This window comes from Muntiacus reevesi, chromosome 10 (assembly GCF_963930625.1).
Source record: "Muntiacus reevesi chromosome 10, mMunRee1.1, whole genome shotgun sequence".
Classification (NCBI taxonomy): domain Eukaryota; kingdom Metazoa; phylum Chordata; class Mammalia; order Artiodactyla; family Cervidae; genus Muntiacus; species Muntiacus reevesi.
Window position 1 is genome coordinate 63417726 of NC_089258.1, and position 1153433 is coordinate 64571158.

Consider the following 1153433-nt stretch of genomic DNA (forward strand, 5'->3'; position numbering starts at 1 on the left):
TTTGTATGATGTTAGTTTTGTGAGAAATCATAAGTTCATAAGATGCTGACTTTTGTGGGCAGAATCTGATGTGTGTCAAGTGGTTTGTATTTACACCCAGTTCTAATCAGTGAATCATTGATGCTTACACTGCTTTAGAAAAAAAAAAATGATAGGCAAGAATGAATTTCTTTTAGTGAATTAGATTTTGCAGCAGGAAAATATTGTCTCAAAATACCAATGTGTGCAAAACAACTGGATGCATTTATCTATTTTGCATGTAATACTAAAGGCATTTTGTGTGATTGCAACTTGATTTATAAGTAGCTTAAATTAGTGCCTGGAGTAAAGAACAAGTAAAAGATAACCAATGTGACAATGTCCAGGACAGAATTATAGTCTGGATTCTACCACTAATCAGGTTTGTACCTTTTGTTACACTAAATCCTTGAGCCTCAATTTCCTCGTTTGCTAAAAACTGAGAGGATGATGTTAGATTTGCAATGCTTCTTTTAGCTCTCCATCACCATGTTCCTTTCTAAAGAATGCTTTGAAAGTTATCATCATGCTCATTTCCTTCCTAAAGTTCAGTATGCTTTTAAAAGAAAATGACCCCATGAAATGTCAGGGCATTTTAAAAATGAATGCCATCTTGGAATTTAAACATGTTCCATGGCTAAATTATTTAGATACACTCTAAATACGGGATGTGCATTTCTTAGCCTAGAAGCACTATCCCTAAATTGGGAATGATATCCCACGTTTTGGTCTGAATATTATATATTCTAATTGCATTTTCTAGAACAAATGCAAAAATAAAAAGATATCTCACATAGTTTGAACTCTGAAGATGAGATACCTAAAAAAGATGTTAATTTTACATAATACATGTGAGATTTAGTTTCAGAGTAGCTGAACGAAAAGAGAGTAAAGCTATAGGCATTCGAAATAGTCTCGTTTAGGACACATTCTGCAACAGCTGGTGGGTAGGTGCTGAGGGTCCTGAAAAGAACGAGACAGTTCCACGCTCTAGCCAAGGACTCTGGGAGGCACATTCAGATCCACAGATTCAGGGGCACAGAGTGGGCGGTGGATGACCTGGGTCGAGCTTACGTGATGTCAGATTCATCATATAAGGCGATGTCTCCATTCAGTTCAGTTAGAAAAGAAGAGAAAGTGTATTCCTAGAGCCAAGAAGTGTAGGGCCAGAGGAGAGGTCATGGCAGGCAGATGACAGAGCGTGGGCAAAGGCCCAGATGTGAAAGAAGTGTCTTGAGTTTGGAGAAACAGAGAGGTTTTATATGCCTGGAGAATAATAAAGGCAGAGAGAGAGGAGAAGAAGGCCATTTCAGTGGCAACAGAGGAAGGAAGGGAGCCAGCAAGTCGGCATAAGACAGATGCTTTATATGCTATATTCAGGAACTTAGAATTTACCCTGCATGCATCAAGAAAGGACAAAAAAATATGAATGGGTCCCTTTTAGCAATATTATTTTAAAATAGTATGGAGAGTAATGTGGTGGGGTGAGGGAAAGAAGCCGAACGCCAGTCAGGAAGCCGTTGTAAAAGTCTCCTGAAAAGATGATGAGCTACGTGTGTATTAGGGTTCTTCAGAGAAACAGCATTATAGGAAAGGATTTAAGAAATGGACTCATGAGACTGTGGGGTCTGGGAAGTCTGAAATTTATAGAGCAGTCTGGAAGACTGGAAATTCAGGTAGACATTGGCGTTGCAGCCTGTTGTCAAAAATCTGCTAGGGCAGGTCAGGACTTGCATGCCGGATTTCTGTGTTGCAGTCTTGAGGCTGAACTCTGTCTTCTTCAGGAAACCTCTGTCTTTGTTTCTTAAGGCTTCTAGCTGATTGGATGAGGCTCACTCACATCATGGAGGTTAATCTGCATCACTTAAATATTGACTGAAATATTACTCATTGCTAAAAATACTTTGACAGTAATATCTAAGCTGGTGTTTGATCAAAATGGACACCATAGTCTAGCCAAATTGGCACCTACAATTAGCCATCATAACTTCTCACTATTATTAATCTTGTATATTATTTTATTCTGAATCATGATTCAGGTTTGCAGATGCTGTGATTCATTCTCTCTCTCTGTCTCACTTCCTCCTCATATTAATTTGGAAAACAAAATTAGGTTAGCACCAAAAAATGCAAAATGAAATTATAGTTGAGCAATATTTTTTTATAGGTTGTTATCAGCAGAATATGAAACTAGTCTGACTAGTAAAGCAGTGAAACAGAGCACTTCATTGAATGAAAAACGCAGTAATGGCAACAAAGATCCCACAATGATCTAGGAAACCTACAGTCACCCTCTGCTGCCTTGTCAGCTCAGGAGCACTGGCCTTTAGTGTCTATGGTCTCCATGGGAAGCCTGTGCTAGAATGGGCTATGATCAGTTTATAGGAAACTTAACATGTCTATGTCCTTAAAATGTGTCTTCTCTAGAGCATCTCTGAACTGATTGCACATAATTTTTTAAAGGCTCAGAAAGTACTCTCAACATCGGAAAAGCCACAGGTCTATGGAGATTCTTTGCAAGCTTAAGTCTTAGATTCTTTCTAAACTCTTTATTTATGGCTGTGCTGGGTTTTTGCTGCGCAGGCTTGTCTTTAGTTTCAGCAAGTGGGGTCTTGTCTCTAATTGTGATATGCAGGCTTCTCCTTGCAGTGGATTCTCTCCTTGCAGAGCATGGACTCTAGGGCATGTGGGCTCAGTGGCTGTGTCTCCTGGGCTCTTAGCCACAGGCTCCGTAGTTAGGACGCACTGGACTCAGTTGCTCTGCAGCATGTGGGACCTTCCCCAACCAGGGGTTGAACCCGTGTCTCCTGACCTGACATGCGGATTCTTTATCACTGAGCCAGCAAGGAAACCCGCTATCTAAACTCTTGAAAGAACGTCATTCTTAAGAGACAAATGTTGTTTTCTAGAAATCGGTTTCTTACTTGGGAGCAGAACCTGTGTATATTTGAACTAAAAGATTATCATTTAACAGATCAAATGATTTTAGTAAAATTATTGAGTGTATAGAGTATACTGTAAAGCATCATTCATCTCCCCTTTGGAGGTCTTTTTTTCTTCTTTCAAGAATCCGTGTGGTGATTCTTGCTTCAATCTTGACCTTCCTGGTTTCATCCTTGTCCCAAACTGCTGGCCTCCATCCCATATTTAATGTTCTATATCCAATTTCTGCACAGCTAAGCTAAAAAAGCAAGGAAATTAATATGTGAGAATAGGTTATTGAGTAGGTCAGCACAGGTCGGTGTGCCTTATATTTAAAAATGCTGTGACCACTGATGTGAAATTAATGGGGGAAATTTGGTTTCAAAAGAAATCTGATGGGGAGGGGTGATGGGATTTTTTTTTGTTGTGGTTCTTTTTGATAGTCTTCAAACCACACTCTGGTATATAAATACTTTCAACTATAAATTTCAATTTTTTAGGTTCAATTCCATCTTGATGGGCTTCCCTGGTGGCTCAGATGGTAAAGAATTTGCCTGCAATGCGGGAGACCCGGGTTCAATCCCTGAGTTGGGAAGATCCCCTGGAGAAGGGAATGGCAACCCACTCCAATATTCTGGCCTGGAGAACTGCATGGACTTTACAGTCCATGGGGTCACAAAGAGTCAGACACGACTGAGCGACTTTCACTTTCCCATCTTGATAAAATGTGTGTTTGATATAAGCGAATTTCACATATGAAAGTATACTTCCTGCTGGGATTGACATGTGCACACACGTATATTTAAAATATATAACCAGCAAGGATGTACCGTATAGCACAGGGAACTCGGCTCAATATTCTATAATAACTTAAGTTGGAAAAGAACTTGAAAAAGAAGGGATGCTTGTATGGGTGTAACTGGATCACTTTGCTGTAGCCCTGCAATTAACACATCATCGTTAATCAACTGTACTCTAATACAAAATGAAATTAAAACAAATGCAATCAAACAACAACAAAACACACTTCCTAGATGACCAGACTCTAAACTCAATCTGAATTCCCCTCCTATGACTGAGACAAGTGCAACATTATGAACCGCCTAGAGAATAAAGCCAAGGTAGATGTGGAGAGTGGCTCAACTGAAGAAGCTTAATCAGTTGCTGGGAAATGGAGAAAAGAATTTCAGTTACCAAAATTTAGGAGAAAGAAGCAGGCTTCGCGTGCTGGAGCTTGTGGCCAGGGAATGGTCATGGTGTTGGATATAAGTTGGTCCCTGGTGAGTGAGGGCAGTTCTCAGCAACTTCCTGGAAGGAAGGTGTCTTCCTCTGATTATTGTAGGTTACCGCTGTGTGCTCCGTGGGAGGCTCGGATGAGGCAGACAATCTTCAGTGGATTCACCTTTATTTCATTCACTCCTTTTCTTCATAGTCACTTCTTTTATTTATTGATTTATTTTGGGGGACTATAATTTGCTTTATAATATTGTGTTAGTTTCTGCTGTACAATAAAGCAAATCAGCTCTGTGTATACAAATATCCCCTCCTCTTGAGGGTCCCTCCCACTCCCACCTCCATCCTACCCCTCTAGGTCATCACCAAGCCAAGCTCCCCATGCTGTACATCAGGTGTGTGTACATATACACACACAGGAGTGTGTGTGTATATATATGTATGTGACATATATATATGTCATATATGTGACATATATATACACATATATGTCAGTGCTACTCTCTGAATTTGTCCCACTCTCTCCTTCCCGCCCTGGGTCCACATGTCAATTCTCTACATCTATATCTCTATCCTGCCCTGGAGCTAGGTTCATCTGTACCATTTTGTACAGATTTCACGGAAATGCATTAACCAGTGATATTTGTTTTCCTCTTTCTGACTCACCTCGCTCTGTAGGACTGTCGCTTTCTAAACCCTCTTCCTCAGCTCCTCTCCTCCGAAGTGTCAGCGCGATCAGAGCAGCCAACTATCCAAATGTTCCACCCGCCCGCGGGAACCACCAGAGCAGGTGTTTGTTCCGACTTTGAGGTGGGAGCGCGAACACAGATAACTCTCTTACATTTTGGAAGTCATGTATGTTCTGAGCTTTTGAGTGCTGATTCTCCTGAATTAAACTAAATTTTATGAATAAGATGAAAGAGAATTGTTGCATAGCTCTTTCAGTTCGCTATATCTTTTATTCAATCGTTATACCCCATGAAGTAGGCATGGCAAAAGTTTTGATCCAATAATGCAGAGAATCTTAAGGATCTTGCCTTAGATTGCATGGATAACAAAGTAAATTTAGATTTAATATTTTACAAGCTTCATAGTTTGTGAGTAGAACTTCGATTTTTCTGGTTCAGTCTTTGTCCTTTCATCATATCTCATTCAGCTTTAAGGATTTCTTAAGAAAACCAGGCTACCCTATTAAAGAATTCTTGGAATTCTATTGTAATTGTTCAGATTAAACAAGAAACAGGAAAACACTTTATATTAAACCTCAGAGGAAGAATATGATCATCTCTCATTATATCAGGTTGCCTTTCTAAGTACTTAAAATTATAAGATAGAAACTTTATTCTAAACACTGTAAATTAAAGAAGAAATGCTACTCAAGTAAATGATCATTACTTTAAATATCAGGTTTTTCGGACTTTCCTGGTGGTTCAGAGGCTAAGACGCTGTGCTCCCAATGCAGGGGCCCTGGATTCAATTACTGGTCAGGGAACTAGGTCCCACATGCAGCAACTAAGACCTAGCACAACCGAAATAACTTTTTAAAATCAGGTTTTTCTAAAGAATTTAGAAAATTTAGAGTTTCAAGGTAAGTTTTTACTTACCTTGAAAAATGAAGAGCTTTCTTAGGAAGTCAGAAAGTATTTCTTAGGAAGGAAGTTACTTACCACTTAGGGAGCACCTGCAATGTACATATTATGTCAACTCTTCTAAGAAAGATAGGTTATTATCCCCCCATTTTAGCTAGCACTTTAGTAACTTGTCTGAGAACTCTGGACGCAGTGGCAGATCTAAAGATGGCAACCTCAGTGGTTTGACAGGAAATCCTATCCTGCTTCTGCTATACGCTACTGGACAGGTCTTTAAAACCATAAGGAATGAAAGGCTAATAGACTCATTCAGCCAGAAGACTACATCATCATGTTTGCATTTCCAAGGAGTTAAAAGAATTTAACTGTAAAGCTTGTAAAATATTAAATCTAAATATCACGCTGAGCCTTGAATTACTCTTTAAGTAACATCCCTGTGCTGTAAAAATCCATTTGCAATACATTTTCATATGCAAGTTAGAGGATTTCAAAGTCTTTCTGGAAAACCCATGGGCCCTATGCAATTTGTACTCCTTACATTTTCCTCTCCGAGTGCTTAGAAATTCATTGTTAGAGGGGTTTAGTCTATTACCTTACACTCAAGTCCCAGTCAATTACTGCGTGTTCATTTTCATTTTATGTGTATAAATGCCTTATTGTTCCAGGAAAACCTGCATATAGTGAAAGTGTCAGCTGCTTATTATCAGTTGCAGAACAAGGAAACCAATCGTGTAGATATAGGGGGATTTTCCAGGTGTCCTTGTATACAGGAAAGCCTTCAGAGAAGATGACCTTTAAAAACTAAGCTCTCATGATAGCATGCAAATAGATCTAGTGTTTGTAATTTTCTGAATTCAATTACATGTGCGTTGTAGCCTTCCCATATTGTAATTATAGTGATCAGAGGAATATGTTGAAGCTTGCTGAGAGTAGGTAATATAACCATCAAAATTTTATGTGTGTCTGTGTGGGTTTTTTTTTTTTTTTTGGCTAGTTAGTAGAAATGACATGTAGCAGAGGAAGGAAAATGCACAGTTCATATGGGAAGAATTTTTATTGGACATTGATAATTTTGCTCAGTGTTGAGAGGTAGAAAGTCTTAATAAATTCACATATTTCTTTGCCCCAATTACTTCATCTTTCGGTCTCTTCTGCAAATATGGGTGTGTTTGGGTGTGCATGTGTGCACTTGCACACACCTGTCTAGGTTTAATGATGAAACACGTGAAATGAAACATATATGCAGCCACTACAATAGCTTACAAAGAATAGAGTTCTGGTTTTAAAGGAGATTAAAAAAAGAAAAGTGGGAAATGTCAAGATATATGTGCATTGTTTAATATTGGGATAAGTGACCTGGAAAAAGATGTGGGAAATGTATTCTCTGACTTAGCAGATAAAATTAAATTCTTCAGGTTAATGTTACACCAAAATGACCAAAATAAATGACAGATCTTAGAGGAGACCGTGAGAGTGAAATGAAGTGATATTGAATTCCACTATGAGCAAAATGTGAAGCAATACATCCAGGGGCAGTAATCAGAACTGAACTAGTAGGATGTCAGAAGTGAAACTAACAATGAAATCCAGGAAAAGAGCTTACAGATCACTGTTTCCAAACATTTTGGGCCAGCAAACTGCTGGGTAGCCTTAACCAGAAAAAATTTTAGAAAAACCATGAAGGTAAATTTGACTCCTATATGAAATCTTGAAGAGGACACACATGAAAAATAACATGTGAATTTCTGAAATATTTATAACAACTTTGAAAGTAATAAGCATTTCTAGACCTTGAACAATAATGCTTTCAAAACTTTGCAGTGTCAAAAATTTTGGGATGAAATCTATATGACTGTTTTTGGTACTCAAGAGTATAGAGCTTTTTGGAATTATTGTATAATGGCACTGCCTACCAGTCAATACATCAACTTTGATAGTCTCATTTTGTCTAGTGAGGTTTAATTTTTTGAATATTAGATTTTGTTTTCTTTTGCTCATCTTGTTTTATAAAAACAATTGTAAAATGGAAAAATAAAAGTGCTGACACTAGTGTTAGAAGCACAGAGCCAGGAAACCAAATATAATTGAGAAAAATTGGACTCAAAGAAATCAGTGAATGTTTAAATTCAGTCTGTGTCTTGCTGGGTTCAGTTGGATTGGCCATGTGTGGAATGAGGAAGAAATGTTTGTGTTTTTTTTAAAAGATGGTTTATTAGAGAAATATCTGAAGTGGTAATAATGTAGCTGTGAAGGTTTTAGCAAGGAGGGACTTTCTTCTTATAAAAGATAGTCACAATTTTCAAGTTTTATGTATTAACCTTTCAGTATTCTTTGCGAAAACACATTTTACGTAAAGTAGGTATGGGTATAAAAAAGATCATGGACATAAAACTGATACAACAAATTTACTAGCTATATAATTTTTAACAAATTACTTGACTTTCCTAAATATCAGTATTATCATCTGTAATTTGGGATAAAAAGGAGCATATCATATTTTTATGGTAATATATCAAGATAGGAAATGTAAACCATTTAGCACAGTTTCTAATTCTGTTGAGTACTCAAATTGTGGTAATTAGTACACGTTCTAATACTAAAACCTAAATTATTACAAAGTAGACAGACCTGCAGATGGATATAAAATTCAAAAACTGTGGAGTAGGGCTATTATCTAAAGATGATGGTGGTGGGTTAGTCACTAAGTGGTGTCTGACTCTTGGGACCCCATGGGCTATAGCCTGCCTAGCCCCTCTGTCCATGGAATTTCCAAGGCAAGAATACTGGAATGGGTTGCCATTTCCTTTTCCATAAGTCTCTTTAAAATGGAAATTGAACCCAAGAATAAACATCACAATGATGTTGAATAGTTTATGCGCCAAAAGGGAATTAATAATAACAATAATTGGAATGAGAGATTAAGTCTCTACTCATGCCTTAAGGACAAAATCTAATTTCTTTAATAAGGATTTCAAAGTTCATGTTGATTCGATCCCTATTCATATCTTTAGTTGTACCTTTTATGACAGTGCTTTTATATTTTATGACAGACATTCTATACTACTTTCAGTTATCAAAATGACAATAACTTCTGTGTATGGTATTATCTATGCCTAGAAAATGATTTTTCAGGTCAATTGGCTATTCCAACTCATTCTTTGTCTTTTTTTTTTTTTTTTTTGGTCACTGGTCTTCTCCCCATCCCCATTTTCATTAGATGTCTCTCCTCTAATGTACTCCTATGTAATAACATGGCATAAGACTCCTAGGGATGCTATTTAAACTGCAGTGCCTAATTGTATCATTCACTACATTGTATGCTCTGTGATGATGACTTATGTTTGCCTTCCTTACACTGCATGGTGTATGACCTAGATAGAATGACAATAAATATTTATGAATGAATGAAGGATTGAATGGATTCTGAAGTTGATGATGGTAACTATATGTGTAATCCAAAACTCATATGAAATAACTTTGTCAAGTTCAGAAAATTAAGAAGTGGTATAAATTAAGTATGTTGTTGTTTAGTCACTAAGTCATGTCTGACTCTTCTATGACCCCATGGACTATTGCCTGCCATGCCCTTCTGTCCATGGGATTTCCCAGGCAAGAATACTGGATTGCCATTTCCTTCTCCAGGGTCAGGATCTTCCCAGTCCAGGGATCAAAGCTGAGTCACCTGCATTAGCAGGCAGATTCTTTACCACTGAGTTATCAGGGAAGCCATATATTTAAGTATAAAATGTTTCAAAAAAAGGCTTTACAAAGTCAATGGATAACAACTAGAGATACTTAAATTAAGTATTGTCCAAGGAGCTAGGGAATAGGATAGAGCCTTTATTCTCATATATCTACTCTTACTGTGCACTGTGATCTTTGTGAATTTATTTAACTTTTTTTTGGTTTTAGCAAGTGTATTGATAGAGTAAGGATAAGATAATCTATGTAACTAAATGCAAAAGTTTGAATAATTCCTTGAAATATTTTCCAGTTCTATGACACATAATTCTTTATCTCAATTGTGAAACTAAAGATAAGATTTTGTAGTATAAAATTTTCAGCATGAATATTTTAAAAGTAATCATTATAAGAACAGCATGTGTGTGTTGTTTCCATATGCAAAAGCATATTGTTTTTGCAATGAAAAAGGATCTGATACAGAAATGAATGAAGATTATACAAAGTTAGAAATTTTAAACAGGCATAATTATTTCAGTGTAAACATTATAACTATTTACATACAATTTGCGTATATATTTCAAAGGATGTAAACTATAATATATGCAACTACATATTGAGATATAGTTCACAATTATTTTAGTATCATAAGGAAATATTTGCTTCCTATTTATGGATTATTTATATCTTATTTAAACCTCAATAAGCATAGATGATTTGTATAATATTTTTTGTATAATAATGCTATTTATATAATATTACTTTTGAGAAAGATTTTTTTTGCTTGTCAGCTCAGGCAATTTTTCATACATAGAGAAATCTTCCTGCTTTCCAACTATAATATTCTTCCATGATAATCTATTGGGCTTGGTGTCAAAAATTTTTTGTGAATAAAAAATCTCATAGTGAGAGACTAGGTGGCAGAAGTTGAGAGTTATGAAATGGAAATAAGCTGGTCTAAAATCCAAGTGATGTACACTTCAGAAGAAAGAAAAAGTAATGTATTCAATATACAGGGATTATTAAAAAAATGAAAAAATCTCCCACTTAAATCAATGGATATAGCATCCAAACAGAAAATCAGTAAAGAAACATTGACTTTAAATGATATTACATCAGATCAGATAAACTTAAGAGATAGATATAGAACATTCTATCCAAAAGAGACAGAATACACATTTTTCTTCTTAAGTACATATGGAGCATTCTCCAGGATGGATCATGTTAGGCCACAAAATAAGTCTTAATAAGTTAAAGAGCATCTTTTCCACCCACAATGATATGAAACTAGAAATTAATTACAATGAAGAAAACTGGAAAATTCACAGATGAAAAGTGAAAGTGAAAGTTGCTCAGTCGTGTCCGACTCTTTGCAACCCCGTGGACTATAAGTCCATGGAATTCTCCAGGCTGGAATACTGGAGTGGGTAGCCTATCCCTTCTCCAGTGGTCTTCCTGACCCAGGAATCAAACTGAGGTCTCCTGCATTGCGGGCGAATTCTTTACCAACTGAGCTGATATGTGGAGGTTAAGCAACATGTTGTTGAAAAACAGACGGGTCAAAGAAGAAATTAAAAATTACTTTGAGACCAAAGAAAAGGTAAATGTAACATACCAGAAATTGTGGATGCAGTAAAACAGTTCTAGGAGAGAGGTTTATGGCAATAAATGCCTACCTCAAGAGGCAAGAAAAGTCTTAAATAAACAACCTAACTTTACACCTCAAGGGATTAGAAAAAGAAGAATAACTAAAACCCAAAGTTGGTAGAAGGAAGGAAGGAACAAAGATGAAAGGAGAAATAAAAGACTGTAGGGAAGACCAGTGATAGTAATTGCTGGTTCTTTGAAAAGATAAGCAAAATTTGATAAGCCTTTAGCTAGATTAAATAAGAAAAAAGGAGAGAGGACTCCAATAAATAAAATCATAAATGGAAAAGAAGATATTAGAACTGTTAGCACAGAAACAAACAAAAACCGTGAGAGGGTACTGTGAACAATTATAGGCTAACAGTTAAAAACCTACAAAAAATGACTACATTTCTAGAAACATACAACCTACCAAGACTGAATCATGATAAAATAGGAAATCTGAAAAGACCTCTTATGGACAATGGTATTGAAATCATTATTTTAAAAAAGTTTCTCAACACACACAAGTCCAGCACCAGACACTTCACTGGTGAATTCTATCATACATTCAAAGAAGAGGTAATACCAATCCTTGTCAAACTCTTTCAAAAAATAGAAGACAATGGAATGTTTCTAAACTCATGTTTTCAGACCAGCAATACTCTGGTGTCAAAACCAGACAAGGACATCACAAGGTAAGAAAATTATAGACCAGTCTCCCTGATGAACAGAGATGTAAAAATCCTCAAAAATATATTAGCAAACCAAATTCAATAATACTTTTAATTGATCATAAGCCATAATTAAATGAGATTTACTCTGGGAATGTGAGGATAGTTCAACATCTGCAAAGCAGTCAACATGATGCATCATGTTAACAAAATGAAGCATACAGAAGGAATGACTGGGACATCCGTCATGGCTAGGACTCCATGCTTCCAATGCAGGAGACCAGGTTTGATCACTAGTCAGGGAACTAGGTCCCACATGCTGTAACTAAAGATCCTACATGCAACAATGAAGGCTGAAGATGCTGAGTGCTGCAAATAAGACCTGGCATAGCTAAATAAACAAGCAAATATTTTTACAAGCAAATATTTTTACAAGCATATAATCATTTCAGTATACGCAGAATTTGACAAAAGTCAATATTCACTCATGATTAAAAACTCTCAATAGCGTGGGTTTAGAGGGAACATACCTCAACATAATAAAGTTTACATTTGATAACCCTAACGTTTAACATCGTACTCAACATTGACAAGCTGAAAGCATTTCCTCTAACATCAGAAGGAAGACAGACATTCTCATTCTTGTCACTTTTATTCAACCTAGTATTTGAAGTCCTAACCAGAGCCATAGGCAATAAAAGCAAAAGGTGTCCACATTGCAAAGGAAGAAGTCAAACTGTCACTATTTGTAAATGACATGATGTTATATATAGAAAATCCTAAATGCTTCATAAAAAAAATTATTAGAACTAATACATTCAATAAAGTTGCAGGATATAAAATCAACACACAAAATCTGTTACTTTCTATACATCAATAAAGAACTATCAGAAAAATAAATGTTTAAAAAATACCCCATTGCATCAAACAGAAATAAATACCTAGGAATAAATTTTAAAAAGGAGATGAAAACCTGTCTATTAAACACTAGTAAGACATTAATGAAAGATACTGTTTTCCTATCTGATTTCACTAGTGGTTGTGTATCATCCATACTACATTTCACTCAACTCATGTTTTCAAATGCTTGGTGGACCTACCTATTTATATGTTTCAAAACCACAAATGTCTGAAGGAGAATTCATCACTTAGTCCTCTAGTATTCCATACCTCTATAAATGATACCATCTTCCTTCATCACTCAACCCATTGAGTTGAGTGAAACAGCCATTGTCATTATTTTCCTTCTCCTATCCAGAATATCCAGAGTGGGAAATTGTGGAGAATACTAACCTTAGAAAAGCAGGTGGAGAGAAGATTTATGTCAGAAACTCAAAGGAGTGTCCTAAAATGTAGAATATTTGAGTCTTAGTTGAAGGCCTAGGTTATTATATGTGAACCAGAATAAAACATTAGAATAATGGGCAATAAAATAATGTCAGGAATCAACTCTCTTTTTTCTAATATAGAGAGAAATACATATCTTAAATGAAGGAAACTTTTACCCATAAGCCTTAGGCATGAAATGATATAAGAAAGATGTTGTTGTTATTTAGTCACTGAGTCATGTCCAACTCTTTGCAGCCCCACGGGACTGTTGCACACCAGCCTCCCCTGTCCTTTACTACCTCCCAGAGTTTGCTCAAGTTCATGTCCAAAGTCAGTAATGTCATCCAGTCATCTCATCCTCTGTCGCCTGCTTCTCCTCCTGCCCTCAGTCTTTCACAGCATCAGGGTCTTTTCCAATGAGTCAGCTCTTCGCATCAGGTGGTCAAAGTATTAGAGCTTCAACTTCAGCACAGTCCTTACAATGAATATTCAGGACTGATTTCCTTTAGGATTGACTGGTTTGATCTCTTTGCCATCCAAGGGACTCTCACGAGTTCTCCAGCAACACAATTCGAAAGCATCAATTCTGGTGCTAAGCCTTCTTTATGGTCCAACTCTCACATCTGTACATGACTACTAGAAAAACCATAGCTTTGACTATATGGACCTTTGTCGGCAAAGTGATATCTGTGCTCGAAGCAGTGAAAATTATTAGAAAGAAACTACAGTACATTAAATTTAAATAATACCAGTGACTCAATTTCAAGGAGAAATGTCCCATGACCTCACTTAAGTCTAATTCCAGATCTCTTTCAAATTATGAGAGTCACGCATACTGGCTCTAGGCCTCTGTGAATCTCTATGTGTGTAAAATTATGTAATTTAAATTTTTGGACAAGCAATATCCAAAGTCACTTCAGAATAATGAAGAGAGTGAAGCTATGCCAAGTTGAAGTGCATTAAAGGGAAAGTGAAAGAAAGTGAAAATTGCTCAGTCAAGACCGACTCTCTGCTACTCCATGGACTATAGTCTGCCAGGCTCCTCTGTTCATGGAATTCTCCAGGCCAGGCTACTGGAGTGGGTAGCCATTCCCTTCTCCAGGGGAGCTTCCCAACCCAGGGATCAAACCCAGATCTTCTATGTTGCAGGCAGATTCTTTACCGTCTGAGCCACCAGGGAAGACCCATTAAAGGAAGGTGTACTTTAAAAACATTCTAAAAAATCTTTGGCAGTCATGAAACAATACACTGTTCTACTTCTTCATTTTGATAAAGCTTAAATTAATATGAAATGATTTATCAGAATTTCTGAATTATTTTGTCAAATTCAGTATTGTTGCTTTCTTCCTAATGCAGATTTTTTCTACATGTAAGATACTATTATGCAGATTACCTTTTAAAAAGCTATGCAAATATTATCCCAATAGTAGAAGGACAATATAAGCCATTAACAGTAACCAGTTACATTCCTGAATGGGGGCTAGTATTGCTTATTAAATGTGATGTCAGCCGGCACATCACAATTTTGATTGTTCATATATTATTGTAACTTTTACTAGACTGTGTTTTTTTCCCTAGGAAGTCCCAAAGAAAAGGAAGTTTGTTAAAATAGTGGGAAATGTTACATAGTACAATGGAACTACATTAATATCGAACCAGAGAAAAGTTTATTTTTGACTTGTTCTCTAAAGAAAGGATTTTCTAGGCAAACCCAAGAGGTATATGAGATATGAGAAAGAGATTGAATGCCTTCAAATCACTCTGAAGTACATTGAAAGTGCCATTCTAAACAATTGATATTCTTTCTAGCCCGTTCCTTGAGGACTGCTAGTAGGCAGTACTTTGTTAGATGAGATCTATATATTGAATACTCTTGGGAAAAAAAAAGCAACAACAACTGCATGTCTTTGAATACATTTCCTAGTTCTATATTTTTACCAGTCTAAAGTGACCAAATCAATTAATCATATATAGTGATATTTTACCTATATGTGTGATATTCTTTGAAGAAGTATGAACTTTTATAAGCAGATTAATCTGGCAAGCTTAAGGCGAGTAGAAGGCAGGCACTGAAATAATCCAATCAGAAAACTGTTAATAAAGCTCTTAGCTCAGGTGATAATTGTTCCGTCATCACTTTTTGTATGTCTTCCCTGGTGGCTCAGTTGTTTAAAAATCTGCCTGCAGTGCAGGAGACCTTGGTTGGATCCCTGGGTTGGGAAGATCCACTGGAGATGAGCATGACAACCCACTCCAGTATTCTTGCCTGGCGAACTCTGTGGACAGAGGTGCCTGGTGGGCTACAGTCCACGGGGTCGCAAAGAATCGGACACAACTGAGCGACTAACACGTTCACTTTTCACTATGTGTGTTAAAGCCCCGGGCTAGAAAGGACTGGAAAACAAGGACAACCTTTGTGTCTTTATGTTACTGTCTCCTAAGACATTGTACCAGGACCTTAGATACCCTTCACAGTGGGTGGCTTATGTTAAGTGATAAACATGACGCTGGACAGTGACACACTAGGCCCTCTTGTGAATTTTGCTTGGATGCCCGTGTAAATGTTTATATGCTTTCATTTTGGTATCAAGCATTGTTAGACTTTCCTAGTGAATCATTTAGAAAGTTTTCAATTCATTCAGTATCCAAATCTTTCCATTTCTTGACAGCCCCATATCTGTGATCTACTGCTAGACCTTGTCATAGCCAGGGACTGTACCATCTCTGATTGTGTCAGACCCCATTAGTGTCAGCAAAAATGAATTTATCGAAGAATATGTTATCTCACAAAATCTTTACATAGGCCCAAGAGCCAAGACTGGCAGCTTTGCAGTCTGGAAAAACATCCAGATTTCTCCCTAGGATGGTAGAAACTCCTAGAGTGGAGCAGAAACTCCACCGCTCTTCCGGCTCCCACAATAGGCTATACGTCTGTGGGCGCTGGTGCTGACTCTGCAATCATGGCCTCTGGGAGCTAGACAAGGTGCCATCACATTTTCTAAATGGATATTTTTAGGGTGCATGCCCCTCCTGGCCACCAGCTTCTAAGTTAAACTCTGTCAGAAAGTCTCATTGATGGATCCCAGGTCAGAATGCTCCAAGGAGCCTGGGGAAGTGAATCTTAATATACCTAACATGGGGAGTTGTGAACATGAGAAACTTCTCAGAGAGGGAGGGGTGGGCATAGCTTCTCAGCAGCTCCCTCAGTCTGAGAAACAGAAAGAGGGATGGAAAGAAAGAGTGAGATAAAAGAGAGTTGAGAGAGAAGTAAAGCAAGAGGGGAGAAAGACAGAGAAAAGAGCTAATAGTCTTAAAATCTCTGAAAGATTCACTCCACTATTCCAGCCATTTCACTGTTTCACAACCAGCTTTTAACTCTTTCTGCTCTTTGATTCTAGTACCTCATCCCCTAAGTCCTGCAAGCACATGGAGGCCTCAAATTTATTGACACTGTTACTTACTTACTATCCTTTAAACATCCTTGCTCCTTTCTTTTCCAGTTTAAGTTGTTTTATGAATCCACCGCTTTACCGCCCTCTTAGACAGTACCCACGCAGGCTGTGCTCCGTGGGGCTGGACTCACCTAGGAGAAAGCTTCTGCTGCGTGACAGTGTTTGAATATGGGCCCGACCCGTGGCCATCTGAGGACAACCGCCAGTGCTTCATCATCGCAACCACTTCCTGGCAAATGTGCTTTGCCCCCGTATTGTTTCCCTTTGTCTTACTCATCAGGTGAAATCGCAGTCCTGGGTGAATTCTTCAGATGTGCTACTGCAGAATGGCTTTTGAGTGCCTGCAAGTCACTCAAAAAAAAAAAAAGGAAAATTTCCACAGTTCTACTGATTCATTTCCCTTTTAATTAAGTATTGAAATTAAATCTTAAAACCAAAAATCATAAATATGCTTTCAATGCTGCCTGGCATTTTACACTGCCCGTGGCACATGCAGATGGCCCATACCCTTCTGCTTTTCCTCCTGCCCCTCGCTAGTCAGTCTATTTCCTGCTCCTTTTCCTCATTTCAGTCTCTTGAGATCCTACTACACAAATTTCAATCTCCCCAAGTCTTCTCCAATTTGACAAATACTATCTCATTTCTCTTTGGTGTGCAAGTGAACTTTAGGGGTTAATCTAAGTTCTGTTTTTCCTCTGTCCTCATGTTCCATCCATTGAGACTTACCCACTTTGCTTCATTTCCATCATTTTTACTCCATCGGAAGCCACTGCTGTCTTTTCCCTGGATTTCTGAGTACCACCCATGATGCTCCTGCTTCTTGCCTTTTACCCATTTGACAATCCATTCTCAAAGTGGCTTCCCCTCTGGCTCAGCTGCTAAAGAATCCACCTGCAATGTGAGAGACCTGGGTTCCATCCCTGGGTTTGGAAAATCCCCTGGAGAAAGAAAAGGCTACCCACTCCAGTATTCTGGCCTGGAGAAGTCCATGGACTGTATAGTCCACAGGGTTGCAAAGAGTCAGACACAACTGAGAAGCTTTCACTTTCACTTTTTTTCGAAGTGTAACAGCCAGCACATGCTTCCTGTGATGTAAAATTGTCATGTCAATCCCCAATGTAAAAGCATTCCCATTGAACCTGAAATTATAACCTTATTTCCCCTAAGATGATCTCAAAGTTGCATATGACCTGTAGCCTCACTCCTTTCACTTGAAATAATATGCCTTTTTTAAAATAGAAATTATCAGTCTAAAGGTATCTCGTTGATTGACTAGCACCCTTGTTTATTTTTGGTATCCTCCCAGTAAAATGTGATAAAAGCATCTACTTTGACCATTCTAACTAAATGCATCACTTGTTGTTCAGTTGCTAAGTCATGTCCAACTCTTTGGGATCCCATGAACTGCAGCAAACCGGGCTTCCATGTCCTTCACTATCTCCCAGAGTTTGCTCAAAGTCATGTCCATCGAGTCAGTGATGCCATCTAACCATTTCATCCTCTGTCACCCCCTTTCTCTCCAGTCCTAAATCTTTCCCAGCATCAAGAGTTTTTTCCAGTGAATAGGCTCTTTGCATCAGGTGGAGAAATATTGAAGCTTCAGCTTCAGCATCAGTCCTTTCAGTGAATAAGGGTTGATTTCCTTTAGGATTGACTGGTTTGATCTCCTTGCTGTCCACAGGACTCAAGAGTATTCTCCAGCACTACAGTTAAAAAAATGTATCAATTCTTCAGTTCTCAGCTTTCTTTATGGTCCAACTCTCACATCTCTACATGAGTACTAGAAAAACCATTGCTTTGACTCTATGGACGTTTGTTGACAAAGTGATGTGTCTGCTTTTTAGTATTCTTTTTAGGTTTGTCATAGCTTATCTTACAAGGAGCAAGTGCCTTTTAATGTATCACTTGCTGCTCTCTATTTTATGTCCTTGTTTTACTTTTCTCCATAATTGTGATGACTCCTGGATAGGGTGTTATTTTATGCACTTATTTGCATGTTAAACTGTGTCTTGCCACAGTCAGAATGCAGGCTCGGGTGTCTTATGGTCTGATTATATCCACCACCTAGAACTATGCCTGGAACAGATTAGACTCTGAGATTTATGAATAGATGAAAGCATTAATGAATAAACTAAGCACAAGATAAGGGAGATAAAGGATATATTCATATAATAAAATTCATCACATTTTAGGTATAGAAGAGGTATTTGTAACCATTTAGTTGAACACGATTAGCCTTAGTGTGAAAACTGAGTCCCAGAAAGCACAGCTAATTATTAGAATTGGGGTTAATTCCTTAGCTGTCATCTAATCTATATTTCATCATGAGTCCTTTGTAGGTAAATGAATTCCTTTTTTCTGACCTTCATTTTTCTGCATGCCTAAGTCCATTATCCTTTCAGCATTTCTGGTGTCTCAGCATAAACTTGCTTAATTAATAAATGAATAAATAATGAAGACTCTAGTCACATGTATCAATAAATTAGGTGATCTGGTAACATTTGAAAAAGCTTTCGTTTTACCTGCCCTGGAAGAGTCTTTGATTTTCGTGGTATAGGATACTCTTGATCTCTTTCCTTTCAGTCATAGGAAGGAGTAAGTATTTGTGTGTCTCAAGGATACAGTGTTAAGTCGCGGTACCTGATGGAAAACCAAGTGGGGAGGCTCCCAACAGGAAATGATCAGCCTTTTTCCCAGACAGCACTCTGATGCAGATCCTTCCTGCCTGCACCAGCTCAAGACGGGATGCGATCACCCTTCAAGGAGGGCTGCTGGCTGCAAGAGGGGGAGGCTGCCCTTGAACATCTGCACTTCCCATATGCTCTTCCCGCAAAGTGCTACACTCCAGCCTCTTGCCGATCGGCCCACGCGGTGCTAATCAGGGCACTGGGATGCCAAAGCATGTGCACCCAATTAAGGGCACTGCAGCCCGCCCTGCCATCGCGCCTGTCGGCAGCATGACCTCGCCCCCTCGGAGCCCCGCATAGGCAGTCTGGCAGAGGTCGGTGCTCCACTGTCCTCCGCTGCTCACACATCCTTCCCCTTCACCTTCAGCTCGCCTGTCATAAACCTCGCCTGTCAGAATGCTGAGCAATAGCTTCCAGAGGTGAACTGGGTCTGTTTATGACTAACAGGTGCTGCCTTGCTGACGTGGGCACAATTTGGGAACTTTTAAAGAAATAAATTTTCCCCAGTCCAAGTCACTAGGAAAGTGGATTTAATGAAGTGGAGCAATATGGATATTGACAACTTAGCTCCGCATGAAACCTGCATATACACTGAGTTTTGCAAAATCTCCCACAGCCAGCTGTGAATATGACAGAGAACTTTATTTAGGAGAGGAAAAAAATGTTTAGGTCAAGGTAAAATATAACTGAAGAAAATGTAAGCATGTGATATCTAGATTTAGACACTATCATTTTATACGTAATGTTTGTTTTTTCATATACATTAAGACAAAGAAGCCTTCAAGAAATAGCATCCATTCATTCATTTATTCATCCATTTACTTATTAAATAATGAGTCTTTTGTCCTTCTTATAATGGACCTGGCATTGCTTTTGGATGCCAAAATAAGAGTTCCTGTTTTCAAGTAACAGAAAATATAATAGGGGGCGTAAGGAAAAGAGATATCTTTTCTTCTTTTCTAATTAATGTTCACAATAGAACAGGAAAACATATTCCTCTCAGATCTGTTTACATTATCCAATGAAAGCAAGCAAAAGGATGAGAACAGTTTCTTGTTTGCCTCTGAAAGCTCCAAAGGATGCTTCCAGGGGTCTGGAAGGAAGGAGTCCTTGAGATTATAAGCAGCAGTACTGGATCTGGAGCCAGGCACGCAGGGATATTTTAGAGGTAGGCCTTTCTGGACCAAGGCCTTCAGAGAAGAATTGAATGGTCCAGAGACAAAGCAATACTTAAGTACATTTCCTAAACAGGTTTAAAACTGAATAGTAGCAACTAAACAACAAACATTTCTTGAGAATTTATATGTCAGACATTGTTTTGAGTATAATATCCATATGAAATATATATTATTAAAATAGCTATTCTATGGAGGTAGAAACTGGAACACAGAGAGGCCAGGAACTTACCCAAAGCTGCACAGCAAATCACTGGTAATGGTTGGGGCTAACTGAAGACTGAATGTGGGTTGGAAGGGTGAGACCCATATTATGAAGAGCCCTGCATGATCTACAACAGGGGCTAGACTTTCTCCTGCAAGTGATAAGGAACTGCTCAAGGAATATAAGCAAAGTGACTTGGTCATATACAAACTAAGTTTGCAGGCTTTGTAAATTAAGTCTTAGAGAATTTATATAGTTTTACAAAGGTTGCATACCTAGGAAACAGAAGACCTAACATATCCAAGTATAAACACAGGGCCTGCGGGTTAGAACATTTTCTTTTTCTGCACAAGACAAAGTGGAAGATGTGGATCCCACAGGCAGGTGAGACTTCCTGTGGAGGAGAAAGCTAGAGCCCTGTACTGTAGCATTCCAGGGGCTAGTCATTTCTGGTTATTTTACCTTTGCAGGGTGGAGGTGGGAATTGGATTGACACTAGCATATAACATGCATATAAGCTGATGGCCTCTAAGCTGCATTCTGCCTAAGAATGGGGGGGGGGGGGGAGCAGCATCTGTTTAAATGGAAATTGAGGACCACATGAGTAATGCTGGAAGTGGCTCCATGGACTGTAGCCTGCCAAGCTTTGTCCATGAGATTTCCCAGGCAAGAATACTGGAGTGGGTAGCCATTCCCTTTTCTAGGGGATCTTCTTGACACATTGAGCTAAACTGACCCATGTGAATTCATATCAGAAAGGAACTAGGGGAGACAAAAAGTTGGATGACTATTTTTTGTAATATTTTCATTAAGGCTGAGATGATTTTACAAATAAATTGGTACCACTGTTTAGTATCTATACATAATTTCAATATGAACAATAGTTAAATATTCACTTGTAGAGAGATACTTATCAACATCCAGGTGATATCATTTTGCTTAGCTACAGTCAAGGTATTAGATGATTCTGAAGCGTTTCTAAATGTTAGTCTCTTCATATCATATCTGCTTTGCAAAGGTCAAATATGTCATGTTAATTTCATACCTTAGGTGCAAAATTTGTTTCTTGCTTTCAATTTTGTCAAGGAAGATAAGGCAGTCATGATTTAAGAATGGGAACTTTTGGCTCTGGGTGTTAGAATTCTGACATTCACGGAGCAGTGTGACATGCCATTTTATGTCAGACTCATAATAAGCATATATATAAATGGTGAGAATGCTTTCTTCAGAATCTCTGCTCAGAAATATTGAAACCGAAAGAAGGTAATCCAGTTAAATATCAATGAGAAGAAAAACCTATGTGACAGTAACTTTTCTTAAGAAATGAGTTCTCTGACATTTTCACTGATCAAAAGAGAAAAAGAGGGAGAGAAAGACAAAAGAATAGAAATGCAAAACCAAACTTACTACAGTAACTTTCTTTTCTATGGTTAATGAATTTCATTAAATTTGAGATGGCATTAAACCAGTTCCCCTTAATTACTCTTACTGCATGACAAGTCACTTCAGTCATGTCCAACTCTTTGCGACCCCATAGACTGTAGCCTGCCAGGCTCCTTTCTCCATGGAATTCTCCAGGCAAGAATACTGGAGTGGGTTGCCATGCCCTCCTCCAGGGGATCTTTCTGACCCAGGGATCTAACCCACATCTCTTATTTCTCCTGCATTGGCAGGCAGATTCTTTGCCACTAGTGTCTCTTGGGAAGCCCATTACTCTTATTGGCCTCCTCTTAATTATTTGTGGCTCTAATGATGGAGATAAATAATGGGCTATCTTTCCAGCTAGATGCTAAGGACCAGGGGTGCACGTCAGCACAGGAGATATTATAGGTCAGACGTCTATACCGTGGAAGCAAGTACTTATGTGAAACCAACTTTAGAGGATGAGACAAAACTCAAACAGGTGGAAAGCTCTGTTGAAAAGAATGCAGACTCTTTATCCTGCAAAAGATGAATAAGTGACTATTTATGTCAGAAAAAAAAACACACTGAAGGAATTCACAGTTATGAGAGAAGCAGCAGGAAGGACAATGTTTCCACTATGCTTGTGGATTTTGTGACTTCAGTTTCCAGAATGACTGGCAAGACTCTGCAGGGTCTTGTCTTAGCCTTGGGCTGAATACTCAAAATTGTATTAAAGTAGTTTCCTTTAATTACTTTTATTGGCCTGCTGAAATAAGAGGGCTGAAATGCAAGGCCTGCTATCAAAGCAAAGGCTCAAGGAGGGAAGAGAGGACACTTATAATTTTGTAAATTAGGCACAGTCACAGATGCAAGAGAAGCTCAGCTATTGAACCTGGGTTAGACTGTTGACTAAGAGTTACCGCTGAGGTAGGTTGGATTTTGAAGGGGTGTTCCTTAGATTTGTCTCTGCTGGATTGCAAAAAGTGAGCATTTGGAGGTGTCAATGGATGGAGCTCAGAGTGGTGTGGAGAACTGTACTGAGTAGGCTATTTCTTGACACCAAGAGTAAATATGTTAGGATGATGGTTTTCATAAGTTAAACACCATTATTCCTTAACAAGCTCTCTATTCAAATATCTTGGGAAACACTGGTTAAGCAAGATTAAAATTGGGCATCTTTTTTTAAAGTACACTCCTTCTCATTGACTATTTAAGAGTTAAATTTGGTAGGGAGAAAATAGCATTTCCAAAATATATTTATTTGGCAAAAAAAAAAAAAAAAAAAATCATGTTTTTTTTTATTTTTAAACTTCCAAAGAAATCCTGCCCAACATCTATATTATATCTCCCATAAGCTTTAGGGAGCAATTGGACATGGTGAGGAAAGGTTCTGGAAATAAAATACTGGAGCCCCTTTTTGATCTCAAGAAAGGACCATCAGAAGCAATCCCAAAGGTGGGGGCGCCACCAGATGTACAAGCCCTACTCTAGTCTCCCATTTCCAGAACATCCAGACCCACACTGTGTACCCTTAATACGACTCAACCCACCCACCACCCTTCCCTGACTTGCTTCCTACATGGGAAGCAAGTCTAACCTGCTTTCAGCAAATGCCCCATCACCTCTTTTTAGTCTTATTTCACTGAAACCAGGTTTTCTATTCTCCATGAAGTCCCCATGAATGGAGGGTTTTTCTTTACCTTCTCTCCTACCGAAGTCAGGGAGGGTTAGAATCAGTGTCGGTGCTCCAAATGGTCATTTCTCCTCATTTTGTTCAAACATGTTACTCTTGGTCTTTCCTCCTCATGAGGAAACTTGATGACCTCCTAGGGACAAAAAACCCCGCTCTAATGATCCCTTTCTTAACACTGAACGCTCTAAATGATGGGTAGATTGTTCCTATCACCCTCCACATTTTGACACTAACATTAGTGACTTCCATGGATGTATCCATCCTGGCTTCTCTTGACAGCCTCATCTCTAGTGAGCCCATTTTCTTTCTCCTGCAGCATCCCAGTTTCAAAGTAAATCTAAACTAGGCTACCTCCTCCCAGATTCTTAATATTTGTATCCTTCCAGCCCATGTGCTTGGCCATATATCCAAGGGCAATTTTTCAACATCCAGGTGTTTGACAGTGGTTTCAAGCCTGGATGCACATTAAATCACCCGAGGAGCTTTTTAAAAATACTAATTCCATTAAGGTACAAAAATTGAACCCTCAGTGAGTTATGATAGCTAAAATTTAAAAGAAATGACAGTACTGAGTATGATTACAAATCAAAAAACTTTCACGTATCACTAGAGTTAGTATCATTACTGTGCTTTTTTTTTGTTTTTTTTTGTTGTTGTTTGTTTTTTAGAAGTAGTACTATTACTTTGGAAAGCTGTTTGTCATTATCTCCTAAAGCTGAACATACAACTACCCTACCACCCAATAGTTCCAATCCTAGTTAGGTACTAAAGAGAAAGTGTTTACGCCCACCAAACAGGTACGCAGGACTGACTGTAGTATCATTATTCATAACAGGCCCCAAATTGAAATAACCTACAAGTCTATTAGCAGAAGATGGCTAATTAAAATTTTTGGTGTTCATACTGTATAACATGACTGAAACAACTTTGCATTCACGCACACATTGTCCAACAAAAGGAACAAACTGTAGGTAAATGAAAACAGGGATAAATCTCATATTGAGTGAAAGAAGCCAAATATAATGATGATATATATTCTTTTCCTCTTTAGCTTACCTCCCAAAGTCCCTTCCCCACTTTTGCTCCTCTCCACCTCTTTTTCTAGACTTTCTACCTAGATGGTAAATCATTCATTTTTTGCTTGGATGCATTGGAAGAGGTCTTGGAGTCCCTGCAGGTGAAGGAGGGTTTGAAGGAGAAGAAAACAGCTGTCAGCAGTCTGGTCTCAGAATAAATCATTGATAACACTATCAAACCTATTAGACTGCCAAGTTTGAAAACCTCTTAGCTGACTTTCAATGAGTTGATGTACTAAAAACGTGCCACATTTTAAAACTTTTGCAACATGTTACAGATGGTACTCAATCCCAGTAAGAGGTTCATATTGAAAGAGGTGGAGAAAACTTGATGAGGCTTCACTCACCAAACCTGGGACAACTTTAGCATCAAAGTAAATAATACTGGTAATAGATTATAGCTCACTGAGGGAGAGTTCATGAGTTCATATTGATATAAGTAACAAAGGTCCATATATTCAAAGCTCTGGTTCTTCCAGTAATCATACATGGATGTGAAAGTTAGATGATAAAGGCTGAGCACCATAGAATTGATGCTCTTGAGCTGTGGTGCTGGATAAGACTCTTGAGAGTCCCTTGGACTGCAAGGAAAGCAAACTAGTCAATCCTAAAGGAAATCAACCCTGAATATTCATTGGAAGGACTGATGCTGAATCAAGCTCCAATACTCCGTGTGGTCAAAACCACATGATGCAAAGAGCTGACTCATTGGAAAAGACCCTGATTCTGGGACAGATTGAAGGCAGGAGAAGGGTATGACAGAGGATAAGATGGTTGGATGATATCATTGATTCAATGGACATGGATTTGAGCAAACTCTGGGGGATAATGAAGGACAGGGAAGCCTGGTATGCTGCATTTCATTGGGTCTCAGAGTCAAACACAACTGAGCAACTGAACAACAGCAAAAATAAAAAAAGATGTTTGAAAATTAATTTTAGTGCCCACTAGCTTTATGCTTGACTTACTTTTCACCTAATATATTTATTTTATTAATAACTTGAATACTTATTTATCTTGCACTTACCCATTCTTCAGTGATGCATGGTATGTCTGAAAAGTATTAAGCTTAATTTTAATTTACTTTTCTATTGAAGTATAGTTGATTTGTTGATTTAGAATGTTGTGTTAATTTTCAGCATGTAGCAAAGTGGTTCAGTTTTATATATATATATATATATATTTTTTTTTTTTTTAATAGTCTCTTCCATTATAGGTTACTACAAGATATTGAATCCTAGTTTCCTGTAATATACAGTAGGACCTTACTGTTTATCAATTTTATATATATTTTTAAGTATTAAACATGAAAGATGGTAGACTTCTTTAATAGGAGAGTAAATTTCCGCTGCTTCAGTTTTTTAAAATAGGTGCATTAAATTATAATAAAATGCCCCTTACTAAAGTATGAAAATAAGTACAAACACAAGTAGCCAAAATAGGTAGTATTCAACATAAAGTGTGCTAACAACATAATTTAACAGAATGTGTTCTGTGTAGTATCCGTATGTGAATAGATCTTAAAGACTATGGCAGTCTTCTGCAGTCATATTGAAATATATATTGGAGGGAAACAAATCTATTGACCAGTATTGGGATGTTAGTTGGTCTCATTAAACAGTGTGGTAGAGCACGTTCCTGGTTCTTTCTTCTAATGTGATCTCCCCTTAGCCAGCGCAGGTCTGTCTGCTTGGACAGTGTCTGCCCTGAAGAGAACTGACTACCGCTCTGATTAGCCACTCTGTCAAATGTCACTTGCAATCAATTTGGCTGATGGAAAGAGCCTTCAACTCTGATCAGATATCTGTTTTGTCAGAGTCACAGAGCACTGAGGTTTGGATCAATGCAGTCACATTTGTTCTATATCTGTAAGAAAGGGATGCAAACATAAACAAAAGTGCTTTGCAAGAATAAATTATTAATAATAAGTGATAAGTGCAAACATGACATCTCAGCATTACTTTTCAACACTGGCCTGCTAACTCATCTCATTCTTAAATCCCAAATACTGTGGCACAGCCCCTTCAAAAAAAGAATTTGACGTTACTGATTTAAACTATGCATATATATGTTTTAACTCAGGTCTCAGAGGAGAAAGCCATATATAATTTGTCCTTGTCGCTGTCTATAGAACATTATTTTTTTTTCCTTCCCATAGGAGATATCCAAAAGTCAAAGTCACTTTTGCTCATTCTGAATTTACCCATCATTTAAGGCCCAGCTCAATGGACCTTAACTTTATGAAGCAGTCTCTGACTGCTCTATATTCTCTATATTATTCCTTGTTTCTTCTAGTGTTTGTTGATCTCTCTAAAATAATATTTAATGGTCTGCCTCGAATGATAACCATTCCTTTCTGTGTGAATTTCTTTCCACTAGTTAGGCATTTTACACTGCTTATTAACCCAAGTACAGTGTTTATTCATCTTTTCAGTAGAGAAATATAAAAACTCATGACATTTCCTGTAGACAAGAACTCTGTATCTAATATCCAAAATGCATACCCAATGTCCTGTATAAATCTAACAGCTATAGGTCAAGGCGATTTTGTTGAGCTGTACTTTCTGTAGTCTAAACGTGTACAAATCAACAAAATCATTATGCTTTTCTATTATATCATTCTGCATTCACACTATTAGAGCCATTATTATTTGCTGTGATGAAATAATTTGAAATCACCTTTACAAAACTACCTATAGCATTTCTTGTATTTGTTCTACTTGTGCTTGTGGTGAGTGGTAAGTTTTCCTGACATTATTCAATCCTCACCAGATCCTATGAAGACTAATTAACTCCTAATCAATCCTAATCTTATGATTTTTGCCATTCTCACAGCACCAAATGAGTAATTTTCATCTAGCAGATCTCAATTAACACTTTTCAAATTGAACACAGTCATGAGTATTGAAATGTCCTAAACTCTATAATAATTTTAAAACTTTTATTCACTGTAGATTTTTGGAAATATCTGAAATTTTGCTATGTTTTTTAATAGTTCTTTCTGCTTTTATATGTATTTTGGGGGAAGGATAATTTCTTTTACTCCAAAGTAAAAATATTTTCACAAAAAAGCAATGTCAGACTCTATCAAGAGTCCTGCAGAAAACTGCTTACAGGATACCTGTTAGATGCCTGCCAAAGAGTTTCAACTTTCCCAGTGGGGCAATTAATAAGTTAATGAACCCAAATGTAAAATGAATTTTTCTAATTGACTTAATAAGAGTGGGCAGAACTAGAGGGTTTAATTGATGGAGAACCAAGTTTAACAGTGCACTCCTGCCAAATGGACATGTGGCAAGCAAAAAATAATTTGGAGTTGAGTGTTTGGTTTTGCAGCCCATGGTATTTAGGCTTATTCAATATAGCGTGGACACTCTACATATTATATATGGAATATATATATATATACACACACACACACACAAGATATGTTATGTATGCTTATATGTAATATATAATGTATGTTTTATACATAAAATATAAATTGGGGATAAGTTCACCAAGAATCAAAGCTGTATCCATAAAGAAGTCAACATACAGGTAAATATGCAAGTACAATTGGGTGGCAATTGAACTTCAATTTGCAGGAAAGAGTGGGTGGAGGGGGTGCAGAAGTTGTCTGAAATGGTCTGCATTGAAGGGGAGGATGGTTGCCATTGGTTTTCACTCTGCTCTCCACATGGAGCAGAGAACTCTGTGCTGTTTCATTTATCTAGAGTTAAGTATATTTTAAAAAAGCATGATTTATTTCAGTATATATACTAAACAACCTTCTCTGGTGTTTGATGTGATTTATCTACACGATGGGCCGTCCAGAATGGACCAGTATATCATTTATACCATTATTAGCATACATTTAACTAAAAAATAAAGCAATTAAAAATGGTATTAGGGTCAAAATTACCAAGAAAGTTAGCCACTGTCAAGCCAACTGTGTGACTGAGTTTTCTAATTTTCTTGAGAATGAAGCTTTTACACTGTTCTGCTAAAATAGGGGAGGGAAGGTTATTTTATTTACTGACTTAAAAACTGAAATCAAAACAATATCCTTATCTTCTTTAATATAATGAATTCTTAAGACTCCCAATTAGAGGTTGGAGAAGCTATGGTAAAACAGTCAGTGTACTCATTCTAGACAGAGTATGTTACCATGACAGCGTTGTTCTGTGGCTAAGGGTTAAGTGAGCAAGGAAATGAGCAAAAATAACAAAGCATCTAGTTAGGAAGTTCTAATATGCCTTTTTCGGAACAGCTAATGACCCCAGTTATTGAAGTACGGGGCACCGCAGTTGAAGAGCTCATGCTACAGGCACCATATGCGTGTATGTGTGCTAAGTTAATTCAGGTCAGTTCAGTTCAGTCGCTCAGTCGTGTCCAACTCTTTGTGACCCCATGAACCGCAGCACGCTAGGCCTCCCTGTCCATCACCAACTCCCGGAGTCCACCCAAATCCATGTCTATTGAGTCGGTGATGCCATCCAACCATCTCATTCACTGTTATCCCATTCTCCTCCTGCCCTCAATCTTTCCAACCATCAGGGTCTTATCAAATGAGTCAGCTCTTTGCATCAGGTGGCCAAAGTATTGGAGTTTCAGCTTCAGCATCAGTCCTTCCAATGAACACCCAGGACTGATCTCCTTTAGGATGGACTGGTTGGATTTCCTTGCGGTCCAAGAGACTCTCAAGAGTCTTTCTCCAATACCACAGTTCAAAAGCATCAATTCTTTGGCACTCAGCTTTCTTTATAGTCCAGCTCTCACATCCATACTTGACCACTGGAAAAACCATAGCCTTGAATGGATGAACCTTTGTTGACAAAGTAATGTCTCTGCTTTTTAATATGCTGTCTAGGTTGGTCATAACTTTCCTTCCAAGGAGTAAGCGTCTTTTAATTTCATGGCTACAATCACCATCTGCAGTGATTTTGGAGCCCAGGAAAACAAAGGCAGCTACTCTTTCCACTGTTTCTCCATCTATTTCCCACGAAGTAATGGGACCGGATGCTATGATCTTAGTTTTCTGATTTTAAGCTTTAAGCCAACTTTTTCACTCTCCTCTTTCACTTTCATCAAGAGCCTCTTTAGTTCTTGACTTTCTGCCATAAGAGTGGTGTCATCTGCATATCTGAGGTTATTGATATTTCTCCCAGCAATCTTGATTCCAGCTTGTGCTTCCTCCAGCCCAGCGTTTCTCATGATGTACTCTGCATATAAGTTAAATAAGCAGGGTGACAATATACAGCCTTGACGTACTCCTTCTCTTATTTGGAACCAGTCTGTTGTTCCATGTCCAGTTCTAACTGTTGCTTCCTGACCTGCATACAGGTTTCTCAAGAGGCAGGTCAGGTGGTCTGGTATTCCCATATCTTTCAGAATTTTCCACAGTTTATTGTGATCCACACAGTCAAAGGCTTTGGCATAGTCATTAAAGCAGAAATAGATGTTCTTCTGGTATTCTCTTGCTTTTTCGATGATCCAACGAATGTTGGCAATTTGATCTCTGGTTCCTCTGCTTTTTCTAAAACCGGCTTGAACATCTGGAAGTTCACGGTTCACATATTGATGAAGCCTAGCTTGAAGAATTTTAAGCATTTCTTTACTAGCGTGTGAGATGAGTGCAATTGTGCGGTAGTTTGATCATTCTTGGCATTGCCTTTCTTTGGGATTGGAATGAAAAGTGACCTTTTCCAGTCCTGTGGCCACTGCTGAGTTTTTCAAATTTGCTGGCATAATGAGTGCAGCACTTTCATAGCATCATCTTTCAGGATTTGAAATAGCTCAATTGGAATTCCATCACCTCCACTAGCTATGTTTGTAGTGATACTTCCAAAGACCCACTTGACTTCACATTCCAGGATGTCTGGCTCTAGGTGAGTGATCACACCTAGATAATTGTGATTATCTGGGTCCTGAAGATCTTTTTTGTACAGCCAATTTTTTTGTAAGTCAATTCAGTCATGTTGTGACCCTATGGATCATAGCTCAACAGGCTCCTCTGTCCATGCGATTCTCCAGACAAGAATACTAGAGTGTGCTGCCATGCCCTCCTCCAGGGGATCTTCCCGACCCAGGGATGGAACCCGTGTCTCTTATGTCTCCTGGATAGGTAGATGGATTATTTACCACTAGCACCACCTGGGAAACTCCACAGGTGCTGTTTGCCCCTGTGTAAAACAAAGTTACATTCCCTCCCTTTTTCTTACTTGGGAGACCTAAGTTTGAAAGAGCAAAAACTATGTATGTTTTTGTTTGATGTTGGGAGGGAGAAAATGCAGTAAATACCAATAGCTTTTATTATATATAGTATTTGTCAAGAGTTTATACATATGTGTATATTTAGACATGTGCACCAAGAGCTTCATACCAAATAATTGTTTGTGTCTATGGTAGGAATATGCAGACTTTCAATAAGGAAAAAAAAATGTTGAAAAGAGGCAGTACGTTAACCCTCATCGGATAATACTCCCGTTGTGGATTTGGTATATTATTTCCAAAGGACATACTTGTTAGTTTGTGTTAGGTCACCTTTAAATCTTGCTAATTTAGAGGAAATATAATGAGCTATTCAGAAGTGAATTATTTTGTGACACAGTGGGGTACATTACCTTGTCATGCTGCAGCAGGCTTGGCAGCTCCCCAAGCTGTGTTCAGATTTAAAACCTTGCTTACTCCATCAGAAATGTGCAGCAGGACACAGAAGTGCCTGGGAGCTGACACAGAGGGCTGTGGGCCCCAGCAGAGAGACTTCCATCAAAAAGACCCTCACCTGCACTTTAAGTTCTTTCTGATCCGTTGGTGGGCTGACTAGAGAAGCAGAAGTTGGTTTGAACATGGGTGGCTTTTTTGGAGGTAAATTGAGGTCTGTTTTTGAAAAGTTTTACATCATCTTAACTTAGCACCAGGAGATTGCTGATAAAGACAGCATCTTCATCATTTTATTATGAACACAAATGACATTTCCCACAAGAATGAACCTTTCCATCAAAAACCAGTAAGGAAAAAATGTAGTCAAAAATAAGCTGGAGCATACATACTAATTATTTTCCTTCACATTCTTTAGCCTTTCCCCTGTTCTTATATTCAGTGTTACACTGTATTTCAGAATTGGTTTCATGAATGAGAAGGAAATTGAAGGCATTGGGGCCAGATCTAAATATCAAAAGAATATATTATAGGCTGATTAATGATTTTGGTCTCTTTTGGATAGTAAGTTAATATGTTCTGTGTTTTTGGATTTCAAATGTCTAGCTTGTACATTTCATTGGTGTATAATTGCAGAAGTCCATTTGTTCCCCTCATAAGGATTCAAAAGTCTCCACATGAAAAGTTATTTGTGTATTTGTGTGCATACTTAGATGTCATGATAAATTGATTTATTTCTTATTGTTTTAACTTCTTAATTTATATTGGATTATTGCCTATTAACAATACTGGGATAGTTTCAGGTGGATAGCAAAGGGACCCAACCAATACATATACGTGAATTCATTCTCCCTCAAACACCCCACCCATCCATGGTGCGCAGAGCATTGAGCGGAGTTCCCTGTGTTATCCAGTAGGTCCTTGTTGGTTATCCATTTTAAATACAGCAGTGTGCCCAAGACCATTCCAAACTCCCTGACTATCCCTTCTTCCCATCCTCTGCCCCTGTTTCTTTTTTCATTTTTTTGGTAAAAAGTTAAATAGGATATTTATTGCTGGTCTTCTCAGAGCTCTTCAAATGCTCATGTACACCATGCAACTAAGAAAGATACGTGGCTTGCAGGATTTCACAAACTTTTTTTGGCTCGTGGTGCCCTTTTTGGATAGCCTGGAAATATAATACTACATAATTAGCTTCATTTTGTTTTATTTATTATTCATTCATCATCACTTTTTTCCTCGCCTTCTTCTCTAAGTCTTCTTTGGTAAATTTTTAATTAAATGATAATTGCTTTACGATGTTATGTTTGTTTACAATGTTGGTTTACAATGTTATGTTGGTACAACTCTGTGAATCAGCTATAAGTATACTTCTATCTGCTCTCTCCCACCCACCCTCCCAGCCCTGCCCTCAAAACAGACATAAAGGACTTGTGGACACAGGGAGGGAAGGAGAGGGTGGAATGAGTCCAGAGAATGGCATTGGCATGTATACATTACCATGTGCTACTTATTTTTGATAACAGAAAATTATTAAATGCAATAAAGTCAAAATATGAATTTCTATGCAAATGCTTATTTCAAATCTGACTAGGAATTGCTTTTTATGATTGTTTGGTTACACCATTTCCTATGTGCTTTAACTATGTATACATAGCCAAATAAAGATAATTATACAAATCATATGGTCATTATTGTGCAAGGTATATTCAGCTTTATGTGAAGATATAACATGTTGATGGGGGCTTCCCAGGTGGAGCCTGTGGTAAACAATTCAGCTGCCAACGCAGGGGACATAAGAGATGTGGGTTAGATCCCTGGGTGGTGAACATCCCCTGGTGGAGGGCATGGCAGCCCACTTCAGTATTCTTGCCTGGAGAATCCCCATAGACAGAGGAGTCAGGGGGGTTATGGTTCATAGCATCACAAAGAGTCAGACTAAAATGACTGAGCACATATATGTTGATAAGACAACCAAGTATTCTAAATAAGTATACATACTTTAGGCACATTTTATCTTGTGATTTAAATTGTAATGCAATTACAAAGAAGTTTCTAAATTATATTGGAAATATTTAACCAGTATAATTATACCAATAATTTTAATATTAGTTTTTAAGAAATTATGTTTTAAAAACTGACACCCAAATATTCATAAATATCGTGATCTTACCTAAAAACTTTAATCCAGTTCTATGAATTTAAAGGCTTCCTTCTTATGATGTTAGATCAGAAATCTTAAATTGATTTAACTGAATTCTTTACAAAAAAATAAATATAATTTCTAAGATTTCTATAATGTAAGCTGCCTCATACTTACTATGAGCAGTAGTCAGAGGCTATATTTTATATACTTCATATTTAGAAAATATGTTTCCACTTAATAATAATTTTAATCACCTCATATATTTCAATTCTGGAAAGAAATTAAATACAAATGTTTTTCATAAACATTTTTTCCAATAATATACTTGAATTGAAGTTATATGACTGTGCAATACAATTTCTAACAAAATTTATGTTTGCAATTTTATCAATTTAGTCTGACTTTGGTAAGTATAGAAACTTAAAAACAAAACAAAACAAAAATCTTTTTATATTCTTGAAACAGACAGCAGCTCACCCTAGTTTGGTGACCTTTTCTGAGATTAGAACAGATACATCTTTCCATTAAAAAGATTGCCATGAAGAAATAGTTTACTTACAATAAAGCATTATGATCAACTAAATGAAATCATACTGTTTTACTTGAAAACAAAATCACTTAAACAAATAAAAAAATGTAGGAGGCTCCAGGCTAGTTCATTAGCATATATAATATACCCCTACTATGCCATTAAAAGCCTATGAAACTAAATGATGTTTGCTCCTTGGAAGAAAAGCTATGACCAACCCAGACAGAATATTAAAAAACAGAGACATTACTTTGCTGACAAGTTCCGTCTAGTCAAAGCTATGGTTTTTCCAGCAGTCATGTATGGATATGAGAGTTGGACCATAAAGAAAGCTAAGGGAGGAAGAATTGATGCTTTTGAACTGTGGTGTTAGAGAAGACTCTTGAGAGTCCCTTGGACAGCAAGGAGATCCAACCAGTCCATCCTAAAGGAAATCAGTCCTGAATATTCATTGGAAGGACTGATGCTGAAGCTGAAACTCCAATGCTTTGGCCACCTGATGCGAAGAATCGAGTAACTAGAAAAGACCCTGATACTGGAAAAGATTGAAGGCCTGGTATGCTGCAGTCCATGGGTTCACAATGGACTGGACACGACTGAGCGACTGAACTGAACTGACTATGCCATTAGCCTGGAGGAAAGAAAAAGGAAGAATGTGGTAAAAAGAAATGAAATTGTTGTTTTCTTAGAACCATTAGTATCTAAATCAAATCCAAATACAATTGTCTTCCCAGGTGGCACTAGTGGTAAAGAATCTGCATGCCAATGCAGGAGACACAAAAGACATTGGCTGAATTCCTGGGTCAGGAAGATCCCCTGGAGGAGGAAATGACAACTCGCTCCAATATTCTTGCCTGGAAAATTCCATGGACAGAGGAGCCTGGCAGGCTACAGTCCATGGAGCCTCAAATAGTCAGACACGACTGAGCACAAATACAGTAGGTTCTGTCCACAAAGCTACGTAAATAAAGTATGTGTCGCTTAATTGTCTTGTATAACAACTTACATACAGCTGAAATAGACTTCAGGGAAGTTGGTTCTACTGTACTGCTGGTGTTGCTATCCTTTTTTGGAGGCAAGGTGCTAAGATACATCAAAATTCTCAAAGAAACTGCACACATTGAAAAATTTCAATTTGAGTAGTGTATTCTGAAGAAATAGATTTTCTGTAAAAATCAAAATTTTTACATTGGTCTTTTATTAAAGACTTGGTCTTTTATTAAAAAAACTTTTGGTCTTTTGGTCTTTTACTAAAGACCAAATTTAGCCTTTTATTAAAAATTTTATAGCATGTGAAAAATTATAAAAATCATTTAGATCAATTAGAAATGGACTGAAGAACTGAAGGAGTTCCAAAAAGGAAATGCAGATGCCCAACAGTACCTGCAAAGGTGCTCAATATCATTAATTATCAGGGAAATGGAAATCAAAGCCACAGTGAGATATCACCTCACGCCTGTCAGAATGACTGTCATCAAAAAGAACAGAAATAATAAATGTTGGTGAGGATGTGGAGAAAAGAAAATCCATATACACTGTTTATTGGTAGAAATGTAAATTGGTGCAGCCACTGCGGAAAATAGTATGGAGGCTTCTCAAAGTACTCAGTATAGAACTACCATATGACCCAGTAATTCCAGTCCTGGGTATACATCTGGAAAAACACCCAGAACACTAATTCAAAAAGATACATGAACCCCAGTGTTCATAGTAGAATTATTTACAATTGTCAAGAGAGGGAAGGAACCCAAATTCCCATCAATGGATAAATGGATAAAGTTGTGGTGTATGAATGGATGTGTATATACATACATATGTACACATTCCATATATATATATATACACATATGTATGTGTATATATATAATAGAATACTGCTCAGCCATAAAAAGGAATGAAATGTTGCCATTTGCAGCTGCAAAGACGGACATAGAGGGCATTATGCTAAGTGAAATAAGTCAGAGAAAAACAACCACTGTATGATACCACTGATATGTGGAATCTAAAAAAAAAATACAACAAACTACTGAATGTAACAAGAAAGAAGCAGATTCATATACAGAGAATGAACTAGAGGTTATCACTGGTGAGAGAGAAGGGGGAATTACAGAGGTGGGGGGGTGGAAGGTACTAACTACTGGGTGTAGGATAGGCTCAAAGAAGTTTAGTACAACTTGAGGATATAGCCAGTATTTTGTTAATAACTGTAAAAGGAAAGTAACCTTTAAAAAGTGTATTAAGTCTTTTTAAAATTAAAAAAAAATCTATGAAGTCATTGAAAATCATACTTTGAACAATATATAATGGGTATTTTTTTCTTTGCTGAAATATTGAATACTAGATAGCACAAAAACCCTTCTCTGATCAGAGTAAGATACTGGCAAATCACACAGCTGGTAAGACACTTCAGAGACAAACCTTCTGTTCCTAAGCCCACTACATTCTTAATCACTTCCCACAGATGAAGAAACTAATGTTAGTGAACACAGTTCATGATTATAATGATGATAAGAGAGTCATATCATAAACACAAATCTAATACCTTAAGATAGTTTCTGTAATCAAGAAGTCTGCTAAAATGAAATTATGCTGGAGGATTATATCAGCTAATCAATGTATTTTTATAGAAATGATTTTGAACAAGCTCATCTTAGAGAATTGCCTAAATCTCAGTAATACTTAATAAGTGAAGGATTTTACAGAATGCAAACCCATAATCAATATGAGTGTTTAAGAAAAAACATTTTTTGCTCTTAATGAGTTCTTTGTGATTTTACTCACAGGAATGAGCCATAGTTTCATTAAACAAAAAGATAACATGAAAAAATGGCCTTTTTTTCCCCAATGTTCTAGGAAAACTTTGTTACACTAGTAAGAAACAAAATGCAGCCAAAGGAATGATAGCAAAGATTCTCTGTGTCTGAATAGATAAACAAATGGCTTATAGTCTGACCCGTAATTATTAATGCATTGTATTTTTATTAGGTAACAAAATACCTGTTAAAACTCACGGGGTCCATTAACTATGTATCTAATAGCTGTCTGTAACAGAGCATAATTACCACACAACACGCACAATAAAATTTTCATAAACACACTATTGTCAGTGTAAAAGTGTCAGATCTAGAAAACATAAAATCTTCCTAGAAATATTACAATAAGCTATTTTTTAAAGCCATTATATAACTATAGGATTCACTTGGCTCTCTTCTGAAAAATACCACATATATTCAATATCTTTTAAAATTTCTGTTTATTCAAACTACACATTTCCTGCAAAATATAATGTCAAAGGAATGTATTGAAAATGGAAACTCTACCTAATTCATTGCAGAGTAATAATCACAGATGAAATACTTTCATATTCAAATAATTAAAAGTAGAAAATTGACATTTAAGACTGTCAGATCAAAAAAAAAAAAAAAAAAACTGTCAGATCAGTTCAGTTGCTCAGTCATGTACGAACTTTGTGACCCCATGGACTGCAGCACACCAGGTCTCCCTGTCCATCACCAACTCCTGGAACATGCTCAAACTTGTGTCCATCAAGTCAGTGATGCCATCCAACCATCTCATCCTCTGTCATCCCCTTCTGCTGCCTTCAATAATTCCCAGCATCAGGATCTTTTCAAATGAGTCCATTGTTTGCATCAGGTGGCCAAAGTATTGGAGTTTCAGCTTCAGCATTAGTGTTTCCAATGAACATTCAGTACCGATTTCCTTTAGAATCAACTGGTTGGATCTCCTTGCAGTCCAAGGGACACTTTAAGAGTCTTCTCCAACACCAAAGTTCAAAAGTATCAATTCTTCGGCGCTCAGCTTTCTTTATGGTCCAACTCTCACATCCATACATGACTACTGAAAAAAACTGTAGCTTTGACTAAACAGACCTTTGTTGGGAAAGGTCTTTTTAATATGCTGTCTAGGTTGGCTATAGCTTTTCTTGCAAGGAGCAAGCATCTTTTAATTTCATGGCTGAAGTCACCATCTGCAGTGATTTTGGAGCCCAAGAAAATCAAGTCTCTCACTATTTCCATTGTTTCCCTATCTATGTGCCATGAAGTGATGGGACCGGATGCCATGATCTTAGTTTTCTGAATGTTGAGCTTTAAGCCAACTTTTTCACTCTCCTCTTTCACTTTCATCAAGAGGCTCCTTAGTTCTTCTTCACTTTCTGTCATAAGGGTGGTATCGTCTGCATGTCTGAGGCTATTAATATTTCTCCCAGAAATCTTGATTCCAGCTTGTGCTTCATCCAGCCCAACGTTTCTCATGATGTACTCTGCATATAAGTTAAATAAGCAGGGCGACAATATACAGCCTTGACGTACTCCTTTCCCAATTTGGAACCAGGCTGTGGTTCCATGTCCAGTTCTAACCATTACTCCTTGACCTGCATACAGATTTGTCAGGAGGCAGGTAAGGTGTTCTGATATTCCCATCTCTTTAGGAATTTTCTACAGTTTGTTTTGATCCACACAGTCAAAGGCTTTGGTGAATTCAATAAAGCAGAAGTAGATATATTTCTAGAACTCTCTTGTTTTTTTGATGATCCAGCGGATGTTGACAATTTGATCTCTGGTTCCTCTGCCTTTTCTAAATCCAGCTTGAATATCTGGAAGTTCATGGTTCACATACTGTTGAAGCCTGGCTTGGACAATTTTGAACATTACATTGCTAGCGTGTGAGATGAGTACAATTGTGCAGTAGTTTGAACATTCTTTGGCATTGCCTTTCCTTGGGATTGGAATGAAAACTGACCTTTTCCAGTCCTGTGACCACTGATGAGTTGTCCAAGTTTTCTGGCCTATTCAGTTCAACACTTTCACAGCATTATATTTTAGGATTTTTCAATAGCTCAACTGGAATTCCATCACCTCTACTAGCTTTTTTCATAATGATGCTTCCTAAGGCCCAATTGACTTCACATTCCAGGATGTCTGGCTCTAGGTGTGTGATCACACCATTGTGGTTATCTGGGTCATGAAGATCTTTTTTCTCTAGTTCTTCCATTTATTGTTACAATCTCTTTTTAACATCTTCTTCTTCTGTTAGGTCCATACCATTTCTGTCCTTTATTGTACCCATCTTTGCATGAAATGTTCTCTTGGTATCTCTGATTTTCTTGAAGAGATCTCTAGCCTTTTCCATTGTATTATTTTCCTCTATTTCTTTGCATTGATGACTGAGGAAGGGTTTCTTGTCTCTCCATGCTAGTCTTTGGAATTCTGCAGTCAAATGGGTATATCTTTCCTATTCTCCTTTGCCTTTAGCTTCTCTTCTTTTCTCAGTTATTTGTAAGGCCTCCTCAGACAACCATTTTGCCTTTTTGCATTTCTTTTTCTTGAGGATCGTCTTGATTACTGCCTCCTGTACAATGTTACATACCTCCGTCCATAGTTCTTCAGGTACTCTGTCTATCAGATTGAATCCCTTGAATTTGTTTGTCGCTTCCACTGTATAATTGTAAGGGATTTGATTTAGGTCATACCTGAATGGTTTCATTATTTTCCCTACTTTCTTCAATTTACGTCTGAATTTGGCAATAAGGAGTTCATGATCTGAACCACAGTCAGCTCCTGGTCTTGTTTTGCTCTCTGTATAGAGCTTTTCCATCTTTGGCTACAAAGAATATAATCAATCTGATTTTGGTATTGACCATCTGGTGATGTCCATCTGTAGAGTCTTCTCTTGTGTTGTTGGAAGAGGGTGTTTACTATGACCAGTGTGTTTTCTTGGAAAAGCTCTGTTAGTCTTTGCCCTGCTTCATTCTGTACTCCAAGGCCAAATTTGCCTGTTACTCCAGGTGTTTCTTGACTTCCTCCTTTCTTTGTAGTCCAACTCTCACTTCCATACATGACTACTGGAAAGACCATAGCCTTGACTAGCCAGACCTTTGTTGGCAAAGTAATGTCTCTGCTTTTTAATATGCTGTTTAGGTTGATCATAAGTTTCCTTCCAAGGAGTACGTGTCTTTTAATTTCATGGCTGCAGTCACCATCTGCAGTGATTTTGGAACCCCAAAAAATAAAGTCTGACACTGTTTCCACTGTTTCCATATCTATTTGCCATGAAGTGATGGGACCAGATGCCATGATCTTAGTTTTCTGAATGTTGAGCTTTCAGCCAACTTTTTCACTCTCCTCTTTCACTTTCATCAAGAGGCTCTTTAGTTCTTCTTTGCTTTCTGCCATAAGGGTGGTGTCATCTGCATATCTGATATTATTTATATTTCTCCTAGCAATCTTGATTCCAGCTTGTGCTTCATCCAGCCCAACATTTCTCATGATGTACTCTGCATATAAGTTAAATAAGCAGGGTGACAATATATAGCCTTGACGTGCTCCATTTCCTACCTGGAACCAATGTTTGTTCCATGTCTAGTTCTAACCAATGCTTCCTGACCTGCATACAGATTTCTCAAGAGGCAGGTCAGCTATTTTGATATTCCCATCTCTTTCAGAATTTTCCAAAGTTTGTGGTGATCCACACAGTCAAAGGCTTTGGCATAGTCAATAAAGCAGAAATAGATGTTTTTTTGGAACTCTCTTGCTTTTCCAATGATCCAACAGATGTTGGCAATTTGATCTCTGTTTCCTCTCCCTTTTCTAATAGGCATGCACTCTCCTGTTTATTGATATGCTGTGATGTATAAGAAGAAGCAATAGAAAATAAACTTTCAGAAGATAAACTGTATGTTAGGCATTGAGCTCAGTATATGGTTTGTGTTGTCTTCATCCCAGCCTACTTATGGTGATGTTCTGGATATGAATTGTCTGAGGCTATTTGCTCTTAGCTATCCCCATAGACAAGGCTTCCTAGGTGGAAGTGGTGGTAAAGAACCTGCCTCCAAATGCAGGAGGCACAAGAGATGTGAATTTGATCCCTGGGTTGGGACGATCCCCTGGAGAAGGGTGTGGCAACCTACTCCAGTAGTCTTGTCCGGAGAATCCCATGGACAGAGGAGGCTATTGTCCATAGGATAGCAAAGAGTTGGACATGACTGAAGTGACTTTGTGCTTAACCCACAGACATCCCTCCCAGCACAACCAGGGGCAATTTTGTGGCTGAACTAGCTCCTGTGGATTTTATTATAATTGTCAGATGTACTTCAAGCAAACTATTAGGGTATTTAAGGACAGGATTTGTTAAGCAAATGTTCTGGAGAGCATGCGTCAAGCCTGAGGATCACAAAGAGAGGGAAAGAGAGAGATGTTGAAGAAGTAGGGATTGGGACTCTGCCTTTATTAGAGCTGGAGGTGGGGTGTCCAGAGTTTCAAAGGTTCACTCTGTTAGGTTAGTTGAAAACATAGAAGCGGGGATTGAGTCATGGGAGGGAAATGATGAGGTCACACAGCAGGTCAAGTTTCTATGTCATCCCCAGTGATTTCTAAAAGGGGGACTTCATGGGTGGGGTCATTCTTGTTCCTTATTTAGTTCTTTTGCTACTCATGAGATTAGTAGTGAGATGGGTGTCTTTTTTTTTAGCTTTAGTGTAAAATATTTTATTTTTTGATTCTATATTGGTTACCAACTTTTAATAATGATTTTTTTTTTAAAGTTATTAGAGTATAGTTACAGTATTGGGTTAGTGTCTGTGATAATCTGTATAAGAAGTGATGGATATCTAAAGTGGATGTTTCAGCAGTCAAAAACTCTAAGTCAGGCTTTTATGCTACAGTCAAAAAGCTTAATGTCAAGCATGTATGCTACAGTATGTCACCTCATTTTACCTTGACTAGGAAAACCTTCCCTGATAGCTCCATTGGTAAAGAATCCGCCTGTAATGCAGGAGACCCTGGCTCAGTTTCCTGGGTCGGGAAGGTTCCTGGAGAAGGGATAGGCTACCCACTCCAGTATTTTGGGGCTTCCCTTATGGCTGAGCTGGTAAAGAATCTGCCTGTAACACAGGAGACCTGGGTTCTATCCTTGGGTTGGGAAGATCCTCTGGAGAAGGGAAAGGCTACCCACTCCAGTATTCTAGCCTGGAGAATTCCGTGAACTGTATAGTCCATGGGATTGCAACTTTCACTTATATATTTCCATTTTAGGCATGATGGCCTTGAAACTCAGAGAAGTTATTTGTGCAAAATCACAGTCTTTGAGTCTGTGAAACTCCCCATCATACTCTTTTCCCTCTCCCACATTTAGTGTGTGTCAAAATGAAACCCAGTTAGAGGATTGCAGAGTTGAAAGCTGCTGTGGCAGACTCCAAAGGAGAGATGTTCAGAGAAGTTGCTCTGCCTGCATGATTCACTGTTTGTGTGATTGGTATTTGAATATGTGTGACGACTTTGGGCATGACTGATATAGCTGACATTGTCCTATGAGTAACTGAGCATAGACGGTGGACAGGCAGGCTCTCTGTGAAGCTGGCAAGACCACTCCCACTAGAGTTCACTTCGAGGGCTGAAAGTCTCTAGATACGAATCTTGGGCACCTTCCTTGACTTTCTTGAGCTTTAGTTTCTACCTCATAAGGTTGTTGTGAGGGTTAAATGAATTAAAACCTGAAAAGTTCTTCAGTGGTGGAAAGCACTTTGTAAGTGCTTAATAAACATTAAGTATCATTGATATTATGGATTTTGTTTCACAGATCTTAGCCTAATGTAAAATAAATAGCTTCTTAAGGGATTAGGTGGAGATTTAAGTGTCCTCACTTCCTGCTGCGTGGCAGGCATGACTAATCAAACATGGCACTCTTTATGTCCAGGACTAGACAAAGCTTTAGGATCCTTACCCCAATGCCTCAACCGAATATCTAAGAAATAAATGAGTTTTGCTTGTAGTAGTGAACTTCTTTGGCCATCCTGGGTGATAAGACACTTTTTTCCTTCTTTCTCTTTTATCTTTCAAATTATGAAAGTATGATAAAACATTCATAGGAGACTTCAAAAATACAGTACAGAATTGTATGCATTTCCACTATATATTACAATTATTTTTAAGTAGATGAATTAAGATTTTTAATTGGAAAAAGGAGTTTTAATTGGAGTTTTAATGTCAAATTCTCAAAAATTAATACAATGAATAGACAGAAAAGTAGAAGGATAGGGTAGACCTAAAAAGTGCTATGAACCAATTCAACATAATTAGGATTTATATAATTTTCACACATCAACAGGTTACAAATTCTATTTAAGTTTCCATAGGCTATAAACCAAGAGACACTGGACAATATCCAGGGGCATAAAATAAGGTACAAAAGTGTCATGGTCTAAAGGAATTGAAATCATACAGAGTTTGTTCTCTTATCACTGTGAAATTAAGTTAGAAATAAATATCAAAGATATTTGAACATAGCCCATATATTTTCAAGAGAGATATTTGACTTAGCCATTGAAAGCCTCAATAAAGTTAGACTGAAAAAAACATAGAGGGTGATTGCAGAAAAGAAAGCATTTAAGTGAGAAATTAATATCAAAATAATAAATTAATATCAAAGGTATTTTAAAATTCCATATATTTGGAAATTAAATGTCCACTTTTTAATGATGGGTGTATCTAAGAAACCATAACAAAGAAAATTAGAAAATAGTTGTAACAGTACAAATGAAAAGAGGATTTATCAGAATTTGTTGCATGGAGCTAAAGCTGCTCAATGCAGCTAAATGCAATGTGGAATCTTGAGTAAGGTATGAAAACAAATAGCAGACACTAGCATAAAATTTTGTGAAATTTGAACAAAGTCTGTATGATAGTTAACAATTCTGTGTAGCATGTTAATTTCCTATTTTTACAATATAATATTTCTTTATATTCTCAAGATTGGATTAGAAGTTTCAAGCTTCATTCATTTTTAACAAAATCATTAAAATAATAAGCTTTCTAGATATCCAGCAGTAATACTAGATGCTAGAATGGATGTAACTATATCAAAATTTTGAGTGAATATAAATTAGAAATCTAGCATTCTATTCTTACTTAGTCAAATAAGTGGAACCAAAATGTCATATTATTTTTTTTTTGCTAAACAAAAACTTGTAAGTTTTCTAAAATACATATATTATCCATCATATTCATGTATGTTTATAAAGGCTAAGAACAACAACAAAAAAGAGATGGAGGAATTGGAAAACATAAACTAAATAAAATGGGGGCACTGAATAGGAAATAGAAACAGTGAAACAAACTATATAAAAGTTAAAGATGATCATATAGTCCCGTTGTTTTTAAACATGACTGCTCATTAGAATCGTATCTGGAGATTTGGAGAAAAAAACAGTACTTGGGTATTTGTACTTTTCAAAAAAATTCCAAGATAATTCTAATGTGCATCTGGATTTTAAAAAGTGATTACAAATTTTTCTATTAAATGGTAGTTTTAGTGATATATAGTTCTATTATTTTCTGTTGATCAATCATGATACAACAGTATTAAAAGGAATAATAGTTACATAATCACAATAGTAAAAGATGTTTATCTGTATGCACTTCCATTTACCTCATCACTCTACTGAATGCCCCAAATTGTATGTAATTATTTTATATTATTAGGTTAATTATGTTTCCATTATGGCTTTCAGTTATAATTATCTTTTATTTTTTTGTCTGACCATTGATTGTGAAGACTTTTTTTTTTAATGAATAAGTTTATATACTAAGAAAAAAGACACAGCATTCCATTTGGAATAAGGGTACTTCCATACAGGTTGGCTTTATGATGTACCTTTCTGATTGTTCTTTTTAAATGAGATAATTCCCACACATGCAAGTGAAATGTGGCATAATGATCTAAAATAAAATATGAATTTCATTCCTGAAGGTCTCTCACAGAAAACTTGTCTCCACATATTATGTTCTCCAAAATTGCAATGAGTCTTATCTGCATTGCAGCATCGGAGGGTTTTTTTCTTTCACTTAAACTGCAAGTCCCTATTTCTTTCAAGTAACTACAATAACTCTTTCTTAAGGTAACCTTTTCTTTGTTAGTGTTCCTCCAAGTAATTTGTAGATCACCTCTGTCTTGGTCTTTAATCATGTAATCATCACTTGAAAAGCTTTCTATTTAACCACATTGTGGACTCTCTGATGAAAGAAAATTGCTTTCATCTCTATATCCTAGGAGCCTGGAACGGTCCCTTGTGGGCAATATAAATTCACTTAATGAAGTTCTAGTGACTATCTAAGTCAGATGGTACAAATCCTTCACATTTCTGCTCAGACTTTACATCACTTCTCGTTATTTCTTCCAGTTCCTCCAAGTGCTTTGGACAGCAAGCATATACTACTTCAGGCCCAAATGTATCCTAAAACTTTATCAGATGTTATCCTGAAAATATGAACTCTTTAATCACGAGGCTAACATGATCACATTATTGTAAAAACTCTTTATTTTACTATTCAAAGGATTTATAATAACTCTTCAATTAAACCTTTCTCTTGTTTCCATTCTGGTTTGGAAACACTGTTACAGAAGGAAATTAAATCCTAGTTATAGGAAAAGTAATGTAATCAGTGTTAAGAAAACTTTTATTTTGATCACAACCTTTCTTAGATAGCATTTTTAGCTCAGATTCTTGTCTGTACCATCGGTGGGTATTCTTTCCAATTTCTGTGCTGCTTCCAAGTCTGTTCCCATTGCTAGTATGGCATGCATTACTGTCTGCTGTAATTATTATTTTTTGGTAATTATTATTTTTAATGCATTTTATTTTTTAGAGAAGTTTAGGTTCACAGCAAAATTGAGAAAAATGTATAGAGATTTCCAGTGCATCCCTCCTTAGCCTCCTCCATTATTAACATCCCCCACACTGATACATGTGCTGAAATTGATGAATCTACATGAAGTCATTATCACACAGAGCCCATAGTTTACTTTAAGCACACTCTTAGTGTTATGCATTCTGTGTGTTTGACAAATGGGTAATGACATGTATCCATCATTATTGTATCTACTAAATAGTGTCCCTGCCCTGAAAATACTTTGTGTTTAGTTCCTGCTTGTGTCTGATCTCTGTGACCACACGGACTGTAGCCTGCCAGGCTCCTCTGTCCATAGGATTCTCCAGGCAAGAATGCTAGAGTGGGTTGCCATTCCCTTTTCCAGGGGATGTTCCTGACCCAAGGACTGAACCCAGGTCTTCTACGTTGCAGGCAGATGATTTACCATCTGAGGCACCAGGGATGCCCAAAAATCCTTTATGTTCTACCTACTCATCCCTTCCTTCCCCCAGCCCCTAGCAATTGCTAATCTTTTTACTCTCTCCATAGTTTTACCTTTTCCAGCAGGTATTACTATTAAAATTATACACTGAATAGCCTTTTAAGATGGGCTTCATTCACTTAATAATAACTACTTAAGGGCTTCCCTGGTAGCTCAGCTGGTAAAGAATCTGCTTGGGTTCTGGGTTTGATCCCTGGGATTTGAAGATTCCCTGGAGAAGGGATAGGCTACACACTCCAGTATTCTTAGGTTTCCCTGGTGGCTCAGATAGTGAAGAATCCACCTGCACTGTGGGAAACCTGAGTTTGATCCCTGGGTTGGGAAGATCCCCCAGAGGAGGGCATGGCAACCCACTCCAGTATTCTTGCCTGGAGAATCCCCATGGGCAGAGGATCCTGGCGGGCTACAATCCACGAGGTCACAAAGAATCGCACATGATTGAGTGACTAAGCACAGCCCAAGTTCCTTTAGGTATTTTTATGGCTTTCCAACTAATTTCTTTTTAGTGCCTAGTAATATTCCATTTTCTGGCTGTACCGCAGTTTCCAGTCCTGTGGCCACTGCTAAGTTTTCCAAATTTGCTGGCATATTGAGTGCAGCACTTTAACAACATCATCTTTTAGGATTTGAAATAGCTCAACTGGAATTCCATCACCTCCACTAGCTTAGTTTGTAATGATGCTTCTTAAGTCCCACCTGAATTACCACTCCTGAGGTCTGGCTCTAGGTGAGAGCAGATAACCACCACTGTGGTTATCTGAGTCATTAAGATTTTTTTTTTTTTTTGTATAATTCTGTGTATTCCTGCCACCTCTTCTTAATATCTTCTGCTTCTATTAGGTTCATACCATTTCTGTCCTTTATTGTGTCCATCTTTGTATGAAATGTTCCCTTGGTATCTCTGATTTTCTTGAAGAGATCTCTAGTCTTTCTCATTCTATTGTTTTCCCCTATTTCTTTGCATTAATCACTTAGGAATGCTTTCTTATCTCTCCTTGCTATTCTTTGGAACTCTGGATTCAGATGGATATGTCTTTCTTTTCTCTTTTGCCTTTTCTCTGCTATTTGTAAGGTCTCCTCAGACAACCATTTTGCCTTGTTGCATTTTTTCTTCTTGGAGATGATTTTATTCACCACCTCCTGTACAATGTTATGAATCTCTGTACATAGATCTTCAGGCACCCTGTCTGTCAGATCTAATCCCTTGCCTCTATTCCACTGTATAATCGTAAGGGATTTGACTTAAGTCATACCTGAGTGGTCTCGTGGTCCGTTTAAGCCTGAATTTGGCAATAAGGAGTTCATGATCTGAGCCACAGTCTGCTCCCAGTCTTGTTTTTGCTGACTGTATAGAGCTTCTCCATCTTTGGCTGCAAAAAATATAATCAATCTGATTTCAGTATTGACCATCTGGTGATGTCCATGTGTAGAGTCTTCTCTTGTGCTGTTGGAAGAGGGTGTTTGCTGTGACCAGTGCGTTCTCTTGGCAAAACTCTGCTAGCCTTTGCCCTGCTTCATTTTGTACTCCAAGGCCAAACTTGCCTGTTATTCCAGGTATCTCTTGACATCCTACTTTTCATTCCAGTCCCCTATAATGGAAAGGACATCTTTTTTTGGTGTTAGTTCTAGAAGATTTTGTTGGTCTTCATAGAACCCTTTAACTTCAGCTTTTTTGGCATTGGTGGTTTTGGCATATACTTGGATTACTGTGATATTGAATGATTTGCCTTGGAAACGGACAGAGATCATTCTGTCATTTTTCAGACTGTTCCTAAGAACTGCATTTCGGGGGTTTGTTGACTATGAGCGCTATTCCATTTCTTCTAAGGGATTCTTGCCTGCATTAGTAGATATAACAGTCATCTGATTTATATTCACTCATTCTGGCCCATTTTAGTTCACTGATTCCTAAAATGTTGGTGTTCACTCTTGCCATCTGCTTTTTGACCATTTCCAATTTACCTTGATTCATGGACCTAATATTCCATCTTGCCATCTGCTTTTTGACCATTTCCAATTTACCTTGATTCATGGACCTAATATTCCAGGCTTCTGTGTGATATTATTCTTTACAGCATCAGACTTTACTTCCAACACTAGTCACATCCGTAACTGGGCATTATTTTCATTTTGGTTCAGCCTCTTCTTTCTTTCTGGAGCTATTTTCCCACTCTTCTCCAGTAACATATTGGGCACCTACTGACCGGGGGAGTTCATCTTTCAGTGTCATCTCTTTTCAGTATATGTATCTTGATATGTATATTGTCACCTTGCTTATTTAACTTATATGCAGAGTACATTATGTGAAATGCCAGACTGGATGAAGCACAAGCTGGAATCAAAATTACAGGGAGAAATATCAGTAACCTCAGATCTGCAGATGATACCACCCTTATGGCAGAAAGCAAAGAGGAGCTAAAGAGCCTCTTAATGAAAGTGAAAGAGGAGACTGAAAAAGCTGGCTTAAAACTAACTCAACATTCAAAACCTAGGATCATGGCATCTGGCCCCATCACTTCAAGGCAAATAGATGGGGAAACAATGACAGACTTTATTTTCTTAGGTTCCAAAATTGCTGCAGATGGTGACTGCAGCCATGAAATTAAAAGACTCTTGCACCTTGGAAGAAAAAAACCTAGACAGTGTAATAAAAAGCAGAGACATTACTTTGCTGACAAAGGTTTGTCTAGTCAAAGCTATGGTTTTTCCAGTAATCATGTATGAATGTGAGATTTGGACCATAAAGAAAGCTGAGTGCCAAAGAATTTATGTTTTTGAACTGTGGTGTTGAAGAAGACTCTTGAGAGTCCCTTGGACTGCAAGGAAATTGAACCAGTAAATCCTATAGGAAATCAGTCCTGAATATTCATTAGAAGGACTGATACTGAAGCTGAAACTCCAATACTTTGGCTACCTGATCGGAAAACTGACTCATTAGAAAAGACCCTGATGCTGGGAAAGTTTGAAGACAGGAGGAGAAGGGGATGACAGAGGATGAGATGGTTGGATGGCATCACCTGCTTGATGGACATGAGTTTGAGCAATCTCTAGGAGTTGGTGAGGGACAGGGAAGCCTGGCATGCTATAGTCCTTGGGTTGGCAAAGAGTCAGACAGGACTAAGCAAATGAATTGAACTGAACTGAACCACATTTTACCCATTGACCTACTAAAGGACATCTTGGTTCTTTTGGTTTTGGTGATTCTGAATAAAGTTATCAACCTCCATGTACAAGATTTTGGGTGGGTTTAATTCTTTCTTATGTCCATTACCATAACAAAAGTGTATGCTGTCTGAAGTTAGCTTTCATCTTTTTGTTCCTTGCAGTAAAACAGGACCTGTCACAGAGTAGGTGCTTGGGAAACTTTTGTTGAATGGAGAATGTGTGGCCCAGTGAATGGAATGAAGAGGCACTAGTCCACCATAGATCACCTGCTTGTTTTGAGAGAGACTACATAAAGAATTTCTAATTCAGGATGACCTATTATCACCATCTCATGGAAGCCATTATTTTCAAAAGGCATGATGATAGCTCTGCTGTGTTGAAATAGATTATAAAAGCTTTGGCTTGAAACTCAGCTCCTCAAACAGAGAAAGCATAATCAAAAATTGATAAACTTGTAGGGAAACAAAAATGGGATTCAGGATTTTTTCTTTATTCTGCAAAGGACAAGGGATTTCTGGATTGGTCTTTAAATCCTCAAATAACATTTTCTTTTCATGAGTAAAAGGAAAAGAGGAATGCGTATTCTTTTTAACTATTCACTGCGGAATTGTTTCAAAATTGCAGTTGTCATACTAAGGTTCTTTGATCCAATTTTGAGAGCCCAATCTGTTTTATCTTTCAGCTTCTTTTCCACATCTATGTATACCCCCTGCCCCCTACCACTCCCAGGATATACAGTAAAAATTTCATAGATAAAAAGAATGTTGCATATATTTGAAATATGGCCTAAATGCAATATTATGTAATATCGTCCTAAATACATGCACATATGGGTATAGGTTTTGTTTCCATAAATAAAATGCCACCGTTCAAATGCTAATTCTGAAATGCTTGAACTCCAGTTTTCTATGGCACATTATCAGAATCTTCAAAATTATTAAAGTAGGATGCCAAAACACAGTGATTTTTCCTTTTGTATTATAATATGACTTACATTTAGTTTTGTTAGTATATGTATTCTATACACTAATAGAATATCTACAAGTTGAAATTTGTCCCATAAAATTATCTAATTTAGGATGCTAATCACTGTGTCTTCCAATCATCTCTGCTTAAGCAATATGTTGTAATAGTTATGCCTCATGTAGATGGTGATTTTTAGTTCATCAGAATGCAGGAGAATGTTCTTCTCTGCACATTTATACTGATTCAGAAAACTTGAATTATGAACATGCTTGCAACCTGACCTTTAAATTTTCTTGAATATATTCTAAATAAACAGAATTTGGAGGATTTACAGACCCTTAAGTTCCATGAAAGTACATGATTTTAGTTGAGTAATGTATGAGGATGAACAATTCAGTCTTTGGTTCAGATATGCCGTTCCTAATCACGTAAATAAAAGTACCCATTCATTGCATCCAGGAAAGGACAACTGAAGCTATTTGTAAGAGAGTCAAATCTGAGATCAATGCACTTAGCATTATTTACAGGATGTATATTTTATCCACTTGAATCAACATGACTGAAGGCACCAAGGAAGCAACAAGCAAGTTTATTTGGAAAATGTGTCTTTTATGAATCTGACTTCTACTAATAAAGACTTCAGAAAGAAGCAAAGAACATTGATGACTTTCTAATCTTCATGAATGCTATGGAATTGCTAGAGTCCAAAAGATGGAAAAAAAAAAAACTATTTAGGGCAACCTCATTCTAAATTCTGATAGAATTAAAATTTTCTTATAGTTATGATTCAAATTCTTCTTATTTAACCAATCAAGGGACAATTGTAGCAACATCTGATAATCTCTAGAAGTAGAGAAAAACTGTTAGGCAGCATTGAGTAGTGGTTAGAGTCTGAGTGCCTTCATGCTTTATTTACTAGCTGTGTGTCCTTGATTAAGATTTTTTATCTAACTGTGCCTTTATTATTTCACTTTGACATGGACGTAAAAACAATTCATATCTCCTGGGTTTGTTGTATAGAGTAAATGTGTTAATAGATATTACATGCTTGGAATACTGCTAGACATAGGGTAAGCTAAATGAGTGTATTTTCAATAAAATTATGAAGTAGTACTGTTACCCGTCCCCTTCTCTTTCTTTAAGGATTATAGTCACAAATTATAACTAGTATATTAAACAAGGGATGCTAATTTGATAAGGACAAGGAATTTAATACATTTTGAAATTTGAAGGTATATTCGAGCTTCCCTGGTGGCTCAGATGGTAAAGCGTCTGCCTACAATGCGGGAGACCTGGGCTCAATCCCTGGATTGGGAAGATCTCCTGGAGAAGGAAATGGCAACCCACTCCAGTATTCTTGCCTGGAAAATCCCATGGACAGAGGAGCCTGGTGGACTACAGTCCGTGGGGTCACAAAGAGTCAGACAGGACTGAGCGACTTCACTTTTCACTTTCTTATATTCAGTCTATTTGAAATAGCAACTATCTCTTGCAGGGCATTCAGATTTATTAATGTAGTTCTGCTTTCTTTTATGTAACTTCTCTGCATCCTTACATATAAATATTATTGTGTATAATTGGAAGATAAGATATTTGCCTACAAGTATTCTAGAAAGGCAGAATTTTACTCAGAATGTGTCAAGCTCAATGCAATTTATTACATAAAAAATCAAAGTCTCTTGGTAGCATAACGTTATATGGTAGCTTCTCTGAAAGTATCCCTTGATTTATTTGATCAAAGACGAATTTTGATTGTAACAAAGGATTCTTTTTAAATCAACAGTCCCTAAAATAACTTTCCCATTTGTGTTACATAAAGCATTGGGCTGCTGATTAGAATTAGGGAGGAGGATTCTATAGGGAAACAGTCCTACACTGAACAAAGAAAATATATCTTAGTTTTATTCTAGGACTTCCTGGAATCTTTAGAAGTCAGGGCACATTATTATTCCATAAGATATGGATCAAAAACTTGTTTTCTCAAAGATGTCTTTGGGGCAGAAAGGCAAATACAAAAATATGAGGTTAGGGTTTCATAGAGAAACAATAATTTGGGGAAGCTGTCATCATGGTGGTATACTGTCCATACGAGGCAGCAGAGACTTGGTTTTAGGTGCAAGACAATAGGGATAGCAATTATGCCTTTTTGTGAGTCTGTCAGTGGTACCACCTTTGCCCTTTGAAACCATTCTCAAGGAGGGTTAAAAGGATATGTGCAAGCGTGCATGCATGCTGAGTTGCTTCAGTTGTGTCTGACTCTTTGTGACCCTATCGACCGTAGCCCACCAGTCTCCTCTATCCATGGGATTCGCCAGGTAAAAATACTGGAGTGGGTTGCCCTGATCTTTTCCAGGGAATCTTCCCAACCCAGGGAATTAAAAGGGTATAATAACCCTCAATAAGCCTGCTGATTTGAGTACCTTGTCATAGCTCTCTATATTCTACTTCATGTGTCTCCTCAGAAAAGAGAATTGTAAAGTGGTAAGGGAAATCCTCTACTGAACTGTGTTTCAAAGCTACAGCTCCTTACAAGAAATAGCTAAGTATAAGAGAGAAATTCTGCAATGCCTTTAGTTGTGTAACGCAGGGTGGCTCATGGAGACAATAACTAAAGCAGATGAGTTCCAGAAACTTTATTAGGGAATGGCTTGGACAGTACACTGCTCCAGCCAAGCTCTGATTGGCAATCGAGTCCCTTTTATAATGTCACAGCTGTGCGCTAAGCTCTAGTGGTGTCTGCACACAGCTGGGATCTGCCTTTGACAATATATATAAATGAGAATCACTCTACTTTTGTTTGAACTTCTTCATGCCTTACTTTAAGACACAATAGCAAACTTTTGGTCTACAATTTTTTATCTTAATCTGTGATTTGTGTTCCTTTCATTTCCGGAAAAATCCACTACACAGTCATGACAAAATCTCCTGAGGATGATTGAAAAATTAGGATTCTTCCTTCACCCAGAAAATGTCAGTGCTTGAAAATAAACAGAAAATTGGAGAACATTCAGCAATCATGTCTTGTTCTCATCTTAGGTATTTTCTTTTAGAAAGGAGACAAACTAGTTTTTGCAATGTTAAAAGGAAAAAAATCAGGTAGTGTGGCAATTCCCCACCCCTTTTTGAATGAACCTGGAGGCAAATCTTGGTCATTCAAATTAGACTTTGATAGAAACTTTAAAAATATAGATTCTTTATATGAGCCATATTGGAGTACCATTGATGCTTTACAACTGGAAAATGTTGCTTTAAAGGATAGTCTACAAAGTAAGTGCATATGGTTTTTGATATTTTAATTTTATTTATTTAAACTTTTAGAATTACCTTTGAAGAGACAAATTTTGAAGCTAAATACACTATTGTTCTTGTTATTCACTTACTAAGTCGTGTCCAACTCAACTCTTTGCCACCCATGGGCTGCAGCACAGGAGGCTTCCCTGTCCTTAACTATCCCTCAGAGTTTGCTCAGATTCATGTGATTTGAGTTAGTCCTGTTGTCTAACCATTTCATCCCCTGCTGCCCACTTCTGCATTTGCCTTCAATCTTTCCCAGCATCTGGATCTTTGCCAATGAGTCAGTTCTTCGCATCAAGTGGCCAAAGTATTGGAGCTTCAGCTTCAACATCAGTACTTCCAATGAATATTCAGGATTGATTTCCTCTAGGGTTGATCTCCTTGCAGTCCAAGGGGCTCTCAAGAGTCTTCTCTAGTACCACAATTTGAAGGCATAAATTCTTTAGTGCTCAGCCTTCTTTATGATCCAACTCTTATATCCATACATGACTACTGAAAAAAAAACCTTAGCTTTGTCTATACAGACCTTTGTCAGCCAAGTGAAGTCTTTGATTTTTAATACACTGTCTTGATTTGTCACAGCTTTAGCTTTCTTTCCAAAGAGTAAGTGTCTTTTAATTTCATGGCTGTAGTCATTGTCCACAGTGATTTTGGAGCCCGAGAAAATGAAATCTGTCACTGCTTCCACTTTTTCCCTATTTAATTGCCATGAAGTGATGGAAAAAGATGTCATGAGCTTAGTTTTTTGAATGTTGAGTTTTAAGTCAATTTTTTCACCCTCATCAAGGGACTCTTTAGTTCCTCTTCACTTTCTGCCATTAAATTGGTATCATCTTCATATCTGAGGCTGTTGATATTTCTGTGGGCAATCTTGATTCCAACTTGTGATACACCATACTCTGTGATAGTATGCTTCCATGGTCTAAAGCACCAGATAAACTTTACATATACCAATCAAAAAGTAACATTAGTATATAAAAGCATATGTTAAGTAATTTTCTATAAACATTTCTAAACATTACAGGTTGGAATTACTTTATGTGTATAGATTTATAGGAGCAAGATTTAAAGAGACAAATGCTTATGTACAATCTGGTGCTTTTCTCACTAATTTCTAAACTTAAATATTAGAAAATGTTCCCAAACTAATTTTTTCTCCATATCAAATTAAAATGTGGTTTTAAACCTAACACCTAAATAAACTCTTGGCTGTTTATAAGATCTTACATGGTTTATTAGCAGCTCTGGAATTTCAGGTGTTGGGTTATCATCAGATCTCTAGTGGATACTCAGAAAAATGGGGTCTCAAACTAAACAGCCTTTGACCACTATCTGCTTTTTTCTCAATCTGTGGTTTCCTATACTCTCTTTCATCATCTTTTCAGCCTCTCCACCTCTCACCTAGCCCAAGAAAAACTGCCTGAGGAGGAAAGGTTTTATTTTCCAGGCTTTTCTGCCCTTTGAAACTGTAGCAGGGAGAAGAAAAGAGGCAAAGATCCAATTATGTGTCTTCAGGATGACAACCTGAAACTCATGTGTCTCCCTTGGCTCGATGAGAAAAAAATATATTTCTCTCTTGAAGGATGGAGAGAAATGTGTAGTGGATACAATTGACCCTCTCGGTCATGTGCGCACATGAAGCTCATTATTTTATTCAACTTGCTCATACACTTTTTGATTTTGAAACCCAAATGTCTTAGAGCATGGATTCCACTTTATTCTAATAAACTTAGTCCAATAATATTATGTTAAATATAGTCATTAAAATGTGTCTCTTTTAAGTATCCCATTAACTCTAGATAGTATTCTTCTAAGTTATTGTCTAGTTAAAACATTTTGGCTTGAATTTTCACTTCACTTTTACTTGATAATCATGTTTCAGAGACTTGCTTGATCATCCTGATTTTACTGTTTCCGGCCCTGAGAACCTGGTCCCAGTTTATCCTGTTCTTCTTGTCTTTTACCTGTAGCACTCACCTTCTTACATCCTTTCTGAACTACTTATTTAATGGCTTTTATTTACTGTCTTCACCTCTTCTCGTGCTAGAGAGTAACTCCATGGAGCCAGGGAACTTTGTCCATCTTATCACAGATTCATCCAAAGCATCTAAAAAATGCCATAGTAAATACTTGTACAGTAAAAATCTATGTCTCTTCAACTCATGCCTCTTCATGTGTATGTATCTATGTACCTATGTATCTTCAAATTCATGCCTCTCTAAACAATTGCAATAGTTATTTTCATTTCCAGTTTATATAAATAAAAGAAAGCCTCGATTTCACTCAAATTTGTTATTATTTTGTTACCATCATATTTAACACCATCAAAAGCAGAATTTATCAAATATTTCTTTGTTTGTGGTACCTGGTTATCTGCAAAGTCCCACAGTTGAAATCTTTGTCATATATGTCTAAAATATACTAATATGCAAAACAGTACTTTGTGAATTACACATCCAATATTGCTGTACATATGAAAGCCCCAGAAATTGAAGAATGATGTTCAAATTGAAATTTTAATTGCTCTATTTTCAATATTCTTGTACATTAATAATAGATTAGACATGATTCATCCCTGATTCTGTATTCAAGTCTCTATAAGCCTCTATGTAACTTGGGGGTCAGAGATCTTATCAAAACAGATTGTGAAACTTTTTCCTAGTGCTGAAAATCTAAACAAAGTGGGAAAGCAAGTCCAGTGAGTGTTTAGAAAAGGGGAGACTAGTCAGTGTTTCACATTGTGACAGGCTCACAGCCTAGGTGAGAGTCTCACATAAGCTTTTTGTCTATTATTTAGTACTTGAGTTTGGGGCAAAGTGTATGCTTCCAAAATTCATTATGGCATGGGACCATTAAAAAAAAAAAAAGAAAAAAAGCAACAAACTTCCAATCTGTTTCATACCAGTGTTTTAAAAATATGACAAAATTGTTGCATTAATTTTGCTGTATACTTCTAAATACTTGCTCTTAATTTCTTTGCTTATTCTTATGAATTTTTTGAAATAGACCAGACAGTGGCATTAGATTGAGGTCCACACTTTGAGTGGCTTGGACAGCCACACATTGAGTGTCTGTTAATGGCCCATCTTAGCATAGCGTGGAACAGAGAGGAGTCCAGGCAGAAGAGGCAGGTGTGAAGGCAAGAAGGCCCAGCTGTTGGCATGTTATTGCCTCCCACCTGAGGGCAGAATGTAAACAGAGTCACACTTCTGCCCAGTGAGGAGGCTGAACGGTAGGTCCTCCCTTCTAAGACCTAGTCACAAACCAAGAATCTGCTGGAGGAAGCCCAAGAGGTACTGTGATAGTCGGTCTGCCACTTGTGCCCCAAAGCCAAGAACTTGATTGACTTCATGGAATTAACTGTCCTCCAGATGCTATTTAATCTGTTCCATGTCCAGTGTTCAGCAAGCTTGATCATCTGGTTTTCCAGCTCATAGACTAGAAAGATATGATGACAGCTGGCGGTAGGAAAGAATAGCTGTTATTGTTTTCTGACAACTGGAAGAGTTGGTAGCTGACTGAATAATCAGACAAAGGGTGAAGACAACGTGCACCATAGTCTAGGACCACTTAATGGAGTGCTGACAATTCCTATCCGCCTGTCCACAGCCTACTGCTCAAACACAGGAGAGTGTGTTTTTTTCTTGCTGCATGCTGGCTGTGAACCTTAAGTTCCTTAAGCTCTCTAAAGCTTCACCTTCATTCATGAAATTTCTTTTTCAAAGACTGTTGTAGTGAGAATTAATGTAACATATATTAAGTACTTTGCAACTGCTAAAATATTAATAGCTATACTAATGAAAGTTATTGTAATTGTTATTTCTATGTTTCAGCCTACTGGAATTGTGTTATGCAGTATACTAATTCTGTATCATCAGTATAGGTGAAATTTTGTTCTATTGTTATTGAGAAATTATTCCATCTAAGTCTCTTAACATTTCACCATGAAAACAGTAGATTTTACTGATTGAAACATTCACTTATCCCATTACATAATAAGAAAAGTCTAACGATTTTATTATATGTATTTTTGAACAAAATTAAAGTATATATAAATCAGTCCTAGTAATCATTGGTATCGGAGGCCTCATTTCCTGACAATGACTAATAGTAGAATTTGGAATAGCCAATGTAGCCTTGATCAGTTCACTTGAACATTTTTTAGCCTGTCTTGTTATGAATGCAAGTACAGCACCCTCAGGGCACTATTAAGATCAAACTATGAAAAACAGTTTGCATACAAGGTTATGATTTCATGTTATTACTTTATTTCTATAACATGGGATCATCAGTATGTTTCTTGGAAAAGTTATATGTGAATTTGTTTTGAGAGAGAGTGAGTAATGTTTCCATAATCCTAAAGAATCATATGGGACCTTCCAGGCAGAGGTCAAGATGTAGATAATCAGTTAGAGGCAGCAATACTCATTTGCAAGTTCCAACAACAATGACATAAAGATGTTGGAAGCCTTTGGCAATTAAAGGACGGCATGGAGACAAATCCTAATCAGAGGAGAATTGGGAGTCTTCTAGTAGGAAGCCAGACGCGCATTAACAGTTCAAATCACATGGAGAAAGGGTGGTGTTCTCGGCAATCTGTTAGTTTCTTTTTCCTCCTAAGTTCCTGTGTAAGAATTTTTCAGCAGATTGGTTGAGAGATCTCAATTTCCAGCCAGTTGCTCTGAAGAATGTGGGTCTTGTTAATTCACTTTTTGACTTATAAATTGGAAGTCAGAAGGGTGTACAACCTCAGCTAAGCCAGGAGATTTTGATCTTTGTGCAGTGATTGAGGTTCTTAAAGACAAGTCTGAACATGCCTTCCTCCTATGTATCTACCAGCTTGTCTGGCATTCAGGAGATTTGAGGCAATATTTTGTCCAGTAGATAATGCCAAGAGGTTTGAATTCTTCATCCTTTTCAGATCTAATCAAATTAATTTGTTTCAAAACATGAATTGCAGTATTTTGCTTTTTTCCTCTGCTTAAGAAATTGATATCAATTCTAAATCTTTCAAGCAAACAAGCATAGCAGTGTTTTAATTTAATACCATTTTTAACATGAAAATGAAAGTGACAGTCGCTCAGTGGTGTCTGACTCTTTGCAACCCCATGGACTATACAGTCCATGGAATTCTCCAGGCCAGAACACTGGAGTGGGTAGCCTTTCCCTTCTCCAGGGGATCTTCCCAACCCAGGGATTGAACCCTGGTCTCCTGCATTGCAGGTGGATTCTTTACCAGCTGAGTCACAAGGGAAGCCCATTTTTAACATGGCCAACTTTTAAAACAAAACCACTTCTACTGTTGAACTATTTTATTCATTCTACTAACATTTAAATCCAAAGCATTTTATGCAGATGAACTTTCTGGGTTGAAATACTGGCAAAGGTTCATGCATATATTACATCTCTTTAGCCAAATCTTGAAATATTGATGGATTTAAGTATTTTCAAAGGTCTTTTTGAAGAGAAAAAAAAAGCAATAATTCTGAGTGCTTAGGCTATGATTTGATTTCAAGAAACCAAACATTTAAAAAATGTAGGTGCTTTATCTCAAATTCCCTGAAATGATTTCTTTTAGGTGAATTTTAAAATTTACTTTGAAAATGGTATAAATATTGAGGTGCTTATTTGTAGTAAGACTACCTGAGGGAAAAAACACTTATAGAGAGAGCAAGCTTGAATATTTTAAATAAGCACTGTGATATTAATCACTTTTCATTGTTTATAAGATATATTTTGCTAGGAACTTGACACCTGGACTGCTGACCATAATGAAAAGAAGTATTTTGTAGTGAAGATAAATTGTAATCCGTCCTGTTGATTATTGACAATGTCAGTAATATTTTATATTGCCCATTCACCCACCGTAACGGAATTGTATATTTAATTGAGATAACTTCAAAAGTTAAACTCACTGTTTTTGGGTGTTGAACTGACAGTGGGTATATTTTCATCAAGAATAATAGTAAGAGCTAAAAGCCTTGTCAATATGCACGTCCTCACATATACATGCCTATGTCTCCAGCCTTCATCCTGACCTCAGTTCTAAGTGAGATAACCACTTAATCAGTGTGGGAGATTCAGCTGCACGAGCTTGTGCCTGTACTGATCAGTATGACAGAAAACTCCAGTTACTAAGGCAGTGTGCACCTTGAATGAGTCAGAGGTGAAGTGTGTAGGAGTTTTAATTGAATTTGAATTGCATCAAATCATTTACACTGGGTACACTGTGGATGTTTGATGTATGAGGAGTATACTTGGAGGGCCTTCCAGGGTAGCGTGAGTCAGCAGACATAATCCCCTCATTCGATAGCATGGTGATACCCAATCTGGTTTGAGGAGCCTGATCTCTTCTAAAAAGTACACTGACATTGATGTCTGCTGCTAGAATTCACTTTGGTTCCTGTTATACACTCATAGACTATATTTATTTGATTAACAACAAGTTGTCAAGGCAATCATATATGCATTTTCAAAAAATTATAGCACTTAAAAAAAATAATTTTTATTAGAATATAGGGCTTCCCTGGTGGCTCAGATGATAAAGAATCTGCCTGCAATGTGGGAGACCTGGGTTTGATCCCTGGGTTGGGAAGATCTCTTGTAGAAGGGCAAGGCAACACATTCCAGTATTCTTGCCTGGAGAATCCCAGTGGACAGAGGAGCCTGGCAGGCTATAGTCCACGGGATTACAAAGACTTGGACATGACTGAGCGACTAAGCACATAAGAATATAGTTGCTTTTGTTGTTGTTCAGTCACTAAGCTGTATCTGACTCTTTGAAACCCCACGGACTGCAGCACACCAGGCTTCCCTGTCCTTCACTATCTCCTGGAGCTTGCTCAAACTCTTATCCATTGAGTCGGCGATGCCATCCAACCATCTCATCCTCTGCCACTCCCTTTCCCTCCTGCCCTCAATCTTTCTCAGCATCAGGGTCTTTTCCAATGAGTTTGCTCTTGGCATCAGGTGACCAAAGTGTTATACTTGCTTTACAATGTTGTATTATTTTCTATTGCAAAGTGAGCCAACTACATGTGTACATATGTGCCCTCTTTTCTGGCTTTCCTTCCCACTCAGGTCACCACAGAGCATTGAGTAGAGCTCCCTGAGGCATACAGTAGGTCCTCATGAGTTGTCTGTTTTATCCACAGCATCGATAGTGGAAGGTGCCAATCCCAATCTCCCAGTTCACACCGCTCCCTTTCACCTGGGGGTGGACTTTCCCATCTTCTTCGTTCTCCATGTCTGTGTCTCTGTTTCTGCTTTGCAAATAAGATCATCTGTGCCATTTTCCTACTGGCACAAAGACAGGAATATAAATCAATGGAACGAAATAGAAGGCCCAGAGATGAATCCACGCACCTATGGACACCTTATATTTGGCAAAGGAGGCAAAAATATACAATGGAGAAAAAGACAATCTATTTAACAAGTGGTGCTGGGAAAATTGGTCAACCACCTATAAAAGAATGAAACTAGAACACTTTCTAACACCATACACAAAAATAAACTCAAAATGGATTAAAGATCTAAATGTAAGACCAGAAACTATAAAACTCCTAGAGGAAAACATAGGCAGAACACTCTCTGACATAAATCACAGTAAGATCCTCTATGACGCACCTCCCAGAGTAATAGAAATAAAAGCAAAAATAAACAAACTGGACCTAATTAAACTCAAAAACTTTTGCACAACGAAGGAAAGTATAAGCAAGATGAAAAGGCAGCCTTCAGAATGGGAGAAAATAATAGCAAATGAAACAACTGACAAAGAATTTATCTCCAAAATACACAAACAGCTCATGCAGCGCAATACCAGAAAAATAAATGACCCAATCAAAAAATGGGCTAAACAGATATTTCTCCACAGAAGACATACAGATGGCTAACGCATGAAAAGATGCTCAACATCACTCATTATCAAAGAAATGCAAATCAAAACTACAATGAGGTACCATCTCACGCTGGTCAGAATGGCTGCCATCAAAAAGTCTACACACAATGAATGCTGGAGAGAGTGTGGAGAAAAGGGAACCATCTTACACCGGTGGGAGAGTTGGTGGGAATGCAAACTAGTAGAGCCACTATGAAGAACAGGGTGGAGATTCCTTAAAAAACTGGAAATAGAACTGCTATGTGACCCAGCCATCCCACTGCTGGGCATGAACACTGAGAAAACCAGAATTGAAAGAGACATTTGTACCCCAATGTTCATCACAACACTGTTTACAATAGCTAGGACGTGGAAGCAACCTAGATGCCCATCGACAGATGAATGGATAAGGAAGCCATGGTACATATACACAGTTGAATATTACTCAGCTATAAAAAGGACACATTTGAGTCAGTTCTAATGAGGTGGATGAAACTGGAGTCTATTATACAGAGTGAAGTAAGTCAATGAAAAACACCAATAGAGTATATTAATGCATATATATGGAATTTAGAACGATGGTAATGATGACCATATATGCAAGTAAGCAAAAGAGACACAGATGTAAAGAACAGACTTTTGGACTCTGTGGGAGAAGGCAAGGGTGGGGTGATTTGGGAGAATAGCATTGAAACATGTATATTACCATCTGTGAAATAGATGATGTCGAAGTTTGATGCTTGAAACAGGGCACTCAAAGCCAGTGCACTGAGACAGCTCAGAGGGATGGAATGGGGAGAGGGTGGGAGGGGGGATCACATGTACACCCGTGACTGATCCATGTCAGTGTATAGCAGAAGACACCACAATATGGTAGAGTAATTAACCCCCAATTAAAATAAATTATTGAATTTTAAAAATTAATGAAAAAAAGATCATCTGTACCATTTTTCTAGATTCCACAAATATGTGTTAATATACGATATTTGTCTTTTTTCTTTCTGACTTACCTCACTCTGTATGAGAATCTCTAGGTCCATCCACGTCTTTACAAATGACCTGATTTCATTCCTTTTTATGGCTGAGTAATATTCCACTGTATGTATATACCACATCCTCTTTATCCATGCCTCTGTTGGTGGACATTCAGGCTGCTTCCATGCCCTGCCCATTGTGAATACTACACACAGCAATATCTGCCTTTTCACAGGACTTAAAGTCTATGTCTCCACCTCTGACCTCTACTTTGATTTGAAGCTAAGCTTTATGACTCTTCTTGACATATCCACATATCTGCCTTTCAGGTCTTCGTCCCACGTGGATCTCTTGCTTCCTAACTCCTGTGAGTATGCTACCCTCCTAATATCTCCTCAGAGCGTCCTGAGGTCCAAGTCAACCAATAGATACTTAAATCACAAAGATAGAGTGACAGATACCAGGTTTGCTAGTGACTGGGTTAGTGGCAGAGCCACTGTGAGATCCCCGTGAGCACACCTGCTCCTAGACTGAGCTGGGCCCACCATCCCCACGGCCTGCCTAAAGCACTTAAGCTGGAGAAGCAGATAATGTATGCCTTCCAAAGCCAAGCAACCAGGACAAGCAGAAAGGAGGGGGATGAGTGCATTGCTTCACTTCTTTCAAATCTGCCAGTTGTGTAAGTCCAGCCGCCACTCCTCAAGAGTGTCCTCCACTCGAGAGAGGGGACTCCATTTGGAAATGTGCATTTATGAGAGAACAGGGTCCTCTAATAGACCCTGTCATGGTCAGAGGCCTGAACTGCTCTGGTGCACGTCCACAAATTAGCAATTCCTCTATTCCTCCTTTTTTTCCTGCCCACATCAAGTTTTCTTCCTCTTCTAAGCCACCAGGAAAGCGTCTTCTCTTCAGAACACATCCTGAACTCCTCCATGTCTCTGCACGTGGAAAATTCTGATGGCCACATATTATACCATCCCCACCAACTTCCATGCTTAGCGCCATCTATCTCAACAAATCACAGTTCTGTTTAAAACCCCTCAGTGGTTTCTGAACTCCTTTAGGTGACATAGTAACCTCTATATATCTTCATCCTTGTCTCTTCTCTTACCTTCCTTGGTCCCTATCAGATTTTAGTACACTGGTCTTCTTTTAATTCTGCAGGTGCAACAAAATGTCCTTGCCTTAGGGCCTTTGCACCAACTCTCTTCTCTACCTAACTACCTTGTACCTGATCTTTTTCTAGCTGGTTCCCTTCTCTTATTCAGATCTCAGTTTAAATACCTCCTCTGAGGGCCATTTCCAGGTGACTCACTGGGAAAAAGAGCTGCATGGTCATTTCCAGTCACCACAGTAACACCTCTCTCCCTGACTTTCTTATTCATTTGCTTCCATTTATTCCTTCACCCATTTAATCTTGCTTATTTTCCTCTTCCCACCTAAAAATAAGCTATCTGATTTTTTTGTATACAATTTAATTTTTTAAAAAGTATTTGCTTGTGGAATCTTTCTCTTTTTTAAATTGTGACATGTGGAATCTAGTTCCCTGACCAGGAATTGAACCCAGGCCCCCTGCATGGAGAGTGTGGAGTCTTAGCCACTAAATCAGCAGGGAAGTCCCAAGCTCTGTCCTATTTATGATAGTGAAGATATTGCTGAGCCTAGAACAGTGTCTGTGACATAATGAAAGCTTAAGATCTTGTGCCGAACATGTAAGTATGAGTGTGTAGGATAAAATAGTTCTCATAACTCTGAAGAATGTCTTCTTTGTGCTGGGGAGTCTGAGATGGGAGAGTAGAATTGATGTGATCAACTTGTGCCGAGCTGTCTAAGGGCATTTCAGCATCAGTCTCGTAAACGGAATTCTTCTCATAAAGTTTTGAGTTTTGTAGACAGGAGAGCATTGATGAAAAACAAATTGAGTTTCCAGTTAGACTAGTGGAGCCCAGGCAGCTTGCTCAGTGTCTCTGGAGAGGGATAAAATCTTTAAGTGTAGTGCAAATATCCGTTTGAACGTGGACCGTGTCAACAACGTCTGAGATTCAGGTGTGCCTATTGAACAGAACAATGGGGTTTTCAAAAATTTACATGGAACTGAGGGCCATGTTGAGAAAACAGCTCAACCCATGTCCAAACTGGATCAGGCATTGCTGTATACACATCCCATGGGCTGGTACATAACTATGATAACAGGAGCCTCATCTTTTCTTGAATATATGCCTGGGAGCCCACTCAGCTCTTTGCATGTACTGTCTTACTGAATCTTATGCAGAAATCGTCTGGTGAGGATTTTATCCCTACTTAATAATGAGGCAACTGAGTCTCAGAGAGATGAAAACCCTTATCACGCAATGGACATTTCTGTGTCATGATGCAAATCTCGGCTTGCATCTAGAAATTGATTTTTAAACTATTATTTCTCGAGATCATTTTCAAGGGTACTGGGCACTTGTGAGGCACTGTGTTTTTGATCCAGTCCAAGGCCCTGGAGGATTTTTGGAATAGAAAGAGGAGCTGTCATAATAGTGTCTCCTTGAAACAAAACCCATGAAAGAAGTGGCCCGATTCTTTCTCCCATTCCCTCCCCCTCTCTTCTTTCTTTTACTCATGTCACGCTGCCTTGTGATCTTACCAACAGGGTGTGTTACAGAGGGGGAGAAAGCCATTTTCCAGCATCTCCCAACACACCCATCATCACCACCACCCTGTCATCCCCCCAGTAGAGCAGTTAATGTGTCTCATTTTCCCACCTACTTGCCCATTAAATCAGCAGCCACCAAGGGCAGAGCTGCTGTGAGTGAAGGAGCCGTGGATAAGCAGTGAGTCCCACAGAATGGGGAGTGTGTGAGCCCAGGGAAGGCGCAGCCTAGAGAAGTCCCAGAAATATTTAGGGGAAACTCTGTGGAAGGATAGAGTCTCTGGATTAAGTGTGGGAGATAATAACACCCATAAATCTTACTTGTTTTTGTTTGTTTGTTAACTTGCAAATATATTATAATGGAGGGTGGTAGATTTTTTTTTTTTTTTTTGCTTAAGCAATAAAGGCTGTGAAGTGAAAGTAAATTTCTAGCAACTGGAGATACAGAGAATTGTTGCCAATAATGTTAGTCCCAGCATACAAGGAAAAAAAATGGAAGGAACAAGAAAAAGGAGATGCTGAAGGAAAAGAAGCAGCTGAAAATCAGGATAAGACCATCAAAAAAGAGATCAATGTCACAAATAAATAAAAATTTTAATACATTATGAGAAGAGAGGTATTATGGTCTGAACATCTGCATCCTCAAGTCACGTGTTGAAATCCTAACACTCATGGTGTTAGAAAGTAGAGCCTTTGGGAGGTGGTTAGGTAATGGGCTTTCCAGATGGTGATAGTGGTAAAGAATCCACCTGCCAATGCAGAGGACATGACAGACTCAGGTTCAGTCCCTGGGTAAGGAAAATCCTCTGGAGAAGGGAATGGCACCCCACTCCAGTATTCTTGCCTGGAAAATTCTTTGGACAGAGGATCCTGGTGGGCCACAGTCCATGAGGCTGCAAAGGGTCAGACACAACTAAATGAGCAATCAGTGTAGGTGATAAAGGTGGAGACCTCATGAATGAAATCAGTGCTCTTATATAAGAGACCCTGCCAAACTCTCTAGCCCTTTCCACCATGTGAGGACACAAGAAGTTTGCCACCTGGAAAAGGGCCATTGCCAGACCATGAGGGTACTCTGATTTCAGACTTCCAGCCTCCAAAACCGTGAGAAACACATGCCTAATATTTATAAGACACCCAGCCTGTGACATTTTGTCAGAACCACCAGAAAAATGGAAGCAGGGGAAATTGGAAGCTGATATCAGAACCACATTGTTTATTACTTATTGCTTGTTCTATTTACTTATGTTTCATGTGGCAATAAAACAAATTGTACTGACTTTTATTTCATAGTATTCATTCAGATATTCTCAAATAGTCCATTTATTGTCTGCGTTTGTTGATTGACATAAATAAAATCTCAAAGTTTTACTATAAACATTTTATTCTAGTCCAGAATTGTTGAGGTCCATAATAAACAGGGTAGTTCTTGCAGAAGGCTGCTCAGTCTGGTTTACTTCTGCCGGGGATTCCTGGCTCTGTAGCTGAGGGATCTGAACTGCTCTCTCATCTAGAGCTGTAAGTGTCCCGACAGAACTGTGAGGCTGTCGCGATGCTTCCCCTGCTCTGAAGAAATCAATCCTTTTATAAGGTTTGGAGGACGCTTGGTCATGGAACCACCTCTAGTTTTGGTGATTAATGTGAACTGAACCCATGAACTGAACCCACCATATAGAACCCATATTAGATGGGCTGTTTCAGGGAAAAGAACCTCTTCTTTGTGCTCAGTAGCTAAATGCTAAGACCATAGGTAGAGGTGGCCGATGACCAGAGCCTCATGTTTCTTAGGTAGAAATGTATCGAAGCTTAAGGCTAATTAGAACAGTTCTATTGAAACTTTCTCAGCAATAAGCAGAGATTTCAAGTATTTGTTGAGTGCTCTGGGAAGAGATGCATCAGACATAGTCTTCACCTACAGAGGATCATACAAATGAAGATCGCCATCTCTAAGAAAGTGGTTAAAATCTCTGTAAATTGCACCTGTGGCCATGTACAAAACCAGTGTGAATATTGCCCAATATCGATACCCTGAGGACCCGATACCATGCCTATCCTCTGGCCTCCATGGTACTGGTCTGTGTACAGAATGGTTGGACCATGTCTTTATTGATAGCTGCACACCAGCAGGTCGTGTCAACTGGTGGATCCCCAGCTGCCTCCATAAATGCTACAGTACCTCCAGCTTGTTTTCTGTACATCTTTGAAGTGTTTCTTGAGACCACTCACCCTTGGCCTATTTACCCTTTCTCATTTCAGAAGAGAGATGTTTGAACAAACAAATAGCTTTTATTATCCTCACTAGCCCTGAGAAACAGTAGATTTTGAACTGTCTCGGATCCAGCTCCCAACAGGACTTCATTTTAGGTTTTGCTTCTGGTCATCCCATCTTGACAGTGGATAAAAGGCATCAGTAACACGAGTAGCATTTAACTAGGAAAGTGTGTGCCTTAAGTGTCTATGCTTAAGAGAAGCAAACTGTTTCTTCTGTATATATTCCAAACATGTCTTCTCTGTTACTTTAGGTTTTGTCAGTTTAACTTTTAAAATATATTGTATACATTGTTGTTGTTGTTTAGTCTCCAAGTCTGTCTGACTCTTTGCGACTCCATGGACTGCAGCATGCCAGGCTTCCCTGTCCTTCACTATCTCCCTGATTTGTTCAAATTCATGTTCATTGAGTTGGTAATGCTATCCAACCATCTAATCCTCTGTCACCCCCTTCTCCTCCTGTCCTCAATCTTTCCTAGTATCAGGGTCTTTTCCAATGAGTCAGCTCTTTGCATCAGGTGGCCAAAGTATTGGAGCTTCAGCATCATGATCAGTCCTTCCAATGAATATTCAGGGCTGATTTCCTTTAGGATCGACTGATTTGATCTCCTTGCTGTCCAAGGGACTATTAAGCATAGAATGTAGGACAGGTGACTTTGCATATTACTTCTTACCTCAAAACAACTCTGCAGTGAGAAAAACAATACCAGAAAGGTTAAGCAATTGGTTCAAGTGCAGAGAGCTGGTCAGTGATAGAATCAAAGTTTGAAACCAGTTTTTCTGTTCTAATTCTGAATATTTTCTACAACATCATGATGCTTTTCATACTGAGTTCTTTTTTTTCTTTCTCAGCGTTAATTATCTTGAAAGATTACTGTAGAAAAATCAAAGGATCAAAGAAGAAAGGAAAGAAAAAAGGAAGAAAAGAAGGAAGGGAAGGAAGGAGGAGACAGAGGGAGGAAGGGGAAAAGAGAAAGAAGGAAGGAAGGAAGGAAATAGTCAAGAAAAGGAAATATGCATTATGAAATGATTTGATTCCAAGTACACTTGGAGGAACTATTTGAAGTTACATATTCCTTTGTACTGGGGGCTACCCAGGTGGCTCAGTGGTAAAGAATCTGCCTGCCAATGCAGAAGACACAGGAAATGCGGGTTCAGTGCCTTGGTGGGAAGGATCCCCTAGAAGAGGAAATGGTAACCCACTTGTAGTAATTTTGCCTGGAAAACTCCATGGACACAGGAGCCTGGCAGGCTAAAATCCCTGGGGTTGCAGAGTTGGACGTGACTAAGCATGCACACATGCATTCCTTTATATTGTAGATGGTAAGGGAAATATTAAATAAACCCCACTTCAATTTGTGGGAAAAAATACATGCTCAAAGAAGCTCATACCATTCATAACAACTTTATGATTCCATTATTCAGATCATTTTATTTTCAATTTGCTGGCTTGCTCATAAGGGTTCGTACCTAAGAATTTGATTTCATTACAACCAAAGAGAAATGTATTGAGACAATCCCAATCCATTGAGATTTTCACTTTAGAATAAGGATATATATCTGTGCATCAAACAATCAAGTAAGAGAGATAAGTCTACTATATTTTCACTAAATGAGTCACTATGTGATATACACATTTTCCTCTAATCACAGTAGATTTCACTTTAAGATTTTAATCATAATTCCATTTCTTAAAGATCCACTTTAAGGGGAAAAAGTGTATATCCCCTGCTAACTGAGTCTTACTGTGCTTAAGGTGGTGGAGTAAAAGGACATGTGCTTATCTTCTCCTGCAAGAACTCCAAAATTACAACACACTCCTGAACAGCTGTAGACAGGAGAATGTTGGATCCCACCAAAAAAATATACCCCACATCCAAGGGCAAAGTAGAAGCCCCAACAAGAGGATAGGAGGGGCGAAATTGCATTTAGAATCAAACCCCATACCCACCAGAGATGCTTGGAGGGCTCAAACAAAACCTTGTTTTTTAGGAAAACCTACAGAGACTGAGCCAGACCTGCCTTTGAGTGCTTGCGTGTCTCCTGTGGAGGAACGGGTCAGCCCTGCAAGGGCAGGGGCTCTGGGTTCAGCAGACGTGGGTGTGGCATAAGCCCTCTTGGAGGAAGTCTCCATTAACCCCAACATAGAGCCCCCAGAACTTACACAGGACTGGGGAAACAGACTCTTGGAGGGCACAAACAGAACCTTGTGTACACCAGGACCCAGGAGAAAGGATCAGTGGCCCCACAAGAGAGACTGACCCAGACTTGCCCCTGAGTGTCCAGGAGTCTCCAGCGGAGGTGTAGGTCAGGGGTGGCCTGCCGCAGGGTCGGGGGCACTGAAGGTAGCAATGTGTGCATGGGGCCTTTTGAAGGAGATTGCCATTATCTTCATTACCTCCACCATAGTTTGGCCTCAGATCAAACAACAGGGAGGACACACAGTCCCACCCATCAACAGAAAATGGGATTAAAGATTTACTGAACATGGCCCCACCCATCAAAACAAGACCCAGTTTCCCCCTCAGTCAGTTTCCCCCTGCTCACATCAGGAAGCATCCATAAGTCTCTTATCCTTACCCCTCAGAGGGCAGACAGACTGAAACCCACAATCACAGAAAACAGAAACAAAAACAAACTGATCACATGGACCAGTGGATCTTGTCTAACTCAATGAAACTATCAGCCATGCCTTGTAGGGCCACCCAAGATGGACAGGTCATGGTGGAGAGTTCTGACAAAACATGGTCCACTGGAGAAGGGAATGGTAAACCACTTCAGTATTTTTGCCTTGAGAACCACATGAACAGTATGAAAAGGCAAAAAGATAGGACACTGAAAGATGAACTCCCCGGGTCTGTAGGTACTCAATATGCTACTGGAGAAGAGTGGAGAAATAACTCTAGAAAGGATGAAGAGACGGAGCCAAAGCAAAAACAACACCCAGTTGTGGATATGACTGGTGATGGAAGTAAAGTCTGAGGCTGTAAAGAATAAGACTGCATAGGAACCTGGAATGTTAGGTCCATGAATAAAGGCAAATTAGAAGTGGTCAAACAGGAGATGGCAAGAGTGCATATTGACATTTTAGGAATCAGTGAACTAAAATGGACCAGAATGGGTGAATTTAACTCAAATGACCATTATATCTACTACTGTGGGCAAGAATCCCATAGAAGAAATAGAGTAGCCCTCATAGTTAACAAAAGAGTCCCAAATGCAGTACTTGGATGCAATCGCAAAAATGAAAGAAAGATCTCTGTTCTTTCCCAAGGCTAATCATTCAATTTCAGAGTAATCCAAGTCTATACCTCAACCAGTAATGCTGAAGAAGCTGAAGTTGAATGGTTCTATGACGACATACAAGACCTTCTAGAACTAATACCCAAAACTGATGTCCTGTGCATTATAGGGGACTAGAATGCAAAAGTAGGAAGTCAAGAGATAACCTGGAGTAACAGGCAAATTTGGCCTTGGAGTATAAAATGAAGCAGGGCAAAGGCTAATAGAGTTTTGCCAAGAGAACACACTGGTCATAGCAAACACCCACTTCCAACAACACAAGAAAAGACTCTATGCATGGACATCATCAGACAGTCAATTCCAAAATCATATTGATTTTGTTATTTGCAGCCAAAGATGGAGAAGTTCTATACAGTCAGCAAAAACAAGACTAGGAGCCGACTGTGGCTCAGATCATGAACTCCTTATTTCCAAATTCAGAATTAACTTGAAGAAAGTAGGGAAAACCACTGGACTATTCAGATATGACCTAAATCAAATCCCTTAAGATTACATAGTGGAAGTGACAAGCAGATTCAAGGGATTAGACCTGATAGACAGAGTGCCTGAAGAACTATGGACGGAGGTACATGATGTTGTACAGGAGGCAGTGATCAAGAACATGCCTAAGAAAAAGAAATGCAAAAAAGTAAAATGGTTGCTTGAGGAGGCCTTACAAATAGCTGAGAAAAGAACAGAAGGTAAAGGCAAAGGAGAAAAGGAAAGATATACCCATTTGAATGCAGAGTTCCAAAGAATAGCAAGGAGTGGTAAGAAAGTCTTCCTCAGTGATCAGTGCAAAGAAATAGAGGAAAATAATAGAATGGGAAAGACTAGAGATCTCTGCAAGAAAATTAAAAATACAAAGGGAATATTTAATGCAAGGATGGGCACAATAAAGGACAGAAGTTGTATGGACCTAACAGAAGTAGAAGATATTAAGAAGAGGTGGCAAGAATACACAGAAGAACTATTCAAAGAAGATCTTCATGACCCAGATAACCACGATGGTGTGATCACTCACCTAGAGCCAGACATTCTGGAATGCGAAGTCAAGTGGGTCTTAGGAAGCATTAGTAAGAACAAAGCTAGTGGAGGTGATGGAATTCCAATTGAGCTATTTAAAAACACTAAAATATGATGCTGTGAAAGTGTTGCACTCAATATGCCAGCAAATTTGGAAAACTCAGCAGTGGCCACAGGACTGGAAAATGTCAGTTTTCATTCCAGTCCCGAGGAAAGGCAATACCAAAGAATGCTCAAACTACTGCACAATTGCACTCATCTCACACGCTAGCAATGTAATGTTCAAAATTCTCCAAGCCAAGCTTCAACAGTACATGAACTGTGAACTTCCAGATGTTCAAGCTGGATTTAGAAGAGGCAGAGGAACCAGAGATCAAATTGCCAACATCTGTTGGATCGCCGAAAAAGCAATAGAGTTCCAGAGAAATATCTACTTCTGCTTTACTGACTACCCTAAAGCCTTTGACTGTGTGGGTCACAACGAACTGTGGAAAATTCTTAAAGAAGTGAAAATACCAGATAACCTTACCTGCCTCCTGAGAAAACTGTATGCAGATCAAGAAGTAACAGTTAGAATTGGACATGGAACAACAGACTGGTTCCAAATCGGGAATATGTCAAGGAATATGTCAAGGCTGTATATTGTAACCCTGCTTGTTTAACTTATGTGCAGAGTACATCATGAGAAATGCTGGACTGGATGAAGCACAAGCTGGAGTCAATCTTTCAGGGAGAAATATCAGTAATCTCAGATACCCAGATGACACTACCCTTTTGGCAGAAAGTGAAGAAGAACTAAAGAGCCTCTTAATGAAAGTGAAAGAGGAGAGTGAAAAAGTTGGCTTAAAACTCAGCATTCAGAAAACTAAGATCATAGCATCCAGTCCCATCACTTCATGTCAAATAGATGGGGAAACAGTGGAAACAGGGAGAGATTTTATTTTGGGGGAGTTCCAGAATCACTACAGATGGTGATTGCAGCTATGAAATTAAAAGACGCTTACTCCTTGGAAGGAAAGTTATGGCCAACCCAGATAGCATATTAAAAAGCAGAGGCATTACTTTGTTAACAAAGGTCTGTCTAATCAAGGCTATGGGTTTTCCAGCCTATGGCCACCTTATGTGAAGAGCTGACTCATTTGAAAAAACCAAGAACCCTGATGCTGGGAAAGATTGAAAGCAGGAGGAGAAGGGAAGGAGGATGAGATGGTTGGATGGCATCACTGAGTCAGTGGACATAAATCTGGGTAAACTCCGAGAGTTGGTGATGGACAGGGAGGCCTGGCATGCTGCAGTTCATGGGGTTTCAGTGTCAGACATGACTGAGTGACTGAAACGAAAAATCACTGCTGATGTTGACTATAGCCATGAAATTAAAAGACGCTTGCTCCTGGAAGAAAAGCTGTGACCAACCTAGACAGCATATTTAAAAGCAGAGACATTACTTTGCTAAAAAAGTTCCATCTAGTCAAAGCTACGGTTTTTTTCAGTAGTCATGTATGGATGTGAAAATTGGACCATAAAGAAAGCTGAGCACCAAAGAATTTTTGCTTTTCAACTGTGTTGATAAAAGGTGTTGGAGAAGACTCTTAAGGGTCCTTTAGACTGCAAGAAGATCCACCCAGTCAATCCTAAAGGAAATCAGTCCTGGACATTCATTGGAAGGACTGATGCTGAAGTTGAAACTCCAATACTTTGGCCTCCTGATGCAAAGAACTGACTCATTTGAAAAGGCCCTGATGCTGGGAAAGATTGAAGGCAGGAGGAGAAGGGGGTGACAGAGGATGAGATGATTGTGTCAGGTGAGTGTATGCTCCTCAGTTCTTTGTCTCGTCACAACATAAATTTGGAGATGGCATCATCAACTCTATCGACATTAGTTTGAGAGAGCTTTGGGACTTGGTGATGGACAGGAAAGCCTGACTTGCTGCAGTCCATGGGATCGCAGAGTCGGACACAACTGGGCGACTGAACAGAGCTTAACTGAAATGTCCACTTATTTACCATTAGAAGTTGGCATCAGACATCATTTCTGCAGGACCGCTTTTTGAAATAGAAGCCTAAGAGTGAGATAAATTTTAATATTTTAAATGTGGTTTGGTCACTTACCAGTGCATGAGGAAACAAAACCAAATGCCTTCTTCTGGTCTTAAAAATGAAAAGAAAAAAAAATCACTGGAAAGAAAATTCTGAGCAGTGATAAAAAATAAACATTTAATTTATACTGTCAGCTGTTGTGTTAATAAGTTGAGAATAATTTGTATATGCAGGGTATCACTGGAAAAATCTCAACCCATCCAATTAATACATTTCTATGGATGAAGATGAATTTTAATAGTGTCTTTGATAATGTGAAAGGGTAGATACACAGATAATTTTATATGTAGGTTCAAAAACACATGCAAATGTGACCTACTAATTGAGATCTCCCTATTTTGATATAATTGCTTGGTAAATTATGCCCAGACTAGATAATAACTTTCTACTGTTAATCACTGTAGTTAAATGAAAAAAGAACAAATTTATAGTATACATGCACTCATAATTTTGGAATTTTTAAATCAGCATCAATACAAGTGACATTATTGCATTTTATGTACAGTGGATATTCATGGTGATAATTTCATGCAATGATAAATTATTTGCAGAAATACCATTAAATGATATTTTAAAGAAAGACATAATTTTGTTTTCAGCAGAGTAGATGACATGAAGTTTGACAGCTATACAATTTTCTTTGGGAAAAATATTTATCATCAGTTAGACATTATGAGGATGTAACAGAAAAATTAATTCAAAATTGAGACAGTTTGGAACTTATTAAAATCTAGTATATAGAATTTCAGTTATCATAATGAAAGATATATATAATTTTCAATTGGTGATCTGTAATATGCTGTTACAAATGAGGTTATGTTGAATATTTATTGAACAATTTTAGATCATTTCTTAATTTTTATTAAAATATGCATACATGAGAAAGCCACATTTAGCTATTTTATTTGAATTTTTCACTTGAGTAGTTAGAAAAGCATTGCTTGAATTATTTTAACAAATATACAAACAAAATCATGAAATTTTTCCTAATGAATTCTGCAGTGGCAAATTGTTACCTTTTATGTTCATAAAGATAAAGAGTATGGTTAACAGGCTTATAACTCTTGGGAGACTCTAGATGGACTTTAATAACCCCAATCCTAATATTCAATTAAAGAATGTATAATCAGTTAAGCTGATTTGAACACATAAGGATGAATGAAAATTTTTTTCAAACATATTTAAGCAATGTCTATTTTTACATGACTATTACTGTCTTGAATGCATAAGAATCTATAAAAATCAAAGGAAAAGCAAACAGATAAGATTACTTTTTCTAAATTAAAAAATATAGTAGAAACAATGATCCTGGCTTAATTATGTTATGATTCATTGGTAGATAAAGTATCTGTATAATAGATAAAACATTATATATGACTAAATTTTAGAAAGTGATCTAGAATCAGGGAAAAAGCTTCAGTACCTCTCAAGTTTGCCAAAGAGCTAAGTTTTCAATAATTATCATATACAGGAAGTGGTACTCTGCTGCTGTTTAATTGCTAAGTCTTCCAGTTCTTTTGTGACCGTGTGGACTGTGGCCCACCAGACCCTTCTGTCCATGGGATTTCCCAGGCAAGAACACCGGAGTGGGTTGCCGTTTCCTTCTCCAGGGGTCTTTCTGGTTTCCTGAAACCAGATCTCTCCTGGTTGGCTGGCATATTCTTTACCACTGAGCCGCCTGAGAAGTCCGATACTGGTGCAAATGATTGTTTTATACAGAGCATTTCCAAGCTTGAGAGTCTCATGGTGGACTTGGATGACAAGGACCTTAGTAGGAGACCCAGAACATCTCTGGAGTTCCTCTGATATGCTTTTCCAACTGTAGCTATCCCTCTGAGAAAATGCTGGGCGGGTATCAGTTCAGTTCAGTCGCTCAGTCATGTCCGACTCTGCGACCCCGTGAACTGCAGCACGCCAGGCCTCCCTCTCCATCACCAGCTCCCGGAGCTTACTCAAACTCATGCCCATCGAGTTGGTTTAGAGGCCCTTAGTTATTACAGTCAGTTCTGATTCCCTTTGTCTCACTTTCTATATTCTGTACAGTCTATTTGTAACATAATATCAAAATCTGTCATACAAAAATGAAAACTGATGCCTTATTTAAATACACTTCTGTATCTGAGGTTGGAAATACTCATGTTAAGAGCATTGTCATATTGTAATTAACTACCACATAGTACATTGCTATTTTGTTTTTCTATTACTGTTCTTTAGCAGATGTATTTTTTCCCTTGGAAAAGCTAATTGTGTATGGAGGGCTGAATGTTTTCACTCAGCCCTTGTATTTCAGTACTAACGTTGTTGGAACAATTAAATGTACCAGCCAAAGTGCTAACTTAGCATACTATACTTTCCCTCTTAAGTTATTTTCAAGAGTTATTATTTCCTTTTTTTACAAAATAACTAATGATTTGTTCCTTTAAATGCAGGACACAGCATTTTGCTCCTTGATATTTTCATATGCAAAAGTCAACATTTCTGCTTGCTTTCTTTGCATTATAGAAATGTCTAAAGAGGCACATTTAAAATCCCTGAATGTAATTTATGTCGTTTGCAGTCTTGTAAAGTGTGGATTGAAAATTTCAGGCTAGATTTTTACAATTTACCTATGAAAATATTTTTTGGATTAAAATATAATCTCATTACAAAAAATTTATCAGTGACTAATTAACCTTTTGACACAGCCCACCAAAGGTAGATCATTAGCACTATAAATCCCAACATGAGTCCTATGATTTTCTGTATTCTTGACTGTAAGCTCACTAACTCTTGTCATTTTGAAGACTTTTGCACAATCTGAAAATTGTTATTCACCACTTATCTTTTCTTCCAAGGCCTACTAATTGTGTTTTCCCTTAACATCAATGGACTCATAATTTTCAAATGAAAATCCAACTTTCTGAGTTGCTTAACAGAGTGTTTTTCAATTTTGGATATCAAATCATTATTTGCTTTCTATAAATCATACCATTGGTTAGCTAAATTTTTACCACTTCACGTTCTGCTTCAATACCAATAACTTTTTCAGTGTTCCCAGATACTGGTCAATATTAATGAAATAGCAATGACATCTATTAATATTATTGAGCCTTAATGCCTGCTGAGCAATATTTTAATTAACTTACATTATTGCAATTTTCTCTACAACCATTTGTGGGCTTCCCAGGTAGTTCAGTGATAAAAGAAACTGCCTGTCAATGCAGGAGTTGTGGGTTTGATGCCTGGGTCAGAAAGATCCCTTGGAGGAGTAAATGACCAGCCACTCCAGTATTCTTGTCAGAATTGTCTCATGGACGATGGAGACTGGTGGGCTACAGTCCGTGGGGTCACAAAGAGTCGGTCACGACTGAAGCAGCTGAGCGCACAACCATCTACAGTTGAGGTTAAGCAGCTCTCCTCAAGGTCACACAGCTACTAAGCAGAGAATCTAGGCTTAAACCCCACACTGTGTGTCCTCAGAGCCCCTAATTTTCCCTGTGGCCTCTCTAAATGATTCACCCTGAGACTATAACTTCATTTTTTCACATTATTAACTTAAAAACTTCATAGGAAGCAAATTGAACTTAGCTGATATTTAACCTTAATATCAAAAGATTTAACTAGTCCTTATTATGCTGACATCGGTCTCCTAAAATAAAATAGTTCTGACCTTATAAGGTTTGAATGCTTCATTGTAATATGACATTTCAGAATCCTGGGAATAATTGCTGTGCTATTTTATTTTAATTGCCATGCATAACATACAATGGAATGGGGAATTCTTCCATCAAACTTGAACTATTAGATACTCCTCTGATAATAAATCTCGGAATTTTAAGTATTTGGTTCTGTTCAATTTATTTGGTGATTGATGATTTTCATGCTGTGTGTGTGTGTTAGCAACAGAATGATATCACACATTATTTTTGTATTTTAAGTTTATGTATTGTGGTGAAAAGTAGGGGGGATACCAATGAAACTAGCTTTAATGTCTTAAAAAATTTCACAATATGACAGAGCACTCCAAAAATAACATTAAAGAAGTCCATAAGTAACTTTAGTCCCCAGAACATATAGCAAGGGCTTGCATTGTCTGTACAAGCCTCCTGTTATTCATGTGCAGCTCTTCAGAACTATGTCTCTATTTGACTGGAACTCTTCACTGCCTGTTGTTGTTGCCAGTCACTCAGTCATGTCTGAATCTTCACAACCCCATGGACTGCAGCATGCCAGGCTTCCATATCTCCTGGAGCTTGCTCAGTTGCACGTCCATTGAGTCGGTGATGCCGTCTAACCATCTCATCCTCTGTCACTCTCTTCTCCTCCTGCCCTCAATCTTTCCCAGCAACAGGGTCTTTTCCAGTGACTCAGCTGTTTGCATCAGGTGGCCAAAGTACTGGAGTTTCAGCTTCAATGTCAGTCCTTCCAATGAATATTCAAGGTTGATTTCCTTTAGGATTGACTGGTTTGATCTCCTTGCTGTCCAAGGGACTCTCAAGAGTCTTTTCTAGCACCACAGTTTGAAAGCATCAATTCTTGGGCGCTCAGCCTTCTTTATGGTCCAACTCTCACATTCATACATGACTACTGGAAAAACATAGCTTTGACTACATGGACCTTTGTAGGCAAAGTGATGTCTCTGCTTTTTAATACACTGTCTAGGTTTGTCAGAGCCTACTACTTCTATCATACTGCAAACTCAGGGAATGTTCCAGTGAACATTGTATCTTTCTTTAGTGTTCTCTTGGTCTTACCCAAGTTTCCTGCCTTTTATTAACCATAAATTGCCCCTGGCAACTCTATACCATGCATGGCCAGCTCCTCCAAAGTAGAAAAAATAAATTGCACAATATTAATCAAAATTTAATGGTTGTACTATAGCTCACTAGGTGATAACTCAGAGCTTTAGGAAATATAATATCTGTATAGATTTCTCTGGTGTATTCAGAGATTCTTTGGTTGTGTAGTGACATGGATTTAGAGTGAATTAGAAGGTTGTGAAATTAGAATGTGACTCTCTCTTTTACTTAAAAATATGAGTGACTAGACATATTATCTCACAATTATCTGTAAACATCAGAAGCGACTTGAAATTTGGAATGTTCATTATAATGATATTATCATTAAGAGAACTGTGCCTATCAAAACTAGAGACTCTACTTCTATTTATACAAATAATGTAAATGGTTCCACCATGGATAACCTGCTGAAAGGTAGGATGCTTCTTAGCCCCTTGGAATGCTGTGGCATCTAGAACACTTCCTAAATGTATCTAGACAGAAAAGCACAGGATAGAACCACAGTTCTTAGCCTGACCGCGTGCATGTGGACCTATGTGGGAGCTTATTTAGAAGTGCATATTCACAGATAACACTTCAGAAATTCTGGATCAGAACTTGAAGTTGGAGTAAGGCACAGTGAAAGTCTGTATTTCAACTGTCCATAAAGACACATTCTAGGGATCTTAGGCTCCTTCTGAACATCTCTTGGGAATCCCTGTTGTAAACCAATGTTTGGAGTCAGACGTCCTGTTTTTGGATCCAATTTTACCATTCACTCTCTTGTCAGCACTTCACTTCCCGCTTTATAGTGCGTATTTGAGAACTGGTTGGGGAGCATGAGACATATTACATGTTCACTGCCTTCCACAAGACTTGATCCCAATTAGGGTTTCTATATTGAGAGCAATTACTGTTGAAGTTGTCATCCTCGCTGCCACTTGTGAGATAGGCATCACAGATAATACCTCTTGGGTCTAGGTGTGAAGGCGTTACACTCTTGGAAAAGAAAATGAATCCTCTGTAACCACTCTGGAAGTTGAGGCTTGATTCATAAATCTTGACTTCTCATTTTCACTGGAATATATACATACAGGTAGATATATAATTTATATCAAGACCATGAATCTTCGTACATATATAGATTATTTGTATATAAATTCTTTATTGTATAAATAATCTGTATGTAAACATCACATAGATATAAGTACTATATAGATAAAATAGCCCAGTCTTCCAAAAGCTAGTGAGTGATGTAAAAACTTACTTTTTTCACAGCATTCTATTTGATATTCCATTGGTGCACTTGGCTCTATTCATTCAGGGCAAACGTTCCATTTTCCACTTTTTATTGTTTGGTTTTACTAACTTATTCTGCAGTGCTGCAAGCAAATAACTTATGACAGCAACAACTTATCAGTTTTGTATCAGTATAGCTTCCAGTGAGCTTGTAAAATGCCCTGTTTAGCCCTCAGTCATTTCTGTGAAAGGTCATCAATGCCTCAAATGAAAGAGGTAACACATGTCTATCTGGTTTTGCATGATAATCCTTCTGAAATACAAAAAGTGTATCTGTAGATGCAGGAAAGAACCACTTCTTGTTGTGGTCATGACTGTCTTTTAAAAATCTGGGTGGATTTAAGATGGAGAAATGAAAAAAAGTAGTTTCTTTGGAGAAAGCTGAGAAAGGTAATGGGACGAGCACATGTAACCTTGTCAGGTTTTCTTTTGCTGCTGTAGTCAGGCTTTCTTCTCAGTTCAATTTTTATTGTGCTTCACACAACCTTCAGCCACTTGTCAGTTTCCACCATGATCCTTCTGGGTTTCTATATCGAGAGTAATGACACAGCCACACACATTCCCAGAAATGAGTCTGACAGCTCTTCTCCTTATATAGAATTAAGAGGCCCCCTGATCCTCATCAATCAGGTAAGAGGTACTATGCTATTAAAGTTTTTATTGTATCCTATCTCCTCAGAGGAGAACAACCATGCAATTTGCATTCTACACATGGCTTTAGAATGATATCTTTTTAAAACATTAATTTAAATGGTTAAATAGTTACCTTTTAGCTTTCTTTTCATATAATCAAATATCAGTGCACTAAATTTTTATTGACTAAATACTGGTGAATTTTTAATAGCTGACTTGTACATTGTCAGTAACGTTTGTGGTTATTCTGTTCTGTGATTTATATCTTACATGTCTTGCCATTCATTTCTAAGCATGCTTGACTGCCATTCACAGGGAAAGTCTATGCAACAGTTTTCAAGAAGGGTGAAACTTATTTTTGTTTTTTTCCCTTTGTTGTCTGTTCGCCACAGCCACTCAGAGTTCCTAGGCTCCCTTCACTCTTTATTGAACTTTCCAAAGGTTGAACACTCAGGAACCACACTACCTGGTGTGAAACTCAGTCTTACCACTTACTAACCATGCAACCAGGAAGGAAGTTTTAGCTTCTTCTCTGTCTTACCCTCTTTGTATATAAAATGTAGATAATAATATGAATTCAATAGAAATGCTTGATAAATATTATCATTATTACCCTCAGCCCTTTAGTTCACACGAACAGGTACATGACAGATTCAGATTCCTTGTGATAAAAATCTTTAAAAATCCTGGTGAATTGGCATAACTTTTCAGAAAAGCAAACTACCCCAGCCCATCCAGCAGAGACAGCATTTGATGAATCAGCTGGAGAATCCCCTGGAAGGAGGAGCCTGGAGGGCTCCAGCCCATGGGGTCACAAAGAGTCAGACACAGCTGAGTTACTAACTCTAGAGGCAGGAAGAGTCAGGGAGATGGGGCCTGGTGTTACTGGACTTTGAAATCTTACCTTAGAAATGTGATGATGTAGCTCAACCTTCCATTGGCAAACCACTGTCCATCCTGTCAAATGGTATGTCAAGTTATTTCTGAAATTATTTCATCTAAAACTCAGGCTCATTTTATTCCCTTTGTCTTTGGTCTTGAACTTGAGTCCTAAGAAGCAAACTGCTCTTCTGTCGCTGAGCTAGTCCTGCTGCATCACTCAATCCTTTCAGTCTCTCTTGCCAGAACCTCAGTTTTGGTCTTCATTTCTTCTCTGCTGTGATCCAGAAACAACTTCCAAACATCCATTTCTGGTTGGGTTTACTCCTCTTGTATGAGTTTGCTAGAGTTGTCATAACAAAATCCTGGAGACTGGTGGATTAATCAACAGAAATTTATTTTCTCATGGTTCTGGAGTCTGGAAGTCCAAGATCAGGGTGTCATTGGCTTCCTCTAGACCTCTCTCATTGGCGTGCGATGCCCGTCTTCTCTCTGCCTCTTTAAATGGTCTTCCCTTTGTGTGTGTGCCTCTGTTATGTCCAACTTTCCCCTTGTGAGGACTCAACTCAAATGGAATTAGATAAGACCCCTATGACTTCATTTAACTTTAATTATCCCTTTAAATGCTTTATCTTCAAATACAGTCACATTCTGAAGTGCTACGGCTCTAGGCTTCAGCATATAAAATCAGGGTGGGACAGAGGGCATTCAGCCGGTACTACTGTATACTACTTCGGTGTAGCCTGTGAGTGCTTGTCGTTCAGCTGTATTGGATTCTTTTGAGGCTCCGTAGGCTGTGGCCCACCAGGGTCCTCTGTCCATGGGATTTCCCAAGCAAGAATACTCGAGTGGGTTGTCATTTCCTCCTCTAAGGGATCTTCCTGACCCAGAGATCCAACCCGCATTTCTTGTGTCTCCTACACTGACACAAGGTGTAGGTGACATAAAGGTGATTTCTTTACCACCGCACCACCTGGCAAGCCCTAGCCCCCTTCTAACACATTGTTCATACTTTTGTCCTAATACTGTGTCTAAAACAAGGAACTAATCTCACCGATCATCTGTGCTGAATATTTCACTGTTTCTCTCTTGTCTTCCAGAGAAATCCGCATGACTTTGTACAGCATGCATGACCTAGCCCTGGTAGCCTTTTTTAATAGGTTATTGAGACTGCCAGGATGGCTGCACTGAGGCTTGTTGGAATGTGAGGAAGGGTACTGTTATTAACAAGTGATTATGTCACCTTAACATGAGAGCATTAGGGGTGGGGCCTTTGGAAGACCCTTCGATCATGAGCAGGGTGGTGCTTTTATAAACGAGATCCTGAGGAGCCCCATGCCCCTTCTCCCATGTGAGACACTGTAAGAAGACAGCTGTCTATAGCCAGAAGCTGCCCTCACCAGATATTAATCTGTAGGTACCTTGATTTTGGACCTCCCAGCCTCTGGAACTGTGAGAAACAAATGTGTAAGCCACTCAGTCTGTGATATTTTTGTTAGAGCAGCCCAAATAGACTAAGACGGCCAAAGGCAGGAGTGTGCCAAATTAGTGCATAGAGAAAACTTGCAAGCATTCATCCAGCTTCCCCGATACTCCAAGCTCTTTCTCACCATCCCCCCTCTCTCTGACCTGTGTGAGCACTTGAACACCCTCTGTGTCATTGTCTATTGCATTTTCTTCTTTATGTGTGTACTCAGTCAGTTGTGTCTACTCTTTGTGACCCCATGGACTGTAGCCCACCAGGCTCCTCTGTCCATGGGATTCTCCAGACTAGAATACTGGAGTGGTTTGCCATTTCCTCTTCCAGAGGATCTTCCACATCCAGGGTTCAAATCCGCCTCTCCCATGTCTCCTGCTTTGGAGGCAGATTCTTTACCACTGTGCCACCTCTTGTTGCGGAGTGCTTTCTCTTCTGATTTTCTTTCCCTGGCTAACTTTTTCTCACTTTCAAATTTCAACCCACATTTCACCTTTTCCGGGTAGCTTTCCTGGTTTCTTTTTCCTCACTGTGGCCTCCTATATGGAGGAATTAGCATCTATCTCAGCTGGTATTAGCATGCATTCCGGCTATTAGCTAGATTACTTATTGTTATCTCCAAGACTGGATTGATCTTATTTCATTCAACCAAGACGTTTCACACTTAACACGAACTCTATGTATTTGGTAAGTGATGGTTTCAGCCCTCTCCTATGTGTGGTTACCTGGTAATATTCATACTTTGTTTTCTGTAACAAAAAAGAAAATCAGAAACAGTAAGACATTAGGTAAATTACTGTTGTCCACCAAATGCATCAGTCAACCATCACACAGGCTAAAAATATGGTGGATAATAATAAATATTCAAGTGTGGGTAAGATCATTCAAGTGACAGCAAACCCAAGTATACCCAACATTACAGATGTGGCTAAATTCCTGCTAATAATCCTATAGTAAAACATAAATTCTATAAGTTATTTGAGTTCTGTCATGAACCACTTTGGCTCAATAGCCAATATCAAAAGCTATGATGATGTGGATACATTTAGAGTAGTTTTTAGCATAATTTAAAAAACAATCATCATATTATAGATGTGTTGAATCTGAGCAAAAAAGCACATTCAGCATGCTGCTGCAACCGTATCCCTATTTTATAAAAGAATTGCAAATGAGGTAAGACTCTGATATTAATAATTGCCCTAAGATACAGATTTATGGGCATCCCTGATGACTCAGACAGTTAAGAATCTGTCTGCAATGCAGGAGACCTGGATTTGATCCCTGGGTTGGGAAGATTCCCTGGAGGGGAGAGCATAGAAACCTACTATGTATTCTTGCCTAAAGAATCCCCATGGGGAAAAAAAAGAATCCCCATGGACAGAGGAACCTGGTGGGCTACAGTCCATGGGGCCGCAAAGAGCCAGACATGACACCCAGAGATTTATACCCAGTGTCATTCCTGGTTGTTCTATTGAGATTTGTAACGGCAAATTAAAGCTACTTTAAAGCCACAAGAGAAGCCAAGATGGGTCTGCCATTCTGACTGGTAAGCAGGATTGATCCTTAATGAAAAAGTTAACTTCTTAATGAATTTAATTGGAATTATATTCCAAAGCACTAAATGCAAGTAATTAATGATACCATGCTATCTATCATCACCTTTGCTATTAAAAGCATGCTGCTTAGGTACTGAATACATGTATAATCATACTGTTTTCTCACTGGAAAGCTTATAAACTATAACCCAGGAGTTTATCCAGACATTACTTTCTACCAAGGAATATTTGTATTTTTCATGAGAAAGATGCCCTAGTCTGAGTTAAACAGGCTTGTTCTATTCTAAACGGTGTTTTCATTGTTTTTGCTGAGGAGTTGGGGAAAAAATATTTATGTACAGTTGTTTACTTTTTTTCCTTTTGTAGGTTAGTGCTTCTGGCCCTACAAGTATTGATGATTTTGCACTAGCTACACTATTTTCCATTATTTGTTGGAAAAGACACAGTATCTTAGTGCATGTTTTATTTCTAACCTGAAGCTTCTAAATGTTTCTGACAAAAGAGAAAAGTATGGTTGGAAAGTTATATTACTTTACTTCATATGTTGAAAGCAGGGGCAGGACTAACCCTACTTATAATAGCACAAATTTTAACTATAACAATGCCTTACATTTTAGTGGTTCAGAAAATAATGGAAAGCTGATGCTCCTGGTTAATATCATCACATATTACAAACAGCTAGTTAACTCTCAACTGAAGCATTGCAGCTGGATTACATGATCTTTGAATAAATTTTATTGTGATAAAAAGATGTGCATGCTAAAATATTTTTGCTTTAATCTTTATTAACAATTAATTCACTCACAGAAATATGCATCTTATTTACATAGATTGTACAAATAGGATTTTCCTGATTACATCCATAGGATTTTTTTTTAAATGGTATAATGTGTTTTGTCATAAATGTATATGACGGATGATATTTTCAATCATCTGCTAGAATTATCCACAGAAGAATGTATGTATTTTAGAGTAGGAAGCATTTTATCAATGATTAAAATCCTAATAATTTTAAAGGAAGTTCCTAGAATCAAATATTATTAGCTTAATAAATGTGTATGATGGATGACATTATATGAATATAATACTGAGAAGAAGAAACTGGATGGTTGTGTGAATGTGGAGAAAGAATACAAAGAAATAAGTAATCATAAAATAAACGCTCAGCCTTAAATATCACAAATATAAAGGGAGAATAAATTCTGAAAGGAAGGCTAAGAAAGATATCAGTATCTCAAGGAAAGAGACGACCCTCAACATCCAGTTCATTTTTAAAAAATTTAATACCCTACCCATTTTTAAAAAAACGTAACAGAAAACATCACCTCCTGCTTGATAGCAGTATTTTTAAGTATTTTCGTTAAAGGCATACTAGACTTAGACCAGTAATTACAGGCTGTTGACCATGTATCTCCCTGTATTAGTGGGGATACACTGTATAATGACTGCATTTTAGAAGCCAGGCCAGAAATGTCAGTCTCATCAGATGTGCCAAGGAGCTAAGTTTGGAATGCTTACCATGTGTAGGAGCAGCGCCTGGGAAATTATTGTTGGACACAGAGTGTTTCTTAGCCTGAGTGTCACTGTGTGGCTGTGGATGACCAGGGTTGGGAGGAAATCCAGATGATCTCTGGAATTCCTTTGATGTACTTTTCTAACTGTAGTTATAACTTTGAGAAAAAGCCAGGTGGATACAGAGCTTCTCCGTTATAATTTTAGAATTAGTTCTTATTTTCTTCATCTCACTTTATGTGACAGCAGTGTGGGAACCATCACCAGGCTGTTACCAGAACTTTCTTTCTAGTCAATCCTCCTATGGTTGTGAAAGTCAGTGAGTCGTGTCCAACTCTTTGCGACTCCATGGACTATAGACTGCCAGGCTCCTCTGACCATGAAATTATTCAGACCAGAATAATGAAGTAGGTAGCCATTCTCTTCTCCAGGGGATCTTCTCAACCCAGGGATTGAACCCAGGTCTCCTGTATTTCAGGGAGATTCTTTAGCTACTAGCTGAGCAACTAGGGAAGCTCCCAGTCATCTAAATGCATGTTTAAGGAGATATGCTTTCTGGTCATTTTTAAGTGGATTCTGTCTTAGAATCTTAAATTTTTATGTAAATTATTACTTCTTAGAAATGACCACTGTCATGAAAATAAATAAGTAAATGTTGCTAGCTTCTTTAAAAACTAAAGGGATACAATTCAAGCATACAATGTAACCCTGAAAGTCTTAGACTGTTGTCTATGGAGATTTCTATGAACATTAGATATATCAGAGTACATTTTAGTAGTAATATTGATACCTGATATATTGTATAATGTATACAATTTATAAAATAGTTTACATATGTTATTTAATTTTCATAATAAACTATGAGATTCATACTGTAGTTTTTCCATAATATAGTTATTATTATACCATTTGATTATGAAGAAACTGAATTTATGAGGGGGTAAGGAATGGCCTGAGGGCTTCCCTAGTAGCTCAGATGGTAAAGAATCTGCCTGCAATGCAGGAGATATGGTTTCTATCCCTGGGTTGGGAAGATCTCCTGGAGAAGGAAATGGCAACCCCCTCCAGTATTCTTGCCTGGAGAATCCCATGGACAGAGGAGCCTGATGGGCTACAGTCCATAGGGTTGCAAAGAGTCAGATATGACTGAGCACATGGAAACACACATGTACACACACACACACACACACACACACACACACACACACACACACACAGAGATTGTTAGAAGAAATGAGAATAAAGAATCCTGGCAGAATAAAGAAATGATTATCTTTAGTTTGAAAACTATGCCTACACGATGTAAAGCAGTAAAAGAAATGATAAATAATAACTTTGCTTTCTAGAACGTTAATATTTTGAGGTGGTATAATTGTGTGTGGTTTAAATTCATTAAGGTTTTTAATGGCCTTCTGTATTTTCCAAGTTAAAAAATGAGATTATGTGAACAATGGTAGAGCAAAGAATTATGTTTGAATATAACCCACTTTCAGCTTCCTGCTGCTGCTGCTGCTAAGTCGCTTCAGTCGTGTCCGACTCTGTGCGACCCCATAGACGGCAGCCCACCAGGCTCCCCCGTCCCTGGGATTCTCCAGGCAAGAACACTGGAGTGGGTTGCCATTTCCTTCTCCAATGCATGAAAGTGAAAAGTGAAAGTGAAGTCGCTCAGTCATGTCCGACTCAGCGAACCCCATGGACTGCAGCCTACCAGGCTCCCCTGTCCATGGGATTTTCCAGACAAGAGTACTGGAGTGCGGTGCCATTGCCTTCCTAGATGCCCCTAAATTATATGCTGAATTGGGTGGGGAGTTCCAAAGTCCTTTGATATTTAAATAAATTTGGGTCACACTTCTAATTGCCTCTGTATCTCAAGAGACTTTTTATATGAGGTGGGGGGTGCAGGCTATTCTTTGAGGTTTCCTCTTGCTCTGAATCCCACTAAATTTTCAGTTCATACTCTGAACTTCCACACCAAGCATGGTGCTGTTTTTGTAACTCACATCACGTTAATTGCTGCAGCCTTGATCCCTTTACGGAGTACCCAAAGAGATGACTGTTGGCAGCAACATTTGACTGAAGATTTTGGAGCTGAGAGGTGAGGGTGTTGGTCATCAGTAAATAAAAAATGAAACGGCTTAATGGTAAAATATAGACGACTATGTTATTGATGGGTCTTCCCCAGTGGCTTGGCGGTAAAGAATCTGCCTGCAATGCAGAAGATGAGGGAGAGGCGAGTTTGATCCTGGGGTTGGGAAGATCCCCTCAGGAGGGCATGTCGACCCACTTCAGTATTCTTGTCTGAAGAATCCCATGGGCAGAGGAGCCTGGCAGGCTACAGTCCATAGGGTCACAAAGAGTTGGACACGACTGAAGTGACTGACCATGCACACACGTTATTGATAGCGCCTCAATGATTCCTACCTCTAGGGGCTTCCCACCTGCCATCCTTCTACATAGAAGGAACCTGCTCTCACATCGTGGGACTTCACTCAACCCTCTGCCACTCAGCCTCCATCTCTCTTCTCTTTAGCTGTTTATCCAGAAGTCCAGACTACTTTATTTTTGTAATATACATGGTTGTTTCTTCTAACAAGCAGAGGGCATGAAAACAATGAAATTCTAATCCCCCCTCCTTTTTTTCTATTTCTACTTGACTAAGGAGTGCCTGCTTCTACTGATGACAGAAAATGTAACCTTGACAGTGGAGGGTTACTAGGTTATTCTGGATTGATATGCGTTCTGTTTAAGGTTTTCCTCCAAGAGTTCAAGATTTTCATGGGATCCATGCTTTCCTAGTGAACAGAATTCTTGAGGTCTCTTCTGCTCCGTGGACTCTGCTTACTCAACTCTATACTTTCCTGAGACACAAGAAACCTGTCTTTATCCTACACCCTATTGGGGAGCACGGGACACTGATGTAGGACCCCTTGGGATAATCCTTTCATGTGGCTTCCTCAGTTATTGTGAAATAGCACTCATAAGCCATTTTGGATTTGCATTCCCTACTAGTTTTATGGTGTGTCAAGTTATCAATTTTTATTCAGGCTACAGATGTTCTAGGCTGGGAATCTCCTAAATTTAACTAGATTTCCATTGCTCTGACCACTACCTTTGGAAATCCTGTTGGAATAAACCCAGGGAGTTTTACTCTCCTACCTACTTGTAGAGTATAAACTCTGTGCCCTGGGTTCTTAATAAAAGTCCATGCTCAGAGAGTCCCATGAAAGAATTTTTTTTCCTTAAGAGCCTGAAATAACAAAATTATTTTTTGAAACTCAAATTGAGCAAATTCTAATTTTTCTAGCCTTTGTGATCACCTTCCCCACTGATGGCATTGGTTCAATTAGCAGAGGGCCACATGGCAACTTTGCATATCCAGGAATAAATAAAGATTAAAACTTACCTGGTCATATTCCCAAAATATTTTTCCTCTCCATTTCTTAAGAAAAAAATAAGAGCCACACATTTATTTCTTAACCCAAAGTGTGCTATTTTCACAGTAAAATATTTCTAGTGATGTGAGTTTTTATACATATAGTTCATGTTTTGGGACTATGGTCAACTATTAGAATAACAGATTTTGTTTTATTTTTGTCATACTGCATTGAAAATATTAAAAAAAAACAGATTCATCAGCTACATTAAAAGTATAAGATGATTTGAATTGCATTCAAGTCTGAATCACAGTTAATAGAAGAAAACTATTTTTGATCTGTATTTAGGTTAATAATGAATCTTATAATACAGGAAAAATCAAGCTTTTCAAGATGACTAGTGTAAATATAGCTTTCCACAGGAACTCTAAGTGTGTGGAAGCTGTCAGCTGTATGTAATCACGTATTGCCTACAGAAAGCATATAATATCAAATCATTCGGAATATGGTGACTCTGTTAGCAAGGATGTCTTTTATTCTTAGGACATTTTTAGAGGATGGGATATTTAACTTAAAATTCACATGTAGTTAATTTTTATTAATATTACTAGATAAGCTAGTTATATTCTTCAGATACCACAGAGTCTGTATTTTTTAAGGGATGAGATGGTTTCATGTATCCCCCAAAATGATACACTGAAAATCACTGGAGTGTGTTCTGTATACATATAAATTTTCAAGTTGGGAACTTTCAAAGATGCGAATGTGTGTGTCAGCCCTTGTACGCCAGCTGATGTAATTTACTACTGTACATTTCAAGGTACTATACTGTAAGATTAAAAATGTTTCCTTAATTTTTTAATTTTTGTTTGTTTTTATATATGTGAGAAGTATTATAAGCCTATCACAGTAAAGTACTCTATAGCTGATTGTGTTAATTGGGTACCTACGCTAACTTTGCTGGACTTACAAATAAATTGGAATTAAGGACGCACTCTCAGAACAGAATTTATTCATATGTAGGGGACTTGCTGTAATTTATACCAAAAAAAAAAAAAAATAGTGGTATGTGGAGGGTCTCTTGGGTAACACCATAAAAATTAAGATGGAAAGCTCATAGGAAAAGTTAAATAGAACCATAATTACATTCTTAGTGATTATTGTAATTAAATTCACTCTGTGTTTTACTTGTGAATTACTTGACATTGAGACGACACTGACAAAATTTCTGCTGCTCTGAAAGTTTGGAAGCAAATTAATTTTTCAAAACACTACTGGCAATTTAATACACATATTAATTGATATTTAACTTTATGCAGTGAAATAGTTCCCTGAAAAATTAATTACCATTTTCTCTATTTGGGTTAATTATGAAGCAATACAACTTCAAATTAAAAGTGTAAATGGTTTTGACTTAATTACATTGTGATCATTAATAATGTAGGTATGTTTCTTCCACTTAAGATACCTATGATCAAATGATATTCTCCACAAATATTCTTGGAGTATTTTTACTATATTTTGGAGAGAGATGCCTGGGTATGTGAGTGAGATGAAAATGGATTAATAAGTGAAGTTACCAGTGGGATTTCTATACAAAGTTAACAGCCATTAGGATATCTGTTAAATACAATGAGTATATATCTGTTAAATACAATTTTGTAGCAGGAACATGTTCATATCACCCTGTGCATGCCAGTTATTGGCAGAAATGTTGAAAAATTCTTCTATAAAATATATCATATACTATAAGTGGGATATGTAAAGGACACATTATTTTTCTGTCTGTAAGAGAGGTGGTTCTGATATTTGAAGTCATTTCATTTCTCCTTTCAATATTTCCTTTCTTAGGGAAATTTAGTTTTGAAATATTCAGTATTACCACAGTATATACTGAGTTACCACAGTATATCTTCTTTTAAAATGTATACTTTATTCTTCTCTGTAAGGAAAAATCCTTGTTTTTTAGCTGATCCTCTGTAAGTACCTGGAGAAATAACTTAAGAAATCATAGAAACACTGTAATTCACAGCTTTCTAACCAAGATACTTTTGATAATTTTTCTTCTTTAATGTATTATCTGTGTAGAACAGAAGACTTAAACTTGACCTACAGACATTAAGACATGATATTTAAAACTCACTTAAACTTATTTTAGGAAAACTTATTTCATTGTGAATCATCAATTTAAGTGTATCAATCTACCATTTATAGTCTCATATTTTTAGTATTTTCCACAATTATATTTTTTGAAATCTTATACCTCATCTTGTACTAAACCATGATAACCTAATTTTAATTCATGATCCCACATTTACAATAATATGGGAATTTATGAAAAACTCAAATAGACTACTTAGACTTTTATTATTAAATTGGTAGGTCATGAAAGTTTGCCTTGGGCTTTTGCAGCTTAATCTTACATGGTGAAGAATCAGGTCAGACAGAGTGTTTAGCATTTAACATCTTTTCTCCAGCGAGATTTCAGGGTGACAGTCTCTAGGATAAAATTTAAAAGTTGCATAAAATTTAAAAACTTTAGATGATATGGCACTTAGCCTAAATGGATAATTGGCAGATATAGAAAATTAATCAGTAAATCACTATTCCAAATTTTTACATATTCAGCAGAAAAATTTAATTTACCTAGGATCAAATAATTCATCAAGAGCAAATCACTTAAGATTTCCTCAGTTCCTGCTAAGAATTTGAAGGTAATAACTAACAGTTTCAAAGTAATTTACTTAGTCAGTGTTGACAGTACTGGATGTTTTCAGTAATAGCCTCTCATTTAACAACTGTATTTTTATTGATATTTGGGGTACATGACACAATAAAATATATTTTCTGCAATTTACTAAAAGAGTGTCAACAATACTTATATTTGTCAATTCACTATATTTAATACTTATTGATTTATTACAGTTCGCTGATAGGGAATTAGTAAATGGTCTATAATTCTAAATTTTTTAATTTAATGCAAGTGGTTTCTAATTCAATAACACCACATCTACTTGTTTCAATATTTTATTGTAACTGGATCCCCCACCAAAGACCAAACATCTGAAAGTTTTTATTTCTTTTCTTCTACATTTATTTCCTTTGAAAACAAGGCATTTGCTAATTGACTTGAGGCTTTATTATCCCATAAAATTCTAGTCCTAAAATAGCAATAATAGTTCTGGATATTCGATAAGTAAATGTAAACTTTCATTGGTGTTTCTTGAGATGTTTTTCAGCTACCTCTTCTTTCAGATATAGCCTGCTTTGTTTTCTGATATCTGAATGGACAACTGGGATGTCCTCTGCTTGAGCCCACCCTTGAATCACTCCTGGATGCTTTGACTGGTACACAATACAACAATTCATTTCTGGCAGTGAACTGAATAGAATGCATTAAACACACATCCTGCATTCTGAACTGCTTTGTTTACTTTGAATTGTAATTCATGGCTCTGAGGTCAAGCTCTAAATCTTTGGACATTTTAGCCCCTAGTTTTCTCATAAATTTTTAGCCCCATTTGCTGTGTCCTACAGCAGAAAATGGCCTGAGATAAGATGACTTCATGTTGTGTTATTTGGGTGTAGGAAAAGGAACAATGCTGTCCTTGCTCCCTTCCTAGGGAGGCCTGGCAGTATGCCTTCTCACACATCAAACAGGGTGTGAGAGCATGCCAAAGCCCGTTTTCTTACCCCAAAATGCCAAATAAAGAGAGATGATGGGAGAAAAGTCTATAGACTAAAGGAGAATTAAAATATACTAAAAATAATCTTTAAATGTTTGGCTTAAAACAAACATTTTAAAAAAATCTTAAGACAGGTAAATGCAGATACTGGTGATTTGCTTATACAATGCAATTTTAACTGTTTTGTGGATGATAATGGAATTCTATTTGTGTTTTGTCAAAGTGCCATTATTTCATACTGAAATGGTTACAGACCAAATGCTACGCTCTCTGGAAATTGCTTCAGAATAGTTTAAGAGGACTGGATGTATGGATGATACAAAATCAGCCATGAGTTCATGAGTTGACAATTATACGTGAGGGGTTCATTATACTCTTCTCTCTGTTTATGTGTATGATGGGATTTTCCATTGTAGGATAAAGAGTTTTTGAAGATAATTTTTTATGAGAATACTGTCGACATTAAGCTAAATATTCAAATAGCACTCCATTCTAGTAGACCTTTATGGTGTTCAGTACTGGTGTGACATAGGTCTGAGAACCTGAGATAATAAAAGAGTTTGTGGTACATGTATAATAATATGTAATTTTATATAGTTGAATATATAAAGAAACAGAGGAATATAAACATATAATAGATATAGATTATACTTCAGGATATATTATGATATATCAAAATCAAAAATGCAAATGAACCTATTTACAAAACAGAAACAGACTCGCAAAGAAAATAAATTTATGGTTTCCAAAAGACAAAGGGGAGGAGGGATAAATTAGGAGTTTACAATTAGCATACACACACTACTATGTATAAAATAATCAACAAGAACCTATTGCATAGCACAGAAAACTCATTTCCGTATTCTGTAATAACCTATATGGGAAAAGAGTCTAAAAAATGAATGAATACATGTACAGTATGTGTATAGCTGAATAACTTTACTGCACATCTGAAACTAACAGAATTTTGTAAATCAACTATACTCCAATAAAAAGTAAAGAAGCAGAACACTGTTAAGATATAATGCGTGCTTGCTAAGTCATGTCAGTTGTGTCGGACTCTTTGTGACCCCATGGACTGAGGCCTCCCAGGCTCCTCTGTCCATGGGATTCTTCAGGTAAGAATACTGGAGTGGGTCACCATGCCCTCCTCCAGGATAAGATATAATGGATATGGAGTATACTTTGAGATATAATAGATATGGAGTATACTTTGTGATTTATTTTGGTTTACTAAAATATAGGTGAGCTTAGATGATGAAAAAACCAGGGTCTGATGCTTTCATATGCTACTTGTCTAATTAGGGAAGTCATTGAGCCTTCCAAGTTCGGATCTCTTCTATAAAAATGGTAATATGTGCCCACCTCCAAGGAGTATTATGGAATTTAATACTTTGTGAAAGCTCCTAATATAATGGAATAAGCTCTGGTACTTACATAACAGGCTTCCCAGGTGGTACTAGTGCTAAAGTACCCGCCTGCCAATGCAGGAGACATAGAGACGCAGGTTTGATCCCTGGGTTGAGAAGATCCCCTGGAGGAGGGCATGGCAACCCACTCCAGTATTCTTGCCTGGAGATCCCATGGACAGAGTAGCCGGGTGGGCTACAGTCAGTCCACAAGAGTCGCAAAGAGTTGGACATGACTGAAATGACTTAGCATGTACACACGCTCTTACATAGCTCTTACTACACTGCACATTTATTATTAATGTATATTAACTCATTTAATCCTCACAACAACATACTAAACTAAGTATTTTCATCATGAAGATTTACAGACAAGGAAATAAAGGTGTAGAATCAAAGGAATCATTCAGATACAAATAGCTAGTAGGTGGCTGCATTGGGACACACACTCTGTCATCTGACTCCACAAACTTCATAACTAGATATATGACCCAGAGTGGGAAGACACATAGTAGATGCTTAATAAATATTTAAGGGATGACTGGCAGTTTTTGCTTTCAGTGGTAGGACATTCATGAAGGAAGTTAATTTTTATTCTGTTTTTATTAGCATCACCCCCTCCCAAAGTTGTATCTTGAATTTGAAAAATAAAGAAACAAATTTCTGTAATTTAGTTTCTCTATTGCAAAGTGTTAACTTGAGCACTTACAATTTACTACTTAACACTGCATGTGTCAACTTAGTTTATGCTCATAGCAGCCAAAAAGGTAGGAAATATTGTCCTTATTGAACAGAGGAGGCAAGAGGAGTTAAAAGAGAGTGAATAACTTGCCAGACAACATCCAGCTTGTAAATGAAGGACTCCTTATACATGAAAGGTAGTATAGTTGACTCCAAAGACATTTGGATAATTTTATTACCCAGGTATCTCAAAAAGGCATGAGAAACAAGTAACTAATCTGCACCTATTGCATGCCCTACATTTTAGCAATAATATTACACTATACACTCGATTGTAATCTGAGAAAGGTGCTATTTTATTTTTCTGTATGATGATACTGAGGCTCAGTGAACTTCAACAACTGGCTTAAAATCACACGACCAGTAAATTGTGAAGGAGATATTTAAGCCCAACTTGTCCTACCTTCCTAAAGGAAATCAGTCCTGAATATTCATTGGAAAGACTGATGCTGAAGCTGACACTCCAATACTTTGGCCACCTGATGTGAAGAACTGACTCTTTGGAAAAGACCCTGATGCTGGGAAAGATTGAAGGCAGGAGGAGAAGGGGACGACAGAGGATGAGATGGTTGGATGGCATCACTAACTCCATGGACATGAGTCTGAGCAAGCTCCAGGAGTTGGTGATGGACAGGGAAGCCTGATGTACTGCAGTCTGTGGGACTGCAAAGAGTCAGACACGACTGAGTGACTGAACTGAACTGACAGATTACAATTGAGTGTATCGTATATGCACTTGGCACTGTATCAAATAATGGTGGTTTTGGCCATCAGTCACTTGAGACAATAATCATCAGCTCTCGTGTCTAGCCAAACATGATTCATTTCATCTTTGTATTTTCATCTGATGCCCCTCCCTTCTGAGATGCTGAAATGCTTTTTTTCCCTTGATTAGAGAATATATACTTGATATGGTTATTGCATTTCTACTTAACAATTAAAATAAGTGGTAGGGGTACTTCCCTGGTAGTTCAGTGTTTGAGATTGGCCTTCCAATGCAAGGGTGTGCAGGTTTGATCTCTGCATGCCTTGTAGCCCAAAACAAAAGGAGAAGCAGAAGCAACATTGTAATAAATTCAGTTAAAGACTTTAATAATGGTCTACATTAAAAAATCTTAAAAAAAATGGTAGGTCTTATTCACTAAGGCTTCTAAGTACCGCTTATTATTAATAGTTGTCATACTTTTTCTCTTATGTATGCTTATGCATATGCCATTCATAGAATCATGTGTATTGCCGGTAGTAAATTGGGACTTTCAAGGTTTTGGATCATCTGAACAAAAACTCACTAGGGTGTCAGTTGGGATAGAAGAATGTATAAAAGGATATTATTCCAATCGAGTTTGTAATGCATTGCTTGAAGAGTTAAGGCAATTTAATGCTGAGGATTATCCCTAAGAAGGCATATGCCCACCCTTCTTGCTTTTTCACATAGGAAGCCTACAGAATTCACTCTGTTTATTTTAGTAGGTGCCAAACTTTTACCAACTGTGTTTTTTTTCCTCTGTGAGTCATGGGAGAGGGTCTAAAAGAAATCTAAATTGTCTCCTTTCATTCTGACAGCATCCTAATACAGATGGAAAGATAAAAATAAAGGTATTAAAATGTATTCTGATGACAATGAGAAGTATGCAAGATTAAAAAGCCAATTAATCAAGGGCTAATTTAATTGGGCAAGATTTGGTAGAAGAGTTGGGGTTTGAATTGAGTGGCTAAGAGGTAATCTCAGTAATGATGAGGTATGATGAGATCATGTTGGAAGGGCTTTCAGCAAAAGGCATAGAGAAGATGCTTTATTCCAAAGCACATAAGAATTGATAGTGATTGTGAGCAAGGAAACGATTTTATACAAGCCCCGTGTAAGTAAGATTTAGTGTGGCAGCCTTATGTTTAGTGAATTGTGTCAAGGAGAGTTTATGAGCAATGGGAATGCTATTATAGCCATCCATGATGTCAAGGAATGAGGTATGGTGGGGAGGAGGTGGGGAAGTTTGAAGGAAAACAGACTAAGGATGAGAGAATGTATAGAGAATGCATGCATGGATGATGATAGATGGATAAATTGATATTTCAATACTAATTATATAAAGCATACAAATCTTATAATAAAAATGAAACCCTTACAGCATAGTGGCATAAAGGTAGGAGAACATGTCTAGTTTTATGTCAATATTCTGGGCTTCCCAAGCTTTCTCAATGAGTAGTTTCCTTTCTACCTTTTAGTCTGCTTTCCTCTGCTATTCTTCACATCTGCATAAGCAGATTTGATGCACTTACTTTCCTTAAAGTGGGAGAAGGAGCACAACCACACCAACAAATCTCCTTTACAGCCAGTGAGAGTGTCCTATCACATGTGCCCAGAATCCACAGGAAAGGATGCTGTCACTGGGCCACGCTGAGCTGTCAGAAAGACCAAGCCTTGCTTGGCCTCTGGGCACTTACATGATTTCCAAGATTATATTTCTCTGAATGTTGATTTCACCATTGGTAACATGTTTTTTAAGTTTGTTATGAGGGATATTTAAGATAATTAATTCAAAGATGATTGTTACAATTTTATTTTTTTAATGTTTATTTTTATTTTCCCACATGGCATGTGGGATCCTAGTTCCCTAACCAGGAATTAAACGCACACCCCCACCCACCCTGCATTAGAAGCATGGAGTCTTAACCACTGGACAGCCAGGGAATCCCCATGATTGTTATAATTTTAAAATATTGTACAAATATACTAGTATTCAACACAGTAAGTTAAAAAAAAAATTAAGCAACAGATTAGTGGAAACGGAAAAGGCAAAACTGACTGTTGAACCACTTTTTTTTTTTTCCATTTTAAGGATGATCCATTAGCACCTACCCAAAGCTATCACTTTCTATTCATATCCTAATAATCAGCCCAGCTCGTTTAGGAAAAAGTAAATGAAGAACTTCTTCAGTGTAGATGTTAGTTGATTTAAAAGCCATGGATTTGAACTGTAGGGACTGATATTGATAATGGTGCCTTTGATTGAAGTGTACTTAGCAAACATCTAAAATGGAGTCTATGCCCAAGGTTTACCTCATTCACTTTTTTAAGTGAAATTTTCTCAGGGGAAGTAATGATGTAAGCAGTTAACATTATAAAAGCAACTCTGAACAACTGTAGCAGAAGGTACATAAAAAGGAACATCCCTTTGAAACTCTAAACAGATTATGTAAGCATTTGGCATGTATCTTTGTACATTATTTAATTTTTAATGGCTACAGATTTTCTGGATTCTCACTTCTGAATTATAGATACAAATAATTGAATATAAATACTTTGAAAATGAAAGTTAAAAATTCTGAACTATTTATCTATTGGAATTAAATATGTGCACCATGTGTGTGTTTGTATGTGTGTTCTGGTCAAACCCACTTACTATTGTTAAGACAAGAATAAATCCTTGTTGAAATTCATTATTGAGTTCACCCAGACCAACACCTTTGATTATATTTCAAGTTAATGAGACTTCTTAGTCTTTTCATCCTTTTGGATATTGTTCTATACTTAAGCCTTATCTCTATAAGAAAATAATAAACCTATTGATAGCAGGAAATGGGTAATCAATTTATTGGTCTCTCTTTGTGTTAAGGAAATAGTGGATGTCTCATAAAGACGTTATTAAGAAAAAGTGCTTCGTGGCATAGGAAGGAGAGAAAATGGATATGAAGGCAGATCTACAGAAAGTTGAGCTGCAGGTAGAAAAACCTAATGAAAGTTAAGTGCTGATAAAATCTGGTATATAAAATTAAGCAAATGTCACCCTGATATAAGTTTAGAGTAAAAGACATCAAAGGAAAACAGACATAAATTATATAAAATAATGTTTAAAAACTAAAGTAAAATGTCTTAAAAATAGAGAAGAGTTGAGACAGCATTTGAAAAGATGGTAGAATTCACCTGAAGATAGCTGAGAAAGGGAAGCGTGAGTGCTAGAAATAGTATGTTAACACTTAGGAGGAAAACTCATAGTGTAAAATAATCCCCAATTTGTAAAGAAAAGTAAGAAAATTTATAGCTTTGAAAAAATAATTATTACATATGTACTTATAAGTATATGTACACATACATCACATATTTTTCCTGATTTTGAAAGCTGATAATCAGTTTATAATGTTTAATATTTCTTGAAAAATGTAACTCAATAATTAGAAAGATTTTTGGTTTTCCAAGACTAGAAAGCTTCAAGCCTTAGGGCTGAACTTGCCCCGCTGTTTATATACTTCAAGCAATTTTTTTTCCATATCTCCAAGTTTTGATTTTCCTATATTTTAAAAGCAAATGATAACATCTTTAAGCTTAAAGGTCAGCCTTTATCATAAGCTAACATGTAAAGTACTTTACAATGTGCCTGGCACACAATAAGTTCTCAGTGGTAAAATTTAAGAAAATTGCATCATGATATGGATGAAAAAGGATGATGCTGCAGTTATGGAAAATGATAAAACAGTATCGTTTAGAACTGGTGATAAAGTGAATATTCATTAGCATTTAAACTAAATATTAAAGAGCTGTTCAGTGCTGAGTATGAGAATTCCCTCATTAGTCATTCAGCAAATGTTTATTTAGCACTTCCTGTCTGCCCAGCACTGTTCTGTGTTCTGGTGACAGGGCAGTTAGCAAGGCTCAGAGCTCCTCATCCTTAAAGAGATCTGGGGGCCTGGAGGTGGGGGCTCAATTGTAAAGAAGACGTAACAGCTGCCCTCCATGAGTTCAGCTGAGCAGAACACACTCACCTATGTTCTGCATCAGAGTGTGTCTGGGAAACTACTTTTAGATGAATGAATGATATCTGTGAAAAGAGGTTACAACAACAATAGAATGCTCTCAATTTCCTCCAGGGCAAATACTTGTAGACTCATGTGTACTCTTGGGGTCCTGTTTGTGCATTCCCCACAGAGAAGTGACAGCTACAATTTTAGGTGCGTCTAATTTTAAATGTCATAATATACTTCACCCAAAAGTCAGAGCAAATTATTTCAAGAACATAGCACACTGCATGTGGTAGGTCAGGAGCTGAACTTGGCCTAGCTATACTTTTTTGATTCTTAGCACTCAGAGATGTACCATGCAAGTGGAAGCATTGCAAGTGTTCTATAATTCATGAGTTTTAGAATAAGAGTCATATTTATCTCAAGATTACAGTGGGTAATGCTGGTATAAGCTTTTCGTCTTAGTCATGTTTTTGCACTATATGTCTGTTCACTTCCTTCACTGATGCTTCAAGAATTTTCCTGCTAACTTGAGAGTAACACTGCTGTAAGTGAAAATGTGTTTTTGATCTTAGGTGGTAATATCAGAAATTTCACAGCTAGAGGCAGTCATGTTGCAGGGGTTAGATGAATAAATATCTGTAACTATATTTATAAGATATTATACAAAGGATAATACAAGGAAGCTTATGAAATACACACAGTCAGTTAACAATATGAAATCAGGTATGGGAAAGGTAATGAAAGAAAGTAATATTATTTCAGAGGGAATATTAGTGTGTAAAATTTCATACATCAAGACTTTTTGATTATGAAACAGGGGAACACATTTGGTTCTGAAGTCCATGGTCCAACCACACAGAGAAAAAGTAGAATTACAAAAATTATAATGTGGGTTATATGAAAACACCATCTCCTTTGGGATAGCACAGCATTTTCCTACCCCAGAAGTGGGGAGAAATAGCTCCTGTGGATTATCCTTGAAACATGCACTGAGTTCTGTGTTAGATCACAAAGTTACTACAGATGCTTCTTACAGCATCTCTCAATACAAGCTGAAAATCCCGTGTTAAAATATGATCCAGTGGAAGCAATCCTACAGGGTAAAAACAAACAAAGTCCAAAAAAATATGTCAGCCCTCCTCATTGAGAGAAGAACCTAGATTCCTTAGCATGGGAGCTTATATATGCATCAGATCATTGTCTATCTGTATTATTTAATGCATCTACACTTTTGATAAGAACTAAACCTGGATTTTCCCCCTAGGTTTGACTGATCATTGCTGCACAATTCCCCTTTAAATGAGGTTGTGATCCTTTGGTATTGTCTCTTTTTGAACATTGCCGTGACCTGGATCTTGGACACATAACAGAGATAGCCTGAAATCTATTTCCTTCTTCAGAAGGCTGGTTATTTCAAATGTCCAGTCACTGGGCCACCTAGATTGCTGAAGCCATGTCATCCATTCCCTCCTCACCTTACCTCATTTTTCACCCCAGTGAATTTGCCAAAAGTAACTTTGTTTCCAAGTACTTTTTAAATCCTAGTATTATGGACTACAGCTTCTAGTATTATGGACTAGGATGTGTACCCCATGGAGTGGTTGTGACAATCACCATGGAATCATGCATGTAATATACTGAGCACAGAGCCCAGTTCAGTGGTTCAGTGATTGTCTGCACTTTGGAAAACCTGGGCACGTTGAAAAAGATTGAAGCTGCTTTTGCCTTGTGAATTAATTGGTCTTGGGTGTAGCCTGAGTTTTGGAATTTTTAAAAGATCTGTAACTACCAGACGGTGCAGTGGTAAAGAATCCACCTGCCAATGCAGTAGACGTGGGTTCAATCCCAGGGTTAGGAAAGTCTCTGGAGAAGGTAATGGCAACCCACTCCAGTATTCTTGCCTGGAAAATCCGACGGACAGAGGTGACTGGTGGGCTACAGTCCATGGGAGCCACAAAGAGTCAGACATGACTGACTGAGTATACACACCCACACACACACACAATTCTATACCCTGAGATAAAACACAGTTCAAAAAGACACATGTACCTCAGTGTTCACTGCAGTATTATTTACAGTAGCCAGGATATGTAAGTAATCTAGAAGGGGCAGATAGGACAAACTAAGAGAACAGCATTAACATATATACACTGCTGCTGCTGCTAAGTCGTGTCCGACTCTGTGCGACCCCATAGGCGGCAGCCCACCAGGCTCCTGTCCCTGGGATTCTCCAGGCAAGAACACTGGAGTGGGTTGCCATTTCCTTCTCCAGTGCATGAAAGTGAAAAGTGAAAGTGAAGTTGCTCAGTCATGTCCAACTCCTAGCGACCCCATGGACTGCAGCCTACCAGGCTCCTCCGTCCATGGGATTTTCCAGGCAAGAGTACTGGAGTGGGGTGCTATTGCCTTCTCCGATATATACACTACCATGTGTTAAATAGAAACTCGTGGGAAGCTGCTATATAACACAGGGAGTCCAGCCTGATACTCTGCGACGACCTAGACAGGTGGAATGGGGTGGTGGCGGTACTGGGAGGCTCAAGAGGGAGATGCTATATAGAGAGAGTTATGATTGTTTTGCAATGTTGTATGGCAGAAGACAACACAACATTGTAAGGCAATTGTCCTTCGACTAAAATTTTAACAATAATAAAGCAGACAGGAATACGGAATCACTGACCTGGCACCTATTAAATGCTCCTAAGGTTAACTCTCCCTACTTCAGGTGTGCTTTTGATGAAAGCTGTGGTAGCAAAGGCATCACGTGCTAATTTTAATTTCTCTCATGTTGTAATATTACATCAGATACCATATAAAACAGCATTTCTGTTTTTCTGTTTAAGGTGAGAACTTAAATTATAAACACTTTTAAAAAATACCCATAAAAATGCATTGTGCAACTTAAACAATTAATCACATCTTTTTCTACATTGAAATAAAAAAGAAAAACAAATCGTGAGTCCGACAATTATGGGCAGTTCAAAAGCTGACTTTGCACAATGTCAACAAGTAAAAAGGTGTGCTGAAGCATTCAGTAATGATTTGCAAGTCAGCAAACAGTGATAGCAGCTGCTTTATAGGTAGAGGGAAATTGTACCTCATTTTCACCCTCAGGGAAAACACGTGTTTAATTCATTTCCTGTTAAAATGTGAAAATGTTCATTAGACTTAAAAAAGTGTAGTCACTTATGTACATAAAGCTGATGTAAATTAACTGATTAAAAGCAAAGATGCGCTGAGTTAGCCTAAATAACCAACAAGTCTCCAGCAAGAATAGAATCAAAGAGACTCCAAATTCAAAGACAAATTAATAGAACTCCTTATGCAATTCTCTCCTGTTGCAGAAGAGAAAACCCTTTGCCAAAGTATCAGCAAGTTTTTCAAGGTCATAAGAAGATCTAGCAGGAGAATCCAGAGTTAGTTCCATCTTCCAAACCATTAGGTTTTTATGATTATGTGATTGATGCTGACTTCCTGGAAAATGAGCTGCATTGGATGCCAAAGCTTAAAAGTCCAAGTCTAATTCCTTTATATCAGAGAAGAAAGCACATTCATTAAGGTGATGCCAAAGCAAATATTGCATCCACGAAGTCAAACAGGCAAGAGACTTCATTCAAAGTAATTGCAATAGTGGAGAGAGATCAGAACTGAGTCTAAGCTCAACTCTGCTAAAACAGAAGGTAGGGGTGGAGTGGGAGTGAATGATGTGTGTGTGTGTGTATGCGCACACACACGCACGTGTGCGCACGTACAGGTGCAACCACTTTTGCATGTATGCGCCCTCAGGTGAGAAGAACACAGACCATCTTTGTTTGCTAATTGGCTTTACCCAGAAGAAAAGTATGGAGTAGGAAATGGCAACCCACTCCAGTATTCTTGCATGGAGAATCCCATGGACAGAGGAGCATGGTAGGCTACAGTCTATGGGGTCAAAAGGATTTGGACATGACTGAGCGCACACACACACACACACACACATTCACACTGAGGAAAAGTAAGCATTCTCTAGTAGTTCTACACCTGCATGGAGGCTGGGAAACAGGAGTACTAACTCTCTGCAAGGATTATGTTTCAGTGAGGTGGCTCCCAGGTCCTTGAGAAAGGCAAGAGAGTTGTTTTTTTTTTTTTTTTTTTGCAAGAGAGTTTTAAAATGCTTTATAGCTCACAGGGGCAAAGACAGAATGAATAAATGGTAAAATAATAATAAAATCTATTTAAATTAATTTTTAATTTAAAATTTTATAGATTAGGTTATATATTTACATTTCTAATATCTTTCTATGCTATCTTTTTAATATCTTTCTCCCTTGAGTCTTGAATAAAACAGAACTTTTGCTATCATCACTAAAATAAAAAGAATAAAAATAATGGAGAATTACAAGTTTTCTAAAGTAAATGTTTTAAGAATAGGCAGGTCAAGAGCTTAGAGTTAGGAAGAAGCTTGTTTTACGTTTTGTCAAGCCAAGGCAAAGGTCACAGCTCTTTTAGTCAGAAAGAAATGTCCTGATTTAATTCTGATGATGTCATTTTTTTAAAGCTATTTGTATATTAATATTCACTTTCTTATTTGATTTTTATAACAAATTATGAATTTGCAGAAAGCAAAGTGAAACTTATTTAGTGAATTAGAGTATTGAATCACAAAGATATTAACAATCTGAGTAAATTGCAGAATTGACAGATAATAGAGTCAAGATCAATCACAATCCAATGACTAGAAGTCTTCAAAATAGCTAAAGAAATGGTACAATTCTGTACAATTCTACTTATGTAAAACTAAAAAAATAAAATAAGTATATGTATCTACAGTGTCTTAAAGTATATTGGAGGTTGACTGGAGACAAGGATTATTAAAAGAGAGAGGTATTACAAAGTGACAAAGGAAATATTTTAGACTGATGAGTATGATCATTGTCTATATATCTATATTGTGATGATACAGTTACGGTTGCCCACATATGTCAAAACTTACCAAATTATATACTCCAGATACTGTTTATGTCAATTACAACTCAATGAAGTTTTAAATAATGCTGGAAGTTTATATGTCAGTGTGCTGTTGTGGGAGACAGGACAGGGTGTCAAAGGACTGCAGTGATCTAGAAATGTAATATCTCATAAAGATCCAAATTTGACGGTGTGTCTTAATAACAAACATATGTTGGAAATTGTGGGAGAAACAGTCTTTTAAACTTTTTATTAGTATTTTATATTGGAGTGTAGTTGATTAACAATGCCTTGTTAGTTGCAGGTGTAGAGCAAAGTGATTCAGTTATGCATATACATGTATCTATTTTGTTTCCAATTCTTTTCCCACTTACGTTGTTACATAATATTGAGCAGTTACATGTGCTCTACAGTAGGTCCTTGTTCGTCCATTTCAAATATAGCTGTGTGTCCATGTTCCCAAATTCCCTTACTATCTGCCCCCCTACTCCTCCCCTCTGGTAATAAGAAGTTCCTTTTCTAAGTCTCCAAGTCTCTGTCTGTTTTGTAAATAGGTTGATTTGTACCTTTTTTTTTCTTTTTAAGACTTCATATTTAAGTGGGATTTATAGGATTTTAAACCACAAATCCAAGCCAATGTCTCTATTTAAAAGAGGGCAAGAAATCTAATTTTAGTGGATGTAAGAGTGTGGTGTTAATTGGGTCATAGTTTCTCAATAGCTTTATATCTTTCCTAGTTCAGTCACATTTGCCAAAAAATACAGTAGTATTAGAAGCAGGATGACTTAAATTTTTTTCATAATGCTAAAGTAGGCTATATTGTTGAAAGGAATATTATTCTGCACTTCACAATTCCATCTGTTATCTGCACAGGAAAATATGATTTTCAAGAGAAACAATGTCCAAGTGAAAAGTCATCCAGGTCATTAAAAGAGTTTATTTGGAATGTCATAAAATTGGAAAGCCTTAGCCTCTAATTATTACCAACAGTATATAGACAAATAAAATCACAGAATGTTTCCTCTGCCCATATTGCCTTCCCAAACACCACAACCAAGAAGATATGTTCTTCCATAGCCTTTCAATACTCTTATTGAAACATTTTCTCAAGTATTTGAAACTTTTCCCTATACCAGTAGAACTTCCTTAACTGTTTATATTCCACTTTTCTTTGTGTTTGTGCAACCATCTGTACAAAATCTTCTGTAGCCCTGAGACCCTTGATTTTAGTTATCCACATCTTCTGCACCGCAGGCAGATTCTTTACCATCTGAGCCACCAAAGGAGCCTTGCCTATTAGACTTTTAATATCCTAAGAGAATGCAATGTAATATTTTACAACATCTTTAATCTAGAATATGCTATATGATAAAAAAAATAATAAAATGTTAACTAAACTGATCTATTTGGAGGGTATATCCTTGGTTTAGAGAAAATCTTGATAGATCCCACATTTTCTACATTCTTCTTTTTCCACTCTATATGCTCTATAAATCTAAGTTAGTAAGCCTACATAAAATGCTGAGGTTCTAAATGTTCCCAGCTGATCTATTCAAGTGATTTTAATCAATCTGCCACAAAAATCATAATAGTAACTGCAGTTGTGTCGTATACTATATGTTTGATGGTATCAAGATGCGATACCACAAATTGCTTGAATAAATCAAATGAAAGAGCCATATGGAGTGTGAATTCTGATAGTAATTCAATCACTAAACTAGAGTCATGCATTCACTTTAACCAATCTGATGAGACACCAAAATTGTTACATTTTATTCTTATGCTTTTTATATAGCCATACCCAGATTGGGCTCAATAAATTAACATTGAATTAAATTCTGTACTGGGTACATAGCATCACCTGTTTACTTAATTCAAACACATGCTTACTGGACACTTCATATTCGAAAATAATTTCCAGGTGGAAAGCTTTATAATAGGAGTGACTGGCTGTGATGTGGAGCTGCGTTGCTCCTCCTGGTCAAGCAATTATCTGGTTGTATGTATGGAGATTTAGGTACAGGTAACTTGAAACTAACATTTTATTCCAATTATTTCTTAAATATTTACTTTGTTCAAATGCTTTGCTTGTGCCTGGAAATAAATGACAAAATGAAGCACTGTTTTTTTCCTATGGAGTTTATATATAGCAATCAAATAATCATATACAGCAGGAGGAGAAACTCAGTTATGATAATTGTCCCAAGCAAGAGAAAAAACTGCTGTTGTCATTGTTCAATTGCTAAGTCGTGTCTGACTCTTTGCCACCCTCTGGGCTGCAGCACTCCAGGCTTCCCTATCCTTTACCATCTCCCAGAATTTGCTCAAACTCATGTCCATTGATTGAGACAATGATACCTTCCAACTATCTCATCCTCTGTCATCCTCTTCTCTTACCCTCAATTTTTCCCAGTGAGTCGGCTCCTCGTATCAGATGGCCAAAGCACTGGAGCTTCAGCTTCAGCATGAGTCCCTCTAGTGAATATCCAGGACTGATTTCCTTTAGGATGGACTGGTTTGATCTCCTTGCTGTCCAAGGGACTCTCAAGAGTCTTCTCCAACATCACAGTCCAAAAGCATCAATTGTTTATGGTCCAGCCTTCTTTATGGTCCAACTATCACATCCATACCAGACCACTGGAAAAACCATAGCTCTGCCTATACGAAACTTTGATGATTAAGCTGAGATAGGAAAAACCAATAGAAATTAATTAAGAAAAAAGAAGAGGAGAACATTCTAGGTAAAAGAGAAAGAAGGTACGCAGGAGTGTAAGAGGGAATGTGGTGAGTAAAGGTAATCAAAAGAAGGCAAACTTGTCTGTGGAGGCACAGCAGAAGAGAGTGTTGGTCATAGCAGGAGCCCCTAAAAAATAAATGAAGACAAGGACTTTCTCATTGTAAAGCACAAGGCAAGCCTTTGGTTAGAGTGTTATTGCAATATGGAGAGTGGGTTGGGTGGGATGAAGTGGAAACTCAGAATCAGTTTAGGCCATTAGTATCATCCAGGTGAGAAATGAATGAATTTTGAACTAGCCTGCTGCTAATAGAGGGGAAGTGGGGAGGATGAATGGATTAGAAATAAAATTAGGAGGTTCAGTAGACTTGGTGTGGTCTGGATAAAGTGGAGAGTCTTAAGATGTGGAGTTTTCATGACTTGATAAATGATGCTTTATTCACTGAGATATCAGATACACAAAATGGCCAGTATTTTCTGATTGGTTAGAGGTGGACACATACACTGATTTTGCCTTTAGACGTATTGAGTTTGAGATGGGGTATGTGTACAATAGGGTTCCCTCATAGCTCAGTCAGTTAAGAGTCTGCCAGCAATACATAAGACCCGGGTTTGATTCCTGGGTCAGGAAGATCCCTGGAGGAGGACTTGGCAACCCACTCCAGTATTCTTGCCTGGAGAATCCCATGGACAGACGAGCCCGGCAGGCTACAGTGCAGTGAGTCGGAGGAATTGGACATGACTGAGCGACTACGCCCAAGCACATGGATATGAAATTTGATACAGATACAGAAATTGATGTCAAATCTGGGTAGGAGAGACTGGAGCTCAGAGAAGGCTTACGGAAGACAGAGGTGTGGATGATCTCAGGAGAAGTAAAGACTGAGTGAAGAAAATGAAGATAATAGTAGGAAAAAAGTGGATGGAAAATGAGAAGCCATGTGTGCACCTTGTGTAGGTAGACTGGAGACAGCACAGGTGAGAGGCTCAGCAGTCTGCAGCGCGAACTCTAGTCAAAGACTGATTATGTCGAGTAGGAATTCCAAACCCTGGATGCCACAGGAGACCTGCATTGTAATAAGCTTTCCAGGTGATCTGAATGCAGGGAAGTTTAAAAAGCACAGCTCTGTGACACACTGTGCTGTAGGGTAGGGACTTTGCAGTTTACTCATGACACTCCTTACAAGGCCAAAGTGACTTCAAATGAAAGACTGGCTCTAAGCTTTGTATTCCCGGAGTTTAGCTCAGTGCTTGGGGTATGTAAAATTTGTAATAATAGTGTAATGACTGAATAAGGACAAAACTGGCCGAAAAGAAAGTGAATGAGGACATTTTTAATCCACCATTTTTTTTTCTATACTTCTTTCACAAAATTCAAATATACCTTCATTCAACTTTGACCCTGGCTATAGTTTAAACTCAACTCATAGCTTTCCTATATCTCCTTGTCATTTGTTCTCTTTGCTTTGAATATTGTATTGAAATAATGCTGAGTTCCCTACTTTTCTTGATGTTGGACAGCATATCTCTTCTATGATCTTTACTTATAGCAAATAGCCCCAGACCTATTTAGAGAAGGTGCATGCACATTAATATCATGTAGCATTTTCTTTTTAATTTGGTGCTTTCCCAGAAGCAAATCGATTATAATATTATGCATTACATTTATAAATAGAAACATAAATACGGTATTATTAAAATGAAGTTTTAATGTTTTTTTCTTTGAAATTGGAATGCTTTTTTGATATCTTGTAATTAATGCTTGACTTTGTAAAAATTAATAATATACAGTCCTTTATAATCTTATATTCCCCTAGCATTAATCATTGTTAACAATTTGTTTATATACTTCTAGTCTTTTTGCCATTAAGTTATTAAAATAATTAACTCAAGAATATTGGAAAAAGTGAACAAGAAGAGACACCTGAAAAACTATAAGAAAGGCTTTAAAGCACAAAATAAATAAATAAATTAGAAAACAAAATTTCAAGGAAGAACAGATAACCATAAATATGAACAAAGCTAGGGTGAGAATGTCTTCTAGAAAACTGAAGAGTGAGGAGGATTGGGAAATGGATTTCCAGACCAGAGATAAGAACAGGGAAATTAAATCAAATCAAGAGGAACTGATAGGCTGTTAAGTTTTTAAAAAAGAGAGAGAGATTCATTTTAAATAATCTGCATTCGATTGTGTATTTTTATTTTGCAACAAATAAAAATGATCTTTGTTTTAATTATGGATTATAGGTAAGATAAAATGTAATATTTTTCTTTGTTACAAAATAAAAATATATAGTTGAATGCAGAATATTTACTATGAATCTCTCTTTTTAACTTAAGAACCTATCATCTCCTCTTGATGTAACTGTTTATTTCTCTTTATTACTCTCTGGTACTGGAAATCCATTTCCCAACCCTCCTTACTCTTCTGTTTTCTACAAGACATTTTGCCCTAGGTTTGTCTATATTCATGGTTATCTGTTTTTCCTTGTATTTTTGTTTTCAATTTATTTATTTTTTGCTTTAAAGCCTTTCTTATAGTTTTTCAAGTGTCTCTGGTTCATTTTTGAAGCAATATGAAGCAATATTTTTATTTTTTTCTTTTAATTCCAAAATTTAATTTAAAATTATTTTCAGATTTTCTGTAATGTAGTTTGAGGTCATACCTTGAAAGCTGTCTACTTTTAAAATTTGTCAAGATTGAAATTATGGCATGGTATATGATGAATTTTGATATAGCTATTCTATGAGCCTTAGACAGTTGTATTAATTCACAGTTTTAGAAGTAAAATATTATAAATAGAGATCTTGGTATTAGTACAGATAAACAAAAAAAATCATTGGTTATATTATTCAAATTCTCCATATCATTCCTACTCTGTGTAATCTGTTGATTATAAAAGAGGCATCATTAAATTCCTCCCTGTATTGCTAGCAACTTTTCATTTTCTTTTAAATTGTAATACATTTTCTAGGTGCATAAAATTTTGTGATTATCATAATTTCTGGCTTGTATCTCTTTAATATTCTGGCTTAAAATTCTACATTTTTAATAAGAATTATGTATTGCCACCTATATTTACTCTCCTTTTTTTTTTTTTTCAAATTTAGTTATTTTGTCCTACTTTTATTTTCAACTTACTTGTCATTTTTTTCAAGCCTGTGCTTCTCTAAACCCAATCCAAAATGGTGTGTGGCTATGGTGATCTTCCTCTAGGAAAACTGAGTGGCTAGAGTCAATGGGCCAGATATGAGGGTGCCATTGAGGAAGAGATTCGAGATGAGTTAAACTCATAGTCAAGTCAACTGCTAATGTCTTGAATTGTGGCTTCATCCTAAATCCTGGGAATTATGGCTTGGATAATTGTCCTCAGTGAATCCTCTACTGAATTTATAGATCATCCTAACACAGTGTTATCTTCCCACTTTCAGTAAACCTGTTATGTGACTTTTAGCATCATATAAAATAATTATCTTGAATTAGTGAACAGGGGTGAGTTCACTGATTCTCCTCTTGGGTGGATTAGAGCTAACTCCCTGAGCAAATGCAGGGAGTTGAGGCTCTTGGTGTTTATGAGCTTCCTACAGTTTGAGGGACGCTGAATGGTGATGGCAGAGCTGACACAGCTTTCTACCTCACTCTTACATGTTCATCAGTAGCGGGGGCTGCGCCACACCCCCAGGTCCCCTCTTCAGGACTGAAGCACTCATTCCTCTAGGTGGGAATGTCGGATGCTGACAGTGCCTAGCTGACTTCTTCCCTGAGAATTTCTGAATTAACGGGAGGGAGCCACTATTCCTGGGGGCAGCCCACATCCAATAACCACTCCAAGCAGGGTTATACAGAACCATCCTCCATGTTTAGTTCAGGACAACGCTTCAGAGCCATCCTAATTCCAGAGCACCCTGTGGAACTGGCTGAGTTAAAATCCTCCTTCTTACCCAATCCTGTTTCCTATACTTCCTACAAGTTTTGATCCTAAGAATTTGCCCCAGTAAAATTCCTACATGAAAATTTCTGTCTCAGAGTCTGTTTTTCAGGGAATCTAAATAGCAACACCATCTCCACAGAAATATGAAACTAAAAAGGTCTAGGTAGAGCAAAAATTTGGACACAACTGAGCAAATAACACACACACACACACACACACACACACACACACACACAGAGCATCTTTCTGATTTCTAATGGCAAGAAAATTTTTCTCTGTATATGTTGAGTCATCCCAATGGGGAATAAGAAATAAAGTTGTGTGTCAAGGCGTCATCTTGGTCACATGTCTCATGATGTGACTTATCTGTCTCCTTTGTAATGGAATAAAGTGTTTTGTGTGGGAATCTTGCACAATCAGCATGATCAGGCCAAATCAGGGAAGAAAGACTTGTTTAGGTGGCGAAGCAGTTTTGATGGTGCCAGAATCACAGAACGGAAGAAGCTGGTGGAATGTCCATTAAACCAAACTTTTCAACTTATAGACACATACAGCTTATTCTGTTTCTTCAACACATGGCTTACAATGTGAATTTATTTATTCCTCTAAATTTTACATAGTATATAAAGGGGAAATGTTTCATTTACTCTTGTAACCTTTATAGGATCCATTTGCTGCCATTTTAGGAACTCTATTAAACAACTTAGAAAAATTTTATTTTCTGGGGTTAAAAAAAAAGTATGGATGAGATGTTTGACTTAAGAAAGCACTGGGAAGAAGTGAATAAATTTGAAAGACAGTATAAAACTGTAAGACTGCAATGAGCTATCCCTGCTGTAGAGGAATGGACAGTGTCTTAAATAGTAAAGTTTGAGAAAGGCTGCAGTGAATTAATTTCCTGGAAGTATATTCCCTCTATTTCCTTAAATTCTAACAATTAGCAATGGGTTTCCTTAAGCTAGCTTGAACTCCAAACAAATTCTATTTTGAAAATTAGAAAATGATTGTATACCTTACTGGGTAGCTCCCACTGTTTGGAATTTTTACCAATTTTGCTAGTTTTCTTCTGTTTGTCATATGCATAGAAGTACCCAGATAATTACGATGGTGTGATCACTTACCTAGAGCCAGACATCCTGGAATGTGAAGTCAAGTGGACCTTAGGAAGCATCACTATGAACAAAGCTAGTGGAGGTGATGGAATTCCAGCTGAGCTATTTCAAATGTGAAAGTGCTATACTCAATATGCCAGCAAATTTGGAAAACTCAGAAGTGGCCACAGGACTGGAAAAGGTCAGTTTTAATTCCAATCCCAAAGAAAAGCAATGCCAAAGAATGCTCAAACTACCGCACAATTGCACTCATCTCACACACTAGTAAAGTAATAATGCTCAAAATTATCCACGCCAGGCTTCAACAATACATGAACTGTGAACTTCCAGATGTTGAAGCTGGTTTTAGAAAAGGCAGAGGAACCGGAGATTAGATTGCCAACATCCTCTGGATCATTGACAAAGCAAGAGAGTTCCAAAGAAACATCTATTTCTGCTTTAATGACTATGCCAAAACCTTTGACTGTGTGAATCACAGTAAACTGTGGAAAATTCTGAAAGACGTGGGAATACCAGATCACCTGACCTGCGCTGGAGAAACCTATATGCAGGTCAGGAAGCAACAGTTAGAACTGGGCATGGAACAACAGACTGGTTCCAAATAGGAAAAGGAGTACGTCAGGGCTGTATATTGTCACCCTGCTTATTTAACTTATATGCGGAGTACATCATGAGAAACGCCAGGCTGGAAGATGCACAAGCTGGAATCGAGATTGCTGGGAGAAATATCAGTAACCTCAGATATACAGATGACACCACCCTTATGGCAGAAAGTGAAGAAGAACTAAAGAGCCTCTTGATGAAAGTGAAAGAGGAGAGTGAAAAAGTTGCCTTAAAGCTCAACATTCAGAAAACTAAGATCATGGCATCAGTCCCATCATTTCATGGCAAATAGATGGGGAAACAGTGGAAACAGGGAGAGATTTTATTTTGGGGGAGTTCCAGAATCACTGCAGATGGTGATTGTGGCCATGAAATTAAAAGACGCTTACTCCTTGGAAGGAAAGTTATGACCAACCTAGACAGCATATTAAAAAGCAGAGACATTACTTTGCCAACAAAGATCCATCTAGTGAAGGCTATGGTTTTCCAGTGGTCATATATGGATGTGAGAGTTGGACTATAAAGAAGGCTGAGCACTGAAGAATTGATGCTCTTGAACTGTGATGTTGGAGAAGACTCTTGAGAGTCCCTTGGACTGCAAGGAGATCCAACCAGTCCATCCTAAGGGAGATCAGTCCTGGGTGTTCATTGAAAGGACTGATGTTGAAGCTGAAACTCCAATACTTTGGCCACCTGATGGGAAGAGTTGACTCATTTGAAAAGACCCTGATGCTGGGAAAGATTGAGGGCAGGCGGAGAAGGGGAAGACACAGAATGAGATGCTTGGATGGCATCACTGACTGAATGGACATGAGTTTCAGTAAACTCTGAGAGTCGGTGATGTACAGGGAAGCCTGGCATGCTTCGGTTCATGGGGTTGCAAAGAGTCGGACATGACTGAGCGACTGAACTGATTCATTCTTTCAATAGGTATTTATTGAGTATGATTGATATTTATTGAGTCTTATACTGTGGTATGACTTTCTGCTTAATTTTTCATTTTCCCAGAAGTATTAATTATGATTTTAATTAGCACAAATTTGTGGACTTTGGGTTGAGTGAAGGAATATAAAGGAAAAAATTATTTTCAGAGCAGTGCCAGAATATGAAGCATGCTGGAATTATGGATTGCATGCTATAGCAAGTGATTCTGAGCAGTCATTAGCAGTAAAACAGCATGGAAGCTGGTAACTGGAGATGAGAAAAGAGGTTCTGCTTGTAGTATGTAGGAGAAAGAGGTATGTGGGTCTGATGGAATTCAAAGAAGACAGAGTTGTAATTACTGGCTTTTGTAATTATAAGCGCATTAAGATATTTTTATTTTTAAATGTCATCAAAATAAGAGATAAATTAAGAGACTTGGAAAAACTTACATTGCACGTAGTTCAAAAATTGGAAAAAATGCAAAAATCAAACCCAGTTCATGAATTCTTCTCACTCTCTTAACTTGTTCTTCTTCCTATTTCACAATTTTGCCTCGAGCAAGCCCTGAGGAGACCTACTTTTTACTAGAACAGGGCTAATCCCCTATTGCCAGTGACATTTTATATGGATTTTCTTTTTTTCATGTCTGCAATGGAAAAGAACAAACTGTTCTCACAATAGATGGCAGAAATTATTCAAACTCTCTTGTTCTGCTTACCTTATCTCTGGTGAATTTCTTTATGCGGGACAGTTGCCCAAGTGCAAACATCATTTGAGGAATAGTCCTTCAACTATGTTTAAATATACTGTTTAAACAATTATCTTTGTGCCAACCTTTCCCATGAAATCCAATTGATTTAGCATTTACTTAGATGACTAGTGATCATGTTGCTATTCTTATTCAATTACTCAGTCAAACATACCAAAATGAATTTTCCATATTTTCAACTTAGAAAATATTTTTACCCTTCACTAATAAAGAACAGGGACACCAATAAATATTCAAGCTGGATAAAGCTGTGTATTTTTAAGTGGGGCATACAGTGTACTTTGGGGCTCCTGAGGTGACTCAGTGGTAAAGAATTCACCTGCAAGGCAGGAGAGGCGGGTTAGATCCCTGGGTCAGGCAGGTCCTCTGGAGAAGGAAATGACAACCCTCTCCAGTATTCTTGCCTGGGAAATCCCATCGACAGCGGAGCCTGGCAGTCCACAGTCCATAGGATCACAAAGAGTGGGACACAATTTAGCAACTAAAGAACAACGGTGTACTTTATTGGTGGCACATGACAAGTTAGGGTTCCCTAATTCCCTCCCATTCTTCAGCGGGTCTGGGATGAAAACTATGTGGAGGTTAGGAGATTCTCAGTGTGTTGGAAGATCGAGTTAGGTATTTTTTAAATTAGTATTTGAGAAACTTGTATGATACTTATTATATATATAAATAAAAATAGAACACTAATTCATCTTTCTGTATGCATGATAGCTCATAAATTGTAGAGACATATATGTGATGACCTTGATCCTTTTTTTTTTTGGTATTCCTTGTTAGGAAGAGCAATGCTTTTAACATTTTAGGCAGTATGTCTTAATCTCATAGTGCAATATATTAAAGAATAAAATTAAAAAACTATTATCTATATAAGAAACTCTAATCCCTTGAGGGGAAGCAAGACTGGAGAAAATAAATCAGAACTGATAGACATAATAATTCAAACACCATTTAGGGAATTCAGCAACATACTGGATGTTGCAGGAAGCAAAGAAATAAACCTTGTTTTTTCTTTGCCCTTTTCCCTGTCCGTCTTTCTTCCCTACATTTATTAAATGCTTATTACCTGATCTTCAAGTTTACAGACTAATTGGAAAGGGAAACAAGCAATGAGATAAAGAATGATATAATAAACTCCCTACAGGAAAGGGTAAGGAAAGTATTAAGAAACCCAAATGAATTACAAAATAGACTGACTTGCTCCCTTATGATTGTGACAAGGGAGAGGTTTGGGTCCTCATTTCTATACACCCTGAGAGCCAGCTTCCATGTTCTGCATTGGGCAGCCTTGTACTGCCCACCTATTTTAACTCCTTGTGAGATTCTTTTCTCCATGGTCTAGCTGCTCTTATGATTACATTTGTAAATAAACATTTTGTTCCTCTGAAGTCAGTCGTGACTTCTTCATGTGAATCTAGAAGCCAACAAGGGTTTTCCAAAATGTTTCAGAGAAGTTCACTCTTCCTACAATCAACAGCTGACCAGTAAGTAGTTCCTTTGAATCTAGTCTGGTACTTAGGATTGGGAGAGATTTATCAGCAGATAAAAATATTTATGAAAGGAAAATGATGGAAGAGGAAAGGTCAACAGATTGTTTCAGCTCATTTGTAGACAAAAAGTACTTACAGAATAGAAGGTATAATTCAGTGCACTTCAGGCATCAGTGAAGCATTGATTCAGATTATGCTGCCAAAGAGCTTACAGTTAAAGTGGTAAGTGCATAAAAGGACATCCATGGAGAGACAATAATGCACTCTACTCTTTGACAAAATATGGAATTGGCTCTGCAATTTCTGCTTGAGTGTTTGTGTGTGTACATATCTTCACCATTTCCTTGGTATAGGAAGATGATATTCTTTATTCTCTTCTGAATGGCTACAATTCTACTTTAAATGGCTATGTATTTCTGTATTTCATAGTACTAAACCACTTGCAGAGTGTGAAAATATTATCATTAAAGGCTTTGACTGACATAGTAGACCATAACAACTATTCCTTGATGCTGTATAAATAAGCTTCTTTGGCTGTTTACTTCATAGTTCAAAAGTGGTTCAGAATTTATGGGCTCTGATTAATTACATGAAGTATTGCATTATGACTTGACTATTTCATATTAATGTCTTGGTAAAGTACAAACTTCTAACACAGGGATAGATGAATTTTCCTCATACTTCTGGTTCTGCACAATTTCTACCCAGAAATGTGATAATTGCAGCTGCTCAGGAAAAACAAAATGAAGCTGTTCAAAATATAAAATAAAGATTATGTTCTTCAGTTGCTTGTGGTGGAGTTAAACAGAGAGTATATAAAAATTTGACTGCCAACAATTTCTTAGAATCATTGCATCTTAGATGTCAGTTCCTGCTGTCAGAAGTTCTCCTTCAGTACAATCCCCAACACTATCAAAGAGAAATGGGGGAAGTAATTTGTGTTCCATGGTGTTTAACCCATGATAGAAATATAATGATCAAGCCACACAAATCATGGAATTTTATTATAATTAAGAAATTGTATTATAATTTTATAATAATAGCGACTGATCCATGGGTCATGTCCATGTTGTAGTGACTCATACAAAAAAAGTACTGTCTTTTCCCTCAAAAAGCTCTGGTAAAAATTGTCATTTATTGATATGTAAATTAATATCTTAAAAAACTTTTTTTTGAGAAACGTTCACCATATTTAGGTTTTGCACATATATTTTGTTCCTTACCTTTGTAATCTGAACAGTCTCTTTACTCCTTTATTGGGTGTGTGATTGATTTGGCAGCAAAGTAAACTAAAAGCTGTTGAAATGGCTGTGTGACCTCTGTAATGAGAAGCTTTTGTAAAACTTTTGATTGGTTGCTTAATTCCACAGTAATGAGTTAAAACTGGCATTTCCTTCCAGGCATGCTGTAAGAGCTGGACAAGCTCATTACTTGCTTCCTGCATTTTTTCTCTACTCTCCTTTTCTAAAAACAAGGTAGTGACTCTTCTTTTATTTGGAGTAAAGATTGTTTTCAAATACAACCAGGTAGAATATAAAATAAATGAAACACCAACCAGTAGAATTAAAAAGTGAATAACCAAAAAAAAAAAAAAAAAGTGAATAATCACATAGAATCTTTAAAAGCCACTTAGGAAGAGTTTGTTCTAAATGGACCCATGTTTTCCTCTTGAACATGTATATAGAGTAACGAATTTAAGTGTTCAAGGAGAGTACTTAGAGCTGCTGTGGGTAGATATTAAACAAAACAACCCAAAAGCCCACATATGGATGTCAGATTTTTTTTTTTTAATAGGCCTTCTACACTAGGTATGGCTAAATTATTCATTCATTTCTTTTGCATTTTTTAAAAAACAAGCATCATATATTATTAAGAAAAAGATTATGGTACATATATCACAGGCAATATTGAATTTACTCATTCATTTGGGACAATACTTCAAATTTGACCTCTCATTTTGAGTCTTTCTTTGAAAATTTGCCATCTGCTAATTTCGTATCTTTTTTCTGTCTCACTCCTAGTGCACCAAAATCAGTATACTGATCAACCAACCAAGCAAAGCAAAAATATTATCATCAATTATAATGGAATTAGGAATATGTAGCCTGCATTCAGTTGCATCTCCATTGTATCATATCTATATAATGATTTCCCAATGAAATATCATGTCTATGGGCCTTTAGGTGAATAACATCGCATATCATTAGATCTCTAAAGCATTTATAACTTTTTGCTGTTACATTTTGGTTTTATTGCTATGGAAAAATGTCTTTGCAGACTATTGCACTGTGCTTAGTCACTCAGTCGAATCCAACTCTTTGCGACCCCGTGGGCTGTAGCCCACCAGTCTCCTCTGTCCATGGGGGTTCTCCAAGCAAGAATACTGGAGTGGGTTGCCATGCTTTCCTCCAGGGGATTTTCCCAACCCAGGGATCAAACCCAGGTCTCTTGCATTGCAGGCGGATTCTCTACTAGAGAAACCCAAACGTTCAACTCCTCTTTTGAGTCAGAATCGAACCTAAGGATTGCTGCTGTGGAAAAAAAGTCTATTAATATATATACAGCTGTATTTATACAGTAAGTTAGCATTAGTTTTTGCAAGCCATAGTAAAGAAGAAAACATTTTTTCCACATACATCATAAGAATTCTTGATATCCTTTTAATTTTGTTCACACATATTAGAAAATTTTCAAATCTATAGAAAGATTAAAGAGATTTTACAGTGAACCTATATATCTAACACCTACAGTTCAAAATTAACACTTTGTTAGTGTCTTATACTCAAGTATCCATCTACTCATCTTCTATTTCCGCAAACAACTGTGGGATTTTTATGCATTTCAAAATAAGCTGCAGAAATCAATGTGCTTCCTCCTATATATTTTGGCATGTGCATAATAGAGTTCAATATTGTTTATATTTTATGCTTTTGAGATAAAATTTACATGCAATAAAATGCACAAATCACAAGTGTAAATGTTCTGAGTTTATGCAAATGCACACACACTCTGTAACTCAAACCACTGTCAAGATACAAATCTAAGGCCTAAAATGTTCTCTTCCCGGTCTGTGCTCATGGGCAATTACCATATTTTTTGTTTTTGTTTTTTCCCATTAATGGGTTAGATTAGTCACTACTAGAACTTCATGTAAATGACATCATATAGTGTATTGTGAAAGTCTTTATTCAGCTTTATGTTTTCTTACTTTATTCATATTACCTCCTGTATCAATATCATATTATTTTATTGCTAAATATACCATTGTATTGATTTACCAACAACAGTTGTTTTGTCCCAGTTTTTGAGTATCATATATAAAGCTACTGTTAAGCTGCTTTTACCAGCAGTTTTTTAATGGATGTTTATTTTTATTTCTCTTGAGTGAAACCTAGGAGTAAAATTTTTGGTTCCTTTTCAAATTCTGCTTATAAAAATCAATAAAATAAATTACTGTTCCTTTTTTTAAAATAGAAAAAGCAGAAGAACACAAAATGTCAAATAAAATAGACCAAAGGACTCCTACTGATTCTTATCATCGTGATGCAAAATGAAAGTATTGTTTCATGAGTAATGAGCTAATATATACCTGAGCATGTGATAAACTAAACTCAGTTTTATGACTTTTAACGTGTTATTGTTTATTTCCTTTGAAGATTGTAGGATTCATTCAGTAGTTGAGAGTATTTTGGTAAATTTATTTCAGAGTCTCAGATTCTCACATAAGATTTTCTGTAAGGCTCTTTATCTATTATTGAATCAACATGCATCACATATGGCATCTTAGGCTTCCAGGTAGCAAAATCTAGCATTTGTTGAACTTTGTTTCATGTGCATTTCTACATACAGCATCCAATATGAGTACTTGAATTTATAATATGCAAATTTATAATTATAATATGTAAAATTCCAATATGTTTATATGCATCCAAAATATATTAAATTGAATTTATAAAGTTACCATCAGAAATAAGGGACAAAACAATTACTCTGAAGGCTACAGATCCCTAAATAGCTTTAAAAAAGTATCCAGACATCATGTATATAAGAAATTTTAACAGTGTCCTTCAAATAAAATATAGAAGCTAAGGTAGTTTTATCTCACTACAGATTATGTGAATAGTTTGTAAAATTCAAGTTTTGGTGCTAAACATGTATATTAAATATAAAAATGTTTCAATGCCAAAATAAACCTGTTTTTGAAAATCCACAGTAAAACCAAGTGATTAGAAATGGAAAGCTTCATATATTTTCCACAGTTTCCATGAAAAATACCTCTAAATAATGTACATAGGTATAAATTTTCCACATACATACTGCAGCTATTCCAAATATGTTGACTTTACCACTAAAGTTTTATGTTAACCATTAAATTTAAAAAGAAGATGAAAATTTATGTTCATCAAATAAATTTGGATGCATATAATAATACATATTCATTTTACTGAACAATGTTACCATCTGTTTCCATATTTATATGGTTATTTGCATAAGAAAGATAAAATTATACATATTTACAAAATTTATTTAATGATAATTGTAATAAAGCTCAATTTTATGTGAAGATAAGTCTTCTTGGAGCTTAAGAAGTAATTTTTCCCAAGTCCTTCAAATAAATTTAACCATAAAAGCATAGTTTAACCATAAAACCATAGCATAGTCTGCCCTTATATTATATGAATTTTCGGGTTTACTTTTCTTCATGTTAGGGCACATATATATGCACATGTGTATGTGTGTGTATGTAGCCAGAACCAATTTTATCTTTTTTGAAGAAAAATATGCTCTCAATTAAAAAGTAATGACAACCCACCAAAACTGACAAATGGTAAAATTCTTTACTCTTCCTAAAAGGTAGAGCAATGAAATCTGAATTTAGTTGCATGATGAGTTTTATATTAACCAATTATCTCTAATTTCATTGAACATAGTTTTATGCTATGCATTTTGTTATAAAAGTTTTTCTCTGTCTCAATTAGATACCAGGTATGAAATATAAAAATTCTTATATTTATTTCTATTTGAGCCCTGGCCTAGAATTTTGCAGTGTTGATTTCAACTACATTGCAAGAGAAGCCCATGAATACTGGAATGGATAGTCTATCCCTTCTGCAAGGGATCTTCCCAGTCCAACAGTCAGACCAGGGTCTCCTGCATTACAGCTGGATTCTTCACCAACTGAGCTATCAGGGAAGGTTGTATCTAAGTACCTATCTTTTCTCCATGAGGGTTTTGGGCATAGAGTAATATGTGTACAACATTTTGTGTAAGATCTTTTCTCTAAAGAGTTTTGCTGGGAAGAATTTCCTGGGTAATATTAAGCACTTTGGAAATTCAAAGCTTAAGGAAAATTAGTATTCTTGTCATTTTTTGTACTTATTTAGAACCTCATTTTAATGAAACCAAAGTTATAGAAACTACCTCCCATGTGCCCCTGAAATATACTTCAACGTGGTCAGAGTTCTACATTGCTGTCTAGTTGCTAAGTTATGTCTGACTCTTTCTACTAGCTAAGCATTATTGTACATTCTATTAGTTGCTGCAGGATGAAGATTAAAAAGTGAAAAAAAATTAAGGTAAATTCATCAACACTATACATATAACTTCAAAGTGCTTTTAAAATAAACAAAGCCAGAGTGATGATGCTTGACCCATGAGCAAAACTGCCTGTACCTTTTATGATCTTGGTGAAATAATTTAAACTAATTCAGATTATGCTTAGTAATAACTCCTATATAGAAAAAATAAAATCAAATGTTACTGTGTAAGTTTTAGAATATTTATTCCTTGTATTTTAGATAAGATATGGACACGAAACATTATTTAACTCAAGATGTACAAAGCACATAAAGTAAAAAAATAAAAATAAAAACAATGAAAATATTTTAGTTAAATATATTAAATGAATGCATCAGTTAAGTAGGCTAGTCCATCAGATGTTTAACAGTGCTCACTAGGTGAACAAAAGTTGCTTGTTTGAAATAAAAGTGGCTCTTTTTAGAACTAATTTGAAATGTCCATTTAAAAAAGAGGTATTAATAGATTCTCTTCATTTGGTGTCCATGACCAAATTATGAATTTGACAACATACTGGTAACATGACTAAGAAGCTATGCTGCACACGTGTGTACCAAAGTTGAACATACACCATATTTTTGAAATAAACTGCGTTTGGAGGTGTTGCTATTTTTTAAAGCCTGTGACCATGTTTTTTTTGTGTGTGTGTGACCATGTTTTTAATGACCATTCCAAATTGCAGTTTATCACTTAGTTGTAGAGTTTACAGTGATTAATTGTGATTTTTTATGTTAAATTGCTATAATGTCGACATAACAATATTTAAACTTCTATAAAGTCACTACTGTCAGATAAGACGACATGTTAGGGCCTTATTTACAAATTATCTTGTAGTAAATATATCTGATATCTCACCATGTAATTTATGGCAGTATTTAGGATTAATTTATTGTGACCAGGATGTAAAAAATATCCTCTTTTTTTTCTCTTTCTAAAGACAGTGAATTTGGTATGCATCATAGGTATTTGAATACACTTTCTAGAAATCTTATTTATGTGATATGTTATTCAATAAAATATTTTTTTAAAATTTCCTAATGTAATGCTAAATTTGTACAGATTATTCCTTTAGTTTGTATGCATTTTACATAATAATTATATATTTTAATTTGGCACAACAAATATGGTTGAGGCATAACTATAAAAACAAAATGGTTTAGTCCAGCTTCTCTGATAGGTGTTATTCTTTAAGATGCTCAGACTATTGTTTAAATAATGTCCTAAGATAATAACACTCAGATTGAAAAACAAATTCATTCATCTGATTTTCTCCAGAAAATTGATGCTAGAAGAAACAGTGTTCATTTATACATGTACTATAATTTTTTACTCTCTAAATTTAACTTATCTTCATCTACTTTTGAACCTTTTGATTTTAGTCCAGAGAATTCATTAATGTTTACCCTTCCCATTTAAATTTGAGTTTAATTTATTATAATATCAACTATTTAATTTTTCTCTTGCCTCTTTATTAAAATACATCTAACCCAACTTTATTATAAATCATATTATTAATAGTACAGATTTAATTTTAAATTGTTTCAGCTACATATCCTTATGTATTCAACTTTCATTTATTGCTTGTTTTATTATTGTTCATTTCTCAAATTATATTTCTCCTTGAATGCCTGTATCTCTAGAAATTTTCACAGAATTATAGTTTTATTGATGACAGCCTAACTAAAAATACTGTTCTACTATTAATTTGAAAACACAAACCCAGTTACACATATCCAACGTTGTTTTCACCAAGATGATTGCTAATCAAAAGATTATGCTAATAGTGGTTGTTACATGTTGTTTAACCCTTGGCCTTTTTCTGCTTCTGAAGAAAGGAGAGAGGAGAAAAAAGAGGAGAGGAGAGGAGGGAGGGAGAAAAGAAGGAAATCACATATATATTTTGCAACACAGAACTCTGTCTTTTGGTCTGTCTCTATCAATTTCTATAAACAATCTTCTGGCCCATTTTTCACCTTCTCTGCAGAATTCTAAGAGTGGTCATTCATTTTTTGACTGTTCCAGAAGATGAAATTCGTCTTGCAGAAGAGAATAGAGTACTCCCAGAGAGAACATAGTTTCAATATTTCAGGAATGGTTTAGAATCATCTAGATCCTGATTTACTAAAATCTGATTTGAAACCTTTAATAGGGCGCCAGGTACTGTATTTGAGAAGAACAGACTCCAAGAAAGAAATGGCTCGGTGGTTTCATTTACTGTTACACTTGAAGATAAAATAGCTCACTTTTATTTACCTTAACAACAATGTTGGTTTTAAACATGAATTATTTTAATTTTCCATCTTTTGCCAAACTCTTTTATACTTCCTTTGGCTAAAATACTTTTTGTTCTAGAATTATTACATTGACTATAAAACTTTATTACTTCATTTCTCATCTCCCTTGGTTTTATTGATCACAGTTATAAAGCAAAACAAAACTTTGAAATCAAATATAAAGTAGCACACATTGTTAAAACATTTCGGCAGAGATAACTTGAAAAGGTAATTTGTTTTCCTTTGTTTTAGACGGAAATGAAATGAAGAATGTCAGCAAAAAGACCTCCAGAGTCCCTAAAATATAAATTCCCCGATGTTCCAGTAAAATATTCCTGCCTTCGGTGCTCAATTCATGCCAAGATTTAATGATCTCCAAAGTATTGATTTTATCTTTAGTTTCCTGAAATAATAACTTCTTATGATAATAAATCTTCATACTCTAGACAAATCATTCAGGTGTAGTGAAATCAATCTTCCTTTTACACAATAATTTTGTGGTCTATATATTGAAGTCTTCTTTTTAAAGAAATAGGCACCTATTTCAAAGCTAATGATCCATTCTTTTAAATTCAATTTGCATACTATAGTCGAGGGTTCAAAGTAAAGCAGTATTTCTCACTGTTACTTTTCCCAGTAGAATCTAGTCAGTAACTTCTTCCTTAAAAGTGAAAATATCTCATCACTGTTATTAATTTCATTTAAAGTTATTATTTATTTATTGGGAGATTTAGCTGGTGACCTAGATCATAAAGACTCCTCTTGCAATACAGGAGATTCGGGTTCTATCTCTGAGTCAGGAAGATACCCTGGAGAACGAAATGACAACCCACTCCTATATCCTTATATGGAAAATTCCACGGACAGAGGATAAATTTTTAAAAAATCATTATGTATACTGCCATCCTCTCACAGTTTAAAGATAAATGTGAAAACCTAGCTTCTATTCTGAAATATTTAAAATACATATACTAATTTTATATATTTTTTTCAGGTTTATTTTGGGGTTCTGGTTGGGAACTTGAGAAATCAAACTCTAAGGCAATGCAGGTTTCTGTATAAATAAGCTGAATGTATTTTGGACGCAGTGAGTTGTCAGTATATGTAAGAGATGTTTGTGGATATCTCTGTACATAAGATCACCTGGGGAAAATAAGGAGAAAGAGAACAAGAGAAACACAAATGAAGATAAAAGCTGAGAAATCCCAGTTTTGAAGGGTAGGTTGGAGAAAGGAAGACTGAGCTGAGTGAAAGAATGAATGTGCAGAAAGAAGCAAAATAACTAAATGTGAGTAGTATGCAGTGAGTGGAAGTCAGAAGAGGAAGGTGTTCTAGTGGGAGAGAAGGGTCGACTTAGTGAAATGTTACAGATGATCGAACTAACCTGTGAATGCATCCATTGAGTTTGCAAACCAAGAAGCTGTTAATCATCTTGGTGGGGGAAAAATGAAAATCATATGAAGTAGGTTATGGAATAAATGAGATGTGAGAAAGTCAAGACTACAAGCTTAGGCCTTGCTTTGAAAATGCTTGCATGTGAAGCGAAGAAGAGTAATAATAGCTAGGGAATAGCACTTTTTTTTCTTGTCTTTTTATTTTTAAAGATGAGAGAGATGAGCTTGAGGACAATCTTCCCAAAATATCTTTCTATTAAAACAGATGTAATAATCTGTTCATTTCTTTCTTGGTGCTATGAGTGAATTTTAGGAGTTAGGCGGTCTCTTTCATTTTAAATTTCCCATCACCAGTTTATTAGGGAGGAAGAATAATCAATTGTCCTCATTTTTTTGTTCCAGAATGCAAAGTCCTTTTACAGCCTCTATCTCAACCAACTAGGAAATATTAAATATGATAGTTTTGTACATTTTCTTCACTCAGCAATCTAAATCTTGATCAGTCCTAGGGTTAGCCTTAGTGAGAGAATAAATACACCCATTCTTCTTATAGAAAAGGGGAAAATGTCAGGGCTGTCCTCTGTAAACCTATAACCCCTGAATCCTATGACAGTGCCTTCCGCTCCCCCACAATGGAACAGCCTTAGAAGCCTTGCTTTCTTCAAACAGCACAAAATTACCTTTTAAAAAGCTGTTGCTAGGTACCTAATGTAAGTGTAATCAAACAGTATTTGTCCGCACCTCCTATATATTGGTGGAGTAGGAAATGGCCACCCACTCGTATTCTTGTCTGGAAAATCCCATGGACAGAGGAGCCTGGTGGGCTACAGTCCATGGAGTCCCAGAGTCAGACACGCCTGAGCACACACACACACCTGTATATTGGGATACATTTTTAAGGTTAATATATGTCCTACAAACAGACTGTATCTTCTTTTCACCCTCCTGTGCTATGCAGTAGGTTATTTTTTGTTATCTGTTTTATACATAGAAGTGTTTATAAGTCAATCCTAGTCTCCCAATTTATTCCCCTCTTTCCCCACTGGTGTGTATACATTTATTCTCTATGTGTGTGCATCTATTTTCGGTTTGCAAATAGGTTCATCTGTACTATTTTTTCTAGATTCCACATATATACACTAATGTAGGATATTTGTTTTTCTCTTCCAAAGACTTACTTCACGGTGAACTCCAGTTCCACTTATATGAGGTATCTAGAACAGTTAAATTCATGGAGTCAGAAAGTACATTGATAGATGCCAAGGATCAGAGGGTGGGTCAGGGTGAGAAGGGGAATGGGAATTTAGTGTGTAAAACGGACAGAGTTTCAGTTTAGCAAAGTGAAAAATTCGGGAGCTGAATGATGGTGAGTGTTGCTCAGCAATGTGAATGTATTTAGTCCCACTGAACTGTAAAGTTGAATGTGGTGAAAATAGTATGTTTTATATTATGTGATTTTTATCACAGTAAGAAAAATTTTAAAAAGCCTTTGCTATTGTGAATACAGGTTTAGTGGAGAGAGGTAGAAAAATAATTGGATCAACTCATATCCTCAGGTTTTAAAATACAATCTGATAAATTTTGTAAAGAAATTCTTGTTCCTCCATAGCTACCTACAAGGCAAATCAAATGGTTTATTAATACCGTGTTTATAGTCAGAGGTATGCTGAATGAGATGCCCCAATGCCTAATATATTAAAATTACAGGATCTTTGTGAGGTGGCATCGTATTTAATGCTTTTCTTCCAAGTGACATCTATAACGGATTAAACACAGTGAATCAAATATCTAATGATGTTTCCTCTTGCTCACCTCTCAAAACTGATTATTTGCATTGAAGAGGTACTATGTCTTTACTAACATAAGCGTAACATTTTTATATCCAGTCTAGTTATACAGAGCAATGTGGATTCACGCTACCACCTTCCACCCTCCCATCATACTACTTTTACAATAGAAAAGCACCTTTTTAAAAGGATCAGAGATCTGAAGATTTTAAAATCTCCCAGGGGCTGTCCACGGCAGGAGAGAGAACAGTTGTAAATGAACAAATAAATTCCAAAGGTCTAATCAGTGTGTTCCGGGGTATAGTAATGTCTGAATCAATCCCACTCTTCAGTTTCGATCTCTGGGGATAGCAGTGCCATCCACCCAAATCCAGAGCTCTGCCTCAGTAAGTGTTGGTTAATGGTCCATTAAGAAACTTGAACAGCTTCCAGGATATTTTACTTTTGTTCCTTCTCTCATCCCTCTTCCTTGTGGTAGGAGCAATTTGTCTTTCCTCAAACACTCACACCTACCAACACCCTCGGATGGGAGTGTTCCTACTCAAAACTGGATTCAGCTTTGATGGAGCTGGGGTTAATTGTTTTGAGGTAGGAGGGGTAAGGGGAAGCAGAGGTTTTTGTTTTCTTTCATATTCTCAAAGCTCAGATTATGTTTCTGAACTCAATATTGTAAGGGACAGCAATTCATATTTCTAACAAATCCTCTGATTTAAGCACCAAGTGGGTCCAACCCTGCTATGCAATAATGCATTTGAACCCTGGATGTGTATACAAGCAAGGTGTCAGACACCCAGCGGAGAACAAGAGGTAAAGATTTGAGCCCTGCGTGGCGCTTCATAACTTAGAGAACCCAGTTACACAGGTGGAAATGCCGGAGCACTAACATGAAAGAACACACTCAGGTACACAGAAAATATCCTGCTGAGATTGGCCTGGAGCAGCTGGAGATGGAGCACGAAGTATAATACCATTGTTAGGTGATGAATAGATGCGGCCATCCCCAGCAGCATCCGCTGGTTCTTAACTTCTCCAGCTTCTGGGTCTGCATTCTCTCCGGAATATCTGACCACGGTGAGGACCTAGGGAGGCTTCAGAGATCCACGTGTACTCACTGTGAAAGTGGTATTCATGTGCTCTGCTCTGTTTGCGCTTCATCCAGTGGGGAAGCAACGGGAAAGGAATCTTGGACCAGCAGTGAATTGTCATTTTTGCTAGTCTTTGAAATTCAACCAACTCTTCGTGATATTTCTTAGAATGACTGCCAAGCACAGAGGGCTTAGAGTAATAGAATATACAACCTTATAATTATCACTGAATACCTACTATGAGTCCTGCATAGGATGTCAGAGAATTAATTAAGAAAAACTACCTTGTGGCAGAGGCTATAGAGGAAATAGGGAGATTCTAATGCAAATTTGATCTGTGTATCTTTTTCTTGCATCAGAATGTCTTGTTATAACTTGTCTTTCTCCATAAATGCAGCTTCCAAATGTACCAGAATGATTTCTCTGGCCACTGTCTACAATGTGACTTTTCAGTGTCAGCTCTTATTGTAAACGCCTCATCGTCATGGGGTGTCCTTATTCATACCTTACTCAAATAGGTGCCTCTCTCCTGCACTAATTTTCACAGGGTAGAAATGAGGAAGAAATGGACTTATATAGTTCAAAAGAATGATGGTTATGTCTTACATGGATGATAACATGTATTGTGGGCTGCCTAACAGTAATTTTGAGTATGCAGCTCATGTAACTTGATTTTCATATCTAAAAATATATTATGAACATACATAAGTGTATATATATTTTTATATATGCAAATACAAGAGTATATTTTTCATATAATTTGGGCAACCATTTACCCTTATTAATTAGTATGATCTATTGGACTATCGTTTTACTAGTAAACCAGGTTCTGTGGTGTTTTATCTGCACCTTGCACCTGTTCTCTTTCATTAAGGTGATGTGACATAACTGCCTAATCTTCATTTCCAGGGTAAATGAGCAAAGAAAATATTTTTAAATTTTTGAGTACACTCACACCTCAGATACTCAGTCCATTGTCATCAAAATCACACCCCTATTGGCAGACTATGTTATATTTTTATTGTTCAGAAAATCTGATCATGGTTTTATTTTTGCATTGACTGTTTTGAATATGGGCTTCCCAGGTGGCACAGGGGTAAAGAATCCACCTGCCAGTGCGGAAGATGCAGGAGACATGGGTTCGATCCCTGGGTCAGGAAGATCCCCTGGAGTAGGAAATGGCAACCCACTCCAGTATTCTTGCTTGAAAAATTCCATGGACAGAGGAGCCTGAAGGGCTACAGTCCAAGGGGTTGCAAAGAGTCAGAGGTAACCGAACACATTACCGTTGTGAACAGAAAGGGCAGTAGTATCCTGGTCCTGCTTCCTATTCATGACTACCTGCTGATAGAGCATCATTGATTTGTGCAGTGATACAATTTGTGCCTTAGAGGACTCATAAGACTAATACAGTTTGTTATATGGGAATAGGCTTATTTTATTAACACCAGATTGGCAACTAGGTTCTAAAGCAGAGGACTAAAATGTGCATAAGAGAGCTGCCAAAACTGTGGCAGCATCCCCTACAACTCAAAGAGGTGGGAGTCAGCTACATTCAGCCTGTAGGCTCCACGTTTTCTAGTCTAAACTCTGGGAGATGGTGAAGGACAGGAAAGCCTGGCATGCTATAGTACATGGGGTCGCAAAGAGTCAGACACAACTGAGCAACTGAACAACCACAAATGATCAGAATGAAGAGGCGTGACAAGGGGTGCATCAGAATCTCAAATTCTCGGTTTAGCAGGAAATGCATTGGCTTTTCCTTTCCATTCGCAATGAAGAGAAAGAGGTTAAGAAAGGGCTCGTTAATTCTTTCTTGAATCCAACAAACTCCACAGAGTCAATATGCTTCCAAGGACTCAACAATCTGCTTGTTCTAAGTGTCAGTGGCTTGACTTAGTCTGTGAGGTACTTAGTGGTGTTTCCTTGTGTTTTTTTTTTTTTTTTTTTTAACCTTATTTGACAGTTTAGGAGCAACAAACTCTGTTTCACTCCACATCCTGATTGTTACATGCTTAAAATGGAAGAATAAAGAAATTATGTTTTGCTTCTTCAAAGAATATAGCCACATTTTAAGAATGTTGCTTGCATCTTCATTCAGAGGCTCTGTTTTATATCTTTGAAAATGGATCCTTTGCTGACACTTAAATAGTGTAGATTTACTGAGTCAAGGGAATAGTACAAGTATTTTGAATGCAATGTTGTGAATCACTTTTTGTATATTCTGTGAATACTAGTGAAATATTACTGCATTATAACGACTCTTCATTGTAAATAATGTTTTATTTTTCACAGTTAGAAGATATAAGGGCTGAATGTGTCTGAATAAGACTGGCATGATTCAGCAATCAATCTGGAAATATGGGTGCATATGTTAAGCAACACTCTCTGAAGAGTAGTAATATAGCCTATTGTCAGTATTTGGGGAACTGCAATAAAGTACCTCTAAGAACAGAAAAATGAGGAATGTAAGATGACTTTTCTTTTAACTACAGGATAAATGCCCAATGAATCAATGTGTAGGTATGGAATCACCTAAAAGAGACAAAATTGTTTTTCCATAGTGATACTGGGGCTATAATGTGAATAAATGTATTAGTATATCCAAAGGGGAAATGTAGTTGAGAAAGAGTTCGTTGACTGGGGAGACAAGGGAAAAATGAGTATTTCAGAGGGAAAATTGGCTCATTCAAATGCTGCCAAACAGAAGGCACTTTCAGCAATGGACAGTCTTACCTTGATTGATTGATTGATTGCTTTTTTGCATTTTCAAAGTATTTTTAAATCAATTTTTATTGGAGTATACTTCTTTTACAATATTGTGTTAGTTTCTACTGTACAGCAAAGTGAATCAGTGTAAGTATACGTATATCCCCTCTTTTTTGGATTTCCTTTCCATTTAGGTCACCAGAGAGCATTGAGTCGAGTTCCCGTTGGTTCTCCATAGTTTTCTATTTTATGCATGGTGGTGGTGTTTAGTTGCTAAGTCAAGTCCATGTAACCTCAAGTCTCTTGCAACCTCATGGACTGTAGCCCACCAAGCTTCTCTGTCTATGGGATTTCCCAGGCAAGAATGCTGGAGAGGGTTGCTATTTCCTTCTCCAGGGAATCTTGGCAACACAGGAATTGAACCCAGGTCTCCTGCATTGCAGGCTTTTTCTTTACCAATTGAGCCACTGGGGAAGCCCCAGTTTTATTTTATACATAGCAGTGTATAAGCACCCAATCATCCCACCCCCAAACCCCCCACCCTATTCCAGTATCCATATGTTTATTCTCTACATCTGTGTCTCTGTTTATGCTTTGCAAACAAGTTCATGAAATATTTGGTAATTTAACTGGCCTTAAATATCTGAATACTTAGGTGTTGAGCAGTCTTTTGATTATACTTTGACTTCCCATTTATGTCAGCCCACATTTCAATTTCTCTAATCAATGTTACTGTTATTTCTCATAGTAAGTAAATACATTATTATCCTGATTGTAACTATGTTTTAAATGAGTACATTGGCATTCTGATGTTATATATCTCTCTCAGTGGAACATGAGCTGTCCGATGAGAGAAGGGCTCTTGTCTCTACAGGGACAGAGTGGGGTTAAGGTACACTCGAGGTACAGGATCAGACCTAGGACCCAGACAATCCTCATTAGCCTGAGAGGGTTCTATGGAAATAGTCCAACTTCAAGGTATGTCTCCTGCTGGAGATTCCTAATGATGTTCTGGACCCATTGTAAGGATTTTGACCAATTTTCATTAGCAAGCTCCAATATTGTATGATAACATATGTGTAGTGAAGTTATATAACTATCCCATTGGGCTCATGCATGTTGAATTTTGCATTTTTACTTTAAAAAATTTGAACTGCTTTACCTTATATAGTTATTATATTTAGTATATACATAAGATTTTGTTGTTCAGTTGCCCAGTTGTGTGCGACTCTTTGCGAGCATGGACTGCAGCACGCCAGGCCTCTTTCTCCATCACCATCTCCAAAAGTTTGCCCAAGTTCATGTCCATTGCATTGGTGATGCAACCTGGCCATCTCATCCTGTGACGCTCTCTTCTCCTTCGGCCCTCAATCTTTCACACATTTGGGACTTTTCCAATAAGTCAGCTGTTTGCATCAGACAACCAAAATACTGGAGTTTCAACCTCAGAATCAGTCCTTCAGTGAGTGTTCAGGGTTGATTTCCCTTCAGATTGACTGGTTTGATCTCCTTGCTGTCCAAGGGACTCTCAAGAGTCTTCTTCAACATCGTAGTTCAAAGTCAATTCTTCAGCACTCTTCCTTCTTTACAGTCTAGCTCTCACAAGAGTACATGACCACTGGGAAGACTATAACCTTGATTATACAGACCTTTGTTGGCAGAGTAATGTCTTTGCTTTTCAACACACTGTCTAGGTTTGTCATAGCTTTCCTGCCAAGAAGTAAATGTCTTCTGATTTCATGGCTGCAGTCACCATTCACAGTGATTTCAGAGCCCCAAAATAAAGTCTGTCACTATTTCCATTACTTCCCCATCTATTTGCCAAGTATTGGTGCCAGATGCCATGATCTTAGTTTTTTTAATATTTAGTTTTAAACCAACTCTTTCATTCTCCTCTTCAACCTCATCAAGAGGCCGTTTAGTTCCTCTTCGCTTTCTGCCATTAGAGTAGTGTCATTCGTATATCTGAGGTTGTTGATATTTCTCCTGCTTATCTTGATTCCAGCTTGTAACTCATCCAGCCTGACATTTCTCATGATGTGCTCAGGATATAGATTAAATAAACAGGGTGACAGCAGACAGATTTATGAGCAACTAGAACAAGCTTTATTCCATATTCCATAATTTCCTACACATTATGTTGAAGTTTTAGTAGCTGTTACAGAAGTATAAACATTATACATGATACTTTGCCAGTGTATTTACTTTCCTGTTAATAATGCAAATAAAATTTTAAAGAGAATTTTTTAAATACCTGTATACTATTTCATAGTGAGCTTGGGCCATTAATGCATTTGTTTGATTTTGTCTAGGTAAATATTCAGATGGGTTTCTATTTTTGCCACCATAAGTAAAATTGTAATAAGTATCCTTAGATAGAGATGCTTTCACACTGTTATTTTCATATTTGTAGAATAGCTTCCTAAAGATGGTATTGCTATGTAAAAACTTGCATTTTTTAAATATGTGAAAGCTATATCACATTTTATTTTCTAAAATGATATTAATATTTTACACTTATGCATGTTTAAAAGTGTTCAATTTCCAGCTTCCTTACCAACTCTTGATGCTAACTCTCTTTGTAAATTTTGCTTATATGATGGGAAAAAAGATATTTTTTTTTGCCATCTTAATTAGCATTTTGGGCTTCCCAGGTGTCAAACTGATAAAGAATCCACCTGTCAATGCAGGAGACACAGAAGGTGCTGGTTTGATACCTGGGTGGAAAGATTCCTTGGAGGAGAAAATAGCAACCCACTTCAGTATTCTTGCCTGGAAGATACCATGGACAGAGGAGCCTGGTAGGCTGTATAGTCCATGGGGCTGCAAGGAGTCAGACATGACTAAGCAACTGAGCATGCATGCAATTCACATTTTACTAAATATTAAACAGATTATACATCTATTTATATGTTTTTTGGAGATTTTTATTCTCTTCTATAAGTTATCTTTTTATATGTTTTTTTCCTATCAGAATGTCTTTTTTCTTATTAATTTGTAGGTGCCCCCTCTTAGTATACTTTTTGCTCATATATGTTGTAAATCTCTCCTCCTATTCTGTGGTTCCTCTTCTGGCTTCCTTTTTGGTGACTTGGGTTTATCTATAAATACACACATTTTATTCATAAATAGCCCAATAAACTTATCTGTTACTTTTGGCTCCAGGCTTCCTGTCTTTCAGACCTCTCCCAACAGTTAACAAACTATTTTTATAAGTTTATTGTAATATTTTATCCTCTTATTTATATGTGTGAATCATTCTTGTTTTATCTGTTTTATACATGGTGGTGGTGGCTTAGTTGCTATGTCAAATCCAACTCTTATGACCCCATGGACTGTAGCCCACCAGGCTCCTCTGTCTGCGATTTCCCAGGCAAGAATACTGGAGGGCGTTGCCATTTGCTTCTCCAGGGTATCTTCCCGACACAGGGATCAAATCCCTGTCTCCTGGTTGGCAGGCGGATTCTTTCCTACTGATCCACCTGGGAAACTATGTAAATCATTAGCCTACCCCAATTTAAATTATATGCTTTGACCTAGGATCCCAGGTTTGTTTTCTTTTAGTACATATATTTTAGGTAGGAAAACTCAGAACATTACTAATGATATTAAGATATACATTCTTTGCTGCCTATTCCTATATCTTTGAGAGCATAAATAGAGCATCTAATCAAGAAATAAACTTATTATATAAGTAAGACTATTTAGACTGCTGATCTCCAAATCTGAGGACGTGTTGTTGATATTTTATATGCTGCACAATACATTAGGTAAGATGGCAAAGACTTCAGGTGGTCAAAAGGTGAAGATGTGTCATTTTTTTGTCCCTATAGTGATATGTTACAGATTGCTACTTTCTAGTTTATGAAATCTTGGGATGTCTCTGCTGTCGAAACCCAGCAGTGTACACTGGTGCCGGATTAAATTTTTAGAGACCGAGTTTTGGGTGAAGTAGAAAGAAATAGCTTTATTGCTTTGCCAGGCAAAAGGGGCCACAGCAGGCTAATGCCCACAAGACTGTGTGTCCCACCCTGGCAGGGATAGTGAGGAGTTTTATAGTGTTCCAGGAGCACGGTGTGATCAGCTCGTGGACACTCTTCTGATTGGTTGATGGTCAAGCAATTGGAAGTCAGTATCACCAAACTCCTGGTTCCAACCCCTCTGGGGTCTACATTCTTGTGGGCAGCATACAGTTAACTTTTTCCACCTAGTGGTGAGTCTCAGTATCTGCAAAACAGCTCCGAGTACATGGCTGAGGATATCATCTCTAGGCCTTGAGGAAGAACTAAAGATACTTGACTTTGTTGAATGGATAAAGTAGTATTATTTTGTCTTCCTTGACTATTGTCCTTTCTGCATTTTCTAACTTCTCTGACTAAATGTATTCTTTGACTAAAGTTTTCATACAGACAAAAGGCAGGCGGAAGACATGCATGGGGGTGTCTACCCTGGGAACGCCTCATAAGATCCTGCTCAGACACGTGTACCCCAATGTTGATCACAGTACTGTTTACAATTACCAGGATTGGAAGCAACCTAGATGCCCATCAGCAGATGAATGGATAAGGAAGCTGTGGTACATATACACCATGGAATATTACTCAGCCGTTAAAAAGAATTCATTTGAATCAGTTCTAATGAGATGGATGAAACTGGAGCCCATTATACAGAGTGAAGTAAACCAGAAAGATAAAGACCAATACAGTATACTAATGCATATATATGGAATTTAGAAAGATGGTAACAATAACCCTATATGCAAAACAGAAAAAGAGACACAGAAGTACAGAACAGATTTTGGGACTCTGTGGGAGAAGGCAAAGGTGGGATGTTCTAAGAGAATAGCATTGAAACAAGCATACTATCAAGGGTGAAACAGATCACCAGCCCAGGCTGGATGCATGAGACGGGTGCTCAGGGCTGGTGCACTGGGAAGACCCAGAGGGATCGGATGGGGAGGGAGGCGGGAGGGGGGATCGGGATGGGGAACACATGTAAATCCATGGCTGATTCATGTCAATGAATGGCAAAAACCACTACAATATTGTAAAGTAATTAGCCTCCAACTGATAAAAATAAATGAAAAAAAAAAAATCCTGCTCAGTTGCATCTTCCAGGCTTTTTGGCTTGTCTAGGATGAATCCCAAGAGCCTGGGTCTATGCCACTCTGACATTTTTGTTATCATAAGTATCATGAGGTAGAATTAATAGGTTAAAAGGGAAGATTTTTCCCATTTAAGAATGGGCCTTAAGCACATATTTATATAAACATAAATAAAACCTGCGAACAGCTGCCTAATTGAATTCATTCCTTTGATTATATTTTGTGCTGTTTTCCCTAACCACTGAAATAAATGATTCAATAAAAGGATTACCCTGTTTATAACTATCCTGTTAAACTAGGTAGGAGTGACAGTGAGGAATACTTAGTTGAAATCAATATGGTTTTAGTTCTTTTAATTGTGACAAAGTGGGGGTGGAAGGCAGAGTCCAGAGGAAATCAGGAGACTAGCACACAAGGAGATTGAAGTCCCCGAAGCTGCTGCCCCTGTTTGCACTAGTCTTACCTGGGATTTCCTTTGTTTTCACGTCAAATATATCTGCGGACTGTGGATGAATTTTCACCAGCTCTTAGCCAAATGAATGTTTACCTAGGGCACTATTAATCGGCAGTAGTCCAGTATTCTGAAATGATGTCATTCTCTTATTCTTTGTTAAAGTACCATTCATTTGATGAAGCCATAGTGATCACTTTTGTTGCTTGATTAGTTTTATTTAATTTTGTTTAACCATCCTTACATCACTAAAATCTCCCCCATTTTATTAACTTATTAAATTTGCTTAGGGACGTGGGTGTGTGTGTGTGTCCGTGTGTGGTGGTGGTGGTCTGTGAGATTCATGACTTTGGAAATGACTGTTTCAGAAAGCATTATGTGCTGAGGTATATTAATCCCAACCATGTTTTGAAGAAGATATTGACAGTCAGGTAGGTACTTAGCAGTTCTAGCTAGTTTAAAACTTTTACTTCTGTATATATCAAGTTTAGAGTTGGCTTTAGTGAGCCTTAGAGTACAAATCAAGCCTTAGGTGCAGGATTCCAGCTGGTCATTATTCTGCCAAGGGTGCCTTGGACCTGGAGCAGGCGTAACCTCTTCAATCCTTAGTGTTTGCTGGAATAGGATCCTAAATGGAAAAGAGCATCCAAGGTGGCAATAGAACTCCGGGATCCTGGAATGAAGTACCTGAAAAGGCTCTCGCGGTAATGAGTGAGTTCTCTGTGTGGGGTGGGAGCCCCGACTGGCTGTCTCCATGGCTCTGGTCCAGGCCTGAGGCATGGACGGAGAGGTGCCAGCCACAGCAGTGCTGGGCCTCCTGGGAGAGACTGCAGGGCTTCCTTGGTAATGCCTCCTCCGGCTCAGCCGGGAGGACTTGTGAACCAGCCAGGTATTTGTCATCCCTGTTTCAGTTCATTTTTCTAAAACAGCTGATGCGCCATAAGGAAGTATTTTGCAGCATGGTGAATATGAAATAAATGAGAACATTTGCAATGAAAAGGTATTATGTGTGGGAAATTGAACCATAAACATAATGGATATAGAAAAAAATCAAAATTTCTTTTTTGTTAGCTGAAAGTTTAATAATTCAGTTGTATATTTCAGTTTTTAGAAATTAATAGATTTTATTCATAGAATTATGTGTGTTCAGCAGGAACAGAACTTTTAAACTAAAATATATTTTAAATCTTAATTTTCAAAAATTAAGTCAATTTTTGTAAAGTGTATCAGTTTTTAATCCTTGCTAGTATAATAAAAACATGAAGAAAATCAATTTTATTAGGCTATTTGAAATCAGAAAAGTATCAGTTGCTCTTGTTTCACTGTTTTATAAAGAATATACTCAAAGTTCTATTAATTCTGACAAAACTTTGAAGTGAACTTCTAAAAATATATTTAATTAAATAAGCTGGTTCTTTAAAATGATGACTATATGTACATATAGATAATACTATATATAAATTTACATTATATATAGTATGTATGTGTGTATTTTTACATATTCAAGTCAAACATAGTGACTTGCAAATATGTGTACTTTTGGACCCACAGTTTCCTCTAATTTGCATTTCTGGCTTACTGTATCTAAAGTTGCTTCTGCTATAGTTACACCATCAAACTGGGTGAATCTAACTTTCTTTTAACATGTAAAATCTACATTAGCCAATATGAAGCAGTGAAAAACACCTAAAAAACACATTTCATAAATAAAATACACATTGTTATGTATTTATGTGTTAGTGTATATATATTTTTCTAAGAGTGGATGAGTTATGGAGATGAATTTCCAATGTTTCAAGCATTTTCAGATTAAATATTTCTTTAGCTGACTTTGCAAAATGAAAATACGTACTAAGCTCATAAATCCTATCCTCCTAGATTACTAGTCAAATATATTATTTTGGTAGTCTATTTATTATGAAATTTTAAAAATCTCTGGTTTTATTCTCTATAACGTTTTTGATACCTCAATCTATGTATACATATTTTAAATTTTTATTTATTTCTTTATTTTGGCTGTGCTGGGTTTTCCTCTAGCTGCTGGGAGAAGGAGCTACGCTTTAGTTGTGGAATGTGGGCTTCTCATTGCAGTGGCTTCTCTGTTGTGGAGCATGGTCTCCAGGGCACCCGAGCTTCAGTACTTGCAGCACGTGGGCCTGGTCGTTGAAGTTCCGGACTCCAGAGCACAGGCTCAATGGCTGTGATGCCCGTAGCCTTAGTTGCCCTGTAGCATGCGGGATCTTCGCTGACCACGGATCTTACCCGTGTCTCCTCCATTGACAGGCAGACTCTTTACCACTGAGCCACCAGGGAAGCCCCATATTTTTATTCATTACAATCTGCACTCATCTTTGAGATAATTTATGGATGTTATATAACATTATATAACAAACATGTTATATAACATATTAAAATAAAATGGACAGAATATTTACTTGATGAAAAGTGCCATTTTTAAGCAAAGGGATTTGTAAAACAAATTTATTAAAATAAATTATGGTGAGCAAATATACAAAATATTGGCTCTATCCCCTGTGTTGTTCAATACATCCTCATAGCCTATCTTATACCCCAAATCTGCTCCTCTTTCTCCACTAACCACTATGTTTCCCTCCTCTCCCTCTCCTTATTGGTAACCGCCGGTTTGTTCTCTGTGTCTCAGAGTCTGCATCTTTTTAGTTATACTCACTGGTTTGTTGTACTTTTTTAGATTTCACATATAAGTGATATCATACAGTGTTTCTCTTTCTCTGTCAGAATTATTTCCCTTAGGGCAATTGCCCTCAAGTCTGCCCATGTTACTGCAGATGGCAAGATTTTATTCTTTTTTAATGAATGAGTGGTATCCCATGATATGTATATACCACATCTTCTTTAGCTGTTCATCTGTTGATGAACAGTTAGGTTGCTTACACGTCTTGGCAATTGTAAATAGTGTTGTTGTGAACATTGGGGTGAATGTATCTTTTCAAATAAGTGTTTTTTAAATATACACCCAGGAGTAAATCGCTGCATCACATGGTGGTTCTATCTTTAACTCTATATTTTAAATAAGACATTGATTTTTTTTTAATTTATTTGTTTTAATTGGAGGCTAATGACTTTACACTATTGTAGTGGTTTTGCCACACATTGACATGAATCAGCCGTGGGTGTACATGTGTTCCCCATCCTGAACCCCCCTCCCACCTCCCTCCCCATCCCATCCCTCAGGGTCATCCCAGTGCACCAGCCCCGAGCACCCTGTCTTATGTATTGAACCTGGACTGGCGATTCGTTTCACATATGATAATATACATGTTTCAATGCTGTTCTCTCAGATCATCCCACCCTCGCCTTCCCTGACAGAGTCCAAAAGACTCTTCTATACATGTGTCTCTTTTGCTGTCTCACATATAGGGTTATCATTACCATCTTTCTAAATTCCATATATATGCATTAGTAAACTGTACTGGTATTTTTCTTTCTGGCTTATTTCACTCTGTATAATAGGCTCCAATTTCATCCACCTCATTAGAACTGATTCACATGAATTCTTTTTAACGGCTGAGTAATATTCCATGGTGTATATGTACCACAGCTTTCTTATCCATTCATCTGCTGATGGGCATCTAGGTTGCTTCCATGTCCTGGCTATTATAAACAGTGCTGCGATGAACACTGGGGTGCATGTGTCTCTTTCAGATCTAGTTTCCTTGGTGTGTTTGCCCAGTAGTGGGATTGCTGGGTCATATGGCAGTTCTATTTCCAGTTTTTTAAGGAATCTCCACACTGTTCTCCATAGTGGCTGTACTAGTTTGCATTCCCACCAACAGTGTAAGAGGGTTCCCCTTTCTCCACACCCTCTCCAGCATTTACTGTTTGTAGACTTTTGGATATACTGTTTTCTAAAAGCACATCAGGTGAACTTGATGATTTCTTCTTACACTTTTCATATTTGGCAGTTATCATTGTTATGCTTTAATAAAATTATCCTTTATTTCTCTCCTTTATCTTCCTCTTTAAAAGCTACTTTTCCTGGATAAACAATTCTGGGTTGACTTTTTGTCTTTTACAGTGATGTTATCATTCAATGACTTCAGGCTTTTGCTGCTTATATTTAAGAGACAGCTGTCAGTTTAGCTGTTGTTCCTTTGTAAATAACTTATGATATTTCTTGGGATGCACTTGGGCATTTTCCTTGTCGTTGTAGTTTCACTTTAGCATGCCTGGCTAGGCCTGAGATTTCTTTAGAGTTCTTGAAGTTGAAGATTTACTACTTTCATCAGTTTTTAAAGTTCTTCTTTAGTATTGTTCTTTGACATTTTGTTCCTATCTCACGCTGTCTTTATTTTACTTCTAGAAATGTAGGAAGTTCTTAGTTCGTCATCATGTATCTTCATCTTTCTTTCATGTTTCTTTTTTCTTTAATTATGAGATGCAGCCTGGGTACTTCTGCTCTCTCTTCCAATTTGTGAACTCTTTCTTCATCTATGCACATTGCTGTTTAATCTACCTAATTGCTACTTTAAATTACTCTATGTTTTAATTACTAGAAGCTCCATTTGGCTCTTTTTTTAAATAACCTTGGTCATTTTATAATGTCTTATTCCTTATTCATGTATTCAGGCCTGACAATTATGTATATCTTTAAATTTGTTAATTATCTATTTTATATATGTGTGTATATATAAATATATATTCCATACATGATATTCCCAATATTCAATATTTGCACAGATTTGATTTTGCTATCTACTATTTCTTGTAGTTTTAATGCAGATTTTCCTTTTTCCATCTCTTATCTTGTGTTTGGTGATCTTTGATTGTGAACACATGTTCTTTAGCGCTTTACTGAAAGGATTATTTGAGACTACGAATCTCAATAAAGACTGTGCCTTTGGAAGCACTAATAACTTGGGAACATTTAAGATGAATTACTGGGTATTAGGTCTTAGAGAAGCAATGATTGTGGTGAAACCATCTGGGATTCTCTTTGTCCACAGACCTGCTCTCAAATCTCTCCTAGGATGAGACCTACGTTCTGCATCCTCTTTCCGTGTCTGGCAGTGTTCAAAAGGCAGGCTCAGAGTTACAGGTTTTGGCATGTGGCCAGGAAGTAAATCCTTGCTTGAATGCTCTCTCACCACTAGATACACACTTTTCAATGGACTTTTTTTAGCCTTTAACATCTTTGGTTTTATTTTAAGCTCTGCAATGCATTTAGAAATTTTTCTTTTTAATCCAGAAATTTTAGTTATTTTGGTGTAAGAAGTTTGTTTAGGTTGTTATTTCCTTTAATTACGTATATTTTTTAAAGTAATGTGTATTTTCTGTTGGAAACACAGTTCTATACTACTAGCTCTTTCTGCTTACTTCTTTGTTTTGCCTTATTTAGCTGGTATATATTGTCAGGATCATTGTTCTTTAGGTAAAATTGTCATGTCAACAGCTAAGGTGAAATATTGAGTCTGTAAGTGCCCTTTCCTTCTCTCCAAATTAAGTAAGTGGAAATTTGGAAGGCCAAATTCTTTATACAGAATGAATGTACCAATTTTAGTTTATAGAGCATGAAGTAAGACTCAGTTTTATTGCATTCCTTGCCTCATGATGGAAGATATTTTGCAATTCATCAGTTATATTAAGAGGACAAACAACTTCTGTTTTCTGAGATGAATAAGCGAAATTGTTATTAGAGTTTGCCAGAAGCCACTTAGGTATAAATTGAGAATTTTTATAACCACTGCTTTTATGTTATTTTGAAACTTTAAAAATTTAAGCATTCTAACTTTCATAATACATTAATATTGATTTAATTTTATTAGGGCAGACATAATTTTTAACTATCACAAGTGAAATGTACACTATATAATTTTCCTTATTAAAGGAAATTTAAAACAAATTCCAAAAAGTAAAATTCACAGAGGTCATATTCTATTGCCAGGGGGACAGTGATGATGATGAGCCAATCACAACTAAAAATATTTAGGAAATAATGAATATAGTTTATATTTACAAAATATATACTTAACGCTAAAAACATGACATTAGGATGTGACTTTAATGTTATATAAGCTATCTCCACAGAGACACACTTCCAAAACATATTAACAGTAATTCTTCAAGATAGTATTTCAAGCATGGATCACAGCAGTGTCAAGGTTAAAACAAAAGTTGTTTTTGAATAAAAAACAAATGTTGAAACTAAGAGTTTACTGAAAATAATGACATAATATTGTTGAGAGTGACTTACTCAAAAATTCCCATTAAAGGTTTATCTCTAAAAATAGCCTTAATATCAGAAGAAAGAGTGGTCGACTTCATTAATTTTATAATTGTAAATAACTTACATATGTAATGTAACATTTTCAGTATAATAATCTGAAAATTATCTATTCAGTATAATAATCTTAAATTATATTTCACTTTGAAAGATGGAATCATCATCAGAGAGTAGAGTCCGCCTGCAATGCAGGAGACTCAGGTTCGATCCCTGGGTCAGGAAGATCCCCTGGATGAGGGCATGGCAACCCACTCCAGTATTCTTGCCTGGAGAATCCCGTGGACAGAGGAGCCTGGCGGGCTACAGTTCATAGGGTCTCAAAGGGTCAGACACGACTGCAGCAAGTGACAGCACAGCCCGCAGCCCCGAGGCTCACGGCAGTGATCACTGTGTTGGACCGCCCCAGCCTCCTGCGTTTTTGCTAAGTCGCTTCAGTCGTGTCTGACGCCTTGTGACCCTATTGACCACAGCTCAGCAGGCTCCTCTGTCCACGGGATTCTCCAGGCAAGAATACTGGAGTGGGTTGCCATGCCCTCCTTCTGGAGATCTTCCCCACCTGCATCTCTTACGTCTCCTGCTTTGGCAGGCAGGCACTTTACCACGAGTGCCATCACCCTGCTAACACTTACAGTGTTTATTTTGCAAGTATCCTGTAAGGCACTTTCATCACAGTGGGTCAGGATGAGAATATAAGCTTGGCATTTAAACTTTCAGAGAATAATTGCAATTTGGTCTTCCCTTCATATTCAAAGCCCACACCTCTTACTTGATACAGCAACACAGAATATCTATATTAGGGACACTTTTAAATGCAATCAGGAATTGAATATAATCAAGCTCCTGTCAAAGAAAGGCATTTGAAATTTGAAAAAATTTAATATTTGAGAGATGATCTAATGGGCATGGTAGACATCCACTTCTCTATATTAAAATAACACATTAGTGTCTATATTCAGTTCGATCTCCAAAATACATAGACTAAGTTGTCACAAGCCCTACATGTAGGAATATCTTCAAAGTTGTTATGCCTTTAGCATTTATATCAATTTTATATTTTAAAATGTCAGCTTGTGTTAACAATTCTGTCTTTAATAAGTCTGCAGTGAAATATTTTCTGCCAGTGAGGACCCAAACAATGTAATTTTCTACCATAATTTAATAAAATGAAAGCTGTGTAAACCACTTACTTTGCTTTTTTTAAACATTAGCAGCACACCTAAAGCCAAATTCAAAGATAAAATTATAAGAATCTGCCTATCTCTTATGTCTGGTAATATATATTTCTCCTATGCCCTTAGGCAGCTTCTATTCTATTTTTATCTCCCTTTGTATTTCTTTGCATTACTTTCCACATCCATATCATCAATTAGCTTAGAGCTCTGTAGGATGTAACAGAGTTACCACAATTCTATCATTGAGCATAGACATATTTCTAAGAAGAATGACCAGAGTATTTGACTTTGGGAATTAGTAATTCTAAAACATATGCTCATTGCAACTTTAAGTCACATGCCAGTATTTAGTTTTAAATATTTGACATGGTCAACCTTCAATCTTGAATGATGTCATTGATATAAATTCTTTATGACTTGGAAAAATCCTGCCAAGAAATAAATGTACTAGAAACATTTTGGCTTTCATAAAATATTTGCAGCTGGCATGGGTGGCAGTGTGACAAGCCAGTCAGGAGGGACTAAGACCTGAACCTATGTAAAGGTACAGATATCTGGCAGATATGGACAAATAATCAGGTCTCTGGAGGTCAGATAAGGCCAGAAGGAGACATCTATGATAGAGCATAATCAATAATGACCAGGTTCTTGGGATGCTCCAAAGTTGATAAATACGTACTAATGAGGGTGATTGAACCCCATGGTAGCTGTTTGTTTCTGCTCTGTGTGGGAAATCCTGGTATTTATTGATATTAATTGTTGATAATAGGAAAACATAGAGTAGAGCTTAACCCCTTAATGAAGCAGGATGAGCTATGTCTTTATGTCTTTTACGTCTCAAATAGATTTTCCTTTTTTCAACATGCTAACGTGTTGAAAAGATAAGGAAATATCCTAGAAACATTATTTCAACAATTTCCTCAAATAAATATCCAGATATTTTCCTTCTAATACTCTGTCCCCTTCTTCCTTATAGCTCTCTCCCTCCTGCAATTTTTCTATACAAGTTTCTTTTCCTCTGTTCTCTATGTAATCCCTCTCCTCCTTTCTTTATTCTCTTCCTCCCTTACATTTATCTACTATAAATAAAATCGACCTTTCAAATGTTTTATCTTTTTAAGAATCAGATACTTTAATATGGCATATGTAAAATTTAAATTTTCTATCAAAGTTGAGTTGATACTTAACAGACCATCGATATGGTGCTGTCCACTGGACTCTGACATTCAGGAAATTTAAGTTAATTCTTTTGATGCTCAGTTCTTTTTCAAAATCAAAGTATCAACTGAGTTCACCCAGCATAACCAAATATAGTATCATTGTTTAGAATTAAGAAACTCAGGGCATTTGAGAAGCTTAGATGATAAGTACTCATGTTCCAGTAAGTTTTTCGTAAGAATGATGCTTACCTAGATCTAAAAACTTAGCAAAGTCAAAGAATAATGTTATATATTTACCTTTTCAGTATAATTTAATGTAAAAATCTGGATTAGGTGTAATAACTTGTATAAGAGAAACACAATGATAAAAAGCCTTCCTCATATCCACTTAGTATCCTGTATGCTTATTTTCTATAAAACTGACTGAAATTGATCTTGCAAGTTAATGAAAGAACATGAAAGTGCTGTTAAAAACTTTCAATTAATATCTGTGTTGCTGAAATATGAAATAGTTTCCTTGAAATCAAAGCTTAAATTTAATGACCAGTGTTCTTCGCTGTGATTGTCCTATACATTAATTTTAACTTATATTTCCCCTTTTGTGAACTCATCCACAGTTTTCAGATTATTAACTTTAAGACCCATTGAAATAATCTGCACTTCAGCTATCTGCTTGCAAATCACACCCTTGCTGTTCACCAGTGTAAAAACATCACTGCTCTGTTGCAATTATCCTGTTCATAAAATATGTTCAGAATAGTTAGACTTCCCTTTCTCATTTTTTCCCCCACTAAATTCTTAAGGTTTCCCCTGTTATTGGACGTCACATTCTTTCTTTATTTTGTTATTTAAAATTTTGTCTGTGCTGGGTCTTCCTGTGTTGCATTGGGGGCTTTCTCCATTTGTGGCCATGGAGTGGCTACTCTACAGGTGTGGTGGGTGGGTTTCTCATTGAAGTGGCTTCTCTGGTTGCCAAGCACAGGCTCGAGGACACAGTAGTCGCAACTCACTGGCTCTAGAGCACTCCATAGTTGCGACACATTGACTAAGGTGCCCTGAGGCATGTGGAATCTTCCCAGGAATTGACCCCGTGTCCCCTGCATTGGGAGGTGGATTCTTAACCACTGGACCGCCTGGGAAGTCCTCCACGTTCCTTCTTTGATGCTCACAGAAAACAAGGACCATGGTACTGGTTGGTCTGTGCTTTTTCTGTTCACCTGGGGCAGCTCTGGAAAAGTGAAGCCAAACCAAACCCAGGATAAACATCAACTTGGTTGTTCCTGGAGCAGGAGTCTTGCCATCTCAACTAGCAGTATCAGGGTTCTGGAAGGAGTTGCTCGCCTTTACAAGCAAGCTCAGGCAGCTGTCGGCTCTACCATTTCTGCCCTTCTATTTATAAGCATGAATTTTCTTGAGAAAAAAAGCCTTTGAGAGCATCTTTTTATGAATTTCTCTGTTAGGTCAATTCTTAAAACATTTTGATTATTGGTATATAAAAGTAAAGGACAGAACTCTTAGCATGCAATTTTCTTTTTTTTCTTTAAGCTGGAACTCTCATGTTGTGAGTGCAGTAAAGTTTTTGATATTAGGAAATTAAAGCAAAAAATGCCATGTGAAATAGAATAATGTTCTTTTCAAAGGGGAATTTTGAAAATTTTTTATCTTTGATAATGATTGAGACCATATTAAAATTGCATGCTAAGTACAATTAAATGCATTAAGTAAGACAATCAAGTTTTAAATTTAACTGCTCCGGTACAGAAAATTTCTTACATACCTAAAGTAAGAGAATATACTTGAAATAAACATAATACAATAATGATATTATTATCATTAGTATTATTATTATTACTAAAACTTTAACAAATTAAGCTTTTAATGTTGGAATTTTTAGCTTAAAAATCAACTTGTCATGCTGAAAAACATTTAAGGAATGTATCCTATCTTATATTATTTTTCTGAAGTTATTTATATGATGGACATGAGTTTGAGTAAACTCCGGGAGTTGGTGATGGACAGGGAGGCCTGGCATGCTGTGATTTATGGGGTCGCAAAGAGTAGGACAGGACTGAACGACTAAACTATTCTATCTTATATTATCTTTTTGAAATTATTTATACGATGGACATGAGTTTGAGTAAACTCTGGGAGTTGGTGATGGACAGGGAGGCCTGGTGTGCTGCGATTCATGGGGTCGCAAAGAGTTGGACAAGACTGAGCAACTCAACTAAACTATTCTATCTTATATTATCTTTCTAAAGTTATTTATATAGAAAATAAAGACTAAATAAATGTCACTAACATTCCCTACTCTGAGCACTATTTATTGTTTTAATTTAAAGAATCCAGAATTATATGGATAAGACTTTCATGTAAATTGGAAGCCATGCTTTTTTTGGTATATAGTCTTGATTGAATTATCTTCATTAAAGGATACCAAAATATATGAAACTCATGAATGACTCTTGCTCTTAATAATTAAGTTATGCTTCCCTAATATCCCTTATACCTGTCAAATGACAAAATGGTAAGCATTCTAATAGCTTTTAAAGTGTCCCTCCATGCCCACCAATTTTACAGTTTTGGCTTCTGAGCTTCTTATTAGCCTTAGACTTGCTATTCCTTGCAGGAGAAGATTTCTTTATAGTGGTGACGCCTTAATGGTTTTAAAAAGTCTCACTCATGCCTACTTATATTATGTTGCGCCACTGGTCAAAACAGTTTGAATTTCCTGGCTTTTTGCCCAAGACCCTCAGTGCTTTATGCTGTGGACTTACTGAGGCTTTGTGCGTCCCCTCACTCCTGCCCTCTGGCCTTCTTATATTGACGGGAATCTATGTCTTTTCCCTTGTTGGTCTTTTCTAATTCAATCAGATTTACTGTTTCCGGCTACCAGGTAGCACAGTTCAATAGACCCTTCAGACCCTCCAGGAGGCGTTCCTTTGTGAGGCCAGCCACAGACCCAGATAAATACCTCCTGCGGTCCAGTAGGTGGCGCAGTGGTAAATAGTCGGCCTGCCAAGCAGGTGGTGCAGGAGAGGCAGGTTAGGTTCCTGGGTGGGGAAGAGCCCCCGGAGTAAGAAATGGCAACCCGCTCCAGTATTCTTGCCTGGAAAACTGCATGGACAGAGGAGCCTGGCGGTCTAGAGGCCATAGGGTCGCAAAGAGTTGGACACGACTGAACACACACGCACAGAACTTGAACCAACGCCAGATCTCACCCAGAAACCCTAGACTCTCACACTTCAGTTTCCCCGCCCCCCAGGAGCATTAAGACAAGCTCAAAGAGCTCAGATCGCAAAATGAGCAGAGCTCCATGTGAGAAAAGCTGACCAAAGAGGCAACAAACCAAGATGGCTCTTCAGGTGCTACAACCTGCATGTAGGAGCCACCTCTGGACTCTGGAGCAGCTGCCTTCGGGACCCACGTTGTCACCGAAACTGCGAGGTGACAAAACTACAGCAAGCTAGTGATGCACTTGATGTTCTTTACTCGAGGGAAGACAATCCATGGATTCGGGAGTACATTGGCTCACAAGAAGTGTCCTTCTCCCCAGGAATCTGGGGCAAAAATGGACTTTCTAGAGCTTTGAAGAGGTAATGCAGAAACTGGGAACAATTGTCCAGGAGGTGAGGGATTTGCTTACAAGGAATGAAGGTCCTATTTTCAAGAGGAAGACAAGTTAGCCAAAGCTGAGTTGGAGGATTGTAACTGATACATGGTCAGTTTCCTTGACAGGTGCTTTTCATAAACGCTCGCTGCATTGGGTTGAGATGTGCGATGTGGGCCCAGCCAGTGGGGTGGCCGTCATTCTGTCCTCCTGATACATGAATCCACTTTATTGTATCTGATACTTGAAACATTATTTATGTGCCTTGACTGCTATTGTCTGGTAGGGAGAAAAATGTATCTTCTACTCTCCTAGTTTAGCAAATGCTTGCCTGTGAATTAAATTGACAAAAGGCGATTAACAGGAGAAAAATAAAAGATTTATTCTTATGCATGGAAGGGCTGATAAAAGTAGTAGCTAACTTGATAAATGGTTATAGTTAAAGGCTTATATTCCTAATTTAGTAGGATAAAGGGAAGAAAAGCCTTCTAGATGAGGAACAAATAGGTTTCTTTAGGAAAGCCTAGTGGGTTTTTAGGAGAACTAACAGCACAAACTGGTCTTTCTCCCCAGAGATTTATGGTCGGTTCCCTCTTGGTCTCTCTCCTGAGAATAATTTAAGGCAACCTCATTTTCTAGAAGTTGCTGTTTTTAGTCAAGTAAGGGAAGCCCTGAGAAGGGATCTTTCAGCATCTGTTGAATTTTAAGTGTCTTCAGCTAAAATAATCATCATATCAACTCTGGGCTTCTCAGCAGGCTCCACACTGGAAAGTCTCCAATTCTGTTTCAAATGTCCTTGTGGCAAAATCACTAGCTGTGCTGATGATTAATAAAATAAAATTTGAAAATATGAATTTAAAATAAGACAATAGCCTGTAAACATATGGCAGACTAGCTTTTGCTTAAGCAGCAACAATTGTTCTCCTGTGACATAGCTTACCATGCAACTTTATGTTTCCAATGGATTTGAAATTGCTCCTTGGCTTTGAATTCCATCCCACAGAGAGTGAAGTAGAGAAGGAATCTTGAAGTGATTTTTAATAAATGGAACAGATAGGGGTACAATTCATATACGACCTCCTGGGAGTTTTGCACAGTACCAAAAAAAGAGAGAACTTTTTTGGCTCAGTATATAACTTGCCATTTTGTAGTTATAGAAAAATTTCATATGAAAAGAAAGCACTCTGGGAGCAATCTTCATTTGTTTAACTGCTACTGTATCTATCTTCTGTCTCTGCACATCCAATTCTGTTATCTCAGTCATTCTGGGTATACATTCAAAGAGGTTCATTTTTTTCTCCTTCTAAATGTTAACAGAGCTATATTACACATTTTTAGTAAAAAAAAATATATATGCTGAATGAAGAAATTTTCAATTAGAAATACCACAGTATGTAATAGCAACCATTTCATCAAGTCAAGGCAGAATTAAAAGACTTCTGGATTAGTCAGTCTTCCAGAAGCCAATACTGTTTTGCTTGTGAAAGCTGAGGTTACCCAAATCACTACTCTGAAGTTACAGAGCAGTTGTACTTGAATTCACAGTTTCCTGCCAGAAAATGACCTTTAAAACACATGTGTATTTTAGTTGCTAAGTTGCGTCCAACTCTTTTGTGATCCCATGGACTGTAGCCCACCAGGCTCCTCTGTTTATGGGATTTCCCAGGCAAGAATACTGGAGTAGGTTGCCATTTCCTTCTCTGGGGACTCTTCCCAACCCAGGGATTGCAACCTGTGTCTCCTACATTGGCAGGTGGATTTTTACCACTGTGCCAGGAGGGAAGCCACACATTGCTAAATTCTAGCTCAGAAAAACATATTTCATTTCATTTTGAAAAGCTTCAGATCCATTTGAAATACAAAGGTATATCCTTTGTAGAAGTTCAATTTGAAATTGTAAAATTAATCCAATCAGTATTAGAAATTGATAATGGAGATTTCAGTTCTTCCTCTGTGGTTGAGTTTAAATACATATATCTGTACAAGAAGACTTCCTCCAAGATCCTTTCCTTGACCTCCTTGCTTGGATCTTGGCATTTAAATTTTTGTTTCCTCTTGTTTTGTTCTACATATTTACACATACATGTTGCCTTGAAAATTTTTTTTTTTGTCTTAGATATACACAAAAATACTTTACATTTTGGAAGGCTAGGATCATCTCTTATATTGTTTTGCATTCATATGGTCTTGTAAATTCCATGTAAAAATTTTTTTGTCCCATGATTCTGAAGATGAAGTTGTAAACATAAACACCTTATTTGGGAAAGTGGGAATATAGGTTAGATAGCCATCTATATAGGTTATCTGACTTTTAATAGTATTTGAGAATCACTATTTTCTCAAATACTATTAATTTAGTAAAAGTAATCTTTGTTCCGAAAACACATTGGTTGGAATGGATGATATTTTAAAATCAAAGGCTTCATTTCTTAAAGATTATTTTTATTTAATCCTTTGATATCAAGTATATATTTATATTTTTCCATTTATTTTTATTAGTTGGAGGCTAATTACTTTACAATATTGTAGTGGTTTTTGCCATACATTGACATGAATCAGCCAACTATATATTTTTAGGACATAGTGGAAACAAGACTGGTTGCCTATTCCAATAACAACGTCATTATAAAAGGTAGTTGCAAGCAGTCCTTTTGTGCTCATGGTATTTCTCTAGCTTCCACTACTTTATCTCTTACTTACCTGGTTCCACAAATTCTGAAGCTGACTAAGTGATATTTGAAATAAAAGCAGCCAACACGGGGATGAGCATGATTTGGCATTATTTCAAGTCCCATCAACATCTTAGTGGTTAGGATAATAAAATTAAAGGTATTCAGAGAAATGAAAAGTGAGTTGAATGCTCTTAAACCATCAGAAATGATTTGTTATTCTATAGTATGGCCTAAAGTATGTTTTCATGAATTACTATCACTTGGTATGTAATAACCGTGCAAAGTTCTTAGTGCCATTTTTGCTTTTATTTTCTCATCTATAATTTCCATTGTTCAGTTGATCCTTTAAATGTCAAAGGCCTTTTGTTGGCTGAAAATATTTGGTCTTCTATAAAAAGGGATCCTTTATTAAATTGTAACAAAATCTATGGAAAGGAAAATATAGTGTCATCATTATATCAGTTGTTCAATTTGTTGATCATTGTAAACATTTCGTCAGTAAAATAATGTCAGGGAACAATTCCTTTGAAAGTAAATTCTGACTATTAATGCTTCAACTTTGGGTGTGCCAAAAACCAACTTGAATTGTTTATCTAGGAGAACAAATGTCCACTGTGTAGCATTTTTTTTTTTAAATGTGGATTTCAAGAAATACAACTCCAGCCAACAGTTATTACATATTCAACATTTATTAAGGATTCCCAGCCAATGAATGTACTTTGGAAGACTTCCCTGGTGGCTCAGACGGTAAAGAATCTGACTACAATGCAGGAGACCCAGGTTCAACCCCTGGGTCAGGAAGATTCCCTGGAGAAGGAAATGGCAATCTAATACAGTATTCTTGCCTGGAGAATTCCGTGGACAGAGGAGACTAGCAGGCTACCATCCATACAGCCCATGGGGTCACAAAGAGTTGGACACAACTGAGTGACTCTTTCATACTTTCTCTATGTTGTACACCTACACATTAGGCTACTTAATCTTCGCAACAACTCCATAGGTAGAGACTCATATTCCCTTGATTGTTTAATGGAGAAATTGCCTGATATGACAAAGATTGTAACTGAAGAGCTGATAATTGAACTCAGTTTTCTTGACTTGAGTGTCCAAGATCTGACCCCTACACTCTTCTGGGGGACTTCAACCATGGTTAGATTGTCTTAGTTTCTGAAATGGAGCTTGGAAGGCAGGGGCATTGTTGGAGAGTTCTCTCGAACTTTCTTAAAGGAATGATGGAAGCCAAATTTGGGCAGAAGGAGAGGTTGTGCTATGATACAGTTGTAACACAGTCCTCAGACAATCTGGAGAAATTCTGCAGCTGAGATGACCCTCCAGCCCTTTGTGTTGGGTTGGGATTCCTCTCTAGTGGACTGGGCTGTCTGACACTCAGGCGCACAGCCTCAGATGACAATAACCCAAGCTGAAGAGCTGCTATAATAAGACTTGAAAGTGGGACTTAGTGATTCCAAGATGGCACCCCAGCAAATCTGTTACTTCAAATATCACTGTCTGCATCACAAGGAAAGCTGGGCAGCCTTGTTGTAATTCACTATTTTTATCCAAAATTCGTGAACCACTTACAAAGATTATATTTAAAGGAGGAAATAGTCTGTGGATTTGGGGCAATTAATATATGGGAGTCAACTGAGCACACCTTCAATTAAAAAAAATAATTCAGGAAATAATTAAATGTCATTTAGTTCATCCAGTTTTCAAACAAATAATATACCCAAAGCAACCTGGTTAAAAGGGAGTCCTACCTCTACCATATACTGGTGTTAGTTTCTACATTTTTTTAATGGAAAAATAGGCTCTGTATAAAGGATTATGGTGAAGCTAGACAGAAAGATACATAAAGCTAAGAGTATAGTAAATATCACTAGGATATGTTTAATAAATTGTAGACATCTTTATCAAGACTATTAAAAAATATCATGGAGCTAATAATTGTAATTTCTTTTAGACAGAAACTGCATTTGAACTTTTATCATCTTTCTAATTCAATTTGTGTGCTTTCCAAGATGAGTAAAAAATATATATATATATATATATATATATATATATATATATATATGTAATTGACATATCAGTCAATTCAGTTGCTCAGTTGTGTCAGACTCCTTGCAACCCCATGGACTGCAGCATGCCAGTCTTCCCTGTCCATCACCAACTCCCAGAGCTTGCTCGGACTCATGTCCATTGAGTTGGTGATGCTTTTCAACCATCTCATCCTCTGTCATCCACTTCTCCTCCTGCCTTCAATCTTTCCTGGCATCAGGGTCTTTTAACTGAGTCATTTCTTTGTATCAGGTGGCCAAATTATTGGAGCTTCAGCATCAGTCCTTCCAATGAATATTCAGGACTGATTTCCTTTAGCATTGACTGATTGGATCCCCTTGCAGTCCAAGGGACTCTTAAGAGTCTTCTCCAACACCACAGCTCAAAAGCATCAATTCTTCGATGCTCAGTTTTTTTTATGGTCCAACTCTCACATCCATACATAACTACTGGAAAAACGATGGCTTTGACTGTATGGACCTTTGTTGGCAAAGTAATGTCTCTGCTTTTTAATATGCTGTCTAGGTTGGTCATAACTTTTCTTCTAAGGAGCAAGTAAATTAAAAGATTTTAATTTCACAGCAGCAGTCACCATCTGCAGTGATTTTGGAGCCCAAGAAAATAGTCTCTCACTGTTTCCATTTTTCCCCATCTGTTTGCCTTGAAGTGATGGGACCGGATGCCATGATCTTAGTTTTTTGAATATTAAGTCACCTTTTTCATTCTCCTCTTTTACTTTTATCAAGAGGTTCTTCAGTTCCTCTTTGCTTTCTGCCATAAGGGTGGTGATATCTGCATATCTAAGGCTATTGATATTTCTCTCAGCAATCTTGATTCTAGCTTGACATCTAGAATATTTTTATTTTGTTAATTTAACAAACATACACATTACTATCATGTAAGATACATTGTTCTAAATAACTTTAAAATTAGCTCAAACCATCCTAACAATGCAAAAGCTAAGTATGTTATTATTCCCACTGATATATAGAAGTGTGAAAATCTTATGCAAGGTCACAGAACATCACAGGAGAGGTTTGAAACCATTCAGTCTACATCACTAACCAACACATATTCCCTCCAGGCCACTTAATCATGTTTATGTATCAATTTACAGTTTTCAATATATTTTCCCAAAATCCACTACCTAGCTCTTAGCAGCAATCCTGTAATGTATACTGGTCAGTATTGTTGTTCTTATAATGAGGAAGACTGATTCTCTGAATATAACTAGACAGTCTTATGCCTCCATGCAAAGCAGTGGGAGAAGTAGGAATCCCATCTAAGTTCTTTGGGAGAGTAAGGAAACCCTCCCCAAATATATTAGGAAGTGAAATTATTGGTTGTTTAACCAGAGGAAATAATCTTTTCAAAAGTTTCAGTGAGGGTGTAAAATATAGAGTTGCTTCCATTATAACAAACTATTTCTATTAATTGATTGGTCAATCGTCATTTGTTTATACAGTAAGTCCCCCTACCTACAAACCTCCAAGTTGCAAACTTTCAAAGATGTGAATGTGCTTTTGCATGTCCAATCGTGTAAGTTAGTTTACAAAGCTCGTGTGCATTGTCATCTGTATGAACCGTCTATTAGTGGCTGTGTCTTTGTGTACTGTATAGTACCGTACAGAGGACAGTAGTACGGTATCTTTATTTCAAGTTCAGGATGTCTGAAAGCAAACATAAAAGCAGTGGTGATGTTGCTGGTGCAGCTAAGAAGGGCCAAGGGATAATGATGGAAACAAAAGTGAGAATAATTGCAAGGTAAAAAGATGGCATACATCACTAATTCTTACAACATGAATCAATCTGTGCTAATGATGGTGACAGTAAGAGGGGTGGAAAAGTGACGGAGGAGACAGAGAAACTTCTCAGTGTGTGGATACAGGATTAGCATCAGCATCGAGTCTCACTCAGTTTAATGCTGACTCGGGAGAAAACTGAAAGCCTTTATGAAGACCTGAAGTAGAAACACAGCAGAGAATCTTTTAATGCCAGCTGTGGCTGGTTTCATCAGTTCAAGACTAGAACCAACCTTCACAACATAAAAGTTAGTGGCAAGGAAGCTTGCACAGATATGGTGCTGCTTGGGAATTTTCTGAAGCACTTCAAGAAATTATTGATGAAGGCAAGTAATAATTTCATTTAATGTGGATGAGATGGGACTGACCTGGAAGAGGATGCCATACCAAAGTTACATCAGTGAGGAGGGAAATTTGATGCCAGGCTATAAAACTGCAAAAGACAGGCTAACTTTGTTGTTTGATGGTAATGCTTCTGGTTTTATGAAACTAAAACTTCTCTTAGTTTATCATTCAGAGAACCCAAAACCCTTAAAAACGTAGTCAAGGGCTCTCTTCCTGTTGTGTGGAAGAGTAATCCCAAAACCTGGTTTACACAGGTGATTTTCCAGGACTGGTTTTTCTACCACTTTATCCCAGACAGAGAAATATTGCTTGGAGAAGGATATCCAATTCAATATTCTTTTGCTGCTCAACAGTGCTCTGGACCACCCTCCATTTATGGCCAACTTTTATCCCAACATCAAAGTAGCACATCCCACCTATAGACCAAAGAGTTACAGTGACTTTCAAGAGATATTTTTTACATCACACATTTTGGCAGTCAGTAAAGGTGAGTGACAAGTCAGGGATAACCTGGGGATGATTTTGAAAGGACTACAACATCCACAAAGTCATAAAAATAATTAACTGTGCTTGGTGTGACGTGGCCATCACCACAAATGGGGTTTAGAAGAACTGTGGTCACCAGTTTGCTTACGATTTTTGTGGACTTGAAGAGGAGAGTGAGGAGTCCAGAGAAGTCTTCAGCACCGTAGTGATAGAGGACAACTTGACTGAACTTCTCACTGTGCAACGCAAGGAGCTCAGTAATGAAGACGTGATGGAATTGGAGGCACAGAGCAAGGAAGAGGAGAGTCAAGAGGAAGAAAAATTAACTGAAAAACTGAAGAGGCTCATGGCACAGGAAATGGTAAGGGGATTTTCCTTATCTGAGGAGGCACTGTTAATTTTTGAAGCATGAGACCCTCATGTAGAACTGTACACAAAGTTTGCAGCAGCCGTTCAGAATGCAATCTAGTGCTACCAAGACATCTATGATGAGAAAGAAGAAGAAGGAAAAAAAAGAGCTATTACCCAGACATCAGTGGGTCATTTTTTCAAGAGGGTAGATAAAACTGAATCTAGCATGGAATTTGAACCTGTGCCATGAACACCAGGCTTGAGTGAAATTGCAGCTTGCCCTCATCTCCTATTGCTGACAATCCTTCAGCTCTATCATTTCCCACCTCCTCCACTTCCTCCCATCAGTAACTCTTCCTGCCTGTTCACTCGATGCCAGCCCCTGTATGCTAGCTGTCATATTGTACTGCTGTCATTTTCAAGGGACTGCACTGTAAAACTAAAAATGTCTTCTTTATTTTTTGTATTTGTTTTTTAATGTTTTATTTGTGTGAAAAGTGCATGCGTGCTAAGTTGCTTCAGTCGTGTCCAACTCTTTGCAACCCCATGGACTGCAGCCCGTCAGGCTCCTCTGTCTATGGGATTCTCTAGGCAAGAATACTGGAGTGGGTTGCCATGCCCTCCTCCAGGGGATCTTCCCAGTGCAGGGACTGAACCCATGTCTCTTATGTATCCTGCATTGGTAGGCGGATTTCTTACCACTAGCGCCACCTGGGAAGCCCAGGTGTGAGAAGTATTGTAAACTTATTACAGTACAGGACTAATACAGCTAATTGTGTCAGTTGGGTACTTAGAAAGTGAAGTCGCTCAGCCGTGTCCGACTCCTTGCGCCCCATGGACTGTAGCCTACCAGGCTCCTCCATCCATAGAATTTTGCAGGCAAGAGTACTGGAGTGGGTTGCCATTTCCTTCTCCAGAGGATCTTCCCGACCCAGGGGTCAAACCTGGGTCTCCCACATTGTAGGCACTTTACCATCTGAGCCACCTGGGAAGCCCCTAAACAAATTGGACTAACGAATGTGCTTTGGGATGCAATTCATTTGTGGGTAGCAACTATTGTACATGAATAGCTTTACACTTCAAAAGAGTATTGCAGATTTCAAAGGTATAAGGATATCCTTCTTATTATAAGATGCTTGGGTTTATAAAACAGTTACGTAAAATTTGAAAGTGAAATGGTGAATTTTATTTTAAAATGACATTGCAAGAGACTTCAAGAATACTACTCAGAGAAGTGTGTTTAATCCTTCATGAATGAAAGTGTTCCTAACTTAACCATCCATAACTGTGGACTTAGTTCTGAGAACTAGTAAGATGAAGACAATAGATGGTACGGATGCTCTGTGCTTCACTTACTTCAGGTGCAGCAATCTATTCACACTGTCTCTTAGAAGACTGAGTAAAGAAAATTGGGTAGAAGAAAATATGAAGATATTCATCTCATCTGTCCCTAAAGAAGACTGCACAGTATCTTCCTGAATCTCAAGTACAAAATTAGATAATCACTTTCAATAGAAGTATTGGCTTTGTTGCTATCTGTATAATTTCCAAGAGAGCAACACTTTTGAGTTTCTTTTTATGGATATAGCTTTCCTATTTAAAGGAAATAGTCATAACTAGAATAATGATAGCTGCCTTAAAATCTTACAGAAGTGTACCATGGGTACCATGAAAGACTAAAACTGAAATCACCCTGAAGTGTTAAAGGCCAAACAAATATGGTACATCCCTATTTCACATTTTATACTCAATTATTCTAATGATGTGGAAAATATGATACAAAATGAAAAAGGCAACAAGAATCATTTTGTTTGTTCTTTTTAAATACAATCAGAATGCACACACTTGGAGAAAATGCACATTTACAATTATGTAATCTTTCTTCAGTTCAGCTCTGTTGAGCTTCTGGGACCTTATATACATAGAGATAGGATGCAAAGTTAGTGATCTATTAGTACACAGTTCAGAACTGACAGAGTCTGCATTTGGTTGGTTAATTTATAAAAAGAGGTGTTTGCCATGGATCAATAGATCACTGGGAAATGTCTAAGCCAATGGAAGAATTGAAAATTCAAATAACCAATCTAATCTTAGTGTTATATTACTAGGAAAGTCTCTTTGCCCAGTAGTTTTATTGATTAAACTTTGTGATAAACTTTGAATAAGTAATAAAATAGATATTTGAGATTCCCTCAATATATTTTCCTTTTACTTAGTTAAAGTTCTAATGAAAAAAAAAAAAAAGGAGTAATTTTAGGTCAGCTAAAATATCTCATGTTTAAAGGGGCTACTTTGTTATTGGAATTTTCAAAATTTTGCTTATTTAAAAATTTTCAATGCAGCATTATATAAAATTATAGGATATTAGGTATAAGATTACAGTGGAGCTGATAAATTATGGCTGATAATTCAGGCAGCAAGAGATTTATTTGGCAGTGGAAACCCTGACTGGCTAGTAGCTGTACCTGCTCACTACACCAGGATATATGTTATCTAGTGAATCTGATGTACCGACTGTCCATTTTAAAGAGGTGACTCCTTCCAAAATGATATTGCTTAAAGGAAAGTTATCCATTGAGTTTGATTGCTTTTTCTGACACTGATAATGATATTTTGCATAAACCTAGCAGGATTTTAATTCAGAAAACAGAATTAATTCATATATTAATTCATAAACAAAGGTCTAGGCATTGTTCTTTTGAAATAGTTATGCCTCAGTTGCTATATGCACCCATCCAAACACTCTGATGTGCTTACATACTTGTGAGTATAGATTAATGACTCATGTATATAGGACTGAGTATAAATTAATGACACTTACGTATATAGATTAATGACACTTATGTGTATAGGACTGAGGGCTTCCCAAGTCCCAGTGGAAAAGAATCTGCCAGCCAATGCAGGAGATGCAAGAGACACAGGTTCAATCCCTGAGTTGAGAAGGTACCCTGGAGGAGGAAACCCACTTCAGTATTCCTGCCTGGGTAATTCCATGAACAGAGCAGCCTGGTGGGCTATAGTTCAGGGGGTTGCAAAGAGTCAGACAGGACTGACCACGCGGGCACACATGTGTATATGGGACTGGTTCCCCAGAACAGTTTTCTGTAGAAAAAGAGGAACTTTGCTCATGTCTAGATGGACAAAGTAAAATCAAGATAAAGTGCCATCTTCCAGAATGGGATCTTAGTTATAAAACTATGGAATGTGAAGCCAAATTGCTTGGTTGTCTTTGCAGAAAGGTTTGTTAAATTTTATATACAAATTACAAAATGTAATCTTCCACAATCAAGCATTGCCTTATACTAGATAGGGTTCAGTGTAGTAAGATCACTGGTAAATTTAGGACACACTTGAAAAAATAGCCTGACTCAGGACCAATTACACAATTCTGCTGACATTTGGTTGAGAAAACATCTTATTACAACATGCCCCTTTACCTGCAGTGTTGCCTTCTGCAGGTTCAGTTACCTGCGATCAACCAGGGTCTGAAAAATAATATATGGAAAATTTCAGATATAAGCAACTCATATAAGTTTTAAATTGCTGTTCAGAGTAGTGATAAAATCTCGCGAGGTTTGGCCTGGAACGTGAACGGCACCCCCACCCCCCACTGAGTATCCGGAGAATTTAGTCAGCTGGAGCCGCCTCAGCTTCTGTGTGGAGGGGACCTTTGTTTTAATTAATAATGACCCCAAAGTGCAAAAGTAGAGACACTGGCAGTTTGAATATGCCGAACAGAAGCCATAAAGTGCTACCTTTACCTGAAAAGATGAAATCTCTGGACTTTACTGGGAAGAAAGCAAAACCAGTATGCGGAGTTTGCTAAGATCTACAGCAAAACGGGATCTTTGTGAAACTGTGAAAGAGGAAAAAAAAAAACCAAATTGCTCTAATTTTGCTGTCGCACCTCAGACGGATGAAGTGCCAGTCACAGAGCTCAGTAAGTGCTGAGTTACGATGGAAAAAGCCTTAAATTTATACCATGAGGTATTTTTGAGAGAGGCCACCTTCATGTAACTTTTATGACAGCATATTGTTACAATTGTTCTATTTTATTTTTAGTTATTGCCAGTCTCTTACGTGGCTGATTTATAATTTACACTTTATCACAGATAAGTCTGTATCGGAAAGAACATAATATATAAAGGGTTTGGTGCTAACTGCCGTTTCAGGCATCCACTGGGGGGTCTTGGAATGTATTTCCTGTGATGGGGGCTGGGGGTGTTGCGCTTTTTCGTCTTATTTTTGAGCAATTTCCGCCTATCTTCCATGGTGTCTATGGCCACGTAGGACTTGTATCAAATATTCACTAAAAGTTTTTCTTTGTTGTTTGGGGTGTCAGTTTTTTTTTTTTTTTTTTTTGGCTTTCTCAAGTATGGAATTTTGTTTCTTTACGCTATACCTATATTATCTAAACGGCATGACTGTTGCTTTATTTCTAGTTACAAATATTTTAGAATCCTAAAGTAGTGGATAAGAAATCAAAGAGCTTTGGTAGAAACCTGATATATTACTTTTTTTCTTCACCAACTGCTCATAGAAATTACTTTAAAACCTTGTTTTTGAAATTTCCCTACCATGTGCAGATGCTTTTAATTTAGCATGTAAGTAGTGCTATTGTTATCTGGTTCTACAAACCTCCATGTATATTAATATAGCCTGCATTTAGTTTGTACTTTAAATACAGAATCTAGTTGTAGCTTTTTAAAAATCCCAACAGCTTCTTTATCAAGCTACTGATAAACTTGGGTTTTGTTTTTTTTTAGAAACTTGTTAAAATGATTAATATTTATTAACAATGGAAGACCAGATATATTTTATTTCTCAAGTATACAGTCTTTCAAGTTAAATTGCTATAATAGTTGATGTATACATACACAGACATTTTTCCCCGAAATGGTTTGATTGATACTGAAATTACAGATATTTTTGTGTGGTGCCATTCATCTAGGTTCATAATTGTAAACTTCCTACATCTTTAAAATTATGGAAGATATCCATATCTTTTTTTTTTTTTTTTAATCTCAGAACTCTCTTCAGGAAAGGGGATGGAAAACCAGTAAATATAAATACAAAAGAGCTTTTACTGGCTGAAAAAAAATATTTTTACTTCAGTAAGAAACAGATGAGATGGAACAAATATGTGCCACGCTCAGTTCTAAATGATGCCACCTGTCAGGCCTCCTTTTGCTTGCAAAGGCTTTGCAGTGTTAGCAACCTAATGGAATGATCTGGGGGCTGTTAGGCCGGCTCCCAACAAAGTAACAAACTCTCCTGGAATGTGAGAACTTCTGAATTGTATTATAACGGTATTTCCCACAATAGCTCCCTAGTGTGATAAAAGGAATGAAGTGTTTTCCAAAAAGATACAAAGGAATTACTAATATTTGTAGAGAATATGTTTTTGGACCTTTCCTTTTAGTTTGATAAGATTCTGGAAACTCTTCAAAGAACATTTTACAAATTAAGTGCCTGTGTCATTTTGTATGCTTTCTTATTTGGATTTTAAAGTATCATTCTGGTAGGTATTATTCTTGGAATTTATGTATTGTGGCTAAAAGAACTTTCTTGATATACTCGTAGTGTAGGCATTTTTCACTGGATCTTACCTGTTTCCAAACAGCCTTCTGCCAGTAGATTTCTTTGTTGCCAGGAAATGCAAGTGAACAGAGACAATTCCCTGACTTAAGAGCTTTCAGGTGTAACCAGGAGCACCAGTGTAGGTTGATTGGGAGAAGCTAAAACTGCCAGTGTGAGAAGAAATTAGGCATAAAATTAAGGGATGCAGAGGTTTATAGAGACAGGAAATGAAATTAAGATATTCATGCCCTGGATATTCCCTAATTTTTTTATGACATTAGTGCATTGATATTACATATATGTATGCCCTGTATGTACATGCCTTCTATGTGTGTCTGCATAATATGTAAATTTCTTTGTAGGTTACAGTTTCTCAAACACATTTTACACTTTAGAAGTGTTTTACTGTTGTTGTTCAGTCACTTAGTCTTGTCCAACTCTGTAACTGTTTATTTCTGAATAATCTCTCATACCCTTTAAGAGGAAAGCATTCTCACAACAGGGATTATCCATCTATATTCTACATTATATATCCACTCATAAAAATGTGCAAAAGAAGATAGTTGCTGTGTGAGGGGATGGGTATGTTAATTAGCTTGATTGTGGCTATTATATCACCATGTATATACATGTATTTATGCCGAAATGTGGCCTCTGTACACTGGTGCCAGATTAAATCTCAGAGACAAAGTTTTGGGTGAATTAGAAGGAAATTAGCTTGGTTGCTTTGCCAGTCAAACGGTGCCACGGTGGGCTAAGGGCCTCAAGGCTGTGTGTATCTCATCCACAGCGGGTAGTGAGGAGTCTTCCAGTGTTCTAGGAACACGGGTGTGATCAGCTCATGGACATTCTGATTGGTTGGTGGTCACGTAATTGAGAGTCAGCATCATTAACCTTCTGTTTCCAACCTGTATGGGTCTCCGTGCTTGTGGGCAGCGTACATTTAACTTCTTCCACCTGGTGTGAGGGTCAGTATCTGCAAAACAGCTCAGATGATATGGCTGAGAATAATATCTATAGTCCTTAAGGAAGAACTAAAAGGTCCTTGACTTTGTTTAATGCTAAAGAAGTATTATTTTTTCTTGATTGGCTGTTTTCCTCTTTCTGCATTTTCTGACTTCTCTGATTAAATTTATTCTTTGACTAAAGTTTTTCTAGAGACAAAAAGCAGGCAGAGAACATGAGCAGGAGTCTGTTCTGGGAGGGCCTCATAGGATCCCACTCCGTTACAATATCAAATCATCAAGTTTTATATCTTAAATATGAATGATTGTAAATTGCCAATTTGTGATCCCATGGACTATATAGTCCATGGAATTCTCCAGGCCAAAATACTGGAGTGGGTAGCCTTTCCCTGCTCCAGGTGAAGTGAAGTCGCTCAGTTGTGTCCAACTCTTTGCGACCCCCATGGACTGTAGCCTATGAGGCTCCTCCGTCCTTGGAATTTTCCAGGCAAGAATACTGGAGTAGGTTGCCATGCCCTTCTCCAGGGGATCTTCTCGACTCAGGGATCAAACCCGGGTCTCCCGCATTAGCAGATGATTTAATATCTGAGTCAGCAGGGTAGCTCAACCCACTGGAGTGGGTTGCCATGCCCTTCTCCAGCGGATCTTCCTAATCCAGAGATTGAACCCAGGTCTCCCACATTGCAGGTGGATTTTTTTTTTTTTACCAGCTGAGCTACCAGGGAAGCCCAATCATTAGTTACACATGTATAAATCTGGGGAAAATGTGAATTTCATGAGTATGCTCTAAACTAGAACATTTTTGTTTATTCTTCTAAAAACTATTTTTTTATGTCAAGTTTATTAAGATCAGCTGTCCTAGGGATTGCTCTGAAGCAAGATAGCTTTAATTTTTTCATCCTAATGACCAAGCAGCTGTATTGATTTTTCTTTTAAGCAACTTCATTTGGAAAACCTATCACTAAAGAAAGCTTCTTTGCCTTTCCTGCCCACAGCCATTTTCCCACACTGATTTCCGACTGATATTTGTTTTCGAGACCTGTTACTAAACACAAATGTATTTTAATGAGCTAAATGCTCTCCTTTATTAAATATGCCACATGCAAAATTTACCATAATGGTTGCATTAATAGGTTTTTATATAAGTTTCATGAGAAATTTTTAAAAAATAGGCAGTGCTCTAGTGGAGAGAAATTTGTCTGAAGAACACACTTGTTTCATCTTTTTGTCTCAGAGACATGTTTGCATATTCTTCCAGAGAAACATTAAACTTTTCAGGCCCATATGATGAAGGTTTATTATGAAAAGGAATGTTATGAAATAAACCTGTGGCTGATTCATGTCGATGTATGGGAAAAGTCACTACAGTATTGTAAAGTAATTAGCCTCCAATTAAAATAAATTAATTAATTAAAAAAATGAAATAAAGTAAACTAGTATTGTTATATTTTGCTAAAGCCTTTCAAAGCATGCAAAGAGGAGTTAGAAATAGTCACTAATGTAGTTCTCCCAAATTTATTTAACTCAAGACCTTGTCAAAGACTCTGTGGTTTTTAGCACATAGTTTAGGAAGTATCAGTCTACATAATTAGAAGAAGAATGTATACAAGTACTCATTTTTCTACTCATTGCATTTATTAAATAATCACATTTGTTTTTAAAGTCTTCAAATATGTATTTGAAATTTTTAATATCAAAATCCTAATTTATAAAGGTGACACTGAATAATTAGATGAGATTCAATTTTTAATTAATTGCAAATGAGTTATAAAAATATTTGCCAATACAGAAAAACATTTCCACATTATTTTTGTTTCTGTTTATCACATTGGGCATATTTATTATGACATGTATTATTAAAATATATCAAAATATTTTTATTAAGTAGAACAAACTAAACTGCAGTCTAAACCCAAGCAAGAATGATTAAATAAGTGGGTAGCTACACACTGTATTCTCTCCCTGTGGGGTGTTAGACTTTTTCCTTTCTGGAACCCAGTTAAGAATTGGAAGCAGATCTGATACAAGGAGATATTGTTGGTAGTCCTCCAAAGAAACTGAAAGATGTATTTCATTTCCTGTTGAGATCACTTTCAACTCAAAATTTCATTTTTCATTAGTTCTGGAAGCTTCTGGGTTCTGGCGAAAGAATAGTGTTTCACATTGCAGCCAAAATCTGTATATAGGCCATCGTTTTTGACATTTTTATCTTGGCTTTCTCAGGTGATTGGTGACTTTCAGAATTTAGCCATGCTGTTCTATTGCTGACAGAGATGGTTGTGTGAGTTAGAAACCTTATTTGACAAGCAAGTAACCATGACAACTTGGAAACATCATGACCATATTCCTCTTTATTTTGTCCTCATTTGAAGTGTACAAGTACTTAAAATGCTTTTGTTGAAATGAAACATTAGAAAGAATCTGTTCTAAACCTTTATAGTTCTAAACATACCGAATCATGTACAATAATATTTAATGATTCTTGTGCTAAGGTAAGGTGGATTTTATATTCTTCCAAAGGGATGGTTTATGCAGTGTTCATCTGGAAAACTTTTGTTTTGGAGTCTTAAGTCGTTTTTGGAATGTCTCACATTCATAGAAAACCTACACCCCATAAACTTCATTTTTAAGTCATTAAGTTGAACTGCAGCAGGGGTCTGCCTAGTATGTGTAATTGTCAATGAAGGATTTTGAAAGGGAATGTTTTCTTGCTATATCTCTAGTTTATTATTTAAAATACCACTTTATCTTTTGAAATTATTTTTGGTACTTAAACGCCTATAAACCAGAAAAAATTCTATGTAAATAAAATAGATACCTTACAGAGCATCAAAGCAGCTACTCTTCCCTTCGGATATATAAATGAAGAAACAAAACAACTAAAGTGATAGTCTATTAGAATATCATTTTTAAAAATCTTTTGATATGTGCCAGATTCTTTTATCACTTCAATATAGAGATAAAAGTTACTTCACATTAATTTTTATTATATATTCTTTCAAAATTTTATTTGAATTTGCATGGAAGATGTAAAATATGCTCAGGTTCTGAAACTAGTTATAATTTTAAGAAGTACATAAAAAAGAGATCGAAAGACATAATTAAGGTAGTATTATACATATATATGGTAATGCTAATTGAAAAAAAATAGGGCTTCCTTGATAGCTCAGTTGGTAAAGAATCGGCCTACAATGCAAGAGACCCAGTTTGATTCCTGAGTCAGGAAGATCCACTGGAGACGGGATAGGCTACCCACTCCAGTATTCTTAGGCTTCCCTTATGGCTTAGCTGATAAAGAATCTGCCTGCAACACGGGAGACTTGGGTTCGATCCCTGGATTGGGAAGCTTCCCTGGAGAAGGGAATGGCTCTAGTATTCTGACCTGGAGAATTCCATGAACTGTATAGTCCACCGGGTCACAGGTGTCAGACATGACTGAGCGACTTTCACTTTCATATATATAAAATACTTCAAACATTGGTACTTTATAGTCCTATGTGTATGTATTTCAAGATACAGTCTCATTGTCACAAACTACTTCTTCAATAAATGAAGCACTTTTGAAAGCAGGTTTTGGTAAGAAATCTTAAGTTAAATGTCTCCATAGAACATTCCTTATTTCTTAAATTTTATATTTATTAAAATTTTTATTTCTGATTCTTAAATTAACAAATAATTGGTAGTCCAAGATTAGCTGTCAGGGATTATGTAATTGATACAATGCTGTGTTTTTTCTTGTTTACTGTGTGTGTGTGTGTGTGTGTGTGTGTGTGTGTGTAAGTAAAAGTGTAACTTCTCTTTTTTCAGTAGATATTCTAGTGTCCAGGATCTGATTTGATGCTGCCTGTTCATAGGAAGAGTGGGCTATAGTGTCAGTATATTCTAGTGAGGTAAGGGAGCAGGAAATCAGCCAGGATCCACTGATTTTGTTGAGATGTAGTAGATTGCAGTAGATTAGCAATGTAAACCGTTAATATCTAAGTGATCTGGATCTGGACACCAGGGTGTTCACTCTGACAATTTGAATTATACCCACTACCACATCCATTTTCTGCTCACTGCATCACTTCTCAGAAGGTGGAAAAATAAATCTGAAATGTGTCAAAGAATTCAGAATGCTTCTAGTCTGTTGAAGACAGGCAAAGTTATCTATATCTCACTACCCCTCAAAACAAATTAGAACAAAATAAAAAACACATGAGAAGTATCATCTACTATATGGCATCACATTGAAATTCAGAATATTTTATCATTTATGAACAAATTAGTGATGTGATTGTTAGAATTTTTTTAGAAAATTGTTCTAATATGGACTACTGAATATATTTATTATTATATGTACTTTAAGGTTATTGCTCAAATTGTCATATCTTCTAGGATATATTTGTCTGTTTTTGCATCTGTAAAAGATTGTTTCATTTTAAATAAGAATATTGAAGTGCAATATAAACCAAGTTAAAAAACTTTCCTAATGACTAATAAGTCACTCACCACATCATTATCATCCTCTTCTCAGCATAATAGATATCTAAAAATAAGATAAATTTGAAGAAATTATGGGCTAGATAGCATCATTGACTCAATGAACATGAATTTGGGCAAACTCTGGGAAACAGTGAAGGACAGGGAAGCCTAGCACACTACAGTCCCTGGGGTTGCAAAGAGTCGGAAACAACTTAGTGACAGAACAACAAAAGTCTAAAGAAATCAGTAACTCAGTCTATTTTTACTTTAACAATATTTTCAATACGTATTGTTAAATATCAGAAGACTAACAGACCAAAGTCAGACCAAAACTCTAGGTTGAGCTACAAAGAAAAATATTTTTGTTCACTTCAGTTGTTTAGTCATGTCCAACTCTGTGCAACCCTAGGACTACAGCACACCAGCCTTCCCTGTCCATCACCAAGACCCACAGCTAGCTCAGATTCATATCGTTTGAGTCTGTGATGGCATCCAGCCATCTCATCCTCTGTGGTCCCCTTCTCCTCTGCCTTCAGTCTTTCCCAACATCAGGATCTTTTCCAATGAGTCAGTTTTTCCCATCAGTTGGCCAAATTATTGGAGCTTCAGCTTCAGCATCAGTCCTTCCAGTGAATATTCAGGACTGATGATAAGCAATGGGACAATATACAGCCTTGACATACTCCTTTCCCAATTTTTAACCAACCTGTTGTTCCATGTTCAGTTCTAACTGTTGCATCTTGACCTACATACAGATTTCTCAGGAGGTAGATAAGGTGTTCTGGTATTCTCATCTCTTTAAGAATTTTCCACAATTTGTTGTGATCCACACAGTCAGAGGCTTTAGTGTAGTCACTGAAGCAGAAGTTTTTTCTGAAATTCTCTTGCTCTTGTCTATGATTCAACAAATGTTGGCAATTTGATCTCTGGTTCCTCTGTCTTTTCTAAATCCAGCTTGAATATCTGGAAGTTCTTGGTTCACATACTGTTGAAGCCTGGCTTGGAGAATTTTGAGCATTAATTTGCTAGCCTGTGAGATGAGTGCAGTTGTGTGGTTGTTTGAGCATTCTTTGGCATTGGCTTTCTTTGGGATTGGAATAAAAACTGATCTTTTCCAGTCCTGTGGCCACTGCTGAGTTTTCCAAATTTGCTGGCATATTGAGGGCAGCACTTTTGCTGCATCATCTTTTAGGATTGGAAATAGCTCAGCTGGAATTCCATCACCTCCACTAGTTTTATTCATAGTGATGCTTCCTAAGGCCCACTTGACTTCATACTCCATGATGTCTGGCTCTAGGTGAGTTATCACACCACTGTTGTTATCTGGGTCATGAAGATCTTTTTTGTATAGTTATTCTGTGTATTCTTGCCATCACTTCTTAATATCATCTACTTCTGTTAGGACTATACCATTTCTGTCCTTTATTGTGCTCCTCTTTGCACGAAATATTCCCTTGGTATTTATAATTTTCTTGAAGAGATCTCTGGTCTTTCCCATTCTATTGTTTTCCACTATTTCTTTGCACTGACCACTGAGGAAGGCTTTCTCATCTCTCCTTTCTATTCTTTGGAACTCTGCATTCAGATGGATATATCTTTCCTTTTCTCCTTTGCCTTTTGCTTCTCTTGTTTTCTCAGCTATTTGTAAGTCCTCCTCAGACAACCATTTTGCGTTTTTGCATTTCTTCCTCTTGGAGATGGATTGATCACCACCTCCTGTAGAATGTTACGAACGTCCTTCCATAGTTCTTCACTCTATTAGATCTAATCCCTTGAATATATTTGTCACTTCCACTGTATATTCAATCATAAGGGATTTGACTTAGGTCACACCTGAATGGTCTAGTGGTTTTCCCTACTTTCTTCAATTTAATTATAAATTTTCAATAAGAAGTTCATGATCTCAGCCACAGTTGGCCTCTGGTCAGGTTTTTTTTTTTTTTTTTTTTTTTTTGCTGACTGTATAGAGCTTCTCTATCTTTGGCTGCAAACATAATCAATCTGATTTCAGTATTGATCATCTGGTTATGTTCATGTGTAGCATCGTCTCTTGTGTTGTTGGAAGAGGGTATTTGCTATGACTGGTGCATTTTCTTGGCCAAACTCCCTTTTCTCTTTTCATTTTCCCTGTTAGCCTTTTCCCTGCTTCATTTTGTACTCCAAGGGCAAACTTGCCTGTTACTCTAAGTGTCTCTCGACATCCTACTTTTTCATTCCTCCCCATGATGAAAGAACATTGGTGTTTGTTCTAGAAGTTCTTGTAGGTCTTCATAGAACCATTGAACTTTAGCTTCTTCAGCATTATTTATTGGCAGAACATTATTTATTTAATGATAACATTATTAAATGCAATGTTCATGTACACTTTAAAAAGTTAGCAACAAGTTTATAAATTAAAATAAGTTTGGAGGAAATGTCTCAATAGTCAATCATTTGGCAAGTTGTTTCCTGCTGTTCTTATGTGTAAATGATATGAGGAATGTATAATGGAGTTTAACTAGCTGAATGAATTTATCTCGATACATGTTGGTGAAAATTATTGCTAATTGAACAGATTCTGTTTTAACAACTTGAGAGTTACCTTATTAATTTTTATTGTTGTGAAAGTGATGGTATAAAAACTACATCATTGGTTTTGATGATACACACTTGAAAGACAAGGGTCATAAGTGTAATAGACTGCCATAACTTAAATAAGATGAAAAGTAATGATAATAAATGTAACATTTTGTATTCACATAAGACAGCTTCTGGTTAAAGCACAGAGAGCGGATATCGTTGATGTAGTAGAAGTCCATGTGCTAAGTGTCTTCAGTTGTGTCCGGCTCTGTGCGACCATATGGACTGTAGCCTGCCAGACTACTCTCTCCATGGGATCCTCCAGCAGGAATACTGGAATAGGTTGCTGTGCCCTCCTCCAGGGGATCCTACCTTGGATCAAATCTGTGTCTCTTAGAGCTAATCTGCATTGGCAGATAGGTCCTTTACCTCTCGCACCACCTGGGAAACCCCAAAATCCATGTATTATATAACAAATAGAGGAGTTATTGGAGTGTAAGCTCTGAAACCACTAACAGTTACTAAAAGCATGATTCAGTTTTTGGCTATACATGTAATGTTCACAACATAGCTACCCTGTTCAAAGCATACTTGGAGAATTGTTGATTTCTAGGTGACAGAATTAAGAGATGTTTTTAAACACTATGTAAATGGACCAGCTAGAGTTCCTAGAGTGGAGTGATCAGGCTGACTCAGTAGTTAAAACTATGCCTTATAATTAAATCATCATATTTTCCCAACTGAATATCTGACATATTAGCCAACAAAGAATTCTCCAAATATAAGTATTTATGTGAAAAGTTTTCACTTAGTCTAATACCCTCAAAGTCCATTCATGTTGTTCCAAATGACAAAATTTCATCCTTTTCATATGGCTGAGTAGTATTCCTGTATGTGTGTATATGTGTACATAACTCACAAGTTTCTTTATTCATTTATCCATCATTTTGCAATGTTATTTCTTTATCTTAACTATGTAAATAATCTGCAGTGAACATAGGTATGTGTATATCTTTCAAACTAGTGCTTTTGTTTTCGTTAGCTAAATAGTAGTAGAATTGCCAGATCATATAGTAGCCCTAGTTTTAATTTTTTGAGGAAATTCCCTACTGTTTTCCATAGTGATTGTACCAATTTGCATTTCTATCAACTGTTGATGAGGGTTTCTTCTCTCCTACATCATCACCAGTATTGTCGTTTGTTGTTTTTTTGATAATAGTCATTCTGACAGGCATTGGTATGAGGTGGTATCTCTTGGTGGTTTTGATTTGTGTTTTCCTCATGTTTGGTGATGTTGAGCAGCTTTTTACGTGCCTGGTGGCCATAGTGTGTCTTCTTTGGAAAAATGTCTATTCAGACCCTCTGCCCATTTTTTAATCAGAGTGGGTTTTTTTTTACTGAATTGTATGAGTTTTATGTACTTTGCATGCTTGTGGGATGCTAAGTCACTTTACTCGTGTCTGACTCTTTGCAAACCTCTGGACCAAAAGGCTCCAGGCTCCCCTGTCCATGGGATTCTCCAGGCAAGAAGACTGGAGTGGGTTGCCATGCCCTCCTCCAGGGAATCTTCCCAACCCATGGATTGAACCCACGTCTTTTACATTTCCTGCATTGGGAAGAGGATTCTTTGCCACTGGTGCCACCTGGGAAGCCCATATTTTGGATAGTAACCCTTTTTGGATATATGCTTTACAAATATCTTCTGCCATTCTGTAGGTTGCCTTTTGGGTTGGTTGATGGTTTCCTTGGCTGTGCAAAAGCTTTTTGATTTGGCATAATCCCATTTATTTATTTTTGCTTTTGTAACTCTTGGCTTTGAAGTCCGATCCAAAAAAATGCTATTTATTTCACTTGCATTTAGATTTAGAAAACAAAATAAACAAACAAAAGCAAAACCCAGACTGATAGATACAGAAAATATCTCGGCGGTTGCCAGAGGAGAGAATGGAGGAAATGGATGAAGAAGATTAATAAGGACAGATTTCCAGTAATAAATAAGTCATGGAGATATAATGTACAACAGGGAGAATATAGTCAATAATATTGCGTTAGCTTTGTATGGTGATAGATGATCACTGGACTTACTGTGGTGATCATTTTCCAGTATATACAGTTGTCATATCACTATTTTATACACCTGAAACTAATATGATATTGTGTGACAATTATACTGCAAAAAAGTCCTCAGTGATAGATAATAAGTATAGTGTGTTAGTTTTGTATAGTGCCCATTCCATTTGCACTTGATTTTACTTACACTTATCTTTTTGACAGATAAGGAATATAATTGTACCTTCTTAATTAAAACTGTTACAGACCAAAAAGGAATAAAATCTTAAAAGTCTAATAATTCAATCATATTTATTTGCAAAATTTTCTGAAAAATGATATTGCCTGATGTTAAGACTTTGATTATTGGCATAGATAAACCAGATGCGAGGTAGTTAAGGTAATTTCTTCAGATTTTGAAAGGAAAAACAAGCAAAAATTGAGACATATTTCTATTCAAAAGAAGGCAGACATTACAAAATTAAAACATGGAATTACTTTGCTAAATAAAGAACTGTACATCAATGAAAATAAATATTTTTAAAGGAATTATCTAAAAGTGATTTATTTGGAGAAGTAGAAAATTGGATTAAAACACTGTTTGAGAATCTAACAATTTTTACTTTGAGTCCAGGTAGATCCTTATTTAATCTGGGTTCTGCTAATCAAAAATTATAGTAATGATACAAGGAGTGTGCTGGAAAGTAAGGTAAAATGATTAACTGAATGGATTAATAGTGTAAACAAGATGAAATACTTAATCAAGTTGATTCAAGTAATTTGCCAATCTCTCCTTAATAATTTTGGAAAAATTGATCCATGACACCCGAGTCCCTGTTTTATGCCAAGCATTGTCCAAGGTGCTTGAGAGAGATAATGACATCTTATATGTGGCCCATGTCATCAGATTCTTACAGAATAATTATGGAGATAAGTTTAATATGAAAGAAAAAAATTCAGTTCAGTTCAGTTCAGTCGCTCAGTCGTGTCTGATTCTTTGTGACCCCATGAATCGCAGCACGCAAGGCCTCCCTGTCTATCACCAGCTCCCGGAGTTTACTCAAGCTCATGCAAATCGAGTCGGTGATGCCATCCAGCCATCTCATCCTCTGTTGTCCCCTTCTCCTGCCCCCAATCCCTCCCAGCATCAGGGTCTTTTCCAATGAGTCAACTCTTTGCATGAGGTGTCTAAAGTATTGGAGTTTCAGCTTCAGCATCAGTATCAGAAAAAAATTAGAGGACACTAAGCATTGCACTGGGAAATTAAGTAACCAATTATTGGTTTCATATTAGTATAATAAGAATCTCAGAATTCAGAATATCAGAAAGTTTATTTCATTGACTTATAATTTGCTGACAATTTGAATGAAGTTTTCTGAATCTTCATGAAAATCTGTAACTTGCCTATTCATATGTTTCTTTGCTTATCATATCCCTAACTGGATGTGACCTCATGGGGAATTTCCCATCTCCTCAGTTAGAACATATTATACAATGACCACTAGTTAAATGCATGTTGAATAAATAAATCTTTTCTTCCTCTTATTTTCAAAATAAGTATCATACCTGTCTTTCTAAACTTACCGAATATTTTGAGTACCCATCGTAGTAAACTAGATAAAAATAATTTGAAATCGTCATGTTACATAAATATATTGTATAATTGTTATAAATTATTCCTATCAACTTATAAAAGAGATATGAAAAATTCTATCAAGAATTCTATCAACTGCAAACACAATATACAGCAACGCATAACAAACCAAAGCTTTTCTAATGGTCACTCTTTGTTTGGTTTTGACCTGAAAAAACAGTTATTTAACATGATTCAAGCTAATATATAACTTTTCCTAGTACAAATTCTCTTTTCCAAAAAAGCATTAATTAATTATATTAACACTGTTCCTGCACTCAAAATTGTTATTTACCCTTGGTTGTATGTATCATGAGTACTAGTTTAAATATTATTTAGTATTTTTTATAATAGAAAGTAGGAGAGGTGTAACTAGCCGTCTTACTCTAGAAATATTACTAAATTGTGTTTTTGTCTATTCCTATAGCTTATACCCACCTCAGTGAAGAGAAAGAGATGGAGACATAACTAATGATGTCAAGAAGTTTTTATTGTTCATTAAGAAAAAAAATTACTAACATGCACAAGCTAGTTATTAAAGATATCTACCATAGGTGAAGCAGTACTTTTTGGTAATTAATTGGAAGCCAAAAAAAAAAAAAAAAAACCTTGGAGAATGGTATAATCTATATTTGGAGGTGCTTGGATAAAGAAAATTACCATTATTTTATATACAAATGATTTACATTTCAGTGATGCACTCACATGTATAAAACTAGTATTAGGTTTGCAGGCAGAATAAAATTAAAAGAATGTTTATGGTAACAGGTTGAGTTGTTTATGAGACATAATTTAAAGTTATTGAATTGTTATAAATTCTGAGAGTAGCAGAAATATCGCTGATATTTTTATATATTTGAAAGTACTCTGACTTAATAATGACAGCATAGTTTAATGTATTGCCTTAGTTACTCTATTTGTGACATGTACTACTCACAAAGAAATGGTTTTTCTCGTAAGGACGTAAGCAAGGCAAAAGATAATGTTCTAAAGCTAAACAGAACTACACACACCTCAGGGATGGTCTTCAGCTGACTTCACAAAAGTGGGTGCTCACACAATGTTCTATGGTTTAACTTTCATTCTTATCAATCCTTGCTAGTTGATTTCAGTGTGGATGAGGGACATAAGGTGATTGTGGATTTAGGACAAGTACCCAACTGAGTAGTTCTTTTCTAGAATAGCTTTCAAATGTTTTAGAAGCCAAAGTCTTTTAGTGGCAATGTAAATTTTCATAGTTTGATAAAAACAAAATGCTGCTTGTGGATGAAATGATGCATCTTCAGATGCACCAAACATTTTGGTGAAGTTTAACGAGCATGGTTTAAGAGCGATTGGTTTTGTGGAGAATTCCATGGCTGGAGGAGCCTGGCAGGCTGAAGTCTATGGGGTCGCGAAGAGTGGGACATGACTGAGCAACTTCACTTTAACTTTTCACTTACATGCATTGGAGAAGGAAATGGCAACCCATTCAGTGTTCTTGCCTGGAGAATCCCAGGGACGGAGGAGCCTGGTGGCTGCCGTCCATGGGGTCGCACAGAGTCGGACACGACTGAAGCGACTTAGCAGCAGCTGCAGCGTCTTTCTGAAGTTTTACTTTAAGATTTGTAGGCATTTATGTAAAAATATTGTTTCTAAAAATCGTCCAAAAGTATTTATTAAACATTCAGATAGTCTCGAGTATTATTTGAATATGCACATTTGTTATGATCTTCATAGTTTTCACAGGAAGTTAATTATATAAAGCATGGGGACATCTTAAAACTAAGAAATTGTAGCTGTTGCAGTAAGTGAAACAGAGTGCTGATAATCAATATATTATTGGCCTTTTTTATTGCTTTCATTTTTTTTTTCTGTGTTTCAAACACACAGCATTTTGTTTATCACAGTGAACGGAATGCAGCATCAGTTTAGTTCAGTTCGGTCACTCAGTCATGTCCAACTCTGTGACCCCATGGACTGCAGCACACCAGGCCTCCCTGTTCATCACCACCTCCTGGAGTTTACTCAGATTCATGTCCATTGAGTCAGTGATGCCATCCAACCATCGCATCCTCTGTCATGCCCTTCTCCTCCCGCCTTTAATCTTTCCCAGCATCAAGGTCTTTTCCAACGAGTCAGTTCTTCACATCAGGTGGCCAGAATATTGGAGTTTCAGCTTTAGCATCAGTGCTTCCAATGAATATTCAGGACTGATTTCCTTTAGGACTGACTGGTTTGATCTCCTTGCAGTCCAAGGGACTCTCAAGAGTCTTCTCCAACACCACAGGTCAGAAGCATCAATTCTTCGCTCAGCTTTCTTTATAGTCCAACTCTCACATTCATATATGACTACTGGAAAAACCATAACTTTGACTAGATGGACCTTTGTTAGCAAAGTAATGTCTCTGCTTTTTATTATGCCGTCTATGTTGGTCATAACTTTTCTTCCAAGGAGCAAGCGTCTTTTAATTTCATGGCTGTAGTCACCATCTGCAATGATTTTGAAGCCCAATAAAATAAAGTTTGTCACTGTTTCCATTGTTTCCCCATCTATTTGCCATGAAGTGATGGGACCGTATGCCATGATCTTCATTTTCTAAATGCTGAGTTTTAAGCCAATTTTTTCACTCTCCTCTTTCACTTTCATCAAGAGTCTCTTTAGTTCTTCTTTGCATTCTGCCATAAGGGTGGTATCATCTGCCTATCTGAGTTTATTGATGTTTCTCCCAGAAATCTTGTTTCCAGCTTGTGCTTCCTCCAGCCCAGCATTTCTCATGATGTACTCTGCATATAAGTTAAAAAAGCAGGGTGACAATATACAGCCTTGATGTACTCCTTTCCCTATTTGGAACCGGTCTTTTGTTCTAAGTCCAGTTCTAAGTGTTGTTTCCTGACCTGCATACAGATTTCTCAAGAGGCAGGTCAGGTGGTCTGGCATTCCCCTCTCTTAATGGGTACAATATCAGTGTCTTTGTAAAGCTTTACTTTATAGTTTTGAAACTTTATTTTTATGTTTTATCCTAACCCTATCTCTTCCTCGTAACTAGACCTTCTTTGTATTTATAAATGTGCTTCCAGTGTACTTTTCTTAGGTTTAGTAAGATGTTTGTATGTCCTTTTAAGTATGGGTGAATGTATATATAAGTGTATACATGCATATAGGCATTATTTGCTGTGCATGTTTAGTTTACATAAGTGGTTTTGAGTTTTAAATTTAATTCTTGGATTTTCCTATTTTTTTCCATTCAGTGTTTAATGGAACGCTTGTCCATGCTGTTACCATTAGTCTGTAACTTCTGACTTCTTCACTTATGTCTTTATGTGTGTGTTTCAGTGGATGAATTCCTAGGCTGATCCCAACTATTTGATATGATGGTTAACACTATGGTTAAGGTAGCTCAGCTGGTAAAGAATCTTCCTTTAATGTGGGAGGCCCTGGTCTGATCCCTGGGTTGGGAAGATCCCCTGGAAAAGGGAACAGCTACTCACTCAAGAATTCTTGGGGTTCCCTGGTGGCTCTGCTGGTAAAGAATCTGCCTGCACTGAGGGAGACCTGGGTTCGATCCCTGAGTTGGGATGATCCCCTGGAAAAGGGAACGGCTACCCACTCCAGTATTCTGGCCTAGAGAATTCCATGGACTGTATAGTCCATGGGATCACAAAGAGTTGGACGCAGCTGAGTGACTTTCACTCACTCAAAATTTAATTATGCACTATTTTTCATAGATTTCTGTGTGTGTGTGTTTCTCTGGTATTTTTAAGAAATTTCTAGGTCATAAATTATACACATACTTTATCAACTACTGGAAATTGTGCCCCAGATTTATTGTTCCAGTTTCAAATCCAACCAGTAGTATATAAGGATCCTTGACTCCTTTTGGTTTCTTTTTTATTTAATATTATCTGACTTATATATGTTTTTCCAGTAATGAGTGTCATGCCATGTTATTTTTTTGTAATTATCATTAATCTTACTATTATTGAGGTAGAGCATCTCTTTACCATAAACCTTTACTATCTTTTTTTTCTTTTTTTAGTTTTCTGAGTGTTGAGCTTTTTTTTTTTTTTTCCATTTATTTTTATTAGTTGGAGGCTAATTACTTTACAATATTGTAGTGGTTTTTGTCATACATTGACATGAAACAGCCATGGGATGGGGAATACATGTAAATCCATTACTATCTTTACTGTAGAAACATGTATCAGTATTACCATAAACCATTACTATCTTGGGCTTCCCCAGTGGCTGAGTGAGTAGAGTCCACCTGCAATGCAGGAGACCCAGGAGTTCAATCCCTGGGTCAGGATGATTCCCTGGAGGAAGAAATGGCAACCCAGTCTAGTATTCTTGCCTGAAGAACTTCATGGACAGAGGAGTCTGGGAGGCCACAGTCCAAAGTGTCGCAAAGAGTTGTACATGACTGAGCGACTAAACACACAAAACGTTACCATCTTAATCAGTTTTTCCTTTCTCCAGATTTCTTCTTTATAACCTTGGCAGTTTTCCTTTTCAAACTTCAGATATTTTACTTAATGATTAAAATAAGTTTTTAACATATTTTAGATAGTAGATTTTTACCTGTTAACTTTGTCTATGATGACATTACTTGATAAAAAAAAATTTAAACTTGGAGAAATGAAATCCATCAACTTTTCTGCTTATAATTTGTGACAGGAATGAGAGTGGGGCTAGTGTTAAGACATATTTTCCAATTTGTGGAGTCACAAGGATTTTGTCTCATAGTTTCTTTGATTAGCTTTATAGCTTAAGTTTTATATTTTGGAAAAATTTAATGGTTAATAATAAAGATGTATTATATTAATAAAGATAAAAATGAACATAAAAAAGCACCAGGAAGATTCAAGTGAAAATAATGGTTATCTAAGGAAAATATAATAGTGATAAATCATAAAGAAATGAAATGATAAAAGAAATATTAGTGCTGGTTTAAAAATTCATCAGGACTAAGGATTCTGATAAGAATATATCAGTTCAGTTTCGTTGCTCAGTCGTGTCTGACTCTCTGGAACCCCATGAACTGCAGCACACCAGGCTTCACTGTTCATCACCAGCTCCCGCAGCTTGCTCAAACTCATGTGCATCCAGTCGGTGATGCCATCCAATCATCTCATCCTCTGTTGTCCCCTTCTCCTCCTGCCCTCAATCTTTCCCAGCATCAGGGTCTTTTCCAATGAGTCAGTTCTTCACAACAGATGGCCAGAGTATTGGAGTTTCAGCTTCAACATCAGTCCCTCCAGTGAAAATTCAGGACTGATTTGCCTTAGGACTAACTGGTTAAATCTCCTTGAATTCCAAGGGACTCTCAAGAGTCTTCTCCAATATCACAGTTTAAAAGCATCAATTCTTCAATTCTTCATCCCTCAACTTTTTCATGGTCCAACTCTCACATCCATACATGACTACTAGAAAAGCCATAGCTTTGACTAGACAGAACTTTGTCAGGAAAGTAATGTCTCTGCTTTTTAATATGCTCTCTAGGTTGGTCATAAGTTTTCTTCCAAGGAGAAGAACGTTCTTTTAATTTCATGACTGCAGTCACCATCTGCAGTGATTTTGGAGCCCCCCCCCAAAATAAAGTCTCTCAATGTTTCCATTGTTTCCCCATCTATTTGCCATGAAGTGTTGGGACCAGATGCCATGATCTTAGTTTTTTGAATGTTGAATTTTAAGCCAACTTATTCACTCTCCTCTTTTACTTTCATCAAGAGCTCTTTAGTTCTTCTTTGCTTTCTGCCATAAGAGTGGTGTCATCTGCCTATCTGAGTTTATTGATGTTTCTCCCAGAAATCTTGTTTCCAGCTTGTGCTTCATCCAGCCTGGCATTTCACATGATGTGCTCTGCATATAAGTTAAATAAGCAGGGTGGCAATATACGGCCTTGATGCACTCATTTCCCAGTTTGGAACCAGTCTGTTGTTCCATGTCTGGTTCTAATGTTGCTTCTCTTGACCTGCATAGAAATTTATAAAAATTTACAATTAAATTTTTAAACATTTCTGGTGAAATTATTTTTAATGAGTTTAGTACATAAATAAAAGGTAAAATTTCACTTCACGTTCATAGAAAAAGGAAGTATGCATATTATTTGATAGTTTGCATGACATTTTGGACCATATCTAATCTTTTTTGAGAAGGATTAAGTTATTTGGGAATAACATTGACCTTTATACCAAAACAATTATTCTGTATTCTGTGTGCTTGGAAGCAGTATTGTTTTCTTCGAAGACATAAGGGATTGACAGATCAAGTGTATTCAAAGAAACAAAGTCACAGGAAAGAATTGCAGAAAAATCTGAGGGCAGCAACTCAAGAGTCATTTTCCCTTATGTCCAGCTTAACCTGCTTTAAGATAAACATATTTTATAGAACACTTTAGGGTGAATAACAGTGTAAGATCATAAACTGAGAAAGAATATGACTATAGTTACACAAAAATTAATAAGCTATTTCCTTTAATTTTTCAATTAGTCCAGGCTGTAAATGACCATTCCATCATCTAATAATATTGAATAAATGACCCAGAGTTCCTGATATACAGTATTACTAATTAAGAGGAAGGGTATAATTAGGCTTTATGTTTTAACCCTCTTGAGATATACTTCCTATAGGTCTCTTCCTTCTTTTCTGCTATTTCTTCTGTCTAATTGTTTACCCAAGTCCAGCAGTGTATCTCCTTTCTTTCTAATATTCCTGAATTTTTTCATAGTCTGTTGGAATAATCATAATACTTGTTCTACTATATAATATATCTCAACTGACCCATGTGGCTACATGTAGCTCCCATACCAGCTGTCTTTCCAAATTCTGAGATTTGAGTCAGAAAAGTTTTCCTAAATTGTTTTAGAACTGACTGAAACTTTTCTAATTTTTTATCTATCATAGTGGCTAATATCTATCTATTCACCTAAAAATTATCCATCTGTCTATTCTTCAACTCAAATACACCTTAAATTACGTTAATAACCATCCTGTTAGCATATACTTGTTTGGTTTATACTTTTATTTGGAGGTATCAGGATCTTAAGATTTGTGTCCATTATACCTTAACCCTGGAGATGGGCATAGCAACCCCCTCCAGTATTCTTGCCTGGCGAATCCCTGGACAGAGGAACCTGGTGGACTGTGGTCCATAAGGTCGCAAAGAGTCAGACACATCTGAGTGACTGCGCACAGCACAGCTTTGCTATTAGAGCTCCGCTGGAGGTGCAGTGGTAGAGAATCCGCCTGCCAGTGCCAGAGACACCAGTGTGATCCCTGGTCTGGGAAGGTCCCTTGGAGACGGAAATGGCAACCCATTCCAGTACTCTTGCCTGGGAAATCCCATGGGTAGAGGGGCCTGGTTTGCTACAGTCCATGGGATCACAAAAGACTCAGACACGGCTTTGTAACTTCAACAACAACAACAAATATCTCTATTAGATATGATGACAAGTCTTAGAAAGGATTTGGTACACATATTATCGTATATTTGCTGGTTGTGCGAACATTCTAAAATCTGTTGCTTAATGAAATTTCAGTTCTCTGTTCCTTTAGTTGCTCTGATAATGTGTTACTAAAACATAAAAGGGTCACTGAGGCAAATGCTATAGTATCTAGAGGCAGAGTCTAATTAAACTTATTGTGGGCATAGGCATCTACGGAGCAAAATTGTTTAAAGTAAGTTCGATGCCTCTGTTAATATTTACACGGATTTATATATTTAAATGATGAGTTGTAATTACTGATGTGAGTTCAGTCGCTTCAGTTGTGCCCAGCTCCGAGACCCTGTAGACTGTAGCGCGCCAGGCTCCTCTGTCCATGGGATTCCCTAGGCAAGGATAAGGGAATGGATTGCTGTGCCCTTCTCCAGGGGATCTTCCCAATCCAGGCATTGAACTTTGTCTCCTGTGTCTTCTGCACTGCAGGCATATTCTTTACTGCTGAGCCATATTACCAATTTATGAATCATTTTACCCCCTCCACTGAAAGACTGTCAGCATTTATTCCTGGTACTAGATGTAAACAAGAATCATTTTTCCATAACTTGCTTCATGTCTTATTTTCACTTAGAACATTTTCTTCTCTTGCACATTTGCTTTTCATTAATGTGACATTTCCTGCCCATGAAAAAAGAAAAAATATATATATGTAATTTGTAATTTGTACAATCTGTTGTTTAACTCCCATTTGTATACATGTGTGATATGTTTCTTGGCATAGTTTTATGAATTTTTTCCTCAAGTAACTACAGTCCTACTCACGTCATATATATACAATCTTTAAATAAAATTTTGACTTTACAATTTTTTCATTCTGAAACCAAGTAAACTTTTCATGGTAACTAAATATGTTCTACTATCACAGAGAAAAAATTTATACCCTGAAATTTCATTCGCTTAATGTCCTTGTCTTCTTATCAGCACAGAGCAGTGACCTTGTGCATGGTGACTCACTAGACCTGTTTGTGAGGTACCTCCGTGGATAATGGAGAGTTTTCTTTTTGTTCCTTCAACTCATCATAAAACTGCTGCCACCAGTGAGTCATCACAGGAAGATTTTATTGGCCAATTACTTCCTAAGTATGCTTGTCTATTTTAGGATTCGTTAAGGGTCATAGAAGAGTCTTCCAACTAGAAGTTGTAACTTGATCCAAGATTTTATAGTTCATGTGTATAATTGAACTAATATTTATGCTTCAAATGTGCCAACTTTAAGAGTAACAAGAATTAAAACTCTCTTCCTTTGAGTAAGCATTCTTTCACAAAATAAATTACAACTTATTAAACAAAATCTTAGTGTTCAAATTTTAAAGTCTCAAAACCTGAGCTATTCAAACAGCCCGAAGGGAAAAATAATATTTGGTAGACAGAGTTTTCAATTCGTAGCATAATCTTATGAATCAGCAATTACAAATTAATCAGAACATTTTCATTTCAACATTACATTCCTATAGTGTGTTTATATGGAAAGTGCCAGTTTTTAAGAGATGCTGAATTTTGCCATTTGTTACTTTTGGAAGTATGGCTACACGTCAGTGATATTCATGAATAATAATTCAATTGCATTGTGTCTTTATTTGACTATAGTGATCAAATATTTTCCAGATTTCTTGTTGTAGTCTAAAAATGATATTCGACATGAGTTTCATTGATGTCTGAATCGAAATCAAATCTAATATTTAGTTTAGTATGACAAGTCTTAATGATTTCAGCATTGATGGCTTAACTGATTTTTATATTAATATATGTACTGATAGGTACAATCAAGGCTTTCATTCAGCTAGTACTCAGCAATGCAGTCAGTTGTTTTTTTAGGAAACAGAATCCTTTTTGCTGTTGGTATGCTGATTTGGATGGCTTGGTTTCTGTGCCATGCGGGTTGTTGAGTGTCACTGTTAGGTATAAGCTCTGTGTCCAGTGTTATTGACTGTGGTACCCCTTTTGGCATGATTCACTCTCCAGATGAATGAAGAAATGGTAGAAACTTCACTGGAGATTTATCAAATCATTATTTAGGAAAAGTAAATGACTTGATTTTTAAATGATATTCTCGCTATATAAATAATTCCTTCTAAATTGTACTCAAGTGTTCATTATCAATGTTCTCTATTTTTATTTAGAAAAGCTACTACCTAGAGTCAAATAGATATCATTTATACAGATGCATTTTTTTGTGGAAAAGGTATCAAAAATTACTGTGATAGCTTTGACGAGTTTATGGTATTTATAAAATATCCAACTTCCAGAGGGTAACTGGAGGAAAATTGGGTTCACTGAAAGGTCTCTCAGAGAATAAGGAAGATCTCCCGTAACATCCGTTTGTCACCAGTTAGGTGCCCTGTGCTGTAATAACTCACAGGTGCCCATGCCCCTTCGTCTCTCGGCTCCTGTTGCAGCATTTAAACATTTGTCTCTTCTCATCCTCTTTCTCGTCTCTTCTCCCCTTTTCCCTTCCTTCCCTCCCTCCTCTTCCTTTCTTCCTTCTCCCTCCCTCCATCTTTTCCTCCTCTCCCTTCCCTCCTTCCTTCCGGGATATAGGCTTGGATGCCTGTGTACTCAGTCATGTCCAACTCTTTGTGACCCCATGGACTGTAGCCCGCCAGGCCCTTCTGTCCATGGGATTTCCCAGGCAAGAATACTGGAGTGGGTTGATATGCCCTCTTCCAGGGGATCTTCCCAACCCAGGGATCGAACCCACATCTGCTGCACTGGCAGGCAGTTTTTTTACCACTGAGCCACCAGAGAAGCCCTATAGGCTTGTATAGCTGTTGGCTTATTTTTCTACCCTCCTCTTTCCTTTTCAACCTCCCAGGTGGAACAAAAAAATAAGAGAGACTTTGTCATTGAGCCGTTCGGTTCAGACGCTGACATAGCATAGCCCATTACTGCAGGGAACCAAAGAACCCGTAGCTGTTTTCCTTTGCAGAGGTAAGTGAATGGAAAACTTATTCCAGCTCGTCCAGTGTACTTTTGTCAGTGGAGGAAATGGCTACTTATTTTCAAAGTAGCTTCTATTTTCAAAGATCAGCATCTCTGTAGAGCCTTCTCTGAGTCATAGTCAATCCTCCTATCTTAAAGCAATTTACACATTTCTTGGACTATAAAGTCTTTAAAGGAAGGAAGTTCTTATACTCATTTTCTACATCTTCAAAGTGTAGTACTTCTATAAATATTTGACAGATGGATGGAAGGAAGGGAGGGAGGAGGGTGGAAAGGAGGGTCTATAGGCAGAAAATGCTTAAACTGCAAGTTGCTGTAGTGGTTATGAGAATTATCAAACTTTTAACCCATAATTTCTCTAAATATATATGTTGATTGCACCCAGTTGGAATTTTGTAAGAATTTTTGATAAATGATGATTAAGACAACTGTTGTGTCATTAACCTTGACTCCAGGAAAACACTGACAATTCTTTTTTTTTTAAAATAAAATGTTTCTCTTTTCAAAAATAACTAAAACTAAATATGGTAACAAGTCTATTATTCAAATAGACCCAATTGTCTTGGCAGCCTCTTATTACTCTATATTCTCTTCATTCTTATACATTTACTGATTGATAAACCTAAATCTCCTTTATTTATTTTCCTTACAAATTTCTTCTCCAACTTCAAGGCTCAATTATTCAGCTGCCTACAGAACTTTCTCACTTGGATGCCTGTGATATATAGTCATCTTCAACAGAATGTTTCACATACCAAATTTTTCTTTTATGCCCACACCTATTCCCAAACAAGTATTTTCTATCTTGCAAATTTGCGTCCCTATTCATCCTGTCAACCCAAACAGCAGGGTATTATTCTTAAACCATTCTCTCACCTCTCACATATAATCCTTTATCAAATCCCTTGGGTTCCTCTCATACACATTGTAGAATCCTTTCACTTCTACTCCTCTCATCCAAGCCCTAAAATCATCTTTCATAATACTGTTGTGTTTTAAAGTCTTCTTTCTAATACTGAAACCCAAAGAATATTTTAAGGGTACGAACCTAATCGTATCACTCCCCTGCTCAGTAGCTTCTCATTGATTCAAGAATCAAGTGTCAAATCCTTAGTTGAACTACATACTCGTGTGAAGTCCAGCCTTCCAGACCTCTCTGGTTCTTGGTACCACATTTGCTGTCACTATGTGAGATTCAGCTGCCATATCATCTGTTGTTCCCTTCTGTCACCGTACCTTGACATAGACTCTTCCTATCACACAGGTATTTCTTTCCATCACTCTGTGCCTGTATCATTTCTGCTCTTTGTTGACACTTATCTTAAAAGTTACCTCCCCAGAGTACCTTACTGGATGACCCAATCTATACACCATAAGAACATCTGTTCTATTTCACTTAATCACAGTGCTAATTCAACTATTTTATCTTAGCATTAATTTTAAAATACTATATAAATTTCATGAGTACGAGGAGTATGTCTCTTTCGTTGACAGGTGTACATCTGATAATTTCAAACTCAATGATATGTATACTCATTCCAAAAGCTTTTGGAGAGGATGCTGATGGTCTTTAGTTGATAAGATAAAGTTGTAGGAAAACAAAAAGTTTGTGGCTCTGTGGTCTATGCAGATATATGTATATTATGCTTCATAAACTTCATTATAATATGTACCTGGTGATTAGTTAGTGGTTAAAAATATCACTGAACTCTGATTTAACTTGTACCATACATGACTAGGTTGAAGGCACTATTTGGGAGACTGTCTCACCATCTACATGTTAAGGAGGGAAGAACTCTGAGAACAGAGGAAATAGATCATCATTACCTGTAGGGTATATCTGCAAGGAAACACTGCAAAAAGTTTAAGGGAGAGGGCTAAATGTTACAAAATGTTCTTACAGAAGAATGGTATAAGAGATTGACTTTAACTGTTATTTATTAAGCTCTGCTTTTGCTGTTTGTCTATTATCAGACAAGAATTTCCTACAGAACACCACACACTAATTTTGTCATCAGTGGCTCATTATGTATATTGTTATGTGTAACCTTCAGTAACCATTTACTTTGTGTTAAGCATAATATTAGTTAAAATATTTATATGATTGTCTCATTTGTTTCATTGAACACTATCAAGCTAGTACTGTCATCCCCTTTTATGCAGATGAGTAAAGAAAGGTCTTGAGAAGCTAAGAAGGTTTCCCATGATTAGTCAACATGAAATGTAGAATCAGTATTTACCCCCAATAACCATGCCTGACATCAGAACTGATGGGGCTGATCATTATGCTACTTGAGGGGATAGGAGACTGGAGCCCGGGAACCAGGCACTCTCCTTCACCCAGTCATCCTTAATTTAGGGGGACAAGAGACAACTGAAGAGGTGCATTAGCTTCCTTGAAAGTTAGCATCCCAGGAGAAGAAAGAGAGAACCTACAACATGACCAAAATAAAAGCAAATTAACCAAAATTTGACTCAGTTATCTATAGTAATTTCTCTACTTCTGATTTTGGGAGGTTAATAAAGATGGAATTTTGTTTTTATTGCAAGAGCTACTAGAGGCAGGAGATGTAAAAGGTACCTTCTGACTCCTGACCTCACTTTCTCAGCCAGATCCTACCCTTGGTTGTTGTTCAGTCACTCAGTCGTGTCCAACTTTTTGAGACCCCATGGACTGTGGCAGGCTTCTTTGTCCTTCACCGTCTCCCGGAGCTTGCTCAAACTCATGTCCATTGAGTCAGCGATGCCATCCAACCATCTCATCCTCTGTTGTCCCCTTCGCCTCCTGTCTTCAATCTTTCCCAGCATCAGGGTGTTTTCCAATGACTCAGTTCTTTGCATCGGGTGGCCGAAATATTGGAGCTTCAGCCTCAGCATCAGTCCCTCCAATGAATATTCAGGACTGATTTCCTTTAGGTTTGACTGGTTTGATCTCCACGCTGTCCAAGGGACTCTCAAGAGTCTTCTCCAACACCACAGTTCAAAGGCATCAATTCCTTGGTGTTCTGCCTTTTTTATTGTCCAACTCTCACATCTGTACATGACCACTGGAAAAACCACAGCTTTGACTAAACTGACCTTGTACTTGGAGTTTTAATTTATTTGTTAGCAAAGACTGGTCCAAAAACCTGACTGCAGGATTGGGAGGATGATTTGTCTTTCCTGTCTGCCTTTACCCTGTGTGTATATAGACAGACAGATAAATGGATAGATACTTAAAGCATGTTAATGAAGTGATTATCAACCCCTTATACATATTATAAGAACCAGAGGAGCTTTTAATAAATACGAAGGCCCAATTACCACAATAAATATTTTACCTAGACTCTCCAGGAGAACAACTCAGGCTTTGACGTTTTAAAAGACTGACCTGGGGATGCCAGTGTGCAGTCTGGGCTGGGATTCACTGTCATCTGCCTCTTTGTTTACTGTTTGAGACGTATTACTATTACCTGTTCGAAAACTCACAGCAACGTGACCAGCATGTAGTAGAGGTTAATAATTATTAATATTATGTTAAGCCCTTTTCTGTTGGTAATTTTTTTCTGGTACAAAGATGCAGTACCCAAAATCTTTGGTCTTCCTCCCAAATCTTTGGTCTCCCCATGCCCCAGATCTTTGATCTTCCCAATTCAACATAAAGTTCTCCAGTAGCCGTTACTGATGATATGCAGACTCAGCATGCTCAGCCATGTCTGACTTTTCGTGATCCCATGAACTATAGCCCAGCAGACTTCTCTGTCCGTGAGATTATCCCAGCAAGAATACTGGAGTGAGTTGCCATTTCCTTCTCCAGGGGATCTTCCCAACCCAAGGATCAAATTTATTGGTGAGTGCACTAAGAACCTGGAAAATTTCAGTAGTTTACACAAGATTATAGGGAAGATGTAGGATTTGAACCCAGGTATTATCCTTTTGGAGTTCCTGTCCTTAACTATCACATCAAATGACTGAACTTATCGGAAAGAAATGTTACCAATAGAAGCAAGATTAAGTTATTAGTAATATTAAATTAATAATGAATTTTAATTATTATAGTAATACTTTATTAATCAAAATTCTGTGTGTAGCAAATTCTATCAAAATTCAAATTATTAATTACTAATATTATTCTGAGTAAAATTTGAATCAAAGTAAGTAATATACTCTTCTTTGTGGTACTACTCTGACCCTTAAAATTTCAACATTATATCTAAAAGATATAAAGATGTATTTGGATTTAGAATCTACTTGGTTTTCAGTACTCCAGTTTACAAGCTATTTATGTTTTTAACACACTTCTCTTTCATTCTATAGCCTTTGAATCTTCTGGAACCTCTGAAAAGGAAAGAACTGTTTGTGTTTGATTTTAACAAGGGAGAGATCATGCCATTTGTTTATTTATTCATGAATTTTGGTAAAAAGATGACAAACATTTTACTTGAAGTAGTTTCAAAAACCAACAAAACTGTTCCTTTTTGCCTGACTTTGAGATGTTTGTTTTAGTTCATCTGGGAATTTAAACAGTTGCTCAGTGAGATCAATAATGTCCCTTTTGAGTAATATAAAAATTGTATAACCAGTATGAGAAGCCCAGCAAATATCAAAAACAAAGAAAACAAACAAACAAACATGTTGATTGTGACCTGAACTGAGGACCCTTGGGGAGAACATCTGGGGAATCCCTGTCCATTTCTGTCTGGATTTATCACCAGGGGGATGCTGATAGTAGTTTTAAAAGCAAGGGCATAGTCGATCTTTTCCTTTGAGTCTGCACATTGACATTCAATTATCTTTGCCAGATGGAAATGGATTTTATAATGATGAATTCATATAGCTTGAAGTATGATCTTTACAAGAAAACTGACAGAGGTTATAAGAGAGATGTTTATTTCATTAATTGTAGAGGCTTAATTTAATTTCTCAAAGCAGTTTTTTATTCGAAAACTTACACTGAATTTTTTTTAAAGTTTGAGTAATGTAGAACATTGCACATCTCCTATGTTTACGGAATATTTGTGTTTGAATTTTCTAAAATATCTTAAAACTCTGATAACACATGTTATAAAATTAAGCTTCATACAGCTGTGTATATTAAGTTAAATATTTCCCATGTTTTATATGGGAACGTTTCAGTCTTGCTTAAAGGAAAACTCAAGGCCATCAGCAGCTTCTTTAATATAGTTATCAATTATTCTATGGCTTTAAGAATGTTACAATGACATAGGAGTAAGAACAGAGGCAGGAAACTGTTGCTACTATAATAATAAAGTTAAATAAAATAGCATGAATAAAGCTGGAGTTATCAAGTAAAGTTGGCACTTCAGACTTTTGATATCTTATAAAAATACCAACGTCTTGAGAAGAGTTACTATGAGTGATGTTTTCTGCATATCAGCAAAGTGAAGGCATTAAATTACTTAACATACTATTTAAGATTCTCTGTGACATTGGTAGGTAAGGTATATATTATAGCTAAAGAAGGTCATGGGGACTTAGCAGTGTAGTTCTTACCTCTTGCGTGACACTCAGTACTGGATCACTGATAAATGATAGCATTTATAAAGTTTTATGAAAAAAAATCCTTAAATTATGGTGGTCAGATCATTCATAATATAGCACAAACCACTTCTTTTAAAGAGAGAAAAATACATGTGTCACTTTTTGGACTGTATTAATTTGTATCACTGCTGAAGCAAATTGCTACATGTTGTAGTTTAAAAACAACATTAAATGTATTATATTACTACTTCAGACATCAGAAATTTTACAAGAGCCTCACTGAGTTAATCTAAATTGTTGGTTGGACAGTTTCCTTTATGGGGCTTCATGAAAGAAACCACTTCTTTACATTTTCCAATTTCTAGAAGCCACCCACATTCCCTGGCTTTTGTCCCCATCCTTCCATCCTCAAGCCAGCAAGGTGGCATCTCTCTGACCCTATTCCTACTGTAGCTGACTGATCTCTTTTTATGACCACTGACTGAAAAGACTACTTAATTTTAAGACCCCTGTAACTTCTCAATTGGTTCAAGTAGTAAAAAATCCATCCTCAATGCAAGAGACACAGGAGACGCGAGTTTGATCCCTGGGTTGGGAAGATCCCCTGGAGGAGGAAACAGCAACCCATACTGATACTCTTGCCTGGAAAATTCCATAGACAGAGGAGACTGGCAGGATCTAGTCCATAGGGTTGCAAAGAGTGCACGCATTTATTTTTTTGTGATTAGATTGGACCCACTTGGATAATCCATGAAAACCTGCCCTCCTCAAGGCTCTTAACTTAATCACATGTGCAAAGTCCTGTTAACCATGTAAGGTGCATTGGGGTAGGGTGTGGACCTTGCCGTTACACTGCCAATACATGGACTATGTGGAAGAATTGTTCCACTGCCGCTGGCTATTGGTTTAGCAGCTGTTACTTGTAGGGTGGGGACTTCTCTCTCTAATCACCACTTAATCATATCTAGATTTCTCTTCTAAATGTTAGGTTTAGAGGCAAAATATAGAGATCAACTAGTTCAAACTTTCCATTTTAAACGTATTTGTGTGTGTGTGTGTGTTTAAAAGACTGCTTTTTAGAGCAGTTTTGGGTTACAACAGAAGTTAGCAGAAACTGTACAGATTCCTCATATACCTTCCACCCCTATACGTGCATAGCCTCCTCCATTATCAATATTTCCCTCCAGAGTGATACATCTCTTACCAATGATGACCCTATACTGACACATCATTATCACCCAAAGTCTGTAGCTTATAATAGGGTTTTTTCTGAGTATCATATATTCTGAAGGTTTGGACAACTGAGATGGTTAGATAATATTACTGACTCTATGGACATGAATCTGGGCCAACTCCAGGAGATAGTGAAAGACAGGGGAGCCTGAAAGGCTGCCGTCCACAGAGTCACAAAGAAACAGACATGACTTAGCGACTGAACAACAACATAATTATATGTACCCTTAATTATGTCACCAAATAGTTTCCTTGCCCCCCAAATCCTCTGTTCTCTACCTGTTCATCTCTCCTCATTGCCAACCCCTGGCAACCACTGATCTTTTTATGATCTCCATAGTTTTGTCTTGTCCAAAATGTTGTATAGTTGGAATCACACAAGGAGCTTTTTCAAACTGTTTTATTTCACTTAGTGATATGTGTTTGTTCCCCGCATATTTTGTTTTTGGTTTGATATCTCATTTCTTTTCAGTGCTGAGTAATATTCCATTGTCTGGATATACCACATTTTATTTATCTATTCCTATTCTTTTAGTCAATTAATGCTGCTTATAAGAGAAAGCCATGGTCTTGGAGACTTACAAACAGCAGAAATTTATTTCTGGAGGCTAAAAAGTCCAAGAGCAAAGCATAGGCAGATTCCGTACCTGGTGAGGATCTGTTTCTTTTTTGTTTCTTGTTTTAGAGATGGCATCTTTTTGCTGCATTCTCATTGGCAGAAGGGCCAAGAGACCTCTCTGAGGTCTCATGAATTCCATTCATGAGGGCTGTGTTCATGAATCACCTCTCGTTGGTCCTATCTCTTAACACTGTCACACTGAGGATTAGATTTCAACATTTGGATTGTGAGAAGATGCTAACTTTCAGTTTATAGCATATACTGGGGGGCTTGTTACCTGCTTCTAAGTTTTGCCAGTTAGGAATAAAGCTTCTCTAAGTACACTGTGTTCAGGTTTTGTGTGGACATACATTTTCAACTCCTCTGAGTAAATACCAGGGAGTCATATTGTTGGATCACATGGTGAGAGTAAGAATTTTCCAAACTGTCTTCCAAAGTGACTGTATCATTTTACATTCCCTTCGGCAATGAACAAGGGTCCCTATGGCTTCATTTTCTCATCAGCAATTTGTGGTGTCAGGGCATTATTTATTTAATGGTGATGACCATGTTTCCCAATTTAATTTCCTATCAAATTATTTTTTAAATTATGTTAATTAAAAAGTAATTTTCAATACAGTTCTATGTGCAGACAAGCCTTATTTTTTCTTCTGTACTTACTGTTCCTCAGCAAATGTTTAAACCTAATGATATAGGTGTACCCAGGTAGCACTAGTGGTAGAGATCCTGCCTGCCAGTGCAGGAGACGTGAGGGACACGGGTTCAATCCCTGGTTTGGGAAGATCCCCTGAAGTGGGTAATGGCAACCCTCTCCAGTATACTTGCCTGGAGAACCCCACAGACAGAGGAACCTGGCAGGCTACAGTCCATAGCATTGGAGAAAAATCGGACACAACTGAAGTGACTTAGCATGCATGCAATAATATTTTTGAATAATAAATTATTAAATAAATAAACATTTAACCTTGGTTTTACAAAAAAAAGAGAACAGAAATTTGGCTTTTGCCAAGGAAGGGTGATGCAATGAAACATTCTTGTGGTTGCTGGGATTTCCAGACTGCACTTTGTAATGTTATAGAGTCCTTTCTTGCAGTCGTATCCTATAGAAATCAGTTATTCAGAAGAATAGGTAGCTTCAGTGGAATGAATTCACTTTTATTTACTGTTGTGTGTCATGCTGTTGAATGAGATACGTATCGGGGGGGAAATGAAGTATGTTGTGATATACCCACACTCAGGGATGCATCCTGATGTCACATATTACATTACTTGAAGACCCAAGGAATGCTTGAAAATGTAGCCTAGAAAGGGCAGGGTGAAGAAAAGTGAGTGAGTGTTGCTCAATCGCGTCTGACTCTCTGAGACCTCATGGGCTGTAGCCCGCCCGGCTCCTCTGTCCATGGAATTCTCCAGGCAAGAATACTGGAGTGGCTAGCCATTCCCTTCTCCAGGTAATCTTCCCCATCCAGGGATTGAACCCGTGTCTCCTGCTTTGCAAACAGATTCTTTACCATCTGAGCCACCAAGGAAACCCAGAAAGGATGGGGACTTGGGGCGAAATCATTCAAGAATATTTTTAAATTGTCTAGGAACTGCAAGATAATTTTTTAACCTAAATTTAAATGTAAATTAAACTTGAGATAAATTCTGATTGGAAGAGTCATGCTTACTTAAAATGTATATATTAACATGATGAGTGAATTGAGTGAAAGTCGCTCAGTCATGTCTGACTTTTTGCAACCCCATGGACTATACAGTCCATGGAATTCTCCAGGCCAGAATACTGGAGTGGGTAGCCTTTCCCTTTTCCAGGGGAATCTTCCCAAAGCAGGGATCGAACCCAGGTCTCTCACATTGCAGGTGCATTCTTTACCAGCTGAGCCACAAGGAAAGCAGATTTAGCATATCTCAAGAGCGTATATATGTTGGGTGGTGGTGTTGTCATTTTATAGATGAGAATTTGCGGCCAGATATAGTTGCTTGTCCAGCTTTTGAGCCCTTAACTACCCTCCCATTTTCCTTAGCCAGTTAGCATGTGCTTATAACCTGTATCAGTAGCAATATATTAATATGAAAGAAATATGAACTCTACATCCTGTTTCAGAATTTCCATATAGAAGCTTTTTCTCTATAACCCTTTTTTTGTTTTTAAAAATAACCTTATTGATATACAATCTGTATACCATAAATGCCCATCTTTTAAAGTGTATAATTCGATGAGTTTTTGCATATTCACAGAGTTGGGCAGGATCACCACTCTGCAGTTTCAGAGTATTTTCATCAGCCCAAGGAGAAGCCCATACTCTTTAGCATTTATTTCCTGTTCCTTTTCTCCTGTAGCCCTAGGAAACACTGATCTACTTTTAATCTACTTCTGTGGATTTGCTTATTCTGGTCACTTCATATAAATGGGATCATACAATATTTGGCCTATTAGTACTGGCTTCACTCAGCCTATTTTCAATGTCCCTGATACTGTAGCATGTGTCAGAACTTCTATCCTTTTTATTGCTAAATAAAATCCCATTGTATAGATATACCATATTCATGCTTTCAGTTGTTGGAGTCTTGGGTTATTTCTCCTCTTTGCCTATTATGACTAATGCTGCCATGAATATTATTTTTGTGTGGACATTATGTTTTCAAATTTCTTGAATATATACCTAGGTGTGGAATTGTGGAGTCATCTGAGAATTCTGTATTTAATCTTTTCAAGAAGTACCAGCTTGTTTTCCAAGATGATAATTTGAAATGCCATGAGCTACATGCTTCTCAGAGTGTTTGAAACCTTTGGTTAATTCCTGGAATCCTGAATGAGTTTAACTTAACAATTGTGTTTTGTTTGCTTTTAAAAAGAGCAGATTTTCAGAGTTCCTTTCTTTGCCATTTCATGTTCCCCAGCATCTACTAAATTTGAAACAGTGAGTCTAGGGAGGGGTAAGACCTCTAATGACAATTAAAAAAAAAAATCAAATAGAAGCAAAGTACTTTTACAGAATTTTTTTAAATCTATTTACATTTTTTCAGTCCTTCCTGGATAAAGAAGAGCTGAACTTGGCAAAAGAAAGTTGAGGAGGTGGAATTTTAAAATAATTTCTTGTCACAAACACCACACATTCATATTCTGATGATATATTGTACCATTACCATTTATTTTTCTTTTGAGTGGGAGAACGTATGAAATTAAAAGATTTAAATTGAAGCTGAAGAGTCTACAATAGATTCTAGGAGTATCATGCTTATTATAAGAACTCTAAGAAAAAATGCTGGAGGTGGGGGTGAGGAGTTGGGGAAATCCATAAAGTCATGTTAATTTGAATAGACCTTGCACAAAGGTGAATGGACTAGATAATATTTTGATTCATATTGAATGATTGAAATGTGCACAAAGCTTTATTAAAAGGGAAAAGTTATGTAACAATGTATCATATTGTTTAAATAAGTATTTTAAACCGTATCCATCATCACCTGTTAAAAAGTAAACCTATAAGGGAAAAATCATCCTTATCTGTTACCTGACAAGTTGCATTAAACTTGTGTAGTTTTGAGATAAACAAATATAAGAATAGAGACAGTGGATTTCACTGGCAGATCAAAGGCATTATGCTTTATTAAATGAGCTAGAATTGATATTTTTAATATTCTTTTGCTTCATATAAACAGTGAGGCAATTTAATATGCACTGCATAATTACTTTGGAAGAAATCAATTTTTCTTTCATTCTTAGGTTAGTGATTTATATGGATTTTTCTTATGAGCTTCTATGTCTTTGAAAATCATAATAAATTTTATTATTGTTTGCTTCTTAACTTTTTTTGCTCATAAAATGATCATTTAACCTTTCTATATTCAATCTCTAACTTATGTTCTTTCGTTCTTTTAATATGATCAGACAACTATTTAAAATCATAATCACTTCAGTGACAGTGATCATAATCAATTTCAGAATAGGAAATGCTAAAAAAAAGATTGTGAGGTTCAGATATGGGCATAAGCTAGAGATTTTGGTGAAATCATGTTTGGCAAAAGACTACCTTTCAGATATTTACTTCTGTTCATCAGGTCAACCATTTACTCTACCCACAAAACAGTGCCCTGCGAACTTATTAACAACTTTTAAATTTAAGAATAAAGGTCACTATTTTGTGTATGGATCTTTCACATAGTAAAAAAGAATGTGGTCCCCTATTTATATCTTTTCCCATTTCTTTTAAGAGCCTTAATACTTTTCTAATAAAGTTTTATTAGCTTTAACTATCAAGATTATCAATTTTCCTGTCTTTTTACAACTGTTTTTCCATTGCTGTTGACAACTGAATATTGTTTACATACACACAGAACTGTTTTTATTGTTTTGTAAATTCTTTCATTTAAGTTTAGAAACTTATTTCCCTATTTAGAAGTTAAGAAACAGTTTCCAAAGTTCCTCCAGTTTTAAAAAATCTATGGTTAAATTTTTACATAAGTAATTATTTTAATTATGTATATACTTTATGCTGTATTTAGCAGGAGGCAAAAAGTTAGAATATTTTTTCCAAATTGAGTAATAATTAATTCATTCATAGTATCTTGATTCTCTCGTATCTTCCCCCAGTTTGTGATACCACTTTTGTTGTATAGTAATTTAAATAAGTACAGTGTTGTTGTTCAGTCGCTAAGTCATGTTCAACTCTTTGCAACCCTATGGACTGCAGTCCCACAGGCTTCCCTGTTATTCACCATCTCCCAGAGTTTGCTCAAACTCATGTCCATTGAGTCGGTCATACCATCCAACCATCTCATCCTCTGTCATGCCCTTCTCCTCTTCAATCTTTCCCTGCATCAGGGTCTTTTCCTGTGAGTCAGCTGTTCATATCAGGTGAGCAAAGTTTTGGAGCCTCAGCTTCAGCATCAGTCCTTCTGATGAATATTCAGGGTTGATTTCCTTTAGGATTGAGTGGTTTGATCTCCTTGCAGTCCAGGGGTCTCTCAAGAGTCTTCTCCAACACCACAAGTCAAAGGCATCAATTCTTCCGTGCTCAGCTTTTTTATTGTCCAGCTCACATCTGTACATGACTACTGGAAGAACCATAGCTTTGACTGTAGGGACCTTTGTAGGCAAAGTAATGTCTCTGTCTTTTAATACATTGTCTAGGTTTGTCATTGCTTTTCTTCCAAGGAAGAAAATTTAATTTTATGTCTTTTAATTTCATGGCTACAGTCACTGTCCACAGTGATTTTGGAGTCCAAGAAAATAAAGTCTGTCACTGTTTCCATTGTTTCCCCATCTATTTACTATGAAGTACAGTGAACTGTCTACAGATTTATCTGTTTGTTTTAGGAGCCATCATTATACTAAGTTAAGTATTTTAGGGATTCCCATGATGGCTCAGTGATAAAGGATATACCTGCCAATGCAGGAGATGCGGGTCAATCCCTAGGACAGAAAGATCCCCTGGAGAAGGAAATGGCAACCCACTCTAGTATTCTTGGAAAATCCTATGGACAGAGCAGTCTGGTTGGCTACAGTCCATGGGGTTGCAAAGAGTTGGACACAACTTAGCGACTGAACAACAACAACAACAAATGCTCTATTACTCTTTGTCCTTTTGTAAAACCTACTTATCTTTTCAAACAAACTCTGAATTAACATTTTAAATATTATAAAATGGTATTCCATGGCTGCATGGATACATAGCACATGTTTGTAGATTCTGCTATTTTTGATTGAATTGTGTTTCCATTTTAGTTTGTAATTTAAGAGTGCATTCATCAAATAATGCCAAATGAAGGCACAAAACTATATGTGTGTATGTCATTTTTGTTCTTTAAATTACCATATTCAAGATGATAATGCAGACAGAAAACTTAAACTGTCACAGTTTTGGGAAAATAAGTTATATGAATTAGTTAGGAAACTCCAACTCTTCTACCCCATGGATACTTATGAAAATCATATGATAAAAAAGTCTAATAAAGTCCTATGCATGAGAATGTGCTATTTTAAGTATAATCTCTATGCTGAGTACACCTAAATATATATCTCCAGTAAGGACTTTGAATTCCAAATTCATGCATTCAACTGACTGCTTGACATTTCCACTTAGATACCAAATTTGAGGATGTGGAAAACGGGCATGACCTTGACTCTAACCTATCCCTACAGTCATCTACTTCATCTCACTAAATGGCCTCTCCTTTCTTCCCACTTCTCAAGGGTAAAAATCTGACAGCATACTTGACCCCTTTAAATCTCTCATACCCCACATCCAATCTAATCAATTCCACAATTAACTACCCCATCCCACCTCCATCACCACTGGCCATGCCATTTCATTTGGAAATTATTTCATTCATTGATTTCATTTCAGTAGCTTTTCAGTTGGCATTCCTGTCTCTCACTTTTCCCTTTTAGTCTGTTCCTCCCCGGAAGCAGAATGATCTACTTCAGAAGTCACTTGTATCAGGCTGCTCCAATGATGTCTCAGCTCCTTTAGAGTAAAAATGAAGCTTAAGAGGCCAAAAACAGTCCTCCTGAGATAGCTCTGATTTTATCTCTTATTGCCCCCCTCCTCAACCAATGTGAGCTTCTGCTGCTCCTTACACATGCTGGGCGTGCTCTTTCTCAGGCCTTGCTGGTACATTTCCCTGAGATTGGTCTTTCTAATTTTCCCAACTCCTTACCATATCAAGGTGATTTTGTTCCTTCATTTCCTGGAGGTTTTCACCCAAATTTCTTCTCCATGAGACCTTCTGGCCACCCCCAAAATTCCAAATGTGTGGATTTTTGTGGCCACCCTCTGATACTTTCTCTTACACTTCCCTACTATATTTTTTCCCCTCAGCATCCATTTCTATCTAATAGACTATATCTTATTTATTTTCTTCATCTAGTATGTAAGTTCCATGAGGACAGGGATGTTTTTTGTCAGTTTCTTCTCTGCTGTATCCCAGCCTGTAAAACAATACCTGCTATACAGAAAGCCCTCAGTAATAATTCATTGAAATAATACAAAACTATTTACAGTTGTGAGAAATTATTAACAGTCTTCAACAAACAGTGTTTAATTACCAAAGAACTGGCTTAAAAAGTGGGCATTTACGAGGTAGAATATGATGTGGTTGAAAAATTTATAGTAATAGAAAATAATATGCTATTATAGTAAATAAAAGTCTAAGCATAAAATAATTTGTATGATATAAGTTTAACTTTGGTTGAAGAAAACAGATTGGATGGTAATGCACTAAAATTCTAACCTAAACTGATTTCCACTGCCCAAGTAATTTTCATTCTGCTTCTTTATATAATTTTCTGTTCTTTCCAAAATTTTTCAAATACATTGAGTCACATTATTTTCTTTATTCAGAAAAGTGTGAAAACAATAATAGAAATAACAAAATTTCCACACATTCTGCACATATTTTCAAAGAACTGATTTTAAAAGATCTGACATCGGCTTGGCCTGTGCTTAGTCGTGTACCAGCTCAGCTCTGTAATTGCCACACCTCCTCTGTGTCAGGCACTGTGGGAAATATAAGATTGAAAAAGACCCTCTCCTGCCTTCAAGGCCTAAATTAAGGAAGCAAGGACACATTCCATCAACTTTCAAGGGAGTGTAATGCAGGCTGTGATGGAGGTCCACACGTGTTAGACAGGACAGGGGGAATGGTGATCCCATCTTGCTGAGCTGTTGAAAATGAGATCACTCTGATTTTGAAAAATTTTCAACCAAAGAAGGGTCCAGCGAAATTACACATTTGCATGACAGGATGTATTTAATGTATCATACTCAATAATCACACTACAGAGTCCTTAAAGTGACAAGTAAAAGTAGTGCTAGTACATAGACTTAACAAGAAGGTAATATGCTACTCTACATACAATCACTGGGGCATCCATTAATCCCACAGCACCTGGTACCAGTGTCAATCAAGCACTATGCTGGTGCCAAGGATACAATGCTGGGCAAGACTCAGTCCTTTTCTTCAAGGGAATAACCGAACCAGTTTGGAAACATGTAGGTGCATGGGAATATTAAACAGCAAGTGGTATGGAGCACAAAATGGGGGGGGGACTTTGATTATGAAAATCCACTGGAGCGATATTTAACACAGCCTGGAATGAGACTTTTCAGGAAAGAAGTTGTGGAAGCCTTTCCAGAGAAGGTGATGTTTGTATTTTATTTTAATATTTGTTTATTTGGCTGCATCGGATCTTCACTGTGGTGCTTGGACTTCTCTCTAATTATGGCATGGGGGCTTAGTCACCCCGCAGAAGATGGGATCTTAGGTCTCTGGCCAGGGATCAAACTCCCTGCATTGGAAGGGGTATTTCTTAACTGCTGGACCACCAAAGAAGTCCCAGGAACGTGATACATGAATGGAGATATAAATACAACTAGGAATTTTTGAAGACAAAGGAGAAGTCGTGGCAGTGGGTGGGGAATGCTGTAGACTTTCTGGAAGAAGAAAGATTATGCACAGGCATAGCTGAGACAGAAAGGGCGGCAGGGGAGTGGAGAGAGGGAATGAGAGTGAGAGCTGGAGCTAGTGAGACAGATAGAAACAGAGAATTAAGACCTGGGGACAAATAAAACCATAGTGACTTTGGCATAATTGAAACCAAGGAGAATGGAGGATTGAAAAAAGGAAGGACAAATAGAAAGAGATGACTCTGGGGTCTTCTTTTAACATTAGGTATATTGTAATCATTTTCAACATAATATACAATGTGAAAATATGTATTAAAATTGATTAAATTCTTATGCAACATATTAAATATCTAATTATCTTTTTTTAAGTGATGGACTGGTAAGTATTATCCTGCTGGTATTATATACACTTAGGAAGCCCCCAAAACTTTTTTCAAGAAGCAGGAAGGTCTTGAAATATCATGAACATAATACTCTTTCTAACTTTGCTGGAGATTTATTTTGCAGAAAACTTTAATATATGCCAAATGTCGAGTCTGAAATAGAGTTTGAGTACATGTTAGTCCTTTACCATCCGCCCACCAAGAAGAAAAGTACATTAAGAATAAAAACCCCATTTATTTATGGTTGATTACATAAGGAAATAGTTCACTTATATTAATATGAAAATAATTACTGTGAACACTATTAATACAGATTATATATGACATTGTCCTTAACTCAGTGTCTTTATTAAACTTACAATCGACTCAGCCCAATAAAATGTGTCAAAAATAGGACTGGTTTAGAAAGCTTTTTGGCATTAAGGAAAAGATGTGCATTGCGTTTATCCAATGCAGTGCATTCTAAACAAGACATTTATATTTAGAATTAATCAGACTCTTGGAGAAACATAGTGATTGTTTATTCAACCCAGTGCTTCAAATTATCTCTTTCCATAGTCTTTGAAACCAATCTGTCAAATAATCATCAAGAGTAATTAGTTTATGCTAAACTCTCCATATGAAATTTAAGGATGACAAAACAAATGGTTGGCTCCATTACAATTCATTTTGTTAATACTTGATTGCTATTCTAAATATATAGTAAGAAGATAATGCTTCCATCAGCATATCTATCCCAAGCTGCCTTCAAGTACTTACTTCCCTTAACAGAAAGGAGAATCTGTAATATTGTTGTCAAAGGCCTATGGTATTTAAGAGTAGAAGAGAAACCAAATAAGAAAAGACTACTATTACAAAAAAACAGAAGCTGAAGCCAATCAGGGAGAATAGCTATGAGGAATAGATGGGAGTTTCAGCCCAGGTGAAAGCCACAATCTTCCTTAGTAGGAGCTGGAGTCTAGAAACTGGGCCTGGTTATGGTTTCAGGACACAGCCAATAGCTGTTAATAATGCACTGTGAATAGAGTGAAAGATGAAGTTAGAGAGTCTTATTGGATCTGGGCAAGTGAATCCCGTGCCGGGGCTGTGGTTTTATTTTTTACTATTTATTTCTTTATTTGACTGCACTGGGTCTTAGTTACAGCATGCAGGGTTTTTTTGCTGCAGCATGGGAACTCTTGGTTGCGGCATATAGGATCGAGTTCCCTGACCAGGAATCACTCCTGGGCCCCCTGCATTGGGAGTATGGAGTCTTAGCCACTGGACCACCAGGGAAATTCTTGGGGCTGTGTATTTTAACATTGAGTGAGATAAGGCTTAGATCAGTAATTTTCAACTCTCTGTCTCTGTCTCTTTTAGTGAGGAAACTTTTTTTAAACTGAATATTATAAGAATTTAACGTATTATATTTAATGTAATGGAAGCATAAACCCAGGTGAGCCCAGAGTCCTGCCATTTCTGCAGCCTCTCACCTTGCAGTGGTCCCTGAATCCTTACTAACCCAGGAGTCTAAGGAACACAGCCCAGAAACCCAGGGAGAGCTTCCTTCTGCTTTTTACCTTGTGCTCTGTTTAAAGACAGGCCAACGTTGAGATGAGGCAAGTTCATAGATTTCCCTGCTCATGTCAGTAGATGCAGTAGTTTGAAAGATAATGTATAAAATCAGAAGGGCATTGCCTCTGAATTGAGAAAACAGAAGCAAGAACGTGAGCGTAGGGAATCATTAACCTTTTTGCATTGTCCTACCACGAATGATACATGTGCTTTATTTCAAAAACCTTTATTTCGTGATTCCATTCATGTAAAAAATTATGTGTAATTTACATAGATATAAAAGCTGATGCAATCCATTAAATTAGAAATGCTCAGACATTAAAAATCAACGATATTGTGCACTTGTTCCACTTCATATATTTTGTTACATTCCCTGGGAAAACATTTATAAAGTTGGACCTGACTCCAAAATGATGCTGGTACTGCAGGGGCGAAGCCAGGTAGGAAAGAAGAAAATGCCAAAATAGAGTGGACCTGGAGACATAAAGCAGGAGGGGAACTGAAGAAGTTATTGGAGGATGTCATGGTACTGTCAGGAACCACACTGCTCTAGTCAAAGAGCAGGGCTAAGGGAAAAATATAGATAGTGAGAAATACGCAAAGTCAACTGGAGTGGCAGAATTGCTGTTCTGAGTGATTGGTTAATTGATTCAGAACCTAACCACTGTGTGTACAACAAACTAATCTATTTCACTTTAATAGTAATCTCTTCTACCCAGCAATAACAAATGTGTTGGGATTTTGTCTACTGATATAGCACCAGCAATGTTCATTCTATTACATAGAAGGAAATATAGAAAATAATTTTATATTAACCCGATCTACGGCTATGAGCATGGATAAATCTGACAGACATACACTAAAGGTAAACTATAAACAGATCAAAATATTGTACACACTGCCATATATATACTTAAATACATAGAATTTGGAGCCTGTGATAAATAGTATGATGCTGTCTGCGTATCCTCTCAAGGAAGGATGAATTGTTCCAACTTCTGGAAATATTGTGAGGAATAGACTCCAGGCACTTATTAATCCCTTTAAGGATTTCCTAGAGCCAGACATTCTGGAGTGTGAAGTCAAGTGGGCCTTAGGAAGTTTTACTACAAGCAAAGCTAGTGGAGGTGATGAAATTCCAGTTGATGTGTTTAAAATCCTACAAGATGATTCTGTTAAAGTGCTGCACTCAATACATGTGTGTGCATGCTCAGTCCTGTCCAACTCTTTGCAAACCCATGGACTACAGCTCGCTAGGCTCCTCTGTCCATGGAATTTTCCAGGCAAGAATACTGGAGCAGGTTGCCGTTTCCTTAAGGATCTTCCCGACTTGGATCAAACTTGAGTCTCTTATGTCTCCTGCATTAGCAAGCGGGTTCTTTACCACTAGCTCCATCTAGGAAGCCCTTCCATGAGATACTCTCTAATAAATATCCCATCCATTACATTCTGTCTCAGAGTCTGCTTCCTGGAAAATTCAACCAATGACAGGGTATATGGAGGAGAGAGAGAAGGGGGTTGGGGATAAAACAAAGGGAACAAAAAGTAATGTCTATTTGAGGTAAATACAAATAAAGTTGTTATGCACTTATTAATAATGATTCTATGCCACTAAATAATGATAATGATTAATCTATTTAAAGGCTTCTAAAAGAAATTGCATTATATAAGCATAATATTATCATGGAACTTGTATTTCCATTTCAGTTTTCTTATGTAAAATAAGTGGAAAGCATTATTATTGCCATTAGCTACAAAGAGGAAACTGAGCTTCAAAGAGGGTAAGTGACATGCCAAGTCACACAGCTGGTACATAACAGAACTTGAAGTAAGACTCTGATTCTAGATTTTGTGCTCTTACCTAAATTGTGCATGAGATAGTCCCATACTGCTAAGTAGGTCAGGGCACATACAAGTGCAATTTAGTTGCTAAATCTGTTGTTGTTGTTCAGTCGCTAAGTCATGTTTGACTCTTTGTGACCTCAGGGATGGCAGCACGCCAGGTTTCCCTGTCCTTCACCATCTCCCGGAGCTTGCTCGAACTCATGTCCATTGAGTCAGTGATGCCATCCAACCATCTCGTCCTCTGCCTTCCCAATCCTAAGAAACTGACTAGAGGCCAGACAAGAAATTAGTGCAAGGCTTTACTGAGGCCCCTGTTAGAGCAGGAGAAAGGAGAACGAACAATAGGTTCCCTTGCTTGCTGACTCCCCAAGGAGGGGATGGGCATGAGTTTGTTCATTATATGGGCTGAGAGTAGGGGTATGTCCAAGGGTCGGGCTGAAGAGATGGCTTTCATGTTTTGCCCACCCCTTAGGTGGTGGTGTGTGTAGGGGGCGTGGGCAGTACCCCACTTCTGCTACAGGCTCTTCAAAGGTGGGCAGCTGGGTGTTTTGGTTTCTTTGTATCTTTTGCCCAGAATTTGTCCCAGCTGCCCATCCACACAGTTATATTTAGTTCCATAGAGTTTCTTTCTATTTTGTTGCTGGAGGAGAGGTGTGTTCAGGTCCAAGCATTGCAGAGCTGCAGCAAAGGATCCTGGGTCTCGGCCTGTCTCAAGTCCAATGCAATTTTTGGAATCTGTATCAATACATCCACAAGCTTAAGTCGGAGTCTGACTACTGATCAGTAGGGAAGAATACCCCATGTGTGCTGTACCCGGAGTGGTTTAGTAGCAGCTAAGGAAACTGGAGAGTGTCCATCAGAGTACTACCAACCAAACAACTAGAAACTGTTTAAATAGTGATATTATTTATGCATATTATTGAGTTAGCACCGACCAGTGTGCTATCTTTAAGAAACTTTTAGACCAAACCAATAAACTATATGAGCAAAGGCCTCCCAAAGGTATGTCTCTCTCCCTGGAATATGAAAGAGCATAGGCAGTTATATATATTTTGGCAATGATCTCCATTATTCATAGTTTTTTAATTCTATGATTAAACAGTACATTCACATTTTGCCTGAGAATGCTCCAACTTCTTAATATGCTGCTGCTAAGTCATGTCAGTCATGTCTGACTCTGTGCTACCCCATGGACGGCAGCCCACCAGGCTCCCCCATTCCTGGGATTCTCCAGGCAAGAACACTGGAGTGGGTTGCCATTTCCTTCTCCAATGCATGAAAGTGTAAAGTGAAAGTGAAGTCGCTCAGTTGTGTCCGACTCTTCACGACCACAGGGGCTGTAGCCTACCAGGCTCCTCCATCCATGGGATTTTCCAGGCAACAGTACTGGAGTGAATTGCCAGTGCCTTCTCCAACTTCTTAATATAGGTATGAGTAATTAATAATCCAACCTTTATGGAAGTAATGCAAAATAACTCTAAGAATTCGTCTTTCCATAGTACTGCTTTCACTAATGTGTTCATTTTAGCTATCCAACTGTTTCTTGAAACTGTTTTCCTCTTCACAGAAGTAGAAATCACACTCCTTTTCTCGTTACCACTGTTTTTTCCTTACACTGTGGTGATTGGTGTTTCATCGCCTCTGCCATTCTTTATTTAGTGTTTGCCTCTTAGACACTGCAGGAGTCTTTCTCATTATAGCCTTCCTTTGCTCAGTTCCTCTTGTAGATCTCGACATAAGCTGTTCTGAAAAGTCATCCATATGCATAGGTTTCTTAAGTCAATAGTATCCTTAACACCAGTGCATTATTTTGGAAGATATTAACATTCAGCTTAAATACTGTATATAGGCCAGCATCATCTCATTCCCAGCCAGTGAGACATCAGAGAATAGAGGCCAAGGGCAAACTGTTTCAGAACCACCATGCTACTTATTTTTCCCCTGTAGCTAATAAAATATTCCTACTTCCCTTTTTTTTTTTTTTTTTCCCAAATAACTCCTGCTTTTGTTTTTTTGGCCACAGTTGTTAATTATACTTTAACTTGAATAATAGATCTGCATAATGTAGAAAAATTATAGTAGACATTTGTCTAAAACACAGCAGATTCTTAAAATAGAAAACTTTTAGAAAAGATTCTGAATAGCATCAATTTATGTCTTCTAATGTTAGCAAAAAAAAAAAAAAAAGACTGTTCCTGTTTTAGCTTTCAAGCAAAAACTGTGTAAGCTTCCTATGTGCTTTCAAGTTTTTTACTTCTCAGTTACTCTCAAGTAAAGAAGGAACTGAACTGCAGCTGCCGCTTTTCTAATACTTCAGACATGGAGCATCCAAGTCATTCATTTGGGGAAAAAGACGATTCTCACCCTTGCTCTCTTGGATTTTGATGAAAGACTATTCAGTCTCAGGATGCACTAATTTACCAATGGTCCAGAATTCCATATTTACATATTTTTTTAAAAATTGCACTAATGTAAGAATAACAGAAAGAGACAGATTCATTGGAATTGTTGCAAGTTACCAGAATTATCAGTATTTCCTTACCATTTATTTCATAAAAAATAAACCTATTTATTTTATAATGAATGCTTCAATTGTGAAACTAACTTGGCTTATCTTAAAAATTCAAAAAGATGAATTAAAAGAGAATCTGTACATCTGTGTTTAACAGCAAAAGGGAGAGTTCTCACAGACCAGTCTAATAGAGAAATACGATTTTTTATAACTTTAAAATCTCTCTTACTTTAAAGAAATATCTTTGTGTGAGTACCAAATGCCATAAATTTGTTCAAAACATATAATGTGTGATGGGACACCTATCAAATGCCTATCTTGAAATAAAGTGTAGGAAATTGTCAAGACTTAGAAGCAATTTGATTTTTTTCCCATTTATTTTTATTAGTTGGAGACTAGTTACTTTACAATATTGTAGTGGTTTTTGCCATACATTGACATGGATCAGCCATGGATTTACATGTGTTCCCCATCCCGTTCACCCCTCCCACCTCCCTCTCCATCCCATCCCTCTGGGTCTTCCCAGTGCACCAGCCCTGAGCACTTGTCTCATGCATCCAACCTTGGCTGGTGATCTGTTTCACCCTTGATAGTATACTTGTTTCAATGCTGTTCTCTCAGAACATCCCACCCTCGCCTTCTCCCACAGAGTCCCAAAGTCTGTTCTGTACATCTGTGTCTCTTTTTCTGTTTTGCATATAGGGTTATCGTTACCATCTTTTAAAATTCCATATATATGCATTAGTATACTGTATTGGTCTTTATCTTTCTGGCTTACTTCACTCTGTATAATGGGCTCCAGTTTCATCCATCTCATTAGAACTGATTCAAATGAATTCTTTTTAACGGCTGAGTAATATTCCATGGTGTATATGTACCACAGCTTCCTTATCCATTCATCTGCTGATGGGCAGATTGGGAGAAAATAATAGCAAATGAAGCAACAGACAAAGGATTAATCTCAAAAATATACAAGCAACTCCTACAGCTCAATTCCAGAAAAATAAATGACCCAATCAAAAAATGGGCCAAAGAACTAAACAGACATTTCTCCAAAGAAGACATACAGATGGCTAACAAACACATGAAAAGATGCTCAACATCACTCATTATCAGAGAAATGCAAATCAAAACCACAATGAGGTACCATTACACGCCAGTCAGGATGGCTGCTATCCAAAAGTCTACAAGCAATAAATGCTGAAGAGGGTGTGGAGAAAAGGAAACCCTCTTACACTGTTGGTGGGAATGCAAACTAGTACAGCCACTATGGAGAACAGTGTGGAGATTTCTTTAAAAACTGGAAATAGAACTGCCATATGACCCAGCAATCCCACTTCTGGGCATACACACCGAGGAAACCAGATCTGAAAGAGACACGTGCACCCCAATGTTCATCGCAGCACTGTTTATAATAGCCAGGACATGTGACCATGTTTTTAATGACCATTCCAAATTGCAGTTTATCACTTAGTTGTAGAGTTTACAGTGATTAATTGTGATTTTTTATGTTAAATTGCCATAATGTCAACATAACAATATTTAAACTTCTATAAAATCACTACTGTCAGATAAGACTTGACATGTTAGGGTCATATTTACATCTAGGTTGCTTCCATGTCCTTCCATATACCATAAAATTCACCCAGTGGAAATATACAGTTCAATGGGGTTGTGCCACTATCACTAAAGTCCAGTTTACTTTCTGTCTCAGTCTTACCTGTTTTGGACATTTCATATGAATGGATTAATATCATGGATTAATATCATTAATATCATGGATGGCCTTTTGTGACTGTTTATTACTCGGCTTATTTTCAAAATTCATCCATATTTTGGCATATATTAGTACTACACTTACTTTTGTGGCTCAGTGATATCCCGTTATTTGAATATGCCACATTATTTATCTCTTTGTTAGTTGATGGGCGTTTAGGTTCTTTCCACTTTTTTCTTTACTGTGGAAAATGCTACTGTAAAATTCATGCAGAAGTTTTTGTGTTGACCCCGTGTTTTCAGTTCTTTTGGATATATATCTGGGAGTGGAACTCTTAAGTCATAAAGTAACCCTATTTGAGGGACTGCTGAATTTTTTTCCAAAGTGGCTATGCTGTTTCAACAATCCCATAAGCAATGTATGAAGGTTCCTTTTCTCCACATTCTCACCAACACTTAGTATTTCTTCCTTTTTTATTTTGTCCTTACTGGTAGTTGTGAAGTAATATCTCATCTTGTTTTGATTTGCATTTCTATAATGACTAACGATTTGAGCATTCTTTTATGTGTTTATTGACTGTCTCCTTTGGAGAAATAGCTATTCAAATCTTTTGTGTATGTCACATCTTTAATTGGGTTAGTTTTCTTTTTATTGTTGAATGACAAGAGTTCTTTATACGTTCCATATAAAGTTATTTGTCATATATATGACTTGCAAATATTTCATCTTATCCTGTGGGTTATCTTTTCACTTTATTAGTGGTATTCTTTGAGACACAGATTTCTTTTTAAAAACCTAACTAAATCAACTTATCTTTTGAAAAATTTTATACCTTTTACTTTATGTGTCATAACTAAGAAGATATTGCCTAGCCCAAGATCAGGAAAATTTACTTCTGTGTTTTTTTTCTAGGGGGTTATATAGTTTTAGTTCTTAACATTCAATCTAAGATCTATTCAAATTATTTGTTCACGTGTGTGATATGAGGACTTTAAATTCATTCTTTTGAATGTGGATATCCAGTTGTTCACACAGAATTATTTGAATGGCTCTACTTTTCTTTATAAACTATTTTTATCCTTGTCCCTAAATGTAAGGGTTTATTTCTGAGCTCCCAATTCTGTCCCATTGATATGTATGTCTATTGTTAAGTATGTCTATTGTTAGTGCCAGTTACTGTAGCTTTGTACTGGGTTTTGAAGTTAGAAAGTGAGACTTGCAACTTTTTCAAGAAGATTGTGTTTTTTATTTTTTGGTCCCTTGTATTTTTTCTTCGAGGGTTTCCTATTATAAGTTCATTAATTTAAGATCAGCTTGTAAATTCCTGCCCTCTCTCCAAAAGCTGGGGTTTTGTAAATGATTATGTTGACTCTGTACATTAATTTGTGAAATATTGCTATCTTAACGTTATTATGTCTTCTCATCCATGAACATGGTATTTCTGTTTATTTAGGGCATCTTTCTTTTTTCAGTTCTTCTAAATATTTGTATGTCTTGTTTTTTTAATATTAGAAATTTTATTATTTTTGTTACTATTTGAGTCTGTTTTGTGAATTTTGTTTTCAGATTGTTCATTGCTAATACATAGAAAATTTTTCTTTTTCTTTTTTCAAAGAATCAACTTTTGGTTTTTTTGATATTCTCTATTATTTTGCTATTCTTGATTTCATTTATTTCTAATCGAATCTTTATAGTTCTTTCTACCTTTGATTAAGTTTGCTGTTCTCTTTTCTTGAGGTGGAAGATGGGAATGTTAATTTGAGTTCTTCTTTCTTAATGTAGACCTTCATATATATCAGTTCTCTTCTATGAACAGCTTTATATGTGTCACATAACTTGTGGAATAATATATCATTTTCATTTATCTCAAAGTATTTTCTTTTGTGATTTTTTTCTTTGATTCTTTGGTTTATTGGCTATGTAGACCTGTGTTTTTTGATTTATACATATTTGTATATTTTACAGAGATCTAAGTGTTTGGACAAAGTATTAAGTGTGCTCTAGGGATGGTGCTTTTAATGGCCTCCCAAACATGATCAGAACTCTTAATTGTCTACAGTGCTGCTAAATTGGGCTACCATACCACTGAGCTGGGAGGAGAGAAGGAATAGTCCCAAGTGAAAATGTCACAGACCTTATGTCTTACAGATGTTCAGCGGTTTCTCTTGAATACATGATATTTCATTTGTTCTGAGTCTTTGTTACTTAGCCAGGATTCTGAAATGATGCATGATAGTTGTTTTGCCCGTATTTTCGTTGTTTTGGAGAGTGAGTGAGTTCACAAAGTTGCTCTCTGCCATCCTGAAAGTAAATTTCCCAGAGTGACTTAATTTTCACAAAGAGTTTTGAGTTGTGCTGTTTTTATCCCCATTTTCAATGAAGTGAATCACAGTCCAGAAATGAAACAGTTTATTTAAGATCATGCTCCTTGTTTATAACAGAATTAACCAAGTCTTTTCTTCCTTTTCTATAGTACCATATTCTTTTCACCATATCACAGCTCCTTCATTTTACTACTATTTACTTAAATCTTAGATGCCTTAACCTGTAATAAATCTCAGAAATATTCAGGTTCTAGCTTTTTATTTTACAGGTAAAGAAGCTGCAGCCCAAAGAGGTAAAGTGCCTTGCAAGAAATTTTATTGCTAGCCACTTTAATGCATGCTCTGTGTACTTTATGCCTACTGACCCCAATTGAATGGTGAGTTACTGAAGAAATTTATTGTAGACATAAGGAGACAATTGTTATCTTCAAATCAAGTATTTATTCTGATTTGAGTCTCAGTACAGTCCTACAAATTTCTTTTTTTTTTTTTTCTAGAGTCGTGATGCTCTAGTTACCTTTTAGATGTATCAGTTTTCTTTTGCTGTGTAAAAACTTTCACAAGGTTTGCAGCATAAAGCAATACCAGGTATTATTTCACAGTTCTGTAGTCAGACACAGAAGCATGACATGAATGGTTAATCTTCTCACACTATTACGTGGCCAAAATCAAAATGTTGAAAGGATGCATTCTCATGTGTTGACTTGGGGTACTCTTTTTTTTTAAATTATTTATTTATTTTACTTTACAACATTGTATTGGTTTTGCCATACATTGACTTGAATCCGCCATGGGTGTACATGTGTTCCCCATCCTGAACCCCCTCTCACCTCCCTCCCCATCCGATCCCTCTGGGTCATCCCAGTGCACCAGCCCCAAGCATCGTGTATCATGCATCGAACCTGGACTGGCGATTCATTTCAGATATGACAATTTACATATTTCAATGCCATTCTCCCATATCATCCCATCCTCACCCTTTCCCACAGAGTCCAAAAGGGTACTCTTTCAAACTTGTTCAGGCTGTCAGCAGAATTTAGTTCCTTGTAGTCATAGAGATGAGGTCTCTGTTCTCTTCCTGGGTTTTAGGTGTGGGTTGCTCTCAGTTCTTGCCCCAAAGCCTTGAGTAAAAAATCTTTCTCCATTTGAATACCTTTTATACTTTAAATCTCTTCAAGAGCTAAATTCTTTTAAGGGTGAGCTCATCTGATTAGGCAGACTCACCTAGGACAATGTCCTTTCTAAAATCAGTTGATTAGAGACCATGATTGTATCCATAAAATTGTTTCACAGAGGCATGTTTCACAGAAAGTATGCTTTGACTGGATAACTGGGAGAAAATGAATGTGCCCAAGGGAATGGAAATTCTAACACAATAGATATAGATTTCTTCTCTTTTTTAACAATTTTATTTGGCTTTCAGAGAACATTATTTGACCCGTGTGCATTCACTGAAGATAGTACATAACCCGATACACACTTTAAATTTCATTATGCCCAGTTGTCATTGGGTTTAAGAAACTTAAGGTTCAGCCTAGATTTGATATTAGTAGATAGAAGAGAATCTGCATATCAAGGGCACATAGAGAAAACAAAGTAAATTATATACATTATAGTGTAATATTAGAAGATAATATAAACATAGTGCGTGTGTATGTGTGCGTCTGACTATTTTGCGACCCTATGAACTATAGCCCTCCAGGGTCCTCTGTCCGTGGGACTTTCCAGGCAAGAACACTGTAGTGGGTTGCCATTTACTTCTTCCCCACCCAGGGATTGAACCCACGTCCACATCTCTTGCATTGATAGGTAGATTCTTTACCACTGAGACACCTGGGAAACCCAAACATAATGCATATTTTAAGTATACAGTATATTTTCCCCACTTGAATCAAATTTACTAAAATGTAAACCCGTAGTTTTTGTTGGTTAGTTAAACACCAATTGATGAGTTTAAACAAAAAGTCAGCCTACACCCTCAAGAATTTATATTTTTTAATAAATTTCCTTCATAAAACTATAATCAAAAGTTATCTGCAAAAATGTGCTTGCAGAGGAAGCCAGGTAACAATTATGACCCAAGTCACTTTTAGCTTCTACAGTTGACTGTTAAGCAATATAATGTAAATTATTATGTTTAATTAAACAGTATAACACAATAGTCACGTTGACTGTAAGAAGACTATTTTCTTTTCAAAGATGTTGAAATACATAGATTATTTCCAGAGAGAACTGAAAAGTCCCATTACTGAAGACATTTTTCTTTGTCAGTGGAAGACAATGAAGTTAGAATTTCTCAAATTGCTCAATAGTATTTTCAGGTGAAAGTGTGTTTCTGACACTTAGTACATTTGAATTTTTTTCTTCAGAACTCCACAAGTCAATCACAATTTTCCTTTGCTTTCAGCATTTATTATAATTACTTTTGTCCTATAATGTTGTTAATTCTTATACTATGGCACAAGCAAGGACAAATATCTTAAGTTCACACCTTCTTTCTACAAGTTATGAATCCCTACTGCTTCCAAGGAGTGTAAGAGAATGATAGTGGACAAATAATACTACAGAAGCACCCTTTTGAAATTTAATTTCCATTTTTAAAGGTTGCTTTTCTAATTAGGTATGCATGTGGCCAAGAGTTTTTGAAAGTAAAATGATGTTCCTTAAACAGTATCTGGCAATTGGTCCACCAACATCAGCTGCAGGTACTGGAGTTTCTCATAAAATTGCAATGAAAATGAACCTCTTCTCATCTTTATTCTTGTAGGAATCGTAGTCAAATCTTGGTTGATTGAAGAAATTCTATTCTATCAATGAGTTATGTCCATGAACTTATCTAAGTGTTTTAACTCTGAAAAAACACAATCCTGTAATGATTCCTTTTATCTTAAATAATGATCATCTGTGTATTCCAACTTGAGAAATTTTTTTCAGGACTCCAGTCACCCCACCTTTCTAGAAAAGTGTGAACATTTGTAGAGTAGTTTATGACCAGTCCTATAGTTCACAGGACTCTATAGAGTCTTGGAAGTTGTCCAGAGGCAATCTACAACTCAGTAACACTGGGGACATGTAATAATATTATAGACTATAAAAATGTCTATGGACAGATGAGCCTGGCAGGCTACAGTTCGTAGCATTGCAAAGAGTCAGTCGTGTCTAAAGCAACTTAGCGCAGAGATATGAAAATACTTAATATCAGTTTATTATGATAATGGGCTTCCCTGGTAGCTCAGTCAGTAAAGAATCTGCCTGCAGTACAGGAGACCCAGGTCCAATCCCTGGATCAGGACGATCCCCTGGAGAAGGAAATGGCAAACCACTCCAGTGTTCTTGCCTGGAAAATCCCATGGACAGAGGAGCCTGGCGGGCTATAATCTGTGGGATTGCAAGAGTCACACACAACTTAGCAACAAAACCACCACTTTATGCCTACTGACCCCAATTGAATGGTGAGTTACTGAAGAAATTTATTGTAGACATAAGGAGACAATTGTTATCTTCAATCATCATAATGATTGAATAAACCAACACAGGCACTAAATATAGTCAGCCTTCCATAAATGCGGTGTTCCATGTTTGTGGATTCGACCAACCCCAGATCAAAACTGTTTTTTAAAAAACCCGCAAGTTTCGAAAAAGCAAGATTTGAATTTGCTGCATACCTATAACTACTTGTTGTTCAGTTGCTAAGTCATGTCTGACTCTTTGTGACCCCATGAATTGCAGTACATAAGTCTTCCCCGTCCTTCACTATCTCCTGGAGTTTGCTCAAACTCCTCTCTATTGAGTTGGTGATGCCATCCAGCCAACTTATCCTCTGTCACCCACTTCTCTTAGCCTCAGTCTTCCCCAGCATATGGATCTTTTCCAGGGAGTCAGATCTTCACATCTTATGACCAAAGTATTGGAGCTTCACCTTTAGCGTGAGTCCTTCGAGTGATTATTCAGGGTTGATTTCCTTTAGGATTGACTGGTTTGATCTCCTTGCTGTCCAGGAAGCTCTCAAGAGTCTTCTCCAGCACCGTGATTGGAAAGCATCGATTCTTCAGTGCTCAGCTTTCTTTATGCCAGTTGCCACATGTGCACATACATGACTACTGGAAATGTTACTGAGAGGTTTGTGGTGGGGTTTGGCTACTTGCTGCTCAAAAGTCAATAGACACACCTGGTTGGTGGAAAGGAAAGGTTGCCTTATTTCAGATGCTCGTGACTTGGGGGTAGGAGGAGGGTGGCGGACATCTGTCCAGAAGCTGACTCCCTGCCCACCCCGACAGGCAAGGGGTGAGAGCTTTTATAGACAGAGTTGGGGAGAGGTGTTACATGTAGAAACAGCATAGTCATCTCTAGCAGTCATCTTCAAATTGGTCATCAGTGGGTCTGACCAGCGTCATCTTGATTGTTTTCAGTCAGTTCAGCTTAGTCGCTCAGTTGTGTCTGAATTTTTGTGACCCCATGAACAGCAGCACATCAGGCCTCCCTGTCCTTCACCAACTCCCGGAGTCCACCCACACCCATGCCCATCTAGTCAGTGATGCCATCCAACCATCTCATCCTCTTTCGTCCCCTTCTCCTCCTGCCTTCAATCTTTCCCAGCATCAGGGTCTTTTCAAATGAGTCAGTTCTTCACACCAGGTGGCCAAAATATTGGAGTTTCAGCTTCAACATCAGTCCTTCCAATCGGACCCAGGACTGATCTCCTTTAGGATGGACTGGTTTGATCTCCTTGCAGTCCAAGGGACTCTCAAGAGTCTTCTCCAGCACCACAGTTCTAAAGCATCAATTCTTCTGTGCTCAGCTTTCTTTATAGTCCAACTCTCACATCCATACATGATCACTGGAAAGACCTTAGCCTTGACTAGATAGACCTAGGTTGGCAAAGTAATGTCTTTGCTTTTTAATATACTGTCTAAGTTGGTCATAACTTGATTGTTTTAGGTTCAGTTAATCTTCAGTTCCAGGGACCATTTGTTCCCATTTCTTTGTAGTCCTCAGAATTGTGGCAGCCCATGTCCTGGGTACTCTCTGGTCATCATGTAGTTAACTTTTCCACCTGGTTTTTGGTATCTACAAGACAGCTCATGTGATATGGCTTAGAGTATTATTTATCTATAGTCCTAGAGAAAGAACTAAGGATCCTTGGCTATACTTAAAGACTATATTATTATTATTTGGTGGTCTTTGACGGTTTTCTTTTGTTTTCACATATTCTCATTTCTCTGATTAAACTTATCCTTTGACTAAAGTTTCCACAGACAAAAGACAGGCAGAGGACATGGGGGTGGGGCAATGACAGTAGGGTCCTGCTCCTTTTCAGAAAAACTATAGCTTTGGCTATAGGGACCTTTTTTGGCAAAGTGACGTCTCTGCTTTTAATGCACTATCTAGGTTTGTCATTCCCTCATAGCTCAGTCAGTAAAAAGTCTGCCTGTGATGCAGGAGACCAGGGTTTAGTCCCTGGGTCAGAAAGATCCCCTGGAGAAGGAAATGGCAGCCCACTCCAGTAATCTTGCCTGGGGAATCCCATGGACAGAGGAGCCTGTCAGGTTACAGTCCATGAAGTCACAAGAGTCAGACACATCTTAGTCACTACACCACCACCACCAGGTTTGTCATAGATTTCCTTTCAAGGGGCAAGTGTCTAATTTCATGACTGAAGTCACCATCCACAGGAATTTTGGAGGCCAAGAAAATAAAGTCTGTCTTTGTTTGCATTTTTTCCCTATTTATTTGCCACGAAGTTATGGGACAGGATGCCATAATCTTCATTTTTTGAATGTTGAGTTTTAAGCCAACTTTTTCACTCTCCTATTTCACCTTTGTCAAGAGGCCCTTTAGCTCCTCTTCATTTTCTGCCATTAGGGTAGTATCATCTGCATATCTGACGTGGGTGATATTTCTCCCAGCAGTCTTGATTCCAGCTTGTGCTTCATCCAGCCAGGCATTTTGCACCATGTACTCTGCATATAAGTTAAATAAACAGGGTGACAATATACGATCTTGACATACTCCTTTCCCAATTTTGAACCAGTCCATTGTTCCATGTCTGGTTCTAACTGTTGCTTCTTGTTCTGTATATGGGTTTCTCAAGAGGCAGGGCAGGTGGTCTGGCATTCCCATCTCTTTAAGAATTTTCCACAGTTTATTGTGATCCACACAAAGGCTCTAGTGTAATCAATGAAACATGTTTTTTTTCTGAAATTCCCTTGCTTTCTCTATGATCCAAGGGATATTGGCAATTTGATCTCTGGTTCCTCTGCCTTTTCTAAATCCACCTTGAACATCTGAAAGTTTCCTGTTCATGTACTCTTGTTGAAGCCTAGCTTGAAGGATTTGAATGAGAATTACCTTGCTAGCATTTACATCACATTTATATTGTATTTATAGTTATTCACATAGCATTTACGATATATTAGGTATTATGACTAAGCTAAAATCCATTACTCTAGATTACTCATAAAACCTGACCTGAGGTCTGAGGATGTGTGTAGGTTATATGCAAATAATCCACCGTTTACATAAAGAACTTGAGCATCTGACAATTTTGGTATTTTTGGTCCTACAATCAGCACCGTGCAGATACCAAAGAGTGACTGCACCCATCTATGCCCTTTTCTCTTTTACAGCCTTAGAGAACAGTTATTATCTCACAGAATCTCAGACTCTCAGTCAAACAGGGTTCTCTACTGTCTTCCAGGCATTCTTTTTGACAGTGTCCACAACTGAGAAAGAGTTTACCTTATGTGAAATCCATCCTGTTATTAGACAACTGCTGTTCTGAAAACAGATTCCATTAAATTTACCCCAAATCTAACTTTATCAAACATATGACATGGATCTACGTGGCTCTTTGGAACCACACATAGTTCCAAATCTGTTAAATATTTGGAAAAATATGCTAAACACTCATCCTGTATTTTATTTCTAACTCATGAAATCAGTGAGATTTGTCCAAGTTTCTTTGAGTAGAAGTAGGTAACCAAATAAAGTATATTTATTTATTGAGAATTTACTATAGTGAAGTCAATGTGCTAGGAAATGGGGTAGATATAATGATGAATAAATAATATAGCCATATTCAAGGAATTTGCAATGAATTCTCTAAAGTATCCTACTCTGAAATTTAAAAAATATTTCCAAGAAGGACAGAAAAAATCAACTGGTGACTCAAGCCTAGAATGGCCTATGACATCTTTAGGTTATGTTGAGATCTAATGCATTTACATAAATATTGTGTGTTCTGAAGAGCTGCCTACCAATTTCTAAACTGCATTTTGTTCATAGGGAATTAGGAATCTTCTTTCCCCAAGACCAACTTTTCAGCTTTCATAAAAGCTGCTGATTCTGTTATTATTGTGAATTTCCAATTAAATAGCATATTTCTTCTGAAAAGTTCAACCACTCTAGATATTAATAGTAACCACCTTTATAATAAAAATACCCACCTTTACAGCTGGAGCCACATAATAATTGTGATTATTTTGGAGAACAGTAGAAGAAGAACATCATCTTTCTTATATTTTAGGCAATGGAATTTAAGAATTTTGAGGTTTATTTTAAGAGCATATCATACCCATATAAGTGATTACATTCATTGTGGCTTCAGATTTTAAAATTCTGTGCTAGTTGTCTATTTCATATCATTATCTGCTTTGATGTTTAGTCACTAAGTCATGTCCAACTCTTTTGCAACCCTATGGACTGTGGCCCACCAGACTCCTCTGTCCATAGGATTTGCCCAGGTAAGAACACTGGAGTCTGTTGCCATTTCCTTCTTCAAATATGTGCTTTGCAAAGGCTTAAATTAGTACATGTAAAACAATATTGAGATTGAAATTCAATATACTCTCTCCAGAAAAATTAGTTACTTAGTTTAATCATTCTTTCAGTTAATCCATCCAATGCTAAGCACTATGCTACTATTACAAAAATGAAAGAGTTACATAAGGGAATCAAGAATTATGGAAAATAACCATATTAAAAGCGTGTTGGCCAGGACTACAAAAGGAATGGTAAAGCTGTATCTGTGTCTCAAAGGAGGGATTGATAAGTCTTGACCGGTTGGGGAACGGGTCCCAGAGGAAAAAAGCACAAAAGATGCAAGATGCAAACAGCTTGCCAGGGAGGAAGGATGCTGAATCATATGTGGGCGGCAAATGAGAATATCGTTTGCACTGCTGTCTTTCTCAGGACGTAGCACTATTCTCTACACGGAGTAGATTTCAGTAAAAATATTCAATGAAAATATGATTTCCAGGCATTGAAAATGGCAAATGCAAAGTCATGGTAGTGTGAAACAGTTTGACAGATTCTTGAAATTGACATTAGCCAAGGATGTCTGAAATAGAGAGATGATGCTAATGAGGGAGGCAGAAATTCAAATATGGGGAGTTTTGCATGTTATATGGGATTTTCCAACAAAGATTTTCACCATATGGTTACTTCCTCAGGCATTTCAACTTTATTATTTTAATATTTAATGCACACACAAATTTTAGAAACATATGTCTTTGCTTTTCCAAGAGAGAAAGGAGGGAGGAAAGGAAGAAGAATATCAAATAAATTGCATCTGTGATAGAGTTTGGCGTAGAAATTGGGAAATAAGACTGATACCAGGAAATGGGTTGAGGAAATTTTAATTTATCTAGAATTTCAATTGCTTTCCCCATACCCTCCATATACATGTATCCTAAGTGAAAAAAAAAAAACAAAAAAAACCCAGAAGTCAATGTGGTTATAGAGAAACTGAAATTCGGGGGTAATATCCTGGTATTTATACTACTTCATCCTGCCCTAGGTGGATCACCACCCCTGAAACCTATCATATATGAAAATTCTGGATCTGACATCTTTTGAAAAATAAGGCTTAATAAACAAGTACAGGTGTATGTGTATTCCTTTTCTTTCTTAAATTCACAGTACCGACATAACACCTGGCTTGTGTTCGAAGCTTTTTAATGTTGATAATAAAATCCTCAAAGTAAAACCAGAGCTTTAACTCTTAATCAATAGTAACAATTCAATTAATCTGTCCCTGGGAGGAGAATTATTTTAAAAAGAAAATCACAACAACAATAATAAATGTCACAGTAGACCTTAAAACTTATCATTACTTACACTGAAAACTAAGTACCAAATTTTGCTCCCAAATCCAGGATGTATAAGTAACACAATAGGCTCTTTCTTTTAGTCATAGAAAACTGTTTTTCCTCAATCAAAAGGAATTTAATATGAGAATGCTACTTAATGGAGATTATTTTGTCTATGCTGTTTTAAGGCTTAAATAGGAAAGCAAATATAGTCTTATCAACATTCTTCTATAGGAGATCAAAATTAACGGCTTAAATCATCTACAACCCAATTTTCTCCAGAATCTTAGATATTCCTTCAGTTAGGTTGCCTTACAGAGGCAAATTAATGATGAGGGGTCTCTAAAGTACCAGGTGGTGATACTGTAAGCACCCAGCTCCATAAGTACTTTATAAACTAAGGGTTGGTTATGTGCTTTGTCAATGAATTCTTCTCTTTACAGGAAATTCACCGAAGGATTCTTTAATTAGCCAGCTCCCTAGGGCATGTAGAATAGGGAGAGAAGGAGGTTCCAAGCCTCATAGCTCCTTTTAGAACATTATCCTGTTTCTGTTTTTAAGTTTTTGAATTAAGTATTGTCTTTATGCAGATCTCCTACCTGATCCATTACTTTATGCAAGCGTGCGAAGATTCCCTGAACATCATCCTAGGCTCTGGGTTAGTTCAAGGAGCGCACAGAGATGAATGAAGCCTGCACCTGCAGCCTATGAACAGACACATCACCACCACAGTCTTTCAGGCAGCCTTCACTCCATCATGACCAGCGTAACACGGAGACTGACTTACTCATGGGGTTTATTGTGCTTCTTTTCTTTTGGCAGGGAAAGAAGTAATTAACTTATTGAAGAGAAATCTTTGGGTTTAATGATAGACATCACAAGGAGGTGAGATAGAGAGCTTTTTAGAAAGAAGAGATGCATGAAGAGAGAGTCAAGATCCTTATGAAACAGGGGGTATGTTCTGACAGAGTAGTTTAACTGGAGTAAGGGGCAGAAGCAATCTAAGTGGAATAATGGGATGAGAAGAGGAAAGTAAAGTAAAGGAATGGTGGTGTAGGTTGAGTCTAATGATAAAGGACCTTGAATGGAATGCTAAAGATACTGTATTTTGTTTTATAGTTAGCAGGAGCCATTAAGCATTTTCAGTAATGAGTAATGTTATCATATCATGCTTCCCTGGCCAAAACTTGAATCTTGCAACAGAGTGTAGGAAGTAACTGAGGACAGAGAGAAGCAAGTCCAGAAAGACCAGACAGAAAGTTTCATAAAAGCCCAGTTGAAAGTCATGACCACAAGATGACTGGTAAAACCAAAAACCAGGAAACAGACTAGAGCAGGAGGAAAATTTGATTTTTTTTTATTTATCAAAAAGTTTTGTGTTTCTAACCATTTGTTTAACCATCCCTTCTATTTTATATTGTAATAATTCTAAAGAGAATGGTAGAGATGTTGTGATTTAAAAAAAATTCAACATAAAAAAATAAGTTTGTTTTGAAAAATCTAAAACAATTCATTAACTACAAGCAGTTAAATTATTGATACTTATTTCCCTTTGTTTTGACAACGATGTTGAGATTTCCCTTCCCCCTGGGAAATAGTGTTTTATAAGAGTCAATCACCTGGCTCAATTGATTTAATTGGATTTTAGACTTGGAGAAATCGTCTTAATCAAGGTAGAATTTCTCTTTTTGTATATGTCACCTATTCTTTATTTCTCTGACCCTAAGAGAATAAAATAAGCCTATATTTTCCATTTCATAATTACTCAGGGTTGGCCGAGGGTGGCAGGGTGGAAAGATAAGAAACATTGCTTCCTGGGCCTCATGCCCAGAGACACTGATTTAATTTTTTAATTACCTTCTATTGGAATAATCAGTAGGCACTATGGAAGTAAAATTTTTAGTCTTTATTTTGGAGATCTCTTTACTGTTGTTCTCTAGAAAAGATCTGTTCAATTACATTCACAGTAGATTACAAGGATAACCCAGCTACTTATCAGCAGTAGATATTACCATCTTATTAAAAACTTTAAGAACCCGATATGAAGAAATGTTGCCCAAGTATTGTTGTTGTGCTTCAGTCTCTAAGTCATGTACAACTCTTTGAGACACCACGAGCTGAAGCACACCAGGCTTCCCTGTCCTTCACTGTTTCCAGAGTTTACACAGACTCATGTCCATTGACTCATTGATGCCATCCAACCATCTCATCCTCTGTCACCCTCTTCTCTTCTTGCCTTCATTCTTTCCTAGCATCAGGGTCTTTTCCAGTGAGTTGGCTCTTCACATCAGGTAGCCAGAGTATTGGAGCTTCAGCTTCAGCACCAGTCCTTCCAGTGAAAATTCAGTTGATTTCCTTTAGGATTGACTGGTTTGATCCCCTTGCAGTCCAAGGGACACTCAAGAGTCTTCTCCAGCACCACAGTTCAAAAGCATCAATTCTTTGGCACTCAGCCTTCTTTATGATCCAACTCTCATATCCATAAATGACTACTGGAAAAACCATAGCTTTGATTATAAGGACCATTGTTGGCAAAGTGATGTCTCTGCTTTTTAATTTGCTGTCTGGGTTTGTCATAACTTTTCTTCCAAGGAGCAAGCACCTTTTAATTTTGTGGCTTCAGTCACCATCCACAGTGATTTTGAAGCCCAAGAAAATGAAATCTGACACTATTTCCACATTTTTCCCATCTATTTGCCATGAAGTGATAGGACTGGATGCCATGATCTTTGTTTTTTGAATGTTGTTTTAAGCCAGCTTTTTCACTCTCACTTTCATCAAGAGGCTCTTTAGTTTCTCTTCGCTTTCTGCCATTAAAGTGGTATTATCTGCATATCTGAGGTTATTGATATTTCTCCTGGCAATCTGGAGTCCAGCTTGTGTTTCATCCAGCCCAGCATTTCTCAGATGTACTCTGCATATAAATTAAATAAGCAGGTGACAGTATAGAGCCTTGACGTACTCTTTTCCCAATTTCGAACCAGTCTGTTGTTCCATGTCCAGTTCTAACTGTTGCTTCTTGACCTGCATACAGATTTCTCAGGAGGCAGGCAATGTGGTCCAGTTTCCCCATCTCTTTAAGAATTTTCCACAGTTTGTTGTGATACACAGTGTCAAATGCTTTGGCATAGTCAGTGAAGCAGAAGTAGTTGTTTTTTTGGAATTCCCTTTGGTTTTTTCTATGATCCAGCATATATTGGCAATTTGATTTCTGGTTCCTCTGCCTTTTCTAAATCCAACTTGTTCATCTGAAAGCTCTCAATTCACATACTACTGAAGCCTAACTTGAAGCATTTGGAGCATAATCTTGCTGGCATATGAAATCAGTAAAATTTTGCAATATTCTGAACATTCTTCGGCATTGCCTTTCTTTGAAGTTGGAATGAAAATTGACCTTTCCCAGTTCTGTGGCCACCACTGAGTTTTCCAAATTTGCTGGCATAATGAATGCAGCACTTTAACAGCATCATGTTCTAGGACTTGAAATAACTCAGCTGGAATTCCATCACCTACATTAGCTTTGCTTGTGGTAATGCTTCCTGAGGCCCACTTGACTTCACACTCCAGGACGTCTGGTTCTAGCTGAGTGACCACACCATTATAGTTCTCTGGTATGATCTTTTTTGTATCATTTTTGTACAAAGAACTTTTTTGTATTGTTCTTCTGTATATTCATGCCACCTTTTCTTAGTCTCTTTGCTTTTGTTAGGTTCTTGCCATTTTTGGCCTTTATTTTGCCTATCATCAATAAAATGTTCTCTTGGTATCTCCAGTTTTCTTAAAGAGATCCCTAGTCTTTCCCATTCTATTGTTTTCCTCTATTTCTTTGCATTTGCCCAAGTACAGTAATTTGCTATTGAGAATTAGATAAAGTTGAATATATTTTGTTTAATTATGCATTTGCATTTCTTTCTTTTTTTTTTTTTTAGTCCCTTTACCTCAAACCTGAACCATTGGAGATGGATATTCATCAGTATAGTATGAACTTATCAAAATGTCCCCCTGGAGCCACTGCCTGATGTGAAATTTATGGTAGTTCACACTTGTAAAGAGTTGGACACGACTTAGTGACAGAAGAGCAACATACTATTGATGTGCCAATATGGTGATTCCTCCATTCGTTGTAACTGAGTCATAATGTGGCAGTCTGACATCATCTTTTAGCTAAATTTCAAACGTTACAAGACATGTTGAGAACTGAACTTATGTCTTGACTCCAGCTACCATCATTAATCCTGCCCTCAAATTAAATAGTTAATGATATGTTTTATTTTTATTAACTCAGAGAATACTGATCATAGATTTAAATAAGTATTCTGGAGAAATCTCTGTATTATTCTCCTTAGTGGCTGTATCAATTTACATCTCCACCAATAGTGCAAAAGTGTTCTCTTTCCTCCACACCCTCTTCAGCACTTATTGTTTATAGATTTTTTGATAATGACCGTTCTGACCAGTGTGAGGTGGTACTTCTTTGTAGTTTTGATTTGCATAACTCTAATAATGAGTGATGTTAATATTAGTGCATATAATATTAGTGCATATGTATGGCATCTAGAAAAAGCGTACCGATGAACCTTATACAAGTCAGAAATAGGGACACAGACATAAGGACCAGACTTGGGGACAGAGCAGGGGAAGGAGAGGATGGGGTGGGTTGAGAGAGGAGCATTGGAATATATACATTACCACGTGTAAAACAGACACCTAGTGGGAAATTGCTGTATGACGGAGCTTAGCCTGTGCTCTGAGACAACCCAGAGGGGTGGGATGGTGGTGGGCGGAAGGGAGGCTCAAGAGTGCTTATTGTATGCTTACAGCTGATTCACATGGTCACACCCCAGAAACCAACAGAACAATTAAAGCAGTTAAACTCCAATTAAAAATAAAGCAACATTCTGGAGAAGTTAATTTAGAAAGGTTAAATTGATTATTTAACCCTTGCATTACCATTAGGGCTGGTGTTGCTGATAGAAATAAAACTCCTTTTGCCATTAAAAGAAAGAAAGAAAGAAAATTCTGGGGAAATTATGTACTGCAAATAGGAATTGAATTATCAATAACTATGTTATAACCTTGTTTGTCATCACTAGAAAATGTCTTGCAAAATTCAGGTAGACCCTTATGTAAAGTGGGGTCTGTTCCTTTAGTGGTCCTATCTCAAATCACCAACAGTGTGAGTCATGAGAAATGAAAGCCTTAGAATTCTGTCAAGTGAATTATATGCTGGCAAAGCTATCTAAGGCTGCCTTTGGAATTTGACATTACTATTATATTACTGGGCATGTTCTGCTTTCAAGCTCATGAAAACTGAAAGGGGAACATTCCTGGGAAAATTTCCTAAAGCTCCTGCCTCTATGGGCCTTTGAGGTTAATACAACTACAGTCTGACCATGTGTTTCCTTTCAGTATTTTTGATAAGTTTTCAGAGCTGGCTTCGGCTAGTTGATAAAAGCCACGAGGTACCTGGCAGAGGGAGAGGCCAAGAGTTGACCTTCCAGCCAAGGCTGGTTTTAAATTGAACCACATGACTATAATCTATCATCCAACCTGGACACAGTTGAGAGTAAAGCGGGATGATGATTTTGCATTAGAATACCAAGCATAAACTAGGATGGGGCCAGGTGTAGTGAGAGAGCTAAGTATAGAATTTTGATTCCCAAAACGAGGAAAATAAGAATGGAGTTTCCTAGACATTTACCTCAAATCTGGATACTGGAGGAAGAGTGAGTCAGCGTAATAAAGTGAAGGTCAGGATTTCCTAGGAAAGCCCACAGTAGGATGCCCAGAGACCTCGATGACCTTGCCTGTGTGAACATTAGTCATGGGCATTTGATGGCTGAGTGAGGGGGAACAGAGAGGGCCCCAACTTGAAGGGCTTATGTGCTGAGCTAGGACTCTGATGTCAGTTGGCACACTGTCCTCATACCTTCTTGTGAAAAAAATAATAAAGTAAAATGGAAGCAAGCAAAATTCTTCCTGATGTTCCTAAGAAGATCCACAAAAATAGTTAAATAATTGGAAGAATAAGTTACCCTTCCCCTTTCTCCTTGGTAACGTAGAAACCTAGGTAGATAGATACTGTACATTTATTATAATCATGATACTTAGAAAGATTTGACAGCTAATGAAAACAACTGATTTCCTATGATGAGACCAAAGCTAAGAACTATTGAATTGCATAAATTGGTTTTAGAAGTGACTTGGATTACTTGCTAATTTTTTCTTAGTATATATTGCTGAAATGTGTACATTTTTATGTTTACTTACTGCTTTAAATTCTTTATGAAATAATGTGGGGTCTAACAAACTATAAATTATATATATATGTGTGTGTGTGTGTGTGTATATATATATATATATATATATATATATATATATATATATACTTTTTAAATTCCCATGTATTATCTCATTTTATGTAATGCAAACTCATGTCCTGTTTTGTGAATTTGAATGGAGTGGTATGGTGAATCATTTTTCCTATGAATTTTAAAACGCTGACTCTGTTAAAAACTCAAAGTATGCAAGATGAAAGTCTTTGTGAATAAGAATTACCAAATAGTTAAGGCGATGAGGGAAACATAGAAAAAGCAAAATAGCAATTATATATTTCAGTTATACTTTGGAACTGTACTAGGATAGATTTTTGTAAGTTCAGACGGCATATATACAACTATCAGAGGAATCACATGGAAACTGAGGTTGTTACGAAATGGATGACTGTGGACCAGATAACATTTGACCTTTAATATGGGCCTTGAGAGATGCTTGAAAGGTGGTGATTTGTAATGGCAAGGAGGAGGAAAGGCTTAGGATGAAATGGTGTAAAGGAAAGGCATTCCATATCGTTAATAAATTGGTCTTCTTGTTCTTCCAGAGAAAGAATGGAAAAAGTAAAATTTCAGGCTGTTAAAATAACCTTGTTTGTATTCCTCCTTTCCTCTCTCCTTTCCCAAACATTTCATTATTTGGTGCCATGTAATACTAATTTCCCAGTATTATCGTGCTAAGGGTTGTCAATGATTGATGATGAGCTATCCAGATTCAGTTTGTAAAAGGACAGAGCAAACCACTTTAGTGACTGACTTTTTTTAAACCTGCTGTGTGTATTGTTTGATTTGACTGCATAATTTATCAGGACACTTCAGAATCTCCACGTCACCTGCTCCTCAGATCAGAAGGTGATTGTGGCTTTGGGTGGATATTAATCAGCCACAGCACTGCCTGGTCAGAAAGAGCAAGTGTCCTAGCCTGTTACCTCATGAGACCTGTGTGTGCATCCATCATAGGTCCCAGGGGCACTGCATTTGGTGGACTGGAGTTGCCGGCATGCTTCAGGTGAGATGCGAAGGACGATGTCTGACCCGTGTTTAGAAGCCTGTCTTTCTCATAAACCACCTAATTGTTACTCATGGGAACACTTTTATTGTTATTTCCTCCTACCATTCTCTGAAAGTTCTATACTATAAAGAGAAAATAAGTTAAGATTATATGCAGAAGTTAGAAATGGGCAAAACTAAACTTCAAATAGCACAGGTTTGCATATGCATGGTTTCATCTTAATTTGTTCGAACATGAATGCTGATCTAATTCATGAAGGATCCGGTTATTATTGGAAGATACTATCTATGTACCCTCAGAAGGCAGAGATGGCTTTTCGATGATAAATGTGGCTGCCATCATGAGCAGTGCACATCTGGTCTTCTGTTATCAGGTTCCATTCTGATTCCCATGATCAAGAAAACAGAAGTCCCATAGAAGTATCAGTGTAAGAACTGATTACTCAGTAGAGTTTAGTCAAAGAGAATCTGGGAGCAGTACCCTAGGAATCCAGAAAAGACACTGGTAGAGAGAAATGCTTTTACTCTATGAAACCCTAGAGGTGGGAGGTGAGCCAAAGATAAATTTTTTCCTTTTGCAATTTTTCCTAAAGTTGGTTCTGCTGAAACATAATTGTACAAGCTGCAATTGCCAAAAAGTAAATATGAATAAAAAAGTAAAAGACAAGATGTTGTAGGGAAGATTACAGATGCCTAGTGATAAGGGAAAAAATGTCAATAAAATGTTTAATTGATATGAAAAACAGTTTTAGAGATGTCTTCAGGCAATTGTTAAGGGGACATTTCCTCAGGATTATGTGTATTCAATAGTAACTCTTGTTGAATAAAGATTTTATTTTGATTTTTACTCAATCATATAAAAATAAGAACTTCTATTAATACTTTTCTAATATTTAGAAAAATCAGAATCTTCTATAAGCATATATCAACTGGAGATATCTTTGAATATTTTATCTTCTATCAACTATTTACAAAGTGTCAAGACTTTCTAAAATATTTTATACTTTTCTACAATGTTTCTATATTCTACATGATTTTTAGACTTGAAGCTTAAGGCTATACTGTACATGTTTCAAATATTGAGGTATTTTATACCACTTTGAGAAATATTGCACTTGAATGTTTGTGCTTTTATTTCCTGAGATGACTTGACCAGAGAAGTTTTAAGGTATAGTCTCTTTTAAAAATTTGATCATGCAAGTTTAGGGATCAATAATACCCCTAGCTTAAAAAATACTAAGCCGAAGGGCCTTTAACCTGAGGGGACAAATAGATTGTTGAAGTGTTTTTCCTTGGGAGAAGAAATGTCAAGGATAGGTCTAATGAACTTCCTTGTGTCAAATACTTCACTTCTGTGCATTTTCAAGGATAACAGCTACCTTCATTTCCCTTTAATGAAATGAGTTATCCTGTGCATACTCCTGCTCTTATTACGGGAAAAGAAAAGTTATGAAATTGGAGAAGATGGGCACAGTTTCCTTTCTCAATTCACTTAGATTTCCAAGAAAGTGTTTCCTATAAACCCCAAAAGTGTCCAGCAATAGTGTAAGACAGTAATGACACAGAGGATGACACAAGTGGAAAACACCTTTCTACACATGAATTACCTCAAAGATGCAAAAAGTTTTAAGATCTATTTCCCGTGTAAAATGTTATGGTCATCTCTTTAGCCAATAATGGGTTGTGATAGAATAATATACTGAATATACTGAAAGTATTTGGCTCTTGAAATCATCAACAAAGCATCACTTTAAAAGATTTAGATAAGTCACTGATATTTGATTGGTAAAAGTATTCTTATATTGTAGGAACCCAAGGATAAATATTAATGTGTTAATATCTTCTCCATGTATATGTGATCATGTCACTATCTTGCATACATTCTTCATAAGCTTGCCTCTACTTTCAGAACAAAGATCAAACTCTGTGGCAATGGAATATTACATACCAGTCATTATCATCAAATTTTTACCTCTTAATCGAGTTATCTGATGCATCTTCATGTCCTATATGTGATATCCTTTTCCTTATACTTGTATACTCCACCAATTCTTGCCCTTCAAAACTCAGCATATTTGGTTCTAATTCCAGAAGCATTTGGTTCTAATTCCAGAAACCTTCCATGAAACTTGCACTGCTGGGACTCCACCAACTCCCTAGTCAAAACTAGCCATTTGTTTGTTTCTTAACAGTTTTATGATTCTCGATTGTCACATGTGTAATACAGTATATCCCTTGGAAAAGGAAATGGGAACCCACTCTAGTATTCTTGCCTGAGAATCCCATGGACAGAGGAACCTAGCGGGCTGTATATAGTTCATGGGGTTGCAAAGAGTCGGACACGACTTAGCGACTAAACGACATGCAGTTTATCAGTTATTCATCTGCATAGGACTCTCCCCTTTAAACAATTCTAACTACTGAGAACAAAGACCATGCCATTTTTCATTATTGTAACCTCACAACCCAGTACAGTACCTGTATATTTTGGCTGCTCTTACTAAATGAACAGTTTTTTTCCCAAACTTTAAACTTTTTATTTTCTATTGGCGTATAGCTGATTAAGAACGTTGTGGTACTTTCAGATGAACAGTGAAGGGACTCAGCCATATATATACATGTATCCATTCTCCCCCAAGGTCCCCTCCCAACCAGGGTGGCACACAACATTGAGCAGAGTTCCATGTGCTATGCACTAGGTCTTTGTTGGTTATCTATTTTGAGTATAGCATTGTGTACATGACGATTCCAAACTCCCTAACTATCCCTTCCCCTTGGTAACTGTAAGTTCATTTTCTAAGTCTGTGAGTCTCTTACTGTTTTGTAAGAAGTTCATTTGTATCATTTCTCTTTAGATTTCCACATATAAGGGATGTTATATGATATTTCTTCTTCTCTGACTTATTTCACTCAGTATGACACTCTCTAGGTCCTTCCATGGTGCTGCAAATGACATTATTTCATTCTTTGTAATGACTGATTAATATTCCATTGTGTGTGTGTGTGTGTGTGTGTGTATATATGTGTATATATACACACACATATATATATATGTATCACATCTTCTTTATCCATTCATCTGTTGATGGACGTTTAGGTTGCTTCCATGTCTTGGCTATTGTAAATAGTGCTGTTTTGAACATAAGGGTATGTATATCTTTATGAATTATAGGTTTATCTGGATAGATGTCCAGGAGTGAGATTGCTGGATATATGGTGGTTCTATTTTTAGTTTTTTGAGGAACCTCCACACTGTTCTCCATAGTGGCTGTACCAAACTACATTCCCACCAACAGTGTTGGAGGGTCCCCTTTTCTCCACAGTGTCTCTAGCATTTGTTATTTATAGAGTTTTTAATGATGGCCTTTTCTCCTGGTAACTTCTTTATAGCTGCCTTCTACTAGTCTAGATGGATGATTATGTTGCCTGGAACAAAAGACATTTTTACTTCTCTTCCAATTTGGGTGTTTTCTATTTATGAAACCACCACGTAGTACCTTGAGTACAAATGTTGAATAAAAATGGGACAAGCAGAATAACTGAACTCATGTATGTAGGGAGAAGGCAATGGCAGCCCTCTCCAGTATTCTTGCCTGGAGAGTCCCATGGATGGAGGAGCCTGGTGGGCTGCAGTCCATGGGGTTGCTAAGAGTCGGACACGACTGAAGTGACTTAGCAGCAGCAGCAGCATGTATGTAGAGAACAGATTGGTGGTTGCCAGAGGCAGAGGGTGAGGGTTGGGTGAAGGAGGTCAAAAGATACACATTTCTAGTTATAAAGTAAATGTCATGGGTCTGTAATGTACAGTTAGTGACTATAGTTAACAGTACTGTATTGTAAATTTTAAAATTGTTACGAGAATAGATCTTAAAAGTTCTCATCACAGGAAAAATGAATTGTAGCTATGTGTGGTACTGGATGTTAACTAGAGTTATTAAGGTGATCATTTGGTAATATTTGCAAGTCTTGAACTATTATGTTGTATACCTGAACTTAATATAATATTATATGTCAATTATATCTCAATTTAAAAAAATAAATGGTGAGAGAAGACATACTTGACTTATCTGATTTTAGGGAGGAGGCACCTAGATTTTTTACTATTAAGTATGATATTAGCTCCAGGTGTTTTATACATATAAAGACTTTATCAAATTGAGAAATTCTCTATTTTTAGTTGGCTGAGAATTTTTATCAGGGTGGATATGGATGCTGGATTTGTTAAATTATTTTTCTGTATCTAATAAGATGATCACATGATTTTCTTTTTCTGCTTTGTTAACATGATAGATTACACAGATTCACTTAATTTTAAGTCATCCTTACATTTCTGTGATGAACTATCTTGGTCATATTGTATAATCCTTTTTCATGTTTTGTTGGGTAGATTCAATTTGCAAAAAAAAAAAAATAGGGCTTTTTAAAATCTGTGTTCACAAGGGATATTGGTTTACAAACTTCTTTTATTAAAATGACTTTGTCAAGTTTGAAAATTAGAGTAAGTTAGCCTTATCGAATTGGGAAGTAGAACCTTCTCTTCTATTTTCTGGAAGTCAAATATTTTTTTTTTCTTCCCTAAATATTTGGTAGAATTGACCAGTGAAGCCATATGGGCTTGAAGTTTATTTTCCCATTGAAAGATTTTTAGATACAATTTGATTTTTTAAGTAGGTATAGGTCTACTTGAGTTTTTCATTTCTTCTTGAGTGACTTTCTGCAGTTTTTGTTTTTAAAGAAACTTGGGAACTCAAACAGTAAAGAATCTGCCTGCAGTGCAGGAGACCCAGGTCCAATCTCTGGGTTAGGAAGATCCTCTGAAGAAGATAATGGCAACCCACTGCAGTATTCTTGCCTGGAGAATTCCATGGACAGAGGAGCCTGGCAGGCTGCATTCCATGGGGTCGCAAACAGTTGGACATGGCTGAGTGATTAACACTTTCATTTATTTTCACCATTTCTTCTAAGTGGTCAGATTTATTGGTATAAAGCTTTTCATAATAGTTTTTTTTTTCCTTTTAATATCTGTAGAATTTGTAATGATATGATTTCATTCTTAATGTTGATAATTTACCTTTTCATTCTTTTTGTTCCTGGTAATTTTGGCCAGGATATATTAATTTACTCACCTCCTCAGAGATCCAGAGTCTTAAAATTTTTTCTGTAGTATTTGTTTTCTCTTTCATTGAATTTCACTCTAATGTTTATTATATCTCTTTCTCTATATATGCTAGTCTTAATTAACTCTTCTTTTCCTTGCATCTTGAGGTGAAAGCTGAGAAAATTGATTTACAACCTTCCTTTTTTCCCCCAACATAGTGCTTAGTGGATAAAACATTGCATAAATGTAAATTAAGCAGGTGGGTTGATAGTATTCTAGTCTGGTAAAAACTAACTGACTTTCTGTCTTCTTTTCATTCAATTATTGAGAGAGGAGTATATTCTGGTAGTCTGGGAAAGAATTTCCAGACACAAAGTAGTTCAGAAGGGAGTGAGTTTGCTAAGAGCAGAGATAATGTGGCTCTGCAAGCATAGCAGGCCAACATTCTGACAGACCAGGGAGAGCCAAAGCTTTTCATGGATTAGTAGCCAATTTTTATAGCCTTAAGACAAAGAATATTCCTGCTGGAAATATGGCATTAGATGATTGCTTAGGGCGCTATAGGGTGAGCACCAGGGTGGGGATTTTTGCCTAATACAGCGTTAGGAAACTAGCTGGTAAGGATCTTGCAGCAACGGCTACTGTGGGACTCAGTCAGTTCCGGAGATGACCTGGGTGCCGGGCTTCGCATCTGCAGGCTTGGTAAAAGGCCTCGCATCTGTAACCTTGGTGTCGGGCTCCACCGAGAATTAAAATCGTTGACTATCATTGTGTATTTGTCTATTTCTTCTTGCAGTGCCATCAGTTTTTGCTGCTTATATTTTGAAACTCTGTGATTAGGTGCACAGATGTTTAGCATTGTGATATCTCCAGAGGCATTAATACTTTTATCCTTATGAAATGGCCATTTTTTATAATATTCTTTGTTCTGAAGCCTACTTTGTCTGAAATTAATATAGTCTTTTTTTCTTTCTTTTTACTTATGTTAACGTTATATCTTTTTCCATCCATTTCTCACTGTGTCTTTTTATTTGTAGTGTATTTTCTGGGAAGCACATAGTTATGTTTTATCTTTTTTGTCTGCTATGACAAATTCTTTTCTCTCTGTGTTTTATTTTGGATAGGTTTTATTATTCCATATTTAAATTTTTAATCTTTTTTCAATATCTAATTTATCATTAATTTCATGCTGTGAATTTTTAACCTCATATGCTGTAATTTTCACCTCTAATAAAAGTTTAATATGAGTATTTTTTAAAACATCTTCTGTGTCTCTACATAAGTCGTAGAACATATGGAATACTGTTAAAATGACTTTAATTTCCTTGTCTGCTAATTCTAACAACTTTTTCAATTATAGGTAAGTTTCTGTTGAATGATTTTTCTCATTATGTCATATTTTTCTGCTTTTCTACATACCCGTAGTTTTTATTAGTTTCCAGACATTGTGAATTTTGCTCTTTGGGTGCTGTTTTTTATGTTCCTAGAAATGTTATTGACCTTGTTTAGTATGCAGTTAAGTTACTAGAAAATAATATGATCATTTCAGTCTCCATTTGAAAATTGTTAAGCATATCTGAAGCAGTATTCTCTACCAATGAAGCAAGGTGCTTCTCTGTGTTCTACTGGGTACCTGTGAGTCAAGCTTTTCCAGTCTGGCCTGAGGGAATAGACATGTCCCACCAGTGTGAATACGGAGTGCCAAGCCTCTTTGGTGAGTTCTTTGACTAGTGTTGGGTGACTTCCTGCTCTCATCAGGTGACTGCTCATGTAGGGATTCAGCACATTTCCGGAGTTCTCCCTCTGCAGCTCTGTCCTCTCTCGGACTCTGTACTGCGAAGTACGGCTGCCATTTCCACCGAAGATTCCCATGTCTCCAACTTAGGGAATCTACTGGGCTCTGTTTTGATATTCTCTACCTCCACCGTCACCTGATAAAACAGGCCCTAGATCTCTTCATCCTACAATGACAATTTATTTCTCGCTCATATTCCACATCAGCTGAGGATCTCTGCTGCGTGTGTGTCCTTCATTCCAATATCTAGGTGAAAAGAGCCTCCTAGTCTAACAATTTTCATAGTAGGAAAAAAAAGTAAGGCTAGAACTAATGATGTCACAGCGTTTGTAGCTACTTATTTTGGGGCATGGTACGTGTTACATCCCATTGGGAAAACTGGTTCTGGTAGAGAGATGTACTCCTCCCACCAGGGTATTGTAAATCACAAGGCAATGGGAAAGACTGTATCATTCCTGTATAGGGAAGGGGAAAGTGAATAATTAGCAACAATAATAGGATCTACCCTACTCTTTTAACTACTCTTTAAGAGTATGTAGGGAGTAAATATAACAATGATTAGCAATAGAATTGTTTTCCTGTACATTTTAAATGCTTATGATATAAACAGTATCAGATACTTTGTCTTCCATACTTAATTCATACTTATTTCAATAGCATCCCTTAAAAGAAATACACATTAAGTGAAAAGTATAAAACATTTGAAGAATTTGTAGATAAAAATCAGTTGCATCTGTCAAAATTGTGCTGCAGTCTTGACCAAAAGGAACAGTCCAGCAAGGCTAACCATGGAGAAAGTCTACTGAATTTAAAATCTTCATTCTTCTATTAATGCTTGGAAGATGGGGACCCTAGGTGTGTCATTTAACATCAGTGAGGATGTTCTCTCATCTGTGTAAAGAGATGATAGAGATGTCTCATAGAGTTGATGTGAGTACTACAGGAGTTAGTATGTTTGAAGCACTTAGTATCTAGCACAAAATAATTGATGCATATTTACTCATATTTTACAAAGTAAAAATTTTCTGTGAAATCTTGCTTTTATTCCAAAGTATTTATAATTAATACATAAATTATATATGTATATATCATGTATAAATGTAATGTGAAAATTATAAATAATATAAATAGTATATGTTTATAAATAATATATCATTTATGTGATATATATCCCACTGGGATACAAACAAAACAAACATCCCCAATAATATAAAACCTTCTTCACTTCCTAAAATGTATCTTGTTTGGGGGCATAATACAACTGTTCATAGGGAAACGGGTAATATTTGGGCAGCCTTCTGTTGAACTAAGGTTAGAATAGGAACACAAGTGATGTTGATTTTGATCAGGCTTAAAAGTTGATAAAGCAATATGAGAATAATAAGCAAAGTCTACTATCTATGAATATTTCTTAAATTCTTAGAAGTGTTTCATAAACACCATATTCAGTCATCTCTTTGTAGTATTTGATTTTTGGTGATTTTATTTTCAGAATCATATTCTCTAATTAGGATATGCCATGTGTATTGAATTTTAGTGATTTCTAAGCAGACACATTTATTACTTACACATAAGTCTTTTTACTTTTAACTGAAATAATTTTTAAAATTTGACTTTAGAAGAAACAAGGATATTTAAATTAGTGCTTGCTTAGCATGAAAGAATGATTATAGGGCATTTGTTGTTGTTAAGCCTCTAAGTCATGTCCAACTCTGCAACTCCATGAACTGTAGCATGCCAGTCTCCTCTGTTCTTCACTGTCTCCTGGAGTTTGCTGAAATTCATGGTCATTGAGTCAGTGATGCGATTTAACTATCTCATTCTCTGTCGCCCCCTTCTCCTTTTGCCTTCAATCTTTCCCTGCATCAGGGTCTTTTTCAGTGAATCTGCTCTTTGCATCAGATGGCCAAAAGAAGCTTCAACTTCAACATCAGTCCTTCCAATGAATATTCAGGGCTGATTTACTTTAGGATTTACTGGTTTGACCTCCTTACAGTCCAAGGGACTCTTAAGAGTCATCTCCAGCACCACAATTTGAAAGCATCAATTCTTTGGTTCTCAGCCTTCTTTATGGTTCAGCTCTCACATCTGTACAAGACTACAGGAAAAACCATAGCTTTGACTATATGGACCTTTGTAGGGCATTTAGTAAATACCTAACCATGACATGCTGTACAAGGTATGTATGCAGATACTGAGTTATTTTCACATAACAGATAGTCTGTCTTGATTTTACCATTTACATATAAGATGGTATATCAGAAACAATCAAACAGTAGTTTTGAGAATTACTTGTGGGTCATTTTCAACTCTTTGCTTAAATAACGAGGCTTAAACTGCTTTTCTTGTTACAAATATCTATGTACATATAAAATTAGTATTCTGATAACTTGGAAGAAAATAACTATCACTGGTGGATGAAAAAAGGCATGGAATCTCACAGTCTCCCTGGAAACCTTAATCTCCCAAACTGCCATTACCACTAACCTGAACTGCTAAAATAGCCTTTCTCCCTGAAAAGTCTTGATTTATCCTGTGTGGGCTTTTTCAAGTCAGCTGTACAAATTTCAAGCATAACAACCTTTTCAAAATGCAAATTTGATCATGTTACTTGTTGGGCTTACACGTTTCAAAATTTATGGTTTCTCTTTCCAGAAAGATAAAAAGCAGTTCCTAAATAGGTTTATTAGTCTGGATTCTCCAGAGAAACAGAACCAAAAAGATGTGTGGGATGTTTGTGTTTTATGTTATTTATTGTTTTGGGCTTCTCTGGCGGCTCCGTGGTAAAGAATCTGCCTGCCAATGCAGCAGACATAGGTTTGATCCCTGGGTCATAAAGATTCCCTAGAGAAGGAAATGGCAATCCACTCTTGTATTCTTGCCTGGGAAATCTCATGAACAGAAGTGTGTAGGCTGTGTGTGTCTTGTGAAGCTTGGCAGTTTGAGACTTAGAAGATCTGAGTGTAGACTCCAGCCCAAGTCTCAGTGCAAGAGCTAGTAAGAGCCGATGGTAGAAATTCCAGTTCTAGTCCAAGTCTGAAAACAGAAGTGACTGCCCAACTTGAGGACAGGCAGAGAGAGTGAATTTTCTAACTTCACTTTCTTCAGTGGGTTGGGTGATACTAACCCACAGTGAGGAGAGCAATCTGCTTCACTCATACTGCCAATTCACATGTTCCTGTTATCCAGAAATATCCTCACAGACACACCCAGAATAATGTTTGACCTAATATCACCAAAGAACCTGGTACCTCATGCCCCAGTCACCTTGACACAAAAAAATTATTTACCACTACTGATTTATAAGCCCTGTGTATCGTAGACCCTGCCTGACTCCATTTCATTGTATATCAGTCTGCCCTGTGTCCTCTATGTCTTGTTAAGTGAACTTCCTTCCTTCTTTTCTTTTTAAAAAATCTTTTCGCCTGACCATGGTATTTGCTCATATTTTGCCCTTTAAAAACCATCATCTGTTTTTCAGATTTTTTTAACTTATTCTTCATATTTCCGTTCAGGTATCATCTATTCAGAAAGACATTTTACTCCTCTCTGTTCTCAGTTGCCCCTTCCAACTCTTATTTTCCTCAGTACATTTACCCTAATATGTAATTATCCACTGACAAAGCTTCCATGGCTGACACTTTATCACTTTCTTCTTACCATTGCATTGCTAGAGTCTCCTGCAGGGTCTCCATAAAGTGTATGCTTAACGTCTATTTGCTAAATGAATAAAAATTGTGTTCACATCCACACCTACACCTATACCCACACCCGCACCCAGGTAACCCAGGCTTGGAATTCCTGGGTCGGGTCAGGAATGTGAATCCTGACATGAAAATTGGAACAATATGAAGAGCCCTTGGCTGTATGCTAGGAGGTTCAGTTCTTACTTATCCCTGTAACATTGACCTTTTGATTTGAATAAGAAAAAAATCACCCAGCTCTCAATTTTTCTCACTTGTAGAATGAGAACACTGGACAAAATGATTTTGGAAATCCCTTAAGATTCTATGATTTTATAACAATTTTTTCAACTTATTATTTTTATTATATCTTATTTTAATAATATATTTTTATTTTATTATATTGTTTCTGATAGTAATTCCATTTTACATGATCTTGCTTCTTTCATTAGCACCACAATGTAAATCTTAGACATTGACATTAAAATTTTGAGAATTTCTTAAAGTTGAAAGAAATGGCTATTATATGATATGCAACTTATGCTGTTTTCTAGAGACCTACTCTTTAAAATTCTCCCTAGCAGTTACATTTCCTGCTCCAGTGGCTGAAACTTCCTACTGACCAATCATGTAATTATGTGAAGAGTAGGATTCTCAGAAAGTATAGAATTTTACTTTTTTAAATGCCATGAATATGAATTCTCCCATTACAAGTTTTGTGGAAATGCAAAGCAAAATCCAATTAATAAAATTCTAGATAGTAGAGTTTTACAACTGTTTGTCTCTTGCATTAGGTTTGCATATAAGCCTTTTTTGAACTTGTGCTTATAAATGCAGCAGAAGATAAGAATTTGTATAGTTCTTTAGTTTGCATTTGAAGATTTTAAATATTATTTGTAATAATTATTGAGATATTTTATTATTTGAAGATTCTATGAAGATGTAGCATAGCATTTAGTCTGTTTTTTTCAGTATGCAATATTTAAAGTGAAGAAGTCCAATTTTGAAACCTAGTTTTCTTTTTGTTAGAATGGATTCAATTCTTCATTATTCTGCTCTGGGACCTCAGGTGAAATATTTATATCATCTGATAATATTTCTTCATTAATAAGATGGAAATAAATAGTAAGAATAACTTCATAGAAATGATGAGAAGATTAAGTTAACATTCTTGATAAATTACCTAAAATACATGCATTATATGTCTATATATAGATGTGCTCAATGCAATAATTATTATTACAGAATCTATGCCTTACTACCAATTGTAAATGCAAAAAAGCAACACATCAATAAATTTGACAGTTTTTAGAGTCTTACAATACTAAGGTAAAAATAAATTTAAGACATTTTCTAGTCAAATCCCTTCCTTTTATAGATGAAACTATGTTCTATAAAGATTAAATGGCTTATAAAAGATAATTCCTGACAAGACAATATGATTTAGTTCTCTTTAATTTATGTGTCATACTCTACTTCTAAGTGGCCTAGAGATAGTTCCCAGCAAAGGGGATAGGCATGTTTGAGAGAAATAAGATTGGATTGCTTTGACATTGATTCTGATCATCTTCTCCATTAGCCCTAATTACCTGGGTACAGAATTTTAATGGGCGACATTAGAAATAATGTTTTCTGGAATTCAATAAAGTACCATGTATCATGGCTTTTACTAGCTATTGCATCATATATGTTTCTTAAAATTGTTTTCTCATTACCACTGAAGCATGATTAATTCTAATTGAAATAATGTCTTTAATGTCTCATATGAATATTTCCCTTTTGAATTTTAATATTGCTCTAATACTTATCCCTTAAAATATAATAGTTGGTAAGAAGACTTTCCTAATCCTTCTGATCAATACTCAGTTCTCTTGTGTTTAAAATTCTTTAAGCACGCGTAGTCATATCTTCACTTTCAAGCAGATAATTATATTCAAGTCATATCAACTCTAACTGGTCATCTGCTATGCTTAAGGCTCACCTGTTTGTGAAGATGTGTTTCACTAATTCAGATCTTTACAGGATGTGAGCATTGCAGGTCTCATAATCTTGTCTGGTTCCTTGGTATTACTGCTGCAGTACAAAGCAGATGAATCTTTAGATACGAAAAATCCAAGAGATCATGCAGTTCCCTTTGCTTCAGCAGTGCTTACTGGTCTATGGCTGATTGCTTGGCAGTGATTCAGTAAGAGAGTGAATGGGATGGAGGAAGAAGCCACTTCTGTTTAGTACTAACTGGGGCTTTATCTTATTCCTCAGGAATGTGATCAGGGTTTCTGGTGGGTTAGCATCCTTCAGCCTTGGGATAGGAAGAAGACTGATATTGAGAGTATTCATGACACTGACTGTAGATTGAATAAAGGATTTACAAAGATAATGTTTGAGTTTACTATGCCGTTAGTTTAAAGACAAAGCAGATATATGGGGAAACTGTCAATGACAAGATGGTAGACAATGACAATACGGAACAATCAGAAAAAGTGGAAAATGCTTAATTTGAAAACTTGGCTGAAGAACTTCCTTTGTGAAGTTGTGAAGCAACATTGTAAAAAAAAAAAATAGAGGAAAAATAGGATGCACTCTATTCTTGAAAGCATACTGTGAATTATTAAATGGGTGATGATATTATAACGTGAAACTAAAAATAGATGAACATGTCTCTGACTTGACTGAAGGGGGCTCTCCAGTGGAGACTAAAAATATGTAAGAATATGAATCTTCCATGGCACAGATTTAATAATGATATGACTACAAGAGTCGTTGTAAAATAGTAGGAACTTTTCTATGTTTGTATGTTAAGGTATATTCTAATTTGTATTAGAATCATATACTAAACTTGCTTAAATGCATCAATGTTTCCCAATTCCATATTTTATGCCTTATAATAAATGATGACTCTCAAGTAGTTAGCCATAGTTAACAAGGTGCCCCTTTTCCACACTATCAGTTTTGGGAGAGGTAGTAAAAGTGATAGCTCACTCCAGCATTGCAGAATGGATTAAGAAGAGGCTGAATTGGCAAAGTAAGCACTGTTAGTAGCAAGCTAATCTTTTCACTCGATACATTTGTGCTACCAAAAATTAAGACTTTCATTAAATTTCCTAATAAGTTTTAGGACTATGGCTATAACCTTTATGCTCTGTCAGTTCAGTTCAGTTGCTCAGTTGTGTCTGACTCTTTGCGGCCCCATGAACTGCAGCACACCAGGCCTCCCTATCCATCACCAACTCCCAGAGTTTACCCAAACTCAAGTCCATTGAGTCGGTGATGCCATCCAGCCATCTCGTCCTCTGTCTTCCCCTTCTCCTCCTGCCTTCAATCTTTCCCAACATCCGGGTCTTTTCAAATGAGTCATCTCTTGGCATCAGGTGGCCAAAATATTGGAGTTTCAGCTTCAACATCAGTCCTTCCCAATGAACACCCAGGACTGATCTCCTTTAGGATGGACTGCTTGGATCTCCTTGCAGTCCAAGGGACTCTCAAGAGTTTTCTCCAACACCACCGTTCAAAAGCATCAATTCTTCGGTGCTCAGCTTTCCTTATAGTCCAACTCTCAAATCCATACATGACTACTGGAAAAACCATAGCCTTGACTAGATGGACCTTTGTTGAGAAAGTAATAGGTAACTGATAATACTGAAGCTATACATGAACAATAGAAAATGTACTGTAAGTATCCCTTCCTCCTCACCTGTCCAACCACTGATTCCTTGCACACATGCATCCTTTTCAACCCTTTCCAAGTAGATGAATCCAAGTAAATAGGATAGAACAGATGAATTAATATATACATAAATGAATGTCTGCTGTTGTCTAAATCAAAATTCTTTGGGTTTGTAAATAATGGATACCAAAATGAGATGGCTTAACCAAAGGATAATTCTAATAACTCAATAATTCTTTCAGTTATTAGAATTAACTCAAAATATCAGAGGAAATTTTCTTTAAAGCTTTAAGAAGGATGGAAATCAGAGTATTGCTGGGTGAATGGATCTTGAAGACAAAGCATTCATTGTAACATGGAGGATAATATAAGAGAAGTGTTTACTACACTGTATCATGCAGAAAAATGATAGAAATGTATCATTTCTAAAAATGATAGAAAAGAAATTTACATTCTATGGCTATAAATACACGGGTATTCTGATAATTCTCAATTTATATCTCTATGTTTAACCACTCTCCTGAACTCCATACTTATAAATCCAACAGCCTGCTTGACATCTATAATTGGATGTCTCACAGATATCTCAGTGTTAATATTTCTCAACAGAGCTTTTACACATGCCCCCCACAAATTGCAGAGAAGGCACTGGCGACCCACTCTAGTACTCATGCCTGGAAAATCCCATGGACGGAGGAGCCTGGTGGGCTTCAGTCCATCGGGTCGCTAAGAGTCGGACTCGACTGACATGACTTAGCAGCAGCAGCAGCCCACAGATTGGTCCTCTTAACTAATGTTTATGCTCACAGTAAGTGGCATCTCTGTTTACCCAACTATTCATGCATAAAACTTGGAGTTGTAACAGACACTTCTCTCTCACAACCCCATATCAAATATTTTTAACGTCTGCTTTCAAAATATCACTGAAATATGAAACTTCCCCACACTTTCATCATTATCGTGTTCTTGTAATCTAAGTCACCCTCAATTCTCAGGTAAATTACTGCAGTCTGTTTACTCACTGAATTTGGCTTTCCTTGTGGCTCAGCTGTAAAGAATCTGCCTGCAATGCAGGAGATGAGGGTTTGATCCCTGGGTTGTGATGATCCCCTGGAGGAGGAAATGGCAACCAACTCCAGTGTTTCTGCAGGGAAATTCCAATACACAGAGGAGCCTGGCGGGCTGCAGTTCATGGAGTCGCAAAGAGTCAGACACAACTGAGCAACTGAACACGCACACAAACACCCCATACGCTACCATCTCTTGACAGTCAATCCTCATCAGGATTATTTTTTCTAAAATGAAATTTGTTTTTCTGTGTTTTTCTTAAACTCCACCAGAGTCTTCCTTTCATACCAGTAAAGTCACCCAAAGCTTTACCTTGCCTAACATGTCCCTTCTTGGTCTTCCTTCTTCTGGGCCACCTTTCTGACTCTTCTGATACTGGTATCACTTCACTGACTCAGGTTCATCAATGTAATGCTCTGGAACCAATCTTGAAGAACTGTTTTGTATTCTTTTATGTGATAGTCAAGTGTAGCCACAAGTGGAGACACAGGACACTCAGGAAAGCAAAGTTTGTTTTAGTCTCAGGTCCTAGAGATGGGATTACCATATGCCATACAAGGTCACAGGGGAGTGCCAGGTTTTAGTCTGGTGGTAGAAGACAAGAATACTGTTCATAATGTTCATGGGGTTCCCAAGGCAAGAATACTGAAGTGGTTGGCCAGTCCTTCTCCAGTGGACCACGTTTTGTCAGAACTTTCCACCATGACGCATGCATCTTGGGTGGCCCTACACAACATGGCTCATACTTTCATTGAGTTAGACTAGGCTGTGGTCCATGTGATCAAATTGGTTAGTTTTCTGTAATTGTGGTTTTCAGTTTTTCTGCCCTCTGATGGAGAAGGATAAGAGGCTTATAGAAGCTTCCTGATGGGAGAGACTGACTGAGGGGGAAACTGGATCTTGTTCTGGTGGGTGGGGCCATGTTGAGTAAATCAATATCAATAACCTCAGATATTCAGGTGACACCACCCTTATGGCAAAAAGCAAAGAAGAAGTAAAGAGCCTCTTGATAAAAGTGAAAGAAGAGAGCGGAAAAGTTGGCTTAAGACTCAACATTCAGAAAACTAAGATCATGGCATCTGGTCCCATCACTTCATGGCAAATAGATGGGAAACAGTGGAAACAGTGACAGACTTCATTTTCTTGTGCTCCAAAAAAATCACTGCAGATGGTGCCTGCAGCCATGAAATTAAAAGACGCTTGCTCCTTGGAAGAAAAGCTATCACCCTAGACAGCATATCATAAAGCAGAGACATTACTTTGCCAACAAAGGCCCATCTAGTCAAAGCTGTGGTTTTTCCAGTGGTCATGTATGGATGTGAGAGTTGGACTATATAGAAAGCTGAGCACCGAAGAATTGATGCTTTTGAACTGTGGTGTTGCAGAAGACTCTTGAGAGTCCCTTGGACAGCAAGGGGATCCAACCAGTCGTTCCTAAAGGAAATCAGTCCTGAATATTCATAGGAAGGATTGATGCTGAAGCTTAAACTCCAATACTTCCTCCACCTGATGTGAAGAACTGACTCATTGGAAAAGACCCTGATGCTAGGAAATATTGAAGGTTGGAGGAGAAGGGGACGACAGAGGATGAGATGGTTGGATGGCACCACCAACTCAATGGACATGAGTTTGAGTAAACTCCAGGAGTTGGTGATGGACGTGGAGGTGTGGTGCAGCACATGGGGTCGCAAAGAGCTGGAAACGACTAAGCAACTGAACTGAACTGAGAAGACAATAATAAAGAGAAGGCTTAGAACGTTTATTCAGATTTTTATAGGAAGGCAAGACAGAGCAGGTCAAGCAGGTTGTGATTGGCCATTCTGAGTAATTTCAGAGGCCTTTAAGTTGTGAGAGTGGCCCCCAGATACCTGGTAACTGGCCCTGGGAATGATTGAGATGGAGGAATATTGCCTTCCAAGGATGCATGGGCCAGATAGAAGAGGTTATGGCTAGGAACTGATTAGTTTGCATATCAAAGACACACTTCCTGCTGAATTCTTTGCTTTCTCTAGGAATTGGCTAGCCCTAGGAGAGACCCATCTCTTCCCCAGCCAAAAGGATTTTTTTTTTTAAGATTTAAAACATTATAATACCTAAAAAATTAGCAATGCAGGAGTACAGATTCTTCTACATTCAAATGAGGAAAGAGAGAACAGAGTGACACATCTCTTTTTTTTTTTTTTTTTTTTAACCATTTTGGCCAGGATATGTCACTTATCACATCATTTTCGCTTCAATGCCAGAGACCTGGGTTCCATTCCTGTTTGGGGAAGATGCCATGGAGAAGGAAATAGCAACCCATTCCAGTATTCTTGCCTGGAAAAGCCCATGGCAGGTGGAGCCTGACGGACTACAGTCCAAAGAACTGAGAGACTTCACTTTTCACTTTCACTATCTTATTTTCAAATGTGTAGCCAGGGTAAACACTTAGATGTAAAGGAAGTTGGAAAATGTAGTAGTCCATGGGTAGACAGCCAATTTCCAAATGCAATCTACATTCTGGTAGGGGATACGAATGAATCTTGGGTGGAGCACCCTATGTCTAATTAGCCTACCTGCTATTTCTTTAAAACACTAAGAATGTTCTCTTGCTGGGCATTTTATTAGACATTTCTTTTGTTGGAAACACTTTTCTCAGACCTCTTTGTGGCTCATTTCTTCAATTTATTCTGTTTTTGTTTAAACATCACCTATTCACAATGTTTTTTCTGACCATACACGATATCTTGATAGCGCCTAACTGATATTGTAGCACAGATTTCTTGTTTGTTTACTCTGTACCCAGGAGACAGTCAACAATACAATTACAAAGATGGCCTGTTTGATTTCTTGCCATGTCCGTAGTGCTAAATCCAGTGACTAGCGAATTCTGGGAGCTAAAAATATTTAAATTTAGGGCTTTGAAAATTAAGAAAAAAATGGTAATTTGGGGCTTCCCTGGTGGCTTAGTGGTAAAGAATCCATCTGTCAGTGTGGGAGGCATGGGTTTGATGCTTGAGTCAGGAAGGTATCCTGGAAAAGGAAATGGCAACCCACTCCAGAATTCTTGCCGGAATAATTCCACGGACGAGCAACCTGGTGGACTGCAATGTGGTGACAAAGAGTCAACGCATCTTAGTGACCTCACAGCAATGACAAACAGCAACAAAGGTAACTTTACATAGGTGAGGAAGTGTAAATTCTTTGAACAAACATGCAGGGACTGATACAGTCTCAGAAGTAGGAAATATATGTACTCTAATTTCAAGCTGTGCAAGTGGATTCGTACAAGATGCCATTCTGGCCTGTGGATATTATTTTCCTTAAAAGTAGCAGCCATAAAATATTTTTGAGCAAGAAATACCATAATTTAATCTTTTATCAAGAAAGATCATTGTGAGTGTGGTTTGAATGTAGAGAGGGAGAAAGGGAGAATCTTAAAGAAGGGATGCAGGAAATTGTACCGGAAAGGAAAATATATTGTAACACCTCAGTTTTCCAGGCAGAATAGTGGGGATTTAATAATGTTCCTACCTTAATATGGACTCCCAGCAATCCTGTAACATAGGCATTAGTTCCATTTCTTTTAAAGATAAGGTAACAGGGCCTTCCCTGAGAGTCCAGTGGTTAAGACTGCACACTTTCAATGCAGGGCGTATGGGTTTGATCCCCGGTAGGAAACTAGGATCCCACATGCTATGTGGAGTCAAAATAATAATGATAAGGAATAAAGATAAGGGGAACACATTTCATAAAAGAAGTAATTTACTCAAGATTATAGAGTTAATAATTGGCTCAGATCTGTGTACCTATAAACTGAATTTGTGTTTTTAGGATATCATAGCAAGCAGCCCAGTAGATTCTGTCAAGGTTAAAAGGGCCTATTTATCAGTGTCAGTTGATGGTGGGGTGGAAGGTGAATTACAGGTGAAGCAGTAGACAAGAAGGGGTGAAGTGTTAATGGTGCTTGATGGTATTAATGAAGATAGAGGGCTTATGGGGAAGAATAGATTCACCAAGGGAGACAGGAATGATATCAATTGCCTTGCTTTGCGCCTCAAGTTCTGGGCAACTTATTTTGTATTAATGTGTAGCAAATTACTTGAAATTTGATTCCAATTACTAATTTACAGTTGAAGATTAGCTAGCAGCTTTATTCCATATTCTTAATTTTACAAATTACTATTTTTAAGATTTCATAATTAATAGTTTTACCAAAAACATTTTCCGTCATTGGATACACGAATAGATCTCCCATTGGACTGGAAATCGGTGGCTTTTGGCATCAGGACTGTAAATACTTTCACACAGTCAGCTTTACCAAGAATCACAGAGATTCTGTTTTGAGGCCAAGCACAGGTTGGCTGAAGAAGAGCAAACTAAGTAATGATAAATGGTGGGATATCAAATTAGAGCAGGTGTCTAGCAGGAGGCCTGGAAGATTGGTACTGAGCCCAGACTTATTTAACACTCTCATTAATGAACTGGAAAAGCAGGTAAAGCACTATGTCAAGCTTGAAGAAATGCTGTGAAAAGCAGAGGGGAGTGCAATCACCTGCAGGCACCTTGAATTCCAAAATAGAGTTTCAGGGAAACCAGGAGTAAAAAGTTACGTCATTTTGAGCTCTAGTTAATTAGATTTACATAACTGGAAAGTAAGTAATAAAACATACGTGTCATCATTTGGATTAGTATCTTCCAACTTGTTAATACATAAGTCCTAAAGATATAATGGTATTTATGTGGAAACCTTGTTTAAAAAGAAGGGTCAGGTTATTCAGCAAATGGCATTTTTCAGCTGCTACAGGCTATGTCTAGCTGCTTAAGCATTGATAAAGTAAACATCTCTCCACAGCTATAACCCAATCAAGGAGAAAGATTGCAGTGCTCTAAAAAAAGTCCGTATTTGGACAAATCTCCTAGCAAATTTCTTTGATTAAATATGGAAAAACACAGATTTAGAAGGGAAGAACAAAATTTGGGGCCTTTTAACCTCATATTAATTTTAGAAAGGAGATGCTTCAGTGTCATCAGCAGAGATGCCTTAGCTGTCTCAGAGGACAACTGGAGAGATGGGCTAAAGAGGAGAATTTGTTTTTACCTGCTTCGTTATTGGAGGTAAAAATATAGACATATTTTCCTGAAAATGTTGCTTTAAAAAGAAAAAAAAAACAAGAGAGGGAATGGCTCCTTTTTTCAGGTGATCCAGTCCTGGGCCCTGGAAGGCAATGACTTGCCCAGGCTCCTGTGCGCTGGGACTGGCAGAGATACAGCCAGAATCTAGGTCCCTTGACCACCTGGCTCTATGCTGTTTCCATTTTATCAGGGAAAGTATGATCTGAAAACATTCTGTTTGCTTCCCTGTGGTTCCTGGCTTCTTCACAATTAATTGGGGCCATGTGACAAAGGTGGGTCAATGAAATTGGAGCAGAAATTGTCTAGAATGAGTTCATGAAAGGCTCATGAAATAGTCTCCAGTTTCTCTCTTCCCCTTTCTGTGAGGAATAGCATCATTTCAGATCGGGAATTATTTGACAGCTTGAATCCCTGAACAACTATGTATAGGAAGGACCTTGTTCAGTCTATGATGAACAAAACATGGATGACGAAGCTTTGTTGTGCTTAGGAAATGATTTGTTAATTCAGCATTATTGAGCCTCAGTTCAGTTCAGTCGCTCAGTTGTGTCTGACTCTTTTGCAACCTCAAGGACTGCAGCACATCAGGCTTCCCTGTCCATCACCAACTCCCGGGGCTTACTCAAACTCATGTCCATTGAGTTGGTGATGCCATCCAACCATCTCATCCTCTGTCGTCCCCTTCTCCTCCAACCTTCAATATTTCCCAGTATCAGGGTCTTTTCCAATGAGTCAGTTCTTCACATCAGGTGGAAAAAGTATTGGATTTTCAGCTTCAGCAACAATCCTTCCTATGAATATTCTGGACTGATTTCCTTTAGGATAGACTAGTTGGATCTCCTTGCTGCCCAAGGGACTCTCAAGAGTCTTCTGCAACACCACAGTTCAAAAGCATCAATTCTTCTGTGCTCAGCTTTCTTTATAGTCCAACTCTCATATCCACACATGACTACTGGAAAAACCATAGTCTTGACTAGTTGGACCTTTGTTGGCAAATAATGCCTCTGCTTTTTTTAAATATGCTGTCTAAGTTGTTCATAGCTTTTCTTCCAAGGAGCAAGCGTCTTTTAATTTCATGGCTGCAGTCACCATCTGCAGTGATTTTGGAGCCCAGAAGAATAAAGTCTGTCACTGTTTCCACTGTTTCCCCATCTATTTGCCATGAAGTGATGGGACCAGATGCCATGATCTTAGTTTTCTGAATGTTGAGTCTTAAGCCAACTTTTCCACTCTCTTCTTTCACTTTTATCAAGAGGCTCTTTAGTTCTTCTTCACTTTCTGCCAGGTGTCATCTGCATATTTGAGGTTATTGATATTTCTCCCGGCAATCTTGATTCCAGCATATGCTTTATCCTGTCCAGCATTTCTCATGATGTAGTCTGCATATAAGTTAAATAATCAGGGTAACAAAATACAGCCTTGACATACTCCTTTACCTATTTGGAACCAGTTTGTTGTTCCATGTCCAGTTCTACCTGTTGCTTCTTGACCTGCATACAGATTTCTTAGGAGGCAGGTTAGGTGGTCTGGTATTCCTGTCTCTTTAAGAATTTTCCAGAGTTTGTTGGGATTCACACAGTCAAAGACTTTGGCATAGTCAATAAAGCCGAAATAGATGTTTTCTGGAACACTCTTACTTTTTCGATGATCCAAAGGATATTGGCATTTTGATCTCTGGCCCCTCTCTCTTTTCTAAATGCAACTTGAACATCTAGAAGTTCACGGTCCATGTACTGTTGAAGGCTGGTTTGAGAATTTTTGAACATTACTTTGCTAGCATGTGACAGGAGTGCAATTGTGCTGTAGTTTGAACATTCTTTGGCATTGCCTTTCTATGGGATTGGAATGAAAACTGAGCTTTTCCAGTCCTGTGGTCACTGTTGAGTTTTCCAAATTTGCTGGCATATTGAGTGCAGCACTTCCACAGCATCATCTTTTAGGAAATGTTATAGCTTAACTGGATTTCTATCACCTCCACTAGCTTTGTTCATAGTGATGCTTCCTAAGGCCTGCTTGACTTCACATTCTAAGATGTCTGGTTCTCAGTCAATGTTCACACCATTGTGGTTATCTGGGTCATGAAGATCTTCTTTGTATAGTTCTCCTGTGTATTCTAGCCACCTCTTCTTAATATCTTCTGCTTCTGTTAGGTCCATACCATTTCTGTCCTTTATTGTGCCCAGCTTTGCATGAAATATTCCCTTATCTCTCATTTTCTTGAAGAGATCTCTAGTCTTTCCCATTCTGTTGTTTTCCTCTATTTCTTTGCTTTGATCGCTGAGGAAGGCTTTCTTATCTTTCCTTGCTATTCTTTGGAACCTTGCACTCAATTGGGGTATCTTTCCTTTTCTCCTTTGCCTTTTGCTTCTCTTCTTTTATCAGCTATTTGTAAGGCCTCCTCAGACAACCATTTTCCTTTCTGCATTTCTTTCTTTGAGGGGATGGTCTTGATTCCTGCCTCCTGTACAGTGTCACAAACCTCCATCCATAGTTCTTCAGGCACTCTGTCTGTTAGATCTAATCCCTTGAATCTATTTGTCACTTCTTCTGTTTAATTGTAAGGGATTTGATTTAGGTCTTGTGGTCTGAATCACCTACTGGTTTTCCCTACTTTCTTTAAGTCTAAATTTGGTAATAAGGAGTTCATGATCTGAGCCACAGTCAGTTCCTGGTCTTGTTTTTGCTGACTGTATAGACTTTCTCCATCTTTGGCTACAAAGAATATAATCAATCTGATTTTTGTATTGACCAACTGGTGATGTCCATGTGTAGAGTCTTCTCTTGTGTTGTTGGAAGAGAGTGTTTGCTATGACCAGTGCATTCTCTTGGCAGAACTCTATTAGCCTTTGCCCTGCTTCATTCTGTACTCCAAGGCCAAATTTGCCTGTTACTCCAGGTGTTTCACTTCCTACTTTTGCATTCCAGTCAGTCCCCTATAATGAAAAGGACATCTTTTTTGGGTGTTAGTTCTAAAAGGTCTTGTAGGTCTTCATAGAACCGTTCAACTTCAGCTTCTTCATCATTACTTGTCAGGACATAGACTTGGATTACTGTGATATTAAATGGTTTGTGTTAGAAATGAACAGAGATCATTCTGTCGTTTTTGAGATTGCATCCAAGTACTGCATTTCAGACTCTTGTTGACTATGATGGCTACTCCATTTCTCCTAAGGGATTCTTACCCACAGTAGTAGATATAATGGTTATCTGAATTAAATTCACCCATTCCTATCCATTTTAGTTCACCAATTCCTAAACTGTTGATGTTCACTCTTGCCATTTCCTATTTGACCACTTCCAATTTGCCTTGATTCATGAACCTAACATACCAGGTTCCTATGCAATATTGCTCTTTACAGCATTGGACTTAACTTCCATCACCAGTCACATCCACAACTGGATGTTTTTTTTGCCTTGGCTTCTTCTCGTCATTCTTTCTGGAGTTATTTCTCCACTCTTCTCCAATAGCATATTGGGCACCTACTGGCCTGGGGAGTTCCTCTTTCAGTGTCCTATCTTTTTCCTTTTCACACTGTTCATGGGGTTCTCAAGGCAAGAAAACTGTAATGGTTTGCCATTCTCTTCTCCAGTGGACCACGTTTTGTCAGAACTCTCCACCATGACCCATCTGTTTTGGGTGACCCTACATGACAATTTTATTTTTTTAAGACAGAAGTAAAATGGATTCTAATCATATAAATAAAATGGCTGTACTGAAGCATTATAAGTATTTCACACAACTTAAATCTGTGGACTCCAGCATCATTTATTTATTGACCTCAGGAATTTCTTTAAGGAAAGACATAGTTGATCTGTAGAATACCAAGAATTATTTACATTAATGTTTTAAGAGTCTAAAGCATTTCTCAACTTATTTATATTTTCAATCTTAGAACAGACAGTAAACTTCCTTTCATGTATCCTGTTTCCAAATAAGACACAATTTTATTGTTTTGGGTATTATTGAAGGTCATGTTCATTTTCAAAGTAGTCTTCCGGTATTTTTAGATGAGGCTAAAAACATACTTTCTCACATTTTTTCCCCTGAACTATTGTCTTTTCACTTTTGTAGGCATTCTTAGGAGAATTCATTCACTTTATTTGATTTAATGGCATTTTTTCCCCCTGAATCATCCCAAACTCCATTATATCTCCTTTTTTTCCTAGACCTAAGACTCTTACTTACCTTTCTCTTTGGAGATTTTTCCTCTTCTTCAACCCATTTTGGTATCTCTCTCTGTTCCTTGAGAATGAAATACAGCTACCTGAGTGAGCTCCTTCCTTTTCCTCCATCTGTAGAACTTTCTCACTTTGTAGTTTATTCATGTTAACTGAGAATCAACTGAACAACTGAGGTATTGAAGGTATCCTCCCTTTCAGATCATGTACTGAAATACCTGAGATCAGTCTTGGCAAAAGTGTCCATTCACAGAGAAGCCCAGAAATTTCAACCCCATGTTTCTTGCACTTGTGCCAGCTGGTCAGAAACCTTCACTTAAAGTACATTATAAACATGAACGCACAGATGAGTTGCAGCTATAGGTATTTATTGTTTGGTCCTTTCAGAGTTTTAATAAAATGTGAATTGGAGTGCTTTGAATTTTCCCTCTCCAGTTGACTTCAGCTTCCACTGCTAAATTTTATCCTGCCTGCAGCTATTTCATTTATAAAGTGACACCCTGTTGATAGCTGAATTCATGATCTCTACCTAAACCCACCACATTGCCTACATTTTTACTTAATGTCCTTGATGTGACCTCATTATATTTTGCTATATGAATATGCTTTATTTTTACATTAACTAAGAAGACATAAAAGAAGTTGCAATTTTGGGTAGTGTGGAAATAATATTTGCAGTTTGGGACTGTACTTATTTGGGACTGTTTGTTGGTCTTGTAGGTGAATACATACAACAGAGAGAGTTTAAGGCTCACAAGACCAAACAGAGTACAGACCAAAACTTGGGATCCATAAGCATATGAACCATAGTCAGAAATTCAGAGTAGGAGTATATTGGTCAGGGAGAATCCATGGAATGAGAAGAACAGTGGTAAGACAGATGCTGGGAGAATGTCCTGCACATTTAAGAGGTTTGTGTAGAGATATCTGGGGATAAGGGCATCTGGAGAAAATAGATTTAAAGCAGCATAAATAATCAAGCATATTAATGATCAGTCTTGACCCAAATAACAGGAACATTTGTTAAATAATAAGGATCTTTAGGATTAATCCAGGTTTAGATCTTGCCAGACAAGATGTAAAAACAGAATGCAGTTTATACATGGTGTTATTCTTGACAAGATAAGTAAACAAATGATGTCTTTAAAAGTGCAAATGGTCTTTGTTATGGCAGTTAGGGCATAGGGGAATTAGGAGAGTATATCAAGAGAAAGATCTTGAATTTTAGGATTTACTGTGTAGAAAAACTTCAGGTGATGACAGGGTACATTATTTGGCTTTTGTATGGGTGGGTAGACATGAAGTTTCTTAAACTTAAGAAAAATAAGAATCTGAGGATCTGTTAGGTGATAAATGAGTCATTCATAGTAATGTTGAGGTTGCTTGGCATGATAACAGAAACTAAAAAGGCAAAACAGTATAACCAAAGAGTCACACATTTCAACGATTATTAGGAAATATAGAGAGCTTAGTAGATGAAAATGAATAGATGAACAGATAAATGAGGACAAGGGAACAGTATGAAGGAGCATTCTGCAGTGAGACCAAGTATGCAAAGTATAATGAAGCTCTGATGTGATGGTTGGGAGGGACAAGGAAACGGAAGTCACTATTAAGTGTGGAAAGTGCTAGCACCTTCACAAAACTGGCACAGTTTTTTAATGTGGATCTGAGGAATAGTGACATCATCTGACCTTCAGTTTCTCTCTGAATCCCTAGTAAAAACTGTGAATTTAGGCATAGTCATATTTAAAATTTATTCTATGTATGTCATATAAAAATAATTCATATTAAAAATAATTCTAAGTATATCAGTCTTAGGACTGAAATTGGTAAATGTTAACACAGAGGAACTTTCCTCTTTGTCCAGTTGGTAGATATATATTCTTTGTTTCATATGCTTAGCTAATTAACGTCACTTAAAAATATGTAAGGGAGGCTATATGGAGCCTATAATTATTTTATTAGTAGACTTCTTCTATTGGTGAGTTCAGTATTGCTAAACTTTCCTGTGACTTTTATATGGTTTATTCTTATATTTCCTATATTCACCTCATGGTCTAATAGTCATGAACTGAAGCAGAGAAACTTATAAATGAGAAGTTAATGTCTTGAAAAATTTTATTTAAATCCATTTCCATTCTTTGCATTTCGTGATATACATTTGCATATTTACTTGTATTGGGCTTTCCAGGTAACACAGTGGTAGAGAATCCACCTGCCAATATCAGAGATGAAGGCGATGTGGGTTCAATCTCTGGGTTGTGAAGATCCCCTGAAGTAGGAAATGGCAACCCATTAAAGTATTCTTGCCTGGAAAAGTTCCATGGACAGAGGAGCCTGGAGGGCCACAGTCCATGTGGTTGAAAAGAATGGAACACAACTGAGCATGCATGGGATGGGATTTACCTATATTGATAACCCCAAAATTGGGCTCCATAATTAGCTATATGCCTACACATCACTTCAGTTCAGTCGCAAATTTGTGTCTGACTCTGTGACCCCATGGACTGCAGCATGCCAGGCTTCCCTGTTCATCACCAACTCCTGGAGCTTGCTCAAACTCATTTCCATCAAGTTGGTGATGCCTTCTGAGCATCTCATTCTCTGTTTTCCCCTTCTCCTCCCGCCTTCAGTCTGTCCCAGGATCAGGGTCTTCTCCAATGAATCAGTTCTTCACATCAGGTGGAAAAAGTATTGGAGCTTGAGGTTTAGCTTCAGTCCTTCCAAAGAATGGTCAGGATTGGTTTCCTTTAGGATTGCTTGGTTTGATCTCCTTGCCATCCAAGGGACTCTCAAGAGTCTTCTCCAATACCACAGTTCAAAAGCATCAACTCTTCGGCACTTAGCTTTCTTAAAAGTCTAACTCTCACATCCGTACATGACTACTGGAAGAGCCATAGCTTTACTAGACGAACCTTTGTCAGCAAAGTAATGTCTCTGCTTTTTAATATGCTGTCTATGTTGGTGATAGCTTTTCTTCCAAGGAGCAAGCGTCTTTTAATTTCATGGCTACAGTCACCATCTGCAGTAATTTTTTGGAGCCCAAGAAGATGAAATCTGTCACTGTTTCCCCATCTATTTGCCATGAGGTGATGGGACTGGATGCCATGATCTTCGTTTTTTGAATGTTGAGTTTTAAGCCAACTTTTTCACTCTCCTCTTTCACTTTCAAGAGGCTCTTTAGTTCTTCTTTGCTTTCTGCTATAAGGATGGTGTCATCTGTATATCTGAGGTTATTACTATTTCTCCCAATAGTCTTGATTCCAGCTTGTTCTTCATCCAGCCCAGTATTTTGTATGACGTACTCTGCATGGAAGTTAAATAAGCATGGTGACAATATACAGCCTTGACGTACTCCTTGCCTATACATAAAAGAGCAAAAAATAATTAAACAATGATTATAGCATTGAATTTTTGAAGTATTTAAAGAAAAGTCTGATGTTGTGTTTCCTAGCCTAAGGGAAGCATAAAAACAAGTAGAAAGGTGTTGAACAGGTGCTATAGAACTGTGATATCCATCCCAATTGTCAGAGTCATGTGTGAAGATTGAGCATTTGAAATACAGCGCAACTGAACTGAGATATGATAAAAATATAAAATTTACACTGCAATTTAAAGAATTAATATGAAAAAAGAAGGTAAAATATTTTATTAAAAATTTTGGAATACTAATTATATATTGCAATAATTGAAATATTTGTGTTAAATGAAATATATTAAAAGTAATTTCAGCAACTTATTTCAATTTTTTAATGAGGTTATTAGCAGATTCAAAATTACATATGTCACTCATATTTTTCTTTGACATAGCTCCTAGAGAAAGTGAACTGAAACCAAATATTTGGCTTTAATGGATTACATGGGCATTGTGTTTCCTTTGCTAGGAATATGTTATGCACACAACTATTCTGAGTGAACTCTTGAAAATCTCCTGTATACTGTCCTACATAAAGCTAATTTTTCTCCGTAACATCATGCATAATATCATGTATTATCATGCAGTATCCTATATTACCCTCAACAGTGAAGAAATCTTTACCTGTCTTTCTCCCCCATTTGCCTGGAAGCGTCATTCTGAATGGAATCACTTTGCACTATCTCTGATACAATAGCTCGAACAGGAAGAGATATTCAAAAATTACCTACTTATCTTACTGTGATGGTAGCAGTAGTTGTTGCCTCAGTAGTAAAAACTGAGGAATGCCCTGTTGAAATCTAATATTACTGTGACATTTAAGCATGAAGTGCTGGCATGACTGCAACAGTCAGAAGATTCCAGAGAGATTTACTCCTGTCAGAAACACTGACAGAGATATTTTCTTCTAAAGATCTTATTCCCACTTCTCCATCTCAAAATAGATGTAGTCATGTTTTTTAAAGTAGGCAGTTATGAACCATGTGCAAAAGATATTATACAAATTGCTTGAAGAATTGGCAAATGTAGTAAGTTGGCTTTTTTTTTTTTACTTTTAACATTTTCCACTAAAAACAAAGTTTATAAAATGTATTTTTGCTTTCAAATTTATTTGCTTCTAAAATGTTTATAAAAGGCTAAAAGAAAAAAAGCCTGGGAAATCAACTATTCAGTAAGTGAATGACCGAGTAAAATAATCCAAGCCATCTACTAAAATCTTGAGCACTTTCTTCCCAGTGTACACTGAACAACTGAAGCATAAACAGAACTAGCTTTTGACAGGGTGTCATGTTGGGACAAATTGCTCTAATTAATAAAGTGAGTTACCACACATCAGAGTTTCTCAGCCCTAAAATCAGACACATCAGAAACAAGAAGGGGGGGAGGAAGAGGAAGTAACCAAGTTAGAAATAGCATTTTTTTTTGCAATTAATAGACATTAATTTGGATAAGATAGCAACTATGTGTTATGTATATTAGCTATATACATATGTATAACTATATGTACATATCATAATATATTTAACTATATTTGACTTACAGTATTGTGTTAGTTTCAAGTATACAGCCTTGGGTTGTTTTCCATTACAGGTTATTACAAGTTATTGTTATAGGTTATTACAACTATTGATAATGTTCTCTGCTGTACCTTCAGTCCTTGTTGTTTCTCTCTTTTATAATATAGTAATATGTATCTGTTAATCCCAAATTCTTAGTTTAGCCCTCTTCCTCTCCCCTTTCCCCTTTGGTAACCATAACTGCATCTATTAAGTTGTCTATTTCTAATGGGTTTGGTAAAAAGAAAAAAAAAAAAAAGGCTATTTATCCAGTTATAATACCCTGCTCACATAAAAAAGAAATAAAATCATAACTGACCACTGCAAGGTCATGGAAACATTTGCAGCACAGATAGAATGACAGGTTTAGTCAGGCAAAGTGATGAGGCCAGGTATTTTTGGATGAGAGTTAGTAGATCTCTCTTCTCAGGACTTTGTTCTCTTTCAGAAGCCTTTATTGTTCACTCTCAGGGAGCAGTATCTTCCTGTTGCCTGCTAAATGTGAAGGACTTTATGCTACCCATGAATAATGACTGTAAATATTAGTAGACAAAATGATTACATATATATAAATGGCTTCCCTGATGGCTCAGCGTTAAAGAATCCACCTGCCAATGTAGGAGACACAGGTTAGATCTCTGGGTTGGAAAGATTCCCTGGAGAAGGAAATGGCAACCCACTCCAATATTCTTGCCTGGAGAATCCCACAGAAAGAGGAGCCTGGCGGGCTGCAGTCCATGAGGTCACCAAGAGTCAGACACGACTGAGTGTGTGTGTGTGTGTGTGTGTGTGTGTGTGTGTGTGTATGTATGTATGTATGTATGTATGTGTGTATGTATGTATATAGGCAAGAAATACAATGCTAGCATGTTCCATAGCTCTGAAATTCTGCCTTTCCCTCTCCCTCCGACTCCACATGCTTAGGAGAAACTCAAACATTGTCCTTTGTTCTTGTGCTTGAGTCTCTCCTGCTACCTTCCCTCAAGTTCACCATCTGCAGTTGGATTGACTTAGACTTTCAGAAATAGAGCAAATATGACTTTGTTCTGAGATATGTTAACACCAGTCACGTCTTTCTTAACTGTTCTGTATTTTATCAACTATTTTGCTCTCAAAGTGAAATTCTCTTTCCTATATTCAGTCCTTAATATAGTTTGAAATTACTTTATGTGTATGTTATAAAAGATAACATCTAGTAAGTATTGAAGACTGTGTGGGAGCTCCACACACAGCACTTAATTAGCCTTGCTAGTATTGGAGAGTATTCAATGTTATTTCCCTAAGATCATGGATGAGGTAATGGTGAACCCAGAAGTTGAAAGGACTTGGATGACCTTACTGCATTGTGAAGCTTAAGTTCCAGAAATGGGCTTTCTCAACCTAAAGCCTTTTATGATGATGTTAACCTTGCCCTGTTACTTGGTCTTACTTAATTTTATTATTATTAAACAAAATAAATATATATCATTTCCCACAAAGGAGCAAAGAAGCACTGTGCAATGAAAAATTTCAGGATGCATATTCCTGACTATGAAGAGTTCACCTGCCCACTCTGCTTTCCATGCCTTCTCCTGCATTTTTTCTATTCTCTTTCATCTGGGAATGAGTGAATTAAGATTCAAAATTCTCTTCCTCCCTCTTGAAAGAAAGATTATAAAAGAGACCAATGAAATTTCAATGAAAAGAATGTAATGAATATTAAAGAGGAGATTTTTCAGATGAGTGATAAATCCTGAATATCTCAGCATACTTTGTACATTGAAAAACAAATCATCATGTTCAGACTCCTGGAGGTGTCATATAGCTGGTGATGGCTCTCCCCCAGTATCTGCAATGCAACAGTTTTCGCCAGCCAACAAAATACCTCAAACTCTTCATACTTTGTGACTTTTAAAACATTTAAAATTTCAATAATCCCAATGTGTATTTCAGACTCTCTTCAGATTTACTTCGACATGACTGGGGAAGACATACCTTGCATTATAGAACTATTTCTTAAGTGAAAGTGAAAGTCGCTCAGTCATGCCCAACTCTTTGCGACTCCATGGACTTCTCCAGGCCAGAATACTGGAGTGCGTAGCCTTTCCCTTCTCCAGGGGATCTTCCCAAGGGTCTTTCCAAACCCAGGTCTCCTGCATTCCAGGCAGATCCTTTACCAGCTGAGCCACCAGAAAAGCTCAAGAATATTGGAGTGGATAGTCTATCTCTTCTCCAACAGATCTTCCCAACCTAGGAATCGAACTGGGATCCTCTGCATTGCAGGCAGATTCTTTACCAACTGAGTTTTCAGGGAAGCCCAATGCAAACTCCAAGGAGGAAAGATGTTTCCGCCGGGTTAGTGAATATCCTCAAAGGAGTTTTCAGAGTGCTAGTGTGAGAAGGTTTGCAAAAATGCAGTCTTCTTTTCAAAACTGCTAATTGTAGAGGGTCATACATTAAATAAGTGAGATAGTCAGTAATAACTATAAAAATAGCTAACTTAAATCTCCTAGAAGAAAGATAGAAGAATGAACGTAGAATAGTCATTTAAACTATTTGTCTCCAGAATCATCTGCTGCTGCTTCTGCTAAGTCACTTCAGTCGTGTCCGACTCTGTGCGACCCCATGGGCGGCAGCCGACCAGGTTCCCCCGTCCCTGGGATTCTCCAGGCAAGAACACTGGAGTGGGTTGCCATTTCCTTCTCCACCAGAATCATCTAGTTATTCATTAATTGTAATGCACATGAATCATATGGTGTTTCAATTCATATAATTCAACTCATATAATTTTGTGATGTTTATATTATTATATATTTGTATCCATTTAGGCTATGATATTATCAAAGCAAGATATTCAGTCTCAAATTACAGGAAAAATTCAAATGAACTAAAACTTCGAGGAGCTTAAATATTCAAATGAAATGCATTCTTGAGTCATTTCATTGGGTCATATTCAGAGCTGCCCTTTTACATTGCTGACAAACAAGTACACAATAATGTATTCAAAAGGTCTGGAGGAACTGCATGATTTATGTATCAATACACAGACATTTGAATTTTAAATGACGACCAATTGTTAATATTCCTGTTGTTTTTATCAGGGTCAAGATTTTCATTGGACACAGGTTAAAAGTTAAATGGGAATCAATGTGGTAAAACAGATAATTTTAAAGGTAAATTTTTTTACATCAAAATATTACAAGTTACTTTCAAAATTTGTATCATTTGAGTTGGGTTTAAGGGAAGAAATATTTGCTGATGATAAACTTGGCCCCTATTTATCTCCAAAACCAGTTTCTCATCTCATCTCCATAACTATTGCTGAGGCACATTTCATTGCTATCATGGTACAAATGAAGACTATAGCTCAAAAAAATGAAACGATACCTTTAGGAGTGCATAACCTAAAGAAAAGGATATCCTCCTCAAGAATTTGGAGTATGAAGTAGAATAAAAAGATGAGAAGAGGAAACCACATTAGAATGCCTATGCAACTGCATTCTACTAGAATTATTTGTTGAATGGAAGGCAACAGAGTTATAATTACACTAAAACCAAAGTTGATATACAAGAGAAAAAGAAGAATGTCTCCCTTTGTGGTTCTACTAAAAATATTCATTTTTTCCAAAGTTCTATTTCATCTGAAACAGAATTAAGATAGCAGCTTTGAAAATGACTCAGGTGAATAGTCTCATGGGAATTTCTCAAATCTGTAATTACTTCTTTTTGAACATGAGCAGTGCATCCAATAGTCAGGAGCTGTGATTTTGGGGAGAGGAGATGGTGGGTGATTTCATTGACTTTTTCGTAATTTTTACAGTTTATGTGGGGAAAAGATTTATTTAAGCAGAAGTTTTTCCTGTTCTTCTATAAGAAGCATGAGGTGTAAAGTTTGAATGAAAATAAAAATATATTTTCTCTCTGTAAGTATATAACTGTAGGAGAGTCACTTCATGTCTGACATCTAATCTTATGTTTATGTATGCTTTATGTTTAATTTATAAGCAAGGTGATTGGATTACACCAATACTTTTCAGATTTATTTAAGCAGTATAACTCCTTTATTCATATGAAATCTTTACTGCAATTTGTTATACATAATTACCTAGATATGTCAGTGAGATTTTATTAGCATAAATTGTTTTATAAGTTCCAATTCATCATTTTTATATATTATAAAGACACTAAATGAAATACAGTTCATTTTAATGAAATAAAAAATTGAAATTATGTTTATGCTTAACAAAAAAATTATTTTATTAATATTAGATTACAATTTGTTTTTGTATACTATTTACAGAAAATCATGCCAGTATTTTTTAAAAACTGGTTTTCTTTGGGGGCATGGTTTTCTATTTCAAGATACTCTAACCCAGAAATTAAAAAAAAGGAAGCACTGGAAAATTTTCTGTCAAAATTTAGTCACTTAAAATATTTATGAGTTACCCACATTTCTCTTAAAATTTTCCTGAGTAGAGGGAACTAATGACAGATTTTAGGCAGGTTTAATTTTCTAAGTTATGCAGAAAAAAATCTTGAAATATTTGTGTTATGGTCAGGGATGTGTTGGTAAATGCTTAATAAAAGGTCAAATGGGAAACAAGCAAAACCCTGGAATTTTCTAAGATTATATGAGGTTCTGTTAAAACTGATACATCAATAAAAGATATATTTTGTCATTTGTCAAGCATTTCATATGTATATGTATCCATGAGTTCCTTAAAATTGACAAACAGGCCACAGGAAAATATAAAGATTCTGAACATCTAAATATGTCACCATATCAATTATAAATACCTCAAACATTAGCCTTTTACAATTCAAAAACACTACTTTTGGCTTGTATTTTAAACAATAGAATTCATCCCATTTTGTAGTGTCTTGCTAATGTTAACATGTATGTTGCAGTATCAATAGTATTGGACTTCCCTGGTGACCCAGTGGTACTCTGCCTGCCAATTCAGGAGATGTGGGTTTGATCCCTGGGTTGGGAAGATATCCTGGAGAAGGAAATGGCATCCCATTCCAGTAGTCTTGTCTGAGAAATCCCATGGACAGAGGAGCCTGGTGGGCTACAGTCTTCAGTTCAGTCACTGAGTCATGTCCAACTCTTTGCAACCTCATGATATGCATGCAACCTCATGAACATGCCTGGCCTCCTGTCCATCACCAACTGCCGGAGTCTACCCAAACCCATGTCCATTGAGTCAGTGATGCCATCCAACCATCTCATCCTCTGTTGTCCCCTTCTCCTGCCCTCAATCCCTCCCAGCATCAGGGTCTTTTCCAGAGTCAATCTTCTCATGAGGTGGCCAAAGTATTGGGAGTTTCAGCTTCAAATCAGTCCTTCCAATGAACACCCAGGACTGATCTCCTTTAGGATGGACTGGTTGGATCTCCTTGCAGACCAAGGGACTCTCAAGAGTCTTCTCCAACACCACAGTTCAGAAGCATCAATTCTTACAGCACTCAGCTTTCTTTATAGTCCAACTCTCACATCCATACATGACCAATGGGAAAACCATAGTCTTGACTAGATGGACTTTTGTTGGCAAAGTAATGTCTCTGCTTTTTAATATGCTATCTAGGTTGGTCATAACTTTCCTTCCAAGGAGTAAGCGTCTTTTAATTTCATGGCTGCAATCACCATCTGCAGTGATTTTGGAGCCCAGAAAAATAAAGTCAGTCACTGTTTCCACTTTTCCCCATCTATTTTTCATGAAGTGATGGAACCAGATGCTGTGATCTTAGTTTTCTGAGTGTTGAACTTTAAGCCAACTTTTTCACTCTCCTTTTTCACTTTCATCAAGAGGCTCTTTAGTTCTTCTTCACTTTCTGCCATAAGGATGGTGTCATCTGCATATCTAAGGTTATTGATACTTCTCCCGGCAATCTTGATTCCAGCTTGTGCTTCATCAGCCCAGCATTTCTCATGATGTACTCTGCTTATAAGTTAAATAAACAGGGTGACAATTTACTGCCTTGATGTACTCCTTAGTCTATGGGACCACAAAAGAGTTGGACATGACTTAGCAAATAAACAATCAATAGTATAAGATATGAGAAAGATTTTCCCTGAGAGTGAGTGATTCTTCTTCATGTGTGTTGCAGTTACTTATCTTAACCTATATTTCTATCCTCACATTTAAATTATATATGTGAGTTGTTTGATAATGTTAGAACTGTATACTTTAACCTACAGAGAACTGAGTGTCTTATGTTTGTGCTCTGCCCATTTCTATCTCACAATAATGTTATAATTTAATGGCAACAATTGAAATACTGTCAAAACTTTCTTCATTAAAAAAAATCCCAAGCTGGTAATTTTTATTACCATAGAAAGTGAAGTTTTGACAAATTATATATATATACAATTTAATAAATTACATATATAATATACATAAATATAAATACATAGTGCAAAATATATAAGTGTAATATCTATAAATACATATTTATTGGTATTTATATGAAATATATAATATTTGACAAATTATAGTATGTGTTACAAAGTGAAAGTCTCTCTGTAGTGTTCAACTCTGCAACCCCTGGCTCTACAGTTCATGGAATTCTCCAGGCCAGAATACTGGAGTGGGTAGCCTTTCTCTCCTCCAGGGATCTTCCCATCCCAGTGATTGAACCCAGATCTCCTGCATTGCAGGCAGATTCTTTACCTGCTGAGTCTGGTTAAACCATACCCAAGTAGTTCATCATTTTCAAAATTCTCTTTGTGGGGGATGATTTGTTTCTATTCAAACTTCATTCTCCTTCATCATTTCTTCTGCAAATTCTCAAAAATGACCCTGCCTAGGATTAAACTTTGCTAGAGAAGATTACTTCTTTCTCATTTGAACTACATTTGATGTGCTTTGGTTTCCAGCCTGTCAGTTTCTCTCTTGGTTCTATGACTGGCCAGGGTTTCCCATATTTTAGTTTGTCCTTTTAAGTTTCCTCTTATGTATTTTAAAACCCATAAAATTTCAGTGCTCTCTTCCCCTATCTTAGATTTTAATTTTTTGTCAGTGAATCATTTCAATCAGTTCCTAATTTTCTGACCACATCATCATAACCCTTCTATCAATAATCCTGTCTTTCTAGTCTCTCCCTGATTTTCCTGCATCTCCAAATAGAATTCAAAAATTTTTCTTTAGTATTTTTTTCTGCTGTTCTATATGCTGCCTCCCTGATATTCAGTCTACTAGTACTTTGGTCATTTCTTTCATCATCTTTTCTCTCTCTAAAAACAAGAGATGAAAATCACCATTATCTATCTGTACTTTTACATTTGATAGTTTAAGCATTTCAGCCTTAATATTGTTACATTATTTTTTGCTTAACACCAGCTTGCCAGATTTATTATTTGTTTTATAAATGACATAAAATAGTGATATCATTTTATCACACTTCACAAATATCATTGCTTATCTAGAACAATTCAATGTGTTTTTCCTTGATAAACAGGTTTTATATTCAGATAATCACTGTGTCAGTAGCACATGAAGATGTTCACTGTGGTAATCGCAGCCTGCATAAACACTTTTAATCACTTCTGTTTTAATGCATGGAGTTCATGTGTACAGTTGCACGTTCACTCACACACATGGTACTCTGCCTTTTCCGGTATTTGGTATCCATAGATCGTCTGAAGATTGGCTGGTGAGAAGGACTACTTTTTCTGTCTTCTTTTACCTTGGAACCTATAGGCCACTTGATGCCATTTAGACATATTCATAATTAGAATTAGTCATAGAAAGATCTAGTATTTTCACCCAGTTTCCCTTATTCTTGATGTGTGTGTGTGTGTATGTTTATTATACTAAGATGAGCAGAGGAGAGGAATATTTTGATTATTTTTTTTGTTTTGTTGACATTTTTTCATTTGCTGGTTTGGTATATATAAATGAGAGCAACATTCTTCCTCTTTATATTTAGAATTTTTAAATGCCTAACAGGGTAACTAATGAAATTCATAGTGATTTAAAATAGAACAATGCCTCTTTTCATCTTTATATGTGCCACTCATTAGCATATGGGCCAGGATTAATCCCTACCCTATTCTTTTTCTACTCTATTTGTAGTATTAAGTATACACAATAGGTATCAAAAATAATTTAGACACACTGATTAGAGTAATAAATATTTTTATGTCTTTTTGGTGTTTAAAGTTCATGTACCTGATTTTTTTTCTAAGTTTGTATAATATGATCATGTATTTCTAAATCATTACCTAAAATTTATAGTGTTTCTTTAAAGGAAAAGAGGGGACATGTAAAACTTATGTCTTAAAAGGCATAAATGCTAACTCAGTAATGAGATTTAATTCTAAAGAATCTTTCTTATTGTGGGGCACATAAGTTTTGAAATAGGTAGCCCATAAGTAAGACAGGAGTTCACCAATTATCCACTTTTTCTTTTTAAAAATTTATGAATTTAAAAAATACTTTTTTTCTTTTTACTGAAATGTATCCCTTTAACTTACAACTCAATCTATTATTACAGAACCACATAGAGTATTATCAAAGTATTATTAAAGGATGATCTGCAGCTTATTGAAATAATCTTTTGCCTCAACTGCCATCTCCAATTGCCACAGTATCTGGTTTTCTGTGTCTACAGATTCACTCTATTGTGTTAACATAGTATTTCAATGTCTCCTCTAAAATGAAAAACCCTGAGGGATAGTAATTCAGGACTCTTCATTGGCATATTATGTAAATCAGTTGATCCAAAATAACTTTACAGTTACAACTAACTCAAGTCACTCACCTGAAGGAATGCATATCAGAAAATCAGCTTTTATTGACTGGCGACAAAGACATGTGGATCATGTAAAGCAAATGATCAGGTCTAAGCTTTGTATTACTGTTGAGGAGGGATCGTCAGAATGGAACTTTGGACTAATACACACATGCACAGATATTAAAAAGTACTCAAAGTCTAGGAGTGGAGGAATAATGAGAACCGAAAGAATGTGTTAGAGACCTTGTGTTGATACACAGCCTCCACTGCCCCTGGTTTCTAATAGAAAAAGCACGAGCTCATCTAGAAGACTTTGTTTGCCAACTCGGGACCGGTGTGGTCATGTGACTAACTCAGGCAAGCAGAGTGTCACAGTTCAGAGAAATTTGTTTCAAAGGAGTTGATTTAGTTGGAAGTTCTACTTTTTTTTTTTTTTTGCTCTTGAACCTCACTCCTTATTCAATCTTTCTAGAATGTGGAGATGATGGCTGATATTCTTATTTTCTTCTTAGGGCAAATGTGACCTAAAGTGGGAAGTCAAATGCTAAGGATGGTAGAGTGAAGGACAGAAAGATACAGAGTCCCTAATGACCCTGCAGTCTTCACTCCAGCACCGAACAGGTTAATTCTGAATTTTCCTTTCATGAGACAGGTAGTTCAGGTTCTGCTACTGGTGGCAGAGTCTATTTTTATACATGCTAGATGTGTGGAACTTTTCAATCTGATTCTCATAGTTTTCACTCATGGAAAACATGAAAATAATTTTTTGGTTAAATTTAAAAATTTTTGGTCATGCCACTCAGCATGTGGAATGTTAGATCAAACCCTTGTCCCCTGCATTGTAAGCACAGAGTCTTAACTACTAGATGACCATCATGAAAATATTCTGATGATGACATTCTCCTTTTTATTTTCTAAATCTCTTTTTATGATCCTACTTTTATCTGAAAGGTGGACTTCCTGGACTGGTCCTCTAATTTTGCCTATTTTATATTTCTTTGGTTGTATTTATTTAGAATTCTGGGGCATTTTCTCAATTTATTTTCCACTCCTTCTATTGAGTTTTCAGATATTTTTAATTCAAATTTTCAATAGCTCCTTTTGCCTTTTGTTTTATTGCTTCCTGAAATACCCTGTCTCTCTCAATATGATTGATTTTTTTCTCCCTGCATATTCTTTGCTGCTCTTTTATTTGGTTCTCTGTATACATTGTTTTTTTTTTTTTTAATCTTTCACATCAGCTTTCTTTTCAAATTATAAAGGATTTTGTTATGTTATCTAGTCATGATTGAATAGAAAACACAAAAACTGATATAAAGTTCAAATTAAATAAGTTGGGTATTGTTGAGTTTGAATTTCTGTGAAGATGATCTTGATGAGTAATTTATTTGGGAATCATAACCTCTGTTATTTTGCATTCTTTTTTCCTAGAATGGTCAGATTTCCAAAAGTGAAATATTCTAATCTTTGTCCTATAAGATAAAATGTTGCTGGCATAGTTGTGGAAGCAATGTGGGAGAATCAGACTGAAACCTTGAGAATTTTGTATTCCTTAAGCATGTGTATTTTCTATTTCCCATATTTTAATATATTTCAGGTCATCTAGTCTAGAGACCCTCTGTTTTACCTTTTCCAAAGAGAAAACCTCTAGACTGCTGTCAAGATGAAATACTAGTAATCAGTAGTCTCGAAGGGTGTAGGTGTCTAGTAATCTAGCTATTTGCTTTTCATATAGCTTTCACCCACATATTTTCATCTAGCATACCCTTTACCCCAAGTTCCTAGGGTTTCTAGACCTGCTAGGGTTTCCCAGAACTTTTGAGTAATCGTCCATCCTCATTGGAATTTTTCCTCAGCTTTCCTCACTGCCAATTAATAAAGTAGCTTTCTCAAAGATGCTGTCCGCCTGCTTTCAAATTTCCAAAATTACTTTGTTGTGTCTCCTTTCCTGCTGTCGCATATTTGTGGTTTGTGTATTTTTTTAAAAAATACTTGATGTAGTTTTTGCAGTTTTTAAAAAGAGAAGAAAATTAGAAGTATATGGTCAATCATATTAATCTAGAAGTTCCTGGATTACATTTTAATAAATTCCATTGGTCACTATGTGAAAGTTGGATTAATAGGATATGAGAGTGAAAGCAAGACATCAGTTACAGGATAATGCAGTAGTCAGTGCAAGAGAGGATAATGTCTTGGGCAAGGTGGTATCAGTGAAGATAAAGTGAGTAGTTTCAATTGCATTCAGGAGATACCATCCAAAATTGCTGATAAATATTGGGAGTGAAAAGAAAAGAAAGTCTGAGAATTTTGTTTTGTTTAATCAGCTGAGTATTATTTTTCTGAAATAAGAAAGACTATAATAACATGGTGAGAGTATAAATCAAAAATCCTATTTTGGATCCTATCTATTGTGATGCCTGTCAAAGATTCAATAGCGATGTTAAATGAACATTAGAGTTGGGATAAGATTGAGAGGTCAGAGCAGGAAATATATATATTTTATTGTCATCAGGATGTCCAAAGTATTTAAAGCCATAAATCTTGAGATCAAATACAGAGAGAGTCTATCAAATAAAAAGTTTGGAACAAGGTCTTAGACCTACAAAATTTAAAGGAAAAAAAAAAGAAAATGACAAGCAAGCAAAGGGAATGGAAAAGTGGTTACTGAGAGAAAAGGGAAACTTTGGAAGCCAAGGGAGAAAGTCCTTAAAGAGGTAGAGAATATAGATTCTGTTGAAAGATGCTGACAGGTCAGGTAAATTGAGGACAAAAGTGATTATTGGATTTTATAATTTTGAAGTTATTGTTACCCCTGATCAGCATAGTGCAGAGGCTAAAACCTTGCCAGAAAGGGGCTGAATATAGAATTGGTGATTATGAGAGTTAATGCAGTCTTCTCTTTTATTTAAAAAGAAACCACCTTTTCCTTGGAAAAATAATTGGAAACAAGAACAGCACATGAATAAGTTGATGGGTTTTCTTAAAAGATATTGCTTAGAGATACTGAAGTCATCTTAATATTAAGAAAACATATTTTTAATCCATATATGTTATAGTTCCTTGTGGGACATTTAGTCCTATGTGAACATCCATGAGCATATTTAGTCCATGACAAATGGTTTTGGACAGTGCTAAATATAACAGACTTTTTGGTGTGGACCAAATATCTTAAAAAAGAAATGTCTTATGGATATTTTGGACAGGACCAAATGTCTACAAACTGTTATAACTATATGACCATACGCTACGTGGTTATTACACTTCATGCAAACTATAACATTCAATTACAGATAAAACATCAATTATATATTTCTGTGCAAAGTTGCTATTTTTATGACAATAGGTGAAAAAGCAGAATCTATGAAATCTTGGATTAATACAATGTTTCCTTTCTATGTATTGGCAACTATTTTTTATGATACCCCTGAGCACCTACTAGACTGCCTTATTATCTTTTTCAAATGGATTACATCATTATTTACATCCTATAAGTTCACTTCTATTTTGCAAAATAATGAGCTTAAAGCTGTGCTTTGCATTTTAACAGTGTGGCTAGAATTGATTTAGGTAACCCTTCTACATCATTGTAATGCATAGCAGAGCATGGGTTTATTATTGCCTAATTTTTAAAACAGAAAACCCTGAAGACATCTAATTTGCTGGTGGTTCAGGACTGCTCATTGGAACCTATTGCTGTTGCTTCACGGGGATTACCGAAGGTTGGCTCCAAACTGCAGAATAATATGCATATAATATACTTCTGGTTTGCTGTGAGCCGCAAAGACTGCTGCTTATGTGCAGGGCTGTTTAAACCTAGCCTGGTTAGTTTCAGCTACACAATTGGTGATATTGTAAAGTAGAGATTGAAGGTGGGAGATGATTTAGCCAAATCTAGATATATCTATCTTAAAGTGGTTTTAAAAAGATAACTACGGGGAGACATAAATTTGAGGTTGTCAAAAGAAAAATAGGGCATTGTTTTCAACTGTGAACTCGTCTTGCTCCAGAACACCACTTAACAGTTTCGTCATCCGCCTCCTAGAATAACTCCAGGGCAGCACGTACCTCATGGGGAGATGGGCGGGCTCTGCTAGCGCTGTGCGGAGCACACCTGACGCGTGTCACGGTCAGTGTCTGCAGGAATCTGGTCACAAACTCTTTAACTCAAGATGAACCTCTGCAAAACTAAGAGAAACCGTACAGAATTTGAAGAATGTGCCACTAGAATCTGTGGCATAGAAAAAATTTTGAAAAAAAATAATGCTTTGTTCCAAGAATGGATACATGCACATATAGGAAGTGTTGATATTAGAAAGAGGAAAATGTCTGTGATCTTACCATTCAGAGACTTTTCTTTTGATTACAACAATAATGATGATTATAGGATACATAATATTGTATTCTATTTTTCAGCTGCAACATAATCATTTTCCAGTGTTAGTATAGTTATTATCATTTTAAATGATTTTAGCTTATCAAATGATTACTTAACCATTTTCGTGTGCTTTCTGTTGGTGATTTCTCTGTTAAGTCCCAAGTTTAGTACTAAGTACTGCCTGTATTCCTAAGTACACGAAGGCTAGGATGTGCCTTTCAGAGGAGATGTGTATGTTATATAAGCTTTGTTCAGGCATGAGATATAGTGATTTTAACCATCAGTTCAGTGTTAATATATGCTATAATGTGTCTTTTCTTCAGTTCTCCACCAACTCATTGGAAAAGACCCCAGTGTTGGGAAGGATTGAAGGCAGAAGGAGAAGGTGACTGAAGAAGATGAGATGGTTAAATAGCATCACTCAATGGACAGGAATTTCAGCAAATTCTATGAATAGAAGATAGAGGAGCCTAGTATGATGCAATCCATGCGGTCTCTCACAGAGTTGGACACAATTTAGCAACTGAACAACCGCAACCTAATGTGTCTTTAGACAGAAATATACATAAAACAATTTATATATTGATTGGTTGGCAATATGTAGCACAGTATTAAATATATCATAGTCTTGATCCAACATTTTAATATCTAGGCAAAATCTCTCTGTCATCAAAGAGAGTATTTATAAGATTATTCAGTAGAATTAAAAGTGAGTCAGTATTCACTACTTTATGGTCTATGGCGACTTTGTAGAATATCAGTTCAGTTCAGTTCAGTCGCTCAGTCATGTCCAGCTCTTTGCTACTGTATGGACTGCAGCATGCCAGGCTTCCCTGTCCATCACCAACTCCCAAAGCCTACTCAAACTCATGTCCATCCCATCAGTGATGCCATCTAACCATCTCATCCTTTGTATAATATAGCTATTGTTAATAAAGAGAAGATACTGTGCACATTAAAATGATAAGTATCATTCACATTTATTGTGCTTATATTAATTATATATTAATTATAATAATTAATTATTTAACTTCCCACTACTATATGAGATTGGTATTATTATTACCTGGGTGCAATCCCTGGTTTAGGAAGATACCCTGGAGAAGAAAATGGCAATGCACTCCAGTATTCTTGCCTGGAAAATTGCATGAACAGAGGAGCCTGGTGGGCTACAGTCCATGGCAAAAGAGTTGGGCATGGCTGAGCCTGTGTGTATGCACACACACACACACTCATGTGTTAGATGAAGAAACTTAGAACCTGAGATGTTAGGATAGATACTGTCCAAGTCAACAATGATAACAGCAGCAGCAGCAAATGCAATAGCAAAATTCCCCTATTAACAAAATATCCCCCCCTTTTTAGGTCATTCCATTCCTGCACACTTCTCTGAGGCTGATAGGGGACACATTCTTTCTCCTAATTAACCAGGGAAAAAGCCAAATCTAATTTCTTCAGCCAACACACCTTGTACATAGCTCTTTTCACACTATCTACACTTCTTGGAACTAAGATGTGATTAGCATGGAATACACACACCTACTATTTGCATTATGTGCTTTATTTTGGAGACCTTAAAAAGGACCTTAAAAGATCAAGTGCTTGGCCCTCTATCCCCAGGAAGAGAAAAAAGAATGAAGTTTTTGACTGAAATTTTCCTATGAATTGTACAAATTTGTCACAAATTGCTCTCCTCCATGCACAGTAATTTTCCTCTAGATAAACATGATGCATCTTTATCCAAAATCTATCAACGTTTCTGAAAAAAAAAAAAAAAAGAGCTTGACTGAAATATCAGGTGATTGTGTAAAAGTAAGTTCCTCTGATCTAATTAATATCTTTTTAGTAAATGGCCAATAGAGATTGTCTGAATAGGCCTTAACTATAGTTATATTTGTTGCTGAGATTTTTAAGTACATTTTTTTCTGTTATGCAGAATAGGAATACTCCTTTAATGTAGAATGAAACTCAGTTGCTACTTTTTACAAAAAACAGTGATTCTTATAGATTATAAAATTTATATTTTTTAATTTACTAAGTATGCTAAATAATTTCAGGATGCAAATTTAGTCATTTGGCAAATATAATCTCCTGTTTCTCAACTTAATATCTATAAAGAACTCCTGCTAAGTGACAAAATCTGACAGAGTCATAATCTCAGTTCATTTATGGTTTACCTTTTTCTTCAGGATCACATGTAGATTCTGGAAGTTTACCAAGCTCCCAGTTATTATATTTTGGAGGTTCACTTGAATTCTCGATGTCGTATACTGATGATAACATCCCCCAGAAGTTCCTGGTTTCTATTGGTTACATTATCCCTACCAGTCACAGATTTGTAATGACTGACATTCAGTTCTTGAGGACATGGGGATCTTTCTTCTGCTCCAAGCAAAAGTATGTGGGCTGTCGTAATCCATTTTCATATGTATATATTTATGCATTCTATTTTCTTGCCATTTTCAGTCACACAAGGTCAGACTCTTCCACTCTCCTAAATGCAGAATCCTTAGCTCCTTTCTGGGTTGGAAAGTCTTAAATCCCTTTAATGAAAGTGAAGTGAAGTCGCTCAGTCATGTCCGATTCTTTGCGACCCCATGGATTGCAGCCTCCCAGGCTCCTCCGTCCATGGAATTTCCCAGGCAAGAATACTGGAGTGGGTTGTCAATTCCTTCTCCAGGAGTTAAGTCCCTTTAGAGTTTAGTAATTCCAAGAAAACCCTAGTATTAAAACTCCATCACATTTTCTGTGTGTTTCCTTGCTTACTCATTTATTTATTGTGTTACATTTCTTTCCTAAGGCAGTGAATAGCTTGCTTAAGAAGGTTTAAGATAGTTTACTTGTTGGAATGGAAATGGAAAATAGCACCCAAATCATGGGTTAGCATTTGAAAACCGTTGCACACTGCATAGCATCATGTTCCTTGACACTGTTGCATGGTAGATAAAACTGAACTGTGATGAAATATGATCATTTTCTCAAATATATGGAAACTTACACACAAATTGATTATATCATTTTCTGTGAAACCCTTGACAGTCCACTAGAGATGTATATAGTTGCTTTGAGTTGAACACATATGATGATATATTTTCAAATCTTCAACATAATTTCTTACAAATATGTCTTTACTCAAATATATTGTTAAACTTCTTTCACAAAGTATACTAGTTCTTTAGAGGAAAAATTAAGAATATTATATATTGTTTACCAATGTGCTAACCATGGTTTGAAAATGTTCCTTTGTATTGAAAATGTTTAATAGTATATTACAAACCATTCTAAGTAAAAACCATCTAGTAAAATCTCTCAAAGGTAGGTTTAAAAAAAAATTAACTTTTATTTCTATAGACCCAAGGTTAGATACTGTTAAAGAAGATATATTTGAGAACTTAAAGTAACAACTTCATTTTATTTTTGTATACTACATATTATCTAATAATTTTAGAAGCTAGAAAATGTCTTAAAAGTATAGGAAGGTAACTTGAAACAGAAATTTTCTTGCATTTTCACATTAACTATCTGCAAAATTGTGAGTTACTCCTTTTGGAGATGATTTTTTAAGTGGAAACTGGGTTCTGGGAATAGAAAAACACATAAAGCAAGTAGCACAGCAGGAATAGAAATTTCTGCAATTATCCTTAAGATAATGGAAGACATTCCAAGAAAGTCAAAATGAGTATGAGTTCCATAATCCTCTGCCTGTTTAAAAGAAAGCTGAAATGTATTTTTTTTAAAAATGAGAAGCCAAACTCTATGCACATCTGTTTATTTGGGTTTGGGTAAAGTAGTGGAAGTCTCCAGAAATACGATGGGCTCTATTATGAATAGGTTAAATTAAACTAAAACCTCCAAGATCAGGATAGTGCAAAAATAGGCAGAATTGTTTTAACCTTTTGGTTAAAGGTCCAGATGCTTGGGGTCAAGGGATCAAAACCATCTTACCTACAACAAAGCAGTAACTTGATAAGAACCTGATTGAAATGTTAGAAAGGTCAAGATTAACTGTTGACAACTGGGCATTTTTGATAATGACTAATTTAAGTTTCTTACAATGTAATTTAAATTTGATGTCTATTTTTCACTGTGTGTGCATGTAAGAAATGCTTAAATATAGAGATTTTAGAGTTTTCTTGCAACCTTAGGTTCTCATCAGTGCTTTACCTTTAATATCCAAATCCTTCATTTAGTCATTTAAACCAAGCTCTTATACCCTCACGTTGAAAGAAGACAGCTATGTGATGTTTGTACCAACTTGGAAAATGTGCCCTCTGTATATATTATTAAAATATACACTTGATACTTTGTATTAGGACTTCCTTGGTGGCTCAGATGATAAAGAAACTGCCTGCAGTGCAGGAGATCCATGTTCAAACCTTGGCCCAGGAAGATCCCCTGGAGAAGGGAATGGCAACCAACTTCAGTGTCCTTATCTGGAGAATTCCATGGACAGAGGAGCCTGGCAGGCTGCCGTCCATGGAATTGCAGAGATAGACAAGACTGAGTGACTCACACACACACACTTAAATATATGGCTAAATTAACAGAATACACATACTATTTATCTGATAAAGAGCTCACTTGTAAATGTTTAATGGGAATCAACAACAATGGTAATCATTATATTCAGATAGTTTCTTAATCTAAACTCTAATAGAGGTATATTATAATAGAATGTGGGTTTCCCTGGTGGCTCAGATAGTAAAGAATCTGCCTGCAATGCAGGAGACCTGGGTTCAATCCCTGGATCAAGAAGATCCTCTGGAGAAGAGGATAGCAACCCACTCTAGTATTCTTGCCTGGGGAATCCTATGGGCTGAGGAACCTGGCGGACTATACTCTATGGGGTCACAAAGAGTCAGACACAACTGAGCAACTGAACAAACGCAATAGAATGTAAGTTGATTATTTCAAATGATAATGTACTTGGATTTCATAAGTATATAAAATGAGAGATCAGATTTCTTAGTACAGAATGATTATGTTTAATTTTAGAAGTAAAAAAAAATACTTCTTGTTTAGAGTTTGTTCTGTCAAGGATGGAAAAGTAGTAAATACACAATTCCAAACTATTACTATTTCTGATGTTAGATTTAAAAATGAAGAGAAATGAAATCTTTGAACTCATAAACAATTTCTAATCAGTGCTATAATATTTTATAATGCATGTCTAAATGTATCCATTTTGCATATATGTGTTTCATCCTGCAGAAGGAATGTATCAGTTCAGTTCAGTTGCTCAGTTGTATCCAACTCTTCATGACCCCATGGACTGCAGCTTGCCAGGCTTCCCTGTCCATCACCAACTCCAGGAGCTTTTTCGAACTCATGCGCATTGAGTCAGTGATGCCATCCAACCATCTCATCCTTCTTCGTCCCCTTCTCCTCCTGCCTTCAATCTTTCCCAGCATCAGGGTCTTTTCCAATGAGTCAGTTCTTCAAATCAGGTGGCCAAAATTTTGGAACTTCAGCTTCAGCATCAGTCCTTACAATGTATATTCAGGACTGATGTCCTTTAGGATTGACTGGTTTTATCTTCTTGCAGTCCAAGGGACTCTCAAGATTCTTCTCCAACACCACAGTTCAGAAGCATCAGTTTTTCAGTGCTCAGCTTTCTTTATGGCCCAACAGTCACATCCATACATGATTACTGGAAAAACTGTAACTTTGACTAGACAGACCTTTGTCGACAAAGTACTATCTCTTAAAATATTAACTGAAGCACATTAGAATTTTCAGGAGCTTTTTTGAGCAAAACATTGATTCAAATTCAGCAGCACCAACCTGGAAGTGGTTAGGCGTGCAGACAACAGATTCTAGGGGGAAAGTTTTCAAGACACAGAAGCTCAAAGAAATGACCAGGTTGGCCATGATTTCAGCAATGGCCTCATTTGAAAACCTTAGTTGGCTGTTTGTTTTTCTGAAGTTACACGTTCTTGGAATCTGGTATATTAATTCTGGCTTAAGTTTTGGTTTGCCTATGTCAGCTATGAGGGCTTTAGAGCCACCTCACTCTGATGGCCCTCTTGTATTAATTTAACATATCCCATTATTTGCTTAAAGCAGAACTTAGCATTCAAAGTTCATAAATGCCTAACATGATTATAATTTTTCATTGTTAAAAGCACTGTGATAAGCACCCTTGTGTATACATTGTAACTTATAGTCCAATATTTGTCCAGTAATAACTATTGCATAAATTGTTGTAATAGAATTTGTACCAATCAGTCTATACTTCTGAACTTTACATTTCCAGAAAGCAGTCAAGATAAATACTGGAATTATCATTTTATTCAATTGCTGCCAAATGACATGCAAAAATCACTTATTTTAAACTGACATTTTTCATTTTCATTAAGGTTATTAGTCCATGTCTTTAGTGATCATATATATTTCCTCTTTTGTAAGTTACCTATTTATGTCTTTGCCTACGTTTTTGAATAATTTCTATTTTTCCCAGTTAAAGTTATTAGACATTTAAAAAGTAGAGGTGTTAACCCTTTTTACCATGTTATATCAAATGTTTTTCAATTCACATCTGTGTCTTTATTGACTGTGCTTTTGTATTTGTGGTGGGAGGCATTGGTATGTATTTTCTTTTTTATATATGTTTTAATGTTATTAATGTGAATGATATTCATGTAGATACATCTTCCTTCACCTTTAGAATATCCATTTTTGGTGTACAGATAAAAAATTATTTCCACATCTGAAGATTTTTTCAACTAATATTTTCTGAAGCTGCACTCTGTCTCTGCCCATGAGGGAGTTTCCGAGTGTGTGGGAAATTTTCCTCCTTCACAGCTCCCTCCCCGAGGCACAGGACCAATCCCATTTTCTTTGTCTCTTTATTTTCTTATTGCCTTTTCCCAACAGCTTTATGTGGAGTTTAGCCTGGCTTTTTGGAAGTCTGAAGTCTTCTGCCAGCATTCAGCAGGGGTCTGTAGGAGCTGTTCCTGTTCCACATGCAGATTTATTTTTGATGTATTTGTGAGGAGGAAATACATCTCCATATTGTATTCCTCTGCCATCTTCTGTCCCTAAATAATATTTTCTATTTCCTGTAATACTGGTATTTTTTAAATTCCAGATGTTTAAACAGTTAATCCATTATAAAATTGTTATTATTATGCAAGTTTTATAGATTTTTTCAAATGGAGAGCCAATTTTTCCTGATTTGAAAGTATCTTTATGTTTAATGCAAAAGTAACAAAAGGCTTTATCTAGCATAATCACAATGCAACATCACACTCAAGAAAATGTGAGAGTAAATCCATCTCTCTCTTGAATTTGACAGTGATCATTACAGAATGTTCAACTTGCAACCCAGAGTATCACTTCTTGAAAGCTCTTGTTGATTTTTCTCTCACTGTCCATCCTCCCAGATGTACCATTTTGTCTTCTTGCCATAAGTTATAGAGTGATTTGCTAATAATTAATTTAACTATATATGGTCATAATATGTATTAGGCCTCATAATAATATACAATAATATAGTATATTTTCAAGTAATGGACGCAAAACAAATACTAAAATAATCCATTAATTTCCCCCTGATTGCTGCTAAGATTAATTTTCAAAATACTAAGAAATATTCAACATAATTGACAGCTTCTTTGATGATTTACTGACAATACATTCTTTAATGTATTCAGAAGGAATGGCATTGATTATTGTAAGCTACCAGTGTTGTTATTTATTAAATATCAAGCAATATTGATTTTTTACTAGAATTAAAATTATGAAGAATTTTTTAATCTTGATTTTCTATAGGCAAAGGAAAACTCATCAACCTATTTCAATTAACATAATTTTAGTAAAGTAATAAATACTACCACAGGGATGAATGAATAAATGCTAAGACATGTTTGTTACTTAAAATCATAATTTATTCTATTTATAATGTTTATCTTGTTAAATTTCTTATATATTTAGAGAAAGGCAAAATGTTTTTTCCTAATTTACATGACATAAATTGATTCATAAAATGAGAACAAACAGAATTTATGAGAATTAAGAGCCCCATATATGTGTTGATCAGTAAATCTGAAAAATGAGAATTATTCTTCAAATACTCTAAGTTATTACACCTAGGTATTAAAATAAACTCAAAAATGTGTCATTTGGTATAGGTTCTGCATTTCTCATAACTTTATAGTGAGCAGTGACACTTGAGTAAAATTCAGGAAATTAAAAAAAAATAGGAGTTAGAATTGAAAAACAAGCAGCTTCTCAGATTGTTAGTTGTTTCTGAATGATTGATGACTTTACTATCCTAGAAAGAAAGAAACCTAAACTTAGAACTGAAATTTAGTCATTTAAGTGAAAAAACACATGAGGGTTTTTCAAATAGGTTTTAGCCCACACAAGAATTCAGCAGATATCACTATTGTCAATATCTGAGGACGTGCTAATATAGCATTATATTATATTCATATTTAAATTTTATAATCAGTTGTTTTTGTTTTAGAAATGTTTAAAAGGTGAGTTTTTAGTTTTGATTTTATTTTTCTTCTGTATTGTACTTTTCCACTATCGCTTCTAAATTTACTAATTTGTTTTAATTTCAATTATCTGTGACCACAATATGCCCCAAGAATTCATGTGTTAAGAATGAACTTGTAAGCTATTTGAATTTAAGTTTAAAAACCTCTACGTTTCCTTAGATTATTCTATAGACATATTTAAGCTGTTATCTGTGTTAAAAGTATATAGATAGAAAGCATTAAAAAAAACACAAAAAAATTCTACTCATCTTATTTCTAGACTATGTAAGATACCGTGATGGTTAGTTGTACATACAAATACTAGACAGGGATGTCCAAGACAGCCGGCAAGACATTATTTCTGGGTGTGTCAATAGAAGTGTCCTGGAGGAGAGTAGTGTGTGCACTGGTAAACTGAATAAAGAATATCTGCCCTCACCAGTGTGAGCTGACATCATTTTCTCTGTAAGATCCAAGTATGACAAAATGGCAGAGGAAAGGCTAATTCACTATCTCTTCGTTAGCTGGAAGTTTCTTCTCCTTCTACCGATTCTCAGGCTTTTGGACTCCAAGGTATATACCAGCAGTCCCCTCCCCGTTCCTCATCCTCAGGTCTTTGGCCTCAGCCACTAGTTTTCCTGGCTCTCCAGCTTCCTGACAGCATATATACCATACTTCACCATAACAGCTTGTGCTAATTCCCATAATAAATCTCCTCTTAAATATCTATATTGTTTTATTGGTTCCATTGTCCTGGAGAACCCTGACTAATATAGATACTATTTGTTTATTGAATCATACCAACAATTTGATCAGTGGCATAGACTCTCAGACCTGCAATGTGCCTGTGTCCCGAGAAATGCATCAAATTACTTTTAAAATAAATGTTAATGGAAATAATGTAGTATTTATGGATAGTCTCCTTGGAATGAGAGGTTTCAAGTTTGTTTCTGCTCATTGTTGTCTCATCTGGCGATAATTCCTTCTATAACCATCTCAATAATTCATTCAAAACCCTTATCTTTTTTCAGTCTGGGTCACAGTTGGATTCTTTATTCATGTTTATAGCAGATTGTCAGTGTTGGAATGAGTCTTGTTTAGGTGTTCCAGATGGTTAATTTCTTTATTTCTGCAAAATGTTGTGACAATTCTGTGAGATGAATTTTTTTGAAGTGTGAGTTTTAAAATGTTAAGGAAAGGGACATTAGATCTTTGATGGATACTAGATCAAACAGACATGCACGTGCCCACAGATACACACACAAAGACGAAAGTCTCAGAGACTCACGTTGTGATCAGAGACTCACATTTGTGGTGAAAGGAGAAGGGGCAGGGATTTGCACTTTTCATACATAGACAAAACCCATCTTCATGAAATCTGATTTTACTCATTGAAATGGCAGATTTTTTAATCAAATAATTTCAGAGTATTTGTTGTTGTTCGGTCGCTCAGTCATATCCGACTCTTTGTGATTCCATGGACTGTAGTACACTAGGCTTCCCTGACCTTCACCATCTCCCTGAGCTTGCTCAAACTCATGTCCATTGAGTCGATGATGCCATCCAACCATCTCATCCTCTGGCATCTCTGTCTCCTCCTGCCTTCAGTATTTCCCAGCATAAGGGTCTTTTCTAATGAGTCAGCTCTTTGCATCAGATGGCTAAAGTGTTGGAACTTCAGTTTCAGCATCAGTCTTTCCAATAAATATTCAGGATTGATTTCCTTTAGGATTGACTGGTTTGATCTCCTTGTTGTCCAAAGGGGTTCTCATTTTCTCCAACACCACATTTCCAAAGTATCAATTCTCCCACACTCAAACTTCTTTATGGTCCAACTCTCACATCCATACATGACTACTGAACACACCATAGCTTTGACTATGCAGACCTTTGTTGGTAAAGTAATGCCTCTGCTTTTTAATATGCTGTCTAGTTTGGTCATAACTTTTCTTCCAAGTAGCAAGTGTCTTTTAATTTCATGGCTGCAGTCACCATCTGCATTGGTTTTGGAACCCAAGAAAATAGTCTCCTTAACTGTTTCCTTTGTTTCCCCATTTATTTGCCATGAAGTGATGATATTGGATCCCATGATCTTATTTTTTGGAATGTTGAGATTTGAGCCAGGTTTTTCACTCCCCTCTTTCACTTTAATCAAGAGACTTTATAGTTCTTTTTTGCTTTTTGCCATGAGGGTAGTATCATCTGCATATCCAAGGTTACTATATACTAAGGAAGTGCTCAGTAAGTATTAGCATAGATCATAAAATTTTTTTCTGACAGGACCTTCACCAAATATTTAAGACAGCTTCCTTATTCTAATGATAAGGGAATTGGATCCAGATGGGTGAGGTTATTTGCTGCTGCTGCTAAGTCACTTCAGTCGTGTCCTACTCTGTGCGACCCCATAGGCGGCAGCCCACCAGGCTCCCCTGTCCCTGGGATTCTCCAGGCAAGAACACTGGAGTGGGTTGCCATTTCCTTCTCCAATGCATGAAAGTGAAAAGTGAAAGTGAAGTCGCTCAGTCGTGTCCGACTCTTAGCAACCCTATGGACTACAGCCTACCAGGCTCCTCCATCCATGGGATTTTCCAGGCAAGAGTACTGGAGTGGGGTGCCATAACCTCCTCTGGAGGTTATTTGCAGAATAGATCAATGTTGGAGTGATATCTTGAAACGTGTTACCCAAGTCCCTCAGGAGAGGAAGAAGACTGTCAGAAGCAGTCACTCAGAAGAAGAGGTGGCAAGAACACAGAACAACTATACAAAAAATATCTTCATGACCCACATAATCACAATAGGGTGTTTACTCACCTAGAGCCAGACATCCTGGAATGCAAAATAAAGTGAGCCTTATGAAGCGTCACTACGAACAAAGCTAGTGAAGGTGATGGAATTCCAGTTGAGCTATTTCAAATCCTAAAAGATGATGCTGTGGAAGTGCTACACTCAATATGCCAGCAAATTTGGAAAACTCAGCAGTGGCCACACGACTGGAAAATGTCAATTTTCATTCCAGTCCCCAAAAAAGGCAATGCCAAAGAATGTTCAAACTACTGCACAATTGCACTCATCTCACATGCTAGCTAAGTAATGCTCAAAATTCTCCAAGGCAAGCGCAAGCTTCAGTAGTAAGAGAACTGTGAACTTTCAGATGTTCAAACTGGATTTAGAAAAGGCAGAGGAACCAAAGATCAAATTGCCAATGTCCGCTGAATCATCGAAAAAAACAAGAGTTCCAGAAAAACATCTGCTTCTGCTTTATTGACTATGAAAAGCCTTTGACTGTGTGGATCATAACAAAATGTGGAAAATTCTTAAAGAGGTGGGAATACCATACCACCTGACCTGCCTCCTGAGAAATCTGTATGCAGGTCAGGAAGCAATAGTTAGAACTGGACATGGAACAACAGACTGGTTCCAAATTGGGAAAGGAGTATGTTGTGGCTGTGTATTGTCACCCTGCTTATTTAACTCATATGCAGAATACATTATGCGAAATGCTGGACTGGATTAAAGCACATGCTGGAATCAAGATTGCCATGAGAAGTATCAATAACCTCAGATATGTAGATGACACCACCCTTATGGCAGAAAGTGAAGAAGAACTAAAGAGCCTCTTGATGAAAGTGAAAGAGAAGAGTGGAAAAGTTGGCTTAAAACTCAGCATTCAGAAAACTAAGATCATGGCATCTGGTCCCATCACTTCATGGCAAATAGATGGGGAAACAGTGGAAACAGTGACAGACTTTATTTTGGGGGGCTTCAAAATCACTGCAGATAGCCATGAAATTAATAGATGCTTGCTCCTTGAGGGGAAAGTTATGAACAACCTAGGCAGCATATTAAAAAGCAAAGACATTACTTTGCCAACAAAGGCCCATCTAGTCAAAGTTTTGGTTTTTTCAGTAGTCATGTATGGATGTGAGAGGTGGACTATAAAGAAAGCTGAGTGCCGAAGAGTTGATGCTTTTGAACTGTGGTGTTGGAGAAGACTCTTGAGAGTCCCTCGGACTGCAAGGAGATCCAACCAGTCCATCCTATAGATCAGACCTGGGTGTTCATTGGAAGGACTGATGTTGAAGCTGAAACTCCAATATTTGGCCACCTGATGTGGAGAGCTGACTCATTTGAAAAGACCTTGATGCTGGGAAAGATTGAGGGCAGGAGGAGAAGGGGATGACAGAGGATGAGATGGTTGGATGGCCAACCGACTCAACAGACATGAGTTTAAGCAGGCTCTGTGAGTTGGTGATGGACTGGGAAGCCTGGTGTGCTGTAGTCCATGGGGTCGCAGAGAGTCAGACGTGACTGAGTGACTGAATGGAATGGAACTGAAGTCTCTCAGCTGCTACTCAAATAGTATTTATCAGCTAGGTCCTATATGGTTATATTATAAAAAATGAATGAGTCAGAATACCCAAACACATTATTAATACATAGTTATCAGAAAAATAATACAATGATATTTTAAAAGAGAAGACTTTTAGTTGTATAATAGACTGTTAGCGGTATAGTCTTAGAAACTGGAACAGGGCATTCATCGGGTTGTCTTTCTAATGACAATAGGTCATTGGTAACACTATCAAAGGGCTGGTTTCATCCTTCAGGCATATGTACTCATTTCGTTCTGTACTAAGTATCTATAGAATGATTAAGAAATTCAGCTGATTAAGCTAGCTGTTTCAGGTCTTAATTTCAAGATAATGTCCTGTTTCTCCTGTTTCTCTGTCTCTGAATACAGATAATTTGCTTACTCATTTTCTTTAACTTTGAGCGTTTTCTCTTTTTCCTGTTACTTCTTCCAATTATGTTTTAGAATTCTTTATTCTAAAAACAAAACTTCAGTCTAGCGATTAAATTTACCAATTTCAGTAATGAAATGAGAAAGACTGAAAATATTTAGGACAGTGAAATTGAAGTTCCACATATTAAAAATATCAACCTGCCTTCTCTGTATTCAGTTTTTTGTTTTTTTTTTCTTTTAAAGAAGAAGTTGCATTTTTCTTTACCTGAGTTTCTGTAACGAGCTCCTTGGCTATTGGTTTGTTCTGGGGAGCTTTAACTTTTATTCTACCTGCTTCTAAAGGCTGTTTTAAAAAAAATGTTTCGGGAACTTCCCTGGTGTCCAGTGTTTAGGACTCTGACTTTCCAATGCAGGGGGTATGGTTTTGATGCCTGGACCAGGAACTGGGATTCCACATGCCACACTGTGTGGAGATATATATATATATATATATATATATACACACACACACACACACACATTTAAAAAACAATTTAGTTGAATAAAAGCTGTGTTTAACACTTCATGAAGTGGACAGCTTCCTTGTGGATAACTGCAAAATAGGGCAAAAGGCAAGAAACTATTTTTAGGATAAAGAACAAGGAAGAGAAAAATAGAAAATATCTGATTAGCTGGGGTCTCAAGGTGCACTTCGTTGGGGTAAGAAGACTCAGACTTGACTTTGGCAACTGGCTGACTGGGTATACTGCATTTCTGATCAAGTGGATCATTTATAGGGATATGAGAACTTTTCTTTGCTGACATAGTACCTCTAGCAGGAGCAACTCCATCCATCTTGGAACAGGAAAGTCATTTCAGTGGTCCCCTTTTTGATCATTCTCTCAACCATTCAAGAAGTTTGATCAAAAATACAGGTGGTAGCATGACTTTCAGTTACCATTGTCTCTTCCGGTCTCAGTGCAGTATTCACAAGACATGATGTCAGGCTACCATTTTTAGAGGTGGTTACCTTCTTCTGTTCCTGTTGCTACTTCAGTCAGAGAGAGACCATTTGTCTGCAGGTCAGTCACTGCCTTCATGCATTTAAAATTTTGAGAGAAAGTAGACTTAGGGAAACAATGATAATCACTAGCAGCAAACCTATGCCCATGGTTTGGACAGGAGTTGTGCTTCCCACAACCCAAACCAGCTAGAATCATTAAGTCAAGAAATGATCCCAAAGTGAGGTATACTTCCTTAAACCAGTTGTCCTATTTATGTATTTCATGTACCTGTATCTCTGCTTTCTGCAATGTGTTTATCCAGTGAGCTTATTTCAGAGAAACCAAGGCACTGAGAATCAGGGAGCAATTTGTCATGACCAGTTTGTATGACCAACATCATAGCAAATTCAGTGCTGGTTGGAGTTTGGAATACTGTCCCATGCAGTGGCCTGAGATATGTGAACAATTACTTTATTTTGTTCAGGCCAGGGCAAGGCAAAGGATGGACTAAAGAATCATAAAGACTTCACATTGTATAAGAATTAGGAAAATGATGGTCATAGAGGGAAAGAGGAATGGAAAGAAACATTCTTGATTGGACATGTTGGAAGGAACTAGTTGACCCCAGTGTTGGCTACTTCTCTTCCCAGTCAGTTTTATTTTGAGGTCTCCTGTGGGTATCAGGTAGGGCCTTCCTCAGTTGTGAAATATGTACCTAATGTTTAATACTTTGTAATTTGGTAATGGGGTCAGTGGTCAAGAGTAGGTAATTTGGTAGGATTCTTTTCATGAAATTCACTTTTGCAGAAGCATCAGAGTTAACTAATAACAGCCTGTAAACAACAGAAGACTTAAAAATGCCCAACTAAAGATCTGATGAGAGTTCATGAAATTGATAAGGAAATTTGGCTACTTCTGTGACACATATTTTAAGTTGATAACTGGAATTATCACCAGTGGTGTACCAGAATATATCAGATTTTTAGAAATTTCATATAATTTCTGAAGCACTGATATTAATAGCATATTCAAATTAAGAAGCTTAAACATCACTTCTTATTTGACAATGCTTCCCCTGTAATGTAACATATCAAAAATGCCTAATAAGTTTAATGCTTCTCCTTTTATAAGGTCAGTGAAAAAATCATTTTAGATGTCCCACAAGTCCTCTGGGAACTCCCAAACTTAGTTCCAGGTCAAAAAGATTTCATTTAGAATTTGATTTTGTGAAGGTTGTCAAAAAATATCAATTTAATCAGAAAGACAAATGAAGAATTTAAAGGCAAATATAGAACATTATGTAGTCATTAAAAAATAAGAAAAACAATTTACCTCTTTTGATATTCAGAAGACAAGATTTTTTAAAAGTAATCAGAAACCTGCTAAAGACAAGGTGCAATACAGTAAATTATTTGGTGAGACACGAAATTGCTTTCCAGGCAGATTACTTAAAAGATTAAAATGGTTTATTTACAATTTTTTATTGAGTAGACCAATAATCTTAGAGAATTTTATCCTTTTAACAGAGAGACCAGCAGCTAATTTTGCAGCAGTGTACTTTGAATAGTAAAAGTACGCTGCTATTAAAAGTATTCTTTTTTAAAAAATATATCCATTCCAGTATTAGCCAGCTTGACAGAATTTCTTTCCCAAGACTCATTCTTTACAAACCTACAAATTTTATATGCAGTTTTTTTTTTTAATGTCTATTCAGACTTGTCCTTTTTTTTTTCTTTCCTTTTCTCATTCTGGAACATTTAACTCTAGGACAAAAAAAAAAAAAAATCACTTTATTTTTTTCTTTCAAAGCAGAACACAATGGACCAAAACAAACAAAACATGTTTTCCATACCTTTCCTATCTAAAACCCACAATCTACTTTCTTTATACACACCTTTCATTGGCAGTTGTCTTATTTTACCCCTTTTATTTATAAGAAGATTTAAATCATTAGAATTCTTAACCGTTAAGATACTTAATTTCTTCTGAAAACTAAGATGTGATTATGGACTCTATTACACTAGCATTCTGTGAATTGAATAATTTATAAATACCCTTCATTAGTTTCTAGAAATATATTCTTCCTCATAATAATAATAAAATTTTTGAAGTAGTGCAAAGCATATTCTTTAGTTCTTCTGTAAAATGAAGCCTAAAGTGAATAAATCCATGTTCATTATTTAGGGTTTCAGTGTCTTATCTTATTTATAAATAGTCTAGATGTTCAATCAGTATCCATCATTTAACTTATCTCAGTATAACTTTAATATTTCAAGTTGTCAAAAAGATTTTGGTAACTATTTTTAAGAAGACTTATAGAGTATAGTTATTGTTGAAAAGTCCAGTTGTGAACTTATATCTTACTTACAGCCATTTGCTTTTAACAAGATGACTCAGTGGTGAAGAATGTGCCTGCCAGTGCAGGAGACATGGGTTCTATCCCTGGGTTGGGAAGATTCCCTGAGGGAGGAAATGGCAACCCACTGCAGTGTCCTCGCCTGGAGAATCCCGTGGATAGAGGCATCTGGGAGGTTGCAATTGGCGCATACGTGCTAAGTTGCTTCGGTCCTACCTGACTCTGCAACCCTATGGACCGTAGTCCACCAGGTTTCTCTCTCTGTGGGATTCTCTGGCCAGGAATACTGGAGTGGGTTGCCATGCCCTCCCCCTGGGGATCTTCCCAATCCAGGGATCGAACCCTTGTCTCCAGCATCTCCTATGTTGCAGGCAGGTTCTTTACCACTAGGGTTACCTGGCAAATCCATGAAGTAAAGAATCGAACATGATTGAGTTACTGAACACATACACATGCAACAATTGTGTTTAGATTACTCTTAAAATTTTCACAAGACATGATTTTAAGTCATCTTCCTTGCTGGCAAATTATTTAACAGAAATAACATGAGCTTATTTGACTTTTAGTAAGCCTTGGTAGAGTAAAAATATCCTATTCGATGCTGGTAACTCTAAAAACATACATGATTTAAACCAACAAACATAAACTAATTTTTATTTATCAGAGATATCTTGATCTTGGGTGGCCTCAGCCTGCAGTGTCTTAAAGCAGGATTTCTGTTTCCAGCCAGAGACTGAAGTTAGACTGCAGCAGTTAGGGCAGTGAATCCTAGACACTAGACCACCAGGGGCCAGTGGCCAGTGACAAGGCCCTGGCCCATTAGCTGGGGAGAAATGAATTTCCACAGAGAGAAAGTAGTGAAACTAGTAAAGTTTTATTAGAAGGAGAAAAGGGTATATGTGGATAGATACATGGACAGGCTCAGAGAAAGAGTTGTACCCTTGTAGTTGTTTGAATCACTTATATGTGGCATTTCTTACAGGTTTTCTTTGGCCAATCATCTTGTTTTTCATGGTTTTGAGTCTGTGTTTTGGTTTATCTCAGGGTCCTCCCGTGTGTGTATATGGATCTCTTAGCCAAGATAGATTGTAGCAAAGAAGCCTGTGGGAGGGTTGACATCACTCCCTTTTGGACCTCCAATGAGCTTTTCTAGGCCAGGCAGTCTCCTTGACTTTGAGAATAGGAAATATGTGGTCTCTTATCTGTATAGGGCTCAGCTCCTCTTCTTCATCTTGGAGTATCCACTGGGGATAAACTCCAGCTACGCAGCATGTGGCCCATCTAACTCAGTGTCAATATGAAAAATATTCGAGTTAGATTCTGTGTTTCTGAGAGCATACTCTACTTTAAATATCTGTCTTAAAGCAAATTACATATAGTTCTTGAAAAATTAATTTTGGCAATACCATTATGCAGTAGAAAATAGCACACATCTGTACCATACATGCATAGACATACATAAACATGCAGACAAACACATAAATTATATACCTTTTGTTTTAAAATTTTAGCCATGAGACAGGTACAATAATGCAAATCTAGTCTATAAATAGGAGCATTGGATCCAAATCATTTCTGATAGATGGAATAAATAAAGTTTACTTGCCGAGATGGCTTAAATTTTTCACAGATATTCATGTTGAAGCTTTTTCATTCACCTGTTTTCCAAATATCTTTTCTGTTCTTCTTCTTCTTTTTTTTTCTTTTATTTCTGGTAAGAACTACCTGCAAATTTTGCATTTCAAAGGGATGGCCCTCAATTATTAGAAAAGACAAGATGTAATATTTACATCTCAAAAGGCACAGAGAAAGAATGTAAGTTTCACCAAGAAGGACCTTTATTTACTATATCCAGATCTTTGACAATATCTGTAAGTCTTTTGAGATGAACAGGGGAGATTTTGGATATTGGTTAAAAGAGTAAGTGTGCTTCTTGTGTTCTTGTAAAGACTCACTTTGTAAGACAGGTTGTACAAATTGCGGTCCAATTTACAGACAGTAAATATGCCTGGCAGTATTGACTAACCCCAGAAATTGCTTTCCTGCCAAGATTAGAGCCATAGTCTAAGACTGACAAAAGAAAGAGGAACTTGGACATTTCCCTTGAGACTTTGCAACAGTTGGTAAGACCCTAACCACAAATGGAGTGAAACCCAGCTTTCTGTCCACCCCTTCTTTGAGATCCCCACCCTGAGAGTTGAACTGCCTATATACACAAGTGCTGTTAACCTGTGTGTCCCAAGCAGCCAGAAAGCTAAGCTGAGTTCTCAGGACACAAACGAGACAAACAAGAAGGAAGTAGCTGCCCCTTGGAGAGAAAGACTTGACAACCATTGATATTCCAAAGCCAAATCCACAAGAGTTTGAATTTTGAAACAGAGGGACAATGTGAAATTTTACTTTCCTTTCTTGACTGGGCACTGCCGAGATCCAGGAGAGCTGATCAACCCTTCCCCACTTCTTCCAGTTTTACCAGGATCCCATCCCCAGTGCGGGGTTTCCCAGGTGGCGCTAGTGGTAAAGAATCCACCTGCCAGTGCAAGAGATATAAGAGATGTGGGTTCAATGCCTGGGTCAGGAAGATCCCCTGAAGGAGGGCATGGCAACACACTCCAGTATTCTTGCCTGGAGCATCCCATGGACAGAGGAGCCTGGTGGACTCCAGTCCACAGGGTTGCAAGGAGTTGGACACGACTGTAGTGACTTAGCACGGATGTATGCGTCTTCAGGTTCCTGAGCAAGTGGAGTTTAGAGTAGACAATATAACTCCGGTATCTAACAGAATTTGGCAAAGTTGTCCATTAATTTTAATTTTATTTGCCCCTTGACTTTTTAAGGAAATAACTGGTAGCAGTTTACCAGAAAATTCTTAGGAGGCCTATCAACCTTTATAGGGGCTAACATGATATCCTCCTTTCAGGGTAGACATGGGAGCACCTTAGGTGCTATGGAAAGATTTAAATTTGGTTTCCATTCTTGTACTTTTTTTTCTGAGTGGAACAGCAATTCAAACAGATGACTAGTAGACTGAGTACGCAAATAAATGAGGATAGTAGGAGTCATTGGGTTGTATAGTCTTTCTTTAGATACCACTTGTGTCTTTATTTTTCATTAGTCTTTTGAAATTTAACCTTTTAATGAAGCTATTTTGAAATCTTGAAACTTTTTGGATGCTTTTGCATCTCAATTAAAATAGGTTTTCCATTCTGTTTGTTTGATTTGGGAAATGTCGTTTACAAGTGCATTTATTAATTAAATAATCTTGGTCTAATTGGGACGTTCCCCATAGGGCCATTGTAATTCTAGGTTGTCTTAGTAAGGTTTTGCCATTTTCTGCCATTTACAGTTTCCAGGACATAAAAAATGCAGGCATGCCCAAAGTGATGCACACGATTTTCTGAAACTTGAGAATCCCATTTCTTTAGCTTGCTTTGGGTCTCTTTGATCCAAACTAACAACTAAGAGGGAGGGATGTGCTGCTGGATTGGGCCTTTTGGAGTTTTGCAGTGTACATTGAAGCTTGGAAATTTTGTTGAGTTTGGTGCTGAGCTCATGTGAATCTAACCTATTCTGTGACTAACTTTTCTAAGACATGAATCTGAGTTAGGTGGTAAGTTATCTTTGCTCATCAGTTCTGTGGTTTTGGCTTCCAAGATTCCCATTAGCAAAATATTTTTTTTTCTTTCAGGAGATTTCTTTATGGTAGTGGACCCCCTAATGTCATCTTCGAGTCCTGCAGTGATTTCTGCTGTGAATTTACCTCCAGGCTTTGTGAGTCCCCTAGCAGTTACCACTCACTGGGAGCTCTTAATAGAAATACCCCAGAAACTTTCCGTAATCCAGTACATTTATGGGAAGTTTAACAAAGCACAGAGCCTTTCCAGGAGCCCACAACATTTCTGGGAACGATTTTTATTTTAAAAAAATTAAAAGTTGGGAATTCCCTGGCAATCCAGCAGTTATGACTCTGCATTTTCACTGCCCAGGGTCCAGGTTCAATCCGTGGTCAGGGAACTAAGATCGCACAAGGCTTGGGGCACAGCCGATTTTTTTTTTAATTAAAAAAAAAAAGTTTGTTTGGATCCAAGATCTGTCAAAGGAACAGAGTTCAAATATGAGTGACTTACCGTGATACTTCATTACATCAAGTGTTCCTAAGACCATTAGCCGTCAGCTTCTGATCCCATTCCACACAAACCAAAAACTAAAATGTGTTTAAACAAGACAGTTTAGTTGATACAAACAAACTTTGACACTTCATGAATCAGACAGTCTTCTTGTAAAGCACTGCAAAATGTGGCCAGAGGCAAGAAGCTTTTATAGGATAATGAATAAAGAACAACAAAGAAAAAAGTAGGAAATACCTGATTGGCTGGATCCACAGAGTCAACTTTATCTGGGATGAGAAGAAAGCCCAGCGCTGGCTTGGTGTTTGGGTATGGTTGACTGGATATTTTGCCTTTCTAACCAAGTAGAGCATTTACAGGGACATAGAAGTTAGTTAAGTTTTGATTTACTGTTGTAGTACCCCCAGTTCCACACAACACTCACACACACACACAGATGCACACACTAAAGGGGCTTCCCTTGTGGCTCAGATGGTAAAGAATCCTCCTGCTATGCAGGAAACCCAGGTTCAATTCCTGGGTTAGGAAGAGCCCCTGGAGAATGGCTACCCACTTTAGTATTCTTGCCTGGAGAATTTCATGGACAGAGGAGCCTGGTGGGCTACAGTCCATGGGGTCACAAAGAGTCAGACATGACTAGTGACTAACACACAGTACCCCTAATAGGGTCTGGGCATCTTGGGTGTAGAAATTATTTTAAGAAGGTGAATATCATTGTTTTTGCCATTTTTTTGTAAATCACCATCCCCATCCCCAAGGAGCAGGCTCTCTTCTTTTCATCAGGAAGAACAATTTACCTTCTTTGTTACAAGTCTAATAGATACTATCAAATGATTTTAATATATAGATGCTAAATGATAGGTAATATTAAATTCTATCAACCCAATATATTTCTGTCTCAGGGAGAACTAAGGTATTATATTTTCCGTGTTCATTTTCTCTTTTTGAATAAACAACCTCTGATAGATTCTATCTTAAAAAAATTAGTAAAGCAGTCTAACTTTGTTCAGTTGCCGAGTCATGTCTGACTCTTTGTGACCCCATGGACTGTAGCATGCCAGGCTTCTCTGTCCTTCACTGTCTCTATCAGGAAACAACCCTGATGCTGGAAAAGACTGAGGCAAAAGGAGAAGGGGGGGGGGCAGAGGATGAGATGGTTAGAATCACCGACTCAGTGGACATGGATTTGAGCAAACTCTGGGAAGAGTGAAGGACAGGGAAGCCTGGCGTGCTATAATCCATGGGGTCTCAAGAATATCAGACATGACTTAGTGACTGAACAGCAACAACACAGCTTCTGAAATAACTTACAACATGTTTCTTATTTTACTGTTTTAATTTATGTCTTAATAATACAATTTTTAATGGCATGCTTTAAGCTTTTCGTTACACCTAAGTTTCTCTTGCGTGGGTGTGTGCGTACTCAGATGCTTCAGTCATGTCCAACTCTTTGTGACACTGTGCACTGTAGCTTGCCAGGCTCCTCTCTCCATAGGATTCTCCAAGGCAAGAAAAGTGCCGTGGGTTGGTGTGCCCTCCTCCAGGGTATCTTCCCAACCCAGGGATCAAACGCACGGCATCTCCTGTGTCTTCTGTATTGCAGGTAGATTTTTACCACTGAGCCACCTGGGAAGCCCAAGCTTCTCTTAGGGTGCATTAATTCTAAATAAACTTCCATGAATTTCAAATGCGACCCTCTTGAGCATTTGCTAAATTTAAGTCACAATGACGTAATCTGATAGTCTGTGTTCACTATGGAGAGTCATCATCCGTGAGATTCGTCACTTCTGCGTAGTACATGCAGGACTGCATCTGGCTGTCTCCAAAGCTATCTAAACATTGGGCATTATTCAGTCAAGTGAAAACTGGATTTTATTCTGCTGTCTTTTCTCTGGGGTGCATATCAAATGAATGTGCTCTTCTGAGGTTAATCTGTTATTCTACAACATGATATTTATTTCAGTGTTTCAACAGAATGAAAAGTATAGCTGTTTTCACTTTTTAGATATTTTCTTTGAAAAGTAAATTAAAAAGCATAAAATAGGCCTTAATCTGCCACACTAAAAATTCTGTAAAATTCTCCTCCAGTTCCACTGTCAATTTGTACATGCTTCAGCTTTTGTCAGTAAGCATCTCTTAATGATATTGTTGTATACAAATTATACTATTTCTGTTTTTCCATGATGGACTTAGTTGGGGAAAGGCCATATGCAAAGGAGTCCATCTTCTTCTCTTTCCCATCATCTGATATCCTCCCATTACTTAGGCCATAACAAACTGAGGTCCATTGCCCTTTTTGCACGTCTGTTTAGTGTAGTTGTCTTCACAATTTAGTACATTGTAATTGGGAATATTTGTTTACATATTTGAATATTTTCATTGTAAGCATGTTTTCCTTCATGTGGTGTTTCAGTCAAAGTCACTACAATATAATTTTCTTAGAATAAATCCTTCAGAGGTTCTTAGTATAACTAGGACCTATGTGTAAGATAATGAAATTAGTGCTTAATAGATAATCAGTTGATTAAAGAAGTAATTAGGGAGAAAAACAGCAAGAATAATAAGAGATTAGGGAAAATTTTGAAAGCTTAGTAGTACCTGTTCATGTTCGCTTACATTTATTGCCTTCATGCTAGCCAGGATCATTGGTTCAATTAATGATATTTCAAGCTAATTATTTTTAAATACTTAACAAAAAGTCACAGCCAGGATGTCCCCCCAAACATGGAACTAATTAGAACATTTATGGTAAGGAAAAATGATCATTTATTATTCATTTTAATTTAGGCATCCTTTTAAAGATATGTTAGTAGACCATGTGGATTGATTCAATTAATTAAACACTAGGTACTTAGCATGTGCCAGACATTTTTGTGGAGTTAGTAATGAAGGTGAAAGTGAAGGTTGCTCTGTCATGTCCAACTCTGTGCAATCCTGTGGTCTACACAGTCCATGGAATTCTCCAGGCCAGAATACTGGAGTGGGTAGCCTTTCAGTTCTCTAGGGGATCTTCCCAACCCTGGGGTTGAACCCAGGTCTCCCACATTGCAGGCAGATTCTTTTTCAGCTGAGCCACAAGCTGCTGCTAAGTTGCTTCAGTCCTGGCCAACTCTGTGAGACCCCAAAGATGGCAGCCCACCAGGCTCCCCCGTCCCTGGGATTCTCCAGGCAAGAACACTGGAGTGGGTTGCCATTTCCTTCTCCAGTGCAAGAAAGTGAACAGTGAAAGTGAAGTCGTTCAGTCTTGTCCGACTCTTTGCGACCCCATGGACTGCAGCCTACCAGGCTCCTCTGTCCATGGGATTTTCCAGGCAAAAGTACTGGAGTGGGGTGCCATTGCCTTCTCCGCTGAGCCACAAGGGAAGCCCTTAAAGGACTTAGCCATAAAAAAGTAAAATGTGATTCCTGTCTCAATAGATTTATTGTTTAGTCAGGGAGGGAGGCATGGACAATCTTCACCTTAACTGAAAAAAGTATGAGCTAAGCTCTAGATGGCAGTTGCATGTTGTGGAGTGTATCAGGATTCTACAGTTCAGTCGCTTAGTCATGTCAGACTCTTTGTGACCCCATGAACTGCAGCACATCAGGCCTCCCTGTCCATCACCAACTCCCAGAGTTTACCCAAACCCATGTCCATCAAACCATCCAACCATCCAACCATCCAACCATCTCATCCTCTGTCGTCCCCTTCTCCTCCTGCCATCAATCTTTCCCACCATCAGGGTCTTTTCAAATGAGTCAGTTCTTCTCATCAGGTGGCCAAAGTATTTTATTTTCAGCTTCAACATCTGTCCTTCCAATCCGATCCAGGACTAATCTCCTTTAGGATGGACTGGTTGGATCTCCTTGCAGTCCAAGGGACTCTCAAGAGTCTTCTCCAACACCACAGTACAAAAGCATCAATTCTTCGGTGCTCAGCTTTCTTTATAGTCTAACTCTTACATCCATACATGACTACTGGAAAAACCATAGCCTTGACTATATGGACCTTTGTTGGCAAAGTAATGTCTCTGCTTTTTAATATGCTGTCTAGGTTGGTCATAACTTTCCTTCCAAGGAGTAAGCGTCTTTTAATTTCATGGCTGCAGTCACCATCTGTGCTGATTTTGGAGCCCAGAAAAATAAAGTCAGCCACTGTTGCCACTGTTTCTCCATCTATTTGCCATGAAGTGATGGGACCAGATGCCATGATCTTCGTTTTCTGAATGTTAAGCTTTAAGCCAACTTTTTCACTCTGCTCTTTCACTTTCACCAAGAGGCTTTTTAGTTCCTCTTCACTCTCTGCCATAAGGGTGGTGTCATCTGCATATCTGAGATTATTGATATTTCTCCCAGCAATCTAGATTCCAACTTGTGCTTCTTCCAGCCCAGAGTTTCTCATGATGTACTCTGCATATAAGTTAAATAAGCAGGGTGACAATATACAGCCTTGACGTACTCCTTTTCCTATTTGGAACCAGTCTGTTGTTCCATGTCCAGTTCTAACTGTTGCTTCCTGACCTGCATACAGGTTTCTCAAGAGGCAGGCAGTCTACAGGGGGTGGGGAAGGGAATAGGATGTGTATCAGTGTGTATATATATATATATATATGTAAATCTATATACAGATGAATTTTAATGAATTGATTTATAGAATTCTGGTAACTGGCATATTCAAACTCTACAGATTGGCCTGGCAGGCTGGAGCCTCAGAGAAGAACCAAATCAAGAGTTCAAGTCTGAACTTAGTCAGGCTGCAGAATTCCTTCTTGTTTGAGGAAGGTTGGTCTTTTACTCTCTTCAGACCTTCAACTGATTGGGTGAGCCCACCCTCATTTTAGAGGATACTGTTTTAAATGTCAACCTCATTCAAAAATATCCTTACAGAAATATCTAGAATAATGTTTGACAATGTACTTGGATACCATGGCCTGTGAAGTTGACATAGAGAGTGAAGTATCATGTTGATTGGTGATGAACATGTTGTCTCTTCTGAAGATGGCTTCAGGAAGATGAGTCATGACCTTTCTTTTCAGAGTTTAATAATGAGAAGGGCTAAAAAATAAGGATGGAAGCATTCTGTATTGAGAGGCATTACTTGACTAATGGAAACAGATTCAGGGAAGTATCTGTAGGATGCAGGTTGTGAGGTGATCAACACAGGTTGTTTGAAGAGAAATCTATTAGAAAGTAAACCTAGAGCTACCTTTTCAGCTTGAAAGGTACAAAGCTTGAAAGGTACAAAGCTGTGAAAGTCACACCAAAGAGAATGGACCACAATCAGGTATCTGCAAAGTGGAGTGATCCTACCTGACTTTTAGAAGATTAAGTCTTTCTGCATTTTATGGCAGAGGTTGAAGCAGATGAGAAAATGAGGGAAACCAACAAGCTAGGATATAACAGCAATAGGAAAGGTAAAGTGAGGCTCTGAGCAAAAGCAATAAGAAGCTGAACAGAAGAGAGCAAGGTTATAAGAAGGAGATAGCAACAGTCAGATCTCAGACTTTGACAGGACATGATGATGTTGTGGTGAAGTGTGAGGAACTCCTGTGCCAGGATCCTGTATTCCTGATTGAAAACAAGAAGTGGTTTTTGATCAGTTCTTCTTTTCAATTTGTGTAAAAGATGTAGAAATTAAAACTAAATAAGCAACAACTATAGGAACAAAACACCATTTCAGTTGAGTAAAAATGTTGAACCAGCTCTTTATGTTAACATGGAAAATGTAATTGTTTTTACAGTCTAATCGGTGGAAATAGTATTATCTCAGTAGATTACTGTGAAGGTTCTATGCTCACCAGGTCCTTGCTGTTTTAACTTTGGCAACAATGAGAGAGGCAGTTAGTTAGGGGTGAATGAGATCACCCTTCAAATGCCTGTTTCGATTAATACTGTCAATTATTTAAAATTAATATTAAATGCCATCTTTCTCCAAACATACCATCCCACTTCCTTTCTTGCCTTTTTTCAATTTTTAGAGAAATTGAGGCAATCGTGTTTGGAGTGTTCTCTTCCTTCTTTGTTTAAGGGGTGCTCCTGGTCTTGATTTATGGACCTTCACTGATCTTGTCAGTCTTACAGCTTTATATGGCATGTGTTTCTTTTCTCCTTTTGTTCAGGAGCAGAAAGGATGCATTATAGTGTAGTCCATACAAAAGAAGATGAGAAGTAATTTGATTTTTTTTTTTTAAATCTCTGTGACTGTTCTGAAAAATGCTTGTATCACAGTGGAAAGGCTTGACCCTTTCTAGAAGAAAGTGCACTCTGTCCCCTGAATGGAAGGAAGTAGGCAATCCAAAGACCAGAAGAGTTTGAAATGTTGATCATATGGCTTAGCTGCTCCCATCTGGGCATATAATGGTGTCATTAACCTTGACAGAAAACCCAAGAGCAGGATCAAAGGAGTTTTGTTGTTTCCTTTGTTTGGCCATAGAGGGCAAATATGAATCAATATTACATTTGAAAACTTACAAAGAGGCCTGTGCAAGAAGTTAGGGTCTGGAAAAAATTTAGGGCACATTGAAAAGTTCATCTTGTTCTTTGAAGTATTAGGAGCCACGTGTATTATTTTTTAAGTAAGATTGATGAAAATATTTATGCAAATATTTATGTTCTTTTAATACAATGTTTATAGTACATTGAGGCTTCCCTGGCGGCTCAGCAGTAAAGAATCCATCTGCAATGCAGGAGATGCAGGTTCAATCCCTGGGCTGGGAAGATCCTCTGGTGGAGGAAATGGCAACCTACTCAAGTATGCTTGCCTCGGAAGTCCCATGAACAGAAGAACCTGGCAGACTACAGTCCGTAGGGTCACAAAAAATCAGATTTGAATGAATATGTATGACCCAAGAGTACATTATCCGAAATCTATGATATATCTAAGATGTTAAAAACCATTCCCAATTATGATAATATTTTGTTGATTCAAGTTGAAACCACTCACACAAAAAGTTCCCTAGAAAAAAATAACATTTTTTTTTACTAGTAATACTCTAATACAAGTAATTCATCGTTAGTATATCTTTTGTTTGAATAATGAAAGCGTTTTTTCTTTGAGTATTGGAATATGAAGCTTATGTTTTTCTTGAGTCTTTCTATTGAAGAGAGAATAAAACATATGACTGTTTCATAAATATATTTGATTGTAAACATATTTAGACAACTAGATAAATGAAAATTTAAATAATGATATGTTTAACTAAATATATTTTATAATGCATCATTTTCTATATACCAGTATTGAATCAATATTTTATTATATTCTACAGAAGTAAAATATGTGGATTTAACTCAGATACTTGTATTGAGTTGATATTTTATTTTTTTTTTGAGTTGATATTTTAAATGTAGCATGATAAAAATGGAATCCCAAATGTATGGTGATTTTAGAAAAGCAGAAAATCAGATTTTTGTCATACTTAAGGGGATGCGCAAGATGTATTTTTGGCCAGGCAAACTTTACCTCACTCCATGAATATAAACTTGCCTGGCTTAATTTTCAGATTTCCTAACTATGTGACATTGTACTCATTACTCTAAATTTTAAAAGAAGCATCTCAATCTTCTCCATCCATATATATATGTAATATATATAATTCATTATATATTCATATACAAATTATAAATATTGCATTTGTATTTATATGATTTGTATTCTATCAAATGTTTATAAATTGATGCACTTAATAATATATAATTATATATCATTTAATATTATTATTGGAGAAGGAAATGGCAATCCACTCTAGTATTCTTGCCTGAGAAATCTCATGAAGAGAGGAGCCTGGTGAACTACAGTCCATGGGGTAGCAAGAGTCAGACACTATGATAATATGATAATATTATGTATATACAATGTATTACTCACTATTAAACATTATATATATTAAGTTGCTAAATATAAGCATACATTTTAATGTAATTGCATATATAATATTGGTGATGACTAAAGTACATTCTTTATTTTCGATTTTTTCCTTTTTCTCTTTTTGCTGAGAGAAGAAAACATTGCAGTTAACATTTTATTGCATTTCTTTTCAGTATAAAAATACCCATAAACTTTATAGACTTGTATCTATAACTTTTCACTTAAAATTATATTGTCTTTTGCTGATCACTTTCCACTTCAAAATTTAGTCTACTCTATGAATTTTTAAACTGTGTAGATACTATCTTAAGTTATTCAGTTTTACAGTGTAATAGTTCTCATCTGATCATGACTGTGAACTCTCTGTAGGTGTACGGCATACCTCATCTTTATTTTTGTGACTCCCACAGCACACAGATAGGCAGAGAGAATGATAGGAATTGAAAATTTATTCTATAATAGGCACTACACCAGGCATTTTATAGATACCATCTCCCTTAATTTATAATGCCTCAGTAAAGCATGTAGAATTTTTATTTTATAGATGAAGAAATTAAATATAAAGCCTGCTTCATAAGAAACAGCCCCAGAGAGGGGCTGTCATACATTGTCCAAGTCACACAGCAAGACCTGTACTTCCTGGCTCAAAAGTGTGTGCTCCTTTTTCATTACACTTCAATTCAATTGCGATTCAACTTAATTTAGATGAATTTATGAAATCAGTATGAAATAAAGGGCAGACTGCATCTAGGCTGTCAGGTATATAAGCTGTGTTATGTCTCAATGGTTCACTAGGTGTATATGTTTTGGGGATGTCCTGTGGTAGTTTAAATATAACCATTCTGTCGAACAGCTTCTCCCTTCCCCATTCATTAGATAATTTTTTTGTGTCCCATGTTTCCTAATCTTTGAGTAGTCTCTGGAGAAGAGGTACTACTCTTTGCAGGTTTACCATTAATTTGCAATTTAGACTTGCCTGCCCCTCCTTTTGCACTGAGTCCTTCTTGGATACCAAAGTCTGCTCTCTTCTGAAAATCCTGTGATTCCTGTTTGCCAAACACATCATGAAATACCATACACCCACGATGGGCGTTTCTAACTTTCAGCTTTATCTTGACCTCTCCCCTGCACCTTGTTTTTTGTTTTGACTTTTTTGGTCTGGAAAAGAAAACTACAAAATACTCTTGTGTTCCTGTGAAAACAGTTCCTCTTCTTGGGAAATTCATCTATCCGCCTGACAAATTCTATTCCATCTTCAATACTTCATTCAATCTTCAACTAATTTATTTTTTTAAATCCTTTCTTGATGAGTTCCCTTGATTCCCTGAATATACCATGCACATGCTGACTTACTTCTGCCTTTATGTGGCACTTTTTGCATTTTATGGATATCATTAGTTTATGTATCTATCTTAACTGCAGAATTGTGAGCTTTTTGGTGATAGGTATCATGTTGTATTCTTTATTTTAGCAATATATTTGGCATAGGATACAGGTTCAATGGAAGTTTCCTGAATGAGTGAATAAATAATGGACATCAGTAGTCATGATGTACATCTCTGCTGACTAAAACAAACAATGAGAGTATAAAAGTACTATGCATATATTAAAAAAAAACTTTTTGATGTATAATTTAACTTTGTGTAAATTGTACATGGGTTTGTATCTTGACCCATCCTCTTCCCAGTATACTGACCACTGGAAGAAAGAATAGAAAATACTTCAATTTAAAAGTCATGCATTCAACACAAAAAGTACTACTGAGTAACACTTATGTATCATTTTCTATATTAGATGAACTGAAGATAAAATTTTGTCAACTATAGTTTTTTATAAGGCTCTCGCTTGCTACTACCATCATGTTAGAACTCTCTTCAAATCTACATTAGTGTCATGAATTATATAAAATATATTTTTAAGCATACCTCAAAATGATTCTGTTATATATGGAAAATTATTGTTTTAATTTTGATTTTAACAAATGAAAAAAGTAAACTTAAATGTTTTTAAAGGTAACGAAACAGTATTGAAACTTGTATTCAACCTTGGTAAGTCTGGCTCCAGAATCTTTGCTTTTAATCACTAAATATTTGTAGCAGTTGATATTTTCAAGGAACTCAGTTTGAAATTATTGATAGTCTTAAGAAAAGTAATATAAACAGTGATGAATTATGAACAAAGTATTGTACTATAAAAGAAGAAAGTGAAATGCCTATCTTTGGAGGGTGCTAGGACAATTGCATGAAATAATGTCTAGATTAAGTTTCAGCAAACTGTCCTCCGTGGGTGAATATGGCCAACTATTTGTTTTTGTTTTTGTACTGCCTAATATTTCAGAATGCTTTTTACACTTTTCAAACGGTTATTAGAAAAACAAAAGGAAAAATAACAAATGTTGGCATGCAAAATCATATCAAATTTAAACTTTGGTGTCCAGAAATTGGATTAAAGGTTTACTGAACATGGTCCTGCCCCCCAGAACAAGACACAGTTTCCCCCTCAGTCAGCTTCTCCCATCAGGAAGCTTCTATAAGCCTCTTATCCATCAGAGGGCAGACAGAATGAAAACCATCATCACAGAAAATTAACCAAACTGATCACATGGACCATAGCTGTGTCTAGCTCAATGAAACTATGAGCTATGCCATGTAGGGCCACCCAAGACAGACAGGTCATGGCAGAGAGTTATGACAAAATGCAGTCCACTGGAGAAGGGAAAGGCAAATGACTTCAGTATTCTTGTCTTGAGGACCCCATGAATGATATGAAAAGGCATGACACTGAAAGATGAACTCCCCAGGTCAGTGTGTGCCCAATATGCTACTGGAGAAAAGTAGAGAAATAACTCCAGAAAGAATGAAGTGATGGAGCCAAAGAAAAACAACACCCAGTTGTGGATGTGACTGGTGATGGAAGTAAAGTCACATGCTGTAATAGCAATACTGCATAGGAACCTGGGATATTAGGTCCATGATTCAAGGCAGATTGTAAATGGTCAAACAGGAGATGGCCAGTGTGAACATTGACATTTTAGGAATCAGCAAACTAAAATGGACTGGAATGGGTGAATTTAACTCACATGACCATTATATCTACTACTGTGGACAAGAATCCCTTAAAAGGAATGGAGTTGCCCTATTAGTCAACAAAAGAGTCCAAAATGTAATACTTGGATGCAGTCTCAAAAATGACAGAATGATCTCTGTTCGTTTCCAAGGCAAACCATTCAATATCATAGTAATCCAAGTCTATGCCACAACCAGTAATGCTAAAATGCTGAAGTCGAACAGTTCTATGAAGACCTACAAAACCTTCTAGAGCTAACAGCCAAATAAGATGTCCTTTTCATTATAGGGGACTGGAATGCAAAAGTAGGAAGTCAAGAGCTACTTGGATTAACAGGCAAATTTGGCCTTGGAGTACAAAACGAAGCAGGTCAAAAGCTAACAGAGTTTTGCCAAGAGAATGCACTGGTAAACACCCTCTTCCAACTGGTAAACACCCTCATAGTAAACAACCTCTTCCAACAACATAAGAGAAGACTCTACACATGGACATCACCAGATATTCAATATCAAAATCAGATTGATTATATTCTTTGCAGCCAAAGATGGAGATACTCTATACAGTCAGCAAAAACAAGACCGGGAGTGGACTGTGGCTCCGATCATGAATTCCTTATTGCCGAATTCAGACTTAAATTCAAGAAAGTAGGGAAAACCACTAGACCCAGGTATGACTTAAATCAAATCCCTTACGATTATATAGGGGAAGTGCGAAATAGATTCAAGGGATTAGATCTGATAGAGTGCCTGAAGAACTATGGATGGAGGTTCATGACATTGTACAGGAGGCAGTGATCAAGATCATCCCCGCAAAGAAAGAAATGGAAAAAGGCAAAATGGTTGTCTGAGGAGGGCTTACAAATAGCTGGGAAAAGGAGAGAAGCTAAAGGCAAAGGAGAAAAGGAAAGATATATCCATTTGAATGCACAGTGCCGAAGAATAGCAAGGAGAGATAAGAAAGCCTTCCTCGGTGGTCAGTGCAAAGAAATAGAAGAAAACAGTAGACTGGGAAAGACTAGAGATCTCCTCAAGAAAATTAGATACCAAGGGAACATTTCATGCCAAGATGGGCACAATAAAGGACAGAAGTGGTATGGACCTAACAGAAGCAGAAGATACTAAGAAGTGGCAAGAATACACAGAAGAACTATGCAAAAAATATCTTCATGACCCAGATAATCATGATGGTGTGATCACTAACCCAGAGCCAGACATCCTAGAATGAGAAGTCAAGTGGGCCTTGGGAAGCATCATGACAAGCAAAGCTAGTGGAGGTGATGAAATTCCAGTTGAGCTATTTCAAATCCTAAAAGATGATGATGCTGTGAAAGTGCTGCACTCAATATGCCAGCAAATTCGGAAAACTCAGCAATGGCCACAGGACTGGAAAAGGTCAGTTTTCATTCCAGTCCCAAAGAAAGGCAATGCTAAAGAATGTTCAAGCTACTGCACAATTGCACTCATCTCACATGCTAGCAAAGTAATGTTCACAATTCTTCAAATCAGGCTTCTATAGTACGTGAACAGTGAACTTCCAGATGTTCAAGCTAGATTTAGAAAAGGCAGAGGAACTAGAGATCAAAGTGCCAACATCTGTTGGATTATCAGAAAAGCAAGAGAGTTCAAGAGAAATATCTACTTTTGCTTTATTGACTACACCATAGCCTTTGACTGTGTGGATCACAAAAAGGTTTGGAAAATTCTTAAGGAGATGGGAATAACAGACCATCTGACCTGCCTCCTGAGAAATGGAGTTAGAACTGGATATGGAGTTAGTTAGAACTGGATATGGAACAACAGACTGGTTCCAAATCAGGAAAGGACTATGTCAAGGCTGTATTTTGTCACTCTGCTTATTTAACTTATATACAGAATACATCATGCCAAATGACAGGTTGGATGAAGCACAAGCTGGAATCAAGTTTGCCAGGAGAAATATCAACAACCTCAGATATGCAGAGGATACCACACTTATGGCAGAAAGTGAAGAAGAACTAAAGAGCCTCTTGAAGAATGTGAAAGAGGAGAGTGAATAAGTTGCCTTGAAACTCAGTGTTCATAAAACTAAGATAGTTAGATCCGGTCCCATCACTTCATGGCATAAAGATGGGGAAATAGTGGGATCAGTGACAGACTTTTTTGTGGGGGGAAGCTCCAAAATCACTGCAGATGGTGACTGCAGCCATGAAATTAAAAGGCACTTGCTCCTTGGAAGAAAAGCTGTGACCAACCTAGACAGCTTATTAAAAAGCTGAGACATTACTTTGTCAGCAAAGGTCCGCCTAGTCAAAGCTATGTTTTTTTCAGTAGTCATGTATGGATGTGAGATCTGGACTATAAGGAAAGCTGAGTACCGAAGAATTGATGCTTTTGAACTGTGGTGTTGGAGAAGACTCTTGAGAGTCCCTTGGACTGCAAGGAGATCCGATCAGTCCATCCTGAAGGAAATCAGTCCTGAATATTCATTGGAAGGACTGATGCTGAAGGTGAAGCTCCAATACTTTGGCCACCTGATGCGAAGAACTGACTCACTGGAAAAGATCCTGATGGTGGGAAAGACTGAAGGTTGGAGGAGAAGGGGACAACAGAGGATGAGATGGTTAGATGACATCACCAACTCAGTTGACATGAGTTTGAGTAGGCTTCAGGAGTCAGTGATGGAAAAGGAAGCCTGGCGTGCTGCAGCCCATGGGGTCACAAAGAGTCAGACACGACTGAGTAACTGAACTGAACTGTCCAGAAATAAAGTTTTATTGGGACAGAGAAACACTCATTTGTTTATATATTAGAGACTGCTGCCTTCCTATTACAACAGAGTTTAGTGGTTGCAGCAGAGATCACATGGCCTGTAAGGACTAAAATATTTACTTCCTGGTTCTGTATTGTGGTAAAAGTCACATAATATAAAACATACTATTTTAACCAATTTAGTTGTACATTTCAGTGGCACTAAGGCCATTCACCTTGTTCTGCAGCGCCCACAATCATGTCCCAGATTTTTCACTGTCCTAAACTGAAACTCTGTCCTCATTAAACACTAAATACCTTTCCTCTTACCCACTTCCCCACCTGCCCTCCCTTACCTGGGCCCTTGGCATCTAGCAAGGTACCTTCTGACTACCGTTTTAAAAAGAGTTAGTTCTTCCTTTCTTCTCATGTTACTGTCTTATAAACTGTGCTTCCTTCAGTTATCCACAAAAATTTCCCATATGATGAACTGTTAATATGCAATCTGTTTTTCATATACTGAGTCCCTTGTGAGTTCCTTAGATGAGATATATCATACAAAGGAATGTTCATTATTATTCTCATAATTTTTATTTATATCACTGTCACTATCATTAGTATCATCATTTGTCTTTCTCCATCTGTGTTTCCTTGTTCCCTAATGTTGTCCTGCTATACTTTAGTTTTTACTAGGAACTGATTTCGTAGTTATATCTTCATTATTTTCCTAGTGCCTTCTTTCCACCTACCAGGTGACTGAGGTGTGTGTGTGCAAATATATCAGAAAGGGTCCACGTGTATTAAAAAAATTCAACCAATATATGTATCTGTGTATGATGGTCAGGATTTAAGGCCCATCCTGCTGCCAATGTAGTTTCTGGATATTCATCTGACTTACAAGAAGTACTTTGGTATTATTCCATCTGATAAGTGAATGCTCTATTAATGATCTCCAGACTGATACCATGAACATTGGCCTTAGTGGGACAAGCAGAAACTCATTTCAAGTGGAAATTCTGTGAAGGATCAACGTAGCGCTGTTTCCTCCTCTCTCTGCATGTGTTTTGTGATGTCATACTACAAAAAGAGTAAATCATGTTCAAGGGTCTCTCGATGTAACGTGGATGAATTTGTGTTTGTGGGACATGGTGACTGACTGCAGCGTGATTCTGGATCCTGATGGGAAGGGACACTAGCTGATATGATGTTGGACGCAAGAAACTACACAATTTTTTTAAATTACTTTATTTTATTTTTTAAAACTTTTTATTTTATATTGGAGTATAACCAATGTTATAATAATATTAACAATGCTTTAATAGTTTCAGGTGCATAGCTAAGCATATCCATTCTCCCCAAAGTCCCTCCCATCCAGGCTGCCACATAGCACTCAGCAGAGTTCCTCGTGCTGTACTGTTGGTCCTCCTTGGTTATCCATTTTAAATATAGGCGTGTGTACATGTCCATCACAAGCTCTCTAACTATCCCCTGCCTGCACCCTTCCCCCTGGTAACCATAAGGGAAACTGCATAATGTTAACAGACAGTTATGGTTACTATCCTTGAATAAATGTTTATTTAAATATCACAAGGAGAAGGCAATGGCAACCCACTCCAGTACTCTTGCCTGGAAAATCCCATGGATGGAGGAGCCTGGTAGGTTGTAGTCCATGGGGTCGCTAAGAGTCGGACACGACTGAGCAGCTTCACTTTCACTTTTCACGCTCATGCATTGGAGAAGGAAATGGCAACCCACTCCAGTGTTCTTGCCTGGAGAATCCCAGGGACGGGGGAGCCTGGTGGGCTGCCGCCTATGGAGTCGCACAGAGTTGGACACGACTGAAGCGACTTAGCAGCAGCAGCAAATATCATAATAAAATTTTAGGCTTAGAGATACATTTTAATAGATAAAATATTGTTTTCTTTCTTTCTGTTCCCTGCAGTATTTAAATCATTCCTTGGTATTGGGGTGAGCAATGAAAAGGAAGAGCTATTTCAGTTCAGTACACATTGCTATAGAAGACTACACAGCAGCTCAGTCAGAAAAAAATTATTGCAGCTCACAGAGTCTCTAAATACATTTTCCTGAATGGTTCAGTCTTGGAAGAACACAGCCTCTTCTTCCTTCAGCGTTTTCCTTTAAAGAACATTAATTAGAAGGTTGCATGTCAAAGGATTTTATAAAATCAGAAAAGTCACACAGATATCATGAATCCTCATAATGTATAGGCAGGCATAGAAACTTCTAACGCAAAATGAAAGAAACAGAAGTCTGTTCTGCATATAGTACATCAAGAGTCCCTGGGCTCTGGAATCGACTACCTGATTATCTGAGGTGGAACTGATGTAATAATAACAGAAGCAAAGTGCACAATGAATGCGACGTGCTTATTAAATCATTCCAAAACCACCCCCCACCTCAGTCCGTGGAAAAATTGTCTTCTACAAAGCCCGTTCCTGGTGACAGAAAGGTTGGGGACTGCTGTGTACAGAGAATTGAGATTCCACTATTTTTATTTTGTTACTATTATTTTTTCTCTAGCTTTTCCCTCTATAGTCACTTCTTAAATAGTAACTAAGATTTAAGTCATACAAAACATCATTCTGGTAGTGAGGAAAAATCTAAATATGATTTAGACAGAGGCTGTACTCATGAGGAGTCTTTAGCTGTTTTCACTGTGCCTTGCATGGAATTCAGAACTACAGAGGTGTCTCAGAACCAGCCCGTGACTGCGAACTATGCCAGGACTGCTTGTTGAGACCCTTTGCTCTGCTGTGACTGTAGACATTCCATCCACGCCTAACTGCTGTATCAATATACTGAATGACTTTCATTCGAAATAAAGAGAAGGGTGCTTAAAAAAAATTCTGCTAGAAATTAGGCAGATTTTGGAATTACCTCCATTGTTTTGCTGCTGGGGAAATCATGATGCATTCTTAATCGCATTCCTTTGTCTAACTGGTTAAATTATTCAATTTCTTTCTCCAGAAGGCTAGTGTAGAATCAACAGTGAGTGATGTGAAATCGAAATAATGTGATGTTAATCCTCCAGTAATGGTATTATTCTTTTTTTCCTGAGTCCACTATAACCACTTTCTAGATTGATAATAATATATATTAATTAATAATATTATTAATTATATAATAATAATGAACAATAGCTTCCTTATTATGTAAATTTACTTTAGAACTAAAGCAGACTATATATAAATGAAAACATATATCCCACAATGATAGCCTGAGTTTTCTTAAATGACTACAGGGAATTTCCAAAGGGTAAAGAATACTGCAGGGTCTTAGAGGCCTAAGCTCTAGAGTTTGACCAATGTCACTTTTGCTATAGCTCAGAATCTCATGAGACAGAGAGGTGAAGGACTAGCCCAGATTCAAGAGGTAGAGAAACTGCATCAACATATTGACAGAAGAACCTTCAAAATATTATTAAGAGAGATTAAGAGAAGTGTTTAAAAATACAATGCTATATAATAGAATTTATGTAAAACTGGCTTGGAACTCAACATTAAAAAAAAAAAAAAAGATTAAGGCATCCAGTCCCATCACGTCATGGCAAATCAAAGGGGAAAAAGTAGAAACAGTGACAGATTTGATTTTCTTAGGCTCAAAAATCACTCTAGATAGTGACTGCAGCCATGAACTTAAAAGATGCTTGCTCCTTGGAAGGAAAATTATGACAAATCTAGACAGCATATTAAAAAGCAGGGAGATCACTGTGCCAACAAACGTCTGAGAGTCAAAGCTATGGTTTTTCCAGTAGTCAGGTACAGATGTCAGAGTTGGACCATAAGGACGCCTGAGTACAGAAGAATTGATGCTTTTGAACTGTGGTGTTGAGAAGACTCTTGGACTGCAAGGAGGTCAAACCAGTCAATCCTAAAGGAAATCAACTCTCAATATTCATTGGAAGAACTGTTGCTGAAGCTGAAACTCAATATTTTTGTCACGTAATGAGAAGAGCCAACTCATTGGAAAGGACACTAATTCTGGGGAAAACCAAAGGTAAAAGGAGAAGGGGGCTGCAGAGGATGAGACGGTTTGAAAACATCACTGATGCAATAGATATGAATTTGAGCAATTTCCTCCTGGATATAGTGGAGGACAAAGGATCCTGACGTGCTACAATGCATGGGGTTGCAGAGTTGGACATGACTTAGCGACTGAATGACGAAAATAATAAAATTTATATATTTCTATACCTTTCTGTTGTTAAGTACAGGTGTTTTGTTTTGTTTTTTTTTTTCCAAAATTAACCTCTGAAAGAACTTATATTCTTCTCCAGATGTTTCTTTTCTAATATGCTCTCTCTAAAACTTCCTTTGATATTAAACCAAGTTGAGCTTAATGAGAACTATATTTTAAAAATGAATTATTATTTTCCTGGTTAAACAAATACCTATTGAGTTTGTATAAGAGAGGAGTTTTCTTATATGCTGGGCTAAATTTGAGAAAATACAGTTCCAATCTTAAAAAGTTCATTATTCAGAAAATAGTTCCAATAGATGAATAAATAACTATAGTGTTTTGAAATACCACAGGGACATATATAACCCTGTTAAATTATACCACAAGTAAGCCTAATAATAATGTTTATTTTTTATACTTAATATAGTTTCTTTAAAATAGGAATATTTTACATAAGAGTTGGTCAAAAAACAGTGAGTGAATATGATAATGATGTTGATCTTGTCTCCTCCAAGATTAAATGCCTCCTTTAAATGTTTGTCTTTTATTTTTACTTTGATTTTATTTTTGCAGGTTAAGTCATGGGCATAATTTCAGCTGTTTTACAGCAAAAGAATCTGGTGACTGATCTTTACCAAGGTTTTCTCTCTACTCTTTCTCATCATTTCTGTAAGCTTTTGTCATGCCATAAAATGCACTTGTTTACTGAGGCTTTTAGATAATTGTAATTTTATGTCTTCTGCTTAATAGGTTTATGTGTAACTGGTACTTTATTGTTGCACCACATTCTTCTCTGTAGGATATATGGAGGGGTAATATATTTATCCTGTCTACTTATCTGCCTTTCCATTCTGTGGGAGTCTCTGCCAGAAGACAGTGTGCACTTGTCTATGAGTGGATAAAGGGAGGAATTTATTTAGTTTCATTGCAGTAGAATTAAATTATATTTCAGGCTTCCAGTTATGAGTCTGTCTAGGCCTCATCACTATAGCATATGAGAAAATAAAATGCTTTATATATATTAATATTTTATAAAACAGAAGCTTGCCCTTTCAAAAAATTCAAAATGTAATCACTTTGATGGAAAATTTTATTCTACTTGCTTTATATTCCTGTCATAAAATAAGGTTATTAGATATATTTGAAAATTCTTTTTTGATGACTCTGGGAGGGTGTAGGAAAATATACTCCAGGTCTTTACAATAAGTTAGGGGCATCATTTATTGAGGTTTTAGGGAAGGCTCATTCATAGGAACTTGTCAGAAACTATGACACCCAGGGCATGATACCATACGTGAAATATTATGTACTTGGTATGTATCTGGCACTTTGCTAGACATTTTACATATTATTTTTAGTCCACCTTGTCTTGAACATATTTTACAGTTCTAGGAAATTGAAAGAATAGTGTAGTACAATGATCACCCCTCATGAATTATCAACATTTTGCCACATTTTCTGTCTCCGAACCATTTGAAAGTAAACTATATACATCATGGTTCCACATCCATAAATCTTACCATAAAGTATTTTCTTAAGAAAAAGGATATTTTCCTATATGTCAGTAACAAGATTGTAATTCTCCTGTATGTAGCAGTATTACAATATTACCTAATTTTTAGTCCATATTCACATTTTTTAATATTTCAATTTTTCAATATTGCCTAAGTTTTAGTCCATATTTACATTTTTCTAACTATTCTCAATTTAAAAAAAATTGGCCCAGGATCCAGTGAAGGAACAAGCATTACATTTGTTTATGTGTTTAGTCTCCTTTAATCTAGAGCAGCCACCCCTACTCCGGTGATGTTTGTTTATCTTGACAGTGACATTTTTAATGAGTTGAGGTCTGTTGCTTTTTAAAAACATCTCATACTTGTATGTATGGGCTTCCCTGGTGGCTCAGAAGGTAAAGAATCCACCTACAATGCAAGAGACCTGGATTCAATCCCTGGGTTGGAAAGATCCCCTGGAGAAGGGTATGGCTACCCTCTCCAATTTTCTTGCCTGGAGAATCCCATGGACAGAGAAGCCTGCTGGGCTACAGTCCATGGGGTTGCAAAGAGTCAAACATGACTGAAGTAACTTAGCACGCATATTGGATGTACTTTCTAATTTCTTCATGTGTAGGTTCATTTTGGATTCATTTTGGCAATAATGCTATATTGGTTTTGTATCACATGAGGAAGAATTATATCTGTTTACTCCATTATTGAGGAGACTGTGAGTGATGGTTATTTCACTGTGTTAACCATAAAATTTCCTCATTTTAAGAATCTGCATTTCCATCTGTAATTAAGAAATGATCTCTTAGTACTTTGCAATTGTGTCAGTATTTTTTCCCAATAATCTGTTTTTATTTTGTCTGAGTTCTAATATTACATCTATATTCAGTATCTGATGTTTTTCCTGTAAAGAAATGCTTTATCCTCCCTCCCCAAGTCTCAAGTTTGATTAGGGGGAATTATTTAAAGTATCTCCTGTGTGCTTGATGATATGTTCCATTTTGAAATATTTGCTTACTTTCTATTTAAGCATTTACTCATTTTCTGATGGGAAAAAAATTTATTTTCTTATACTGCTCCTATACTGACCTGAAATTACCCACTTTCCCAAGAACATTTGATAAGTAATAGTGTTTAGAAACTAATGTCTGGACACTAGATATACTCATTGCTACTTGAGTTTCATTTCTTCAAGGTACTTTAATGGATGGTTCTAGGAAGATGTCTATATTCTAAGAGTTAAAAACAACTTCAAAGAACTCTTGAGCTGTACAAAATGATTGTGCATTATGCTTACTGCAGCTCAAATCCAGCATCATGGGGTTTTTCATCACCTTTCCCTTGATGTAGGTATGTATTTTTTTCCAAAAATGAAACCCATATTCCCCAACTGTCTTATCTATACTCATTTATAATACTCAACATATTTCCAGTGTTAAAGACTGCTTGGCAGAGGCTACCTAGGACTAAAGTTATATGGAGCTACTAGGTAATTCTCTTCTTTTGTAGTTTAAATCTTACTTCTTATGGGTAGGTATTAAACTGTCCCTGAATTTTCTTCATACCTGCTCTGTGGTATTAGAACATCCCCAGGTTTCTACCAGTTCTCCATACTTCATGTATGTGGTAAGCAAGTAACTAAACTGGGAATTATTCTTCCAGGTTCTTTGGTCTACAACTTAGTATCTCCTCTGCAGACATCCAAATAGCTAAGAACATCAAGTGCTTGCTAAGCAGATGGAGGAGAGTTTCTGAGATAAAAGCAGCCCAAGGCTGAGAGCTGAAGGTTAGGAAGGCACAAGAATTCAGTTGTGCTTGTTAACTGAGCAGATGTGGTGGATTTGGGGGTTCTGTCCTGGTTTCAACCCTGGAGAATGATCTCTTCTGCACTATTAGGTTGGTAAGACACTGGGCTGCTTTTTGGTCCAAAATTTGGCTATATTGAATCATATTTCACAGGCTTCTAATAGCATATAATGCTTCTAGAGGCTGAAATCAGGGCTTTCCTAAGAACTGACAGGCAGAGCAATCTCAGACACAGTGTTATCCAGCATCTGACTATAGTGGAGAACTGAACATATAAACCATATTTTGAAGAATTTAGGGTATCAGTAACTAACTTATATAGCTTTTTAAAACTGATAAAGATGGTTTTTATTTTCACACTTACTATGTTGGAGATATATGGTGTTATCTAACCTATATTTGTTGTTGCTGTTCATCCTCTAAATCAAGTAACCTATTTACAAGCCCATGGATGCAGCACACCAGGCTTCCCTGTCCATCAGTATCTCCTGGAGTTTGCTCAAATTCATGTCCCTTGTATTGGTGATCCTATACAACCTTCTTATCTTCTGTTGCCCCTTTCTCCTCCTGCCCTCAGTCTTTCCCAGCATCAGGGTCTTTTCCAATGAAATGACTTTTTGCACCAGGTGGCCAAAGTATTGGAGGTTCAACTTTATCATCAGTCCTTCCAATGAATATTCCGGGTTGATTCCCTTTAGGATTGACTGGTTTGACCTCCTTGCAGTCCAAAGGAGTCTTAAGAGTCTTTTTTAGCAACATAATTAAAAAGCATCAGTTCTTCAGTGGTCAGCCTTCTTTATGGTCCAACTGTCATATCCCTATATGACTACTAGAAAAATCAGAGCTTTGACTATATGGACCCTTGTCAGAAAAGAAATGTTTCTGCTTTTTAATACACTGTCTAGGTTTGTCAAAGCTTTCTTTCCAAGGAGCAAGTGTCTTTTAATTTCATGACTACCGTCACCATCCTCAGTGATTTTGGATCCCAAGAAAAGCAATCTATCTCTGTTTCCACTTTTCCCCCTTCTATTTGCTATGACATGGTGGGACCAGATGCCATGATCTTACTTTTTTGAGTGTTGAGTTTTAAGTCAGCTTTTCCACTCTCCTCTTTCACCTTCGTTAACCGGGTCTTTATTTAGTTCCTCTTTGCTTTCTGCCATTGAAGTGGTATCATCTGCATATCTAAGGATATTGATATTTCTCCCGGCAGTCTTGATTCCAGCTTGAGCTTCATCCAGCCCAGCGTTTCACATGATGTACTCTTACAGCCTTGTGGTACTCCTATCCTAAGTTTGAACCAATCCTTTGTTCCATATCTGGTTCTAACGGTTGCTTCTTGACCTACATATAGGTTTCTCACAAGGCAAGAAAGGTGGTCTGGTATTCCCATCCACAGTTTATTGTGATCCAAACAGTCAAATACTTAAGCGTAGTCAATGAAGCAGAAATAGATATTTTTCTGGAATCCTCTTGCTTTTCTGATGATCCAGTAAATGTTGGCAATTTGATCTCTGGTTCCTCTGCCTTTTATAAATCAGTTGTAGAGTTGGAAATTCTCAGTTCACATACTGCTGAACCTGTGGCTGATTCATGTTGATGTATGGCAAAAACCACCACAATATTGTAAAGTAATTAGCCTCCAATTAAAATAATTAATTTAAAATTTAAGAAAAAAATAAAGATTTTGAGCATTACCATGCTACTATGTGCAACGAGTGCAATTGTGCAGTAGTTTGAATATTCTTTGGCATTGCACTTCTTTGGGATTGAATTGTAACTGACTTTTTCCAGTTCTGTGGCCACTGCTGAGTTTTCCAAATTTGTTGACATATTGAGTACAGCACTTTATCAGTATCATCTTTTAGGCTGTTAAATAGCTCAGCTGGAATTCCATCACCTCCACTATCTTTGTTTGTAATAATGCTTCCTAAGGCCCACTTGACATCCCACTCTAGGATATCTGGCTGTAGGTGAGTAAATCACAGCATCCTGGTTATCTGGGTCAAGGTCATTTTGTACAGTTCTTCTGTGTATTCTTGCACCTCTTCTTAATCTCTTCTGTTTGTTAGGTCCTTACTGTTTTTTCCTTTATCATGCCCATCCTTACATGAAATACTCCCTTGATCTCTTCAGTTTTCTTAAATAGAGCTGTCTTTCCCATTCTATTGTTCTCCTCTATTGCTTTGCATTGTTCACTTAAGAAGGCTTTCTTGTATCTCCCTGCTGTTCTTTGGAACTCTGCATTCAGTTGGATGTATCTGCCTTTCTCCTTTGCCTTTCACTTCTCTTCTTTTCTCATATATTAATAAAGCCTCCTCAGACAGCCACTTTACCTTCAAGCATTTCTTTTCCTTGGGGATGTTTTGGTCCGAGCCTCCTGTACAGTGTTACAAACCTCCGTCCATTTTTCTTCAGGCCCTCTGTCTACCAGATCTAATCCCTTGAATCTGTTTGTCACCTCCACTGTATCATCATGAGAGATTTGATTTAGGTCTTATCTAAATGGCCTAGTGGATTTCCCTACTCTCTTCAATTTAACTCTGAATTTTGCAATAACAATCCCATGACCTGAGCCACAGTCAGCTCCACATCTTGTTTTTACTGACCGTATAGAGCTTCTCCATCTTTGGCTGCAAATAATATAATCAGTCTGATTTCAGTCTTCACCATCTGGTCATGTCCACATGTAGAGTCATTTCTTATGTTGTTGAAAGTTGGTGTTTACACAGTAAACACCACCTGCTTCATTTTGTACTCCAAGGCCAAACCTGCTTGCTACTCTGAGTATCTGTTGACTTCCTACTTTTGCATTCCAGTCCCCGATGATAAAAAAGACATCTTTTTTTGGGTGTTAGTTCTAGAAGGTCCTGTAGGTCTTCATAGAACCATTCAGTTTCATCTTCTTTGACATTATTATTGTGGGCATTGACTTGGATTACTGTGATTTTGAATGTTTTACCTTGGAGAAGAACCATGATCATTGGGTCATTTTTTAGATTGCACTCTAGTACTGCATTTCAGACTCTTGTTGACTGTGAAGGCTACTCCATTTCTTCTAAGGGATTCTTGCCCACAGTCATCTGAATTAAATTCATCCATTCAGGTCCATTTTATTTCACTGATTCCTAAGATGTTGATATGCACTCTTGCCATCTCCTGTTCAACCACTTCCAATTTACCTTGATTCATGGATCTAACATTTCAGGTTCCTATGTAATATTATCCTTTACAGCATCAGACTTTCACCACCAGACACGTTCACAACTGAGCATCATTTTTGCTTTGGCCCAGCCTCTTTATTTTTTCTGCAGCTATTTCTCTGCTCTTCCCCAGTAGCATATTGGACACCTTTGGACCTGGGATGCTCATCTTCCAGTGTCATATCTTTTTTGTATTTTCATACTCTTCATAGGGTTCTCGAGGCAAGAATACTGGAGTGGGTTTGCCATTCCCTAATCCAGTGGACTACATTTTGTCAGAACTCTCCACTATGACCCGTCTGTCTTGGGTGGTTCTGCATTTTATAATCAGATAATTCATTCAAAGTATTTATTTTCAAATATATAGTCTTAGCTGTGACCTGAATCAAAACATTATGATAATTAATTTGGGAAGTTTCTTATAACTTCATTGAGTTAAGCAAGCCCCTTTGCCATGACAAGGCTATGATCCCCAATGGGGATCTAATCTATATATTAAACTGCAAATTAAATGTTATTGATCCTTTATTGTATATGTGTCAGATGATCAGAGAGGTTCACAAATTTGTAAGGTCACAAAGTTAGTTACGGCAAAGGTTAAATCTGAATTACAATTTCCTAACTTCAAACCCCATTCCCTAACTTCACCACCATACCCACTATTGTTTTGAATACAGAAATATATCAGTGCAAAGCCCACTGATGATAACTTATTCATAGTTCATCATTTATCTTAAAGGTCAAAATAAGCTGGATATTCACTTATCCTGCAAATGAACATAATAAGCTTTATAGAGGACAGAGTGAACACTGAGTTTAACAAATCATAGGGTGGGAAATCCCTGCATATTTTTTCATATTTTTGATTTGCCTTGATTTTATCTTGATACTAACAACTAGTTATGGAATCTGATTTTAGTTGTATTACATTAAGATAACTCTCAAATTTTTGTGTGATGTCCTACCTTACTCATTCAGCATATATAATACACTTTGTTGTTATTCAGTCACTAGTTCATGTCCAACTCTTTGCAACCCCATGGACTATAGCACCTCAGGCTTCTCTTTCCTCCACTATCTCTTGGAGTTTGCTCAAAGTCATATCCATTAAGTTGGTAATGCTATTTAACCATCACATCCTGCACTGTCCCCTTCTCCTTTTGCCTTCAGTCCTTCCCAGTATTAGGGTCTTTTCCATTGAGCTGGTTCTTCACGTTAGGTGGCCAAAGGATTGGAACTTCAGCTTCAGCATCAGTCCTTCCAATGAATATTCAGGGTTTCTTTCCTATGGGATTTTTCAGGCAAGAATACTGGAGTGGATTGCCATTTCCTCCACGGGATCTTCCCAACCCAGAGATTGAACCTGAATACCCTGTGTCTCCTGCATTGCTTCACCTGCTGAGTCATCAGGAAAGCCCCTTTAATATACTAGGTTCAGAACTAATCACTTTGCATAAATTAAATTACTAACCTCACAACACATCTGTAAGATGGGAATTATTATTTTCATTTTACATGTGAGGAAACTGAGGCTCAGTGAAGTTAATAACTTGCTATCAAATAGCATTATGAGCATCTAATCCTTTGCTCTTTATATCTCATTTTATACAGTCCTTCTCTGTGAGATTATATTGCTTTCTGGTCAATATAATTTTTTTTAATTGCTATTCTCTTAAAAATAGGAAGCTGCATTTTATAATCAGATAATTCATTCAAAGTATTTATTTTCAAATATATAGTCTTAGCTGTGACCTGAATCAAAACATTATGATAATTAATTTGGGAAGATAAAAGAGGTAAAATACTCATTTTGTTTCTGAACAATAATTCAAATCAGATACACTGGTGCGTGTGTGCATGTGTGTGTGTATGTATATAAAAAACTATTCTGTCAACAAAGATTCATAATATGTCTACTCTGTGCTTGACGATACTGTAGGCCCTGGAAAGGAAGAAAGCCATTACAACACCTTTTTCCTCATGAAGTTTACATTCTGTATGTTGTGTAACACTGATCTATAAGCAAGAAACTTGGAGATTCAATAGGTATGACTTAGTCTTGATGTGAGTGTGGCAGTGGCGCTTTTTAGGTTAAAGTATTGACCCAAAGAAGAAATTACACCACTGACCTCTAAGAAGAACTCTATTTTACATTATTTATTCTAGTTAGATAAAAAGGATCTAACATACCTCGGATTACATTGATAAACTATGACAATACTTCCTATCACCAGATTCAAGGTATCATGATTGTGCCCTACCAAAACTTAGAAATAGTCAGATTTTTGCCTTCTTTCAGGAAAAAATGTTGGTCTGCCACAGTTTTGTACAAGATCAAGACTTCTGGGTTGGAGACAAGGTGCTTTATTACTCAGAAACAGCAAGCTGTGTGATCTTCATGTTTATACTGTTCTCTGTGTCTCCCAAGTCCTGTGGGGGCCATAGGCAAGAAGCCCCAAGCAGAGGAGTGAAGGGTTCTCATTAGCATCGAGAGATCTTTAGCTTAAGAAACTCAATCTCTAGAAGAGATCGCAAGCCACATATGCCCTAGTGGGAATTATTTCTTTATTATATTGGACAGTTGAAAAAAGTCCTGCCCCAGGGGGAAGGGAGACACTACTTTATCTTCCTAGGTTTACTAATATACAAATATCTTTAAATATTTACTCTTCAAGAGAGAACATCAGTGTTTTGCCCATAAAATGAGAAGGAAAGAAAGCGATCTACAGATAATTGTCTTCCAGTATTTTCCCTTCTTTACTACCAGTTTTTCATGACTTAAAAATGAACTGCTACTAAAAGCAACTACTTGTAGATATTACATATAAGGGAAGAATGGCATATTTAGATTACATATGGAATGGGACTGGTCATCATGTGTCTAATTTATAGGTGAGGAAAGTGAGGTTCATAGAGGTACATTTATGACTCATTCCATAGATAATAAATTTCAGTGCCAAAATTTAATCCCAAATGTTTTCAGTAATCAAAATAATTCAGTATTCAGAATGTAGATATATCTTTGCAATCTCTAGCATAAATATAACTATTCAGTGCTAGAAAACAAGGTTTTCAAAATTTCATGTCACTGTGACATCTACATCTATTTGGCATTCACCCACCTCATCAGCTTTCACCTGAGAAAAACTTTCCATTATATAGTTCAATCTGTTGAAAAATATGCTGGCCTGAACCTCCTCTGGCAACTTCTTAGAGAAATTGATGGTGGTCTCTTCAGGGCAAACTGCTTGTGGACATTCTAGCCCTAGAGTTGTAAATGTGTTTAGATTCTCCAAGTCATTAAAAGAGTCTTAGATCAAAGCAGGGCATACTAGCATCATGTGGGTATTGTGGTAGAAGAGCTTTTATTTTTTCCAGCACAATAAGATTTTTTTAATGAGTTTGGCAAACATTCAAATGTCTTTAGTAAGCATATCAGCATTATTTTAAATATGAATATGATATTTTAACTGGGAGCATTTCAATATAATATTTAAGGTTGTCACAAGCTTTTAAAACTTCTCTTTGTTAGAGTAATTTTCTGTGTATGAATTCTTAAATCTCCCTTTCCAGCTGACCAAAATTCATGCAATTACATATTTGAATTAATGAAGACCATGAAAGCACTGTGACAGAATAATTATCTTTAATTATACTAATTACATAAATGGATAAAAATTAATGATTAGGGCATTACTCTGAAAATAATAGCTCTGTATTAATGATTGGATCTTCTTGCAACTTACCTTCACCATCCCCCCCTACTTCTTATAACCTACATTTGACATCTAAAAGTTTAAGAAAAAATTTGAACTCAAATTCCTCCAAATATGCCCCGAGTTTCTATGTTTTTTTCATTTCACTAAGATGACTCAGGTTATCAGATTTAGCAAATAAGACTACAGGGCCCTCAGTTACACTTGAATTTCAAATGAACAGTGAATAAGCTTTGTAGTATAAATAAATCCCAAACATTGCAACATTAGAGATGATTCCTAAAGGCAATATACTCAGTAACTGTTAGCCGGATGTGTTTTTAGAGGGTATATAACTAGTACTGTGTCCATTATGCCCACTGGGTATTAGGAAAAGTTGTAAAAATTTTATGGAAATTTGAATTAGCCTCAGAGGTAAATATTTAATGTTTAAACTGTAAAAATAAGTTGCCAGTCGCACACTACAAAGGTTAAATGAGGGTTAATGCAATTCTTTGGTTATAAAATCCACTCATATGATTTTTTTTAGATGGTGTTTGTATTCCAGTGCATACATTATTAAGGCTGGTGAATGAATTTGAGGATATATACTTTCCTCCAATCTAGGTTTAAAAAGGACAGATATTTTTATGATTTTCATCGATTAACACAAGTTAAATCCCCGCAAGTCTTTATCAATCAGCAGTTCTTTCATCATACTGTTAATTGACAAGGTCCTTAAATTATTTATCTAATAGTGTTGTACAGCAATTTCTTCCTTTATTTACTTAGTATAAATGAATATTCAAGGATTAGGTTATTTCTATCCTGCTCTGATTATTTGGCGAAGGTAAAAAAAAAAAAATAGCCATAAATAATATCATTATTTCTGGGCATAAGGATGATTTGTTTGCATAGCAGAGTCTGAAATCTTGAAACACAAAACTGCATCTCCCCCTCAGTCTGAGAGCAGTTGTGTTTGTCATGAAGTGGAGTTATCCTCTATGCCTTGTGCATTCAGATGTACTTGAAACTCTATTGCAAAGTGAAAAACCACTCAGGAGCTAATGATTTTTTTAGAAAAATGTTTCAAATTGCAAGTTTTTAAATAAAAAGGAGAATTGTTTTAGAGTCAAGTCTTCATCACTGCTTTTTTCTTCAGATCCTGGGACCTGGGCCTTATTGTGAAATTCTAACCTTCCTGCCTTTTAAAATAGCCCTGAAGTCTTGTGTTAAGGCACCTCTGCAGACTTTCACTAATGCGGGTTTAAGTACTGTGGTGTCCTTTATCAAGGAGAGCTGACACGCTTCCAAAGCTGTCACAACTGGCTAACTCTGGTCCGATTCACACGGGATTAATTGGCCATGGGTGCTGGTGAGCTGAAATACTGTCATAGCGGCTGCAGATCTGTCACTTTGATACACAAGGTAATCAAGTCCAGTAATAGACTCTCCATGAATGTTAATAGCTTACCTAAGCAAGAAATCATTAGAGGCCGTTTACTCCATGTCATGTGGAAGAGCATAGTCTGGACTTTTAGTTAAAGATCAATTTGATATTTTGTGGGATAAACTTTGTTTCCAAAACTGTACTAAAATATCAAATATACTCTGGTTGTTTTGAGACTGACTACAAAGGGAATGAAGCTTTAAGATACTAAGCTTCTGAAAATAGTCTCAAACTGAAAAGTAAAATAGAGTTCTAAGTTCTTTTTTTACATTTTTCTTTTTTTGTTAAGGGTTCAGACAAAGACACTTTACTTTGCACTTGTCTCCAGGTTTCTTTCCAGAGATAACCTGGTTTCTCATGTATGAAATATTTCCAGAACATTTAGTGTTTATTTGCAAATAGAGTTTTATATAATATACATGTAAATAAATTTATGTATTTTATATGAATTTGATTATAGTATACTTTCATTCAACAGCATTTGGTTGTCAGTGTATGTAGATATATTGCCTTCCAACAGATGCATAATACTCCCCAAAAAGGTGCACTTGATTTTTTAAAAATATTAATTGCATTTCAACTGTAAAAAACTTTTTATAAGATAATTTAAAAAGTGAGAAATGAATTATTTAATGTCAAGATTTCTTATTTGAAATACTATTTGACTCTGCAGTTACCACATATTTTAATGTATAAGGCAGAGCTTACTGTAGCATTGCACGATATTCAAGGCACTGAATTTTAAATATGAAATTTCGCAAACTTTGATTGGTATCCTAGATTTCTCAGGAATGATTAAACTTCTAGTTGGGTATCACTTGAGAATATGTGTTTCTGGTTTCTTGGAAGAGAGGGGAGAATGCTAAAACTCTAAATTGATCAGACAAGAAGCTGACTTGGCTGAAAAAGGAATTTTAGCTTTTTTAACAGAGTTGAGGAATATGGATAATCCCAAAGTACATTGAGAACTGCCAAAGAATTCCTGAGATTAATCCCCATGAGTGTTATTCTCTTAAGCAACACCATACAGGAAGAACTTGCAAGACCTTGGCACATATTCTACACACAAGCTTTGGTAAGCCAGGTGAATGACTGTTACATCTGTACTATAATAAAGAATTTAAGACAATATTAATTAAAATGTTGTTTGGAAACAAAAGTTACTGGAAGTGGGCATAATGGGATATATAGAAATATTTCTATATAATCCATAGAAAGAGAACATTCTTGTATATCTCTCCTAGAATTGCCAGGAGAATTGATACTCAAATCATTTTCACACTTAAATGACCACATTTAAAGCAATTAGTATGGAAAGGTTTGTTGCTGTTGCTTACTAAATTATGATTTCCATTTGGTAGTTACCACTAAGTTGGTATATCGTTAAAAATGAACACATATTTTCATAAAACAATAATAAAATCAAATTTGTAGCTGCTTGCTAGAGATTGTAATGTGTATTAACAAAATGATATTTATTTTTAGGTTCTGATTACATTTTGACCTACAATTCTTTGTGATTTAATTGTTTAGTAGTATTATGGAACCAAAAACTTCTTCATTCTCTCTGTTGCACTCAGAGGTTATATGGAAAGCTATCCCAGCTACATTTTTATGTAACAGGCAATGATTGTTTAAGAAAAGATTTCTATTACAAAGGTCAGACCTCTCTGAAGTTTATATTCCATGAACCTTCAGGTGTAAGTGGAGCAGAAGAAAGAACGTCTCTGCTGGTTCCATCCATATCTCTATTTTAGAAAGCCAGGAAGGCCTGGAAGTAGCCCACAAAGGTGGTGGCACCTGGGTTGTTGCTGTTCAGTCGCTAAGTCTGACTCTTTGCAATCCCATGGTCTATAGCCTGCCAGGCTTCTCCGTCCATGGAATTTTCCAGTCAAGAATATTGGAGCAGGTTTGCAATTTCCTACTCCAGGGGATCTTCCCAGTCCAGAGATTGAACTCAAATCTCTTGCATCTCCTGCATTGGCAAGTGATTCTTTATCATTGGTGCCACCTGGGAAGCATGGCACCTGAGTAGAAAGAGCTATAGTTGAAAAGAGAGATGACATGATGAATTGGATGGTGAGTTAATAAGTGCAGCAGGAGATAAAGACTTAGATGTGCTTGCAACATGTGAATGTGATTTCGTTATCTCAAACAAAGATATCCAGAAGTGATTCCATTATCTCAAACAGATAAAGTAAATATTCTGCAATTTTACATGTTAGTAATAGTGACATATTACTGGAGTCTTATGCTTATCAGTGTGATACTCTTTATTCTTGGCTTTTTACAACGTGTGAGATTTCATGAAATAGTATTAACATCAGAACAATTCCAAATACATCTGAATGTTTATAGAGTGTTTTAGTTATGTCTTGACCCATTAGAGTCAAAAATTTATTATTTTTTAACACAAAAAGTAATTTTTCTGTTACTGTTTACTGATCAACTTGCATAAATAGGAGAGATCTGAGAATAAAGAAAATGAATAAGACATATGACTAAAGGCATGGGTAGAGTGTTGTAATAAAAGAGAAAGCAGCACATGAAGGGCTCCTGAAACCTGATTCCTCCACTGAAATAATTTCTAATAGAATCCTACATGCCTATCACAATTTACTCCAGCCTGTATGTCTCTCACAGGGATGCAAGTCTTCACAGATAGATAGTTACTAAAATCTGACCGTAAGAAACTCCTTTCTGAATTGTTAGGTTACAGTTTAACTCTTCTTAGTAAAACTGCCAGAATTTATGTGATAATTTCCTTTGAACTACACGTTAGTGCATTTATCTTGAGCCTGGTCTTAATGGACTAAAGTGGAACTATCCTGAATTTGCCCCACTGTGATGTTCATTTCCTTGTTTTTCTTGTATCTATGTCCTATTTTATTTGTAAGGCATTCATCCCAGTTATATGTAATCAGAGCACTGGCAGAACTTTATTGGAGGGGAATTTTGCTAACAAAGATCATAGACCTGATATAGAAATTTGTATGAACCTCATTCTTTACTGAAGTGTTCCTTTGTGTATATTTTCCTGCATAATCATATCACTTACTCATGAATAATGGCTTATCAAAGAGTCATTACTCATGGAAACTGAGGGCTTCAAAATTGCTATTAGGAACTTACGACAGGAAGACTTCCATAGACAGTTATAAAGTACTATTCCTTTGCACTTCCTGCTTGCGAGGAGACACGTGAAACTTCCCTAGGGTTTTATGAAAAAAGTAAGGGACCCTTAAAAAAGCCAGTTAGTAAAGCTAATTAGTTGTCCATGTGGGTTTATGTCCCTCTAAGTCAGTTTGTTTGCTAATGTTTTCAATAACAACAAATAGAAAGTGCAGTTTAATGTGAAAATCAATACTCAGCACAGATCAATTAAACCATAGTCACAGACCAACAGCAAACTAGTGTTTTTTAGTCAAAAAACAAAAAAATCAGTTCAAACAGCAATTTGAAATTTCTTATACTGATTGTTATACTGAATCCAGGAAAGACTTTCTTTTTTTTTAATGTGAGTCAGTGGTATAAGTGAGACAAGACCAAAAAGCTGTAGGATATATTCACAAATGTACTTTGAATAAACATTGTGAATAAGATACAGAAACATTAAAAGTCATTATGTGGTTTAGCATAATATTCAGGTTTATAAATATCTGTTTCTTAAATGTAACCTTTGAGTATTCTGCAGTTGAAGAAATGTAGCTCAAAAACTGTTTATTAATAATTCTTTCTACAAGTATTTATTGGGCATCTAAATTAATGTGCCAGATATCATTCTAGATTCCTTGAATACATCAGTAAGTAAAACAAAGAAACAACTCCTCATGGAACTTAGATTTAATGGAAGAAGGGATGAAAAAAAGCAATACATATTATATAGCAGTATATATATATTAATATTTATATAACATTAAGTGTGGTATCTGTTATAAAAAAAAAGGAAAAGTGTGGAGCAGATTAAAATGATCAGTAATGACAGTGGTGATAAGGGGAAGGTTGTCATCTACATGGGGCAACCACTGTAGCTCCCATTTGGACCTGTTGTTTCAAATATTAGAAGTACGAGTTCTTAATGTAATGTATTTGTCAAGGGGATATAAGGGTAATCAGATTTAACTATTGGCCGGAACTACCTCTGTCTCTCTTTGAGGTCCCTGAGATATAGTCAAGGACAAAATGTCAGTTATAATAGTTAGAACTTTGGCTCCAAAATTCAGTACAGAACTCTATTGACATGAGCTGATCTCAGATAAACTTTCTCCCTGAGTTAGGTCATCCTGAATGGAAACTATATATAAGGCCTGCTTCATCTATTTCTGTTTCATGACAGAGAATGTGATGGTTGGAATGCATCATCGGCTCCATGGACATGGGTTTGGGTGGACTCCGGGAGTTGGTGATGGACAGGGAGGCCTGGCATGCTGCGGTTCATGGGGTCGCAAAGAGTCGGACACTACTAAGCGACTGAATTGAACTGAACTGAACTTAATTTGTGGGGCAGAGATAGTGATCATGGATCCCTTGGGGAACATACCTTGATAGAAAAACTCATGTACCCAAAATTTGGCTCCAAAATTGATGGCAGCTAGTCTGGAAAGGGGAATTGTCCCATTATACAATTGAGAGTTTCCATAAACTGACAGGTGCAACTATTATAAGAAATAATAATGCATGTCTACTCTTTCAGACATCTGATTGTTTACCTTAAACATAAAAAAGGATTAAATAATTTTTGTTTATTTTTCTTTGGCATACACCATCTTTACACTAGACCTAAACCATCATCTCCTTAATGAAATTAACTCATTTGTGATTCAGCTAAAAAAAAACTGACATCTCAATAACATTTTCTTTCTTATTTTGCTTTCTGTCCAAACTCCTATACAGTTACATTTATTTTGACATCTAGCACATTTTCTAAAGTTTTGATTTTATTTTTTTTTTTGCAAAGTCATTCATCCCTCAAATACTTCTTGAGTCTATCCTTTATGTTAGGAGGCATTTTAGTTTCTTCACAATGTAATGATCCCTCATCTCATGGAGCTTATGGTTTATTGGGACTAGACAATTAATAAACAAATTATGACAATAAATTCATATGGTGATAAGTGATTCAAAGAAAAATTACTGGGATGGAGTAAATTCAACTCAAATCAGCCTAAACTAAGCAAAAATGAAAGAATATTTTTGAAATATATAAATTTAAAATTAGAAGTAGAACTGACATGACAAGAGATTTGATCACTAGCTTAAGAGATGTTACCAGCTGCATTTCTGAACAGACTAAATAGCTGGTGGAGAATCATTCAATAAATGCAGTTCAAGACCAGCATAGGAAACTTTTAGCTGCAAACAGGAGACATTCCACCTAGAGATATACTGGTGCATGTAACTGAGAAGTCCAGAGGAAGGATATTTTTGCTTTTTATTGTCATTTAGAATGTTGGTTCTGTTGCCCAGTCATCCATTCTTCTTTGCCCTCCTTCGTGTCTGAATTTTTTACTTTATTTTGTTTTTTTGACTTCGGCTCTTCTCCTTACAACCAAACACTGACAGCAGTTCCACTGTGTCCCGCGCTGCTGCGCTTAGCCACCCAGTCGTGTCTGACTCCTAGGGACCCGTAGACTAGCCTGCCAGGCTCCTCTGTCCAAGGGGAGTCTCCAGCCAAGAATAACGGAGTAAGTTGCCGTGCCCTCTTCAAGGGGATCTTCCCTACAGGGATGGAACCCAGGTCTCCCGCATTGCAGGCAGATTCTCTACCATCTGAGCCATAAGAGAAGCCCCCACTATGTTCCATAATCCCCTAAAATTTTAGATCTTTGATCCGCCTCAGAACCAGTTAGTCTTGCCAGGCAGTACCACACTTTGAATGCTTTAGATCAATCAGACTGCACAGTCATTTCAGTTCTGTTGCTCAGTCATGTCTGATACTTTGTGACCCCATGGACTGCAGCACGCCAGGCTACCCTGTCCATCACCAACTCCCAGGGCTTACTCAAACTCCTGTCCTTTGAGTCGGTGATGCCATCCAACCATCTCATCCTCAATGAGCCCCCTCTCCTCCTGCCTTCAATCCTTTCCAGCATCAGGGTCTTTTCCAGTGAGTCAGTTCTTCTCATCAGGTGGTCAAAGTATTGGAGTTTCAGCTTCAACATCAGCCCCTCCAATGAACACCCAGGACTGATCTCCCTTAGGATGGCTGGTTGGATCTCCTTGCAGTCCAACGGACTCTCATGAGTCTTCTCCGACACCACAGTTCAAAAGCATCAGTTCTTCAATGCTCAGCTTTCTTTATAGTCCAACTCTCACATCCATACATGATCACTGGAAAAACCATAACTTTGACTAGACGGACCTTTGATGGCAAAGTAGTGTCTCTGCTTTTTAATATGCTGTCTAGGTTGGTCATAACATTTCTTCCACGGAGCAAGCGTCTTTTAATTTCATGACTGCAGTCACCATCTGCAGTTTGATTTTCACCATCTGATTTTGGAACCCCAAGAAATAAAGTCTCTCACTGTTTCCATTTTTTCTCCATCTATTTGCCATGAAGTTTTGGGACTGGATGCCGTGATATTTGTTTTTTGAAAGTTGAATTTTAAGCCAACTTTTTACTCTCCTATTTCACTTTCATCAAGAGGCTCTTTAGTTCTTCTTCACTTTCTGCCATAAGGGTCGTATCATCTGCATATCTGAGGTTATTGATATATCTCCCCAAAATCTTGATTCCAGCTTTTTTTTCATCCAGCCTGGCATTTCGCATGATATCCTCTGCATATAATTTAAATAAGCAGGGTAACAATATACAGCCTTGACGTACTCCTTTCTCGATTTGGAATCTGTTGTTCTATGTCCAGTTCTAACTGTTGTTTCTTGACCTTCGTACAGATTATTCAGGACACAGGTCAGGTGGTCTGATAGTCCCATCTCTTTAAGAATTTTCCAGTTCTTTGTGATCCACACAGTCAAAGACTTTGGCATTGTCAATAAAGCAGAAGTAGATGTTTTTCTGGAACTCTTGTTGCTTTTTTGATGATCCAACAGATGTTGGCAATTTGGTCTCTGGTTCCTCTACCTTTTCTAAATCCAACTTAAACATCTGGAAGTTCATGGTTCACATACTGTTGAAGCTTGGCTTGGAGAATTTTGAACATTACTTTGCTAGCGTGTGGGATGAGTTCAATTGTGCTGTAGTTTGAATGTTCTTTGGTATTGCCCTTCTTTGGGATTGGAATGAAAACTGATCTTTCCCAGACTGCACAGCTGCTATAAAGTGGGAAAGCAGTGGGGAGAGGTTTAGAGACAACTTTTAAGTTGTCCATCTGTGTAAATAGGGGAGACAGAGTATTCTAGATTGTAGCATATATACTGTGTAAATGTTATGTGCAATATTTATATCAGTTACAATACAGTGCTTATTGTGATCTTTTTGATGATATTACTACCATTATGTTTAATATATCATTATATTAAATAATTGGCTTTACTTTTTTACCAGAATACAGATGTCAAAAATACTCTCTATCCACTTGTAAATAGATTAATGTTTTTTCTAATGAATCTTACCACTGATTCCATTCTTTTAGGTGCATATTGCTAATATAGGGAGTCACAGACTCTTAAATTTTCTCTCTAAAATACATGATATATCATAATTCATCACATTACCTGGAGAAGGAAAAAGTACCTCTATCAGCAATTGGCTCAAACATTTTATTCATGATTTTAAACAAGGTATACAAAGGTGTTAAGAACAATACATTGGAAGTGTATTTGAAGATAGGCTCACACCAAGAAAAATATCTTAAAATCTGTAATTTTTCTTACTTTTATATCCAATTTAAAAGGAGAATTGTACATTTGATAACAGCAGATTTCTTATTTAGCAAAGAAATATCATATTAATTTAGTTTATGATGATGTTTCAATAGAAATTCCTGCTATTAACCATGTTAGCCTGATTACTTTCTGACTGAAGTTTTCAATTAGATATAGTCTGTTCTATTCATACAATGAGAGGGAAAGAGAAAATAATTCAGTCACCAAATCATGAGCTTGAATAGCACTTATAGTAATATGCATTTTGCAAAACTATTTTGCTTTGTATGGAAGTGATTTTTCTAGATTTAAATAAATGTAGCTAACTTGATTAAAAATATGTGTCTAGAGATAGCATCTTTCACGGTGCTTTCAGCATCCTCATTTATAATCAGATGAGTTTTTACTCACGTTGAATTAAGGTACCACTAAATCTCTGTCTTCTTTCATGTTTAATGTGTTTTAAAGTCTGAAAAAAATAAGATTCTTGAAAGCTACATGTTTGTAAATATTCTACAATGGCAAGAAAATGAATGTTTCATATCTCCCATGAAAATAAGAGTGAGAAATAGAGTTGTCTCTTGAGTTCCTTAGAAAGAAAGCAGTTACATTTCATACCTATTGAGGAAGAAATTGGAGGAACATTGTCCTCTGTTTGTTCCAGCATAGTAAACCTTAATCAGCTCTCCTACTCCACTAGATTCTAAAGACATGTTTTTGTATTTTCTCCATTAAAGAAAATATCCTGTGAATTTTTAATATGCAAACCCCTTTAATAAAACCACTAATAGAAATTACTTTTTCACTTTCTCAGGACAAGAAACAGGAAAGCAATCTTTTTAGTTTATCTTGTTTATTTATTTAATCTTATTTAATTATCTTACTTTATTACCTTATGTTTGCTTACCCTTCCCAGAGATAAAATCTCCTCGTTCAATCATACTGGAGGCATGCTGCTGCTGCTGCTAAGTCACTTCAGTCGTGTCCGACTCTGTTCGACCCCATAGACTGAAGGCGTAAAATATAACAATTTACTTTATGCAACTACTCAATTTACCTTAATTTACTTGGATTAACAATTTCAACCATTAAGAAAAAGAAACAATCAAAGTTTTCTGTCTTAATAAGGTAATTCTCCCAATTTATTATTTTTTTATGTTTATTGACTTCCTTTCTAATAGCTCGAATGATAAACTTTAATAATGTTGACCATACTTAGATTCCACAGATAAAAAATTCAACAAAGCAGTGTGTATCTTGGATTTTTGTATGTGATGTTCTTGATTAAATTTTCCATTCTTAATTTAAACCACGTTACTTATGTTGAGGGGCTTCCTAGGTGGTGCTAGTGGTAAAGAACTTGCCTGCGAATGCAAGAGACATAAGAGGTGCAAGTTCGATCCCTGGGTTGGGACTATCCCCTGGAGGAGGGCATGGCAACCCACCCCAGTATTCATGCCTGGAGAATCCCATGGACAGAGGAGCCTGCTGGGCTACATTCTATAGGGAAGCAGAGAGTTAGAACCTACTGAAGTGACTTAGCATGCAGGTACACACATATGTTGAGATTATAACCGTAAAAATGTGTGTATGTAATATTTAAATAATTCTTTCTTCCAATGGAGGCGCATCACAGACTTTGGGCAAAGAAAGTAAAAGTTTTATATTTTCATTCTAAATCTCGGCTCTGATTTTATAAAATACACTTTTTTTTTTTACTTATTTTTTTCCTGTGTTTTTCTTTGTTATGGTATTTCAGCTGTTATTTTGATGGTTATTACATTGATGTACTTTGGCCAAAAACCATATACACACACACATGCCACATGCCAGTGGAGTGCTTTTCCTAGGAGCTGTGGTCATGAATTTGGGAGTATTTTCATTTGCGATTTAAATAGTGACTTCTCTTGATGTTTAACAGTATATTTGGAATTATAGTGGCAGAAGTAATATTATGTTAACACTGTGTGTTTTTTAAAAACATTTTTTGAATTAATTTTTTTTCTTTATTTGATGAAACTTTCTGCTCTCACTAAGAATAAAACTAGAGTGAGGACTATGTAGAACCACTGAAAGATTTTAATCATATCAAACATTTATTGCCAAAGAAATCAGGCCAAGATGTGACTATTCTGACCTGATTGAAGGATGATTGCTTCATTTTTCTTTTAACATCATCAGTTGGTTAATAGCTTTTTTATTTTGTAATTATAAATATAATCTAGATTTTTTTAAAGTGTATACTTACTGGGCTTCCCTGATAGCTCTTCTCTTGTGGCTCAGCTGGTAAAGAATCCACCTGTAGTGTGGGACACCTGGGTTTGATCCCTAGATTGGCAAGATCCGCTTGGAGAAGGGAAAGGCTACCCACTCCACTATTCTGGCCTGGAGAATTCCATGGATTGTATAGTCCATGGGGTTGCAAAGAGTTGGACACGACTGAACAGCTTTCACTCACATACTTACTGGCAAATTGAATAAATTTAATATTATAAATACAAGATTATTTAATGAGCTAAAATACTATAATATATTGGATAGAAATTGAATGAGAGGAGGCTAACCTAATTCTTGTGATTGTTGTTTATTGTTGTTGTTGTCGCTAAGTTTTGTACAACTCTTTGTTACCCCATGAACTGTAGTACATCAAGCTTCCCTATCCTTCACCATCTCCTGCAGTTTGCTCAAACTCATATCCATTGAGTCGATGGTGCCATCCACCCATCTCATCCTCTGTCACCTGCTTCTTTTCCTGCACTCCATCTTTCCCAGCATCAGGGCCACTTTGCATTAAGTGGCCAAAGTATTAGAACTTCAGCATCAGTCCTTCCAGTGAATATTAGAAAATATTAGGGTTGATTTCCTTTAAGATTCACTGGTTTGATCTCGTTGCTGTCAAAGGAACTCTCAAGAGTCTTTTCCAGCACCACAATTCGAAAGCATCAATTCTTCAGTGCTCAGCCTTATTTATGGTCCAACTGTCACATTTGTACATGGCTACTGGAAATACCATAGCTTTACTATACAGACCTTTGTTGGTTTTTAATACACTGTCTAGGTATTTTTGTAGTTTTTCTTCCAAGAAGCATCTTTTCATGGCTGCAGTCACCGTCTGCAGTGATTTTGGAGCCCAGGAAAATAAAATCTGTCACTGTTTCCACTTTTTCCCCATCTATTTGTCCCAAAGTGACAGGACAAGATGCCATAATCTTACTTTTTTGAATGTTGTTTTAAGCCAGATTTTTCACTCTGTGCTTTCACCCACATCAAGAGACTCTTTAGTTCCTCTCTGCTTTCTGCCATTAGAGTAGTATCATCTGCATATATGAGACTGTTGATATTTCTCCCAGCAATCTTGATTCCAGATTGTGAATCATTTCACATGATGTACTCTTCATAGAAGTTAAATAAGCAGAGTGAAAATACACAGCCTTACTCTACTCCTTTCCCAATTTTAGTCCAGTCCATTGTTCCACATCCAGTTCTAACTGTTGCTTCTTGTGCTGCATACAGATTTCTCAGGAGACAGGTAAGGTGGTTTTGTATTCCCATCTCTTTAAGAATTTTCCAGAGTTTGTTATGATACACACAGTCAAAGGCTTCAGTGTAGTCAATGAAGTGGATGTGTTTTTGGAATTCCCTTGTTTTTTTTTCTGTTATTCAACAGATGCTTGCAGTTTGAATTCTGGTTCCTCTGCCTTTTCTAAATCCAGCTTGTACATCTAGAAGTTCTCAGTTCATATACTGTCGAAATCTAGCTAAATCCTACAAATTTTTTTCCTTTTATATATAAATTGTGTAATATGTACGTATATGTGTGTGTGCATGTGTGTATGTGTGTGTGCATGCTAAGTCACTTTAGTCGTGTCTAATTCTTTGTGACCTTACGAGCTGTAGTCTGCCAGGCTCCTCAGTCCATTGGTATTCTTCAGGCAAGAATTCTGGGGTAGGTTGCCGTGCCCTTCTCCAGGGGATCTTCCGACCCAGGGATTGAACCCCCATCTCTCTTGTCTCCTGCATTGGCAGGTGGTATCTTTACCTCTAGTGCCACCTGGGAAGCCCAGTATGTATGTATATATATTACATGTGTGTGTATCCACACACATAAGTAATCTACATATATAATTTATTTTCTGGAATTCAAAAACATTATTTAACCTACTCCAGCTTCTATTTGTAAAATGAGTAAAATACTTCTGCATGTGTGCTCAGTTGCTCAGTCACATTCAACTTTTGGGACCTCAGTGCCAAAACTGAGCTTCCCCTTCAGCTCAGGGGAAAAGAATCCACCTACAGGGCAGGAGACATGGATTTAATCTCTGAGTCTGGAAGATTCCCCTGGAGAAGGAAATAGCCACCCAGTATTCCCCCTGGAAATTTCCATGGCTAGAGGAGCCTGGTGGGCTATAGTCCATGGGGTCACAAAAGAGTCAGACACAACTTAGAGACTAAATAACAACAACCTCATCAACTACTGTGAAGATTATATATATATAAAATAAAGCATGCCAGGATCCTAATAGCACCCAACACACCATAAATGCTCAATAAATGAGGATAAATAATAAGATAATATAGTCTATTTTATTCTTGGGGTTAACATGCACCACTTCAAGGTAGTGACTAAATTTTGTTTAGATTTCTTATTCATAGGTGATTGCTTTTTCAAACAAGTGCCCCTTACTCCCTCTTTTCCTTAGTTTTTGCTAAAGATCTTTTTTTGGTGGTCTCTTTTACATATATCCAGATAGAAAAACACGAAGCAACATTATAATGCATTTCCAACAAAAAGCTGAGTCATGTTTTCCTGAGGAGTCAGTGGTATCACAATGAATATGCCTGGGGCATAGCTGAGCTGAAATTCTCACTCTGATAATGGCAGGTTTTTAGCCATTTTATCAGATCCTAAATGATAGGAGTCAGGTGAAACTCCCAGTCTGTTTCCTTGCCAATCCAAGCCACCATTTTGCCTCAGAGTAAGGAATTTTGAGATTGTACAATAGGTAAAAGCTTGGGTGCTGACTTTGGTCAAAACTGGGTTTGAATATTCCCTCTGGCTCTTCCATTTAAAAATCAGATTTCTTAACAATAAGATGGAGATAATTATTACTACCTCAGAAACTGTTGTGGAATAATGTATGTGAAGATTTTTGCTCAGTGATATATTAGAAGATCTTCATACATGTGATTCACTATTCATAATGCTTGGGGATATGAGAAACGCTTGATAAGTATATGTAATTCTTCCACGCCGTGAACTATTTGGAGACCAGAATCCAGGAAGGTGTATGGCATTTGTTTCTATCTTTTAAAATACAGTAAAAAAAACATTTGAACATCAAAAAGTGCCATGCGCCCTCCCCCATCATGAACAACATTGCAGATAATTCAGCCTTAATATTTATTTCTTCTCATTGAAGTATAGTTGGTTTACAGTGTTGTGTTAATGTAGGGTTTTCTTTTTTTTACCACTAAATTGCTCACTTTAGTTTTTTAATTGTTATTGGTGTATAGCTGATTTACAACATTGTGTTAGTTACAGGTGTAGAGCAAAGTAGAGCAAATTAAATCAGTTATACATATATGATATAACTTTTCTCAATATAAAAAAGTGACACAGTTTTTTAAATTGAGAAAATTTATGACAAATACATTAATTCAAAAACAATTCAAAATTGAATTTTTCCTCTTATTTATCACACATTTACACACACATTAGAATAATAGTAGCTGTGTGTGCAGGTATATGGATCTATTATTAGAACTCTGTGTGTGTGTGCACATGTGTTTGCCTCTCTCTGGTTTTGTCATCTGTACTGGCTTTTTCACCTGTATTGTTGTAACCTGAAGAAAATATGGCCAAAGCTACCAGTAGCTCCAGTATTTTACATCTTAAAGTTGTAGCTGCTAGATAATGTTGACTACGTGTGTTCACTGAGCCCCAGGCTCAGATGTCCTGGGGACAAGGGGCATATATTCACCGTGGGACTCGGAAGCGCTGGCTGTGTTCAGGTACGCAGGTCCTAACAGAATGGCTCGGTGAGAACGTAACTCCCAGATGGAGCACCTTCAGTTCAGCGAAAAGTACTCTAAGCTATAAAAAGAAGCAAAATATATGGTCACATCCTTACTGAAACAGCACTCACAAAAGATACATATCAGAAATAAAAAGAGCATCAGAGAAATTCAGGGAATAACTTGTTTTCAGGAAAACTCTTTGGCCCTCTAGGGAATAAATTACATCAGGTATGAAACTCGCATAATTGACCTAGTTTCATGAAGATTTCTGTAATGAAATCATGGCTAAACTTATGAGTCAATGGTGTAGGATTTTCAGTGATGGGTACTTACATTGAGAAAAGTATGTCTGGATTCACCTATTCTTCATTTCAAAACAAGTTGCTTTTCTTTAAAAAAATTGCTCTTTGATATATACAAAAATTACATGTTCTATTTTAAGTTTAAATGATTTTTGTTTGGGGAATTAGAATTCACAGTGTAATGCTGTTAAATTTTGACACGTGAGACTGTGATTTTTAGCATGCATGATACCCATTCCCTTTACTGTGTAACACATTTAATATCCTTTATGCTAGAAGTGTTTCTATACTTCTTTTTCTTAATTTGAAAAGTGGACTTATTTATTTCATTTATATTTACATATTAAGACTATAGATAAGAGAGAAGGAAGTAAAAGAGTAAATGAGAGAATTTTGACTGTGCCTTAATGTAAGTATCAAGTGACTTTAATTCAGTACTAAGCATTGTACTGTTATTTGCTACTAACACAATATCTGACTTGTCTATTATCATTGGTTAAACATATCTGATATTTTACATTTTTATTTGTCTTGAAATGTAAGCTTAATAAATAAAACATTTTTAAGGAAAAGTGAGAAATCTACTTAACCCTTCCTGAAACTCTAAAATGTATATTTTAAGATACACTTGAGATGTGGGTTTAGGGGTAAGAAAGGTGGGTGTCAAGGGACTTCCAGTATTATGCTTAGTGAGACAAGTGGTCCTTGTCATCTGCCTGTTGAAGTAAAAAAGAATGTATCAGTAGTCACATCAGTCAAATCATTCAAATCATTAGTTTTAGTAAGCATTTCTAAATGTCTATCAGAATATAGAATTTTTCTATCTGCATATACTTTATTAAAATAGGTCTTTGACAAAGAAAAAAATTGTATATAGAATTTCTGAAGAATCAAAGATGAGAATACAAAGACCTTGCTTAAAATTCCACTGAAACTGAATTTCCATTACTTTAAAATATCTCTAAATTTCAGTGCCTCATTGCATGTAATCTCTTTTATGCTGAAAGCATTTTAGTTTGATACTATACAAATAATCTTATGCAAAAGATGCAAATGGAAAATTGTTACAAGTTCAAACATAAGTAATTTCTAAGTATGTAATGATGCTTTCCATATGATTTCTTCTGTTATTTATACCAGAAAACAAGAGAATAATTGCTACTATGTTTGAATATGAATTATAACTATAGGAATAACTAAAATGATAAAAATTTAGGCACAAGGTCTTTTTTTAAAAATCTGGTTATATTTTCTTTTGAAGAAATTTTTAGACTTCTGAATGTTTGGAAAACTAGGGCTTGTTATTTGTATGAAAAAAAAAAAAAAACACCTAAATTCCCTATTTGAGATTATCAATGTCCAGGAAAACTATAATGGGTAAAGACTGTTTTTCCTGTCATCTCCTCGGCCATTATTTCTCCTTTTTTTCAGCTATATTGTGATATAATTGCTGTATACCATTGTGCAAGCTTAGGGTGTACAACGTGTGGATTTGATACATTTATATATTGCAAAGCGATTACCAGCATAGCTAGCTAACACATCTTATCACATCATTACCATTTCATTTTTGTGGTGAGAACATTTAAGATCTACTGTCAGCAACTTTCAAGCATATAAAATAGCACAGTTAATTCTAATCAAGGATTTGGAAAGGGGTCCAGAGTAAATTTTGGTACAAATGAAATCCCCTGAATGACAGGCATGATTTCAGACCTAGTCCTACTAAGAGAAGATGCCACCTGTGTCTGGGCAGACAGCCTCAGGGGAAAAGCTTTGCACTATGTACAGGTCTAGGACCTGTTGGCCTAAACAGACAGCCCAGCTGCCTGCCTGAGAGTCACATAGGCACATTTGGCATTTTCAACATAGAGCAGTGCAGAAAAGATTTTCTAGTGCATGTTGCTCTGCGGGTTTAGTCTGCAGGAGAGCAGGGTCTCTCTCCCTTTATCTGTGCTCCTTTCTGTTTTCTTATTATCCCTATGGTGGTTTTTGCGAATTGTTTTTATTTTCTTTTTGAGGAGACTAAAAAGGATGAAGCCCTTGCCAATATCTAAGCCTGTGGCTATTCCAAAGTCTGTCTGTGACTGTGGGCTCAGCCTCTGCTCTACAAATGTGAAACCTGTAGGAGAGAATTCAAGAGGCAAAATTTGCTGGAGGAAAGATTATGAAACAACAGGCAAAGGAAAACTGTCCTTACTGATCTCCAATACACAGTACATAGGGAATTCTCTGCAGGATTTAATCCGTTACTGAACTTCACTGAGTAATTATTTCCTGTTCTCATAATTTTTACTTTTAAATCGAGGCAAGATGGCTTTGGATTCTCTTTTTTCCTTTTTAAGGACCCTTGTTCTTTAGCTTTGCTTTTTGCAAGAAGGAAAAAGAATGATAAAATTTCCCGAGGTATGGCTGGATAAACTTGGTAGGTGTGGGGGTACAATATGATAAAGGAAATATTCCTTCTTCTCTTGAAACACTGTCAATTTTATTGCATTAGACCATGCAGACTTATGTATAGAATCTATGGATTCTGAAGTAAATTTGTGTATTTTATTTTTCCTTGTACTCTACAATTAGCTTCACAAAATAAAGAGCAAAACCTTGCTAGATTTTCAAGTTGTGAACAGAAAAAAGTATCTTTTTATAAAATTTTGTATGAGATACAATATATGAAAAGTTTCATATCAAAATAATATTCCATTAAGGATTTAAGATTTAAAAGTGTTCAAAGCATAAATATATGAGAAATTTAAGGAATATTAATATTTATAAATAAGTCTTTGAAGTAATTGCATCTTTAATGTTTACTTCAGTATTAATGAAAAATTATACCAAATGATCACATTTGTTACTGTCTCTAAATAAGATTTCTTCTATAAAGCATATAAGAATGAATTGAATTTACATTGAATTTACATTGAAATGAGCGTATTCCTAGTCATTAATCTTCTTTATTTAGAAAAAGATATTCTTAAAGAAAAATGCTGAAACCCCATGCTTCTAACTTCAAGAATATTCACACAGTCTCATATTATTTGAATTAATTAAGTGGAGCAGTGAAGTCGCAGTAGAATAGTGAGCAAATTTAAGCTCTCATGGCATATGCAATCTCAAAGTTTAGATAATTTGACCCTGGAAAATAATTAAATATTTATCCTTATCAATAGCAGACTTAGAAACTCAACTTCATGATAAAAGGCAAAGAGTAAATGTAGATATATCTTATATTATTTGATAACTGAAATGTAAATTCATCTAAACTTTTTCTTTATCTAAACTAAAGATAATGGTTTACTAGTACTTTGCATTCATGAATAGTATTTGTGTCAGTAAATATTTTCCCTTTTAACTACCTTGAAATTTGTGAACTATAATTTCTGCTAAAGATGAATCAGAGTATCCAGATCTATGGCAAATATTATTAAAATAGAAATTTAAGTAAATTAAGTAGATAATTCACCTTGTTTACCCTTTATTCCCCTGAGTTTCTTATATTGTAAGCAGTCAGTGTGATTTGATTTTTCCACATTTTTTTGTTCACTAAATGAATATCATAGCTGCTTAAATTTTCTTTAATCCACGTGAGTGATACTAAGATCAAAGCATCATGGAAATTAGACTAAGTCATTGTTGAGTTTTAGAAGTTGGGTAACTTTGCTAAACTAACATCAGTTACTGGGGAGTGTGTGTGTGCACGCGCATGTGTGCACACATGCATTTGGGCTTGTGCAAGATATTTATTGTGACTGTTCACCTGTGCTGTCAGTGTTTAAATATCCCCACAGATGGATCAGTAGGACAACTGCAGATGGTATATTTGAATTGCATGTTTAAATTGTTAGCATGCTGTATAAACTTTAGGCCCGTGTTTCTTCTCAAGAATATATGAATATTTATAAAGTTAAATCTAGTTCTTCCCTCTAAATGCAGTAGTTCAGTCATCATTTTAATACTGTTGCAATCAGAGATCAATAAATAATTATGCTTTTGTATTCTGTTTATGTAATACTGAGCAGATGGGAATATTTAGCTAGTTATCTTGAACCAAATGTACATAGGAGTTGGAACAGTTTTAGAAAAATAGTTAAATAGTTTTTTTATTGAGTAAAAAAAAAGTTGATATTCTACTTCTAAGATCATTTAATTAAGCTTTACCAATGTAATTAAATCTTTCTATATAATTTGGAATGGCTTGAGTTTATTTAATGATTCATGTTGTTCAAAGACCACATTTAATTTTCCTTTCAGACATGCTTTTGGAAAAGCAATTTAGGAAACTATCTATGCTTTGTATCTTCTCACAAAGAGCTCTAGCATGGTTTATTGCCAACCCATTCTGGCAATAATATAAAAGGCATTTATTTAAGTTAATATAGTTTTCTCAGATGGTATCTTTGAAATAACAACATGTTAATATTTTTAGTGTAAATGTTTATCAATTATTGTCTATAAAATGTTATCAGCTCAGTTCAGTCACTCAGTCGTGTCCAACTGTTTGCAACCCCATGGACTGCAGCACGCCAGGTTTCCCTGTCCATCACCAACTCCTGGAGTTTACTCAAACTCATGTCCATCAAATAGGTGATACCATCCAACCATCTCATCCTCTGTCATCCCCCTTCTCCTCCTGCCTTCAATCTTTCTCAGCATCAGAGTCTTTTCCAATGAGTCAGTTCTTCGCATCAGGTGACCAAAGTATTGGAGCTTCAGCTTCAGCATCAGTCCTTCCAATGAATATTCAGGACTGATTTCCTTTAGGATTGACGTTTTGATCTCCTTGCCGTCCAAGGCACTCTCAAGAGTCTTCTCCAATATCACAGTTCAAAAGCATCAGTTATTCGGCGCTCAGCCTTATTTATGGTCCAACTCTCACATCCATTACAAATATGAAATTATCATAGAATCATATATTAAGAAGAGATGTAGACTAGAATGGAACAATATATGCAAGGAGTTTTTAAAGCTTCACTTGTAATTATCTAGTATAATTTCATGAACTTATGGTTAAATTAGTTACTAATTTCTTGGTTAATGTGGTCCAAAGGATGGGCTTAATTTTAGCACTTGTCAGTTGTGTAACCCTGGTTATTTCTTAAAACACAGAGTGAATCAGAGGAAAGTTAGGACACAGAACGAGTGTATCACTTCTCCTTGGAAACAAGGAAGCAATTATGAGCCAGGACTGTGTAACAGTTCTAAACACGAGATTTACATTTATACAGAACTAGCTTTTAATTTTTATTTAACTGGTTAATATAAGGTACCAGGAAAACTTTTGTTTCTCTGGTGGTTCAGATGGTAAAGAATCCACCTGCAATGCAGGACACCTGGGTTCCATCCCTGGGTTGGGAAGATCCCCTGGAGGAAATCGTGACAACCCACTCCAGTATTCTTGCCTGGAGAAACCCATGGATAGAGGAGCCTGGCGGGCTACAGTCCATGGGGTCGCAAAAAGTCAGTCACAGTTGAGCGAGAAAGCAAAGCACATCTGTTTTAGAGGTCAAATATTTTAAAGCAAAATAATAAACACATAATTAAAAGTGCCAATCATTTTTATGACAGTTTTACTGACTAATGATGTATGTTGTAGTTTTAATAGCGCTCATGCTTTATTCTGAGTTTATCATGGGGTTGCAGAGAGTCGGACCCGACTGAGCGACTGAACTAAACTGAACTGACTGATCCATCTTATCTGAAGAGTACTGGCCAAAGAAACAATATATATTCAGGAAGTGAATGGCTCCCTGATTCAGTACATTCCCTTCCATCTACTTGTTACTTTTGCAAAGATGATTTGGTAAAAGATTTTCTTTTGAGGAAGACTTCAGGTCAACTCAGGGTAAAGGGAGCAATAAGAATGCTCAAATGAAATATGTGATTTTATTCCCCTGTGTGATCCAAAGTATGGTGTAAGCGCCTCAGTGAGCCCAGGACGACAGAGGAAGCACAGGGCTGGCGACTGCTAACTGGGTAGCACCTGAGGACCAGAGTCGTGCCGGGTCAGCTCCTAGTCAGCGCGGCGCCACACCGAGAAAGAGACTTAAAACCATGGGGCATCACTAGCGGACATTCATATGCAATGTTTTGCCAATGTACCAAGTGTCTGTTTATGACCATCCACAGGGTCCCACTGAAAAAGAAAGCAATTTCTTAGCTCCTTTGGTAGTCTGTGAAGTAAAACTTTGGGCACAGCTGAGGTTATGAAGGGAAAAGTGGGGAAAATCACACACCTCCCGATTGATGAATCTGTGTTTGTTAGTAACCCTGATGCGGTTTAGTGCAATGTCAATATTAAATTGCCTAAGGATCTTTCTCTTGAATTAGCAATTTGGAGAATTTCTACTATCTTGATTAAAAGGGAAGCATTTTAGTATAGCCAAAGTTATGCTTTGAAATGCTTTTACATCTCCCAGGAAAGTAGTGATTCAGTTTAAAGTCAAAGTTGAAAGAAGCCTCTTGAAGTTGTGACACGCTTGATAGTTGTAATCGTTTATCTTTCTTATTATATGCTTACCAGTTTAATAGCAAATTTTAATTCCACCTAGAAAGGATTAAAAAAAAACTTTCAATGGAGCCTAAGAGTGCTTGAAAAAGGAGCCAGGGACACCATTCCCATAGGCAGATGTTGCTTATTATATATGAACTTAGGTGTGTCTTCTCTTTTCCCTCGTACAAAAATATTGTGTTGTAATAAAGTTAAATATGAAATTCCAGTAGCTCTGTTGGTAGATGAAAATGGAGGTCTTTAATGATCTAGTATGATATGCATTCTTTCTGAAATATGCATTGAGACCATATCACAGAATGCCCTTTCCTCTTCTTTTGGTAAGTTGAGAATCTTTGTTAGTCAAGAGATTAATTGTAAGTAATATCATCACTGTCATCTTTGAGGATTTTGTTACTCATTACATGCATGCATGGCAGTAAAGAATTGGAACAGTTTCCTAAAGGAAAGATGAATAAGAAAAAGGGGTATTTATATGAAAAATGAACATGACTGATGAATTTTAAAGCATTAACAGCATTAGAATTTTGTAGTGCTTTGTATCTAGATGTTGGATAATTTTTTAGTTCACCAAGAAGAAGAAATAGAAGTACATAATCTCTATTTTCCTAAATGATTATCTGGATAATTAATCTTCCAACCAGTTAGTGTGTGTATGTGTGCATGTAATTAAAAAAGTGCTTTTAAATCATATTAAATTTCTAGAGAATTAATCTAGTCCAATATCATTTTCCTATGTAGACAACTTATTGAATATATTAGTGCAATTGATAATTTAATTGGTCATCATTGGATGAAATACTAGAAATTACTTTTTTTATATGTTCATTTGTCTTTTTCTCTGTGTAGCTTTCTTTGAATGTATTATTTATGTACAGTTAATATCTGTTAACTGACCCCTATCATCATGTCTTTTACATCCTATTTCCCACCTTAGAAATTAGGACCTCTGAATTCCCCTAAAGGATCTATTTGCAGAAAAGATGATAGTGAATAACATAGCTGTTAAAGATTTTTCAGGGAAACAGATAAAGATGAAATGCATTCTCTAATCCACAGCTAACATGACTGAGCAACTGAACTGAACTGAACACATTTAAAGCCCTCACAATACATGCATATTCTTCAAGGTCCCTTGGCAACCCTTTAGCCACCGTATTTGTGGTTGTAGTAGTTGTTGATATTTACATTTCTAGATTTTCTCTCCCAGAAAGATCCTACCTGGTATAGTATCTTATGTACATTAGTCAAAACAATTCAATCCAAGGGTTTTTTTGTCTTTTAGTTAAGGAAGTATAGATGTTAAGACATCTTCTTAAAAAAGCACCAACTACTGTTACCATTATATGTCCTCAGGATATCTTCACTTCTCTCCATTTTGGCTCTCCACTGAAGGAAGGAATCTTAATGAATGGAGTATTCTCAGTCTATTAAATGGGCTTTAACAAGTCATGTAAATTCTTTGCAAGCCATCAGAGGTGCCAGAGGAAAAGAAAGAGTGCTGTATCAGAGTAGTAAGTGCAGAGATAAGTTTATGAATTAAGTACATGGCACCTAGTGAGGACTGGCTGAGAGAAGGGCTGTTAGTTAAATGACCTGAGTTTCACTGATGAAGGAAAATAAAAAAGTTATTTCAGTTGTAGCTGAGTAGCTGACTAAGCTGATATCACTTATTTTTAAAGAGGTATTTGATAGTAAATGCAAAGGGAAAGAGAACCTTTGGCAGTATTTTAGATCAAATACTGTGAGGGGGAAAGGAGACCCTGAAAATCTGGTAAAAAGAAAGATATTTCAGCTGCATAAAAGGGAAAGTTTTAGCACAAAGCTAAAATCTTGTCAATTATGTAAGATCTACTTTAGAAAGAAGACAAATGACTGAAAATAATGTTGAAGATACAGAGAGATTTTTGAGATGTAAAGCAGAGATTCTGAAGAAATTCATATATGAGAGATTTCATCCAGAAAGTTAGCTAATCTAAATAGCAATATCAAATGGTTTTGAATATCATGGCTTCTGTAATGAGACTATCAGGATTTATATGTGAGAGCTTCTGCACTTACTACCTGTATGAACTTGGGTTAGTTACTAACAATTCTTTTGTTTAATTTTCCCATCTGTAAAATGTGTATAAAGGTAGCATTTCACAGGTTGGTTTATATGATAAAATATATCATGTATATAAACTATTCAGTCTTTTATGGACTGAATTTTGTCCTCCAAAACTTTGTTAGAGTCCTAACCTGCAGTACCTCAGAATGTGACTGTATTTGGAGATAGGCCTTTAAAGAGGTAACTAGGTAAAAATAAGGTGGTTAGAGTAGGCCCTACTCCAGTCTGCTCCATGCCCTTACAAGAAGAGAATATTTGGACACAGATAGGTTCAGAGAGAAGGCCATATAAGGACACAGGAAGAAGAAATGGTCATTTACCAGTCAAAGAGAGAGGTCTCTGAAGAAACCAACTCTCCCTTGGACCTTAATCTTGAACTCATAGCCTCCAGAAAATAAATTTATATTGTTAAGCCACCCAGTGTGTGGTAATTTGTTATGGCAGCCCTAGAAAATTAATACAGTACCTGAATCAGTGAACACAAATCAGATGTTAGTTGTTGCTGAAGTTAGGAAAACTAGATGGTCAGTGACAATGGAAATGTACATCCTAATAGGCTTTTATCAAGAGAAGTCACATTTGCTTGCTTCCAACTGACCATCTGTAATTCTGAAGTTTTGTGTTTTGTTAGAACTTCTGGGAATAACTTTCAAACTAACATCATTCTGTATCTCTTTAGGCCAAGAATATAGGACTCTGAGAAACCTTTACTGTCAAAGAAAAATACCAAAAGACCATCAATTTATTTTGCTTTTATAGCTGTTTCTCTTTTGGAATATTTTGAGGCAAATTGCTTTCTTTAACTTAACATAGAATATAACTAAAAACTAAGAAAAATGTAACAGAGGCTATCTGAAGAAAATTTATACCTCTTAATATTCCAGTTACATATATTTGCATTGAATTGACTCAGATTTATGAGCTCTCAAAGTCAGAAGAATAAACAGTGGTTTACTTGAACTTCCACAACATATGGCCCATATTTCACATTTCTGACATGAGGTAAGTTCAAGCAAGGGAGGATGGTTTGAAAATATTTTAGCTAAAGGTACTTATAATTAAGGTCTGTGATCTGAAGGTATTTAGATAAAGTCAGAGTAGACACTGCATAGAGAGAGGAAATGTCTTCAGATCTCAGTCGTTCAATCTCTGTATTCATCTACACTTATCAGAAGTCGCAGACTTTATCATGCACTTCGATGAATCTGTTTGATGCATGCCTTGGTACTTGTGCTCGTATTCTTCCTCAGGTTGGAATGGCTTTACTCACTCTACCTGCTTCCACCCATGATAAACTCCCTCTCAAGCTGACAGTCATCAACTAGCCCAGCTTCTCTAGGGCTTCCCAGATGACCCAGTGATAAAGAATCTATCTGCCAATGCAGGAGATGCAGGAGGTGCAGGTTTGATTGATGAGTTGGGAGGATCTCCTGGAGGAGGAAGTGGCAATCCACTCTAGGACTCTTGCCTGAGAATCCCATGGACAGAGGAGCCTGGTGGGCTACAGTCCCTTGGAGTCACAAAGAGTTGGAGACACTGAGTATGCACATGCATAGCCCAGCCTCTTTAGGAGCACAAAGTAAAAATTCTGTCATTTTGTTTCCATGAAAAGTTGCAGTGATATATTTGTACTAACATCATTAAATAATTTAGAAACATTTTGGATCATCTACTTTGGGTCAGGCACTCAGCTAGGCATTGGTTATACTTATGGGAAAGCATCAAAATCAATGTTTCACCTTCATGTCTTCTCATATGTCTTTGTGTGGTCCTCAGTAGTGGAAAGTCTATATTCCTGGCTTCATTCTTTATATCTCCTATGACGAACGTGTTTGGATAAACTAAGTTTATTTTTATACTCTTACTGTTGTGAATTTGATACTCTGTTTACTGTACACATACAATATTATTCAGTATTTGTTGAACCAGAGCTTGCATTCCCATACCATGCTGACAAAGATAAAACTAGCTTTATCATATTTTATGTAATTATTGAATGTTTTTATATTTTTTAATCATGATAAACTACGTTCAAATTTCTGTTGTAACAATGAATGTGAGAAAATGCTGGCGTTTCATTGGAACTACTTTTTGCTATTAAATAGAATAGTAGACCTTTTTTTTTTTTTTTATTAAACACTGTATATCCCAACATAGTTTATGTTGTGGAGGAGGGTATCTGGAGAAGGTAGTGATACAGAAACAATGCATTTGAATTGTCTCTTTACTTCATATATCAGTGTAAGTGAATGTGATTATAATATATTTCTAAAAGTTTATTCATATAGCAGACATTTAGAAAAGGAATGTTGGGCAAATATTTTTGGCAACAGTACCAAGTTCCCTGGGCTATCAGAGCCCTATTATGCCTATTAGAAGATATAAAAAGATTTCTTTGGTATAGAAATTTCTGGGCAAATGCATATATATGCTTTTTTTTATAGCATTTCTTTGAATTTTGCTTACATTTAGAGATTCAAATACTCTGACTTCCTGTTGCTGGATGTAAATCTGCACCTGTTAGCAAACAAATTCTGGATAAACTTAAAATAACATGCTAGTATTAATTTCAAATAAATGACTATCCTCTTTGAACATTTTCTGTCTTTTCCTATTTTACAAGGTTTAAATTCTTTTAACAGTCAATATTTGTCACTTCTTTTGTAACTCCAACTTGTTTACAAAAGTATTTTAAAAATTTGTATAAATGTAGATATGCTAACATGAAGGAAACATGGATAATTTAAATATGGATCATAACTTTAAAACATATCTGTAAGAAGACACAGACAAGAAGCCACAAATGACCACAGGATTTATTTTAACTTCATTGTGAAAACCTGGTATAAAATAGAAAGAATGAAAAACAATTTTAGGGCTTTGGAATCATATTTGTTAATTACACACCTGTAAATCTTTTGTAAAAATCAGTCTTCCTTTTAAGTAAGATAGGGATGATATGGAGGTAATTAATAATCACAGTATAGAAAGCCCTTTTCTGTTTCCCTTGGATCGTTGTCTAGAATTTTGCTTCTGTTTTTAACTTAATACAGAAATGTTGTTGTTCGGTCGAGTCCGACTCTTTGTTACTCCATGGGTTGCAGTACACCAGGCTTCCCTGTCCTTTGCTATCTCTGAGAGTTTGCTCAGTTTGCTCAGATTCATGTCCATTGAGTTGGTGTTGCTATCTAACCATCTCATTCTCTGCTGCCCTCTTCTCCTTTTGCCTTCAGTCCTTCCCAGCATGAGGGTCTTTCCAAAGAGTTGGCTCTTCGCATCAGATGGCCCAAGTATTCGGGTTTCAGCTTCAGCATCAGTCCTTCTAATGAATAATCAGGATTGATTTCCTTTAGGATTGACTGGTTTGAGTTCCTTGTAGTCTAAGAGACTCTCAAGAGCCTTCTCCAACAACACAATTCGAAGGCATTGATTCTTCAGTGCTAGGTCTTCTTTATGGTTCAAATCTCAAATCTGTGCATGACTACTAGAAAAACCATAGTTTTGACTGTTTGCACTTTTGTTGGCAAAGTGATTTTAATATATTGTCTAGGTTTACCAAAGTGTTCGTTCCAAGGAGCAAGCATATGTTAATTTCATGGCTGCAGTCACTGTCCACATGGATTTTGGAGCCCAAGAAAATAAAACCTGTTACTGCTTCTACTTTTACGCTTCTATTTTCCATAAGTGATGGGACCAGATGCCATGATCCTAGTTTTCTGAATGTTGGGTTTTAAGCCAGTGTTTTCACTCTCCTCTTTCACCATCATCAAGAAGCTTCTAGCTCCTCATCACTTTCTGCCATTAGAGTGGTATCATCTGCATATCTGAGGGTGTTCATATTTCTCCCACCAATCTTAATTCCAGCTTGGAATTCATCCAGCCTGACATTTCACATGATATATTCTGCATATAAGGGAATGGCTACCTACTCCAGTATTCTTGCCTGGAAAATTCCATGGACAGAGGAGCCTGGCAGGCTACAGTCCATGGGGTGGCAAAGAGTCAGACATGATTGAGCGACTTAATACAGTCTGCATATAAGTTAAATAAACAGAATAACAGCATACAGCCTTGTCATACTCCTTTCCCTATTTTGAACCAATCAGTTGTTCCATGTAAGGTTCTAACTGTTGCTTCCTGGCCTGCATGCTGGTTTCTCAGGATACAAGTAAGGTGGTCTGGTATTTCCATGTCTTTAAGAATTTTCCAGTTTGTTGTGATCCAGAAAGTCAAAAACTATCTCATAGTCAAATGCAGTCAAAGCAATCAAAGCAGAAGTAGATGTTTTTCTGGAATTCTCTTGCTTTCTCTATGATCCAATGGATGTTGTCAGTTTGATCTCTGGTTCTTCCACCTTTTCTAAATCCAACTTGTACAACTGGAATTTCTTAGTTTGTGGACTTCTGAAGCCTAGCTTGAAAGATTTTGAGCATTACTTTACTAGCATATGAAATGAGTGCAGTTGTGCGATTGTGTGGAATTTTTCCATTCTTTGGCATTGCCCTTTTTTGGGACTGAAATGAAAACTGACTTTTTCTAGTCCTGTGACCACTGCTGAGTTTTCCAAATTTGCTGGCATATTGAGTGCATCCCTTTAACAGCATCATTTTTCAGGATTTGAAACAGTTCAGCTGGAATTTCATTACCTCCACTAGCCTTGTTTGTAGTAATGCTTCCTAAGGTCCACTTGACTTCAGACTTTAGAATATCAGGCTCTAGGTGGGTGACCACACCATCATGGTTATCTGGGTCACTAAGACCTTTTTTGTCTAGTTCTTCTGTGTATTCTTGCCACCTCTTTTCAATCTATTCTGTTTCTCTTAGGTCCTTACTGTTTCTGTCCTTTATCTTGCCCATCCTTGCATGAAATGTTCCCTTGATGTCTTCAGTTTTCTGGGAGCGACCTCTAGTCCTTCCCACTCTGTCATTTTCCTCTCCTTCACTGTGCTGTTCATTTAAGAAGGCCTTCTTATCTCACCTTGTTCAACTGGATGAAACTCTGCGTTCAGCTGGATATATCCTTCCCTTTCTCTGTCGCCTTTTGCTTCTCTTCTTTCCTCAGCTATGTGTAAAACTTCCTCAAATAACCCCTTTCCTTCTTACATTTCTTTTTTCTTTGGGATGGTTTTGGTCACTGACTCTACAATGTTATGAACCTCTGGAATACAGAGATAGATACTATTAATATTGAAATAAAAATATGTACTTTAAATGAGTATTCATGTTTTTATACAAATTTTAGTACTCCCCTGTGCCCATATTTATGTTGTACTCATTTTTCTTTTTGTTAAGTTAAATCATATAGTGGTAATTCTTTCAATCATGGTATGCAGGTGATAAAGAAACTCTTAGTCTTTATTTCATCCTCACTCTGAATTTACATATCAAGTGTGACATTGAATTAAAAGATGGAAACCAAATTCAGAATAGTGATTGTCTCTCAGGTAGAAAGGCAAATGTGATTTTTTTGAGGAGCAAAATGTGGGTTTCAGCTCTAGCTGATGCTTCATTTCATTTAAAATATTTTTGTAAATATAGTAGACCATTAGGCTTTATTAAGTTTTAATGATATCAACATAACTTTTTGTTACACATCTCACTGAATTTTTTGGAAGATTTTATAATAGAAAAGGAAAATAAATATATATACTTTCATCCTGCCTTCTCTTCAATGCTGTTTTCAATCCCTTATATCTAATGTAGAATACAACAGAAGAAAACATTTAGGGTCAAATAATGGAAAGTTTTTGCCATTCACTTATTTAACCTTAGAATGATTACTGATGATGAAGTACATTTTTCTTAATCATCATTTTATGTCATAATTTAGTTGATATATAGTTATGTTGAGATTTTATAGATTTTTAGCAATTGTTCTTCAACACCAAGAATGTGAATAAAATATTCATTCTACTAGGCTATTCATTTTTCTTAAACATGAATCCATTAATACAGTCAGAACTCATCCTTATCATATGATTCACTGATTTTGTGTTGCTCTAAAGGCAATGAAAACCTTTTTAAAAAGAAAGAGTAAGGAAACACTAAAATTAATATTAACATAATTTTAGAGTTCCTTTTTACTAAATGATTTTTGTTGCATTTAAAACAGTAAATACTGCATATATATGTAGGTATAATAAACATTCAGGTGCATGTGTATATATATATATTATATATATGTAAATGTATTGTAGATACATGTGTGCATATTAGATGCACTGTTTATATATATATAATATATAAATTATATAAATAGTATACATATGTAAAATAAATACAATTTTATATAATTTAAAACTGTTTTTGCTCTAAATCACATAACATACTCAAATGAAGTGATCATCTGGTTTTAAATTTTAGTTCTGTGCCTTATTTTAATAGAGATTAAGAATTCATCTTTGCTGACTCAGAGATTAATACTTTTAGTAATGTGTTTTCACAATAGCAGTCAAGTTCCTTTGAAAATACACTCCATTAGAAATAGGAGTTCCTGTTAGAGTTTTAAACCTGTCTTGGCTGGCTCATTTTTCTTGTCTGTGATTTTTCTGTAATGATGCCCAACATCATGATGATGCTAACTAATATACCTCAATGAGCTCGACCATCTTAACAGTCATGCTCACATCATTAACCTTGTCTTCAGTAAAGCAGATGTTGACAATGTGACATAGGGAAAAAGAGAAAATTGGGAATCTCTTATCTCTCTTTTCATCTACTATTTCCACTTTGTTTTGCATAGCCCATAGAATGAACTGATAGAATGAACACCTGACTAAAACAATTCAATAATATCACTTCATTATATGAATTTAGGATTAATGAATTTAAACAAAATGATAAACATACATATGCAAAGAAACCATGCCCAATTCTGGTGATTAGATCCTGTTTGTAAATTAACATTTATATATAACTTCAAAATACAGAAGGCAAAATAGATATACAAAAAAAATAAAATAAAAGTGAGGAAGATGAAATTTGAAGTCTCAATGACTTAAGTTGAATTCTGGTATAACAGGCAAGTTTGGTCTTGGAGTACAAAATGAAACAGGGCAAAGGCTAACAGAGTTTAGCCAAGAGAACGCACTGGTCATAGCAAACACCCTCTTCCAACAACAAAAGAGATGACTCTACAAATGGACATTACCAGATGATCAATACTGAAATCAAGTTTATTATATTCTCTGTAGCCGAAGATGGAGAAGCTCTATACAGTCAGCAAAAACAAGACCGGGAGCTGACTGTGGCTCAGATAATGAACTCCTTATTCAGACTTAAATTGATGAAAATGGGGAAAACCACTAGACCATTCAGGTATGACCTAAATCAAACCCCTTATAATTATACAGTGGAAGTGACAAATAGATTTAAGGGATTAGATCTGATAGAGTGCCTGAAGAAGTATGAATGGAGGTTCATGACATTGTACAGGAGGCAGTGATCAAGACCATGCTCAAGAAAAAGAAATGCAGAATGACCAGTGGTTGTCTGAGGAGGCCTTACAAATAGCTGAGAAAGTAAGAGAAGCTAAAGGCAAAGGAGAAAAGGAAAGACATGCACAGTTGAATGCAGAGTTTAAAAGAATAGCTAGGAGAGGTAAGAAAGCTCCTAAGTGATCAATAAAAAGAAATAGAGCTAAACAATAGAATGGGAAAGACTAGAGATCTCTTCAAGAAAATCAGAGATACCAAGCAAACATTTCATGAAAAGATATTCACAGTAAAGGACAGAAATGGCACGGACCTAACAGAAGCAGAAGATATTAAGAAGAGGTGGCAAGAATATGCAGAAGAGCTATACCAAAAAGATCTTAATGACCCAGATAACCACGATGATGTGATCACTCAGCTAGAGTCAGACATCCTGGAATGCAAAGTCAAGTGGGCCTTAGGAAGCCTCACTACGAACAAATCTAGCAGAGAAGATGGACTTCCAGCTGAGCTAATTCAAATCCTGAAAGATGATGCTGTGAAAGTGCTACACTCAGTATGCAGGCAAATTTGGAAAACTCAGCAGTGGCCACAGGACTGGAAAAGGTCAGTTTTCATTCCAATCCCAAAGAAAGGCAATGCCAAAGAATGTTCAAACTACTGCACAATTGCACTCATTTCACACACTAGCAAAGTAATGCTCAAAAATATCCAAGCAAGGCTTCAGTGGTACATCAACTGAGAATTTCCAGTTGTTCAAGCTGAATTTAGAAAAGGTAGAGGAACCAGAGATCAAATTGCCAACATTTGTTGGGTCATCGAGAAAGCAAGGGAGTTCCAGAAAACTACCTCTTTCTGCTCATTGACTATACCAAAGCCTTTGACTGTGTGGATCATGACAAACTGGAAAATTCTTAAAGAGATGGGAATGTCAGACCACCTTACCTGCCTCCTAATAAACCTGCATTCAGGTCAAGATGCAACAGTTAGAACCAGACATGCAACAAAAGATTGGCTCCAAATTGGGACGGTAGTACGTCAAGGCTGTATACTGTCACCTTGCTTATTTAATTTTTATGCAGAGTACATCATGAGAAATGCTGGGCTGGATGAAGCACATGCTGGAACCAGGATTGCTGGAAGAAATATCAATAACCTCAGATATGCAGATGACACCACCCTTATGGCAGAAAGCAAAGAGAAACTGAGGAGCCTCCAGATGCAAGTGAAAGAGGAGAGTGAAAAAGTTGACCTAAAGCTCAACATTCAAAAAACTAAGATCATGGCTTCTGGTCCCATCACTTAGTGGCAAAGAGATGGGCCAAACAATGAAAACAGTGATAGAGTTTATATTCTTGTGCTCCAAAATCACTGCAGATGGTGACGTCTCTTTTGTTGTTGGAAGAGGGTGTTTGCTATGACCAGTGCGTTCTCTTGGCTAAAGACACTAGCTCCTTGAAACAAAAGGTATGGCAAACCTAGACAACATATTAAAAAGCAGAGACATTACTTTGCCAACAAAGATCTGTCTAGTCAAAGCTATGGTTTTTCCAGTGGTCATGTATGAATGTGAGAGTTGGACCATAAAGAAGGCTGAGTACTGAAGAATTGATGCTTTTGAACTGTGGTGTTGGAAAAGACTCTTGAGAGTCCCTTGGGCTGCAAGGAAATCAAACCAGTCAATCCTAAAGGAAATCAGTCCTGAATATTTATTGGAAGGACTGAAGCTTAAGCTCCACCTCCAATACTTTGGCCACCTGATGAGAAGAACTGACTCACTTGAAAAGACCCTGATGCTGGGAAAGATTGAAGGCAGGAGGAGAAGGGGCTGATCAAGGATGAAATGGTTGGATGGCATCACCGACTCGATGGACATGAGTTTGAGCAATTATGGCAGTTGGTGATGGATGGGGAAGTCTGGCATGCTACAGTCCATGGGGTCTTAAAGATTTGGATACAACTGAGCAATTGAAGTGAACTGAACTAAATTAGTCCTGCTTTCTATTGAATTTGTACTTGGATTATTCTGAGATTAAATTGTAGTTGGGTCTGTGTTCAACAATGTAGAAATGCAACAACTGTTAGTTTCTGCTTTATACACATCATTACATGTGTACAGACTCATATGAACATGCATGAAAACGCATATAGATCTTGAAATTCAGTGAGAGAGGTAATGAGTATATTGTTTGTGTTTGTGTGTACATTTGCATGTGCTTTTTGCTCAGTTATATCCAACTCTTTGCAGCCCTCCTGGACTGTAGCCCACCAGGCTGCTCTGTCTATGGAATTTCCCAGCCAAGAACACTGGAGCGGGTTGCCATTTTCTATTCTAAGGGATCTACCTGACCCAAGTATCAATCTGCATCTCTCTTGCATTGGCAGGCAGGTTCTTTACCACAAGTGCCACTTGGGATGCCCCAGTGATTATGTAGTATACCCATATAAGCACATAAACAGTGTGCACAAGTACATGTATAAATGTACATAAACATTGAGAAATTTCTATGTAGTTTATCAAATATTTATCAAATAATAATTGAGTATGTTTATAATGTCTTCAATAAGTTTTTAAACTTCCACATCTATTTTTACTTTATTCTATTTTCCTAATCATGGATAAAATATCAATTAGAGAAATACACACTTTTGAAAATGATTTCATCACACTCTAAATAAAGACAAGTTTTAGGAAGCACTTTTTGGTCTTTACTACCTATCAGATTATGTTCTAGTTACTGGATTTAACAGTGGTTAGCAAACTAACCATAAATATCTTTCCTCTTAGGATTTACTTCTGATGATGGAAAGAGATAATAAAGTACATTAATTGAAATAAATGACATGTTAGACATTTCTAAGTGCAAGGCAAAAAAAATTAAAGAGGGAAAGGGGAATGAGAAAGGGAAAAGAGTTTAAATTTTAGATAGTCTGAACAGGAAAGATAACTGAGAAGATGACATTTGGGAAAAGATGAGAAGGAAATGAGGGACAGAGTTGTGGAAACCTATGAGGGAGAATATTCCAAGCAGAGAAAAAATAAATAAAATATGAAATTCATTGAAAAGGAATAGCTTTATCATCATCCAAAAATATAGTTTCTATGCAGATTTCCCTCCTCAACATTCACTCCTTTTTGTTCTTTATCAATCCAAGACTGATGAAATCTTTTCATGCATTATTGATAATGTGGAATGTAACTCCACTTATATAAGATGGACATTTTGAAAGTAATATAGTATTGCAGAGATTAGACTTTATAAAAAGTTTAAAACCATTAAATATAAATACAGAAGCAACACAGAGTAGAATTATCATAAAATCTTCTCTTTTCATCTAGAGTGCCAGAAAGTAAAGGAATTAAAGGTAAAATATCAGATATAAAGCTACATTTTCCCTAAGAGCCTGTGCATTTAGAAACTTGTAATGAGCTAACAGTGTTTTAGCTATTTTTCCTATGTGTAATGATGAGCTACAAAAAATGTTTGAAGAAATACAAAGTGATTTGGTTTAAATTTTTCCATTGCAAACATAGGACATTTTGAGTATAAAAACAACTTAAAAGAAATTAATGTTTTAGTTTTGTATGATACATGTAAGTGATACAATTTTAATTTAAATTGTAATTCCAGGATATTATAAACCAAACTTGTTGTTGAGGATCCCTCAAAATATTAATAATTATAACTATGTATACAATTTTAGAAGGTGTAAGTCCTTACAACATCATTGGTCAATTTACTATAAAATCTCATTTAAATGTAACATTTGACAGTTTTTAAAATATATACAAAAAGTGCAAGGAATTTTTTGTTTTTAATTCATGATTTTTCCCTCAGGTTGTTCAAGAGAAAAAAATCTGTGCTCTTATTTTTTCCTTTCTGGTCTAACTTTATTTCCTATATCATTAATTTCTATTACTAACTGTATTTTTTTCCTTTTAACTTCTGTGTGCATTCTCTTGTATTTTTACTATGTCCTGAAAATTGACTAAATTTTATTATTTGATTCTTCCTATTTTTTAGCATAAGAATATTATAATTTTTTTCTATGTACTACTTTATCTGCCTCTGATGTTTTTCTAGGTGATATATTTTCTTTAGTATTTGTAAAGGATTGAGAAATGTATTTGAGTTATTTTTTTTTTATTACCCTTTGATACTGCTTTCTGATTTGTATAATATACAAAGCATGTGGAGATCAGGAAAAGATCTCCATCATAATGATTTTTAAAACGTTTGTTGTACTTTATTATCCATGATGTTTTTATACTTGCTTCAGGTAGATACAGTTCTCTCCCTTCACACATATATATTATTCATGTCCATCTTGATTTTTTATTTGTTTAATATATAAGAGAAATGGTTAAAGTTTACTACAATGATGGAGATTAGTGACTTTCCCCTATAGCTTCATCAGTTTGGCTTTTGAAGCTGGTATTAGGGTGTCATCAACTTTAAAATTGTTATCCTTTCTGGTGAGTTGAATATCCTAACAGCAAAAAGTGATATCTTTATATCAAGTTTTTGTGTGCATGCATCTCAGTGATGATGGCATGTTTTCCTTTATATTTTGTGATTTAAAAACAAAAAACCGTGAGCTCCTGTTAATTAGATTTTTCCTATGAAAATACTTTGAGGCCAGTTTTAAAGTATAAACTTATAGAATGGTTCCTAATAAGCCTATGTGTGTTGAGATCTTCTCTAACTCTGCTCCTCTGGACCATTTTGCTGTTCATGACATGAGACAGTTGCTGTGGCTGCCATCCAAGTAGTGGGCAAAAAGACATCTGGAGCTGGCAAGGGCACCAAGTCTGTGCAGAACGCTCAGAAGGCTAAATAAGTATTATCCCTAATTCCTGTCACTCCAGTCTTAATAAGTGGTGGAAAAATCATCTCAGAACTATTTGTCTCAATTGGCTATTTAAATTTAATAGTAAAAGACCAGTTAATGATAGCTGCATTCTGAAACCTTCAGAAGAAAAGAGAATGTTTTATCAGCCTTTTTTTTTTTTTCTTTCCTGTGTTGCAATGTTAAGTTATTGGTTCTTAAAATTAGGACTGTTTTAACAGAAACAACTTGAACAAAAATCCCTCACAGAAAGTTGAACCCATTAAAACAAGAACGTTTAATGAGGAAAACAAATATTCAAGGGCACTACCAAAGCATGATGAATTAATTTAGATTTTCTGCTTAAGGCTTTATTTTTTTCAATTGAGATATAATTGCATATAACATTGTGTGAGTCTGCGGTGTACAGCATGTGGGTTTGGTACATTTGTGTTTTTCAGTATGATTACTACTGTAGTGGTAGCTTACATCTTTATCATATCACATAATTGCCATTTCTTTTTTTGTGTTAGGAAGTTAAAATCTGGTTTCTTAGCAGCTTTGATGTTTATAATACAGTTTTGTTGACTATAATCACTGTGGTGTGCATTAGATCTCCAGAACTTATCTACTAGCTGCAATTTTTTACCTCTAAATGGCATCTCCCCAATTCTGCTACACACACCCCAGCCATTTAGACTAGTGATAAAGAATTTGCCTGCCAGTGTAGGAGATGCAAGAGACTCAGATTTGGTCCCTGGGTAGGGAAGATCCTCTTGAGTAGGAAATGGCCACCTGCTCCAGTATGCTTGCCTGGAAAAATTTCATGGACAGAGGAGCCTGGCAGGCTACAGTCCACAGGGTCGCAAAGTATCAGACATGACTGAGCACATAGGTTGTAGGAGCAGCAGATCTATCTTTAAAAAAGATCAGGAAAGAGTTTTTACTCCTTCCCCCTCACGCCACTCTCATTATTCATCATATTCTTTTACAGAGTCCTGAGTTTTTGTGGTGGTGGAAGACAGGTTTACAACTTCCCCATGCTTAAAGCTCTAGTTTTTGTTAGTTACTTATATGCAAGCTTTGGAGCATAGATGGATGAACAGGTACCTTCGTTAATTTACATATTGCAGTCCTTGCTTAGGAAGCTGTTTCCTGTTCTTTCTGGCCTCTAAGGAGTTACCTTACCCTTATTCAGCTGATCCATGCATTAAAATGTGTGTGTGTGTGTGTGTGTGTGTGTGTGTGTGTGTATTTTCCAAAAGTTTTCAGTATACACTACTGAGAGGAGTTTTCTCTGAACATTTGGAGGACAAAACCATAAATGTTGATTAGATTTCTATTCTTGTATGCTTACCCTCCACCAAAATTTCAATATTTTTGATCTTTTAAGTTCTCAAACTATTTACTTTCCAGATTTATTGAATATACAACACAGAGAAGTGTTCTTTTGTTTTGAACCTTTTTTAAAGAAATTGCCTGAATTATCTGAATTAAAAAAAAAATAAATCCACATGTTCAAATGTGATCCTTAGGCCACACAAAACTGTTAGAAGGCTACAAGCTAAGAGCACCTTACAATGGCCCTTGAAAAATAATAGCTTTATTTATATTCTTGGCTTTACAGCAGGAAGCTACGTGGTCTGACTACATTAAACCACTCCATTTGATATAATAAGATCACTAAGGACATTTGCCACTTGTCTCTCTTTCTCACTTTTCTAATGTAAAACCTCACATTGATTTAATTTTAAAATTTAGCATTGAGAAAATTGTCTGTATTTCCTGGTGAGTTTTCCAATTTCTGACAGTGAGAATTGTGTAACTATTTTTGCTAAGATGTTCAATTCCATTTGAAATTCAACTGTCCTTAAATATATAGGTCCTATGATTTGATTTTTTTTCTTTTCTTTTTCTACATACTTTGTTTATATTTCTGGATTCATTTTCCTAATTTTAATGCTTTATTTTCTAATCAAAATTTTATTCTAGGTATTTTTGTTTGAATCACTTTTAATTATATGCAGATTGAGGCACAGTATATTTTAAAACAAAAACATATGTGTGCCATGAGAAAATGAAATTATTATTGACCAAGACAAATGAAGTGATTTAATAGGAAAATATTTTAGAAAACTCTCTGGGTATTAGATTTTATTTATCCAAAAAAATACAAACACTATTGCTTTTTTTAGAGATACACTTAGTTTTTAATATCCATTTATGTTGTATGAGAAAAAATCATGTTATTAAATCTTTGACTCAAAGTAACTGTGAACTTGAAATGAATATTGTGCTTCAGCTGCAGTGTGGCACTGTTTCCTTTTTTAGCTTTCACAAACTTTTTCAAACTTTTAACCCCAGCAAAGAGTAAAGAAAATTTCAATTGTTTTACTTACACCGTAGAAATAGTCTTTCAAAATGCACTATACGCACCAATTAAAAGAGTGAAAATGAAAGTCGCTCAGTCATGTCCTACTCTTTGTGACACCATGGACTATACAGTCTAGGCCAGAATACTGGAGTCGGTACCCTTTCCCTTCTCCAGGGGATCTTCCCAACCCACCCAGGGGTTGAACCCAGGTCTCCAGCATTGCAGACGGATTCTTTACCCGCTGAGCCACAAGGGAAGCCCAATTAAAAGAGTGGTTTTCCCCAAAGAGGGTTTTCCTGCTGGCTCAGATGGTAAAGAATCTGCTTGTAATGCAGGAGACCTGGGTTTCAGTCCCTGGGTTGGGAAGATCCTCTGGAGAAGGAAATGGCAACACACACCAGTATTCCTGCCTGGAGAATTCCATGGACAGTGGAATCTGATGGGCTACAGTCCGGGGGTCACAAAGAGTTGGACATTATGAAGCAAATAACACTTTCACTTCCCCAAAGAACCCCTAAAATTACATATAATGTGTTAGTATAACAAATTAACACCCATTGTGTTACTACATTAAATGGGAGGCATGAATATTTCTAAATATGTTTACTATCCTTTTTAGCATTTTTTAAAATTATTACTAGTTTTCAGTTGTTGGATTTTTCTTTTCTCTTTAATATGCTTGGGCATTTGACTTCCTCCCCATTTCTAACACAAATCATTAGGCATCTTATCTGAACAACTTTTGCTATTAAATCTGGTACTCTTGGCGATTTCATTAGTTCTAATCATAGCTAATTTATTTACTTTCCCAAGAAACTTTTCTAATAAGCTTGGGACTCTTATATTGTGCTTAGTTAATTACTTTTGAGTAAAAATGAGCAACTAGGGAACTCACACAGTAGTTTAGCAAATGGATACATTTGTCATCCAGATATCCTAGTCTCGAGGAGAAAGTATTTTGTGTCTTGCCAGTGCTTGTCTATCTCCTAATTGGCTTATTTTCAAAGAGTTCAGTTCAGTTCAGTCGCTCATCCTGTCTGACTCCTTGTGACCCCATGGACTGCAGCACGCCAGGCCTCCCTGTTCATCACCAACTCCCAGAGTTTACCCAAACCCATTGTCCATTGAGTCAGTGATGCCATCCAACCATCTCATCCTCTGTTGTCCCCTTCTCCTCCTGCCCTCAATCTTTCCCAGCATCAGGGTCTTTTCAAATGAGTCAGCTCTTTGCATTAGGTGGCCAAAGTATTGGAGTTTCAGCTTCAACGTCAGTCCTTTCAATGAACACTCAGGACTGATCTCCTTCAGGATGGACTGGTTGGATCTCCTTGCAGTCCAAGGGACCCTCAAGAGTCTTCTCCAACACCACAGTTCAAAAGCATCAATTCTTCAACACTCAGCTTTCTTTATGGTCCAACTCTCACATCTCTACATGACTCCTGGAAAAGCCATACCCTTGACTAGATGGACCTTTGTTGGCAAAGTATCTGCTTTTTAATATGCTATCTAGGTTGGTCATAACTTTTCTTCCAAGGAGTAAGTGTCTTTTAATTTCATGGCTACAGTCACCATCTGCAGTAATTTTGGAGCCCCCCAGAATAAAGTCAGCCACTGTTTCCACTGTTTCCCCATCTATTTGCCATGAAGTGATAGGACTGCATGCCATGATCTTAGTTTTCTGAATATTGAGCTTTAAGCTCAAAGAACCAGGTCATAATTTGGAACAGCCTTTCTTATATATGTTCTGTTGGCAACACAGTGGAGAAACCAGTGACTCATTTGCTTTATAAAAGTAAAAATAAGGTCATGATTTACATATGGTTTCTACAGTTTGTAGGAAGATAGTTGAGTCTCAGTTTAGAATTTTTTAAAATGCAAAAACAAAAAATATGTGTGCTAAGTAATGAAATAAATGAATCATCAGATAAATAAAAATATTCTCAGGGCTACCTCATACTGTTGTGTAGTATGCACACTGTTCAAATGCACCCAGCTGAGAGGATGTGTGAGGGCTGAAATTTAGGAGGCCCTTCCTTTGATGAACCATGGGCTTTTCTCTGTTGTTTTTTTTTTAATTCATTTTTTTATTGCTATATAATTGCTTTATGAGCTTCCCTAGTGGCTCAACAGTAAAGAATCTGCCTGCCAACAAAGGAGACGCAGGTTCAGTCCTTGGGTTGAGAAGATCCCCTGGAGAAGGAAGTGACAAGCCACTCCAATATTCTGGGAAATCCCATGGACAGAGGAGCCTGGCAGGCTGCAGTCCATGGGGGGCAGAGTCAGATCCGCTTTACAAGTTTGTCTTAGTGTCTGCTGCACAGCAAAGTGAATCAGCTATTTATATACAAATACTTCCTCTTTTTTGGACTTCCTTCCCATTTATGTCACCACAGAGCCCTGAGTAGATTTTCCTATTCTATAGAGTAGGTTCTCATTACTGATCTGTTTTATACATAGCATCAATGGTATATATATGTCAGTCCCAAACTCCCAATCCCTCCCATCCCTATTCCCCCCTTAGTATCCATTTATTTGTTCTCTTTGTCTATGTCTCTACTGCTTTGCAAATAAGATCATCTATACCATTTTTCTAAATTCCACACATCTGCATTAAAATACAATATTTGTTTTTCTCTTTCTGACTTACTTCACTCTGCTCTTTCTGTTGTAGGTGTGCCATTTGTCTTCCTAGGAGGATTTCATTTTTTCTGATATTTCTGCCAAAGAGGCTCTTTTAAAAATCAGTACATAGGCATCCTACAAGCTAGCAGACATCCTGTGTAACCTTACGTGCTGCATACTTGTCTCTTTACAGACAGCTTGGAAATAAACTAAATGTCTCTAACAATGCCTGGAGAAGGAAATGGCAACCCACTCCAGTATTCTTGCCTGGAGAATCCCATGGACAGAGGAGCCTGGCGGGCTACAGTCCATGGTGTTGCAGAGTCAGACACAACTGAGAAACTAACACACTCTTAATGATACCTGGATAAAAAAAGTCCCTGTGAGATTTAAGTGAAAGAATATTAATGGAAATGTCTTCAACCAATGTCTAGTTATCTGTCCATCTCCTATCATAGCACAGCAGATAAGGTACATTAATGTTATTGTGTGCAGCTTACTAAATTAGCAATGAAACCAGTATGACACAGGATCACTAACATTATTGTGCTGTGTTGTGTTTAGTCGCTCAGTCGTGCTGGCTCTTTTTTTTTTGGCAAACCTAGGTTACAGTTAATAGTTTTGTATATCATTGTAAATTTAATTTTAAAACCACTGTGAAAGATTAATTTTAACAGTGATTTAACTCTGCATTCCTGCTTGTGAAGTAAGACTAGGAATTAGCATAACTGTTTATTGAAGTCCACAGAATTATAAAGGGTGCCGTTTCCATACAGAGCTGCTTTTAGTAATGATGCCCCTCTATTGTTTTCCCCTTAATTATCATCCTAAAGGTAGTTGAGCACTCACTCAATGTTTAAATTACTTTTGTGATATACAAAAGAAAGAATATGCGTTCATTTGTAGTTAACCGTTGCAGCTAAAATAATGAGGTGTGGCTTATAACTTTCTCTTAATCAGAGGAACTAATCATGTATTTTTATTTTATTTATTTATTTATTTATTTATTTTTGTTTAGGCATCAAGCCAACTTTAATTTTAAAACAATGTATTTATATTCATGTAGGGAATATTATTCTATTTTTTTTTCTGTGTCTTACGTATTTTTAAATATATTCAACATTTCTGCAGGATTAAATTTCCTATTTGAGGATTTGAGACAAGCTAGGTCAGTTGAAATTGATGTACACAAAATCTCTGCAGTTGATTGGTAATAGCCCAATAAGCTTTTGGATAAGATACGTTTAGATCATACAAAAATTTATATTATCTAATGAGAAAAAGAGGAGAAGAAATAAAATTCAACTTTTCATTCTTCTGTGCACTTAATCACAACTTAATCACAATTTGGTTTAAATATTTGGCCTTTGAACCTGTTGAATTGAATAGTTTAGCTACAGTTAAGAACTTAAAGTTATGAGCAACCTAGACAGCATATTAAAAAGCAGAGATATTACTTTGCCAACAAAGGTCCATCTAGTCAAAGCTATGGTTTTTCCAGTAGTCATGTATGGATGTGAGAGTTGAACTATAAAGAAAGTTGAGCACCAAAGAATGATGCTTTTGACCTATGGTGTTGGAGAAGACCCTTGAGAGTCCTTTGGATAGCAAGGAGATCCAACCAGTCGGTCATAATGGAAATCAGTCCTGAATATTCATTGGAAGGACTGATGCTGAAGCTAAAACTCCAATACTTTGGCCACCTGATGCAAAGAGCTGACTCATTTGAAAAGACCCTGATGCTGGGAAAGATTGAAGGTGGGAGGAGAAGGGGTCAACAGAGAATGAGATGGCTGGACGGCATCACCAACTCAATGGACATGAGTTAGATTAAACTCCGGGAGTTGGTGATGGACAGGGAGGCCTGACCTGCTACAGTCCATGGGGTCACAAAGAGTAGGACATGACTGAGTGACTGAACTGAACTGACTGAACAACTTATGAATCAGATCAAGATTCATAAAGTACTGTGCATAATATTTCTTTTCTTTCCCAACAAACTATTATTGAAGCAGTTACTAGGCTACAAATGGGAAACATTTGAGAGTATTATATGTGAAGAAAATATTATAGGTTATAAGACTGATGAAAAATAGAATGTAAATAGAAAACAGTATTTCACATTTACTCTTACAGAAGCTAGTTTCTATAGAACTTGTTCCATGAAAAAAAACAAAACAACTTCCTTTATTTTAGAAAGCCAGCATATTTTAGCAAGTAAGAAGTTTGTAAATGCTTACATATAAGATATCTGTGTGATGTCTGTGTATTCCATTAATCTCCTTGGCAAAATGCCAAGTTTTCTATTCAGTTCCTGAGTATCACTTTCAAGAAATTGATCAAGCAGACTCAGGAATGTCAAAAATCTCACGTATTCTATACACAGAATAATCAGTTGTTGTTGTTGTTTAGTTGCTAAGCCATGTCGGACTTGTTGCCACCCACCCCATGGAGTATATAGCCCGCCAGCCTCTTTTGTCCATGGGATTTTCCAGGCAAGAATATTGGAATGTGTTGCCATTTCCTTCCCCACAGGATCTTCCCAACCCAGGTACTGAAACTGCATCTCCTGCATCAAAAGGCATTTTTTTTTTTTTAAAACCACTGAACCATCAGGGAAGCCCCAGAATAATCAACAATAAATACTAAATCTCTACTATATAAATACCTATTGCTGCAAGTTAAAACCTAGTGCACACAAAAAAATAAATAAATAACACCTAGTGCACAAATTTCCAAATGATACAAAAACAGAAAATATAGGTGTGCTGGTTTATTTTAAAATATCTTCACCTTGGGTTGCTTTATATGGTTAAATCTCCTAATATATGTAAAATGTTTATACATAATAAGCATTCAATACTTTGAGAAATTTCTGGCACATAAATTAGTGTTCTGTGAAATAGTCACAATTGCATAAGTGTTTTAAAGAAGATTAATATGTTGATAGCCGAAACCATCTACTTTGTGGTTCTATAATTTCAGTTTTTTAACTTTAAATATTGTAGATAAAATTAAATTATGACTTACTATAATGTGATAAATCTTTTAATTAATAATTGAAATGTAATTTAAAATTACTATCAAAATTTTAATTTATCATAGAAAAAGCATTGTAGAAAATTTGGGACTTTGGGGCTTTCTAAAGTGCTCATATTCCCACAGATACAACAAATATTTTTGTTTCATTATTCTAGTTCTTTTCTTATCTCTCTCTTTCCTACGTTGTTGGTAATACTATATATTTGCATTTTCTCCTACCTAACGCTACATCATAATCATTTCCACTCACATTATTTTAATAGCTGCACCTTATGTTAATATATTTTAAATTAGAGTTAATAAAAGCCCAAGTTAAATCTGGTCGCAACAAGATTAATTGTGATTTACTCTGCCTCAGGAAAATGGCAATAGGAAAGAGACCTGTGGGCATGTTCATATTATCCAAGGCTAGTCACATGGATTGGTTGGTTCCTTTAGCATCTGTTCTAAATACTGTGATCATGGTTAGAGTTTTAGAAATGTTCCTGTGATTTTAAATAAGAAAATTGTTATCAGCTAGAAAGCAATCTTTTTTTCCTTATTCCTAGGATAAAAATAAAAAATCACAAAGAAAGGTATTTGTGAATTTTCTAGCTTTCAAGTCTTTTTTTAGGAGCAAGTTTGAGTTTCTCTAGATTTATTTTTTTTCCCTGATAGACTGCTGGGCAGTAATTGGGGCTGAAATTGGAAATTTAAAGACTAATTTTGTTGGTCTTTCTCCTTGTTCTGGGAAATGTTAATCTCGTTTTATGCCCTACAGCTATTTCTGTAACATTTTCCATTATTAATCTTGCTCAAGTCTTCTAATCATTGAAACATATGTGGACAGATCAAGATATTTCATTTAAAAACAAAAAAACTGAACAATGATAGAATAATTTCATAAATAGTTAAAATTTTTCTCTAGATATAAGAATTTCTGGTTATATTTTACATTTATAATGAAACGACTTTTAAAACTTTGGAAGAGATTTGATGCCAACTCAGTGTCATCTGGCTGGAACTCAAGTGTATGAGTCTTACATACAGGCGAAAGGATAACGTTGTGACAATAATCCTGTTATTTAAAATATTTTAAATACCTTAAAGGTTCTTAGTGTATTTGCATTAACATTGTAGAATTTTGACTACTTTCTAGCTTAGCTTTGACCATTGCCAGCTAAAACCTGGTTTCGAATGCAGTCTGGCAAGTTGGCTCTGGCTATGTGATGTAATCAGAAGGTTAGAACTTCAAATTCCAGCCTATAATTGTTAAACTCAACAAACTGAAACAAATTTTTCAACTTTGGTTATTAAAAATAAGAAATTGAACAATTCCTGGAATGCTTGGAAAAGATTTATAGATATGTATTTAACCATGAAAACAAAAGATTAGAGCCTCTGAATATAATTAATTCCTACAGAGCTTAAGAACATCCTTAAGTAAAATTAAATATGACATTTGGTAAAAGTTGCCTTTAAAAACATCCCAGAGATTTTACATAAAATATACTTGTCAAAAATAATCCTTATGGTGATCCAGAATTTGATTACTCTAAAAGAATCTGAATAATACTTTATTTTGTTTAAAATGTGGCAACATGACATTGGTTCACCTAATTTTTAATTCAGAAACTCATTTAGTACAAATAAAAATGTTCTGAACATAAAGCTAAGATTTTGATAAAGACTGGTCATTAAGCCATGGCAAGAAAAAAAAAGTAGACTTTTGGAAGAAGGGGTTCTAGATTAGGGAATTATGGTACTTTTTTAGAGGGAAATGATTTTAGTTTATTATCTTATATTCCCAAACTGTTCTCTCTTTCTATTATGATTCTAAGCTATTCATTCACAAATAATTTTGGGATGCCAAGCATTGTAAGTGAACCTGCATCTTTAAAGGGCTCATTCTGGTGGGTAAGACAGATTTAGTTTAAGATAATGGTATTATATTATTCAAAAAGTCACTACAGATATTAAATTGTTTTTCAGAATTCTGTAGACTGATGAAAAGAAAGTAAAAGATTACCCTGAAGGCAAATTAATCATTTAATTATATTGTTTTCTTTATCTTTATTATCTTCTATTCCGAACCTCGGGGCTTCCCAGAATTCCATGTAATCTGAAAATAATAAAGACTCCTGGATACACTGATAAGAACTAGGGCTCCAAAACACAGCATTAATTTTGAAACAAAATGTTTAATCTTTTTTTAGGAAAAGATAAACATTTCCATCCACTTATATGGCTTAAAGTGAAAGTGAAGTCATGTCCAATTCTTTGTATCCTGTGGACTGTAGTCCATCAGGCTTCCCTGTCCGTGGAATTCTCCAGGCAAGAATACTGGAGTGGGTTGCCATTTCCTTCTCCAGGAGATCTTCTGGACCCAGGGATCAAACCTGGGTCACCCACTTTGCAGGGCAGACGCTTTACCATCTGAGCCACCAGGGAAGCCTCGAAAGCTATCCTAAATAGAGAAAGTGATATGAAACAAGTTTGGGAAAACCACAAACACTCAATGCTTATTTTAAGGGAAACATTTACTTTTTACCACTGTAATATTCAAGACACACTTTACAAATGAGGAAATTGAAATTCAGAAAGTAAGTTGATTAAAATCACATATGTAGTCCATTAATTATAGCCAGAATCAGAAATCTTCATGGTCAAAGTGCATATTCTTCAAGTGGGACCAATAGACACAAAAACTTTATGCCTGTAATTGTGGTGGTTGTTCAGTCATTAAGTCATGTCTGACTCTATGCGGCCCCATGAACTGCAGCATACCAGGCTTCCCTGTTCTTCACCATCTCCCAGCATTTGCTCAAACTCACATTCTTTGAGTCAGTGATGCTTTCTAACCATCTCACCCTCTCCCCCCATCTTCTCCTCTTGCCCTCAATCTTTCCCAACATCAGGGTCTTTTCCAATGAGTCAAATCTTTGCATCAGGCAACCAAAACATTACAGCTTCAGCACCAGTCCTTTCAATGAATATTCAGGGTTGATTTCCTTTAGGATTGACTGGTTTGATCTCCTTGCAGTCCAAGGGACTCTTAAGAGTCTTCTCCAGCACCACAATTTGAAAGCGTCAATTCTTTGGCACTCAACCTTCTTTATGGTCCAATTATCACATCCCTACATGACCACCAGAAACAGGGCTTTGACCTTTGTTAGCAAAGTGATACCTCTGCTTTTTAATATTCTGTCTAGGTTTGTCATAGCTTTTCTTCCAAGGAGCAAGCATCTTTTAATTTCATGGCTGAAGTTATCCTCCACAGAGATGTAGGAACCCAAGAAAATAAAATCTGTCACTGTTTTTACATTTTCCCCATCTATTTGCCATGAAGCAGTGGAACCAGATATCATGATCTTGGTCTTTTTGAAAGCTGAGTTTTAAGCCAGCTTTTTCACTCTACTCCTTCACCTTCATCAAGAGGTTCTTTAGTTCTGCTTCAGTTCAGTTCAGTTGCTCATTCATGTTCGACTCTTTGAGACCCCATGAACTGCAGCATGCCAGGAACCCCTGTCCATCACCAAATCCCAGAGTCCACCCAAACCTATGTCCATTGAGTCAGTGATGCCATCCAACCATCTCATCCTCTGTCATCCCCTTCTCTTCCTGCCTTCAATCTTTCCCAGCATCAGGGTCTTTTAAATGAGTCAGCTTTTCACATCAGGTGGCCAAAGTATTGGAGTTTCAGCTTCAACATCAGTCCTTCCAATGAACACCCAGGACTGATCTCCTTTAGGATGGACTGGTTGGATCTCCTTGCAGTCCAAGGGACTCTCAAGAGTCTTCTCCAACACCACAGTTCAAAAGCATCAATTCTTCTGTACTCAGTTTTCCTTATAGTCCAACTCTCACATTCATATGTGACTACTGGAAAAACAATAGCCTTGACTAGAAGGACCTTTGTTGACAAAGTAATGTCTATGCTTTTTATATGCTGTCTAGGTTGGTCATAACTTTCTTTCCAAGGAGTAAGCGTCTTTTAATTTCATGGCTGCAATCACCATCTGCAGTGATTTTGGAGCCCCCCAAAAATAGTCTGACACTGTTTCCTCTGTTTCCCCATCCATTTGCCATGAAGTGATGGGACCAGATGCCATGATCTTTGTTTTCTGAATGTTGAGCTTTAAGCCAACTTTTTCACTCCTTTTTCACTTTCATGAAGAGGCTCTTTAGTTCTTCACTTTCTGCCGTAACAGTGGTGTCATCTGCATATCTGAGGTTATTGATATTTCTCCCAGAAATCTTGATTCCAGCTTGTGCTTCCTCCAGCCCAGTGTTTCTCATGATGTACTCTGCATATAAGTTTAATAAGCTGGGTGACAATATACAGCCTTGACGTACTCCTTTTCCTGTTTGGACCCAGTCTGTTGTTCCATGTCCATGAAGTTCCTCTTCACTTTCTGCGATTAGGATGGTATCATCAACATATTGACTAGCAATATCATTTAACCTAGTCATTAGAATTTGCTTGTGTTCTTCTCTTGAAGATATTAAGGTGTAAAAAATTCTTCTGAAAGAACTTTGACTTTAACCCTGAAATGCTTTATTCCTGGTCTCCATTTGCATAGTTTTAAACTTCAGAACTGGAAGAAAGATCAGCTTTTTAAATTAAATATAATTATAAAATTAGTGGTTTAGTGATCATTAATCCATATGAACAGTTTTTACTAAAATGTGCATTTGTGATCTATTAAGGTAATCAGGCTTTTTGGACACTTTTTTTGGGGGGGAGGGTACGAATAGCAATGAACAAAAAATTGGTTGATAGTGCCTTAGTTCTTGTAGTGTCTTTGAAGTAAGGAAATTTGGCTTGCTCGTCATTATATTTGCAATATCTGGCATTTAACTTATGCATAAGAAATGGTTTTTGTAAAGAATAGCAGAATGAGTGGGTCAGTATTTCAAGAAGGACAGTGGAGAGGGAAAGAGCTCTTATTAAATGCTTACCATGAATCAGCATTTTACAAAAGTGTTTGCAGTTAAGCCATACAGCAGTTCTCTAAAACAGATTTACCCTTATTTTAAAGATGGAGAAATTGAACCTTTGAGAGATTAAGCTAACTGCCCAAGGTCACAGTTACTAAATGACTGATCTGGTATTAAATTCAGTTCTATCTGACTTCAAAGTATATAATTTTGAGAAATGCACTTTTCTCTGCTGTAATCGTCATGAAGGTGACTTCCTAAAGGTTGTATGAAATTTGAGTACATATGAAATAAAGAAGAGCTTTGGCCTTCAAAAATGTCTATCAAGATTTAAGTTTGGGTATAAAAGCAGCTTGATTTTAAAAGAACATTATGAATTCAACAAATATGTGTGAATTAGTAGTACAGTTTTGAAAATTTTGGTGTATTTTCCCCTCTAGATGATATAGTAAAAGAAATTATGTTAAAGGAAGGTAATTTTTAATAGTATGTACTGTGTTAATATTAAAGGTCTTTGTAGTAGTTGCTGCTTTTATTATTAATTTACTATCTTAGAGGAACATACTAGAAAAATACATGAATATGCACAGTATACACATGGTCTAGTTTCCAGAAGGCTACAACAAGAGTATTGAAGTACATGCTGTGTAATGTATTTAAACACTGTAAATTATATGATTTCTGATTTCTCACACTCGTTCAACTGATATATGTGAGTATGAGTTGGAGGATATGTGGGCTGATTTCTCATAAAGAAGAAAGTAGAGGAGAAATTACTATTATTATAGCATCAATTCAGTTCACTGGCATCTCACTGCTTCAGAAAAAATTAGAGGGAAAATTTCTGCTCATTAAACTTCAGAGCCACCATAGCAAATTCTAATGAGTTGCTTATTAAATTAGCAATTTTCTATAACTGGTATGATTCATCAACTTCTCTTTCATTCTCAGTTTTTAGATTAATAACTAAAAGCCCATATTGCTTGACATGGCTCTTCAATCAAACTTATTGTTATTAAGAAACCACAACCATTGAAGCCATTTTATATAATCAAGTGAAGAGCAATATTTCAGGAAACATTTTTTTCCCAGCTGCTGTCCACAAGGCTTTTGAAACCATATGTGAATTTATTGCTGCAAGTGATGCTGAAACTCAACTTCTGTCCATCAGTGCTGAATCAAATCTTGGAGACAGAGTTTTGAGTGAAGTAGCAAAGAATACCTTTATTGCTTTGCCAGGCAAAGGGGGACACAGCAGGCTAAGGCCCTCAAAATTGTGTGTCCCAACTGAGGGGGGAAGGATGGGATTGCTGATAAGGATTAGGGTATGTACAGGGCCTGAGGTGGTCTCCTAATGAGTTTCTGTGGTTCTCCAAACTGTGACCTTCAGGAATAAAGAGAATGCAGAGTGCCCATGGTTGGGATGGAAAAGAATTTCCATCCTGAGGCAGAATGAGAGGAGAATAAAGTTTATTAGAGAGAGAGAGACACTATTAGAACAGTGGGCTGACTCACGGGAGAGCTGAACCCTTTCACAGGTTTGCAGCCAATTTTTATAGCCTCAAGAGAGAAAATTCCTACTGGAATTGGTGGCATTAGGTGATTGGTTAGGATGGGCTTCCAGGTGGTGCTCGTGGTAAAGAATTCACCTGCCAGTTCAGGAGATGGAGGAGACTCAGTTTCGATCCCTGGGTTGGGAAGATCCCCTGGAGCAGGTAATGGCAACCCACTCCAGTATTCTTGCCTGGAGAATTCCATGGACAGAAAAGCCTGGTGGACTACAGTCCATGGGGTCGCACAGAGTCATGCACGACTGAAGCTACTTAGCAGCAGCAGCAGCAGGGTGTGTATCTTACCTAATGTTGGGTCAGGGAACTGACAGGTTTAAATTCATAGGTTCATGGCAACAGTTGCTATGGAGCTTGGCCAGTTCCCGAGATTTTTATCCTGTGACCTTCGTATAGGGCTCCACAAAGAGGGCTTCATCCAGTAGTTAACATCTTCCATTTGTTGGAGGCTTTAGTTAGCAGAAGAGCCCAAAGATATTGTTATGTATATTCCTTGAGGCAAACCAGGACCAGACCTTGTCCCAGGGCTGCACTTTTTTTCCTTAACTGAGCCTATTTGTCTCTGCATTCTCTCCCTTCCATAACTAGCATCTGTTTAACCCTGCCCTTTGAAACTCAGGAAAGGTCATAGAGGCTGAAATTTATTCTCTACCAATAAGAAATTGGGGACATTGAAAGGCTTTCATGCCCAGGAGCCCCACAAGACTTTGCTGGGTTTCACAAGGGATGCCATATAAATTATTTGCTCACTCAGCATATATTGAGTGTCTCCTATAAAGCCAGGCAGAGCAGATTTTCTATCCTCCTGGAGCTTGTGTAAAATAATACAAGTATTTGATATCATGAGAAAAAGTACAACAGCATAAGGAGTTGGAGAGTGTTGAGGTGACACATTAGAGTACATAATCTGGGAAACCTCTCATGGAGCTTAATACATAGAGAAACTCTAAAGAAAAGATTCAGTTCAGTTCAGTCGCTCAGTCGTGTCTGACTCTGAACCCCGTTTTCTGCAGCATGCCAGACCTCCCTGTCCATCACCAACTCCCAAAGCCTGCTCAAACTCATGTCCATTGAGTCGTTGATGACATCCAACCATCTCATCCTCTGCTGTCCCCTTCTCCTCCCGCCTTCAATCTTTCTCAGTATCGGGGTCTTTTCCAATAAATCAGTTCTTCGCATCAGGTGGCCAAAGTATTGGAGTTTCAGCTTCAGCATTAGTCCTTCCAATGAACACCCAGGACTGATCTCCTTTAGGATGGACTGGTTGGGCCTCCTTGCAGTCCAAGGGACTCTCAAGAGTCTTCTCCATTACCATAGTTCAAAAACATCAATTCTTTGGTGCTCAGCTTTCCTTATAGTCCAACTCTCACATCCATACATGACTACTGGAAAAACCATAGCCTTGACTAGATGGATCTTTGTTGGCAAAGTAATATCTCTGCTTTTTAATATGCTGTCTAGGTTGGTCATAACTTTTCTTCCAAGAAGTAAGTGTCTTTTAATTTCATGGCTGCAGTCACCATCTGCAGTGATTTTGGAGCCCCCCAAAATAAAGTCTATCACTGTTTCCACTGTTTCTCCATCTATTTCCCATGAAGTGATGGGACCAGATGTCATGATCTTAGTTTTCTGAATGTTGAGCTTTAAGCCAACTTTTTCACTCTCCTCTTTCACTTTCATCAAGAGGCTGTTTAGTTCTTCTTCGCTTTTTGCTATAGGGTGGTGTCATCTGTATTGATATTTCTCCTGACAATCTTGATTCCACCTTGTGCTTCCTCCAGCACGGTTTTTCTCATGATGTACTCTGCATAGAAGTTAAATAAGCAGTGTGATGTAAATATGCAGCCTTGACATACTCCTTTTCCTACTTGGAACCAGTCTATTGTTCCATATCCAGTTCTAACTGTTGGTTCCTGACCTGCATACAGGTTTCTCAAGAGGCGGGCCAGGTTGTCTGGTATTCCCATCTCTTTAAGAATTTTCTAGAGTCTGTTGTGATCCACACAAAGGCCTTGGCATAGTCAATAAAGCAGAGAGAGATGTTTTTCTGGAACTCTCTTGCTTTTTCAATAATCCATTGGATGTTGGCAATTTGATCTCTGGTTCCTCTGCCTTTTCTAAATTCAGTTTGAACATCTGAAAGTTCACAGTTCACATACTATTGAAGCTGGCTTGGAGAATTTTGAGCATTACTTTACTAGCATGTGAGATGAGTGCAATTGTGTGATAGTTTGAGCCTTCTTTGGCATTGCTTTTCTTTGGGATTGGAATGAAAACTGACCTTTTTCAGTCCTGTGATCACTGCTGAGTTTTCCAAATTTTCTGGCTTATTGAGTGTAGCACTTTCACAGCATCATCTTTTAGGATTTGAAATAGCTCAACTGGAATTCCATCACTTCCACTAGCTTTGTTCATAGTGATGCTTCCTAAGGCCCACTTGACTTCGCATTCCAGGATGTCTGGCTCTAGGTGAGTGATCATACCACCGTGATGATCTGGGTTGTGAAGATCTTTTTTGTACAGTTCCTCTGTGTATTCTTACCACCTCTTCTTAATATCTTCTGCTTCTGTTAGGTCCATACCAAAAAAATTGTCATGCAAATTATCTGGAATAAGACCACTCATGCAAAGAAAGGAGCAAATGCGAATGCCCTAAGGTGACATTGTGCCTGCTGTTTTCAAGGACAGTAGGAGGCCGTGTGGCCCAGTAGAGTGAACAAAGGGATGAATGATAGCAGGTTAAATAGAGCCAGAGTTACACAGTGCCTTGGAGCTCAAAGTAGGTATCTTCAATTCAGTTCTGATTGTGATGAGAAACTGTGGATTGTTCTGATTAGAATGGTAACAGAATCAGACTTACTGTTAAAGAGATACATTGGTTGTCCTGAAAATAGTTATTGAAGACAAGTTATAAGGCTATTGCATCAGCCCAGGGAAAAATGACAGAGCTTACTCCAAGGTGATAGAGATAGAGAAGGATTGGACAGTAAGGGCAGAAAGAAAGTCTTCAGTTAGCAAAATTTACTGATGTATATGAAGTAGTGTTTGCAAGAAATTGATTAGTGACTCCAAGGTATAAATACTGCTGTCCTTTATTAAGATACATAACACTGAAGGGAGACTTGTTGAGGAGGGGTGGATCAGTAATTCTGTATTTAGACAGATGTCTGAGTTGCCTTTTAGTTATTCACTTGGAAAGATCATGTAGGGATCTCGATATAGCAATTTAGAGATCAGCAGTGCTGCAGAGCTGAGACTGGAGGGTTATGTTTTGTAGATGTCAGTGTAAAGAATCTATATACTATAACAGACACTTAGAAAGGCTAGATTGAATCATTTAAGGCAGATATATTGATAGGAGGCTGAACCCTTGAGCATTCTGACATCAAATGCCAGGAAAACAATGTAGTGGCAAAGGAAAGATACAAAGAGAAGGAGCAGACATTAATGTGGGAGGAAAATCAAGAGATATTTCTAAGTGGAACCATGAGAACCAAGTCAGAAGATTAATTCAACGGAGAGGAAGTGATCAATTATGTCCTTGCTTCCAAGTGATTGAGTATCATGAAGGCTGAGAATTCATCACTGTATTTGACAAAGTGAAAGTGATTGGTGAACATGTCAAGAACAGTTTGGTTGAGTGGGGAGAGCCTGATGGGAAAATCTTAAAAGGGACTACAGAAGGTACAGACAGTGACTCTAAGAACTTTAAAGAACTGTAGCTGGTAATTGGAGGACACAGCTAGAGGCAAATGTAGATCAAGAAAATTTGTCAGTTTTAAACAGGAGATATATTTTTGAGGCCGGAGGCAGATGACACTCCGTCCACACCTGCCGCCCAGGGTAAAGCAATTGGTGATTAAGTCTCTATTCCCCAAAACTCCAAGACAATAGCAGGGCAATTAAGGGAGGAGGCTGGGCCCTGCAAAGACCACATATTTCACATTCCCAAAGTCAGGAGACCCCCTTGACCACACATGCACAGAAGAAGCTCCTTGGAGGCCAATGGGAAGTAATGTCAAGGAATGTTCTACCCAGATGCCTTTTCGGTCAGATCCGTCTTGACTAAGAGATACACATACAAACATGGAAGGATCCTGAGATATACCACATATGGACTATGAACCAGGCAAATCAAAATGACTGGCCAAAGGAAACCCAGAAGAATTACCCCATAAAAGTAATTCAAACTACCATGAAGGTGCAACTCAGAAACTCTCCCTCAGAGTCTGCCTGAGTGTGTATCCACACATACTGTACTCTTTTCCTCCGAGTAAATACTTGCTTCACTACTTTCTGTCCTTGTGGAAATTCTTTTCTGCTAAGCTGAAGAGTCAGGGCCCTTGTCATTGACACCTGCTGTAGTGGCTAGGATCTGGTGCTTTCACCACTGCAACCCAGCCTCAATCTCTGTTTGGGAACCCAAGCTCCATTCCAAGCTGTTGCAGGCCGAGGTCACAGAGATCATACCCACAAATGTGAAGTTGCTGAGAATGACCAAGTACAGAGAAATAAAAAGCTGATCCTGAAAGAGAGAGAGGTTTATTGAGGAGCTGTGTGAATTAACAGATGAGAAGGATGGAATCCAGTGCACCATAGAGGGAGCTCATTTTAGTCAGGGGCAGCAGAAGGACGTGCTATCAATGATGATGAGGTGGGATATATAGCAAGGAGGCCAACAGGGAGGTAGGTCTGGTGGTGGTGACAGAATTACTCTTAGGACTGCCTCTGCTTCTTTGGCGGAAGGAGCAAGATAGTAAACTGATGCTGAGAAATGAAGAAGTTGTTAAGACTGAGGAGAAGGTTAATTTTCTTGGAGAAGGAGAGAGGTCACTGACAAAAGTCAGTCAAGTCATGAGGCAGCATGGAGGGACCCTAGAATTTGTGATATTAAATTTAAAGTGATGAAGCCAGGAAGCCTCAATCGTTGCGTTCTTCTATAATTGTTTGTGGCAGAGTAGGTGCTGAGGAGAAGAGAACTGGGTTGCAACAGAGCTGTGGCTTTATTATAGATGAATACAGAAAGGAAAAAGAAAGTTGTGAGGGGAGTGTGTTATATTTAGTGGCCATAATATTTTCACCATCTAAAGGAGAATTACTCTCGTCAAGAGAAGTATTATTTATTTCTACAATACTTGGGAAAGTTCTCCCCATATAGTTTATGTGATAGAAAAAAAAAGAGTTTAAAATTTGACAGGGTCCTGCAAAAGAATATTTGAGCAATTGTATATTGTAGTTACCTTTAATGAAGTATATTTGTTCTAACTTTTAATTCAGTGTGTTTTTTTTTCTTTGCAACAAGACCCATATAAGGAATTTTGTTTTGCATATTGTGTGTCTCTGTCTTGTCCTTTTACATAATTGCAGTTCTTTTCTGTCACTAAAATTTAATAACCCAATTAAATTAAAATATTTAAATAAATGAATTGACTTCATGCTTGTGTGAACTTCTTTACATGTCTTCCTTTTATATACTCTTCCCCCATTCCTTTTTCTTGCTAATTATTTTAAAATTTTCCCATATTCCTCCTGTTACTGATAAGCCTTTTCTTTCACAACATTCCTTTTGTGGTAGGAATTAGCCTTTTATTAAAAAGAAGTACTAGTTGTTTAAGAATTAGCTTTTTCTCATGCACTTTATCGTACTCTCAAAATGTTGGATTTCAAAATGTGCTAAGTATTCTGTGGTTGCTTGAGGAAGAGATTTCCTTAACATTATGCATGTTCCTAATCCTATATAAATATTCTAAAACTGAGAGGCTGGTTATTTTCATCATGTTTCTTTTCATAGAATGGAATTTCATTTACGGAATGACATTGCCAAATTCAGTAACAACTTCTGCTTATTTGATCACCAGACTTCCCTAGTGGCTCAGATGGTAAAGAATCCACCTGCAATGCAGGATTCTTGGGTTCAATCCCTGAGTTGGGAAAATCCCCTGGAGAAGGAAATGGCAACACACTCCAGTAATCTCACCTGGAGAATTCCATGGACAGAGGAGTCTGGCAGGCTACAGTCCAGGGGGTTGCAAAGAATTGGACATGACTGAGGGACTAACACTCACTTAAACACTCACTATCTGTAAGGCATCATATGTATTTAATTTATAGATATTCTATGCATAATATAGTATTTGTTACTATACTATATATAATGATATATTTATGTATAATATAAATAACATTTGTATTATACACACACATATACACACACTCTTGACATCAAGAGAGTGTACTGCAAGATCTGGATTCTAAACCATCAATGTACTTCTTTCATGCCATACTGGTCTGTGCCAGTATGGTCTCTGATATATAGTTGTGCAAAAATGTGAATGATACATTTATATTTGACATGAGGATATGTAAAATATAGTTGAGAAATTTGTAAATATCTTACAATATTATTTCCTAGTCAAAATAATAAAAAGTAATAAAAATAGATATTTCTTATATTTATTTTGTTGTTTTTAACAATTTTTTAGGGTCATGTAAATTCAAAGCTGAGAGGGATTTTGTCACCTCTATTTGTATTTGTACAAATTAAAGCTCAAAGTGCTTGAGTGATTAGCATAACATTGGTTCATTATTCATTTAATTTCCTAGTTTTTTGTCATATTTGTTTTCAATACTTTACTTCATTTCCTTTTATGTACTTACAACTGCAGGTTCTGTTCTGAGAATCCACACCTTCAAGGTTTTCAGGGTTACCTTGATATCTGATCTGCCCTGGTTTACCTTTCTAGCCCATAATGGGTAAGGACAAGAACACATGTGTTTGTGTTAGTCACACTCTTCTCATTTCCGAAAACATAAGTCACTTTGTGCCTCATTGTATTTTATTTGCTTCTCTGGGTGACCTAGTGAGTGTCCACTGGCTCAGCCTTAGTGCAAAACACTCTGCTCTAACTGGGAGCAGCAGGTTTCTGCAGCTGAGGGTCATTTGCCTTGATTTAGAGATTAGAATGTAAAATGTCATGTAGTAAACAATTATATATATATGCACATATATGTGTGTACATATGTATATGTACATATTATTTATATAGATAAATATGTGTATATGCTGAATGCAGAAAATGTTTGCAATTTGTTAGTAACAAGTTAGCTTAGTATTTAGCTACGTTTCAATAAAATATTATGTCTAGTGCAAAATTTCTATAATTATAGGATTTGGGTTATAATTAGATATTATGCTTCTAAATTTTATAGTTTTAATGAAATGAAATAGCCTTTAATAAAATCCATAACCTATATTTTATCATTACTCCTTGACTCTTGATATAATATTATAATTAGTAAAATTCAGAAATTTAAACTACAGCAACACTAGGTACCAGAAAATTCTTTGTCCAACAATCTGCAGTGTATATCTCAAATTCCTAAGACTGGTGGGTAATGAGATCAGCATATTAGGGACTATGGTGTACTTTTTGAAGGTGTATAATTTCACTTAGGAACACATTTTATTAGGTTATTGGTACTAAAACAAGTCATATAATATCTCATTTTTGTAGGAGAAAAGCTTGTCTATATTTCATTTGATCTCTGGAAACATGATTATTGGAATGATGCATGCATGCTAAGTCACTTCAGTTGTGTCTGACTCTTTGTGACTCCATGGACTGTAGCCCACCAGGCTCCTCTGTCCATGGGATTCTCCAGGCAAGAATATTGGAGTGGGTTGTCATTTCCTCCTCTAGGGGATCTTCCCGACCCAGGGATCAAACCCATGTCTCTTTACATCTCTCATTGGCAGGCGGGTTCTTTACCACTAGCACCACCTGGATAAGTAATTATTAAATAAGGAAGGGTACCGTTAGTCTTCAAAACTTTGACTGGCTAAATCTGAAATGTTGGCCTTTTAAAGTGAAGATAATACTCAGAGGCTGACTATGGACTCTAATATGCAGGTAGTGAAGATTGGCACTGGAGGAAGTGAGAAAACAAGCAATCAAGTCTTCCTAAGGCAGTGAGGAAAAGAGCAGACTTTGAGAAGTAAAGGAATAAGATGGCTGGAGAGACTGTTGTATCTAACAGGAAATAAGATTTTATATGCAGAATACATCATGAGAAACGCTGGGCTGGAAGAAGCACAAGCTGGAATCAAGATTGCCGGGAGAAATACCAATAAACTCAGATATGCAGGCGACACCACCCTTATGGCAGAAAGTGAAGAGGAACTAAAAAGCCTCTTGATGAAAGTGAAGGAGGAGAGTGAAAAGCTTGGCTTAAAGCTCAACATTCAGAAAACTAAGATCATGGCATCTGGTTCCATCACTTCATGGCAAATAGACGGGGAAACAGTGGAAACAGTGTCAGACTTTATTTTTGGGGCTCCAAAATAACTGCAGATGGTGACTGCAGCCATGAAATTAAAAGATGCTTACTCCTTGGAAGGAAAGTTATGACCAACCTAAATAGCATGTTTAAAAGCAGAGACATTACTTTGCCAACTAATGTCTGTCTAGTCAAGGCTATGGTTTTTCCAGGAGTCGTGTATGGATGTGAGAGTTGGATGGTGAAGAAAGCTGAGTGCTGAAGAATTGATGCTTTTGAACTGTGGTGTTGGAGAAGACTCTTGAGAGTCCCTTGGACTGCAAGGAGATCCAACCAGTCCATCCTAAAGGAGATCAGTCCTGGGTGTTCATTGGAAGGACTGATGCTGAAGCTGAAACTCCAATACTTTGGCCACCTCATGTGAAGAGCTGACTCATTTAAAAGACCCTAATGTTGGGAAGGATTGAGGGCAGGAGGAGAAGGGGACGACAGAGGGTGAGATGGGTGGATGGCATCACTGACTTGGTGGACATGGGTTTGGGTAGACTCCGGGAGTTTGCGGGAGTTTGTGATGGACAGGGAGGCCTGGTGTGCTATGATTCCACAGAGTCCGTACGTGACTGAGTGACTGAACTGAACTGAACTAAAGATTTTAGAGTTGTGGTATTGAAGGTAGAGTTACTGAAAATTTGTAAGATCCAATGGATTTTTAGTGAATGTCTGTGGGAAGATGGAGATAATTGGCAATGAGGAGGCAAAGAGATTCTCAAGCACATTTTAGAAGAGTTAATTGTTGGATTTATTAAATTTATTAAATATTATACACTGGGCTTCCCTGGTGGCTCAGATGGTAAAGAGTCTGCCTGCAGTGCGGGAAACCCAGGTTCGATCCCTGGGTCGGAAAGATCCCCTGGAGAAGGAAATGGCAACCCACTCCAGTTATCTTACCTGGAAAATCCTATGGATGGAGGAGCCTGGCAGGCTATAGTCCATGGGGTCGCAAAGAGTTAGAGTGACTTCACTTTCACTTCACTTTCATACATGGGAAAACATGAAAAGAAAAACATGATCTAATTGTTGAATTCATTGATTATATAACCAGCAGAACAGGATACAGATGTCTTACCTGCAAGAATTGCACCTATGTATGTCAGAATTTAGCTTGGAGAATCATATTCAAAAGTTTTGCGAATGGAGGAGTTAACATATTTTTAAGATAAGTAATAGGGCTCCCCTGGTGTCTCAGTGGTAAAGAATCCACCTGCAATGCAGGAGATGCAGGAGATGCAGGTTCAATCGCTGGGTCAGGAAGATCCCCTGCAGAAGGAAATGACAACCCACTCCAGTATTCTTGCAGGGAAAATCTCATGGGTGGAGGAGTCTGGTGGTCTACAGTCCATGGGGATCACAAAATAGGTTGGAAATGACTAAGTGACCAAGCATTAGCACAAAGATAAGTAATATATTTAAAGAGTATTATTATGTGTCTAATCACTGGAGATGGTTACTGCTGCCATGAAATTAAAAGATGCTTGCTCCTTGGAAGAAAAGCTATGACAAGCCTAGACAGAATATTAAAAAGCAGAGACATTACTTTACTGACAAAGGTCTGTATAGTCAAAGCTATGGTATTTCCAGTAATCATGTATGGATGTAAGAGTGGGACCATAAAGAAAGCTGAGTGCTAAAGAATTGATGCTTTTGAACTGTGTTGTTGGAGAAGACTCTTGAGAGTCCCATGGACAGCAAGAAGATCAAATCAGTCCATTCTAAAGGAAATCAGTCCTGAATATTCTTTGGAAGAACTGATGCTGAAGCTGAACCTCCAATACTTTGGCCAACTGATGCGAAGAACTGAGTCACTGGAAAAGACCCTGATACTGGAGAAGATTGAAGGCATGAAGAGAAGGGGACAACAGAAGATGAGATGATTGGATGGTATCACCAACTCAATGGACATGAGTTTGAGCAAGCTCCAGGAGTTGGTGACAGACAGGGAAGCCTGCTGTGCTGCAGTCAATGGGGTTACAAAGAGTCAGACATGACTGAGTGACTGAACAGAACTGTTTATGGACCTCTCACCATGCTGATTACTTTACCAGAATAGTCTCACTTAGTTCTCTCAACAACCCAATGAGTTAGGTGTGATTATTTTTGCCATTGTGCAGATAGGGAAACTGAGGCTTAGAAAGATTTTTTTTTTCAACAGTCATTTCTAGTGGTTAGTAAAGAGAGAATTTGAATCCAAGTGATCTGAACCCAGGTCTTTTCTCCTAAGCAATGTTCTGGCCACTTTAAAAACTGAAAGAAATGAATCCATGTCTATTACTTTACCTCCCGTATATAGTACTTTGTTATACCACAGACATGGAGCGGGGGGTGTTTTTCTGGATTTTAATCTCTAGTACAGGTTATAGGGGGCTTCCCAGGTGGCACTAGTGGTAAAGAACCTGTCTGCCAATTCAGGAGACATAAGAGACACAGGTTTGATCCCTGGGTCAGGAAGGTCCCCTAGGGGCGAGCATGGTAACCCACTCTAGTATTCTTGCAGGAGAATTCCCATGGAGGAGCCTGGCAAGCTATGGCCCATAGGGTTCACATAGAGTCGAACACAACTGAAGTGATTTAGTACACACTGGTTATAGAACATTGGACAATTCTCCTAAATTCTGTAGGTTGATATTTCCTCGTGTCTAATGTGTCAACTTAAAAAAAATACACAATGTGAGAGTTGCAAGTTAAGTTTTATTTGGGGCAAACTGAAGGCTACAGCCCTGGAGACAGCATTTCATCTAGCTCTGAGAAACTGCTCCAGAGAGACAGGAAGGAAAGTCAGTATATACGTGATTTTAGTGAAGGGAGAGGGAGTACATGCAATCAGGCATATATTTTTTGCAGAAGGTTTCTGCTAGCTATGAGTCACCATGAAGGATTTTAGTGCTTTTTTAGATATGAGGAGATGCAAGAATTGGGCTCAAAAAATCAGGTCCTGAAAGTATCTAACTATGTGAAGACCTGTCCTGCCAGTTTTCCTGGAACACAGAGTTCCTCATTTCTTCTTTCCACCCTGAACTCCCTTTAGCGGGTGTTGAAAATTAACAGCTATCGCAGCATATGATCTAATCCTTGATTGCAAGTGCCAATTTGTAGTACACAAATGTAAAACTGCCGTAAGCTCAATTCTAGCTAATGTTCTAAGATTTTGGTTTTTTTCACTCTATCAATATTAAATTTCCAAATTATTGTCTACTATAACAATCTGCAGAAGCATATCTTTTTGGTCTTCTGGACTTTAACGTTGTATTCTAGGATTATGTCCAAAATATATCAATGAATTCCATGTATCACTTGTGTTAGGGCCACTATGTAATATGCAAGATAGGATGGGACAACACGACAACTCAAAAAAGCAAATTCACAATGCAGAAAAGTTAAGTCAAATGAGTCGGAGAGAGATTGAATAAAGAGAGTGTCATAGCAATAAATCTGAAAAATAAAAGCATCAGAAAATAAACCTGGAAATGAGTATTTTTAGAACTAATTTTGAACATAACATGTAATTTTTTTCCTCTTATTACAAATGCGAAGTAGCATTCTTTTTGCTCTGTAATTATTTTTCCATGGATATGTGAGAAGAGGCTTTGACATTCTTTAAGCTCAGGGAGGCTAATGCTTTAGTGAACAGCTTGTTATCAGCTGGCTCTCACTTTGCCTTGCTTGCAATTCCCAGCCTCATTCACTCTGGGGAGAGTCTTTGCGTTAAGTGCAAACATCTTTCATCCTGATACAGCCACAATGTGTTAGTCCCTATAGTTCTCATATTTGGTATTTAATTATCTGTTAATTAAATCACACAGTTAAGAGGGGTTTTAGATTAAAGGAATTTTAAATGTCTGATTCACTTTTACAAATGTGATACAATGTCAACACATAGAATGAAGGCACTAATGGAAAATACATTTTAGAAAATACCATATCCTATAACCTGAGAAAAGCAACCAGAATACAACTGCTTTAATCAACTATTTCTGTCAAGTGGCTATTAATTGTCACATTTACTCTCTGGAGATGTAAGGTGAAACAAGTAAGGAAACTGATCCCTTAAAAATCTCCTCTGCTATAGTATTGCTGTAGCAGACAAACTGGGTTTAGCTTTTAGTATTTATATATTCATCTTGGCTGCACAGATTTGAAGTACTCACGCTTCTCAGTTTGTTAACTATTTTCTTTATTGGTAATGCTTTCGTCTCATTCTATTATATGTCCCCATCATTTCTAGGACTTCTCCCATTCCCATCATCTTTGTAGGTAAACATGTCTATATGAATCTATGTCCTTAGATGTGCCTCCATCTTTGAAAACTATATAGTATTGGTTGTGTATGTATGTGTCTTATTTGCATGAATTGTATTGCATTATGTAGATTTCAGGCTATTTCTTACTTTTATCCTTAAAATCAAAATATCTACCCATGTTGCTGTATGTAAGTTAAGATCATTAAGTCTGCTTGATACAGAGGATGCCATCTAACAATGCATCATATTCTACTTACTTAATCTTTGGGTTGGAGAAGGAAATGGCAGTCCACTCCAGTATTCTTGCCTGAAGAATCCCAGGGACAGGGGACCTGGTGGGCTACAGTCTATGGGGTCACGAAGAGTCAGACATGACTAAGTGAACACACACAGTCTTTGGGTGATGATACCAGGGCTGTATCCTACTCCATGCAGCCCCAGCAAATGTCATGATATGTGTCATCTTACGTGCTATTTTTAACATGAGATAAATTCTTTGTAATGTTGCTGGTGATGCTTGTTTCATATACATTTACTCATTTTTTCTACTGTTTTACATAGTCGTGATAAATTGTGTATCCCTTTAAGAGTTTATTTTCTAGCTTTCTTTATTGCTGTAGGTATTGCTTTGTGAAAAAAAGCTCTTCACAAGATAGTTATTCATACTCTGTAGTGGCAAAATATCGTTAATATCATCACTACCACTATAAAAAAATATCTGTGCCATTTGCTAATACCTTATTTTTACACCCAAATCAGCTCTGATTGACAGTTGCCTTTCCTGAAACATCTCTCGACATCAATTTTCTTTGGCTATTATCAACTTTGGTTTTTTTTTAGGCAAGACAAGTAATTTATTTTCCAAAACACTTAAAGTTGCTTCTTTTTTTATCCTTGTCCCGGTTCATGTTGTGTTTGTTAAGTCCCTCCTATAAGGTAACATTTTAAAAATAAACTTTGTTTCTTTTCTCTTTACAGTAAATATTACATTTTGAATCTAAATTTGGAATGAATTTTGGTAAGGCAAACTAATTTTTTTCTGGAAGATACGAACAGATACTCATCTAACCTAGCGATCTTCTTAAATGTGACTTTTAGAAGCAAAAAGAATAATTTGTAAGAATCACCTTAGATTTTTCATCTAAGTAAGCATAGCTCTATAAGGAATTCTATATTAAAATGGCAGTGAAGTTTATTCAATTAAAATTTATTGACTTGACACTCTGCTAAAAGCTGGGGTGTATGTGTGAACAGGACAATTGCAGTCCTGTCCCCATGGAAATTAGAACCTATCAGGGCAGACTGGAGGGAGCAAGTCTTCAGCTAGTTCATTGAGTTCTAGAACCAGATGTTCCATTCTGAAGACACACATATCTGTACTTATTAGGATTAAAAAGTGATCAAGTCCTGAGGGACTGATTCATGGCAATCATAATAAACAAAGACTGAAGTAAACTCTAGAATGCTAATTAATTAATTTGTTTTTTACATTAATTGTAAGGAGAATATGGATTTGCGAGATACTGAGATCAATAGATTTTCTCCACATATTAAAGGACAGCCAACATTTTAAAGAGTATTTTTGGAACCATAAAGGAAAGAAAGCTTATACAATTTTATAAATTTCTTAGTTAAAATAGGTCTATCAAGATAGCCTTGCCCTTGGAATCAAAGTAATCAAAATTGGCTAAAGTTCTTGTTTTCCCTCACTGTGCTGACTATGCAGTAAGGGTTATATCTACCATTTGCCTGTTTGTTTGTTTTTTTTTTTCCTGTGTATCATATTTTCTCAATTTTATGACACTTTTCCCAAATATTTGTTTCTGTGATTTTTTTTCATAATCTTATACTTGCTGTCAGCCAGGCAGCAGTCACAACGTAGTTGTCATTGCCTACAAATGTGCAAATTTGGTCATAATTGTTCAATTGCATGATGTGTGCTAATGGTACAATGTGATTAGAAATTAATTGCTATTTAAAATATGAAGACTCAAAAAGATTAATACTGTGATTTCACATTGAAGCAAGCAGAATATTGTGTACACAAAAAGGAAAAAAAATAGAGCCGCATGATAGGATAAAATCGTCTAAATTTTCCTTAAATAGCCCTCTTAACAAGTAGAAAATAAAGATTCAAAGCAGTAAGAATACATTGTGTCAGAGATCACCAGACTGCATTTTTGCTTCTTGAGGAGACATCATGTCATGTGTTGCAATCAATACTGGCTGAGATTGGATGTGAGCCTCAGAGCTTAACATGCTGTGCACTCAGGATATTTGCTTACAGTAGGTGTTTGAACTAATTCATTAGGGAAGGACTTCTGGTAACTTCTGGAAGTGTGAGTAAAACTTTGCATATACCTATGTGCATACATCCTGTGAGGAGATAGGTGGGTCAGAGGTTTCATGAGATTCTCAGGTTAAGAACTTCAGACATATAACCACATGCTGACTACTGTCATGGACAATGTTGTTTACAGGTTATTATTAGGTGGTGTTTAGTGTTTCTGCTACCTCCTCAGTTGATAATCACGTCTCACCTCCTACAAGCGTTTAGTCTGAAACATCCTTTGTATACCCCTATATGCTGATGGTATGTATCTTCAAAATACTAAGATATTGAATTAAACTTTATTCTTGTGATGAAAGTGTGTAAGTTTTACAGAATAAAATTATTGTAGGCATTGTAACATGTTAAATAGTCAGTCATTGGGTGTTTTAATTGTTTTGCCAGTTAGCATTCAAAGAATATGTTACACAGAAAACATGGAAATCACAATTGTCCCAGTTTAGGTAACCTTTACCACAATACCTGTGTCTGTTTAATCGTTTATAATCCATTTGACTGTGCTTGGATTGTATAAACAGAAAAAATCAGTTTTGGAACCACAATTGCAACTTAACTGCCCTGTTTTAAAGTTTTATAGGTAGTTCTGGGGATATTTTAAATATCACTCCATGGTCACTCCTGGGTGAAAACTAATCATAGCAGATGTTCTTTCCATCAGGGTTGGGGATTATTGTTTGTTTCTCTATCTGAGACCTCACATCCAGTGAGATCAGAAAATTGAAGACTTCCTGTACTGGGTGGTATTCCTTTAAGGAATGAAACATTTGCCATAATTTACTAACTTTAAACTCTGAAAGAAGGAATTTAGGTAGTTTTTTCCAAGAGAAGTAAAAAATGATAATTTAGACATGGTTTTAAAACAAGCTTTGTTCAGTTTGTCCTAAGTGATAATAAATCAAAGTTCAAATTCTCTGTATTAGATAGTAATGTATATTTTTCCAAGAGCAATTAGTTTATTAATATGTGCTATAAAGACACTAGGTAAAGATAAGATGAAAATATGCCTGAAAAATGATTTAATATTAAAAAATGAGCTAAAATGATCTTCCATATAGCTACCGTTAATGTGTATGTGAATTGCGTGCATAAAATACATTTCCCTGACAATAGCCATAGTCATATCAAAGGGACTATCTTCAGTTCATTTCAGTCTCTCAGTCGTGTCTGACTCTTTGCAACCCCATGAACTGCAGCACGCCAGGCCTCCCTGTCCACCACCAACTCCCGAAGTTTACCCAAACCCATGTCCATCGAGTCGGTGATGCCATCCAGCCATCTCATCCTCTGTCATCCCCTTCTCCTGCCCCCAATCCTTCCCAGCATCAGAGTCTTTTCCAGTGAGTCAACTCTTCACATGAGGTGGCCAAAGTATTCGAGTTTCAGCTTCAGCATCAGTCCTTCCAAGGAACACTCAGGACTGATCTCCTTTAGGATGGACTGGTTGGATCTCCTTGCAGTCCAAGGGACTCTCAAGAGTCTTCATCAACACCACAGTTCAAAAGCATCAATTCCGGCACTCAGCTTTCTTCATCGACCAACTATCACATCCATACATGACTACTGGAAAAACCAGAGCCTTAACTAGACGGACCTTTGCTGGCAAAGTAATGTCTCTGCTTTTAAATATGCTGTCTAGGTTGGTCATAACTTTCCTTCCAAGGAGTAAGCATCTTTTAATTTCATGGCTGCAGTCACCATCTGCAGTGATTTTGGAGCCCAAAAGAATAAAGTCTGACACTGCTTCCACTGTTTCCCCATCTATTTGCCATGAAGTGATGAGACCAGATGCCATGACCTTAGTTTTCTGAATGTTGAGCTTTAAGCCAAATTTTTCACTCTCCTCTTTCACTTTCATCAAGAGGCTCTTTAGTTGCTCTTTACTTTCTGCCATAAGGGGTGGTGTCATCTGCATATCTGAGGTTATTGATATTTCTCCCGGACTGTCTTAGCAGATATGTTAATTGTAAACCCATTTTTCATAGATGCTTGATAAGTAATACCTATAATTCTGCTTTCCTCCCAGCTTATTTGATCATTTCCCATCCATGGTTTTATTTGAAGATATGTCATTAATTTTAATGATTTAAGTTTTTGAAATTCATAAAATTAATCATTCTGCTATGACATCAACTTAAGTATGTAGTTTAAGTATCATAAAAAAATCATTAGAGGCAGGCAGGATTCATTGTTCTTAATTGTATATTTTTATAAGAAATTCCTAAGTAAGAATTATAAGATGCATTGCTGATATTAAGATATTTATAAATAAGATTAGAAATTAAGTTTACAGCAAATTGGTGAAATAACGAGTAAACATCTTCCTATTATTTTACACATATTTTATGGAAATGTAATTAACAAAATATCTGACAAAACACAAGAGCATATGTGTAGAAACTAAATTAACTATTTTCTCACAAAATAATTTTAAAGGCCTATCTTAGGATAACATTTTTATTTTGTTTTCTTATGTTAATTTGGACTTCTAGTTTTACTTCCTTTATAGTTATAATTGCTATAAAAACTATTCACAGCCACATTTTGATTTGTCTACTATTACTATTTAGTTCTATATGTGGGCATGGTTTTCAAGAATGCTGTTTCTATTGATCAGCATAAGCCATATGCTCTTTTATAAATTAAATTTTATTGGAGTATAGTTGATTTACAATGTTATGTTAGTATCTGCTGTATTGCAAAGTGAGTCAGTTATACATACATCTATTCTTTTCTAAATTATTTTACCATATGTGCTAGTTGCTCAGGTGTGTCCGACTCTTTGTGACCCCATGGACTGTAGTCTGCCAGGCTCCTCTGTCCATGGAATGGACAAGAACAATGCCCTTGTCCCGGGCAAGAACACAGGAGTGGGTTGCCATCTCCTTCTCCAATGCATATATCTACTCTTTTTAAAATTCTTTTACCATTTACATCACTGCAGAGTATTGAGTAGAGTTTCCTGTGCTATACGGTAGGTCTTTGTTAGTTATCTATTTCATATATAATAATGTGTATGTATAAATCCTAATCTCCCGATTGATAGAACTGTTTTCACTGTAGGAGTCAAGTATTCCCCTTTTAGGTGATATTATTCATACCTGTGTTATTTACATTTAGCTCACCCTTTCCAAGAGGCACTTGTGCTTGTCATTGTATAAATATTTTGATTCTGTTTGGAATTGCTATCTTCTGCAATCATGCAAATTGGATTACTAAGCATAGGAATTAAGTGACTCTCCCAGTTTTCCAAATGGAATCATCCTCCTGTGTTTACTTTCTGTTTTATTTTATTTGCAGCTCATTTGGCCATTTATTAACTGACATATATTTTATAGATTCTCTGCCATGTACATATTTTCATGAAAACTTTTAGCTGTTTTTAAAACTAAGATAAATATTGCAACATTCTATTTAAAATACACACAACTGCGTGAGTGTTTTTTCTGTATTTTTCAGATGAAGATCATTCAATCAGTCAGCAAATACTAAGTATCTCAACCAGTATCGTATATTCATTTTGATAGGGTTTATCCATCACTGAAGAAAAAGACCATTCTATTAGACAGGAACTTAAGTTTTGGTGATGAGATAGACAATAAAAATAATAAATAGGTAAATGTATAGTATATTAAAAAGTGATACAATATAACATTATCTTCTGGATTCTTCTGCATATTTCTCATAAAATGTAGGAATTCCAAGCTTATGTTTCCCTGGGCATATTGTCCATAATGCCTTCATAATCTGAAATACTTTGAGTTTAGAGTTTACATCAAGTACATGACTGTAAACCTTGCGACACAATGTCTGGCCTATAAAATGCATATGATCACAAATGCACAAATCCATATTCCATGAATAATTGCCCGAAGGGACTTTTGAAATCATAGAACTATTCAAACATGAAGGATAAATTACTTCAAGATAAGATGCATGAGTACTTTTCAGACCATAACATAAGCCTTCCTCTTATAACATTTAAGGCACTCACTACAGTATCTTCCACACACATTCAGTTCAGTTCAGTTCAGTCGCTCAGTCGTGTCCGACTCTTTGCGACCCCATGAATCGCAGCACGCCAGGCCTCCCTGCCTGTCACCAAATCCTGGAGTTTACTCAAACCCATGTCCATCGAGTTGGTGATGCCATCCAGCCATTTATTTCATCCTCTGTCGCCCCCTTCTCCTCCTGCCCCCAGTCCCTCCCAGCATCAGGGCTTTTTCCAATGAGTCAACTCTGCATGAGGTGGCCAAAGTACTGGAGTTGCAGCTTCAGCATCAGTCCTTCCAATGAACACCCAGGACTGATTTCCTTTAGGATGAACTGGTTGGATCTCCTTGCAGTCCAGGGGACTCTCAAGAGTCTTCTCCAACACCATAGTTCAAAAGCATCAATTTTTCGGCACTCAGCTTTCTTTCGGTGGTCAAAAATAACCTTTGTGGAAACTCATAGACTTAGAAATGTTTGTGGGGTGTTTCCAGACTGCTTTGCTATTCTAAAATCTTCCTTTAAAAGTAAGTGAGTTCACGACTGCTGACTTATTAAACTTTTTCTCTAACTTTATTCTTTGATCACTGAGCTTTCTTGGATAATTATTTCAGTTTCCTGTGTAGAAGATAGGTGCTATTGTTACAAATATCCTGTCTGCTCCCATTCTTCTCTTCGGTGCCTTTTGCACCCATGTCACTCACTGTTTAACAAAACTAGAATAGTACAGCAGATGGGGATTCTCTTTAATTGTGCTTCTGTTGTATTAATGGTTATCTTCTGCCTAGATCTGAAAAAACTGACAGTGATTACATAGTTTCATGCTACAAATATGAGCAGGTGCAGCTGTAAATAGTCCCTGATTAACAATTTCATTTAAATATTATAACAGATTTCAGTAGGGCAAATTACTCCCAGTGGTAAGGAGGCATACTTTTGTATATAATTTACTAAATCTAGAGTTTAATTATGTTAGCAATAACAAAGCCCTGAGTGTGCTAAAAAATTTCCAAATGTGTTGGCTCTTCTATCAAAATAACTACCACAGAACAAATGAATTATCATTTGAAATGTTCCTTATGGAGTAAAATTATAAATTATCCTTCATAGTCCTATTTCTTGGGAGTCATGTGTATTGGTTACTGTTAATGGTGTAAGAATAAAAATAATTGTTTTAATCTGAGTATGTAATTTGTATTTTTTAGTACTGCCTTTAATTAGACATACTAAAGCTTCTAAATGAACTAAAACATTTGAAGATTTTGAGAAATGTCACATTTAAGACCTTTCAGTATCTGTTAGGAGCAGAATATGTTAAGATCTAAAAAAAGCAGTACTCATGTTCTAAGTTTGTTGGATTGTAGATTAAAAATAAATTTGTAATTAAGTAAAAATGGTTTTCACTTTACAAGATATGATTATTAGCTATACAGATTCACAATTTATTTTTTAGAATTGCAGACTATAGAAGGAAAGGTTTGATTTTTTTTTTCCTCTCTTCAGTTATCTTGTTTGCTTGTATATTGTGGCCACTTTACTACTGCTGCAAATTCAAATTTTTAAAAAATTTTCATCCTTTTAGAAATGGACTTTTTTTTATTTTTATTTTTAGCATGCCACATTGCTTGTAGGATCTTAGTACCCTGACCCATCAAACTATTGTCCCTTGCAGTGGAAGTTCAGAGTCCTAACCACTGGATAGCCAGGAAATTCCCTGTGTATATTTAAATAAAATAAGCTGGTAGCAGAGCGAATAGATAGCAATTTTTCTTTTTTAGTATTCATTTCAAAATTGCTCTTAAAAATTACCAATTATCTCCCTAGCAGTAATCAAATGTCATTTTATTATGTTAGCATTAAAATAAACTATTGCAATAGCTTCAACAAATGCAACAAAGAAATGAACTCTGCTTGCTTTTTTTAAAAAAATTATTTGATAAAATAGATTTTTCTATTTAAATAGAAAAAAGCCTTAGGAGAAAATGCTTAGTATTTCAAGTCTCTTATAATCAAATTTTGGTTGAGATTTTAAAATTACATTCATGACCATTTCCAAATAAAGTAAAATGTACAAATCTTGGAAGTAGACCTATTTTTTAAAAGTAAAGAATGCTAGGGGTGGAGTTATTATGTTTGTACTTGTGACTATATAAAGTATCATATATATAATTGTGACTGTATCAAAAATAATTACTGAATATCTTGTGAGGTGCATTATGAAAACAACTAGAATTCGTTGACTTGGTTTGAAAATGTTATTAATGGTGGGCTGCCTTCTCCTTTCTGCTAGTGGTGCAACCGCATGGCAGTATCATCTCATTCTCTTTGGCTCAGTCTTCTTGTTGGGCATCAGACATTGTTTATCTGTTTGCATTCAGCAGTGTTTATAATAACCAAACCCATGCATTAAATCATATATTGCTGTTCCAGACTTCTTTCTTGTTCTAGTCTACACTACCATAAACACGATCTCAGTCACCACAACGTATCTAAATATGAACTTTCCATAGCGGCCCAGATCTTCTTTGTCTTCCAGGGGTATCTTCTCTGAGTTAATAGTCCAGGGCTTTCAGAAACTGGAAATCTGATGCCATCTCATCTCCCTGCACCTCACTCCTCCCGTATTATGACTTACTGACTACATCTATTTGTGACTAGAGTTTCTCAATTCTACTTCAATAACACCTTTCCTATCAGGTCTCTTCTTTCTCACCCTAATGCGCCTGGTTTAGTTTCTGATTTTATTTTGTTTATTTTGTGTGTGTATGTGTATTTAAAAATACATTTTATTCTTAAAGCAGGGAGCAAATGACCTCTGAAGAAAAATGACATCACACTTAATAAGAAATGGATACTTAACTAGATTTGTAAAATTCTATTGTTAATCACTAGTTATCCTTCTAGTAATATACAGGATTCGCTTCTACAGAACCAAAACTGCCTTGGAGAAAGTGCCATCTGGGACTTTAGGTTGTAGTAAAAGTTTATGATCTTATATCAGGGCTTATGAGATGCATTTGAGATCGATTCAGTATTGATTCAGAATAACTGGCCTCTATAGCTGGATACAAATGGAATGTGTCTTGCCTGGATTACAGCAGTACCATCTGAGTTTCTGATTTATTATCTCTCAACTGAATTTTTGATATAACCTTCTAACTGTTCTTTTTGTTTTTAGAACCCTATAGCTTCTGCCTGTTCCTTGTAAACATTTCTTTACTGCTCCAAGCAGAGTTGATTTTCTTTTTATTTGTTGATCTGTTATAAGTTGTATATGTCTCTATCATAGTGCTTGTAACATAATGCAGTAAATATTTATTACTTTAGCCTTCCTATAGCCTTAAAGCAGGAGTGAATTTGAAACTGCTTAATCAGTTCTAAATATGTAATATAAATTAATACTCAATAAAATATCTGGAGGGTAAGAATTATTTTCTGTATCAGTTGCCCAGGTGAGTTTTTGTACAGAGCTGCTAGGTCAGAGAAATGAAAGAATGAAAGTTCAGCATCACAGTTAAAGTCTTGGTTGAGGAGAAATATCTAGTTTACAAGAAGTAATTGATAGAAATATAGGCTTCTGTAATTTCTCTTTTAGACTACCATCGTGAGATTGAGCATCTACAAGATTAATTAGTGTAATAGCTAAACACAAGGCATGCTGCCATAAATTCTAGTACAGTGATTTTGGGAGGTAAACTAGGTAAATGCTTTTTACTTTAATGAATGCTCTGATAATGAATAATTTAATGAATATTCATTGTTAGTATCATTTTGTTAACTCGCCAGTTTATTTTATTATTTTTATTGAAAGAGAGTTGATTTACAGTGTTGTGTTAATTTCTGTTGTACAGCAAAAAGACTTACATATATGCATCCTTTTTTTATCTGCTTTTCCCTTCTGGTTTATTCCAGGATATTGACTAGAGTTCCCTGTGTAGGACCTTGTTGTCTATCCATTCTCTATATGGTTTGTATCTACTCATCCCAAACACCCAGCCCCTCCCTCCCCCTCCCCCATAGCAACCACAGGTCTGTTCCCTATGCTTTGATGTGAGTCTCTTTCTGTTTTGTAGATAGGTTCAGTTGTGCCATATTTTAGATTCTATGTATAAGTGATATCATACGGTATTTGTCTTTCTCTTTCTGGCTTACTTCACTTAATATGATAATCTCTAGTTGCATCCATGTTGCTGAAAATGGCATTATTTCATTATTTTTTAGGCAAAAAAATATTCTTTTGTATATAGGTACACATCTATTTTACCCATTCATCTGTCAATGGATATTTTAGGTTGTTTCCATGCCTTGACAATTGTGAATAATGCTGCCGTGAACATAGGGATGCGTGTATCTTTTAGAATTATAGTTTTCACCGGATACATGCCCAGGAGTGGCATTTCTGGATAACATGTCAACTCTTAGTTTTCTGAGGAATCCGCATACTGTTTTGCACAGTAGCTACACCAACTTACATCCCCAAAAACAATGTAGGAGGGTTCCCATTTCTCCACATCCTCTCCAGGATTTGTTATTTGTAGACTTTTCAGTGATGGATAATGACCATTCTGATTGATGTGAGGTAGTACCTTATTGTAGCTTGTATATGCATTTCCCTTGTAATTAGTGATGTTGAGCATCTTTTCATGTGCCTATTGGCCATCTGTGTCTTCTTTGGAGAAATGTCTTGTTTAGGTCTTCTGCCCATTTTTCTAGTCGGTTGTTTGTTTTGTTTGTTTGTTTGTTGTTATTGAGTTGTTTGAGCTGTTTACATCTTTTGGAAATTAAGCCTTTGGCAGGTGCATCGTTTGCAAATGTTTTCTCTCATTCCATAGATTGTCTTTTAGTTTTCCTTATAGTTTCTTGTGCTGTGCAAAAGCTTCTGAGTTTGGTTAGGTCCCATTTGTTTATTTTTGTTTTTATTTCTGCTGTTTTGGGAAACTGACCTAAGAGACCCTTGGTGTGATTTATGTCAGAGAAGGTTTTGTCTTTTCTAGGAGTTTTACGGTGTCATATCTTATGTTTAAGTCTTTAGTCCATTTTGAGTCTGTTTTGTGCGTAGTGTGAGGGTGTGTTCTCACTTCATTGATTTACAAGCCACAGTCCAACTTCCCCAGCGCCACTTGCTGAACAGTTGCCAGTCTTTAGAAAATTCCTGTCTGCTAATCTGTAATGTTTAAGTAGATTTTGTAAATTAGTTCATTTTAATGTACATAATACACTCATACATGTAATAGATACCCATATTGACATAAATATAAATATAGACGGAAGTGATATCCAAAATATTTAACAACCCATATTGATGCAGGAAGTGATTAATTGGAATAATGCCTTTTTCCATCAGATAATGTCATCTTGGGTGTGGCCTGACTGAAGCATTACAGTGATTAGCATTTCTAGTCAATACTGGTATAGGTTTACCCAAAGTATGTTCTAAGTTCAGGGCTTCCCTGATAGCTCTGTTAATTAGTAAAGAATCCACCTGCAATGCAGGAGACCCCAGTTTGATTCCTGGGTTGGGAAGATCTGCTGAAGAAGGGTTAGGCTACCCACTCCAGTATTCTTGGGCTTCCCTTGTGACTCAGCTCATAAAGAATCCACTTGCAATGCAGGAGAGAGACCTGGGTTCGATCGCTTGGTTGGGAAGATCCCCTGGAGAATAAAAAGGCTGCTTACTCCAGTATTCTGGCCTGGAGAATTCCATGGACTCTATAGTACATGGTGGGGTCACAAAGAGTCAGGCATGGCTAAACGACTTTCACTTTCACTCACTTTTTATATAGCAGAGTTCTGTCATAAGCTGTGAAACTGAAAAGATGAAAAGTTGTTAAAAAAATTAACTGTCTTTTCATTTTTAGTTGTACTTTAAACATGCCTTAATAGCACAAGCTGAACTTTCAACTGTGTCTAATTCTCAATAGTATTTAAGACATATTTTATTATCCTTCTTACTGTATAATTAGAAATGTCCTCCCCAAACACCAGATAACAATTAGAAACTTTCCTTTATTTCATATACATTTATGAATTTTTCCAGGTACAAATAACTGTGTTTTCAGAGAATATCAATATAGCCCAGCATATTTCAAACTTTAACTTTTCTTCTCTCACAGTATCAAATTTATAATATTTAAACTTTATTTCAGTTCAAATAGTTTCTAAAATAAATGAATCTCATGGTCCAGTCAAGATGCTAAAGACTTGCCCCACAGATTTCAAATTAATGACTTTTAGCAATTATAAATCATAATTCATTATGCATGCCAATACTTAGACAAAGTTTGGATGTACAATTAGAAATTTAATTACATTGGAAATGCCACTGCATGTTTAAACAGATGACCAGCCATTATAGCCTGCACAGATGACAGAATACTTTCCTCCACACATGTGTTTCATTGAACACTGTGCTGTCTATTGAAATGACTAGGACCACCTGCCAACAGAGTATGAAGGGTTGTTGGATTATGTTTAAAGAGAATACTTCTTTACATAACTTCATACATGATGTCATTTGTTAACATGATTTTTTTTTAAAAAAAAAACACAGTGTGAGAAAAAAATTGCAACCTGGACCCCATTCTCAATCAACTGATTAAGTCCATGAAGACAGTGGGTTAATTTTGATATCAACCGCATTTTTGTTGCTTAGGAGCTGTGTCTGTCGATTCCACATTTACAGCGACAACCATGAAACTTCATTATAACCTAAAATTAGATTTCTTTAAAGAGGAAATTTTTACAATTGTGATTGACCACCAAAATAAAGACTCATCACATGGGTTTTGCAAGCAGTTTAATAGCAACAACAAATAAATTGCCTCATGTATTTCTTGGAAGATTTAACCAAGTTAACACAGAAATATCTCCACGCTTGCAGAATGTATGCTCTGAGAATCTTGGGTAGTAAACCTCCAGCAGTGCCAAGAGCATCAGCCAGTTACAAGGTCCCAAAGCTCATTTAGCCATCATCAGTGACGGAGACTGCAGAAATATTTGTTAAATTCTTTTAATTTATATGATATGTAATTTAACAAACCTGAATGTGTCTGTATGTAACTGTGTTATGCTGACTTTTTTAAAGACTTTATTTTTCAGAGCAGTTTTAAGTTAAAAAGAAAAAAAAAGAGGAGATTTCCCGTAATGCATTTGCCTCCTCCATGTGTTGCTTTCCCTATCATGAACATTAGTCACTAGAATGGAACATTTTTATGAAGAGTGAACCTACACTGGCATATAATTATCACTCAAAGTCAATAATTTTCCTTAAATTTCATTCTTGGTGGTGTTCATTCTATGAATTTGATAAACATTAAAGACATATATCTGTCATTATAATGTCATACAGAGTATTTTCACTGCCCTGAAAACCCACTCTGCCTAATCATCTCTCCCCCAGTACCATTCCTGGCAACAACTGCTATTTTTAGTGAGTCTATCAGTTCAGTTCAGTCACTCAGTCATGTCTGACTCTTTGAGACTCCATGGACTACAGCACACCAGGCTTCCCTGTCTATCACCAACTCCCGGAGCTGGCTCAAACTCAAAACCATCGAGTCAGTGATGCCATCCAACCATCTCATCCTCTGTCATCCCCTTCTCCTCCTGCCTCCAATCTTTCCCAGCATCAAGGTCTTTTCCAATGAGTCAATTTTTCATGTCAAGTGTCCAAAGTATTGGAGTTTCAGCTTCAGCATCAGTCCTTCCAGTCCTTATTCAGGACTGGTTTCCTTTAGGATTGACTGGTTGGATCTCCTTGCAGTCCAAGGGACTCTCAAGAGTCTTCTCCAACACTACAGTTCAAAAGCATCAGTTCTTCAGTGCTCAGTTTTCTTTATGGTCCAACTTTCCCATCCATACATGACTACTGGAAAAATCATAGCTTTGACTAGATGGACTTGCCATGAAGTGATGGGACTGAATGCCATGGTCTTTGTTTTTTGAATGTTGATTTTTAAGCCAGCTTTTTCTGTCTCTTCTTTTACTTTCACCAAGAAGCTCTTTAGTTTTTCTTTGTTTTTGCCATAAGGATGGTGCCATCTGCATATCTGAGGTTATTGATATTTCTCCCAGCAATCTTGATTCCAGCTTGTGCTTCATCCAGCCCAGTGTTTCTCATGATGTACTCTGCATATAAGTTAAGTAAGTATATAAGTGTCTCTATAGTTTTGCCATTTTTAGGATGCTGTATAGTTGGAATAATACAGCCTCTTCATGTCATCTTATTTCACTTAGAAATACACACTTAGATCTTCCCCCTGTCTTTTCATGACTTTGTAGCTTATTTCATTTTAGTGCTGAACAATATTTCATTGTCTGGATACACCATGATTTATTCATTCACCTACTGAAGGGCATACTGGTAGCTTTCATGTTTTGACAATTATGAATACAGGTGTTTTAAATACCCCTCTATAGTTTTTGTGTGGACCTAAGTTTTCAGCTTATTTGAGTTAATACCAAGGACCATGTGTGTGTGCTAAGTTGCTTCAGTTGTGTCTGACTCTTTGCAACCCTTGGGACCATAGCCTGCCAGGCTCCTCTGTTCATGGGATTCTCCAGGCAAGAATACTGGAGTGGGTTGCCATTCTCGTCTCCACAAGGACCATGATCTCTTAAGTAATATGGAACGAATAGGTTTAGTTTTGTAAGTAACTGCCAAACTAACTTCTAAAATGGCTGCACCATTTTGCCTTCCCACCAGCAGCATATGAGAGTTCCTGCCCCTCCTCTTCATCTCCACAGTGTGAGGTCAGTGTTCCAGATTTTGGATATTCTAATAGATGTGGAATGTTACCTCATTGTTTTAATTTGCATTTCCCCCATGACATATGATGTAGAACGTTTCTTCATTTGTCATCTGTATATCTTCTTTAGCGAGGTTTTTGGTAAGATCTTTAACCTCTGTTTTAATCAGGTTGACTTCTTGATGTTAAGTTTTAAGAGTTCTTTGCATATTTGGGGTGACTCTTCTTTATCAGATGCATCTTTGCGAATATTTATTGCCAGTGTCTTGTCTTCTAATTCTTTCAATGATGTCTTTCACAGAATAGAGTTTTTCATTTTGATGAAGTCCAGGATGTCAACTATTTATAGTTTTGCATTTTACATTTAGGTCTATAATGCATTTTGTGTTACCTTTTGTGAGAGGTGTAAGGTCTGTGTTTACATTCCTTTTTGTTCTATACAGATGTACAGTTGTTTCAGCACCATTTATTGAAAGGACTATTTTTCCTCCATCGTTTTGCTTTTCTTTGTCAAATGCCAGTTGATTTATGTTAGAGAAAAGTAAAATGAGTTAAATTTTAGTATTACAGTAAGGACAGAGACTGACAGTTTTCCAACCCCACCACCATTTCTCTTGGTAGCAGAGATATATCATCTATGTAAAATTATGTTCAAGCAGCTAAAATGAAAAAACCTTGATTGGAGATAAAATAGTTGTTTGTATTCCCACATCCCAGTAGAGAGCCTACAGTGGTGCACATGCTCAGAAAATGGTTGCTAAGTTGTTGACAACAAGATGACTATAGAACTCACCCAGTCATTTATGTTTCACAATATCTTTTCTTTTCTGTGGAAAACAACACATGGAGGAACCCCTGGAGCACTCCTTAAATTGAAGTATAGTTGGTGTATAATGTTGTGTTCATTTCAGGTGTACAGAAAAGTGATTCAGATATACATATTTTTTCTTTTTCAGATTCTTTTCCATTATAGGTGATCATGAGATTGTTGATTTTATTAATGAGTCTGTCTCTGGGCTCTCTATTTGACTCCATTGACTTATATTTTTCTATTCTTTAGCCAATAACACAGTGTCTTGATTACTGTAGCTTTATATAAGTCTTGAAGTCCTCCAACTTTGCTCTTCAGTATTGTGTTAGATATTCTGGAACTTCTGCTTCTCCATGTAAACTTTCAAATCACTTTGCAAATAGCCATAAAGTAACTTACTGGGCTTTTTATTGGAATTGAATTGACTCTAAAGATCAAGTTTTAAAGAACTGACATCTTCATAATACTGAAACTTCCTCTCCATGAACATGGACTATCTCTCCATTTATTTAGATTTTCTTTGATTTCATTCATCAGGATTTTATAATTTTTCTCATTAGATCTTGTAAATATTTTGTTAGATTTACACCTCAGTATTTCATTTTGTCGTTAAATTGCTAAGTCATGTCTGACTCTTTGCGACCCAATGAACTACAGCATGCCAGGCTTCCCTGTCCTTCACTATCTCCCAGAGTTTGCTCAAACTCATGTCCAGGAAGTCAGTGATGCCATCCAACCATCTCATCCTCTGCCACCACCTTCTTTTGCCCTCAATCTTTCCCAGCATCAGGGTCTTTTCCCATGAGTCAGCACTCTTCATCTGGTGGCAAAAGTGTTGAAGCTTCAGCACCAGACTATCCAAAGAATATTCAGGGTTGATTTCCTTTAGGATTGACTGGTTGGATCTCCTTGCTGTCCAGTGGACTCTCAAGACTCTTCTCTAGCACCACAGTTCGAAGGCATCAACTCTTCAGGGCCCAACCTTCTTTATGGTCCAACTCTCACATCCATACATGACTACTGGAAAAACCATAGTTTTGACTATATGGACCTTTGTCAGCAAAGTGATATCTCTGCTTTTTAATACACTGTCTATGTTTGTCATAGCTATTCTTCCAAGGAGTGTCTTGTAATTTTATGGCTGCATGTTTTAATTTCAAATTTATCTTGTTCATTGTTGATATAAAAAGAAGCAGTTGATTCCACATATTAATTTTGTATCCTGCAAACTTGCTATAATTACTTCTGGGAGATTTTTTATTGAACTTTTTGAATTTTCTCCATAGACAGTCATGATATCTGAGAACAAAGACAGCTTCATTTTTTCCTTTCTAACCTGTATAACTTTTGTTTCTTTTCTTTTCCTCATTGCATTGACAAGAGCTTCCAGTACAGTGTTGAAAGGGACTGTTGACAGGACTATCATTCTTTGTTTTTTTATCTTAATGAGTAAAATTTTAATTTCTTCCCTTTAAGTATGATGGTATCTATAGAAATTTTTGTGGCTTCTTTATCAAGTTGATGAAGTTCTCCCCTATTCCTACTTTACTGAGGTTTTAATCATAGATGGATATTGGATTTAGGTGAAAACTTTTTTCTGCATCTATTAATATTATGTGATAGATCTTATTTAAGTGGTGGATATGATAGATATGATAGTGGGCTTCCCAAGTGGCGCTAATGGTAAAGAACCCGCCTGCCAGTACCGGAGATGTAAGAGACCTGGGTTTGATCTGTTGGTCAGGAAAATCCCCTGGAGGAGGGCATGGAAACCCACTCCAATACTCTTGCCTTAAGAATTCTATGGACAGAGGAGCCTGGTGGGCTACAGCCCATAGGGTCACAAAGAGTCAGACACAACTGAAGTGACTTAGCACATAACACATGCGTAGTAGATTCCATTATTATTAACATTTCTAATGTTGAACAAGCCTTGCATAGCTGGGAGAAATCCTGCTTGGTTGTGGTATAAATTTTCTTCTACATTTTTGGTTTAATTTTCTAGTATTTTGTTGAGGATTTTTACATTATGAGAAATATTGGTCTGTACTTTTTATTTCTTATAGTATTTTTGTCTGTCTTGGTTGTTAGTATGGTTGTTGTTGTTGTTCAGACACCCAGTTGTGTCTGACACTTTGTGACTCCATGGACTGCAGCATGCCAGGCCTCCCTGTCCCTTACCAGCTCCTGGAGTTTGCCCAAGTTCATGTTCATTGGTGATGCTGTCCAGCCATCTCATCCTCTGATGACCTCTTTTCCTTCTGCCCTTCATCTTTCCAAGCATCAGGGACTTTTCCAATGAGTCACCTGTACATATCAGATGATCAAAATACTGGAGCTTCAGCTTCAACATCAGTCCTTCCAGTGAGGATTCAGTTAGCATGGTAACTGGCCTCATAAGTTGAATTTGGAAGTGTTCCTTCTGCTGCTGTATCTTGAAAGAGACTCTAGAAAAATCAGTATTATTTCTTTAAATGTTTGGTAGAAATGATCAGTGAACCTTTCTGTTTGGGAAGTTTAATAATTGTGATTTAATTTCCTTAATAGATAGAAACCTATTGAGGTTGACTATTTCTCCATGTGTGAGTTTTGGCACCTAGTTTTTTTAAAAGGAATTTGTCCATTTCATCTAAGTTATCAAATTCATGGGAATTGTTCTTAACATTTCTTGACTATTTGTTTAAAGTCCATAGAATCTGAAGTGATGTTGCCTCTTTCACTTCTGGTATTAATAATTTGTGTCTTCTCTCTTTTTTCCTAATTAGTCTGGCTACAGTCTTATCAGTTTTATTGATTTTTTTGGGGGGAAAAAAAAAACAGCTTTTAGTTATCTTGATGTTCTCTGTTAATTCCTGCTTTCAACTTCACTGATTTATGCTCTTATTATTTTTTTTTCCTCTGCTTACCTTGAATTTAATTTTCTTTTTCTACATTCCTAAGGCAAAAACTTATCTTATTATTTTAGATATATCATTTTTTCCAGTATATGCATTCACTTCTATAAATTTCCATCTAATCACTACTTTCTCCACCTTTCATAAATTTTGATGAGTTGTTTTATCATTTTATTTAGTTATAAACATTTAAAATTTTTCTTGTCTATTAGGTCTGTTTAGTCTAAAGTTCAATTGGTTCAAGTCCAATATTTTCTTTGTTGTTTCCTGTCTGGGTGATCTGTCCATTGTAGAAAGTAGGGTATTGAATTTTTCTTCTATTTCTTCATTTTTATTATTATTTTACTAATATACTAGCATATTAATATACTAGTATACTAATAATACTAATATTATACTAGTATAATACTAATAATATACTAGTAATAATATAATATATTATTAGTACATACTAATAATATACTAGTATACTAGTACCCAATTTTGGGTACATATACACTTACAGCTATTATTTCTAATTGCAGATTTGACTTCTCTATCATTGTATAAGGATTTTCTTTGTCTTTATTACAGTCTTTATTTAGGTCCTGTTTACTGTGATATTTTTATAGCTGCAGGCTGCTGTACTCAGTTGCTTTAGTCATGTCTGACTCTTTGAGAAGTACTGGCCGTAGCCTGTCAGGCTCTTCTGTCCATGGGATTCTCCAGGCAAGAATACTGGAAGGGTTTGCCTTGCCCTCTTCCAGGGAATCTCCCTGACCCAAGGATTGAACCCACATCTCTTATGTCTCCTTGCTACCTCATCTCTTTTTTGGTTTCCATTTGCATGGAATATCTTTTTCCAGCTCTTAATTTGGAGCCTTTGTGTATCCTAAAAGCTGAAATTAATCTTTTGTAGGCAGCATGCAGTTGAGTCTTCTTTTTAAATTCATTCATCACTTCTATACTTTCTGATTGGAGAGTTTAATTCATTTACGTTAAAGTAATTATTGCTAGAGAAGTACTAACTATCAAGTACTAAGTATTGATAGAAGTACTAGTGCCATCTTACTGTTTTCTTGATGTTTTATAGTTTTCTTCTTTCTTCCTTTTTTTCCCTTTCTTTCTGTGTGAATTGATGATTTTCTTTAGGTATATGCTTTGATTCTCTTTATCTTTTTTGAATCTAATACAGGTTTTTGCTTTGTCTTTACCATGAGGCTTATATAAAATATCTTAAAAATATAATAGTCTGGTTACAACTTAACTTGGACTACATACAAATATCATACCCTTGTACACCTCCCATATTTTATGTTTTTGATGTCACAGTTTATCTCTTTTATATATTCAGTAACAAAACATTGTAGCTGTTGTTATTCTGAATACATTGGTCCTTTAACTTTTGTACTCGAGTTTCGATTAATACACCACAATATAACAGGCAGCAAGAGTCAGCCTGGTGCTGGGCAGGCCAGCACTGGGGTCTGCAATAAATTTGCATATTCACTTCACTCTACTTCTCCAAGAGGGAAGGTGTTTGTTTCAGTGCTGGGCTGCCTATGGTTTGAGGAGTGATCGTGCAGGTAATGTGAATCTATCTTTCCTACTCTCATCATTGCATTCTTATTTATGTGCTTCACTGGGGTACTGAAATTCTTCATCTGGAATCTTTAGCTCTTCTGATCTGGATATTTCTTCAAATTTCTGGGAGGGGACAGGTGCTAGAAATTCCTGTACTGCCATTTTACTGACATTACACTATATGGTTTCTATTCTTTTAAATTTGTTAAGGTTTTTTCATGGCCCAGGAATCATTCTTTAATAGAGTAGCTCTTCACTGGTGATGGTTGAGTACATACATGGATGAATTTTTTTAAAAAATTAACCACCAGCTTTTGATTCAATGCCTTATGAAGATTCTTGCAAGTTTATTCTTTAAATAGTGCACCTACCTGAACAATCAACAGTTTGAAGCCAATTGAACAAGTATAGGATATAGAGTGTTGGATGTTTAGAAGTTGCACATTGCTAATAACCTATCCCCTAAAAAGTTTAATGGTCTCATATGTTAAGTAGTTCAATGAAATGAGTTTATAATTAAAAATGAGTTTATAATTAATGATAAATAAATGATATAGTTAGTGCAATACTTGTTCATGGAATTTAGAACACACAGGAAACTCCTGGGGCCTTTTAAAATTCCTGTATTTCCTGTTTACAGAGCTATTCTCCTATTTTCAAAAGAAAGAGTCAAAGTAACTTCTGGGTCTGTATGTAAAATGTGTAATATTGATACCCAAACTGGAAAATAGTCTTTGTTTTCAATGCAACCATAGTTGCAGCTTTTAGAAATTCTGTCTTATGAAATTACTAAGAAGGACTGGCAAAAGACTCTAAGCTAATTAACTATTCATTATATTAGTATGTTTATACTGGGAAAAGACCTCTTCTAGGATTAGGTTGTATGGGGAAAATGGCTTCAAGTATAATTAAGAGAAAATTAAAGCATTTATTTTAAGAAATTAATTTTTTTCTCTGGTCTGTTGTTTTTGAAATTATTCATATTATTATCCCTACTGTTACCTGCAAATATTTATCAGTAGTAATGTGGCTTAGATGTGAAAATGAAGGGTCTGAGTATTAAGAATATAAACTACTCATGCCTAATTTATGAATTTTCTTTTTTTACTTTCTTAATCATATTCTTTCTAATCCTTGCCCTTATCTCAGCTGGACACTCTGAAGTAAATTTTGTAATGGAAAGTTACACAATAAGTCCTTCTTGAGGAAATTTAATTGTGTTTGTGCTAGTCTATATTTATGCCTTTTCAAAGAAATGCAAGACTCTTAGTAAAAATAGGTGGCAAAGTTGGCTTTTTCCTTCCTGAGTAAAAATTAAAATCAAATGATGTCATCCCTTCTGTTAAGAAAAGGAATTTCATTTTAACACATGATAAGGAACTTGTATTAAGTCAGTTAGGTCCCGAAAGTTGAAGCCCAATTATGCAAAGCCAGAGCAGAGAACATGCAAGATACCACGTCATGTTACACCGTTGTCAGATTCCCTCACCTACACATTTTCAAATATTTTGAGAAGTCACAGAAAAAATTAGCTCTGTAGATGGATGACTCAGTCCTTCATGTCTCTCAATCTGCAGTGCTGAGGACCTATGACTTGTATAAACCCAAGGGAATTAAGAAGCGATAGAGGAATGCACGCTGAACTCCTGCCAGCCATTGAGGAAACCTAAGGGCTAGAAAATGGGCTCTTTACACACATACAGACCAGCCAGTTGTTTCTCTTCAGCAAGTCTCTTCTTGGCCTGCAACCTGTGCACTATCATTAGCTCTTTAGTGAAGTAGATTAAGAGCAGGAACTCTGCAATCAGGTTACTTATTTTTTAATATCAGCTTTGCCACTTACTAGTTATGTAAATGAGCAAGTTAATTATCCCCTTTGCACCTCAGTTCCCTCTTCTTTAAAATGAGAGACAAGAAGATCACCCTGTGCATGGCTATTTAAGGAGTAAATGACTCGAAATATGCAAAGAAATTAGAATTGGGCTTGGAACCTTCACCATTTTTTTTGTTATTGTTGCTCTTATTATAGTGAATGTTCTAATTTATGTATTTGTTGTATCGTTTTCCTCAGGTATGAACAATTTTAGTAGTTTATATCCATTGATGTTTTGTTAATGTCAGATTCATCTAATTGATCATGTATATCCTCATTGGAGATACTTGGCACATTTAAAGACTAAAAGATAAAAATTAACTCTGTTATTGCACATTATCATTTACTTTACCAGGCTCACTGAAAGATATCAATTTGAGGAACTAGTGATAAGCTGATAATAATAGTATGCATACAACAAAGGCAGTTTAGATATAAATTCAAGTACAGATTACTTTGTTCTGATTGGGGGGATTATCAATAATTATATATTCTACAAATTAATATATTCAAATCACCAAACACAATGGGTGCTATCTAACTGCTGTGGAAAACTTCACATTTGCAGTATATTTGGCAACACAGCCTCTCATTTATCCTAGTCTAAAACTTGGATTATGGGTAGGCTGGAGCAGTTCTTACAGATGCAGGAATATATTGTTATTACTTTAACACAACAACAATGGAAGGCAAATGACTTTTACAATTCCTTCTTGAGTGGATGAACCAATAATTCCTTTTGACAAAGGAATTTTAGCTAACAAAAACATAAACTTTATTATTGCTTCCAAAATATCATGGGAAACTAGTATATGTTCTTTAATGAATAACAAGGGAAGAATATGTCCCCATACTTGGATCTTCTAGTCTTTATTGGCTTGGTTTCTATGTGGATTGGAAAGAATGCAATGATAATGAGGGTACATGATGCTGGCATTTTCACTCACCTCCTTATATAAATCTCTCTACATTAACTTCTTTGCTGTTCTGTGACAAAATAGTGCATCTGTATTTCCTTACAATTTTAGCCTTGGGTCATATCAGAATTTAATGCTTTTGGACAAAGACTATTTTTTATAAGACAGAAAGAGGCAAGAGTAGTCATAATTTAGATTTTAAAATAAGCTTTGAAGTTTAAAATAGAGCTAAGAGTAAATTCCTGATTATAAATCTGGGTAGAATTTTGGGTTTTAATTATATCTAGGAAGTTCACAACTCAATTTATCATGTCCTCCCCCCCCCCCACCTTTTTCTAAATTCCAGAGACTGAAACAACCTGAGGTCTTATTTTTAAAGTAACTAAACCAAGTACGGTTTAAAGTCAGGGTTGTGAATAAGCTTTAAAAAATTTTATGTTTAAGTGTTGGATATGATCATAACAAAGATTTCTGCCTATGATCATGGACTGAATTTATCTGAAAATGAATCCATGCTGCTTAGTGGATCACCGTTCAAATTTCCTTGAAGAGGTATATGCAGAATCTGTTTGTAGGTACCCTATGAGAATTGAGCTCCCTATATGTAGGAAAAACATTGTAACAATAATTTCTTCACTATTTTTCAAAATCTTTTTTTATGACCTGTCTCAATTACTAGCACTTTGCTTCAAGAGGCTTCAAGGTTTTATTTATTCTGAAGTAACAATAAAATACTCCAAGCATGATGAAAATCAACAAATGTTCAATAATAGCACTAATTCAAAATACTGAATTAGCTGAAACTCCAATACTTTGGCCACCTGGTGTGAAGAACTGACTCATTGGAAAAGACTCTGATGGTGAGAAAGATTGAGGGCAGGAGGAGAAGGGGAAGAAAGAGGATGAGATAGTTGGATGGCATCACCAACTCAATGGACATGAGTTTGAGCAAGTTCTGGGAGTTGATGATGGACAGGGAAGTTGGAATGCTGCAGTCTATGGGGTCGCAAAGAGTCGGACATGACTGAGCGACTGAACTGAATTCAAACTATTGTGATTTTACAATTCTGTCATAGATTTCTGTATATTTTTGTGGTCTGAACTGCATATAAATGCACAGTGTGCAATGCAGTGTCAGTAAAAGGAAAGTTACTAAATTCTGCTAGTGTTCGATACCAAATAATGTGTGTTGTTACTGTTTAGTCACTAAGTCATGTCCATTTCTTTTGCAACCCCATGGACTGCAACCTGTCAGGCTTCTCTGTGCATGGGATTTCGCAGGCAAGGATACTGGAGTGGACTGCTCTTTCCTTCTCCAGGGCATCTTCCCTCCTCACGGATTGAATCTGCGTTTCCTGCAGCTCCTGCATTGGTGCACAGATACTTTACCGCATGAGCCACTAATACTTCCAGCCCCTTCATGGATCACAGGCTTGTCTTGACAAAGGGGCTTCCGTAACTCAGTGAAGCCATGCCATGCGTGGCCACCCAGGACACACAGGTCATATGGAAGATTTCTGACAAAATATGGTCCACTGAAGGAGGGAATAGCAATCTACTCGAATTCTTGCCACAAGACCCCATGAACATATTAAAAGGCAAAAAGATATGACACCGGAAGGGTAAGCCCTCCAGGTCAGAAGGTGTTCAGTATGCTACCGGGGAAGAGTGGAGGACAATTACTAAGAGCTCCAGAATGAATGAAGTGACTTGGCCAAAATGGAAACAATGCTCAGTTGTGGATGTGTCTGGTGGTGAAAGTAAAGTCTGATGCTATAAAGATTAATATTGCATAGGAACATGAGATGTTAGGTCCATGAATCAAGGTAAATTGGACGTGGTCAAGTAGGAGGTGGCAAGAGTGAACATCGACATCTTAGGAATCAGTGAACTAAAATGGACAGAAATAGGTGAATTTAACTCAGATGACCATTATATCTACTACTGTGAGTAACAATTATTTACAAGAAATGGAGTAGTCCTTATAGTTAATAAAAGAGACTGAAATGCAATACTTCGGTGCTATCTCAAAAATGACAAAATGATTTTTATTCATTTCCAAGGCAAACCATTTAACATCACAGTGATACAAGTCTATGCCCCAACCGCTAATATCCAGGAAGTTGAAGGTGAATGGTTTTATGAAGACCTGCAAGATATTCTTGAACATACACCATAAAAGGATGTCCTTTTCATCAGAGGAGGTTGGAATGCAAAAGTAGGAAGTCAAGAGATACCTGGAGTAATAGGCAGGTTTGGCCTTGGAGTACAAAATGAAGCAGGGCAAAGTTCTGAATTGAGTTCTGTCAAAAGAACACACTGATCAGAGTAAACACCATCTTCCAACAACACAGGAGATGATTCTACACATGGACATCACCAGATAGTCAATATTGAAATCAGATTGATTATATTCTTTGCAGCCAAAGATGGAGAAGCTCTATAGAGTCTGGATAAATAAGACCGGGAGCTGACTGTGGCTCAGATCATGAACTCCTTATTGCCAAATTCAGACTTAACTTGAAGAAAGTAGAGAAAACCACTAGGCCATTCAGGTATGACCTAAATCAAATCCCTTATGATTATTCAGTGGAGATGATGAATAGATTCAAAGGATTAGATCTGGTAGACAGAGTAACTGAAGAACTATGAATGGAGATACACAACATTGTACAGGAGACAGTGACCAAAACCATCCCAAAGGAAAAGGAATACAGGAAAGCCAAATGGTTGTCTGAGGAGGCTTTAAATCAGCTGAGGAAAGAAGAAAAGCAAAAAGTAAAGGAGGAAGGGGTAGATATATCCAACTGAATTCAGAGTTGCAGAAAATAGCAAGGAGAGATAAGAAAGTCTTCTTAAGTGAACAATGCAAAGAAATAGAGGAAAACAATAAAGTGGGAAAGACTAGGGATCTCTTCAAGAAAACAGAAAATAGCAAGGGAGCATTTCATACAGCGATAGGCATGAGAAAGGACAGAAAATCTAAGGACCTAAAAGAAGCAGAAGAGATTAAGACAAGGTGGCAAGAATAAACAGAAGAACTGTGCAAAAATGATCTTAATGACTTAGGTAACCGCAATGGTGTGTCACTCAGCTAGAGCCAGACATCCTGAAGTATGAAACATTACTACGAACAAAGCTAGTAACTGTGATGGTATTCCAGCTGAGCTATTTAAAATACCAAAATATGATGTTGTTAAAGTGCTGCACTCAATATGTCAGTAAATTTGAAAAACTCAGCAGTGGCTGTATGTTGCTGCCCTGCTTATTTAGCTTATATGCAGAATACACCATGCAAAATGCTGGGCTGAATGAATCACAAGCTGAAATCAAGATTTCTGGGGAAAATATCAACAACCTGAGATTGCAGATGATACAATTCAAATGGCAGAAAAAGAAGAGGAATGAAAAAGCCTCTTGTTGAGGGTGAAAGAGGAGAGTGGAAAAGCTGGTTTAAAACTCAGCATTCAAAAAACTAAGATCTTGGCATCTCGTCCCATCACTTTATGGCAAATGAAGGGGGAAACAGTGACAGATTTTATTTTCTTGGTCCCCAAAATCACTGCAGATGGTGAATGTAGCCATGAAAGCTTTGGTAGGAAAGCTATGACAAATCTAGATAGCAAAGTGATGTCTCTGCTTTTTAATAAGCTAACAAAGGTCCATATAGTCAAATCTATGGTTTTTCCATTAGTCATGTTTGGATGTGAGATTTGGACCAAAGTGAAGGCTGAGCGTCAAAGAATTGATGGTTTTGAACTGTGGTGTTGGAGAAGACTCTTGAGTCCCTTGGACAGCAAGGAGATCAAACCAGTCAATCATAAGGAAATCAACCATTAATATTCATTGCAAGAACTGATGCTAAAGTTGAAGCTCCAATATTTTGGCCACCTAATGTGAAGAGCTGACTCTTTGGAACAGACCCTGATGCTGGGAAAGACTGAAGGCAAAGTGAGATGGGGATGACAGAGAATGAGATAGATAGCATCACTGACTCAATTCACATGAATTTGTGCAAACTCTGGGAGGTAATGAAGCACAGGGGAGACTTGCGTGCTGCAGTCTATGGGATCACCAAGAGTTGGACATGATTTAGTGCTTGAAAAAATACTTCAAAATAGAATAAGACTAGTTTATTAATATCTGTTTTTAAAATTACAATCCAAATATATTTCTCTGAACATTTATCTGGTCTGCTTGAAAGAGCTTTTATGACAAATAAGGCCAGGTACCATGGGGACTGTGATCTCCCACGTTGTTCACAATTGGTTCCTAACATGTCACATGATGCATCGTGAAATGATGCTTTGAAAAGTATATTCTATAAATACCTTATAATTGCAGTTTGTAAATCCACATTTCTAGTGTTCAAAATTAAACATGCCAGAGGGATCATATGAGGTTGGTTTAGAAACTAGTGTCCTCCATTTAGATTACTCTCAGTTCTTATTCTATGTCTTCCATTTTAAAACAATTTAAAAATAATACTGGAAATTTTCAAGCTTTCATTTATATCATACCTTCTTTTTAGGCAAATTGAGTATTAAAGGTGATACTGTAACATCTATTAATATCTGTCTGATTATCCATCCATTTATCATCTATATTTGTAGAATTTAATCTTATAAAATATCTTAGTATTTTACTTAGATGGAAGTACAAATAGCTCGGGGGTTTTGTTTTTAACTTTTAATTTGTATAGGAGTATATGCAATTAACAATGTTTTGACAGTTTCAAGTGAACAGCAAAGGGACTCAGCCATGTATTCACATATATCCATTCTCCCCCAGACTCCCCTCCCATCCAGGTTGCCACATAATATTGAGCATAGTTCCATGTGAAAAGCCCTATTTTTTAATAAGGCTGAAGAGTTACCCCACCATCAACAATCCATTGATGTAGGCACAAGTGTTATTTCTCTCAATGAGATTAAAAAAAACAACAAACAAGCAAACAAAAAACAATTAAATGTACCCAAGTTTTATCTTTTTTCTTAGAAACTTATATTTCAATTCTTTTTTGCAGGTCTTAGACAGAAAAGGTATGTCCTTGTCTCTCTATCAGGGTATTGAGAAAATAACTTGTGCTCTCTTTCTCAGTTCCAAACTCTGATAAATCTGTTTTGGTTAACCTATGGAAAAAGCCAGGCAAAATACTTGTGCATTTATCTGTGTGCTTATAGGATATAATTGACATCTTATTTCTGATTTGCTTTTATAGCCTTCAACCCGCTGTTTGTTAAGCAGACAAAAGATTGTTAGGTTGAAAGTTCACTAACATTTTTCCAATTCACTGCAACTGATTACCAATTATGAGCATAAAATGAAATATATTAATTCATTTTGCAAGACCTCTTTTTAAAGACCTTGCATGTGAGTTCTGTCATCCTATAAGCCCCTGATGGTGAGTAACTGATGAAAACGGCGCTGTGAAAATTACCTACAACAGAGAGGGCATTTACTACTTCACATGCTGCCAGTGTTTCTTTTATGCCCTACAAACATTTCAGTAATGAGATGCTTCATGGGATTTGGATGCAATGGAAGTATTTGTTAGGACATTTCAAAGACAGGTGGATACTTGGCAGAAACATCAGAAGTCGTGTGGTTACTGTAGACAAACAGAGATGTTATTTAAAAGCTGAGTGGGAACAAATTATTGTTCATTTGCCAGAATCAGTTTCTTGTCCAAGCTTATGACCCCGGGACTAATGCTGCAAGTGTCACATGCTGCCCAGGAGGTGGGGCTGCTCTCCACCTCTTTTCCTCAAAGCACTTTGTGCAGAATTATTTACTTTTGTGAAGCTTAAATTCACTAAAAATGGAAAGCTTAACTTTTTCAATTCAAATAATCTATACACATGACTTCATAAATGAATTCCTTTCATTTAATTTCAGAATTAACATAAGATTTTCATCATCTTTCACTGGCAGTTGGTAAAGATATGTACATTGGGATTAAGACAGTGGAAGAAGTAAATACATACTTTATCTTTTCCTTGGTTGATTGCATTATACTATAAAGATGATTAATGAGATTTGGAAATTGATATGATATGAGTAAAACTACAAGGAAAACATTGCTATTTCGAAAACAGTAATACGATAACTTTAATTTTTATGGAATACTTATCAAATGACAGATAAAGTTCTAAGAGCTTTAAATGCCAAGTCTCCTTTATCTCCCCCTTAAAAACATCAATGACATTTTACAGATAAACTGGCTGAGATCACAAATGACAGAGAGTTTGGATGTATGACTAGGTGACCCGGTGCTGCATCCAGCTTCCTTGATCACAATCCATATCTTAGAGCTTTGAAACAACGTAAGATATTTAGCAGCAGATGCTATTTACTTTTCTTTTAATATGTTTCTCAGAAGATGTTAGTATTTTATGTACATAGAATGCAAATTATTAATCCAAGTGATACAACAGTTGATATGAAATTTTTAAAATCAACAGTTTAATGAGAGTTAAGGTAAATCATGGGCTTCACTGATGGTTCAGATGGTAAAGGATTCACCTGCAATGCAGGAGACATGGGTTAGATCCCTGGGTTGAGAAGATCCCCTAGAGGAGGGCATGGCAACCCACTCCAGTATTCTTGCCTGGAGAATCCCCACGGAGAGAGGAGCCTGGTGTGTTACAGTCCATGGGGTCACGAACTATACAAAAAAGATATTCATGACCCAGAAAATCATAATGGTGTGATCACTTACCTCAAGCCAGACATCCTGGAATGCAAAGTCAAGAGGGTCCTAGGAAGCATCACTACCAATAAAGCTAGTGGAGGTGATGAAACTCCTGTTGAGCTATTTCAAATCCTAAAAGATGATGCTGTGAAAGTGCTACACTCAATAGGCAAGCAAATTTGAAAAACTCAGCAGTGGCCACAGGACTGGAAAAGATCAGTTTTCATTCCAATCCCAAAGAAAGACAATCCCAAAGAATGCTCAAACTAATGCACAATCGCACTCATCTCACACACTAGTAAAATAATGCTCAAAATTCTCCAAGGCAGGCTTCAACAGTACGTGAACCATGAAATTCCAGATGTTCAAGCCAGATTTAGAAAAGGCAGAGGAACCAGAGATCAAATTGCCAACATCTGTTGGGTCATCAAAAAAGCAAGAGAGTTCAAGAAAACATCTACTTCTGCTTTATTGACTATGCCAAAGTCTTTGACTGTGTGGACCACAACAAAGTCTGGAAAATTCTCAAAGAGACGGGAATACCAAACCACCTGACCTTCCTCTTGAGAAATCTGCATGCAGGTCAGGAATCAACAGTTAGAACTGGACGTGGAATAACAGGCTGATTCCAATGAGGGAAAGGAGTACGTCAAGGGGTGTACATTGTCACCCTGCTTATTTAACTTAAATGCAGAGTACATCATGAGAAACACTGGGCTGGATGAAGCACAAGTTGAAATCAAGATCACCAGGAGAAATAGCAATAACCTCAGATATGCAGATGACACCACCCTTATGACAGAGATCAAAGAAGAACTAAAGAGCCTCTTGATGAAGGTGAAAGAGGAGAGTGAAAAAGTTGGCTTAAAGCTTAACATTCAGAAAACTAAGATCATGGCATCTGGTCCCATCACCTCATGGGAAATAGATGGGGAAACAGTGGCAACAGTGTCAGACTTTATTCTTTTGGGCTCCAGAATCACTACAGATGGTGATTGCAGCCATGAAATTAAAAGAATTTTACTCCTTGGAAGGAAAGTTATGACCAACCTAGATAGCATATTAAAAAGCAGAGACATTATTTTATCAGCAAAGTTCTGTCTAGTCAAAGCTATGGTTTTGCCAATGGTCATGTTTGGATGTGAGAGTTGGACTGTGAAGAAAGCTGAGTGTCGAAGAATTGATGCTTTTGAACCATGGTGTTGGAGAAGACTCTTGAGAGTCCCTTGGGCAGCAAGGAGGTCCAACCAGTCCATCCTAAAGGAGATCAGTCCTGTGTGTTCATTGGAGAGACTGAGGTTGAAGCTGAAACTCCAATACTTTGGCCACCTCATGTGAAGAGCTGACCCATTTGAAAAGACCCTGATGCTGGGAAAGATTGAGGGCAGGTAGAACAGGGGATGACAGAGGCTGAGATGTCCAACTCAATGGACATGAGTTTGGGTGAGCTCCAGTAGTTGGTGATGGACAGGGAGATCTGGCATGCTGCGGTTCATGGGTCGCAAAGAGTCAGACACAACTGTGCAACTGAACTGAACTGATCTGAACCTAGGGATGAACATATTTCAGAATTAGTGGGTTTTTTTTTTTTTTTTTCTGTGTGTGTGTGTATAAATATCCTGAATTGGAATTGCTGAATTGTATGGTAAATTTTTTTTAATATTAAGGAATACCTATACTGTTATCTGCAATAAATATAATATTACCCTAGAGTTCCCTTTTCTTCACATCCTAGCCAATATTTGTTATTTACTTGTTTATACATATATATATATATTTTGCTAAAAGCCATTTTGACAGATATGGGGTGATATTTCATTCTTGTTTTATTTGCATTTACCTGAGTATTAGAGATGGGGAGAGTCTTTTCATATACCTGTTTGCTATCTGTATATCTTCTTTGGAGAAATGTCTATTCAGATCGTCTGCTCATTTGTTAATCAATTTTTTTTCTTTTAATGTTGAGATATATGATTTCTTTGTATATATTGTGTATAACCCTTTGTTGGACATATCATTTTGTTGTTGTTCAGTTGCTCAGTTGTGTTCAACTTTTTGCTACCCAATGGACTGCAGCACACCAGGCTTCCCTGTCCTTCACCATCTTCCAGAGTTTGCTCAAACTCATGTCCACTGAGTCAATGATGCCATCCAACCATCTCATCCTCTGTCATCTTCTTCTCCTCCAGCATGAGGGTCTTTTCAAATGAGTCAGTTCTTCGCATCAGGTGGCCAAAGTTTTGGAGTTCCAGCTTCAGAATCATTCCTTCCTATGAATATGCAGAATTGATTACCTTTAGGTTTGACTGGTTTGATCTCCTTGCTGTCCAGAGGACACTCGAGAGTTTTCTCCAGCACCACAGTTCAAAGGTATCAATTCTTCAGGGCTCAGCTTTCTTTATGGTCAACTCTCACATCCATACATGGCTCATGGAAAAACTATAGCTTCGATTGGATGGACATTTGTTAACAAAATAATGTCTCTGCTTTTTATTATGCTGTTAAGTTTGTCATATATTTGCTTCCAAAGAGCAAGCGTCTTTTAATTTCATGTCTGCAGTTTCCATCAGCAGTGATTTTGGAGCTGAAGAAAAGACAGTCTTTCACTGTTTCCACCGTTTCTCCACCCATTTGCCATGAAGTGATGGGACCAGATGCCATGATCTTTGTTTTTTTAAATGTTGAGTTTTAAGTCAGCCTTTTCACTCTCCTTTCAGTTTCATCAAGAGACTCTTTAATTCCTCTTCAGTTTCTGCCATAAGGGTGGTTTCATCTACATATCTGAGGTTATTGATAGTTCTCCCAGCAATCTTGATTCCAGCTTGTGCTTCTTCCAGCCCAGCGTTTCTCATTATGTACTCTGCATATAAATTATATAAGCAGGCTAGCAGTATACAGCCGTGACATACTCCTTTTCCAGTTTTGAACCATTCTGTTGTTCCGCATCTGGTTCTAACTGTTGCTTCTTTACCTGCATACGGGTTTCACAGGAGGCAGGTAGGATAGATTTATCATTTACAAATATCTTTTCCCATTCAGCAGGTTGCCTTGCATTTTGTTAGTGGTTTTCCTTCTCTGTGCTTTTTCGTTTGTTTTGCTTTGGTTGCCTTGTCTAAGGAGATGGATCCAAAAGATAATATTTCTAATATCACGGAATGTACTGCCTATCATCTTTTTCAAGAAATTTTATGATTTTAGGCCTTACACTTAAGTCTTCAATCCACTTTGAGTTTATTTTTGCATGTAATGTAAGAAAATGGTTCAATTTCATTATTTTACATGTAGCTAAATTTCACTTATATATGTGAAATCTAAAAACAAAACAAAATAACAACAGATGGATACAGAAAGCAAACTGGTGTTTGTCAGAGAGGTGGGGAATGAATGGTTGGGCAAAAGAGATAAAACTGATTAAGAGGTACAAACTTCCAGTTATAAAATAAATGTTATAGGAATGTAATATGTGTATGAAATGTAGCTAATATAACTTGTAATTTTGTATGGTGACACTCCAATTATTGTAGTCACAATATTTAAATGTTGAATCACTGTATTTTACATCTGAAATTAACATACTATTATATAGTACTTGAAGAACTGATGTTTAAACACTTTAAAGGTTAATATTTCTCATCCCCAATAATTCTGGAGGCATATCATGCAAAGTTTGGTGCTATTGCTCAAGGATGATATCTCTCTTATAAATTCCTTCAACTCTCTAGTAGTTTTACATTTAGCATGTTCCTTTTGTCTTCAGAGTCACACAAGACTGTTGCGGCTCCAGTCATTGAGTCTGAATTCCAGACTGGAAGAATTAATAATAAATGGTGTTGGGAAAATTGGATATCCACATGGAGAAATTGAAACTGGACCCTTGTCTTACAACCATATCCAAAAATCAATGTAAAATAGTGTAAGTACTTAAATGTTAAGACCTGAACGCTTAAAATTCCTAGAAGAAAACACAGGGAAAGGCTCCTTGACATTGATCTTGGAAATTATTTTTTGTTATGACACCATATCATAGGAAGCAAAAGCATAGTTAAAAAAAAAGGGTGCACAGCAAAAGAGACAATTAACAAAATAAAATATAAAAAACAATCTACAGTTTGGAAGAAAATATTTGCTAGACATATCTGATAAAATTATCTGAATTGAATCTATATTTGCTTTATCTGGAGACATACATAAGTGTGTGCACGTGCATATACATATACATGTATATATGTATATATGCACAGAGAAAGACTGAATTTTCTATATATGCACATCATATAATTCCATTTCATATAAGGATAGAGATTGATGGCAACTGGTCATAGCATTAACCCAGGTCTCTAAATAAAATTAATCCAGGTCTCAATAAAAGCAATAAACTTGTTCATCTTTATATCTCATTTGTACCTTTTTACATTACATCTATGTCCTTTTATGTAGTAAAAAAGTGCCTGTTTCCTTTTTAAAATTTTGATATCAGTAAAACAATGATGAAATTAAAAACGCTTGCTTATTGGAAGGAAAGTTATGACAGACCTAGACAGCGTATTAAAAAGCAGAGATATCACTTTACTGACAAAAGTTCATATAGTCAAAGCTATGGTTTTTCCAATAGTCTGGACTATAGTCCCCCAGGCTCCTCTGTCCATGGGATTCTCCAAGCAAGAATATTGGAGTGGCTTGCCATTCCCTTCTCCAGGGGATCTTCCTGACCTAGGAATCGAATCCACATGTCTTATGTATCCTTCATTAGCAGTCATGTTCTTTACCATTAGTGCCACCTGGGAAACCCAATATATGTTTTGAATTGAAGAATGGATAAATATTGGATAAATTAATACTCAATACTTGAATGAATAAAATAGTATTTTAATACATAATATTATTTTTAAATAAGTGTAAATTTTGTTTCAAAGAGTAACTTTTAGAAAAAATATGTCTTGTTTTTTAACAATAGTTTATAGAGTTTAGTAAACTATCTATGTATGACATGTTACTTTAATTTGTGCAGGATTCAGAGATTCTGAATTTCTAGTTTTGTTCATTTTTATGTAATAAAATTATGTGTACTTAGATAACAGTTTGAAGAAAGCAAGATAATTGCAAGAAGTACTTTATGGAACATCTCAGTTTAGTTGAGTTGATTAGGACAATGCTTCCTTAATTCAGAGAAAATGAAATTTGTTTTAAATGTCTAAATTTTCCTGTATTTTCAGTCATTATATCAGTTAATCAACATGTATTATTTGTGGACCTACTGCAGAGAAGTTCACAGTATTGAAATTAAAGGAGATTGTGTGTGTGTGTGTGTGTGTGTGTGTGTGTGTGTGTGTGTGTGTGTGTAGGTAAGTAGGACATAAGAAGGTAATTAGAACACCTGGAAAGGCCAGACCCAAAGCAGGGATCGTTTTTGATCTGATACTACTTAGCAAAACTTAGAAAATATGAAGAATTTAATTTTATCTGTTTACTCATAACAGATCCAAACATATACAATAAATAATTTTGTAAATGATCCTATAGAAGTATGCACATAATTTCAATCAAAACTCCATCTTGAATGTTTTGGAAATTGCCAACATGTGTTATGAGTATAAATGAAAATTTTGTCTCTAGTTATATTTTAAATTACAGAGAAATTCATTATAATTTCTAAAGCATAGATATTTTTCACAATTAGAAAAATTGGGAAAACTTAAACAACTTATGACTATTTTAGAAACATTTTTCACAGCCAAAAACTTTGTATATAAGTTCAAAAATCATTTAGGGTACTTTTTTTAACTTGGTAGTTTATGTGAGAGAAGGCAAGGGTGGGATGATCTGAGAGAATAGCATTGAAACATGTGTATTATCATATGTGAAACAGATCACCAGTCCAGGTTCAATGCATGGGACAGGGTGCTCAGGGCTGGTGCACTGGGATGACCCTGAGGGATGGGATGGGGAGGGAAGTGGGAAGGGGGTTCAGGATGGGGAACACATGTACACCCATGGCGGATTCATGTCAATGTATGGCAAAAAACCACTACAATTTGTAAAGTAATTAGCCTCCAACTAAAATAAATAAATTTTTAAAAAAAGAAAAAAATTGCAATTTCAACAGTATTTAATACCTAAAGAATCAGTGGTTTTAAAACTTTAGGTAGCATAAGAATGCCCTGGGATGCTTGACAAAGGCATACATTTCTAAATTCCTCCCAAAATATTTGATTTAGTAAGGTTCAGATGGTACCAAGGACCTGCCTTTTACTAGACACTTCTGGCAATTCTGGTATGGATACTGTGTCTGGGCTATAGGCCATAGTCTACGAAATACTGTTTAGATGTTTTTCTTTTACTTATGTAACCATGCAGTGACTTTACATATATGTTGTGGTGTTGGCATCTAAATCAATGGGGAAGAGGTGACTGGTCTTCTTGATTATCAATTTATTTGACTAATTTCTTCCTTATATAAATCAACCAGCTATTCAAATAATTCAGCACGTTCACTAAAGAAATAAAACTAGTCTTGTTATCTACCTAAGAAGCAAATTTGATCTTGAATTTACCCTAATACCTATAGACTTGCCTTGATTTTTGACTAGTGCACTAGAATTTATGAAGCATAGAGAAATAGACTAAGTGACCAATTAGGGCATCGTTTGAAGTAAGAGTTCAAGAACCATAGCCTCGCTGACCCAGTGCTCCTTGATTTGCTAACTACTATATAATTCAGAGTTCTTCACAGATACAGAACCAATAATAGCATATATATGTCCTGTTATATGGGATTCTGTTGCATGTTCTGTATGTTTATCTTATATGTTATGTATCTTTCTGTGTATTACTATATTAATATCCTACTATATTAATATTCTAATATAAGAGGATATATATATTTTAATATGTTTACATATAACATATGCTAATATATGATATAAATATACAGGATATAATAAAAGGCTACATGTAGTATGAAATATATAATAAAATGTATAATAATAATAGGATAAAAAGGTAGAGAGAGAGGAGAAGGAGATGTCAGTGAACTGGCTCATGTATTTGTGAACATGGCATATCTGGAAACACAGGTAAAAGTTGATGATGCAGTCTGAGCAGGCAGCAGCTTTCTTCTGTTGCCATCTTGATGCAGCATTTCTTTATCTTTGGGGAGCTCCAGTCTTTGCTCTTAAGGTTTTCGACTGGTTGGATAAGTTGCTTTACTCACAGTCAGCGAATTTAAATGTTAAATCTTATCTAAAAAACAAAAACTTTCACAGCAACATCCAGACTATTGTTTGACCAAACAGTTGAGCACCATAGCCTAGCCAAATTGACATGTGACATTAGCTATCCCAGTAACAAAGACAATGATACTGTGTGTTAGTATTAGTATTAATAATACTAATATACAGTATTAGTAGTGCTCCTAAAATGGATTTTTATTTTTATTTCAACTTTTCTTTGCTAGATCTTATATGTACAAACTACCATATATCAGATCTATTTTTAAGGATTGTAAAAGTATTGGTCTTTGGGTCATCATGCTGACTTCTAATAATTTTTTGTTAAACTGCTTTTTTTAATTTTAGCTGTCAGTTACATACAACTCTATCTCAATTTATCTGTCGGGCTGTCCTCTTAATAGCAGATTTCTGCAGCTCATGATAGAGGCAACCTTCAGTTTCTGGATGTGACTGGTTTGAAGGAAATCAAATGAAAGCTCATTATATTATGCAAGACAGCTCTGTTTTGTCTTTCAGTTATTTCCATGCTTTGATTGTTCAGTGTCTTCAAATGATTCTGTCATCAACACATAATAATACTGTTCCTGTTAAGTATAACTTATCTATCATTATTCCTTATGGGGAAAAAAGTTGGGAGCAGAGTCATTTTCACACGATTGCTGTCTTGCAGTGGATTAAGCTGCTCTTTTTTCTTTTTTCAAATAATATTTTCATCTATCTCTCTGATCTTTCCTATTTCCCATCTGCTCACTTTATATGATTTATATTTATAAATCTCTACTACATCTAATTGTCTCAGCCACTAAATCTCTCTTACTCAGTCTTAAATTTACAATAATTTACTGTACTTTGATTGTTGAGATATGCCCCGCCTAACATTTGTGTTGCAAAATAATTTTGATTGTGTGTGTTCAGTTGTGTCTGACTCCTTGTGATCTCATGGACTGTAGCCCATCAGGATCCTCCATCCATGGAATTTTCCAGGCAAGAATACTGGAGAGGGTTGCCATTTCGTACTTCAGGAGATCTTCTCAAGGCAGGGATCAAACCCACATCTCTTGTGTCTCCTGCATTGGCAGATGGATTCTTTACCACTGCTCCATGTTTTATATTACATTGCATTTGACTACTCTTTCAGTACTTGTATCTGCATCATAAATTCCAGAGTTCCCAATGTAACAGTGTTATTCGTTGAAAAAGTGAGAGCAGCATGCTCCTGTAAAAAAGGGTAAAAACTATATGACATCATAGAAACTTATCCCAAACAGAGAAGTAGATTTAAAGAGAGACCACTACACTTACCGTCTATGTGACTGAGGGAACCACAGATTTCTCTACTATTGTTTCTGCATGTGTATGTGTGTGTGAGTGTGTGTGTGTGTGTAAGAGAGAGGAAAAGAGAAAAGAGCTTGCACAAATTTTTATTAAATAGTCCTTCCATTGCAGATGTACCCTTTTTCAACTATGATGCGGTTAAAAAAACTTGCAGTACCTCCTCAAATCATGCACCCTCAGACTGCCTGGTCCTGAGACGGTTCTGCCATTCTTCATGCTCCTTTGAAAGCAGAGAGCCAGTTGTGCTTCAGAGACAAAGCAGGTGTTAAAACGCCTCTCCCCTTATTATTACCCACAATAATTTTGGAGTACAGAGCTGGTTATAGGGAATTTTTGGATGTTCATGATTCCCTCTCTCCCTTTGCGCTTTTCTATTTCCTGGAGCATCTCCCACAATCTCAAAATCCAACTTAACTCAGATTTCCTTGTATTTTTCTGACTGACCTCCTAACCAGGGTGTTCTGAAATCACCCATAGTTTTCTTGGAAGAAAGCCTTTATCTACTTGGTTGGAATGATTGCAAATAAATTTTAAGTGCTAAGTAATCTAATTAAGCTTCTTTATTAATTATCCCTTAGCCTTCTGAGCTATTTGCATTTATGGTAGACATCGTGAATTGAAATAAATTTCTATTAGACAACATTTCAAGTAGAGTGTCACAGTAAAAACTAATTATGTAATTTGATTAAATGTGAGCAAGAATCACCACCTCTGATTTAGACTGCCTAAGCTGACTCTTTTTTTTTACTTTCAATTGTACTAATAGGGAACAGTTTTCTTACTTTACTTTTCCTCTTAGTCTGTTTTGCTACTAATTTTCTTTTTAAATTTATTCTTTTTGAAGAAGAATGTACAAGAAAAAGAGAAGAAAGAGCACCAAGTAAAAACATATTATTTTAACAAATATTGAGCACCTCCTATATGCAGGTCACTTTTTCAGGGGCTTGAGATATATCAGTGAGTGAAACAGAAATCTCTACCTACTTAGGCTTACATTCAGCTGCTGCTACTGCTGTTCAGAGGCTAAGTCATTTCTGACTCTTTGCAAAGTCATGGACTATAGCTCACCAGGCTCATCTTGCCATGGGATTCTCCAGGCAAGAATACTGGAGTGGGTTGTCATTTCCTCCTCCAGGGGATCTTCCTGACCTAAGGATCAAACACCATCTCCTGCTTAGCAGGCAGATTCTTTGCCACTGAACCTCCAGGGAAGCCCAAGCTTACATTCTAATGTATATTAAATAATTATATATCAAAGCAATTTATTGTTCTAGATTTTACAAGACAGTAGAAATTCTCCTTTGCACAATTTCACATATTGAAATATGTGGTGTTTTTCTTAGCTATGTTAAGTTTATGTTTCCTTATCATTCATAAATTTTTAAACTTTTTAACTTTTCTGGCTAAGAAATTAACAACCTACTTGAAAAATAACCAGTTCTCCATTGTCTAAATTGGTTTTAAATAGTAATAGCATTGGAAATAAGAAAGGAAGCTACTGGTAAATATAAACATAACAATTGGAAGAAAAATATTTGCTGTGTAGGGTTACAGGTCACAAATAGAACTTTCATCTGGTTGAAATTTATACCAAAGTATTAAATAAAGCACGTAGGTGACATAGCTAGTAAATTTCCATTATATTTTCTTACTTTGAAACAGAATCTTCCTAATTATCAAGGAAAGTGCTATGTAATAGATAATAAAAATAAGTATGGCTTTATTTTACATTTCACATCTCTTGAAAGGTAAGAGGAAGTAAAAACTTATTCTGATTTATCAAATATATGATATCCTTTCTTTATACTTGGATACTAGTTACATAAATACAACTAATAGAAATAATAGTGATGCTGTTGCAATTATTTTATCCACTTTGTAAATGATTTTATGTCTTATAATATTTTCAATATATTCCCATAAACACAGAGAGCAAGGAAATATTCATATTTTCACTTTTTCATTGGCTCTGACTCAGATATTTAACTGGCTGAAAGGTCATACTCTGAGACTCCTGGTACTTTTCCATTATTAAAATACTTCCAAGTGAATTGGACAAACTAAAATGGTGATTATTGTTTTTTATTTTGCAAGTACTCATGAACCATTGATAAATGAATTTACAATATGGCAGTAAGATTTTCCAAGGTCCTTTATCCCTAGAAAGATATACCATTAGGAAGTATGTAGCTTTCGTTTCAGAATAACTCTGCCAGTGATTATCACCTTAGTTCATATAGTTTGCATATTTTCACTGCCAACAATTGCAAAACAGTAGAATTATACTAAAACTGTTTATTATTTGATAACTATTATAGGAATGGGAAAAGAACTCAAGATTTTCCCTAGACCATAGTCCAAAAAGTGCGTTTGCAGTTTCTTAAAATTTAGCAATAATTTTCACATCCTTCAAGAATGACTAAGAAACAATGTATTTTTAAAAGAGGTATATTGTATTTTGAACACTGTGATTAAATGATTCCTGGGTATTGTTTAAGTATTACCTCAGGTACAATGCATTGTTTCTCTCTGTGTCTCTGAACAAAGGACAAAGCAGAATGAAAAACTGCTGACTTGGAAACTCTAATATTACTTTAAACATAAGGTTAGCCTTTAGGAGACATGTAGGTTCTAGGATTGCTTCTAAGGAATTACCGTCAGTAATTTCAAACTATTTGCTATATTCTGCTATTTCAAACTGTTAGTTTTCTTTACAAGAATAATAGAAATGTGATCTATATGAAAGGCAACTTGAATAATAAAGCCATTTAAAATTTTTATTTAATATTATATGTGGTATATATGCACATTTGTACATATGTCTGTTCATGTATGTTTTGAAGATTTGTTACTGCTAACTGATTTGAAGTAATGCTGTAATAGTGTAAGCCTGGAGCCAACATAATTGACAGCATGGTTGCCATCACAACTAAAGCAAATCTGACACAGTTGGGGAGAGGGACTTGAGAAGTCACGTTGGATTCCTACCTGTGGTTTAAAGTTTCAGTCCGGTTTGAACTATGTCAGAAGACAGGACCAGATTATGCTTGCCTGCTTATAATTTCCTGAATAACTTCTCAGATTTATATTGCTAGAGGAAGTTTTCATACCAGTATTACCCTTTTATCAGGAATGAGGATCATATTTTAATGAATATTTGCCACATGTCTCCAGGTTTTATCCTTGATATAACATAGGTCCCAGTTGGTTGGAACCCTTTAGTCCACCATACCCACAGGATGCAAAAGTTGCAGGGTCTCTAATTAATAGTAGAGATGAGATATGCCTGCTTCTCTGGGCAGAGGGTGAGCTGTTTGAGGACTTTTCAAATTGGAACTGGCTTTGATCTTCAGGAAATTCTGTAAGTAAATGTTATAACTTAAGTGTAAAGCAGTTTTCATTGCTTTTACTATTCTGCCCAATTTCCTGTTTCTTAATATCTTGATTTAAATCTAATCTTCCATTCAAGTTAGGTAGTAAATGTAGGCTGTAAGTACTTAAGTTATATCACTATTTAAATAAGAGCTTTTTTAAAGAAAATTTTTGATATAATACATGAATATGTGTGGTTTATTCTCAATGTGAATAAAGACTTGAGTAGGCCTAGGAAATTTATCTTTTTCCTCTAAGTTAAGTATCCCCTGTCATTTTTGAGAGTATCTGAATTTCTCATGTTAGAGCTCTAAGGAAAATAGCTTACCTAGTCGAGTCTAATAAAATCACATAAATCATATGAATTCACTTTTCTTAAAATTCCCTATATTCTAAGAAGTAAAATAGCTTTTTGCTTGAAGATAACTTATCTCATTATAAAATCCTTATCTGTGTTAATATGATATATTTCTAGATATTTTGTTAAAAACTAGTATTCGGGATAGTTTTCATACTTTTGGATTCAGTAGTGGACAATGAGTAATTAAACATAGTTTACATGGCATAATATTAAAACATGTAAAAATAGTGTATAGGTGAATATATTCATAAGCAGGCCTTCAATATTATCCAATACTACTTTAACTAATAATACTACTGAGTCATTAGCTTTCTGTGTTACATTTTGAAATCTAATGATTTTCCTGAAAAAAATACAGTAAGAGTGATTTGACTTATCCCCTTATTAAATAAGAGATTAGGTGATTCCTAATATCTTTAGGAAGTAAGCGGTTCCCTTTTAAAGAATATGGCCCTTAAAAGCTTTTGCTCTTTGTCTTTATGAGCTCATTACTAATGGAAGAAGTTTGAAGAAAAGTCATTTTTTAATGACAGTTCTAAGATGAGGAAGAATATATTCATGGTGAACCATAATACAAGTGGAACCGTAATACAGGTGGATTGCTGTCTAACTTTACACAGAATTCTGAATACTGTAGTTTGTTTTCTAGGTTTCTATGAAAATTGGCCCCACTGTTTTGAGATAAGATTTATAAAGATGCTTTATATGTATTCTATATCATTGTCTTACTTTTGGTATATTGTTGTTGGTGCAAGTGCATTATGAGATTTTTACAGGTGATATATTTATTCTTTCACTAGTTCAAAATATGTTGAGTGTTTCACATGACTTTGTGACTTTTCTAAATGTGGAAGATAAAGTAGATTTTTTAAAAAATACTTGCATAAAATTCACAGTATACTTGTGAGTGATCACAATTAACTATCCACTAAAATCTCTAGAAACATGAAAGAGACTATGCTCACCTCTTTATGATAAGTAGAAAAGCTGGGATAAGTTTTAGGGGAGATAACAATTTAGCTGAGTCTGAGGAGATAGCAGTTCAGCGGAGTAAGAGGAGAAGAGGTTGTCCAAGCTGATGATGCTAAAAACACACTTAAAAATTTAAATTTGTATTGCAGGAAGAAAGAAGCATTGACTAACTTTAAGAACATAATCTAACCCATTAAATATACACTTAAAAATTTAAATTTGTATTGCAGGAAGAAGGAAATATTGATTATCTTTAAGAACATAATTGAACCCATTAAATTAAATTTACAAATTTTATACCAAATAACATATGGTAAATAAAAATTACTTTGGAATCAATTGTGCTTCCTTGATAGCTCAGTTGGTAAAGAATTCACCTGCAATGCAGGAGACCTGGGTTCGATTCCTGGGTCAGAAAGATCTGCAGGAGAAGAGAGAGATAGGCTACCCACTTCAGTATTCGTGGGCTTCCCTTGTGGCTCAGCTGGTAAAGAATCCATCTGCAATGCAGGCGACCTGCATTCAATCCTTGGGTTGGGAAGATTCCCCTGGAGAAGGGAAAGGCTACTACTCTAGTATTCTGGCCTGGAGAATTCCATGGACTATATAGTCCTTGAGCTCACAAAGAGTCGGACATGACTGAACAACCTTCATTTTCACTTTGGATTCAATTTAAAGGCTGAGTTGGAGGAAACAAAATTATTTACACTGGGGATTTTTTGAAAATGCATTCCAATATGTAAGAAAAAATTAACAAGAAGCACAAATTCAAGGGCAGAGGGAAGATAAATTATTCATTAAATAATAGTAGGGTCCACCTACTCTGGACCCAACACTGTGATAATTGATGAGACAATGTAGTAGACTTAAAGACATGTGGCCTAGTAGAATAATCAGGATTTCCTTGCCAACTGTATAAGAGAAGGGGAAGAAAGTGAGGAGTTTAGGCTATGCCTCAGGATTATACTTCATTAACTTCGCTAGGTAAGCAGAAATTATATTAGTGAAAATAAATAGAAAAGAGAGGGCAGTTTGGAGGGTATAATAAACTGAAAAGCTAGTGTTTAGTTGAGAGGTTTAGTAGGCAGTGAGGTAGACAGGTCTACCTCAAAAGAGAGATAAAGAGTAGAGAATGTGAAATTTAGAATTATCCACATATAGGTGAAACACACATTCAGAGAAGTGAGAAATGCCTCATGAATGAGAGCAAAACATGGTAAGTGGAGAATATAAAAGAGAGAATCCTGAGGATATATAGACAAATAAATAGGAGTCTGCAAGGAAGCCAAGAAGCCGAGAAAGAAAACTAAAATAAAAATATTGTTTTGGAAGCCAGAAAATGAAACTATCTGAAATGTTAAATTCTATGGTATTTGTGATATATCTGGGTTTAAAAGGATGCAGTGGATTTAGTAATAAATTATTTTCATAGGTCTTTTAATCTTCTTGGGATTCTCTGGTGGCTCAGACGGTAAAGCGTCTGCCTGCAGTGGGGGGAGACCTGGGTTCGATCCCCGGGTCGGGAAGATCCCCTGGTGAAGGAAATGGCAACCCACTCCAGTTCTCTTGCCTAGAAAATTCCATGAATGGAGGAGCCTGGTGGGCTACAGTCCATGGGGTTGCAAAGAGTCAGACACGACTGAGTGACTTTTCACTTTTCACTTTAATCTTCTGAGTTTTCATTAGAGCATTGTTTTTGTTCTGAGGTTTTGCTTTTTTGTTCTTTGATAAGTAAAGTTATTTAACCTATATCAGCTGGAACTATTCTTAGAATTTATAGTCATCCATTCTTTCAATCATTCACTCAGTCTCATCCAGTCTCATAGTTTAAGTTACTTTCCATGGGATAGTGATGCTCAAACTCTTTTCCAGGTATGCTTTCTCTTCTGAGCTTCTGTTACCTGCACCAACTGTCAAGTAGACATTCCAAGAGGGCTGTCTAAGTCACAACTGAGAGTCACAATACCCAAAATTGACCTGTCATCCACCATCCCCTACACACAAACTCTGCATGCTGAAATTCCATTTGTCAGACAATAAATCTAGCATCAGTGTAAGTTGCCCTGTCCCTCTTCCATTAACATCCATTTTATAACATTATCCTGAAATTATTCTCTTCTTTCTCATGATCTCTGTTCAACATCGCTTGCTCTTAGAGTTCAGTAAACTTCTACCCGGTTCTCCTTTTTTCTGTTTGGAATTTCTCATTTCTGTTATTTATTCTGTAGTTAAAGTAATCTTTCTAAAGTGAAAATAGAATCATATTATTTTCCTACTTAAAACTCTTCATGGTACCCTAGTTGTTCTTGAGAAACAGTTCATTCTCTTGTTTTAAACTTTTTATTTTATATTGGGTTATAGCCGATTAACAAAAAATGTGATAGTTTCAGGTGAACAGCCAAGTGAAGTGCCCATATATACATACAGTTCATTCTTAAGATCACAACAGGGTTCTCTGTAATTAGGTTCTACTAGTGTCCCACCTTTCTGTTGTTCAGTCGCTCAGTCATGTCCGACTCTCTGAGACCGTGGACTGCAGCACTCCAGGCCTCCCTGTCATTCAACATCTCCTGGAACTTGCTCAAACTCATGTCCATTGAGTTGGTGATGCCATCCAACCATGTCTTCCTCTGCTGTCCCCTTCTCCTCCTTCCTTCAATCTTTCCCAGTACCAGAGTCTTTTTCAATGAATCAGGTCTTTGCATCAGGTGCCCAAAAAATTGAAGCTTCAGCTTCAGCATCAGTCCTTCCAATGAATATTCACCATTGATTTCCTTTAGGATTGACTGGTTTGAACTCCTTGAGGTCCAAGGGACTCTCAAGAGTCTTCTCCAACACCACAGTTCAAAAGCATCAATTCTTCCATGCTCTGGCTTATCATTCAGCTCTCGCATCCATGAGTTACTACTAGAAAAAACATAGCTTTGGTTAAATGGACCATTGTCAGAAAAGTAATGTCCCTACTTTTTTTCTAGGTTTGTCATAGCTTTTCTTTCAAGGAACAAGTGTCTTTTAATTTCATGGCTGTAGGCACTTTCTGCAATGATTTTGGAGCCCAAGAAAATAAAGCCTGTCACTGTTTCTATGGTTTCCCAATCTATTTGCCATGAAGTGATGGGGACGATTGCCATGATCTTCTATTTTTAAATGTTGAGTTTTAAGACAGCTTTTTCACTCTGTTCTTTCACTTTCATCACGAGGCTCTTTAGTCCTCCCCATTTTCTGCCATAAGGGTGGTATCATCTGCATATCTGAGATTATTGACATTTCTCTCAGCAATCTTGTTTCCAGCTTCTGTGTCATCCAGCCCAGCATTTTGCATGATGTCCTTTGCATATGAGTTAAATAAGCAGAGTTACAGCCTTGACATACTCCTTTCACAATTTTGAACAGGTCCATTGTTCCATGTCTGGTTCTAAATATTGTTTCTTGACCTGAATACAGGTTTTTCAGGATGCAGGTAAGGTGCTCTGGTATTCCCATCTCTTTAAGAATTTTCCACAATTTGTTGTGATCCACACAATCAAAGGCTTTAGCGGAGTCAATGAAGCAGAAGTACATTTTTTCTGGAATTCTTTTGCTTTTTCTATAATCCAACCGATGTTGGCAATTTGATATTTAGTTCCTCTGGATTTTCTAAATCTGACTTGTAGATCTGAAAGTATCAGTTCACATACTATTGAAGGCTAGCTTGGAAGATTTTGAGCATGACCTTGCTAGCATGTGAAATGAGTATAATTTTGCTATAGTTTAAAAGAAAGGTAATCCCAAAGAATGCTCAAACTACTGCACAATTGCACTCATCTCATACACTAGTAAAGTAATGCTCAAAATTCTTCAAGCCAGGCTTCAGCAATATGTGAACCGTGAACTTCCAGATGTTCAAGCTGGTTTTAGAAAAGGCAAAGGAACCAGAGATGAAATTGCCAACATCTGCTGGATCATCGAAAAAACAAGAGAGTTCCAGAAAAACATTTACTTCTGCTTTATTGACAATGCCAAAGCCTTTGACTGTGTGGATCACAACAAACTGTGGAAAATTCTGAAAGAGATGAGAATACCAGACCACCTGACCTGCCTCTTCAGAAACCTGTATGCAGGTCAGGAAGCAACAGTTCAGAACTGGACATGGAACAACAGATTGTTTCCAAATAGGAAAAGGAGTACATCAAGGATGTATATTGTCACCCTGCTTATTTAACTTATATGCAGAGTACATCATGAGAAACGCTGGGCTGATGAAGCATCAGCTGGAATCAAGATTGCCGGGAGAAGTATCAATACCTCAGATATGCAGGTGACACCACCCTTATGGCAGAAAGTGAAGAAGAACTAAAGAGACTCTTGATGAAAGTGAAAAAGGAGAGTGAAAAAGTTGGCTTAAAGTTCAACATTCAGAAAACTAAGATCATGGCATCTGGTCCCATCACTTCATGGCAAATAGATAGGGAAACAATGCAAACAGTGTCAGACTTTATTTTGGGGTCTCCAAAATCACTGCAGATGGTGATGGCAGCCATGAAATTAAAAGATGCTTTCTCCTTGGAAGGAAAGTTATGACCAACCTAGATAGCATATTAAAAAGCAGACACGTTGCTTTGCCAACAAAGGTCCGTCTAGTCAAGGCTATGGTTTTTCCAGTGGTCATGTATGATGTGAGAGTTGGACTGTGAAGAAAGCTGAGTGCCAAAGAATTGATGCTTTTGAACTGTGGTGTTGGAGAAGACTCTTGAGAGTCCCTTGGACTGCTAGGGGATCCAACCAGTCCATCGTGAAGGAGATCAGTCCTGGGTGTTATTTGGAAGGACTGATGCTGAGGCTGAAACTCCAATACTTTGGCCACCTGATGCGAAGGGTTGGCTCATTGGAAAAGACCTTGATGCTGGGAGGGATTGGGGGCAGGAGGAGAAGGGAATGACAGAGGATGAGATGGTTGGATGGCATCACTGACTCAATGAACATGAGTTTATATAAACTCCAGGAGTTTGTGATGGACAGGGAGGCCTGACGTGCTGCGATTCATGGGGTCACAAAGAGTCAGACACGACTGAGCGACTGAACTGAACTAAACTGAAACATTCTTTGTCAATGCTCTTCTTTGGATTGGAATGAAAACTGACCTTTTCTAGTCCTGTGGCCACTGCAGTTTTCCAAATTTGCTGGCATATTGAGTGCAGCACTTTAACAGCTTCGTCTTTTAGGATTTGAAATAGCTCAGCTGTACTTCCATCACCACCTCTAGCTTTGTTCATACTGATGCTTCCTAAAGCCCACTTGACTTTACACACCAGAATGTCTGGCTCTAGGTGAGTGATCACACAATCGTGGTTATCCAGGTCATTAAGATCTTTTTTGTATAGTTCTTTTGTATATACTTGCTACCTCTTCTTAATATCTTCTGCTTCTGTTAGGTTGGTACCAGTTCTGCCCTTTCCTATGCCCATCTTTGTATGAAATGTTCTTTTGGTATCTCTAATTTTCTTGAAAAGATCTCTGTCTTTCCCAATCTAATGTTTTCCTCTATTTTTTTGCATTGTTCACTTAGGAGCTTTTTTTTTCCCTCCTTGCTATTCTTCAGAACTTTTCATTCAGATAGGTAAATCCTTCCTTTTCTCCTTTGTCTTTCACTTCTCTCCTTTTCTCAGCTGTTTGTAAGGCCTCCTCAGACGACCATTTTACCTTTTTGCTTTTCTTTTTACTGGGGATAGTTTTGATCACTGCCTCCTTGAGAGTGCTACAGACCTCTGTGTATAGTTGTTCAGGCACTCTATCAGATGTAATCCCTTGAATCTTTTTGTCACTTCCACTGTATAATCGTCAGGGTTTTGATTTAGGACATAGCTGAATGGTCTAGAGGTTTTCCCTACTTCAATTTAAGTCTGAAGTTTTAAATAAGGTGTTCATGATCTTAGCCACAGTTAGCTCCCAGTCTTGTTTTTCCTGACTGAATAGAGCGTCTCCACCATTGGCTGCAAAAATATAATCAATCTGATTTTGGTATTGACCATCTAGTGATATCCATGTGTAGAGTCTTCTCTTGTGTTGCTGGAAGAGGGCATTTGCTATGACCAACCAGTGTGTTCTCTTGGCAAAACTTTGCTTGCCTTTTTCCTTGCTTCATTTTGTACTCCAAGGCCAAACTTGCCTGTTACTCCAGATATCTCTTAACTTACTACTTTTGCGTTCCAGTCCCCTGTGATGAAAAGGACGTCTTTTTTTGGTGTTAGTTCCAGAAGGTCTTGTAAGCCGTCATAGAATAATTCAACTTCAGCTTCTTCAGCATTAGAGGTTTGGGCTTAGACTTCGATTACTATGATATTGAATGGTTTGCCTTGGAAATGAACCAAGATCATTCTGTTCTTTTTGAGATTGCATCTAAGTACTGCATTTTGAGTCAGATACGACTGAGCAACTGAACTGAACTGACTGCATTTTGGTCTCTTTTGTTGACTATGAGGGCTACTCCATTTCTTCTAGGCAATTCTTGCCCACGGTAGTAGATATAATGGTCTTCTGAATTAAATTCTCCCATTCTGGTCCACTTTAGTTCACTGATTCCTAAAATGTCAGTGTTTACTCTTGCCGCCTCCTGTTTGACCACTTCCAGTTTACCTTGATTCGTGGACCCAGTATTCCAGGTTCTTATGCAATATTGTCCTTACAGCATCAGAATTTACTTGCACCACCAGACACTTCCACAACTGGGCATTGTTTCCACTTTGGCTCAGCCTTTGCATTCCTTCTGGTGCTATTTCTCTGCTCTCTCCAGTAGCATATTTGGCACCTACTGACCTGGAGAGTTCATTTTTTAGAATATCTTTTTACCTTTTCATATTGTCCACGGGTTCTCAAGGCAAGAAGGCTGAAGTAGTTTGCATTTCCTTCTCCAGTGGGCCACTTTTTGTCAGAATTCTCCAACATGACTCATTTGTCTTGGGTGACCCTACACAGCATGGCTCATATTTTCATTGAGTTAGACAAGGCTATAATCCATGTGATCAGCATGATTAGTTTCCTTTGTTTGTGGTTTTCATTCTGTCTGCCCTCTAATGGATGAGGATAAGACACTGGGAAGCTTCCTGATGGGAGGGGCTGTCTGTGAGGAAAACTGGGTCTTGCTCTGGTGGGCAAGTCCACGCTCAGTAAATCTTTAATCCAACTTTCTGCTGATGGGTGGGTTGTGTTTCTTTGCAGTTTTACCTGTCAGGATATTTCCTTTTAGCTTTACTTTACAACCATGCAGAACTTATTTCATGTCCTCAAACACCTCAACCTTATATTCACCTCTTCTTGTTGTTTAACAGTTATGTCATATCTGACTCTTTGCAACCCCATGGACTGCAGCATTCCAAGACTCTCTGTCCTTCACTGTCTCCCAGAGTTCGCTCAGACTCATGTTCACTGAGTTGATATTGCTATCCAAAGAGTTCAACCTATTCCACCCCCTTCTCTTCCTGCCCTCAATCTTTCCCAGCATCAAGGTCTTCTCTAATAGTCAGCTCTTCGCAGTTTTGGAGTGGCCAAAGTATCGGAGCTTCATAATCCTTCCAATGAATATTCTGAGTTGATTTCCTTTAGGATTGACTAGTTTGATCTCCTTGCAGTCCAAGGGACTCTCGAGTCTTCTCCAACACCACGGTTCAAACACATCAATTCTTCAATTCTCAGCCTTCTTTATGGTCCAACTATCACATCCATACATGACTGCTGGAAAAGCCATAATTTTGACTGTACAGACCTTTGTCAGCAAAGTAATGTCCCCGCTTTTTAATATGCTGTCTAAGTCTGTCATAGTTTTCCTTCCAGGGATCAAGTGTTTTCTTTTTTGTTTGTTTGTTTTCTTTTGTTTTTAATTTCTTGTTTGCAGTCACCGTCCACAGTGATTTGGAGCCAGCAAAAATAAAATCTGTCACTGTTTCTACTTTTCCCTTTCTATTTGTCATGAAATGATGGGACTGGATACCATGATCTCAATTTTTTTTAATGTTGTTTGAGCTTTAAGCCAGCTTTTTCATTTTCCTCATTCACTCTCATCAAGAGACTGTTTAGTTCCTCTTTGATTTCTACCATTAGAATGATATAATCTGCATATCTGAGGTTGTTGATATTTCTCCCAGCAATCTTGATTTCAGCTTGTGAATTATCGGCATTTTGCATGATGTATTCTGCATAGAATTTAAGTAAGCAGAGTAACAATATACAGTCTTGTCATACTCCTTTCCCAATTTTGAACCAATCTGTTGTTTCATGTTTGGTTCTAACTGTTGCTTCTTGCCCTGCATACGAGTTTCTCTTGTGACAGAGAGGATGATCTGGTGTTCCCATCTCTTTCAGAATTTTCCAGTTTGTTGTGATCCATACAGGCAAAGGCTTTAGCATAGTCAATGAAGCAGAAATAGAAATTTTTCTGGAATTGCCTTGCTTTCTCCATGATTTAACAAATACTGGCCATTTCAGTATTAATTAATATTTATAATTCAAATACTTAATATTCCAGTCTTCTCATCTGGTTAATTATTTCTCAATTTTCATATCTAGTTTGGACATCTTTTCTTCTGCAAGCCTTCATTGCCTAAACAAGTCTTTGTTGGGTATCATTTATCAACATTTAATTTATTTCTTAACTATAACATTTAGCAATTCTTTCTTGATTTTGACATGGGCACTAGTTTCTTATTCTTAATAATGACAGGAATGGTGTTTAGGATTTTGTTTTTTTCAACATTTATCTGAGAGTCATTCATTCCTGTCAGGTTTCTGTCAATATCCATGGGGTATTTCAGTGAAATTGAAAACCTCAGTGGTTTAATTCCTTCAAGACATCTCTCTTTCACAGTCTTTTCTCTTATAAATTACCTGTTTCTGCTCTACTAAGTAAGGGTTCAATCTGACTTATTCAAAAGACTTTCAATAACATCTTAAAGGAAGGACTTTTTCTGAGTATTTTTTGCAATAATTATTCACTGTAGATTTATGAAATTTCAAATTTTATTTGTAACTGGCCTAATATTTTAAATGTGTGACATTGAGTCTGGGTGGTTTAAAAAATCTAAAACAAATAAACAGGGAAATGAAGTAGATATCCCTTTAATATTGACTATCATTTTTTGTTCTCTTAAATAAACAACAGAGAATGTATTTCTCCTTCAACTCATAATTTCATTTGGTAAGGACACAAATATATTCATTACAACTCATAAAATATCAGTATGTCAACCTGACAGAAATTAGAGGTGGAGATAAAAAATTTATTCAAGGCTCTCAAAAAACTTGCTGAAATGAAAACAAATGGCTGTTTTTCTTTATTAAAAAAAAAAAAGTCAAACACCCTGTCATCTTGATTTACTTAGATTCTGTCCTTTTTGTCAAAATTTCTATAAAATTTATTAGAATTATTTATGCTGATATTCTTGGATCTCAGTCAAAAGCAAAAGGACTGTTAGTACTCACTTCTGCGCTGCCACAATTGATCCTTATATCTTAAAACTAAGAGACTTTTTTGTTTAATGGTAAAATAAACAAAAAGGAAAGCATGGGCAAATTGTCTCTGGGGCTAAAATAATGTTAATAAAACTGGCTGTGTGAATTTAGCTTTCAGATTTAACTTTTAGCTTCAGAATTTTTTGAAAACTACAAAGGTGTATCTTTATGCAAGCTCTGCTTTCCCTGGGGCTAAACTTTTTTGCTGAAGCCAACAAAGTAAAACACAGTTAACCAGAAACTAGAAGAAAATGAGCAAGACATAAGATTTGGAATGATTGCCCTAGGTAGATAAAACAGCTGTGTATTGTGGGTAATGCGTTTTCCTGAACCCACAAAGATGTACACAGCATACTTCCTATAATCATTTGCCAATATTTTTTCTATTTGTGAAATTAAAAATAATGATAAATAATATGTTTGTTCTTAAGAATGTATTTATTTTGTTGTAATAACTTTTCTTTCATGTTTGATAAATGTTAAGCAGTATTTTATTTTGTCAAAATATCTTGTGAGTTGTTGTATCTGTTTTAGCTTAGAGAAAACTGTAAAGCCTGGAAGGGTAGCAGGTAACTTGCCTGAGGTCACAGAGCTAATAGAGAGAGAGCCAGAATCACATCTTCATTGTTTCTCATTCCAAAAATTATTAATTTCTTATCTAGTAAACAATATATAGGAAAAAGGAGAGCAAGATAAATAGGATATTGCCAGATGATAAATACAGATCATAAATGTTAAAGGATGTGGTTATTCATGACATTAATGCAATTTGAGTTAGCAAACATTATTGTGTTGCAAATATGTTGTAAATGTTGTTAGGAAGGTTAACAAGACAGGTCTGGTGAGGTAACCATGCCATCTGACACCTTTTGCCCTTTTTAGGACCTAATTTTTTTAACAAAATTTCTTTTTAAATAGTATTGTATATAAAGAACTTAATGACAACTTAAAGCAAATGCAAGAAAATGTTTCCTTATAGTCTCAACAGTTTTGCTTCCTATTGAGTTACTATTTGCTTTCATATTAGTCATTTTTATATAAAGTAGTTTATTGATGTATTTTATTTACCTTTATTCATCATATTTCTATTTCCTCTATGCAAAGTGCTGTAATTGTTGTAAAGCTTTTCTTCACAACTTATTCCAGTACAACCTCATCCTAACATAACTAACTACATCTACTATGACCCTGTTTTCAAATATGTTCACATTCTAAGAGGGTTAGTACTTCAGCTGATGAATTGAGGGGAAGGGGACAAATAGCTCATAATAGCTGGAAACAAATATTAAATCTTAAGTCCAGAGTTTTCTAAAGCTAGGGGCAAGAGGAGAATATTTTATGAGGAACTTTGTGAATTTTAGGGGATGTGTGGAAGAGAAAGAGAAAGCAAAGAAGTAATACTCCTGAATTAAGTTAGTCACTGACATTTTGGAGACTCACGTTTAGCCTTTTAGAATATAAGCCAATATGTTTCAAAAACCTACTATAGCAATAGCATGCTACTACCCCTTTTTTCGTTGTAAATGGGCTTTAGCCTTGGATAAAATTTTGCTGGTAATTTCATTTATTTAGGACCTCAGTACCTTTTTCTAAGTAGTTCAGAATGTTGTGAATTCCTGTTTGACCTTTCAAGGTGATGATAATTCTGCAGTTTTTAATGTCATCTTCAAATTTAATGAACGAACTAGGGTTTCATCTATATCATTAACGTGAAGGCTATATATTATGATCCCTGCAATTGAAACTCAGGGAACTATTATAAGACTATTTACCTTCAAGTAATGATCAGTTATTGATAGTTAAAGTATATTCTGGGAATAAGCCCCAGCTAGACTTGTGCCCACATGTAGTCTGCCTATATCATGCTCAGACAATGATAAAAAAAAAAAATATGCAGTAAAAACATGAATAGCATCATACTACATGTATTCTGCAGGCATGATCACGAGGTGCAGAAAAGCAGAGGTTGTCTGCTTTCTTTCTGAGAAGCCTATCCTCTGTACTAAGTGGCCATGCATCAAGGAGAAGCTGCTCCAGTTAATGTCACTGGATGATCCATGAAGAGAAAACAGTGATCAATTATAAAGACCTCAAAATATGCAATTTAATCAAGACATATTGTAGTCTGTTAAAAACACACTTCAATTCTACCAAAAGAACAATAACTTATCTTTAAATTATGGAGCACTTAACAAAGTGAACAGATTTAAATAGAAAAGCATAAAAACTGCAACAATGATATTAGTTTAAATGTCAGATAAGGTTACAAAAGATCCAGTTTTCATGTTTCTTAGATGAGAGTATAAAGCAAATTGTTTACACATTTAAAAAATTGACTAATAGGTAGAAGACACATGTACACTAAATGAAAACACCTAAGGCAGAATTTTACATATAAAAGAAGGATGTGTCCCCTTTATGGAATCTCACTTTGAGAAGAATTGATGTTAGGAATTTGATTGCTTTTTCCTTACAATTCTTTTTCCTTTCTCATAGACCTGCATAGGAAACAGTACTGACTTTATTGTTCTGTGTTTTCTGTAAACACTATTACTTATCTCTTGCTAGCTCTCTATTACTAATATTATTTGCAGTCTACTGATTTTATTTTCTATACTGCTGAATAATTTGCAACTAATTTGGCACAACAGATACTAGAACCCTAAAAAAGTCACTTCTTTGGCATGAAAACCATTTATCATTAGGAAATTTCTAAGGCTTCAACAGAGGTGAGCATTCAGTTAAGTTTTACTTTTTTCCCTACTGAAATCTGATAGTGTAAGCTATTTAAGAAAGTATAATTTTTGTATATTTATATAAAATACATTTTACATTGTGCACCTTCATTGGCCTTTTCAGAATTTAAATATGCATATGTAAAGTTGTTCACAAGTTTGGGGACTCAGAGAGGCACACGGGAACCTGCCATGTAGTAAATATGTACTGGATATATATTGGGGGGAAAAAAAGAAAAGAGTATACTTTATGTGCTAGAAACTGTACTAGGGATTTCTCTGGAAATTGGTTAGGGTGCATGCCAAACTACAACAGCAAAGGAACCCCAAATGCAGTGGCCAAATATAACATTTATTTTTCACTCTTAGAAAAGTCCAGAAGTGGGTGTTGTGTGCTGTCCACGGTGGGGAAAGGTTCTGTTCCTAAGACCATTCGAAACTCAGGTTCTGGTCGTCTTGCACTGTGGCTGCTGCTGCTGCTAAGTCGCTTCAGTCGTGTCCGACTCTGTGCGACCCCATAGGCGGCAGCCCACCAGGCTCCCCCGTCCCTGGGATTCTCCAGGCAAGAACACTGGAGTGGGTTGCCATTTCCTTCTCCAGTGCACGAAAGTGAAAAGTGAAAGTGAAGTCGCTCAGTCGTGTTGACTCCTAGCGACCCCATGGACTGCAGCCTACCAGGCTGCTCCGTCCATGGAATTTTCCAGACAAGAGTACTGGAGCGGGGTGCCATGGCCTTGCACTGCCATTCTTTAAATCATTGACATATTCAGCAAGAAATCTGTCTGTCAACAAGATGACCACTTCCCAACCCCAGCAGAGAAAGAGCAAAGGGCAATCTGCCTGTTCATGAAAATGGGCTGAAAATTGTAAACATCATTTCCATTCATAACCCATTCATTGCCACATGAAGGTGCAAAGGAGCTGGCAAAAAGTGTAATCTCTAGCTGAGATTCTATAAAAGGGAAAGAGGAGCATATGTTTTGGGTAAAATTTTGAAATCTCTGTCTAAAGACACACAGGGTAATTTTTTTTTCCTTCTATGGTCCTCACGAGTTGTAATCATTGTCTTGAGAGAGACAGAGGTCAAAGGAATCTGTCGTCTTGGCTTGTTACACGCTCAACAATGAGATGGCCGTCTGTTCTTAGGATGTCCTACCTCATGCAAAGTAAAGATGTTCCTTTTAATTACAACTATACTCAAATACTCATTCTGTACTTTCTCTTTATTAATTATGTTTGGTGCAGACTAATGTGGTATGAATGTTGCTTCTCAACAACTTAATTCACTTCTTAAGCTTAATTTAAATTTCTTTTTTCTTTGCATTGGTGTTATATTCTTTGTGGTGAGTTCATTGGTTATTTTGCCTTCTTGTGTCTACATTTTTAAAATTAAAATAATGCTTTATGATAAGACATTGCTAAGTTCAAAGCAACTAAATTGAGTTCTAATAAGGAAGGCCCACAGAGGTGGTTTGTGTTTTGGTGTGACCCCAGAGAGAACTTTGTCCTCTGAGGTATCAGAAAATCAGGGCCTTTTCAGCATAGGCATAATCTTTCCTCCCTGCTACTGGGGAGATCAAGTAGATGCATAGGATTTGCCTGAACACCAGAGAAGGTTGAAGCGCTACCTGCTTTTATTTTAGATAGCTAATGTAAACAAGAAAATATTTTATCAATTAACTCTTTTCAGATTTTTAAGAAATAATTGAAATCAGTAATAGGATAAGTAAGTGTAAGTGATTTCATTGTATCACTGGCCCCATTAGTCTTCTGGTATACTGATATACATCTTTTACACTCTTTCCACATAACTTTGTGTCTTCCTTAGGGTCATCCGAGGAACTTGCCAACTGTGAACAGTCCCTTTAATAATTTCCCCATCACTTTCCCAATGGCTTTTAGTCTGTTTTTTAAAAAAGACAGAACCATAAACAGAAATACATGTTCATGCAATGCCTGTTTGTTGTTTCTAACTCTATAAAATTTCTGTGGTCTCTATATTCGGATAGCACTTTATACAGACAATCAGATTTTGTGATGGAAAGAAAAAAGCACTTGGGCTTTTCCAAGCTCTCTGCTAGATTATAGGGCAAATATTAATAAATAAGAACATAGTCCAGTCCTCAAGAAACTGATGGGAGAGTGTCATGATGTGAAGTCCAATGGTCAATTGTCGGTAGGCATCAGCTGCCTTTCCTTGGTGCATTTTCTATTTTTCTTCTCAGGACAACACACGCAGTGCTTTTTTTGTTTTTTTCCTTCCAAATTCACCTTCTAATCAATTTCAGTCACTTTTGCTAGTTTGTCTTCTTGCAAATCTCTTCTCTTTGATGGGTTGAGAATCCCTTGATTTCACTTCTCTTTCTATACAAACTCCTTCAATGACCTCATCTACTCTTAGATCTCTAAACACCATCTGTGTGATGATTTAGTAGCTCAGAATTTATATCTAGAGACCATATTGTACTGTTGAACTCCAGGTTCTTATATCCACATGGACATCTAAGAGACTAATGGAATTTGTATTATTTTCCACAAAATATGTTCTGACCCAATCTTCTCCATTTCCATTTATCCCAAATCCATTATTTGATATTTCCAGGCCAAATGTTGAAATTATCCTTGACTCTTCTCTTTTCCTCATCATCCCCATTCAGTTGGTTAAGACATCCTTTGGGTATATCTTAAAAATATGCTATATCACAATCTGTCCACTTCTCATAACTTCTATGGTTATTACCCTGGGTGAACCTTCATCATCTTTGTCTGAATGACTTCCTCAGCTTCTTAACATAATGTGTCTCCCTGTCAGATCATGTCCCCCCCACCTTCCAAATTGTGCAATAGTTCCACTTTTTACTGAATAACAGATATTGTTAATGACTAGAAGTCACTTCATGAGCTGCTTGCCCCATCCTCACCCTTGTACCCTTCTTGGTTGTGGTAGTTTAGTAACTGAGTTGTGTCCAGCTGTGTGCAACCACGTGGACTGTAGCCTGTCAGGCTCTTCTGTCCATGGGGTTACCCAGGAGTGGGCTGCCATTTCCTTCTCCAGAGGATGTTCCTGACCCAGGGATGGGGCTGACATCTGCGTTGGCAGGCAGATTCTTCTCTGCTGAGCCACCAGTGTTACCTTTCTGTCTCCTCCTACTATTATCTGTCCTTGCTTCCACCATAACCCCTTTGCCCTTCTTATCCTTTGAATATGCCAGGAGAATTCATAATTTAGGGCCTCTGCATTGACCCTTCTCCCTGCTGGAATTATCTTCCTTCAGGTATATGAATGGGTTCCTTTACTCCTTTACGAGTAAAGAGGTTACTCTGACGAACCTGTTTAAAAATGCAATGACCTGTTCAACCTGTCATTCAAATTCCTGCTCCATTTCTTTCCTCTGAAGAATTTAGATAATGCATCATACAATTTACTTTGTATCATACTTTTTATCTGTCTTCCATAATAAAATGTAGGCTCTGCGAGGATAGATATTTCATCTGCTTTACTGTAGAATTATTTGAAGTACTCAGAACAGTGTCTACCATGTGGTAGCTACTCCGTAAATATTTGTTGGGTATATGAAATGATATGAAGTTAAAACTATTCCCACTTTACTGAAAAAACAGTGACGTCTCAAGAAGGTCTTCTGTTTTTTTATTTGTTAAAAAGAAGTTATATTTGGTATTGGAGTGAAATTGCTTTACACTGTGTAACAAAGTGAATCAGATGGATGTATACATACATCCCCTCCCACGTGAACCTCCTCCCCACCCCACCTCCCCCCACCCCGCCCCTCTAGGTCATCTGAGAGCACAGGCTGAGCTCCCTGGGCTCTGCAGCAGCTCCCCGCGAGCTGTTTCACACATGGTGGTGTGTATGTGTCAGTGCTACTCTGCCAGTTCGTCCCCGTCCTTCTCCACCGGCCCTTGTGTGTCCACAAGTCTATTCTTTATGTTTATGTCTCTATTCCTGTCCTGCAAATGAGTTCATCTGTACCATTTTTCTAGATTCTGTATAAATATATTAATATATTATACTTTTTCCTCTTTCTGACTTACCTCACTCTGCATGACATACTGTAGGTCATGCATATCACTACAAATGACCCAGTTTCCTTTCTTTTTATGCATGAGTAATATTCCAATGTATATATGTACCACAACTTCTTTATCCATTCATCTGTTGATGGACATTCAGGTTGCTTCCGTGTCCTGACATAATTCAAAAGGATGCATGTACCTCAAAGGGAAGTTCAGTTCAGTTCAGTCGCTCAGTTGTGTCCAACTCTTTGAGACCCCATGGACTGCAGCACGCCAGGCCTCCCTGTCCATCACCAACTCCCAGAGTTTACTCAAACTCATGTCCATTGAGTCGGTGATACCATCCAACCATCTCATCCTCTGTTGTCCCCTTTTCCTCCTGATTCAATCTTTCCCAGCATCAGGGTTCTTTTTTTTTTTTTTTTTTTTTTTAATGGGTCCACTCTTCAAATCAGGTGGCTAAAGTATTGGAGTTTCAGCCTTACCATCAGTCCTTCCAATGAAGGACTGATCTCCTTTAGAATGGACTGGTTGGATCTCCTTGCAGACCAAGGGACTCTCAAGAGTCTTCTCCAACACCACAGTTCAGAAGCATCAATTCTTCGGCCCTCAGCTTTCTTTATAGTCCAACTCACACATCCATACATGACCACTGGAAAAACAATAGCTTTGCCTAGACAGACCTTTGTTGGCAAGGTAATGTCTCTGCTTTTTAATATGATGCCTAGGTTGGTCATAACTTTTCTTCCAAGGAGTAAACACCTTTTAATTTCATGGCTGCAGTCACCATCTGCAGTGATTTTGGAGCTCAAAAAATAAATAAATAAATAAATAAAGTCTGCCACTGTTTCCACTATTTCCCCATCTATTTGCCATGAAGTAGTGGGACCGATGCCATGATCTTAGTTCTCTGAATGTTGAGCTTTAAGTCAACTTTTTTCACTTTCATCAAGAGGCTATTTAGTTCTTCACTTTCTGCCATAAGGGTGATGTCATCTGCCTATCTGAGGTTATTGACATTTCTCTTGGCGGTCTTGATTCCACCTTGTGCTTCATCCAGTCCAGCATTTCTCATGATGTACTCTGCATATAAGTTAAATAAGCAGGCTGACAATATATAGCCTTGACATATTCCTTTTCCTATTTGGAACCAGTCTGTTGTTCCATGTCCAGTTCTAACTGTTGCTTCCTGACCTGCATACAGGTTTCTCAAGAGGCAGGTCAGGTGGTCTGGTATTCCCATCTCCTTCAGAATTTTCCACAGTTTATTGTGATTCACACAGTCAAAGGCTTTGGCATAGTCAATAAAGCAGATGTTTTTCTGGAACTCTCTGGCTTTTTTAGTGATCCAGCAGATTTTGGAAATTTTATGTCTGGTTCCTTTGCCTTTTCTAAAACCAGCTTGAACATCTGGCAGTTCACGGTTCATGTATTGTTGAAGCCTGGCTTGGAGAATCTTGAGCATTAATTTGCTAGTTGAGAGATGAGTGCAATTTGAACTAGTGCCGTAGTTTGAGCATTCTCTGGCATTCTCTTTCTTTGGGATTGGAATGAAAACTGATCTTTTCCAGTCCTGTGGCCACTGCTGAGTTTTCCAAATTTGTTGGCATATTGAGTGCAGCACTTTCACAGCATCATATTCTAGGATGTGAAATAGCTTAACTGGAATTCTATCACCTTCACTAGGTTTGATCTTTGTGATGCTTCCTAAGGCTCACTTGACTTCACATTCCAGGATGTCTGGCTGTAGGTGAGTGATCACACCATCATGATTATCTGGGTTATGATGATCATTTTTGTATAGTTCTTCTGTGTATTCTTGCCACCTCTTCTTAATATCTTCTGCTTCTGTTAGGAAAGTTATATCTATTTTACTTACCATCTATGGTTTTCTGATGGCAAAGTATGTTTTTGGATGTAGCTTTTATATTTTGAAAGTCTCCACACAGGAAAATGGATTACACAAACTTCCTGTCTCACATTTTCCAACATGAACTCCCTTTTCCAATCAGGAAGAGCCTTACAATATTTTGTTTCTGCCTACATTCTTCTATCTTTGTATCTTCTTTCTTGCCTTATGACCCTTTGCTTTTCAGCCTAGCTAAATACTACTTTTTCTGAAGGCTCAATGAAAGCCATTTCTCTAACTGGAGGTCTTCCCTGAATAATCTACTTCACATTTATTCTTCTGTTCTCTAAAACTTCAAGTACATAATAGTTAGGGCTGACTGTAAAGCTTAAAAAAGAAGCATCCCTGGAGTTTTGCCAAAATACATTTCTGGAAACTACATCATAAAGCTCATCATTTGAAAATTTAACATTCTAAAGATAGAATTCTCTGATCAGGATATGGCTTATATAAGTCAGAGCTATGACTGAGAGACATAATAAAAGTCTAGATAAAAAGACATGAGAATTTAGAACAGTAAAATGATGCTCTAAATATTATTTGATGGTGAAAAACATGTCATATTGATTTCCTCAAAGTTTCTAACTCTTTAGAGTTACAAATAACAACTTTATTGAATTATAAACTTGGTAGAAACAAATGTAATAAATATGAACACAACAGTTAAAGATACAATTAATACTTCTTTTTGCTTTGTATTCAGAAAGGCTTTGGGGAATTAAAAAATGTCTATCAAAGGAAATTAAAATTGATACCTTCTTTTCTTCCCTATTTTCTACCAACCAAAATTACTCGATAATTTTTAGAACTGTGCTCCAGTTCTGAACCCTTTCTTTCCATAAATATATGCATTGCTCCTTTCTTCTTACTAAAAAGCATGAGAGTACATGAGAGTCTATTAAAGGCATGTGAAAAGTGGGAAAAAAGAGAAATATATTGCTGGTTAAAGTAGTAAGGGATATTAAAGAAAAACAACTAAATATAATTGTTCTGTGCCTCTCATTAAATTTGTAAGTTCTTGAGGATGGAGCTGAAGCCATTTCTTTGATTTAATTTATATTTTCTCCACCTACTTCTCAGTGTCCCATGCCTCATATAGAGTGTGGCATGTGGTAATTCTACTTGTTACTTACTGTGTGATTATATAATAACTTTTCATTGTCGGTATAAAAATAAACCATTTTGATGCTCATTACTTAACAATATGAGAAATAATATTTAAAATAATACATTACATTGCAACTTCTCAATAGTGACATAGTTTACATAAAATTTAAGTATCTACTCAATATTAATGCCCAAACCCTGAGAGCCAGACACCAGTATAGGGATGCTATTGTTGCAGAACAGCTCCAGTCAAAACCCATGTCAGGGAAGTTAGGTGGAACTCTGATTGGAAGGAGGCTACAGGCCCGTGTGTGGTGGGAGTGGAGATAAAAATAAGATATCTGCAATGGACTCATAGGAACAAAGGTTACCAAGCTGAGAGAATTAACACATGGGTATGGAATAATAAAGTGAAGTGAAGTGAAAGTTGCTCAGTCCTGTCTGACTCTTTGTGACCCCATGCACTGTAGCCTATCAGGTTCCTCAATCCATGGGATTTCCCAGGCAAGAACACTGGAGTGGGTTGCATTTCCTTCTTCAGGGGATCTTCCTAACCCAGAGATCAAACCCAGGTCTCCTGCATTGCAGGCAGATTCTTTACCATCTGTGCCACCAAGGAAGCCCATGGTATAATAAAGACAATGAGTAAAACCATGATCACCCAAACTCCACCTAATAACTATGGAAAAGGCTTATGTGGTCAAAAGAAGCAGAACAACTTCCTTTTTCATCAATTATTTAGAATAACAGAATCTGCTGGGGTTTCATTTGCTAGAGACAAAAGATAGGGCTCAGTTTTTCACCATCCCAAGACCCACAATATTCCAAGAGCCCAGTCTTCACCCTGAAATGAAAAGGTTAAAATATTTTAATAAATGTCTGTGAAGGACAATGTGTAAATAAAGAGAATTATAGAGTTGGATGAATGTGAAAATTAATAAAATGCCCCTTTCTTATTAAAAGTTATCCTACCATGGTCTTTCTAAAATCTGTAAAGCTTATGCATTTTAAACCTGCAGACAATACCATTTGAGTTTTACTATTGTTGGACTTTAACAGCAGTGTCGTTTATCAGTTCTTGCCAAAGTTTCTAAATTAGGATATGGTTATTCTTAGAGTAAGTTAAAGTTATCCTCCAAAACAATCAGTTGCTTTAAGTAGTAGTCGATTATCTGTTACTGAGCTTATTGAGAGACTGGACCCCATTTTGAAAGGAAGAATATTTTACACATTCTCATGAATCTAAGTTTTGTCTAAGATGATTTCCATGTCTTGGGTAGGGCTTCCCTGTTTGCTCAATGGTAAAGAACCCCCCTGCCAGGGAAGGAGATATGGGTTTGATCTCTGGGTCGGGTTGATACCTCGGAGAAGGAAATGACAACCCACTCCAGTATTCTTGCCTGGGAAATCCCATGGACAGAGGAAGCTGACAGGCTGCAATTCATGGAATTGCAAAAGAGTCCAACATGATTTAGCAACTTAACAGTAATATCTTGTATAACACTAAATTTATATGATTTTTCAGACTAAAAATAAATATTAGTTTACTATCCAAACCTACTTGGTAAAATATAATAATAGACTGATGAAGCATGCATATTGTAATATTAGTTTTTAGAGAACTAGAGCAGAGATAATGTCGTCCTGTGATTTTTTTATCTCTATTGTTATTGCAATCAATTCGCTTTCATTTAACAGTGTTTTTTACACTGCAGTCCCGATCAGTTAGTCTTGTAATTGTTTTAATGGGTTGTTTCTAGAAATTATTTCAAACAAAATGAAATGAAGTAGAACAGGTAAGATAGAATAGAATAAGATAGAATGGGATGGGAGTTGAGTGTAACAGAGAGAAAGGTAATGGAGTAGAATGGAGTAGACACTTGCAGAAGCAGTAGTTTTAACCGCATATGTACATATGTAATACATGTTCACAGAGTCCTGATGTAAAATGCATTTCTTACTCCACGTAGTGAAAAAATAGTTGAAACTTTCACCTAGGTTGGAATGATTGTTGTTTTATTTAAGAACAAGGTCCCCAAATGTGATGTATTAAATTTTCTGTTTTGAAAAGATCCAGGTAGCAGAGTTTTTACTGTTCGCTTCAAAAGTGATGTTGAAATCATGTTAGAATCCATTATTTATTAAAGAAAAAAGGAGATTTTCATTGTATTCTTCTTACTATTTTCTTCATCCTGTCCTTAGGAAAAAGTGCCCAGATATGTGTATCGGCACAATTCTTTTCCTCTACTGTCATAATGATATATATTTTAAATGACTTTTTATATTATGTTAACTATAATTTTCACTATTTTAAATTTAATTGCTTTATTAAAATTTTATGATAAGCATTCCTTATGCATGTGAAATGATAAAAAGTTTGATTCAGTCTTGTAACATTGTAATGATGAACAACAGTAGATACAATTAATATGGTTTATATTTCTTCATATATTTTACTTTTCATTTTCTATTCCTTTATTAGATGTTATAGATTTCAAATGTGTCCCAACTCCATATTTTTTCAACTCTCTTGTAAAATACTTAATAGCCTCTTTTTCTTTTATATCTACATGCTGTCTTTCTACAGTAAAGTATTTCTTTTCTTCAAGCATTTTCTAACTCTAACTACAAACCACCTGCCGTACCAACTCAAAAGTGAAATAGAATAAAAAATATCTGAAGTAAGTTTGGAGGCTGAATTTTTGTTGAGTCAAAGCTGCCATTCACACACACACATACACACACACACAAACACACACAAGGTATATCAAATATCCCTTTTTAATACATATTGAAAGACAAAAGCCATAAATGTCTTTTTGAATAAATTGATCAGCTCATTTCAGTCACCCAGTCTGACTCTTTGTAACCCCATGGATTGCAGCATTCTAGGCTTCCCTGTCTATCACCAACTTCCAGAGCTTGCTCAAACTCATTTCCGTTGAGTTGATGATGTCATCCATCCACCTTATCCTCTGTTGTCCCCCTCTCCTCCTGCCTTCAATCTTTTCCAGCACTGGGATCTTTTCCAAAGAGTCAGTTCTTTGCATCAAGTGGCCAAGTATTGCAGCGTCTATAGATAAATAGAAAAACATAACCATGTTTGCTATTTAATTTATATATAGACATTTATGCATGTTATAAAACTTCCCTGATGGCTCAGATGGTAAAGAGTCTGCCTACAGCACGGGAGGCCTGGGTTCGATCCCTGGGTTGGGAAGATCCCTTGGAGAAGGAAATGGCAACCCATTTCCAGTACCCTTGCCTGGAAAATCCCATGGACAGAGGAGCCTGGTAGGCTATAGTACATGGGGTCTTAGAGTCAGACATGACTGAACAACTTCACTTTCATACATGTTATAAATTTTGGTTTACATTTTTTGCATGTTTTTCCTTGTGTGTTCATTGAAGGGGGGTGAGAATTATAAATTCTCTGAGAAAGTGAATACAGAGAATATGTTGTTTTCAGTATTCCAATTATACAGAAAAGTTTGTGCTTTTCTATTTTCTATTTTTTGTCTTTTGCTATATTACCTAAAAGCACATTAATTTTTCAAGGTTGTTTGAGGACATTTAATATTTTATTCATTAGGTAGCTATAATTTATATGCTACTTTTCCTTTCACTTGGATATCTGCTGTATGATTGAGGCATTTTCTTGACTTCTTCTATGTCTGTGTTCTATTGTTTTCTCCTGAAGAATAACAGGAATCTCCATCTATAGATTCATTCATCACCTATTTGTTCTTTATTTTAACACATGCTCACTATATTCCAAATCTGTGCAAAATCTTTTACAGGGCTTTTGGGAGAGAGGCAAGGAATTGTGGAAGAATTGGGGTATGACCAAAGGTAATATATTTATTATGCCCTAAAAATACTTGAAATATAATTGAAACATTTAATATTAGCATTGAAAGAGAACTTTATTGAAACAAAGCATAGATATTGAAATTCTTTTTAAAGACTCCATGTATTTCCACCTTACATTGCATTTTTGACATTTACTCTTCTCAGTTAGTTTACCAGACATTGGCTATGAAACATTTAATCTACTTCAAGGACTTCTTTGTGTAATGGCATGATAGAGTCTGAGTTTGCTAAAGCATATTAAGAAACTTCACTAAAGAGAGAAATTCCATCATAGAAACACTTGTCTCTAAACTGATTACAGGTCTCCAAGTGCATCTCACCCATATGCATTTGCTTCACTCTGGATGTTCCTTTTGTCCTTTTGAACTTCATCAAGACTCACTGTACAGGTGACCTCATTTGTGAAGTCTTCATTCAAGGGAAAGGGCAAGTTCTTGCGCTCCCCTCTTTGTTCTTTCTACTTGCCTCTGCTATGAAATATTTTTGTTTCTGATTATTTGCCTCTCTGTCTGTCTTTTCTCATATACAATGAGTTCTTAAAGGCAGGAATTTATCTACCATCACCCAGCCTGGTTGAGTGTCAGGCATGTGTCTGGTGTTCCAAAAATCTTTGTTCACTAGATGGACAGTCATTTTCTAGATTGTCCATATTTCTGCCTGATTGCATCACTGAGCATCCTCTTGAGCCATTTCTCCACCCAGAATAAACATGTTATTTTTACCAATTTCTCGACATTGCATTTAATCTAGGTGCATTGTTAGAAAAGTTGTACTTGACATAATTTGCTGTACTTTAATTGAAAGGTCAAGCCTATTACTAGTCACAGAACTCACTGTATGTTTTCAAATGAGGTTCAGTGAAGGACCTGCACTCACTGAAGGCAGTAGGTGAACTGACATAGTTTAAGTTATCAATGATTTTAGCTTGAAGATATCAAGCTGTTAATATCATCAACAAATCAGTTGTTTGGTGGCAAAAGAGCATTGCTTGATTCTGATTTTTGCTTTCCACTTCTTTTGATAGCATCGGTCGATACCATGGAAATAATGTGAATTGATTGCCATTTTGATTTAGATTTTTCTCCCTATCTGTGGATAGCCAAGTTCACCAGACCCTCATATCTTACCCATGCCCCTTCTAAAGCATAAGTGTGCAAAACTTGGTAAATTGCAAAATGTTTCAAGCAGACTTTATCATCAATACCTGATACCTAGTCTTTTTCACAGCCAGTTGCACAGTAAAAGATTGTACTTTCATCTTCCTAATCTCTCTCTCTACTTGCCCTTTTTGTAGGATGCTGACTCTTTATATGTATTTGCTAGCTGGTTTAATATTAGGTCTTTTATTCCTTTATGTTAAGGGTAGTGGCTACTTTTGTTTTTCCCTAAACCAAGTTTCATAATAAGAATTAGGTTTTAAATGTGTGATTTAGAAGTCTGTTAAACCTGTTGCTTTTTTATGTGTTTAATTACTCTACCCCATTCAAACTTTATCTTTGCCTTGGAAGGTAATTATTTGAAGTGTGGTATGCATATTATTTGTAAAAACTAATCGAGTGTACTGTTGCTAACTCTGCATGCACTGTGATTTATGAGGATATGTTTTTAATGATTGGGGTTAGTAAGAAACTACTCACTAGCTCCAGTTACACAAGTGACAAGCAAAATACTGTTTACAGGAGCAAATTCAATACATTTCAGTTTAGGCTACCTAAACTTCATAGTCCCAAAATAGCAGGCTTCATAATCTTTATCCAAAGAGATTCTAACATGCTGTTTCAACATTTCTTCTGTCAGTGATCCATTTAAATATGGTTCCAATCAAAACTTATGAGCTTATTTAGTTCAGTTCAGTTCAGTCCAGTCGCTCAGTCACGTCCGACTCTCTGCGACCCCGTGAATCACAGCACGCCAGGCCTCCCTGTCCATCACCAACTCCCAGAATTTACCCAAACTCATGTCCATCAAGTCGGTGATGCCATCCAACCATCTCATCCTCTGTCATCCCCTTCTCCTCCTGCCCCCAATCCCTCCCAGCATCAAGGTCTTTTCCAATGAGTCAACTCTTCGCATGAGGTGGCCAAAGTATTGGAGTTTCAGCTTCAGCATCAGTCCTTCCAACGAACAACCAGGATTGATCTCCTTCAGGATGGACTGGTTGGATCTCCTTGCAGTCCAAGGGACTCTCAAGAGTCTTCTCCACCACCACAGTTCAAAAGCATCAATTCTTTGGCACTCAGCTTTCTTCACAGCCCAACTCTCACATCCATACATGACCACTGGTAAGACATAGCCTTGACTAGACAGACCTTTGCTGACAAAGTAATGTCTCTGCTTTTCAATATGCTATCTAGGTTGGTCATAACTTTCCTTCCAAGGAGTAAGCGTCTTTTAATTTCATGGCTGCAACCACCATCTGCAGTGATATAAGTTTATTACTTTTATGCAATTCAGTAAAATAGAAATGACATATTATATTGTTATAAAAAAAAAAAATCTCTCGAGCAGGGGTCCCCCACCTCTGAGCCATGGACCAGTACCTCCTGTCAGATCAGTGGTGGCATTAGATTAGAAATAAAGTACACAATAAATGTAATATGCTTGAATCGTCCCCAAACCATCCCTACTTCCTGGTCTGTGGAAAATTGTCTTCCTTAAAACTAGTCCTGGTGCCAAAAAGGTTGGAGACCACTGCTCTAGAGGCAACTAAATATACATTAAATTCTATATTTAGATTCTAGTTAAAGTATAGTAAAAACTCCCCTGCTACCTCTCAATAAGTAATCTCTCTGCTGAGGGCATCCACTCAGAGGGCACCCTGGCAACAGAGTCACTCTGGGTACCAGGAAGGAGAGTGTGTAGACACTTTCTACTTGACCTGTAAACCTACATCCTGTGAACAGATTTCTCTCCCCAGATCAAAAAGCCTTTTAAAAAAGAAAGTCTTCCACCTGTCATCACAAAACTGCAGTCATAAAAATAAAACCAAAAAATTCTGAACTTTGCCAATTATATGGCCATTGGGAAAAAATTTCTAGATTCTGCCTAATCCAAATTTGATGGCTATAAATCCCAAATTCCCCTAATCTACCACAGGAAATTGAAAGACTTGCTCTTACATGTGAAAACACAAATTTTCCTAACTATTAGTGTCAAAAATCCTAATTTGGAGAAAAAGCTTAACACTATTTTTTCTTTTTGTTGTAATGACTTATTCATTTTCTCCCTTGAAGAAATGATGCTTTGATATAGAGCAGCTTGAATTACCAATTGTTTTATTACAAAATCCTAAATGACTTTGATATATACATGCTAACACATCATATTTACATATATCTTACTTAATGTATATACAATTGATATTTATCACATTGGCTCATGAGTGACATACTTTTGCATCATCTCCTGTGTTGAGTTACCATATTTTATTAAACCATTCACTAAACATTGATTTTGACTTCTTCCAGTCTTTTGGTAACACAAGTCATATTAGAACATTAGTTACATTTGAAATGCTTCTTATGAATAATATTGCACTAATGAGTTTCACTGCCATTTTTTTGGATTGGAGGTTCTACTGAGAAAAAAAATGTTCTCATTAACATTTGAAGGAGTTTTATGCTGAAGATATTTTTCAGCAAAGAACAAAATAAATCAACCTGAATCAATGCATGATTCTTCATTAATTCATGAAATTTCATTAATTTATGACATTACTGATTTTTATAAATTTTGACATAGAGACCAATGAAAATCCAAAACATTCAATAAAGACCAATAAAACATTTCTGGAATATTTTATATTTCCAAAAATAATTTTTTAAATGAACTATTTAAAAAAATATTTTTCCAGATTTTCCCAGTCCATCTTATGCTTGCAAATAAACAGAGGTACATACACATTCCTTTAACCTATTCCCCAGAGGAGGTGAAAATTCCTTCTCAAAATTAAAAATGATGGACTTCTTAATGGTAAAGAATCAGCATTTAGATATTTCATAGTAAGCCAGAGGCTTAAAAATGAGAAATTATTAAAGTAACCAAAGAGACATTTTAGGTGATTTTAATCCCTGGATCACTGTCAAGCTGATGATCTTTATTTGACTGTTTTGAAACAGAAGATTCCTTCCCTGAATTTTGCCTATATTTTAGTTATTAAATATACATTTAAGTCTTTTGTGGTTGAGAATATCTAACAAATCAATAAATATAATTTTTAAAAGAAAGAAATAATTTAACTTTTAAGTGTATATTGAAAGAGCTACTGGGTGGCACTCCCATTAATGTTATCTGAATATTTGATTATGATTATCTTACGTTCTCTTATTTAGCTTGAAGGTTCAGTTTCTGAAGACACTATCTGTATGTTCATGTGTGTATACTTGTGAACACTTAACTCTCCTTTTAATTCCTACACATTTGAATTTTTACTGCCTTGCAGCAATGTCTTTTTATTATGAGATCTCATAACAGATATATCTGATCTTCTTCCTTTATTGAAGCATATTTCCTGTTTTATATCATGATCATCTCTCTGCATCCTCTACTTGCACTTAACTTGCCTCTACCCTGCAGTGAGAAACTTGTCTTATTCCTAGTGGATATCCAGTGAGACCTAAGTCAGTGCTTATAGCTTCAAATTAAATCAATTGAATAAAAAATAGTAGCAGTTGAAATCCTCACTAAAAGCAGACTTATAGACACCAATACATCCTCAGTTCAATATTTTCTTATTTAACTTGAATTTATTTGCTAACTCATTTAAAAAACTCAGGGTAGTAAAAACTGTCATACTCATTCCTTTTCATACAAAGGAAGAAGGAGAAATTTCTGCCTTCTTAGTTCCTCCTGATTAGTTCTTTTCTTGTACTACTTAGAAATGAAAAATATATATGAATCAATGTTTTTTGAGAAAACACACATTACTTACCCCTAAGAAAAACAAATTTAGCCCAGGCTTCAGTTCTGGGTACCAGATTTGAAACTGATGTATTAAGAATGCTGGTTTCTAAAGTGCTGAATAGCATGGCACGTATTTTATTTTTAAACCTTATATAGCCTTTGAATGGATGAAATTTACCTTAGTGTATTCAATTAAACTTTACTTTTTTGTGTGTAGTACTTCAGATTATGCCATAACACCTAATTAAGAATTTTTCAAAGAAAATTATGATATTATTTACCTAATCTCTTCCTTCCAGTGATCTCAAAGTAACTTATAGACATCTGGTGGTATATATTACCTCTTGGAAGCTTCTGTTCATGTAATTTGGTACTGTTCCAAAGTAATTTTCAACCTAGAAATGAATTCACTTTATTATAATTCCAGCAATGACATTGTATAATATTATAATAAGAGGATACATCATAAGTAAATAAATAAAATAAGTATCACCACAGGCAAAAATTCTGTTTACTCTTAAATATTAATGAGCTCATTTCCATATTATTATAATCTCAAATAGAATCTATATTTAGCTACAAGAAGTCATTTTGCTCTTCAAATTATCTTTCCTAAAAGTAAAACAATACATACTCAATTGAAAGGTTTAAAAATAGCTCATAATAGAAACACACATCTGATCACTTTATTATACAAAACAAATGAAACAGAACCAGTAAAAACCCTGCATCATTCATAAAGAAGTTTAAATATGAAATTGTTCTAATGTTTTTCCTCCTTTTAATTACTTGAGTTTATTTTCATCTAAATCATCCAAAGAATTCTGTTAGTAACGTGGAATACTAACGATCTTGGGGAGGGTTGGATCTTCATTTTGTCATATTTTTTTAAAGTTCAAAACTTTAAAATGGTATGTGTGCATTTAGGATGCCTTCTAAAAGAAGCCTCAAATTAAGCTCTAATTTCAACTCTAAGTTGAAATCCATTTCTGAAATCTGTGTTTGTGGCTTATTGTCATTACACCTCGAGGGGAATTTTGACACTTCATTTTTAAAAAGCAGTTCTTTAGAGTTGTTTGTACTGTAATTATCTTTCTGTTGTGCTCACAGTAATCAAGAGATAAAAGAGGAGGATAGGCTTTTCTTTCTGACAACAATCAATCACACTGCAGTCTTAGTCCTCATTCTTCAGATCATATCCTATCCTATCATCTATTGGAAACTTTCAGAAAGGTTTTGTCTCTTCCAGCATGAACATCCATGCAAGTGGCCCAGTCTTTTTTACTGCAACTTTTAAAGATGTTTTGGAGTAATATTCTGAAATCTTTGTGCTAATGTTGTGGAAATATACTACTCACGTGGCACACTTGTATAGTTTCTGTATGTGCTTTTGTCAGTGTTAACAGAAAGATTGAGATAAGCCTAAAAACCCTCTTCTTTTGGACTCTTTCCGTTTTCCATTTCTCTTATTCACTGAGTAGGCCTCACAAGTGGAGATCAATAATCCTTTCTAGTTATTTGATAATTGTCACTTTATTTCTGTGCATTTTTCCGGGACTCACAGTTTGGATAGTTAATTGAAATTGTTGTCAATTTGGGCAGCATTCAAAAGTGCATGTGTTTTATAAATGCTGCCAAATTTTCTTACATAAATGTTATGAAGAATCAATGTGCCACAGTGCAAAGAAAATGATGTCTGTTTGAAAATGGATTATTTTAAATTAGGACATAAACTATTATTGAATTATCAAATTGAATGAATTAATAGTATACGAGGTGAAGTTTATCATAGATTTTGAAAGAAAATGAGATTTCATAAAAGTTATAGTTAAGCAATAATTATCATGTTGCAGAGGTAAAATATATCAATGCTGGAAATTTACAATCTGAAGGACAGTTAAACACTTTGGCAAACAAAGGACACCAAATGTGTGCTGATGATCATTGGGAAAGAAATGAGAGAAATTTTATCCCATTTAGTTATTATTATATGCTCGTTACTTTCTATGTATGTGTATATTTATTATTTTGGTCAATATCCAAAAATGGTCTAAGGTTGAGGTTATTATGCCCAATTTACAGATAAGAAATTGAAGAGTAGACAGCCAGTGCATAGAGGAGCCAAGGTTTAAATCCAGGGTTGTTGGACAACAGACCAGTAATTTTCCCAATTCAGCAAGCTCCCTGAATACACAATGAATATGAAAACAGTATCAGGTACTGTTAGAAACAATGATACTAGCATTAGACACTGAATTATATTCTAGTTTCTCTACTTCTTTGGTAATTTACCTAATATCTCTAATACTTAATAGTCTCAACTGTAAAAAATACAAATAATCCATCAGCCTATCACGATCAGTAATTGATAGTCACATCACCATCAACAACAGTAACCACAAAAATGCCATGTTAGATAATTCTTTTTTGTTCATTCTTTCCACAAATACGTATCTAGCACTTATATGTGAGGCATTTTGCTAGATAGTGCATCTTTCTTAATGAATAAAATATTCTATACCTTCCAATCAGAAGTGTAGTGGAGTAAAGAAAATATTAAGCAAAACAACACATTTTAATTGCAGTTGCTGGAAGAACTCTGACCCATTTAACAGACTGTTATGAGAAAGAATGGGGATTACTTAGTTGATATGGTCATAAAACACGGCAAAGATAAGTTGATACCTGATGACCTACAAGGATAAGGAGGAGCCGGAATGCTGAGAGGTCAGGTCAAGAACATAACAGCTAGTGGATAATACGAACTAAATTCTCCAGGACACAAGGTTTTTGTGGTGTGGAGGAACTGCAACTAGACTCTAGAACTTTTGCAACTAGAACTTCTACAGAAATGAGAGTGGTATCCATTGAGGGATTTGTAAACCAAATAAGAGATTATTAAGAAGAGCACTGGTAGATATGAGGAAAGAAATTTAAATAATCAAATATAAATGTTGAAAGCAAGTTAAATTGGTAAATAAAAAAAATGATTGGAGGTGATGAGGCCACATGTAAAAATGGCGAATAATAAACGGGTATTTTAGTGCTTTCAGTTCAGTTTGGTCACTCAGTCGTGTGTGACTCTTTGCAACCCCATGAACTGCAGCAGGCCAGGCCTCCTGGTCCATCACCAGCTCCCAGAGTTTACTCAAACTTATGTCCATTGAGTCGGTGATGCCATCCAACCATCTCATCCTCTGTCGTCCCCTTCTTTTCTCACCTTCAATCTTTCCCAGCATCAGGGTCTACAAATGAGTCACCTCTTCTCATCAGGTGGCTAAAATATTGGAGTTTCAGCTTCAACATCAGTCCTTCCAAGGAACACTCAGGACTGATTTCCTTTAGGATGGACTGGTTGAATCTCCTTGAAGTCCAAGGGACTCTCAAGAGTCTTCTCCAACACCACAGCATCAATTCTTTGGTGCTCAGCTTTCTTCATAGTCCAATTCTCACATCCATACATGACTACTGGAAAGACAATAGCCTTGACTAGATGGACCTTTGTTAGCAAGGTAATGTCTCTGCTTTTCAATATGCTGTCTAGGTTGGTCATAACCTTCCTTCCAAGGAATAAGCGTCTTTTTATTTCAAGGCTGCAGTCACCATTTGCAGTGATTTTGGAGCCCAGAAAAATAAAATCTGTCACTATTTCCACTGTTTCCCCATCTATTTGCCATGAAGTGATGGGACCAGATGCCATGATCTTTGTTTTCTGAATGTTGGGCTTTAAGCCAACTTTTTCACTTTCATCACGAGGCTCTTTAGTTCTTCTTCACTTTCTGCCATAGGGTGGTATCATCTGCATATCTGAGATTATTCATATTTCTCCTGGCAATCTGAATTGCAACTTTTGCTTCATCCAGTCCAGCTTTTCTCATGATGTACTCTACATATAAGTTAAATAAGCAGGGTGACAATATACAGCCTTGACGTACTCCTTTTCATATTTGGAACCAGTCTGTTGTTCCATGTCGAGTTCTAACTATTGCTTCCTGAACTGCATACAGATTTCCCAAGAGGCAGGTCAGGTGGTCTGGTATACCCATCTCTTTCAGAATTTACAACAGTTTATTGTGATCCACACAGTCAAAGGCTTTGGCATGATCAATAAAGCAGAGAGAGATGTTTTTCTAGAACTCTCTTGCTTTTCCAATTGTCCAACAGATGTTGGCAATTGATCTCTGGTTCCTCTACCTTTTCTCAAACCAGGTTGAACACCTGGGAGTTCATGGTTCATGTATTGCTGAAGCCTGGCTTGGAGAATTTTAAGCATTACTTTACTAGCGTGTGAGATGAGTGCAGCTGTGCAGTAGTTTGAGCATTCGTTGGCATTGCCTTTCTTTAGGATTGAAATGAAAACTGACCTTTCCCAGTCCTGTGGCCACTGCTGTTTTCCAAGTTTGCTGGCATATTGAGTGCAGCACTTTCACAGCATCATCTTTCAGGATTTGAAATAGCTCAACTGGAATTCCATCACATCCACTAGCTTTGTTCGTAGTGATGCTTCCTAAAGCCCATTTTGATTTCACATTCCAAGATGTCAGCCTCTAGGTGAGTGATCACAGCATTGTGGTTAACTGAGTCGTGAAGATATTTTTTGTACAGTTCTTCTGTGTATTCTTGCCACCTCTTCATAATATCGTCTGCTTCTGATAGGTCCATACCATTTCTATCCTTTATTGAGACCGTCTTTTCATGAAATGTTCCCTTGGTATCTCTAATTTTCTTGAAGAGATCTCTAGATATTTCCATTCTATTGTTTTCCTCTATTTCTTTGCACTGATCACTGAGGAAGACTTTCTTATCTCTCCTTGCTATTCTTTGGAACTCTGCATTCAAATGGGTATTTCTTTTCTTTTCTCCTTTGCTTTTGGCTTCTTTTATTTTCACAGCTGTTTGTACGGCCTCCTCAGACAGCCATTTTGCTTTGTTACATTTCTTTTTCTTGGGGATGGTCTTGATCCCTGTATCCTGTATAATATCATGAATCTCCATCCATAGTTCATCATGCACTCTGTCTATCACATCTAGTCCTTTATATCTATTGCTCACTTCCACCTTATAATCGTAAGTGATTTGATCTAGGTCATACCTTTCAGGTGGTTTTCCCTACTTTCTTCAATATGTCATCTTCAGATATGCAAATGACACCACACTTAAGGCAGAAAGTGAAGAAGAACTAAAGAGCCTCTTGATGAAAGTGTAAGAGGAGAGTGAAAAAGATAGAAGTGAAAAAGTGATTTGGTTCCATCACTCATGGCAAATAGATGGGGAAACAGTGGAAACAGTGGCTGACTTTATTTTTCTGGGCTCCAAAATCACTGCAGATGGTGACTGCAGCCATGAAATTAAAAGACGCTTGCTCCTTGGAAGGAAAGTTATGACCAACCTAGACAGCATATTAAAAAGCAGAGACATTACTTTGCCAACAAAGGTCCTTTTAGTCAAGGCTGTGGTTTTTCCGGTAGTCATGTATGGATGTGAGAGTTGGACTGTGAAGAAAGCTGAGCGCCGAAGAATTGATGCTTTTGAACTGTGGTGTTGGAGAAGACTCTTGAGAGTCCCTTGGACAGCAAGGAGATCCAATCAGTCCATCCTAAAGGAGATCAGTCTTGGGTGTTCATGGAAGGACTGAGGTTGAAGCTGAAACTCCAATATTTTGGCTACCTGATGCAAAGAGTTGACTCATTTGAAAAGACCCTGATGCTGGGAAAGTTTGAAGGCGGGAGGAGAAGCGGATGACAGAAGATGAGATGGTTGGATGGCATCACCAACTCAATGGACATGCGTTTGGATAAACTCCAGGAGTTGGTGATAGACAGAGAGGCCTGGCGTACTGCAGTCCATGGGGTCACAAAAATTCAGACATGACTGAGTGAATGAACTGAACTGAGGGCTTGATACTATTTTGCATCTTGGCAGTAGTAGGAAAGTTAGAGAAAAATAAATGTATTAATGATATATTTTAAACATGCAGTTGGCCAGAGTTGTTGATAGATTAGGTGTGATGCTTATGTAGAGGGAGGTTAAATAAGGAAGGTGTTTTCTGACATATTATAATAATTTACATATAAATTGCAATTATTTCATTATATATAAGTAAAATAAACCAAAATTAGGAAGGGGCATTTTCTTCATTGCCTCATTTCAATATACTGTCTCATCTCATTTATTGATTCTTTTCTAATCCTTACATGAAATTTCAGTATATTTTTAGTTTGAGGGTGTTAGTCTTGACTTACTATTCCTCAAATGATCATATTACAGAATCCCAGAGAAAAATTGCCAATCTGCAAATTAGAAATTAAGTCAATTATCTCTGTAATTGTTCCTTTTGATATCAACCTTGAATGAGTGACATTCCAGAAGTTAGCTAAATATTTTGTACCCAATGCTGTTTTGTACCCATTTGCTGTTACTTAGGGATTGTTGCATTTCAGGGAAGCATCTTTACAGATAAGGGGATGAGTATTCTTCTGAATCCTTTTGGGATGTTATTGTAGCAAGAGTTTGGACCAAAATCAGGAGATTGAAAACAAGGCGCCAGGAAAGACAGAAAAAGGAATAGAAATCAGATAACTGAAATTAGTTTAAAATCACAAATCAAGATTGGGGATAGAAGAGATAGTAAGTAGTAATACTAGCATTAATTAATATCCTTTTAGGACAAAGAGAGAACTTTGACATTTATTACTGCTTAATTTGATTCCCAAAGTCATTGCTACCAAGTGGTCTGTTTTTGCAGGTCAAAGCCATATCTTCTTGTTCTGAAATAAAGGGACAGTAGAAGCCTATGGAGTTAAACAATTACCTCTCTGGAATTCTTTCTTCTTTTTTTTTTTCCTTTTTTTAGTATTAGTAGGCATATGTGAATACATTTAAGTAAAAGTTACAATTATTCTTCCTGCAATTTTTAAAATTTATCTGGAAAACTAATATAACAGTCTATCCTTAGAAAGGAAATAATAGTATGAACTGTGACATTCTATTACCCTGACAACAGTACCCTGGAAGAATGATGATCCTTTTAGAGGTCTATTATCACTTCATTGAAACATGTAGTAAACAAGGCTCCTAAAAGTCAGTGTACATTCTTAGAGTTTATTGTTCCTGTCATGACATTCATCTGGCAAGAATATGCCTATCTCTTAATAATTAAAATGACTACATATTTCAAGCTTTAGTGCACAGATAAGAAAGTTCACGGCTTATATATTGTCATCCACTCTCTCGTATGCCCATGGCAGACATCAATAATTGATCTTGGCATGCTTTCCTGCTGAACCTACACTAGGTTTCACAATTCCTCTTGAAAAAGAACACTCCAGGCAGCCACTGACAATTGATTCAGGTTGGCAATGGAATGATGGTGATCTGTCATTCCTCTTTTCTGGGAGTCTATTTGTACCTTGCTTAAAATAGAAAGTGAATTTGCAACCATTAGCATTTTTCATATATGTTTCATAGGTTAAAATAAAAGTAACAAATGAGAGTAAGATATTTTAAGTAAATGATAATAGTAGACAGTTGCTCACAGAATAAGCAGTATGATTTCTGAGTTCTAGTTGGGCAGCATTGTTAAGGAAATTGAATCATTTTTAGGGGATATATATACACACACACACACACACACATATATAAAAGTATGGTTAAATATATTTAACCATAAATATAACTATATTTATGGTTATTTATCCATATTTAACCATAGTAACAATGCAAGATTCATTGCTATGCAATCTTACATTGACAAGATCAGCAGGTCATGTACAACTAAATCATTTCATCATATAGTTTTTTGAATGCTTAAAATGCAGTAAAAAATTGCACTGTATTCTGAGAAGCTCTAAATAAAGATACGTCTGGGTTCCTGACCTCAAGGAACTTAATCACCAAATTGAGTGGAAATTCTCATGAGAAAGTAACAACTTCACTTTATTTGAAAACCTGAAAACCTGTGACAAAAACCTGCTATCAGGGAAATAAGGTAAATTTGTACCTTACAGGTAACAAAACTCAGGTTTATGTCAGTGGCAAGAAAAAATAATCAATCATATCTAAATTCCATTTGTGGATCTTTCTGTCTCAGAATATTAAATGAAGATTTAAATTTTACCTGAAAAAAAAAAACCCTAAAATCTTTATGATGACCTTGTTTAAAAAATACAATTTATATTAAAGTATTGTTCATTTAAAGCTATTTGAAATAAGCCATTACTTTTATATTTTTGTTGTATAACCTTCCTTAGTAGTATTTTTATTTAAGGTAAAAGTTGTTTTTGAATCTGCATAACTGAAATATTTACATAGATGAAAGATTTTCTTTGGCATTTTAATTTAATGTGTAACCATACTCAAGTAATACAATTTATCATGTGCTCAGTATTTCTGGCTATAAAATGGATGGAGACTATATTCATTGGAAGGACTGATGCTGAAACTGAAACCCCAATACTTTGGCCACCTGATGTGAAGAACTGACTTATTGGTAAAGACCCTGATGCTGGGAAAGATTGAAGGTGGGAGGAGAAGGGGATGACAGAGGATGAGATAGATGGTTGGATGGCATCACCGACTCGATGGACATGAGTTTGAGCAAGCTCCGGGAGTTGGTGATGGATGGGGAAGCCTGGTGTGCTGCAGTCCATGGGGTCACAAAGAGCTGGACACGACTGAGCGACTGAACTGACTGACCGACTGCATGAGTTGAAAATGATACTGTAGAAACAGAAGAAGAAAAATCTCAGTGTATATATGGAGACTATCTTCTAAAATAATTGGAATTTTTTGGACACTTAAAACATAGCTATGATTTTAATATGCAAAACCTGCATTAATTATTTATGTATAATTAATTAAACCAAATTTACTAAGATGTCATCCATTTAAGTCTACTTCATACCATGTTATGAGATAAATTTGAGTTACAATCCAGTTTTTTTTTTTCCCATTTGTTAGCTATGTAACTTGGGGACAATTATTTCTTCATGCAAGAAAAATTGGTATATATATTAACATTCTGTGGTTTTAATGATTAATTTTAAAAGTATTATATAAATCTTCCAGTATAGGACTTGGAACATAAAGAAAGGCCCTTTTCCCACATTCTTGTCTAATGCAGTACTGAAGTGTATCTTTGTAGATTTTTTCAAATGTATCATTTTGAAAAAAAATTCTGCAGTCACTGAGAAAAGTTAATCCCAGGGAAGGTCAGAAACAGCTTTCCTAAACACTCAGATAGCAGGCACCATCCAGTATGTTCCACATATGGGACTGGATTTAGGGAAGAATAATAGCTTCTGCCTTCGTGCATAAAAGGCATATGAATTGTCTAAAAAGTCACCTGTACAGACTTTCTTTTAACTATTTATTTTCACTCTATTTGACAAAACAGAAACAAATTCAAGAAACTAAGTGCTGAGTTCTACGTATTTAATTTTAATGATATTTGAAATGACGCTTTTTTAAGTTACACTCTTTAAGGAAAAATCTTAGAGAAAACCTCAAACATGTGCACAAAGAAGGATGGATTGGAATGTTTAATCAATTATTTTTTTATAATAAAACAATAAAAACAATCTGCATGCCCGTCAAAAGACTATTAAATATATACATTGTGATATAATCATAAATAGGGTTCATAGTGAAATTAATAAAATACAGCCACACATAAAGCATGAATGAATCTTACAAATAATGTTAGCAGATAAATAAATTTTTAGAGAAATATATTTTATACTTATAAAAATATAAGTTAATTTATGTAAGTATAAATGCATACATTTTATTGATCCTAAAGACATATGTATTCAAAGCATGAAGAGTTCATTGAAAAGTTCATATTCAGTTCATAGTCTCAATTACTTTGAAGTTAAACTGACTAGTAAAAGGTCACCATAAGGCTTGACTCTATTTTAAACTTTTGCTTCCTAAGTAAATTGTTGAGTTACTGTTGTCATCCAGTCCCTAAATTGTGTCTGACTCATTGCAACCACAAGGACTGCAGCATACCAGGCTCGTCTGTCCTCCATTATCTCTCAGAGTGTACTCAAATTCATGTCGATTGAGTCAGAGATGCTACCTAAACATCTCATCTTCTGCTGTCCTCTTCTTTTGCTTTCAATCTTTCCCAGCATCAGAGTCTTTTCCAATGAATCAGTTCTGTGCATCAGGTGGCCAAAGCATTGGAGCTTCAGCAACAGTCCCTTGAATGAAAATTCAGGGTTTAGGATTAACTGATTTGATCTCCTTGAAGTCTGAGGGACTCTCAGGAGTTTTCTCCAACACCGCAGTTCAAAAGCATCAATTCTTTGGTGCTCAGTTTTCTTTATGGCCCAACTCTCACATCCATACATGGCTACTGGAGAAGCCATAGCTTTGACTATACAGACCTTTGTTGGCAAAGTGATGTCTCTGCTTTTTAATATGCTATCTAGGTTTTTCATAGCTTTCCTTCCAAAGAGAAAACGTCTTTTAATTTCACGGCTGCACTCACTGTCTGTGGGGGTTTTGGAGCCCAAGAAAATAAAATCTGTCATTATTTCTACTTTTTCCCCTTCTATTTGCCATGAAGTGATGGAACCAGATGCCATGATCATAATTTTTTGAATGATGAGTTTTAAGGCAGCTGTTTCACTCTGTTCTTTCACCCTTATCAAGGAGACCCCTGGCAGCTCAGCTGGTAAAGAAGCCACCTGCAATGCAGGAGACCCCGGTTCCATTCCTGGGTTGGGTGGATCTACTGGAGAAGGGAATGGCTACCCATTCCAGTCTTCTGGCCTGGAGAATTCCAAGGGCAGAAGGAACCTGGCAGGCTGTACACGGTCCATGGGATTGCAGAGAGTTGGAATCGACTGATCGACTTAACTTTCAGTTAGTTTCTCTTTACTTTTTGCCATTAGAGTGGTATCATCTGTATATCTGAGGTTGTAGATATTTCTTCCAGCAATCTTGTTTCCAGCTTATGATTCATCTAGCCCAGCATTTCACATGATGTACCCTTTAAAGAAGCTAAATAAGCAGGGTGACAATATACAGCCTTGACATGCTCCTTCCCAATTTGGAACCAGTCTGTTGTTCCATGTTTGGTTCTAACTGTCTCTTTTTGACCTGCATACAAGTTTCTCAGGAGACAAATGATCTGGTATTCCCATTTCTTTCAGAATTTTCCACAATTTGTTGTGATCCTCAAAGTCAAAGGCTTTAATGTAATCAACAGAGCAGATGTTTTTCTGGAATTCCCTTGCTTTCTCTATGATCCAGTGGATGTTGGCAATTTGATCTCTGGTTCCTCTACCTTTTCTAAAACCAGCTTGTACATGTAAGTGTTCTTGATTCATGTACTGCTGAAGGCTAGCTTGAAGGATATTGAGCATAACCTAGCATGTGAAATGAGCATGATTGTGTGGTAGTTTGAACATTCTTTGGTATTGACCTTCTTTGGGACTGGAATGAAAACTGACCTTTTCCAGCCCTGTGACCACTGCTGAGTTTTCCAAATTTGCTGACATATTGAGGGCAGCACTTTAGCAGCATCAACTTTAAGGATTTTTAAATAGCACAGCTGGAATTCCATCACTTCCACTATCTTTATTCATAGTAATACTTCCTAAGGCCCACTTGACTTCACACTCCAGGATGTCTGGCTCTTGGTGAGTGACCACACCTTTGTGGTTACTGGATCATTAAGATATAGTTTTTTTATATAGTTTTTTTATATAGTTCATCATTTTTATATAGTTCTTCTGTGTAGTCTTACCACCTTTTCTTAATCTCTCCTGCTTCAGTTAGGTCCTTCCTGTTTCTTAACTTTATCGTGCGCATCCTTGCATAAAGTGTTCCATTGATATATTCAGTTTTCTTGGAGAGATTTCTAGTCTTTTCCATTCGAATGTTTTTCTCAATTTCTTTGCATTATTCTTTTAAGAAGATTTTATTATCTCTCCTAGATATTTCTGGAACTCTGCATTCAGTTGGGTATATCTTTCCCTTTCTCCCTTGCCTTTGTTTCTCTTCTTTCCTCAGGTATGTGTAAAGCCTCCTCAGACAGCCACTTTGACTTATTATTTCTTTTTCTTTGGGATGGTTTTGGTCACTGCTTCCTGTAAACTGTTACAAACCTCTGTCCGTAATACTTCAAGCACTGTGTCTAGCAGATCTAATCCCTTGAATCTATTTTTTACCTCCACTGTTTAATTATAAGGGATTTGATTTAGGTCATATCTGACTAGTATAGTGGGTTTTTCCCTACTTTTTCAACATAAGCATGAGTTTTGCAATAAGGAGCTCATGAAGTTGAACTGAAGCACTGCTTTTCAGACTCTGTTGTTGACTATGAAGGCTACTCCATTTCTTCTAAGGAATTTTTGCCCACAGTAATGGATATAATGATCATCTGCTCATGATCTGACAGTCAGTGCCAGGTCTTGTTTTTGCTGACTGTGTAGAGTTAATCCATTTCAACTGCAAAGAATGTATTCAATCTGATTTCAGTATTGACCATCTGGTGATGTCCTTATGTAGTCATCTCTTGTGTTGTTGGAATAAGGCATTTGCTATGACCCATGTGTTCTCTTGAGAACACTCTGTTAGCCTTTGCCCTGCTTCATTTTGTACTCCAAGGCCAAACTTGCCTGTTTTTCCAGGTATCTCTTGGCTTCCTTGGAGAAGAAAATGGCAGCCCACTCCAGTATTCTTGTCTGGAGAATCCCATGGACAGAGGAGCCTGACAGGTCATGGTCCATGGGGTCACAGAGAGTCGGACACGATGGAAGCCACTAAGCATGCACGCAAGCACTTGACTTCCTACCTTTGCTTTCCAGTCACTTATGAAAAGGACAACTTTTTTGGTGTTAATTCTAAAAGGTGTTGTAGGTCTTCACAGAATCATTCAACTTCAGCTTCTTTGGCATTAGTAGTTGGGACGTAGATTTGGATTACTGCGATATTGAATAGCTTGCCTTGGAAATGAATTGAGATCATTCTGTTGTTTTTGAAATTGAACTAAAGTACTGCATTTCAGACTCTCTTGTTGACTATGAAGGCAACTCCATTTCTTCTAAGGGATTTTTGCCCCCAGTAGTGAATATAATGGTCATCTCCATTAAATTTGTCTGTTCTGTTCCATTTTAGTTCACCAATTCCTAAGATGTCGATGCTCACTCTTGCCATCTCCTGCTTGACCATGTCCAGTTTACCTTGATTCATGACCTACTTTTCCAAGTTCCTATGCAATACTGTTCTTTATAGCGTAAGACTTTACTTTCACCACCACACACATCCACAATTGAGCTTTGTTTCTGCTTTGGCCCAGCTGCATCATTCTTTCTAGAGCTATTAGTAACTACCCTCTGCTCTTCCCTCCTAATGTATTGGACACCATCTAACCTGGAAGACTCATATCTTTTTGCCTTTTCATACTGTTTATGAGGTTTTCTTGGCAGGAATACTGGAGTGAGTTACCGTTTCCCCCTCTAGTGGATCACATTTTGTCAGAGCTCTTCAATATGGCCTGTCTGTCTTGGGTCACCCTACAAGACATAGCTTCAATAGCTTCATTGAGTTATGCAAGCCCCTTCGACCCAACAAGGCTGTGATCAATGAAGGGGTGCTGAGTTATATTACTCTCTTATTTTGTTCATGTTTGATCTAATTTATACTTAAATAAAGAATTAATTTGACTCTTTTTAAAAAACTTTATATTTAATATAGTGTAAAAGCATCTATAAAAAGATAGATACATATATGTTGTTGCTGGTGTTGTTTAGTTGCTAAGTCATATCTGCCTCTTTGCAACCCAGTGAACTATAGCTTGTCAGGCTCCTCTGTCCATGGGATTTCCCAGGCCAAGTTCTTGCCTGGGAAAGCGTGGATGGCTGTTTCCTTCTCTATGTGATCTTCCCAATTCAAGGATCAAACCTGTGTCTCCTGTGCTGACAGTTGGATTCTTTACCACTGAGCACCTGCAAAGTCCTTATATACATATATTTAACTAAAAAAATCTTTTCAAATAGAAATACATATATTTAGTTAAATTCATGACTTAGTTATCACATGCTTATTCCAGAGTGCAGTAGGTGCTATGGTTGCCTTGCCATGATGCTTTTTACCAACTGATTTATCATCTCCCAGGTGTAGATGTTGATAACTATTGAATTATACTTGCACCTTTCTTTGGAAATGTGCACTTGGCTGACTTGCTTCTGCCTATCAGGAAATGCCTGAGAAGTTTGAATACCTCACGTTGGGAAGGCCCTGATAATGACTGACAATAATCATAGGCTATACGATTCCAACCTTTCTCATTTCCAGACAGAACAATTTCTGTGGGGATAGATCCCAATGAAAATATTAAGCAGGCAGTTTATCCCAGTAAAGATTATAGATTCCAGATTCCAAAGGAATATATGGAGATTTATATTTCTGAGTTACCAGTACATATAGATGTGATTAGCAAAGAGATGGAGAAACAAATAAGCCTGAGTCCTCAGGCACTCAACGAATTGTCAGTGGGATGAATTCAGAAAATCCAACAACAAATACTAGCAAGATGAGGCAGGGAGCAGAGTGAGAACCAACAAAGAATAGTGCTCATGCTACTACTATAGGCATAGAGTGAAAAGGAAATCTTGTAATCAATCACTGGTGACAGAATAGCGTTTTTCCACTAGTGAGGAAAATCCTGCATGAATGAGGTTTTGAAGAAAATGTGAAGATGACATCATTAAAAATATCAAGAATTACTATAGAGTAGGGGTGGAGAGAGAGAATATGAGCATGATGCTTAAATCTTTGTCATGGGTGGGTGTGAGGTAGGAGGTGGAGCATGGAATTCCCTGGGTGATTGCAAGGGGAATCAGAGACTTACAAAATCTCTTTCAAGATACATAAATGGAGTGATAATTAATTAGAAAAGACACCAGCAATTAGGAAAATACTTGAAACAACTGTGACAAAACCTTGATATACTTTGTGTAAAAAAGTGAAGTGAAGTGAAGCCGCTCAGTCGTGTCCGACTCTTTGCGACCCCATGGACTGTAGCCTAGTGCGTTGCCATTTCCTTCTCCAGGAGATCTTCCCGACCCAGAGATTGAACCCGGATCTCCCGCATTATAGGCAGATGCTTTATCGTCTGAGCCACCAGGGAAATCTTTGTGTATAAGGGCATATACAAAATAGCAAGAAAACTTTCAATTCAGTTAGTAAGATTGCCAGATTTAAACAAGTCATTCAAAGAAGCAATATAAACATTGCTAATAAACATATGAGAAAAATACTTCATCTGAAATCAGATGCAGTAAACTATATCATTATAAAACTAAACACTTAAAATGATAATTATCATTTCCAAGTCCAATGAAATGGTCATCATTATCTGAGACTGGCCATTTTTGAAAGTCAATTTCATAATAGATAGCAAAATCTTAAGTCTCTTCTTGACTTTTGTCCTTTCTTCAATAATACCTCTTAAAAAAATCAGTGATTCAGACAAAAAATTATGTTCATACATATTATTCAAAAGATTACTTGAAATAGGAATAATTAAAAATAGTGTAATTACTCAGAGATGGTTGTGCCAGAAGGAATTCTTGTTTTGTGTATATGCTCTTTAGGCCACTTAAGTTAGAGAAAGCAAAATGTGATTCTGTACAGTTTTACTGTTATGCACCACACTGCTCTTAGTTGAATCAACCCTGGAGGAAAAAAATGAAATGATAAAAAATGTAAATCACATATTCCTAGTCCATTTTCCTGTGAGGACATTGTATCTCTGTAATCTATTGATTCAGTTATTCATATCTGTCATACTATTGAAAGCACTGAATATTAGCTTAATGATTTTCCTCTCCCAATCTCACTTTAAAATCCTTGAACTTCTTTTATGTCATCCATGGGCCTATAGGACCCTGTACCAAAGTTTCCTTAAGCAATGCTTACTGAATGGAGAAATCAAGCAGCGACCCTCTCATAAAGCCTGATATTGTTAGGGGAGTTCAATTTAAAATCTTTTAACATTATAAAAATAGTTGAAACTGTCTAAGAATGTGTGTAAGCAGCTCATAGCTGCTTACAGTTTAACTTTTGAAAATGCTATAATATTGGAAAATAACGACGCTACCTCAGGTATTTAAAGGTAACCATGAGTTGTTTTGAATTCTCTAATCTATTACTGTGACTTAGGTTTCAGCATTTCCAAAAGGCTGATGACAGGTTTTTGAGGCTGTTTATTTTTAACTGAAGTGCATCAAAGATATTCTAGAGCTATCACTTAATGTTACTGAAGTTGTTGCAGTTACTGCAGTCTCATGAAATTTTGGTTCAATTTTCAAGGAAAAAAAAAAGCAGGTATTTTTATTACCAAGCACTTTCCATAACCATTATTATTTAAGCCATATAGCAATACCTACTTATTAATAATTAAAATTAAATGTACATTTGCATATCACATGCTAATGACCCTAGTTAAAAGTTTGAATTATTTGTTTATTATACAATTATCTTTCACCAGATACGCTTAGATGCAAGTGAATTTATCCCTTCTTTCACATTCTCTCTGAAACATTCTCTATGGTAGTGTTATCCCACATGCCAGGTAAAAGGTGGTTAATGCAAAACTTTCCCCTTCTGCCAAAAGTTCATGGTCTAATTGGGGAGGTTCTGAAAAATATTTTGCTGGAAGCTAGTCATAACGGGCCGCATCTGGGGCTATCAATCCATTAAGATGAAAGGCTTACAAACACCGCAGAGTATATTTTCACCTATCATTATGACAGATACTAAATGAGATAAAGACCACAGCCTGTCTGGAGGATTCAAAGTCCATCTGTCTGAAGGTGACAGGTTTTATCCCTCTCATTATTTAACACTGTAAACTGGTTAGCCGGAGGGCCCAGAGCGGCCTGTTTCTATGGTGTCTTCTTGAACATGCATTTGCCGTTCATTTTGGGGAGATCTGTTATTTTTCCTACCTACTAGATAACCTAAATTTTTTTCTCCCATCAAATTGTTAGAGTTCAGGACATCTGCTACCTTACCATGGCAGAGTTGCATTTTTGAAAATGGGAACATTATAAGAACACTTTAATTTTCTGCTCATTGAGGCTTCACTTCTGTTTTCTCCATAAGCTATTATAGAAAGGATTTTTTTGCTTTATTAATTTTCTCCTGAAGGCATTCTACCAAGGCCATATCACAGAATATTCAAGGTAGAAGGGTTTTAGAAGTCGAGAGTTGGGATATCCTCATTGTTATGGGAAAGAAATGAAGCTGCAAACAGACCTAGATTTCCTCGAGGCCAGCCAGATCCTAGGGCAGTCACCAGACTTCCAACTCACAGTTCCGTCTGTCAGACAAGCTGTGTCATTATAGTTCTACCTATGCATCAGTTCCTTTTCCCTTTCCAGCTGCCTGTCAGTCCATGGTGCGTGTGTGTGTGTGTGTGTGTGTGTGCGTGCGTGCGTGTGTCCACGCATAATATATATTTATATTTGTGTGAGTACACACATACATGCACATTTTCACATATACTTGTGTACTTGTTCTGATAGCTTCCAGGTATAGATGTACCTTGACTTTGAGAAAATATTTAGTATATTTTCTAAAAAAAAAAAAAGTCACTGTTATTTTGAGATGGCTTGTATTTAATCTTGCCTGAAGGGCTTTAAATAAAGGGTAATGAGTGACAGAGGTTCTCCAGGAGAGAATGGCCTAGTGGGACACAGGAAAGCGTGGAAAGAATCCCAGTTTCATTCATCATAATTATTGATGTTAATAAAATTTCCAGATGATAATAACTTAAGAAGCAAAGCACACGCAAAGCCATTTATATGATGTGAAACACTAACATTAGATTAGATATTATATTATAATTTAGTACAGAAAAATTCTAAAATAAGAAAACAAATGTTTTACTAACTAGGATACATGAATATCTCCCTTTCTCCATGCCAAGTATCTACTGAGTTTTCAATAATGAACTGTAACAATACAGATATAATGATGGTTTTATAATAGTAGGCACAAAAATAATTTTGAAAAAGGCTTAAATCAGAAATTTAAGTGTCTGATTCTCAAATAAGGAAACAATGAATTATAGAGTTCACATATTATCCTGGCCTGGAGAATTCCATGGACTGTATAGTCCGTGGGGTTGCCAAGAGTTGGACATGACTGAGCAAATTTCACTTCACAATCATTATAATACCCCTTACCCATATCTACGTGCACAATATACATTCATACATATTTTCTTTTTAATCTGAAAAGTAACCAAATTACATTCAGAGAGTATGGAAGATAGCAAGTAAGTACTTAATATGCCCATTCACAGAAAGTTATGAAGAATATTAAATAATATTACCATTGGCATAAACTCCTGCCTTTTATTAATTATAGGCATTGTGTTTTTATAACTTTGCATTTTTGTTAACTTTTATAAATAATGCATTGTTTGATCATCCTAACAGAACTGTAAGACTGAGCAGAAAGGATGCTGAAAGTCACTGGAGTTAAGGGATTAGATAGCTGAAAAGTGGCAAATATGTGAACCCAGGTCTTCTTTGTTTCATGTTTTTTCCACCATATTAAGGGTTCTTAAGGTCTTGTCTTAGACCAGCAGAATCAATATCCTCAAAAACCATTAAAATGCAAATTCTTAGACTCTCACCCCAAACTCTGAGGTTGAGATCCAACCATCTGTGTCTTAGCAAGCTCTCCAGTTGATCCTGGCAAACTCAAGTCTGAAAACTGCTGTCTCATCAAATAATTAACCCTGGATCCAAATTCAGCCTATTCCCTTGAAGGAGCAGGTGTGATTCTGGGCATGAAATCCAACCTAGTATAAGATGTTCCGGTGTGCAATAAGTTTCAATATAGGGTCATTTTTCAGAAACAGTATGACTAATTTTTCATCATTTGTCTTTCGTCGGTTTTCTTAAGTTCTTGTAAATGTCTTCTTAATACTTGAAAACACTTATCCTTTCAATGCTGTATCCATGCTTGCCAAATTAGAAATCAGTTCATATAAATGTGAGATAAAAAAAAAACCACTTCATTTGGCAGTTTCTTGAAAAGTGAGTGTATTAGTTTCCAATTGCTACTACAACAAATTAATACAACCTTAGTGGCTTAAACAACTCAGCGTTATTCTCTTCCCATCCTGGGAGTTCAATGTCTAAAATCAATATGCTCATAATACTGTATTCCTACTGGATAGATGAGGGGGGAGTCCCTTTCTTTGTCTTTTTCAGCTTCTAAATTCTGTGTATATTTCTTGGCTAGCATATATTTTTTCCCCTGCGTATATTTCTTTCCCTGAAATCACTTCAATCACTCATTTCTGTTATCGTATAACAACATACATCCTACTGCTAACTGATCCCTCTGCTTCCCTTTTGAATATAAAGAGTTTTGTGATAATCCAGAATAATCTCCCCATCTCAGGACTCCTACTTTAATCCCCTCTGCTAAGGCTCTTTACCACATAAGGTGATATATTCGTAGATTTGAGGGACTGGGATATGGACATCTTTGGGAAGAAGGGGCATTATTCAATCTGACTTACCCAGGGCAGATGTAGTTGCTATTATTTATTTGACAACGATCATTCAGTACTTATCTGAAGGCACTATGCCAGAGGCAACAGAAACAAACAAGCCAAAAAATGCAGTGGATTTGCATATTATAGAATTCATGCTTGAGTTAAATGTATCATTGGAATGCTTACTGATAAATGGTTTTGTATCACTGGGCAAGGGAGCCCAGAATGACATTTACTACACTATACTGTCATTGTTTTTCTACTAGACTATCTGTCTTGCTAAACTTGCCGTTTAAGAGAAAACTCCATTTCCCAAGGAGATCAGTCCTGGATGTTCATTGGAAGGACTGATATTGAAGCTGAAACTCCAGTATTTTGGCCACCTGATGCGAAGAGCTGGCTCATTTGAAAAGACCCTGATGCTGGGAAAGATTGAGGGCAGGAGGAGAAGGGGACGACAGAGAATGAGATGGTTGGATGGTATCACTGACTCAATGGACATGAGTTTGGGTGAACCCCAGGAGCTGGTGATGGACAGGCATGCCTGGCATGCTGCAGTTCATAGGGTCACAAAGAGTTGGACACAACTGAGCGACTGAACTGAACTGAACTGAACCCATGTCAGTGCCTGTCATATAGTAAGCACTCAGTAAAATTTAGTTGAATACCATCATAACATAAAATAAAAATTTCCCAGTAAATAGTCTTGAAATTTTGGGGTAAGAGAAATTTCATAGCTATTAATCTTTACTTGTTTGAAAGCAATATTTATTTTTTTAAACTTTGTTGCTTTTAGAATAAGGAAACTAGTGATATATTCCAGATTTTTAAGAATCAATAATGTGCATGAAGAAGTTCCCTGTTGGCTCAGACAGTAAAACATCTGCCTGCAATGCAGCAGACCTGAGTTCGATCCTTGGTTCAGGAAGATCCCCTGGAGAAGGAAATGGCAACTCACTCCAGTATTCTTGCCTGGAGAATTCCATGGACAGAGGAGCCTAGCAGGCTACAGTCCATGGGGTAACAAAGAGTCAAACGTAACTGAGCAACTATCACACACAATGTCCTTGAGATGTGTTGTACCAAGGCAGATGGCAAAAAATAGAGCATAAAACTCAGAAGAGATAAACCTTGTATAATTAAGAAAGGCATCAATTAGTATGCCACTTAGAAGCAGAATTCTGAATATGAATCCTAACTTATACAGTTTAAAGCTATGGTAATAACAAAGAATACTGGACTGGACCAGCATAAGATGTAAACTTCAGTTACAAAATTGGTATTGTTATGAGCAAATAGCAGTCTAATGCAGAGGAATATTTCATTACTCTTTATTTTTACACATTTACCTGAAAGCATTTCAGACATCCACAAACCTCAGATTTCACACTCAGAATCTAAGGCCTTGGAGATAATATGCAATCTGAATTATGTCTAAGTGAATAAATGAGAAACAACTGATTTGTAGCAACCTTCCCAAATCAACTAATGGTAAAAGCAAAATTTCTGTCGTGTTAACATTTTTAAGCTTGGTGATCTTTTGTCAGATGATATAATGACATAACAATATTTAAGACAGCAGCTTTTATTGTCCCTTTGCAGACCATTGCTCCAGTAACTGTTTAGTAGTGCCGGTATCATTTGAAGAAAATTGTATACCTCAGCTGCTGTCCTCCCTGTGGCTGTAATGAAGTCCCTGTAGTAATCTAATTGTATCGACTTAGCAGGAAAGTGGAATTATAATTGACAATATAAAGCCAGGCAAATTGCACTATCAGAACAGACATGCTGACTTAAGCCCCACTGACATGAATGTCAAAAGTACTTTTTTTAATGGCTAAATTTTCCTTTTTCTAAATTACTCATTTTTCAAACATTAAAATTATGCTGGAAACTTAATGTTTTGAGTAAAAACTTCAAATTTTATTCCTCACTGCTGTCCTCCCAGAGTGAAATGATTTAGAAACAATGTTGATGGATGTTATCAGCATCCATTTATGCTAACATCTTATAACATATAAATTGCCAGATATGAATTCAAGGATAAACAATACTTGTTGAAATACTTGCATTGCAGATTCTGATTCTTTTTGTGTATCATTTATCTTTGAAGGATAACAAATGTTTCTAAACTCTAAATTATCAATATATTTTCTATATATTTGCATTTGCTGCATTTTTGAGTTTATGCATCTGTATGCAGTCACTTTAGTCATACTGACTCTTCATGATCCCATGGACTGTAGCCTACCAGGCTCCTCTGTCCATGGGATTCTCCAGGCAAGAATACTGGGGTGGGTTGTCATGGCCTCATCCAGGGGATATTCCATATCCAGGGATCGAACCTGCATCTCCTGCACTGCAGGTGAATTCTTTACAGCTGAGACACCGTGGAAGCCTTTTTAAGATTATATACCTCAATTAATAGCTAGGTTGGAATACACAAAAGCATTGTGAATCAGCATTATGATATTAAACATAAGAATAATAGTATATCAAGTCATCTACTTAAAGGGGACCTGGATTACTAAATTGAGGGATCTCAGTAAAACAAAGTTTAGTTTGTAAAGAGACTTGGTTTGCTGAATTAGAGAAACAGTTGAGCTCTTTGAAAAAAAAAATTACAGCACTCCAATTTGGTTGGGAATTTATTTTATATTATTAAAATAATTGTACTATTTTGAATTATTTGGCCATTGTTTATGATGAGAGATAATCTAATGCATTGAACACTGCATGAGATTTACCAGGTGATTGTGGCCTATGGTTTTTTTCTCACATACACTATAGCACAAATTTGGACAAATCTCTTGGAATTTCATTTGGTTCAGAAATAATGATATCAAAATATTTGTGAAAAGTAAAGTAATGTTAAATAAAGAACTCTGTGTGTGTACTTATCTATACAGAGAACGTACAACTCAGTCAGAGAGGTTGGTAGTTTTGCCATGTGTTCCATTTTTATAAAATAAGCTTTAAACCAAAATCTGAGCCACTAATTAAACTATAAAAATAATATAAAATAAAAAGTAAAATGATAAATAATTAGAATCTAATATTAATATGATGTCTCTGATTGAGATAAGTTCTTATTATTAATCATTCTTCATAATGTACAGTACAGTGTTGTGCACATAATGGGACACAGAAAACAAAATTTTTGACCAATTAAAATTTATTCTCTACATCTTTTAGGAAACACTTGCTGATTTTCCAAAATAGTAGTGACTTCTCCCTCTCTTTAACTCTTTTATCATTTTTTTTAATTGCCTATTTATATTTTAAGTGAAGTACAAGTCCCTAGTTTGTGTCCAACTCTTTGCAACTCTGTGAGCTATAATCCAACAGGCTCCTCTGTCCATTGGGTATCTCCGGGCAAGAATACTGAAGTGGGTTGCCCTGCCCCACTCAGGTATCAAACAGGGGTCTCCTGCATTGCAGGCAGATTCTTTACCATCTGAACCACCAGCGAAGCCGAAGAATACTGGCATGGATAACCTATCCCTTCTCCAGGGGATCTTCCCAACCCAGGAATCAAGCGGGGTCTCCCGCATTGCCCGAAGATTCTTTACCAGTTGAGATACTGGGGAAGTCCCTTATATTTTAAGAACATTATTAATCCCAACTCTTTATTATTCTTGTTTACTTATTCATCTTCTTGGTCCTACTAGATAGTAATTTAATGCTAGTTCTTCTTGTATTCAAGGTATGATAAGATTCATATTGAATAAAATAAAAACACACAACACCTCGATTTTTGTTGAGTGGCAGTGCATTTTTACCAAAGTATGTTCTTCATATACTTGGGAAGACAGTTCTTCCTACAGTACACACAAGATTTAGTGAGGCTAGGACAACCAGTAGATGAATCAGTTGAATAACTTCAGTGATGAATGCTCACCACTGTACCCACCAGAAAGCAATTCCATGCTTCAGGAAAGAATATCAGAGTAGAACATTAGTGTCAGATTCTAACAGGACCAAATCTAATTGGGCAAACTGTGGAAGATTTCTTCTTGGCCTCAAGTTTCCATATATGTTAAAAGAAGAAATTGGATAATTTAGTTCAAAATTTTATCCATACATATTTCTAGTTGAATGGACTGTGCTGCATATTTTGTCTTTCCCTCTAATCTTATTAATATTTAGTTATACTGTATTAAGTATACTTTATTGACTTCCCTGCTGGCTCAGACAGTAAAGAATCCACCCGTAATGTAGGAGATCTGGGTTCGATTCCTGGGTCAGGAAATCCCCTGGAGAAGGGAATGGCAACCCACTCCAGCATTCTTGCCTGGAGAATCCCATGGACAGAGGAGCCTGGTGGGCTACAGTCCGTGGGGTCACAGAGTCAGACACACCTGAAGCCACTGAGCACACACGCATGTAGGTATCATAAGTCCTTTATATAAATACACAATATTATCACCCACTTTTCTAAAAATCTCTGTTTAAAATCAGAAGCCACTAATAAAGATGTGATCCATGAACTCATCTACAAAATTGACAAGGGAACAGTGGATACCATTTTGAGTCTCTTACAAACTTAGTCAATAAATCTATTTATAAGAGAGCTCCTTTGTTAAATCCCAAACAGCAAAACTCCTTGCTGGATTATTTTTAATATTTGTTATTTGGGGCAGATAAAAAAGAATTTTTTTTCTTGATTCAGTTTTTTTAAATGTATGGACTACACTTAGAATTCAGCAGCATTTAAATATCAGTGACATAAGACATTACCAAATTGATAAATAGAGATGAAGTAGAAGAACTGCTTCCCATTGTATTGGGTGCATCTATTATATCGCTGTCTGCAAAATCTAAGATATACTGTGATAAGACTTTCACTCTGTTAAAAATTTAATGGAAATTTTTGAACACGTTGCAGACTTGTCTTAAGATGGGTTTGTCACAATGCCAAGTAACTAATAGGCCTACTCTTATGGTGATTGTCAAAGTGTAACTGATGGATTGCCTGTTTGATGGTTTGAAGGTTTTGTCTTGAAGGATTTATAAACAGAACATGGATCACTTTGGCCTCCCACCTTACTATTTGTTTTTGCTTTTTTAACTCCAGTGCAAGTATGTGAAAGTCACTCAGTGGTGTCAGACTCTGTGACCCCATGGACTGTTCTCCAGGCAAGAATACTGGAGTGGGTAACCTTTGCCTTCTCCAGGGGATCTTCCCAAACCAGGGATCAAACTCAGATCTCCCACATTGCAGGCGGATTCTTTACCATCTGAGTCATTAGGGAAGCAAGTATAGGTATTTTATCATATCCAGTCATGTATTTTTTAGTGTTTTCTGTTGTTTTTCTTATGGTGAAGTTTTACTTTATAAAGGCCATGAGATTTCAAAGAAAATCTTGCTATACTCTCTGCCAAAATTTTTTGTGAACTCAATTATCGTTTAGAAATTTTGTGAATCTCATTATGAAATGAGAAAGTTTTAAATGACACAAAATGAAATGTTTATTACAGATTGTATATATTGTCTTTAATGCTTATGCCTAACTTTAAAAATTATTTTCTCAAATTTAACATAAAATGAATAATAAAAACCAAAGTTTATCTCAGTTAATTCATTTAAGAACTAGGTAGGAATAATTTGCAAATATTTGATATTCTAAATTATGTATTTTAATTTGTTCTACAGGGTATAAAGACATGATTTTTTATAATCTGTACTTTAGTCAGGTGATTACCATCCTCAAACAACTTTTCTGTCTCATCTAAATTTTGCCTTTTCTGTTATCTTCTACCTTGATAGCATTTGAAGGAATTAGATTTCCAAGGGAATTTGAAAATAAATCATTTGGAAGTAATGTTATACACAATATTTAAAATATAGATATTCAAAAAGAGCTTTCAATGATAAACTTTTTCTAATACAACTGTAGTCATCCCTGGATATGCTTTATTGATCACAATAATTAGACTTTCTGAGATACTTCACTGAGTCACTTTGGTTTGCTTAATGACATCTCACTTTGCATTTATGAGGACTTATTTGGATTTTATTCTTTGTCTGAGCGATTTGAAATAAAAGCAATCATGTGGTTTGTTTCACTATTGCATGGTTAGCCAAGTGTGATGTAAATCCTCTTCTTGTAATACTCATGGTTTGCCAGTATACAGAATTGACAATCAAATGAAACCTTTGCTTTATTTTTAATTAATCCTCTTATCCATTTCTGACAGTAAGCATTTAACTAATCTTTTTGTATCAAATATATCAAGAATGTATAAGCATTTCTTTGTTAAGTATTGAACTAGTCTTGTATCACTAATTTCAGTAGTAATTATATTTTCAAGGAATGCACCGTATATATTTTTTATAAATGAATGAGAGTAAAATATATAGGTTACCAAAAGACTCTGAAAGGTTTCTTTTTGTCCTGGATCTATGTCAACTCTCTTAACAATTACAGATATTAAAACCTTTGGGAGAATACAATCTGCATAATATGAAAGTCATAATTATTAGAATAGTTGAATCAATTCTCTCACTCAGTCATCTTGACTCTTTGTGACCCCATGGACTGCAGCATGCCAGGCTTCTCTGTCCATCACCAACTCCTGAGGCTTACTTAAACTCATGTCCATAGAGTCGGTGAATCTGGCATATTGATTGCAGCACTTGCACAGCATCATCTTTTAGGATCTAAAATAGCTCAACTGGAATTCTATTGTCTCCACTAGTTTTGTTCATAGTGATGCTTCCTAAGGCCCACTTGACTTCACCTTCCAGGATGTCTGGCTCTAGGTGAGTGATCACACCATCATGGTTATCTAGGTCATGAAGATCTTTTTTGTGTAGTTCTTCTGTGTATTCTTGCCACCTCTTCTTAATCTCTTCTGCTTCTGTTAGGTCCATACCATTTCTGTCCTTTTTTGAGCCCATCTTTGCATGAAATGTTCCCTTGATATCTCTAATTTTCTTGAAGAGTCTTTCCCATTCTATTGCTTTCCTCTATTTTTTTTTTTTTTTTCTTTTTTTGCATTGATCACTGAGGAAGGCTTTCTTATCTCTCCTTGCTATTCTTTGGAACTCTGCATTCAGATGGGTATATCTTTCCTTTTCTCCTTTGCCTTTTTGCATTTTTTTTTTCTTGGGGATGGTCTTGATCATTGCCTCCTGTACAATGTAACGAATCTCCGTCCATAGTTCTTCAGGCAATCTGTCTATCAGACCTAATCCTTTGAATCTGTTTGTCACTACCACTGTATAGTCATAAGGGATATTTGATTTAGGTCATACCTGAATGGTCTAGTGATTTTCCCTACTTTCTTCAATTTAAGTCTGAATTTTGCAATAAGGAATTCATGATCTGAGCCACAGTCAGCTCCTAGTCTTGTTTTTGCTGACTGTAAAGAACTTCTCCATCTTTGGCTGCAAAGAACATAATCAATCTGACTTCTGAATTTGACCATCTGGTGATGTCCATGTGTAGAGTCTTCTCTTGTGTTGTTGGAAGAGGGAATTTGCTATGACCAGTGCATTCTCTAGGAAAAACACTATTAGCCTTTGCCTGCTTCATTCTGTACTCCAAGGCCAAATTTGCTGTTACTCCAGGTATCTCTTGACTTCCTACTTTTGCATTAGAATCCCTGATGATGAAAAGGACATTGTATTTTGAGTTGGTTCCAGAAGATCTTGCAAGAATTCATAGAACTGTTCAACTTCAGCTTTTTAAGCATTACTGGTTGGGGCATAGACTTGGATTACTGTGATATTGAATGGTTTGCCTTGGAAACGAACAGAGATCATTCTGAAATTGCATCCAAGTGCTGCATTTTGGACTGTTTTGTTGACTGTGATGGCTACTCCGTTTCTTCTAAGGGATTCTTGCCCACAGTAATAGATATAATGGTCATCTGAGTTACATTCACCCATTTCAGTCCATTTTAGCTCACTGATTCCTAAAATGCCAATGTTCACACTTGCCATCTCCTGTTTGACTACTTCCAATATACCTTGATTCATGGATCTAACATTCCAGGTTCCTATGCAATATTTTTCTTTACAGCATTGGACTTTACTTCCATCACCAGTCACATTCACAACTGGGTACTGTTTTTGCTTTGGCTCCATCTCTTCATTCTTTCTAGAGTCATCTCTCCACTGTTCTCCAGGAGCATATTGGGCACCTACTGACCTGGGGAGTTCATCTTTCAGTGTCCTGTCTTTTTGCCTTTTTGTATTGTTCATGGGGTTCTCAAGGAAAGAATACTGAAGTGATTTGCCATTCCCTTCTCCAGTGGACCATGGTTTGTCAGAACTCTCCACCATGACCCGTCTGTCTTCAGTGGCCCTACATGGCATGGCTCATAGTTTCATTGAGTTAGACAAGGCTGTGGTCCATGTCATCAGTTTGACTAGTTTTCTGTGATTGTGGTTTTCATTCTGTCTGCCCTCTGATGGAGAAGGAGAAGAGGCTTATGGAAGCTTCCTGATGGGAGAGACTAACTGAAGGGGAAACTGGGTCTTGTTCTGATGGGTGGGGCCATGCTCAGTAAATCATTAATCCAATTTTCTGTTGATGGGTGGGGCTGTGTTCCCTCTCTGTTGTTTGACCTTAGGCCAAACTATGGTGGAGGCAATGAAGATAATGGCGACCTCCTTCGAAAGGTCCAGTGCAAGCCCTGCCGTACTCAGTGCCCCAGACCCCATAGCAGCCACTGCTGACCCCTGCCTCTGCCAGAAACTCCTGGACACTCATGGGCAAGTCTGGGTCAGTCTCTTGTGGGGTCACTGCTCCTCTTTCCTGCGTCCTGGTGCACACAACGTTTTGTTTGTGCCCTCCAAGGGTCTGTTTCCCCAGTCCTATGTAAGTTCTGGGGGCTCCATGGTGGGGTTAATGGTGACCTCCTCCAGGAAGGCTTATGCCATACCCAGGTCTGCTGCAGCCAGAGTCCATGCCCCTGCAGCCGGCCACGGCTGACCCGTACCTCCACAGGAGACACTCACTCAACAGCAGGTCTGGCTCAGTCCCTGTGTGTTATCCTGGTGTGCACAGGGTTTTGTTTGCACTCTCCAAGCATCTCTGGCTGGTATGGAGTTTAATTGTAAACACAGTTTTGCCCCTTCTTCCGTCTTTGTGGGGCTTCTCCTTTACCCTTGGACCTGGGATATCTTTTTTTTGTGTGAGCTCCAACATTCTCCTGTTGATGGTTGTTCAGCAGCAAGTTATAATTTAGGAGATTTTGCAGGAGAAGATGAGTGCATGTCCTACTACTCTGCCATCATGACCTCATCATAAACTCAAATAGTTTAGTAGCTCTAATAATAACATGAAAAATTACCAAAGAGTCTAGGAACATTAACTCATCATTTTCAGGACTAAAAAGATAGAAAAACAGGTATTATAAAACGTCATTCATTCAAAGTTTTTGTTAAATATTTGTCTAGCTACAGTTGATGTTTCAAGATAAATAACACAAACATGCAAACACTCCTTGAGATTTTTGTATTTGAGTGGGGAAACTAAAAACTAATGTTTATTGGCAGAGATTATTTAAATTCAAGGGAATGCTTAAATATTGACCTTTTCAGCATACTTTCATACTTATTTCATGACCTTTAAGCATCCTTACCTTATAAGTCAAGTAATTTAGAATTTTTCTTAGTTTCCTGTAGCTCAATGAAGAGTATCTGGGCTCAAGATTCATGCGACCTTTTCAGTTATTAATTTAAGACATAATTTACCTGTTAAGTGATTCTGAATATGCTTTCTAATAACCTCATTTAGTCTGTCCTTTTAAGTGAAAATGGGCATCATAGAAATGATCTTCTAGGTTATTATAACCATATAGTGAATATTGAATGTGAGATTACCTAGCCCAGTGGTTACACAGAACATGTTTTTAATAACTGTTTTTCTATTTGCCATTTTCCTGTCCTTTTTTTATATATTTTGGAATTTTGCTACATTCTAGACATTGTTCTCAGTATTGTGAATAAAATTAAATTTAGCTTGTCTTTGGCCCTAAACAACCCATAACTCTTCTGTTTTCACTTTTACTCTTCTTTGCTTGAAATCAGTGTACAAAATAACCTGATATTTTTTAATAATCTTGTTTTCATATATGACCATTTCTCACCAGTCTTTCATTCCCTTTCCTTTTGTTAATATCCACAACACACTAATTACATCTATCTATTCATTAGCCCAAATTCTTCCAATGTTCTTCACTACATATATTATTTATTTTTATCATAAAATTTAATTTTTTTGCCTAAAAGTATAAGCCTTCTGTGATCTAACCCATATTGTAAAAAATAATTGTCAACCTGCTTCCCTTACAGCTGTTACCTGCATGGTTCCAGCTTGTATCACTTTCTCATGTTGTCTGGGCTTTTGTCCTCTGGTGAATCACACCTTTTCTCCTGACAGTCTATTCAGATCCTACTTATCTTTCAGTGCCCATTTAAAATCATCCCTCTCTCCTAGTCAAACACCTAATAATCATTCTTGCTTCTGCCTCATAAATACATGCATTGTGTAGGCCTCATTGTGTGCTTAAATCTACACCTATATTAACATTTGAATGTACAAGTAGATTGTAAATGAGAAAAAGGATAAGATCTTAGAGTTTTGCATCCCTATCGGTTTTAAGTTATTTAATACCCTATCTTGTTACAGAAATAATTTAGAAAATCTTACATAGATATGTACTTCAAAAGGGAAACATAAAAGATTTTAAAAGAATTAAAATGTTGGGTGGGTAGGGTACAGAGGCTCAAGAGAGATGAGATATATGTCTAATTATGGCTGGCTTGCGTTGTTGTACAGCAGAAACCAACACGACGTTGTAAAGCAGTTTTCCTCCAATTAAAAAATAAATTTAAAAATAAATAAATATTTTAAAAAGAAGAAACATGCCTATGTAAATTAAGGATGAAATCATTTATTATTCATATAAATTATGATTCATATTTTATAAGTACTTTAATATAAATTGCATAATTATTTTGCATATATATTATTTTAGAAAGAAAGCTAGAGAAATTGGGAAATGGTAATTGAATATAGATGATAGGCATGGTTATTGATGAATAATTGAAATTTTTCTTCTCTGAAAAATATTAAAGACAAATTAATTGCAGATTTCTCATCTTTCTGGATTTATTAAAGATTAATGAGATTTCAGAAGAGTTTAATCTGAATAATGGACTCCAAAATATATGATTATATTATTATACATGTATATGTATCTATGTGCATATTTGCATATATTTGCACACTTTTATAATAATATTTGTGAAAAGCATTCAGACTAATTAAAGGTTCTTCAGTAGCATACTCTCACTTTGCTTTTGTTCACTAATTTCTCGTAATTTGTTACCTTTATCTTAACATTCTCAACTCTTTTCAGAGTTGAGTTATCTTGGCATAACTGATAGTTTGAAAAGTTGTAGGAAGTGCTTTGCTTTTTGTCTTTATGAAGAATAGTAACTCTTCGGGATGCTATCCAGACTCTGAAGCTACATTATACAAAACATGAGTGATGCTGTTTTGTCTCTGGAAAAACCGTGTAGTTCACTCTCTCTCTTCCCCTGAATCTGTTGTCTCATTCTGTGAGCTCTGGAAGTTCATTATGGACTTGAACTCTAATATATCCCGTCAATAATGTACACTGAGCACTGTGAAAAATATAGTAACAAATGTATGAGACAACTCATTTCCTAGCCTTGGAATCTTACTATTTTAGGAAAACATCTCATGGTTATGTGTGTTTGTGTGATACAGTGGATATAAATCTCAAAAAATGCATTTACTTTTTAAATTCCTTCTTCTTTGAAGGAAAGAAACGATGGTAAATAGGAGCAAATGTGCTGCACCAAGTTAGCGTACCACCATAAATCAATCATTGCACTGCTTTCCCCAGAGTGGGAGAAACACTCTCCATCCATCTCTCCAAGCAGCAACTATAGATAAATCAGAATGGGCATGCATGCTATAACCAATTTGCCATCCCTATGTTAAATATCTCCTACAGATTGTTTAAACCATGTTTTTTTTTTTTTTGGTTATGTGAACCATAAAGATAATTATTTACCAAGATTTTTTTTCAAATTTTTAGCTTCTATTTTTTTCTAGTCTGTGTGTGTGTGCTTAGTCACTCAGTCATGGCCAACTGTTTGCAGCCCCATGGACTGTCGCCTGCCAGGCACCTCTGTCCACATAATTTTCCAGGCATGAGTACTGGAGTGAGTTGCCATTTCCTAGTCCAGGGGATCTTCCCAACTCAGGGATCAAACCTGCGTCTCTGTGTCTCCTGCATTGGCAGGAAGATTCTTTACCACTGCGCCACTTGGAAATTCTGTTTATTGATAAAATGAAGCTTTGATCGCTAAGACATCAATTTGTGCCATTTAATTTCTCAATATGGTGTCTATAAAAATATGCTTTATTTCTACTACTATTTACTGCTTTATTTAATTATTTGCACTACCATTATCCTCTATATATGCTTATTAAATTTTTCTTCATATAGTTTTTATAACAATGATTGTAATACACTGAATAGGCTTATAATCTCTTATTTATAGATTAACTTTTAGTGTTTTTGAAGGTTTCTGTCATATTGGCTCAAGTGGTTCAGTCGTGTCTGTGACCCCATGGACTATACAGTCCATGGAATTCTCCAGGTAAGAATACTGGAGAGGGTAGCCTTTCCCTTCTCCAAGGGGTTTTCCCAACCCAGGGATCAAACCCAGGTCTCCCACAGGGATTCTGTCATATTAGAGTATTAATATGTTTTTAAACTTCCAAAACTGTTTTCTTTCTATTTGTTCCTATGAGTAAAAATCATAATTGAAATTAGCCCTTAATTATATGACCTTTTAGTCCTGATATTCTGAATTATCTTGATGGATGGGATAATACTTTTATTTTTGAAAGTTGTGGCCCTGGACATTCTTTTTCTAATACTTGCCCACTTTGGAGTTTGGCTGCTCTTGCCTTTCCCTTCCACAGCTTATAGAGTGTTCTGTATTTGTGATTTTTTTTAATTGGCTCTATCCTTCTCTAGGACTTTTTCTTCACACTGTCTTTGTGTTGGGTAGCAATAAAACAGGCTATGCATGAGTAAGTCATCAACCCAACAGACCTGCAGTGCTTTAGAACCACTCATGGTTAACTGCACCTTAAATCACTGCAGTAGACAACCACTGTGTCGGGAACAAAAGCACTTGTCTTAAACCATATCACTCTCTGACATATATAACATCTGCTTAGACTCAGGGGCACTTTCATGGATTTTTTTAGTCTATTTGTCTACTAGATGCAGAATTGTATTTAAATAGATATGCAAAAGAAAATCAAGAGAGAAAAATAAGTGTGCATATACACATAAAGGACTTCCCAGGTGGCGTTATTGGCGAAGAACCCACCTGCCATTGCAGGAGACTCAAGAGGCGCAGGTTCAATCCCTGAGTCGGGAAGATCCCCTGGAGTAGCAAATGGCAACCTGCTCCAATGATCTTGCCTGGAAAGTTCCATGGACAAAAGAGTCTGGCGGGCTACAGTCCATGGGGCTGCAAAGAGTCAGACATGACTGAGCACTTGTGCATAAAATCTATATATTTTTTATTTTTCCATGTGCCACCCCCTAACTCCACTGATTTCCTTTGTTCAGAATCCTCATTAATTATGTGTTTGTGTGTGTGCTAAGTTGCCCAGTTGGGTCTGACTCTTTGCAGACCCCATGAATTGTAGCCCACAAGGCTCCTCTGTTAAATGAAATTCTTTACCACTGCACCACCTGCAGATTCTTTACCACAGCACCAACCTGGGAAGCCCCTCATTAATTACACTGCCTCCAAAACAGAGCAGATTGGGACAGTTTAACACAACTGAATATATAGGATATAAATGTTGCAAATAAATGACTGCTAGAAATCCAGTGTTCTGAAGAAATTGTGTCTTCTCATCTGGCCATACTTGATACGATTTCCCAAATGTTTAACTAATCTTAACAATGTAAAGAATCAGTGGATTAATTCATTATATGCTCAGCGCAGGATCTTTATACTACATCATTTGATTAAAAAAAAAAAAAAAACTGCAAGGCCTAGCATAGTGCCTGATAGAAAGTGTTAAGGACAGTGGGGTAGGGAGGGAAGACTGAGAACTCACACTTATTAGGGTCTCTGTTTATACATTTGTTCATTTACAGTACCATTTTAGTTTTTATTTTCTAAAAACTTAACCATACTTAACACATTCCCTCCTTCGTATTTCTATGGGTGGCTCATTTAGTGAGGCTATCCACACTTGAGATACTTTGGTAACATTGGTTGTTGACATTTTAGCTAATAGTGTATAAATAAAAAATGACGAGTTGGCCTAAGTTTTAAATACTTTCCCTGCTCTTTCTGTTGCTGGAGAGCAAACAGAAATTAATTATTTAAACATTTTCTGTGAGCTTGCTATGTGTAAATAATGATATTGCTAGAGGTAGGAATGATGGCAAAATTGTGGATATTAAAAACCTAGATAACTTTTTCAAAATGTCTTTTCTAGACCCTAAAATAAACAATAAGGTTAAAAATGATCCATTAAAAACACAGATTTTCAACAATAAAATTAGTTATTAAACAATGATAAATTCACAAGTGGGATATTATTTAGTAAGAATTAAGTTTTGCTTATTTTATTTGTATTCAGATAGATAAAATCTTAATGAATATGCCAGACCCTTATAGGACAGGATTTTTCTTTTACTGGCTAATGAATCCAAATTTTATTCCTTTATTCATGAATCATTTTGAAGAAATTTGCTAAAATTGGAAGTTACTTGCCTCTTCATTCATTGCTGAATTTACTAAAATGGGCCTCACTGTGTCTCCTAGAATTTATCAAACATTTAAACACTTATGCATATTGATTGGAACTCTTAATTCAGTTATATTCACTTTTTCTAAATCTCCCAGAGAGGAGTGATGATACTGATATATCATCTTTGTTGCAGTGAAATTCTACAAAAGTACTTCTGATTCCTTATTTAGTAACATGGGCAGAAAAAAAAATGTGATTACATTTAGCCAGTGTCCAAACCCCAGAGGTCACTAGAAAAATGTGAGGCAGAGGAGAGACCATCTGCTGGAGCTGCCTGGTCTGCTAAAAATTTTTGTGTGTGAAATACCCCTCTTCCTTCCTGGGAGAGGCTGTGGAGGCCAAGGTGTGAACTGGGAAAGGGTGCAGACAGGTGGGGGCTCGGGAAAACTTGACACCTGTGAGTCACCTGAAAGTGAAAAAGTGAAAGTCACTGAGTCCTGTCCGACTCTTTGTGACCCCATGGACTGTAGCCTGCTAGGCTCCTCTTTCCATGGAATTCTCCAGGCAAGAATAGTGGAGTGCGTAGCCGTTCCCTTCTCCAGGGGATCTTGCCAGCCCAGAGGTCGAACCCAGGTCTCCTACGCTGCAGGCGGGTTCTTTACCATCTGAGACCCCAGGGAAGCCCGTGAGTCACCTAGTAATAATAAGTGAGTTCTGTGTGTCATCAGCCCTTTGCCTCCTATCACGAAAACTGCATGTGTATTTCCAAAATTCCCCAAATTCCACACAAATTTAACTAAATAGATTTCAGAATTCACAGTGGAGTATAGATAAGGAAAGGTGTACAAGGACTGTGAAAGTCTGTTTTAATTACCCAGACCCCTTGAATACTGTACTTCATTGCACTGCATTGCACTGCATATCAAGGTCATTATGCTTAAATAGAAACAGAAGAGTAAAAATTACTCAATTTTAAAAGCAGAAAGGGCAAAAGCAGTTGCCAGGACCTAAAGGTAGGAGAAATACAGAGTGGCTGGTTAAAGTCTCAGAAATTTTCAGCTCTAAGATGAATTAAGTCTGAGGAGCTCATGTAAACATGATGGCTATCAATTGATGGCATTATATTGCATAGTGAAATGTCCAAGAGAAAAGTCTTAAATAGTATCACACCAAAAGGACAAGTATGTGAGGTGATGGATATGTTAATTAACTAGATGATAGGCAATCCTTTCACAGGGTGCGGATAGATCACTAGAACAAATACTAAGTATCTTATACTTTTGCATCAATTACATATCAGTAAAGCTGAAATTTTTAAAAATCACCATCTTTCATTCTTTTCCACATTTTTTTAGTGACTATTGTTTTAATGGATCAGGCATGACTCAGTCTGGTAGTAAACAAGTAAAGAGAAATAAATTCATTGTAACATGGTCTATTAACTACAAAGGACACATAACATTTTACCCAATTTATGAAATTCATATAAAATGTAGGCATACTTCATTATTGTGAGCAGATCAAAAGGTTGAATGTTGAATATCATTCTAACTTAGTATTGAGAATGTTTTATTTCATTTCTTTCTAAAGTACACAAAATAATTAGTTGTAAAGTATATTTGATAACATCAGAGATAAGTAGGATCAGTTAATATTGAAATATCTAAGATATTTCTATAGAATATTAAAAAATAGTGATGTTGTTATAGTGTATTTTTATTGTGCTCATATATAGTTCAATAGATACATTTGTTCAATTAATGACTATTTCTCAGATGCACTTAGCATGCTTTATAGGCTTTTAGCATTAATTTAGTAATCCAGCCCTCATTTAAATATCTCTTTGGGAAATTAGAAATCTTATTCGATAAATAAGTGCACCATTTAGATTTGAAACTATTTTTTGAAGCGTTACTTAAATATTTTTAATATAGAAAACCTAAAGTATATTAGGTTAGAGCCTCTTGATGAAAGTAAAAGAGGAGAGTGAAAAAGTTGGCTTAAAGCTCAACATTCAGAAATGAGAATCATGACATCCTGTCCAATCATTTAATGGCAAATAGATGGGGAAACAATGGAAACAGTGACAGACTTTTTATTTTCTTTGGCTCCAAAATCACTGCAGATAGTGACTACAACCATGAAATTTAAAGACACTTGCTACTTGGAAGAAAAGCTATGACCAACCTAGACAGCATATTAAAAAGCAGAGACATTACTTTGCTGACAAAGGTTCATCTAGTCAAAGCTATGGTTTTTCCAGTAGTCGTGTATGGATGGGAGAGTTGGACGTTAAAGAAAGCTGAGCACCAAAGAATTGATGCTTTTGTTGGAGAAGACTCTTGAGAGTCCCTTGGACAGCAAGGAGTTCCAACCAGTCCATCCTAAAGGAAATCAGTCCTGAATATTCATTGGAAGGACTGATGCTGAAGCTGAAACTCCAATACTTTGTCCACCTGATGCAAAGAAGTGACTCTTTTGAAAAGACCTTGATGCTGAAAAAGATTGAAGGCAGGAAGAGAAGGGGATGACAGAGGATGAGATGGTTGGATGGCATCACCTACTCAATGGACATGAATTTGAGCAGGCTCTGGGACTTGGTGATGGACAGGGAAGCCTGGCGTGCTGGGGTCCATGGGGTCACAAAGAGTTGGACACGACTGAGTGACTGAACTGAACTGAACTGAACTGAACTAAAAGTATGTTAAACCTTATTGGTGTCATGGAGTGCTTTCTGGGTGATGACATTTTAAAAAAATCCTTTAACTGAAGGATAATTGCTTTACAGAATTTGTGTTTTTTTGTCATACATCAAGAATCAGCCATAGGTACACCCGTGTCCCCTCGCTCCCAGGCCTCCCTCCCATCTCCATCCCAGCCTCATCCTCAGTCTGTCGCAGAGTTCGCTTGAGTTTCCTGAATCGTGCAGCAAATTCCCCCCGGCTGTCTATCTTACATACAGTATAATAAACTTCTATGTTACTCTCTGCATGCATCTTCCCTTCTCCCTCCTCTCCTCAACAGTGTCCATATGTCTGTTCCATGTGTCTGTTCCTCCCTGAAGATAAGTTCTTTAGTGTCATCTCTTCAGATTCCATATATATGTGTCAGTATACGATATTTATATTTCTCTTTCTGACTTACTTCGCTCTGTATAATAGGCTCTAGTTTCATCCACATCATTAGAGCAGATTCAAATGCATTCCTTTTTATGGCTGAGTAGTATTCCATTGTATATATGTACCACAGCTTCTTTATCCATTCATCTGTCAATGGACATCTAGGTTGCTTCCGTGTTCTAACTATTGTAAATAGTGCTGCAGTGAACACTGGAGTACATGTGTCTTTTTCAGTTTTGATTTCCTCAGAGTATATGCCTAGGAGTGGAATTGCTGGGTCATATGGTGGTTTTATTCTGAGCTTTTTATGAACACTCTGGTGGGCAATCTAAAGAATATGAATGAGTCATAATTTTCTACCTTTCACATCCCACTTTACGTTAAGAGAGTTTCAATGCTCTTTCATTTTTATCATTAAACTGAAATGTGGGGAATGATGGATTAACTATTGAGCAGCTACCATACTCCTGATGTGTGCCTTTGCCCATGTTGTGTTTGGAGCATGAAACTTCTTCCACTGAAGTTGGATTCTATCCAGGAAATGCACTGATCTGTAGCCTATTGCTTTCTAGTCTGTCACAAACAAAAAATTGTAAGGAACAGCTGCATGAGAGCATGCCTGTGGCTTTCAGCAAGTCATCTCATGTCACTGCTTCCAGGAGGCTGTCTGCAGGAATCCATCTCAGGGGCATAAAATAAGCTCTTAAAATTTTATTTGAGCTCAGTGTGGCCATTTTTCTTATGTATGGATGAATAATATTGTTCTATTCCTAAGAATTACCTTAACCACCTTATAGTTAACTCTTGAACATGGGAATGACTACCTACTCCAGTATTCTTGCCTGGGGAATTCCATGGGCAGAAGCCTGGCCAGCTACAGTCCATGGAGTTGCAAAGAGTAGGACATGACTGAGTGACTAACACCCCTACTATCTATTCCCTCTTTCCAGTACACTACACAGCTCTACTTGTTAGGCAGTAGATAGGTCCTCTCTTGCCTTGATTACAAATTTCTTTTTTTTTTTTCCTTTGGGAAGCTCAACTCAGGATAGACTTTCTTTGGAGCAGTAGTAAACACATTTGAGCCCTCACCAATTTTTTTTTTTTCCTCATCCTGTTTTCATTTTAGATTTGTCTATATATTTTCAATATACACTTAAACCCTAGACAGATTTATCACTCTTATTTTGCAGGAAAGGTACATAGAGCACAAATATGTACAAGTTCACATGTGGAGAGAAGGGAGCTAGTAATTGTCCTGAAATGTTTATGTTTATGGATTATGCATATGGGCATAACTGTGTGTGTAAACACATATGTGATTGTATTGATATTGTTTGTTTTTGTCATTGAACATTGTATTAGCTGCCGTCTATGAATGTTAGTACATATAGAACTAGTTCAATTGATCTTTGGAATCATAGCTCTGTCGGTTAAGAATCTGTCTACAATGCAGGGAACCCGGGTTCAATTCCTGGGTTGGGAAGATACCCTGGAGAAGGGAATGGCAACCCATTCTACTATTCTTTCCTGAAGAATTCAATGGACAGAAGAGCCTGGCAGCTTACAGCCCATGGGGTTGCAAGAGTCAGACAAGACTTAGTGACTAATCCACTACTGTCACAATTCATTGTAGCTGGTGTTTTTCCACTCTTTAAATATATCATATATATATATATATATTTTTTTTTTTTTTTTTCTCTTTTACTGCACATTTAAATATGTTGTATGCCTAGTCGCTCAGTCATGTCTGACTCTGCAACCCCATGGACTATAGCCTGCCAGCCTCCTTTGTCCATGCAGATTCTCCAGGCAAGTAGACAAGAGTGGGTTTTCATGCCTTCCTCCAGGGGATTTTCCCAAACCCAGGTCTCCTGCATTGCAGGCGTGTTCTTTACTGCCTAAGTCACCAGGGAGGCTTCTGTTTAAATATGTTTAATATATATACTTAATCACTCAGTTGTATCCCACTCTGTGACCACATAAATAGTAGCCCACCAGGCCCCCTCTGTCCCTGGGATTCTCCAGGCAAGAGTTCTGGAGTGGGTTGCCATTTCTTTCTCCAGGAATATATATGTGTGTGTATACACACACACACACACACACACACACATGCATGTATATTAATGAACATTTATATGATTTTTTCCCAATATTCCAGTATTGCAAAACATCTTTTGCACATGTTTTAAAAGTTTGGGACTTTCTATTGTATATATAAGGAAATTCTGGGGTATAGGGCATGCACAATTTCAACTTAACGGTTCAGTTCAGTTCAGTTCAGTCACTCAGTCATGTCCAACTCTTTGCAACCCCATGCATGGACTGCAGCACGCCAGGCCTCCCTGTCCATTGCCAGCTCCCGGAGTTTACTCAAACTCATGTCCATTGAGTCGGTGATGCCTTCCATCCATCTTATTCTCTGTCATCCCCTTCTCCTCCTGCCTTCAATCTTAGCTTAACAGATATTTTCTTAATCTCTTTCCAAAATAAGTTTCCAGGGCATTATCCCAGTAGCAGTTTTTAGGAATTCCTGTTTCTTCATATTTTCCCAACATTTGGTATTCCCCCAAACTTGAAATTAACCATTTATGTATGTCTATTTTTGAAACTTCTGTTATGTTCCAGCAATCTCCTTCACCCTTGAATCAGCACCACCTGGTTGAATATAGCTTTATAATAATTTTTTAGATATCTGGTAAGGTAAACACTGTGCTTACTCTTCCAAAAATTTTATTCTTTACCTTTCACTCATTAATATGAATTCATTTCCATTTAGAAGCAGAAATGGCTTATCATAATTCAAAATTTTAGGGTACAATAATATTCTGATGAAACAAAATTAATTTCTATAAATATGACTGCAAACCATCCTCTTGTTTTTAAATAATCATATCTATTTCCATTTTTGTTCATGTTTTTGGCGGGTTGATTCTCAAGAAGTTACTTTTATATTTTCTACATAGTCTGAGTTTCTTCAAATATGCTTTACCAATTTTGCATCCCTATTCTCTTGCTTTTTCTTTGCCCAAAATGCCACCACCCAGGCTTATTCTTAATTTATTAAAATCTTTAAAGGTTATATGGGGCATCCTTGGTGGCTCAGATGGTCAGGCATCTGCCTGCAATGTGGGAGATTGGGTTCAATTCCTGGGTTGGGAAGATCCCCTGGAGAAGGGAATGGCAACCCACTGCAGTATTCTTGTCTGGAGAATTCCATGGACAAAGGAGCCTGGCAGGTTACGGTTCATGGGGCCTCAGAGTCAGACATTGCAGAGTGACTAGCACTTTCACGTTACTTCCTAAAAGTTATATGAAACCTACTTCTCCAAAGCCACCTTATATCCTATCCAGAGAGTGATTCTTCCACCCATCAAATTCCTAGGCACTTACTACCCTCATGGAGCTTATCAGAAGTGTGGACCGCTGCTGTAGAAACCATAGCTCCCCGGAGCTTCAAGACCAGAGCACCTTTCTCGCCCTCCTCTGGTGTAACCTGGGGAGCACTGTGTACATTTCCTCACAAGCATCCAGTGTCTACCCAGTTCCTGCATTTCTGGGGAACCACCTTCCCACAGTTAGTCCATTCAATTTTCAGTCTAGTGAGAAAACCTTTTTCTTATTTCTGATGTTTTCCAAACATTAGTCACTTTCTACAAACGTCTACAAACGTCATGGCTTTCCACATATTTATATAACACATATACTTCTATGTAAATATAGCTATTTTAAAGGAAATTTCAGACCAATATAGTAAGCTGGAAACCCATCACACCTGCCAAAAGACAGTTTACTAAAAGATAGATACAACAAAAACAAAGCGAGGTTATTATGTCTTACCTACAGATGTACTGTTTGAATGAAAACTCCTCCAAGAGCTCTTTCTCTGAGGGGAAAGGCTAGAAATTAGTAATGTGCTTACTAGCGTAAGAAGAACTTTCCACATGATGTGTTGAAAGAGCTTGGAAGCAAAGGTAAAAGAGAATAGATTTCTCTTTATGTGAATCAAAGATGTTTAACGTTGTGCTTATAAAAAAGGTGATATAACAGTTTCTCATTCTGAGTGGTGATTAGAATTAAATGAGTAACACTTGGACATTAGTGTCCAGTGCATGAGATCATTTGCTATTATTTTTATTAGTTTCCTTTCTTACCTTTGAATGAAGAATCAGTAGTGTTAAATTGTGCAGTTCTTTTTTCACTAAAAAGGATTGTTTTTCATTTTTAATAGAAAATAATTTGGGCAAGTACTTGGAAAATAAACTAATTCATTTAGCTTTATTTGCAGATTAAATAGAAACAGTTAGCTTTCTAGTTTAGGAATATGACCAAACACAAGCTGGGTATAAACACATCTAATAGGGAGCACTGAAGTACTCTTAAAATGAAATTCTGCAGACGGCCCTGGACCATGCATTAGTGTAATTTCCCCTTAATACTGTTATTATTGTTGTTCAGTCACCAAGTCAGTCATGTCTGACTCTCTGTGACCCCATGGACTGCAGCAGGCCAGGTCTCCCTATCCCTCAACGTCTCATGGAGTTTGCCCAGCATGTCCATTGAATTGGTGATGCCATCCAACCATCTCATCATCTGTTGCCCTCTTCTCCTTCCACCTCAATCTTTCCCAGCATCAAGGTCTTTTCCAATGAGTCAGCTCTTCACATCAGATGGCCAAAGTATTGGAGCTTCAGCTTCAGTATCATTGCTTCCAATGAGTATTCAGGGTCAGTTTCCTTAAGGATTGATTTGTTTGATCTTCTTGCTGTCCACTTAATACCATATCATGGAAATAATGTGGTGAATGAGTACTTTGTAATTCATCCTTAAACTCATATAATAATTCAAATGAATTAAAATATGTAAATTTTTGATCTTTTAAATTAGATTTTTTAAGTGTTTAAAACAGGTGACTTTATTATTGTTTCTTTCCCTATTCATTCCAACCTACCTTTTCCAAATTACTATGTGCAATAAGTAAATAATAACAAGTGTATTATAAGTATATTTATATAGAGATGTAAATTTATTGTAGTGTACATAAGTGTATATTTATATGTATCAATGTTCACCCTGGCTACTGATATTTTCAGTCATTCCTAGAACCAGCAGCTGACGTGCTTCTAAACATTTATTTTTTATTCTTCTAGTCAAATTTTCCATTTGTGCAGTTTCTTGATGGTAATATGGGTACTTTTAAACTAGTTAAACGCAATTTACAAAGGTCACCAATTTATAATACGGCCATGGCCTTTTCAGATCATCAGGTTAGAAGCCTAAATTAAGTATTGTGGCCTAAAATACAGCCCTCCAGATCTCTGAAGAAAATACAATTATAAAATTTTTTAAAATAACATGTAAAATGCAATCAGAAAACTAGTGGGAGAATATGGAGGTCAGTGTCTCTGCAAGCTTTGGAGAAAGCACTTGGTCATCGCACAGAGGAGGTCAGATGGGAACACAAACCACCAGTCGTGTCCTGTCCTGTGGCCAAGTTTTCATAGTGTAAGGGAGGGAGTAAAACTAGTTTTCTGTCTACACTTCTGAGTTCTTGGCTGGGACCCTAGTAATAAAGGACAGCTTAGCAAGAGAAAACCAAGCAGATTATTAACATGTATCCCTCATGCATGGGACTTCCCTGGTGGCACAGTGGTAAAGAATCCACCAGGCAAGCAGGATTTGGTCCCTGGGTTGGGAAGATCCCCTGGAGAAGGAAATGGCAACTCACTCCAGGATTCTTGCCTGGAGAATCCCATGGACAAAGGAGCCTGGTGGGCTACAGTCACGGGGTCACAAAGAGTCGGATATGACTTAGCAACTAAACAACATCCCCCGTGCATAGCTGGGAGATATCAGTGAAAAACAAATTACTGAAAGAAGTGGCTTAGAATTTAGGCTTAAATACCGTCTTAACAGGGATAGGGCAGTGGGTTGTAGACCTTTTAGGGGTGAGTCAAGGTTTTAGGGAAGATGAATGAGCCCTTTGAAGGATAAATGGAAGGTGTGATGGTTTTGACAGTGTGTCTCATTGTGGTGGTGACAAGAATCATTCTTCCCAGGTTGATGAATTTCCTGGGGAGGGGATATGTGAGAAAAGAGTTGTTGCTTGTCCTCTTCATTGCTGCATCTCTAGCCTTCCTGAAAGATGCTTTGTGAGTAGAATGTGCTAAACTGATTTTTATTTAATATATGAATAAACATGATGACATTTATGCTCTGGGAATACATCTTGAGACTGAGCAATAGGGGCAAGACATAAGTCAGAAGTTGGAAACCTTTAACATAATCTTGCTATGATAAATCCTAAAATAGAATGCTGACAACATGGACTGATACAGATGTATGTGGAAAATATGAAAAATAACGAGACATAGACCTGTGTGCTCCCCATTCCAAAAAAGAAATATAAAATCTAAGCATCAATAAAATTCTTCATTTTTTAAGTATAATGATTTGAAACATTGTATTATCAATAGAATCAGCTGAATAAATAATTTATCTAATATATTAATTCGATTCAGAAGATTTCTAATTTAGAGTGCTATAGATTCAGAACTGGTGCTTACATTTGAAGTTCAAATTTGAGGTGCCTTTTTTTAGGATCATTGTCACAAGAAGCCCCCACTACCATCTCTGACATATCATCTGATCCATTATTTAAGACATGAAAAAGCTGCATACAGCTTTTCCAGTTTACAAATGGAAAAATATGTCCATAATTCTATTATTTTGGATCACATATATTCCATTCACTCGCATCATGCTCCCTAAATATGTTTCAATTGCGTGAATTATATGCTTTCTAAGTATATTTATCCATCCATAGAGTCAACAAATATTTATTGAGTTATTTAATGATGCCTGTGGATGTAACAGTAATATACTAAATGGCACTATTATGATTCCTAAAGTGCCCCCTTTTCTGAGTTAATATAAAAATCAATTCAATTTCAGCTGAATCAACAATAAAGTTACCAACAGAATGCCTAGCATGGAGCAGGTATTGAATAAAAGTGGGTATTAATCTCAATTTATCATTTATAGCATATCTGACTCTGTTTGGTACTTGGATTACTATAAAAGAATTCTAAGCTAAGGGATTTATAATCTTACTGTGAGTGTAAAGGAGGAAAAATAATTTCTCCTCTACCCTTAGGCATTCTTGGCTGAGAATCTTATAATAAAAAGCAGATTAACAAGAGAAAAAACAAACAGAATTTTATTAAAATGTATCCCTCATGCATATCCGAGAGGTGCCTAGGGAAAAGTGAGTAATTCAAAGAGGTGGCTTAGAATTCAAGTTTCAATATCATCTTAATAAAGAAAGAGGAGGGGAATGTAGGTTTCTTAGAGGAGGGTAAATGACATTTAAGAAAGACAAATGGGTCCTTAGAAAAATAGATGGGAGGTGTGACTAGTTTGTGACAAAGTGGGTCTGGGTGTAGTGTCATTTCTAGCCTCCTCTCCTGTGACATGAGTCAATTTTCCCTGGTTGATGCAACTCCTGGGGAGGGGATTTATGACAACTGAGTTCCTTTAGCTAAATCCATCTATAGGCAGAGACTGAGAGTTCAGAGAAATTATCTCCCTGCATTTGCTGTTTTTCAAATGCCGACAGCTCAAAATAATCAATGTGCCAAAGTGGCATGTTTCGTTGTGGCATATTCTGCTACTCTTCATCAGCTAAGACAAGGAACAACCGTAAAACAACTGAATAGCAGAGGACTACAACACATACACCTTCACCTAAGCCTCTCAGCCGAGAGGAATAACCAGTTAATCTTATTTAGATTTCTAGTACCAGCACTGAAAAAGCCTGATTTCTGGGATAAAAACCAAAATTAAAGTGTCACCAGTCCTTTTATCTTCCCATTTTTCACCTCTGGGGGAAAGACAGGTTATACTCATTATCTAGGTATGCCTGGCCAAGGTTAGTATGAGTAATGATGGATGAAGTATTTACCTCTTCTCCTGACCCATGTTCTCCTGTGTGGTCCCTGCTGAGACGCAACAGAAAGACAGCCAGAGGATAAGGCCCAGGCCTCCGGGGGCATCTCTCCAGCACTGATGGAGACATCTGTCCACACTGGCCTCACTTCATGACAGCTAATTAGGCTTCTTTCTGTACCCTCCTTCATGCCATCAAGTGTTGAACTCGTCTGCATTTCCTCTCTGCCACTTGTTACGTGAAAAGTGGACCTTACCTTTTCCCAACTTATAACAAACCAAGTGATCTGAAATCTAATTATTGGCCCAGTGGCTTTATCTTCATCCAGATTGCTGTTGTTCAGTTGCTCAGGCATGTCCACCTCTTTGAAATGCTATGGACTAGAGCACGCCAGGCTTCCCTGCCCTTCACCATCTCCCAGAGTTTGCGCAAACTCATGTCCTTTGAGTAGGTGATACCATCCAACCATCTCATCTTCTGTCAACCCTTTCTCCTCCTGCCCTCAGTCTTTCACATCAGGGTCTTTTTCAAGGAGTCACCTCTTTGCATCAGATGAACAAAATTTTGGAGTTTCAGCTTCAGCCCCGGTCCTTCCAATGAATATCCAGGGTTGCTTTCCTTTAGGATTGGCAGGTTTGATCTCCTTGGTGTCCGAGGGACTCTCGAGTCTTCTCCAGCACCTTGAAATGTGTTTGCAAGATTTTTCATAAACAGTGGTGTTTTCCAATTAATCGTCAGGGCTATGGAAGCCATGTTCTATCTTTCTTGGTCTTGGGAAGTTTTTCTGCTTGCTGTTAGAACAGAAGCCCCTCAGACTTACTTTTTCCACTATTCTTTTTCTTACATGTTTTCCTGGTGATCCTCATTGCTTTAAATAGTATGGGCTTTCCACTTGCCCAGTTAAGCTCTCCAGCTGTGTTTCTGGCAAATTTGTTTTTCCTTAAAGATTTTTTCCCCTTTTCTCCTGCTGTGAATGTGTAGCAGTCCTTGCCAACCAGCTTCTCATGCTTGCAATCTTAGCGTAAATGCTGCTCACAGCCACCCATGTTGTTTTCTGTCTCAATGATGACACAAGTATGAGTAGGCAAAAGACTTCCCAGCCTCCTTCAAAATCGCTTTAACAGCTAAGTTTTTCTGTTAATAGCATATGAGGGGGTCTGAGAATTGAGTGACTTCAATATTAGGAGCCTAAATGCACATCTGTGACTAAAGAAATGCCAAAAACTGTGATGGGGAGTTTTCATCCAATTAACTCCTGAAAAAGTGTTTTCTGTATAAAAGTGCTTCCTTTTAGAGTGCATGAAATATGTAAAATAAGCTCAGAACGACTGGGTCATTCTGTGTAAACGACCACATTTTTCTAAAACTTTTATCCATCTGAGAACGTATTGCCCTTTTAATGTCTATTTGGGTTTCTTTTTTACTGTCATTCTTGGCTAGAGTCCTCTTCTATTTCCTATCTCAAGAGGCAGCACCATTTGACTGAGATATCTTTCATCATTCTTGAAATTCAGTTGCTAGACTGCTTCTTTTCCAGGCTGTACAACCTGACTACAGCATTTTCCATAAACCAACTGGAAAAAAAAGGATATTTTCTTAAATAGCAAATTTTAACTGTCATTGTGTTGGAATGTGCCTTTGAGAATAAAGTATCACAGATAGGGAGAATTTCCGATTTCCATGGTAAGTGGAATTTACTGTATTGTTTTCAACCTTTCTCAACATTAGTAGCTGTTTGGAGACTCATTTTCTGGGAACAGAATACAAAATGCCTTTCTACTGTGTAAGTTTACACCATATAATTTGGACACTTCAAGCATCTTGTTTTTTAAATGATATTTCCAGCACGTCTTTTAAAATGAATTCCAATATAAATACTTATTACAGCACTGAAGGAGGGGACCATTAGCTATGAGGTGGAAGATCAGTTTTTTCAAATGAGTCTTTTTACCGTTTAAAAGGAAAGGAGAACTTTAGCATCCTACTTTTCTACTCCCACATTGTTCTTATGTAAGTCAATGTAATATTCATTTGAGAGCTGAGGAAACTGGGGCAGAGGAAGGCTGAGTGACTTGCCCTCGGATGCACAGAATAGAATGGCCAGACTGAGGTTCAGCCTGCCACAGAAATCTGAAACTGTGCTTAACTTGCTGTGCCCCTTCCTCATCTGGACAAATAACAGACAATTGTAGTGTTAAATCTAACATGATCAACTGTTAATGAGCAGTGACATCAACATGATTTACCATTTCTCCTGGAATCTAAGCTACTCCCAGTGAGGAAGTTAAGAGGTTTTGGAACTGGGATTCAATTTTTATGGTCACAAAGATTTTGCATATTGCTTTGTGAATGTGCCAAGTGCTAGCTCTGTAATCAGAAATTAAAAGCAATTTCCCAAATTATCTAGCTTATTTTCCAGAAGACCCATGCTTCTCTTTTGTATTCGTATTTCCCATAACAGAAACACAGGGAGCAGGTCTGGGCAGAAAAGAGATTCTTAATCTATATTTTAATTTTAAGGAGTGAAATAGTGAGTTAAATAATTTGCTCTTTCTTTCCAGTCTTTGTGCTTTTTCTTTCCAGATGTGCTATATGCATCTCTGTGCTTTATCCAGTACTGATGTGTGTAGTATTATAAAAGTGTTACATTAATAATATTATAAAGCATTGTCTTAGTAGTATTATAAAATGTGGTATTTTAAAAACAATTAAATCAATTATATGACTTGAAATATAAAATTAGGTTCTCTTTACAACTTTATCATAAGATTGACAACTTAGTGATATAATCTAGACTGGAGAAAATAGGTTCTGAATACTTGGACTTGAACTAACTTTCTACTTTCCTCAAGCTTTTGGGTGAAGTCTTAAGAGTGCTTTTTCTCTTCTTGATAAAACTCAAATTTTAAAAAGTGTTGATTTACAATCCACTTTCATACTTCTCAGTTCTTACTGCCATTTTCAGGTTGTTCAAACCCTCTCGATATTAGGGTCATGAGGATATAAACATATGACAGGATCACTTGATCATCCTTTCAGACAATATTTCTTCCATAAACAGAGCATTTCATTTATAGCTTTTATTTTTACCCTTAATTTAGTCAATCGCAATTTCAAACATTTATCTCAAGCATTGTAATCTCCCTCAGCCTCTTCTCTTCTTTCTCTCTTCTCATTAATATTAAGACATGCCAAATAATTTTTAGCTTTTCCTGTATATTCAGAGAGATGCCATATCTAATTATATTCAAAAATGCCCTCGTTTCTTCACTCCCAATTTTAGAAAGTAAATAATAAAACCTTACTGAAAGGGAGGAAAGACTGTGGGGATGGAAAGGAGAAGATGGTACGTATACCTCTACGCTGAAATCCAAGTAAAGCAAATTTGTGGTGACAGAGCCTCAGATGAAGTAGGCTGTGGAAGAGGGAATCTCGGAGCAAACTTCAACCACAGCACAGCTGATTTCAGATTTCTGCATGCCGATGTGAGTCAGAATACTAGTACATAACTAAGACAAAGAATTATTCTTGTTGAATTATGATCATTATAACCTGCCTATGTTTCCCCTCCCACACACACCCTTTATGGATCATAGTCTTGTCTTATTATGAAAAAGATGTTTGCCTAACTCAATCAAGCTATGAGCCATCCCATGCAGGGCCACCCAAAACAGACAGACCACAGTGAAGAGTTCCAACAGAACACGGTCTACTGGAGAAGAGAATGGCAGTCTACTAGGTATTCTTGCATAGAGAACCCCATGGACAGTTTGAAAAGGCAAAAAGCCATGACAATGAAATATGAGCCCCCCTGGTCAAAAGCTGTCCAGTATGTACTGAGCAAGAGTGAAGGGCAATTACTAATAGCTCGAAAAAGAATGTAAGTCTCTGACGTGACTGGGTCAAAGCGGAGACAATGCTCAGTTGTGGATGTGTCTGGTGGTGAAAGTAAAGTTTGATGCTGGAAAGAGTAATATTGCATAGGAACCTGGAATGTTAGGTTCATGAATCAAGGTAAATTGGACATGGTCAAGCAGGAGATGGCAAGAGTGAATATAGATATCTTAGGAATAAGTGAACTAAAATGGACGAGAGTGGGCAAATTTAATTCAGATGGCCATCATATCTAGTACTGTGGGCAAGAATCCCTTAGAAGAAATGGAGTTGCCCTCATAGTCAACAAAAGAGTCTGAAATAGAGTACCTGGGTACAGTCTCAAAACCAAGATGCCTTGGTTCCTTTCCAAGGCAAACCATTCAACATCACAGTAATCCAAGTCTATGCACCACTCACTGATACTAAAGAAACTGACAAGTTTTATGAAGACCTATGACACCATCTAGAACTATCACCAAAAAAGATACCCTTTTCATCATAAGGGACTGGAATAGCTGAGCTATTTAAGATCCTTAAAGATGCTGTTGTTGAAGTGCTGCACTCAATATGTCAGCAAATTTGGAAAACTCAGCAGTGGCCACAGAACTGGAAAATGTTAGTTTTCATTGCAATCTCAAAAAAGGGCAATGCCAAAAAGAATGCTCAAACTACCTTACAATTACACTCATTTCACATGCTAGTAAGGTTTTGTCCTAAAACCTTCAAGCTAGGCTTCAGCAATATGTGAAAACCAAGAACTTCCAGATATACAAGCTGGGTTTCAAAGAGGCAGAGGAACCAGAGATCAAATTGCCAACTTTCACTGGATCATGGAGAAAGCAAGAGAGTTCCAGAAAAACATCTATTTCTACTTCATTGACTGTGCTTAAGTCCTTGACTATGTGGATCACAACAAACTGTGGGAAATTCTATAAGAGATGGGAGTCCCAGACCACCTTATCTGTCTCCTTGGAAACCTGTATGCAGATCAAGAAGCAACATTTAGAACTCAACATGGAAAAACTGACTGCTTCAAAATTGGGAAAAGAGTGTGACAAGGTTGTATATTGTCACTCTCCTTATTTAATTATATGCAGAGTACATCTCTGCATAGAAATGCTGGGCTGGAATCAAGATTGCCGGGAGATATATCACAACCTCAGATATCCAGATGATACCATTCTAAATGGCAGAAAGTAAAGACTAAAGAGCCTCTTGATGAGGGTGAAAGAGGAGAGTGAAAAAGTTGGCTTGAAATCAAACATAAAAAAAACTAAGATCATGGTATCCAGTCCCATCACTTCATGGCACATAGAAGGGAAAAAGTGGAAGCAGTGACAGTTTTTCTTTTCTTGGGCTCCAAAATCACTAAGGACAGTGACTGAAGCCATGAAATTAAAAGAGACTTGCAAAGCAGTCATGTACAGATGTGAGAGTTGGACCGTAGAGAAAGCTGAGCACCAAAGAATTGAAGCTTTCAAACTGGGGTGATGGAGAAAACTCTTGAGAGTCCCTTGGACAGCAAGAGTATAAAACCAGTCAGTCTTAAAAAAAAAATCAACCCTGAATATTTATTGGAAAGACTGATGTTAGAGCTGAAGCTCCAATACTTTGGCCATCTGATGTGAGGAGCTGACCCATTGGAAAAGACTCTGATGCAAGAAAAGATTGAGGGCAAGAAGAGAAGGGACTGACAGAGAATGCGATGTTTGGATGGTATCATCAACTCGTTGGACATGAGTTTGAGCAAACTCCAAGAGATAGTGAACAGGAAAAGCTGGCATGCTTCTGTGAGTGGGGTCACAGAGTCAGACATGACTTAGCAATTAAACAACAACAACTGTATTCCCACCTTGTTGCCCCCAGTTGCCTGAAAGTGAAAATGAAAGTCAATCAGTTGTGTCTAACTATTTTCAACCCCATGAACTGTACAGTCCATGAGATTTTCCAGGCCAGAATACTGGAGTGGGTAGCCTTTCCCTTCTCCAGATGATCTTCCCAACCCAGGGATGGAACCCAGGTCTCCTACATTGCAGGTGGATTCTTTACCAGCTGAACCACAAGGGAAGCCCAAGAATACTGGATTGGGTAGCCTATTCTTCTCCAGTGGATCTTCCCGACCCAGGAATTGAACCAGGGTCTCCTGCATTGCAGGCAGATTCTTTACCAACTGAGCTATCAGGGAAGCCTTTTGCCTGACTGATCTTTTGTCATTGACACTAGTTCCTTGGCCACAACATCTCTGAGAATGCACAACTCGACTCTGTATCCAGGTTTGTCACCTCAACTATTGTTCCCAATTTAAGTACCCTCACTGCTTTTCCATTTTCTCTCTCATATCCTTCAGATGCTTCCCTGCTGGCTCAGATGGTAAAGCATCTGCCTGCAATGCAAGAGATCCAGGTTCAACCCCTGGGTTGTGAAGATCCCCTGGAGAAGGAAATGGCAACCCACTCCAGTACTCTTGCCTGGAAAATCCCACGGATGGAGGAGCCTGGTAGGCTACAGTCCATGGGGTCGTAAAGAGTCGGACATGACTGAGCAACTTCACATCCTTCAGATAAACTCTTTCTGGTCCCTGATTTAATACTCTGACACCAGACTTCATATTCTCATCTGAAATCCCATGTTTTTGTTCTTCTCTACTCCTCAAAAAATGTCCATACTCTTTCCACTTCTTCATTTTTTTTTTTTTAATTTTCTATTTAGCCCATTCTAGTTAGGGCTTCAAATAGATCATCAAAGATCTTTTGAAATTCTCTTCATAGAAGATATCTATCATTTTAATTTCATCTTATCTGTTGCATCCTTTGTGAGGCATTCTCCTTCTACTACTTTTAAAGTAGTTCCTCTCCTGTCCATTATAACACCATGCATATTATCTTCATAACATCTATCACTATCTAATATTTTATTACTTGTATAATGAATCCATCATACTGTTGTATTTTTCATCTTCAGAGCACATTTCTATTTGATGTGGTATTTTATATATTTATATGTTATTTGTTTATTGTATTTTCCCTAACTATCTGAAATTCATGGGTGCTGCAAACTTGAACTCTACCTGCACATATTTATCACTAAAAAAATATTTTATCAAATAAAGGCCCACTTCTGCTTAGAGTCTCAAATTCTGTGCCCTGGTCTGAGTATATACAAAACAGCTAAATAATGACATCATGTAGATTAGAATATTTATAACATTCCCTTGGACTTAGTATTTTGGACTGTTGTCCCCTTCTGTGAGGCAGGGGAATAATAGCCAATGGACTCTGATACTCTAATATCTCTTCCATTCAATCCAGCTTAGGTAGATTTTACCAGAATTCTCCAGAAGTGGGTTATTAGTGATGAACTATGTTTAAGTCATTAGTGATTAATGATTAATTCATTCTCTTCTAGTCTTTATACATTAAGTTATTAAAAATACTAAACAAAATAACCCTTTCTGAAAACCATATTTTCCATGCCTTTGGAGAAAAAAGAATGGAATTGAAAAATTCACAAGGTCAAGTTCTATTGCAGAGAAGGAAATGGCAACGCACTCCAGTATTCTTGCCTAGAGAATCCCATGGTCAGAGGAGCCTGGTGGGCTGCTGTCCATGGGGTCACAGAGTTGGACACGGCTAAAGCGCCTTAGCAGCAGCAGCAGCAGCTAGTTCTATTGACCCATGCGTCTTTCATCTAACTTCATAACATCTTGCTGGAAATTGTACACATGTTTTGAAAACATATTTCTTTGTAAAACAAGTGCAAAGTCCATGTCATCCCTCCCCTGACCTGAGCTTTCCTGGTGTCTCAAATGGTAAAGAATTTGCCTGCAATGCCAGAGACCCAGGTTCGATCCCTGGGTTGGGAAGCTTCCCTGGAGAAGGGAATGGCAACCCACTCCAGTATTCTTACCTGGAGAATCCCTGTGGACAGAGGAGTTACTGAAGGACTGTTTTCTTTGTAATGTGTATTTGTTTTATTTCAGAGATTTGTTAAGTTCTCATTTCTTTTCTAAGGAATGGTATTCTCACCTTCCTGTCTAAGTGGAATTTGTAGGAATAGAATATTCTAAAAAGGCAGTCTGCTGCATTGTGAGATTAGAAGCAATGGTTAGTCTGAATAGTCATATCATTTTACTGTGACTTCAGAGATCAGCTTCACGGGGGATGGTCTCTTCCTTGTCAGCTGGACACCATCAGGCTTCCGGATTCTTCTGCTCCCCTCTTATGTCCATAATCCCTCTTTTCAGGAACAAGCCTCTTCCCTGTTCTTCCCTTTAACTGTGGCAGCCGCTAGTGTTCCCTTTATCCTCTTCCTATTAATAAGTTTTCTACTTTGTAATCATAACCATTATCAGAACTATAAAAGCTCCACCAAAGTCTTTAGACAAAGTGAATTCCTGTGGTATGCTGTCATCTGTTATGTCACTTTATGTTTCACAGCATTTTGTAAGTTAGACATCACCCCTCCAACTGGAATTAGGGACTAAAGCTTTTTGGTGAAAGCGAAAGTGAAGTCGCTCAGTTGTGTCCTACTCTTTGCGACACCTTGGACTGTAGCTTACCTGGCTCCCCTGTCCATGGGATTTTCCAGGCAAGAATACTAGAGTGGGTTGCCATTTCCTTCTCCAGGAGATCTTCCTGACCCAAGGATTGAACCCGGGTCTCCCACATTGTAGGCAGACACTTTACCGTCTGAGCTACTTTCAAGGAAATGTTAAAGATTAATTCAAATAATAATAATGACAATTAAAAAGGTAATTTTTTATATTATGAAAGAGTTTGTTCTTAATCATCTAGTCATATTAGTTCTTCTAATACATTTAAAATTATAATTTAACATAAGAAACCATTTTTATTATATTACTTAGGGGTGGAACAGTGGTAAAGAAGCTGCCTGCAATGCAGGAGACCCGGGTTTGATCCCTGGGTTGGGAAAATCCCCTGGAGGAGGAAATGGCAACCCACTCCAATATTCTTGCTTGGAGAATCCCATGGACAAGGGAGTCTGGTGGGCTACAGTCCATGGGATCACAAAGCGTCAGACATGACTGAAGCGATTTAGCAGCAGCAGCCTAATATACATCACTCATAAAAAAATTTGAAAGATAATACTTAACAGTGCATTAGTGCAATTTGAAATTATAGTTCTAAAATAAAAAGAAAATGGGAAAAAGCCATATAACTTGAGGTTTTTGCATTTTTCAATATATAGTTCAACATTTTATTTAGCATAGGATATCAATAAATATCATAAATTAATAATATCACATTATATATTGGGACTAAACCAATAATTTTGATTCTTTATTAATGTGGTTTTTAATTGTTGTATGATTTATTCAGCAGTATTTCTGTTGATGTAGTCATTATTCATTGCATGCACAAGAAATCTGAGAAAAACCTAAAAAGAAAAAAAAAAAAGCTGAACTATCGTCCTATAGAAAATCATATTTTATAAAAATTAAAGTTTCCAACCTCCATGTGATGAATACATTATTATGAAAATTGTATACCCAGTACATATGCATTAACATTTCTTATCCATTTCTTTAGGTTGTATCAGACAGTAAATAATGTATTTGCTCTTTGAAAGAATTCATTTAACACCTATATTTGTATACCACCAAAGAATATCAAATCCCGTTTTCTAAAACTGACTTCTCCTGATCAACATGTTATGTTACTGGATAGTAAATATGTGATTTGTTCTTTCAGAGGTCAATTTTATACTGATAACTCATCAAAATGCAACCAAAATAAATAATCAACAAAGCTCTAAAAATATGTTTTAATTAAATAGTTGCTTTCCAAATGGCATTATTGGTAAAGAATCTGCCTGCCAATGCAGGAGACATAAGAGAGATGGGTTTGATCTTCCCTGGGAAGATCCCCTGGAGCAGGAAATGGCATCCCACTCCAATATTCTTGCCTGGAGAATCCCATGGACAGAGGAGCCTGGTGGGCTACAGTCCATAGGTTCACAAAGAGTCAGACACAACTGAGCATCTGAGCACTGAGCACATCTATATAATTCTAAATAAAAGTGATTTTCTCTCCATAGGTTTTTCAAAACACACTGACTTTTTATTAAAGCATATACACTGAGCTAATTATATCCTGCGTTTTTAGATAAAGTCCCCAAAATGCATTGTGATACAGTTGGCCTCCATCCACTCCAAAAATGGTGAAACTTATTCCAAGAGTAGCACAGCTGATCATAAAGTTTCTGGGTTTTAGACAAACGGAAATAGAGCTGAGAATATTCACAGACTCCTGAGACAAAAGCTAGTGTTAAGATTGGGCAAACCCCACTGAAAATGCTGTATCTTAGAGATACAGTATCTAAGCATGTTAAAAATCTTAGAATGTTGTATTTTAGAGACACAACAAGTAGTTAAATAACTGCAAAAATCAAAACTGATGATAAGAATTTGAAGGGTTTGCAACCTTGTAATGTTAATTAAACAAATTAACTAATTTTCATTACTCATCTTAATGAGGACCCACTGCCCGTTGTTCTTAGATATCTTGTGCCTTTTGATTAAAATAGTCATTGACTTTATCTTTGAATGCTTCTTTTGTTTTTTTTCTCAGATGACACGAGAACAATACATACTAGCGACACAACAGAATAACCTGCCAAGGGCTGAGAATGCACAGCTTTACCCAGTGGGAATTTATGGATGGCGAAAGAGGTGCTTATACTTCTTTGTCCTTCTGCTGTTGGTTACCATGATAGTTAACTTAGCCATGACAATTTGGATTTTGAAAGTGATGAACTTCACTGTGGTAAGTACCACCATGTTTTAATAACTATTGCTTTGGTTCAAGGAAGATACAGCTTTATTATTTTTTAATTGAAAGTTATTCATCTTAATTTTTACAAGTCTGTCTTGGAATTTTGAAGACTGTCATGTGATATTTTATGACTGCATTCAATATGTAATTGTAATACACATATATTACTACCTGCCATTTGAGTGTGGAGGGTGTAGAGCATGAGACAGCATAGTATATTGATTTATTAGGACACTAGAAAACTTTTAATTGATCAGCATGAATTGCTTGCTAAACCTGGGAATCTAAGAAATGAGTCTGCTTTTAAAAACAATATTTCACATTAAAATTAATATTGTAAATCATATATAAATTATATATAATCATATATATAAGTACTTTATATACCACTCTATATTTGCTTTTTAGATAATATACTGAATGGTCAAATCTAAACCTTGGAATTTTCCTGGGCTGTATGGAACAATGTCTATAATTATCATCAGTTGGGAATCTTACCTTATCAGAGAGCATGGTATCTTATTTTATCAGATACCATCTTTTATGGTAAATAAAAGATAAACTAGGAATTAAGTTGCTATCTTATGAAAATTAATAATTAGCAAAGCCATTGTATAATCCATAGATGAATTTTGCCTGAGTCTTGACTGAACAGTAAACTTCTGAGGATGTCTTATCTGTTCCGCAGATAAGACAAAATTAGCTGTTTCCGCAAAGTCTAGTTTAGCCCATTTCATACTCTGCCTTTAAACCATTCTGCCTGTGCTTAGAGACTTCATATATCTTTACATCCAAGCAGGTATCTTTCTTTGCTGACCAAATTGCTCTTATTCTGTAGAACTCTGCATCCTCAGAGGGGTATGTAAAGCTGCCTATTTAACTTCACTGAACTTCCTATGTGCGGCTGCCTTAAAAAAAAACAAAACACCTCTGCAGTGTATTTATTTAGCAAGAGTAGTTTCTTTCTGACTTCACTAATACCTAATTCTAACTATAAATAGAATCTCAAAAGAGAAAATGAGTTCGGCATCTGTCCACAGTGTGGGGCACCCCAGCTGTGTGCAGTAGGAGCCTGGGGGGCAGGTGGCCTAAGCTTCCAAAGAGGAAACAGTAAAACTGTGCAAATCATGATAAAACAGCATATGCTCACAAAGAAGAAAGAGCTGAGCAAAGGTTTCCATTGTTTCCAATACAGTGCACATTTTGAAAGGTGTGCCTCCAAGAAAAGGAATGAAAGACAATGAGGTGGGCAGGATTCAGTGTTTTTTAGGATTGGCGAAAATAACTGCTTCTTAGACATGGATGCAAGTTCAGTGTTGCTGATCAAGGCCTGTGAGCCTGTGGGTGGCTAGAAGTGGAGTTGGAGGCTGCTGGCAGAATGACAGCTTTATGAGGCTCTGGTAACACATTTGAACCATTGTTTTGCCTCAAGAGCTGGCTCATCCCCATACCACCCCCCTCCTCCGGGAAAAGAAAAAAAGAAAAACACCTTGTGAGTATTTGACACTAGTTCTACCTGTAGTCTTTGTTCTTCTGAGCTCCTCTCCTATGTTTACTTCCTCATGTCTGGGCTTCATTTACAATTCATATATCACACAGTAGGGACAGTGTATACACCCCTGCAGATTTTTTTATGCACTCTCTCTTTTTTTAGCTTATTTTTTTATTGAAGGATGATTGATTTACAGAATTTTGTTGTTTTCTGTCAAACTTCAACTTGAATCAACCATAGGTATATGTATATCTCCTCCCTTTGGAAACTCCCTCCCATCTCCCGCCCCATCCCACACCTCTAGATTGACACAGAGCCCTTGTTTGAGTTTCCTGGGCCAAACAGCAAATTCCCCATTGGCTCTCTATTTTACATATGGTAATGTAAGTTTCCATGTTACTCTTTCCATACATCTCACCCTCTCCTCCCAGTTGCAGATGGCAACTTCTTCAACATCATTTTTCTTAAAAAACTTTTTTCTTAAAGAGAGGAAGAGTAGAATTTTCTCCAAGTCTTATAGTTTTAAGCCTTCTTTTCCTCCATTAAAAGACATCTTTTAAAAGTTCATGAAAAATAGGATCAACTTTCTCACCTTAGGGAGTCTTGATTCTATGCAGTGACCAGGCTACAGGAATTCTGAGATATTCATTTCTGAAGCATGTTTAAATTAATTAAGGAAATAGACTTAAATGAGTAATTACATGGCTTCATGCCTCAGCCTCCCAATACCTTGCCGCATGCTGAGGCCAAGGCTGGTAAGCCATTCGAGGAAAATAATTGAAACAGTAATCTCTGTCCTCAGGATCCACACAGGCCATCTCTGTTACCTATGGAGCTATTTAATTTGAACCCCAGCTGGCCAAAATGTAAATGTCAACATATTCCTTGGGATAATGAAAAGGAGTTTATTTCTGTAGGAATCTTGGCTTTTATTTTATTTTTGACATATCTTTAGACATAAGACAAGACATATCTTGTTTGTTAAATCACATTTTATTTTTTATAATCAAAATAGAAGGTTATCCTTCCTTTAGCTATGTAAGTTATTTATGTATATCTGAAATAAATGGAAATATAAGGTTGTAATTACTGTATCAAGATAATTTTTGTAAAGTAACATACTCTATCCATGCAGTGACTCATAATGGTTTAGAAAAAATCCAAATTAGTAAAGTAATTGCAGATTATAGCAGTTCTGAATACTATACATTAGATTAAGTTATATGTACTTGAAAAGTGAGATAATTTGCAATCATCTTACATTAGAGCAGTAAAAAAAAATCAATTTACTGTTTTCACTAGTACCTTAGGACTATATCTATTTCTAGCATGAATACCGAAAACCACTTGCCTTACTATAGTAAGAAGTAGTAAATGGTGTGTAAGTTGTTTGGGGAGTGTTATTGATCTACACGAAATGTATTTCACTTTCATTATAACTGTTGCCATCCAATACATGAAAATATGTGGCTGTTAACATCTTTTATTTGAGCAAACTGGGCATGCTATTGCTATCAAAATATTGTGTTTTCAGCACAGCAAGTGTGGCTGCCAACCTGTTTTATGATGTGTCTTGGAGTCCATCATTATGGCCAGTATTACACATGATCTCTGTGGTTGATATGACCTTATCCTGTTTCTCATTTTGTGGAAAATAATATCACTTTGCTATTGAGATACCCAGTTGCAGAGAATCAAGACAAAGGAAATGACTTTATACTACAGGGTGAAAAACTGAGGAGAGATATAAAGAATAATTTCCTGGCTATGAGAGTTGATAAGTGTAGGCATGAGTCGAAGGGAGAGATTTTGAAACATCATTCTCTCAAGATGATTATAACCCAATTATATGCTTTTGTTGTTGCTGTTTGGTTGTTTGTTTTTTTAATCTTTGTGATTCAATATAATGGACTAATCCAGCAGACCTATCAAACCAGGCATTCTGCCCAGGCAATATTCTTTTCTTGGTTCAAATGTTCACGGTAAGTGAATTAGCTCTATATTTGAAAATTGAAAATGAATATAATAATGAAGTATTCTTTTTAGTCACGAGAGTACTGAGTAAAAGTTGGTGGCATCCAACTGCAACTTAATTTGATTAGACACGTTAACTAGCCAGCAAAAGAAAGCATGGAAATGTAAGTTCCATTTATGGAGTGGAGATGAAGAGGAAAGTCATGAACGTTGTGACTGACAATTCAAGAGTACCCAGATGTGGAGAATAATTGAAACAATTAGTTAATTGAATAAATTAGAATAAAATTCTTAGGGACTTGTATGATGAGTGGGATGAATGTTGGATGAAAGAAAATCCCAGAAAAGGAACTGGGACATTTCTAGTTCAACAGTCCATATGTTTCTAGCGTTCTCTCTACACCATCCCCTCCATTTGGTCACTCAGTATCTGCTTAAACCCTCCTTTGGATGATAAGCAAACCATTCCATTAAATGACTGGATAGTTTTATTGTTACTTGATATCTTGATATCTTCTTGCAATCTCCCTGTCTATAACTGCAATCACAGGATCCTAATTCCTTTCTTTGGACCTGACACTAATTTATCAATTAATTTATCAAGACCACAGTATGTTCTAGTACACATATACACATATAAATACACAAATAGACACACACACACACACACATATACACAAATACATGTATACATACACACTTACACATATATACACTTATTCATTTATAACAGAGAAGGAAATGGCAACCCACTCCAGTATTCTTGCCTGGGAAATCCCATGGACAGAGGAGCCTGATGGCTACAGTCCATGGGGTTGCAGTGAGTCAAACATGACTGAGCATGTAGTCACATACACATATAAACATCAAGGATAGATAGATTCTTGATCATACTGTATTTTAATGTCTAAAAATTCAAATATGTCAGAGACATTAGTTGCCACATACTTTTTTCTTTTCAAATATTTTCTTTATTGTCTATTTAAAAATATATATTTAGAAGATGATCAACCTTTTTACATCTTTCTGTTTATGGCTATTGGCTGTGAAGTCACTATCTTTTATCATACTTTCTTCTCTGTTAGTGTACCCTTCTATAGTTGATATTGCATACAATGCTATATTTAAATTTACACTTACTGACTTTTTTTAAAGCTAAATTTCTTTGAAGTCAATTTTGGGGAAATATGAAATACTGTATTTTTTCTGAATCTTAAGTCCTATGATCCTTCTAATACTTTAGTAAATGACACAGCACGTAACCCCATCTCAACCTTGTGACTATTTATTCATATTTTATCTTCATCATTAACCCAGGGATATTTTATCATAGCCATTTGCATCTTCATCATTAACCCAGGGATATTTTATCATAGCCATTTGCAATCTACCTAAGATGGCTAAAGGACATCGCAACATGCTGTCATTCATGAGTGTGTCCTTCCAAAAACTTGCTACTCCCACAATTTTCTTCATTTCACTTTCTAATAGAAAGTGAACTTTGGAATGAACTTTTTCATCTCCATGTATCCAGCCAGTTCTTTTATTTATCAAAGTTGTGTCCTCATCCTAAATGCATTTTGTGTCCTACCCAGAACCTATGGCTATGGATAGACTTAGACGAAGCTTGGGCTTCCCAGGTAGCACTGTTGGTAGAGAATCTACCTGTCAGTGCAGGAGACATAAGAGGCGTGCGTTCCATCCCTGGGTTGGGAAGATCCCCTGGAGGAAGGCTTGGCAACCCACTTCAGTGGGTTGCAACAGTCCATAGAGTCGCAAAGCATCAGACACGACTGAAGTGACTTAACACACATGCACATGTGAAGCTTAAATATGAAAAAGTCACATTTCATTCATTCTTAATTGCTTATTTATCCTCACGTTGGTGTGCTTATTACAAAATGGTTTCTTTTTATATGACCTTGTTTATTATCTTTTACTCTCTCCACAAATAGAATGTAAGTTCCATGAGGTCTAGGGTTTTGATGCTTTTTTCCACTACTGTATTCCCAAGGCAGAGGATGATGCCTTCCAGATGATTAGCCCTTCATAAGTGTTTGTGGGTAAATATCCATCTTTAATGTTACCTGCATTGAAAGGCTACTGGCTCTTCATTTCACTAAGATTTGTGGTTTTTCATAGGCCCACCTTGACGTGGGAAAGATTGAGACGAAACCACCAGTGACCCCTGTTGCTTAAGGTCTCATAAGCACAGGGAATGCTTCATGGTCTATGCAGTGGTTTTTATTTACTTCTACATTGAAAAAGCAGTTTTGTGTCTGAATACCACGTTTAATGATTCCTGGTAGCGCCTGCACTTAAGACCTAACACATTCCAGGAAAGCAGGCCCAAACCTGATTACCTACATCAGTAGTACAGAGAGCTGCCATTATTAACACCTTTATTTATTTAATGTAGAATATATTCTTACCCCAAAAATATATACAATATGTATTTAAGGCACAAATGGTATTATTGATAACAATAAGAAATGCTGAAATGAACCCCTGTGCCACATCCCTTAGTTAGAAAAATAAACTTTACCAATATCTCCTAACTCTATCTATATAGGACCACAAGTTTTTTTTTTTCTTACTTTATTTAGTTCATGTGAGTGCACGTATGTGTGTAAACCTCAAACACTGTATTGTGTTTAGGTCAACAATCTGTAAGATTTATTCCTGTTAATATTTATTCCTACAATTTATTTATTTACTGCTATAAATTTCATTATTAATATAATTTATTTATTTATCAATTTTCCTTCTGAGTTGTTTCCTAAATACTTTTGTAGTTTAATTTGCTGTCACAAACAGTGATGCTAAGAACATTTTTGTATATTGATAAGTAATTGCACATGTACAAGAGTTTCTCTAGCTTCTAGAATTTAGAGCAGATGTCTAGAAATATTGATTTTAATGTCAGATTTTATCCCTAAAGTGATGGGATCAGTTGATACCACTACTGGCAACCTATAAGGGTTTCTTTTGTTCTCCTTTTTAAAATTTTTTAACATCAATTTTGCATTAGGTATAGCTGATTTACAATGCTGTGGTTCTTTTGTTCTCTTTAACTGTAACAGAGAACTGCCAACTGAGCTAAACTGCTGCCTCTTAAGCCAGAAATCTGATAGCCAGCTGTCTCATGTAGCTCCTGTTCATTGGTTAGTTTGTTTATTAATTTAGGTATCCCTTTCTGACAGATTTATCCCTATGTCTGTTTTTAGTCATATATCTTATCTCTGCAGTGTTGTTTTCATTATGTAGTTATGGTTCATCTAAATAGGTGCTGTCTCCTCCACTGGTTTTCCCAAAGTCCCATAATATGGGAATCCCTCAAGGAGCAGAATCAGGTCTTATTATCTCATTTATCCTGTTATCTTTTCCAGGCACATAGTAGGCAATACATTTCGGTTGACCATTTATGATTTTTAAAGGTCTAGATTCACTTTCAGTAGAAGGAGCCCAAACTTATTGTCTTGATTTTTCCTCTAGTTCTTTCTGTAAAACTGCTTCAGATGCTGATGAGTTTCGATTTTCATGTGCGGGCTTTTTTTGTTTTTCGCTGAAATTTCACCCTCACTTAGTACCAGAATGGCATTGCTCAAGTTCTTTCACGTCGTTCAGTCAAGCTGATCAAGCTCTCCTGATAAGAAGACATGCATAGCGCACTTTCTCCCAGAGTCCCAAAGCACTTAGCTAAGATAGTTTTTCAGTGAAACGATAGTCCTTTGAAGTTCCAATTACTAGCTCTTACTGACTCCATCTGTAATAACTACAGTAAAGTTTCAGTCTATTTTCTCTTCATGAAAAAAAAAGCTTGGTTTTTTTTTTTTTTTTAATGTAAAATGCTCACTTCTACACTATCCTACTTCATCTTTCTTGAGGCAAGTTCTGTTGGTAATTAAGGCTGGCTAGTACTTGTAATTTACCACCAAACCCCAGACCCTGTGTGCCATCCGTTGTTACAGTCCTTCTAGAAAAAAGTAATTGGAAAGTAATCTGTGTGAGAAACAGATAACTGTGTTTCCTGACTTCCAGCTTCTCTTGGGAAGGTACCTGCTACTATGAAGCCTCATCCTGCCCACCACAATCAACACACCTTCCTTGAAAGTCTCTTCATTTAACAGTTGAAATCAAGGGCATATTGAGATTTTTCTAGAGAAATCTGTTGACCCAACTTGGTCTCATATTTAGGATATTAGTGATTTCCTGAATTTACTTTTATTTAAAAAATACAAGATACAGCACACAAAATAAGCCCCCAGTGATTCTAAATTAGTCTCCAGTTACTGAAAAAAGATGAAAGGGATGAATAACAGGAAAAGTAGAAAAGGGGAGGAATTTTATTCAAATGGTCTACAGGGCAAAAGCAGGAATGTGGGTTTTTATTTGCATTGCTCACAGAGTTGTTATAAAAAATAGACTCAGAATCAGACTTTAAAAACTTCTGAAGCTCATGCTCTTTATAGCCAAGCTTTATTCCTTTCAAAAACCTACAGATATATCACCATCTGCTTTGTGTATGCAACAATTTAAGAACATAATATGAGTTCATTTTTATAATCACAATTATTATGTAACCAGGGAAAAAGCTTGAGATATTTTCCCATAGAAAATTGGTGTCAATAGCAAAGTACCTCAGATTGCTGGTATTTCCAAAAGCACCTCTGATCATCCATCATTCTTCATTAGAAGAATGAACTTGGATCCAGACCTTTGCATCCAAATCCTGATTTTGCCACTGATTAGCTATAATACAGTCAATAAATTATTTAAATTGTGGTTCAGTTTCCTACCCTGTAGAATGGGTGCAATATTATTTTTATTAGATTGTTGTAAACATCAAAACAATGAAAATAATGGAAGTTTTTCAGAAGTGCCTGTCATATCCTAACAGCTAAGACTTCACCATTATTATAATTATTACTCATATTTCTGCTCTTCTGACTTCAGTTATCCCATACATTATCTGAGTTAATGATTCTTTCTATTAACATTGAGCATGACACAGTACTAGAAGGATAAAAGGATCCAAAAACATGTGTATTAATAAATAAATAGTATAGAAATGGCATGTTTATAATCTTGTTTTTACTGATGATATGCATAAAGGTTAAGACCATGAGCTTGGAGACAGCCTGATTCCCTTTCTAACTCTAGTACTACTGTTTAGAAGGATAGTCTTATGTGAGTCACTTAACTTCCCTAATTCCAGTTTCTTCATCTGCAAAATGGTCAATTAGTGTTAACCCATAGAGATATTAGAAGTAGTGAGTGAACTGGTACAAAAGTGCTTAACACGGAGCCTCAGAGTAAGTACTCAGTGCCAGCTATGTGCAATGGCAAACATTATTTCCATGCCTTATTAGTTATTCATAATGAGTTATTTTATAGGGTACATTTTATCAGAGAAAATGTTTTATTTCCTTGGCATGTTGAAAGGATAATAAAGACTTCTTTTGAAATTCTAATTTGATGCTGTTATATAAAAACTTTACCCAAAACTTTTAAGAGAAACAGTTCAGCTGTTAAACATCATCGTGATTTAGATGACACCAAGATGTTTAGTTTGAAAACTAGCATTACCTGAAAGAGATCCTACTGTCCTGTCTGAGCGAAGTGTTAGTTAGTGTCTCAGTCATGTCCAACTCTTTGTGACCCCATGAACCATAGCTCACCACGCTCCTCTCTCTGTGGAATTTTCCAGCCAAGAATACTGGAGTGGGTTGCCATTCCCTTCTCCAGGGCGTCTTCTTGACCCAGGGATAGAACCTGGGTCTCCTGCATTGCAGGCAGATTGTTTACTGTCTGAGCCACCAGGAAAGCCCTGTCTGAATGAGGGAGCTCGTTTTCCAGAGAGAGCTAATTTCATTTTGAACCATTTTGACAAATACAACACTTAAAAACTGACTGGATGATAGAGTGATATTTCTGTTCTTGATCCTAAATGCTCTGAGTTTCTTTAATGTTCAGAGTTTTAAATGATTACCTGATTGATACTGCATTCTGAATTATCTTTGTAACACCCTGAATTATAACTCTTAAGCTATAATCTTTAGATCTAAGAGTGATGTTGGAGATGCCCTGCAGCCCATATTTATTTAGCATCTGATTTGTATTCAGCCAGATTATATGCTTTATAGACCAGACCTTATTGAATTTCACAACACTGCAAAGTAAATATTATATATCCTTTGGCAGTTGAAGACCCAGAGGTGAGGGAAATTAGATAAGCAAGGTTAGAAGCTGGGTTTCTACAGTTTTAAAGTTCATGCTCTTTCTATCACTGTTCATTGCATTAATGTTAACAAAATTCCGTTAAAATTAATTCAAAATTCTTCATTAAATAATTCATTTTCCTGTCTACTTTAGTGCATTCACACAATACCATTAGATATATAACCATGACATCATTGCTTTTTAAGTACATCTAAAATTTGTTAGACAAAAGATACTCAATCACCAGAACTATTTTAATTTAAGGGGGAAATGTACCTAATCTCTCATAGTCAGTAATTAGAACAGTGAAAACTCCTCTTTAAGTTTCAGGTGTGACTCTACTTTTGAGTTTGGCAGAGCAAGTGTTCGTTTTAATTTCTGGATAGAGTGATGGTGCTTATTAATGGCACCTTTGTAAAAGGGACAATGGTGTTCATAAAGGTTATTTTATCCCTGTGACTCCAATCTAGTCTTTGCCCTCATTAAACTGTATTTTGCTGAGGAGTAACTAATTGCTCATGATGAAAGACCATTCTGAAGGTGATTTAGGATCATAGCTTTTGTCCACTTTTCTGGGCTGCCATTTCCATTTTCCCAATTAATTCCTCAGTGTGTGAATCAAGACGCGCACTCCAAGCCAAGGTGAAGGGGGGTGCATAATTTCTGTGGCATGATGACCACTCCATGGGGGAGTGCCAGCAGTGGGAGCCCGCCTGCTGGAAAACCATCCGGTCTGTTCCGCCCCTCAATGTGGTGTGTGTGGATTTATTACAGAATTTATGAGAGTGAATGGTATAGTTAATGTTGCAAGACTACTTCCATTATAACCCTCTGTTTGTACCTCCTCATAATTTTCTGACAAATTGTTCCTCTCAGATGAAACCTTTCATGCCTAGTCTTATCCTAGCGGTACATTTTCTGTCCTTGCCTTTATAAAGAAAAATGTAACCTTTTTTTAATATCCAAGTTCAAACAAGTACCAAGCATTCATTCCTTTTACTGAATTAAAGTACAAAAACAGAGACATAAGGTAAACCGTGAGCTTTACATAGCATGTGCTACATTAAATAGTTACATTAGAATGCCAGGTATTTTGCAGGAGAAAAGAAAGAATTGAGAAAATGAGTCATTGAATAAAAAGTTATAGAAAGTACAGACTTGTTAGTTCATATGTTTATTAGAGTGTGTAATAGTATATAGTATATGAAGATGGAAAAAACTTTCATTTAGTGCCTGTGTTACGCAGAGAAGCTGGAAGTTCAGAAAGATAAAATCACCTGCACGTGGGTGACTTGCAGCCAGACTCTGAAATGTGGTAGACCACATTGAACTCGAGGCAAGAAGTGCGCATGTGCTGCTTTTCACAAACAGCATATAGTATGACCTAGGTCAGTTGACTAATTTAGTAGGAAATTCAGGGGAAAATTTAAGTTTTAAAATGAAACAGTGCTAATTATATTAAGGGTTAACATTTTGCTATTTTGTAAGAAAAAAAGCAACTTTATTTTTCAAAAACATAATTGTAATGTCATATTTGTTATTTCCAAGCAAGTATATTGTTTAAATAAAAGTGATCTTTTGAGCAGGAATTCATATGAATTTATTAATAATTTCACTATTGACCTTCTTGTTAGTTTGTAAACTCATTCACAGATCAAAAAAATGTTAGCACCATGTAATAAATTAATACTACTGATACAATATATTAGTACAATATATTATAAGCAATCTAGTTTGCTAAATAGTTTGATATTTAGTTTTAAATATTTCCAGAAATTCACCATTAAAGCACGTTTGCAAATAATTACACTGTTTCAGAAACTATTTGTATCTGCTGATGGCTATCACCTTTGGGCTAACTGACTTCTTCCTTCACAAAGCAAGCATAATGGTTCATAATACAGCTTCAACAGTGTTCAACTGTATTTCAGTTCGTCTTATAAGTTCTACTGAATCATATCATTGCAGAATTACTGTATATATCTGTTCTCTTACAAATCACATATTTCTACTGTTTTAAATTTTGTATAGTTCTGAGTTTAAGAAATTTTGAAACAGGTTAAGCCTCTGTTATCTCTCATATCCCCCTTATTTCTTCTTGATCTAGGGGTTAACTTAAACTAATCTAAAAAAAGCACTGGGCATTTGTTAAAAGTCTTCATATAAACTGACCAAGATTATCTCTTGATACTACCTTTATGTTTAGTCGGAGGAGGGAAGTGTAAAACCTAAATATCAGCATGACCCACATATGTGTATGTGCACCAGTTATAAAGAAGTGTTTATTTTCAATGTTCATTAGTGTCCAAAATGTGTGATTCAGTCCAGTTCAGTCTCTCAGTCGTGTCCGAATCTTTGCGACCACATGAACTGCAGCACGCCAGGCCTCTCTGTCCATCACCAACTCCCGGAGTTCACCCAAACCCATGTCCATCGAGTCAGTGATGCCATCCAATCGTCTCATCGTCTGTCGTCCCCTTCTCCTCCTGCCCTCAATCTTTCTCAGCATCAGGGTCTTTTCAAATGTCTCAACTCTTCGCATCAGTTGGCCAAAGTATTGGAGTTTCAGCTTCAACATCAGCCCTTCCAATGAACACCCAGGACTGATCTCCTTTAGGATGGACTGGTTGGATCTTCTTGCAGTCCAAGGGACTCTCAAGAGCCTTCTCCAATACCACAGTTCAAAAGCATCAATTCTTCAGCACTCAGCTTTTATTATAGTTCAACTCTCACATCCATGCATGACTACTAGAAAAACCATAGCCTTGACTAGACAGACCTTTGTTGGCAAAGTAATGTCTCTGCTTTTTAATATGCTATCTAGATTGGTCATAACTTTCCTTCCAAGGAGTAAGTGTCTTTTAATTTCATGGCTGCAATCACCATCTGCAGTGATTTTGGAGCCCAAAAAAATAAAGTCAGCCACTGTTGCCACTGTTTCTCCATCTATTTGCCATGAAGTGATGGGACCAGATGCCATGATCTTAGTTTTCTGAGTGTTGAGCTTTAAGCCAACTTTTTCATTCTCCTCTTTCACTTTCATCAAGAGGCTCTTTAGTTCTTCTTCACTTTCTGCCATAAGGGTGGTGTCATCTGCATATCTGAGGTTATTGATATTTCTCCCGGCATTCTTGGTTCCAGCTTGTGCTTCATCCAGCCCAGCATTTCTCATGATGTACTCTGTATATAAGTTAAATAAGCGGGGTGACAATATACAGCCTTGACGTACTCCTTTTCCTGTTTGGAACCAGTCTGTTGTTCCATGTCCAGTTCTAACTGTTGTCTGTGTAACCAAAATACAATTTTTCTATGTTAACAATATTCTTTGATGATAATTTTAGAAGTTCATATCTTCCCAACCCAGGAATCAAATTCACATCTATGTTTCCTGAATTGGCAGACAGACTTTTTACCTGCTGAGCCACCTGGGAAGCCCCTGTATCTATATATATATCCTTATAGTGGCAAGAAGTTGAATATTTTCTACTTAATTTGAAATGGGTGAGGTTTTTATCTAATATCTTCCAATATCAGTTTATCTTTCATTGCTATATTTTTAATTCACTATCATATTCATAACATTAATAATAGCAAACTACAGAGTAATGATACTTGCTGTAACTTTTCTGTTCCATTTGTACAAATAAAAAATGTGAGCACTGTTTGAATTATAGCTTTTAATATTCTAATAGGCATTTTAAGCAAAGTCAATGCATTAGTGACCTATTGCCACAGAATGTTATGTAATGTCACATATTCTAGTAGTTTGAAATAATCAATGTTAATTTAACTCAGAAATCTGTGGATTAATCAGACAATTCCATCACCTAATGTTGGTACGGCTTCCTCATGAGTCTGCAGTCAACTAACCTAGTCAGTTTGTAGTTTGGATGGTTTAGGTTAACTCATCCCATACTTGACAGTCATTTCACTTGGATCATGTATCTTTCTTTCTCCAATAAACTAGCCATTTTTAAATAGGTTAGAAGTTCTGAGAAAGAGTGTAGATGTAATCAAGACCTCTAGATGACTAAGACCCAAACTCATTGACCATCTTCACTCTGGTCTGAGCCTTCTATTAGAAAGTCACATGTGCATCAAGATTTGTATGATGAATGGGCTCCACTTCACTTCTATGTTAAGAAATGCAATTAAAACAACAGCTAAACATCTGTTTTCAGAATTTCAAAAAGGCTTGGTTTTTTAGGCTACTTTTAGGTTCACAGCAAGTACAGAGTTACCACATGCCCTCTGACCCCACACATATACACCATCAACATCCCCACCAGAGAGGCACATGTGTTAAAATTAGTGAACCTATCTTGACACATCGTGCATGCATTCTAAGTTGCTTATCATGTCCGACTCTTTGTGACACTATGGACTGTAGCCCACCAGTCTCTTCTGTCCATGGGATTCTCCAGGCCAGAATACTGGAGTGGTTGCCATGCACTCCTCCAGGGGATCTTCCTGGGCCAGGGATCGAACCATCATTTTTTACATCTCCTGCATTGGTAGGTGGATTCTTTACCACTAGCGCCACCTGATACATCATTATCACCCAAAATCTATCGTTTATAGTAGGGTTCACTCTTGATGTTATACATTCTGGGGGTTTGGACAATTATATAATGACATGTATTCAACATTATAGTATCATACAGAGCAGTTTCACTACTATAAAAATCCTCTGTGCTCCACCTATGCACTCATCTCCACCCCACCACAAGGCTCATAGTCTCCAAAGCTGGCAACACTCCATAGTTTTATCTTCTCTAGAATGTCATGTAGTTGAAATTATATAGCATGTAGCCTTTGCAGCTTCTTTAATTGGTTAAATGCATTTAAGTTTTCTCCATGCATTTCATAACTTGATACCTTATTTATTTTTAGTGCTAAATAACTAAATTGTATCACAATTTATTTATACGTTCTCCTTCTGAAGGGCAACTGGCTTACTTCCAGATTTTGGCAATCATGAATAAAACTCCTGTAAACATCCACATGCAGATTTTGGTGTGAACATAAGCTTTCAACACTTTTGGTTAAATATCAAAAAGCATGATTACATTATCACATGGAAAGAATGTTTCATCTGTGAGAAATGCCAAATAATTATATGAAGTGGATGTACCATTTTGCATTTCCACCAGCAATGAATAGGGTTTTTTGGTTGCTCCATGACTTCACAAGCATTTGGTGTTGTCAGTGTTTTAACTACCATTTTCAAACTTGTCAAATTAGCATATGCTTATATTTTCTGTTAGTACTAGTTTAATTACAGAAATATTACATATTCAATATATTTATATTAAATATATGTGTGTATATGTGTGTGTGTGTGTATATATATATATATATATATATGTATGCATATGTATATTTAGATAGAAATACGCAATATATTTTCACTTCCCTGATGACTTGGATGGTAAAGAATCTGCCTGCAATGCAAGACACCCAAAATTGATCCCTGGGTCAAGAAGATCCCCTGAAAAAGGTAACAGCAACCCACTCCAGTGCTCTTGCCTGGAGAATTCCGTGGACAGGGAAGCCTGGCAGGCTATAGTTCATGGGGTCACAAAGAGTTGGACATGACTGATTGACTAACACTTTCACTTTCACTTTCATTAAAAGTAATGACAATATAAAGTTATTGAATAACCATACTTGATAGGGCAAATGGATTTTTTTCTTTCTTTTATAAAGAATAATTTGAAATTTATAATATTTTTTAGAATTCCAGGTCTTTAGAGTTATGTAACATCAGGTATGTAGACTAAAAAAATGAAAGTGTAGAGAAAAATTTATGTCCAAATAGGAGCTCCTTCTGTGTGTAAAAATGCAGCATAAAGATTTAAAGAAGAGAGAAAGTTAAGGTTATAGGAATAAATTTATATATGCAATATTGTCGTCCAGTCACTAAGTGCTGTCCGACACTTTGCCACTGCATGAACTGTAGTCTGCCAGGCTCCTCTGTCTCCACTATCTCCCAAAGTTTGCTCAAATTCATGTCCATTGAGTCTGTGATGCTCTCTAACCATATCAAATCATATCAGTGATTTAAAAAAAAAATTACGCTACAGCATCAAGTGAAAAAGACATTTAAACTAGCAAATGCAACACTGGTTCTGCCTTAGTTGCTGAATTGTGTCCAACTCTTTGCAACCCCATGAACTGCAGCCCACCAGGCTGCTCCGTGCATAGGACTTCCCAGGCAAGACTATTAGAGTGGGTTGTCATTTTCTTCTCCAGGGTATCTTCTTGACCCAGGGATTGAACCTGGATCTCCTGCTTTGCAGGCAGATTCTTTACCAAATGAGCCAATATGCAATATCATATCATCTTTAAAAAAAACTGCCAAGAAGCATATATTAAGTAAAAAGCAAAGTATTAAATGTCAGTTGTCTTTTAGTGGTGCTCTTGTAAGTTTCTTTCACCAGTTTTCTTTTTGCACTTTTCAGTCAACATTGTTTAGTGCCTATGTATCTTATGATCAGAAGAAATCTGTGTGAATCATAGTGAATTTACTGTGCTCAATATAGAATGGCTTATTTTCTTTTCTGAAATTAAATCCATCAATATGGGTTATTAATGAAAATCTAAATATTTTAAGACCTTGTGAAGTAATTCTTAATGGGAATTTAAAAATCATACTACATCAATTGTCTTGTTTTACTTAAGAAAATACAGAAATAAGTATTCAATTTTCAGAGACAACAAGCTGTTTTTTTAGGATGAAATTAGACATTCAAACCTGCCAAGATGGGCGCAAACCATATTTTACCAAAGATACACCTGATCCTAGATCAGTAAATTGTTTTGATGTCTGTCTTCTAAAAATAATATCCAGTGCATCAGAAAACTCTTATTAACCTGGAAAACCTATTTAGAAATCTAATCTTTAGTTATGAGCCATTGAATATTAGATCAAGAAATATTTTAATTTTCCTCATCAATGATTTTTATATGGAAGTGAATTTAGTCCCTAGGAAACTAGGTTAAGCTGTGTAACTAAACTTTTGACCTCTGTTTTCCCACCTGGGGGGGAAGAAGACTAAGCTGACTGCCCTGGTTATGTTTCCTTAATGATGAAAGTACTTGAATCTTCCTATCACTGGCCAGGTCTGATTCCTATACCTACAGTGTAAAATGTGCATATTTTAAAACAAGGTATTGCTTTCTCAATTGGTAGCTTCACTCAGTTGACTTGATAACTTTGCTATAAATATTCTTTACTTTTATTTAAATGCAAAATGGCTTCCCTTGTGGCTCAGCTGGTAAAGAATCTGCCTGTGATTCAGGAGACTTGGGTTTAACCCCTGGGTTGGGAAGATCCCCTGGAGACGGAACAGCTACACACTCCAGTATTCTGACCTGGAGAATTCCATGGACTGTATGGTCGACGGGACTGCAAAGAGTCGGACATGACAGCGACTTTCACTTTTACTTTCAAATTCAAAATAAACTTGTAAGTCTTCTAAAATAGCAAATTTCATGTAGTTCTACCACAAACACTGTGTGCACTACCTCCTTCATTTATTTTTCTGATGTATTCTATCCAATCCAAGCTGGAATCAAGACTGCCGGGAGAAATATCAATAACCTCAAATAAACAGAAGACACCACCCTTATGGCAGAAAGTGAAGAACTAAAGCGCCTCTTGATGAAAGTAAAAGTGAAGAGTGAAAAAGTTGGCTTAAAAATCAGCATTCAGAAAACCAAGATCATGGCATCTAGTCCCATCACTTCATGGCAAATAGATGGGGAAATGATAGAAGTAGTGAGAGACTAGTTTTGGGGGTTCCAAAATCACTGCAGATGGTGACTGCAGCCATGAAATTAAAAGACACTTGCTCCTTGGAAGAAAAGCTATGGCCGACCTAGACAGCATATTAAAAAGCAGAGACATTACTTTGCCAACAAAGGTTTGTCTAGTCAAAGCTATTATTTTTCCAGTAGTCATGTATGGATGGGAGAGTTGGACCTTAAAAAAATCTGAGGGCCAAAGAATTGATGCTTTTGAATTGTATTGTTGGAGAAGACTCTTGAGAGTCCCTTGGACTGCAAGGAGATCCAACCAGTCCTTCCTAAAGGAAATCAGTCCTGAATATCAGTGGTCTATTTTATTAAGATTGTGGATATGAATTCTCCCTGGGAATCATTTCTCTCTAGCTCTATACAATTTCCTACTATTAATTTTCCTACTATTAATTTTCCTAATTCTTCAGTGATTTTATAACTCATTTGGCCTAAGTATTTTAAGCATCTCCCAAATCGAGGAATACTGCAGTTAGAGGCAGACAAAAATTGCTGATGCCTTATAAAATTTCACCAATCAAAGAAATCAAGCAACTATAGAGTTTGGTTAATAATGTGTTAACAGAGGTTCATTGGTTGTGATAAATGTACCACTTTGGTTGGAAAGTTGATAATAGGGGCAGGGGTCTATGAAAATCTCTGTATCTTTCATTACATCTTACTATGAACCTAAAATTGCCATAAAAAAGAAAATAGATTAATGTTATATATATACAATATAAATGAGTATACATTTAAAAAATCAAACAAAACCATATTATTTTACTTATGAGAACTCTGGGGTTCTAGTGCAGAATGCCTTGCTTAGTCATATCTAGAGTAAAGAATAAGTATATTCCCTTGATTTCTTCACTAAACTATGAATCTTGAGTTCTTCCAGGAGCATTATACTGTTCAGGTCAATTCAATACAACTATTTGTATTATTCCTCGTAGACAACATAGACTGTAATTGACTGATTTCTATATTTTTAATTTAAAATGTGTTTTTAATGTTTTCAGTGACCTGTTGATACTTTGTAGTTTGGCATGTCACTTTAGAGAAAAGATTATGGAAAAGTTAGAGCTGTCTTTGGTATCATTCTCCATATTGAATGTTGTCCCTGAAATTCTTCTCTAGTCCTTTAATCCAAGTCTTTGAGACACAAGTCTATAACTGTAGAGATTTATTTTGAGATATGATAAGCTATAATTATACAACCCTAACTTTTCAAATTGAATGACTATTGGAAGAAATTGGCATGTGATTCATAGTAGTTCTCATCTTTTCCTCCTGTAACAAGTATGGAGATGCTCAATTTGCTTTTTCATTTTAGAAAAATATAACTGCTATGATAGCATCTCTCTACCAAAGACAACTGACACTCTTAGTGTCAGCTGTATTTCCTTACCTGCACAAGGCTTTGATATTTCTGATCAATTATGTAGCTATATTCTCAAAGAAATCCTATCATTCAGTTAGATGTCCAGCAAAAACTTTGATGAAAGTCATTAGACTGTAATAATTTGTTTCATAAACTTGTGTTTATGAATTCTGTTTCATAAAGCTTCTGTTTTAGAAAATGTTACTTATAAACAAATATAGACATTATCAAGATAACATTTCAGTCCAGTGTTCTGCATCTGTTTGGCAGGGTATTGGTGATTAATGATGAAACTTTTCTTTCCAGGATGCTGATAATTTGGTATTTGTTTAGCAAGATGATGATGGCAAATCACCTGTCCTTGAAGTCCAGCATAGTTCTGGCAGCCTCGTCTTTAAAAAATGTTCTTGGACCATCGTTGCCTTATAGTGTTGTGTTAGTTTCTGCTGCACGGCAAAGTGAAGCAGCTATACGTACACATATATCTCTTCTTTCTTGGATTCGCTTCCCATTTAGATCCCCACACAGCACTGAGCAGTGCTATTCAGTAGGTTATTGTTAGTTATCTCATTTACACACAGTATGAGTAGTGCAGAGTAGTGGGCAAGCTTGGGCGGGCTCCAGGAGATAGTGAGGGACAGGGAGGCCTGCTCTGCTGCAGTCCATGGGGCACGTGGGTCAGAGTCGGACATGACTTAGCAACTGAACGACAACTTGCGTTAGTATATGTGTGACGGACAGCCTCTTGACAGTACACAGTCAGTGCATGCTCACAGTCACCTTTATGTACATAAACCAACACAGAAAGCAGAAAGTAAAAACCTTCGTTTTGAATCATTACAAAATTAAGTATTTCAAGCAACCGCACTATATTCCAAATGATAGAAAGAAAGAAAGTGAAGTCGCTCAGTCGTGTCTGACTCTTTGCGAGCCCGTGGACTGTAGCCTACCAGGCTCCTCCGTCCATGGGATTCTCCAGGTAAGAATACTGGAGTGGGTTGCCATTTCCTTCTCCAGGGGATCTTCCCAACCCAGGGACCGAACCCGGGTCTCCCGCATTGGAGGCAGACACTTTAACCTCTGAGCCACCAGGGAAGCCCTTCCAAATAATAACCTGACTCTAAATTCTGAAACTCCAAGCAGAATGTAACAGTGTCAGTGCTGCAAACCTCTCCTGACCTTTTGTTCTTTGGTTTCTCAAATAAAACCCAGGAACTAATTGGCCAGTGTTTGTGCCTGAGAGGAAGGAAGGAAAAGAGCAGCATATAATGTGGATATTCTAAACTCTAGGTGCTTTAAGTCTTCCTTGAGTTTTATTGCTTTTTCTGCTTATTCTTTGTAGAGTAGAACCAGAATAGAAATTAGCCTTCAGATAAAGCTGAGTGTGTTAATAAAATTAGGTCAGGTAAGTTTTTAATGTAAATTCAATAATTTACATTCCAGTAATTAGCAGAATTGGGAATGGGAATTAGAGATGGTTGTTTTGGATTTATGTTTAATACTTTAAGGTGTTTACTTTCTCTGACCTCTAGCTAGTGTAACATGCACTACTTACAAATACAAAGAATTAGACTTTTATAATCCTGATTGTTGAAGGATTAATTTCTCAGTCATGTCTGACTCTGTGCCACCCCATGGACTATACAGTCCATGGAATTCTCCAGAACAGAATACTGGAGTGGGTACTGCCTTTCCTTTCTCCAGGGGATCTTCCCAATCCAGGGATCCAACCCAGGTCTCCTGCATTGCAGGCAGATTCTTTACCATCGGAACCACCAGGGAAGCCCAATTGTTGAAGAATTTATTTCTCTAGAAGCCTAAGAGATATGTCTTATTTGAGTTTTCTAGTAAAGTTAATAATGAGTATAGCAAATTTGGAATTAAATATATGTAACATGGAAAATTGCCTTTAGCCATGAAAAGAAATTGCCAACTAAGCCTAGACTGAGACATTCTCTATTAATATAAATACATCCTTTAAAAAGAACAATGAACATTAATAGTTAAATCCATTTGCTTTGAAGGAAACTTTTACTTTGTATAATGGTAGCTTTAGTTACTCTGTTTCTATTTAATCACAGAGTATCATAGATGGTCAAGATCATAGAATCCCAACCATAGTAAGTGGTAGGGATTATGGTTTTGTTTTGTTCTTTTTTTTTCAAGTACTCAGTATAGTCTTCAATTTGGTGAATAACTATAATGAGTAAATTACCTCATTGCAGTTATTGAGGAAGCTATATTAAATAATAAAATGGGTGATTATGACAATTATAAATAATAATTGTGCTAAGTCACTTCAGTGATGTCTGACTCTGTGAGACTCTATGGACTGTAGCTCACGTGGCTCCTCTGTCCATGAGATGCTCCAGACAAGAGTACTGGAGTGAGTTGCCACGCTCTCCTCCAGGGAATCTTCCTGACCCAAGGATCAAACCACTACCCACATGTCTCCTGTATTTGCAGGAGGATTCTTTACCACTAGTACCTCCTGGGAAGCTTCTCTGGTGTCTCAGCCGGTAAATAATCTGCCTGCAGTGTGGGGGACCCAGGTCCAATCCCTGGGTTGTGAAGATACCCTGGAGAAGGGAATGGCAACCCACTCCAGTATTCTTGCCTGGAGAGTCCCATGGACAGAGGAGTCTGGTGGGCTACAGTCCGTGGGCTCCCAAAGAGCTAGACACCACTGAGTGAATAAATCATAGTAGCTATGTATTATTCACTTATTAACTCATTTCTCAATAGCAGAAGGTATTATTATTATCCTTATAGGTTAAATTAACTTGTCCAAAACATGGAGGTAGTAAGCAGTGGAGCCAGAATTTTAACTCATTTCTAAGATGTTGTACTAAGGTTATTGTTGTTCTTCAGCCACTAAGTGCTGTCTAACAGTCTGACCACAGGAACCGTAGCACGCCAAGCTCCTCTGTCCTTAACTATCTCCTGGAATTTGCTGAAATAGGTGTCCCTTGAGTCAGTGATGTCATTTAACCATCTCATCCTCTGCCACCGCCTCCTTTTGCCTTCAGTCTTTCCAGCATCAGTGTCTCTTCTAATGAGTTAGCTCTTTGCATCAGGTCGCCAAATATTGGAGCCTCAGCATTACTCCTTCCAGTGAATCTTCAGGGTTGATTTCCTTTAGAATGGAATGGTTTGATCTTCTTATTGTCCAAGGTACTCTCAAGAGTCTTCTCCAGCACCAGAGTTCGAAAGCATCAATTCTTCAGTGCTCAGCTGTCTTTGTGGTGCAACTTTCACATCTGTTTTTGACTAGTGGAAAAACAATATCTTTGATTGTGTAGACCTTTGGTGGCAAGTGATGTCTCTGCTTTTGAATACGCTGTTTAGGTTCATCATAGCTTTCCTTCCGAGGAGCAAGCGTGTTTTAATTTCATGACTGCAGTCATGGTTTGCAGTGATTTTGGAGCCCCAAAAAAGAAAATCTGTCACCGCTTCCACTTTTTCCCCTTATTTGCCATGAAGTGATGGAACCGGGTGCCATGATCTTAGTTTACTGAATGTTGAGTTTCAAGGCAGCTATTTCACTCTTCTCTTTCACTCTCCTCAAGAGACTCTTTAGTTCCTCTTCACTTTGTGCCATTAGATATCATCTGCATGTCTGAAGTCATTCATATTTCTTCCCACAGTGTTCATTCCAGCTTGTGATTCATCCAGACTGCTCTCTAAATGATGTACTCTGCATATAAGCTAAATAAGCAGGGTGACAATATATAGCCTTGACATACACCTTTCCCTTTTGGAACCAGTCTGTTGTTCCATGTCCAGTTCTAACTGTTGCTTCTTGACCTGCATACAGGTTTCTCATCAGACAGGTAAAGTGGTCTTGTACTAGCATCTCTTTAAGAATTTTCCACAGTTTGTTGTGATCCATACAGTCAAAGACTTTAGCTTAGTGAATGAAGCAGAAGTAGATGATTTCTAGAATTTCCTTGTATTCTCTATGATTCAATTGATGTTGGCAATTTGATCTCTGGTTCCTCTGCCTTTTCTAAATCCAGCTTGTACAACTGGAAATTCCTAGTTCAGGTACTCCTGAATCCTAGCTTGAGGATTTTGAGCATTACCTTTCTAGCATGTGAAATGAGCACTGTTGTACAGTAGTTTGAACATTATTTGATATTGTTTTTCTATGATGAAAATTGACCTTTTTCAGTTCTGTGGACTTTGTTGAGTTTTCCAAATTTGCTGATATATTGAGTACAGCACTTTAACAGCACCATCTTTTAGGATTTTAAAAAACTCTTCTGGAATTCCACACCTCAACTAGCTTTGTTCATAGTAATGCTTTCTAAGGCCCACTTAACTTCACACTCCAGGATATCTGGCTCTAGGTCAGAGACCACACCATCATTGTCCTCTGATTGATCCAGTAGTTTTCCCTACTTTTTTCAATTTAAGCCTGAGTTTTGCAATACAGACCTCATGATCTGAGCCACAGTCAGCTGCAGGTCTTGTTTTTGCTGACTGTATAGACTTTATCCATTTTTGGCTACAAAGAAAATAATCAATCTTATTTCTGTATTGACCGTCTGGTGATGTCCATGTGTAGAACCTTCTCATGTATTGTTGGAAAAGCATTTTTGCTGTGACTAGCATGTTCTCTCAACAAAACTCTGTTAGCCTTTGCCCTTGGAGCCCTTCTACTCCAAAGTCAAATTTGTGTCTTATGCCAGGTACCTTTTGACTTCCTACTTTTGCATTCCAGTCCCCTATGGTAAAAAGGACATCTGTTTTTGGTGTTAGTGCTAGAAGTTGTTGAAGATCTTCATAGAACTGGTCAACCTCAACTTCTCCAGCATCAGTTGTTGGGGCATTGACTTGGATTACTGTAATGTTGAATTGTTTGCTTTGGAAGTAAACTGAGATCATTCTGTTATTTTTGAGGGTGCACCCAAGTACTGCATTTCAGACTCTTTTATTGACTATGATGTCTACTCCATTTCTTCTAAGGGATCTTGCCCACAGCAGTAGATATATGGATAAACCCTTTTAGTTCACTGATTCCTTAGATGTTGATGTTTAATCTAGCCATCTCCTGTTTGACCAAAAACAATTTACCTTGATTCATGGACCTTAAGTTCCAGATTTCTATGCAATATTGCTCTTTATAGCATCAGACTTAACTTTCACCACCAGACATGTCCACAAATGAGCGTAATTTCCATTTTGGACCAGCTGCTTCACTTTCTGAAGTGAATAGTAATTGCCCTTTGCTCTTCACCAGTAGCATGTTGGATGCTTTCTGACCCAGGAAGTTCATCCTCTGGTGTCAGATCTTTTTGTCTTTTTATACTGTCCACAAGGGTTTTCACAGCAAGAATACTGGAGTAGGTTGCCATTTCCTCCTCCACTGGATCACGTTTTGTCAGAAGTTTCCACTGTGACCTGTCTGTCTTGGGTGGTCCCACACACCATGGATCGTGGCTTCATTGAGTTATGTAAGCCCTTTTTCCTTGACACGGCTATGATCCATGAAGAGGTGTACTACTGTAGCCCTCAAGAATACTGGAGTGTGCCATTTCTTTCTCCAGGGAATCTTCCCAACCCAGTGATTGAGACCTTGTCTTCTGGTTGACAGGCAGATTCTTTTCCACTGAGACACCAGGGAAGCCCTGTGCTACTGAGATTTTTGTTTATTATTTACTAGATAAATCCAAGATTATGTATTTATTTTTATATGGGTAATAATTTTAAAAGGCCTGCCTCACCAGTGTTATATCTCCAGTGTAGTAATGGTTCTGAGTTCTTAAAGAAGATAATCTATTTTTTTTTCTTTTTCCAAAAAGTTACCTTTTATAATATATCAGGGCTTCCCTGATAACTCAGCTGGTAAAGATTCCACCTGCAATACAGGAGACCCCAATTTGATTCCTCAGTCAGGAAGATCCACTGGAGAAGGGCTAGGCTACATATCCACTCCAGTATTCTTGGGCTTCCCTTGTGGCTCAACTGGTAAAGAATCTGCCTGCAATGTGGGAGACCTCGCTTCAATCCCTGGGTTGGGAAGATCCCTTGGAGAAGGGAAAGACTACCCACTCCAGTATTCTGGCCTGGAGAAGTCCATGGGCTGTATAGTCCATGGGTTTGCAAAGAGTCAGACAGGGCTGAACAACTTCCGCTTTCACTTTCATAATGTATCTGGATTGAGATCATGTAGGGAACTGATTTTGGGAAATACTTATAGGCTCTCAGTGGACATTTGAAACCAGTTAAAATTAACAATTGAAGAGACTAAATGTACTTAGTGACAAATGAACAACAATCAGACCACCAATGACAACAGAATTCTGACCCACAACCTCTGTAGTGATTATCCTGGAGGGGACAGGACTCAGTCAATGACTGCCTGCTTCCTTATCTTTTTTTTTTTTTTTTTTTCCAGTTTCCTTATTTTTGCCTCAAGTTTGAACTCAAAACTTGAAAAATCAAAGCAATAACATAAAATTTCTCAAGTCTAGTTAATCCCCATTTACCTTCCCCAAGTCATCAGCGTGAATTGAGAGCATATTGAAACCTTTTCTGTTTTCACTCCTAATACTTCTCACTTTGAGAAGGCGAAAGTGTTAGTTGCTCATTTGTGTTCAATTATTTGTGACCCATGAACTGTAGCCCACCAGGCTCTCTGTCCATGGGATTTTCAAGGCAAGAAAGCTGGAGTTGGTAGTCATTCTCTTCTCCAGGGGATCTTCCTGAGCCAGGCATTGAACCAGGGTCTCGCACACTGCAGGCAGATTCTCTACTGTTTGAGCCACGAGGAAAGCCCCCGTGTGACTTTGAGGCTCCAGCACATATACGTGATAGTGACTGATTCCTTTTTTTATTGCAAAATCTAAATGAATAACCTCTATTTGCTCTCAGGGAAGTGACCTTCCTTTATTTCTGCATAGTGCTCATGGTTTTAATTTTCTTCTTTTTGTATACTTCCTACACTTTCCCCAGCACCTTTCAATTTTTTGAATTCAACTTTTAAAGTAAAATCAGTTTTAGCTGATTTAAAAAAAAAAAAACATATAAAAGAATTCAAAGCTTACGCAATCAATCATATCTATAAATCCTCTTTCCTTAAATTTAAGCGCTGGCAGCTTTGTGATTAGATGTACAGTGGTTGCTATATGTATTTAAGTCATACTTCCCTTAAGCTGTATCAAGCCTGAAAGTTTATAGGTTTACCTGATTGATTACCATGGTATGTCCCAGCCTTTATTTATTTTTAACAGAGAAACGATTTTTTGTTCAATGCTTCATCTACACCAACCTAAGATTTTGGGGTTTTTGTTGTTGTTGTTGTTTGTTTGTTTTGCATATGGAATTCTTGGCCAAAGGTGTAACCCACATTCCCTCCAGTGTAAGTGTGGAATCTTAATCACTGGACTGCCAAGGAAATCTCCTACATCATCCTAACTTTAAATGGACAGCCTTTGCTTTAACGGTTCTGTATTTCCCTATGGTTCCAGGTTTAAAAAATGTGTATAACAAGAAGCCTTGCAGAACAAGCAAAGCCACTTCTCAGACATGGGCTGAGAAGGAGGGAATTGAGATACACAACAGCAGAAAAACAGGGCAGACTTTGTGGCCAGTGGTTTTAGAAAAGATCATATGTTACTCAAAAAGGTGTGTTGGGAGGCGAAAACAAGATGGTGGAGGAATAGGTGGTCATGGAGTACATCTCTCTCCGCAGATATATCAGAGGGGCATGCAGAACACCAGCTGAGAGCAGAAAGGAGTATCTGACCAATGGAAAAGAATATATAGAACCATACAAAATTTGGTAGAACAGAGGAACTAGGGGGAAAAACAGGAGTGTTATTAGGACTGGACCTGCCCTTGGCGAGTGGGGAAACTGAAGTAGGGGTCCAATCCCCACATTGGCGCAGTTGTCTGAGCCAGAGGAGAAACATTTAAGGCTGAGAGTGAAACAGCTGGTCTGTGGCAGCCTAAATGGGATGAGAACCATACAGTCCTTGCTGCAGCCATACGTACCCTGGACAGGGACTCAGGTCCTTTAGAAGGTGCAGCAGCTGCGAGCTGGAATGTAGGGATTGTGGAGCAATACCAGGAGCCATAACTCCTGCAGCAGAGGCTGTCCATGTCCCTGCACACTTGGCACCGCCAGAGTCCCCGCAAGCCAAGCAACTGCACCAACTTCTCGCCCAACTGTCACTGGGGCAGAGCCGCAACAGGTAAACAAAGTCTTGCATCTACTCACACAGGGTTGCTTTGGTCATGTCCAACACTTTGCCACCCTGTGGACTGTGGCCTGCCAGCTTCTCTGTCAGGGAGTTTCTCCAGGCAAGAATACTGGAGCGTATTGGCCAACACTGGCTGCCATACCCTTCTAGAGCACTATATTTTCTGCTGCCCTAGCCGCCAACTCCCCTGAGTACCTGCTGCTGCCAGAACCCCTGTGACCCAAGCAGCTGCATCCACACCTGGCCCTCACTGGGGCAGACCCGAGTCCCCCAGGGCAGCCTCAGGAGCAAACCCCAGTGGACGACTCACATGAGGAAATAAAACCACAGTTGAAACCCAGGGGCAGTGTGGCTAAGGAAGAAGACCCAAAACCTTCCCACCAGCTATACAAGCTGCAGATTAAATCCACGTGGTCAACTAGGCAGACTCTGTGTCTACGGAATATATAAAAGGCCATTGAGAGCTCCCACAAAAGATAATGCACTAGTTCTGATAGCTGTGGACATTGGAGGTAAGAACATACGGGAGTAGGACCAGATTAGAATCTGAGCTGCCCTCACAGCAAGTCCAGAGATCAGCACAATGTCGGGGGCATCCTAGGGAAGTGAGGTGGATTGTGACTCCCAGTGAGGGAAAGGACTCTGACAGCAGTGACTCAAGAAAAGCGTTTATTATTCTTATGCTTTGACTTGTTCTGTAGATTCTTTTGGATTTTTTCTTTTTTTTTCCCCCATCTGTTATAGTTTCAATTTTATTGGTACTATGAAATCTAATTAAGCATTTGATTTTTTTTTTTTTTCTCAGTCACATTTTTTATTGTTGCTATAAATCTCTGGTTCTACGCTGGGCTTTTGCAGTTCTGTGGAGTTGTTTTTTGTTTTTTTTTTTTCCTCTCCCTCTTTTTTTAATTTTAATTTTTAAGTTTTTTAAATGTATTATTTTTTCTACATTTATTCCTTTGCTTTTCCTACTGTTCTTTTCCCCTTGCAGTTAATCTTTAATGTATGTAAATCTTCTGTATCTACCTATATTTAACTTTGCATATCTATTCTTTCTTTCTTTTCTTTCTTTCCTTTCCTCTCAACATAATTGTTAGTTTTATTTTCATTGCTTTATTCCCCACTTGGCACCTTGTGTTACTTTTGTTTTCCAATTTCTGCCTTAGTTAGTTTTGTTCTTAAATGGTAAATCTAATATTTTATTTCCTTTGTTAGCTGGGTCAGTCTACTGTACTTTACTTTTCTTGGATTGTTTTAATTTTGCTTATGGGTGCCTATGTGCATATTCCATTATTTTAATTACTATTTGCCTGATTTTGTAACTCCTGTTTGTCTGGGTTTCATCTTTGGTTTCTCGTTTTTGAAAATTTGATTTAATCTCACTTAATGCCATAACAAAACACTTGTGGAATTTTTATTGCTGACCAGAGATCAAGCCCTGAGCCTTTGAAGTGGGAGCACTGACACCAAGACCCTAGACTACCAGAGAACTCACTCTAGGGAGTATCAAATAGTGAGAACTCACACAAAGGAGACCACTTGAATGCAAGACTTGGCGTCACCCAACCACCAATAGCATCCTGTACAGGACGCCTCATCTAAACAACAAACAAAACAAAAATACAAACCTAATCATCAGCAGACAGGATTACCACCTCACTCAGCCTTGCCCATCAGAGGAAAAACAAACAAACAGGCAAACAAAGAACAAAACTAGCACAAATTTCACTCTATAAGAAGCTTACACAAACTACTGGACCAAACTTAGGAGGGCAGCAACCAAAAGGAAGAAAGAATTCAACCCTGAAGCCTGGGGAAAGGAGACCTCAAACACAATAAGTAAATAATAATAATAATAATGAAAAGGCAGAGTAATACTACACAAATGAAGGAACAGACTAGAAATACCAGCTAGAAACACCAACTCCCAGAGTCCACCCACACTCATGTCCATTGAGTTGGTGATGCCATCCAACCATTTCATCCTCTGTCGTCCCCTTCTCCTCCTGCCCTTAATCTTTCCCAGCATCAGGGTCTTTTCCAATGAGTCAGCTCTTCGCATCAGGTGGTCAAAGTATTGGAGTTTCAGCTTCAACATCAGTCCTTCCAATGAACACCCAGGACTGATCTCCTTTAGGACTGACTGGGTGGATCTCCTTGTAGTCCAAGGAACTCTCAAGAGTCTTCTCCAACACCACAGGTCAGAAGCATCAATTCTTTGGCCCTCAGCTTTCTTTAAGGTCCAACTCTCACATCCATACTTGACCACTGGAAAAATCATAGCCTTGACCAGACGGACCTTTGTGGACAAAGTAATGTCTCTGCTTTTTAATATGCTGTCTAGATTGGTCATACTTTCCTTCCGAGGAGTAAGCGTCTTTTAATTTCATGGCTGCAGTCACCATCTGCAGTGATTTTGGAGCCCCCAAAAGTAACGTCAGCCACTGTTTCCACTGTTTCCCCATCTATTTCCCATGAAGAGATGGGACCAGATGCCATGATCTTTGTTTTCTAAATGTTGAGCTTTAAGCCAACATTTTCACTCACCTCTTTCACTTTCATCAAGAGGCTCTTTAGTTCTTCTTTGATCTCTGTCATAAGGGTGGTGTCATCTGCATATCTGAGGTTATTGATATTTCTCCTGTCAATCTCGATTCCAGCTTGTGCTTCTTCCAGCCCAGTGTTTCTCATGATGTACTCTGCATATAAGTTAAATAAGCGGGGTGACAATATACAGCCTTGGCATACTCCTTTTCCTATTTGGAACCAGTCTGTTGTTCCATATCCAGTTCTAACTGTTGATTCCTGACCTGCATACAGGTTTCTCAAGAGGCAGGTCAGGTGGTCTGGTATTCCCTTCTCTTTCAGAATTTTCCACAGTTTATTATGATCCACACAGTCAAAGGCTTTGGCATAGTCAATAAAGCAGAAATGGCTTTGGCATAGTCAATAAAGCAGAAATATATGTTTTTCTGGAACTCTCTTGCTTTTTCTTTGATCGAGAGAATGTTGGTAATTTGATCTCTGGTTCCTCTTCCTTTTCTAAAACCAGCTATATGTCAATAATTACTCTAAATGTAAATGGATTAAATGCTCCAACCAAAAGACACAGGCTGGCTGAATGGATACAAAACTAGACCCATATGTATGCTGTCTACAAGAAACCAACCTCAGACCTAAAGACACATATAGAGAGAAAGTGAGAGGATGGAAAAACATATTCCATGCAAATGGGAATAAAATAAAGCTGGAATAGCAATCCTCATATCAGACAAAATAGACCTCAAAATAAAGAAGACTACAAGAGATTAGGAAGGACACTATGTAATGATCAAGGGATCAATCCAAGAGGAAGACATAACAATTGTAAATATCTATGCACTCAACATAGGAGCACCTCAATACATAAGACAAACATTAACAGACATAAAAGGAGAAATTGACAGCAACACAATAATAGTAGAAGACTTTAACAACCCACTCACACCAATGGACAGATCATCAAAACAGAAAATTAGTAAGGGACCACAAGTCTTAAGTGATATATTAAATAAGATGGATTTCATTGATATCTTCAGGACATTCCATCCAAATGCAGAAGAATACACCTTTTTCTCAAGTGCACATGGAGCAATTTCCAGGATAGACCACATCTTGGGTCACAAATCAAACCTCAGTAAATTTAAGAAAGTTGAAATTGTATCAAGCATCTTCTCCAACCACAAATCTATGAGACTAGATATCAGTTACAAGAAAAAAAAAAAACTATATAAAACACAAACACATGGAGATTAAACAATACATTTCTAAATAATCAATAGGTTACTGAAGAAATCAAAAGGAAAATAAAAAAATTTCTGGAAACAAATGACAATGAAAACACGACAACTCAAAACCTATGGGATGCAGCAAAAGCAGTTCTAAGAGGGAAGTTTATAGCAATGCAATCCTACCTCAAGAAACAAGAAAAACATCGAATAAACAACCTCACTTTATACCTAAAACAACTGGGAAAAAAAGAACAAAAAAATCCCAAAATTAGTAGAAGGAAAGAAATCATAAAGATTTGAGCAGTATAAAGATCAACCTAGAGGGGTGGAATGGGAAGGGAGATGGGAGGGAGGTTCAAAAGGGAGGGGATCTATGTATACCTATGGCCAATTCGGGTTGAAATTTAACAGAAAACAACAAAATTCTGTAAAGCAATTATCCTTCAATTTAAAAATAAATTTATTTTTAAAAGTGTGTCAGGAAATATTATGGAATGAAGAATTTGAAGAAACATTAAGAATATGAACAAGGGTCAATCACAGGAAAGAGAAATTGATGTGTTGTTTTTAAGTAGTGATTTCTAGGATAAATTAGAAAAATTACTTATTAGAGGAATATGTGCCATATTTGTATTTTTATCTGAATCATTATAGACTTTGCATCATAGCTTTGCATCATATTTTTAGCTAAAATGGTTAAGTGTGTGTTGGGATTCCTCACTTGTGGCCAAATGAAAATCTGCTGTTATCAAACCTAGTAGCATCAAGGTCAAGAAGATAAGTCAATTTTGTCTCATCACACAGTACTTTTCATGCTACTGTGACTTGCATGTAAACTGTATATTTTAAATTATGTACCCAGGGTAATGACCTAGACTATATTTTTTTACAAATGTCTTTGAGTAATTATTTTAATGAAGGGCAAAGTAGGTGTTAAGAATTCAGCAGAGACACAGAGAATACTAAGAATATCCAAAGTGCAATCATTCTGTATCACAATTTTGATAGTCAAAAAAATAGTAGAATAGTTGAACAAGTTTCTAGGAATTTTAATATAACAAGTCTGACAATCTATCTAATCAAAGTGGGTATAGTATTGGGAGCAAGAAATTAAGGCTTTCTAAAATACTAATATAATTTTAGTTTTGATTATATATAGAATGATTATGGTATGTTTATACATATAAGAACTTCCCTGGTAAATCAGCTCGTAAAGAATCTACCTGTAAAGCAGGAGACCCCAATTTGATTCCCGGGTCAGGATGATTCCCTGAAGAAGGGATAGGCTACCCTCTAAAGTATTCTTGGGCTTCCCTGGTGGCTCAGATAGTAAAGAAACCACCTGAAATGCAGGAAACCTGGGTTCGATTCCTGAGTTGGGAAGGTCCCCTGGAGGATAGCATGGCAATCCACTCCAGCATTCTTGCCTGGAAAATCCCCACGGACAGAGGAGCCTGGCAGGCTATATTCCATGTGTATATTCCACAAAGAGTCATATACTTCTGAGCGACAAAGCACACACATACACATAGACATATGAAATGCAAATATTTTAATATAAAATCTACAAGCAGAATGGACATGTTAAAGGAAAACCATTCGATATAATAAAATGTGTAAGACCTCAGCATTTGGACTTAAACCTGTGTTCAATCTCTGGTTTCTCCTCTTTCTAGCTAAATGAATTTGCACAAGTATTTAACCTATGTGGGTCAGTCTCATTATTTTTCTTTTTAAAATAATGGTATTAATAGCTAATTTGTTGGACATTTTGATGATTAAATGAGAAAATATAGCCTTAGCAGAGATTTAAGAATGATTGCTGTTCAAATTTTCAAAAAATTACTCATAAAACATATCAAAGAAATAATCCATAATATTTCAAATGAAAACATATAAACCAAATACTTCAGATATTTATTCAATTGTCCTAATTAATGGAGAGATATGATGAAATAGCTTTTATAATCATATGCTAGAAACACCAACTAGATTTAATAGAATCCTCAATCTGCTTCCTAAATTGCTCTAACTCAGAAATGTGTAAAAGAACTTGTCTATAAAGAGACATAGTGCTCTCAGTGACAATCTAGACAGCTCTCCTTTGTACTTTTAAGGCCAAATATTAGTGCAGGGTATAGAATTTTGGCTAAAGTATCTCTATAAGATTTTCATTGGTTTCTGTGACACAATATCCTAAAAATACATTAGTGCATAAGAGAGTTTTCATCTTTTTCCTTATTGAAGACTACTGAATTTTCCAAAAGTGCCCTATACCCTTCATGAGGACCAAATGAAAGAGGCACATCTATCCCTGCATTACACGAGGTATATACTTGGGGATTATAGAACTGGATAGCATCTCTTAAGTGTCTACCAGAAAACACTGACATTGTTTAATTCTTTGCTATTACTCTAGACAGATGGAGTTAACAGCACCTAAACAATCCCTTATAGCCCAGTTGGTAAAGAATCCACCTGCAATACAAGTTTAATTCCTGGGTCAGGAAGATCCCCTGGAGAAGGGATAGGCTACCCACTGCAGTGTTCTTGGGCTTCCCTTGTGGCTCAGCTGGTAAAGAATCCACCTGCAATGTGGGAGACCTGGGTTTGATCCCTGGGTTGGGAAGATCACCTGGAGAAGGGAAGGGCTACCTACTCCAGTATTCTGGCCTGGAGAACTCCATGGACTATATAGTCCATGGTGTCACAAAGAGTCAGACATGACTGAGCAACTGTCACTTTCAAACAATCATAAATGGCAGCCAAGACCAGCCCAGGCATCTATGTAGATACATTTGTTCATAGATGAGAAAAACCCCCAAAGCACAACATATGGCAGATAAAAACTTTCTTTTAGAGAAGAGCATTTTCCTACCTATTTGGATAGAATTTTTTTTTTTCAAGAGATAATACAATTAGGAAACAGAAGAATGTTTCACTATTGCTATTATTAATTTAAAAAAATCAAAAGTAATTTTCTAGTCAATCAGTGATCACCAAGATCAGAATGTTGTAAAATTAAACAATATAACTAATTAAACAGAAACTGAAAATGTATTCTTATTGAACATGACAAAAATTGCATATTTTTGTAGAAAAATCAAGTCAGTGAGACAGAGGACAAATCATGGAAACAATCCCCCAAATACGGGGTAAAAATGGAAGAGGTATATAAAGACAGTAAAGAGAAATGTAATATAGACATAATAAAATAGACACTTGGTGCATAAATAATGAATTTTTCAAGTTAAAAATAAAGAGATCAAAGACAGATGAAAGTTGATGGTAGAAAGATAATCTTCAGCCACAAAAAAAGGTTTCATAAAAGATGCTAATGCTCGTGTAACGTAATGAAAAGAGATCCAACTCAAGACAGAAAATTTTAAAGAGAAGGACAGTAAATTGTGAAAACATAAGCAGAGGGAAAACCAGGAATTTTTCCCTAGAATAAAGAAGCGTATCAGTCACACAAAATTTTCCTACTTGTGAATAATCACAGGAGTGATTTCCAGGCTGAAGAGTCCCACTGACCTGCCTGCAGAATCCTCTCCCAGTGTCAGAGTTGCCTGGTTTCCTTGAAGACCTTTACAATTGTCTGTCCTGTCCCACCTTTTGTTGGAGTCTCCAGAGAAACAGAATTTATTGGATGGTTATAGAGGTAAAGAGAAAGAGGGAGAGGCTTAGTTTAAGGAATTGGCTCGCACAGTTTGGAGGCTGGCAAGTACAAAATCCGCAGGGCAGCCCAGCAGGTCGCAGACCCTGGGAAGAGTTGATGTTGTGATTCATGTCCAAAGACTGTTGGCTGGCAGACCTTCTTCCCCAGGAGAGGTCAATCTACTTTTCTTTGAAGACTTTTAAATGATTTCATGAGGCCTTGGAGAAGGAAACAGCAACCATTCCGATATTCTTGCCTGGGAAATTACAAGGACAAAGGAACTGACTAAGATTTGGTGCAGTCAAATAAATAAATTTTAAAAAATCACCTCAATTAAACACGGAAATCAGATAGAAGAAACATGGCTTTAAACAAGTAAATATACCAAAAACAAATGTGGGATGGAGGAAAAGCTGATATATTTAAATAATTAAACTTTTATAACAAAATAAAATGCTTATTTAAAAAGATATAGAAGGTGGACCATCTTGACATACTTTTTAATTATATTCTGTCAGAGTGAAAGACATCTAGTTGGTCTAACCACTTTTTAGGAGTATCTCTCATGAACCATTTATAATGGAGAGGAGTACAGGAGTCAGACTGATGACTCACATCATAACCTCTATGATTAAAAAAAATAAAACAACTGTGCTTGTTAACAGGTCTTTCTCTATTTTAATCTGCTCAATTTTATGCTCCCTTTTTATCCTGATAAGGAAATATAGCTTAGCCACCCATATTATCCTCCTCCATAGCAATTATAACAGATTTTTAGAGTTCACAAACACTTTTTCTGGTGTTATTATTTTCTCTCTGCAAGTCCCAGATGAATGAGGATATTCAATGACACAACTGAATATTTAGGTTCATATCAACATGTTTGTTTTCTCATATTTTGAAGTAACTGCTCTATATTGTCCCCAGTTTACTGGTTCTTTCGACAATAAGGCATAGTAAGAGAGAGGAGGGTAGTGAGGGACAGGAAGAAGAAGATTGAAAAGTTTTACCGGTTCGTGAAGTACTCAAAAAGTGAAAGAAGTTACCTGGAGGAAGTCAGATGCTAAGGCTCTTAAGCTTTTTATTTTTGTAATACATCTTTATTCCTCAAACTCTGAGCTTTATTTTGTCAAGTTCTGACTAACTTTGTACTGAGAAGTGATTTCATTTGCATCACATAATAAGGTCAGTGGCCTAATGGTCACTGACCTTCTCCCTGTCCCTCACATGCTTGTTACCCTCCTCTCACTATGCCTTATTACCCAAAGAACCAGTAAACTGGGCACAATATACAGCAGTTACTTCAAAGAGGAAACCTCACACATCCTAAGAATCACTAAGAAATTACTGTTTTAAAGGCTGTGCAAGTACAGAATAATGAAAAAGCTTCCAATTTAGTCTAAAGGATATCTCTTTGTCTATGTTAAATTGGAAGTTAATAGCTAAAAATCATTAGTCTACCTCAAGCAGCTACTTTTAGTCCATTAAAGTAATAGACAATATGGTTTAAAGTTTAAAACTCCCACAAGTCCGTATTCTTTTAAGGTCTTCCTCTTCATTAGATGGTCTTCTCACCATCCTATGCAAACATACATGACAATTTGCACCAACTCTTACTAGCCCAGGAAAATCCCCTAGCATTTTCTTTCACTTACACTTAAATAAGCAGTAGGTAGGTAAGATTTAGAACTTACACTCACAAAAGAGAAGTGTTTTGTTTCCAGATCCTCACTTGGAGGAAGAAAAAGGATAGACTATTAAAGCACCATCTAAATTAACAAAATAGTTGACCACCGATTATATCTTGCCACTTCTTTGAATTGGTGGGAGCCTTACAGAGAGCCCTCACATTAATATGTGTTTTAAAACATCATGGAAATGTATTAGACATGTTTGGACAGATAGATAGATAGATACCATCTTAAATCCCACTCAACAACCATGTGATGTTGAAGAAATCTAGGAGTTCTTGTAGGCTTCCAAGGGAATGGATATTGGTATGTTAAGAGAACATATGACTTCCATTAGAATTCTGATGCCCTGAATGAGGTAATTCTAATATAGAGTAGACATTTTTAGCCAGGAGGTAGATCATGAATATGTCTGGAGACTCAAAAGGTCTGTGAGAGCCATTATAGGGTTATGCCAACAGCAAGAGTAATCGCACTGCCTTAATTTTGCCAAAATTGCAACTCACATAGTTCACCAAGAGTGAAATATGGTCTGATGGCAGTAGGATGTCCAAAAACAAGGCAAGGCAATGGCCATAATTGTTATGAGCCAGAAAGGATTCTAAAACATAAGAAAAAGATCCACATGTGCGTGACAAGCCCCCATACCCAACTTGATATAACCACTTAAGCTTCCTTTAAGCTCACCGATCATCACAAGAAATGACTCTGATATAAAGCTGGACTGTTGAATTGGTTGACTGTTGTCCTGATCACCTATGACACTACTGACATTGAAAACTGAAGTAACTTTAATTGAAAAGTATAGATTATTTACCCTTCCTCACTCTTCTACCCTCAACCTCACCCATAGAAATTGACACACATAAAGAAGTTTAATCAGTTATGTAAAGTACATATTTAGACATTTTTCTAATAGTTACATATTAGAAAACCTAAATATTTATCTTTCATACTTTGTATTGTCCTTACTGTACTATTACTTTTTATCCTCACACTTTTAAAAAATGCTTTTGGAATGAGATTCAGGTAAGTTAAAGTCAAAATTTGGAGTTAATTACTCTCTCTCTTATTGCATATGCAGAATATTTTAACAACTAAACCAGATGAGGTTATAGTCTACAAACTTCCACATTCTTTCTTTTCTTTTATTCTGTAATGCTTGGTTTTTTATCTAATATCCTATTCTTTAACAAAGCACCTTTTTCAAACTCTTTTTTTCCTCTGTTTTTTAAACACATTCCATTTACCATTTATCCATTGTTTTCATTCCATTCAATCATCTTAAAGCTTACTTAAATACATGTTCATAATTTGCATTTGCAGAAATGTATTTATATAAGCTGGTTCGTGTCTATCACTTCAGAAAGCTGTTTGTTGTAAAGGTAATTTTTAGAAAACAAAGGAACGGGCCAATCCCCAGACCCTGCTGTGCTCCTTTTCATTTTTTCCAACTTAAACACTAATGTTCACAGCACATACTTTGTGTGGAATGCCAGTGTAGAAAAATGGCTGTTTCTTAAATTCAAAGACAAAAAAAAAAGAGAGAGCAAGAAAAGTTTAGAGTTTTGTGATAGTTCTTCACAAAAAGTTGCATTTAATGAACCACTTACATTTCAGTTAACTGGCATGTGAAATTCTGACTAATTAATCAGCTGAGTTGGAAACGTTTGAGTGAAGTGTGATTACATTGTGGTGAGAAAAAGAGACACTAGTACATTTTTCTGGATCACTATTAAGAAATAAAAAGACATAGAATGGACTCTTTGGAAGCATAGGAAGAGTACCACCATGCCTACATTTCCATGTTTATAGAAAAGGTTAGTAGCTGTAGAATAGGTCTGCTTAGCCACTGTACACCCAGAACTATTCAGCGTCTAAGGTTTTTGATGTTATTTACCACTAGGACCAGGCTTCTCAGGTGGTGCTAGTGGTAAAGAAGCTGCCAGCCAATGCAAGAGACATAAGTGTGGTGGATTCAGTCCCTGGGTTGGGAAGATCCCCTGGAGGGGGGCACAGTAATCCACTCTAGTATTCTTGCCTGGAGAATCCCGTGAACAGAGCCTGGCGGGCTACAGTCTTTGGGGTCGAAAGGTCAGACATACCTGGGTGACTAAGCACACAGGGCCACTGTGCATAGGATGGAAAATATACTCATTTCAATATGTTGATGGAAAACATATACAGCTTCAATCAGATATTTGGAAAAGTGACTCAGTGTTTAAAACTGCAGATTCTATAATTATTTTTTAGACATGTACCCTTTCATAAACTGAACTTTCAATATCTTCATATTCAAAACATTTTACTAGGATTATAAGCTTTACAGGTATAAAAAGCCACAGAGTTTATTCAGAAAAATAAATCGAAGAAATATCAAATATGCAAGTGGTCCGAATTTGATGCACAACCAATAAAATTAATGAAGTGCCACACAATCAGAACCTCTCAATATGGAAAACAGGAGCTGAACGTCTGAAAAAGAACAGAGTAGCAGAGTAGGGAGGTAATTGGGAAGTAATTAGTAATGATTATATTTAACTGGATAGCCAATTTGTATGTAAAGCTTTTCTCATTATAACATACTTTAGTGCTTAATAGTAAATGGAATTAGAAATAGAAAGATTTACAAAAAATACTCTAAAATTATGAAGATGACTTTGCTAAATGTTTCTGCTTTCTAAGGTAATTTAAATGGATCATATTAGACTTGAATTCAGACAATTCTTTATTCTTACTTTGGTAAGAAGATCAGTTCTACAGATCCTAAATATAATGCTCAGTGATTAATAACTTCTGTCTAAATAATGAATTGAGAGTGATAATCTTTCCGCTGCTCAGTGATAATAGTAATAAGAAATTATTACAATTGCTTTTTTGTGTGCCTTACTGGCAAATTGTATAGACATATAAACACAATAGCATTATATTTAAATCACTTTTAACCAAGAAATATGATTTTTTCAGATAAAATTAGAAGATATTCATATATATTTATGTGTAATGTTAAGATCATGAATTTAGAGGATTTAAAAAAGCATTTATATCATTAGTAGCAACAGTATGCCTTTTGTTATCTGGACATCGCTTACAAAATTCATGTTTGATTATTAGCATTGATTGTAAACCTAGATATTGAGGCAGTATGCTTTGTGGATTACTACTGTAGAAAAGTTACATGTAAAAGAAAGCCAGGGTTTCTTATATCCTTTGTAACATTGATATTATAGAGCATGTGTTTGTATATATGGTTTGTGTGTGTGCTGCATTTGCCTAGGGTAAATAAATGATACAAAATAGTATTTATTATTTCATGAATTTATCTCAGTTTACATTATAGCCTTCAGGTTCACAAGCTTGGAAAACTGACTATATTATCACACCTAGAGGTTGTCCATTACTCAATATTAAACTCACATTCACTATCTTATAACCCTGATTGATGCTTATACTCAGAAGGCAAACTTATTAATAAGTTAAAAATATAACTGTCTTGGATACCAGAAGACTCAATGTCTACTGCTATTTCTCCTAGTGGGCAGATATGGAAATCATACTCCAAAATTTCTATTATAGCCATAAGAACAGAAGTAGAGTAAAATGAATTCACTGTGAAGGGCCAACAGGATGAAAATGTGAGAAACATTCTCTGACCAAGGTTAATGCTCCTCCGTATGAGATGGTACTGTCAGTTTACTTCTGGGCTTTCTTTTCTCTGAGTTTCCATATAGAACAGGGCATGATAGTTTCTAACTGATCCAGTCTTTTAGATAAGTTAATTTGCTCAGTCTCTAAATCTTGGAAATTTCTGTCAACTGGTTAACAGAATGAGCCCTGAAGTCAGATGTTCTGAATTCATTACTGGCCTTGACATTTCTAAGATATTTGGCATGATACTAAAACCTTCTTAACTTTTGTTTCCTTTCATATAAGCTGGCTGCAGTATTAAATGGCTAGAGGCAAATACATACTGAAGCAGAAAAGAAGGAATTTATCAAAGGACTTAAATGCAATAAGAGAATTTGGGGTCAGTAAATTGCTATCCACTCCTTTCAGTTCAGTTCAGTTCAGTCGCTCAGTCGTGTCTGACTCTTTGAGACTCCATGAATCGCAGCACGCCAGGCCTTCCTGTCCATCACCAACTCCCGGAGTTTACTCAAACTCATGCTCATCGAGTCGGTGATGCCATCCTCTCCTTTACCCAAAGAAAATAAAGTACCACTAATATTCTATGATTCTAAAGCAGAACTGCAAGAAAAAGAGAACTTTGTTAATAAGCCTGTTCTGAAAAACTGTTACTTCTTTCTAAAGTCACTTAACTATTATTACATAGGTTTTAGCAATTGAACATGTTTCAAATATAGAGTTCCTTGATAATAAACTCAACTATTTTGCCTTTTAAAAATATCTGAGTTTTTGTGAATCTGTGCAGCTGCTTTATTGATATTTCTTCTTGAAGGGTATGGAAAATAAATTTTCTTACTGACAAATTAATTATTTAAAATCTATGCATGTCTACTATTTTTCTTTTTGGTATAGGTTATATCAATACCACCAGAGACAGAAAAGACATGACATTTCCTGAGGATTGCTTTTATGCTTCCCAAGAATGAACATAAACACTAATGTTCATATGTATGTATAAAATGAATATCCAGACACTATTACATATTATATGGAGGATCAATACTTATTTATACCTATAATTTTTAAATAATGCTGTATCTTGGGTTAAAATTTTCATAATTCACAAAAGATAGAGATATTTTGACATTTATGTCAGTAAACATTTCTACCCACTATCTAATTTCTCAGTAATTACGGAAGTCGTAATTTATAAATGTGATATTGCTTGTATACATCAGTACAGGGGAAAAATATCCATAAAGACCAATGAAGTATTGATATATAATATTAAATATGTACCTTAAAATATATAAAACATCATAGCTTGATACATTTGGCAAAAATTTTTTCATTAAATATCCTTGGTTTTGCATATTAAGCTAGGTTAAAGTTCACACAAATGCACCAATCTCAAAACAGCCCATCGATAGATGTCATTTTTAAAAGTCTGAGGTACAGGCTCAATAGCAATAACTTCTAAAATATATCTAATCCTCCAGTATGTAATGAACTAGATCTCAAAAGTTCTGTAATGAGATTTTTCTTTTTCTTAAATATCCAATGCAAGTTCAGTCAAGGTGAGGTCAAAAGATTATCAAAGTGAATATGACTAGTTCTGACACTGAGGAGGTTTTGGGAGCAGATCCGATGATCAGAAGTAATTTCAGGACCTGGTGAGACCAAAACTAAAGTCATCCAAGACTGCTGAAGATTTTTGTGATATTTTCTGTCTGCTTAGTTTAGCTGGTACTTGTGTGCTGAGTTGCTCCAGTCATGGCCAGCTCTTTGCAACCGTACTGACCACGGCCTGCCAGGCTCCTATGTCCAAGAGATTCTCCAAGCAAGAATACTAGAGTGGGTTGCCATGCCCTCCTCTAGGGGATCTTCCCAACCCAGGGATCGAACCCAAGTCTCTTATATCTCCCACACTGGCAAGCAGATTCTTTACCACTAGCACCACCTGGGAAGCTGATTTTATTGCATTGCACTGTGTTACACTGAAGCTAATGTTAGCTTCAGTCTATAAGACACGATGCAGCATAATGCAATGCCTGGCAGAGTAATTACTCCATTAAAAGATAACATCCTTAGTGCGGGATATGAGTTCAGATTCAGCAAACACTGGTTTAGCTCTGTGTTACTATTTTCTAATTCTTACATAAATTTTATTCCAGATCTTGGAACTAGCACTCCTGAAATATACAGTTGGGCCAGTTACTTAGCATTTTGGCCTAGGGAATTTCATGGACTGTATAGTCCATGGGGTCACAAAGAGCAGGACGCGATTGAGCAACTTTCACTTACTTAGTATTTGTCAGGGTTGTCAGATACTCCAAGTTTTTATTGTTCTTGCTGTTTTTTGAGCTGCACCTACATATTCTGGGCATACTCTGGGACATTGGAAAACCCTTTAATATACTTTTTAAAATGTATCTCTACTTTTTCCTGCTACCTTATGAAGGGATTTTACAATGAACTCTTTCTTGGACACTGAAATCTTCCCTAGGATTATGACATTGGGCAAATATGTAATGGGCTGTACCTCATTTCTTATGAGTTACTATATAATTTACTAGATTTGGTTTCTTTAAGGTTTCTCTGATGACTCAACTGGTGAAGAATCCACCTGCAACGTGAGAGACATGGGTTCGATTCCTGTGTTGGGAAGATCCCCTGGAGAAGGGAACGGCTCCCCACTCCAGTATTCTGGCCTGGAGAATTCCATGGACTGTATAGACCATGGGGTTGCAAAGAGTCAGACACGACCGAATGACTTTCACTTTCACCTTGGTTTCTTTGACCACTCAGTTTCACTGTGCATTGGGAATTTTCACCATTATATCTATTAATTGACAAACTATTCTCAACTATACTGCCCTGGTTACAAATAATACCCCTAAAAGTGATTTATCCAAATATATTTATTCATTCTATTCTTATAATTATCTCATTCATAATTTCAGAAAATAGAAACACAATAAAATTATTTTTACTGACATTCAGTTCAGTTCAGTTGCTCAGTTGTGTCTGACTCTTTGTGACCCCATGAGCTGCAGCATGCCAGGCCGGCCTCCCTGTCCATTACCAACTCTTGGAGTTCACACAGACCCATGTCCACTGAGTCGGTGATGCCATCCAACCATCTCACCCTCTGTTGTCCCCTTCTCCTCCCACCCTCAATCCTTCCCAGCAATCAGGGTCTTTTCAAATGAGTCAGCTCTTTGCATCAGTTGGCCAAAGTATTGGAGTTTCAGATTCAGCATCAGTCCTTCAAATGAATATTCAGGACTGATTTCCTTTAGGATGGACTGCTTGGATCTCCTTGCTATCCAAGGGTCTCTCAAGAGTCTTCTCCAACACCACAGTTCAAAGGCATCAATTCTTCTGCGCTCAGCTTTCTTTATAGTCCAAATCTCACATCCATACATGACCACTGGAAAAACCACAGCCTTGACCAGACGGACCTTTGTTGACAAAGTAATGTCTCTGCTTTTCAATATGCTATCTAGGTTGGTCATAACTTTCCTTCCAAGGAGTAAGCGTCTTTTAATTTCATGGCTGCAATCACCATCTGAAGTGATTTTGGAGCCCACAAAAATAAAGTCAGCCACTGTTTCCACTGCTTCCCCATCTATTTGCCATGAAGTGATGGGACTGGATGCCATGATCTTAGTTTTCTGAATGTTGAGCTTTAAGCCAACTTTTTCACTCTCTTTCACTTTCATCAAGAGGCTCTTTAGTTCCTCTTCACTTTCTGCCATAAGTTCCTCTTCACTTTCTGCATATCTGAGGGTTATTGATATTTCTCCCAGCAATCTTGATTCTAGCATGTGCTTCCTCCAGCCCAGCTTTTCTCATGATGTATTCTGCATATAAGTTAAATAAGCAGGGTGACAATATACAGCCTTAACGTACCCCTTTTCCTATTTGGAACCAGACTGTTGTTCCATGTCCAGTTCTAACTGTTGCTTCCGGGTCTGCATACAGGTTTCTCAAGAGGCAGGTCAGGTGGTCTGGTATACCCATCTCTTTCAGAATTTTCCACAGTTTATTGTGATCCACACAGTCAAAGGCTTTGGCATAGTCAATAAAGCAGAAATAGATGTTTTTCTGGAACTCTCTCTCTTTTTCAGTGATCCAGCAGATGTTGTAAACTTGATCTCTGGTTCCTCTGCCTTTTCTAAAACCAGCTTGAACATCTGGAAGTTCATGGTTCATGTATTACTGGAGCCTGGCTTGGAGAATTTTGAGCATTACTTTACTAGAGTGTGAGATGAGTGCAATTGTGCGGTAGTTTGAGCTTTCTTTGGCATTGCCGTTCTTTGTGATTGGGATGAAAACTGACCTTGTCCAGTCCTGTGGCCACTGCTGCATTTTCCAAATTTGTTGGCATATTGAGTGCAGCACTTTCACAGCATCATCTTTCAGGATTTGAAATAGCTCACCTGGAATCCCATCACCTCTACTAGCTTTGTTCATAGTGATGCTTTCTAAGACCCACTTGACTTCACATTCCAGGATGTCTGGCTCTAGATGAGTGATCACACTATCATGATTATCTGGGTTGTGAAGATCTTTTTTGTACAGTTCTTCTGTGTATTCTTGCCACCTCATTTTAATATCTTCTGCTTCTGATAGGTCCCTACCATATCTGTCTTTTATTGAGGCCATCTTTGCATGAAATAGTCCCTTGGTATCTCTAATTTTCCTGAAGAGATCTCTAGTCTTTCCCATTCTATTGTTTTCCTATATTTCTTTGCATTGACTGCTGAGGAAGGCTTTCTTCTCTCTCCTGGCTATTCTTTGAAACTCTGCATTCAAATGGGAATATCTTTCCTTTTCTCCTTTGCTTTTGGCTTCTCTCTTTTTCACAGCTGTTTGTAAGGCCTCCTGAGACAGCCATTTTGCTTTTTTGCATTTCTTTTTCTTGGGGATGGTCTTAATCCCTGTCTCATGTACTATGTCATGAACCTCTGTCCATAGTTCATCAGGCAGTCTGTCTCTCCAATCTAGTCCCTTAAATCTATTTCTCACTTCCACTGTATAGTCATAAGGGATTTATTTAGGTCATACCTGAATGGTCTAGTGGTTTGTTCCACTTTCTTCAATTTCATCTGAATTTGGCAATAAGAAGTTCATTATTAGAGCCACAGTCCGCTCCCGGTCTTGATTTTGCTGACTGAGTAGAACTTCTCCATCTTCGGCTGCAAAGAATATAATCAATCTGGTGATGTCCATGTGTAGAGTCTTCTCTTGTGTTGTTGGAAGAGGGTGTTTGCTATGACCAATGAGTTCTCTTGGCAGAACCCTATTAGCCTTTGCCCTGCTTCATTCTGTACTCCAAGGCCAAATTTGCCTGTTACTCCAGGTGTTTCTTGACTTCCTACTTTTGAAAAGGATATCTTTTTTGGGTGTTAGTTCTAGAAGGTCTTGTAGGTCTTCATAGAACTGTTCAACTTCAGCTTCTTCAGCGTTACTGAAGAAGCATAGTCTTGGGGCATAGTCTTGGATTACTGTGATATTGAATGATTTGCCTTGGAAACGAACAAATATCATTCTTTCATTTTTGAGATTGCATCCAAGTACTGCATTTCAGGCTCTTTTGTTGACTATGATGACTATTCCATTTTTTCTAAGGGATTCCTGCCCACAGTAGTAGACGTAATGGTCACCTGAGTTAAATTCACCCATTCCAGTCTGTCTTAGTTCACTGATTCCTAGAATGTCGATATTCACTCTTGCCATCTCCTGTTTGACCACTTCCAGTTTGCCTTGATTCATGGACCTAACATTCCAGGTTCCTATGCAATATTGCTCTTTACAGCATTGAACCTTGCTGCTATCAACAGTCCCATCCACAACTGGGTGTTATTTTTGCTTTGGCTCCATCCCTTCATATTTACTGGCATAATATCCTTCAATTTAGACTCCTGTGGAAATCTGTAATCAAGCTAGAGTTACTATGAAAGTGAACAGTGAAAGTGAAAGTGGCTCAGTCATGTCCGACTCTTTGCAACCTCATGGGCTGTCCATGGAATTCTCCAGGCCAGTACTGGTGTGGGTAGCTTTTCCCTTCTCCATGGGGTCTTCCCAACACAGGGCTCAAACCCAGGTCTCCCACATTGCAGGTGGATTCTTTACCAGCTGAGCCACAAGAAAAGAGTTATTATAGTTTTAGTTTAATCAATATTAACACATTCTGGTTTTAAACTGACTACTGATTAAATCAGATGCTTAGCAGTTCACAAATCAAATAAAGACTATATAAAATGAATTTTAAAGTCTTATGGCATATTCATTACTTGTTTTTTTGGAATCAAGAATATTGATAAAGTTTATATTGATTTTCATACTGCTTATAATTTGATTGGAGCATCCAAGGGCATCCCAGGGAGGGAAAATCTTGGTGGCAAATTATCAACATTACTTTGATAAAATCAACCTAAAAGTCAATTAAAGCAATATATACACTATTGATACTATGTATAAAATAGATACAGAGACGGCAATGGCACTCCACTCCAGTACTCTTGCCCGGAAAATCCCGTGGACCGAGGAGCCTGGTAGGCTGATGTCCATGGGGTCGCGAAGAGTCGACACAACTGAGCGGCTTCACTTTCACTTTTCACTTTCCTTTATTGGAAGAGGAAATGGCACCGCACTCCAATATTTTTGCCTGGAGAATCCCAGGGACGGCAGAGCCTGGTGGGCTGCTGTCTGCGGGGTCGCACAGAGTCGGACACGACTGAAGCGACTTAGCAGCAGCAGCAGCAGCATAAAATAGATAACTAACAAGAACCTTCTGTATAGCACAGGGATCTCTGCTCAGTGCTCTGTGGGGAGTTCAATGGGAAGGAAATCCAAAAAAGAGGGAATACATGTATATCCAAGTCACTTTACTGTACTGTAGAAACTCATTGTAAAACAACTGTACTCCAATAAAAGTTGAGAAAAGCAATCAGCAAAGGATATGTATTATTATTCTCAGTGAACTGATTTACAGTTAGTAACAAATGGCTAGAAATTTTCAGCCTTTGAATTATATATAGATCATTTCAAAAATATATTATATGCCATCATACATATTTATGGAGATAGGAGTGTTCATTTTGTGATTGTTGCATATCATTTTATTCCATAGTTATATAGATTTCATTCCTTTTTAAGTATAAATAAATATTATGTTCTTGGCAGAATGTATGAAATGAAGGATACTTGTGTTTAATAATCAGTGAGAGTGGATTCCAGTTCCTGTGGCCTAAATTTAATTTAGACTGATGGCAGGGGAATCTTGAAGAGTCTCCTGCTCATATTCTCTTAGGTATTCATTCACTTATTTGCTTTCTCTAGATGAGTATATTTTATACAATTCTAATGAGCATGTAAGCAATGATTAAAGCCTCTGGGTACAGTTTTTTGTTGCAAAATGGGATATTGAAAGAGAAAGTCAGTAACCAAAGGTCAAAGAAGACAGAGCCTTAAAGTTAACGACTAACAGACAAAGAGTCTTCCTTACAACCTGTGAGCTGAAATTGTCCATGCTCATCACCATATAAATCCTTATCATGTTTAGAGGATAAAAATGAGTACTTAGAGTTTTTCTGATGTAATAGTTTGGCTAGGATATCTTTTTAAAGGCATTCTTAACTTCAGAATGCTTTGGCAGGTAGTTGCTTTAGAATCTGGACCTACAAGAAACAGACCTGAGTTCAAACTTTGTTTTGACAACAAATGACGAGTGTGACCATAAGCAGGTTAGTTTGCCTCTGTGAGTCTCAGTTGTCTCTTTTGTTAAATGTTAGTGATAATATCTAGTAGAATTGTGAATATTGCATGAAGGCTAAATGAAATATTGCTCGAAAGGGTTTCTTCCAGTGCTTGGCAAATAGCAGATACAGAGTAAGTTTAATTAAGCTTTAGTTAGTGATACTTAAGGAACTGTAGTATTCTTGCCTAGAGAATTCCATGGACAGAGGAGTCTGATGAGTTATAATGCATGGGGTCACAAGGAGTCGGACACAATTGAGGGACTAATTCTTTCACTTCTCACTTTCACCTAAGGAACTGATATGCATTATAACTAATCATTTCCCCCCCAAAATGCTTCTATTGTTTAGGAAGGTTACCGCCTACTTTTACAGTTCAAAGGGGTTGTTCTGAATCTCCTTTTATCGGATTTTGGCTTGTGACCTACATAATAATTTTTGTAGCTTCCTATATTATAAGTGAAATGCTGTAGAAGTGTCGCTCCTCTGCTGGGCAGTGAAAACCGAGGGACAGTAAAAAGCATTGTTCCTGTTTTCTTGCAGCACTTGTATCTTGTCATTAACTGATGATGAGTTTAAGCCTGAAAGGGAGAAGTATTGAAAGTCCTTGATTTGTTAAAATGTGCATTATGATCTTCTGCACACACACACACACACACACACACACACACAGACACTATTTGGGGCATAGACTAAGATCAAAGCCATGTTATTTAATGCTTCCATTTCCCAAAATAATGATTTACTCATAGAAAAAAATCAATTCAAATTCTTTAGAAAGCTTCCATGTCTGATACTATGGAAATGATTTTTCTAAAATTCCATTCACTTTTAAATTGAAACACTTTATGGATGCCTACATGCCAGGGAGCCAGTTGTGTTCAGTAGAAGCCATGAAGAAGAATTAGATGTAGATCTTGTCTTCAAATACCACATTCTTACATTGAGATCATGTTAGTGCTTCATCATGCTGTATGCTTACATTATGAACTAAATCTCTTCATAAAATCAATATTTTCAGGTCACTTTTTCTGATTTTATAGCAATTTCAAGCATAACAGCAATTGTTTTACACTTACTGCATGGGCATATTCATTAATATAGATTAATAATGAAGTGATACTTATTTCTATGATTGACTTGATGCTGGGTCTTTGGGTAAAAATGTACCTTTCAATTAAAGTACAGTTTTAAAAAGAGAAATATGATCTACTCAAACATACTATACTTTTCAGAAAAATACTATGGATAAAATACAGAACTGGTAGACTATTTTGAGAGTTTATTTTTTTATGACATTGAAACTCAACACTGAGATTTAATATATTTCACCAGTTTTAGGGTTTTTTATTTTATTATTTTTTTTTCTCATTTATTTTTATTAGTTGGAGGCTAATTACAATATTGTAGTGGTTTTTGCCATACATTGACATGAATCAGCCATGGATTTACATGTGTTCCCCATCCTGATCCCCCTCCCGCCTCCCTCCCCATCCGATCCCTCTGGGTCTTCCCAGTGCACCAGCCCTGAGCACTTGTCTCATGCATCCAACCTGGGCTGGTGATCTGTTTCACCCTTGATAGTTTACTTGTTTCAATGCTGTTCTCTCTGAACATCCCACCCTCGCCTTCTCCCATAGAGTCCAAATGTCTGATCTGTACATCTGTGTCTTTCTGTTTTGCATATAGGGTTACCGTTACCATCTTTTTAAATTCCATATATATGCATTAGTATACTGTATTGGTCTTTATCTTTCTGGCTTACTTCACTCTGTATAATGGGCTCCAGTTTCATCCATCTCATTAGAACTGATTCAAATGAATTCTTTTTAATGGCTGAGTAATATTCCATAGTGTATATGTACCACAGCTTCCTTATCCATTCGTCTGCTGATGGTCATCTAGGTTGCTTCCGTGTCCTGGTTATTATAAACAGTGCTGGGATGAACATTGGGGTACACGTGTCTCTTTCAGATCTGGTTTCCTCGGTGTGTATGCCCAGCAGTGGGATTGCTGGGTCATATGGCAGTTCTATTTCCAGTTTTTTAAGGAACCTCCACACTGTTCTCCATAGCGGCTGTACTAGTTTGCATTCCCACCAACAGTGTAAGAGGGTTCCCTTTTCTCCACACCCTCTCCAGCATTTATTGCTTGTAGACTTTTGGATAGCAGCTATTCTGACTGGCGTGTAATGGTACCTCATTGTGGTAGAATATTTTGAGAGTTTATTATTTTATGGCATTGAAAGTCAACACTGAGATTTAACATATTTCACCAGTTTCAGGGTTTTTTAAACTGATATTTATCAAAATTATTCCCTGCCCTATAACTTCATTGTCTAATTATTTTATTTTTTGTGATAGTTTAAGACTATAAAAATATGTAAAGGAAGCACAGAATTCCCATGTACCCTTCACATAGATTCACCCCGTGATAGTATTTTACATAAGCACTACTGCTTAATCTCAGTTCATGAATTTTCCTCTCCCTTAGATTATTGTCTGATTCATTTCTAATTCATTGCTTTAAAATTCTAAATATCCCTAGAGCCAATCTAATTCATCATTTTAAGATTATTAATATCCCTAGACCATTCCCTAAAATGTCTCCAGAAGTATCTTGACATTTCATTGTCACTGTAAACTCATCTTAAAAAAATTTGGAGCAATCCTGAATGCATTGAACAATCTGATAATAGTTATAAATGGGAAAAAAAAGTAATAAATGAAGTGAGTTATATAATTCTAATAGATTGCTTTTTTCTTTTCAGAAAATGTGATTATTATGTAATATTGCAAAACAAATTTAGAGTAGGATGTCTTTGCCTCCTGAACCGGAAGGGTGAACACCTCAAAACTAAATAGCTTCTTATTTATCTTCCCATGCCTACAAAGTGCCCCTCATTCCTAGATGATCAATAAGTACTTAGTTATTGGAAGAATGATGGAAGGAAAGCAAATAACGCAAATGACCATTTTAAAAATTAAAGTGTGGTTGTCTCCCCTCGAAACCTTTAAGTATGAGGGGAAAATAATCCCTGGTCTCATTTCAAATATTGAAAAACGAAGAGCGTTTCGGCAGTCAGGAATGAAGTGACTCTACCATCTTTTTCATGAACCTCTAGTCATCGCCATCTCTCTCTCTGCACCAGCTCCACTCTCTCTACCAGCAGACTTAGCTGCTCCCTAGTAGTGTCTCCTGCATCACCTCCACTTCCATCTGACACTTCCAGATTTCTCTGGTCAGCATTCCAACTGCAGTTCCCTCCACTCAGGCGTCAGACTCTCTTGGCTTGTGTGTAGGTGTGTTGAGCTTGGCTCACGTGTCTTCCCGTGATGTTCAGTGCGCTGCTGTGGCGCCCTTAGACTCACTGCCCACTCGTGCTCAACACCTGCCTCCGACCGCCAGCCTTGTTCACACGGTCCAGGTCCTCTTACTCCTAAGCAGCCTTCTCCCCTTAGTCCTTGCTCTCATTTTTGTTTTCAAGAGCTCTGCTAGCACATTATTCTTTTGGTGGCATTCAGTCACCCTGAGAACTTGAAAATCTAGGTTCCAGTAGCCATTATCTCACACAGAAAGACTTCTGGAACATTTCTGAATGCTATTCAAATTAATTCAATAATTATTCATAAAGAAGATGCATTTTTTATTATTGTGGTTAAAACTAATCAGTGGCTATGAATTCATTGGCTATGAATTATAAAAGCTATAATGTAAGAAGAGGGAAATATATATTGCTCAATAAAACAGTACACTTAGATTCCTAAAATGAATCTGACTGATCCCTTGATTGGAGTCTTCTCCACACACTGCATTCCTTTAAATTTTGTATTTAGAGTTGCAAAATTATATCATCATGAATTTCTTTGAAGCAATCACTTAACTTATTTCATATTTCTAAATTACTTCACATTACTTAGTAGCATAAAATTTAAAAAAAACTTTATTGGTCAGCTTGAATCAGTAATAAACAGTAAGCTTCTGTATTATTCAAAAAATTCTTTTAAAATGTAAATTAAATTAGGCATTTAAATATTTTAATTAATCCAGAAAAGGTGTGATTTATTTTTGAGTGTGGTTATTATAAATATATGGGCTTCCCTTGTGGCTCAGCAGTAAAGAATCTGCGGATTTAATGCAGGAAAGGGAGGTTCAGTCCCTGGGTCGGGAAGATCCCCTGGAGAAGGAAAAAAATACTGCTTTCCAGTATTTTTGCCTGGGAAATTCCATGGACAGAGGAGCCTGACAGGCTATAGTCCATGGGGTCACAGAGTCAGATACAACTAAGTGACTTAACACTTCATTTTCCACTTAACTTTCTACTGAAGAGCTCTAATACTCCATTTAGATTTAACTGAAAATTTCAAGCTTCTGCTCCTTGAGAGTAGATATACTCTTGCAATGGAAATTTATTTTTTTCAGATTCTGGCACACACATAATTTTCTTCTCCATGATCTAAATACCTCTGTGATTTTTAATGCTTTGCCTTGGACACACAGACATATCTGGGCCTCCAAGGTCCTTTTGTAATATTATCCAGGTATTTCACAATATTTTCCTTTTTTTGTCTTTTAACCAAAACAATTACCTGGCAAGATTTGTAACATATACTGTTTGCTAGAAGGAAAAGATTTTCTATTGAAATCATTGAAATAATTGCTTCTATATATTTTTATGTGATAAAAATCTGCTCTTTTAAATCAAGTTTTGTACTTGGGATTTTAATTAAGATATTTATTCAATTAAAGCTGATTTCATAGAGTCTGTTAAGTTCTTCCTTAGAGATCAAAATGTCTTTTGATATTATTTAACTTTTAGTTTCTTCTGTTAGTTGCATTAATGAAACTGCAGTCTAGTAGCTGTAAGTTATGTGGCTTAGAAGTTTGGATATGATTAGAGTTTAAGTTGATAAGGAAATAAATTAGTAGGAAAGGAGACAAAATTTGGGATTGGGAAGCCAAAAAGGGGAAGATCTATAAGCTGACATGTAGCCAACTACATGTCTGCCAGTTAGACTGCCGGCTACCATGAACATTTAGGTCTCATCTATATATATAGTAGAACCTCACTTATCCTTTATGATCAAGATTGTTAATTTTCCACATAAGGTAATTTTCTTCATATTGTTGTCACTACTCAGTACTATTAAAATCATGTTTTATAAAAATATTTAAACTATATATAGTTTCCAAGTAGTTTAACTACTTTTGACAACTAACTTTCCTTGCTAAATATTCCAAAGTGACCCCTACGTTATTATAGGAATATACCAACCTCATCGCCCCTTTAAAGAAGTCACAAGAGTAATTCGGTACTTAATACATTTAAATGTTATCTGCTAAATGCCAGACATTCAAGAATGATCTGAAATGTGAATGTGAAAACAAATGCTCACTATCTGCAATAGCCAGGATATGGAGGAAGTCTAGATATTCATCGAAAGATGAATGGCTAAAGAAGTTGTGGTTCATATATACAATGAAATATTTTGTTGTTGTACAATCACTAAGTTGTGTCTGACTCTTTACAATCCCTTGGGATGCAACACTCTAGGCCTCCCTGCCCTTCACTATCTCCCATAGTTTGCTCAAAACCATGTCCACTGAGTCAGTGATGCTACTGTATCATCTTATCCTCTGCCACCCTCTTCTCCTTTTGCCTTCTGTCTTTCATAGCATCAGGGTCTTTGCAAATGAGTCAACTCTTCGCATCAGATGACCAAGGTATTGAAGCTTCAGCTCAGCATCAGTCCTACCAATGAATATTCAGAGTTGATTTCCTTTAGGATTGGCTGATTTTATCTCCTTGCAGTCCAAGGGACTTGCAAGAGTCTTCTCCAACACCACAGCACCAATTCTTCAGGGCTCAACTTTCTTTATGGTTCAGCTGTCACATCTGTTCATGACTTCTGGAAAAACAATAGCTTTGACTATGGACCTTTGTTGGCAAGGTGATGTCTTTGCTTTTTAATATGCTCTCTAGGTTTGTCACAGCTTTCCTTCCAAGGAAAACTTGGAATTTCATGGCAGCAGTCACTGTTTGCAGTGATTTTGGAGACTAAGGAAAGAAAATCTGTCACTGTTTCTACTTTTTCCCCTTCTATTTGCTATGAAGTGATATGACTGGATGCTATGATCTTAGTTTTTTGAATGTTAGGTTTTAAGCCAAATTTTTCACTCTTCTCTTTCACCCTCATCAAGAGGCTCTTTAGTTCCTCTACACTTTCTGCCATTTGATTGCTTTCATCTGCATATCTGAAGTTGTTGATATTTCTCCCAGAAATCTTGATTTCAGCTTGTGATTCATCCAGCCTGGCATTTTTCATGAGGTACTCTGCATCTAAGTTAAGGAAACAAGGTGACAATAGACAGCCTTGTCATACTTCTCTTCCAATTTTGAACCAGTCCATTTTTTATAAGGTTCTAACTGTTGCTTCTTGCCCTGCATACAGGTTTCTCAGGAGAGACAGGTCTCTCGGGAGACAGGTAAGATTGTCTGATATTCCCATCTCTTTAAAATTTTCTATAGTTTGTTGTTATCCATACAGTCAAAGGCTTTAGTGTAGTCAATGAAGCAGAAGTAGATATTTTTCTGGAATTTTCTTTCTCTATGATTCAAAAATGTTGGCAATTTTATCTCTGGTCCCTCTGACTTTGCTAACTCCAGTTTATATGTCTGGAAGTTATTATTCATTTACTGCTGAAGCCTCTCTTAAAGAATTTTGAGCATAGCCTTGCTAGCATGTGAAATGAGTACAGTTGTCTGGTAGTTTGACCATTCTTTGGCACTTCCTTTCTTTGGGACTGTAACTTAACTTCTCCAGTCCTGTGGCTACTGCTGACTTCCAAATTTGCTGACATATCGAGTGCAGCAAGATTCCCTGGTAGTTCAGCTGGTAAAGAATCTGCTTGCAATCAGGAGACCCTGGTTCAACTCCTGGGTTGGGAAGATCTGCTGAAGAAGGGGTAGGCTACCCATTCCAGTATTCTTCTGCTTCCCTGCTGGCTCAACTGATAAAGAATCTGCCTGCAATGCAGGAGACCTGGGTTTGATCCCTGGGTTGGGAAGATCCTCTGGAGAAGGGAAGGGCTACCCACTCCAGTATTCTGACCTGGAAAATTTCATGTCACTGTATGTCTATGAGGTCACACAGAGTCGGGCACACTAAACAACTTTCTCTTTCTCTTACTGAGTGTAACACTTTTAACAGCATCATCTTTTAGGATTTTATATAGCTCAGCTAGAATTCCACCACCTACACTAACTTTGTTTGTAGTGATGCTTCCTAAGGCCCACTTGACTTCACACTCCAGGATGTCAGGCTCCGGGTGAGTGATTACACCATCATGGTTATCCTGGTCATTAAAACCTTTTTTTATATAGTTCTTCTGTGTATTCTTACCACCCTTATTAATCTCTTTTGCCTCTGTTAGGTCCTTACAGTTTCTGTCCTTTATTATGCCCATTCTTATATGAAATGTTCCGTTGCTATCTCCAATTTTCTTTAAGAAATCTCCAGTCTTTCCCACACTACTTCTTTGCATTGTTCATTGAAGAAGGCCTTCTTTATCTCTCCTTGCTGCTCTCTGAATCTCTGCACTCAATTCGGTATATCTTTCCCTTTCTCCTTTGCTTTTCACTTCTCTTCTTTCCTCAGCTATATGTAAAGACTCCTCAGACAAACACGTTGCCTTCTTGCATTTCTTTTTCTTTGGGATGATTTTGGTCACTGCCTCCTATACAGTGTTACCAACCCCTGCCCATGGTTATTCAGATATTTTGTCTACCAGATCAAATCCCTTGAATTATTTGTCACCTCCATTGTAAAATCTTAAGGAATTTGATTTAGGTCATACCTGAATGGCCTAGATTTTTGTCCCTACTTTCTTCAATTTGAGCCTGAGTTTTTCAGTGAGGGATGAAATATTACTCAGTCATGAAAGGAAAGTATTTGAATCAGTTCTATTGAGGTGGATGAACCTAGAACCAGTTATACAGAGTGAAGTAAGTCAGAAAGAGAAAAACAAATATCATATATTAACACATATATATGTGTCAGGCGAGTGTATGCTCCTCGGTTCTTTGTCTCGTCACAAGAAAAATTTGGAGTGACGGACATTAAAGTGCCCTCAGCGGGTCACAGCTCTCGGAGGACAGACCGTGTTATAGCTCTTAAATAAATCAGTGTGACGGCTCAGTGTTACAGCTCTATTTTATTTAGATAATGGCAGGAAAACCCATCCTCGAGGCATGAGGGCTTGTCAATCCAAAGACGCAAGGAGAAGAGCGCCCCATCGCACGGGAGACAGAGAGAGAGAAGAGGGCTTTGGCTCTTTTTATATGTTTCTCTGTCCCTGGGCCTGTCTTATGTAAATTGGGCCAGCCAGGAATGTTGTTTGTTTTACCTGAGGTTCTCATTCCGTTCCTCGGACCTTCCTTTGTTCTATTTTCTCGGGCTTTTCCCTTCCTGGTCTTTCAGCCACTGCCATTCTGGACTCCTTTTCCCTATTCTAACTACCTAACATATGGAATCTAGAAAAATGGCACTGATGAACCTATTTGCAGGGCAGGAATAGAGACTCAGGCATAGAGAACAGACTTATGGACACAGCAGGGGAAGGAGAGGATGAGACAACTTGAGAAAATAGCATTGAAATATATGTATCACCATGTATAGAACAGAGAGCTAATGTGAAGTTGCTGTATAGAGCAGGGACCTCAGCCTGGTGACCTGTGACAACCTGCAGAGGTGGGGCAGGGAGGAAGGTGAGAGAGAGGTTCAAGAGGGGAGGGATATATGTAAACCTGTGGCTCATTCGTGTTGATGTATGGCAGAAACCAACACAATATTGTAAAGCAATTATCCTCCAATTAAGACAAATTAAAAAAATAAAAAATGCTCAAAAAATATTTGATCAGTTTCATGTAAGTTGTTAATAAATAAAAACATGATCAGAGTCAGATGATTTTCTTATCAAAAAAAGAAAAAATAAACCTTTGAATTGGAAATAATAGTGTTCATTAGTTGAATCATCTGTGAGAAAATCATAAATTGTAAACAAAAAATACATTTTATATTATTGTTATTTGGGGCCAGATTATAAGAAGAAAAGGCATTAGGTTAATAAAATACATTTTCCTTTATCTCCACAATGTTTTTCCTTAGATATCTTAAGAACAGGCATTTAATTTTTATGAGCATTCAAATGATTATCTCTAATAGTGTAATATGCAAATAAGTGTTTCGTATACTGGGAAATGTGGAAATATTTATCTTTTGGATTAACTATTTGACAGATTAAGGCTGTTTAAACTTTAATGTATTTATGTGTGAAAAACCTAAAATTAGGCATTGCCTTTTATGAAGCTCTTGTGCATTCCTAATTTATGAAATAATTTTCCTTTATTTACTATTCCTGATAGGAATCTCAAATAAAACCAATTTCACAATGCATTACAAGTCTTAGAAATGTGTTTCTGCAAAGGGGCACTAATACATTTTAATTTTATTTTTGTTTACAATGAAGAGGAGATTAAGGGAATGCTTGAGGCATTAAAGTCAAAAGAGTTTATCAAAGCCTTCAGTGAAGCATTTCAAGAAAGATAAACATACAATAGTTCCTAAAAAGTGTGCTGTTTGTCCCAGGAAAAATACTTAACATTTAGATCTCATTAAACACATTGAAATATTTGCAACATTTAAGGGATTTCTTTTGGTAATATAGGCATATTAGCATTAAACCTCTCTGTTGCATACATAGGCGAAGGTATGTCATGTAAAGAGCAATTCTAGATGAAGACTAATACTTCTTAGTAGAGTTCACTACCGAGCTGATTGAAGCTGACAGCCCTGCGCTGTTTGCAAAGAAAACTTCATGGGGAGTTAGGAACAGATGCTAAACAATATGGCACATTTGATTTCATGCTGCTCACGCATGCCAGCCCCTGGCAGTCTTTATGAGGTCAGAGGATTAGTAAAATTGCAGTCAGCAGGAATACAGGGTATATAGGTAGAAAGAACCAAGCAGGTGTGCTGAAATGAGTTAGATGTGGGCTTTCCCCAGGTGTGTCTTACTTGCCCTTCAGCATATGGCTGCAGGATCATAAGGGAAAAAAAACTAATGCTCAAATAATTTGATCCAAATAATGCAAACAGTTAGAACATTATCGATATTAAATATAAAATACACATATATGCTGGACTAAACATCTGCTGAACTGAATATTGTTTCTCTAAAAATCTAAGTGATAATGGTCATTCATAAAAAGTACATCAATATAAAACAGAAATATGTTGATGGCAAAGAATTCAATTAAGATTATAAGCCATTTTTGGTTTAGATGGTTCTGATTTTCTTGGTGTTAACTTATTCATCCATAAAATTAGGATATTAGGCTGGGTGATATCTGAGTCTCTTTCTATATGTGAAAAACCAATGTCCATTTATAAATATCACAATTTCGGAGTTTCATCTTTGTTATTTTTATTTGTTTGTTTGTTGTGCTTTGTTTTGTTACATAAGACTAGGTGCCATTAATCCAATGTTTATCAACTTGGAGGAAGAAGGGAACAGAAAAAGAATATGGGCCAGGGAAGGGGGTCATTCTCAGCTTCTTTCCAGTTCAAATATCTGTTTTCTCATCTAAGTTCTTAATGGAAGTCTAGTCAGAAGTTTTTTGTTTGTGTTGAAGCAAGGGGTCAGTGACATAAAGCTGATAATCACTGAGAGAGTTTGTTTTAAATAAAAGGAAATTAAGACCCTGAGTGACTAATACTCCCAAAGCTGGATGAAGACAAAGTTAGTGTGTATGACATTTATTTGATGTGTGGCTCTATACCATCCTATCTCTTAATCTACATGAGATCTTGAACTAAGAGAAAGAAGTGGCTTGAAGAGGACTCCACACAACACACACATACACACATTAACTATAATCCTACGTAATATTGTTACTAAAGTCCTGTACTGTCTGCTTTCTCTGACTGTAAGAGAGCAACCTCTGAGAATAAAGGCAATAAGTGCAGATGGTGTACTTCATTTACAAATTCATTGTCAAAAATCATCACTTCTATCTAGACTTGAGAAAGTCATGGGTTTATAGTGATTCATTTGGTACGTGTTCACAAGTGTGGTATCAACCAATCTCCTGTCACTATTCTCCATAAAACATACCACAGAGTGGACTTGGAACATGAATATCATGTATACGAACAACATAGGGTCTAGGTTTGGATCTGTTTTATCAGACAGAGAAATTAGATTTATTTATAAGATAAGGGCTTCCCTGGTAGCTCCACTGGTAAAGAATCTCTGATGAATGCAGGAGACATGGGTTCGATTCCTGGGTGGGGAAGATCTCCTAAAGAAAGGATAGGTTCCCCACTCCAGTATTTTGGGGCTTCCTTGGTGGCTCAGATGGTAAAGAATCTGCCTGCAATGCAGGCGATCTGGGTTCAATCCCTGAGTTGGGAAGATTCCCCTGCAGCAGGACATGGTAACCCACTCCAGTATTCTTCCCTGGAGAATCCCCATGGACAGAGGAACCTGGCCGGCTACAGTCCATGGGGTCACAAAGAGATGGACATGACTGAGCGACTAAGCACACATGAGATAAGTGAGGAGTCACCTCTCAGCTACATTTAGAGTTATTTTTGAAATATTTAAGTTGACATGTGATAGTCATACAAGTACTGCTGCATTCAGTATATTTGTGAATGGTACCTCTCTTTTATTTTTTACTGTTTTACTAATTTATAGAATTTTTAAGAATTTCAATAATGATCTTTTCAGCAGTATAAATGTAGCATGTTAATAACCTAAAAATGCAGTAGATACAGGCTGTCCAAAAGAGCTTGGTAAAATGAAGGAAATGCTCTATTTAGTGCTGTGTTCACTAGTATGTATGTCTGTTGAGCACTTGAAATATGGCCAGCATGATGGAGATACTGAATTTTAATTTTTTCATTTAACTTTAATTAAACTTTTAAGATAAAGTAACCATGGCCTCCCAGGTGTGCCAGTGGTAAAGAATCCACCTGCCAGTTTAAGAGACATAAGAGACACCGGTTCAGTCCCTGGGTTGGGAAGATCCCCTGGAGGAGGGCATGGCAACCCACTCCAGTATTCTTGCCTGGAGAATCCCATGGATGAAGGACCCTGGTGGGCTACAATCCAAGGGGTCACAGAGAGTCAGACACAGCTGGAGGGACTTAGCACATGCACACAGCCTTGAATAAATTGTGGCTACTATTTTCAATAGTGCAGTGATAGATAGTGACATATCATTATCAAGAGTTATTGAAATTAAAGCAGATGTGTAGTTTAAACACTCACAACAGAAATTATGCATCATGCACCCCCAAAATAGCTATAAACAATTCCATATTTACCAAATCCCTGCTTCATACTTACACTGTCTTTTCTAATCCAGTGTTACACAGTCTATGAAAAGAAGAGCTGATTGATTATCTTGGAAGAGAATATTCAGAACGTTTTGTTTTACATGAAATTTATACACATGGTACTGACTACAAATGAATACTTTCATTTTAGGAAGGTAATGACAAAATACCTTAGAATATTGAAAAAAAAAAAAAAAAGACAGAGTTCACAAATATTCACGAGTGCAAGTGGGCAGTTGACTGTGCTTGTGTCTCGTAAATAATTGGCCAATGACCTTTATAAAAGTTCCTGCAACCACAAACTTCTTTCAAGATAAGCACGGGGTAGAAGTTGCTAGAAACTCAGTTTTTGTGTGTGTGGTATACATCTGTCAGAGAAGTTTTCCTGTTTCAGCATAGGAGAGAGGATAGAACCCTCTTGAAAAGAAAGAGTTCACATATGAGGAATTGGTGCAATATGCCTTTCACACCCTCAGAGTGATGAAACTGCTGGAAACAGTTAGCAGCTGTACTGAAAATCCCGTGGGAGCACAAAGGATCACAGGAGATCAAGAAATGCACTACCAGTTTGAGAATTATATATGCATGTTTTGCTCAAAAGAAAATAATTTCTTATCAAATATGTGAAACTATAATCAGAGAAAAATCACGATCTGTATTTGAAATCTGCAAATACTGTAGTTCAAAGGTAACATTGGAATAAATGGTATTTTTAAATGTAGGTTTATAGTTTTTCTATGTACTTGAATTCTTTGTGCAGAAGTTGGTTTATTAGTTTCTTTAATCTAATTCTGAAAACTGAGACACCTTTCCTCAAAGAGAAAACAATTACAGCTATTCTTACCTCAACTACTAAAATTATTTTGCCACATAGTAGCATATCTAGTTGCTCAGTCATGTCCAACTCTTTGAGACCCCATGGACTGTAGCCCACCAGGCTCCTCTGTCCATGATTTCCCAGGAAAGAATACTGGAGCGGGTAGTCATTCACTTCTCAAGGGGATCTTCCCAACTCAGGGATTGAACCTGGGTCTTCTGCATTGCAGACAGATTCTTTACCATCTGAACCACCTGGGAAGCCCCTATTTAGCAACTTAACAACAACAGATCTAGAAATAAAGAAGAGGCAGAACATATCAAGATTATGTGAAAAAATTAAGATTTCTGTGAGTCACTGTTAAATATTAATGGTATGCATTTATGTGAGATGAATTGCATGAGAAGTTAGGCTAGTCAGTTTTGCAGGTGACAAAACAACAAATGAATGTAAGCTTGACAGCATAAAAATCTCTGTTGCATTGTACACTCATGTCAAAGTTTCTCTGTCAAATATCAAGATACTATTTTCAAATATGTTCAGAAAGAACATCTTAAAATCTTCAAATGAAGCATTACAAAAGCTTAATATCAATGCTTTATGATTTTTTTAAAATGAACACTTTTTTTAGGCCTTCTCTAACTTAGGCACATTTCTGTTAAAGATATTAATAGTTAGAGTTTGTTAAAACACGCTGCACCATATTTTCCTCCTGTGCAAAATAATATCTTGAAACTAGATGTATAAGATTTCCAGAGAATCACATATTGTTTCACATTTTGTACCTGTCTCAACTGTGTGCACAACTTACTACTTCTCTTAGAGTTAATCGCTATTCAACAGTAATTGAGCTATTTAACATTAGTCCTTAGCTAGATATTTCTTCCTTACAAAGGTCCAATTATTGGTGTTAAATTTGCTTTTTAATTTGTTGGTGTTTTTTTCTTTATGTTATGACCAGTTAACCATATAAAGAAACATATAAATGGAGGTATTTGCAAATCAAATTACAAATAAAGGATCTGAAACGATTTAAAGACATACATAATCTTTTTCATAAGATGCAGTAATTGCTTTTACATGTAAATGGTATTACTTTTATACTACTCAATCAGTAGTTATATATTAATATATTAAGAGTGTGCTAGGAAGATGAAAGCTAAGTACAAAACAGGAAGTACAATTTTTTAAGCAAACATTTTGATTTACCTCAGAAATTTTAGAATCAATTACAAGCAAGACAGAAGACATTATTTTTCTCTATGTATTTCAAGAACACAACATGAATATCTACCTCAAGAAGCACAGGGCAAAGACAAGTATAGGACTGAATTTGCAGGTTTCACCTGGCAAAAAATGAAGTTATTCTGTCATTTGATAATAGGAAGTTATGTTGCTCTACTATCTACTTATCTATCTACCTTCTGTATATCTGATAAAAAATTATAAAAATAAAGAAATTAAAAAAAACTGTAGAAAAACATTGCTATGAAAGTATTAATGCTTTCTTCCAGAGATCAGACACAAGACAAGGGTGTTTTTTCCCACTCATCACTCATTTAGAGTAGTGCTGGATCTCCAGCCGGTGCAGTAAGGCAAGGAAGACATTCAGATAGGAAAGGAAGAAAGAAAACGGTCCTCATTTTCAGATAACGTGAATTTTCTATGAAGCAAATCCTAAGGAATTTTGAAAAGAATTCCTATATCTGATGAATCCAGTAAAATTGCTGAATACAAGATAAACATTACAGATTGTTAGTGTTTCTATATTAACGATGAACTTGCTTCTAATATAATGGCTTATTTTTAAATTGAGTAAAATAATTATATTGACTCAAAAATCAGACACTTAAGTGAAAATGTTTTGTAAAATATACAGCATTTTCTCTTGAAAAAGAGTGCTGATGAAAAAAATCAAATAAGGTATAAATAGTCAATAGAGGATAGATACTGTTTTCAACAATTAGCGTTGGGGTAATTGAGCATCCGTAGACATAAAACAAACAAACAAAAAAATAACCTTGACTTAGGCTTCAAGCGTTCAAAAATGAACTAAAATTGATCACAGTCTTAAGGATAAGATGTAGCCCTGTAAAACTTTTAGAAAAAAAAAACAGGGGAAAATGTTTAGGACTTAGGGCTAGGCAATTTTTGGCTTGCCACCAAATCATGATCTTTAAAAGGAAATATTATAATCTGAATTCATCAAAATGAAAAACTTCTGCTCTGCAAAAGAACATTAAATGAATCAAAAGAAAAGCTACTGACAGAAGGAAGATGTTTTCACAACACTTACCTGAGAAAAGTATAGTATTTGAAATATACACATTTTTGTCAAAACTGACCACTAAACACATAGGCACACACACACAAAGTAGAAAATGGACAAAAGTCATGAACAAACATTTTGATGGAGGAAATATATGGAGGGAAAATTGGCACATGGAAAGAAGTTAAATGTTATTAGATGTAGAGAAATGCAAGTTAAAAACCGCAATTATATCATTGCATACCTTCCAGAATGGCTAATATTAAAAAAAAAAAAAAGTCACTAGCAAATGCTGGCAAGAATATAGACAAACTGGATTACTCATACATTGTTGGTTGAAATGTAAAATGGTAAGAAATTTCTGGAAATTCATTTGCCAGATTTTTTTTTTAATATATGTACAAAACTAAGCATTTAATTACCTAAGTAATTGCACTCATGGGCACTTATCCTAGAGAAATGAAGATTTATGTTCATAGAAAACCTGTACATAGATGTTTATAGTAGTTTTGTTTGCAGCAGTCAGCATTTAGAAATGGCCCAAGTGTTCTTTAGTAGATTGATAGTAAACAAACTTGGACACACCCACACTATAGAATACTACTCCATGATAAAAAGAGATTATTGATATATACAAAATCCTGGATGAATCTCCAGAAAATCATGCTCAGTGTAAAAACCATCCCCTTAAGTTGAAGTTTGTGTGATTCTGTTTGCATAATGTTCTTAAAATGACAGTTATAGTAATGGAAAAGAAATTGGTGTTTGCCGGGATTGTGAAGGAATGGAGTCAGGAGAGAAACATGTGATCATAACAGACAATATGAGGGATCTTTCTGGGAATGGAAACGTTCTGTATCTTTTCTGCTCAATATCAATATCCTGGTTGTGACATTTTAGTAGTTTTATAAGATGAATGTTATTGATGGGGAAGTTGAATAGAGTGTTCACAGGAACTTTAGGTATTATTTTTTACAAGCAGCTTGTGAATCTATAATTACTTCAAGATAAAATTTAATTAAATTGCCTATGTACTAGAGAAAATATCTTCTTGAATTTATGTTTTGCTATTGCTGAAGTTAGTTGTTACGTTTATAGCAAATGCAAGCATGCTTAGTATACAATAATAATTTTTAGAAAAGTAGAACCTGAAAATGTGTGCTATTATTACAAAGAAAGAAATAGAGAGTTTTTCCAAATTAACATTTTCAAGCACAATAATAAAAGGTCAAAATTAGCATAAAATTCCTTTTCAGTGCTAGACTGAAAATAGTTCATTTTAATATATATTTTGCTTGCTTTCAATTTTTTAGCACTTGTCTTTCATTGTCACCTAGGAACATAATATGTCTTCATCCCTGCTTCATTCATTTTGTTAAGTGACTGTTACATAACAATTTTTGGTTCAGTACTGTTGCATCTAGGGAGAAATTGATGTGTTTTATTTTATTTCCTTGTTTAATTGTTCTTCCTGATTAAACATTCATTTATTAACACACTTGGATGTTTAGTATGTGCCAGCAGTGTGCCAAGAGACCTATCTAAAGCACTTGTGTCTGGTGCGTGTGTCCAAATTAAATTTTAATGTTATTAGCAGTTTCAATTGCCATTGATTACAACATTCTCAAGTTTCACTGGGCTGACATGAGCTACAACCACTGTGAATAGTAATAGCTGCTTTCATGAACAGAAGATTCCTGCAGGGAAGCTGTCATTAGAAACCACATGACTGCCAGAGAGCACTTCAGCATGTCAATTCCCCAATGTTCTGTAGCCACCAAGACAAAAATCAAACTTTGGTTTCATAGTTTGAATGCACTGCCAAATAACAAGAACCAAGTTCCGACTTACTACTATCCTTTGAAGGATTTCACAGGCTGCGCTATAAACTACTTTGTGTATAACGTCATGATGGAATGATTGTTATTCAGATATTTGTTATGATAAATTCTTTCTCATAATGAATTTATCATCATGGTTTTATTCTAAAATTTCTTAAAGAAGAACTGACTCAGTGTTTTCACAACCAGTAGTTCTTGAGGAAGTGCAATATTTTAAACACTGTGATATATATTGGTAACACATGACTGCTATACAAAAAGCTTAAGTTGAAGAGTGTAATAAAGCACATGCATATGCAGACTAAATATATATAATATAGTACATATAAGCACAATGGTGTATATATATATACATACACACACACACATATATATGTGGTATTATTTTAAGGCATTTGTAAACATAGATAATGAAATAACTGATTATTTCAACAATATAAGAGTCAATGAAAAAAGAGAGTCAACAATAAAATCAATGTATTCTAAGTCAAGACTAATGAGTAGAAGACCCCAAAGGGGAGATGCTTGCAAACACAGGGACAGCAAATACTGAATTTTCAAGACATGAAAGTGTGTGAGGAAAAGCAGAGGAAGCTATGAGGTGTTCTGTATTTTATGGATTCCTAACATATAACATTCTCTAATATCACAGATAATTTGTATCAGAATATTAATATATTTAAAAATATAATATGTTTCCCAACATGAGAATTGAAATACATTGAAAACTAATAAATAATATAATAAAATATTCTCAAAATCATCCATCTTCAAAGCAAATCTTAACAAAGCACTTATTTAATTGCAAAAGAACAACAGTTTTTAATAAGCGAGAATGGCTAAGTTGCTGGAAAACTGGCTAGCTCATATACCATTATTGGAAATTTAAATTAATGTGTCCATCTTTAATTTCAATGGACAATACCTTTCAATATTTGAAAACAAGATACATACCAAAAAATTTGCTTCTCACATATTAGCTCACTAATAGATGCAAAGACATTTATATAACAATGTGTATTGCATAATGGTTTATAATATAATTAATTAAAGATACACTAAATGTGCATTACCAAGGCTAGAGACATCTCTTTTGATAAACTCTTAAAATGAATATTTATATAGAAATGAGGTGCCTTTACATTTGGAAATATTTATAGGTTTATTGACTATTTGTTTATGACAAATTGCTAATTAAAAACAAATATACAAAACAAGGGCACAAAATCTTATGCTGGAAATATAATGTTCTTGATATCCTTTTTGCTATTGAAACTTCCTAATAATGCTAAATATTTTTAAATAGTTTTACTAAAACTTTTTTTTTTTTTTGTATTTTTTTATTTTATTTTATTTTATTAGTTGGAGGCCAATTACTTCACAACATTTCAGTGGGTTTTGTCATACATTAACATGAATCAGCCATAGAGTTATACGTATTCCCCATCCCGATCACCCCTCCCACACCCCCCCTCCACCCGACTCCTCTGGGTCCTCCCAGTGCACCAGGCCCGAGCACTCGTCTCATGCATCTCACCCGGGCTGGTAATCTGTTTCACCACAGATAATATACATGCTGTTCTTTTGAAACATCCCACCCTCACCTTCTCCCACAGAGTCCAAAAGTCTGTTTTGTACTTCTGTGTCTCTTTTTCTGTTTTGCATATTGGGTTATCATTACCATCTTTCTAAATCCCATATATATGTGTTAGTATGCTGTAATGTTCTTTATCTTTCTGGCTTACTTCACTCTGTATGATGGGCTCCAGTTTCATCCATCTCATTAGAACTGATTCAAATGAATTCTTTTTAACGGCTGAGTAATATTCCATGGTGTATATGTACCACAGCTTCCTTATCCATTCATCTGCTGATGGGCATCTAGGTTGCTTCCATGTCCTGGCTATTATAAACAGTGCTGCGATGAACATTGGGGTGCACGTGTCTCTTTCAGATCTGGATTCCTCAGTGTGTATGCCCAGAAGTGGTATTGCTGGGTCATATGGCAGTTCTATTTCCAGTTTTTTAAGAAATCTCCACACTGTTTTCCATAGTGGCTGTACTAGTTTGCATTCCTACCAACAGTGTAAGAGGGTTCCCTTTTCTCCACACCCTCTCCAGCATTTATTGCTTGTAGACTTTTGGATAGCAGCCATCCTGACTGGCGTGTAATGGTACCTCATTGTGGTTTTGATTTGCATTTCTCTAATAATGAGTGATGTTGAGCATCTTTTCATGTGTTTGTTAGCCATCTGTATGTCTTCTTTGGAGAAATGTCTGTTCAGTTCTTTGGCCCATTTTTTGATTGGGTCATTTATTTTTCTGGAATTGAGCTGTAGGAGTTGCTTGTATATTTTTGAGATTAATCCTTTGTCTGTTTCCTCATTTGCTATTATTTTCTCCCAATCTGAGGGCTGTCTTTTCACCTTACTTATAGTTTTTATAACATATGAAGTTGTTTGAAAACCTCTGAGGCCAGAATACAAAAGCACAAACTTAACAAAGCCAGTGAGTGCCGAAACTATCAGTTTGTCCTGAATACATCTATCATTCCCAGTGGCCTAGAAATTCAGGTCTCATGGGGGAGGAATAGGGATGCATGAAGCAGTTTTAATGGAGAGGCCAACATGTCTCAGGCTATTGGCATATAGAACCCAGCAGAGAGCTGGGACCAATAATTGGATGGAGGATTATTTACCCTAGAGATAAGCTGACCTTTTCACATTTGTCATGTTTATGGTTGTGTGACACATAAAAACACATTTCTTGTAGTCTAGTTTCTGTTTTCAGAGAACAAGGAAATTTTAATACCTGAGTTGTATGCTGTTTATTTGAAATAGTCCATAAGTCATTTCCCTAGGGTATAATATAACAGAGAAAACAAATCGAACAGAAGTTATATTTTGGTAATTTCTGTCTGTGAGCATGTATATAGCAAAGGTACTATTTTTAATAAATGTTAGATAACATATTTTCTCTATCTCCATATATATATGTAAACATATATGTAAATATTAATATATGTGTGTATATATTTACTCACATAGATAAATCTGCCTAAATTTATGCATATACTTATAAAATAAAGAAATATAAATTTATTGTATAAATATATGTTTCATTTATATATTTAAAAATATATATGTATGTGTATAGATATATATATACACACTCCAGTATAGAAACTGTATACGAAACTCCAGTATTTTGGTCATCTAATGTGAACAGCTGACTCATTGGAAAAGTCCCTGATGCTAGGAAAGATTGAGGGCAGGAGGAGAAGAGGGTGTCAGAGGATGAGATGGCTGGACGGTATCACCAATGCATTGGGCATGAACTTAGGCAAACTTCAGGAGATGGTGAGGGTCAGAGAGGCCTGATGTGCTGCAGTCCAAGGGATCGCAAAGAGTCGGACACAGCTAGGTGACTGAACAACAACTATATATATATATATATATATATATATATATATGCTTACAAGCCTTGGCAAAATCCTACACTGATGATAAAGTTAAAACAGAAAATTGACTTCATACCAGCTCCTAGTTATCAAATTCTTACCATATTCTTGAAAGGATACATATTCTTCTCATTTGAGCTTTTATAAGGCTAGATATCATTCCTATCCTACAGGTGAAGAATTGAAACAGAAATTAATTTTTCATCTAAGGGATAGGTAGCAGAAACAGACTTCAAAAATAGGTCCTTTTATATATCAAGTCTTTATCGCAGTGCCAGTTTGGCTCTTTATTTGATGACGTCTCTGATACTATGTGGCTTCCCTGGTGGCTCAGACGATAAAGTGTCTGCCTGCAATGCAGGAGACCTGGGTTCGATCCCTGGGTTGGAAAGATCCTCTGGAGAAGGAAATGGCACCCCACTCCAGTACTCTTTCCTGGAGAATCCCATGGACAGAGGAGCCTGGTAGTCTACAGTCCATGGGGTTGCAAAGAGTAGGACACAACTGAGTGACTTCTCCTTCTCTCTCTCTGATGCTATTAGCATCAGGTGTTTGCCTATAATAGTGTATGTCTAATGGTAGTTAATCTGTACTATAATTGAGTACTAGTGATGCCATTATAATATTTTCAGTTCAGCATATCATTGTTATTAAGTAAAACATCACTCTTATCCATCTGGATTTTCTGACTAAAACTAACCCTCTCAGAGAAATTCATGGGCTTCTCTCACATCAGTGCCACTCCTAAAATGCTATTATCATTGTCCATCAAATCCAAAACACTTGAGCTGTAAACTCCTAAAATGTTGAAAATGTGTCCCAGGTGGCTGCTTGTCAACAGCTTCTCAACAAACAATTTTGTTTCTTGAGAGACCACTAAGAGAATAATGAATTTTATCCATTTCTCATCTCCCTAAAAATACATTAGGAGGGTGTGAAAATCATTTAGGTCATTGACTTTTTCTCAGGGGAAGATTATTTATAATATAGTGAAGTTACTGCATATTTTAATTAAAGTGTTCTGGCAGACTACCTATATCCAAGGGCATCTTTCTGAGACATTATTGAAGGAGACTGGTTTTATTTGTTTTCTGTTAAATCACTGACACAATCTTAATTGGACAGATCTTGAAATGGCATGCATCAAGTATGCATCTAAAAGACTAGATTCTATTTCTCGGTATGGCGTAGATTGAAAAAAACAAACAACAACAAAAAAACTATAGACCAACTTTCAGATGTATAGAACTGTTTTATGATGTGTATTATAAATTATTTTAGAGAGGGCCATATTTAGGAATTAATTAGTCTAAAATAAACTGTAGTATAATGGTTTATAACCAAGCACTATGGACTTATGAGGTTTCATATTTTTGTTTTAGTCTTTGAAAATGATTTTCCTCCAACACAACTGCATGTTGAAATAATTTTTCATGTTGAAATTGCTAGTAGTGCTCACATTCTTCTAAGATTATTATAACTATTTGGGTTTTGATTATATAAGCAGATTTGTGTATCAGTGAGAAAACTTAAGAGTGTGGGAATGTGAAAAACTCACCAAATCTCAGTTCAGGAGATCTGGATTCTACTCTTTACTGTGAAACTTACTGTGTACCCTTGGGCAGGCCACAGTGTACAAAGGGAAATTTGAACTTGATAAACTTTTCCTTATATACCCCTGATGGTAAGACTTACCAAGGATACTTACTAACAATATAAATTCCCAGGACTCATTCCTCACTTACAGAAACATAATCTTCAGTGAAGGGAGGGTTTGAAGATCTGTGTTTGACAAGCACCTAGAGGAGTCGTTAATGAAATTTGAGAAGCATGAGGTTAGACAATCTCTAAAGTTTTTTAAAGTTCTTAATTTCTTAAATTGTAAATATTATATTTTGAGAATCAACTATGATTTACCTATTTACAAGGAGCTATGAACGAGCAAGGACCACACCAAAAGAAAAATATATATATAGATAGATTTATTGGCAGGCAACAAGAAATTTTTTTATTTAGTTAGAAAGTTTTACATAGGTACCTAACTGATTAACCTGCTTGATGTATAAACCACTTTTTTACATTTGAACAATTAATCATTCAGCTTCTGTTTGCACTAGTATGCATTCCAATGTCTCCTATTCAAGGCCAGCTCTCTGCTTCCTGAGCATCTATTTACTCAAATAATTAGGGATCCAGCCTATTTCCAAACAGTGTGGAAAATGCCTAAAGATCTTGAAAAATTCATTAATATGGCTAAATTTTCATTGTCATCATTAATGACAACTTATTTATTAATACATCAATGAATGCATATAGCCTAAAATGGTTCACATGCCAGGAGTGTTTCTGACTGAAATCCCAGGTTCACAACTTCTTTTATTTGTCCTCAAGAGTTCAGCTATTGTTTTCAACTTCTATCATACAAAATTTTAAAGCCTTTCAAAAGTTTTAGATTATTATTAATAATCTATAGACTATGCTGATATTCTCAGATATAATCAAGGGGTACCCTGTCCTTTGAGAGTGAAAGGAAATGGACCTTTTTGAGCATTTCTCCTAAAATCCCATTACCATTGGTGGGGAATTATGTTATCTTTGACTCCAACATTTTTTTTTAAGAACTTGGATTAAGTTAAGTATAGTATTCTTAATGTCCTTTTCATCTGTGAGTTTTTCATATTACATTGTAGCTCAATTTTTTTCCCTCCCAACATAGCATTGGTGCAGGTCTGTTTTTATTCCAATATATAAGATTTAGCACAAAATGTGAAGATTTTGAAGATTTAGGGCAAAATAATAAGCAACTTAAAATTTAATTAGAATATTCCTATTTTATTTTGTGGGTGTCCCAGGTGGTGCTATTGGTAAGAAATCCACTTGCAGTGCAGGAGATGCAAGGGATCCAAGTTCAATTGCTGAGTCAGGAAGATCCCCTGGAGAAGGAAGTGGCAACCCACTCCAGTGTTCTTGCCTGGAGAATCCCAGGGATGGGGGAGCCTGGTGGGCTGCCTTCTATGGGGTCGCACAGAGTCGGACACGACTGAAGCGACTTAGCAGCAGCAGCAGCCAGTATTCTTTCCTGGAGAAACCCATGGACAAAGGAGCCTGGTGGGCTACATACAGTCCGTGGGGTCGCAAGAGTCAGACACACCTGAGCAACTAACACTTCCAGTTTCTCTGAAAACTTGCTCTCAGTTTTTCTTTGGCTCTTGTGAAGAACTGAGTCTATTTGTCTTTGTTGTGCAGTCTCTTTAGAATGTGATCTTTGGGCCTATTGTGGAAATACAGTTGACAATAAAATAAGCAAAAAAGCAAAAACCTTTCCACAAAGTAGAAGAGAAATTTAACAGTTTTACTGCTGAATAAACATTACATTAGAATGTGATGTGTATAATAGGCAATCCACTAAAAGAATAGCAAGGACAGAGAAAAAATCACATCCTCTTACATAATCAAGCAGATAGAACCCATCCATATATTTTCTCAAGGTAAGCAATAACTAGTCCTCAAGGAAGAAGACAGCAACATTCATTACACACAGTTCCTTCTGCATTCACCTGGTAATTTGGGCAGGCATCTGTGTTTGTTAATTGCCTTTATTCAAAAGAAAAATAAAATTTTCATATATTTGTAACAGGAAGTAGTTTGAAGTTTAGTGTTAAGAGCTAGCTGACTCCCACTTTCCCACAGAAACTGAATCATAAGGCACTGTCTTCCTTTTTGTTTACAAGAGGTGGTTCCAGAAATATTTCAGAGTTCCAAGAGATGGTTTCAAGTCCCTAAGAAAGACATTCCTAGCTAGTAAAGCTGGAGAAACTTTTATTTAGCTTGTGAGAAGATTTAAATACATCTCAAGAGAGCAAAGAATTCATAACTTGTGTTCCCTTTTTTATTTATAGTTTTCTGAAGTTAAATTCTAAATTTCCTAAATACTCTAAGAAAAAAGAAGAGAGAGTTGCTTTCCTTTTTTGAACCTGAGAAGATTAAATATTTGTTTCTCTTATTTTAGATATATATTTGTCCTATAGACTTCATCCCTCAAAATGATTTGTCATTGTATTTTAATAACCAAAAGAACATCATGGCCTAACCATAGGAGGTAAAGGTGACTACAGACAGTTGTAATTTAAATTTAATTTTTTTTTCTGTTAGTAGATTACAAGCCAATTATTTAGGTTAAATATGCAAAACATCTGTTGTTATAAAGTAGAAAGTTTTTTTAGTGTATTGTCCAGAGTGCAAAGATCAGTTTTATATTAACATTTTTTGAAATTAGAAAATCTTTACATATCACCAAAGCCAATAGCTTTCATTTTTCTAGTATGAAATAATTATTAACAGAACTTTAACTACAACTTAACTGTTTTAATTAGCATTTCTTATTTCTACACCATTGTCCCTCTTATTTTACTTTTGTGAAAGTATAGCTTTATGTAATGGAGAATATTTATAATGGTAAGCCCAAAACTTATTAGGTATTTGTCAGTATAAAATTATATTTTCTAAATGATCCAAAAGGAATTTCTACATCTTAGGGTCTTTGCTTTGTATTCTTATCTGCATTGGAAATTATTTTATTAGGTAAATGAAGTAGAAATAGTTAATTAGTCACAATCATTAAAATGTTCTCAGATATCTTAAAAAATTTCAATGATTTTCTAATTATAAAGAAAAATGTTTCTCTAATAATGAGTGATGTTGAGCATCTTTTCATGTGTTTGTTAGCCATCTGTATGTCTTCTTTGGAGAAATGTCTGTTTAGTTCTTTGGCCCATTTTTTGATTGGATCATTTATTTTTCTGGAATTGAGCTTCAGGAGTTGCTTGTATATTTTTGAGATTAATCCTTTGTCTGTTTCTTCATTTGCTATTATTTTCTCCCAGTCTGAGGGCTGTCTTTTAACCTTGCTTATAGTTTCCTTTGTAGTGCAAAAGCTTTTAAGTTTCATTAGGTCCCATTTGTTTAGTTTTGCTTTTACTTCCAATATTCTGGGAGGTGGGTCATAGAGGATCTTGCTGTGATTTATGTCGTAGAGTGTTTTCCCTATGTTCTCCTCTAGGAGTTTTATAGTTTCTGGTCTTACATTTAGATCTTTAATCCATTTTGAGTTTATTTTTGTGTATGGTGTTAGAAAGTGTTGTAATTTCATTCTTTTACAAGTGGTTGACCAGTTTTCCCAGCATGACTTGCTAAAGAGATTGTCTTTTTTCCATTGTATATCCTTGCCTCCTTTGTCAAAGATAAGGTGTCCATAGGTTCGGGGATTTATCTCTGGGCTTTCTATTCTGTTCCATTGATCTATATTTCTGTCTTTGTGCCAGTACCATAGTGTCTTGATGACTGTGGCTTTGTAGTAGAGTCTGAAGTCAGGCAGGTTGATTCCTACAGTTCCATTCTTCTTTCTCAAATCAAAACCACAATGAGGTACCATAACACGCCAGTCAGGATGGCTGCTATCCAAAAGTCTACAAGCAATAAATGCTGGAGAGGGTGTGGAGAAAAGGGAACCCTCTTACACTGTTGGTGGGAATGCAAACTAGTACAGCCACTATGGAAAACAGTGTGGAGATTTCTTAAAAAACTGGAAATAGAACTGCCATATGACCCAGCAATACCACTTCTGGGCATACACACCGAGGAAACCAGATCTGAAAGAGACACGTGCACCCCAATGTTCATCGCAGCACTGTTTATAATAGCCAGGACATGGAAGCAACCTAGATGCCCATCAACAGACAAATCGATAAGGAAGCTGTGGTACATATACACCATGGAATATTACTCAGCCATTAAAAAGAATTCATTTGAATCAGTTCTAATGAGATGGATGAAACTGGAGCCCATTATACAGAGTGAAGTAAGCCAGAAAGATAAGGAACATTACAGCATACTAACACATATATATGGAATTTAGAAAGATGGTAACGATAACCCTATATGCAAAACAGAAAAAGAGACACAGAAGTACAGAACAGACTTTTGAACTCTGTGGGAGAAAGTGAGGGTGGGATGTTTCAAAAAAACAGCATATATATTATCTATGGTGAAACAGATCACCAGCCCAGGTGGGATGCATGAGACAAGTGCTCGGGCCTGGTGCACTGGGAAGACCCAGAGGAATCGGGTGGAGAGGGAGGTGGGAGGGGGGATCTGGATGGGGAATATGTGTAACTCTATGGCTGATTCATATCAATGTATGACAAAACCCACTGAAATGTTGTGAAGTAATTAGCCTCCAACTAATAAAAAAATAAATAAAATAAGAAAGGAAAAATGTGTCATTTTTCAGTACTAGTAGGTGGAAGTACAGATTGCACCTAGTTAATATGTCTTACATCTTCTAAGCAAGTAAATACTGTTTTAAATTTAAAGTTATTACCCATAATTATCCCTTAGTTTTATTTCTTTAGTCATTCATTTGGCTTATCTTGCATTGTCTAAATTTTGGTAAAACATGGAAAACATAAGTTTTGAGAATTAGATAATATTGACATGCCTCTTTTATTTTGGAACTGTCCTTACATTAAACTCTCTGTGGTTGTTGCATTTTACCTTTATGATATAATACATATAAAATTCTAATCCTGTATTACTCCATTTTTTAATCTCTCTAGTAGATTAAAATTGCCCCATTCATCATCTTCTGAAGGCAACAAAATTTCACTTACCTAAAAACTAACAATTGATTTCACCAACCTGTAGAGCATTTAAACACTCTTGAAGCCAAGTTGACTGTCCTTTTTGGGTATAATTTTCTTTCTCTGTATTTAATTTTTGTTTTCAACAAAAGGGAAGGGATTAGAATTTTATTTTATTTTGCATATTGATATTTGCCTTTTCTTTTTTTTCCGAATACAATTGTTTTGGGTTTCCCCGGTTGGTCAGCAGTGAAGAATCCACCTTCCATGCAGGAGCAATGCAGGAACAATGCATTAATAGTGCACAAAGATTTTGAATGTGCTCTATTAACATTAGAAAGCCTAGTATTTGGATTTAAGTGTGTTTCTTTTGTTTTCAATTAATAATACACATTTTATTTAAAGTTTATGCAATAATAAGACAGAATATCTAATTGTCTCTTTACTCTGTGAGTCAGCCCTAATTCTGTTTAAGCATACAAAAACACATTTATTCAAATAGTATAGTGAACCCATTTTCATTTTATCTTACATCAGAGTAATTGAAGAATATTATTCAAATAAATACTTCTAGAAGAGCATAATCTATTAAAATAATTTAGTCTGAAACTTGACAGTCAACTTGGCACGCATTGCAATATAATCTGTTTTAACTAGAAAGGTACTTTGCTTGAAGTCATCCTCCTCAAACAGATATTGGATAGAATTCCAATGAGGAGAAAAGTTATAAGCCCACAGTGGCATATCCCTGGAATTTAAATTTTCCCAAAAGATTTGGAGAAATTAACTCATAGCTCTTACAAAAATGAATAGTCATAGTTCAAGTGGTGAAATAGAAAATAAGATTAACATGCTGAAGACTCCATGAGTTTCATCTCTAGGGTTTTAGTTGTAGCAAGCAGAGGTTTCTTCTTCTCTGACTTTAAATATACTTCTGTTAAAAAGACAGCGTTCAGTGCCTTTAGTCACTCATCACTTGTTTTAAGTTTCTGGTAAGAGTTTTCTATTTCATTCATTCACTCACTTAACAGGTATCTTTTGGGGTCCTAGTGTACGCCAAGCACTGTTCTACGTGATGGAAATAAACCAGTGAGTAAAAGAGCTGGATATCCTTGGTCTCAAGGAACTTATATTCTAGTGATGGAGAGAGATAATAAAAAATATATATAAATTCTATAGTATGCTAGACAGTGATATGTTCTTAGGAAGATGAGAATGGGTTGCATTTTGAAGGACAGGTATCACTGAGAAAGCAAAGTATAAATTAAGACCTGAAAGAGTTGAGAGAGTAAGCCATGTGAAAAACTTAGGGAATTGCCTTCCATTAGAAGGAGCATTAGCAAAGGACCTGAGACAGGAATATCTCTACTAAATTATAAGTACCAGGGAAAAAATGTGAACTTAAAAATACAACAGAGCAGCCATGAGCTCATTTTATTCAGAGTCTTACTGAAGACTATAGCCTGGGAGAAAGCCTTTAAGTAAGTTCTAAGGAATTCCTCTAAAGAGGTAGGGGAGGAACCAGGTTTTATGTGGTTGTTTTGACTAGAAAATATGCATACTCAACATACAATAGTGGAGTACACCTTTTTTGAATTGCAAATTCAACTAGATAAGCTGTATTTTTATCATAAAGGGCAAAGATTGCTAAAGTATAAGAAGAAACTAACAGAGAGGTTGGAAGGAAAAGGATGAAAAAAAGCACAGTACATAAACATCAATCAAAAAAATCCGTACATTTACAATAAGATTGAAACATTAACTTCAGAGATTAGATACACTAGCACAAATAGTCACAATTCATTACATTAAAGGGGTCTGTCTACCAAAAGTATATTCTAAATCTAAATGAATGCCCCAAGACATAAATTTGGTATGTATGCTATATCTACATCCAAATATTTATTAAATTGAAAAGTAAACAAAAAAGAAAATTAAACTCTAAAAGGAACATAACATGAGAATTCATTTCAGCAAATGATTGCTACATGAAGTTATCAGATATATGGTAGATTTATAGGAAACATTTACATTGCTAAGGGTTGGATAAGTGAAATGTGGTGGATTCCTTTTATTTGAAACTGTGTAGCAGTTAGAGAGCAAGGAGAAAGGAACCCAAAAGAATCTAAAGCAATGTGGTAACATATTAAGAACACTATGCTTTGTTAAAAAATAAAGTTAGAAATGGAATTAGGTTTATGTTATTGTTGCATAGTCATCCAGTCATTTCTAACTCTTTGTGACCCCGGGGAATATAGCCCACCAGGTTCCTCTGTCCATGGTATTTCCCAGTAAGAATACTGGAGTGGGTTGCCATTTCCTTCCCCAGGGGATCTTCGTGACCCAGGGATCGAACCTGCTTCTTCTGCATTGGCAGGCAGATTCTTTATCGCAGAGTCACAAGGGAAGCCTCCAATTAGGTTTATAGCACAATACTATTTATGAAAGAATATGTGTATTCAGGCTTGTACACATAGCATGCTAGGAAAACAACTTTTCATATTTTGCAAGAATTCTTACACGTTCATGGGCTGATAGCAACAATATTAGGGTATTAGCAATACTAACATCCCTGCCTATAGCACAGGAATACAAAATATATGGAAAGAAATCAATAAATAAAACTAGAAAGAAACTTGCAGAAAACTATGATCATATCTCCTAAACTAAAGAGTATGTTTAATTCAGTTCTTTGCAACTGTGATAGAAAAGAGTTATACTTACATTTCAAGTAAATCCTTCTGGATATAGCACAAAAACTGATTTAGCTAAAGAACAGAATAAATGCAGAGAGAGCAGTTGAGAAGTTATCATGGTAGCCCAGGTGAGAGATGATGGACTTGAATCCAATGATGATGATGAAGATAGAAAGAGAAAAATAGAATCAAGAAGTACAGGTAACATCTGACAAAACTTGATAACCAAAAACTAGAATGTGAGGGAGAAAGAAATGTTAGTGATGGTTTCTTGATGACTGATATAGGTAGAAGTTGGTTTCTTTCTCTGAAAAAACAAACAAGCAAACAAACAAACAAAAAAACGCAATAAGGAACATGGAAAAAGTATCAGCTTTAGAGAGAGAGGCATCTGGGATCTGGCTGTGTAAAATATCATGCAATAGAAATTATCCAAATCCATTCAAGAAAAGCAGGAGAGTTGAACCTTGAGACAGAAAAGAGATGTGATGACGGCAGTGTGGCTCGGAAGTGTGCCTGTCTCTGGGAAGGTTAGTTTGATTTGATGCAAAGGGTGGAACACTTGAATGGAAAAAGCTTTCTTTCCTCCCCAGAGTCTTATTCTATTTGAAGGATTAAATGTATGAGCTTTTTTTGTGGACGCAACCTTGGATAAGCTATAACATAGATGTTGTTATTGTTGCTTAGTCACTGAGTCACGTCCAACTCTTGTGACTCCGGGGACTGTAGCCCGCCAAGCTCCTCTGTCCATGATTCTTCCCAACCCAGGGATTGAACCCACGTGTCATGAATTGGCAGGCAGATTCATTACCACTGAGCCAGCAGGGAAGCCCATAAAATAGGTAGAAATAGTTTAAAATGAATGCAACTCACTTAATTTACCTCCATTCAACTGAATTCACTAAAGAGTTGTTGAATTCCTTTCAGATTTGAGTAATATGATATTCATTTTCTAGTAATCACTTTATAGAATTGCTTCTCAAAAAGTATTTGCATTAGTAAAAAGAAAGTATAATTTTGTAATGTGTTATTGTTCAGCTAATGACAGTCCTTATTCATTGCCCCAATTTATTACATCAGATTGTTTCAGTGATATTGCATTTTGAAATTAGCAAAATTTTTTAAAAGTTATGAGAGTATAACTGTTAGCACATAAAACTTATTTAATTCATGTTGTTCAGCCCAATGTTATCTGAATGCATCTATAGAACAAACATTTTACACATATCTTGTTATTAATTTAAGAAAAATTTATTTACTTCTAGCTTGCTCTATCAAATTAAGATCATGTCTAGATTTTATTCTCAACCAAAAATGGTTGTACTAATTTTTACAAACATTAATAATGAATTGGACTGACCCATGATTATTTATGCCCAAACTGTCTTAGATTTATTGGAGAATTCCTAAGCAACTAATGGCAAGAGTTTTATTATTCTACAATGAAAAAGGATTTATAGGATCTAGGCTTCTGACATATTTTTGAAAATTCGTTTCTATATGGGTCAAAATTTAAATGTCAGTGATACACGATCCAAATATATTCTCCAAGATGAGCTATTAAAATGAAATACCAAAGAAGTTCCCCAAGACACAAATTTATAAGCTGTATGTGCAGCAGCAGGTTAGTAGACTGAAAGCTCAGGGTAAAGATGAGTACTTTATATCTTGACTTCTTTTCCTTAAAATGTTTCTCATTTCTACTAACCTCAAAAATGTGTATTTAAAGAAGAGGAAAATGTACAAAAAATATATAAATTTAGAATATATTGATATCAGTTTTACCTTATTATTAAAGTACATAATAAAATTACATTTTCAAGACTTTATAACTCCTTTTTCATTGGAAACTGCACAAATTCTTGAAAGACCCAAGGGCACTGTTTAGTGTATTACTAAAATATTGTCCTGCTGCTAGTAAGAAAGCTTAGCTCTCAAATAACCTCAGAAATCTCTGTATGCTCACCTCAGATGAATACTACAAACAGTTTACAGGAGCATGTAATGCACTGAGATCATTTATATATGATGTATTGTCCCTTAAATTATTGTGTCTTTCGACCCAGTGGTGTGTATATGTATGCAGGTGTCTGCGTGTCTCCACATGGGTGTGTATGTGCTTGTGTTGTGCTGTGTGTTCATCAAAGAGTGGCCATTATGGATATGGAGGAGAAAGGATCATGACCTTGTAAGCCTACCTACATAATCACTGTAGGAAGTGTGCCCAAAGTAGTCAAAAGTAGTTCAACGAAGTCAACAGAATAGACATTAAATGATTTTCCTGCTGAATCAGAAAGAAGTCTTCAGGATTGAGAAAAATGAAGAAATATTACCAAAGGCATGAGTTAAATTTTAAAAATTGATGAGTAGAGTGAATCAGAAATTCTTTCAAAGTTTTTTAATATCTGATGAATGTAAGCATATTAAACTAGCAATAATAAGGTTGTCAATTAATTAAGAACAATACTTAAGTTCTCAGCTAATAGAACAGACTTATATAATTTTCTGCTTTCATTATTCTGTCTCAGAAATGACTTGTTAAAATAAGGGTTTTTTTTTTCTTTTTTATTCTGTTTCCAAATAATCTTAACAGAGCTTTATTTAAAACAATGGAATATGTTATGTACATGAATGTAAAAAAATCCATTGCTTTCTTGAGTTATTTGAAACACATCCTGGTCTATAACAGTCATTCAATACATGGTTGATGGATGATCAAATCAAAATATTGATTCCATGAATTTTATCTTCATATGAAAACTACTGAGTTTTTATGCTCATCAGAGAGGGATGTGGGAGAAGAGGTGGGAAGAGGAAGAGATGAAGAGGAAGAAAGAAGTGGAGAGGAGGGGATTGACTGAGACTAAGAGAAGAGAATCAGCAGACTTCACTTTGCAGTGTATTTCCTACTCTGTCATTGAGCGCATTCCTGGACCAAGTGAAACCTGTACTTTGAAGCACTTAGCATCATGCTCAAATGATACTTTATTTCCAAAGCAGAATATGGAAGGTCAAAGATATTCTGTATTTTCATGCTACAGTGAATAGCAATACGATACACAGAAGGCATATGGACTTGAAAGCTGTTTCATTTATGTAAAATATGGGTAAACTCATGTAAGCAAGATGTTAGACAGGGTCAATAATCAATCTGTGAAATGTAATCAAATGTATTCTGTGTACACTAAAGTCGCATAAAATGGCAATTACAAGTATTTTCAATAGTTTTTACATCATTGTTTCTTAGTATGTATGCTTTGTGAATAATAAAAATGCAACTAATTTAAGCCTTCTTCTTACCTTCCATTTTCACCCTTCACTGCCATTTATATACACACACACCCACACACAGTGAACAAATTCATTCAGATGGAAAAACAGTCTTTAGGGCAAACAGTTTATTTAGATTAGTATAAGTGTCATGCAAGTTAGATTATATTTGTAATTCTTTTAGTAAGAAAGATCTTGATTAATTTTTAACTTTATTTATATTTATTTTGGGCTGCACTGGGACTTTGTTGCTGCATGTGGGCTTTCTCTAGTTGCGGCGAGCAGGGGCTACACTTCATTGCGGTGCGTCGGTCTCTCTTGTTGCAGAGCATGGCTCTAGGCAAGCAGGTTTTAGTAGTCGTGGTGTGGGCTTAGTTGCCCCAAGGCATGTGGGATCTTCCAGGACCAGGGATGGAAGCTGTGTCCCCTGCATTGCCAGGTGGATTCTTAAACACTGGACTACCAGGGAAGTCCTTGCTTAATCTTTAGAGGAGATTATTCTGTACCCATTTCATAATTTTGTGGCCTCTGAGACAGATTGTCCAACCATAGGCACAGTGATGAAGCTAAGTAATAATTTAAAATGAAGTTTTTCAGATCATTGTTCTCATTTCAATTTTTAATGCAACTATAGCCTCTTACAAAATGCCATTGTTAACCTAATTTACTGATAATGAATTTTTAAATAAAATGAGAATTCTCCAAGTAGTTCTACTAATTTTTCATATTTAATAAAATTAAGAGCCTGAAATAATAGACATGTTCTATACAATTGAATTCTATCAGTATTTGAACTGAATTTACTATATTACGGACCAAATTCCCTCTCTCTATATATATTCCCCATGACTTGCTTACTTTATAGCTGATAGTTTGGACAGCCTAACCCCCTTCACCTGTTTTGTTGCTTCCATCCGGCTTCCCTGGTAGCTTGGCTGTAAAGAGTCCACCTGCAGTGAAGGAGACCCCAGTTCAACTCCTGGGTCAGTAAGACCCTAAGATCCCACTAGAGAAGGGATAGGCTACCCACTCCAATGTTATTGGGCTTCCCTGGTGGCTCAGTTGGTAAAGAATCTGCCTGCAATACGGAGGATCCACTGGAGAAGGGAGCAGTTACCCACTCCAGTATTCTGGCCTGGAAAATTCCATGGACAGTATAGTCCATGGGATCACAAAGAGTTGGACATGACTGAGTGACTTTCACTCACTCACTCATCCTTCTCCTCTCTGGCAGCAAAACAAAACAGAAACAGACTCAAAGATAGAGAAAAAAAGTCTTATACTCATGTTTCCAGGTGGCGCTAGTGGTAAAGGATCCCACTGCCAGTGCAGAAGATACAAGAGATGCGGGTTCAATCCCTGGGTCAGGAAGATACTCTGGAGTAGGGAATGGCAACCCACTCCAGTATTCTTGCCTGGAAGATTCCATGGACAGAGGAGCCTGGTGAGCTGTAATCTATGGAGTTGCAAGGAGTCAGACACGACTGAGTGTCAGAGCGTTTCCACTTAACTAATTGAGATAGTAGGGACTATGATATTAGAGAAGACTAGAGGAAGTCAGGTGAATCTAGCATCCATACATCTTTTCAAGTTGAGGTGTTCAACCCTCTGGATGAAGCAGCTGAAAAACTAAACTGTGAATTCAGCAGACTTGGGAATTAAGGGGGAGATAAAACAGTTTTTTTATGACATGTCAAGAGTGGGGACTCAACCAGATGGTCTTGGAATCCAAAGGACTGCGTCCTAGGAAAAAGCTTTGCTTTTTCCAGATGTTGTATAGGTGAAATCATGTAATATTTTCAGATTGGTCTTTTTTTTTTTTTTTCCCACCAAACAAGTTCCTCCAAGATTTTTTCATGACTTGATAGTTCATTTCTTTTCAGTGCTGAGTAAAATTCCATTGTCTGGATGTACCACTGTTTGTTCATTCACCTACTGAAGGGCATCTTGTTTGCTTTCAAGTGTTGCTAATTATGAGTAAAGCTGCTAGAAACATCTGTCTACAGATTATTTTGTGAACAAACTGTTTCAACTCTATGAGTACATACCAAGGAGCACAGTTGTTAGACCCTATGGTAAGAGTATATTTAGTTTTGTAAGACAACTGCTAAACTGTCCTCCAAAGCAGCTGGACCATTTTCCATTCCCACTGGCAATGGATTAGTTTTTGTTGTTCCATATACTCACTAGCGTCTGATGTTGCCTGCCTTTCATTTTCAAGGTTTGATCTACATTGTTTCCTTAATACATTCAATTTCTAAAATAAATTTTTTCAACTCATCCCCTACCTCCTTTTATGAACAATATTGAGCTCCTTGAAATCTTAAAAAAACAAAACAACTCCAGGAAAAACAATTAGTTCAGTTCAGTTCAGTCGCTCAGTCGTGTCTGACTCTTTGCCACCCCATGAATCACAGCACACCAGACCTGCCTGTCCATCACAAACTCCCAGAGTTTACTCAAACTTATGTCCATCGAGTCAGTGATGCCATCCAGCCATCTCATCCTCTGTCCTCCCCTTCTCCTCCTGCCCCAAATCCCTCCCAGCATCAGGGTCTTTTCCGATGAGTCAACTCTTCTCATGAGGCGGCCAAAGTATTGGAGTTTCAGCTTCAGCATCAGTCCTTCCAATGAACGCCCAGGATTTATCTCCTTCAGGATGGACTGGTTGGATCTCCTTGCAGTCCAAGGGACTCTCAAGAGTCTTCTCCAACACCACAGTTCAAAAACATCAATTCTTCAGTGCTCAGCTTTCTTCACAGTCCAACTCTCACATCCATACATGACGACTGGTAAAACATAACCTTGACTAAAAGGATCTTTGTTGACAAAGTAATGTCTCTGCTTTTTAATATGCTGTCTAGGTTGGTCATAACTTTCCTTCCAAGGAGTAAGCGTCTTTTAATTTCATGGCTGCAGTCACCATCTGTGCTGATTTTGGAGCCCAGAAAGATAAAGTCAGCCACTGTTGCCACTGTTTCTCCATCTATTTGCCACAAAGTTATGGAACCAGATGCCATGATCTTAGTTTTCTGAATGTTAAGTTTTAAGCCAACTTTTTCACTCTCCTCTTTCACTTTCATCAAGAGGCTCTTTAGTTCCTCTTCACTCTCTGCCATAAGGGTGGTGTCATCTGCATATCTGAAGTTATTGATATTTCTCCCAGCAATCTAGATTCCAGCTTGTGCTTCTTCCAGCCCAGAGTTTCTCATGATGTGCTCTGCATATAAGTTAAATAAGCAGGATGACAATATACAGCCTTGATGTACTCCTTTTCCTATTTGGAACCAGTCTGTTGTTCCATGTCCAGTTCCAACTGTTGCTTCCTGACCAGCGTACAGGTTTCTCAAGAGGCAGGTCAGGTGATCTGGTATTCCCATCTCCTTCAGAATTTTCCACAGTTTATTGTGAACCACACAGTCAAAGCTTTGGCGTAGTCAATAAAGCAGAAATAGATTTTTTTTTCTGGAACTCTCTTGCTTTTTCAATGATCCAGCAGATGTTGGCAATTTGATCTCTGGTTCCTCTTCTTTTTCTAAAACTAGCTTGAACATCTGGAAGTTCTAGGTTCACGTATTGCTGAAACCTGGCTTGGAGAATTTTGAGCATTACTTTACTAGTGTGTGAGATGAGTGCAATTGTGCAGTAGTTTGAGCCTTCTTTGCTATTGCCTTTCTTTGGAATTGGAATGAAAATGGACCTTTTCCAGTCCTGTGGCCACTGCTGCGTTTTCCAAATTTGCTGGCATATTGAGTGCAGCACTTTCACAGCATCATTTTTCAGGATTTGAAATAGCTCAACTGGAATCCCATCACCTCTACTAGCTTTGTTCGTAGTGAAGCTTCCTAAGGCCCACTTGACTTCACATTCCAGGATGTCTGGCTCTAGTGAGTGATCACACCATTGTGATTATCTGGGTTGTGAAGATCTTTTTTGTACAGTTCTTCTGTGTATTCTTGCCACCTCTTCTTAATATCTTCTGCTTCTGTTAGGTCCATACCATTTCTGTCCGCTATCGAACCCATCTTTGCATGAAATGTTCCCTTGGTATCTGTAATTTTCTTGAAGAGATCTCTAGTCCTTCCCATTCTGTTATACAATACATAAAGCAAAAAAATGTGTTAGGTCATTCAGTCGTGTCCGACTCTTTGCAACACTTTTGGAATTCTCCAGGCCAGTATTCTGTAGTGGGTAGCCTTTCCCTTCTCCAGGGTATCTTCCCAACCCAGGATTGAACCCAGGTCTCCCGCGTTGCACGGGAACTCTTTACCGGCTGAGCCACAAGGGAAGCCCTAACCACATACAGAGAGCAAGAGACTGCAGAATAAAGCAGTGAAACTGAATTTATGATGATGGAAACCTCATTAGCTACATATATTCCAATAGCTTCAGAAGAGGTATGGCATTTTATCATGTTTCCTTCTTTTTTACATTTTTGAAAATAAGATAGTCTGGAGTGTTGTGTGTTGTGCTGAAAATCAGAACTCTTCAAAAAGTTGTTTATCATGTTTAGAAATTTAGGATATTCAGACCTAATATTTTCATGATTATGAAACCACAGTAGATTTATGCAAGCAGAACCATTCATTAGTCTGTTTACATATTGTCTTAACTTTAGTAGTTGATGAACTATGGGATGAGAACAAAATAGTATAAAACTATTATGAGGAGGTATCTAATAAAAATAAGATAATTGCGTCATTTCTACAACCAAACTCAATTTAGAATACTAATAGGATGTAAAAATCACTAGTATGTAAAACAACTCACAGTGCTAAGAGGCATAAAAATACAGGTAGTAAATTTGAATGACGAATATTAACATTCATTAATGAACTCATAAAATCAAATGCTTGAAACCGAAGTAGTTCAGTATCTCAAAGTTTATTTTAAAGATTTTTGCCAGCAGATAGGACATTTTCTTATTAATGAAACAGTAGCATGCCAGTGGGAATTCACACAAGTAATTTTATAGAGAGACACTTTTAGAACTAAAAATTAATAATTATTTACAGAAGCAAAAAGAAGCAAAGAATTTAAAAGGTAAGAAATATAAAGTAGAATAAGTTGGATATACCCAAATTTTAAATTAGAGAAAGAAGCCCTTGACACCAGGGCAGTTCTTCAGAGATTTCCCAGAGATGACCAAGTATTGTATTCGTGGTCTTAGGCAGGTTATTTAGGAGAAAGGACACTTAGGGAAATGTATCAGCTTGTTAACAAATAGGTGAGTTTCCGCCACTATTTGGAAATGCATGGAAAAGTTTGGGAACTGCTGCTCCAAGACAGTGTGACACAGATCAAAATGCATGAAGGTAGAAATCAAACAGGACTCGGTTTTAGTTCTTGTTCGACTATTTAACTGTGCAAGACTGGCAAATAGCTTAACTTGTAACAACTCCGTCATGTCATCTGAAAGTGGGGATAGTAATAACTACTTCAACAAGTTATTATAGAAATCTGCATTAACATTTATAATGGTACTTGTTAAAGGTTTGCAATATAGAAAGTACTTGATAATTGGAAGTATGTTATTCTTATTAAATTTTGATTAGCTATAGAGTTTGAGAGATTTGGTATCATGTGGGTTTTGCTTTATTAGTCTATTTAAGAGAATACACTCTTAAAAATTGTGTATCATTTTCATAAGTTAGGCATATACATGGATATCCAATATTGAATCATTTAAACTAATATATTTGTTGTTCATATGTCACCCATATGGAATTTGCCATATTCTTCCTTAAATTGAATTGTTTCTGATGATTTTATCCTCTTAATTTAAGACTGATTATAAGATCATAGAAAATTGAAGTAGGAATTTTGGTTTTATTGTACTTCCAACAAATTCTAGAATATAACTTTCTTATAAATAGAAACCAACAAATGAAAATTTAATTTTAGTACATTTCAACCAGGGATATTTTCTTCTGTTGTAGTAACAATCGCTGTTATTAAAATGGACCATTCACAAAGATGTCAGTTGTTTAAATGACAACAGAAGGCAATTTCTATTTAAAAATTCTCAAGTTAATGATCTTGCTGCTTTATCTTTTACTTTATTTTTTAGTTTTATTACACTTGAAATAATTGTATTCTGGCACTAATCCCACAATTCTTTTATTATGAGTTAGAAACTATGCCATTTGTATATGAGGACAACCCTTTAAAAATTGATATGTACATGAAATAAAAAGAAAACTATATATATTTGCTAATAGTATAGTAAAATCTGATTATTTTGTTCTTTAATACTACAAAATTAAATATAAATCTGTTCAGTTTGTAATGAAAGATTCAGAGTTCTACCACAATGTCCTTATATGATTTCAAATAGTTTTTTTTATAAAATAGCAATATAATAACACATTGAGCAAGTCTACATTATGATGTCAGATTGCTGAAGAAAGAATATAAACCTGAATATTTAAACTTCTTGATATTCAGCCTAGATTTTTGGTGACTTCAATTGTGAAGAAGTCCAAAGAATGGCTTTCAGTATAACATTATAGCAAATTTGACCTTTTCAAATTTATCTCACATATTTTGGAATGATGCACTTGCAGATTAAAGCTGTCTCTGACTTAAAATTTTTTTTTTCAATTTCTTTTTGGTGGCTAAAATCATTTGGATATAATAAAAGGTTTTGTCAAGGGCAAGTAATTGATTTTTCAGTGTGAATCAAAATCTAATAGTAAATTTAAGTATTTTAGCTTCTGAATAGTTTCAAAGTTCTTTGGAGCAGAATGTCTGCAATATATAATTTAGAAAAGTCTTTCATTCTTTCTAACAGACAGATATATTTTAATTTCACATGGACTACCTTATATGATTTATCTTTTCCATTCTTGGAATTAATTCCAAGAGCTCTGTATAAAATAAAAATAGGCCTAAATATTGAAAGAGAATTATGATGACTCTTATTGCAAAATATACTTCTGATATTAATCAAACAGGCTTAAGAATTAATGTTTAGCATTTCATTCTACATGAATACATGAGCTTACTTGTGTATTCATGTATGTGTGTGCGTGCATGTTTAGTCGCTTAGTCATGTCCAATTCTTTGCGACCCCATGGACTGTAGCCCTCCAGTCTCCTCTGGCGATGGGGTTCTCCAGATTGGATTACTGGAGTGAGTAGCTATTCCCTTCTCCAGAGGATCTTGCCAACTCAGGGACTGAACCTGTGTCTCCTATGTCTTCTTTACGGTCTAAGTTACCAAGGAAGCCTATAAATTGAGATGTACACAGACAAAAAAAGCATCCGAACCACACATCCTAAATATGCAAGACTTCAAAAATAGTTTAGAAGTTTGAGTATTTGCATGCTCAGGAAACAGCTTAGATTTTATAATAATCTAAATTGAAAAGGATGTGATTATCTAATTCATGTTTTTTTGGGGGGGGTTTCTTAGATTTATTTATTTTTGTCTGTGCTGGGTCTTTGTTGCTGTGTGTGGCCTTTCTTTAGTCGTGGCATGTGGGCTTCTCGTTGCAGTGGCATCTCTTGCTGTGGCTCCCTGGCTCCAGAGCGTAGGTTCTGTCGTGGCTCATGGACTTAGTCTCCTCTGAGACCACGGATCCAATCTCTTTCCCCTGCATTGGCAAGCAGATTCCTAACCGCTAGACCACTAGGGTAGCCCTAATTAATGTATTGTTACACAAGTTGTATCAATCTTTTAATTCTTCAGTTTTGGGTACAAAATAAGCTTTTTGGAGAATGTTTAATGGGGTTGTTGCAAGTCACTCTTCCCAGTGGCAGATGCCCTTCATCAATGGAAAGTTTTCTATCCCTTTCAGTTAGGAATTTCTTATTTCATCTGTACATTTTCCCCACGCACAAGGACTTACTCAAATTTGTCAATGAATACTACTACAGATGAGGAAACTTTTTAAAGTTGTTATTTTTCATAGAAGCTATTTTTACTTTTGTTGAAAAATAATAGTAAGAGAAGTTAATTCTTTTTATTTATGAATTTTCGTCAAATGTTTTCACTAACTCCTGTATAATTAAAAATATTGATGGAAATTAATGTTATTTTATATTAATTATATGTATATAAATTATAGGTAATTAATGTTATCTATAAAGTAAATAGACATATATACTTTCATGCGTGCATGCTCAGTTGCTCAGTTGTGTCCGACCCTTTGCAACCCCATGGACTGTAGCCCACCAGCCTCCTCTGTCTGTGGAATTTCCCAGGCAAGAATGCTGAGTGGGTTGCCATTTTCTTCTTCAGGGGATCTTCCCAACCCAGGTATCGAGTCTGCATCTCCTGTGTATCCTACACTAGCAGGTGATTCTTTACCACTGAGCCACCTGGAAAGATCCTAGAAGTAATAATTTTCATGTCGTATATACTTTCATGTCGTATATACTTTCTTGCCTAATTTATATTCCAGGGTTGAGGATAAGAAATCAGCAATGTTTTTAATGAGGTTATCCCATATGCATATTGTGATAATGAAATTAAAGAGTTTTGATGTATAGCAATAGCAGATGTAGAAGAAAGTTTTTTCATTCTTAATTATATTATACATAAAAATGTAATTTGAAAATAGTTATAATTTTAAGTTATTATCTCATAGAAATCAAACTTTATATCTGTAATAAGACATAAACAGAGTACTTCTCAAACCACTGTAATCCATTTTAATATATATGGGAGCAGGTGTGAATTTTATTACAGATTTCAATTCATTCTAAATTGTCATTTAATGTTCAGTGACCCATTTAGTTATTTATTTTAATTTCTCTTAGATATCATTCAGAATTAGCAAAACCCACGAAATGTAAATGCTATTTTTTTTTATCATTGATTATCCTCTTCACCAACAGTAAACACAAACTGGACCTTCTGGTTCTTGAAAAACCATAAAATTTGAGTTACTTTTGTGATTTAGAGAGAGAACTTGGCTGAATTTACTTTAGAGATTGTTGCTATCATATTTTTTTTGTATTTACACTGAAAGACAAAATTTTAGTGTTGAATTATTTACAGAAACAATGTTAGTTTTTAACTGACAAAATACACACATGCACACATACGTATTTACTAAGGAGAATTTTTTTATTTGTACAGAAGAACATTAACATATTCATATGTTCTTTTTCTACTCCTAGTTCAATAGGAATTATACTGTGCCTTGTGAGATCAACGTAAGAGAGGAGAATCCTTTTAATATGGAGAAATATGTATTGCCATGTTTTGATACATCATCACTGAGTTTCTTATAATTTAATGATGGCCCAGAAGGTGGAAGAAATAAATATCATGGAACAGTTTGGGTTATACTATGTGCCACTTAAAACTTTGACAGTGTGATCATACAGTGGATATGTGAAAGTCACATCTTGAGTTCATCAACCCATTAACCAGAGTAATTCTGCAAAGTGTCTACAGCTTGAAGACGATGATACCGTAGGTTTCTGAGAGGAATGATGATTGAGCAAATATCTCGATTTGGCTTTTAATCCAATTAAAATCATGAAAAAGCAGATTTATTAAATTAAGACATTAGTGGAGATTCATCATTTTTCCTAGTATATCAAAAAGTTTAATTGAAATTGTATCTACAATGAAGCTGTACAACAACCCAATTGTACACATAATAAAGCTTCACAAACCAACACAAATACTTAAAAGGCAATATGTTTTCTTGTAGTTGGACCCATTTAAAATTACTTATAATCACAGACTAAAAACAATGAATACTGAAAACTGAGAAAGCAAATTTCTTATGATTTGAGAAATGTAGTTTGATGGGGAAAGCCTTGCAAAAACAGGGGAAAATAATAAAGTGGATCTTCAGTTCAGTTCCATTGCCGTCTTGTCCAACTCTCTGTGACCCCATGGACTGCAGCACCCCAGGCTTCCCTGTCCATCACTAACTCCTGGAGCTTGCTCAAATTCATGTCCATTGAGTTGGTGATGCCATCCAACCATCTCATTTTCTGTCGTCCCCTGCTCCTCCTGCCTTCAATCTTTCTCAGCATCAGCGTCTTTTCCAATGAGGCGGTTCTTTGCATCAGATGGCCAAAGTATTAGAGTTTCAGCATCAGCCCTTCCAATGAATATTCAGAGTTGATTTCCTTTAGGTTTGACTGGTTTGATCTCTTTGCTGTCCAAGGGGCTCTCAAAAGGAAGAGACATGACCACTTTTTAAATTTTTTTTTTTTGGCCACACCACATGTCATGTGGAATCTTAGCTCCCTGACCAGGGATCAAACCTGCCCCCCGCTCCCCTGCATTAGATGCACAGAGTTTTAACCACTGGACCTCCAAAAAACTCCCCAACTCTTTTTATAAAATTGATTATATTAGCTTACTTTTAGGTGGTGTGAAAAATAGTAGTGATTTTGTGACCCAAACTGTTAGATACAAATCACAGAAGTGTCATCATGAACACTGATTGGTATTTCCCACCCAGAGTGCATTTTTTTAAATTTACTAATTAATTAATTAATTTTTGTCTATGCTGAGTCTTTGCTGCTGCCCAGGCTTTTCTCTTGTTGCTATGAGTGGGGGCTACTCTCTAGTTGCGGTGCTCGGGCTTCCCATTGCAGTGGAGTCTCTTGTTCCTGAGCACAGACTTTAGGGTGTTCCGTCTTCAGTGTCTCCCACACATGGGCTCCGTAGCTGTGGCTCCCAGGCTCCCGAGCACAGACTCAAGAGTTGCGGCAAGGGGCTTAGTTTCTCTGCGGCATGTGGGATCTTCCTGGATCAAGGATCGAATCCAGCGTCCCTTGCATTGCAAGGTGGATTATTTATGACTGAGTCACCAGGGAAGCCTTCCAGAGTGCAATTTTAAATTAATATTATACAGAAAGCATAGTATTATTTTAACACTGACACAGTGATCTGATAGATATTTTGAATGTTTAAGTATGTTTTTTACTTGTTTATATTAATAAAACCAAAATATTTTAATTGAAATTGTGTTAACATAAACAACTGTTCACCAGGAAAGTATTCTTCAGAGTAAATTCCTGTAAGGAAATAATTTTGGTATTATTTTTCCAATGCCCAGTCATTGAAATGGTTATTATTAGCATTTTTTTAAAAATCTGGATTAATGCCTATATATGAATTTTTTGCCATGACATTTTCTCATTGATGTTTTTGTTCTTATCAAAATTTGTTACTATTATGAATTATTATTTGTCTTTTTCTGCCATAGTCATCATTTATATCAAAACTTGGTATAAATCATTTGCTAAAAATCAAAATATTGTGCATTTATATTTTATCATTTTTTTCTAACAATTTTCAGCTAACAAGAAATCTCACATTTACTGTGCAGTTTTTACTGTCACATTGATGATATTCATCAGTTTTTATGATAAAAACTTGTAATATATGTGTATTTGTGAGATAATACATGAGAAATTTGTAAATACTTCTCTTCAGTAATGAAGATGTAGATGTTATAGTTTTGATTCTCAGATCCTATAGAATCAACACATCCTTATTATCATATTATGCTATATAATTATTAATTGCTTAATATAGGTCTTTCTTACTAATTTCACTTCAAATTTGTTATGGTAAATACTTTTTAGCCGTAAGAATTTATGATTTTAGTTTGGGGCTAAACAGAGCTTTAATGAACATATATTTATCAAGAAACTTATCAATAATTTCTTTAAATCTTATATAAGAATAAATCATTTTAATGTTTTTAATCTGGTCAAAGTTAAAGGAAAACAATTGTAGTTACTCATCAACAATAAGGTCAAGCATATAATGGGAAGCAGAAGGTACTTGGAGTTATAGATGAGTGATGTAACATATTCAACATACAATACATGTACATCCAAATATAAGCTGTTATGCTGTATTTTCATTATGCCACATATATGTATAGCACTAGGCTTTCCAGGTGGCTTAGTGGTAATGAACCCACCTGCCAACGCAGGAGATGTGGATTCGATCCCTGGCTTAGGAAGAGCCCCTGGAGGAGGAAATGGCAACCCACTCCAGCATTGTCTGAAAAATCCCATGGACAGGGGAGTTTGGCGAGCTGCGGTCCATGGGGTCTCAGAGTTGGACACAACTGAGCGACTGAGCGCACACACACATATAGAGTACTCCCAAAGCTGTTAAGTTGGTTTGTTAAGAGATGTGGTAATTCTTCTCAAAAAGCTTAGATTTAGAAATTTTATTTTTAATTATTTTAAATTAAAATCATTATTTCTGGTAAAAATTATTACTTGAAATATGTGAATTTAAGGTTTATCCAGTGTCCAGGGGACCCTCCTTCCATCTTGTTTCTGTACTGCTCTAAAAGATCTTTGGAGAAGGAAATGACAGCCCACTCCAGTACCCTTGTCTGGAAAATCCCATGGACAGAAAAGCCTGATAGGCTACAGTCCATGGGGTCACAAAGAGTCGGACACGACTGAGCGACTTCAGTCACTCAAATAATAGATCATACATAATCTCTTTCCTTAGTTCGCCCTGAATATTGCAGGCCCAAAATTGCACATCTTAAATAATAAACAATTGATCTGTATTATTGGCAGGTTTGTGAATTTTTCTGCAAAAATCGGGTGTAACTTTGAAATCATTATTCCCAGTACTTTGGGAATTCAGGAACATTTGAATCACCATTGGAAATTCCTAGCTGAGGAGAAACGGGACTGTGCTTTGGTATGCAACTCTCATACTCTACCATCCAGTGTTTCTAAGCACAGAAAGGCAGTGATGAGCGTTACGAGAAAATGCATGCGTTTTACATAAGTTTCCTCCCAGAACGAATTACAGTGCTGCTGCTCACAAGTTGAATGTTAGTGAATCAAAAATACATATTAGATATGATGTGTTAAATTGAGAAACAAGCATAAAACAGCTATGCATTGAAAGATTGACAAAAATGTTGTGAACTGAAGCTTGCGGAAACTTAACCCTGAGTTTACCCTGGGAGCAATGCGTCTGTATATACACAAATTGTGTTCACAGTGTTTTTATTACATAACTACTGTGAGATATGAGAGCTATAATCAAATTCAGGATAAGATTCTGTAAAGATTATATACATTTAACTTATTGTGAATAATCCATTCTTGATAGAAATAAATCCCTGATATATTAGAAGAAATAAGAATATTGGTATTTTGTAATAGTATCATAGTATCATAGATAAATAAATCACCAGATTTGGAGATTTAGTTTACATTTGGAAAAGCTAATGGGCATTTCTAGTTATTTTAGACACTGATGTACTTATTTAGAATGATTACTTTGATGTGGATATGATATTCATTTGAACCCTTTGTAAATCTACTTACCAATAATTTAAATTATTCTTTTATTTAGAATCATTATAATATAATTTCTTTATAGATCTCTATTTTGTATTTAAATTATATGTGGGAAAATATATTCAATTCAACAATGTTAAACAGGCACTAATAAAGTTATTTATATTAATTTAATAGCTAATTCATATTATTTTGTAAATATTGAATTGGCTTTTAAATTTAGGTTACTAATGTGACATTTGTGATAAATTACTTTTCAACTGAGTAGGTAATAATTAGAAGATATATTGAATAATTTATTAGCCAAAGGGAGCTTTATTTGAGACAATTTTTATGGGAAGAATAACCTCCATTGAGATACTCAATATTTAGTCCTCCTTGAATATGCCATCAAAATAACTGAAGATTATATCGTATGTTTAGTATTAGATTGGGCTAATATATGTAGTTAGAAAATAGCATACATCTTATGAGTTTTAATCAGCATCTTTAATAATATAGTCCCTTTATAGAAAGTACCATTAGTGAACTTATGCTAATTACAGTATTTATCAGCACTGTAAATCATTGACTCTTCCATCATACCAAGTACATTACATGAGTAGAGTATAGTGACATTCTACATGACATAGATAGTCTACATTTCAAAGTATTTAACCATTTTGGGAAACACTAATTTGCTGTGCTTTACATTTTTGAAGAAAACACAAGTTATAAAAGGCTTCTAGAGTTATTAAAGGTAATAAATATTCCATTAAAATAGGATGTAGGTTTCGCTTACAGCAGGTTTAGAAAAAAATTGAAATGTACATGCATCTGTCTGCCTGCGATGATACTTTTTTCAAAGCATTAAAAAATAAAAGCAGGTTTTTTTGAAGATTCTGCATCAGACAAGCTAGACAATCTAATCCTCTTACTAGACCTGGTGAAGTAATCATTGTACCCATGACTAGATCACTAAAGATCTAATAAGCAAGTGGAATTGTTAAAAGAAAAAAAAACACTTTTCAAACCAGCTGTCTAAATACACCAAAGGACCTGCTTTGTTGGTATCAATGAGTGCTTTGGCAAACCAGTCTTCTCTTAGCACTGGTTTTTTTCTTGTACTCTTTTTTTTAAGATCTTAAGGATTTTTTTTAAGGGGTCTTAAAAATCTTAAAAACCACATCTTAAAAAAATTTGATTTTCTCTTGCACTCTTTCAAGGAGGAATATTGTATCCCTGGCACTTTTCATCCACACCTTTCTGTGCTCCTCTCTTCAGTATCAGAATGGTGTAGTTTGATTATTTATTTTCTCCAATCATCATATATTTACTCCTCATTATATGCTCAGAAATGCACTGAGAAAGAAAATAATGAGAACAAACAGATGAGAAGTGTTTTTCCTAAAAGTGATTTTCCAAGAACATAGACACCAAGATTAGTGTTGGCTCTGGAGTTAAATGACTATTGCTTGTTCTGTAATTTTTTAGATATGACTCTTGACAAGTTTTCATAACTTATAAAAAGTTGGTTCACAATATAGCTTTAAAAAGAAAAATCTTTACAGGATGTATTTAAGCTATGTTTATTAGCACTTTACATTGAATATTTTGCAAGTCTAAAGCCTGCATGTATTAGGTCATGGAAGAGTTCTGAAGCAAGCTGTCACTCAGAAATTCCTCAGGGACTGTGGCGTGAACGTGCCTTTAACATGGTACTGAAACGGCCACACTGACTCGCCTATATCAGGGCATCTTTAATGGCAAATGAATCACCTGTGAATCTTGTTAAAGTGTGGTTTCTGGTTCAGTAGTTCTAGGTAGGGCCTGAGATTCTGCATTTCTAAAAGGCTCTGCAGACTACAGTGTGAGGAACAACACCTGGCTATGAAAGGAATTAGACAAATATAAGCTGGTAAGATTCATTGAGGATATCACAAATGCTGCTGTGAGTGAGAGCTGGAGAAAGTTATATTCCTTCTAGAAAGGGCAAGATGCTAAAACTCAGAGTGGCTCTGAATGGAAGTCATTAGAATTGAAGAAGATATATCCTATGGGTCTAGCTATTGACAGTACTGCTACCAGACAAGTTATCAGCATGAATCATCTACAAGAAATACAGGAGGTGCTGTGAATGGGAGTTGGCAGTGAATCTCACAGTCAGCGTGCCTATTGAAAGGACCTTATTGTGTAAAAATAACATTCTGATCCACCAACCAGTATGAGTCCCTTTTCACACCTGTGTTGATCTTTCCATATGCTAAGTAATGAAGACAGAGAGTAACATTTTTGTATTGGGAAATTGAGATTAATCGAAGTTTAGGTTGGATATCTGATTTTAACAAAATGATATGGACCAAATAAAAGTGTTAATTATCACTTTGCTAATGCTGGGGAGGATTGGGGCCAGGAGAAGGGGACAACAGAGGATAAGATGGCTGGATGGCATCACCGACTCGATGGACATGGGTTTGGGTAGACTCTGGAAGTTGGTGATGGACAGGGAGGCCTGGCGTGCTGTGGCTCATGGGGTCGCAAAGAGTCGGACACAACTGAGCGACTGAACTGAACTGAATATATTTTATGACATTTAAATTAATTGACAGTGCTATTTTGAAACCATTATCTAAATTGAATAAGAATCTGGCAATCCAAACTTTTACTAGCCTCCAGGGTTAAGCAAGATATCAGCACTCAGTTCTATACCTTTTCACAGTTTAATCTTTCCTAATGTAATAACCAAGGCCGAGGGTGACAAAAGCTACTTCTTCATTTTTAGAAGGCCTTTCTGGTGTCCTCTCGGTGTTCCTGAATGAGTGAATATCCTCTTGGTCTTTGGAAATGTCAGCTGATATTGTGTAAAACTTTCCTACAAACTGCAGAGCTTTAAGTACAAGCTCCTCCACTAATGACATCCTCCACCGCAGTGGTACCTTTATTACTGTAGGTGAACCTACACTGACTCATCATTATCACCCAAAGTCCATGTTTTGCATGAGGGTTTACTTTTGGTGTGCGTTTTACAGATTTTGGCACATGTGTAATAGTACACAGCTACTGTTGTAGCCTCACTCAGAGTAGTGCCACTGCCCGGAAAATGCCCTGTGTCCCACCTGGTCATCCTCCCTCCCCTCATCCCTGGAAACCAGCGTTTCTCTATTGTCTCCATAGTTTGCCTTTTTCAGAATGTCCTATAGTTAGAATCATAGTACGTAGCATTTTTAGATTGGCTTCTTTCATTTCGTGTTTCCTCCATGTCTTTCCATGATTTTGTAGTTCATTTTCTTTTTAGCACCGATTATATTCCACTGTCTGGCTGTACCGCAGTTTATCCATTCACCTACTGAAGGGCATCGTGGTTGCTTCCAAGCTTTGGTAATTATGAATAAAGTTGCTGTAGACAGCTGTTTGCAGGTTTCTCTGTGGGCATTAGTTTTCATTTCATTTGGGTAAATAACAGGGAACATGATAGCTGGATTGTATTGCTACAATATGTTTGGCTTTGGAAGCCACTGCGAAACTGTCTTCAATGCAATGAATGAAACTTCATGCTATCCCACATCCTTCCCAGCATTTCAAGTTGTCAGTGTTTTGGATTTTGGTTATTTTAATAGGTGTGTAGTAGTATCTCATTGTTGTTTTAATTTGTAATTCCCTATAGATAGATGATGTAGAGTCTTTTCATATGCTTACTTGTCATCTGCATGTCTTCTTTGGTGAGGTACCCACTTCTTTTCCCATTTTTATGTAGATTCTTCATGTACTTATTGTTGAGAATTGAGTTCTTTGTATATTTTAGGTAACAGTCCTATATGAGATATGTCTTTTACATTTTCTCCCAGTGTGTGCTTCTCATTCTGTTAAACCTGTTTCTTTTTAAACTAAACGTTAAATAATTTTTATATCATAATAAAAGTGAAAAAGTAACTTTCTCAAATATAAGCAAAAGTGTAAACTATAATATAAGGGAAACCACCTGTTTCTTTGTTTAATGATATATATCTGCTAGACTGTGCTGTGTCCTGACATAATTGGATTTCTGTTAACAATGGACTCCTAACAGATTGCATATTTTCCAGTTAAAAATCATTGAACCTGTCATCATATAAATATTCCTCAAAAATAAATATAGGACAGAAAAAAAAGTGATGACATGAAAGGAGCTAAATTTCCTGTGGAGTCTATTTTTGTTTTTATCAATCTTCAAAAAGTTCATTTTTAGTAGCAAAGAGAGAAGTCGGTTTATAGATCCCTGAATGCTTTAGAAGAGACTTTGCTTTTTAACGTGAATAGTGAGACAGATAATTTTCTAACTATGAAATTGCTAACTAGTTTCTGACCTTGGGGACCACTTAAAACAAGTACCCTCTGCTCTCCTGGTGGGCTTGGAGCAAAGGCAGCTGTATTTTGCACAGCACACTGAATCATAATGGGCCTTGTGCTGCTATGAATATTCATAAAGCTACCATAGTCTGCCTGCCCCAAGATGATTCCAGTGGATGCTGCTGGAGGGATTTGAAATATCACTTTTGTAGTATCCTTGAAAAGAATACACACACCAGGAAAAATAGAAATGGAGCCCAGGTAATTCTGTCCTTAGTGTGCACTTCAGAGCTCTCCTCCAAACGATTTTGCCCTGTAGCAATGGTGCAGAAATCTATTGTAATGACAGAGATGAGAGGTTTAAACTTTCTGAGAATCTTAAAACAGGTTAAATTAAAATCTAAGTGGTCACCGTGGCATGCTAGTGACTGACGCACTTCCTCATATGTGAAAAGAACTGGTCTGATTCTGTATGACAGCAGCGGTCACTTGAGGTTGTGATTTCCTGATGATACATTTAACTAAAATTATCGCTGCTTTCAAATTACAACCAAAGATACCGGGACACTCTTGATAAGGCAGATGATTATATTTCAACACAGACATTTTCACCTATGCTTTCAAGTTAATTCAGTACTTCTCATTATACTCCTGACCCTTTATGTTAGGCTATGCTGACTATAAAGCTTATTTCTACACCTCTTCCTACACTTCATTTTTCATTCCACAGTGGAAATTGAAATCAAACAAGCATAGCCCACATCGGTTCAGTTCAGTTCGGTCCGCTCAGTCATGTCACATACTTGCATGCTGAGGCATCCTTGAGATGCCTTTGTAGAGAGGATCTTGATGCTTGTGCATCCATCTGCTCTTATTGATGGAGAATGAGGCTGTTGGTGTAGAACCTTGACGAGGGTCGAGCTCTGTATCTGTGCTTCAGCACATGACCACAGTCTTGCCACACGTTCACAGTGGCACCTTTGTCCACAGTGATTGGCATATTCTCATTTCCTGTCTGCTTCAGTGGTGCACATTTTGAATAGTTTATTTTTCACATTTTCCTTTGATTTTCTCTCTGCTCTAAAGGAATTCTGGATTATACTGTTACTATTTTATTATATGTGTTATATATATGCTATTACATAATACGTGACATTACTCACGTTATGTTGTTCACATTGTTATGTCCCCTTTGTGCACAATATTGTTCAGTGCTGCTGTTCTGTTTACTATGGTAAGGGAGAGGATTTTGGGGTGAATTTAGTAATATTCCACCTCAAATTCAATATCTTATTCTAATTGTTAAATGCACATCAAAGTTATTTTCTGAGTTTCTGCAGAAGGAATTGAGTTCTGGGGAATTTCCCTAGCTGCTCAAACTCATAAGAGTCTGATACACTAAGAATAATAGCAGTTTCTTAATTCAATATTTGAGAGTCTGTCTGGCATTCAGTAAATTATTCGTGGAATCATTTTTTTGTACATGGCACATGATAGTTTGTTAGTTTTCTAACAAACGTGCTCTAACAAAAACCCATGTAGTGGTTTAAACAACAGTGATGTATTGTCTCCCAGTAGTTTTCGAGGTTAGAAGTCTGAATCAAGTTGTCAGCAGGGTTGGTTCTTTCTGAGGTAGAATCTGTTCCTTGCCTCTTTCTAACTTCCAGAGTTTTTGTCTTCATGCCATCTTCCATCTGTACATACCTATCTCTGTGTCCAGATTCCCCCTTTTCTAAGTATACCTATCATATTGGATAAGAGACAACTCTAATGATCTCATCAGACTTGATCATGTGCAAAGACCCTATTTTCAAACAAGGTCACAGTCACAGGTACTGGTGGATAGGACCTCAACATCTGTTTTGGAAGGTTACAATGTAACCTGTAACAATTGGTCTATCATCTGAGGATGAAAATTGCTGTAATTCTATAAACCCCTTGGGTCATTATAAGACTGATTTTTTATATCCCTTTGGAAGCTGATATTTGGATGAGGGCCTCTAACTTATTTTACCCTTAGCTAGAAATGACACCAAATAATAGTAAAGTCTTTCTAGTGTGAAAATATTATTTCAGTCATGTAATAGAAGTGTTAGACTATCAAAAGTTGAATTAGTTACAGAAATAACAGTGATTCTGGCAGCAACCAAGAATTCTTGAATATATAGAAGAGGCCAGATGTTGTGCCAAGTATTTCATCAACATTATGATAAAATCATTTAACAAAATAAAGCCTGTGAGATATTAATAGCTACTGTCTCCCTTTTACAAATTTGAAAAATAAGATTCCAAAATGAAACAAACAAACAAAAAAACTGTTAACACTCTTAGTAATTGGCAAACCTGGAATGAAAATTAAACTTTTCCTAGCTTGACATTTCTTGGACTTCACACTACGTCAGCACCTTCTTTCCCAAGCTATCTGAGTTTAAGCCCAGGCTTAAACGCACTTACTTGCATCATGGTTGGTCCATGATTTTCATTTGGTCAACTGCCAAAAAGGGAGAATATACCTTTCATGAGTGAGAAATAGCTTCCTCTGAAAACTGAAGCTGGTTCTATTTGTAGGGCTATTGACAAGCTTTCTCATGACGATGCTTCCTATGGTAGAGGGTGAGGGAGGTGGAGAAACACAAGCACAAGATCTGACCTAGAGGGAGAGCCTCAGTATATCATCTAGGAAGCGTGATTCTGGGGACCAGGTGGTCACATGAATACATAACTGACTATGCAGTGGTGGGGAGTAGTAGAAGTAAGAATTTAAAAATGTTTCTTCACACACACACAAAAATAACAATAAAATATTGGGACACAAACCTTTTGAATTTAGAAGAGGGATGCTCCAGGGCCACTGTATCTATTGTAGAACACTATTGAGATAGAAGTCCACGGCCATACTATCCTGAACTCTCCCAATCTTGTCTGATCTCAGAAGCTAAGCAGAGTCAGGCCTGGTTAATACTTGGCTGGGAGACCATTCAGATAGTATTCTGTGAGAATAAAGTGGGTAAGAAAATAGTACTGAAGTGGGAAACCTTGTTCAAGACTGCATGTGGATCCAATGTATTGTTTAGAAAGAGAACAAGAAAGTTCATGAGTATGGCCTAACATGGAATTTGCTTAAACGTCTTAAGCAGACCCTTAAGGGCTGCTTCACATGCGTAGTTGCTCAGACCATTGTGTAGTACTCTTCCTCCCCTGCAGGCTCCTTGCTCTGACAGATTGCAGGGACCGGCTGGCAGGAACTTATTTTTCACTCTATGGAAAGCTAACAAGACATCAGGAAATATGTCCACTCACTGTATCTATTAGTCTGGGATATGATATATTTGTTTGCATTGCACATATAATCAACCATGAATGAAAGTCAAATGGTCATTGGCGTTAATCTTTGAACTCAGATTAACCTTTTTGTTCCCACCTAGTGTAAAGGGGAAGAGACCTTCAGATCAATACGTATCAGACTTTGCTTTGTCAAATTAGATCTCAAATGCATATACAGAGATATAGGGAAGAAGTGAAGCCCACACACACAGGTAGGGTGGTGATAGAATAATAGAGGAGATGGTGGTGACTGCCATTGCCTCAGCCAGGGTCATAGAGTCATAGCCAAGGCTGTGTGTGCTAAGTCCCTCTAGTTCAGTTCAGTCCAGTCGCTCAGTCATGTCTGACTCTTTGCAACCCCATGAATTGCAGCACGCCAGGCCTCCCTGTCCATCACCAACTCCTGGAGTTTACCCAAACTCATGTCCATTGAGTCAGTGATGCCATCTAACCATCTCATCCTCTGTTGTCCCCTTCTCCTTCTGCCCCCAGTCCCTCCCAGCATCAGGGTCTTTTTCAGTATGTCAGCTCTTTGCATGAGGTAGTCAAAGTGTTGGAGTTTCAGCTTCAGCATCAGTCCTCCCAATGAACACCCAGGACTGATCCCCTTTAGGATGGACTGGTTGGATCTCCTTGCAGTCCAAGGGATTCTCAAGAGTCTTCTCCAACACCACAGTTCAAAAGAATCCATTCTTCGGCACTCAGCTTTCTTCATAGTCCAACTCTCACATCCATATATGACCACTGGAAAAACCATAACCTTGACTAGACGGACCTTTGTTGGCAAAGTAATGTCTCTGCTTTTTAATATGCTGTTTAGGTTGGTTATAACTTTCCTTCCAAGGAGTGAGCATCTTTTAATTTCATGGCTGCAGTCAGCATCTGCAGTGATTTTGGAGCCCAAAAAAATAAAGTCTGACACTGTTTCCACTGTCTCCCTGTCTATTTCCCATGAGGTGATGGGACCAGATGCCATGATCTTAGTTTTCTGAATGTTGAGGTTTAAGCTAACTTTTTCACTCTCCTCTTTCACTTTCATCAAGAGGCTTTAGAGTTCCTCCTCACTTTCTGCCATAAGGGTGGTATCACCTGCATATCTGAGGTTATTGATATTTCTCCTGGCAATCTTGATTCCAGCTTGTGCTTCTTCCAGCCCAGCGTTTCTCATGATGTACTCTGCACGTAAGTTAAATAAGCAGGGTGACAATATACAGCCTTGACATACTCCTTTTCCTATTTGGTACCAGTCTGCTGTTCCATGTCCAGTTCTAACTGTTGCTTTCTGACCAGCATACAGGTTTCTCAAGAGGCAGGTCAGATGGTCTGGTATTCCCATCTCCTTCAGAATTTTCCACAGTTTATTGTGATCCACACAGTCAAAGGCTTTGGCATAGTCAATAAAGCAGAAGTAGAAATTTTTCTGGAACTCTCTTGCTTTTTCGATGATCCAGCAGATGTTGGCAATTTGATCTCTGGTTCCTCTGCCTTTTCTAAAGCCAGCTTGAACATCTGGAAGTTCACGGTTCATGTGTTAGTGTCCAACTCTGTGACCCCAAGGACTATAGCCCACCAGTCTCCTCTGTCCATGGGATTCTCCAGGCAAGACTACTGCAGCGGGTTGCCATACCCTCCTCCAGGGGATCTTCCTGACCCAGGGATCAAACCCATGTTTCCTGTGTCTAATGTGCTTTGGCAGGCCAGTTCTTTACCACTAGCCTGGGAAGGCCATATCCAAGGCTAGAGGAAACCAAATTCCTTAACTGGCCAATGCAGAGACTGATGGAAAAGCAGTAAGAGCAATGGCAGTGGATAAGCAAAGCAGCGTCCAAAAAGTTCATAAGAAAGATATTAAAAATCTGTGATACTGTTTCTGACCCTCAAAGACACAAAGAAAAAATTCTAAGAACATTGATGAGCTGAGAAAATTCAAATTACTGTTGTTCTTATTATTTCATTCATATAAATAACCTCTGTGCCTGGGTGGACCTAATCATGGAGTTAGGTTTTCCAAAAAAATTTTTTTGGCCTTTTTTTAGTTATTGTACTCAACAATAACCATGAACCAAGGCAATTATCACTATTTTATGAATATTTGTAGTATTTATCCTCTGAATTCTGCAATGCCTCAAATCTTGGTCCAGTCTTTTTAGGTAGATTATGCAGTAATTAAAAGATGGCTGAAATTTACTGACTGATGTATGAGGCCCAGTGTTACAGTTTTACATCAGAGGAAGTTGGCATCATGTAGAGAATTATAGTTAAATTGGTCTCCTGGTATCAGGGAAGTATCTGCCATGTGGTCCTTTTTGATGTTTTCTTAATACGGATCTTCATTGTAGCCAGTGCCAGTGGCCATATACAAGATGTACTTGGCAGCACAGTGCTGCAGATGGTGATCCCTGAATCTGCTTTTCAGTAGCAAGAGCATCTGGAGTCTTATGCTTTCCTTATTGACATCTTCTCAGCATTTGTATACCATCTTTGGCTGATCTACTGTTTAACTGTTACTAATTCCATGGAAATTCTTTCATTTGTGAGTTACTTTATCATTATTTGTGGGCTCTCCCCTTCTTTTTAATTTTTTTCACCCCATTTGCAACTATTCTAATATCAAAAAGAAAATTCACTTCTATGACCGTATGTGTACTTTGGAGCTGAAGATGGTACAAATAGGTACATTTTCTGTATATATCAAGTAAGCTGACTTATCTTTTCTATCATGACCTTTTATAATGGGCCTTGTCAATTATGATTCCCAAAGAGATGGTTGTCAGTGATTAAGAAATAGTAAAAAGTCTGTCTTTACGTATGCTTCAAAATGTTGCCGAGATAAACTGTGATGCGGTTTTTAACCCCACTGGCTATCTTTCTTTTTTTCTGATGCAGTATCAAGGATAGTCCTTCTTTAATTAATCCCTCTGGTTATTCTAACTCATCTTTCATTATGGGTTATGTGAGAGAATAAAAGAATGAATGAGTGCATTTAGGCTATGATACATTTAACAGCATCTATCGATTGCTTATGCTTGTTGCTATCAGAAAAACTGACTCATTTCATTAGGAATTTTCTCTTTCTGAAAATGAAAATGAAAAAAATATTTCATTTTCTCTTAAATATCTAACTGTATGTTTTAATAAACTACTATATACTGGATTCTAGTAGATGTTTAAAAACATTAAATTCCACTTTTACCCAAAAGACTTGTTAAAATGATTCAAAATTTATGTTTCATTGAATCCTGTCAGGCTCCTCTGTCCTTGGGATTCTCCAGGGAAGAATACTGGAGTGGGTTGCCATTTCCTCTTCCAAGGGATCTTCCTGACCCAGGGATCAAAGCTGTGTCTCTTGTGTCTCCTGCATTGGCAGGCGAATTCTTTACAAATAGTGCCCCTGGGAAACCGGTTTTACCTAATAAACCCCAAACAAATGTCCATTAAGCCTCAAAGAAAGCCCAATAATTTTAGTAACAGAATCTTGGCTTGACGGATGGCTTCCTCAACTATTAGCTGATAAACTAATGGAGGTGGAGGTGACAGAATTCCAACTGAGCTATTTCAAGTCCTAAAAAATGATGCTGCTAAACTCTTTTACTCAATATGCCAGCAAATTAGGAAAACTCAACAGTGGCCAACAGGACTGGAAAAGGTCAGTTTTCATTCCAATTCCAAAGAAGGTCAATGCCAAAGAATGTTCAAACTACCACACACTTGCACTCATTTTACATGCTAGAAAGGTAATGCTCAAAATCCTCCAAGCTAGGCTTCAGCAGTATGTGAACAAAGAACTTCCAGAGGTTCAAGCTGGATTGCGAAAAGGCAGAGGAACCAGAGATCAAATTGCCAAATCTGTTGGGTCATAGAAAAAGCAAGAGAGTTCCAGAAAACATGTATTTCTGCTTCAGTGACTACGCTAAAGCCTTTGACTGTAGGATTACAACAAACTGTGGAAAATTATTAAAGAGATAGGAATACCAGACTGCCTTACCTGCCTCCTGTGAAACCTGTATGCAGGTCAAGAAGCTACAGTTAGTACTGGACAGGGACCAATGGACTGGTTCAAAATTGGGAAATGAGTACATCGAGGCTGTGTATTGTCACCCTGCTTATTTACCTTATGTGCAGAGTACATCATGCAAAATGCTGGGCTAGATGAAGCACAAACTGGAATCAAGATTGCTCAAGAAATATCAACAACCTCACTTCGTGGCAAATAGATGGGGAAACAATGGAAACAGTGAAAGACTTTATTTTCTTGGGCTCCAAAATCACTTCAGGGGGTGACTGCAGCCGTGAAATTAAAAGATGCTTGCTCCTTGGAAGAAAAGCTATGACAAACCTAAGCAGTGTATTCAAAAGTAGAGACGTTACTTTGCCGACAAAGATCCATCTAGTCAAAGCTATGGTTTTTCTAGTAGTCATCTATGGATGTGAATTGGACCATAAAGAAAGCTGAATGCCAAAACATTGATGCTTGTTAACTGTGTGTTGGAGAAGACTCTTGAGAAGACTCCCTTGGACTGCAAGGAGATCAAACCAGTCAGTCCTAAAGGAAATCAACCCTGAATATTCATTGTCAGGACTGATTCTGAAACTGAAGCTCCAATAGTTTGGCCACCTGGTGTGAAGAGCCGACTCGTTAGGAAAGACCTTGATACTGGGAAAGTTTGAAGGTGAAAGGAGAAGGGGATGACAGAGGATGAGATGGTTGGACGGCATCACTGACTCGATGGACGTAAGTTTGAGCAAGCTCCGGGAGATGAGAAAGGACAGGAAAGCCTGGCATGCTGCTGGATGGGGTTGCGAAGAGTCATACAGAACTGAATGAACAGCAACAACAAGACTAAGTCACTTAAATATCTTCAGCTCAAGTTTTGCTTCACGAGGCTTCATAGGTCTAAGGCCTTTCATCATGTTTGACCTATTGTGCAAGATTAAATTCTAATATCCTAATGAGGATTCATTTTTTGTAAGTGTATATTTTCTGGAAAAAATATGAAATATTTCTTGGAAAACTGCTGCAGTGAATTATGTATCTTTCCTATTTTTATCTACAATTCCATTACTTTGAAAGGTCTAAAACTTTTGCATAAAAATTGCTTTGTATTTTGGATGCAAGCTGCTTTGAAACTAACATTAAACTCTATTTCACTTAGGGTAATAAATATGAGTATTGACTTGTTCTAATCTTCTTGTTATATTTTCAAATATATTTCTCTTTGGCTTTTGGGAAAATAATAGCATAATGTCCATATTTGTGTTGGTTTTCACAGTAAATTTGTCTGAGCCCTTTATTTATACTAATGTGTAGGCTGACTCAAAGACTGCCTCATCAGCAAAATGCAAGTGAAAAAACAAAAACAGAACTTTAATTTCTTCGTACACTCATGCTGTGTGTTGTGTTTATTTGCTCAGTGGTGTCTGACTCTTTGCGATCCCTTAGACTGTAGCCCGCCAGGCCCCTCTGTCCACGGGGATTCTCCAGGCAAGAGTACTGGAGTCGGTTTCCATGCCCTCCTCCAGGGGATCTTCCCGACTCAGGGATGGACCCAAGTCTCCTGCATTGTAGGTGGATTCTTTACCAACTGAGACATGCTATCATATCTAACATAAATTTTATACAAAATAAAGGATCCTTAAATTTTTATAAGTTAATAATAGATTCATATATAAAGCAGGCAGAGAAGAAAAATGGAACACTTTTTAGCACAGTGAAATGCATTTCTGAATTGGCTTTGTATTGTTATGGAAAATATAGTTCCTGAAAACTGTATCAGAATTTATCACTGCTAATGATGTAGAATGCTCATATAATTCATGAGTGGATAAGTATATACTGTACTCTTTGTCATCTATTTTTAGAAGTAATATCCATCTAGATATAAAAAACAATTTTTGTATAAGATTTAACGTTAGAATAATACCTGCCTTGTCATTTATTATCAACTTGAGATTGGAATATCTATGGCAAAACTAAATATTATGTTTGGTGCACCTGATTTACTTGAAGTGTGTCTCCAGTTGGGGATAAAGTAACTTAAGTAGAGTTTATAGTTTACCTAAGCAATACTATAATTGTTTTAACTGGAGAGTGTAAGCATCTTTTTACCATATGCTGAAGAAGAAATATTTTTGTGTGCCATATAAGAATTTATACAAAAAATAATTTCTGAATGTATAACATTATTTATATATTTATACAAAAGTTTATATTTCAGAATAACTTAAATGAGTAAACAACTATAAAGTTGGTAACCATTTCCTTCTTTATTGACTCCATAGAAATTGCACAAAGATGATAAATGTAGTTTTTAATTGTAAAGTTGCATTAGAAAAATAAGTCTGAATCTAAACATGAATGCAATCAGTAGACATGATAGAAAAAGATTACAATACGTTTGGGGTTGGTTCTAAATGGTGTCTTTCACTTACTGAGGTGCTTTGATTTTCAAATTTGTACACACCCTCTTAAAGCTCAGTTGACATTTAAGATGAATTGATCAATCTTAATGAAATGTAGATTTAGGAGTTAAGTGCTCTAATCTAAGGAATACCAAAATGTAAATAGATATTTTATTTTGCATGTATTAAATGGCATAAATAGAGGAATTTTATGGTGGGGGAAATGTCTTGACTAGAGTTACATGAGTAAGCACATTTAAAAATTTAGTAATATGTACAATTAAAATCTGTACGTTTTTTGTTATAGAAATCAAGCTTCAAATTTTTAAATTATTTTTAAGTTTGTTTAAATATAGTTACTCTGCAATGTTTATTAGTTTCTACTCTACAGCAAAATGAATCTGCTCTACATATACATGTATCCATCTTTTTAGAATTTCCTTCCCATTTAAACCACCATAGGGCACTGAGTAGGCTTTCCTGCATTACACAGTAGGTTCTCATCAGTTACCTGTTTTGTACATTAGTATCAAATGTATATATGTCGGTCCTAATCTCCCAATTCATCTTACCGTCTTCTTACCCACTGGGAATCCACGTTTGTTCTTTAGGTCTGTATCTCTATTTTTTTTTTTTTGTAAATAAGGTGATCTATTCCATTTTTATTTCAGATTTCACATATATGCATTAATATACAATATTTGTTTTCCTCTTTCTGACTTATTTCACTCTATATGACAGCCTCTATGTTCATCCCCCTCTCTACAAATTACCCAGTTTCATTCCTTTTTATGCCTGAGTAATATTCCATTGTATGTGTATGTATCACATCTTCTTCATCCATCCCTCTGTAGATAGCCATTTAGATTGTTTTAGTGTCCTACATATTGTAAATAATGCTGCTGTGAACATAGGGGGTGCATATGTCTCTTTGAATTGTGGTTTTCTCAGGGTATATGCCCAGGAGTGTGATTCCTGAGTCATATGGTAGTTCTAGTTTTAGTTTTTTAAGGAACTTCCATACTATTCTCCATAGTGGTTGTATCAATTTACATTCCCCTCAACAGTGTAAGCGGAGAAGGCAATGGCACCCCACTCCAGTGCTCTTGCCTGGAATATCCCGTGGGCGGAGGGGCCTGGTGGGCTGCAGTTCATGGGGCTGCGAAGAGTCGGACACGACTGAGCGACTTCACTTTCACATTTCACTTTCATGCTCTGGAGAAGGAATGGCAACCCACTCCAGTGGTCTTGCCTGGAGAATCCCAGGGACGGGGGAGCCTGGTGGGCTGCCGTCTATGGGGTCGCACAGAGTCGGACACGACTGAAGTGACTTAGCAGCAGCAGCAGCCACAGTGTAAGAGGGGTCCCTTTTCTCCACACAACGTCTCCAGCATTTATTGTCTTATAGATTTTTTATGATGGCCATTCTGACAGGTATTTGGTGATACCTCATTGTACTTTTGATTTGCATTTCTCTAATAATTAGTAAGGTAGAGCGTCTTTTCATGAGTTTGTTGGCCTTCTGTGTATATTCTTTGGAGAGATGTCAATTTAGGTTTTCCGCCCATTTTTTGATCGAGTTGCTTATATTTTTGATTGAATTGTTTGTGTTTTTGATAATGAGCACCATGAGCTATTTGTCTGTGTTGGAGATTAATCCTTTGTCAGTTGCTTCATTTGCAAATATTTTCTCCCATCCTGAAGATTGTCTTTTGCTTTATTTATGGTTTCATTTACTGTGCAGAAGCTTTTAAGTTTAATTAGGTCCTGTCTGTTTATTTTTGTTTTTATTCTCACTACTCTAGGAGGTGGGTCAAAAAAAGATCTTGCTGTGATTTATGTCAAAGAGTATTCTGCCTATATTTTCCTCTAAGAGTTTTATACTGTCTGGCATTACATTTAAGTTTTTAATCTATTTTGAGGTTTTTCTTTGTCTATTGTGTTTAATTCTTTCATGTGTAGCTGTCCTGTTTTTCCAGCACTATTAGTGAAGAGGCTGTCTTTACTTCGTCATAAATTCTACCCTCGTTTGTCATAGATTAGGTGGCCATAGGTGCATGGGTTTATCTCTGTACATTTTATGTTATATAAATCAAGCTTCAAAATTTTTTATAATGGAAGACTGTAACAAATGATGAATTACATTTGTAGTTTTGTTGGCGTAAATATGTTGCTTATTAGAATCATTTAGCATTAATACAATGAATTTAGTGGGGAAGCTTTTTTAAAATTAAAATTCTATTTTAAAATAATTGTACTTTCTTGTGCAGTTTTAAGAAATAATCTAGAGACAGTCTTCGTATCCTCTACCCATTCCTTCCAAAGGCAGCATTTTTCAAATCTGTAAAATCTCAGCAGGATATTAATGTTGACACAATCATGATGCAAATGTTTTCATTAAAAAAGACATTAGTCACACTGTACTTTTATAGCTGCACCTGTTTCTATTATTCACACACCCCCTTCTTAACACATGATCTTTTCTGTATTTGAATAATTTTATCACCTCAAAAATGTTATATAAATAGAAGCATATAATAGGTAATCTTTGGAATTGACATTTTTTATTCAACATTATCCTCTGGAGCTTCATCCAGGTTTTTGTGTGTATCAATAATTTTTTCTTTCTTAATGATGAATGCTATTTGGTGGCATAATTACATAACATCACAGCTTGTTTAACTAGTCAGCAGCTGAAGGTTATCTGAAATGTTTCCAGTTTTCACATATCATAAAGCATTACTGTACAGGTTTGTGTGTGAAGGTAAATTTTCATTTCTCTGGAATAAATACTTGCAATTACTTAATTATATGACAGTGGCATACTGAGTTTTATAAGAAACTGCCAAACTGTTTTGCAGGGTGCTTTACCATTTTATATTCCCAACTTTAATGTATGAGAACTTACTTCTTCTCTATTGTGACCAGCATTTCGTTCCCACTATTCTGTATATGGGCATTTAAATAGGTGTAATGGGGTATCTCATCGCTGTTTGAACGTGCATCATAGGCAATGCTGTTGACCACCTTTCGTGTATTCACATGCTGTGGGCATGTCCTAGTCAGTGAAATGTCTTTTCATATGTTTTGCACATTTTCTAATTGGATTGTTTATTTCTATGTTGGATATAATTGAATTGGTTATTTCTATTTTGGACATTTGGGGGTGTTATGAGATTATGGATCTTATTTAAACTTTCTCTTTTAGCTAGCTTCCTTTGACACTGTCCAGTCAAAGGGCGGGGAGTCCTCACACTGTTGGATGAGACAGAGGTCAAGGATCCCCACGCCGTCTCTGCAGAATCTCTGTGTGGGGGGAGCAAGAACAGGGAGGCAGGGACTCCGTGCCTGTGGTAAGCCTGGCTGGTTTTGTCCTTCTCCAGTAACACCCAGCCCAGAGTGGAGGACTGGTATTTATCATGCAGTCTGATTAGAGTGGAAGTCTGGGCTCCTGGCCCTTTGTCTCTGCTGCCCTGCGTGAATGTAGCCCCTCAATGCTTTATTTTAGTTTTCTTGAGATTTTGAGTGGAGTAGAGAAATGGATGCCTAAATCTTTCTCTTGCTAGGCTGTCCCTTTCCCAGTCCTTTAGGTATAGAAAGAAAGCTTTTGTGGGAGCTTCTTTTGTCTGCAGCTGTTTTATGTATGTGTGTATATATATACACACACATATATATATGAATATGTGTATATATATGTGTGTATATATATGTATGTATGTATATATATGTATATATCATATACATATATATATGTGAAACGTCAAGTAATGCTAAAATATTATTCTTTAAGAAAGTAGAAATTAAAGGAACATTTGTGGTAAGATAGTGTTCATAGCAGTGATATTTGAAAGTATTGCATTTTATATTAAAGTAATGTCTTAGATTTTAAAATGAAGAGCTCTGAAAGAGCAAGATCAGTGAGAGAGTACAGTAGGCAGCTTGCAGTGTTAAAGGTCAGCTTCATCTCTTTTAGTCTTGCTTTTACAAAATGTTATTATAGGATTTGAGGCAGCATTTACAATTTTCAGCAATTTTTCTTGAGAGCTGGTTTTAACAATTTGCCTTGAATAATCCTGAACAGCACTGAGTAGATGTCGACACTATATATATCGCATGACTGTTTTTCAGTACCTGATGAATACTACATACTTAGAGGTTTTTTCCTTTTTAAATCTTTGAATTAGAATACTTCTTGATTTGTATTGCAATTTTGTTCATACCGGTGAGACTTAATACTCCTAAACCTAATCTCTTAAACAAAAGAAAATTAATTTTTCTAAAAATTATAATGTAATACAAATTGACTATATCCATATATATTTAAGTATATATAATACTTAAATCAGGGGATTAACAGCAATCATATCAGGCTGGGAAATTCCTATAAAATTTATTTAAAACCTTAAGTATTTTTCAAACACAATTTCTCAATAAATAAAATATCATTCATTCCCTGTAACAAATGTATAATGGTTAGAGACAAAACCCATGGTGGAGTGGGGTGGGCATTTGAATCCCTTCAACCTTGGTGTCATGAAATACCTCACCATGCCACTAGGCAGGGTTAATCCTTGGCATCTATAAAACTCTGCAGTGGACCTTTTAGCAAAAGTCCTCTGTCTTAATTGTCTCTGGTCTTCTGAGAGTTACAAAATTCTTTTTGGATTATAAAGGTATTACAAAAAGGAAATAAAATATCTCTTCTCAAAGTCCCATTATAATACCACTGTAGTCAGAAAAAAAAAAAGTGTTTTTTTTTAACAAATAGCAGTTTTGTGATAGAGCATGTATGCTGATACAATTACAATAATGATTTTCTAATCATTAATTATTTTAGTATTGTAGTAATCATGTTATACATTGTACCCAGAAATGTATATCATATTTTCTTCCTCTGATTTATTTCACTTAGTATATTGCATGTACCCTTGTATGTATCAAACATGTTATAAATGGCAGAATTTCCTTTTTTTTATGGCTGAATAGCATTCCATTATATATAGTGGAATTATATGTATATATATATATATATATATATATATATATATATAGTTTATTCTCAGTTTTTTTGTACTTTTTATTTTTGGAGGGTGTTTCCCAGTGCATGGGCTTCCCTTGTGGCTTTGATCCCTGGATTGGGAAGATCCCCTGGAGAAGGGAAAGGTTACCCACTCCAGTATTCTGGCCTGGAGAATGCCATGGACTGTATAGTCAATGGGGTTGCAAAGAGTAGGATACAACTGAATGACTTTCACTTTCACTTTCCCAGTGCACAAAAAAATGTTTACACTGTAGTCTATTAAATGTGCCATAGCATTATGTCTATAAAACTATGTATATACCTTAATTTAAAAATACTTTATTGCTAAAAAAAAAAAAAAAAAAATGCTAACCATCATCTGAGCCTTCAGAGAGTAGTACTGGTAACATCAAAGGTCACTGATCATAGATCTCCAGAACTAATATATTACGAGTGTAATATTGTGTTGTTGTGGTCGTTCAGTCACTCAGACATGTCCAACTCTTTGCAACTTCATGGACTGCAGCAACTCCTGTCCATCACCAACTCCCAGAGCTTGCTCAAATGCATGTCCATCGAGTTGGTGATGCCATCCAACCATCTTGCCCTCTGTTTTCCCCTTCTCCTCCTGTCTTCAATCTTTCCTAGCATCAGGGTCTTTTCCAATGAGTCAGCTCTTTGCATCAGGTGTCCAAAGTACTGTGAGAATTATGAAAATATGACACAAACATGAAGTGAGCAAATGCTATTGGAAAAATGGCACCAATACAATTGCTCAATGAAAGGTTGCCAAAAACCTTCAATGTGTAAAAAATGCAATATCCACAAAGCATTAGAAAAAGAAGCATAATAAAATGGAGTATTCCTCTATTTGGGCTTCCCAGGTGGCACTAGTGGTAAAGAACCCATCTGCCAACACAGGAGATAGAAGGAGACGTGGGTTCAATACCTGGGTCAGGAAGATCCTCTGGAGGAGGACGTGGCATCCCAGTCCAGTATCCTTGCCTGGAGAATCCCATGGACAGAGGAGCCTGGGAAGCTGCAGTCCATAAGGTTGCAAAGAGTCAGACGACTGAAGTGACTTAGGACGCGTGAATAAACACACATGCCTATATTTACAACACATATCTGTAATTTCATGTATTTTTACTTCTGAGACTTTTGAGATATAACTTCATACAACATTATCCAAAAGGTACAAATCCTTATGTTGAAATTGTGTTTTCCTTTTCATATAATGTACAAAGTGTAGAATCATCCTGTTGTTTTTCACCAAATGACAGTAAAAGTTTTCATACCATCTTATATACAGACATAATATTTGTTTAACAATTCTAAACATGGTCTCAAGCTTCTTTTTATGTTTTAACATGTTATTGAGAAAACTGTAGAGCTTTTGTTTATGGGATATTAACACATCTTGATACTAATTAGAAATTAAAACTGAGGAAAATGTATTAATTTATTAGTACATTTAAAGGTAATCATAAAAAACCAGTACATAGTAACTCAAACAACCTTTTTGTGAAAAGCAACTGGACTTTTCAAAAACATTGACTGAGAAGAGAGTCATTGCTTTTCAGTTTGCGAATCTCTTAATATTTGGTTTAATAGATGATACATCTGCTTTTGTTGCAATATGTTGTTTTTCTTGAAGTAAATGAAATTTTGAAGCAATTGTTTTCAGATATTTGTGAGTATACTTAGAGACTACAGCAAAATATGACAAGTGGTAATTTTTAAAATGTTGATTTCAAGGTGGTATAAGAAAATCACATCAATAAAATTTTGTAATCAGTTTCATTAACATCCATTGTTCTATCTTGTTCTTCAACCAGACAGACCTTTTGCACACAATTTATTATGTAACTTCATACATTTTCGTTTTGAAAATATCAGCTTATTAAGTTAAACACAACTTTCAAATGTTGACAGTTTTCATCATGTGATGGCAAAAAAATCACATGCTAATATCACCCCAAAATCTCAGTAAAAACGTCTTTACTAGGTGGCTGTTACGTTCCTGTACTGAAGGACCTGTGTCTGTCGCTCAGTCCTGGCAGACTCTGCAACCCCATGGGCTGTAGCCCGCCAGGCTCCTCTGTCCCTGGGGATTCTCCAGGCAAGAAAACTAGAGTGGGTTGCCATGCCCTTCTCCAGGGTATCTCCCCAACTGAGGGATCGAACCTAGGTCTCCTGCATTGTGGGTGGATTCTTTACCATCTGAGCCACCGGAAAAGCCTGCTTAAGGTCCTAGTAATGGATAAATAATTTTCAAAATTCTCGTTTTTTGCTGGAAAGCTTGAATGTTCACAGATAATCACTGTCAGTTGTTTTCTTTGAAATAACAGGCTAACTTCATTCTTTTCATGAGAAAATACCTGATTAGTTCCCAAGTCTGAATAACTATTCTTGATCTGTTTTTCTTTAAAGTGGAAAGTTTTTTTCCCATCAAAGAATGACAAATTGAACTCACAGCTCAGTCAAACAAGTGCGTTTCCCCTAGACAGTCAGTACACCTTAATTGCAGTAGAAGTTCTGATTATAGACTTCCTATATCATTAAAAACATATGAATAAGAGAGAACAAAATTTAAAGAAGTTAATAAATTTATTGGTTCATGAAGGACATTCTAAAGAGAAGTCCTTCTTTAGCTGCAAGATGATAATAGTGAAAATGTCAGTTGCTACTGTTACAGTTTGATACCTCTGCCTTGATACATGTGAAAGTATTACCACCACTGAGTTTGTACCATTAGTGCAAATATCCACACAGTTAAAATGCACATAAGATCTTACTGTCTTTATACAGCTAGTTTTTACTTCATAGAACCCTGGAATGTATGTTAGATCCCAGGAGTCCATGCTTAGGCTCTGAGTATCACTGGGTAGATTATCCTAAATGTGTGATCATTTGCAGAAGACTTCCCTGGGGATCAGACGGTAAAGCGTCTGCCTACAATGCAGGGGACCCGGGTTCAATCTCTGGGTCAGGAAGATCTCCTGGCGAAGGAAATGGCAACCCACTCAAGTATTCTTGCCTGGAAAACTCCATGGATGGAGGAACCTGGTAGGCTAGAGTCCATGGGGTTACAAAGAGTTGGACACGACTGAGCGACTTCACTTTCACTTTGCAGAAGACTGGTGATTCAAAAACAATGTATAGGAAGAAGAAAGAAATTCTTGTATATTTGAAGCAAATTAGGCTTATAAAAGTTAATGAAAGTGGACATGGATCACATTGTTATATGGTGGAACAAATTCTTTTCTTAAAAAGACACTGTTGGTTGGATTTAAAGCTCATGCTAGTAGATTATTTTATACCTAAAAGATTGTATGCTTTACTCCTCTACCCCTAAATTGCTCCTCTCCCCACTGGTAAATACTAGTTTATTCTCCATATTTGTGAATATGCTTCATTTTTATTATATTCACTAGTTTGTTTTATTTTTTAGATTCCACATAGAAGTGATATCATACAGTATTTGTCTTTGACTTATTTCATTTAGCATTAGCATAATGCCCTCCAAGTACTTCCATATTGCTGCAATGGCAAAAAAAAATTGTATTTTATGGCTAAGTAATATTTCATCGTATGTATATATGTATATGTGTGTGTGTGTACTTTTGTATACTATCTTATCATTATACTCTATAGGTTTTCTGTTTTGCATTTACTATAGTTTAATAATTTAGGAATTACATCAGTATGAATATATCTGTTATTTAGCAGGGAGGGAGGGAGAAAGGAGAGATAAGAGGAAGGAAGGAGGGAATGTAGGCAGGGAAGGAGAGGAAGAAAATCAAAATAGAATATTAATTGTAGCAGTGTTTTTGTTGAAAATGTTATTTATTAGTTAACAGCATCTTTTGAAAGTTTAGGATAGAATTTGTAGTCAGAAAAATTGTGGAACACATGATACTGCCAAGAAAGTGTTAAAATATGGGCACTGGTGATTACTAAATCAAAGGTAGCAGTGTTAATAACTAGGAAATATCTAGAGTAACAAAAGCAATTGTTAGGTACTTCTGAGTTTGTCTAGGCTAGTCCTGAAAACTACACTGGCTCATCTGCCTTTCCCCACGGGCCTTCCTTATTCAGCAAATCCAGTAAGTCTATGCTCTTATTTTTTTTTTAAACATTCTTTTTTATATATAAGATATCTTTTACATTATGCAAAAAATAACTCAAGATAAATGTGAATTTTCTTTATAGTTTCCAGTTACAGTATTTCACTTTGCTTTGCACCAATCAGCGCCTAAGGCATCTGTGACATACTTGAAACTGGATTTCAAAATGAGATTTTCAGCATTTAAATTAAGTAGTCTGAAATTGCCTGCAAGACAATTTCCATCAGGGAAAGTAGCATAGTGTAGTGAAGTCTTGCCTATTAAATCAACTGAATATATATATATACACAGAGAGAGAGAGAGAGTGTATACTTAGTTGCTCAGGCGTGTCCGACTCTTTGCGACCCCTGGACTGTAGCCTACGAGGCTCCTCTGTCCATGGAATTCTCCAGGCGAGAATACTGGAGTGGATTTTCATGCCCTCCTCCGGACAATCTTCTCAATCAAGGGATCAAACCCAGGTCTCCCTCTTTGCAGGCAGATTCTTTACCATCTGAGCCACTAGGGGGCTATATATTTATATATACACACAGTTATATATAGATATCTTGTGATTCAGCACATAAAATCAACATAAAAATAGTCTAACAGATCCAAATTATTTTAAAAAATGATCTTAATACTAGAGATTAAATATTGATTCCATGAACATTTAATTTAATTTAATTTTTCTGGATGAAGCATAAATCTCACACAGTTTCCTATATTTTGGAAAACTTGCTAATTTTGTTCAATCACTGTTTTGTCCGACTCTTTGCAACCCCATGGACTGCAGCATGCCAGGCTTTCCTGTCCTTCACTATCTTTCATAATTTGTTCAAACTGATGTCCATTAAGTCGGTGATGCCATCCAATCATCTCAGACTCCGTTGCCTGCTTCTCCTCCTGCCTTCAATCTTTCCCAGCATCAAGCTCTTTTCAAATGAGTCAACTCTTCACATCAGCTGGTAACAATATTGAAGCTTCAGCTTCAGCATCAGTCCTTCCAGTGACTATTCAGGACTGATTTCCTTTAGGATTGCCTGCTTTGATCTCCTTGCAGTCCAAGGGACTCTCAAGAGTTTTCTCCAGCCACAGTTCCAAAGCATCAATTCTTCGGTGCTTAGCCATCTTTATGGTCCAACTCTCACATCTATACACGGCTACTGGAAAAACTATGTCTTTGACTAGGATCTTTGTTGGCAGTCAAGCCTGCTTTTTAAAATACTATCTAGGTTTGTCATTGCTTTTCCTCCAAGGAGCAAGCATCTTTTAATTTTGTGGCTGCAGTCACCATCCACAGTGATTTTGGAGCTCAGATCTTCCTAATGATAGACTTCAAATAGAATTTGTTTTCTCATTTTTAAATTTGAAATTAACTAATTATTAACAGCATGTAGCTTTTAAGCCTTTGCAATTGAATGTATATCCAGGATGTATGAGTAATTAAAAATATGTATGGTTTGCATAATTGGGAGACCTTATTAAAACAAGGCTGAAGTCCTCTTGGTTATAAAAAGTCTTAATTTATACATTTCCAAACAAAATTATTAAAATATTTCATTAAAGAAGTATAAGTTCTAAATAAACTTTTCTACTTTGTGTAACCTACTTTTCCATTAGATTTTTAAATTTAAGAGATATTTTACTAACTGCTTTTTATGTATAAAGCTCTACTCTGGGCTCTTGGATATATGATGGTAAAAGATAGACAATAATCCCTATCCTTAGGGTTTACTCTTACACTCTAATTTCTATGAGTCTTTATATTTAAAAATTATTTTACATTTATTGAAGATGATAGACATGAAATTTTGAGACAAAAACGTGTGTAATGGTGATTTGATATATTAAAGCATTTGATATTTGAAAGCATTCTGAAAGCATTTCCCATCTAGTTAATTAGCACATCTATTGTCTCACATATTTTTGTTTTTCATTTTATGAGACATGTAAGCCTTCTATCTTAACAAAGTTCAATTATAAATACAGTGTTATCAACTGTAGTCACCATGTTGTTGTTTAGTCACTAAGTTATGTCCAACTCCTTGCAACCCCATGGACTGTAGCCTGCCAGGCTCCTCTGTCCATGGGATTTCCCAGGCAAGAATAATGGAGTGGATTGTCATTTCCTTCTCCAAGTGATCTTCCCAACCCAGGAATTGATACCGTGTCTCCTGCTTTGGCAGGCAAATTGTTTACCACTGAGCCACCAGAGAAGACTTGTTTAACCTTCAGTCTTCAAATTTTACTACTTTTACGTCTGGAAGCTTGCACATTTTACCAAACTCTCCCTATTTCCCCAATCCCATAGCCCCTGCAACAAATTTTCTAGTCTGTTTCAACTAAACTTTCTTTTTTTTAGGTTCACCTAAAATGACTCCCTGTAGTATTTTTCATTTTCTGTCTCTGTCTGGCTTATCTCATTTAGTATAATGCCCTCAAGTTCCATTCATATCATTGCAAATAGCATGATTACCTTCCTTCTCATGGCTGAATAATATTCACATAAATATATGTATGGGCTTTCCTGGTGGCTCAACAGTAAGGAATCCACCTGCAGTGCAGGAGATGCCGGTTCCATCCCTGAGTTCAGAAGATGCCCTGGAAGAGGAAATGGCAACCCACTCCAGTGTTCTTGCCGGGAAATTTCCATGGACAGAGGAGCCTGGTGGGTACAGTACTTAGGGGCACAAAGAGTCTGACACCACTGGGCAACCGAACACGCACACAAGTATATTTTGTCTGTTATAAATAATGATGCAATAAACATGGTAGTCATATCTTTTTGACATCCTGATTTCATTTTCTTTGGACGTATACTCAGAAGTGGGATTGGAGGATCATATGGTATTTTTTGTTTTTAATTCTTGAGAAACCTCCATACTGTTTTTCATAGCAACTGCCCCAACTTGTACTCTCACCAAGAGTGCACAAGAGTTCCCTTTTCTCCATATTCTTGTGAACACCTTTTTTTTCTTGTCTTTTTGATGGTAGCCATTCTGATAGGTCTGAGATGATAGCTCATTGTAGTTTTGATTTGCATTTCTCTTATGAACAGTTGTATTAAGCACTTTTTTCATGTACCTGTTTGCCATTTGTATGCCTTCATTGGAAAAATGTCTATTCAGTTCTTCTGCCAAGTTTTTAATAGAACTCTTTTAGATTTTCCGTTATTGAGTTCTTTACTCTTTATTGAGTTTTTGACATTAACACCTTATTAGCCATGTAATGTACAAATATTTTCTCCCATTCTGTGCATTGCCTTCTCACTTTGTTTACAGTTCCCTTTGCCATGCAAAAGCTATTTTACTTTGGTACGTGTCCCACTTTTTTATTTTTGTTTTTATTGCCTTTGCTTTTTGTGTCAAATTCAAAATAAAGAATCCTCACCAAGATCAATGTCAAGTAGCTGACCACCTACATTTTCATCTAAAAGTTTTATGGTTTCATGTCTTATTCTCAAGTCTAATCTCTTTTGATTGGTTTTTTGGTTTATGTTGTAAGATAGGGGTTCAATTTCATTCTTTTGCACATGGCCATTTGGCGTTACCAACTTCATTTATTGACGAGAGTATGCTTCCTTGAACTGTGGCAGCTGCTGCAAAATCCAGGGCTCCACATGTGTACACAAGCCCCTTCCAGGGAGATCTGGCCGCCTGAAGCAGGCACAGGGAGAATGTGGATACAGCGCTCACTCACCTCTCCACTCTCAGGCGACAGGCGCAGCCACCCACACAGGTGTGCTAAGTTAGGAGCCTAACTTCAGGCAGCAGTTTTTGGAGTATATTCTTTCAAGGAAAGACATGGAGATATGCATTTCTATCTGCACCCTTTTTGCTGAGCCATGGGATACTGGCTAGAGCTAATCCTTGTGAGCCCATAAAAATCTTTCTTTGTTTGCTGTAGTCATGTGGACTTTATGGGCATAAACCCTGGTGGCTTTCAGAGGTAGGTGTTCATTTTTCAGGTAGTAGTCTTAAAAGTTAGGATAGTAAATGTTGGACTCAAACACTTCTCTTCTCAGGGAGGAACTGGGAGTTTCCTCTCAATTGTGTATTTCTGTGCCACAGGTGAAGTGTGCGGTGAGAATTTATCTCAGCCTTTCCTATTTCATCGTGGGTTTTTTCTTGTCTACCTGACATATAAGGATTACTCAGGTAGTTTCTGGATTTTTTTTCAAAGGCATTTGTCCTCAATTGGTTATAGATTCAATGTGTCTATTAAAGGAGGTGAATTTAGGAGTCTCCTGTGTTGCCACTGAAACTGCAGAAAGATATCTCGAGGGACTCCGAGGAACTTCAGTTCTTTATGTCTCATTACAGAAATAATTCTGTAAGAGGCAAAATGATATTGATAGGTAAGAAGTGATTTATTAGATTAGAATGCTTGTGGGGCTTAAAGGAAGGTGGGCAAGAGGGTGACCCGCCCCAAAAACTTAGTGGGCTACAGTTCTATAATCAAAGGAAAAGTGGGGAGGGAGAGAAGATCACCTTCTTCCTCATTCTTATGTAGACATCAAGCTTCCATCATCAGCTGCTCCTCCACATCAGACAGGGGAGTTTTCTTGTCCCTGCATGGTCAAACTGGACTATCATGGTGCTACTGAAATTGGCAGAAGTATGGTAACATATGCTAAACATGGGAAACCATCTCAGGTTTTAGTATAAAAGAATAAAAATTTAGTATAATATCACCAGTTTCTTATATTTTTGTTTTTAGTGCACACAGAGGCGCATGTCCTAACTTACTGAGCTCATTGGGCAGGATGTGGGTCTCATGCCAACATTGTTTTATTGTTTGGGGCATGTCTCATGCTTCTGTTACATGGTTTTGTTGCTAAGCAAGCCAGCTTGGTTTTGTGGTCAAGCACATCTCCTTTCTTTAGTTATCATCAACTTACAGAATCTCTCAAGCTTTTTCTTTACTCAACAATGCCTTAATGGGATTAACTATTTAATCACCTACTTTGTCCCTATCACCATCCTGAACTAGAACACTTGAAGAAAAAAAAAAAAAAAACAGGAAAACTGAAACTGAACAAACTCAAAACTGAAAAAAATACACAAACTAAAAGTTGAGAGACATGTTTTATTAAACTGACATTGTGAGAACTTCATGCCTGGGACACGGCATTTCAAAAAATGCTGACAAACTCTTCTAAGCGAGGCAGGGGAACCATGATACGTAGGAGTGTTTGCAACAAAGGCCAGGGAGTCAGAGCATCAAAAGACCATTTTTAACTAAAGAAAGGCAGATAACTCAAGTTAATGAAATTAGCATTTGCTTGTTTGTTTTAATGTATGGGAAGATACAAAGTCTGGGCTTATTGAAATCCTTCCTATGATATGCCCCTCAGCTATCTGGGGCCAATATCCTGTGTTTGCTCATCCTGAATCCATTCACTGTGCACTGCCAGGGGTGGCTGCAGCAGTTCCTAGATGGTAGCAAGAATCTGTTTCCACCCTGAGCTCCTCAGGGCTCACCTTCAGAGTGGCTGCAATGTGGTGGCTTGATGACTGCAATATCCTTTCTCTACTGATATGGCAGGTGACATTCTTAGTTCACACCCTGTTCAGTTCATTTCAGTCTCTCAGTCGTATCCGACTCTTTGCGACCCCATGGACTGCACGCGCCAGGCTTCCCTGTCCATCACCAACTCCCGGAGCTTACTCAAATTCATGTCCATTGAGTTGGTGATGCCATCCGACCCTCTCATCCTCTGTCGTCCCCTTCTCCTCCTGTCTCCAATCTTTCCCAGCATCAGGGTCTTTTACAATGAGTCAGTTCTTCTCATTAGGTGGCCAAAATGTTGGAGTTTTAGTTTCAGCATCAGTCCTTCCAATGAACATTCAGGACAATATTTCTGAATATTCACACCCTGTAGGGTCTTAATTTGAAGGTTGAAAAGATTAGAACAAATCTGTGGTCCTGCCTAACTAAACTTCATATTTCTCTGGGCATCCCACCATAGAATTTTATGTCCTTGTCTGATATCATGTGTATAACTTAGGTGGCTGTTGTAGTTCAGTCTCTCAGTCATGTCCAACTCCTTGTGACCCCATGGACTGCAGCATGCCAGGCTTCCTTGTCCTTCACTGTATCCCAGAGTTTGCTCAAATTCATGTCCATTGAGTCAGTGATACCATCCAACTGTCTCTCTCTGCCATTCCCTTCTCCTCCTGCCCTAAATCTTTCCCAGCATCAGGATCTTTTCTAATGAGTCAGCTCTTTGCATCAGGTGGCCAAAATATTGGTGCTTCAGCTTCTGCATCAGTTCTTCCAAAAAATACTCAGGTTGATTCCCTTTAGGATTAACTGGTTTGATCTCCTTGCAGTACAAGGAACTCTCAAGCACCACAGTTCAAAAGCATCAATTCTTTGGCAGTCACTCTTCTTTATGGTCCAACTCTCACATCCATACATGACTACTAGAGAAACTATAGCTTTGACTATATGGCACTTTGTCATCAAAGTGATCTCTCTGCTTTTTAATATGCTGTCTAGGTTTGTCATAGCTTTTCTTCCCAGAAGCAAACACCTTTTGATTTCATGGATGCAATCACCGTCTGCAGTGATGTGGAGCCCAAGAAAATTAAATCTGCCGGTTTTCATTTTGTTCCCCCATCTATTTGTATGAGAGGGGAAGAAAAGGAAGAGTGATATCTGTACATCTCAGACTTTCGGTGTATGTAATCCGTTTCAAGTGTGAGACTGTTACACTCTTCATATGAATGAGTTCTAACAAAATTCTCTCACATTTTAAAATGTATTTTTTGATTAATTTAATGAAGAAAAAATGGAAAAGAAAATCACAATTCAGAATCACCTAAATAAAGTTATTGTAATAATTTTAAAGCATCTTTATCAAAGTTCTAACCAAATGTCAATTGAAACAGTGCAATTGATAAATGTCATGTTAAGTGCAAAAAGTATATTAGGAATATCTGCTGGCCATTTGCTTAAATCTGGAAAGAATTGCATACAAATATAAAGCAACTAGCCCTTTCTTCTAATAGAGTTAAAATACTCAAAATATTTTAATAAAGAAAAGAAGAACGAATGTATTCACTGGGGAAGGTATGGTACTGGCCTTGCAGAAACACTCCTGCCAGGGCCTTGGGAGGAAGTCTGCACTTATTGTTGGTGAGTCAATCACATGTGTTTTCTCCGATTCTTCTGCTAAGTGGGGTCTGACCTCTCTATGTTGGGCAAATGGATTTCCAGGGTCAGAACTTCAGGGCTGTCGATGTTTTGGTATCTGTCAGGGAGTTGAAGAAGTAAAAAGGAATACATACAAAGAGGTAAAATGTTAAAGAAAATGTTAGAGCTCCTGAAGAACAGTGAATACTGAAAGCAGAACTAAAAGACATTAAATTCAAAATAAATTTAAACATGAATAAACACCAGCACACAAAGCTGAGATTTAAAAAATGTTAGAATAAAGCAGTGATTTTGCTGTAAATAGCAATTTGAGGCTGTTGTGAATAGCAGTCAACAGTAGTAGTTAGCCGTGGTTACTAGTCCTTTTCATGCTAAGATATACTGTGTGATTTATTTGATTTATCTGTGTTTTCTTTTGTAATATTTCAGTCATCTTTGAGGAAGCTGAAAACAAAAAAATTAATAGATTGAGAAATTAAAGTGAAAACTGGATAACATGCTCTAGAAAAAAGGTAGAATTATTACATATTCAAAATCATAAGTCATTCAATACAGTTTTATTGGCTGGATTATAATATAGCAAGTGAATGTACTAAATACAATAAGATTAATATGATCTGTGCAGTGGTGATAATAGAAAGAATTTTTAGCAGCAATTAAAGGAAACATACTTTAAACAAATCATGTTTGTTGCTCAGTCATATAAATTGTGAAGCAGAAAGGAGATCATTGTTCTAGAATAATATTGAGGATGTGAAAGATACATGCTTTCTATCACTATGGGAACAAGTGCTAGTCATTTCAGCCTAACAGTTAGACTTTGAAATCAGTAAGATCAATATCTAGCAGTTTTAATTCCAATAAATATATAATACCATGTGCTAAATATACTTCTGTTCACTTCAATTCAGTTGCTCAGTCGTGTCTGACTCTTTGCGACCCCATGGACTGCAACACACCAGGCTTCCCTATCCATCACCAGCTCCCAGAGCTTGCTCAAATTCATGCCCATTGAGTTGGTGATGCCATCCAACCATCTCATCTTCTGTCATCCCCTTCTCCTCATACCTTTAACCTTTCCCAGCATCAGGGTCTTTTCTAATGAGTCAGCTCTTCACATTAGGTGCCAAAGTATTGGAGCTTTATCTTCAGCATCAGTCCTTCCAATGAATATTCAGAGTTGATTTCACTTAGGATTGACTGGTTTTATCTCCTTGCAGTACAAGGGACTCTCAAGAGTCTTCAACACCACAGTTCAAAAGCATCAATTCATCAGCATTCAGCCTTCTTTATGGTCCAACGGTCCATGACTACTGGAAAAACCATAGCTTTGACTAGATGGACCTTTGTTGGCAAAATAATGTCTCTGCTTTTGAATCCACTGCCTAGGTTTGTCATAGCTTTCCTTCTAAGGAGCAAACTTCTTTTAATTTCATGGATGCAGGCACCCCTGCAGTGATTTTGGAGCCCAAGGATATACAGTCTGTCATTATTTCCATTGTTTCCCCATCTAATTACCATGAAATGATGGGACCAATGCCATGATATTTGAATTTTAAGCCAGCTTTTTCACTCTCCTCTTTCACTTTCATCAGGAGGCTCTTAGTTCCTCTTAGTTCCTCTGCCATAAAGGTGGTATCATCTGCATATCTGAGGTTGTTGATATTTCTCCCAGCAATCTTGACTCCAGCTTACACTTCATCCAGCCTGGCATTTCACATGATATACTCTGCATTTAAGTTAAATAAGCAGGATGACAATATACCGCCTTGACATACTCCTTTCCCAATCTGGAACCAATCCATTGTTTCATGGCAGGTTCTAACTGTAGCTTCTTGACCGGCATACAGGTTTTTCAGGAGACAGGTAAGATGGTCTAGTCTTCCCCATCTCTTGAATTTTTCCGCTCTTTGCTGTGATTCACACAGTAAAGGCTTTAGCGCAGTCAATGAAGCTGAAGTAGATGTTTTTCTGGAATTCTCTTGCTTCTTCTATGATCCAGTGGATGTTTGCAATTTGATCTCTGGGTTCCTCTGCCTTTTCTCAATCCAGCTTGAACATCTGGAAGTTCTCGGTTCATGTACTTTTGAAGCCTAGCTTGGAGAATTTTGAGCATTACTTTGCTAGCATGCGAGATGAGTGCAATTTGTTTGGTAGTTTGAACATTCTTTGGCATTGCCCTTCTTTGGAATTGGAATGAAAACTGACCTTTTTCAGTCCTATGGGCACTGCTGAGTTTTCCAAATTTGATGGCATATTGAGTGCAGCACTTTAACAGAATCATCTTTTAGTACTTGAAGTAGCTCAGCTGGAATTCCATCACCTCCACTAGTTTTGTTTGTAGTGATACTTCCTAAGGCCCACTTGATTTTGCACTCTAGAATGTCTGGCTCTAGGTGAATGATCACACCATCATAATTACCTGGGTCATTAAGATCTTTTTTGTATAGTTCTTCTGTGTATTCTTGCCATCTCTTCTTAATATCTTCTGCTTCTGTTAGGTCCATACAATTTCTGTCCTTTATTTTGCCCATCTTTGCATGAAATTTTCCCTTGGTATCTCTAATTTTCTTGAAGATATCTCTCGTTCTTTCCCATTCTATTGTTTTCTTCTATTTCTTTGCATTGACCACTTAGGAAGGCTTTCTTATTTCTCCTTGCTGTTCTTTGGAATTCTGCTTTCAGATGGATGTATCTTTCCTTTCCCTTGCCTTTCACTTCTTTTCTCAGCTATTTATAAGGCCTCCTAAGACAATCATTTTGCCTTTTTGCATTTTTTTTCTTGGGGATGGTTCTGATCACCACCTCCTGTACAGTGTTAGGAACCTCCGTACATTATTCTTCAGACATTCTGTCTGTCACATATAGTCCCTTGAATCTATTTGTCACTTCCACTGTATAATTGTAAGGGATTTGATTTACATCATACCTGCATGGGCTAGTGGTTTTCCCTACTTTCTTCAATTTAAGTCTGAATTTTGCGATAAAGAGTTCATGATCTGAGCCACCGTCAGCTCCTGGTCATGTTTTTGCTGACTGAATAGAGCTTCTCCATTTTTGGCTGCAAAGAATATAATCAATCTGATTTCAGTTTGACCACTTGGTGATTTCCATTTGTAGAGTCATCTCTTGTGTTGTTGGAAGAGGGTGTTTGCTATGACTAGGATGTTCTCTTGGTGTAACTCTGTTAGTCTTTACCCTGCTTCATGTTGTACTCCAAGACCAAACTTGCCTGTTACTCCAGGTATCTCTTGACTTCTTACTTTTGCATTCCAGTCCCTATGATGAAAAAGACATCTTTTTTTGATGTTAGTTCTAGAAGATCTTGTAGGTCTTCATAGAACAATTTAACTTCAGCTTCTTCAACATTAGTGATTGGGGCAAAGACTTGGATTGCTGTGATATTGAATGGTTTGCCTTGGATACCAACAGAGATCATTTTTTCATTTTTGAGATTGCACCCAAGTACTATATTTTGGACTCTCTTGTTGACTATAATAGCAATTCCATTTCTTCTAAGAGATTCTTATAATTGTCATCTGAATTAAATTCACCCATTCTGTTCCATTTTAGTTCACTGATTCCTAAAATGTCAGTGTTCACTCCTGCCATCTCCTATTTGACCACTTCTAATTTTCCTTGATTCATGGACCTAATATTCCATGTTCCTATGCAATATTGTTCTTTCCAGCATCAAACTTTACTTCCATCACCAGTCACATCCACAACTGGGCATTGTTTATACTCAGCCTCCTCATTCTTTCTGGAGCTATTTCTCCACTCTTTTTCAGTAGCATATTGTGCACCTACCAACCTGGGGAGTTCATCTTTCAGTGTCATATCTTTTTCCTTTTCATACTGTTCATGGGGTTCTCAAGGCAAGAATACTGAAGTGGTTTGCCATTCCCTTCTCCAGTGGACCACGTTTTGTCAGAGTTCTCCACCGTGACCCATCAGTCTCTGGTGGCCCTACATGGGATGACTCATAGTTTCATTGAGTTAGACAAGGCTGTGATCCAAGTGACCAGTTTGGTTAGTTTTCTGTGATTGTGTTTTTCATTCTGTCTGCTCTCTGATGGATAAGAGGCTTATAGAAACTCTCTGATGGGAGGGACTGAGTGTGAGGGAATCTGGGTCTTGCTCTGATGGGTGGGGCCATGCTCAGTAAATCTTTAGTCCAATTTTCTGTTGATGGGTGGGACTGTGTTCCCTCCATGTAGCTTGGCCTGAGGCCAAACTGTGGCAGGGGTAATGTCAGTAATGGAACCTCCTTGAAAAGGACTTATGCCAGCATGCCATGGTTCCCAGGACTGTTGTACTGATTGCCTCTGATCCTGCTGAAGGTCACTGTCAATCCAAGCTCCTCCGTAAACTCCTGGACACTCACAGGCAAGTCTGTCTCAGTCTCTTGTGGCATCACTGCTCCTTCCTCCTGGTTCCTGGCACACACAAGGTTTTGTTTGTGCCCTCCAAGAGTCTGTTTCCCCAGTCCTGTGGAAGTTCTGTAATCAAATCCCGCTGGCCTTCAAAATCAAATTCCCTGCTGGATCCCCAGGTTGGGGAATCTGTTGTGGCCCCTGGAGCTTTGCAACAGTGCAAGAACTTCTTTGGTATAATTGATTTACAATTTGTGGGTCATCTACTTGGCTGTTCTATGGTGGGGCTAATGGCAACCTTCTCCAAGAGGACTGATGCCATACCTCGTGCCTCCCAGGTCTGCTGCAGCCCCTTGTCCCCATGGCAGGCCACCGCTCACCCGTGCTTCCACAAGAGAAACTCAAACACTCAAAGGCAGGTTTGGTTCAGTCTCTTGTCGGGTTCCTGGGTCTTGGTGCACACAATGTTTTGTTTGACCCCTCTGAGCATCTCTTGTGGGTATGGGATTTGATTCTATACACGATTTCAGTCCTCCTACCATCTTGTTGGGGCTTCTCCTTTGCCCTTGGACATGGGGTATCTTTTTTTGGTGGGGTCCGATATTCTCCTGTTGATGGTTGTTCAGCAGTTAGTTGCAGTTTTGGAGTTCTCACAGGAAAAGATGAGAGCACCTCCTTCTACTCTGCCACTTTAGTGTTGTGAGGCCTAATTGGAAGCATATTTGAAAGCCTAATTTTTGGGGCCTAATTAAACCTAATTGGAAGTTTAACAGAAATGGAAATCAAGCCCCTATTACTCAAAAGGGTGTCCACCTTGTTTGTTAAATTGGGGTAATAAGAGGGATGGTTGAGAGTTTGTTTTCATCAAGTACTATATTTGCCATTATATTAAGAAATAATTAAAAGTAGGCAATTTATGTATCACTTGAGCAAGAAAAGGAATAAATAATTGAAAATATGTTTTTATGTTCCCTTGATTCATGAAGGAGACAAAGTAACTTAAACTAAAAGCTAAGTGGGCTTGCCAGGTAGTGCTAGGGTAAAGAATCCACTTGCCAATGCAGATAGATGTAAGAGACCCCCTCAACCCCTTGGTTGGAAGATCCCCTAGAGGAGGGCATGGTAACCCACTTCAGTACTCTTGCCTGGGGAATCCCATGGACAGAGGAGCCTGGCCAGCCACAGCCCATAGAGTCGCCAAGAGTCAGACACAGCTGAAGAGACTCACATGAATGAACACACGAACAGCTAAGTACAATGAAACACAACACACACACACTCAGATGGTATAAGCATTTAAAAGAAAATTGACAAAATGTGGGGTAAAAGTAAATGATAAAATACTTACCCAAAGTTATTTCTTATTTCTTAGCCGCCAAATCAATGAGTGGAATCAATTGAGTTACATAACTCACATTATCCAGCTATTAGGGTATTTTTCTGTATCTAAGAACTGAGATGAATGGTTTTTTTTTTTTCCATTTTAGCTCACTCACTAAACTTTCTGGCTTTCCATTTCCTTTTAGCTTCCAAATTAATGTGTGTAGATGGTATCATTATGTTGTTCTTTTTACTTTTCTTTCTATTCTTGGGGTTCTCAAAGCAAGAATACTGAAGTTGTTTGTCGTTTCCTCCTTCAGTGGACCATGTTTTGTCAGAACTCTCCACCAGGACCCATCCTTCTTGGGTGGCCCTGCATGGAATGGCTCATATATTTTTAGCTATAGTTTTTATTCTTTTCTCAGACTCTATAATTTTTGCTCTTAGCCTGTTTCTGGATTTCTCAAGCTGTCATGTGACTGAAAGCAAACACTCTGGCAGATACTTAATATTAACCTATAGATGACAATGCCATGTAGTTGAATCAAAAGAGCCAGCAGATAGTTAACACTGAGATATAGTAACTTTAATCCAAAGCTGCATTTATTAAATGTGCATTTGAGGCATCCAATGGATAGCTTCCTGATAGGTTTATGATTAAAATGCTTTAAACCCACAAAACTTCTGATTGAATCATATCTGATTTCAGTATGTTCTTGATTATATATAGCAGCACTGGTCTGCTTCCTAAACTATCTGTGGAGAAGGATGCTTCACATTGTTCTTCTTCATTTTATCTCTTGTCCCTTATAGATAAATAGTTTTATAAAAAATACAATGAATTTGAGCGGCAAAGTCAAACTTCCATAAAAGTTTCAAGCTACTATTCAGTCTGAATTTCTCTACCTTACTGTTGGTCATTAACCAGTAGTTCTCAGACTTTGAAAACCAACGCCATTCTCTGAACTGTATGTGAATAGTATTAGGCAATACATTAAGACAAACCATTTCATAAACAGAAAGTGATAAAAATTACTTCCTTTCCTCAAAAGCAGTTTTTGGAGGAAAGTCTCCTAAAATATAAACATACTACAGGTGTGTGATTTGACTTTTTTCTGTATACCTCTAAGGAGTCCCTTTTCTTGTAGAGCTTTCATTTCTTAAGACTAATGCTTCCACAAGCAGCTCTTTAGATCCATCCAGTTTTCAACTGTACACGCTTATTAAATATTTACTCTCAATTCTCCAAACTTTGAGAAGAATGTCTTATAGACCAAATCATGTTTGAACACTTTTAATGTGATGGAAAATGTCTTCATGATATACAGTTCCTTAAAATGCTTTTCTTTTTTAAAATTAATTTTTATTGGAGTATAATTGATATAGTTGATACAATTTTTATTGGAGTATAGTTGATTTACAGTGTTGTGTTTGTCTCTGCTATATGGCAAAGTGAACCAGTTATACACATATCCATTCTTTTTTAGATTCCTTTCCAGTGTAGGGCATTAGAGTGCTGAGTAGAGCTACCTGTGTTATACAGTAGGTCCTTATTAGTTATCTATTTTATATATAGCAGTGTGTCTATGTCAGTTCCAGTCTCCCAATTTATTCCTGCCACACTCCTTTCCCAGCTGGTAACCATAAGTTTTTTTTTCTACACCTGCAACTCTACCTTTGTTTTGTAAGTAAGTTTTTTTTTTTTTTTTTTTTTTTTTTAGATTTCACATATAAGTGATATTACATGATGTTTGTCTTTTCCTGTCTGACCTACTTCACTCAATATGACAATCTTTAGATTCTTCCATGTCACTGTAAATGGCATTATATCATTCCTTTTTTATGTCTGAGTAATATCCCACCATATCTTTATCCATTCATCCATTGATGGACATTTAGACTGCTCTTTAATATGTTAAATTCCCTCTTCTCTTGAAGTAGGAGTCCAGTGAAGGCAGAACATGTGTGTGCCTAACATACCCTTGTATCTATAGCCCCTGGCAAAGAATCAAGCACAAGGCAATCATAGGCTACCAAACAGCTGGTACCCAAAGATGAGGCTCAGGGAGGACATTGAAGGAGTAGGATGGGAAAATATTTCTTCAATAAATGATAGCAAATGTACTATGAAAAATTTGAATCTATGGTAAAAATCTCAAAACCTAAAAAGCCAATTCAGAAACTAAAACTTAGAGCAGAAATCTGAACATTTTAAAAAAGGGACATAATTTTAGACAACTATTTAAAAAGAAGTCACTGGCCTCTAAGGCTAGAGACATTTTCCTTTAAGTGGACCAGGAAAATGGCGCTGAAATAATAAAGAAGATTTATCTAGCACCTTTGACTTAACATTAAACAAAATTTATGTATTTTTAATAATGTAATTTATCATCATTGTTTTTCAATTTTTCCTCCCAACTTGTAGAAGAAGAACACACAGCTTTGTTATTTTGTTCAAAGAATGTATATATTAATTATAGTGATAATGTAGTAAAATGTAGCTGCTAGAATATATAAATGAAATTGAGGGAAGGAAAAAAAGATAATGATTACAGTTGATGGAACAATTGATATGTGTGTGTATGTATATATATCTTCACAAAGTTGAAAAATAATAAATCAACAAAAATAACAATCACTGAAATCATTATTTTCTCCTCAAGAAATAATTGAGAAGAAAAAGAGTGGTAATAAAAGTGAGGAATATAAACTTGATGAATAGAAATTGAGTTATAAGTCTACTATCATAACCACCAGAGGAATACAAAGTTGAACCATTTAAAAGTTGTATAAAGAAAAGAATATATGCCTCACTGCATGGAATTACTGAAGGAAGAAATGGATTGCATGTTTCATTTGGGACCTTACTTGCCATTTGCATTAACAGCGGAATCAAAGAGCCTTAAGTCAGTATTCAAATATCTTACACATTCAGTTCAGTTCAGCGCTGTTGCTCAGTCGTGTCCGACTCTTTGCAACCCCATGGACTGCAGTACACCAGGCCTCCCTGTCCATCACCAACCACCAGAGTTTCAAACTCTTGTCCATTAAGTCTGTGATGCCATCCAACCATCTCACCCTCTGTTGTCCCCTTTTCCTCCCACCTTCAATCTTTTCCAGCATCAGGGTCTTTTCCAGGATGTCAACTCTTCACATGAGGTGGCCAAAGTATTGGAGTTTCAGCTTCAGCATCAGTCCTTCCAGTAAATATTCAGGACTGATTTCCTTTAGGACGGATTGGTTGGATCTCCTTGCAGTCCAAGAGTCTTCTCCAACACCACAGTTCAAAAGCATCAATTCTTCAGCACTCAGCTTTCTTTATAGTCCAACTCTCACATGCATACGTGACTACTGGAAAAACCCTAGCTTTGACTAGATGGATCTTTTTTGGCAAAGTAATGTCTCTGCTTTTTAATATGCTTTCTAGATTGGTCATAACTTTTCCTCCAAGGAGCAAGCATCTTTTAATTTCATGGCTGCAGTCACCATCTGCTGTGATTTTGGAGCCCCCCAAAATAAAGTCTATCTCTGTTTCTTCTGTTTCCCCATCTATTTGCCATGAAGTGATGGGACCAGATGCCATGATCTTAGCCTTCTGAAAGCTTAGTTTTAAGCGAACTTTTTCACTCTCCCCTTTCACTTTCATCAAGAGGATCTTTAGTTCTTTGCTTTCTGTCATAAGGGTGGTGTCAACTGCATATCTGAGATTATTGATATTTCTCCTGCTCTTGATTCCAGCTTGTGCTTTATGCAGCCCAGCGTTTCTCATGATGTACTCTGCATATAAGTTAAATAAGCAGAGTGACAATATACAGCCTTGACGTACTCCTTTCCCTATTTGGAACCAGTCCTACACATTAGAACTACTTTTCTAGCTACTCTCGTTTTCATGTCTTAGAAATCTCAGACAGGGTCTTAAAATGTGAGCTCAGAAACAGATTGAGCATGGAGTAAGATTTCTTTCTTATCTTCATGATTTTCTTAAGGAATTTGAATTGGCCAGTATGGTTCTGAGAACAAATATTAAAAAATAAATAAACCAAAAATGCATGACATCACCTAGATTCCTTCCATAATCCTCACCTATGTTGACCTCATTGGTGACTTGAAAACAGTATTATCTGAATGCTATTTTTTCTCATAATAATATTTTACACATAGGATATAAACACCTTTACATTCATATTTTATTTAATTTTCAATAAGCTATGAGATATTTATTGCTCTCTCCAATTTCCAAAAGAGAAAATCAAGACCCAGACAGAACTAAATGACTATCTTCATGCCACTGAAACTAGTAAATTCCTGGAAGTCCTGCTACATTTTGCCCACAATAAAACTTTCCTTATTTAAAATCAGCATGCCTCTTTCAATAATGATGGGGAAATTTACCTACTATAAAAAATAGCAGAAGTTTATTAGGCATAATTTTGATACATTAAAAACACAGAATTTTATTTTTGAGTCTGAGAGAGTTGTTAACATCCATTTAAAATTTTACTACTTTTGGCAAATTTGGGCAAAATTTTAAACAAGTCAACATTTTGTTCCTCAGCCCAAGCTCTCTCTGAATCTTGTAGGATCTCAGGTTGCTTCCAGGCTGCTCAGACTCAAGGGTGCCACTGTGATCTCTAAATAATTTCAAGTACTTTCCCATTCTCCAGAGCATGACTTTACTATGTTTTTCTTTATTTTCCTAATGTAATAAGATTATTCAGAGTACAGAAATTCTATGTTGAAATTAAACACTAAATGGAAACCAAATATAAATTTTTTATATAAGACAACAGCTGCTCAGTCTTATAAATACTTTCATTTCTAATTCATTGTCTAGATGTGTTACTTCCCATAGGAAATATCCATCTTTAAAAATACCTTCTGGAAATAATTTGTTTCCTCGTTTAGTATAAAAGTGTGTGTGTGTGTGTGTGTGTGTGTGTTTTAATGAGAACCGGTGTAAAGCTGGATTCTCTGTTTTCTCTATCAACATGCTATATAATCTCAAGTAGTATCAGAATATTAACAGAAATTGGCTTTTCCAGCTCACAGGATTTTCTGGTGATAAAATTAAATAGCTTATTGGAAAGTTCTTTGCAAACTCTAAAATAAATAAGCATGTTTCCATGATTCCAAAGAAGTGATTAAAATGATTAGGTTTTTTTACATGAAAGAAAATCAGGGAAGGATATAGTTTTTGGCAGTACGGGCAGTTCTAGGTCCTAATGAGTCACACTGGCTAGCTTATATTCACTCAATCCACTGACTGTGTGTGCAATGCAATGTGACCAAATCCATGAACTCTTTTTTTCTGTCAAAGATTGGAAGTGGCTTTTCTGTACCTTCTCTTAAATTTTAAGGTATTTTCTCACTTGCTCCCCCAAAGCAAAATCTAAACAAGCAAAGTATATTTTTAATGAAACCACTTTGTTCTTGAGGAGCTATTCAAAGTACTAAGCCTGGATCTCAGTCAAAGGAACTAAAACTTCATGGAAGATGTCAGCTAATTTACTTAGACACGTTTTCTTTTTAAGTAGAGTGATACACTTTGTTTGACAATATGCTTATTTTCCTAACTCAACAATGCTTTATTTATTTCATCTTTGCTTTTCTCAGTAGCTATGAGACAATAAAATTTCTACTCAAGTATGCATTAATCATTCAAAAATATTCAGTTTTGAAATGAAGTTACCTGATTGTCTGATTCATATTTTTAAGTAATTTTCTTCTATATTTTTACAGTTAGAAAATATAATGTATACATGCTATTTCTGAAAACATTCATATTGTGTTATGATAAACTGATTTTTTATTAAAGACATGCCTTATAATGTAATTTTGGTACTTCTATGTCTGGAAACTTGTATTTATATTTAAATGAATTATGAACACTTGTGAAGCATTATTTAATGTTCTCCTTTTCATTAATATCAGAGGATCCAATGAATCAATTGTTATTTCTTTGAAATTTGCTGGAATTATAGAAAATTCCTACTTCAGGGCATTGTAAAAACACTCTTCTATTAACACAAAAGATAGAAGTAGTAGGATAATTTTGTAATATCTTCAAGCGCCCCATTAAGCATAATTTTCTAAAATACTATTAAATGAGATCAGAAGTGAATAACAGTGATTTTCTTGTAGTGCTTTTCCAATATTTTGTGTCTACTTTAATCAGCATTTCTAGAAAACAGTAAAAAGTAGATTGTCAATTATATTAAACCTTCCAGTTTCAATTTTATGATCACAATTTCATATGTATTTTATTGTAACAATTGTTATGAAATGTTTCATACTAATATATGTGTTTATTTAGCTACCTCCTCATACTGACTCCTGGAGAAGGAAATGGCAACCCACTCCAGTATTCTTGCCTGGAGAATCCCATGGATGGAGGCAGCTGGCAGACTAGAGTCCATGGGGTCATAAAGAGTTGGACACAACTGAACAAATAGCACACGTACATCCTGACTGTGGGCTTTCCCGGTGGCTCAAACTGTAAGGAATCTGCCTGCGGTGCAGGAGACCTGGGTTTAATCATTGGATTGGGAAGATCCCCTGGAGAAGGAAATAGCCACGCACTCCAGTATGCTTGCCTAGAGGATTACATAGACAGAGGAGCCTGGTAGGCTACAGCCCACGGGGTTGCAAAGATGAAGACATGACTGAGCAAATACACACACACACACACACACACACATACTGACTGGAAGGTTCTCCCTCCATTTCTAAGATGTGACTTTTTTTCAACACGTGTGAGCAAAATTGACCAGTCTTTTGTTATCCTATTCTAGTGGGCTGATTATGAGCCATGCTTATTCATTTTGAGGTGGCATAGCCCACATTTTTTTCCCTGCTCTTATACCTGTTTTGAATTCCATGACTTGTAAATACTCTTGAGGTGGCGTATAAGTTTATCAAGTAGTAGATGACGTGATGATGTATATTTATTTGCCCAAGTTTATCTCATACAGGTTTCACCCCTGCATGCATGCTAAGTCCTTTCAGTCATGTCTGACTCTTCTCAATCCTGTGGACTATCGCCCTCCAGGCTCCTTGTTCATGGGATTCTCCAGGGAAGAACACTGGAGTGGATCCTGTACCCTCCTCCAGGGGATCTTTCCAATCCAGGGTACGAACCCGCATCTCTTGAGTTCTTTACCACTAACACCACCTGGGAAGCCCACCCTAGGCCTACACAATCAGGATGGGTCCTGAGAATGGGACCCCAGAATTCAACTTGAATTCTCTAGGGAAGTTTTATGTGCACTCATATATATGAGGAGGGCATTAGGACCAGAGTGTCATACATATATGATCTATTTAAACTAAATAACAACAAAATAAAAAATTGATAGATTAGAAATGCAAACCCATTTTTTTTATTTAAAAGATTTCGTGTGTGTGATATTTTTGTTTTCTTCCTTTCCTTTTATTTTTGGTCTCTTAAAATTCATATGCAAGTTCCACTGAAAATCTAAGACTGCAAACTTTTATCTGATTTTGAAACTAACAATCTTAGGGACCCAACTGTTGTGAAACACCTATATTCAAACTATGTTAATTATTTTCATGAGTTATAAATTGAGAAAAACATCTAGATTAAATATCTAGATAACAGTAGGGTTAGAAATCACTCTTATTGGAGAAGAGTAGATGATGTTTTCACTGATTTAATATACTTTCATTGTGAATTTATAAAGTTCTTGGAGTCTAGATATACCAGAAGACAAACCGACCAAAGAGGAGACTCTTGTTCCTAGGGTTTATGGTCTATCTAAAAGATAAGTTCATGAATGGATTTATAAGACAGATCCTGTTTTTAGTATTTAAGTGTGTTCTTATAAGTTTACAAATAGCACCTAAGCAGGTAGATACAAAGGAAATGTGATTTTCATATTTCCAGAAAAAAGGAGATTGCAGAGAGAGGTGTTGTGGGCATTTTCAGAACATTTAGCAACTTAAAGAGAGTGAAATCTAAGGAATCAACATCTCCAGCATGAATGAGAAAGATATTTAACATAGCATTATAAAATAATGACACAGAGAGACCTAACACATTTCACTATGTGCTTCTGAAACATACAGGCTTCCCAGGTTGCACTAGTGGTAGAGAAACCTGCCTGCCAATGCAGGAGACATAAGAAACAGCAGGTTCAATCTCTGGGTCTGTAAGATTCTTTGTAGGGGAAAATGGCAACCCACTTCAGTCCTCTTGCTTGGAAAATCCCATGGACAGAGGAGCCTAGTGGACAGCAGTCCATTGAATCGCAAAGAGTCTGATAAGACGAAGCAACTTAGCACGCACACAATGAGATCTAAGGGCCTGTCAATGCAACATTATAGAAACAGATTTTCATATGATTTTGTTGCTCTCATATATGGTACTTTCTCATGGTTCCTAATCAACTGGTGGAAAGTTGTTGTTAAAAATACTAATTTTAAAGTAGTAATTAATAGTAAGAATTTATCATTAAGAATAAAAATTTGGTCTATTTTTAATATATTAATTTGATTTAAAGCAAATAATTCTAAAATTATCTTAAAATTTGAAGTAAATTTTTCAACTCATACTTAAGAGCTTGACATCTAGATTGTAAAGTTATGATTTTACTTTTGTAATCTGTTATACTTTTACTGTTGTAATGCATCTGATTAAATGCTACTCAACTAATAATTCAGTGATAAAAAATACTTTTTTTCTTTTCTTGTACTTTGTATCCATCAAGTTTTCAAATGGAAAAGCCTCGATAAATTCAACTGATTTAATTAAAATTATGTCATCCTGCAGTTGCAGCTGAATATTTTGCTGTCTTGTTATGTGCATCCTTAGCAAGCTTTTTAATATGCAGCATAGGTGTTTATTGAATACATTAGCCTCTGTGAGAAATTTCCACAATGGTTGGCTGTAATTTTTGATTAAAATGAATAGCTCAAGAAAATGGAACTGAGTAAAAGGTTAGCTTACTTATTAAGATGCTCACTGTCATGCACTTCTTTAAAGTTAATGCAGAGTATGTGTTTTTACCTGACTACTAGGTGAATTATTTACACAGAACAGCTGCAAAAGGTAAGGTCTGGCAGTGCTTATGCTGACATTATCTATTTAAATTGGAAATGCAATTCATTTGAATATTTCACCACATTTTTGCATTCATATAAATTAGACATTCATATGTACACATATCCATTGATCCAAAGGGAAGCACATAATTATAATAGCTGTTGTTTATTTGGTACAGTCAATGTGCCAGACAATCTACTAGATGCTTTACATACATTATCTTGACTCACTTCCTCAAATACTAGTGGATCTGAACTCTTGTGTGAATTTTATGGTTCAAAGCTCATAGAAAAACTGAGTAAACCAAGGGTGGGTTTTTCACTGTTAAGAGTCAGGATTTGAGTGGGGTCGTGAAAACACATGTCATGCTTTTCTGCAAGTCAGTTTTTGAGTGTCAGTTCTAAGCTTGGCACTGGCTTTGTAGTGAGGATGTACATACAATTATGAACAAAAGATGCATGTCCTGGCTTTGAGGAGAGCATAGCATATTTTTACTCATCACCTCCCTCCCATCAGTGTCTTTCCGCTTTCCTTCAGAGGTGCTGTGTGATTGAAATATTTGCTGGCTCTCCTCTCCTTAGAGCACCTGAGTATGTTTGGGAGTGTTCTTATTGGAAAGAGAACATATTTCTAAGACTTTGCTGAAAGATTGTGTTTCATTGATGACTAATATTGAATATCTTTATATATAATCAGGGAGTTCTAGATGCTATTGTAAAAAATTTGTGAGGCAAATATTTAGTGTACTAGATTCTTTATTAGATGGTGGGTTCCAATGGTCTGGAGAATTCCACGGGCTGTATAGACCATGGGGTTGCAGAGTCGGACACAACTGAACAACTTTCACTTTCACAATTTACAGTAGTCTACAATATGGCCCATACCCTCAGGAACTTTTTAGTCTGGGGAAGTTAGAAATATATAATTACTCTTCTGCAGTCTTGGACTTTATATACAATACACAGGAAAGTGAAATTTTGTGTTCTCCGTCTTCCCTCGGTTATGTCATTGGAGATTTGATCTTGGTTTCAGCATAACTAGGCAGTAGGTGGAATGAACCAAAAGTTTCCTAAATTGAAGGAGACATAAACTTAAGTTTACTAAAGAACACAATGCTAATGTATTTTGTATGTCTTACAGCTAAAAATAATGGTTTCTATGACAATGTTTATTCAAAAATTTTATTTTTTTTCAAAAGAAGAAATATGTCTTACTTCTTTTGAAAAAAGATGACTCCATTATTACAACATAAAAATCAACTATACATTAATAACAAAGAGGAAAAAAAATTGCAGAGTTGTTTCTAAGGGAAAAATGCATATGTTCTAATATTATTAAGTAAAATATTTCTAATATGAAAAGTAATTCTGAAGAATAGCAAACAAAAAATTGACTAGATCAGTTATCACATTATTTTAATTGCATAGTAGAGTGATTGTTTTCTAAATGCTCTTTAGCTTTTTAAAAAATATTTTCAAGAATCATAGTTGTTTTGAAGAACATGGGAACTTTTTGACACTGTCTTTAAAACTGCTTTTGAAGAAAAATAAAAAGGAGAAAAAACATTGAAGAAAAAGTCATCACCATCATTTGATTTAAACTGACAATTTCAAGGTTTCGGTTTAACTTTTCTGTTAGAATCATTGTTCTGTTGGAAAAGAAGTGTTTGAAATGAAAGCTTTGTTGAAACTCTTACAATTCCTGTTTATTTAAATTTTTATTGTGTGAGAGTATAATAGCATGAAGTTTATAATTTTAAACAGTTTATAGTTCAGTGGTATTAAGTACATTCATTATCGTATAACCATCACCACTCTCCCTCTCTCTAGAACTTTTTCATATATCCAGTATGAAATTCTGTAACTATTCCCTCCCCTCAACCCCTAGCAGTTACTTCTCTCCTTTCTGTATCTATGAATTTGACTTCTCTAAACACCTCATGTAAAGGTATTATACAATGCTTTTCCTTTTGTGACTATTTGATTTTACTTAGCATATTTTTCTCAAATTTTTCTTGTATTTTCCTCATCCATACTGAAGCCTGTGTCAGCATTCACTTCCTTTTTCAGGTTGATCCTGTTTGTTTTTTATATTAAATTAGAATTATACAGAATACTCGTGTTGCAATCCCCAAATATAATTTTTTTTTAACAGATTTTGATATAAAGTCAGTTATACTTAAAGATCCATTTGGGACGTTAAAATCAACACATTTTTATCTTTCCTTATATTGTTGCACAATTAAAAGTTAATTTTGCCTTTCAGAGTTATCAACGCTCTGTATTTAAAGCCTGTGTATCAAAGCAAGTATCTTCTAGTTAATTCATTGATTTTTACTCTATCTCTAGTGAGAACTCTAAGCACATTGTCTAAATAAGTGATTTTTTTTCTTTCCTATATATTATCACAGTTTTTACTTCTATAGTAATTGTTCATATTTTGAAATAGCACAGTAATATTTTCACACTGGTAATCTCCTTTTCAAATCAGTGTATATGTACATCTGTTACACAATATATGCACATCAATATATTTCACATATGTAAGACAAAAGAGGGATTGAACCAAAATTCTCAACAAGTGATCATTAGTATTTTCAGAAACATGCTGGTTAGCTTTAAATATTTTTACTTATAGGTAATAGCAGGAGTGTTTTACCAAGTATATTACTGATATAATTAATGTAAATTTTGAATCTGGCATCTCTGTACAGAGTAAAAGTTTGACAATGCTACTTGTCTCTGATACTGATAAGTTCGATGAGGTAGTATGTAGAACATTTTTATGAAAGTTAATCCCCTTTTGATTTTCTAAAGTGCTGAGTCAGACTTCCTCAATGACCAAAGGTTGATACCTAATCAAAGTAGAAGGTATACAAATAGTCACTTACTTGATGATATTCATTTCTAAACCACATTTTTTTTAATTTATCTTTTAAAGAGGTCCCCTCCTAAAGCCACATATCAGAATATTTAATAAGTGTAATTTGAATCATTATTTTAAAATTTTGCTTTGTAAATGTACGTGTGAATTTCTGGTATAGATAAAGGCTGTATCTCTGTAATAGTTGATTCAAAAACTTAAATCACTGTTCACTATTGAGAACTCATTTCATGCTAAACGGTATGTTCTGTGTGGTATAAAAGACAGAAAATAAGCCTAAAGCTGAAAATCTGCTTAATGAGGCAGATGTTGACCTAATAAATGCATGCATAATTTAAAGTTTTGTTATGTTTTATGAAGGAATATAAAATATGTTTAGAAAAGGGAAAAATAATAAGGATAATTCTGAATAAGGTAGGAGTCAGGGAAAGTTTCAATCAAAAAATAATATTTAATCTAAACCCTGAAATTGGTAGCCAGCTAAAGACTGAAAGAAAGAACAAAGACCCTAAGCAGACGAAAACATGGAAAATTCAAGAAAACCAAAGCCTTTGGAGCCTGGCAAGCAAGGTATCTTATAGGACTAGCTGAGGTTACAGTGATAGATCTGATAACCTTAGGTTCATGCGACCATCTAATTGCAATGGAATGTTGTTGAGGGGTTTTAAATATATAGTAAAAGTCACTCTGGCTGGAAGAAAAAAAATGGATTGGAGAGAAGGAAATTTGGAAACAAAGAACCAGGAGCTATGTCCAGAAGTTCAAGGGAGAGGTGGTGGTAACATGGAAGAGATGATGGCAGAGAAGATGGAGAGAATTAGAAGAACTGAAGATCTCTTTAGTAACAGTTGGATTTTGGGAATGAGAGGAGTGGAGGAAAGATGTGTACACAACTCCCAGGGGTCTAGAAGGAGCTACTTAAAACATTAAGGCACATCTCTGAGTAGTTGCTTTTGTTTCAGTAGACCTTGTGGTCACAAAGTTTGTTAAACTGTACAACTGATGCTTCCAATCAAAAAGAGCAAGTTCAGTCATTCTCTCTGGGTCCTTGAATTGTGATAATTTACTTACATTGTCTCTCTAATTCTATGGTGTCTGGTTAGCCCCTCCATTTTTCTCAATTTCTACTTCTTTTAATGTATTATATATTATATCTATGTTCCACAGTTGGCTATCAAGTTAGAAAAGATAGCTGAAGAATGTGAAAAGGAAGTCAATGGCCAGTACGTAAAATCCATCTCTAAAATGCAGCCTCCATTTATTTCCCTTTTATTTAGACATACTACCCTTGTCCCCTTAAATATCTACTCCTTTACCTCCTGTCTACTTCAATGACTTAATTTAAGACAATGCAGTTAAGAGAAAAACAGATGAGATTCAAGAGCTTCCTTCTTTCCTCTCAATCAGAATTCAAAGACTGCCTATAAGCATATTTAGGTGCTTTGGAAACAACTTTGCAAAGAATGACAAAGTTACCATTTCAAAAATCTCTTGTGGATACAGGGAAATAAAACAAAAAAATGCCTCAACTGTAAGTTTTGGAATGATCTCTTAGTGACAAATGGACATATTTTCATTTTTGATGAGAACCTGTTTGTTTTTTACATTGAAACTACATATAGTAGGAATAGCATATAATGCATGTGAATCATATGTTTATATATTGTATGCTTATATTGTGATGCTTTAATATGTCTTTGATTATTATTTATAATCTAATTTTAATTAGCATTTTATGATACTTAAAGAAGACATTATATAATAGGTCAAAACATGAAACTAGTTCTATAGATATCTTTGTTCTAATCCTGAATTTACCACTACTTGGATAATATTTGGCTACCATGATAAATTTTCTGAATCTCAATGATCTTATCTATAAAACATGACAGACAATAGTTGTAAAATAGCTATGACAGATGATTAAGAAAGTTTAGTTTTAAAACTAGCAATGGCGAGTGGTTAGGAAACCTGTCACAACACGTGGAATTGGGCTGTATCTCTGTTTATATGATGCTAAGTCATAGGTCAGATTTACTCAACAACCTTTTTAACTCTAGGTCAAGTTTCATTTGAGGAAATAGCCTTAGAGTAGTGAACAAGACAAACGAGGTCCTTCTTCTCATGGAATTTTATATCCTAAGATCAGAAAATAATTAAGAATATTTTAAAAATCTGGAAAATAGTTTCAGTTATCTGTACTATGGAAAACAAACAAAATATAATAAGAGAATGACCAGCACGGGGTGTCAGGGTCTCATCCAGGTTGTTTATTCCAGGAGATTCTTTGAGACCAAGATCTGAGCCCTGTGTTGGGAAAAAGAACAAGTCTTGCAAAGACACATAGGCAGAGGGAAGTAGAGCCTAAGCTTTCTCTGTGGAAGACACAAGCTTGCTATGTTCAAGGACCAAAAGGAAGATGGTCAACTGTAGCTTTGACATCAAGGGACAGTGTTTGGAGGAGATACAAATGTCTGACAGGTTATTTGCATGACTTAACAACAGCTGTTCAAATGAATGTAAATAACTATCCTGAGGGTGAGCTGACTGGACTGTTCCCAATGCGAACTTGACTGCACCCTCATTCAAAATTATCTGCTTAGCTGTTATTGAAAATAAAAATCTTGGTGAAATGCTAGGGACTGTGAAATTGTTCTAAAAAAATAATACTAAAATGTTCTAATGTCTTAAAAAGTAATTTATTTGCAGACATTAATACTTAACCATTGTAAGTAGCAAATAACATGATGAATGTCATAGCTCTGCAATACAATATGGTTGGAAATCACAGGCTTGAAACTCAGTAATTTTAAGGCTTTGATATGGTCACATCCACAGACTTTTAAAGCAGAATTACTTTAGTATTTCCATCACATTTAATTCTATACTTCATCAGTTTTTTAAATGTGCAAAGCAGCCATAAAGTAGGCAAGCATGATTCTCAACATAAGGATATATTAAAAGCAAATTAGTCTCCCTGCCATACTTGATATTCTGTGGAAGATAGTATATTATTTAAATAACCAACGAAGTGCACATTGAGGTAGATAAAGACAATTCACAAGTCAAAGACATTTTTGTATCCAATGGTGGTCGGATGGAATGTTATGTGTTCATTTTGGTATAAATTTTAATGGAATATGTGTGAGAAAAAAATAATATTTCATGGAGAGGATATGTCAAGTAGTAATGAACTTCATGGTAGAAAATATGGACTTCAATATGATATAAGTTGCAAAGCTTATATGGTCAATGAAACAATATTTTATCTGTCCATCTCCAGTTAAAGAAAACAGAATCCGCATTGTCTATTTCAACAGAGGGGATTTAACCCAAGGAACTAATTCGGAGAAGTTAGGAGGGAGATGAGTCCACATTTACCAGCAGCCCATATCCAATCTTGGTCTGGGGAGAAGGAAAGGATTTGGCAATTCCAGAGTTCAGGGACCAGTACAACCCAGAAAGGAATAAGGGGAAAGTGGACACAGGAGGGTTTAGACAACTGGGCCCACCCAATTGGACCTTAAATCATGGAGGAAACATCACCTGGTCAGATCTGAAGTCCAAGGATTTAAAGCTACCACCTGCATTGCCACAGGGAATCATGGAGAAGGAAGCAAATTCATGCCTTTTAACTTGCCCTCTGGTTTCCCATCATTGCCTTCTGTTAACCAAAACAAACTTGAAACGTTGTAGGCAAAGGAAACTTAGACAATGTCATTTTCTGCTTTCAGCTCCTTGACCTCTGAGCAGAGCAAGGTAAAAAAATAAATAAGGCATGGATCTGAGAGTCAAAGGGGAAAGGACTGGTGTACACGTCAATTATAAAACTTAAATGCAGGATTAGAGAATGAATGTGCCAGAAGATGTGTACTTCCTTTCAGAATCAGAGTCAAAACATCCTCATGAATTCTCAGTGGTGCCAAATCAGAAAGATCTTTTCTAATGATTTAAGAAAAACAGTACAACATCTAATTTGAAATGACAACCTGAGGCCTGACTTTCCTCACCTAATTTGAAAATCTAAATGTCATTTTAATCATTTATCATTATTCCTAAGTGTGAAAAGAACTCCTAAGATTATTTAAATCCCCTTTGAACTTTCTCCCACCTCCACCTCTTTCTGTGCTCATAAATGCAGCCTCCTTTCAAAAGGACATGCTGGTATTGATATGATGCTCATACTTCACAAAAATAGACAATTTTTTTCTAGCATTTACAGGAGAAAGTCAAAGATTTCTCTAGCAGTTTTACACTGTGCACTGGAAAAGTTTTATGTAATTAGAAAAAGAAAATTGCACTAGACAAACATGGATAGATGGGGTATTTATAGCTCGGTCTAAGTATATGATGATTATAACATAAGAGTGAAATTTAAAGTTGAGCGACAGGTAATACATCTCCACCTGTGGTGCCATCCCTCCCCTAATCTCATATTGTCTATTCATCTATTCTCTCTCCTTCATGATAGTCAGGCCCATCATTTATTCGTCTCCCATCCATCTTCTCTGTCTCCGTCTGGGTCTTCCTCTCTGAGATTTATGCATGGCACGCATCCAGTTGCTAGAACACTCATCTCTCTTCCTTCACTTTCCCATCGGAATACTTTTCCCAACTGAGACCTAGACTTGCCTGCTATGCCTGGTGACTTTTAAATCTCTGAGGAATAAACAGTGTATAATTGACAGATTTACCAGATTTTTAGCTACAGGTAAAACAATCTTTAGACATATAGTTTACATAACTATTGTATGCATATTTTTTCCTAAACTTGAGCAATGGACAGACCTCTTTTAGGGAAAAAAAGCATGCCAGTTTGAGAAATATTGACTCATGAAACTAAATTTTTCTGTGGAAATATAAATAAATAAATCCTAATTATGCTTTATTATTACAAAGACAGTTGTTTGCTAACTATAAATGTATGGGGTTTTATATTTTAAGATGACAGGCTAGTAGACTTTTTTTAAACAGTGGTTTTGTAGAAATTCTCAGACCTACCAAAGAAAAAGAAAAGCTTTTTGTAAGACTTTCATTCTTAAAACCTGTTGCTTCCAATCTGTTGAAGAAATAGTATGACAATATGAAAAGAAAAAAATCAATGTGCTTTTCGTAAGGGTCATTATCTACTATGAGCTAGTTGCTTTATTGATTTTATGGATAATGCAAAGAAGGTTAAATAGTATATGCACTTCCTTTGTTATGGGCAAAACAACCCGGTAAAGTTACTAACTATAGATATAAAATGAGCTGTAACTTGAATGACTTGGATTGGTAGAGTAGAAGCAAGGCTATGTCAGGACCATTAGCAAAGTTAATGCGTAGAGAGAAAAGTTAATGCGTAGGGTGGGACTGGTCTGCTTGCAGTGAACCATTGATTTTTCAAGTTATGTTCCACTGACTGCCAGGATTTCAGATATTATGCAATTGTGTGGCTAGACTTTCATTTTTAGAAACATATTTAACATAACAAAACAAATGCAATTGTCACACATATTCAGTTACATAAATTAATTTGAAGTTAGAAGATCAACAAATGAATTTACTTGTGCTGCCAAGCTAACTCATTGTTGAGTGTTCCATGGGTGCAGTCCCTTTTTCATCTCCATCTATATATTTTGCTTGTCTGTAATTAAGCTACTGATTAAGAAGTTGTAGCTTTTACATTTTTAAAAATACAGATGTGAGAATGGGGGCACCCATTAAAAAGCACAAAATAGCATAAGCATACCATGTTTAATTAAGACATGCAAGATTCATATATTTAGTACGTGTTCTGGTCACATAGTCATATAGTAGCCGTGGTGTAAAACAAGTGAATATGATCATTCAGATGATGTTTCTGTTGCATTATATTCAGATTTTTTCTTGGAATGGGAAACCCAACATGTTCCAACAATTTCACTTGGAGGGTACTACCAAAAATAAATGTAAACACATAACCATGCAAAAATGTGCATGTGCTTGTTCATAGGATCATTATTTGTAATGGTTGAAAAATGTGAACATTTGAAATATTCAGCAACTGATAAATGGATAAACAAAATGTTGTGTATCCATACAATGGAATATTATTTTACAATAATATTGTAAAAATATTGTAAATATTATTGTAAATATTGTAAAATATTGTAAAAAAAGGAATGAAGTGCTGTTACATGCCATTGCATGAATATAGTATCTGTAAAACAGTATGCTAAGAAAGAAGCTAGTCATAAAAGACTACATCATGTATTATAGCATTTATAGGAAATGTCCAGAGAAGACATATATGTGCGCACTAAGTTGTTTCAGTCATGTACGGCTCTGTGCGACCCTATGGACTATAGCCTGCCAGGCTCCTCTGTCCTTGGGATTCTCCAGGCAAGAATACTGGAGTGAGTTGCCATCCCTCCTCCAGGGGATCTTCCCGACCCAGGGATTGAACCCAGGTCTCTTATGTCTCCTGCAGAGAGAGAGAGGGAGACTTGAAGTAGAGAAATGATTGTCTAGGGCTGGTTGGTGGCAGGAAGGATGGAGGGGGAGAAGAGAGAGGAAAGGGGAACTGACGGCTAATGGGCATGGAGTTTCTGTGTGGTAATCTTCGAAAACTAGATTATGCTGATGGTTGCATAACTCTGTATATATACTAAAAATGGTTGAATTGCAAACTTTAAGTAGGTGAATGTTATAACATATGAATTTTAGCTCAGCAAAGCTGTTGGAATTAAATTTTAGATGTATATTGTCAGGTTTTAGGTTGTTGTACCTGAAAGAGTTGTATTAAGATATCTAAATGTTGGTCAGTCATGTCTGACTCTTTGTGACCCTGTGAACTGTAGCCTGCCAGGCTCCTCTATTCATGGAGTTCTCCAGGGAAGAATACTCGAGTGGGTTGTCATTCCCTTCTCCAGGGGATCTTACCAACCTTGGGATCGAACCTGGGTCTCCCACATTGCAGGCAAATTCTTTACCGTCTGAACCACCAGGGAAGCCCAAGAAATGTAAAAGGTATCATCAATTAATTGAAAAGTATTGATTAATTTAAAAGAATGCCAGACAATGAGTAAGATTTGCTCTTGAATTCAACTAACTCCTTCTACATTTGAAATAGATACATATTATTGTGAATTTGCAAAGTACTGAAAAATGTTGCAAAATGTCTCTCTAGAAAAAGGTCATTTTAACTTCTAGCTAGTAAGACTATGAAAAAATTTCTTCATATTAATGAATTATCTAAATAGGAAAGAAACTATACATCCATAACTTAAATAGGAAAGCCATGAGAAAGTTGTTAAAACTTTTTTTGATGTATCAGGTTTGATAGAGCATGATTGGATAAAGGCATTGCAGACACCATCAAAAAGCCGATGGCTCCCAGTCCTATGGGATTCTACCGGTGATGTAAAATATCGGTTGAGAAGTGAATCCTGATTTACCAACTATCTAAGCAATTATAATCACAGATTATTCTGTAATAAGCAATAGATATTATATAGAAATCTCCACAAAAATGCATCTAAAGAAGTGTGATATATAACTGAAAAATAATACAATATCTATAGTCAACAAAACTTTAAATTTTGAAATATTTTGCTGCTCACCCAAAACAATGATAGAGTCATTCTCTACTCACATCTCAAAAGTATAAGGGTCAAATCCAGTTTCTAAACCCGACAGATTTGGGAGATCAAAGCTTAGGAAAAGAAATATTTGTTTTAGAAGTAAATAATAATCACAAGTAATCATCTCAGTTTTATAGAAATAAATATTCAAATTTATGATTTAAATTTGCTATTAATTTCAGTCAGCGTTTGTACTTGTTGAAATGAAATTTCATAATTGATGGTCAAAAGGCTTGCTAAATGGTCCTAAACTAGATCTTTGATGGTAAAAGTACAGAGATGAAGACAGAGTTTGCAAGTAGGAGGAAAAGATACATACACTATTGCTATCATAATAGTGTTCTTTAGAGGTATTATTTTATGTAATCTAGAAAGCAATTCTAAAGAGAAGGTAAGGTTATTCTCATTAAAGATGAGAACATTGAGTTTTATAACATTCAAATAACTTGCACACCTGTACACAGCTAAGAGAAGCCAATTTCTCTGACTTCACTTTCTTGTTCTTTCACTTTACTCTGTAATTTTTCCAGTCAGCACAAATCCAGATGACTTGATGTCAATTGAGGGTCACAAAAAGCTCTCAGTTGAGCTGATGGCCTGGATCATTAACTTACGTAGACATTCTTAGAGGAAAACAATTTCTTAGATCAAGGAAAGTTTATCAGGTGTTTTGCCAGTGGTCAGAGTACAGGGCTCAGGGGAATTACATTCAAGGAAAGGATGTTTTGATGAAGAGAAGTGATCTAAGTGTCCCAAGACTCTGCTCAGGGTTGACAACACTGAGTATGTTGAAATGCCCCTGTGAAACACCTTATATGTTCTGGAACTTCTGTTAAAGATACTGGTGACAGATGTGAATGGGGTCACTGATAAGCTTCTGTGATGTTTGAAGGACTTATTTGGATAGCAAATGGTTTTATGTGTCCTCCATATTTAATCAGTAGGAGAAAATATGAACACTTTCAGTAAAATGTGATTATGCTCATATCTGACTGCTAGAACTGGAGTGATTGATGCTTTGTTTTATATGGTAGAATAAAACATGTTGCTGCCATATTTATTATGTACAATAATATTGCAAACTGTTGAATATCTTGAAATGGGGAGTTATTCCTATTCTTTACGTAGAATTTAAAGTAGGTAATACTGTAGCTTGATTAGAAGTATTATGTGTCACCTCTACTTGATTAGAAGTGTCAATGCAACAGAAAAAAGGGAAAAAGAACATTCCTGTGGAGCAATTACTTTCATCATTCACAGTGTTGAATGCCTATTCAAAGCAGAAATAGTTATTTTAATTGATAATAAAAGCACAATGAACGGAAAATGATTTATGCAGTTTGACCTAACTGTAAATTGTCTAATTTTAGTTCTCATGTTTTCTGTTGCACCAGAAATGCTATTATAGTTGAATATTACTATTTTCTATTATCAACTTAAAAAATATTGAAAGCCTCCCATGTATATAATATTTATGAATATGGAGTAAATAATAAACATCTCTTAAGGAAAAATGAGAAGTCGATCAAAATTTTGTACCTCTCATTAGTAGAAAACACCAAGGCCCAAAGATGTAACATAAAAAAGGGATAGATAATAATTTTTTTACTTTAAAGATAAGAAAATTGAGTCTTTGAAAGCTGTTAACTTTGCTAGTATTCACTGGCACTAGTGTTAAGACCCTTCTATATATTGTCATCAATTCTCAACTGCCTTATAAGGGAGGATGCATATAACCATTTTACAAATGAAAGAATTACTTCTTAAAGTGAATAAGCACATTTCTCTTGGATAAAGGATGAACTGTCTGTAAAAGAACAGTCTGCTCATCTGACTTCCTCCAAATAGTCCTTTTTCTTTTTTTATTCCCTTCCACGTGTTCCTTTGGAGCTTGATTTATCTTGAACATAAGGGATGACACAGGATGACCAGAGTCAGAATAAGCCTCTACATATCATGAAAATGCTCTTAGAAAACTCCTGAGGAATTGAAGAAAAAATAAATCTGTCAATCATTATCTTAGCTATTAGTCTCAATGCAGCATCCAGTGAGAATAGGGACCTTGTCTGTCTATCTTGTCTAGGCTTTCCAGGTGGCACTAGTGTTAAAGAGCCCTCCTGCCAATGCTGAAGACATAAGAGACATGAGTTTGATTCCTGGGTCGGGAAGGTCCCCTGGAGTAGGGAATGGCAACCCACTCCAGCATTCTTGTCTGGAGAATCCCCATGGACAGAGGAGCCTGGCGGGCTATAGTCTGTAGGGTCACATAGTGTCAGACATGACTGAAGTGTTTTAGCATGCTATCTTGTCTGCTTCAATATACCTAAACCAAGAAAAGAGCCTGGTAAATAGAAAGTTCTTGATAGGTGTGTATTGAATATTGAATGAATGAATATATGTGACTATAATATGCAGAGGAAAGAAACTGGATAATATTTCTAAGTTCTTTAAGCTTAACTTGTCTAATTTTCATTATCGTCCATGAAAATCTGCTATCAGATAGGGATTTCAGTGAACCAATTGCCCACCCATCACAGGTGGCATAGTTGGTAAAGAATCTGCCTGCCAATGCAGGAGACACAAGAGATGCAGGTTTGATCCCTGAGTTGGGAAGATCCCCTGGAGGAGGGAGTGGCAACCTACTCTAGTATTCCTGCCTGGAAAATTCCATGGACAGAGGAGCCTGGTGGGTTGCAATCCATGGGGTTGCAAAGAGCCAGACACAACTGAGCATCAATAAAGATGGGATTTCAGTGAACCAGTTGTCCACCTATCACTCCTATTTCTTACAACAATACCTATTTTTCCTATTCACAAAGTATGTTCATTTGACATCTTCACCTTACCCTAAATTAAAAACATATTGCCCAAGAGCTATTAATAAAAGAGGAAACAGAGAATAAAGTTATTCATAGATGACATCGGTAATCTTTCCAGTCAGACCTCAAGAGCAGTGAAGAAAATATTGGCAAGATATAGATACCTACAATCATGGTGGGAAGAACTGCTAGGAAGAGGAAGAAATCAACACCTATATCCTGGTCTTGCTTTTAAAAAAATGTTTTTATGTTGTATTTATCCTCTCCCTTATTTTTGGTACACATAAAATGAAAATACATCAAATATGGGTAATTTTACTTTGATTTTTATCCTGATCCTTCTGAACTAGAAATATCCTCCAGTACAAACTAGAATTTATGGATAAGCTAATGGTTGTTTTTTGCATTTATCTTACTTGATGTTTCTACTTGTTTTGATAGTCCTTCAATTAAACACTATGTACCAGATAGTGTAAGTTTACCCCTGCAAATATATTCTCCACCCTTCTCCCTGATACTTGCTTTGGGCTCCTTGCCCTCTGTTTTGTGGTGGGTTCATCCAATGAGTGGCCCTGTTGGGATAGCAGAGGAAATAGGGGAAGTGACGTGAAGATAGTTTGAATAGTTATTCCCTTGGCATCCTTCTTGTGGAGTCACCTCTGACTAGCTGTGTCCTGTGCTGAAGATTAATGATCCTTTTAATATTGCCCTTTCCATTAATTGTTCATCTTCTGAGTTAGGGAAACCTTGACCCCCTGCTCTGGGAATGTCTCTGGGGACTTGAGAGCTCCACCATTCCTAGCACTGCAGTGAGTGCTACATATGAATGAGTTCCATTCTGAGAGCACATTCTTAAGTCCAGCAGAGTTGGCCTAGTTACCCAACTAACACCATCTGCTACATAGTACCTTACTGTAATAGGTTTATAAGACTTTTCACACAAGTATATTCTGTCTCTGAAATAAATACAGGTACTAGGAATCCAAAGAAATCATAAAGACCCCACATACTATTGAATCTAGTTTTAATAAATGTGATCATGGTGAAGGACTGCGTGTGCGTTCAGTCTTGTCCAACCCTTTCATAACCCCATGGACTGTAGGCCACTAGGATCCTCTGTCCATGCAATTCTCCAGGCAAGAATACTGGAGTGAGTTGCCATTTCCTTCTCCACACAGTGATGTGATTGGATATCAAAGATGATATCTAATTTTCATCTATCAATCCAACACCTGTAATATCTACTGTACATTCCTATTCAAAAGTCTTCAGAATGAAATTATTTTATGGGCATGAAATATAATTTTTAAAGAAATATTTTATTCTAGAGCTGTATATTCTAAGAAGTTCTGCACTGGTACTGAAGAAATGAATACTTCTATTTTCACTAGTACTGTTCTACTGTACTCTATATAGTACTGTACAGGAACGTACCCAAAAGCATAACCACTTGTAGCGCATGCACACATGGACAACGTATGCCAGACATGTAAGCTAATTTACATGCTCAGACATGCAAATGCACTTTTGCATCTTTGAAAGTTCGCAACTTGAAGGTTTATATGTAGGGGACTTTGTGTAGTGGAAAGTAGAAAAATGTGTAGAAACTGTGTGTTTCACTATTTCTTGTCATGTGGGAAATATCTATATGTAAGAAGTTCTCCCTTTTCAATATTTCTTGTTTTAAAGTTTTCTCAAACATCCTCATGTGTCTTCTGTTCCCTGCCACTAACTTGACTGATAAATACTGTTTCCTCTTCTCTTTCAGAATCCTAACTTTTCTCTTTCTCTGCTATTCCCTTGACAGTAACATCTAGTTGAATTACATGAGTTTGAACTTCAAGGGCAAAATCTGTGTTCGTATAGACATTGTAGAATCATCAAATGATACTGGAAACCATTACAGTAAATAAAATGACCTAGAGAGATTATACAGGTTGTTACAGAAAGACTAATGGCAGAATAATTTTTGGTAGACTTTTTTGAGTACATTCATTATCTCTCATATTTTCAAAGTACTTTTCATATTTAATTTCATTTAAGGCTCAGAATTCTCTGAGGTGATAATTATTATTATGGCAACTTTGCAGCTTAGAAAATGAAGATCCCAAGTGATAAAATAACCTGGCCATGTCAATATCTAGCAAATAATGAAAACCAGGATAAAAAACCAAGTAATCTGACAATGTTGTTTTTGATACCTGCACAATAACATCCATACATTTGATAGAATCCTTGGAAACATGAATGGCTCCAACATACCCAAGGGGAACCTTAAACTCCATATGTTCATTATTTTTCCTTCCCTCTCTTAATCTTTTTAGTCTTCTCTCTATAACTTCTCTCTCATAACTTTCCTTCCAAGGAGTAAGCATCTTTTAATTTCATGGATGCAGTCACCATCTGCAGTGATTTTGGAGCCCAAAAAAATAAAGTCTGGCACTGTTTCCACTGTCTCCCCATCTATTTCCCATGATGTGATGGGACCAGATGCCCCAACGTAGAGAACATATTAAAAAGCAGAGATATTACTTTGCCAACAAAGGTCCGTCTAGTCAAAGCTATGGTTTTTCAAGTGGTCATGTATGGATGTGAGAGTTGGACTGTGAAGAAAGCTGAACACCAAAGAATTGATGCTTTTGAACTGTGGTGTTGGAGAAGACTCTTGAGAGTCCCTTGGACTGCAAGGAGATCCACCCAGTCCATCCTAAAGGAGATCAGTCCCGGGTGTTCATTGGAAGGACTGATGCTGAAGCTGAAACTCCAATACGCTGGCCACCTGCGAAGAGCTGACTCATTGGAAAAGACCCTGATGTTGGGAGGGATTGGGGCAGGAGGAGAAGGGAATGACAAAGGATGAGATGGCTGGAAGGCATCACCAACTCATTGGACATGAGTTTGGGTAAACTCTGGGAGTTAGTGGTGGACAGGGAGGCCTGGCATGCTGTGATTCATGGGGTCACCAAGAGTCAGACACGACTGAGCGACTGAACTGAACTGAAATGAACTGATGTGTTTTGAGGATATTGGCAATAAGGAAGTGTGCAAAGTAGCTCAGGATCTCAGGATATGGAAGTGTGCTTTTATATATTGCTTCTGTTTTTGTACTATACGTAAAATATTTTCAAATAAAACTCAGCAATTTTAGATTTAATATCTGCCTGAAAGAAAAAGTGTTTCTAGTTAAATCCCACACATTAATAAAGGACAAGTCCAGGAAATTAATGCATATAAAAAAACAGATTTGAAATTTAATTTACACAAAGATGACAACAGGAAATTTCCTTCTAAGATTTTGTGCCTTGTAGGATGCTCAGAGTTCATTAGAATCTATAAATCAGAAGGATTATTGGAATAATTCTGGGAGCATCTAAAGGCACAAGATATATCTGCTTTTGTTTATATTTACAAAATGAAGCATTACTTTATTTCTTACATACAGGGGACAATTAGACTATAGAAAGCAAAGATGTTAAAATGTAGAAAGGTAACCAAATAAAGATAATGCAGAAGTATTTTTCTACTCCTCCCCTCTATTGGGCCCAGACAGAAGTCAATAGAAAAAATAATTTTCTAGCTGTTAGAAGTAGAGTTTGAGTTTTGTTCTCTGTTGTATATCTCCTAATAAAAATCGAAGTATAGGCTATAATAAAATTAAATTAATGTAACAAATTTTCTAACTTAAAAGACAGATATAGTAACTTTTTACTTTTATTATTAAAGCATGAAAATTATTAATATTTACAAAAGTAGAGTCCATATGTAAATCTGAAATATTTTTATATAGTAGAGTTTAATCTTTTTAGGCTAAAGATATTAAATATGTGTGTACTACTAAAAAGAATCATGAATATTATAAACGATATTAACTTCCACATAATTTTATTATCATTTCCTAAATTCAGAACAATTATGCATGCATATATATGTGTGATTAGAAAACTTATAACTATACATTACTGTATAGATATTATAACAATGCATTAATGTTGACAATTATTTCATTAAAAAAACTGATAATTGTGTTATTTATCTAAAATATTAAATTTAGGAGATTAAATCAGAATGCTGGGAATCATTTAAAATTTCTCCCTCTCTCTTATTCTTTACCATCGTCCTGTATACAATGAACCACAAATACCGCTCATACTACGTTTTACCGCACTAATGCATACTTGTCTCTCTGCAGTACGCAAAGGGTCTCCTAACTGGTGCCCTCCAGTAGACCGGCTTTTTCAGTATCTGTCCTCTTCAGTACTGCCACCCAGCATCGACCTCCCTGCTTGAAGTATATTAGTAGTTTCCCATGGCTGTAATACATGTCAATACATACACTATTAATCCTTCTCAGGGACCTATGGAATCTCTTAAGAATGTATGCATAAAATATAGACTGAAACCTTAACAATGACTATTCTACATTGTAGGGTTATTCATGCATTGTTTTGTTGTTGTTGTTCCTATTCTTGTTATTTTTTTGATATCTACAATAATTATATGCTAGTTTTTATAAGAAAAAAGAAAACGTTTAAATTGCAAAAGGAAAAAGAAAGCACTTTAAAAATCTTATTTCAGGAGACTGATCTTATTGGGGGAGAAATGTTTCCAATGATGACATAAGATCGTTTTGCTAGGTCCGTCTTACTGTTTCCAGTTGTGGGCCAGTCATTATACCAGTCCTTACCCAGGTCACCTGCGGAGCCTCAACTAGGGCACATATACTTGGGCTTCTGTTGTCCTAGAGAGACTTGTTACTGATGGTGTCAGAGACAGGAGACACGAGTTTCTTTAGTTCTATGCATCTTGAAGTAGGGCAGAAATTTATTTGCCATCATTTTCATTGCATATTCCCCCCATCTTTTCTTCCTTCTGGGTTTAGTGTTTTTGCTTTATTCCTCTGATTTCTTGCCAGTAGTATGGAAGTTATATTATACAGTATTGTTATTTTAATAACTATCCTTAACAAGTTTGAAGATAATGAGTAGCGCTCTATTCTTCTAGAGAAATAGAGACATTTAGAAATATCCTTTTGCTTATGTACTGCTAAGAAATATGAAAAAAACATGTGTCTGCAGCATATATAGTCAGCATATAAATTTTTTTGTAATTTTAAATAGCTTCAAATGAAACACTTTATATAAACATATAATGACTGCAAACCTATTTTTAATATATATAATGGAATCTACACACTATACCAATTCAATCCTTACCATAATTTATTTAAATGATACAGATTTTTAAATGTCAGATTTTTTAATGTTTCATACTGTTTTTGAACTTGCATTTTAATTTTATTTTCCCATAGAACTTTATCCTAACATATATGCTTAAGTTTCATAGAGATCTGCAAAATATATAAATTTAATTTTAAATCTTTTTATATTTTTCACCATAAAGCTGTAAATATGTTTTCTTATCAAGTTATTTGCTACAAATAGAATAGCTGGAAAACTTTACAAGTAATATGTATTTTTAAATCATAAAGAAAATAATAATTCATTAGAAACATATTTTAGGGATGATTTTTTATTGCCATTTCAGTGTCTCATATATGGAAGAATATATGCTAGAATCTAATAGATTTCATCTGTATTCTCATTATTTGTTTTTATGACTACAAATTCTGCATAAATCCTAAATAGATAAAAGGGAATGGAATTTTTATCTAAAAATCATAATTTGTTATAACAATAATAACATTCATAGTGATCTTCAGTTCAGTTCAGTTGCTCAGTCGTGTCCGACTCTTTGCAACCCCATGAATCGCAGCACACCAGGCCTCCCTGTCCATCACCAACTCCCGGAGTTTACTCGAACTCATGTCCATCGAGTCGGTGATGCCATTCAGCCATCTCATCCTTTGCTGTCCCCTTCTCCTCCTGCCCCCAATCCCTCCCAACATCAGGGTCTTTTCCAATGAGTCAACCCTTTGTGTGAGGCGGCCAAAGTACTGGAGTTTCAGCTTCAGCATCAGTCCTTCGAGTAAACACCCAGGATTGATCTCCTTTAGGATGGACTGGTTGGATCTCCTTGCAGTCCAAGGGACTCTCAAGAGTCTTCTCCAACACCACAGTTCAAAAGCATCACTTCTTCGGTGCTCACAGTGATCTACCTATTATTAAAGTTATTTTTAATGTTATACAAACAGACATCTCAATTTTGTCTTCCTTTAATTTTGCAGAAAGAAAAGAATTGCAATTAACTATAAAAATAGTTAGTCTTTCAGCATGACAGTCACCCAAATCAGCTTTTCTTTACTTGATGCTTTGTAGGTTCTTATGCATTTGACAATGCTTCAAGGTTACTCTCAGTATGTCTGGGCAAATCCATTTTGGGGAAAATAAGACACTAGATAATAATTTAAAACATTTTCAGATATTAGTCATACTTTTAATTTTTATATTCAATACTTGTTCAATGTTCCATGTTAATTGTTTACCAGTTTCTTTGATTTCCATTCCCTCTCACACCTTAACCCTTCTGGCCATATTTTTCTTCTTACTTAAAGTGTATCCTTTTATATTTCTATAAGGATCTACAGAAACAAATTATCTTAGCCTTTGTCTAAAAATGTTTTTATTTTCTACTCTCATTACAGAGTTTCAAGGTTGATAGAATTAAAACTCCAAATTGATAGTTACTTTGTTTTAGCTCTTTGAAATTTGCATTCCATTGTGCCTCTCTTGTCACAAAAGTCTCTCTTCTTTTGTTAATACATTTTTTCCTCTGTCAAATTAGTTTAACAATTTTCTTTTTGTCTTTGATGTTCAACAGTTTCATCAAGATGTCTACTTTGAATTTGTTTCTGTTACGTCTACTCTAACATGATTTGCTATTTTAACCTAAGCATTTATATTTTTTCTTTAATTCTGAAAAATTCTAAGCTATTTTAAAATTATTACTTTTCTGTCATTTTCTGTTTTCTTCTATGCTCTTCTTGGGACCATATCTATCATATTCTCCATTGATTTAGCAAAACCTTACATCAATTTTCTTCAAAATTAGAGCTTTTTACTTTTGGCACTGTCACTATTTATATTAATTGGTTTTATAAAACAAATTTTGAAATGGTTTATACATAACAGAAGTGTAAGCTTGATTTATAGCTTTCTGCTGTCTACTCCAGGGTTTATATTTGGTGGGTGGTTGGGACAGAACCAATAGACATTCTTCTTCACAAGGTTAGAAAAATTCCTGGGAATTGAAAAGAAGTTTTATCACTGCTGGATTGATTCAGGTGCATGAAATTGCTAGGTGATTCCATGGAAGTTTCTTCTCAGGGGATGGGAGAGAAGTGATCCTGAGAGAAGAAGTCAGGCATGATGAGTTATAGTCAGTATCAAAACTTGAGTTACTGGAGGATGGTAATGCATCTTAATACAGCATTCTAGCTATTCAATTTGAATTTTGTTTCTGGAAAAAAACACTGGAGACTCCTGTATGTTCTAAGAAATGAGAGGGCCATAAGTAAACATTATAAAACTGGCTCCTTCAACTCAGTTATGTATTCAACACTCAGTCTACTGGTGAGTAATCATATAGGGATTCTCAAGTAGCTTAGTGGTGAAGAATCCGCCTGTCAATGCAGGAGACACAGGTTTGATCCCTGGGTCTGGAAGATCCCCTGGGGTGGGAAAGTATTCTTGCCGGGAAAATCCCATGGACAGAGGAGCCTGGCAAGCTATACTCCATGGGGTCTCAAACAGCCAGACATGATGAGTGACTCAGCACACACGCACAAGTACTCTTATATCTTGTTTATAAATCTTAATTAGAAATCTTGATGCACTTATCTTTTCACCTAGCAAAAACTTGATTTTTTTTCCCCTTGGAAACTTCCTCAAATATTCTTTTTTTTTTTTTTTAAATATTATTTTATTAGTTGGAGGCCAATCACTTTACAACATTTCAGTGAGTTTTGTCATACATTGACATGAATCAGCCATATAGTTACACGTATTCCCCATCCCGATCCCCCCTCCCACCTCCCTCTCCACCCGACTCCTCAGGGTCCTCCCAGTGCACCAGGCCCGAGCACCTGACTCATGCATCCCACCTGGGCTGTTGGTCCATTTCACCATAGACAATATACATGCTGTTCTTTCAAAACATCCCACCCTCACGTTCTCCCCCAGAGTTCAAAAGTCTGTTCTGTACTTCTGTGTCTCTTTTTCTGTTTTGCATATAGGGTTATCGCCACCATCTATCTAAATTCCGTATATATGTGTTAGTATACTGTAATGTTCTTTATCTTTCTGGCTTACTTCACTCTGTATAATGGGCTCCAGTTTCATCCATCTCATTAGAACTGATTCAAATGAATTCTTTTTAACGGCTGAATAATATTCCATGGTGTATATGTACCACAGCTTCCTTATCCATTCATCTGCTGATGGGCATCTAGGTTGCTTCCATGTCCTGGCTATTATAAACAGTGCTGCGATGAACATTGGGGTGCACGTGTCTCTTTCAGATCTGGATTCCTCAGTGTGTATGCCCAGAAGTGGTATTGCTGGGTCATATGGCAGTTCTATACCTCAAATATTCTTAAACATTACTAATGATAACTGCTTGTGACATTTATCTGTCCTCACCATAAGAGTCTATGTAGGCTGATGTGTGTACCAAGGAAGGAACAGTTGATTCACATATATAATCATCTCACATTCAGCATGTATGTTGTTGCACCTAACAACAGCCTATGTGCTATAATAACATGATATTTCACTTTAGCTGGCGACTGTCAGACAAGTCTATGTATTTCTGATCCCTTCTTGGGTCTAAGTGTTTTTCCAGAGGTCTTGGTTCTCGTACAAAACAATTGATATTGGTACAGAAAGAAAATTCTCGTATATAGAGAAAATCTGTACATATTCTTAAGTTGAGATACTCTTCTGTTCTAACTACAAGACCTCAAAGGGGTAAAGATTCCTAATTCCATCATCAGTTTGGCAGGAGTTTAACTCTGATTCAACATAAAGATTCTGTTACACAAACAACACATCCCTAGGGTCCATTTTATCATTGTGTAGCAAGAAAGACTGGAGGAACTATTCATTTCTCTTGTCAGTTTCACACAATAACCTTTTTCCAAAAGTTAGCGCAGTAAGGCTCAGTAAATGGTGTGACCAATAAAGAACAATTCTCCCCAGGTGCTGAGAACTAGTGAGGTGTCAGTAGACCTGGAATGCTTAGCATGAAGCTAGGAGCAACTTTCAGGGAATGACTGACAACTGAAACATTTATGTGGATAAACTCTGGGGCTTCAATACATTTATGGAACAACCGTGTTGGACAAGGAGTCTTTTGGGAACAGTAGAGCAAGACCTGGTAAAATAGGGATTATTGTTCATAGTGTGACCCTCATCAATGCTATCAGGGTGCCTATAAAATTTCTGATTTTAGAATATTACGTATTTGCATACTCATGACTTCTTTCTAACTCTGCTCCCTGAACCTTTATAGCTTTTTGTGAGGATCAAAGTACATGCTTGCTTCTTTGTCAAGGTTTTGTAATTGCCTCTGACCAAAGCTTTAGTGTCCAATATCGATCATTAATACAGCTAACACAAATCCTAAGTTAATCAGTAAATGCTATGAATTCTCAGGCAAACAAATTCAAATTTTTATCAAATATTACAAAATGTGTTTTTCTCAGGGTGTATGCCACAATTCTAAAAGATACATATACCCCAGTGTTCACTGCAGCACTCTTTACAATAGCCAGGACATGGAAGAAACCTAAATGTCCATCGACAGTTAAATGGATAAAGATGTGGTACCAATACAGAATGGGATGTTACTCAGCCATAAAAGGAAACAAATTTGAGTCAGCTGTAGGGAGGTGGATGAACCTAGTATTACACAGAGTGAAGAAAGTAAAACAGAAAAAGAAAATCATGTATTAACACATATATGTGGAGTCTAGAAAAATGGTACTGATGGACCTGTTTACAGAGAAGGAGTGGAGATGCAGATGTTTTGAATGGACTTTTGGACAAGCAGGGTAAGGAAATGATGGGACAAATTGGAAAAGTAGCATTGATATATGTATACTATCATGGGTAAAATCCATAGCTAGGGGGAAGTTGCTATATAACACAGGGAGCCCAGCCTGGCATTCTGTAATAACCTACAGGGGTGGAATGAGGGAGCAGAGAGAGGATCAAGAGGGAGGGTAATTATGAATAATTTGTGTTGCTGTATGGCAGAAACCAGCATAACATTGTAAAGCAATTTTCCCCCAATAAAAAAACAAAAACTTTTTTTTACCGCTTTTGCCCGTCACCAGGTCTGATGACAAAATAACCTGCATCAGAAGCTTATTCTAGTTATGAAAAGAAATACATTCATGTACAGTAAATAAGTGTCAAGAATCATTATGAATACAGACTAAAATGTTTAAAATGGTTACCCCTGGGGATTAGAATTTAGAGCATTCTTTAGAATTTAAAGAATAGTAGTTTTACATTTTACATTGTATAATTCCTTATCGTTTGAGTTTTGATGGCTATAAGTCTTCAACTAAAGTACAATGCAAACAAAATCAATAAAGAATTAATAGATTATTAAATGCATTCAATTGGTAAAATTTTGTACGTTCTTGGAAAATATATTTTGGTAACAGTTCATTATGTTATTGTTTCAAGACAAATTCTAGATGACTTAGAGTTAAAGCCAGAACTATGACATTCAGATGTCATAGAAAAATATAGATGATTATCAATTGAAGAAAGCCTTTCACCGAAACAACAAAGCGTTGGAGAAAGCAAAAGTTAATGTATTTGACAATGTCAGTAACATAATACCTGCAAACCATAGACAGAAAAATAGGCAAAATCAATTGACCTGTACAATGTTAATGTAACATACAAAAATCAGTATGCAAAAAACAAATCCCATGCCCCTATTAAAGAACTTGACAGACTTACAGAAGAGAAAATGCAAATGGCTGATAAGATTAGAAATACTCAGCTTTATTAGAAGTGACGATTAGAACATTCTAATTCTAATGTTTTAACATCTGGTAGGGCAAAACACCTCTCCCCTAGAGCTTTTTTCTTAGAGTTTGCCAAGATAGTATCACATACTTATTTGCTCATATAAACATAGAATTTAATTGATTAGGTCCAAAAATAGTGTATTCATATTTTATTAGATTTTGTAAATTATCATAAGAAAATTTGACAATTTCATGATACTCAGTTTTTCTGTCTGAGAGCAGGGAATGTCTTTCCATTTGCTCAATATTACACTCGTGACTTAGAGGAAGACATTGAAGTTTTCCTCAGATAAGTTTTGTACAACTTTTAAGCATGTCCCCATGTATTTGATCTGTGTTATGTTATTACAGATGGGGTTTTCAGTACCATTATATCACCTGTCTGGTTATTGTTTGTGTAATCTTTGAAGATTTCTTATTTTTATAAGTTAATTTTATGTCTTATTACCTTATTAAATTCTTCTATCATTATCTTAAAATGGTGGGGGTTTTTCATTGATTCTTCAGGGTTTTCTTGGTATATGGCATATCTTTGACAAATAGAAATAGGTTCAGTATTTCCTTCCCAGTTCTTAAGATTCTAACTGATTTTTTTGTTTGCATTTGCTTATACTTTTAGAAGAATTATAAATGGCAGTGAAAATAGTGTGCAGACTTGCCTTTTTCCTAATATTAGTGGAAAGTCTTTAGTTATTCTACATTTAACTAAGATACCAAGGTAAAAATATCATTAAAGAAAGCATTCATCCAAAAAAAAGGAAAGCATCCTTCAAATCCTGTTTTTAAGTGTTTTGTAAAGAGACAAGTAGATTTATCAAAGGCTTTTAAAGTCTACAAAAATAAGAATATATTTTTATATCTATTAGTATGATATGTTATGTCAATGGATTTTCCAGTATTTAGACCACATTGCATTCCTTAATAAACCCTACTTGGTTTTACATTTGGTTCAGTTCAATTCCGTCGCTCAGTCATGTCCAACCCCTTGTGACCCTATGGACTGCAGCACGCCAGGCTTCCTTGTCCATCACTAACTCCTGGAGCTTATTCAAACTCATGTCCATCGAGTCGGTGATGCCATCCAGCCACCTTATCCTCTGTCGTTCCCTTCTCCTCCTGCCCTCAATCTTTACCAGCACCAGGGTCTTTTCCAATGAGTCAGCTCCTTCCATCAGATGGCCAGAGTATTGGAATTTCAGCTTCAATATCAATCCTTCCAATGCATATTCAGGACTGATTTCCTTTAGGATGGACTGGTTGGATCTCTTTGCAGTCCAAGGGACTCTCAAGAGTCTTCTTCAACACCACAGTTCAAAAACATCGATTCTTTGGTGCTCAGCTTTCTTTATAGTCCTACTCTCACGTCCGTACGTAACTAATGGAAAAACCATTATTATGTTCTTAACATGATACTGAAAAAAGTTTTTATTTAGGCTATTTACCTTGATATTCACAGATAATTTTGTTGTGCACATTTTTGTGGAAACTATCAGAATTAAATATTCATATCATATTTTTTGATAATAATAATCTTTTTTAATTTCCATGCTCTGAAAAAATATATGTTGTGTTACAACCTGATCTGTTTTTGAAGACTGAGTGAATTCCCTTATAAAACAATCTAAGTCTGGTACATACGTTTCTGTATTTATTTAGTGATAATTGATCTAAATTATCTATCTCTAGTGGAATTAATTTTCATAAACTATGCTTTCTTATGGTAATATACATTTCAGCTAACTTTTTAATTGATTTACATAGAAGTCTTCGAAATAAGCTGATTTTAATAAATTTGTGTCTTAATAATTATTTTCTCTTGTTATATATTTCATCTTTGTGAGTGCTGTGTGCTTAGTCACTCAGTCGTGTCCATCTCTTTGCAACCCCATGGACTGAAGCCCTCCAGTCTCCTCTGTTCATGGGGATTCTCCAGGCAAGAACACTGGAGTGGGTTTCCATGCTGTCTTCCAGGGGAATCTTCCCAACCCAGGAATTGAGCCCAGGTCTTCTGCATTGTGTCTGCATTCTTTACTGTCTGAGCCACTAGGGAAGTCCATCTTTGTGATTATTTGTGCTTTTTTCTACTTGATTATATTAGGTAATGATTTGTATATAGTCTTAGCTATTCCAAGGACCAGAATTTAGACATGACGATTGAAGCTCTTGTTTTTCTTTCTCTGTCTTATTAATTGCTGGTTTTATCTTTATTTTTGCATCTCTTATGATTTCCTTTATTTTTCTGTTTATGGCTTTTAGTTGGAAATTTATTCATTTTTATTCTTTCTTTCTAATTAGTACACATATTTAAGGCTATGTGCCTTCCTCTGGTCTCTGCCTTAAATATTTCCATATGTTTGAGTATGAAATGTTTTTATTGTTGTTATTTTACACCAGTGTATAATTTTGGTTTATATATCCCCTCTCATCCAGAAGCCCAGGTGTTGTTTAATAGGCAGATACTTTTATTTCCATGATGAAGGCCTTTTAACTTTTGATTACCAATTTTGAACTTTATTACATAGTGATCAGAGTTTTATTTTATTTTAATAATTCTACTTTATGGCATTTACTCATGCCTTTTAAAGACATAAAATATTGTAAAGATTCCCTCAAAGATAGATAGATAGATAGTTGTTAGCTAGGCAATCTCGTTAGTGTTTATGTTACCCATTATCATGCTTACGTCTTCTTTACCTGAACTTATATTTTTGGCCACTTTCTAAAATGAGAAAATGTTATCACTTTGCTGAACTGACTTCCTTAAAAAAGACTTTTTAATGTTTCTAATGATACTTGTTTCTGATCTCTTATTCAAGGGATTTAGTCACTAACTGTTCCATGAATTTGTTATAGAAAATTATATTCTTTTGAGGACATCTGGAATCTTTGAAAGATTTGATAAATGCTAGAGATTTCCTAAAGGTGCCTACCATCTGGGAGGAATCTTATTTTTTCTTTGAGCATTTTAAGCATTTTCATATATATGAAACAAAAGAGCAAAAAGAGTAATTTTATCAGCTTCCATAATATAAAAGTTAAGCATATCCTTTACAATGCTAACTTATTCACTTGTGTATTTCATTTATAACCTCCATGAAATGATATATTCATGATTGTGAGTAGCAAAAATGCTTAGACATGCACTCTAAAGTTCCTCATTCTGTATACATTTGTACTAATGTCTAGTAAGACAAATACAAGCAAAATTTGTATTAACTAATTTCAAAACTTACATTTTTACCTATAAATGAGTTTTATTGGCTAATGTAGTTATATGTGTGTGTACTGTAGGCTAATCTTTGAGCTTGGTGTTTGGTACTTAATAAGTAGAAAAAAATCAAGACGTCAACTTGTATTGTTGTTGTTTAGTCACTAAGTCATGTCTGACTCTTTGCAACACTGTGGACCTGCCAGGCTCCTCTTTTCTATAATATTTCCCAGGCAAGAATACTGGAGAGGGTTGCCATTTCCTTCTCCAGAGAACCTTCCTGACGCAGGGATTGAACCTGCATATCCTGCATTGACAGGCGGATTCTTTACGCTGAGGCACCAGGGAAGCCCCTACTCTGTACCAGTATGCCTAGTAGGGTTTCCAAAATGCTCTTTATTAATTATTTGTATAAGTATCAATAAACAGTTACTTTTCAATATAAATATAAATAGAAGATCTTTTAGATTAGTAATAATAGAAAACTTGAGTAAAAGCATTTATATTTATTCAAAGTTGCTTGCTAGTTGTGTTATCTTAAGTGAATTACATAAATTGCTAGAAGTTTATATTTTCATATTTAGAATTTTATCACTTATATATAATTGATTTGTTTCAGGAACTTTAAATATCTAAATGACTTATTCTGTTTTGCTTGCAGAATACCTGATTTTTGATAGTCAATATATTTATTAAAAAATCAATGAAGCCAATTAAGCAGTGTACAACAGGCTATTCAATTGAGGAATTTCAGATGATCAAGCTGACAGTTTCATGCATTTAATGCATGCATTTAATAACATGTCTTTGTCTCTTATGCTATAGAATCCTTTTGATTTACAGGGACTGAGGAATTTGTGTTCCTACGTCAATTTAATCTTTGCCATTTAAAGTCCTCCATTCTTCTCCTTCACAAAGTTCTTATGTGAAACTTGTCACCTCATCAGAGCTAAAGGTTTTTTCAACTCCCTAGCTGAGCTCTGAAATGAGTTGCCCACAACTTTAATAGTTGAACTCCCTCTGAATCACTTGTAATGTTCCTTAGTTGTGTACAGAGACAAAGATATATCAGATTAGATTTGAAACCTAGCCTACGTCTTAAAAAATATTTCCTACAGACTTCCCTGGTGGTTCAGTGGTTAAGACTCTGTGCTTCCACTGCAGGTGGTGTGAATGCAATCCCTGGTGAAGAACAAAGATCCCCATGGGCCCCTTGCAGTAGAAATGCAGTCTTAACCACTAGACCACCAGGGAAGTCCAACTGGCAATTATAAATAATGTTCCTAGGAACATTAAAGGGCATGTGTCTTTTCAAGCTAGTGCTTTTGTTTTCTAAGGATTCCAGGATTGGACTTGCTGGACTATATGGTAGTTCTATTTTTAGTTTTTTGAGGCACCTATATACTGTTTTGCATCTGCATCAATTTACATTCCTATCAACTGTGTAGGGGGATTCCATTCTCATCACATCCTTGCCAACATTTTTTATTTGCAGACTTTTTGATGATAGCCATTTTGACAGGTGTAAGGTTATATCTCGTTGTGGTTTTGATTTGCATTTCATGGATTATTAGTGATGCTGAGCATCTTTTTATGTGCCTTTTAGTCATCTGTATATATTCTTTGGGAAAATGTCTATTCAGGCCTACTGCACATTTTTAAAAAATTTATTTATTTGTTTATTTTTGGCTGCACTCAGTGTTCATTGCTATGTGGGCTTTTTTCTAGTTGCGGTGAGCTGGGGCTGCTCTCTAGTTGTGCACTGGCTTCTCATTGTGGTGGCCCCTCTTGTGGAGCATGGGCTCTAGGGCGCACGGTCTTCAGTAGTTGTGGCATGTTGGTTTAGTAGTTGCAGCTCCTGGGCTCTAGAGCACAGGCTCAATAACTGTGGTGTAGGGGCTTAGTTGGTCCACACATGTAGGATCTTCCTGAAACAGGGATCGAACCTGTGTCTCCTGAAAGAATTCTTTACCACTCAGTCACCAGAGAAGCCCCTACTACACATCATTTAATCAAGCTGTTTGGATTTTTCTTGATATTGAATTTTTGAGCTATTTATTAATTATGATATTAAATCCTTATTGGTCATACCATTTGCAAATATATTCTCCCTTTCAGTAGGTTGTCTATTCATCTTGTTGATAATTTCCTTTACTATGAAAAATCTTTTATGCTTCATTAGGTCCCATTCACTTAATTTTACTTTGGATTCCATTGCCTTAGGATACAGAGCCAAAAAAATATTGCTACATATTACATTAAAGATTGCTCAACTTACATTCTTTCAGAGAAGTTGCATGGAATTGTATGGTTTCAGGTGTTACATTAAAGTCTCTAATTCATTTTTAGTATACACCCAGGAGTTCTATATGTAGGTCACAATATTTGTTTTCTTTTTTTTTCTTTCTGTAATTCTCTCTCTCTCTCTGTATGTTATATATATATATATATATATATATAGAGAGAGAGAGAGAGAGAGAGAGAGAGAGAGATATGAGTATGTATATATATATGTATATTTACATGCATTTTTCATGATGTTCCTTTACTTGGAAATAGTTCCACATAATTTCTGACGAGCAATATAGTAATTTACATAAAGTTACTAAATCAGTAAATCATCATTAATACTAAACTGTTTTCTGATCTATAGACTTTCATTTAGATTTTGCCACTTACCCTAAGTGGTTTTTTGACACCACCTCTTCCTTCCCAAATTTAAAATAGTTAGTTATAATCAGTTGCTATTTATCATTAATATATTTTCATTGGGAATAGTTCTAGAGTCTGTCTTTATATTTCATGGCATTGATATTTTTGAAAAGTGCAAGATAATTATTTCATAATCTGTCCCTCAATGTGGGTTTGTCTCCTTCCCTCATAATTAGAATTAGGTTAAATACAGCTGACCATCCCATCTGTTGGTCCGTTTGCTGGGAATGCTAACTTTGACTTTCAGATTTTATCATTGTCAGTTTTTGCCACTGTATTGTTATTATTTTATTACCTACGTGACTCAGATGGTGAGGAATCTGCCTGCCATGCAGGAGACCTGGGTTCAATCCCTGGGTCAGGAAGATCCCCTGGAGAAGGGAATGGCAACCCACTCCAGTAATCTTGGCTGGAGAATGCCATGGTCAGAGAAGCCTGACGGGCTACAGTCTATTGGGTCGCAAAGAGCTGGGCATGACTGAGTGACTAGCAACACAACCACATGGCCATTAATAACTACTGTGCAGGGAGTGTTTTGAGGCTTTGTAAATATTTTCTAAGCTCTCATACTTTTACCAGTGAATTTTCGCACCCATTGATGATTTTTGTTTAATCGCCAAATGTGGGCTTAATTCCATTATTCTGTATTCCTGAGTTGGCATTTAACAGTATTTCCTTCCCTTGGGTGTATTTATTTATGTGAGTGCAAATTCATATATTCTTACTTTAATAAATCAGTTACAATTTTCATATCACTATTTATTCTGGTGTTCAATTTCTGCCAGATTAGACCCTTGTAATTGGATTCTGTATCTCTTTGACAGGTCCCAGTCATTCTGTATTTGTCGTTTTTAAGCACAAGAAGATATTTTGTACTCATCTTTTACTTTCCCTGTCCCAGCTGTGAAAACAGCTATTTTTCCCAGTTTCTTTCAGTTGAAAATGGTACTAAGACAATATGTGGGCACTGGATGTACTCATTGCTCATTGCAGCTAGTCTGTGAAGCAACAGAACTGGGAAATATGTGACTGTATAGACATGAACACATTCAGTGTGTGTGTGTGTGGTGTGTGTGAGTGTGAAAAAAGGCAGAAAGGCATATAACAGAAAAATAGGCACAGATAGTGGGAAAAAATCATTAAGGCCAGAAGTTAGGTCTTTGAAAAGCACACTTTCAATATTAGTCAGGAAACATAGGAAAATACAATACTGTAGTTAATACCATGTATCAAAATGAAGAAAATCAATATGATCAGACAGAGAGAATATGATAATAGGATAATTTTATTAGTACCTTATGCCAATAAATTTGACAGTTTAGATGAAGTAAACAAATTCCTTGAAAAGGAAATAAAAAAAACTGGAAATAGAACTGCCATATGACCCAGCAATACCACTTCTGGGCATACACACTGAGAAATCCAGATCTGAAAGAGACACGTGCACCCCAATGTTCATCGCAGCACTGTTTATAATAGCCAGGACATGGAAGCAACCTAGATGCCCATCAGCAGACGAATGGATAAGGAAGCTGTGGTACATATACACCATGGAATATTACTCAGCCGTTAAAAAGAATTCATTTGAATCAGTTCTAAAGAGATGGATGAAACTGGAGCCCATTATACAGAGTGAAGTAAGCCAGAAAGATAAAGAACATTACAGCATACTAACACATATATATGTAATTTAGAAAGATGGTAACCGTAACCCTATATGCAAAACAGAAAAAGAGACACAGAAGTACAGAACAGACTTTTGGACTCTGTGGGAGAAGGTGAGGGTGGGATGTTTCGAAAGAACAGCATGTATATTATCTATGGTGAAGCAGACCACCAGCCCAGGTGGGATGCATGAGTCAAGTGCTTGGGCCTGGTGCACTGGGAGGACCCAGAGGAATCGGGTGGAGAGGGAGGTGGGAGGGGGGATCGGGATGGGGAATACGTGTAACTCTATGGCTGATTCATGTCAATGTATGAAAAAACCCACTGAAACGTTGTGAAGTAATTAGCCTCCAACTAATAAAAAAAAAAAAGAAAAGAAAAGCAGCCTCTACCAAAAATGATAAAAATATTAAAATGTAAGTTAAATATAATTAGAAAGAAAAACATATTATCTATTTTTAAATGTCTTTGCTATTTCTAATCTTTTCAGATAGTTTTCCTGATATTTCTCCAAGTATTAAGTGAGAAATAACACTAATGTTAATAAACTCTTCCAGAGAATATCAGCCATAATAAGAATTCCTAATTCGTTTGATGAGACCAGTATGACCTTGCTTCCAAAATCTTCAGCAAACATTATAATAAATGAAATTACAGGCAAATTTGCATCATGGACATAAAAGCAAAAAAATTCTACCTTATATACTAGCAAATTAAATCAATTAGTATATAAAAATGATGATATATCAAAACTTTGTCAATTTACTTAGAGGGCTTAGAGGTATTGAAAGAATCATTCAATGGATAAGGCAAAGTACAGAAAATGTTGTATATATGATTCAAAGATGATTTCAAAAAAACAATTATTGGTTGGTGAAATGGCCAAAATGAAGCAGAAGGGTATGGGAGAATGTGTGTTTTTGAGAAACTCAGTGCAAGTCTAAAATGTATCTTAAAGTATAAAAACTATGTTTGAGCGACCCATCAATAACTCTTTTGTTATATGAATCAGAATAAAATTGGGAATGCAGAAGGGGATGTACGAAAATGTCCAGCATCATTTATGTTAGCAGGCAGAGAGAAACAGTCTGAGTCCATCAGTATGGGAATATGTAAATAAATAAGCTATATGCTTTTCATAGTGTCTCTATAACATTAAAAGTGCTGAATTATTTGTGCACAAAACAAAGTGAAATGATTTTCAAAGCAAGTATGGAAAATAGGATGTATATAAATGTAAAATACACTTACATAAATGTTGAAACAACATGTAGAAAAAGTTTATAAACTTAATTATAGTGTTTATGGGATAGAGAGGGAAAGAATTGGAAATTATAGCTGAAAGGGGAGAGAAGGATTGCTGATGATAATATGCCATGAATGTAGGGATGGGATTATCTCAATTCTGCACTGAATTCCAAAAAAATAATAAGGCAGACAAGGAAATAGTAATATGTAAACCTGACAAGCATTTTCTAAATAAACAAAAATTAAGGAGGAAATATATTTGTCAAGTAGGAATGACATCAGAGAAATGTAGATCATGAAATTAAAATACCAGACACATGTAAATGTCCTCAGTCAGGAGATATTGAAAAGGAGAATAGTAGTGTCATTTCTGAATAAGGTTTGTGCAGCCTCAACACCTGGTCCAGTTGCTGTCACAAAATTGTCATGCAATAGCTGTTAGCTAAATCAAAATGAAGGAAGGATTGAATATTTCCTATTTTTTATTAGCCAATTTTGTAAGGTGAAGTTTGGTAAAAGCACCAAATTTTCAGATCTTTACTGTTAAATGTAAACTGTTGCTTGAGGGAAAAAAAAATGGGAAAAGTGAAAGAAGATGCCATCTGGCTACAAACACCCTTCTGTTCTAACTGCAGGTCTTAAGCTTATTACCTATGGGTATAAAACAAAATGCCAAAGTGCTGCTTGAAACCAATCCAGAATTAAATAGCCCTGTATCGTAGCTCCTGGATCTGAAGATATCATCTCTAGATTGTAACTGAAGGAGCTCAGCCTCCGCCTGAAAGTTAATATTTTTCGCTTATTACCTGACTCTGGACGTTCACAGTATACAAGACTATCAGTGAATAAAGACTCAGAGAAAACCAGCATGGTATGAAAAGTCTCATGTATTTCAAATTGTCCTTATAGAACCTGTCTGCACTCAGGGTACAGAATGCCACCTATCAATCACACTGCTGTTTGCAGATGTCTTTAGTCCTATGGAAGTAGCAAGGTAATAAAGAATGTTTTTGCATTTAGACTCCCAATTAGGAACACTTTATCACAGTCTTTCCTTTCTCCAGAGTGTCACCTTGAAAGTAGCCTTGACAATAACATGCAAAATTATTATCCACATGTTCAGTAGTTTCCAAACATCTTTGATTGCTACACTGTTTCAATATTTTAATCTAATCTGTCAAGTAGAATGGATATACATGACTATTAAATTGTAAATTAATTAAGTTAAATCTGAGTAAGTGACTTTACCAAGATCTTTAAATAGTAGACCTAGAGAGTCAGAAAGCCTGGATTTAAGTTGAATAAATATGGCAATTTTCACTGAGGAGTAAAGTAAGTGGTTCCATCTGGTTTGTGAAATTTACCTCACAAATAAAAAGAATCAGTCAAGCTACTTCACTGGCAGGATTAGCAATTAAATTACAAGTTTATCTGGAATCAAGAATAAAGAGAATAATAGGCTGAGTTTTTCAGTGCAAATAAAAATGTTGTCATTTTTTTACTGCTAATCAAATATATAAATCATCTTGAATTCCTGACATGGTTATAGTAAAACATCTGCTGGTAGCTTATAAACCAACAAAGCACACAATTAATGAATAAAATATGCAATAAAGGTTTTAAAAATTGACATCATAAGTTAGATATAATAATAACATATTTGGATTCAAGGACAGTGTCAGGACAAATGCCTTATTTGTAGCACTGGAATGTAAGCTTGCCAAATTAAATATGAAATGCACTTACAATTTTTGAAAACATTCAGTAAATACATTTGTTATCAAAGTTTTACTGCACAAAATTGCTTGGGAATAAATCCAGAGGTTTGCAGTTCAATTATGTCAACTATTAAGAGAATTAAAATTTTCCATTTGAATATGGCTTTGTCATACATTTAGTTGTTTCACTAACAAAATATTCAAACATATAAGTGTTAAGAATTGCTCAGGAAATAAAAGTTATATGAGAAACTAATGTTTTACTTTCAGAAGTTCACATCAAATGTTTTATAGGAAATTTAAAAATCAATCAAGGTAATATTTTATATTCTATATATATATTGTTTTTGGATACATAAATTATGTATATATGTGTGTACAGATTTGTTTAACAATGATACTTAGGGATTCAATACTGCACAGATACTGTAATATCATGTTTTACTCATTAGTTTATATTTTGTCTTCTCTGATTGACACCTATAGTATATTTATGTCTTTTTAGTGTATATGATATTAGCATACTATATATATTTGAATATTAGTGTGTCAGAAGATTATCACTTTCCTAAAAGTAAGATCTTATTATTCTTAATTTGCAAGACTCACTAACTTTTGCTATATTTTACCCCATTTTCCTTAGAAAATAAATCTTAACTGTGTTTACATGTGAATGGCAGCATTATGGCAATTATTTTCTTTTTAATGCTTTTCTACCTTTCCTCATATTTAGTGCAATAAAATATATTACTTTCCTAATAAAAATGTATGATTATTGTTTAATAACATTAATTCCAGATTACTTTCTTAAAATCAATTATGTCTAGTTAGTCATTCAACAAACATTGTTTTCCTTTTTCTAGGAGCTATGTGAGCCACTAATATTATAGGCTTGATTTATTCTTTATTGTGGGAACAAATATGTAAAAGGTCATTAAATTACAGTAAGAAAGTTGCACTTTTGTAAGCAGATATAAAATGCTGTTCTGCCTAAAATTAAAGAGAAGACTTAGGGTCTAAGCCTGAAAGCAGGTATTTAGGTTGATGAAAAATTAATTGCAGTCTCAGACCATGAATTTTATATCATTATAATTAGGCTCAAATATATCTTTATTAATCAGAATAGGAACCATTATAATCAACACCTTTTTGCCAACAAGAATTGAGTTTATTTATTCCTGTAACATAAAAATCCATGCTTCAGGATTTGATGAACTCTTGGAAAGCATTTTCTGTCTCCTGCTGCTTGTGGAAGCATTTTCCCTGCAAAAAGTTGTCCTCGAGATATTTGAAGAAATGGTAGTTGGTTGGTTAGAGGTCAGGTCGTTATAGTGGATGAGGCAAACCTTCCTAGCCCAATTTGTTCAACTTTTGAAGTGATGGTTATGCGCTTAGGACTGGTCGTGCAGTCAGAACTATCATGAAGAAGAATTGGGCCTTTTCTGTTGACCAGTGCCAGCTGCAGGCATTGCAGTTTTTGGTGCAGCTCATGGGTTTGCTGAGCATACTTCTCAGATGTAATGGTTTTGCTAGGATTCAGTAAGCTATAGTGAATTAGACTGGCAGCAGACCACCAGTAACCATGACCTTTTTTTTCGTGCAAGTTTGGCTTTGGGAAGTGTTTTAGAGCTTCTTCTTGGTCCAACTTCTTAGCTAACCAGCCTCTTGCTGGTTGTCATATAAAATTCACTTTCCATTGCACGTCACAATCCAATCGAGAAATGGTGCATATAATAAGAGAAGACAACACTTCAAAACAATGATGTTTTTGATTTGCAGACAGCTCATGAGGCACTCACATATCCAGCTTTCTCACCTTTCCAATTTGCTTTAAATGCTTTTGACAACCTAGAATGGTCCATGTTGAGTTCGTCCAGCAACTTCTTGTGTTGTAAGAGGATCAGCTACATTGATCCTTTCAATTGTTCATTATCAACTTCTGATGACCAGCCACTGCATTCCTCATCTTCAAGGGTCTTGTATCCTTTGCATAACTTCTAGAACCAACAAGCCACTGTATTCCTCATCTTCAAGGGTCTTGTATCCTTTGCATAACTTCTTGAACGAACCCTACAATGCACATTCATTAGCAGTTCCTGGACGAAACGTGTTGTTGATATTTTGAGTTGTCTCCGCTGCTTTAGGAACCATTTTGAACTTGAATAAGAACATCATTTTGTATAACATCATTTCCCTAGTCTAAAATAAATATATAATGAGCAGCAAGTAATGTCATAAGCAAAAAAAAAAAAAACACACACACACAAAAAGTGTGCATTAAAATCATGTAAATGATTAAAGTGACTTATCCTAAATTATTAAAATGATAATATAACCACATTTATTTAAGAATGTATTCCAGTGTCAAACAAAGGTCAACAGTGCAAGACTGCAATTACTTTTGCACCAATGAAATAGAACCTGATCCACAAAATTCTTAAGAAATAGACTCTCCAGGTTCAAGATGTATTTATGAGAACTTACTTCATATTATGTCTGCTAGTCCAGAATAGAATGGAAGTAGTTGAGGGAGAAATATATAAAGCTAAAAATAAAAACAAAGTCAAAATGAATTGATTATTTTTTCATCTTATAAATTTTATTATTAGATTACTGAAGAACATCTAAAAATTTTTTAAAGTTTAGTAATTTGAACAGAATTTCACTAATCCTTAAGTTCACTATTGTACTTCAGAACAAAACCCATCAATAGTAATTCAAGATGACACAATATTATTGACTCCAGAACCAAAGAATTTTAAACTTTATATATATTCATATATTTCAATGAATAGATTCCTAGATGTATTTTTATTTTTGGCTTCCCTTCTGGAATCTACACCAGAGTAAAGTATTTTCCAACCAAATTTTCGAAGTTTTAACTGTTAGCTACTCTAGAGGATAATGAGTTATTTCATTGATGTTCTTTCATATGGCTCCCCAAACTTAATTTCATATATGACATATAGAATATATTTAAAATATACTCTACCTAGTTGATAAAAAGGACTTTATTTAATGCTGACATTTATATATGTATATATGTATTATTTTTCTATTTTAAAAGAATTTGTAATTATATTTATAAAGCATTTGTAACTGGGTTAGTAAGATAGAAAGTAAAATGTGTAGGATTAAAATTTAAATATAGAGACTGATCATTTTTATGACTAAAGCTAAAGTCTAAAGGTGATGAACTAAAAAATGAAGAAAATGTGATGTCAAATATGAGAAAAGAAGCATACCATTTCCTAAGAAACACAGTTTTCCCTGTTACTATATTCCTAAGGAAGTTCTTTCATGTGAAGAACAATGAATGATGTAAAGAAAAGTACTCCCAATAAAAGTTGTATGGCAATTTTTAAAAGTGGAATTCATGTGGCTCTTTATTTTAGAAACCTGCAATAAAATTCAATACACTGCATTGAAGTTCACGTCAGTCCAGGATTCTGCCAGTGGCTACACTCACATTATCCCAATGTGGAGTCCTTTGGCTGCCAGACTCTATCAAACGCTAGAATGTAGACTTCTAAGAAAAATGAGTAGTTCTTCTTTTACAGTATATTCTCTAAAGCCATGTAATCTCTTTCAGCTGGAATTTCGACAAGAAATTACAACATCTGGTAGGTAACTAGGGCTAATAATTGGTAGGGCTGATTAAGGGCAGATGCATTAGTCTTCTTCAGCAGGTGCTAGAATAAACATTTTTATAAGGATTAAGAAAACAAACTAATGGATGATTTATCTACAAAAATATGGTCAAAAACTTCTGTCATGGACAATATCTTTTGATTGGAATGTTTACAAAATGTAGAAAATAAAGGAAACAGCTAGTATTTTATTCTTAGTTTTTTGTTATTTGTTTTTTAAATGCACGTAGGTATACACACTCAGGGGTTTCCCTGGTAGCTCAGACGGTAAAGCGTCCAACTACAGTGCGGGAGACCTGGGTTCGATCCCTGGGTTGGGAAGATCCCCTGAAGAAGGAAATGGCAATCCACTCTAGTACTCTTGCCTGGAAAATCCCATGGATTGAGGATCCCGGTAGGCTACAGTCCATGGGGTCGCAAAGAGTTGGACACGACTGAGCGACTTCACTTCACTTCAATTCACTTCATACACACTCATATATATATATGAGTGTATCATATCTATGTATCATAGAGAAAGATAAAAGATCACTTTTTCTCTAGCTCATTACCCATAAAAATTACAGTACATTCTAAAGTGTGCTTAGCTTCTTACCTTTTGTATACTGTTAATTTATCTTCTAATTCAAATAGCTTATTTTGTTTCTCTTTAGCTGTATAATTCCCATGTTCCATAATGCTTTGTGCTGAGATAATTTGACATATACATATTTTTTAAAATTTTTATGCAAAATGAATGATATAACTCTATGACTTAAAATAGTCAATGTATTCGTTTGACCAGTTTTCTTAATCCCCTAATTTTATTTTTAATTTCTATGTATTTATTTTGTTTTAATAGACTTTACTTTTTAGAGCACTTTTAGTTTCACAGCAAAATTGAGCAGGAAGTCCAGAGACTTACCATTTATCCTGGGTCCATGCATGCTCCTCTGTTATCAACATCCCTCACCAGAGTGGTACATTTGTTACAATCAGTGAAATTGCACTGACACATCATTATCACCCAAAGCCCATAGTTTGCATCTGTTGTTGTTGTTCAGTCACAAAATCATGTCCCACTCTTTGCAACCCCATAGGCTGTAGCACACCAGGCTCCTCTGTCTTCCACTGTCTCCCAGACCTTGCTCAAATTCACATTCACTAAGTTGGTGATGCTATCCAACCATCTTGTCCTCTGCCACCCCCTTCTTCTTTGCCTCCAGACTTTCCCAGTATCAGGGTCTTTTTCAACGAGTCAACCCTTCGCATCAGTGACCTAAACATTGGAGCTTTAGCTTCAGCAGCAGTCCTTCCAATGAATATACAGGGTTGATTCCCTTTAGGATTGACTGATTTGATCTCCGTGCAGTCCAGGGGGTTTTCTCAAGTCTTCTCCAATACCAAATCCCAATGCATCAATTCCTTGACATTCAATCTTCTTTATGGATACTTTATATTAGGGTTCACTTTCAATGTTGTACAAACTATAGATTTGGAAAAAATTGTGGTGACATACATCCAACATTATGGCACTCCCCTGGTGGCTCAGACATTAAATAATATGCCTGCAATGCAGGAGACCCAGGTTCAACCCCTGGGTTGAGAAGATCTCTTGAAGAAAGAAATTGCATCCCACTCCAGTATTCTTGCCTGGAGAATTCCATGGACAGAGGAGCCTGGTGGGCTACAGTCCGTGGAGTCGTAGAGTCGGACACGACTGAATGACTAACACCAGTGGCTCAGTGGTAAAGAGTCTGCCAATACAGGAGATGTGAGTTCAATCCCTGGGTCACTAATATCCCTGGACAAGGAATTGACAACCCACTCCAGTACTTCTCCATGAGAAGCTACGTGGACAGAGGATCCTGGTGGGCTGCAGTCCATGAGATCACAAAAGAGTCAGACAAGACTTAGTGACTAAACAGCAACAACCATCATTATAGTATCTTGCAAAGTAGTTTCATAGCCCTAAAATGCCCCTGTGCTTTTCCTATTCATTTTCTCCCCTGTCCAACCCTTTGCAAACATAAATTATCTGTCTCTTTAATTTTGTCTTTTCCAGAATGTCATGTAACCTGAATTATACAGTATGTAGCTTTTTCAGATAGGTTTCTTACACTTAGTAACATACATTTCAGCTCCCCTCATGCCTTTTGATGGCTTAATAGTTCATTTCTTTTTATTACTGAATAATATTCCATTGGATGTACCATAGTTTTTAAAAATCATTCACCTATTGGAGGACATCTCTATTGCTTCCAAGTTTTTAGTTTAATTTTTCAGGAGTTTTAGGTGTACAGAAGAGTAAGCACAAACTACAGTTTCCATATATCCCCTCTCTGCCTACCCTTGTATCCCTTATTATTAAAATTTTATATCAGTGTAATACATTTGAAATAATTGAAGAGTCAATAATGTTCCATTGTTAACTAAAGTTCATAGTTTACATTGCTTCACTCTTTGTGCTGTGTGTTCTATGAGGATTGACAAATTTATAAAATGTATCCACCATTTACGGTATCAAACAGAATAGTTTGTTGTTGTTTATTTAGTAGCTTAATGGCTTAGTCCAGTCGCCTCTTTTACAGCCCCATGGACTGTAGCCCCCCAGGCTCCTCCGACCTTGGGATTCCCCAGGCAAGAATACTAGAATGGGTTGCCATTTCCTTCTTCAAGGGATCTCCTCAACCCAGGATCAAACCCTGAATTTTGTCTCCTGCATTGGCAGGCAGATTTTTACTGCTGAGCCACCTGGGAAGCCACAGAATAGTTTCCTTACCCTAGAAGTCTCCTGTTCTATCTATTTAGTCATTCCTCTCTTCCCTGAACTCCTGGAAATTACTGATCTTTTTACTGTCTCCAGAATTTTACCTCTTACCTGATATATAGTTGGAATCATACAGCATGTAATCTTTTCAGGTTTATTTATTGCTATAATGGAATTTTTATGTTATTATTCAACAATATTTAAGATAAAAGATACTTTAAAAGTACATTTTAAAAAGTTTCCCAGATACTTTAATATACATGAGAAAAATATACCTAGAACGTATACACATAAACATATTTTTTTAAATGGCCAAGCATGTTTTTGAAGTGTTTTCAAAACCTTGCTAGGTAATACCAGTGAAACCAAATAAAAACCAAATGAAAACAATATAAGTCAAATGAAGCCATGATATTGATAGCAAAAGATAAACAGGAGCGGGGAATAAAATTATCACTTGAAGAATAACAGTACTCTTCTGCCCAACCCTAAAATCAGATCCTGGCAAGTTAAAAAGTAAGGACCTAGGAGCCTATCTACCTCTAGTTGCTAATAAGTCAAAGAGCTTGAGATGCAGAAAGATTTGATAAAGTCATCCCATTAGACAGGAGTAGTTTGGTATCAAATCCAGGTTCCTGAGGTTGCAATATTTTCTTTCTACTTAAGCCGTATTATTAAACTTTGGAATATCTACTAGGCTAGCCTAGGCTGCTCCGGTATCTTTTCTCTGATATAAGCTGTCAGTCTTAAAGTTCTTACTTGTGTCTTAATATCTATCTACTTAATATCTTCTTTTTCTATTACTGATTTGAAGACTTTTTTTTGTTTTCGATTTTTAGAAGAGTTACTACACTTTGCGTAGTATGACTTTATTTGTATTTTTCCTTGATTGAATTTTAGAGACCTTCTTGAATCTGTTCATAGATATTTGCTTGATAAATTCATTATCCATATTCTCAGTCAAAATATATTTGATATTTGACTCATGGTCCACTTTTTTGTTTTGCTCTTTTCCTGTAACTCTCATTCCATTTTTTTTTTTCACTTTAATCTTCATATTTGCTAATGACCTCTTTTCACTTCATTGGTTCTCTCTCCAGCTGTTTCCAATGCCCTGCTCATCATCAAGTTTTTAATATAAATTATTGAATTGTTCAGTTCTGGCATTTTAATTGGTGTTTTTGTTGGTTTCTGTGATAGCATTTTGATCAGTTCATATATTTTCTTAATATATGAGTCATGATTATTTTTTATCTTTATTTGCAGTCTAGAACCATTGAATCACTTCTTGCCTGTTAGTCTTTGTTTTTCTTTTGGTATTAATTCTTGGTATAATTGGTAATTTGGGGTCAACACCAGACCTGGTGTCTGAAAAGTCATAGAGGCTCTAGACAATGTTGTCTTTGTCTAGAAAAGATAGACCCTAAGCCCCTTCACTCAATAAAATCAAGGTAGGCGATTACCTGATAATAAAATATGTGTGGTCTGAGTCTCCTCTGACTATGATTTATGACCTCTGTAAGGTAAAATCCTCTATGGCTCCCAAATGAACTTTTCAGGGTTTACCTAACCCCCTTAGTGCTTTTTTTCTCCAGAATTATTCAGCTGCTAAAAGTTTCCATTAAATCTCAAATGTTTTTTGTTTAGCCTTTCAGCCTCATCCTGAGTGGCCTTATAGCAAATGACTTAAATAAAGCCCTGCACAGAATCCAAGTTTCACTTTTTTTCACCTACCCTTTCTCTATTAGTACATTAGTCCCTCAAGATCTAGCTGCTTTGGCAAGCCTGAAATCTCGTTTTTGTCTCCTCAGGACCGTGAGATTGCAGACAGTGATGCTGTCCTCTCTATAACTTATCGATTCTCTTCTAACGTTTTAACCTCAGCCTCTAGTCTTGAGCTGTTTAAGTTGGCAACTGCTTCGGAAGGAAAATAAGTAAACAAGAAGCTAATTCATAAGTCTCTTTCCTTTCAGCATCTTGGCCCTCCAAGTCCAACTACCTTGAAATATGTTACCCCTCTTCACAGTGAAAAGGATTGCTATGATATTGAAACACAAAGAAAAACAAAATAACAAGAGTTGGTGAGGATGTAGAGAAATTGGAACCCAAGTGTACTACTACATCAGTAAAATGGTGCTGTCATTCTGAAGAAAAGTATAAGGCAACTCAGGAAATTAAATATAGAATTTTTAAAGTAAAATAATCTATTATTGGTCCCAGTAAATCCACTTCTGCATATTATGCCACAAAATTGAAAGCATAACCTCAAAGAGATATTTGTACATGCATTTTTTTTTCCATTTATTTTTATTAGTTGGAGGCCAATTACTTTACAATATTGTAGTGGGTTTTGTCATACATTGACATGAATCAGCCATGGATTTACATGTGTTCCCCTCCCGATCCCCCCTCCCACCTCCCTCTCCACCCAACTCCTCCGGGTCCTCCCAGTGCACCAGGCCCGAGCACTTGTCTCATGCATCCCACCTGGGCTGGTGGTCTGCTTCACCATAGATAATATACATTTCAATGCTGTTCTCTCGAAACATTCCACCCTTGCCTTCTCCCACAGAGTCCAAAAGTCTGTTCTGTACTTCTGTGTCTCTTTTTCTGTTTTGCATATAGGGTTATGGTTACTATCTTTCTAAATTCCATATATATGGGTTAGTATACTGTATTGGTCTTTATCTTTCTGGCTTACTTCACTCTGTATAATGGGCTCCAGTTTCATCCATCTCTTTAGAACTGATTCAAATGAATTCTTTTTAATGGCTGAGTAATATTCCATGGTGTATGTGTACCACAGCTTCCTTATCCATTCATCTGCTGATGGGCATCTAGGTTGCTTCCATGTCCTGGCTATTATAAACAGTGCTGCGATGAACATTGGGGTGCACGTGTCTCTTTCAGATCTGCTTTCCTCGGTGTGTATGCCCAGAAGTGGTATTGCTGGGTCATATGGCAGTTCTATTTCCAGTTTTTTAAGGAATCTCCACACTGTTCTCCATAGTGGCTGTACTTGTTTGCATTCCCACCAACAGTGTAAGAGGGTTCCCTTTTCTCCACACCCTCTCCAGCATTTATTGCTTGTAGACTTTTGCATAGCAACCATCCTGACTGGCATGTAATGGTACCTCATTGTGGTTTTGATTTGCATTTCTCTGATAATGAGTGATGTTGAGCATCTTTTCATGTGTTTGTTAGCCATCTGTATGTCTTCTTTGGAGAAATGTCTGTTTAGTTCTTTGGCCCGTTTTTTGATTGGGTCATTTATTTTTCTTGAATTGAGCTGTAGGAGTTGCTTGTATATTTTTAGATTAATCCTTTGCCTGTTGCTTCTTTTGCTATTATTTTCTCCCAATCTGAGGGCTGTCTTTTCACCTTACTTATAATTTCCTTTGTTGTGCAAAAGCTTTTAAGTTTCATTAGGTCCCATTTGTTTATTTTTGCTTTTATTTCCAATATTCTGGGAGGTGGGTCATAGAGGATCCTGCTGTGATTTGTGTCAGAGAGTGTTTTGTCTATGTTCTCCTCTAGGAATTTTATAGTTTCTGGTCTTACATACATCATGACCAAGTGGGCTTTATCCCAGGAATGCAAGGATTATTTAATATCCGCAAGTCAATCAATGCCATACACCACATTAACAAATTGAAAGATAAAAACCATATGATTATCTCAATAGATGCAGAAAAAGCCTTTGACAAAATTCAACACTCGTTTATGATTAAAACTCTCCAGAAAGCAGGAATAGAAGGAACATACCTCAACATAATAAAAGCTATATATGACAAACCCACAGTAAGCATTACCCTCAATGGTGAAAAATTGAAAGCATTTCCCCTGAAATCAGGAACAAGACAAGGGTGCCCACTCTCACCACTACTATTCAACATAGTTTTGGAAGTTTTGGCCACAGCAATCAGAGCAGAAAAAGAAGTAAAAGGAATCCAGATAGGAAAAGAAGAAGTGAAACTCTTGCTGTTTGCAGATGACATGATCCTCTACATAGAAAACCCTAAAGACCCTACCAGAAAATTACTAGAGCTAATCAACAAATATAGTAAAGTTGCAGGCTATAAAATTAACACACAGAAATCCCTTGCATTCCTATACACTAACAATGAGAAAACAGAAAGAGAAATTAAGGAAACAATACCATTCACCATTGCAACAAAAAGAATAAAATACTTAGGAGTATATCTATCTAAAGAAACAAAAGACCTATACATAGAAAACTACAAAACACTGATGAAAGAAATACATGCATGTTTATATTCATAATTGCCAAACTGTGGAAGCAACCTAAGTATACATCCATGGATGAATGGATTAAAGAAAAAATGTAGCATATACATACAATGAAATATTATTTAGACTGAAAAAAAGGAAGAAATTCTGGGGTTAATTCTAACAACAATAGTTAATTTCACTTGATCTTAGCCAAAAGGCCAAGAAGCAATAACAAAGGTTAATTTCAAAGACTTTATTCTAAGTGAAATAAGAGAGAGGCAAGAGGACAAGTTTTGTATAATTATATTCACATTTAGCACTTAGAGTTGCAAAGTTTAAAGATGTAAAGTACTGAGAGAAATAAAGTAGAATAGTGGCTGCCAGAGACTGGGGGCGTGGGTTTTGGGAAGTTATTATTTAATGGGTACAGAGTAGCTGTTGGAGATGATTAAAATTTCTGACCATGTATAGCGATGATTGCATAATAATGCAAAGGTACTTATGTCACTGAACTATGTATTTAGAAATGGTAAACATAGCAAATAGTATGTGATGTATATTTCTCCACAACAGCAATGTATATTTACCTTCAAAGACAATGTGTTTGTGCTTTATTACTTTGTTAAACGTTTTGTAGATATTTTCAGTAAGTGCTTTAGTATGCTATGAGCTACTCTGCCATAGGCACTCTGATTACTCATAGACATTATAAAATGCATTTAACCTCAATTGATGTTTATCAAGAACTTACTAGTACTTGTGCTTGTCTCTACTGACATTATGATAAATTCTAAAGATAAAAATAGAAGTGAAATAATAGAAAATATACAATTGACTTGAAAAACATGGATTTGAAGTATTCCACTTATATGTGGATATTTTTCAGTAAATCTGTATTATCATACTAGCTAATCTGATGTTGGCTGAATCTGTAATGTGAAAATGTGGATATAGAAGGTCAATTTTTGACCGCAAGGAAGTTCTGTGCCCCTAACCCTGATGCTTGCTGTTCAAGGGTCAACTGCGGATATTGATCTCTGCCCCTGGTTCCCGGATCAGAGCTCCTAAAACCCTTATAATTTTCTGAGAAAGACAGTAGGGATATCTTTCTTTCGTTCTGCTATTTGCTATTTAACCCTGTTGTTTGGGTGAATTCCTGGTGAATGTCTTGGATGATAGGAGTGTCTTTTGTTCTAATGAGGGGGCTCTTCCTGGACGCCTAGATAGATTCAGGATGGGGATAGTCGTCAGAAAGACCAACCTATGATTAGAAGCTTGGAATATTCAGCCCAACCTCTCTCCAAAGAATGACAGAGGGGCTAGAGGCTGTTAATGATTAATCATGCTTGCATGATGAAACCTTCGTAAAAACTCCAAAGTTACAAAGGTTGGTGAGCGCCTCTGTTGGTGAACCCATGGAGGTGCTGGGACTCTGGTCTGGAGAGTGCATGAAAGCTCCACACCCCCTCGCAGACCTGACCCTGTGCATCACTTCCATCTGGCTCTTCCTGAATTTTATCTTTCATAATAGACCAGTGACCTAGTAAAATAATGTTCCTCTGAGTTCTGTGAGCTCCTTTGTCAAATTAAACCTGATGAGGGGGCCTCTGGGGACCTCTGATTTATAGCCAATTGTTCAAAAGCACAGGTAACAACCTGACCTTACAAGGTGCATGTGAAGTGGGGAGTAGGGGGAATCTCATGGGACTGAAACCTTAACTTGTGGGGTCTGTGTCCAGGTACATAGTGTCAGAATTGGATTAAATTGTAGGACACCCACCTGGTGTCTTAGAGGATTCTTGATTGTGTGGAAAACCCACACATCTAGTATCAGAAATATTGTGAGTAAAGGAAAAATACAAGAGATTTTTTTTCCAACTCAGAGGCATAATACCTTCCCTTAGTAAAGTCAGAACACAGGGATAGAGTTTCTAGTAAATAAGGATTTATAAGGCTTTGCAAAAAACAGTGGAATAAAACAAAGGAAGTTTTTAAGGAGACAAAGAAAATGATACATATGGGAATTTTTGTGAAGCAATAAACTGTTGTTGTGATAAGATCATAATTTACCATAAAATAGTTTGGAATATGAAAGATATTTTAGGTTAAATTTATCCTTGGATACTGATAAAATAAAATTTGCCTTTTTAGAGGATAAGGCCATCAAATACATTAAAAAGAATTTTAATTGGATACATTAATGATAATAAGAATTTTAAATTCAGGGGCAGAAGATTGAGATAATTATGCCCATCAGTTTGTGAAACATTGTCATTATTACATCGTTTGTCCATAAAAATTCTCTCACTTAATGTTTACTATTTTGTTTATTCATTCTTTCTTTCCTTTTATTTATATATCTATTTTCACTCCCATTACCAGTGCATGCCTCCTCTTTGTAGTCAACCATTGTATTCCTTTTGGTGATTCTATGTGTTTTGACACAAATATCATCTGTTATGCAAGTATTTTTAATTTATACAAATATTACTCTATTTTTTACATTTCCTAGGTATTGTTTGTAGGTGTAGCTTTATTCATTTGCTGCACATGGCTGCATGACATACCCTATATTTTACTCGTTCACTTTTCTTGGGATGGATTCTCAGATTTTATCCAAGTACCAACACACTCCTCCAAAGCATGTACTCCCGCTCTGCCGCACACACAAAAAGGCAGTACACAAGCCTATCCCCACATTTTCATGGGACATTGACAACTAATTCATTGGTGGAAGAAAAGTAAAATATTTACCCATGACTCTAAATTGTATATGAAAAGCTAGAAACAAGATCGATAATAAAGCTATTACCTAGAATAATTTCTACCTATATCGCAACAAAAAATCATATTTTACCTCTTAAAAGTTTCCAAATGTACATGTTTAAAAATTTGAAAAAACCACAAGTCTAAGCTGTCATCTTCAAAATTTTAATTTAACATTCAGATGAAGAGATGTCCTTTTTCTGTCATCTGGGTAGGTTGAAACTAACCCAGATCTACATTATTCGTCTGGATCTGTGTTGTTACAAAAATTACCATTGATTGAAAACAAATATTTTAAGAAATTCTGTGATAAATGAATAACCATAGAGAAAGATTGCAGCATAGGCATTGAAGATGAAAGAGCTTTCCTGGTGTGATAACATATTAATAAAGTGCTCTCTAGAAGAAAAAAAAATCATATATTTGAGTTGTCAGTAGGAATACCATATTATCCTACTTTTCTTCTCACCTGCCAGAAATATTAATATCTCTCTAACATAGATTATAATTCACTGACATTTTTAGCATCAGTCTTATCCTTGTGCTATTTTAATTTTAGTCTAAAAAGTATCGTGGAGTTAGCTGAATTTTTATTAGAAGATTTCTCAATAAACTAGATAATAACATTGCATCAAGTGAGTAGGGTTGAGATGAGAGAAGAGAGAAGTCAAAATGTGGTTCAGAGGAATAGCACCATTGATTGATCCCGCAGTGAGCTTGGCAGCTAAAAAACAATCCCGAGATTGTCCAGAGGGGCATATGGTGACTGGATATTGATATCACCACATTGAAAGCTATGAAAGCCATCCCAGGTGGGGCTTGGGAGACATGATTTTTGGACAAGACAGCTTTTTGCAGCTAAGATATTTCCCAGTAAGACTGAAAGTTAAAAGTTTTCTGCTATTAGTTTTCCCAGTAGGTCCTTCATTGAAGTGAGATCTGACTTTTGCTGGACTTAGCGGGCTTACCTGATGGCGATAACCAACATCCTCATTTCTGAGAAATCTCAGGCCAAGGCAACTGCACTTGTCCATTGACTGTAAAAATTTGTCAAGAGGGGTCAATGAATTCTGGGTCAAAAAATTGTTTCATGACAAAAATTTGGCAAAGAATCATGGCTTGTTCGTTGGGGCAACTGCCTTCAGTCTGTCTTCACATTCACCTAATATCCTCTTAGTCTCAAGCTAGTAAGATGACTACAGTTTGGGGTTCAATAAGTTAACTTTACCTCCCCTTCCTATGCAACACATCTCTTCTCAATCTACACACACACACACACATGCATGTATACACACAACTTAGTTTGTATGAGAGTAATTACAAAGCAGTTACTAGGAAGAATGTGAAACAGTAATTTTATTTACAGAAAATATTGTTCTGAGGCTCTTTTAAAATGTCTGCGACTATACAAATATCAATAATTTGTTCTGGGTGGCTTCATTTTTAAGATGAACTTTATAATCACTTGGAAGTAGACTTTTGTCTTATTAGAAATAACTTGTTTTCAGAATACCATGATACATATCTGAGTCAAATGAGAAATATGTGCTGGTAAATGAAGTCAGTGAGAGAAGGAAATGTTTTAAAAATTAAAAGGCAAACAATCTAAGAAAAAGAGGTACACATTAGTTCATAAATAATAATAAAAAATATTAACATGACAGAGTGACTGAATTGAACTGAATGGGGTTACATAGTAAAATAAATTCAGCTTACATTCTCTATCCCTATAGTTGTTAGACTGACTAAGAATGAGAAAGCTAAACTTTGGGCTAACTTAATAGCTGCATATAATTCACTTACTTTATTTGTGTGTGTGTGTGTGTGTGTGTGTGTTTTAAATAAAATGAGGGCAATAATATGTCTGTTTTATAGGGTTGTTGTGACAATGTGCCATTTGCTAAATTTCTCTGTACTAAACTCTTAGGATTAATTCCATAGTTAGGGTAGAAACCAAAAATGTTGTCTTGGATGTTTAGAAGGAATTTTTATACAAGACCTTACCTTGAGGCCTGCCTATGTATAGTTATCATACTCTAAGGTCTTATTCTTAATTTACAGGTCCAGAAATGTGATCTTGTTCAAAGAAGTGATTCTTGTTTTAGAAACTAAATTATCCGTACAGTAACAGACATCTATATGCAAAAACCAGAGGTGTCCTCAGCACTGCCTATCTTATTGACAAGAAGTTGTATCTCAGAAGCGGCCTGGATTCTTAGCCATGTTCACTATAGCCTCTTCAGTTTTTCAATATATCTGGGAAGCTGAATTATCAACAGAATTTAGTGGCACTCTACATAGGCTTTCAGTAAGTGTCTGTGGAGACATGGTAGTTTTAATTCTTTAATCACATCTTTTCAAGCTTTCATGCTAAACAGAGACCTCCTTTTTGAGTAGGTCTTCCTTCAGAGTTTATAAAATGTAAGTGAACACAGCATGTTCAAAGGGACACCGCTGCACCTATTTCAAAAGGTAAATGAGTGAGTTGGGGATGGGGGGAGTCCTTTTGGACAATTGTTTGGGGAAGTTTGTATTAGATAAAGTATTTCTCTCTTCTAGCCTTCTCAGAGTGTTGAGAATGCTAATGTGCATTATGAATCTCTGAGGGGGAACATATTTTGCAGTGGTTTCCTAAATTTATTTGAAAGCTGAGCTCTTTTTCCAGAGTTTATTGTAATTCTGATATACTATCAAACATATTTAGGAAAGACTGACACACAAATAGTGAAGCTTGAGGCTTTATACTTTTGTTACACAGATTAAAATATGGATGTTTTTTCAGTCACCCATTTACAGATGATAGTCTTTAAGGTACACATTGTTATTATTAATTTTTTATTTACTATTTTTCATAAGTCAAATGCCTGAGCTTCTTTGCCACTGTCTCTACACCAAGAAATATGATTTGTTTTTAATAGCATGCTTGGTTTCCCTACAGCACTCTTCATTAGCAAGTCTCTGTCTCTTGCACATCCTCAGTGTTATTAGTCGTTCAGTCGTGTCCAGCTGTCTGCCACCCATGGACTGTAGCCCTCCATGCTCCTCTTTCCATGGGATTCTCCAGGCAAGAATATTGGAATGGGTCGCCATTTCCTTCTCCAGCATCCTCAGAATGTAACCTTAACTTCATGTAAAAGTGGCACAATGCCACTGCTTCCGTGCACGTTTAAGATTGTATCATATGGTTAAATTTCGATCATTAGATCAAATCACACCAAAATTTTTTTTTTTCCCTGATTGTGATTCCAAAAGATGTCCTGTAAGAAAACTTTTTTCAAGAATATTAAAAATAAAATAATTTAGTGGTCAAACATTCTTATTGGATCGAATAACTACGATCTATTTCTCCATTATTTTAAGTAGCTGTTTATATGTATGTGTGTGCATATATATGTGTACATGCATATATATAATATATATTGCTGGTTCCCAAAATATATATAGGCTCATTGAATTTATAAAACATGTCCATTTTTTCTCCATTAACTGGATAACTGTGATCATATATGCCACCTCAGATTAATATATTTTTGTTTGGCGTTTTATTTTTATCCAGTATATATTAACTCTGATGATTTTGTTGTTAATGACATATGTTCTATAAGACTAGTGATTTGTGGATTGTTAGAAAAAGAAGGAATCATTTATCAAGGAATTGTATTATAAGTAGAAAAAACTCGGAAGACAAATTGCATTTTATTTTATTATGCTTTTTTAAAAACCACTCACATAGTTAAAAGAACACCAAATAAGAGATGCAAAGTACAGTATTTATTTTATTTAATATATAGTATATCTAAAACCTTTTTTACAGCTCTGACAATTGGTAAAGTATAAATTATGAAACAATAACTGGCTAAGAACTAAAGGAATAAATAGTGCTCCGGATAACAAAAGTTTTATTATTAAAAATAATCTCTAAAGACATTTCTATACAAGCTGAATGAGAAATCAGTTTTCTAAGTCTACCAATCTTTATTACTGTAGAGTTTATTTCCTAATAATAGGCAGGAATAAGGAAGTCCAATTATAATGAAAATAAAATACAGGTCTATAGCAAACAGCATAGTAAAAACACACGTATAAAGCAACCTACCAACTTATGTTTTATTTCTTGTTTCTCTTATGCTTGGGGAAAAATAGCTCATTATAAATTATAAATAATATCATAAAACAGGTAAGAAAAAGAAAATCCTTAGATACTTTAAAGAGAATTTTCTCATCTTTAAATAACAGTTGGAAATTAAATAGATTTTTTTATTCCTTTAGTGTGCAAGAAAGGATAAATAACAAAAAGACCTTTAAAAGTAATTTGTAATTATATTTTAGCAATCTAATACCTCCATTTCTCCATATATTTCTTTACTTAAGATATTTAATTTGCAAAGTCTCACAAATACTCACCATATTGAGCTCTAATTTGTGTCTAAATTGCCTTAAAGGTTATTTCCTCATACAAGTTGATATACACAGGGAATATCATTAGATACTCAATTCCATATAAAATATGTATTTATCTTCCTTCCTAATCACATTTTTGAAATGTATGATGCTAGTAATTTGCAAGATATTTTTTTTAACTTATCCAAAAAGTGTCTAAAATCTATATGTAATTGCCTCCTGGATTCTTTCACCTTTCTTTGAAAAGATTTTTAATGTAAATAATTAATCATATACCATATTTTCTGTGTTATTTAATGATCATATCGTTTTTTAAAACTTTTCTCTGTTCCATGTAAACACACTCATTTATTGACAATTATGTTTGCCTGTTAGGAGTAATTCAGATTCTGAGAATGGCCACCATCTAAGGACACCTTCTAATACCAGACAGACAAGGGTCTTAAAAACTATGTGAGATAGGACAGAGTGAATTATTGTCAGATGATTGCAAAGTTATGGTTGTGGATTTTAAATTCAACATAACATGGCTATTAATATTCTCTTAGTTAACCTTCATATCTATGATTTATTTTAAAGACAGTTTCTTATAATAAACTCCAAAAAAAATACTTCTGAATAAAAAATCAAGTGTGTGAAATCAAGTGTGTGAAAATTGTAATAAAGATGGCTTTGAAGTCTCTAAATCAAAAAATAAAGTGTGTGAAAATTGTAATAAAGATAGCTTTGCAGTCTCTAAATGCAAATCGTATGACCCTTGAATGATGGGTAAGAGTATTAAGAAGAGATGAGGATGAAGATCAATTCAAACAAAATATTTGAATCAGGAAATTTAAAAGGCTGAGTAATATTTCAGTGTGTGTGAGAGAGAGAGAGAGCAAGAGAGAGAGAGTTTCCTTATCCATTCATCTCACAGTGAGCACTTAGGTGTTTCCATATCTTGAATAGCATAAATAATGCTGCAACTGTAGACTTTCAGATATAAAATAAGTCACTGAGCTGTGACATAAGGAAGAGATCCAATAATATTATAACAACTTTGCATGGTGACCGGATGGCAACTGGTCTTATCGTGGTGATCATTTTATAATGTATAGAAATATTGAAACATTATGTTGCACACATGAAGCTAATATCAGTATAATATTTTATGTTATTTGTAACCCAGTTTTTAAAAAAGAAATTAAAATGACAAGACAGAACTTTTTGAAAAATTTTAGCTTTATAGTTTAGTAGATAAAGAGTGGATGATGATGAGAAAAGAATAATCTGAAAAACAAAGAATTATGGAGACACTCCAAGGGTGTTGAAAATCACTCCACAGAAGAAGCTTAAGATGCAGCAAGAGAAACAAGGTACCACCTTATTCCAGTCTGAATGGTCATCATCAAAAAGTCTACAAACAATAAATGCTGGAGAAAGTGTGGAGAAAAGGGAACCTTCCTGCACCATTGAAAACTGAAAACTGATAACTAATACATCCACTGTGGAAAACAATATGAAGAGTCCTTAAAAAAAAAAAAAAAACTAGGAATAAATCTACCACATGACCCAGCAATCCCGCTACTGGGCATATACTTTGAGAAAACCACACCTTTAAAAGACACATGTACCAGTGTTCATTAGAGCAATATTTATAATAGGACGTGGAAACAACTGAGATGTCATTGACAGATAAATGGATAAAGATGTTGTGGTATAATTATACAATGAAATATTACTCAGCTGTAAAGAAGAACTAATTTGAGTCAGTTGTAGTGAGGTGGATGAATCTAGAGCCTCTTAAAGAGAGTGAAGTCAGAAAGGGAAAAACAAGTATCATATATAAATGCATCAATATGTAATCTAGAAAAATGGTCCTCATGAACCTAGTAGAGAAATGAGTTGTGGACACATTAGGGAAAGATGGGGGTGGGACGGACTGGGAAAGTAGATTGACATATATTCACTATCATGTGTAAGACAGACAGTTAGTGGGAAGTTGCTAAATAACACAGGAAGTCAGCCTGGTGCCCTGTGATGACCTACCGGGGCAGGATGGGCTAAGGAGAAGAAGAGCAAGGGAAGGAATTTATATATGTAATTATGACTGAACTGAATTGTTGTACAGCAGAAAGCAATAAAAAGTTATAAAGCAATTTCCACCAATTAAAAAAAATTTTTAAAAGATACAGTAGGAGAGATGCTTTTTTGATATTATTCCTTAACACAAAAGTGATAATATTTATAATGGATTATTTAGAAAGCACATTAAATATTTAAAAGGAATGGCATAAATCTATATAATCCAAGGGTTTAGATGATGTAAAGAGTAATTCAATAAAATAACAGTGTAAACAATGTTAAGTTTACACTCCAAACAGTGCAAGTATGAAGGCAATTACCAGGTTGGAGATGATTGCCCTTGGGAATAGAAAGGAAAAAATGAAAAATGGGAGAGGTAGATTAAAGAACATAGGTTCAATAGAGATTAATTATATTTATTATCATCATAGTATTAATTTAAATAAACTACAGGGAATAACTATCAAGAATATGCTAGATCCAGGATCAAGGCATTTACATATTATCTTGTTAAATTGCTACAACATCCACATAAGGAAAACTATTGTTTTCTGATTCTTATAGAAAATGATTTAGGTTTAGATAAAGAATATGCCAAAGTCAACAGTTAGTAAATAATAATCACATTTCAAATCCAAGCTATCCTACTATAGATTATAACTATAATGATGATAAAGTTTAATGTATTTAATGTCTGCTGAAGTTCAAAGATAATCCCTTGAAAGTAAACAATATGAATTTTTATAATAATATTAGATAAAATTTCAAATAAAATGTAATAATGGTTAAAACTTTTGAGTGCTTCTACGTATATATAGAACTCATAAGATAAACATGATTTTAATCAGTATACACCGTCATGGCATCCTTACTATAAACTCATAGCTAAATATTATTCCTTTTACATATAACAAAATTAACATGCAAAATAGTGAGTTAAATTGTTTAAGCTTACACAGGATGAAGATAGCAGAGCCAAGGTTGGGGTCTATACTATAAGTGCATCAGATTCTGTTATTTTCTGGTGTTTTGGCAATGTCAGTCTTGACAGGAAATCCAGAAATTATTTTCTCCCTTTAGATTTGTAAGGGACCAGGAATACAGTAAATCAAGAAGCTATACTGACAGTAGGAATAAATACACTTTTCCAATTCTCCTACGTAAGAGAAACCAGATTATTTCATCATCTCATAATTTATTGGTGGACTTGGTATGTGAATGTGAATATCAGGTTAATTATACAGTAACTATATATTATACAGTTTCATGTATTTTATAACTACATGTAAATAATGTAGAGAAACTTACAAGAAAAAGGCTAATGAACATAGTGGAGCAAGGTTAGATTCACAACACTAAACTATGGTAACAGTTCTACATTTACACAGGGAAGTTCCATTTCATCAAATTTAAATGAAATATATCTATATTCCCCCAAATTGCGTGTTATATAGAAAGATAACACTGAGCTTAAGATTCAAAACTTCCCCAAATTAAGTATGCATACAATATACATAATATCACCTTTAATTTGGATATCTAGTTCTTTTATTTTAGACATCTTATGAAAACATTTTTTAAGAATAATATTGAACTGTGAATTATATTCATGATAGAATTTGTTTCTATTGCTCTGAGATAGTCTCAGTTCAGTTCAGTCACTCAGTTGTGTCCAACTCTGCAACCACATGGACTATAGCACACCAGGCCTCCCTGTCCATCACCAACTCCCAGAGCTAACTCAAACTCATGTCCATCAAGTTGGTGATGCCATTCAGCCATCTTATCCTCTGTTGTCCCCATCTCCTCCTGCCCTCAATCTTTCCCAGCATCAGGGTCTTTTCCAATGAGTCAACTCTTCGCGTGAGGTGGCCAAAGTGTTGGAGTTTCAGCTTCAGCATCAGTCCTTCCAATGCATATTCAGGACTGATTTCCTTTAGGAAGGACTGGTTGGATCTCCTTGCAGTCCAAGAGACTCTCGAGAGTCTTCTCCAACACCACAGTTCAAAAGCATCAATTCTTCAGTGCTCAGTTTTCTTTATAGTCCAACTCTCACATCCATATATGACTACTGGAGAAACAATAACTTTGACTAGATGGACCTTTGTTGGCAAAGTAATGTCTCTGCTTTTTATTATGCTGTCTAGGTTGGTCATAACTTTCCTTCCAAGGAGAAAGCATCTTTTAATCTCATGGCTGCAGTCACCATCTGTAGTGATTTTGGAGCCCCCCCAAAATAAAGTCTGTCACTGTTTCTACTGTTTCCCCATCTATTTGCCATGGAGTGATGGGACCAGATGCCATGATCTTAGTTTTCTGAATGTTGAGCTTTAAGCCAACTTTTTCATTCTCCTCTTTCACTTTCATCAAGAGGCTCTTTAGTTCTTCTTTGATCTCTGTCATAAGGGTGGTGTCATCTGCATATCTGAGGTTATTGATATTTCTCCCAGCAATCTTGATTCCAGCTTGTGCTTCATCCAACCCAGTGTTTCTCATGATGTACTCTGCATATAAGTTAAATAAGCAGAGTGACAATATACAGCCTTGATGTACTTCTTTCCTGATTTGGAACCAGTCTGTTGTTCCAAGTCCAGTTCTAACTGTTGCTTCCTGACCTGCATACAAATTTCTCAAGAAGCAGGTCAGGTGGTCAGATATTCCCATCTGTTTAAGAATTTTCCAGACTTTGTTGTGGTCCATGCAGTCAAAGGCTTTGGCATAGTCAATAAAGCAGAAGTAGATGTTTTTCTGGAACTCTCTTCCTTTTTTGATAATCCAACGGATGTTGGCAATTAGATCTCTGGTTCCTCTGCCTTTTCTAAATCCAGTTTGAACATCTGTAAGTTCACGGTTCATGTACTATTGAAGCCTGGCTTGAAGAATTTTGAGCATTATTTTGAATTTTGAGCTTGTGTGTGAGATGAGTACAATTGTATGGTAGTTTGAGCATTGTTTGGCATTGCCTTTCTTAGGGATTGGAATGAAAACTGACCTCTTCTAGTCCTGTGGCCACTGGTGAGTTTTCTAAATTTGCTGGCGTATTGAGATAGTCTTGCAGTTGCCTTAAACATTTGCAAAGCAACTTCATGGGAGCATTTCAGAACACTTCTTTCAGGTAGGCGTTTGAGAACATACCTGGACAACCACTGTGTGAGATTAACTCAAGAAAACCCTCTGAAACAAAACTATATTAGAAGGCCACATGTCACTATATGTACTACTATTTTAGTACTGAAAGAGTTCTGTCTCTAGTCTACTTCTGCAGCTTCTATGTCCTCTAGACCTTAACATGTCTGGAAATGTTCTCACCTTCAAGATCTGAAAATCTGAGTTTCCAATTTCTGATGACAAACCTGTCAGCATTTTTTGTATTTCTTAACCCCTATTGAACTTGATCACCCATTGATATTCTTTTTTATGTGCTATTTTTGTAGCCCAATCTTATTTTTCTGACTTTACATGTCTCTACTTAATAAGAAAAAATAATGCCATTTGAGGGACATTATTCTTTTGTTACTTTAGAACACCACATTCCTATGACTTTTTACCATTCCTATCTAATAAATCCTCAATTTAAAACTCTATCACTGTTAATTCTGACTATTTCTGTTGCACACTGGTCAAAACTCTTAAGAGTCAGTGAATGAATGACCCTATAACTAATATCTATATCAGGCACTTCAGTTTCAGAAGGGAAAGAGGATGTTATAAAACTGGTATAAATTAGTTCTGTCTCAGAGTTAAAAAAGTATGCCTGTTTTCTCATCAGAATTTGTCTTCAGTGATGCTTGAAATTTTCATGTTAAAAAAAAAATTAGTTCATTTCCCTATTAGGCATTTTCAGTGGCAGCTTGAAGTTCAAGCTGATAAAAAGTTCAAGCTCAAGAAGTGAATTCCTAGCCTTGTAAAAAAAAAAAAAAAAAAGAAGAAGTGAATTCCTTTGTTTGATCCAAAAGTTCACTCCAACCAGAATCAATTATTTTCTCCTTCTGTGAGAAGACTGAAATTTCTCCACCTCAAAATATTTCCATTTCTCTTCTTAGTGATTTTCTTTGTCTGAGTTAAAGGAAAAAGGCCTTCAGTTCTTATTCAAAATTCTATCCATTGTTCTACTATTTCATTGGCTTTCTTCCGAGGTCAGAACAGAGGTTAGAGGCTAAGACTATCTGAATCTCTTGCCTTTCCTCTTCTACTAATCCCAGCCTTCCAGAATATGAAGAATACATCTTTCCAACCTACAGACCTACTCATTATCTAAGAGTTTCTCCGTTGTTTTTACATACTTTTTTTTTCTCCCACATAAAACTTGCTCTTCCATCATGATAATGTCAAGCAAGACAAAGCAACTGTCGCTTCCCAGCCTGCTTTCTACAGATGTGTTGGTTGATGAATAAAATTCTGAATTGTGTAATACTTCTGGAAATATAGTTAGAAAGTTCAAAGCTGAACTTACTTCTGCCATTGAGCTTACAGATTTCCCTATTCCAATTGTAAAACTCACTACTTGTCCTTATATAGTCATGGCTGTAAATCCTTGGGTCAAGTGTAAATGGCCCCCTTTTCAGTATCTCAAGAAAAAATTAGTCACCAGATCTTGAAAGTTGCTCTTCCAACACACTCCTCTCACTTATTACAGAGTTGTGCATTATCACTGACACTCTAGGTAGCTCCACATAGTACTTCTACCAGATTTTCCTTAAAGTATAACTCTGATCATTTTAAAACATTGAGCTATTCAAGAACTTTTTATGTTCCTTCTCTTGGAGGCTGTTGTATCAATACATACAGATTCCTGAGCTTTAGATTCATGGCTTTCCTTTCTCTGACCTCAAAACGTTCTCCTAATTGTTTTCACTCATGATATTCCATTAGCCAGGTTGGATGGAATGCTATTTCCTGTTTGTGACCAGAATGGTCAGTTTATTCCTCTCTCTAGGGACATCTCTTGTTGAAAATCCGCGTTATTAAGGTCTTTATCACAGTCAGTCTCTTCCACGAGAAATGGTGTACTCTCCAACCAGATGTGAAATCTCCTTTCTTTGATTCCTATCAGTACTCTGTTCTTACTATTTTTATTTTTTGTTTCATAAATATTATTGGTGTCCTGTTTTATCATACTCATGGAGTATTATTTTCTAAAGAAAAGGACATAAGCGTTACCCATGATTAAAATACTGGAACACCATGCTTACTTACACTAGTCGATCATTAATTGCTTGTTCAAATGTGAGTATTTATAGTAGAAATATGTGTATAACTCTCATGTAAAATATCATTAGATCTCTCCGCAAAGTTGTTTTTAATAATCAGAAAGCAAGTATAATTATGCGTAATAAATAATTAAAAGTGTTGGTGCATGAAGAAAGTATAGGGTTTATTCACAGATGAGTCCTAGTCTCTGTTAGACTGGAAAGAAGCTACCAGGTCCTTTATACTCTTTTCCTGTTCATTTTAAACAGAGCCCACTGTATGCATGCCAACTGCTGCAATCATTCATTAAGTAGATTCAGCCTCTCATTTTCCTTAAATCATCACGGATTTGAGCTTACTGTTTTCTCAATTTAGGCCTAAGAAAATTATGGCCAGTTATTCATTCTCCAGTTAACCTAAAAGTGAACTATATTTCATTGCTTGTAGGATGGTATGGGAAATCTGAGAGTCACCAAGAAGGGAATCCGACTTGAAGGTATATCTGAGTTTCTACTTCCATTGTATGTGAAAGAAATTCATTCCCGAAAGGTATGTGATACTGGCTTTGGCTTACTGTAAAAGATAATTTAGAGGTTATGTTTTAGCTTGAAATAGGAAGACAAAAACCCCTTATCTCTTCAGTATGCTTTTAGTTACTCTATGCTAAGACTTATTTGAAGAAATCAAAACAATGAAACAATTGAAAAACCCGTGGAGAAGGTTAGTTTCAACCTGATAAATTAGAGAGCCTTTTTTAATTAAACTACAGTGTTGCTTTGTTAGTCTATAAAATGTGCCCTCTGACATTAAAAATCCAGTTATATTCATTCCAAAAGGGGCATTTAACATATTTTGAGTAATTTTTGCAAGAACCTTGGCTTTAATAAATGATTCTAATTCAATATATTAATGCATCTTTTCAGCTTTAATGGACATGCATTTTTAAAAAGAGGTGACAAAAAGTCTTAGTACAGAAATTAAATTTATTTCTGGATCTACATTATTTAAAACCAGTAAGAATATTTATTCTTTCAATGTGTATGTATGTGTGTGTGCTATGTGTATTTTACCACCTGGCAGCATGCTACAAATCAAAACATTATAGCTTACTTAGCATTGCTTATTTTGGCTTAAGTGTGTTATTTCTCAGAAGATAGTATCTTTGGTACATCAAAATCTCACTAGACTCTTTCAAATGAAATAGGCACTCCCCTGAGACAAGTGTGCATGTGTGGAAAGAAATGTAATAAAACAGAATAATTAGATTGTTATATAAAGTATGGAAAGATTATTAACCTTATTTCATAAATAGCAAAGTCTATTTTAGATTAGAATAATGTTTTAATATTATCAATATAATATATTAGCAAATGAGCTGCACAGTAAGCCAAAATTTTATAATTTGCTTCAAGGCTATTTTTTCCCTTAAATATCAAAGTGAACACAGAACAAAGGATTATTTTCTATAAAAATTCTAATTAGGATAATTATATTATGTTTAACTTTTATTTTGTTATATGTGAACCTGCAATGCTTTCTAATGTATTATACTATAGTGACTGCTACTCTGGGCATTGGAATTTTTTTATTAAAATTATTTTCTAGATTTTGGTCAGAGAATAAATAACAAAATAGATCCATATGCACACCTGACCTTACATGAATAAACAAGCAAAACCACTTAAATTTAAAAGTTTGGTGTTGTTCTTTTTTATTTTTATGAAAACTGAAAAAATAGCATGGTAACACATATTAGCATCTTCCCTTTGATTGGAAGTCATCACCACTCAGTTATTTTCTGATTCCTTCCTGTGTTTGGCACTATTAAATAATTTCATATTTGAAGAAATGCAAACTCATACATGAAAATAAAAAATAGTACTTAACATAGGACAAATGTGAGAGTCACCATAGGCAGGAACTTCTTTGAAAATATATCCTATTGATAAACACAGGGATGACCCCCCCCACAAAAAAAAATTTATTTTCAAAGCCATTTTAGATCAATTTGGAGTATTTTCCTTAGAGTATAGTTTAGATAAGGATTGTCAAGGTCCCTGTCGGTAGGAGGGTCATAAAGTTTACCTTCCCAGTAGGAAGATTTTAGAGAGTATAGCAACAGGTGTAAACAAGGATTTTCCGAAGAACCTGCAATGTATGTTCACTCCATCTGTGGACCAAATAAGAAGGAATTTACTCTTATAGCATTTAAATGCGAGGTAGCGACAGATGGGCTTTCTAACCTTTATCCCTGGGAAAGTTCACAAGCATTTCTAAAGCCCACCATATTGACTGAAATCTGTATGCTCCCTTTCCCATCCCCAGTCCTGGCGCTTCTCCTCTCATTATCCTTTGCCTCTCAGTACCTGTGAAGTGCGGTACCGCCCAGGCAGGAGGGAGCGTGTTCCATTAGCAGTCAGACTGGAGGTCTGGTTTGAGAGCAAAAAAGACTCATTTACTCCTTGAAAATGGCTCTACCCATATGCCACAAAAATAAATATTTAAACTAAGGAGGAAAATGTATCTTTTATAAGCAGGCTCCACATTAAGACTCTCTTACCCTGAACACATGCAGTTGTTTTTTCTCTGCCGTAAAGTTTATTCACTGTTTTAAAAAGTCAGCCACAATGTTCCTGAGCCTTCATTTTCTCGTTAATAATATGAGTTTGGTAGAAACTGATCGAAATGCCTAATTCTTAGGTTAAAAAAGAACACAAAGTAGTAATACTTGTAGAGATGAGATTTTACATCATTTTTAAATTCCACTGTACATTTCAATCTTTCTACACATTTTCATATATTCAAATGTTTTTATGATAAAGTGTCAAAGTTCCTGTAGGTAAGATAAGAAAATCTAACAAATTCAAAATGTAATTATGAAAATTCAACTAAGTGAGAAAAATAGAAGTGTACTACAATTTTGATTTGTGCAAATTTTGTTCCTGCAATTTTGATTTGTGTGTATTTATGTGTGTATGTGCTTTCCTGCACTAATGCCAGTGGATTGCCATCTTTATATTTAGCCAGTATTCCACTTTGAAATTTATTTTCTAGTTATGTAGTTATTTAATCCTGTAGAAAAACAGTACATTTCTATTGTTCAGAAAGTGCAGTTGCCCATAGACATAAGCACCTAACCTCCTACCTTAATAAATCATGGGCTGGTTCTACCCTCAAGCTCACGGGCCCTGTGCTCACCACCAAAATTCTATAGACATTTGAAGTTCTGTTATTACCCAATGAAGTTTACTCCCTTCTTCATGCTTTTAAGAAAACAACGTTTTAAAGTGGTTGATCATATTAGCACACACAGAAAAGCATGTTGTGTGTTTAAAATATCTTAGAATTCAATGCATCTTCAAAATTGACATTATTTTCATAGAGTACGTACTCAATTGGACATTTGTGAGGTTAAGTGTATAGTTTTCTTTGGGTACAAAATATTCAAAGATATGGAATTGACCTTATATATAATATTCTGAATGGGACTTTAATGAATGCAGTCTAACATTAGGTTAAATATTTAAATTATCAGAAATTTAAGACTTGTATCACCAACTTTTTAATGTAATTTAAATGTTTCTCAAGATTTCAAAAATTCAGAGTACTGAGATGGCTAAACTATCTACATTTTGCCAATTCCTACTGGAAGAAAACTTGCATCATGAGTTCTCTAGGGCAATTTTAAATATTGTCCAACTTCACTGTTTGAGCAAACTCAGGGAGACAGTGATGGACAGAGAAGTCTGGCGTGCTGCAATTCATGGTGTTAGACCCGACTTACTGACTGAACAACAGCAACAATAACTTCATTTGATTTTAGCTGAACACCTCTCTTAGTTTTTTGTTTATTTCCTGTTTAAGGATCCTCAGTTAAGCTGTTACCTCACCACTGCCCCCAACCCCAGCATCGTGCGTAACAGGCTAATACTTGTGTCGGGAAAACTACCAGTTAATTCCAATCCCAGTAACTCCACAGCAAAGCAGACACATTTGCATTTTTCAGGATACCTGCATTAGCAGATCTGTGAGCAGGGTTCCACCTTCCCTTTGCTTCCAGTCATTTCATTTTGCTTTGAAGCTCCAATGTTGACTGGGTTCTTGGATGCAATCAGTTTTTTACCTCCTGTGTTTAGTTCTTTAGAGGGTTCAGACACAAAGCCGTGGGGCCGGGCACGTTCACCAAACCTCTCTCCTGCTTACACAGCATGATACTCTCCTGACCCTGCACTCCTCAGCTGCCCTGGAGAATCTCCACTATTCAGGTTCCTTTCTCCCCTGCAAAACCAATCTATACAAACAGATACCTGTAAGCTTCTATAATCTTTTTGTTATTAGCATTCTTATCACTGTTATTTCACATTCACATGTTTAATGCAGATGGGGTTTATTATTTTACTCTAGTGTCTTTATTCAAGTTTAATCAGTTCAGTTCAGTCACTCAGCCGTGTCCGACTCTTTGCAGCCCCAGGAACTGCAGCACGCCAGGCCTCCCTGTCCATCACCAACTCCCAGAATGCACCCAAACCCATATCCATCGAGTCGGTGATGCCATCCAACCATCTCCTCTATCATCCCCTTCTCCTGCCCCCAATCCCTCCCAGCATCAGAGTCTTTTCAAATGAGTCAACTCTTCGCATGAGGTGGTCAAAGTATTGGAGTTTGAGCTTTAGCATCAGTCCTTCCAATGAATATTTAGGACTGATCTCCTTTAGGATGGACTGGTTGGATCTCCTTGCAGTCCAAGGGACTCTCAAGAGTCTTCTCCACACCATAGTTCAAAAGCATCAATTCTTCAGTGCTCAGCTTTCTTTATAGTCCAACTCTCACATCCATACATGACCACTGGAAAAACCATAGCCTTGACTAGATGGACCTTTGTTGGCAAAGTAATGTCTCTCCTTTTTAATATGCTGTCTAGGTTGGTCATAACTTTCCTTCCAAGGAGTAAGTGTCTTTTAATTTCATTGCGGCAGTCACCATCTGCAGTGATTTTGGAAATACACACAAATTGTCCCAAAATCTTTACACTTAGAAAAAAAAAAACAGTTAACATTTGGTGAATATTACAACAGTTATGTGTAGATTTGCACAAATGAAAAGATAAATATATAGAGAGAGACATGTACCTGCTATTTATAATTAGTATATTATACATAATTAAATAGAAGAAATAAACAGAAACAAATTGGAAAGAATTGCTGACCTTAAATATTTTTTCACTATGAGAAAGGTGTTTTTCTAAACTTATCCTTATGGTTAAGAATAAAAGATGATGAATACCATTAGGAAGCTGGATGCATTAGCCCCATGTTTTAATTTCAGACAGTGTTCATTAACTCCCTGCCGTGTGATTTGAGGTGATTAGCTTTCCTCCAATTTGTCTTCACCCCTATTCATTTTGAGGATTTTTAAAATAATTATATACTTAAATTTGTCAGGGTTCATAATATTTACATTCTGTTCTGCTAGTTTAATTGCCTTGGCACTTTGGTCTTAATTTTACATACAGATGGCTGTCAGTCTCACCACCAGTCCTTCTTTTATTATGGATTATCCAGGATTGATTTTACTATTCAAATCATTCTTCCTTACTTGTATTTCATTGTTAATTTGTTATGTTTGTTTGTTTGCTGTTCCTTGAAATATTTGACGTGAAATGTTTCTGTTGTCTTTATTCTTTTCTGGAATATTATTAATGGTTCATCTCTTCTTTTCCTGTTACCTCATTGCTCTATAAAATTCTAGCACCAGATATTGCCATTAAAAGTCTCAGGAAAGTCTGGCATTTTTCTCCTGTTGATGCCAGACATGTTCTGCCTGGATGCCTGATACATTTTTGCCATTTCACTTTCATTTCAGCGACCTTTTCTATATTGTATTACTCAATATCATTCAGTTCCATTTGTTGAGGTCTTCAGAGAAAGCAATAATTCTTATGATCTTTTTTATCCTCTGCAGCTATCATGATTTCTCTAATTATTTTAAACTTTGTATGTTTTCTCTGATAGAAGTAAGTTATTACCTAGAGCCTTTCTTCTATGCCATTAGTTTATTTTTTTCCATTAGTTTATTTTTTTCCGTATTAATTTCGCCTTTGCTCTAATTCATGCATTTTATTTATAAGGATGTTGTCTTGTCAGAATTTGCCTTAGGTCCACAGTCTTTTAAATCTTTATGAGTCATTGTGTTTGAGCTCCAGTTTTATTAAAATCAAAAGTTTTAAATACTAAAACTTAAGGCACTTTCCTTACCTAATTTGCATTATTCCTAATGAGCCTCTACCACATTTGGGGTAGAGAATTACTGTCTAGCAGCTTTGTTTGTTTCCCTGGAGACTGATGATGGGAAGGGGCAGCCAAACTGTGAGTAAATGCCTGTATCAACCAGACTTGGACTATACTAGTTCCATGGGACTTCGTGGCCCTTTCTGCCTCTGTAGATGTCTTCCAAAGGCATAGACAGTCTCTTATTTTTTATTTATTTATTTTTTTTTGCAGTACTGTCTACCACCTTCTTTTCTCTTTCCAAATTAGTTGATTTGGGTTAAACTTTTCTTTATATTTTCAGAATATATCAACATTCCTCCATTTCTTCTGGGATATGGGTGAAAATAGGTCAGGGAGGCATACTATATGCTGCTATGAAGTAATCTTTCTTTCCTTGGCTTTCAGTTTTTCACGTTCATAACATACGTTTGTATCAATAAATTATTGGCTATTCCAGTAAAATTTTATTTTTAAAAGAAATAGTTATCATTTTATTTGTTTGGTAGTGAGAGAGTTTTTGAGACTTTTCTATTTTGATGTATCCTATTAGGTAGGATCCTTCCTCCATCCCTCTTTCCTTCCCTTTTTTTTTTTTTTTTTTCTTCCTTTCTGTTTCTGTTTCTTTCTCTTTCTTTCTCTCTCCCATCCTTCTTTGCTTCCTATGTTCATTTCCTCATAACCGATGGCCCCCAGCACCATAATTTGAATACTCCATTTTCCCCATCACTGATTAAATGCAACTTTCCTGATATACTACATTACTAAACGTGCATAGATTTACTTCTGGTCCCTCTACCTGTTCTATCAATATATTTCTACTAAAACTAAACTGTAACTTTAAGGAACTGTTACAGCAAATTCTGTGTTATTGCTCTTTTTCAAAACCTTTTGACTATTATGCATTTTCTCTTCCAAATGAATTTATTAATCAGCTGTCACGTTTCATAAAAATTCCAGTTGGAAACTTAACTATGGCTACATTTAATTTGGTAAAATTGACATCTAAAGTTCTAAGATTTTTCTGTCGAAGAATATGGCTTCCCTCCTGAAATTTTTTTTTTTTGAGAACTTATTTTGTGTTGCTCAAAAACATTCTTTAACATTCTTTTTCATATAAGCATTGCAAGTTTCTTATCAATCACTCTATGGTTCATATTGCATATGGGAATGAGTTTCCCATTACCTCTTCCTTTGCCTTTGTGCTGGGAGAAAAGCTGTGCCTTTTGGTGTTGTGAATGTCAGTTGGCCATTTTCTTGATTTTTTTTCATTTCTATTGTATTTCAAATCATTTTTGTGGCTGTTCAGACAGTTAATGGATTTTAATACAAGTTAACATTCAGCATAGAGTAGATTTCTGAAGTCCAGTTCCTGGTTTCAAATCCTGTCTCTTACTTAGTAGTTGAGGCTAGTTACCTTGTTTAGCCTCTTTGTGTCTTTCTTTTGTCATCTGAAAAATAAAGTTCATAGTAACCCTAATATTTTTAGAGACTAGATAGAGTATTGTGGTTATTGTTAGTAGAGATAAAATAGGTATAGCCTTTACCACAGAATATAACATAAGGAATAGTATTACTTATTATTTTTAATGAAAGCCATATACTATACTAAATGCTTTGCATATTTTCACTTATTTAATCCTTACTATGTGATGAGGATAATGAGTAAAAACAGTATATTTAGAAGTAACCACTTAAGGATTTGCTAATGCATTGCAAATGGGATGTGGGAATAAGAGAGATCCTAGTATAATGTCAAGGTTTTTTGCTCTGAGTAGTCACTGTTAACCAATTTGGGGCACAGCAGGGAGTGGCTGAAGATTTTGAGCACAATTTTGGAGCTATTACTTTTGCCTACTAGAAGAGCAGGCAATTCAAGTTAGCAAGATATCTGAGTGTGTATTTCATGTTGAGGTATAACCTAGAGACTCAAATTAGAGACATTTTAATATAAATATTAATATCCATAGCTATTATTATCTAATTTAAATACATGAGATCAGTCAAGAGTATCAGTGAATGTGGATAGAATATTGGATATTCTGTCTACATTCACTATAACTCTTTACCCCAATATTGAAGAGTTTAGAAGAGGTGTAAGACACAACCACAGGCTAAAAGGGGAGACTGGTGATGTAGGAAGAAAACCAAGAGTATGGTATCCTGAAAGGAAAGAGGGTGATAGAATGCAGAACTGTTTCTGATGGGTCAGTTAACATGAAATCTGAAAATCCATCATTCTCTTACTAACTTGTTCAGAAATCACTGTTTTTTTCTCCATATTTTTAGATATTTATCAATGTAATATTTATTATTTCTTAATTAATATATTCAGCGAATTCCATGTAAAGATATCTAAATGTCAAAGCAACAACCTTGTGAGGTGAGCAGAGCAGATAACTTTATTCCCATTTTGCAGATACTTTACCTCAAGACTAAGAGAATTTAAATGAGATGTTTAAGGTCTGAGGACTCAAAAGTGAACCAGAATTCACATCTCAAGTCACTGCTTTTTGTTTTAGCCACCTAGTTTTTGTAAAAGTTTCTTCTACAGATGTTTCTATAAATTGTAGACCTGCTATTCTAAATAAATAATTGCTGTAAATATTTACAGTCTGACAGCACTAGAAATAATAGGACTTTAAGTTCCTCAGTATTTTTTTTCAATTGAAGTATAGTTGATTTACAAAGTTGTGTTAGTTTCAAGTGAACAGCAAGGTGAGTTACTTGTGCATATACATATATCCACTCTTTTTTTAGATTTTAGTACCATACAGGTCATTACAGGGTGTGAATAGAGTTCCTGTGCTATACAGTAGGTTCTTATTATTTATCCATTTTATATATAATAGTGTGCATATGTCAGTCCCTATCTCCCAAATTATCCTTCTCCCCGTTTCCCCCTTGGTACCCTTAAGCTTGTTTTTTATGTCTGTGACTCAGTTTGTTTTGTAAATAGATTGCTCAGTACCATTTTCTAAAATACCACATATAAGCAATATCATGTGATATTTGACTTTATCTGACTTACTTCATTCAGTATGACAGCCTCTGAGTTCATCCATGTTGCTGCAAATGACACTCTTTCATTCTTTATATGGCTAAGTAATATTCCATTGTGTGTGTGTGTGTGTGTGTGTGTGTGTACACCACATCTTCTTTATCCATTCCTCCATTGATGGCCATTTAGTTTGCTTCCATGTCCTGGCTGTTTTTAATAGTGCTGCAATGAACACTGGAGTGCATATATCTCTTCAAATTATGGTTTCCTCCAGATACATGCCCAGGAATAGGATTGCTGGACCATATGGTAGCTCTTTTTTTAGTATTTTAAAGACTCTCCAAACTGTTCTCCACAGTGGTTGTACCAATTTACTTTCATCAGTTTTGATGAACTTAAACCTTTTCTATTATATTTACCGAATATCTACAAATAATTCATCTGAGCCTCTTTATCAAGATTATGTTACATGCTAGTTAAGGAACACTAGTAGTGAATACAGAAAAGGTAACACATTTGTGCAGCTAATTGGTTTTTAATGTTTGTAAATTCAGAAATCTTTGTAAAATCCAGAAAAACCTGAGGAAAATAACTAAACATAAGGATAAAAATAGTTAAATACATTTTTAAGTGGTCCATACTTGTACCTCAACCATTTGTCAACTGATGAAAACACTGAAATCGGTAGTGTAACTACTGACTAGTGTTTAATATTCCTGAGCATTGAACTTTGCAGTTCACAAAACATTTTTATGCATATTAACTTACTTAATTCATACTGCTAAACAGGAGGAGATATTGTCTTCATTTGCAAATGGCAATTTAGCTGTCTCAAACTGCACAAAGAAAAATCTTAATCAGTTCAGTTCAGTTCAGGTGCTCAGTCGCGTCCGACTCTGCAACCCCATGAATCGCAGCACACCAGGCCACCCTGTCCATCACCAACTCCCGGAGTTTACTCAAACTCATGTCCGTCAAGTCAGCGATGCCTTCCAGCCATCTCATCCTCTGTCGTCCCCTTCTCCTCCTGCCCCCAATCCCTCCCAGCATCAGGGTCTTTTCCAGTGAGTCAACTCTTCACATGAGGTGGCCAGAGTATTGGAGTTTCAGCTTCAGCATCAGTCCTTCCAGTGAACACCCAGGACTGATCTCCTTTAGGATGGACTGGTTGGATCTCCTTGCAGTCCAAGGGACTCTCAAGAGTCTTCTCCAACACCACAGTTCAAAAGCATCAATTCTTTGGCGCTCAGCTTTCTTCACAGTCCAACTCTCACATCCATACATGACCACTGGAAAAACCATAGCCTTGACCAGATAGATCTTTGTTGGCAAAGTAATGTCTCTGCTTTTTAATATGCTGTCTAGGTTGGTCATGACTTTCCTTCCAAGGAGTGAGCGTCTTTTAATTTCATGACTGCAGTCACCATCTGCATTGATTTTGGAGTCCAAAAAAATGAAGTCCGACACTGTTTCCACTGTTTCCCCATCTATTTGCCATGAAGTGATGGGACCAGATGCCATGATCTTAGTTTTCTGAATGTTGAGCTTTAAGCCAACTTTTTCACTCTCCTCTTTCACTTTCATCAAGAGGCTCTTTAGTTCCTCTTCACTTTCTACATTAGGGTGGTGTCATCTGCATATCTGAGGTTATTGATATTTCTCCCAGCAATCCTGATTCCAGCTTGTGCTTCTTCCAGCCCAGCGTTTCTCATGATGTACTCTGCATATAAGTTAAATAAGCAGGGTGACAATGTACAGCCCTGACGTACTCCTTCTCCTATTTGGAACCAGTCTGTTGTTCCATGTCCAGTTCTGAACTGTTGCTTCTTGACCTGCATGTAGGTTTCTCAAGAGGCAGGTCAGGTGGTCTGGTATTCCCATCTCTTTCAGAATTTTCCACAGTTTATTGTGATCCACACAGTCAAAGGCTTTGGCATAGTCAATAAAGCAGAAGTTGGTGTTTTTCTGGAACTCTCTTGCTTTTTTGATGATCCAGTGGATGTTGGCAATTTGATCTCTGGTTCCTCTAACTTTTCTAAAATGGGCTTGAACATGTGGAAGTTCACGGTTCATGTATTTCTGAAGCCTGGCTTGTAGAATTTTGAGCATTACTTTACTAGCGTGTGAGATGAATGCAATTGTGTGGTAGTTTGAGCATTTTTTGGCATTGCCTTTCTTTGTGATTGGGATGAAAACTGACCTTTTCCAGTCCTGTGGCCACTGTTGCATTTTCCAAATTTGCTGGCATATTGAGTCCAGCACTTTCACAGCATTATATCTCAGGATTTGAAATAGCTCAACTGGAATTCCATCACTTCCACTAGGTTTGTTCGTAGTGATGCTTTCTAAGACCCACTTGACTTCACATTCCAGGATGTCTGGCTCTAGGTGAGTGATCACACCATTGTTATTATCTGGGCCGTGAAGATTTTTTTGTACAGTTCTTCTGTGTATTCTTGCCACCTCTTCTTAATATCTTCTGCTTCTGTTACGCCCATACCATTTCTGTCCTTTATCGAGCCCATGTTTTCATGAAATGTTCCCTTGGTATCTCTAATTTTCTTGAAGAGATCTCTAGTCTTTCCCATTCTGTTGTTTTCCTCTATTTCTTTGCATTGATCACTGAGGAAGGCTTTCTTATCTCTCCTTGCTTCTCTTTGGAACTCTGCATTCAAAGTCAATACATATTAACTTACTTAATTCATACTGCTAAACAGGAGGAGATATTGTCTTCATCTGCAGATGGCAATTTAGCTGTCTCAAACTGCACAAAGAGAAATCTTAATACTATGTCTCAAACCTAAATTCTCCATTCTGATTCTTACTTTTAAACAATTCATAAAAGTAAAAATTATTTCAGATTAAAGGAAGAATATTTATTAGGTAGCTCTATAAATAGTCTGATTTGACCACTGAAAAATTTTATTTGAAAGGAAAATTAAAACATTTAATATATAAGAAGATACACTAATCTGATTTAAACGTGTCTTATTGTCCAAAATAAGAAAAAAATTTTCTTTTTTACCAGGATAAAAAATTTTTAAAAACAATTCATAATATTCTATAAAATAAGTTTTTACATATTATTCAGGAAATCTATATTTCTATTTCTGTGTTTGGTGTGCTGATCTAGACCTACAGACGAAAGTATATGAATAATTTGAACACAGTGAACCTTGTTTAAAAATAAGACAAAAAATGCCACGGTAGGAAATCCTTGTTAAGCTAGGACACAGTTTGATGTTGCTAAATATATAAGTGTAGGTGAGCTTGGTTCTATAAATGCAGTAGTTCATGGATTTTAAAAAAAAGTGTGGAAAGGCTCTAAAAGGAGTACCAGTTACCATATATTGTTTCCAAAAATGATGTTGTCTTCTCACTGATGTTTTCTCTCTCACACTGCAGAAGCCCTCCAGAGACATGAAGATTCTTTCATTGCTTCAAATTCAGTTGTTTGTATAAACAAACAAACCAGTTACCTACAGTGTCCCATCTTATTCCTCCACCAAAACATACACACACAGAGGATCACTTGCCCTACGCTTACTTCTTCCCCTAGAAAAGATGTGAGGTAATGAGATAGCAAACTTTGAAAAAAATGGAAGCACAATGCTTTTTATTTTGTAGTTCCTTGTCCTTAGAGGTCAGGCCTAGGAACTACATATGGGAACAATCTTAGTGATGATACTTTTACTTTAAATTGGGTCCTCTACACTAAATCACTATCCATGTATCAAACTAGTATGCTTCCATATTAAAGCAGGAGAGCTGGACTTTGAAGGATGATTAAAATTTGGATTCCAAATTAGAGAACTTTATGAACAAGAAAATAGTTTATAGAAGACAAAGGTTTTTCAGGAGACATTGAGTAGAACAATTTGGTTGAGGAATTTTATAAGGCAACAGTCTCAGAGGCAGGCAGGCATACCATTGTGGGTGTTCCGGAACTATGCATGGGGTACAGATGCATGGAGATCTGTTTCCAGACTCTCAGATTTCAAATGCCATTGTTCCTAAATTTTATCAGTCTAGGAATGACCCTGTAGCTAATACTTCCCATTTTTCCAACTCCACTTACCACTGTGCTGTGTGCTCAGACGCTCAGTCATGTTCGAGTCTTTGAGAACCCATGGACTGTAGCCTTAAGGCTCCTCTGTCCTTGGGATTCTTCCGGCATGAATGCTGGAGTGGGTTGCTGTTTCCTCCCCCAGGGGTTCTTCCCGACCCAGGCACTAAACCCAAGTCTCCTGCATTGGCAGGCGAACTCATTATCAGCAATTGAGCCTAGCAGGCTGCAGTCCATGGGGTCACAATAAGGCTGCACATGGCAACTAGAAAGTAAGCCCCGCTTGCCGCAACTAGAAAAAAGCCCGTACAGCAACACAGACCCAGCAGAGCCTAAAAGTAATAATAAGCAAATAAAAAGAAATATTCAGTATCAATACTGAACCTCATTACTGTTAATTATTACAAATGAGATATTGTTATTAGCTGGATTGATGGTTTATAAATGATTTGTGATATGAGATTGTTCCAGCAAATAAAATATTACCAAAAAAGAAAAAAGCAATATAAAGCAAGCAGGCATAGAGTCTGCTGATCAGTGATAGGAATCTGTAAAACCTTGGTACTCCTGCCTTATAGCACAAACAACAGTGGTTTTAACCATGTTTAGTTTCATCCTGCTCTGTAGAGCTATCAAAATAAAATCCAATCACAAACACTATAACTACTTTGCTGTCTATATTTTTTATGGTAAGCTTCCTCTTCACGGTAAAAACTTATAATTTATTATTGTCACGATTTTGCATTTTCACATGCTTCCACCACACTTCTCTGATTTTTCTTTGATTTACATTAATAAGAAAAATTGAAAGATTTATGGTATAATCTCTTCTCATTAATTTTCCATCTCCGTAACATTTGAAATCTCTTTTTTGAAGTAATAAGCAGTTTCCTATAAATCAGAACTTGCTTTAAATAAGCATATCTGTGACAAAATATCTAATCTTTATCACAAACTACAAAGATAAGTCAAGATCCTGAGATTCCCAGGGATTAAGAAAAGAAAGAAAAATTGCAGTCAGTGTAATTTTGGTTTCACTGATTTTATCTTTGCTAAGCAACATTTTCATTACAATGAATCCATATGTTGCCTTTGATCACCTTGCTATTTAGAAACTTAAGAAATTTGTATCCTGCAACTTTATTGAATTTGTTGATTAGTTCCAACAGTTTTTCAGTTTAGTCTTCAACACTTGTTCCGTATCCTATGGATGATCCAATTATAGTCATAAAATTTCTGTTGATTTCCAGGGAGCTTAAGTCCTTTGGTTTCCAGTTTCTGTCACCATTCATTTGAATTTCCCTCACAGCTCAGTTGGTAAAGGATCCACCTACAATGCAGAAGACCCTGATTCGATTCCTGGGTCGGGAAGATCCCTTGGAGAAGGGAAAGGCTACCCACTCCAGTATTCTGGTCTGGAGAGTTTCATAGACTGTATAGTCCATGGGGCCACAAAGAGTTGGACATGACGGAGCAACTTTCACTTTCATGTTATATGACAGTTCTTTTCCTTTGCTGTGACATCTACCCATATATGAATCTCAGTCATTTCCTAGATTTTCCCACTTTCTTAACTCTCTATAGCTTACACATATATTCACATATCATTTTTTTCTTCCATAAAGATTTCACTAATGTCTTAAGCAGTCTGAACATATATATTGTGGTATGCAAATCATTTAAAATGAAATATTTGTTGTTATTTGGTCACTAAGTCATGTCCAACTCTTTTGTGACCCCATAGACTGTAGCACACCAGGCTCCTCTATCCATGACACTTCCCAGACAAGAATGCTGAAGTGGATTGCCATTTCCTTCTCCAGGGGCTCTTCCTGACCCTGTGTCTTGTACATTGACAGGCAGATTCTTTACCACTGAACCACCAGGGAAACCTAAATGAAATATTAGACATCCTATTATTTAGATTTATTTTATTATTACACTGAGTCCTTCTTGATCTCCTGTCCATCCTCCTTTTCTCTTTCCCACCCTTTCAAAAGTAACCACCAAAAAAATTCTTTCATCTATGAGAATATTTTTCTATAAGAAAAAAAGTGGATGGAAAAATGTCCATCATTTCGTTAAGAGTATTTCCATCAGATAATGGAGTTAAATGTAAGGACAGGAGACAATTCAAACTTAGTCACCTTTGTGTTTTTAAATTATTACAACATGCACATGTCATAGGATAACAATTTTAATTCAGTTCAGGGTTCTAGTTTTAACACTGTTCTCATTGTCAAAGAGAATCTTATGATTTTGTCTTTTATCCTTAGTTACAAACCTAAAGTGAAAAGAGTATTTTTTTTCTAAATAAAGTTTAGGTCAACCTCTGTAGTTTAGGAAAGGATAAGAAAAAGAGAGAAAACGAAAATGTAGGAAGGACTAGAGATGTTTTTCAGATTCTATAAAAAAAGATGGGACAGAAAAAAATTCATATTTTTTTCATAGATTTTAAGATACACAAATAAACTGAGCTTCTAAAATTTACTTTGTTCTGTTGGGCAGTTTTTTTGACAATGACACCAGTCTGATGCTGAATTGCACGTTTCTGGTTGTTATCGCTGCTGCTGCTGCCAAGTCACTTCAGTCACGTCCAACTCTTTGCAACCCCATGGACTGTAGCCCACTGGGGTCCTTTGTCCCTGGGATTCTCCAGGCAAGAATACTGGAGTGGATCGCCATTTCCTCCTCCAAGGGATCTTCCCAACTCAGGAATCGAACCCACGTCTCTTATGTCCCCTGCATTGGCAGATGGTTTCTTTACCTTTCCCACAACCTGTTAGACTTCTGGTTGTTAACCAGGTTACAAAAATATTCATCATAAAATTTGATAGAATAGCCAGGACATGCAAACAACCTAAATGTGCATGTGTAGAGGAGTGGATAAAGAAGATCTACATATATACAAAGGAATTTATTTTTTTAACTCAGCCCTAAGAAAGAACAAAACAATGCCATTTGCAGTAGCATAGATGGACCTAGAGGGTCCATACTGAGTGAAGTAAGTCAGAGAAAAAGACAAATATTGTGATATCACTTATACATGGAATCTTAAAAAAAAAAAGGTACCAATGAATGTATTTGCAAAACAGACATAGAGTCACAAATGTAGAAAACAAACTTACGGTTAGCAGGGACTGGGAGGGAGGAATAAATTGGGAGACTGAAATTGACGTGTACACACTACTACATAAGATAGATAAATAATAGGGACCTACTATAAAGCACGGGGAACTCTACTCAGCACTCTGCAGTGGCCTATACGAGAAAAAGAATCTAAAAAAATAAAAAAGAGTGGATATATGTATATACACAGCTAATATACAGATAATTTATTTTGTTGTACACCTGAAATTAGCACACAACATTGTAAAACAAATCAACTCCACTAAAAATTAAAAAAAATAATAAAAAATAGAATATTCCTATCTTTTGAAAATAAAATTTGAATGAATAGAAAATAAGATAAGAGACAATAAGAATAGCTAATTAAATGCCATAATTTTGAGTCCCATATTCACTATTTCATTCCTACTTATATTCTAGTTGTAAGTAGTAAACTTAAAGCTATTTTAGCACTGTTATTTTATTGCCCTGATAGAATATTTGTTCAATTCATAAATTTTCTCTCTCATCTTTCTTATTTCATGAAATGCAAAGTAGTGAAAATATTCCTATTCCATTTATTTTACGTGCAATTAGTAACTATCTGCCATTTCATTTCTTTCTAAAGAGTATTTGAGATGTGAATTATTAAAACATGCTACTATAAAGTTATGTCATCTTTTCATCTTTTATCTTGTGTACTTGTGGAAGATTAAAAAAGTGATTTAATACCTGCTTGTTTCCCTTTCTTCTATTCTTTTTCTAAGTTTCATTTCAATCTTACAGTGCAAATTACCATATTTTTATTGTATCCTGAAGTAGGAAAAGAGGAATTTAACATAATTTATGCAAATATGTTCATTTACTGCTTTTTTGAAAAAATCAGCACTGATATAACACCACAGCATTCTTGTTCTCTTCATCTGTCTATGATTTGCAATAAACATCCTATGTTGCATTTCACTCAATTTACCACACTTCTGCCATGTTGACTTGTTTTGACCATCACAAAGTGAATCAGGAATTTAGAATCAAAATATTCCTGACCATGCTAGATAACAGAGATTATCAAAGAGAGAACTTGAGAGATCTTCCAATATAGTAAAAGGCTTTTGTAGAAAATTTGATCTTAATTGTTAAAATGTTTTATATTTTATCTGGAATATGGTTTAATTAGCTAGTCAGTCAAACGTCTAACCTTGTATATTATTTTAAAACTCATGTGATGAATGGATAGGTACATAATTGCTATGGGGAAGCATAGAAACTATTAGTTTTGACTAAAAATTTTATGTCATTCTATAATGTTATCACGTCTAACTTGTTTTGCTTTAATATTTTATGGACTGTGTATTTTTGTTGTTATAGATATGGAAAATAAGTATGTAAAAGCAATAATGAAGACTCATCTAGCTAACTTTTGCTACAAATGGAAACCTTTTGCTCCAAACTTGATAGGACAGAACCATGTGTGCGTGCTGAGTCATTTCAGTTGTGTCCAACTCTTTGTGACCCTATGGTAGCCCACCAGGCTCCTCTGTCCATGGGATTCTCTAGGCACGAATACTGTAGTGGGTTGCCATACCCCCCTCCAGGGGATCTTCCTGACCCAGGGATTGAACCCGGGTCTGTTTATGTCTCCTTCATTGGTATGGCAGGTGGGTTCTTTACCACTATCGCCATCTGGGAAACCCTATGTTTTTATTATTTCCTTCAAAATTGTGCTTACAAAACACTAGACTGTTTTTCTAGTTTGTACTAACTGGACAGCCTGGGATTGGATAATCTCGAATGTCCTCACAGGAGTGTCTTGGCTGGCTATGAGAGCTGAGATATATACTATGGGGACTCTCCTCCTGTGGGAGGTTCGTCCCCGCTTGACCTCATGGTGACAAATGGTTCCCAGCAGCTAGAGAGGGCAGCCAAGACATGTGCAGATGCTTCCTAAACTCCTGCTTGTGGTGAGTTTGTTAATGTCCCTTAGCCAGTACCAGTCACAAATACCAGTCACATCTGAGCCCAGATTCTAGGGATGGAAAGTTGACTGGCTACTGGTTGAATGGTAAAGACACTTAACAAAGCAGCATACAGCAACGGGAGAAATTGGTGACCACTTTAGGGGCTTCCTAGGGGGTGCCAGTGGTGAAGAAGCTGCCTGACAATGCAGGAGATGTAAGACACTGGGTTTGATCCCTAGGTTAGGAAGATCTCTGGAGGAGGGCAGCCATTCAGCATTCATGCTTGGAGAATCCCACGGACAGAGGAGCCTGGTGGGCTGCAGTCCACGCGGTCGCAAATAATCGGACACAACTGAGCGACTAAGCACACATGCGTGTTGCAAACGAACGCAAGGCTATCATTATTTCTTGTCTGAATAACTTTATTATTGTTATTGTTCAGTCGCTAAGTGACTGTTCAGATTCTTTGTGACCCCATGAACTGCAGCACGCCAGGCCTTCCTGTCCTTCACTATCTCCTGGTGTTTGCTGGAGTTCATGTTCATTGAGTCAATGATGCTGTCCAACCATATCATCTTCTACCACCCTCTTCTCCTTTTGCCTTCAATCTTTCCCAGCATCAGGGTCTTTTCCAATGAGTTGGTTCTTTGCATCTGGTGACCCAAGTATTGGAAATTCAGCTTCAGTACCAGTCCTTCCAGTGAATATTCAGAGTTGATTTCCTTTAGGATTGATTGCTTTGATCTCCTTGCTGTCTGAGGGACTCTCAACAGTCTTCTCCAGTACCACAGTTCCAAATCTCCTGCATTGCAGGAAGATTCTTTACCTTCTGAGCCATCAGAGAAGTCCTAATAACTTTATTTTTTTAATTTAATTTTTTAATTATTTTAATTAATTAATTAATTTTTACTTTACAATATTGTATTGGTTTTGCCATACATTGACATGAATCCACCATGGGTGTACATGTGTTCCCCATCCTAAACCCCTCTCCCACCTCCCTCCCCATCCCATCCCTCTGGGTCATCCCAGTGCACCAGCCCCAAGCACCCTGCATCATGCGTCAAACCTGAACTGGCGATTCGTTTTGCATATGATAATTTACATGTTTCAATGCCATTCTGCCAAATCATCCCACCCTCGCCCTCTCCCACAGAGTCCCAAAGACTGTTCTATACATCTGTGTCTCTTTTGCTGTCTTGCATATGGGGTCATCGTTACCATCTTTCTAAATTCCATATGTATGCATTATATACTGTACTGGTGTTTTACTTGCTGGCTTACTTCACTATGTATAATGGGCTCCAGTTTCATCCATCTCATTAGAACTGATTCAAATGTATTCTTTTTAACGGCTGAGTAATATTCCATGGTGTATATGTACCACAGCTTGCTTATCCATTCGTCTGCTGATGGGCATCTAGGTTGCTTCCATGTTCTGGCTATTATAAACAGTGCTGCGATGAACATTGGGGCACACGTTTCTCTTTCAGATCTGGTTTCCTCGGTGTGTATGCTCAGGAGTGGGATTGCTGGGTCATATGGCAGTTCTATTTCCAGTTTTTTAAGGAATCTCCACACTGTTCTCCATAGTGGCTGTACTGGTTTGCATTCTCACCAACAGTGTAAGAGGGTTCCCTTTTCTCCACACCCTCTCCAGCATTTATTGCTTGTAGACTTTTGGATAGCAGCCATTCTGAATGGTGTGAAATGGCACCTCATTGTGGTTTTGATTTGCATTTAATAACTTTAGTATGTTTTATCTTGAAGTTTATCAGTAGCACTTTCTATGAATAATTAAATTGTGTACTCATGCTCTTGTTTAAAAGGTCAAATTTGTTAATCAAGCTTAAGGAGGTGGATTTTTTTTTCACTTAAACCCAGGTAAAAATCCTAGATTTTTGTTATTTTTTCTTTATGGCAGAACTTTGAGTAGCATTTGAAGATATGGACAACCTATTTATTTGAGTTATTTAGAAAGCCTTGGTTTTAGGGTACTGAATCTTTCCTGAAATTTTAAAATAAGCAATATAAATATTTAAAATGTTGGCTCCTATGATCAAATCAGCAAATGTAATATTATGTGACATTACTATGATTTATAAGGCATCTATCATGCTAATCATTACTCATCCTTTTAAATTTATGTGATTATGTTGTCCTTATGATAGTAATATTGGTGGATTATTTGTTGACATTGAGTTCCCTCTGAAGATTTATAGCTTGGCTTTATATTATATTAAGCACCAGCAGATAAGATATGTGTCCAATCTATTTTATCTAGACTCTTAATACAACAAAGCACCCTAAGCTAGGATAGATTATTATAATGTCTTGTATGTGCTGTTTGTCTCAGCACTTGATTTAATGAATATTATAGATTTTGATGTAACCACTACAGTTTATCTTCCCTAAATTGCCATTAACTGATCATTTCACTAAGGCTACAAATCTCTGAAATTTGATTGTCTTTTATTTTTTTAATCAGACAGTGTCTTACTGCTCTAATATAACCAAATTATGTCTATAATTAATGTAAGAATAGGTGTGCTATTTCCAGAATTATAACTGATGGCTACAATTTTCATTTAACCCAGTTAAAATAACCCTAAAGTTTGAAACTATAGCCATAGAGAACATTTATTAAATACTTTAGCCACTTTTTCAGGAAGTAAAATAAATCCCAAGAAGGATGATATATTACCATAGCAATGGGATGCAGAGCCACATAATTATGAGATACATATATTTTAGTTCTTTTTCTGATATAAAAATGCACCTATTATTTTCATTTGAAAATGATTTGCAGCATCATTTACAGGGGAACTTATGATTTTCTATTTCTTTCTTCACAAATGTAAAACCATGTTAGAAGTATACCAGACTATATGAATTGTCATTTTCATTGTAGTATTTCAGAAAAATACTACAAATAAATTTGTAAAATAATAAATGATAATTAGAGTAGAAATTGGATTTTTACTGCCTTAGAAATATCTTTATTTGTTTAAAAAATAACTATAATTATTTGGCCAACTAAGGGAATAATTTCTGTCACCAATGTAGCTATAATGCAACTCCATGTATCATTCTAGTGATAAAAAGTAACAGTGTAATATTTTTGTAATTAATAAAAATGATTGAGTCAATAATGAATTGCGTATGAATCTCTACTTTTTTATTTTAGAATGAAATACTATATTCATTGATATTTTGCTACCTAATGTGATTAGTTATCCCATTATTTTTACTGATAAGAGAACTCTGATGTTTCAGGATGTCATTGTTGATATGTTCTTCTTCACTGAAATGTTTTAAGAGGTGTTTAGTTTGAACAAAAATACATATATCTTTAGAGCATATAAATTTAGTTTAGCACTTCTATAAATCTACTGGCTTGTTATTCACTGAAGCAATGCTTGGTTTTCCATATGAGTATTTAGAGTTTATTATAGAGGACTTCTAGCTTGTTGAATATCTAGGATCTTGTAAGTGTGTATATTACTGGTTTTTAAACAAACTCATGTCCTTTTTAATATGTAGAATTTATAATCTTGATATTTTATTTTTGTGTGAGATAAGCAAAGATTCCATTTATTTTTAAAATATGTCTATCTTCTGTATTTAAGTTATTCTTCTCATATATGTTTTAGCAAATTTGGTTTACCTTGGGCTTCCCAGGTAGTGCTAGTGGTAAAGAACCTGCCTTCCAATGCAGGAGACGTAAGAGACACAGATTCAGTCCCTAAGTTGGGAAGATCCTCTGGAAGAGGGCATGGCCACCCACTCCAGTATTCTTGCCTGGAGAGTCCCATGGACAGAGGAGCCTAGCAGGCTACAGTCCATAGGGTCTCAAAGAGTCAGTCATGACTTAGCAGGCATGCACAACAAGTAGTTTACCTTATATAATACTTCTTGTTATGGCTTTGCTTTTTAGCTAATTTGAGAAAATATTAAGGTATAATATGTCTTATACTATATATTATTATCTTATGTCATTATAATAATGTTATATTATATATTGTGTTATATTATATTTTATTCCTTATATGTTGCAAAGAGTCAGACATGACTGAGTAACTGAACTTAACTGACTGATAATATTCCTTGCAGAAGCTGATTCTAAAATATGCTTGGATATTTTAAATAAGGTTGTTCAACTTGATATTTAAAAGTTTTCACTTCCCAAGTTATTATATTTCAGACAAAAGTGGCCTTTGAATACCTCATAGAGGTAATGACCTTTGATGGGGTCTTCTAAAGTGACAGATCTAAAAAGCATGCTAGATAGAGGGAGAGTTGAGCACGTAATCAAAGTAAAAATACAATCAGGGCTGAAGCTGTCTCTGTGAATATGAGTCAAGAATCTGGATTTTACTCACTGAAAGCTAAAGAGCCATTAAGTAGTTTTTGAACATTTAAGTGACTTAGAATTTTATTTAGGAATAAGATGCTGGCAGTTATATACAGAATGAATTTGAGGCAGAGAGAAAAATATTAAGGTCAGTGTTTCAGTGCGTTTCTTAACAAAAATAGCATTAGTTTGCAACAGATGAAGCTTGAGTTTGCAGAGAGATGTTTTGATGGAAATATCCACAGGTCTTTGGAAGATAGTATCTCAATTAAGAATAACACTGGAGGACAAGCAAGGGAGCAGCCGGTGAGGAAATGGTCAGCGGTCTCTAAGTGAATCACAGTTGAGTGAAACTGCAGCGACAGAGGCACTGGGTATAGGTTAGGACTTTGTGAATCATGTTTTCTCTGGTGGAGAAAAATGACCCAGTGGAACATTGGGTAGATAAGTAAGAAAATTAAAGTGTGAAAACAAAAAAAATATGCAATTTCACTGTCTGTCCTGTATCTATACATGCATGTGTGCATGCTCAGCCACTTCAGTCGTTTCCAACTCTTTGTGATCCTGTGGATTGCAGCCCACCAGGGTCCTCTGTCCATGGGATTCTCCAGGCAAGAATACTGGAGTGGGTGGCCATGCCCTCCTCCAGGGGATTTTCCCCACCCATGCCTTGAACCCACATCTCCTGTGTCTCCTTCATTGCAGGCAGATTCTTTATCGCTGAGCCACCAGGGAAGCCCCATCTATATATGCATATGTATATAAACACATAAGAGATTCTTCTCTGAATAAATACTGGGCAGGTAAAATTTATCTGATTTTATAAACAACAAAGCTAAACACTTAGAAGTGTAGCTTTTATTTGTCAAGATCATACGTTCAGTCAATTCATGAGAAAATTCCAAATACCCAATCCAGTGCTTTCACAGAAGTGCTTAAATTGCATGTCATATGTTATTTTCCTTCTGGGAGAGATTATATAAAAATGTTTTCTATTTTTAAGAGCTAGATTTAGCTTAAAAAAATTTTAAAGCAGTTATTAAAATAGTGTAAAAGAATCTCTCCTCTCTCACATTTTGGCCCAATTACACTGATGTATGTGCCTTTAAATTGCAATCTTAGAGAAAGAGAAGATATTTTAGAGGCATAACTTCAGTTTATGTACTCCCTTGATGCTTTCTGTTTGAGTATATATAGATATAGTGTCTGAAAAATCACTCTTTATAAATCAGTGACTTATTTTAATTGGTGCTTGTAAAGTAATTGACAGATACTTCTAAAAGTTGGGGAAAAATATCAGTGAGCTAAATGAAAGGCAGCCTTTGAAAAGAGGATTTTGAAAATGTTCAAACAGCTACAAAATTGTCGTTTTCATCTGAAACTGCTTTAAGTTTAAAAATCTGTTTCTAAAGGAGAAAGATGAACAATATAAAGTTATAACTTAAAAACTATGTGTGCAGTATATGTAAATAGATATAACACATTTCAAAAGCTTTCCCAAACTTTCAACTTGTTCACCTCAGTGTAGTTTTATTTTTCTAACATTTATTCAAATGGATATGAGGACAAAGATAATGCCTTGCATAGAAGTTTCCAATGAAATAAACTGGTGCCAAGTAAAAATGTTCATTTTAGAAGAGCCAAAGTTGAAATACTGAGAAGTAACTTTACTACTCTAGATTCTGTGTTAAGCCAGTTGAGAAGGCCTACATTTTATTCTTTTGGTAAAAGGCTTCCATGAGATTTGATATCATGTTCTCTATAAAATATTAAAAATCAGACAAAAGTGAATCTAAGTGTAAACAGGTAACTATTTATAGTTAACTCCAGAAAAGGAGTTACTAGGCTTTTCAAAGTTGTCTTTGTGAGACTTGAGTCCCTATGCAGGTAGAAATTGTATTATAAACTGATCAGAAAGCATGAATTAGCTCCACCGAAGAGGGGAGAGACTAAAGAAAATGTGTACAGACTCTATTTTTGGTTTAAGTAATATGTACATTTGCGGAATTTTATACATAGATGTCAACAAGGTAGCTGTAAGTGGTAAAACTAGATAAACCAGATACAGTGTGTGAGCATGTAAGTTTTCCATGTCGTTCATTCACTAAGTCGTGTTCGAATCTTTAGACCCCATGGACTGCACCAGGCCAGGCTTCCCTGTCCTTCACTATCTCCTGGAGTTTTGTAAACTCATATCCATTGAGTTGGTGATGTCATCCAAACATCTCATCATAGAGGCTCATCTTCTCATAGTGGCTGTACCAAGTTACATTCCCATCAACAGTGTCAGAGGGTCCCCTTTTCTCCACAGCGTCTCTAGCATTTGTTATTATATATTTTTTAATGATGGCCTTCTGGCCATTGTGAGGTTGTATCTCATTATAGTTTTATTTAGGTAACAAAATAAAAAATTGATAAGCTTACCCATATGGCTAATGTCATACTACAGTAAAAGTAGCAGACTTGGGGAATGAACTGTATTTATAAATCTCAGAGTCCAAGAGTACTCCCCTCTCTTCCTCCTGTGCATCTTCCTTCCTTCCTGTATTTGGCTGTAAAACTTCCTTGTTAATTAAAATATTATATATATATAATATATATTATATATTATACATATATTATATATGTGTAAATATTATATATATATGTACACACACAGTGAAATGCATAGCTTTGAAATGTAATTCAAATGTATATACCCTTGCCACCCACTCCAATGTCAAGATAGAAACATTTCTATCTCTCTAGAGAGTTCCCTAATGCCCACTGAACCCAAATCTCGCTCGGCCACCCAGAACAATCACTATTTTGACACTACAGATCTATAAAAAGCCATGGGTCAGTTTTGCCTATTGTTGAGGTTCATATAAATGGAACCATAGTGTGTACTGTTTTGTCTTCTATCTCTCAGTCTACTATTGAGATTTATCCATGTTGTTTCATCATTTAGTAGTTCATACCTTTTAATTGCTGAGTAGTATTTTATTGGATAAATATATGAACCTTTGTCTATGAATAAAGGTACTATGAACATTTCCAGAGACAGACTGTCAGATCACACAAATTATATAGCTGTGTTTTCCTACCTTTGTCTTTCTGGCCTCTTCTTCCTCTGTCTACCATGGGTCAGAACGAGTGACCTATCCCTCCTCCCAGTTTTCCTGAAGAGAACTCTCTTACTTAGAACTCTATAGGCCGTTGCATCAAACCTGATTTTCAAGTCTGTTTTTCCTTTTTATTTCCTGGAGAAGTCAAGTGCCCACCTATGCAGCCCTACAGTAATCAATGCCAGTGCCACAGAAGAGGCATTAAGAGGCATTTAAGAAAAGTCACTATTATAATGTCTCATGTATGGGCTTCTGGGTTTTGCACTTAACTCAGACCTTACCTGCTGTGACAGGAGTAGATTATTTGGTTCACTCTTCCAAGGAGCAGTAGAAACAGCAGGGTAGGAAGAAGAACAGAGAATGGTTTAAGCTGCTTCTCCAGTGATTTTGATATAAATATCAGTAAGATTTTACTAGAAAGAATGTAGTAAACATTGCAAGGAACATTCAGAACATACATTAAAATAAAATATTTTAGGTTATTTTTCTTGTTCTTAAGCTTGAATAAAATGAGCTCTAATAAAATGAGTTCTAATAAAATGAACTCTCATTCATACCAGTCTTGAGAAGCATAGGTATTGTGAACCACAACCAAGGATGATTATAAAAGTGAGAGGAGACCTAGGCTAGGTTCTGTTTGTTGTCATGTTGTGTTACTAGTGTGGGCTAGTAATGAGGCAGCACAGCATTTTAATTAATGACCTGGCTTAATTAGGTGTTCAAATCTATTTCTAATTCTCTCAAGGGGGTAGAGTTACATAGAAAGTTAGAAAATGCTTAATTATAATTCTCTTTAAAGTGTTTTCTCCATCTCAGATCAATAATTGTCTATAATTCCACCATACTTTCAGAGATCCATGAACTTCAATAGATAATTGATGTTCTTCAGATAGCATTTAATAGTTTAAAGATTTTTATATAGATTGGAGAATTGTTTAAATACATTATTTTGCTTTTTAAGAATGAAGCTATTCCTTACACTATTTAGGAATCTTTGGAGTATTTATATCTAAACTGACTCATTTTGAGAGGGCTAAAAGTTGAAGTTACTGAAGAAGATTCTGTGTAATGTAAAATCATGTCTATATGTAGACATCAGATGTTTAATTTTGACCCTAAACATTTTATTGTCCTTAAGTTTTGTCTTTGTGAAAATTGAAATGCCACTATTTTCTAGAATCTTTTTCTCTTTGTCTATGGAGGTTAAAAAAAAAAGTAAAGAACTTTTGGGCACTTATGTATGGCAGGCATAGAATTTGGATAAAATTTGCATGCATTCACTCTTACAGGTTTCACACTCATTGTCCACAGGGATTTTTCTTCATTTGCATTAGATATGTGTAGCTAAATTATTCTTTCTCCCATATTCTTTTGATTTTCATTTTTTTCAGAGTGTCCTTCTTTAGATCTGTTTAAGTTGAAAAGGCCAGTTTGAGCTGTACATTTTTACTTCTGAAAGTTCAATAGGTAAATATATCTTTGGTAAATTATTATGTTTACTTTTCCTCAGGGATATGAAGCTGACCATTTTTTCTCTGTATCCTGAAGCCTAAAGAATCATGAAAAGGCTTTTGAAGTTGTGTTTTGATATTATGAGTTAACACATTCTAGTATATGTGTGATTTGTATACTAATGCTGGAAAATAATAGAAATAGTTATACCCTTATAATGATGCCTGATATTTATTACTGTGTATAACATAATACGTTAATGTATTTATAACTACTTGATACAATCTTGAGGCTTGAAACTGTTAAGTAGCTAAATAAAGTCATATGCTACGTAAGTGATAGAGCTGAGATCTGACCCAGATAGAGAGAGGTCTAATAGTCTTTAGCGACATATGCTGAATAACCTGCTACATTGCTGAATATATAATATATGAACATAGAATACTTAGGAGCTAATACACATAAACCAGCCTTTTATTTCACCAACAATAGCACGTCTTATCACTTGCTATCTTGTTTTTCTATCTTCAGGGTAAGATGAATTCCTTGTTGATCCTGGTTTATTATGGTTCCTTGAATCAATGCCTTTGCATGTACTGCTTCTTCTTCCCTTAATGTTTTCTTAAATTTCACCTGACTCATCATTATTATCATGTTACTAATTAATTCAAGAGTTAGATTTTTCATTAGATCTTCCTTAACTGCTTTTCCATCCATAATTGGGTGGTTGCCATCATGTCTGCTCCATGTTAGTTTATGCAAACCTTCCTGACCCTTGTGTATGTACTGTAATTCTTTGTTTATGTTTCCATTTCCTGAGTAGAAAAATTAAAGAAAAACACATGATCCCTTTTATATAGCTTTTGCACTTAAAAAAAGCTTGTAAATTTAGCAAATTGCTTTATGAAGTTTTATAAAATTAAACATAAAATTGAGAAATTTATGTATCATTGTCTTAAGCCTCAACGCTTAAAATCCTTCTTCTACTTATTGATTTGCCCAGAAAAATAATACATTTTCTCTTGAGGTAATGGACAGGATATCTATTATCTTTCTTCTGCCTGAATGTATTAAAGTAGTTAGGGCTTTTACACAGAAAATGAGGGCCTCAAATTTCTATTCTTTGTATGTGGGAAAAGTCCAGGAAAGACAAGACTGACTCTTTTTTTTCCCTAAAGAAAATATCTGTGTTAAATAATTCTCATAGAGCCAAGTTGTCTTTGAATTTTATAACATAGAATTGGGGAAGCTTGGACACTGAGTCATCTTTTAACTCCAGAGAAGGGAGCTATCACAAGGTTAAAACATATAAATTGAAATAGAGAAGTCTATTAATATAAATAACATGTTAAATAGAGAAAACTATTTTCCTGAAACCAAAAAAGAGCTGTTTTCTTTGTTTATTTTTCACATTTTACAATTTAAGAGGTATTTTAAACCTAATTTATTAGTGAAACAGCTAATACTTCAGATAGTGGAAACTATATTGAAGATAGATAGGATATTTTGAAATAAGTTTCCTGAGTTAGAAACCAAACTCCTTCATATCTTGGAGAGCAATAAAACTGTAACCTTTGGGGCTATTTTATTCTACTGGGCAGAGATCTATAATTTAATACATTCCTCACAAGGTCTAAGCCATTAATTTACTAGTAAATATCAAAGTGAAATAGAGGTACATTCTCCTGAATAATTAAATAATGTTAGATAAAGCTTGTAATAAATGCCCTAAAATGACATTGAAAGAACCTGAAGACTACCTTCTTATCTTCCAGTTTAAAGTTGAAGTTTAAGTCTTATCTTCCAGTTTAAACATTTTAACATTATATCACACACACATACACACACACACACACACACACACACACACACACACACACACATATACACACAGAAGAGAGAGATGAATGATATTAAAAAGTAAAGAATGGGCAAATGGGAAAAAATTTGCAACAGCTAATAAGTTTTATATACCTCCTAAAAAGTGTGTGCTTTTTGGCTAAAAATATTTATATGCTTCATATATAACAATTACTTATGTATTTATAAGAAAACATAAGTACTGTATTAGAGAAATTGAAAAATGTGTGATGAGAAATCTGGAGGAAAAGCATTGTGAAGACCAAACCCTACTGGTCAGAGGAGGGAACATGTCAGTGGGAGAGAGTAGCCTGAGATTCCTGAGCAAGTCACTTGGTCTCCTAGGGCTTCAGTTCCTCTGTGTTTTTAAAATTAGGAGACTCTTGGTGGTTCTTGGGGCTGCCAGGGAGCAAGAGAAGCCCACATCTCTTTCTAGCTCTTTCACTTCATCTTCCTCCTCAGGCTTTGTTTGAGCAAAGGGTTCTCTAATGTCCTTTCAACTTTGCTTTTTGAAGACTTGGTTCTCCTTGTTGGGGAGACTCAGGATACACACGGAGAGTGATAGGTAGGCTTCCTCTGCGGTGGCAGTTGCCAGAGGCTGAAGGAGTGGGCAGTGTTCTTGCAGCCAGTGCTTTCTTTACAAAGAAATCACAAGTAATTCTCAAAAACATGACTAGTACATACAAGGAAAGAAAAAACTAAAGTCACTAGTATAACTCAAAAATAACTCACAGAGAAAATGCACATCAAAAGTATAATGACATACGTTTGTTTACTTTTCAAATGAAATTTTTAAATGATGGCTTTGTCATGGTTATGATTCAGATATTTACAATGTGCTAATGGGAATATAAAGTGAAAGTCACTTTTAATTTTAAGTTGGGTCCAACTCTGTGTGACCCCATGCAGTTAGCCCACCAGGCTCCTCTGTCCCTGGACTTCTCCAGGTCAGAATACTAGAGTGGGTAGCAGTTCCCTTCTCCAGGGAATCTTCCAACCCAAGGATCAAACACAGGTCTCCCACAATACAGGTGGATTCTTTATCATCTGAGCCCTGAGGGATATAAATTGCTTTTACACATATGTCTTAAGTGCTTTAAATGTGCTCAAAGACTTCTGTGTAACAGATTTATATCTGGAAATGTGTATCCTAACACTATAATGAGTAATTATAATATTCTAATAGCAAATTTTGAAAATAACTTATAATAAGATTAATATGATGTAATGTTAATATTTCCATAGAAGTGATCAAATAATTTTTAACAGCATGAGATACCAATCATGATTAACCAAGTAAAACCATTCTATAATGCCTGGTATGATGTTAGATATGCAGTACTACAAACTCAGTTCAGTTGCTCAGTCATGTCTGACTCTTTGCAACCCCATGGACTGCAACACACCAGGCCTCCCTGTCCATCACCAACTCCTGGAGTTTAGTCAAACTCATGTCCATTGAGTTGGGGATACCAGCCAACCATTTCATCCTCTGCCATCCCCTTCTCCTCCCACCTTCAATCTTTCCCAACACCAGGGTCTTTTCAAATGAGTCAGTTCTTTGTATCAGGCGGTCAAAGGATTGGAGTTTCAGCTTCAGCATCAGTTCTTCCAATGAACACCCAGGACTGATTTCCTTTAGGATGGACTGGTTGGATTTCCTTGCAGTCCAAGGGACTCTCAAGAGTCTTCTCCAACAGCACAATTCAAAAGCATCAATTCTTCGGTGCTCAGCTTTCTCTATAGTCCAGCTCTCACATCCATACATGACTACTAGGAAAACCACAGCTTTGACTAGATGGATGTTTGTTGGCAAAGTGATGTCTCTGCTTTTTAATAAGCTGTCTAGGTTGGTCATAACTTTTCTTCCGAGGACTACAAACTCAGGGAGCCTCTGAATACTCTTCAACACACTTTAGGTAGGGCAGTCAAACAGACGGCACCATTGTTTGTGATAAGGCAACCTCTTTGCTTCAGTTGAGTTATCCATTCCCTCTGACGTATATGCTGAGTGCCTGGCTAGTGTTACTGGAGCTAGAGAATGATGAATTCCTTTGTAACTAGCCTGATTGGATCAGGATTCATGAAAGAAGCCATTTTTAATTTAGATCTGGGCAAGTGGGTAAAATGATAATAGGTAGAAATATGATGATCACAGTATGCTAAGAATAAGGCAACTTCTAGGAATTAGCAGGTTACATTGGTAACCTAAGGAGACAGTCAATGCCTTGTGAGAAAATGGAGGATGCACTGTAGAAAATTAAGGAATTTCTTACAGTAACTAATATAAACCCTGAAAGTTACAAGATGAACCTCTTTCCAACTTTGACCCATAGATGTGCATTGATAGAGAACCCCTGCATTGTTTGTTTCTCCCCCATGAATAAATCATAGATCTAGAATCATTAAGTGCAGAGACTTGAAGCAACTGCCCTGTGTGCCGTGGGAAAGGAGAGCTGCTACTTCTTGTCCTCCCTGCCCTCTCCACATCTCCCTTCCCTTCTCCTCCCCTTTCCCCCTCCTCTTCCTCCTCCTCCTCATTTTTCTTCTCCTCCTCCTCCTTCTTTTTCTTCTTTTCTATTATTTTTTAGTTTTGTTTTCTTCAACAGCAAGAATGATTTCTTCCTAACACATCAATATCAAACATTGTAGGTGGGCCCATATGTTTTCTGTAAATATCGTGAAATATTTCCTCATGAAATATGACCTCAGTATCTCAATATTTAACATTTTATGCTTCCTGAAAGGTGGGTGGAGTCCTAAGGATTTTCCACTGTCATGGAGCTGTCCTTATGCAAGGCCCATTCTATAGCTCTATTGGGAAATTCTGCTACTCTTATAGCTGCCTCTTATAATTCATTTGACTGAGTTTTTCTCTTAAGAGTTGAACAGAATATATATATATATATATATATATATATAATTTATATTCCAAAATCAATGATCTTAAGCTAAATTTACCCAGTTTACTCAGTTATTCTCCATTTGATAAATTGATTTGTTTTTGACATAACTGGGCTTAATCTCCCCTGGGCTAACTTCAGTTTGTGGGAGAAATGTAACTGGATCTGCAACTAAATTGGTATTTCAGATTTTTCAATATTGATATAGCCACAGGTAAAACAATGACTTTTTTTCTCAACAGCATGTTTCTACTAATTTGACTATGATTTTTCTAGTTTTTGACAGCCAAAACACCCTTTTTTTCCTTTTGCTTGCAGGGAGTTACTCACATGGGTCTTTCACATGTACTGAGAAGCCCATTCTTGCCCATTACTTTATATACTTTTTGTCACTGTAATGTAGCACTTTAAATATAAATGTTTTATTTAGTTTTATAAATACAACACTTTTGTTTTGAGATATATTACTTATTCTGTTCTGCGAGGTGTAAAGAATTTTATTTAAATGTGTTATGGGCTTTATCCATATATATATATATATATATATATATATATATTTTTTTTTTTTTTAATTTGAACAGGTTAAACCAGAGAACCCTCTAGCATACCTTGAGAGACGTTCCTTCATGTTGACATTAACCTTGCCATATTAGTATTGTCTTTTGGGGGGGAATAGGGCTTTCCTCATAGCTCAGTCAGTAAAGAATCTGCCTGCAATGCAGGAAACCCGAGTTCAGTCCCTGGATCCGGAAGACTCCCTGCAGAAGGAAATGGCAACCCACTCCAGTATTCTTGCTTGAGAATTCCCACGGACAGAGTAGCCTGGTGGGCCACTGTCTATAGGGGCACAAGAGTCAATACAATGAACACAGTTTAATGCAACCTATTCAGATCTCACTGTCTCATACAAAAATCCTCATGTTACTCAGTTAAATATTTGGCAAATACTAGCATCTATTTCTTAAAGAGATGGGGATACCAGACCACCTGACCTGTCTCTTGAGAAATCTGTATGCAGGTCAGGAAGCAACAGTTAGAACTGGACATGGAACAACAGACTGGTTCCAAATAGGGAAAGGAGTATGTCAAGGCTGTATATTGTCACCATGCTTATTTAACTTATATGCAGAGTACATCATGAGAAATGCTGGGCTGGATGAAGCACAAACTGGAATCAAGATTGCCAGGTGAAATATCAATAACCTCAGAGATGCAGATAACTTATGGCAGAAAGTGAGGAAGAACTAAAGAGCCTCTTGATGAAATTGAAAGAGGAGAGTGTAAAAGTTGGCTCAAAACTCAACATTCAGAAAACCAAGATGATATCTGGTCCCATCACTTCATGGCAAATAGATGGGAAAGCAGTGGAAACAGTGACAGACTTTATTTTACGGGGCTCCAAAATCACTGCAGATGGTGACTGAAGCCACGAAATTAAAAGATACTTGCTCCTTGGAATAAAAGCTACGACCAACCTAGACAGCATATTAAAAAGCAAAGACATTACTTTGTCCTCAAACATCCATCTAGTCAAGGCTATGGTTTTTCCCTTAGTCATGTATGGATGTGAGAGTTGGAGTATAAAGAAAGCTGAACGTCAAAGAATTGATGCTTTTTAACTGTGATGTTGGAGAAGATTCTTGAGAGTCCCTTGGACTGCAAGGAGTTCCAACCAGTCCACCCTAAAGGAAATCAGTCCTGAATATTCATTGGAAGGACTGATGCTGAAGCTGAAACTCCAATACTTTGGCCACCTGATGTGAAGAACTGACTCATTGGAAAAGACCCTGATTCTGGGAAGGATTGAAGGCAGGAGGAGAAGGGGATGACAGAGGATGAGATGGTTGGATGGCATTACCAACTCAATGGACATGAATTTGAGTAAACTCTGGGAGTTGGTGATGGACAGGGAGGCCTGGCATGCTGCAGTCCATGGGGTTGCAAAGAGTTGGACATGACTGAGTGACTGAACTGAACTGAACTGAACATCTTTTTACAACATTTCTTTATTCTAGTGATTTATTAATTGAATAGTAAGATAAAAAAATAATGACTTTAACATCCACTCTTAAAGAGGACGCAGGAGATCAGTCAACTGAAATTCTCACAGCTACAAATAGAATAAGATGGAAAAGTTAAACTAATTTGAAAAAGTTTTAAAGATATGAAAGATCTTTGTAATCAGTTAAAAAACTAAAATTGGAAATATGCAGGGAAGTTATATGAAGAAGACTGATAGTCCCAAACTTTTTCTTCCTTGGAGTTATTGAAAATTTCCTGTGTCAACTATGGATTTGCCTTATTCCACACAGAGGGACTTTACCTGGAGAATAAGAATCCATTGACATTTTGTTATTCTTACTGGCCTGATATGGCTGGATGGGAGTATATTGATTCTAAGTATAAAACTATATCTCCCAAAGGAGAGCTAAAGATTTCTGGAACTAGAAATAAACTCTCCAGTAATTTCTGGGTTCTTAGAGTACAAAGTGCTAATACAGAGGGGAGGTGATTCTCAAGCAGACAAGTTGTTCCTTCGTTAAAACCTTTGGCAGAATTTCCATCCAGGAAGGTGCATTTCTAAAGCCAAGCTCAAAAGTCCCCTTAAAGAAGAAAGGAATTCCAAATATCTTTTATGTGGAAGAGCAAGAGAATTTTTCCAGCTCTCAATAAAAGCCTAAAAAAGATCATAATCAAGGAACTGACATAACCCAGAAAACATTGAGATTCAAAAGCCCAAAGCCTAGCCTTGACCCAAATCAGACTCCCACAGGATTGAGGTAATAAGTGTCTCACCTTAACTGAGGCTTCCCTGGTAGCTCAGCTGGTAAAGGGTCTGTCTGTGATGCAGGAGACCCTGATTCAATTCCTGGGTAGGGAAGATCCCCTGGAGAAGGCATCGGCTACCCACTTGAGTATTCTTGGACTTTATGGTGGCTCAAACAGTAAAGAATCCACCTGCAATGTAATAAGTACCTCACCTTAACTACCGAGTGTGAAAAGAGGAATATCTTTTCTGGTGTAAGATATCATCTGGAGACATCTTTCATACACCTTGTATATTGATACAGTGCTTAGCATAGAATTTAATATTACTGGACATGCAAAAAGGCAGGAATAACCAAAAATTAAGAGAAAAACAGACAGCAAGATAAGACATACAGATGATCTCAGTGTTGGAGTAAGCAGAAAAAGTTACTAGCATAATTGTGAATCTTATATTAATATCAATGAAAAATAATGGAGAAGACACATACAAAACTTTCTGTTGAAAGTTGGCAGTGCATACAAATTCTATAATGAAAAAAATGTCAGCATTTAAAATTGTGGAAAAGCATTGTTTAGTTTAATTAGTAGGATTGATGCAGGTACTGACAGACTCAATCCCAGATGGGATAAAATGAAATCAAATAATGATGGGCTTAAATTCAGCCACATCAACACTAATATTAAATTTAAATGGCATGAAATCCAAGTAGAAGACAAAGATTGTTAGAATGCATAGACAGAAAAAAACCAATTGTTTATAGGAGAAGCACCTTAAATTTAAAGAGATGGGTAATTTGCAAACAAAAAGAAAAATCATATACTGGGCATATAATAACTAAAATGAGATCATATAGCCATATTCAATGAAATCAAATAAAGTCTACTTTGAAAAGTAGTGTTTGTCACTTAGTCACGTCCAGCTCTTTGCAACCCCATGGACTATACCCTGTCAGGATCCTCTGTCCATGACATTTCCTCTGTCTGTGGAATTAAGTTGCCACTTCCTTCTCCAGGGGATCTTCCTGATCCAGGGACCAAACCAGGTATCTCCTGCAGGCAGATACTTTACTGTCTGAGCCACCTACTTTAATATAAGAATTTGTCACAGGAAACAGAGAGAGACATCTGTTAATGATAAAACGGTCAATTCAAGAGGAAGATATATACAATCCTTAATTTCAAAATATATAAAGCAAAAGTTGAAATAAATAAAAGGAAAAATCAAACAAGCAATAAAATAGGTTCTAAACCCTAGAAAAATTCTATTACAGTTTTTGCTTGACAAGTTTGGAATAAAAACTGTAGTTTAATTCAGGGCCTCCAACTATTTTTGTAACTGAAGTTATAGTAGACACAGTCATAGTCAAGTTATGTATTGCCTATGGCTACATTTGTGCTACTACAGTAAAGTTGATTGGCTGTGACAGAGACCATATGGCCTACAAATTTAAAATATTTACTATCTGGCCTTCTGCAAAAGAAAGTAAAAAAAGTTTGCCAATTCTTGTGTTAGATAATTATATCTCAGCAATGTTGAAAATCAGGATTGAGAATTATACCATGATTGTATAAGAGAATGTTGTTCTTATTTTGTAATATGCACTTAAGTATTTAGCATAAAGAAATGTGATGTATTCAAAATATTCTCAACTGGTTCAGGAAAGGTAATTTTTATTTACATCTGGAAAAATTATTGGGAAAATAAGAGAGTAAGTATTCACAGCACATGTAGACGACTTGGCACTTTTCAAAGTAGGGAGGCTATCTGATAAACATGAAGAATTTTGGTACTCTCTTAAAGAGAACTTGTAGTAAATAAGCTGAGAGAGTTAAGACAGAGGGAAAGAGATGGACATTTTCTGAAAAATGAGAAAAATTACATTTAATTGAGCATAGTGTGAAAAATGGATTTGTGAGGATACCTAGTAGGATTACTGGGTAATATTAAGGTTCTACTTGAGTTTTCAGTTGTGAACCCATTATGATATCACCTCCCTTATTTGTGCAATTATTTACAGCAATTCTGTTTTGTGGGAAAAGGCATAGAGAATTATCACCTAGATATTCATTCAGAGTTGGCATTTCTCAGCCTGTATGAACAAATGGAGAAGGAGTAAGTATGTGGAAAGTATTTGAAAGAGAATGATTATAATGATGAACTAGATAAATGGTATTGGAAAAGAAAGAAAGCACAGTTATAAAGAAATGAGGGATAGGGAGAAGAGTGTCATTCAAAGGATCAGAGGTCTTACTAAACTGAAACCAGACATTGTAACTGGGGCAAATCAAAGGATGAAGGTGGCAGTGAACAGAGTGAAAAGCTTTATTTGTGATTTTGAAGATGTATTTTCTGATTTCAGTATGCAGCCATAGAGGTCAGTGGCTGAGGAAGAGTTGAGGAAAAGGGATTGTACGTGGAGAGGTAAAATAAATGAGACATTCAGTACTTAAAATACCAAGAATGATCATAGGAACACAGAATAAGAGAGTGAGCTGGTGAATGTGTGTGTGTTTTTGGGGGGGGGGGTGTGTATGTAAAAGTCACAGTGGGGATGACCAGGAGATGGTTAATGTTGTAAATGAGTACAGGAATGGAAATGGAATAATTGATAACAGGATTCTCAAAAAATATATGGTATTTAGGAGAAAGACAAATGATGATGTGGATGTGGAGCAAAGATTTATAATATACCTCTGACTCTGAGCTACAGTGGTATTTGAGAATTAATAGCTTTTAGGGAGCTTTGTAGGGAGATCAGTATCCATGGGGCTAATCAGAATTCAATTAAAACAAAGAAGGAGAAAATTTTTCTGAATAATGTTTGGGACATATGAAAATTTTCTTCAAGTAGTCAATATACGATCAACATTTATTGAATTCCTTGTTTTTATAGCATGTAAGAAATAAAAGGGGTTTCCCAGGTGGCAATAGTGGTAAAGAACCCGCCTGCCAATGCAGGTAGGCAATAGAGACATGAGTTCGATCCCTGGGTTGGGAAGGTTTCTTGGAGGAGGGCACAGCAGCCCACTCCGTAATCTTTCTTGGAGAATCTCATGGACAGAGGAGCCCGGCGGGCTGCAGTCCATGGGGTCACACAGAGTCATACACAACTGAGCACACGCGCACAAGGAATGTAAAGAAGACGAGGTTTATTGCCTTTAGCTACAGCCAATATGGCTTGAAGACTTGTTTGATATAAACTATGATGAATACACTTAGTAATGTCAATGTTGGTAGGAGATTGATGACATTGAGAAATATTAGAATACAGTACAAGGAAAATATGTATTTATTTGGGCACACTGAATTTGAGATGCAAAAGAATTTTATGTTTCAAGAATAACGTCATTTTTTGTCTCAAGACTCACAAATATAGGTACACATGTCTTGAAAGCATATTTTTTGTTTTATAGTAAGATGTCATATCCCAATCTCCTCTATATGTTCTGGATTGACCCCAAGATCCTTTGTTGTTCTCTCATATTAAATATTTTTAATTCAAAAAGAGTAAGTGCTTTTTAATGTATTGACCATGATCATGCTGTTTCTATTTACCTAGTGTTTAGATTTTATGATCTCTACATTATCTATACATTTGAGTCTCCACTTTTTAAATTTCAATTTGATTGGGTAGTGAAAGGATACTTTGTTTCTGATTCTCAAAGATTTGTAATGTATAAAAGTGAAAAATCTACCTAGTGGATAAAATTGTTGTATAAATTAAGAATAAATAGAAAACTCACAATAGCAAAAGACAGTAGAACTAATGGTGGTAGATTACACATCAGGTATTTTAAATAATATATATAAAAAATTATGACATACTACCTGGCACATAAGCACTCATGAAAAAGTTCTTATTAATGTTACATAAACTTATCTTTTCATTTAATTATAGTTAGTAATGAGGTATTCATGCTTATGTCGATTATACTAAGTAGTAAACCAAGTCTCATGGCTTCTCTATTTTAAACTATGTCATGAATATACCCATTTTATGAAGCAATAAAACTAGGGCTCTACCCCAAGAATGTGAATATAAACTCTTTATACCATTTTAGTAATGAAAATCATATAAGGTCTCAAAATTTACAGCTATGATAAAATATATACCATAGCAAAGGAAAACTTTGTCTTATCTGTAATAATGTCAACCTCATTTAAGGAGGGGTTTAATTATCAAAATAAAAGCACTACTTTTATTCTCTATGTTATGCCATTTTCTTTTCTTATACTTTCTCCCTCTCTTGTCTTACCAATCTTGCCGCCTTATATATGATAATTGGCCAAGCAATTCATCTTTTTTATAAGCTTGGTGAAAAAGCCAAAACATATGAACTAAGTGCACTGAAGAAAGAGTCAAATTAATAGCAACAAAAACCTTAAAAACCTGATTTCCTTGGTGGAAAGATGTTCAAAGTCAATTGCACAAAAATTTTCTTTCCAACCTTAAAACAATCAACAGTAATAATCATTATTGGTCATAGTGTTTTCCAGTATTGAGTATGACAGTATATAAAGTCTAAGTGCTTTTAAGAAACCATCAGAAATTTGGAGCCTTAGGTTCAGGAGCTCAAAGCATTATTCTTCTTAGAGTCACACTTTTTATGAACATAATATTAATAATGACGTTGCATTTATTCTAGTCCCTCTGAAAATTTAGTGATAACAATATTCCTATTTTTTAAAGGGAAGAATTTAGTAGTATTAGGCAGAGGAATAAAATCTTACCTTGAGGTTATAGAAATACTTAATCATCTTGATTTTCTCCTACTTTGCTATAATGTATATTACATTAACTAGATTTATATTCCTACCTATTTTTGAAAATGAGATTGTTAAGACATTTTCCATGTTCTGTCATTTCAGAATATACAGACCATTCATTCATATGGATTCAGAATATGATAACCCTAGTTATCATCTATAGCATTATGTTATTATAATTGACAATGATGGAAGACTGTATGTAGTCTATCTATATCTGTAATAAAAGTATATTAGATTAATTTGTTCCTTATTCAAATTTGATTCCATTTGAACAAAATCCCAAATCATATGGCTCTGAGCAAAGTCTATATTTGCCTTCCACAATTAAAAAAGACATTGACAAAATGAAAAGGAGTTGAGCAAATCCCCAAAACTGATTAATGTTTATATTTAGAGCTAGTTCATTTGACTAAGATCAGATATTATTTAACAGACTGAGCTAAAGAAGGAGTTTTCACTGGGGGCCAGTTAATATTTATTTTCTCTTAGGACTAAAGGAGAAAAATTGGAATCCAATTCATGATGATTCAGATTAGAAAAAATAGAGAATGTTTTATTCAGAGTTAGTAACTATCAGAGCAAATGTTATTGAATTTCTTTTGCATATGTTAAGATTGGCCTCCTTCTATCATCTGTGTGGGAAAATACATGCAGCTTTAGCTGCCAAAAGTTGTGCACCAAAAACACATTTAATATTATGATATGATAATATGAGCCACAGTTAAGGATCCTTCATGTATCTTTGCATTTTCATTAATAAACTAGATTCAAAATTTATTTTTTTCATGAAATAATTAGATTTATGGACTCATCTATTCCAGTTGGCTTGTTCTCTTTATTATAGAATGAGTTTTTAAAAGTTTAATCTTAATTAAAGTTTAAGATTTAATATTTTAAAAAATGCAATCTTTAATTTAAAAAAAATCCTCTACAGAATTTAAGATTTGCATACATCTCATTGCAGTAGTCTATAGCTTTTATGATCCTGGCTATCTATGATTATAGTTTTGCTTTGTTTTGGCAAGTATGCAGATGAACCTGAACTGTAAGTTATTTAGCATATCATAAAGTTTGCAAATGTATGTTTTAGGAATGTTCTATATTCCTAAAGTCTCTCTCTATTTTCCTAAAGTTCTATATTCTTAAAGTCTCAAAGAAAATAAAAGGTTAACTCAGGCAACTAGTTATTTTGCATTTCCACAAAAAAAAGAGCATGTTACACATTGCAGTTTTTCATTCCCTTGTCTGCAGCTGTATTCACTATATTCCTGAGTATTTCATTGCACTGGTTGTACAGATAGTTATGGTTATTTTTACAAAAACTATGGAGTACCCCAGAGGTTGAATTCAGGAAATAAAATTGAAAGTTATTGAAATTTGAGGAACAACTGTCCAATGATATATAGAAACAAGAGAATAGGTTGATTTTGCCCCTTATAAATGAACAAAATTGATTAGCAAATGAATCAAGTTGCCCTTCAATTCTGTATCAAACATCCAGTGAAAGTTTCGATTACTAAAATCTATACAATTAAAATATTATAAATTCCTAGTTATGTGGGTCTACTATCAAACGCTTTACCCAAGTGTTATTTCAATAATAAGCATAATTGACAGTGTTATAGCTCTGAAGTATTGGGTAGACATTATAAAGTCCTATAAAGAAAATTAAACAGAAACAAGAACTTCTTCTGTACCAATATTTAACCATTTTTAGCAATTAAAAATGTATAATTTTGCATTAAATGGTGAGCTAATATGGCTACTGATTCTGTTCCTCAAAACTTAACCTGAGAGAGATTCCAGAAGCAAGAGGTTTATGAATCTTGTAAACCAGCAGGCAAACTTCAATAATATAGTTATAAAATGAGTGTTACTATCTTCCAATAAAGTTTCAGATCAATGTATCTCAAAATTAACCATAGTCTAAAATTGTTTGGACAATAGTGTTCATCTGTGATGGATTTTGCAAAGATAAGACATACTTGCATCTATTTTCTTTAACCTCTAAAGGTACCTCTGCAAACACTCAATTAGGTCTTTGATTTTTCATTTTCAATAATAAACTAGATAACTGCAGTTTGAGGATCAGGAGCTAAAATAACACCCTGTGGTATTATTTAGTTCATAGACTAGACTAATACGTCTTCAGATTAAAAGCTCAAAATATTGTACATTTTTCTACAGGAGATTCAGTTCTATAAGTGACCCATGAAGTGATCTCTTCAACATCACCACCCTTTTCCATAGAACATCACTGTGTGTGATTCATTACAAGTACTGGCACTGATTCTTTTTTCAGAAGCAACTAGTCATAGCAACTGATTGACACTAAAAAAGATAAATTTATCATTTTGACTAAAAAGATACTTGTGACTGATGAATAGCATAAACAGTAGAAAATATGATCTCCTTTTGAAATGGTTCATCAGATTGTCACCACTCCTTTTGCCGTGACTGCCACCCACTGTTGGCAGTCTGTAACTAGCCCTGCCTGGAGTCAGGAAGGAAAAAACTTCAGGCCAGTGCTCTGATAGGTGAGAAGACATGTGTGCATATAATGTCCAGACCCACTGACTTATTTTGCTTGTTTATTTGTTGCAAAACTGGAAGTAGATCGCCTATTTCTGGGTCAGTCAATTCAGGAATTGTGTACAGTTGCTTCCTCTGATGTAAGCAAACCAAGAATAAAGTAAATAAGCCCACCATCTAAGACAGATAGATCTCGGGTACCACCAGCTTTTACGTACTATTGTCTTGAAAAGCCATGGCATAGAAGTAGGGTAATGGGTTCTGTTTGTGCTTCACTTGGGCTCCATCCACTCACCTGGCTTGCTGGCTGGAGTCCTGGAGACTGCTTATTTTGGTCTTCCATTATGAAGTTACTCAACTATTGCAGCTGTTCCTATAAGAGTTCATGAAGTCCCATGCTTGACACTGACAAACGATGCCTGTGAGGTTGACTGACCAGTTCCACGGATGCCCTGAATTCCTTAAAAGCAAGCCAGGAGCATGCGGGAGTTAAGACCCTGTGGCACAGCCTTTGACTGGGGGGGTTAGGGAACCAGATCATTATTGACTCTGACAGGTGAGTATTCTCAGATGTCACTGTTCCTAAGGCTTCTCTGATGATGAATGTCCATCAGCGGCTATCTGGGTAACCCTTCTCATTATGCGTGTTCTTCCTCCTTCTCAGTCTCACTGCCCCCACCCCTCATCACTGCTCCTCAGGAACAACTGGCACTCCTTAATAAAATGTTAGCACATAAACTTTTATCTCAGGCTCTGATTTCTAGGGAATTCAACTTAGGATAGGTAATTAAGATTAAATTAGGTAGCAAAACAAAAGTGGAGCAACGTCTTTTTATTTCATTTTTAAGAGACATCTCATTAAATGCCTAGACTGAGAGCTAGGGCCGTTTCTTTAAAACATCCATTTATCAGGGGAAAGATGTGACATTCTAGGAGTTTGTGACAGCAACTGACATATTTTTATGTGTTGAGAATTTAAAAGCACATTGAAGATTGTTAGAGGTAATTCTCATGGGCATTTGTGTGCATTTTGAGCCCATCAAAAAATGTGAGGTCCTATATAGAGGTCAGTCATAGCAGAACATCAGCTTCTTCATTATGACAATTTAATGAGATACTACTGCTGTTAGTGAGCTGAATATTTGGTCTGATAATTGCAAGGAGATTTAGCTTTTAGCTTGAATATTATACCTGTAGATGTTAAACCCATTGACAGAATACATGCTGCTTGGAAAGTAGTGATCTAGAGAATATGGAAACCTCTGAGACCCTGCTATCACTATCTCACAATCTTTCATCGTTCTTTAAGACCTTTTCAACTTGACATGAGTTGCCGGATAACTACAAGTAGTTGATTAGGAGAATCTTAATGCAATCAGTAATCTCACAGTATTGCTTCTAGACATACTTTTACCATTGAGGTCATTTTGTTTCCTATAGTCTTAATTTAACTATTTGGAGGTCTGAGTAGGGAGAAGTAGATCATTTAGATTTTGTTATACTCTGTGTGTGTGTTAGTCACTCAGTCATGTCCAACTCTATGTGACCCCATGGACTGTAGCCCACCTGGTTTCTCTGTCCGTGGGATTCTCCAAGCAAGAATATTGGAATAGATTGCCATGCCCTCCCCCAGGGGATCTTCCTGACCCAGGGAACGAACCCAGGTCTCCTGCCTTGCAGGCAGACTCTACCATCTGAGCCACAAGGGAAGCCTCCTGTTATAGTCTATATGACTATTAAACTATTTGAAAATTAGTAGAATTAATGAATATTGTCTATTTTATGCAATCAGTCTTTTAACTTTGTTCCTCCCACCTATGTTCCAGATGATGTGCGTGTGGCACTTTTTTCCTACAGTCAACATACTATTAATAGCGACTTAGCCATTCTTAATTCATCAATCATTTATTCATTGATTGATTTTAATGAGACCGCCTTCAGTCAAGTTGAAAAGGCAGATAGATATGTGAACAAATCATATAGAACCACATATTCGTTAAAAGCTGGAGTTAGAAGAAATGAGGAAATGACTATTTCTGATTGGAGTAATGAAATATCATTTGTGCTAGCATTTGAATTTCAGTAGATAAACAAGAGAGAAAGGTACTTCATGCAAAGGAAGCAGGTTTATCAGTTCAGTTCGGTTCAGTCACTCAGTAGTGTCTGACTCTTTGCGACCCCATGGACTACAGCATGCCAGGCCTCCCTGTTCATCACCAACTCCTAGAGTCTACTCAAACCCATGTCCATTGAGTTGGTGATGCCATCCCACCATCTCATTCTCTGTCATCCCTTTCTCGTCCCACCTTCAATATTTCCCAGCATCAGGGTCTTTTCAAATGAGTCAGCTCTTCGCATCAGGTGGCCAAAGAACTGGAATTTCAGCTTCAACATCAGTCCTTCCAGTGAAGTTGGAAATTACGAAAAAACATAGCCCATTCTGCAATCTCTTTGTAGTCAAATATTTTTACACTTTCAGAAAGAAGAAGTGGGGAATGTTGGGAGTCAGTAATGAGGACTTAGGCAGATGTCACACTGAAAATGTTGGCTGTATCATTCTGGGGAAATTGGACTCTATTTGGTATGTGATATGAATTCTGGAATGATTTAAACAGTAAGCAGGATGGGAAGATAGAATAAAATGATCAGAAAATTTTTAGACTCATTCTCTTGAAGACAGCATAGGATACTGATTAGAAGAAGAGAGTGTTGTAGGGAAATAGGAATGTTTTAGAACCTTCCAAGTAAAGGATAAGCCCCTAAATTAAGTTAGAAGATACAGAATATGTGTAGAGAGGGCAAAGATTCCAGAAAGATTCTAGTGATACAAAAGATATAAAATTATTAGACTTGATGAAAATTTGTCAGTGATCTCATGAGAGAGAAATAAATTAAGAAGCACTTACATGTTTCTTTATGAAAGCAGATGGTAAAGGATCTAAATTCAAAATCACTTCACTCATTCAAAAAAAAAGCATGCTTATCAAATACCTTCTACATTTCCATCACTGTGATAAGCACTGGGGATACAAAAATGAATTCTACATGTTATCTGAGAATCTATGACAAGATGATTAAATGGAATTGTTCCAATCACAGTTTCAGTTGAAAATACACACTACATTTCAAAGTAAAGTGCAAGACCACCATAGAGGACTTGCAACTCGGAAGATAATTTATACTATTCATAATATACACCACACTGAGGATACACCAATACAGTGTTTTGTACAATAGGAGAGACTTTTAATTTATTTATATTTAATTGGAGGATAATTGCTTTACAGTACTATGTATGGGTAGAAGAGAATTTTTAAAGAGTTTTTCATATATCAGTGTTCTGCTGTTCCCCAAAGATGTATGTTTACCTCTAGCTCAGGGAGTGGCTCCAATTGGAAGGTGTCAAGTATGTCCTTGAGAACTCAGTAGACAAAGTGGACCAATATTTGGCTCAAGCCTGACAGGTTTAAAAGGTGAGAGGCTGGCACGTTGGGTGACTTTCACTGCTCAAATTTGGCAAACTAAGAAAGCTGAGTGTTTCCCCTGAACCCACTGTTAGTCCTACATGGATGTGAGCTGCCCTGGGCTGTCTTAGAGCTAAATGGGCTTATCAGCAGAAAAAAAGTGGCTTGTATATGGTGGGGTCCAGGATTCCCAGGTGTAAGGAACCAATCTCAAACTACCAGCCGGGGGAGAAGTGGCCCATTGCATAAAGGATCCTGCAGGTGATGAACCTCCAAGAGCTGGGAGGTGTCCCCAGTAAATCAAAGAAACAACTTTTCCAAAAAGATGAAAGCCTCTAAGCACCTTCAGTGGGCATAAGTGCTAATTCTGCCCAGAGCAGTGTTAGTGAAATAAGAACATTTCTGGTTCTTTTATTTTCCCCCCACCCCCAACATGGTCTGATACAGAGTAGAAGAAAAAGGGTGTGTGAAGTGTTGAGAGGTCAAAGAGAGGAAGGAAATATATGCATCTTCTCTTTGAGTATGAAGAAAGCTAGAGTCAGGAGGCCTGAGATGAGGGAGAGTCGAGGTCTGATGCTCTTGAGTAGTACACCAGATTAAACACATTGATTATTACAAAAAGGACTTCCCATTTTCTCAGAATATTCAGAAAATTCATTGGGCTTTGACTATAGATTTCATCCAAAGGGATAGGGAAGAAGTGGTTCTACTAAGCAGGTTAGAATAAACCATAAAGGAAAACCATAATTCTCTCTACGGGCTGACATTTGGTTTCCATAATGATTAGAAAGCTTGCAGTTTTCCAATGCTTGAATATTTGGCCTTGGTTAGTTAACTGAAATTTGCCTGTGAGTCCGGAGACCTAGGTGCTAGCTCTGACCTCTGTAACTATGGGCACAGGGTCAATTCACCCCACATTCTCTGCGTTCTCCTAGTTACCTGACAGAGTTAAAATAGGTGATCTCTGTGGAGTCTCATATCCAAATCTAGAATTCTGTTCACTTGAAGAATCTTTCTCTGATATATTTAACTTGTTTCAGAGACGTTAATGACTGGGAAAATCTGAATGTCTGCCTCATGTGAATGTGTGGTAACCATGAATACAAAAGTATAAGCATTAAATTTTTGTTTTAAAAAAAGTATAGAGAAAAGACATATTTAAGATTGTTCAAATAAATGTTTATGAAGTCTCCAAATGAATATCATTTAAAAGAAAACTGAATTTGGAATACATTTTGAAAGAGGTTTTCATATAATATAGCATGGAAGGAAAGTAAGAGAAGGCTATATTAAATTTTGGCAATGCTAAAAAAAGTACAATGTATAGATTTTAAATTGCTTATAACTTAAGCCTGTGGTCTAAAATCAAGCTCAATTTGATTTCCTCAAACGTTTCTAGTTAAAGTTCATCAGAATTTAAAACAAGTTTCTTATGCATAATTTAGTAAGTTGAATATTTACAAAAATCAGCTGTTTCCTTTATTGGGCAGAACTAGTTCTAATCTTTAACTTTTCTGGTGGCTCAATGGTAAAGAATCTGCCTGCAATGTGGGAGACCCAGGTTCGATCCCTGGTTTGGAAGATCCCCTGAAGAGGAGAATGGCAACCCACTCCAGTATTCTTACCTGGAGAATCCCATCGACAGAGGAGCCTGGTGCCCAGCAGGCTACAATCCTTGGGTTTCGAAGAGTCAAACACAACTGAGTCACTAACACAAATGCACACACAGTCATAGTCTTTAAAAATGCTGGAAGTCAAGTGTTGAATTCACTTGAAATTTCCATTGAACTCCTCCTATGGTTTTTAATACTTTATTTTTGCTATGAAATTGTTTTTTCTTCAATCACTAAGTTATCTCTGACTCTTTGTAACCCCTTGAACTGCAGCATGCCAGGCTTCCATATCCTTCACTATCTCCCAGAGCCTGCTCAAACTCATGTCCATTGAATGAGTGATGCAATCCAACCATCTCATCCTCTGTCGTCCCCTTCTCCTCCTGCCTTCGATCTTAACCAGCATCAGGGTTTTTTCTAATGAGTTGGTGCTTTGTATCAGGTGACTAAAATATTGGACCTTCAGCTTTAGCATCAGTCCTTCCAATGTATATTCAGGATTGATTTCCTTTAGGATTGACTGGTTGGATCTCCTTGAAGTCCAAGGGACTCTCAAGAGTCTTCTCCAACACCACAGTTCAAAAGCATCAATTCTTCGGCACTCAGATTTCCTTATAGTCCAACTCTCACATCCATGCATGAGTACTGGAAAAACCATGGCTTTGACTAGACAGACCTTTGTTGGCAAAGTGCTGTCTCTGCTTTTTAATATGATGACTAGATTTGTCATAGCTTTTCTTCCAAGGAGCAACTATCTTTTAATTTTGCAGCTGCAGTCAGTCTGTCTGCATTGATTTTGGAGCCCAAGAAAATGAAATCTGACAGTTAGTCCTATGAAGTAATAGGAATTCCCTGGTTGCTCAGGTGGTGACGAATCTGCCTGCAATGTTGGAAACCTGGGTTTGATCCCTGGGTTGGGAAGATCCCCTGGAGAAGGAAATCCTCCATTATTAGAAGTATACCCACTCGAATACTAGAATACCCACTCTAGTATTCTTGCCTGGAGAATTCCATGGAGAGAGGAGCCTGGGGCCTGGCAGGCTATAGTCTATGGATTGCAAAGAGCAGAACACACACACGTGAGAGGACGGGGTGCCATGATCTTTGTTTTTTGAATGTTGAGTTTTAAGCCAGCTTTTTCACTCTCCTCTTTTACCTTCATCAAGAGACTCTTCAGTTCCTCTTTGTTTTCTGCCATTAGGGTGGTGTCATCTTCATATTTAAAGTTGTTGATATTTCTCCTAGCAATCTTGATTCCAGCTTGTGCTTCATCCAGCCCAGCATTTTGTGTGTTGTACTCTGCAGATAAGTTACATAAGCAGGGTCACAATATACAGTACAGTACTTGACTCCTTCCCCAATTTAAAACCAGTCCATTGTCCCATGTCCAGTTCTAACTGTGGCTTCTTGTCCTGCATACAGGTTTCTCAGGAGGCAGGTAATGTGGTCTCAAATGTTTAGAGTAAAATTTTTTCACTATAATTTAAAACAGCAACAATAGTTTAAGAAATTGTATTCTTAAGATTAGTTTTCATGGGGACTGGAGATAGGGCTGCAAGGTGAGATTATGGAGGTAAACAATTGCCCTCCACCCCGATGGAAATTCTGTTCTTTCTGAATGGGTAGTACCTATTTCCTGCTGGAACTCTTCATATTTCTGTATAAAGGTCTCCTGCTCCCATACCCAACAACCAATCTAGTACTGGATGTGGTGCTGCTCTTCCTGTATCTCAGAATTGAAGTAATTTGACTACTTTTTGAAACAACCTAAACATCTGTTGTCGCTGGAGTGTTACTTTACCAACATAGGTCCATCTCGTCAAAGCTATGGTTTTTCCAGTAGTCATGTATGGATGTGAGAGTTGGACTATAAAAAAAGCTGAGGAACAAAGAATTGGTGCTTTTGAACTGTGATGTTGGAGAAGACTCTTGAGAGTCCCTTGAACAGCAAGGAGATTCAACCAGTCCATCCTAAAGGAAATCAATCCTGAATATTCATTGGCAGGACTGATGCTAAAGCTGAAACTCCAATATTTTGGCCACCTGATGTGAAGAACTGACTCATTTGAAAAGACCCTGATGCTGGGAAAAATTGAAGGCAGGAGGAGAAGGGGAGACAGAGGATGAGATGGTTGGATGGCATCAACCGACTAAATGGACATGAGTTTGAGTAAACTTTGGGTGTTGGTGATGGACGGGGAGGCCTGGAGTGCTGCAGCCCATAGGGTCACAAAGAGTTGGACATGACTGAGCAAGTGAACGGAACTGAACTGATTCTTAAGATTCTATATCAATATATACAAATATATCTATATCAATATATACAAATAAACTATCAATAAAACAAACAAATATGTTTCTAAAATATATTTAGAAAAAGATTTAATAAAAGAAAGGTAACCTGAAGACTTCTTTCCTAAAGCCTGTTTCTAATAGCATCAGGAGAGAAGGCCATCTGTCTGAGTGTTTGCTTGTTAGAAATTTGCAGGTATGTTTGCTAAAATAATCACATCTTCCTTGTAAAACAACAAAAAGAATTGAACAACTTTAAAATCTCTGAGATATATACTTAGTATTCAGCTTGCATTTGATACTGCCTGTGTTTCTTTTCTTTGTTAAGAACAAGTACTGAAATACTTGTCCTTATGTATATGTATACCAGATATATCACATTGCAGGCAGACTCTTTACCATTTGAGTCACCAGGGAAGCCCTAACCCAACCAGTCATGTCCAACTCTTTGTTGGAATTCTCTAAGTCAGAATACTGGAGTGGGCAACCTTTCCCTTCTCCAGGGAATCTTCCCAACCCAGGGGTCAAACCCAAATCTCCCTCATTATAGGCAGATTCTTTACCAGCTGAGCCACAACAAGTCCAAGAATACTGGAGTGGGTAGCCTATCCCTTCTCCAGTGGATCTTTCCAACCCAGGAATTGAACCGGGGTCTTCTGCATTGCAAGTGGATCCTTTACCACTGAGTTATCAGGAAAGTCCCTTCTTACCCAACACATATAAGTTAAAATGTATGCTATCACTTATCTTTGGATTTTTCTTGGTTGAAGATTCTGAATAGAATAATTAAACATTCTAAACCTTTAAACACAGGAATTTGGGGCAGTTTGGTAGGATTAACATTTTAATTGATAGTATTAGAAATATACATTTAAATGCTATTATAAGTATTGAGAAAGCTCACCAGGAGATTTGATGAGAACTAGATTCTGGGAATGTCCTGGGAGAGTGGGAGGACTTGAGTTGGTACTCAAAAAGAGTGAAGTAGCTCTGGACAAGGTTTAAATAGACAGACATACAGAGGCCAAGAATAATTCCAGTAGATTCTTGTAGGCCAGGGCTAACTTACAGGTTCCACATAGAATCAACACTAGTACAGGTTAAATTTTTTGAGTGACAATTTGGATGATTTTGGTTAGGATGAAATGTTTGGTCTTATTGTAAATTCCTAGAGCTTGAAAACGGATCCTCTGCAGAATCATTTTCTTGTCTTGTTGGACACTATCAGTGATAGCACAGAGACCTCAAAATACAAAACTTTTCAATAGTATTCTTAATGATCTTTCAATTTTTTCATAGACTTAAACTATAGTACTGTGCCCTTCTGTATTTTTAATCTCATAAACTACTATAGTTTTATTTGCATTCTACAGTTGGCTTAAGCAAAATTTAAAATGTTATTGTTTACTATGTAGTGTTAAAGAAAGCCTGACTTTCATTAAACACAAACGTAACAGTAAAAACAAAACTAAAACAAAAAAAAAAAACTTGTTTTAATGTGAAGCAATTCCAAAAGAGATTTTTTTTTCCTTTTCAGAAAATGCTTGATTTAAAATTCCAGAAAACAGTTTGTGTAAAAAACACAAATGCAGATAAGTGTTAATATAAAAAAAATTGATAAAGGATTTCTCAATTTTGTTTGATTTTGTTCTTGTGACACAGTGGGTACTTAGGGTACAGGATTATGCTTCTTATTTCAGACATATTTTCTTAATTTAGATAGCTATGTGTATGTCTGTGTATGCATTTTTTTAAGCATTGTTTGAAATACCTTTTGATTGGGTCTTGCATCCTTTTTCCTAGATCTTTGTTATGTGTCATGATACGTATTTGATGATGATAAATTATAGTGAAAGTGAAAGTTGCTCAGTCTTGTCTCTTTGCAACCCTACGGACTATGCAGTCCATGGAATTCTCCAGGTCAGAATACTGGAGTGGGTAGCCTTTCCCTTCTCCAGGGGATCTTCCCAACCCAGGAACTGAACCCAAGTCTCCAGCATCACAAGTGGATTCTTTACCATCTGAGCTATCAGGGAAGTTCCATGGGTTATTATTCCAAGGCCCTGATGTTTTAAAATTTGAATACAGTAAAAAGGCAAACACTAATCTAAATTATTTTAAGAAATTTAGAAAAGATAATAGATGTCTTTTTCAATTGGATGTAGCAGTTAGAGGGAATAAATTCTCTCTAGACTATATTTTGATGGGACTAGATAGTTCTAATTATTCTTGTACTTTCTAATACTACTAGCCAAGTGGAATATTGGATTTTAAATTAACTAGTATTAAAACTTTGAATTAGTTCCTCATTTCGTCAATATTTTGACAAGTAAATTTATGGATAAGTATAAGCCATGTAGTTAGCTTAGTAAACTTATACTTGACATTGATTCAAATGAGCAGATTAACCATGCATTGTTCTACAGAGGCTGGTAGATATAATGTTCAAACTTTTTAAGGAAGTAAATTCACTATAGAACTTCAGTTAAAAAAAATTTTTTTTTTAAACTGGTAATCTATATGACCTCAGTTTCCAAAGAAATATTTATAGTAAAATTATACTTTAATACAAAGAGATGAACCATCTAAATGTTTGCTTGATGGATTGAGTTGGTGATGCCATCCAACCATCTCATCCTGTCGCTCCTTTCTCCTCTTGCCTTTGATCTTTACCAGCATCAGGATCTTTTCCAGTGAGTCAGCTCTTTGTATCAAGTGGTCAAAGTTTTGGACCTTCAGCATCAGTACTTCCAATGAACATTCAGGATTGATTTCCTTTAGGATGGACTGGTTTGGTATCTTTGCTGTCCAAGGGACTCTCAAGCGTCTTCTCCAACACCACAGTTAACAAGTATCAATTCTTTGGTGCTCAGCCTTCTTTATGGGTCAACTCTCATATCTGTACCTGACTAATGGAAAAGCCATAGCTTTGACTATACAGACATTTGTTGGCAAAGTAATGTCTCTGCTTTTAAACACTGTCTAAGTTTGTCATAGCTTTTCTTCCAAGGAGCAAATGTCTTTTAATTTCATGGCTGCAGTCACCATCTGCAGTAATTTTAGAGCCCAAGAAAACAAAGTCTGTCAGTGTTTCCACTGTTTCCCCATCTATTTACCTTTAAGGGATGGGACCAGATAACATGATATTCTTGTTCTGAATGTTGAGTTTTAAGCCAGCTTTTTTACTCTCCTCTTTCACTTTCATCAAGATCTTTAGTTCCTCTTCGCTCTCTGCAGTAAGTGAAAAGTGAAAGTGAAGTCGCTCAGTCATGTCCAACTCTTTGTGACCCCATGGACTGTAGCCTACCAGGCTCCTCCATCCATGGGATTTTTCAGGCAGAATACTGGAATGGGTTGCCATTTCCTTCTCCAGGAGATCTTCCCGACCCAGAGATTGAACCCAGGTCTCCCGCATTGTAGGCAGTTGCTTTACTGTCTGAGCCACCAGAGAAGTCCAGTAAGGGTGGTGTCATCTGCATGTCTGAGGTTTTGATATTTCTCCCGTCAGTCTGAACTCCAACTTGCACTTCATCCAGTCCGGGATTTCGCATGATGTCCTCTGCATGTAAGATAAATAAGCAGGGGGACAATATACAGCCTTAACATACTCCTCTCCCAAATTGGAACGAGTTCATTGTTCCATGTCTGGTTCTAACTTGCTTCTTTACCTGCATACAGATTTCTCAGGAGGCAGGCAAGGTGGTCTGGTATTCCCATCTCTTTAATAATTTTCCACAGTTTGTTGTGATTCACATAGTCAAAGGCTTTAGCATAGTCAGTGAAGCAAAAGTAGACATTTTTCTGAAATTCTCTTGCTTTTTCTATGTCCAATTGACATTGACAATTTGATCTCTGGTTCCTCTACCTTTTCTAAATACAGCTTAAACATCTGGAAGTTCTCTGTTCACATTCTGTTGAAGCCTTGCTTGGAGAATTTTAAGCATTACTTTGCTAGTGTGTGATATGAATGCAGTTGTGCAGTAGTTTGAACATTCTTTGGCATTGCCTTTCTTTGGGATTGGAATGAAAACTGACCTTTTCCAGTTCTGTGGTCACTGCTGAGTTTTCCAAATTACAATGTAAATGCAATTTTCAATTTGTCACAGGATGTTCCAATTATACCATACATAGTATATATTTCTGGTTTATTAAAAGGACATATGAATAGAAGCAGTTCCACAAAAATGTTCAAGAAGAAAGAAATTTATATTCCTTTAGAAAACAAAGTGACTGTTTTGCAATATGAAATTTGACTAAATTCTTAAGCCATCAGATCTTGCCCGAGCAGAATTATATTCCTTTATCTCTCTTTAATGCATGAAAAAACTGAGCTGATACCTAAAACTTGTAGAATGAGAGTTAGTAAAATATTTAAAGAAGAGAGATCCTCTCTAAACAACTATATTTAACTTATTTAATGCAACCAACGCATCCATATATGGAAGGTTACATAAAACTAAAAATGTTTTTTCATAACCTAAGTGACTAAAATATAGAAGGTAGGATGTTAGCACTCTCTGGAATCAAACACAAAGATACAGCCAAGTATGTGTCATGATGATGGTTAAGCTGCTTATTGGACATTTTGTAAGGTTAAAAACCTGCTCTCTGCCTTTGCATTATGCTGCACTAGTTAGAATGTCTAATGATTTTTAGAAATTAGGTTGCCAGCTTGAAAATGGCAAGGACACATCATTGCAATTTCTGTATCTCATTTATTTCTATCATGATGCACATAATTCTCACACATGAAGATTATAAAAGTTCATTTAAAATGCTCTAAGATGTAGAAATAAATTTAATGTCTGTTTTCCCTGCTTGCAGGAAATCATAAGCATGCTACATTAATTCAGTGAAATTTTTATATTATATTTTATGGAAGGCATTCAATAAGAGATCACTATCACAACATTTTTATATGAATGTTATTTTTTATCAGCTGACATAAATCTGAGCACTCATTTTATCTGAAGAGTTAGTAATTCTTCTGTTATAGTTCTATCTATCCTGTCCATTAACTTACTGTACTTACAACCTACAAACCTATTGTTAACTTGTAACTTGTTAACCTTGGTCATTCAGAATGTCATTTGGATTTCTTGGGCTAGTCTAAGATTCTAAACTATCTTTTTCAATGTGAGTATGACTATTCTAATGCATAACTAGAAGATTCCCAGATTAGGGATATATAGGTCACATATCATTTTCGGCATGCAGAAGATTAATGCACTGCTCCATAGATTTCAATGAAACATCCCAGACTACTGATTAATGGTATAAATTTGGTGTCCAGAGAAACTCTGAATTGAAAGAAAAAAGTTTCCTTTGATTCCTCAAAAGGACACATCTATCTTTTAGTTATTTCCATTATAATCTTCATATGTGTAGAAAACTAATATTTTGCTCAAGTATCTTAAGACATGCAAATGATCATCTAATATCCATATTCTCTGCTAGGATATAAGGTAATCTTTCTTAAAATATAAAGCTATCTAGTTAATTAATAGTACTTCTTTTACATAATACTACCACACTGCTTTGATTGTTTTATAATTAAAAACCTAGCGTTATCCAAAATGTCTGCAAGGTTCTTACTTCAACCAATTACCAAATTCTCCTGCCATTTCATCGTTTATAGGTACATTGAAGCAAATTATCCATTTGTTGATATTGAAGTGTTAGGTAATATAGCTATTTATCTGTATTTATATCTAGACTTTCAGCATTGCTTAGTATCAGTTTAAATTGTCACAGCATTTTTTATTTCATGCTAAATATGGGTATATGCATAGTAACATAAAGTTATGCATTACTTTTCTATTTATACCTTATTCATTCCCCAAACTTTTGGGCTTCCCTGATAACTCAGGTGGTAAAGAATCTGCCTGCAGTGCACGAGACTCCAGTTCAATTCCTGGGTCGGGAAGATCCACTGGAGAAGGGATAGGCTACCCACTCCAGTATTCTTGGGCTTCCCCTGTGATTCAGCTTGTAAAAAACCTGCCTGCAACGCAGTAGACCTGGGTTTGATCCCCTGGGTTGAGAAGATCCCCTGGAGAAGGAAGAGGCTACCCACTCTAGTATTCTGGCCTGAAGAGTTGCATGGACTATACAGTCCATGGGGTAGCAAAGAACCAGACCCGACTGAGCAACTTTCACTTTCATTCCGAAAACTGTAATGAAAATCACAAAAACACACAAATGTTTTTCTCAGCTGAGATTGCAATAAGAATAAATATCAGAAAGTTTGATAGCATAGCTCTGATGAAAGCCCAGATCTTTCTCATATGAAAATATGGCTTTTATCTTTATCTAAGATTCATGTCTTTGGATGTAATAACCTTCAGAGGGTCAAAAACAATAGAGACAGAGAAAGAAAGAAATTTGCAAGCTAGGTATATCAAAAACTCATGGTAGGATTTATCAATATATGTTATCTTAAACTAAGGCCAGCTTTTTTAATCCTTTTTTTAAACTTTTTATTTTATACTGGGATATAGCTGATTAACAATATTGAGATGGTTTCAGGTGAACAGTGAAGGGACTCAGCCATACATATACTTGTATCCATTCTCCCCCAACTCCCCTCCCAGCCAGGCTGCCACACAACATTGAGCAGAGTTCCATGTGCCACATCGTAAGTTCTCAGTTATTTTGAGATCTGAGGTATAATGATGTAGCGGGAATGCTCACAAGTTCCGTTAGGGATCTCACATTTTCCCCCCTGACTAGTGTTACAAAGAGCACCTTTTCTGAGGGGTGTCCTATAATAGAAAAGTTTAAAGAATGCCACAAAAGGAGACATTTATGGTACCTTATTTAATATAGCCAACAATTACATGGCAAAATTCATGTCTCATCTGTATATCCTCTTATATCTTTCTTAGACTTAAGTTATATGGCATATTTTTCATGAATAGAATAAAGCAGATCTTCAGCTCCAAAGTTAGAGTAAAATGTGGGTGAAGTGTGTGATAAAAAAAAAAAAAAAGCATTTTATATATCACAGGCTTCAATTACTCGGAACTTATCCAACATATTCCAAAGAATATCCGGCTAAACAAAGTACCTCTTGGAGAGAGAATAAGAGATAAAATAAGCAATCATTTAATTCACTTTAGTAAAGCCTTTTAGGCATGCTTCCTAAGAAGTGAGAAAGATAATAACTCTAATGACTGGGAAACAGAATAGTTTGTAAGTTACTTGGTTTCCAATCACCTCCTTGTTGCAAAATTGAAGATGTAACTCCGAGTTATTGTCAGTTATGATATTGATGATAAATTAGTGTGATATGATTTTTTTCTAAATGTACTTCAAAAGTTTTCAAAAATTAAGTAACATTTGTATAGTGAATATTTTTTTTCTAACTACTTAATTATGAGAACAGGTTTCTCAATCTATGTATTATACAGGAAAGGTACTCAGGAAAAGTAGAATTTATCTCATGTTGAATCCTTTAATTTTTTTGGCCACTCGCTTCATGTGGGATCTCTGTTCCCTGACCAAGGATCAAACCCACACCGCCTGCTACACAATCCCTGGATCCCTGCATTGGAAGCATGGAGTCTTAACCACTGGACCACCAGGGAAGTCCCTGAATGATTTTTAATTCCAACAATAAATTACATTCATTCACAGTTATGTCACCTAATTGGGGGGGAGGTGGTTACCTAAATAATTTTAAAAAGCAATTTGGATACATTTCTTATAAGCTTTGGGGGAGGGAGTTGGTTAACTTTTTTAAAAAATTTTAACTGTGGTAATAATTTCTGATAAATCTATTTTTTTTGATGATTATAAGCAAATGTGTCACATAGTTGTTTTTTCATTAACTATTAATTTTACTTTTACCTCAATCCAGAAGAATGTTTGAAAAATCTGGTGTCAGGTTCTACAAAGCTCAAGTTGAAAGGATATCTATATTGTTGACTGTAAAAACAAAAACAAAAAAAACAACACACAATCTCAAAGCGGTATTTATTCAGAATTGTTACTGAGGACTAGGCTGGGGAAGGCAGCCTCTCAGATATCTCTGAGGAACTATTCCAAAGAAGAAAAGGAAGATTTGGGATATATAAGAGTATTTGCTTAAAAAATATATCAAAACATATAGTCAAACATCAAAAGATTACTGCTAATCCAAATGGACATCTCAAGTTAGTGATTTTAGCACATTGGTATGTATGAGAAGACTCAAGAGTCTGGGTTCACTGAAATTATCCTTCACACGACTGAGTGACTAACAGCACCATGCATCTTAACCATCCAGGGCTCCTATCCTGTTTTCCTGCCCCCTGAATTCCCCCCAGCGATTACCGGCAGGGCAGCTGCAGTGGCTGACAGCTTGATGCAGACAACATTCCTTGCTTACTGAAATGGCAGTCAACATTTCTTGTCTACAGCTTCAACTGGAGCCAGTGCAAGAATTTCAGTTATTATGAATGTCATAATCTTAGTATAATTACCAGGGAGCCTAATGCAGGGTATGTGATAAAGTCAGGGGACGAGAGACCAAGAATTCAACAATTTAGAGCATCAGCAAATTGTGTAGTAAATGAAACGACTAAGAGCTATGGCTGTGATGATGCTGGAATGACGAAGAGTGAGTTAAGAGATACAATCTTCCAGGAATGAGGGCAACCAGAGAGAGTGGAATATGTAGTAGGATGATATGAGATTCAGAGGTTAGGGAAGAGGAAAGAGGAAGGAAGAATTCTCTGGCACAAGCTTTGAGATGCAGAGAGGGTGCACCTCTCTTCTCTCTGCCCTGTAGAAAAAGAAGTAAAAGCAGGTAGAGTTGGAGAGAGAGTAGGAAATCAACAAATGATTGTTTTGAATCTAGTTCCCTCTTCACATCATAGATGAGGAAGTTATTTTTAACGTTTTGCAAATTCATAGTTACTTAATTGTGAAGAATTTTACAGTGCAGAATGTGAATATATATGAATATAAATTAGTCCCTTACACTCTCTACAGCTTTATTAAATTGATCACTCATATTTAGAATAATGAATCTCAGGCATTACAAATTCCTCCTGCAGATAACAAGGTAAATTATATCTTTCACTTTCTAAAATGGTAAAGTACACACATTAATTCTACTTCTAAATATGTTCAGCAGAAGAATTAAATAGGAAAAGGTTTTTATCTTGTATGTTATTAATGTAAGTCATTAATGGGTACCTAATTAATATATTACTCTTGCATACACATAATGGGAGATGAAACACAATGTAATAGCTGGAATCTTTTAAAATATGTTTTTGAATGTTGTTTATTCATTCATTCATTTTTACCATTTCACTGATTTTCTGACAGAAGTAGAAATTCTGACTTCTTCCTTAGTATTCAACATCTGGTTGCCAATAGCAATGAGTCAGGCAAGCCTCAGGGCAGAGAATGCAGTACAAGATTTGATTTGCCTGAATTTGAAAACAAATGCTTTAAATGAGAGTATTTAAACTTCTCATCAGAAGATGAAATGCTAGTATTGGGAGAAAATACTTTTCCTATAAATTCCTAGGCTTGTTTTTTATCAGGCTATGAAAATTTTATAACATAGCATTTTTATTTTGCCTTAACTGCCTGGAAAGTCAAAGTAAAATTTGGGGTTCAACTCTAGCAACAAGCTATGTGTTTGAACACAATTATTTCTCATGGTTTGAAAGGTCTGTTTAGTTTAGTTCTGTTTATAGATTTTAGTGCCCAATTAAATATTGTGTTACGTTTATAACACAATATCTTTTGGGAAGAAGTACCGTTATAGTAAAAGCGTAAATATTTTACATTTTTCTCCTCTTTCTGTTTGCTCTTCATATGGCATCTGTCTTCTGTTTTTCATGAAAAAAGAATAATTAAGGGAAACCATAATACTTTTCACGCTTTAAAGTATTTCAAAAGGCTGTGGTAATTTTTCAACTAAAAAAAGAGTTCACTTATTTCTCAATATATCACTAATTCTGGGTTTTAACACAAAAATGCCTTTAAATACAACATTTACTAATATTAACTTGGTTAATTTATTGCATTAAGAAATTCCAACCGTTTCTGCTATTTTAATATAGATTGTATCAAAGATCAGAAATAGCAGAAGTAAAACCAGTGTAACACTGCAGGAGTATTTGTAAAACTTTATTATTCACACACCAAAAAGACAGATTGAGAACTGTGAGCATTCAAGCCAAAATATGGAATGAGGCTCAGAGGAATATTGTTATAAAGCAACTTATAAGGTAAATAGACAGTAGCTGTTCTTTACAGTGATTTTGTCTTAAATGATAGGGAATTGGTTAGTGGTTACCTCATATCAACCCTGGAAAAAAAAGTAAATTTTGCTTATGACTTCTATAGGCACAAGCAAGAAATGACCCAGTTCAAGCTAGTCTTGCAAAGTAAGCTATATTAAGCTTTCCTTGTATGACTAAACTGATTTTGTCTGCTTAGGGAATTTTCAAGGCTGGTCTCCATTCATTTTTAATTTTAACAGTAACTTGTTTTGTAAAACAACTTGTTTTTTCTCTGTGCTTTTACAATATTTTGAAAATAATGGGTCAGCTTTGACACACATATAAAGATTATTTTTTTGATATATGAACTCCCATAACTCTTCTAGAAAATGTAATCGAATCTATTTTTAAGGATGAAACTAGGAACCAGATAGAAGAGGTAACTGCTATGCCATTATCATACAGTACTGTGTCATCATTCTCTCTGACTTCACCTGTGGTCTGGCAACTCAGTGAAAGTGTTAGAACAGAAATGCAGAAAAGTTCATTGAGGAAATGCTCTTTCTCTGCAATACCACTTCACATTCAAGTTAAAATGTGAACTCAGAGGACTGGGGAAAGCAGTTTAACACTTCTAGATATTTTCATGATTAATACTTGTACCTTAAAATACAAATTTCAGCAATTAAATGATTTGCATTCAGAAATTAAGTGAAACTTCAAGTAAGTGTTTTATTAACCAAACAATTAAAAACTACCTGGTTTTCATCTTCTTAAGTGGGTCAAATTCTTAGGAAAGAAGTGGCTGCCTTGGGCAGAGAGAGATGATAAATATAAAGCAAATCAAAATATAATATAACTCGTTCCACTTAAATGGCTTTTTAGAAAACTTGCTCTGGGTCCCAAAAAAAGAAAAAAAAAAATGGTGCATGAGATTGATAAGTTTTGTGTGACATGAACTCAAATCAAGTAAACACGTGTAGTCTGAGTGCATTAAGGAGAAAATATGCCCAGTTTGGTTCATTCACTTAATAGACATTTAATATAAAGGAAAGAGGTGTCAAACATGGCACAAAATATACTTTCAAAAATCTGTATGTGTAAAAGAAAATAACAACACATAATGCTTTCAGGACAGAATGATCAAAACAAGGCAAAGCAAAGATCCTGTGACAACTACTGTAATCGATGTGAACACAGAGAAACTGGAAGTTGGGAGGTAAATTTTGACTCTGGAGGAGCATGAACACATCTCAGAGGACATAACTGAATTGGGGCTTGAAAAATATCTATAACTATGCTATCTATGGAGGCGTGGATAGGAATTTCACATATAGGGAACAGAAGATCAGAATGCACAGAAGTGGTATATTTTCAGACACATGAAAATTTGGGCAATTCTTGCATGGTGAAGTGGTATGAAATAGAACTATAAAAGTAGAACTGGATCATATACAAAAGCACCTTATGTGTAGTAAATGTGAATTTTGTTCCCAGCAGAGATCACAGAGTTAATAAATGTTTTATTTTGCTTTAATTCAAGCATATCAATATTTTTTTATTTTAAAATATTTTATGAAAGTAGCACTGGATATGAAGAATTAATGCAAGAAGGAAGTGGTTATTGTGATGTGAGGTGCAAGTATATTATAGGAAAGAGCACAGAAAAATGTGTATTTAAGAAACATATCTGATCTCGCTGATTTGATATTGAGGAAGAGGAAGATAGAGAATTGGGGGTAATATAGGTTTATTATAATTATTTCTATCCGAGAAGATAAGAAAACTTACCTGGTAAAACTGTATAAACTCAAGAAATGAGATATCAAAATTTGCGCCATCTACATTGAACAATATGGATACTTAGTTATGTTCTCTTTTAGAACTTAAAGTAGGGAAATTCTCATAAGTGATATATTTTAAAATGTGTGTGCAGAGGGCAGTTCTGGAATTATTGCTCTTCCTCTGGAACCTGAGAAAAAGCAAGATTTTAAAAACGAACCAGACTCACTAAAACATAGACTATGGCAATGTGAGGTTGTATCTTACAATTTCTGACTATATATGTTCCAGATATTTACTGAAGAGACTGAAATGTTTAAAGGAATTTTAAAATATATTTTTCCATTAATTTTAACATTTATTTTCAGATACTTATTTGCATTTTAGAAAGCCTAGACTGTTATCACCCACCAGAAACACAGTATCATAGTAGTTGACACATGAGATTCTATACCCAGATAACTGGCTTCAAATACTTTCTGTTATTTATTAGCTGCATGATTTAAAGCAAGTGACTTATACTCTCCTTGCTGAAGTTTCTTCATCCATAAAATAAGAATGATAATAAATAATACCATTATTAGTTGAGTACTGTAATTACAATGTGGAATAAATAATAAAAGTAAGCACTGAGTGCCCTTAGCAAAGGCTAATAGGCACTGATTTAATCATTTTTATATATTGTCTCATTAATTTCTTATTAGAAGCCCACAGATTAAGTATGATTACCCTGTTTACTGATGAGGAAGTCATGATACAGAGATGCTGAGTGGCTTGCCTAGTCAAGAAGCCAGAGTTTGGCAGTCTCACTATTTGAGTTCAGTCAGGGTTCACTGTCTTACACACACTTTATTTTTTGACTCTTTCACGGGTGAATTTTATTTTAAGCTTCGTAAGTAGGTAAGCCCATACTGGTAAAGTATTTAGAACTTTACATGCATGTCCAGCATTGACTAATTGCCAGTAAATGTTAATTGCTTTTCCTAGTATGCTTTTCTGCTACAGTTTAATAGTTGAAACCTTGAGAGAATGAATATCAGAAGCTGAAGTGCCTGGTGTACACACATCCTCTTACATGTACATCTTCTCACTAGTAGAACTGGTACTTTTTATTAGAGAAGTCTCTATCACAACAGCTTGTTTCTCGTAACATTCTCTCTGTTTTTTATATACTGGGTTTATTGTTTGTCTGACTTCCTAGATAATGAACTCCATAAGAGAAGAAGGTTTGTCTCCTCTGTTACTGTTTTATACACAACAAAGAGCTGGACACAACATAGGCCCTTAAGTAAATATTTATGATAAACAAAGGTGAACATAAGAATAAAAATAGAATCATTTTTCCCTTAGTCACTTGCATAGATTATAGCAAAAGCATTGAAATGAGAACATAGTGCATTATTTCTCTGTGACCGTTAACAAGGTGACAAGCAGGCCCTTGTCATGAAAAGTGTGGATGTAAAAGAATCGTAAGTGAGGGTTCTCAGGCCCTCTTAATGGGACCGTTGCCTTTCCCCTGGATCTCCTACCTGCTGTGTCTAAAGAGAAGCATAAGGAGGAAGGTATATTTCTTAGCATCACAGCAAAAATGCAGGTCAGTTCCAGAGAACTATGAAATACCTGCTATGGGAGATTTGTTGGTTTTGGTGGGAAATAGTTGACTTCAATGAAGAAATTGTTCTTTCTCCAAAAGAGATATTTATATTGTACCATGCAAAATAATATAGCACCTATGGAACTTTTTACCCTGATAGATTTGTCTGTCTTATTCCTATTTGAGAGTTAATACCACTGTATTATTTCCCCCACTTCATGTTCTCAGCAAGAATAAACCCCAAGGGATATTGCTATATATTTTTTAATATCTGAAACTAGACACTAGCTTTCAAAGATTTGGAGCACAGAATTATAATATAAAAGATCATGAATGAAAAAAAAAAAAAAAAAAAAAGATCATGAAGAGGGACTGTTTTAAAAGAGTGAAAAACAATGATTTATTAGTGGAAGTTATTTTCTTATATGGTGACCTTTGGGAAAATGAACACAATAAATGTCAAATTTGGTAAAAAGTAACTTCTTGATACTAATTTTCATCTAAGAATGTGTTTGTAATCAGATTTATAAATTAAGATTTGTTGAAATAGTTGCTATTAGTCTTATCATATATATTTTAATCACATGTGTATATTTTAATTAATTGTGTTGTAATGAATGTACAGAACATTTATTGTGTAAAAGGTCATGCTGTGGACCTAAGAGGCATAAGCCATAGTTCTAATCCCAAAAGTTGTCATTGGAGTAATATATAACACAGAAATGACAGTGTGACTTGTCAGTGAAAACAATGCTCTTACATGCATTGCATTTTGTTTGTGAAAAATGTTACTCAGTTTTGATTAATTTCACCTGATCGCATTTTAATAACTCTGTATAACTTATCATACCGATATCTACCTGAATACCTGTGGAGAATTGTTCATGACCTCTGAAAGCTATATATTTATATAGTATAGTCAGTAAAAAGATTACTGTTTTTATTATAGTAAAATTTTAATCCAGATATAAAATTTTAATTCAGAGGGGAAGTTTGGTGGGAATCGTGTCATGAAAAGGGAAGAATGCCAGGGATAGACCCTCAATTGGATCTCGGTGGTTAGAGTAAGAGAAGATTGATATGTTGTAAACAAAGAGATGCAATGATTAAACTTTCAATTCTAACCCAAATCTCTTTCTATGTTAGATCAACTTAAATGCTTGCCTTTTTAAAATTAACTTTTCTCTCATCTTAAAATATTTAATAAAAAATATCTATTTTAATATACTTGCATAGTCCTTGTATATTCTAATGATTATGCTCTTATGCTATAGATCACAGAAATTTATGTTTAGTAATTCAAATAAGAGCACATAGTGTCATCAATTTTTAGAAATCCTAATAGTCATATATATTATATAATTAAAATATTAAAATATGTGAATGAAAATGCAGCTAACATATTTTTACAATGTTTTGAACTGCAAGGTGCTTTATAGGCTTCTGCTTTTTCTGACATTCAAATTAATTTCCTTTTTTAAAAACATAGGCAACATATATTTAATTCTGCCTGTTTAAAGTAAAATATTTTTGTGCTTTAGTGAGCCATCCTCTTTGTGCAGTTTCCTTACTGGGCATAATTGTTTGCAAACAGTCCTTACTCCACAACCATATTCTTAACAGAATTTGAGCATATCCTTTGAAAGGACTGATGGACTTAATTAAATATACTTCATACATTTTCAAAAATGAATGTCTGCAGCATAGAAACACCTATGCAAAAAGGACTAGATTTATTTTTAACTACAGATAACACACTTTTGATTTGTGCCAAAAATAAATGAGTTGTGATGAGACAGGAGAAATTGGCATTGTTTTATACAACTATGTCTCACATTTGAGATCACATCTGTTCTTGAAAATGTAGAAAATTACTTTTAGAAATTAAGCCTTAGTTTAGGCATACTAACAAAGTCAACTTTTAAAAGAAAATTCGTATGCATGAGTGTGTGTTTGTGTATCTTTCCTTAGTGCTTTGCATCTAGTCAGAAGGGACAAAAATAGCTTTAGAAAAAAATATATAAAATCTTATGTATATTCAAATCACAAATTTCAAATTCTGTTCTCAAAAGAGTTTTTATATGATACATGTATGAAAAAATTTTATTTACATTAACATAGAGATGACAACCCACTTACATGTTAAGGATGACGTTGGGAGAGATTTTCATAGGGTTTCAGTATCTTGGGTACAGGCTCCATGTGGACAGGTATTGTTTTTTGTTTTGATCCCTGAAATATCCCAAGCATGTACTTAATATATTCTCACTATTATTGAAATAGTTTTTGCTCAATGAAAAAGTGAATGAACTATTTGTAAATGATCACCATGCTTGTTTTAGATCATAAAAATATGAGGGTAGTCAGTTGTTAGTTACTTGTCTGAGGCAGTGGCAATAGCCTAGTACATAGATTTCTAAAACACTGATATTGTCCTTCAAATAAATTACTTTACTGTTGAGTGCTAAATTGTGATAAAAGTAAACATCTAAGCAAGATTATTTATTCTAAAAGATAAGCTATCTTACATTTTCTTATTCTATATACCTCCTTTCTTAAATCATCTTATGATTTAAAAATAATTCATATGTGAGCTAGATACATATGGTAATATCAATTTTATTATGATGATTTCTTTGTCTGTTCAGTAAACGTTTAGTAAATGCTTTCCTTCAGCAGTATGCCAGATAGTGGGACTAAAATTTGTCAACGAGACTGCTATGGTTCTTGTCCCATGGACATTTCCTCTTGTGACAGAAACAAATTAAAAACAAGTAAACACATAAATTAGCAAAATAAATGTGTCTTGGGGTAAGTGCTCTGAACAAAATAAATGGAGATTGGGAGTTTGAAGATTGAATGAATCTGTAGTTACAGTGATCAGGGGAGGCACTTTCAAGGAGGAAACATTTAAGCTTAGATCTGAAATTTGCAAGTTCAGCTTAAAAAGGGACTTCCCCATTTCTATAGAGTTTAAAATATCTCCAAAGGCAGGCATCCATGCCAATGGAAGGCATAGATCTATGCCAATGGAAGGGGGAGAAAAAGAGAAGTTACTACGGCAGTGATGTACGATAATCAGTAGTGTTGGAAATGTTTGCACCCAGTAGTTAATTCCTATTTATCAAAATGGAAACATTCCTATTATGTCAAATAGTTATTATGATGCACCCTTATTATTTTGCATTTTTCAAAGTGTTTGGGGTGTTAAAAGAGCTGCTTAATATAAAACAAAAAAATATAATTTTGATAATACCCAAACAAGTGCAATATAATTTTATATATAAAATCTTGACTATATTTCTATTTTTTATTTGATTTCTTTATTTTATACATGTTTCCCAGGATAGTCCACTGGTCTTACAGTCTGACAGGAATGTAACAGTGAATGCAAGAAATCACTTGGGGCAGTTAACTGGACAGCTGACAGTAGGTGAGTGCTTTGGGGTAAAGATTGCTCATACCATCTTACTCCATTTAAAGCTCTGTGGTTGTTTAAATTGGGAAAAGCAAAATATATTCTTTCTCTAATATATTATTTCTCTCTCTCTATATATAGACATTCCCATAAAGCCCTATTAGCTTTCACAGGATTTGATTTGTCATAGGCTAGTTAAGGTCATTGTTACTCTTGTCAATGTGTTAATGTGAGACTGAATTACATATATGTTGCTCCTATTACTCTTGAATTATGAAATTCACCATTTTCTAACAAATATCTCTCTAGTATATTAAATTATAGTAAATAGGTTTAAACAAACATGAGATGCAACATCATTTTTCTTTTTTCTAAATAAATAATTTACTAAATATCTGCTTGTATAAATTAGAAATGAAATAATAATTGAATATAAACTTAACATTGACCAATTGTAAATTTGATGTTAAAATTATATATAGTTAAGGTTTATAGCTTTAGAAGTTGTAAATATGTTTATGATAAAATATTACTAATGTTTTCTCATTGTCAAAAATTTAGAGATTCATATTACATGGCATTGTTATTTAACTTAATTTCTATAAGAGGAATGGGAAATTAAGAGTCAGATATAATTATGTAAAATAATACAAAGACTTGATTTTTGTTTAATTGCTAATATATTTTTGAAATACTGTATTTTTCTGTGGGAAAATTACCTAATACTTGATATCGTGTGTGTGTGATAGTATATTTTAAAGACTAAATTGCAATTTGGGGAGCTAAGTTTTCTTTACCTTGATGAGAAATTACTTATCATTTAATGCAAATGTATATTTCCAGTATTTCTGATTAAATTACACAATAATAGGACAATGAAATGTGAGATTTATAAACATGAGCTTAATTCTGTCCATTTATTTCTAGGTATGTGGAATAATTTTTGTTATGTATTCACTTCAATGAAGCCAAAAGTAAAACTTACATTGTGAAATTTTTGTATTCCAAAAAATATATAATTAAATTTTATTTATAATCATTTAACAATTTTATAATTATATGTATATAATTAAAATTTATATAATTATATGTAATATATATTTATATATTTTATAATTATATTATATAATTATATAATCATTTTATGATTATATTTATAATCATTTATTTTGCATTTTCTTTACACTATAAAATATGGTCAGTAGATATGTATCAATTGCTATAATTTGATAGTATTTTGTGGTATGATATCAATTATAAGGGGCTTCCCCGGTGACACTAGTGGTAAAGAATCCAGCTGACAAGACAGTGGACACAAGAGACATGGGTTTGATCCCTGAGTCAGATAGATCCCAGGGAGAGGAAGTGGCAGCCCCAGGATTCTTGCCTGGGAAATCCCATGAACAGAGGGGCCTTGCTGGCTGGAATCCACAGGGTCACAGAGTCAGACAGACTGAGTTCTCAAACGCACAAACACACACACACACACACCCATCTATTACAAAGTGAAACTATAGGCTCATGGACTAAAAATTAGAGAGAAGAAATATATCTATGGACACAAAAGGGATTCAAAAGCACCAGGTACTTAATTTAAATGTTCATGTCAATTAAGTATTGCTATGCTGGAACTAAAGAAACAGGCCTAAACTGGGCAGATTTTCCATCTCTTTTTCTTTTTCTTTTTTAATGTAGAGAACTCTTAACCTAGAATAGAACTTTATTTTGCATTCTTTTTTGTAGATTTAAAAAAAAAAAAGGTTCTTAGTGGAAATGCCAACCTGCAAATTAAACACGCAAAGACTACATACCAGTGTCGACTGTCAAAACGATCACTACATAATTAGTGCACTGCCTATGGAGCAAAGTGGCTGTTTGATTATATGAAGGATAATCAAATGCCATTTACATTTCACTGCCTGCTTTCCTGCAGGAAACATAAAGAAAGATAGCATTGGACTTACGTTTTCAACCACTGTTCTAAGTTAATTTTAATACAGAATCAATACTTGCCAGCTATGTATGGGAAAAGAGAGAAGAATGGAGAGAGAGAGAAGGAGTGTTGGGTTGGGGAGAAAGATTAAGCTCAGTTTTAACTAAAGCAAATCAATAAGTTAATGATGCTCCAGCATATTTCTGTGGATAGAAGCACACTCATTCCAGTGAGGCTTAAACTGAAAACTTTTAATATCCTGGTCCTCTGGGTGTACTCCTGATGACCTCGATCTTTTCACCACTTTGTATTTCTCATTAAACATACAGAAAACAAAGGAAGAGTAGATAAAGGGGAGTGGGAGAGGGATAATGTATTCACATCTGGAGTCAAACCAAATAGGACTCCAAAAAAAAATTTATCTCTTGGAGACTCAGCTTTCTCATCTCTAAAATAGAGATAAGGACATTTATTTAGACCTGTACATAAGAATTGGGGAAATTTCAGTGTCTGCAAATCTTAGGGAATTATGTTGTTAATCCGTTATTATTTGGATGATGGTGTTTGTAATTTTTGGTGTCACTTGAGTTACAAATACATTGTTAGAGTGTGAAAGAACTCATGATGCTTTTCTGTCCATTACATCTGGAATTTTAGTTGAGGAGTACATGTTGGACTGTAATCCTGTTGAAAAGATATACCACAAAACACATCACAGAAAGTGTGCCAGATGTGTGGATTATGCTTTAATCATGTCAGGATAAATTTATCTTTAGGTATAATTTGAAGAGATATTTGGACACATTTAAGTAAGGTATTCAATCACTGTTCATTTTTAATCATATTGACATAAAGTAACCATTTTAAGCCTCTTTACTCGTTTCCTTTTTTTTTTTTTCTTTTTAATTTTTCAGTTTTTCTTTAGGGACATGGTCCTGGGCATAGTCCCATATATATATATATATATATATATATATATATATATATATGAAGTATAAGTATTAGTCGCTCACTCATGTCCAACTCTTTGAGAACCAATAAACTGTAGCGGGCCAGGCTCATCATTCCATGAAATTCTCCAGGTCAAAATACTGGAGTGGGTTGCCATTGCTTTCTCCAGGGGATATTCCCAACCCAGAGATAGAACCCAGGTCGCTGGCATTGCAGGCAAATTCTGAGCCACTAGAGAAGCCTGCATATATATATATATATATATTTTTTTTTTTAATTTATATTTATATATGTTATATATATATAATATTATATATAGAACCTGCCTGTCGGTGCAGGAGACATGAGCTCAATCCCTGGGTCGGGAAATTCCCTGAAAAAGGAAATGGAAACCCACTTCAGTATTCATGCCTGGGAAATCCCATGGACATAGAAACCTGGTGAGCTACAGTCCATGGGTTCCCGAAAGAGTCAGACATTGTTTATTGACTAAACAACAATATATACCAGTTCAGGCATAATAAAAACTAAAACTAAATATTTTACCCTTGGGTAAAGTTTTAAAAAGACAAACTTTGTGTGTGCATAAAGTTTCAGACTTTACTTAAGTTTCTAATATCAGAAATCTCCCCACAAAGTTTGACTCTACTTTATGACCTTCATAGCATAGTTGAAGATCAGAGAACTCAAGATTTCTTCCTACAGATTTCTCTTCTTAGAGTAAAGCTGAAGAGAGGTATCAAATTATTTGTGGGAGTGGGTAAAGAAAGTAGAGGATCCCAGAAGTTCAGACTCCTTGGAGAAAAAAAAGAACTTAATTCTCAGAATCATTCTCCAAGTCAAATTTCCTGTTTTTTCAACCTGTAATTCCTATGTTATCAGGTCATTCCTTTTTTATACAAGAGACAAAAACTGTGTGATTTTAGGTGTTACATGTTCATATATGTTGATAGTATGATACTTCATATTTTTCAGAACATTTCAATCAAACAATGTAGATAAAATATGTAAATCATATACTAGTATTATAAAACTTATCATAGTCAGTCAGGAAAATGCTACAGTGTGATCTATAAAATAAAAACCATTTCCATAAGGCAGTGCAGATGAAATATTGTCATGCAGTTTTTGTATAAACATTGTTCATAACACTGATAACAGTGATAATTAATGCTATAATAATTAGATTTGCTAAAAATGTAGTAACCTTTACCACAGTATAATGGGAATAATTTGTTATCTTTTATTTACCAATAACATTATATTGATCTATAATGGAAAATATTTAAACTACTCTTATAAATAGTTTAAACAATATAAATGTTAATTTCAGCAAAATAATTGTTTTTTTGTAGCTCTTAGCCAATTTTGATGAAGGTATGGAATTCTATATTGCTTTTTCTTACATTCCTTATAAGTATTGCTTACCTTTGATAAAGCAATAGCTAAAGGTAATAAGATTTTTTCCATCTTTTACACCTTTTGTCATCAGTCTATAGTTGGAGGATAAAAATAAAAGGAGGATAAACTGAAAGGTTGAACAAGGAATAATAGTAGTGGGTAGAACTAGTTTTTGTCCTTAATTATTTTTCTTCTATAGCCCTCTTATTTAAATCTCAGTTACAAACAATGATGTTTGAGAAACCCAGAATGGCTGTTAATGGGGTCCTGTGTCATAAACAAGTTCCGTGATACCATGTCTACCATTATCCCAGTGAAACATTAAGACTAATTGTGTATTAAATAACTATAATGTCATTGTTCTAGAATTTACTTTTAAAATGTGCCCAAAATCACAAGTATATGCTTCAAATGGAATCTCATACGTCATCATAATTTTACTTGTTTAGCACTCAATACGTTTAGAGAATCAATTAACTCCTAGGAGCTGCTAGCTATTATTGTCAGATCATTTACTCATCTTTGATATTCTTAAATCCATTTATCAAAAATCAGTGACATAACCAAACTATATAAAAATCTTAATTATAATCTACCAATATAACACCTCATTTTTTTCTTTCTTCTATACTTCTTCAATGCTCAAAGTCATGGTTGTCTTAAGTTTGACTCTATGGTAATAAGAGAGAATGTAATTTGTAAGAAGTTAAAGTATTTGCATTTAGTGCTAGTTTTCTTTTACTATTTCAAATTTTGAGGCTTAAACACCATATAGTGATGAAAATGGTTGTTGACAGCTTCTGCAGCAGGGTTGATTCTGTGATTTCTTCTGAAAAAGTCTGCCTTCATTGCTTAAGGGGATTTATGAGGGGGTCCATCAGGGAGTAGGACATATAATCAGTCTTTATGCCCAAATAGAGGTGTCTGGACCCATCCTTTGCCTTTTCCAGGGGCTGTCAATCAGCTATGCACTTAAAAATCAAATATGTTTTATTCATGTCTAGAGAAGATACCCTGAAGAAGGGATCGGCTACCCACTCCAGTATTCATGGGATTCCCTGGGTGCTCAGACAGTAAAAAAAATCTGCCTGCAATGCAGGGGGACCTAGGTTGAGAAGATCCACTGGAGGAGGGCATAGTGATCCACTCCAGTATTCTTGCCTGGAGAATCCCATGGACAGAGGAGTGTGACAGGCTCAAGTCCTTGGGTCGCAAAGAGCCGGACACGACTGAGCAGCTAAGCCCAGCACACCTCAGAGAAGATACCCTGATAAACAAACTTGCACATTAACTATGGCTCTGTAAGGAAAATGTTTTTCTTTGATTTGGTTTCTTACCATTTTGAGTAAATATACACAAATGAATGTGGTCTATAGGACAAAACAAATACTTCTGAAATATATTAAGTTTATAAGGATACAAGTAAAAATGTACTAATGTATAAAATTACATTAAAATTAGTACATTATTTGTCCATAGGAAAGCCATTTGTATCCTATTGATTACTTAAAGTATATTGACCTTCCCCATAATAAAGGTGCAAAGGGAAATGTGATTGATGGCATGATCCCACTATATTTAGGGAGAAACATATAAGCTTCTTATAGGAAACCAAATATTCTTCTTCACATACACTGAATTAAAAAGTACACATTGTTTAGTAGAAAGAAAACAAGATGATATAGTGTAGACTATTTTTAGCATCTATATCAAAAGAGGCATTGGGTGTGCTAACACTCTGGGAACATGCTTTAAAGGAGGCTGAGCTCGCAATAGCAAAATGCTGTTATATAAGAGCGTTATTGGGAGCAAGAAACATAACATGTTTACCAGTTCAGCTTAATTTAGTGATAAGAATATAGATTTATCTGCAAGAGATCTTGTGTGTGTCTTTTAAATATTCCTTAAATGACATGCACTTACACCTGGGCTTGTTATTGATCAGAGAAAGTAAGAACCCAAATCCTCAGTGATTGTTACTAGATCTTTTCATTTAAGAAATTAAGTGAACCAGTGATAAAGCTGACATCCTTCAGTAAAAGCTGAAAACACTGTTTCAACTATGTTGATGTCTCTGCCCACCTCAGTACATCCAAGACACACACACACACACACACACACACACACACACACACACACACACACACACACACACACACACACACACACACACACACACACACACACACACACACACACACACACACACACACACACACACACACCCCCCACAGCACTCAGAACTGGTATATGGAGAGTACTAGGAATCATTCCTGAGTCTACTACTGCAGCAGGCTTGGCTGACACAGCAGCATTTTATTTCATGTGATTAATTAATTATGCCACAGGTTAATTTGTCTTGAAGCTTTTCCAAAAATCATGGCAAAATAAAAATACAGTAACACAGGCAGTGAGTAAAATAACATAATTTTAAGGGAACTGTTACTATTAAGAATTTAATATACACTAATGCATATTAGATTGTCAAAACCACTGAGCATGTTTATAATGTTCCACAAACTTATGCTATACACCTGAAGGTCTCACAATATCAGACACAAAATATGCTTGCTGAAAAGGCATTCTAATGTGACTAATTATTAAGATGTTTTAGAAAGCAAAAAAAATCAGCCCATAAATTTAATGAAAATTATCTTTAAATTATAGAAATACATGGATTTTCACTAATACTATTGTGAATGTAATCATATGAATTATATATCATATTGTTGTAGAAGAGTATGTTGACCTAGAAATCATAATTTTCTCATAAACTAGTTTTAGAAAGAAATTATGTTTTGACAGTTAATAACATAGATTCAGGGGCCAACCTAATCCTAGATGTGTCGTTTCCAACTCTGTGACTGTATGCAAATTACTCTGGGAAGTCCCTCCAGGCCTCTGTGAGAATAACACAAGTACCAATACAGTAGATGTGAGAATGAAATGAGTGAATATAAGTGAAGTGCTTGGAACATTTCCTGGAGCAGGGTATGCATTATGCATATGTTAGTAATTGTAAATTTTATTTCATCTACTTGTAAATAATTCTGTACACTTGACCAACCTCTGAATTTTATTTTCCCTATCTATAAAATGAATATTATTTGAGACTGTCTCCATGGTTCTTTCCTGTTCCAAGTCTCAAAGTGAAAAATTATTTTTTTACCTTTAGAGAACGAAATTAGTTGATAAATCCTCTGGTCAATTACTTGCCACACTTCTGGCAAAAAATGACATCATCTAATTTGATTATTGACATCTTAGCCCCAAATTATATGTACATATTTTTCATTGAAATGGAGAATGTAAATAAGCACAACTAAATCAGTATGTTGTGATTCTTTCATCAGATTTTGGCTTATAAAAAAATTTGTTTTTTATTGACAGTTAATCCACAAAATGATTCAGCAAGTGCCATCAGCTTATTTTTGTCTATACTAAACATCAGCATGTTTTGTCCCGAAATGAATAGAGAAAAATGTAGATGAGGGTTTTGTAATAAATATTTAAAGACCCCTAAAGTGACATGTAATCTTGCGTTAAAGCAATTACTGTGTACACCTGGGAATCACTTAATTGACTGCAGATGGTGTAGGACATGTAAAAAGTGGAAGGTTACAGATTATTCTCATGTACCAAATTTATGTTTTTTGTCATTGACTCATTTTTTTAACTTAGAGAATACTGTAATAGTCTGGGACAACTTAATAAGGATGAGTATTTTATGTAAAATAGGTTGTGCAAACCTTGAAGAGTGGATCCACAAAACATTTAGGATTAACTTTGCATGTACATTTTAAATGATTAAATACGTTGTTGAATTTTTTGTTCATTATTAAAATTCATTCATTCATTTACATTAATTAAACTAATGTTAATTTATCACTTTAGGAAATAATAACCTCTGATACGAGGGAAAAGATGGCATTCCTGGAAATTAGGACCCCAAATTGGTGTAACTCAGGTATAAAAAGAATTATAATGCCTGAAGGAAAGACAGTAGCATACATGTTTTGAAATATTTTATTACAGTATTTTATATCATGTTAACATTCTAAAGCATTATACTACCTTTTACAGTTAGTGTCTGCATTTACTTTAATAATTTGTCAAGTGTCTATATATTTAGGAGTGCAGCATCAAGTCATACCAAGAATTTTTCTTCCTGGAGGACCTAGACCAAGTTCTGAAAGACTGGTCTGGCTAGTCTTGTCCAGCATGTGCCCGCCTCTGTCCTCCTTCTCTTCCAGGGTTTTGATGCCTTAGTCTGAGATCAATCACTCCATTTCCACCAAGCTATCTCCACTCAACAGTGCTCTGTGTTATGGTACTAAAGCCAGCCCTTCAGGGTGTTGGCCTAGACTTCTCAGAACCAAAGGTTGCTCATCAGCTAGGATTGTCACTGGATCGCAGGGTTTTGCTTGACAGGAAAATGCCTTTGAACTTGCTCTCCTTCTGGCAAAACATATATTTTTCAACATATAGTCTTTGGTAATAATGCTCTTAGCTGTCAAAGAAATAAATCGAGTCTTGAGTAGGTAGACATGAAAGTGAGAGGTGAAATATGCTAGTTCTATTCGTATTAGTAATATAAAAGCAGCAGACACCTGCATCATAGCGCTCTCAGGCCGGTCCATCTCCTTATATAATGATAAACAGAGATACTGCAGATATTTTTTCAACAAATATAATGCACATATTTGTGAAGTGTTTCTAACTTCATAATACTGAGGAAAGCACTGGAGAGGTGGATAAACATTTTATTCATTCTATAATTATGCAAAACCATTCTGGAGAAGGAAATGGCAACCCACTCCAGTATTCTTGCCTGGAGAATCCCATGGACAAAGGAGCCTGATGGGCTGCAGTCCATGGGGTCGCAAAGAGTCGGACAGAACTGAGCAACTAACACACACACACACATTCAGATTATGCTATGACTATAGCTTAGTGTTTCAACTTTAATATTAAGAAATTGTAATACTTTTTAAAAAATGATATATTACAGAGCTCATTGAAGGATCTGTGTGTATGGTACATCGTGTCTGACTCTTTGAGACCCTATGGACTGTAGGATAAAAGTAGAATAAACAAAATATTCTGCTTTCCAGGTGGCGCTAGTGGTAAAGAACCTGAGTGCCAATGCAGGAGACGTAAGATTCGTGGCTTTAATCCCTAGGTCGTGAAGATCCCTTGGAGGAGGGCATAGAAACCCACTCCAGTATTCTTGCCTGGATAATCCCATGGACAGAGGCTATAGTCCATGAGGTTGTAAAGAGTCAGACATGACTGAGTGGCTGAACATGCACACAAGCAAAATAGTAAAAGAGTGGTTTCCATTTTCATATTTTAGGCATTTCATTCGCATTATGGCTTTATGACTTACCTGGAATTAATGAGTCTATAGCTTATACGCTGAGCCTGACTTTGTTTTTAATGAGGCTCCATTTGTGGGACCTCAGAACTGCAGGCATACTTGAGTTTCATGTATAATTGACTTGCAGAACATGCAGTTTTGTGTTGGCATTAAAAAGAAACTTGTCTTTGGAAATTTGGTTAATGGGGCCTAGAGTTCACAAATGTAAGGTTATAAGACTAATTATCAGCAGACATCTGGTAGTAGGAAGCTAAATAAAATGTAGGGATCCATGTGTACGCAGATTATTTACTTCAGTATCAGGGGCCTTACATGACATCACAGCCAAACCTAGTCTACCAAAGAACAGTACTAATTGCCAGGTCATGAAATAGAGGGAGATAAGCCATCAGAGGCCATTATTTATGATGGTCCAGGTCTGAAAACTACATTAGCTCTTTTTGCTTAAGATTCATTTCAGATTATGTGTCTATTTTTATGTATAATTTTGGAGATATTCCAAGTAAGATAATGTATACATCAGAAAAATATTGCACGATGGGAAGAGAAATTTGAGTATAAGCATAGGGGAAAAATAGACCATAGCAATTCTTATTTTCAAGTTTTTATTGGATTTTTGACAGTACACTTGTAATGAGGAGACGACAATTCCAAAATCTCTTAAAAATACCTTAAGATTAATGTAAATCCTTTAATCTACATTTGTTGGTTAAAGTATCTAATCAGCTTTAAATTCACTTGAAATATTTTCTCATAATATTATCTTTAGATATTTTGTCTTGTATTTGCCTGAAATCAATAATATCCACTCCTATACATTCCTTTTATGTAATGATTTTGGCATGGCTTGTTTTGAATCTTCCATTCTGAGGTCATATGCCTGCTGCTTTGCTTTCTAAATGCTCACAAACACTACAATCTAATGTATGTTTAATATTCCATCTTCCTTTACCCCCCGCTCCCAAGGAATTAAAGCATGCTGATAACAGACTGCTTGGAACTCACCTTTTCTCATATCACAATATTTAGAACAAAATCTCTCATTTTCATCTTACATTAATTTGCCATGCTTTATCATTCTGTGAATATTACCGAAAATACTTAACAGGCCAGTCATGCAGTTTTTGGGGGAGGGTAGGTATTTGTTGGGCAGGTGATTCTAAAGAAATAAATTTCCTTTCCCCATGTCTCTGTCTTCTTGAGTCTTTGTGACTCTCTCCTTCCTCTCCTCCCCTGCAGGCTCATTTCTCACCCAGTTATGAACTATTTTAAAGGAATCATTAAATTTATCCACACCTCTTTACAAGGAGACATTAGTCAAACAAATTTCCTATTTAACCATAGGTATTTTCACATTCAAAGCTCTGAGGAATCAAAAATTACAGTTTAAAAAATTACAAAATTTACAAAAATTACAATTACTGAAATAAAAGATACGGATGGTACCAAGTGCCAGAATGGATGTAGAGCTCCTGGAGTTCCTACACTCTGCTACTGGAAGTGCAAAATGACCCAGCCACTCAGGCAAAGATTGCCTGTGTCCTATCAAATTAATAAGGTCATGTGAGCCTTGCTAAATCACTTGTAATAAGATCTGTGGTACAAACACCCTCTTTCAACAACAAAAGAGATGATTCTACACATGGACATCACCAGATGGTCAATACCAAAATCAGATTGATTATATTCTTTGCAGTCAAAGATGGAGAAGCTGTATACAGTCAGCAAAAACAAGACCAGGAGCTGACTGTGGTTCAGATCATGAACTCCTTATTGCCAAATTCAGACTTAAATTGAAGAAAGTAGGGAAAACCACTAGACCATTCAGGTATGACCTAAGTCAAATCCCTTACAATTATACAGTGTAAGTCACAAATAGATTCAAGGGATTAGATCTGATAGAGTGCCTGAAGAACTGTGAATGGAGGTTTGTGACATTGTACAGGAGGCAGTGGTCAAGAACATCCCCAAGAAAAATAAATGCAAAAGGGCAAAATGGTTGTCTGAGGAGGCCTTACAAATAGCTGAAAAAAAAAAAAAGAAGCTAAAGGTAAAAGAGAAAAGGAAAGACATACCCATGTGAATACAGAGTTCCAAAGACGAGCAAGGAGGGATAAGAAAGTCTTCCTTAGTTATCAATGCAAAGAAATAGAGGAAAACAACAGAATGGGAAAGACTGGAGACCACTTCAAGAAAATCAGAGATACTAAGGGAGCATTTCATGCAAAGATGAGCATAATAAAGGACAGAGATGGTATGGACCTAACAGAAGCAGAAGATATTAAGAAGAGGTGGCCAGAACACACAGAAGAACTATACAAAAAAGATCTTCATGATCCACATAACCACAATAGTGTGACCATTCACAAAACACCAGACATCCTGGAATGCAAAGTCAAGTGGGCCTTAGGAAGGATCACTATAAACAAAGCTAGTGGAGCTAATGGAATTCCAGTTGAGCTATTTCAAATCCTAAAAGATGATGCTATGAAAGTGCTATACTCAATATGCCAGCAAATCTGGAAAATGTGGCAGTGGCCACAGGACTGGAAAAGGTCAGTTTTCATTCCAATCCCAAAGAAAGACAATGCCAAAGAATGCTCAAACTACCACACAATTGCACTCATCTCACACGCTAGCAAAGTAATGCTCAAAATTCTCCACACCAGGCTTCAACAGTACATGAACCATGAACTTCCAGATGTTCAAACTGGATTTAGAAATGGCAGAGGAACCAGAGATCAAATTACCAATATGTGCTGGATCTTCGAAAAAGCAAGACAGTTCCGAAAAAATATCTATTTTGTTTTATTGACTATGCCAAAGTCTTTGACTGTGTGGATCACAACAAATTGTGGAAAATTCTTCAAGAAATGGGAATACCAGAGCACCTTACCTGCCTCCTGAGAAACCTGTATGCAGGTCAAGAAGCAACAGTTAGAACTGGACATGGAGCAACATACTGGTTCCAAATCGGGAAAGGAGTATGTCAAGGTTGTATATTGTCACCCTGCTTATTTAACTTAAATTCAGAGTACATCATGCAAAATGCCAGGCTGGAGGAAGTACAAGCTGGAATCAAGATTACAAGGAGAAATACCAATAACCTCAGATATGCAGATGACACCACCCTTACAGCAGAAAGCAAAGAACTCAAGAACCTCTTGATGAAATTGAAAGAGGAGAGTAAAAAGTTGGCTTAAAACTCAGCCTTCAAAAAACTAAAATCATGGCATCTGGTCCCATCACTTCATGGCAAATAAATGGGGAAACAATGGAAACAGTTAGAGACTTTATTTTGTGGGGCTCCAAAATCACTGCAGATGGTGACTGCAGCCAGGAAATTAAAAGACCCTTGCTCCTTGGAATAAAAGCTATGACCAACCTAGACAGCATATTAAAAAGCAGAGACATTACTTTACCAAAAAGGCCCATCTAATCAAAGCTATGGTTTTTCCATTAGTCATGTTTGGATTTGCGAGTTGGACCATAAAGAAACCTAAGCACCAAAGAATTGATGCTTTTGAACTTTGGTGTTAAAGAAGACTCTTGAGAGTCCCTTAGACTGCAAGGAGATCCAACCAGTTCATCCTAAAGGAAATCAGTCCTGAATATTCATTGGAAGGACTAATGCTGAAGCTGAAACTCCAATACTTTGGCCACCTGATGTGAAAAACCAACTCATTGGAAAAGACCCTGATGCTGGGAAAGATTGAAGGCAGGGGAGAAGGGGACGATAGGAGATGAGATGGCTGGATGGCATCGCTGATGCGATGGACATGAGTTTGAGTAGGCTCTGGGAGTTGGTGATGGAAAGGGAAGCCTGGCATGCTGCAGTCCATGGGGTCACAAGGAGTTGTACACGACTGAGCAAATAAACTGAACTGTGGTACAAATCTAACTAGTTCTTTCTCAGGCATCAGAAAGTGTATAATAAAGTGTCACTTGCTGCCAAGATCCTATATTTGGCCGGGATCCTTATTAACTGTTGAAATCACTGAGTTCTCATTATTGATTGAAAGTTAGTTTAGCATCATTTCATGTTCAGTCTTGGTTACTAAAATTATTTGCAAATAATTTCCAGCAAGCATTACCATTACTAAAGCTTGTTCTACCTGTTTTTTGTTCTACCCGTTTTTATGTTTATGCTTCTAACTATGTTACATGATATGATGCTTTATCACACATGGGAAGCTACCAAATACACTCCTCTAAATTTTCTTCTCTTTTTCGTTAATCACAAGATTTAAAGATTTAATCACCACCAAGCTAACCTTTCTTGGTTGTGTCCACCTGATCGTCATGCTTATCTCAAACTCAACAGTAATCTAACTACTGGGTATTTTCAAGAAGCTAACAAATAGTCTATATCTGCCTATGTATTTAGTTTTAAAAGACAGTGGTGGTTAATTTTCCTTTCAACACTAATATTCCATATATAGAAAAAATTTTAATTAATGAAATTAATCAGCTTTCCTGCCAATGTCAGCTACTGTTTCTAATTTCTCACCCATAATCAACTGACCATTTAGAATAGCCATAACTTTTTTGAGTGGACACTAAATAAGATACCTCAACTTCTTAATAACCTTAAAGCTCAATGGAAATAGAAATTATCTATGAATACCATAGATATTGTTGAAATGATATTAATAGCAATGCAAACAATGTTAACTACTGAAAATTAAACGTACTATGTTGATTAGTTCATGGTTCTTAGGAATAAGTGTTTTCAAAGGAGAATATATTTATAACATAAAAGAAAGAAATACTGCAAAGCTGCTTTTGTGTCAGAAAGTAGTTCATAAGGTCACTGGCTGAGGATAAAAAATGATGAACACGAAAAATACTTTTTCAAAACACACCAAAGAATTTTCTTTATGTGCAGGTTTAACAGATTGAGGAAAATGTTGGTTGGGTCACAGTATAAGTATCAGGAATAAATAGTTTTGAAAGAGAATCTGGTAAGTGTTTCAAGGAAAGAATATCATGTTGCATTAGAAATAATTTAATAATGATTATGATCTCTAATGGGCTTTCTGGCCGCCTTCCAATTTTTCTTTTATTGTGCCTCTTCCCCCTAGTCATTTTATTATTTTTATGATACCATAATAAAAGCTTTTCTATGGCAGAACATCAATAGATCTGAAATTATACTTTTCTTTTTTTCTGTGTAGCAGACATAATCAAAGTAATCAAAATAAAGAAACTTTATTTTAGCACAACTGAGCTTTTGCGTATGGACTTATTTCAAGAAGCACTTAACATGTGCTAAGTTAAGTGTACTAAGTTAAGTTAACAAGTTACTTAACATGTACTCAGTCGTGATGGTGATTTTTGGTTCAAAGTCATGGAAGGCACAATTAGAAAGTTTGAATACTTCTCTGACCATCACTTCTGCATGTTTGTAGCCTTCAGAGTTAGAAATATCTTCTGTGCACTTGCCAACACCCCTTTACACCCTCCATTTTTTACACCATCCCTCCCATACCCAGTGCTATCTCATCTGCCAACAAGGGGAATACTAAACTTATTGCAGCATGACCATTGGTTCTGTTCTATGTTTGGTATTCCCATACCCTAGTAAATGTATTCTGAATGTATTGATGTAACAAATAATAATCTATGTTTTTTTTCTTTTTTTCCATTTATTTTTATTAGTTAGAGGCTAATTACTTTACAATATTGTAGTGGTTTTTGTCATACATTGACATGAATCAGCCATGGATTTATATGTAATTCCCCATAATCTAGTTTGTCTGGAGAAGTAATTTGCATATTGTAGAACTAGGCTTAAACTTGAAAATTTAGGTTAGAATTGTATCATTTTCAAAGTAAAAAAAAATACTTCGAACATTATTTGTTATGAAGAATCATTTTAAAAGTTTGAGCTCAGAGTGGCACATTAATATTAAGGATATAGGATATATTTTGTGATGTAAATTAGAAATAAGCCGATTATTTCGATACAATTAACATGTGCCTAGAAGATGCAGGTATATTTAACGTGTCTTTGGTTTCCTGAAAACAGTGATAGTCAGCTGGGTGCAGACATTATACTGGGGAGTGGTTTTTAGAAGCGAGGTGGTTGGATGGCATCACTGATTCAATGGACAAGAACTTGGGCAATCTTCGAGAGATAGTGAGGGGCAGGGAGGCCTGGTGTGCTGCCGTCCATGGGGTCGCAGGGTCAGACACGACTTGTCAAGTGGACAGCAGCAAATGTAATGTGGGAAGCAGGAACATAGAACTGGGCAAGAGAAGAAGCTGGTCCTTAGCACCCTACAACTGGGGCTTCAGCTGATCCTGCGAGGAGATCTCAGGGACCAGCTGCTGCTGGGAGTTCAGCATCAGTTCAGTCTTCTGGGAGTGAAGGAAGTGGGCTCTGGAACCAGACTATATGAGTTGTAATCTCAGGCATCCTATTAATAGTAAGCTGTGTGATTTGATCAGGTTAGTTAACCTCTCTGTGCCTGTGTTTTCTGTGAAATGGGTATAATGATAATACTTGTAGACTGACTTTGATAATTGAGTTGATGTAAGTGAAGATCTTAGAAAATTTTAAGCACTATAGGAGTCTGCCTGCTATCATTAGCAGCAGTGAAAAGAAATAAAGTGTAAGTTGCTCAGTTGTGTCTGACTCCTTTTGATCTCAGGGACTGTGGTCCACCAGGCTCTTCTGTCTGTGGAATTCTCCAGGCAAGAATACTGGAGTATGTAGCCTTTCCCTTCTCCAGGGGATCTTCCCAGCCCAGGAAAGGAACCTGGGTTTCCTGCATTGCAGGCAGATTCCTTACCATCTGAGCCACCATCAGTAGAAGTAGTAGCATTAGTTTTGTAAGGGGAGATCAAGTAGAAGAAACTCTTTACTGAGAATTATCCTAATGTATATTGGATGGTATAGATGATCACTCAAGGCAGCATTTCATTCTAGCATCTTAAGTTTATTAGGCATTATCCCTTGATTTATCGGTGTAGGCAGGTGCTTCCACATGTCATGACATTCATGAGGCTGCAGCTGGGTGATAAGCACAATTAAATTACCCGCAGCATCTGGCCCTTTAACCAGGCACTGACAAGACATTCAGGTTTTATATCGGTTCCCTCTTAGCTTTCTGACATTCTAGCAGCTCATTAATTCCGGTCAAAAAAGACTATTCTAGATGTGACTATTTTAGATGAACATAAAAATAAATAGTGAATTTAATGTCTTCTATTAATTACATCATTTTAATTGATATTTATTGAATTGTATACATTAATAACTAATCTGAACTCTACAATATACATCTTTATTCATTAAAATGATCCAGTCTCCAAAATTAACTTACAAATGTAAAACAATTCTAATGAAAATACTAATGGATATTTTACAACTGGATGAAATATTTCCAAAATAATATTATTTAAATGAAAAGCCTAGAGAATTTTAATATATGTACATCAACCATTATAAGTACATAACTAGTGTAGTCTGGGATTAGAAATACCAAGAACAGTAGAACATGATATAAAACTGAGAATGATACCATGTATGATACCTATAATAGTTCAATATAAGATAAAGATAGCCTTTCGATCAACAAGGAAGTGAGAAAAGGAATTACTTATTTTAAAAATGAGATGGACATAATTGGTTAACATCTTAGAGGCAAAAGTTAAATCTCTGTGTCTTTAAACAATAAAATAAATTGACCATACAGTAAAAGTTTTAATTTAAATTTTGAACAAATAATGGGAAGATATAATAGAAAAAATATATTAGAATAGCCAGCTGATTTTGTGTAGAGAAAGTCCTCTGGAGTATACTTCGCATCAGAAGCTGCAGGAAAACAGGTTGATTGAAAGCCAAAATTCTTCTGAAAGTCAATAATCCATAAACAAAACAGAATTAAATATCAGCAAAAGCACATCACACATGAGGCTTTATGAAGGCTTCCAGTAGGTGGTGTCACTCCTCTTGGTCTCTTGGAGAATTCCTGCTCCTGCCATGTTCTTCCCACTCTCCTCTGGTTTGGAGTCCCCACATCCACCTCTGATTGGACTCCACCCCGCGAGAGACTAGTCGGGGTTACATCTACATTGTTGTCGTGAGAATTTATCTAATGTGTATAAAGCATAATGCCTCCCAAGTAGAAACCACTCTGTGCTAGCCATTGTAATATTGTTATTATTTTTATTTCAGTGAACTTGTTGAATATTTTTATTTTTTAACAAATGTTTATTGAGTCCCACCATGTATCAGGCACTATGCCAGGACTGGAGATACAGTGATGAGCAAAAACAACAATGGTTGACTCTAGTGGGAATTACAGTTGTTAATCTATCAATCATAAAATCACATGTAAATGTACATATATGTTAAGTGACTTGGAGCTAGTGGTAAAGAACTTGCCTACCAATACAAGAGACTTAAGAGGCTCAGGTTCGATCCCTGGGTTGGGAGGATTCCCTGGAGAAGGATATGGCAACCCACTCCGGTATTCTTGCCTAGAGAATCCCCATGGACAGAGGAGCCTGGCAGGCTAAATTCCATGAGGTTGCAAAGAGCTGCATATGACTGAAGCAACTTAGCACACAAGAAAGTATTTAATAATTTATCAGTTGTCTTCTGACATAAATTTTCCCAGTTCAGAACTATTTTACTAGAAGTTGATCAAATCTTCTTTCCCAAGTTTTGCACACACATGCACACACACAATGACACATATACATAAGAGACTGTTGATAGTTATACTGTCTACATTTTGAACCTATAGAAGTGATTTGCATTTTCATTTGTTGGCCTTCTTCCCCGAAAGCTCCTGGCCTCTCTATTTTATGCCCCTTTCCTTGGTTTCTGCTTGAAATTTAATTCTTTTCCAATTTTCGCAGACCAAATAAATTCTTTACTTCAATTTGTTTTTTAACCTCAGTGTTCCTGGCCAAATACCCGTGAATATGCTGTCTCAACAATTAACATAAGGTAACTTGTGCAGATTTTTAAATTTGTCTTTTCTTTTGTGCTTCTCACAATTTTAGATGTTGGGAGTAGCTGTAATATTTTTTTTAATCATATTAAGGTAGCACCTGTTATTTTTTTTTTTTAGTTTTATACCTTTAAAAAATCATTAGTATATTGTAAATGTTCTGAAATACTTTTTCTTCAACTATAAAATTAATCATGACTTTCTCTTTTATTCAGCCAATTGAGTGAGTTACATTATTCATTTAGACTTTTGTTTTGAAATAATCATAAAACTGGAAGTTGCATAAAAGTGTACAAGGAGATTCTGAACATCTTTCCTCCCTACTCTTGAAATGCCTTATCCGGTGTAACTGTGATATATATAATATCAAAGCCAGGAAATAGACCTCAGTACAATACATAGTTTATTCAGACTTCACCAGCTCTACATGCACTCTCATTTGTGTGTGTGTCTGTGTCTGTGTCTGTGTAGACATTTATGCAGTTGTACCCCTTATGTATTAAATGCCTTCATTTAATTACCACCACATCAAGATACTTAACTCTTCCACTCTAAAGTTCTCTTGTGCACTTACAGGTCCAGATTTCTTAATGTCTTATTTTGCTGACTAGAACATTCAGAACTACAGTGAATGAGTGGAAAAAACCAACATCCTTGCCTGCTTACTGATCTTGGGAGAAAAATAAGGTTCCCCTTGAACAACATGGGTTTGAACTGTAAGGGTCCACTCATAAGCATATTTTTTTCAATAGTAATTACTATAGGTAATCGATAGTAATTACTATGACCCAAGTTTAGTTGAATTAGTGGATGAAGAAGAAAAGATATATAAGGACCTCAGTTAGGAAGGAACCTTGGCAGTGTGGAGGGCAGACTGTAACTTATATCTGGATTTTTACTGCAGGGGGAGTTGTCACCCCTAACTCCCAGCTGATCAAGGGTCAACTGTGTTCAGCCTTTCTAATATTAGATTTAGTTTTGATCTTATTTTATTTTTAGGGGCAAAGATGATTTGTTTTTATTATAAAACAACTCCTTTTATTATTAAAAAAATAACTCCTCATGAATCTTAACAAAGATTCACACCTAGAGAATAGACATTGGAATGCAATATAGGTCTAAATTGAAGAAGTTCTCTACTTCTAGTTTGCTGAGAATTCTTAACATGTATAGATGTTAGACTTTGACAAATTTTTTTTGAATCGATTTATATTATTACATGGAAAGGCAATCTCAAAGAATGCTCAAACTACTGCACAATTGCACTCATCTCACACACTAGTAAAGTAATGCTCAAAATTCTACAATCCAGGCTTCAGCAATACATGAACCGTGAACTTCCAGATGTTCAAGCTGATTTTAGAAAAGGCAGAGGAACCAGAGATCAAATTGCCAACATCCTCTTGATCATCGAAAAAGCAAGAGAGTTCCAGAAAAACATCTATTTCTGCCTTATTGACTATGCCAAAGCCTTTGACTGTGTGGGCCACCATAAACTGTGGAAAATTCTGAAAGAGATGGGAATACCAGACCACCTGACCTGCCTCTTGAGAAACCTGTATGCAGGTCAGGGAGCAATAGTTACAACTGGACATGAAACAACAGTCTGAATTCCAAGTAGGAAAAGGAGTACGTCAAGGCTGTATATTGTCACCCTGCTTATTTAACTTATATGCAGAGCACACCATGAGAAATGCTGGACTGGATGAAGCACAAGCTGGAATCAAGATTGCTGGTAGAAATATCAATAACCTCAGATATCCAGATGACACCACCCTTATGGCAGAAAGTGAAGAGGAACTAAAAACCTCTTGATGAAAGTGAAGGAGGAGAGTGAAAAAGTTGGCTTAATACTCAACATTCAGAAAAGCAAGACCATGGCATCTGGTCCCATCACTTCAATGGAAATAGATGGGGAAACAGTGGAAACAGTGTCAGACTTTATTTTGGGGGGCTCCAAGATCACTGCAGATGGTGATTGCAGCCATGAAATTAAAAGACCCTTACTATTTGGAAGGAAAGTGCTAACCACCCTAGATAGCATATTTAAAAGCAGAGACATTACTTTGACAACAAAGGTCCGTCTAGTCAAGGCTATGGTTTTTCCAGTGGTCATGTATGGATGTGAGAGTTGGACTGTGAAGAAAGCTGAGCACCAAAGAATTGATGCTTTTGAACTATGGTGTTGGAGAAGACTCTCGACAGTCCCTTGGACTGCAAGGAGATCCAACCAGTCCATCCTAAAGGAGATCAGTCCTGGGTGTTCTTTGGAAGGACTGAGGCTGAAGCTGAAACTCCAATACTTTGATCACCTCATGAGAAGAGTTGACTCATTGGAAAAGACCCTGATGCTGGGAGGGATTGGGGGCAGGAGGAGAAGGGGATGACAGAGGATGAGATGGCTGGATGGCATCACCGACTCCATGGACATGAGTTTGAGTAAGCTCCAGGAGTTGGTGATGGACAGGGAGGCCTGGCGTGCTGCGATTCATGGGGTCACAAAGAGTCAGACACAACTGAGCGACTGAACTGAACTGTCTTTTTATAACTTTTCATTTTTTAATTGAATTGTAGTTGACACTATACTATATTAGTTTCAGGTGTGCAACATTGTGATTCAACATTTTATATACATTGTTGAAAATGATCACTACAGTAAGTCAGTAACCATCTATCACCACGCAATATTACTTCAGTAGTATTGAATGTATTCATTACACTATACATTACATCTCAGTGACTTTATTTTATATCTGAAAATTTATACCTTTTAATCCCTTTAACCTATTTTTCCCAGCATCCTATTCTGCCTCCTCTCTGGTGAACCCTTGTTTGTTCTCTGTATCTATAAATCTGTTTCTGTTCTATTCATTTTTTTATATTACACATATTAGTGAAATCATACAGTATTTGTCTTTGTCTGACATTTACATTGGGGCTTCTCTGGTGACTCAGACAGTAAAGAATCTGCCTGTAATGCAGTAGACTGAAGTACAACTCCTGGGTATTTCAATTATCTTAATACCCTCCAAGTCCATCCATGTTGGCCCAAATGGTAAAATTTCATTTCAAAGTTTTCAGTGTCTGATTAACATTTTGTTGTGTATATATACATCTTCTTTATCCATTCATCTATAGATGGGCACTTATATTGTTTTCATATCTTGGCTACTATAAATAAAGCCACAATGAACATAGGGGTGAACATATCTTTTCAAATTAGTGTTTTTGTTTCTTTGGATAAACACCCTGAAGTGGAAATTTTGGATGATTTGGTATACCTATTAATTGTAATGTTTGAGGACTGTCCATACTGTTTTCCACAGTGGTTTAACCAATTTACATTCCCACCAGCAGTGTACCAGGGTTCCCTTTTCTCCACATCCTCATCAACGCTTTCTTTTGTGGTCTTTTTGATAATAGTAATTCTGAAAGATATGACGTGAAAGTTATATAATAAACTAAAGTTCAAGTAAAGAAAGAATTTGAAGTTAGTTTTTTCGTTTCACCTCTCGGACAATACTGTGCCACCTATTCTGGTCTCTATTGTTTTAAAGGAGAAATAATTCAAAAGAATTGGTGTTTTCATAAAGGTTGTTGTTATTGTTCAGTCGCTAAGTCACGTGTGACTCTTTGCAACCCCATGGACTGCTGCACGCCAGGCTTCCTTGTCCTTCACTTTCTCCTGGAGTTTGCTGAAGCTCATGTCCATTGTGTCGGTGATGCCATCCAACTATCTCATCCTCTGTCACCCACTTCTCCTTCTGTCCTCAGTCTTTACCAGCATGAGGGTATTTTCCAGTGAGTCAGCTCTTCGCATCAGGTGGCCAAAGTATTGCAGCTACAGCTTCAGCATCAGTCCTTCCAGTGAATATTCAGGGTTGATTTCCTTTAGGATTGATTGGTTTGATCTTGTTGTCCAAGGGGCTCTCAAGAGTCTTCTCCACAGTTCGAAATTATCAGTTCTTCGGCACTCAGTCCAACTCTAACATCCATACATGACTACTGGAAACATCATAACTTTGACTTATATGGACCTTTGACTGCAAGTGATGTCTCTGCTTTGTAATACACTGTCTAGGTTTGTCATAGATTTTCTTTCAAGGAGCAAGCGTTTTTTAATTCCATGGGTACCATTGCCATCTGCAGTGATTTTGGAGCCCAGGTAAGTAAAATTTGTCACTGTTTCCACATTTTCCCCATCTGCCATGAAGTGATGGAACTGGATGCTATGATCTTATTTTTTTGAATGCTGAGTTTTAAGCCAGCTTTTTCACTCTCCTTTTTAACCTTCATCAAGAGGTTCTTTAGTTCCTCTTCACTTTCTGTCATTAGAGTGCCATTTCTAAAGGTAATGCATCTTTTCTCTCCGGTTGCTTTCTAGATTTTTTTCCTTCGTTTTTAGTTTTCAGAAGGTTAATTATGTGTGTTTTGTATTTCTTTGTTTCTTTCCCATTTAGCTCTTTAGCTTTGTAGTTTCTTTCCCCAGATTTGGGGAGAATTCATCCATTGTTTCTTTGAATATCTTTTCAGCACCTCCTTCTACCTTCTTTCCTTCTGGCACTCTAATGATACAATTGTTAGATCTCTTGTTACTATCCCACAGTCCCTGATGATCTGTTTACCATTTTGGGTCTTTTATTTTTCTGTTGTTCTAATTAAGTAATGTTATTGATCCATCTTGAAGTTCACTGATTCTACCTTCTGTCATTTCCACTTTACTCTTAGTCTCTGCAGCAGGTTTTTATTTTATTTTCATTATACTAGTATTCAGTTCTACAATTTCCACTTGACTGTTTTTCATAACTGATTTCTTTGCTTCTATTTTCTGTTTTTAATTAGTTTCAGAAGACTGTGTACTTACTTGTAGAAGTGATTTTATTGTCACTGCTTTAAAATCCTGTCTGTTGATTCCAATATCCAATTTATCTCATAATTGGCTTTAGTTGGCTGTATTGTCCCATTAAAATTGTGATTTCCCTGCTTCTTAGTAGGATGCATAATTTCTGATTGAATCCTGGACATTATGGATATTATCTTAAGACATAGTCCTATTTAAAGTTTCTTTTTTAACAAGCAGTCACCCTCTTTAAGTTTAGTGTAGGCTCTGGACTACTCAGAGGGACAGAGTTCCAATGACAATCTGGTTTTCAAAGCTCTTGCAATATTTTTATATCCAACTATTTTTTGTTGTTGGGGGGTTGCAGAGGAGAGGATTTTGGCTCTTGCTGAGGATTAAGCAAAGGCCAAGAGGATTTAGAGAATCAAGAGGATTAAGTTCCTGCTTGACCCATACTGGTGCCTCCCTGAGGGCAGAGCATTTTTCTGGGTCACTCAGTGTTCATAGGCAAGGGGTTGAAGATGTCAGGCCCTCAGGACACCTCGTGATTTCCCTGGCCTCTTTTCCAGCTGCCTGTTTCTCCCAGACTTTTCATGCAATCTCTGCTGGTACTTCCAGGGAAAGGAAGGGCCAATGTAAGCCATCTTCTACATCCAGAGGGAAGATCACGAAACACCAGTTCTGGGTTGCTTTTGCTGTTAAGTGAACAACTGGGAGATGCTGGGCCTGGAGTGCCCTTTGCTGCAAGGTGGAAGAATGAGAGATCTGACTGTTAGGAAGGAAAGAGAGCTCTAAATAATGCAGAGATAGCAGATATAATGAGCAGCCGCTAAACTACAATTGAGATAGAATCCAAAGAAGAGCTATGGCTCCCTGCCCCCTAAACTGAGATCAAGAACTTGTGGAAGAGGCATAGCTATGACTCACTGGATGACTACCTTAAAATTGGATCTGAGCTACCTGCCACTTAGACTAAAAACAAAACACGACCACGAGCAAACAATGCTTATATTTGATTACATAATTCTCTTGGTCACATTAAACTAACAGCCATTAGCTCTTCTAGGAGAGGCCCTGAGCTATAGGTTTATTCTTACATAAGTAACATCAGATGACATAATGGACAATATTTTGGACCATGGTTTGTTGAGGAAAAATCTGAAACATTCATCAATTGAACATTTCTTATGTAGCCGTTGCATAAAATTCAAGAAATAGTATTAAATTTTAACTCTCCAGAAACCATTTTATCAGGTTGCTAAAAAAATAATATCCAGGTACATTACTCTCTGAACATCTGACAATATACAAAAGAAAAAAAGCCTGGAGAACATTGTCTAATGACTAGTTAGCATGTTGAGGGGGAGTTTATTTCAATTGATGTCTTAAGTGAATCTTTGACAAGTGGCATTTTGTAGTCTGCTTATAGACTAATTCTCTTTTTAAAAAAATTACTAAGATGCTACTTTGGTATGTAATTGATTAAAGGCTGATACATAGGATTTTAAAAATGGATTTATCAGATTTTAGAGCCCTGAGAGCAAATGGGTAAAGATAGCAATACCAGATCCAGAGATGGGATTATTTTCCATCAAAATTAAAATGACTGCAGTTCCACAGTGTACTAGACTCTCTCTGCCCTCCTTGTATTTCAACTCTTTTTATTTCTTCTTAGAACAGTTTTCTTCCAACCCTTTTCCTAGGTAACTCTTACAACAACCTTTACTCTTCACTTCCATGTAATACCTGCCTAATTTATTTGCCCAGCCATGTGCCCCTAGAGTAGCCTCTAATTCACCCTTTCGCGGTGTTAATTCTTTTCTGCTGTAATTACCCAGTTCTTCATCATAACTCTCACTTGGCCATAAGATCCTTAAGGACAAGAAACATGTTCCATTTGCCTTCTTGGTGCTCACCTCCAGTGACCTCTAGTGACCTCTATTCCTCTTTATCCAAACATTTTCGTGGTAGCAACTCAGACCTTGCCATAACTGAAAATAAAGTCAGGTATATAATTTTCTGATCAAAATATATTATCCCAATAGTTGCCAAAAATATGCAAAAGATAAAATTTAGGAAATCATATTGATAGAAGGTGGACTTCTCTGATGGTCCAGTAGTTAAGATTCTGAACTTCCCCTGTTGGGGGCTTAAATTTGATCCCTGGCCAGAGACCTAATATCCCACAAGCCTCAGGTATGGCCAAAATTTTTAAAAAGTTGATACTTGGAAAACAAAAAGTTGTATGTATAAATGGGAGAGATTTTTGTAAAATGATGCAAATCTTAGAAATTATTTGTATGAAAATCAAGAGAAATAGATTTATAATAAGTATTTAAAATTGTAAAAGTTCTAAGTTAACCAAAGCAAGTGACTAGTTCACCCTTTGCTCCAATAAAATTTATGAACCTAGATAAGAAAAACTCAATTATCTTTCGGTCTTACAGCATCTACCAATTCATTTTGTATGGAATAGTATCTATTTAATACACCTTTGCTGATTGAACTTTAATTAAAAGCCAAATAGACATAAATATATCTTTGGAAATACTACAATTCAGCAAAATGCATTTTTATTTTATTTTAAAATGTTCCAAGGGACATGATTAAATTACCAAGTAGTGCACTGAACAACTTTAAATTCTAGGGAAAACAAAAATGAGTTTTATATACACATAGTAGGAGCTCAGTATAACTTCCATACTAGATTAATGCTACAAAATCACCAAGGGATCTTAAAGTCTTCCATGAAACATCTTGGAAGGAAGTAAAATAGAAAACCCTTAGTCAAATATTTGCATATATTCTCACATTAACATGGTTTTAAAATAAAACTTATTATGTCAATCTGCCTTTCATCAATGTGGGGTATTAAAAGATTTTCCTACTATGGATTTCTTTTTCTTTTTTTCTTTATGAAACTCAGAAAGTGGACAGAGATGATAATTACCTTGAGAAAGAATTTTCAGTATAAAACTAGCTTTATTCACTGGAAAAATGTTTGAAGAACATTATATAAATAGCTTCCTCTGAATAAGTTTTTAAATAGGGAAACCTTTAGCTCATATATGGGGATGATAAAATTATGGTAAATTGTAAACCCAGTCATAAAAGTTATGTTCAACCCTACATCTACTAATTTACTTACAAATAGATGGTCCTTAACCTCAATTTCCACTCTGAAAATTTAGTAAGTGACATTGCTTTTAAATTTTCTTAGTTAGATCTTCAAGCTGGTGAATTTAAAGGGGTTGACCATTCCTTAACTTTTGCAAATTTAGAAGCAGAAAAATAAATGAGAGGGAAAGTCTCAGAAAGTAATAGTAGGGGGGAAAATGTATTGATAGCAAACACCATATACTGAGAATCTACTAGGTATAGAAAGTGTGCTAGGAAATATGGTTTCCAACTCTTAAACAAAACCAGAACCAAACCTAAACTTCCAGTGTTCAAGCACAGGTAAGTCTATTCAATATGATGTGCCAGCCTGGATGGGAAAAGAGTTTGGGGGAGAATGGATATATGTATATGTATGGCTGAGTCCTTTTGCTATTCACCTGACCCAGATAATCACAATGGTGTGATCACTCATCTAGAGCCAGACATCCTGGAATGTGAAGTCAAGAGGGCCTTAGGAAGCCTCACTACGAACAAAGCCAGTGGAGCTGTTGGAATTTCAGTTGAGCTATTTCAAATCCTAAAAGAAGATGCAGTCAAAGTGCCGCACTCAATATGCCAGCAAATCTGCAAAACTCAGCAGTGGCCACAGGACTGGAAAAGGTCAGTTTTCATTCCAATACGAAAAGAATGCTCAAACTACTGCACAATTGCACTCATCTCACACGCTAGTAAAGTAATGCTCAAAATTCTCCAAGCCAGGCTTCAGAAATACATGAACCGTGAACTTCCACATGTTCAAGATGGTTTTAGAAAAGGCAGAGGACCCAGAGGTCAAGTTGCCAACATCTGCTGGATCATCAAAAAAGCAAGACAGTTTAAGAAAAACATATATTTCTGCTTTATTGATTATGCCAAAGCCTTTGACTGTGTAGATCACAACAAACTGTGGAAAATTCTGAAAGAGATGGGAATACCAGATCATCTGACCTGCCTCTTGAGAAATCTGTATGCAGGTCAGGAAGCAATAGTTAGAACTGGACTTGAAACAACAAACTGTTTCCAAATAGGAAAAGGAGTACGTCAAGGCTGTATATTGTCACCCTGCTTATTTAACTTATATGAAGAGTACATCATGAGAAATGCTGGGTTGGATGAAGCACAAGCTTTCCAGATTGCCGGGAGAAATATCAATAACCTCAGATATGCAGATGACACCGCCCTTATGGCAGAAAGCGAAGAAGAACTAAAGAGCCTCTTGATGAAAGTGAAAGAGGAGAGTGAAAAAGTTGACTTAAAGTTCAACATTCAGAAAACTAAGATCATGGGCTCCTGTCTCATCACTTCATGACAAATAAATGGGGAAACAGTGTCAGACTATTTTGGGGGGCTCCAAGATCACTGCAGATGGTGATTGAAGCCGTGAAATTAAAAGACCCTTACTACATGGAAGGAAAGCTATGACTAACCTAGACAGCATATTAAAAATCAGAGCCATTACTTTGCCAACAAAGGTCCGTCTAGCCAAGGCTATGTTTTTTTCAGTAGTCATGCATGGATGTGAGAGTTGGACTATAAAGAAAGCTGAGGACCGAAGAATTGATGCTTTTGAACTGTGGTGTTGGAGAATACTCTTGAGAGTTCCTTGGACTGCAAAGAGATCCAGCCAGTCCATCCTAAAGGAGATCAGTCCTGGGTGTTCATTGGAAGGACTGATGCTGAAGCTGAAACTCCAATACTCTGGCCACCAGATGTGAAGAGCTGACTCAATCGAAAAGACCCTGATGGTGGGAAAGACAGAGGGTAGAAGGAGAAGGGGACGACAGAGGATGAGATGGTTGGATGGCATCACCGACTCAATGGACATGAGTTCAGGTAAACTCCGGGAGTTGGTGATGGACAGGGAGGCCTGGCGTGCTGCAGTCCATGGGGTCACAAAGAGTTGGACACGACTGAGTGGCTGAACTGTACTGAACTGATCACATTGTTAACAGGCTATATTCCAATATGAAATAAACTTTTAAAAAAATAAAATAAAGTAAAGTAAACAGTCAATACAAAGAATCTCAACTTGATGGAATTTCTCTGTGAAACCTCTGGTTCTGTGGAAAGTTCGGCCAGAAGTAGGAAAACCTGAATTGTAAGTGATGAACTGAGGGAGGCTAGTGTACATGACTCCTTTTATCTCTGATAGTATTCCATTGCACAGATGTAACACAGGCTGTTTATCTTCCGAGCATTGAAAGCACATTTAGATCTTTTTTGAGTTTTGGTGATTGTGAATATAAAGCCGCTATATGCATATGCATACAGGTTTTTATGTAAACATAAATTTTCATTTGATGTGGTAAATACCTAGAAAAGGGATTACAAAGCCATGTGGTTAGAGTAGGTTTAATTTATAAGAACATTTCAAGCTGTTGTCCAAAGTGGCAGTACCATTTTGCGTTTCTGCCAGCCTACATGACCATTTCCATTTGCTCTGTATCCAGGCCAGAATTTGTTCTGTTCTGTTTTGTTTTAATTCTAGTCATTCAAATGTGTATGTGATGGTTTTGATTTGCATTTCTATAATGATTAATGATACTTTTTTTCTTATGCTTATCTTCTATTTGCATTTCTTCTCTGATGAAATATCTGGTTAAATATTTTGTACATTGTCTGTATGAGTTGTCTTTCAAGTATTGAATCTTGAGGGTCCTTTATACATGTTGAACAGAAGTTCAGATTTGTATTTCATAAATAAATTATTCTAGTCTGTGGCTGGCTACCCTTTTCATTTCTTAACTGTATTTTGAAGAGCAGATATTTTTAATTTTCATGAACTAGAATGCATTAGTTTTCTAAAATGAATCATATTTTGAATGACATCTCCAAAATATATTAATCCAAGGTCACAGAAATTTTCTTCTATATTATAATCAAAGTTTACAGTTTACATTCCCTTTTGTCTTTCTGACTTAATTTTCATATATGTTTGAGATAGGGACCAATTTTCTTTCCTTTTTTTAATGAAGTATGAATGTTTCAGCACCATTTGTTGAAAAGATTATCTCCCAGGACTCTTTAAAACTGCGTTGGAATTTGTGCCAAAAAATCACTGATTTTAGACATGCAGCTCTATTCCTGGGCTCTCTTATTTTGTTACATTGATCTATGGATCTGTCCTTTCATGAATACCGCAGGGTCATGATTTTTGCAGTTTTCTACATGATTCTTTATAGTAGGCTATTAAAGTAGTTACTGTTGAGTTGTCCAACATTGTTCTTCATAAAAATTGTTTTGACTATTTAGGATTACTTGCTTTTCCATAAAAATGTAGGTTCTCACCATTTGTTTAGATCCTTGATTTTCTTAATGATTCAGAATTTTAAGCATTCAGACTTGTAGGTATATTCAGTAAGGTTTAAACCTAGCAAGTAATGTATTTGGGGGCCATTATAATAGTGTTACGTTTAATTTAAATTTCCACTAATTCATTGCTGTTGTAAATATGTGCATTTAATTTTTTGTATGTTGACCTTTTTTTCCTACAAGCTAGATAAAATCACATTACTTTTAGCAACTTTTTGCTAGGTTTCTAGAATCATGCCATCTGCAAATAGAAATCCCTTCATTCCTTCCTTTCCAAACTATATGCTATTTATTAATTTTTCTTGTTTTCATAGTTCTGTCTGGGCCCTCTAGTACAGGTTCATTACGAGTAGTGAAAGCAGACATTCTTTGTCAGAAAGTGTCTTGAGTAGAATTTATATCCTACTGTTGTGTGAAAATTGTATAAATTGTAATTATGTTGAATTGGTTCACAGTGCTTTTCAGGTCTACTATGTCCTTCTACTTCTCTGTATATTCATTGTATTGATTTTTCTATTAGGTTGATATTGAAACTCCAACTAAAAACATTAATTTATCTATTTTTTAAAATAATTATAATATATAGTAGAGCTATATGTAACCTTGTTTTTGAATTGTCCAAGTCTTCTGTAAATTTGCTATCATACTTTTATAATTTAAAAGTTAAAGAATATAAAAAAACTTTAGGAGTAGTGAAAGGAGGCATTCTTTGCTCAGTCTTTAAACATATTGTTAGCTTTAGGATGTTTATAGATTCTCTTCATCACAGAGAGGAAGTTCCCTTCCATTGCCAGATTTACTAAGAGTTTTTATAATAAATGAAATTTGAATTTTACAAATGCCTTTTTTATAGCTAATGAGATAGCATATGATTTTTCTTATTAAGTCTGGCATAATATAGTGAATTATACTGATTAATTTTTAAAAGCTGAACATTGATTTTTATGTTTATCCTGAGGTAAACATTGTGATGTATTATCCTTTTTATAAATACAGATTGATTTGATTTGCTCATATATATGATTATATTGGAGATTTAAGATGTTCTCTATTCAAGAGGGATATTGGCCTGTAGCTTTTTCTTCTTGTAGAACCTGTCACATTTTGCTATCAGAATAATAATTTCCATATAATAAGAGGTGTTCCTTCCACTTCTATTTTCAGGAACAGTAAGCCTAGGAATAGTATTCACTATTTCCTTTCTTGTTTAACTGTATATTTTTTCTTGATAAAATTATACAAGTGAAGTCATCTGGACCTGATAGTTTCTATAGGGAAAATTTACTAAAAGTTTAGTTGGTGATAATTTACATAATTTTAAATACTTTCATTTTAAATGTACATTGCAGTGGTTTTTAGTACATTTACAGAGGAGTGCAACTATTGTCACAATCCAATTTTAAATCACTTTTATTGCCTCCAAAATGTACCTATTCCCCATTTACAGTCATCTCCACTTTTTATATGCCTTCCCAGTCAACCAATAATTTATTTCCTCTGTATGCTATATGTTTGCCTTTCATGGATATTTTTGTTTTGTTTTACTTTATTTTCTATTATTTTTCAAATTCTTTTCCCATTTAGGTTATGAGAGAATATTAAGCAGAGTTCCCTGTGCTATACAGTAGGACCTTGTTGGTTATCAGTTTTAAATATATCAGTATGTCCATGTCCATCCCAAGCTCCCTGACTATCTCTTTCCCCTAGTCTTTCCCCCTGGCAACCACGGGTTCATTCTTTAGTTCTGTGAATCCGTGTCTATTTTGTAGAAAAGTTCACTTGTATCATCTTTTAAAGATTACACAGGTAAGTGGTATCATATGGTATTTGTCTTTCTCTGTCTGACTTCACTTGGTATGATATTCTCTAGGTCATTCATGTTGCTACAAATGGCATTATTTCATTCTTTTTCTGGCTGAATGTACCACATCTTCTCTAACATAAATCTTGGATATTTTATATGATGGAATCTCATACTATGTGATTTTTGCTGGTTATCTATGTGTAGCCCATTACTTTTATTTCTGAATACATTCCCCTGTATAACTTTACCACATTGTTTTTTTCATTCACCGATTAACAAATCCAGTGATTATTTTAAGTTTGGGGCTATCAAGAATAACACTACTGTGAAGATCCATGTACAGATCTCTGTGTGTACTCAGGTTTTCATTTCTCTTAGGTAGATAACAGAGTTATGTGGTAAATTTGTGTTAATTTAAAATCCTACCGAATTGTTTTCTAAAGAGGCTGAAAATTTTTCAAGTTTCTCCATAAATGTGCCAGCATTTATTGTCTCTCTTTAGAAATAGTCCCTCTAGTGGATGTGAAGTGGTATCTCCTGTGACTTTAATTTGTATTTTCTTGCTGACTAATATTGTTGAGCATCTTTTCATAGGTTCTTAAGACATTCCCTTTGTTTGGTGAAATGTCTATTCAGTAATGTTGTCCATGTCTAAACTGAGTCACTTGTCTTCTAATTGACTTGTTAGAATTCTACAGAAAATTTTTAAACATAAATTCATATCTTTTCTAAATAAAGAGCCATACAATTTATTTATTTCTCTTTGAGTGAGCTTTTTTACTTTGTGTCCTTCAAGAAATATGTACATTTCATCCACATATTCAAATTTCTAGACATACGTCATTTATAATGTATGTATTCATTAACTTTTTAAAATCTTTTAAATTTATCGTGATACCACTTTGCTCATTATTGATAATGGTAATTTGTGTCTTCTCACTTTTTTCCTAACTAAAGGTTTGTCGCTTTTATTGATCTTTTCTCAAACAGTAATATTTTAGTTCAGTTCGGTTCAGTAGCTCAGTCGTGTCTGACTCTTTGCAACCCCATGGACTACAGCGCACCAGGCTTCCTGTCCATCACCAGCTCCAGGAGCTTGCTCAAACTCATGTCCATTGAGTCAGTGATGCCAATCAACCATCTCGTCCTCTGTCATCCCCTTCTCCTGCCTTCAATTTTTCCCAGCATCAGGTGGCCAAAGTATTGGAGTTTCAGCCTCAGCACTCCACTGTTTATCACATTTTTCCTAACTAAAGGTTTATTGCTTTTATTGATCTTTTCTCAAACAGTAATATTTAGTTTTATTGATATGCTCCATCATTTTTATTTTTCCATTTCATTGATTTCTACTTTGATCTCTACTTTACTTTTTGCTACTTTAGATTTAATTTGCTCTTTGTTTTCATTTTCATTCATTTCTAAATACTTTCTACATTCTGCTTTGATTTCTTCTTTGATTGATGGTTCATATAGAATTATATTGTTTTATTTTTAAATATTTGGGAGTTTTCAGATCTTTTTCTTTTCATAATTTCTATTTCTTTTTTAATTACATTGCTGTCATAACATAATTTGGAAGACATCAAACTTTTTCAGTTTACTGTCTAAATGGCAAAGAGATGGGGAAGCAATGAAAACAGTGGCAGACTTTGTTTTAGGGCACTCCAGCATCACTGCAGATGGTGACTGCAGCCATGAAATTAAAACACGTTTGCTCCTTGGAAGAAAAGTTATGGCCAACCTGGACAGCATATTAAGAAGCAAAGACATTACTTTGCCAACAAAGGTCCATCTAGTCAAGGCTGTGGTTTTTCCCGTAGTCATGTATGGATATGAGATTTGGACCATAGAGAAAGCTGAGTGCCAAAGAATTGATGTTTTTGAACTGTGGTCTTGGAAAAGACTCTTGAGAGTCCCTTGGACTGCAAGGAGATCCAGCCAGTCTATCCTAAAGGAAATCAGTCCTGAATATTCATTGGTAGGACTGATGCTGAAGCTGAAACTCCAGTACTTTGCCCACCTGATGCAAAGAGCTGACTCGTTGGAAAAGCCCCTGATACTGGGAAAGATTGAAGGCGGTTGGAGAAGGGGATCACAGAGGATGAGATGGTTGGATGGCATCACTGATTCAATGGACATGAGTCTGAGTGAACTCTGGGAGTTGGTGATGGACAGAGGGGCCAGGCTTGCTGCAGTCCATGGGTTCTCAAAGAGTCGGACATGATTGAGTGACTGAACTGAGCTGAAGTGAGGCTGTGTTAAGGCTTAAAATATTTTCTATCTGGAAAACGCTGCATGAACACTTGGGAAACTATCAACAGTTTATTCTGTTTTGTTAAGTTGTACTTTCTATCAGTGACAATTAGGTTCAGTAGTTTGATTTTGTTCCTTAACTCTGCTATATCCTTGCTGGTTTTTTGGACTGCTTATCATATTTATTGTTTGATATGGGGCTTGAAATCTCTGACTATAATTTTCGGTTTGCTTCAGTTTTATAAATTTTCCTTTACATATTTTATAACTCAGTCATAAATGTATAAACCCTTAGTTTTCTTTTTGCCGCCTAGATGAACTGACCTCTTTATCATTGTAAAATGACCTTCATCATCCTTGGTAATATACTTTAATTTAAAATTTATTTTACTGGATATTGAAACTACTGTTTTCATTTGACTAGAGTTAGCATGGCATATCTTTTCCCATTTTTTTAGTTTTAACTTCTTTATATCTTTTTATTTAAAGTGGATTCCTTATAGATAAGGTCTTACTTTTTATGCCGTCTGCCAGTCTTTACCTTTGACTGATGTTTAAATTATTTCTATTCAGTTGACATAATTAACATTGTCTATCATTGCACTGTTTGTTTTCCACTTGTTGCCTTGTTTTCTTTTTATTCCTTTTCTGTCTTCTGTCGGATTAGTTAAGTATTTTGTCTGATCCTATTGGTCTCCTTATTGTGTTGTTTTATTATTTTTCTGGTTGCTTCGGTGCTTATAATACACATCTTTAACTTAAAACAGCTGCCTTCAAGTGATAACATACCTCTTCAATAGGACCTTAGAACAGTTTACTTTCATTTCTTCCCTCCAAAATTTTAGGATACTGTAGTCATAGATTTTAGGTATCTAAGTTATAAATTCCTCAATGCATTGTCATTATTTTTTTCTTTAGTTAATTATCTTTTAAGCAGTCTAAGTAATTAGAGACGTATACTAACTGAGTCAGTATAGCTATCATTACCCCATATCCTTCTGCATATATCCTTATTTCCATCTGATGTTATTTTCCTTCCCTCTAAGGATTTCCTATTACATTTCCTATAATACTGATGGGATTTCCCTGGTGGATCATTGGTAGAGTCATGGGCAATGCAGGGGACATGGGTCAGGAATTCCTGGGTCAGAAAGATCCCCTGGAGAAGGAAGTAAAGCAACCCACTGCAGTATTCTTGCCTGGGAAATCTCAGCTAATCCTAGAGGAAATCAACTCTGAATATTCATTGGAAGTACTAATGTTGAAGCTCCAATATTTTGGCCACCTGATGCAAAGAGCTGACTCGTTGGAAAAGACCCTGATACTGGGAAAGATTGAGGACATGAGGAGAAGCGGGTAACAGAGGATGAGATAGTTAGATAGCATCACTGACTCCATGCACATGAATTTGAGCAAACTCCAGGAGAGAGTGGAGGACAGAGGAGACTGGTGTGCTGCAGTTCATGGGTAGCAAAGGGTTGGACATGATGGACTTGACTTAGCAACTGATCAACAACATAGGACATATTTCTGGTAATAAAGTCTTCAGTTTTTTGCCTCTGTTTTCCCTTTATTTGAAAAATACTTTCACTAGGCAAGAATTTTAAGTTGTTCTTTTTTTGGTGGGGGCATGAAACAAAGACTCGCTTAAAGATGTCCATTTCCATCTTATCCCTTAAATTATTCCTAGTAAGAATCTGCCACCCTTCTGATCTTTGACACTGGGTATAAAAAGTGTCTTCCATGATCACTTTTATAATTTTCACTCCATCACTTGTTTTGAGCAATTTGACTATGGTTTTCTTTGCAGTATTTTCTTAGTATTTTTGTGCTTAGGGTTTGTTGAGATATGGGTTTATAGTTTTCATCAAATTTAGAGATGTTCTATCTATTATATCTTCAAATACTTTTCTGTCGTCTGTGCACCTTCTCTTCTTCTTCAGGGGCTCCAGGTATAAGTATATAAACTCACAGGAAGTTGTTTCAAATAGTACTGATGGTATTTTCATTTTCTTAAACTTTTCTCTGTTTAATTATGGATCAGGTTCACTTTTCTTTTATAATATCTAATCTGCTGCTAATCCCATTTAGTGTATTTTTCAATTCAAGATAGCTTTCATCACCAGAAGTTTGATTCAGGTCTTTTTTTATCCGTGTCTCTAACAGTTGAGCATACAATCATAATAATTATTTTATTGTCCCTTTCTGTTAATTTAAACATCTTTCTTCAGTTCTCAGTCACATTTGATTAACTATTATCCTCATTATGGGCTGTGTTTTTCTGCTTCTTTTCATGCCTAGTAATCTTTCAGTGTTTGATGTGAGGCACAGTGCTTTTTTTTTCTTTTGGTGCTGGGTATTTTTTGATTCATATAAATAGTCTCAAACCTTATCCTGGATGTAGTAAAGTTAATTGAAAACAGATTCTCCCTTCAGGGTCCTGCATTTGATGTTTCTTTAAAAGATCTCTGACTTTACTAGCTCTAGGGCTAATCATTTCCTGTCATGACTCAAGACCCATGCCCCATGTATTATATTTGTTTTGTGTGTGTTTGATTTTGTTATTTTCAAATCTGGCAGCTACTATTCCCAGCCCTCAGTCAATGCCAGACTCTATACCCTCTATCTTTCCCTGACTGGGGTAATTGTCTCACATACTTGCACTAATATGTAATCTGCTGACTATTGGAGAGGGATGCTCTGCAGATCTCTGAAGTTCCTTTCTCTTTGCGTCTCTGTTCTCCTTGGTGCTCTGTCCTAAAAACTACCTGTCAGAGTCTCTGTCCCATCTCCACAACTCAGGAAGTCTATTGGATTCTGCCTGGCTTCCCCTTCTCTGCCCCACAGCTCAGGAACTCCCTAAAGCAGTAACTTGCAGTCATTGTGTGATTCATCACCTTTTTTTCTGTCTCTTAGGCATCACTGTTCATCATTTTCGGAGGTTCAGTGTCTTGAAAATCATAATTTCATGAATTTTGTCCTTGTGTTGTCATTTCACATGAGAGGGTATATCTAATCCCAGATATTCCATCTTGGTCAGAAGCATGAAAAACTATATATATATATGTAGCTTTTTGATTATTTCTTATCATGCCAAGCTATGTTAACATCCTTCTGAAATCTTAGAGCTCAAAATATGAATGAATACGCCAGGAGTGTATAACCAAAATGTGTGGCACATTTATTCTCTCTTTATAAGACACTCTTATTCATTCAGACTAAGATTCGACTAGACCTCTGATCGTAATTTCATTATATTGACTGAATTTTATATCTCTTCACTAACAGGGGTGCTCTTACTCTGGTCACATTTTTAATTCACATCAACAGTCATCCATCATAGAAAGTCTACAATAAAATGCAATAATCCAGACAGATATGATTCAGTTAACCCAGAGTTTAGCTTGATCATTTTCTTGTTCATCAACATTGCATTTCCATTTATACAGTCTTTGATGATAGCTACTCCTTAAACACATTGGGCATAGTTGTCTAACAGATAAAACACTTTTATCCCATAGATGTTGATAATTCTCCTTCCTCATATTCTGTTTTTGTGTTGCTTTTCAAAGTATGTCTCTTTGTACCCAAGAAAATATATTATCTCAAAATTTATTTTAAAAACTATTATCCAATCCCATCAGGACAACTTCTCAAAATCCTATGGTATTCTGATTTGTTATGTAGTTATTTCTCTAGTTTCTGTGTCATGTGAAAATTTAATTAATATGGCATAAATGTATTCAACAAAATGATAAATATGTTGTTGATGAATAAGAGTTAAGCAGTCACAACTTATCAGTATAACCCCATACAAATATAAAATAAACATTTGTCAAAAAAGACAAAACTAGAGAAGTTTGGGTGTTTGAAATATTATATCCCCTCATTTATTTTAATTGTCATGAGTTGAAAAAAATATTTTTAAATGGACTATAATTGTTATAGGAAAAGGAATGAACTAACATTATGAAAAGTGTGTATTTTGTTTAAGAAAGAGGGATTTAATCAAGAGGGATATAATTATCTCTGTTTCTATTTGCTAAAAATTAGAAGAAAATTTCAAAAGGAGTCACAGAAATTTTCCACTTAAGGGAAATAGTTAAAAAAGATTTCTAGGGCAGGGGTAGAAATGAGACTTCTTTTGTGTACCTTATGCTTCTAACTATTGTATCATGTAAATGCACTACTTGTCAAAAAATAAAACTTGATTTATGGCAATAATGTAGGAGAAAAGTTTTTGATAGCCTATAAAATACAGTTTTCCATGAGGAGATTAGGTATTTAAAAAGCTATCTCATCATATGTTTAACTGTGGCAATTTTAAAATATTATCATTTCTTTCAGTACATGCAAACATACACACATATGTAAAAATGTATTTATAATTTTTATATAGGTAGGAAGTATATTTTTTTACAGAATACACCTTAATTCTTTCATATTGTATTGCATTTTTTCAGGTTGCTTGACATGCTAATTTAATTTTGAAACTGATAGTTGTATTCCAAATTCAAATGTGTACTCCATGAAGTCTGTCGACTTTTCTCCTTTATAGTGGTTTATGACTTACATAGCTAATCATAATGCTAGAATGATATTAAGGTAATATTGAGAAACTACTAACACCAATTTATTCTGATCTAATTAGTAAAGATGAAAAAGAAATAAAGAACCAGGTAAAATAAGTAAAATATTAAAATATGATTAGAATTCTGGAATAAAACTCAAATATCATATTGAATTTATTCATCATAGTTTACTGATAATTTTCATTAAAGAATACTTGGAGGTAGCAAAGCGTTTCACATCTGAATGTGATATTACTTTTTCTAAATGTTCATATTTTGAAAAGAAATATTAGATATTTAGTTATAAAAAGTGAAGAGTGTTTAACAATATGTAAATTATGTTATTAAGAAAGAAATTCAGATTGGATGAGGGTATTTGGTGGTTATTATCAAAGAGGATGCTATTAGCAAGACACAGCAGTGTTCTTTTCCTTCTTATCATTTATTTTCCTTTAAATGCAAAAATTTACTGAAAAACATCATATTACTAATTTGCTAAAGAAAAACAATAATATTATCTATGTTCTGTTTTGACTATAGAGCTCCACCCAGTTAGAATTTTCAGAAGAAATATAGCAAATACCTTCTTACACATATGGTTTGCTTTTAGGAGTAATTAATTGATGGCATTTCTTCAGTAGGTCATACAGATTTTGTATTAACAAAATACTGTGTTTGCAAAGTACATATGACTCAAATCTAAGTGGTTTTGCTTCTGTTAGCCTTCCTCTCTTTTGTTTATAGGCGAGGGGATCAGTATTCTTTTAGATAAAGTACAACTAAAATTAGGATGAGAAATTCTACAGGATACAGAATCCAGACATTCATAGCAAAAGAATAGTAAGAAAAAGTTATATAAATGCTGACTTTAGAGTTTTCCGAAGTCTGAGGAATTATCAAGATTAATTTCTGAAGAAAGGCACTTGGATGATGTTATAAATAAAGTTAGTTGCTTCTTGCCCATAATTATTCTTTCCTTCTCTTTTAGTAATACAATCTCAAGTCTCAGCTGGGCATGACTATTCAGTTCAAGACTATTTGTCTCCCTTACAACCAGATGTGCCTGAGTTCTAGCCAATGAGAAATAAATAAGATTTGTACAATTTTAGATGCTGTCTTTTTAAAAACTGGATCTACCCTCTATTCTCTCTTGCTGCTCACTATTATATGTTTATTGAAATGAAGTTTAACTTTCAAAAATCAAGTAATTTTAATAATGAAAAAAATACCACTTGCATCAAGGTTCTATTCAGAAAGCTGCTTCTTTATAGAATTTATAACATTAATTCAATCATTCATGATCTAGAATTATACCACACAGTGAAGAAATTGATAGAAAATGGTCCTTAAATTTCATACAATTTACTGTCTCAAGCAGGAGACGTACAAACACAACTTTCCTAAATAAAATGTAGCTGACATTCTTGTAGGAAAAAAGAAAATGACCAGCAGGACTTATGTTGGTTTCCAAGATGGAAATGTAGTTTGAGAGTGGCAGAGAAAAAAGTAGAAGAGGCCTGTATTCCCAAGACCATTATATCTCCATTATAACTGTGGACCACATACCAAACATTTATCAGAAAGATAAACACCCTAACAAGCATTCTGATACATGGGAATATCCAGAGTGAACATTTTGGAAATGTACTTTCAACTCTTTAATATGCCTGCAGTAAATGATGACAAAAGAATTTGTCCTACCAGTTTTTCAGATAGCCTAATAATATTCTATTTAATTTCATCATCAGATTATTTATATTCTCTGAAAACCAAAAAGCTATTTCCAAGGAAAGACACATTGTGGGTATATGCTGGAGAGGGAAATTCAGGCTAGTATTTAAAATATGCTGTGCATGTGGCTATAAAACTTTTTTTCATGTTTAGCTTGATAATCTGATAAAGAGTGCTTTGAATTGGCAAATTTCCTTGGAGTTTTTAAAAAAATATATTAAAGTGAATGACAATATGTTGAAAAGAATTAGAAGCTTCATTTGGATGATAACAATGTAGGAAGTTACTTTCAGTCAGTTAGTTCAGTTAAGTCGCTCAGTCGTGTCCGACTCTTTGCGACCCCATGAATCGCGGCACGCCAGGCCTCCCTGTCCATCACCAACTCCCGGAGTTTACTCAAACTCATGTCCATCGAGTCGGTGATGCCATCCAGCCATCTCATCCTCTGTTGTCCCCTTCTCCTCCTGCCCCCAATCCCTCCCAGCATCAGGGTCTTTTCCAATGAGTCAACTCTTCACATGAGGTGGCCAAAGTATTGGAGTTTCAGCTTCAGCATCAGTCCTTCCAGTGAACACCCAGGACTGATCTCCTTTAGGATGGACTGGTTTGATCTCCTTGCAGTCCAAGGGACTCTCAAGAGTCTTCTCCAACACCACAGTTCAAAAGCATCAATTCTTCGGCGCTCAGCTTTCTTCACAGTCCAACTCTCACATCCATACATGACCACTGGAAAAACCATAGCCTTGATCAGACAGAGTTACTTTAGGTGACTCTAAAAACACATACAGTTTTAAATACCTCTTTTGAAAGGGAGACATTGGGCATGAAAAAAGAATATATACTGAGTAACAGATCAGGAAATCAGAAACTTAGAAATCCATTTTGCAAATTATTTTTAACAAATTCAAGTGATCTTTACTGAAACACAGTTAACTGCCTAAAGTATCAGAAGTAACACAAATATTTAATTAAGTAAATGATTTTGTGATATCCTCACCCCTAAACATTACTAGTATATTCAAAAACTTAGCTTGAGCACAGGGGAGTTTTAGTTATTAACAAATGTTCTTGAATTTTTTTTAAATATCTAGGATATCAAGAAAACTTTCTAGAGACTGAGTAAAAATGTTATGAGAAAGATGAATGTAGGCAGAAAGTAGATCTTAGTGAAATATTATTTCTTTTTTTTTAATCTGAAAATCCTGTTACCTTTTTCCAACAATTCATTAGACAGCCATTTTATCAAGCTGGAAGAAAGAAATGGGTTAGAGAAATGCTATTTCTGAATTAACTGAACTTTTCGTGTTAACTAAACAATCTTTATTCACTAACTGCTTTGTCGTTTATGAAAATAAATATTTCAGTGTATTTACCTCTTTCTTTGGGGTTCTGTATCAGTCAGGGGCTTAGTAGGAAAAATGGCACAGTGGAAAAAAGTAGTAATGGGAGCTGAGATAAACCTTAAAGGTAGAGGGCTAAACTATTGGGATAAATTGTGGTCCTAGTCACTGAAAAGGAGATTATTGAGGAAAAAATCATTTGGCAAGTGTGTAAAAATCAGTTCAGATGCACTGTATTTCAGTGCCCCCTAGACATGTATAAACAGTTGTTTATGTAAACTTAGATTTCCAGGTAAATATTAGAGCGTATGTTAGAAATTTTGGATTCAACACATACGTATTACTTAAAGCCATGATCCTGGATGAGAACTCCAAGATGAATGCAGAAGCGAGAGGAGTAAATAGAGAAGATTTTCCTTTGATTCTTTTTTCTTTTTCTCTGTACACTTCCCACCCAGAATACAGTTTAAGAGTCATTAGTCTGACCTCTGAAGCATGTAAATGTTTAGAGAATAGGAAAAAAAGAAGAAAGCAAGGATGCAGGCTGGAAAAATGTGACTGTGAGTCAGTAACAATGCCAAGAGTGTGGTTTATCAAGTCTAGTGAGAAACGCTCTTAAGGAAAAAGATGTTGAATGCATTAGCTGCTACTGAGAGATCCTGTAAGATGAGGTTCAGGGCTATTAAATTTTGAAAAATAATGTTTATTCCAAATCTTCATAAGACCAATTAGAGTGAGTAGTGAGAGTGAAAACCTGAATTGATTGATCATTTGAAGTGGAAAAATTTTGTAGTCCAGATATATAACTAAGCTATTGATTAGATATTATAGATTGAGAAGATACTTAAATGTTATAAAGCCTAATTAAAAAGAAAATTACTTCCTCTTAGTCAATATTAGTTCATGCATGTAGTGATAGAACTCCTGTTGCCATAACAACCATTAGGGTGGGATACTCCATTTTAGAAAGTACTAAATCTCATTGTGCTCTAATGAATTTTCCTGTAGTTTCAAGTTATAAAAATACTTTTATCAAGCCCATGTTGCTCTGGTGGAATAAGGGCTTCTCTGTGAAACAGATGTTAAAGAATCTGCCTACAATGCAGGAGACCCAGGTTCGATCATCAAGTAAACTGAACTAAAATCTAACAGAGTAGGCATACACAGGGAATATGAAGTCTATGTTATATTATGTTTTTAAAGAGAAAATATTTTCTTTTTAAAATATTTTTCTTTACAAGCTGTTCTATTTATGGCTACTATTTAAAACTGTACCTGTGAGTATCTGTAGATTGATTGTGGTGCCTCTAATAAGGAAGTAGCACTGATAATCGTAATCAAACAATCAATATAGATTTTGGTTTATCAGCGTTGTATAATTGTTTGGTAATTCAAATATACTATCATATCCTTGGATACAAAACACTTTGGTTCTTTATTTTCATATACTCAGCATTTAACCTAATATCTGAAATAATAGTGAATATTTAATGATACTTTTAACTTGTTGATAATTAATACTTTGGATCATGTAAGACTAAAGAAACATGGTTTAAATACCACTTCAATATAAATGAATGCTTCTTAGTGTGTAACTTGTGTCCAGGACAAGGGTGTATAATATATAAGATTATAGAAGTGTTATTGGAAGAAAGCATTATCATCTAGGTGGCTCTGGATAAAGAATCTGCCTGCAATGCAGGAGACACAGGAGACATGGGTTTGATCCCAGGGTCTTGAAGATCCCCTGAGGGGGGGCATGGCAGTCCACTCCAGTATTCTTGCCTGAAGGATCCCATGGACAGAGAAGCCTGGCAGGCTACAATCCCTGCGGTCGCAAAGAGTCAGACATTGAAGCACCTGAGCATGCATACATACACAACAATACTACATCATAATTGTATACCCTGGACTGTACAAAACTACACTTGGATCGAAAATCTGGAATCAAGAATCATTCTTGACTATCTAAGCAGTTTGCTAAATTCTTAATCATTTAATTATTTTTCTGTAGATTCTTTGTTAGTCTTTGAATAAATTCTTATATGAAAATGATGACAGTTTTTCTCTTATTCTGCTATACATAATATCATTTGGCTTTTGTTTTCTAAAGTAGAATTGATATTTATATATTGACCTTGCATTCAGAGACCTTGATACATTGATTTCCTAATGGTAAGAATTTCTTTGTGAATTCTTTGGATTTTCTATAGATGAAAACATGTCACCAATGAATAATCTCATTTTATTTCTATCTTTACAATTCTCATAAATTATCAAATCATTTTTCTAGTTATATTTCACTGATTATGATCTCTAGAACAATGATGAATATAATTTTTAATAGTAGGTATCATTTTCTGCTTCCTTATGTTGTAAGGAAAGCTTTCAGAACTTCATTAAGTGTCAGGTGTTTAATAGGTTTTTGTGGATCCCTTTATCAGAAAAAGGAAATGAAGTTTAGTTGATGGTTTTCTTATGAAGGGGCTTCCCTGATGGCACAAAGGTTAAAGAATCTGCCTGCAATGCAAGAGACCCAGGTTGCTCCCTGGGTCAGAAAGATCCTATGGAGGAGAGAATGGCAATCCACTATTCTTGCCTGGAGAATTCCATGCACGGAGGAGCCTGGCTACAGTCCATGGGGTTGCAAAGAGTCGGACATGACTGAGTGACTACTTATGAAGAGTGTTGAATTTTGTCAAACAATTTTTAAACCTATATGAACTAATCCTGTCTTTTCTGTTTAAAACTTCAAAGATAGTTAAATACATTTACTGAATGTACAATATAAATCACTCTTACATGCCTGGAGTAAACATGGTCTGCTAATATTTTACTTAGGCTTTTTGATTTTAAGTAAAATTATACTGTAATATTTCATGTGCTGTCTCTATAAAGTTTTTGTGTCAGAATTATACTAGCTTAATGAAATTAGTTGGGGAGTATTTTCTATTATCCTGTTCTCTTTAAAAGATGCATTATTCAAATTAATCCTTTCCTGAGTAGTACAGACTAGAATCTGTGTGTGTGTGTGTGTGTGTGTGTGTGTGTGTGTGCGCGCACACGCACGTGTCTGCATGTGTATATGTGTAAGGTTTAGAATTATTTTGTAACTTCTGTATTATTTTATGCTATACTTTATTATACTGGGAGTGCTCAGGTTTTCTGTTTATTCTTAAGTCAATATAGTAAGCAATATTTTGTGGACATTTTTTCAAGTCAAACAAATTTGCAAATGAATGGGTATAATGTTGCTATAAAATATTTGTACCATTTGAACATCTATAATATCTTTATTAATGTTCCTTTTCTTACTGATATGTATGGTTATATTTAAATCTTTTATTAATTAATTTCACCATGAATTAGTTTTATTTGTTGTATTAAACCTGCTTTTGACCTCATTGACCTAGTATATTTTAGGTTTGTATTCTATTTCATTAATACCTACTCTTCATTATTTTTTCCATTTACATTTTGAGGATTTATCTTTTGTTGTCTTATCATTGTTTTCTAGTTTCTCAACATAGATGTCTTAACATTAATTTTTTTAGTTATCTCTTCCAATATAGCTATTTGAGGCTAGACATTTTGTTGTAAGTATTGACTTACCACATTTTACAAGTGTTAATAATAATAATATTGTAATCATTGTTTAATTTGAAACACTTTCTAATTTAAATTAGATTTGCCTCTTACTCATTTTAATGTGAATTTCTTAATTTCTAAACATATGGGAGTTGTCAATTAACATTTGCTATTTAAAATAGATTGCACTGTGGTCAGATAAAAATCTCTATAATTTTCATGTTGTAATCTGTTAAGATTTGCATTAAGCAAGAGTAATAATACACTTTTTAAAGTATTTGACAGAATAGATTGAAATAAAATCATCAATTAAAATATTCAATTATTCCCCAATGTATGTAAATCATTATGCTAAAAACTTTATACTTATAGAATATAGTATGACAATTATATTTCAATAAAACTGGAAAAATATTCAATTGCAAAGGAGCAAAATATTTCAAGGTTCAATGCATGACCAATATGTCAAATTTGGTAAAAAAAAATTTTAATTTTCACATTTCTATCATTACTTTTTTTTCTACATTACTGAGAAAAATATCTTATAATCTCATCAACAATCTGCATTTGGTTATTTTTTCTTCTAGTGTTGTCAAATGTTGCTTTGTTTTGACATCCTGTTTCTTTCTCTATAATAATTTCAATTGCTAAATATTCATGATTAATCAATTGCAATAACTTTTGTTATGTTATTAATGCTTTTTAATTTAGAGATACAGGGCAGAGTTTTTCCTTTTAATTATACACTGATGAATTTTTGTGAAGAAATGCAGCGATGCTTAATGATGGAAAATTTTTAAATTTCTGTTTAATAAAGATGAGCATGACAGAGACAGAATGCATAGAAACTTAAAGAAGAAAATAAAGAGTAAAAGGGAAAACTCAATACAAAATTTAACCTATCAATGTGGATGGGGTAGGTGAGTAATTTATTGATTTATATAAATGGAAAGTTTAGAACTTGATCCATATATCTCTGGATCCAGCTAGTTAAGCAATAATTTCAGAAGTATCATTTTGCCCTTTTATTCTCTTTCTGTCACGCTTCTCCTTTCTACTGACTGGCTGAATTCTCAGGTAGATGCTCTCCATGTTGAGAATATTGCTAGCCTTAAAAGCTTCAAGTTTACATCGTGCTAAGTGTCTGATCTCAAAGGAAGAATGTGCCTCTTTTTCAAAACCTAGAGCAAGAGTCAGGAGAGCATTCAAGTTACATGCGTGTGTATGGATTAATTGCTTTGGTCAGTGAGGATAATACCCTATGAGAACTGAACCACTTTTAGACAGAGAGTTGGCCCCCACATGCACCCACTGACTCACTATGGGGAGGATATTGTCAGTAAAGAAGACAGGAGCGGTGGCACAAAAAAAGATGTTTACTTCAACAGTAATCAGGGAGTTGTAAATTGAAACCATATCGGCATAACACCTAGATTGGTAAAAATTAGAGTCTTTTAATATTGAGTGCTTACAATGATGTGGAACTAGTGAAACATTCATACTTTCTCTGTTGGGAATGTAAATCAATACAAGAGTTTGGGAAAAAACTACTATCTAGTAAAATTTGAAGCACACACTACTGTCCAGCCATCCCACACCCAAGTATAAAACCTGGAAAACTCATGCCCACATGTAAAAGGAGATACGTACAAAATGTTTATAGAATCACTGTTACTGATTCTGATATTCTAGAAACAACCTAAGAGATTTTCAGTGGAAAATGGATCACCAATTTGTGATATATCCATATGATAGAATATAGCAGTGAAGATGAATAAAGCAGTGCTGCATGTATGGAAATAATGAATTTCACGAATCTCAATTGACAAAAAATAACCTAGTGACTGAAAAAATATAATATAAAAGGGTGTGTGTGTGTGTGTGTGTGTTGTGCAAAACATGCAAAACGAAAAAATGTTTGAAGGACACTTACATAAATGTTTGGAGGACACATAAGGTTAAAAAACAGGAGTGATAAAAACCCTTTTTGGGACAATGTTGACGTCTGGTGCTCACTGAGGATGAAAGGACAGGTGATGAAGGAAAAGTTACAGCGAAAGCTTCCCCTATTTTGGAAATAGTAGATATTTCTTCAACAGGGTAATGCATAACATTATCTGTATAATTATTATATGCATACCTTTTTCATAACGTTTTAGAAAAGGAAGATGGCAAGCAACAATATATGACCATAGGGGTAGTAACGATTAGCAAGGAAATGATAAAAAAAAAAAAAGTTCAAAAGTACAAAGGGTGAAGAGCCATGGAATTTATTTCAACTTAAAAACACACTTCAAGTGAAGCATTGAGGTCACAAGGCATCAGTCTAGTCACTGGATGGTAGGGAGTTTCAGGGAGAGATACAAAGGTGAATATAACCTCAGAGTTCACATACCTACCTAATTGCTGGTGGAAGAATGGCTGCTCCTCCAATTACAAAGCAGAGGCAGTACCCGAAGGCCAAGAGAAAGAAACAAAGACCCATCTCTGACAAGACGGCATGAGGATTCCAGGTGTCAGTAGCCCTTCTGAGATAAGCTTCCCAAGTGGGCCATGAGGATTTTTCCTTTTTGCTGCTGCTTCTCCTCTTTTCCCCCCAGCACACTCAGAGTACATTTTTCCATATGCAAGATTTTAATGACACACATGTAAAATAAACCACAGGCTTATTTTTGTTTATATTCCATGAAAGCAGCTTATTTTGTTTTGTTTCAAACTTGGTTTTGTTTTTTTCCTGACCCATGATAATTCTAAATCAGCAATTTTAGAACAATGAATGTAGTTGACTATATTGAATCTTGTTTTAGTTTTTCTTGTGGGAATTTTGAATCTTTTAATAATGTTCTTCTTGAAGGCCTTGAAAATATTGACAGACATATAAAATTAGAGTTATATAGGGAGAAAGAATTCATCCTGCTATGCTTGAGGGAAATACACCAGAGATAATCAGACATATCCATTTTGATCTTTGCCTTGTTTTCTCTAAATCAGTACTAAATAGTACCAAGAGGCCCCTTGGAAATATATTATTTGAGCCCCTATAGAGATTCCTATTGAAGAAAATTTTCCAATTCATGTCTTTGACTGATTTAACATAGAAAATGCCAAGTCAGTAGGTAAATTAATGGAGCCTCTCTACTTGTCAGCAAAACATGCCTTTGACTACTGAATATGACTGTCAGAAATATGAATATTCCAAACAGGGCAGTGAAGCCATCTCTGAGGGAAATAAGATATTAACATTATTGTTGCTTCGTTTGTTTGCTTTTAAAGAACCTATACAGAATATTAAATGGACTAGGTAGAGAAAATATTAGGATATATATTGAACACTTCAATCCTTTAAAGACACCTATTGTTTTTCTTACTTATTGTCTCTTTTTTCCTTCCAATTTGCTTTTCTTGTTTTTTTTTTTAAATTGAAGTGAGCTAATTTACAATATTATGTTAGTTTCAAGTGCACTGAATAGTGTTTCAGTATTTTTGCAAGTTATATTTCATTAAAGGTTATTACTAGATAATGGTATGATTCTCTGTGCTGTGCAACATATCCTTGTTGCTTATCCACTTCATGCATAGTAGTTTCTATCTATTAATCCCATACCTCTATCTTGCCCCCATATCTCTCTCCCCTCTGGTAACCACTAATTTGCTTTCTATATCTATGAGTCTGTTTCTATTTTCCTGACATGCATTCCTTTGTTTTATTTTTTAGATTCCACATGTAAGTGATATCATACAGTATTTGTCTTTCTCTGATTTATTTCACTATGCATAATATTTTCTAGGTCCATGAGTACCCATTCCCTTCCCCAGGGGATTCTTCAAACCCAGGTGTCCTGCATTGTAGGCAGATTCTTTACCATCTGAGCCACCAGGGAAGCTCATCTAGATCTGTTCATGTTGTTGCAAACGGCAGAATTTCATTAGATTATGGCTGAGTAATATCCCATATCTTCTTCATCCAATCATCAGTTGATGTACACTTCGGTTGTTCCCTATCTTGACAACTGTAAACAATGCTACTATGAATATTGGTGTGAACATATATTTTCAAATTAGTATTTTGGGGCTTTGGGGATATGTACCCAGGAACAACCTAAAAGATTTTCACTGGAAAATGGAAATGCTTAGTAATGTGGCAGTTCGATTCTTTGGTTTTCTGAGTAACTTTCATACTGTTTTCCACAGTGGCTGCACCAAGTTACATTCCCGCCAGCAGTGTACAGATTACGTGCATGCGACTTTGCTTCAGTCGTGTCCAACTCTTTGTGACGCTATGGACATAGCCCACCAGGCTCCTCTGTCCACGGGATTCTCCAGGCAAGAGTACTGGAGGGAGTTGCCATGCCCTCCTCCAAGGGATCTCCCGACCCAGGAACAGAACTCGGGTCTCTCACTTCTCCTACAATGGCAGGCAGGCTCTTTACCTCCAGCGCCACCTGGGAAGCACCGCAGATTACCATCAGACACATGAAAAGATGCTAAGATGCTCAGTACTGCCAGAGCATTTTCTTGGCTCAGCCTGGGTCACAAGCCAAGGCTGTCACAGGAAACCTGGAGGCTCTAGAGCAGTCCTCTCTGCCCTTTCAGACTTGCCTTGAGGGCAAACCAGGGAGGGCACCCCTTGCCATCAGCGTCCAGGCCTCCCAAAGCCCTCTCCTCTGCCCCAGGGGTCCCCTCACCAGCTGGTCTTCCCCAGGGCAGATCCCAGGACCCAGGCGCCCAGTCAGAGGCTCTCCCCTCTCGCTCCGCAGGGTGTCCACCTCTGTATTCTCCCTTTCCTCTGAGCCACGCCCAGGGAGCACGGATCCAAATCACATGGCTTTTCTTCCCTTCCTTCCTGAGTACCTGTAACTTGTCTTAGAGCTCCTCGTTCAGCAGCCCTCCTGCCAGTTCCCAGTTAGTTTCCAGTGAGAAGTTTTCCACCCGGAGGCGTGTTTTTGACGTGTTGATGGGGGAGGGGAGCTCCTCTTACTCTGCCACCTTGATCAATCCCCATTCTTTCTTCTTCTGTGCCTCATTGTTCCTTGTTTGATTTTGAAGTTGCTGACGTGAACTTCTCAGAGAAGCCTGGATATTTTAGTGAGCAAGTTGTTGTTTAAGATGACTAATAAAATGTAGAGCTGCCTGGATGACTGCCTGGGTAAGCTCTTTGCCCAGAGACATTCAAATATGTTGCTCTCCTGCATCTCTAAAAGGTCTTTGATTGAGATAAGATGGAAGTGGGTATCACTGCCCCTCTGAACAGCTGGATCCTAAAGTGACATAGCTTAGAGAATATGAGATGCTGACTTTTGAATTAGCTGAGTAAGACAACACAAAGCATGTTAGGATATAATAAATTCAGTTTCATATAGCCTAGTATATTACCTTTAAACATAAACATTCACAACTATGCAGTATGTGTCCAATTACATATATTAACTGCTTTCTATTTGCAGAAAATAAAAGCAATGTATAAAAGCACCCTATATTCAAAGTTATTTTCTGACTTAAAATATTTACTTACTATCAGTGCATTGCTAATTGCTTGTAATTTTGCCTTCTATAATTATACTAATATGCTGAATAAAGTGTAGTCTGATGTATTAATTTATATATCTATTAGTCAATTGGATGAATCTGCCTCCATTTATTTACAGCCTAGATGCCTCTCTTCTATTCCAGGTGCATGAATGTTTGCTCATCTGATTATTTTCTTGTGCTTATTTAAATGCAATGAATTAAGATATCAACTCATTTCACCACATCCAGACACTCAACTCATAAAGTATCTCCAATATAACAACATTAAGTATTATGCCAGGAAGTCTTCCTGGGGTGTGTGTGTGTGTGTAGTGTATGTGGATATATGTATACATAAGAACGGTGATCTTTACAGTTTGATGTCATTAAGGTCAGTGATATATTTTGTGGACCAATTTATCCAGTAATTAAATATATTTGCAGGAAGCAAGGTTTTATGTGTACAGTATCTGTAATATCTTTAGGCAGTTCATATTTAATGTATGCTTCAGTGCCCAGAAGATAGATTGAAACACAGAAGCCTCAAAACCCAGAAATCACTTTTATCAGCACTTCTGGCCTCAAGCATGACTTTTTGAACATCATCCATTTGAGTTATTATGGTTCAAAGATTAAAAGCTCAATACAGGGAAGTTAGACCATGATTAGAAAAAAAACACAATCAACTGAATACAGGCTGCTGAAATAACGTTTACAAGATCAAATGCAATGATTTTGAACATGAACAATAGGTATTCCACGGTTTCTCCAATATTACCATTAAATTGCGTAAGGAAAGTTATTTGCTTAAAAATAAAATAAAATACAGACTTTAAAATACTGTTCATGCTGTTTTGAACTTGATAACTTGCGTGGTTAACACCAGTTTTAAAGTACTTAGCATTGTTCTACTTAGAGTTTTTCACACTTTCTTTGTAGACCTGAAAACATGTAAATAGTTTCAGAATATGAGAAAAGTTTCCTCTTTTCAGAGAAATTATCCCACATGTTATCAGAGTATGTAAATTAATGCCTTCCTTTTATTAAGTGCTCCTAAGAAACTGTGATGGTGGGAGGTGTAAGTTACTTAAGCCCCCAGACAGGTATTGAGAGTGGATCTGAGGTGGGTTTGAGGACAAGGAAAGGGGAAGAAAGTTCTAAATGCCTATTAGAAGCTAGAGAAAATTTTAAATTTGGAGGATATTTTGAAATACAAATATAACCTCGTGTTTTTAATTCCCGGGTGTCATAGAGCTAACAAAAAAAATGATAGTACATTGTCTTAGTCCATTCAGACTGCTATAAAAAATACCATACACTGGGTGGCTTGAACAACAGAATTTTATTTCTCACAGTTCTGGAGGGAAGCCCAAGATTAAAGTGACAACAAATCCAGTGTCTGGTGAGAGGCTACTTCCTGACTTGCAGACAGCCAGCTTCTCTTGTGTCTTCACGTGGTAGATTACACAGAGAAAGCAAGCTCACTTGTGTCTTTTGATTAGGGCACCAGCCTCACATATGAGGGCTCCTTTCTCATGACCTAATTAACTTCCAAAGATCCCATATCCTAACACCATCACATTATGGGTTGGGATTTCCAGATGTGAATCTGGAGAATCCACATTCAGCCCATGGCATATGTAGAGAGAAATGAAAATAGGCACAAAGTGTGCTCTGCCCAGGTCCCTGAGTGGACCACACTGTATCTGACAAGTTTCTGATATAGATAGCAGAGAAGGGATGGTCCACATCTTAACAAGAGACAAAGATATAGATGCATATGCCAAATATATATGCCAAAAGAAATAAATTAGTGTTATAGAAATAGCAATTCCCTACCCCCTGACCAGCTTGATCTTCTTGCTGAAACCATGTTCTAAAATTATGTTTTTCTTTTTTTAAATATGGGAGCTGACTTTGTGGATTGTGGGTGGATTAATATGCAAAATGATCCAATACATTGAAAACAGATTTTCGATTACATAATACAATTTATTTAATATTACATTTTAATAATGAAAATTATTGATTAGAAGATACATTGGAGAACATGAAACATATATATGCTATATATATGTGTGTGTGTATGTGATATACACATACATTTACAATATTGAATCTAAAATGGATTCATATTAGGTAGTAATAAAGAGTGAACGAATGTCAATATTAGCATCTATGAAATGTTGAATAACTAAAGGTTCACAATTTCCTTGTACTATAGCAAGTATAGACATGTATTGTCTACTTGCAGAGAGAAAAATGAGAGTCCTCCCATCCACAAGTCCCTATGAAGCATCTAGCACAGGGTAGGTAAAATGCCAAGTCTGCAGGCAGCCACCAAGAACAGAGCAAACATCATCTCTCCTTGTGTACATGCAAAGATTTCCCAGCTGGCTAAACCCACAGACTTTGTCAGGCCTATGTCAGGAATGTAGATGTCAAATATGTACCCAACCATCCTGGCCCAGCAATATTCTACCAAATTAGAATCCTGAAAGGATGGCAATTTTAAAATACTAATTTAGATATAAAACATACTGTAGAGATTAACTAATATATGTATTTCTCTTCTTTTTTAAAAAAAATATATGTTCATGGTTTCCTGGATACAAGATTCATTTTTAAACCTTTCCTCTGACCATAGGAGCTGATGCTGTGGAAGCTCAGTGTAAAAGATTTGAAGTGAGAGCGAGTGAAGATGGCAGGGTGCTGTTTTCTGCAGATGAAGATGAGATTACCATTGGGGCTGAAAAGCTGAAAGTTACAGGTACTGTAGATGGAGGTCTTGGAACATTGTTTACTTCCTGAAAGAATATGCAACTGAACAAGAAATGACTTTTTAATATCTGTGGTTCACATGCCAGAAATTGAGTCTCACATAATATCGTGCATGGTATCACATCATTTGATTTTCCAATAGTAATCAAACAGAAAGCCCTAGGTTGAGGTTGCAGAAGAACTATAAATATATTAGCCTTAGTGTTACAGAAGCAAAGCTGCATGTCTCAGGCAGGGTTAGAGGGAGGAAATTGAGTATGGATGGTGGAAGATAAGGTGGGGTGCAAACAATGATAAAGACTCAAGGTGATAGATAAATATAATCTAGAGGTATTATTTAAAAGTAAAAGATATGCAAAAGAAGATCTAAAATGTAAATATCAACTGAAGTAGAGGGAAAGGTTATAAATAAGCTAAATTCTTGTTCTTTAGGGCTCATAATTGTCTTCCAAAGCATATAAATCAAGAAATAGTGCTAATCACCTATTATGGAGATGTTATTAAAGTCATTATTCTAATATTAGGGCCATTAGTGTCAACCACCAGCTGAAATGAAAAAGTAAAAGCAAAAAACAAGAAAACGGAAATTTAAAAGCAGGACTGGGAATAGGAGAGAATTTTATTAAGACTATTTTAAGCATTTTAAGAACAATATCTTTTGAATTATCTGAGTTACAAACACAATGCATATTATTTCGCTAAAATATTTTAAAAATACTTAAGGAGGCCTATATTTAAAAAATGAAATATGTGTGGCTTAGCATTTCCCAAATTTGAATTTGGGGACAGTTCACGGGATACCTGTCAATCTATTTAGGTAAATGGAGACTGTAGGCCATTGAGGGCAGTTTACATGGTAAATGACCTCAGCTCTTGGGCTGTTTGGGTTTAATCCTGCTTCTACCACTCAGTATTTTGAGCAAATTCTATGCTGTCTATTTTCTTAAATCTAAATGATTGAAATGATAATGATTATTAGTGCACAAATTATGTGCATGTGTGTGCACGTGCCTATGTATGCAAGTGTGTGTTTAGAATGTCTTGGACGCATAATGAAGACACTCTGAAGGTTAGCCTTCTGTTTTTATTGATAATGATAATATTGCCAATATCCCAGATACGAGGGCTTGTGTGGATTTCAAGAAAGATAGACTAGTAGATGGCAATTAAATTCAGCAAGGATTGCAAAATGGGGATCCTCACTGGGCATCTCTGGTCTGGCTCACAACCTACTGCCACCAGACTTCCTGTCCCCAGGGCCTTCTTTCTTCCTTCTGTGAGTCTGTTGAGGAGCTGGAGCGTGCACCACTGGGCTGGTGTTTGGACTGCTCCCCATGACTGCCTGTCAGCCTCATTCTCCTTCTTTCTAAAAACTCCTTGGAAGGTCAGAGAAGAAATCATGCACATGAGGTTAACACTGGCTTTCCTAAGTCCTGAGTTGACAGTCAGGGAACCAGAAACCTTTTTTATTAAATTAAAAAGCATGAGGATTTAGGTTGGCAAAGGGCATAGACAAATCAGAAAGGTCATTGACTTAGGGCCCTTGGTTATAATATTTGAGTTGCTAGTTGACGGGCAAGTCAGGAACCAGGGTAGAGTTGCACTTAGGAAGATTAGGCATTTGTGATTTTAATATTTAACAATTTTTTCACGTTGGTAGTACCTGCCAGTTATCAGCTTTGATATCAATGTAATCCTCATAGCTCTTAGGATATTACACTTATCCAAAGATTATTTCATCCATCTCCAGGTATTCACATTGGGTACTTTGTATTCATAAGTAAAGGGAAATTCTCGAGCACTTAGCAGTGTGTATGATCTCACAGAATTCTAACTTTCTCTGATCTTTATATTATATTACCTCGATTTTCCTCATAACTGTTGCAGTAAAGAACTTTCTTCACAAAATTAGACCCACTACCTAGTTTGTTTTTTTTTTTTTTTCCTTTGAGGTGGGTAGGTACTCACCATATTTCCTCTTTTTCTTGGTAGCCTGGCAGCCATCCTTGAACTGTTAATTGGACTCTTAAGTCAGAAGAGAGTGTTCTCTGAAAAAACTCAGTTTCTCTGCTTTTTACTTAACTGTGTTTGGCCGTCATCTCTGCTGACCTAGTCACTCTTTCTCTCTTTCCTCTGTGAGCATGTGTGTGAATGTGTGTGTGTGTGATGTAGGTGTGGTACCCTGTATAATGTCCACATGGTTAGACACATGTATCTCACTCTAGCTCTCTTTTTCCTTTTTCCCCTGTCTCAAATGTATACACACAGCTTCGAGTGTTTTCTTCAATACTCTCTTTTGATCTGTATTATCTCAAAAATTGATTAATCAGTTTTATAATGTAATGTATCATATGACTCCAGAAGATGTTAAATAATAAAATAATTTGACTTTGAGGTCGTGATTACAGAATCCAGGCAGACTTTTGTAAAGAATGGAGGTTTAACACAGGAGGGAAGAATGAGAGCATTTGTAATAAGTAACCCTGGCTTTTCAACCATTGCAGACATGCAAGGGACTCCACATCATTCAAAAATAAGTGCTAAGTTGGGGAGCACTTTAACATGATTAGAATCTCTCCCAGAACCTAGCCACACTCCTGTTTCTCACAGAAGAGCCCGGATACATGCACAGACACAGACGCAAACACACACATCCTTGACGCCTTCTCAAATTCCTGCAGAGTCCTTTACTCCATTACCAGAATACCACATATGAACTTTATAATGGCTTTATTTCTTCCTGTGATACTTCTAAAATAAAGGAAAATAAAGTTATCAAAGGAAAATATGATTGAGAATTTCCCATGCTTAGAGGAGAAAACTGTGCATAACGTAGCATGCAATTTAAGGGCACCGGGATTGATTAGTAACCTCATATGTGCTTTAAAGCAGTGCTTGAATATTTAACAAATAATACTACAAAGAATCAGTGACTCCAGGGTATTTCATATAAATTAGGTAGCAGTGCTGACAAGACTTCAAAGTTGTGTGTGACAAGAGATCTGTGTGAGGTTGATTCGAGAATTTTAAATTTGAGACAAGAAATTTTTCTATTTAAGCAATATCCGTGGGGATTAAAATGGATCCTTTCTAATTTACATTTTAAGAAAAGTGGTGTTTCATACATGGACTTCTCTTTCAAGGTAACAGAAGTGGATGAATTTATTTAGACAATAAGTGGGTCTATACTCCTGAGACAAAATCATTTGTGACTATATTTATTTGCAAATCTAGTGTAGTTCAGGATATTTAAATTTCCTATATTGAAACATAGCAGGGATGTACTCGATACATTTAAATACTTTTAGGGTGCAGGAGAGTAGAACTAAAGTGGCAAAACAGCTCCCTGAACACCACCACCCCTCATTACCCCATCAGCATGATCAGTAATCAATCATATGCTTTCAACTTGTAATTTTTTTACTCCTGATAATAGCTTCACTTGCTCAATAATACTTTGCTTAAATTTAATTTGAATATACTTATATGACCTTAACATGCCCCCTCTATATTATTGAATACATGGGAGTTTCACACATTTGGCTCATCTATGCATACTTGAAAATTTTATTTTCCTTTGTATTTGTATTCCCTAATATTGATCAAAGACATTACTTAATGCAATTATCTTTTGAGACCAGGTCAGTAAATACAAGATATAAACCTTTACACTCAGAAGACTCTTAAATTTAGGGCTTTCAGGCAGAATCAATCAACTGTAATTTGTTCTTTCATTTGTATTCCAAGGAGTATATTAACTTAGAAAACAAACTGCAACTTATTTGACTTTATACTTTAGCCCTATAGGATACTTTCATGTTAAATTAAAAGCTATTAGGTGGAGTTAGATCTCTCCGTTTTGCCTTTGAGAGAAAAGTGAAAAATAGCTCAATGCATGAGAAGAAAGGATCTCTTTTTTTTTAATCAGGTGGTAGAAATTAAAACTGGCAATTTGAAAGAATAGTGCATCCGAATCATGTATCCACCCTGTGCCCTTGGGCTTGCTTGAAAGCCAAGAGTGTCCTTCTCTTATCTCTGCTCTAATTGAATGTTTGGAAAGATAGAAAGGTCCCAATGCTTGTTTGACAACAGAAGAAAGGATTTTCCAAAGAGCTGTCTTTTATTAATAAATTAAACACTATGTTTCTGGGCTGGAATCAATATTCTCTGGTTTGTTTGTATTAGTTGGTCTTCACATCCTTGCTCTTGTCTGTTAACTTGGGACAGGTTGTGATGAGGTCAGCTTTGGAATCAACCTTTCTCTTACATAAGGCCATTGTTCCTCTGGGCTGTCCAAATGCCAAGAGCCTGGTGGCATGCAGCCCGCAGGATGGAGCTGCTAGGTCTGAATAACACCTGAAAAAATGTGATCAGATCAGGTGCTGAGGATTCTAAGGTGCAGTCATTTCATTTTCTTTGGTGTAATATTTTAAGTCTGTAGAACTGGGTAAATCACTCAACTTAATTTTCTAGCTGTTGCTTTTTTTTAATTAGCCTCCTCCTCCACCACCCCCTCATCTTCTTCCTCTTCTTGCTCCCTCCGCTCCACCCAACCACTGCCCCCCAACCCATGCCCAGTGAGCTGAGGAAATGCTTCAGCAGCAAACCTGCATGGTTATGGCCTCTAGTTGTTTTTTAAACTTAGTGAGGATAAAGCTTCTGGAGATGATAAAGAGGAGTATGACTCTGACTCCCAGATTCAGGTGAAAACTGATTGGTTTTGAAGGGTATAAATACTAGCTTCGAAGGGTATAAATAATGAACTATGTTGTTATTCAGTCACTCAGTCATGTCTGACTCTTTGCAACCCCACGGACTGCAGCATGCCAAGCTTCCCTGTCCTTCACCATCTCTTGGAGTTTGCTCAAACTCATGCCCATTGAGTCAGTGATGCCATCCAATCATCTCATCCTGTTGCCCTTTTCTCCTCCTGCCTTCTTTCCATGAGTTGGCTTTTCCCATCAGATGGCGAAAGTATTGGAGCTTCAGCTTCAGCATCAGTCCTTCCAATGAATCTTCAGGCCTTCCAAGAACTGAATATTCAAATGAATTATGCCATCTTCAAGAAAATAGCTGCTTCCTCTGAGTACCTTACTAACAATCTTCTCCATGATTTATTTTATTTCTCTGAGACCTGACTCAAATATTTCCTATTTTTGTTAAAGTAAAACTTCCAACACTTGGTATAATAGAAATGTGAGGAAATTCATGAAAGGGGCCATGCTTTCCTTTTATGAGGAGAGTGTTAAAGAATTTTGGACATGTTTTTAAAGTCAATCACATTAAGCAAAACTTGAACAGGGCAAAGTATACACAAAAGTTTTTTGTTTTCTTTTTTCAGTTATACTCATGACTTTTCTTCAGGCTTGACATTGTTTCAAACAATAACATATAAACTTGAACAACATAATTAATAATTTAAAAAAGCATTTTTCAGAGTATAGATATTCTCCACAAGCATCTTAGTCAACTCAGACCACTATAATAAAATATCATAAACTGAGTGACTTAAACAATAGAAACAATAGAAATTAATGTTGATCACAGTTCTGGAGGCTGGAAATCCAATTTTAAGGTGATAGCAAGGATGGGTTCAGGGGGGAGAATTCTTCCTGACTTGCAGACAGATGCTTTCTCAATGTGTCCTCACAATACAGAAAGTGAGCCCTGGAGTTTCTTATAAGATCACTAATCCTATCAAGAGGGACCCATTTCAGACCTCATCTAACTCTCATTATCTCCCAAACGCTCAGTCTTCAAGTAGCATCACATTGGGGTTCACAGCCTCCACATATTTGTTTTGAGGGGACAAAATTCAGTCCATAGCAATATTATTTTATTAGCAAAATTATTTTATTAAAAATAAAAAATGCAGCATACAATATTAAATTTCAAGTCTGAGAGGCCCCTAATATAGGCTGTGTAATTACATAGCACAGGTTTGCAGCTTTCTAATGATATGGCTTCAGTCAGTTCAGTCGCTCAGGTGTGTCATACTCTTTGTGACCCCATGGACTGCAGCAGTCCTGGCTTCCCTGTCCTTCACCAACTCCTGGAGCTTGCACAAACTCATGTCCATGGAGTCGGTGATGCTTTCCAACCGTCTCATGCTCTGTCATCTCCTTCTTCTCCTGCCTTCACTCTTTCCCAGCTAAAGGGTTGTTTCCAATGAATCAGTTTTCACATCAGGCGACCAAAATACTGGAGTTTCAGCTTCAGCATCGGTCCTTCCAATGAATATTCACGACTGATTTCCTTTAGGATGAACTGGTTGGATCTCCCCACAGTCCAAGGGACTCTCAAGAGTCTTCTCCAACACCACAGTTCAAAAGCATCAATTCTTCGGTGTTCAGCTTTCTTTATGGTCCAACTCTCACATCCAAACATGACTACTGGAAAAACCATAGCTTTGATTAGACGGACATTTGTCAGCAGAATAATGTCTCTAATTTTTAATATGCTCTCTAGGTTGATTACAGCTTTTCTTCCAAGGAGCAAGTGTCTTTTAATTTTACGACTGCAGTCCCCATCTGCAGTGATATTGGAGCCCCAAAAATAGTCTCTCTGTGTTTCCATTGTTTCCTCATCTATTTGTCATGAAGCGATGGGACCAGATTCCATGATCTTAGTTTTCTGAATGCTGAGTATTAAGCCAACTTTTTCCCTCTTCTCTTTTACTTTCACCGAGCGACTCTTTAGTTCTTCAGTTTCTGCCGTAAGGGTGGTGTCATCTACATAGCTGAGGTTACTGATATTTCTCCCGGCAATCTTGATTCCAGTTTGTGCCTCATTCAGCCCAGCATTTCACATGATATACTCTGCAAAATATATAAGTTAAATTAGCAGGATGAAAATACACAGCCTAGACATACTCCTTTCCCAAATTGGATCCAGTCTGTTGTTCCATGTCCAATTCTAAGTGTTGCTTCTTGACATGCATACAGATTTCTCAGGAGGCAGGTAAGGTGGTCTGGTATTCCCCTCTCTTTCAGAATTTTTCCACAGTCCGTTGTGATCCACACAGTCAAAGGCTTTGGCGTAATCAATAAAGCAGAAGTAGATGTTTCTCTGGAACTCTCTTGCTTTTTCGATGATCCAGCGGATGTTGGCAATTTGACCTCTGGTTCCTCTTGCCTTTTCTGAATCCAGCTTGAACATATGGAAGTTCACGGTTCACATACTGTTGAAGCCTGGCTTGGAGAATTTTGAGCATTATTTTGCTAGTGTGTGAGATGAGTGGAACTGCGCAGTCGTTTGAGCATTCTTCAGCATTTCCTTTCTTTGGGATTGGAATGAAAACGGACCTTTTCCAGTCCTCTGGCCACTGCTGAGTTTTCCAAAGTTGCTGGCATATTGAGTGCAGCACTTTCACAGAATCATCTTAGGATTTGAAATAGCTCAACTGAAATTCTATCACCTCCACTAGCTGTGTTCATAGTGATGCTTCCTAAGGTCACTTGACTTCACATTCCAGGATGTCTGGCTCTAGGTGGGTGATCACACCATCGTGGTTATCTGGGTCATGAAGATATTTTTTGTATAGTTCTTCTGCATATTCTTGCTACTTCTTCTTAATAGCTTCTGCTTCTGTTAGGTTCATACCATTTCTGTCCTTTATTGTGCCTGTCTTAACATAAAATGTTCCCTTAGTATCTCTAAATTTCTTGAAGAGATCTCTGGTCTTTCCCATTCTATTGTTTTCCTCTTTTTTTTTTTTTTTTTTTTTGCATTAATCACTGAGGAATGCTTTCTTATTTCTCTTTACTATTCTTTGGAACTCTGCATTCAAATGGGAATATCTTTCCTTCTCTCCTTTGCCTTTCTCTTCTCTTATTTTCTCAGCTATTTGCAATGCCTCCTCAGAAAACCATTTTGCCTTTTTTGCATTTCTTTTTCTTTGGGATGGTCTTGATCACTCCCTCCTATACAATGTCACTAAACTCCCTCCAAAGTTCTTTAGGGACTCTGTCTATCAAATCTAATCCCTTGAATCTATTTGTCACTTCCACTGTAAGGGATTTGATTTAGGTCATATCTGAATGATCTAGTCATTTTCCCTACTTTCTTCAATTTAAGTCTGAATTTTGCAATAAGGAGTTCATAATCTGAGCCACAGTCTTCTGGACTTGTTTTTGCTGAGTGCATGAAGCTTCTCCATCTTGGGCTGCAAAGAATACAATCAATCTGATTTCAGTTTTGACCATCTGGTGATGTCCTTGTGTAGAGTCTTCTTCTCTTGTGTTGTTTGAAGAGGGTGTTTGCTAGAACAGTGAGTTCTCTTGGCAAAACTCTGTTAGTTTTTGACCTGTTTCGATTTGTACTCCAAAGCCACATTTGCCTGTTACACCTGGTAACTCTTAACTTCCTACTGTTGCATTCCATATATCTGAGTTGTTTAGGTTTTAGAGCTACTATGAACATTTGTGTACATGTTTTGTTATAAACATAAGTATCTTTCATCTGGGATAAATATTCTGAAATATATATATATATGTAAAGGCACAGGCCCTAGAAGATAGAGAATTTAGAAACAAACATTTTAGAATATTTATTTCTATGCCTTAAAAAAAGAAAAACTTGCTTAGATTCTGATAGGAATAAACCAACACATGAATATTAGAGTTGATATCTTTACTATATCAATTATTCTGACTCATGAAATAATGTATCTTCATTTATTTAGCCTTTCTTTGACATTTTTCATGAACATTTTGTTACTTCCAGCATACATATCCTGTCCAAGTTTTCATTTTTTAATTGTCTTTGAAGCAATTATAATTGGTACAGAGTTCATCACTCTTGATTCTATACATTTAATATATAAACTTTAACTGGTTTTTTTCATGTGACTTTAGTGAACTTAATAGTTATAGCAATTTTTTGCAGACTTTAGGGACTTTTCTATGTAGATAATCATCTCTTATGCAAATAAATACAATTTTATCTTTTCCTTTTTAATCTATATGTCATTTATTTCTTTTTCTTTTCTTATTACAGTTACTACAAATTTCAGTTCTATTTAAATAAGAATTATGCAAGGGAGGAAGATGTTTGCCAAACAAGTGTGTTGAAAAAAATATTAAGATGCTTGGATTTATGAGGTTCTGGCCAGTCTGTTTCAAGAATAGTGATTATGTGTATTGTTTTCTTGTAATTAATTTTAACATTACTTAGATCATATGTATTTTCTGATTGAATAGGCATATTGAAAATGCTCAGAAGTCATAACCATTCCACAGAACATAACTAGTCTATAGTTACTTATATTCCTCATGAATCAAAATTTCAGACAAGAAAAGTACTAATTATTGTTTCAAAGTGGTAAGAATGTGTGTGCATTCTAGAGGTCATGATGAAAAGTGGCACTTTTTAAATAAAGAAAATATTAATAGCCAAATCTGTTTTTTAAAAAGTAGAGAAGTAGGGGGAAATGTGCAAATGAAGTTCTAAGCCAAATAAATATTTCATATCCAATCCTCTTTCACTGCTATAGATTTTATCCCCAGTTTGACAAAAGTTGGCTATTTATATATTATTTTTTAGTTACTGTTATGATGGAAAACACTAAGAGAAAAACTCTAACTTCAGCCCACTAAAAACTAGCCATCAGAAATGTATTCAACAAAATAAGATCTGGACAATGATAACTTGTCACTGAATACAAATATTAAGTTTCATGTCATATCTGTTTTAAAGGGTCAGGTGGGGAAGATGGGGAAGAAGGCTTTCAGATAAACAGGCTGGGCTGTAATTACTGGAAAGATTTGATGTACAGTGATGAAGAATGTTGCCTCTGGCATTACAACTCCACTGCTTTCTGGAAGAGTAATCATAATCAATTTATACCTCATTGGATTTTCATTGAATTAATGTGAGCTGATCCATGTAAAGCATATGTCTGACACATTGAAAGTGGTCAATAAATGTTAGATATTATTATTATTATAACAGACATAAAGACACTACTTTAGTTAATTAAATGACATTCTTCCTACTGTAGCACCCACTGTAAGGACCTAAATTTTATTATTTATCATTTATCTTTCTCACACACACAAAGCTATATACAAGGTAGTGTTGAACGTTTTATGTAATACTGAATAATGTTTAATCCAGGGTAACAGAAGTAATTTAGTAGGTCTTTCAGAAGCATTTAAGTGAAAATTATGTATGATCCCAATAAGGAGGAGTAAAATGAAAAATAAATGTAGGAAATGAATTCTATATTAAATTTTAGAACATAAAAAATAAAGTGGCACAACAAATTTAAAAATGTAATTAGTAACATGTTGGCATAAACTTTGCCATTGACAGGATGTAATCACTTACATTGAATTCATTTGCTCCTTATTACTTAGGAAAATATGTATTACTATCTTCACTTTGCAAACTGAGTCTCAAGTTAATTGACTTTCACAAAATACATACAGCTATCAATAGCAGACAAGGAAGTACATCTATTTTTCCTCACTAAAGTCCAGTCTCATTTCCACTTCATTTTATCTTTGTCAGTATATGCATGTGTATGTAATACATTCAGATCCAGAATTAGAATTTCTGTAACAAGAAGGAGAGTTTCTAGGATCTGATTTATTTAGTACCCAGGTCATTATTTCAAGCAGATTTATTTAGTAGTCTAGAAAAGTTAGAGGTAAAGAGGAATGAGTATACTTAAATACTACATATCTGACTTTCTCAACTAAATCATAGGGCATTCCTGGGATAACCTCTCTATCTTCATGTAACTATGTAAATTGAAAGCTTAGAATAAGCCAAACAGTGTCATGAGAAGAGATTGAGATAAATGATTGATGTTAGAATTACTTTGGAAAAACAGTAACATAATCTTGGTCTGTGATTTAAAAGGTCTATTGCAATTTGAGAAAGAACTAATTTTAGTTTTAACTCAACTGTATAGCCATTAATCAGGCTGACCTTTGTCTTCAAAACGTGCTAGAGTGTGTCAAAATGAATTTGATTCCTAATTTCACCTGTGGAGTTTTCTGTCAGTATGCTTTGCATAAGTAGATAAAATTTCCATGTTCCTATAAATCGTAACAAGGGCAATGCTTCATTTCACTATAAAGATTAGAAGGGAAAGAGGAAAGGAGAAAGGAAAAAATATTATAAGCTTGAATGGGTTCCTGTCATTTTCCAATTACTAACCAGATGCATTTATTTTCTGTTGCTGCTATAATAATTACCACAAACAGTGGCTTAGCAGGCACATATTTATTATTTACAGTTCTGGGGGTTGGAAGTCTGCACTATTTCTCACTAGGCTAAAATCAAGGTGTCTGCTGGACTGCGCTCCTTTTGGGAGAAGCCATTTCCTTGCCTTTTGCAGCTTCTAGAGGCCTTTATAGTCATCTGCCCCTGGCCCCTCCCTTTATCTTTAAAGCCAGCAACAGCAAACCACGCTGTTCTCACATTGCCACCTCCATCTTCTGACTCCCTCATTCATTTCTAATGATCCTTGTGATTATTTTAGACCCTCCTAGATAATCCAGGATAATTTTCCTATCTTGAAGTAGTCAGATCAGCAATTTTAGTTCCACTTGCCCTCTGTTAAATAAAACTAAGGAAACATATTCACAGGTTGCAGGGATTAGGATTTGGATCCTTGGGGGGATGGTGAGGAAGACAATTATTCTGCCACCACACTAACTGATAATTGATCTGTTTCATCAAGCAACAAATTTTTATTCAAAGAATTGAGGTTTCCTGAAAGGAGGGATAACTATAGGTTTCCTCCTCTCTTGAATTCAGGCCCTTGTGGCTCAATGGTAAAGAACCTGCCTGCAAGGCAGGAGATGAGAGAGAGATGTGAGTTTGATCCCTGGGTAGGGAGGGTCCCCTGGAGAAGGAAATGGCAACCCACTCCAGTATTCTTGCTTGAAGAATTGCATGGACAGAGGAGTCTGACGGGCTACAGTTCCATGGGGTTGCAGAGTCAGATATGACTGAGCGACTAAATAATAAAACAAAGCAAAATAAACACACCAAACTAGTACTAGTGTATTTGTGCCTAGGCCATTATTAGTTTTTCTAACCTTGGTTCATCTAAATGCTGTATGCCTTTGGGTCAGTTATTTAGCCTTTCTGTGCCTTAAGTTCTTCAGCTGTAAAATGGGGGTGTTATCTGACTTACTATTGATTTACTAGTAGTAATAGTCATCTTTATATTGTTACCAGTTGATTCATTTATTAGTTTCTGATTTCCTACACGGTAAATCTAAGGATCAATAATATTTTGTGTGAGGGAACACTATACAAATGACTTGAAATTAGGGCAAAGTAATTTCCTCTTTGCAGTGTGGCCAAACTGAAAAAGAAGTTCCAAACTGCCTGTGGCAATTGGCTAATTCAAAGATCAAGGCTGGTGCATTCTTCAATAGCTCTTTCCTCCTGTGTTGAAAGAGAATTAACTCCCTGGCGAGGCATTTCAGGATGACCCTCCTGGGCTGTTTGTGCTAAACGTTCTTCCTGGGCTCTGAGAAGCAGAGAGACAGGAAGCACATGCAGGGAGTAGGATGTAGAGCATGTGCGTCTGAGATGCCCTGGAGCTCTTCATTCACATCTGTGGGAGAAGTCACATGTAAGATGAGTTGCCCATTTCCATCAGAAATTAAAACACAATAGGTTTTAGGAGCTGTTAATCTCATGTGATATGAATAAAAATTGAAAATGGTGATGTTTAAGGACAATTTAATCACAACCATAAATGCTACTAGTTTTTCTGTATCAAGTAAAATACTCATTTATAGACTCAGCTTCTTACACACAGGTGTTATAACATCACTTCTTTCCTCAAATACAAGCACAAAACGCATACAATATTGGTGAATAACTTGTTTCATTGCTTGGCTTCTTTATGACTGAGAAATCAAATGAATTATTTGTTGGTAATTATTGATAATTATCCTGCTTATTCTGGACTTTAAGACAAGTGTATTGGAATAAGCTTTCAGCAACCAATCTATTTACACATCATTTTTCTTTTGCATGGTGGGTGAAAAAAGGATCATGGAATCTCACCTTCAAAATTATCTGAAATTTTAATTATTTCAAACTTCCAACCAAGTTTGAATCTTCTCTTATATCTCTTGTAAAGTGGTCACTCTGTTTCAACACTTAATGACAGGAACAGCAAAACATCTCAAAGACAGTCTGATTTATCTTTACACTTCAGATGAAAAGTCATTTTATCTCTAAAGTAGATAACAAAATATTTCTACTTAAGATAACATCTAGTTGAGATACAGCTGCCATTTAAGAATTGTATACATCTTGGTGAGGTTAGCTAGCTCAGTTTTTAGAAAAATTCTTTTGCACAACCCTTTATGTGTTAAAGTAAAAACCTTTAAGACAAGTGACATTTCCTGAATTTCTCTGCATATTATGCAGTAAGTTTGAGTTTTTAACTAGGGCAAAGGAGAAATAAAAAGTCTTCCAGGTGGCGCTAGTGGTAAAGAATCTGCCTGCCAATGCAGGAGACATAAGAAACATGGGTTCAATCCCTGGGTGGGAAAGATCTCCTGGAGGAGGAAATGGCAACCTGTTCCAGTATTCTTTCCTTGAGAATCCCGCAGACAAAAGAGCCTGGTGGGCAACATTCCATAGGGTCGCAAACAGTTGGACAGGACTGAAGCGACTTAGCACGCAAGCCCCCAAGTATAAGAGGAGGAAGTGACGGAGAGTACAACTTGAAAGGAAAGCTGCCATATGGAATTTTGACCAGAAAAAATTTTATTGGTCATTTTAAGAAATCAGATCTTATGGATATCTAATATTCATTTATGCTATTCAGTAACGACCTATAATATTTTAAATGACTAAAATATTCCATTTATTAAACTACATAGCTTATCAATTAGTTCCCTACTTTTGGACATTTAGGTTGTATACAATGAACCTAAAAAGAGTCGTTATCAACTTTCTTGTACCTGCAGTTTGTACACATAAATAATCTCATAAGGATAAATTCTTTGAAACTGAATTGTTTGTCCAGTGTTTTGTGGACTAATAAAGATTTTACTCATTTTGCCCTCATACTAGCAGTGCATGATAATTCTCATATATCTGAACCACTATGGATTACTAAGTCTTTTAAACTGACCTTACACATACAAATGATGTTAAACAATTGTAAAGTGCACATTATCCTGTAATATATAATATACATGTATATGTATACAGCATATGTATGTTATACATAAGATATATATATATATATATAATAGTTTTATAGGTGCATTTTTGTGTCTTTATTTTATATGTAAATATTTATATAATAATGTATATATTGTACATACAATACATAATATATATGTATGTAATATATATTATATATATAAAATAAATCTCCTTTGAGAAAAAAAATCTTAATTTTTGCAAATGAGAAAATTAAGCTTTCAAATAATTAAATGATTTATTCCATTTCTAATGAGACAACACATTGACCTGGCATGCAAGCTATTATATCATGTGTTCTCTCTAATGTTACTCTAGTAGCAAAACTATATACATTCTGATACTTTTTCTAATGAACTGACAAAATGAATATTGTCATACAATAATTTAATTGGATAGAAAACTTTAGATTGTATGATTTTGAGTCCGATTTCTAATTTTTATGCCATGTAAGACTTTTGTCACTATAATAACAATACAAGCAAAACCTTTATAATATGAAACAAGCATGGAAATTTGGTAATATATAACATTATTTTGCTTTAATTGAAGTATAGTTGATTTCCAGTGTTGTGTGTTTTCTGGAATACAGCAAAATGATTCAGATATATATATTTATAGTTTATATATATAAATTACTCAGTTATATATGTATATTCTTTTCCAGATTATTTTCCATTACAAGTTGTCACAAGAAATTGAATATAGTTGCCAATGCTATCCAGTAGGTCCTGGTTGGTTATCTATTTTGCATATAGTTGTTGTTCAGTCACTAAGTCGTGTCTGACTCTTTGTAACATCATGGACTGCAGCCCACCAGGCTTCCCTGTCCTTCACTATACTAGTGTGTATCTGTAGCATGCTGTTTTAAAATAGCTCTCTAAAACAGTTGACTGCTTTTTTTTAAAGGGTTGTTTGTTTTTTCTTTCAGTGTAAAAATGGTCTTTTTACAGGTTCCACAAATACTTTAAAATAGTCAGTTTCCAAACAGCCACATATTAGCATCCATTTGCTGTGTCTAAAGTGGAAAGCAGTGAGATAAAGGAGCACTTTATTCAGCTGTGAAAAAATACAAACCTAAATCATGACTTGATTTTTCTAATATCCTGGTTGCTAGAAAAGATTCAAATACAATTTCATCTCATTTTAGTTTTCATTCATAAGGTCCTGATTAACAGCAACGTGGAGCTGCTTTGGGTTTTTTTTTTCCAAGTGTATTGACTAGTTCATTCAGGTTTCTTTTTTGTGTGAATTACCCATATTTTAGTCTTTTTTAATGAGCTAGTTTCATTTTTCTTGTTGATTTGTGGAAGATTCTTACATTTTCTGGATGTCAATTGCTTATCAGTAACACATCTTATCGACTATGTATGTGTGTGTGTGTGTGTGTGTGTGTGTGTGCTATATCTTTTGTGTGAATTACCCATGTTTTTGTCTTTTATATTCCGTCCCTGGGTCAGGAAGATCCCCTGGAGGAGGGCATAGCACCCCACTCCAGTATTCTTGCCTGGAGAACCCCAGGATAGAGGAGCCTGGTGGACTACAGTCCTTTGGTTGGCAGAGTCAGACACGACTGAAGCAGCTTAGCACGCACGCACACACACACACAGTGTCTCTTATTAAGAAAAAACTTATGTTAAAATAGTCAAATTTATCAGCTATTTTAAAGCTTCATATATTTTTTGTCTTAAGAATTTATCCTTACCTTCCCATAAGAAGTATGTTTTTTGACTTTCAAGTTTCTGTAAGACCAGAGGGTTTACATTGGTTCCAGAATGCAGTTTTAATTTGCTTTATTTTGATCACTAATGAATATTTTTTAATTGGTTATTGGCTATTCCTGATACTTCTTTTGTAAGGTTTCTTTTCAAGTTCTTATTATCTATTGGTTTATTTATCATTTTCTTATTACTTTTAAGAGTATTTTTCGGTATTTTGAAATCACTCTTTTTTTAATTATACATCTTGTAATTATCTCTATTAGGGTCAAAGTCTGCCTTTCAATTGCTTATGGTGTCCTTTGTTGAGAGAAATTCTTGATTTGAATGTATCAAACATCATTTTTTCTTTATGATATGGCAAATGTGAATTCTCTAAACTGATTTAGAATTCTCTAATCTGAAGAAAAAGATATTCTCCAATATTGTCTTCTACATATTTTATAATTTTACCCAAATTTTTAATACAGCTGAAATTGATCTTTGCATGTGGTAATAAACATGGTTTGATTTTCCCGTATGGTTAAACAATTATTCTGGCATCATTTATTGGATAGTTATTTGTTTCCACACTTACGTTCAATAGTAACTATCATAAATCAAGTTTCCATATAGATGCAAATTCGTTAGTCTGTCTCTGAAGCCTCTTCTACCCCATTGGTCTATTTCTCCATCTGTACCACAGCCAAAGTGACTTAGGAGCTAGAACTTTATAATAAATGTTTCTATCTGTTAGGGGATATTTGCCCACATGGATTTGGGAAGGAGAGGTTCAGAATTTTCCTATTATTCTTGGCCCAATACTCATATATTTTGGTTTTAGACTTAGATTGTCAAGTCCCAAGAAAATAGTGTTGATGATCTGAGATTTCATTAAGTCTATTCAGGATTTGGGGGAAAATTAACAACTTTAGGTTAAGATCTTATTTATGATCATATTGTGCTCTCTTTATATTTAAAATTGCTTTCAAGCCTTTTGATTAAATTTAATAATTCATTCTCTAAAGTGAGCACAGGCATTTATTAAATTTTAAGTCAAAGCAATTCTCTTATTAATCTTATTAAATTATCTGCAGGTCCTTTTAGATTTTCTATATAGAAAACCATATTATATATATGAAGATGAGAATTTTTTTCATTTTTCCCCTCAAACAGCCTCTATTTCATGTACCTGTGTTTTTTCTCCTCTTATTATCATGTGGTGAGACAAGAACTAAACCAGAATTGAACAGAAGTGGTGAATCTAGCCAAAAGGTTAAATCATATTGTACCTTTGTAAAGCGGCTGCTCTTAGGTCAACTGTTTTAGCATGTCACCAATAAATTTGAGGTTGCTATAAGTTTTATGGCAAATGTTTCTAACTGATGGTAGTACATTCACTTCCATTCCTAGTTTTCTTAAAAGTAGTAATTACTACTGTTGTTACATAAAAGAATGCTGAAGTTTTAGAATGATTTATCTATATCTTTCGATATGGGTACATGTTCATAAAAAAATTATCATGGAGAATTTTATTAATTAATTTCCTGCTGTTAAACCAAGTTTATATCCCTATAATATATTCAAAAAATTTTCCTGGCATTTCTTAATTTTTGGTTTTAGCATAATAATATTGTCTTTAGGATGTTGGTATCTGTAGTTTTGAATAAATATGAACCATTAAATTTTCACCTTATGTTGCTCTTGTCCAGATTATCCCTGAAAATTCTTAATATATTTGGACTTCATCTATCAGTTTTTTCCCAGTTCTCTAGAGAAGTTTCTATTAGATCAGAACTCTATTTAGAGGTGTTGTCAGGACTCACAAACAACGTCTGGGTCTGGTACTCTCCAGCAAGATCCTATAATCTACTTACGCACACACGCTCAGGCACTCTTACAAATATGTATATTTATATCTCAACTTGTGCTTTCTAGAATATCAGTCAACATTTTGTATTGAAAATATTGCATCTCTTCTTAGCCAGTCAAAGGTGTGATATCTGCTGAGTATATCAGTTGATTTCAGAAATATAAAATCACAAATAAGGATTTTATTTTTCTGTTGTACCTTAACCTTGATTTGCCAGGATCAACTTCTTTATATCGAAAGAGCTAGTGCTAAAATCTGAAGCATAATTTTTGTAGCTCAGAGGGCCACCATCTTTAAAGATACTTGGCATGGCATATAAACAGTCCACCCGCATAAAACACAGGGTGACAGAATAGCATTAGCATTTTGAAGATCCCTGGATTTGCATGTGGATACTTAGGCTGGTTATGATTTGAGTAAAGTTTTAATGGCTTGCTCTGCTTGGAATTGTTCTAAAGATACTTGTAAAGGTGTTCGTGGCAATCATGACTGGGATTGTGATGGGTTTTCTTGGCGAAGAACCATCATTACAGAGGATAACGATGTTAGTTCTGGTGAAAACCTGCCACTTCTTTATATTAATTAAAAGCAATGCTACCAAACCTCTTGTGAGAAGAAAGCAAACACAAATAAATGGAGTTCTCTTTGTTTCCCTTTTGGCACACAGTGAATACATGGCAAGTGATAACATAACATTCACAGGAGCAATCTGGAACAACAAGAGGTAAAAAGAAAAAAACAAAAACCTCACAGGAACAACAGGATGAAGGGTATTTGTTTTGGCATTCGCAAGTGTTTTCTTTCTGGCTGTTTCCCAGCTGGCCTCTGTCTATGTCACACTATCCTGTTACTGGAGGATAGACTTTGAGACTTGAATTTTTCACCTCAATTTTTATAAAACTTGTTTATTCCTAAAAGCATGAAAACATATGTATTAAGTCAGGTTGCCTATATAAAGATTCCAAATTGTAATTTTGACCACAACTGCAGAGACACTCAAAAAATGACTGGTGATGCCCTGACATTTTAGAATTATTCAGATATCTTGAGATAAGCAAAATCTAAGTAAATTATGTTTAACAAGATACCATTTTAAAAGTCCTGTTGCATTCAGATGCTGATTTCTATATGCATTAACTGTGTAACACAGGTCCATAAAGCCATTTATAGAAGTAGCGTCTTTTGAACACACTTTTAATTGAAAAAAATGATTCTAAGAATTTTCAAATATAGGCGTACCTTATTTTTTTGTGGTTTGCTTTATTCTTCTTTGCAGATACAGTGTTTTATACGAAGTGAAGGCGTGTGACTTCCCTGTATTAAGTAATTCTATGAGCACCATTTTCCCAACAGTGATTGCTCACTTCATAGCTCTGTGTCACATTTTGATAATTCTTGCAGTATTTTGATCCCCTCACACACACACACACACACACACACACACACACACACAAATTATGACCCTCTGGAGGCTCAGATGATGGTTAGCATTTTTTAGCAAAGAAATATTTCTAATTAAGGTATATACACTATAGTATAGTATCAACACATCTTTTATGTGCTCTGGGAAACCAAGACATTTGTGTAACTTGATTTATTCCTTTTATTTGATTTCTTACCCTGGTTTGGAAGCAAACCCACAATATCTCCAAGGTATATCTGTAAATACATAAACACGTGTCATATCTGAAGCCACTAAAGAGAGTTGCGTACTGTCTCTTTTGGATAACTTTTCTATGGATTTCTGTTTTCCATAGAATGTGCTTTAATGACAATGTGTCAAAAGTTATTAGGGAAAAACCATTCGGAAGTAAAAGTGCTGCTGAGATGAGGCCCTGTTCTTGTGCATTTCACTGTAATGATCAGCATGGTATGCCAGTTGGAAGCACAGTCTTCCTGATTATGACTAACAGAGGTAGAAAGACCGTCTTACTTCTCTCCAGAAAATAGTTTAAATAGGGATGAGGAGCCTGGAGAATAAGATGAAAAGGCAGGCTTAAAGTATTCACTTTCTTTTCCCAAAGAACCTGAGTTTATGGTATAATTAACCGTGCATTTTGAGATAAATGATTTTCCCAAGGATCAGAAAGCTTTAATTGCATGTGGATTAATTAATGAAAGTTTATAAAGAAAAACACTATACAGAAAAATGTGCCTGCGTGAAAATGAATGTGAACTTCAAGAAACAAACCTAGCATTAGCTATGCTATCTGAGATTTGGACATTTATGTAAAATATCCAAACCTCAAAACAAAATACACAGCTAGATTAAGTGTCTAAAAGCCTGCAAAGATTATTTAAATGTATTTTTAAAAAAAGCAATTCACCTCGAGGGCTCGTCTTATTAATTTTCCAAATCTCTTCATTAATTAATTTTTATGAATTGTTTTGCAAAAAAAATAACAAAAAATATAAGACAGTTTCTAATCAAGTCATTTCATATTTTGGTGTTTCAGCCTCTGAGTGTGTACATGAATTGATTTGTCACATGCAGCTGCCTTTTGATAAATCCATAATAAAAGAATCTTATGATTGTGTTTGCTCAAGATATGCTGCTGGTGACACTTGTTCATTTAAGACTTTTAAAGATGTCAGGCATGTATTGCATCTTATTCCTTTAGTGATTATTAAGGAAAAGGGCAAAATGACAATGTTAGTAATTAGAGACCTTGGAATTACTTATTATTTTCAGGAAATATATATCCTAAGAGTGAATAATGAAAGCTCTGCTTGACCTTCTAATATTCTTTTCTAAAGTGAAAATTTGAAAGAGGTATTATTTATATTCTTTTCCCTAGATGTAATTTCCATCAGATGTCATTCGATTTGAAAATATTGTTTTTTCTTTTCTGTTTTCTCCACACACACTTTTAAATTTCAGTTATTTTTTGCCTCATTAAAAAGAATAGAAAAAAATAACATAGAGTTGTTTCCCTCTAAAAATCAGAGATAAGTGCTAGAAAAATCCAAGCTACTTGAAGGTTATAAAATATGAATAAGAAGAGTCTCTGTATTATTTCAAGTCTTGATATATTTATGTTTAATTTTCTTTGTTAATGACAAAGCATTTTATTTTTGAATATTTAATCTTGAGGGAAATGGTTTTTTTTCTAATGCATTTTCCATCTGATCATCAAGTATCTTTTCCATGATCTCTTTTTATCTTCTGAAAACCTTCAGACGTGGAAAAAAGGACATAATTTGCCATGTGAGATAAAATGCCTTAAGATAGTTTTTAAATTATGAAAAATGCTGACTGAAAAGTAAAGACAGATTTTGAAATAATATATATTCAGAAATATTGGCAGCTTATCCTCTACTTGCAAATGAACAACATGGTAGGGGTTTGTTTGTGTTTCAAAGAGACAATTTAACAATATTGTTTCCCTGTTTTACTAGAAAAATTAACACCAGGTAGGCTCATAATAACATTGTTAATACATTCAGATCATCACCTAATGATATTAATAACCTGATTTGTATTGAAATATGAAACAAAGAAATATAATGAGAAACAGGAACAGCGAGTTTTACACATCAATCATAAAATACCACAGAATAATTTTTGTTATTCATACTCTTGTCAATTTTTTTCATTCGCATTCTTTCTTTCATTTACTGATCCTTAATTATATATCAGAATCTAAGATCAGTACTAAGCATACAAAATATATTAGGACAAAGTCCTTGAGCTCAAGGAATTCATAAGTTACCGGGGAGGAGTTTAAAATGAATTCAAAGCAATATGATAACTGCCATGTACAGTAATATTCATAAGGAGTTGGGGAAGCTGAGTAGAAAGAGAAAGATGAAGGGCACAGAAAATGTTTCATGGAGAAAATCATCTAGAATCAGATCCTGAAGAATGAGTAGATTACCATCAAAGGGATGAAAGACTCTTCGGAAAAGCCCCTGATGCTGGGAAAGGTTGAGGGCAAGAGGAGAAGAGGTCGACACAGGATGAGATGGTTGGATGGCATCACTGACTCAATGGGCATGAGTTTGAGCAAACTCCAGGAGATAGTGAAGGACAGGGAAGCCTGGTATGCTGCGGTCCATGGGGTCACAAACAGTCGGACATGACTGAGTGACTGAAAAACAATAACAACAGAAAGAAGTGATACTCTTGACAGTTTATAAACATTTCAAAATCGGCAAACGTTTTATTGTCACTGGAGTACAAAGTACAGAGAACTGCTGAGAGGTGAGCCCTACTCAGGAATTTGGGTTTGACTTCCATAGACAGTTGGATTCCAGAAGCATCTTAAGTAAGCATTACAGTCAGCTTGGTGTTTCCAAATGCTAGTTGGCTGTGGTATCGAGGAATAACTGATTGAAAATTACGGTGATACTACATTTGTAGAAGGAAGCAGACTAATCTGGATGTTGAACAAAAAAGGGCATCTCAGGATACTTCCCCAGTTTCTGACTTGAGGTTTTAGGGCATGATCGTACCACTAATCAAACTAGAAGGGTTAAAAAGAGGAAAAAAGCTTTCAAGAAGAAAGTCATGAATTATTGATCAGTATTCACCAATTACCTTCTGTGTTTAAGAAACCATGTTTTGCACAAGAATACACTGGGGTATAAGGAATGTCTTTGATTTTTTCTTTCCAGTCTAGAAGGGGAGTAGCATATATTTTAGCATGTAAAATTTCAGAATAGATATTTGTGCTTGCTAAGTTCTTCAGTCGTGTCCGACTCTGTGTGACCCTATGGACTGTAGCATACCAGGTTCCTCTGTCCATGGGGATTCTCCAGGCATGAATACTGGAGTGAGTTGCCATTTCTTACTCCAGGAGGGTCTTCCTGATGCAGGGATCAACCCTTGCCTTTTACATCTTCTGCATTGGCAGGCAGGTTCTTTGCTACTAGTGTCACCTGGGAAGCCCCCAGAATAGATATGATAGCTTCCAAATAGGTGGTAAACCCCAAATTTATTTGGAGAATGAGCAGATTTTATTTACCTTAAAAGGTGGGAAAGTAAGTAAATTTTGATAAGTGAGTAGAGGAAAATAAGTCTGAATGAATGGATTTTGCATTCAGGCAGAAGTCCTTTTTATTAATTTTTAATCAGAGGATAATTGCTTTTCAATGTTGTGTTAGTTTCTGCCATGCAACAGCATGAATCAGCAGTAGGTATACGTACGTCCCCTCCCTCGTGACCTCCCTCCCACCTCCCACCCCATCCGACCCCTCTTGGTTGTCACAGGGCCCTGGGATGGGCACCTTTCGGCATACAGCAAATCCCCACTAGCGATCTAGCTTACATATGGTAGTGTATATGTTTCAAGACTACCCTCAATTCATTCCACACTGTCCTTCTCCCATTGTGTTCACAGATCTCTTCTCTATGTCTGCATCTCCATTGTTGACCTGTAAATGGTTTCATCAGTTATTAATGTTAATTAATACGTGATATTTGTTTTTATTAGGCAGAAGTCTTGAATGGTGGGCAAAAATGGTATCCGAGAAAATAATTCTGCATTTTCTTATGGGTTAGGTAGCAAGAGGTTTCAGAGAAGGCAATGGCACCCCACTCCAGTACTCTTGCCTGGAGAATCCCAGGGACGGGGGAGCCTGGTGGGCTGCCGTCTATGGGGTCGCACGGAGTCGGACACGACTGAAGCGACTTAGCAGCAGCAGCAACAGCAAGAGGTTTGGTAAGATTAGTATGGCAGTGGTGGCTTAGGTGGTATTTTATGCAGTTAGTTGGAAGCAGGAATAACATTTAGACTATTAAAGTAATACAAGTAAGAGACATAGTGTATGTTAAAATGAGTTGACATTTCTCTTTTTAAAGGGTAATGATGCTTTCAGAATTCCAAGAAACTCATTTTAATGGAGTAAAAGAAATGGTAGTTAATAATTTACTTTTGCCAATATGATTACTCTGCCCCTTCCCCCAAATAATTTTTCTGTCAAATTGTAGGGGCAAATTTATCTCCACTTGTATTAAGGAGAAATGAAAAGAGGTATAGTGTACAGGTTTCAACATGTCTGAGAAAAATTATGTAACTGTGACAATTAGAAATTGAAGGTACCTGAGGATCATTTTATTTGGAACTTAATTTTACAAATAGCAACTGAGGAGGGAGCAGGTTTTAAATACTTGTCAGAAATCAAAGAATGACTTAGAAGCAGATTTGGGAATAAAATGAAACTGTTCCCTATCCAATCTTTTACTTTACCAATTTAGATCTGAGGTGGGGGAGTGGGGGTGGCAAGAGATACAAATAAAGGAAAAAGAAACCAAGGCGTGAAAACTGCCAAAGAATTCGAAATATTCAGTATGCGTGTGTTAGTCTGTCAGTCATGTCTGACTCTTTGTGATGCCAAGGACTGTAGCCTGCCAGGCTCCTCTGCCCATGGAATTCAGGCGGGAATACTGGAGTGGACTGCCATTCCCTTCTTCAGGGGGTCATCCCAACCCGGGAATCCAACCCGGTCTCCCGCATAGCAGGCCAGTTCTTTACAATCTGAGCCAGCAGGGAAGCCTGGTAAACATAGGCTTAAATTTGAAGATAATGAATAAAGAGGAATCCATCTGGCCCTTGAGATCTATGTAAACTTGCCCTGAACCTCACCCCTGTTCTACTGTAGGAATTTTTTTTTTTTTTAATATTATTTTATTAGTTGGAGGCCAATCACTTTACAACATTTCAGTGGGTTTTGTCATACATTGACATGAATCAGCCATATAGTTACACGTATTCCCCATCCCGATCCCCCCTCCCACCTCCCTCCCCACCCGACTCCTCAGGGTCCTCCCAGTGCACCAGGCCCGAGCACCTGACTCATGTATCCCACCTGGGCTGGTGGTCCGTTTCACCATAGATAATATACATGCTGTTCTTTCAAAACATCCCACCCTCACGTTCTCCCCCAGAGTTCAAAAGTCTGTTCTGTACTTCTGTGTCTCTTTTTCTGTTTTGCATATAGGGTTATTGTTACCATCTTTCTAAATTCCGTATATATGTGTTAGTATACTGTAATGTTCTTTATCTTTCTGGCTTACTTCACTCTGTATAATGGGCTCCAGTTTCATCCATCTCATTAGAACTGATTCAAATGAATTCTTTTTAACGGCTGAGTAATATTCCATGGTGTATATGTACCACAGCTTCCTTATCCATTCATCTGCTGATGGGCATCTGGGTTGCTTCCATGTCCTGGCTATTATAAACAGTGCTGCGATGAACATTGGGGTGCACGTGTCTCTTTCAGATCTGGATTCCTCAGTGTGTATGCCTAGAAGTGGTATTGCTGGGTCATATGGCAGAGGACAACCTCAGGGACCTCTGGGACAATGTGAAACGCCCCAACATTCGAATCATAGGAGTCCCAGAAGAAGAAGACAAAAAGAAAGACCATGAGAAAATACTCGAGGAGATAATAGCTGAGAACTTCCCTAAAATGGGGAAGGAAATAGCCACCCAAGTCCAAGAAACCCAGAGAGTCCCAAACAGGATAAACCCAAGGCGAAACACCCCAAGACACATATTAATCAAATTAACAAAGATCAAACACAAAGAACAAATACTAAAAGCAGCAAGGGAGAAACAACAAATAACACACAAAGGGATTCCTATAAGGATAACAGCTGATCTATCAATAGAAACCCTCCAGGCCAGAAGGGAATGGCAGGACATACTGAAAGTAATGAAAGAGAATAACCTACAACCTAGATTACTGTACCCAGCAAGGATCTCATTCAGATATGAAGGAGAATTCAAAAGCTTTACAGACAAGCAAAAGCTGAGAGAATTCAGCACCACCAAACCAGCTCTTCAACAAATGCTAAAGGATCTTCTCTAGACAGGAAATGCAGAAAGGTTGTATAAACGTGAACCCAAAACAACAAAGTAAATGACAACGGGACCACACCTATCAATAATTACCTTAAATGTAAATGGGTTGAATGCCCCAACCAAAAGACAAAGATTGGCTGAATGGATACAAAAACAAGACCCCTATATATGCTGTCTACAAGAGACCCACCTCAAAACAAGGGACACATACAGACTGAAAGTGAAGGGCTGGAAAAAAATATTTCACGCAAACGGAGACCAAAAGAAAGCAGAAGTCGCAATACTCATATCAGATAAAATAGACTTCCAAATAAAGGATGTGAAAAGAGACAAAGAAGGACACTACATAATGATCAAAGGATCAATCCAAGAAGAAGATATAACAATTATAAATATATATGCACCCAACATAGGAGCACCGCAATATGTACGGCAAACACTAACGAGTATGAAAGAGGAAATTAATACTACTGTAGGAATTTAAAATGCTGCCTAAGTTCCCATTAATTGAATTGTCATGGGAAGGGGGTAGGGGGACAGATACTCTGTTCTTAAACTCTTTCTCCTCATGTCTCCTGTTATCTCTTCTGCCCCATATTGATCTGGTTGTGACATTCATACTCTTCTTTGTCCCTTTCAAAAAAAAAAATCTTATATACATATATATATATATATATATAATGATCATGGTAGATTTTTTTTTCCATTTATTTTTATTAGTTGGAGGCTAATTACTTTACAATATTGTAGTGGGTTTTGTCATACATTGACATGAATCAGCCATGGATTTACACGTATTCCCCATCCCGATCCCCCCTCCCACCTCCCTCCCCACCCGATTCCTCTGGGTCTCCCCAGTGCACCAGGCCTGAGCGCTTGTCTCATGCATCCGATCATGGTAGATTTTATTGAAAAACTGAAGGCAGTAAGAGAGCTCATTGGCAACTGTCAAGACAAATAACAGTAGAATTTACATGTGTCCACTCCTCTTTAGCTTCCTTTCTCAGAGTGCCCCAATCTTTCTCGGTTCCTTTGTTTGTGATCCGTCTGGGTTTTCTCTTTTCTCTTCTTCTTTCTGGTTCTCCAGAACAGCAAGCACTCCATGCCAGACCCTCGCTCCATCCTTTGAAGCCTTTCTGGCAGCATATAGAGACCCTTGTGACAACTGCTGTCTTCCTAGGTAGCTTTCTGCTGCTGTGTTCTTCATCTTACTTCCAAACCAAAGAAAACATTTATTCTACAACTTCATATAGACATACCAATGAATGTCTGTATTATACAGATAAAGTGTTAGGAAATGGAACCACAGAATTGAACAGACCCCTGATCTCAAATAGAATAATAATAATAAAGATTTAGAAAGTCTCTTTCAATTTAATTAACAAAAAATGTGTATGTATTTAATAGCACAGGATCAAACTTGGAAATAATGAATTAATAGGAATATTTTTGTCCCTGAAATCTAAATGAATTTGCCCTGAACTTCAGCCCTATTTTGATATAGCAATTTGAAAGGTTGCCTAATGTTAATGAATATTTTGATTATTTCAGTCTCCTAATAATCCCATGGATTAGATTCAAGAGGTAGTGTGATTGATATTACTCAGATTCGTTCACCTTAAGATTTTGGGTTGGAATCCTTGCCAATACAAGACTAAGATTTCACTTTGAGAAAATACTCTCTTTGAGAAGAGAAATATTCTAAGGAATGATGCCTTGTACTATTCTTTCTTTAACTTTTCCTTTGATTTTTTTCCTTTGATTTTTAAATGGAAACTGAAATCCTAGTAGAGTTAATGACTGTTTTACCTATTTCAGTTATTCAAATAATGCATTTCTATTATATCCTGCACAAAGAACTAATGAGTATAAAACACACAAAAAGATCATAGCCATCCATCCATTTTTAGTTACTAAAGGGTCTACTGTGCAATATTATGATGAAGGTCCAATTAAAAGTAAGATCGTGCTGGACATTTTTTAAGAAGAAACTTCTTTCTCAGAGTTTATTTAACCATCAATTGATCTTAACTGGTACAAACAGCTGCATTAAGGAATTCCTTGACTTAGCGATTGATAAAATGCACCTACTGTTTAAATGCAAGAATATCTTTTCAGTGTCTAAATTAAAGATTTTAAAATTCAACATGAGATTATGTTACCTGAAGCTCTGACATTTGGGAATAGAGACTTCACATAATAATGAGTGGACTTATGTTGGGACATTAAGTCTGTAGACATAATGTGTACTTCTTCTGTGTCTGACTTTCATAAAGAAAATTGTTAGAGGGAATTAAGGAATATTGAATTCTTACATAAAAACAGGTACATTTTATCCTATTTAAAACTTAACCTGACCTGTAAGGTTGGCATTGCCATACATGTATTTGTATCTATGGAAACTGAAGTTTGGAGAGATTAAGTAGCTTGCTCAAGGTTAGTTAGATGGAATAAAGGAGCTGGAATTGCTTCCCAAATTGACTAATTTCAAAGTATATAGTATATCCATAAGAAAACCTGAACTCCAAGATTCTAACCTTATCATAAGGTATTTAAAATCTCTGATTAGACCTTCTTATTTTCAGGTGTAGATAATCTGTTATCAAATCTGTTATCAAATCAAATCTGTTATCAAGTATCAGTGAGAAAAATTAAATAAACAAATAAAACTAATGTTTCAAGGCATAGAGGTATCTTTGCCTTGCTTCTATATATACTGCTGATCACAGATTCTTCTACACAAAGCCAATAACCTCATAAAGTATTATCTGAAATTAACTACAGTAGAATTCATGAAGCTGGTCTCTGACTGGAGATACACTATATTACACATAATTTTTTTTTCAGTTACTATCAAGTTGAGGAGCTGGGAGTACCAGGTGTTTTGGGTTTCCTTTTCTTTTCCTGCATTGGCCTTCCCAAAGAATATAGAGAGGCCAATAGGTTGATGATGAGTAGCCTATTAGAGTATTGCATTTATGGACAGCCATATTTGGAAGGATATATAAATTTATTTTTTATTATGTTTTTAATGGTAGGGGTGTTATTTTATGTCAGGCATTTGTAAAGAATAGCATCCTATCCTAGTAGCTTATATCTAAAACTGTTTTTGTATATAAAGTAGGACCACAATTCATATACTCTTTCTTCTTTCTACCAAAAAATATGACACTGTTGTTCTTCTGTTTTGAGGCTAGAAATTATTGTATGAATGAGAGCCAGTGTTTTTTGACCATGAGGTTTGCCAGCCTCATTTTTCCTGACCATTACAAAAATTAACAGTCTATATTTTCTCTACATCTTATAGCATTCACATTAAGTTATCTGAAATATCCTTTAGCATCTGTACAGTGAAGCAAAACTGATACTGTGCCCTTTTGAACAATCCTTTCCAAAAGTAATAAACAAAAAATATTTATTTATTCAGTAAGTTTAAATGTACATATTAATAAATGTCAGAGTTATGTTACTTTTTCTCTGTTATTTTGTATCTCTTCTTTTTTGGTTTCCATGGTTTCTATAACTTAAGATGTGAGAATTCATCACACATTTTTGTTTTCCCGAAGTGAGGGTAAAGCAGATCTGTACTTTTTGTCCCAAATAAATGTTGATTGATGGTTATATTACTCGTGGCTCAGACAGTAAAGAGTCTGCTTGCAATGCAGGAGGAGATGCAGGTTCGATCCCTGTGTTGGGAAAATCCCCTGGAGAAGGGAATGCAACCCACTCCAGTATTCTTGCTTGGAGAAATCCATGGACAGAAGAGCCTGGCAGGCTACAGTCCCTGGGATCACAGAGTCAGGCACGACTGAGCAACTAACACACACACAGAATGGTTAGATTTACCAGGTAAAATATATGGTGCCAAGTAAATTTTAAATTTCAAACAAACAACAAATGATTTTTAGTATAAGTACGTCCCCCTGCAAGTTTGCATACTTATACTAAAATATGATTTTATTTTTAACCAAACTTCAAACTTAATTCAGTGTTCAGTACTTTAAATTGCTAAGTCTGGCAACCCCACCAATAATCTGATATTTGTAGAACTTTCCTGTTCATGGGAAAGCTATATTTATACATTTTTAAATTTTTTATACTATGAGAGTTTGTTTCTGGCTCAGATGGCTTTTATTCTTCCTCACTGATTTCCTTTTAAGATCATCATTGTTGCTTATTTACTGATGCCCTTTTGACTCATTTGGGGACAAAAAGTAAGAGGATGAGATTAATTTTCTCATTATCTGGAAGTCTGAAGTGAGTTAATTATTTATGTTATTTTATGCAGTTTTCAATTTAGCCCCTTAGGTGGTATGATTATACAGTTATCTCTTCGAGAATCTTTTCTTAACAAAAATCACCAATATTTTCTGTTGATACTTAGAACTGAGACCTTTATCAGTTTTTCATCCTCATTGTAAAATTAAACATTTAATAACATTCTACTTTCACTTTCACTGATATATTCTGTACTAAGTTACTATATGTGTCATTCTGTTTCAAAATAAATTTTACTACTATTCATTATATGTTTATGTAATCTGTGTTATATCATATGTTTCTGGCATCTTAGCTGGGAAGTTTTCAAAATTATAAAATAGTAGAAATTAATTTTTGAACTCTGCACACGGATATCTATCCCATCTGTAAATTACATCTTATTTTAAAATGTCAAAGGAGTCTCTCCTTGAGAAATGGAAATATGTACCCTAAAATATTGATTCAAATGCCACCCTCCACAATCACACAATCAGAGTTTTATCTAAAACTGTTACTTTACTTCCAAAGACTTATTCCTGAGAATTGTTCAGTAACAGAAATAAAATATTTTCCAAAATATTAAAAGAAAAAATTCCTTAAAGAAATAATTGCTCTAAATGTGTGAAAGCAGTTAAATAAATAAACAGTAGGCCTTAAATATCCTCTCTAGGATAAAACAAAACAAATAACCCAACAACAGCTACTTAAATCCAGTAAGAAGTTAACAATCGTGGATGGCTTTTAGTTTACGAACTGAAATCTGTAATCTTGGGAATTTACTGGAGCAGAACCTTATACATTTACACTTCGAACCATAATATAGATGGAACCATGTAACAGATTTTGAAAACAATTTCTTCCTCTGTGATTCAAGGTGAAAGAATTGCTTTGCTGTTTTATATAGAGTCCTCTGGTGATTCTAGTATATTTCCCCATATATATATACCCTTACTTTTAAGGAATTTAAATGCTTTCTGTAATTTCCTAATGGTACTTTCTTCATTGCTTATGGAATCAATTTACTTTATATTGTTCTTCATGATAAGTAGAAGCAGCTTAACATTGAAGGTATAAAGTTTGTATTTGTATTTGCACTAGATTATCGAGCTGCTGTTGAAGCCATTGATGGAGAAGGTATGACATTCTTACACCAAGGTGTTTGAATAAGATTAAACCAAAAGATAATAGAGTTTATCTCCAAAGGAATGCTTTCATTTATGTAAAATTACAAAGGAAAAAAAGGAGGCTGTGTTTTTTCATCATCTTTAACAAATGTCTTTGCATTTGATTTTTGTAAAAGAAAATAATTTTATTTTTCTCAGTTAAATTAGAAATCTTCTCATGCTGGACAATCAAATGACAATAATAAACAAAGGTTAGATAGAATATCATTCAACTGCCTGAGCACATGACCTCTTGAGATAACTATGATCCCATATAAAGTCCACTCTAATGAGTTCTAGCCATTTATGGTTTTAGATTGAACCTTAATTTCACAGAAGTCAAAAGTAAGGTGCCCTGTTCTCTGCAGTTTGATGATCACTCTAACTAAAGGTGGGAGCTGCTTGTGGGTGAGTTGCTAAATGCCCTATGAAACCCATGCCTTTAAACAGTTAATACTATACTACATCAGAGCCCACTGTCCACATTTTCATTCCAACTTTGCTGCTTGTAGAAAGAACTGAATAGTGTAACATATCCCTACTTCAAATTCACTTACCTGAGAATAAAGGAACAGGAAAGAGATAAATATTTGTTCTGTGATCAGAGAATTACAATCTTCACTCAGTCTGAACTTTTATGGATGAGATTGTCTTAAAAAAGGGTCAACATGGTGGGACTGCAAAGAGTCAGACACGATTTAGCAAGTGAACAGCAAGTAATGATGGGACTTAGATTTACCCTTTTTGGTCCTTCACTACCTTGAACTCTTTTTCCAGGTTTTCTGTTTTTATTTGTTGTAGTCCTATTTTAAGTTTTCCCATTCTTAGAAGAATATTTAATGTATAAAAACAGAAATGAAAACGACTGTGCCTGTCCATTTGCTTATGCTGACTCTTGCCCTCATGTCGCCCTCAGGCACTGAAGGGGCAGTTTTCGGGCACTCTGTTGAGACACCTCACATCCGAGCAGAACCCTCCCAAGACCTCAGGTAAGTCCTGGCCTCTACACCTGTGCCACAGTTTCCATCACTGGTGATGGCCCTTGACATATAAAGAACCGAAGTAGAAAATATGCTACAAAGCTGTATAAGGAGTTGATGTTCCCTGTCTACATGGCAAATAGATAATCAGCCATTTGATAGAGCACAAGAACGTGTGAGTTACTATTCTATCCTTCTGTGTATGTTTCCTTTACAAATGTACAGTGGATATAAAATAAATATATCAGACAGGAGAAGTGTGGAAAAAGAAAAGAAAAGGCGGTTATGGAGGGTGTTGACAGGAGGACTAATACAAATAGGGATTTCAGAAAATCTGATGTAGATAATGAAATATATGGCACATAGAGGCATAAAAAAGGGGGAGGCAGACAATGAGAGAAAGCTATAAATAGTCAGAGAAGTAGAGGGAAATACAGAAACCAAAGTAAACAGCCATCAGTAAAAGGCAGAACTTAACTGCCCTATGATGGACTCCTTAATCTTATATATTTGGTGAAATAAGCTCTGTCTGTCAGTTTGAGAAGACAATTTTGTAGTGTATTCTCCCCAGGATAATCATGGCAATCATTGATAAAAGTTAAAATACTAAAATCTAGTCTATTGTTTAGATAAGATAATAACTCATCTATTGTTCTTAATTCAAGAAATAAGTTATATTCAATATATATTATATAAATTGTATATAAAGCTATATATATTATATATAACTTGCAGTGGTATATATTGTATATTATATATATTTGCAATATATACATATATTAAAATTATTATACCTTAAACCAATACAATATTATATTAAAAAAAATAATATTTTCTATCATTAATTTCAAATAGGTAAATAGCATACTGGACTTCCCTATAACCCAGATGGTAAAGAATCTGCCTGTGATGCAGGGGACCTGGGTTCAATCCCTGGGTCGGAAGATCCCCTGGAGAAGGAAATGGCACCCCACTCCAGTATTCTTACCTGGAGAATCACATGGACAAAGGGGCCTGTGGGCTACACAGTCCATGGGGTCACAAAGAGTCAGACACGACCAAGTGACTGACACACACAGATAGCATGCTAACGTGCATTTCCTATGATATGAAAAAAGACAACCTTACTGATATTAAAAATAAATTACATATTTAAAATCATTTTTAAAGCCAAATTAAAATACTAACCTGAGAGAGAGTCTTTGTCTTGAAAACACAATATTGAGCAACTCATTTTATTTCATGAAAAGCAGGCTCAGCCCTTCCTAGGTGGACGAGTGGAAAAAATACTCAAATAAAATTAGAAAAATGAAGTTGAAAAATGTTAATGAAAAATGTCACACTTTTACAACAGTAAATTTTGCAGCCCTTATATTTCTGTGATAAAAGTCCTTTAAAAATGTGGTTTCTCACTACGTGAGTAGCACAGATTTAAACAGCTAGTTAATAACAGAGAAAGTGGGCCTCTTCATGTGATCAAAGTATTTTTAATAAGACAAATATGAAAATTATTTACTTTATACTGAACCAGAAGGATTTAGGAGTTTGAAGAATATGTGAAAACAGTGTCTCATAGTATGTTATAGTCTTGATTTATGATTCTATTCTCAGTTGGCAACTCAACATTTTTGTATAAATTATTTTTTCCTTTTCTACTTAAGAAGGTTGTGTTCCCACCAGAACAGGATCAACATATTCCTTGTTTATCTTTAGTTCAGAAACAGCCAGGCACTCTCTCACACATAGTAGTGTTGTAATAATTTGTTAATTAGTAAAACTGAATAATGATTATACTAAATGCCTACGTATAAGGAGTGTAGTATCATTTGTTATTGTATTACTAAGATACATGTGACTAACATTCAGTCAAGTTCAGTTCAGTTCCTCAGTCATGTCCAAGTCATGCCAGGCCTCCCTGTCCATCACCAACTCCCAGAGCTTGCTCAAACTTATGTCCATCAAGTCGGTGATGCCATCCAACCATCTCCTCCTCAGTCGTCCCCTTTTCCTCCTGCCTTCAATCTTTCTCAGCATCAGGGTCTTTTCCAATGAGTCAGTTCTTCGTATCAGGTGGCCAAAATATTGGAGTTTCAGCTTCAGTATCAGTCCTTCCAATGAATATTCAGGACTGATCTCCTTTAGGATGGACTGGTTGGATCTCCTCGCAGTCCAAGGGACTCTCAAGAGTCTTCTCTAACACCGCAGTTCAAAAGCATCAATTCTTTGGCACTCAACTTTCTTTATAGTCCAACTCTCACATCCTTACATGACTACTGGAAATTCCTACTTTTTTGAGCTGTGTTTTATCACGGATACCAGAGTTTCATTCAATAAAAATTTTAATTACTAAGTTCTAAAAGAAGCATTTCTTTTTTTGCCTCTAACATTTTAGTAATTATGTACTCATTTCCCAAATTTCATTATGAAAAGCCTATTGCCAAAAAAGGAGTAAGAGCCAATTGCTATTTTAATTACCTTGCTGACATGTCTCAACTTTCATAAGTATGGATGTGAATTAAATTATAATTAGTATATCATGTTTCTGGCTCTTATTTTCTAATTATTCATAAATTATTTAAACACTGAGCCTAGCTAGACTTATCTGCTAGTGCTAAAAGCAGATTGGCAGCCCTCAAGATGAGTGGTACTGATCTAAGTTCCAAAACTGAAATAGAAGCAAAGCACTATAATGCTGGCAGTGTTCAATTATTCATCTGTGTACTGAAGATTAAAAGCAGTGTCTGGGAAGATCCTTACAAGCCCTGCTGGCAATTTCCCTTTCAGGGCAATAAGAACTGCCCTTAGCTGACACCTAAGTCTCATCAGCAAGGTGACATTGATCGACCAAGTAAATGTGTAATTTATGGGGTAAGAAGTTATGCTGTCTTTGATTTTGTTTTTGTCAAGAGTAAAAGACTAGAAAGAAACATTTCAAAAAGTTTATTATAGAGTTTAGGTAATATTTTGGTGTGGATATGTTGTAGGTTGCTATAATTTATTTACTCAACAGCTGTTTGATGATTGCTTAATATGTGCCAAGGTCTTCACTAGTCTTCATGTGACTTTTAAATATACATACATAGAGTTTCTTTATTTGTTTTTTATATCAAGTGATAGTGGTTTTTGGCAGGGACATATTTGTTAACTAAACAACAAATAGTCATTAAGGACATCATAGTCTATTTGCCTGAAATAATCCAAGTATAAATGTTCTTTTTCTTTTTTCTTTAATTAATATGTAGCTAAATTATTGCAGTTCAATAGAATTTCTGCAGTCTTTGGTGAAAAGTGATAAAATGTATAATGTAATGCCCATTGTCCAAGGATTGTTTGGATCTGCATTCTCTTAACTTATCACTGTTACTATCTTACCGCTTTAGGCTACCCCGAGCTTTCTCTAGCTGCAAAGCACATGGTTTCTGTCTTCATATTTGTATTATTTCCTTCCCATTTGCACACCCTTTATGGTCCCTTCCGGCAGATCAGATAAAACAAAGCTTCAGTCATCATTTCTTCCAGTTCAAGAATAAGGCAAGAATCTAGACTTTGAATCAGTAAAATGAGTTAATATTTAATGATAGAATTGGGCTCTTTTCGTCATTTCCATTCTCATATGTATATAATTTAAAACAAAAATGTGAGGTTGACAGGCTACTAATTAACCTCTGGAAACATGGAACTTTAATTTGCATCATTCTTGTGTTCAAGGAAAAGCCACCAGTTATTAAATGTTATGGGTTTTTTCCCTGAGAGAATTTGTCAGTAAAGAGGTAAAATACTTTGCTGGTATTTTTCTACCTATGAGAAAAAAAAAATGTGATGATGAAGTAGTGTTTTTCTCCTCTCCACTTCCCTTCCCCATACCTCTCCTCTCTTCTCTTTTCTTTTCTTCCCTCCCTCTCTTCCCTCCCTCCTTCCTTTTGTTCTTTCATTCTCTGTATGTATTTATATATTTGTTTAGAATTAGTAGCAGATGTTCATGAGATGCTTCCCTTCACTTGAGAACTGGGAGTAATGATTGACAGAGGGACTTGTTTGATCTAATTTTCAGGAAGAGACCGTAAAGCGTGTGCAAATGGGCAGGAAACGATACAAATGTGATAACAGAAACCATGTCCTTTGCAGCTAAAGAAAACTCAGGGTAGCCTAAAGTGATAAGACAGTAACAGTGATGAGATAGTATAAGAATATATGTTCAGGTCACAGTTTGCATTGTATTATTTTTTCTTAAGACACTTTTCTGTTCAATTCCCCATTTATTTCATCCTTGAAATGGCAAATAATGAATGCCAACTCTATCTCTGGTACTGTGTTAAATATTTAGCAAGAACAAGATACATCATACTCAAGTTCTGCTTAAGTTTGCATTTAGTAATTGCATCTTACAACTTAGAGTAAGAGAAGTCTGAATCATTTTCTCAGAATGTTGAGAATTCTAGAGATCTTGACCACTCATTTTCAAATTTGAGAATTGCAGAACACCTTAGAAATAAAATCTTGTTACATTTTTGGTATCTAAACACCAAAACTGAATAGCTTGGAAAATACAGGCAGAGGAATGACTTCAGTTCAGCATTAATCCTTCTCTCTGCTATAATCCATGACTACCCACTATGAAAACTCCTCTGCAGTCCATTATTGTGATTACTATAATGCTATAAAAATGAACACAATTGTTCTTCACTAATTCCAGAGACTAACAACATAGAAATTCACAAGTTCTTCTAATACATGTAGGCTTCAGTTTTCAACAGGCCTTTTAGAAAGTATTTTGTAGTAAAATGAATAAGTTGTAATAAGTTATATAAAATGAATAAGTTATGTTGTAAACTTTCCTCAGTGAAAGCTTGAAAATTTCAATAGAGAAGAAACTCAGGGTATCATTTATCTGTTGATATTCTGTTGCGAAAAGTCTACTTATATCCAGGTTTAGTCTGATTCCAGTCTCCTAATCTGAGTCCAGGGCATTCTAAAGGGATTCTAGGCTAGTTTGAGAAGTGGAGGGCAACTGGAGAAAAATCATTCCAACCAAAGACTGAAATTGTAAATGATATAAATTCTTTTTCCTTATGATTTCTGGGCTTTAGTTTTGTTTCCAAGGTTTCCCTTTTCTAGATTTGAATTTCTTCTAATTTTATTGTTTATTTTGTACACTAGCTTATTTCTTATATATTTCTTTTATATTTTGAGTAAATAAAATGGGAAATTATGTTCTGAATTTTCTTCCAGTTTTCCATTGGAAAATAGCCTCTAATTTATTCATATTTATATTTTTAATATATAAATCTAGAAATTATTCCTACAGAGTTTGTTAAGTATCTAATGTTATTTCTTCTGTATGGAAAGTCAACATATTAAGCATCATTTACTAAATAACCTCATATTTTCCACCCCAAAAGGACTGCTACAGCTTGTCAAATATTAACTTCTCATATATACTTGCCATTTGTTTTAGATTGTATTGTGTTTCATTGACCAAATTTTCTATTTATAATTTTGATATCATTTTAATTAAAATACCTTTATATTAAGTTCTAATTTTAAAAGGAGAGTCTCCTACTTTACCTTTGTTTAACAAATCTGATAACTGTCATACATATTTTTCCTCTAAAAATATTTTGACATAAAGTTTTGTTTCCAGAGACTCTACTGAGATTCTTGTTGGAATTTTATTACATATGTTTATTATTTAGACATATTTGAATTTTCATAATATGGAAGCAGATATAAGTTTATCCAGAAATACCTAAAACTCTTGAATTTTGAGGTAAACTATTAGTATCAGATGTATTTCCTAGATACTCCTTTCCTGGAAATATTGTAAAATATAGACTTTGAATAATATAACATTTATGTTAATATTGTGATTTAGTAACAGGAATTACATATTTTTTCAGTATTCCTGTATGTCATTAATATCTGTATTATAATAGTTAATAATCGTCAAACATTATCATCAATTAACATTTTTTTATTTAGATTTTCATAGCCCACAGTTTGATAAACTTTGCCCCCCAAAACTGGATAATCTTATAAGTTCTGTGACCACACTTTCTTTCCCACAACTTACTACAGAAATTCTCAAGCATTCTACCTGCTGTTATTAGTCACTCAGTCGTGTTGGATTCTTTGCGACCCCATGGACTGAAGCCTGCCAGGCTCCTCTGTCCATGGGGATTTTCTGGGTAAGAATACCGGAGTGGGTTGCCATGCCCTCCTCCAGGTGATCTTCCCCACCCAGGGACTGAACCCAGGTCTCCTGCATTGCAGGTGGATTCTTTACCACTGAGCCACCAGGGAAGCCCATACTAGTGTTAAGGGTATTTTACAGAAAACACCTATACCCCCAGCTAGATTCTTCTAGTATCATTTTTCTCTATGTCTTTAATTATGTATACATTTCAACTATCCATCCACCAATATATCTTATTTGTATTCATTCAAGCATAAGTTGTGTAAATCTGTACACTTTTCCTCATTACTTCAGCATGTACATCATTAACTAGCATTGAAGATCACTTACAGTTTCTTTCCTTTCACTGTAAGGTAATTAAGCAATGATATTCACAAAGCCTAAATGCTTATTTGCTGGGTTTTGAAAATGCATACACTTGTGTAACCCAAAATTTTGTCATCACTCCAGAAAGTTCCCTCATCTCTTTCCTGGTAAATCCCCACCATGACCCACCAGAAGCAAACTCTACTCTCCTTTTTTTTTAAACTCTGTATTAGGGTAGACTGATTTAGTACTAACATAAATTGATCATAGAAGATGTACTATTTGTTAGATTTATTTCATTCCACACAGTGTTTTTGTGATCTATCCATGATATTGTCTGTATCCTTTCTTCTTTATTGCTGATTGGCTGTATGAACATACAATATTTTATTTATGCATTTTCCTAATTGAAAGATGCATGGGATGTATCTAGCCATGTTCAGTTTTATATAAAAATGCCAGAACTTTCCAAAGTGGTTGCATCATTTAACTCTTTGTCAGTGAAATTTCAGTCAACAGTCAAGCTAAGAAGAATTAATGAAAAGAAATCTTATTCAAGCCACACTAAAGATTATAATTCAAGAGATAGACTCTCAGAAGCCCTGAGAGCTGTTCTGTCTGTTAGAAGGGGATGGCTCAGTCATGTATTTTCAAGACACAGGATATACTGATATTTTACACAAAGTTCACCAAAGACTAGTAGTCCAAGTAAGTATAGTACAAGGGCCTTCCTTGGTGGCTCAAATGGTAAAGATCCTACCTGCAGTGCAAGAGACCCAGGTTCGATCCCTGGGTCAGGAAGATCCCTTGGAGAATGGAATGGCAACCCACTGCTGGTATCTCAGTTGGTAAGGAATCTGCCTACAATGCAGAAGACCCTGGTTTGATTTCCTGGGTTGGGAAGTTCCCCTGGAGAGGGGATAGGCTACCCACTCCAGTACTCTTGGGCCTTCCTTGTGGCTCAGCTAGTAAAGAATGCACCTCAATGCGGGAGACCTGGGTTCAATCCCTGGGTTGGGAAGATCCCCTTGAGAAGGGAAAGGCTACCCACTCCAGTATTCTGGTCTGGAGAATTCCATGGACTGTGTAGCCCATGCGGTCGCAAAGAGTCAGACACTACTGAGTGACTTTCATTCATTCACTCACTCACCGGTATTCTTGTCTGGAGAATTCCATAGACATAGAAGACTGCCAGCTATAGTCCATGGGGTTGCAAAGAGTTGGTCACACTGAATAACTAACACTTTCACTTTTCACAAGCATAGTACATGGGGAGCAGCAAGGCATTATGACCTCCTACAGATATGGGGAAAGTGTTATTCTTTTAAGAGGTTACATAGCTAGTGTCAGGAGAAGGAAAGATCTTCCTGTGGAGCAGGCATTCCCACTTTGAGTTGCTCTGGTTAACATGAGGCATAGATGTACATTGCACATTAGGGGCAGAGGGAGGAGGCCCAAGATAAGAGAGAGAATTTTACTTTTAAATGTTCTTGTCCTTCTTTAAAATACAAATTTTATTTCATCATCTTCCATCAAATATGAAAGAGAATTTCATGTTTCACAGATTCACTAATATTTAGTATTAGCAATTGTATTAATTCAAGCCATTCTGGTGGCTGTTCTGTGGAATTTCACATTATTAATTTGTTATTACTTGATAATTAATATTCATATCAATCACTTTTTCACGTACATATCGAACAACCATGTATATCCTTAATGAAGCATTTATTCAAATTTTTCTCCATATTTTAATTTGTTTTTGTATTTTTATCTCTGAGCTGGATGATTATTTATATATCTAAAAACTAGTCCTGTGATGTTACCCCTCAATATAGGGATTGTATATGCATTTTATTGATGGTAATTTTGAAAGGCAGATTTTCATCTTGAAGATATCTAATGTATAATGCTAAACATTTACTAGTTACTGCTTTTTGTGGCCTAAGAATGTTTTGCCTACTCCCAAGTCACAAAGATGCTTTTCTTTAAAAGCCTTATTTTTTAGCTTTTAATTTTGATAACTGTGTGGCATAAATTGAGGTTTATTTTGTCCATATAGAGATCAATTTTTCCAGCACCATTTGTTGAAAAGACTTTGCTTTTTCTCATTGAATCACTTTATTGACTTTATCAAAACTCAGAAGCTCATACATGTAACTATTTCTGGGTCTCTATTTGATTCTGATTTTCTATTTGTTATCCTTATGTCGGGTCAGCACTGTCTTATTTGCTGTAGCTTTGCAATAGTTTTTAAGTTCTCCAACATTGTTGCTCTTTTTTAAAGATTGCTATGAATATTCTAAAGTATCTGCAGTAGCTAAATAATCCTGATAAAATTACTCAATCACACTAAAATTCAAAGACTTTCTAGGTAAAATATAGATTATTAGAGTGCTGATATTGAGTGCAATGGAGACCAAACATGTAAATTAAAGTTTTTCAGAAATATTTTCATTTCTTAGTAGAGTACATTTCACCGTGCTGGTGGGATGGTTAAAAGATAATCCATGTAAAGTTTTAAGTATAGAATAAGTTCCCAGTACTAGCTTTTAGTATATTACTCTAAATAGATGGCTAACAAACTAATAGAGAACAGATTTAATGATGTTTTGCAATGAATAAAATCTTTTATATTTCAGATGCTCTGTAATTTTATTTATTAGGCAACTGAGCCTCAGTGAGGTTAACTGGATTTTAAATTTCTAGCGCAATCTGTGAGATTTTTATTCAAAGGCCTGTGTTTAATTTTTTCATTAGATTGATACAACTCTTGCATGGAATAATTGTGTCAGTGAGTTTATACCTGAATTTCCTATACTGCTTCTTGGAAATAACTTATATTACTTTATAGTATGCAGCCACACTTTCAATAAAAGAAATTCTTTTCTATATCCTGCACTTTATAATACAGCCTCTAGAAGTACCCAACTTTCTAGTAAAGACCTGTGAAAATATTATTTACAAAATAGTCAATGAAATATGTTCTTACACAATCATTAAATACTTTTCATAAGGTGCTATAACTGGTAATATCATGTCTACATTTTATTTTTTTACTTTAAATTTTGTACATCTACTTGTTCTATAATGTTTTTTGGATAGTTGGAATTATGATACTATGCTTACTTGATTTCAGAACATTTTAAAAATGCCTCATGCGTAAATGCAAAGATCATTTTCTTGTTGTTAGAACTCATTAAGTTTAACACTTGCATTCTAGATGAAAGTATGGAGCAAATTTATACACTGCTTGTGAAAAATGTGTTTTTTCCCTATTCACCAAGTGAAAGACCTAGAGATGATGTGCAGTTTTAGTTAGGTAATGTATCTAAATGTAAATGTAAGTAGACTTGTAATTATTACTATTAACACCGGATGATTCAGATTAATACATACTTCTGTAAATGCTCACAGTGAATCTGTACTGCTCACAATGGTGTTAATTTGAAGATTTTGGGTCTCCATATACATTGTGGCAGGAGAAGGAAATGATAACCCACTCCAATATTCTTGCCTAGAAAATCCCATGGACAGAGGAGCCTGACAGGCTATAGTCCTTGGGATCACAAAGTGTCAGATATAACTAACACTACCTATACATTGTGGTTGTAATATGAAATTTTTGCTCCCCCAAGTTTAACTTACTTGCTTATGCTAAACAGTCAGGCAAGCCCATAAAAAATAGTTTGCAGCTTATTTTATTTTCATGTTCATAAGAAATATTTGACTACCACATGTGTTCCTTTGAAAATAGAATTATGAAATCCTCCAAATAGTCTAATAAAATTTTAATATATACTCTACCTGCATATTTTCCATAATTAAAGTTCATAATGTATATTATTCATCTGAATGATGGATACTATATAAAACAGTGCTTTTTTAATAAAAATTTATATCATTTCTTAGTGATCACTACTTTTAATTTTATCAAGCTTAGCAAAGCATACAGTGGAAATCTATTTAATTCAAAACCTTAATCACCTCCAGAACCTGAAGGATTTATCCATACTGTAAAATTGTCATTTTTTAATGTTTTATGTACCACTTGGTAAGTTATTGGAGAAGGAAATCGCAACCCAATATGTATGATATATATCATAGCAAGTATACTGGCTTTCCTGGTGGCTCAGGCGGTAGAGTCTGCCTGCAATGCGGGAGACCTGGGCTTGAGCAGGTATATATGTACTCCTGGAGAAGGAAATGGCAACCACTCCTGTGTTCTTGCCTGGAGAATCCCAGGGACGGGGGAGCCTGGTGGGCTGCTGTCTATGGGGTCGCACAGAGTCGGACACGACTGAAGCGACTTAGCGGCAGCAGCAGCAGCATATGTACTCCTTGATAAGTTTTTTTAATGTATTTTATATTATATATATCATATAGCATGTTTTCTGTATCCCTTGACCCCTTGATAAGTTTTTAATATATATGGCAGGTCAACCCACTCCAGTATTCTTGCCTGGAAAATTCCATGGAAGAAGAACCTGGTGGGGGATGAGTCACACAGTGTTGGACATGACTGAGCACATGCACACACATATTGTCTTGGGGTACAAAATTAGCTTCATAAGAAATGAAAATATTCCCCTAAAACTTTAATTTGCATGTTGGGTCTCCATTGCACTCAATATCAGACACCAGGTCCCAGTCTATTCAGCTCTGTGGGGGTTGCCTCATCCCACCAAGACGCCTGCACTGCCAAGGCATCTGGGCTGACACTTGGTCCTTGACAGCCTCATGATCCAACTGGCAATTCCCAAGATGTTCTCCCTAGCGTCACCAAGTCCTCAGTCACCGCAGGTCCCTAGTCCTTTCTCCTTTGAGCATCCATGGTCTCTTCTTCTCAGTTATCCTGAAATAGCCCTCTCTCCTGAGATCTCTAACACCTAAAGAAGGGCCCACAACCTTGGACATGACCTCAGGTAGCAGAATACAGAGAGCCATTCAAGACCAATTCTGTTCATTTCTCTTCAAATCTTCTCTAGCCTGTGAATCAAGAAAACAGTTCTCCAACTAGTGAAATAAACAACGAGGTCTCATGGACATGGTTTTCTCCTCTGTTTTTATTTATGTGCTGAATCATTTTCAACACAATAAATAGCTGGGTTTTTTTTTTTCAACTCAAAATGTTTATAACATTATAACAGTCTATCTGCTCTGTTATCCACAATGTATGGCAAAGGATGATGTTTAATGAATGGGGGGATGGCTTAGGGTGCAAGGAAATGGGACAAGGGAGGAAATCCTGTTATATTTCAAAATACTATCCTACTACATTCTTATTTCCCTGGATCAATTTAAGAAATTTCTTACAATCCTATAAGAAAGCAGGCATATTTAGAGAAGATAAAACTGAATCTTATTGCTGCTGGCTCACTTTCCTGATCCCAGATCTGGTCAGCTCTCCATCTTTACTGCTTCTTTGAATTGTTGTTGTTGCTGAATCATTCAGTCCTGTCTGAGTCTTTGCTTCTTTGAATAGGGTTCCGCTAAGTCAGGGCTAACAAAACACTCTAAGGCGACACTGGCAATGAGTTCCTAAGGTGAAGACAATAAACATTTTTTAAAATTAAATAATTTGAAATTCTAATTAAATTATTAATAAAAAATTAGAAATTCTAATTAAATAGTTAGAAATTAAAGAATGCTGAGCACCGTAGAATTGATGCTTTAGAACTATGGTGTTGGAGAAGACTCTTGAGAGTCCCTTGGACTGCAAGGAGATCCAACCAGTCTATCCTAGAGGAAATCAGTCCTGAATATTCATTGGAAGAACTGATGCTGAAGCTGAAACTCCAATACTTTGGCTACCTGATGCGAAGAACTGACTCATTGGAAAAGACCCTGATGCTAGGAAAGATTGAAGGCGGGAGGAGAAGAGGATGACAGAGGAAGAGATGGTTGAATGGCATCACCAACTCAATGGACATGAGACTGAGCAAGCTCAGGAAGTTGGAGATGGACAGGGAAGCCTGGCGTGCTGCAGTCCATGGCGTGACAAAGAGTCCGACACAACTGAGTGACTGAACTGAAATGAGCTAGTAAGGATGAGAATGGAAAAACTCAAAAGCCCAGAAGTGAAGTGAAGTGAAGTCATTCAGTCGTGTCCGACTCTGTGACCCCATGGACTGTAGCCTACAAGGCTCCTCTGTCCATGGAATTTTCCAGGCAAGAGTACTGGGTGGGTTGCCATTTCCTTCTCTAGGGGATCTTCCTGACCCAGGGATCGAACCAGGGTCTCCCGCATTGCAGGCAGACGCTTTTCTGTCTAAGCCACCAGGGAAGTCCCCAAAAGCCCAGAAGGACTTAGTATATTTTAATGTGCTAGTAGAAATATGGTAAAAAAAAATGTTCACACTTAATAGAGATATTTTACTGTCAACTATAAGTATCCCACTCCCTTATCCTTGCAAACTAAACCATATCAATTATTTGACAAAATAACCCCAAGTTCATCGAGTTGTGTTTCCTTAGTTGTCAGACTTATAATCTGTTTCCGGACATTAATCCATGTTAGTTAAATTCTTACCTGACTTCTGTTTCAGTGGTTCAATCATGTCCAAATGTGCCTAATTACACTTAATGTTATAGGTAATTACCAAATAGAAACAGTAATGGTCTCAGATGCACCATTTAAGATGGAGTTTATTTGGGGGTGTATCACGTAAATTTACATTTAAACATTCAGATTTTGAAATTTAGATACTATGTACAAAGTATAAGGATTATGAATCAAAAAACTTATGAGTAATTCTTTTTGAAGTTTGCAAATATTCTATGAAAACGTGTGATTTGTGTTTAAAGAAAAACCAAACAGACATTTCATATATATATATATATATATATATATATATATATAAAACATCAAGGGCTTTCCTGGTATATATATATATATAAAACATCAAGGGCTTTCCTGGTGGCTCAGATGGTAAAAAATCTGCCTGCAGCGCAGGAGACCCAGGTTTGATCCGCGGTCAGGAAGATCCCCTGGAGAAGGAAACGGCAACCCACTCCAGTGTCCTTGCCTGGGAAATCCCATGGACAGAGGAGCCTGGTGGGCTATAGTCCATGGGGTTGCCAAGGGTTGGACATGACTGAGTGACTAATACTTTCATATAATCAAAACCTGCCCCCTCCAGGGATTTTGTGAAGATATCCCAAAGACCCAGAAATCAAAGTTTCAAAGTTTCTCTGGTGAATGAAAAAATGTTTAAAGCATCAAAATCACTTCTAAATGCTGGCTCTAGTCCTTCAATATCACTTTCAAGTCTTTAAGTTCAACTTTACTGAGAGAGAGAGAGCTGATCTTCAGTGCTCAAACTATTCCATGAGGTTCTCTCTGCACATCTGTTCTGAGTCTGTAACCTCAAAGGAGACCAGTTACTCTGGGTGATGGTGAAGGTGAGCCTGAAGGAACTTTTGTTCTGAAGTCCCGTGGTCAACAGAACGTAGGCAATCGCAGCCCCAGAGCAGAGCTATTATCCAAAATGACCCACTCCAGGATAAGATCTCTTATCACACTGAGTGCTTTTTATGACTATTTTCTTGCTTCTGTATTTTACTTCCATTTGCTCTTTCTCTAGGTTTATATTTGAAGATAATTTTGAAATCCCTTCCAACTATCCTTTTTGCAGCCTATCTAAAACACTTGTGTCTCACCCCTCATTTAATTTTTCTTTCTCAGACTAATGTCATTCATTCTGAGGACATTTTCTTGGGCTAATAGAGGTCAGTTGATGTAGGAATAATCTTATCTTCATTTTAACTAATTTCTAGAACTGTAAAGAGCCCTTTGAGAATTCGTTAGTTTACAGAATTTTGACTGGGCACACTTGAAAGTTCTCAATAGTAAATATTTTCGTTAAAACTCATCTTAGCAAGGCAACTCAGGGATACTTACATGCTAACTTGCTACAAATTTACTGCTTAAAACTCCATCATTAATACTGAAAATGTATAAAAGATTTAAACTGGTAAACTTATCACGACCTACTTTTCACGGGCATTGTGAAGGGAAACAACACAGGAAACTTACTAAATCGTTATACAAATGAGACTAAAGAATCAATGCTAACAATTGAAGAATTTCATAAAGAGCCAAAAAATAGAGGATACAATACAAAATCTTCGTAAAACCCATTTTAGATTTTTTTTTTTTAATGGCAGGCATTGGTATTTATGCCTGCCTGTTTGTTTTAGTTGACTAGCATTATCTTTTCAATATTAAGGTTTTAGGAATTTTGTTTTTGTTAATTTTTTTTTAGGCTGGAATCACCAACCAGGTCCTTGATAATGGAAGCTCCTCGGGGGGTCCAGGTGAGTGCTGCAGCTGGAGACTTCAAGGCCACCTGCAGGAAGGAGCTGCATTTGCAGTCCACAGAGGGGGAGGTAAGTTCTGAGGAGCAGACACTGGCCCCTTAATCTGGGGGCAGGGGGTGCATTTGCTTCTTATCATATTACAAACATATGATTCCAGGGGAAGCATAAGGGACTACTTCATAAGATCATAAAAGGGTTCAAATTATGAAAATATGAATACTTCTTGAATATGAGACTGGTTAAACCAAATATTATTTTCATAAGTCAAAGGTTTTTTTCCTACTGAACTATATTCATTCATAAGTTGATTGTAAGTTGGGCATCTAAGTTCCTGCAATTTCAAGATCGACAGATGAACAAAACGAGCACCAAGATAATACCCAGAATGAAGGCGATCTTTGCTGTCTTTGTTCTGCGTTGGTCTTCAAAAAGTTTTTCCACAAAGTGCTTTGAAAGTTCATGTGTTTGTTTCGGTAGAAAGAGGACCTATGTTTTTCTAAAGTTTCACGCAGTTATTTCTTAGATAAGGAGATACATGATGGTCTTCTTCCATGTCACTTTACTTCACCCAAGCGTCTGTTTAAAGTCAGTTTTCCTCATTCCGTTAAAGAACCTTGCTTTCTCTCACTGCCTGATTTAAAGAACCCTTTGTCTTCGGCCTTCCACTCTTTACTGGAACGTGATAGGCACATATTTATTTGTCTACTTTACTTGTTATGTACATCGTGACCATTATGTGTGCAGAATCACATTTTTGTCCATTTTGGAAAGTCCTCAGCATTATGTATTCAGATATGCCCTCTCCCCTTTTTCTCTAACTCTCTATAGGCCTTTTTCAGAAGCTCTGAATATAAGTCTTTTCATTCTCTTAACCTTCCACATCCCTTAGCCTCATCTTCATTTCTATTTCTTTATTACCCTGTGCCACACTCAGCCTGTTTATTCAGATCTACATGCCCCAGTTCTTACTCAGTATCTAATCTCTCTTTCAATCCTTCCATCAAGCTTTTAATTTTAGTAATTTCTTCATTCATTTCTAAAATTCTTATCTCTTGGGTTTTTTTTTATTGTTGTTCAAATCTGCTTGGACATCTTGGTAGTTAGTCTCATTTGCTTTTAATTCTACCTTAATTATTTCAAAACCTGATACATAATACATATTGATTCTGTATATTTTTGTCATAATTCCCAAAGTCCTTAAAGGCCTAAATCTATTGTGATGCTATTTCTACCAGTTACTTCCCTTAATAGTTTATTTCTTCAGGTGATTTTTTTTAATGAGTTTATAAAGATCAAGCTGAGAAGGAAAAGCATAGAAGGGTGATTTGAGAGAGATGCTCTGGAGCATTTCGGACCTTCTTCCATGTAAAGATGAGGGCAGATATTAATAGAATCAAAGGAGAACTTCCTTCTTACCTTTATGCCAGTATCTGTTGTTGATTCAAGATAAATTTGAATTACACATTTGGCTTCCTTTTTTAAAATGTATTTATTTTTAATTAGAGGATAATCACTTTACAATGTTATGTCCGTTTCTGCCATACATCAACATGAATCGGACATAGGTATACATAAGTCCCCTTCCTCTTGAACCTTCCTCCAACTTCCCGCCCCATCCCACCCCTCTAGGTTGAGCACCAGGTTCATGGAGCACCAGGTTCATGGAGCACCAGGCTGAGCTCCCTGTGTTAGACAGAAACTTCCCATTAACTCTCTGTTTTACATGTCGTAATGTATATGTCTTAATGCTATTCTCTCAGTTTGTCCCACCCTCTCATTTCCCTGCTGTGTCTGTAAATCTCTTCTCTATGCTTGAGTCTCTATTCCTGCCCTGCAAATAGCTGGAACAGTTACCATTTTTCTAGATTCCATATATATGTGTTAACATGTGATATTTATTTTTGTCTTTCTGACTTCACTCTGTATAGCAGGCTCTATGTTCATCCACCTCACTAGAACTGATTCAAATTTGTTCCTTTTTATGGCTGAGCAATATCCCACTATATATATATATGTGCATATGTGTGTGCCACAACTTTGGGCTTCCCTGGTGGCTCAGAGGGTAAAGCGTCTGCCCGCAATGCGGGAGACCCAGGTTCAATCCCTGGGTTGGGAAGATCCCCTGGAGAAAGACATGGCAACCCCACTCCAGTATTCTTGCCTGGAGAATCCCATGGACAGAGGAGCCTGGTGGGCTATAAATATAGTCCAAGGGATTGCAGAGAGTCGGACATGACTGAGCAACTTCACTTTCACTTTCACCACAATTTCTTGGCTTTTTTATAAACAAATTATTTCCAGGATCATTAGTATCTTAGTGTATGTTACAGATTAAATAATCTAGAAATATGTTTATAATATTGAAAATATGTATCCATATTACCTTTCAGGATTTCTTTCCACTACAGTTGCAGACAACAATACTTTGTCTACCACAGCAAGAAAGAAATCTTTCTTAAATATCTCACATCTTTTTTAAAGCATTGTTTTTGTCATGTTAATCATTTCATTCAAATTATTCATAATGAATCATCCCATAATAAGTATTGATGGTTATTAATCGCCATTCCACTCTTATTTATGCACCACTTTACTTATGTTCTCATATTCAAAGTATCAGCAGAATCCTTGAATTTAATTGCAGATTAAGATTTAATTGTGAATTGAGTATTATGCTATACATAAGTTATAGCCAAAGGTTTTCAGCTGCAGCCATTTTTTATATTAATAAAGATACAAAAAAGCACATCACTTTCTATTATAATAAAATAGCATGTAATTTTTCTAAGACGTATGAAACTATGTAAAATCTTCCTCTTTGCTTCACTGACTAATGTCACAGAAAAGCAGATCAATTAACAATATAGAAAAATATGAAGCCCCTACCCTTAAATAGTACTTAAATTCACTAAAATCAGAACAAAAATTGTATTGAGGTAGCCAAAATAAGTAAGAAGAAAACTGCACACACAGTTGTACACTGCAAAAGTTTCAACCGTCTCAGATATAGTATTGCAACAAATTTCAAATTCAGCTCTGAAAACACCATGAATGACAATTGTAGGTAAAATACTGAAAGTGTTATAATAACATATGCAATGCAATAACTTGATAACATATGTTACAAGATGACAGAGGAAGGAGAAATCAGTTTTTACTTTGCAAACTATTTGAATACTTTGCTACAGCAATAGGTCTGATTTCAACAGGTAAGAATGGGATAAATTCATTCTTGTTGAGAGAAGACAGTGAGCCTTGACTGAAAAGCTCAGGGATGTTAATCTGAGTGCCTGGAAGAGTTTCAGAGTGAATGGAATATATAGTTTATAGGGCAATATGGAATAAAAGTATCAGTTTTAGAAGTTGGGAAGTGAACAGTGTCACAGTAACTGCCTTAAGCAGAACAGACAGAGGTATGAGTCAGTCCGTCCAAGTTGCAGAAGCCTGGAGAAGATGGAAGGTTTGAAAAGAATATACAACACTCCGTTTTACTTCATAACTTGCTTTTCTGTCTCAAATCCAGAAAACATTATTTCCCCTCTCCTTTCTTTTTCTATTTTTTATGTGGAAATCCATTGTTTATTCCTTAATCCATCCTTTTGTGGAAGGATCTGCAAGGCTAACTCAAAATTCAGGATTTTATTTTAAGAATTCACTAGAATTAGACTATTTGCAAGTATTTTCTTCTTTTTCTCTTTTTTTTCTTTTTTCCTTTTCTTATGTAATTTTATATTATTATTGAGGTAAAAGTTGTATATAACACTATACATTTCAGGTGTACACCATCATAATTTGACATCTGTATACACTACAAGGCTACCCACTCCAGTATTCTGGCCTGGAAAATTCCATGGACTACAGTGCATGGAGTCACAAAGCATCAGACACAACTGAGCAACTTTCACTTCACTTCATACACTACAAAATAATCACCACCAAAGGTCTAGTTATCATCCATTCCCATATAATTAGTTCGATTGAGTTGCTCAGTCATGTCTGACGCTTTGCAACCCCATGGACTGCAGCACGCCAGGCTTCCCTGTCCATCACCAACTCCCAGAGCTTGCTCAAACTCATGTCCATCGAGTCAGTCATGCCATCCAACCATCTCATCCTCTGTCATCCCCTTCTCCTCCTGCCTTCAGTCTTTCCGGTTGGCTAAAAAGTTCACTTAGGTTTTTCTGTAAGATGTTATGGAAAAAACACCAACAAATTTTTAGCCAACCACAAATTAACACTCTTTTTTCTCTTTTCAAATATCCTATTCATTTTAATTTATCTATTAATAAAAGCTACTTCCCATATGTGGGTGAGGCTACAGTGTGGATCTCAGAAGTTTACGGAATTAAGTATTTTCATGTAGCTAAGTATTGTCTAGTGCATGCATGCTAACTTGTTTCAGTCGTGTCTGCCTCTGTGTGACCCTATAGACTATAGTACTCCAGGCTTTCTCTACCCGTGGGATTCTCCAGGCATGATGGGGAGGGAAGCGGGAGGGGGGATCGGGATGGGGAGCACATGTAACTCCATGGCTGATTCATGTCAATGTATGGCAAAAACCACTACAATATTGTAAAGTAATTAACCTCCAACTAATAAAAATAAATGAAAAAAATAAAAAAATAAATAACTAAAAAAAAAAAAGAACACTGGAGTAGGTTGCCATGCCCTCCTCCAGGGTATCTTCCCAACCCAGGGATCAAACCTGCATCTCTTACATCTCCTGCGCTGGCAGGCAGGTTCTTTACCACTAGCACCACCTGGGAAGCCCAAGAATTGGAGGGCACCGCTGGAGCTTAACTGAAGCAGGCCACACTTAAGGTTCAAGGCCAGCTCCATTGATGAGGCCACCACAGCTAGGCTTGCTTTCTGAGGCTGCTACCTGAATGCCCTACTTGTGTAAAAATAGCTACTCTCCACATTTATTCAGTCAGGCTACCCCAATGGAAACACAATCAGTTTCAGACTATAAAACTCAGTGATGTGGCCTGGTGTCAGCAAGCCTCTGAAAGTCACTGGGATTGGCAGTAACACCTGTTTCTATGCTTACTAAGGAAATGAGGCCCAGCATTTATACCCTAAAAATGTGTTGCCATTTTCTTTTGCTTACTTTTGTACACTTTTAACTTTTGCATCAGGAGAAAAGAAAATCTTCTAAGAAAAATAGAAGTCCTTTCTTTCTGTTTGCTTTCTGGTCACTTAACCTAGAAAAAATTATGAGGTAATAAAATTTCAGCATTTGATACCTACAAACAAAACCTTTAATTATGCTACCTACAAACAAAAACTTTAATTATGGTTTCTTAACTTTGAATACATTGGAGAAGGAAATGGCAACCCACTCCAGTGTTCTTGCCTGGAGAACCCCGGGGACAGGGGAGCCTGGTGGGCTGCCGTCTATGGGGTCGCACAGAGTCAGACACGACTGACGCGACTTAGCAGTAGCAGCAACTTTGAATACTGTTGGTAAAGGCAATCATTTCTACTTCATGACTTATCCATTTATTAAAAAAACTATTTGTATTATATGGGAGCTATATGTACAAGGTCAAACACTGTGAAGTTATTAAAAAAAATAAGACTTCAAGAAGGTCATGGTTTATTAGGGAAAGTAGTATATCAATATGACTATAAAATATCAAGCGATGAACCAAAAAGATATTAATAAAATGCCATGTGAGAACCAAATAAGAAGTCTTTCCATCTTGGGGCACTAGGGAAAGGTCCATGGAGGATGAAACATGAACTGGGTTTTGGTGGAGGGTGAGAACTGTAGCCTAGAGGAAAGAGACATGTAGAAGGTGCAAGAAAAGCATTGTATCCTGCAGCTTGCACTGGCATGATTCTATTCACTGTTCTATGAACTTGAACCAATGACAGGTCCTGCCCTAACAGATACTACTTGCAAATAAGAGAAGTAAACAATGAATGAATGAATGCACACTTAATATAATGTTAGAAAGGGACTGTTACCATAGAGATAAGTAAAGCTGGTAAGGAGAGATTACTGGATTTGTGTCACTTTAATAGGGAGGTTAGGAAAGTCCTCTTTTAGCAGGTGACCTTTTAGTAGAGACCTGAACAAATATGCTCAAATCTAAAATTAATCTGAAATATACACATCTACGGTATAGGAATTATTTTTCTGGCTTATTCTAAATGTGCCATAGATTTCTATATTTCAAAAAATTTTAAATACATTAAAAAAAAGAGGCAAACAGGGGAAATCTCCCTCCTATCCCTATTCTCTGTTTAGTCACTAAGTCATGACCAACTCTTTTGAAACCCCATGGACTGTAGCCCACCAGGCTCCTCTATCCATGGGATTCTCCAGGCAAGAATACTAGAGTAAGCTGCCATTTCCTCCTCCAGGGGATCTTCCCAACCCAGGGATCGAACTCACATCTCCTATGTTAGCAGGCAGATTCTTTACCACTGAACCACCAGGGAAGCCCTCACGCCTGTTTTCTAACCACCCCATTAATATCTATCCTCACTCGTAAATATTTGGAGAAATTTTTTTCAGGCCAGGAACACAAGGAATTAAAAAGCCCTGAGGCCAGAGTTGTTTTGGTATGTCTGAGAAAATATGAGAGCTCCAGTTAAGAAGAATTAAAGGAGATGATTTTAGAGAGACAGGCCAGATCTTATAGGACTGGTGGACTGTGAAAAGTAATCAAGATTAATTTTAAGTGTGGTGGAGACCGTTAGGGAATTGTGAGCATGATATGACATTATTTGATTTGTGTTTCTTAGTTCACTCCAGCCATTTGTATAATAGACTGTAAGAGGACAAGAGTGGCCCCTGGGAGGCCAATTAGGGGGCTGGTGCAAGAGTCCTAGTAGAAATGATTAGGACTCAGGATGAAGGCACAAGTGTGGGAAATGGAGTATTCTCTGGTTCTCCTGTCAATTTAGAGATGCCTGTAGGCAGTAATTAGCTACATAACAATAGAATCAAGACACAGCTAGTAAGAGTCCAGTTTCTTTGCTCATTCAAATTCATGATCTAAAGTTCCTTTCTTTGGATGGTTCCCCATGCATATCAAAACCATATGATCGCTGGCCCCGAAAGTGTTGAGTCCATGATTTGAAATAAGTGAAGCAATTTTGCAAGTTAGAAGATTTAGCAGCTTAGGTGTTAACTGCAGGTAATATATTTTTTCAGAGAGACTTCAAACCTGATTATATTTATTTAATTATCTGTTGTTTATTGTGCACATTATCTACTTGATGTCCACTGTGAGTCAACATGATTTTTTGAGTATTTAAAAAAAAATTAAACCAGAGAATCAAATTTGTTAAATTAATTGCCCATCACTTCACTAATGGCATGTCCTTAACCATCCTTATTTCTCCGTATATTCTTTAGACTGGCAAGATTAAGTAAAATTAAGAGACAGTCAAAATCATTCATTTTCTGGGGCATTTGAATAACTGGGTTGGCCTGCTAAGCAGATTGTACCATCTTGCTTTTCCGATGGAGGACCATCTCTTTGAACGCACCACGTGTCAAAGGCTGGGGTAGCTGGTTGTACCACAGGAATACAATTTGTGGGTTCCACAAAGCTTGGCAGCTAAACCAGCAGAATTGTTTGTCCTGTGGTCTTGTTAGACCACGTTGTAAAGATCTTAAGAATATAGGATGGTAAGAGGAAGTAAAATGCGGTTTCTTTCCCCCTAGATATTTTTGAACGCGGATACAATCCGGCTGGGAAACCTACCGACGGGCTCCTTTTCCCCTTCCTCACCCAGCTCCTCCCATTCTCGGCAGACAGTGTATGAACTGTGTGTCTGCCCCAGCGGCAAACTGTACTTGTCTCCAGCCGGGGTCGGGTCCACGTGTCAGTCCAGTAGCAACATCTGCTTGTGGAGCTGAAGTGACTGATCTCTCCTCACACCAGAATAGCCTTTTGTTCCCGTCCGTCTGCTTCACACTTCTGCTCCGTTTCCCTCGTGATCAGTCCAGAGCTTCTCCAAATGGTCCACAGAGCATCTCCTTCCGGGGTAAGCGGGGAGTCTGGCCACCTTCCCCCTCGATTTTCTGTGCTGCTCGACCCGGCGAGTGTGAGTGACAGAACAGTGGAAGAACCATCCTCAGCAGGAAAACTGGATCATAATCTTTGCTCAGAAGGGAGAATAACATAGGTGCCTTTGCTACATGAAGTGAAGCACACAGTTTTAGATTTTTGCAGGACCTGGATATGGACTGCACATATATACATTTACATAGATGAAATTCCCAGTATCCAATGGCAAGATGACATGGTTAACCCTGTAAGAAAACTAATTCTACAGTCTGAAAGCACAATTTTCCATTCATCTTTTTGGATGTAAACTTTTATCCCCGAATTTTAAAATTTTAAAGCATTATGTAATGCTTGCTTTACTAAAAATTCAATTCAATACATGGTTTTTAACAAGACAAGACAAGACAGAATCCCACCCTGAGTTTTATTTGTTTCTTTAAATTCAATGTGTTGTTACTCTTTGTCTACTAAGTCTAGAATTTTGTACATTAGGTAATTTTGAAAGCTCTCAGCAATAGAATCTTTACAGAATTAACAAAATGCCATTATACCATCATTTGTCAGATCTGAATGGCCTTATGCAGTATTTACTTGGCTATTGCATGTGACGTATTTGCTTTTAACAAAACATCTAATTTATTGCAATATAAGATAGGATTAAGAGGGACGTACTGATGGTATAGAATCCATAGGTTTTTTTTTTTAATTGACATAATATCCACTAGGTTCTAACAGTACAATTTTTGTTTGCTTCATTCACTTTATACTTAACTCAGACTGCTAAAATGCAAACATCCTAAATAAATAAAAACTACTGTGATGCCTAATGCTGAGAATGAATTCACTTTCCATTGGAATATCATCTACAGAATTATATCTATGTATTTTTTATTGGAGATTAAGACTTAAGGATGGTAGAAATTAAATTAAAAATCCCTGCTTAAAGAGTAAAACATACAACTGTTAGCAAACATGTTGAAAATGTGTTTACTAAATCAGATTCTTATTTTAAGGAATTTAGTCACATTCCCTTGCAGCTGTTAATATTTAGTTATTTTTATTAGACTGTTAAGCTTCCCTGACATCAGAGAGCATAGTTTCTTCCATCCTCCAGTGCTTATTTTTGTAAATTCTCTCCTAATAAATAACTCCAAAATACTGTAGGTTCACTTTCCACAACACTCCTTAACTCGAATTCTTGCAATTTGCAGAATCCAAGAATAGAAAATTGTATTAAATAGTTCCTACTATGGGAAGGTGACTTGATTACTGTAAGGTAAGTCTTTAATTTTCACATGTCAACCCATCTTTATCCCCAGTACACAGGTGCGTGGAACTTTCATTTTGGGGGTCCATGACTGTAGAAACTTGGAAGTTCAGAACTCTGTGGCACAGGGTGAAGTTGGAGATTGGAACTTGTAGAAATAATTTGATTAGCTGAAGTAAGATATTCAAGTAATGCAAGCAACCAAGTGAACCTTTTGACCAGAATTGTATTGTTTGGACAATGTAACATATCAAATATCTGGAAAAAGCTCCATTTCACTAATTGTTTTCTGTACTAGGCAAAGTCAGAAAGCTAATACAATTTTATTGCTTTTAAAATAGAACTTGTGTCAGGTGTTATTATACAAAACTTTAAATCAATATTGGAGTAAAAATAAGAAGTGAAATTGCTTAAGAAGTCATATCCTAACATATGAGTTTAATTTATTTAAGGTAAAACATTAGAATTTACTGTGATAAACTTTCACATTGGTTTTTGCATAGTATGCAAATTATAACACGAGAAATTTTGAGAAATTATGGGTGCTAATCACTGTATCATGGACCTTTTAGGAAAACACTATTTATTAATTTGAGGCATACTCAAATAAGGAACATCCCTAAATTAAAACAGTTAGAAAGTTTTTTAGTCAAATGGGAACAATTATTTTGTTTAGTGATTAACCCTGTTTCTAATCTCAGCTCTGTCTTCTAATCAATCAGCTGATTTAGATGGTCTGGGAATATATCCAGGCTTTAGTTTACTCAACTTTACAACTTTACAAAGTGTTGAATCAAATGATCTCTTGAGATTCCTTCCAGCTCTAACATGTTCTAGTTCCAAGAGCAAATATTATAGAAGGCGAATGGGGCTGTCAAAATGTTAAGCTATGAGAGGAGAAAAGATAAAAAGTGTAAAAAACCAATTCCAGTGAAGGGTGGTCAAATTTTGAATTCACATGTAGTTTAAATGCTATAAACACAGTTCAAAAGAAATGTATAAGAGATTTAGACTATGTATAGATGATGTAAAAATATCTGCTTAATGTAGTTTAAAAAAACCTAGTGATACAGATGGATTTCCTGTCCAACTAACTCTAAGTGGTTGGTTTAAATTAGTTGACTGGCTGTTTCAGATTCTTAGAATCTAAGTATAAACTCAGCCTCAGAGTTTGGGCTTTTATTAAAGGCATGGAAGTTTGCTCTGAAAAGTCCTTAATTTCCTCATAAAGGAAGCCACTTGCTTCTTGATACAGAGTTTTCTTAATTGCAGACTACCCAAAGAGATCTGTTATCTGTTTTTCCAGTACCACTTTTGTGTTACAAGTTATATAAATATAGTGCACTTAACTTAGATGCAAATTTCATCTTTCCCAAATTAAACTCAGAAAAGTGGTTTCTGTACAGTGTCCTATATGGACCCTAAGCTTGGTACTGGTTTAACTGGAGACGTCAGTGAGGGAAGAAAGGAGGAAGGCAGGTAAGCAGACAGGAAAGAAAGAAAGAAAAGGAGAACTGACAGCATTCCTAGCATTTAACTTCTTAGCTGAGAACTGATACCCAGAGAAGTATCTGCCTTCATGTCTGAGGTCAAAATGAGAGAAGCAAAGAGGACAAACTGTTTTTCTCCTTCAGAATATGTCAGTAAGACACTTGCCCTTCTCCCACCCAAAAAACACACTTCCAAATGTCTTCCAAAATTTCGATTCTGTACTTCTTAGTCCATTTTTCTTTCTCTTATTTTACTGTGAACCATAAACTGAATAATCTGGTACAAAACTACTTTTCAACTACGTAACCAACTATTGAAAAACTGCATGCTTCGTATTTTACGTTAACCTGGAAATCTTGGATTTCAGTACCTCAGATCTCTGAAAATGGAGCCAGGAGTTACAGTTGTGTTTCTCCTCCCACTTACTCATATGACCTTAAGAAATATATTTAATCATCACGATCACCATTTGTTTCTCTTTGGAACAGTTATACGAAACTGAAAGTTTTGTTTGGTTACCTTCATCTCTAAATTTCCGTGTTTCCTTTAAGAAAAGACTCGGCAATCTTGAGTTCAGTAGCCTCTTCTGAACTTGTTATTGATCTCCTTCTATACCTAAACATGTTGTTTATAAATGTTGGAATGCACATCTTCCCAGAAGCCAATCCCTATTCCTTTTTTAACACTTTAATGTCCCCTTCAGAAAACCATACTTTGTTGACAGGCTTCAGTAATATGGTTAACATTAAAGAGAAAACAAATGTATTTAGGTCATTTAGGAAACTATTAGAAGTATTTACCAAACATTTATTCTCTGTTAATCATTCTATGATTACTTATCTCCATCAAACTAAAAGGCATTGGTCTTTTGAATAAATGGTAATTTGATCACAAAGGTCAGTTGCTGAATTCCTTGTAACATGTTATGCCATTCAAAATTTCTACATATTCTGCCATCTGAATACTTAGGTGGACAGTGCCTCATTTTATAAAACTGGCATTGATACAGTAAAACTCCTCATGAATTATATCCTTGCAAACTTGGTATCTCTGTATGAGGCAGCAATAGGTAGAGATATAGAGAGGGTTTAGGCATTTAAGTGCTGCTTTTTATGGCAGTTAATATCAATATCATAATACTAAATTATTAAAATAGTTGAAGATATCTAATGGCCAAATTCTACATATAGCCATCAAAACCAAATTCACTTTTGAGTCTTTTATGAGTGAGGTCTTGTCACCTTATTCTTCCAGTAGCTTTGGTCTAGTTAGAATTGCTCATATGACTATATTTAAGAATACTTGGAGAAATTATTTTCTTCTGTGTACTAGTGTATATTATAGTAATGAATATTTCCAAATGTTATGATCACAAAAAAAATAGTATTGCATTTTTATTCATTTAAAACAATCATAAACTAACGAATGACCTCATTGAACACTGTTATTCATATTGTTTTATACCACAGTTCATTAGTTGTTCAAATGTCAAAGACCAAAGACTGGGATTTCTATTGTATTTAACTCTAAACACTGCTGCTTCTACTAATTTATTCAAATGAATAGGAGGGCTTATAGTTACAACATGAAATAGTATACATCCTCCTTGCAGGATTCTGAGCTATAGATCATTGATTAATGGTTTTGCTTTAGAAGGAAAACTATGTTAGTATAGTCCATGTACCTTTTATACATGCATAGTAAACACCTTGATATTCATAAAATCAGTATATAAAGACTGTACCATAAAATGGGCCCAGGATGGATTTACTCAGCTGAGTTTAAATTTTCATTGCTTGCTAAAAATTCCTTGGAAAATATAATCAATTTGAAATTCTTTTAGAACCAGAGGGCTATTTTTTTAAGTGGGGATTGAAGCGGTTTCATTCTTTGAGAAAGTCAATGGAAAAAACATGAAAGGAAATGAGGTATAATGAACTGTGATTCTTTTAGTTTTTGCAGTCTTAATATCTCATTTGTTTGAATATATATAAATAAAAGCCAAACAGGGTTAAAGATGTGCAAGGACATTTACTAACAATGGAAATATGTAATTTCAAGTTTGAGTGTCTCGTTATTTATACAATTCTTTAAAACAGGTCCACTACTCATTTATTTTGTTTTGTAATTTTCATGTAAATGTTTTCTTGTATATAGAGAAATATGAAAAATGGAACTATTTTCTTACACATACTATGCAATATGTTTGTAAAATTGCAATATTACCAAAATTACAAAAGCTGTGCTTTTGTATTCTATCCTTGCTTTATGTAAAATCAATCTTTTTCTATTTAAATGGACTATCTGTCCCATAAATTGTAGATAACATATCTATTCAAAACTCAGTCTATTGTATCTTTTGTTTAGTTTGGGGTGAATTGGGTTATATTTCTTTTGGGAGAAAATGCAGCAAAGTTTGGCAGTTGGAAACTTTTTTTTCTCAGAAAATGAGACCTTTGAAGCATGCAATGAGCTCACATAATTTAAGATCTCTCCTGTAATTCTTGTATTTTGTCCTAATTTTGGTGCTACTGTGTAACCATGATTAAATATGATAGTCAAAACAAAGAGGATCAGAACTCATATGCTATCATTTCATTTATTTTATTTAAAAAAAGGTTAAAGAGGAGGAATATGAGTATTGCATAGAGACCTTTTTTGATTATGTGTTTTAAATATCAACTCTATTAAGATATATGTTTTTAAAATTTTAGTTTTATCTATATTTATATTTGCTAAAGATGATTCTCTTTTGAAAAGCTGAATGTATTTTTCCCCTTAAACACATGACCAGTGAAACTAAAGAATTCATGTTGATTTAAAGGTCATGGTCACTATATTTTATGAGATGGTTAGCTAATAGTTTAGCCATTCTGAAACCGCTATGATTTGATTTTGAGGATAAGACTAGACAGATTGCTATTTGCTCAAACACACACCCCTACATGGACAAAAATCATCACCCACAAATACACATACATGTGCAGCATTGAATATATACAACATACTAACTGTCATTTATTTACTTGATACAGAACTTCTTCACTTCCTTGTTACACCCAGAATATCAAAAACAAGCATGTTCAAGACAATAACATGGATGTTATTACCTTTTAGAGATGCAGTTCCCAGTGCAGTACCTTATTGGCTTTGAGTGTGACATTATTCCTCTTAGGTTCCAAAAAAGGAACAGGAACCCTTGAAAAAATTGTATTTTCATTCACTATTACTTTTTTTTTCTTTTGCCGTTCAAATATCTACAGTAGTCTGACTATTAGAAATAAACAAAACAAAACCAGAATCATGTACACTCCTTACAAAAGCTTTCAAATGTTAAATCTAAATAGAAGCTAAGTGAGTTCTGTCACTTTGGGGACAGAATTATGATATGTATATCATAATTTTATTTAATCTATAACAAAGTTTCGTTCAGATGGTTCCAGTGAGCAACCAGACACAAACTTCTTTCCAGAAAATTCTCACACCATTTACCAAACGTAATAGTACCTAGTGGATTGTTGGTTACCAAACGTAATAGTACCTAGTGGATTGTTGGAGTGGAGATTGGCAATGGACATTAAGCCAGATAATTCCAAAGCAATATTATAGTGTTTACAGAACATGGGCATATTGCTAAAACAACATGTTAAAGGCTACTGAAGATGGAACTTATATAAACTGAAAGTGTTGCTCTTGCTTCTTGTTAGCTACCAAGCAGAAGCTTACTTCTGCATCACATGACAAACTTCAGAGAGAAGAGTTATCAACATGCTACCTGTTACCGAGAATGTTTCTAGAACTAAATTCAGGCTCTCCAGGGAGGGGTGGCATTATGGTCCATTATGTCAGTGGTTCTGGAGCGACTGGTTAATGGCGGTACCTCTGCTCTCATTTAGCAGTGAGATGGTCTCATGGTCTTTCAACTCAGTTCAGGGCTTCACTTTCCCAAAATGTAAACTAAGGGTGTTAAATTCAAAATATTTTTTAAATGCATCATGCATCAATGTTACCTTAATATCCTCTAAAGTATCAATGTTTAAGTCTGTGCTGTATAGACTTTACTTTTACACTAATGTGGAAGTTTAACAAATAGAGTGATGTACTGAAATGAAACAAGCAAGGAACAGAGGTGAGGAGTTGTCAAGCCCTTGATAAATTACAGTCCATTACATAATTCAGAGCATACAATAGAATTACCTGGGTTATAAGAGTTGTCTGAGCTCAGCATAACTATTTTACTTGATAATCAACTGTTCAGACAGAGAAATACATGAACTAACATTGGATAAGCATGTATTCTTTATTCTACACTTAATTAAGACAACTTATGTTACTTTTTAAATTATAATCTCAAATATTTTTGGATTAAATTTAATTTATCCCAGTTTTATAAACATAAAAACTCTGTTTAGGAGTGCTCAAGTAAATCACCTGTTATACTTTTTTGTGTTTTAGATTTAATGCATGCATTTGCTCATTTATTTGCTAAATGGTAGCTACTATCGCCATGTTCTCGACACTGATAAACAAACAGTGGTTAACCAAACTGATGGAGAAGGCCATGACTCTGGTGGAGTCTTGGGGCTGGTAAGAGAATGCAGACCACAAATAATGTAAAAATTAATAAACCAGATAATGTGATAATGTGAGAAGTTCTATGCTTAAACCCCTCAATGTTGCCTATGTTATATTGAGTGACTTATTATTTGCTTTTCCTTTTAATGTGTCGGTTAGAATAACTTAGTAAAACTGATCTGAGTATTATCACAGAATATACCCCAAACAAGGCAGTTTTGTCTCTCTCTGGGACAATGCTGTTGAGTCAGGTATTTATATGTCATTCTGGAATATTTTAGGGGCAATTCTAACGTGGAATTGCAAGATTCTCTTTATAGTTTGACAGGATTCTTTCTATCCCTGCAATTCTACAATGACTGAACAGTAAATTATCAATCTTAGTCTCTTGAATTTTGCTCTGAAGCCATTTTTAAACTATTTATCATTGAACATAATAAATTGTAAACTCACACCATGGCCAAATGCCCCTATGGAAAGTGGAATCATATAAATGGGGTAGGGTTTGGGATACATTATCATTTTAAAGTTGGACATCCTAAAGTTTTGTATTGCTAAGATGACCCAGAATATAGTCTAATGATTCTTTATGGTCAACCATATTGATTAATCTAAAAATGGTATGATATTTGAAAGTTCCAATATTTAACTGCAATATATTTAACAAATTGTGTAAAGATATTTATTTAGACCAGATAGTTTCCCAATCAGAAACTAGATTTTTTATTTTTTTAAAGAGTGTACAGACTGGTTCATTTCCTTGCATACAGCTTGTTATGATTTTGGATGGTTATCTTAGCGTGGCTACTAGGGGGAAATACATGGTGATAAATACTTACTAATTAGAACAATTAAAACAGAAAAAAAGTTGAATCAGAGGGCCAGTATCTAATATTACCAATTTAGTAGTTAACCACCATTTTCATTGCAATAATTCTGGTTTTCAGGGATGAATTATTTTCAGTTTGAATTTACAACTATTGTCAATGTTGACATGAAAAATGTATTTCCAAGCTCTGACTGATTCATCAGTTTCCCACATTGCTTTAAAGAAAATTGACCTACCATATTTTCACTACCCCTTGAATGTGTACAACCAAATAAATGCAAATATCCTCTAGAATCTACAAAATATACATATTTCTTTTAAGAAATGGTAAGTGACATTTGATAATTTATTTTAAGGTAATTATTTTGTTAAGAGTACTCCAGAATAATCTTCTGTCCATATTCAGATCATGATTATGAAGGTCAAAAGATAATTTACCTTATTAAAGATATAGAAGTGGGAATAAAACTAATTGAAATCATTCTGCCTCAACTTGCTCTATTTGTTATGTTCTGTGTTATTTATAATCAGTTTTATTCTGTAGTTAACAAATGCTTGTATAGGTCTCTACATACTTGCAAGAGCTGAGGTAAGGTTGATGTAGTTGAATCAATGTGATAATGTGATAAATGCAAAAAAGAAAACTGTTAAAATTTTCCTAGCATAAACTCTTAATGACAAAACACAAGACAAATTAGAGGAATAGTTTAAGATAGTGGCTACTTTGTCTAAAATGTATAGTTTCTTTAATGTAGTTTAGACACAGTTGCAAGTTTAAGATATGCTTAAATGTCACGGAAAACCCCACATCACATCTGCAACATTGTGTTAAATTGTTTTGCTTTGGTAGGAAAATATATTTTAATCCATTTTGTGTAACAGCAAGACTTGATCTGAATTGTCAAGAAATGATTTTAGCTTTTGTCAAACTACCATGTCTCTGCATTCTATAGTACTGTGGGAATGGATAGCTGAAGGGAATTCAAATGCCAATTTGCTGAATAACAATGATCAGTCATTTTCCATAAAACACAGTGTTCAAGAATGAGAATGAATTATAGGAACCATGTTATATTTTGAAAATTGAAGGCAAATGAGTAACCAAAAAGTAGTCAAAGATTAAAGGCATTTAACTCTCACTAAAATTCACCATTTGCTTTGAGCTCAAAGCAATTATTTACAAATATGATCATCTATATGGTGACTTCAACAAACTCAGTAATATATATTGAGAAAATAGAAGATAAAGTATATCCTTCAAGTATTGCAGCTCCTACAGGCTTAGTTTCTCAGTCCAGGGTGTCTGGATTAGCCTGGTTTTTCATGATGTCAGAAAAGATGAATCATTTCAAAAATCAGTAAACAGAAGGAGAAGTACATGACTGAAAGCATTAATTGTTCATTGTTTGAATAAGTTGCATTTTTTCTGATCCTTATCATGTTCTGAAAATATATTTAAGTAATAATCATCTGGTACCTAAAAGTTTTCATTTAATCCTCTGTACTTCTCCCTAGTTATATTTATCTAATAGATTAAAATCCCTGGAGAAAGAAATGGCAACCCACTCCAATATTCTTGCCTGGAAAATCCCATGGACAGAGGAACCTGGTAGGCTATAGTCCATGGGGTTGCAAAGAGTTGGACGTGACTGAGGAACTGAGCACAATAGATTTAAATGTAATTGGGACACTTTTCTTTTCCCAGAGACTCCAGGGAAATGGTCTTAACTTCAAACACCCAAATTTCCTATTGGAAAGAAAAACAAAGGACTGCAACAAAATAAAGCTGCTTTCCAAAAGAAAAGATTGAATTTTCCCTATCATAAAATAGTTGTTGGAATAACATTTAAATAGTTATCCCTTAATTGCTTATGTAAAGAAAATTCAATTCATTGTATCTCATATTCATTCTATACTAATAGAAACGTGCTCTGCTTTTATCTGAAAAATGGGCTACTTGAACTCAATTATACGTTTCTCAACAGAAATGACTTTCTGCTTTGTGATTATTCAAAATGTATAGGAAGCTCTAGAATATAATTATGGTTACCCAATATTTTTATTATATAACACATATACCATATATGTGTTATATGGTGTATATATATATATATGGTGTATGTATATATACCCTATTTCCTTTGGGAAATGTAGAAGCAGAGTGCTAACTCTTCACAAAGACTTTCATTGGTAGTCTATGCTTATTCACCATTACAAATTCTGTTTGCAGAAAAACATTACCTATCTTAAGAGTGTGCTGCAAGCATACTGCTTTTTTTCTCTTATTTTTTTCTTAAATCTCTTGTTTCAAAAACATACATACTTTTAAAGCATGATAATCTTAAATTTTTCCATATGTAGAGTGCAATTTATGCTTTTTAAGAGACTGACAGTTTTATATCAATAATCAATACAAAAATAGTAACTACCATGTATTTTTATAAAAAGAAAAAAATAAATTTTGGCCTCATAACTCTACTTTCTGTGACAATATAATTTATAGCTGTAGAGCTAATGTCTCTATATAACATTAAGGAATATAAACACTTCCTCCAAAAGTAATATATTGTAGAGTTTAATTTTAAAATGTCACTTTAGCCAAATTATTATAATAAAATATTTAAGTTCCAATAAAATCTATGAATAATACACTACATCCTTTTAGAAATATGTTTTTATTGGGATTATTAGAAGAATATATACATTAATATACTATAAAATTTTTAAATGTATATTGCATTGGATTTTTGGAAGTAAATGTAAATAAAAACATTTAGTAAAACCTATAGTTAGAGGTGTTAACTTTGTCTTTCATATTTCATGTAAGGCTTTTGCCATTGTAATAACATCATTTAAGAAGAAAAAACTCCCTGGGAAAATAGCAGTAAACAAATAATATTATAAAGCATTAAAACATCTACCTAGGTGAATATCAGATTGAAATTGTCACTCAAAATAGAGGCTGATCCTTTATTTCATTTTTGATAATATGCCTTTTATTTTTCATAAGTAAGAATGTTCTGCATATTTGCACTTTCTTCAAAAAAAAATTTTTTTTAAACCATAGCCTATGAAAGAAGGCAATATTTACCATTAAGTGGAGCTGGCTATGGCTCAGTTGGTAAAGAATCCACCTGCAATGCAGGATAAGCCTCTTTGTGTGAACCTACACATATTATATTGAATCATTGTTTCTGAACATGTTTCATTGAATTCTAGTTCCACAAAATATAAACAAGAATGTGAAAAAAAAGTCATATGGACAAAAAACGAAACCAAATGCACAGGGCCAACAAGAGAAATCACTGGGAAGAGTGGAGAATTCAAACATATCTCTTGTTAAAGCCTTTAATATGTATATTTAAATATTAATATTTCATAACCTCAAGATGGAGATACATTTTGCAGTGCCTCTCAGTTATTTAACAACAGAAATCTGTTTTTACAGAAAACATCACACTAAAACGTATCTTGGGAAAAGCTGCTCTAGCAGCTTTTTTTTTTTAGCAGTGAACCTTGCTGTTAATTGAGATTTCACTTACTTAAGTCACCACATTATTGTGCAAAGAAATGCTCTCCAGCCACATGTCCACAGCACCTGCAGGTAACGTAATACTTTTTAAATTAAAAAATCCTAATTTACTGTGAGAATATTCCATGTGTTGTATTTACTCTGCCCGTTTGAATTCTGATCCTCTCCTCTCTCTTCCTTTTTTGATAGTCACAAATCTTCAACACCTGCCTATTGATGGCAAGCATATAAAATTACATATTTCACAAAACTTGTCTTAGACCTGGGTCATCATTTCCTCTTTTACCAGAATTTAGACTGCATCTTGGCTAAAGCCAATATTTTGTGAATTTGGAGAAGTGTGACACTTTATATTTAGTAATGACATATAGAGCTTGCAAAGCTATATAATTCCCCAGTTATTCTGTAATACTCTCTTTACACAGTATATTTAAAAATTATTTGTTCCCAGAGCACCTTTTATTTTATTTATTTTTAAAATGTAGATCTTAAAATGCTTTTGTTAAAGATTTGTGAGAATAAAAATATATAGTGTTTGATAAAAATATTCTCTTGTGAAGAGGTTCAGTTCAGTTGCTCAGTCGTGTCCGACTCTGCAACCCCGTGGACTGCAGCACACCAGACTTCCCTGTCCATCACCAACTCCTGCAGATTGCTCAAACTCATGTCCATCAAGTCAGTGATGCCATCCATCCATCTCATCCTCTGTTGTCCCCTTCTCCTCCTGCCTTCAGTCTTTCCCAGCATCAGCGTCTTTTCCAATGAGTCAGTTCTTCAAATCAGGTGGCCAAAGTATTAGAGCTTCAGCTTCAGCATCAGTCTTTCCAATGAATATTCAGTACTGATTTCCTTTAGGATTGACTGGTTGGATCTCCTTGCTTAAACGTAGTCCAGTAGTCAGATAATCTCTTATTCACTGATTCAAATCTCTGTCTTCTTTTTACATTATTTATAAGCATTAATAATATAATCTTATTACCTCTAGACTATACCTATTAATTTGGGCTTCCCAGGTGGCTCAGTGGTAAAAAAAAAAAATCTGCCTGCCAATGCAGGAGACACAGGTTTGATCCCCAGGTCAGGAAGGTCCCCCGGAGAAGGAAGTGCACCCACTCCAGTATTTTTGCTTGGTATGTGCCATGGATAGAGGATCCTGGTGGGCTACAGTCCATGGGGTTGCAAAGAGTTGAACATGACTGAGCAACTGAGAGCAAGTGAATAAATTGGAATACCTGATGTCCTTGCAAAAGGATACCAATAACAGTTTTATTTTTTTAAAAACTCCCCAATAGTTTAAAAAACAATTCATTTACATTATTATGATGACATCCAAGAAGTACTATTTCTAGCAAAAGATGCAGGAAGAAAAAGCACTTTCCAGACTATGAAAAACCCTGCAATCTCATAAAATACACACATATTAAGTAATTTTCTCATTCCTTCCTTTTGGAATCATAAGTTGTTATAAATATGTACTATCTCAAATTACATTTAAAGAAGAGGAAATGTCAATACAATAATATAGGGAAGAGCTAAGAAACATACTCAATATATGTGAAGGTATTAGCATATATATTGGCAGGGAAATAGAGCAGTACATAAGAGAAAGAGTTAAAAATAGCACCAAGTACAAATAGTACCAAGACAGAAGTATATTATGGGTTGACCTAAAGCTAGAGATATCAATGTCCTTCAACAGAGTTAGCGTCAGATTATTTTCCTCTTACTAGAGGAAATATTTTAATAGGACAAAACCAAAGACTGTATCTAATACCATTTTTGCTAGAGTCAAAGGTACACAAAAGTAGCCTCCTATCTTTTTAAAAAACTATCCATAAATTATAGAATCTTTAATTGTAACTTAGTTTGATTTACAGATATTGTTCAGGGAAAAGAATGCAGGCAGTTATTGCAAGGATAACTACATGAACAGGAAGCAGAATAACCAGTGATGGGAAAATGGGTACATTTGATAGAGTTCTCAGGAAGCTGAAGAACAAAGCGCCTCATGAGAACAGAAGTATATTCTATATGTGCACGGGATCTGAAGGATGAGAAAACCTATTTAGCTAAAAATAGGAAAAAAGTCAACACTCGGCATTAAACAGGTGGCAGAATTACCAACACTCTTAGGAGAGAGAAGTAACCTGAAAATTTGTCATGCCTACCCTACTTTTGTTAATAGAGCAGTGACAATAACGACAAAGTAATGTTAATGTACTCAGTTACTTCTTATCGCGTGATTACTATGAGTCAGCCATTCCATAACCATTTTTCAGAATACAAACAACACTTAAAAATGGATATTATTACTCCCATTTAACAAATAAGGAAAAATGAAACTCGGACCAAGAAGCAGAACTGTAAACACAAGCTGGTTTTACTAGTTAATCATATTTCAAAGAAAGAAAGAAAGTGAAAGTCGTTCAATCCTGTCCACCTCTTTGCGACCCCATGGACTATAGAGTCCACGGAATTCTCCAGGCCAGAATACTGAAGTGTGTAGCCTTTCCCGTCTCCAGGGGATCTTCCCAACCCAGGGATGGCACCCAGGTCTCCTGCATTGCAGGCGGATTCTTCACCAGCTGAGCCCCAAGGGAAGCTCAGGAATACTGGAGTGGGTAACCTATCCCTGGGGTCTCCTGCAGTGCAGGCAGATTCTTTACCAACTGAGCTATGAGGGAATCCCATCATATTTCAAGGTTGTATAGAACACCATTTTGGAAACACAAACAACAGGTTTGTGAGAAGGAGGTTAGAAGTCTAGAAATGACCATTAATAACTTTTATCTTTTCTAATTAAAGATTATTACTTATATTTTTAATTATATGAAAATATATATGGTAATGATCATTCATTACATTTTCTGGCTACTAAGTACCTTTTAAATACTCTCTATTTGGGGGACTTGTGTACCTTATAAATCCTGCTTATGGACAGTGGAGATGTAAAAACTAGAGTGTGAGCATGTGACATAGATATGGGTCAAACACACCCATGCAAATTGCTTTGCAAGTTTGCTTCCATGTAGCATCCATTTTTAGGCCAATGCATTACCAAAGGCACACATTCTCTTCCAGAAGTCATGACATCTTGTGCCCAGTATCAGCAATGCAATTTTCTTGTGCCTTTTCTGGAAGCAGTGGTAGTCAAGTCTTCACTCTGAAGCTGAGTGAATAAACTGAGTATTGAGTATCCTTTAGTAATTCCATTATGGCCTGAAGTAGACTCTGTTCGTCTAAATCACTGTTTGTATTTTTGTGTATGTGGTAGGTTAGTTATGCTTTCTTGACCTTGGAGTAGCGGCTGTCTGTAGGAGGCATCCTCTGTGTCCTGTGCCTCCTGGCGGTGCACTGCCTCTCGTCACCCAAGCTGTATGCTCTAGGGGTTCCCCCAAGAGGGCTGCGTGGGTCCTTCTGTTGTGGCAGGCTGACTGTGTGGGTGACTGGATAGGCCTGGTTGGCCGCTACTCTGGCTGATTACCAGGCCCTGCCTGTGAGGATGCTGCTGGTTGCTGTTGAGTGAGGTCTGGTCCCTAGGTGGCTGGTGGTGGAATCCTAGGAGGGGCCCCGGGATGAGTGCTGGCTCAGTGTTGGGTGGAGTCAGGGTCCTGAAGACTGGGGCAGTTGCCTACCCACTGGCAGATGAAGCCAGATCCTGGGGTTAAGGCCGGACTACTGGCAGGCAGAGCTGGTTCCTGGAGTCTGGCTGCAGGGCCAGGGATCCCAAAGTTTGCTTCAGATTGTTGAAGGGAAGGCCAAGTCTTAACGCAGTTGAGTACGGGTCCAGGGTGTCAGAAAGGTAGTGCTGGCCCGCTAGTGGGCTGGGCTAGGGTCAGCTGGTCCCAGGCAGGAGCCTGGCCTGCACCGAGGGTCATAACTTCCTTGTCTCTGGTGTCTGTCTTCTTGTGGGTGGGAGGGCCAGGGCCTGCTCCCTGGTGGGTGGAGCTAGGTTCTGGCCCTCCAGTGGGTTGACTTGCAGTTCAGGAGCCTGTCTGGGCACAGCTATGGGCCCTTTAGTCTCTTATTAGCCTGGTTGTTGATGGGGTTGTTTGGCTTGAGGAGTCCCAGGTGCAGCTGCATGGAGGCTCCTGACGCATGCGCCAGGCCCAGCTTCCTCGGCTTTCTCGCGAGAAGGCACTCCCGGGTGTGGCCACGCCAGAGTCTGTGTTCCTGAGCTGCAGGCGACCACCACCCCCAGCCACCTCTCCAGGAGGCTCTCCGAGACCAGCAGGTAGGCCTGGCCCAAGCGCTTTTCAAATGAATGCCTTTGCATGTGATTTTGTGTGTGTCCTTGAAGAGTGAAGCCTCTGTTTTACTCAGTCCTAGGGGGCTCCTGCAGTAAAGGCCTGCTAGGCCTCAAATCCAAGTGTTCTGAGGCCTTGTCTTCCTAGTGCCGGACCCCTGGGCTGGGGAGCCTGATGTAGGGGTTCAGAATTCTCACTCCTTTGGGAGAACTTCTGGAAGGTATAATCACCCCCCAGTTTGTGGGTCGCCCACCCCTTGGTATGGGATTTAAGTGTACTGCGTGTCTGCCCCCCCTGCCCCCCCCACGTCTCCTTGTGGTTCTTGTCTTTAGTGGTTGGAGATCTTTTCTGGTAGTTTCCAGAGTTTTTTGTTTTGTTTTACGGTTTTCTGTGGATAGTTGTGATTTTGGTGTGCTCCTGAGAGGAGGCAAACTCAGCGTTCCTCTGCTACATCATCTTGGCCACTCCAAAAAAATTTGGCTTATTTATTTGTTTTCTATCTGCTTGCTTGTTTTTTTAATTCATAGCCTTTATTTCCTGAAAATTATGTTTAGAAAATTCAATAATATGTTTTAAAAACACATAGACAAAAAAAATCCCACCAATTGAAAATACACAGTTAATATGTCAACCACAGTCTTTTCAAATGTCTCTATATGCATTGAAATGGTATGCACATACTCACCTATACGTGCATACTACTCATAACTATATGTTGAATGAGATAGTTGCTATTATATATTTAGGGTGAAATCCCAATGATGCTGAAAATATAGGCAAACAAGTAACATTAATTAATTGTAACACATTATTAGATGTTAAGAATATTGGCAAAGGATTAATTAGAAGATAAAGCCCCTCCTCAAAGACCAGATCCCCTACTCCAGGACCAAAACATTCATTCCTCCAGTTACAATTTTGGGTAGCCTTAGTGACTTTCCACAACTTATACTCAGCTAAACGAAGCTGTCACTTGCTCCTTCCCAGAGGTGACCCATGTCCAACTACTAACTGGGGATGGGTTTAAAACGAGCCCTCTTACCCCAAATTGAGACAGCTCTATATGGCCTTCCCAGCTTCAGAGATCACAGGATCTGTGGCTGCATCACAGGTAAACCTCTCTCTGCCCCAAATCCCATTTCCTTCACCCCATTACACATGTCGAAATCAATCCCTGTAAACTCATATGTTAGTCTTTTCTATAAAAACCTGCTTTCCAGAGAATTCTACTGCAATGATAGCAAACCACTTCTGAAAACCAATCAAAGAGAATACTCAACACTTGGGGCCTGGGATCCAGGTGGGGTGAGTATGTGAGTATTAGGGATTCCTAAGATATAAACAGTACTTCCGTGTTTTCTGTTTTCCTCTCCATGAGAGAAGTGAGAAGCATCATTTTCTAAAACACTTAAGCCAGTAGGGCACAAGATAAATAAAGTTTAGGAAATGTTGTGTGACTTCAAGAAAAGCATGAGAGTAAATCCCCTCCCTGGCCCATGCCTCTCTGACGGTATTCTGAACAGCAGAATGAAAAGAGAGAGTGCTAGCCTGCTGCACCAGCCTTTGGTTGAGGCAAGGGTGTATGAATTGCCATGGGCCAAAAGGAGGTTGTCAGATGTGGCTCAATCAGTCATCTGGAAAGGACCTTACCACAAAGAGCTTCCTGCTAGAGTTAAGTAGATGCTTGAAGAAGAATACATCACATCATTAAAGAATATTGAAAGAAAGAAATGAAACCAGGACTCTCATATAAAATAAATACATACCAAAGATTTGAGCTTATTTCCTAATGAGGAAATCATTTAGTGTTCACAACTAGTTTAAAAACAAATCTAAAGCATGGACAAATATATAAGCCCATCGGGAATGTTAAAATTAACTTGCTTAATATATACAAAATTGGCAACTCCACAGGACAATGGTCAGTTGCATTCCAGTAAACACAATTTGCATTTCTATGGACATAAATTATTTGCATTGCTATCAGTTTTCTATAACTTATAATTGTACAATAGAGGAAAAGATACCCAGACAAGTGACCTATATAGAAAGCCACAAATATTCAGATATCATCAAAGGACAGAAGCTGAAGGGCATCTCAGAACAGCAGCAGAAGAGTGCATGGTCCATGTAAAAGGTTCATGATATGAAGGTGCCCAACCATCCCACAAATTGGCCATAAATGAATGATTCTGTTGGGTTCTTACTGGGACAGTGAACATGTATTAGCCAAGGAGGGGCAAGAAACAACATGAGAAGAAAAGATCTGTGTCGTCGTTACTTCCATTGCTATCTCCTAGGACCTGCCCATCACTGGAAAAGCTAGAGGCAACACGGTGGCTAGGGAAGGAGCTGGGAAGAGGCTGCACGATGCAGAGGCCACTGTTGGCCCCCGTGGGTAGAGAGGGATGAGCCTTAAATCGAATAGAAGCTCACGTTTTTGTATCAACTGGTCTAGACTTGATAGTGAGACTTTTATTGCCTAAAAACTTTTGCCTGCAAACTATATTGGGCTGGTTTGCAGCTCCTCATCGGTTCCTTGCTGTTTCCTGCCCAGCTTCTTGCCCAGGAGACTGATCCCTGCATTTCCCTGGCCCCCATGTCCTTTGGTTTCTGATTGTGTCCATCCAGTTAAGACACTAGAAAGACCTCAGAGAGAGGGAGGAAAGGGCATCTAAAGTATTCATTTCACTTACACCCTCTTTGTTGTTGTTAAGTCGCTAAGTTGTGTCCTACTCGTTTGTGACCCCATGAACTGTATGTAGCCTGCCAGTCTCCTCTGTCCATGGGATTTCCCAGGCAAGGACACTGGAGTGGGTTGCCATTTCCTTCTCCAAGGGATCTTCCCAACCCAGGGATTGAACCATCTCCTGCACTGGCAGGTGGGTTCTTTACCACTGAGCGACCAGGGAAGCTTCTTTACTGGGCTGGTAGTGTCTGTTCCTTACCGATGTGAACAGCTCCTGCAGAAGTCCATGTCTACCATTTCTTGCTTCAAGTAATTGCTCCCTAGCCTCACCTCTGAAGGCATACAGCTGCTATTGGTGTCCGTTGGTATGAGAGCTTCACTATCTCTTCCTAGTTTCCTTACTCAACATTTTCTCTATAATAGCACCTTGTTATACTTCCTTTTCTTTCAATGTTGAGTGTGCCGTCTGTTTGCTAATGTGACCCAGACTGATACGTATGAGATCTGTCAAAAATACCATCCAAAGTCACTGAATCTGTTGGAACGTGATTGAAGCAGTGACCTGAGAAAAACAGTTTTCTTTTTGCATCTTCCTATATAAAGATAGTTCAATGAAGAAAATTCTGTATGTATGTGTATAATTTTACTTGCATTTATATATTATAGATTTAATATTAAGTATAATATATAAATTTTATACATGAGAAAATATTAATTTTAATGTTTAAAATATTACTTAGGTATAATAAGTTATATTATAAATGACATTTTACATTCTGTCCTCTTTTGTAAGTAGTATTTCCCACCTAAAAAAATCTATCAAGGAGATCTTTGATACACAGTGTCATTTGTAGCCTCCCATTGCTGGGATATACAATAATTAATTGCTTCTCTAATCATAACTGAGCAAACTTTGGGAGAGAATGGAGGAAAGAGGAGCCTGGCGGGCTACAGTCCCTGGGATTGCAAAGAGTCGAACGTGACTTAGCGACTGAACAGCAGCACCAATAGTTAATCATTGGCGTCCTTTCCAGTCTGGGGCTAGCATACACACTAGTTTGAGGAAAGTCCTTAACTCACTCAACCTTGTGTATAATTCTAACAATCCATTCTATATTGCCAACCAGAGTATGTTTTTGAAACACAAATTATAATAATTTACACATACATACATACATACATACAATAGTATTGGATGTAAATACAGTACTATTTTCTCCATATCCTCAACCAGCATGCTCAATAGACAATCACTGTTAATTGAACATTCACTAAAAAATATAAATTGTATTAAGAGCTTTATAAAACCACTTTATTGTCATACTTGATGTAATTAATCTTGCTAATCCTCTTTTCCAATCTGGTAAGAAAAACATTAGCACCTCGGTTTTTTTTTTTGTTTTTTTTTTTTTTTTTAATGCAAATTTATACTGATTCATTTTATTAGTTGGAGATGTTTTATTTTTTTTTTATTTTTATTTTTTTTTTTAATTTTATTTTATTAGTTGGAGGCCAATTACTTCACAACATTTCAGTGGGTTTTGTCATACATTGACACGAATCAGCCATTGAGTTACACGTATTCCCCATCCCGATCCCCCCTCCCACCTCCCTCTCCACCCGACTCCTCTGGGTCCTCCCAGTGCACCAGGCCCGAGCACTCGTCTCATGCATCCCACCTGGGCTAGTGATCTGATTCACCATAGATAATATACATGCTGTTCTTTTGAAACATCCCACCCTCACCTTCTCCCACGGAGTTCAAAAGTCTGTTCTGTACTTCTGTGTTTCTTTTTCTGTTTTGCATATAGGGTTATCATTACCATCTTTCTAAATTCCGTATATATGTGTTAGTATGCTGTAATGTTCTTTATCTTTCTGGCTTACTTCACTCTGTATAATGGGCTCCAGTTTCGTCCATCTCATTAGAACTGATTCAAATGAATTCTTTTTAACGGCTGAGTAATATTCCATGGTATATATGTACCACAGCTTCCTTATCCATTCATCTGCGGATGGGCATCTAGGCTGCTTCCATGTCCTGGCTATTATAAACAGTGCTGCGATGAACATTGGGGTGCACCCTACCAGAAAATTACTAGAGCTAATCAACGAATATAGTAAAGTTGCAGGATATAAAATTAATACACAGAAATCCCTTGCATTTCTATACACTAACAATGAGAAAACAGAAAGAGAAATTAAGCACCTCGGTTTTTATTTGAAATTTCTGTAAGACTACTGTTACCAAAAGTGGGTTGGGTTACTCACAGCTCGAAAGTCAATAAACCGACAAGCTTGGTGGAAAGGAAAGGGTGCTTTATTTCAGATGCTGGCAATTGGGCAGGTGGAGATTTATGCCCAAAGGCCAGCTCCCTGTCTGGCAATCAGTGCGCAAGAACTTGTAAACGGCTTCAGGGGTGTGTAAGCAGAGGGAGGCGGCTCCATGTAGAGAAAGCGTCGTCAGCTCTGACAGTCACCCATGCGGTGGTCTGGTCCGTGCCATCCCAGTTGTTTTGGGTGCGGTTAGTCTTTGCTTCCAGGGCTGGTTTGTTCCCATTTCTTTTAGGCTGGCTCTGGGAATTGTGGCAGCTTCTGTCACGGCTTCCATCTGGTCATCCTGCAGTTAACCTCTGCCTCCCAGTGGGGGTTACAGGACCTACATGACCGCTCCAAGGACATGGCTCGGAATATTCCCTATAGACCTTGAGGAGGGACTAAAGGCCCTTGGCCTATTTTTTAATGACTAGACTATTATCTTGTCCTGTTTGCCTGCTTTCTTTTGCTTCTTCATTTTCTCACTCCTCTGATTAAACTTATTCTTTGCCTGAAGTTTTTCTATAGACAAAAGACAGGCAGGAGACATGATGGGGAAGAACCACAGGGTCCTGCTCTGTTTCACTGCTAGTTAATGAAATATCAAGCACTCATATTTTTCCTTTACTACTAGCTTGTTTGTGTGCATTGCTAGTATTACTGTTGCTATATAGTCATTTTCTTTCAGTTTGTAAGTAATTTTATATAGTGAAAATACTAATGCCTTTGTATGGCATGTTTGTCTCAGAAAAATTTGTCATCTTTTTCCTTAGTTTTATTCTTACTTTCTTTTTTTCATCCTGTCATATGAAAGTTTTCATTTATGAATTCAAATTTAAACATTAATTTATGGTCTCCAAGTTGCCTATAAAATTTGACTATTTCTGAACCCCAGAGATTATGAAAATATTCACCTTTATTTTTTCCATCATCTTCATGGTAGAAAAAAATTTTTTTAATTTTAAATTTATTTTTTGATTGAGGTATAATTGCTTTACAGAACTGTGTTGGTTTCTGCCAGACATCATCATTCATCAGCCATAGGTATACCTATGTCCCCTCCCTCTTGAAACTCCCTCCCACCTCCCTTCCTATCCCACTCCTCTAGGTTGTTGCAGAGCTCTAGTTTGAGTTCCCTGAGTCATATAGCACATTCCCATTGGTTATCTGTTTCACATGTGGGGATATAAGTTTCCATGTTGCTCTCTCACACATCTCACCCTCTTCTTCCTCCCACATACCGTGTCCATAAGTCTGTTCTCTGTGTCTGTGTCTCCATTGTTCAGAAGGCTTCCCTAGTAGGTCAGCTAGTAAAGAATCCGTCTGCAGTGCAGAAGACCACGGTTCAATCCCTGGTTTGGAAAGATCCCCTGGAGAAGGGATAGGCTACCCACTCCAGTTTTCTTGGGCTTTCCTTGTGGCTCCAATGGTAAAGAATCTGCCCACAATGTGGGAGACTTGGGTTGGGAAGATCCCTAGTATACAATTATTTGTTTTTCTTTCTGACTCACTTCACTCTCTACAATAGTCTCTAGGTTCATCTACCTCATTAGAAATGACTCAAATGCATTCCTTTTTATAGCTGAGTAATATTCCATTGTATATATGTACCACAGTTTCTTTATCCATTCATTTGTTGACAGACATCTAGGTTGCTTCCATGTTCTAGCTATTCTGAATAGTGCTACAATGAACACTGGGGTACGTGTGTTTTTTTAAGTTTTGATTTCCTCAGGGCGTATGTCTAGAAGTGGGATTGCTGGGTCATATGGTGGTTTTATTCATAGTTTTTTTTTAAACAAATCTCCATACTGTCTTCCATAGTGGCTGTAACAATTTACATTCCCATCAACAGCACAAGAGAGTTCCCTTTTCTCCACACCCTCTCCAGCATTTATTGTTTGTAGACTTTTTGATGATGGCCATTCTGACAGCTATAAGGTGATAACTCATTGCAGTTTTGATTTGCATTTCTCTAATAACGAGCAATGTTGAGCATCTTTTCTTGTGTTTGTTAACCATCTGTATATCTTCTTTGGAGAAGAATGTCTGTTTAGGTCTTTTCCCCACATTTTGATTGGGTTGTTGTTTTTCTGGTGTTGACTTGTATGAGCTGTTTGTATATCTTGGAGAGTAATCATTTTTCACTTGTTTCATTTGCTATTTTTTTCTGCCATTCTGAAGGTTGTCTTTTCACTTTGTTTATAGTTTCCTTTGCTATGCAAAAACTTTTAAGTTTAATTAGTTCCCACTTGTTTATTTTTGTTTTTATTTGTATTACTTTAGGAGATGGGTCATAGAGGATCTTGTTGTGATTTATGTCATAGAGTGTTCTGCCGATGTTTTCCTCTAAGAGTTTTGTTGTTTCTGATCTTAAATTTAGGTATTTAATCCATGGTTGAAATTTTATGTTGGAAATTTGACTTATCTGTTATTTATCTTTGTTCTTGTATGTTTTCCTTTTCCACAAGCATATTTCATCACTATTGTTGGAATTGTCTTGAACCAAAAGTATGTGTGTATTGTCTTCACTATAGAGCTCGATGAGCTCAATACAGTTGGAATGAGAGGCTGGTGTTGAAATTGGGGTCTATAATAGCAAGGCAACTTCTAGGTAGATACCACTCCTAGTCAGATCCCCAGAATTGTTACTTTCTCCAGGAAACAAGTGATTATGGTAGATAGTCTATATGATAAGAATAAGCCATAAATAAAATATCTGATAGGTTAATCCATGTTAAAATGTAAAACTTCTGTTTGGGGTGAAAATTCCCCAAATTAAGAGAAAGACAAGCCAAAGTTTGGGCACATACATGGCAGAGTCTTATTTTCACAAATGTACTGAAGGTAAGATGTATGGCAATAATAATATACCATTTAATGTTCATCAAATAGACCAAAAAGTGAATATCTGACTGTACCAAAGGTATTAAGGGATGTAAGGTGAGGAGTGGGAGAGAAAGGGAAAGAGTGGAAGGGCTGGGGCTTGAGTGCTATCAATAATATCAATACTCCAGTTTGGGGCTTCCCTGGCGGCTCAGACTGTAAAGAATCTGCCTCCATTGCAAGACACCCAGGTTCGATCTCTGGGTTTGGAAGATCCCCTGGAGAAGGGAATGGCAACCCACTTCAGTGTTCTTGCCTGGAGAATCCCATAGACAGAGGAACTTGGCAAGCTACAGTTTGTGTGGTCACAAAGAGTTGGACATGACTGAACAACTAACACTTTTATTTTTTTCAGTTTGCAAAAGAAGTTCGATATTGGAAGAAAAATATAAGAAAGGAGGGGTCAGGAAGGGATGGGAGGTGGGTGACCTTGAAGGGATGAGCAAATGACAAGAAGTCTTTCTCCCCTTCACTTCAATGTCACTAAATTTCTCCAGTTAAGACTCAGAGCCTAATTTATACTGTTTGTATTTATCCCCCTAAATGCCTCCCAGTGGTCTAGTATTGTGATTTTTTTATTTTTTTTTTCTGGTCCTAACTGCTCTTCAGTGTAATGCAATATATTCTACATTCTACTTGGGCTAAGTTTGAGCAGAGTGTTTTGGAATCAGATTAATAGTCTACTTCACAGATAATTACTAAATAGGGACCTAAGTATGTTTTTATATTAGAATGAATTGAATTGATACAGTATCCACCCCTTCAGTAATGCTATGTTTCTCTAATAGAAAATGTCTGTTGTATTTATAATGATTAAAATGATATAGCTACCGGGCAACATCTAGAAGTTACATATGCATAAAAAAATTCAGAACTGTCTCCTAATACCATGGTCAAATGAGATAGCATTTTCATGGTGATTTTCTGCACTCCAGACAGGAGGAACTGCCACTTGGAAGAGACGTATCATCCGATTGATCACCTGTAATGAGTTGACAGGTTCTTTCTGAGCAGCTGACATATAGTGTTTTGTGTGTGTGTTTGTGGGTTTTTTTTTTTTTAGCATAGACTGCATGTTTAACTCTGTATCTAAAATCATTTCAATTTGGACCTGAGCAGTTTGTAACTGTGTTAGGTTATTTAAGTACATTATTGAACTATTCACTATTATCTTGGAAAGCAAAAGATAGTCTGGGTAAAGGTCCTCATGTTCAATTGCTCTTAATACTTATTTAAGAAAATGAACAATTCTGGCTTCTGGTGCTGTTTAACCACCTGAAATAGGGATCAATTGGCTAAGTTCCTGTGTCTAATTGTCTTCATTTTAAAGAACAGAGATGGGGGAACTTGTACATGTTAAATTCTATAAACATTCAGAATGAATAAAAGAATACCAAGGATGTGAAATCAAAATAAATCTCACTGTAGTGTTTACCTTGTTTTAACTTTTTCAAAATTCTCATGAATTTCAAGATAAATACAAACCCTCCAATTCCAAGCCTACGACTTCAAACTTATCTCTTGCTAATCAATATATGAAGTCTTAAAAACAGTCCTGTCATCTGGATTTCCACCCGTGTCCCTCAGGAAGCGACACCCCTTTTCTCTTCTGGCTAACCATTACTTATTTTTGGAAGCTCAATTCATAAAACTCCTAAGAAGCCTTCCTTGATCATGACATCCATGGTCCTCTTTTGTACGCCCGTACTCCAATATGTATACTTCTGTAATAACACATCATCATTCCTACTGTTATTGAATTTATTTTAATTAATAAGGAGTGAGCTGCCTTGTTTTCGAATCTTTATTGCCTTGTAGAGTTCCTAATACATAGTGGCCATTCAGTAAGTAACCTTTGAATGAATGTATGGGGTAAAAATGAAGTCAAATATATTCCCTTCATGCAATTCATATTTGTCTTATTTTGAAAATAAAGAATTACACTTTGTGTAAATTTACTAGTACTTAGTGTTCTAATTAGGAGTGTGTGGGTGAAGATAGTTGCTCAAATTACCTTATGTTGGTTTTGCTCAATTGTGACATGCTATGTCATAAAGAAAAATAGAAGACACACACAGTTATAAGTGAAACCCTTATTCATGAATGCAAATTGTTACATTTATAAAGAAAATAAGATTTTATCAAGTGTCTGAAAATTAAGCATTGTTTCTTACTCACGTTTCTCCCATATTCATATGAGAAATCATGAATAACAAAGCAAGAAAGGCGATAGTGACCGCACAGATGAAACTATAAGGACGGAGACAAGACATGAGTCCAATAAGCTATGACCACCCTGCAAATAATTTCACTATTGTAATTTATTCTTCTCAGATACCAACATCTTTAGCATAATTTATGTTTTTCAAACGCCAGTACCCAAGTATAAATTCTGGCAGAAAATATATTACTTTTCACTCAGATGAGGAAAGACATGTTTATGGATATATAAAATTAGGAACATGCTTCTGCTAAAAAGGGATCATTAATGAGGTATGCAAATAGATCTCTCATTTGCTTTTGGAATATTCATAAAAAGAAAGTTATTCATCTAAGGAAAATACAGCTTCCATAAAGCTTATCAGCCACATCTTCAATCTTCTTTACAATTAAGAAGATGCAGTACTTGTGATGTTAGAGAATGCCGATGTGAGATATTTTGGGCAATCTATGCTGTTGGTTCATTTTATTTTCCATAGAGAAATGTAACTCAATTACAAATGGAAGCCTCTCTCTCCAAGAGGTGTTATTACTGAGGTTAAGAGTGCCTAAGTTTCAAGCATTTAGAATTCAACAGACTCCACTGTATTAGTCTTTTATGTTATAGTCTCATTTCATGACCAAGAGTACATTGCTTTGAAATCCTTCCCCAGGGTTGCAGAATACACAATGTGACAACGCAAAAGAGGAAAAAAAAAAAAAAAAAACCAAAAAAAACTTTGCTTTTGCCTTTTTAAAGAGGAAAGATACTGATTTCCAGGAGCCCCTCTGCTGGGAGGGATGCTTTCCCCACAGGGTGTCAGCACTGGATCTTCTCCTCCTGATCTGCAAGGTGGGCAGCAGTCCTCCTTGGGCATAAAGTGTCTGTCAGCGCTTTGGAAAAACGATGGCTGTGTTGATGGTGTTTCTTAGCACTTGGCTTTGTGCCCGTCCTGCTGGGAAGTCAGCTCTGGGTCCCTGGTGTAGGGTAACTCTTTTTCATGAAAGGAAGAGCGGTTCTCAGTCATTTCTCATGAAAGCTAGTGGATCCTAGGAAGGGCTATGATGTCCTCCAGCTGGACAACTGGAACTTTTTGTTATTGTTCAGTTGCTCTTTGCAGCCCCATGGACTGCAGCACGGCAGGCTTCCCTGTCCTTCACCATCTCCTGGAGTTTGCTCAAACTCATGTCCATCGAGTTGTTGATGCCATCCAACCATCTCATCCTCTGTCGTCCCCTTCTCCTCCTGCCTTCAATCTTTTCCCAGCCTCAGGGTCTTTTCCAATGAGTCAGCTCTTCGTATCAGGTGACCAAAGTATTAGAGCTTCAGCATCAGTCTTTCCAATGAACACCCAAGACTGATCTCCTTTAGGATGGACTGGTTGGATCTCCTTGCAGTCCAAGGGACTCTCGAGTCTTCTCCAACACCACAGTTCAAAAGCATCAAACTGAAAATTTGGACCTCTTTTATTGAGCAAACCATCTGGCACTTCCTGGGTGTGTGGGGGTAAACAGAGGCTAGAAAACAGGTCTCAAAGATCTGCAGGATCTCTCCCGAAAAACCTCTGCTTGGTAGGTTCTCAGCTACCCAAACTTGCAACTTATCACAGAATATTATTGATCATAATGGCCTGTTCAACCCAAGCCCTAAATTAGCAACGACAAAACAAAACCATCAAGGAAACAGACCAAAAATTCTAAACAGAGAAGGCTCACTCTTCAAACTTTCCCTTGAAGTATTTGGGAGCAAATTCATCTTCTCCAATTGTTTTTGCTTATGTGTTTGCAGAAGTCATAGGGGTTGCCAGGAACTGAACTTCCCTATAAAACCAAGTTGAGAGTCTGAACATTTGTTTTGCTATAATACACATTTAGATCTTTCTACAAGCCTAGTAGTTTAATTTTTGTAGTAACCCAGTGAATAGGTACCATTATTATTAACCCAGTTAAAACATCAAAATAACTCAAATTTATAGGTGAATTAAGTTTAGTGAGTGCAGTGACTTATCTAGACCCACAGATTTAATGAATGATAGTTCCTGGGCTCAGTTAAGCCCATTTTAAATATAAAGTTGCTGTTCTTAACCACTTTGCAAACTTTTCCATCGCTATATAGATTCTCATCATGTTCTAGGATAGTAATAAGCATACCATTTCTGTAAGGGCTAGAAAGTAAATATTTTAATTTTGGGGTTGAGGAGGCAAAATTGAGGTTATTATGTAGGTACTTATATAACAAAGATAAAGCAACATTCACAAATTTATATTGATTATGTTCCAAATATAATTTTAATTGAGTTATTTTGTAATATACATGTACTGATGAAGATGAAGAAGATGAAGTCCCTCAGTCGTGTCCGACTCTTTGTGACCCCATAGACTGTAACCTACCAGGCTCCTCAGTCCATGGAATTTTTCAGGCAAGAGTACTGGAGTGGGTTGCCATTGCCTTCTCCAGGGGATCTTCCCCACCCAGGGATCGAACCGGGTCTCCCATATTGCAGGCAGACGCTTTACCGTCTGAGCCACCAGGGAAGCTCCCATGTACTGATGAGAAGAATATAATTCATTGGCAATGAGAGAGGATAAATTCCACTTAATTGAAGTTCACAGTAAGCATTCCTTGCCATCAAATCTATGATAAAAGTGCATTTGTGAAAAGTGTTCTTTAGCCATATGGAAATGGGCAGTGCCACATTAGGCTCAAGGGCTCTATTTGCTTTAAAAGCATTTGCATTCAAAGGAGCTGGGGATCTGTCCATTTTTGAATTACATATTCATCAAGCATACTTTCCTAACATTTTTAGACAGAGGACTTAATATTTCTTGGTACAATAAGAGTATTTCTTATGCCTACTCTTTCACTCTTTGCCTGAAATTGACTCAGCCTTGTTGTCTTCTCACTACACACAGAACTTCTCTTTGGAGATTAAATCATAAATATACACCATTTGCTAACTATGTTTTAAAAATCTGACATTATCGATAATACAAAACTTAAATGTATAAACAAAACTCACTCTACACTCAAAGCAGCATATCTTTTATCAACTTGTAAAATATAGCAAAAAATTACAGGAATTTATTTGGCTCTAATTATATACAAACTACTCTCTGAGGAAAATCCTGTTAAAGCTGGGGATAATTCAAACATTTGTTGAACTATAGCAGCAGAAATCATCTAATTTAAGAAGATTCTTATTTTCAGATGTACTAAGTTTTCCATTGTGAAGATCCAGAAGTTTTTATCCTCAAAGTAGTACATGCTAACAGTATTATAATCTTAAAGTCATGCAGTTCAGACTAATGGGTTCAAAACCCAAATATACTTTTAGTTATAGATGAAGTTAATTATACACTCTATTTGGTATTGATCCCCAAGAAAGGCTTTTCCTTTTTTAAAAAATGTATGTATTATTAGGACAATATAATGCTCAAGTTTCTGATTCATTTTTCTTATTTTACTTCAATTGTTTTAAAAGACCGGTATGGTGTCAATGAGGCAATTAGAGATTCTTAACAAACCTTTTAACACTATTTTCTTAACCACAGGACCTGACTTTGATTTGTTTCTCATGTAGCATGCTGAGAGAGAAGTCTTTTTTTATAAGAATGCTTAGTAATTTTAGGTTTATGTCACAATTAGCAAGATAAAAATGAACACATTAGAGAACTGGATGAATAATTGTCCTTGTCATAGTGCTGCTTGTCAAATAATAAGGAATTGCCTTCCTGAGGTTCTAACATATCAAGTGTATTTATGATCTTCCAACAAGATCATAGATCTTAGAGCAGATGTAATGAAGATAGAGTTTAGCAACTACTTTCTGCTCCTTTCTGAGCATCTGGATTATATTTTAGATCTTAAATGTGGCCGTCAGCTCTATAAGAACTTATCGAGAAATCCAAAGCTTGGGTGCTAAGCCAGTGGTACCAATTCAGCTTTCAAGTTAAAGGAAAAAAATTGATGTGCTTAACATTATTTTTAAGACAATCATGAAATTAAGTGCCTGCCCTGTGCCTGGGCTCAGAAAGGCAGACCTAAGAGAAATCAGTGGCCTAGTAAAGTGTGGGTTGATCATCAGAGATTGTTTTACACTAGGCCAGGGGATATGAAAACCTCTTCAGCTCACAGAGAAATCAGTGATGCTGAAGAACTGCAGAGATGGACTTAAGTATAGAAGAGGCTGCAGGTACTTTGTCACAGATTTTCTTCTTCTGAAGTTAAAACTGTCAAAAACGGTTTCCCCTTGGAAAGGCATAAGTTACCATATATCACTTGAAAACTGTTGGGAGAATTTAGTGGGGCAGTTGAAAAGTCCCTTTTGGTTGGTAAAATAGATCTTCTGGAAAGACTGCATCAGGATCAATTACCCCAGCTTTCTCTTGAATGGTGGCAAAGCAACTGAGTAGGGGAATGATTTATAGAACTATTTAACAGGTGTCATGCTGGTGGGTAGTATCTATGGGATGTGTCCATGGAGGAGAAAATAAAATCAGTTCTGTAATGAAATATTTGGCAGTAGTTGGCAAAAGATACATTTCAAAAATGGAGTTCCCCTGAAGTAAGAAGTTAGGTAGGTTGTATATTCTAGATAATGAGGAGAAAGCCACAATTCATAGCTATATTCAAGATAGATGGCTACGGAAACAGCTAGTGGAATTCACTAATTGTCAATTACTTAAAAGCCAAAAAAAAATAGCAAATACAAACCATAGCTTAGCTAGGAATAGTGCCTCTCAGCCCCACTCCCTGCCCCGAATCCTGAAGAGTCTTTCTATCTTTCTTGATTATAACACAAAATATTTACTCTCAGTTCTCCAGATCAGTTCACTACACTAATCAAATCTGATAACAAATTGTTGTTTTCCATTCGATTCACTTCTGTGTGTGCATGTGTGTATGTGTATTGAACTAGCTGTAGAGTGCAAGTTTTTCTTTTTATATATTACTGATATTTCCTTGTTATGTCTACTCTTTTTTTCAAAAAGATGAAAGAAAGACAATTTTATTAATCTCCAAACAGTCATGTTCAGCAGATAATTTTGTTGGAGAATTTTAACTTTGTTTTGCATTTTTTAGACATAGCAAAGGGTTTATTTTGCCTCATTTCCAAACTATGTGACAAAAGGAAATTTGTTCCTGGAAAAAGCACAGTGGTGAATTGAGGCAGTGAAAATAGCAGTAAACTAGAAGTCCTGGGGCCAGGTTACCCCTGCAAGGCCAGCTAGACAGCCAGATGCCAACAATTCCAAACAAACAAAGCAAGAATTTGACTGGTTATATGTTTAGCTTATTTTTGATAGAAGTGCCTCTTTGATAGTCTCTGCCCTCAATACATGTATAGTAGTAATGACAAAATCATCTCATCTACAAGTGAAAGAACTTTATGCCACATACTCTAAAAGTCAGAATGTCAAGTAACATAAAATATGTGTCCTTCATCTCTTCTTCCCTCAATATTATACTCATTTCTGTCCTATTCAAATAATATTGGATCTGTTCTTTTCAAATCTAAATGTACATTGTCAACCTACTGTAGCTGATTTCATCAGAGAGTCTTGTTTCCTCTTTGAATCTTTAAGTTTTTCTGAAAATGTATGGGAGGTAAAATCATTGAGTTTGCATACAAGAGAATCTGCAAAAACAAGTGTTGCCCTTGTTGGTAGGATTTGCTCTTCTGATAGTTGCCTTGTAATATCTTTATTTACTGCATTATAGATGACATTTCTGGCAATTTAAAAGAATTATTTAAATATAATGGCTATTAGCTCTCTAGTATCCGTATTAGGAATGTTTCCAAATGTAGTTTGTCTGTTGATTTTGTTTTTGATATCTGTTAGCTATTTATCATTTTTGTTTCCCTAAGTGTCTGTGTTTCTGAATCTTGAGAATCATGTCCCCAAAGCTTTTTTTCTTTCTTTTTACTCCTGGAATATTTTTCACAAGCTTCGTGTTGATTTTCTTCTGGTTACTGATGTTTTGATGACGGAAAATCGTTTCCTTCCTACTATTTACTTAAAGCAGAGCATGTGAATCGTCCTTGACCCCATTCACTAAGCACTTGAGTTCTGATTTGCTACTCTTCACAGTGGCAGCTTGATATGCTGAGAGTCTAAAACATGCTTAGCTCTGCTGGACTCATATGATTTCTGGCCCACTATCAATTTTATGATTTTGTATTCTTTTGCTTTGCTTGTTGAGCCAGGAGTCATCTGAACTCCATCATACCTAACAGTTGACGAGGCTTTATTCCAAGGACTATACATCTAGGATGAGGCTTCACCACCACCAGCCTTCACACACACACTCCTTTTGCTCCCATACCAGCCCTCTTCCTTCCCTTCCTTTTTGGTTTTTTAATATACTTTGACAAAATGATTTTGGAATAGAGTCAGTAAAACAGCAGTGAGGATGACACAAAAATCAGTCGTCACATAGTTTTCACCTTTGGAAAAGATTGCATTGCTTAAAAAAAGGTCAAACAGCAAAAAACAGGAAAGAAAAGGGTCATCTTTGTAAATGCATATGCTTTCATTTGAACATGTTCATGCTGCTTCAGAAGGGAGCAGGGAGTCCTTGAATTACCCTGGCCACTATTCATGTCAGCCCTGCAGCAAGTGGACTCTTTCCCTTGGGTGGATTTCTATGTCTAGTTCCCAGTAGTCCTTTGAGTTTTCTTATCTTTATTTTTAATTTTTTAATGTTCTTCAGCTATTTCGGTAGGAACTTCTGAGGGGTCTCATTCAGAGCTTCAAGGAAAACCTTTTCTAAAAATGTTAAAAGTACATCTATTACCAGAACTCTAAAACATGTTACCCAACTCTTATCATTTAATTTCATTCAAAAATATATAACTCACATTTCACCTTAGGTATTGCTGCTGTCATGTGAAACTTAAAATGATCCACCTCTATTAGAAATAAGTGGGAACAAAAGATGTGAGGCCACTGGGGTCATTTGTAATGTTATTTTTTTTAAAACCTATGAAATAAGGAGAAATGTTATAGGAAGCAGGAAGAGCAAGGGAGTCCACAGTGCATGAAGCCAACGATCTCTGAAACCCCTGCCAGTGTTCATATTCCAAATTTAAGAGAGGTTATTTATGAAAGCACATGCTAGGGATAAATCAACATTCACTATTGGCAATTTGGTGGTAGACATAAGTGTGAATTGGTCCCTAGGATTCCCACACCATGATGAGCCCCTCCTGCATAACCCTATCCCTAAGAGTGTGGGCAGAACATTGTAAACATGGTTCGATGCAGTCCTCTGATTAGGTTATACTCCATGGAAAAGGTGGCTTTAGGATCCATTAGTAGTTGACTTTTAAGTAGGCCTGATGTGGTCTCAGCTTCCCAGGCGGCACAGTAGTAAAGAATCTTCCTGCCAATGCAGGAGACACAGAGATCTTGGTTCCATCCCTGGGTTGGGAAGATGGCATGGAGGAGGGCATGGCAACCCACTTCGCTATCCTTACCTGAATGGCTCAGCTGGTAAAGAGTTCGCCCACAATGCAGGAGACCTGGGTTTGATCCCTGGGTTGGGAAGATCCCCTGAAGAAAGGGAAAAGCTACCCACTCAAGTATTCTGGCCTGGAGAATTCCATGGACTATACAGTCTATGGGGGGTCTCAACAAGTCAGACACGACTGAGTGCCTTTCACTTTCACCTGGAGAATTCCATGGATGGAGGAGCCTGGCAGGCTACAGTCCATGGGGTCGCAAAGAGTTAGATATAACTGAGCTACTGAGCATGCACACACAGGCCTGGTGTCAGGAGTCCTTTAAACCTGATTCAGAAGCAAATAAAGTCAGAAGGTTGAATTAATAGACACAGAGAGGCTGTCCTCCTGGCCTGGAAAATAGCAAAGAGGCATGTAATGAACAGCATATGTGGAGGAGACCAGGTGACCAGGATCCCAAGTTGCTGAGAGTGACCCTCAGTCAACAACCAAAAAAAAACACAGGGATATCAGTTGTACAGCTACAGAGAACTGAAATCTGCCAACAACCTGAATGACCTTGAAAGAGAACCCTGAGCCTCAGATAAGAAGAGCTAGGACTACACACTCTTGGTGTGGACCCAGCTGTGTCCTGACCCATAGAAACTGGGGCAATTAAATATGTGTTGTTTTAAGCCACTAAGCTTGTGGTAACTTGTAAAGAAGTAGTGAAAAACTAATGTGGGTATGAATGCAATGCTTCGTAATTAAATAAGCTAAAATATGTAAAGTTCCTTAGCACAGAGGCTGGTACAGAGCAGCCACTTACGAAATAATTGCTCTTATATTCACATGGTGTTACCCCTTTCTCAAGAAAGATACAATACACATGATCAAGGTAATATTCTCCAGTGTTGGCATAAAAATAGAATAAACGGTAAAGGGCTTGTCACTGATGGTCTCCAACACTGTATCATATTGTCCTTGTAATATAGAACATGGTGTTGTTAGAAATTATAAAAATTACCTTATTTTTTCCAGTTTAATGGCAAGGAAGAAGGGGCATGTTTATCAACTGCGTGAGAAAGCTTCAGCGTAAGGCTAACTAATGGCCATAAACTAAAGGACTGGTTTTCCTTTGTTCTTCTGTTTCTTTTATTTTGTTGCTTTTTCAGGTGATGGGCTTTGAAATTTCCTTTTCTAAGGTGCTCCTTTCCTAGGAATGCCATAACACCTCACCACAAACGGGGTGGTTTTAAACAAGAGAAATGTATTGTCTCACGGTTCAAAAGACTGAAAGTCCAAAATCAAGGTGTCAGCATGATTAGTTGCTTCTGGGGGCTTTGAGGGAGAAGCAGTGCCATGCCTTTCTCCAAGATTCTGGTAGTTTCTGGCGATTGTTGGCATTCCTTGGCTTGTAGGCCCACCCCTCTCATCCGTGCCTTCTCTGTCATTTTGCTCACCTTCTGTGTCACTGTGTACATTTTCCCCCGTTATCTCTCGTAAGAACCCTTTCACTGGATTCAGGGCTTACCCATACCCAGTATTTATCTCATCTCAATCCTTACCTCAGTTGTGTCTGTAAGGATCCTATTCCTACATAAAGTCATATTTTGAGGTTCCAGGTAGACAAGAATTTTGACCCACTGACTGCATCCACAGAGAAGAATAATCTGCTGGACATATTTTTCATCTTTAATAGGCAAACAAGTTGATAATTGAATAATGTGAGCAATTATTATTGCAAAGCAATCTTTAATTTCGTCAACAGGTTTAAGATTATTAGCAAATTTCTGAACTCTCTGGATCTCAGTTTTATCATTTCTAAATTAAATGGCTTATCCATGTCCATGTTAGTTGCTCAGTTGTGTCTGACTCTTTGTCACCCCATGGACTGCAGCCTGCCAGGCTCCTCTGTCTATGGAATTCTCTAGGCAAGAATACTAGAGGGGTTGGAGTGGGTTGCCATTCCCTTCTCCAGGGGATCTTCCCAACCCAGGGGTTGAAACCAGGTCTCCTGTATGGGAGTCAGATTCATTACCATCTGAGCCACCAGGGAAGCCTTAAATGGATTGTATTTGACCTCTAAGATATTTCCAGCTTCAACATTGTGTGATCCTGTTAAACATATCTGTCAAACACTTAATTTCTAATAGTAAAAAGGCATATATATCATTTGGGAGATATTACTGTTATTTTCATACTGATTTTTATGTTTATGTTAATAGGAAGGAAAAGCTAGCTCTCCCCAAGGACCAGTTTTTATAAATTCATACAAAATAAGTTGAAGAAATCTTTCACATTCTGTAAAGTATCAAACAAGCAGGACCTGAAATTTGGATTAGTGCCAAGAGACTAATTAGAATTCACTAGAATTTCATTCATTCATGTATATCTAGTACCAAAACATGTTTAGAAGCAAAAATTAATAGTTTTATGTAAGTATGTGATGTTCAAGGCTTTTTTAGGGAAAATAAGCATCCCAAGTAAAAGCAAAATGTGCTTATTTACCTTGAACTTCTAAAAAAAAAAAAAAGAACAAAGACTTTATTTAAAGAATGATATAGGAATAGTACAACCTAGGCTAGAAGCATTTTCTTCCTCTCCTCGCCATGCCCCTGGCAAAAATAAAAATTCTAGCTCTCATAATCATCTCGGGTATTACCTGCCCAGCAATCCTGCTTCATTTTCCAGCCCATCCACCTTCCTCCTCTCCTAGGTCACTGAGTCAGTTCTGTTCTCAAATCTTTAACAACTCCTCACCTGCATTCTCACATGACCTTTTTCTGTTTCACTGAAAAAACAGCAATGATGAAAAGAAACATCCAGGGGAAATGGATGAAGATGCTCAGATGGTACAAACTTCCAGTTATGAGATGAACAAACCCTGGGACATACCATACACATGTTGACTCTAGTTAAGAACACCGTGTTGTACTTCTCAAAGTTTCTAAGAGAGTGGAAGCATTCTGACCATATAATGAGAGCAAACAAAGTACTCTTAGTCACAACCAAGCCTTGCACCTCCTGTTTCATCTCCTGATGTCACCCCCTGCTTGATACACTCTAGTCACCCTGGTTCTTAACTATATCATGCTTTCTTCTGCTTTAGAACCTTAGAGTTTCAGTTCATTCTTCCTGAAATGTTCTCATTCTCTTCCTTCATGCTTCTATAGAAATGTTATTTGGTTATAAAGGCCTTACTGAACACTCTATGCATAAATATCAGAACAAGGCCCTGACCTCCACACTCTTATTTTCCACAGCATGCTCCCACTCTGATGACATGTACTTGTTTACTTGTTCAGTAAAATAATTTTTTCTTGTTAGACTATAAGCTTCATGGGAATAGTTATCTTGTCTGTTTTCTTCATTGTTGTATTTTTTATTCTGAGCTCAGAATCTGACACCTTGTAGGTGCACAACAAATGTTTGTTAAATAAATACATAGATAGTGGCAAATAAATTCTATAATATGATTTCAAAATGTATTTCCACTTATAGCTAATTGCTTTCTAATCTGCATTGCACCTTTCTTGGGGGGACTCAATATATGATGTGAGAGATTAAAGCCTTTGAGAATATTGTTGAAGAGGAAAGAGGTATTTACAGATGAATGGAAACAACTTTTTCTTCTCAGTGTTTGGAGAGAAGTAAACAGCATCTAGTTAACCTCTGTTCAATTGGTTTTTAAAATACACCCTCTACGTTAAATAGCCAACACAAACTGGAGGTAAATCCAATAACTTTATCCAATCTTGAAGTAAATTCAGAAGAGCACAATTAACATGCAAGCCAGCGTCTGTGACCTGGATAAAGCAGGTTGACCAGCTGGAAGGATAATTAGCTTTGGAAATAGATCTGGATTCAAGTCTCAGCCCTGCCACCTACTAATGATAAACCTTGAATGAATGATTTAATCCTTCTGAGCCGCATTGTCCTCACTGTAGGGATTTCCCCTCGTTTGTAGGAGGTGCTTAAAGCATGCTAGCCTGTCTGTATGTTTTTTAATAATATCTCGCTTCAGCATTTCGCTTAATCAAAAGAAATGTCTGACCTCAATCTGCCCTAGGTGGTTCATTTTAATATCTGACCAAAATAAAGTGTTCTGGCATGGAATTATTTTTCCCTTTCAAAGAGCTCTTGCAAAATCTCTCTGCTTTTAAATGTAGATAATATTGTCCTACTGAGTATAATTCGTATAGCTGTTGTTACACAAACACTTTGAAAATTATATAAGGAAAACTTTAATGATAAATTGTTAAGAATCATAGAATTTAAAGGATAGCTAACCCATGTTATGGGCAGTGGATATGCACAAAAGTATGTTTACTAAAAACAGAAATACTGAGATAATCATTACAATGAATTTCTTTTCTAGGTAGCATACAGCAAGATAATAAGCATTACAGATGACTACTGTATGAAATCCTATTGAAATTGTTAGTCTTTTGAATTTTCCCTAGTACAGATAGTACTCACGTTGCACAGAGTTAGCTAGAACGTGTGCACGTTGCAGAGGTGCACGTGGCTCCCTGTAGAATTCCCGTGGACAGGGCATCCATCAATCAGTGCTGTGCAAACTGGGACTAGCTGGTGGTGCATCGGTTAAAGTACCGCTTCTGTGGTCAGACTCTCAGTTCGAATGCTATTATCTTTACTGCCTCACTGGATGCCTTCAGAGAAGCTATTCACTCCTGTTTTCCCTAGATTCACTCTTGTACAAAATGAATGTAACAATAGTCTCTCTTCATTTGTGGTTGGAGATGTAAATGAATTAATAAAGTAAATCTTTTAAAATGGAACCTGGCACTTTGCAGCAATCTTGTAAATGTTACTGATTTATTTTATTTTTGTTCTTAGTGGCACTAATTCTCCGTTAGGATGTCTGGAGTGATGTAAAGATTACATGCTGAGAAATAGTACAGTCTGTTCTTTAAAAAGAAAAATGAAATCTATTCTTCATCCGTAGGAAGTATGACTTAGACATGGATAGAGTGACTGAGTGACAAACTTCAGGGAACGTACTTTAGTCTGATGTAAAGACACAGCTAGTGGTGCGCCCTCATAGCTCGTATATAAATAAAAACTATACTAGCAGCCTACTTGTTTTACTTCTGTTTTTTGTATGAGATGTTTAGCAGTAGTTTGAAATAAAATTCCTTGGTGAGCAGAGTGCAGATTGCTTTTGACAAAATTAAGCTAGTAGGTTATTGTTTTTATTTAGTCACTCAGTTGTGTCCCACTCTTTTGAGACTCCACGGACTGTACCCTCCCAGGCTCCTCTGTCCATGAGATTTCCCAGGCAAGAATAATGGAGTGGGTTGCTATTTCCTCCTCTAGGGGAAGAATCCCTTCTCCCTAAAAGTTCTAATCTCTGAATATGTTATATCACACACACACCAAAAAAAAAAAAAAAAGACATCCCAAATGTAATTACGGTTACAGACTAAAACAGAGAAGGTATCTTAGATTATCCCAATGTGCCCAATCTAATTTTAGCGATGCCTAAAAAGCTGAGAACTTTCTCTTGTTGGAGTCAGACAGACTGGCAGAAGGAGAATTTTGGAGAAATGAGACAGAGAGGCAGATCACAGAGATTCAGAAGAGGAGAACTGGTTCCACTAGTGATAACTTCGAAGACTGTGGGGACCATGAGCCAGGAAATAGAAGAAACTGAGATTGAGCCTCAGATGACAGCCAGCAAGGCTGCAGGAGCCTCAACCCCACAGAACTGAATTCTGCCACAGTGAAAGGAGCAGACTTCACTGATGGAAACCTTGACTTCAGCCTGTTGCCAACGAGAGCTCAAAAGCCAACCAAGCCCTGTGGAACTTAGTAACTCCAGGTCATTTAAAAAATCTGAGTTTGATCTTTTGTCAAGGCAGTGATAGAAAACTAATACAGTGTAGGACTGAATGGATAGACTCATTTTAACAAGTATCAATGCATTTATTGAAATGCCTTTTTATTCACTAACTATTTGTCTTATCATTTTTCAAACTGCCCACAAAGGCATTCTCCCCATCCCACCCTCAAGAAGACATGGTGCTTTTTAGTATAAAGAGATTTTTAAAGTCTTGACAAAAAAAGTCTAGAATTCTGTCAAAAGTCAATTAATCTTCTATTTCATGAGTTGAAAATTATGTGAGACATACAGAGAGCTTCATTTATTTTCAAATTGTGTTTCCCTTCTTTCCTCTGGGGCAAAACAGCCTCTACTTTAATTAGGTAAATCTTCCCCAGAATTTGATGTTGGATAATAAGTTCATATATCATAAGCTTACCCACTATGTTTAGAGATCATTTTTCATTAAGGATGTGATGATGCTCACACCTTCATTAACTCTGTTTAGCAGCACTAATTACAATGGATGCTGAAGACTCTCATGCTTCATTTTTCCTCAGTGTCAGCTCGTCAAACCATTAAGATCACAGCTAAAATATAATGAGTATATAAGTATATATTTATTTAACACACATTATTGTTCCTAGTATCATGAGCATAACCTCTAGATAGGTTTCAATTTTTCTGACTAAGGTCATAAGGCCAGGAACCAAAACTAATTTATCAGTGTCCTGGTGCCTGGCTATAAGTCCACAGGGGCAGGGCTCTGGGTGCAACAGACATAAGTCCTCTTGGAGGAGGTCACCATTAACCCCACCACAGAGCCACCAGAACTTACTCAGGACTGGGGAAACAGACTCTTGGAGGGCACAAACAAAGCCTTGTGTGCACCAGGACCCAGGAGAAAGGAGCAGTGAGCCCACAAGAGGGACTGACACAGACCTGCCCGAGAGCATCCAGGTGTCTCCAGCAGAGGCATGGGTCAGCAGTGGGCTGCAGCAGGGCCTGCATGGGACCTTTTGAAGGAGGTCATCATGATCTTCATTTGATACACCATAGGTTGGCCTCAGATCAAACAACAGGAAGGGAACACAGCCCTGCCTATCAACAAAAAATAGGATTAAAGATTTATTGAGCATACCCCCACCCATCAGAACAAGATCCAGTTTCCCCCTCAGTCAGTCTCTCCCATCAGGAAGCTTCCATAATCCTCTTATCCTTCTCCATCAGAGGGCAGACAGAATGAAAATGACAATCACAGAAAACTAAGCAAACTGACCACATGGACCACAGCCTTGTCTAACTCAATGAAACTATAGGCCATGCCATGTAGGGCCACCTAAGACGGACAGGTCATGGTGGAGAGTTCTGACAAAATGCGGTCCACTGGAGAAGGGAATGGCAAACCACTTCTGTACTCTTGCCTTGAGAACCCCATGAACAGTATGAAAAGGCAGAAAGATAGGAGACTGAAAGAAGAACTCCCGAGGTTGATAGCTGCCAAATATGCTACTGGGGAGCAGTGGAGTAATAACCCAAGAAAGAATGAAGAGACAGAGCCAAAGCAGAAATAAACCCAGTTTTGGATGTGACTGGTGATGGAAGTCAGGTCAGATGTTGGAAAGAACAATATTGCATAGGAAGTTGGAATGTTAGGTCCATGAATCAAAGTAAACTGGAAGTGGTCAAACAGAAGATGGCAAGAGTGAACATTGACATTTTAGGAATCAGTGAACTAAAATGGACAGGAATGGGTGAATTTAACTCAGATTGCCATTATATCTACTATTGTGGGCAAGAATCCCTTAGAAGAAATGGGGTATCCATCATAGTCAACAAAAGAGTCTAATATGCAATACTTGGATGCATTCTCAAAAATTACAGAATGACCTCTGTTTGTTTCCAAGGCAAACCATTCAGTATCACAGTAATCCAAGTCTGTGCCCCAACCAGTAATGCTGAAGAAGCTGAAGTTGAATGGTTCTATGAAGGCCTACAAGACCTTCTAGAATTAATACCCCAAAAATATGTCCTTTTCATTTTAGGGGACTGACATGCAAAAGTAGGAAGTCAGGAGATACCTGGAGTAACAGACAAATTTGGCCTTGGAGTACAAAATGAAGCAGGTCAAAGGCTAACAGAATTTTGCCAAGAGAGTGCACTGGTCATAGCAAACATACTATTCCAGTAACACAAGAGAAGACTCTACACATGGGCATCACCAGATGAACTATACCAAAATCAGATTGATTATATTCTTTGCATCCAAAGAAGTAGAAGCCCTATACAGTCGGCAAAAACAAGACCAAGAGCTGACTGTGGCTCAGATCATGAACTCCTTATTGCCAAATTCAGACTTAAACATGAAGAAAGTAGATAAAACCATGAGACCACTTAGGTATGACCTAAATTAAATCCCTTATGCTTATGCAAGGGAAGTGATAAATAGATTCAAGGGGTTATATCTGATAGAGTGCCTGAAGAACTATCAACAGAGGTTTATGACACTGTACAGGAGGCTGTGATCAAAACCATCCCCAAGAAAAAGAAATGCAAAAAGGCAAAATGGTTTTCTGACAATGCCTTGCAAATAGTTGAGAAGAGATGCAAAAAGGCAAAGGAGAAAAGGAAAGATATACTCATTTGAATGCAGAATTCCAAAGAATAACAAAGAGAGATAAGAAAGCCTTCCTCAGTGATCAATGCAAAGAAATAGAGGAAAACAATAGAATGGGAAAGACTAGAGATCACTTCAAGAAAATTAGAGATATCAAGGGAATGTTTCAGGCAAAGATGGACCCAAAAAAGGACAGAAATGGTATGGACTTAATAGAAGCAGAAGATATTAAGAAGAGGTGGCAAGAATGCACAGAAGAACTTACAAAAAAGATCTTCATGACCCAAATGACCATGATGGTTTGACCACTCACCTAGAGCCAGACATCTTGGAATGCAAAGTCAAGTGGGCCTTAGGAATCATCACTAGGAACAAAGCTAATGGAGGCAATGGAATCAGTTGAGCTATTTCAAATCCTAAAAAATGATGCTGTAAAGTGCTGCACTCAATACGCCAGCAAATTTGGAAAACTCAGCAGTGGCCACAGGACTGGAAAAGGTCAGTTTTCATTCCAATCCCAAAGAAAGGCAATGCCAAAGAATGCTCAAACTACCACACAATTGCAGTCATCTCACACACTAGCAGAGAAATGCTCAAAATTCTCCAAGCCAGGCATCAACAGTACATGAACTGTGAACTTCCAGGTGTTCAAGCTGGATTAAGAGGAACCAGAGATCAAATTGCCAACATCTGTTAGATCATTGAATAAGCAAGAGAGTTCCAGAAAAATACCTGCTTTATTGATTATTTGAAAGTCTTTGACTGTGTGAATCACAACAAACAAGAAAATTCTTAAAGTGATGGTAATATCAGGCCACCCAGCCTGCCTCTTGAGAAATCTGTGTGCAGGTCAAGAAGCAACACTTAGAACTAGACATTGAACAACAGACTGGTTCCAAATAGGGAATGGAGTATGTTAAGGCTGTATATTGTCACTCTGCTTTTTTAACTTATATGCAGAGTACATCATGCAAAATGCTGGGCTGGATAAAGCACAAGCTGGAATCAAGATTTCCAGAAGAAATAGCAATAATCTCAGCAGTGCAGATGACACCACCCTTATGGCAGAAAGTAAAGAAGAACTAAAGAGCCTCTTGATGAAATGAAAGAGGAGTGTGAAAATTTTGGCTTAAAACTCAACATTCAGAAAACTAATATCATGGCATCTGGTCACATCACTTCATGGCAAATTGATGGGGACACAGTGGACATAGTGAGAGACATTATTTTGAGGGGCTTCAAAATCACTGCAGATGGTGACTGCAGCCATGAAATTAAAAGATGCTTGCTCCTTGGAAGAAAAGCTATGACCAAACTAGACTGCTTATTAAAAAGCAGAGACATTACTTTGCCAGCAAAGCTCCATCTAGTCAAAGATTTTCCAGTAGTCATGTATAGATGTCAGAGTTGGACTATAAAGAAAGCTGAACACTGAAGAGCTGATGCTTTTGTGCTGTGGTGTTGGATGAGACTCTTGGACTGCAAGGAGATCCAACCAGTCCATCCTAAAGGAAATCAGTCCTGAATATTCATTGGAAGGACTGATGCTAAAGCTCCAATATGTTGGCCACCTGATGTGAAGAACTTACACTTTGGAAAAGATCCTGATGTTGGGAAAGATTGAAGGTGGGAGGAGAAGGGGATGAGATGGTTGGATGGCATCACTGACTCAATGAACATGAGTTTGAGTAAGCTCCGGCAGTTGGTGATGGGCAGAGAGGCCTGGCGTGCTGCAGTCCGTGGGGTCGCAAAGAGTTGAACATGACTGAGCGACTGAAATGAAAGCTATGACAATTTGACTCGAGCCAGTATCAGTTATAAACCAAATACACATTCATGTATATGCACTTAATGGCCTGGGAGACACCACACGCAACCAGTATGCCCTCCTTGATTTTTCAGTGCATGTCTTCCATTCTTATGGCTTTTATCTCCTGCACTTCTCTGCCTGGTGTCTTCTTTTTTGTTGTTGCTCTTACTTACTGGCAGGCCAGATGCGCGTCAAAACTAATTTTCTTGAGGATCAGCTCTTTTTTTCTTTTTTAATGTTATTTATTTATTTATTTTTGGCTGTGTTGAGTCTTTGCTGCTGTGCGGGCTTTTCTCTAGTCCAGCGAGTGGAGGCTACTCTCGAGTTACATGTGCAGACTTCTCATAGCGGCGTCTTCTCTTATTTTGGAGCACAGGCTCTCGGCGCGCAGGCTTCAGTAGTTGAGTCACATGGGCTCAGTAGTTAGACTTTGCGGACTTTATAACAAAGGCTCAGTAGTTAAGCAGAGAAGGCATTGGTACCCCACTCCAGTACTCTTGCCTGGAAAATCCCATGGACGGAGGAGCCTGGTAGGCTGCAGTCCATGGGGTTGCTAAGAGTTGGACACGACTGAGCGACTTCACTTTCACTCTTCACTTTTATGCATTGGAGAAGGAAATGGCAACCCACTCCAGTGTTCTTGCCTTGAGAATCCCAGGGACGGGGGAGCCTGGTGGGCTGCCATCTATGGGGTCGCACAGAGTCGGACACGACTGAAGCAACTTAGCAGCAGCAGCAGTAGTTGAGACGCATGGACTTAGTTGCTCTGTGACATATGGAATCCTCCCAGTCCAGGGATCAAACCCATGTCCCTTGCATTAGCAGGTTGACTCTTAACTGCTATACTTCCAGGGAAGTCCAGTATCAGTTCTTAATCAGTATAAACAATCTAGTTTCTTTATGCCTTGGATGAGATAACATTGAAGTAAGGGTTAAACATTTTTCAGAGTTCTCAAGTTAGATTAACTTTACTTGTTTTAATGCATTATATACCTTTAAAATGCCATTTTATAGTTTACTTATTATACAGTTCTTTTATTTCTGTCTATATTTCTATAGTGTTGTGGTCAAAGTAGGAAAGAAAAAATTACCAACAGGAATTCACACTAAGTGACTTAAATCAGAAGGTACTGCCGCTGCTAAGTCACTTCAGTCATGTCCGACTCCGTGCAACCCCACCCCTGGGATTCTCCAGGCAAGATCACTGGAGTGGGTTGCCATTTCCTTCTCCAATGCAGAAAAGTGAAAAGTGGAAGTGAAGTCGCTCCGTCATGTCTGACTCTTCGTGACCCCATGGACTGCAGCCTACCAGGCTCCTCCGTCCATGGGATTTTCCAGGCAAGAGAACTGGAGTGGGGTGCCATTGCCTTCTCCATTAGAAGGCACTAGAACTCTTCTATGAGTTTTAGTTTTTAGCACAAGTTATTTTGAAAATAGAAAATATTTCAGTTAAAACCATGTGGATGTTTTTCTTTCTTCCCAAACAAGTGAGTTATTTAACAGTTTAGATTATTGCCCTGAAGCCAGAGTCATTTATAATTATGTCTTGCTTATAGAATTAAGGAATGAAAAGTTGTTTTTTTAAATAATGCAGTGATGCAGTAATCTTTTCTTTTTTAATTAAAAATTAATTTGCCTCCTAATGAAGACAAATAAAACATCAAATCTAATTAAGATTGTGTGAAAGGTTGTGTTAGCCTCCGTTAAGAGGCCTAACAGACAACAAACTTCATAAATACCAAAACTTGGTCTTGTTCCTTTTCCTAGAAGGTCCTAGGGGTAAAAGCAGCTGCAGAACATTATTCCTCCTTTTGTTTTAATTGCCTTTAATAGATGAGCTAGAAAAAGCATTATAAATAATGCATCAAAGTGCTTTGCATGAAGGTAAACAGAACAAATGTGCCAAGTGACAAGTCTATGACAGTATATTTTAATAACCAGGCTGTTTCTTTTTAATTTATATTTTACCTCTCTGTCACTCAGCTGAGAGAAAGGGAATTATAAGACAGACCAGGAAAAATTAACAATTGAAGCAATAAAGTGGCACTAATGATTATTAGGAAGCAATAACAAAGAAAGTCAAGGTATAGCTACCAGAAAGCCCTTTTAATTGTTTTAAAAATTACCTAAGTTTGGGATTTGTAAGAAAACAGAATAGCGATGATGATGGAGTTAGAAGATTTTATTTCCACACATTTTCATTGAAACATCCACTTAATTTTAAGTACTAGGTTAGGTCATAGAATTACGTAGGTGATCAAATAATTGACCTAGCCTTTAAGAATTCTCAGTTTAGTATAGAACATAGAGATGTGTTGTTATTCAGTGGCTCAGTCATGTCCAAGTCTTTGCGACCCCATGGACTGCAGCTCGCCAGATTTCCCTGTCCTTCACTGTTTCCTGGAGTTTGCTCTAACTCATGTCCATTGAGTCAGTGATGTCATCCAGCCATCTCATCTCCTGTCCCCCTTCTCCTCCTGCCTTAAATCTTTCCCATCATCAGGGTCTTTTCAAATGAGTCAGCTCTTTACATCAGATGGCCAAAATTATCCTATGATTTTTAAAATACCAAAATAAAAGTTGTTCAGTGTGATACTGGAACCCAGAGGAGAAAGAACTAATCTGTCTTGGGGAATCAGAAATATTTAACAAGAAAAATATAAAGTTCTTAAAGAGTAATAATTCCAAGCAGAATATATTAAGCAAAGGACACATACACAAAGATTGTATGATATTTTCACAACTTTTGGAACAATATTTGAAGGGGAGAATGGTAAATGGTCCGTCTTGAGAGTTGTCTATTTCATTGGATCGCAAAGGGACACACGTGCCACAAAATAGAGTTTGGAGCTACACAACAACAGATAGCTCATGAACTTTCTAAAGCTGTCAGATTAAAGTACTTAATATTATCAAAATATTACGGTTTATCTAGAAGTTGTTGGAATATCCATGTGGTAGATTTTTATTCCATGGAAGTTTTGTTAAATTTTACCTTCTGTAATTTTGGTGTATGTCCAGATTCTTATTTCAAAAGACAACTGTTGGCATTGCTCCATTGTTGGCAAAGACTGTGGCCACAGCTGCTGTGTTGCACAGAAGCAAGTTTCCAATAATCATAAAAAGCTTTAACAAATTTTATTTGAATCATATTTTTAAAACCATATGAATTTTGAAACAGTTTCATATATGAGAAAAAAGCACTCTACTGAAATTTCAAACATATAAAACATTTAAAGCATTGGTTTGCCTAAACACAGTAAGTTATTTACATCTATGAGATGTCTTCACTGGAATAAAGATTAACATTTTGGTGAAAAATTAAGAAAACCTTAGAAATATATTATAAAAATGAATCCAAGTTCAAATGAACTCATTGCTTATGCTTTGTTTTCAGGTTTATTTGGGCATGACATGAAATAAAACCATATGATTGAATCTGTTCAGATTTCAAAGAGCTTTGGTATTATAGGCTTTGAAGGAAGAAGTTAAAGTGTAGCTCCATTTGTTCTATCTCTTCATGCTGATATGCAGCTAATACACTAGTTGTTAAAATATAGGTCTCATTGTTAATGCCTACCCCTCTGAGTTCCACAAGTTCCACAATGTTCCTAAGCTATACTGGCCAGTGTTTTGAACCTCTCATGATTCTCCACATTTCAACACCCATGAGTCAATGCCTGACATAGTAAGAGAGCTCTTGTACCTGATTTTGTTGCTAGGTATATGCTCTGGACCAATGGTTATATGTTCACATCTACCTTTGTTTCACAGATATATTTCAAGTAAATGATAAAAACCATATGTAAAGGATATGAACCATATACTACACTAGTCACTTGGTAAAGCTGAATTAGTATAAAGGAACAAACAAGCAGAAATTTTTTCAGTCTTCATGAAACTCTAGCAGAGATCAAACATTCAGTTCAGTCACTCAGTCGTGTTCAACTCTTTGTGACCCCATGAACCGCAGCATGCCAGGCCTCCCTGTCCATCACCGACTCCCGGAGTTTACCCAAACTCATGTCCATGGAGTCAGCGATGCCATCCAACCATCTCCTTCTCTGTCGTCCCCTTCTTCTCCTGCCCTCAATCTTTCCCAGCATCAGGGTCTTCTCAAATGAGTCAGCTCTTCGCATCAGGTGGCCAAAGTATTGGAGTTTCAACTTCAGCATCAGTCCTTCCAATGAACACCCAGGACTGATCTCCTTTAGGATGGACTGGTTGGATCTCCTTGCTGTCCAAGGGACTCTCAAGAGTCTTCTCCAACACCACAGAGATCAAACATTAAATTAGTATAAACTAGGTGCATAATTAAATTTAAGGATAAGTACTAAAGAATTAAAGAATAGGATACTATTAAAGAATAAAAGGTTGATCAAATTTATATTTAGGGATAAGACAGGCCATCAGTGGCAATTTAGCTAATCTTGAAAATTAGAGAATATTAACAGAGCAAAATGTGTTTGGGCAGGACCAGTATTCCAATGATTTAGATATATTTTTGGCTATTGAGTCAAGAGGGATAAGTAGAGAAAAGCCAAAAGCAATACAACTTTTATTTTCCCAAATGAAAACTTCTTGGCTTTGGTGACTGGATTTTATTACTTAGACTTTTTTTTTTTAATTTTTCTGGACCTCAATTACTTTCTCTGAACATTTTATAATACCTTCATCAAGGAAACTAGTATGTAGAATCTTATTCATTGCACAGGGTCAGAAACATAGTAGATGGTTAGTAAATGTCTTTTGGATAAGTAGACTCATGAAATGATAACAAAAATAATTTAAAGAGCTATAGCTAGAGTAAGAACTAAATTTTTGTATGTGTAATAAGTATATATATATGTATTTATGTATATCATATTATATACACATATATAAATATTTGTATACATATGCACATACACATACAGTCATCCCTTGAACAATGTGGGACTAGGGGCTCTGACTCTGCAGTTGAAAAATCTGTGTATAATGTATGGTCAGCCCCCCTTATCCTTGGTTCCTCCCTATTGAGATTTCCACATCTTTGGATTTTAACCAACTGTGAATGGTGCAGTACTGTAGTGTTTATTTTTAAAAATCCATGTATAAGTGCACCTGCACTGTTCAAACCTATGATGTTCAAGGATCGACTTGATATCCACAAACATATATATGCATTGCTTAGTAGAGTGGTTTAGTAGAGTGACTCATTCAGAGTAGATGCTGTTTGCTCTAACAGTATCTACACAACCCAGAAACAGACCAATCACAAAAATATTTCCATAGATGGCTTTATACCAGATAGGCATTTTTATCTCCAGAATTACTGGGTACTACACAGAATGCTTCTCTTCATTGTTGGTTCCTCAAAATCATTATGCCCTTTTTTTCTAGACTAGTTTTTAGTTGGCAGGATGTTAAGTAAACAACCAACGCCTATGATTATAGAACGTTTATTTTGCATAACTTATAAGTGGAAAAAATTTTTTTCCATAAGTTGATATACTAGTTTTCTGTTGTTGCTATAACAAATTAACACAAACTTGGTGGCTTAAAGCACAAAGTTTATATCTTCCAATTCAGGAGAACAGAAGTTCGAGATGGCTCTTCCTGGGCTAGAAGCACATATCAACAGGCTGGAGGAGAATCTGTTTGCCTACTTTTTCCAGCTTCTCGAGGCTGCCTGTATTCCTTGACTTGTGGCCTCCTCCTCCGTTTTTAAACTGGCAGCACAGCTTCCTCAAATCTCCGACTCTGAGTGGCCTCTTGCCTCCTTTCTCTATTAAACACCCCTGTTATCACAGGGGCCCATCTAACCAGTTCAGTGTAATTGTTCTATCTCAAGATCCTTAATTTACTCATACCTGCAAAATTCCTTATGCCATGTCAGGTCACATATCAAGGTTCCAGGAATTGGAATATGGACATTATTCTGCCTACTAGAGTTGAGTAAAACTAGGTAACTCAACTTTAGTTTCTTACCATGTATGACTTAGCAAATAGTTGAAGTAACTTCTCTTGTATCAGATGCTTGTCAAAAGTCTTGATGGAAAAATAATAAGTCTGTCCATGGTCAAGAGTACCTGGAAGTGAACTTCTGTTTGTTTATGTAATAAATAAGCTTGATTTCACAATATTTTCCCAACATTTTGGATACACTGTAGTATCAACCTGAAGTTTCTTACAAGGTTAGCTTTCAGATAAAAGAAGGCCCTGATTTTTTTAAGAGAACTCAGGGTTCTCTTAGAGAGGTTGTGAGCCATGGATATGTTACTGACCTAATGCTTGAAGCAGAGATAACACTGTAGAAGCAATTCTCCAAAACTTCTGACATTTATTTTAATATGGATCATGGAAAATTGGCCAGGATACCACCTAATCAGAACATAATAGATGCAACGATAGTGGCATCATTTGTTGTAATCATTGGCTTTCTGCATCTGTATGCACTGGTACTAAAAAATCTCTTCAAAAATCCTTCAGTATGTATCTGCTGGCAGGCAGGTTCTCAATTCATCCAGCTAACCTTTGGATTCCTACCATTTTGAGAATTTTTCTTAGGAAATAGGTACTGAATGTACTGTTCTCCCCTATTGCATGAAGTAAACTACCTTTTTGGAGAACAATCTTTGAGCCATCTGTTGATAAATTTGAAAATAACTCTATATTCTTTTTAAATAGAAAATGTGATTTTGAAAACAGTTTTCCAGGGTCAGTTTCACTGATTCATCAGACTTAATAGGCACATGCAGCTTCACAAGTGAGGTAAATCTTTTGTTTCAAGGGCACATCAACAGTGCCAATTATGCCGCCAAATAACCTACAAACTCATTTGGTTAATCTGCCATTTTGGAAGGAGAGACTGGAGGAGACAATTTTGCAAAACTTTTCAGAGCTTTAGAGGATTGAGCTGGACAAAGCGTTGTTAACTTGGCTACAGACAAATCTTCTGATACTTGGACTAATGCTGAATGCTTTCAAACATTACTTTATCTCAGACAACCTGAACATTGAAACATGCTCTCATAATCGATTTCTTGCTGACGAAGCCATCAATGGCAGACACATTGCCAACTGAACCTCACTCATCTTGGGACAAAGTAAATGTTAGGATGTAATTTCAACTCAGGATGGTTTTCTTTGGTGAAAGCCTACCTTTATATAGAAGAGGCAGCAGCAGAAGCTCGGGTTCCATTTTCTGTAACACGTCTTTATAAGACTCAGATTTCAGCACTGTATTGCCATTAAAACAAAGAGTCAAATTGATTGGGTTTTAAAAACAACTTGATCATTGTCATATCAGAGATCTTGCTACAATTTCAAAGTTGTTTTTATGCCGAACAGCAGTATCTTTGTCATTAACGCTTACTTTAGGTTAGAATTAAAGTATACTTCCCTTTGGTAAATGTCTAGTTAAATCTAGTTCTTTTTTCAGTAGTGACAAATTTTACATGAAAAACTATAAGAATCAAAAAAATATTTTTTAAATACATTCATACACAAGACATTTTGTATTCCAGACATTCATTTTCACTTAAAATGAACAGCAGAAATACAGTGTTGTATTTAAGCTATCATCCATCATCTATAAAGATTCATAGTTCTGTCTGATTCTCATAAGGACCCATAAGCTCACCATATTTGAAAACTACTTTAAGGAATATTTATATCATGTTCCAATGTATGTATGAATATACTTCTTGAAAATTAATATATTTATTTAAAATGAGTCCCCAAATTTCATGTACATTAGGCAGGTCTGCTAAAATTAGGTAAAACCTATATGCTAGAGATAAGAGATACTAAGGTCTGTGTATTCCCAATTAGCCATAATTCCTTCTACCTCCCTCTGGTCCCTTTTCCCTATTGGAGAATTCGACTCTTTAACAGGACTGTTCTGTTTGGGTCTTTTGTGATAAAGAATATCGGTAACAGTTAAAAAGAGAAAGGATGAAAAATGATTTAAAACTATATAGCCAGAAAGACTGTTAGGCTATACAAATGTATAATTTGAGAGAGACTTCAGAAGGAAAGGTAGAAAAGGAAGAGAAAAAGAGGACAAATCCAGACCATTCTAGGGATGATAAACAATTGAACACATGTAAAGCACTGAGGACAATAATAAGTACTCTTTGATCAGTAGCTAAATGCTATTCTCATTATTTGCCTTGTAGTGTTCATCATCATCATCATTGAGAGTTGGAAGACTGAAATTGTGAGAGGATTTACAGAAGACGTAGGATGTCAGGAACTATGAGATGAGAGGATAGATAGGGAATCTTGAAAACTACTTTCCATGGCATGTAGTTTGGCTCCCCTTCAACATTCTTTGCGATATTAAAATAAAAAGTAAATTTCTTTTAAATCGCTTTTAATTGCAGGTCTAGAATTATTTAGATATGTCTCTGAGCAGGTCTCAGGTCCTGGACAAACCCAGATCTTGTGCAGATTGTACTTTGAAAGCTGTTGCACTTGATTTGGGACCTAAGTGTCAATTTACTGCTGCAGCTCCTAATAAGATTGACAACCTTTACTGAAGGCAAAATTGTGCATGAGAACACAGAGGGGGAGCCAGACAGGTCAGAACCCTTATGATTCTCAGAAATCAAGAGCCAAGTTAAAGAAACATCTTGCAGATACATATTTTTTCAAGTAGAGAGTTAGATTTTCTAGACCTTCTAAAGTACCAAAATTCCTTCATGAAGTTATAAACTGGGTTTCGTTTTTTTCCTTTTACCCTTCATGGAAATTCATTTTCTTATAAAATTGGTGTACTTTCCATATGCAAGAGGACGGCAATGTCAGTTCTGTGCTCTCAGTCTATAGCTTTGAAGACTACATTTCCTAGGGATAGCACCTGTACAGTAAGATTATAAATGCTTTCTAACCAATGGCTGAAGCTATTCCTTTTCAGAAAGTAAACCCCCGTGTCAATCACAGGGATAGAAGGTGTTGAATTATGGTGTCTCAAGTGATGCAAGGATAGAGATCTTTAGAACCTGAAAAATGATAGTCACTTATAGGATGACCAAGCCAGTATTTTTCCACTTCTGTGGAAGAGTATCTTTTTGTTCTAGAGCCCATATAGAGCTTAGTGGATGATGAGTGGATCATTTATGTCAAATGTATAACCGTATGTCAAATAGTTTCATGAATCTGTTGACTCTGAAAGAACTGCCACAGCAAGTTGCTTGTTAAGATGGGGATGGAAGAGATGGGTGGTTATGGATTGTATAGGAATGGTGTCAAATAGAGTTTTAGTAAATTTGAGAGGGATGATATCTTCACAGAATCCTTACGGATGATGTAGCTATCTACTGGAAAATGCAGTGAGAAAATTTTGGGCTCAAGCAATTGAGAGTGAAGCAGATATTCTTTTATTGTAAGAAATCTGACCTGTCCAATGAGGTTCTTGTTTGTATGAACGTATATGTCACCCCCCATTGAATTCTCCTCATTGAGACAACCCAGCACTGGGACTGGAGTGATCTGCAACTGATCTGCCTTCTCTGTAGTGGGTTGCATCACAAATGGAATTGGCAAAAGCCAGTGCCCATTTGTTCCTAGATTTTCATAGCTTTCAGCCAGAATGAGACAAATCAACTTAGCCCACAGTCAATCCAAATCTTTGGTGTCTGTATGTATTATTTTAGCAAAAGGAGCTACATGGTTTGACTACTCTCAGAAGTGTTAAGAAGCCAGGACATCCATAATAGTCTTTCTGCATTTTAAGAAACACCTAGTAAATAAATGTCTGATTTCTTATCCAAGTCCTAAGTCAACTTAGAAATAAGACAAGAGTATAAACATGAAAGAGTCAAAATCTCACTTTAACTTATGATAAAGCAAATATTAAAGAATAGAAATTATTTTTGCAGAGAGCTGGGCATCCTAATACCATATGCCCAGACCCAGGCAGCCAGCACTGCAGGCACCAAGGTCAGCTTCTCCACCTTTCCTTCCAACCAGAGAGCCTCCACTGGAAATTCCCTGCACAATCACTCCCTCCCCAGAGACAGCTCACTCTCAGAAAGAAAGTGAGATAAAAGGGCCAGCTCTGTATGATAGGGTCTTCCTTTCAAAGTCCCTGATTGGAATATGGAGATCTTCCTCTCTGATCAAACGATGAATGAGAAAGAGGCCACCAGAAAACCTGCCCAGTGTTACGGAACAACACCCAAACCCACCTGCCCCTTTGACAGCTCTTACTCACAGAGACACGAATGTTGGAAAGGGAGTGGATTTAAATCCAAAACAGGTACTTCTCATCCAGGGAATTAACCCATTTACAAGATTCAACATATTTTGGAGAAAGGGGCTTGATAGGCATGACTGAGTGGAGTTTGAAAGTGAAAGTTACTCACTTAGTTGTGTCTGACTCTTTGCAACCCCATGGACTGTAGCCCACCGGGCTCTTTTGTCCATGGGATTCTCCAGGCAAGAATACTGGAGTGGGTTGCCATTTCCTTCTCCAGGGGATCTTCCCAACCCAGGGATCGAACCCAGGTCTCCCACATTGCCAGTGGACTCAACCAACTGGGCCACCAGAGAAGCCACTGAGTTGAGTTTATTGATGTTTCATTAATTAAGCAAGGAGACCCTGAGACTGGGAGGGCTCTAGTGTCCTGACAGCCTATGTCATCAAACCAGAACCTAAACCTGTAAATGCCTGTAGGTTATGAAATCAAAAAGCTAAGGACAGTCGGTCACAAACTGCTAACTAGCCTATAAGCCATAGTCAATCAGTTATTTCTTTTCTTTACTTCTGCCTTTCTCTATGAAAGTCTGTCCTGAGTTCCTGTGGGTGGAGCACTCCCAACCACTTCTGGTTTGGCACTGTCAAGATTATAATTGATTTTTATTCAAATAAGATCCTCAATTTTTTAATAGGCTTGAGAGATCCCTTGGTTGTATCCCTTTGCAGAATGTGCATAATTCAACCATGGAGCAAGTGTGATGGCGTCACTATTTATTAACTAAATAGTGTATTTAGGATTAAGGTATATCCTCCTTTGCAATGAAGAGTAGAGTGAATGGTCAGCCTATTTCTGGCCACCCACATCTCATTACACTGCAAGGCAAATGCTGATTTCAATATATATGGCTTTCATTTGCTTGTAATTAATTTTTTTCATTAAAATGATAGATTTATCTATTTGCTGTAATTGTTTTCTCAGCCTGCCAAATCATTCTGAGACCGCCAGTCCTGTAGCACAAGGCATCTAGATCTATCATCACATGTTACTGATCTGAGGATTGATTTGGATATGGGGGATGAGGAGCAAATTAAATTGAGTTTGCAGTGGCTTATTTGCCAGAAAAGAAGGAAAGGGAGTTTGGGGTACTAAAATGAGTGCTCTGGGGTCCATTCTAAATGAGGAACAGGAATGAGGCTGTCAAAACCTGGGATGTACTGTTCATCCCTCTGTTGGAGGCTAAGCGCTAAGACAGCCTCACTTGGGTGGTGCCATTTCAATACACCATCTGTCAAGTGCACACAATGACACCAATTTCTTTTATTAAAAGATAATGATCTTACCTCCAGTCATTTAATAGTCAGCATTCACATAAGCTGGGATAATTTTTTATATGTTTATTTGGGAAGACTCTGGCAAAGATCATTCCATTCCTTCCTCGTTTATTGCTCTAGAAAGTCTAATTTCCCTTGATGAAAATCAGTTTTTCCAATGACAGAAAAAAGTAATTAAATATGTTCAGTTCCTACCTAACTTATCTCATTGACAACCATCTAAATAGCTGAGTAATTGTGTGAGGGGAGCAGCAGTACACAGTGATACGAGTTACAGGAAATTAGGGGCCTCTGATCTGTCCCTCTGGACACAGCCTGGTGTTGACTTTTATTTGCCCAGAATGGGCATAACGACTCATATTTACTGCCCTCTGAGTTGTGCCCTTCACTGCCACACACTGATACAAGCAGAGCTGAAATAATCTGAAATGAAATGTGTGACAAAGCCATCTCCATCTGTTTGAACTAGCAAACCGGAGATCAAAGTGTTTGACAAATAAGTCTCCAAACATGGCTTGAGCATTTTGTTTTCATGTGTAGGCTTTCTTCTAAATGAAGATTTGCCATTGAAAGTTTTGTTTGAAACAAGACCCCTGCTTACTCATGTAGTCTAATGAAAAGCTAAAGGAGAAAATGAGAATTCACTGAGTTCATGACTATTGAAAGAAAAGGGACTAATTATACTGGGAGGCCCTTTAGTGATCTAGTTTCATAATTGGACAGAGAACCCTCAAAATATGAAAGTGGCAAACCTGCTCTGAAGCAGACATCCTTTGAAACTGATTCACACAGAGACTGTGGCAGTTCCACAGCAATGATGTCAGTGGCTGCACTTGCACACGTCGGTTGCTTCCTATTTGGGCCATCATCTCTTGAAGGATCAAATTGAAATGGCATGCTTCCTCTCCTCAAATAAATCTAAAACCTACATATTCACACTGTTTACGTAAAATTGTATATCATTTACCATACTGTAAGTTTAAAATAAAGATATGAACCTTAGCTACCAATAAAAAAATGAAAGAAATTCAGATTTTCATTTAGTTGGAAGACTTTTTAGAGCAATTATTCAGAATATTTAAAGTAAAAATTATTCAGGATATTTAGAGTAAATAGTCACAAATATTCAGAGGGAAGCCTGGCATGCTGCAGTCCATGGGGTCGCAAACAGTCGGACATGACTGAGCAATTGAACTGAACTGATTCACAAATATTTAGACTTTTAAAACACCTCCATGGGCTACAGCATTCAGGTATGTTCTTACCAGGATGCCTTTATAATGTTGACCTGTCCTTCATACTCTGAAAAGTATGGCAGAGTACAGGTAAGTGGGAGTAACATTGTCCTCTGTATGACAATATAGATGGCTTATTTTTAAGCAAGTGTTTTGAAAATATTAGCATATGAAGTATTATCAAAAATAATTCCTTTTCCACTTCTTATATGTCATAAAACATGATGATCTTTGTGTAAGGCTACTGAAAGTGCAATTTATCTTCTTATGTGGCAAGTGTTGGAGATATTCTGTCTTTCATTAGTTCTGCTTTGATAAATGTAAAAACTTAATGTTCCTATTCAGTTTATACTAAATTACTCCTACCTACTCTGCATTTGGAAAGAAATAACACTGATAAGAACCTAGAACTTCTCACTACTTAATCCTTTCTATGAGTTTCCTGACAGTGTCCCTGGCTGTCCTTTGCATCAACCCTAATCCCAACAGGTACAGAAAAAGATGTTACTAACATATTTGATGTGGGGAACATACAGACACCAAACTATGGGGAGAAATTATTCCAAAACAGGTCATGTTCGAGAGTACATGGGACACTATTATAATTCTTTTGGGCAACTGCCAAAGTCTGGGGCCATCTTGAATCCATCTTGTGACCTAACTGTTGGTATTGTCCAAATCCCATGTCATTAGAATTAATCTTTTATGAGTGGCTTTACTAAAGCGCTCGTCCTCAGTTCTGCTTTTTCTGGCTCTGATATCATCCAGGGTTTCAATCACAGGTTCAGAGCAGCCCTTAAGTCTCTGTCTCTACATTTGTTATTGTCTGGATTTACTCTTCAGAGAAAGAAAATTGCTAGCAATGTCTAATCTTCTGAGGTTAAGAAGACAACTTCTCTTTCCTCAAAACCTAGGTAACGGTCCCAGCAAAGACCAATCTGTCTTGCTTTGGTCATATGCACCTCTCTCAACCAATCAGTGAGGGAGGCAGATTGTTTTCTTTCCCCCTCACATACTGCAGTGGGAGGGTGGGGTACATGATTGATTATCACATGAGGATCATGGAAGAAGCAATTCTAGGCGAGTATGAAATCACAAATACTCACTTTTTGAGGATGAACCTGTAAGTGATATAGATGGGATTTAAATCTAGATTTTGACACTAAAACTCTTGTTCCTTATAATGCACTGTGCTCCTTGTTCTACATATAAAGATAATAAATGATGACAAATTTTAGGCAACACATTTTTAATAGATTTCAATTTGTTCTGATTCTGGTGGCTTTATTGATGTGGTTCTCCATATGCACTTTGACAGTGATGGATTGGTTTATTAAGACACAGTTTTGTTGTTGTTGTTTTGTCAGTTTCTCCTTTTCTGTGTTAATAACTGGACTGTAGTCAAATCACAGGATGTGATGGTTTGGGTTGGAGTAAGTTGAGTGCAGTCTTTTCCAGGTATAAACTGTGAACCAATACTTCAATTTGCTCAATATTAAGGGAAAAAAATATCTACAACAAAAACTCTGGTTTGAATAACAAATCCACTGTTATATCTGGTTATTACAACACTAACACCTGGAAAATAATGACATTTACTGATTAAATACGAGATAAAAAAATTAATAATAAGTATATGAATAGCCAACTTGTTTTCTTAATCTAATTCATTAATGTGCTAAACTGTTTGAGTTCGGCATTATACAATATTCTCCCGCAAGCTTTGGCAAATTTTTCTGTAAAGGGGCAAACACCAGTTTAGTCCGTGTCAACTGTAAGATCTCTGTCATCTGTAAGGTCACAGCTACCCACCTCTGCCACCAGGAGCACAAAAGCAGCCATAGACGATGAATAAATGAATTAACGTGGCTATGTTTCAATAAAACTTTAACTACAGAAACACGTGGTGGGCTGGATTTGTTCTGTAGGTTGTGGTTAGCCAAAGTAGCAAAATAGAAGATCAATTTGAGAGCTTTTTGAGTTTCCCTTCCTACTTTTAGGACAGGTCCTCCCTCAGGTCCCAGGGACGTCTAAGCACCACCTAAAGGCCCCGCAGTCCCGTGCCCGCTGCCTCCATGACGCTTCAGCTAGCTTTTCTTTCCCTGTATACTGGTTACCTTTTTTCACAGACTCTTCACACACCCTGTAGCTTCTCCTGAGGGGTATTTGTATCTCAAAGCAAGACTCAAGGAGGCACAGTGTCTTGACCAATGTAATTGATCCCCAAAAGAAAAAAAAAAACAAAAAACAACTCTTGAGAGTCCCCTAGACTGCAAGGAGATCAAACCAGTCCATCCTAAAGGAAATCAACCCTGACTATTCATTGGAAGGGCTGAAGCTGAAGCTCTGATACTTTGGCCACCTGATGCAAATAGCTGACTCATTGGAAAAGACCTTGATGCTGGGAAAGATTGAAGGCAGGAGGAGAAGGGGACGATAGAGGATGAGATGGTTAGATAGCATCATAAATTCAATGGACATGAATTTGTGCAAACTCCAGGATGTACTGAAGGACAGGGAAGTCTGTCATGCTGCAGTCCATGGGGTTGCTATGAGTCAGACACGACTTAGCAATGGAACAACAACAACAACAATTTCTAAATCATCAAAGTATTTCAGAAAGTAGAAACTCTTTGGCAGTGTCTTTTATGAAATGCAGTGCAGTCAGTTGTTTCCTCTGCTGACTTCTGAAAACATTTACTGCCATACATGTTTATATCAAATTGAATATTTTGTTTTATACTTCTTTACCATGTGTTTTATCCTTTACTAATCTGGCTGGAGGACCTATTTTGAAAGGTGGTTTTATCCATTTGTGTAATGCCTGGTAGGGCTTAAAACTGATGAACCCACTTCATGTATGTATACCTAGAATTTCTCCAAAGAATCATCACCCAGCACAGGCTGTCCCTTATTCTCTTCCGTTGACTTAGATCTGAGTTATTGTGAGCACTGGCCAAATATATACTCAGATTGCCCAATTAACATCCATGCATGTACCAACACTTCAAGCCTTCTGGGAGAACAAGACTAAAAAGTTTTCTTGTCTTTTCCTAAGACGGACCATTATCAGTGGTAGGAAAATAATAATACTGTAAGGAATATTATTGGTCTACATAATCATTTAAAATATTGAACTAGTTTTCTTTGATTGCCATAAATTTTGCCAATATGGAAATTCACTTCAGATATGCTAGAATTCAACACATATGATATTTCCAGTTCATGGGTGATTATTAATTTGTCTGACATGACATATAGTGTGCTGGACATGTCCTACCAGTTCCACACTTAATTGCTGTAATTACATCATTTAACTTTACGCTTAGTCAAGCTCTGAACACTATAATAAAAACTTCAACTTGCATCATAATTTTAAAATTTTCAGTTCTTTTTTAACATAGACTTGAAAAAATCAGCAATTGTTTTTAAAGGAGATTTGGGATGATTTGGAATGTTTGAAGTGATCACAATGTAACTAAAATATGTATTAGCAGGAAGTCCTTGACTTGAAAGAGGCTTTCAGTCGGTTGCTGCTTTAGGAGCATAGTAGAGGCTCCCCGAAGGCTCAGCAAGTAAAGAATCCACCCATAATGCAGAAGACACAGGAGACAAGGGTTCAACCCGTGAGTCAGGAGGATCCGCTGAAGAAGGAAATAGCAACCCACTCCAGTATTGTTGCCTGGAGAATCCCCATGGACAGAGGAGCCTGGTGGGTACAGTCCATGGGGTCATAGCGTCAGACACAGCTGAGCACGTAAGCACAGCTAGATTCTGATTCTCCTGAGAGCAGTGAGGACCCCTCTCGACAGCTCTTCCAGCGCACTCTAGAACTTTACTCTATAAACTTTCTTTTAGAAGCATCAGGCCACTTGCTTTCCTAGAAAGCCTGGTTTTCCTTTTTGTTGTTTTGTTTTGCTCACTGCAGTTTTGAGATAGCAAAGTTTCATTATGAAATGTCTCTTGCATTGACTCAAAAATAATCTTAGATTGTTAGCAAGTCTATAAACAAAGTCTATAAACAAAGCAGATTTTGAATGATTTAGCTATATGAAAGTATTTTATAAACTGTAAAACATTTAATAAATGTTATGAATTATTATAATTCTTAAGCCTTTTATGGAATTGGAAAACATTGGCACCTAGATGTCATTCATGATTTAAGTGAATGCCAAGAGGTATTTCACTGTTTAAAAAAAGATAGTATGTAATAGTTTGCTAATATCAAATAAAGATGAGAAACTAGAAAATTATTTAGAAAAATACTTAAAATATGATAACCATTGTAATATAATCATTATAATCATTCCATTCCAAGTATTTTGAATATATACTATTATGATGTAATTAGTCCATAAATAGTCTGTTTTAGCAATGATTTGAAATGTGATTGAATCATCATTGAAATAGCACTACAGTGCTTTTCTAGAAAGAAACTCACAGATTATGACATTGAAGTAGCGAAAAAGAAGTATATACTTTTCTAAACACCCAGAATTCTGCCAGGCATTACATACAAGGGAAAAGGACTAGATGACATGCTTTATGCCATGAAAGAATACACTTTTTGGGATAAGAAGACAAAGAGGTTGCAAAAGACACATGAAATATATACCAGATTTCATCATTTACCCTCAAATTAGTTAAGGCTGTGTTAGAAAAGATCAGACAGATAAAGTATTTTAGCAAAAAATGATAATTTCCAGATGAAGGGCATTTTGTTCTGGAAAGGAGGGTACACTAAGAGATCCACTTTTCCTGTCATGAAGGCTACTGCATGGGATATACTCTTTTAGGATAAACATTTCTTGTGCCTACAATGCAAGGTGAGCCAAAGAGGTCCTTTAATAAAGGGAGATTTTCATTGAAAAATCAGCACCATTTACTAGTTTGTGAGATTTTGCCCTGAAGAATTAATTCAGTGTAGATATTATGAACATAATTGTAACTAAGAAACACTTTCTTGTGTTTCTAGTAATTGAATGTCTATAGTAAAAAGTGGAAAATATGATCAGAAGTTTTCTAACTTTATGCTATGTATTTTTCAACAAATCCCAATTTATTTAGTGTTCTATTTTGAGTGTAAAGAAAGAGTTAAGAATTTCTAGAAATTAGTTGGCAAATTCATGGAGAAACTGAGATAATTTTTATGAGTGAAGTGGGAACAGTTGAGTCAATAATGAATAACGGAGATTTAAGGCAACAAATGTACCTTCTCTCATGCAGCTAAAGAATATGTACGTAGATTTATAGTCTATTGACAGGAAGAGAGAGTACAAATAATAAAGATTTGACTTTGTTGTGACAATAAAAGAACTTCTGTTTTTATTGTGACACTTTGAATTTTCCAAAAGGCCTTTGGTATTGATCATAATTCTTCTACTAAGCATACGTTTGAATACAAACATTTCAACTTTATTTATTCCCATCAATGTGTACTTCAGTGTACTATAAAGTATTGTTGTTCATTCTGTCACACATTTCAAGTTTCCTATTGATTTAATAATAAATGATGGTAAAAATGACCAGAAATTGTACATTGGTCTGCTCATTTGCTGGTATTAGATCCTTCATATTTGTTTAACAATTTAGTGAGAAATAGTATAACAACACTTGTCAGCTTCCACTATTTTCTTTTCTGAAGAAATGTGTGTGTGTGTGTGTGCGCGTGCACACACACGTGTGTGTGCTCTGTTTGTGTCTGATTCTTTCCAACCCCATGGACGGTAGCCCACCAGGCATCACTGTCCATGGAATTTTCCAGGCAAGAAGACTGGAGCGGGTTGCCATTTCCTTCTCCAGGGGATCTTCCCAACCCAGCAATTGAACCCCTGTCTCTTGCATCTCCTGCATTGGGAGGCAGGTTCTTTACCACTGCACCATCTGGGAATCAGAAATAAAGATATATACTTCTATTGAAATATAGTAAAATTTCCTATTACATCACAACCTCTATAAAGGGAGAGAAAAGTAAAGAGTGTGTTTTATTTTTTACTATATTTTGGTAACAGTGCTTTCTGCCATAATTATATGGTCCTGATTTTAAAACTCCATTGCCTGGGATTTGCATACAAATTCCTTATTCTTTGAGAAAACAAGATAGCTATAATTTTACTCTAGTACGACTTACTCTTATTTTAAAACTCAACTTAGTCTACAGGCTGAGGTTCTATAAAACACCTTAAGTAAATGTCTCCTACAGTAAGTTTAGCCCAGATACTATAATTTTAGGTATGACTTGTTATGCTTTCTTGATATTTTTTCTTTCGTCTTGCCCTTGAAAATATAAAAGCTGAAATGGTTTTATTTTTCCAAGAGCAGTTTATCTATTCTACAGTATAGCTATAGTCCTTTTTCTGTGTTTGCTTCAGCTGTCACTCTTTAAGGCCAGCTTAAGGAAGTTTAAAAAATATCTTCAGTGCCTTTTTGGCTCAATGGTGAGACTAGTGTTGGTTTGTTTCTCAAGCGTCAGCCATTCTCATCACGTCTGACCCAAGGAACTTGAAAGAAGTTTTCCACAAAAGCTTGACAGAAAGGATGAAATTCAGCATGATTTTAAGTGCACCATTGAAGCCTTTCAGGCCCTGATGAGACAAATATTTGAGAACTCTGACATTAGTGCTGAAATTAAGCTTGCTACTGGATCTGAAATTGCAATTCATTTGTAACTGCCTCCTGAATACATAGAGCTGCAATGTGGGTGACACATGGGACTTTCTAACGGGCCCTCAGAGCTCTCTGTGAACACTCTTTCCAACACAGTGAGAGGACTCTCTTCTAAAATTGACTTTTTTTCTTAAGCAAAATATTTGTATATACTGTCAGAAAATATTTTTAAAGTCATCTTACCTGTGTCCTTTGAGCCTTAAGTGAGAAAATATTCACATATCCGACTAGGACAAGCTGTGTCCTCCTCACTTCATCTTCCATACCTGGTCCCTTGGGAATTCATAAACTCTGTGAGGCTTTCCTAAAAGTTTATTCCTGGATATGACCTTTCACTGCAAATTTAACACCACCATTATTTCTGAGAGCTGGAGAAAGGTGTATAAGATAGATAAACAGAGAAACAGATAGATGCAGATAGATAGACCACCTTTCTGTATCCAAATGTGTTACAGTCCCCTGAATCCAGTCTTTGTCACCTACTGCTTTGCACCATGGGTATAAGCTTGTGACAACTTTCCACGACGCAGTTGTACCTTAGCTTCTCATCAGATACTTAGGATGCAGCACCACGGGAAGACCTTTCTAAGCAGTACCCAGACCTCCGATTTTCATGAAGACTGGCAGATGTAGGTACACAAATTGCTGTCCCGACTCAGGCTCTCAGAGGCGTTACTAACACGTGGTGTCCATCCACTGCTGTCGGTCATTCTCCCTCTGTTCGTCCACACTCAGTGTAAAGGCCTGACTTATTGTTTGTTGGTCCTTTCAGTACATGTGACAATGTCTAGTCATAGATGGAGTAAGCATTTTTCTAAACACCTGTCTTATCATCCTTGACAGTGAGCTTCCTTCCCAAACACAAATATTCTAAGATTGGAATTTCTCTTTTTTCTGAACCAAATTTTCAGAACTTGTAGTGACCTTGACTCACAACGGCACAAATATCAGTGTGAACAGTCTTAATAGATCTAAGTCCCAATGGAGGTGGTGTAAAAACCTCATTCCTAGGTTACCATTCCATTACACTTAGAGTTTTGTAACTGAAAGTGGGGGTCCAGCTGCTCCCTGCATAAAAGCCAACAAAAAGACAAGTTGGTGGAAAGTGCCTTATTTCAAATGCCTGCAACTGGGGCAGGGGGGCATTGGGGTAAGGGTCAATGCCTGTCCAAAGGCCAGCTCTCCCCCACTGGCAGCCTGTGGGCCAGAGTGTTTATGGATGGAAGGAGGGGGCTACATGTAGAAACAGTGCCGTCGGCTCTGACAGTCATCCCAAATCGGTCATCAGTGGTCTGGTCAGCATCATCCTGATTGCTTTGAGTACATGTCACCTTCAGCTCCAAGGTCAGTTCGTTCCCATTTCCTGAGGCCAGTCCTAAGAATTGTGGCAGCTCTTGTCATGACTGCAGTCTGGTCATAATGCAGTTAACTTTTCCACCTAGTGGGGTTTCAGTATCTATAAAAGAGCTCAAAGGACGTAGAATATTATCTATAGTCCCTGAGGAGGAACTGAAAGTCCTTGACTTTGCTTAATGACTAAACTATTATTATTTTGACCTATTTGCCTAAGCTTGCTTTTGCTTCTGCATGTTTTCACTTCTCTGATTAAACTCATTCTCTGGCTAGAGTTTTTCCACAGACAGAAGACAGGCTGAGGACATGGCGGGCGGGGTGGTGGGGGCAAGGACCACAGGGTCCTACCCTGTTTTAGCATCACCTGCAGACATTTCACTGTATCATGTGTCTATTTGGGACACAAATATGGTCATGAAACACCAGGCTTATTTGTAGAAAATGATTGCTTTTTCAGCCAGATAGTACTATGTCCATAAAATGTACTTAAGAGTTTCTGAATACACAGAAAAAAATTCAATACTTATTGATAGATTTATGGACTGTAGTTAAGATTTGATAGATTTGTAAGCCATAGTTAAGATGTAAGTTGCTGATGTTAAATAAAAAAGAGTAGATGTGATTAAAAAAATCTTTAATGAAAGATTGTGTAATGATCCCTTTAGTGTTTTAAACACCAAAAGGAATAGTCTGAATTTTATATTGTCATTCAGTTCAGTTCAGTTGCTCAGTCATATCCAACTCTTTGCGACCCCATGGACTGCCGCATTCCAGGCTTCCCTGTCTATCACCAACTCCCAGAGCTTGCTCAAACATGTGTCCATTGAGTCGGTGATGCCATCCAACCATCTCATCCTCTGTCATCCCCTTCTCCTCCTGCTTTCAATCTTGCCCAGCATCAGGGTCTTTTCCAGGAAGTCAGTTCTTCACATCAGGTGGCCAAAACTGGAGTTTCAGCTTCAGCATCAGTCCTTCCAATGAGTATTCATTTCCTTTAGGACTGACTGGTTTGATGTCCTTGCAGTCCCTTTATGTTGTCATTAAACCAATCTTTATTTTTCTCCAAAACTATCCACAAAATTTCTACTCTCCCTGACCTTATATCATTAAAATTTCATTTGAATATTTTTCTTCCATACACTTAGCTGTGATTTTTAATATTTGTCAATTCTTTTGAATTCCTTAATTAAAAGTCTTTGGAGACAAAAGAATCACAGAGTTTATACTCAAGTTATAAACTGTATTCCATTCATCAAAAATAATGATATTAGTTCATTTTTAATAAGCAGAGTGTCATTTGACTTTTGGGGGAGAATAGTCATAGCATGTTGGACAGTCTGATTCTAGGCATGTCTGCAAGTCTACCTTGAGAACTGTGGAAACAGAATAACATTTAAGATAACACTCCTTACCTGAAACACATCTCTAGGGGAAACAACTGCAATAACCTTAAATAATATATTTTAATAAGAATCAGAAAGAGTGAGAGACTAGACTTGTGGTTTTCTTTCTAATATTCTCTAGTGCACCAGAGGATATCAGTGTCTTCACATGCCTGCTTGGCAAAAATATAGGAAGTCGGTATCTCTCTCCCCCAACCCCCCAAAAAATTAAATGCTGCATCACACCACAGGAAGTCATGCTTATCACTATTTTGACTTTCTACTTTGAAATTTTTGTTTTGAGTTTTTTTATTTTATAGTTAGAAGTGTTTTAAAGCATACCCTGTCAAAACTATTACTATGGGAGTTCCCTGGCAGCCCAGAGGTTCAGATGTTATACTTCCACTGCACAGAACACAAGTTCAATCCCTGGTTGGGGAACTAAAATCCCACTTGCTGCATGGAGTGGCCAAAAAATAAAAAAGTAAAAATAAAACATTACTTTAATAAAAATTCTTATAATAATAACTTGCATGTTTATCTATTTAGTTTTTCATGATATTTTTCACATCTGTTACCTGATTCAGTCTTGGGGAAAAAATTTACCATAAGGAAGTAAGAGGATGAGATGGTTGGATGGCATCACCATCACCAACTCTATGGACATCAGTTTGAACAAGCACCAAGAGTTGGTGATGGACAGTGAAGCCTGGCATGCTATAGTCCATGGGGTTGGAAAGAAGCAGACACAACTGAGTGACTGAACTGACTGAAGGAAGGAAAGCATACATCATAATCTATCTATTAGAGCTGAGGAAAATACCAAAATACCACATGCATTACATATGTTCACACAATTAATTAGTAGTAGAAGTCAGGTCTCCTAATTCTACATTTAGAAAGACTTCACCACATCAATTTGTGTACTTCCAGAAGCATGCTTTTTAAGCCTATTTCTAGAAGCATCCTTTTTCATTTTTAATGAAAAGTGAAAATGAAAGTCTCTCAGTTGTGTTTGACTCTTTGAACCCCATGGACTGTGGCCCACTAGGCTCCTCTGTCCATGGAATTCTCCAGGCAAGAATATTGGAAGTGGGTGGCCATTTCTTTCTCCAGTGGATCTTCCTGATCCGGGGATCAAACCCTGGTCCCCTGCATTGCAGGCAAATTCTTTACCATCTGAGCCAGCAAAACCCCTCTCAAAAAATGTACTCTTTCAATTCCAAAGCTGTTCTCAATGTCTGCTCGTTTTTCTACTGGATTTGCTGAAAAACGAGTAGTACAACTGAGCATTCTGTTTTTACATGCTCACTTCCGTTTGCCTCTGAAATATGTGGTTTTTAAATTGCATGTGAAAAGTCTCTTTTTCCTTTGAATGTACTGGCTGCTCACCCCCCACCTATCCCTAAATGTTGTTGGCCACGCCCATACATTCCTTGACTGCCTTTGTGCTTCCTTTCTACATGCTCACTCACAAGTCTCAACCATGTCAATCACCTGACCTGGGGGTTATTGAAGGGATTGGAGCAAGGCAACATCATGATTTATTTTTAGTTTTATTCAACATGTGTTTGTTGAGAATCTACCGTGTGTCAGGCACTACTCTAAAGCTGAAAGGAAAATAATCTTGCCCAGATGTAGCTTGCCTTCTAGTGGGAGGAGACAGATGGTAAATATAGATACACATTAAACAAGGAAGAGGATAGGGTGTGCCAGAGGGTCTAGAATAAATGTGGATTATGGTTCTCCAGAGAAACAGGACTAATAGGCTGTATATACATACCCTTCTGCTTCAGGGACTCCAGGCTTTTCTCTTAGTAGACTTCAGCCAATTGGATGAGGCCCACCCAAGTTTCAAAGGGTAATTTGCTCTTTTCAAAGTCCACTTGCTTAAGTGTTAATAGCACCTTAAAAATACCTTTATAGCAATGTCATGACTGTTGTTTGAGCCAGCAACTGGACGCTGTAGCCTAGTCAGGTTGACACGTAAAATTAACCAGCACAGGTAATAAATAAGAAAGTGTGTAAAGACCCTAGTAAGACGGGCACGCTGTTTAAGATGTGGTCTTCTGAGGGAACAGCAGTGCAACCAAAGGGAGACAGAGTGAGTGCCCTGTGGTGGGGACTGAGTCGTGAAGACAAGTTCAGAGAGGCTGAGCCTGCACCTCTGGGCACCAGTGTCAGCTTTTGGGTTTTCCTCTTAGTGAGATGGGAAGAGTTGGGCACATGACCTGACTTCATTTTAACATGATCTTTCTGGGTGCTATGGTAATCACAGCTGTAGGGCAAACACAAGGAGCAACCTTAGCAAATATAGAAGTAATCCAGGCTGGAGTCCATGGTGACTTGAAACAGAGCAGTGGGGCCATGGGTGGTGAGAAGGGATGAAAGCCCTGAGAACGATGGTGGCTGCGGACACTAGTGAGCTTCCAGAGAAGAGTGTTCTGCTCCTGCTGAATTCCCGTTGCCTGATGGTCTTCATCACTTCTAGCTGAATGCCTTCCCAAAAGGTAAAAAGCTTAGTGACTTAGCTTGTCAATGTACCGTTAGTGCAGCGCTCCCCAACTGACGTGTCTTGGCTGTTTCATGATATACCCTTCAGGCTCAGCGCATACAGAGGCGGCGTGGGGTGGCTGGAACCACTGTGTCAGTTGTATGCATTGCCAGCAACCTCATCTGGGTCTCTTGAGTCCCCTCCAGTCTGCCATAGACGGTGCCATACAAACATTATTATTTATGTGTGTGTGTGTGCACTCTGGTGTGAAAATGCTGGGGAAGCACTGCTCTGTTTTATAAAGTGAATCTTCTTTGCCTAGAGTTGTTGAACCAGATTCCCTATCACTCCTTTTGGCATGTTTTTGTGCTTGATAGTGTATTGCATCTATAGAATGCTTGTTATGTACTATGCCCTACTCCAAGTATCTTATGTATATTATCATGTGTAATTAAAAAGAGAACCATATTTGATATAAAGCACAACAAAGATAAGTAGCGATCTCAAGATTTTAATAGGATACTGATGTGAAGGTAATGTCTTACCTCTCAGAGGCCACACTGATGTTGATTTCATCACTCTTTTATGACTCTGTGTCATGATATATTCAAAATGTTCTCTATTTTGCCATCCTCTTTTTAGATCCTGTCTGTCTGACTGCTACCTTCTATATTCTCCCTGCTTTCATTCTTGTATTTGCCTTCAATTCTTCGCTTTCATGGAAAACGAATCATATGACAGGCAGGTTAAATGGGAAAGAAGGAATGCCAGGGACAGAGGCATTGGCCCTAGTCAGTCAGAGCCCCTGCTGGGCAGGAGATTGGCCCATCACATTGCACAGACATTACATTTCACACTCTGCTCTTCTTGGCCGTATTAATCCCTGCTGAGCACTAAGCAGAAATAACTCAAGCTCTTGGTTCAGAATTATTTTGAAGACATAAGGCTCCAGAAGGATAGATATCACTTAGCAGAGATTTCCCTTTACCTTGTTGCCTAAACTGGAAAAGCATGTAAAGATCTTTCATCTTTTATTGTTGTTGGTCAGTTGCTCAGTCATGTCCAACTCTTTGCCACCCCGTGGACTGCAGCACCTCAGGCTTCCCTGTCCTTCACTATCTCCCGGAGCTTGCTCAAACTCATGTCAATGATGCCTTCAACCTACTCATCCTCTGTTGCCCCTTTTCCTGCCCTCAATCTTTCCCAGCATCAGGGTCTTTCATTGAGTCAACCTTTCACATCAGGTGGCCAAAATATTGGAGTTTCAGCTTCAGCATCAGTCCTTCCAATGAATATTCAGAGTTCATTTCCTTTGGGATTGACTGGTTTGATCTCCTTGTAGTCCAAGGGACTCTCAAGAGTCTTCTGCAACACCACAGTTCAAAAGCATCAATTCTTGGACATTCAGCCTTCTTTATGGTCCAACTCTCACATCCATAAATGACTACTAGAAAAACCATAGCTTTGACTAAACAGACCTTTATTGGCAAAATAATGTCTCTGCTTTTTAATACACTATCTAGGTTTGTCATAGCGTTTCTTCCAAGGAGCAAGTGTCTTTTAATTTCATGGCTGCTGTCACCATCCACAGTAATTTTGTAGTTACCCAAAATAAAAAGTCTTTCACTGTTTCCATTGTTTCCCCATCTATATCCCATGAAGTGATGGGACCAGATGTCATGATCTTTATTTTTTTAATGTTGAGTTTTAAGCCAACTTTTTCACTGTCCTTTTTCACCTTCATCAAGAGGCTCTTTAGTTCCTCTTCTCTTTCTGCCATAAGGGTGGTGTCATCTGCATATCTGAGGTTATTGATATGTCTCTGACAGTCTTGATTCCAGCTTGTGCTTCATCCAGTCCAGCATTTCACATAATGTACTCTGCATATAAGTTAAATAAGCAGGGTGACAATGTGCAGGCTTGAGGCACTTCTTTCCCAATTTCCATGTTTGGTTCCATGTTCACTTCTGTTGCTTCTTGACCTGCATACAGGTTTCTCAGAAGGCAGGTCAGGTGGTCTGGTATTCCCATATCTTGAAGAATTTTCCACAGTTTATTGTGATCCACACAGTCAAAGGCTTTAGCATAGTCAATGAAGCAGAAGTATATGTTTTTCTGGAATTCTCTTGCTTTTTCTATGATCCAACAGATGTTGGCAATTTGTTCTCTGGTTCATCTTGCTTTTATAAATCAAGCTTGTACATTTGGAAGTTCTCAGTTTCCATACTGTTGAAGCCTAGCTTGGAGTGTTTTGAGCATGACCTTGCCAGCATGTGAAATGAGTGCAATTGTGCGGTAGTTTAAAGATTCTTTGGAATGAAATTGACCTTTTCCCATCCTGTGGCTACTCCCGAGTTTTCCAAATTGGCTGGCATATTGAGTGCAGCACTTTCACAGCATCATCTTTCAGGATTTGATATAGCTCAACTGGAATTCCATCACCTCCTCTTATTTGGTTCGTAGTAATGCTTCCTAAAGCCCGCTTGACTTCACACTCCAGGATGTCTGATTCTAGGTGAGTGATCACACCATCATGGTTATCTGGGTCATGAAGATCTTTTTTGTATAGTTCTTCTGTATATTCTTGCCACCTCTTCATAGTATCTTCTGCTTCTGTTAGGTCCATACCATTTCTGTCCTTTATTGTGCCCTTCTTTGCATGAAATGTTCTTTGGTATCTCTAATTTTCTTGAGGAGATCTCTAGTCTTTCCCATTCTGTTGTTTTCCTCTATTTCTTTGCATTGATCATGGAGGAAGGCTTTCTTGTCTCTCCTTGCTATTCTTTGGAACTCTACATTCAGATGGGAATATCCTTCCTTTTCTCCTTTGCCTTTCATTTTTCTTTTCCTCAGACAATGATTTTGCACTTTTGCATTTCTTTTTCTTAGGCATGGTTTTGATCACCACCTCCTGTACAGTGTTATATACATAGTTCTTCAAGCACTCTATCAGATCTTACCCCTTGAATCTTCTTGTCACTTCTACTATATAATCATAAGGGATTGACTTAAGTCATACCTGAATGGCCTAGTAGTTTTCCCCACTTTATTCAATTTAAGTCTGAATTTTGCAACAAGGAGTCCATGACCTGAGCCACAGTCAGCTCCCAGTCTTGTTTTTGCTGACTGTATAGAGCTTCTCCATCTTTGGCTGCAAAGAATATAATCAGTTTGATTTCAATATTGACCATCTGGTGATGTCCATGTATAGCGTTGTTTCAAGTGTTGTTGGAAGAGGCTGTTTGCTATGACCAGTGTGTTCTCTTGGCAAAACTCTGTTAGCCTTTGACCTGCTTCATTTTGTACTCTAAGGCCAAACTTGCCTGTTACCCCAGGTACCTCTTGGCTTCCTATTTTTGCATTCCAGAGAAATGCAAAAAAAAAAAAAATGCAACAATAAATGCAAAAAAAAAAAGAAAAAGCAGAGTTGCATTCTCTTTTTAGAATTTCTAAAGTTATAGGTGGGCTTATATTGCCAGGCATTCATAGGCACACAGTATTACTCAAATATCACCATCAGAATATTGGAAATATCATAGGCATAGGCACTACAAATCACGCTGCCCGATCACAGGAACAGGACAGCCTTTTTATTAGAAAAGCATGCCAACCATTACCATGTATGCTATATTTTGCCTTATTTGTTCTGTATGAGAAGTTTTTCTCACAGAGAATTCCTTGAACTAAGACATATAAAATCATATAGAAAGGATTCTCATTTTAGCTGGGTTTCAACAAACATGAAACAATTGCACATATGCATTGCAGTATAGCGCGGGATCACAGCTTGTGCTGGAAGCTTGTAGGTTTGTAGAAATCAATGAAGGATCCCTTAAGCTGGTCCTTAGACTAGAAATAAAAGTGGGGTACCCTTTGAGTTTTCTACAAAGTGCATATATTACCTATTCAAATTATGTGCTTACCTTATGTGTGTAGCGGTCTGCCTAAATAAAGTAAATAACTAAAGGTAGAGAAGTAAAGAAGAACTGAATAAAGTTAAAAGCAGAGCAAAGGAGGAGGATAGAAATTTTTTCAATACTTTTGTTAAAACATAGGCAAAAATATAGAAATAGCATAGTGGATGTGTATGCTCAGAATAAATTGTGTCCAGAACAAAATGCGTGGACTGAGCACCGCAGCTTTGAGATGTATATGTATTTTTATTTACTTATTTATTTAGTTGAGGAATTTGCAGCCATGGCTTCCTTGAGTTCTCCCTCCAGCACCTGTCCTGGTGCTCATGTCAAGGGCATCTTCCTTAGTAACTGGGAGCCAATGACTGAGCATAGTGGGTGTCTGGGGTCTGACTGTTTCTGCCCAGTCTTTATGTGACTCTCTCTGTTGGGCTTCCCAAGACATTTCACAGAGCTGCACCCCACTTTCCACTCAATGCCCCTATCATTTCACAGGTGTCAGACTTGCATTGGTCTCTTAAGACACTTGACTCCTCCAGGGTCCCCTCCCCTCTTTCTCAGGCATGTGTGTGTGTGTCAGTCACTCAGTCATGTCAGACTCTCTGCAGCCCCATGGACTGTAGCCCGCCAGGCTCCTCTGTCCATGGAATTCTCCAGGCAAGATTACTAGAGTGTATTACCATTCCCTTCCCCAGGGGATCTTCCCGACCCAGGGATTGAGCCTGGGTCTCCTGCATTGCAGGCAGATTCTTTACCATCTGAACCATCACCCTCCCCAGCAAAACTCTTCTGCTTCTGACTCCTTGGCATCTGCTTCCTGGAGAAGCCAAGCTGACATAGATGTCAAAGTTATCTCCCCTAACAAACCAGAATATTTGCCCAAGCCTTAAAAATTCCTAATAATATGCAGCTATGTTTTTTTTGTTTGGTTGGTTTTTATTTTTGTTTTTGGTTTATTTTTATGTTTTGAGAATTTGTAGCCATTTCCCTCTCAGGTAAAACTAGTTCAACAATTAAAGTTATTTATCAGTGGACTAGGACTTCAGAGAAGTTAATTTAGTTGGTGACCAGGTAGGACTGGTGTGATAAGATAAGGCCCAGTGCGCTGGATTCATAAGAATGGATTGAACAGCGTGGACTAAGCCTTAGGAGTTGACCTAACAAAATAGTTGGGGTGCATGGACAGGGTAACTGTCACACAGAAGTAAAGTAACTGCAATAGAGAAGCTCTGAAAACTCCTTTTCCTACATCACAATTTTGCCTGAAGCTCTCCTGGGCTGTGCTTTAGAGCAAGTAATCAAGTACTGACAGTAATGGTCTGGCATTGAAAACCTTTGAAAGCCATAGTATAAAGTCTGGTTCTGATTTTGTCTAGGATGGGCAGGGACTGGTATGTTGAGACTATTTTAGCAGTATCTAAAGAATTTCCTCTTTAGTGACAAAAAGCTGTGTGGAGCTTTCTGAAGCTGGAATGCTTAGTGGTATGGTATGCATACTAGTGACTGTTTTTCTTGAAACTTTTAGGATTCTGTTTTTACTTAATATCTTCTCTCTACTTTAAAATGCCAAAAGGAAAACTGTCACTTGCCTATTAACATCTGTATGTGCATGTCACCAGAAATACATTCAATATTTAAGTCATATTCATATAAATTTAATTTTGGAGGTACCTTGAAAAATAAATGGTGTCATATGCTCTTTTAAGATATGCTAATTCCAAGGAAAAAATGTTATATCAATTTTATCAGTTTAAATTTTTTTTAATTCAAATATTTCTGATCACTAGCATGAATTAAATTTGGACTAATTAAACCACTTTTAGGTTCTTACAAGAACAAATAGTTTTTTCTCATGATGAAAGATTTTATATAAATCTCAAATAATGATGACAAAGCCTTGACAGGAGCACTGTTTTGGGATGACACTGAACAAGTGTCCTCAGAAAATTGTTGACTAAATTTACAAAGAGTAATCATCTTCGTGATTTTCATTTGTTTTTCAGTTTTTTTGATAGTCACAAATAGAATTAAACTGACAGCCTTTAACGCATCAAATTAAATAAAATGTCAACTTTCTTACATTGCATGAGACATTTAGGATAACATTTCTGTGCTGCTAAAGAATGATGGACACTCCAATAATTATAAATGTCGAGATAGTAAAGATAGCCTTTGAAGCAAGAATCATGATGTCTTTGTGATAAACACAGATATTTGCTGGTGCTCATATTGATAATAACCTCTGAGTTTCTTCCAGTATAGAGACTGCTGAGTATTTGTGATCACTTTTTAGTAGACTGTGCTTCCGAAGAAATTCCCGGTAACTCGCTTCTTTGACTATATCGCCATCTCTAAAAGACCATGTAAAATAGAAAACCAGACAGCAGAGAAGAAAAGATAGGGAGATATCAAAAGAAATGACACCAACTGAAACATTGGGGGACATGTAAGTAAATTTAAGTTTATCAAAGGATACTCGGAACATTTAGCTCTCAGAGTTAGTATACATGCTAACACACACAAGCGAACCTGGATTTGGTCCCTGGGTCTGAAAGATCCCCTGGAAAAGGGAATGGCCACCCAATCCAGTGTTCTTGCCTGGAGAATCCCGTGGACAGAGGAGCCCAATGGGCTCGGCTCGCTGGAGTCGCAGAGAGCCGGACATCACTGAGCAACTGACAAGTTCACTTTCAATACATCCAAATGTTATTTGCATTCTTTTTTGTCAGTGGTGGGAGTAAAGCCACTTTCGTGTGTGTGAGGGTGTCTGACTAAACTAGAGGAGCATCTCAGTGTTGTCCCCAGGAGGCTCTATGGCCTCAGTGGAGGGATGTGGTTTTGTCACGCAGAACCATCCAGCCGGCCTCCGCTGACACCAGCTCGGCCTGAAGAGAAGCTGTGCTTTGCTCCACACGATAAGGGCAAAGTCCAGGCTCACTAGCTGGCCTCCACGGACACCGGAGCGTTGGGGTGAAGGCTCATTCTCTTACCGCAGAGGTGAAAGTTCGAATCTCTACATCCTCTGACACCACTCACAGCATAGGGGTTGGCTCTCACTGCAGCCTGGCCAAGGGTAAAAGTCTACCCCCACTTTCAGTCTTTGTTAGCAGGGCTGGGAGTAAGGCCAATCCACCCTCCTTCCCCCCGTTTTTTTCTATGTATATGGCTAACCTGGGCTTCCTGGATAGCTCAAGCGATAAAGAATCCGCCTGCAATGCAGGAGACACAGGAGACTTGGGTTCAATCCCTGTGTCGGGAACATCTCCTGGAGGAGGAAGGGACAACCCCCTTCAGCATCCTTGCCTGGAGAATCCCATGGACAGAGGAGCCCGGCGGGCCACAGTCCGTAGGGTTGCAAAGAATAGGACACAACTGAGCACACACGCATGGCTAAACTGGAGTGGTTATTGCCCAAAGCAAGTTAGGCTGACTGTTTCCTCACATTTTGGGTAGAGAGAGGAGGTTTTTCATGGAGTTGTTTGATTGTTTGAGTCTGTTGGTATTTCTGGGTTGCTAGCTTCTGCAGTGGAAATCCACAGTTCCTGACCAGTCTACCTTCTTTCCTCCACCTAGCAGAAGATTTTTATGCTTGTTTCATATAAATGTCCAAGGTTTTTAATTTTCCTCAGCAGGGGGAAAACAAAAAAGTACATTTAGTTTATCTTTCTAGGAATGGAGGTCTCTCATTGAGTTCTACAATTGAAATGACAGCAATGAAAGCAATGACATTTGTTATATAAAGTTGCATAAATCAGGTTTTAGTTATGCTAGATATGAGACAACTCTTTGTACCTTAATTCTATTTATGAATTTGTCTTTTAACTCTACCTTCTGGAATAATTTCTTATAACACTGCTTCTGTTTTCTACAGTATCAAGCATATCAATTGTTGACTTTATTTCTGGCATTGCATATTTGTTGTAACCCTTCCTCATTCTGTTTCATTATCACATAATTTCATAGTTGTCTCCATAGATGTTCTTCTTTTTAACATTTTTAAACATTATATTAAAAATTCCATATACATTCCTGACGTTTTCCTTTACATACTGCTGCACTTACTCAAGTCATTTAAATTCAAAATAATTTTAAAATTATTTTATTGTAAATTGCTTTTTATATATCTTATGTTGATACTCCCACTTAAATGAGGCAAAGTGAAGCAAATACAATGCTTGGCAATGGGCAGTATGGTGGGTTTCGCTTTGTTCATTTTCCATCTCCTATTGAAATCTGAATAATCTCCTCAATCCACAAATGGCATTCACCGTATGGCTAATTGCTGGAAACTCAGAAGCTCTCGACTAACTTGATTTTTCTTTGAAAAAGAGGCCTCTTCTTTTACCCTCTGCCATAGTCTTTGCAGACTGTCCCAAGAAAGACTGTAGACTGAATGGTTTGAACAATATAATTTTTTTTCCCTCACAGTTCTGAGAGTTACAAATCTGGGATTAAGATGCCTGCAGAGTCAGTGATGTCGAGGCCTTTCCTCCAGCCGTGTAGATGACCTTGCTCCTCTCCTAGTACTGCCTCGTCTCTGTGCAGACCAGCCATTTGTGGTGTCTCTTCCTCTTCTTATAGGGGCAGCAAGCCGATCAGATCTGCGCCCCGCTCTTATGACTTCATTTAATCTTCATTACCTTAAATATAGTCACACTGGAGGTTAGAACCTTAACACACAAACTGGGAGGAACACACTATTCAGTCTGTAACGCCCTCCTATCTGGTTTGTTGATAATCTAATTGTACAGATCACTTGAAGACAGCCATTCCTAACATACACCGCCTCCGGGTTCTTCTCCCCGCTCTAGCCCACGGTGCTTTTCGTGGAGATTAGACGTCTCTCCATCCACCGCTAACCTCTCACAATAAAACAGGCACACACGACAGCTTCCTTCTTAGTTCTTCACTGGTCGTTTCTGCAGAGATGGTCATTGGGGAACCAAAAGAAGATTATTACTTTGGACATTTCAATAAAAACAGGTTACACAGACTAAGGAAATAGCTTTCCGATTTCCTGTCAAACTCTGGTTTCTGAGGGGTGATATAGATTCAGCACCTTCGCATCTTGCGTGTTGTTTTATCTTTTCCAGTAGTTTCTCTTTCATGAAGAAAATCCGGATGTCCTGAGGGAACACTGCATTGATTTCCTTCGATTGAACACAGTTTCCTAAGTAATTATTTGCGCGCTCTCTCCCACCCGTCCTCAAATTCCTCTGTCCTCCTTTTGGATTGTGCTGGTTTTCATCTTAGGAAGTTGGGAGAGACTAGTGCATTTTCACAAATGCCTCTGAAAAGCAGATATCGGAAAAAGGATTTTAACTACAGAACATTTATACCCCACAACTTTAGACTTTCACCTGACCACTAACATAATCAGAATTCATATAATAAACTTTTACCACACGTATTTTTGCTCTAAAATTATAATGCACAAAAAAATAAGACTGCATGATCTTTCCTAGCTGCAAAAATCTTGCTCTGGAAAGCAGACGAACGTGCACAAAGCAGTTCTAGAGAAGCAGAGCGGGGCCGGCCGCATGTGGCCCCAGGAGGGCCGAGGAGCCCGTCCGAGCGCGCTCACGCTTCGTCTGCGAGTCCTCTGGTGGAGGCCGTGCCTTAAGCTGTTTGGTTGGTCTCTGCATGCTGTTTTTCCTGCCAGGTGGTCGCAGTTTAATTGCACTGGTAGAAAATTCGCTGCCCTTCTGTAAACTTCGGCAGCCGTTCTCCTCGGTGCGGTAGAGTGGAAAGGGGCCTGCGCTGCCTGATGGCAGACACAACTGAGCATTTACGTTTAGTCCTGTCTAGTATCACTGTGTATTTCACAGTCCCTCAGACCAAGCAGAGCAGGAAATAGAATTGTTAGGCCACCTCAAGTAATGATGGCCACTGACCAGCTGCCCATCCTCATCATGACCTTAAAAGAAACAATTCCTCACTTTCAAGGCCCCCAAATCCTTCCAGTGCCCTTGACAAATTGGAATGAGTAATAAAAACAAAACCTGTTTTCTTTGTAGGTTTTTAACACCAGTAAATTTCATTTAAATCCTTTGAGTCAATAAATAATGGTCATGAATGTTTGATGTGAATGTATAGATGTAAAATAAGTAGGAGGATATAACTTCTGAGGATATTCAGTTTGACAATTTTATTACGTGTTAGCAGTTGAGAGATGTAGGTCAATTATGTATTATTCAAACATGGTACTTACTTGCAAATTTAATAGAATTAAAAATGTGTACAGATATTTATCTGCTTGCTATATTTGATTTTTAATACAGAATCTTGAGTATTCTCAAATTAATAATATGATACACTACCCTTCAAATTAGAATATTAGACACTTTAAACAATGAAATAGTTTTCCCAATCAGTATTGAATTAAACAATATATTATTGAGAAATATAAATGGTATAATAGCTAAATGTAATCATAGCACTTAAATACATGATTTCGATTAGCAAAGACTACTATATAACAGAATCATCTATTTTAAAGTCATATGTTACTCTAAAATTAGGACAACCACTGTCCTTGGGATTTTAAAATAATGCTTGAAGGGATTTGCCTACTTAAAAAGGAGAAGCTAAACATCAAGCACCAATGCCTTCTAATGTTACTGATCTCTGAGCTCTCCTGGCATTCATAAACCATGATAAAAAATTCATTTCATGCTTGTCTACTCTGATAACACTCATGACTGAATTGTTTGAAAATGCTGAAAACAGGGAATGGTTATAGGAATGCCCCAAAGTGTGGGGCACACTGGAACAAAAATAGGTCCTCTGAGCTAGTATTAGGCTGGCCTGCCTTCATATGTCAACCAGGCTAGAATATTGCTGTATCGAGATATAGCAGATGGTTTACTTAAATTATGGATAAAATATGAAAATTATAATATTAATAAAATATAATTTTAAAATATTTACAAATATGCATATGCAAAAGCACATTTAAAAAAGAAACTATCAAATGTTAAACTCCACTGATCCTAATTCTCACCCCCATGTTCCCCAGTGACTTATAATGGTATTCTTCTTTGGGTTTTATGGAATTTCTATGCCAGAATCTAAGGATGAAACAGTCTTCTCAAGTTAAAAACTGTACCGTTTTTGTGTGTACCTCTTTTGACTAGTGTATAGCAAGTAAAACCTGTACTTATGAGAGTAAGAATCTCCTGGAGGAATTCACTTCCATGGTTTCATTCTTTCCTGATTTTTCCTTCATAATTCTCTAAACACCCTTTAACATTCTCTAACTTTAACTTTTCCAGTAATTATTTGCTTTTGTAATTGAAGTATGGTTGACTTACAACGTTGTATTAATTACTGGTATGCAGCAACGTTATTCAATTATATATATGTGTGTGTGTATATTCTTTTTTAAATATTCTTTTCCAATATGATTTATCCTAGGATAGTGAACACAGTTCTCTGTGTAGGACCTTGTTGCTTATCCATTCTCTGTATAACAGCTTATATCTGCTAACCCCAGCCTACCACTCTGTCCCTTCCCCAACCCTCTCCTCCTTGGTACCACCAGTCTGTTCTCTGTTTTACTAACCCTTTAAATGTGAGCATTCTCCCCTGTTCTGTTCCTGAACTGTTATCTCCTTACTCTGTACTTACTCTTCATCTGAGAGCTACACATCTTCTCTACCAGTGACCTATTTTATCAGTTCCATGTTGTGAACTGATTATTGGGCATTCCCACACGTAAACTCAGAATGTCAAGAAATTAAACTGACAGTTTTTATTGCACCCTAAAACCTACCTTTTTTTTCTTATTCTTAATTGTAATAGATAAAAATACCACCTTCACAGTCATCTAAGCCAAAATAATTAGAAGTTTGAGTTAAAAGAAAAAGTTACTCATAACTAGCTCAAGTTATTCATGACAGCTGGTCCATATATCTTCCTCAAAATATATGAAATAATTCAGCAATTTTCCCATCATCTTTGTCAGCATCTTAGTTGATAACTTTAATATTTGCACAGGAATTTCTATAATGGTGTACCAGTAGGTTTCCCTGATCCTAAGCATTGCCCTTTTTGACTTAATTCTTCAAATTATAGCCCAAATGGACTTTCTAAAATGAAATTTAATTCAATAACTTCTATGTTTAAAGACTGTAATTGCTCCTCAGTTGCTTTTAGAATGATACTCAAATGTACTAAGACTGTGTCTAATATCCTACATGGTCCAATTCAAGCCTTTCTTCCAAGCACCACCATCCATTGATTTGCCTTTTTTCTCTTTCTTTCCTTGTTAAAAACTTCACTCCTTGCTTTATTGTATTATTTGTGTCTTTTCTGGACACTTTCCTTTATACACTTAAATGTGACAATTTCTGCCATCACTTCTGTATGCTTAGTATACAATATTGAAAGTATTTAAGTTTTCCTGTCTTTTGAGACTGGGAATCTCTTCATCCCTAGCCTTAATGCCTAGCAGGATATAGGTTCTCAATAAATATCTGTTGAATCAATTGCTTAAGAAAATAAAGAAATACTATTTCTGTAATGTAGGCACTTGAGGAAGAAGCCTTTAATTAGAGGGTATGCCGTTTTGCTATTCTTTGGAAGAGCTGTAAATACAAAGATATCTTCCTTGAAGTTGACTGTCTCTATGTTACTGTTCTGACTACTTGGTATTTTACAGATACCTGAATAAACATAGACTTCTCTAATTACTTTAAGAATAGATTTGTGACCTTTAAAATTATAGCAGTGAACACAACCTAAAATATTCTTAGAAAAAAATGCAAGGTTTTAATTTCATGAGCATGGTTAAATTGAAAAAATACAAATTAATATTATCAACTAAAATTTGCTTAGATGTAAGCAAATATGACTGAAGAACTGTACTGTCTTTTTACTTAATTTCTCCAAAACAAGCAAGGTAAAAAATGCCTCAGTCTTTTTCTTCTCTTGTGCAAGTGAATTTATTCTTTTTTTTTTTTTTTAACATTCTAAAACTCTAACCTCTGATTCTGTTGAAATTAATAGCCTTCACTGTTTTAATCTCTTGGGCTAGGGAAATAATAAGGAAATATCCAATCTATAATTACAGATATTAAAAATATTAAAATAGTACTTGCAGAAATTTAATTGATAATTTTGGTCTTTTAGTAGCTTAGATCAATGACCATTAAAAATTTGACTGCACCTCACAGTACAAAATACTTTCATTTGTCAGAAGCCATATACAAGCAAACATATCCATACGTAAAGTTAATATGATTCACAAAAGTATACATAATCATTTCATAGGAATATCTAAGAAAATACTGATGATTAATTGTGAAATCTATTTCATGAGCCGATAATAGATTGAACTTTGCAGCAAATACAAATAACCTTATATAATCTGATAGCAGTAGTGGCAGTATACTTATTTTCTCACCATTTTCCATATGGAAAGTGAGTAAAATTATAAAGCTCTACTAAAACACACATCACCCTATTTCCAGTTGTATATAATCAAAGTGTTTTATTCTGGTAACTAAGCTGCCTTGATGCTTTGACTAGCGGCAAGCCTCTCTCTTGGCAATAGGACTGGGCAAAACCACTGGCTATATGGGACTCACACCCTTTGCCCTTTGTTCATTGGAATGAATAGGGTACTCTGGCTCTGGCCAATATATAGTTACAGATAGATACATACATACATAGATTTATTTTCCCTCATCCCCTTTAGTAACCTTTGCCTCCATGAGTATCTTTTGTTTCAGCTTAGGTTACAGGACCATGGTGGCCTGAAGAGTTAGTGATAAGCTTAATTGTCCCTTTAACCCTTAGAAAAGAACATGTGTAGCTGCATTATCTTATCAAGTAATCCCTTTTCTAACCTTGATGGCTCTTAATTTCCATTGTAGTAATGTTTTGCTTACACTTGCCAGAAACAATTGACCAGAGTCTTTTAATTCTCTTCTGTAGACTACCTTGATAATCCTCATCTTTTCCACAGAAGCATAAAATAGTTCTGACTACTATCCACAGTGTGAACTAATCTAACATTGTACTCCTTCCTAGCTGCTCCTATTAAAGGTCCTGTAGAACTGTGACAGTTTTACAACAAAGTAGGAAACCAAGAATACATGTAGAAATGAGACTATGCTTCATCCTAAGTTCTTCTTTCCCCAAACTTTTTTTTTTTAGGCTGTGCCAAGTATTAGCTGTGGCATGTGGGATTTAGTTCCCTGACCAGGGATCGAACCTGGGGCCCCCTGCATTGGGAACACAGAGTCTTACCCACTGGACCAGCAGGGAAGTCCCTTCCCAGACTTTTGAGGTTATTTCCCATTTTGTACTCTCCCATACGTAAGTCAGGAGACAAAAAAAACCAAAAACTGTGCCACAGTACCGTGTTTCTCTCTTTGGGGTAAATAGTAGAGAAATTTCCAAGTTGGTCATTGCACTAATTATACATTGCTTTCTAAGGTAAGCAAATACACATAAGTTAAAAATCACCTGTGAATACTACAATGGAAAGACCCAAGGGTCAAAAACAGCTTTGACTACAGAGCGTCATTCTCTAAAATAAGGAAAAGAAGAGTGAGGCACCAGAAGATTATCTCAAAAGTATGAATCTGAGCTATGTAGTTAAGAGTTTAGTCTATTGTTCTGAAATTACATTATGAAAATAACCTAACTTAATTTTCTTCTCCAGATTCCAGTGAGTAGCCCATGTTCTATAATTTTTTCTTCCTTCATTATGCCCCTTCAAACCCTGTAGCATCTTCCCAAATGAGGTACAAGAGGTGAATGATGACATATTTATTATTCCAAATACTTTTGTTTTCCCACCGCCTCATCCAGGGGTCAGGAAGAAAGGTGACATGAGCAAGAAGGTCCTTCCTTCCATTTATGGGCTTCTTAACTCTAATGAATATTGTTAGGTAGAGTTCATTGTTTTTAGGTTTTTCATCCATTTTTGACTTCGCCTGGAGTGTGACTGTAAAAATGAGGCCCCAATTCACTTCAGTCAGATTTCCATCATTTTTTTTTTTTTTTTTTGCAGTTAAAATTCTCTTATTTTTCCAGTTGTGATTGCATGCAACTAAGAAGTTTGAACATGGTTAGGATCACAGGGATATGATAGGTAGGTATCTATTCTCTTTATCATAAATTCAGTTTATGAGACCTCCGACCTTGGAGCCAGTCCCTGGAATGGGGTTATGGAGATCACCTTCTTTGGTTAACATTTTGTGAACAACTTGAAGATATCCCCACTGCTAACCTCTGCTGCATTTATTTATTTATTTATTTTTGGTCTCTGTGTCTTTTCTAGAATTAGTTACATACAGTGTTGACCCATCATCCAACAAAACAGCAACAGCTAGTTTCTCCTAATATCACCTGCTCCCTGAAGGGACAGTGTTTGGGATGGTTGCTCTTTTAAAACCACATGCAGGATGGTTTCTTCCCCATGTGATCCATGTCTGAATCACATGAGACCACACACAGCATTCTGTCTTCAAGGGTTCTCCTTCCCAACATATCACACTCTGCTCTCCACCAAATAGGTGGCAACAACCACAGTGTTTTCAAATGTTCTAGGGATGGGTTACAGGAGAAATGAATGCTTTCCAGGCTTTTAGAGATTTCTGTATACTGTTTATGTTACTGCTTAATAGCTTTCTGCCTTGAATAGAGGTGGGGAAGAAGAATCTCTCTCATCTATCTTTGAAGTTTTGTTAGGGAAATACCACAACCCTCCAAGAGCATTCTCCAGACATTTCTTCTTAATTTCTGAACTTGATGGCTAAATTTTTAAACTTACATTGTCTGCAGAGAGTTGTTAATGAGTGTCATAAGGTGATTTTTAGGACTTCTTTTGTAACTCTATGATGCTGTAGCCTCCCATTTTGGAAATTTGGAAAACTTGATCCCTGTTGTTCTAGATTGTCCACCTCATGGAGGGCTATGTTTGAGCAGGTGTAGATGACCATGTGGGACTTGAAGTTAGAGCGGGTGTTCCCACTGAAGTGGTGTAATGTGTGGAAAAAGACTGAAAGTTCAGTGTTTGGGGATCTAGGCGATAAAATGTTCACTCATTTGTATGAACCAATTTTATATTTTCTGTGGAATGCATTAGTGTTTCTGTTGGTGAGACTGATCTAAATTTGTTTATTATTATTGATAGCTAGTGTTTACAATACTATTTGCAGTACTGCTAAGAATTTGTGCTACACAAATAAAAGGATTCTTGAAAATCCTATTTTTATAGCATATTTTAATTATATATGTTAGATCATTTGGGACCTCCTTGGTGGCTCAGAGAGTAAAGAATCCACCTGCAGTGTGGGAAACCTGGGTTCGATCCCTGAGTTGTGAAGATCCCCTGGAGTAGAAAATGGCAACCCACTCTACTATTCTTGCCTGGAGAATCTCCATGAACAGAAGAGCCTGGCAGGCTACAGTCCATGGGGTTTCAAAGAGTCAGACATGACTGAGCAACTAAACACGTGTTATATCATTTAGTACTTGCTGTTAGGAGATAATTTCTGTTTTGCTTAGGTGTCAACAACCACTATATCATCCACATACACCTGTACCTGTGTGATGGTTGGAAGAATTTTCTGCAGGGTAGATTTCAGCTGCATATATTCCAATCCTTATTTCTCCAGTATTCATATATCTCCAGTGTTTCATACCATAGGATATATTTATGTCACAAAATAATATGTTATTTCACCCCTTTTTGTCTGTCACAGTGGTAGGTGAGTTGGGGCAATGGTAGATAGCAGATTTTCTGGTAGCCATTTCTACATGGGAACAGCTAAAAACAATTGTACACGTAAAAGACTATGAAAAGAGTTACTTTATCTCACTGAATCCAAACAAGATAGATCTCCAACTAACCTCCTCCTACCTAGACATCAGAAAGTGCCTCTGGTGTTTCCTCCAATGGCACTGAAAGGAAATTGTGATGGGGAAAGTTGTATGGAGCATATCACTGTCCTTAACTACTTGCAGCAAATTATTTAATTTTGTAAATTTTCAGGAACATATCGCAGGCCACTGCCAACTTGGAAAGGGGTCTGTGCCTGTGAGGGCCCCTAAAGCTAATGGTTCATTAGTTTCATGAAAAGTTTGTCATTAAAATGTAATCAAACTGTCAAAACAAGATTTTGTTTTTCTTTACCTAGAAAGTGATTTACTGATGTCCTTTTAGGAGCAGAGGAGAAAATGTGCATGATTTCTCAAGCCCACAGGTTATTATCTATGTGGGCAAAGCAGGATATATTACACAGAGCACACAAACAAAGGCTAATAACCTTTACTGCTTTTTTACCTTTTATGAATTTGTTGCCAACATTATTTGTCCACACAGAATTGTTATACATTTACATTTAATTTAGGGTTTAAAATAAAAACATTAAAACCACTCTATACTTACTGATCACAAATTATTTTTAAGAAAAAAGAAACAATTTGCTATTGCCAAGTCCCCTATTTAAAATGAACTTTTGTTTTTTTAAAGGAAACTTACATTCAGAAATCATCCTTCCGTTTTTTATTCTAGGCCTAGTGAGGACATTGGGGATATAGAGAAGGAAAGGTAGTTAATAATCTCTGGAACACTTCCAAGCCACTCCAGGGCAAAGTCAACTTAAGGCTATGTCATCTACAAAAATCTTTTCTCTACCAAGAAAAAGGCTTAACAGCTACCAAGGAAATCTAAGATCTTAGGTGAAATGAAGCCCAGTGTATTACAAAGTTTATGGGCAATGTCCAGAACAATTTTGTTCTTTAGGAAGCCTCATAGATCTTGGTGAACATATTTTAAATTTTGAAGTCAAAGCATAAACTGTAGCAAAAATTTAAGCAAAGGATTTTCCTACATTCCCATGAAACCAATAAAATATATTGCATGGTATGTAGAAAGCTAGAGGAAATCTCTTTGATTTTATGCCCTAATTCTGTGGGATCATTACAGTCATCTCACACATATGGAGACCACCCCAAGCAGGTAACTGCAGCTGTGTCCAGATATTTTAATAGTTTTTATCAAAAGATGTGTGGTAATTTCACTGTGCTTTGAGGTGTTTTCAAATAGCATATAATTATTTATCTTAGGTTTATTTCCTTCACGGAGGAAACTTGAGACATAGACAATGAAATCATAGAGTTCCTGAAAGAAATCTTGACTTCACTATAGTTGGTGAAATTTTAGCAAAACACTTGAGCTCATATTTAAAATGGTGATAGTCATACAAACACAAAGCTCTCAGATACTAACATTGAGAAAAACAGAAATGATGTTATGCCCTTAAAGTGAAAGTGAAATCGCTCAATTGTGTCTGACTCTCTGTGACCCCATGGACTGTAGCCTACCAGGCTCCTCCTTCCATGGAATTTTCCAGGCAAGAATCCTGGAGTGGGTTGCCATTTTCTTCTCCAGGGGATCTTTCCAACCCAGGAATCAAACCTGGGCCACCTCTCATTGCAGGCAGATTCTTTACCATCTGAGCCACCAGTTATGCCCTTAGATTCATATTTTCATGTGAATAGGTTTAAAATTTTCTTAAAGCAGGAGACTGTTCCATGGGAAGGATACTTTTTATGTAATTCATAACCTTTAGTGTTTTCTTTAGTTTTTTAAGGAAATTTATAATTTTTAATGCCAACTTAAAAAAATGTACAACATGAGAGTTGCAAGTTTTATTTGGGGCAAAATGAGGATGATAGCCCAAGTTACAGGATCTCAGATAACTCTGAAAAATTGCTCTGAAGAGGTAGAGGGGAAGGACAATATGTATGTGATTTTGGTGAAGGTGGGGTACAAGCAATCAGACAGATCTTGCAGAAAGTTTCTGCTAGTCACAGGAGCAGTTGTCACCATGAAGGATTTTAGGGCGCTTTTAGTGTATATCAATTCTTTATGTACAAGAATTGAGCTCCCAAAATTTTCTCCTGAACATATCTATCTGAAGACCTGTTCTGCCAGTTTTCCCCAAAGCACATAGGGCCTCCTTTCTGATGTCCGCCCTGAGTTCCTTTCATGGGGTGCTGAGGGTCAGCAGCTGCAGCATCACATGATTTAACCCCTGTAGAGGTAGATGGCAAGTGCCAATTTGTAGTTGACATCAACAATAAAATTTTCAAATGTTTGTAAGAAATTCAGATAATTTGGAAGAAATAGACTCCTAATTCACTGGGGAGCATCACACTTGCTCTATTTTTATACATGCACAAATACTTTTATTTTAAAAAGGAGACCATCATACATGTTCTTTTGTACCTTAATTCTTTAATCAAAATATATGTTCTATATATATTTTCATAACATTATGCTCTCATGTAATTCATTTAAAAATAAGTGTTTTTAATTAATTTGCTTAACTATTTCATCATTAATGTTGGGTTATTACTAACATTTACTGTGAGACAAAATGGTACATTGAATATCTTTTGCATTTGATGTCATAATAAATGTGCTGAGAACTTTTCTGAATTTTTGTGAACTTATTCACAGGTAAAACCGATCATAGATTTTTTTTTCCTTTCCTGTGTCTAGATTTTTATCATTTATGTTAGTCACCTAAAATCAATTAGTATCATCCATTTCTATGCTCTGAAACAGTTTGTAGATATAAATAACATTGGAATACTTATTTCCTGAAATTTTCTAAAATTTGTACCCAAAACATCTTGCCTTGGTAATTACATGCTATCATCATCTACTGTCCTATTACTTACTGAGGAGTTGAAACACAGGGAGAAAGCAAAGAATATCCAGAATCGATAAGGCCAGTAGATGAATGGTCAAGGTATGAATCTTGAGTATGGTATTCTAGAGAAGATAGTAAATAAGCACTGACTTTATGAACACTGAATAAATGAAATATGTTCAGGCTTCATCATTCACTAAGTACTTATTGAGTGAGTGATAGTTGCTCAGTCATGCCTGACTCTTTGCAACCCCATGGACTGTAGCCTGCCAGGCTCCTCTGTTCATGGAATTCTCCAGGCAAGATTACTGGAGTGGGTTGCCATTTCCTTCTCCAAAGTCCTTATTGAAGAGAGACCTATTTGTAACTTGCAAAATTTCTGATTTGGGGGGATGCATGAAAATATTTTTCCCTCAAATTTGAATATAGATTGGCTCATTTAAGACTAAGTATTTTACAGTTTTCTCTAGTGTTTTTCTTATTTTCCCAATATATTTGAGTTCTCTAGGGAAACAAACCAATAAAAGATGATAGATGGGTTCATGGATGGATGGATGGATGGATGGATGGATAGATAGAGACAGATATAAAGATATCCAAATGAGTGTAGGGCACATTTTATATATAAAACCCAAGAGAGCCAATGGTATAACCTCTGTTAGAATCTGAAGGCCTGAGAACTAGGAGAGCTGATGGTATAAACTCATCAGACTCTGAGTTTAAAGGCAGAAAACCAACGTCCCAACTCAAACACAGTTGGATAGTGAGGGCAAATTCTCCTTTCCTCAGCCTTTTTGTTTAGTCTGACCTTCAATGAATTGGACAAGGCCCCCCCATACGGAGGGTCATCGACTTTGCTCAGTCTGCTAATTCAAATGTAAACCTCATCAAGAATCTGCCTAGCCAATACACCAGGTATATCCATGTGGGGACAAAAGCATAACGTGAGTTTGATTTCCATTCTTACGAACTATTTCTCTTAATTTTTTTTTTCTCACTTTACCAGGCAACAGTCTAATATAGGTCTGTTTTCAGTTTTTCTCTGAGGATAGAAGATTACTTGGCTGTTGGTTCAGGTCTTGCTTCAGCTCAAGAAAAGTTTCTTTCTGACGTTGTCCTCTATGCTGTCCTCCAGTCTCTATTTTTGGATGCTAGTTTAACCAGGGTTTCCTGGAATCGCTGGTAGCTCAGTGGTAAAGTGTCTGCTTGCAATGCAGGAGATGCAGGTTCCATCCCTGGGTTGGAAAGATCCCCTGGAGGGCAGCCCACTCCTGTGTTCTTGCCTGGGAAATCCCATGGACAGAGGAGCCTGGTGGGCTACAGCCCATAGGGTCTACAAAGAGTTAGACAGAACTTAATGGCTGAACAACAACTCCAGAATCTATCCCTATGTCTTCTAACTTTGTGCTCATTAATGTTACCTTTGGTATTTTATTCCACATTCTAAGAATTCCAACTCATGATTTAGCCAGTTTTCATTCTCATTCTGTGATTTCATCTTTGTATTATATTCTTCCTCTTTATTTTCATTTCTTCATGTTATTTGCTTCTTAAGCAAATTTGTATTTTTAGTTTGTGGCATCTCTTCATTGCTCTGAAGATACTATTTATATTAAAGTTAGCTGCTGTTTCAATTCTTGGGATTTTTCAGTCTAGTGATTTTCTTTCATGCTTCTGATTTTATTCAAATACGCAGTGATTTTGGTTGCCTACTTAATTTTCATGAAACAAAAGCTTAAATTGTAAAATATTTCTAGCTGGAGTGTTTCCTAAGCACCCTGACTTCCCAAGCTTTCTGACAGTAAAGCAATTTTTACAGAGAACGTAGGGGCTGTGCTGCCTGAAGTGAAGTGTTAAGCTAAAGCTTAGGGGTTAGTTTTTGGGTAAGTAACCAGGTAGGCTTGCCTTCAGATAGATGGGAATGTATTTTCTAGGGATGTGTATTTCATGTCCTTTGAAGTAAACAAATGGAAACTAAGTCCTGTGTTGCTTTCTTGCCTGACACTAATACCCATTTTATGATTCCCTGTGGCAGACTGCTTATAAGTGTAGTGCATTTTATGTTATCCTTGTACCTTTAAGGCAAATGCCAGACCCAACAGCTGTGGTACCAAGAGAATGGAACAGTTTTCCCATCATCTTAAATTAATTGATTTGAAGGCGGTTCCCTGTTAGACCCTGCTCTCTCTGCTTGTGTGGCTTCTGCAACGTTTTGGTGGGAAACCCCACTTTCAGGGAGTACTGGACTTCTTTCTTGTGTTGTTATTCTGCCATATTGCTTCCCCCATCAATGACTTCATATGATTGCTATCTCCTCAATTCAGCCCAAAAGACTTTGTATCATCCTAAACTTCAGTGAATTAGCCTTATTTTTAAATATATTCTGCCCTATCAATTAGACTTTAGGAAGAAAAACAAACTCACCAAATCTGATGTGTTAATCCATAGGACTTTTAATGCTTTATATTTAGCTCAGATGCAGAGATTGGAGGTGAATCATACTCGTCGCCCTATGACACACTGTGGCAGTGGTCACTGAACGCCTTCTTGGGTATATTGTCCCTCAATGCAGAGCCTAATGTATGTGCCTCCCAAACACACCCGCTCAAGTGGTTCAATGTGCAACACCAGGGTTTCCAGATCTCCTAATTGCTGTAGGGTATTTTATATACCCATCCAATACATTTTATTATTTATATTACCTTTACTTATTTTGCTGTAAGTGATGCTGTTACGAGCATCTTCATATTAACCTTGTGCCCTGGGAACAGTTATAGTTTCTCTGAGAAATGTATTCAGGAGCGGGGATGTTGAGTGATGTGATGCATCCATTCTCAGTGTCACCAGTTATGACAGAAATACTCTTCACAATAACTGCAACTTTTACTTGTATATAAGTACACACACACACATACATATGTGTGTGTGTGTGTGTATAACACAATCATGTCCCCATTCAGCCATTGGTAATATATAACTTTCTTATTTTTGCCAAGATAATGGATATTAAGTGGTATCTCACTATTGTTCAAGTTTGTATTTTCTAATTACTAATGAGGTTGAGCATCTTTTCATGTCAGTAGGAAATTTTGGTTTTCACATCATATAAACTGCCTAGTAAAAACCTTTATCCACTATGTTAACTGGATTGCTTTTGTTGATTTTCTAATGATTGAAAAAATATACTTACTAGCATAGATATTAGAGAAATATATGTTTAATTTGTATTTAATGAGAGCATACATTAATTATAAATTAAATCTTTGGCAACTGATGAATAAATATATATGCAAATAGGTTTTAGTTCGAGTTCAGAAAAAATTGGGTTTCAGTTCATGTTGCAGTTTCAAATCCTATTGCATTTTTCTTTCTAACTTTCAAAGGCTATTTGAAATTCATTTTGGACTGTGTTTTAGATGTATGACTTCTTTTTTGTTTTTTTGGTGTGTGTGTGTTTCTGTTTGCTAAGTATGTGACCATCCAAAGAAACAAAATTCCTGTGACTTTCTGCTTTTTTTAGAAATCACAGTGATTAAGTGAACATATTTGTTGCCATCTGGGCTGTGCTACACGTATGTCATTATGTCAAGTACATATAGAATCACATTAGAATGCGTGCTTTCAAGCAGCTAAGTCACCCTTGCCGCTTTCCATTAAGTTCGCTGTGGTTGAGGAAGGAGGTGCTCAGTTAAAATCTAGCTAATTCAACTGAATGCCAATTCCTTTTAGATTAAGGAATTAGAAATGTAACCTCAGCAGAAATGACAAGTATAGCTCTCAAGTTATGTATTAAATTATATCGATACACTATATGTAGTATTTTACATGTCGTAAAATTAATGTACTGTAGTATAAAGAGCATTTAGATTTTTAGAGGCACATGTATTTTCAAACCCTATGCCAATATGGAGTAGCACTATGAACTTCGGAAAGTTCTGAACTATAAATTTCTGAATGTTTCCTTACATGTAAAATGCTAATATCATTATCTGCATCATAGGTATTATTTTTATTATGATACATTATTGTGAAACTTAAATGCAATCACAAATGCCTCCCCTGAATTTTCTTTATGTTTGTTGAAGTGTTAGGCTAGGGTTCTATTATTTAGAGACAAATTTGCTCCATATTTTTCATTTAATTACACTGCACTTGAAAAAATTAGAACAATTTGACACATTAGTAAGCTAATGTTTTAAAAGTTTTATTAAGGTAAAACTGAAAAATATATATAAGTGTACATGATGATTTGATCTACATTATGAAACCATTCCCTCCATTGAGTTAATTGACACATCCATCTCCTGACATTTATCTTTTTTATTAATTTTAGTGAGAACATTTCGTTTCTAGGCTCCTACCACATTTCAGTTATATGATACAGTATTATCAGCTAAGGTCACCATGTTTCACATGAAGACCTCAGTTCTTACTCATCTTATAAGTGAGAGTTTGTAACCGTGTGCCAGCCTCTTCCTTTTTTCCCACCTTCCAGCCTCTGGCATCCACTATCCCACTCTGTTTCTGTGAGTTTGACCTTTTTTTTTTTCTTTCTGAGTCCACATGTAAGAATCATGCAATAATTGTCTTTCTCTTTGTGTCTTATTTCATTTAGAATAAGGCCATCTAGGTTCATCCATGTTATCACAAATGACACTATGTTCTATTTTATGGCTATTCCATCATATCTGTAAAGCACAGAGTTTCTACTGAAAATCCACTGATAAACCTTGTAGGGGCTTCTTCCCTTGTACTGGATTGGCCAGAAAGTTCGTTCTGGTTTTTCCAATACATCTTACAGATAAACACAAAAAGTTGCATTTCCCTTGCTGCTTTTAAGATTCTCTGTCTTTACCTTTATGACAATGAAATTATCACAAATAATAATGTATCTTGGTGTGGGTTTTTTTTTTTTAACTCAACTTATTTGGTACTCATTGGACTTCCTGGATCTGGAAGATTACCAAGTTAGGGATGTTTTCAGATATTATTTCTTCAAATAGATTTTCTTCCTCTTTCTCTTTTTCTTCTCCTTCTGGGTCCCCTATAAAGTGTAGTGTGTCCTCTTGATGATGTCTGATAAGACCTTTAATCAATCTTACTTTTTCTTTTTTTGGTTTCTCTGCTTGAATTTCATTGCCGTGTCTTTGAATTCATGGATCAGTTCTTCCAATTGATCTGGTCTCCTGTCAAACTCTTCCATTTAATTTTTCAGTATACTTTGTGGCATTCTGCTCTATGATCTTTGTTTGTTAATAATAGTATTTTCTGTCTTTGTTGAAACTCTTGATTTGTTCATGCATTGCTCTCCTTACTTCAGTGAGCACCTTGATGCCTGATATTTTGAATCTCTCCATTTAGTAAATCATTCACTTTTGTTTCATTGAGATGAGTTTCTGAAGAGTTAATGTTCCTTTACTTGAGACTTGTCACTTGTTCTGCACTTTCCTAGATCCCCTGTGTTGGTTTCTGGTCATTGGATGAGATAGCCTCCTCTCCCAGTCTTGATGGACTGATGTCATGTAAATGAATAAGCCAAACCCAAACTTGTCGTCTCTCAACCTTTGTGGTTGCCTACGCTGCTGTCTTTGTTCTTTATGGCTCCCAGTTAGGGAAGAGCGGTCAGTCAGTGCTCTGAAGGAAGGGATCATAGCACCTAGATGGAGGCTGATTAGGAGCCAGACTCTCAGGCAGCAGCTGAGAAACCATGAAATTAAACCACTCCCAGGAGGACACCTGAGGGGTGGGCATTTTTGTCTTCCGTCCCTTTGTGCAGAGCTAGGCTGTGTAGCCTTGGGCTTGGGGGGTGTTGCTCTTGTGCCTGGTTAAAAACTGCTTGTTTGTTGTTGTCCTGTAGGACTCATGAACTCAAACCCCAATGATGGTCAGAGCTAGGTGACGTAGGATCCATCTTCAGGTGACTTTCATGAAGTTTAGGGTGCTAGGTGCATCAGTAACCTCCTTTCAACTTCCGGCGCCAAGGCTGGCGACTTGTGTTTTTTTGTTTTTTGTTTTTTTATTGGAGAGAGAGCTGAAGGGAGAAGCTGGGAGAAGTGCACACTGGCGCTTTCAGACTTCAGGGAGAATCACGGTCAGCACCGAGATGCTTTCTAGTTAGATGTTGCATCTTCAGGAGGCAGTTTGTGATGTGGGAGCCACGCAGCTTGGTGTACATACCTATCCTCTGTGCGCTGGGCCCTGAGAAACACATGCCAGGAGGCCCTGTCCGTCAGCTAAGAACTTGCCTGTCGTTGCTATCATTCTGTGTGACGTGTGCACTCAAGTTTCGCTGGCTTTCAGAGCTGAGAGTTTTGCGTGCTCAGAGCTCAGATGGGAGTCTGCGAGGTGCTGGACGTGTGGTCCAGGTCTTCAGCTCCTCGGGGAGAAGCTGGGAGTTGCATGGTTCCTGCTGTTCGCTCCGTGCTGCACCAGGACTGGGGTTGAGAGTGAGATTGTGTCTCTCCGCCTTTCCTGCCCGTGTCCTGTTTCTCATTTATCCAATTTGCAGAAGTCACTCAGATGGTTTCTGGGTTATTTTCAGAAGGAAGTGCTCTGTGTGTTATTTGACATGTGATACATCCATGGAAAGAAGAAATTTCAAGTCTCCTGGGTCACTGTCTTGGTCTTTCTCTCCAAATGTTAAAGCAGACTTTGGTTCACAAAGAATGCTCTTGAGTAAGGACACTGATATTTACCACAAACACAATTCATAATGTTTAGGGTTAATATTACTGGAAAAAAAGTTCAGCGTTTACTTCAAAATTCCTTTAAGACTCTTTAAGAAATGGTGAAGTCAGATAATTAGGCCTTTAGGGAAGCTTGTGACCTATGTATGGGTTCTTGCTCTTCTCGGTCTTTGGTCTTTATGTTTTCTTGGCCTTTTCAAGGCCAGAACCCTGAAACCAACGGCTGCATCCATTTTTCTCAGAAGTGCTTCCTTATCTTAATAACTGCACTCTTGTCACTTAACTCTTCCATACATGACTGTATTTTATTGCTGTTGTTAATGGTTACACATGGTTATATGTAGCTAAAATACTTGCATATTAGCAGGAATTCTTTAACACTGAAGTGTGATCGATGATAGACATCAATAACATTGAGGTAAATAGATGGTATGAATATTATGCAGATAGAATATCCTATCTGGATATTTTATATGTAATTAAAGTAATGTGAGTATTGGATGGTGAGCTAACTCCATCTGAGTGCTTCTCCTTTATGGATATGAAAGAAGTATCAAAACAGTACCTGATTATTTCAGATCAAATTAGTTACCTTAACTCATCAAAGTTATAATATGATTCACTACATCTATACTGTCCTTAACAATAAAAATTATGTAATTGTTATAGTCAAAATTACGTGGTTAAAAATGGCTCTTATTCATTTTCATGTTCATTTGTGGTTTCAGGCTTAAATGTGACTCATACATTTGGAATGCCTTTCCCTGGTTCTATTTATATGTGTGTATTTGGGTGTGTCAGAAATAGGGTTTCTATATTAAATACATTTATGAATCATTTTATCTTCAGAAAATCTTTTAAAGTTCTCTGCCAACTTAAAATAGTATTTTTTTACTTTTTAAAAAAAAATTAGTGTCTAATGATTAATGTACTTCCACTTATACATCAAAGCTAATATTACTTTTTAATCCAGACCACTGAGATTGTTTGGCTTCCCTGGTGGTTCAGCTGGTAAAGAATCTGCCTGCAATGCATGAGACCTGGGTTTGATCCCTGGATTGGGAAAATCCCCTGGAGAAGGGAAAGGCTACCCACTCCAGTATTCTGGCCTGGAGAATTCCATGGACTGTATAGTCCATGGGGTCGCAAAGAGTCAGACATGACTGAGTGATTTTCACATAGAATTAGTTTGAATTAATTGATCTTGAGATGTTAAGTATTTACACAAATATCTTTTGATTTTTCCACCCAAATAAATTTAAACTACAGTCTGTTCCTCTTGCCCTTCAGTCTTTCATACTCCATTTTTATCATATTAGCTTTATTATGAATCAATCTTACTGTTTGGCAGTTTGTATGGACTTGCATATTTTGGAGCTGCAACAGTCTATAATTGTTAATTACTTTTTAGGTTCACTATCCTTGTTACAATTATGATACATACTTTCTTATTTGGTATATTTTTGAAAGCAAGTATTTCTGTGAGCAGCATATTTTGTAATGATTCATCCATCATCTTAAATGTAATTTCATAAATGCAGAAAATAGATTGTAAGGGTGGTGGTAGTGGTAAAGAATCTGCCCACTAATACAGGAGACATAAGAGATGTGAGTTCAATCCCTGGGTCGGGAAGATGCCCTGGAGGAGGAAATGGCAACCCACTCCAGTATTCTCACCTTGAGAATCCCATGGACAGAGGAGCCTGGCGGGCTACAGTCCATGAGGTCGCAAAGAGTCAGATATGACTGAAGTGACTTAGCACATAAGCATGCATACACTGATAATTTATAATCATTTTGATCAGAATGAGTTGTGCATTAAAGTAATAACATAAAATTGAGCTAATCTCTCACTAGTTTTCTATCATAAAACCATGAACTCTAGGGATACATCATCAAAAATAAAATAATTTTAGGACTATAAGCAATGACCTAGTAATTCAGGAGACAGCAGCATGTATACTCGGGATCTTAGATGTCCTTACTGCAGTTTCTATACTTTGGTTGATCTTGCGTGTTTGTAGTTGTATATTTGAAATTATGAAGTTAAGCTATAAAAATAAGCAATGTGTGGCACTGTAAATCTCTACTGGCTTTCCCTCCACCCCCCAACAGAGTTAAACTTCATTTTACATCAAACTCTTGCAATCCAGCTATCTTAACCATTCATCTTTTACACAAACAAAATTGACTCATAAAATGACAGTTTGTTCCACAGTGAACAGATGTAGGCATACATTACATGGCAGCCCATCTGTGGCCATCATATATCTCTCTGTCTCATAAAAAAACACTGGTTCTGCTAAAGAATGTTCACCAGTTGAAGATTCTGCCCCAAGAATCCAGGTCTCAGCTATTGGAACTGCTAAAGAATGTTCACCAGTTGAAGATTCTGCCCCAAGAATCCAGGTCTCAGCTATTGGAACTGCTAAAGAATGTTCACCAGTTGAAGATTCTGCCCCAAGAATCCAGGTCTCAGCTATTCGAACTCATTGTCTTGAACACAATGTTTAGGGGCTCCCTTGAAGGCACTGTGGTGTAGAATAGGAAAGAGCACTGGGTGCTTTTTGCAGACAGGCTGGGGCACCAGGGACCTTTCGCGAGTATGCTGAAATATATTTACATATAATTAAAGTAAATTTTTCACATGAAAATTTCAAAAGAATGACTGTAAAACAAAACAGAGTACCAATGTGAGTAAGAATAAAGGTTAAACAGGAGAAAATGTAATGCCAAACCAAAATCCAATATATATATATGTGTGTGTGTGTGTGTGTGTGTGTTTGCTAGAACCTGCAAAAACTTGATCTCATGAGTGTGCCAGTTACCTGCCCAGAAAAAATAAGCTGTTATTTAAAAAGAGAAGTGCTGAAGCATAATCAAATGAATTGTAAGAAAAATATGGCAATATTTTTTTAAATATGATACTTCTTTCATTTAAATGAGTCTTCATAGTTAACTGGGGAAAAAAAAAAATCCAAACATTTAAAAATGTGACTTTTGCTATTGTGTCAGGCAGCCCCTAAGACGGCTTCACGTGATACTGTGCCTGATAGAATTCCTTTCCATTTACTGAGTTGATTCTAATCCACAGAATACTAACAACGTTGAAAAGAAGGATGAAAAGCACTGAGTTAAAGTCAACTTGTTTCTGATAGTTAAGCTATAAGATAATCTCACCTCTTTGGTATGAATAAAATTCTATATGCATGTAATATGTATATTATTGATACATAATATACATATACATATATGTATAATATGTATATTATTATACATGTACTATGTGTGTGTGTATATATATATATATATCTACTGCTACAAGTTACCTCAAAACCTAGTGTCTTAAAACATCATGCATTTTCTATCTCAAAGTTTCTGTGGGTCAGAACTGTACACAGCTTAGGTGGATCCTCTACGTATAGTTAATGGTCTCTCATGGGCATGGAATTTATGAGCTGGCTGAGGCTGAAAGCTGAGGCCCATCTGATGGAGGACCTGTGTCCAAGCTCCCTCACATGGTTGGTGACAGGATTTATAATAGTTGTTTTAGTCACTCAGTCATTTCTACCTCTTTGTGACCCCATGGACTGTAGCCCATAAGACTCCTCTGTCCGTGGGATTTCCCAGGCAAGAACAGTGGAATGAGTAGCCATTCCCTTCACCAGGAGATCTTCCTGACCCAGGGATCGAACCCTGGTCTCCCACATTGCAGGCAGATTCTTTACCATCTGAGCCACCAGGAAAGCCCTTAGAATAGTTGCTCGGGGCTTATTTGACTGAGGACCTCAGTTACTTTCTGTTACTTGGAGACTGTCCTCGGTTTCTTGATACCTGGTCTTCTCCAACATGCTTGCTTCATCAAAGCCTATAAGAAAAAAGAGAATTACAGAGTCTACTATCAAGAAAAAAAATCACACTATTTTGTAACCAGCTCATAGACCTGATAGCTTCTGTATGTGGTCATACTGTACTACTGATTAAAAACAAGTCACTCAACGGAAATGAGATGTGTAAGGCAGAGAATCCCAGGGGTTGGGATCAGGTGAGGCCACCTGAGTGACTGCCTGTCACAATGGTAGTGTTAATGGCGCAGTTGTTTCCAACTCTTCGCAAACCCATAGGCTGCTCCCCAGGCTCCTCTGTTCTTGGAATTCTCCAGGCAAGAATGCTGCAGTGGGATGCCATTCCCTTCTTCAGGGGATCTTCCCAACCCAGGGATTGAACCTGGGTTCTCCTGCTTTGAAGGAAGATTCCTTACAGTCTAAACCACCGGGGCAGCCTGTCATAATATCAGAAGTTTTATTTAGAGTTAACCAGCAGTGGCTACAGAACTGGAAAAGGCCAGTTTTCCAGCCCCAAAGGGCAGTGGCAAAGAATGTACAATCTACTCCACAGTTGCACTCATCTCACAGGCTAGCAAAGTAATGCTCAAAATCCTTCAAGCAAGGATTCAACAATATGTGAATCGAGAATTTCCAGATGTTCAAGCTGGATTTAGAAAAGGCAGAGGAACCAGAGATCAAATTGCTGTCATCCATTGGATCATAGAAAAGCGAGAGAGTTCCAGAAAAACATCTACTACTGCTTTATTGACTGTGTCAAAGACTTTGACTGTGTGGATCACAACACACTGTAGAAAATTCTTAAAGAGATGGGAACACCAGAGCACCTGACCTGCCTCCTGAGAAATCTGCATTCAGGTCAAGAAGCAGCAGTTCTAACAGGACATGGAACAATGGACTGGTTCAAAATTGGGAAAGGAGCATGTCAAGGCTGCATATTGTCACCCTGCTTATTTAACTTACATGCAGAGTACATCATGTGAAATGCTGGGCTGGATGAAGCACAAGCTGGAATCAAGATTGCCGGGAGAAATATCAATAACCTCAGATATGCAGATGACACCACCCTTATGGCAGAAAGTGAAGAAGAACTAAAGAGCCTCTTGAAGAAAGTGAAAGAGGAGAGTGAAAAAGCTGGCTAAAAACATTCGAAAAACAAAGATCATGGCATTTAGTCCCATCACTTCATGGCAAATAGATAGGGAAACAATGGAAACAGTGAAAGATGTTTTATTTGGGGGTCTCCAAAATCACTGCGAAGGTGGACTGCAGCCATGCAATTAAAAGACACGCTCCTTGGAAGAAAAGCTATGACGAGCCTAGACAACATATTAAAAAGCAGAGATTACTTTGCCAATAAAGGTCCATCTAGTCAAAGCTATGGTTCTTCCAGCAGCTGTGTATGAATGTGAGAGTTGGACCACAAAGAAAGCTGAATGCCGAAGAATTAATGCTTTTGAACTGTGGTGTTGGAGAAGACTCTTAAGAGTTGCTTGGACTGCAAGGAGATCAAACCAGTCAATCCTAAAGAAAATTAGTCCTGAATATTCATTGGAAGGACTGATGCTTAAGATGAAGCTTCAATACTTTGGCCGTCTGATGAGAAGAAGTGACTCATTGGAAAAGACTCTGATGCTGGGAAAGATTGAAGGCAGAAGGAAAAGGGGATGACAGAGGATGAGATGGCTGGATGGCATCACCGATTCAATGAACCTGGGTTTGAGCAAGCTCCGGGAGTTGGTGATGAACAGGGAAATCTGGTGTGCTGCCCGCTGTGGGGGTTGCAGAGAGATACAAGTGAGCAACTGAACTGAACTGAGGGGCTGACTGGTCAATATTTTATTTCTATGTTTATTGTTTGTTTCTTTTTCCTCTTGCTACCTTCATTTTGCCCTAGCTTCTGCTCATTGTTAATTTACCATAATTTGGAGAGCATGGAAAGATAAAATTCAAATTAGTCAATAGTTATCTCTGGTAGAATGTTTTGGGAGAAATTAAGAGCAAGGATTATGATTTTCATACATCTTTCTATCCTATTCAGTAATTGATGACAATGTCTATAGTTAGTATCACACAGCTAATTGAAATGCCCAAGGTTGGGATACTGCAAATAGATTTGATTTTTTAAAAATCTTTTTTCCACAAATGCATTAGAAATTACTTGAATCAAATGGAATGTTATTTCATAGCAATATGTTTTCATTTTCATAGAATGTTAAGAGTAGCAAGCAAGTTGTCTTTTTGTAGCATGGAGTTTAATTATAGACTCAGTCTCATTTCATCATCAAATTTAGAGAATATTGGTAATGAACCAGCAAGGACTTATTAAAGCTTGTTCTGCCTTTCTCTGCAAGACCACTGTGTTGTGTAATTTTTTTAATTATAATGTTTCCTAAAAGCATAGCATTATACAAGGGTACCTTTTAAATACAGTGATCTAGACCCTTAATATGCAAGGTAAAACACTTTATTAAGCTGTGAAGAGGAATTAGGTTTCCTCAGACTTGTATCACAGCTGGTATAAGACAGTAAATATCTCAAGAGAACAATGAACATAAATGATTTCTTTGTCTAATATCAGCCCATGAGCTCCCAAGAAAGCTGCTGGACCGTGGTGTGGTTTCAGGGCTGTTGAATAGCCTCATGTTTTCTCCACATGTATCCCTTTTCTGTTCTTTTATGTCATATTTAGAAAAGTATCTTGAAATAACAAGGTCCTGTAGAAGAGTTAACCTACTGTTTAAATTTTCACTAATATTGTATAATTAAAAGATTTCTGGAGAACAGATATGTTTTGATTAAAAATAGATGGGGTTACGAGAGGGAAAGAAAGGTGCAGAAAAATTCCCCCTGAGTCAGAGTGCACCTTGGTTACATCTGATTGGTTCAGTCTCAACCTCTTTCCCAGACATTCTTCTTGACATTTGACACTATAAAGGTGAGCAAGATAAATTCAGTTCCGGTCATCTCAGACCTCACATATTAGTAACAGTGCATTGTAAATAAACCATATATTTTGTACAAGTGCCAATTGCTATACAGAAAATAAAAGAGGATGCTGGAATAAAGCATGAGAGTTTGGGCCAAGGGGACACATAAACCTTGGGGAGGAGCATTTGCCTAAAAAAAGAGCAAAAAACAATCTCCGGGATAGGAATCAACTTGGTGTGTCCAGAACACAGGATCGACAATATCAGGAAGTAGTGTAAGAGGATGAGGTCTTGAAAATGAGGCAGGGGCCAGATTAAACGGGGCTATTGTAATGGGTTAGAATTTTATTTCATTGCATTGGGAAAATATTGAACATTTTTTTAGGCAGAACAGTTGCAGAATTAAATTTAAAAACCTTCTGCACAATAAAGGAAACCATCAACAAAATGAGAAGGCAGTCAGTATCTGTAAACCACATATCCAGACTATACAAGCAACTCTAACAACTCAGTAGGGAAAAAAAAGAAAAAAAAAATCAGATTAAAAAATGAGCTGATCTGAATAGACATTTTTTCCCCCCAAGGAAGACACATAGATAGCCAAAAGGTATGTGAAACAGAAATCAAAACCATAAAGAGATATCAGCTGTTAAGATAGCCATTTTCAAAAAAACAAGAGACAATAAATGCTGACTAGAATGTGTTAAAAGGAGAACCTTTGTGCAGTGTTGGTGGGAATGTAAACTAGTAGAGCTAATATGGAAAATAGTGTGGCAGTTCCTTAAGAAATTAAAAATAGAACTGCTATGTGATTTAGCGACCCTATTTCTAAGAATATATCCATAGGAAGTAAAACCATTATCTCAAAGAGATTATCACTACTCCTGTGTTGATTAGGGCATTATTCACAATAGCCAAGATATGGAAACAAAGTTTCTATTTTTTGGATAGGGTGGATAAATAAAAGATAGATTATTTATACAAAATTATAAATGAAGAAACTCCTGTCATCTGCAACAAAGTGGATGAACTTGGAGGGTATCATGCTAAGTAAAATAAGCCAAAGAGAGAAAGACACATGGTATCACTTACATGAGGAATCCTGAAAAAAAGAAGTAAAATGTATGAAAGAAAGTGGAAGTGAGGTCTTTCAGTCATGTCCAACTCTTTGCGACCCTATGGACTGTAGCCCACCAGGCTCCTCCATCCATGGAATTTTCCAGGCAAGAGTACTGGAGTGGGTTGACATTTCTTTCTCCAGGGGATCTTCCTGACCCAGGGGTCAAACCTAGGTCTCCTGCAATGCAGGCAGACGCTTTACCTTCTGAGCCACCAGGGAAGCCTGTCAAATGTACAGAAGGTAGAAAAATACTTGCCTGGTATTGGGAAATCAGAGAAATAGGGAGAGGCTGGTAAGAGAGCTCATTCTTAGGTAGGTAGATAAGGAGTCAGGGACCCTCAAGGAGAAAGGGGTCTGGCCTCTCAAGGAGGAGAAAAAGACAAACTTTTTCTTCTCCATTGCTTCCTCTTAGTCACATAAGTTTATTCTTAAACTCTGTTGTTATGACAACGGTCTTTAAGACTAACTTTCTTTAAGCTCAGAGCTAATGTGCTATCAGAGCTAATTGCTCAGCCATGTCCGACTCTTTGTGACCCCATGGACTGTAGACCACCCGGCTTCTCTGTCCATGGGGATTCTCCAGGCAAGAATACCGGAGGGGGTTGCCATGCCCTCTTCCAGGGAATCTTCCCAACCCAGGGATGAACCCGTGTGTCATGCATTGCAGGCAGATTCTTTACTGTCTGAGCCACGAGGGAAGCTAATGATTACACAGCAAAACAACTCATCTTGCCCAAAGGTATGTTTTTCCTTAAACTCTGTACTAAAGATTATATGACAATGTTTCTTGCTAGAGGACATGTTTCTCCTTCTTAACAAGAACCCCCTGACTAATCTTTGTTATTTCATGTCGTAGGAGTGGGTCTGGTAAGACCTCTCTATTGTTCTAATCATGTTAATTTAAGATGTATTAAGAGTGGATCTGGTAAAAAGTGTATAAGGCCTTGAGCAGACTATCCAATGGGGAACTCTCTGCCCCCTTCTGATATCTATGTCAGAAGCGTTCTCCATCCTTTCCCACTGTAATCAAACTTCTGCCAAGCTAAAGTTCTGAGTAATCAAGCCTGGTCCCTGATCCTGAATCTAGGTCGTCTCCTGGAGATCACGAACCTAACACCGTTCACCATAAGCTATCACTGGTAAAAAGATACAAACTGAGTTAAAAAATAAAGTCTGAGGATTATATTCTGGCATGACAACTATAGTAGAATAATACAGTACTGAATGGAGAATTCTTTCACAATGTATAATGACGTTATATGATATACTCTTTAGGTATATCATAATTTTGTCAATGAAGCCTCCAATAAAGCCGAAAAAAATTACAAAGTAATAAAAAATAACCTTGTATTAAGTTAAATAATCCATAAGAACTGCTAAAGTAAAATCCCAAGATTAATTTCAGAGAGAGAAAGTGCCATAAAAATTATGAGTAAAAGATATGCTTTTTAAAGTTTATTTTTAACTGGAGAATAACTGCTTTACAATATTGTTTTGCTTCCTGCCATACAGCAACATGAATCAGCCTTAGGCATACATATGTCCCCTGCCTCCCTCACACCCTCCTAGGTTGTCAAAGAGCACCAGGTCGAGCTCCCTGCGTCATCCAGCGAATTCCCACCGGCTGTCCATCTTACATGCGGTAATACATAGGTTTCAGTGCTACTCTCTCAATCCGCCCCACCCCCTTCTTGCTCCAGTGTGTCCACAAGTCTCGTCTTCCTCTGTGTCTCCATCTCCATTTCTGCCTGCAAATAAGTTCATCAGTACCATCTCTCTAGATTCCATACATATATACGTTAATATATGATGCTAAGTTATTCTTATGAAAGATGACTTGGGTGAGAAAAACCTTCTGGGAGCAAAATGGCTTCAACTAAAAATCTCAAGTAGAAAACAAACTGGAACTCGGCCAGGATTTTTTTTTAGCTAGAGTCAGGATGCGTGAAGCAGCATATTGTAGGGAACATTCTCACTTGGTTAAGAATTATGAGAACAGACAGTCCAAGGAGGATGCGGGAAGACTGACTAAGGGAAGGAGACGGCAGGACCCAAGGGAAAACATAGCAGTGGAGAACCTTGGAAGTAATTAGTTAAAGACACAATGAAAGGTGCCCCTGAAACTGACACATTTAGTAATGGAATAGTTACAGGCCTAACAAAAGGTAAGGCTAGGCAGCATGTTTGAATGAACTAGAAAAGAAGTTATGAAGAAGGCTATTTTTCACTGCAGTTTTGCTGAAATGAATGCTTATCACTATCTGAGAAATTAAAGCACACATTTTAGTAAAGGAGTTTAAAAGTCTATAAAACAGAAAAAGCTTTTCCTTTTGTCATGCCTCTTAGACAATAATTAACCTTGGTTAGTTTTACAAAATTCTACCAGAAAATTTTAAGTGAATTCAGAATGTTTTGAACATGCGAATATCTTGAAAAGTGAAAATTCATTTTTTTTTAAATTTTATTTTATTAGTTGGAAGCCAATTACTTCACAACATTTCAGTGGGTTTTGTCATACATTGACACGAATCAGCCATAGAGTTACACGTATTCCCCAGATAAAGCAGATGACAACAATCTCACAGTCATTCCTGAAAAGGGAAAAATAAGCTCTGCAAATTAGGAACAGAAGGAAGATTCCTTATCTGGCAAAGAGTATCTATAAGAAAAAACCTACAGGTGACATCATAATGATGAAAGCCTCAGTGCTTTCTCTATAAACGAATGGGACAAGGCAAAAATGTTCGCTCTCATTTCTGTTCTGTATTATACTTCCTAAGAAAGAGATAAAAAGCATCCAGATTGGAAAGAAAGAAGCAAATCTCTCCTTACTCACAAAGGATTTTGTCTATGTGAAAAATCCTTCATAAAATGTAAAAAGCTACTGGGAAGTATATTTAAGAATAATTACAGAATACATGTAATATGTATTCAAATACAAAAATCAGTTTGATTCCTACAGGTTAGCAAAGGGCAATCAGAAACTGATTGTAAGCATCAACAGATATGAGATAGTAAATGTAAATCTGACAAAGGTTTGCAAATCATGTACACAGAAAACTTTAACATTGCAGAGAGAAGTTAAAGAAGCCTTATATCAATGGAGAGGAATGTGCGTTGATTTATCAGAAAAATAGTTAAGACGCCAATTCTCCCAAAACAGATCTATAGCTTAAATGCTATGGGAATCACAATTTCTTTAGACTTACTTTTGTAAAATATGATGATGTTAATTTGCTGCATCAATTAGTGAAAGAGATCTTCACTTTCTTTGCAAGATCATCAAACAATGAATGTTGACTTTCCATCTATTTTCAAGAAAATTATTTTCTGGATGGGATCTGTACTCAAAGCAGACTCCTGGTGGAGCGGACAGCAGGTATCCAGACATACCGTGTATAAAGCAAGAGGGGCTCAAACAGAACCTCCCACTGGAACTGAAAAATGACCATGGTTACTACTTAGGAAAAGCTTACATAGTCAACGAAGTCAAAGTCACTCAGTCCTGTCCATCTCTTTGTGACTCTGTGGACTAGACACTCCATGGAATTCTCCAGGCCAGAATACTGGTGTGGGTAGCTGTTCCCTTCTCCAGGGGATCTTCCCAACCCAGGGATCACATTGCAGGTGGATTCTTTACCAGCTGAGCCACCAGGAAAGCCCAAGAATAGTGGCATGGGTAGACTCTCCCTTCTCCAGGGGATCTTTCTGACCCAGGAATCAATCTGGGGTCTTCTGCATTGCAGGCAAATTCTTTACCAGCTGAGCTACCTGGGACATAGTCAATGAAATGAACCACAACCACATCTTCCTTCAACAGAGGAATTCTCAGAGATCTGTGATTGTACACAACTTGAGTATCTGGAATCTTTATATGCTGTGGTTCCCAAATGTCTTTAACCAGAGAACCCCCCCTTTCACATTTATTGATAGCAGAATGGAACACGCCAGTATTTCTTTGACAGTGCTGTAAGTAATGTTGATCCAGAGCATCAATCCAGTGACTATTTACTGCTTACCTAATTCATGCTAAGGCTTAAGTTCTAGATACTCGGGATGCACAAAAATCACAACTCTATAAACAAATTTTCATTCCAGATATGGTTTAACCACTGATTTCCTTTTAAATGCTTGGTACCTAATACTGTGTGTTCAATCCAGTTCTCTACAATTTGGCATATAATTTTTATTTCAAAAAATTGTTTATAGTTGTTTTACAATGTTGTGTTAGCTTCTACTGTACAGTAAAGGGAATCAGCTGTATGTGCACATACGTCCCCTCTTTTCTGGTGTCCATTCCCATGCAGATCAGCGCAGTGAGTAGAGTGCTTTCTGCTAAACAGTAGGTTCTCACTAGCTGTCTGTTTTACACACAGTGTCAATCATGTATATGTGCCAGTCCCAGCCTTCCAGTCCATCCCGCTCGCCTTTCTCTGCTTGGCGTCCATACATCTGTTCTCTCTGTTTGTGTCTCTGTTTTGGAAATAAGATCGTCTATACCATTTTTCTAGATTCCACATATATGTGTTAATACATGACATTTAGCTCTTTCTGACTTACTTCACTCTGTATGAGAGTCTCTGGGTCCTTCCACATCTCTACAAATGACCCAATTGTGTTCCTTTTTATGGCTGAGTAGTATTCTATTGTATATACGTACCACATCTTCTTTATGCACTCCTCTACTGATGAACATCTAGGTTGCTTCCATGTCCTGTCTATGGTAAACAATGCTGCAATGAACACTGGGTGTATGTGGCTTTTTGATTATGGTTTTCTTTGGGTATATGCCCAGTAGTGAAATTTCTGGGTCATTTGGTAGTTCTATTTTTAGTTTTCTAATGAACCTCCATACTTTTCTCCATAGTGGCTGTATCAAGTTACATTGCCACCAGCAGTGCCAGAGGGTTCCCTTTTCCCCTCATCTTCAGCCTTTATTGTTTGTAAATTTTTAAATGATGGCCATTCTGACAGGTGTGAGGTGTAACTTCATTGTAGTTTTGATTTGCGTTTCTGCACTCAATATGCCAGCAAATTTGGAAAATTCAGTAATGGCCACAGGACTGGAAAAGATCAGTTTTCATTCCAGTCCCAAAGAAAGGCAATACCAAAGAATGCTCAAACAACCACACGATTGCACTCATCTCACACGCTAGTAAAGTAATGCTCAAAATTCTCCAAGCCAGGCTTCAGAAATATGTGAACCAAGAACTTCCAGATTTTCAAGCTGGTTTTAGAAAAGGCAGAGGAACCAGAGACCAAATTGCCAATATCCATCCGCTGGATCATCGAAAAAGCAAGAGAGTTCCAGATAAACATCTATTTCTGCTTTATTGACTATGCCAAAGCCTTTCACTGTGTGGATCACAACAAACTGTGGAAAATTCTGAAAGAGATGGGAATACCAGACCAACTGACCTGTCTCTTGAGAAACCTATATGCAGGTCAGGAAACAACAGTTAGAACTGGACATGGAACAACAGACTGGTTCCAAATAGGAAAAGGAGTACGTCAAGGCTGTATATTGTCATCCTGCTTATTTAACTTATATGCAGAGTACATCATGAGAAATGCTGGGCTGGAAGAAGCACAAGCTGGAATTAAGATTGCTGGGAGAAGTATCAATGACCTCAGATATGCAGATGACACCACCCTTATGGCAGAAAATGAAGAGGAACTAAAAACCCTCTTGATAAAAGTGAAAGAGGAGAGTGAAAAAGTTGGGTTAAAGCTCAACATTCAGAAAACTAAGATCATGGCATCTGGTCCCATCACTTCATGGTAAATAGATGGGGAAACAGTGGAAACACTGTCAGACTTTATTTTTTTGAGCTCCAAAATCACTGCAGATGGTGATTGCAGCCATGAAATTAAAAGACACTTACTCCTTGGAAGGAAAGTTATGACCAACCTAGATAACATATTTAAAAGCAGAGACATTACTTTGCCAACAAAGTTCTGTCTAGTCAAGGCTGTGTTTTTCCAGTGGTCATGTATGGATGTGAGAGTTGAACTACAAAGAAAGCTGAGCGCTGAAGAATTGATGCTTTTGAACTGTGGTGTTGGAGAAGATTCCTGAGAGTCCCTTGGACTGCAAGGAGATCCAACCAGTCCATCCTAAAGGAGATCAGTCCTGGGTGTCCGCTGGAAGGACTGATGCTGAAGCTGAAACTCCAATATTTTGGCCATCTCATGCGAAGAGTTGACTCATTGGAAAAGACCCTGATGCTGGGAGGCATTGGGGGCAGGAGGAAAAGGGGACACCAGAGGATGAGATGGTTGGATCGCATCACTGACTCAATGGACATGAGTTTGAGTAAACTCTGGGAGTTGGTGATGGACAGGGAGGCCTGGCATGCTGTGATTCATGGGTTGCAAAGAGTCGGACATGACTGAGCAACTGAACTGAACTGAATAATTAGTATAAGTATACACATTCTGTGCCAAGAGGGCTGAGTAGAAGGACATGAGTTCATCTTCTCCTGCGAGAATTCCAAAATTACAACTTGCTGCTGAACAATCCTCAACAGGAGAATGTTGGATCCCACCAAAAAAGGATACCCCACGTCCAAGGGCAAAGAAGACCCCAGCAAGATGGTATGAGGGGCAGAATCATGTTTAGAATCAAACCTTATACCCGCCAGAGACACTCAGAGGGCTCAAACAAAACCTTGTGTGCACAGGAGACCCCACAGAGACTGAGTCAGACATGCCTCTGAGTGTCTCTTGTGGAGGTACAGGTCAGCAGTGGCCTGCCACAGGACCAGGGACTCTGGGTGCCGCAGACCTGGTAGTGGCATAAGCCTCTTGGCGGAGGTCCCTATTTACCCCACCACAGAGCCACCAGAACTTACACAGGACTGGGGAAACAGACTCTTGGAGGGCATGAACAAAACCTTGTGTGCACCAGGACCCAGGAGAAAGGAGCATTGTCCCCACAAGACAGACTGGCCCAGGCTTGCCTGTGAGTGTCCAGGATTCTCTGGCAGAGGTGTGGGTCAGCAGTGGCCTGATGCAGAGTCGGGGGCACTGAGTGTGGCAGTGCGTGCATGGGACTTTTGAAGGAGGTCCCATCATCTTCATTACCTCCACCATAGTTTGGTCTCAGGCCAAACAACAGGGAGGGAACACAGCCCTGCCCGTCAACAGAAAACTGGATTAAAGGTTTACTGAGCATGGCCTGACCATCAGAACAAGACCCAGTTTTCCCCACAGTCAGTCTCTCCCATCAGGAAGCTTCCATAAGCCTCTTATCCTTATCAGAGAGCAGACAGAATGAAAACCACAATCACAGAAAACTGATCATCTGATCACATAGACCACAGCCTTGTCTAACTCAATGAAACTATGAACCATGCTCTGTAGGACCACCCAAGATGGACGGGTCGTGGTGAAAAGTTCTGACAAAATGTGGTCCGCTGGAGAAGGCAATGGCAAATCACTTCAGCATTCTTGCCTTGAGAACCCCATGAACAGTATGAAAAAGCAAAAAGATAGGACATTGAAAGATGAACTCCCCAGGTAGGTGCCCAATATGCTGCTGGAGAAGAGTGGAGGAATAATTTCAGAAAGAATTTAGAGACAGAGCCAAAACAAAAACAACACCCAGGGGTGGATGTGACTAGTGCTGGAAATAAATCTGATGCTGTAAAGAACAATATAGATAGGAACCTGGAATGTTAGGTCCGTAAATCTAGATAAATTAGAAGTGGTCAAACAAAAGATTGCAAGATTGAACATCGACATTTTAGGAATGGACAGGAATGGGTGTCCTGTCCATTCAGATGACCCTTATATCTACTACTGTGGGCAAAAATCCCTTAGAAGAAATGGAGTAACCCTCATAGTCAACAAGAGAGTCTGAAATGCAATACTTGGGTACAGTCTCAAAAATGACAGAATGATCTCTGTTTGTTTCCAAGGCAAACCATGCAATATCACAGTGATCCAAGTCTGTGTCCCAACCACTATGCTGAAGAAGCTGAAGTTGAACAATTCTATGAAGACCCAGAAGATCTTCTAGAACTAACACCCAGAGAAGATATCCTTTTCATCATAGGGGACTGGAATGCAACAGTAGGAAGTCAGGAGATACCTGGAGTAACAGGCAAATTTGGCCTTGGAGTACAAAATGAAGCAGGGAAGAGGTTAACACAGTTTTGCAAAGAGAATGCACTGGTCATAGCAAACACCCACTTCCAACAAGACAAGAGAAGACTCTACACATAGACATCACAAGATGGTCAATACCAAAATCAGATTATTTTCTTTGCAGCCAAAGGTGGAGAAACTCTATACAGTCAGCAAAAACAAGACCAGAGGCTTACTGTGGCTCAGATCATGAACTCCTTATTGCCAAATTCAGACTTAAATTGAAGAAAGTAAGGAAAACCCTGAGACCATTATGGTATGACCTAAATCAAATCCCTTACAATTATACAGTGGAAGTAACAAATAGATTCAAGGGATTAGATCTGATAGAGTGCTTGAAGAACTATGGGCTGAGGTTCATGACATTGTAGAGGAGGCAGTCATCAAGGCCATACCCAAGAAAAAGAAATACAAAAAGGCAAAATGGCTGTCTTAAGAGGCCTTACAAATAGCTGAGGAAAGAAGAGAAGTGAAAGGCAAAGAAGAAAAGGAAAGATACACCATTTGAATGCAGATTTCCAAAGAATAGGAAGGAGAGATAAGAAAGCCTTCCTCAATGATCAATGCAAAGAAATAGAGGAAAACAATAGAATAGGAAAGACTAGAGATCTCTTTAAGAAAATTAGAGATACCAAAGGAACGTTTATGCAAAGATGGGCACAAAAGACAGAAATTGTATAGACCTAACAGAAGCAGAAGATACTAAGGAGAGGTGGCAAGAATACACAGAACTATACAAAAAAAGATCTTCATGACACAGATAACCACGATGGTGTGTGATCACTCACCTAGAGCCAGATATCCTGGAATGTAAAGTCAAGTGGGCCTTAGGAAGCATTACAACGAACAAAGCAAGTGGAGGTGATGGCATTCCAGTTGAGCTATCTCAAATCCTAAAAGATGATGCTGTGAAAGTGCTGCACTCAATATGCCAGCAAATTTGGAAAACTCAGCAGTGGCCACAGGACTTGAAAAGGTCAGTTTTCATTTCCAATCCCAAAGAAAGGCAATGCCAAAGAATGCTCAAACTACCACACAATTGCACTCATCTCACAGGATAGCAAAATAATGCTCAAATTTCTTCAAGCCAGGCTCAATAGTACATGAATGGTGAATTTCCCAGATGGCCAAGCTGGTTTTAGAAAAGGCACAGGAACCAGAGACCAAATTGCCAATATCCGTTGGATCATCGAAAAAGGAAGAGAGTTCCCAGAGAAACATCTACTTCTGCCTTATTGATTATTCCAAAGTCTTTGACTGTGTGGATCACAACAAACTGTGAAAAATTCTTAAAGAGATGGGAATACCAGACCACCTGACCTGCCTTCTGAGAAATCTGCATGCAGGTCAAGAAGCAACAGTTAGAAATGGACATGGAACAGACTGGTTCCAAATAGGAAAAGGAGTACGTCAAGACTGTATATTGTCACCCTGCTTATTTAACTTATATGCAGAGTATATCATGTGAAATGCCAGGTTGGATGAAGCACAAGCTGGAATCAAGATTGCCGGGAGAAATATCAATAACCTCAGATATGCAGAGGACACCATCCTTTTGGCAGAAAGTGAAGAAGAACTAAAGAGCCTCTTGATTAACGTGAAAGAGAAGAGTAAAAAGGTAGGCTTAAGATTCAACATTCAGAAAACTAAGATCATGGCATCCGATCCCATTACATCATGGCAAATGGATGTGAAAACAATGGAAACAGTGAGAGACATTATTTTGGGGGGCTCCAAAATCACTGCAGATGAAAACTGCAGTCAGGAAATTAAAAGATGCTTGCTCCTTGGAAGAAAAGCTGTGACCACCTTACACAGCATATTAAAAATTAGAGACATTACTTTGCCAACAAAGGTTGTCTAGTTAAATGGTTTTTCCAGTAGTCATGTATGGATGTGAGAGTTGGACCACAAGGAAAGCTGAGCATCAAAGAATTGATGCTTTTGAACTGTGGTGTTGGAGAAGACTCTTGAGAGTCACTTGGACATCAAGGAGAACCAATCAGTCCATCCTAATATTCAGTCCTGACTATTCATTGGAAGGATTGATGCTGAAGCTGAAACTCCAATACTCGCCACCTGATGCAAAGAACTGACTCACTGGAAAAACCCTGATGTTGGGAAAAATAGAGGGCAGGAGGAGAATGGGATGACAGAGGATGAGCTGGTTGGATGGCATCACTGACTCAATGGACAAGATGGGCAAGTCCCAGGAGTTGGTGATGAATAGCGAAGTCTGGTGTATTGCAGTCCATGGGCTCACCAGGATTCAGACATGACTGAGCAACTGAACTGAACTGATGCAGCTTTTAATTGAAGCATAGAATAAGGATTTTACTTTTAGAATTTTTAATACTACCATAAAATTTACTGAGAAAAAAATGACACTGGTAACATTACAATTCCAGTTCTGGCATTTCAAATTGTGATCATTTACTCTCTAAAAACCTCATTTATAGAAATAACTAATGTATTGTTCTTTAAGTTTTTAGTGGGTGAGTAATACCAAATTATAGCCTCAATTATCTCACACTTAGATCTTTTCTTATCAACGTCTAGCATAATTTTAAAGTAAAACCCCAAGCATTGATATGAGTAACATAAAATGACAAAACAAATGTACTTCATTCCTATGCCCTCCTGTATTTCTATCCCTTTATCCTCTTATTTTTTTTCTTTTCATTTGTGAAGTCAAATATTTTTCCTTTAATATGTGTCCTACTACTCATAATATTTGATACCCTTGAGATTCATAAGCATTTTAAACAGCTCTTCTTATAGATTTTCTAATGTGTAATGTTAAATAGAGTCACTTCCCCTTTTAGAGAACGCTATTTTATGTAAGGGAAGGAAACTACAAAATGGATCTACTGCCTGAAAAATCTCAGAAAGGTAGTTCTCAAAACATACAACTTGCTAACAAGCATAAAAGTGAAGGATCCGCTAAAAGGTCAGCTCCACTCAGCTTTTATCTGTTCAAAGAATACCCCTATGGGAACATGGGGTGTCTTAAAAGGCAGTAATATGTTGATGATTCCAGGAGTAAGATTGGAAAGACAGAAAATGTAGGAAACTACAGTGATGTTAAATTCACATGGAAGGTGAGTATAGAAACAGCATATATGCTTCAGAACCAATGCAGAATCACATGAAGTTATAGGTTTATTAATGAAAATGGAGGCTGAAATTTCCTGGTGTGGGGGAAAAAACTATTTAAAGGAGAAGAAAGTTAAATAATATGATGAACCAACTCTTAACACATTATATTGCGGATCTAGTTGATTAAGAAAGGATTTTGCACAAGACTCACCAAAGTGTGTGTGTACGTGTCTGTGTCTAAGCTGGTTTATATATATATATATATCTCCAGGGGATCTTCCCAACCCAGGGATTGAACCCAGGTCTCCTGCACTGCAGGCAGACTGTTTACCAACTGAGCCACCAGGGAAGCTCTTTATATACATAAAATGCTGGGATTTCTTCAGTTGACTCTATTTAAATCTGGAAATGAAACTGACATAAAAAGAGATGGAACTGTCCAAAAGAAGCAATGGTTATTTTTTGGAATGTCCCTATTATCTTTTCTTCTCTCAGTAAATAGAAATGAGACTGTACCATCTAAGGATTTCTCCTGTCTGGGAAGAGAGAACTTAAAATAGATTGAGTCACCTTCTTGTAAGTTGTATGTTGAAGTCATCTGTGTTCAGATACTGCCCTGTGTTCAGAATCTGCCAGTGATTTGGACTGAATTCACCCCTGAATTGTAATGTCAAAGCTTTGTGTTTGTAGCAAAGATAACACAGCGGATGGAAGACATGGAGAAGACACTCTCTCCTGGTACAAAAAACTGCCCTCTGCAGAAAGAAATCTCACCAAGGGTCATTCATGACTTTGCATGCAATATTTCTTTGCACTCTTCTTTTAAAGCACGTACATATTTCCAGATAGAGTGACTCAGTCAGCCCATAAATCCTAGAGTGGCTAGATTTATGTGATCCATATGAGATAACATGAAAGCACAGAATCAGAGCACATAGGAATGGTTGACAAAAGGAAAAGAAAAGCATCAGGAACAGACATGAAATTAATAGAAAAACAGTGAACTAGGATCCTGTGATTCCTAATTCTCAGTGTAATTTCTATCATTAGCTCATTCTGTGACTCCAGGGAAGCCATGTTTTCTTCATCTCCAAAATGAAAGGATGGGGCTCTTTAACCACAGATATCATTTTCAGCCTAAAATTCCAGGAAACTGGTTACTTCCTTATACTTCCTGGCGCTAAATTCTGCTTTCTGCAACTCTAAGTGAATTCAGGATGGATTGGTGTTCAGTCGTGTCTGACTCTTTGTGACCCCATGGACTGCAGCACACCAGGCTTCCCTGTCCATCACCATCTCCTGGAGCTTGCTCAAACTCATGTCAATTGAATTGGTGATGCCATCCAACCATCTGCTGTCATCCTCTCCTCGTCCTGTCTTCAGTCTTTCCCAGCATCAGGGTGTTTTCCAATGAGTTGGCTCTTTCATCAGGTGGCCAAAGTATTGGAGCTTCAGTTCTGCATCAGTCCTTCCAATGAATATTCAGGGTTGATTTTCTTTAGGATGAACTGGTTTGATCTCCTTGACGTACAAGGGACTCTCAAGAGTCTTCACCACAGTTCTAAAGCATCATTTCTTTGGCACGCAGCCTTTATGGTTCAAAATGGATTTTCAAGCACATTCTCCATTGCTAACCTGAGGACAGAGCCTGGAGTTGGCAGCCCAGCTGAAAAGAAAGGTATAGAAAGGACTCAGATGAGCCTCTTTTACCTCTAACCCTGGATGACTGACATTCTGTTACTCTACCAAGAAGAAAGGAGCATCATGTTTATAGTTACTAATAGGCAGTAAAATACACTTTCAGTGCTCTTAAGAGTTCCCGTGAGGCCTTCAGGGTCTAAAGGCAGTTTCACACAAGGATATACACATCAGAAGTGCTGGCTCAGTGCTTTTCCGGAAGCTGGTCAATGTATTTACACAGGGTGCACAAGTATAAACCCGTTCATTGCAGCTTTTTGTCAGTTTTATTGTAACTGCTTTCTCCATAATTCTTTTTTCTTGCCATAACCAATAGCAAAAAGTTTTCCTTGGGTGAGGGGGAAAGAGTTTTTTAAGCAGCCTGCTTCTCTCTCTGATAAAGTTTTGTATGATTATGGCAAGATAAGTTTGAGCAGAGGAGCATCCGTTCTTTCTGTTTCTAGAGGTCTGTGTCCAAGTATAACTTGCACAGGACACAGTGAAACAGGTAAGCAAGACAACTCAAGATGAAGGCGGAGAGGTCAAAACTCATTCTGAGCTCATTTCCACTAAGACAAAGGGCTAGACAGTTTTTAAGAGATGAAGGAAAGGAGAGATGAGTAGGGAGAATTACAGAGCACCCATGTTGGATAACTGGTCTTGCCCAGAGGAAAAGTAACTGTCTCATATTTTCATGAGAGATCATTTGCAACTTAAGAGTAAGGGGCCCTGTGCGAGTTAGGGTTCTGACTTCACAGAAGCTGGAACATGGGACCCTAACTTCCATGGGAATTCCATCTCAAAGATCTGGTTCCCAGGGTCTTGAGAAAGAGTCTTAGGTTGTAAATCTGGCAGGAGGCTTTTAAAATGATTTCCACCTAAAAGGGGTAGAAAAAGAATTTAAAATAAGTTTTCCAAACTAGATGCTCTCAGGAAAGAAAGACCAGGGTCTAGAGTCAGGAAGAAGCCCACTAACCATCATCCAGTTGAAAGCAACGTGAATGTGCTTCCATCAAATTCAAAATTTTTTTTACAGAAAAATATATATGTTTCAGAATCTAAGAGTTATAATCATCACTATCAACAAAAACAAACAAGCACAGAATTTAGTAAATGTTAAATCTGGCCCTTCGCTTTGGAGTTTAACCAAGTATAAAATGCATTCCTGTTCTCTAGATCTTTCTAGTCTAGAAGAGAAGAGGAAAATTAAGAGATAATGATCAAATAATTTAAATTGGTATATTTTGAACACAGATGAGAAGCACTAATAGAAAATCTGCCTATTTTCACTAAGCTCAGCCATGAAGAGATGACTCGGGCATGCAAGCAAACTTGCCTGTGTGAGATTTTGTCAAATTAACTTTTAAAGATGATTATCATGAGGTCAGATATACTTTTTGACTACCTATGTTGACCAAGAAAAATGGGCCAGAAAATTCTGATTCTATAATTGACTTGAATGTGGTTTGCAAACTGGGTTTAATGGAGTAACCAGGGCATCACAGAGGAATTTAGATGGAAAAGACAGTGTGGAGCTTCAGTACTCTTTCCCGACAAGACAAGCTAGCGGCTTTATGCTCGTGTCTTCTATATGAGGGTGATAAGTTTCTCTGACTAGAGAAAGATTTCATTGCTTTCAGAAGGAGCTGAAAAGCTGTAGATAAACAAAACAAAAAATGGCACACAAGGAACAACATGTGAAAAAATAATCCAGTGATAGTTTAATTTTCATTTGTGGTGATGTCACTTCTGTGATTCTGCCCCTCCACCCTGCCTCTCTTGTACAGTTACCAAAAAGGCACTGCCCTCAGGCTAAAAAGGTAGTCATTCTGCCCTCATAATCCAGGTCACATTGCGCGGTACTAATAGCATCTTTGTAGCGGTCTTCTGGGAAGTAGGGGTGTGGATGGAGGCCAAAGGACGTGAGCAGAGAGCTTGAAAACATCAACAGGACATACCCCCAGCTGTCAAAGTCTCAGGGACTATTTCAGGCCTTACTAATGATACAATAAAAGGGAGTGGGGCAGTTGGAATCAGGGACCAAGGAGAAGCATACAGTGAAACAGGTCTGCAACCAGAACTGGCCTCAATTCACAATCAGTGTGTAAACCTATCCACATTTCGTATGTGAACTGTACTGACAAATACGCTGACAATAGTAAAAATGTAGGTTAGTGCAAGATGGGAAGCTTTGATCACAGGACTTGAGTCTAAGTGTGCTTCTTTATTTTTATTTATTTATAAGTTTCCAGAGAACAATGTTAATAACATTTTATCCCCCATTGTAGAATACCTTCAACTCATCAGTCTTTTTTTTTTTAAGATTTATTTTGACATGCACCATTTTTTTAAGACTTTCTTGAAGTTGTTACCATATTGCTTCTTTGTTATGTTTTGGTTTTGTGTCCATGAGGCATGCGGGATCTTGGCTCCCCAGCCAGGGATCAAACCCACAACCCTCTGTATTAGAAGGCAAAAACCCACTGGACCACCAGGGAAAAATCACCAGACCACTAGGGAAGACCCTTGAGAGGGTAACAGGCAGGAAGGCCAGGGGTCTCCAAACGGAGGAAAGAGGCTGCAAGTGCCAGACATTTTTATCTCTCTTAAGCGGCAGGAGGAAACAAACCAGGGATATTTTTTCTTCTCTATACAAATTTAAAAGGAGGTTTCTCTTAAAATGCTGTGTTGCCATGACACCTGGTTTCACCTGAAGCTAACTACTCTCAAACCTTGAGTTAACCAATACATTTCTTTTTTTTTTTTTTAATTTTATTTTATTAGTTGGAGGCCAATTACTTCACAACATTTCAGTGGGTTTTGTCATACATTGACACAAATCAGCCATTGAGTTACACGTATTCCCCATCCCGATCCCCCCTCCCACCTCCCTCTCCACCCGACTCCTCTGGGTCCTCCCAGTGCACCAGGCCCGAGCACTCGTCTCATGCATCCCACCTGGGCTAGTGATCTGATTCACCATAGATAATATACATGCTGTTCTTTTGAAACATCCCCCCCATCACCTTCTCCCACGGAGTTCAAAATTTGTTCTGTACTTCTGTGTTTCTTTTTCTGTTTTGCATATAGGGTTATCGTTACCATCTTTCTAAATTCCATATATATGTGTTAGTATGCTGTAATGTTCTTTATCTTTCTGGCTTACTTCACTCTGTATAATGGGCTCCAGTTTCATCCATCTCATTAGAACTGATTCAAATGAATTCTTTTTAACGGCTGAGTAATATTCCATGGTGTATATGTACCACAGCTTCCTTATCCATTCATCTGCGGATGGGCATCTAGGCTGCTTCCATGTCCTGGCTATTATAAACAGTGCTGCGATGAACATTGGGGTGCACGTGTCTCTTTCAGATCTGGTTTCCTCTGTGTGTATGCCCAGAAGTGGTATTGCTGGGTCATATGGCAGTTCTATTTCCAGTTTTTTAAGAAATCTCCACACTGTTTTCCATAGTGGCTGTACTAGTTTGCATTCCCCCCAACAGTGTAAGAGGGTTCCCTTTTCTCCACACCCTCTCCAGCATTTATTGCTTGTAGACTTTTGGATAGCAGCCATCCTGACTGGCGTGTAATGGTATCTCATTGTGGTTTTGATTTGCATTTCTCTAATAATGAGTGATGTTGAGCATCTTTTCATGTGTTTGTTAGCCATCTGTATGTCTTCTTTGGAGAAATGTCTGTTCAGTTCTTTGGCCCATTTCATCAAGACAGTATGGTACTGGCACAAAGACAGAAATATAGATCAATGGAACAGAATAGAAAGCCCAGAGATAAATCCACGAACCTATGGACACCTTATCTTCGACAAAGGAGGCAAGGATATACAATGGAAAAAAGACAACCTCTTTAACAAGTGGTGCTGGGAAAACTGGTCAACCACTTGTAAAAGAATGAAACTAGAACACTTTCTAACACCATACACAAAAATAAACTCAAAATGGATTAAAGATCTAAATGTAAGACCAGAAACTATAAAACTCCTAGAGGAGAACATAGGCAAAACACTCTCTGACATAAATCTCAGCAGGATCCTCTATGACCCACCTCCCAGAATATTGGAAATAAAAGCAAAACTAAACAAATGGGACCTAATGAAAATTAAAACTTTTGCACTACAAAGGAAACTATAAGTAAGGTGAAAAGACAGCCCTCAGATTGGGAGAAAATAATAGCAAATGAAGAAACAGACAAAGGATTAATCTCAAAAATATACAAGCAACTCCTGAAGCTCAATTCCAGAAAAATAAATGACCCAATCAAAAAATGGGCCAAAGAACTGAACATTTCTTTTTCTTATGGAAATGTTGTCTTAAGCTATGACTCTATCTTCAAGTTGGTTCCGCCAAATGGCCCAACCTACTTACTCAGGTATTGTTCCCCTAATCTATGTAAACGAAACTATTGGTTGGTAATCTGCCCTTCTACAAGATTCAAGTCAATCGTTTTATGGCCAGGGATGAATTATCTGGTGCCATTCTAAGTTTTATGACATTCCTTTCTTTTCATTAACAGACTGTGAGTGACTATATAACATACAGCTAAAGACTAGGAGGGGGGTACTCTTTTGCCCCCTTCTGATGCCTATGTCAGAAGCTTACTCTATCTCCTTTTTACTTTAATAAAACTTTATTGCACAAAAGCTCTGAGCGATTCAGCCTCGTCCCTGGCCCCGGATTGAATTCGTCTCCTCCGGAGGCCAAGAATCCCGCGTCTTATCGTTCAGCAACAACCTTTCACCCTCATCAGACTTTCAAAGGGCATTTATTCATCTGTAGTATTAGGTGGTTTAACTTCTATTCAGGAGCACAGACATACTTCCTAAAACCTGTCTAAGCAATGTTATGTTTGTTTTTTAAACTAATTTTATTTTATATTGGTGTATAGTTGATTTACAATGTTGTGTTAGTTTCAGGTATGAAGCTAAGTGATTTAGTTAGACTTATGTATATATCCATTCCTTTTTGTAATTCTTTTCCCAGTTAGGTTATTACAGAATATTGAGTAGTGTTCCCTATGCTATAAAGCATGTTCTTGTTGATTATCTATTTTACATTAATAGATGGTAGTATGTGCATGTTAATCCCAAACTCCTAATTTATCCTTGCCCCACACATTTCCCCTTGGTAACCATAACTTTTTTTTGGCAGTTTGTGAGTCTGTTTCTATTTTGTAAATAAGTTCATTTGTATCATTTTTTAAGGATTCCACATATAACTGATATCATGTTATATTTGTCTTTCTGTTGTTCGACTTCATTTAGCAGGATACTCTATCTACGATGCTGTGAATGACATTGTTTCATTCTTTTTAATGGCTAAGTAATGCTTCCTTGTATATATGTACCATATCTTCATTATCCGTTCCTCTGTCAATGGGCATTTAGACTGTTTCCATGTCTTGACTGTGGGAGATAGCGCTGCAGTGAACATTGGGTGCATGTATCTTTTTAAATGATGGTTTTCTCCAGGTATATGCACAGAAGTGGGATTGCTGTATCATATGGAAGTTCTATTTTTAGTTTTTTAAGGGACCTCCATGTTATTCTCCATAGTGGCTATACCAATTTACACTTCCACCAGCAGGATAAAGGGTGCCTGTTTTCCATATCCTCTTCCGCGCTTATTGTGTGTAGACTTTTTGGTGATGGCTATCCTGGCTGGTGTGAGGTGATAGCCCCTTGTAGTTTTGATTTGCATTTCTCTGACAATTAGTGATGTTGAGCATTTTTTTCATGTGCTTTTTGACCATCTGTATGTCTCTGGAGAAATGTCTATTTAGATCTTCTGCTCATTTTTGATTGGGCGGTTTTTTTTCTGTTATTGAGCTACATGAACTGTTTGTACGTTTTGGAGACTAATCCCTTGTCAGTTGCTTCACTTGCTAATATATTCTCCCATTCTGTGGGTTGTCTAAGTATGCTTCTTTAGAAATAAAATGATTTCCAAAGCTCTCACTGAGATGTGAAGTTACAAGTAGAAGTACAAAAAATGGAGTGGTGTTCTTCACAAATTTATACTGATTTTACACTGAGATGTCCCCAGGACAAGCACTATTTTTGAATATAGGAAGAAATCAGAGAAGGAAAAAAGAATAATTTTGACGAACCGAACATCTCTGGTGAGAAACTTGGCATCTAACCTAACACTCAATGGATTCTCTCAGGATTTAAGAGAGGAGATAAGCTGGTAGCCAGGAAAGAGGTTAACTTTGTAACTTTACACAGAGCAGAGATGGGGCTGGTTTTGGTTTGAACCTGAATGCTGACCCAAAAATACATCTGGAAAAATAATTTTGACAAGTTTACTTTTCTAAATTCCTTCTCTTCTGTTTTCACGGTGCTTTAGTTGCCAAGTCATATCCAACTCTTGTGAACCCATGGACTGCAGCCTGCTTGCTCCTCTGTCCATGGGATTCTCCAGGCAAGAATACTGGAGTGGGTTGCCATTTCCCTCTCCAGGGGATCTTCCTGACCCAGGGATTGAACCTAGGTCTCCTGCATTGCAGGCAGATTATTTACCAACTGAACTATGGCGGGAGATTTCTGACTTTTTTTTTTCTTTCTCAAGAAAAAGTGAAAGCAAGATGATATCAGATTAACTTCCTTTCTATCCATCCTCCCCATATTGTCTTCAACATCTCCTCCCTATTTTATTTCCCTTAAGAGTAATCATTTATTCTCTTCAGCAAGACCAAGGCTAGGAGTTACTTAACTGGCTTAAGTTAAATATACAAGGATGTGAATTTTAGCACACAGTCTGGAATTTTGCATTTTGCATCTGTCCCTACAAAATGTAATTCAAAGCAATGAATGGTTTCTAAAGCCTCATAAGTACAGGCAGAGTCTTTTCAAACTTAAGGGTTGCTTCTTTCCTTCTGCATCCTCACAAACTGTACTGCTCTAACAGAGCCCAGTTCTCCTGATTAGAAAGCATGAAGCTATAGGGTAAAATATTCTTTGTCAACTCACTTTGAAAAGTCCAAATCCCCTTACCTTCACAGGGAGCCTTCCAATGGATCTTTACAACCTATTTTATGAGTGATTTCAATACTATTTGCCATTGCTGGTATTGTTTCCTGTATCCTTTCTAATTGGTAGTCTTTGATATTTGGTGTTCTGCATTAATTTCCTAAAGAAGGTTGTCACTTAAGGAAAATGCAATAAATACTTAACTGACTGAAACATAGCCAAGACCTTATTATCTTTATATATTTGAATAGTGCTGGAATTTAGCTTCTGTACTGTGTTTACTTTGAGCAGTGCCTTGAAAGGACCTAAAATGCTTTTCTTTTTGTGTGAAAATAATTGAAAGACAGAGTTTCCCCATCTTTTTCACTATGACTGAAACAATTTAAGGAGCCTCTGTTTGTACTTAGAGAATTGCTATTAGTTGTTTGGTGTTGGTCAGGGTACAGTCTGCAGCACAAATAATTTCATGCTCAGGCTGCATTTGTGGTAGGAGAGTTGGAATAAGGACATGAATTCTAATTCTGCCATGTCTAAAAAGACAGACTTAGCTGAAGTCCACTGCTCTATTTCCTGCACTATTTCTTCATTGTTTCCTTCCTTCTCATGCATGTTTTTATTGGCTGAACTTAGGGTTGTGACAATATTCTACACAAAGAGGAACATGGAGGAAATAGATGTAAATCAGTAGCATTTTTTCTTATCCTAAGTCACCTACTATATATTCCTAACCCCACCAGACTACTACTAAAAGCTGCAAACTTTGATACTATAAGAATAAATATAAATTAAAACTAAGAGGCTGAATTCTTCCAGTTGAAAATAAGAGATTTCCCTCCTTTTCTTTTTTTTAGAATGTCTGTTTTAGAAAAGTTGCAAATATTAATATAACTACAGTCTCTTCCCTTTTAAGTGTGTACCTCATTTTAAAAACTAGCTAGGTTTTTTGTCATCTTTATGCCATAAGGATATCTTTCCAAAAGATCAGGTATCCATCTCTTTAAAATATAAATATCAAGGGGGACAGCACCCCTATCTCCCAATTTGTGTGGGAATATAGTTCCTAAGTTTGGTGGGTGCCTTACTATAAATGGCAAGTAACTGCTGCCACAGAGATATGAAAAGTTTGTTTTTCCTCTGAATAAAGTCAATTAGCCAACATAGATCGTCACTTCAATTACCAGGTAAATTTAGGATGAACTATGCGTGACAAATGGTCTTGTCAAGTCCATTCACTGGAGGGCTCATTACTATTTATCTTGAAAATATGTATGTAAATGGATTGTATCTACTTGGCTATATTAGAGGAGGAGATGTCTGTCTTTACAGTCTTTTAGCTGATTGCCTATGGTGCAAATCACTTTCTCGTTTAATATTTACTCAATATTAAAACTGTTGTCTTTCTCTGTTTCTTTTCTGGAGAGGTTTTCTGAATTGGGCAAATACTTTAATACTTCCTTCAAAATGCCAACCCCCATTTTCCAAAATGGAGGCAACTAATAGAGTAACCATCTGTTTCCTTCTGGCTGAAGAGGGCAGGTACTTGGGACTCCACAACTTTCTCACTTCTCTGAATGTTTTCTCATATTTACTTCTTCCCTAACATGTTTAGGTTATGTGTCTTTTTACGGGCTTCCCAGGTGGTGCAGTGGTAAAGAGTCTGCATGTCAATGCAGGAGATGCTGGTTTGATCCCTGGGTCAGGAAAATCCTCTGGAGAAGGAAGTGGCAACCCACTCCAGTATTCCTGCCTGGAGGATCCCATGGACAGAGGAGCCTGGCGGGCTACAGTCCGTATGTCATACAGAGTCAGACGTGACTGAGTGACTGCATGCACACGCACACGTGCTTTTATGCACATACTGACGTTTGTCAAATTCTGTGTAGACATTTGCATAATCAACTGATGTTGGGTTAGTAAGTTTTTTCCATGACACATTGACATTTAAGTTCTAACTCTGCAACATTAACATAACACTAAAGGTAAACACCATTCTTTTAATCACTGCTAATTAACTCTACACTCTTGTATTCTGTAAAGGATGAGTTACCTAAAGTACATCCTGCATTCCAATTAATTTTCTAATTGTTGTGTAACTCTGGGTAAATTATGGTTCTCCAGAAGATAGTTATAAAATTAAAGGAAACTGTTGCAAGTGGAGAGTAAAAAATTTAAGTAAGTGCTAGAAATTATGAAATATTTCAAGACTATCCCAGTACATAGATGCCTTATTTACCTGAATTGTTAGAAAGTTAATCATAATTGACATTAGTTGAGTATCCATGGTTTGCAGCATTGCACTGCTTTAAGTTTTCCATGTATTTGTAAATTAGCAGTGCTTTTAAAAATTCATCATATTTTCTTCAATGTTATCACTTGTGGTGGTGGTGTTCAGTCACATCCAACTCTTTGTGACCGTGTGGACTACAGCACATAGGATGTTCTGTCCTCCACTGACTCCTGGAGTTTTCTCAAATTCATGTCCATTGAATCGGTGATACTATCTAACCATCTCATCCTCTGCCGCCCCCTTCTCCATCTTCTTTTAAATCACGTGGGGAGTATTTATATTAGTCCCAGATATGCTATCATCACTTGGAATTATTTTAGAACATGGCATCCACCACAGATTCTTTTTTTAAATGGTTTTTTGTAGTATAGTTGCTTTACAATGTGTTAGTTTCTGCGGCACAGCAAATTGAATCAGCTGCTTGTATACACACATCTACTCTTTTCTGGATTTCCTTCTCATTTAGGTCACCACAGAGTACTGAATAGGAAGAGAAAATTCTTACTTTGTGTGATTTTCGTTTTTAATCCACTTGATACTTTGGTGTCCAATGTTCTTTGCTGAAGGTGAATTTGCCCTGGGGAAGCACAAACTCAGTGTAGACCACATCTGGCATATCAAAGGAAGCAAGATGTGAATTATCACTTTTCATTTAAAACAATTTTGAGTGTTACTATAATAACTTTTTTTTTTCCACATGGCGCCCTTTAACTCTGAAACTGGTCATGTCAAAGAAAGGCGTGACGCAGCCATGAGTCAGATCCTCAGTGTGAGCTGAAGCACATTTTATCATAGGGCAGGGTGAAAAAAATGAATAAATAACCTTTAAGAACAAATTTCTTCATTTTTTGTTTGAGAACGTTATCCTGCAAAAGTGATAGAGAAATAGAGGCTTTCTCAGACAAACATAAAGTGAGGAAATTTATTCTTCAAAGTGACCCGCCTTGCAAGATAAAGTAAAAATTTCTCTGAGAGAAGGAAAATGATATAGGTCAGAAACACAGATCTGTACAAAAGAAGAGCATTAGAAAAGGTGTAAGTGAAGGTAAAACTAAAACTTTTATTTCTCATTCTTCATTGATATAACAAGTAACACTGTGTTCAGAATTATATAGCAACAATCTATGTAATGATTACAGCTTATTTATGGATGAAATGGCAGCAGTGCATACAAAATGTGAGGGAAGGAACCAGGAATGCACCCTTGTATGAGCTACTGGGCTTCCCTGATAGCTCAGTTGGTAAGGAATCTGCCTGCAATGCAGCAGACCCCGGTTTGATTCCTGGGTCGGGAAGATCCCCGGGAGAAAGGATAGGCTACCCACTCCAGTATTCTTGGGCTTCCCTTGTGGCTCAGCTGGTAAAGAATTCGCCTGCAATTAGGGAGACCTGGGTTTGATCCCTGGGTTGGGAAGATTCCCTGGAGAAGTGAACCGCTACCCACTCCAGTATTCTGGCTTGGAGAATTCCATGGACTGTATAGTCCATGGGGTCCCAAAGAGTCAGACACGACTGACTGACTTTCACTTTGAACCAACACAATATTTGAAAGTGGACTTTTATTGATATTATAAACGTATATGGAAACTCCAAAGCAACCACTGGAAAACATTTTTGAAGTCATATGCTAAGAAAGAAAAATTCAAGTCACATAAAATGCTCAATTAAAACAACAAATGGCAGAAAAGATGTGGAAGACAAAATAAGGACAATGGAGAGAAAGCATTTAACATGTGGTAAATTTTAACCCCTAACTTTTCTGATCCCATATTGTTCAAGGGTCATATGGCTTTCAAAATTTCAAGGGTTCTCAAGAATACAAGAGAAAATGCCAAACCCAAGGAATAATATATTCCTATTATTTTTTTTAAAAATTGCTTAAGATCACTAATGTTTGCAAATAATAAACAGAAGCATAAGGGCATGATTCTATTTTCTATTAATTAGTATTTCGATTTAGAGAAAATAAAATTCAAAATTATTAGTTTCTAATAATGACTTGTTATTCATACCATTAAAATTATAACTTCCTCAATTCACTGCCAAAATTCAGAAATTACTGTGAACAAGTCTATGCTTTCTGAAATGTCTGAACAGAAGTTGCTAAAGGATTTGATTTTCAGTCATGCTGCAGGATAAAATCTCTGACTTTTAAAATGGAATATTAGAAGTCTGTGATCCCCAGAGAATAGAATTTAATCAGATTGAAGCAAGATAACTGTGACGGACAGTTATTTATTTAAGAGCGGTATGACTTTTCCGTTTTGATAAGCAGAGCACCCTCTTTTAATATTAAAGTTGACAACTGAAATGAACTTACTTTTAAGTTCAGAAGGTAAGATAATGCATTTTTATAGAACCCTAGGAAGGTTTTTATGTTTCACACTGAAAAAAAAAGAAGTACTTAGACCACCTGGATACCAGTAAGACCCTATCACAGAATTGTTCTCAGGGAATTCTGAAGCCACTTCACTGAGCACTTGGAGACCCACCAGCCAGCCTCATCCCTCTCTGAGAGCCTCCCACAACACCTGGCTCACAGGATACAGCCAACAGACAACTGTTAACAGAAAACAGAGTAACCAACAAAAGTACAGAGTAACTCTAGGATGTGCCATTCTATGTTGTTTAGCCGCCAAGTCATGTTTGACTGACTGTGAGCCCGTGGACTGTAGGCCTCCAGGCTCCTCTGTCCATGAGACTCCCCAGGCACGAATACTGGAGTGGGTTGCCATTTCCTCCTCCAGGGCATCTTCCTGACCCAGGGATCGAACCCACATTTCTTGCACTGGCAGGCAGATTCTTTATCACTGAGGCACCAGGGAGGCTCATGCCATTCTATAGAGATGTACTTTTGTCACTAGAAACAATATCATTTCTTCCTCTCCCATAAAAAGGCATTTAGAGGATTCATAACAAGATTCATGGGATGTTAATTAAACTACCGAGTATTCTGTATACGGCAAAAACTTTCTGTATGTAAATGGCTTTTTGTATACAATCTCATGTAATTCTCATAGCGACTACAGAGGCTGTCATCACTATTAACCCTTCTAGAAGTGAGAAAACGATACTGCAAAGAAGCTGAGTATTGCCTCCAACCAACTACAGTGCAGGGCTTTGAAATCAGATATTCTGGTCCCATACACCAGCTCCTACCTCCCACATCAAACTGTGTCCTAAAACAATCAAGGCTGTCAATGCAGATAAAGTTGGCGTCACTGATTCTTAGAGAAGCTCAGTGTGATATCTAAAGACAATATATGTACTGAAGAATGCAGAGAAAAAAAGTAGAAAGGAGGTGGAAAGTCCTACCTTACATGAAACTAGACTCATAGAAGTAGAAAAGAGAAATAATGGAACAGAAGCAACTTACAAAAAGATAAAGACCAAGAATCTTCCAAAAGTGATATAAAATACCAAGTCAAAAATTCAAATAACTCACACAACATAAGTCAAACAGCACCATATATCATACTAAAACTGCTGAATACCAGAGACAGACAAATTTTGAAGCAATCAAAAGAAAAAAGTTAATCACCTTCACAGGATAACAGTAAGATACAGAGCTGACTTCTTAAAGGAAATGATGGATAAAAGGGACAATATCTTCAAAGTGCTATATATTATTTCTATTCCCAATAAAAGTATCTTTCAAAAATGAAAGCAAAATAAACACATTTTCAGAAAAATAAAGCCATTCCACCAGCAGACCAACAAGAAAGGAAATATTGAGAGACTTTTTTTTTAATAACTTTTGACCATAAAAGTAATATTACTACTAATAAGAATTATAATAACAACAGAAATAAGAAATTTAACAAAGAAAACTCAGTCCAAGAGAAGGCAAGAACAGTGCAGAGATAAAGAGGAAAGCATGGTTTAATTTTCATCTGATGGTATGAATGAGTCCATACATATTAATTATAATAATAATTGAGTATATTACCTTAACCCTGCAAGATGAAGAGAGAGATTTGCAAAATTGAGGAACAGGCAGAGGTACAGATAAATAAACAAAGCCTTTTCAAATGAGGTTTAGCTCTGAAAGGCAATGAAGTATCTACTCTGAGGGATCTATAATGAAGCATTATTTTTCAGGGTTGCCAAATAGCCCTCATTGAGAAAATGCTGTTTACAGAATAATTTTGGTTTATGAATGTAGAATTGAAGGCAGAATTATAAAACCTTGATTTTTAACCCATTAAATAATGATGCACTGATAAACTGACCCTCTAAAAATAAAAGCTCTGATTTGTAGGATTTGCTGATTTCTGTGTAAATACTTCTATCATGGTTAATTTCACGCTACCAAATGAAGTTTTTGAACATGAACTTGCAAAGAAAAGCTCTTAGGAGCTAATGGAGGCAGGCTCCAGCACACCACTAGAAATAACTGATTTAAGCAAATTTTGATCAGTGGACAAAACCTTCAGAAGACAGGTTAATGGGGAATTTGATAACAAAAAGGACAAGGATTTTACTACATGAAACCACTGAATAGTCTCTGCATTACCAAGAATGCTATCATTAGATATTAAGGACTTTCTGAATATCATGAGATAAACAGCAGCTCTTCCTATTGTGTTCCTGGAAAAAAAGTATTTGAACTGGATCTAATAAAACTTGTGGAACTAATCTGCAGGACAAAAACTGCTAAAAGGAAAGAGAAAAAGTGGCATCATTAGAGGGCAAACAGATTCAGACTGCAGGATGTTCTACAGGTGAATTGGCAGGGTTTCTCCACCAAGGAAAAAACATAATTTGGAAAAACAAAGGTGGGAGCAGTAGCTTTTTTAAAATAGAAGAGTATAAGAGGAATTAATTTTCTAACGTAAAGGGTAGATCTTATTTGGATTTTGATTCACAAATGATAACATGACATTTTTATTTGAATACAGTTGATTTACAATTTTGTGTTAGTTTCAGGTGTACAATACAGTGATTCAGTTATACATATATTCATTCTTTTTTAGATTCTTTTGTTATATAGGTTGTCACAGAATATTGAGTAGAGTTCATTGTGCCATACAGTAGGTCCTCGTTAGTTATCTATTTAAGTATGGTAGTGTGTGTTTTAATCCCAAGCTCCTAAATTATCCCCCCATCCACACCTCCCCTTTGGTAACTCTAACTTTGTTTTTGAAATCTGTGAGTCTTTTCTGTAAATAAGTTCACTTAGTATCATTCTTAAATTAGAGTCCACATAAGTGATAGCATATATTTTTCTCTGACTTCACTTAATACAGTAATATTAGATTAATATGATAACCTTAATAAATCCCTCTTGCTGCAAATGACATTATTTGGTTCTTTTTATGGCTTAATAATATGCCATCATATATGTATACCACGCCTTTATCCATTTCTCTGTTGATGAACATTCAGGTGCTAAAAATCACTTACTGTAGTTCTGCTAATTTTCTTTGCTGTGATAGTAGCATTTTAGTTATACATTGTATATATATATATGAAAATGTATTATATATATATTTATATATATGAAAATGTTATATATATGAAATGTTCATATATTATATATATGAACATTATATATGAGCATTATATGTATGAAAATGTTCATATCTTTAGAGATGGCATAATATCTGGAATTTTCTTTAAAACAAAGGGAAAGCATATTTATAATTTTTGCATATGTGCATTGGGCATATAGAAGTTGATTATGTTTTCCTGTCTTTTGTGCATGCTTGGAATGTTTTAAAATAAAAATTACAACTTAGTAAAACTTTGTTACAATTTAATAACATAAGCCTCAAATATAAATACTTGGGCATAAATCTGAAGAGTTTGTAAGATTTATGTAAAGGCAATGACAGCATTTTTAAAACACTTAAGAGAAAATTTAACTAGCAAGAAACAGTATTTCCCCTTATAAGAATAATCAGTGGTGGTGATTCCAGGAAACAGGGACAAAGGTTCAGGGAGAATTAGAAAATAAAACCAAGTGTATGGGTGTTACTAAGGTTGCCATTTTGGAAAATAGATCGATGAATAGTGCCCTGGAAGCTTTGCAAAAAGATCCTTCTTACTAATTTCTTTAACTTTCTAATAAATTATTTCTATTATATACCCTGGAGATGGTTACCGAGCATAAGGGTCTTGTAATTGACTCCTCCTTCTCGAAGTGTTTCTTGCATAGGTGTTCTGGCAGCTTTTAAAATGATCTCATTCATTTTGCCTTCTGCCCAGAAAACAAGAAAAAGCACATTGTCTCATTATGTTTTTAGTCATTCAAAATACTAACAGCAAATTTAGTTAACTCCCTGTCTACTAAGTGTTTCTTATGGAAGAGCTCAGCTAATTTTCTCTACCGAGTTTTATCTTAATGGCTCAAAGATTTTTCTCACCATTAGTAGTTAAAATTAAGAAAACTGGAAAATATTGAGTACGTTCGTCTCAAGTGATCCAATATCATAATAAAATACAATAGGACATCCAACTAGTGCTGTAATATCTTAGTCACATGTACAATCCTGAAAGAAGATGACATCTATAATTTTACATGGTGAGTTGTTCAGTCGCTTAGTCGTGTCCAACTCTTTGCAACCCCATGAGTTGAAGTTACTGCAAAACAACTATTTGCAATATGTAGAATATACAAAATACGAAAAAAGTCAAATGTAAGTCTCTTTTTCCTGGTTGTTATACTATCAAGTTAAACTGTGGTTAAGCAACATCTTTGACTGAACTTTCCAACAATGCTGGTTTACTTTGGTGTTATTTTACCTTTGTTTTAATGTAGTAATTTTTTTAAGTAGTAATAATGTTCATATAATTTTATTCTGGCTTGAAAGTTGTTTCTATACACTTCTACTCTAAGTCAAGTAATAGAAGCAAAACCAGTCTCCTTTTGATTAGGCCTCTTTCTAACTATGTCAGTACAGGCCAGACTTTGTCAGGCTACTTGAGTAAAGAGAGTTATAATGCTTATATTTCAGATTATTTTATCAACTCTCCTACAGGCCAATTTAGATTATATTTCTATCACAAATGATTGAGGTATTACTGACTTTTCCATTGCTCCCTAAAATAAAAAACGTAATTTTCTTCAAACTGTTTTGAAGAGCTTTTGTCAACTGCCAAACTGCTGAGGAGGCTTGAGTGCAGATTTTAATTACCATGTTTTATTGAAGTCTTTCAGAGCAATCAACTTTCCTATGGTTACTTGACATAAGTCCCTTGTTGTTTCAAATATCTCTCATCTCAGAAGTCAACAGTTTGTAGACAGCTCCTAATATCAAATGCAGTGATACACAATGCCAAATTTTAAATCATTTTTCATTTTCCCATAATGAATTTCCCTGATAAATTTTCTCTTTAAAAAAAGAGAGAAAATCAGGAAAAAAAATATTAATATGGGCAAAATAAGATGTTTGAAATAGTTTCTCCTCTCAGAAATATTTAATACTGCTACTGAAATTTCAAGTAAATATGTTGCTGTAAGTTTTAATTTGAATGATAATGTTATCTTGGGAGGTAAACAAGGAATATTAAGTTTACTCATAAGACAGACTCTAATTGAGGAAACACTGAGGAAAATTAAAGGGAAATGTGAGATAATCATAAACTAAGAGATTGTTAGATGGTTATATTGTAATTCATACTCTCCAGTGCAATAAGACTGTAATTAGGGGCTTTTGCTTGGGTTTGTTTGTTTGAGTGATTCAGTTACTAAGTTATGTCTGACTCTTTGTGACCCCATGGACTATAGCCTGCCAGACTCCTCTGTCCAAGGTATTTTCCAGGCAAGAATACTGAAATGGGTTGCCACTTCCTTCTCCAGGGGATCGTCCTGACCCAGGGATTAAGAAAAGAGCGCTTTATAAACCAGTAGCTGAAAAGTCGCACGGGAGAATTCACTTCTGATTTTGCCTCCGAACTTACATAAAATCTTTTCCTAGGTGTTTGAGGGCTGGCTGGATGGGGAACAAAGGGGAAAAAATGCACTCATGGGTGCAGAGCACAGGGGAACTTGTGAAAGAACAGCAGCTCCTATTTAATGATTATTTATTAAGAACCAAACTGCCCTGAATGTGTTGCATGCAGCGTCACATTTACTCCTCACCACGTGTTTATGCATAGGGTCTATTACTTTTCTCATGTAATTATTAGAGGAGTCAGGCACAAAGGAAACGGATAACTTACATTTGAGTGCAGATTTAAGTTAACAGTTTCATGTAGACCAAAAATTTAGCATTAGAACAGCCAAGTATTACTGTAAAGTCTATTCTTGTATAACCTCAAGAAGTCCCCCCTTCCCCCGAATATGCTTCAAGAACGTAGGAGACTGGGAATTGGCAGGTAAAATGAATACTTCTCCAGAGGCACAAATCAGAATGAGCATCTTACATTCATTCATTCCATCTACAGCATTCATTACATCTAGATCTCTGACAAAGCGACTGTCTAAAAACAAGGTAAATAAACATACGGGGGAGGGAATTTAAAGGTGGTTGAAATGACTCTGTTGACAGGGATTCCCTCCTTACACATTTTGTATATTAGTTTGAATCTCAACAGGAAAGAGAAGGTACACTCAGTTAGAATCACTAAGAGAATTTAATGAAAGTTCTGGGAAGGCTTCGAGTAACCAACCAGAGATTTTGCAGAATCAAGGACTAGCAACTGCAGGAAGCTATGACCACCAGGCTTCTGTGGCAGAAGAAGAGTGTTTCCCGGGGTGAGCAACACAGCTCAGCAGAGAGTTTGAGAGAACCACCCGAGGAAGGAGGTAGAGAATTCCCCTTAACACGTTATTCGGTGAGTATTTGACCAAAGCTTTGCTGACCCTTAGCTCTTTTTTCAAAACCACAGTAAACTGCCTGCAAGTATGTGATCAATAGCTACCCCAGTGAGGTGGTCACTTGGGTAATTAAAAATTACTCAGAGTTGCAATGGTAGTGATTATATACTCACTGTTGACTATTTCAGTCACATTTAAGTAAACTGTGCAAATCAAATTGATCATGTAAGAGAGACTTCCCTGTGGTACAGTGGATAAGACTCTTTGCAAGTGGCTTGGGTTCGCTCCCTGGTCAGGGAAGTAAGATCTCATCTACTGCAACTGAGCCTGCACGCCACAACCAAAGCAGCCGTCACATTGCAAGAAGGCCCAGTGCAGCCACCAAAAAAAAAAACTTGGTCATGTACGACTGTGTGTCTGTGTGTATTAACATAGTTAAGGAACTCAGTCATTAATTTAATGATGGCAAGGCTACAGTGACTATGATGGTAAAATCTAGATGCTAGTTTGTATCCTCTGTGTCCCACTGACTTTCACATTGTTTTATCGTAAAGGAAAGACCATGTTTTGTAAATGGAATCCACATCTACCTCAGGAAGCTTGGGAAATTGGTATGCACTGGAGTATCCTGAATTGATCAGCCACACAATTAACATGATGATTATGCAAAAGAGAACTGTGAAAACTGAATGAAAGACGATGACTGAGGCTGAGACAGTAGGATTACAAAGTCAGTGTTAAAGAGAGTACACATGGTATTTTTTACTAGAGATCTTTGGATTCTTAACTAGTGGAGGTCAACTGAAAGGTGAGTTTTGGGAGTTTGTCACTTGAGAGTAGTGTTGATCCTCAAATTCCAATTGGCTTTTGTGTGTTTCAGCACAGGTGTGGCTTTGTTTATTTAAGCCACTTGGGATAATAGCTCTTTTAATTCTGTGGTATTTCTAACATTTCATTATTATATTCTAAAGGGCATTTTTGGACACCAGTATGTGAACCTCTTGATATAATGTTTACTAAGGTCTGATGAGGCTCTAATGTAATGTGCAGACAGGAGTCTTTTGACTTTTTCTAGAACAACTTGCTTAACTTTTATTTAAAAAGTTTTTTTTCTGCATGACAAGATTCTTTAAGTGTTTAGGTTTTTGCAAAGTGACATAAATCAAAAACCTAAATTGAAAAAGGCTCAACCTATCTATTTTAAATGAAAGAACTGACAGTTTGGTGATTTATAAGTATTTAAGCTGTCACTAGCCACCCAGTGTCTTGCTAATGATTTTTCCCCTTTAGATGACAAATCCAACTGATTAACTGTCCTAATTGCTACTGTGCATATCCCCTCCTTAGCAGGAGTCTTGGTAATTTGGAAGATATTTTTTCAATGGAAATTTGCTTAAAGTCTTAAAATGCAGACAAAAAATTTCTTTTTAAATAATACACTATGTACCTGAGTTAAAAGCACAAGTAAGTGTAGATGTGTTCACTGATTTATGTGACCGATACAGGTGTGTTATACTTCAGGAAAAATGTCTATAAAATGGTATATTATTAAAAGCATTTTTAAAATTTATTTTTGATTGGAAGATAAATGCTTTACAATGTTGTGTTGGTTTCTGCCAAACATCAACACAAATCGACCACAGGTAGACATATGTCCCCTCCCTCCCGCCCCATCCCGCCCCTACAGGTTCTCACAGAGCACCTGGGTGAGCGCCCTGCATCACCCAGCAAACTCCCCCTGGCTGTCTTTTTACACAGGGTAATGTACGTGTTTCAATACTCCTCTTCCAATCCGTCCCACCCTCTGCTTCCCTCACTGTGCCCACAAGTCTGTTCAAGGTCTGTGTCTCTATTACTGCTCTGAAAATAAGTTCATCAGTAGCCTTTTTCTAGATTCCATATGCTTGTTAATATACGATATTTTTCTGTTTCTGACGTACTTCACTCCATATAAGAGGCTCTAGGCTCATCTACCTCACAACAACTTACTTAGATTTGTTCAAAAATTAGTCTTACAGGATTTAATTCAATGTGCTATATTCCTAACATGCCAATTTATACAACACACTGTAAAAATTACATTGATTACTTAAAGGGAGTATACATAACAAAATTATTGAAATTTTAATGATTTATCTTTTAATTTTTATTGAAGTATAATGGCTTTACAGTGTTAGTTTATAAATACAAGATTATTCTACATCACTATCATTTCTTGCAAATTCAAGTAAGTAACTGATTATAACTTTAGCAAATATAGCAAAATACATTAATTCATTTTAAAATGTCTATTATTCTACAGATATTATAATAAACTTTGGTTCTAGTCAACAGTTTTCTAATCATAAATACAGCTCTCCAATTGCTTGATTCTAATGCAATTCTTAAGAACTCTGCTCTTTGGAAAGGGCTAAAGGAGGTGAAGAACAAGAGCAGAAAACCCAATTCAGTAATTACCAGAAGTCACAAGCACCCAAGTACAACAGTGGATGAGGTAAGAGAATATGGTGAATTTCACCCAGTTATTTTAATAATTCCTTGAATGCATTAGTAGTAAAACAGCTACAATTACATTTACTGATAAAAATTGCACAGATCTTGAATTAGGGTGACTACTATTCCTGTTTGTTCAGGACTAAGAGATGTTCAGTGTTAAAACCAGGCGAGGTCCAGATAAACTGCCGTAGTCACCCTAAAGCACCTATCCACTTATCCATTTGTACCCCATCATCTTCCAGTATTTTAATGGGAGTTTTAAAAGAATATCCCATTATTTTAATTCTTGATTTTCCTTTCCATTTAAAGTGTCTTATCCACATTATCCAACCTCATGGTTTGTATCATTGCATTTCACCAAAGGGATGTGAATTTTTTTTTGCTGGCAGTAATAATGGATCTGTGTTTGTATCATTTTCTTTAGTATTTGGCATTAAAGCAGGGTAAACTATCAGAGACATATATCACATTAAATATTATCTGCTGTGAGGCATATTACAATAAACATTTTGTTTAGCTTTCTAAAAAGATTAAGATAATTTACTGTGATCATTTCAATATATATACAAACATTCAACCATTTTATCATACATCTGAAATGTTACATATCACTTATACCTCAATTTACAAAACAAGAATCATATGAATTTTATCAAGCTTTCAAAGAGGATAGAGAAGAATAGATGTGCTTTACCTATTTCAACCACCAAGTACAAGTTCAAAACTGGGAGATATTTATACCTATGTTTATATGGAACACTTGGTGAATCCTGAAGTTTTCTTTTTGTCTCATGTATCTCAGAATGAATACTGGAGAAGCTGCTAAAAGAACCCTAGTACAGCCTCCTCTCTGTAGCCAAAGAACCAGGTAACAAGAGAAAAACTTTCACCCAATAACCGGTGTAGTCTAGCCTAACCTGTAGAGCTAAGCCCCAGCCTCATCCTTTCTAGCAAAGTTTGAATGGAAAAAATGGAAAAGCGAGACTTCCACCCTTGGTGGGCAACAGTGAGACACTCTGACCTTCCTTCCACAGCTCGGTAGCAGAAGAGGCTGACTGGAGAAGTGAGCCTGCTCCCCTGACGGAGGTAAGCACCCCTCTCATGCCATGCTGTCCTGGAGACCCAGACAGAGTCTGGATCGCCACGCCTCTGCAGCAGTAACAAGGCATCTCCACTTCCTCACCGCGGCAGTGTGAGGACAGGAATAATGCAGTCAAGGCTCTCAGTGATGACGAGTTCACTTCCCCCAAGGAACTGGTGGCGGGGGCCCGGATGGAGCCCGGGCATGAGATCTTCTCCTGCTCCCAGCCGGGGCCCACGTTCATCCCATGAGAAACCAGGCCACGTGAAGACCTGCACTTCCAGCTTGTCTGAAGGTAACAAGATGACACCCCCACACTCTTCCTCCACTGAAGTGGCCATCGGAGGAAGCTTGATAAACACAAAATTTAAATAATCATCAGATTTTAGCTTGAATGTCCAGGTTTAGGGGGGAAAAAAAATCAATCACTTGTCACACAGAGCCAGAATAAGCAAACAATTTGACTCCAACACCAGGATTGTATGAATGTTTTTTTCTACCAGGAGCCATAAAGATGCTTCAGTGAGTGAGTACACAATGCTTACATTTGGCTTCCTAAGGAAATAAAAGAAATAAGAATTAATGGAAATTTTAGCACACAAAAAATATCCATTCATCTCTAGATGATAAAGTGTGATTATCTGCATTAATCAGGATACTGTTCAGTCTTTAAGAAGAAGGATGTCTTAAAGACTGTTCAGTCTTTAAGAATGTGGATGAGCCTGGAGGGTACTATGCTAAATGAAGTGAGACGCACAAATGAGAACTGCCTCCCTCCCTCAGCTGAACTCGGAGAGACAAACGGTGAGAAGGGGGTAAGAAGGGCTGCAGAGCTGCCACACAGCACGGTGCCCAGAGCTATACACCGTGTCCGACACCGAAAGTTTCCCAAAAGAACAGATTTCAAGTACTCTTACCATACACACAGGAAGTGTTAACTATGTGATATGTGTTAGTGTGCCTGACTGGTAGTTATTCCACAAGGGATACACATAAATCAAAATGTGACACTGGAATACCTTAAATATATGCATTTTTGTCAGTTATACCTCAAGAAAGGAAGGGGAGGGAGAGGAAGGTTTCCTCCGTGTTGTAAATGGCAAGGCTCATTAGCACCACTCAACTGTTGGGCAGTTATTCATACATTTAGTCCTTGAAGCTTTCTCCTGCCCCAATTAATGGCTAAGGCAAGCAAAGCAAGCACTTAGCCTACAAAACATATAAACTGTTGTTCTCTCTAAGAGTCATGAGTTTTTAAAATGTTGTCTAAATTACTCTAATTTATTATATTTATTCTAGTAAATGTTGTCTCTACAGATATCCTCCTACCTCACCCAAACTCTGACATGCACATTGAAAAAGCTCAGTTTATGGATTGGTCAGCACTCCCAATTTAACTGAGTGTTGTTTTACTTAAACATCTGAGGGTTCAAACTGACTCATGCTACATAAATTCTCTTGTATAAAGATCTTCTCCATCCTTGGACACACGTCTAGAAGTTTTACACCTGTCCCAAGGAACTGTTAAATGATTGTGTATTTTGGGATAGAGAACAGTTTGTTAAACTGGGACTATAACACAGAAATGATTACAGATCAAATTACCTTCAGCTCAAAGGAAAATATATGGACTCCATTTTCTCAGATCAGGATTCCCTTGTGTTTGTTTTCTCTGAAGTCCTTCAAATTTTCTTCTGAAAAGAAACAAGAACTTCTCTGATCCTGATGTCATAAGATAGTCATACTGGCAGTAATATGTCCTTAATAAGTCTGAATTAACATTAGATGAAATTCTCCCCTTTGAAGGGTCAATTTGGGGGACCCCTAAAAATTACAACATGTATACTCACAAACCAGTTTCTTAACTGCAGTCATCCGACCGCATCAACCCTACTTCCTATTCTGGCTCCCACACACACAGCCCAGAGAGTCACTTGTAGCATCTACAGCACTGCTAGTGCCCAGGGTGAGAATGCTGACGTTTCTGTGAATGTCAGAGCTTAGCCGTAAAGCTGAAGAACATTCTCTGTCTACGACGGGATACTTGTCAAGCATTCTGTCATCTTATACTTACCACATCAGTCTCAAACTCTTCAGTCCAAACAGCGATTTTAAAGTGTCTCATATTTCACTTGGTTGACAATATCTAAATTAGCTTTTAAATCTGTCTATATACAAAAAAGAAAAAAATATTTGTGAGCTGTAAGTTCTAGAACAGGTCACTACATAGACCACATGTGGATTGACTGTTTCCTCCTAAGGGAGTAGAGGCATTTATAATATGTATCAAAGGTGGTGGAAACATCATTAATCTAACAGTATCATACACATTTGACAATTACTCTAATAATCGAAGTTTAAAGTTGTGTTGTAGCAGTGTGTACAGCCAATCCCTAGGTATCTAAGGACCAAAATCCTAGGATGTTCAAGAACCTTGTATAAAATGGCATTTTTGTTGTTTCGTTTCTAAGTCATGTCTCTTGTGACCCCATGAACTGTAGCCTGCCAGGCTTCTCTGTCCATGGGATTGGATTGCCATTCCTTTCTCCAAGGGATTTTCCCAACCCATGGATCGAACTCAAATCTCCTGTATTCCAGGTGAATTCTTTACCACTGAGTCACAAGGGAAGTCCTAAAATGGCACAGAATTTACATATAATCAACACCCATCCTTCAGGGTACTTTTGAAATCATCTCTAAATTACCAATAATATATAATAAAATGTAAATGCTACATAAGTCATTGTAATATAAATACAATGTAAAAAAGTTGTTACAATGCAAATTCAAGTTTGCCTTTTTGAAATTCTGGAATTTTTTTCTGAGCATTTTTGATCCTGAGGTTCAGCATTTGTTGGCTGAACCTACAGAAGCAGAACCTGTGGATACAGAAAACCTGTACATCTATCCACTAAGAAAATAGTAGAGGGAAGGAGACAATGGCAGCTCTGTCCTGTCTAATTAAAGAAACTTTCATGCCAAACTCTGTGTATCCTCATCTTAATGTTAACAATCTGCTCATTAGTGGCTTTGGAAACACTTGTGGTTGGAAACTATTTAAAAGGTAACGAACCAGGATTTGAAAGAAGGGAGGGTGGAAATGGGATGCAGTAAGGGAAACTGAAGGGAGAGATGCTGTGGCCAGGGGGGAAGACTGTGAAGATGCGGAGTCAGAGGGAAACGGAGAAAGAAAGGCTGTGAAAAGGGGTCAGATCCCGCTGCACTCACCCTCCTCACTGCAGGCAGATCAATCTTTTTAAACCAAGGCTCTGAGGATGTTCCTTCTCAACTCAAAACCCTGTCTGGCTTCAACCTTTTAATCAATAAAGTTCTATCTTTAAAAAAAAGAAGTTAATGAGAAAAACATATTCAATACTCTGACAGGCTATTTTTAAAGATATTTTAAATGAAAGTAATAGGAAAACAGTTACTTGCAATGAGGAAAAACATTCTGTAGTCTGATTTGCATGTTAACTCCTTTAAAGTACCATTATCTCAAATATCAGCAACTGCTGTATTTCAAGGGTTACGGGCAGGTTTTTGAGTTTCATTTTATTTTTGTGTTTGTACTCCAAAAACTTTCAACTGGGAATTTAACAGTGCTTTTTAATAAATATTTCAGAATGCACTCACTTTTCAAAGATGCTTAGCTCTTAGCTGTGAGAAGAAACATACCTTGGAGGCACACCTTGGAGATATTTGTGGGTTCTGGTTCCAGACTACCACAATAAAGCAAGAACATCACAATATAAAATTAAGTATACATTTTTCCTTGGTTTCCCAGTATATATAAAAATTATGCTTACACTATACTGTACACTATGCTGAAGTCTATTAATTGTGCAATAACACTATGCCTAAAAGAACAATGTACATACCTTCACTTTAAAATGCATTACTGCTAAAAAATACTAACCATCATCTGAGTCTTCAGCAAGTCATCGTCTTGCTGACAGAGGGTCTGGCTTCAGTTGTTGATGGCTGCAGAGTGACTGAGCTGGTGCTGAAAGCAGGGATGAAGTGAAGTCACTCAGTCGTGTCCGACTCTTTGTGACCCCATGGACTGTAGCCTGCCAGGCTCCTCTGTCCATGAGATTTTTCAGGCAAGGGTACTTGAGTGGGTTGCCATTTCCTTCTCCAGGGGATCTTCCCAACCCAGGGATCGAACCCGGGTGTCCCACATTGTAGGCAGACTACTGTCTGAGCCACCAGGGAAGTCTTGTAAAGCAGCGATGGCTACGGGAATTTCTTAAAATAAGACCATGAAGTTTGTCACACTGATTGACACGTCCTCTCATAAACAATGAAAATATAGTTTCCCAAGTGTGTATAACATTATTCTCTTTTACATAATGTTTTTATTTATGTGTTATGTGTATATACAGTATATATAAAATTATATATCTATGAATCAAATATTTGTATTTTTGCTTAAGGAGTTGCCAATTCTGAGTAAAAAGGGTAGCAAAGACATCATTAAAGCCTTTTGGAACTAAAAATGCACTCATATCTAAATCAAGTCAAAATTTTCTATGAAAACTTTGAAAGTGGAAAAAAATTGCTTTGAATTACATGTACACATAGAAGAAATGCAGTATGCCTGGAGCCTTTAATAATGGCACATTGTGGCTGTGTGAAAATGCTGGTTGAATAGGTAAAGTAAAAATGTATTAAAACAGTAAATATTTATGTTAGACATTTCTCCATTGCAGACAACAGACCTAAGTAATAAAACTGTATACTTACAAGAGCTACAAAGTGGAGGCAGTCTGTGGTACATACACCTGAAACTGGAATATGTCCACAGGCTGGGAAGGCTTCAGTCAAGTCTGAATATCTTCAGAGACTGCAATGTGTTTACTTCTCTCTCTCCTCTATCTGCTTCATGCAAAGACCGAAAACCCTCATGTCACAGAATGGCTGCCAGCAGCTTCCAAAGCAACACACATCCTCATTTAATTCCCACTAACGAAATGATTCTCTCCAAACACCATTTGCTAAAAAATGAAAAATGCTCGTTCTCAAGAAGCCTGTCATGAGAATATATACTCGTATCTCATTGACTTTAATGGAACCATGAATCCATCTCCAAACAAAAAACCATAAACAGCTTGAAGGGATGTGTTGACTATGTTGGAAGAAAGATCTGAGGACAAGTTCAGCTTCCACAGAGTTACCCAGACTGCATGGGGAAGGGATGAATGTCTGAAAAGTGTTACCAAAAATAAAGGAGAATGAATAATGGAAAACCCAAACTACTAAGTGACTTTTCCTATATATTTTTAGAAATATTAGTATATCCTATTAATTCTTGGAGGTGTTCTACATTGTATTATGAGTCTAAATAAAAGCAATAGAGAAATACTGCAAATGCATTCATTTCAAATAGTGAAAATATATACCAGACAGAAGGAATGTGTGTTGCCCATTAAATAACTAGTCCCTTACCTTAACATTCTAGAATGCTGGTGGAAAAATCATACCAATAGGAAAAAATGCACTAGAAAATTGCTGGTATATGTTTGAAGGAATAAATTCATCATATAAGGTTTTAATGTAACCAAAGATTTTCCTAAGTTAATCTGAATTGAACAAGGGATGCACACGAAGCCTGAAATTTTATGTTCAGCAAAACTGTTTACAACCAAAAATTAAGCTCATTTTAGTATAAGGAGCTTTGCATATAAGCTGATTTTAGGGACTGCTGAAATTCAAAATGTAAATGGCTTTAATCTAACGGTGTCCCTGCTTTGTAACAAATGCAGTCCAGCCTGTATCTTCGTTTCCATTATTGGTTTTTTTTTTTTTTTTCAATTCACTTTGTTAAGACCCAAAGTAGCCAGAATGTTGGACCACACACATTTCTCAACTGTTTGGCTCACAGAGGTAATTTTAATTCCTTTATAGCTGGAAAATCTGTCTGGATGGGGAGATGCTTATAATTAAAGAGCTGTCTCTCAGTACACACACATGGCTGGTGGCTACACATTTCCAATCAGAATGCAGGTATACAAATCAGTCTGTTTTGTTAGGATTCTAAGAGTTACCGAAGATATTTTGAGAATTTCTAAATTTCTTCAAGGATTTTCATTCATCTTTTAGACACCCAAATCAGTATTTTCTCTTCTTTTACTTCTGTTTGATGCTGTCAATAATCCTCTCCAATTACTCAGTGCCTTATGTGTACCAGAAACTGTGCCAGGAACATTATCTATTTTACCTCTAATAATAACAGTTTTTGTTCATGTTAGATATTATGGCCCCTATTTTCCTTATGGAGAAACTGACTCAGGGCAAGTTTTTTAAATTACCTAGTCAATAAAGTTAAGAAGACATAAACCCTGCATTTGATCTCAGAACATGTATTTACTTTCTGGGCATAAAAATGCCACTTTAACCTTTCAACCTGATTACATTTTTCCTTTTTCATCTTCATATTCTTAGGTCAAAATGAAGCATTTGTGTTGGGCTTCTCTGGTGGCTTAGAAGGTAAAGAATCCACCTGCAATGCAGAAGACCTCTGTTCCACTTCTTTGTGGAGAAGATCCCCTGGAGAAGGAAATGGCAACCCACTTCAGTATTCTTGCTGGAGAATTTCATTGACAGAGGAGCCTGAAGGACTACAATTCATGGGGTCACAAAGAGTCAGATATGACTGAGCGACTAACAACACTTCGATATTCTAAAGTATCTGCACTGGCTACATAATCCTGAGAAAGTGAGGATTACAAGGAACCAACACTTTCACTTTTGAAGGATTCCTGTTAAGTGAGGAATGCCTCTTGCATGTTAGTACTGTTTTAGACCATTAAGTATCTCATACAGAAAAATAAGAAAGAGGAAAATGTTCATTTGCTGTCTGACTTGGAAGATGCTTAGAGATTAGTGAAGACTCACTTTCTTAGCTTGACAAGAACTGAGTCAACAACTAACGTTTAACATGACTGCAGCTACAGAAAGAGGAAGGAACCCATTAGGGGCTTAGAAGAAAGATTAAGATGTCAGGACAAGCTCTAACTTTTCTCCTTTGGGCTGGCTATTTTGTGTTTGCCCCACCAAATCCACCCTCTAGACTTTTTCCTCCTGGATCACTGGAAGCTAACCTATGTGAATTATATCTTCCTACTGTTACCTTTGGCGCTTCTGTAAAGCTGACGGGAAGTTCTGGCAGAAAATGAAAGGAGAGAAGGAAACGAAGGTCGTTTTAATTTTACAGACACCCTTGCTTCAGGGTCACTGTCAGACAGCTGTATTACTCGGATGGAGAGACCAGTTTGTGTGAGAAGATCCTCACGATGCAAATACCCACCCTGGGTCTAGAACACTGCTTTCCTGCTTGCCATTTTAATTAGAGATTTTAGGACGCTACCCACTTTTGCTGGTTTCAGGGTTCTGCAATATCCTTTGATGGTTTCTATATCCTCTGCCCACACTTTAGTACAACATTCATTTATTAAACTTCCTTAGTTACTCACTGTGAATGTCCCATCTTTTTCCAGCTGGGACACTGACTAGAAACAGTGATAGGCTTTTGGAGTAGCTTTAGGAAACTGGGGTTTCCACTGTTCAGGGCTGTAGAATCATACCAAAATAAGATTCTAAGATTGAGTTTATATGAGATATCTGAGAAGTAAACTCTTTGCTGGGGGTAATGGACCAATGGTAACTCTGCAGCATGTGGTGGCCTCATGATAACTCAAATTATTCCCACTGGTAGCGTGGGATGAGGGATGTGCAGATGGAAGTCAAGTGGCTAACGTACTTACTTGGTGACTATGGTAACAATCATGATTATAAAGATACTGGAGTCAGCTGGCTTTCTCTCACTAGCCTAGAAACCATAAATAGTGCAAAGGGCAAACTGACAGTCTTTGGATGCCCAATTAAGAACAGAGAAAACAAATCAGAAAACATTGAGGGCCATTTTGAAGCTGCTCTCATCTCCTATAGCTGCAGCAAATACACACTAAAAGTTCCTCATTTACACCACCATTTAAATATCAAATGTTAGAAAAATATATGATACTTTAAGGTCACTACTGAGAAAGAAAGTAAATCCTGAGACATGAGGTGGGGCATTTGAGCAGAAACAATCAATGCTAAAATCTTTGAACAGCTAAACTGCCCTGAATCCACCTTGTCAGCAGAGATATCCCCCCTTCCATTCTGCAACCACACAACACACACACACATACAGAAGGAACCAGCCTCCCTCTGCAGAGAGAAAATTTTGATGGTCATCCTCTCCTGTTACTTTGATTTCTGGGGTCTTGCGGAACCTGGAGGGGCTGCCCTCGTAGGACTAGCCAGTTCTTAGAAACAGTAACATCTCAGATAGGAATGTGTTTTCAAATACAAACCAACTAATCTGAAGCCCACACCACTACCCATCTCCTTTACGGAGCTCTCACACTCTGCGCCTCTACCCCTGCCCTAACTGAGGTCTGGAACCCGGGACCCTCAGTTACAGTGCTGCGGTGCCTGCATCCGGACACACCTCTCCTCAAACTACAAAAATAGGGAGAAACAGTAAGAGATAAAGAATAAGTGTGTGCATGTGCAGTTGAGGCAAATTCTAGACAACAGATACAAAAAGACCAAATAAGCCGAACTGTCACTTCTGAAGAGCTGAGAGCAAAAGCCTGGTACTGCACGTGCCCCCTGCACACACCACCATCAGGGGGTGGGCAAACCCTCCGGCCTGACCCCTGGACACACCCCTAGCCTCATCCCATAAAAGGAACCAGCTCACCCAGCCTCAGGGAGCCAGTGAGCAAGGGAACCTTGTTTGTTATTGCCCCTGCTGCTGCAGCAAGGGCTCCAGTGAAGCCTTGCCCCAATTTCTTGTCTGACCTCAGATTGATTTCTGGTGATCAAGGAGGCCCGGAACCCTGGTGGGCAACACCCTCCAGGTCCAGGTATCAGACAACTAAAAACAGTTCCTGTGCCCCAGAGCCCGATGAAATTACTCAAACCGGCCAATCCTAAACCTGTTCATCCTTCCTTACCCACTTCCTCCACCCCCAGAAACCACCGTGATGGCTCTGGCCCACCCTCTTTCCCCCTCTGCCTCCCAACCGAACCTGCTGCTGCCCCATATGGTCCCAGGGGTATGGCAGGCCCCTCCTCTTGGAACTATGAATAATAAACTGTCTTTTCAATGCAATCATTTCTGATCTCTTGGACATACCACGCCTCAAATTTTCTATTAATACACTATATGCTAAAATGGTTATCATGCTGGTTCCTCGTAAGAGGCTGCTGAGTCATCTCGGGCAGTATCCCCACCTCACCTTTTCAGGTCCATGAAAGGTAGGGACTCTCAGACTAGACTGGGAAGTTCATGCCATGCCTCAAGAAGAGGTGGTCTATACCCTGAATATGTTACAGGAAGTCACTAATTTCTGTTGGCAGTAGTTTGAAAGATATTTTATGAGTGGACCCTATAGATATTAAGCTGGAAAGGATAAAATATGAACACTGATTGGGATGAATCTATTGATGGAATTAGAGTATTGAATTTAGTGCCTGGGAATGATGTTAGTAGGAGATCTTTAAACTCCCAAAGAGTCCTGAACCCACCCTGCCACCTTCTCTTAATATCTCAGCTAGCTGACAGTTGAACTCAACAGTAGCCTCCAATCACTAGGGGTCAAATACCAGAACTTTACTGGTTTAGACTGAATGTTAGATTGACTATGTTATATATAAACTGCTCTCTACCTATAAAAATCTTCTATACAATGGCCAAAAATGGTTTCATTCATTAAACTGTTAAAAAACCATATCGATGAGAGGCACCAGCATGTAAAGTTCTGTAGTGATTGTTGCCAGTAAGACAGAGCTAACAGTAAGGGATTCTGCAATAAAACTGGACTTCATCATCTCAGTGGGGTAACAGGAGCCTAGAGATGCACAGGTCAGGTGGCAATGTTGATTCGTCATAGATCAGATGACTGCATCGAGAACAATTAACTGTGTTGGGTGACAGTCTTATTTTTGAGAGACAGAGATCTGTGTCAGTGGAACTGATCATGAAGTTAACAGGAATCAAACAGACTGGTGGCCTAGAAAGGTTTAATGTATTAAAGTGGGAAATGCTAGGGCTAGTGGAGAAACCTGATTCTAGAGTAGTACGGAATTTATGGCAGATACATCCTGTGATTACTCTACCAATGTCTGACCATTTGGTGGGGAATGATAGTTAACGGGCAGAATCCTTACACAGGTTCTATGATCTGTATAGTGAAGGTGGGTATGACAGAAAAGGCCAAGTGGAAGCCTGTGGATCTACCCACTCCTGCCAAGAGGTTAAATAAAAGCATGTAGGGATGGCAATTCTCACCATGGAGGAATAGTAATCATCACCACATGGGGACAGAAATCCTCATCAACTGCCTGTGAGCCAGTGGAAAAAGAACATTCATGAAGAAAACTTACAGATGATCACAAAATTAGTCAGTGGTAATGATAAGCACAGTTAAGCTACTGAAGTTAGTGTCTTTACTACGGTCAATCGACACTGTCTCTTGTTTTCAGACATTTCCTTTTCCCATTCCTATTAAAAGATTAACCTGAAGCATTTTTACCTTTAGCAGCAAAGATACCAGTATACCCATACTCTTCTGACTTAGGGCTATCATAATAAAGCTGAAAGATCTATTACCCATTTTCACTTCATAACTGTTATTCTACATTGATGACAGCATTTCAATTGAATCTGACTATGAGAAGTAATAAACCTTCAAAATGCTCCCTGATGGTCCAGTGGTTAGGACTCCACACTTCCACTGCTGAGGGTGCAGGTTCAATCCCTGGTCAGGGAACTAATGTTTTGCAAGCTGCACAGTAAGGCCAAAGTATTTTTTAAAATGCTACAGCAAGATGTATCTAAATCTTGCTAAATTTCAGAAATATGCTATCTCAGGGAAGTTTCCATAGTGTAGAGAATATCTCAATTTATCCTCTTTAAAGTTACTGCACCATGTACTGTCCACCATGAAGGAAGAAGCTCAGTGGCTGCTAAGACTCTTGATTTTGAGACAGCAAGTAACATATTTATGTGTGTTTCTCTGACCCATGACTGGATAACCCATAAATCTGCCAGTTTTGAATGGTATCTAGAATAAGACAAGACTGTGCACTGGGGACAAGATGCCTGGAGACTGAGATTCCATCAGCAGAGCCGATAGTATAGACAGTGGTTATGTTACAGAGAGATACTCTAAGGAGCTGCTGGAAAGCCTCATCTCTGATCCTGGAGAGTCAGCACAGACCCCTGTGGTCTGAGAGTAAGTCCTGGCCCTTTCAGTCACTAAACTCTGGTCCATTTGAAAAGCATCCTGGTACTTTGAAACAAGATATTTGACCATGGGATTACAAGTAATCATGCATGCCCACCTGCACACGGTCAGCACGCAGCTAGCTGATCTACTGGATCATAAAACTCGGTGAGTGCAGTAGTATGCCACTGTTTAATGGAAAAGGAACTTATGAGACTGGACCTGAACGGGTCTGGAATGTACAAACAAGCTGCAGAAGGATTAGGCTCAGCTGCATGTTTTTCCCTGCTTTATCCCCTCTCTATCTTAAACTACATCCATGATGTATGTGACCATATATAGTTAACATCCAAACAAGGACAATTTTAAGAGCTAAAATCAGCACTGTTAATAATTAAGATGGGGCACTGGGTGTTAAGTCAGGAGTGTCATGGGCAAACCAGGATCTTTTAACACCCTATCTATGATCATCTGACAATGAAACCAGTGTATGGATTTGCTTAGAATAATATGTATCATATTCAAGAAACAGTCAAAATTGGACAGTTGCTACATTATGATCCCATTAGGAATGTCCTTAAGAGGCCACAGGGCAGGGATGTCTCTCGGGTCAGCAGACTTGGGGTGAGAGGGGACATTCGGTCATATACAAGGAGAGACAGCCTGGGATACAGATCTGTGCTGATTCATGGGCAACAATTCATGGGTCAGTTGGTTAATGAGGGACTTGGAAAGAACAAAGTTGGAAGATTAGCAATAAGAAATCTGGGGCTGAGATGTGGACCTCTTAAAACAAGCAAAGTGTAAAAATATAGTTCTGACTTTCTGCCAGTGGACTGCACAATGAATGAGCTCTCACCTATGAACTACCCCGTGAGTGTCAGCCATCTAGGCCTTCTCAGTGGGCCTGTTTATTACACAAACTGGATACTGACAGTGGGATGAGGGCTGTGTGTGGACTGGACAGGAGCTACCTTTCTTTCCCAGGTTGTTTTGGCTACTGCTGTTATGCTCAACCCACCAAAAGTAAATGCCAACGTTTCACTCCCAATTCTATTTCATTCCCTGGGGGGACTAACTAGCCAGTTGGTGACACATTGATTAGCTCAGACCCCTTACATCATGTATTAGATAGATTTTGTTACAGTAAAAATCAGTCTCAACCTACCAGGGGCTTAAAGTACCTGTAATAGCAGTGAAAACTCTTTCCTGTTTATACTACTTATGTTGGCTGTGTGTCTGCTCCATTTGGCTTCTACCTCATTGTTCTAATCGGGGACCCGTGGTGAAGGAGTAACTCCAATTTGAAATGCCCTGCTATTGTGGTAGAGCACAAAATCAGAAAAGGCTGAAACAAACCAATTATGTAATTCATCGAAGTCTCTCTACTGTCTCTGTGCAAATGCCGTATATCATACCCACTCATATTCTTTTGACCAAAACAATTAATACATCTAAGCTCAGTAATGGCAGCAGGAAAGTATATGCCATAGACCATTTACAAGGTGGATGGAAAAATCACAAAAGCAAAGAGCACTACAATGTAATCCTCTTATGAGGAAGAGTCGGTATCTGTGACAATAATGCAAATTTCCACAAAACGAGAGGAAACTATTCCACCTCGCCCTGTACAGACACACAGAAACAGACATGTACTCCAAAGCATGTTTATCATTTCTATCCACAATTCTTTTTCTAGGACTACCATAAATGGAATTACAGAATGCCTTATCAATTGCCATGGTATTCCATTCAAAATACCCTTGATCAAGAAACATATGTTACAGCAATGCAAAGATAGCACAGAGAATTCACAGGTCTTAGCACATCTTTCATCTCCATGTTTGATAGCATATTCAATAGTCCACAAGATTGGGATGTCAATCAGAAAGATGTATTACTATACATTGTAATCAGGGGGGCAATATATGGAGCAATCTCTGCAATAGATGGGATGCATGTGTTTAAGAACCGAAGAGTAAAACTGGAAGTGATTTCTCTCATTCTTAAAACCATAAACCACTGGAAGGGTTTTAGCTCCCTGTCTCCATTGGATGGGCTCTCTGAGTATTCAGATTTCTGTATTCACAAAGGCATACTTCTACCAAGAAACATCATTATGATTTCATTAAATTGGAAGGTAAGGCTCCACTCTGATAGTTTGTGTTCACTTACAGTTTCTGTGGGAGGATAATCAAGATTTAGATCTTATAGGAATGAACTGGGTCACTCTACCAGATAAATAATGCCATTCAATGGGGTTGGACTAAAAGTCTTTAAGAACACATACATTATGAGAGAAGAAGGCACCTGTAATTTCCAACTTAGACCTCAGGACTGATAAATGAAATGACAATAACAAGCATGTATGTTCATGATCATTGTTTCTTTCCTATTTCTGACAGTAGCTAGTATGTTACATTTCATGTAACTTTTAGAACTTTGTGTGTTCTCTGCATTAGTTTTAAGTTCCTCAGTCCTGTCGGACTCTCTGCAATGCCATGAACTGTATAGCCTGCCAGGCTCCTTTGTCCCTGGGATTCTCCAGGCAAGAATATTGGAGTGGGATGCCATTTCCTTCTCCAAGGGAATCTTCCTGACCCAGATTTCAATCCCATGTCTCCTCCATTGCAGGGAGGTTCTGTACCACCTGGGCTAGCAGGGAAGCTCAGTTAGTGACTCAGTGCAGTCCATTCAGTCGCTCATCCAAGTCCAACTCTGCGACCCCATGGACTGCAACACACCAGGTCTCCCTGTCCATCACCAACTCCCGGAGCTTACTCAAACTCATGTCCATTGAGTCAGTGATGCCATCCAACCATCTCATCGTCTGTCATCCCCTTCACCTCTGCCTTCAATCTTTCCCAGCATCAGGGTCTTTTCCAATGAGTCAGTTCTTCGCATGAGGTAGCCAAAGTACTGGAGTTTCAGCTTCAGCATCAGTCCTTCCAGTGAACATACAGGACTGATCTCCTTTAGGATGGACTGGTTGAATTCCCTTGCAGTCCAAGGGACTCTCAAGAGTCTTCTCTGGCACCACAATTCGAAAGCACCAATTCTTCAGCACTCAGATTTCTTTAATACTGCAGCTCTCACATTCACACATGGCCACTGGAAAAACCACAGCTTTGACTGGATGGACCTTTCTTGGTAATGTCTCTGTTTTTTAATATGCTGTCAGGGTTGGTCATAGCTTTTCTTCCAAGGAGCAAGCATCTTTTAATTTCATGGGTGCAGTCACCATCTGCAGTGATTTTGGAGCCCCAAAAATAAAGTCTCTCACTGTTTCCCCATCTATTTCCCATGAAGTGATGGGACCGGATGACAAGATCTTAGCTTTCAAAATGCTGAGTTGTAAGCCAACTTTTTCACTCTCCTCTTTCACTTTCATCAAGAGGCTCTTTAGTTCTTCACTTTCTGCCATAAGAATGGTGTCATGTGTGTATCTGAGGTTATTGATATTTCTCCCAGCAATCTTGATTCCAGCTTGTCCTTCATCCAGCCAGGCATTTCACATAATGAACTCTGCATATAAGTTAAATAAGCGGGGTGACAACATACAGCCTTGACGTACTCCTTTCCCAATTTTGAAACCAGTCTGTTGTTTCCTGTCGAGTTCTCACTGTTGTTTCTTGACCTGCATACAGATTTCTCAGGAGGCAGGTCAGGTGGTCTGGTATTCCCATCTCTTTAAGAATTTTCCACAGTTTGTTGTGAACCACACAGTCAAAGGCTTTGGTGTAGTCAATAAAGCAGAAGTAAATGTTTTTCTGGTACTCTCTTGCTTTTTTAATGATCCAAATGGATGTTGGAAAATTGATCTCTGGTTCCTCTGCCTTTTCTAAATCCAGCTTGGACATTTGGAAGTTCATGGTTCACATACTGTTGAAGCCTGGCTTGGAGAATTTTGAGCATTACTTTACTAGCGTGTGAGATGAGTGCAATTGTGCAGTAGTTTGAGCATTGTTTGGCATTGTCTTTCTTTGGGATTGGAGTGAAAACTGACCTTTTCCAGTCCTGTGGCCACTGCTTAGTTTTCCAAAGTTGCTGGCATATTGAGTGCAGCACTTTCACAGCATCATCTTTTAGGATTTGAAATAGCTCAGCTGGAACCCCATCAGTTCCACTAGCTTTGTTCATAGTGAGGCTTCCTAAGGCCCACTTGACTTTGCATTCCAAAATGTCTGGATCTAAATGAATGATCACACTATCATGGTTATTTGGGTCATGAAGATCTATTTTGTATAGTTCTTCAGGGTATTCTTGCCACCTCTTCTTAATATCTTCTTCTTCTGTTAGGTGCATACTATTTGTGTCCTTTATTGTGCCCATCTTTGCATGAAATGTTCCCTTGGTATCTCTAACTTTCTTGAAGAGATCTCTAGTCTTTCCCATTCTATTGTTTTCCTCTATTTCTTTGCACTGATCACCGAGGAAGGCTTTCTTATCTCTCTTTGCTATTGTTTGGAACTCTGCATTCAAATGAGTATATCTTTCCTCTTCTCCCTTGCCTTTAGCTTCTCTTCTTTTCTCAACTATTTGTAAGGCCTCCTTAGACAAGGGAAGCTCAGGTACATATGTTTTCCTCTGGAGATATGATTCAAGTGAAGGCCAAGAGAGAATCAGAGATGAACTGTGCTAGGTATCTTTCATTTGTCACTTCTAATACGCTCACCATTCCTTCAATCCTAGTCTGTGACAAACTAGAACTATATGAAATGCACAACTGATATGTAAATAAATTTAAAACAGTAAGCACAGAGAGTGAATTCTTGTTATTGCATGTGAACACACACCATTGAGCAACCACCACAAAAGAAGTGTGTAATAATTCAATACAAAAAATGCTCAGCTAACTGAAGTCAGCCGGCCTCTGTTGTCAGTCATAGCTGGTATTGGCAAACTGCAGTTAAGCGGGTGGCTATGGTGCAGTGACACAGAGGGAGGCCAGGCCTGGGTTTGACAAATGCAGATCACTCACCAGTGCAACACCAGCCACTGCCAAGTGTCCCAGCATCTAGCAGCTGGAATCCATTCTGGGTCCTCAATAAGACACCAGTCTCGGAGACCAGTTGGACTGTTTGTCTTAACTAACCTTCTTTTCTTTCCCCAAAGAATGAGACCAACCATCATCCCAGAGTAGCTTTTCCCAGATGAGATGCACTCACTATTTGAGAGGCGAAAGGGCTGGAAAGTAGTGGAAGGTACGCTGCACCTCTTTTAAGAACTAAACCAATTATTTCGTCAGCTGCTGGGAGTATTGACTGCTGCTGGCAAACAGCGAATTCCCTCTCCCAGAATGAACTCAGCCAAGGGGGTCCACTTGTCATTTATGATTGCTAAACATCAGAGTATAAAACCTGGACCTGCTGACTCAATTCAAAATGGCCATCCCAATTCCACAGCTGCCCAGAGGAGCAGCTGTGGAGTCTTTTGCAACCACATTGCAATTCAATTGTTCCCTTTGCCCAGTCCTGATTCTCGCACTTTCAGTATATGTATAAAAGGACTTTTGAGTAAACTCCTGCTCACAAGTCTTCTCAGAGTTTGCTTCCTAGAGAAATTACATTCATTCTAGAGCAGATATTGAAATTGATAAATGATTATTCACCTGCCACAGGAACCAAAAAGGTCCATTTTCATTCCAACCCAAAGATGGACAACACTGAAGAATGTTTAAACTACCACACACACCTGCTCATTTCACATGCTAGCAAGGTAATGCTCAAAATCCTCAAGCCAGGCTTCATGTACCAAGAAATTCATGAACCAAAAAATTCCAGATGTATGAGGTGGATTTAGAAAGGCAGAAGAACCAGAGATCAAATTGCCAACATCTGTTGGATCACAGAAAAGCGAGAGAGTTCCAGAAAGAAACATCTGCTTCATTGACTATACTAAAGCCTTTTTCTGTGTGTATCACAACAAACTGTGGTAAATTCTTAAAGAGATGAGAATATGAGACCACTTACCTGCCTCCTGAGAAATCTGTATGCAGGTCAAGAAACAACAGTTAGAACCAGACATGGAACAACAGACCAGTTCAAAACTAGGAAAGAGGTACATCAAGGCTGTATATTGTCACCCTGATTATTTAACTTATATGCAGAGTATTTCATGTGAAATGTGAGGCTGGATGAATCATGAGTTGGCAATAAGATTGCTGGGAGAAATATCAACAACCTCAGATATGCACATGATACCACTCTAATGGCAGAAAGCAAAGAAGAACTAAAGATCCTCTTGATGAAGGTGAAAGGAAGAGTGAAAAGGATGACTTAAAACTCAACATGCAAAAAAGTAAGATCACAGCATCTGATCCCATCACTTTACGGCAAATAGATGGGTAAACAGTGGAAACAGTGACAATTTATTTTCTTGGGCTCCAAAATCACTGTGGATGGTGACTGCAGCCATGAAATTAAAAGATGCCTGTTCCTTGGAAGAAAAGCTATGACAAACCTAGATAGTATATAAAAAAGCAGAGACATTACTTTACCAACAAAAGTCCGTCTAGTCAAAGCAATGGTTTTTTCATTAGTCATGTAAAGATGTGAAAGTTGGGCCATAAAGAAGGCTGAGAGCCAAAGAGTTGGTGTGTTCGAATTGTGGTGCTGGAGAAGACTCTTGAGAGTCCCTTGGACTGCAAGGAGATCAAACCAATCAGTCCTAAAGGAAATCAACCCTGAATATTCACTGGAAGGACAGATGTTGAGGCTGAAGTGCCAATGCTTTGGCCACCTGAGGCAAAGAGACAATTCACTGGATAACGCCCTGATGTTGGGAAAGACTGAGGGCAAGAGGAAAAGGGGTAGGACAGAAGATGAGATGGTTGGATAGCAGCAACCACCAATGGACATCAGTCTGAACAAACTCAGGGGAGCCTGTCATGCTGCAGTCCATGGGGTCACCAAAGTCAGACGTGACTTAGCAACTGAACAACAAATTCAGTACTAATGTGCTCTTTCTCGGGCTTCCCTGGTGCCACAGTGTATAAGAATCTGCTTGCCAATGCAGAGGACATGGGTTTGACCCCTAGTCTGGGAAGATCCCATATGCCATATCCCAAACTGAGCCTGTGTGTCAAACCTATTGAACCTGTGCTCGAGAGCCCTCATGCTGCAACTACTGGAGCCTGTGCATCTAGAGCCTGTGCTCCCCAATAATGCTGCCACAGGGAGACACCCACACACTGCAACAAACAGCAGCTGGGCCCCCACCTGCCACAACTGGAGAAAGCCCACGCAAACCAGCAACGACCCAGAGCAGCCAAAAATAATTTCTTTTAAAAAGACGTGCTTTCTCTTATTCTAAGTAAATTCCATTTATAAATGTTAATTAATACTGAAGCATCTTTACATTCCTGGGATAAATCATTCTTTGGTTGATTTCTGAGAATATTTTGTTATATTCAGTTAGCTATCATTTTATTCAGAATTTTTGTTTCCACATGTATCCAATACCTATAAACTTCTTTTTTCTTTTCTTATCTCTGAAAAGTTTTGCTATATTTTCTTTATCTTGATGTTGAGGAAACTTTAAAGTTATATCACCTGATAGAGGACCTTCTTCACTTGATGTGGTATAAATTCAATATGTCATTTTAACCTAAAGATTAATATTCTTGCATTCTGGGATATTATCTATAATTTTTTGTAATTTCCTCCTATAATTTTTTTTTTCTTTCTGAAAGTCACAGTAGTTGGCTGTTGGCCTTCTTAAATTGTTAAATTGTTCCTTATTTTTCTTTTGTTCATCTTCTATTTTATATGTCTTTGTCTTTTCATCATATTTGCAAGGGAAGTTTGGTGATAGTAAAGTAAGAGGTTTGATTAATTGAAAAAGATTTAACAAATTTTAATATGTAGTTGGGCTTTAGGAAAAAATGTTATTATTCCCAAATATTGTTTCCAATTTTTAAGAGATGTTTAGATAATTTTTGATGCACTGGTTGTCATTTTAATAACATAGATAAGGATGGAAAAATAAGGATACCAAACTCTAATAAAATCAACTGTTCAGCTTTCCATCTTTTAATTTCCAAGTTATATACTTAAGTTCTATCCTATATGTCATTATTTTTATTATGAAATATAGCATACATACAGACTTTCCAGGTAGCACCGTGGTAAAGAATCTGCCTGCCAATGCAGGAGGCACAAGAGATGCAGGTTTGATCCCAGGGTCGAGAAGACCCTATGGAGGAGAGCATGGCAGCCCATTCCAGTATTCTTGCCTGGAAAATTCTATGGACAGAAGAGACTGGTGAGCTCCAGTCCATGGGGTCCCAAAGAGGTGGGCATGACTGAGCACACACACACACACAACATACATACAACACAGTGTAAGAAGTACATGTGCATTCTAAAGAACAATTAATAAAGGGAACAGATGGCAGAGTAGAAGGATGTGTGCTCATCTTCTCCTGCAAAAATACCAAAATCGCATCTAGCTGCTGAACCACCATCAACATGAGAATGTGGGTTACCACCAAAGAAAGATACCTCACTCCGTGGGCAAAGGAGAAGCCCCAGCAAAATGGTAGGAGGGGTGCAATCACATTTAAAATCAAATCTCATACCCGCCAGAGATGCTTGGAGGGCACAAACAAAACCTCGTATGCACCAGGACCCAGGGAAAGGAGCAGTGGCCTCCACAAGAGACTGAGCCAGACCTGCCTTTGAGTGTGTGAGTGTCTCCTGAGGAGGCATAGGTCAGCAGTGGCTTGCCACCGGGACCGGGGCTCTGAGAGCACCATTCCTGGGAAGAATGGCATGTGGCCTAAGTTGTCTAGGAAGAGGTCGCCATTAGCTCCATTATAGAACTGTGGAGCAGACAACCCACAAACTGTAAAACAATTATACCAAAGAAGTTCTTGCACTGTTGTGAAAGTTCTAGGAACCAAAACAGATTTTCCAACCTGGGGATCTGGCAAAGGGACTGAGAACCCCCACTGAATTTGACTTTGAAGGCCAGTGGGCTGATGAACATAGATATAAAAATCCTTAACAAAAATTCTAGCAAACAAAATGCAGCAACATATTAAAAAGATCATACATCATGACTAAGCAGGCTTTATCTCAGGAATACAAGGATTCTTTAATATCCACAAACCAATCAATGTAATACACCACATTAACAAATTGAAAGATAGAAACCATATGATTATCTCAATAGATGCAGAAAGTCTTTGACAAAATTCAACATCCATTTAGGATAAAAACTCTCCAGAAAGCAGGAATGGAATGAACATACCTCAACATAATAAAAGTTATATATGACAAACACACAGCAAACACTATTCTCAATGGTGAAAAATTGAAAGCATTACCCCTAAAGTCAGGAACAAGGCAAGGGTGCCCACTCTCACCACTACTATTCAACATAGTTTTGTCCATAGCAATCAGAGCATAAAAAGAAATAAAAGGAATCAAGATTGGAAAAGAAGAAGTAAAACTCTATTTGCAGATGACACGATCCTCTACATAGAAACCCCTAAGGACTCTACCAGAAAATTATTAGAGCTAACCAATGAATATAGTAAATTGCAGGATATACAATTAACACACAGAAATCTCTTGCATTCCTATACACTAACAATAAGAAAACAGAAAAAGAAATTAAGGAAACAATTTCATTCACCATTGCAACAACAACAAAAAATACTTAGGAATATATATACCTAAAGAAACAAAAGACCTATATATAGAAAACTATAAAACACTGATGAAAGAAATAAAAGAGGACACAAATAGATGGAGAAATATACCATGTTCACGGATTGGAACAATCAATATAGTGAAAATGAGTATACTACCCAAAGCAATCTATAGATTCAATGCAATCCCTATCAAGCTACCAATGGTATTTTTCACAAAACTAGAATAAATAATTTCACAATTTGTATGGAAATACAAAAAATCTCGAATAGCCAAAGCAATCTTGAGAAAGAAGAATGGAACTGGAAGAATCAACCTGCCTGACTTCAGGCTACCCTACAAAACCACAGATATCAAGACAGTATGGTACTGGCACAAAGACAGAAATATAGATCAGTGGAACAAAATAGAAAGCCAAGAGATAAATCCACACACCTACGGACACCTTATCTTTGACAAAGGAGGCAAGAACATACAATGGAGAAAAGACAATTTCTTTAACAAGTGGTGCTGGGAAAACTGGTCAACCACTTGTAAAAGAATGAAACTAGACACTTTCTAACACCATACACAAAAATAAACTCAAAATGGATTAAAGATCTAAATGTAAGACCAGAAACTATAAAACTCCTAGAGGAGAATATAGGCAAAACACTCTCCAACATAAATCACAGCAAGATCCTCTATGACCCACCTCCCAGAATATTGGAAATAAAAGAAGAATAAACAAATGGGACCTAATTAAACTTTATAAAACCTAATTAAAACTTTTGCACAATGAAGGAAACTATAAGCAAAGTGAAAAGACAGCCTTCAAAATGGGAGAAAATAATAGCAAACAAAGCAACAAAGAATTAATCTCAAAAATATACAAGCAACTCCTGCTGCTCAATACCAGAAAAATAAATGATCCAATCAAAAAATGGGCCACAGAACTAAGCAGGGATTTCTCCAAAGAAGACATACAGATGGCTAACAAACACATGTAAAGATGCTCAACATCACTCATTATCAGAGAAATGCAAATCAAAACCACAATGAGGTACCATCTCATGCCAGTCAGAATGGTTGCTATCCAAAAATCTACAAGCAATAAATGCTGGAGAGGGTATGGAGAAAAGGGAACCTTCTTACACTGTTGGTAGGAATGTAGTAAGTACAGCCACTATGGAGAACAGTGTGGAGATTCCTTAAAAAACTGGAAATAGAACTGCCATATGACCCAACAATCCCACTACTGGGCACACACACCAAGGAAACCAGAATTGAAAGAGACAAGTATACCCCAATGTTCATCACAGCACTGTTTATAATACCTAGGACACGGAAGCAACCTAGATGTCCATCAGCAGACGAATGGATAAGAAAGCTGTGGTACATATACACAATGGAGTATTACTCAGCCATTAAAAAGAATACATTTGAATCAGTTCTAATGACATGGGTGAAACTGGAGCCTATTATACAGAGTAAAATAAGCCAGAAAGAAAAACACCAATATAGTATACTAACGCATATATATGGAATTTAGAAAGATGGTAATGATAACCCTGTATGTGAGACAGCAAAAGAGACACAGATGTACAGAACAGTGTTTTGGACTCTGTGGGAGAAGGCAAGAGTGGAATGATCTGAGAGAATAGCATTGAAACATGTATATTATCATATGTGCAACAGATTGCCATTCCAGGTTGAATGATGAGACAAGCGCTCAGGGCTGGTGCACTGAGATGACCCAGAGGGATCTGATGGGGAGGGAGGTGAGAGGGGGGTTCAGGATGGGGAACACATGTAAATCCATGGCTGATTCATGTCAATGTATGGCAAAAACCACTACAAGATTGTAAAGTAATTAGCCTCCAATTAAATAAATTACTAAAAAATAAAAAAGAAGGCGGTCAGTGGGATTTGACTACAGAACTTGCACAGAACCGGGGAAACAGACTCTTGGCAGGCACAAACAAAAGTTTGTGCACACCAGGACCCAGGAGAAAGGAGCAGTGACCCAACAAGAGACTGGGCCAGACTCGCCTATGAGTGTCAAGGAGTCTCTGTCAGAGGCATGGGTCAACAGCGACCTGCCATGGGGTCAGGGGCACTGAAATCAACAGTCCTGGGAGCTGTGGCATGCTGGCATAGGTCCTTTGGAAGGAGGCTGCCATTACCATCATCACCCTACCATAATTTGGCCTCAGGCCAAACTACAGGGCGGGAACACAGCCCTGCCCAACAACAGAAAACTGGATTAAAGATTTACTGAGCATGGCCCCGCTCATCAGAGCAAGACCCAGATTCCCCCACAGCCAGTTCACAATCACAGAGCTGACTAATTAGAAAAGACTCTGATGCTTGGAAAGATTGAAGGCAGGAGGAGAAGGGGACACAGAGGATGAGATGGTTGAATGGCATCACCAACTCAATGGACATGAGTCTGAGCAAGCTCTGGGAGATGCTGAAGAACAGGGAAGACTGGTGTGCTACAGTCCATGGGGTCGCAGAGTCGGACACAACTGATTAACTGAACACGTGTGAGTTAGACCTGGGTCAGAAATAGAACAGAACTGTTCCTCAGAAACCTGCTTTCCCAACGTAACTTTTCTTTTTTTTTCGTTCCACAAAAAGCAAACCTATAATAGTCATGAGTTCAGTCTACCATATATTTTAGATTCTTCTCTAAACAGAATGTAGACTTGTTACTCCATTCCATTGATGTTAAGGATTTCATTCAGCCAATGAGTTGTGTGTGGGAATGTATTGATATTATTTAGGCAGAAGCCTTAAGGGTCAATGCACAATGCAATACTTCTCCCTTTCCTTCTTCCGTATCAACCACTGATGTTCAGTGTACTGGGAGATTTAGTTTTGCCCAGATTGAGGGCAACATGAAGCAGAACTTCCCTGTCAACCTGCAATAAACATGTTATATAGATGAAAATTAAACCTCTATTCCTTGATGCCTTTGAAACTTTGACAGTGGTTTATCAGTGTCATCTAGTCAAAGATGACTGGGAACAAACACAGTCACTTGAAATTGGGGTTTGGAGTACTCTCGTTGTAATAAGGGAGACCACACGAAATGGACAACTGCAGAAATGACAGCACGGGGGTTTAGAAGAGACTTGCTAATAGCATTTGTACTAGTGTTATGTAATTTAGGTGAGGTTTCAAGTAAGCACACTGGTTTCACTTGTTTGGGTATCCTCAGTAAGTAGGGGACAGTTCTATGATTGAGTATATCAATATATTTTTATTTAGAAAGCGAAAAGAACAGAGGAGAGGAGGACTTACATAGCTGGTAAAGTGAAGGGGAGGTTTGAGTACAATCATGGCTTGCTCAGAGTGTGTGTGTGTGTGTGTGTGTGTGTGTGTGTGTGTGTGTGTGTGTGTGTGTGTGTGTGTGTGTGTGTGTGTGTGTGTGTGTGTGTGTGCGCGTGTGTGCGCGTGTGTGCGCGCGCATGCTCAGTGTTGGTTACAGAATGGTCTTGTTTTTGCCTTGCTTTATCATGGTTAGAATAACCTTGTCTAACATGGGTGTTCTGTAAAATTGTTCTGTAAAACTGCAAGAGAACACTACATTCTAGTTGTTAGAGGCAGGCCAGCTTTCTGCTAAGAGCAGGATATTTTTAACTTTTTTTTTTTTTCCCCAATTCCACTTTTTTTGTCTAAGGTCAAAGTTAGAAGGAAGGACATTAGTTCAAGATATCCACATCTTTACCACTGCTGCAATTTTATTGCTGAGATGCTTGCCCAGATAAAAAATCTGTTTTTATTCTGAATTGAGTCCCTTCTGCTTCTGTGTTGCAGAAGACGTTGTCTAATTAAGACTTGACAATGACTGTGCAGTTGTATTTAAGGCTCGAGGAAGGATGCCCAGGTTAACTGCAACACAGGCAGATACCAGAAGTAAAAGGGTTATGTCAATTCTTTAAAAAAAACAAAAAAACTCCCAAAGTAGGGGAATTTGATAATCAAAAAGGGCAATGAAAACAAGTCTGAAAAATCGAGCTGAGACTCTGAAGAGGTGCATTTCTTGAGCCCAGTCATGGACTATTCTATTTGACATATAGTATTTAAGTAGTTTTAGCAACAAAGGCATGCTCTAGCAGAACCTACCTCTCCTTGACTAAGCAAGCTAAGAGGCAATCCTGTGATTTTAAGGACTCCTGTGATTATGTTGGGTCTACTCAGATAATCCAGGAAAACCTCCCACTTGAGAATCCTCAATCATATCTACAAGGTCCCTCTTACAACATGAGACAAAATATTCATTGGTTCTAGGGATTAGGACCTGAACATCTTTGGGGGCCATTATTCAACATCCATGCCACATATAGAACACATTAGTTTCACCCAAAAGGCCCAAGGAATCTGAACATGTTACAGTATCAAGTCAAGTCTAAAATCTCATGCAAGTGTCAATAGCTCAGAAGTCCCAAATCTCATTATCTAAACCATCTAAATTAGGTAGATGAGTTCTGGGTACATTCTTCCTGGAGAAATTTTTCTCTCCATCTCTGGACCTGTGAGACTGGTAAATAACTGATTTGCTTCCCAAATAAAAGTGTGGGACAGGCACGTGGGTGTGGGTATGTGTTCAGTCACTTAGTTGGGTCCAATTCTTTTGGCCCCATGGACTGTAGCCCACCAGGCCCATCTGTCCATGGAACAGACAAGAATACTTGAGTGAGTTTCCACTTGCTACTCCAGGGGATCTTTCCAACCAGGATTTGAACCCATGTCTCTTGTGTCTCCTGCACTGGCAGGTAGAATCTTTACCATTAACACCACCTAGGAAGCCTCATGTGACAGGCACAGAACAACAGTTATGAATATTCTTATCTAAGAAGAGAAAATGAAAGAGACAATGGAATTATCCTTTTAAGCAATTTCAAAATCTAGCTGGGCTAACACTTACCAGGTTTCAAGGTTTGGGAATAACCCTCTGTGGCCACTCTCAAGAGTGCTCCTTCCTCTTTCAGGAAAGATATCAAATTTTTACAGACCAGCAACTTTATCTTAAATCTATATAATATACAAACACATATACATTATAAGATGCAAACAATTCAAAAGTGAATGACTAAACATCGAATATCCTTATGCCTATGCCACCCCAACACAAGCTGCTTCTACACTGGAGTTGTGAGTTCTATCTTATTTTTCCAGACGTATTTATACCACCTTACACAGATAGATAAACAGAGACAACTTGTCCTGATATTTTAAATATTATAGGAAAATGGTACTTACCAGTTTCTTGGCTAATGTCTTCTCTATGAGCTGCAGGAATACAAATTTCTATAGAATGTGCCAAGTAGATGAAGTAAGAATCATTTAGGCAATTCTAAAGAAAATATAAAATTGCCAACATCTGTTAGATCATAGAAAAAGTAAGGGAATTCCAAAAAAAAAAAATCTGCTTCACTGACTATGCTAAAACCTTTGACTGTGTGGATCACAACAAACTGTGGAAAATTCAGACAGATGAGAATACCAGACCACCTAACCTGCCTCCTGAGAAACCTTTATGCAGGTCAAGAAGCAAGAGTTACAACTGGACATGGGACAATGGACTGGTTCAAAATTGGGAATTGAGTACATCAAGGCTGTATGTTGTCACTCTGATTATTTAACTTAATGCAGAGTATATCATGGGAAATGCTGGGCTGGATGAAGCACAAGCTGGAATCAAGATTGCCAGAAGAAATATCAATAACCTCAGATATGCAGATGACACCACCCCTATGTCAGAAAGCAAAGAGGAACTAAAAAGCCTCTTGATGGAGGTGAAATAGGGGAGTAAAAAAGCTGGCTAAAACCTCAACATTCAAAAACCTAAGATCATGGCATCTGGTCCCATCACTTCGTGACAAATTAATGGGGAAAAAATGGAAACATTGACAGACTTTATTTTCTTGGGCTCCAAAATCACTGTGGATGGTGACTGCAGCCATGAAATTAAAAGACACTTGCTTCTTGGAATAAAAACCATGACCAACTTAGACAACATATTAAAAAGCAGAGACATTACTTTGCCGACAATGGTCCATTTAGTCAAAGCTATGGTTTTTCCAGTAATTATATATGGATATGAGAGTTGGACCATAAAGACAGCTGCGCACTAAAGCATTGATACTTTTGAACTGTGATGTTGGAGAAGACTTGAGAGTACCTTCGATAGCAAGGAGATCAAATCAGTCAACTCTAAAGGAAATCAACCCTGAATAGTCACTGGAAGGACTGAGGCTAAAGTTCCAATACTTAGCCACCTGATAGGAAGAACCAACTCATTGGAAAAGACCCTGATGCTGGGAAAGACTGAAGGCTGGATGAGAAGGGGATGACAGAGGATGAGACATTTGGATGGCATCACTGACTCAATGGACATGAGTTTGAGCAAACTCCAGGAGATAGTGAAGGACAGGGAAGCCTAGTTTGCTGCAATCCATGGGGTCACAAAGAGTCAGACATGACTAAGCAACTGAATAACAACAAAAAGAAAATATCATGATTTCTATTTTTATATAATGTTGTAGAACAGTTCACAGTATCCTAATTTTTTTCTTTTCTTGTAATAATCATTTTTAAGCCTTATTTTTGCTTATTTATCTCAAGGACAATTTCTAGTATCATTCAGAAGTAAAACATGCCATGGATATATCAACTCCCAGCCGCAAGTAAGACTGCAGTATTCATGATACACTCCAACTATTTCTTTAACAGCAGAGGCTCAATAATTTAAAATAGAATTGGCAGCTAACACAGAAGTGTGAAATCAGTGTTGGCACCAACAGAAGAGTTTTCATATCGGTTTTTAGTCACACTCTCAGTTTTTCCTCTCACTGCCCTGGTGTAAAATATTCTTCTCTTCTTTCCCTCTAACAGGTGTTACTAAGAGTCAATTTTCATGCTATGTGTTCTTTGTTGAATTTTTGAAAGATGTTTAACCTTAACAGGGTTTTTGAAGAAAGGCTTCTCTGTGGGAGCGAAATGTTATTTTACATCAGTCATGTAGGATTCTTACAGTTATTTTCCATTCTGTGCAATCTTTCAAGGTCTTAAGCATCATAACGTGGGAAGGGCTATGTATTCTAACAATGCTGGCTGTTCAAATTGCCATTTTCACTATATTTACATTTTTCAATTGTGTTGAATGTAATTTAATACAAGTTGTCATAAACAGAATGTACCGTGTTGAAACAAAAGTTCAATCACACAAACTAAAATATGCTTGCTATTCTTCATGTATTTATTATGTTGTGTGAGAATTACTGATCTCAGGGAATAGGGAGAATTTACTGAAAGGATCTATGTATCCAATTTAGTGAGAAGTACAGTAGATATTTTAGTAAATTTAAAAGAAACCATATAGTTCTGACCAAACTTATGAAAAGAAAGAAAGAACTCCAAAAGGGGAAGACAAACAGAAAGATGAATGGTTCTCTTGCCCTTTAAGGAAGAAGAATCAACAATAATACAAATTTAGCCAAATGGAATTAGATTCCCTAACATCCACACTAGGGCTTCCCTGGTAGCTCTGATGGTGAAGAATCTGCCTGAAATGCAGGAGACTCAGGTTCAATTCCTAAGTCAGGAAGATCTCTGAAGAAGGGAATGGCTAACCACTCCAGTATTCTTGCCTTGGAGAATTCCATGGACAGAGGAGCCTGGCAGGCTGCAGTCTATGAAGTCGCAAAGATATAAGAAAGATAAACTTCAAGTGGTCCATTTTCAAGACAAAGTAGCTAGCTCTGAGTGGAAACGTACTACCAGTTAAACTTGGGGACATGACAAAGTTGAGGCCTGGACTCTTTAGATAAAGTTAGGATTGAAGAAGGGAGGTTAGGCTGGATCTTAATCTAAAGAGACAGGACTCCACCCATTGCCTGTGCCCTGGCTCTAAACTTGCCTGCAGACTTGCAGACATGACACAGTTCAAGCACCTGGAGGGTCCCTAAGCAAAGAGGATGCCGGGGAAGGGATAAACTAGCAAGAAAGTCTTTGTTGAAAAATGCAGATGTAAACTGGGAATGGAGAAAGAAGGATACCCTATATGGAAATAATAAAACTTAGGCAACATCCAGGAAGATTGTATACCCCATAGTACTCAGCCAATGAGGAACTGGGGGGAAAGACCTGCGTGTTAGGGAATAAACTGCTTGTTGTAACTGCCCTGGGTGTGCCTGCCCACCAGACACCCAATCTTGCAAGACTGTCATTAAAAGTCCTGCTTTCGCCGTGCTTCGTGTCTCAAGAGTCCACCCCTTGGTTTTAGGCTGGTGAGTGTATTTCTCACAAAGAGACATGACTGAGCAACTAACACTTTCACTTTAATGTCTACACTGACAAACGTAAATGAATTAAATAATACTTAGACTGAGGAAGAATCAAACACAATCCAGGAAACAGCACACCCTGGAAAGTGGACAATTCAAGTGATAAATAAATGGCTGACATAAGCCTGTACATTTGAGAGAGTTCTGGCATTCCAAAGATCTGTACTTAGTAATAAAAATTAGGGAACATACACAGTGGAAGCAGTAAACACCACAATGAGAACAAGAGAAAAGATAATAGGCAAATGAAAAGAAAAAAACTGAAAAAATCCAGAATTCATTAAAAAAGGGAGCGAAAACTAACTGTATGAGGAAAACATCTCTTGAAAGGAGGACAGATACAAAAATTCCAAAAACATAAAAACCACAGCTACAGGATGATAAAATGTGTTCGAGTTGACAAAAGTCTCCAGTTTTCAGAACCAAATGATTCAACTTACCAGAAAAACTATGTTCTTGTTTTATCCCTAAACTTCAAATTTTATTAAGAATAAAGGCTTATAAGAATTCTGTTCAGGGGAATATTCCAAGAAGAATTCTGAGGCTGGACTCAGGAGCCATTAAGACTCTCAGTTCCAATTCTAGTTAAAAACATAACTTTTGCCTAATGATTTAACATTTGCAGACATCATTTTCATCTAGAATATGAATTACATTAGATGATCTATATGGTCATTTCCATCTCTAAAATTCTATGGCTCTTGTGCAAGATAGATATAATAGTGTAAAAATGTTTAATTTTAATGCAATTAAAATATAGAATAGGTAATATGTTTAATGAGCTTTATTTAGCTGTAAAAGAAGCTGTAAAATACTTTGTTAAACTCTTCTCCCTTTGGCCTTGGCAGATACTTAACATTTTGATTAAACAGTAAAAGAAGTCTATTGAAGAGCAAAGGAAACCTCAAGTTGCTTAAGGCCAGCAGCACTCTTTGGGCCCATGTTTCTCTACATTTCAATGTGATTTTTATTACATGAGGTTTAAAATATTTACATAAGGCTTCTGTTTAGGGGAACAATTATCCTATCTCCACTTTTATGATTTCTAACTGCCACATTAACTGCATCGGTATTGATTCAGATAATAAAATGCAATCAGTAGTCAATGAATTGGATAATTTTCTTATGAACGTGAGGGCCTGGTATATTTGCTTTTATATCCACGTTTTTATATCAGCTCCCAGGACACCTTTCTTTCACAAACCATTAATTTTTTCAGTGTGTGAAAACTTTTGGATTATTTAGCTTATCATAATAAAACAGTCCATTCAGCATAATCTCCAGAAAAGGCAGGCCACATTGAAAAAGATTTTTATTTCTCTTTTTATAGCAACAAAATGCTGTCCGTTTGTTCTACAAACGCCTGAGAAACATTTTTAGGAAAGATATTTAGGCATCATGACTTGTACATGTTTTTTCTCAATACCAAGCCAATAGATTTATGTAGTAAAATTCTTCTCACCACCAAAAAAAAAAAAATTAAAGACCTCCACATAAAAAGCTGTGTTAGGAAAACAATAAACATCATGGTATAAGAGCTTTTAAAACTTGTAGCAGACATCCATCATGAATTTGTACTTTTAAACATGAACTATCCACTGTTTCCATTCAACCACTTTTACAGCAGCTATGAACCTAACTTGGTGAGCTGGAAGACAGAACTCTGGTAAGACTCACTCTTAACCTTCCCTGTCATTTCTTGAGGCATATTTTAAGAGTCCAGAGTCACATGAGGCAGTAACATCATATGCATATACTCATCTTTCCACCACCTTCACTTGAAAAGTTCCATGGTCACAAAATTCAAAACTGAACACAAAAACCCACAAACTGGCTAAAAAACAAAAACAAAACAAAACAAACAAAAAAAAAACTGAACTAAACTCAGATCTGTTCTTCATGTGTTCAGAAGGCATTCAGTTTCTTTGAGTTCAGGTATCCATGAGAAAGACCTGAGCAAGGCTTAACAATTTTGCCTCACTCTGGCTTCTTATGTAATCTGGTACATTTGCAAGAAGAAACCTGGTAGACTTGGCTCAGCTGCTTCTGTTTCTCATTTATTTGGTCCACTGCAGAGAGGATGCATGAAAATCTGCTTCCCCACAATGCATCTTTGAGGGTGGAGTCCCAGTAAAAATTCCACCTATGACTATGGAGGTAAAGCCATTCACTATAGGGATAAAGAGCAGAAATTCACTGTGCCCACAGGTGTAACTGGTTGATAATCTTCAACCAAGATCTATCTATTATAATTACTATTATATATTGAACTTTAATCACTCCTATACATCTTTCTGTCTTGGAAAAATAAGAAGGTGTTCTAATAAAAGGGATTCCCTGGTGGCTCAGATGGTAAAGAGTCTGCCTGCAATGCAGGAGACCCAAGTACGATCCCTGGGTCAGGAAGATCCTCTGGAGAAGGAAATGGCAGCCCACTCCAGTATTCTTGCCTGGAAGATCCCATGGACAGAGGAGCCTGGTGGGTTACAGTCCATAGGGTCACAAAGAGTCAGATATGACTGAGCGACTTCACTTTCACTTTCTAATAAAAAATCCATCTTTTTTATTAGAGTCATCCTAGTGGGTGTGAGGTGCTATCTTACCATAGTTTTTATTTGTATTTCTCTACTGATTAATGATGTTGAATTTTTTTTTAAGTGATTACTGGCCACTAATGTATTTTCTTTGGAGAAACAGCTATTCAAATCCTTTGTCCCCTTCTAGGTTGGGTTTTTTAAAATTGTTGAGTGTCATAAGTTTTATATATTTTAGATAGTACACCCTTATCAGACACAGAAAATGCCACTATTTTTTCCCATTCTGTGTCTTTTCTCTTTCTTGAGAGTAACCTCTGAAGTAATTGATCTCATTTTTGATAAAGTGCAATTAATTGTTTTGTTGCTTATGATTTTCATGCCCTGAACCTTTGTTTAATTCAAGGTCATGAAGATGTACATTTAAGTTCTAAGAATTTTATATTTTGATCTTTTATATTTAGTCTTTGGTCCATTTTATGTTAGTTCTTCTATATGGTATAAGGAAGAAATTCTATGCATACATTTTTAATCCTTTTCAACCTGAGAAAGGGCTGGTATTCACTGGTCCTTTGAAAATTCAACTATTATAATACAAATGCTAAGGACTCCAACTCCTTTTAGTCTAGTAAATTCATTTTTCAACTCTCCTCTGAGCTCCAGATGTTTTCACGTAACTTCTCACTGACAACTTTAATTGGTAACTGAATGCTTTATATACCTTTCAGTAAATGGTAAGACCACGTCCCAGGAATACTGACAAACATAATGTGAATGAAACAACCTTCATAACAATCACCGTGCTCCATCACACCACCTACCTACTCACACCTGGAAAGCAGATCCAGCCTTTGAACTGTCTTTACTTCCAATCTTACCTTCTTATAGCCCATCCTCTCCAAAGAACCTGATCGACACTTTCAAACACACAACAAATCAAGTAACTTTACTCCTGGAAATACTTCAATGGCTTCCCTGGAGAGTGATTTTGTCTCTGATGGGAGAAGTGACAACGCCTGGAAATAATTTTGCTGTCACCATGATGTGGAGGTACTTCCAGCAGCTAGTGCATAGAGGCTAAGCATGCTAGTAAACACCCCACGACATAGGACAGCCCAGCAAAGAATGATCTGACTCCAAATTTCAGTAATATCAAAGGTTGAGACCCCCTGCATATCACTTGGAAGACAATTCAGAATTCTTACTATGGACTAGTGGGCTCTTCATCACCCCTGCCTACCTCTCAGGTCTCACCTCCTATTTAGCACACCTCTCAGTATTCTCAAGCCAGACATTCTATTTCTTTAAGATACAAAACTATTTTCTGCATCAAAATCTTTAAATCTTTTATCTGCTTTGCCTGGAGTACTCTCCACCCAGATTTCTGCCTGGTTGACTGCTTTTCATTACGAGGCCTTTGTTTCAGCATTACCTTGTTAGAGATTCAAGCCCTCCCAACCACAGCTGAAGACAGTATTTTACTAATGGAAGAGGGTATTATGAGGGAATCGTAAGAAAAACTGATGATAAAGAAAATGAAAGGATTATAGATCATATTTTATAACAGCAGATCCCAAACAGCTGAAATATGTAGTGCATGTAGTCTTGTTGAAGGCTGAGCAGTCTGGGATTGGCAATGCCATACGTAAATGTTCACTCTTGGTTGGGAATTGATGGGTAAACATGACAGGATGTCAGCAGGGGAGAAGACTGAGATTTCCATCAGGATTTAAGCCAGACTGGAGGAGTGGTGAGGGAGGTGGAGAAGGTACCTATAGAGCATGAAAGTTATGAAGAGGAAGTCTCTGAGATGCATAATGAAAGTAAAACATACAGTAGAAAAACATTCCATGTTAAAAAAAAAAAAAAAAGAAAAACATTCCATAAAAGTAAAGGGACATGGCATATGGACAATGAGGTACTTCAGAGGCCCAGATTTTAAGGCAGTAATTCTCATTCATGATTATGTACAAATTACAGCTACTCCAGTGAGGATAAACACATAATTAGATAAAAATTCATGCAGCTAAAGAGATTAAAAAAAAAACTCTCTTGGAGTGATAGAAGAGTCACCACATAAATATTTAATTCCCCAGTGATGAAGACAGGAGATGGCATGAGAAGGCTTCGGATTTTGAGCTGAAGTTAATCAAGAAGGTGTTAAACAGGACTGAGAGTTCTTATAAGTGAATTCATATCAGTTAACAGTCATTGCCTGGACACTTGCAGTATTCAGACTGAATCTAACGCTGGGTCAGGTTCAACAGCAAAGAGTGAGCGATGAGAATGGAAGGAAGAGAAAGTGGTGGGCCTCTCTTCTGGGTAAAGATAAAGAATATCTCAGCAGTTGAAAGGTTACAAAAAGTATAACAGAAGGTTACAAAGCACCTAGACTACAAGCAAGGGAGAGATGATAAGCAATATTACAGAGAAGAAAGTGCAGTGAAGAACAAACAGAATGTTAACTCTCTTTTCCAGATGTAACAGTGATGATAAGAAGGAGCAGCAGTGGGAGACTATATGAAATAATTAATGGTGAATTAATCAGATTGAGGATGACTTAACTGACATGTATTCAGTTAAGTAGGGGAGGTGAAATTTTTCAAGGAAATAAGTTAAAGAAAAGAGAGACTTTGAAGAATCTAGAATTCAGAGACCTCTCTGAGAATGAATTTTAATGTGAGGAATTAGGGCTCTTCCCCATCTCAGTACCATGTGGTTGTGTCTGGTGATACTGGGGGAGATTATTCCCCTTCCACATCCTCCTCAAAGGGCAAAATAGAAGATAGTTTTTTGTTTCATTGCAATGAACCATCTCCCCTCTGACAGCCTACCCTCTAAGTGAAAGCTGGATATGCCACATAAGTTATCATTAAGTCCAAACACTTTCCTTATTCTGTTTTTAAGTTGTTTTGTGTTTATTTCCATTACATAAACAACATCAATGGAAAGAGAGAGGATTTGACTATCAGTTAAAATGTCAGCTGAACTTAAAAATCAGTGGGTGGAAAAGCTCAAGAGTCACTTATAATTTTAAACTGAGCGGATAAAGCCAATTGAGTAAATGAAGTGTTGCTTTTAAACACTGCACTTATTTTGTTACCTAGGCTAAGGGAAATGTTATTATGGATTGTCCTTCCAGGACTGAAATCACAATTGCTCATAATTTCAGCGTGTCTTCCTAACACACATGACCCACTTTAAAGGGAAGCTAGGCTGGATGCACTTACAGTATCTCACATCAATAGTAAAAGGTCATAAAGGACCTTTGTGTTTTTATTCACAGATATGTGACCATTTTCACATCATATGAAAGATTAATATTCTATCAGTACCTCGAGGACCATAATAGCAATGTCTTTGGCGAAATTAACTTGTGACATGAGTGGTATTGTTTTTCCAGACATAAGTAGCTTTCATATAATGAAGTCACTTTTGATAGCACAGGCTTTCCTTTGGCATTAGTTGTTTGCCAAGGTTTCCCTCAAGCGGAGTCCGATTCACGTATTTTTCTATCATACAAATGATTACTTCTGAACCCTTGGGAGTGCTGTCAGTGGCACTTTCTCCCGTCCCCACACTTCATGGAGTCTTATGGAAGACTCATGCTTATTCAACCATAGAAAATATATATTTGGCCATAATACAAGTTATATTTTCAATACCCAAGAGGCAAAAGAGGCATGTGTATCACTAATAATCTTTCTTCTGCATAATGCCCAAACACAGTATTATTAAGATATATGGCTATAACTTTCCAAGAAATAAAGCATTAAGATAATGTGAAGAGATAAAAACACTATAAAAACATTACCACAGGACAGAATGAAATATGACTTATGCTAGTAAGTTTCTACATGACATTGCTTATCATTTTATTATTGAGCATCTCTTTAGAATTGGATAGCATGCTAAGAGCCATGTGTCTCAATGGAACATTATACAAACATATATATATATATATATATATATATATATACACACACACACACTTTATCTGGGAACTTATATGCAAAATAATATGAAAAGGCTATTTTTAAAATCCAAAGTATATTGGATTTACTCAACATATACAATAAAAATTCTACTGAAGATTCACTTGAAACTCTGACTTCATCAAAATGAAAAAGCTAAAGACTTTAGCATAAAAGATCAGAATCTCAATTATTATGTTTCAGTTAAAGATATCAAACATTAGGGAACTGTGAATTCACTCCGAGTACTTAGTCTAAAGAATGTAATAGGCACTTTCTTGTATGTAAATATATAAATGTGTATCTTAGCGGTATAGCTAAAGGTAAGTATCAGATAGAAATAGACTATAATAGACTTCTGAATTGTATTTTAAAGATCCATTTCCAAAGTTAATTAAGCACTATTTTCTGCTTATGACCCTACTTAGTGTAGTCTAATAATGATGTGATTGTGATAAGCACTGACAATTCAAAGGCTTACAATAACAGGCATGCATTTGTCACTCACAGTATGTGGCCATGCAAGTCAGCTGTGACTCTGCTCCCAGTCATAGTCATTCTGGGGCTCAGGCTGAAGGAGGGCCCCAATGTAGGACAACGTAGAGCTATGGAAGAGAGAAATAAGGGTTGGTAAGGAAACTTCTAGCAAAAAAAATCAGACATCTATGTGGTGGTGAAATACTCATCTCGTGGGAAGGAAGACTCTGTAAGGAGGAAAATAAATCTATGAAGAGTAAATCAAGCTACCGCAATACAGAAGTATAATTTTTACTTGGCACCCTAATTCAAGTGAGAATGCAGGAGTTTTAAACAGAGAAGCTAAAATGGACAGATTTTGGCTGCTTCATTATTCTTAACCTTCTCTGGCCCATCTTCCAGGTTTTTAAGTTGTCATTATTTACTGCCTCTGCTTTCAATTAAATCCTTCATCTCTGTGTTTATGCTTTTCCTGATAAACTGCCTGCTTTCTTATGTCTTCAGGGTAGGGGTTTGATTTCACTCTTCTTAACCTGACAAACCTAACCAAAATTTCTCAGGAAAAAAGACCAGAGATGACCTTCTTGGTAAATAGGATGTTTTTATATACTCTGAACTTTGCACTTTTTAAAAGATCCACTTATGGAATTACTATGGAATATTTTTTTCTGAAGCAAACATCCCATAACCTAGAGTTATGAACATCTCTATTTCTATGTCACTTGTAAGTTTACACAGACAAGCCATGGAGCTGACCTATTTTGTTGATCCCAATGAATAAATGTGCATAAGCAAAATTACAGCTCTATACCAAATTGGCTGAAAGCATTCCTTTATTTAAGAAAATATTACTAATAAACATGGAAAAAAACATGGCAAGTGTTGAATCCTGGCAGATATTTTACAATAGGGCAAATTACGGAATGTTAAAAACAAGGAGTTAAGATTAAGTGGCTTTTAGTTGTACATAACTAAACAGTATTTAGACCCATTTTTTAAACGAGAATACATAAAATGATTTAAGCAAAGGAGAGTGACTTTGCCCTTTTCCTACACAGAGTTTTCATCTGCCTGGTAGAGTGTGTGTTAGCAGTGTCTGGTGACCAGCAAGGACTCTTACGGAGCATGGATCGCTGTAACTCTTTCTGTACCTACTCCGTTCTGAGAAATCAGAAAGCCCAATTTTTTCTGTCCTTTAACAACATAGAGAAACTACTACCTAACAAAATTATCTTCAGTGAGACAGAAGAGGGGGGTTGCCTTTCAGACCTCAGGTTGGGGAACTGAGATGGGTGGATATAAGACACTGCTGAAGCCTTTATTATAGGTGTCAGGGTAATTGCCTCCTCTCCAAATTATCTGTAAGTATAAGGCACATCTCCCAATGGGGGAATAAATGAATGGTCTCTCCAGTTCTGTTACACTCGTCTTTTTTCCTATTTGCATAACCAGAATGCATTGGTTCGCTAACTGGTCCACACACACGGAGATCAAAGAGAGACCCAAGAAAGAGGCAAACCCCTCCAGATGGGCAGGTGGAAGGAATAATAAACCACCAAGTTTACCCACAAGGCCTGCCTTGAGATTACAAGACGAGATCTCCACACACACCCCCCACTCCAGGTCTTGAAGTTTATACTTTGATTGGTCCAGTCATGTACAGTCCAGATGGTCTCAACGACACTCTCTCAAGGCTGTACCCTCGAGAACAGCTCCTGCTGTGGAACTAGAGGACAGAGTGTACATTCCAAGTGTGGGAGCAGGTAAGGAGCCCCCCATTGCCTGAGTCCAGCTCAAGGATCAACTGGCCACCACACACTCAGGATAATCTCCTCCAAAACTACATCACTGACTTAAAAGAGCCTCTGCTTTCGTCATTAACCTGAGTTATAATGTCAAGTCTCCCATTAGCTTGAGGCCAAGGCCATATCCACTCTTTTTTCTTACATTTTCGTCTCCACTCAATAATGTAATTTAAAATTTATTTCGAGTCCACAGGCACTTGTCTGTACACAAGGGATAAAACGTGAAAGTCTGCAACATCCCTGATCTTCATCCTCTGGGAGGAGTTGAGTGTGGAAAGAGGGTCAAGAATGGTAGCAAGAGTATTTCTGCTATCGTCTCATTCAAATTTCTGAAAGTTTGCTCTGACTAGGGTGAAAATGGGCATGAACATGGGAAATACTTTACCAAAGAACAGAAGACTGAATGGTCTTAACAGATTTACTTCTATCACAAAACTATTTTTATCCCTCCTATTGTTTTGAATCCAGCAGCATTCTCCTAGATTGTTGGTACAAATTCCTAAGCTAATTTACTCATTAGTCTCATGAATATGCTCTGCCCCATTGCTTCAAACTCCACACCCAGTCTCATCTCCACTGGTTACCTCTTTCTCTGGAAATCAATTCTCATCCCTGATTTCCTCATTTCAAATATGGATAGAAGTGTCCATATCTACATTTCCCCATTTATTGTGATACGACCTCATATTTTTATATAATTCCTGGAGGTGCCTTACCTACCAACGTATTTTCTGTCTCCCCTATAGTAACTGAGTATTTCTGATACTTTCTGTGTCTGTATGATAATGCCTACAGAAACTCAAATATCAATTTAGTTATCACTGTGCAAGTCAACTCAGGAAAACACCCTCTGAGCAAAGTCACCACCAGAAGGTCTCCCATGAAACCCTGAGATACTAGGAGACTCAATTACATGTAGCATCTTCTGACCACTGGGTGAATGAAGGTGGTCTAACTTGATTAGAACATGTGGGAATGAGCAAAGCAAATTAATACATTGGACACATATTAATTGAACAACACGTGTATAAAATCAACAGAAAGTGAAATGGCAATAGTTTTTAGACAAGTGTCAGTCATAAATCCCGTGTTATCAAAACCAAGATGACCAAGGTAAATTACTTATGTGCATTTTAGCCAATACCTCTGCTGTTTTACTTAACAATTGTTGAGGAATAATACCAGTGAATTATAGCTATTACTGCTTCTATTAATGATGATGATATCAAATGTTAATAGGGTGCTTTACTCTCTTTTCAGGTCCTGTTCTGAGTTCTTTATATACATTATGACATCCGATCCTCTTAACAACCTTATTTTCACTTTACAGAGAGGAAATTTAGAATAACAAGGCCGAAAACTTGCCTACGACCACAAATCCAGCCATGAGGCTGAAATGGAAACTTAGAGCCAGGTTCTAGAACCCATACTTTGAGCCACCATGTCACACCACCTCTCTCACTAGTCTGCCTCCTAACTGTGGAAACGAGTGTCTGTTGTGCTCAATTGTCACTGTAGAAGTCAGCAAGGGCTATCCTGAAAAGCATATACCTTCACTGTAAAAGTCTTTTCACTTAGTTGCATGCTTGTTGAGAGGTCACTGTGAAACACTAAATAACGATGGTGATAAGTTCCCACAGGCATCAGGTAAATTTAACCATCCCCAGAAAAGAGGGAGAGCAAGTGTTACACAAGCAAAAGTTATTCACCTCACCTGAATATACTTTCATATAGTTCACTGGAAATAAAACAAATACCACTGCTTAGTGGATACTAGCTATAATTTGAAACTTCTTAGTAATGCACACAAAATTAACACATTTGGCAGAAAAAGTGACCAGGCTGGCACTGAGACATTTGCAGACTTGCTTATGAGGTCTTCTGAGAAAGTAACAAGTAAAAGTGTACTTAAATCAATAGAAGTCAACACAAAGGAATGATTGTAGGCCTCAGAATTACAAAAGAACTGAACATAATTGAATTTTGGCTATTGCTTTTTTTTTTTTAATGAAAATGACTGTTTATTAAGAGAAGTATTCAGTTATTAACAATAAAATTACAGTTATCAATATAACATGGAATTTATTAGAAGTTTATTGAACCCACAAATCAATAGAAGAGGTGATTCCATTCTATCTCAAATACCAAGAGAAAAACAGTTTTCTTTTTTATTCTTTAGTAAAGTGGGAGGGTTTTTTAATTTTTTGTTATTAACACAAAGGAAAAAAAATTCCCCATATTTGTTTTTATTATTTGAAGTTTAGGGTCTTGCTATATAATTTTAGACCTTTCTTGGACTTCAGAATTCTTAAAATAATGTTTTTTCAAAACCTGGTCCGGTATGCCAAATCATTTATTTCTGTTTTGTTTTTTTCTCTTGGGATACTCATCTGCTTCTCAAATCTCTCCCTCTCTTCCTTCTGTCTCTCCAATCCTCTCCTTCTTCCTGTCTCTTCCTCTCCTCTCTCTTTCCCTTGATTCTGCTCTTTCTCTTTTGGATCTTTCCTCAAAACTTTGGATTTCAAAGGACACCTCTCTCTTGATTATCCTTCTCCAACTTTCCTTTTCATTTTAAATAGTTTACAGAGTAAAGGGCATTCCCTCACCATCACACAGCACCCTGCAAATGATTAAGTTTCCCTCCTGGAACATTCCAGTTTTATTAGTGCTCTGTGCATCCTTCCAGAGTTTAACAGTTTTTTACCCTTTTAAATTTTCAAAAACATATATCTCTATATTTTTCATAAATCATAGCCCTGTTGTGGTGAAGGGGCTTGCAAGATTCAATGAAGCAATGAGCCATGCCTTGCAAGGCCACCCGAGATGGTCGGGTCATATTGAAAAATTCTGACAATATGCGGTTCACTGGAGATAGGAATGGCAAACCACTCCAGTACTTTTGCTATGAGAACCCCATGAACAGTATGAAAAGGCAAAAAGACATGACACTGGAAGATGGGCCCCCCACGTTGGAAGGTCTCCAATATGCTACTGGAGAAGACCAGAAGGCAATTACAAATAGCTCCAGAAAGAATGAAGTGGCTGGGCCAAAGTGGAAACAATGCTCAGTTGCACATGTGTCTGGTGGTTGAAAGTAAAATCTGACACTATAAAGAACAGTACTGCGTAGGAATCTGGAATGTTAAGACCACGAATCAAGGGAAATTGGAAATGGTCAAACAGGAGATGGCAAGAGTGAACATCGACATCTTAGGAATCAGTGAAATAAAATGGACAGGAATGGGCAAATTTAATTCAGATGATCATTATATCTACTACTGTGGACAAGAACACCTTCGAAGAAATAGAGTAGCCCTCGACATCGACAAAAGAGTCAGAAATGCAGTACATGGGTACAATCTCAAAAATGACAGAATGGTCTTGGTTCATTTCCATTCAACATCACAGTAATCCAAGTCTGTGCCACAATCCCTAATGCTAAAGAAGCTGAAATTGGCAAGTTCTATACTGACTTACAAAACCTTCGAGAACTAACACCAAATTAAAATGTCCTTTTCATCACAAAGGATTGGAATTTGAAAGTAGGAAGTCAAGAGATACCTGGAGTTAACAGGCAGGTTTGGCCTTGAAGTACAAAAATGAAGCAGGGTAAAGGCTAATAGAATTTTGTCTAGAGCACACAATGCTTATATCAAACACTTTTCCCCAACAACATAAGTGATGACTATACACATGGGCATCACCAAATAGTCAATACCAAAATCAAATTAATTATATTCTTTGCAGCTGAAGATGGAGAATCTCTATACAGTCTGGAAAAACAGGACCTTAAGCTGACAGTGGCTTTGATCATGAGCTCCTTATAGAAAAATTCAGGTTTAAATTGAAGAAAGTAGGGAAAACTACTAGGCCATTCAGTTATGACCTAAATCAAATCCCTGAATAGATTCAAGGGATTAGACCTGGTAGAAAGAGTGCTTAAAGAACTATGGATAAAGATGCATAACACTTCACAGGAGGCGGTGATCAAAACCATTTCAATAAAAAAGAAATGTAAGCAAGCAAAGTGGTTGTCTGATGAGGCTTTACAAATAGCTGAGGAAAGAAAAGAAGTGAAAGGCAAAGGAGAAAGAGAAAAATATATCCAACTGAATGCAGAGTTCCACAGAATGGCAAGGAGAGAAAAGAACGCCTTCTGAAATGAAAAAGGCAAAGAAATAGAGGAAAACTATAGAATGGGAACAACTAGACATCTTTTCAGGAAAATTGGAGACTCAAGGGAAAATTTCATACAAGGATGGGCATGCAAAATGACAGAAACAGTAAGGACCTAACAGAAGCAGAAGGGATTAAGAAGTGGCAAGAATACACTGAAGAACTGTACCCAAAAAAAAAGGTCTTAATGACCTGAATAACCATGATAGTATGGTCACTCACCTAGAACCAGACATCCTGGCGTATGAAATCAAGTGGGTCTTAGAAGTATTATTCAACCAAAGCTTGTGGTGGGGATAGGATTCCAGCTGAGCTATTTAAAATCCTAAATGATGATAATGTTAATGTGCTGCATGCACTCAGTATGTTAGCAAATTTGGGAAACTCGGCAGGACTGGAAAAGGTCAGTTTTCATTCCAATTCCAAAGGACAAGGCCAAAGAATGTTCCAACTACCATACAACTGCACTCATCTCACATGCGAGGTTATGCTCAGTATCCTTCAGGCCACGCTTCAGCAGCACATGAACCGAGAACTACCAGATGTATAAGCGTGGTTTAGAAAGGCAGGGGAACCACAGATCCAACTGCCAACATTTGCTGGATCATGGAGAAAGCAACAGAACTCCAGAAAAACACCTCCTTCTGTTCTATTGACTACACTAAAGCCTTTGTTTGGAAATGCAACAAACTGGAAAACTCTCAAAAAAGATGGGACTACTGGACTATGTTACCTGTCTACTGAGAAACCTGTATGCAGGTCAAGAAGCAACAGTTAGTATCAGGCATGGAGCAATGAACTAGTTCAAAATTAGGAAAGGAGTACCACAAGGCTGTATACTGTCACCTTGCTTATTTAACAAACATATCACATGTGACATGCTGGGTTGGGTGAATCACAAGCCAGAATCAAGACTGGGCGGGAGAAATATTAACAACCTCAGAAATGCAGATGACACCATTTTAATCACAGAAAGTGAAGAGGAACTAAAGAGCCTCTTGCTGAGGGTGAAAGAAGAAGAGCAAAAAAGCTGGCTTAAAACCCAACAACAAAAAGGCAAACAGAAGGAGGAAAAGTAGAAACGGTAACAGATTTTCTTTTCTTGGGCTCCAAAATCACTGCAGACGGTGACTGCAGCCATGAAATTAAAAGACACTTGCTCCTTGGAAAGAAAGTTATGACCAACCTAGACAGTGCAATAAAAGGCAGAGACATCACTTTGCTGACAAAGGTCCATATAGTCAAAGCTATGGTTTTTCCAGTAGTCATATATGGATATGACAGTTGGATGATAAAAAAGGCTGAGTGCCGAAAAACTGAAGCTTTCGAATTGTGGTGCTGAAGAAGACTCTTGAGAGTCCCCCGAACAGCAAAGAGATCAAGCCAGTCAATCCCACAGGAATTCAACCCTGAAAATTAACTGGAAGGATTATCAATAAAGCTGAAGTTCCACTACTTTGGCCATCTAATGCAAGGAGCCAATTCATTGGAAAAGACCCTGATTGTGGGAAAGATTGAAGGCAAAAGAAGGGGGTGACAGAGGATGAGATGCTTAGATAGCATCACCAATTCAATGGATATGAGTTTGAGCACTCTGGGAGATAGGGGAAGACAGAGGAGCTTCCTGTCTTACAGTCCATGAGGTTGCAAAGACTTGCAAGGACTCAGGAATGCAAGGACTTAGTGATTAGACCTGGGTTGGATCCCTGGGTGGGGAAGATCCCCTAGATAGAGAATGGCAGCCCACTCCAGTATTCTTGCCTAGAGAATTTCACGGACAGAGGAGTTTTGGGGCCTAGGGGGATACAATCCATAGGTTTCGAAGAGCTGGACACAACTGAGCAACTAACACACACATACAGTGATTTAACAACAAATACTTTTCCAAAAATATAAATAAATAAACTGAAATATCCTGGACCTTGTTCTTTGCACCTCTGAAACACTAACTTCTCTCACTTTCCAAGTCTTCTGGAGGGAACTTTGCAAGGTTAATTTGCTTGAATCATGTCTTCCCCTGCATCCCAGGGTAGGTTCCCAATTTATCCTGACAAGTAAATTAATACTTATCCTACTTTTCACCTTTAAGGTTTTCTACTGTCATATTTTTCTCCATAACTTTGTATGCAGCATGTGTGTGCTCATTAGCTGAGTCTTGTCTGACTCTTTGCTACCCTATCGAGTGTATCCTGCCAGTCTCCTCTGTCCATGGAATTTTCCAGGCAAGAATACTGGAGCAGGTTGCCATATCCTACTCCAAAGGATCTTCCAGACCCAGGGATCAAACTTGCATCTCCTGCATTGGCAGGTGTATTCTTTACTACTGAGCCACCTGGGAAGCCACTCATCTATGTAGATTGATATATAGTTGAGTTTCATTTTCTGCCACTTCAATGCAGACCCAGAAGGAAAAGCAGCTAAATCAGTATACTTTATTTGCCACATTCCTTCCCTTGCCCTTCCTAGCTGAATTCCTCACTACAGGGGCAATTCAACTGGAAGCCCTAAATTCACTTTGATCCTTTCGGAGTTAACTTTCTAGCTCCTCAAAATTCCTTTCATTGCATTCTTTAGAGGAATAATTGTTTTCAAAAACCTTAAACTCAATTTTCATGTACATAAAATAATTCTGGATTTTTTATATAATAAGATCAAGAGCAGATAGCACAGTTATCATTACGAGGCACTGTAATATTTTTAAGATACAAAAATTTGATTTTGTTTTCCAAATTTTGCATTACCAAAAACAACAGAATTTTCAAGAGAAAATATCATTAGAGTAGTTGATGTCTAACTGTACTGACCACAGGGCAGTGAGGTCGTGTTCTGAATAGTAATTTAGCAATCCTAGGTTGGGCAGACACGGGGCTGAGTAGCAAACCATGTGACCTACTTTAGTTTCTGGCCAACTGTGTCAGTGACTAATTGCAATGAGGTGCTTTTAACCCTTCTAGAATGCATCTTCCCCGTCAGTAATCTGATGCGATGGTCTGGGAGCTCTAACATGCTATACTTGGCCCACTATTCAAACAGCTTCTCTCAGGACTCACTGTGACACTGTAATACCATGTTGCTCCTCCTTAATTTAGCCAGTTAAACTGAAGGTGCATTTTCTATAAAACTTTGAAGGTAAATAATTTTATAAGGATCTATTTAAAAAGTTTTATAAGATACTTGAGACAAAAATGTATCTCGAACACAGATATATTAATAGCAGTTTGGGGGAAAAAACAGGAAAACGATAGATAAAGGAGATAGTTCATAAGTAGTCTCAACAGAAAAAAAAATATATTACAATTGAAACATTCAAGAACTTTTTGTAATAGGCAGTTTTTCTGATTTTTATTCATCTTGGCTGGAATAAAACAGAACTTTTCCTTCAATTCCAAGGTCTCTGAGCCATTCTTCTGGTCCCTTCTATGTTTGTTTATACATGTAAAACAACTGATGAGCACTAACCTGCCTGTTAGGAAGGCATGGCAACCCACTCCAGTAATCATGCCTGGAAACCCCACGGACAGAGGAGCCTGGTGGGCTACAGTCCATGGGGTCACAAAGAGTCGGACAGCGAAGCAACTGAGCAAGCAAGCAAGCAACCTGACCTTAACTTATTCATATTTAATGTTTTAATTTATTTCTCTGTCTTCTCTGAATTTCTTCCCATTTGTCCTTTTCTCTTAGGGCAAATGATTTCCAGGAAATGACTGCACATGATGTTTCAGACACTGCTGGACCTCAGCTGTATATACCAGTACTGCTTCCTAACTGCTTCAAACTGACTCCGACCCAGTGTATTTGCAAAACTGTGCCTGGGGTGTTACTTTCCGCGATCCTCGGGTTCCCACAGTAAACAAATAGGCAAAGAAGTCTGTTGTAATGGTGGAAAGATGTTATTCCCAAATAGCATAGTAGCATAACTCTAGGAAGCTTTTCTTTCAAATTGTAACTTACTAGACAATTAATTTAATTAATATGTAAAGAATTAGGTTTAGTAAGTCCTCATCTAAAGGAAGAGAGTAATATGAACATGACTGCAACAACTAGACCCAATGCAATTGAGCCAATAAGCAAAGGTGCTCCTTGGGAAAAGCCAGGCCCTGCAGGCAACTTTCCTGTTGGGTAAACAAACTGGGAACAACTGAGGGATCTTCACACACCTGAGGAGTCCGCACATCAGTAAACTGTCTGAGACCAGTTCACTGTGCAGGAAAGTGGTCACCTTACGGTCATTAGGGAGGGTCTTGAGTCCTTGTTCTGCACAGCACTGAAATTTTATTTTTATTTGGCACTTACTTATTGATTCACAATGGCCTGAATCATATACCTACTTTCCTGTTAGGTGTAATCTTAGGAAAACAATGTTATACCTGCCTCACTGTTGTATTCCCAGCACCCAGAACACAGAGGATGTTCAAAAAACGCTTATCAAATTTTTATCAGAATAAACTTAGCAAGGAGGAGTAAGTTAATGTAATATTCACATCAATCTTAGACCACCAAAACTGTCAGTATATTGTCTTAAAAGAACAGGAACTGTGGTCAACTCATCTATAAAAGCTCAACATATGCTTACATAGTGGCTTCTAATTATAAGATGCTTAACCAGCACTGGTTTTAACTAGTTAATGAGTTCATTAAATATATAGCTGTCTTTGGTGAGGGCCATTATTACTTCAGTTTACAAGTGTGTTAATATTTATTTTAATATAAAAATAATTAGGGATGGTGATATATGATAAAAATGTTTTTTTAATTTCTGAACATATACTGGCAGTTGAAATGGAGAGGAGTTTACATAAATGAAAAAGCCTAAGGGTAAGATTTGACCTTGGGAAACAGAAAGATAAAAGTATCAACCAGTACAAATTTTCATTATTTTGTAATGACTAAAATGACAAATGACTAAAAAATATAGGTCACACTAAGAGAGTCAGGTAAGTTGGATAAAACAGTTGCTTTTCAAATTCTGAAATTCCCATAAGTCACATCTTAGATTAAGTATCACCACAAACTGTGTGGCTTCTATGATGACTCATTCTATTTCTTTTTAGAAATTAGCATTTCAGTACTCAAGGTGAGGAACTGGACACATTCATTAAGAAAAACTATTCTTACTTAAGTGCATATAACCTTCTAGGTGTACACAATAATTTTACATTTGTCATCCTGTTTTTTCTAAGCACCCATAATATTTTCTCAAAAATTATAAGTAACTTTCTAAATCTATTATAATTTTGGCTTTTTCAATGCAGAAATATCTTTGATTACACAATCCCTGACAATTCATCACGATGCCGATTTTTGGCTATTTTTCTTTTAAAAGCATTTGACAGCAAGTCTATCAACTTAGGATTTTACATATTACAAAAGAGTAATATTTTTTAAATGTATACATTTCCACTCTTACTGAACCAAAAATGACATACCAACTTTCAAAGTAAGACAGTTTGTATATTTAGGTCCAGTTGGAATTATTTTTGACTTGTGATATGCTGTCAGTGGTGTAAAATAAAAATGCTGATTTGATATCCTTTCATTTATGTTCCAAGTTTCCTTGTGGCATATGTCAAGTTTCCCTCAAAATGTGGCTAGGCCTAAAATCATCGCTCTTTCAGCCTTACTTGGAATGTAAAAAGCTGCTTTATGAGTTGCAAATCATTAAAACATACATATTTCTCCAAGAGTCTTCAGTAAGTCAGAGAAAGGTTTAAGCAAGGTAAACTCTTTGAAGATGTGTTAGAAAAAGCAATGAGTGGCAGCCTGTGAACACACATAGAGTAGTAAAATATTTATTATCTTGCTGGTATAGCTGCTGTCAAAAAAAAAAATAGGATGACAAATGTAAAAATAAAACACATATAAATGAAAATCTGCATTTTTATCATTTGTCTCCTGTTAGCAAGCTCATTTTATTGACCAAAAAATTCCCTTTTTTTTCTATAAAGACAACAGAAACAAAAGTAAAATGAGTTCAGAAATATGATGTGAGACTAGTCTGACAAAGCCTGGGATTATCACCCTTAAAATATTTCTGGTGACAACTGAGCCAAAAAACAGTAACAAACTAAGCCTTTTGTTTGGTCCTTTTTATTAGGTCTTTTTACAATGTAACTATACAGAGATTATAGAGGCACAAGCATTTTCTACAACATCTTGACAATTCTACTTCCAACTTCAACTATTTGGATGTATAACTATGGTAAGTTATAATTTTTAAAAAACTTAATGTAATACTTTTAATGACAATGCATAAACAAGGAAGAAATTGAAGCCATTATTAAATATTGGGCAGGGGTGTATTCCTAAGTGGTATAACTCCTTAATTAAGCGTTTCCTGCCCTGTACTAAAAAATTTCCCCCCAAAATGAAAGCTTTAATAAATACAATATTATGATTTGTTTAATGAAGATAACAGATAATATACTTTCTAGCATTTCTGAAGTTCAAATTTTCTTTATTTTCTGTAAAGCGGCAATAGTAGAGGATGATATCTTTTTAGAAATTCTTTAAAAAAAAGTTAACCTCAAACATTTTAAGAAATTTTACTCATTGCAGTACGCAACATCCTGAAAGCCACTTTCAGGAGAAAACACCTTTCACAGTGTTTTAGTTCACAACAATCCCTTGGCTTCCCTTTGTCTCACTTTTCACTCGTACTGTGTGAAATGTGGCCATGGATTCTGTTCCAGTTGAATGGATGGGATCTGGCACCTGTCTCAGGTTAAGTTCCCAGGAAGTAGACTCTGAGACAGAGATTAGCACGCGGGAAGGGAGGAAGAAACGGCTGGACAGATGACCCTGATCCATGATGCAGTCCCAACAGAGGACTTGGCGTGGAGATTGGCATGGCCTCAAGAGTTTTTCTGAGCTGGCGATAAGAGGGCCAGGGTTTAATATCCCCTCGCTGATCAGGCATTGGTTGTGGACTTCCCTGAAAGGCAGCACAACTCTGGGCAAGGCAGTGTTCTTCAGTTATCTCCAAAAAAAGTTGAAGCTAAGGTTATCCTTTGTAACCCTCTCAACAGCCAGGAAGAAAATCCTGAATTTCTGAGAGGGCATCTGGGTGGTGCATCACAGTTACACAAGAATTGTGGGGGGGGGGGAGAAACCCAGGTAAATCTGAAGTCCTTCTCTAGGAATTTAGTATTAAAGACTAGTTCTGTTAATCTAGGTAGCTGTATCAAATATTCCTCCCTATTATTTATTATGGGCTTCCCTAGTGGCTCAGAAGGTAAAGAATCCACCTGCAATGTGGGAGACCTGGGTGTGATCCCTGGGTTGGCAAGATCCCCTGGAGGAGGGCATGGCAACCCACTTCAGTATTCTGGTTTGGAGAATCCCCATGGACAGGGGAGCCTGGTGGGTTACAGTCCACGGGGTCGCAAAGAGTCAGACATAACTGAGTGACTAAATGAAAGTGAAAGCTGCTCAGTCCTGTCCGACTCTTTGTGACCCCATGGACATAGTCCATGGAATTCCCCAGGCCAGAATACTGGAGTGGGTAGCCTTTCCCTTCTGCAGAGGATCTAATCAAGGATTTTAATCAAACTTGTACCCTGTTTAGGAATATTTCGGGTGAGCCAAATTATATAATAATTTACATTATTAGTTGTTGTTCATTCATTAAGTCGTGTCCAACTCTTTGCAACCCCAAGGACGGCAGCATGCCAGGCTTCCCTGTCCTTCACTATCTCCCGGAGTTTGCTCAGATTCATGTCCATTGAGTCAATGATGCTACCTAGCCATCTTATCCTCTGATGCCCCACACCCTCTTCTTTTGCCTTTGACCTTTCCCAGCATTACGGTCTTGTCCAATGAGTTAGCTATTACATTATAGCCAATTTACATAAAATTTGGGTATGATATAATAACTAGGTTTATTTTTATTATTATTAACTACAAAAGGCCAAAACATCTGAGTAACTACTAATGTCTGATAATGTACACTAAATCAAATGACTTTTTCTTTGCCCTTCAAAATTGTTAAAGCAAAGATTCCAAGGCCTAACTAAATAGGCTTCCAAAATAGCTTCTATTTGTTCTATTTTCAAGGAATTCTTCCTTTTGACATTTATGGTTTATATGTCTTTACACTGATAGACTCCTTCATGAGGTGTATCAGCTGTTATTTGTCATGCTTTTATCCAGAGACTTCATGGATAATTCTTTGCAGATTTTCTATACCCTTAGTAAGCCCACAAGCAGGCGCTCTAAAAACATGAAAATGTGCACATTAGATTTGGTGTCTCTATAAAAGGCAACATTGCAGGGCGAGAAATCAGACATTCAGGTATTAAATAAGTAGAAATAGCTGTACATTAAGTTGGTAACTGCAAGAAGTTTTGCATTTCTAAAGGCCTATTAGAAAAGAACATCTTGTTTTTATTACAATAAACTGTCAGTTGATTCTTTCAAAAGCAGCATATACAAATTACCCATTCTAAATACAGTGAAAATCTTTGTTGAATAACCTTATAAATCATGTATACTATAAAACTGTATCTTGTGTTTGCAGAGGAAATATTTTTTAAAAAAAAGTTCCTCGTGTCTGGTGTTCAACAAAAGATTTGTTTCAAAAAATACAAATCAAAATATTTATTTCTACTGCTGTTATATAAAAACACACATCATGCTGTTTCAGGGAAAACATGATTTTTCCATATTTCTAATAACAATTTTATTTAAAGGTGTGACATATTTTGCATAGTCTATGTCATTTTTATAGAAAGAAGTACTATTAACAGCATGATTTCTAGATTCCATATTTAATATGTTTTTAAATGACAGAGAAAAAAAATTATTCTAATATAGTGAAAAAATTAACAGTATTTCAGAGAAGTATGACTTCTGGAATGGCAATGTAAGAAGCTCCTTTGGCATCCAGCAAATGAAAAAAAAATTCATTCAAGAAAATTTACTAAATCTTGGTAAGAATAAGAACAGTGAGAGTCTATGGCATGTAAACCCTGAGCCACTTCCTCCCCATATCAGCTTAGCTTTATATAAAGCCATGGCAAATATGGTCAAGAAATGGGGTTTCCTCTTCCCCAGCTTCCACTCAAGGATTAGAAAACATAACCATCTTTTCCCATATCCTTCCAGCAATGGGTTGTTGAGTCTAAATTCTGAGCATGTACAGCTTACAGGGGGCTTGCCAGTGGTAAAGAACCTGCCTGCCAATGCAGGAGAAGCAGGTTCAACCCCTAGGTCAGAAAGACCCTCTGGTGACCGCTCCAGCGTTCTTGCCTGGAGAATTCCAGGGACAGGACAAGGGCTCCCTTGCACATCCCAGGCCCTACGCAGAAGGCAGAGGTTCTAAACCCAGTTAAGACACACCTAGAATATCAAACACCTAGTGGCCCTTTTCCCACATCTTTTCAGACAAGTTGAAAAGATGGTAACACTGCACTCCTACCCAGCTCCCTGCTTACAAAGCTAAGGTGATACTCCCCGAGAAATGGGTCATTGTGGCTACCCCAGCTCTGGAGCAAAAACTCAGATTTTGCCAAGGGGAAAGGCCAGCCCTACCACCAGAGAACTCTGGAGCTCTCCCCAGGAAACTGACTTTATGTAAAACAGAATGTGGGAAAATTTGAGCCTAAGGGGTGCTTTTAAAAACAATGTCGATTTTGGTGGTAAGAATTTAAGTTGAGGCTGATAGCTCCATCAGATCAACAAGCTCACAGAGGCCATATAGTTTACCAGAAAAAACCAGGGACAGAGGCAGCTAAAGAAGAGTAATCTCAGGATCAGAACAAACCTCAAAGTCTAGTCTCACAGTCTGCCCATGCAAAGTGGTTTGACCATGGAGCAGCTTATCCCCAGCTTACAGTCAAAAACAACAGAGCAGTCAGCAGGCAATTAGTAAAAACTAACAGCTGTGTCTAACACCAATAGATTTCAAGAGTTTAACAGAGATAAGAGAAAGACTCAATGGCAGCCCTGCTAAAATCACTTCATCTCAGAGTGACTGAGTGAATGTTCAAGACTAAAGTTTACTGCATGCATCCTTGTGAATTTGATGAGGATGCTCCTCTGACTGGATGGAACTGCATACTGTACAAGCTCAGAGAAACGGGCAGTTAACTGCCTTATGGCCAGTTTGCTTAATCTTGTGACAGTTCATCCTAATAAAGGTACAGCTAAGTATTCAGCAACAGATACTGGAGGTTCCAATCAGACTTCTGGATCTATTCGCCTAATAGCAACCTCCTCTCCACTTGAGCTCCCATGATCTTTTATCTCCCTACCGTCAATTCAGTAAGACTATTCTGCTGTGCATGAGTCTACTGTTCTTATGCTACAGTACAAAACTTCTTCCAGGCAGAAATTTAAAATGATCAAAAGATTTCCTCTTAATTGTTTCCCTTATCTCAGCGACCACAGTCCCATTCTGTTTATTGTACTCTGAGGAAACATATCTGCTTTATACATTTTTCTAACTGTTTAGGATAGCAAGGACTGTATCCTAAGAAACCTATATGCCAAAGAATCAACAGTTAGAACTGGACATAGAACAACTGACTGGTCCAAAACCAGGAAAGGAATATGACAAGGCTGTATATTGTCACCCTGTTTATTTAACTTATATGCAGAGTACATCATGTGAGATGCCCGACTGGATGAAACACAAGCCAGAATCAAGATTGGCAGGAGAAATATCAACAACCTCAGGTATGCAGATATTACCACTCGAGCAGCAGAAAATGGAAAGGAACTAAAGGGCCTCTTGATAAGAAAGAAAGAGGAGAATGAAAATGCTGGTTTGAGGCTCAATGTTTAAAAAAATAATAATAATAAGATTATGACATCCAGTACCATCACTTCATGGCAAATAGAAGGGGAAAAAGTGAAACAGTGCAGATTTTATTTTCTTACGCTCCCAAATGACTGTGGACAGTGACTGTAGCCATGAAATTAATATGTTTGCTCCTTGGAAGGAAAGTTATGACAAACCTAGACAGTGTATTAATAAAGCAGAGACATCACTTTGCTGACAAAGATCCATCTAGTCAAAGCTATGGTTTTTCAATAGTTATGTACAGATGTGAGTGTTGGACCATAAAGACAGCTGAGTGCCAAAGAACTGATACTTTCAAACTGTGGTATTGGAGAAGACTCTTGAGAGTCCCCTGGACTGTGAGATCAAATCAGTCAATCCTACAGGAAAGCAACTGCAAATATTCTTTGGAAGGACTGATGCTGAAGGTGAAGCTCTAATACTCTGGCCACCTGATGTGAAGAGCCAACTCACTGGAAAAGACCCTGATGCTGGGAAAGATTGAAGGCAAAAGGAGAAGTGGGTGATAGAGGATGAGATGGTTAGATAGCATCGGGATTCAATAGAGATGAATTTGAGCAAACTCCAGGAGACAGTGGATGACAGGGAAGCCTGGCATGCTACAGTCCATGAGGATGCAAAGAGTCGGGACATGACTTAGCAACTGAACAGCAGCAGCAAGGACTAGTAAGACCCCACTTACTCCATGTTTGAATGTGTATTTTCTGAAATAAGCTTCTCAAAGAGCAACGAGGGTATGAGGGTATGATATATTCTGAGAACAGGGTATTGGTATTGCCCTTCAAGATGCATTATATACTCCTTGAAACTAATGCCATTAAATAGGTCTGTTCCCAAACAGGTAGAACAGATTTGTCTTGAAACTAAAAAGCAGAATTAGAACAGACCTTTCAATTTCTTTGCTAGTGATTCTCCTGGGAAATCTGTTCTCCCTATCCCTGAAATGTGAGACTCCGGTGGAATAGATATCGGCTCCCACGGATGTGCTGCATTTGTACTAGAACAACACAAAGAGTTCCACTGAACTTCTGTTTCTCTGATTCAGGTTAGACTTTTGTTCACGTGATCTACAACTTTTCTTCCAACGCAGATCAAGTAAGAATTAAGTAGACCTCCTATGGAGTTCACTTCTAGTAAAACCAAAATCAACCAGTCAACACCACGCTATGAATCAGACTGTTCTAACTGCTGTGTTGACTCTGCTGTACATCATGATAACTGCACAACCTGACGTATGGCTTGGTAGTGTAGGATGGAAAATACAGAATTTTCAGCTATCTGTGCTGGGAAATTTTAACATTTGGGAAGAAACACAGAGAGATCTAGCTCTGTAAAATATCAGTTACAGACAGATTAAAGAATTTAACTGTCAACAGAACATTTTTAAATTTTTAAAAAGACTACGGAACATATGCTTTTGCGGGCACAGAGTTGATGTTACTTCATAGACAAGATACAAATCTTTTTAAAAATCAAAAGTAAAAGAAACACTGGGAGGAGACGTTTGCAAAACAGAATTAGTTACCAGAATACTTTAATAATTCCAATGACTCAGGAATTAGAGAAGAGGAGAATAAATTAGGAAGAAGAGAATAAACCCAAAAGGAAAACAGATTTTATAAAACAGTGCTATCCTGGAAGCTAAGTAAAAAGCACAAATACATACCTAACCTAAACCCTTTAACAGTTAAATATGCAATATTTTAAATTCATTGCTTTAATGTTTTCATTTGCTTTCTTAGGCATTAGCTAAAAACTTCAGAAATATATGAGGTTCTAAAGTATGTGGAGAAATTACACACTAGAAATTGTAGTAGAATATTTACACTTTTAAAGTAAAATGTATCCCAGAGTTTTAAATAAAAGTATTTTGAAATTTCTGAATAAATACAGTCACTTCCAAGTGAAAAAGTTCTCAAAAGTGCAACACATTCTGACAGAAAATAAAATGGTACTAAGTAAAATGGGGTGATAATATGTTACCATAATGTGAGTGAAACAGAGTATTCAGATTTTCTTTTTACAGATGTTAACAATCCTTCATCCTTGGCATAATATTCCTAGACATATATTTTCATCTTTCATTGCCTTGTGCAGTATTTCATATCTTGGCTTTCCTCTGATTGCTAATAAACTACTCTGAGTTGATATTACACTTTCTGAACTTCCAAATAAAGATGATCTCTTTCTAGCTCAGATAAACTCTATACAGTAATTCAGTAATTCCAAATAAAGGTGACACCGCTATAAAGTTTAAGGAAATTTAATAGCTTTTTAATTCCTGTAAATAAATCCATAAGTGCATTTTTTTAAAGCAGAGTTAATGTTGACAATAAGCACTGTAAGACTGTAATTCATCGCCATCATTTCTGGCAGAAATAGTTCAATACATTTTTGATACTTTACTTATCTTTGTGTGGGCAGCAGAATGGTATCAGTCCCCGGCCTCATCAGCAGAACAATGTAACTAGAATAAAAGTAGGGCCAGGTTCAGAGAGCAAGCATGCACAGAAGCCAAAACGTGCCCTCTAAACCTACAGCGTTTGGCCCCAGGTTCCTGTCAAGTAGGTTTTCTTGTTGTGCTTGGAGGTGTTTTTAATCCTGTACTTTGAGAATCCTCGTCCTGGGGTTTTACACTTTACCCCAGTATCTCTAAACAAAATCATATGGTTTCATACTCAAGGCAAGAAATAATTCAATGCCAGATCAAATTGTTCTGTATGGCTGTTAATTCCAGATTCATGATGTTCCTCAGTGAGATCACATAAATCTCCACGTGACTTCTGAGCACTAAAGCCTGGATTTAAGAGGCACCACCTGTTCAGATGGTCTGTGCTGTACTGCTGGGGCCCCAAGACATCCTGGAGTTTGAAGGCAATTATTTTGTTAACCAAGAACCCAACCATAAGTTGTGCTTTTATATTTCAAAAGTTTTGGAGGCAGACAGCTTAATGTGTTTGTTTTGTATTCATTTTAGTAAAATTATACATTAATATCCATATTCACCTTCACATAAAAAATAGAAAATCAATAATTTGACATCTGTAACCTGGATATCAAATAATACATACATGATATACAAAGTTTTTGAGAGATTTTAACCGCTTGAAATTTCTAAAATGTAGTTAGGCAAATAAAAAAGAATGTGCTTTAAAGAATACTTTAGATAACTATATTTTTTAGACTGAAATCTTGAACTTCTTGAGATGATAAGCATCCCATATTATTTTGAGTTGTGATAACTACAAAACAGCAGATTCAGTCAATCTATATGTATGAGCGTTTTTAAAAGATGTTATCCTTTGAGAGAACAGACATTATCAAAATTGAGCAAATAAATGTTCATCAGAAAGCACAGAACGTTATAGCAGGAAGGGAACTGAGAACCCGAAGCATTTGGCGGGACAAACCACTTTCCCACCTCCACACCATTCTCTTTCCTAACATGTATTTTCTTTCAAGCTCTATCCACCTAAGACACATCACATTTTTCAAACATGCAAACCAAAAATATTTACTGAAAATTATCTGGTCTTGTCGAAGGTACTTAAAATACACAGCAAGTAAAATAAACAGAGCCCCTCTCCCTAAGAGTTTCATAAGGAAAATGGCCATAATTTTTAAGTATTTGCAATTACAAACTGTGTTAGGTGATACAAAGGAAAAGAATACACTGTGAGATCTCAGTTGAGATCAGAAAGGTGAGCAAACAGAAGTCAAACAGGCAAAGAAGTGGTGAAACTAAGTTCTGTGAAGAGCCTGATGTACAGGCAAGCACAGTGCATTGAAGGAACTAAAAAGAAGTAGTAACAGCTGGAAAATACTGACTAATGGGAAGACCAGTATGAGATTATGAATAGCCATGGTCTTTTATCAAAAAGCAAAAAGAAGCCAACAAAGAATTTAAAGATTTGACGTTATATCATCAGATTTGCATTTTGTCAAATACAGGGACCAGACTTCAGACAGTGAGGAGCGGCTCTCAAGGAGATGAGATAAGGGACTTAGGCCATGTTCTGGGCAAACGATGTCAGCTGGGTGCAGACCTAATGGAAGGGATGGAGGAGACAGAAGAAATTAAAAAAATACTCTATTTGGAAGAAAATCCATCAGGTCTTAGTGATCACTAACTGGGAATGAGTTAGGGGGAGATATCAAAGAAGGGCCCTATGACTTTTTATTCTGCAACCACATGGATAATGGCTCCATCTACTGAAAATCAGGATCCAGAAATTTATGGGGTAAATTACAAAATCCCATTAAAAAAGGTTCAATTTGAGGTACATCCCAGTAGAAATAGCACATATGCAGTTAAGCCTACAAGTCTATATAACAAAAGAGAAATTTACACAAAAAATAAAATTCAGGGACTCATCACTACAAAAATGGGAGATATGAAATGAAGCCATGGAGATAAATAAAATTACTTGAGTAAGAAACTGAGAGTGAAGAGAATGAAAATTCCCACACAGAACAGCAAGGAAAACAAACATGAATAGGCAATGAGATTCAACGAAGAGTGGCCAGGCAAACAGAAAGAATAGAAGCGTGTGGTAAAAAAGTAAGTGAACGTTTGATATTTTAGAAAGGAATAGGAAGTGACTATGTCAAATTTTGCTGAGAAGAAATAACTGAATTTGAAATTTATCCACAAAACTTAAAAGTCACAGAAGTCTACACAAACTTTTATTTTTAGTTTTTCTAAAACTGATGGAATTAAATAAAAAAAAAAAAACCAAATTGTACTAATTAAAGGATCTAGTATGGAAATGGAGAAATGGACAGACAGCATATTCAGTGGCTTTCCATTTTCAGAGAATGTTAGAATGACAGGTGGTGAAATGAATTGACTGAACAAATATCTGTTTTGTTCTTAATTCTTTCTTAACCTGTACAAGACTGAGAATGTACACATGTCAATTCATACAACTAAGGGTCCAAAAATGAAGACACAGAAAAATCAAATGATAATTAACCTCAGGTACCTGACAGATGGTGAGTGCAGCCATGAAATTAAAAGACGCTTACTCCTTGGAAGGAAAGTTATGACCAACCTAGACAGCATATTAAAAAGCGGAGACATTACTTTGCCAACAGAGGTCCGTCTGGTCAAGGCTATGGTTTTTCCAGTGATCATGTATGGATGTGAGAGTTGGACTGTGAAGAAAGCTGAGCGCCGAAAAATTGATGCTTTTGAACTGTGGTGTTGGAGAAGACTCTTGACAGACCCTTGGACTGCAAGGATATCAGTCTGGTATTCATTGGAAGGACTGATGCTGATGCTGAAACTCCAATACTTTGACCTCATGCGAAGAGCTGACTCACTGGAAAAGACCCTGATGCTGGGAGGGACTGGGGTCAGGAGGAGAAGGGGACAACAGAGGATGAGATGGGTGGATGGCATCACCGACTCGATGGGCATGAGTCTGAGCAAACTCTGGGAGTTGGTGATAGACAGGGAGGCCAGGCGTGCTGCAATTCATGGGGTCGCAGAGAGTCGGACACGACTGAGCAACTGAACTGAACTGAACCTGACAGATAGGAGAGCTTATCAAAGCATCTCCTGACACAGAGTCCCAAAATTTCTCCACATAGCTTTTCCTGTCTTTTATGATCTCAAGAAACATAGTTGTCTTAAAAGTTATTTTTAGGGCATTTATTTTCTACACTAAGAGTTCTCTTTTTTTTTTTTTCAGGATCCCTTTAAACTCTTAAAAAAAAAAAATCACTGAGTGTCCCAAAAGGCATCTGTTTATAGGCATAGTATCTATCAATATTAACCATATAGATAAAAAGATTAAGAAATATTAAAGTATTAGTTATGTATTTATTTCTAAATAATAATAAACACATTACATGTTAAGATAAATATACTTTTAGTAAAAATGATTAACTTTCAAAAAGTCAGTTAGTAAGAAGAGTGGCATTGATGTTTATTTTTGCAAAAGTCTGTTAATAGAACACAGCTATTTTTCTCGTATCTGCTTCTGAATTCAATTTATCGATATGTGGCTTAGGTTGATGTATATGAAGAAAATCAGACCTCAAAGACATTTTCAAATTATTGTGTATATGCTTCTTCAATGCAACAGCATATCTCAACAACAGCTAGTTTCTTAAAGGTAAAATTCTATGTAGGATCTGAATGCATTTCAATAAATTTTTTACTCCCTGAACCTTAAAATCCATTGATCTACCTTGAATTTTGTATGGACTTTTTACCCGTGCATGATTTCATAACATTATGCATTAGTTGAGAATTACTAGTAATTAAATTACAAAATAATTGAAAAAGTCTATGTGTTAATAGTACCACCAATCTCATTAGCAAAATCTTTACATATTGGGAAGCTGTCAAGCTCAAGGTGATACACACAAGCCTTCCTAAATTCTAATTTTTACCTGAAAGCTTGAATTTTATCACTGACAATAAATACTGACAGTAGTTTTCCTTGAAGTGACATACTCATTTTGTTCATTCTGAGAAAACATCTCCCAAATGCCCAAATCTGAATAATCAAAGTATGTCAGACATTCTTTAAAGTTAAATGATTCTTCCATTTTAAAAAGTAGCTATTTTAGTTCTGAAAGAACTGTGTAAGTGGTTTTTCCTACTGTACTTTGGTATGCAAAGGAAGCACTATATATGTATCTTTATTTTGTTACACAGAATATTAAAAAGAATCAAGGCTTAATAGCACATCATTTGTTCTGCTTCATCAAGGACGAACTGCATTGCTTTTTTTTCTTATGAGCATGACAATGAAGAATGTAATGACCAGCAGGTCAGACTGGGGCCATTGCCAGGTTTCGGACGTGGACTCAGCATTTTTACCCAGCACTGCTTTAGTCCCAGCAACGTTCATGTTAACACAATAAAAAAGGCAAATATCTTATTTCATTAGAAAAACAGTTCTGACCTTTTAAATTCCTCTAAAACTGTCCCAAGTTCCCAGGAATCTGTGGATCACAGAAAGAACTACTGGCATGCAACAGTCACTTTGCAATTAACCACAAAATGCCTTAAAAATTTATTCTAACGCATTTTAACCACATCCATATTTTTATTTATCTCTTTGATATAAATCTGTTCTTCATAAGACTAATCCATTTTTCTTTTCTTTAAAATATTTGGTTTTTTTCCTATTATCTTTTCTAACATACTCTACTCAAAATATTCAAGAAACCACTGACTAGACATATTTGAATTATTTTAGCTAATTTTTACATTCCAAAGTCAGTCTCCATGACAGCAAATTACTCAAAGCCTGATGTTCTGAATAGATACCATTTATGTAAGAAATATTTGCTTCATTTAACTCCTTTCTGTCAATTTGCTTCTTTTTACATAGTCAGTTCATTTCCATTTATCTCTGTGAGAGCTCAATGGTCTTTGATGACTCAACATTAAAAAATTCAAAAAAAAGAAAATATGTGTCATTCATTTTGGCAAATTATAAGAAGCAAGAAGTATGTGATAAAAATGAAGACCATTTCCTAGTGAGATGTTTTCCAAATGCCAAGTGTCAAACAGAAATATATTGCTGTTGTATTGGGAAAGCAGAGACCCCAGTTTTCTGCCTTGGGGTATAGTGGAAGTGGCTTTTTTTCCAAAGATGAAAGCAGTAAGGACATGATTCATAGAGGGATCAAGAGTAGGCCATCAACAGATCTCTTCTCATGCCCACAATTTATATCTGTCACTTTCCTTCAAGTAATGGAAGCCCCATTACTAAATTACTAAGAAACAATTCAGCCTCCAACTAATAAAATAAAATTTAAAAAAAAATAATAATAATAAACTAAGATTGGGGTGAAAAAACAAACAAACAAAAAAAGAAACAATTCATAATAAAGTCTGTAAGGAGCAGTATGAACACAACGCTGTAGAGATGGAGTAGAAGGGAGAATGAGGGAGGGAAAGAGTGGAGGTGATATTTCTAAGTAGATTTTCAACAGTCTGTAGGATTTCAACTGATTGCAGAAATTGTGAAGGTACCTCAAGTATAAAGGGCACAAAGGAAAAATAAAATACAAGGTGTAAACAACAAAGATCTATGGCATAGTATAGGAAATTATGACCACCATCATGCTTCTTTTAACCTGTAACGAAATATAAACTGCAAAAACACTGAATCACCATGTTGTACATCCAAAACTAATATTGTAAATCAACTATACATCAATAAAATTAATTAAAATAGCTAAGGGTTAAGGTGTGCTTGAGAATTGGCACCAATCTAGGTAAGGTAGAGCCAATTTTAAAAGCTTTCAGAAGTTCAAGCTGGATTTAGAAAAGGCAGAGGAACTAGAAATCAAATTGCCAACATCCACTGGATCACAGAAAAAGCAAGAGAATTCAAGAAAAATATCTACTTCTGCCTCACTGACGCACTGACTATGCTAAAGCCTTTGAATGCCTGGATCACAACAAACGGGAAAATACAGAGAGATGGGAATACCAGACCACCTTACCTGCCTACTGAGAAACCTGTATGCAGGTCAAGAAGCAACAGTTAGAACTGTACATGCAACAACAGCCTGCTTCAAAATTGGGAAAAGAGTACGTTAAGACTGCATAATGTCACCTTGCTTATTTAACTTACATACATTATACATCATGTGAAATGCTGGTGGATAAAGCACAAGCTGGAATCAAGATTGCCGAGAGAAACCTCAATCAATAACCTCAGATATGCAGATGACACCACCCTTATGGCCGTAAGTGAAAAGGAATTAAAAAGCCTCTTGATGAAGATGAAAGAGGAGAGTGAAAAAGTTGGCTTAAAACTCAACATTCAAAAAATTTAAGATCACTTCCTGGAAAATGGACGGGAAACCATGGCAACAGCGACAAACTATTTTCTTGGGCTCCAAAATGACTGCAGATGGTGACTGCAGGCAGACATGAAATTAAAAGACGCTCTCTCCTTTGAAGGAGAGCTATGACAAACATAGACAGAATATTCAAAAGTAGAGACATTACTTTGCTGACAAAGGTCCATATAGTCCAGGCTATGGTTTTTTCAGTAATCATGTACAGATGTGAGAGCTGGACCATAAAGAAGGCTGTGCGCTGAAGAATTGATGCTTTTGAACTGTGGTGTTGGAGAAGACTCTTGAGTGTCCCTTGGACTGCAAGGAGATTGAACCAGTCAATCCTAAAGAAAATCAGTCCTGAATATATATTGGAAGCACTGACGCTGAAGCTGAAACTCCAATACTTTGGCCACCTGATGCGAGACTAACTCACGGGAAAAGACCCTGATGCTGGCAAAGATTGAAGGCAGGAGGTTAAGGTGGCGACAGAGGATGAGATGGTTGAATGGCATCAATGATTCAATGGACATGAGTTTGAGCAAATGGGGAAACTTCGTATGCTGCAATTCATGGGACGCAAAGAGTTGGACATCACTGAGTCACTAAACAACAACAACAAATCCATAGAGTGAATAAAACCTCCTTAACCTCAGAGATCTGTGTTTCAATTTAAGTTACTTTCATTCTACTTTTCCATGTATCTGTTTTACATCTATAAAAACAAGATAAGGATCCCCAACTCTCCTACTGTACAAATTAACTGTCAGAAGCAATTTATATATTCACAAGTATTTTAGAGCTATGAACTAAGTTCAGTTCAGTTGCTCAGTCGTGTCTGACTCTTTGTGACCCCATGAATTGCAGCATGCCAGGCCTCCCTGTCCCTCACAGACTCCCGGAGTTTACTCGAACTCATGCCCATCGAGTCAGTGATGCCATCCAGCCATCTCATCCTCTTTCGTCCCCTTCTCCTCCTGCCCGCAATCCCTCCAAGCATCAGGGTCTTTTCGAAGGAGTCAACTCTTCGCATGAGGTGGCCAAAGTATTGGAGTTTCAGCTTTAGCATCAGTCCTTCCAATGAACACCTAGGACTTATCTCCTTCAGGACGGACTGGTTGGATCTCCTTGCAGTCCAAGGGACTCTCAGGAGTCTTCTCCAACACCACAGTTCAAAAGAATCAATTCTTCGGCCCTCAGCTTTCTGTATAGTCCAACTCTCACTTCCATACATGACCACTGGAAAAACCACAGCCTTGACCAGATGGACCTCTGTTGGCAAAGTAATGTCTCTGCTTTTTAATATGCTATCTAGGTTAGTCATGACTTTCCTTCCAAGGAATAAGCTTCTTTTAATTTCATGGCTGTAGTCACCATCTGCAATGATTTTGGAGCCCAAGAAAATAAAATCTGACACTGTTTCCACTGTCTCCCCATCTATTTCCCATGAGGTGATGGGACCAGATGCCATGATCTTAGTTTTCTGAATGTTGAGCTTTAAGCCAACTTTTTCACTCTCCACTTTTACTTTCAACAAGAGGCTTTTTAGTTCCTCTTCATTTTCTGCCATAAGGGTGGTGTCATCTGCATATCTGAGGTTATTGATATTTCTCGCGGCAATCTTAATTCCAGCTTATGCTTCTTCCAGCTCAGCATTTCTCATGATGTACTCTGCATATAAGTTTAATAAGCAGGGTGACAATATACAGCCTTGACGTACTCCTTTTCCTATTTGGAACCAGTCTGCTGTTCCATGTCCAGTTCTAACTGTTGCTTTCTGACCAGCATACAGGTTTCTCAAGAGGCACGTCAGGTGGTCTGGTATTCCCATCTCCTTCAGAATTTTCCACAGTTTATTGTGATCCACACAGTCAAAGGCTTTGGCATAGTCAATAAAGCAGAAATAAATGTTTTTCTGGAACTCTTTTGCTTTTTTGATGATCCAGCGGATACTGGCAATTTGATCTCTGGTTCCTCTGCCTTTTCTAAAACCAGTTTGAACCTCTGGAAGTTCTCGGTTCACGTATTGCTGAAGCCTGGCTTGGAGAATTCTGAGCATTACTTTACTAGCGTGTGAGATGAGTGCAATTGTGAACTAAATGAACTAAAGTATTCTGTATATTTTAATTTATATATATGTTTTTATGTACATACACATATATATGCAAATTTTTGTACATGTAATTTTACTATATCTGGTTAGAGAAAAGACAGGAAAAATATAGATGCAGTAGGACCTTACTGCATTAAATAAATAAAAAGATGATAGAAACTTTATCCAAGGTGATCCAGAAGTAAACTAAACACAATGCATTATATAAAATTCTTTTCCTATATACAGTAGTACTTCATTGAAATATGTAGTCTTAAAATTCAGCAAATTATACTGAAATGTAAACCAGAACCTTATATTAATAATCAAGATTGATACAAGCTTGTGGAAAATAGGGAAAGTTATTTGTAATACTATACAATGAATCTTACATATCAGGTAATAGATAATATAAAATTTTTGTAGTAATTTTAATTACTAAATTGTACTCAATATTTCTATTGAAGTTACATGTTTTATTAAGTAGTTATTAGTTCATTTTACATAAAGATTTAATTTTAGATTCATAGCATAATACAGATAAGAAAAACCACTCACCAAAGAGCTAGTAAAAGGCAACCAAAAAGTGTTTGTATAACTTCAATTAGTTCACTTTGGTTTAACATTTCTTTTTTAACTCTTAATTTGACATGTATAAATGCATAAAAGTGACCAGAATTTTAAAATTAGAAGCAAAAGTAGAGTACGTAGTCTTTATCTCATGGAAAAAACTATTTAAATCAAAAGGCTTAAGATTTCACATATTACTACACCAAGATGCATGTTTTTAGTTTATAGTATTTTATCAAATCTAAATTAAGCTACTTTGGTGATTTTCAGGCTTAAGGGTTTATAAGATGAATTTTGGATTTGCATGTAACAACATGATTAGAAGTGCTTTTATAGCTAATTTTAAAATATTAACATAAAAACAATAACAAATTAAGTTGTAATTCTGAAGAGTAATTTCCAGGAAATAATCACTGACAATTTTTCTTCTTCTGGAAGCAGTCATGTAACTCCTTAGAAGATAAAATCCTTTCTCACTCTTTAAGCGGTCACAATGACCCACGGCTCATCAAGTTGTAGGTACAGACAACTTTGGTGAATTTTATGTACAATTCCAAGATATCATTTCCCTTAAACATAGCAACTGGTGCAGAACAGACTGGATCAGATGACCTGGGAAGATACTGGGCCACACCTAATGGAAGTTCTTAGATTTTTTTCATTCTTTAGTAGCCAAGTCGTGTTCGGCTCTTCACAATCCCATGACTGCAGCACGCCAGTCTTTCCCATCCCTCACCTCCCAGTGTTTGTCCAAGTTCATGTCTATTCAATCATTGATGCCATCCAACCATCTCATCCCCTGTTGCCCTCTTCCCCTTTTGCCTTCAATCTTTCCCAGCATCAAAGTGTTTCCCAATGAGTCAGCTTAGCTTAGATACTTCCTTAGGATAGTAATCTTGCTAGCTAAATTACTTGTATTCTGTCTTACCAAATGTGTGACTGAGCTTCTTATTAAAAAAGTGATGATTAGGCTACTTGAAAGGACTGACCAAATATGTAGTTCTACAAGATCAATGATCACAACGGTGTAACTCTAGATATGGGAAGAAGTAACAAGAGAGAACCATTTCCTGGACCATAACAGACCAGTAAAACAGGGTGTCCAGATGCTCTGGACTACTGTTAACAGGGCCGAGCCCAGTGACAGCACCCTGAGTGGCCTGTAAGTGAAGATGCATAAACTGAAAAAGAGCGTTCCTGGTGCGCCGCTGGACGTACTGGTCTTGTAATGACTCCCAAACCCTGGTTAAAATTAGGACCAAAAGGGAAGAAATTGAAAAATCCCACCAGCCAGTCCCATAAGAATCAAGTCATTACCCACTGCAGCCACTGACCTACAATATACCCGACAAGGAATTTGTGGTGAGATATGGATGAACCACTCTGTGCTCTAAGAAAACTGGCAAGAGTGGCCCACAGGAGGTATTTCCAGGAAAAACATTTTATGAACCTGGATTCTTGTATCTTCCCATACTCATAAAAGCACTAAAATCATTAACTAAGGTACTTGTTCCTCAGAACAGAGGTAACCTTCTACTAAATGCATGCTTGAATCACACACATGCCTTCATCTAAATCGCATATATACTGGCCTTCCCCTTCAGCTCTTCAAAACCGTTCTCAAAGTTCTGAGACTGTCTCCTGGGTTATAATCCTCAAGTTGGCTCAAATATAACTTTCCATTTCTTTCTTAAGACTGACTACTGATTCATTTTTTTCTGTTGACAATATTTATATGTAATTTATATACATACTATGTATATATCTGTGTGTATAAAGGCATGAACAACTACTGATACAAGAAATAGTGTGAATAAATTTCAGATGCATGAAATGAAAAAAGAAAATCCAGATTCAAAAGGGTATGTATGTTATTATTTTATTTTTACAGCATTTTGAAAAGGGTAAAACTATAGAGATAGAAAACAAATCAGTGTTAGCCAAGGCCTACAGATTCAGGGAACGGGTATTTACTACAAACAGGCCCAGGGGGACATTTTGTGATGATGTAAGTATCCTATAACTTGACTATGGAGGCTGCTATATGATTATGTACTAATTATTAAAAGTCATAGACCTGTACACCAAAAAGGGTTAATGTATGCATATTTGAGTATAACATACTAATATATACCTTATATATCACTTATGATATACATTATAATTATACTTGCAAATTATATTTCTATAACTCTGACTTAGAAAAAGCAAGAGAGTTCCAGAAAAACATCCATGTCTGCTTTATTGACTATGCCAAAGCCTTTGACTGTATGGATCACAATAACTGGGGAAAATTCTTAAAGAGATGGGAATACCAGACCACCTGACCTAACTCCTGAGAAATCTGTATACAGGTCAAGAAGCAACAGTTAGAACTGGACATGGAACAACAAACAGGTTCCAAATTGGAAAAGGAGTATGTCAAGGCTGTATATTGTCACCCTGCTTATTAAACTTATATGCAGAGTACATCATGCAAACTGCCAGGCTGGATGAAGCACAAGCTGGAATCAAGATTGCTGGGAGAAATATCAATAACCTCAGATATGCAGATGACACCACCCCTATGTCAGAAAGCAAAGAGGAACTAAAAAGCCTCTTAATGAAGGTGAAATAGGAGAGTAAAAAAGCTGGCCAAAGACTCAGCATTTAAACAACTAAGATCATGGCATCCAATTCCATCACTTCACGACAAATAAATGGGGAAACAATGGAAAGACAGACAGACTTTATTTTGGAGGCTACAAAATCAGTGTAGATGGTGACTGCAGCCAGGAAATTTAAAGACACTTGCTCCTTGGAAGAAAAGCTATGACCAACCTAGACAGCATATTAAAAAGCTGAGACATTACTTTGCCAACAAAGTTCTAGTCAAAGCTATGGTTTTTCCAGCAGTCGTGTGTGGAAGTGAGAGTTGGACCATAAAGAAAGCTGAGCACCAAAGAATTGATGCTTTTGAACTGTGGCATTGGAGAAGACTCTTGAGAGTCCGTTGGAGTGAAAGGAGATCAAACCCATCAATCCTAAAGGAAATCAACCCTTAATATTCATCAGAAGGACTGATGCTTAAAGTTCCAATACTTTGGCCATCTGGTGCGAAGAACTGACTCATTGGGAAAGACCCTGATGCTGGGAAAGTTTGAAGGCAGGTGGAAAAGGAGACGACAGAGGATGAGAATGGTTGGACAGCATCACCGATGCAATGAATTTGAGTCTGAGCAATCTCTGGGAGTTGGTGATGGACTGAGAAGCCTAGCATGCTACAGTCCATGGGGTTGCAAAGAGTCGGACATGACTGAGTCACTGATCTGAACTCTGACTAGAAAATTATTCTATGATAATTATCTAAATTATATTATAAAATTATATAAATAATTAATAATAATTATCTAAATAAATAGTAATTATCTAAAAATTAACTAAATATCTTCAGAGAGAAGAAATTTAAAGGTGAGTAATTTCCATATTTTAATCAAAGTAAAGCCTTAAAATCAATGGGACTACATATCTTATAAATGAAAAACATCTCTTACGGAAAGGCAATCAGAACATTTACCCACCTATCTGGGTCTTTTAAATAAAATAGATCCTTCCCATGGGAGAGTTAGAAGAATTTCTATAAGAGTGCATCCCATCAAGAAGAAGGAATAGAAAAGATATAGAAAATGTGCCAATATTTTTTCTTAAGAATTCCAAAGAAAATGATACTATTTAATAATTAATAGCAAGTTGTTACACTCTGACCATTTCAAGCACTCTCAAAGAAATAGAAATATCCACAGATATGACTCTCTGATAAATGATGTGACATTTCATCATTGCTCCTGCTGAAAGTCTTGAGATATGATTTTTCTAGTTTTATTTGTTAGTCCTGTGAGTATGTGAATGTTGTTTGTGTTACTGAGAGACTATATTTTATAACTTAAGAAAAATTGAAGTAACCTGAAACTTTGGTATATCGTATGGTAGTTGCATCTCATTCTATTCCTGGATATGAAATTAATCATACTTCTGAACTAGCCCTCCTAGGATTGGTTTATATAACACTGCTGATCTTCTCTTGCTCCTACTCATCAATAATTTGCATTTGTGGGTACAAAGCTGTTTCAAGATTTTGGCTCCCACAGCTCTACATTTAGCCTCCTTACGCAAGTGCTAGGTAAACAAAACATTTTTGTTCAAACATCAAGGATGAGCCAAATAAATACTACATTCATTCCAATGCTCCAGACATTCCATTCAATAAATTTCAAACAGTTTTCTCTTGGATCCTTTAACTAAATTTCATCACTGTGTACTTAAGTGTTTTCAAACATATCAGTTCAACTTGTGACAAATTTTACTTCTGCCACACTATTGGCAATGTTCAATAAAAACACATGCACTTGAAAATTAGGACATATTTTCCTCTGGGTAGCATATTCTATTTTCATTTTTAACCACTTTTAAGACTATTGTAGTGTCTATAATTGAGAATTCTCACTTGCATGAAACAGATATGAGAGCTAGAAACCATCACAAGTTATGGGAAGCAAGCAACTGCAATCAAAGTCTGACAATGTAGTTTAGGTTTTATTACAATAACAGAAGAACTTTAAGGATTTTCCAACAACAGTTTTAAATTTCTACATCACTGAATCCTATGCCAATAGGGGCCTTGAAAAAAAACAGGTGATAAAATTATTAGGAGTATGTACATTCAGGTTATGGTTATTCACGGTAGTGGAGAATGCACGGATCTTAAACCTGTCTCCAGTCAAAAGTAACTATAGCAAATCCAGGTATCTAATAAAATTATCTAGAATTTTCCTCACTCCTCATATCTCTGTGGTGCAACCTTCTACACTCAAATTCGCACCAGGAGTTAAAATTGCATTCTTTGCTCATGAAAATTATAATATAGGCCTTTCCAGTAGTGGAAGGAAGGAAAAGAAGGGAAGGAGACAGGGGGCTGACCTAGAGCTCACACAATTATAAGACAGCATCACATTTATTCACTACAACTTAAATTTAATATTCATATCTAGAAAATAGGACTTTCTAAAGAGTTGAGGTGAAAAGCCGGTTTTCAATTACTGAAGTTGGATAAACATTTATTAAAATCTTAAATATATATATATATATATACACACACACACACACACACACATTCAAAAAAAAATTCAGCACTTATCCCTTAAATCTAAGAAACTTACTTAGAACCATTGAGACTGGTAGGCAGATAGCTTTTTCAGAGAAGGCTATGTGGATCACAGTGCATTCCTTTGCAAATTAAATAAAATGTGATTATGTTTTGGGGAAAAAACCCTCTCTTTCATTTCACGTCTTTTCCACTTCTGTAAGCTATCCCTACCTTTCCCATTGTGGATCAGGAGAAAATAGTTTTATATTTCTCATGTGGAGTCATGGCATTTGGTTAGATTTTAATTTGTGTTTAACCAAATGCGTGGCTAGATATCTCTTCAAGAAAATTAGAGATACCAAGGGAACTTTTCATGCAAAGACGGGCTTGATAAAGGACAGAAATGGTATGGACCTAACAGAAGCAGAAGATATTAAGAAGAGGTGGCAAGAATACACAGAAGAACTATACAAAAAGATCTTCATGACTCAGATAATCGTGATGTGTCATCACACACCTAGAACCAGATATCCTGGAATGCAAAGTCAAGTGGGCCTTAGGAAGCATCACGATGAACAAAGCTAATGGAGGTGATGGAATTCCAGTTGAGCTATTTCAAATTCTAAATGATGAGGCTCTGAAAGCACTGCACTCTATATGCCAGCAAATTCAGAAAACTCAGCAGTGGCCACAGGACTGGAAAAAGTCAGTTTTCATTTCAATCCCAAAGAAAGTCAATGCTAAAGAATGTTCAAACTACCTGCACAATTGCACTCATCTCACATGTTAGCAAAGTAATGTTCAAAATTCTCCAAGCCAGGCTTCACCAATACGTGAACCGTGAACTTCCAGATGTCCAAGCTGGATTTAGAAAAGGCAGAGGAACCAGAGATCAAGTTGCCAACATCCATTGGATCATTGAAAATGCAAGAGCATTCCAGAAAAACATCTATGTCTGCATTATTGACTACGCCAAAACCTTTGACTGTGTGGATCACAACAAACTGCAGAAAATTCCTCAAGAGACAGGAATACCAGACCACCTGACCTGCCTCTTGAGAAATCTGTATGCTGCTCAAGAAGCAACAGTTAGAAATGGACATGGAACAACAGACTGGTTCCAAACTGGAAAAGGAGTATGTCAAGACTGTATATTGTCACCCTGCTTATTTAACTTATATGCAGAATACATCATGTGAAATTCCAGACAGGATGACACACAAGCTGGAATCAAGATTGCCGTAAGAAATATCAATAACCTCAGATATGCAGATGACACCACTCTTATGGCAGAAAGTGAAGAAGAACTAAAGAGCCTCTTGATGAAAGTGAAAGAAGAGAGTGAAAAAGTTGGCTTAAAACTCAACATTCAGAAAACTAAGATCATGGCTTAGAAAACTAAGATTATGGTCCCATAACTTTATTGCAAATAGATGGGGAAACAAAGATAACACAGAGAGATTTTATTTCTTGAGCTCCAAAATCACTTCAGATGGTGACTGCAGCCAGGAAATTAAAAGACGCTTGCTCCTTGGAAGAAAAGCTATGACCATCCTAGACGTCATATTAAAAAGCAGAGACATTACTTTGCTAACAAAGGTCCATCTAGTCAAAGCTATGGTTTTCCCAGTAGTCATGTATGGATGTGAGAGATGGGCTAAAAAGAAAGCTGTGCACCAAAGAACTGATGCGTTAGAACTGTGGTGTTGGAGAAGACTCTTGAGAGTCCCTTGGACTGCAAGGAGATCCAACCAGTCCACCCTAAAGGAGATCAGTCCTGGGTGTTCATCAGAAGGACTGATGCTGAAGCTGAAACTCCAATACTCTGGCTACCTGGTGCGAAGAACTGACTCATTGGAAAAGACCCTGATACTGGGAAAGATTGAAGGCAGGAGGAGAAGGGGACGACAGAGGATAAGATGGTTGGATGGCATCACCGACTCAATGGACATGAGTGTTGAGTAAGCTCGGGAGTTGGTGATTGACAGGGAGGCCTGGTGAGCTGCAGTCCATGGGGCTGCAAAGAGTTGGACACGACTGCACGAGTGAACTGAACTGAACTGAGTGGCTCACTGTCCCCTCCCTTCCAAAGCTCACCACAGTTGTTTCTGCTCCATCAGCCTATGACAGATGGCCAGGAAACCAGAAAAGTCCATCTGTCCTTCTGTTCCCTCCCTTCTACATTCATCCTCATTGTTGCTACAGCATCACTTAAGAAATAATAGTGGAAGTTTTATACATGCAAGTAAATACAGAGAAGAAAAGGAACACAGAGAAGAAAAGTAACAGGTATGCAGAGGAGGGTGTCCTGGACAGGACTCCTGGTCACAGAAACAAAATACACAAAGTCATTCAGCTAGTGCAATAGCCTCCCACGATTTCCGAGAAAGATCCTTCTCATGTCTCATACCAGAGACTCCCCATCCCCCTCCTCCCCACGCAGTCAAGTTTCTGTCGCGAAATCCAAGGGCTCTGGGAAACCAAATTTAATCCTGGTCATCCAGGGATCAAGGGTGTTCTTTGTCAAGAAATGAAGATAGGAGATATTTTACTTAGCAGCTTATTATTAACTTTGTATATAACTTAGAAGATTTAGATGTAGGCACATAGACGTGTGTATCTCCATTTGTATTCAGTTCCCAATTAACAAATATTAAAGTTAGCTCAGTTCAAATATGCATAAGCATACATTCGTGGACACACACACAGTCTCCACAGTATGGTCTAGATCAGAACTTTCCATAGCACATTAATATATTTTAAATGGGGATACTGGTGTGCCTACATATTAACCTCATAGCTCCCAGGGAAGCCAAGCAGCGCCCAGTCTGGAAAAAACTCTGACCAGTTCCCTGTAGCATCAAGCAGCCTCATTCTTTTCTGCCATCACCACCACAAACAAAGCCCTTTTGTAAATGTGCTAGAACGTAAACTTCATAAAGAAAAGGATTTGTGTCTGTTTTATACACAGATGCACACCCAAGGTCTTAGAACAAGGACCACCACAGATTAGATGCTTGTGGGTTATTTGTTAACAAAATGAATCTTAAAAAGTTGGTAAGCACTGATCTATAGGAAGATATGCAGAAGGGGAGAAGAGAAATAAGTAAATATAAGAATGCTCTTGAGTAAATCTAACCAGTCAGGAAGATTCTCCCAGCATGCCCCAAAGATGAAAGAAAATGATAAGAACATCAAGAAACAGCCACTTGCAGGTTTGGCCAAAGCACTGATGTTATTGCCTAAGCTTTAAAGGGAAATGCTCCATGTAGCTGATTTTATAATGCGAATTAGGCTACTCCAAATAAGACACGTGTTCTAAGGATTTGGCAGTGATGTCATATATCTTTTCTGGCAGCAAACTTAACCATCGCTTAGCAGCCAAAAATTTCCTTCTTTTAGAATCAAAAAGTACAGAAAGATCCAGAAGCACATTTTTAAAAAAATAGTATTCTTTTTCTTCTTATCTGTAACAGTTTCTAACAAGTTCTATCTGAAAACCAGCGGGTCCTATGCTGACAGAGGTCACGTGTGTCTACTCAATAGAAAGTTTTCCCCCCACCCTTAACAAATGGTCTAGGAGAGAGAAAACTGAACTGCTGCTGCAACATTTAAAACTCTCATGGTCATTCAATTATATTAAACTACAACATTTACAAGCTTATTTTTGTTTTGCCTCTATGATGACAGCAAATATGTGACTAGAGTAATTTAGTACTTCAAGGATTCACATTTCCATCAGTCAGAAGATACTGGATACTGGTGAAAAATAGGGCTGCAGTTGGTAACTTAGATATTTATTACTACTGATGAAATTCAGTCCTCATCCTTTAAAAGGGACTTTCTATTTATTAATACATTCTGCTACATTCCAGTAACAGGAATGTTATAGGACTACTAAAGTATTTTATTATCACTAGTAGAAAACCTCTGTATTTCTTCCTCCAATTTATTTCTACTTTTACTTACACAAAGGTGTGGGGATGAGCCACAGAGCTATTTCCCCTGCTTTTTCCTCTGACCTCTGGAGCTATCCTTGGGATGCTAACTGAACTATCAGCAAGATGTCAGCAGACAGGTGAACTAAACGCTTGTGTGTCCTTTCTTCCTTCCAGCAGTCAAGTGCAGTCCTTTCTGAAATTGCAGGAGTCTCTCATGCATATAATTTGTGGCTTCCAATGAGTTTGAACTTCATGCTTGAAGTGAAGCACAAGTGATTTAATTCATGCACCTGTATCTGGATTTTTTCCAGACATAATGAAATGGGTAACTACTTCAGGATTTACCTGATACACACTGCAGCCAGGCATCAGAAAGGCACTGGCTGGCATATTTGGGCAGGAAAGGAACAACCAGCTTTCAGTAGAGATGTGACAAGCATCTGGCTTCAGCCCTTGAGACAAAAACTTGAGCATTTTCAGCTTCCAAGGCCAAGCCCTTTGACTTCAATGATGTACAATTTTCTCATTACACACACGAATGTACCCAAAGGAATTCCTGTCAGTTTTCTAATAATTTTCTCAGCTTGAAATAAGACCTTGTTTTTAATTAAAAAAAAAAAAAAAGATTTTTGTCGTGTGATTGTTTTCAGCATTAAAATACAGCACAGAGAAGGAGAACACAGGGGAAGCGACAGCAAGGCCTCAGAAGAGAAGAAAGGCATTTTGAAAACAAATGCAAATTTTCTCCCCTTAGTAATTATAAAATACAAGTAAGCGCGCTGCAGTCAAGTACTGGAGTCTCTGGCTAGAGAGACTTAGAAAGTAAAAGAGAAAATGTTGCTTTGGCCCTCTGTCTTTGGTGCTAAGATTTCCATAATTACTAGTGATGGGGTCACACAAACCCTAACCAAGATGAATCCTTAGCATACTCACATAGCCCAGTTTCTACAGTCCACAGTTTCTACAAATCCTAGTCCACATGGAAACTCAATAAAGGCACAGCAGATAACTGCTCCATCTTCACAAAGATTAGAAGTGTTTCACATTCAGTATTTTGTTATGACCAGCATTTTAATAATGACCCAGGGTTGTTTTGAAAACTATTTGCTATTCGTGCACTATGTTATACTAAAGATTAAATTTGGAATGTTTCCTCTCCTCTCAAATACTCCCAATATTTGTTAAGTGTAGTAAACCTTGAAATGGACCCAAACTGAACATAATATTCTGACAAACAGAAGTGAGGCGGGCATGGTAACATGATAAAACTGTTTAATTTAATATAAGGACTCATGGGTAAGTTAATCCAAAGGACAGTGCACTAGAAATTCTGACAGTGGAATAATAAGTCCTACTAGCATCTTTATGTTTCTTTCATCATGTCCATTCAGAAATCATAAGACTCCAAGACTTTAATTCCCTCCTCAGGAGCAGAGGGAAAAGGCATGGCTCTGTCATGTAATAGCATATGACCACAGGGAAATCAGTTGACTAATCTGTGAAATAAAAGAAAGGTCCATTTCACTTATGTTTTCATTCACCAAAATATATTTGATATTTACCATCACAGACAAATGTTGAGCAAATTGTAAGTTATAAGAAAGGTGAATAGAAAATGTAGGAGAGCACTGAACAGGAAGATCTCAACTAACCAGAGACATGGTTAGAAAAGGTCTCTTTAAGAAAGTATCATGTAAGTTGAGACCAGAAAGATGAGTGGAAAATAGATGGGCGGGAGAGAGCTGATAATATTTCAGGTACAGTTACAGCATGTCTGAAGATCCTGAGTTGGGAAAGAGTATGGTACTTGAGAGGAGCCAAAGAACGTAAGATGAGTTTGAGTGTCGACTTTCCTCCAACCATGGCTGAGGTTTTGTTTTTATTTAAGAGAAATGAGAATCCACTGAAATCTTTCCAGTGAAAGGAATAATATTATCAATTTGATTTTTTTGAAAAATAGCTTTGGCTCAGTCTGAAGAAAGACTGGAAGAGATCAAATGTAGAAGCTGAAATTTAATTATGAGTTACTGCAATAATTCTAAGATTGACTTAAGCATAATGACAGGGTAAACACCAATTTTTTGTTGTAAAACTGAATGGAGGATGGTGGTGACTGACTTATGGGAGACTAGGTAAGAAGAGATATGTCTGGGGAGTGGAGAGTAAAAGCATCCATGTTCAGCTTTAGAAATGTTTGTTTGAACCATGAAAATCTAGTCCAAAAAATGAATTTAAGACATCTTAGCATGTAAGTGGAAATTTAATTCGAAGGAATAGAATCCAAGGGAGTACACTAAGGGAGTATAAAGAAAAAATACCAAAGGAGACTAAGAAGTTACTGATATTTTTAAATTTTACGTAAGACTGGAGGCAAGAGAGCGAAGGAAGGGATGTGTTTTTAAAAGCCACGAATGGTCATTATGTTGAACTCTGTTAACAGATCAAGTAGCATAAGTGGAAAATTGGTTACCAGCACGAAGTAATTATGATGACTATAACCAGAATATTTTCTATGAAGCAATACTGCCCAATACAATGTTTTGAGATTAAATGTTTTTGTATCTGCACCATCCAATAGCCACATGGGTCTACTGAGCACTTAAATGTGGGCAGTGAAGCTGAGGAACTGTGTAGTTAATTTTTTGAAATTTGATTAGCATAAACAGTCACAAGTGACAAGTGGCTACATACTGGATAGCACAAATGGACTGCGGGGAAAATGTCAGATTTTAGTAGACTGAAGAATGAAACTGGTCATTAAATGTAATTTATTCAAGAAGTTTGCCTCCAAAGTAGAAGAGTGAAAAAAAGCAGACTAGAAGGGAATATGAGATTAGAAAAGGGTTGCTTTTAAGCTTGAACCCCCTTTAAAATATTCAAAGGACAAGCAGAGCATAGAGGGGAATAAGTTGAAAGTACAGCAGGGAGAAGAGGACTTCACCTTAGAAAGACATCATAAGCAAAGGAAAAAACCAAATATGTATGCATGAACAGTGGTCAACTTGCATATTTGGATGTAAAAATAATTAGGGTAATTGCTCTTTGGAGTCTTCTATATACTCTTCACAACAGGAGAAGTTCTCTGGCTGACAGTGTACAAAACAGTGATAGGACTGGAGGACTCTGTCATTTACTTGTGGATGGTTTTTTACCTCTTCCTAACTAGTCCACATCTGAGTTTCACCAGCCTGGCTTACATAATTGTTGTGGATGTATTAGATTCCAAGGTATGATGTGACAAACAGAGGAGGAGCTGCCTGCCTAAAATTATCTCACGAAAGGAACTGAAACCCTGTATTTCCTACCAACTGAGTCTATCCCTGTGATATTTGGGGGGAAAGATGCATCTCTCAATTAGGATAAAACATCAAGTAAACTACAATCACTGACCTCACATTAAGATCAATTAATTAATCTGATTCAATCTTTAACAGATATTACCAAAAATGCAAATCTGGAAAGAAGTATAAAAGTTTCTGGTCATGGAGGCTCCTGGAAACTACTATGTCCTAGGCTTCTGGGTGGCTGGAGTCAGTTCTGACTTTGAGAGACAGGCTGAGATGGTGCCAGCAAAGGACAAAACCCTGAAGCTAAAACTTGGCTTATAGTTATTATTTTTTTGGTTTATAATTATCTTTAGAGACCATCTTCCAAATTGCATGGCACAATCTATATATCCAGTATCTAATCCCCATAAAGCACCCTCCAAGGCAAACAGTTAGTTTGGAACTGAATTCACAGAGAATAGATGTGGCAGGCTGAGGAGGAAATGCATAGATCTTCTTGCAATGGCTTCTAACAGCTACTATGGAAAAATATCAAAGTGATGCAGTAACTTTTACTAAGGTTAAATGCAAGGGTAAAGACCAATGACCATAATAGGAGGACCATGAAATGTGAGTCCAATAAACAAATCAGAGTGGGAAAAGTGAGGGTAAAACAGTGACTTAGATGACAGGGTCTGAGAGTCGCGTAAATAGGAGTAAGAATTAAAGTTGAAATGTAACAAGCAGGGCAAAGCAGGGGTAAACCCAGAGCCCCAGCGTGATGCCCCCTCATTACTCAGCTCTGTCCAGCTGTCATTTATCAGCACTCAGTCTCACTGAACCTTAATTCTCCTCCACTTCTGAAGGGAACCACAGAAGCTACTGACACCAAAAGGAAAACCAGGAGCCAACACCCACGCCATTCAAGTGCAACAGTGTGAAAGACCAGTGTTAGTCGCTCAGTCATGTCTGACTCTATGCAACCCCATGGACTGCAGCCCACCAGGCTCCTCTGTCCATGGAATTCTCCAGGCCAGAACACTGGAGTGGGTTGCCATTCCCTTCTCCAGGGGATCTTCCCAACCCAGGGATTGAATCCAGGTCTCCTGCATTGCAGGCAGATTCTTTATCATCTGAGCCATGTGCTATTTTTAGAGTAATATTGGGTAGCACCTGGCCATGTTCAACAGGTTAAGGGGGAAAAGTGACCTTTGGAACTGGGATAATTTTAACAATCAAAAACCTGAGTGTGAACACACAGCACCACAAACTAACCCCATAAACATAGTACTCTTAAAACAGTTTACATTCTATTATTTAACATTTATAATGAAATAGTTAGAATTCTTCTCATTAAATTATCCCAGTTCAAAAATATAGTCTAAAATTATTCAACAGACGTTACCATAGTTTAACATATGCTTCTTCTCCCCTTACAACTGTTCTGACCCTAATTTAATCCTTCTCTTACTTTTTTAATAAGCTAATTTTTTTATCACAGAAATGTAATAAAACTGCATCTAAAACTTTGTTTTAAAAGTATAATTAGACATTAACTAGCCCATTTGCTAAATATTCTCCAAGTTGATAAGGAAGACTATAATAAACTTTTCTCTCTTATTCACTGAGTATCAAAATATTCATGTGCAAAACCAATGGCCATGATGAAGGCTTTCAAGCATACACTTGAGTTAATAAGTCATAACACTCTTTATTGGTCTCTGTATTTTTAACTTCTTCCATATTTTCAATGATTAATGATGATGAGTAAGCTAATAAAATCACTAGCTTGTAGAAATCTAGTAATAATTTTGTAAGATTCACCATCAATACATATGTGTTACTAATTCAAGTCTCAGCACAGTTTCTGTAGGTCACAAACCCAGTGGCCCACGACAGAAGGTTTTCTTCTCTATAAATATTTTGTAGAATATGCTATTTTGAGCTCAGACCAAAATGTAAGTGCTCATATCATCTTAATCTATGTCTTACTTAGATAAACTTTATTCATTGGGAAGAAATGCATTTATTAATTATTAACAATTATGAAACCACATCTACATATAATTTTTCTAGTCAGTTATAAACCAGTTATTATTATTTGTAAATTTCTTTATAACCACCACATCCACAGTGTCCTTGTTCCATAATATTTCTCAGTTGACTATTTTGGCCAATTGTATCAAAGGATTCCCATGAAAACGTTTACTTTACTAGGTCAGTAGTTTTTAATTTGCAAATCTTTATCTTTCTTTCAGGGAAATCCACCCTATTCATAATGGTTTGCCTCCAGAGTATAATGGTCTATAAATGTATTACTTACTTACTTGTAGGAGTTTCAAATTTAGCAAATAAAAACACTGCATGGGACTCAATTATATGAAAAAATTTATTCATTATTTACCTGAAATTTGAGTTTAAATGAGCACTCTATAACTTATCTGTCAACTCAAGGGAATGGCAACCCACTCCAGTATTCTTGCCTGGAAAATTTCATGGACAGATGAGCCTGGCAGGCTATAGTCCAAGGCATCACAAAGAGTAGACACAACTGAAGTGACTTAGTACTATGAGTCTGATCATTTTTATGAACAAAGGGTACAGACTTCTGTTTCCAAGTTCCTAGAAATTTCATCCAAGGAATTGCTGAATTATAAATCCCTATATTTTCAAGTTCCTGAGATTGTCTCTGGAAGTTATTCCAAAGAGATGTCACATACAAGAGCCTGAATAGGAAAACTCTTCCATTCTTCAAAATGGGCCAAGTTCCATTGTTCCCTGTAGCTTTTCTCTTGATCAGAGCTCTGTTTCTTATAGACTTGGTTACTTTTTCTCAGATGTTAAATAAAAGTAAAAGACACTTGTTCCTTGGAAGAAAAGCTATGACAAACCTAGATGCTGTTATTAAAAAGCAGAGATATCACTTCGCTGACAAAGGTCCAGTTCAGTTCAGTCACTGAGTCGTGGTTCAACTCTTTGCGACCCGATGGACTGCAGCACACCAGGCTTCCCTGTCCATCACCAACTCCTGGAGCTTGCTCAAACTCATGTCCAGAGAGTTGGTGATGCCATCTAACGATCTCATCCTCTGTCACCCGCTTCTCCTCCTGTCCTGAATCTTTCCCAGCATCAGGGTCTTTTCCAGTGAGTCAGTTCTTCGCATCAGGTGACCAAAGTATTGGAGCTTCAGCTTCAGCATCAGTCCTTACAATTAATATTCAGGATTGATTTCCTTTAGGATTGACTGGTTGGATCTCCTTGCAGTCCAAAGGATTCTCAAGAGTCTTCTGTGGTACCACAGTTCAAAAGCATCAATTCTTTGGCACTAAGCCTTTTTTATGGCCCCAACTCTCAAATCCATACATGACTACTAGAAAAACACAAAGATCCATCTAGTTAAAGCTAAGGTTTTTCCAGTAGTCATTCTATGGATTTGAGAGTTGCGACCACAAAAATGGCTGAGCACCAAATAATTGATGCTTTTGAACTGTCGTACTAGAGAAGACTCTTGAGAATCCCTTGGACTGCAAGGAGATCCAACCAGTCAATCCTAAAGGAGATCAGTCCTGAATATTCATTCCAAGGACTGATGCTGAAGTGCCCATACTTTGGCCATCTGATGCAAAGAACTGACTCACTGGAAAAGACCCTGATGCTGGGAAACATTCAGGACAGGAGGAGAAGCAGATGACAGAGGATGAATGATTGCATGGCATCATTGTCTCAGTGGACATGAGTCTGAGAAAACTCTGGGAGATAGTGAAGGCCAGGGAAGCCTGGCGTGCTGCAGTCCATGGGGTCACAGAATCGGACATGACTGAGCAACTGAACAACCACCACCCCAGGTGTTAGGGACTAAATGCTGATGATGTCTATTCCAAATGCATATGTTAACATCTGCACTTCCATTGCAATGGTATTTGGAGACTGGTTTTTTGAGAGATAATTAGGGTTAGATAAGGTCATGAAGGACCCTCAGGATGAGATTAGTGCCCTTAAGAGAGATGAGAAGACAGGAGGTCTCTCTCTGCTCTCCACCATGTAAGGATACAAGGAATAGACAGACGGCTGTGCATAAACCAGAAAGAAGCCCTTTCAAGAACCCAGCCAAACTGGTACCTTGATCTCAGAATTCCAGTCTTTGGAACTGTGAGAAATCAATGTTGTTCAAGCCATTCAGCCTACAGTATTCTGTTACTGCAGCTCAAACTAAGACATGAGACTTAACAGGAAATTCACTTCTTTACACAAATACGTGATAATATCCTTTAAGGATTCTTTATCAAGTTCTCACTGAAATATCCTAAGGACATCATATTTAAACAATTCTACCACATGCTTACTTTTTACAGACCTCTCTTCAGAACACTCAAGCATTTCTCATTCTCCTGGGAGAGGGAGGTGGGGCAGAATAAACTATTAAAGTCACTGACAAAAGACAAAAATTAAAGAAATGAGAAATGTAAAATAAATTCCAATAACCTCATTTTCCAGAAGCATATTTGAAAATGTACCTTTTTAGAGTAAAACAAAAAGCAGGCTAACCAAGTACTATTTTATTTAACTATGAACATATATCCATTGCTATGTAAGATGTGCCCATTTATGTCACATAGATCCAAAGCTGTGTACGTGCATGTATGTCCAGCCAACAAGGGGCTGGACACCAAGAGACGAGGCAAGGTAGGAAAATCAACTCCATAGGGAGGTGTAGAGCTGGGCGTGCGACAGCCAGATACAAGAACAACAGAAAGGCAGATGCCAAACGCCAATTCTCCAAGTAGGAGACTGAAAGTTCATGAACGAATTGGGCATCAACACCAGCCAGAACTACAAAATGTTCATGCAGGACCTAGTGCAGGCCTGCAAATGACAGACACTAACCCATGTGAATGGCCTCCAGTCATCATGGAGAACACTGGAAGGCTTAATGTCCACATCTCCATCAGTTTTAAACACTCACTCCTCAGCATTTATGCTTCTTTAGATTCCACTGAACTCTGCACAATGCTTGTGCATTAAATAAACACTGGCTATCAATGTACTAATGTTAATATCTGACTTCTCACTATATACCATTTTTACACATTATTTTCAATAATGTCTGTGATTTACATTGTAATAACAATTCACATGAAAACTTTAATGCATTATCTCTGTGCTTTGTCTCAAATACAAAGGCTAGTTGAACAATAGGTAGAAAGTAAAAAATCATGTGGATTAAACACACAGCCATAATTAACATTACATTTTAAAGAATGTACCTGCTTATCTAGTTTGGTTCATCTCTATGTATTACTCTGGTAACTGCTGACATAGAATGAAAGAAAAATGACAATCTTTTACGATATACCAAGGAACCTGATGCAAACATCTGACTTCTCTAGGCAAAATATAACAGGCATTGGCTATCTCAGCTCTTTCACAGGGACTGGGAAATGTGCATCAATGTTCAAAAATAAAACTGAAATCAACAGTGATCTGATGCTGTCTAGCCCAGAATATATTTCAGACCAACAATGTTATTACTGTTCTCAATTTGATGCAGGTTTTTAATTATTGGTTGAATTTCAAAACATAAGAAATCTGAAATTAGAAGAACTTCAAGGCACTAAGAACTGATTATCTGACATCCACACGAAACCTGGCTTAATGTGGCACCAGAATGCCATCAACCACACACTAAATGGTGATGGCCCTCACAAGCCCCATATAGCACTCCCTGATATAAGAGGAAGCATCTGCTCACTTTAGGAGGCAGGAAAGTTTTGGAGCTTTTCCACAGACCTATCTACATCTATTTTGATATGTTTCTAAGTATATTTATACTCCTCAATGGGGACAGTTTGGTTTCACAGTCATCTGAGACACAAAGAAAGCCTAGGATAATGGCTAAGGTTTCCTTCCAGATAAGATATGCATCACTCTTATCAGTCATATATTGAGTGAGTCTAGATTTTAACCCATGATGATCAAGTCACAGTATGACCTGTCATTTAAAAACAGTGTAGTTTCATAAAATTTTATCTGAAATCAAAGTTGAAGGTCAGGATGGAGACGGATGTAAATATCGTAGTAAAAGGAGAAAGATATTGAAATGGCTCATACAAATAATGCTAATGAACATCATTTAGGGATTACCAAGTGTCAGGTACTGAGTTCAACACTTTGTAGAAGAGTTTATTTAAACTTAAATGGGTACTGATAGATCCACTGTGTGTGTAGGAAAGCATGGCTAAAAGATATTAACGAACTTACTTGTCACATATCAGTAAGTGAAGCTAGATGAAACCTAGATGAGTCTCCGTAAGCCTGTATCCTTGAGCATTAAATGATTGTATTATTATCACATTGACTACTGATCATGTATGTGTATTTTACCCTGCTTCAAGTTATTTCTTCTTCCCACCTAAATACTATAGTCCTCCAGTGTGCCCATTCTCTTATGTAATTTAAAAGATGTTTAAAGACTGAGTCATTTTACCCTCTTCTGGATGAGATGAGAAAACTAGCAAGGCCCATCTGTCATTCATACCATTTTTCTCTAAAACCACTTGTGATTCTCGATAATAATCCCCAGATGGAAGTCATTAAAGTTTAATTTGTATGCATATGTGACATCTTGCTTTTCAAAATCTTTTTGACTTTACTCTTTCCATTACTGAAACTGATTGATATATATATATATGAGAAATAACTAATTAAAATGAGTGTAAAACAGTTTTCTCAAATATAAAACATGCTATAAAATGCTAATAAAACCATAAGAATATATGAAAAAAATCTGTCAATTACAAAATTAACTTCAGATGGGAAAGTAAATATCATTTATCCTCTACAATGTCCAATAAATGACTTGTTTGGCAGCTCAATGCCTTACTGCTTAATATTAATAAAATTTCGAGAAGAATAATCTTTCTTTCATAAGGCCCACAGAATAAAACTTTGAAGATGATAATTATAGTTATAAATTAAATTGGAAAGAAAACCTCTAAGTAGCTATTTGCTGGGGCCATATTGTGGTTATGATTAAATAAACATAAATCACTAGTTGGCAAATTGTATGGGAATAGAAGAGCTTCCTTCTCATCTATGAGCAACTCCTGGCTAAGTGATAGGGAAAGGAGAGGATATGATTTAGAGGCATGACCTATTCATCAGGGGAGGCAGACACAGTGAGTAAGTGGGCAGAACCAAGGTGGCCAGACAGTTCTGGTTGTAAAGAATCAGAAGAGACACAGGGAGGCCATACCTCTTTTTTTTTTTTTTTTTTAATATTATTTTATTAGAGGCCATACCTCTTAACTGGAAAGACTCAAGGGTAACATTTACTTGGAGACCCAAATGAATAAACAAACTGCTTTGACTGGATTTTGTACATTCTTTGCAAGGAAAGATTAGCAAATAAAGCCCTTGAACATTATCAGCATTTTTAAACAGAATTAAGTCAAACTTTTTTTCTGCGTTTCTGAACTTTTTATTTAAGTCAGGGTCTTTCTGGGATGGATGAACATTTATGAACATTTTGTCATTCATTTCTTTACTTGATCAATTAATTCCTTTTTCTAACAAATATCTACGAAATGTACATTATGTGCCAAATAATCTTTACTACTGTCTGAAGATAAACCTGCTCTCATGGAGCTCATCATCAAATGTAGAACACAAATAATGATTTGAGAACAATTCTGATAAGTTTAATGAAACTATAAACTGGAAACTCTGGGCCAGCCTGAAAATCACCTTTCAGTAAATCCAAGACACAGGCCTCAGGAAGTCATTTGTGCCCCACGGGGTGTGGACACAGGGGAGTTTCTGAGTCATGAAGAATGCAACTCAGGAGAATCTCCCAAGTGATTCTAAGGACATGTCCTTAATCCCAAGGACTTAAGTGTGACCACCATTTCTTCTTGCTTCCTTGTTCTCTAGATAAGCTTCCCAACTAGAAGAAAGTAATATTTTCTTTTGAAAAGTGAACACCATTCATCCCACAGTTAGGAAAACTGGATAAAACTAACATTGCTGAGAGAAGGATAACATTCTTGCATTATTCTTGAGATTGTGGGTCCCTAGTTCTTTTTTTGAGAAAGGGCTACACATTTTCCTATTGTTTGTCACCACTCTAAATGTACAGACAGTGGAGTCTGCTGACAATAACACCAAAGGGACAATGAGACAGACTAGGGCACAGGAGAAAAGTAAAACTTCGGAGTAGAACTGGCCAAGAACCTAAGAGTCACTGAGGTTTCCCTTCTCACTGGAAGGCCAGGACACCAGAAGAAGGATGTGGCTGAAACAGAGGAATGTTGCAGTAAATGTCACAGAATTTTAAACACCATATTAGGAGAATCCTAACAGTACTGAGAATGATAGCAAAGTTTTTAATAAGATAAACGTTATTTTAAAATGTTTTGCAAATCCACTATACTTATGTGTTTTTCAGGTCCAGACCAAACCTGGGCTTATGGCATAATACTTTCATTCTCATCTCTCTGGCTGACAAACTCTGGATCTGAGGAAATGGACTTTCATAAACAAACTTTTTCTCTGTGGTTATAGGTTGCCATCATTGAAGTAACAGTCATATGCAATAATTCCTCCTCCGAAACCCAAATTCCTCATCAGAAAAATATTTATTATTTACTTCCTATATGTGAGGATTTGTACAAGCAAAAAAATTTTTATGTTAAATAATGATAACAGCAATATTTCCTGAGTGTATATAATGTGCCAAGACCCAAGTCAAGCAATAATTTACCTATTTACTCCTCAGAACATTACAGGGCATGTACTTTTATTTTCTTAATTCTGGAAAAGTAGCTAGAGAGGTAAGGAGGGGTATCCTATTTCAACTTAAGTTTTAAGTTGAACTTTCTATAAATTTTAAATTGAAACATTAATTTACATCAATAAAAATTCAGTAAACCATGAAATATTCATTTATTTCATGCATCCAAATTAATAATGTGGTAAAATGTGGGAAATGTTTATCTTGTCATCAGTGAAATAAAGTGGCTTGCTCAAGGTTAAATATCAAGGGTGACTATGACTGCAGAAGTCGCAAAGGGAAAGTGATGTAGGGCCATACAATACAAAGGACCATAGCTGGAGAAGGTGGGCTACCTTCCAAAACAGATGCCCAGATAAGGCATTTATCTTCCAGATATACCACAATTATGCCCCAGCATCTGCCATAATAATTCAAAATTTTTATTTTATTGATGTTCCTGAGTTGATTGGCAAGTAAATGCCAATTTACGTAACTTAAACTCACAAGAGACTTTCCAGAAGGTCCGTTTATTAATTTGTCACGAGAAATATCTCTGCAAAGACAGTCTAATTGAATGAGCCTGACCAATTTATTGATAAGTAAGTTATACAGGAAGAAAAGTTTTCAAGAAGTGACTTTTAAGCAAGTAACGGGCTAAATTGTGTCACCTTTCTCCAATTCATGTGCTGAAATCCTAACTTCCAGCACCTATGAACTTGGCTGTATTGGGCCTTTAAAGAAGTAATCCAGATAAAATGACACGTTATGATGGGTCCTAACCCAGTGTTACTGGGTCCTCATATGAAGAGGGATGGCCACACTGAGACACACCAGGAATATGAGGACACGGAGGAAAGAATGTATGTAAAGACACAGCAAGAAGCTACCATCTGCAAGCCAAGAGAAGTTCAGAAGAAACCAAACCTGCTACCACCTTGGTCTTGGACTTCAAGCCTCAAGAACTGTAAGAAAATAAATCTCTGTTGTTTAAGTCATCCATCTGTAGTATTTTCTTATAGCAGCCCTAGCAAACTAACACAGAAAGGAAAAAATAACAGAAATATACAACTAGATATATAAATCAAAATTTTAGTGAACTCAAGTTCTAAGAGTTCGAGACATTTTTCTAGTGAGAATATACCAGGCCCTCAAACCGAATGTGGGACCCACCTCATTGCAAAGGCAGAGAACTTATCTTGTCAGAAAGTGTCTGAATTGGCCTTCAAGTAAAATTCTTGAAAAGAAAAAATGTTGGTGCTTGCTGAAGGTACAGCACATACTCTGTAGCTACATTCATCCCACTTTGGTAAAAAAAAAAAAAAAAATTAAGAAATTCTAGTTAAAGGGATTTTGTATATGTTCATGTATTTCTGATGATCCCCTATATCTTGATTTCCAATATTTAATCTCAGATACCACTCTAACATTTGTGATTCATCTCTTACATCTATATACAATCTCTAAGATAAGCATGGCTATAAATCAATGTTAAGATTAGTCTCATAAAATCAAAGTACTATCTAAAGTTTTCAGAGAGGCAAACTCTATTCAGAAGTTTCAAAAGAAGATTTTCCTAGAAAATGTTCTTGAAGAATGGGTAAGAGTTTAATAGAAAGGAGATTTAAGGACAAGTTATTTTAAACTGGGGTTTCCCTGGTGGCTCAGAGGTTAAAGCGTCTGCCTGCAACACAGGAGACCTGGGTTCGATTCCTGGGCCGGGAAGATCCCCTGGAGAAGGAAATGGCAACCCACTCCAGTATTCTTGCCTGGAGAATCCCATGGATGGAGGAGCCTGGTGGGCTACAGTCCACGGGGTTGCAAAGAGTAGGACACGACTGAGCGACTTCACTTTCACTTTATTTTAAACTGAAAGAAACTATAAAACAAGAAGTTTTTACTTTAATGATGTAACTGAGCACAACCTCCCTCAATGAAATTGTACAAGAAAAAAACAAGGGAACCAGGCTTTAAGTGGAAGACATATCATAAGGGTCCCTGAACAGCAGAGTAAGAAAATTTGACATGTTTTGGAAAACAATAAACCAAAAGGTGGTACAACCATTCCATGAAACACTGTCCAGCATGAAAAATAAACTACTGATGTCTTCAATGGTACATTAACCGAGAACTTCCAGATGTACAAGCTAGATTTAGAAAAGGAAGAGGAACCAGGGATCAAATTGCCAATGTCCCTTGGATCATAGGAAATGCAAGGGAACTCCAGAAAAAAAAAAAAAAATCTACTTCCACTTCACTGACTATGCTAAAGACTTTGACTGTGTAGATCATAGCAAACTGTGGAAAATTCTCAAAGAGACAGGAATACCAGACCAATTGGGAAGGGAGTAGGACAAGGCTGTATGTTGTCACTCTGGTTATTTAACTTATATTCAGAGTACATCATGAGAAATGACAGGCTAGATCAATCACAAGCTGGAATCAAGATGCCAGGAGAAATATCAACAACCTCAGATATGCAGATGATACCACTCTAATGGCAGAAAGTGAAGAGGAATTGAAGAGCCTTTTGATAAAGGTGAAACAGAAGAGTAAAAAGGCTGGCTTGAAACCCAACATTCAAAAAACTAAAATCATGGCATCCTGTCCCATTACTTCATGGTGAATAGATGGGGAAAAACGGAAACTGACAGATTTTCTCTTCTTGGGCTCTAAAAACACTGTTGACAGTAACTGCAGCCATGAAATTAAAAGACACGTGTTCCTTGGAAGGAAAGCTATGACAAACCTAAACAGTGTATTAAAAAGCACAGACATCACTTTGCGAACAGAGGTCTGTAGAGTCAAAGCTATAGTTTTGCCAGTAGTCATGTATGGACGTGAAAGTTGTACCATAAAGAAGGCTGAGCACCAAAGAATTGATACTTTTGAACTGTGGTGCTGGAGAAGACTCTGAGAGTCCCTTGGACTGCAAGCAGATCAAACCAGTCAATCCTAAAGAAAACAAGTCCTGAAAATTCACTGGAAGGGCTGATGCTGAAGCCAATACTTTGGCCACCTAATGCAAAGAGCCAACTCACTGGAAAAGACCCTGATGCTGAGAAAGATTGAGGACAGGAGGAGAATGGAGTGACAGAGGATGAGATGATTGGATGGCACTGTTGACATGAGTTTGAGCAAATTCTGGGAGATAGTGAAGGACTGGGAAGCCTGGCGTGCTGCAGTCCATGGGGTCACAAAGAGTCGGACACTACTGAGTAACTGAACAGCAACAACCACAACTTGGATGAATGTCAGACATTATGAAGAGTGGAAGAAGCCAATCTACACCACTGTATGCTGTAGGATTCCTTTACAGGACATTCTAAAGAAGACACAACTTTAGACAGACTATCAGCAGCTCAGGTAGAAATGGGAGAAGTGTATGACTACAAAGGGATCACATATAGGACTGGGGGGGGGGGGAGTGATGGGACCATTTTGAATTCTCATTATGATGGTTTTTACATAAATTAATACATGTGTCAAATTTTGTAGAACCACACATTAAAGAGGGAAAAAAGTCTACAGGAGGCTTTTTAAAACAAAATTACTAAAAATTGTGAATTAAGACACCAACTTCCATAAAGGAAAGAAAAGTGGATGTGAACACAGTAATTAAAAATAATTTACTGAATTAAGCTAATCGTTTTCCTAAAGGAAGAGGGAGAAAGAAAGAAATCAAGATCAGGGTTTTAAACCTAAGCAGAAGGGTAAGTATTTCTGGTGATGTTAAAAAAAAAAAAAATAAATAGTGAACTGAGAGACAGGATTTCATTGGATATGAGGGAAAGGATAATTTTGGACTTAACATACCTGCCTGCCAGAAAATGCTCTTGAGACCACCACCAACCGGTTGAAAATATGGATCTGGAATGTAAAAGATAGTTTTCAAAGAAAAGTCAAGTTGTAAGACAGATTTTTAAAGTCCACCTGCTTAGAAGTGCTAATTGCAAGGACAGTCAGAAAAGTTCACACTCAACAGGAAACACAAATCACCATGATGAAATCTTGGGGGTGTCAATTCTATGAAGGAGAAGAAGTTCTAATGAATCCCTCTCTGAAAGCACCAGCCTCGCAAGTGCTCTTCTCACGTTATCTTAGGATATTCATTTGGCATTAGTTTAATATTTTTAAACCAGTATGTGGTCACTCTAACCAACTGCACATGAATTTGAGCATTTACCACAATATGTGTACCGAGCACACCTACAATGGACACGAGAGTGCTAGAAGATATCATGCTACGATTTATTCTTTGGAAGCAGGTCTAGGTTTTTATTAAATTCTAGGTGTCTAAACAGAAAAAATGAGCTGGGTCTTGGAGCTGCTAGCTCATTCTTGTCATGAACCGACGTGATAAATGCAGGCACTGAGCATGGAGTGGAGACGCAGGGTCCAACGTCTCACTGAGTGGATTTCAGGCAGATGGAACTGGTAGATTTCTTACTACAGTACTACATTTCTCTCAGAAAATGTGCCCTGAACTTCACTAACATTTCATCACTTTTGTTATAAATAATCTCTAAAAGCTCCTCTCCTTTCACGATATGAATCTTGACCAGAAGCCTGCATCTTATTTCCTCATTTCTCCCCTGCTGCTGTGCACTGTAAGGATTCACGCTCATTGAGTCAACCCTCTACAGAGTCAGGCTGAATTACCTGGTCAGAACCATGGAATTTTCAAGAAATTTACTTTTCACACAGATGTCCTTTTGTATAGGAATCCTTAGAAACAACTGAGGAAAGCCCTTATCCTGAGGTGTGATGAAATCTTCAGAAAATGTATGTTGGAGACAGCTTTAAGACACAATAAGTATCAGAAAACCATTTTAGAGATACACCATCATGCTTACAAAAGATGATAAATTTTATAAAATAGAGTCTTGGTTAACTACAAGTGCTCCAAAATAGAAGATAGCATATATGAAAATGTGTGTAGGATGACAGAAATGCAATGGATAGATTCCCAGAGCAACTGCCCTCCCTCTTTTCTGAAAGAACTACTGGATACTATAGATTAGTTTATCTGAATTATGCCTTTCTTCTAACTGAGGAGTTAAGAAATCAAAGCAAAACAAAGAGAACATAATTTCCCAATTCCTTTGAATCAAGCGTTCTGGAAGGCAAATTAGATTCTTCAATCACATGCATGAAATTTGGAAGGCAACACTAAGGCAGAAGCTATCTTCCCATCACGTTTTGTCTGTTTCAGATGGAAAACACGTGAGGGAAACAAAGATTTCTCAGCAGCAATGAAGGAGCACCCTTTCCTGTCCCTGCACCACCTGACATACAGTCTCTAGCCCTGTGTGGTCACTGAGCACCTGAAACGTATCTTGTGAAAGTGGAGATGTTTAGTAAGTATAAAATAGTAAGTATGAAGTCTCTGTATCAAAAAAAAAGTATTCCGTCAATTTTTATATGGATTATTATTCTTTGAAGTGCTTCTATTTTCTATTTTGGCTAAATAAATAACTATTTGCCTGTTTCATTTTACTTCTTAAAAATGAGGCTACTGGGAGATTTGAAATTACAGATGAACCTCTGAGTATATGTCTGTGACAGAGCACTGCTCCAGTTAGGAAGCAGTGCGTGGAAAGAAAGTTACGGGGTGAATCAGTTATGGGGCTTCTCTACTCATCCACCCAGTCCCTGGTTGGCAGCTCTGGCCATTGGTTCTCTAGCTGTGGGGATGTTCAGAGGCCATGCAAGTGGGTTTCCAATACTGGTGTGGTTCTGGTAACACCCTCACAAGTGGGGCTCTCCTCATGAGTCACTCCTGTACTATTCTAGGAGTCACTGCCACAGGTCCTGCTTAGAATCCTTCCCTTCAGTCCTTTCTGCTATTTTGTAAACACCCAATTCTCTTTATTATATTCCTTATCCCTTCTTATTTAAAATTCTTAGCATGTTTGCTTTTCCTTGCACTGAACCTTGACTTATTAAAAAAAAAAACAGAATAGCTTAAATAGTAAGAATAATTTTAGGAATGAAACTCCAATTTTTTTTTTTAAGTTTCTGAGGGAAAAAATCAATTCTGATGACAAACCTTGTAAAGTTATGAGAATATCCCTAGTCTGTGATGTTGAGGGCAGTGTGTCCATTCTTCTTGTCTGAATATAGCACTTATAACACCTGTATTTGCATATTGCAAACCAAACATCAACCCTGAAAATCCTCCAAACAATTTTAAAAGATATTTTCGTACAACCATAACACATTTAAAAAAAAACAAACAAAAAACCAGGGTTAAAAAAAAAAAAGACTCCAATAAAGAAAGAAGAAATGAGGTGAGCTCCATCTGGGACATGAACCATTCCTTGGCCAAATCTGATTTCCATGATAAGGGCTTACAAAATTGCTTGCCGTTTTTCTCATTTTCAGTATATCTTGAAGGTATCAAAGTGGTGACCTCCCTTCCTGTGTTTCTGTTGTAAAAGTGATTTATTAATCTGTCTGGTTATCACTGGTATCATTCTATTTTGTATAGAGGTGGCTGCCTATTTCACACGCAGGCTGCTCCATGCAGTGCAAGTGGGCATTCGGTGATGGTATCACAGCCTCAGAAAACTGCTGCCCTCACTGGTGTATCTCACCAGGTCTGCTTTTGCAGTCGGAGCAAACGCATGTTATCCCCAGCCATGCAAGGCTTGAGGAGGAAATTAACAAAGCACCAGTCTCTACCTGCCACAGTGAGGAAGTGCAGGAGTTGTATGAAGCCAGAGGCAGTACAATAATCACTGGGGGACACACACACACAGTACATCCTTCAAGATAAGTTCTTTTTTCACCTATCCTATCACACATTTGACAGTATGCTAAGAGATTTTTTTTAAAATAGTATTTTGGAGAAAAAGACTGGGAATTGCTTATTAAGATACCTAGGCTTTTTGGTGATGCTTTTCAATCTCACATTTTAGACTGAATTAACCTAGTCTTTAGGTAGTTACATTTCTTGGCATGGCTTCAAGTGCAGAAATGTTAGGATAACAGCTCACAGATTACATAAGTATAGGCAAGAGTAGGAAGCAAGGATCCAGTGGAAGAAAAATGACTACAGGTTCGTCTGTGACTTTCAGGCCTGGGCTCAGCCTAGTTTTAGGCTGAGAAGCTCTCATGTTATCTGACAGACCTAGAAATAAACTGATTTTTGTATTTGCTATTTTACAGAAAGGCAATTTCAGACCTCAAAGAAAGACACAGATTTGCTTATGATAAAGAAAAGGAAAAAGTGGAAAGATACAGGAAGAGGGAGAAAAAATGAAATGCAGAAAATGATGGGAAGATAAGGAGAAAGAAAAGAAGACACAATAGAGGAAATAAATTTAAAAAGCAGGGAAGGAAGAAGGGAAAATAAAGAATGGAGGCTGAAGAGAGAGTATTGGCAGGCAATTTGGGAAGAATTAATTTTTGTTAAATATTCAAGTGTTGTTTCTCTTTCTATGTGACCACCCGTGTGAACGAGTACTCATCATTCCATAAGACACAGACTACGTACAAGGAAGAATGACACGATGGATTCCATTCTCCATCTGCCCCTCACACTGCGACCAGGACTCACAGAAGATCCTGGGTAGAGGAGAGGAAACAAACAAACAGAAAATCAGTGAGTAAGAAGCTGAAAACTAAAATACTGCCGGCCACATCTGTAAACAAAGGATGTTGCGGCCATCAAGCCAGCACATGGCAGCCACCACCGCGGGAGCCCTGCAGAACTCAGGATGGAGAAAGGACCTTCCCACTGCCAAGCCCCTCCAGCAATCAGCGGCTGCAGCCACCCGTGACAGAGTACCTTGGAACCTCACGATGGGAAAACACGTGCTATTAGCCCCAGAGAGCTAATGAAAGCCCCAGAGAGCTAATGAAAGGAATGATTTCAGTGAGCCCAGACTCTTGCATCTTCCCATACATATAAACAGAAAGGCGCTAAATTCCTTAACTTGCGATGATGTCTGGTTTTCTTTAAACAAGAGCACTTCTTTAACACTCCAACCACCTGGTTTTGTTGCAGAAACTCCCATCTATCCTGGCTCCCCTCCTTTCTCTTAGAAGCAGTCTCTCAGAGTTATCCGACATACTCTCTCCCAGGCTAGAAGTTTTAAGAACCACCAAATACAGTGTTTAACTCTCAACTTTTAGGTTGTGCATGTTTGTTTCAGTCAATAAAACTGCACTACAATGCCCATTACAATCTAAACTTGGCAGAGGAGGGAATTTACAGATTTAACAGTAGGGTCGATTTCATTCCATGTCCTAGAGCAAAGTTCTTGGAAAGCTGCAGCTCAACTACAATTGAGCAGGGAGAGTGACTAAAATAAAGCAGAACAATTTTTTTTAAAAAAGCAATTTTGTGCGTGAAGACCCCAAAGAACCTCAAATCTTCTTTTCCACACAGATGCTTCACAGCAAACCTGTGGCCTAGAAGACATCGTGAGTTAACTTACGATGTTAGTTAACTGTAAGTTAACAGAATTAAAGAGAGAAGGGAGAGTATGTACCTTGCAGACTAATGTGAATGGATGCAACAAGGAGAAATCTGCATCAGAGGGAACTTTTGAATGATTCACAGAAGATGAGGCTGCCTCATAGTTCTTTACGAAACTCAAGAAGGAAGGAAGGAAAAATGCATTGTGCTTTTTGAACATGTATTATGTACCTTCACATGTAATTCTGACAACAGTCTTGTAATTCTGAGTACCATCACCCCAAATTTCTGTTGAACAAACATAAATTTATTCAAGATAACTCAGTTGGTATATATTAGTTCTGGAATTTAAGTGGAGGTTTACTGTATTTTATGTTGCATGTATGATACGCTGCACTGACCTGGGTTTCATTACTATTTGCTAAATGTTCATTCAGAAGTATTTACTGAGTTCCTCTTATGTGTCAATGTTGTACTAGATACATGCCATACATTAAAATCACAAAGCCTATGATCTAACGAGTAAGACAAAGCATTAATACTGCATGCTATGAGAATGTATAAGTGGTGAAATCTAAATTAGTCGGAGAAAATCAGAGAGGAGGCAACATTTAAGATGAAATCTGAAAGGTAAGGAATCAGGGAAACTAAGGAATAGGGTGGCCAGGTAAAACAAGCCACCCAAATACATCATACTTGGACTAAATACAGACATACTTGGACTAAAATGTTATTTGCTGTTTATTTGAAATGCAAATTCAACTGGACATTCTATATATTTTTCCTAAATCTAGCAATCTCACTAAAGAAAACAACAGAGATGGCTTATCCTGCTTCCCAAAATTCTTTCCCTCCAGCCCCACTGGAAATCCCTCCTTCTTTGGGCATCTACAACCCCCTGGACTCTCAATGCCGCATGCTGCCTCTAATTCTGTTCCCAATACTTCTTATCTCTAGAAACATCTCTCTGATTAGCAAACTTTACTCCAACCTCAATCTTTTCTCAGAAGTGCCCTTTCATTTCTTGCCTTGAGTGATATTTAAACATTCCTTGAGGCAACCTCAAGTGGATTTTTTTTCCTTAAATTCTGCACCTTTTTTTCAGCCATTCCTCCTCCTTTCTTATTAAACTACACTGGCCCTTGGAAATAACTCCTTTTAGACATAACATCATTTCTAGTGACTTTAAACTCCTTATTGGATAAACCATCCCAAAGGGATTTTAAACTGGTAACTTCAACCACAAACAAAAGCTCTACACCTTTACTTTTACTTCCTAAGTTATCAATGTCACAATTACACATCTTTTTATGTTTGTACCTAACTAGTATAGTCTTATGTTAAGAGAGTTTTGCCTTGTTATTTTGCTTTTTTTTAACTTATTTCAGTGCAGTTGCCCTTGGCTTTGGATTTGCCTGTCAAACTAATTCTTGGCATTCTGGGGAAGGTTTTCTGTACTATATAGTATTGTTGGATTAGTGTCTCTGTAGGGGAATGAGGTCCAGGGCTTCCTATTCCACCATCTCTCTGAAGTCATTCCTACAAATCTACTTCTACACACATGTTCTCTCTTGTTGAAAATTAGAGGATAAATATTTTGTATATTTTTCAATATAAAATACACAGCACTGTTACATCAAATTAACCACACTACTACACACCTATTAAAATAGAGAAAATCCGTAACACTGACAATGCCTTATGCCGGCAGGAATGTGGAGCGAGAGGAACTCTCATTCACGGCTGGCGGGAAAGCAGTACATACAGTCCAGCCACTCTGAAAGACTGCTTCTTACAGAACTAAACATACTCTTTCCTTAGGATCCAACAACTGCACTCCCTGATATTTATCCAAGGGAACTGAACACTTATGTCACACAGACATATTTTACAGCAGCTCTATTCAGTTTTCATTCCAATCCCAAAAAAGGGCAATGCCGAAGAATGTTCAAACTACCACACAATTGCACTCATTTCACACTTATACATTGCTGTGAAAGAAGTCAATCTGAAAAGGCTACCTACTATATGAACCAACTATGTGACGTTCTGGAAAAAGCAAAATTGTTGGGACACTAAAAGATCAGTGGTTGTCAGGACTTGGGGACGGGGGGACATAGGATGAAAAGACAGCACAGACAAATTTTTTAGGGTGGTAGAACTATTGTAATGGTGGATACATGGCATCATAGGTTTGTCCAAGTCCTTAGAAAATACACCAAAAGTGAATAGTAATATAAGCTTCAGACTTGGGTGATAACGATGCATCAACATTAACAAATATTCCACTCTGGGGAGGATACTGGTAAGAAGGGAAACCATGCAGGTGTAGAGGCAGCAATCTATGGGAAATCTCTCTGCCTTGCTCTCAGTTTTGCTATGGATCAAAACCTGCTCTCAAAAACAGATTATTTTTAAGAGTCCATATGACTAAATATTATGGAGTAATTAAAATGATTTAATTATAGCAACTCTATCAGATCTAATCTCTTGAATCTATTTGTCACTTCCACTGTATAATCGTAAGGGATCTGAAATGCAAAAAGGCAAAATGGTTGTCTGAGAAGGCCTGAGAAATAGCTGTGAAAAGAAGAGAAGTGAAAGGCAAAGGAGAAAAGGAACGATATACCCATTTGAATGCAGAGTTCCAAAGAAGAGCAAGGAGAGATAAGAAAGTCTTCTTCAGTGATCAATGCAAAGAAATAGAGGAAAACAATAGAATGGGAAAGACTAGAGATCTCTTCAAGAAAATTAGAGATACCAAGGGAACATTTCATGCAAAGATGGGCACAATAAAGGACAGAAATGGTATGGACCTAACAGAAGCAGAAGAGATTAAGAAGAGGTGGCAAGAATACACAGAAGAACTATACAAAAAGATCTTCATGACCCAGATAACCACCATGGTGTGATCACTCACCTATAGCCAGACATGCTGAAATGCGAAGCCAAGTGGGCCTTACAAAACATCACTACAAACAAAGTTAGTAGGTGATGGAATTCCAGCTGAGCTATTTCAAATCCTAAAAGATGATGCTGTGAAAGTGCTACACTCAACATGCCAGCAACTTTGGAAAACTCAGCAGTGGCCACAGGACTGGAAAAGGTCAGTTTTCATTCCAATCCCAAAGAAAGGCAATGCCAAAGAATGTTCAAACTACCACACAGCTGCACTCATTTCACACACTAGCAAAGTAATGCTCAAAATTCTCCAAGCCAGGCCTCAAGCAATACATGAACCATGAACTTCCAGATGTTCAAGCTGGATTTAAAAAAGGCAGATGAACCAGCGATCAAACTGCCAAGATCCATTAGATCATCGAAAAAGCGAGAAAGTTCCAGAAAAACATCTATTTCTGCTTTACTGACTATGCCAAAGCCTTTGACTGTGTGGATCAAAACCAACTGTGGGAAATTCTTCAAGAGATGGGAATACAAGCCCACCTGACCTGCCTCGTGAGAAATCTGCATGCAGGTCAAGAAGCAACAGTTAGAAATGAACATAGAACAACAGACTGGTTTCAAATTGAGAAAGGAGTATGTAAAGGCTATATATTGTCACCCTGCTTATTTAAAATACATGCAGAGTACATCATGAGAAGTGCTGGGCTGGAGGAAGCACAAGCTGGAATCAAGATTGCCAGGAGAAATATCAATAACCTCAGATATGCAGATGACACCACCCTTATAGCAGAAAGTGAAGAAGAACAAGCCTCTTGATGAAAGTGAAAGAGGAAAGTGAAAAATCTGGCTTAAAATTCAACAACAATAAAAAAAAACTAAGATCACAGCATTGTGCCCTACCACTTCATGGCAAATAAAGGGGGAAAAGTATAAACAGTAACAGATTTTCTTTTCTTGGGCTCCAAAATCACTGCAGATGGTGACTTCAGCCATGAAATTAAAAGATGCTTGTTCCTTGGAATAAAAGTTATGACCAATCTAGACAGCATATTAAAAAAGCAGAGACATTACTTTGCCAACAATGGTCCATCTAGTCAAGGCTATGATTTTTCCAGTAGTCATGTACGGATGTGAGAGTTGGACTATAAAAAGAGCTGAGCAATGAAGAATAGATGCTTTTGAACTGTGGTGTTGGAGAAGACGCTTGAGAGTCCCTTGGACTGCAAGGAGATCCACCCAGTCCATCCTAAACAAAATTGGTCCTGAATACTGATTGGAATGACTGATGCTGAAGCTGAAACTCCAATACTTTGGCCACCTGATGGGAAGAACTGACTCACTGGAAAAGACCCTGATGCTGGGAAAGATTATAGGTGGGAGGAGAAGGGGATAACAGGGGATGAGATGGTTGGATGGCATCACGAACTCAATAGACATGAGTGTGAGTAAACTCCAGGAGTTGGTGATGAATAGGGAATCCTGGTGTGCTGAAGTCCATGAGGTTGCAAAGAGTCGGACGCGACTGAGTGACAACTGAACTGAATTACTGCCCCACAGGGAAACACTGTTGAATCTTAGGACATAATGCCAGATGATGAATGAAAAGCAACTGCAGAAGAATAGAGTATAACACCACTTCTATAAAGCAAATTAAAATGGACTACACAGTCCATGGAATTCTCCAGGCCAGAATACTGGAATGGGTAGCCTTTCCCAACCCAGGGATCGAACCCAGGTCTCCTGCATTGCAGGGGGATTCTCTACCAGCTGAGCCACAAGGGAAGTTCAAAATAAAATACATGATGTTTTATTTAAGGATATATCCATTTGAGGAAAACCATAACGTAAAGCAAAATGATGAAGAACACAAAATTTAACAAGCATTCCCTCTCAGCAGGAGAAGCTTAGTTCTGTCAGGGGCTACACAGAACATCAATTGTATCGATAAGGCTCACGGCAGTTTCTCAGTGCCAAGTCCACTGTATTTCTTCCTATGTAGACACCAATTTCTATTAATGAACATGTTATATCCATTAAATATGTAAAATTGATCAATTTTTATTATACAAGCATACTTTAGAAAGCCAACGTGGGGAAAAAAAACAGATTAAACTGTAGACACTTGGGACAGCCTTCCTAAATCAAATGCATCTTCCGTTTCTTTTCTCATGACAATCTCAAATTGCATAATAATGTATTACTAAGATTATAAATTCAGTCTTAGTTGGGAACTTATTTCAAGTTGATTAAACAAACTCCTTTAACTATAGATTTCATAATAGATCTTAGTGACACCTTTCAGAGTACACCAGTTGTAAAGGAGTTAGTTTCTCAGAAAATTTCTTTTTTTTTTTAATGCAAGGCTTTTGTCTACTCGTTGTGTTAATCACATTTGGGGGAAATACGATATTTAATTTTTATTTTACTCTTGTCCTAACAAAAGGAAGGTAAACTCTTATTCCACAACCCTCCTTGGACGATTTTTCAATATCACCCTTCTTCAGAATTAAATCTGTGGGAGGTAAATAATTTCTTTCTACTTTGACCCTCTTTTCAACTCTTTATAAGTTATGTGGTACTTGTCCAGATTCTTAGTGAGATAAGCCTCTTTGCACTTTATTATTAATGACAGTGTAGCTTAAGCAGCATCTTACCAGCTTTGAAGCAATTTGTATGCTAGTGTGTCCCTGCTCAAACAATAGGTCCATCATAATCATATGCATGCTAGGATTCTTATTTCTAATGACTAATCAAACCACAGGCTTTGCAAGTGGCACAGTGGTAAAGAATCTGCCTGCTAATGCAAGAGACGCAAAAGATGAGGATTCGGAAAACTCTAGAGAAGGAAATGGCAACCCACTCCAGCATTCTTGCCCGGAAAATCCCATGGAGAGAGGAGCCTGGTAGACTGTATTACATGGTGTCACAAAGAGTTCGACACGAATGAATGTTAAACAGAATCAATCATCAGTTCAGTTCAGTTGCTCATTCACGTCTGACCCTTTGTGACCCCATAGACTGCAGCATGCCACGGCCCCCCCCCAGAGTTTACCCAAACTCATGTCCATTGAGTTGGTGATGCCATCCAACCATCTCATCCTCTGTCATCCCCTTCTCCTCCCACCTATAATCTTTCCCAGCATCAGGGTCTTTTCCAGTGAGTCAGTTCTTCCCATCAGGTGGCCAAAGTACTGGAGTTTCAGCTTCAGCATCAGTCATTCCAGTCAGTATTCAGGACCAATTTCCTTTAGGATGGACTGGTTGGATCTCCTTGCAGTCCAAGGGACTCTCAAGCGTCTTCTCCAACACCACAGTTCAAAAGCATCAATTCTTCAGCACTCAGCTTTCTTTATTGTCCAACTCTCACATCCATACATGACTACTGGAAAAACCATAGCCTTGACTAGATGGACCTTTGTTGGCAAAGTAATGTCTCTGCTTTTTTAATATGCTGTCTAGGTTGGTCATAACTTTCCTTCCAAGGAGTAAGGAAATCAATCATAGCCAAATTTAAAATTATCTGAAATATGCAGTAGTATTTTTTTCCAGTGCACATGAAGCATTTATTTCCAATGAGACCCCACATCTGTTTTTTCCTGATCAGAGTAAAATCAAGAGTCCATTAGTTGTGTAAAACTATTGTTCTGTTGGGCAAATCTACCTTGCAATTTCTAATAAAGTACAGACTGTGCTAATCTTACCTGGCTCCAAAACGCTAGCCAAATATCTGATTTCAGAAATTACTCATTGGGTCCCTTTACATATTGGGAAAGTTATAGACATAAACTGACCAAACACAGCACTGCCATGCTGGTTGGGTTCCATTTTGCCATGGACAACTAAGGGAAAATTCTGGTATCCCAGAGACAGCAAACTTAGAACTATGAAGTATATGAGTACAAGCACCATTTGCAAACATTTAAGTGTCTAGAATCTCTCTCGAGGAAACAGAGATTTCCTACAGCAACTTCACTGAAGATTGCCTCAAGAATAACTATAAGGCAGTAAGGAAAACAGACAGAAGAGAGGGTGAAGTCAAGCTCTTTGTGACCCAGCAGGAGATACACTGAAGTGGCAGGCACCCAAATTTTCATAGGACTTATTTTCCATCTTGTGGAATGTGTGTATCGTCACAAAGCCTCCGACACACTCTCCGCTTCTCGCTGACCCAGGATTAACAGCGCCCCACTGATACACTGCACTGAGACACGGCTGTACAGAATACCTCATTGCGCCAGATCCTTCCCGACTGTTATTATAAAAGAAAGTAGGAGAATCAGCACAGTTCTGAGAAATGCCCTAACAGCATAATGTCATCGTAGAACAAAAACTCTAAATCCTCCCTTCTGATGGAAATGGAATAAATTCTGTCAGAGTCTTGACTGCAGACCATAAATTCAAGGCCTTATTATCCAATCAAGCAGATATCACACCTGTCACCACAGCTACAAACGGGGCTCCTAACCTGGTTGAGTTTGCACCCATCTACTGTCATCACACGGCATCCAGGGGTCAGACTGGTGAATTAAATGGGCATATAATGAACACCGTCACCCCTGTATCATTTAGATCCTTAACAAGAATAGCATTGCCTTTCTGCCTGGGATGCAATACTGATTTACCAGTTTACTAGGTCAGACTTAGTACGCAACTATAATAGCTCTTATTCCATAGGACAAAGAAAATCATGTGATGCATGTGAAACTTGTGATGCTCCACCAAGTATCTGTTCTAGTCATTCATTTGGACCAAAGAAATGCCCAATTCATGGGTGTATGGACTGAACAGATGCCCTGTGAACCAAACTTTCTCAGGTTTTTATTTATTGTCTGGTCCCCATAATTTCCCTCTTTAACAAGAAGGCTATGTTAATGCTATGATTCCCACAGATAACATCTCAGACCCTGTGTCCAGAAGTCTAAAATGTTTGGCAATTCCCTTTCCCCAGCATAAAGTTACCCCAGTTGGTGCTGTAAGTCCTCTGTGGATGTACTGGGAGAACCACTGCAGCATGCACTTGCTGTGGGGTCACCAGGTCTCTCCTCAGCGACGGTTCTGGGTCTGACAACTGGTTTAGGTCCAGAAACTAAGCAATGGTTGCTGACTTCCTAGTGGAGTGGTGGCCTTAAGATTCCTGATGATTTATTTTGCGTCCTACATTTAGTTTTGATTGTGCAGTTTCAGCAACCCTCACATTTCCACCCATCTCTCTTCCTCCTAGAACACCATGATCTGAAATGTATCTGCAGCCCCTCCTGGGCTGTGACTTTGACAGTCATTTGACATTTGTGTCTGTGTCAGTATTTATGGTGAAGTATCACTGCCGAGACTTTATTATTTTGAGACTGCATCATCCACAGTTCTGTAATAACATCTCATATCATCAACTCTAGTCTAAAAAGGAAAGTTACCACTGAGCTGCTTGAACAATCTTGGTACCACTCTCACCAGCATGTATCTTAAAACTTTGGTTTTAAGGCCCAAAGGATATTCTTTGGTAGGCTTTTCAGGACCTTCTTTTATATGGAACTTAACTGACCGATTTACTAGTCTGCCTATTTCTCAGAGATACGTCATAGTCTACCATCTACCATGGTAAGCCTCACATTTCTACCTCATTAAGTACATGCCACTGTTTTTTCCATGCTTCTAAGAGCCTCCTGTGTGTGCTAAGTTGCTTCAGTCATGTCTGACTCTTTGTGACCCCATGGACTATAGCCTGACAGGCTTCTCTGTCCACGGGATTCCCTAGGCAAGAACACTGGAGTGGGTTGCCATGCCCTCACCCAGGGGATCTTCCCAACCCAGGAATCAAAACCACATCTCTTACATCTCCTGCTCTGGCAGGAGGGTTCTTTACCACTAGCACCAAGAGCCTCTGTACATGTCGCTGCTGTTGTTCATTCACTAAGTCATGTCTGACTCTGTGACTGCATAAAAAGCAGCTCATCAGGTTCCTTGTCCTTCACTATCTCCTGGAGTTTGCTCAAATTCACGTCCGTTGAGTCAGCAATGCCATCCAACCATCTTATTCTCTGTCACCCCATTCTCCTCTTGCCCTCAATCTTTCCCAACATCAGGGTCTTTTCCAATGAGTTGGCTCTTCTCCAATGAGTTGGCTCTTCACATCAGGCGGCTAAAATACCAGTCCTTTCAATGAATATTCCTTTAGGATTGACTGGTTTGACCTCCTTGCTCTCCAAGGGACCCTCAAGAGTCTTCTCCAAAACCACATTTCAAAAGCATTAGTTATTTGGCACATAACCTTCTTTATGGCCCAACTATCACATCCATAATTGACTACTGAAAAAACCATAGCTTTGACTACAGGGACTTTTGTCAGCAAAGTGATGCCTCTGCTTTTTGATATACTGTCTAGGTTTACAAACATGTTATCTATTACTTTGTCTAAAGGCCCTTCCCAAAGTATTAAATGTTATATTCTAGTTTATTTAAAGGAGAAAAAAAAAAAAAAAAACTCTTTAAAAAAAAAAAAAATGGGAGTATAACAGCAAACATATGGATACCAAGGAGGAAAGCAAGAGGGGATGGGATGAAGTGGGAAACTGGGATCGACATATATGCACTACTATGTGTAAAGTAGATAGCCAGTGAGAACCTACTGCTGAGCATAGGGGACTCTATTCAATACACATAATGACCTCTGTGGGAACAGAATCTTAAGAAGACAGGATGTATGTATGTATAACTGATTCACTTTGCTATACAGCAGACACTGACCCGGCAGAGTATAACAATTTCACTCCTGGGCATATACCCAGATAAAACCATGATGCAAAAAGACACACACACCCCGATGTTCACTGCGGCACTATTTACAATGGCCAGGACATGGAAGCAACCTAGATGTCCATCAGCAGAAAGGAATCATCTCATTTTCAATAAAGTCTTTCATACCCAACCATATACTGAATTCCACTTGACTGGTAATCCCCCATTCTGTTTTCTTACACAGTCTCCCATTCCTGCTGATACACACTAGCAAGCTCCTACAACTCCTACCAGCCAACAGTATTTCCTCAGCTAGGTTAAGTTGTGACTCGACTCTAATTTCATTCTAGTAACCATGAGGAAAGTTAGGAGTGGGATCCTGGTGTGAGCACATGATGGTTTATAAGGCAAAGGCATCTACACTGCTTTCAAGCAACATGGTGTTAATTTTTCAATGAAGAAGGTGCCACTTCTGTAGACCCAGTGTTTTGTTTCAAGCGCACTGACCTAGATATCCCAATACAAAGCTTACTTTCCTACTCCAACCAAATGAAGGCGGTGACCTTGGCATAACAGGCTTGGTGGGGCTGAGAATTAATTCTTTTCTAGAGATCAGTTAGCTTTAAAATCAAGCCCTGAGCCTTATCCTCAGTTGTTTTCTGCCATTTGACTGAAAAAGGTCAGATTTTCTATATATACATCCAAAAAGCCAGCACTTTCACACTCTGTCTTAAATTGGTAATTACCCATTCTTTTCCTTGACTTTGTGCAATGCTTTGATTCTATCCAGCAGCAACCATCTGGCTCCTTAGTCCTTAGAACTGTTTCTTCCCTCAGACTTCTCAAATAAGAGTAAATACAGTTCATCCAGTTAGTTAACACCAATGAAAATTTTATCAATTGCACACTAAAGCAAGCCAGGCAAAGACCATAGGTCAGAACTTTATTGCCATCTAACCAGTGATGGATCCATTTTACCAAATCTTACTTTATCCCTGCTTCTTAGGATAACTTCTAATACCAATTATCTTAGATCAAAGTTTTGTTTTGTTTTTCTGAAAAGAGATTCTATTATGGAATCTGTCTATAAGAAGTTAATTGGGAAGTGCATTCAGGAGCCACATATATATCAAAGCAATGACAGCAGGATTGGTCAAGGGGAGAATGTGAACTACGCTGTACTTACAACAGATGCCATAGGGAAATCTGGCTCTGGGGTATGGCCCTTGTAAGATTATGGCAAGTTTTTTTGTACCTGCTGCATCAACCAGTCACTGGATATGGACTGTCCTGGGGAAAAGGGCATGAACTTGGATGAAGGCAGTGTTCTTTGGCTAAGGGAAATTCCTAATGGCAGAAGGTATCTCCCAGCCTTCAGACTCCATTAGGACAATGAATCACAAGCTGGAATCAAGATTGCTGGGAGAAATATCAACCACCTCAGATATGCAGATGCTACCACTTTTAATGGTAGAAAGTGAAGAGGAATTAAAGAGCCTCTTGATGAGGATGAAAGAGTGAAAAGCTGGCTTGAAACTCAGCATTCAAAAAACTAAGACCATGGCATCCGATCCCACCATTTCATGGCAAATAGAAGAGGGAAAAGTGGAAGTAGTGACAGATTTTCTTTTCCTGGGCTCCAAAATCACTATGGACAGTGACTGCAACCTTGAAATCAAAAGCCATTTTATCCTTGGAAGGAAAGTTATGACAAACCCAGACAGCAGATTAAAAAGCAGAGATGGGACGACAAGATGGCAAAGGAGTATGTGGATGTAGAGTACTTCTCCCTCCACAGATGCATCAGGAATATATCTTCAGATGCAGAGGATCTCACAGAGCACCAGCTGAGAGCTGGCAGGAGTCCATGATCACTGGAAAGGAATATACAGGTTCAGGCAAAACTCGCTAGGATGGAGAAAAGAAGGGAAAAAGAAGAGGAGAGTGATTGGGACTGGACCTGCAGCCCCGAGGGCAGAGGAACTGAAGCAGGGGTGAGATCCCCACATCAGACCAATAGTCTGGGACAGAGGGGAGGTATTTCAGGTTGTTGGAGAGTGAAGCAGTTGATCTGCAATGGTCTGAATGGAATGTCAATCACATAGACAGTTCGTACCACAGCCCTACATACCCCAGACAGGAACATGGGTCTTGGAGAGGAATACCAAGGTGAGGACTGCTGTTGACTGCAGGGAGACAGCCTGAAGGGGAGTGAAGAAGGAAATCACTGCAGGGAATGCCCTGGGAGGAAAAGCAGGCAGCCATGGATGCAGGGTGATACTGCAGAGTCCCGCTCAAGAAACAGAGCTATCACTGCAGCCTCTCTTCCCCACATGCCAGCACCAGCAGCTGATCAATACAGAAAGACTCCAGAGAGGGTGGCCGTAGGCGTGCCTGATGTGCAGAGCAATAGAGAAGGACTTCGGCCAGGGGGCCCCTTTGAGCACCTGCTGCACCTTGCAAGAAAGAAAGACATGCCAAGAAGTCCTATGAAAGCCAGCTGCCAAAGGCTAGAGAAAGATTCTAATAATAGCACCTTATCTTCCACACCCATGGCCACCATCTTAACTGCATACCCAGCACTGCTGGTTCCTTGCGATTCAAGCAGTCTCACCACTTCCACACTTGGTCCTCCCCAGGGCAGAGCTGCCAGAGGCTAGGAAAAAACTCAAAGAGCACCGAATCTCCTATGCCTGTAGTCACCTTGGCGCTGCCAGGGTCTCCATGAATGAAGGATCATACATCGTGATCAACTGGACTTTATTCCAGGGATGCGAGGATTCTTCAATATACACAAATTAATGTGATACACCATATTAACAAACTGAAAGATAAAAACCATATGATCATCTCAACAGATTCACAGAAAGGTTTTGACAAAACTCAACACCTATTTATGATAAAAATCTCTTCAGAAAGTAGGCACAGAAAGAACATACCTCAACATAATAAAGGCCATATATGACAAGCTCACAGCAATCTTTATTCTCAACGGTGAAAAACTGAAAGCATTTCCTCCAGATCAGGAACAAGACAAGGGCACCCACTCTCTCCACTATTATTCAATGTAGTTTTGTAAGTCCTAGCTAGAGCAATCAGAGAACATTAAAAACAAATAAAATAAAAGGAATCCAGATCGGCAAGGAAGAAGTAAAACTCTATTTGCAGATGACATGATTCGCTACACAGAAAACCCCAAGGATGCCGATTACTAGAAAATTACTAGAGCCAATCAATGAATATAGCAAAGTCCTAGAATATAGAATTTGCACACAGAAATCCCTTGCATTCTAATACATTAACAATGAAAAATCATAAAGAGAAATTAAGGAAACAATTCCATTGACCACTGTAACAAAAAGAATAAAATACCTAGGAATAAACCTACCTAAAGAGACAAAAGACTTGTATGCAGAAAACTGTAACACTAATGAGGAAATGAAAGACAACATAAACAGATGAAGAGATATACCATGTTCCTGGACTGGAGAAATTAATATTGTGAAAATGACTATACTACCCAAAGCAATCTACAGATGCGATGCAATCCCTATCAAAATAGAATGGTATTTTTCACAGAACTAGAACAAACAATTTCACAATTTGTATGGAACCAAAAATGACTCTGAATAGCCAAAGTAACCTTGAGAAAGAAGAATGGAATTGGAGAAATCACCCTTTCTGATTTCAGACTATACTACAAAGCTATAGTCATCAAGACAGTATGGTACTGGCAAAAAAACAGAAATATAGACCAATGGAACAAGACAGAAAGCCCAGAGATAAAGCCACATCCCTATGGGTAATCTTATCTTTGACAAAGAAGGTGATAATATACAATGGAGAAAAAACGGTCTCTTCAATAAATGGTGCTGAGAAAAATGGACAGTTACATGTAAAAGAATGAAATCAGAATGATTCCTAACACCGTAAATAAAGATAAACTAAAAATGGGTTAAAGACCTAAATGCATGACCAAAAACTATAAAACTCTTAGCAGAAAACATAGGAGGAGCACTCTTTTAGATAAATCACAGAAAGATCTTCTAGAACCCACCTCCTAGATTAATGGAAATAAAAGCAAAAATAAACAAATGGGATCTAATTAAACTAAAAAGCTTTTGCATAGTGAAGGAAACAGTAAACAAAGTGAAAAAACTCTTAGAATGGGAGAAAATAACAGCAAATGAAGCAAGTGACAAGTTATTAATCTTCAAAATATATAAGCAGCTCATTCAGCTTATCTATGTATGAAATGTTCCCCTGGTATCTCCAATTGTCTTAAAGAGATCTCTAATCTTTTCCAATCTGTTGTTTGCCTCTATTTTTTTTTTTTTTTTTTTTTTTGGATTATTCACTTAAGAAGGCTTTTTTATCTTTCCTTCCATTCTCTGGAATTCTACAGTCAGTTGGGTATATATTTCCCTTTCTCTTTTACCTTTTGCTTCTCTTCTTTTCTCAGCTATTTGCAAGGCCTCCTCAGACAACCACTTTGCCTTCTTCAATTTCTTTTTCTTCAGGATGGTTTTGGTCACCACCTCCTGTACAACATTACAAACCTCCATCCATAATTCTTCAGGCATTCTGTCTACCAGATCTAATCTTTTGAATCTATTCATCTCATCTAATGTACCTTCATATGGGACTTGATTTAGGTCATACCTGACTGGTCTAGTGGGAAAGATTAGAGACCTCTTCAAAAAACTTGGAGATACCAAGGGAACACTTCATGCAAAGATGGGCACAATAAAGGACAGCACCTGTTGAGGACCTAACAGAAGCAGAAGAGATTAAGAAGAGGTGGAAAGAATGCTCAGAAAAACTGTACAAAAAAGACTTAATGACACGGATAACAATGATAGGGAGCAACTCAGCTAGAGCCAGACATCCTGCAGTGTGAAATCCAGTGGGCCTTAGGGAGCATTACTACAAACAAAGCTAGTGGATGTGATGCAATTCCAGCTGAGCTATTTCAAATCCTAAAAGATGCTGCTGTTAAAATGCTGCACCCAATATACCAGCAAATTTAGTAAACTCAGCAGTGGCCACAGGGCTGGAAAAGGTCAGTTTTCATTTCGATCCCAAAGAAGGGAAATGCCAAAGAATGCTCAAACTACTGCACAACTGCACCCAATTCTCATGCTAGCAAGGTAATGCTCAAAATTCTTCAAGCTAGGCTTCAACAGTCATCAACTGAGAAATTCCAGATGTACAAGCAGAATTTAGAAAGGAAAGGAGAGCAAATTGCCAACATTAACTGGATCACAGAAAATGCAAGGAAATTTAAAAAAAAATCTACTCCTGCTTCATTGACTACACTGAAGCTTTTGACTGTGTAGATTATAATACACTGTGGAAAATTCTTACAAAGAGATGGTAATACTAGATCACCTTACCATGAAATTTAAAGATGCTTGCTCCTTGGAAGAAAAGCTATGACACACCTAGACAGCATATTAAAAACCAGAGACATCTCTTTGCCAACAAAGGTCTGTAGCGTCAAAGCTATGTTTTTTCCAGTAGTAACACACAGATGTGAAAGTTGGACCATAAAGAAGACTGAGCACCAAATAACTGATGCTTTTGAACTGTGGTGCTGTACAAGACTCTTTGAAGTCCCCTGAACTGCAAGGAGATCAAACCAGTCAATCCTCAAGGAAATCAACCCTCATATTCACTAGAAGGACTGATGCTGAAGCTGAAGCTCCAATACTTTGGCCAGCTGATGCAAAGAGCCAACTCACTGGAAAAGACCCTGATGCTGGGAAAGACTGAGGGCAGGGGGAGAAAGGGGCAGCAGAAGATGAGATGGTTAGACAGCATCACTGACTTAACAGACATGAATCTGAACAAATTCTGAAAGACAGTGAAGGTCAAAGTATCCTGCATGCTGCAGTGCATAGGGGTGGCAGAGAGTCACATATGACTTAGCGACTGAACTACAATGACAGGAACAAGGGCGATAAATATCTCACGTCTACCTGACAAACCAATATGAAAATGAGAAAAACATTTTTTCAAACAAAATATATTAATAGAAACTGGATATTAGGGCTCATTCCCTAGGATCAATCTTAACCAGTTTATGTTGACAAATGCTTGCTTTCTTGTGGGAGCAACTGGATGGCACACAAAAGCAAAGGGGAAAACACAGGCATATGATTAACATGCTTCTGCACTCTATAGTCTAAACCAAATGTCTATGCCAGGGAGTTCGGCCACTAAAGCTGGTCATTTTTTCCCACAGACTGAAGACATCAGTTTTATTATTTGGTAGATTGTTTTTTTGACAGAGCTGATTCCTAACATGATTATCCTATCTTTACACCAGAAGGTTATTAATATGACGGGAAATGGTCAATAAATCATTTTCTGATACAGTGATTACCAGTACAATCACAGCATTTTCAAGACCAGTGTATCTAGAACAGAGGAAAAGCAAGGGGAAAGTAGTGAGAAGTGAATCAGAAGTAACAGAGATCTGTGAATCGTGGAAACCAAAATCTGACTGAATCAGCAAATGCCCTCTGGGAAAAGTAGCTTCTTTGTCTACCATATCTCAGAGTTCTATTTCCCTTCAATTTCATCATATAATTCAATTCAACCTTGCCGGGTCTTGCTTCTTCCAAAAGGGCATTTAAATTTTATTTTATCCAAAGAGTTCAGTTATTTTCAAGAGGATGTTGGATCTGAATAACAATGTAGCCGTTCTTGAAAATGCAAGTCACAATGGTCTATTTTTCAAAATCGTAACTTGTTGTCCCACTGTTAAAGCTAATTCTGAGTGATACATGTAGGCAACATGTCATGTGCTAAGAAGGCATGAATTTCTTTTGGAAACTGACCTTTAAACTGAGTGAATTTAACTGGGGAGCTAAACATTTTTAACAATGACCATATTAGCTTCTGCTCTTGGATAAACATTGTTCCTTTTGAAAATGTTCATGTAGCTATGAAAACAGATTCATAAGAACAGCCTTTCCTCCTCTGGATGAAATCAAGTTGTAAGCAACTACAGTAGAAGTTGATCTGCTTGTCTTTTCTTTACAAAACCACCTGCATTATGGGCTTGGTAAATTGGGCTGAATTAAATTCTATTGAGCCAGGTTGGAAAATTGGAAGCATCCAATTACATTTCTCTATTTCCACCACCTCTTCTTTGCTCTTGTATGCCATCTGATGGCTTTCAGGACTAAGGAAAAGTAGTATATCGTTTAGGAGACCGCACACAGTCTTCAGCGGATCATGTAAGAGTGATCTGGTAGAAAGAGGTTCCTTTCAGTCTCTAGAAACTGAGCATGAGGCCTGATTTTCAAAGAAAAAAAATAAGACAGTTTCTTCATTTTTTTAGGAACATGATATTTGCTCTGGAGTGCAGTCTTAATTCAGGTAAAAGAAGCTTAACAAATGATGCGTGTCTCAAGATTTGTCAATGACAATAGCTACCCATGCCTTGAATGGCGTGCATTTTTGAACTAGCAAGTTGGCTTGTAATGTTACTTTGGAAGACAAAAGTAGTTTTTGCCATAAGAAGCAAACTCATGATTTTTTTAAAAGTGATGCTTTACTTTAGAATCTTTATGATCATTTTGGGATAGAGGGAGAAAAAAAAGTGAAATAAAGGCTTGCTGATAAGCCTTTTTTGGAAGAAGGCTAATGGAAAAATAATATACAAAACAGAACAGCCAGGAAACACGGTATCATCTGCATATCTGTGAGGATTTGACAGAATAAAGGACCTTCCATCTGGCTTTGTAATGCAAGTATCTTGGAAGCTTTTGATATGAAAAAATAAAACAAAAATTTGCCAGCAGGATGAGATGGGACAGAGTAAAAGGTAGAGCACAAACCTACATTTGTGAAATAGCAGCATGTGGAATACATAAAAAATACAATAGCCAGATCAGGGACAAATGGAAAAGAAGACAATGCTACTGCATTTGGCGTCGACAGGTGCTGTACAAATTGAAATATGCTTTCTAATTGCTGATAAAAGTATTGTAATGGTTCTGTACCAGAACTATGTCTCTTTTGTAAAAAAAAAAAAAAAAAAAAAAAACGGATTCACTAAGTTCAAGATTTTCTTGTTCATCTCGCCACAAAGGACACTGAGGTAATTTTCTAAATGAGCCTGTCCCATTTAGTCTGATGGTCACTGAATGATCAGCCTCATAGCCCAACCATATAAGCACAATGAAACAAACTAATAGGAGATATAAGAATAAGAGTCACTGGGGCAACAAACTGTTGGTAGTTACTCAGTTAGGGCAGCAAACATTGGGAACTTTTGTTCAATATTTCTCTTTCCATCTCACAACTATGGCACTCAAAGTTTTTAAAATGACTTGAACACTTTTGTAATGGATAGAGAGTAATAAGGGAAGGAATTATTTAGTAATGGCCTGTTGATCTAAATAAGACCCAAAAGACACTTGGAAATTGAAGAACAAAGTGTGTATGGCATTACATTAGTTTGTAACATTATATAAGTTTCATGTCTACAACAGTACATTTCTATTTCTTAAACTTCTACTGCTATCAACTGTATGGTGACAGATGGACACTTAATTCTTAGTGGTGAGCACTCTATAGGGTATACAGAAACAGAAATATAATGTTGTACACAGAAAACTTATATAATATTATAACCAGCATTACCTCAATGAAAAATAAATTTGAGATTTAAAAAACACCCTAGGAAATAAGGAATGGCTAGGGAATCTTGATTTCTGAGAGTGCAAACTAGATTGTTGTAACAGCACTGTTAGAGCAGAGATGCAACTGCAATTCTCCAGGATGTGCTAATCAAGAATTGAAAGTAGGAGTCCAAAGGGGCATTCAGAGTTTGAGCTGGTAGGTAATTCTGAATACAAGGTCAATATGAGAGTAGTTTCCGGTGACCTGCCTCAGGATTACGGTCTCAGAATTAAGCTTGTAGTGAAATCTGCATCTAGTCTTACTGGACCCTGGCTTCTTTCCCTCCTCCTGGGTTTGACTTCACAACCTTTTTGTGGCCTCAAGTATTTGGCTAATAAAGCTACGAATTTAGTTAGTACTTTCTTTTTCTTGCATGGCAATCCATGCAATTTAGGGTCAGTTACGGTATTAACTTCAGTTAATGTGGTTTTTCTGCCAAATGATGTATGTAGAGAGATAACTATTCTTGAGTCTTAAATTTTTAACATATTGCAAAGATGCTATTGCTTCAAAAATACTTTCAAAAGCATCACCAAAACCAAATTATTTTGATCATAAGCATGCTTTATCCTTGCTTTGTGGTAAACTGTCTTTTCTTCTTATTTGCTTATTATTAATAATTTTAGTTGAATCAGCCCTTTCAGGGCACTTTCATTTTACATTGCATCTCATAAGCAGCTTTGGCCTAACTGGTTCTGTGGTCAGGTCAGTGGAGAGTGGGACCTCTCTCTCCAGATCTCCTTTGTGAAGATTATTGTTGTTGTTTTGTTCAGTCAATCAGTCATATCCAAGTCTTTGTAGCCCCATGGACTGCAGCACACCAGGCTTCCCTGTCCTTCACAAACTCCCAGAACTTGCTCAAACTCATATCCATCAAGTCAGTAATGCCATGCAATCATCTTGTCCTCTGTCATCCCCTTCTCCTTCTGCCCTCAATCTTTCCAAGCATCAGGGTCCTTTCTAAAGAGTCAGCTCTTTGCATCAGGTGGCCAAAGTATTAGAGCTTCAGTTTCAGCATCAGTCCTTCCAATGAATAATCAGGATTGATTTCCTTTAGAACTGACTGATTCGATCTCCTTGCAGTCCAAGGGACTCTCAGGAGTCTTCTCCAACACCACAGTTCAAAAGCATCAGTTCTTCAGGGCAAGGCCTTCTTTATGATCCAACTCTCACATTTAAACACGAGTACTGGAAAAATCATAGATTTGACTATACAGATCTTTGTTAGCAAAGTAATGTTTCTGGTTTTTAATATGCTGTCTAGGTGTGCCATAGCTTTTCTTCCAAGAAGTAAGCATCTTTTAATTTCATGGCTGCAGTCACCATCTGCAGTGATTTTGGAGCCCAAGAAAATATAGTAAGCTTAAATGGTCTCTAGTTCATCACAGACTACCTTATAACATTTCAAGGTGTTAGGAAATACGTTTATAAATTTCTTCTTTCTCCAGATGAGCACAGAGCGTGAAAGCAGCACATTCTGACCCAGACCAAGGAGACCTCTTAAAGAGGCAAGCACACAGGTTGTATCCACAGTGCTCATGAATGCTTTAAACTGCATTTGACCCTTGAAATCACAATTACCCAGGATGGATGGTGAGACTAAGAAAGTGGAGTCACATGGTTTCTCCATCTAGGGATTCGAGAGCCAACTCAAGGGTGGCAGTGCCTAGAGCAGAAGGCAATAAAGCACAGCAAACACAGCATGGAGGAGCATCATTATTGCAAGGCAGATGATTCTGAAATGATAAAATTGAAAAATAGCCACTTCACCCTTCTGTCTCCTGTTCCGATTAATGAAATGTAGTCACTTTGAGATACACATCAGTTGGGGTAGCTATCGTTGAGGAAAAAAAAATGTTCTGTCTTGATATTTGTATTTAAGGATTCTGACTTTATAATTTTTTCCTGTGAGTCTCTGAGATGGCTCAGTCTCTACTTGTATATATATTACGAAGCTTCTCCTCTGCAAGCTAAAGAAAATCATTGAGCCAGAAACACTTTATTGCCAATGGAATCTATTATGCTTCAGAGGTTCTCAACTTTATCTGATACTACCTACTGTGTAGCCACATGTCTTTGAGTTGTCAACTTATTTTTCAAGAAATTTAAAAATACAGTATCAATAATGTATTTGTGTAAAAGAAGCAGCCATCCACACAGATGATGCATGTACTTGCTAGGAGATATTTTCCATTTCTCAATTCAAACTAATTGACACAAAGAGAACAGCATCCATCAAAATATACTTTTTCTATCAAAGTAACTTAAACTCAGAAACAATTATTTTCACCTAACTGATGCCTTTCATTTCAAGCACACTAAATTCATACCACATTTCTTATTCTTTAGCAGTTATTTTTAACAAATTTAAATAGGAAAAGGAGTACGTCAAGGCTGTATATTGTCACCCTGCTTATTTAACTCATATGCAGAGTACACCATGAGAAACGCTGGGCTCGAGGAAGTACAAGCTGGAATCAAGATGGCTGGGAGAAATATCAATAACCTCAGATATGCAGATGACACCACCCTTATGGCAGAAAGTGAAGAAGAACTAAAGAGCCTCTTGATGAAAGTGAAAGAGGAGAGTGAAAAAGTTGGCTTAAAACTCAACATTCAGAAAACTAAGATCACAGCATCCAGCCCCATCACTTCATGGGAAATATATGTGGAAACAGTGGCTGACTTTATTTTGGGGGGCTCCAAAATCACTGCAGATGGTGATTGCAGCCACGAAATTAAAAGACGCTTACTCTTTGGAAGGAAAGTTATGACCAACCTAGACAGCATATTAAAAAGCAGAGACATTACTTTGCCAACAAAGGTCCGTCTAGTCAAGGCTATGGTTTTTCCAGTAGTCATGTATGGATGTGAGAGTTGGACTATAAAGAAAGCTAAGCACCAAAGAATTGATACTTTTGAACTGTGGTATTGGAGGACTCCTGAGAGTCCCTTGGACTGCTAGGGGATCCAACCAGTCCATCCTAAAGGAGATCAGTCCCGGGTATTCATTGGAAGGACTGATGTTCAAGCTGAAACTCCAATACCTTGGCCACCTGATGCGAAGAGCTGACTCATTGGAAAAGACCCTGATGCTGGGAAAGATTGAAGGCAGGAGGAGAAGGGGATGACAGAGGATGAGATGGCTAGATGGGATCACCGACTCAATGGACATGAGTTTGGGTAGACTCCAGGAAGTCTACCCGGATGGACAGGAAGGCCTGGTGTGCTGCGGTTCATGCGGCTGCAAAGAGTAAGACACGACTGAGCAACTGAACTGAACTGAAATAATAAGAAAACAACCACACATGTTATTATGGGTTGAATTGTGTCCCTGAAATGGTATGTTGAATTCTTAAACTCTAAAATATGACCTTATTTAGAAATACAGTCACTGAAGATGTAATTAGGTAAGATGAGGTCATACTGGAGTAGACTGAGCCCCTAGTCCAGTATGACTAGTGTTCTTATTAGAGATGAGAAAACATAAGCAGATACAGAGATATAGGGACTCAGACATGTCAGGAAAAAGACCATGCGAAAACAACAGAGCGGAGTGATCCATGCCTAAACTAAGGAAGGCCAAGGATTGCCGGGAATCAGCAAAGGTAGGAAGAGGCAAGGAAGTACTTTCTCTATGGGTTTCAGAGACAGTGCAGTCTTGATTCACCTCAATTTTGAACATTTAGCCTCCAGAACTATGAGACAATAAAGCTGTGTTATTTTAAGCCATCAGTTTGTGGCACTTGACTGTGGTGGACCTAGCAAAACAACACGCACATTTACTCATTAACTGCCATTTCCCTTGACCATCCTTCTTTAACGTAGATCTACATTTCAATGTGGCATCATTTTCCTTCTGCCAGAAGGATTTCCTTTAACATTTATCAGAGTGTTGATCTCCTGATGATGAATCATTTCAGCTTTTTGATATCTGAAAAACATCTTTATTTTGCTTTCATTCTGTAAGGTATATTTAGCTAAAAACAGGATTCTATGATGATAAGGTTTTGTTTTTAATTTTAGTATTCTATGGTATTACTCAGCTTTGTTCTCACTTACATCACTCCTGATGAAAACGAAGCCACATTCGCAGTTCTGTCCTTCTGTACCTAATATGCAGTTTTCCGCTGTTTGCGTCTAAGATTTCTCTTGATCACAGGTTTTGAGCAATCTGATTATTGCATAGATTGGTGTCATTTTCCTCATGGTTCTTGTGCTTTGGACTTCAAGGAGACTCCTGTGTCATGGGTGTATACTTTCCAACAAATTCAGAAACATTTAGGTCATTACTTCTTTAAATGTATTTTCTGTACACTTCTCCACTTCTCAAATTATGCATGTATTATGCTGCTCTGGTCATTTATCTAATTATTTGTTTCATTTGGGATAGCTTCCATTGCTCTCTCTTCATCCAGCTGAATATTTGTCTCACTATCACTGGAGTCACTTTTAATTGATTTTTTCCCTCCTCTTTATGGTTTGCATTTTCCTGTCTGTGAGTGTACCTGGTCATTTTTTGTTTAATTAGATGCCAAAAAGTATTTTGAACTTTAACTTGTTGTATGGTAGCTATTTTGTATCTTTGTAAGCATTCTTGAATTTTATTCCTTGAAATTAAGCTACTTGGAAATTTTTTGAAAATTCAGAGATTCATTTTTTAGATCCCAAAAAAGGGGGAAAGTTAATGACGCAGAAATGCAGGTGAAAGGAGGGGCAGTTCTAGGAGCTAAATTCTAAAGTATGAAGCCAATGTTCAGGAGAATGAGGCTTTCACAATTTTTTTTTTTTTTTACTTAGTGTATATAAAATCTTTAAATTAGAACAGAACTTTAAATTGAAAATGTAAAAATGAATGTTTAGGTAAGCAATAACTGTTCTGGTTGAAAAGGAAGATTCACTGAAAATAGAGATCATACTAAAAATATTAGATGACTTATGGAAAGAAATTATTACTAGATATAGGTATTTGGATTTCACAAAAATAGTATTAAGGAGACACTGTAGATTACTGTCACTCTAACAGCACTGCTCTTAAATATTCTCCTAGGTTATATTCTCCCAATTAAAAATTATGCAGACTCAGGTTTATGAAAATACCTGAGGCAAAGCTTTCACAAACACAACCAATTTAAGACTAAATTTTGCTTCCTTTTCTGCACTGATCTAAATTTATATGATTTAAAATGCAGAAAAATCAAAATTACTAGCTAATAGTTTTGGCTTTATGAAATATGTGTCATTAAATTAGGATAATCAGTCTACTAGTACATTTAGATCCTCGACCATCAATATGTGACTAACTAAGAAAGTCTCACCCTCAACTAGCTCTTGGATGCAACTTGATGCAGAAGCAGAAACATTGCATAAGTGACTAATAAAATTCAGATATACTTCTGGTCCTCTATTAGTCTTACACAAAGAAACCTGGGCACATAGACAAGAACTATAGATGTATTTACTCAAAGATGATAAAATAAAAGTCATTTTAGATATTTAACAGGTCAATGATCCACCCATACTAGTGTTTTATTTACATAAGGCCTATCTTACATTCTTCCTTTAAAGTCTATAGAATGCTTAACATAGTAAATCTCTAAGGTTTGGAGGAGGCAGATTAATAGCTGAATACTACAACCTATTTTTAATTTGTTTCAAAACATATTAAACTATATATTTAAATGGCAGATTACAATGCTGCTGAAGAAACAATATGCTACAGAACTAGACTAGTATCACTCTTCTCAAGGATTTCCATAATAATTATTTGTGAGAAGGAAACAGCTTTCTGATCTGTAACACAAGGACCCCTTCGAACCTTGCAAGGGACCTATGAATCCATGTGAGAACCAAGCACTGTCTTCAACCTGATCCATCTGTACCTTACACAATTTTTTCAATTATCTATGTTAACATAAAATTAATAATATGTTAGACATTTTAAATACTGAGTAGGTTTTAATAAATTGCTTATCTGAAAAGAAGTCTTTTAAAAACTTTTTGAAGACTTGAATTATAAATGCAAAACAGGGTTTGACAGAAGTGGCATACATTTATTCAGCACCGAAAACACACCATGCCCCGTGCCATGCACTTTTCACATCCTTAAGATTCTGAATAGCTCTACTGCTGAAGGTGATGCCAAGGAACAAGAAGCTGAGCGATGCGCCGCAGATCACAGTGAGGAGGCTGCAGCACAAGGGCTCCGCGCCAGTGCTCTGGGACCACCACTGGCCTCTGCTTCACAGGCACTGCTGTCATCTGTATATCAGTCAATCTATCTCCAAGGAAAGGCTAGTTTTCATTCTTTCCGATCCTTTCCACCTTTACTATATGCACGTGTTAGTACTACTACTCTCCTGCACAATGAATTTTCAGAATTTATTTTCAGTCTTAAAGTACAATTACCATCAAGAGGAGGATTAAAATAATTTTAAAAAAGATTTAAAGGGAGTTGCATCCACTCTAAATCAACCATTCTGAATCACACAATCTCAAATAAGGGTGCATCTAATAAGACTCCGAGGATTGTCTTCTTCCATAGGGGCACTACCATGTTAATGAACTTATTTACTCTCTTCCATGATCATTTAGGACCAGTTTCAATTATCTCTCAAATCCATGTCCCATGTTCCATTCCTACTGGCTCTCCTCTAACACAGACCCTCTGTGAATCTCACATAGGAATTCTACTTGTCTCATATAACAATTCTACTTGTCTCACATAACAAACTCATAGCATCAACTTGACCTGGCAGCCCCAAATATCCCTAAATGAATCTAACAGAGTAAACCTCTATAGTCAGGTAAAACATCAAACAGAAGGGTATTTAATATTTGGTATGATAATCTTCCATCCCATGGGTTAGTACCAATCATATTTTATTCTGGATATGGAAGATGTTTTGCAGAAAGTTTTACCAGCTTTACAAATATCTAATCAAGTTCTCAAAAACAGCATGTCTCATAAAATAATTAGCCTCCAACTAATAAAAATAAATGAAAAAAAAAAAAAATAAATAAATAAATAATTAAAATTAAAAAAAAATAAAATAAAACAAAAATAGCATGTCTCCTGGTGCATGAATGAATGGTCTGTGCTAGTTAAAGGCCTACATTTATTCATGCATCAAATACACATCTATTTCTTAAATGGTTAACATAATCCAAGACTGCTCTGGGTACTACAATAAGGGTACTTAAGTCCTTATCCTCTTAGACAATGAAACGCATAGTTTTAATATAGAATAATAACTTACAGATGGGAAAAAATACTCAGAAAACAGGGTATTTAAAGCATAGAGACAAGACAGGTTATAGTAAAGTAAATCTTAGCTAGTAGCAGAGAAGTAGGGGGAAAACATTCCAGTAGAATATGCAAAAGCAAATAGACCGAAGAGCAAATTACAAGGCTTTTGGTATAGCTGGGATGGGGCTGGGACAGCTTTACTGGGGCAGTCAGTAAAGCTGGAAAAAATGGCAAAGACAAGACACAGAAACCCTTGCATGCCGTGGTGAAAATTGGATGGCCGTTGTGCTGGCAAGACAGGACCATTGAATAATTAAGTTAATGACTGGCATCATTAGATTTACTTTGTTTAGCTTCCTAAGAATATTACTGGGGAATTTTATTTGGAAATGTGGACCTGAGAAAGAAAAACTGAAGGCAGAGAGGGATGTAAGAAAGCGACCACGGTAAATATGTGAATAATAATAAATAATTACAATGAGGTAGAGGCGGAGAAATTGGTGTTCACAAAACTGGGCTCTCAAATGAAGAGAGGAGCAGTTACTAATGTAGGAAATATAAATTGGGGGATGTAGATTTCACAGCATCAGATCAGTAAAGGAAACATGGGGTTTTGTGGTAGACATGCTAATTTGAAGTGTCAGTGATAACCTATAAGAAAAGGCATGACAACTGAATATGCAGGTCTATAATCCAAACAAGGAATATTCATCACTTCAAGTCAACTGTACACTGGCCCACGTTTAACATAATGTCACTATGCTGGCCATGGGAACAGATGTAATAAGGATGCCGTTTCTGGCCACATTTCCACTTCAAGGGGGCGGCCGCCAGAGGGGTGAGCATTCCACTGACTTCTCAAATGTTTCCACTTCTTTAGCACTGCAAAATTTATCTGTCTTAAATCATCAAACAAAGCAATCTCTAAGGTTTCTTCTGCCATTGCAGCATTATTCTTTCAGTTATGGCAACCCCTGGGGTTTTATTTTTCTGATAAGGCCAACTAAAGGGCAAGTATTTTAATAATGTTAACATGCCCTGTGTTTCAAATAAAGAGGCAGGCTCACAGTTGAAGATTTGTTTAGACAGGATAAAAAAAATAAATCAGAATGAAGGCAGTGGAATTTCAAAGCCTGAAATGTGTGATAGCCTCAATAAAAGATTGAGCTGGAATCTTTTCGGTGATGATTCAGAAAACTGATAACCATCTGATTGAGCCAGAGGATGAGTTAATGCATCACTAATGCATTTAGCCCTGGTGAAACCAATCCCACTTCTTTAATACAACTCTTCCATCCCCCAGTACCCATTAGGAAACCTTTAGCAAAGGTGGAACATTTTTCTCTGAAGAGGTTTGATGGTATAATAAATTTGATGAGTACTTTGTCAATAATCTTATGAAGACCACTTACCCTCCTCATATATCTTTAACTCACTGAATTTCTAAGCGATCTGGTCATAATAGCATCCTTTGCATATATGAGATGCAGACTGCATTAAGCCCAGCTTCCTATGCCATTTTCAAATCTTTCCATGATCTGGTCCCACTGAGAGGCAGATTTACTATGAAGCTTAATAGTCAAGACTCCTCAACTTGCATGGGTCTCTTCCAAGGCCCTGGGAAGGGTCCATCAGCACTCTGTCCACAGCATCATATGTGAAATTAATAAAATCAAACTTTTTAAAAAATCAGAACTGCTTCCTGATGCCTCCCACTGTCAGACTTGCCCTCATGTCAAGTGATACTGGAATGACTGCAGAGATGTGGAGGATCCAGTTGAAGAAGCAGACAGAACATTTAGTCTGTGCTTGGTGGGGCGCGTTTGTGATGTTCACAGTCACTATCATGCATACTTATTTCCAGCCATCTTGGATAGGAATGATTTTCAGGAGTACTTCTGCCACTCGCTGTACCAACTCACTCAGTGTCCTGCCAAGAACTACAAGACTAGGTGATATGTAGATGTTCCAAAATATGAGTGTAGTGCAGGATAAACAAGGTCTGAAATGTACAGAAGAACACTGTTTGAAGGATTTTCCATCCTCAGTCATTTAAAACTCTAAGCAGATGATTTATTTTTCCTGGACCCCTAGTCTAACTCATCAATAATGAAAAACTAAGTATCATGTTAGATGAAAGACAGAACTATCTTTCTACTCCTCCTATACAAAATGATACTTCAAGATGATTATCATAGGAAGAAGTGATTATAAAGGATGCAGCAAATCATGTAGAGAAAAAAAAGAGTCTTGCAGAGGTTCCTGGTACTAAGTAATAAAAAATGTCATTTTTCTGGACATCCATTCATTTTTCAGATTTGTGATTTGTTATGACTACTTGTATTCACCCAAGTAAATATTTCCTTCCATCACTGAGATAACGTCCAATCCTAGTGTCAAACTAGACTCCTACAGTTAGGAATCTTTTTTCACCAATAATTTCATAGATATAAGCCAGTGATGAGGCGGAGACAAAGTGTGAAAGAGCCAGGGCCTCAAATGCAGCTCCCGTAGGACTTTCTTTCTCACATTTGAGCCCAAGTTAATACAAGACATCTCTATGCAAAGTGTGCAGCCACCTCATGGTGGGAGCCACATGGATTCTGATACATCTCCATTTTACACACAGACAGTTCATGTGATGTCTTCCAATAAATTAGCAGGTTCCAGGTTTATTTATAAAAGTTCCATAAGCTCAATCTCCTGTGTATGTGGTGAAAACCCCCTGAATCCCGCCCTGAGGACGCTTTTGAACAGGGCACTATCACCCATGACTAAATTTGACTGGTTTCTCCATCCCTTTTCAAAATGCTTTCTCACCCAAGATTGGGATTGGTTTTTCTCACCCAAGATGTCTCTGCTCTGGGTCATTTTCACCACTGCCTAGTAACAAACTGAAAAATGCTCTGTAATGGTCTATATTGAGGCAGCTGCTTCAGATAGTTTACAAATCCAAGACGTCTTCACCTCATTTCATTTCTGCCAAACCTTTGGCCCATGTACAGTCAAGTACTGTTCATGGTGACCAAAGGGAGCTGCCTGTACCGCCAGCTTCTCTAATTCTCCTCATCATTACTTCTCTGCTCATGGCACACTAAACATCCAAATTTATCCAGTGACTTGGTGAACAGGGGCCGTGGGAGATTCTAGAAGAGGAATGCGGTTTCTCCGACACGTGAACAATCCTGAAGGCTTCTAGTGTCTTTCCACCTGGCAGGGTTTCTGAGAATGTATTTCTCAGGGGAATGCCCTATCTTGTTCCAACCCACATAATTCCCAGGAATTTCATAGACTGATCCAGGCCTTGAGTTTTAGCTGGACATGTCAGCCAGCCTCGTTTTGTCTTCCAGGGCTACTTCCTCTGAGGACTCAGTGACAATCATGTCATCAGTGCCGTATACTAACCTGCTCTAATCATTATCACGTTCAAGCCCTTCCTCTTTACATTGCAGCCGTGTGCCTGAGAATTCAAATTCCTCTGTATCAGAACAATGAATGCATACTGACTTCTGCTCCTCAAGACTGCAAACTGTACCTGACTGGTTCCCAAATCTGCTACTTGAGAAGATAGTGCCGAACAGGTAGGTGACATCATACCAGCCCCCACTGGCCTTCTGCACTTCCTGTAGGACTCCACTGTGTCAAACACAATTGGAGCAACCAAATAAGTGCCCCTGGCCACAGCATGATGTTAACCTGTAAACACTGTCTTCCCTAAGTACTGTCCAGACAGAACTATTAACAAGAGAGACAGAAGAGTCAAAATGCCCACTCCAACCATTTCTTAATGAGAGTAGTAATTTCAATTCCCTCTTGGAACTCTCTATAGCTTAATGTTTATTACTAAGAAAGACTTGGTTCCAAAGGTTCCCATTTATCACAGCCAGTTAAAAAAACTGCATGAGTAGTAGATTTAGCAGATACCTAAAGGGTAATATGCCCTATTTCCACATAATAACCATCCCAAGCATTTCATTCTTAAGAAAAAAGGAGGGGACTATCCCTTGCAGTCCCACTTTCCAAATCCTAATTCTACTCTTACCCTGGTCAACTCAGAAGTACCTCTACCCCTCCTGGGTTTACCTCCATGCCATTCTGAGCATGCTCCCTACACACAGGATTTAATCATTTTATACTGAGCACCTACAGCTAACATTCCTAAGAAAGTCTTGCTTACCTAGGCCACTAATCACTGCATACAATCTAAACTACCCAGCAGAGATTAAGCAAGCAGATCTTGGTCTTTTGGTTATCTTTTTTGGAAGTTATGGCTTTGCCTTTTGCTGAGGTGGTAAATTTCCTCAAAACGGACAGTTAAAAGGGAATTCAGCATGGCCCTTTAAGAGGTAAGCACGAGGCTGAGACTCTCTCTCAGCCTTGTCAACTGCAGGTTGTTCAATACAGACCATCCAGATACCTTTGCTCATCAAAGTTCTCAGCAACCTGGGGATCATCCATCAACCCAAATAATCACTTCCATTCAATAAGCAACTGTACACCTCCCCAGTAGCTATTTCTAAGAGATTATACCAATAATATTTCTCCATGCTTTCTGATGTTTTAAGAATCCTAATATTTGAACAGACAGAATCTCTTAGGATTCCATAGTTACCTGAACTGGGTCTCCAGCTGCGAGTATGAACTTTTGAGTAACCAACAGTTACAGCTGAGTTACTTTGCTAATGAAAGTAACACCTCTCCCCATTATCGAAGAGACATGAGAGGCTTTCAAGAACTAGAAAAACCTTACCTTACTGACTTTATCTTTTCCCACTGCCATCTACTCTTCCTTTAAAAGTCTAGCTTTTATCAAGGCTAAAAATAACCAGTGAATAGAATTTTTAATTAATCTGCCCCCCTTTCAACCACTCTATACATTTAGCCATTTCCCCCACATATAGAGGGATTTTTCTACAAATTCCACTGATTAAGATTTATTCCAGTAATATGCAGTGGGGTTTTTTTTTTTTTTTTTTTTTTTTACCATTTCAAAGACTGACAGGTCACTAACTTGGCATCAAGTCTTCATCATACTTCCCAATCTTATTTTTTGCCTAAATGATAAAAACAACAATAAACGCCTTAGCTATTGAGATTTTTAGGTATGAAATACAACCATGCACATAATGTGTGAAAAATCATATTGTTAAATTAGACTCACATAGATCAGCGATCTTAGTCAGCTGCAAACACTACTAGCAATTTAAAGAATTCAAGTAATCATGATGCTCAGGAAAGCAAGGGAAAGTCCAGGGCCTCCAATGAAGGCCCCCAGATGTGTTCTGGGACTATGAAATTAACATATGAAATCTCTAAATGATATGTATAGCCACACCCTTTACACAGAGGCGGGCATTCCTGTCATTAAAAGGTTTTCATCTTATACTTAGTCGCTGTGCTAAGTTGCTTCATTTGTATCTGAGTCTTTGCAACACTATGGACCACAGCCCGCCAGGCTTCTCTGTTCATAGGATTCTCCCAGCAAGATACTGGAGTGGGTTGCCATGCCCTCCTCCAGAGGATGTTCCTGACCCAGGGATCAACACGCGTCTCTCACGTCTCCTGCACTGGCAGGAGGCTTCTTTCCCAGGGTGCCACCTGGGAAGCCCACTTAAATAGCTACACATAGTTAACATGACATTTTCCCCAGAGCCATCCCACAAAAGTCTGTCTTCTGCAAGCAATCCTAGAGAACTAAAATATTCCAAAGATAGTAAATTTTATGATAGCAAATACCACTGGTTCACTTGCTAGGATATCTGTTATTAAGAAGTTTACACTGAAATTTGATGAAGTCACCTTCTTCCTCTCCTACGAGCATCCCCTTTTCCTGGAAAGGGAGAATGGATTCACAGACCTGCTGCAGTGCCTAAATTTCTATCTGTAATCTTAGATTCTTTTTCCCAACAAAGAGGGTCCCAAAATGATATCCTTCATGTCTTCCCAAATGAATCTATCCTTGACTCTGCTATACCCTAGCAGTAAGAGAATTAACTTCTCAATCCTCTCTTCTCTATCTTTTCTGCTGTACTTTATCCCATCTCCTCCATGCCCCATTTATCCTATGTACATTTCACCCTGGCCTCCTACACACCTGTTTAAACTTTGTCTCAACTCACCCACCTCCTCTCCCAGGGCAAATCATTTATAGCTTTCCAGTTTTAGTTTCCTTCCCATCATACACATGAAACATTCCCTACTTTCGTTGCCCCTTGCAAATGTATCCTTTGAAATTTCACTGCTTATGCAAACTACTTTGAATTAATACCAACAAGAGAACATCAATTGAATGGCCATTATTTGTCATAAACTTTTCTAGATAACTTACAGAATGATAATATTAACAATAATCATCACCATCATTGTACATTTTATAATCACTCACCCAACATCATAGAATTAGCAGGTAATGGAGTCTAAACTCAGTCTCACTTTGTGCCTGACTACCTTCAAAGTGCAGGATCCTCTCACCATAACATGATGCATCAACCCTATTCTGCTTCAGTTTCCTCTAAATTCTTAATTTTCATATTTCTTAACTTTACTATTAAATAATAAGAAAGTTCCCAGGAAGTACCATGCATTGTAATCTTAACATCCCTCTCCTTCACCCTGAATATTATTCTACCCAATTGATATATTTCTTAGGGTGAAGAACAGACTACTTCAGTAAACACCTTTTAAAGGCAAGGATTTAAAGAATATAGAAGCTGACACTTCCTCGGTGGTCCAGTGGCTAAGACTCCACGTGCTCAATGCAGGGGGCCTGGGTTCAATCCCTGGTCAGGAAACTAGACCCCACATGCCACAACTAAGAGTTTGCATGCCACAACTAAAGATTCCACATATCGCAACTAAAAGCTCCCACATGGCCATGACTGGGAAATGCAGCCCTTCTCCCTCTGAGTGACAATATTTCAGGCCAAAACTAGATTAATATATGTAGAGTAAGGCAGACTCAACTCAGCAGTTAATTCTCAACTCTCAGTGGCTTCAACAACAAAGTTTTATTTCTTACCCATTTTCTAGGTCCAACAGGGCTCAGCTGGTAGCTCTGCTCAGTACCTCCTCTTTGTCCTTAAACTGAGATCCTCCCTGGATCTATGCCAGATGCTGTGATAAGAGAGAAAAAAATCTTAAGAGTCTTTTACTGACATTTATAAGGTCTGGCTCAGCACTGGCATTTATATCGCCTGGCCCAACAGTGATACATGTCACTTCCATTAAAAATTCACTGAAAACAAAACAAACAAACAACAAGGAAAAAAAAAAAAAATATATATATATATAGGTCAGACCTAGTCACAGGGTCTCATCCAACTACAGGGGCCACAAAGGTCAAGCCTACCTTGAACCCAGAAGACTGAGAGCAGTCACTATTCAGTGAGCAGCAATAATTGTTACTTACAGTCTAGAAACAGGGAAACTGGATTTGGTTTATAATTGACAATATTCAACACTGACTGTCCCTGCATCTGAAAGAGGGCAAACAATATGTCAACTTAAAAAAATGAACCATGTCAAAGTTGCAAGTTAAGTTTCATCTGGGTCAAAATAAGGGCTGCAGCCTAGGAAACAGCACCTCAGATAGCTCTGGGAGACTGCTCCAAAGAGGCAGAGGGGAAAGGTCAGTAGGCATGTGATTTTGGTGAAGGGAAATACATGCCATCAAGCACATATTTTTCCAGAAGGTTTCTACTAATCTCATGAAGCTTCACTAGTCATGAGAAACAGTTGTCACCATGAAGGATTTTAGTGCTTTTCTAGATATGGGGAGAAACAAGATGTGGGCTCATAAAATTGGCTCTTGAAAACAGCTAACTGTCTGAAGACCTGTCCTGCTAGTTTCTCCCCCAAGCACAGAGTGCCTCATTTCTGCTCTCCACCCTGACTCCTTTCAGAGGGTGTTCAAGCTCAGCAGTTGCAGCAGCTCATGACTTAATCCTTTTAGAGGCAGATGGCAAGCACCCATGGCAAGTGCAGATTTGTAGTTCACAGAGACACACACACACACACACACATATATATATACATATATTTAAGTTACATTCAAATAATAGGCTTTCTCATTTTAGAATTCACACAGTTTGAGGAAAGAAACCTTCCATATGGGATAGTTGATAATTACTGGTCTCTCACCCAACACCCTCTCAATCCTAAGATTTTTGTTGGGAAATAACCCCCAAACTATACTGAACCATATGGACAAACTGAGTTCTTAGATCCACTGATGGACATTTACTGGTCTAAACTGATCAACATTATCTGATCCACTTAATCATAGTGATTTGAATCAAAATTTTAAGCATATGACATAAATCATCTCGTCAGCATTCAATCCAGAATTTTAATTTTAAAGCTGAGAGAGAAACAATACTCTTGAGTGTAGCCAATAAAGATGTAATACTGGCAAATATTAGTACCCACCATTTTGAGAGGGGCCACCCACACATGAAAATTATCATTTTTGACTTTGTTCAACTGCTAGGTTAAATCAACCTTGAAGTTTTATCACTTAATATAGTTTATGCTGGACATTACATCACTGACAAAATAAAACCTAAAGTGAATGATCTGACTTATAAGGCTGCAAACACTTGCACTGGTATGATCATAAGAAAATAAGGGCTTATAAATCAAAATAGAGGAATATTACTTACAAAGTGGCACCAGAATTTCTCTTAATCACTGCATTAAAAAATAACTTGATAAAATTAACTAATCCCCATATTCTTTTTTGTTATATTTGCATGAGACTTTATTTCACATTTTTACTCATTAAAATATAGTTTACATGTATATTAGTTTCAGGTATAAAACATAGATAGCATCTTGACATTTTTATACACTACACAAAGTAAAAAAGTACAAAATTATTATAAAATATTGTGTATATCCCCTGTGCTGCATATTACATCCCTGTGACTTATTTATTTATAGACTGGTAGTTCATATCTCTCAACCCCCACTCTTAACCTGAGTCTTTGTGTTGGCTCTTGCAAAGTTTTCTTACAGGAGAACTAAAAGACTTTGTCAACTACAAAGGAAGGCATTTAAAACTCTTGAGATAATCTGAGATAGAGATAACAAAAAGAAACAGAACCTTAAAAAAAAAAAAAAAAACAGATGCTGGCAAAACAGAAGAAAACTGTGAGCTATGCAATTGACCCCTTACTATAAACAGTCTCCCCCAAGATATATGCAGTCAAGTCGCCTAACTGGATGAATACTTGGTGTCAGAGGTTTATTTTTATAAATGAGCTCTACTCCAGGGCTGAGATGGTACAGAAACTAAGCTCTCCATGGAGAAGCCAAAGCAAAGGAGGCAGGGAGGCCAGAACAAAACCACACCTCAGCCCCGAGAACCAGCAAGCAGCTGGGTGAGAGCTCCGGACAGAAGAAGGTATGATGAAATGCGGAAGGAGAGATGGTTAAAACTAAATTAAAAGTACACTTAAAGAAAACCTCCAGATTACTTTGAAAGGTACACGAGGAGAATAATTTTACTTTCTCTGCATTTTTCATTAACCAAATCAACATATAAGCGCAAAAACATTTCTCTTCTCCCACAGAAGAGTATTCAAAATGGCAGCAATGGTTTATAAAGTCAAACACATCTGCTGCGTGTACCCTCCAATAAGAAGCAGCGGTCCAAAATGGTGCTATATATAAGCCAGGACAGGAGTCAGGATTTTTAAATCTTATGGCAGATTTGCCATTAGCAAGCAGAGGGACGCTTGCTAGGCCTTACATGTAAGAGGACAGTATAAGACTGTCTTTAATTCTATGAATCTATGAAAAGCCGTAATAACTTGGATATGTAACTTCTTTAATATTTATTTCAAGCCTATACTCTGTGCCAGTTACTCTGCTAACCTGTACTATACTATAAACCTATTTATATATGGTATTATAATTTTAAAATTCCTTTTCCTGTTTACCTGGTATTTTTCTTTTATAAAAATTGTGCAAGGGGATGACCAATTAAAAGTATGCCCATTTCCTTGAGAAAAAAATGAGCTAGATAAGAGGAAGGGATCTGTCCAATGTTGGATAACCAATGGCTGAACTACAACTAGAATTTAAGACCTTTTATTCTAATTTAGGAAAATGATGCAAGGTTATGCTCAAAATCCTTCAATCTAGGCTTCACCAGAATGTGAACTGAGAAGTTCCAGATGTACAAGCTAACACTTGATGCAAGGTTATGCTCAAAATCCTTCAATCTAGGCTTCAGCAGAATGTGAGCTAAGAACTTCTGGAGATACAAGTTAGGTTTAGAAAAGGCAGAGGAACCAGTTAGGTTTAGAAAAGGCAGAGGAACCAGGAGTCAAATTGCCAGCATTCTTTGGATCACAGAGAAAGCAAGGGAATTTCAGAGAAAAAGAAAAAAAATCTGCTTTACTGACTACGCTAAAGCCTTTGACTGTGTGGATCACAATAAACTGGAAAATTCTGAAAGAGATGGGAATACCAGACCACCTGACCTGACTCTTGAGAAACCTGTATACAGGTCAAGAAGGAAAAGTTAGTACCACACATGGAACAATAGACTGGTTCAAAGTTGGTAAGGGAGTATGACAAGGCTGTGTATTGTCACACTGCTTATTTAACTTATATTTAGAGCACATCATGAGAAATGACAGGTTGGATAAATCACAAGCTGGAATCAAGACTGCCAGGAGAAATATCAACCTCAGATATGCAGATGATACCACTTTAATGCCAGAAAGTGAACAAGACATAAACAGCCTCTTGATGACAATGAAAGAGGAGACTAAAAAGACTGGCTTGAAACCCAACATTCAAAAAACTAAGATCATGGCATCCAGTCCCATCACTTCACGGCAAATAGAAGGGGAAAAAGTAAAAGCACTGACACATTATTTTCTTGATTCCCAGACTTCATTTTTTTTCACTATGGACAGTGACTGCAGCCATGAAATTAAAAGATGTGTGCTCCTTGGAAGGAAAGCTATGACAAACCTAGACAGTGTATTAAAAAGCAGAGATATCACTTTGCCAACAAAGGTCCATATAGGTAAAGCTATGGTTTTTCCAGCAATCATGTACCAATGTGAAGCTGGACCATACGGACAGCTGAGCATAAAAGAATTGATGCTTTCAAATTGTGGTGCTGGATAAGACTTTTGAGAGTCCCTTAAATGCTAATTTGGAAAACTCAGCAGTGGCCACAGGACTGTAAAAGGTCAGTTTTCGTTCCAATCCCAAAGAAAGGCAACCCCAAAGAATGCTCAAACTACCACGCAATTGCACTTACCTCACACACTAGCAAAGTAATGCTCAAAATTCTCCAAGCCAGGCTTCAGCAATACGTGAACCGTGAATTTCCAGAGGTTCAAGCTGGTTTTAGAAAAGGCAGAGGAACAAGAGATTAAATTGCCAACATCCGCTGGATCATCGAAAAATCAAGAGTTCCAGAAAAACATCTATTTCTGCTTTATTGACTATGCCAAAGCCTTTGACTGTGTGGATCACAATAAACTGCAGAAAATTCTGAAAGAGATGGGAATACCAGATCACCTTACCTGCCTCTTGAGAAACCTATATGCAGGTCAGGAATCAACAGTTAGAACTGGACATGGAATAACACATTGGTTCCAAATAGGAAAAGGAGTATGTCAAGGCTGTACATCGTCACCCTGCTTATTTAACTTATATGCAGAGTACATCATGAGAAATGCTGGGCTGGAAGAAGCACAAACTGGAATCAAGATTTCCAGGAGAAATATCAATAACCTCAGATATGCAGATGACACCACCCTTATGGCAGAAAGTGAGAAGGAACTAAAAAGCCTCTTGATGAAAGTGAAGGAGGGGAGTGAAAAAGTTGGCTTAAAGCTCAACATTCAGAAAACTAAGATCTTGTCATCTGGTCCCATAACTTCATGGGAAATAGACAGGGAAACATTGGAAAGAGTGGCTGACTTTATTTTTGGGGGCTCCAAAATCACTGCAGATGGTGACTACAGCCATGAAATTAAAGTTTACTCCTTGGAAGGAAAGTTATGACCAACCTAGATAGCATATTAAAAAACAGAGACATTACTCTGCCAACAAAGGTCCATCTAGTCAAGGCTATGGTTTTTCCAGTGGTCATGTATGGATGTGAGAGTTGAACTGTGAAGAAAGTGAGTGCTGAAAAATTGATGCTTTTGAACTGTGGTGTTGGAGAAGACTCTTGAGAGTCCCTTGGACTGCAAGGAGATCCAACCAGTCCATCCTGAAGGAGATCAGTCCTGGGTGTTCATTGGAAGGACTGATGCTGAAGCTGAAACTCCAATACTCTGGCCACCTCATGTGAACAGTTGACTCAATGGAAAAGACCCTGATGCTGGGAAGGATTGGGGGCAGGAGGAGAAGGGGATGACAGAGGATGAGATGGTTGGATGGCATCACCGACTCGATGGACATGCATTTTAGTAAACTCGGGTGTTGGTGATGGACAGGGAGGCCTGGCGTGCTGCGATTCATGGGGTCGCAGAGTTGGACATGACTGGGTGACGGAACTGAATTGTTAGGAGATCAAACCAGTCAATCCTCAAGGAAATCAACCCTGATTATTCACTGAAAGGATTGATGCTGAAGCTACTGCTCCAATACTTTTGGCCCACTGACGTGAAGAGCCAACTCACTGGAAAAGACCCCAATGCTGGGAAAGAAAAGAAGGGGAAGGGGCTGGCAGAGGATGAGATGGTTAGATAGCATCAAGGACTCAATGGACATGAACTTGAGATATTAATTTGAGCCAACTCTGGGAAATAGCAGTAAAGAGAAGAGCCTGGTATGCTGCAGTCCACAGGGTCACAAAGAGTCAGATACAACTTAGCGACTGAACAACAAGGATGTTGGGACCAAAAAAAAAGTACAGCAATGTGCTTTCTACTGCCCCAGATATAATGAGTGATGGGGTAGCAGAGAAAGCCCTTGATGCTGTGAACCAAATGAAGTTATCCTAAAGAAGCAAAAGATGCTTAAGAGGAAAATAATTTTGTTTAAACAGACAAGTTTGCAACACATAAATGCCAGCATTTTTATAAAGGAATAATACCTCACAGCTGACTGAAGTAAACCACAGCCATAAATTACAGTACCTGAATTTCAGTGAGGTTTTAAAAATACATCACCAACCATACATTAATCCCCAAGGTTAACAAGCACTGTCTGCAATATAGAATAGCTAGTTCAGAGACAACTGACTCAAGAGAAAGGAAGGGTTTCAACCCTGAGCACAGTGACAAGCGAGGTACCATGAGAATCAATATGGAAACCACGATGGCTCATTTTTTATTTCTAAAGCTGGAGAGGAAGCAAGAAGTAAGAGTGCTGAAGCTTGCAAATGCTGGAAAGAAAATCCTGAAGACGGGATAAGTTAGGAGAATATAACTGAATTCATATAACTTTGACAGAATCAGAGTCCAGGGAAATGATTTACTGACTAATGTAACTCAGCTT

At 36.8% G+C, this 1153433-nt stretch overlaps 1 protein-coding gene and 1 non-coding gene across 2 annotated transcripts; both read left to right on the plus strand.

Moving 5' to 3' along the window:
• The first annotated feature begins 160521 nt into the window (after positions 1-160521).
• On the plus strand, positions 160522-883162 carry SGCZ (sarcoglycan zeta). Its single transcript, XM_065947181.1, has 8 exons — positions 160522-160642; positions 508873-509067; positions 708774-708875; positions 774790-774877; positions 828250-828372; positions 860297-860369; positions 875127-875250; positions 882866-883162. The coding sequence occupies exons 1-8, from the start codon at positions 160619-160621 to the stop codon at positions 883058-883060; spliced, it is 924 nt and encodes a 307-aa protein (XP_065803253.1). The 5' UTR covers positions 160522-160618; the 3' UTR covers positions 883061-883162.
• Positions 883163-1031081: 147919 nt separating this feature from the next.
• TRNAG-UCC (transfer RNA glycine (anticodon UCC)) lies at positions 1031082-1031154 on the plus strand. Its single transcript has one exon. It is a non-coding gene; the product is annotated as a tRNA-Gly (tRNA).
• Positions 1031155-1153433: the final 122279 nt, after the last annotated feature.

What these genes read in the sequence shown, in the direction of transcription:
- SGCZ (XM_065947181.1), top strand. Translation starts at nt 160,619, where the DNA reads ATGAAGTGCCAGTCACAGAGCTCA. An exon ending in AGTGCCAGTCACAGAGCTCA is followed by an intron (nt 160,643 to 508,872) that starts GTAAGTGCTGAG and finishes TTTTTTTCTCAG; the next exon opens with ATGACACGAGAACAATACAT. An exon ending in AACTGGACAGCTGACAGTAG is followed by an intron (nt 774,878 to 828,249) that starts GTGAGTGCTTTG and finishes CTCTGACCATAG; the next exon opens with GAGCTGATGCTGTGGAAGCT.